This window comes from Typha latifolia, chromosome 12 (assembly GCF_019914945.1).
Source record: "Typha latifolia isolate L0001 chromosome 12, TyphaL0001v2, whole genome shotgun sequence".
In the NCBI taxonomy this organism is placed as follows: domain Eukaryota; kingdom Viridiplantae; phylum Streptophyta; class Magnoliopsida; order Poales; family Typhaceae; genus Typha; species Typha latifolia.
Genome location: NC_133097.1, coordinates 8,732,086 through 9,805,180, shown reverse-complemented (window position 1 = coordinate 9,805,180; position 1,073,095 = coordinate 8,732,086). Strand labels below are relative to the sequence as shown.

General features: G+C 38.2%; 198 protein-coding genes, 9 long non-coding RNA genes, 4 other non-coding genes and 3 pseudogenes across 343 annotated transcripts in view; 109 read left to right on the top strand and 105 right to left on the bottom strand.

Annotated features, from left to right (window-relative positions):
- The window catches only part of LOC140798531 (pentatricopeptide repeat-containing protein At4g20770), a 2,991-nt gene extending 1,916 nt beyond the window's left edge, over window positions 1-1,075 (bottom strand). The window contains exon 1 of the mRNA XM_073152387.1: window positions 1-1,075. This exon is cut by the window's left edge and continues 1,916 nt beyond it. Coding sequence (XP_073008488.1) covers window positions 1-1,075 — 1,075 coding nt within the window.
- A 336-nt stretch (window positions 1,076-1,411) lies between these two features.
- Window positions 1,412-10,918, top strand: LOC140799312 (twinkle homolog protein, chloroplastic/mitochondrial). Its single transcript, XM_073153587.1, has 21 exons — window positions 1,412-1,782; window positions 1,892-2,025; window positions 2,159-2,214; window positions 2,345-2,402; window positions 2,494-2,607; window positions 3,192-3,275; window positions 3,344-3,424; window positions 3,531-3,596; window positions 3,710-3,823; window positions 5,030-5,077; window positions 5,190-5,275; window positions 5,407-5,467; window positions 6,357-6,539; window positions 7,746-7,877; window positions 7,952-8,013; window positions 8,347-8,430; window positions 8,654-8,785; window positions 8,997-9,093; window positions 9,168-9,302; window positions 9,381-9,448; window positions 10,118-10,918. The coding sequence occupies exons 1-21, from the start codon at window positions 1,530-1,532 to the stop codon at window positions 10,173-10,175; spliced, it is 2,106 nt and encodes a 701-aa protein (XP_073009688.1). The 5' UTR covers window positions 1,412-1,529; the 3' UTR covers window positions 10,176-10,918.
- A 1,005-nt stretch (window positions 10,919-11,923) lies between these two features.
- LOC140799203 (patellin-4) lies at window positions 11,924-14,348 on the top strand. Its single transcript, XM_073153382.1, has 4 exons — window positions 11,924-13,214; window positions 13,381-13,505; window positions 13,600-13,744; window positions 13,863-14,348. The coding sequence occupies exons 1-4, from the start codon at window positions 12,036-12,038 to the stop codon at window positions 14,121-14,123; spliced, it is 1,710 nt and encodes a 569-aa protein (XP_073009483.1). The 5' UTR covers window positions 11,924-12,035; the 3' UTR covers window positions 14,124-14,348.
- A 1,034-nt stretch (window positions 14,349-15,382) lies between these two features.
- On the top strand, window positions 15,383-18,777 carry LOC140798530 (berberine bridge enzyme-like 23). The gene is given in 5 exon segments (XM_073152386.1): window positions 15,383-15,450; window positions 15,500-15,766; window positions 15,768-16,164; window positions 16,203-16,304; window positions 16,306-18,777. Coding segments are annotated over 5 exon segments (1,479 nt in total). The 3' UTR covers window positions 16,951-18,777.
- LOC140798529 (pentatricopeptide repeat-containing protein At2g22410, mitochondrial-like) lies at window positions 17,051-18,637 on the top strand. Its single transcript, XM_073152385.1, has one exon. The coding sequence runs from the start codon at window positions 17,051-17,053 to the stop codon at window positions 18,635-18,637; it is 1,587 nt and encodes a 528-aa protein (XP_073008486.1).
- On the bottom strand, window positions 18,741-20,550 carry LOC140798402 (tetrahydroberberine oxidase-like). Its single transcript, XM_073152212.1, has one exon. The coding sequence runs from the start codon at window positions 20,500-20,502 to the stop codon at window positions 18,904-18,906; it is 1,599 nt and encodes a 532-aa protein (XP_073008313.1). The 5' UTR covers window positions 20,503-20,550; the 3' UTR covers window positions 18,741-18,903.
- A 1,230-nt stretch (window positions 20,551-21,780) lies between these two features.
- TRNAD-GUC (transfer RNA aspartic acid (anticodon GUC)) lies at window positions 21,781-21,852 on the bottom strand. The gene has a single exon. It is a non-coding gene; the product is annotated as a tRNA-Asp (tRNA).
- A 723-nt stretch (window positions 21,853-22,575) lies between these two features.
- On the bottom strand, window positions 22,576-24,305 carry LOC140798472 (tetrahydroberberine oxidase-like). Its single transcript, XM_073152310.1, has one exon. The coding sequence runs from the start codon at window positions 24,267-24,269 to the stop codon at window positions 22,662-22,664; it is 1,608 nt and encodes a 535-aa protein (XP_073008411.1). The 5' UTR covers window positions 24,270-24,305; the 3' UTR covers window positions 22,576-22,661.
- Window positions 24,306-26,470: 2,165 nt separating this feature from the next.
- TRNAD-GUC (transfer RNA aspartic acid (anticodon GUC)) lies at window positions 26,471-26,542 on the bottom strand. The gene has a single exon. It is a non-coding gene; the product is annotated as a tRNA-Asp (tRNA).
- A 199-nt stretch (window positions 26,543-26,741) lies between these two features.
- Window positions 26,742-29,692, bottom strand: LOC140799242 (tubulin beta-3 chain). Its single transcript, XM_073153454.1, has 3 exons — window positions 29,129-29,692; window positions 28,350-28,619; window positions 26,742-27,645 (listed from the first exon to the last, which is right to left on the bottom strand). Exons 1-3 carry the CDS (start codon window positions 29,520-29,522, stop codon window positions 26,969-26,971), a joined length of 1,341 nt encoding a protein of 446 aa, XP_073009555.1. The 5' UTR covers window positions 29,523-29,692; the 3' UTR covers window positions 26,742-26,968.
- Window positions 29,693-32,545: 2,853 nt separating this feature from the next.
- Window positions 32,546-33,490, top strand: LOC140799243 (germin-like protein 8-2). Its single transcript, XM_073153455.1, has 2 exons — window positions 32,546-32,707; window positions 32,791-33,490. The coding sequence occupies exons 1-2, from the start codon at window positions 32,596-32,598 to the stop codon at window positions 33,318-33,320; spliced, it is 642 nt and encodes a 213-aa protein (XP_073009556.1). The 5' UTR covers window positions 32,546-32,595; the 3' UTR covers window positions 33,321-33,490.
- Window positions 33,491-35,245: 1,755 nt separating this feature from the next.
- LOC140799133 (germin-like protein 8-2) lies at window positions 35,246-36,353 on the top strand. The gene is made up of 2 exons (XM_073153286.1): window positions 35,246-35,441; window positions 35,595-36,353. The coding sequence occupies exons 1-2, from the start codon at window positions 35,330-35,332 to the stop codon at window positions 36,140-36,142; spliced, it is 660 nt and encodes a 219-aa protein (XP_073009387.1). The 5' UTR covers window positions 35,246-35,329; the 3' UTR covers window positions 36,143-36,353.
- A 365-nt stretch (window positions 36,354-36,718) lies between these two features.
- LOC140799132 (uncharacterized) lies at window positions 36,719-39,142 on the bottom strand. The gene is made up of 3 exons (XR_012110952.1): window positions 38,873-39,142; window positions 38,721-38,786; window positions 36,719-36,930 (listed from the first exon to the last, which is right to left on the bottom strand). It is a non-coding gene; the product is annotated as an uncharacterized lncRNA (long non-coding RNA).
- On the top strand, window positions 37,087-38,034 carry LOC140799131 (germin-like protein 8-2). The gene is made up of 2 exons (XM_073153284.1): window positions 37,087-37,254; window positions 37,338-38,034. The coding sequence occupies exons 1-2, from the start codon at window positions 37,143-37,145 to the stop codon at window positions 37,865-37,867; spliced, it is 642 nt and encodes a 213-aa protein (XP_073009385.1). The 5' UTR covers window positions 37,087-37,142; the 3' UTR covers window positions 37,868-38,034.
- A 959-nt stretch (window positions 39,143-40,101) lies between the features above and the next one.
- LOC140799070 (putative germin-like protein 2-1) lies at window positions 40,102-40,889 on the bottom strand. The gene is made up of 2 exons (XM_073153206.1): window positions 40,756-40,889; window positions 40,102-40,662 (listed from the first exon to the last, which is right to left on the bottom strand). Exons 1-2 carry the CDS (start codon window positions 40,868-40,870, stop codon window positions 40,133-40,135), a joined length of 645 nt encoding a protein of 214 aa, XP_073009307.1. The 5' UTR covers window positions 40,871-40,889; the 3' UTR covers window positions 40,102-40,132.
- A 1,229-nt stretch (window positions 40,890-42,118) lies between these two features.
- Window positions 42,119-43,929, bottom strand: LOC140799124 (probable indole-3-pyruvate monooxygenase YUCCA9). Its single transcript, XM_073153275.1, has 3 exons — window positions 43,183-43,929; window positions 42,702-43,073; window positions 42,119-42,606 (listed from the first exon to the last, which is right to left on the bottom strand). The coding sequence occupies exons 1-3, from the start codon at window positions 43,828-43,830 to the stop codon at window positions 42,382-42,384; spliced, it is 1,245 nt and encodes a 414-aa protein (XP_073009376.1). The 5' UTR covers window positions 43,831-43,929; the 3' UTR covers window positions 42,119-42,381.
- A 7,725-nt stretch (window positions 43,930-51,654) lies between these two features.
- Window positions 51,655-53,416, bottom strand: LOC140799073 (9-cis-epoxycarotenoid dioxygenase NCED3, chloroplastic-like). The gene has a single exon (XM_073153216.1). The coding sequence runs from the start codon at window positions 53,197-53,199 to the stop codon at window positions 51,874-51,876; it is 1,326 nt and encodes a 441-aa protein (XP_073009317.1). The 5' UTR covers window positions 53,200-53,416; the 3' UTR covers window positions 51,655-51,873.
- Window positions 53,417-56,204: 2,788 nt separating this feature from the next.
- On the bottom strand, window positions 56,205-62,250 carry LOC140798629 (3-ketoacyl-CoA thiolase 2, peroxisomal-like). Of its 2 annotated transcripts, XM_073152568.1 has the most exons (15): window positions 62,108-62,250; window positions 61,475-61,584; window positions 61,316-61,392; window positions 60,958-61,042; window positions 60,703-60,829; window positions 60,514-60,612; window positions 60,359-60,426; window positions 60,142-60,249; window positions 59,981-60,058; window positions 59,127-59,259; window positions 58,939-59,035; window positions 58,333-58,456; window positions 58,137-58,245; window positions 56,587-56,670; window positions 56,205-56,497 (listed from the first exon to the last, which is right to left on the bottom strand). In XM_073152568.1, exons 2-15 carry the CDS (start codon window positions 61,556-61,558, stop codon window positions 56,388-56,390), a joined length of 1,383 nt encoding a protein of 460 aa, XP_073008669.1. In that variant the 5' UTR covers window positions 61,559-61,584; window positions 62,108-62,250; the 3' UTR covers window positions 56,205-56,387. The 2 variants fall into 2 exon arrangements, with proteins under 2 accessions (XP_073008669.1, XP_073008668.1); XM_073152567.1 differs by lacking the exon at window positions 62,108-62,250 and having other exon boundaries at window positions 61,475-61,743.
- LOC140798627 (sterol 3-beta-glucosyltransferase UGT80A2-like) lies at window positions 61,930-69,342 on the bottom strand. Of its 13 annotated transcripts, none has more exons than XM_073152566.1 (15): window positions 69,181-69,342; window positions 68,227-68,420; window positions 67,689-67,928; window positions 67,116-67,227; window positions 66,845-67,015; window positions 66,005-66,068; window positions 65,817-65,874; window positions 64,787-64,964; window positions 64,338-64,468; window positions 64,077-64,179; window positions 63,872-63,948; window positions 63,294-63,341; window positions 63,042-63,209; window positions 62,394-62,594; window positions 61,930-62,178 (listed from the first exon to the last, which is right to left on the bottom strand). In XM_073152566.1, exons 2-14 carry the CDS (start codon window positions 68,383-68,385, stop codon window positions 62,415-62,417), a joined length of 1,689 nt encoding a protein of 562 aa, XP_073008667.1. In that variant the 5' UTR covers window positions 68,386-68,420; window positions 69,181-69,342; the 3' UTR covers window positions 61,930-62,178; window positions 62,394-62,414. The 13 variants fall into 13 exon arrangements, 9 of the variants coding, with proteins under 9 accessions (XP_073008667.1, XP_073008660.1, XP_073008659.1 ...); XM_073152559.1 differs by having other exon boundaries at window positions 62,442-62,594; window positions 69,120-69,254; XM_073152558.1 differs by having other exon boundaries at window positions 69,120-69,251.
- A 131-nt stretch (window positions 69,343-69,473) lies between these two features.
- Window positions 69,474-71,904, bottom strand: LOC140798435 (probable pectate lyase 8). Its single transcript, XM_073152260.1, has 7 exons — window positions 71,742-71,904; window positions 71,582-71,659; window positions 71,436-71,501; window positions 70,459-71,101; window positions 70,257-70,360; window positions 70,044-70,182; window positions 69,474-69,955 (listed from the first exon to the last, which is right to left on the bottom strand). Exons 1-7 carry the CDS (start codon window positions 71,840-71,842, stop codon window positions 69,734-69,736), a joined length of 1,353 nt encoding a protein of 450 aa, XP_073008361.1. The 5' UTR covers window positions 71,843-71,904; the 3' UTR covers window positions 69,474-69,733.
- Window positions 71,905-73,282: 1,378 nt separating this feature from the next.
- LOC140798438 (inosine triphosphate pyrophosphatase) lies at window positions 73,283-75,625 on the top strand. Its single transcript, XM_073152264.1, has 8 exons — window positions 73,283-73,474; window positions 73,851-73,915; window positions 74,010-74,073; window positions 74,166-74,175; window positions 74,370-74,401; window positions 74,511-74,623; window positions 75,059-75,135; window positions 75,220-75,625. Exons 1-8 carry the CDS (start codon window positions 73,336-73,338, stop codon window positions 75,338-75,340), a joined length of 621 nt encoding a protein of 206 aa, XP_073008365.1. The 5' UTR covers window positions 73,283-73,335; the 3' UTR covers window positions 75,341-75,625.
- Window positions 75,626-77,227: 1,602 nt separating this feature from the next.
- On the top strand, window positions 77,228-80,644 carry LOC140798882 (probable pectate lyase 5). The gene is made up of 5 exons (XM_073152966.1): window positions 77,228-77,376; window positions 77,458-77,603; window positions 78,114-78,859; window positions 78,936-79,141; window positions 80,298-80,644. The coding sequence occupies exons 1-5, from the start codon at window positions 77,246-77,248 to the stop codon at window positions 80,527-80,529; spliced, it is 1,461 nt and encodes a 486-aa protein (XP_073009067.1). The 5' UTR covers window positions 77,228-77,245; the 3' UTR covers window positions 80,530-80,644.
- A 747-nt stretch (window positions 80,645-81,391) lies between these two features.
- LOC140798571 (midasin) lies at window positions 81,392-126,449 on the top strand. 7 transcript variants are annotated; one of them, XM_073152448.1, is made up of 78 exons: window positions 81,392-81,567; window positions 81,642-81,949; window positions 83,179-83,263; window positions 84,926-85,203; window positions 85,326-85,535; window positions 85,644-85,789; window positions 86,443-86,552; window positions 86,629-86,748; window positions 86,986-87,064; window positions 89,049-89,171; window positions 89,245-89,344; window positions 89,424-89,520; window positions 89,634-89,765; window positions 89,838-89,894; window positions 89,976-90,152; window positions 90,245-90,370; window positions 90,448-92,190; window positions 93,278-93,345; window positions 93,421-93,616; window positions 93,724-93,828; window positions 93,928-94,233; window positions 95,272-95,465; window positions 95,549-95,603; window positions 97,586-97,736; window positions 100,358-100,431; window positions 101,193-101,340; window positions 103,164-103,268; window positions 103,364-103,464; window positions 103,550-103,639; window positions 103,740-103,805; window positions 103,906-104,070; window positions 104,156-104,363; window positions 104,510-105,402; window positions 105,540-107,030; window positions 107,104-107,290; window positions 107,368-107,433; window positions 108,739-108,821; window positions 108,901-109,155; window positions 110,171-110,306; window positions 110,404-110,489; window positions 110,568-110,644; window positions 110,868-111,009; window positions 111,121-111,210; window positions 111,287-111,410; window positions 111,552-111,706; window positions 112,843-112,956; window positions 113,689-113,847; window positions 114,001-114,180; window positions 115,173-115,343; window positions 115,481-115,582; window positions 115,667-115,891; window positions 115,984-116,106; window positions 116,361-116,442; window positions 116,528-116,658; window positions 116,736-116,900; window positions 117,011-117,086; window positions 117,467-117,579; window positions 117,675-117,754; window positions 117,832-117,945; window positions 118,569-118,637; window positions 118,723-118,882; window positions 119,028-119,185; window positions 119,311-119,408; window positions 119,505-119,734; window positions 119,983-120,240; window positions 120,328-120,454; window positions 120,530-120,597; window positions 120,686-120,844; window positions 120,920-121,141; window positions 122,425-122,718; window positions 122,817-122,963; window positions 123,055-123,258; window positions 123,344-125,005; window positions 125,089-125,370; window positions 125,451-125,630; window positions 125,732-125,830; window positions 125,921-126,046; window positions 126,143-126,449. In XM_073152448.1, exons 1-78 carry the CDS (start codon window positions 81,469-81,471, stop codon window positions 126,173-126,175), a joined length of 16,218 nt encoding a protein of 5,405 aa, XP_073008549.1. In that variant the 5' UTR covers window positions 81,392-81,468; the 3' UTR covers window positions 126,176-126,449. The 7 variants fall into 7 exon arrangements, with proteins under 7 accessions (XP_073008549.1, XP_073008544.1, XP_073008547.1 ...); XM_073152443.1 differs by having other exon boundaries at window positions 123,341-125,005; XM_073152446.1 differs by having other exon boundaries at window positions 118,566-118,637; window positions 119,311-119,402; window positions 123,341-125,005.
- Window positions 126,450-129,449: 3,000 nt separating this feature from the next.
- On the bottom strand, window positions 129,450-130,748 carry LOC140799011 (zinc finger protein ZAT5-like). Its single transcript, XM_073153107.1, has one exon. It carries the CDS (start codon window positions 130,375-130,377, stop codon window positions 129,625-129,627), a length of 753 nt encoding a protein of 250 aa, XP_073009208.1. The 5' UTR covers window positions 130,378-130,748; the 3' UTR covers window positions 129,450-129,624.
- A 2,132-nt stretch (window positions 130,749-132,880) lies between these two features.
- Window positions 132,881-135,200, bottom strand: LOC140799143 (uncharacterized). Its single transcript, XM_073153301.1, has 6 exons — window positions 134,908-135,200; window positions 133,938-134,029; window positions 133,771-133,849; window positions 133,553-133,647; window positions 133,364-133,459; window positions 132,881-133,266 (listed from the first exon to the last, which is right to left on the bottom strand). The coding sequence occupies exons 1-6, from the start codon at window positions 135,059-135,061 to the stop codon at window positions 133,177-133,179; spliced, it is 606 nt and encodes a 201-aa protein (XP_073009402.1). The 5' UTR covers window positions 135,062-135,200; the 3' UTR covers window positions 132,881-133,176.
- Window positions 135,201-136,193: 993 nt separating this feature from the next.
- LOC140799158 (E3 ubiquitin-protein ligase RZFP34) lies at window positions 136,194-139,145 on the top strand. 3 transcript variants are annotated; one of them, XM_073153322.1, is made up of 13 exons: window positions 136,194-136,349; window positions 136,613-136,731; window positions 136,832-136,919; window positions 137,049-137,108; window positions 137,367-137,399; window positions 137,499-137,576; window positions 137,707-137,750; window positions 137,835-137,875; window positions 137,984-138,066; window positions 138,161-138,252; window positions 138,363-138,432; window positions 138,524-138,565; window positions 138,660-139,145. In XM_073153322.1, exons 2-13 carry the CDS (start codon window positions 136,706-136,708, stop codon window positions 138,792-138,794), a joined length of 792 nt encoding a protein of 263 aa, XP_073009423.1. In that variant the 5' UTR covers window positions 136,194-136,349; window positions 136,613-136,705; the 3' UTR covers window positions 138,795-139,145. The 3 variants fall into 3 exon arrangements, with proteins under 3 accessions (XP_073009423.1, XP_073009422.1, XP_073009424.1); XM_073153321.1 differs by having other exon boundaries at window positions 136,336-136,511; XM_073153323.1 differs by lacking the exon at window positions 136,194-136,349 and having other exon boundaries at window positions 136,571-136,731.
- A 2,208-nt stretch (window positions 139,146-141,353) lies between these two features.
- On the top strand, window positions 141,354-142,624 carry LOC140799340 (probable aquaporin TIP1-1). The gene is made up of 2 exons (XM_073153642.1): window positions 141,354-141,615; window positions 141,714-142,624. Exons 1-2 carry the CDS (start codon window positions 141,483-141,485, stop codon window positions 142,331-142,333), a joined length of 753 nt encoding a protein of 250 aa, XP_073009743.1. The 5' UTR covers window positions 141,354-141,482; the 3' UTR covers window positions 142,334-142,624.
- Window positions 142,625-146,748: 4,124 nt separating this feature from the next.
- Window positions 146,749-150,726, bottom strand: LOC140798406 (ras-related protein RABC2a-like). Its single transcript, XM_073152218.1, has 6 exons — window positions 150,446-150,726; window positions 150,173-150,241; window positions 149,665-149,730; window positions 149,136-149,257; window positions 147,910-148,038; window positions 146,749-147,102 (listed from the first exon to the last, which is right to left on the bottom strand). Exons 1-6 carry the CDS (start codon window positions 150,582-150,584, stop codon window positions 146,998-147,000), a joined length of 630 nt encoding a protein of 209 aa, XP_073008319.1. The 5' UTR covers window positions 150,585-150,726; the 3' UTR covers window positions 146,749-146,997.
- A 1,318-nt stretch (window positions 150,727-152,044) lies between these two features.
- On the bottom strand, window positions 152,045-156,368 carry LOC140798417 (ras-related protein RABC2a-like). Its single transcript, XM_073152231.1, has 6 exons — window positions 155,783-156,368; window positions 155,499-155,567; window positions 154,614-154,679; window positions 153,962-154,083; window positions 152,717-152,845; window positions 152,045-152,532 (listed from the first exon to the last, which is right to left on the bottom strand). The coding sequence occupies exons 1-6, from the start codon at window positions 155,919-155,921 to the stop codon at window positions 152,422-152,424; spliced, it is 636 nt and encodes a 211-aa protein (XP_073008332.1). The 5' UTR covers window positions 155,922-156,368; the 3' UTR covers window positions 152,045-152,421.
- Window positions 156,369-156,867: 499 nt separating this feature from the next.
- LOC140798419 (protein fluG) lies at window positions 156,868-166,702 on the bottom strand. Of its 2 annotated transcripts, none has more exons than XM_073152234.1 (19): window positions 166,621-166,702; window positions 166,284-166,551; window positions 164,534-164,785; window positions 164,227-164,293; window positions 164,013-164,129; window positions 163,815-163,920; window positions 163,227-163,383; window positions 163,054-163,149; window positions 162,355-162,403; window positions 161,738-162,006; window positions 161,051-161,223; window positions 160,779-160,899; window positions 160,648-160,700; window positions 160,428-160,569; window positions 159,866-160,011; window positions 158,634-158,825; window positions 157,604-157,836; window positions 157,282-157,424; window positions 156,868-157,093 (listed from the first exon to the last, which is right to left on the bottom strand). In XM_073152234.1, the coding sequence occupies exons 2-19, from the start codon at window positions 166,449-166,451 to the stop codon at window positions 157,031-157,033; spliced, it is 2,547 nt and encodes an 848-aa protein (XP_073008335.1). In that variant the 5' UTR covers window positions 166,452-166,551; window positions 166,621-166,702; the 3' UTR covers window positions 156,868-157,030. The 2 variants fall into 2 exon arrangements, with proteins under 2 accessions (XP_073008335.1, XP_073008336.1); XM_073152235.1 differs by having other exon boundaries at window positions 160,428-160,557.
- Window positions 166,703-168,979: 2,277 nt separating this feature from the next.
- On the bottom strand, window positions 168,980-172,055 carry LOC140798824 (uncharacterized). The gene has a single exon (XM_073152898.1). It carries the CDS (start codon window positions 170,978-170,980, stop codon window positions 169,307-169,309), a length of 1,674 nt encoding a protein of 557 aa, XP_073008999.1. The 5' UTR covers window positions 170,981-172,055; the 3' UTR covers window positions 168,980-169,306.
- Window positions 171,185-172,005, bottom strand: LOC140798825 (NADPH-dependent aldehyde reductase-like protein, chloroplastic; annotated as a pseudogene).
- A 657-nt stretch (window positions 172,056-172,712) lies between the features above and the next one.
- Window positions 172,713-176,905, top strand: LOC140798528 (uncharacterized). Its single transcript, XM_073152383.1, has 2 exons — window positions 172,713-173,613; window positions 176,065-176,905. Exons 1-2 carry the CDS (start codon window positions 172,756-172,758, stop codon window positions 176,722-176,724), a joined length of 1,518 nt encoding a protein of 505 aa, XP_073008484.1. The 5' UTR covers window positions 172,713-172,755; the 3' UTR covers window positions 176,725-176,905.
- Window positions 176,906-180,492: 3,587 nt separating this feature from the next.
- Window positions 180,493-181,538, bottom strand: LOC140799173 (protein SENSITIVE TO PROTON RHIZOTOXICITY 2-like). The gene has a single exon (XM_073153342.1). It carries the CDS (start codon window positions 181,471-181,473, stop codon window positions 180,658-180,660), a length of 816 nt encoding a protein of 271 aa, XP_073009443.1. The 5' UTR covers window positions 181,474-181,538; the 3' UTR covers window positions 180,493-180,657.
- Window positions 181,539-182,548: 1,010 nt separating this feature from the next.
- On the top strand, window positions 182,549-183,664 carry LOC140798869 (cyclin-dependent kinases regulatory subunit 1). Its single transcript, XM_073152954.1, has 4 exons — window positions 182,549-182,746; window positions 182,883-183,017; window positions 183,104-183,164; window positions 183,262-183,664. The coding sequence occupies exons 2-4, from the start codon at window positions 182,965-182,967 to the stop codon at window positions 183,421-183,423; spliced, it is 276 nt and encodes a 91-aa protein (XP_073009055.1). The 5' UTR covers window positions 182,549-182,746; window positions 182,883-182,964; the 3' UTR covers window positions 183,424-183,664.
- Window positions 183,665-184,433: 769 nt separating this feature from the next.
- Window positions 184,434-191,995, bottom strand: LOC140798634 (putative disease resistance RPP13-like protein 1). The gene is given in 3 exon segments (XM_073152585.1): window positions 184,434-187,640; window positions 188,341-190,516; window positions 190,518-191,995. Coding segments are annotated over 2 exon segments (3,180 nt in total). The 5' UTR covers window positions 191,574-191,995; the 3' UTR covers window positions 184,434-187,640; window positions 188,341-188,392.
- Window positions 191,996-195,620: 3,625 nt separating this feature from the next.
- Window positions 195,621-199,260, bottom strand: LOC140798633 (putative disease resistance protein RGA3). Its single transcript, XM_073152584.1, has 2 exons — window positions 196,016-199,260; window positions 195,621-195,823 (listed from the first exon to the last, which is right to left on the bottom strand). The coding sequence occupies exons 1-2, from the start codon at window positions 199,151-199,153 to the stop codon at window positions 195,809-195,811; spliced, it is 3,153 nt and encodes a 1,050-aa protein (XP_073008685.1). The 5' UTR covers window positions 199,154-199,260; the 3' UTR covers window positions 195,621-195,808.
- A 2,208-nt stretch (window positions 199,261-201,468) lies between these two features.
- LOC140798631 (putative disease resistance protein RGA3) lies at window positions 201,469-219,612 on the bottom strand. Of its 13 annotated transcripts, none has more exons than XM_073152571.1 (11): window positions 216,322-219,612; window positions 216,033-216,119; window positions 214,753-214,863; window positions 211,072-211,176; window positions 210,829-210,988; window positions 210,631-210,713; window positions 210,006-210,101; window positions 202,948-203,058; window positions 201,999-202,219; window positions 201,881-201,935; window positions 201,474-201,764 (listed from the first exon to the last, which is right to left on the bottom strand). In XM_073152571.1, the coding sequence occupies exons 1-4, from the start codon at window positions 219,454-219,456 to the stop codon at window positions 211,129-211,131; spliced, it is 3,381 nt and encodes a 1,126-aa protein (XP_073008672.1). In that variant the 5' UTR covers window positions 219,457-219,612; the 3' UTR covers window positions 201,474-201,764; window positions 201,881-201,935; window positions 201,999-202,219; window positions 202,948-203,058; window positions 210,006-210,101; window positions 210,631-210,713; window positions 210,829-210,988; window positions 211,072-211,128. The 13 variants fall into 13 exon arrangements, with proteins under 13 accessions (XP_073008681.1, XP_073008682.1, XP_073008683.1 ...); XM_073152572.1 differs by having other exon boundaries at window positions 201,881-201,919; XM_073152580.1 differs by lacking the exons at window positions 211,072-211,176; window positions 214,753-214,863; window positions 216,033-216,119; window positions 216,322-219,612 and adding exons at window positions 203,779-203,991; window positions 204,184-207,372 and having other exon boundaries at window positions 201,469-201,764; window positions 210,829-210,984.
- A 1,609-nt stretch (window positions 219,613-221,221) lies between these two features.
- LOC140798801 (uncharacterized) lies at window positions 221,222-229,843 on the bottom strand. Of its 3 annotated transcripts, none has more exons than XM_073152854.1 (4): window positions 229,287-229,841; window positions 225,867-229,171; window positions 222,095-225,241; window positions 221,222-221,578 (listed from the first exon to the last, which is right to left on the bottom strand). In XM_073152854.1, the coding sequence occupies exons 2-4, from the start codon at window positions 228,984-228,986 to the stop codon at window positions 221,483-221,485; spliced, it is 6,363 nt and encodes a 2,120-aa protein (XP_073008955.1). In that variant the 5' UTR covers window positions 228,987-229,171; window positions 229,287-229,841; the 3' UTR covers window positions 221,222-221,482. The 3 variants fall into 3 exon arrangements, with proteins under 3 accessions (XP_073008955.1, XP_073008954.1, XP_073008956.1); XM_073152853.1 differs by having other exon boundaries at window positions 225,867-229,167; XM_073152855.1 differs by lacking the exon at window positions 221,222-221,578 and having other exon boundaries at window positions 222,222-222,409; window positions 222,493-225,241; window positions 225,867-229,843.
- A 1,955-nt stretch (window positions 229,844-231,798) lies between these two features.
- Window positions 231,799-237,628, bottom strand: LOC140798614 (uncharacterized). Of its 6 annotated transcripts, none has more exons than XM_073152535.1 (8): window positions 237,431-237,628; window positions 237,200-237,349; window positions 234,199-237,110; window positions 233,960-234,043; window positions 233,502-233,606; window positions 233,269-233,377; window positions 232,391-232,542; window positions 231,799-232,268 (listed from the first exon to the last, which is right to left on the bottom strand). In XM_073152535.1, the coding sequence occupies exons 3-8, from the start codon at window positions 236,992-236,994 to the stop codon at window positions 231,846-231,848; spliced, it is 3,669 nt and encodes a 1,222-aa protein (XP_073008636.1). In that variant the 5' UTR covers window positions 236,995-237,110; window positions 237,200-237,349; window positions 237,431-237,628; the 3' UTR covers window positions 231,799-231,845. The 6 variants fall into 6 exon arrangements, with proteins under 6 accessions (XP_073008636.1, XP_073008637.1, XP_073008639.1 ...); XM_073152536.1 differs by having other exon boundaries at window positions 237,200-237,333; XM_073152538.1 differs by having other exon boundaries at window positions 234,199-237,104; window positions 237,200-237,333.
- A 455-nt stretch (window positions 237,629-238,083) lies between these two features.
- LOC140798612 (UPF0496 protein 3-like) lies at window positions 238,084-239,664 on the bottom strand. 2 transcript variants are annotated; one of them, XM_073152533.1, is made up of 3 exons: window positions 239,599-239,664; window positions 239,335-239,401; window positions 238,084-239,245 (listed from the first exon to the last, which is right to left on the bottom strand). In XM_073152533.1, the coding sequence occupies exons 2-3, from the start codon at window positions 239,384-239,386 to the stop codon at window positions 238,161-238,163; spliced, it is 1,137 nt and encodes a 378-aa protein (XP_073008634.1). In that variant the 5' UTR covers window positions 239,387-239,401; window positions 239,599-239,664; the 3' UTR covers window positions 238,084-238,160. The 2 variants fall into 2 exon arrangements, with proteins under 2 accessions (XP_073008634.1, XP_073008635.1); XM_073152534.1 differs by lacking the exon at window positions 239,599-239,664 and having other exon boundaries at window positions 238,084-239,242; window positions 239,335-239,550.
- A 672-nt stretch (window positions 239,665-240,336) lies between these two features.
- On the bottom strand, window positions 240,337-242,647 carry LOC140798904 (uncharacterized). Its single transcript, XM_073152990.1, has 3 exons — window positions 242,295-242,647; window positions 241,373-241,501; window positions 240,337-240,856 (listed from the first exon to the last, which is right to left on the bottom strand). Exons 1-3 carry the CDS (start codon window positions 242,592-242,594, stop codon window positions 240,677-240,679), a joined length of 609 nt encoding a protein of 202 aa, XP_073009091.1. The 5' UTR covers window positions 242,595-242,647; the 3' UTR covers window positions 240,337-240,676.
- Window positions 242,648-243,418: 771 nt separating this feature from the next.
- On the bottom strand, window positions 243,419-246,931 carry LOC140798799 (bifunctional L-3-cyanoalanine synthase/cysteine synthase, mitochondrial). Of its 2 annotated transcripts, none has more exons than XM_073152849.1 (10): window positions 246,593-246,931; window positions 246,295-246,404; window positions 246,087-246,144; window positions 245,499-245,762; window positions 245,226-245,363; window positions 244,989-245,040; window positions 244,707-244,786; window positions 244,575-244,634; window positions 244,257-244,337; window positions 243,419-243,721 (listed from the first exon to the last, which is right to left on the bottom strand). In XM_073152849.1, the coding sequence occupies exons 1-10, from the start codon at window positions 246,749-246,751 to the stop codon at window positions 243,623-243,625; spliced, it is 1,101 nt and encodes a 366-aa protein (XP_073008950.1). In that variant the 5' UTR covers window positions 246,752-246,931; the 3' UTR covers window positions 243,419-243,622. The 2 variants fall into 2 exon arrangements, with proteins under 2 accessions (XP_073008950.1, XP_073008951.1); XM_073152850.1 differs by having other exon boundaries at window positions 246,087-246,184; window positions 246,593-246,854.
- An 872-nt stretch (window positions 246,932-247,803) lies between these two features.
- LOC140798800 (ubiquitin-conjugating enzyme E2-23 kDa-like) lies at window positions 247,804-252,747 on the bottom strand. Of its 2 annotated transcripts, XM_073152851.1 has the most exons (8): window positions 252,653-252,747; window positions 252,467-252,586; window positions 250,603-250,735; window positions 250,400-250,479; window positions 249,912-250,026; window positions 249,780-249,832; window positions 249,505-249,633; window positions 247,804-248,089 (listed from the first exon to the last, which is right to left on the bottom strand). In XM_073152851.1, exons 3-8 carry the CDS (start codon window positions 250,644-250,646, stop codon window positions 247,959-247,961), a joined length of 552 nt encoding a protein of 183 aa, XP_073008952.1. In that variant the 5' UTR covers window positions 250,647-250,735; window positions 252,467-252,586; window positions 252,653-252,747; the 3' UTR covers window positions 247,804-247,958. The 2 variants fall into 2 exon arrangements, with proteins under 2 accessions (XP_073008952.1, XP_073008953.1); XM_073152852.1 differs by lacking the exons at window positions 252,467-252,586; window positions 252,653-252,747 and adding an exon at window positions 250,852-251,064.
- On the bottom strand, window positions 252,702-256,787 carry LOC140798798 (AT-rich interactive domain-containing protein 2-like). The gene is made up of 2 exons (XM_073152848.1): window positions 255,716-256,787; window positions 252,702-253,981 (listed from the first exon to the last, which is right to left on the bottom strand). The coding sequence occupies exons 1-2, from the start codon at window positions 256,556-256,558 to the stop codon at window positions 253,103-253,105; spliced, it is 1,722 nt and encodes a 573-aa protein (XP_073008949.1). The 5' UTR covers window positions 256,559-256,787; the 3' UTR covers window positions 252,702-253,102.
- Window positions 256,788-258,733: 1,946 nt separating this feature from the next.
- LOC140798470 (uncharacterized) lies at window positions 258,734-260,831 on the bottom strand. Of its 3 annotated transcripts, none has more exons than XM_073152305.1 (2): window positions 260,625-260,831; window positions 258,734-260,424 (listed from the first exon to the last, which is right to left on the bottom strand). In XM_073152305.1, exon 2 carries the CDS (start codon window positions 260,264-260,266, stop codon window positions 258,938-258,940), a length of 1,329 nt encoding a protein of 442 aa, XP_073008406.1. In that variant the 5' UTR covers window positions 260,267-260,424; window positions 260,625-260,831; the 3' UTR covers window positions 258,734-258,937. The 3 variants fall into 3 exon arrangements, with proteins under 3 accessions (XP_073008406.1, XP_073008407.1, XP_073008409.1); XM_073152306.1 differs by having other exon boundaries at window positions 258,734-260,414; XM_073152308.1 differs by having other exon boundaries at window positions 258,734-260,138; window positions 260,224-260,828.
- Window positions 260,832-261,504: 673 nt separating this feature from the next.
- On the top strand, window positions 261,505-264,506 carry LOC140798643 (uncharacterized). Of its 10 annotated transcripts, none has more exons than XM_073152602.1 (8): window positions 261,505-261,932; window positions 262,641-262,687; window positions 262,819-263,024; window positions 263,440-263,590; window positions 263,690-263,817; window positions 263,934-263,996; window positions 264,088-264,156; window positions 264,232-264,506. In XM_073152602.1, the coding sequence occupies exons 3-8, from the start codon at window positions 262,836-262,838 to the stop codon at window positions 264,313-264,315; spliced, it is 684 nt and encodes a 227-aa protein (XP_073008703.1). In that variant the 5' UTR covers window positions 261,505-261,932; window positions 262,641-262,687; window positions 262,819-262,835; the 3' UTR covers window positions 264,316-264,506. The 10 variants fall into 10 exon arrangements, with proteins under 10 accessions (XP_073008703.1, XP_073008702.1, XP_073008704.1 ...); XM_073152601.1 differs by having other exon boundaries at window positions 261,553-261,844; XM_073152603.1 differs by having other exon boundaries at window positions 261,555-261,938.
- A 574-nt stretch (window positions 264,507-265,080) lies between these two features.
- Window positions 265,081-268,441, top strand: LOC140798642 (calmodulin-binding receptor-like cytoplasmic kinase 2). Its single transcript, XM_073152597.1, has 6 exons — window positions 265,081-265,568; window positions 265,989-266,248; window positions 266,355-266,523; window positions 266,683-266,772; window positions 267,108-267,406; window positions 267,909-268,441. Exons 1-6 carry the CDS (start codon window positions 265,334-265,336, stop codon window positions 268,167-268,169), a joined length of 1,314 nt encoding a protein of 437 aa, XP_073008698.1. The 5' UTR covers window positions 265,081-265,333; the 3' UTR covers window positions 268,170-268,441.
- A 717-nt stretch (window positions 268,442-269,158) lies between these two features.
- On the top strand, window positions 269,159-271,003 carry LOC140798925 (uncharacterized). Its single transcript, XM_073153019.1, has 3 exons — window positions 269,159-269,589; window positions 270,032-270,132; window positions 270,210-271,003. Exons 1-3 carry the CDS (start codon window positions 269,389-269,391, stop codon window positions 270,853-270,855), a joined length of 948 nt encoding a protein of 315 aa, XP_073009120.1. The 5' UTR covers window positions 269,159-269,388; the 3' UTR covers window positions 270,856-271,003.
- A 1,144-nt stretch (window positions 271,004-272,147) lies between these two features.
- On the bottom strand, window positions 272,148-273,413 carry LOC140798479 (uncharacterized). Its single transcript, XM_073152321.1, has 3 exons — window positions 273,211-273,413; window positions 272,917-272,990; window positions 272,148-272,841 (listed from the first exon to the last, which is right to left on the bottom strand). Exons 1-3 carry the CDS (start codon window positions 273,298-273,300, stop codon window positions 272,433-272,435), a joined length of 573 nt encoding a protein of 190 aa, XP_073008422.1. The 5' UTR covers window positions 273,301-273,413; the 3' UTR covers window positions 272,148-272,432.
- A 2,734-nt stretch (window positions 273,414-276,147) lies between these two features.
- LOC140798469 (probable protein phosphatase 2C 68) lies at window positions 276,148-280,077 on the bottom strand. The gene is made up of 4 exons (XM_073152304.1): window positions 279,284-280,077; window positions 278,641-278,967; window positions 278,072-278,177; window positions 276,148-276,641 (listed from the first exon to the last, which is right to left on the bottom strand). The coding sequence occupies exons 1-4, from the start codon at window positions 279,773-279,775 to the stop codon at window positions 276,286-276,288; spliced, it is 1,281 nt and encodes a 426-aa protein (XP_073008405.1). The 5' UTR covers window positions 279,776-280,077; the 3' UTR covers window positions 276,148-276,285.
- A 2,050-nt stretch (window positions 280,078-282,127) lies between these two features.
- LOC140798508 (uncharacterized) lies at window positions 282,128-285,561 on the top strand. Of its 2 annotated transcripts, XM_073152358.1 has the most exons (11): window positions 282,128-282,294; window positions 282,385-282,539; window positions 282,934-283,017; window positions 283,103-283,192; window positions 283,267-283,309; window positions 283,484-283,590; window positions 283,669-283,764; window positions 284,406-284,519; window positions 284,622-284,710; window positions 284,979-285,048; window positions 285,128-285,561. In XM_073152358.1, the coding sequence occupies exons 1-11, from the start codon at window positions 282,192-282,194 to the stop codon at window positions 285,350-285,352; spliced, it is 1,176 nt and encodes a 391-aa protein (XP_073008459.1). In that variant the 5' UTR covers window positions 282,128-282,191; the 3' UTR covers window positions 285,353-285,561. The 2 variants fall into 2 exon arrangements, 1 of the variants encoding a protein (XP_073008459.1); XR_012110844.1 differs by lacking the exon at window positions 284,622-284,710 and having other exon boundaries at window positions 285,128-285,207.
- Window positions 285,562-286,819: 1,258 nt separating this feature from the next.
- LOC140798527 (transcriptional regulator TAC1-like) lies at window positions 286,820-287,278 on the bottom strand. Its single transcript, XM_073152382.1, has one exon. The coding sequence runs from the start codon at window positions 287,276-287,278 to the stop codon at window positions 286,820-286,822; it is 459 nt and encodes a 152-aa protein (XP_073008483.1).
- A 1,563-nt stretch (window positions 287,279-288,841) lies between these two features.
- Window positions 288,842-293,032, top strand: LOC140799303 (ethylene receptor 2-like). 3 transcript variants are annotated; one of them, XM_073153571.1, is made up of 3 exons: window positions 288,842-289,032; window positions 289,809-291,669; window positions 292,318-293,032. In XM_073153571.1, exons 2-3 carry the CDS (start codon window positions 289,927-289,929, stop codon window positions 292,840-292,842), a joined length of 2,268 nt encoding a protein of 755 aa, XP_073009672.1. In that variant the 5' UTR covers window positions 288,842-289,032; window positions 289,809-289,926; the 3' UTR covers window positions 292,843-293,032. The 3 variants fall into 3 exon arrangements, with proteins under 3 accessions (XP_073009672.1, XP_073009674.1, XP_073009673.1); XM_073153573.1 differs by having other exon boundaries at window positions 288,846-289,003; XM_073153572.1 differs by having other exon boundaries at window positions 288,865-289,128.
- Window positions 293,033-296,959: 3,927 nt separating this feature from the next.
- Window positions 296,960-298,477, bottom strand: LOC140798460 (AT-hook motif nuclear-localized protein 20-like). Its single transcript, XM_073152294.1, has one exon. The coding sequence runs from the start codon at window positions 297,908-297,910 to the stop codon at window positions 297,185-297,187; it is 726 nt and encodes a 241-aa protein (XP_073008395.1). The 5' UTR covers window positions 297,911-298,477; the 3' UTR covers window positions 296,960-297,184.
- A 1,105-nt stretch (window positions 298,478-299,582) lies between these two features.
- LOC140799191 (LOB domain-containing protein 16-like) lies at window positions 299,583-300,851 on the top strand. The gene is made up of 2 exons (XM_073153371.1): window positions 299,583-300,020; window positions 300,431-300,851. Exons 1-2 carry the CDS (start codon window positions 299,697-299,699, stop codon window positions 300,737-300,739), a joined length of 633 nt encoding a protein of 210 aa, XP_073009472.1. The 5' UTR covers window positions 299,583-299,696; the 3' UTR covers window positions 300,740-300,851.
- A 2,533-nt stretch (window positions 300,852-303,384) lies between these two features.
- Window positions 303,385-304,071, bottom strand: LOC140798525 (LOB domain-containing protein CRL1-like). Its single transcript, XM_073152381.1, has 2 exons — window positions 303,793-304,071; window positions 303,385-303,705 (listed from the first exon to the last, which is right to left on the bottom strand). Exons 1-2 carry the CDS (start codon window positions 304,069-304,071, stop codon window positions 303,385-303,387), a joined length of 600 nt encoding a protein of 199 aa, XP_073008482.1.
- A 2,311-nt stretch (window positions 304,072-306,382) lies between these two features.
- LOC140798488 (actin-related protein 9) lies at window positions 306,383-315,439 on the bottom strand. 2 transcript variants are annotated; one of them, XM_073152335.1, is made up of 21 exons: window positions 315,293-315,439; window positions 315,070-315,142; window positions 314,731-314,849; window positions 314,548-314,607; window positions 314,391-314,456; window positions 314,133-314,235; window positions 313,706-313,896; window positions 313,048-313,168; window positions 311,899-311,963; window positions 311,211-311,300; window positions 311,023-311,073; window positions 310,715-310,846; window positions 310,265-310,354; window positions 309,798-309,868; window positions 309,515-309,714; window positions 309,381-309,424; window positions 309,263-309,312; window positions 308,384-308,429; window positions 307,953-308,003; window positions 307,417-307,563; window positions 306,383-306,849 (listed from the first exon to the last, which is right to left on the bottom strand). In XM_073152335.1, exons 1-20 carry the CDS (start codon window positions 315,293-315,295, stop codon window positions 307,420-307,422), a joined length of 1,770 nt encoding a protein of 589 aa, XP_073008436.1. In that variant the 5' UTR covers window positions 315,296-315,439; the 3' UTR covers window positions 306,383-306,849; window positions 307,417-307,419. The 2 variants fall into 2 exon arrangements, with proteins under 2 accessions (XP_073008436.1, XP_073008435.1); XM_073152334.1 differs by having other exon boundaries at window positions 309,381-309,427; window positions 315,293-315,429.
- A 135-nt stretch (window positions 315,440-315,574) lies between these two features.
- On the top strand, window positions 315,575-317,151 carry LOC140798489 (rubisco accumulation factor 1, chloroplastic-like). Its single transcript, XM_073152336.1, is given in 2 exon segments — window positions 315,575-316,061; window positions 316,064-317,151. Coding segments are annotated over 2 exon segments (1,326 nt in total). The 5' UTR covers window positions 315,575-315,650; the 3' UTR covers window positions 316,979-317,151.
- A 318-nt stretch (window positions 317,152-317,469) lies between these two features.
- Window positions 317,470-320,860, bottom strand: LOC140798491 (uncharacterized). Its single transcript, XM_073152337.1, has 5 exons — window positions 320,555-320,860; window positions 318,753-318,867; window positions 318,558-318,647; window positions 317,951-318,049; window positions 317,470-317,841 (listed from the first exon to the last, which is right to left on the bottom strand). The coding sequence occupies exons 1-5, from the start codon at window positions 320,620-320,622 to the stop codon at window positions 317,740-317,742; spliced, it is 474 nt and encodes a 157-aa protein (XP_073008438.1). The 5' UTR covers window positions 320,623-320,860; the 3' UTR covers window positions 317,470-317,739.
- Window positions 320,861-321,275: 415 nt separating this feature from the next.
- On the bottom strand, window positions 321,276-329,164 carry LOC140799267 (autophagy-related protein 9). Of its 2 annotated transcripts, none has more exons than XM_073153508.1 (10): window positions 328,780-329,164; window positions 327,009-327,640; window positions 326,594-326,914; window positions 325,417-325,639; window positions 324,063-324,242; window positions 323,764-323,970; window positions 322,835-322,912; window positions 322,689-322,759; window positions 322,470-322,595; window positions 321,276-322,348 (listed from the first exon to the last, which is right to left on the bottom strand). In XM_073153508.1, exons 2-10 carry the CDS (start codon window positions 327,584-327,586, stop codon window positions 321,427-321,429), a joined length of 2,706 nt encoding a protein of 901 aa, XP_073009609.1. In that variant the 5' UTR covers window positions 327,587-327,640; window positions 328,780-329,164; the 3' UTR covers window positions 321,276-321,426. The 2 variants fall into 2 exon arrangements, with proteins under 2 accessions (XP_073009609.1, XP_073009610.1); XM_073153509.1 differs by having other exon boundaries at window positions 322,470-322,580.
- A 600-nt stretch (window positions 329,165-329,764) lies between these two features.
- LOC140799065 (1-aminocyclopropane-1-carboxylate oxidase homolog 1-like) lies at window positions 329,765-331,641 on the bottom strand. The gene is made up of 3 exons (XM_073153202.1): window positions 331,080-331,641; window positions 330,280-330,601; window positions 329,765-330,157 (listed from the first exon to the last, which is right to left on the bottom strand). The coding sequence occupies exons 1-3, from the start codon at window positions 331,580-331,582 to the stop codon at window positions 329,912-329,914; spliced, it is 1,071 nt and encodes a 356-aa protein (XP_073009303.1). The 5' UTR covers window positions 331,583-331,641; the 3' UTR covers window positions 329,765-329,911.
- Window positions 331,642-333,539: 1,898 nt separating this feature from the next.
- LOC140798898 (1-aminocyclopropane-1-carboxylate oxidase homolog 1-like) lies at window positions 333,540-335,663 on the bottom strand. The gene is made up of 3 exons (XM_073152981.1): window positions 335,090-335,663; window positions 334,021-334,342; window positions 333,540-333,901 (listed from the first exon to the last, which is right to left on the bottom strand). The coding sequence occupies exons 1-3, from the start codon at window positions 335,584-335,586 to the stop codon at window positions 333,656-333,658; spliced, it is 1,065 nt and encodes a 354-aa protein (XP_073009082.1). The 5' UTR covers window positions 335,587-335,663; the 3' UTR covers window positions 333,540-333,655.
- A 568-nt stretch (window positions 335,664-336,231) lies between these two features.
- LOC140799276 (1-aminocyclopropane-1-carboxylate oxidase homolog 1-like) lies at window positions 336,232-337,807 on the bottom strand. The gene is made up of 3 exons (XM_073153529.1): window positions 337,249-337,807; window positions 336,755-337,076; window positions 336,232-336,677 (listed from the first exon to the last, which is right to left on the bottom strand). The coding sequence occupies exons 1-3, from the start codon at window positions 337,749-337,751 to the stop codon at window positions 336,426-336,428; spliced, it is 1,077 nt and encodes a 358-aa protein (XP_073009630.1). The 5' UTR covers window positions 337,752-337,807; the 3' UTR covers window positions 336,232-336,425.
- Window positions 337,808-340,119: 2,312 nt separating this feature from the next.
- LOC140799277 (uncharacterized) lies at window positions 340,120-344,765 on the top strand. 2 transcript variants are annotated; one of them, XR_012110969.1, is made up of 4 exons: window positions 340,120-340,304; window positions 340,878-340,993; window positions 343,419-343,760; window positions 344,129-344,765. It is a non-coding gene; the product is annotated as an uncharacterized lncRNA (long non-coding RNA). The 2 variants fall into 2 exon arrangements; XR_012110968.1 differs by lacking the exon at window positions 340,120-340,304 and adding an exon at window positions 340,478-340,605.
- LOC140799275 (WAT1-related protein At5g07050-like) lies at window positions 340,294-342,352 on the bottom strand. Its single transcript, XM_073153528.1, has 7 exons — window positions 342,078-342,352; window positions 341,822-341,884; window positions 341,623-341,739; window positions 341,214-341,442; window positions 340,876-341,034; window positions 340,639-340,790; window positions 340,294-340,563 (listed from the first exon to the last, which is right to left on the bottom strand). Exons 1-7 carry the CDS (start codon window positions 342,281-342,283, stop codon window positions 340,368-340,370), a joined length of 1,122 nt encoding a protein of 373 aa, XP_073009629.1. The 5' UTR covers window positions 342,284-342,352; the 3' UTR covers window positions 340,294-340,367.
- A 50-nt stretch (window positions 344,766-344,815) lies between the features above and the next one.
- Window positions 344,816-346,352, bottom strand: LOC140799274 (malonyl-coenzyme:anthocyanin 5-O-glucoside-6'''-O-malonyltransferase-like). Its single transcript, XM_073153527.1, has one exon. It carries the CDS (start codon window positions 346,218-346,220, stop codon window positions 344,907-344,909), a length of 1,314 nt encoding a protein of 437 aa, XP_073009628.1. The 5' UTR covers window positions 346,221-346,352; the 3' UTR covers window positions 344,816-344,906.
- Window positions 346,353-349,389: 3,037 nt separating this feature from the next.
- Window positions 349,390-350,187, bottom strand: LOC140798524 (RING-H2 finger protein ATL16-like). Its single transcript, XM_073152380.1, has one exon. The coding sequence runs from the start codon at window positions 350,185-350,187 to the stop codon at window positions 349,390-349,392; it is 798 nt and encodes a 265-aa protein (XP_073008481.1).
- Window positions 350,188-350,583: 396 nt separating this feature from the next.
- On the bottom strand, window positions 350,584-351,909 carry LOC140799075 (RING-H2 finger protein ATL1-like). Its single transcript, XM_073153217.1, has one exon. It carries the CDS (start codon window positions 351,673-351,675, stop codon window positions 350,809-350,811), a length of 867 nt encoding a protein of 288 aa, XP_073009318.1. The 5' UTR covers window positions 351,676-351,909; the 3' UTR covers window positions 350,584-350,808.
- Window positions 351,910-354,968: 3,059 nt separating this feature from the next.
- LOC140798523 (ethylene-response factor C3-like) lies at window positions 354,969-355,666 on the top strand. The gene has a single exon (XM_073152379.1). The coding sequence runs from the start codon at window positions 354,969-354,971 to the stop codon at window positions 355,572-355,574; it is 606 nt and encodes a 201-aa protein (XP_073008480.1). The 3' UTR covers window positions 355,575-355,666.
- A 4,376-nt stretch (window positions 355,667-360,042) lies between these two features.
- Window positions 360,043-362,913, top strand: LOC140798780 (probable inorganic phosphate transporter 1-4). Its single transcript, XM_073152820.1, has 3 exons — window positions 360,043-360,329; window positions 361,038-361,614; window positions 361,694-362,913. The coding sequence occupies exons 2-3, from the start codon at window positions 361,092-361,094 to the stop codon at window positions 362,770-362,772; spliced, it is 1,602 nt and encodes a 533-aa protein (XP_073008921.1). The 5' UTR covers window positions 360,043-360,329; window positions 361,038-361,091; the 3' UTR covers window positions 362,773-362,913.
- Window positions 362,914-364,244: 1,331 nt separating this feature from the next.
- On the bottom strand, window positions 364,245-366,374 carry LOC140798781 (probable inorganic phosphate transporter 1-3). The gene is made up of 2 exons (XM_073152821.1): window positions 366,335-366,374; window positions 364,245-366,128 (listed from the first exon to the last, which is right to left on the bottom strand). Exon 2 carries the CDS (start codon window positions 366,055-366,057, stop codon window positions 364,471-364,473), a length of 1,587 nt encoding a protein of 528 aa, XP_073008922.1. The 5' UTR covers window positions 366,058-366,128; window positions 366,335-366,374; the 3' UTR covers window positions 364,245-364,470.
- A 1,990-nt stretch (window positions 366,375-368,364) lies between these two features.
- On the bottom strand, window positions 368,365-370,074 carry LOC140799087 (probable inorganic phosphate transporter 1-3). The gene has a single exon (XM_073153231.1). It carries the CDS (start codon window positions 370,072-370,074, stop codon window positions 368,488-368,490), a length of 1,587 nt encoding a protein of 528 aa, XP_073009332.1. The 3' UTR covers window positions 368,365-368,487.
- Window positions 370,075-374,413: 4,339 nt separating this feature from the next.
- LOC140798930 (probable inorganic phosphate transporter 1-3) lies at window positions 374,414-376,413 on the top strand. The gene is made up of 2 exons (XM_073153022.1): window positions 374,414-374,508; window positions 374,635-376,413. The coding sequence occupies exon 2, from the start codon at window positions 374,674-374,676 to the stop codon at window positions 376,258-376,260; it is 1,587 nt and encodes a 528-aa protein (XP_073009123.1). The 5' UTR covers window positions 374,414-374,508; window positions 374,635-374,673; the 3' UTR covers window positions 376,261-376,413.
- Window positions 376,414-378,947: 2,534 nt separating this feature from the next.
- LOC140798450 (transketolase, chloroplastic-like) lies at window positions 378,948-382,401 on the bottom strand. Its single transcript, XM_073152283.1, has 7 exons — window positions 381,852-382,401; window positions 381,185-381,275; window positions 380,972-381,077; window positions 380,608-380,890; window positions 380,395-380,543; window positions 380,152-380,305; window positions 378,948-380,079 (listed from the first exon to the last, which is right to left on the bottom strand). Exons 1-7 carry the CDS (start codon window positions 382,314-382,316, stop codon window positions 379,108-379,110), a joined length of 2,220 nt encoding a protein of 739 aa, XP_073008384.1. The 5' UTR covers window positions 382,317-382,401; the 3' UTR covers window positions 378,948-379,107.
- A 742-nt stretch (window positions 382,402-383,143) lies between these two features.
- Window positions 383,144-383,765, bottom strand: LOC140798452 (uncharacterized). Its single transcript, XR_012110837.1, has 2 exons — window positions 383,694-383,765; window positions 383,144-383,612 (listed from the first exon to the last, which is right to left on the bottom strand). It is a non-coding gene; the product is annotated as an uncharacterized lncRNA (long non-coding RNA).
- Window positions 383,766-384,734: 969 nt separating this feature from the next.
- LOC140798451 (uncharacterized) lies at window positions 384,735-385,343 on the top strand. Its single transcript, XR_012110836.1, has 2 exons — window positions 384,735-384,795; window positions 384,919-385,343. It is a non-coding gene; the product is annotated as an uncharacterized lncRNA (long non-coding RNA).
- Window positions 385,344-386,563: 1,220 nt separating this feature from the next.
- LOC140799106 (uncharacterized) lies at window positions 386,564-396,731 on the top strand. Its single transcript, XR_012110950.1, has 3 exons — window positions 386,564-387,069; window positions 387,172-387,246; window positions 396,384-396,731. It is a non-coding gene; the product is annotated as an uncharacterized lncRNA (long non-coding RNA).
- A 2,593-nt stretch (window positions 396,732-399,324) lies between these two features.
- Window positions 399,325-411,739, top strand: LOC140798790 (probable lysine-specific demethylase SE14). The gene is made up of 7 exons (XM_073152837.1): window positions 399,325-400,407; window positions 400,514-400,592; window positions 400,724-400,791; window positions 402,075-402,225; window positions 406,023-406,714; window positions 407,475-407,993; window positions 409,337-411,739. The coding sequence occupies exons 1-7, from the start codon at window positions 399,462-399,464 to the stop codon at window positions 411,499-411,501; spliced, it is 4,620 nt and encodes a 1,539-aa protein (XP_073008938.1). The 5' UTR covers window positions 399,325-399,461; the 3' UTR covers window positions 411,502-411,739.
- A 325-nt stretch (window positions 411,740-412,064) lies between these two features.
- LOC140798791 (GCN5-related N-acetyltransferase 8-like) lies at window positions 412,065-413,030 on the top strand. The gene is given in 2 exon segments (XM_073152838.1): window positions 412,065-412,369; window positions 412,371-413,030. Coding segments are annotated over 2 exon segments (657 nt in total). The 5' UTR covers window positions 412,065-412,136; the 3' UTR covers window positions 412,795-413,030.
- Window positions 413,031-414,294: 1,264 nt separating this feature from the next.
- On the top strand, window positions 414,295-419,319 carry LOC140799169 (uncharacterized). Its single transcript, XM_073153337.1, has 12 exons — window positions 414,295-414,641; window positions 414,718-414,933; window positions 415,018-416,112; window positions 416,513-416,635; window positions 416,835-417,016; window positions 417,100-417,331; window positions 417,459-417,668; window positions 417,867-417,995; window positions 418,095-418,163; window positions 418,329-418,451; window positions 418,841-418,891; window positions 418,978-419,319. The coding sequence occupies exons 1-12, from the start codon at window positions 414,402-414,404 to the stop codon at window positions 419,134-419,136; spliced, it is 2,829 nt and encodes a 942-aa protein (XP_073009438.1). The 5' UTR covers window positions 414,295-414,401; the 3' UTR covers window positions 419,137-419,319.
- A 183-nt stretch (window positions 419,320-419,502) lies between these two features.
- LOC140798433 (uncharacterized) lies at window positions 419,503-423,381 on the bottom strand. Of its 2 annotated transcripts, none has more exons than XM_073152257.1 (10): window positions 423,033-423,381; window positions 422,791-422,841; window positions 422,239-422,358; window positions 421,461-421,907; window positions 420,794-421,209; window positions 420,565-420,664; window positions 420,403-420,462; window positions 420,235-420,318; window positions 420,022-420,156; window positions 419,503-419,881 (listed from the first exon to the last, which is right to left on the bottom strand). In XM_073152257.1, the coding sequence occupies exons 1-10, from the start codon at window positions 423,348-423,350 to the stop codon at window positions 419,573-419,575; spliced, it is 2,040 nt and encodes a 679-aa protein (XP_073008358.1). In that variant the 5' UTR covers window positions 423,351-423,381; the 3' UTR covers window positions 419,503-419,572. The 2 variants fall into 2 exon arrangements, with proteins under 2 accessions (XP_073008358.1, XP_073008359.1); XM_073152258.1 differs by having other exon boundaries at window positions 420,031-420,156.
- A 712-nt stretch (window positions 423,382-424,093) lies between these two features.
- LOC140799062 (uncharacterized) lies at window positions 424,094-427,364 on the bottom strand. The gene is made up of 7 exons (XM_073153196.1): window positions 426,821-427,364; window positions 426,630-426,726; window positions 426,447-426,562; window positions 425,879-425,923; window positions 425,713-425,738; window positions 424,603-424,738; window positions 424,094-424,496 (listed from the first exon to the last, which is right to left on the bottom strand). The coding sequence occupies exons 1-7, from the start codon at window positions 427,242-427,244 to the stop codon at window positions 424,393-424,395; spliced, it is 948 nt and encodes a 315-aa protein (XP_073009297.1). The 5' UTR covers window positions 427,245-427,364; the 3' UTR covers window positions 424,094-424,392.
- Window positions 427,365-427,574: 210 nt separating this feature from the next.
- Window positions 427,575-433,869, bottom strand: LOC140799061 (ABC transporter G family member 28-like). The gene is made up of 12 exons (XM_073153194.1): window positions 433,663-433,869; window positions 433,234-433,297; window positions 432,993-433,139; window positions 432,859-432,893; window positions 431,884-431,957; window positions 430,324-431,186; window positions 429,869-430,165; window positions 429,049-429,501; window positions 428,750-428,898; window positions 428,311-428,600; window positions 428,112-428,236; window positions 427,575-427,878 (listed from the first exon to the last, which is right to left on the bottom strand). Exons 1-12 carry the CDS (start codon window positions 433,736-433,738, stop codon window positions 427,722-427,724), a joined length of 2,730 nt encoding a protein of 909 aa, XP_073009295.1. The 5' UTR covers window positions 433,739-433,869; the 3' UTR covers window positions 427,575-427,721.
- Window positions 433,870-437,008: 3,139 nt separating this feature from the next.
- On the bottom strand, window positions 437,009-445,344 carry LOC140798483 (ABC transporter G family member 28-like). Its single transcript, XM_073152324.1, has 14 exons — window positions 445,042-445,344; window positions 444,853-444,926; window positions 444,259-444,537; window positions 443,741-443,804; window positions 443,503-443,649; window positions 443,312-443,346; window positions 442,202-442,275; window positions 440,589-441,448; window positions 440,114-440,410; window positions 439,287-439,757; window positions 438,991-439,139; window positions 438,123-438,412; window positions 437,904-438,028; window positions 437,009-437,371 (listed from the first exon to the last, which is right to left on the bottom strand). The coding sequence occupies exons 1-14, from the start codon at window positions 445,272-445,274 to the stop codon at window positions 437,215-437,217; spliced, it is 3,255 nt and encodes a 1,084-aa protein (XP_073008425.1). The 5' UTR covers window positions 445,275-445,344; the 3' UTR covers window positions 437,009-437,214.
- A 3,288-nt stretch (window positions 445,345-448,632) lies between these two features.
- On the top strand, window positions 448,633-452,418 carry LOC140799270 (serine/threonine-protein kinase PCRK1-like). Of its 3 annotated transcripts, none has more exons than XM_073153514.1 (5): window positions 448,633-448,881; window positions 449,590-449,994; window positions 450,204-450,464; window positions 450,676-450,798; window positions 451,389-452,418. In XM_073153514.1, the coding sequence occupies exons 2-5, from the start codon at window positions 449,635-449,637 to the stop codon at window positions 451,908-451,910; spliced, it is 1,266 nt and encodes a 421-aa protein (XP_073009615.1). In that variant the 5' UTR covers window positions 448,633-448,881; window positions 449,590-449,634; the 3' UTR covers window positions 451,911-452,418. The 3 variants fall into 3 exon arrangements, with proteins under 3 accessions (XP_073009615.1, XP_073009617.1, XP_073009616.1); XM_073153516.1 differs by having other exon boundaries at window positions 448,856-449,366; XM_073153515.1 differs by having other exon boundaries at window positions 448,859-449,509.
- Window positions 452,419-453,324: 906 nt separating this feature from the next.
- Window positions 453,325-457,011, top strand: LOC140798687 (ruBisCO large subunit-binding protein subunit alpha-like). The gene is made up of 8 exons (XM_073152686.1): window positions 453,325-453,486; window positions 453,607-453,775; window positions 453,961-454,082; window positions 454,231-454,438; window positions 454,632-454,777; window positions 454,888-455,194; window positions 455,882-456,333; window positions 456,500-457,011. The coding sequence occupies exons 1-8, from the start codon at window positions 453,430-453,432 to the stop codon at window positions 456,788-456,790; spliced, it is 1,752 nt and encodes a 583-aa protein (XP_073008787.1). The 5' UTR covers window positions 453,325-453,429; the 3' UTR covers window positions 456,791-457,011.
- Window positions 457,012-457,474: 463 nt separating this feature from the next.
- On the top strand, window positions 457,475-464,450 carry LOC140798688 (uncharacterized). Its single transcript, XM_073152688.1, has 14 exons — window positions 457,475-457,613; window positions 458,111-458,245; window positions 458,395-458,480; window positions 459,281-459,548; window positions 459,797-460,140; window positions 460,763-461,048; window positions 461,676-461,743; window positions 461,946-462,197; window positions 462,459-462,534; window positions 462,879-462,955; window positions 463,028-463,077; window positions 463,193-463,277; window positions 463,816-463,914; window positions 464,083-464,450. Exons 2-14 carry the CDS (start codon window positions 458,134-458,136, stop codon window positions 464,287-464,289), a joined length of 2,010 nt encoding a protein of 669 aa, XP_073008789.1. The 5' UTR covers window positions 457,475-457,613; window positions 458,111-458,133; the 3' UTR covers window positions 464,290-464,450.
- Window positions 464,451-464,569: 119 nt separating this feature from the next.
- On the bottom strand, window positions 464,570-469,643 carry LOC140798689 (ras-related protein RABF1). Its single transcript, XM_073152689.1, has 8 exons — window positions 469,553-469,643; window positions 467,507-467,583; window positions 466,741-466,824; window positions 466,475-466,569; window positions 466,179-466,284; window positions 465,986-466,075; window positions 465,763-465,849; window positions 464,570-464,815 (listed from the first exon to the last, which is right to left on the bottom strand). Exons 1-8 carry the CDS (start codon window positions 469,575-469,577, stop codon window positions 464,774-464,776), a joined length of 606 nt encoding a protein of 201 aa, XP_073008790.1. The 5' UTR covers window positions 469,578-469,643; the 3' UTR covers window positions 464,570-464,773.
- LOC140798880 (uncharacterized) lies at window positions 467,923-468,867 on the bottom strand (annotated as a pseudogene).
- A 3,561-nt stretch (window positions 469,644-473,204) lies between the features above and the next one.
- Window positions 473,205-475,137, bottom strand: LOC140798592 (heavy metal-associated isoprenylated plant protein 3-like). The gene is made up of 5 exons (XM_073152484.1): window positions 474,987-475,137; window positions 474,685-474,892; window positions 474,080-474,309; window positions 473,906-473,984; window positions 473,205-473,824 (listed from the first exon to the last, which is right to left on the bottom strand). The coding sequence occupies exons 1-5, from the start codon at window positions 474,993-474,995 to the stop codon at window positions 473,442-473,444; spliced, it is 909 nt and encodes a 302-aa protein (XP_073008585.1). The 5' UTR covers window positions 474,996-475,137; the 3' UTR covers window positions 473,205-473,441.
- Window positions 475,138-476,463: 1,326 nt separating this feature from the next.
- LOC140798771 (transcription factor-like protein DPB) lies at window positions 476,464-482,655 on the top strand. The gene is made up of 9 exons (XM_073152806.1): window positions 476,464-476,891; window positions 478,122-478,201; window positions 478,491-478,534; window positions 479,209-479,271; window positions 479,374-479,520; window positions 479,665-479,733; window positions 480,612-480,710; window positions 481,321-481,391; window positions 482,126-482,655. Exons 1-9 carry the CDS (start codon window positions 476,614-476,616, stop codon window positions 482,358-482,360), a joined length of 1,086 nt encoding a protein of 361 aa, XP_073008907.1. The 5' UTR covers window positions 476,464-476,613; the 3' UTR covers window positions 482,361-482,655.
- Window positions 482,656-483,239: 584 nt separating this feature from the next.
- On the bottom strand, window positions 483,240-487,235 carry LOC140798770 (4-coumarate--CoA ligase-like 1). 2 transcript variants are annotated; one of them, XR_012110906.1, is made up of 6 exons: window positions 486,173-487,235; window positions 485,122-485,314; window positions 484,793-484,935; window positions 484,558-484,625; window positions 484,131-484,380; window positions 483,240-483,506 (listed from the first exon to the last, which is right to left on the bottom strand). XR_012110906.1 is itself a non-coding variant. In XM_073152805.1 (6 exons), exons 1-6 carry the CDS (start codon window positions 487,133-487,135, stop codon window positions 483,393-483,395), a joined length of 1,584 nt encoding a protein of 527 aa, XP_073008906.1. In that variant the 5' UTR covers window positions 487,136-487,235; the 3' UTR covers window positions 483,240-483,392. The 2 variants fall into 2 exon arrangements, 1 of the variants encoding a protein (XP_073008906.1); XM_073152805.1 differs by having other exon boundaries at window positions 484,131-484,233.
- Window positions 487,236-488,502: 1,267 nt separating this feature from the next.
- On the top strand, window positions 488,503-489,248 carry LOC140799152 (dirigent protein 1-like). Its single transcript, XM_073153311.1, has one exon. The coding sequence runs from the start codon at window positions 488,526-488,528 to the stop codon at window positions 489,090-489,092; it is 567 nt and encodes a 188-aa protein (XP_073009412.1). The 5' UTR covers window positions 488,503-488,525; the 3' UTR covers window positions 489,093-489,248.
- A 595-nt stretch (window positions 489,249-489,843) lies between these two features.
- On the bottom strand, window positions 489,844-493,180 carry LOC140799151 (uncharacterized). Its single transcript, XM_073153310.1, has 5 exons — window positions 492,857-493,180; window positions 492,028-492,128; window positions 491,812-491,928; window positions 491,625-491,726; window positions 489,844-490,242 (listed from the first exon to the last, which is right to left on the bottom strand). Exons 1-5 carry the CDS (start codon window positions 493,107-493,109, stop codon window positions 490,072-490,074), a joined length of 744 nt encoding a protein of 247 aa, XP_073009411.1. The 5' UTR covers window positions 493,110-493,180; the 3' UTR covers window positions 489,844-490,071.
- Window positions 493,181-493,518: 338 nt separating this feature from the next.
- Window positions 493,519-497,268, top strand: LOC140799150 (putative ribosomal large subunit pseudouridine synthase SVR1, chloroplastic). Its single transcript, XM_073153308.1, has 10 exons — window positions 493,519-494,090; window positions 494,170-494,249; window positions 494,385-494,485; window positions 494,600-494,669; window positions 494,848-494,941; window positions 495,048-495,096; window positions 495,325-495,475; window positions 495,956-496,012; window positions 496,443-496,498; window positions 496,679-497,268. Exons 1-10 carry the CDS (start codon window positions 493,532-493,534, stop codon window positions 496,749-496,751), a joined length of 1,290 nt encoding a protein of 429 aa, XP_073009409.1. The 5' UTR covers window positions 493,519-493,531; the 3' UTR covers window positions 496,752-497,268.
- A 1,387-nt stretch (window positions 497,269-498,655) lies between these two features.
- LOC140798910 (kinesin-like protein KIN-UA) lies at window positions 498,656-511,991 on the top strand. Its single transcript, XM_073152997.1, has 20 exons — window positions 498,656-499,095; window positions 500,136-500,236; window positions 500,361-500,483; window positions 500,575-500,760; window positions 501,758-501,979; window positions 502,094-502,250; window positions 502,576-502,725; window positions 503,035-503,123; window positions 503,791-504,003; window positions 504,560-504,694; window positions 505,078-505,257; window positions 506,013-506,126; window positions 506,273-506,401; window positions 506,507-506,636; window positions 506,738-506,830; window positions 507,511-507,636; window positions 508,237-508,362; window positions 508,879-509,022; window positions 510,248-510,376; window positions 511,700-511,991. The coding sequence occupies exons 1-20, from the start codon at window positions 498,933-498,935 to the stop codon at window positions 511,840-511,842; spliced, it is 2,853 nt and encodes a 950-aa protein (XP_073009098.1). The 5' UTR covers window positions 498,656-498,932; the 3' UTR covers window positions 511,843-511,991.
- A 3,114-nt stretch (window positions 511,992-515,105) lies between these two features.
- Window positions 515,106-516,770, top strand: LOC140799012 (uncharacterized). The gene is made up of 3 exons (XM_073153108.1): window positions 515,106-515,404; window positions 515,481-515,610; window positions 515,882-516,770. Exons 1-3 carry the CDS (start codon window positions 515,269-515,271, stop codon window positions 516,462-516,464), a joined length of 849 nt encoding a protein of 282 aa, XP_073009209.1. The 5' UTR covers window positions 515,106-515,268; the 3' UTR covers window positions 516,465-516,770.
- Window positions 516,771-518,258: 1,488 nt separating this feature from the next.
- Window positions 518,259-522,981, top strand: LOC140799330 (protein PTST homolog 3, chloroplastic). Of its 12 annotated transcripts, XR_012110983.1 has the most exons (16): window positions 518,268-518,477; window positions 518,560-518,691; window positions 518,794-518,909; window positions 519,007-519,213; window positions 519,295-519,360; window positions 519,452-519,506; window positions 519,576-519,647; window positions 519,919-519,973; window positions 520,070-520,120; window positions 520,213-520,266; window positions 520,954-521,073; window positions 521,174-521,295; window positions 521,818-521,878; window positions 521,988-522,120; window positions 522,333-522,376; window positions 522,676-522,981. XR_012110983.1 is itself a non-coding variant. In XM_073153629.1 (15 exons), exons 1-14 carry the CDS (start codon window positions 518,329-518,331, stop codon window positions 522,084-522,086), a joined length of 1,347 nt encoding a protein of 448 aa, XP_073009730.1. In that variant the 5' UTR covers window positions 518,262-518,328; the 3' UTR covers window positions 522,087-522,120; window positions 522,333-522,608. The 12 variants fall into 12 exon arrangements, 10 of the variants coding, with proteins under 10 accessions (XP_073009733.1, XP_073009732.1, XP_073009730.1 ...); XR_012110984.1 differs by lacking the exon at window positions 519,576-519,647 and having other exon boundaries at window positions 518,259-518,477; window positions 521,827-521,878; XM_073153629.1 differs by lacking the exon at window positions 522,676-522,981 and having other exon boundaries at window positions 518,262-518,477; window positions 519,579-519,647; window positions 521,827-521,878; window positions 522,333-522,608.
- A 561-nt stretch (window positions 522,982-523,542) lies between these two features.
- On the top strand, window positions 523,543-524,841 carry LOC140799332 (uncharacterized). Its single transcript, XR_012110985.1, has 2 exons — window positions 523,543-523,838; window positions 523,944-524,841. It is a non-coding gene; the product is annotated as an uncharacterized lncRNA (long non-coding RNA).
- Window positions 524,842-525,745: 904 nt separating this feature from the next.
- LOC140799281 (uncharacterized) lies at window positions 525,746-530,190 on the top strand. The gene is made up of 8 exons (XM_073153538.1): window positions 525,746-526,101; window positions 526,190-526,286; window positions 526,470-526,537; window positions 526,818-526,916; window positions 527,031-527,087; window positions 527,721-527,789; window positions 528,308-528,376; window positions 528,555-530,190. Exons 1-8 carry the CDS (start codon window positions 525,877-525,879, stop codon window positions 529,791-529,793), a joined length of 1,923 nt encoding a protein of 640 aa, XP_073009639.1. The 5' UTR covers window positions 525,746-525,876; the 3' UTR covers window positions 529,794-530,190.
- A 232-nt stretch (window positions 530,191-530,422) lies between these two features.
- Window positions 530,423-533,330, bottom strand: LOC140798616 (uncharacterized). Its single transcript, XM_073152543.1, has 5 exons — window positions 533,031-533,330; window positions 532,528-532,865; window positions 532,308-532,403; window positions 531,737-531,796; window positions 530,423-530,917 (listed from the first exon to the last, which is right to left on the bottom strand). The coding sequence occupies exons 1-5, from the start codon at window positions 533,122-533,124 to the stop codon at window positions 530,720-530,722; spliced, it is 786 nt and encodes a 261-aa protein (XP_073008644.1). The 5' UTR covers window positions 533,125-533,330; the 3' UTR covers window positions 530,423-530,719.
- LOC140798615 (uncharacterized) lies at window positions 533,329-539,876 on the top strand. The gene is made up of 13 exons (XM_073152542.1): window positions 533,329-533,925; window positions 536,321-536,402; window positions 536,522-536,578; window positions 536,658-536,713; window positions 536,918-537,131; window positions 537,249-537,335; window positions 537,422-537,496; window positions 537,589-537,672; window positions 538,146-538,210; window positions 538,395-538,629; window positions 539,108-539,196; window positions 539,308-539,422; window positions 539,518-539,876. The coding sequence occupies exons 1-13, from the start codon at window positions 533,330-533,332 to the stop codon at window positions 539,557-539,559; spliced, it is 1,797 nt and encodes a 598-aa protein (XP_073008643.1). The 5' UTR covers window position 533,329; the 3' UTR covers window positions 539,560-539,876.
- Window positions 539,877-540,480: 604 nt separating this feature from the next.
- On the top strand, window positions 540,481-542,218 carry LOC140799040 (expansin-A1-like). Its single transcript, XM_073153151.1, has 3 exons — window positions 540,481-541,021; window positions 541,105-541,426; window positions 541,529-542,218. Exons 1-3 carry the CDS (start codon window positions 540,886-540,888, stop codon window positions 541,839-541,841), a joined length of 771 nt encoding a protein of 256 aa, XP_073009252.1. The 5' UTR covers window positions 540,481-540,885; the 3' UTR covers window positions 541,842-542,218.
- A 388-nt stretch (window positions 542,219-542,606) lies between these two features.
- LOC140798591 (la-related protein 1C) lies at window positions 542,607-555,040 on the top strand. 2 transcript variants are annotated; one of them, XM_073152482.1, is made up of 6 exons: window positions 542,607-543,343; window positions 543,531-544,005; window positions 544,083-544,236; window positions 544,324-544,414; window positions 553,761-553,832; window positions 554,154-555,040. In XM_073152482.1, the coding sequence occupies exons 1-6, from the start codon at window positions 543,062-543,064 to the stop codon at window positions 554,487-554,489; spliced, it is 1,410 nt and encodes a 469-aa protein (XP_073008583.1). In that variant the 5' UTR covers window positions 542,607-543,061; the 3' UTR covers window positions 554,490-555,040. The 2 variants fall into 2 exon arrangements, with proteins under 2 accessions (XP_073008583.1, XP_073008584.1); XM_073152483.1 differs by lacking the exon at window positions 553,761-553,832.
- Window positions 555,041-556,684: 1,644 nt separating this feature from the next.
- Window positions 556,685-558,236, bottom strand: LOC140798971 (uncharacterized). The gene is made up of 3 exons (XM_073153064.1): window positions 558,057-558,236; window positions 557,918-557,972; window positions 556,685-557,003 (listed from the first exon to the last, which is right to left on the bottom strand). Exons 1-3 carry the CDS (start codon window positions 558,152-558,154, stop codon window positions 556,890-556,892), a joined length of 267 nt encoding a protein of 88 aa, XP_073009165.1. The 5' UTR covers window positions 558,155-558,236; the 3' UTR covers window positions 556,685-556,889.
- A 117-nt stretch (window positions 558,237-558,353) lies between these two features.
- LOC140798398 (uncharacterized) lies at window positions 558,354-561,484 on the top strand. The gene is made up of 6 exons (XM_073152206.1): window positions 558,354-558,769; window positions 559,171-559,305; window positions 559,444-559,516; window positions 559,793-559,887; window positions 560,838-561,005; window positions 561,103-561,484. Exons 1-6 carry the CDS (start codon window positions 558,424-558,426, stop codon window positions 561,264-561,266), a joined length of 981 nt encoding a protein of 326 aa, XP_073008307.1. The 5' UTR covers window positions 558,354-558,423; the 3' UTR covers window positions 561,267-561,484.
- On the bottom strand, window positions 561,459-562,473 carry LOC140798399 (heavy metal-associated isoprenylated plant protein 27-like). The gene is made up of 4 exons (XM_073152207.1): window positions 562,377-562,473; window positions 562,184-562,294; window positions 562,017-562,092; window positions 561,459-561,928 (listed from the first exon to the last, which is right to left on the bottom strand). The coding sequence occupies exons 1-4, from the start codon at window positions 562,398-562,400 to the stop codon at window positions 561,618-561,620; spliced, it is 522 nt and encodes a 173-aa protein (XP_073008308.1). The 5' UTR covers window positions 562,401-562,473; the 3' UTR covers window positions 561,459-561,617.
- A 1,001-nt stretch (window positions 562,474-563,474) lies between these two features.
- Window positions 563,475-565,693, top strand: LOC140798769 (GDSL esterase/lipase EXL3-like). The gene is made up of 5 exons (XM_073152804.1): window positions 563,475-563,810; window positions 563,955-564,085; window positions 564,175-564,408; window positions 564,955-565,210; window positions 565,294-565,693. The coding sequence occupies exons 1-5, from the start codon at window positions 563,543-563,545 to the stop codon at window positions 565,485-565,487; spliced, it is 1,083 nt and encodes a 360-aa protein (XP_073008905.1). The 5' UTR covers window positions 563,475-563,542; the 3' UTR covers window positions 565,488-565,693.
- A 514-nt stretch (window positions 565,694-566,207) lies between these two features.
- On the bottom strand, window positions 566,208-568,182 carry LOC140798768 (chloroplast protein FOR GROWTH AND FERTILITY 2-like). The gene is made up of 2 exons (XM_073152803.1): window positions 567,804-568,182; window positions 566,208-567,200 (listed from the first exon to the last, which is right to left on the bottom strand). Exons 1-2 carry the CDS (start codon window positions 568,098-568,100, stop codon window positions 566,385-566,387), a joined length of 1,113 nt encoding a protein of 370 aa, XP_073008904.1. The 5' UTR covers window positions 568,101-568,182; the 3' UTR covers window positions 566,208-566,384.
- An 811-nt stretch (window positions 568,183-568,993) lies between these two features.
- On the bottom strand, window positions 568,994-571,835 carry LOC140798962 (F-box protein At4g35930). Of its 2 annotated transcripts, none has more exons than XM_073153053.1 (6): window positions 571,628-571,835; window positions 571,500-571,538; window positions 570,189-570,623; window positions 569,987-570,061; window positions 569,556-569,665; window positions 568,994-569,470 (listed from the first exon to the last, which is right to left on the bottom strand). In XM_073153053.1, the coding sequence occupies exons 3-6, from the start codon at window positions 570,543-570,545 to the stop codon at window positions 569,212-569,214; spliced, it is 801 nt and encodes a 266-aa protein (XP_073009154.1). In that variant the 5' UTR covers window positions 570,546-570,623; window positions 571,500-571,538; window positions 571,628-571,835; the 3' UTR covers window positions 568,994-569,211. The 2 variants fall into 2 exon arrangements, with proteins under 2 accessions (XP_073009154.1, XP_073009155.1); XM_073153054.1 differs by having other exon boundaries at window positions 571,615-571,637.
- A 957-nt stretch (window positions 571,836-572,792) lies between these two features.
- LOC140798587 (uncharacterized) lies at window positions 572,793-575,322 on the top strand. Its single transcript, XM_073152477.1, has 3 exons — window positions 572,793-573,093; window positions 573,716-574,177; window positions 574,285-575,322. The coding sequence occupies exons 1-3, from the start codon at window positions 572,980-572,982 to the stop codon at window positions 574,972-574,974; spliced, it is 1,266 nt and encodes a 421-aa protein (XP_073008578.1). The 5' UTR covers window positions 572,793-572,979; the 3' UTR covers window positions 574,975-575,322.
- Window positions 575,323-576,023: 701 nt separating this feature from the next.
- On the top strand, window positions 576,024-581,207 carry LOC140798588 (cell number regulator 13). The gene is made up of 7 exons (XM_073152479.1): window positions 576,024-577,173; window positions 578,005-578,423; window positions 579,214-579,323; window positions 579,852-579,923; window positions 580,416-580,522; window positions 580,728-580,821; window positions 580,956-581,207. Exons 1-7 carry the CDS (start codon window positions 576,766-576,768, stop codon window positions 581,006-581,008), a joined length of 1,263 nt encoding a protein of 420 aa, XP_073008580.1. The 5' UTR covers window positions 576,024-576,765; the 3' UTR covers window positions 581,009-581,207.
- A 432-nt stretch (window positions 581,208-581,639) lies between these two features.
- On the top strand, window positions 581,640-584,060 carry LOC140798590 (SKP1-like protein 1). The gene is made up of 2 exons (XM_073152481.1): window positions 581,640-582,070; window positions 583,554-584,060. The coding sequence occupies exons 1-2, from the start codon at window positions 581,765-581,767 to the stop codon at window positions 583,725-583,727; spliced, it is 480 nt and encodes a 159-aa protein (XP_073008582.1). The 5' UTR covers window positions 581,640-581,764; the 3' UTR covers window positions 583,728-584,060.
- Window positions 584,061-586,544: 2,484 nt separating this feature from the next.
- LOC140798589 (RNA-binding protein Y14A-like) lies at window positions 586,545-589,881 on the top strand. The gene is made up of 4 exons (XM_073152480.1): window positions 586,545-586,920; window positions 587,117-587,253; window positions 588,061-588,206; window positions 589,611-589,881. The coding sequence occupies exons 1-4, from the start codon at window positions 586,638-586,640 to the stop codon at window positions 589,657-589,659; spliced, it is 615 nt and encodes a 204-aa protein (XP_073008581.1). The 5' UTR covers window positions 586,545-586,637; the 3' UTR covers window positions 589,660-589,881.
- Window positions 589,882-591,802: 1,921 nt separating this feature from the next.
- Window positions 591,803-595,265, top strand: LOC140798418 (dual specificity protein phosphatase 1-like). 2 transcript variants are annotated; one of them, XM_073152232.1, is made up of 5 exons: window positions 591,803-591,996; window positions 592,063-592,213; window positions 593,297-593,417; window positions 594,324-594,469; window positions 594,962-595,265. In XM_073152232.1, exons 1-5 carry the CDS (start codon window positions 591,889-591,891, stop codon window positions 594,967-594,969), a joined length of 534 nt encoding a protein of 177 aa, XP_073008333.1. In that variant the 5' UTR covers window positions 591,803-591,888; the 3' UTR covers window positions 594,970-595,265. The 2 variants fall into 2 exon arrangements, with proteins under 2 accessions (XP_073008333.1, XP_073008334.1); XM_073152233.1 differs by having other exon boundaries at window positions 591,806-591,996; window positions 592,078-592,213.
- A 209-nt stretch (window positions 595,266-595,474) lies between these two features.
- LOC140799212 (transcription factor MUTE) lies at window positions 595,475-596,437 on the bottom strand. Its single transcript, XM_073153395.1, has 3 exons — window positions 596,291-596,437; window positions 595,744-596,148; window positions 595,475-595,638 (listed from the first exon to the last, which is right to left on the bottom strand). The coding sequence occupies exons 1-3, from the start codon at window positions 596,384-596,386 to the stop codon at window positions 595,558-595,560; spliced, it is 582 nt and encodes a 193-aa protein (XP_073009496.1). The 5' UTR covers window positions 596,387-596,437; the 3' UTR covers window positions 595,475-595,557.
- A 4,082-nt stretch (window positions 596,438-600,519) lies between these two features.
- Window positions 600,520-601,704, bottom strand: LOC140799138 (adenylate isopentenyltransferase 5, chloroplastic). The gene is given in 2 exon segments (XM_073153290.1): window positions 600,520-601,374; window positions 601,376-601,704. Coding segments are annotated over 2 exon segments (1,023 nt in total). The 5' UTR covers window positions 601,693-601,704; the 3' UTR covers window positions 600,520-600,668.
- A 1,549-nt stretch (window positions 601,705-603,253) lies between these two features.
- Window positions 603,254-610,652, bottom strand: LOC140799016 (UPF0613 protein PB24D3.06c). Its single transcript, XM_073153111.1, has 9 exons — window positions 610,345-610,652; window positions 609,682-609,758; window positions 609,121-609,226; window positions 608,478-608,570; window positions 608,325-608,390; window positions 607,976-608,121; window positions 604,473-604,581; window positions 603,770-603,834; window positions 603,254-603,686 (listed from the first exon to the last, which is right to left on the bottom strand). The coding sequence occupies exons 1-9, from the start codon at window positions 610,561-610,563 to the stop codon at window positions 603,539-603,541; spliced, it is 1,029 nt and encodes a 342-aa protein (XP_073009212.1). The 5' UTR covers window positions 610,564-610,652; the 3' UTR covers window positions 603,254-603,538.
- An 850-nt stretch (window positions 610,653-611,502) lies between these two features.
- LOC140798484 (uncharacterized) lies at window positions 611,503-615,434 on the top strand. 2 transcript variants are annotated; one of them, XM_073152326.1, is made up of 8 exons: window positions 611,503-611,727; window positions 612,429-612,591; window positions 612,724-613,703; window positions 613,900-614,073; window positions 614,151-614,267; window positions 614,545-614,724; window positions 614,843-614,889; window positions 614,979-615,434. In XM_073152326.1, exons 1-8 carry the CDS (start codon window positions 611,680-611,682, stop codon window positions 615,256-615,258), a joined length of 1,989 nt encoding a protein of 662 aa, XP_073008427.1. In that variant the 5' UTR covers window positions 611,503-611,679; the 3' UTR covers window positions 615,259-615,434. The 2 variants fall into 2 exon arrangements, with proteins under 2 accessions (XP_073008427.1, XP_073008426.1); XM_073152325.1 differs by having other exon boundaries at window positions 614,148-614,267.
- Window positions 615,435-615,799: 365 nt separating this feature from the next.
- On the bottom strand, window positions 615,800-620,624 carry LOC140799097 (protein ROLLING AND ERECT LEAF 2-like). Its single transcript, XM_073153242.1, has 4 exons — window positions 619,173-620,624; window positions 618,452-618,627; window positions 617,268-617,491; window positions 615,800-616,763 (listed from the first exon to the last, which is right to left on the bottom strand). Exons 1-4 carry the CDS (start codon window positions 620,194-620,196, stop codon window positions 615,965-615,967), a joined length of 2,223 nt encoding a protein of 740 aa, XP_073009343.1. The 5' UTR covers window positions 620,197-620,624; the 3' UTR covers window positions 615,800-615,964.
- An 825-nt stretch (window positions 620,625-621,449) lies between these two features.
- LOC140799278 (uncharacterized) lies at window positions 621,450-624,535 on the top strand. Of its 2 annotated transcripts, none has more exons than XM_073153532.1 (11): window positions 621,450-621,683; window positions 621,773-621,820; window positions 621,907-622,080; window positions 622,169-622,235; window positions 622,308-622,366; window positions 622,628-622,706; window positions 623,281-623,396; window positions 623,500-623,579; window positions 623,659-623,728; window positions 623,972-624,049; window positions 624,128-624,535. In XM_073153532.1, exons 1-11 carry the CDS (start codon window positions 621,501-621,503, stop codon window positions 624,200-624,202), a joined length of 1,029 nt encoding a protein of 342 aa, XP_073009633.1. In that variant the 5' UTR covers window positions 621,450-621,500; the 3' UTR covers window positions 624,203-624,535. The 2 variants fall into 2 exon arrangements, with proteins under 2 accessions (XP_073009633.1, XP_073009632.1); XM_073153531.1 differs by having other exon boundaries at window positions 621,452-621,683; window positions 623,281-623,420.
- Window positions 624,536-625,290: 755 nt separating this feature from the next.
- Window positions 625,291-629,228, top strand: LOC140798838 (cyclin-T1-3-like). The gene is made up of 7 exons (XM_073152918.1): window positions 625,291-625,663; window positions 625,763-625,844; window positions 625,957-626,082; window positions 626,726-626,901; window positions 628,306-628,451; window positions 628,538-628,595; window positions 629,111-629,228. The coding sequence occupies exons 1-6, from the start codon at window positions 625,353-625,355 to the stop codon at window positions 628,567-628,569; spliced, it is 873 nt and encodes a 290-aa protein (XP_073009019.1). The 5' UTR covers window positions 625,291-625,352; the 3' UTR covers window positions 628,570-628,595; window positions 629,111-629,228.
- Window positions 629,229-629,996: 768 nt separating this feature from the next.
- On the top strand, window positions 629,997-638,804 carry LOC140798836 (mitochondrial Rho GTPase 1-like). Its single transcript, XM_073152916.1, has 14 exons — window positions 629,997-630,340; window positions 630,414-630,546; window positions 630,652-630,798; window positions 631,262-631,438; window positions 631,680-631,931; window positions 632,632-632,700; window positions 633,332-633,387; window positions 634,243-634,327; window positions 635,240-635,451; window positions 635,527-635,593; window positions 636,320-636,432; window positions 636,915-637,065; window positions 637,478-637,664; window positions 638,286-638,804. Exons 1-14 carry the CDS (start codon window positions 630,120-630,122, stop codon window positions 638,357-638,359), a joined length of 1,944 nt encoding a protein of 647 aa, XP_073009017.1. The 5' UTR covers window positions 629,997-630,119; the 3' UTR covers window positions 638,360-638,804.
- A 440-nt stretch (window positions 638,805-639,244) lies between these two features.
- LOC140798835 (ABC transporter G family member 15-like) lies at window positions 639,245-643,353 on the bottom strand. Its single transcript, XM_073152915.1, has 8 exons — window positions 643,018-643,353; window positions 642,833-642,912; window positions 641,775-642,239; window positions 641,554-641,679; window positions 641,323-641,454; window positions 640,554-641,111; window positions 640,362-640,469; window positions 639,245-639,797 (listed from the first exon to the last, which is right to left on the bottom strand). Exons 1-8 carry the CDS (start codon window positions 643,241-643,243, stop codon window positions 639,447-639,449), a joined length of 2,046 nt encoding a protein of 681 aa, XP_073009016.1. The 5' UTR covers window positions 643,244-643,353; the 3' UTR covers window positions 639,245-639,446.
- A 1,812-nt stretch (window positions 643,354-645,165) lies between these two features.
- Window positions 645,166-647,805, bottom strand: LOC140798881 (uncharacterized). 4 transcript variants are annotated; one of them, XR_012110918.1, is made up of 5 exons: window positions 647,673-647,793; window positions 646,986-647,279; window positions 646,428-646,687; window positions 645,840-646,336; window positions 645,166-645,375 (listed from the first exon to the last, which is right to left on the bottom strand). It is a non-coding gene; the product is annotated as an uncharacterized lncRNA (long non-coding RNA). The 4 variants fall into 4 exon arrangements; XR_012110919.1 differs by lacking the exon at window positions 645,166-645,375 and having other exon boundaries at window positions 645,758-646,336; XR_012110917.1 differs by lacking the exon at window positions 645,166-645,375 and having other exon boundaries at window positions 645,758-646,336; window positions 646,986-647,224; window positions 647,673-647,757.
- A 616-nt stretch (window positions 647,806-648,421) lies between these two features.
- On the top strand, window positions 648,422-671,509 carry LOC140798832 (ABC transporter A family member 1). Of its 2 annotated transcripts, XM_073152910.1 has the most exons (40): window positions 648,422-648,711; window positions 648,796-648,875; window positions 648,966-649,137; window positions 649,410-649,492; window positions 649,959-650,175; window positions 650,614-650,837; window positions 651,470-651,530; window positions 651,627-651,713; window positions 653,388-653,620; window positions 653,712-653,826; window positions 653,901-653,990; window positions 654,526-654,746; window positions 654,833-654,945; window positions 655,165-655,271; window positions 656,118-656,180; window positions 657,944-658,030; window positions 659,506-659,604; window positions 659,680-659,864; window positions 661,091-661,145; window positions 661,237-661,308; window positions 662,499-663,206; window positions 663,333-663,511; window positions 663,808-664,018; window positions 664,885-664,968; window positions 665,175-665,216; window positions 665,306-665,402; window positions 665,723-665,850; window positions 665,935-666,039; window positions 666,270-666,416; window positions 667,145-667,408; window positions 667,563-667,698; window positions 668,478-668,557; window positions 668,652-668,759; window positions 668,876-669,026; window positions 669,112-669,248; window positions 669,334-669,408; window positions 669,475-669,772; window positions 670,450-670,583; window positions 670,803-670,861; window positions 670,953-671,509. In XM_073152910.1, exons 1-40 carry the CDS (start codon window positions 648,625-648,627, stop codon window positions 671,032-671,034), a joined length of 5,676 nt encoding a protein of 1,891 aa, XP_073009011.1. In that variant the 5' UTR covers window positions 648,422-648,624; the 3' UTR covers window positions 671,035-671,509. The 2 variants fall into 2 exon arrangements, with proteins under 2 accessions (XP_073009011.1, XP_073009012.1); XM_073152911.1 differs by lacking the exons at window positions 648,422-648,711; window positions 648,796-648,875; window positions 648,966-649,137; ... (2 more) ...; window positions 650,614-650,837; window positions 651,470-651,530 and having other exon boundaries at window positions 651,635-651,713; window positions 653,497-653,620.
- Window positions 671,510-671,688: 179 nt separating this feature from the next.
- Window positions 671,689-674,702, bottom strand: LOC140798837 (protein RETICULATA-RELATED 4, chloroplastic-like). The gene is made up of 8 exons (XM_073152917.1): window positions 674,056-674,702; window positions 673,823-673,891; window positions 673,188-673,319; window positions 673,003-673,056; window positions 672,851-672,895; window positions 672,407-672,546; window positions 672,034-672,159; window positions 671,689-671,923 (listed from the first exon to the last, which is right to left on the bottom strand). The coding sequence occupies exons 1-8, from the start codon at window positions 674,566-674,568 to the stop codon at window positions 671,875-671,877; spliced, it is 1,128 nt and encodes a 375-aa protein (XP_073009018.1). The 5' UTR covers window positions 674,569-674,702; the 3' UTR covers window positions 671,689-671,874.
- Window positions 674,703-675,025: 323 nt separating this feature from the next.
- Window positions 675,026-683,892, top strand: LOC140798834 (structural maintenance of chromosomes protein 5). 2 transcript variants are annotated; one of them, XM_073152912.1, is made up of 30 exons: window positions 675,026-675,301; window positions 675,392-675,569; window positions 675,660-675,813; window positions 675,957-676,030; window positions 676,709-676,858; window positions 677,085-677,189; window positions 677,276-677,421; window positions 677,611-677,722; window positions 677,802-677,957; window positions 678,094-678,215; window positions 678,302-678,446; window positions 678,527-678,592; window positions 679,040-679,168; window positions 679,257-679,355; window positions 679,497-679,662; window positions 679,757-679,902; window positions 679,970-680,033; window positions 680,123-680,247; window positions 680,406-680,483; window positions 680,594-680,666; window positions 681,043-681,146; window positions 681,572-681,688; window positions 681,757-681,834; window positions 681,951-682,050; window positions 682,142-682,196; window positions 682,761-682,809; window positions 682,890-682,977; window positions 683,053-683,125; window positions 683,228-683,331; window positions 683,415-683,892. In XM_073152912.1, exons 1-30 carry the CDS (start codon window positions 675,261-675,263, stop codon window positions 683,471-683,473), a joined length of 3,156 nt encoding a protein of 1,051 aa, XP_073009013.1. In that variant the 5' UTR covers window positions 675,026-675,260; the 3' UTR covers window positions 683,474-683,892. The 2 variants fall into 2 exon arrangements, with proteins under 2 accessions (XP_073009013.1, XP_073009014.1); XM_073152913.1 differs by lacking the exons at window positions 675,026-675,301; window positions 675,392-675,569 and having other exon boundaries at window positions 675,692-675,813; window positions 675,938-676,030.
- Window positions 683,893-684,809: 917 nt separating this feature from the next.
- On the top strand, window positions 684,810-686,896 carry LOC140799350 (xylan glycosyltransferase MUCI21-like). The gene is made up of 2 exons (XM_073153657.1): window positions 684,810-685,153; window positions 685,447-686,896. Exons 1-2 carry the CDS (start codon window positions 684,814-684,816, stop codon window positions 686,751-686,753), a joined length of 1,647 nt encoding a protein of 548 aa, XP_073009758.1. The 5' UTR covers window positions 684,810-684,813; the 3' UTR covers window positions 686,754-686,896.
- Window positions 686,897-687,240: 344 nt separating this feature from the next.
- LOC140798390 (two-component response regulator ORR9-like) lies at window positions 687,241-689,615 on the bottom strand. 2 transcript variants are annotated; one of them, XM_073152198.1, is made up of 7 exons: window positions 689,428-689,615; window positions 689,255-689,341; window positions 689,068-689,159; window positions 688,897-688,974; window positions 688,700-688,770; window positions 687,911-688,156; window positions 687,241-687,643 (listed from the first exon to the last, which is right to left on the bottom strand). In XM_073152198.1, the coding sequence occupies exons 1-7, from the start codon at window positions 689,486-689,488 to the stop codon at window positions 687,619-687,621; spliced, it is 660 nt and encodes a 219-aa protein (XP_073008299.1). In that variant the 5' UTR covers window positions 689,489-689,615; the 3' UTR covers window positions 687,241-687,618. The 2 variants fall into 2 exon arrangements, with proteins under 2 accessions (XP_073008299.1, XP_073008300.1); XM_073152199.1 differs by lacking the exon at window positions 689,428-689,615 and having other exon boundaries at window positions 689,255-689,419.
- Window positions 689,616-690,642: 1,027 nt separating this feature from the next.
- On the top strand, window positions 690,643-697,851 carry LOC140799349 (protein LNK2-like). Of its 3 annotated transcripts, none has more exons than XM_073153654.1 (11): window positions 690,643-691,052; window positions 693,579-693,978; window positions 694,069-694,189; window positions 694,328-694,430; window positions 694,557-694,652; window positions 694,732-694,827; window positions 695,056-695,802; window positions 695,968-696,125; window positions 697,084-697,226; window positions 697,376-697,472; window positions 697,588-697,851. In XM_073153654.1, exons 1-10 carry the CDS (start codon window positions 690,750-690,752, stop codon window positions 697,459-697,461), a joined length of 2,253 nt encoding a protein of 750 aa, XP_073009755.1. In that variant the 5' UTR covers window positions 690,643-690,749; the 3' UTR covers window positions 697,462-697,472; window positions 697,588-697,851. The 3 variants fall into 3 exon arrangements, with proteins under 3 accessions (XP_073009755.1, XP_073009756.1, XP_073009757.1); XM_073153655.1 differs by having other exon boundaries at window positions 697,376-697,494; XM_073153656.1 differs by having other exon boundaries at window positions 690,730-691,052; window positions 694,078-694,189.
- A 1,786-nt stretch (window positions 697,852-699,637) lies between these two features.
- LOC140798522 (probable calcium-binding protein CML35) lies at window positions 699,638-700,192 on the top strand. Its single transcript, XM_073152378.1, has one exon. It carries the CDS (start codon window positions 699,638-699,640, stop codon window positions 700,190-700,192), a length of 555 nt encoding a protein of 184 aa, XP_073008479.1.
- Window positions 700,193-700,874: 682 nt separating this feature from the next.
- On the bottom strand, window positions 700,875-704,823 carry LOC140798500 (triacylglycerol lipase SDP1-like). 2 transcript variants are annotated; one of them, XM_073152349.1, is made up of 5 exons: window positions 703,980-704,653; window positions 702,613-703,479; window positions 702,153-702,296; window positions 701,400-702,047; window positions 700,875-701,322 (listed from the first exon to the last, which is right to left on the bottom strand). In XM_073152349.1, exons 1-5 carry the CDS (start codon window positions 704,508-704,510, stop codon window positions 701,314-701,316), a joined length of 2,199 nt encoding a protein of 732 aa, XP_073008450.1. In that variant the 5' UTR covers window positions 704,511-704,653; the 3' UTR covers window positions 700,875-701,313. The 2 variants fall into 2 exon arrangements, with proteins under 2 accessions (XP_073008450.1, XP_073008449.1); XM_073152348.1 differs by having other exon boundaries at window positions 700,875-702,047; window positions 703,980-704,823.
- Window positions 704,824-706,029: 1,206 nt separating this feature from the next.
- Window positions 706,030-707,872, top strand: LOC140798521 (uncharacterized). Its single transcript, XM_073152377.1, has one exon. It carries the CDS (start codon window positions 706,061-706,063, stop codon window positions 707,870-707,872), a length of 1,812 nt encoding a protein of 603 aa, XP_073008478.1. The 5' UTR covers window positions 706,030-706,060.
- Window positions 707,873-710,121: 2,249 nt separating this feature from the next.
- LOC140798609 (DNA-(apurinic or apyrimidinic site) endonuclease, chloroplastic) lies at window positions 710,122-713,668 on the top strand. Of its 4 annotated transcripts, none has more exons than XM_073152528.1 (12): window positions 710,122-710,268; window positions 710,510-710,663; window positions 710,772-710,869; window positions 710,969-711,048; window positions 711,178-711,399; window positions 711,490-711,812; window positions 711,910-712,020; window positions 712,368-712,505; window positions 712,613-712,660; window positions 712,895-712,975; window positions 713,081-713,240; window positions 713,334-713,668. In XM_073152528.1, exons 1-12 carry the CDS (start codon window positions 710,144-710,146, stop codon window positions 713,453-713,455), a joined length of 1,662 nt encoding a protein of 553 aa, XP_073008629.1. In that variant the 5' UTR covers window positions 710,122-710,143; the 3' UTR covers window positions 713,456-713,668. The 4 variants fall into 4 exon arrangements, with proteins under 4 accessions (XP_073008629.1, XP_073008626.1, XP_073008628.1 ...); XM_073152525.1 differs by having other exon boundaries at window positions 711,142-711,399; XM_073152527.1 differs by having other exon boundaries at window positions 710,155-710,273; window positions 711,142-711,399.
- Window positions 713,669-714,359: 691 nt separating this feature from the next.
- LOC140798610 (uncharacterized) lies at window positions 714,360-717,584 on the top strand. Its single transcript, XM_073152530.1, has 7 exons — window positions 714,360-714,438; window positions 715,049-715,111; window positions 715,926-716,053; window positions 716,341-716,492; window positions 716,684-716,831; window positions 716,915-717,074; window positions 717,177-717,584. The coding sequence occupies exons 2-7, from the start codon at window positions 715,099-715,101 to the stop codon at window positions 717,266-717,268; spliced, it is 693 nt and encodes a 230-aa protein (XP_073008631.1). The 5' UTR covers window positions 714,360-714,438; window positions 715,049-715,098; the 3' UTR covers window positions 717,269-717,584.
- Window positions 717,585-718,458: 874 nt separating this feature from the next.
- On the top strand, window positions 718,459-720,707 carry LOC140798934 (putative glucan endo-1,3-beta-glucosidase GVI). Its single transcript, XM_073153026.1, has 2 exons — window positions 718,459-718,675; window positions 719,617-720,707. Exons 1-2 carry the CDS (start codon window positions 718,603-718,605, stop codon window positions 720,564-720,566), a joined length of 1,023 nt encoding a protein of 340 aa, XP_073009127.1. The 5' UTR covers window positions 718,459-718,602; the 3' UTR covers window positions 720,567-720,707.
- Window positions 720,708-722,310: 1,603 nt separating this feature from the next.
- LOC140799378 (probable glycerol-3-phosphate dehydrogenase [NAD(+)] 1, cytosolic) lies at window positions 722,311-725,552 on the bottom strand. 2 transcript variants are annotated; one of them, XM_073153693.1, is made up of 6 exons: window positions 725,414-725,552; window positions 724,359-725,076; window positions 723,705-723,926; window positions 722,972-723,219; window positions 722,714-722,853; window positions 722,311-722,598 (listed from the first exon to the last, which is right to left on the bottom strand). In XM_073153693.1, exons 2-6 carry the CDS (start codon window positions 725,014-725,016, stop codon window positions 722,460-722,462), a joined length of 1,407 nt encoding a protein of 468 aa, XP_073009794.1. In that variant the 5' UTR covers window positions 725,017-725,076; window positions 725,414-725,552; the 3' UTR covers window positions 722,311-722,459. The 2 variants fall into 2 exon arrangements, with proteins under 2 accessions (XP_073009794.1, XP_073009795.1); XM_073153694.1 differs by having other exon boundaries at window positions 725,328-725,418.
- Window positions 725,553-726,142: 590 nt separating this feature from the next.
- LOC140799179 (protein GAMETE CELL DEFECTIVE 1, mitochondrial) lies at window positions 726,143-729,467 on the bottom strand. Its single transcript, XM_073153357.1, has 3 exons — window positions 728,595-729,467; window positions 727,197-727,386; window positions 726,143-726,749 (listed from the first exon to the last, which is right to left on the bottom strand). The coding sequence occupies exons 1-3, from the start codon at window positions 729,338-729,340 to the stop codon at window positions 726,522-726,524; spliced, it is 1,164 nt and encodes a 387-aa protein (XP_073009458.1). The 5' UTR covers window positions 729,341-729,467; the 3' UTR covers window positions 726,143-726,521.
- Window positions 729,468-730,898: 1,431 nt separating this feature from the next.
- LOC140798901 (basic leucine zipper 23-like) lies at window positions 730,899-732,321 on the top strand. Its single transcript, XM_073152986.1, has 2 exons — window positions 730,899-731,124; window positions 731,341-732,321. The coding sequence occupies exon 2, from the start codon at window positions 731,391-731,393 to the stop codon at window positions 732,039-732,041; it is 651 nt and encodes a 216-aa protein (XP_073009087.1). The 5' UTR covers window positions 730,899-731,124; window positions 731,341-731,390; the 3' UTR covers window positions 732,042-732,321.
- A 3,414-nt stretch (window positions 732,322-735,735) lies between these two features.
- LOC140798520 (probable E3 ubiquitin-protein ligase RHC1A) lies at window positions 735,736-736,722 on the top strand. The gene is made up of 3 exons (XM_073152376.1): window positions 735,736-736,249; window positions 736,483-736,578; window positions 736,679-736,722. Exons 1-3 carry the CDS (start codon window positions 735,736-735,738, stop codon window positions 736,720-736,722), a joined length of 654 nt encoding a protein of 217 aa, XP_073008477.1.
- A 576-nt stretch (window positions 736,723-737,298) lies between these two features.
- Window positions 737,299-745,966, top strand: LOC140799394 (uncharacterized). Its single transcript, XR_012110991.1, has 2 exons — window positions 737,299-737,901; window positions 745,630-745,966. It is a non-coding gene; the product is annotated as an uncharacterized lncRNA (long non-coding RNA).
- Window positions 745,967-747,455: 1,489 nt separating this feature from the next.
- LOC140799393 (uncharacterized) lies at window positions 747,456-748,253 on the bottom strand. Its single transcript, XM_073153723.1, has one exon. The coding sequence runs from the start codon at window positions 748,225-748,227 to the stop codon at window positions 747,640-747,642; it is 588 nt and encodes a 195-aa protein (XP_073009824.1). The 5' UTR covers window positions 748,228-748,253; the 3' UTR covers window positions 747,456-747,639.
- Window positions 748,254-751,700: 3,447 nt separating this feature from the next.
- Window positions 751,701-753,456, bottom strand: LOC140798773 (probable sugar phosphate/phosphate translocator At5g25400). The gene is made up of 2 exons (XM_073152807.1): window positions 752,160-753,456; window positions 751,701-752,043 (listed from the first exon to the last, which is right to left on the bottom strand). Exon 1 carries the CDS (start codon window positions 753,235-753,237, stop codon window positions 752,188-752,190), a length of 1,050 nt encoding a protein of 349 aa, XP_073008908.1. The 5' UTR covers window positions 753,238-753,456; the 3' UTR covers window positions 751,701-752,043; window positions 752,160-752,187.
- A 2,694-nt stretch (window positions 753,457-756,150) lies between these two features.
- Window positions 756,151-758,477, top strand: LOC140799407 (cysteine proteinase inhibitor A-like). Its single transcript, XM_073153740.1, has 3 exons — window positions 756,151-756,503; window positions 757,101-757,299; window positions 758,215-758,477. The coding sequence occupies exons 1-3, from the start codon at window positions 756,294-756,296 to the stop codon at window positions 758,220-758,222; spliced, it is 417 nt and encodes a 138-aa protein (XP_073009841.1). The 5' UTR covers window positions 756,151-756,293; the 3' UTR covers window positions 758,223-758,477.
- Window positions 758,478-761,722: 3,245 nt separating this feature from the next.
- On the bottom strand, window positions 761,723-763,840 carry LOC140798737 (WAT1-related protein At5g07050-like). Its single transcript, XM_073152762.1, has 6 exons — window positions 763,529-763,840; window positions 763,346-763,408; window positions 763,120-763,236; window positions 762,613-763,027; window positions 762,380-762,531; window positions 761,723-762,290 (listed from the first exon to the last, which is right to left on the bottom strand). Exons 1-6 carry the CDS (start codon window positions 763,732-763,734, stop codon window positions 762,041-762,043), a joined length of 1,203 nt encoding a protein of 400 aa, XP_073008863.1. The 5' UTR covers window positions 763,735-763,840; the 3' UTR covers window positions 761,723-762,040.
- Window positions 763,841-765,595: 1,755 nt separating this feature from the next.
- On the bottom strand, window positions 765,596-767,262 carry LOC140799372 (cytochrome P450 CYP94D108). Its single transcript, XM_073153683.1, has one exon. The coding sequence runs from the start codon at window positions 767,205-767,207 to the stop codon at window positions 765,705-765,707; it is 1,503 nt and encodes a 500-aa protein (XP_073009784.1). The 5' UTR covers window positions 767,208-767,262; the 3' UTR covers window positions 765,596-765,704.
- Window positions 767,263-769,202: 1,940 nt separating this feature from the next.
- On the bottom strand, window positions 769,203-770,959 carry LOC140799373 (F-box/kelch-repeat protein At5g26960). The gene has a single exon (XM_073153684.1). The coding sequence runs from the start codon at window positions 770,718-770,720 to the stop codon at window positions 769,479-769,481; it is 1,242 nt and encodes a 413-aa protein (XP_073009785.1). The 5' UTR covers window positions 770,721-770,959; the 3' UTR covers window positions 769,203-769,478.
- Window positions 770,960-773,747: 2,788 nt separating this feature from the next.
- LOC140799060 (psbP domain-containing protein 6, chloroplastic) lies at window positions 773,748-776,759 on the top strand. The gene is made up of 3 exons (XM_073153193.1): window positions 773,748-774,131; window positions 775,385-775,701; window positions 776,276-776,759. The coding sequence occupies exons 1-3, from the start codon at window positions 773,786-773,788 to the stop codon at window positions 776,444-776,446; spliced, it is 834 nt and encodes a 277-aa protein (XP_073009294.1). The 5' UTR covers window positions 773,748-773,785; the 3' UTR covers window positions 776,447-776,759.
- Window positions 776,760-777,304: 545 nt separating this feature from the next.
- On the top strand, window positions 777,305-780,623 carry LOC140798564 (uncharacterized). Its single transcript, XM_073152432.1, has 4 exons — window positions 777,305-777,623; window positions 779,199-779,805; window positions 779,927-780,203; window positions 780,346-780,623. Exons 1-4 carry the CDS (start codon window positions 777,470-777,472, stop codon window positions 780,394-780,396), a joined length of 1,089 nt encoding a protein of 362 aa, XP_073008533.1. The 5' UTR covers window positions 777,305-777,469; the 3' UTR covers window positions 780,397-780,623.
- Window positions 780,624-781,021: 398 nt separating this feature from the next.
- On the top strand, window positions 781,022-782,344 carry LOC140798519 (tryptamine hydroxycinnamoyltransferase 1-like). Its single transcript, XM_073152375.1, has one exon. The coding sequence runs from the start codon at window positions 781,022-781,024 to the stop codon at window positions 782,342-782,344; it is 1,323 nt and encodes a 440-aa protein (XP_073008476.1).
- Window positions 782,345-783,178: 834 nt separating this feature from the next.
- On the top strand, window positions 783,179-784,420 carry LOC140798518 (tryptamine hydroxycinnamoyltransferase 1-like). The gene has a single exon (XM_073152373.1). The coding sequence runs from the start codon at window positions 783,179-783,181 to the stop codon at window positions 784,418-784,420; it is 1,242 nt and encodes a 413-aa protein (XP_073008474.1).
- Window positions 784,421-784,739: 319 nt separating this feature from the next.
- Window positions 784,740-786,756, top strand: LOC140798948 (UDP-glycosyltransferase 87A1-like). Its single transcript, XM_073153038.1, has 2 exons — window positions 784,740-785,331; window positions 785,738-786,756. Exons 1-2 carry the CDS (start codon window positions 784,833-784,835, stop codon window positions 786,628-786,630), a joined length of 1,392 nt encoding a protein of 463 aa, XP_073009139.1. The 5' UTR covers window positions 784,740-784,832; the 3' UTR covers window positions 786,631-786,756.
- A 622-nt stretch (window positions 786,757-787,378) lies between these two features.
- On the bottom strand, window positions 787,379-790,161 carry LOC140798466 (G2/mitotic-specific cyclin S13-7-like). Its single transcript, XM_073152300.1, has 10 exons — window positions 790,020-790,161; window positions 789,526-789,634; window positions 789,403-789,438; window positions 789,251-789,314; window positions 788,917-789,135; window positions 788,699-788,824; window positions 788,363-788,611; window positions 788,111-788,269; window positions 787,845-788,023; window positions 787,379-787,750 (listed from the first exon to the last, which is right to left on the bottom strand). The coding sequence occupies exons 1-10, from the start codon at window positions 790,060-790,062 to the stop codon at window positions 787,618-787,620; spliced, it is 1,317 nt and encodes a 438-aa protein (XP_073008401.1). The 5' UTR covers window positions 790,063-790,161; the 3' UTR covers window positions 787,379-787,617.
- Window positions 790,162-791,401: 1,240 nt separating this feature from the next.
- Window positions 791,402-798,074, bottom strand: LOC140799385 (stomatal closure-related actin-binding protein 1). Of its 5 annotated transcripts, none has more exons than XM_073153711.1 (14): window positions 797,732-798,074; window positions 797,411-797,585; window positions 796,911-797,212; window positions 796,490-796,618; window positions 796,200-796,292; window positions 795,654-795,794; window positions 795,002-795,070; window positions 794,654-794,737; window positions 793,953-794,133; window positions 793,505-793,621; window positions 793,251-793,309; window positions 792,337-792,471; window positions 792,005-792,154; window positions 791,402-791,755 (listed from the first exon to the last, which is right to left on the bottom strand). In XM_073153711.1, exons 3-14 carry the CDS (start codon window positions 797,190-797,192, stop codon window positions 791,717-791,719), a joined length of 1,479 nt encoding a protein of 492 aa, XP_073009812.1. In that variant the 5' UTR covers window positions 797,193-797,212; window positions 797,411-797,585; window positions 797,732-798,074; the 3' UTR covers window positions 791,402-791,716. The 5 variants fall into 5 exon arrangements, with proteins under 5 accessions (XP_073009812.1, XP_073009810.1, XP_073009811.1 ...); XM_073153709.1 differs by having other exon boundaries at window positions 796,911-797,216; window positions 797,732-798,022; XM_073153710.1 differs by lacking the exon at window positions 797,411-797,585 and having other exon boundaries at window positions 796,911-797,216; window positions 797,732-798,022.
- A 2,086-nt stretch (window positions 798,075-800,160) lies between these two features.
- Window positions 800,161-823,078, top strand: LOC140798700 (uncharacterized). 3 transcript variants are annotated; one of them, XM_073152702.1, is made up of 36 exons: window positions 800,161-800,414; window positions 801,632-801,799; window positions 801,888-801,977; window positions 802,071-802,207; window positions 802,290-802,380; window positions 802,542-802,624; window positions 802,720-802,826; window positions 803,013-803,165; window positions 803,845-803,909; window positions 804,247-804,334; window positions 804,469-804,547; window positions 804,630-804,738; window positions 805,648-805,707; window positions 806,872-806,990; window positions 807,978-808,368; window positions 808,458-808,642; window positions 808,741-808,813; window positions 809,588-809,738; window positions 809,835-810,010; window positions 810,098-810,442; window positions 812,565-812,732; window positions 812,819-813,112; window positions 813,482-813,658; window positions 814,180-814,443; window positions 815,218-815,316; window positions 815,490-815,674; window positions 817,015-817,350; window positions 817,620-817,773; window positions 817,939-818,049; window positions 818,666-818,833; window positions 819,873-819,999; window positions 820,336-820,494; window positions 820,628-820,734; window positions 820,834-820,893; window positions 822,055-822,238; window positions 822,667-823,078. In XM_073152702.1, the coding sequence occupies exons 1-36, from the start codon at window positions 800,223-800,225 to the stop codon at window positions 822,696-822,698; spliced, it is 5,487 nt and encodes a 1,828-aa protein (XP_073008803.1). In that variant the 5' UTR covers window positions 800,161-800,222; the 3' UTR covers window positions 822,699-823,078. The 3 variants fall into 3 exon arrangements, with proteins under 3 accessions (XP_073008803.1, XP_073008804.1, XP_073008805.1); XM_073152703.1 differs by having other exon boundaries at window positions 800,162-800,414; window positions 809,835-810,004; XM_073152704.1 differs by lacking the exons at window positions 800,161-800,414; window positions 801,632-801,799; window positions 801,888-801,977; ... (2 more) ...; window positions 802,542-802,624; window positions 802,720-802,826 and having other exon boundaries at window positions 803,014-803,077.
- Window positions 823,079-823,845: 767 nt separating this feature from the next.
- LOC140798621 (AP-1 complex subunit sigma-1) lies at window positions 823,846-827,620 on the top strand. The gene is made up of 7 exons (XM_073152551.1): window positions 823,846-824,040; window positions 824,648-824,734; window positions 826,610-826,701; window positions 826,800-826,908; window positions 826,989-827,024; window positions 827,092-827,178; window positions 827,319-827,620. The coding sequence occupies exons 1-7, from the start codon at window positions 824,038-824,040 to the stop codon at window positions 827,388-827,390; spliced, it is 486 nt and encodes a 161-aa protein (XP_073008652.1). The 5' UTR covers window positions 823,846-824,037; the 3' UTR covers window positions 827,391-827,620.
- A 990-nt stretch (window positions 827,621-828,610) lies between these two features.
- On the top strand, window positions 828,611-831,752 carry LOC140798620 (uncharacterized). The gene is made up of 6 exons (XM_073152550.1): window positions 828,611-829,424; window positions 830,100-830,152; window positions 830,306-830,370; window positions 830,458-830,536; window positions 830,841-831,140; window positions 831,273-831,752. Exons 1-6 carry the CDS (start codon window positions 828,835-828,837, stop codon window positions 831,425-831,427), a joined length of 1,242 nt encoding a protein of 413 aa, XP_073008651.1. The 5' UTR covers window positions 828,611-828,834; the 3' UTR covers window positions 831,428-831,752.
- Window positions 831,753-832,057: 305 nt separating this feature from the next.
- Window positions 832,058-834,932, bottom strand: LOC140798911 (rhomboid-like protein 20). Its single transcript, XM_073152998.1, is given in 9 exon segments — window positions 832,058-832,541; window positions 832,809-832,934; window positions 833,133-833,234; window positions 833,336-833,487; window positions 833,735-833,764; window positions 833,767-833,800; window positions 834,044-834,184; window positions 834,577-834,677; window positions 834,817-834,932. Coding segments are annotated over 9 exon segments (879 nt in total). The 5' UTR covers window positions 834,842-834,932; the 3' UTR covers window positions 832,058-832,373.
- A 353-nt stretch (window positions 834,933-835,285) lies between these two features.
- LOC140799066 (F-box protein At2g26850-like) lies at window positions 835,286-837,739 on the bottom strand. The gene is made up of 5 exons (XM_073153203.1): window positions 837,022-837,739; window positions 836,758-836,837; window positions 836,326-836,504; window positions 836,005-836,079; window positions 835,286-835,671 (listed from the first exon to the last, which is right to left on the bottom strand). The coding sequence occupies exons 1-5, from the start codon at window positions 837,538-837,540 to the stop codon at window positions 835,484-835,486; spliced, it is 1,041 nt and encodes a 346-aa protein (XP_073009304.1). The 5' UTR covers window positions 837,541-837,739; the 3' UTR covers window positions 835,286-835,483.
- Window positions 837,740-839,923: 2,184 nt separating this feature from the next.
- Window positions 839,924-840,673, top strand: LOC140798517 (protein MIZU-KUSSEI 1-like). The gene has a single exon (XM_073152372.1). It carries the CDS (start codon window positions 839,924-839,926, stop codon window positions 840,671-840,673), a length of 750 nt encoding a protein of 249 aa, XP_073008473.1.
- A 1,464-nt stretch (window positions 840,674-842,137) lies between these two features.
- LOC140798667 (putative disease resistance protein RGA3) lies at window positions 842,138-845,834 on the bottom strand. Its single transcript, XM_073152649.1, has one exon. It carries the CDS (start codon window positions 845,703-845,705, stop codon window positions 842,325-842,327), a length of 3,381 nt encoding a protein of 1,126 aa, XP_073008750.1. The 5' UTR covers window positions 845,706-845,834; the 3' UTR covers window positions 842,138-842,324.
- A 776-nt stretch (window positions 845,835-846,610) lies between these two features.
- Window positions 846,611-851,636, bottom strand: LOC140798668 (transcription factor TGA2.2-like). Of its 5 annotated transcripts, none has more exons than XM_073152655.1 (12): window positions 851,585-851,636; window positions 851,236-851,363; window positions 850,951-851,054; window positions 850,560-850,633; window positions 850,291-850,473; window positions 849,825-849,899; window positions 849,676-849,735; window positions 849,105-849,182; window positions 848,971-849,022; window positions 848,200-848,471; window positions 847,389-847,637; window positions 846,611-846,946 (listed from the first exon to the last, which is right to left on the bottom strand). In XM_073152655.1, the coding sequence occupies exons 2-12, from the start codon at window positions 851,331-851,333 to the stop codon at window positions 846,800-846,802; spliced, it is 1,392 nt and encodes a 463-aa protein (XP_073008756.1). In that variant the 5' UTR covers window positions 851,334-851,363; window positions 851,585-851,636; the 3' UTR covers window positions 846,611-846,799. The 5 variants fall into 5 exon arrangements, with proteins under 5 accessions (XP_073008756.1, XP_073008753.1, XP_073008752.1 ...); XM_073152652.1 differs by having other exon boundaries at window positions 850,291-850,476; window positions 851,585-851,635; XM_073152651.1 differs by having other exon boundaries at window positions 850,291-850,476; window positions 851,454-851,623.
- A 1,122-nt stretch (window positions 851,637-852,758) lies between these two features.
- LOC140798870 (calcium-dependent protein kinase 2) lies at window positions 852,759-855,040 on the bottom strand. The gene is made up of 8 exons (XM_073152956.1): window positions 854,495-855,040; window positions 854,278-854,421; window positions 854,021-854,173; window positions 853,808-853,923; window positions 853,550-853,717; window positions 853,342-853,469; window positions 853,168-853,267; window positions 852,759-853,084 (listed from the first exon to the last, which is right to left on the bottom strand). Exons 1-8 carry the CDS (start codon window positions 854,979-854,981, stop codon window positions 852,992-852,994), a joined length of 1,389 nt encoding a protein of 462 aa, XP_073009057.1. The 5' UTR covers window positions 854,982-855,040; the 3' UTR covers window positions 852,759-852,991.
- Window positions 855,041-857,011: 1,971 nt separating this feature from the next.
- LOC140799408 (protein PHOSPHATE STARVATION RESPONSE 3-like) lies at window positions 857,012-860,450 on the top strand. 6 transcript variants are annotated; one of them, XM_073153744.1, is made up of 8 exons: window positions 857,034-857,298; window positions 857,705-857,823; window positions 857,918-858,139; window positions 858,974-859,050; window positions 859,142-859,184; window positions 859,320-859,377; window positions 859,684-859,753; window positions 859,889-860,450. In XM_073153744.1, the coding sequence occupies exons 3-8, from the start codon at window positions 858,091-858,093 to the stop codon at window positions 860,294-860,296; spliced, it is 705 nt and encodes a 234-aa protein (XP_073009845.1). In that variant the 5' UTR covers window positions 857,034-857,298; window positions 857,705-857,823; window positions 857,918-858,090; the 3' UTR covers window positions 860,297-860,450. The 6 variants fall into 6 exon arrangements, with proteins under 6 accessions (XP_073009843.1, XP_073009845.1, XP_073009844.1 ...); XM_073153743.1 differs by having other exon boundaries at window positions 857,163-857,298; window positions 857,705-857,789; window positions 857,918-858,135; XM_073153741.1 differs by having other exon boundaries at window positions 857,163-857,298; window positions 857,918-858,135.
- Window positions 860,451-860,707: 257 nt separating this feature from the next.
- On the top strand, window positions 860,708-863,310 carry LOC140798846 (leucine-rich repeat protein 1-like). Of its 2 annotated transcripts, none has more exons than XM_073152929.1 (6): window positions 860,708-861,011; window positions 861,396-861,467; window positions 861,567-861,710; window positions 862,093-862,164; window positions 862,264-862,335; window positions 862,971-863,310. In XM_073152929.1, the coding sequence occupies exons 1-6, from the start codon at window positions 860,791-860,793 to the stop codon at window positions 863,038-863,040; spliced, it is 651 nt and encodes a 216-aa protein (XP_073009030.1). In that variant the 5' UTR covers window positions 860,708-860,790; the 3' UTR covers window positions 863,041-863,310. The 2 variants fall into 2 exon arrangements, with proteins under 2 accessions (XP_073009030.1, XP_073009029.1); XM_073152928.1 differs by having other exon boundaries at window positions 861,369-861,467.
- Window positions 863,311-863,472: 162 nt separating this feature from the next.
- On the top strand, window positions 863,473-863,544 carry TRNAW-CCA (transfer RNA tryptophan (anticodon CCA)). The gene has a single exon. It is a non-coding gene; the product is annotated as a tRNA-Trp (tRNA).
- A 384-nt stretch (window positions 863,545-863,928) lies between these two features.
- On the top strand, window positions 863,929-866,672 carry LOC140798493 (uncharacterized). The gene is made up of 3 exons (XM_073152339.1): window positions 863,929-864,450; window positions 865,903-866,027; window positions 866,138-866,672. Exons 1-3 carry the CDS (start codon window positions 864,051-864,053, stop codon window positions 866,342-866,344), a joined length of 732 nt encoding a protein of 243 aa, XP_073008440.1. The 5' UTR covers window positions 863,929-864,050; the 3' UTR covers window positions 866,345-866,672.
- A 472-nt stretch (window positions 866,673-867,144) lies between these two features.
- On the bottom strand, window positions 867,145-869,163 carry LOC140799430 (UDP-glycosyltransferase 87A2-like). Of its 2 annotated transcripts, XM_073153775.1 has the most exons (3): window positions 869,063-869,132; window positions 868,418-868,956; window positions 867,145-868,163 (listed from the first exon to the last, which is right to left on the bottom strand). In XM_073153775.1, exons 2-3 carry the CDS (start codon window positions 868,905-868,907, stop codon window positions 867,271-867,273), a joined length of 1,383 nt encoding a protein of 460 aa, XP_073009876.1. In that variant the 5' UTR covers window positions 868,908-868,956; window positions 869,063-869,132; the 3' UTR covers window positions 867,145-867,270. The 2 variants fall into 2 exon arrangements, with proteins under 2 accessions (XP_073009876.1, XP_073009875.1); XM_073153774.1 differs by having other exon boundaries at window positions 868,418-869,163.
- A 1,943-nt stretch (window positions 869,164-871,106) lies between these two features.
- LOC140799426 (calmodulin-3) lies at window positions 871,107-873,558 on the top strand. Its single transcript, XM_073153770.1, has 2 exons — window positions 871,107-871,312; window positions 872,846-873,558. Exons 1-2 carry the CDS (start codon window positions 871,237-871,239, stop codon window positions 873,217-873,219), a joined length of 450 nt encoding a protein of 149 aa, XP_073009871.1. The 5' UTR covers window positions 871,107-871,236; the 3' UTR covers window positions 873,220-873,558.
- Window positions 873,559-874,570: 1,012 nt separating this feature from the next.
- On the top strand, window positions 874,571-878,475 carry LOC140799425 (uncharacterized). Its single transcript, XM_073153769.1, has 2 exons — window positions 874,571-874,742; window positions 875,916-878,475. Exon 2 carries the CDS (start codon window positions 876,032-876,034, stop codon window positions 877,997-877,999), a length of 1,968 nt encoding a protein of 655 aa, XP_073009870.1. The 5' UTR covers window positions 874,571-874,742; window positions 875,916-876,031; the 3' UTR covers window positions 878,000-878,475.
- A 3,068-nt stretch (window positions 878,476-881,543) lies between these two features.
- Window positions 881,544-886,126, top strand: LOC140799424 (uncharacterized). Its single transcript, XM_073153768.1, has 2 exons — window positions 881,544-881,776; window positions 883,361-886,126. Exons 1-2 carry the CDS (start codon window positions 881,770-881,772, stop codon window positions 885,466-885,468), a joined length of 2,115 nt encoding a protein of 704 aa, XP_073009869.1. The 5' UTR covers window positions 881,544-881,769; the 3' UTR covers window positions 885,469-886,126.
- Window positions 886,127-889,264: 3,138 nt separating this feature from the next.
- LOC140799116 (probable protein S-acyltransferase 1) lies at window positions 889,265-891,691 on the bottom strand. Its single transcript, XM_073153267.1, has 5 exons — window positions 891,440-891,691; window positions 891,042-891,257; window positions 890,650-890,958; window positions 890,272-890,505; window positions 889,265-890,033 (listed from the first exon to the last, which is right to left on the bottom strand). Exons 1-5 carry the CDS (start codon window positions 891,500-891,502, stop codon window positions 889,554-889,556), a joined length of 1,302 nt encoding a protein of 433 aa, XP_073009368.1. The 5' UTR covers window positions 891,503-891,691; the 3' UTR covers window positions 889,265-889,553.
- Window positions 891,692-893,171: 1,480 nt separating this feature from the next.
- Window positions 893,172-893,847, top strand: LOC140798874 (uncharacterized). Its single transcript, XM_073152961.1, has one exon. It carries the CDS (start codon window positions 893,326-893,328, stop codon window positions 893,698-893,700), a length of 375 nt encoding a protein of 124 aa, XP_073009062.1. The 5' UTR covers window positions 893,172-893,325; the 3' UTR covers window positions 893,701-893,847.
- A 2,299-nt stretch (window positions 893,848-896,146) lies between these two features.
- On the top strand, window positions 896,147-901,278 carry LOC140799194 (glutamine--fructose-6-phosphate aminotransferase [isomerizing] 1-like). Its single transcript, XM_073153375.1, has 11 exons — window positions 896,147-896,754; window positions 897,183-897,355; window positions 897,723-897,834; window positions 898,081-898,220; window positions 898,474-898,635; window positions 899,146-899,467; window positions 899,566-899,816; window positions 899,898-900,012; window positions 900,108-900,363; window positions 900,450-900,618; window positions 901,010-901,278. The coding sequence occupies exons 1-11, from the start codon at window positions 896,508-896,510 to the stop codon at window positions 901,091-901,093; spliced, it is 2,031 nt and encodes a 676-aa protein (XP_073009476.1). The 5' UTR covers window positions 896,147-896,507; the 3' UTR covers window positions 901,094-901,278.
- Window positions 901,279-901,791: 513 nt separating this feature from the next.
- On the bottom strand, window positions 901,792-905,533 carry LOC140799458 (probable arabinosyltransferase ARAD1). Its single transcript, XM_073153807.1, has 9 exons — window positions 904,977-905,533; window positions 904,607-904,780; window positions 903,547-903,704; window positions 903,316-903,463; window positions 903,070-903,185; window positions 902,852-902,990; window positions 902,480-902,590; window positions 902,286-902,354; window positions 901,792-902,159 (listed from the first exon to the last, which is right to left on the bottom strand). Exons 1-9 carry the CDS (start codon window positions 905,460-905,462, stop codon window positions 902,040-902,042), a joined length of 1,521 nt encoding a protein of 506 aa, XP_073009908.1. The 5' UTR covers window positions 905,463-905,533; the 3' UTR covers window positions 901,792-902,039.
- Window positions 905,534-908,261: 2,728 nt separating this feature from the next.
- On the top strand, window positions 908,262-911,530 carry LOC140798496 (transcription factor GAMYB-like). Its single transcript, XM_073152343.1, has 4 exons — window positions 908,262-908,600; window positions 909,011-909,386; window positions 909,879-910,803; window positions 910,882-911,530. Exons 2-4 carry the CDS (start codon window positions 909,021-909,023, stop codon window positions 911,130-911,132), a joined length of 1,542 nt encoding a protein of 513 aa, XP_073008444.1. The 5' UTR covers window positions 908,262-908,600; window positions 909,011-909,020; the 3' UTR covers window positions 911,133-911,530.
- Window positions 911,531-912,173: 643 nt separating this feature from the next.
- LOC140799389 (vacuolar protein sorting 38) lies at window positions 912,174-916,339 on the top strand. The gene is made up of 6 exons (XM_073153718.1): window positions 912,174-912,670; window positions 913,382-913,588; window positions 914,194-914,374; window positions 914,981-915,144; window positions 915,295-915,525; window positions 915,953-916,339. The coding sequence occupies exons 1-6, from the start codon at window positions 912,422-912,424 to the stop codon at window positions 916,067-916,069; spliced, it is 1,149 nt and encodes a 382-aa protein (XP_073009819.1). The 5' UTR covers window positions 912,174-912,421; the 3' UTR covers window positions 916,070-916,339.
- A 638-nt stretch (window positions 916,340-916,977) lies between these two features.
- Window positions 916,978-923,500, top strand: LOC140798871 (uncharacterized). Of its 2 annotated transcripts, none has more exons than XM_073152958.1 (3): window positions 916,978-917,338; window positions 917,788-920,027; window positions 920,172-923,500. In XM_073152958.1, exons 2-3 carry the CDS (start codon window positions 917,822-917,824, stop codon window positions 923,165-923,167), a joined length of 5,202 nt encoding a protein of 1,733 aa, XP_073009059.1. In that variant the 5' UTR covers window positions 916,978-917,338; window positions 917,788-917,821; the 3' UTR covers window positions 923,168-923,500. The 2 variants fall into 2 exon arrangements, with proteins under 2 accessions (XP_073009059.1, XP_073009058.1); XM_073152957.1 differs by having other exon boundaries at window positions 920,112-923,500.
- A 1,882-nt stretch (window positions 923,501-925,382) lies between these two features.
- Window positions 925,383-926,642, top strand: LOC140799229 (NDR1/HIN1-like protein 13). Its single transcript, XM_073153430.1, has one exon. The coding sequence runs from the start codon at window positions 925,465-925,467 to the stop codon at window positions 926,305-926,307; it is 843 nt and encodes a 280-aa protein (XP_073009531.1). The 5' UTR covers window positions 925,383-925,464; the 3' UTR covers window positions 926,308-926,642.
- A 2,826-nt stretch (window positions 926,643-929,468) lies between these two features.
- Window positions 929,469-932,329, top strand: LOC140799228 (F-box protein At4g18380-like). The gene is made up of 2 exons (XM_073153429.1): window positions 929,469-931,104; window positions 931,923-932,329. The coding sequence occupies exon 1, from the start codon at window positions 930,014-930,016 to the stop codon at window positions 931,076-931,078; it is 1,065 nt and encodes a 354-aa protein (XP_073009530.1). The 5' UTR covers window positions 929,469-930,013; the 3' UTR covers window positions 931,079-931,104; window positions 931,923-932,329.
- Window positions 932,330-933,689: 1,360 nt separating this feature from the next.
- LOC140798716 (large ribosomal subunit protein eL30-like) lies at window positions 933,690-935,871 on the top strand. Its single transcript, XM_073152730.1, has 5 exons — window positions 933,690-933,835; window positions 933,940-934,045; window positions 934,915-935,016; window positions 935,444-935,512; window positions 935,593-935,871. The coding sequence occupies exons 1-5, from the start codon at window positions 933,815-933,817 to the stop codon at window positions 935,631-935,633; spliced, it is 339 nt and encodes a 112-aa protein (XP_073008831.1). The 5' UTR covers window positions 933,690-933,814; the 3' UTR covers window positions 935,634-935,871.
- Window positions 935,872-936,892: 1,021 nt separating this feature from the next.
- Window positions 936,893-940,240, top strand: LOC140798715 (calcium and calcium/calmodulin-dependent serine/threonine-protein kinase-like). 2 transcript variants are annotated; one of them, XM_073152729.1, is made up of 8 exons: window positions 936,893-937,139; window positions 937,271-938,033; window positions 938,127-938,181; window positions 938,283-938,393; window positions 938,487-938,719; window positions 938,784-938,991; window positions 939,725-939,784; window positions 939,877-940,240. In XM_073152729.1, exons 2-8 carry the CDS (start codon window positions 937,312-937,314, stop codon window positions 940,054-940,056), a joined length of 1,569 nt encoding a protein of 522 aa, XP_073008830.1. In that variant the 5' UTR covers window positions 936,893-937,139; window positions 937,271-937,311; the 3' UTR covers window positions 940,057-940,240. The 2 variants fall into 2 exon arrangements, with proteins under 2 accessions (XP_073008830.1, XP_073008829.1); XM_073152728.1 differs by having other exon boundaries at window positions 937,006-937,139; window positions 938,472-938,719.
- Window positions 940,241-941,264: 1,024 nt separating this feature from the next.
- On the top strand, window positions 941,265-944,762 carry LOC140798912 (histone H3-like centromeric protein CENH3). 2 transcript variants are annotated; one of them, XM_073152999.1, is made up of 8 exons: window positions 941,265-941,421; window positions 941,498-941,538; window positions 941,621-941,669; window positions 941,779-941,891; window positions 942,110-942,184; window positions 942,448-942,523; window positions 942,924-942,972; window positions 944,182-944,762. In XM_073152999.1, the coding sequence occupies exons 1-8, from the start codon at window positions 941,337-941,339 to the stop codon at window positions 944,204-944,206; spliced, it is 513 nt and encodes a 170-aa protein (XP_073009100.1). In that variant the 5' UTR covers window positions 941,265-941,336; the 3' UTR covers window positions 944,207-944,762. The 2 variants fall into 2 exon arrangements, with proteins under 2 accessions (XP_073009100.1, XP_073009101.1); XM_073153000.1 differs by having other exon boundaries at window positions 944,195-944,761.
- Window positions 944,763-946,343: 1,581 nt separating this feature from the next.
- Window positions 946,344-947,715, top strand: LOC140799359 (protein RETICULATA-RELATED 3, chloroplastic-like). The gene has a single exon (XM_073153667.1). It carries the CDS (start codon window positions 946,382-946,384, stop codon window positions 947,435-947,437), a length of 1,056 nt encoding a protein of 351 aa, XP_073009768.1. The 5' UTR covers window positions 946,344-946,381; the 3' UTR covers window positions 947,438-947,715.
- A 1,670-nt stretch (window positions 947,716-949,385) lies between these two features.
- On the bottom strand, window positions 949,386-952,236 carry LOC140798540 (14 kDa zinc-binding protein-like). Its single transcript, XM_073152396.1, has 5 exons — window positions 952,054-952,236; window positions 951,359-951,416; window positions 950,696-950,785; window positions 949,764-949,881; window positions 949,386-949,690 (listed from the first exon to the last, which is right to left on the bottom strand). The coding sequence occupies exons 1-5, from the start codon at window positions 952,227-952,229 to the stop codon at window positions 949,623-949,625; spliced, it is 510 nt and encodes a 169-aa protein (XP_073008497.1). The 5' UTR covers window positions 952,230-952,236; the 3' UTR covers window positions 949,386-949,622.
- Window positions 952,237-954,934: 2,698 nt separating this feature from the next.
- LOC140799069 (ABSCISIC ACID-INSENSITIVE 5-like protein 2) lies at window positions 954,935-958,800 on the bottom strand. Its single transcript, XM_073153205.1, has 4 exons — window positions 958,629-958,800; window positions 957,229-958,192; window positions 956,974-957,045; window positions 954,935-955,378 (listed from the first exon to the last, which is right to left on the bottom strand). Exons 2-4 carry the CDS (start codon window positions 958,057-958,059, stop codon window positions 955,298-955,300), a joined length of 984 nt encoding a protein of 327 aa, XP_073009306.1. The 5' UTR covers window positions 958,060-958,192; window positions 958,629-958,800; the 3' UTR covers window positions 954,935-955,297.
- Window positions 958,801-960,276: 1,476 nt separating this feature from the next.
- On the top strand, window positions 960,277-960,349 carry TRNAA-UGC (transfer RNA alanine (anticodon UGC)). Its single transcript has one exon. It is a non-coding gene; the product is annotated as a tRNA-Ala (tRNA).
- On the top strand, window positions 960,331-965,586 carry LOC140798938 (uncharacterized; annotated as a pseudogene).
- Window positions 965,587-965,800: 214 nt separating this feature from the next.
- LOC140798936 (vacuolar protein sorting-associated protein 36) lies at window positions 965,801-969,623 on the bottom strand. 2 transcript variants are annotated; one of them, XM_073153028.1, is made up of 8 exons: window positions 968,969-969,623; window positions 968,120-968,320; window positions 967,751-967,844; window positions 967,587-967,644; window positions 967,321-967,390; window positions 966,858-966,993; window positions 966,635-966,719; window positions 965,801-966,204 (listed from the first exon to the last, which is right to left on the bottom strand). In XM_073153028.1, the coding sequence occupies exons 1-8, from the start codon at window positions 969,554-969,556 to the stop codon at window positions 966,147-966,149; spliced, it is 1,290 nt and encodes a 429-aa protein (XP_073009129.1). In that variant the 5' UTR covers window positions 969,557-969,623; the 3' UTR covers window positions 965,801-966,146. The 2 variants fall into 2 exon arrangements, with proteins under 2 accessions (XP_073009129.1, XP_073009130.1); XM_073153029.1 differs by lacking the exons at window positions 967,321-967,390; window positions 967,587-967,644; window positions 967,751-967,844 and having other exon boundaries at window positions 968,969-969,617.
- Window positions 969,624-971,603: 1,980 nt separating this feature from the next.
- Window positions 971,604-976,413, top strand: LOC140798726 (probable ADP-ribosylation factor GTPase-activating protein AGD14). 3 transcript variants are annotated; one of them, XR_012110900.1, is made up of 13 exons: window positions 971,604-971,990; window positions 972,085-972,146; window positions 972,412-972,499; window positions 972,585-972,646; window positions 972,747-972,843; window positions 972,992-973,435; window positions 973,551-974,108; window positions 974,504-974,644; window positions 974,721-974,968; window positions 975,040-975,117; window positions 975,583-975,712; window positions 975,794-975,839; window positions 975,912-976,413. XR_012110900.1 is itself a non-coding variant. In XM_073152745.1 (13 exons), exons 1-13 carry the CDS (start codon window positions 971,895-971,897, stop codon window positions 975,964-975,966), a joined length of 1,878 nt encoding a protein of 625 aa, XP_073008846.1. In that variant the 5' UTR covers window positions 971,604-971,894; the 3' UTR covers window positions 975,967-976,413. The 3 variants fall into 3 exon arrangements, 2 of the variants coding, with proteins under 2 accessions (XP_073008846.1, XP_073008845.1); XM_073152745.1 differs by having other exon boundaries at window positions 972,992-973,339; window positions 974,721-974,837; XM_073152744.1 differs by having other exon boundaries at window positions 974,721-974,837.
- A 487-nt stretch (window positions 976,414-976,900) lies between these two features.
- Window positions 976,901-980,193, top strand: LOC140798727 (uncharacterized). Of its 4 annotated transcripts, none has more exons than XM_073152747.1 (8): window positions 976,901-977,248; window positions 977,359-978,033; window positions 978,162-978,280; window positions 978,361-978,473; window positions 978,687-978,759; window positions 978,981-979,071; window positions 979,141-979,203; window positions 979,347-980,193. In XM_073152747.1, exons 1-8 carry the CDS (start codon window positions 977,177-977,179, stop codon window positions 980,004-980,006), a joined length of 1,866 nt encoding a protein of 621 aa, XP_073008848.1. In that variant the 5' UTR covers window positions 976,901-977,176; the 3' UTR covers window positions 980,007-980,193. The 4 variants fall into 4 exon arrangements, with proteins under 4 accessions (XP_073008848.1, XP_073008850.1, XP_073008849.1 ...); XM_073152749.1 differs by having other exon boundaries at window positions 976,941-977,248; window positions 979,374-980,193; XM_073152748.1 differs by having other exon boundaries at window positions 976,941-977,248; window positions 978,162-978,290; window positions 978,368-978,473; window positions 979,374-980,193.
- A 565-nt stretch (window positions 980,194-980,758) lies between these two features.
- LOC140798404 (non-specific lipid transfer protein GPI-anchored 12-like) lies at window positions 980,759-981,904 on the top strand. The gene is made up of 3 exons (XM_073152215.1): window positions 980,759-981,263; window positions 981,411-981,473; window positions 981,557-981,904. The coding sequence occupies exons 1-3, from the start codon at window positions 980,909-980,911 to the stop codon at window positions 981,703-981,705; spliced, it is 567 nt and encodes a 188-aa protein (XP_073008316.1). The 5' UTR covers window positions 980,759-980,908; the 3' UTR covers window positions 981,706-981,904.
- A 6,087-nt stretch (window positions 981,905-987,991) lies between these two features.
- On the bottom strand, window positions 987,992-992,573 carry LOC140798403 (type I inositol polyphosphate 5-phosphatase 10-like). Of its 2 annotated transcripts, XM_073152213.1 has the most exons (12): window positions 992,551-992,573; window positions 992,238-992,311; window positions 992,022-992,091; window positions 991,527-991,592; window positions 991,316-991,388; window positions 991,115-991,219; window positions 990,306-990,915; window positions 990,023-990,216; window positions 989,836-989,944; window positions 989,284-989,432; window positions 988,762-988,973; window positions 988,000-988,138 (listed from the first exon to the last, which is right to left on the bottom strand). In XM_073152213.1, exons 2-12 carry the CDS (start codon window positions 992,265-992,267, stop codon window positions 988,113-988,115), a joined length of 1,644 nt encoding a protein of 547 aa, XP_073008314.1. In that variant the 5' UTR covers window positions 992,268-992,311; window positions 992,551-992,573; the 3' UTR covers window positions 988,000-988,112. The 2 variants fall into 2 exon arrangements, with proteins under 2 accessions (XP_073008315.1, XP_073008314.1); XM_073152214.1 differs by lacking the exon at window positions 992,551-992,573 and having other exon boundaries at window positions 987,992-988,124; window positions 992,238-992,360.
- Window positions 992,574-994,530: 1,957 nt separating this feature from the next.
- LOC140798914 (pentatricopeptide repeat-containing protein At2g02980, chloroplastic-like) lies at window positions 994,531-997,405 on the top strand. The gene is made up of 3 exons (XM_073153001.1): window positions 994,531-995,497; window positions 995,750-996,861; window positions 997,024-997,405. The coding sequence occupies exons 1-2, from the start codon at window positions 994,541-994,543 to the stop codon at window positions 996,575-996,577; spliced, it is 1,785 nt and encodes a 594-aa protein (XP_073009102.1). The 5' UTR covers window positions 994,531-994,540; the 3' UTR covers window positions 996,578-996,861; window positions 997,024-997,405.
- A 358-nt stretch (window positions 997,406-997,763) lies between these two features.
- On the bottom strand, window positions 997,764-1,001,173 carry LOC140799269 (uncharacterized). The gene is made up of 5 exons (XM_073153512.1): window positions 1,000,595-1,001,173; window positions 999,530-999,642; window positions 999,199-999,422; window positions 998,290-998,612; window positions 997,764-998,175 (listed from the first exon to the last, which is right to left on the bottom strand). Exons 2-5 carry the CDS (start codon window positions 999,618-999,620, stop codon window positions 998,016-998,018), a joined length of 798 nt encoding a protein of 265 aa, XP_073009613.1. The 5' UTR covers window positions 999,621-999,642; window positions 1,000,595-1,001,173; the 3' UTR covers window positions 997,764-998,015.
- A 1,148-nt stretch (window positions 1,001,174-1,002,321) lies between these two features.
- LOC140799435 (F-box protein SKIP24) lies at window positions 1,002,322-1,005,222 on the bottom strand. 2 transcript variants are annotated; one of them, XR_012110995.1, is made up of 6 exons: window positions 1,004,803-1,005,114; window positions 1,004,534-1,004,707; window positions 1,003,696-1,003,858; window positions 1,003,471-1,003,606; window positions 1,003,139-1,003,223; window positions 1,002,557-1,002,689 (listed from the first exon to the last, which is right to left on the bottom strand). XR_012110995.1 is itself a non-coding variant. In XM_073153781.1 (5 exons), the coding sequence occupies exons 1-5, from the start codon at window positions 1,005,015-1,005,017 to the stop codon at window positions 1,002,670-1,002,672; spliced, it is 708 nt and encodes a 235-aa protein (XP_073009882.1). In that variant the 5' UTR covers window positions 1,005,018-1,005,222; the 3' UTR covers window positions 1,002,322-1,002,669. The 2 variants fall into 2 exon arrangements, 1 of the variants encoding a protein (XP_073009882.1); XM_073153781.1 differs by lacking the exon at window positions 1,003,139-1,003,223 and having other exon boundaries at window positions 1,002,322-1,002,689; window positions 1,004,803-1,005,222.
- Window positions 1,005,223-1,005,606: 384 nt separating this feature from the next.
- LOC140799333 (phosphatidylinositol 3,4,5-trisphosphate 3-phosphatase and protein-tyrosine-phosphatase PTEN2A-like) lies at window positions 1,005,607-1,011,919 on the top strand. 2 transcript variants are annotated; one of them, XM_073153633.1, is made up of 13 exons: window positions 1,005,607-1,005,749; window positions 1,006,470-1,006,907; window positions 1,007,298-1,007,399; window positions 1,007,490-1,007,546; window positions 1,007,957-1,008,022; window positions 1,008,504-1,008,680; window positions 1,008,800-1,008,886; window positions 1,008,972-1,009,036; window positions 1,009,130-1,009,206; window positions 1,009,806-1,009,852; window positions 1,010,021-1,010,151; window positions 1,010,567-1,010,636; window positions 1,011,193-1,011,919. In XM_073153633.1, the coding sequence occupies exons 2-13, from the start codon at window positions 1,006,491-1,006,493 to the stop codon at window positions 1,011,709-1,011,711; spliced, it is 1,815 nt and encodes a 604-aa protein (XP_073009734.1). In that variant the 5' UTR covers window positions 1,005,607-1,005,749; window positions 1,006,470-1,006,490; the 3' UTR covers window positions 1,011,712-1,011,919. The 2 variants fall into 2 exon arrangements, with proteins under 2 accessions (XP_073009734.1, XP_073009735.1); XM_073153634.1 differs by lacking the exon at window positions 1,008,800-1,008,886 and having other exon boundaries at window positions 1,005,617-1,005,749.
- Window positions 1,011,920-1,013,817: 1,898 nt separating this feature from the next.
- LOC140799010 (transcription factor MYB60-like) lies at window positions 1,013,818-1,014,974 on the top strand. The gene is made up of 3 exons (XM_073153106.1): window positions 1,013,818-1,013,950; window positions 1,014,102-1,014,231; window positions 1,014,314-1,014,974. Exons 1-3 carry the CDS (start codon window positions 1,013,818-1,013,820, stop codon window positions 1,014,972-1,014,974), a joined length of 924 nt encoding a protein of 307 aa, XP_073009207.1.
- Window positions 1,014,975-1,018,138: 3,164 nt separating this feature from the next.
- On the bottom strand, window positions 1,018,139-1,025,163 carry LOC140798396 (cysteine synthase-like). 2 transcript variants are annotated; one of them, XR_012110832.1, is made up of 11 exons: window positions 1,024,884-1,025,136; window positions 1,024,439-1,024,548; window positions 1,024,298-1,024,355; window positions 1,023,951-1,024,214; window positions 1,023,687-1,023,824; window positions 1,022,948-1,022,999; window positions 1,022,801-1,022,850; window positions 1,021,849-1,021,908; window positions 1,021,614-1,021,694; window positions 1,020,775-1,021,072; window positions 1,018,139-1,018,441 (listed from the first exon to the last, which is right to left on the bottom strand). XR_012110832.1 is itself a non-coding variant. In XM_073152205.1 (10 exons), the coding sequence occupies exons 1-10, from the start codon at window positions 1,025,100-1,025,102 to the stop codon at window positions 1,020,983-1,020,985; spliced, it is 1,122 nt and encodes a 373-aa protein (XP_073008306.1). In that variant the 5' UTR covers window positions 1,025,103-1,025,163; the 3' UTR covers window positions 1,020,540-1,020,982. The 2 variants fall into 2 exon arrangements, 1 of the variants encoding a protein (XP_073008306.1); XM_073152205.1 differs by lacking the exon at window positions 1,018,139-1,018,441 and having other exon boundaries at window positions 1,020,540-1,021,072; window positions 1,024,884-1,025,163.
- A 517-nt stretch (window positions 1,025,164-1,025,680) lies between these two features.
- LOC140798765 (NADH--cytochrome b5 reductase 1) lies at window positions 1,025,681-1,029,495 on the bottom strand. 2 transcript variants are annotated; one of them, XM_073152798.1, is made up of 9 exons: window positions 1,029,215-1,029,495; window positions 1,028,506-1,028,647; window positions 1,028,329-1,028,419; window positions 1,027,960-1,028,037; window positions 1,027,254-1,027,334; window positions 1,027,081-1,027,170; window positions 1,026,424-1,026,489; window positions 1,026,165-1,026,251; window positions 1,025,681-1,026,023 (listed from the first exon to the last, which is right to left on the bottom strand). In XM_073152798.1, exons 1-9 carry the CDS (start codon window positions 1,029,318-1,029,320, stop codon window positions 1,025,931-1,025,933), a joined length of 834 nt encoding a protein of 277 aa, XP_073008899.1. In that variant the 5' UTR covers window positions 1,029,321-1,029,495; the 3' UTR covers window positions 1,025,681-1,025,930. The 2 variants fall into 2 exon arrangements, with proteins under 2 accessions (XP_073008899.1, XP_073008898.1); XM_073152797.1 differs by having other exon boundaries at window positions 1,028,506-1,028,662; window positions 1,029,215-1,029,474.
- Window positions 1,029,496-1,033,173: 3,678 nt separating this feature from the next.
- On the bottom strand, window positions 1,033,174-1,034,066 carry LOC140799298 (gibberellin-regulated protein 6-like). Its single transcript, XM_073153559.1, has 4 exons — window positions 1,033,913-1,034,066; window positions 1,033,776-1,033,826; window positions 1,033,666-1,033,699; window positions 1,033,174-1,033,572 (listed from the first exon to the last, which is right to left on the bottom strand). Exons 1-4 carry the CDS (start codon window positions 1,033,973-1,033,975, stop codon window positions 1,033,391-1,033,393), a joined length of 330 nt encoding a protein of 109 aa, XP_073009660.1. The 5' UTR covers window positions 1,033,976-1,034,066; the 3' UTR covers window positions 1,033,174-1,033,390.
- Window positions 1,034,067-1,035,982: 1,916 nt separating this feature from the next.
- Window positions 1,035,983-1,038,856, top strand: LOC140799297 (uncharacterized). 2 transcript variants are annotated; one of them, XM_073153557.1, is made up of 5 exons: window positions 1,035,983-1,036,251; window positions 1,036,383-1,036,576; window positions 1,037,232-1,037,550; window positions 1,038,080-1,038,178; window positions 1,038,288-1,038,856. In XM_073153557.1, the coding sequence occupies exons 1-5, from the start codon at window positions 1,036,153-1,036,155 to the stop codon at window positions 1,038,321-1,038,323; spliced, it is 747 nt and encodes a 248-aa protein (XP_073009658.1). In that variant the 5' UTR covers window positions 1,035,983-1,036,152; the 3' UTR covers window positions 1,038,324-1,038,856. The 2 variants fall into 2 exon arrangements, with proteins under 2 accessions (XP_073009658.1, XP_073009659.1); XM_073153558.1 differs by having other exon boundaries at window positions 1,035,992-1,036,251; window positions 1,038,080-1,038,199.
- Window positions 1,038,857-1,042,180: 3,324 nt separating this feature from the next.
- On the top strand, window positions 1,042,181-1,044,358 carry LOC140798683 (E3 ubiquitin-protein ligase SIRP1-like). Of its 3 annotated transcripts, XM_073152684.1 has the most exons (3): window positions 1,042,181-1,042,310; window positions 1,042,844-1,043,788; window positions 1,043,889-1,044,358. In XM_073152684.1, exons 2-3 carry the CDS (start codon window positions 1,042,985-1,042,987, stop codon window positions 1,044,051-1,044,053), a joined length of 969 nt encoding a protein of 322 aa, XP_073008785.1. In that variant the 5' UTR covers window positions 1,042,181-1,042,310; window positions 1,042,844-1,042,984; the 3' UTR covers window positions 1,044,054-1,044,358. The 3 variants fall into 3 exon arrangements, with proteins under 3 accessions (XP_073008785.1, XP_073008783.1, XP_073008784.1); XM_073152682.1 differs by having other exon boundaries at window positions 1,042,844-1,044,358; XM_073152683.1 differs by having other exon boundaries at window positions 1,042,298-1,042,365; window positions 1,042,844-1,044,358.
- Window positions 1,044,359-1,045,655: 1,297 nt separating this feature from the next.
- Window positions 1,045,656-1,049,615, bottom strand: LOC140798685 (uncharacterized). 2 transcript variants are annotated; one of them, XR_012110888.1, is made up of 6 exons: window positions 1,049,473-1,049,615; window positions 1,049,272-1,049,362; window positions 1,048,983-1,049,166; window positions 1,048,268-1,048,433; window positions 1,047,949-1,048,085; window positions 1,045,656-1,047,809 (listed from the first exon to the last, which is right to left on the bottom strand). It is a non-coding gene; the product is annotated as an uncharacterized lncRNA (long non-coding RNA). The 2 variants fall into 2 exon arrangements; XR_012110889.1 differs by lacking the exon at window positions 1,047,949-1,048,085 and having other exon boundaries at window positions 1,045,656-1,046,494; window positions 1,048,268-1,048,405.
- On the top strand, window positions 1,047,677-1,049,713 carry LOC140798682 (myb-related protein 2-like). Of its 2 annotated transcripts, none has more exons than XM_073152681.1 (6): window positions 1,047,677-1,047,881; window positions 1,047,986-1,048,062; window positions 1,048,143-1,048,200; window positions 1,048,285-1,048,366; window positions 1,048,445-1,048,514; window positions 1,048,967-1,049,713. In XM_073152681.1, the coding sequence occupies exons 1-6, from the start codon at window positions 1,047,677-1,047,679 to the stop codon at window positions 1,049,657-1,049,659; spliced, it is 1,185 nt and encodes a 394-aa protein (XP_073008782.1). In that variant the 3' UTR covers window positions 1,049,660-1,049,713. The 2 variants fall into 2 exon arrangements, with proteins under 2 accessions (XP_073008782.1, XP_073008781.1); XM_073152680.1 differs by having other exon boundaries at window positions 1,048,279-1,048,366.
- A 2,385-nt stretch (window positions 1,049,714-1,052,098) lies between these two features.
- Window positions 1,052,099-1,056,122, top strand: LOC140798903 (zinc finger protein VAR3, chloroplastic). The gene is made up of 5 exons (XM_073152989.1): window positions 1,052,099-1,052,679; window positions 1,052,773-1,052,890; window positions 1,053,457-1,053,743; window positions 1,053,986-1,054,084; window positions 1,054,164-1,056,122. The coding sequence occupies exons 1-5, from the start codon at window positions 1,052,249-1,052,251 to the stop codon at window positions 1,055,860-1,055,862; spliced, it is 2,634 nt and encodes an 877-aa protein (XP_073009090.1). The 5' UTR covers window positions 1,052,099-1,052,248; the 3' UTR covers window positions 1,055,863-1,056,122.
- A 424-nt stretch (window positions 1,056,123-1,056,546) lies between these two features.
- LOC140798696 (large ribosomal subunit protein eL24) lies at window positions 1,056,547-1,058,960 on the top strand. 3 transcript variants are annotated; one of them, XM_073152695.1, is made up of 6 exons: window positions 1,056,547-1,056,687; window positions 1,057,336-1,057,380; window positions 1,057,525-1,057,600; window positions 1,057,703-1,057,804; window positions 1,058,156-1,058,304; window positions 1,058,652-1,058,960. In XM_073152695.1, the coding sequence occupies exons 2-6, from the start codon at window positions 1,057,370-1,057,372 to the stop codon at window positions 1,058,800-1,058,802; spliced, it is 489 nt and encodes a 162-aa protein (XP_073008796.1). In that variant the 5' UTR covers window positions 1,056,547-1,056,687; window positions 1,057,336-1,057,369; the 3' UTR covers window positions 1,058,803-1,058,960. The 3 variants fall into 3 exon arrangements, with proteins under 3 accessions (XP_073008796.1, XP_073008797.1, XP_073008798.1); XM_073152696.1 differs by having other exon boundaries at window positions 1,056,591-1,056,683; XM_073152697.1 differs by having other exon boundaries at window positions 1,056,622-1,056,740.
- Window positions 1,058,961-1,059,233: 273 nt separating this feature from the next.
- On the bottom strand, window positions 1,059,234-1,061,491 carry LOC140798694 (pentatricopeptide repeat-containing protein At2g22410, mitochondrial-like). The gene has a single exon (XM_073152694.1). It carries the CDS (start codon window positions 1,061,462-1,061,464, stop codon window positions 1,059,737-1,059,739), a length of 1,728 nt encoding a protein of 575 aa, XP_073008795.1. The 5' UTR covers window positions 1,061,465-1,061,491; the 3' UTR covers window positions 1,059,234-1,059,736.
- Window positions 1,061,492-1,061,885: 394 nt separating this feature from the next.
- On the bottom strand, window positions 1,061,886-1,063,535 carry LOC140798652 (pentatricopeptide repeat-containing protein At1g09220, mitochondrial). Its single transcript, XM_073152629.1, has one exon. The coding sequence runs from the start codon at window positions 1,063,434-1,063,436 to the stop codon at window positions 1,061,970-1,061,972; it is 1,467 nt and encodes a 488-aa protein (XP_073008730.1). The 5' UTR covers window positions 1,063,437-1,063,535; the 3' UTR covers window positions 1,061,886-1,061,969.
- Window positions 1,063,536-1,065,416: 1,881 nt separating this feature from the next.
- Window positions 1,065,417-1,066,799, top strand: LOC140798654 (NAC domain-containing protein 68-like). Its single transcript, XM_073152632.1, has 3 exons — window positions 1,065,417-1,065,675; window positions 1,065,772-1,066,055; window positions 1,066,145-1,066,799. The coding sequence occupies exons 1-3, from the start codon at window positions 1,065,492-1,065,494 to the stop codon at window positions 1,066,601-1,066,603; spliced, it is 927 nt and encodes a 308-aa protein (XP_073008733.1). The 5' UTR covers window positions 1,065,417-1,065,491; the 3' UTR covers window positions 1,066,604-1,066,799.
- On the bottom strand, window positions 1,066,534-1,069,608 carry LOC140798651 (pentatricopeptide repeat-containing protein At5g15010, mitochondrial-like). Its single transcript, XM_073152628.1, has 3 exons — window positions 1,067,814-1,069,608; window positions 1,067,301-1,067,409; window positions 1,066,534-1,066,670 (listed from the first exon to the last, which is right to left on the bottom strand). The coding sequence occupies exons 1-2, from the start codon at window positions 1,069,547-1,069,549 to the stop codon at window positions 1,067,403-1,067,405; spliced, it is 1,743 nt and encodes a 580-aa protein (XP_073008729.1). The 5' UTR covers window positions 1,069,550-1,069,608; the 3' UTR covers window positions 1,066,534-1,066,670; window positions 1,067,301-1,067,402.
- Window positions 1,069,609-1,069,906: 298 nt separating this feature from the next.
- On the bottom strand, window positions 1,069,907-1,072,711 carry LOC140798653 (probable apyrase 2). The gene is made up of 9 exons (XM_073152630.1): window positions 1,072,458-1,072,711; window positions 1,071,701-1,071,829; window positions 1,071,545-1,071,601; window positions 1,071,364-1,071,456; window positions 1,071,070-1,071,272; window positions 1,070,897-1,070,988; window positions 1,070,566-1,070,780; window positions 1,070,284-1,070,473; window positions 1,069,907-1,070,163 (listed from the first exon to the last, which is right to left on the bottom strand). Exons 1-9 carry the CDS (start codon window positions 1,072,689-1,072,691, stop codon window positions 1,069,997-1,069,999), a joined length of 1,380 nt encoding a protein of 459 aa, XP_073008731.1. The 5' UTR covers window positions 1,072,692-1,072,711; the 3' UTR covers window positions 1,069,907-1,069,996.
- Between the last annotated feature and the right edge of the window lie 384 nt (window positions 1,072,712-1,073,095).

The following is a 1,073,095-nucleotide window of genomic DNA, read 5'->3' as shown; positions in this document are numbered from 1 at the left end:
TGTCCCCTGCCTTGGCATAAGCAGCAAGCATACTGATATAAGTGACTTCATCAGGTTCGGCACCTGATTGTTGCATCAGTTGAAACATCTCAGTAGCCTTCTTGCTATTGCCACTCTGACCATATCCAGCTATCATAATGTTCCAAGAGACGACGCTAACATCGGCCAATGTATTGAAAGAAACTACAGCCTCATCCATATCCCCACACTTCACATAAAGATCCATCAATGAATTACCCACATGGGTATCTGATCCAAAACCATTTTTAACGACAAAAGCCTGAATTGATTGGCCGAGTAGAATACCGTTGATATCCTCAGTTCTAGCACAAGCACCCAAGACACTCGAAACAGCAACTGGGTCAATGCAAATACTACTCTTATGCATCTTAGCAAACAATCTCAAAGCTTCCTCAACTGAGCCACTCTGCATCAAACCACCCATCATAGCAGTGAACGACACTTCGTTCGGGCTGTCCATCTCGTCAAATTTTATGATTGCATCTTTGATGCTCCCGCACTTGGTGTACATACCAAGCAGCGCATTCTCCACAAACAAATTCTTATCAAGTTCAATCTTTAAAGCAAGTCCATGACACTTCCTACCATCCCCTAAGCGCATCAAGCCGCCGCAAGCACTCAAGACGCTAGCAAACGTGAAGTGGGTCGGCAGGAATCCTTCCCGCCTCATCGCATAATACAAATCCAAAGCTTTCCTTTCCGCCCCACTTCTCGCCAAGGTGCTTATCATGGTGTTCCAAGAGACAACATTCTTGTCGGGCATTTCGTCGAACAGCTGGAAGGCCAACTCCAAGTTGCGAGACTTGCATGCTGCAGAGATGATGGCGTTCCAGGAATAGATATTAGGATGTGGTATGGAATGGAAGACGTTGATGGCGAGGTTGAGATGGTCGCATCGAGCGTAGAGCTCGACGAGGCGGTTCGAGAGGAAGGTGTCGGCGGAGAGGGCGAATTTGAGGATTTGGGCGTGGATGGATTTGGCGGGGAGAAGGGATCGCTTGGTGATGCATGCTTGAATGAGATTGGCGAGGTGGGTGACTCCAGGATGAGCCATGCCGGCTCTGCGCTACCGAGTCCGACATCTATATACTGCAACTCGGGGGGTAGTTCGGTAATTACGAAATGTTTTGTTTTTCCATTTCACACCCTAGTAGGAGTTTTTCCAGTTCCTGCATAATTAGTAAAATAACAAAAGACACCCTGAACAATCCATTGCCAGTGGATTTTCGAAAAACACTCCAACTAGGGCGTTTTGTATGATTTAATAAAAGCAAAGGTGGAATTAAAAATAGTGAAAGACACAGGGCTGCAAATTAAAATAATGCCAGGGTGTGAAATGGATAAAGCCCTTCAACAAAGTCCCGCCCCTGTGGAACCAGAACCACACCGCTAACAAAAACCCTCAAAGCCCAAAGCCCTCGGCTCCTTTCGAACGAAATCTTTTCGTTCCCCTCCTCTTCGTCTCCCTATCTCCTCCACCATGGAATCTTGAAGCCCACTTCCCCACGATGGCCCCAACTCCTATCCGCTCTCTTCAAACGCTTTTCCACTCGAATCCCCTCATGGGTGGCTCCAAGAACCTCCTGGTGAGATCATCGCTGGGCGCGAGGATTCCCATCTCCCCTTACCGCATTCTCCAGTTCTACACTCCCACGCGTATCCTTTCCCAGGGGCAGAGAACACCCAGCTCCAGATATGTTCGTGGTAATGTAAAACAATCTGGGTTTCGCTCGGTTGGGCCTATTGTGCCGTCAAGAACTGGTACTAAGTTAAAAGTTTCAATCTTTTTGTCTTTTGGTGCACGCTCATTTGGTAAAACGTCCTTTTTGATCGTTATGTGAGTAATATTGTTATTTTCTTGGTTTGTAAGTTTATACGGCAGGAGTGGAGGACTCGCAGGTTCATGCTGAGCGGCTCGCCCAATTGATGGCGAAGCTGGAGAAGGAGGGAATTCTGTGTCGCTCTTGCAAGCCCGGGCAGTATGACCATTTATTGTGTCCAAAGGTGAATCTTTTCATCACTACGAGCTTCGTTTTAGCCATTGGTTTAACACAATTAATAGATTCTAAGTGGTGCCAGTTCTGGTTAAGTCAATGAGCGAATAAGTTAATGGATGCATATTTGTGTCTTTGATTAGTGTGATGGAGGGAGTACGAAGGAGGCGACCTTATCAGTTTTCATCCGTGAAGATGCGTGAGTTTAATATTACTATCTATACATTTTGGCACTCTTTGTTTGTAAAATATTTATTCATGAAATTGACTTATCAATTCCCCTTTTGGCTTTTTAATTTTTACCTCCATTTTCCTTTTCCATTTTATAGCCAATTGGCCTTGTGGCAATGCTTTAGAGGTAAATGTGGTTGGAAAGGTCGTGCAGAGGTACTTTTGTACTATAACGTTTCTTGATTTTTAATATAAGAATTTATAGGAAATGAGGATTTCCAATAAACTGATAGTGAACATATTGCAGCCACACAAAGAGGTCAAGGCAAATTATGCCCAAGTAAATCAAGCTTTGAAAGCTAATAAGGAGTATAGAGTAATCAACGAAGAGGACCTGCAACTGGAGCCGCTCTGTGAAGAGGTAGATATTTGGGATTGGTTCTTTGTTCTGAGTATTTCCATTTGGATTTGGTCTCATCTTCACATTTTTTAGCAGTTCTGTTTGTACTGAATTTCACCATGTTCATTTTATTTGTCATGAGTTTATGGTGAATTGTTTCATTTATAATTGCTCAGAGAACTGCTTTTTGAATGCTTCTAGAGGTGCTTACATTTGGTAGTTTCACTGATGTCATTTTGAGGGTATAACTCTTAGTAATTGAAAGATTAATCGAATTAGATGAGCTGGCCTTCTTGTGAATTGTCCCAACTCCTTACATTATGTTGGTACATAATTCTATAATCAATTTATCTACTGATTCTAATTCAGTTAGGCTGTGCTCTTTCAAGATTTTTACAACAATAATGGTCTAGGAGTTTGCCTTTTTATTATAGATGTTCGACATTTGTTAGAACTATGCAATTTTTTATTGCAAGTATTATCTATTGATAATCTAATTACATTCAGGAAAATCTATATAAATCTTCTGTTCCATACTAATGGTACGAATATTTTTTTTCTCTATTCGTAATATTGTCATGTTAAACTATGATTGTTCATTTCAGCTTATAGGATACTTTGCTGCGAGAATGATTTCGTCAGAGACACTGAGAAGAAATTCTGTAATGCAGCGTAAATACAACAATCAGGTTTGCTATCTTACAATACTTGCATAGTGACAGAAGGAGGAAAGCTGACTTGCAACTGCTGTTTGCAGATTGTTATTGCCTTCACTTACAGAAGAAATGGTATTCTTGTTGGTTGCAAGTACCGTGAAGTTTCCAAGAAATTTTCACAGGTTTCTAATACTTATCATATAGGGGTTTCATCTCTTAGAAATCTTAAATTTTGTAGGGGATTAGAAACATCACATCTTGATACCATGTCTTGTTTTCCTTTGCCAGGAGAGGAATACTGAAAGAATATTTTATGGTCTTGATGATATTAGTCAAGCAAAAGATATTATCATTGTAAACTATCCATCCATGGCTTGTTGACAGACATGAATCTTTTTCTTTTTCCAAGTTTTAGTTTCCTCTTCACAATGTGACTTATTTTTTCTATTGATTATTGGGCAACTTAGGTTGAAGGTGAAATGGATAAGCTTTCTATGGAAGAAGCAGGCTTCCGGAATTGTGTTAGTGTACCAGACGGTGCGCCTGCAAAAGTTTCCAATCAGATTCCTGATGAGGAAGAGGTTTGAACAAAAATTTTACATTTCCAGTCTTTATTTATCTATTTTGTGTCCTAAAGATACTCCTTTTTCTAGGTTGCATGAGCTTTAATCAAGAGCTTCACTACCAATAGATCTTATAGATTCTACTGCTTGTCCTTCTATTTCTGATTTTGTTTTATCCAAGAACTTCCCACTGATTACTAGAGGGTTCATGTTAGGTTGATAGACAGTTTTACAAATCTGATCATTACATCTGGAGCCTTCACATCTTTATAGCCAACCTCATTATTATTCGGACAATGCTTGAATGATGATATGTCCTAAAATATTCATATCTGTTTTTGTATATTGATGTGGACCTTTTTCTGTTGGACATCATTCTTGTCAATTACCTATTCTTAAGACTCCTCAGTTGTCATTTCTAGATTTCATGGAAAGAGCATCAGAAACTAGGGTGAGAGTGGAGTTCTATGCAAAATGTAACGGCTAACGTTTGCATTTGGGAAACTGCTTGCATTGGAGAACAATCTTACAGCTATCTGCTGAGTGCTAAAGCTTACTAGGCTTAAAATGCAGTCTCAACTCTCAACTGAGACATAAGTAGGCTGTGTAGAAGTGCTAGAGTTTGATGCTGCAAAAAACAAAGAACCAGAATACATATTTATGCACACATATATGTAATATGTGGACATGAATGCAGTAAGTTGTTTGTGTATATGGGCATGTCTGCATTTTATGCTGATCGATTTCCAGGTTTATGCACCTCTACGTAGCTTTTAGGGCCTTTTGTAGGAAAGATGTTTTGCAATTGTATTTTCCAAGTAAAATGTCTGTATAGAATCACTGTTGGGAGCGTATTTCCCAATTGTATAACTCCAGGCAAAATGTCTGTATAGAATGTCACTCCAGTGTAAATTCAAGTGATTCCTTTACTGGTAGCAACTATATTCTACTACAAGAAGTTTGGACCCATATGTTATTTTCTCTTTTTTGTTCATCATGTTCACGGTGGACCATTGCTAGTGAACCTTGTTGCTTTGTTTTACTTATGGCATTAGCAGTATTATGGGACAATGTTAAAGCTTAGGAATTTTCTACGACTAAAATTTTACTGAATGCTGGAATTGCTTAAGAACCTTGCCCACTTGCAAGTATCTAAGATAAAATTTGACCTTTCAGATGTCTAACTTGGATTCTAACATTCACTTACGTTCTCTGTAAAGCTAGGACACAAAGTTTCAGTACTTGTGGAACTGCAAAGAGTACCTACAAAAGGTAGGGGCGTAAACATTGCAGTAAATTTTAGAGATTTTCCTTGCAGTTACTAATAGGATATTTACAGACTATTTAACTGCATTAACCAGTAAACCTTGCCACTGTTCACTAGGCATCTCGTATAATACTAGCTACAGACTCTGATCGCCCTGGTCAAGCTTTAGCTGAAGAACTGGCCCGCCGGCTTGGTAAAGAAAGGTTAGCCTCTGTTTTGTCATAAAATCATATATCATTATCGTCACCTAAGAATTTTGAATAAATGACTTTTCTTTACTTGATAAAAACATGCTTCCTATCCATCATAACACGTTCTTTTGGATAATAAATAGATGTTGGAGAGTCAAGTGGCCAAAGAAAAATGCTACTGATGATTGCAAGGATGCAAATGAGGTCTGATATGTACTTTAAAGGCCTTCTTTATGCTTATGTTAGCATCTCTTGTGTCCTAGTTCATGGTACCACGATTGCTCTTTTAGATAAATTAAAGGATAAGGCAATACATAATATTAGCTATTGCTCTTCTCCTCTGTGCATGGAAGTACAAATGTCAAAAGGAAGATTTTTATCTCTCCTATATTACATTTCCTTTTACTAACTATGGTAAATAGACATGGAAGTGGGGCAACCGGGCAATTTTGAATCAAACGATACTCATCATATGAAAATTGCCATATTTGGTTAGTGTCTACTTTCAGAATTCCAGTTTATGGAATTCATTTTTCTTTATTCATTTGCTAGTGATATACCATTTTCTTCCTTTCTGGTGCATTAAAGAATGTTTGATTTTGTAGCCGATCAAGAGACTGGCCTATTCAATTTTACAAACTTAAACTATATTCTGGACCATAACATTTAATGCTCTGGGAAGTGTTTATCTTAAAATCTAAATAGCTGCACAAATTGGTACGCCCAGTGTGGTTGGCCGACCGGTATTGGAATCCACTTATCTGTATGATCTTTTCCAATGACGGTTAAGCATACTTGTTTCATAACAGAACTGTGAGAGTCATGGTGCATTTGAGATACTGAACCATCTTGCATTAATTGCATTAAATGATCATTATTACAAAGAGTCAATCATCATGTCACAATGCATTTGTGACACTTTGTTCTCAAGTTTTACTGAGTAGTTATTCTTGTAGCTAAGTGTTAAATGTTGATTAAAAAAAGCACCTTCATTCCAAGGTGAGGACAGTGATGCTTGGTACAAGCAAGAAGCTTTTATGAAGTTTGTTGGTCATCTTTTTTTTTTTTTTTCCAAATATCTTGTTTTCTTCAGGTACTCATGTACTTGGGACCAGATGTACTGAAGGAAGTTATAGAAAACGCTGAGTTATATCCTATAAGGGGTCTTTTTAGCTTCAGTGATTTCTTCCACGAGATTGATGCTTACTATAATGGCAGTCATGGATATGAGCTTGGTGCTTCTACAGGTTGGACAGCTATAGATGAATTGTATAAGGTAATTTTGAAAACTGGATGATTTATTATTATCATCATCATCATTATCATTATCATTGGAATTGAAGATTAGAAGCTAAAAGTTATATATATTTTGGTATATATCCTCTTTAAAGGCTCACTAATGTTGCCTAACTATTGTTGCTTTCAAGTACTACTTTTGGAAGAATATTTTCAAAGATTTTTGTTGTCGTTCTTCAGTTACCCTCCCTTTGAAAGAATTGTTTTGGCTGCCATTACAAGCGATGCAGCCCTGCAATAAAATATTGGAGCCTGCATATAATTAAGTGGTTGAACAGTCCGGTTGTTTGTATGTATTGGATCAACCATGAGCAATCCAGTTGATGGCTCGGACTGGTGATAGTACAGGAGAACATGAAATGGAAGGACTTGAACTAGTGCTTGTGGGTTGCCAGGAGGAGCCTACGGATAAGCTTGATGAGTAAGTTTGAAAAGGAAAGGGTAGACAAGGCAAGAAAGAAAGAGTGCTTGATGGCCTGTGGCAATCTTGGGAAAAATAATAAGAGGGTTAGCATGGATTTGGATTAGAGAGAAAGGGAAAACATTTGACGAGAATGGGTTTCTTTATCTTTTAATGAGACTATATTTGATATGATAGACCTTCTCTTGCTAATGAACTCAACCAATAGAGTAACACCTCTTAAATTCTAGGGTAGTATTATCAAAAACTTACTGCCAACTCAACATTTGAAGTCCCCAGAGGTTTTTATTGAGTCTACTATCTAGCTAACGAGTTTTATTATATCCAGTACGTAATAGCCAAGTAGGCTTGAGACTAATGGCAAGTCAAGTTGACTCGACTGATCCGTTTCAGAAGCCTGAATTTGAGAATTTATTTCTAATTCATAATTAATCTTTTCAACTGTGAATTGTGATTAGAAACATCCCAGTCATTAGAAAGGCCAACATTTTAAATAAAGAACCCCATGGAATTTTGCATGATACAACAATGTATTGATTTCTCTTAGGATTTCTAAATCATTTCACTCCCACATTTATAATTGAATATCATAGCACCCACTTACCAAGTTTCTGAGAAGTATAATGAATGTACCTAGTCTTATCTTTGGACAAAGGGATATTAGAGTCCAGCTAACTGATATTGCTACGGTCGTTATCTTTTATATAAAAGAAGTATCTTTTATATCTAGCTCTTGATATTACCTCTCTTCCTCACCTTGAGCAGGTCCTGCCAGGAGAGTTGACTATAATAACAGGTGTACCGAATTCAGGTAAGAGCGAGTGGATTGATGCTTTGATGTGCAACATAAACAGAAATGAAGGATGGAAGTTTGTGCTTTGTTCTATGGAGAATAAGGCAAGTTTCTGCTGACTAATCACTTCCAATGTTGCTGTTCACTTTTATTGAAATTATTTTATGTGATGGATCAGGTTAGAGATCATGCAAGGAAGCTTTTGGAGAAGCGCCTCAAGAAACCATTTTTTAATGCCAGGTAAATGTTTTTTTTTTGTGTAACAAACCTTATTAATCTTTTGAAAGGTCCCCAGGGAACATTATTTTATGAGTCTGGATAGATATGCAGTGTAAATACACATTTTTGCCCTTTTAGAGCAGGCTTGATGTTATCCACATTCCCATTTGACAAGCAGGGAAAGGTGTTGTCACTTGCATGTACATGCTAGTTTTTCTCTGTTTAGATAACATTCTGCAACGATGGAATTTAGTATTCTCTGCAATCATTTTAGACTCTAAATTTGACAATTATCATATATTAGAAATGGTAAGAATGATAAGTAGCCTCTTTTTTACTTTTGGTTACTGATAGGTATGGAGGATCTATGGAACGTATGAGCTCTGAGGAGTTTGAACAAGGAAAAAAATGGCTGAATGATACCTTTCATCTTATCAGGCATGTCTATCATTTATTTGCATAAGTTGCCAAGGTTAATTTTTATTAATTGTGAATATATGATGACTACTGTTGCTATCTGGTATATTAATCTTCTTTTTATGTCTAGTTTCTGTATGTATGTCAATGTTTTTGGTAACTGGCACTGTCATCAATCAGTGGGAATAGTTTCTTTATCATGTTATAGGAGCATTTTGTCACAGTTTAGTGGTTTGATGAACAGATGTGAAAATGATTCACTTCCATCCGTTAACTGGGTTCTTGAGCTTGCCAAAGCAGCAGTCCTAAGATATGGAGTGCGTGGCCTTGTTATTGATCCATACAATGAGCTTGATCACCAACGTTCTTCAAATCAGTAAGCATTCTATGGCTTTATCATATCAAGCTGGCAGTTCACCTTGTAAATTGACATCTGCAGCGTCCATTGAATAGATTTATCTGTATTTATCTTGTTTAGGCCTTTATATGCCCAACTGTTCATAAATATGTGAAATACATTATGCTGTTAGAACAGTTCCTATCGTTGTCTATAAACCACTTAATTTATCTTTATCATGTGGTAACAGAACAGAAACAGAGTACGTAAGCCAGATTCTTACTAAGATCAAGCGCTTTGCTCAACATCATTCATGCCATGTCTGGTTTGTAGCACATCCAAAACAGGTATTTTCATAATTTATCTCATATATGTAAGCTGAGAATATATGAATCAACTCATGCAGTTTTTTTTATTTTAGCTACAAAATTGGGGAGGTGGTCCACCTAATATGTATGATATCAGTGGGAGTGCGCATTTTATAAATAAATGTGATAATGGCATTGTCATCCATCGTAACCGGGATGTGAATGCTGGGCCCCTTGATCTTGTACAGGTTGTTTCTATTTTAGATTCAAATTCAGCCTTTTGTTATATATTCACATACTAAATTTTGTATGCTTGTTTTGCATAGGTTTGTGTAAGGAAGGTACGAAACAAGGTCGTTGGATGTATTGGAGATGCTCACTTATCATATGATCGGTATGCAAATCATTTCATAGTCTGCTATTGTACTTTTTTGTTCTAAATAAGAACTAAGAAACATATCTACGGATATTTTGAAGTTTGAGCTTGCTTTAATTTAATTTCTTGCTATCCAATAGCTACCTAAAGGTGGTAGTGCTTTTATTTTCTTATTCAGTCCTTGTATTTCTAATCTCGCCTGATTTATTCCATGTGCCTTAAATCAAAACCAAGACATGCTAGAACTAGTAAAGGCCCCTTTCTGTCAAGTCAGAAGTGGAGTGTATATTATTATTATAATAGTCTTTGGGAGGTTTGGGAATCAAACTGTCATGCTCAATTTCAGACAATTCAAATTCACTCTTCTAGTATCCAGAGAGGCAAAGGAGTGTTTCTCTTGCCAATGTCTTGCCAATTTCAGACAATTCAAATACTCTTTGGCCACGTGTTCCAAAAGTATTGATGAGAAGCACCTCTGAAATTGCATTATATGCACAGCTTTGCATAAGCAATTTGCTCAAAGGTTCTTTTCTTTTGGTGGAGTTATATAATTTTTGTCCATTATTTGCAGACAAGCTTATCTAAAGTGTGAATCTGCTGTGTGCCAACCTTTTTCTGCACTGCACCATTTTAATTTCTTACGTGCATTAGGCAAGTAAACTGCTCACTGATCCTTCCTTTATGCAGGATTACTGGGGAATTCATGGATGTTGATATTGAGGTTAAAAAGAAGAAGGCAACCTGATCTAGTGATCTAATTAGAAGGTCCTATGAAGACATGCAAGTTGGACTTTCAAGTCGGCAACTGAACCCTACACTGAAACGCCCATGTGAATGTCAAAATCAATCAGCTGCCTTGAACTAATCATCTCAGTACACTTACAAGTAGTCTTTCCTCGATTAAGCCAGGATGAAATGTTCATCTCTTTGAGCCTCCAGTTCCCAGGTCAGAATTTTGATACTTGGTCTGCACCGAGCTTTCCAACTGTGTAAATTGACCCACCCGTATGTCGTATGAAACAGACTGTGGTCTTCTGGTGTATTGTTACTTCTAATAGTTTAGAACACAGGACTAGGTTTATTTGAATTGGTGCATCTTGATGAATATTTTTTGCCAAGAATCATTTGCAATTTTTCATACTTCATGCTGATGGTATGCCTATGGCTACCAAGATATATGTATTGGAGTTACATTGACATCTCTGTCGTCATTGTTGTCTTGATCCGTGATAGATCAAGAGGATACTAACAACCCACCATCCTCCAAAGATTGCACAGCCTTATGCCAGTACAAGAATGCAGCTTAAGACAGCCTTTTTTCCAGCTATCAGATGCAATAAATGACGCAATGTGGAAGGAATCAAGTATTGCTGCTGGAATAGTTGTCATCATCATTGTCGGAAGGAAAGAATTTGGGAATTTCTCTTATTTGGCACCCTGTAATCCTAGTAGTCGATTTGTATAAAAAAAAACCTCATAGTTATCGTATTTGTACTTTTAGACCTTAATTTTCAAATAGTAAATTGAGCTCTATTTACTTATTTAATTTTTTTTTATTGAAAACGTACTTTTAGATACGTATCTTGATAAAATAAAAGCACATATTTTATATATCCCGTATAATTTATAAAGATAATGCTTGCTATTATTTTTTTCTTTTGCTAGATTTGGATATATATATCTTAGAAAAATTAAAAATGTATTTTTTACATACTTTGCATATGGGTTTAGGATACAACTGTTTCTTTTTTAATTTTGTTAAGACTAAACGGGTAAAAGTGGTTTGGAAGGTGTAATTCAAAAATTGAGTCTAAAAATCATCAATACTATAACTAAAGGGTTTTTCATGCATATTACCCCCCCTATAATATGTGTTTATTCCAATTCACACCTTGTCTTTTTATTATTTTTAATTTGATCACATTTAAACATCGTACTTGGGGTGCTTTCTTAAAAGTCGATAAATGAAAAAGAGGTGATTTAGATTTTTTTTTTATTTACATTTATTGAAAAATACAGGGGTTTAAAATAGTGGAAAAGAAAACAGGTGTAAACTACATTAAATATATTATGCAGGGTGTTAAATGAAAAAGAAAAGTTTTGTTTTGTTGTTGTTGTTGTTGTTGTTTCATACTAACTGCAAAACTCCAGAAAGAAACAAATTGCACCCTGCATAATATATTAATTGTGGTTGGAGGTGGAAACGAAAAAAAGAAAAACGAAAAGAAACAAGTAGCCGTTGGAGGTGGCAAAGAGAAGAATAAAAGCAGGTGACAGGTGGAGCCCAGTGGATTCCCTCTTACAACGCCAAACACGCTCCTCATAATCTATTCCACCGTTCCACCCCACCCCACTCCAACGGCTCCTTCGCTGGCGCCATATCATTGGACTAGTAGATGGGTCCCGCCCTCGAACGTTTCCGAAGGAATATAGCCGTTACAACTTGCAACATCTCCCTCCTTTCTTATTCCTCTTTTTATGCACATCTCTTCTATATAGCAGAGCAAACAAGAAGAAGAGGAAGAAGTAGAAGAAGCCCACCCAACCCATTCCTTTTCATCGATAGCTTCTATATCTCCCAATTTCTCCAGCTTGATCTATCATCATGGCCGTCGAGCTGAAGGAAGAGGCGGTTGAGGCCCGAGAAGCGCCGGTGCCTGAGGAGAAAAAGTTGGAGGAACCTAAATTAGTAGCGGAGGAGAAGGATTCCGCCGTCCCTGCTGTTGAGAGGAGCTCTTCTTTTAAGGAGGAGAGCAACTTCCTCAACGATCTGAAGGAGAGCGAGAGGAAGGCGTTGATCGAGTTGCGAGCCAAGGTCGAGGAGGCCATTCTTGAGAACAAGCTCTTCAAGAAAGAAAAAGAACAAGAAGAGCAGAAGAAGCCCAAGGAGAAAGAGGAGGTGAAAGAAGTGGAGAAAGCTGATACCGAAGAAGCCCAAGAAGCCGAAGGAGGAAAGGCCGAGTCTTGTTTAGCCCAAGAAGGAGTTGAAGGAGAGGCGGAACCTGAGAAGCCAAAGGAGGAAGAGGAGAAACCCGAAACCCTAGAGGGCGAAGGAGGAAAGGTCGAATCCGATGTGGGTGAAGAGCAAAAGGGTGAAGAGGTCGCATCAAGTGAACCAAAGACGATTTCTTCCGCGCTGAAGGAGGAAGAGGAAGAGAAATCCGAAACTCAACAAGGCGAAGAAGAAAAAGTGGAAACTGACGTAGCTGCCGAGACCAAGGGTGAAGAGAAAGCTTCTGAACCCAAGGAGGTCGAAGTCGTCGACAAGGAGGTATGCCTTTGGGGAGTTCCTCTGTTACCGAGCAAAGGTTTCGAGAGCACCGATGTGGTCCTTCTCAAGTTCCTTCGTGCGCGCGATTTCAAGGTGAAGGAAGCGTTCGAGATGCTCCAAAATGCGCTCCAGTGGAGGAAGGAATGGAAGATTGACGCAATTCTTGATGAGGACACCTTGGAAGCCGATCTTGGAGCGGCGTGCTACATGGATGGCGTTGACCGTGAGGGGCATCCGGTGTGCTACAACGTGTCGGGGTTCTTCGAAGACAGCGAGCTCTATCACAAGACATTTGGTTCAGAAGAAGGGAGGAAGAAGTTTTTGAGGTGGAGAGTTCAGGTGATGGAGAAGGGTATCAAGAAGCTGGACTTCAAGCCCAGTGGAGTTGCTTCGCTTCTCCAGGTTACTGATTTGAAGAACTCCCCTGGTCTTTCAAAGAAGGAGCTGAGGACTGCCATGAAACAAGTTGTGGAGCTGCTTCAGGACAACTATCCAGAATTTGTTGCAAGGAATGTAAGTATCCTTCCATTCAATCTTACTGGGTTTCCCAAGTCAATTCTCATCAAGATCTGTTCGTTAATGATCAAGTTAAAAGGGATGGATAACAACAATGTTGATAAAATAATTCATGTCGCTTATCTGATATCTGATGGAGCTCATCCTTTTTGCTGCTATGCAGATTGTGATCAATGTTCCCTTCTGGTACTACGCGTTTAGTGCTATATTGTCTCCTTTCTTGACACAAAGAACCAAGAGCAAGTTCGTCATTGCTCGCCCAGCCAAAGTTACTGAAACCCTTCTCAAGTAAAAGCCTTTCTATAACTCCTCTTAATTTATTCTGTTAGTGCATATGACAACTTATCCACAGAACCTTAACAATTGTTTTGCTTTCCGATAGATACATCCCAGTGGAGGCTATTCCTATCAAATATGGTGGCTTGAAACGTGAGAATGATACCGAATTCTCTGCTGAAGATGGTGGAGTTTCTGAGCTCATAGTTAAAGCCGGTTCAACTGAAAGTGTTGAGATTCCTTGTCCAGAGGTACCAATCTCTCTTAAGCACAAGATGTTTTCAATGAATGAGTGGTACAATATATAGCAACTATTCACAACTTAGCATTTATTTGATTGATTCAATTAAGACGTTTACATTCCAACAGGCTGGTGCTACTCTTGTTTGGGATCTGACTGTGCTGGGTTGGGAGGTGAACTACAAGGAAGAGTTTGTTCCAACTGATGAGGGTTCATACACCATCATTGTGAAGAAAGGCAAGAAGATGGGTTCTCAAGAGGAGGCTGTGCGCAACTCGTTCCGGAACTACGAGCCCGGTAAGATTGTTCTGACTATTGAGAATGGTGCATTCAAGAAGAAGAAGGTCTTGTTCAGATACAAGGCAAAGAGTTGTTCAAAAGAGTGTTAGGCACTTAATAAGCTTGTTGTTGATGTGTGGGAGTGAGATAATATTTGGGAATTGTTGTTCTGAGGGAGTCTAGAATCATTCTTTTAGGTTGGGCAGTGAGATTCATTTCGTTTATTCATTCTTTCGAGAGTTTGCTGTCAAATATCCAACATGGTTATTTTGTATTCATTTCATATTGTTACAGTATAGAAGTGTTATTACAAAACTTGCTGATAGTTTGAGCAATCTACAATCCCAACACGGTCACTCTGTATGCATATTGTTACGGTATACAAGTCTTGCTAATATAGCTTTCTGATAGTTTGAGACTTCGAGTGTCCAACAATCTACTTTAAACTTTCATAAAAAAAACAATCTATTATAAATGCGTGTGTTTCACGACATTTCTCGGGAGGCCAAGAGTCTTATACTTCGTCAGTTTGGGGCTCCATGCTGTACAGGATAAATTTAGAAAATGAAAGAATATCTAAGCTTAATTTTGGTATTATTTGAATTCGAAAAGAACCTAGAATAGAATACAAGAGATATAGAATTAGCTAGGGAAGTTGCATCTTTTATTGAGAAAATGACATCAATGTGAAAAATGTCAAGGATTCTACAGAACTGTCCCAAGGTTCAAATGAGAATGGGCTCACTAGCTTCTTCCCAACCCCCCACACCCGCCCCCCCCCAAAAAAAAAAGAAGAGGTAGCCATTGTATTAATTTAGTGCCGCTGGTACAAAGGGACTGATATATATATATATATATATAAAGAGGAAATTTGATAAAACAAAATACTGAAAAATATGACTGGAGTTATTTCAAACCATATCTGGGCAAGATAGCATGACTTTGGAAACAAAAAATTAATGGAGTTTTTGTTGATTTTATATGGCTGTCAGTTGTATGGATCTTACTAAAGAAGCCATGCATTTCTATTTTCTATGCCCACCAGCCCCATTGACCAAAATGATATTTCTCCAATGGCTCAAAGAACACTATTACATAGTTGCAATTTTATCATGTGGTGTCCTGCATACATAGACCTTCACATTAATGATGTTCAAACCTACCAGCAACTCTCAAGAATCTTCATCCAAAAGTATGAATTAATGGTGTGCACTCATAGGATTGACATCTGTGGCTTCGTTTACAACTCAAAGCCCAGATCTTGAAAAACTATCAATTCATCAGCAAAACAGAGCTGAGAAACAGAGGAGATCTTCAATGGCACCAATACACTTAGCCTTGTTGTGTCTCTTGCCACTAACATCCGTATATGCTATTGCAGCTTCTACTAATAAATCTACTCCCCATCAAGCCTTCCTCCATTGCTTTCTCAGCAAGGTTCACCCATCAAACACATCATCTCCCCTAGTTTACACCCGGAATGCAGCCTCCTACGACGTCGTCCTGCAATCATCGGTCCAAAACATTCTATTTCTCCACTCTACAACAACGAAAAAGCCGGCAGTCATTGTAGCTCAGCGGCCTGCAGCAGAGAAAATGGACTTAGCATTCGAGTCAGAAGCGGCGGTCATGATTGCGAGGGCATGTCCTACACATCAGGCGGCGATGAATTCATCGCCGTCGATCTCTCTAACCTCCGGTCGATCACTGTTGATCCGGAGCACAGCGCTGCATGGGTCCAGGCTGGTGCAACTCTACTATGCAATTGCTTCAAAGAACAAGACTGCAGGGTTCACTGCAGGGACATGCTCAACTGTTGGAGTCGGAGGACATTTCAGCGGCGGCGGAATTGGAGCCATATCAAGAAAGTACGGTACCGCAGCGGATAACATCGTCGACGCTGAGCTAGTTGACGTCGAAGGCCGAATCATGACCCGAGAAGCCATCGGTGAAGACCTCTACTGGGCTATAAGAGGAGGGGGAGCAGCCAGCTTTGGCATTGTTCTCTCCTACAAGATCAATTTGGTTAATGTTCCACCTATAGTAACTGCATGCAATGTAAACAAGAACTTGAGACAGAATGCAACAGCGCTGGTGAGCAGATGGCAGCAGATTGCAGCCAACTTTGACGAGAACCTCTACATGAGAGTTGTAGCACAAGCTGTGAATGACGAAGAACCCAGAAGGAGAACTTCCAGGCCCTATTCAACTCTCTTTACCGTGGAAGGCTCAGAGAGCTGCTTATGGTGATCAAGAAGAGTTTTCCTGAACTTGGTCTAGAGGCCAAGGACCTGCACAGAGATGACTTGGCTGGAGTCTGTCCTCTTCTTCAATGGCTACTCAGGGAAAGGAATAGATGTCTTGCTTGATCGGAAACCACAATATAGCAGCTCTTTCAAAGTTAAATCAGACTTTGTGAAGCAACCAATCCCAGAGACTGGATTAGAGAATATATGGAGGTTGCTTCTTGATGCCAAAGATGAGCCGTTGGTCTTAATTATGGAGCCATTTGGAGGAAGGCTAAGCAAAATCTCAGAGTCTGCAATCCCTTTCCCTCATAGGACTGGGAATCTTTATATAATTCAGTACTTTATGAGATGGTTTGAGACAGAGTTTAATGTGACTGCAAAGCATCTGAAGTGGATGAGGAGTTTGTATGAGTTCATGACTCCTTATGTCTCTAGCCATCCAAGGGCTGCCTATGTCAACTACAAGGACATTGACTTGGGGAGAAACGAGGGGAAGTCAACCTACTTGAAAGCCAGAGTTTGGGGGTTAAAGTACTTTCAAAGTAACTTTAAGAGATTAGCATATGTCGAGGGTAAGGTTGATCCAGGTAATTTCTTTAGGAATGAACAGAGCATTTCACCCCTGCTGCAGTTTATGACATCTGGAGGGAAATCTGTGGACTCTAAGAATGTATCTTATCTATGCTGAGTTATGCTGTAAGTTCTATTCAATGGGTCATAGAATAATAACATTACTCAAAGGGTTCACCAGTAATACTAGATTACTCGGCCAAATCTTGGCCCAGGCCATGGGATCTGGGCTCCTCGAAGAATCTACACTCATTTGGAACTCATTCATAAGAGCCTATTCCAAGAGCCCAAATCCAAGACAAGCCATTGCTTTGTATAACTATCTGACTGTTTCCAGCTCACTAACCCCAGACCACCACACTTTCCCTGCCATCCTTAAGGCTTGCACCCACTATTCTTCTTTGCCAAAAGGAAAGGAAATCCATGGTCATGTCACGAAAGTAGGATTAACCCATGACATCTTTGTGCAGAATTCCTTGATCAACATGTACGGAACACTGCTGGAAATAAATGATGCACGTAGACTGTTTGACAAAATGACTCAGAGAGACTTAACTACTTGGAATTCCATCCTAAAGGCTTATATATGTACTCCTGGTTTCTGTAGAGAAGTATATGTATTGTTTAGGGAAATGAGGCATGATAATATTGCAGCAGATGAGATTACCCTCGTCACTCTGTTATCAGGATGCGAAAGAACTGAGTTTTACCATGGAAGAATACTTCATGCCTGTGTGTTGAAGCATGGGTTTTTGTTGGTTGGCAAGGTAGGAAATTTGATGATGGATATTTATGCTGGAAGAGGTGACATGGCTGCAGCATTTCGATTATTTTTGGAGATGAAAGTTAGAGATATCGCATCACACACCATTTTGATCAATGGGTATATGAAAATGGGATCATTGGATACTGCACGTGCCATCTTTGACGGTATGTGCTTCAAAGATCTTGTTGTATGGAATTCAATGGTCAATGGGTATGTCAAGGCTGAGCGTCTGAAGGAGGCTTTCGAAATCTTCAAGCAAATGGAGGCAGAGATGGTTACTCCTGATGAGATCACAATGATTAGCTTGCTCTCCGCTTGTGGTCGCTTGACAGATTTACAGCTTGGTCGGTCTGTCCATCAGTTCATCCGCCGACACTGTATTAAGGAAGATATGTTCTTGGGCACGGCTCTGGTTGATATGTATGCCAAGTGTGGAAGCTTGATGGATGCAACCCTCACATTCTACAAGATGGATGTCAAAGATGTATATACTTGGACTGCTCTAATTTCCGGGTTTGCAAAACATGGTGACGGGCAAGAGGCTCTGAGACTTTTTACTCAAATGCGAAAAGAAGGTGTGACGCCCACAGAGGCAACATTTGTTTCTGTTCTAGTGGCATGCAGCCATGCAGGCCTTGTTGACGAAGGTCGCCATTGGTTCGATGAAATGGTTGGAGTTTACAAAATTCAACCAAATATTGAGCACTTAGCTTGCTCGGTTGATCTTCTAAGCAGAGCTGGTTTGCTATGTGAGGCAAAGGAGCTAATAAGAAAAATACCAATTCAGGAAAGAGTTATACCTTGCAAGACCTTGCTTGGAGCTTGCGTGAGTTATGGCGACACCAAAATAGGGGAAAAGGTGGCTAACGAGTTGATCGAGATGGATACCAAGAGCCATGGAGTCTATGTTCTGCTATCAAACTTCTATGCCTTTGCTAACCGTTGGGATGATGTTGAAAAGATGAGAAAGATAATCCGGAGAATGGATATTAGGAAAGAAGCTGGTACAAGTAATGTTAAAGAAGAGGAATTATTCTAGGAATTTTATGTATTCCAGAAACTTAACCATTAGTATTAGGAGAGTAATATGATCTTTCTTTTGTTCCAGGAATACCATTTTCTATGATGAGGAAAACAAATAATAATGATGAAGGGGCACAATGATATAACTCCCACTAATTGTATTCTTACATCCTATTATCATTATTGAGATGCACATAGGATAACATATACGCAGATCGGAAGATACATAGCGACAATGAAAGGGAGAATATTACTAATATTTCTGCACTGGAACTTCTACCATTATTGGAAGAGGGGTGGGACGCTTTGCTCATTCCTGAAGAAATTTCCAGGATCAACTTCAGACTTCACAAGCGCCAGACTTTTGAAGTTTTTCTTATGGTACTTTATTCCCCACACCTTAGCCCTGGAATAACTTGTGTGCCCATTATAACTGCTACCCAAGTCAAGATCTCTGTAATTCAGGTAGGCAGCCCTTGGACTCTTTGAAACATAAGGAGTCATGAACTTATAGAACCTCCTCATCCAACTCAAATGCCTCTGCGACCCTTCAGCATCTTCCTTCATCCAACGCACCAGATATTGAATATTATATAAAGTCCCCTTCCTATGAGGGAAGGGAGTCTCGGACTCAGAAATCTCGTCCATCTTTCCACCAAATGGATCGACTATCATGACTGCATTCTCCTCGCCTTTCAGCAACTCATTCCAAATTCTTTCCCACCCCAACTCAGGGATGGGCTGTGTCAAGAAGTCTGACTTAGCCTTGCTGTAAGTGTCGGAATGATTCCTCGCAAGAAGTATACTCAGATCCACTCCATTGCCGTAGCCACCGAAGTATTTAGTAGATTCCACCCAGCTCATCTCTTGGCAGTCCTCTGGTTTCAAAACCAGTTCAGGGAGGTTCTCTCCAACAATGCTTAGAAGCTCTTCCTTCTCACCAAGGAACAAAGATTGCAGAGATACTTGGACTGTCCTGTTTCCCTTCTCATCAGTGCTAATTCGATTCACTGATCTGATGAAGAGCCTCTCATCCAACCTATAAGCTATGTCCTGCCACCTGATGATCAGCTTTGTTGGTGCAACATGGCTCAAGTATGTGGGCTTCTTGAACACTGTAACCTTAGGTGGGACATAAACCAACATGATCTTAAATGCAAGGATGACACCAAAACTAGCCCCTCCTCCACCCCTAATGGCCCAAAACAAGTTCTCACCCATGGACTCTCTGTCAAGGATTTCTCCATCTACGTTCACCAATCGAGCATCGACGATGTTATCGGCCGAGAGACCATACTTTCTCATCATGGTACCTATTCCACCACCGCTAAGAAGACCGCTGACTCCTACAGTTAAGCCTAGAGAAGCAGGAAAACCCGCCGTCATGCTCTTCTCACCAATTCTGTAGTACAATTGTCCAACTGTTGCACCTGCTTGGACCCATGCAGTCCAATGTTCGGTGTCAACATTGATACTACTAAGCTCTCGAAGGTCCAAGACGGCGAAAGGAACGCCGTAGGCTACGTAAGAGAGGCCCTCGTAGTCGTGGCCGCCGCTTCGCACTCTAATTTGAACGCCACTGGATTGCGAGCACTTGACAGCAGCTTGGACATGGCCTTCGACTGTAGGGGTGACGATGGCGAGAGGCTTCGGTGTGCTTGTCTCGTTGAACCTCAAGTTTTGGATGGTGGACATGAGGACGGTGAAGTAAGATGTGGTGTTTGGAGTATAGAGGAGGTTGTGGGGGATGGAATGGTGAAGTAGGCATTGTGTGAAGGACTCGTAGCTTGTGTTAGAGATCGGTGGGAAGGCATGAGAGGAGGTTGAGAGAAAGAGAACGGAGAGAAGAGCAATATGGTAGTATGACATAGTTCTACCCATATCTTCTTGTATTGAGTGAGTTCGATTGAGGAGTGTACTTTGGTTTAAATAGATGGAGTCGAAGTTAACTGTTGTGTACGTGATCATATCTTCTCCCCCAATGTTTTGATTTTAGTGCGCATGAGAATGAATTGGACATCGCATAAAAGTTTCCAAGAAGATTTTTAGCTTTTGTCCTTCGAAGTTGAACATCGGGCGTTTAATGCAAAGGTTTACATTTCAACCTGCTAGTAGTTGATGGTTCCATGAAGTCCCATCCATCTCCTCCTTAGGGTGCCTTGTCCTATATCCATATTCCCATTCATCCACCAAAAAGTTTTGAATTCATTAGTGGACAGTGGTGCATTCAGCTTCGAATTGGCAGTCAGATCTTGTGCGTTTTAAACTAGACTTACTAGTGACGACTACTAATTAATTGTTCTGCCTCGTCAGTTTCTAATCGCATCCAAGATATGGTCATCAATTCCGGTTCTCCCTGGTGCTCCTAAGGCTAGTTCATTCTGGCTTTATGCCCCTTCCATGCTAGAAGACTGGTCGTCTCAAGTCTAGAAGCTGCTTTAACTTGTCGGATGCTTTTGAGGAGACTCCTAGGATCACTCACTCTGACACCTCAGATACTTCCGATGTCACTACTCGTTCTCAGTAGTTTGCTCCATCCATCACTTTGAATCCCACTTGACTTAATCATCAATTTTGGTTCCCTTTGAGCTCTAACGAGTCACATTCAAGCCTCAAGTCCCTTCCATACTTCTCTGGGACGCCATGAATCTATGGACCTGACTTCTCGGATAATATGTTGATGAGATCCCTCGACTCGCTAACTCTGGCACCTCAAATACTCTCCATCTGACTACTCATTTTCTGATTATTCCACTTCGTTGTTTTGAATCCCCCTCAAGATACGATCATCAATTCTGGTTCCCCTTTGTGCTCCAACACCCATTAAGCCCCCCTCTCATAATTCTGAATGGTGTTCTTGACCCACTCTGCAAGCTTGAGCCCCTCCTTACTCCTTAGTTGTGTAGACTTTATATTCTATATGTCCATTTTCCTCTGTAATGTGAACTATCTACACTCTTACCTAATTTTTGGTGCATAATAGCATTGTAATAGCTCAAGAGATCGGGCATCCGAGGGTCGTTGAGAATTGTATTCTCATTAAGGATGACCTTGAGAGAGCCAACCGGTTGAACTGAGACTCTGTTTCTGAGATCATAACCAGCAAAATAAGGTAATCGTTATTTTAACTTCTAAGGAAATAGAAAAAAAAATTTTAATCGCCGTTGCCGGGGATCGAACCCGGGTCGTCCGCGTGACAGGCGGAAATACTTACCACTATACTACAACGACAAGATTAGACTATGACCATTAATGTAAATTTTTAAATGGTAATCACTAAGTCCTATCCATCCAAAGCTTTGAATGAATTAGTGCACTTTGCTCCTCAAAAAGATAGAAGAAGAGAGAATAGAAGATATCTTCCAATTGGCAATCGTATCACGGGTTAGGACTTTCCTTTTTATCTGTCCATTTTCAGCTTGACTCTCTAATGATATCTCTTAGCCACATATCTTTTAAGAGCTAATCTATCTTTTAATGTTGAATAGAAGCTTGTAGAATACTGCACCATTACGGAAGACATTTGCCAATCGACAAGAATTGTCAGTATCACAAGACTACTGAAATCTTCTATTTGACATTTTCTGTTCGACAATTGACTATAAAATAGAGGTCAAGACCTAGGAAAAATATTAATTGATGAACACCAACATGCTCTGGCACTATGAGACTTTTCAAGTATGAGTCCTGCAAAAGTAGCTAGTATATATTATTAGATTTTTCCACATGGTGGCCATCTTTTACAAGTCTGAAGGCAGAGGAGCTATTAAGAAAAATACCAATTCAGATGGAGTTCTACCTTGCTTGAGCTTGCACGAGTTATGATGATAGCAAAATAGGTCAAAAGGTGGCGGAGTTGATCAAGATGGACACATGCATCAAACTTCTATGCCTTTGCTAACCAATGGGGATGATGTTGTTGAATAGATGTGAAGGATTATGAGGAGATATGGGTACTAGAAAGGAAGCCGGAACAAGTAATTATCTTTCTTTGTTAAAGGAATTACATAGAAGGTTACAATTACTCTGCACTGCAACTTCTACCAATACTGGAAGAGGGGTGGGATGCTCTGCTCATTCCTAAAGAAATTTCCAGGATCAACTTCAGACTTCACTAGTGCCAACCTTTTAAAGTTGTTCTTGTAGTACCTTCTTCCCCACACCTTAGCCTTGGAGTAACTTGTGTGTCCATTGTAACTGCTACCCAGGTCAAGATCCCTATAATTCAGGTAGGCAGCCCTGGGATTCTTTGAAACATAAGGAGTCATGAACTTGTAGAACCTCCTCATCCAATTCAAATGCTTCTTAGACCCTTTAGCTTCTTCCTTCAACCAACCCACCAGATACTGGATATTATACAAACTCCCCTTCCTATGAGGGAATGGAGTCTCTGACTCAGAAATCTCATCCATCTTTCCACCAAAGGGATCAAGTATCATGATGGCAAAGGACTGCTCGCCTTTCAGTAACTCCTTCCAAATCCTTTGCCATCCTAACTCAGGGATGGGCTGTGTCAAGAAGTCTGACTTAGCCTTGAAGAAGATATTGGAATGATTCCTTGCAAGGAGGATACGTAGATCCACTCCATTAGAGTAGTCAGCAAAGTATTTAGCTGACTCCACCCAGCTCATTTCCTGGCAGTCCTCTGCCTTCAAAGCCAGTTCAGGGAAGCTCTCTCCTGTTATATTTAGAAGCTCTTCCTTCTCACCAAGGAACAGAGACTGCAGAGATACTTGGACTGTTCTGTTTCCTTTCTCATCATTGCTAATTTGATTTATTGATCTGATGAAGAGCCTCTCATCCATCCTATAAGCTATGTTCTGCCACTTCATGATAAGCTTTGTTGGTGCACCATGGCTCAAGTATGTGGACTTCTCGAAAACTGTAACCTTAGGAGGAACATGAACTAACTTGATCTTATATGCTAGGATGACCCCAAAACTAGCTGCTCCTCCTCCCCTGATGGCCCAAAACAAGTTCTCGCCCATGGACTCTCTATCAAGGATTTCTCCATTTACATTCACCAAATGAGCATCAATAATGTTATCGGCCGCGAGACCGTACTTTCTTATCATGGTGCCTATTCCGCCGCCACTAAAATGGCCGCCCACTCCGACAGTTGGGCAGAGACCAGCAGGAAAACCAGCAGTCATGTTCTTCTCAGCAATTCTGTAGTATAATTCTCCAAGTGTTGCACCTGCTTGGACCCATGCAGTGTTATGTCCGCTGTCGATATTGATACTGCTCATCTTTTGGAGGTCCAAGACGAAAAAAGGAACGCCATAGGCTACATAAGAGAGGCCCTCGTAGTCGTGGCCACCACTTCGTACTCTTAATTGAATTTCACTGGATCTCGAGCACTTGACAGTGGCTTGGACATGGCCTTCGACTGTAGGAGAGACGACGACGTGGGGCTTCGGTGTGCTTGTTTCGTTGAATCGTAAGTTTTGGATGGAGGACTGGAGGAGGGTGGAGTAGGATGTGGTGTTTGGAGTATAGAGGAGGTTGTGGGGGATAGAATGGTGAAGAAGGCATTGTAGGAAGGACTCGTAGCTTGTGTTGGAGATTAGTGGAGAGGCGTGAGAGAAGATTGAGAGAAAGAGAATTGAGATAAGAGTTATATGGTAGTATGACATTGTTCTACCCATGTCTTGTGTTGAATGAGTTAGAATGAGGATTACACTTTGGTTTAAATAGATGGAGTTGAAGGTAAGTGTTGTACTTTGGCCTTTAAAGTTTAAACCATGAGAATAATTTAGACATAGCATTGAAGTTTCCAAAGGTTTTATTGTCTTTCACAGTTATTACCATTGATTCTAATATCTCATAAGATTCGAGTACCATATCTCAAGATTATCATATGAGTAGGATTTACTTGAGATTACGATATGGTAAAGATTACGATTCACTTTGACATATCCAGTAATATTATAATTGAGATTACAGTCCACTTGACATTGACATGACTTGTTAGAGAGCACCGGTAACACTCTCTTATTTTTAGACTAAAATATTTTAATAGATTCAAAAAGTGAATTTACTTTAAATATATGGAATTTTATATTTTCACACAAAAATGAATATAATATAATTTGAACTCATGAATTCTAGGATACCATGTTAATTTACCATGTTAATTTACTACAAGAGAATGATTATTTTCATATTTTGTATTCTAACAACATATTTTATTTTATTTTTTAGTTTCCCGTATAGCTATATATATACTATAAGAATACATCAAAGTAGATTAATCTCTATCCGTCTCCTTCTCGTTTACGTGCCGTTGATTCTTGACATTGAGTAACTGGCTAAAGTGCTTGGTTTGACATTTCAATTTTGGTGTGCCTAGAAAGTTTTGAATCAATTAATGCATTTTATTCCAAAAAAGAAGAAGAAGAAGAAGAAGAAGATGAAAATAAAAGATATCTTACAATTGGCAGCAGTATCACGGCTGCGGAATTTCCTTTCATCTTTATCTATTTTCAGCTTGACTTTCTAATGATATTTATTTGTCCCATATAGGATTGTCTGGTAGCAATCTTAATTACTAACCTAGTTTTTAATGCTGAATAGAAGCTCTTGTAGAGTTCTGTCTTTCCTCCAACAACTTACTGTAACCTATGGCTAATGGAGATATTTGATAACGGACAAGAATTGTCAGTATCAGAAGTTGGAATTTTCTGTTCGAAAATTGACCATAGAAAAAAGGTCAAGACCAAGAAAACATATTAATTCAAGAAGACTAACATGCGGATAAAATTGTTCTCCAATGGGGACGGAAGAGTCTGATATGCTGCTGTTACGCCACTTAGTTGCTATAAGGACAGGAGAGACCTTTTCAAAGTATGGAGTCCTGGAGAAGTAAAATTGCTTGCTGATCATCCTGTTCTGGCAAAGAGATGATGACCTCATTGGTTACTTCACACAAGTTAGAGGTGATCATATTGCCCAACTCATCCATGCCCAACCATGCTCGAGCATAGATTACTAATAGGCGGCACATGCCAGCTTTTTGCTCGCCCGACTTGGCTCAGAAGCCCACTCATTTGCCCGACCTGAAAGCCTAAGACTTAATCAGCGGACTGACTGACTCATTAGAGAAATTCATGGAAGAAGATAGGGAATGAACTCTCACCTTTCTCTTAAGTGCTTGCTTCTTGTCTCTAACGACGAATCTGAGCCACCTCTAGAGTAATCTCTCCTCTTTCATCTCCTTCATCCTATTCTTTTTTATTCTGATTCCTCCTTAAAGTTTTCCTTGTTACTCCATTCTGCAACATCTCAAGAAGCGGAGACTGAGATATTCCAAGGGCAAAAAGGTGATGGATGATGGCAACAATGCCACCTTCGAGCGCCAAATCAATGTCCCCACGGCTGAAGTCCATTATGAGATCTTAGCTCTTCTTGTTATCTTTTTGTTCTCTTCTCTTGATTGTTTTTGTTGTTGGTGGGTTAGAGGGTGAATCAAATTTAAATTATATATTATTTTAGATAATAGTGGTAGAAGTTATACGACAAGATATAGAATGCCTGACCCAGCCATACCACCACCATTGCCATTAGCAATACCATGCCCGACCCGGCCTCCAACCCTAAACCCTGCTCTCTCATGACAGACATATTCTAGTCCTGCTTAAACCAGACCCACTTGCAAACAGGTTGATGAATCTGGCCCGGCCCATGTAATAATAACCTCTAGCCGCACTAGCAAAGCCCAACATTAATGAGAGATGCAATATAAACTCTTGTACCTAAATCGTATTTGTCACCTTCATCTGTTGCCCTAGTAACTATGTGCGGAAAGAAGATCTCTTAATATTGCAAAGCGTGTGGAAAAAATTTTGATCGCCGTTGCCGGGGATCGAACCCGGGTCGTCCGCGTGACAGGCGGAAATACTTACCACTATACTACAACGACTTGTTTAACGACAACTGCAATAGAACAGCACTAAACTATTATAACAACTTGTTTCCAATATAAAACAATGTTAACAAACAGAGATGATCGGCAATAAAAATGAAATCAAAGATCTGGTACACTTATCAGACACCCGAGCAAAATATTTTCTTTAAAAACCACTAAAAAAATAAACTTACCAAATAACACAAGAAGCCGCTTCCAAACTGATCACGAAACTTAAAGCAGGGAGTTACAACCAAACTGATTACACATAACAGATACCGTTACAAAGTCTAAGGACTAGAAGCATCACAAACAACATAATCATGCATTCATACAACCCATAAAGACATAGAAAGCATGTCTTCCTATTAGAAACATTGCAAAATCACCCTTCCACGTCCTCCAGAACTAAGAGAAAAGAAACGGTCAGAAATGCAAGGTTCAGGTGGCAACCTCCTCCTCCTCCTCCTCCTCTTCATACTCTTCCTCATCTGCGGTTGCATCCTGGTACTGCTGATACTCCGCCACCAAATCATTCATGTTACTCTCAGCCTCAGTGAACTCCATCTCATCCATACCCTCACCGGTGTACCAATGCAAGAAAGCCTTCCTCCTAAACATAGCCGTGAACTGCTCACTAACCCTTCGGAACATCTCCTGTATGGACGTCGAGTTTCCAATGAAGGTGGATGCCATCTTGAGGCCCTTAGGCGGGATGTCACACACACTAGACTTCACATTGTTTGGGATCCACTCCACAAAGTAGGATGAGTTCTTGTTCTGAACATTGATCATCTGCTCATCCACTTCTTTGGTGCTCATCTTTCCACGGAACATGGCTGAGGCTGTGAGGTAGCGACCATGACGGGGATCAGCAGCGCACATCATGTTCTTGGAATCCCACATCTGTTGAGTCAGTTCGGGTACTGTAAGTGCCCGGTACTGCTGGGAGCCCCTTGAGGTCAGAGGTGCGAAGCCCACCATAAAGAAGTGGAGACGTGGGAAGGGGATTAGGTTGACTGCAAGCTTGCGGAGATCAGAGTTAAGCTGGCCAGGGAACCGGAGGCAGCATGTGACACCACTCATGGTGGCAGAGATGAGGTGATTAAGATCGCCAACTGAAATATGAGATGAGCAGAAAAATCAGTTCAGAATACTGGAAAAACTTTAGTAAACATATGACAATCTTGTAAAAGTTATCCAACTTTTCGCAGAGCACAAATGCCAATTTAATAATTTATATTCAACCACCATTAGTCACGTTTCAATTTCTAAATTTATCAATTTAACTTGTTATATCATGGTATGTATTGCAAGCCAACCATATCCTATAGATGATAACATGTATTAGAGACCACATAATGATCGCAGTACTTCCATCATGTGGTTTTAAGATAACAACAATGATGCTACAAAATAAAAATAACCTCCAAATAACTAGGCTAAGTAAAAGGAAATAAAGCTGTAATCATACATGGGGTTTGAGAAGGCATGAGAAAGATACCTACCTCGCTGTAAGATGAGAAGTGGAAAACAGATACAATGTGTCAAATAATATAAACACTGTGAAAGAACACTTATAGACAGCTTCAGATAAAATTGCCCCCACATTACTGACGATGAGGGGCGACTAAGATATGATCTCAATGAAGGACAGTGTATAGATCAGGTAAAAGAATAACAGGAATGAAATGAACATGAATATGATAGTATCAGGATATCACAAGGACGAAATCCAAATGTAGCATACCATACTGAAACAGAGAATGACGATATCACTAGAATAAATATAAATCATGAATGAATATCTGAGTTCTCTTACATGTCGGTGTTGCAAGCTTCAAAGTACGGAAGCAGATGTCGTAAAGAGCCTCATTGTCAAGGACCATGCACTCATCGGCATTCTCAACGAGCTGATGGACAGACAGTGTAGCATTATATGGTTCCACGACAGTGTCTGACACCTTTGGGGATGGGAAAACAGAGAATGTCAGCATCATGCGATCAGGGTACTCCTCTCTGATCTTAGAAATGAGAAGGGTACCCATGCCAGAACCAGTCCCTCCTCCCAAAGAGTGGCAGACTTGAAAACCTGCACAAGAGAAAAATGGGAGAAAGAAATTACAAACAATTGTAGTAAACCATAAATATACAGGACAATGGCGTGATCGAAAATTCTAAATAAGTAAGAATGAAGAAAACCTTACGAGAGACATCAAAATTCAGATAATCCCGATGAAGAAGATAGAAGCATATAATTGGATTTGAGGAGCTAGCCTAAAGATATATTTTCTTACAAAATAGTGGAATACTTTGTTAAAAAGAATATAATCAGAAAAACCAAATAACAATACAAATATATATATATATATATATATATCCAATAAATTCTACTTCGGAAGATCAAAAATCCAAAGCCCAATTAAATTGGAAAACTGAAACCAAACAACATCAAGACAAGAAGAACAAAGTTCCCAACTAATTTTCGAAAGGGTACAATAATTAACCCCTAGTGCTAAAAAATTCCAAATAGTTCTAGATCTGAAAAATTGAGAAAGATTCAAAAAGAAAATCTAGATCTGCAGAGACGCGAACACGAACCTTGCAGGCAATCACAGTTCTCGGCCTCCTTCCGGACGACATCAAGGACCGCATCGATGAGTTCGGCGCCCTCGGTGTAATGCCCCTTAGCCCAGTTATTCCCGGCGCCGGACTGGCCAAATACGAAGTTATCGGGCCTAAAGATCTGGCCAAAGGGCCCGGATCTGACCGAGTCCATGGTCCCCGGTTCGAGATCCATGAGAACGGCCCTGGGTACGTAGCGTCCGCCACTTGCCTCGTTGTAGTAGACATTGATCCGCTCGAGCTGGAGGTCGGAATCGCCGGAGTACTTTCCGGTGTGGTCGATCCCGTGCTCATCGCAGATCACTTCCCAGAATTTGGCTCCGATCTGGTTCCCGCATTGCCCGCCTTGGATGTGGAGGATCTCTCTCATCTTCTCCGGCGAGGAAGCTAGGGTCAAGGTTAAGGTCTCGCGAAGGGAGAGGAGAGAGGAAAGGAGGAAACGGAGTCGGACGGAGAAGAAGTGAGATCTGAGAGGGTTTCTTTAATGGAGGGAATGGCGGGAATCTGGTCACCGCCTGTGTACTTACCAACGAATGCCATGAGCTGGACTAACTTTTTCTTTTTAACATCCTGGAGTACATTTTATTGGCTCTTTTACAGATAGAACCTTACACTTTCACTACATAGAATATCGTAAAAATGGATCCAATCTTTCTTCTTGGTACTATTTACAAATAATAAGAAAACAAGGTTTTTAATTAACAATAACTTAAATATAGGGTCTTTTATGTAAACTTTCCTCTTTAGTTTGGTGCAGTTACGGGAGGTGAGCGGATGTCGGGGATAGTTACACCTTGGACGATGCGCAATTCCAGTGGCCGCATAGTAGATTTTATGCGGAGCATTGTGACGGTTGGACGGTGGATAGGACGGTCGTATAGAAAATTCTATGCGGTGAAAATTGGCAGTTGGGATGTCCGGTTTCGGTGGGCTGTTACTACCGTAAGGCTGGAACGAAGGAGGAGCGACAGGTTGTTCCAATGTGCATGTTTAAACGAGAGAAGAAATTGGCGTGTCAACCACTCAAATGGGTCCCCCAATCCTAAGGATAAGGTTACGACAGTTGGAAATCTGATTTAATTTTCAAATAAGCCCCTTTGCTCTTTTTTTTCTTTTAAATAATTAATTTAAAGAAATTGCCCATGCTAAAATATACGCACGGCCGTTTAATTGAATAATACTTAATATCCCATCAAATATTAATCTTAATATATTCACTCATTATAAACCTCTTAGTCTTTTATCGCCAACTACGTGGAAAAAGACCGTCCGGCTCGGCTTCCGTTTAAAATTGTTAGTGACTGTTATTCAGTTATTTATTCTAACATATACCATTTAATATTCGTCAGGTGTTGTCATAAAAAGTACAACTAACCTAGGAAGATAAAAGTAGGTGATATTTTAATTACAAGCACAAGTAGGGCCAGAAGGTTGGGAGCCAATTAGGATTAGATCCATTCTTCAATCTTCACCTACTGGCTACTGCGTGTTGGAAAAAGGAACATAGTAAGTCCCTATGGTTCCAAAAAGGAATTCTCCCAGTTGGGAGGGGGCTAAGAGCCAAAAGGGCATCACATGCATGATGCTGCTTTATCCACATTATGTGCATAGATGTGGCACATAATAAAAGCTTATGATTGTAATGATGGTTGATAGGCTGTCTATTTTAACGATTTTGGAATGATATGATCAGTGTGTTAGGTACGTGCTTGGACTTTACTCTAAGCCAACTCTCCTCTCCTCTCCTCTCCTCTCCTCTTCTGTTTCATGATATTTTGGGTGTTAGAAGTCTAAATGGGCCGGCCCATCGGCTGACTCATGGTTGTGGGCCTAATTAAGACAAACACATATAAAATTGCAAATCTTGACCCACAGGCACACGATCGATTCTTGGATTCGAAAGCATAATCGGGGTGATAGGATTGATATTCTTTTTGTCCCAGTTGACTTAAAGAATTTTTATAAATCACACTCTATATTTTATCTATTTTATAATTTACACTTTATCTTTGAGGTTTTATAACCCAACATATTTTTTCTATTATAATTCTCATTTAACACTCTGATATTATTTTAATTAATTAATATCAATCAAATTACTAAAATATCTTCACTATTTTCTCTCATTTTCTATCCCTCAACTATTTTCCTCACCTACCTCCCCTATCGTCATCGTCATCATCATCGTCGTCGTGGTCGTCGTCGTCGTCGCTACCGCTATCACCTTTAAATTTATAACATAGTTCTCTTTTTTTTTTAAAAGAAAAAAATCTTACTTATGTCTAAGCTAAATGGAGCTTATTCAAAATATCTCACTTCTTTCTTCAATATATTAAGCCTATAAACATATATTGGGATGAATAAAATATCTAGCCTATTAGTAGGGTGACAAAATAGACAAGCAGATCTTTATTTGGGGCTTAATTTAAATTTCGAGCCAAGAATAAGCTAGAGATGGCTCACTTAGGCTCAATTTGATAGACTCAGCTCAAATATGATATTTATAAATATTATATATATTAAATAGTTGTTGGCTCAACTTGAATAGTTGTTGGATTAATTTAAGGCTAGGTAGCTTACGCTAAGTACTTGACTTAAATAATAAGCTCGGTTCGGTCTTAAGTTTGGTTATTGGTCTGACTCGGCTCAAGCTCGAGTTCAAGTTCAAGTTCAGCTTAGTTTGTATCGACAAGCGAGCGCGCTTAGTCTCGACTCATTTACACCCCTACCTTCAGGCTTTTCTTAATAGGAAAGCGAAAAACCTATACCAAGGCAAAAATATTAGCATTTACAGATTTGGGCCTAAAATAAAATTTGAGGCCCAAATTGGACCTGGCAAAACCCACATGAATCTCTAGTGACGTCACTAATATGAATCGGAATTGGTCTGGCCCAGCTATTTGCCAAGTCGCATTCAACGACTATTTGATAATTGTATGACATCACGTGTGACTTCTGTTTCCTAGTTGGTGTTTGGTAATTAAATCTTAGATGGATTTGCCCATAAAGATGGCTTCTTTTCCCTTGCGTTGGTATATAAATAATATAACGATGAAATATTCCTGCAAGACACATTATGAAAAGACGTCTCTAATCTATCTCTATATTCCACACTTTGTGCGTTCTAGTATTATTTCATTGCAGCACTTCAAGTCTTCAACTGCTCCCTTTGGAAAATTTCCAACTCGTTCTTTTACTTTGATCCTATCGTCAAATAAAATTACGTCATTTGGATCGCATTAGCAAGGATTAGGCTATGCATTCGTAGTTGTATCACAAATCACAGTACTTTTCAACTAGGACCATATCAAAATATTAGCACGTACGACTGTTTCAAAGCCTTGCCCTCTATAGCTTATATATATACCCATCTCCTCTTAAGCCATTACATCATAACGAATATCAATACTTCCACTAGATACTTAGAAGAGAGAATCAAAGATATGGCCGCCAAAATTCTCCTCCTTGCTCTTCTCGCCCTTGTTTCTTCTCAAGCCATTGCATCTGATCCTAGTCAGCTCCAAGACTTCTGTGTCGCGGATCAGAACTCTCAAGGTACGTACTAACTATACACTTATTCTCCTTCTAATTCTATCGATAGTTATGATATTAGTGTAATGGATTTCCTTTTGTTGCAGTGTTTGTAAATGGATTGGTTTGCATTAATCCAAACCTCGCCAAAGCCGAAGATTTCTACTTTCAAGGGCTCGACAAGCCTGGCAACACAATGAACAAGAATGGCTTTAACGCAACTCTCGTCACTGCCATGCAAATTCCAGGACTCAACACCCTTGGCATCTCCTTAGCTCGTTTAGACTTCGCACCTTATGGCCTCAACCCACCTCACACTCACCCCCGGGCCACCGAGCTTCTCACGGTGATCGAAGGCACCCTCTACGTCGGCTTCGTCGCCTCCGACAACAAGCTCTTCAGCAAGGTTCTCAACAAGGGTGATGTCTTCGTCTTCCCAGAAAATCTCATTCACTTCCAATTCAATCCTTCTAATGCCAATGCAGTGGCCATCTCTGGCCTAAGTAGCCAGAATCCTGGCTTGATCACCATAGCTAATGCCGTCTTTGGATCGAACCCGCCAATCTCGGATGTTATCCTTGCCAAGGCCTTTCAATTGGACAAAAAGACCGTCGACTGGCTCCAAACTCAGTTCTAGGTGGAGAACTAGCATCTAACCTATTATTGTTTGTTGTAATTCTTGGTCTAAATACGCAACAAAGTACTGTCCTTGTTGCAAATATTGTAGAAATAAAGTGTCATATGTATTGACTTGTGAGTGGACGGTTGTGATTCATTCAAGATAATATATGCATGAGTTCTGATAAAGATACACGCATTAACCCCTGTTTTCTGGATCTCTAATTTGGATAAGCTTTTGATGCCCTGTGTTTGGTTTTAGTCTTTTTTTAGAGAATGGGACTTGGTAGCCAAGTTGGGACCTGTTCTACGTTTGGGCTTTTATCTGGGTTCAATTCTATCCATCACACCCGGTTGTTTATGATTAGAAGTTTAGAATGATGGTGTTAGTTAAGTACACTTGTGATTTATTCTAAGCCCCTTCTCCTCCCTTGTTCATGGATATTTTGCCATGTTGGGTGTTAAAATCTAAATGTGCCGGTCAGTCATGCTAGATCTATCATGTTTCTGTTATATGTTTGTGTATATATTTTACCCTTTCATTTTGGACAGAGTATTAAGCACAAGACGTTTCTGTTATATGCTTGTGCATATGATTTTTCAGTACCACCGTAGCTTTGGTAATTGATTCTCAACCAATTTTCAAAACTGAAGAAAGACGTCACATAAATCACATTTATGTTTATGTTTCAGATAGGACTAGGTGAAACAAGAGTAGTCATCAATGAATATAACATAGTAGTGAAAGACCCCCACAAATCACAATATATAATATCTAAAAAATTTATACTTTGTCTATTGTTAGAAGAGAAAGGAATATGATAACTCTTTTTCATTCAACAGTTTCAACATAACTTAGGAGAAAGCAAAATAGAGATGACAAGTAAAAATCCATCTTAGTGACTTTATTCAATTGCTGCAGAACATTATCTGAGGCATAATCTAATCAAGCATACCATATATCAAAAGAAGCAAGGAAACTGATGTCTCAAAGAGTAGTAAGTAATATGGTATGACTTTTGTTTAACACATATAGCTCATTCACATATTTATCGGTACTCAGTTCCTCTCATGCGAGGCAGCCTTGAATAGAAAAATCAAAATCAATAAAAATTACAATGGTTCTTTATTGTAAACATACCGATAAAGATCAAAATTTAGATATTTAAAGAACAACTAAAATATCAGTTGAAGGATTAGGATAAAATAAACCAATGTAATGTAGGTAATAGTAAGAGATGCACTACACCAACGGTATCCTCTATTGCACGACCCACTGCAGCGAGTTAACCATATTAGGATTTGCTCCAATTCAATTCTTTTGTTGAACGCCAATGCAGTGGCTATCTCTGACCAGTCCAATCTTTGCAATTGACAGAAAGACCTTAGATTGGTTCTAAACTCAATTTTAGATGGAGAACTATCAGCTATAAGTTATTGTTTGTTGTAATTCTTGGTCTAATTAAACAAACAACAAAGGTACATCTAAGCCACCTCTCCTCTCCTGTTCATGATATTTTAGGCGTTAAAAGTCTAAATGGTCCGGCCCATGGGATGAATCATGGTTGTGTGCCCAATTAAGACAAACTCGCATAAAATTGCAAATCTCGACCCACATGCCATAAGCATATATATGTTCGATTCTTGGATTTCTAAAGCATATTCTGGTTGATATCAACAACTAGATTTATATTATTTTTTGGTGGTTAGCCAAAAACATTTATGACAATTACGATAGGTACTAGCTTTGAGAGCAAGGAAGATTATAGATCAAAAGAAGGCAAAAGAAATAAAAAGAGGAGGAAAAAAAGGACTGATTAAAAGAGAGAGTGGTTAGTTAGGTAAATGACACAGTTCAAATCGTACCAAGTTTTTAATAAACTATTCCAGTGTAATAGGAGAATAATGACACATTTAACTAACGCCATGTAACCTAATCCTTCTCTCCCTCACTATAAATCTGCATTGCTAGTAAGCACAAAAATCATCACCAACGCAATAAACCACTTGTTGTAGTTAATCCTAAGAATGGCATCTCGTGCTCTTCTGTTAGCCATTCTTGCTCTGGCTTTCTCTCAAGCTCTTGCTGCAGATCCTAATCCTTTGCAGGACTTCTGTGTCGCAGACGAGAACTCTAAACGTATGACTAAGTTCTATTTTTTTTTTTTTTTTATCTTAGCTTTGTGTAAGTTAAATGATGCAAATATATATATATATACATGTACCAAGAAGATAGGTAAATTATATATTCTCTCTCCATGCGTACGTATATAATATAGATATGTCCATGCAGTGTTCATCAATGGATTGGTTTGCAAAGACCCAAAGCTAGCCAAGGCCGAGGACTTCTTCTTCTCCGGCCTCGACAAACCCGGCAACACCGAGAACAAGGTCGGCTCCAACGTCACCCTCGTCAACGCCGCCGCCCTCCCGGGCCTCAACACCCTCGGCATCTCCATCGCGCGCATCGACTACGCCCCCTACGGCCTCAACCCCCTCCACACTCACCCTCGCGCCACCGAGATCCTCACCGTCATCGAAGGCACCCTCCTCGTCGGCTTCGTCACGTCCAACCCTAACAACAAGCTTTTCTTCAAGGCTCTCCACGTAGGAGACGTCTTCATCTTTCCCATGGGGCTTATACACTTCCAGTTCAACGTTGGCAAGACGCCGGCGGTTGCCATCGCTGCATTGAGTAGCCAGAATCCCGGGCTAATTGTGATCGCAGATGCGGTCTTCGGTTCGAATCCACCGATCTCCGACGATGTGTTGACCAAGTCCTTCCAAGTTGACAAGGAGATCATTGAGCAGCTCAAGGCTCAGTTTAAGAAGGCTTATTAGGTGTTAATCTGTTAGGTGTTTTAGTCGTGTGTTAATTATTGTACGTTTGTTTGAATAAGGTAGCAGCAGGTGGCGGAGTGTAAGTGCTACTACATGCAGGCATATAGGAGTTATCTTAATTATTATATTTTATAATGCTGAAGTGTCCTTTCTTGATTAATGTATAATAGGGAAATTTATTAAATGCACCGTACGTTGCGTTTTTTTTTAATTATTATCATTCACTGCTTACAATACCCTTATTCATTCTTACAATTTATTTTTAATGCCTCAAAAACATATTTTAGTTTATGAAAGAAAAAATATTTACTACTTTTTACTTTACTCAATGATGTTAAAATTATTTTATATTTTTGTATAATTTAAAACGTGCATATAATAATTATCTATTAAAAAATAAGCAAAGTATGAAGGTAAAGTGTTTTGAATAAATATTTCTCTAACAGCATCTATTAATTGGCGTTGGAATTGGCCTGGACCAGCTATTTGGATAGTCTCAGTACGACTATTTGGTAATTGTATGGCATCACCTGTGACCTCTGTTTCCAGGTGTTTGGTAATTAAACCTTAGAACAATTTTCCAATAAAGACTGCTTCTTTTCCTTGCGTTGGTATATAATATCATAAAGAATAATTGTTCCTCTTATATATTATGGAAAGAGGTCTCTTAATATATCTCCATATATTCCACACTTCATGCATTCTAATATTATTTCATTGCAGCACTTGGAAGTCTTCAACTGCTCCCTTTGAAAAATTTCAACTAGTCTTTTTACTCTGAACCTATCCTGGAAAAAAAAATTACGTCAAGGAATAGGCTATCAATTCGTAGTTCTATCAAAATACTTTTCAACTAGGACCATATCAAAATATTAGCACGTACGACTGTTTCAAAGCCTTGCCCTCTATAGCCTATATATATACCTATCTCCTCTTAAGCCATTACACCATAACGAGCATCAATACTTCCACTTGCTATTTAGAATAGAGAATCAAAGATATGGCCGCCAAAATTCTCCTCCTTGCTCTTCTTGCCCTTGTTTCTTCTCAAGCCATTGCCTCTGATCCTAGTCAGCTCCAAGACTTCTGTGTCGCAGATCAGAACTCACAAGGTACGTACTATATTTACACTTATTCTCCTTCTAATTCCATCGATAGTTAAGATATTAGTGTAATGGATTTCCTTTTGTTGCAGTGTTTGTAAATGGATTGGTTTGCATCAATCCAAACCTCGCCAAAGCCGAAGATTTCTACTTTCAAGGGCTCGACAAGCCTGGCAACACAATGAACAAGAATGGCTTTAACGCAACTCTCGTCACTGCCATGCAAATTCCAGGACTCAACACCCTTGGCATCTCCTTAGCTCGTTTAGACTTCGCACCTTATGGCCTCAACCCACCTCACACTCACCCCCGGGCCACCGAGCTTCTCACGGTGATCGAAGGCACCCTCTACGTCGGCTTCGTCGCCTCCGACAACAAGCTCTTCAGCAAGGTTCTCAACAAGGGTGATGTCTTTGTCTTCCCAGAAAATCTCATTCACTTCCAATTCAATCCTTCGAATGCCAATGCGGTGGCCATCTCTGGCCTAAGTAGCCAGAATCCTGGCTTGATCACCATAGCTAATGCCGTCTTTGGATCGAACCCGCCAATCTCGGATGATATCCTTGCCAAGGCCTTTCAATTGGACAAGAAGACCGTAGACTGGCTCCAAACTCAGTTCTAGGTGGAGAACTAGCATCTAACTTATTATTGTTTGTTGTAATTCTTGGTCTAAATACGCAACAAAGTACTGTCCTTGTTGCAAATATTGTAGAAATAAAGTGTCATATGTATTGACTTGTATGCGGTGATTCATACTAAATAATATATGCATGTGTTGTGATAATTAAAGATTGCTATCTTTCTTCGGCTCCAACCCCTGTTTTCTTGGCTTGTTGGTACTTCAAATTAGAAAGATTTTGGACCGAAACTCACTGTAGTAAGCCAAAACTAGTACGTTTACTGATGAGACTTGGCCGAAATCGATTCATTTTCAGCAGATTCTTTAAACCATGCCAGAGACCACCAATCTTCCTACGGGATGGAGAAGTAGAAAGGTAACCTAATCGAAGGGATCACGGCCAGTTGATTGCAGGTATAACTATCAGGGGAAAACAAGATGACATTGATAACATCGACCTGGGCAAGCTTACTAATCATCTTTGTTCTAAGATAAATTTTCTTCTCGAAGAATTTATCAAAATAGCTTAACATCGACATGTTTAAACAAAATTTCCCCTTACTACGAAAACAAGTCTTAACCAAGCCAGACTTTGTTGATGCCATTAAAGACTTAAAATAAGGTTTTGCGCATATTTTCCCTTTCAATATTAATGATGTCAGGAAAAAGATGACAGATTTCGCACATGTCTATGACTTTGGACTTCAGTTTGTCTTGAAGTCCATACTTCTATACTAGCTACGAAATATCTAACAATATATAACTAGCAAAATAATCTAAGCCAAAGAAAAAAGAAGTCACTGCAGCAATTACAATGAAATGAAGAATCCAACAACAAAAACTATCAAATTCTCACCGTTTTCTTGTGTGTCGCTACGACCAGAAGTGCTCATCCCTCGCACCCTCGTTCGCAAAATACCGACTGAAACAAACAGAACCCATCAAATCCACAACTTTTTCCATTGAATTAGATAATTGGGCAATGAAGAGTTTTCAACTTGAGCTTACTCGCAGTGAAGTCCTGCCAGTAGGACTTCCCCATCCCAGGAAGGTCCTCATCCGGCGCCAATGGCTTCGCCTCTTTCTTCTCCGCCAGCTTCAACAACTCTTCAATACACACCGTCCTATTCGGACACTTCCCACCCATCTCTCGATCGCTCTCCGATGTCGAACTCCGAGCGGTGCTGGCCAAGGGATTGGATTCTTCACTAGAAGGGTTAATCGCCACCGCCCGCTACAACGAATGGTCAATAGAGAACATCACGTCCGTTGGTGTTCAAGAGAGCTCGTTGAAGCTCAGCATCTTCCTTTTCCTTTCCAAAAGAAAGTCTACGCGGTTCATTAGTCAATAGTCAACACCCTTGCGGAGGCGAATTCAACGTGTAGGTGGGTCCCACATTATTTAATTTCAAAATTATCTCGCTCTAAACTGACTGGAGATAAATATACGTTATAATACGTATAAATATAACACCATTTAAGTAGCAAATAAAAATAAACAAGATAGAAATATAGATATAAAAATTAAATAAATTTCTTATATTACTAAATAACATATTTTTACATGTAATATTGAAAATGGCTACATATTATCATAAACAGTACTGTTACAAAATATTATAGAGTTTATAAATAGGCAACGCTCAATTCCCGAGCGATCGCACTAAAAACTATGTTCTTTCTCTAGACCCTTAAATGTAAGTATAAACATTATTAATACTTAATATTTAATAGGGTATAATAAAAGTGTATGAATATTTAAATTAATTTTTTGTCTTATACTTTGAAAATGTAGAATTAAATGGTGGAGATTACTGTAATCGCGGTGCTTGCTTGCATGGTACACTCTTTTTATCTTGAAAAAGAAATAATAATATAGAATTAAAAGTAGCTAAGGATAAATACAGTTGAGAATTCCGATGGTATATGGCTAAGTTGAACGACAATTAAGAGTATGTAGCTTGAACAAGGCAGTTGTCCCGAGGATTTTCTTTTCCAAGATTTGAAATAACAAAAATATAAAGTTCGAGATGGGAAATATGCCACAAATATCTTGGGTTTTACATTCATCTTATAATAAATAATACTCATATGCGATCACAGCTAGCAAGCAAGAGAGTCATTTTACAGAATATTATAAAACGTTTACTATTGAATCAATTGAGACATGAACATACTTGTGTTCTTATTCAAACCAGTACAATTGAATGAATGAAGTAAAGAATCTAAACACACAATTTAAATACTTTTACTGCAACAACATCCTGTCTAGAATTTAGTCTTGAGCCAGTCTATGATCTTTTTGTCCACCTGAAAAGCTTTTGCAAGAACTTCTTCAGAAATGCGCGGATTCGATCCAAAGAGCGCATCAGCAACTCTGATCAAGCCCGGATTCTGGCTGCTGAGACTAGCAATGCCGACGGCAGGCACAGTGCCATAGTTGAACTCAAAGTGTATCAATCCTTTAGGGAACACAAACACATCACCCTTGCTGATGACCTTCGCGAAAAGCTTGTTATCAGAAGTGATGAACCCGGCGTAGAAGGAGCCTTCCAATACCGTCAAGATCTCGGTCGCCCGCGGGTGAGTGTGCGGCGGGTTTATACCGAACGGTGCAACGTCGAGGCGTGCCACTGCGATGCCAAGCGTGTTCAGCCCCGGGAGCTTCTGTACGTCGACTAAAGTCACTTTAGATCCATACTTGTTGTTCGTGTCACCGGGCTTGTCAAGGCCAGAGTAGAAAAAATCTTCAGCTTTCGCTAACTTTGGATCTTTGCAGACAAATCCATTAACAAACACTACAAGAATATAGAAAGATTTTAGCATGTATGGCTTCAAAAAAAAAATGGCATTATGGGACCAAATATAAGGTGATCAGTTTAATCAATTACCTTGAGGCATCTCATCAGCGACGCAGAAGTCTTGGAGAGGACTAGGATCAGAAGCAAGTGCAAGGGGTGAAGTCAGTGCCAGAAGAGCAAGGATGCCGATGATGCTGGCTGCCATGGTTATCTTTAGCTTAAATATCGATGTATACTACTTGATGAAGAGAATAGTATTGGTGGACATGCATATATATAGAGGGAGAGGTGCAGATGTTTGACTTGGCTACGGCTTAGATTGAGTCTTCTTTTCCCCACAATTTGGAAGTCTTCAAACATCAAACATCAGAACCTACATCACGCTAGCTTAGTGAATGTCGAAATAGTCCCACATGCAGTATCCACAGGAAGTGGTCAATCACCCAATTCTTTCTTCTTTTGGGAAAGATAAAAATGAAACAATAGCTGCCTAAATGGAATAAGTCTAGCTATAATCTTAGCTTTATCCATTTAAATGTGACTATTAACTGGGGCTCGTGTTGATGAAGTTAAGAACATCAGCTTGTTTACACTGCTCTTTCAACTAGCTCTAGCCTAATTACATCGCATGAACCTTCTTCCAGAGTGTATAAATTGACTAAGCAGTATGTAATGTTTCAAGGCTTGGCTGAGTTCTGAGTTGCAGAAAAATAGAGCAATAAATTGTAGGCCAGACCATGTGTCAAAAAGGCCCTGAATGCATGTGATACTGCAGTTACGGCTCATGCGACTGATACTTCTCATAGGAATCTCGGGATTTGATGCAGTTTTAATGATCAGAGAAAGGAAAAGTTGGTGCATTCAAGTTGCATAGATGCCTTGAGGTGATCTTAAACTAAACACCCAGGAGACTTCTCATATACAAAGATTGTTGCAATAATAAGTGGTTGATGAAATACTAAGCTAATGGCTTTCTTAGGATCTAATCAATTGGTGGGTCTGGAGCATCTGTTGCAATAATAGCCTGAGCTTTATTTTTCCTTTGAGGAAATTAATCATAGAGATTGCAGTATCTTGTGCAATCGACTTCACATGAAATGGTTGGTGTTGCTCACCTGCAACATACTTCTATCTTCCTCCAGTCTTGCAAGAATGCCTTTGGAATCTAATCAGCCTTTCCAGCTAAACCAAAGGCAAAGGGAAAACTGTAGCAGATTCAGGCTTAAGACAAGCATGTACAGAGGAGGGGAACATAATCCACTTGTGCAATGTGTTGGTTAGGTCGAGGTTGAAAAGGACAGGTTATTAGAGAAGAGATCGATCAAGAAGAAAAGGAAGGTTTTTTTTTTGCAAAAAATCTCCTCCATTTTAGATATTTGCAAATTTGAGGAAAAAAGCGAGGTGGTTATTTGCACACACACACACACAAAAAAAAAAGAGCCAAAAAATATTATTGGAAAAGAGTACTGTTTCCATTGAAATAAAGCTTTGAAATGTTGTACAAACTACGAAGTTCCCAAAAGTGAAAAAGAGCCTCATCATCCTCAACTGTTCTCTATACAGAAGGCCCATAACTATTTCAAAATCTGGGCTCCAATTGAGAGAGGGCTCCATGCACTTCCTTTTTCCTCTGTTTTACACTACTTTACAGAAGCAGAACATAGCAGGAAATCAAGCAAGAAAACGAGCAAAGACATAAATGGGTAATTTATGCCATCAGAACTGCGAGATGCATCTCCTATGGCATGCAACAAGCCTCTTTGTTTGCCTGGTCTCCTCCTTCCAGACAACAGTAATGTCCTTTGCAATCCTCACAGCATCTGAGGAAGCCCCAGAAAGCCCTCTCCTTGTGAACCCAACTGCATAAAGCCCTGACTTCCCTTTCCACCCATTTGGGAATGGCATCCTTGGGAATCCGTCTTTGGAAAAGAACTCACTCTCCTGAAAGAATTAACCCAGTAACATATAAGACTTCCATCCGGCATCAGAAAACTTGCACAAACGGTAGCAAAAACATAGGTAGAAAGACTCAGTACCTGAAGCCACTGAGGAACGTTGCTGCGGTAGCCGGTGGCGAGGATGACGGAGTCGACGTCGACGAGGCGGCCGTCGATGAGCTCGACCTTCTTTTGCCAAAACCTTTTGATTCCAGGAACCACCTTGATATCGCCGGATCTCATCTTGCTCAGGGCACCAATATCCAAAACAGGGGTCTTCCCCTGTGTGTTCTTGAGTTCAAGTGGCCCAGTGCTAGGCCTCTTCAATCCAAACCTCTCTATGTTTCCGAGCACAAACCAAGCCAAAACAAGCAGGATCTTGTCAACCAACCATAAAGGCAACCACTTCATTAGGAAAACGGCCATCTCAAACGTAGACTTCCCAAGAACTTCTCTTGGCAGTACATGAACCTGTTTGATTAACCAAAAAAAGAAAAACGCACAAGAACTTTAGAACTAATTCCATCTTGGTTTCTTGGATTCATATCAAACTATGTTAAAAGAGTGAGCAACTACTCACCGAGTCACGAACGACCATGGATGGGAAGGCGTCGTGGTCACAGAGGTCAACACAGACCTCCATGCCGGAGTTGCCGCAGCCGACGACGAGCACGCGCTTCCCGCGGTAGGCCTCGCCGGACTTGTAGTCGCAAGCATGCATGACGTCGCCGGAGAACTCCCTCAGCCCATCCAACTCCGGCACCACCCTCTCCGCGTTCTCCCCGGTGGCGACGACGAGCCACCGGCCAATGTACTCCACCTCGGCATTGCCGCTCGTCCTCACCCTCCACAACCCACTCGTCTCATCGTACCTCGCGGATTGCACGGACTGGTTGAAGTAGGGATTGATGTCAAAATGCTTGGCGTAGGACTCCAAGTAGTCGATGAACTGCCTCCTCGTGGGGTACTCGGGGTAGTTTTCGGGGAAGGGGAGTTTGGGTAGTTGGCAGAATTGCTTGGGGAGGTGGAGTTTCAAACGGTCGTAGGTGCGTTTCTGCCATAACGAGGCAATGCAATCGGACCTCTCAAGGATCACAAATGGAACGCCATTCTCTTTTAGGCAAGCGCCTACGGCGAGGCCCGAGGGGCCGGCGCCGACGATGATCGGGCCGTTGACCCACACGCACCGCCGGGAGAAGAAGTCATCGAAATCAGGTATTCTAGCCATGGCTATAAGGTTGTTTCTCGGAGTAGGAGGAGGAGTAGTAGTAGGAGGAGGAGGAGGAGGAGAGTAGAAGAGCTTCTGAGTTTGAAGTGGAAGTGGAAGTGATGGAAGGGAGAGGGAGAGGCGTTGTGTTTAAATAGGAGGGGATGCATGTGATGGGGGAGTGGGAAGTAGTTCTTTTTATAATAATTCAAGATCTGAGATTTTTAATTCCTTTTTAAAAGTTTTGTGTGGCTCTTTTCTTTGTTAAGAATGATTGATTGGGATTTAATATCTCATGGACTCTTTGAATGCTTCTCTATCTTAATATCTATGCTTCAAGATAGACTCAATTTTCATTTTATTTCCCACCCAATTACTGCAATCATATTATGGCAACTAATTAAGCAGCGAACCCAGTCGTTCCACCGCGAAAGCAACCGAAATCCCACGTGGCCCGCAGGCTAGCGTTGGACACGTAATAGCTTAGTTGCCACGTGGACAGTTTGGTTGGGCCCCCATAGTATTAATTGGGCCCCGCGTGGGCTCCCCACCACAGGCCAGCCCAACCCAGCTCAAGCGGTCTTCATAAAACACCTTGATTTTTTGCTTTTATATTATTCAGACCCTACCATATTCGTATTTATCTTTTGGTGCCTAAATTTTACTTTCAATGTCTCCAAACTTTCTTACTTGATTTTCACTTAATTGTTGGCTAATAGAAAGAGAATATCTTAAAAATAAAAAATATTAATAATCTAATTCTAAAATTTGATTCCCCTCTCTCTCTCTCTCTCTCTCTCTCTCTCTCTCTCTCTCTCTCTCCCTAATATTTTAGAAAGAAAAAAAAAATAATCTTATTCAAAGTTATGATAATTGTCCGTTATTTTTTCAACTAATAGTAAGATGTTTTTAAAAATTTTAAAATAAAATACAGAAGTCGAATGATAAAATGTAGATGTTTTCGTTAAATTTGTGACCTTGAGTTTTCAAATTCAAAGATTAATTAATGGATTATATATATATATTCCACGATTAGAAACGTTGCCATGTGTTAGGTTCATGAACTTAGTATCACATTGATGCTTTAGTTCGTCCTCAAGATGAGTGTTTGATGGTATCTTGTAATTGAATAATCCCAAGAGCCATAACACCAAAGATGGTGCGAGCTTCAAGAAGTTTTGAGCTCCAAATGCAAGTAGTATGTTTAAAAGTTTGGGAGTTAGAATTTCAAGTAGGAAATCATGTGCATGGAACCTTGGTTTCCTAATATTCTCTCCTTTTCATATCAAACCAAAGTAGGCCATATGGTTTTCCTTAGTTATTTTAGGTCCTTGAGATGAGTAGAAGCATCCTCCTTTGCCTATAACTTTGGCCATTTTTATAACAAGGCAATCCAAATGCTACATACAAAGTTGATTTGGGGATATTGGTATTTGCCATTCATTTATATATTAATTAAATGGGGATGTGAGCCCAAAGCACTTTAGCCAAATGGGAGATGATCAAATAGGCCACGTCGCAGTCCGTAATTTTTTTATAATATTTAACTAAAACTAAAACGGGGGTATTCTCGAGGTAAAATCCCGTGGTCGGTGAGTCGCCTTTCTCGTACTTTCAAAGCAAACGCGGTGGCAAGACTTCTTATTAAAACTATATTTTTTATTTAAATTAAAGGAAAAGCGTTAGATTCCCTATTATTAGGGTTAGTATGAAAAGTTATTAGAAACTTTAAAAGAAAAAAAAATTATTTGTTAAAAAGTTGAATTAATCCTAAGGATGAGCTATGCGCCGAACCAATTAAGGGTAGCTTCTATGTGGATTCGTAAGGACCTTTTTTGTGACCTAACAAGCACCAATGAGATGATTTGAGAAAGGGTTAGTTCATAAGAACACCTAATTGCGGGTCCAAACACCAAAAGAAGGCTTTCTCAAATCCTAATTAGGTTTGCATATTCCTAAAGTAGGACTTATAATGTTGTTTAATCAAAGGCTAGCTAACTACTTCCACAAAAGAATGATGAAGCTTTTAACTAGTTCTAGAACCTAATTGATGATTAGAGAGGTCCCACTAGATCTTTTAAGAGAAGGTGGATTTGTGTTCCATTAGATTAGTTTGTACTTTTGGATACTAGTTTGGTTGCTTTCACATGAAGTTGACGGCGCCATGTGGGCATTAATAATTGAGTCAAAGATTAGGAAGATATTAATCATGGTTTAGGAGTTAGTATGAGCTTAATCACAACTAATCAACCAAGGTTTCATGGCTGTCATGCATCACAAAGAGGCTCAAGCTAGACTTGTGTCAAAAATTTCAGGAGATATATAGGTGGAAAATATTTGGAATCTTACTTGTAAAAGGAACGAGACAAGTTGAGCCTTTAACTTATACAAGTTGGATTATTGAATGATTAGACATTATGCAATGATGGGTGTGATCATTATATATTTCAAGTAGGTTTTTATTTTAATTTTTATTTTTCAGCCAATCTATACATGTACATGGTCTCAAACCTTGCTCTGCTTTTTAGACCTTTGTATTTCATATAGTTATCATCCTCATTTTTCTTGATGTTGAATTGAAGCAATACTTCTAATAATGTCCTTCTCAAACAAAGCCCACAATTATTCCTTGATAGTTTGATACTTTGACCATGAGAATCTATCCTAGCTCTATTATAATTTTAATTAATGGCACTCAGGAGAATCCATTTCCTTAATGCATTCATCAATAGTTAAAAATGCTGCCACTTTGAGTTTATAATTCAAGTAAGCATCATGCCCTAACTGCCAAATATTGTTTTATATATATATATATATATATAGCACCACAAGAAATAGCCACAATTCCATGAATTTGAAAATTTTGTGGTAGTTGATTATTTAATGAATTCATCTTCCACCTAAATTGTATTCAAATGTCATGTGAATTTTAGTTCACTGAAACTCGGTCAAATTAGTATAAAATGTTTGTCCACATGGCATCTTGGAGCTACAAAGAATCTTTTATTTTTATTTTTATTTTTCTATTTTTTAAGGGAAAAGCCCGTTGGAATAACATATTTATTAGTATATAAGTAATAATAATAAGAACATGGTACAAATGAGATAAGAGATATGTGTGACAACTCTCAAATTTTATACTCGACTATAATAAGTAGAATAACAAATAAAATCGATGCATCAAATTTTAAAGGCACTAAGAAAATATTAACAAAGAATGACCCTTGCAGAAACCTACAGATTCACAAGCAGATGGAGTAATGAGTCAGCCATTAATTTCGTCTCGTAATCAAAGACATGACCTTGTGTATATACAAGTCTAGATAAATAAGATCATCAGCCTACAATATAGAAAGAAAAAGGAACCGCTCATTTGAGGAGGAGAGAGGGAAAGAGAAAAGCCTTCTCCCTTCCTCTAGAAATAGATTTTAAGAGGCGAAGGCACAAAAAGTCCCTCTACTCAACGTCACACTACCAACGACCAATGTCGGACAAGGCTCTTTGGCCGAGCTAAGGATCACAGTGAGGAGGAGCATTGCCCCTTCCGGCTTCGGCCTTCCACAACTGTCTCCAACTAGAGACGAACAAAAGGAGAATAAGAAGAAACAAGAGCTCGAATCCCACACCCCATCGGTGATCAAAGGAGCTGCACTTCAAGATGCCATGAAGAAGAACAGAGAGGAGGGGCGCAGAGAAAGCTACGCTTTGGCAAGAAAAAGAAAAACCCTAGTGCTCTGATAGCAGTTATGAAAAGAAGCGTTCCAAAAGTATGAGTTACCGAGAATCAATTCATTTGATGTCACATTACCCAAAACAAATATAAAATCCTCATTTATAGATTTATATCCTTATTCAAGGACAAACCTCCCGTATGCCATCCCAAAAGTTTACATATATGTAACCTCCCCCAAATAGCTTAAAAGAATACATGTGTATCAATATGGGTGACCTCATCCCTGACAACTAGCTATATGATTTCATTAATTTCATGAACTTTGACCACCTCCCAACTGCCAGGTTCTTCCAAATTTGGCCGGTTTAACCGTTAACTACCATGTGGCATAACTAATATTAGTCATAGTATTTAAAATATTTAGGCATTTATTAATGGAATACACTCTGACACACCTTCCCTTCTTTATTATTCATGATTTAAGAGTAATTAAGCTTCTTAGATGAGGAAGAATATTATAGCAATTATTTCCTTGGTGCATCACATGGTCAACAAATTATAATCTGAGAAGAGATTGGAAGAAAGAAGAATTAAGAAAAAAAAAATATTTCTAGGAGGTCTTCTTTTATTTAGTTACCACCAGACCTATATTATTATTATTATTATTATTATTATTATTATTATTGTCACTTAGATTCCTGCCTGAATGCATGCATGCTACATGTGATGCAGCACAGTCACAGAGAGAGAGAGATGGTGATGATGAATATGGGTGGCATTGGGATATGTCATGTTACTATATTCACGTGGTGGAACATGCATGCAGTAATGGATTATATATAGTTATGGGTGTATGGATAATGAATTAATGATGCTATATATAAATATATCCAACTTTTTCATAGTTTTAGGTTGGATAATTATGGGCCTCTCCTTCCAACTTATAAAGCCCACGAGACTCATATACATGTAGAAAAGAAAAGAAAAGAAAATTGTAATTATGCAATTTTGTTTTAGTATATGGACTAAATGGGCTCTATAGACTAAACGGGCTGGTAACAATGGGCTTCTTACAAAGCCCATGAGCAATTAGGCTTTCCAACCAAAGTTTCCCATAGGATTGGTTCTTTTTCTTTAAACTTTTTTTCCTAAACTCTCTCTCTCTCTCTCTCTCTCTCGCTCTCTTCTTTCCCATCTCTCACTCTCCCTCTCCCTTCTCCCCTTCTCCTCCTCCTCCTACGTACACCACCATAACCAAAGTTTAAGCTTTAAACATCAGGAGAAAAAAGACATTTGTTAGTATGATAATATTGTAGAAAAAATAAATATATCTATGGCAGTTATCTAAAAATTCAGCTTCTTTATACGTGCAAACTGGAAAAAAAAATCGTTTTATTTAAGAAGCTGGTTCGCAACTTGCTGTATAATATTTATATAGGATAACAATAATGAGCAACTCGATCAATAATTTACCAACTACAACTACTACTAGTAGTCTATTTAGCTAACTCGATTGTGCGGAGGATCAAGTCCCAACGCTGCAACTTTCCTTCGACTCGTGAAGGGTAATTAACTCATGTTATCTACTTGGCAACTTGCATGGCTAATTAGTTCGTATAAGGCTATAACCTACTAATACCGAAGCTTCTATATGTTCTTAGGAGCCACAGTACGTACTGCATGTCTATGGTTTCTCTCATGCAGGACGACGTGACCAAGTTATTGCCTCACAGTTTTCCAATATCTATTTCATATTAGGATAAAGTTTTCTTTTCCAAGTATTACGTGCTTCTTTTTGGAACCATATGTGAACTTTATTGCATATATATAAATAACTAGCAGTGATCAACTGAAGGTAAGGAGTAGGACATCCAAATACATATGTATGAACCTATAAAGAACAGTCAAGCCAAGTTGTCCTCGTGCTTGTCTGGAGTATGAATACATTGACATTGTGATTAAGTATTCTTCTTCTTGTTTTCTTTCTTCTTCTTTTTTAACGAGGTGGGATTTAATGGTATTTTTATATATAAATCATTTGTATCTTATCGTGAAATACAAACATACGTCACCCGTTACGTTAACTAGATATCCACTTTTGCCAAATTGTGTATGCAAATTTAATAGTTCATTGCGAAATATATATTAATTTAGGTCCCACCAATCCACCATCCCAATACAACATATATCTTCTACTACTTATCCCTTGTCGTGTATCATTTGAGTCCCACATATATAATTGATGGTTGGGGGGTTGGACTGGTCTCTCCATTTCAAACTGGCTCACGATGGATTATAGTAATTTGAACCTCGGCAATTGGCAATATACGTTGTCGACTTGGACTGTGGATAAGGCAAAGGGTCGTTTTCAAAGACTCAGTTCCCCTGCTCCAACTTGCTATATATATTTTTGAATATCGGCAATTGCTGGCAATGTGCTTAATGCTTTGTGGGCTTCTACTGTGGATAAGGCAAAGGATCATTTTCTGAAGAAGGTCCGTAGAATAAGTAGAACGATCGTTTACAAAGAACTCCCAGTTTGACTGCTTCAAGTTGTTATATATAGTTGCACTAGTACTACTATTGCAAGATGAGTTGGATGCAAGATTTTAAATTCTAATTTATTTATTTATTTATTTATGATCATATCTATATTTTCTAATAGTTGGAACGAGTTGGATTAGATTTGAAAATATGGCCATCGGGTTAGCCGAATTGACCCGCTTATAACAAGAATTTATGATAGGAGTACAAATGTCACAATTGAAGTGTATTAGATGAACCTCGATTTGCTGTGAACTCTAAGTTGAATATTCTTGATTAATGGAACACAAATAAATTTGGATACCTAGAACTTTCTCTTGTGTTTGTCATATGTTAAGCATACTTATTTTTTATAATTTCCTTTGAATCTACTTTTACTGTTGGTGGTAGTATTTCTTGATTAGTTAGAAGTACCTTAAAGGTTGACAATATGGAGATTTTAATTTGTACTAGAGATCGATTATTTCAAAGCGAAGGTAATTTAGTTCTTTATAATATTGCTATTCTAATTATATTTTTATATTCAATATAGATATTTTAATATTTATATTGGATGACCTAACTAAATATGTAATTAATAAGGACATAGAAAAAGATGATGCTAAAATGCAGTAACTATTGATAATTTACATTATTGTGATGAAATGTGTTGGTATTGTTAACTTTTTTTAAAGTTCTCTAATTGAAAATTTACACAATAAGATGATTACTGTTGTAAAGTATTGGTTAATTTGGTTGTTAAATTCTGTGGTATAGTCATTCCTCCTCTCTTTTTAGCAGATTATAAATTTTATTTTTCATTAAATGCCTTATAAACTATAAACATGTAAGATATGTAAGAAATGAATTAACATGTTACCATGCTTATACGTAGCAAGTGGAGGATATGTAACTAATAAATTCATGCGGTCCCTTCTTGGCAACTCTAGTTATGGCATGGCGTAAGGAAACATTCCGTTTCGAACAACTAGAAATCAACTGAGCATTGAATCTAATAAGTATTCATATTTCTTTCCATTAGTCTCAAGTTGGGCCATTATTTAAACATTCCACCTTGTTCTGCATACCAATTTGCTGGTTGTTCATTTCCCATGCAGTCAGTAGGAGCTAGGTGAGATATTTATTCCCGTTATATAACTTCTTCTTTACCATACGCTAAGTTTTACTTGACCTATCGTGCAACAAACACTAGTATATAACCAATAATAATAATAATAATAATAATAATAGGATGGTTTTCATCACGTGTGTAAGAATAAGTTTTAATGGATGAGAGAAGGAGACGACGGTTAAATAGGATAAGATAGATGGTCCGTCGCGTAGCTCACGTGAGTACTTTAAATGAAGACAAGGAAACTGATAGCTATGGGTTTGACTCCATTCATATACATACATCCTCTTCATCATTAGTTAGGTCAAATGTCTAATGGAGGGATAACGCCACCGACTATTATCTTGCGACGGTACTAGAGTTTGATAAATACTTGTCCTTATTCTAAAGCTTTATTATTGGAGATGACCCCAAACCTAATTATTATTTGAAAGCAACGTGTACGTCTATATTAATCGATCAAATGAAGCCTTTGGGAATTATTAGAATAAAACAAAGTCGTACGTAGAAGAGAGTATAAAGAAACATAAAACATATACATAATTAATTAAGAATAACCAAGATATAATTAGCAACAGACAACAATGGACAAAAAGCTTCTGCCCCTACAAATATCTCCCTCCGGATCTCCTCCCTACTAATAAATATCTACAACAGCAAGACACTAAAATAACCAAGAGGAAAAAGCACAAATCAAACCTTCGAATTCCTAATTATTCCTTTTCCCATGAAAAGGTCAACTACTCCTTTGCTGACTAAGCTCGTCTTGACTAACGAACGTCCCGTGGAAACCGTACGGGACTTGGGACGGTAACTTCACTGCGGTGACCTGCTCCATCGTCGACCCATCCAAAATCAACAGCTCGGACCGGTCGGTTCGCTCGTCGTGGGCCAAGACGACCACGTACCCCTCATCCTCCTCCCGGCTCGACCGGGCCGGGACGAAGGTCGGCTCACCCCCGAACCGGCCTTCCCCGTACTCGAACCGGTTCACCTCCCCGGTCTCCAAGTTCACCTTAGCTATCCCCTTACACCTCGGCCACGGTTCGGCTATCGCCAAGTAAGCGAACCGGGTCTTCCTCCCAATCATGGTCCGGTTCACCTGACCCGCTTCGAGGTTCAACCCGGGCGCGATCACTCTCCGGCTCGACTCACCGGTTTCCAGATCGAGCCGGATCTCGGATAACTCGCTACCTGTCTGGTACCCCTCCTCCCTATCCACAAACATGATGTCCGGGTGGGTCATGCATGATCCGACGATCACGACCGTCCGTCCTCCGTCCTCCTCCCACGCGTTCCAGAGATGGAAGCAGAAGCAATCCGGCACGTCGATCCACTGCATTCTCGACTCATCCCGATCGTATCTCGGCATCACCCCGAATCTCGGCGTCTTATTGACGTCGCAGATCACCAGCGAGTCACCGTACAGCATTCTCGATAAGTCGAACACTACTTGCTGGTCTGGAATTATGACAAACTTTTCCGTGATGGCAAAGTCGTGGATCATGGTGGGTTGCTGCAATGTGATCGTGATGTCGGCGGATTTAACTCCGGTGGCGGCGTCGACGTAGAAGTATTTTAAGTAAGGTTTGCGGATAATGTCGTAGGTGAGGGAGAATAATTCTCCAGTTATCGGGTCGATCTTCGGGTGCGCGATCATGGCGGAGTCGAGCTGGCTAGAGAAGTCGTAGCGCGCCACGGTCTCGATATCGCCGTCGGGGGCGATGAAGATGTGGTAGGGTAGGTCGTCCTCCGACATGGCGAGGAGGCGGCCCGCGAAGTATATTAGACCGGCATTGGCGACGCCGATCCCTTTCGAGGGATCCACTATTCCGGCGATGCTGCGGAGGTAGAAGAGAGCGAGGCGGGCGAGGCCGGAGTGGCCGTGGAGTTCCCCGATCGCCTTTGGGAAGACTGTGCGGCCCAGGGCCCACTCCTGGGTCAGCCGGCTCGTGCGCGTGAACCGGCAGGTGTAGGTGGCGTCGGCTGGGCCCGTCAGCTTCACCGCGTGGATCATCCCGTCGCCGTCGAACAGGTGGTGCCCACCGGAGGGCGGGAGCATTGGGTTCGCACCGTTCCTCAAGTAGACCCCGCCGCACAGGTCATCCGGTATTGGTTTACCGGAAACGACGAGGCCCGACACGGGCTCTGCCTCACTAACCGGAGCAAAATTACCGGACAACTGTACGGAGGGGTCTAGCAGACGAGGTAGTTGGTGCTTTCTCTCCTGGACCGCGATAAATTTGTGTTCGAAAAAGTCTAACGTGGAGGCTATTAGTTTCTGCATGAGGTTAAGTGTGATCACCTCACTAGTAGTAGTTTTCACAGTGGTCAATAGTGGACGTGGAAGACTGGGATCAGGCCCTTGTTTCAACGTTGGAGGTAGTGCAGTTGTACCTGGCATGATGGCCTTCATAGGGATATTACAAGGTGATTTTATATAGCTAATGCTTCCGTGATTAAGAGGAGGAATAGCCACCATAGCTAACTAAGGTCAAGAAAGCAATGTCGCAGGTACACTATACTAGCATAGAGTTACATATATATATATATATATATATATATATATATATATATACTATATATATATATATAGATCAAGGGAGAGAGAGAGAGAGTTCCAGAGATGTGGGGTGGACACGTAGAGGGATTTAGAAGGCGATGAAAAGATTCGATTCACGTGGGGAACCATAGGGAGTTTGGTGAGCGAGTGTGTGTTGAGCCACGCCCCTCGGGGCCCGGTCACGTGACGCGGGCCCCAACGACGCGATCGTCTCAATAAACCGGACGGATGCATGCATCGCTACTTAACCACAGCGGTACATCGCATCAAAGAATAGCACCAGTTGGTTTTGACGGCCGATGAGGAGCTGCCAAGTACCCAAGGCTGTAGGAAGTTCGTGCGATCGGGTACCTGGAGTTGGCGGGGGTCAGCGGGGCCTCTCTTTTTTTTTTTTGTTTCTATAAGAGCAAAGTCGGCATAATATGACAATTAACGAATGGAGTACGATGGGGATTCATGTTAATAAAGACAGCGGAATGACTTTGGAAGAGTTTCGTCAAACCGTCTAAGAATAGTATGCGTGAAAGCGCGGGGCCCACCGGAACGAATGGCGCGCTGGCGGCCACGTACACACGGAGGAACCGAGGCGAATTGAGACCAAAAAAAAAAAACACACGAGGGAGAGGACGTAGAGTTGTAGACGTGGCCATTCAAATTAACCTCAAAACTGCTGATACGCCCACAGGAAGGAAATTAATCGGGATTAAGATCGTGCATGCGCATCTAACCAAGTGAGAGGTCCCTACGGATCTCCACCTAAGCAACCACTGCAGGATTGCATTGGGATCCTAAACCGCCAGGTTAACCTGCAACACAAGAAGAGAAGATAAAGAGGAGATGTACATATATATATATATATATATATATCTAGAAGATCTAGTGAGAGGTGACATGGTGGTGACTCCTGCATCCTCCTCACTAAGCCAACATGATAACGACTCATTGCACGCAATTCAGGTTACTAATTATTCCATCTCTTGCATATATGATTAATTGGAGTTTACTATTACGTCGGATCTAATAAGTTTTTTTTTCTTTTCTTGTAGGTGAGAAAGAATAAGAAAAAATAATGATTAATTTGAATCAGCGCCTTTTTATGGAGCGTGTGATTGAAAAGGAATAGTAAAATTTTTAATAACTGTGTTCGTGCTTATGAAGCATTTTCTCATAATATGACTATCTTGTTTTTTTGCTAGGCAAGGATACAAGGGGAGGGGACAGTGAAAAAGGTTTAGCAAATATTATTGGAGCTCTAAATCGTGGAATTGGATGAAGAATGAAGGTGGAGCTGTCAAGTTACTGTCGATCTACTCTTGATGAATAGCTAATTGTGACTACTTTTAGGTTTTGTGGTGTTTGTTAATTGTAATAATTGGCTAATGGCCTTGCTTTTTTTTTTTTTTGTAGTTAGTTTGGTTATGGTTATATTGCTTGGACATATATATTTACTTTTTCTGTCAGTTTTCTATGGTCTATAATCTGGGACAGACAATCTATTTTAGTTCTGTTGTAGTTAATTTTGAAAAAAATTAGTACTTATTTTTAAGTTTCAATAAAACAGAGGTTGCAGCCTGTTTATTAAAAGAAAAAAAAAAACCATTACTCCGAATCTATCCATGGAGCTTGCAGCATTCAAATGTTTTCGTCTTCTTCCCTTGTGCTTGTGTGTATATATTATATATATTATATATATATATATAAGTAGAGCATATACGGTGATACAGACGTAATAGAGCACATGGAATGGCCCAAAAAGGTGCTACTTGCACTCACGAATGCCACACAACACATGAAGCTTCTCGCCGCCACCTGAGATTTTTCGTTTTCGTCCCGATGGAGAATGACGAGCGATTGTGAGTGTGAACCCGACATGGACTCTAAACGTTTAAAATGATGACAGATAGCAAACATTATGAGAGTTTTTGCACATCGATCTCTACCTATACAGTGTCAAACAAATAATGGAGGGTTTTTTTTTTTTTTTTTTTTTTTTTTGCATCTATATCTCTCCAAAGTTTCTTATTTGCTTATCATCAACCCTTCTAATCTTAATTCGCATTGTATACCCGGATGACTTCAAGGTTACAGAATGAATTCTATTTGGGAGTTGCAGAGGGACATGTATGTATTTAGAAATTTAGACGTGTTTACAAGCATGTGTTATTACACTACTATGACCCAAACCTAACTAACTCACTCGAACCTCGCCACCCTTACTCTTAACCGAAATATAGAGCTACTCTTAACTGTAAGGATCATAAGTGAATAAGAATAATTGTACTTGTGTCTTTTGGAATTTTAATAATTTAGTTATTTTTTAGAGACATCCGCACAAAATATTAAATATTTTTATAAGTGTAAAAATATCAGCTTTAGAAGAGTATGAATACAAATGAGAGATTTTAGAAGGGCCTACATATGTATATACACATACAGATAAGGGAAGAAACAGGAAAAGAATACAATTATCTGATTGCAATAAGTGCCCCTTTTGCAACTTGTAATAAGCTTCGAAAGATCTAAGAAAAATATATATATTTATAGGAGATAGATGGTTCAAACAATGGCTGAGCCAATGGGAATACCTGGCCAACTTGCTATAGTAAGCAAATCTCTTATTCTCTTAAACAATATAACTTGTCTTAAGAGCAATAACTTAAATAATAGTATAAGCTTTCATGAGGTGTTTATAAAGCATCCTTTGATAGCAAGTTGTTGGACAGGATCCTTCTAGCATTGCTGAGCTGATCTACACCATCGCCTTGCTCGAGAACAGCTGCAGCACCCATACCAGAACCTGTCAATGTGCATCACAAAGTCAGTCTCTAATTTATGCACATAAAAGAGAACAGGACGTATGCTTGAAATGGAGGGTGGAGAGCTGACCTATGCACATGGAAATTATTCCGAACCTGCAGTCCTTGCCTCTGCGCTTCATTTCATTTAAGAGAGTGCTCACACAACGAGCACCTGTCAACAATAAAGAGGCAGCTCATTTTAAATTTGCTGTGAAATTAAAGTAATGGGCCTTCATTTAAAGTTACAAAACTCGAAGCAAGTAGAAATAACCTGATACAAGGCCAAATTGAACATCGGAAGTCAGAGTAGGATATAATTCCTTCTCAGTAATTTGGATTACATGATTTTCTTACATAAATGGACTTCATCTAATGTTGCAAAGTTAAGTATACATATATTGACTTCAATAGAAGCAGTATCAAACCAATATTTTCCCCATCATATCAGATCGAGGAATCAGGTTCAAATTTATATATGTAACCAAATATGTCAATATTTTTCTTTCCCTCATTATCAATCTGATTTGTCAAAACTAGTAACTAGCCAGGATATACTATCTGGATATTTTGTCAACCATTTCTAGTTTGGCCATGAATTCTGTTCCCAGCCTATCAATCATTCTAGCTCCTAACAAACCTAAAGGGGTTTAATCCAAGAGGCCAGACAATCCAATCTGATACAGCTTAATTTTGATGTCAACCATATCAAGTCCAGTTGACCAAATAACATGATGTTCATCTCACAACTTACGTCCTAATAAGCAATTTGTGGTGTACATTATGATACAACAAATCCCTAAATCACAAAATGCCACTCACTCAAGTCATCACTGAACGAGTTCTAGTACTTCAGAGACTGAAAAAGAGAGCGACTCTTGTTTTAAGTCAATTACTGAGTGTAAAGACTAATATTCATGATACTAACTCAATGTCACAAAGAAAAAGTAATAAGCCGAGAAACATATTATGAGCAAAACAATAAAAACTTCATGCGAGGTCAGGATTGCTATAATGTTATCTACTTGAGTTGATTCAATTCAAGTAGATAGCCTCTATATTATGGGTAAGGATGAGTAGATATTGCCTTTCCAGGCCCTGAAATAGTAGGAGTTTGTGGACCAGGATGCCCTTCTTTTCGGGTAGAATTTTATCTCACTCTCTTATTCATAGATAGCTCTTAGTTTGCTTATGGGTGGAGAGACATGAACTTGACAAAAACTTGAAATACAGAAGAAATAAGGATCTCTACTTTTCCTATCTTCATTGTGAACTGAACAACAGACAGATAGAGAGCAACTACAATGATTGTCCTTATTTCTTCTAGAATCTAACTGCAAAATGTTAAACAATGATCATAAGAACTTCTAGAATAGATTTATTTTTAATTACAGTTACAGTCATAAGATTTCGAAATTTCTGCTTTGTACTGTTGTAACATTAGACAAGTTCTTCAGGTAATAGTGCAGAGTTATAAAAAATTTCTCTATTCTTAAAATCATGCAGTATCCCAAGGTACATAAGGAAAAAAAAAGTGTGGATTATGGACGGGCATCACAGATTTACTTCATTGTACAATATTCCTGAAAGGTATAGTTTCGTAATTTCATACTGTCAGATAATAGCAAGAAAGAGAGGTACCAGTAGCACCCAATGGATGGCCAAGGGCAATTGCACCTCCATTAACATTGACTTTTTCTGGGTCCAGCTCCAGCTTTTTGCAGCAGTACACGAATTGGGAGGCAAAAGCCTTTTCAAAGGAAGAAAGTTTAAGACTTTGCAGATCATCCTCTCATACAGACTCTGAAGATTTTAGAAGCAGGCCCAGGAATTTTACCTCATTTATTTCGTAAAGGTCAATATCATCAATCTGAAGACCAGCAGCTTTCGCTGCAGCAGGTATTGCAACAGCAGGACCAACACCCATCACAGCAGGATCAACCCCAACTGCAGCGAAACTCCTAAAAGGGTGCAAATGTGGATTCTAATAAGAATAGGTGATTCCACAAAATACCGTGCACTTCCATAAAATTGAATCAGGAAATATTCAGCACTATGATCACATAAAGTCAGATGACAACTTTGATTGCGAAGAATGGGAATTTAAACATAAGTTACCAATTACAGGAACTTGATGAGTGTTAGAACATACATACTGCAATTTTGGAAATCGAGTTATTGATGATTTTAACAGATCTTCAGAGGAGAACTTATATAGTGCATAAAAATAAGTAGTCCCAAACACAAGATCAAGTGATTTTGATTAATTGTCTAAGCGACTAATTAGAAAGTAACTGGTGTCTAGATGGTTTGTTGATCCATCCCCTAGACAGCACATGACCTACTTGACTACCTTGCCTCATACACATCAAATTTCTTATTGAAACTGGTTGCGCCGAACTTCAGATCCATACAGAATAACTCGCATATATAAATATCTAACCTGAATACACCGAGTATGGGATACCCCTTCTGCATTGCTAAATCTCTCCTCATGAGAAGAACTGCTCCTGCCCCATCACTCACCTGGCTAGCATTGCCTGCAGATTTAGAACAGAGTATAAATAAAGAGAAGGAAGAACGAAAAAATATCTAATGACAATACAAGATCCAACAAGATGCCAGCAGTACCAGCAGTAGTGCTTCCATCCTTAGAAAATGCTGGTTTGAGTTTTGCAAGGACTGACATCGATGTATCAGGCCGAATTCCATCATCTGCAGAGACTGTGATTTGTTTTTTCTCTCCAGTTTTTGGATCTATTATCTTCATAAGGCAACATAAGTGTCAGTACTTAGTATATGGAACAGCAATAGAAATATCATAAAGAGCTTTTGAGATCTCATTTTTGGTTATTTTCAAATTTTCTCCCTGGGCTGCTGAAATATTCTTATCTTAAAGAGAGAAAACAGATAATGCTAATGACTAAAATTTTGAATCACTTTTTGTTTACTTCCACATCATTAGATGACTAGAATTATGCTGCTAAACCATCTAAGATCCTCATTTATTCTCAGACAAATGATTCAATAAGAACTATTAATTTTTCTCTCCTAATTCAATAGTTGAAATTAAAATAAAATTAATCGAAAGTACCGGTCACATGAACCAAAAGTACCGGTCACTTTTCTAAATTGTAACGATAAGTTAGTTATATTTTATTTCTCTCTCTTAGCTATTCATTTTTTAATTAAAGATAAAAAAAATAATAAATTGGTAGAAGTTGGCACTTCTATTATTAAGGAAATAGTTATAAGGATAAACAATTTGAAAATACTTAAATTCTAGTGTACTTATTTGTTAATCTAGTCACATATGCAAAATGTCTTATATACCCTTTAATTTATCAATAGATGAAAATTATTTATAATAACCAATTAGTTAGTATCGGATCATTTATCTTATTCTCAATGATTATGAACTTATTTTGAATTAGGGACATACAAAGAACATATCTGAATCTGCAATTCTGTAACAATAATTTTACCTTTGTAGTCACCGGAATAATTTCTTCTTTAAATTTGCCAGCAGCAGCTGCTGCAGCTGCTCGCCTATGAGATTCCACCTAAACAGCAAAAGAAAGGCATCAAAAGGCGATCCTACCAATAAGAGTACACTCATATAAAAGGAGGTATTTGTGAAACTCACAGCAGCTTGATCTTGCTCCTGGCGTGTTACACCAAAACGATGTGCAACATTCTCAGATGTCATACCCATAGGAAGGAGGCATTCTCGGGCTTGAGCAAAAATCTCAACCTACAGAATAATATTAATTGAAGATGCAGAAAAGATGTTAATCAGTTCACCAGAACAGACATATCAAAGCAAGCAAGAATTGCATTAAGAGTGGTTGTAATAAACTTACTTTAGGATTAACTGGCCCACTCCAACCAACTGAATTCACAGTCATGGATTCTACACCAGCAGCAATACCTGCAATAGCACGGGCCAACTAGAAAATTAGAAAGACCAGGAACAAGGATGAAGTTAAAAATGAGGCAGCCATAGTAAAAACCTCACCAATGTCATAGAACCCAGCCTTAATAGCTGCTGCAACGTCGGCAACTGCCTGAAGGCCAGATGAGCACTGCCGATTCACTGTTCTGAGAGGAACAGTATCTGATTTATACATAAAAGGATCACATTAGTCACAAGGTAGTGGATGCAATTAGATGATGTCTAAAATTAAGAGCACACAAACTCGGATACCAGGGAAACCAGCATAAAATGCCGCCATCCTGCATTCAATTGCTCTTTGGGATCCCGGAGCCAAGACAGTCCCAACAATAATATCACCAACTTCACTTGGGTTTAATTTAGTTCTATCTATTAAAGCCTGAAATAGGAAGTTATCTAATCAAAATAACATAGTTTTCTTAAAATAACCATCAAAAGATTGGACCTTAGTTAATAATCTGATTGTTTTAAAGCACTTTGTGGAAAAGAGGGGGAAAAAAATCAAACCTTTAAAACAGATGCCAAGAGGTCTTCAGGTGGTGTATCCTTAAAGCCTCCTCTTTTGGATTTGCAAATTGCAGTTCGATACGCACTACACGACACAAAAAGGAGCATAACAAAGAACTATTACAACTCCTACTTTCTAGACAAAACAACGAGTGAGGACAACTAAATAATTTTTCACCTCTTTCATTCGATAAGATAATAATTCGCTAGAACACAAATCGTAAAAGGTGAAAAGACCAAAGGCCACAAAAATGCGAAAAGAAGAAACCGCTTACGCGACAATAATTCGCTAGAACACAAATCGTAAAAGGTGAAAAGACCAAAGGCCACAAAAATGCGAAAAGAAGAAACCGCTTACGCGACAATGACGACATCGTCACCGAAGCAATTACTCCTCTGATACGCCGCGCTATCCCCGGAAGAACAGATGGAGGCCTGACCAATAACCATAAGCGACCTCGAAGACCAAAACGAAAAAGAACATGGAATAGATCTATAGATCGGAAGATCTCATTACCGAGAGACCGGAAGAAGGGTGGATCGAGGAAGTGGGCTGGAGATGTTGGAGGAGGATCCTTTGCCTGTTGATGGCCTTCTCCATTCTCTCGTTCTCTCTAAGCTCTGTCTCTGTGATTAGAATTTTTGTTTTTTCTCTTCGTCGGAGGAAAGCTTAGATGAGAAACGTTTTTATTGGAAAAAATGAGAGAGGTGGGCCATAAATCACGGCGGATACCAGGACTATAGTAACCCACCAATCCACCGTACGAGAAACAACTAATGTTGTCCATTAGTTACGGAAACAATATAATATATATATATATATAAAGAGAATATATCTAAAAGAGTATTTTACTTTTCAATACTAGAATATATATATTTGAAACAAAAAAGAGTATTTGGAAAGTTATAGAAACTAGATTCATAAAATTTAATTAATTAATGCCATTAAATCAAATATAAAGTTATGGAAACTATTGATCAGATGTAAAATTAATCAGCTTAAAGAATCTTAGTAAGAATATTTTTAATTCAATCAAGTGGATTTCTACTTAACAGAGAATATTCTTCGATCAACAACGTGGAAACTATGCCGGAGTCGGTGGGAGGGACTAGGTTGACCGAAAGTACGTGGAACTTGTGTTGCACTTACCTTGGAAAGTTGATGCGATTTAGCTTACTATTTTCAACGTATCGTCAGTCCAGTCATCAGTGGGAAAGCTTCTGAAACAGAAAGAAAGAAAGAAAGAAACTTCCTTAGAAGAACGATGAAGACCATCCAACGAGTCAAACAATATTCATACGTTGACTACTCCCATCACATTCAAAAGCAAGAGGACGGACAGTTTCACATGGAAATTTCATATTAGACGAGATATAATAAGACCAAAGATATATATTCCTTTAAGCCCATAAAAGTGATAGATATTGGATGATACGGTAAAAGGAACACGTGAGAATCAAGAACAGCCCAGCCATCTCTTTACAAATCCAAGTAGGGGTTTTCTGGAGTTTGGTTGTGCTGCAGTAGGTTGTGATGGCCACTGTAAAGGAAGATGTTTGAAAAATGCTTTCGCAGCTCCGGCTGCACCATCTTCTAATTCAATTGCCTTGGCCAACTCAACAGCTCTTTCTTTCACCTAAAATTTTTCGTAAATATGCATCAAATTCTTTGATGTGCTAAAGGCAAATCGACTAAAGCATATTTGGGAAATTCCTATACATAACGAAAGAAAGGATTTAGATGATCGAGTGATTAGTGTGTGTTCAGTTCGTATTGCGAACTTGTTATTATGCAGTTGACATCCCATAATTAAATGTTTCTTGCTCCACGAATAAAAAGTATCAGATGTCTAAGATTATTAATTACCATTTTCCATAAATTTGAGAACTTATGAGAAGCCATTATGCAAGCACCGAGGTATGAAAATAAAAGACTAATGACTATTAAAGTAGGAAGAAAGCAACAAAAAAAGAGAAATTTTATCTCTCTGTAATCTCTCTCTACTTTTCTAATTATTAATAGAATATAAATAGACCTGGCCAACTGATCTTTAATAAAAGAGAGAAATTTCAGCAACATTTACCTTCGGGTCCATCATAAACTGTATTGCATCAACCAACTTCTGCTGCGTGAATTGGTCAATGGGTATAGGTGGGGGCCCTAACCCTCTTGCATGAACCCGGTTTCCCCAAAATGGTTGATCACCAAAGAAAGGTACCACTGTAGTTGGACACTGCATCAAATTTAAGAACTATTTACGGTCCAATTAAGCATACAAGCATATAGGCATCCATAGGCATGTGAACATAAAAGTATACACACAGAGAGAGTTTACCGCTGCTTTGAGGCCAGCAGCTGTTGTTCCAGCACCACCGTGATGCAACTGAGGATAGAACAAGTATAATAAGACCTCCCCATTAGCAAAAATTGCATTGAAAGGTTCAGAACCATTCAGAAGTGAAGGCATGACTCAATATAGAACTTAACTTAACGTTACATATTTTGGTATTAACACCATTTTCAAGATGACAGGGCAACTAAGTGCTTACAGAGTTACACTGATAACTAAGGACAGGTCAAATTCAATTAATACAAGAATAGATTACCGCATGTATACTATTACATGAATTACACAATAATAAGTAACAGTTACACAGAATTCTTTGTGGGGTAGGGGTGAGTTGGCCCTTCTTGACTCCCCTCTCAGATCCACCCAATTACTGTTGTTATGACTTATGACTTATGAGCATCCTCGTATGTCTAGCACTACTTATTAAGTACTGCCAAAAGGATAGCCAGACCTAGTTTTGATTCTACCAGTAAATGTTTACCAATACTTTCCTTCATGACACAAGTACAAAAATTATATTTGTTCTTATATTAAAAAAAACATCTACTCAGACTGTTATTTACCACTGCCTTACACTGCAAGAAGAGCCAGTCGTGGGGAACATTGTCCAGGAGATATACAAATTCCATTGTTTCTGCCACTGCCATAATACTTTTGAGTTAGTAAAATCACAGGATGAAAAAGCTTGCATGTCAAGAAAAAGGGGAAAGAACAGATAGCATATTCATAGGACTGTATTTAGTCGGAGAAAAGGAGTCACAAACTCACAATTCCCAAGTCCACCCCATCCCTTATTAATGATGCCTCTCTGTCCAGTGATTTCAAGTGCCTCTACAATGATTCTAGTCATCTTTTCTGGTTCTTGGACCGGCTAAGATATGGAACAATAAAACTGAAATGGTTAATGATGAAAATTCTACAGATATAAAACTTAGAAGATTGGTCAAAAGAAGGACAAGCATAAAACCAGAATACTGGATTACTACTAAAAAGAATAACTTGAGAGGAACCACAGAAAAATAAACATACAAGGCTACCGAATCCAATATAAATAGGCTTGTCACCAGCATCAAGCCATTTCATAAGTGATTCCGGAGGTTCATAGTTTGATGCAAGATCAAGGAAACAAAACCCAACTACATCAATCTTGGGTCCCCAATCTGCAATTTAACAAAACAGTTCCCTAAGAACAGCAATAGACTTAAGGTCACACAATTAGTCAAACATTGAATAAAGAATTTGCCAGATCTTAACTTCAGCTTCAATTAATCTTTGTGAACATCAAAATACAAAACTTGACAAGCTTAAGTAACCAACTACAGGCAAAACAACAACTTAGTACAGTAGAAAATATCAAGTCAACAACAGGTTCTCAGTGTTAAATTGTTAACAATGGATGTTCTTCTTTAACTGGTAGTATGCAACATATGTTTCTGATATCCAACAGAAGCCATATTAAGTGAAGCACATAAACAGACCTTTAGGTTTGGGGACAATATGAGGACTCCAGATATATCCATGAGGTATGTCAGAATCAGAACCCTGTGCACCGCTTAGGTAGGTGACAGGTCGCAGCTTTAATTTCTTTTTCCTGAAATCATTAATAATGTCCCGAATTCCCAGCCAAATCATGGAGTCAACAATTTGGTAGGAAAGCTGCAAAATGATACGGGAGTCAACAAAAGTAAGTGTTTTTTCTAGAAGAATATGCATGAATCAGAGGATTAGGGAATTATAATTGGCAACCGTAAAGAAGAAAGAAATATCCAACTTCTGCAATCCTATACAAGTACACAGATAATGGAAGAATTCGCAAGATAGAACAAATTATGCATACCATGAAAATGTAACACATAAAACTGAGATAAACTTGAGATCAGAGTAGACAAAGTATAGCTGATTGTTATGTCTAAAACTTTTACTAATTCTCAAGTCAATTTATTTCAGAGAATGCGAAACAGGATGCTCAACATCTGGCTCAATGACCCCTTTTCATTAAAAGAACAAAGAAACTTCTACAGGCCAGGTTAATTCTAACAAAAGGTATTTCAGGGTGATAGAAATGCAAGTGCCAAAGAATTATCATTATGTTCTAACAGAGATCATCCTGGTCATACAGAATGTTAAAGTAAGGCAAAAGACTTGTTTAAAAATTGCAGACAGAAAGCTCATGGTGATAGCAATAGAAAGGGCATTCAATGTCAAAAAATTCTTTTAATGTTCAGACATGATTAATCTCAACTCCAATATATACGGCGACAAATTTGTGCAGTTGGTGCAAGGAAGATAAATGAGGAAGTACTTACCCTTCTAATGTTTACCATGCAATAGATTAATGCAAAACAAGAAAGTTATCTATAAGTAACATAACGCCCAAAACAAAAACTCGCAAAATCTTAATCCAGTTAATCACACACAAAAAAATTGATAAATCAGATAAAAGCAATTTTAGCATACTACCTAATAAACTGAAAGTATTTAGCATATAGCAGGACAAAATTTGCTCACTCTATATGCAGCTGGATGCCTGACACGTGAAAGAGGATGTGGAAACTCATTAGTGGGCCTGACAAGAATTAAACATGTTGATTATGCAGCACAACACCCTCATTTATAATATACATTGGATGATGATACACAAAATTGACCCAGAGAAAGAGAAGAAGACAAGCAAAGAGAGAAAGTGAGGGACTCACGTCCATGGCATTGTAAAAAATACATGAACTGGTACTTTTAGCGCCTCTGCCACATGTGTATGCCCTGAACAAGCATTCGTCCAGATCAGCAGTTGGAGTCAAAACTTCCAATTGTGCATAAAACAAGACTACTGTTAGTTCCCTGTATTAATAAAGTAGAAGTATCAAAACTAACTTGGATTTTCTAAATTTATCAAGAAAGAGTAGGGGAATGCACATGAATAAAACCAATCATACATCTGAAAAGAGTACGATCAGTGAGAGAAAACAGGAAGTTAACCAACCAAATCAAATCCTTAAATAAAGACCATCTATGGGATCAAATCATTCTTCCTGTAGTAACCCAAGGGAAGTGAAAGCACAGGAGGATAAAGATGACATATGACTTAAACACTCATTACAATTTCACATACATCTATATACAGAAAAGAGCAATAAATCTGAAAGGCAAAAGTCAGCTGGAACATGAAGAAGAACAGTTTCCTATACTGCAAAAGAATATTCATATTTACATCAGTCGAGAATTCAAAGTTGAGGTCATAAACCCACAAACGTATCTCGGATTTTATGTAACAGTTCATTTTCCCATTCAGCTTCAGAAATTTAGTCTTTAAAATCAACATACAGAAAGCTTGATGGGGATATATCAGGTATTAAAACCTAATGTGGATACAAGGCCAAGAGTAGAAAAGACAAAGATATATTGGAGCTCAATTACTCTCTGCAGATACCGTTATTGAAGATTCTAGGGAAATTTGAAATAAGTTGGCTAGCAACAGACTGCAAACAAACAAGTGAGAAAGAAATTTATACTATGTATATGGTAAGATAAACACTAACCATACGCTGGTGGATTGGCAATTATGGCACCTGCCTCGAAGGGAATACCCGTATCAACATCTGGGTCCGTGCAGGCAGGAAGCAAGGAGAAAATAATACCTTTGATCTGTTTTCGTTGAATATGAACCTCTGATGGAGCTGAAGGTAAGAAACCCTTGTTTTTTACCATGTCTGTTCTAAGTAACAAGATATATTGTCAATAGATTTTGCGTAATATGAATGGTTAGCACATGTCTTCTAATATGCAAAAGATCAACATCTTATGACATACATTCAGCAAGAATCTTTGGATCTCCACCAAGAGGGTAGAACTCCAAACCAGCAGTCAGAACAAACTCCCTGAAGTTGGCATGAGTAGCTAGTCTAACACGATGGCCATAGTCCTGCAAGGAAAATCTTAACTGCATTGAAGGAAAGCTTGCCCAATAGTTCTATTTTCAACAAACCCTAACATGAGCAGACATTGTGAGATCCGCAAGCAAACAAACATGTCAAGGAGTCAACTAAAAGAAGCATCTCAATTTTTTATTTTTTTATGACATAAGAATACATTCAGCAGCATAACAAGGTTGACAAATCCATGGTCTATTTCCCTTAGAGCAAGTTCTCTTCAAGCTCACTTAAATGGAATTTACACAGACAGAGAAATTAATGGACTAACAATGTGTTTCTATAATCTAACTTACAAAAATAGAAACAAATTGAAATGCCAGTTATTAGAAATTTAGGCTGAAGATAAAATAATGAAGTGAAAAGTGAAAACTCAAAAATATTTAATACCTAATAAAACAAAATCAATACATGTATAGATAGAGAAGAAATATATAAAGAAAAAAAAGATAACCTGTAAACGCTTCCCAATAGCGATAAATGGCTGCACGTCTCCTCTTGTACCAACAATAAGCATAGCTATTTGCATGGGAGGTCTATACTGGAGGTCTGCTGAGTCTAGTAGTTCTCCAACTGCTTCACCATATGCATCCACAGAACCAATATCAAGAGATACAGGTTCAAAATTGCTTGGGACATCAACAGCTACAGTTCCATCATCTTTCACTGTAGCTATGCGACCAAACATTTTTTTCTGCAGCATTTCCAATTTACTAGCCAACAAAAATAAGAACATATGGAAGATTGTAAATGTTATAAGCTGATACATGACAAGTGTAGGAGACAGGTATCAGAAACTAGATGCAAATCCAAACCAGCCAGCTTACAAATTTGATCATATAAGCATGATGGCATTTACATACGTGAAGAATATAGAAGCAAATTTTGGTTGCTACGTAAAACTTAATCCTCCTTGTCTGTATAATAAGTTAATCCACCTTTATAGTAATGCAGATCAATAACAATCTTGGGAGCACAAAATGGGTCCAAACCTTCTTTCTCATGGACATTTTATCATCAAATGACTGGAATGCAGGATCACCATGCAGAATACCCTGCCTATGTCTCTCTGTTTTCGACCTTTCCGATTTTGATGAACTTGTCAATATCTCAGATCTTCCAGTGATAACATCTTCCCCCCCTCCAGGCATAGTGTAATCCCTAGGTAGACTTCCGGCATTTATCACTGAAAAAAAAAAGAATTCAGATGTTGAATCAGAAAATTATAATTTTTCATTAACAAAACTTAGTGCCACAACTCCAGATTGCAGTCATCTTTGAGGTACAATTGCAAAAAAATCCTCTTATTTCGCCTCCAGAAAGAGTTATTCAAAAAAGCTGCAAATTGTCCTAACTCAATTGGCACCACAACATACCATAAGGGTTTTAACGATAAAATGACACCAGAGTGAATTATTTCGAGATTTACAAATAAAATTAATCACCGGGAATCCTAAGAAGTTGCACAGCAAAGGGAATGATTTAGATCTTCATTTTCCCATTTTATATGGAGGGAAAGTATATCTAACAAAGTAATTAGATAAACCTATAGAAAGTCAACAAAAAAAAAGTGAAGGTGAATCCAGTATTATTACTTTACGGCCACCACATTCCATCAAACGCTTCAATCAAGGAGTAAAATTCTTCAGATAGTTGTTAACAAGTCACCATACGATTCCTATCAATAATCCCCTTCACCACCATAGTCTCTCGTTCCAATCACCACAGAAGCCAAAAGGAGGCAGAAGCTACCAATCTGAAGAACTAACATAGATTCCAAATAAAATCCGTCGACAACCTCAAGATTTTCCGAGTGCCATGGAACGACGTATCAAAGAGTAACAGAATGAAAAAATTTAAAAGAAAAGTAACAGAAGGGTCGTACTGTTTCTAAATAAAACTCCAGAGAGATCCAGAGAGAGAGAGAGAGAGAGAGAGAGAGTAACCAGAAGGGGTAAAGGCGTCGCCCTTGCTTTCCTCCGTTGCATTACTTAAGAGAGAACCCGATACGAACAAAGGAGAGAGAGAGAGAGAGAGAGAGAGAGAGAGAGAGAGAGCTCTGTTTATTCGCCAAGGCGGCACTTTGACACGTCGCGATCTCCGGAGGCTACCGCTTTTTTCACAAGGGACTTTTGCATTCATATCCTTCTAATTTTTATCTCTATCCAGAAAAACCCTTAAAATACTTTATTGTATGCTGTGATCAAATTAGCTAGTTTTACGAACACAAATTACAATCTATAGTATAAGTATTCATATATTAACTGGGGCCCATGTAGCTGGACATAGAGTAACAGGGATACAAAGTAAAAAAGCAATACAGGACCCAGAACTAATAGCCAACACTTCACACCTGCTCCAAAGACGACAGTTACATTGGAAACAGGGGGAGGTTGAGAATTTTGACATGGACAATCTTTACTCTTTAAGTAAAAGAAGGAAAAATAAAAATAAAATCTATGGCACTGCCAAATATAGCCTCTTCTTGCAAGCAGATCACTAGCAAACAGAACCACTGCGGCAAGATAGTACTCCTGCTCCAGAAGTGATCGATCCAACCATGGAAGAAGACTTGGCCCCGAGGCTAGAAGCCCTGGAATAGCTTGCAGATGCACCGGCTCCAGATGGGGTGAAGAAGGCTCCGTTAAGCAGGAGGTCTCCTTCTGATCTCCAGTTCCAATTCTTCCACTTGCTCTCATCCGTGTCAACCCTCTTTGTCACCTACCCATTTGAGATAAAACTTATAGATGTTAAGAGATCAAAGGATGTAAGGATGTCTTATATATAGGGAGATTTTGAGGCCATTTACCTCCTTTGCAAAGGGGTTTGTAGGAGCCAGGTATCTATTGCCCTGGCTGTTAATGGTTGGTTCTGCGCTGCCACCAATGGCGTACATTTCCCACTGCGTGTAGTCATTGTTCACCACATGGAAGTAGCCATGCCTACATCTGCAGTCACATATAAGTTGAATGTTAAAGGAGTTGATACGAGTTTGGCTCATGCCGTTTTGGAGAGAGAGTACCTTGGCATTCTCTGCATGAGTCCTTCGCCGAAATGGTTAAATGCTATTGTCACTTGCATGGCCTTGTCTCGTACGTAGGAATCGCTATGGCCTAATAGCATCACCTGCATAAATAAAGGCCCAAAGCTTTCTAAGCTTATACCCATTGGGTTTAAAAGTTATAAAAAAAAAAGATTTGGAGGAATTAATGGGCTAGGCTAACCTCGTTGTGTTTGGTGAAATAGTTGTTAGAAATGGTTATGGCAGTGGAGCCCATGATGGCATCTATGAGCCCATCCGCGCAATTCGACAACGAGCAGTGATCCACCCAGATGTAGCTCGACCCAAATATGGAAACCCCGTCACCATCCGCCATGGTCCTCCACCCATAATGAGATGGCGAAGAACGCACCATGGCGTTCCCTGTGGGCTTGCAGTCGTGGATGTGGATTCCATGTATGATTATGTTGGTCACGAATTGGACGGTGATGCAGGCCCCATTAGCGATGTGGACGTTGGCCCCGCGGCCGTCGATGGTCTTGAAGCTGTTCATGATAAGCTCCTGCTTGAGCGTGATGACCATGTCGCGCTCGAATGTGATCCATAGGGGCTCCTCCTGGATGACGGCGTAGCGGAGGGTGCCGGGTTTCGGGTTGACGGGGTCGTCGTCGCCCGAATCTGAGACGACGTAGTAGCGGCCGTCCCGGCCCCCGATGGCGTTGCGCCCGAATCCGATAGCGCAGTCGGCGAGGCGCTTGCGGTTCACTTGCCAGTCCGGGTCGCAGCGCCAGCAGTCGTCGACGGGGTTGCCCGTGCCGCATGTCAAATAGCCTAGGTCCCGGCGTGCAGTGCTATTGTTAATCGAGCTGAAAAATAAATCATTAATTAATTAAATTCATTAGGGCGATAAATTAGTGAGACTATTGGTCGAAGGGGATATTTGACTACAGACAAGGTGGTTGCAGTATTGGAGTAAGCAACCAACTAACCGATCAAAAGAACGTGGAATGTTTAGACCAAAGTTCGCGGCAATACTTAATGACTATAGGATAACTAATACAACTGAAGGCTACTGCACATCCAGGTGAGAGTTGAAAATGGACGTCGCCTACTAAGTCCACGAAAGCCCCACATAATAACTTCTTGTGACAAAAAGACTACTTACTCCTGCTTAATAAGGGTAAAAAGTAAACGGCATACTTGTGGACTTCGGAGACGACGAATTCCGGATCGTCGACTGCTCCCATCACCGCTTCTCCCCCGGTTCTGTTAAAAAAGGAAGCGTAAATTAAAATAGTAGCGGCCCAGCCATTTAAGATAAAAACTACTTTGATCTCTTCACTGACCTCGCTGTTGTAGGCGACGACTTCTCGTTGCCCGCCGCATCTCTCAGCCTCCTCCTCGAATTCGCTCCTCTTCCAACCCTACGAATACACCCGAATCGATCTGTGAGAAAGAGCTTTCCAACTCCGAGTCTCTCTTTTATTAGCTTAAACTTAAACTTACCTCGTTAATGAGAGGTTGTCGCCACCAATCCATCCGAGGGTTCCTGCGAGAACGACCAAGAGACCAAGAACAAGCAATGGGAACCACCGCAGAGACGCCATTGCCGCAAATCCCTCTCTTAATCAAGTCGAAGCTGAGGAAGAAAGTCGTAAGAAAAAAGCTCCGAGTAAATCGCAATTTATAGAGCGCAGCCCACTCATGAATGCTCTAATTAGGCGCCATCTACAGTGACTTAAAGCCCGCGAAATCGACTGACACGTGGGACGGGGTCCACCGCCCCCCCGACGTTAAACCGACTCTTCAACTGTGAGGAATTGGCATAAGAGTGGGGCCCAGTGGAGATGAGGTGGTTTAGTTGGGTAACTGCGGCGTAATCATGGGGATTGTTTTGCCCCCTTTTTTTTGGCTTAATAAATAAGTTTTAACTGTGGTCTGGATGGACGATAGATTGGTAGATTCATGCATGCAGTTTTGCAACACCGCCTCCTTCGTCATGATGTATATCCGGTCACCTAACCCAAGTTCCATCTTCCCAGTAAGTAAAAGAGATTAGTTAGCTCCGACCAACTCTCCCCATCGTTGGCGGGACCACGGCTAGATTTCGGGTAGGATTAAGAATTTTGAGCCGGGTTTTTACATTAATGAGATAGATCGGTAGGAGTCTTGGCCCAGAAGGAAGACCTAACCACTAGCAACTAGCATGTCACATGGCATGTAGCGTTCCTTACGGCCGGATTGCGTAAACCGCACTCTCTCTTTTCTTTTCTTTTTCTTTTTTTTTTGTGCTAATGCGTAAGGCGTTTATTGCGGCTGGATTGATTGATCCACATGCACTTCTAGTTACCCTATCTGTCTATCTATCTATCTATCTATCTATCTAACTATCCATATTTGCGGCTTCTATCTTTGGCCTCCACTTCCCAAGCATTTTTCATATGTATCGTGGCTCTAGTGGCAGCACGTAACTAGGGATGTTATCAAGCCAAGATATGTTTAAACTTGGGTTGAAATTAATTTTGAATTTTAGCTAAAATAGTATCAAGCTTGGATTGAATCAAGTTTGCCAACTTGATAGTTTTGACAGTCCTACACGTTACACGTAACATGCGCACACATGGATACGCTGCTTTCATTGGTTTACTTACTATTTGATATTTTGATTGGATAAGAGAGGGAGAGATAGATAGATGGGTCATTAAGACACACCCACATGGGATTATTTATCTCTTCCATCTCTCTCCATCTCGCTCAAGGTGCATAGTCGGCAGAGAAGTCTCATGAAAGCCATGTTATGCCTAGAATTGGTTCACAATGAAGCGACATTTGTCGGGTGTTGGGATCTCTAGTATTAATATTGGAGGGACAGGAGGAGATCCTATTATAGTCGTTTTAGTTATATACTTTAAATAATCTCAACAATAAATGCCATTAGTGTAATGGGCCATAAGTGGGCTTTACTTCTTCGAGGCCCAATAAATTCCAGCCCGATTAGTCCCAATAGGCGACGCTACTCTCTCGTGCGTATCACGTGATCGAGAGTTCGAGTGGCGGAGTGAGTCAGAGTTTAGGGGTTTCCTTTCGTCTTCGTCGCCTCATGTCATCCGGGTCGAGCGAGACGACGATGCGGGTGCTGCCGCGGCCGGTGACGTTCGTGACCGGAAACGCCAAGAAGCTGGAGGAAGTGCGCGCCATCCTCGGGCAATCCATCCCCTTCCAATCCCTCAAACTCGATTGTACGATTTCCCCTCGCCACTCCTTCTTACTAGTGTAATCGAGACGTACACTCTTGGTTCTCATGAGACTGCTCCCGGATTGGTCATCAAGAAAGAAAATGGGAGTCTGTGCTTGTTGTGTTTTGTTTTGGGCACCTGTAGAGTATATATCATATGCGACGCAATCTGTGAAACTATTTAGATAAGATGATGTAGTACTCCTTACTTTTTGAAATTGATAGACTTTAGTTCTTCTGCACTGCAAGGAAGTAGACTGCGCGATAATAGGAATAGGAAAGAAGTGAGAGAACGCCATGTTTTCCTCATTCTTCATGGAACATTAGGTTGACTTATCCTTTTGTTGTTTCTAACCATTAAAATTGCAAAATTGGGCCAGTGCCGGAGCTGCAGGGGGAGCCAGAAGACATATCTAAAGAAAAAGCCCGCCTTGCTGCGTTCAAGGTTCTTTATTGCGAGAAATCACTTTTAACTTGAAAATTACGAAACAAAGTTTGAATTTTGCTATGATTGAAAGATTTGTTCCAATTTTTTGAAGGTAAATGGACCTGTACTTGTGGAGGACACTTGCCTTTGTTTTAATGCTCTTAATGGCCTCCCAGGTTCTTGCTCTAATTTTCTTTTTCTCAATTAATCTATTTCTACGTTTCTAACTATACTGGAATTTGACATGGGTTATCCTTTACTGCTGCAGGTCCTTACATGTAAGTTGTCTCTGTCCTCTTTTTTTTTTCTCTTACGACATGAATTATGCTCTTACGACTGTTGCCTCAGGAAGTATTCTTTTACAACTTCTGCCTTATTCTTGTAATGTTTCTTAAGTTCTATAGTATGAATCTCCTAATAATCCAGTTGTTGTGACCTATTTGCCTGATTGGGGACACGCGGACGGATTCAGAAAGTGGTTCCTTGAAAAGACTGGACATGAAGGTTTTGAGCGATATGTCATTTTCCTTTTGATTTCTTTATCCTCCTTAAATGAGGTTTAAATTGTACCCTGCATAGTTTCTCCTTCATCTTCTATCACTTGTCTCTGCAGGATTGAACAACATACTGAAGGCTTTTGAAGACAAATCAGCTTATGCTATGTGCATATTTTCTCTTGCTCTTGGACCAGCTGATGAACCAATGACATTTATTGGGAAAACAGTGGTATGATGCTGTATTCTTGTGATTTCTTTTGGCAAGTATGCTTGTGAATTGTGATGCATCTTTCTGCCTTTTCTAATCTTTGTTATATACATATATACTATTGATTCTTCACAAGTACATCTCATCAAAGAGTAGTAAGTAACTGGTAAGACACTAAAGATATAGCGATGTTAGTAAAATATGAATATCATGTCATTGATACTCTATCATTGGAGGGAAATGCACTGCTGCTACATTATATTCATTTCCCAATTCCAGCGAATTTTGTTTGCATCCCTGATAAAGCAACTTAAATATATCGCCAAACTTAAGATTTTGCAAGAAGTCTAACTTGCTGGATTGTTGGAATGTTGCCTCATCTACGTATCTTTTTGACTTTCAAATTTCCTCATTCCTTTTATTTTGGGCTATCAAACTGAGATGTTTGTATAATAGGGGAAAATAGTACCTCCAAGGGGCCCTGCTGATTTTGGATGGGATCCCATTTTCCAACCAGATGGATACGAACAAACGTGAGATTTCTGTTGTGCCTAATGTCAACTACGTTGTTATATTTCTGTTCTATTTATGCATATATCTGTTGCCACATGATGCAGCTATGCTGAGATGCCAAAGGAAGAGAAGAACAAGATATCCCATCGCTCAAAAGCTCTTGCTATGGTGAAATCCCACTTTGCTACTGCCGGCTACATCTTTCAGACAGATGCAACTGTTTAACTTTACACTGAACCTTTTATATTTTTATTTGAGGAACTCAATCCAACAGAATATGGATTTCTGGCCAAGCTCAGGCATTAGATTTGGCACTGCGGAACAGTTGCAATCATCAGTACAGTTTTCATTTCAAGTTAGGTTTTGTTATTGTCCTTTTGTAATACAAACAATGATGACTGCAGAATTAGTATTCTGGATTTCTGCTACTAAACTGTCTGCTCAGTGATGAACCATGATGGACTTGCTTAGTGGCAATGCTTTTTGGCAGATGTGTTATTGCTGACCAAACTATGTGTATATATATATATATATATATATATATATATATATATATATATATGTGCGTGTGTATAAGTAATGCTGATTGCTGAAAGTTTGCAAAAGGGTGTCTGGGCAAATGATCAATACAATACAAGCCGTGTCTTACCTCCGGAGGAATTTTGACTTCTGGAATTCCTGAGTGATCTTTTGAATCTTTTGACCAAATTGGATTTCCTTCTTTCCAAGCCTAACTGCTGCTCCCTTACAGAGACTGTCGGTCGGATGCGGAGTCACACCTCTCAGCTTCCACCCATTTCAACCCATAGATGACATGGCCTCCATTTCATGTGCATCACTCCTACTCACCCACATGGAAAAGATTTGGAAACCCATGATCCCAATAAAGATCTCCAACATGTAAAGAGATGCAAAAAGATTGGATGCAGTTAGCATTTTTGGACTCCAAGGAAAGCATAAGCCTATGGAAAGCCAGTCTACCGATGGAGAGGAAAAGGAGAAGTACTTAGAGTTGCGCCGCCGATTCATTACCGGCGGAGATAAGTTTCTTTAAATCAAAAGAAAAGAAGAAAAGTATACAAAAGAGAAATAGAAATGTAAACAATAAATGGTGTATCGTTACGTAGGTCTCTCGTTTTTGAGCTAGAGATGAGCTACCTTTAATTAAAAAGGGAAAAGTTGAGAAGAGAAAGAAAAACGATTGCAGCTATCTAGATCACTATTTAGTTGAAACAACTTGAGGGGAATTAACTTCACTTTCGTATACTTTATGTCGCATTTCTTATCCCATATCTTATCTAGATTAGAGAATTCTTAAAGCAACCCATAAGCTCCTACTTAGACATTCTTGTTTTGATCCGTTTAAAGTCCCAGGGCAATTAGTAAGAAGCTTATTTCAAATATTAAACGCTTAGTTTATGATGCAGGTGCTCTCGTGAGCTCTAGTGCATAATGAGTGCAAACAATGAGCACTAGTTCCACTCGACCTTGATGGCTAAATGAATTCATAAGTACAACAAAATCATTATCAAGGAGAGCCTCTGTGTCAACTTTAAATAAAAATATCATGGCAACTTCCCCAGAACTCCTTAAAGTATATATATCCTTTACTTCATACGACCAAATAGCGAGACATAAAACTATGAGATATCCTTCCAAAATAAACATCATACGAAGAAGTTGCTAAATGAAAAAGAATTTTTTCCAATCGGAGAGCGAGCAGGGGAGAAACAAAATGCCAAGCCGCCCATCAACTTGATGAACTACCTTTCCGCTTTCTTTCATTTTCGCCCCCTTCTTTTTTAATAATTTTTTTCCCTCCTAGCTCAAACAATCCCATTGGATCATTTAACAAGAAAGGAATTGTATCCTTCTCTTTCTCTCTCCTTTCTTCTCTCCTCCCTTCTCTCACCACACCAGTTCTTCCCTCCTCTCAATCCTTCCATATCTTTAGTCTTCTCCTCACTCCCCATAGTGTTCCATATCCCTATCCCAATCCCAATCCCAATCTCAAATTTTTAAGAATAAAAATAAAATCCTATTGTTAATCACCTATTATTACTCTGTTATTATAAATAAACCACCCTCCCCTGTTTCCCCAAATTCACGTCTCTCTACCATCTCACCGAGATGCCTTCCTTCCTCCATTCCATCTGCATTCTTATCCTCTTCTTCCTTCTCCCCTTCCTCGCCTCCTCTTCCCCACTTCCCAACTCCACCGACCTCCCGGACCCCGACGACGTCGTCCGCCACGTCCAAAGGTAAACCATAACGCAACTCTGTTCTTAAGCCTATTCGATATATAATTCATCCTCCTTTTTAAGTACTTCAATTTGTTTCAGGCGATTAGACTTGGCATTGCGCTCTAAGGACTCGCAACCTTCTTCCTCCTGCCTCACCGGTAACCCCATCGACGACTGCTGGATGTGCTCCGGCTCCGACTGGCGGTCCGACCGGCAACGCCTAGCTGACTGCGCCATCGGCTTTGGTAAATATCTTAATTTGTAGAATATTTTAGCATCAATTATGGTGATATTTAACCATATTCTGACATAATGATCACAATATATTGATAATATCATGATAACATTATAACATTAATTATGGTAATATTTAGATTATATATCGATGATAGGAATAATTATACTAAGCTAGCATGAACTTTTTTTTTTATAAAAATATATTTTTTAAACTATAAAAATTCTCTTACCATTCAGACTTTACTATTTTATCCTTTAGCTTTTTTTCTTAAAATAAAAACTAAAAAAAACTCATATGGATTATAAAATTGGTCGCATAACAATCATATATTATTCTTTTAAAAAATATCTAATTGATAACTAATGAAAGGGATATTTCAAATTTGTTTACATAATTAAATGGTTTATAAAATATAAAAATAAATGATGAATTTCTGTGAAAAAATAGTAATAATTTGGAATACAGATATAATTATCCGTCACAACTTTTTATTATTAATTATGGTGATATTTACCAGGGCGAAATGCCCTCGGTGGCAAAGGTGGGCCCATCTACGTCGTCACGGACTCCTCCGACCTTGACGCCGTCAACCCGAAGCCGGGGACCCTCCGCCACGCCGTCATCCAGGAGGGCCCGCTCTGGATCGTCTTCTCCGCTGACATGGCCATCCACCTGGCGGAGGAGCTCATCGTCAACAGCTACAAAACCCTCGATGGCCGCGGGGTCAACGTCCACGTGGCCGGCGGCGCCTGCATCACGTTGCAGTCCGTCTCCCACGTCATCATCCATAACATCCACGTGCACCACTGCGTCCCGGCCGGCAACGCCAACGTAGCGTCTTCCCCGACCCAATACGGCTGGCGGTCGAAGTCGGACGGCGACGGCATCTCCCTCTACGGCGCGCGCGACGTGTGGGTGGACCATTGCGCCCTCTCCTACTGCACGGACGGCCTCATCGACGCCATAATGGGGTCGACGGCGATCACCGTGTCCAACAGCTACTTCTCGCACCACAACGAGGTGATGCTGCTCGGCCACAACGACGACTACGTGGGCGACTCGGCGATGCAGGTCACGATCGCGTTCAATCGATTCGGAGAAGGGTTGGTGCAGAGGATGCCGAGGTGCCGCCATGGGTATTTCCACATAGTTAACAACGATTACAGGCAGTGGGAGATGTACGCCATTGGTGGGAGTGCTAATCCCACCATTAATAGCCAGGGGAATCGATACATTGCCCCATCCGACCCAAATGCCAGAGAAGTAAGTAGACTTACTTGCAAACTTTTAAAAAGGATTCTAGTAAATAAATAAGTTGGTTTAACTATACTAAATGTAGGTGACGAAGAGGGTGGATACGGATGAGAGCGTGTGGGCAGGATGGAATTGGAGAACAGAGGGAGATTTGATGGTAAACGGAGCCTTCTTCGTGCCTTCAGGAGAAGCGTTGGAGGTCAAGTACGAGAAGGCCTCGAGCTTGGAACCCAAATCCGCTTCATTCGTCGACCTGCTCACACAAAACGCCGGCGTCCTCGGCGGACCCAGGTACACAACTATCTATTTTCTAGTATACTCTGTTTCAAAACTAGATTTTTTTCCACCCCCCCACCTTTTAATCCACTCTAATGATCTACGTGACCTGTGGTGGGTCCCTTTGGGAAAGTAATAAATATGTATTCGTCCACTAAGGTTCGGTGATTTCGAAGGCCGCGTTGTAGGAGTAAAAGATGAAGGAATATGTAAATAAACATTTGAAGGTGGGAAGCTTAAGTTTGTCTCGTGCTACTCACTGTGTCAGCCATGGCAGCCTTCTTCTACACCTTTGGACCCCTGAGGAGTGTAATTAATTACAAGTCTCGAAATTTGGCCCATACTTTAGAGTTTAGAGCAGTCTACACTCCGTTTGTCTAGGCTTTTGTTGACCCTTCGGCAGGTTGTCGTATAGGTTGACAACAGTGTATCCAAATGTGATACCTAGTTCACCACTATGAGATCGAAATATTTATACCTTTTTTTTTTGTCCCACTCTGTTGCTATGATAATGATCTCATAGCACCGAATAACAGGGGAGATAACCAACGGCCTCCTGATATAACGTAACACCTACCAAATTGGAACACACTTGGAACCTTTCTCTAATTTGAACTACTTGAGTGTCGGTGCGGTGGCCGAGGTGGTGGACGGAAGCCCTTCTAGATTGAAATAATTCAATTCCTCAAAACGTCATTATTCTCCCTTTCCAAGTTTATACGGGGTCCAAGGCCCCCCCAATGGGGGGCCCATGGGCATCAGCGAATTGCACCTTTTGATAAACTCGCTCACTACTTCTCTTCGTTGCTATATTATCTCTATATTATTAGATCATTAGCAGTGCTTTCTTTGTGGGCCTGAGATGGGGACTGCACTCTTTCCATTCCATCACTATGCATCGAGTCCATGCATATCCCTTAAACGTCTCCTTCATTGCTGATTAGATATTATGGCAATATAGGTCATGCTTAGCATACTTATACTATATATATTCCATGATACTGTTTATTTTTGTCACGCGAACTTTGGTAAAATATCTATTTGGGGGGATACTGCACGTCGTATTCTTTCCCACTCCACTATTATCTACAAATTATTCCTTGGAATGAAATTCTCATCAAGTCTTATAAGGCTAATAATAATGCTTGATATGTATGTAATAATATTGCAGGGATAACGGCGATGGAACCGTCCCCGGGGTCACCTACGGCGGATCAGGTATGACCACTATCGGCGGCGGCGGCGATGGTAATAGCAATGGAGGAGGGTTGGGATTTGGAGGCCTTGGTATGGTGTTCGGAAGCCATGCAGATCTGCCGCCTTTGCAATGCTCCTCTGTTTTGATTTTGTCTACCACTTTAATTGTTACTCTCTTCTCACTACTATGCTTGCATCCCTTGTAGTACTCGGTTGATACGCTCAAATTATTATTGAAAGGGACAGGGAATTAGGAAATAGGGGAAAATTAGCGTGTGTAGCATAAGAAAATAGCAAGTGGAAATTAAGCTCCTGTTATTACATGTGACCCGATATTAATTGTCATTTCTCTTTTCAGCACCAGGCTCGGTGTGGGAGAAATCTATGCTCGTTTTCGTTTATTTTAAGTCAAATACAGTAAAGTTTGAGCTTTAGCCTCAATAAGTCTCAATTATTGAACAGTGAAAAATATAAGTCTTCTCAGCTATTAAACATCAAATCAACCTATGGGAGTCACTGTTTTAGATTGGAAAGATAATTAACGAATCTCGGAATAATTATTATTTTATTTTAATCCAATCAAACATGAGTAAGCTTCGTTTTTTCTTAATCTGGATTATGAAAAAATTAACATTTTGGGACCAAATTTGGAGCTAACACTTTTGTCCGGGCCAGACCATTGTTAAAATCGAGCTCAACTATGGCCCAAGACCAAGACCAAGCCCAAGCCCAAGACCAAGACCAAGCCTAAGCCCAAGACCAAGTCCAAGACCAAGCCCAAGACCAAGCCCAAGACCAAGCCCAAGACCAAGCCCAAGACCAAGCCCAAGACCAAGACCAAGCCCAAGCCCAAGCCCAAGATCAAGACCAAGCCCAAGACCGAGCCCAACTGTGAATAAATTTCAATTTAGGAAATATAGCATCACGGTGTGCACCGAATGCCATATTACTATAAAAGCTAAAAGAAACGTCGTCTTCTTCTCCATCGTTGCGACGTTTGCCGCCTAAAACCCTAAACCCCACCCTTCACTATATAAACCCCCCGACCAGGTGACCATCGCCTATCCCCTTTTGATACTATATATTATAACCGTCTTCCCACTTCGTCTTCGTAGGGTGTTTAGGGTTTCCTCGAACCGCCAAAGATGTCCCTCGACGGCAGCTTCTCTTGCGACGCGGCTCTTCGTCGTTTCCTCGCTCGCTGCCCAAGTCTCCGCCCCCAACTGCGCGCCCTTGAGCAAAAGGTGTCCCTATTCGATCGAACTCCTTCTCTCTCCTCTCTATTGATCACCTAACTCAGAATATTCGAATTGGCCAGGGCGGAGAATTGACGGCGGAGGAGCTAGTGGCGGCGATCGCGGAACCGTTCCTCCACCCGAGCTACACGATTCCGATCATGGGATGCTTCCGCCCGCTCTGTCAGAGGATCGTCGACAGCGCCGTGGCGAAGGTACGAGATGCCTCGAGTTTGGAATCGGAGTCGGATGAGGCCAGAGGGGAGGAGATCGGGGAAGACGATCTGCGCGTCGTGGATTTCTATGTTGGAAGAGAGAGAGGTTTGAGGCTTCACGAGCTCACCTCATTGGCTTTATGCCGGGCGCTAGACTTGGCTCCTTTCTTGTTGCGGTAATTTTCAATCGCCTGTGCTTCTCATGCTTATTTATTCGTTAAATTGTAGTTTAAATAATTACATTGGGGTTGAGTTCCCAGTTATGCAAGATAATCAAATGCGCTTCTTGAATATTGTAAATAAACTTGTTTGAGGTGATGTTACTTGCAAACTGTCATTAGCGGAAGCTTCTATTTAAGCGGACTGCTCAGGTTGTAAGTTTCTTTTTGTCCACTCACTAAGACCTTGCTTAAATCCTACCGTTATCTTTCTATCAAGCAGCCAAATCGTTTCCTACTTGCTAGGAGAAGAGTTTATTGGATGACGTATCAGCAGTGGTTTAATGTACTGAATGGCTCTTCATGGTTTTAATGGACTTAGCTATACGCAAACGTCGCAAAGTTGATTCCATTACTATTGGAATGGAGAGAGAGTTTTAAAAAGGTTATATGGCATCTGTTAAGGGTTTTGCAGGGTCTGAAGATTTAGTTTAAGGTGTTCCATGGCATCTGCAGGGTTGTTGTTTGTAACATGCATATCTTCGTATTTGAAAACTTCTTTGATATTATTCCTTACTTCCTACTTTTTTGCGTTGGTAGAACAGTTCAGTTCTTAAGGTTGACATCCTTTGTAGTCATAAATTACTAGGTAAGATCTACGACAAGCTTGCTCCATGGAATAAGATGTTGAATAGAACTATTTCTAAGGTAGTAGTGATATCTTTGTTGATGGTTTTGTTGGAAGAGCTATGGACTAGAGAAAACCTACAATATGAGGGAATGCCTTGGAATTAAAAGGTGGATTATTCTTCTCGTATAACCTTGTCTTTTAGTTTTTTGGTGTATACAAGAGGATGAAGATGCAAAATAAATGCTATAAGCATGTAAGGGGCCAAAATATCAGTGGTATAATTAGACAGAAAGACAGAAACTGCATAAGTTGTTGTAGAATGACAGCACCTTCAATGAACTGGTGTAGCGAAAAGGTTGAGATGGTGCTGTCCATTTCACATGTAATGGCAATATTGGCTAATTTTGGCACCGTCCAATTTACTTATATACATGTTGATCTGGTGTGTTCGAAACTGAATACTTCTGACTTCATCTCAGAGTGCCCTGATCTTTTTTCTTTTGTATGATTCATATATGATACCAAAAGCGAAGTAAATAGATCATGTAACATAGATATTAATAAATACTTATCTGATATCTCAAATTGCTAAATGCTAACATCTTATCTGCTGCAGATGTGTTTTGAATTACTTCAAATCCTCCGCGCCACCTTTTAAACGCCTTATATCATTGCAGTTAGCTTCACCAATCACAGCAAAGGTAATCTGGTTGACATATCTTAAACATGCAAACTCCTTTTGTGTTCATATCCAGGAAATATTTTTCTGTGATTTATTTTTAGCTATATTTCCTTGGCATTGGTTATTCTAGCATCTTCTGCATTGATCAAGCAGAAGGGTTTGTGGTGCGGAATTGTTGGTTTGAGTCCTTATTCATTATTGTGGTCATTAGGCCTCTAACATGGGCCCATTTATTAACCCCACATTACAAATTCATAATCCTTCTTGCCTAAAATGTTGTCTTTTTTTGCTTGATAGAGAACCAGTGGGCACCCATTAGTAAACTGTGACTCAATTAGATAGTATTGTCACTTCTCTTGATGTGTTTCCACTTAACAATGCCAACACTACTATAAATCTGATATGAATTTTCTTATGATTTTGTACAACTCTGTCATCAAATTATTGAGGAATTTATGTCATATTGAGATTCCTAAGGGTGTTACTGCAAGTCTTATTCACTTGGAGAGCATATGTTTATATAGCTATCTAAATGGCCATTTAGAACCACTTTTATGCAATTGCTGCATTGTGGTTCCGTTCATTTATTAATATGGGTTAAATACATTTTATCTCTCTATACTTATGCCAAAAATCACTTTATCCCTCTATATTTTAAAAAGTCTTAAATTAGTCCCTATACTTATGACTAAAGTGAGACTGTTAGTTTTTTTGTTAAATTTAACTGAGTACTATGACTATTTTGATAATTTGCTGCATTATATTAAAATATGCATGTCTTCTCTAACAAACATATTAGGGGTATTTTGTTTTTTTGACATCATTCAGTTAATTTTAAAGGAAAAACTAACGGTTTCACTTTAGTCATAAGTATATTGGCTGGTTTGAGATTTTTTAAAGTACAGAGGGGTAAAATAATTTTGGGCATAAGTATAGAAGGGTAAAATGTAATTAACCCTATTAATAATTTAACTTCAAAGATAAGCCACATAATATCGTTAATAGCTAGTGGCGTAAACAAGCATGGATGCCGTGCCGGTGGCGAACCGGCACGTTGCTGATCGCTGTTCGCCTTCATCATCACTATTGCCTGAGCTTCGTCGGGTGAGAGAGCTAGGGCAACCAACAAAGTTCAGGCGATAGCGAAGACGAGGGGCGATCGACGACGACAACGGCGATGACGACTGCGAAAGTGAAGGTGAGTATCCTCTACCTTTTTCTCTCATTCTCTTACGGCACGGCCGACAAGTGCCGTGGCACGGTCCGTGCCGGCCGGTGGTCGGTACGGTCCGTGCCTATGGCACGACCATCGTTGTAAACAAGTATAAGCTAAATCTAGCAGCATCATAACTTTTTGTTTATGCCTTGTTAATGCATTTTTGTGATTCACATAAGTTTTTCACTTGTAAATGGCAATAGTGGCAAGATAATCTTCTTTTAGTTATTTAAGAGCTTCTCAATATAACTCAATTTGTTGGAGGGATTTCCTGCTTTTTTTAATATTTTCTTAAAGCACTTGTTTGGTTTCCCATTCCTGACTTACATGAATAAATCGTTCCTATTAGTTTTTCAATTTAGTTGCATGCTCAATAGAAAATAGTTTACCAGTCCCATGTTTGGCATTTCTTGTTGTGTGATAACATAGGCTGCTGGTGCTTAATGATTCCACTTGCTTTTGTAGTCTCAGGATGCAAGTCTGCTACTTGATGCAACTCGTGTACCCTACCGTTTTCTGACCATGGAGCCGAAAGTGTTCTCTGAATTATGGGACTGGTCCTGTTTCATTGATCTGGTGCAGCACATTGGTGATCTTGGATTTGTTGATGCCACTTCAGTGAATGATGCATTGGATATAAGATGGTGCACAGTACAAATATTATCAGTTGTTTTAAGAATAAGTGATAGGGCTACTGAAAGTTTTGGTATTGGTGCAGAAGAAAGTTTTATGTGCTTAATAAGGTTACTTTATTATTTTTTTATTAATGTTTTTCCCCCATTTGGAATTCATTCTATGTATGGGAGAAACATCTTATTTAATGAAGTATCTTTTTTTTCTTTCTTTCTTTCCCTTATGCTTGTAGATGGGAGGAATTTTGCATGGATACTTCATTGGAAAAGGCTGGTTGGTATCTGCAAGCAAGTGAAGCAGAACATGATGGAAGCTCTCCTGCTGGATCTCCCACTGTTAGTCCTAGATTAGAATCTTTAGAAAGCATTTCCATAGTTGATTCTTCGTCTAATTTGCCTAGCATGGAGTTTGCTCGGAGGCGTTGCAGGAGTGATGTTAGGCAGTATGTATAATTTTTGTCACTTAAGATTGTAAATGTTGCTTCTTTTAATTAATACATATGGCTATGTTGCTTGTGGTATCTACTTACTAATGATATTTTATTATTTAGTTTCGTCCTCACCTCTACGCTAAGGAAGAGTTTTGAGGTGGCTCTAATGGCAGTGAGCCAGAAGTGGCCCGTACTTCTCCATGGTCCTGTAGGTGCTGGAAAGACTGCACTAATCAACAAGCTGGCAGAGTTCAGTGGAAGTCAAGGTATGCCTTGAGATTCTCATGAGGATCCATTTCAAATATGATGCTATTGGATGCTGTCTTGAGAATTGTATCAGATGACATTGGAGAGGATGTTATCTGACATTCTGAGTGGCCCTATTGGTTCTTATTTCATAAATTTTAAGCTATATATGGTTCTAAATTGCAATGTATTTCATCTACTGAATTACTAGCGTGTTGGACATTATTTGGTTGGTCTCATATGTGGAAAGAGGTCCATGATGGAAGCTGGACGAGCATTTATGTACATTTGTACATTTTCCTTCTCAAATGCTATCCATCTTGGTGATGATCTATCTCTTCCTTTACTAAATTATAAGTTCTTGGCTTGGATCTAAGTAACGGAACTATATCTTAGATTTGGTGTTCTTTTGCTTTTCTTTACCCTGTCATGTCCGTGCTGACACTCCAATAGAGTAATCATGGATATCATAAAAGCCACCTAATAATACTAGGCCACTAACTCACCTGGATATTTACATTCCACGGATCATATTAATAGATCAGACAAATATTCATGAATAATTGCAAACAATCTGTAGTTCCCTTTTCTTTTGTTAGAAAATTGCTAGGAATCATGTGCTTATAGTTGTGCATATATACGTTTGGTTCTTAGTCATTTTCCTTTCTTTTAGTGTTGTTCATTCATCTGGACGAACATATGGACAGCAGAACATTGTTAGGGAGTTATATCTGCACAGAGCAACCTGGTGAATTCAAGTGGCATCCAGGTTCACTTACACAGGTTTGTGTCCCTATCTTATCTAATGCATATGGAAACCAACATTGACTGTGCATTTTCTTGCAATCTGTTGTGGCAGGCTGTTATGAATGGATTTTGGATTGTTTTTGAAAACATCGACAAAGCACCTAGTGACATCCAATCAACCCTGCTACCACTGTTGGAAGGTTCAAACTTTTTTGTGACAGGTCATGGTGAGGTGAGCATATTTCTGGATTTCCCTTTATACTGTCCTAACGACATTACCTCATTCTATTGTTATCTTTAGAAATGATAGTCATTGCATACTGTTCTGTAGATAATTCTACTGATCATACTCTATTTATGCAACAATATAGACATGCCCATGTTTTTGAATAGTCTGTACATTGATATGATCCAGTACTGTCATATAAAACATGCCTGCTTTGTATTGATTTTTTTTTTCCAAATGCAGGCGGTAGAAGTGGCAGAAAGTTTCCGCTTGTTTGCTACAATTACAACACTAAAGCATGAAGTATCCCATACCTTGGAAGGTATGATACTTATGTCTTTTACTTGAGCTCTTTTTCCCTACCCTTCATATTTATCTATCTTTCTAGGATAAAGAGAGATCTAAAGGTTGATATACTTAGGGAACACTAAAAGTTTTTAAGGGTTATAACTAGTTTAACATGTGATCACTTATTTCTAACTTATAATTCAACTTAAAAAAATAGTAATTTGCATGTATATCCTTCTAAAAATATCTCATTTGCATGTCTACCCTTTTAAAGTTGTTATTTGCATATATACCTATCTGAAGTTGATATTTGTATGTATACCCTCCTAAAAATATCTTATTTACATACATTATATATATATATATTCACTCTTATAAGTTGGTGACTATTTAGTTTGTTCTTCCGCATATAGACCCTCAAAAATTCTTTATTTATGTATATATTCTTAATCCTCTTAAATTTCATATTTATATGTATACCCTTCACAAATTTCTTGAGAATTATATTATCATAGTAATTTATAAGATGAAAGGCATATATGCCCTTAAATAAGAGTAATTTTTATATTAGAATTAGGATATTTATGTCTTTTTATAGTTAATTTGATGAAAGTTTAATTAAAGTCTATCTTTCGGATTGTTTCTTGATTACATTCATATATATCTCATTAGTTTAAGATTGATTTAAATTAAAATTTGATAACAAATAGAGATAAGAGAATTGAATTTATAGAAACACTATCTCCTATAGAGATAAAGAATCAAATTTAATATAAACTCTATCTCCTAGTATTATATGATATTTCCTATAATTAAGGCCTAATCATATCTATCATTTTAAAGCCTAAGAGGGAAAAACCTAAAAGGAAGAACTTGGGAGTTAGGCGCATGTAATCTTCTTGATTGCTCTTTTTTTACATAATTTGATGTTGGAACTGATACCGGAAAACCAGTGTTGGGTATGGAAACAGGACATTATAGTTGTTAGATAATTAGATTAGGATTGTAAATTTTAAATGGGTATTGAAGTATTTGTCTTTCTATTTAGGAGTACACATTATCAAATAACATAATCACTTGTCTGATGGTACTCTGCTGTGTTTTATCAAAGAAGGCCTGTTATTTGATGAATTATAAATATTATGCCCATAGAAATTATCCTGATGATACAACTGGATGCTGTATTGCTTAACATCTCTTCTGCTTATGATGTAATACATGCATAGGTTTTTATTTTTATTAAATATTAACGACCTCTATTCTGAAGAGTGTATTATGATGATATATTTGCAGGGTAGAGAATGTTCTGTCTTTCTTGTGTTTTTTGGGTACCAAGTTTCTCATATGTATATTCTGTAGCTTTGATTTATTTGAAAGTCATCTTTTATATCCTAAGCTGTTAGTTGAAGTATTGTACACATAAGACTCCTGATCAGACCAATCATAAGTAGATTGGGTGAAATCAGATGTCCTATAGAATGTCTTTTGTATGATAGTGCTGGACTTAAGTAACTATGTCCTATCCAATCTGAAGCAACCTTGCTCTTTCATGCTTTATTTCATTTGCTTTCTTGATGTGCGTCAAGGAGTACAACTTCTAAGAGAACAGCTAGCTAGCTAGTAAGTACATGGTTTGCGTTGTATCACTTTTCGGCAATACGATAAGACTATATGAGTTAAGCTAATCAGTTGAAACTTAAAGAGTGCTTGACTCTTCTTTGCTGGATGTTGTTGCGAAATAATAGGGCTACAATAGTACATGAGCTGTTTCAAGAAGATAAGATATGATTGCTAATTTACTTTATTCTCAAAATGGCACCTTAATTTGGCTTATCTGTTTGGTAATATAATTATCACAATTTTCCTTATCTGGTAAACTAGCAGGTTCTTGAACTTCATGTGTAATGCTCGTTTCCGTTTTTGTTTGCTTTCTAGAAACCAGAGAGCAAAATATACCTAATCCTGATGTGCTGTCAATGAGAATGAGTTTTATACTACGACTTTCATATTTCGTACAGGAAGAATTTCTTTTAGTGTCCTATGGCGGAAGTTGATGGTTGGGAATCCAAGCATGGAAGACATGTTAGATATAGTTAATACACGGCATCCAAGATTACAATGTATATCCTCTAGGCTCATTGGTAAGTTCTCTTCGTATGTTACATCTACTCTCTCTGCATGTCACATTCAACATGGACACTGTTTGTGTTTCAGAAACATTTGAAAGAGTGAACTCTTTGGTTTCTCACCAATTAGGAGGAATGCCAATCGACAGGACTCTGTCTTCTGGCAGTAGCAGTAGATTCTCATTAAGGTATGTACTTTCTTGAGTCCTCCTGATAGCAGTGCCCATAGTATGATACATTCTTAAGTTCTTTCGATCCCTTTTGCAGGGACCTGCTAAAATGGTGCAAAAGAATAGCAGGTCTAGGTGTCAATTTTTCTAGTTCGCAACTTTCTGCTGAGGATTGCCACAATATTTATCAGGAGGTTTATTTATTATTTGTCATTTTCCTCTGATGAGTTTTTTTTAATCTATTTTTATTTTTTTATTTGTGTTCCTTGGCCTTTTAAAGCCTAAAAGTGAAAATTCTGTTCTTTAGGCTGTCGATATCTTTGCTGCCTCCTCCTCCTCGTTGGATAAACGATTAACACTAAAGGGAGAAATCGCGAGAGCCTTTGGTTATCATTCTGAAGCAGAAGCTATGCACTGTACTAGCAAGCCTATTATTCAGGTTCATATTTCTTTTTGTTGGTAATTTCTCTTATAATTGTTAGTTGATTTGTCCTTGGTTCTTGCTGTGCAGACTCGACCATCAGAATTACAAGTTGGAAGAGTCACTTTGCAACATATTCAAACAAAGGTTTTGAACATGAATTTTGTATGATTGTTATATCTGAGCTGTTGGCTCTTTGTATTTAATATGAACTTGCTTATGTTGCAGATCCTCAAACAAAAGAGACCTTTTGTTGGTACCCAGAATGCCTTGAATACTCTCGAGAGGGTTGCTTGTTCTGTAAAGTACAATGAACCTGTTCTTCTGGTTGGTGAAACTGGTACTGGGAAGACTACACTTATTCAGAATCTAGCCATGTGGCTTGGACAGCCACTGACTGTGATGGTATAGGAGAGAGTACTTAGTTTCTCTATGAATTCTTTCAGATAAACCTTTGTTGGAATTGCTTATGTCACATTGATTTTCTCATTCTGCAGAACTTGAGCCAACAGAGTGATGTTACTGATCTTTTGGGAGGATTCAAGCCTGTGGATGCACGTTCGATATGCGTTCCTCTATACCACGAGTTCAAGGAATTGTTTTGTAAAGATTTCTCTAGGAAGGTAATCATGAATCTCAGTGCTCTCTTTGTAGGATCATAAGGAACAATTCTGATATGATGTCTTTGCTTTGTAAATAGAAAAATGAACTTGCAATTCGTTACTGTGAAGAATGTATAATGAAGAAGGAATGGAAAAAGTTAATAGGTTCACTTGGGAAATATGTGGAGAAAGCTCAAGAAAAGTCTAGATGTGGATCAAAGAGAAAGAGACCTTATTCTGATTGGCAGTCTTTTTCTTTGAGGCTTGAAGCTGCTCGCAGCCAAATTGGTGCTGCATGTGGCATGCCATTTAGATTTGTCGAGGGAGCTTTTATAACTGCTCTAAGAACTGGCCAGTGGATTTTGCTTGATGAGGTGAACCTTGCTCCTCCAGAAACTCTACAGAGAATCAGTGCTGTTCTGGATGGAGAAGATGGTACGCTTTGTCTGGCTGAAAGGGGGGACGTAGATTACCTAGAGCGGCATCCAAGTTTTCGGATGTTTGCCTGTATGAATCCTGCAACAGATGCTGGAAAGCGGGAACTTCCATTTTCTTTTAGGAGCAGGTTTACTGAGTATTTCGTTGATGATGTTTTGGATGATAAAGATCTCCATCTTTTTGTTAACCAGTATATGGATGACTTCCACAGCACTAAAGAAACGACTGATAATATTGTTAGATTTTATAAAGCAGCCAAAAGAAAATCTGAGGAGAGTTTGCAGGATGGGGCTAACCAGAAGCCACAGTTTAGTTTAAGGTCTCTTGCTCGTGCGCTGGAATACACTAAGAAAGCTGAGAAGAAATTTGACTTTATAAAGGCCCTCTATGATGGCTTTTGCATGTTCTTTCTTACTTTATTAGATGGTCCCAGTGCAAATATTATGAACAACATTTTAAACTCATTGTTGTTGGGTGGGATTGTGCCTCCTGGTCTTCCTTTTGATGCTTACTTTCCTGAAAGGCCAGAAGGTCAAAATATTTCCGAATCAGTTGCTTCTTTGGAGAACTATATACTTACTAGAAGTGTTAAAGAACATCTCAACAACCTTGCACGTGCTGTTTATATTAAAAGATATCCGGTTCTCCTACAGGGTCCTACATCTAGTGGAAAAACTAGTCTTGTTCATTATTTAGCTTCAGTTACTGGTCATGAGTTTGTGCGCATCAACAACCATGAGCACACTGATCTCCAGGAATATTTTGGTTCTTACATTACTGATTCTCGTGGGAAGCTTAAGTTTCAAGAAGGTGTGCTAGTAAAGGCAGTTCGGGAAGGACATTGGATTGTTTTGGACGAGCTAAATCTAGCTCCATCAGATGTGTTGGAGGCTTTAAACCGACTCTTAGATGATAATAGAGAACTCTTTGTGCCTGAACTTCAGGAGAAATTACCTGCTCATCCTGATTTTATGCTTTTTGCTACTCAAAATCCACCGATGCTATATGGTGGCCGCAAGATGCTATCTAGAGCATTTCGCAATCGTTTTGTGGAGATACACTTTCATGAAATCCCAGAAGATGAACTCACCACAATCTTGCAGAAGAGATGTAAGATCCCTCTGAGCTATGCTGTGAAAATGGTTGAAGTTATGAAGGATTTGCAGTTACACAGGCAAAATAGTAGAGTATTTGCTGGGAAACATGGGTTCATCACCCCGAGAGATTTGTTCCGATGGGCTAATCGTTTCAAGATCTTTGGAAAGTCATATGAAGATCTGGCAAAAGATGGATATCTTCTTCTTGCTGAAAGGTTGAGAGACGAGGATGAGAAAAGTGTAGTTCAAGAAACATTGGAACGCCGCCTGCATGTCAAACTGAACTTAGACGACTTATACAAATGGGTATAACCTCTTTCTCCTTTTTGTCCTTTTTGTTAGCCATTTTAATGTGCTGCTCATCTCTTTTCTTTTTACTGATTGCTAAGGGTTAAACTTTGATGCTTCACATCACTTCTGTTAGAATATAATAATATAAAAACTATTATTTTTAAACAGCTTAGACTTTTAGAGTAGTTGGTAAGTTAGCATGATATCAATACAAAGATCCTAAAGTTCAAATCCTATCAGGCCTATCTATTTTTGAAAGATATAAAATCTTCATCCATTTAAGTCAAGTTTATTTTTGGGGCATATTAAAATATTTGAAGTCTAAAAATAAGTGGGAGTGTTAAAATATAAAACACAAAAAAATACTGTTCTCTAACAACTTAACCTTTTAAGGTAGCTGGTGAGTTAAAAACATCTATTTGTTCATTTTGTCCATAGTTTTGGTTCAGGCATTTTAGCTATTCTGCGTTTTCATATAGAGATGTATCACTAATTAAACCTGTCACAATTAGGATAGAGGAAGTGGATGGTGCCACTGGATGCTGCCTTTATATTGCAACATGAATTTCTTTTAGTGACATTCTTTATTCTTTTGAGTTGTGTTTGGTGGATGGGTGATGCGGGCTATCAGAGGAAGTGGGAAGTGGGAAGGGTTCTGGAGGGACGGAAGAGGCATCCATCTTTGTTGGAAATACTTATATTGGAGTCCGCTGTTAAGCCTTTCACCGTCCTCCAATTATCTGGGTCTATCTGGGTCTACCTGATGTGAGACAATAGTGTTACAACACTAGCATGTATAGTTGCTCTTGGGGAAAAACTAGGGTACCAAAACATATTATACATTTGGAGACATTGATATCCCTACTAAAGTCCACATTGTATAGCTGGTTTCCTTGTAGGTTGTCCTTACTAATTCAGATATTTTTACGTTAAGCCAATAAATATTTGTTTAATTTTTCTCTTAGAAACTATTGCTACTTCCTAGGGAATAGGTACTTTATGTGCATTGGGAATATGTTTAATATAATGCTGAATGTCTGATTTTATAAATTGTTTTTGCATTTCTTCTGTCACTAATTCATGCATGGAATCTTTGATGCAGCAAATAGATCAAAGTTACACATTCTTCAAGCTTACTGAGGATCCCAGAGTACGCGAATGTTTTGGAAAGTTAGTTAGTTTATTTTGCCCTTTTCAGTTTATTTCCTTGTCCAGAATTTGTCTTAATCTGGTTAATATTTGCAGTATTACTTGGACAAAAAGTATGTTGAAGCTGTTCTTACTTGTTGAACGTTGCTTCAAGTTGCGAGAACCTGTCCTCCTTGTTGGGGAAACTGGAGGCGGGAAAACCACAGTGTGCCAGGTCTTGAGTATTGTTCTAGGGGCGACATTACACACTTTGAATTGCCATCAGTACACTGAGACATCTGACTTTATAGGGGTTAGATCATTATACTTTTCTCACTTCCATGGTTCTTTTAGGTTTATCGATAATTTATTGATATATTCCAGGCTTCTTATATGCTGACCACAACAATTATCCTGCAGGGATTCTTTCCTGTACGAGATAGATCGAGATTAGCTATGGAGTTCAAAGACTATGTCACAAAGACAAAGGCCTCCAAAATTTTCCTTCGCATCGCAGGAGATGCTGTATGTTTTACTTTTACCTCCCCCCTTTGTTTTTACACATGATACAACTGATTTTTTTTTCTCACCAAGAATTTGTCCACCTGTTATTTGGCACTGCAGGCATTATCTTCCGACATTTCAAATGCTTCTTGTACTATAGATCAGATAGATGAAATTTTACATACATTCGAAAAGGGTATAACCTTCTATTCTGATATCACTCAACAAGATGTTGTTGAACTTAAGCAAGTGAAACTGGACCTGATGCAGCTGCAAGAGAAGTGGCAGACCATATTTACTTGGCAAGATGGACCCCTTGTGCATGCAATGAAGTATGGAGATCTGCTTCTTGTGGATGAAATTTCTTTGGCTGATGACAGCGTACTTGAACGGCTGAACAGCGTTTTGGAACCAGAAAGGAAATTGGTGGGTCCTGACTTTACTAGGCTCTTTTGTTATGTATAATTTCTTTTGGGCTGAAATATGAATAAAATTTTTGTTTCTGCACTTTCAGAAAACTAGCTTAGAACAACTTTTAGTTTGGTTCAGTACCAAATGCTTAAAAATATGTTTTTAAGCTATTGATATTGTTCCTAAGTTTTTTTGATTTTGATGATTACTTGTAACCCACTTACTTTGAACCATATCTGATCTCAGGCATTTTATCTGTTGTTGATAATATTAATTTCAACACCACATAGTTTCACTGTTCTTTATGGCTTCAATAAATTTTGTTGTATTACTTTCACTTTTTCCACATTGCAGATTTGCAATTGTATGAAGCTTTTCTCTACATGTTCCTCTCAAATATTGGTTTCTTCTTGATGCCCTTCTTTGGTGAATTTTCTTTTGGGCTGTGATATACTGATATGTACCTTTGACATCACATTGCAAAATCACCATTCTACTTCAGTAATGGGGTTGGGATCTGTTTTGTATAGTAGTCTACCCACACGAATTTCCCTTTTGATTTCACTTCTTTTGTTGGATATTACATAATGTCCGTTTGACCTAATCTTTTGATGGGAATTTCACAATGAAAATGGACTAAACTGATTTCTCTGCAAGGTTCTTTCTACTGGTGTTTATAATCAGCCTGGCGTACTATCTTCGATATTATGTTAAATGGTTTGTTGATGTTAGAAATGTAAATTTAGTATAATTATTAGCAATTCTATTGTACGAGCAAAACTAAGGCAACATGTTGAAAGAATCAGCCGGGATCTTTGAAAACTTCTGAGGACACTTTGTCCACAGTATGTATACTTTTATACAAGCTAATCATGAGGCTCACTGCAGTTGTACATGTGGACAACTGTTTGGTCTACAACTCTAGTTTTTATACTTCCATCAGCTCTATTTTGTCTAATTTTTCAATAAATTACTTCTGTTGTAATCATAATAAAAACACATTCATCAGAAATTTTAAATGCTAGATTCTCATGTTAAAATGTCTTTTTGTAGACATTGTCTGAGAAAGGTGGGGAAGTTCTTGAAAAGATAACAGCACATCCAAATTTTTTCATTCTTGCAACAATGAATCCAGGTGGGGATTATGGGAAGAAGGAACTGTCCCCTGCCCTACGAAATCGATTTACTGAGATATGGGTTCCAACTGTTGCTGATATTAATGAACTGAAGTCCATTGCTATTGAGAGGTATTTTCCTTTTTCTTTAAAGATAAATATGGGTTTCATTGTATACAATTCATTTTCAGTCTTCTAACTTGGCCTTTATGCAGATTTGCCAAACCAGAGTTTTCTTGCTATGCAGATTCCATTGTAAATTTTTGGCAGGCACGTATTAATTTTCTTCTTTGTACTCTTTGGATGTCTTGGAGAAGTTACTTTTTTTTTAATGTTATTTCCTGAATTTTTTTGACATCTTTCTTTCTCTGTATGCTAATTGGTTTTGGATGATGAACATACACATCTATAGAATCTGTAAGGAACTATTTGATTTTTGAATCTGTTACTGTTCAATTAGTTCTTACTGTAATTATTTTGTTCTTACTGACCAGGCAGTTAGTATTATGGGTGTGCATATTTTTTAGGAGTTTGGTTGTCATGTGTCATAACATTCTTGTGCTATGAGTTTGCTTATATACTGCTTTCTAAAAGGAATGTGATAGGAATTGAGGCTTAATAAAAACCAAGTTATTCAGATGGATGAAGCCTTTTACTTACTGTGGCCAGCATTCACGTTTAGAACTTACTGTAGTGTTCTGTGCTAATTCTCTTTTTTTTGTTTTGGGTTCAAAGTTCTCAACTGGTCATTTTACCTTCCTAATTTGGTTAATATAATATGTTGACATTGCCATGACTTTTGGTTTAGTTTCTGCGTGCGCTTTTTTTCCTGATGCCTGTTCAAGCAGATTATTATATGTGGAAAGATTGGATATTAAAAAATCATCATCTGTGATGCTTTTCTACTTGGAATACCTTGGAGGGTGTCGTTTGTCCAAGTAACAGACATCTTGCCACCCTTAGACACTAGATCCAAGCCTCATTCATTGGAGTTATCCCTTCTCAGTTCTCACTGTTAATTTAATCTTTTCTGTTATACAAAGGACCATAAGTTTCCTTCCCTCATTCTTTTTCTTTTGTTGCTTACGTAGAGATGAGTCAATAGACACCTAGCAAGATATTTATCATATCTGATGATTCTGATCCATAGACTTGATGCAAGCATCATAGCTCAAATGCTCCTTTTGGATTCAGCTGTATTTGATTGGAATGCGTATGGCCCAATTGGGATCTACTACATCCGTTTGTGATTTAATTGATATTTTTGGGCTTGATTGATTTGGTTTGGGTTTATTTCAGACTTTCTTTTTTCATATTGCCTTTATTTCTGTGTAGATGACGACTCGGTTATTAGTTTGGTTTTAGATGTGGACTGGGGATTGGCCGCATTGAGTTAATTTTGGAACAAATGACCAGTGGATTTGAATTTTTTAGGTTAAATTGTGTTCGGGTTTGTTTTCCCATGGGCTAAGCTTATCCAGCAACTTCTCTTTCCTTAAACTGAACAACAAAATTGCAATAAGCCAGTACCTGAGCACCAAATTGCTTATAGGAGAACATATAATTCTGATCCTATTTGCAAACCATTGATGTGTTTATATTAGGAAAACAATTCCTTGGAATCCAAAACATATATATGTGCATACATGCTTATTGCGTGTTCAAGTTTACTGCTTGAGCTCAAATCCTTCTAATTATGATTCTGCCCTTTTTCTTAGTTATAAATACAAAGTATCTCCGAGTCTGTATATAACAGAGGATTGACCTTTAGATAATCTACGTGGAACAAAAGAAGGTCCCTATTTGGTACCGTTAAATTTCTCTCTATGTGCTTCTTCCTTTTTGTGGTTTGGGTTGGCGAAGCCTCATCTTCCTCCATTTCACCCTATGCTCCAGTAGTTTCTCGCTTTCTTTTTCCTTTTCTCCACTCTGTGACCAGGTGGCTCTGATTTTTCTTGTCCTTAAATTTTAATCTTATTATTGTTTATGAATTCAATGGTGCATTTGTGTTTAGTTAGATCCCTGTGGTACTTTATTTTTTAAGCAAATTTCTTGAATGCACCAAGTCTTTTCGATCAATATATTATTAGCTGTAATTTCAATCAATATATTATTAGCTGTATGTCACCAATCTGAAGATCCCTCTGAATCAATAATTGTAATTGATTTTGGTTGGATAGCAGATGTAAGTAACAATTCTCAGGTACAACGTTGTATTTTTAAATTTTAATGAGTTTTTTTTTCTGTTACAGTGGTTCAAACAATTGCAGACCTGCAGAACACTAACAATACGGGATCTTCAATCCTGGATATCATTTGTAAATGTGACTGAGGGAAGTCTTGGAGTTCGTTATGCATTGATTCATGGGCTGTTCCTTGTTTTACTTGATGGCCTTAGTTTGGGTATGTTTTTTTTTACTGCCCTTACTGTCTTTTTGTTTGTGTCAGCATAAGACAAATGATCCGCTAGCGCAAGATCATAGAACATCTGATGTGTATCCATGTAGTTGGAGGGATGGAAATTTGAGATATTAACATAAAGTTCAATACATATGTCTACGTATTACTCACCAATTAGGTGTTTCCTTATGTTATATGTGGTGCTGTTTTCTTTTTTTATTTTGTCATAAATGTGAAATGTAATGTTTTTAATGTCTCTATTCTGATCTAGATTTACTAGTTTATACTTCTTCTGTGAGGACGAATGTAGATAATAGATGCTTTGCATCAAAAATATTAATTGATAATTTTAGATAGTCATTTATTTTATTTGGAAAACTGGATGTTTATCTCAGTTTGGATGGAGAGAATAGGAGAGAAGAGGATAAAATATGCGAGAGAGATTTTCTCTTGTTAGGATAAAAAAATTAGGTGATAATAGAAGAGAAAGGGGGAGAAAGGGAGAGAAAAAGGACCTTGGTTACTTTTTTATTTTCCCTCCAAAAATAGAGAGAAGGGAAGAGAACCAAAATTTCTCTCAGGCTGCAGAGCATTTTACAGATTATTTTAACTCTTATATCAGTGAATTTCCAAGGTCTCTTTTAATTTTTTTAGCAAGATCTCGACCAACAGCTGTTTGGAAGCTCCCTCCATTCTAATGGTCTAAAATAAAATTGTCAGATTTTCTCAATTATGAGGTTTTGTCTAGCTGATCTCTTCGGAGAAATTGATTTGAAAGGAGGAAGGTGTCTGCTAGGCCATATAAGCTACTATCTTGTTATAAATCACGATTCCATTGAGAATTTCTCGAATCTACCAATCTTGCGTCAGTCCATTACATTTATATCTTCCCTAATGCTAGGTCATATTAGCCAAGAGCCGCTATTTTGCTATAGATTGTTATTCCTTTATGTATTTCTCTGGTTGCAAGTCTTGCATCCTTCCAATAGGTCTTCACTACTGTTAGGTTCTTATTAGGTACTGTATTGTTATAAGTTGTGATTCCTTTGAGTGTTTCTTATTTCTGCCAATCTTGCATCCTTCCATAAGGTCCTCAATTGAGGGAGCTGCTCTTGAGCATTCCAATTTTCAAATGACATTCTGAATGGTTCTTGTTTATACCTGATAATGAAAATGTTGTCGATCAAGGATTTTCATGCATGCCATTTCTACTTGGATGGTCTGCATGTACTTAGCTTGTGATACCTATGTCGAGAGGAATAGCCCAATGCATCCCTGTATCAAGGGTCAAGAAAGTGTTGCACCAAGTAGTGTTGATTTTGTGGAGCTTGCATGGCATTGTTTTAACTGTTAAGCATAATTGTGTTGCATATGCTGTCCAAGTTTGTTTACTTGCTTGTTTAAATCTGGTTGGATGAAGTTAGGAACATGACATTCGTCCTCTCTTCAACAATATGTGGCTATGTATTGCTTATTCTGGACTTGAAAGAAGTTTTTAAGAAGAGAGATGATGTCGACCTACTATGGATGTTAGGTTGATCGGGAAGACTGTGTTCCTGTAACCATAGGGTTCTACCAAGATGAGTCATCAATTACTTGTTTGCATTAAGTTAGATTAAATAACTAAAGATATATATCCAAAATAATTCCATACTTGATACTATATGTTATTTCTGAGCATATGATGTTACTTGATGAATCTAAGATGGGACCAGATGCCAAGTTCGGAGTAAGGATAGAAACCAGAGAGTATAAACGTTCTCGAGTAGGATATCTAAGAGTATATGGACTGCAATTTTAGTAAACTAACACATCAAAATGGAGTGAACCATTCTCGATGCACAAGAAACACGTAGCATATTTCTTTTACTTTAGATTTATTGTTTAATGGGAAGTGAGGAAGGAGAGAAGTGCCTCTACTCTGTTGTATGATTGTATTTGGCCGCTTAATCTTAAAGAAATATTTTGCAGGAGAAGATCTGAATATGAACTAAAAAGCAACATACTTAAGGGTTAATCACCACCAAGATGAGGATGTTAATGTGGATATGTAGTTTGACTAGAAAATATAGAGCAAGAATCAATCTGTTATAAGTTAGGGTATCATCTGTGGATGATGTCTTACATGAGAATCCATTAAGATGGTTTGTATATATTGCACAGAAACCTATATTTGACATGTTCGAAGGAGCAATTTTATTAACCTTGAAGGTTATTTAAGAGGAAAGGGAAGACCAAACATGGAGGAACTAGCTAGTGAAGAAAACAATTTGAAACAATTCTTTGCTTTAAATAGAGAAAATGAAGGAAAAAGAGCCACATAGTCAACGAAGACAGTTGGACCAAAGGTTTGACTGTGGTTCTTGTCATTATGGTAGCTGCTGTTGTTAGGTACTGTACACTGCACAGGAAGCTCAAAACATGAAGGCAGAAGTAATGGAATTTATTGTCCATTATTTCTTTCTGTTTTATATGTTAGCCATAAAATATCATTTCTTGATGGTGATTCTTTGGAGATATTCTGCTGATATTTAGCTATTTGATATCTGATATGTTATTTCTGTTTTATATTTCTTTCTGTTTTATATGGAAGCTTCCTGATTTTCAGTCTAAATTATTTACAGGGACAGGTATTTCTAAAGGTGATGCTGATAAATTGAGAGAGTCTTGTTTGTCCTTTCTTCTGGAAGAAATGCAGGTGAATACTTTTTTTGTGTGTGTTTACTGGATGCTTTTCATAGAAGAATGGGGTGGTTTTGGTTTTCATTTGCTTTCTATACCGTAGTTAATTTTCTCTCTGAGTCTGGATGTATGTTTTTATGATTTTCTAAATATGTGGTCCTCACTCCTCAGTTCACTCCATGTTTTCTTCTATTCGGCTCAAGAGTCAATGCACTCTTCTTAACATCTTATTTTTCTCATATACTATGGTCGCATTTGTTATTTTCATTTAGTAACTTTTAGCATTTTTTTTTCTGGTGATAATTCCTATAAAATTTTACTGGCTTGGGTTGTTGGTGGCCTTGTCATTTGTTTCATCCTTAGTCCTTTGCTACAATTATGGGCAGCTAGCAGAAAACTTGCTGTTAACAATGGATACTTTTTAATTGGCTGGTGCAAAAACAGGTATTAAGGATTTGTAGTGATATCAGTTTATTTAGCAGGTATACAGGAACTTTCATGGTTTCTTTATGGGCAGGAGTCTCTTTATAATCTTTTAAACATTTTTTAGATTTGAAAAGAATCTGGGAAAGGGGAAGAGAGTATAGGAAATTGTCTTTATTACTCCTTTGGTAATCAGTCCTTTAGCGTATGTTCAGTCGGAGACAACTCTCGACTGTGTTTGATGTTTTATATGTAACCATAATGGCTGATTTGTCAAGTATTTTCATTTTTTAGTACCCAGTTCATCTTATACTATTGTTTTAGAAAATCAATATACTTTTCTTGATGTTGCAGAAAGTTGGAAGTGAGTTATTTGACTCAGGCTTGGCTGAAATGGAGAACTATGGATGGGGTGGCAAAGTAAAGCACACAGATATAATATTATGTAAAGATGCCCATCCGGCAGGTTACTTTGGCATTGGTCCATTCTATATTGGTAAAGGTGTGTTCATATGTCAAACTTTGCAACCATTTTAGTTGATAGCTTTGTTGATTGCTTGGTTATTGCCTAGTTTTTTTTTGATGTCAGCAAGACTGTCATTACTCATTAGGACTACAGTTTACTAGAAAAGTGCACCCTTCATATGATGTTAGGTCTGAAAAATGAATTTGAATTAAATGTGTGTAGGTCTTATATTTTTAAACAACAAAGCCTGAAAAAATTCGAACATATAGGAACTCCGCTCCGGTACCATGTTAACTCACCAACTACTCTAGAAGTTTAAGCTGTCAGAGGATAATAGTTTTTATATTTTATATTCTTATACTTCCCCTCACTTTCTAAATTGAGATAGTTTGATAGACCTAAAAAGTGGACTTGATTTAAATTGGTGAAGATTTTATATTTTAAAAGGTAGATGAGCCTGAGTGAATTCAAATTTAGGACCTCTGGTATGACTTAACTCACTAACTACTTCAAGAGTTTAAGCTATTAGGAAATAGTGATTTTATATTTTATATTTCAACACCTCTTCCTTACTTTTAGGCTTAAGATATTTTTGAGAGTCCTAAGAAGTGGACTTGAATTAAATGAGTGAAGGTTTTGTATTTTTACATAACAGAACCTGACAGGATTTGAACTTAGCATCTCTGCTGTGATACCATATTAACTCACGCACTCTAAAAATTTAAGCTGTTAGAGAACAACAATGATTTTTCTATTTGATATTCTAGCAATGATAAATTCTGAGCTACTTTTGTCAGTTACTCACTAATTTTCTAACCAAAAGTTGTTGTGGTTAACATGAATTACTTTCAAAGGAGACAATTGTTTAATTGCAGCTATTTTCTTTTTATACATTTTCTGATGGGGATATTAATGGATGTTGGCAGAAATTAGTTGGGAATCTTATATTTACTCAAAGCAATTTCACATTCGGTGTTTCAGAATGATTACTCAAGATGGCAATTATATGATGTGGTGTATTTTTTTTCCTAACGTACGTACATATTGCTTCTGAATACGCTGATTCTTTATTGGTAGACTATAAAACATTGACACTTCAAATAACATATTGTGTCTGTGTTCGACACCTATTGGACACCGACACTCTTTGAACACTTTTTGAATAGGTGTTAGATTTTTACAATGTATCCAATATTTAAGACATTATAGAATAAATTTGAACACTTTTTGGACACTTTTGAGACACTTTTAGGCATAAAATTTTTCATATACTATAAAAGTTTACAATTGAAATTATCTATAGTAATATAATGCAACAATCACATATTAGTGCATCCAAGAAAATTAATATTAATGTAACTTATTATAAAATCACAGATTCGCCTACGCCATCCATTGTAGTTAAGTAATGATAGCTAGTTATTTATTCTCATAATATTAAATTGAATTGTCACATATTATCATTATCATTTTTGACTTTGTGGTATGGTGTACATTTTGCTTTTCGCGCATAAATAATTTATGCATGCCCGTTTATTTATATTACATGTTTAGAAAAATATTTCTTTAAACGTGCCAATAATATATATAATCCTTTTATTTATTTATTTTGCTGTGTCCTGAATGTAACATGTTCTATTTTTTTCAATTGTCGTATCCCTGTGTTCGTATTTGTTGTATCTGTATCCATGCTTCTTAGTTAGTAGGCTTATGATGGTGACAAGCTTGTCTTTACATACATTGAATGTAGGAGAATGTGCTACTCTAGTTGGATATGCTAGCTAGAAGGTCATTTCTATGGGAAAAAATAAGAATTTCTTGTTCTGTTTTATTAACTTGCTCTAGCTTTTGCTTAATAGGTAATAGAGATTGTAAGCAAGAAGGCTATGATTTCTTTGCACCGACTACCGGAAGGAATCTTATGCGAGTTTTACGTGCAATGCAGGTTAAAGATAAAAAACCTGGTCTGTGAGAAAAATAAAAAACATGGTTAAGAATGTTCAGTAGTAAATAACATTTTAGCTGAGTAGTTATCTTCTTATTGTTTGTATTGTTTCAGTCTTATTGGAAGGTAGCCCTGGTGTTGGGAAAACGAGCTTGATTGTGGCATTGGCGGGATTTTCTGGACATAGTGTGGTCCGAATCAACCTCTCTGAGCAGGTTACAGATCTATAGAAGTATCTCCATCAAATATACGGTATCTTGAAAGTGATTGATTTCTCATTTGTCCATTGTCCTATGCCAGACAGATATGATGGATCTTTTGGGTTCAGACTTGCCTGTTCAAGGTGAAAATGGGATGGAATTCTCTTGGTCAGATGGTATTCTTCTCCAGGTATATTACATGATGTTCTGTGTTTATCTTCTTAACTGCCAAATAAGATAATTATCTGGTAGTACTTGCTAACTATTGTAGATAAACCTTGTTGGTGCAGGCTCTGAAAAGTGGGAGTTGGGTTTTGTTAGATGAACTTAATCTTGCTCCTCAATCTGTATTGGAAGTACTTTCTTAAACTTTTGTCACACTTTTCTAGTTTGCATTGTTTTCAAGTTTTAGTTCTTGTTGTATATCAATCTTCTATAAAGTGCTTTAAAATACAGGGTCTGAATGCCATTTTGGATCACCGTGCTGAGGTCTATATACCGGAACTCGGTGTAACATTTAAATGCCCAGATTCCTTCAGAGTTTTTGCATGTCAGAATCCTTCATCTCAAGGTGGTGGCAGAAAGGGTCTTCCTAAGTCATTTTTAAATCGTTTTACGAAGGTCAGTTTGCTAAAACGGTACATCAATTAAGCAGTAATTTTTCCAGTGACATTATCCTTAGCAAGTTCAGCGAATGAATTTCCAGGTTTATGTGGATGAGTTGTCACCAGATGATTTTCTCTTTATTTGCCAATCACGCTTTCAATCAGTCCCATTGGTGCTTCTCTCTAAGCTGATTTCCTTTAATAACCTGCTTTACGAGGACACCATGATCCATAGGAAATACGGTAAAGAAGGTTCCCCCTGGGAATTTAATCTGCGTGATGTCTTTCGGTCATGCCAGATTATTGAAGGTCTGAAAATGTTTTAATTATTTCCTACATGTTCTATTTTGAGAAATTCAGCTATTTGTGTATCAAATTTTAAAAAATTTAGTAGCCCTGTCTTCTTGTCGGTATAACGTATAATGTGCTAATTTTAACTGAATAATTCTTTGAAGGTTCACCCGAAAATTCAAAAGTTGACTGCTTCTTAAATACCGTGTATCTCCAGCGAATGCGCACTGTAGCTGACCGTCACGAAGTCATAAAGCTTTATGAAGCAGTTTTTGGGGTTAAACCTGTTCTAAATCAGTATCCAAAACTATATATTAACCCAGAATACTTGATTGTCGGGAGTGTATCTGTCAAAAGAAACTACTTTCAACCTGCAAAAGTATGGAATACCCAGCTCAATATACTCCCAGGTTTTTTTAATAGTTTGGAAGCTGTTCTGCATTGCCTACAACAGCAATGGTTATGTATTTTAGTTGGCCCATATTCATCGGGTAAAACTTCACTCATTCGTTTGCTTGCTCAGCTTACTGGCAATGCATTGAATGAGCTAAATCTATCTTCTGGAACTGATGTTTCGGAATTGCTTGGATGTTTTGAGCAGTATAATTTCATCCGCCATTATAAGGCTGTCGTATCCCAGGTTGAACGTTATGTTGATGAATATTTTGGCCTAAGACTTGAGGTGAATTGGAAGCGCTTGATTGCTGAAAGAAAAAGTTTATTTGCCAAGTGGTTTGAGTTTGTAGCAGCGAAAAATTACAATTATTCAGCATCCACTTTTGCAAACACCGAGTCATCGAAAAATGATACTTTCAGTTCACTGACTCTACTTATTGAAATTATTGAACAGTTGAAGCATGACCTGGAATTGCTTCAGTTGCCTGTGTCCTGGTCGCAAGATGACCTGATTAAATCTTTCAAAGCTGTTTTGGATTTACAACGTAACAAATCAATGCAGCAACCTGCTAATTTTGAATGGGTCGCCGGGGACTTGATCAGGGCTATTGAATGTGGTGAATGGGTTGTCCTTGACAATGCCAATCTCTGCAATCCAACGGTTTGTTGACTAGTTTGGAAGATTTTAGCTTTTTTCTTTTATTTTTTAAAATTTTTTTAGTCTTTCGTGTGCTGCATCCTGTTTATGACAATAATGCATGATGACTATTATTGATTTATTTCCATCTTCAATTGCAGATTCTTGATAGGATCAACTCTTTGGTTGAGCCAGATGGTTCTATCACAATCAATGAATGTGGACTTGTTGATGGGAATCCTATGGTACTTCATGCTCATCCGAACTTTCGGATGTTTCTTACAGTGGACCCAAAGCATGGTGAAGTTTCTAGAGCCATGAGAAATAGAGGAGTTGAGATATTTCTGATGGAACAAAGTTGGCTGGTTGATGGAGGCAGAGAAGTTTGCGTGGATAGTGAAATAAATGACATAAAAAGATTCTTAGCTTTATCTGGCATACCTGGTAACAAGTTGGTTTTATCAATGAGTGAAGCACACATGTATGCTAAAGCTGCGGGACTACGTCTTGGCATACGTATCACCCTTCTCGAAGTTGCACGTTGGGTTCAACTATTCCAGCAGCTTCTCATGAAAGGAAATCAGCCTAAATGGAGTCTCCAACTAAGTTGGGAACACACTTACCTGCCATCATTGGGTGAATCTGATGGAATGAGCACCATTATGGAGGGGAAACTCAGATTTTTGAATAACGAATGTTTTACATCAGATATGCTGTCAGGATGTTCACTGTCATTGCCTGGAGGATGGCCTGTGCCCCACAAATTGAGGAATTTTGTTCAGTATTCAAAAGAAGCATGTGTTAAAAGAAATTTTCTGTATCTGGAGTCTCTGGGTGCTAAGTTTTCTTCTTATGAACTAAGAAAAATCACCATTGGAACTTCCTTATGGAGCACGAGTAAGAAGATTCATCCTTTAATGATGCCCATACCTTTGATCCATCAACATTTATTTCCAGAACTTTCTGGTAAGCAGGCTGTTAAATCTGATGACAATCACGTCAAGTTTGATTTAGCACTAGCCAACAAGATGCTTTTCATAGCTGCAAACTGGGCTATTGAACAGGCTACTGAAAATGATATTGGATTATATATCATATGGTTTAAGTGGTATGGTTTGCTGCTGCAACCTTACTGTCAATTCTTTTGCTCCTTCAGCACAATACTTGTGGAAGAAAGGGGTCATCCAATTTGGAGATGTATCTTAGAATGTTGGAGGAAGGTGATCTCCCACTACAAGATTGATGTTAATCTGCACCCTCTTCCATTGCTTTCGCTGGAGTTAGTGGATTTTATTGGTTCAGACAACTCTTTGAAAGCTTGTCTAAAACAACTGAGAAATGCAATCCATTCGGTGGGCTTACTGCGGTCTAGTTATCAGCAGTGGAATGCTGAGAGGAATTACTCCTATCAGGAAAACTTGCAAAATATAGTACCAATGCTTGAATTGCTCAGGAATCTTGAGGGGAAGGTGCTTGAAGGAATTGTGGAGTCTCGTAAGCTGTTGCAGATATACTCAGAGCTACTTGAATATCATAAGATGTTTTGGAAGAATATAACCTCATTAGACTTTGAAGGTGCAGCTGTGTCATGGAATTTTATGAAAAAGGAGATAGTAAGGTTACAGCCTAGATTTAGAGAAGCTGGTTTGCTGGTACGTCTTTAATTTCTCTCTAGACAAATCTTCTATATCAAAGTTATAATTCTGAACCAAGTATTTTTCACAGCTGGAGAAGTTCACGCCTAATAATTTCCCAACTTTGAGTTTGCACTTTGGAAAACCGGCTTTATGGGTTTATGGGGGCCATCCACTTTTGCCATCTTCAGCTGATGCCTTCTATAAAGTCCAACAACTTTTGACCTTTATCAACGTAGTTTGGTCAAAGACGAAGTTCTTAAAGCAAAATCTTGGTGGTATATCTCTATTGTGTTTGTATTGCACAGTTTGGCAAATAACTGATTTGGTCACCATCTTTCTACTTTTTTGGCAGATGATCAATGTCTAGTAGAAGCTGCCCGATCAACAAACACTGATATTCGTCGGCTGGCAATGCAAGGTACTTGATTCCATCTTCCTTTTCCTTTATGTGCTGCTTCTCATATAGACTTCAGTAAGATAAATAGTCTATTTGTCATGTTTCAGGGAAGTAATAAAATTCCTCTTCATTTCCCTAGAATACTTTTCTGGACTTGCATGATTGCTCAGCTACTGGTCTGCTAAATTTCTAGATGATGAACTAACAATTTTGAGTTATCGTGAAACCTAGTTAATCTTCCTTTCCATTGCTTTTGATAGATACTGGCCTGTTGTTTCATCTGACTTGAACAGGTGGTTGGATGAAGAATGTTTTTTGTCCTAAAATGCAAGATTTACATAGTTGAAGCAGTATGTTTCATGCATTATATGGAAAATTTTGTCAAAAGACTTACTTTCTCCAATTTCTGACTTGGAGTAGTTCTAAGTTCTAACAAATCTAGGCATTTCTATAATTAAAAACATCCACTAATTAAAAAAAAATATTTTGGATTTGGTTTGCACTGACCAATTAACATTTTTCTGTCCATTTATACTCTGTACATAATTACTTTCTGTATGGTTCATCTGTGCAAGATTTTGAGGTAATCAAGCTCTTTGATTCCTTACTTTCAAGATTCAGTGATTCCGCAAACTAATCCTCCTTGATTAGTTATATTACATTGGTATGCATGAATTGCCCAACTTCCCATTACTAACTTTCGGTAATCCGAATCTAATTCCCACAAAAACATTAAACCTGCCGGCTGCTCTTTTCTTCTTCTCCGGCATCCAGTACTGGGCCAAGAATTTGAGCTATTCATTATGCTTATTGCCCTTTAGTTATCCCTTTTCTTTGTTCTTGTGTCAAAAGAGTGATATACATTCTTGGTCCATCACGTAACACCGTAAGCTTTGGGGCTGACTAGTTATCTAACATGGTATTAGGCTATTTTTTCTGGAAATCACAAGTATAAAACTGTAAACTTCATCAAGCCTCATTTAATTCCTAATTTCTATTATTTATTTTGGTGTGTTGTGGAGGGGCCACCCATCTTATTATTTATCATCTATCTATTTCTAATATATAAGAGTTACACGTGAGAGGGTCTACTAAAGGCATGATGTATATTATTGAATGTTATATAAAAATTTAAACTTTTGGGCCAATTGGTATCTAACATACTCTTTGTTCCTTAAATTTTATTTCACAATTCATGTCATCTATAGTGCAGATTTACACAATATGTTGCTTTTCGTTGGCTTAGTTATCTTTCTTTAATTAGTAAATTCATCCTGATGGTTCTGTTTATGTTTTAAGTTTGAAGTATATCTCTTTATTCCTTAGGTGTATGCATGTCGGCATTTATTGCAACTAAATCGGGACCAGATGATTCTGACGTTGTGGCTCATTTGGAACAATTGCATCAAGTGAGCTGTTATTCAATTAATTGTTACTTGGTTCTCGTAATTTTGTTTTTTTAATATCTTTGAATTTTTCTTCTGTCAGAGCCTTTTGAGAAAGGTTGAAGCTGAGGAGATGAATATAAAGTTGCTCTTCAGATCTGCAACAGAAAGAAATCCATTAATGTCAGAAATTACAACTTGCTGCACATTCTCTCCTGAGATATTATGTAGCAGATCCGGATTCCATAGTTGGCTAGCAAATCTTCCTTTGCTCGACTTGAAGAGCTTTAATTTGGATATCATGTTACTTAAAGAGTTCGCAAACTGTACCTTGGTAGATTCTTCTGATGTATATCAGGTAGTTACTTCTTTCTTTGCTGACTGATGTTTTTTACCTTTCCTCTTTCAAACTTGATTTAACTATATAGAGTTAAGCTTGATTGTATCGGTTATTTGAGCTATCCTTGCTCTCTCTTTCTCTCTTTTATGAATAATATATGGTAAATCTATGAAACATCGGTACGGCATTTACTCCCGTACGTGTATCTGATGTGTATCGGATACATCTACCAAATATTTGTATTTTTGTTCATTCAAGGAGTTGTAATGGGATGTAAATAAGGTGGTTTGCTCCTTAAAGGACTTTTTAGTTCAATAGAGAGATTGAATCCCCAAAAAGGAAGAAGGAAAGACCTTTTGATTTCAAAAATGCAAATGAAAATTAGAAACTTCTTCATAAATATGCAATGAAAGATGAGTATTAAAAAAATAATAATTTACTTTCTAGTTTCAATATGGGATATGGTTGTTGGCGGCTTTAGAATTGAGAAACTATTGTCGTTTACTACTATGCATGTTGGCTGTCCATAATTGTGAGTCTGCGTGTAGAATAAAACATTATGTCATTATCAATGTCTTTGTGTGTTGAATATGACTATGAACATGAAGGCAGTAGGCGTAGCATAGCTGTGGCACTTTACTCTGGTATACTGTAGTCATTGCCCATACTGTTAGGAACATAAATTCATCTAACTATTGCTGATTACATTTTGACCTGCTGTTTGTTCAGAGAAACCATGAGTCATTTCATTATGAAATAAAGTAACACGTCGGGTAGGTTATCAGATAATTTCTGACATCATGATCCAGATGCATATGGAGACATCTCTTTTTTGGTGCTTCATCTCAATGAAATTTCAGGGTGAAAGATTTAATTTTGTGAAATAACTTTTAGCTGTTTTGTGGTATTTTCTACTAAATACTGGGGGTGTTAATCCTCTTCTGTCAATTTATTTTCTTCTAATAGTTATACATAGAAACTGGCTTTCGGTTAATTTGTAACTTATTTTATCTTGTTCCTCCTATTAATATAGGTTGTGTCCAATAGATCAAATCTCCTCCAATATGCTCTAGATTTCTCGTTAAATTTTTCGTCAAGGTCGCCTGTTGAGTTCAAACCACATCAAATGATTTTGTGGATTCTTGATGCTTGGAGCTCGGTGAACACTGGTAAATGCATACCTGTAGATCTTGCTATTTCCTCTCCTCATGATTATATGACTATTGAGGTTGTCAGTGACTTATCTATGTCATTGACTCTTGGCAGTGAATACAAAAGTTGCTAATTGTGTTGTTGAAATGTGGTATAACTATCATTCGTCATTGTGGACTCATTGCTCTGGAGGACTCAAGGTGTTTTACTTGACTCTATTATATTGATTTAATGACATGATATTCTGCTGTATTGTCAAAGTTCTGTGTTTCATGCAGAGTTTCTTGAAGATTTCTTATGATGAATCCTGTCATCTGGTGTACCCAACGAAAACACCGGTTATTGCCAATATTCTGTAAGTTGACATATCAAACTTATAGTTTCCTTCCAATGAAACAATTTGGATATATATGTTATTCATCACTTTACAACAATTCACATTAATGACTTTAATTATATTTTGTAAAATCAAGAATGCTTGACTGATGGATGAGAATCTGATAGACATGTGGGTTCCCTAATGTTTAATGGTATGGTAGTTGAACTTAAAGCACCATTCTCTCTCTCTCTCTCTGCAGTCAGGATAGTTTCTGTATAAAGGATTTTGATGTGAACTGCTTGAAGCTTAGAGCTGCATCTAGAAACCTCTGGGAAGATGCTCCACTACAAGGAAACTTAATTCGTTGCCTTCATTCTGCTGCCAGTTCTCTCTTCAGACAGGTTTCCCCTATTCTTCTTTTAATCTTTTGGTGTTAAGCCCTTAAGTTGATGATTTCTGACTTCTGTACAAATGATTATATGTCTATGTCCTTTGCGGTTTACTGTTTGCAGATACTCTCTGTGCACAAGAAATATTTTCAGGGGGACTTGTTCATGGAAATGAAATCTGTCCTCTTCCGAATGTCGGAGAATGGCCTGAAGGTAGGTGCATTTATAGAAAAATTCTCTCTCAGTAATTCTAATTCACTAAAATCAACAATTTCATTTGTCTATGCAGAATGAGGATCTGCAGATTTTAAAGTCACTCATAAACTCAACAAGCCATGACATGCTGCGTTCTGTGTTGGATCCACTTGTAGAAACCCTTCTTAAGGAGTTGCATTTTAAGTTCCCATCTAATGGTATGTATTGTTACAGATCTATGGTAGATATGTACGACAAAGTAGTTTGTGACCAATTTACCCCTTGTTCTGTCATATATTATATATTTACTTCAGAAAGTGTAAGTACTTATAAGTTAATACTTTGTTCCCATTTTGCAGAATCTTTATATAATCTCGGTTGTGCATGGTTGCACATTGGAGTGTTGCGCTTCCTTCTGTTGTTTAATTCATATAGTCCTGACCCTACAGCAAAATATTCTTTGAAGCACTCACATATACTGGAGAAAATTTCTTTACTTCAGCTTGAAATCAAGGTACTCATCTTTCCTGAATCCTAATGTTCCATTCCTTCTGCAGAATGGAGAAATTCTATCTTTTAAAGTGGCTTATGTTATTATATACTTGACAACCATATCATGGTGTTTATGATTGAGCTTAATTATTCTATCCCAATGTAAAATGAATGCCCAATCACATCTTTTCTACCTCTAACTAATGTCAGCAATGTGGATTATACGGTAATGGTCTTAGGAATATCTTGATATCTGTGACTCACTTCCAAATTTTCTAGCAAGCTATGAATCCTGAAGTCATTGATAATCAGTACTCCATATGTTGTTTTTGTCAGATATCTATGCGTGTGATGCTTGTAGAATTCCTCGTAGATACATCTTTGTACTTGCTTTTGCTTCTAAGGTTGTGTTATTTAAATAACGACAATATTAACTGGTCAATGACTCCAAAAGCTTAAGCCATTAAAGAACAATGTTGTTTTTAGAATCTACTATATTCTAACAATTTATATCTGGGCTTGAGACATTTTTGTAAGCCTGAGAAGTGGACTTGTCCTAAATTGTTGTAAGTTTTTTTTTATTTAATTCACAAGGCAGGCCTAATAGGATTCGATCTTAAGACCTTCCGCTTTGATACCATATTAACTGACATACTATAAAATTTCAAGCTGATAGCTGATGGACCGAGAGTATATATCCAACCTTTAAGAGACAAAAACTGTTGATTTGTCTCAATTAAACCTAGGATACTTCTTTGATAGCGAGGGAAGTATAATGTTGATTGATGGTAGCACATATAATGAAGGTAAAGCAAATTTAGTAGGGATCATTCTTTAAAAATTTAGGGGTGAGCCAAGAAATTTCCTATATGATAATTTTGAACTTGAAATGATGCTACTGTTTACGGTATTAGAGGACAACATTTTGGAGCTCATGCCCTGTTTCATACATACATATTATATATATATATATATATCATATATATCCAGTAGCATTTTAAGAAGTATATGTTAGGAAATATAAAGTGTAGTCTCTAACATCATTGGTTTGTAGTGATCTACTTGACTAAAACTATGGTTGATCTCTTTTTCTTTCTCTGCAATTGTTATTCCCCTTTTCTCTTGGGATTGAATACTCATCTCTGTTCATGCCATTAGGTGCGCCGAGAGTGTGAGCAGTTAGCAGGAAGCAGCTCTGGAGCATACAATGAGAAAAAAATATTATCTTTGTTACTTAATCTGGAAGAAGAAGAGAGGCAGTTGCGGACCAAGGTTCTGCTGTTTCCCTTCATATCAAATATTTTCTATGTTCTCTTGATGTTATTCTTCTTTATTTAAAACTTTTCAAATTACATTGACTTTCAGCTATTTCATGTTCTCCCAGATCATAACTTTATATGTACTTATAGAGCACCTCTATTTATATTTTAAATGCATGCAACTTGAACTCGAATAAGGAAACTTTAACTCGTTTAAACTTGAAATGTTCTGTTAGGGCATTGTTCTTTCTTCTTCCATCAGACCTCATTGAAGTATAAATATACATGTTTTGAGAAACTATTCTTTCTCCACGTCATAGTAGATTCAATGGATCCAATTGTTGCCCCTTCAGTACTACTTTTCGGAAAGCATCCTTAGAGAATATCACATGACTAATATAACTGGAGGGAATGAAACCTTTAATAATAACTTTGCTGATCACCTCACTATAATTAGAGTTGGTCCAATTATTCACAGATCATAAAGGATAAGATTGTTTGCAAATTCTTCTCTGATAGAGGGCTTGTGAACCCTTCTCTGATAGGGGGCCTACTATTCCGGTGTTATTGGTTAGAATTTGGGAAAAAAACTTGGAAGTCATAAAAATGTCATCTAAGGTAGTTGAACATATAGGATCCATAATTGTGCATTATGTTATTCCTTTTTTTCTCCTTGCGAGAGGATATGTGAAGAGATTACTTTGCTAGCTTTTTTCTGTTTCTTGATATCCTCTCATACTTGCAGGTTGTTTTTCGTCCTCAACCTTCCAAGTGTAATAGATTAAGATCAGTCTGTGCTGACTTCAGATTCAGAGAGCTTGTATCAGTTCTTTTGATGTTGGATATGGACCTGAAGTGCAATGAAAATCTTCCATTATTTGTTGATAGGGCTTGCAGTTGGCAGGTAGAATATGTTCACAGGGAATTCTCTTACTCTCTCTTGCTCTCTTCATACACAAACACAGGACATGTGGACACAAATAATTGCTTTTTTCATTTCCCTGTCTGTGGATTCCCGACTTTTACTTAGTCATCTATACTTAATCATTAAATGCAGGTTTCATCGGCCAACTTTATTAAAAGACTGTCAGAAGAATATTCTGAGTATGCTGACTTGATTCAACCAATTCAAGTTGCTGTGTATGAAATGAAATTTGGCTTGTCAATTGCTGTTTCTAGTGCCATTGAGAGAGATTATTTGAATAAGGTCGAAGAAGAAAATATTGGAAGAATTTTGGTTAGTATAATCTACTCTCTTGGAGCTTTGTTCTCGGGATGGTGATTGTCATAAGCATGCATATCTAATTAAGATACAAGCCCGATTAGTTAGTCTTCATAACTAGGAATAATCTATGATAATGTTCTAGGGATGGTGATTGCCATAAGCATCATAAGCACAATTGCTGTTTGTGTTCAGAGCTATTTATTAGTGTTTTTTTTTTGTTGTTGTGCCTTGACGTCATATATTGACGAACTGCCTTACGGTGCTTACCTGCTTAGCTGTTACTCAGTACAACTTTGATTTGTTGTATTATACTATGATAATCTTACCTTGTTTGTAATTGTTCCCATGAATGTAAATGTTAAGCATTCACGCCTGGAGTAACAAATTTCTCCTTTAATTGCTATAGAAATTGTTGGAAATTTCTCCCTTAATTACTATAGATATTGTTGGTTATTATTGTTCACAAGTTTTCCTAAAACCTTTTTTGTTTTTTGAACTTCTACTAGAGTTTCTGTAAGTGAATATGGCCTTTTGCAGATTTATATTTTTTGTACATTTTTTCCATGGTTTATATACTAGAGACTCCAGTATGGATCTTTTAGATTTGCAATCCTGGAGTTCAAGTCATTTTCTATTATGTTTGTGCTTTGCTTATTACTTTTGTAGCCTCCTAGGTACCTTCTGTATTTATTTCTTCTGGGTAAAAGCATTATCAACTTTATGCTCAGTAATATCTTCCTACAATACTAATATATTCACCTGGCATTTATTTGTAAGCCAACTTGGAGATCTGCCTTATTGGCTCGTAATTGCCAACAATTCTTCTAGTGGCCTGTTAAGCTACCATTCATCTTTACCATATAATAAGACATGCCAGCTCTTGTTTATTGCGCGTCTGATACCTTGTAACGATGCTTGAAATTTCTGTTACTTTATTTTCACAGGTTTTCTTTCACTACTAGTCCATGACTGTCATAAAACTGACAATCACATTTATGCTGCAGGATGCAATTTATTCTCTCATGCAGTTTCCAGCTGTATCTATTGATTTACATGAGATAGACTCCACATTTTTAGTAAGTGATCAAAATGGATTTGAAAGCACACAGGTTGGTCAGATTAATCTGTTGAAGAAGCTCATTGCTATGTCGGATGAGACCAGATCTACTGATGCAGTTAGTGCTTCAAACTGTTGCTACCATATGAATAATTCTGCCTCCCTTTTGCTGCCCTTAGATTTGCAAATTCATGCATACGTTGCATACTTTTCTTTCGTGCTGTTTATGATTGGTTAAATTATATTTTTTTGCAGCACTTCCCTGCTCAGCTTATAACTTCAATTTATCACATTATGTTGATGCGTACGGCACATCGCGTTGGTTCTTCTCTACTGATGGACAAAGATTCTTTCTCGGTAGTGTTCTCATGCTTTAACTCAATCATTGTGAAATGTGCATCCCAATATAGAGAAGTATTTGACGTAATACTGTCTTACCAGTGCTTGCACAATATATTTGGCCATTTTACAAGCCTATGGGTTGATATGAAATCCCGAAGGAAAGTCAAGGAGTACGATGAGGGTCAGTATTACAAGTTTAGACCACGCTTGATCAGGATAGAAGACATCTTGGAAGGAGATATGTCAGCTCTTTTGGCGCTAGACACCGATGGAAATATGACTTCTGAGACCGAAGAAAGATTAGGACAAGAATTCATGAAAATGGTGATACATTTTATCTTCCTGCATTTGTTTTATTATTTATGAAACTTCTAGGTTTCTTTTACTGTACGTTTATAATAACTATTTGATTCCAGAATACAGCTACGAAAGAATATGAAAATGTGGAGGAAGACTGGGACCTCATTCCTGAGTCTATATTGAGCAGTGTTGTGCTCATCCACAACCAATTATTTGGGTCAAGTGACCTTGTTGAGAAGGTATGCTGTTCATTTATTTTGTTGATCCAATATTTCCTCCATAGCTGTTAAAAGCATCAGATACAAGTAATTTTCAGATTTGGATTGCTTCACAATTTGCAGTGACATATCTTTCCTTTTATTGTACCATTTAACAGTGGTCCTGAAAAATCCGCCATCTTTTCCGTTTGAGTTACATGACCAAAATTGTTCATTATTAGAATGTTGTACTCTATGGTGTATTTCTTGAATGATCTAATTGTGAATGTATATAGCCCGGTGTTTGCCACATAGCTGATGAGCACAGGCTGCAATCTTTCATGGAGTCCTATGGACTGGGGGCTACACTAATAAAAGGTAGTCTTTTGGAGTATTGTTCAATTCTTTCATGATCTAGTATTCTTCACAGGGATGAGCTTATTATGGACATTTTTCTTTCCAGACCTGCAGTCATATACATCCTCCATGTTAGATGACCACCTAATGCCGGAACACCTACTCCGATTATGTTTGGATTATGAACAGACTTCAGGCATTTCTTGCAAGCTGACTAATTCTTACAACATATACAAGGTGATCTAATAGGTCAGTTCTATTTTGTTTATGTAAAGATGTTTTATTTGATACTCGATTTTTTCATTTTTTTATAGGAACCAAATGCTTCAGTAATGTTTAAAATGGTGAAGCCGCTGACCGTGCTCAGAGATCGAGTTAAGAACTTTCTGGATGAATGGTCCGATCATCCAATTCTCCAGAATATATTGGAGATTACTGAGTCTCTTTTGGCATTTCCACTGAATAGTCCTCTCTCAAAGGTATGAAATTGGTTAGCACTTAGCAGTACAAGTTCTTATCCTGCCACTATCTGTAATTGTGGATTGTTAAATCGTTATTATGTTATCTGTTAATGTGACTTTTTCTGAAGGCCTTACTTGGATTGCAACTTCTTATTGGGAGAGCACAGTCATTGCAGGAAAATGATTCCAGATACTCCTTTGCTGGTAAATTGAAAACATTCTTTTGAGCTACAAGTCATTTGTAGTGCTCTTGTAAATGTTACTGAATAGGATGTCTTTCATGGCAATGGTAAAAATATTATACATGAAAAAATAAAGGTATTACTAGGGGGTAAAAGTGCAATATATGGGAAGGTGATGTTTATTATTTAAGCTATATAGTCAGATACAAACTTACAATGTAGGATGTCCTACTCATAGGATATAAAAACACTATAAAGGGCTCAAAGTATTTTCTTCTTTTTAGTTATTTTTTCTTATATCATTTTGCTTATGTGTTGAAACAGACTTAATATTCTTTGTCTAAAATACCATATCCTTATGGTAATGTTGGTTTATTAATTTAAGAACATTTTCTCCTACAGACCAGCTCCAACCAATTTATATGCTTGTATCTTCATGGCAAAAGCTCGAGTTAGATTGTTGGCCTTCACTTCTTGATTGTGTTCAAGAGAAATGTGATATAAATGCTGGAAAAGTAAGTTCAAGGTGTCTTTACTGTTAATTCAATTGCTATACATGGGATGGCAAATTGTCAACTATTCCTGTAATTATCTGCTTGGTTTCCTACAGTTATGGTTTCCATTGAGAGCGGTTCTTCATCGTATTTGTTCTGGTGATCCAAAGGAGGAAAGCCTGTTTACAATTAAGAGGCATGTAACTGTACTAGTTATTATTTGCACTCAGTAGTTTATGACATATGTTTCATTTAATTAATGTTCAAATGCAGTATCGAGGAATTTATTCAGACATCTAGTGTTGGCGAATTTAAGAGACGCCTTCATCTTGTCATAGCATTATATGGGGAGCTTTGTTCTGGAACTAACTTGTTAGCTTACTCGAGGTGAGATACTTATTATCATAATTATGATAAAAGAAAGCAGATTTTAGGTCTGAGTATGACAGTTTGTAATTCAAATATGTCGTGAATATTAGAAAAGCTCAATGTTTGTACTAAAATATTGTTGGTTACATTTAAGTAAGAAATTGGTGGAGGACCTTTCTTACTAAGAAATATGATGATCTGTAGTTCTGTACTTGTTGATTTACAGTTGTACTAAAATATCTGATGACTACGGCAAAATTTTCAGAGAGTCGTGGACCAGAATTAGCTTTTTAAAAATGTCTACTAATTAGTGATCTAAACTGTGCACAAACGACGTCATTTTTAGGTTAGTCTTGTAAGTTTAACAAAAATGTGGCAGCTCTTGCTTAGAAATTTCAGCAATTTAAGTTAATTGTGGTGTACTCTTATATTTCTGGTGGAAGTTATTTCAATTATTTTTGTGTGTGTGTGTGTTTTCAATCGTCACTTTTCAGTTGACTTGACTGCAGAAGACATACTCAAGTTTATCGATAGTTGGACATGACGATCCCACATTTATTTCTATATGGTGAACTTTCGTTACTTGGTGCAATCATGGAGTTATCTCCTCTAACTTTTTTTCTATTTGTAATTTTTAGCAGTTCCAGGATGAAAGAAACTCTTAACATTCTCTACAATGCATTTGGATACTACATACAATTCCTGCCCTTGTAAGTTATCAGCACGTTTTTAAATTTGTTAATTTTCTATTGTCACTCTTTTAGATCATGTTACAGACTTTCTTCTTTTCTTCAGCGTTTTGAAGCACATTATAGATGGTAGAAGTTTAATCGAGAAAGATTTGAGAGAGCATCTCAAACTTTTCAGCTGGGAGCAACTTCCACATCGTTCTACATCAATAGAGAAGTTCAGAAGGGCCCGGCAGAAGATGTTGAAACTTGTCCAAAAATTCAATGTATTAATTGCTTTTTCTTTATTCATGTTTTCTTTAGCAGAGAAACATGTTGATCTTTGTCCTTTTGAGTCTCACAATGATATTTTAGTTTTGAAAAGGAAAATCTATTTTATATGCAAAGTTTTATTTTTTTATTTTTTATTAGGACATTTTGCAACAACCTGTGATGGTTTTGGTCAGTCAAGAAGTAGCACTCACTGGGAGCAAAATTCTATCTTGGCTTGATCAGAAGATGTCTGATGAAATGAGAGCAGAAGAGACGCAGTTTTCTCTCGCTCTCGTGAACTTAAGATATGATGATAGGTTCTTTTCTAGCTTCTTTCTTTTATGGACATGATAAGGAATCCAACTGTTTTCTTTTTTCTCCTTTTTTTTTGGAGGCATTTATCATTTATCATTTTTATTGCTTGTGCAACTTGGATAACCAGGTTCTTATGGTATGAAGAGTGGAGAAGTAAGGCTGATTCAACATTAAGAAGTATATCCTATGGAGATATTTCTGGTGCTGGATTCTTCGAAGGTCAAGGTCTCTGATATTCTCTCACATGCTTTTAGAATAATTTGACAATTTTAATTTCTGGTTGTTCAATTACAATTTAGTCGGTATCTGTTGATCTTGCAGGATTTCTTGATGTCATCAGACAGAGCCTGTATCCTGAATCTGTACAAACTGACTTTCGCACTGAATGGGAGGACTATTGGACTTCACTTGAGAAAATTTGCCGAAATGCAGCTGAATTAGCTCATATCTGGAAGCATGGAACAAAGAACCCTAAAAGGAGAGCTCTAGCCAATTTGTTTAAGACTCTTGAAGGTTGTGGACTATCAAAGCATAGATCTGTAAACAATGAGGTAAACACTTTCCTTCTGCTGTGGTGCAGCCCTAAAAAGAAAATTCATCATTTAGATTTGAGGCTTCATAAGTTTTTTTTAAAATTTTAGCGATGCATTTAATTATGGGTTACCTACTTACCTCACTAAATTGTGAGGTTCTATCCTAAATTTACAGCAATATTATAAATTTTAACAATATGGAGAACTTCTATATTTGAAGTCTGTTTATTCTCAATGTTATTTTTTCCTTTGCATGGCATCTGCAGCTGGAATATTCAGACAAACCAAGCAGTTCGTTTTTGCGGCCATCATATAATGTGCTACATTTGCTCCTACAACAGTGCTGCGACAAATCCTCCCAAAATACCGAAATTATTCTTCCCACCCAGTCAAATGAGCCTGAAGATAGCAAATGTAGGGAGGAATGGCTGTCTGCAAACTGGTTTTACTTTAAAAGCTTGGCTACAATGCGGCAACTTCAGCAGCTCTCTTTGAATTTTAACAAAGATCTTGATCTGGAGCAGGTCAATCTTCAATTTTTATTTGAAGAGTTATCTTTCTGATTGGAGTTACATGCTTTAAACATGCAATGATGCTTGTACTATCTACAGGTCAACAGGGCTATTTCTTTTGTAGACCATCTAATTTCTATTCTTTGTGAACAAAGAGAGATTGCATATAGCTTATCAGCACATCTGAAGAACTTGCGGAAACAGTACCACTTGATATACTTCGCAGGTAGCCTTGCTTACGGATCTCTTAATTATTCTTGAGTTTTTGCTGAGTGAATTTCATTAAGAAATTCTTTTATAGGACGGGGTAACAATTCTTCTCTATCCCCAAACCAAGATGCACTTCTTAAATGCATGTGGCAACAGAAGGTAATGTCTCCCTGCAGATTTCTCGGCAAACTGAAATTACCTTACCCGTATTATGGATATATAATTACCTTATGTCCTTATTCTATAGCAACTGTTTGACGACCTGCTTGCTATGTTGAGAGACACAAGCTTGTTGCTTGGAAGTATAAAAAATACTCATCTGAGCACTTGCCAAGTAGTCAAGGCTGAAGCTGCTAAAATATCTGCTCTCATCGATAAGTTTGTCCCAAGATTTACTGAATCTAAGGTAGATAATTATCCACGCATAGATTTGTTTAGTTGTAGCATAAATGCAGTTACTGATTGTTACTCCTCTTTTCAGGACTCGTTAGATATGTATTTAATTGGCTGTGATAGATCTCTTGGTGCTTCTCTTGAGCACCTGCCACTTGTGGTAACCAAGGAGATGCAGCAACTTGTAGAGGTAAACTGGAAAACAATTAATTATTTTGGAGAGGATATCCAGAGGTTGGCCTTCCATGATGCTCCAATGAAGTCTATCACAGGAATACTTCTTACTCGTTTCGAGGTGCTAATTAACAAGGTTTGTGTTGTAGAATTTGGTTTACAGTGTTCCATATCTCTTAGGCTCTCTGAAATTGAATGTTGGAATGTATTAATTTAGTTTACTGAGTTAAAGCAACTTATGGAGTTTTTATCTAGTTTCTTTCGAGCAGGTTGTTTGGGCTAACATGTATGGTTGGGAAAGCTTTTCCTTGAAGTTGATTGTGTTATACCCATGTGCATTAAGCTAACACTTTAAAGACAACAATGGATTACCTTTGCCAGCTGACATGTATCTCGGATTTTCTCCATTTTGACTGAGACTGTTTCAGTTGAAACTTAAGTTTACAGCATTATGTTGTGAAAAGAAAAGGTTGGCCTGTGGATTACTGTGTCGGTTGGCATGTGTTGATGGTCACTAAGTGGCGTGCAATGTATCAATATCACCAACACCAACAAGGGTCTCACATGCAATTTGGCATGGGATCATGCCCCTCCATGCCAGTCGGCACGGTCTGCTCATGTCATGTTGATGGCTAACTAGCACTCATGCCATTGGCACAAGATTCTTGAGTATACCAGCTAATATGTACAATTTACAGCTAAACTGAGTTTTTCCTGCTGTGTTGGAGTTGGAAAGTTAATAAGAGATATACGAAGAAATTGGCTTTTATCGTTTTCTCCGTCGATTCCTAAATTACGTCCTTTAAGTGAAGTGCAACTCTCGACAAGTTGCTTAGCTTATAGTCTCATCTCACCCAACCTTAAGAAATAAAAAGAAATCCTAACATTTGTTTCTGCCTCGTTTAATTTATGACCGAAGGCTTTCAAAATGATGAAGTTTAACAGATTTTCCTGCATTTATTATTGTCTACAAGGTGATGTCTATAATATATGCTAAGAATTAGTACCTAACTTCCAAGAAGAGTATGAATTTTTTAGAATAAACAAGCTGAATGTATCTGTAACCTCACAATGTATAAAATTCCTATCACGCGCTTGTGGCATTTCATTCCTCCAATGTCTATTTGCCTTTTTCTTTAGATGCAATGATACAACCTAAATATTGGAAGTTACTACAGCCTAATTTCTGATGTTATTATACAATTATAGATTAGTCTGACTTCTTCCAATGTCTATTTGCTCTTTCTTTCCACTCCCCCTTTAAAAAAAGTATAGAAGGAAAAAGGAAAATAGAATTTGTTAAGTTCTTGGTTTTGCTTAACTGTAATTCTGGTACCTAAATTTGCAAAAAATTTGTCCATATCTATCTTTAGATGTTCTGTTCAGTGTAACTCTATGGATATGAACAACTTTTTGTAGGGACAAGTGATAATTGAGGATTTTCATACTGAAGTTAAGGAAAACAACCAACATCAACAGGATTCTCCACCTGCAGAAAAGCCTGAAACTCTATATGCTGAAACTTTTGAGAAAACGAAGAAAGTTATGGTGGATGTTTTCGGGAAGCTGGGTGTGCTCAGTAAAGGTGATGGTTGTGCTCAAGAATTAAGATCCAAGAATTTGCCTCTTTGGAATGATCTTTTGCAGTCATATATGGAGAACTTACAGATAGACAATATATGTACTAATATTCACACAACAGCTGTTATGGTGGTATATTCTTAATCCTTGAACCTTCAGGTTATTTATATTTACTTTCATTTACTGTTATTTCCAAATTGTTCTCTTATCTCATGGATTTGGTTTTACAGCGCCAACTGGTGGACAGTAGCGCAAATAAGAAACCAGAAGCATGCTCTCTTATAGAGACACAACTAGAGAATTTTCATGCATTGCTGAACCTTCTCTTGACCTATGCCGAGCATGTCCTATCCGAATTTTTGCTTGCACATAGAGCAGTACGAGTTTCTGAACTCGATTTATTTTTTATCTTTCCTGTTGGAAACTTTTGCAAACTTAGGCTGAACAGACTCTTCTTCATGATTGCAGACAGCTGAAATGACCCATGCTCTTGTGCAAGTTTTTGCTTTACTTCTTTCTGAAGGTTTTGGCTCTGTTGAGGAACCAATAGAAACTAATTCTTCTGGTGGAACACAAGATGCGACTGGAACTGGTATGGGTCAGGGTGAAGGCATAAATGATGTGAGCGATCTGATAGATGATGAATCACAGCTAATTGGATGTCCTGAAAAAGTAAAACTTTGATGCACCTATTTGCACTTCTGTTGCAAATTTGCTTCTAGCATGCTAATCTGTCTTGTATTTATGCTTTCAGCAGGATGGACTGGATAAATCAGATCAATTGCCTAATGGAAAAGATAGAGGAATAGAAATGGATGAAGATTTTTCTGGTGATATGTTTAGTGTCAGTGAGGATTCTGGAGATGATGTTTCTGGAGATGAAGATGATATCAAGTTGGAGTCTCAAATGGGAGAAGCTGGAGTTGACAATCAGGTAGTTGATGAGAAGGCTTGGGATAAGGATGAAGAAGGCGATACCCAAAACTCTGATGAGAAGTATGAATCAGGCCCATCGGTCAAAGAAACTGATCCAGGTAGTAGGGAGGTCAGAGCTAAGGATGATGATGCTCTTCTAGCCGAAGAAACAGCAGAGATGGACAATGATGAAAATGATGAGAGTACCAAAGTGGACAATGAAACAACTGCTGATGAAGACCAGAGCACTGATGATGTGGGGCTGGACAAGAGTACTGCATTTGAAGACCCAACAGGAGTCAAATTTTGTGAGGAGGAAAAGGATTTTGAAGATGTTAATATGGATGAAACTGAAGATTTTGATATGGTGGATGAAGCTGATCCAGATGCTACTGGGTCTGATGATGAAAAGATGGATGAAGAATCAATTCCGCCTAATCATACAGATGAAGAAAACGTAATGCAAATAGATGAGGACAATGACACGACGAACACAGGAGAAGGCATTGAGGACACAAACATGGACTCTAGTAAAGAGAAGCACGAGTCTGGGAATATTGGGTCATTCGAGCATCGAAGAAATAGTATGCCAACAACTGATCGTCATGGAGTGGATTCAAACATGGAACCAGAGGCGAACTGGGCCAATAGCAGCGATATAAGCAGTGCAGCTGCTCCTTCCATTAATTTCTCAAGTGAAGTACCTGAGTTGGAAATATCCTTGCCAGCAAGCAATGGTTCTAGATTATCTTCTAATCTATCAGAATCTCAAGCTTTACAAAGCGATACTTCATCTTTGCAAATAAAACAGACAAATCCATTAAGGAGCATTGGGGATGCAATGGAGGAGTGGAAAGAAAGAGCTAAAGTATCTCTTGATCCTGAAGACCTCCAAGCAGAGGCTCTTGATGGCATTGATGATAAGAATGTGGATGAGTTCAGGTATGTGTCTGAGGCAGAAAAGGGAACCTCACAAGCACTTGGAGCTGCAACATCTGACCAGATCAGAAACAATATTGATAGCAATAAACCTGATACAGATGATGGTCATATCAGCAGAAAAGAAGAGGTTGATAAAATAGATATGACAGAGAATACTGAAGGATCTCTTCTTAAGGCTATCCAACCTTTGAATCCTAGAGCTGAAGTTGATGAGGAATTTCTGGAAAGAACAGTAGACTCTGGCTCATCAATTGAAGAATTGCAGCAGAATGATTTCAACAACCGATCAGGAGATATTGTCTCATTTAAAAGATCATTCATGGATGACAAAATACTTCCTGATGACAACCTGATTAACAACAAAGAATTGTCTCGTTCCCTGGGTATTGAAATATCTGATGTAGAAAAGCAGCAAGCTACTTTAGACTGGAAAACCTATGAACTGGTGACAACACGATTGTCTCACGAATTAGCTGAGCAGTTGCGTCTTGTCATGGAACCGACACTGGCTAGCAAGCTTCAAGGAGATTATAGAACTGGAAAACGAATAAATATGAAGAAGGTAAGATTACTTTCATTTGCAAATAGTTTATTCTGCATCTTCATGACTAAATTTTATTTTCTTCTCCTAAAATCCATTATCAGGTTATTCCATACATTGCTAGCCATTTCCGTAAAGATAAGATATGGCTGAGGCGGACTAAACCTAACAAGAGGGATTACCAAGTTGTCGTAGCTGTGGATGATTCCCGCAGCATGTCTGAAAGCCATTGCGGGAAAATTGCTGTTGAAGCATTAGTAACAGTTTGCAGAGCAATGTCACAGCTTGAAGTTGGACAATTTGCGGTTGCAAGTTTTGGAGAGAAAGGGAAAATAAAATTACTTCATGATTTTGATGAACCTTTTACTGGAGAAGCTGGGGTGAAGGTAAATGCCATTTTTGAATGATTGGTTTGATGAAGCTGATTTTTGTTTCATTGACCCAATCTATCTTGTATTTGCAACAGATGATCTCTAGTTTGTCATTCAAGCAAGACAATACCATAGCGGATGAACCAGTGGTTGATCTGTTGAAATACCTGAACAACTTGCTTGACACTGCCGTGGCAAATTCTCGCATGCCGTCAGGGCAGAACCCGCTTCACCAGCTTATACTGATAATAGCTGATGGAAGGTTTCATGAGAAGGTATCTCCACTCTGTTTCCTGTAAATGGTCTGATTTCTGGAGTCTAGACTTAACACTTCTATGTTTTAGATTCTAACAAATAAAGCATTTCCAAAATCTAGGAAAATTTGAGGCGTTGTGTCAGGGATCTGCTGAATAGGAAGAGAATGATTGCATTTATACTTCTAGATAGTCCTCGGGAATCTATCATGGACCTAATGGTTTGTATTTTTCAGTTCTGTAGACGTTACTTGACTAGTTATCCGGTGTCATATTAGTAGATCCAACAATATGAATTTTGTTGTGTTCAGGAAGCATCATTTGAAGGGGACAAACTTTCTTTCACAAAGTATATGAATTCATTTCCGTTCCCATATTATATTGTATTGGAGAATATCGAAGCACTTCCCCGTACCCTAGCTGATCTACTGAGACAGGTAACAATCCAGTCCTTAATTTCCAAATTTTTTTCTCTATATTGATGCTCACCCATTTTGAGGGATGAATCTTGATTGTTTAATCCTTCCATGCAGTGGTTTGAGCTAATGCAGAACTTAAACGATTAAGACCCTAAGACTGATGAAATGCTAAAGAAGCACGGCACGATTGACATCTGTATTGTTTCTGTAGTTTCTTCTTACCCTCTTCTTGAAAGTGTACAGGGTTTCTTTCATCTTTACACTGTATAGTAGTTTATTTATTTTTTTCATTGAATTCTATTAGACGATGAAATTTGTATTTTGTAATCACCAAGGAGCCGTTTGGCTTCATGTATCTAGAAAAAAAACTGTATTTACACATATAAAATATAATATAAAAATCAGTTTTTAGTTTATAAAACTTATGAAATCGTTTTTCCTAGAGCTCATATGCACCATCATAACATCTATTTTAATTAACTGGATGTCAAAATATGGTGGCCTTTTGGGACAAGTTATGTTGTCTTCCTTGTAATGATGCTGCTATGGTGGCCTTTTGGGACAAGTTCTTACTTCTTACTATGTTGGATTTATTTGTTATAGGGTTGTACATAGTCGAGATATTTTATATGGTTGTATTGCAGTAATATTAAACAGATTTGTTACCGATGACTATATTTTAAGCATTCGAAGGTTCGATAACAAAAATTATATTTTCAGAAAACTAGGTAGCTAACCAACTTTGTTTTAAGAAAGAATGATGATATTCCGAACCCATTGCTAAATTATACCAACAATTGACAAAATAATAGAAGTGACAAGTACTTTTTCCCAAAACTCACAAATGCCCCAATAGAAATCACAGCCATAGCTATCTCCTACAAAAGCACACGTTGAAAAGGAAGCAATGGTGACCTTCTTAACAACAAAAATATTTGTGCATCAGAATAACTTTATTGTCAACATGATAAGAGATAAATATGTATCAACAAAAAATCATGGTACAAAATTTCGATTTCAATCTTCCATAGAAAAAATAACCTTTTGGCTTTTCGATCAGTTGCAACTGAGCCTACTATGATTCATTTTTTATCTTTTTTAATATATAAAAATTGCAAGAAAATTCTCTACAAATATTAAAATTAGTAGAAAATTATAAAAAAAAATATATCTAAACACTTAGAAAACTAGAAGAAAAAAATGTATCACCACATAATTAAACAAATTATAAGGTGATCATGCAAATACTTGCAATGATCTCATCATCACAACATGTGATCTATAATTGAGATGTAAATAATCTTAACTTTATCATTTATATTTCTAAGGTAAAATATAGAAAACAGTATATATGCTGGGATCCTACATAAATTGTTTCTTAACCTGAACTACTGTTAAAAGCATTTGCGAGTATTTTGAAGTGAGACTGGGACGAGCAGGTCCCCTGGAAGGTAGAGGGGCAATGCACGGAAAGGTGAGGACGTGTCTTGAGAAATATCATTTGAAGGGGAATAAACTTTCTTCCGCATAGTATATGCATTAACTTCCATTCCTATATTATATTGTATTCGAAAATAGAGAAGCACTAATAATCATCTAGTTCTTACCACTTTCCATTTGTTTCCCTATATTGATGCTATCTACCTTGAAGCAATGAATTTTGCCATGCAGTGGTTTGAGCTAATGAGAGCTTAAAATGTTGACCCTAAGAAATTTCTGTTGACATCTTGATTCAGCCAGAAATTTAGTTGGTATAAAGAATTCAAATATCAGATTGCAATGAGAAACGCTGGATGCCCAGATGGATTGTTTCTGATGGTAGTTGCTTCTCCTTATGATTATAGATATTCAGATATTTTTTTTAAAATTCTCCAATTCCGTAGTAAATTATTCTTGCAAAAATCTAAGGATTGTCCTTCCTTCGAAGTGAAATTAAACTTTTTGTTCATCTATGCAGAATACCAGATCATACACCACATGTTCCAACCTTGGCGAACACTTGCTGCAATATTAGTTCTTTCTCCAATATCATGGATACAGATAAAGATTAGAGAATAATTCTCCGACCCCCAACAATTAATATACAAATGATTAAACCGTGCAAATTGTAGTGATAGCAATGACTATTGTGAGGGGCCAGAAACTTTCGGTCTATTAGCTAATAATTTAAACAATTTAGTTAGTTGGTTAAACTTAACCCAGACGGTAGTTCTCAGTAAGGTCCAGTCCTATGCTAAAAGAAAATTAAAGTGGAGTGACATCATAAAGGAAAGTAAAGGGCAAAAAAAAAAAGGAGAACTCACCTCACTGTAGGCCTCCAAAAACTTTAGCACTCCACTTTAATGATAGTAGAAGTGAAGCTCGGAGGTCTGCTGAGAGTATGAAGCACTCTACAAGGTTATACCATCCACTAGTAGGTGACTGTTAGTAAGAGCCCACCACTCGAGAAAGACATATAGTGTAAACCAAAAGGAAGTACACACTACAATATTTCTCAATGATAGGAGTGGTAGGAGTGGATGGGATTAAGAAAGAAAGAAAGAAAGATAGGCATCCAGCCTCCATGTGGCACTGCCAAACACCCTCACTACTCCAAGACGTGCACTTTTAACTCTGAATATAAATAGGCCTTAAGTCATGAGTCCACCCTGATCACACTATTATATTTGAGCTTGTTGGTGATCCAATGACGAAATTGTCACGATGCTTGTGGGCCAACTGAACTGAAGGCACGTTGCTGATGTACATGTACGTTTCCATGGAAGTACACGAGATTGGGCACGATAGCTAGAAAGGGTCCCCCCCCCCAGCTACTAGTCTCTGTTTTAGGTGTTTGACAACTCATGAAATTAAGATGTATATCACTTATGTTTGTTTTTCCCTCATTTCTTATGTTTATCTGAAAGGTTGACATGGAAAGGAGGAAGTATTATATATCAAGAAAAGAAATGAATTAAAATAAGTGTTTATTTGGAGGATAAAGGACAAATTTAGAGGTAATAAATAGTGTGGTTAAATTCGAAGAAGAGTTCCTGTGCAGCCTACCCAACTGCGGTAGACCACGTGGCTGCAGTTAATCCAAATTGAGACTTGTCAAGCTATACAGGAGAGCAGTGAGGTGTGATGGTTTTAGTCTTTAATAAGACCCCCCTTGCCCCTTTGGGGCCTAAGGTTGTTAACTGACTTGCCTCGTTGTCTACTCCAACTTTTATTCCTTTTGGCACAACGCTCTAGAGTTGTCTTACAAACGAAACAATCTCAGGGCAGGGATGGCCCTTTTCTTGGTGCTGGAGAAACCAAACCAAGCTAACTCTTAAATACTCTTAAAGAGAGAGAGAGAGAGAGAGAGAGAGAGAGAGAGAGAGAGAGAGGGTTGGTATTGGTTAATGGTATCAGACCCTTTACGTGAACTCAGTGAGACTTAAAGAATCATCAACCAATAATAACTAGTAAAAGACACAGGCAATTCACAATATTCCACATTAATCCCAAATTTGTTTGAATAAGAATTAAAAAGAAGAAGAAAAAAAAACAGAAAAATATGAAGAGAAAAAGAGAATGGATCAATTAATGGATAGCTTAGCTTCCATTAGTCTTCAGTAATGGCAATCTACCAACGGCCGCTTATCGGAAAAGGCGAAGGCCGACGGCGGTGGTCTCTCCACGCGCTCGTCGTCAACGGGCGCCGGGAGGTTGAGATCCAACGACAGGAGGTTCCTTTCTTTATAAGCTTCTTGGGTCTCGGCGGTGGCGGTGACGACGAGCGGCCGGTGCCGCCTCATGTGGCCACCGAGCGCCTGTCCGGAACTGAACTCCGATCCGCATATCGAACATTCGTGGACTCTCGTCTTGGTATTGCTCTGAGTGTTACTTAGAGTCATTGGCTTCATGAAAGAATTCATACTTATAGGCAATATATCTCCATCTTCTATCGCTTTCTTCTCTTCGGTCGCCGGCGGCTTCGGCTTCCGGTGGCTGGCGCGGTGCCCGCCGAGCGCCTGGAAAGATGGGAAGCACTTGCTGCATGTCTTGCACTCGTAGACGTAGTCCGGCTTCCGAGAGCCAGCGTCTTCTGCCGCGGCCTCGGGCTTCGGCCCGGCGTCGCGGGCTCGGCCCTGGGCGAGTAGGATGAGGCAATTGGCCATGTCTTCCTCCTCTTCCGTGATGCACCCGGTGGCTTCCTCTGCGGAGGACGCCGACGAGGAGTCGGCGACGGCGGCTGACGGCGGAGAATGGACTCGCTGGCGCTTGGTGCGCTTCCCCTTGACGATCGCCACGGCGACGTTGGGCGAGTCGCTGTTGTTGCTGCTGTAATTGTTGGAGGTCATGGTTTCTTCTTGTATCTCCATCTCTTCTTTCCTTTTCCTTTTTTTCTTGTTTCCTAAGCTTCTTTCAATAGCACAGAGATTACGACAAGCAAGGCCACTCTGCCACTTCCAATACCCCTGCGAGAATTAAGAGTCCAAAAGGTTTTGCATATATAGGTATGAGGAGAAGAGGAGATAGAGGGGAGGTTGGACGGGCTTAAAATAATGAGGAATTAGGTGGGCATAGGAGAGGTGTGGAGTGAAGAGAGGGGGAGTGGAGGAAAGAACCAAAGGAAGGGACAGAGTGGAAGGACTAACGGAAATGCCAAAGGAGGGGAGTTGTTTCCACTTGTTACATAGCTAAGGTTTGTTGAAGGAGGAGTTGGCTTTTGCCCAACACCACCCATTCACAAGTAAAACAATAATACACTAATAACAGAGAGGAGAGGAAAAGAGAGAGAGAGAGATTTGATGATTGTTAATTTAGTTACTCTCTGGAAAGAGGTGGAGAAAAATTCGTAAAAATGCAACGGCACGTGTTTCATCTCCCATTAAGAGGTAAAAAGGGAGTAAGAAAGAGAGGTGGGGTGGCTCGGTAATAATGTGAGGGGAGAAAACGAGATGAGTAAGAGGGGGAGGAAAAGGAGAAGGGGCACGGATCCCCTCAACCTCAAATTTGTAGGAATTTACTACGTCTAGCTTACGTGACAAAATATGACTGGATATATTATAATAGAAGAAGGGATTCTTGGTGTGGTGGAGGGTGTTACCGGGAAGTACAAGCTTTGGACTCACGAAAAATGCGGTCCTCCTCACCACTGCTATATAAATTAAAAATCATCTTCCTCTTAGCATATAATAAGAAGTAGTAATGGAATCTAATAGCAGGAGAAATATACTTGTATTCACTCATTGACTTGGATAATTCGGTTACAGAAGAGTACTACCTAAAGTTGGTATTGATAGCTTAATGATTTTAGGTAATGTAGTGCACTACTGGGTTGGTCACTAAACGTGCCACCCAAAAGAAAGCAATCCAACCTCCATGTTGTGTGCTCTATGATTGGATTGAGTTGGATATGACAGCTACTAAATTAGTAATAGTAATGTACAATGAGTTTAGCTCTTTTGTTCATGTCTTCCCTCAATTGGGCTGTTCTTTTTACAACTCTTGGGCAAGTCAATGAATGGTAGATCGAAGAGAAGTGGAGTGAAGAGAGTAGATTCTTGGCTTAACTAATTGTTCTCTTTCTTCCCTTTTTTTTTTTTTTTAATTTAGTTGTGTGAGGCACGAAAGGTGAAACAGAGTGCTGCCACTATCAAGTGGTGTTAGAAAGGAAGGTATCAATTACTCTCCACACCCTTTCTGGCCTATTACTTGAATTATTTCTTTCGAATATGAGAGAATTTGAAGCATCTAAGCTTCTGTCACATAGTTGCTTGTTGAGAAGCATAAATCCAGAGAACTTTGCAGTAACAATTATTCACTATTTGGGCCATCCAAATCGTTTTCCAGCTTTGTTTTGTTTCTCCAAGTTGGCGTTAACTTTGCAGTGGTTTTGAATAGCGGGAGTTGGGGGGGGGCGTCAATGCCAACTCTTATCCCTGTTATTTAAACCTAATGGCTTTGTTAATGGACAACCACTCACTCCCTTGATCTAAGGGCAGCTCTACTCTATGGCATCCCATGTGTCAGCTCATGGTAATATAATAATAGGCATACATCTCATGATTCAGATATGTATGTATGTAGTTCAATTGTGTTTAGATATTTTTGTCAAGTCTTACTTCGTTTAAGAGTGAGATTCCCTTGTCTTAGTTTCTTGATTGGTATCTCGATGGTTGGGACACCGAAGGGGTTCGCCTACCTTTCGGTTTATAACTCGCTGTTCAATGTCAAATCCTACTTCCAATGGTGGCCCTATTCATGGTGAGCATAATCAATTGCTTGAATGGTGAGTAATTCTATTTGGTATTCCAACATTATCAGCTGACAGAGATGGGTAGAGTGGGATAGAATAGTGTGATAAGAAGAGAAACAAGTGAAGACCACAAAGAATGATACATGGAGATTTTAGAGTGTGGATTACCAGTGGGACTGGAAAGAGTGTGGAATGGCAGGTAGTGAGTGATGTGGTGGTTGTTGAAGCACCACTTGGAAGTTGGAACTAATACTAGTTGGAGTTGGTGACGTAACAAAAACAAAGACAATTGGTATCCAAACCCCTAGCTTCTTCTAAGGATGGTGACCTCAGAGCTACTCCAACCCCATAAATGCAGCTCTACTCTACTCTACACTCATTATCCATTTCCTTAGTCTAGATCAGTATGTGAAGAAGGCCGGATGTGGAACTTAGGATATCTATAAGATTGATTAGTCAAGCTATTGGAAATTTATTGTTTGCTCTCAGCTAGGATATCTTTTATGACAACAATAGCATCAATATACTGCCCTAAGAAAACGCAAGCCCGTAACTTCTGAGTTCTGATCCTCAGTTGTGCTTGGAATAGGCAACATATGACAAAAGTTTTGACATACAAGATAGAAAGGATGAAATTGCCTGTTTACTCCACTTCATAACCTTTGAAGAAACATAAGCAATAATGTGACTTACAAGCATCATATGGGTCATAATGATGTGCAAGCGTGTCTTAATCCAACTACTATATTGCTGTAAAGTGTAAGACAAGAATAAATAAAGGAAAATTTAGTCTCTGGACCATTATGCATCACCTCGTCAAACCATTTTCGGCAGTAAGTTCAATCTCATGGTAGAAGTGCTACTTCCTCGACAAAGGAGCTACTGTCCCCATCGGTTTTAACAAGGCTTTGCAGTAGAATTATCCAGTCACAACTGGGGCATCTGCCATAGCTGCTGCACTTAAAATGGTAAAAACTTCGGTATCTGGATCTGCAAGCTCAGCAGGAGTCTGTCAAGGTCGTAAGAGAAGAAGCTGTAAGCTTCGAATGGATATAAAAGTGAAAATTTGTCAATAGATTAAAACAGTAAGAATCTCTTGTATGAACCTTCCCATAAGCATTTGTCTTCTTAGGAGAAGCTCCAGCTGCGAGCAACAGCCTTGCAACACCCGCATGTTCTCCTCTGGCTGCATGATGAAGAGGCTGTATGCATGACAGCAAAAAGTATTATGACCATGCTTTCTCAATAACAAAATTGTGAATAAAAGGAAATATTTAGGTTTCAAGCAAATTTACAGTATCTCCTTCAATATCAATAGTATCGAGCATTCGCAGGAGACCATCAGGATTATTACCAAAATTGAGAATATATTGGACTATTTCAGAAAAACCTGCATAATTGCACAAATCATCAAATTTCAGAAATAAAAATTAAACCATATGCTACTACATTATTTCTCTTACTCTCCAGGAACAATATCTTTATTAGCTTACAATTTACTATTCATACCTACCTCCAGCACAAGCATCATGAAGAGGAATTGCACCTTCCTCATCTTTAGATTCTAAGCTAGCTCCACGTTCCAATAGTAGCTGACCAAATAAGGCACCATTAGTGTTGTAATTGTGATTAATCAATAACATATCAAAACTAACAAAGCAATCAGACTTGCACGCCAACCTGGACGCATGGAAGATGGCCATATAGACAAGACAAGTGAAGGACAGTATCACCGTCTTCAACTGGATCATCAATGCTTCCATTATAGTTATCTGCATTACACGTGCAAGAGAAAGATAATGATATTAAAAGAATGAAAATAAGGACTTAGAATTCCAGTTCAGAGACAAATTTCAGGGCATTAAAGAACTGCAAAAGAAGAAAATAATTTGAACCAATTTCACAAAGTTCATTCAGGGGAATGAAAGAGTTAGTAAACATGCATTTGGTACACCTGCTGAGACCTAGTAAAATTGCGGGTGCAGAATATAGTACATGACTCCGAAAAAAGAATTGCTAGGTCTTTCTACACCAGACAAGGACACTTTTCGTCATATAACAATGAGATGAAATGAATAATTCATCAATTTACCAAGAACTAGGCAACCCAATTACAATTGCAACTTGTAAACTAACTAGTACTACAGTTTCATGCAAGTCTTGATACTCTCACTTAAATACATTGAAAAGCAAATGCAACTTCAAGTCTAAATTTTTACATTATGCTGCTACTGTGCATTCAGTAAATCCAGACTCCACTTTCCAACTAGCCATTCAAGTCTAACTTTTCATCTCATAGTAAATCATAACACATTATAGAAAGAAACCACCAAGTTGATAGTAACTACGAAGTGGATGGTCTCTCAAGCAAGCAACAACAACCACCCTACACCCTATAGTGTATCCTACTATACAAATCACGATAAATTGCTTAGAGGAAGATTTACCACAGTGATCATTCCTGCCAATTCTATCTAATCTGAAGAAGTCATATCCAGCCTAAATCAAGGAAAGCGACCACCTTTATCTTGACATTTGATTCTGCCCCTACTCTATCATCCACTTTTTACCAGCAACAATTACTAGAGAACAAGTTCAATTGTTTTTCTTTTTTTACACCAACAGGGAGGAAAGCAACAAGATAGTGTACCGAGGGCGGCGCGAAGGGCGTCGACATCTCCGAGATGTGCGGCGTCGGCAAGGGGCCGGAGGTGGGGAGGCGCCTCTCCATCGTCATCGAATAGCTCCTCCTCCAACCCATCGTCTTCCTCCATCAACCCGTTGCGTCCTCCAGGAACGGCCATCTCGGGCTCTCACTCTCTCGCTATGCCTAGCGAGACGAGGAGTTGAGTCGTAGGAGAAAAGAGAGAGAGATCGAAGTCTCTTCCGCCGCCTTCGCAAGTGAATAATGCTATCTATGTATCGTTCAATCATCTACCGTCCGTCCACCTTTGGATGATGGTGATTAAACGGAGATAGGGCTACGTGCAATGATATCGGATCTAATTCGTAGAAAGACAAGGGCTGCTAACCGAACCCGGCCCATGTATGGCCCATTTTCCCAACTAGGGTTGGGCTTGGACAATAGAGTTAGGGTGACGTGGAAAGTATAAAAATATATAATAGGATATCTAAGAAAGTATTTACGTCCGCGATCACCAAGACCTCATTAGAAAATATCTTTACCGAATCCAACCGTCTGGACTATGTCCAGATGCAGCCGATAAAAGCCTAATTTATTCACCGATAGTGGGCTCTTCGTCTACATGTATCCGACGTGTCCTGGCCCACCATCCCGATCCTAATCCTATCCGCCATCCTCCGAATAATCCCACAGGATTTGGCATCCCGTTCCCAAAATCCGTGGGCTAGTTGCCTAGTTGCCGATAGTTTTGGGGTTTTTGACCAAACTAGCCCTCCTCTATAATTTATTTACCAAAATATGTTACACACAAACTTAATAAAAAAATTTATTTTAGAACACCTTAATTTTCCTATCTTTCCTCAACCATCTTCGCTCATCTTCTTACTCTTCCTCTCTTCGACTCCGATTTGGTAATTAAAATCTCCAACTTAAGTATAATGAGTTGGTAAGAATAATAAAATAAAAAATAAAAAAGAAAGAGATAACAAAAGACATGAGTAATTTATATTTTTTTTTGTTTATACCATTCAGGTTAGTGTTAAATAAAAATTATAAAAAAAAGAAGTTGGGTTACAAAATTTAAATCACAAATAGATAAAATGTAGGTTATGAGTTATAAAATTTTTTATTAAAAAAAACAATAAACTGTTTGGACTCTATTTAGTATTAAATTTAGAAGTTTAGTCTATTTCAATAAATAAAACTTAGGAGAGGGTTAGTTTCGTCACACAAAAAGTTCGATAGTTTTGGCGTCTATTTAAGAGGCTAGCCGACGTCTTAGGTATAATTTTAATGAATAACGTGGCGCCATCCGTCCCCTTTTCCGGATAACTCCCCTGATTATTCGATCAACCTCGTATAAGAGATCGGGCAGCCGCGCACTACGCTTCGCCATCCGATAAGCATCGAGCGCTCCCGTAACCTTTCTGCTCTGCCCGGCCCGAGAAGTAAGTGCGTCGAGATTCGTGCTTGTGCGCGTGCATTTGCCTCCTTCCTCTAATCGCCCCTTTCTTCCCTCTGCCTCTCTCGGTAGACGTATCCGAATTGTTCTCCCTCATCTTCTCGTCGTTCATTGGCGACGAGAGGCGAGGACGGATGTAGACCGAGAGGTGAAGGGCGAAAAGGAGGGATTTTTCAGCATTTCAAGAGTTGGGTTCTTGTTTTCTGTTGGCATTTATCTGAATTTCGTTGTCCCATTTGGGATTTTCAGGATACTTAGAGAATTTGATACATTTTGGGGGATAAAGGAGTGCGTTCTGTCCCAATTTGTAATCTGGGAAGCGGTTGGACAACACAGAATAAGATGGATTTAGGATCTGGAAAATCTGGGTATTTATCGATTTCTTCTCCCAAGCTTAGTTATTCTTCATGCGTTTGGGACATTGGGTTGGTCTTAAATTAGTGCAAATATTTCTATTGGATCGCGTAGGTGCTCGCATTATAGAAGAGGATGCAAGATAAGGGCACCTTGCTGTGGTGAGATTTTTTATTGCAGGCATTGCCACAATGAAGCTAAAGTAAGATTTCTCGTCTTTTCCCTTCTTCTTCACCCATTATTTATATAATCATTAGTTAAAATTTCGAGTCCTTTTAGCAAAATATGGGGACAAAATCTCTTCTTTTTTTAAATCGATGGGTTTCTACAGAATTCCCTGGAAATTCACCTTCGAGATCGGCACGAGATTCCTCGCCATGAAATTAAAAAGGTTAGTTCATGATTCCTTATTATTTGTTCTACAATCATTCCACGTCCTATCCTTCTCAGCTTTTCTTTTGCTATTCGTTCAGTTGGCATACGAATACCTTTTATTTCCGGCATCAGAATAATTTGTTATCATAAAATGGATTACTTGTTTCCGATAAGGTTATCCAATGACTTTTTTATGCAACTTGTATCTGACAATAAATTCAAGCTGTCTTTACCTAATTCTCCTCTCTCTTTTTCTTTTCCTTTCTTCTGACAGGTTATCTGCACCCTTTGCAGCACAGAGCAGGATGTAAGTACTGGCATAGAAGTCACAATGGTTAATGTTATTGAATATTCTTGCACCTGTCATATTGGTGCTCATCTGTCTTTTTTATCTTTTAATCATCAGGTGCAACAGTACTGCTCAAACTGTGGGGTGTGCATGGCGAAATACTTCTGCGCCAAATGCAATTTCTTTGACAACGATGTAAGGCTACATGCTCTCTATTCTCTTTAGACGATTGTTGATTGTAGTTTTATCTATGATGCATATGAATTTACGAACATCTTTTTCATTCTTTTTATGTGCTTGACAAGCTTTTTTTATCTCACCTCAGCTGACAAAGAATCAATACCATTGTGATGGATGTGGGATTTGCAGGCAAGGATTACGTTATTACTTTGAATGCTTTCTGATTTTGTGTATGGATTGATGGAGTAACATTTTACCTTTCTTCTTAAACAGAACTGGTGGCCAGGAGAATTTCTTTCACTGCTTTAAATGTGGTAACTACTTTGTTTCTTGAGTGAAATTTCTGAAACTTTTATAATTTACTTCGGAAAATTAGTTTTCTAGAATTTGCACTGAATGTATCTTTTTTGTATCAAATTCAGGATGTTGCTATAGCAATTCATTGAAGCAGTCACACCACTGTGTTGAAAGAGCGATGCACCACAACTGCCCAGTCTGCTTTGAGGTGAAACTAGTTGAATTGATTCTTTCTTTTCTCAATCATTTGTATATGTTCATCTTGCATACTAAAATCCACTTCCCCTGCTGTGTTCCGTCAGTATCTATTTGATTCTACAAAGGATGTCAGTGTGCTGCCATGTGGACACACAATACATTTGGAATGCCTGAAGGAAATGAGAGGGCATTGCCAGTAAGTGATCAGAAAAATTAATGAATTTTGTTTCCTATGGAAAATCTTTGATACACAGGATTATTAATGGTATCTTTGTTCATAGGATCTCAATGCTTGTTGCTTCTCAGGTTCTCATGCCCTGTATGCTCAAGATCAGTTTGCGACATGTCTGCTGTGTGGCAAAAACTTGATGAGGAGGTACTTTCTTAAATTGCCAATGTATAATCTGGTCACTGAATAGTAAATATTCATATAGAGAGATGATTAATTTTTCTCCAACTAAATCCAGGTCGCGGCAATACCCATGCCTGAAATATACCAGAACAAGATGGTAAGAAAATTCAAATTCATTGAGTATCTTCTATTGTTGTGAAACACTACACTGGTGAGAAGTGGCTTCTTAGATTTGCAATCTTGTTGTCCAGGTTTGGATTCTTTGCAATGATTGTGGAATGAGATCAAACATTCATTTCCATATACTGGCACATAAATGCCCTGGCTGCAGTTCTTACAATACTCGGCAGACGAGAAGTGGCCCTTCTGCATGCTCAAGGGTCTGAGAGAAGCAAATGGATCAGAAAGGTTTGCTTTATATGTGACTATTTCAAGAGTGAAACCATTGCTTCAGGAAAACCTTTTGCAGACCAGTTCATCAATTTGCGCCCGAGGGATTAGCTAATCTTAATCCATCGTGCCGAATTGCTGCACTTAACTTCGACTGGCGATGTCAGAGGTGTGGTTTTACATTTGCTTTTGTATTCACCACAAAAAATAATTCTCATCTCTCGATAGATTCAGTTCTTAAGTCATTATTGAGGTGTTTGTATCCATGCTCAATGAGCTTGTGCTTTGTAACTTAGTTGTCAAAAATAGGAAATGAACCACAGCCTTAGGGGCCTTTGGGTCTTGGATGCGTGGGCTTCTCATTTGAAGGTTTACAAGATTTGTAGCCCAACACTGTTAGAAAAAATCTTTGATGTCACTACTCACAAGGAGAAAAAGAGGAGAAAAATATCAACAAATTAATGGCGGTTGAGACAATAATAAGTGGCATGACCCCACCAGAAATATGACTCATGAATAGGACCACTGTTGCCAGCCGACCTTGGCGCCAGGCTGGAGATGTGCATCCGTGTCGGATGGGCCCCACGTTGCTGACACGTGAAACGTGTGGTCACATGGGCTCTTTTGCCCCTTTGCGGATAACGAATGATCATTGGCTTGCCGGTCACTTGGATTGAATTATGTAATAAACTACTATCCACCCCTTGTCTTGCCTGTGTTATTTTACTTATTAATATACGAGATATTATATTTTATTCTCTGTGGTTAGGTCTGAATTTATTTTAGTTCTCTATAATTATATATATATATATATTATTTTATTCCCTTATAGTTATATCTAAATCAAAATTTTATTTTTTAGTTAATAATACCAAAGGTCGAGTTTGTAGTTATATTCGTGTCATTTTACTCTTTTTTTTATATATAGTTACATTTAAATTTAAATAATTATTTTTATTATATTCCATAACACTAAACTTTAGATTCGAAAATATTTATTAGAGATAAAGTTATAGATGATTAGATAAATTTTTTAAGGCATTTAAAATGACAATTTTAGATGAAAAATATAAGAACTAATATCTTTTTCAGTCTATTTGGAATAAACTATTCATTCCCTTGTTTTGCATGTATTACTTTACTAATTAATATAATATCCATTGATGTGTAGTCATGTACATGTGACAAAAAAAATATAGGTCCTTTAAAACAAAACAAAAAAACCTACAAGAGATGGTGTGAAAATTAGAGCAAAATAACTCGAAGAGAATGGTATAATATATACACTGCATGCCCCAAAATTAAAGAAGGTACAATGTGGATAAGATCATATTCCTCAAATTGATCATGAGCAGCTTTAGCAAGATATATCAGATATAGATGGATAATGAGAGTCTGAAAGAGAGATAAAGACATATGATCTTGTCTATCCAGAGAGGACTACTTCTTAGTGACCCGGAGAGCTAGGGAGGTAATGGTACTTATGGAATTAGAATAATACATGAGGGGATGTAATTAAGCTTAATTTCTTTTTTTTTTTTCTCGTTACATGCTATGCTCATGTACGTTGAGTATGTTCATAGATCAAGATATTGAATAGGAAGTCAAACTACTGTTTGGTCTCGTTTTTATTTTCATAGGGCCCTCGTGACTCACAAGTACTCCATCGGATAAGATCACCAGTGTGTGTGCTTATCCCAAATACTGTAGACTTGATTTGCTAGATCTCTTGGATCGATACAGGAATTTGCATGCAGTTTAAATGAGATCGAATTTAGTATTATTTTTTTTATTCATCGATCATAAAATATATATAGGAATTAATTAACTCAAAGCTACGTACAACTACCATATAAATGAGTGGATTTAGTAGGCCCATGCATGCATGAGCGTTACTAAATAATCCATGTGCTATGGCACATGTCACAACCGTCTTCTATTATCATGGCGATTTCAAGGAATTTGTACATTAGATTACTCTTCTTAATTTTCTCTGCCAACTTTGTACATGTCCATGCTAATCTCCTGTGCATATATGTTGTTAACCCTTAACCTATGACAGTAACTACTAGCTTAATTTCTACAATTACGATTGATCGTTTCTTTATTAATTATTACGATACGAAGAATAATGAGGAAGCATATGCAGATGGGAATCATAAACTAACTAATGTGGTAGAATATTTTAGAAAAGTATAAAAGAACAAGGCATGGATATGGACAACGAGTTGTCACACATTATAATAGTAATTAGGGGCTAAGAAGACTTGAGAATTGATATAATCCATGCATCGAGGCTTCGAGAAAATAGGGAGGCAGAATATTAGATTCCATCTCAATAATCCAAAACAGCCAACACCTTTAGTATCATACGTGTCGGATTCTAGTGGACCCAAACGCTGAGAGTAACATACGTTGCAGCACCAATAGGCGGTCCTTCCTAATCCACAATTCCAGTCGGGACGGCCCACGTGGCGGGACGACAGCAATTTGGCGGAGGATGCTGAGCTGTCAATAGAACTTGCTACTGGCTACTCCCGGTCGCCCATTGCCTTCTCCCACCTCTGCGTTGGTATAAATACAAGTCCCTCTAACTCTCCAGTGATCAGAACTAGTTGCTCTTCTCCTCCTCCTCCTCATTTTTCCCTCTTCTTTGGAACCAAAGAGAGAAGAAAGAGATCAAAATGCCGATTGCTCGCATCGCCATCGGAACTCGGGAGGAGGCGACTCACCCGAGCGCCTTAAAGGCGGCTCTCGCCGAGTTCATCTCCACCCTCATCTTTGTCTTCGCGGGCCAAGGTTCCGGGATGGCCTTCAGTAAGTCCTCACTCTTTAGATACCAAAACTGGAGGTGTATAGCTTCAATATATGCGAAATTTCTCTTTGAGTACTTACACCGAACGCCTCGTGTGCAGGCAAGCTGACTAGCGGCGGCGCCACGACGCCTGCCGGGCTCATCGCGGCAGCTCTGGCTCACGCCTTCGGCCTATTCGTCGCCGTATCCGTCGGCGCCAACATCTCCGGTGGCCACGTCAACCCTGCCGTCACCTTCGGCGCCTTCGTGGGCGGCAACATCACCCTCCTCCGCGGCATCCTCTACTGGATCGCCCAGCTCCTCGGCTCAGTAGTCGCCTGCCTCCTCCTCCGCTTCTCCACCGGCGGGCTCGCCACCGGCACCTTCACCCTCTCCGGCGTCAGCGTCTGGGAAGCCCTCGTGCTCGAGATCGTGATGACCTTCGGGTTGGTGTACACCGTCTACGCCACCGCCGTCGACCCCAAGAAGGGTAGCCTGGGCACGATCGCCCCGATCGCGATCGGTTTCATCGTGGGAGCGAACATTCTGGTAGGTGGAGCATTCTCCGGAGCATCCATGAACCCGGCCGTGTCTTTCGGACCAGCGTTGGTGAGCTGGTCGTGGACCTACCAATGGGTGTACTGGGTTGGCCCACTCATCGGTGGGGCCCTCGCCGGTATCGTCTATGAGATCTTCTTCATCTCCCACTCCCATGAGCAGCTCCCTACCACCGACTACTAAAAGAGATCGATCTCTACTCTCTACTCTCTACTTAAGAGTAGTTGGTGTTAATTAATGGCGGCCTGCCTTCATGTGGATTTGGTTCTTTCTTGCAAATGCTTCTGCTTCTCATGTGTCTGTTAATTATTCCAGTCGACTCTGTTCTATCTTTTTGGGTGTCCATCTCCCATCATCGTCGTCGTCGTCGTCGTCGTCATCATCTTGTGGTGGGGTTGGTCGGGTCTCTTCTCATAAAAGTTGAGTTGTTTAATCTATTGCTTGGAAATTATTATCATCTTTCATCATTAATAATTCTCTCTCTCTCTCTCTCTCTCTCTCTCTCTCTCTCTCTAGATATCTACCTGCTAGTGGTGAAATCTCACCTTGAGCAGTTTGAATCCGAACAAAGTAGAAGATATTGAGATCTCTCTCAATTTTGGTCTCGTCTCCTTCTTGATAATATTTGATGAGTTGGTAAAAAAAAAAAAAATTGATGAACGGTTGTAGTTAATTGTTTGTGTCATATTAACTGTCACGTGTCATATCGATCAACGTTTCTCGGGACAACTTTTTGTCACGAAAAGAGTACTAGAGCAGAGAATCTTCTTTACCCTTGGTCAGGACAAGATAATAAGGATGTGATCGTAAGTTAAAGGAAAAAAAAAAGAGAGGAGGAACTAAATTATGAATGTGGTAACTTTCAATTCTCTTGAAAGCGTCATTTGAAAGCTCCCACAGGCTATATGTACTAAAATGTGATAGCAAGGAAAAATTAATCAATGCTAATCTCGCTTACACTACTTTTATTGGTGAATCCTGTAATGTTTTCTATGTGTGTGTATGTGTTTATATATTATGTATATATATTATATATACTTGTAATTTAGAGGATACCAGAGAAAGCTAGCACTAATTCACAAACTCATAAAAACAAGAGGATAACTTTAATTTAAGGCTATCCTACTAGGGTCCATCCATTCTCATTGAAAGAAGAAGTTGGAATAGACATGCCCCTTCTTTATGTACATATCTTTCATGTGCTATTTACCAATAACATTCGCAATGAAAAAGGAAGAAGTAAGCTTGTTGATATATATATATATATATGCAAACGAAACTCTTTTATCTTTTTCATCTCTTTTATAAAGCTTGCACTTATTAAGGAATAGATAAGAGTCATAGAGAGGTTAGAGGTAATAGATTAGGAGGGAGGTTGACAGAAGAGTAATAATATTATATAAATATTGCGACTAATTTACTCCACTTTAAATACGTACGACTGTATTAGTCTACTCACCTTCCTAAGCTAGTTTAGTCTTTGCTTAACACGAAAATTAGAAAACTAATGCGTTGGTTAGGAGAGGTTTATTTAGTAGCAAACCTATCCAATAGCCACGTCATATTGATCAAATAATTGACTTATATATTGCAGAACAGATTGGATAAACTAATCAATATATATATATATATATATATATATATATGATGAGCTCTATATAAGCAAAGGAGGTGGGACCACCGGGCGGTGAGGATATGTAGGTGTCCACCGTCCAAACAATGGCAACAGGATAAAAGGTCGGCTCTTTTATAATATATGTAAACGATATATGTCTACTGGTCTCTTGTCCTATTGGGATCATAGAAATTGGAAGTTTGAGTATTACTCTAGTAAAAATGATAAGTAAATAATTATTAAAAACTTCCTATATATATTTATGTTTTAATTCCTATTATCATTACCATTTTATCCTATAGATCAGATATTAGTTTTTTCTTTTTTTTAATAATTAAGACGAGCTGAAAACTCAACTAGAATCTGTCCCATTTATCTTGAGATTCATTGAATTGAACGGTGATCCGCTAGCTAGTAGCATTTTAAATTATTCTACAAAACTTTCAATATTTGTAAAAAGGGTGGGAAAATAAAAGAATTTTTTTTTCACAAATCACACCTTATATTTTATTTATTTTATGTGATTATAATTTTTATTTAATACTCTGAATTAATTTAGACGGTACTAAAAAATAAATATTTTATTATAATATACAAAATAATTTATAAATATCTAAATTAATTTAGTCTTCTTTATTTTTTTTCTCCCTTAAGAAGAAGAAGAAAATAAAAAAAATACGAAGATGGGAGAAAATATGAGAAAAGGTGACGGTAGTGACGATAGAGAAAATAATAGAGAAATATAAAAAAATAAAAGGGAATGGTGTAGATAGTTTAGTAATTTTATCGATATTAGTTAGTTAAAATAATATTAAAATATTAAATAAGAATTATAAAGGAAAAAATAAGTTTAATTATAAAATTTTAAAAAAAAAGTGTGAATTATAAAATAAGTAAAAAGGTAAGATGTAAAATATTAAAAAAAATAAAAAATAAACAGGATGAGAGAGAGAGAGAGAGAGAGAGAGAGAGAAGGGGGGTTGGGACCCGTGGTCGGTGACGAAATTGATTGGCATAAGTCCAAAACGAGGCTCATATAAATATAATAATATAATGCCACGAGTCCCTTTTCTTTTTGTAATTGCTAAGGGCCACGTGAATCCGTACACTATCTTATGCCAGCCTTTCTGTCGACTTTTTTGACTGCCCCTGCCCTATCTAATTAATTTTTAATTTTCTTTTACACTTTTTAAACACAAAATTGCTGAGCCAATTCTAATTATTTTTAATTTATAAATAGCTAACTGAATTATTAATTTATATAAAAATTCACAGTTCTGAATAAGAAATTTCGAAATTAGCTCATTGGATATATCAGGGCCTTAATAGTTCTCACGACACATCTATGAAATTGAGGAATAAACTCTTCTTAATTATCCTCCATGGTTAGTAATTATACTAGCTAATTTATCTCATTAAAACACGGATAACTTTAGGCCAATAGAAAATTCATACTTTTTTTTTTATTTTTTGGTGTGCTTCCAACTGAAATTATTTTCTTAAAAAATGAGAATTTAATGGTTCCACTAAGTAAACTCATACAATATTAACCCATTTAAATAATTTTATTAATAGAGATTATAAAGCAACTTAACGAAAAGTGCAGGGAGATGCAATGGGTACAAAATAAAATTTATATTATAAAGTGATTCTAGTCTAAAGTACACTTGAAATATATTTAACCCACCCCTTCTTATTCACTTGGGATTCCTTCGTCTCTTTGTAAGCATCTTTAACCGAAATTTATTGCTCACCATTTTGTTAGCTTTTCATGAACAAAAAGGAATTTGTTTAGAATAAGCCCCACTTTTGAACTATTCGGAGTAGGTTCATTTGAATACAAAAGTTAAAAAGTAATCTTTTTATTTTGCAAGAACGTCTAATAAAGAATCCACACGAATATAACATAATAAACTGGTTAGGTGCAATAGGATATAGTTATATCTTATCATTAAATAAAACTAGGATTTATATATATAAGAAATCGATTTGGCAGTGAGATTATATAAGTATGGGACAGGAAAATAAATGTGACAGGTGAATGATCCATCTGGGAATTATATAAGCATGCTTCGGTTGTTGGGGTCCAATGGGAAGTGGAATCTCGGGTGGCATCATTTGATTATGCCGGTGACCATAAAAATATATGCTGGCCTTTGGGTGAGCTGGAGTGGTCCAATTTGGGACCAAATCATGCATACAACTTGAATACAAGTTTCAATCAAGAAATGTGCATCATTAGTAGTCAAACAAACAATTGCCCTGAGCTGAGTTGGTAATTGTACTACTTGTTGAGATATTGGGGTCCAAATTATGGCAGACTAGTAAACTTTCTACTACTATCTGTGGATGTTTATAGTTAAGTCTTGTGCAACTCTGGAGATTCTTTTCTATGGGCTTTATCCATCTTTATTTTTTATGCAATTAACTTGGATGCAACGTATCATTAAGTGCTGTTTCTTTTAATGATAAGTATCCGGAGATCCCTTTATTAGTAAAGGCAAATGGTCGATTGCATACATAGAGGTGGAAATAGAAATACAATGGAAGGACAGACAGCAGGTTAGAATCCAAAGGTTTCACTCGGTTATGCCATCGTTGTCTCCAATAGACAGTTCCCAATTGGCTAGCTAGTCTAATCTCATGATTAGCTTCCCTTAATTTCCTACAGTATGGTTATCTGGCAATCCATGATGCTTCTTTGTGTATCAGCTAACAGAATCCAACAAGTTTCAGGATAATAATATGTGATTTGATTCTTTGTTATCGATATTATCGATAAGAGCTTGTACTGATGTTAGTGTTGCTAGAACAATTCGACATCAAGACAAAAGAAAACCGTCAGAATCTTTACTAGGGTGTGTGAACTGCCACCCTTCTGGAACTTTTCTTTTTCTCTAGAATGCACCATTCTGAATCACTTCTTACTTACGATTAGAAGAGAAGATGAGATATTTCCTTCAATGAGTGATACACAAACATGAAAAGGAAATCACAGCCGAGCAAATGTGATTATTGGTATAGAGTAGAGTTTTCTTCCTTCAGTCTTAAAAGCCATCACTAAAAGATTGATACAAACAGCAGGGACAGGAATGTGTAGACAAATACGGCTCACTTACATTTGAACGGCAGAGCGAGATACTAGTGATCTCATTGTATATCAGAATAAAATTCTTGCTCCAGGAGATTCTGAACTGGTCAAAATATTAGGTAATAACAATGAGTTGAAAACTCATGCGCAGCATGCTCCACTAGGGCTTGCATGATATTCCTGTTTCGGATTCAAATTGTCCTCCTTAACTGAAGCTTCCTTCGTGGAACTTTGAACCTCCTGAATCTGTACAGGAACATAGAAGAAAATTAATAGCTGTGACTGAGAATCACAATACTATGACGGAAGACTTTCACCATCATAAGGCAACATTATGAGTGTTATACATTTGAGAATTCAGAAGAATTTAAAATTAAATAAATAAATAAATTTTAAATCACATTCAATGCGAAAGTTTAATAGCTTAGTGGAACGTTCACATTACTGCCATATTTTAGATACCATAGGCTGAATTAACAGGGAAGCTACAAGAGTTTTAGAGGATTTTAAAGTCCTCTAAACATTATGAATAACCCTATTAACTTCTGGAATATACATAACAGTGTGAATCGAAACCACAAAGCATTTGTTATTTCTCTTTCTTCTGATTTTTTTCCTCTTTTTCTATATTCTATTTTGATCAAATCAGGGGAGTTTTATTTTTAAAGAGAAGTGTCATAGGACTATGTTAAATGACAATATAAGAATGATGTTATCTTAGAGAAAAGATAAGTAAATAAGCATATACAAAGGATGCCTATTTTTTTTTGAGGTAACTATGCTTTGGCGTGTCTCATAGGTCAAGCTTCCTCATCCCGTAGTTTATTTACTACTGTTATGCAATATCTATTCTTTGTTTTCCATAACACAAAAAGTAGATTTATTAAGTTACCTAAATATTATATGCTGAATTTCAGAAATAAAATCAACAGTGTGATTATCTAATTAAGAGATAAAACTTCAATTAGAACCGGACCTATTTACGACATTAAAAGCTCAACATGAATCTTGAGAAGCAACGATTTTCATCAAATATCACTCCTAATATGGTACCTTTAATGCAAGTTCTCCAAAACATCTCTCCACGTTAACTCCTGTTTTTGCACTACACTCAAGGAATAGGCATCCATACTTTTGTGCAAAGGCAGCTCCCTCTTCTATTGTCACTGCTCTTTCACTTTCCTGTCATCAGACAACAAAGGGTAAGACTTAGGTATTGTGCACGTTCTAAAGTCTCAAACTTATGAAAAGATATGCCCAGAAAGAAGACTTCTACTTGCTTTTACTACGTAATGACACCTCTGAAGTCCAATATGAAAACTTGTATATCTATCTATCTATCTATATATATGTATATATTCGGGACATTTAGATATGTGCTTTCCAAACTAGTTGTAAATTCCCAAATGGAATTCTCTGGGACTTCAAAAGTTCATAAAGAGATCTCAGGCCAGCAGTTAATTGAAGTTCATTGAATATGTCATTTACCCAGGGGACTTCTAAATGTATGACTACAAAATAATAATGAATATCTAATAAAGAATGCACTTGAAATCAGGTGTTCTAAAATGTCTGAGCAGGAATAACATGCAAAAGGGCATTCAGATTGGTATGATCAAAAGAACTCATCCAACCAATGCTTCTTTCACAGGATGAATTACCATTTAGCATCAATTTAGCATATTAGCACTGGTTAAGGATATGTCGAAGCTGGAGTATGAGGTACAGATCCAAATCCAAGAAGGCATAAGATAGGAATTGTTTCCCTTCAATGTTTTTCAGTAACAACATTAGCTTTTTTGAGAGGTCATTTCATATGAAAAAACCTTTAGCAACTTTCATAACGTGATTAATGTCAGGGCTAGTATTCAGTTAGTTCGTACTCGTAGATTCATATAAAGATAAAACAAATAAAAAAAGCAAACTGAAGGAACATCATAAAAGTTCATGTGATAGGATGACCCAAGGCTTGAAAACTCCAGCTTTTTCTCCCTTTTCACCAAATATGAGGCCAAAGCTAGAAAAACAGATTTTTGATAGATAAATAGAAAACGAAAGATTATTGTAAATAATTTCCTCTCCTTTACTACATCTAAAGTCTTCAATTTTGACCTTACTAATTCTGCATACGTTGGACATGAAACGTGCTAATAGGCTTATACCAAGGTAAGATAGCTCCTCTTAGTTGGATCTGAAAAGCTATGGAAAATTTGAACTTGAAGAGTAAAATGATAGTAGTAATGATGCAAAAATTTAAGATTAAACAAAGTAGAAGTAACCTTGTCAACTTTATTCCCGACAAGCATTTTGATGCACTCCCGATTTGTGGAGTGTAATTCTACTTCCTTGATCCATACATCAGCCAAATTGGTAAAAGTTTCTCTCCTTGTCACATCATAAACTGACAACAGAAAATAAAAGAATAATCTTTTTCCAGTTTCCGTTGTTCTAATGTATAGCTTATTGCATGGTTAGCATCAACCAATCAAAAAATGGGGAACGACAATCTTCCAAGCATGGCCTTAAAAGTAGCAAATTTCCATTTAATCCTCTCAACAAGTAATAATGCACTGTAAGTTATGGAAAACTTTTAAACCACCAAAAAGAGGTGCTGCAATGAAATTCATAAGGCTTGAATTTGCTATATTCATACTGTACACTGTCCGCACATAGATAGTTTCTTAAAACTAGAAAACTGTGATGGCCTTACAAATTATAGAAGTCCTCAAAAAATGACAAATTGAATAAGATATAACTTTGGTATTTGTGTGACCTTGTTTACCATCTACTTGTAATTAACTGCCTTACCTAGAATGATTCCTTGAGCACCTCTGTAGTGAGAAGCAGTTAGTGACCTAAATCTCTCCTGACCAGCTGCAAGAATTTATGAGTTCAGTTAGGAATAAAAATCAAAATCAACTTGGCGCATGCCTCTTGTAGAATATTACAAATGACATGCCAATTTTCCTCCAAGAATTGCTCGAAAGGAAACGTTGCTGATGTACAAATTGCTCTCTGGAAATTATAAGACACAACTTCGTTCACTCTTAAGCTGAGTCAATGACTTGGAATCATAAGTCAGGACTCAGAGGTGTGAGATAATATTGATTGCATCCTCACTTTTCCTAAAGATATGTCTCGCGTTGAGATTAACCATTTTCCACAGGGTTTTCAGAACGATATTTTAATACAAATAGTAGTCAATATTCGTGTAAATAAAAGTCAATGGAGCATGCCTGTAACAAATTGTCGCAAGGTAAATCGGGAATATAAATGCACGAAAGCCTACCTTCCATATATTAATTTCACAACTTACCAGTGTCCCAGATGGTTAGCTTAATTTTCATTCCACCAATTGTAAGATGCTTGATTTCAAAATCCGCTCCTAGCAACGAATTCAAGGAAAAAACGTATTATAAGTGAAATTTCGAGACAATGAAAGACCAGAAGTAGGTTTAAACTGATGTTGTAGAACATCTTCTACTCCTGATACTCCCCGTAACAAGAAATAAGAATTCCTAACCAAAAAACAAACGCATGAATCACAACCAAATCAGAGATCCAGCAATCAGAGGGAGATATTACAGACCAATAGTGGGAGAGCGATCTTCGACAAATTTGGAGATGAAACTAACGAGAAGGCTACTCTTCCCCACTCCGGAGTCCCCGATCAACATTATCTTGAACGCGTAGTCGTAATCACCCCCAGATCCCGAAGACGAACCCATCGATCCCTACTACGTACCACCAAACTCTCTCTTCCTAGCTACTTCCTCGTTCTGGATCTCGATCTCGATCTCTCCGCAGGGCAAAGCAATGGCAATGAGGAAGTGGAGCATCTGGCACTTCCATGATAAGGGATTTGAAGGTGGAGAGGGAATAAGGGATCCGCCGACAGTGAAAATGGAATGGAATGGATCGACGATGCGTTGCTTTTCCCGCCGCCCGCTTTATATCTCCAACGCCTTTTGTACCCTCCAAGCTTGAGCTATAACGGCAGCATGGGTTGTGGAAGTGGGACCCACGCTACATATAAGAAAAACAAAAGGCTAGAATTGAGATAAAATAAGTGGCCCTTTTGTAATTTAACTGTATGTATTAATTTTTATTAATCATTTCAAACTAAGTGAATATATTTTTTCTAAAACTAAATAAAATTAAAATATAAAAGACCCTAAAATTTCTAAATAAAGAAAAAATATTTTAATTTTTTGTTAGGTGATTAGTTGAGAAAAAAATGAATAAGTGCATGGATAAAAATGTGGGATGAGATATTATTTAGTCGTGATAGTTTGGATAATAGGTAAAATACAATTTATTGCCTTATTTCTAGTTTAATATAAATAGATTTTTAATTTTAGAGAAAGATATTCAACTATTATATTATCATATTATAATTATTTTAGAAGCATCAATATTCGTACACTATCGATGGAATTGAAATTTTGGAAGAGCATACCTCACGAATGGCTATAACAGCAGTCATTAACTTAATTTTTACCAATTAAATTCATTTAAAATCTTATCTTCAGCGAGTGCTTTCACAGATTCACGTAATTATTTTGGCAACCTTCTCAGTTTTGAACTGTGATCTGAAGGATTTGTTTCTGTTTGAAAAATTCAGCAAACTAATAAAGAAAACCCACATATAGGACTCCTCTAATTTGATCATTTCAATAGTAGTATGCATTGGAAAACGTCAGGGATCATCTTATATTATCATCTAAATGAATCTAAGGGATTTGTAGAGATATCAATATTGAATGGAAAAAGGTAGCTATACCAATAGGTTCAGGAAATTAAGGCCTCTCCTCTGGTCATCAATCCCAGCAGCAACTACTGAAGGGAATCCTATATGTGGATTTTCACAACCATCAATTACTTGCTTACAATCCAAAGGTTTGTCTTAATTATATACTATTGTTGTCTCCAATAGACAGTTCCCAATTGCTTAGCTAGTCTGATCTCATGATTAGCTTCTCTGAAAATATAAGATAATCCTACAAAAGGCTATACACACTTCTAGTATAGTGGGGGTGAGAAATCCATACAACATCCAGTAAAGGATTTCCTGCAGTAATAATATGTAAATTGCTTATTTGTTATTAATATGATCAATAAAAGCGTGTACTGATGTTACGGTTGCTATAACAATTCAGACATCAAGACAAAGAAAACTGTCAGAATCTTTACTAGGGTGTGAACTGCACCCTTCTGGAACTTTTCTTTTTCTCTAGAAAGCAACATTCTGAATCACTTCTTATTTACAACCAGAAATAAAGAGAGATATTCCCTTCAATGACACTGGTACAGAAACATGAAAATGAAACCACAACCGAGCAAATGTGATCATCGGTGTACAGTGTAGTTTTCTTCCTCCACACTAATAGCTTACACTAGAAGATTGATACAAGCAGCAGCGACAGGGATGTGTAGACAAATACAACTTACATTTTAACAGCAGAGCGAGATGGATGCCATGATCTCATTGTATACCACAATGAACTTCTTGCTCAGGAGATTCTGAACTGGTCAAATATTAGGTCAGAACCATTAGTTGAGAACTCACAAGCAACATCCTCCACCAGGGCTTGCATGACTTTCCTGTTTCTGCTTCAAACTGTTCCTCTTAACAACTGAAGAACCTTCCTCCATGAGACTTGGAACCTCAAGAATCTGTAATGAAACATGGAAGAAAAATAAATCGACTGAGAACCAAATGCCATGACAGAAGATTCCACATCATGATATAACTAAGAGAAAAAACTACCGGTTAGAACCAGATCTATATACAATATTAAAGCTTAACAAGAATCAGGAGAAGTGATGATTATCATCAAATATCATTCATAATATGTACCTTTAATGCAAGTTCCTCAAAACATTTCTCCACATTAGCTCGTGTTTTCGCACTACACTCAAGGAACAGACTTCCACATTTTTGTGCAAAGGCAATTCCCTCTTCTCTTGTCACTGCTCTTTCATTTTCCTGTCATCAGACAGAGAAAAGTACGACGTAAGTATTGTGCATAATCTAAAGTCTAAATTTATGACAGAATGAAACATTTTTACTTGCTTTTAGTGCATAATGACACATCTGAAATACAATATGAATATTGCCATATCTCCAGGGCACTTAGATATGTATTTTACAAATTAACTGCTTGCAAATGGAGTAATCTGGGACTTCATAAGTTCATTAATTCATTGGATATTTATCATTTATCCAGGAGACTTTTAAATGTAAAACTTCAAATAATAACAAATATCTAATAAATAATGCACTTAAAATCAGGTGTGCTAAAAAGCCTGAGCATGAATAACACGCAAAAGGATGTCCAGATTGGCATGATCAAAAGAACTCATTCAACCGATGGTTCTTTGTCCGGCTAAATTACCATTCATAGGGTTACAGAACAAAAGTGAGGAGATATTTTGCATCTATTAGCAGCTTAGCATTGAATAAGGATAGGTAGAAGCTTGAGTTTGAGGTTCAGATCCAAATCTGAGAAGGCATAAGATGTGGATTGTTCCCTTCAATGTTTTTGAGTAACAAGATTAGCTCCTTTGAGAGGTAACTTAATATAAAAAAAACTTTAGCAACTTCATAATGCGACTCCTGACAATAAAATGGCAATTCTAGTATTCAGTTAGTGGTACTTATGGGTTATGTAAAGATAGAGAACAACTAAAGAAACCAAACTGAGGGAACATCATAATTCACGGAACAGAACTATGGGATAAGCATTGAATCAAGCCATGGATTTGATAAACTCTTTACTGCATAGGCAATCTAATGAAGCTTCAGATGAACCAAGGCTTGAGAACTCCAGCTTTTTGTGCTTTCTAACCAAATATGTGGCCAAGAGGCCCAAGGCTAGAACATCAGAATTTTTATAGATAAATAGAAAACGATAAAATGTTGTACAATTTCCTCTCTCCTCAATTGTATCTAAAGTCTCCAATTTTGACCTCGCTAATTCTGCATATGTAAGGCATGACACATTTAATAGGTTTATACCATCATAAGACACCTCCGTTTTTTGGGATCTGAACGTCTATAGAAAACTTGTCAAAATTTAAGATTAAACAAAGTCGAAGTTACCTTGTCAACTTTATTCCCGACAAGCATTTTGATGCAGTCCTGATTTGTGGAGTATAATCCCACTTCCTTGGCCCATACATCAGCCAAATTGGTAAAAGTTTCTCGTCTTGTCACATCATAAACTGACAACAGAAAACAAAAGAATCAACTCTTTCCACTATTCTAGTTTATAGCTTATAGCATCAACCCATCAAAAAATGGGGAACAACATGTGGAGGTGTCCTTGGGAGCTCCTAATCTAAGCATTTGCATAGTATCACCACTATAGCAACTTGCTTCAATATTGGTTTTGAATATTTAGCCTTAATAGTAGCTGACTTCCATTTAATTCTCCGCCTAAGTCATGTAATAATGGATAAAAGTTTGCAAGTGGTAAAAGCTTAATTTCAACCACCAAAGGAAGTGCTATAATGAAATTCATAAGGGATGAATTTGTGTACTCATAAAAATCTGTTTAGGGGAATCATCATCATCATACTTTCGAATGTGATAGTTCTACAAAACATGTAAATATTCCTCAAGAGATTGAGGTGATCTACAAGACATATGGTACATGAAAATGGAATTGCAAGTAGCATAACATATTGATAGCAAATAAACTAGAAGTTACTTCTCTGCGCAACTGAAAGCAGCTTGCAGATAACTGTGTTACCTAGAATGATTCCTTGAGCACCTCTATAGTAAGAAGTAGTCAGTGTCCTAAATCTCTCCTGACCAGCTGCAAACATTTATGAGTTCAGTTAGGATTAGAGATCAAAATCAACTTAGTGCATGCCTTGTAGAAATATCAAAAGTGACATGTCAAACTTCACCAAAATATTGCTCGAAAGGAACCCTTTCTAATGTACAAATTGTTCTCTGGAAATAACAAGACATAACTTCATTCACTCTTAAGCTGACTGACTGACTTGGAACCAAAAGATACACATATTACATCAATATCTGATGACTCCAAAAGTTGATTCTACACCATCAAATCTTGTTAGGCTACTGCCAGCATTTTTCTTGCCCTGTTATTAGCCATAAGAATGCAAAGTTTTGCTGATTCTGCCTTTACAAAGAACTTGGCGTAAGTCAGGACTCAGAAGTTTGAAGCCATGCGGATAGGAATACACCTGTCAAACTGGAGATATTATAGAGAATGGACCTTGCCCTGATGATTTTAGGTTCTGAAAAAATTAGTAACTCGACGGAAAAATAAGGTTCGGGTTAATGGCTAGTGAACATGATAACTATATGAATTATGAAGTTAGGTTCGTGTATTTAGTAGTTAATACATCTAATGGTGGCATCTGACGTTGTGAAACTTGACAGGATAAATGCTACTAGAAATCAGCTGGAAGACATCCTTACTTTTTCTAAAGACATCTTTCACTGAGATCAATAATTTTCAGCATTATTTTTTATGCAAATAATAATCAATATTTGTGTAAATAAAAGTCAATGGTGCATGTCTCTAACAAATTGCCTAAGATAAGTTGAGAACATATATGCACGAAAACCTACATTCCAACTACATATATATTTCACAACTTACCCGTGTCCCAAATTGTCAGCTTAAGTTTCTTTCCACCAACTGTAAGATGCTTGATTTTAAAGTCCACTCCTGGAAACGATGTCAAGAAAAACGAGCAATAAGTAAAATTTTAAGCCTTTGAAAGACCAAAAGAACGACAGAAAGCAACAAACCATATAGCAACAAGATATCAAACATTTTCGTAAAAATAAACCTTTCACCTCCTTAAAAAAAACAAACACATGATCACAACCAAATAAGAGATCCAGCAAAGTAATCTAGCACATACGATACATATCGCATACCAATAGTGGGAGCGAGATCTTCGGTCTGATTCGATATGAAACTAACGAGAAGGCTACTCTTCCCCACTCCCGAGTCCCCGATCAACAGTATCTTGAACGAGTAACCGTACGCACTCCCAGATCCCGAAGACGAACCCATGGATCCCTACTTCGTACCACCAAACCCTATCTCTTCCTACTTCCTTGTTGTCGTCGATCTCTCCGTAAGAGAAAGCAATGGTAATGAGGAAGGGGAAGGGGAAAGTGGAGCATTTGCTGCTTCCTTTGTTGAGGTCGCACGAGGAAGCGTGAGTTGGATTGGGAAGTGGAAAGGGGTCAGCCGACAGCGAAAATGTAATGGATGATGCCTTGCTTTTCCTCCAGCGGACGCCTTTTAAAGTTTCTTGGCTTCGCTCACTTTATATCTCCAACGGCTTTTGTAGTCTCCCAGCTTAGGCTGTCACGGCGGTTTGGATTCTGGAAGCGGGACCCACGCTGCGGCGTGACGTCTGCGGCGTGCTACTACTGTAGACAAAGGCTAAAGCGACGGGATGAAGAAAATTATATTGGGGGTGTTGATTGAAAATCTAATGACAAAATATAAGCTAAGAGGTGGGCTATCTTGGTTGGTGTTGTTTTAGTATTTTGTTAAAATTGAAGGATAAAATTAAAAATAGTTAAAATAAAATAGGAACCTTACGTGGCGATCGCACGGGGGGTAACTCGAAACAATTGCTGTTTGGGCCTAAACACGGATGACCTTCGTAAGGACACGCGGTTGTTGGAGATTTGATTTGTTTTCTTGGCTGCTGCGGGTGGACCGCTGGATCTCGAGAAATCGACTCCTCTCACGTGCTTCCATGTTGCCATGTGGCTTATCGTACATCCCAGTGTTAAGCTGGCTTGAGATTTTCTTTTTCTTTTCTTTTTTCCTTTTGCATGCAAAGCATACGAATTATTAACTTATATACATATCCTATCACTAGGCAGGCTCGCTAAAGATGAAACTAAATTGTGATTAGTGTCAATGGGTTATGAGATTAGACCCAATAATCTCACTTTTGTTTCAGTCGTGCCAGTCAACAGTAGCAAGAAATAAAGCTGTATTTCAGAACAGAAAGGGATGGAAGATTTTATTCGATAATAATAACCTGATTTAATTTTGGCCAAACTGTTACAAATAGTGAAACTTGCATTAAATATGGGGCTGTCAATTTATTATTGTCGCCTAAAGAATACAAGAGCAGGAAAAAGGACCCCAATGGTAGTTTAGTAACGATGAATGAGGTCTTTAAATGCATTTGTATTCTTTGCATAATAGTCAACCTCTGCCTGCAAAATATACACAAAAAAAGAAGAAGCAAATAATCTCCTGTCAGTAAGAAAGATATCTGTGTGGCGTTGAGCATGTGAAAGGATTAAATAAATGCGCGCAGTGATTTAATTATTAACAAGCAGCACCAGTAGAAGCACTAATAGAAGTACACTAATGATGGAATTGGAGATTTGCAAGAACATACCTTACGAATGGCTATAACAGCAGTCACTAACTTTTCACCAATTAGCTCATTTAAAATCTTATCTTCAGCAAGTGCTTCCACAGATTCCCGTAATTCCTTTGGCAGCCTTCTCAGCTTTGAAATGTGATCTGAAGGGTTTGTTTCTGTTTGAAAATTTCAGCAAATCAATAAGAGAACCTCACCTAGACTCCTCTAATTTGAGTGTACAGTTCTATTTCAATAGTATGTATTGCAAAAACTTCAGGAATCATCTTAGTACCTGCTAGATGAATCTAAGGGATTTGTAGAGATATTAACATTGAATAGAAAAAGTATCTTATACCGATAGGTTCAGGCAAGCTAAGGCCTCTCCTCAGGCCATCGATCCCAGCAGCAACTACTGAAGCGAGTCCCATATGTGGATTTGCACATCCATCAAATGATTTAATTTCAAAGTTGCTGACAAGCCCAAGAGGTACACCAGGTGGGCATGCTGTCCTCAATGGAGCTTCCCTGTTCTCTTTTCCCCAACAATGGTAAGCTCCACTCCATGTATTTGGCTGAATTCGATCATAACTACATTCAAAAGTAATTATATTACACTACAATTGATAAGATTGCAATCAAAACATTCCATCAGAAACTAAGCTCTCGGAGTTGAAGAATAGAAACATAGAATACAATAGTAAGTAGTAACAAAATCCAACAGACCCCTCACTATGATAAACTCTTTCAAGATGCATATGATTTATGCGTGACAAACAAATGAAAAGCATTTGAAAGTAATGATGTAAAGAAAGACATACTATGTAGATGAAATTTTATATAGTATATGTGATATGCTCAACTAGAAGATAGACAAACCTTGAAAGAAGCAGGGCACAATAGACCTGAGCAAATATCAGACAACACGATACCTATAAATTCTTCCATGCAATTCCACATACAAAAACACCAACCAAACCTTTAGTCCCAATCTCTAGTGTCCATTATATGGATTCTTTTCATTCATTCAGCTCTACTTTGGTGCAAGGTACTCTATAAAGCAATTGTATCTAAGTCAATGCACATAGTAGTGAGAATTTCTCAATTGATCACCAGAGCCATGAAGAGTGCCTCACTTAGAGTGAGAGTTAAGGCTTATCTCACGTGCCATACTGGCACAAGTTTGACTCTAGGAGACAACCTCTTTGAAAACAAGGGGAAAGATAATTGTGTTTTGCCTCTCGAAGCCTACATTGTCAGGAGTCTAGTGTGCTGGAAGGCAGAGCCCTTTCTATCAGTCAGGTTCCACCTTTATGTAAGTATACATATCATTTGATATACTAAATAGAATCTGCTGGATTACAGCTGAGTTCAACATCAGAAGTTACCTGTTTGGAAGTGGAGCGGTGAATGCTAAGATTGCAGGAAGATGATGGTAAACTCCTGCCATGAATTGTTCTCCAACTTTTGACATTCCATACCGAGATTGAGATTCATTAGATCCCATAAAAACATTTTCTCCATTCTCCCACAAACTCAGATGCACATGAGATCCTGATCCAATATCATTTAAGTAATACCTACAACAGTAGCATGAAAGTAAAAAATAATGCATCACATATTTATATAAGAAAGCGACTATAAAAAAATTCCTCTTTTAGAAAAGAAGAAAATATGAACTTCCATTATATCACTCCCACCATGCCTACAAAATTAGAGCATTTATAGAAGGCTAGCAGACTAAAATCTCATTATCATTTGACAGAATCAAACTTGAGCATGTATTTTAGTACGCCATTCGAGATTCAACAAGGAGGTGAAAAATGGTAGAAAATTAAAGTCCAAAAGAAACAAGATAAAGTGGAAGCAGTATCATTTCTATTACCAGATAGTTAGCATTTCTGTTTCTAGAGAGGCAAGGCCCAGAAAACTTGCATCCTTGACCTCTTTGTAAGATTAAATTTTTGCAGAACATAAGAAACTTTTTACAGGATGTTATAAGGCCACTTGATAAGTAATGATTTACGCATCTAAATGTTGGGCAACTAATATGAGAACTTATGAAAATCTGAATATTACCAGTATGGTCGAATATTACCATTAAGGAGATGAATGAGGCTACTAGAAATGATAGAATGGGAAATGATTGTAGGACACAAGCTAAGGATTTTAGTCATGGAGGTTAGTCACATGACAATCAATTAAGATGGTTTAAATGTCTTCAACTTAGACCACATACAATAAAATATTGAGAAGTAAATACATTTGAGTAGGAGGCTTTGATTTTTGTAACTTAAGAAATATAATCATATTTTTCAGCATATCATTATTTTCTACTTTGCGCTCTTGTTGACTTATACATTCTGCATCCCACCAATGAGTAATATGATTTATTGAAATAAGTTTGTCATATTAAGGTCCACTGATAGTTCATTTATTTTAACTTAAAACCCTTTCATCCTTAAACTCATTCATCTAGGTTTTGAAATAAAATGAACAGAATTTTCCAAATATATAAGGTTATCTAGGATGAGGTAGAGATTCCTATATTATTCAGGATTTCTTCTGATAAATGGACCACAATAAAGAAACGATTATGCGCTTCAACCAAGTAGCTTACTTTGGAACAAAAGTTGCTAATAAACCATGCTTCCTTGCAACAGATTTAATAACCTCACGAGCATATATCAATTTATCAGCTGCAATATTGGATGGCATATACTTTAGTGCTATCTCAAATTGTCCTTTCCCAGATTCTGCATGTAGCTGTCAGATGATTGAGAAGGTTAAATGCAATATAGAATGAAAAACAGCCAACTTTCTGAGGCCACAGAGATTTACTATAGCTCATATTTTCTCTAAAATTGAGAACTATTTCAAACATATTCCAAAATGCTGTAGATATTTAATTATATCTCACTACTGACAGGAAACATAATACATGAAAATGATTGTTAATTATAAACATGCGCAGCTAAGCATATCATTAGACTAGCAATCTTAACTAGATATAAGAAGACCAGCTTTAGTTGGAGAAGCTAGGTTCTCTAGGATGGGCCTGCTCCGTAGGGACCTTCAACAAGATGTTAACACTAAGATATACTTGATAACTAAATGAATTAATTGTAAATACACGTTAATACCTTCCAATAAGTACGGAGTACATAATAACAATACGTTACCTGCTCAACCAAAATATCCATGGCTTGAAGAGAAATATTAACTTCTTGTAATATAAAAGATGCAGCATCAAACCCTGAAGTGGAACAGTAGGGGCCCAAATCAAATGGGACCCACTGTTCATTCTCTTCTCTGCAGGTAGTTCTTTGGACTAAGATCAAATATGAAAAGTAACATTTCCAAGCCAAGGAAACCTACCAAGATATTAAGACAGAAGAGTACCTTGTAACTTTCCTAAGGATATAAAATTCGTTCTCAAAGCCAGCATTCATTACCTACAAGTAAAAGATAAAATTAATAGGATGACAAACTGAAGATAGATAAACATGAAGTTTCTAAATTTTTTTCCATACCAAATTAAACTCATCATGCAGAATTTTTGTGACTCTGCTCAAGGCATTTCTAGGACAGTATTCCCAAGCTTCACCTGGCTTAATTTGCATGTCAACCAATACCATTTCCTCTTGCCTTGACCTAATAGAGAAAAATAAGTACAGCATACTTATCCATCAGTTACTACAAACTCATGCATGACAGCCACATAATATTATCAAATTGGGCCTTGGTAGGGTCAAATAATCAAGCAATGTTTGCATATTGTTGGGTATCAAGGAAGAAGTTATACCATGGGATCCTATAAATTGTCGATAAATCAGGTATAAGCCTTATCTCACCCACAGCAGTTAGGTTGGTCCCATCTGCCGGACCATCACAAAATGAAGTCATTCCCATCGATGCAAAAGCTAGACCAACACCTGTATTCTTCACAACCTCAGAAAATCTTTTCTTTGGTACAACCTGAACAAAAAGGTACCATGAGAGAATTAGTAAAAAGAAAAGAGTTTTTTGTTCTCCTTCTCAAGTTACAGATGCATCATTTTTATTAAGTAATGCCAAGTATACCCCACTCGACGATTTATCCAGCTTTATAAGAAGTCAGCAGTGTTTGCCATGTCTCATCTAGTCTTCTATCCATGTAGCTTCTCACAAACCCCTTTTCAAATTTCACTATTGTCGTCCAGCATGTAGAACTGGATTATCCTACAGATCACTAATTTGATGATCCCGTATAGTGTCATTGGCATTGAACACGAATGCTTCGTTCAAGTACTAAGCACTTACAAGTCTATAGAACATATTAGGATGTGTTGCCTATGATTTAATAATTTGTTTGAAGAGAAACATTCCTGCGCTGACTTATAGTTTCTTTCATTATTTTATCCAAAATGATAAAAGCTATAGGTAAATATAGTAGTGTTTCACATAATGCAAGTACAGCTTTGGCCTGTAAAAGAAAAAAAGATGTACTCACACGACATCGGTGTTGGCCTGAAGCATCAACCCAGATAAGTCGAACAAAAATGATATCTTCTTGTGAAATACAAGACTTTGATATGCTATTAGAAGCCACAAAGCTTTCTTCGGCAATAGATCCAACAACACCGTTCAGCTTGTATAGACGCAAAGCATTTTGTCTAAAGATATCCTTGACTGCTTCAACAGCTTCAGGAGTAGTAAGATCACCATCATCACATGCAGTTGACAGAACATTGAAAACAATATCACGTGCTTGTTTTGCACCTACAGGATAATAGATTGTGTAAGAGATATATTTATATTAAAGTCAACGATCAAAAGATGCATTACTATTATCTAGACTTAGCCAATGGTAGATGACAAACATCATAAATTTCAAGATATCATGCCTTCAAAATACAAACAAAGATTTCACTCTGTAAAACCAAATTAACGAGCAAGATACCAAGTTAGCCAAAAAGATATCAAAACAAGTCTGGAGTACTCGTAGAAAACAAAATTAGTTCTCTATTTGTAACTTCACATGTAAAGCCTTTAACATCTATGATAGAAAAATAAATGTAAATCTAATTGATTGTCCAAGCTGAAAAGGTTTAACATATCTCAACATACCGAGATAGAAAGTTTCAGGAAAGGCATATCCATCAGAGCTGAACATCACCTGTAAAAGAAAATGATAAATAGAAGACCTTAACAATAAAAGATTAGATAGATGAATAAGATAATTTCAGAGAAATTATGCTTGAGTTAACTTATGGTGAAATCAATTGTTCTGTACCATTTTCACACCTTTCTCAAAATTATGACATCCTCGGGTTTGGACCATTAAGCATCATTCTTCAGATTAATATGTTAACATCTATATCTGTGCAAAAGGTATGCTTTTCACAAGACTTGCCAGAGAGCATTTGCTAGATTTTTTACTGTCTGATGTGACGGATCTTTGAAAATAGGGAACACTAGAGTGAGAGACAGATTAAGTTAAGACAGATATTATAATGTCAGTAACAGACAGTGATGTCGACCTAATATTATCAAGAAATTTTCAATTATTTGCTCTGTGCAAAACAATATGATAGTAGGGAAATCATTCTACTGAGTTGTACAATTGTTTAATGTAGGTACTTAAAGTGGAAACTAGGTCATAGCAAGAGAGGTATAATGCAATAATAATAACAGATAATATACATGGCTCTGAAATTGAAAAGAGCAGCAATTATTTGGGTAGAGTATTTTTTTGGGAAAGCAACAATATTTTGTATGAAAGCAATACCCTGGTGAAGTGTTGTTATGAAAGAAAATATTTTTCACCTTCTTCAAAGGCGTTAGCTCTATAAGTTCTTTGAATGCAGATATCATTCCTTGGACACTAAGCTTTGGAACCATCAAACTAAAATCAAGATAGACCTACATGTCATTAGTTAAGAATAGTTAAAATAGGAAAATACCAACAATGCCTAGCAAGAAATGCTTGGAATACAAACCTGGGAGTAAACTGAAGCAAGATATGATGCTTCTTTTGAAAATGGATAAGAAGTATGTAAAAGAACAATCTTAGATTCACAAAATCTCTTGTCCTCAAGAAGAGTGCGCAGATGAAGGGGATTGCACTTCCTCAAATCAAGGTCCTTGTCTCCAAAACTGAAATGTCAAGCTCAGAGTAAGATCAGAATGCTTAACATATCAGAATGGAAGGATCAAGAGACAAGATTTTTATTGTATCTGCTAGGCAATAATGTGAGAAAAGGATAGATGGTGCTATTAAGAAAATATATAAATAATAACACATTACCATTTTACTAATCTGCATAATGCCACATGAATATATGCACATCATCAGGTTGTCTGTAACTTTGACAAAGAAATAGGGAGGGAGCAGATGTTCCAGATGAAATAGTAGAATGTCTTACGTAATAATACAAGCTTATCATTGAATTTATCTTTACACCTACAGTTTAAAAGTCTTTGATTATGAAATTCCATATATCTCGGTTATAGAAGATAATTTTACTACACGAAATCAACAAGACAAAGGTATTCACAAAATGAGAAATTTCAGATGTTTTTGTTACCCTGTATGAATTTGCATTGGCAAGTTGAAGGATACAGCGACTTTCATACTACATGTGAATAGATAATCAATTAAACTCTTATTTGTAATACGAACAGGCTTCCGGCCTGAAAAGAAAGTAGCAGAAGCATATATTCAGTCAGATATTTATGCTCCACATTTCAGATAGCGATCATTCAATGTTAGCCCCCTGACTTACCATTTAACTCCTGACGAAGACCTTCCTCAGCTTCACTCTTACTAACTGCAGTGTCGATCTCTAAGCCACTTCTATAAGCAGCAATGCTTTTCATTGCGACAATTTTGTCAGCAACTGTGGAAAGTAAGTTCAGGAAATGCAATGAAAGAAGAAACAACTGGTAATAGGTATACAGAATATGTATGCGATAAATGATAATACTGTAGAGGATATGAATTCATCTTAGCTATGAAAATTTCAGTGAAAGAATCCAAAGTCCACATTGATCCACTGAATGTCTCCTGAAAAATAGTAATATATCATAAAACTAGGAAAGGTTGTAAATTTGTACCCCAAAATAGTAATGTGTTATTCAAGTTTATAACTCATCAAGGAACATTAGAAACTTTCATATCAAATTGCACTAATACAAATTACTAATAAATGTATGTTATATCTGATTTATCAAGGAAAAAACACAAATGGAAGTAAATAGGCAACCCTCGACTGATATTAGCTTGAAGTTTTCAAAAAGTCCTCACATCATTAAGGATGGTTTCTGCCAAATGTTCGATTCTCAAAATTCTACCCACTGCAGGAGCAAAATTCTTGTGCCACTCCCAGTCATGCATTTTGTCAAATTGAATCCCATCATCAAAGAATACTGCAGATATATTTGCAGCTTTGAAGCACTTTGAGGTAATAGAATCCAATCCTGCAGATTTTCTGTAGTCTTCCAGTTTATCCAATGAAGCTTCACAATTGTACAGTACAGCAAGATCCTTCAAACTCCTCTGCATTTCTCAAAATTCAATAGTAGATCGAGTTTAGCATATGAAAATATGGCAACAACTTATGCTCAATGTACTTTGTAACTGAGTAATGAATCATTCATGTATGACATTAAATCAGTCAAATTAGTTTGCTCATCTACACCCAGAAGCTAGTAAGTAGGTAAATTCATTTTGCAAGAAATTTGACCAAAATTTACAGCAGTCACTATCAACTCCACTTGGATCCTGTTCTCATGTGGTGATTCCACAACCAGGAAACATTATTCTTGAATTAATGTAAGACATGTTGATGCAGGACAACGTCTTGATTTTAGAATTGATAAGAAAAAGTAGGGAGAAATAATCTAACCCGTGGAATCCATCAATCGGGGGGTGTCGGAATTCACCGACGTTGGAATTCACCGACAAACACTCAATAGGCAAAGGCTCTCAAAATATTTATTAATCCATAAAAGATGATTACAAGCATTTATATAGGCAAAATAAAGTAAAAGACAAAAGACGAAAATAGTCCTAGAAGGTGACTAGTCACAACCCTCGTTAAGCCAAAGGGCCACGGGTGCAGCTCTTTTGTGCTTAAAGTGATGTCCCCGCCACATGTAGGGCTGTCAAAATAATCGAGCCAACTCGGCTCGATAAAGCTTGATCAAACTCACATCGAAAGTGAGTTGATTCAAGCTTGATCTGCAAAACATGCTCAAAATTAATTTCAAGCCGAGCTTGATCATGAGCCGGCTCGATCAAGCTTAGCTCAATAAGGCACGAAATTAAATATTATATAATATATGATACATATAACTAATATGAACATCTAAAGTAAGATTTAAAAGCTCATAATATTATTATATTAGTTCTTATATATTTACCATTGAATCAGGCCTTATTTTAAGCATGATTCAATTCAAGCTTAATTAGGCTTGAATTAATTCAAGCTTGAAATTTCTTATTGATCAGCTTGACTAAAACACGAAATTGGTTCTTTATTTTAATTCAAGTGTGATTCTATAATTAGGCTAGAAATTATTTTCAATTGACCGAAGCTCGGCTCGAGTACACCCCGTTACACATGTACCCTGGTGGGATGTTGGCTACCGCTAATCCAAGATCCACAACTCCGCCAAGCCCATTAGGACATAAAACGCAATTTATTCAAGATCCAAGTTCTACCATTTTACTAAGCCCAAGGCCCACCAAGATCAACTCTTTAGATCACAGCTCACCACGAGGCCCACCACGAGTTCGTCCATGCCTTATGTCGGTAATATCAAAACTACGATTTCAGATCACAGCTCACCACGAGGCCCAGCACGAGTTCGCCCATGCCTTATGTTGGTAATATTAAAACTACGAAACCCCACCCGCAGCTGGAGATGGTAAAAAAAAAAGTACCAAAAATATCGTAGCCTAGAGCAGAGGAACAGAAACAAGGTCTACTTCCGGAAATCTCCCGTACTTTTTTCCTATTCTAGACATCAAAATGGAGGATTGGATCGAGTACCTTGAAGGAGAGGGAGTGAGGCGCGAAGGCGAGGGCATCTCCCTCGGCCTCGGAGAAGCATCGGAGAAAAGGGAAGGTGGAGTCGACGGCGGCCAAGTTGTGGGCGTGGGCGTCCACTAAAGAAACCCTCTCTACTGCCTCCCTCAGCTCTCTGTGCCTCTCTTCCATAGTCTCTCCCCTCTCTTCTCTCGTCTCTGGAGTTTTGGACCGCTGCCTCCCTCCGCCCTCGCGTTGATATTATCTAGTCCTCTTATTTTCCACGCAGCCCCTATTAAAATAAGAAATTCAGCACAAGGCCTTATAAATTCTTAAGATATCCATTTGTGATAATTCTAACCGTCTAACGGGGGAACTGGTCGGAATCGAACGAGGCAAATATCGCCCGCCTTTCCCACGAGGGTGGACGAATCGAGGCAAGCCCACGCGAGGATTTGGCTGCACGACGTATGTACGTGGTTAAATAAGCATTGGTGGGTTGACTGGTATCATCACCACTTGTATAGAATAGTATATCAATTAATAACAGAGTATGCTCATATATAGATAGGGCTTAGTTGATGTATTAATCAAATAGAATGGAGACAATTAAAACTTAGAAATGCATTGATATGATACAGCTTCGTCAAGAGATTGCACCTCTTGTGACTTACATTTTTAGGACTACCAGCCTCCTTTACTTTACTGCATCAACTACACCTTTTTTAATTTCATCGAAAACCAACATTTGATTTGGAAACAACATATCCAACAAGACCGATGTTTTTCCTTTATCTTACAGAAAAGAAGATCGACAATTTCCCCTTTAAACAGAAGAGAAGTATTATTCTCACGATTTCTACTGATAAGCTTGAAAATGAGAATACTATCATGGAAGTCAAAATAATTCAGCTCGGTTTATTGGGTTCAGATAGCAGCCATAACACTTGATTGAAGACAGATCTAACTCCTTGGTCCATGACGTTGGTGTGGAAGTAATATTTCTCCTCTGCTTTGCAAACAAAGTAACCATCTTCAACTTTCTCCATTATAAAATGTAAAGTCTCGTACCACATCACTACCAAGGCAACAATTTCAACATGCGGCCATGTTTTCAAAGACTTTCTCAATAGTTGAAAAAAAAACATAGGCACAAGGAATGCTGCATTCTCCTTTTAAATTTTAATTTTGCACCATTTCAAAAGGGCTTAATTTGACAGAGGTCTAGGAACAGATTAAAAAGCAGCGACTGGTAGTAAAAGAACAGCCTCTGATACCGTGAAAAAATCTCCAGTTCCCTATCCATATCTGCACTTCCATGGAAAGGATCTAACTGTAGCTAGCATCGTTAATAATAGAGCATTAGAAAGACGAATCATGCAGCGTAGAGACTGCATCCTTATCTATAGACAAGGATGCCTCCATTATATTCTTTGTAGATCAAACCATAGATTTTACCTTCGCCAGCCCACTTTCTCTCTCGAAAAGAAGATACTTTGGATCAATATAGCCTCCTCTGCCGATAAAGCTGAATGTAAACTAGAATGTAAGGTGATTTATGCAGTAAAAATCAGTCTGATGGAAAATTAGAGTAACTTTGGAATCAGAATGCATACTAGGAGTAGTATGAATAAGAAAATTAGATTAATTTTAGAATCAAGAGTCATAAGTGCAAGATTTGTGATAAACAGGAAATTGTTCAATTCATTGTGGACTGGTTGGAGAACAAAAGGAAATTGAGGGAAGAATTAGGAATGAGCTATTTCCCAAGCAAACTTAAGAGGCATCTTAAATGGTAATGATTTTAAGGATGGTCGTGCTGACCGACATGAGACGTGCTAATCATTACTTGCCATAATGGCGGCATACCAACACGTGGCACAAGAGGTGCCTCTAGCAGCGATTTGCTCGCTGTTATCATCGCCTTGAAGACTTTAAATTCACCGCCTTCTTTCGACTGGAGTCTCAATGGCCACTCCCCCTCGTGTGCCTTAGCCAAGGAAGAAGATAATGAAGCAGATTAAATTTTATTCGATTCGTCTTATTTCTTGCTCAGCTTCAGCATAGCATGTGAGGGCAAGGGTGAGTGGCAACGGCAAATGATCTCTATGGTCTCTCTCTCTCTTGCATCAGGCTAGCGGAGGGTGGAGCCATTACTCCTACGGCATGGCCAACAAGTGTCGTGACATGTACCATGCCATGGCAGTCGGTGGTTAGTACGGGCCATGCCACGATAAGACCATCCTTATTATGGTTTAAAGGAAGTGACAATGGAAAGGTGGGCCATGCCACGATAAGACCATCCTTATTATGGTTTAAAGGAAGTGACAATGGAAAGGTGGAATTCAACTTTCACATGATTTGCATGTAAAACTGATAGGAAACAGGTATACAGGAGCACTAAGAAGCTTAGAAGAACCAAATATTAGTGGAGAATAAAATAGCATGTTACTTGATAAGCAATCAAAAGATTTATGCTTCTTTCAGAACAGCAGAAGAAAAAAAATATGAAAATATTTTGGCAACTCTGCACATACTGCCCACCTGAATTCTGGAGAGCAATGAAGTGAAGAAATTGCTAAACACATGACCTAAGCGCAAGAACACTATTTTAGATTATCAACTTGCTCCACGTTCGGGTTAAAGATTCACAACATATCAGACCATGATTGCGCAACAATCAACAGATTTCAGCAAAATGACAGCAAATACAATCAATATAACAAAATGAGGAGGATGCTCAACCACCATTATTAGCAAATTAACAGCAATTCTGCGAATCTACACAATCTAGTAGAGCTCATAGACAGAATATATAGATAACAATCCTAACACCATTATTAGCAAATTAACAGCAATTCTGCTAATCTACACAATCTAGTAGAGCTCATAGACAGAAGATATAAATAACAATTCTAACGTAATTGCATCGTACATCCTATAACAACAAACATTCTTGAGATTGTTTAAGGGCTAGGCGGACTGCAGAATTCTAAAAGCTACCGGTTACAGTGAACTCTTCAAGCTTACCCAATTCCATCAGAAGATCAGAATGAAGAGGGACAGGTATTGACGCCATCCTTGCAATCCCTCGTCAGATCATTGAAGGTCTCAATCTGTTTCTTTCCTCTCAGGAACACCTCGGTGTCGACCTCCACCCTCATGTAACCATCAAACTCCACAGGAACTCCATTGTTAAGCTCCTTAGTCTCCGCATACCACTCGCTGTTCTCATCCCATAAATCCTTGAAATCTTCAAAGAAGTGAATTTGGTACTTATCCTTCAATGGGTCGAAGAAAGAAGTATCTGGCTCATTGGTAGCAATGTAAAGGTGTCGGCCTTCCTCAACCTTATCGCTGAGGGAGGTCAGTAATGCATCCGGCGAGGTGTCCCTGGCTAGATTGGGCCACAGCTCGGTATTCTTCGCCTTCTCCCCTCTTACTGCATGAACTGAGTCGAAGTCCCAGTTCATCCTCGAGGCAACAGCAGAGACAATCTCCATCAACCGCCGTGACTTCCATATGAGATTCCAGGGCCGCTGGATCACGGATTCCGTCTCGCCCTCGCACACTCTATACCAGTAATTATCCGGCTCGACGTCTCCAAACTTTCTCATGATCAATGCATCATTTACCTCTGCCAGCTTCATAGGAGTGACCCGGAAATCATCCACATAGTAGAGCTTTAGCCCATGCTTCTGATGCCATTTCCCCCAATCCGTCCAGAACTGGCTCTGGTCGATCACTGACGCCGAATCCCTCAAATGCTCGAAATCGAAGTAGAATCTGAAGTCCTTCCCCTCTGCATCCATCCCCGTACCAGTATACAATGAAGAAAGGCAAACCTTGAGGTCCATGACAAGTGTTCGATTCAAGTGCTTGGCTTCTCCAAGAGCACATAGGAAGCCCCAAATGTAATGGTTCATGCTCTTGCACCGCTCGCCGCCGCCCATGTAAATTAGATACTTCCCGTGGCTAAAATCCGACTCCGACGCGACTACTGGGAGTGTATCATTCACGGCCTCACCGACGACCGCCGGCGCTTCCGGCATATCCGAGCTCTCCTTCTTAGCTCGCCGCTTCTTGCGGACATTGACTCCGGAATGGAAATCTCCGATCTTGGAGACAGAAAGCGAGCAATTGGCGGCGCGGGAGAGCGTAAATCGCCGGTAATCTTTGTAGAATGTGTCGCGGGCGTCATCCTTTGGGCGGAAACGCCACGCCAAGTCGCAGGACACGCCATCGCCGGCCTCGGCCGGGCGGCCGAAGCGGTAGATGTGGATGTCAGGGAGGGCCTCGATCGCGGTGCGCATCAGGAGTTTGTAGAGCTCGCGGTCGTCGGCGGCGCAGGAGATCGGGGAGCCCGGGTCGCAGATCGCCTCCGAACTCGCGGAGACGGTGGGTTCGGCGACATCGGAGAGCTTGATGAACGGGGCGGAGTCGGAGCCAACGGGGGAGGAAGAGAGAGAGGAGGAGTTGAAGTCCTCGCCGGTGCGGAGGAGGGAATTGTCGGAGAGGAAAGTGGAGTTGGAAGTGGAGGTGAGGAAGGAGGTGAGGGAGGAGGAGGAGGGGTGGAGGAGGGGGTCGTCGGGGCGGTGGGTGGCGGCGAGGAGCGTGAAGGCGAGGACAGCGGCGACGAAGAGGGCGAAAAGGAGATTACCACCGGAGCGGAGGTGGTCACGGAGCATGTCGGGCCGGAAAATTATAGGCCGGCCCAGCATTGCAATATCAAAAAAATTGCACCGGATCTAGATCTGATCTGATGATGGAGAGGAGAGGAGAGGAGAGGAGAGAGTGAGCAGAGCTGTGGAGGAAAAGGGTAACAGTCAGAGAGTTGCTATTTATAAATTCCATGTTTCCTGTTTGCGTTGGGATACTGCTATGCATTTCATTATAATTGTGAATACATTTAAAAGTTAACAAAATAACGATGCCAACCACTAATTCTTTTTATTTCTTAAACAACTCATAGCAAGATTATACTAAGCCTCACATAAACCCACCATTAACTCTAATAACTTGGCCATTAACCCACTCAGCAGCATCACTAACTAAGAACCCCACCACCGGCGCCACATCCTTCGTCTCCCCAATCCTCCCTAATGAACTCCGCTCCTCCACCTTCCTTATAAACTCCTCATCCTTCCCAGCGAAGAACAAATCCGTCTTTGCCGGCCCCGGCGCCACGCAGTTCACCGTGATCCCTGTCCCCTTCAGCTCCTTTGCTAGTATCCTTGTCATCACCTCCACTGCCCCATTCGTCGCCGTGTACGCCGCATATCCCGGGAGGAGTGTCCCCATTAGCGAGGACGAGAACGTTATAATCCTCCCGCCGCCTCACGGAGGAGGAGGAAGGTTCCACGTGCGTTGACCGCGAACATCAGGTCAAGTCCTCGACGGCGGTTTTGGCAAGGGTGGGGTATTTGGAGTTTAAGATCCCGGCGCAGGCGACGAGTATGTGGGGAGGGGAACGGAAGGCCTCCTCGGCGCTGTAGAAGAGGGATCGGACTGCAGCGGGGTCGGACACGTCGCCGCGGCACGTGACGCCGCGAGGAGCGCCGCCGGGAGAGTTGAGCTCAGCGGCGAGGAGGTCGGCCTGGGCTGTGTTGGAGGCCTAGTTGAGGACGAGAGAGGCGCCGAGGGAGGCGAGGTGGATGGCGATCTCGCGGCCAATTCCGCGGGAAGCGCCGGTTACGATTGCGATGCGGCCAGCGAGGGGGGGGAGAGGCGGGTTTGGCTGCGCCATGATTTGGGAATTTGAGAGTTAATTGAGTTTATAAAAGAGATGCTTCGGAAATTATCAGTCAGGTTGTTTGAACGGCTCATTATATATATTTTTTTTAATCTCAAGAAAAATTTTAAGAAAAAAACTCCACGGGCCGAAACTAAATTGGGCCTTTGACTGGGCTTGGTCGAATTTTCTCACAGGAGGCCTACTCAGCACAGCCCAAGATCACCCTAATGCTATAAGAGGCGATACGTGGCTCGTGCCAAAGAAGCTATAGAGTAAAGCTAACTTAACCCCAGTCCACAGCCAAAGGATTTTAATTAATGCTTTTGTATCGATAAAGGTTGCTCGTGGTTACTTTCTGAAATTGACTGATTCCAACCCACTAATTCTTACGGTGGTTTAAATATACACAAGAATCTAACAAAAGTTAGTGACTTTAATCAAATTTAAGATTTTAGATATACGCGCGTAGTTAGCAGTGCAGACACATGGATCCAATAGAGATATCTGCCGACGAAGAAAAAGACGGCCAAATGGCTCCTTGGTTTGACATCACCGAATGAGTTCTTCCAACGTAACAGATAATGGCAATTCGATCACTTTAGTCAAGATAAGCCACTAACCTCCTTTCAAAGTCTCCCATTTCACACCATATATAGATATATTTACACCTAGGAATTAAACCATGCATGCATGTAGTACTATAAATACCCATACTATCTTCCTATCCCGACCATCGCATTTCTCACTGCTCTCTTTACAACTATGGCTAATACCAAGCTAGTGGCTATTTGCTTCGTAGTCTTGCTAAGCATTGGATACTCCAATGCAGTGAGAGTAGGGAAATATCATGGAGGAGGAGGAGGAGGTGGGAGTGGTGGCGGTGGCGGCGGCGGCGGCTCTGGAATGGGATCTGGTTCCGGTTATGGCTCCGGATCCGGATACGGTGAGGGAGGCGGAGCAGGGACAAGTGGAGGTGGTGGTGGTTACGGGAAAGGAGGCGGCGGCGGCGGTGGAGGGGGAGAAGGTGGTGGTAGTGGATCCGGGTACCGGTCCGGTAGCGGGTATGGTGAGGGTTCTGGGTACGGTGAGGGCGGCGCGAATGGTGGGGGATACGGAAGCGGCGGAGGTGGAGGAGGTGGTGGTGGCTCCGGTGGCGGGCACGGGAGTGGAACCGGATCGGGTTATGGCTCGGGTAGCGGGTACGGTGAGGGTTCTGGGTACGGTGAGGGCGGCGCGAATGGTGGGGGATACGGAAGCGGCGGAGGTGGAGGAGGTGGTGGTGGCTCCGGTGGCGGGCACGGGAGTGGAACCGGATCGGGTTATGGCTCGGGTAGCGGGTACGGTGAGGGTTCTGGGTACGGTGAGGGCGGCGAGCATGGTGGAGGATATGGAAGCGGCGGAGGTGGAGGAGGTGGTGGTGGCGGTGGCTCCGGTGGCGGGCACGGCAGTGGAAGCGGGTCGGGTTACGGCTCGGGTAGCGGGTACGGGTCCGGTGAGGGTGGCGCGCAAGGTGGAGGGTATGGAAGAGGTGGTGGCGGCGGCGGCGGCAGGGGTCAAGGATCTGGTTCGGGGTCTGGCTCAGGTTATGGATCTGGATATGGGAGCGGTGGTGGAGGACACCCTTAACTTATAAACCTTGTATTATAGCTGGTTGCATGAAGCCCTACATGCATGTATCACACTCTATAGAACCTTTGTCTTTCGTTTCGGACGTTATGTAGTTTGTAATAAATAATGGCGGGCTTCTATTTTGTACTAAGTGGGGATTTGATATAATTTGAGATAGTATTAATATATCTCTGTTACTACTATCTATTCAGCAACGTAGAACGTTGCTCTTTTTTTAGATCTAATTATCTGGATGAAAATACAATTTTGTACGTCAATCGCATCTCATTCATCTCTAGATACAAGAGAAGATAAATTACAACCGAATCACTACCTAAAAGGCCTGGGATAACTCTGAGCCGCTACTTAATAATAATGAGCTTAACACTTCACTGTTAATGATTCACAATTAAGTTTATGTTTAATAATTCTTCTACATACGTAACTAAAATAATGGAACTGCCAAGGTCATGCAAATGTAGTTATTGGATGTAGCAGATGATGAACACGATTTGAATGGGTTAACAGCTTTTAATGTAGAAGTGTTGAAACAATGTTTGGACGTTCTGAGAGTTTTGAAGGCATGGTATTTAAAAGATGTTCGAACGTATTAGCAGAAGTGCACAATCGTTGGAACATAGTATTTAAAAAAATTTATCTCTCTTTTTTTTTTCTCTGTGATTACTTGCATTTTGACTTACTTATATATTTCTGGAATTTCTCTACTCTTGACATTATATTTGTGATTTTTCCTATTTAGATTGCATCTGTTAATATTCTATTGAGATTGTTAGTATTTTATTAGAGATTAACTTCCGTGGTCCTATTCCGCACAACAAAGAAAGTAGTAGGTGAAATTTGGCATAAATAAAATTATTAATTAGGGGGATGTGGAAAATGTAAATTTTCTCTAAAAGAAGAGCAGATATTTGTCAAGGGCAGTCTCAAGACCGGAAGAAAAAGGAGTACTCAATCCTAATTGCATAGGGGTTAATTAATTGGATAACAACGAGGAGAGACAACGACGTCTTTGCTAGCTCGAAGTGCTTCAAACGCGGACGCGGCTGACGGTGATCGAGCTCGATCGACAACCACCACCCAGTGGCCAGTGGCCAGTGGCCAGTGGTAGTGCTACTTCGACGTCGCAGAAACTAAATTTTCTATCATATAATAGTTGATCCCAGCTGCCAAACTCCTCGTCGGTGCAATAGAATAATAGTTCACTACTAGCGCTTGCCACGCGAGGCTTATATCGATTTTTAAGTTAAATTGGCGACCTACAAATCGATTGAGATAACGCCAGTTCACTTATAAAATTATTTAAAATTTTAAAAAAAATCCTCTGTTTTCCTATTAATATTTTGAAAATATCGTGAATAGAATTATTTTTGTAACATTAAATATAAAAAGAAAAATAAATCTGATACTGTTAAGTGTAAATGATAATGAAGTCAAAAATATACGAGGTGCTCTCTCGCAATGGCATCACGTGTTAAAAATATAATACATACATATTATTAGTTTATTATCTAAAACTTAATTAGAGTTGAAATGATGGTGTAATTGGACCCATGCACGTATGGACGAGACCTAACCCACTTCTGCAAGTGTTGGGGATTACTAGATTACGGCTGGCCCAATGTAGAAGTACATTATTATAATGACAGGGACCGTATCTGAGATAAAAAAGCCACACGGCACCTGTACACTAACTGCTTCTGGGAACTTGGCAGCCAAACGTTAGCCGCCAGGTGTTCTTATAGTACGAAATGCCCACAGCCTCTGGTTGCAGACGATCCAAATTCAGGAACGAAGAAAAAAAAGAAGCGGAAGGGACACCAAAACTACAGAGTTGTTAATTCTAATTATAAATAATAAATTATTATGGTGAAAAATATTTGATGATTAGTATGAGTTTGGTTTAATAATTTAGTTCAGTTGATAATTCGACAATATAGTTAATTTAGAGGAGCAGCTTAACAGCCCTAATAATTTAGAGTAATATTTCAGTGTCATTTAATTCGAAGTAATAGTTTGACGAGATACACGATTTAAAATCTAAACTAAATAATTTAATATATTAAATAAAACGTGATGACATATTAGTATCTTCGTATTTAAAATGAGTTAGCTCTTTATTCGGCATATAGTGTTTAGGCTCTTACATGATAAAAAAAAAAAAAGGAAAAAGAAAAGAGGGGAATCAGAAGGGACGAGAAAAGTTGGATAAGTTTTGGTTGTTGTGCTGCAATATGGACAGAATCCCACTCACGAAGCGAATAATATTAGCCTTCGGAAAAGCTAAAGAAGGGGTAGTTACATCTATACACGCAAGTGTCAATAAAGCAAACGCCACTTTGATCACTCTTCGCAAGTCTTAGTTTCACACACGACCCCCTCCAAAAACTACGTGCATTCTGGCCTCGGATTTGGACTGTTAGCCATGCAGGACTACCCCTATAAATACCCACTCGTTCCCTCCTCTCATGGTCATCCCATACTGATCGTTCCACTTATAATTTAGCTACCATGGCTAGTAGTAGTAACACTAAAGCTTTAGCTCTTGTTTTCATTGTCCTCCTCAGCGTTGGCCTGGCCTCCGGGGCTAGATCCCTTAGTGGGGTTAGCGGCGGCGGTGGTGGCGGTGGTGGTGGAGGTGGAGGTGGTGGTGGCTCTGGCTCTGGCTCGGGCTCGGGCTCAGGCTATGGGTCTGGGTACGGCGAGGGTGCCGGAGGAGGGGTAGGTGGAGGGTACGGTAAGGGTGGCGGCGGTGGAGGAGGTGGCGGTGAGGGTGGCGGTGGTGGTGAAGGATCCGGCTATGGGGCTGGGCATGGCTATGGCTCAGGCTATGGATCCGGTGAGGGTGGCACACAGGGTGGCGGTTATGGAAGCGGCGGCGGCGGCGGCGGTGGGTCTGGTGGTGGTAATGGTGGGAGTGGCTCTGGCTATGGCTCAGGCTCTGGTTCTGGATATGGAGAAGGTGGCGGCGCTCATGGTGGAGGGTATGGAAGCGGCGGTGGCGGTGGAGGCGGTGGAGGAATGGGTGGTGGCTCTGGCTCTGGATATGGAGCTGGCCATGGTTCTGGCTATGGGAGTGGTGGTGGAGGAAATGGACACTACTAAGTTTCATCTATAATAATGCTGAAGAATGGATAGATTAAGAATAATAACTTTCTTAATTACATGTGCTATGAGCTTGTAAGGGTAGTTGAATCATCTATTAAGGAACTAATAAGTGGTTTGTGTCTGTAATCCTCAGAATAAGTGTCTTCGTGTTTGAATAAAGGAATGCTATTTATAATGACTCTTCAGTCTTTTTATATATAGTTCTGATTGCTCTTTCGAGGTCAAAGCTTTATTTGATAGTTATAACAATTTATATATAGTTCTCAATACTTTCTTTTAGTTTCTTTTCTTTTTCGTAGTAGTTACACTTGGATAGAGCCATTGGAGAAAAAAATCACCAAAGCAGGATGCCTTTAGTACCGAATACGATAATTTTAGTTCCAATTTCACCCCAAAAGCATGAAATGCAACCCAATTTAAATCGAAAATGAATCCTAGTTTTGCTTTTCCTCTGTTAAAGTAGCAAGTGTTCATCAAAACCACGCACTCTATGTCAAACATCCACTAAGCTAACATCTTTGCATTTGTCCAACTCTATTACCATATTGGAATAAGGAAATAACTATGTACACAGTGTGCTTCTGTGCAACTAACGAGCAGTAAAAGATAAAAACATGTAATCTTGGCTTCTAGGTTTCAAGTCCAAGAGTATACATGTATCAATCCATCTGGGAGAAATACAGATAGCCATTTTGAAGCCTGCTGTAAAAGGAACTCTGTTTCCTCCTTCGCCTTCTGAGAACAGTTCTTTGTACTGCTCTTCATTTTCAAACTACTTGCTTGAACCATTCCAGAATTTGCATGGATTTGGCTGCTCTGAGTTGCCTTTCGACTTCATTCCGGGGGTGCAAAGTAGGAGTTCAGCAACTTAACAAGATGTCTGGGAAAAGGGTTATACCCCTACAGGACTCCTCATATTACCTGCACCCCACAGAAGTTTTTTTGGGGAAAAATGCCTATAGATAATGAGGAAATGCATCGTCTGATAAATTTCATTTACAGTTTTTCAAATCACGAGGGGATGAAAAACAAATCCAGAATGTTTATGAGGATAGATATATGTTACCATAGTATGCAAGAAATTGCAATTGAAAAGCTTTACCTGGTTATATTTTTGACTCCTCCCTGTTGCCACTGGAACTATTTGCAGCTTGAGTCACGTCATGTGACACCGTACCATTTTGAACTGAAACTCCTGATTCCTTGTGGTTAGTCTTCCATGTCGACATGTTTCCATCATTCTTCTGGAGCACAAGTTACGCATTAGCTCCTTTCAGTTAATTTTTAACGAAAACAGAGCAAATCAAATAGACTAGTAATGCTTTTAACATGTATTTTACCTTTCAAGAGAAGTGGGATGGACCCAAGGTAGAATTGGCTATACTCCATTTTCTCCAAAGTATCTAAATCATTCTAATGGAATTTATCATCGGTAGTATCTCATAATATCATATAACACATCAAAGCCATCTGAATCGAGATTCCTTGCTCAAGGTTGCTACTTAGTTCTACATGATCTTCTTGTGGAGGAATAAAACCAGGAGCTTCAAAGAAGAAAGTACCATCCCCAAGCATCTGACAATTGAAACAATCACCAGGTCCAGGATTTGGATTTTGGAGAACATGGCTGATAGAGGTACATGCCATGCTCAGCGGCAGGGCATTAAAGAACAGCTCATTTTGTTGCATCTCAGGTAAATTGCTACCAAACGCTCTCTTGATTAGCAGATTCCCGGTAACAACTTGCATCACAACAAGAAAGGTCTTTGAGAAGTGGGGGTCACTTGCATCCATTGTGTTCACAACATCATTGATCACCTCAACAAATGCAATGCTTCCTTGTGGAGGTTGAGCTAAAGGTTGAGATTGCCCCCCATCACCGTAGCAATTTCTTCCATGCTGTCAAGGAGCTCTTGGACATCACACTGTTGAGCCACGCCAACATATCCATCCACACCATTCTGGCACTTCGCCATGTCCATGAGAACAAGAGGATTGTGTGAACACTTGTCACATTTCTGCCTGCCAGAGCCTTCGAAGGAAGGGGGAGCTTCCCCTTGATGACTCATTGTTGGAGTCTGAGAAAGATTTAAATGGTAAGCATTAGATATTTATGGAAAATTGAAAGACTCAAGAAGATAACCATTAAAATGCTCACAGGGAATCAGGGGGCTCTACGACAAACTTAATTTAAGTGGATCTACTCAAAGATCATAAAGAAACTTGCAGGACTTATATATTTTTCTCCATTATGCATGGCAAGGATGACAGTTGGCAAAACAACTGGGGCATATCGAGTTGACGTCTCAAAAGAAAATGTAAAATTGCAAAGGATGATGGGATTTTCCAGAGCCAATTCACAATGCCAAAGCTTAGTCATACTTTGGTTCTTGGTAGTTTGAGCAGAATAGCATTGCAGGAATATAGTCTACAAGTTTGATATGAGAGAGAAATTTCATACTATATGGTTTAAAACTTTAAATGACTATCAGAAAATGCATGTCAAACATTGAAGAAGTTGTCTTCTACATCTGCAAATTAGTTTTGGGGTCCACATGATTAGTCTTAAGCAATATTCTATTTCTTTGCTTTCAACCGTCCTCTGCCCTCACCACTTGCAATTTCTTTCTCAAATATATATAAGCCATTAGAGAACCACCAATCATGCAACATAAAAGGACAAACTTTTCTACTTCAGCATGGAAATAAAGAAATGATCAGTAAAGTAAAGAACAACAAAAGAAAAGGCAAACTAGGAAGACCTACGTCATCAAAATCAACAAAATTGCAAGTAATCTTGACCTTCTTCTCTACCCTCCTCAGTCTCTTCCTTCTGCGCCGGCTGCTCACCATCCTCACACTCTTCTTCTACAAACGCCGCTCCATAATGTGCCCCATTCTGCGGCTCAGCAGCTCGCTTCTCAGAGATCTTGCACACGACAAGAGAATCCTTCCCATTCCCATCACCAAACCCCCAACTTTATCAATTCCTACTCAATTAAATAAACACCTTATAAGAGAAACCCATTTCTCTAATCACCAGAGAAACACCAGCTCCGTTGAGCTCTTCACCCACGAGCCGGTACTCATGCATGACCCAATTAGTTCTCTGGCCACGGCGAGCTCGCCCAATGTGGAATACAAGGGTCTTCTTCATGCCGACAACCTTAGAGCTTATGTCACCGACACACCTCGCGACCCTTTCCAGCGGTCTTCCAATAAGCACTGGGGGTTACGCGATTAGTCCGGCTGCCTTCGGAGTGCTTGCGATAGAGGGAGCAGAAGAAAAGCCACTCCTGGTCTCGGTTCTGGATTAGAGCCAAGGCAGGGAGGTCCCGTGGCTCGAGCTTGTAGAGGTTTACATCGGCGATGGCATCGAAGCGGAAGGGTCGCTTGCAAAGCATGCGCCTCAGGTAGTAGCTCGTCAGTTCCTCGTCGGCGGGGTGGAAACGGAAGCCAGGGGCGAGGATGGCCGGAGAAGACGGCGGTGGTGGTGCGGCGGACGAGTTTGGAGAAACTAAGGCGGTTGGCATCGATTTTATTGGGGGAGAAGAGCTGAAAAGGCACTAGAAGAAGAACTCGACGGAGAGGAGAAAGACCCAGAAGTGTTTCTGGAGAAGGGGTTCTGGATTTATTACTCAAAACCTCCTCCTTCTCAGATATTTGCAAATTCGATTCATCATTTATGGTATATTTACAAAACCAACTCTACGTATTATATATTAGAAACAAAACCATTAGTCTTTTTTCCTCATCCCTATCACATGCAATAATCACATACCCCTTCGATTGCATAACCACAATGAAAACCAACACTATAAAGCAAACCAAACATTAATAATTTCGATCGAAGCACATTAATCATACCCTAAACACGACATCTGTCTTCATAGATAGCTCATGAAAGAAATCCAAGACATTCTAAGCAACTCATATAATTGGAGAATGGCCGACGAACAGCGTGATATGGCCCAAGAGCTTCTCCTTTCTCGAGAAGTTATTCCCGCACGAGCACCGCCACCGGCGATCGCCGCAGTGCTTCTCATGCGTGCGGAGATCGGAGAGCACCGAGAACTGCTTGTGGTTGCACCTCTTGCAAACGTACGTCTTAGGGCAGTGGCTTCTCTTGTAGTGGTTCTTGACACACACCATGGACTTCAAGGGCTGGAATCTAGGGTGCCTCTTGTTCCACCGGCAGCCTTCGTGGGGGCACGAGTACTTCCTCGCCGGCTTTGCGACGTCGACGTCGCCTAAGGAGCTAGATTTGCTCTTGTACTCCTCGCCGTGAGCTCTCATGTGCATCCGTCGGTTAGCATCACGCTTGAATCCTTTCCCACATACTTGGCAGTAATGCGTATACTTTGCCAATAGATCATACGCATCTAATTCAACGATATCGCATTCTATAACGTCTGTTTCCGTTCCTTCTTCTGTGGTAGGGTCACCGTTATCTTGGCCAATACGTTGGAGCGCGTACGCCGTCGAAGAGGCCGCGCCGATGATATCTTGAGCTAGAGACCCTGCAGTAGATATCGCCGTATCGGTGGACTCATCGTGTCGGATTTGATTCGTACAGAGGAAGATACTAACGATAGATTCAAGTTCTTGGATCTTGTCGCGGAGAACCGAGACGTAGTAGAGTAGAAGAGTGTGCGGCGGAGTCTCCGCCGGGCACGAGGCGGCTCCGGTGGGCAAAGAGAGCATGTCATCCATTAATTCCTTGATACTTTTGAAAGCTTGAAGCATTACTTGGACATATAAATGGAAGGCAGGACGAAGTCAACTTGGAACTTGGAACTTGGAAGCATATATTCATGCTGATCAGTTGCTAGTGCCTCCCTCAAATACTACCGAGTCGACATAGGACAAACCTTTTGTAGAAGACTGCAGTAGGATATTCTAAATGATAGAAATGTCCTTGCATTGAGGTAAAAGATAGCGTACTTATGGGTGACGGTGACGGAGGGATTAGGTATTATCTGGTGAGGGGTATAAATCTTATATATATATACACTTTTGTTTTCTATGTCAAGAAATTATTTTGATATTGATGACTTGTCAAGAGTTCATTTGCCCTTATGAGATTATATTACACTTTCCATCCATTTTGTCTTGTCACTTAAAATAATACGATGACTTGTCAAGTACTTATTGGTTAAACATCATGGAACGCTTGTGCCATGCACGCATGAGCCATTTCACTCGCACTATTCTCAACCGGACTCCTAACCCAAGTGGCAAAGTTGATACGTAGAGTTATCGATGAGATCATCTTTTCTATAAAATAGAGTTTTTTTTTTCTTTCAAGTATACCCCCTTCAAATTTCTTAATTGTGTGTATACTCCTCTAAATTTTATATTTGCTTGTAAAGCTCTCAAAACTCATAAATTTTGCCTAGACACCTTTCGGGTAACTTTTTGACATAACATATAAAAGATATAAATACTTTTAATTGAAAGAAATATATATAAATATTACTAAGGTATTTACCATTTTTTTTTTGTTTGACAAAAGGCTAGTTAGGAAGGTATTTAATTTTTGTGGGAGGAAATGGGAAATCTTAGTAGCTAGTTAGAATTGGAGTGGTTTCCACGTAAGAAATAGGAAGGCATCCACACTAAGAATGCATATAAAAAACCAATAAAATAAAAATAAAAATTAAAAAAGAAAAGAAAAGTCCTAAGAGTAAGATGACCCGAACCTATTAAAACTTATGGGCTAAGAGTTATGGGCCTCCGAGAAGCCCAATCGAAGACGTGCCGTAGGTGAGACGATACGAAACGGCCGAGAGTTCAAATTTCAAAATTCCCTCGAATTCTCGGAGTTCCTTATTATTTAATTCCAAATCAAGCTTAAAAGGCCCTCCTGCTCCACCGTCAAATCACAGCCCTTCGTTTGTCCATCAAGGGCCCATCCCCAATCCCAAATCCCTGTTAAAAGGATATTTCTCACTTCCTCCTCCCCCCCTCCCTTCTCTCTCCCGTTCCGATCCGCTGCCGATCTCGCGACTGTTCTAGGGTTTGTTATTATCCATATGCGGTTCTAATTTCTAATTTATATCTCGATTTAGTCCTCCTGTTCCGTTTCGTCTTTGATAACGATCATATTGTGTTTATTATTTTACTGTTTTGTTCTTTGATTTACTATTCTGCAGGGAAATCGAGCAAGAAGAAGAAGAAGAAGAAGAAGAAGAAGAAGAAGAAGAAGAAGAAGAATAGTAGAAGGAGAAGAGAGAGATGGGCCAGATCCAGTATTCGGAGAAGTACTTCGACGACACCTACGAGTACAGGTCCGTCAAAAACCGCAATCCCGTTTCTCCATTTGTTAGTTATCTCCTTCGAAACCCTAATTTCTCCCTTATCCGACCGATATCAGGCACGTGGTGCTCCCGCCCGAGGTCGCGAAGCTTCTCCCCAAGAACCGTCTACTCTCCGAGGTAATCGAGCAAAAAATTCCTAAATCCCACTAGGGTTTCTTCAAGATTGTACTCCAATTTCGTGAAAAATTACCTTAGTTTGGAACGAAACATGTAGAACGAGTGGAGGGCGATCGGTGTGCAGCAGAGCCGTGGTTGGGTTCATTACGCGATCCACCGCCCAGAGCCGCACATCATGCTCTTCCGGCGGCCGCTGAACTACCAGCAGCAGCAGGAGAACCAGGCGGCCGTCGCCGCAGCCCAGATGCTTCCGAAGTGAAGGGCGGACCTTTCCCCTTTTGATCTCTAAAAGGGTTAGCGTTCTGCCTCTCGTATCGAAGTCTATCCTATTTTCTTTTGTTCTCTTTAGAATGTCCTCGTTGTGTTCGTGGAAATGTTTGTTTGGTGTTTTGTGTATGTGACCGTGGACACACTCGACCGTGTGTGCTTGTGTCGGTTGACCAATGTATGGAAGTAAAAGGTGGAAATGAAGGATATTGGTAAATTGTGTTTCCTTATTATCTTCTGATTTTTATTAGCGTAGTGCTTGTGATTGCAATTTGAGATTGTTGCAGTTGTTTTGAGAGAGAAAAGTAAGCAATTGTAGGATCACAAACATTTTTACTCAAAAAAAGAATTACCTATTCTTTGAATAAACTTTACTCAGGATGTTACTGGAGAAATTTCAAAGGAAATGCATCTTGATTTAGAAATGGTGGAGAAGTAAAACTTTGAAAGTAGAATTAAGTAAAGAATGAAATAATAATTTCTCTGTACTTATTCTTCATGAAATGGTTAATGGAGTAAGAATATCATAATATAAGACTACCATAGTGATAGCATAAATTAGCGATGATCCACTGAAGACATGGTTATAGAAAATAAAAGAGTTAGATTATAAAATTCTGATAAAAAAATAAAATTATAGTGAAAATGAAAGGGACGGATAATCTTTTAATATAAAATATAAGATGTGATTTATAAATAAATTTTAAATTTTATCATTTTATAAATAAAGCTTTCTATTTGTTAAACAAATACAAAGCTACACGCTACCAGTATATCCAATATACGTATATATAATCCAACTCTGACCATTAAGTTAACTTAGTTATTGAACCAAATTAAACATCCAAAATAGCCTGAAAATAAAATAGAACATCGATTTCTAATAACATGCAACCAAATTAAGTCTTCAAAACACTAAAATCGAATCCAAACATTAAATCCCATGGGATTAACAAATCCAAAACTATACAGATAAGAGTAATTTAGAAATATAAAATATCATTTAAAATGAAACAATATTTTTTATTTTTTATTCTAATAAATAATAAAAAGAGAGTGCCTTATTATAAGTGCAATTTGTAAGTTTCTCGCAAAACTGTGCAAAGCATTCATCGTGACTCAAAATCAGCGCGATCTCCATTTGCCTGCATGCCAGAGGCATTGAATCCATAACCATCAGGCAATCTATCATGAAAACCGGCATGTCCTCCCCACAGGTGAGGAGTTCCGAGGAGCAGGATTTGAAGGCTCAGAGCTGATTGTGGCCAATGAGTTCTGTGGGGAGTTTCCAGAGTTACGTCTGCTGCTGGTCCTTCTGCGAAGGTGACTTAAGCCTGAGGCTTTCTACCTCAGGGGCCGCCGCCACCACCGGCCCAGAGCAAATATAAAATTGATAATTGGAAATCCCATGATGAATTGATAATTTGAAATAGATGTTAAATATTTTAATTTTGGCACACTTGGCTCTTATTCAGGCAATGAAAAGGAAAATGCAGGACGTAGCAGAGACAACCTCAGCTGGATGATTTATGAGTACTTGTAAAACTAAGGACTGGAATGGACGGTTGTTCCTTGAAGGATATTAAAATCAGTCACGAGCTTGCTTACCACTTCACTTCCCTCTTCAAGATTACAATTATCGAAATTAAACTGCAAAACTCAGTTAGAAGGTTAGTCAGAATGAACGAGCTTCTCTCATAATACAAATCATAACATTCGAAGATGCCTTTAATTGTCCATGCCTACAACTACATAGAAAATCCAGTACGATGGGCAATGGGCAATGGGCATGAATAAGCTTTTGATGCACTTGGTAGTCTGGTAGAACCAAATGGATTCTAAGCTGCAAACAAATATCCTTTTTCAGACAACATAACTATCATATTTAGTTTGGATTATGCATAAGATCTCTTGTCAGCTACATGATGCATTTATCTCTTTATACAGGATGTTGACTGCATTATGCTGCAGTAACCATTATGTTCCACTGAAGAATTAAATGTTAGATATGGAGCATATTATCGAACAAACAATGCCACAGGAATGAATAGTGGCAGCTTTGGAACTTATGAAGGAACTGATAGTGTACATCGTCCACTTAGTGAATATTGAACATTAATATACCAAAGAAAAGAAAAGTTACTGAACTTCTACTTGATATATACTTTCTAGCGTGAGTTCATCTTCCACACAATAGCAAAATGGAACATATAACAGCAGTTAAGGGTCAAAAACTTTCAGTTCAGATTAAACAGGGAAGTAAGCAAGAAAAAGATTATTCTGAGCATGGCAACGCTGAAGAACTAAAGCAAAGAAATTAGTCAGAATGAATGAGTTTTGGAACTTACCTCTTCATGTTGCTGCATTTCTATCTTCATCCTCATCTCTAAATAAATCAATTTAGTCAACTAGAGGTGAAAACCTAGCACAACCGGGATGGTGGTACTTGGCATGATGGTGATAGATGGCATGACTAAGGATTTCATAATTGACATTTTCTCTATGTGCTTCAATGTTGATGAACATGCCTATCATAATCAACATTTTATTTATGCACCTCAGTGCTATGTTGATGGCACCACTCTGTCATGCAAGGGTAATATGCTGTGCCATGAGATTGTCTGGCAGTGAGCTGTTTGGTCAGATATTGAGTTGAAAACAATATGATAAATCCAATCATTCCAAAGACAATATTTTGCAGGTCGTACAGAGATTTCAGCCTCGTACAGAAATTAATGCACAAATATTGAAGCCTGGATGGCAACGATCCCTCTGGCAAGTGCTGGAGTAGACTACAATTGCTTATAGTCAAACAATTGACGAAAGAGAGATTGCAGAAGTGAAGCGATCTAACTTGACCACAGCCTTCTATAAAGATTGATTTAAGCAATGCACAAGAAGAGGCATCAACCTTCCAACTTGGAAATGTTGTACTCAGATTGCCTTTTACAATGAGTTTCTTGAGGGTGGGGGAGATATAAGGAACTCTAGTATTTTACCATCTCTGAACCAGCCAACACGTGTGTATCTTTTTCCCAGCTGAACTGTTAGATCGTCTCCCATACCCGATCCATTCTTCCAATTTAGTGTCAACTCACTTGAGTTACAATTACTCTTAATCTTGGCATTTTTGTCTTCTTCTGCACTGACCATGTTTTCCGACCTCGAGATGCAATCTTCCTTTGAGATTCACCAAGTCCCTGAATAATCGTTGACGTGTCACTTGATCCAAACATGATATATCTGAAGGATTATGGACTACAAGTGTCCGAAGAGCTGTAAGATTTCTAGAAAACAATGGTCCCACATTACCTCTCACGTGTAAATGGCGAACACCATCTGGAAGATTAGGCAAGTAATCACCAGCTACCAGAAAATGTTCTTCACCTGATGTCTTTCTTGCTAAATCATGAATCACATCATCTGTCTTATAACTATTGACATCCTCACCGTAACTGGTGTAATGGCCAGAATGATGATGATCAAGAAAGACCTACCTATTAGCTCGTCAACATATTCCGAAGCAACCTCTTCCATTGGTTTTGTACCTTTAGACTGTATGTAACTTTGGGACATCCATAGTTTGAACAGTTCATCCTTTGCAAATTTATAATCCTTAGGGAACATCGAAAAAAAACCAGAAGCAGAGCTTCAAATGTGTGAGCTTCAATAGCTTCCAAAATCTCCTCTCGTGACCATTCATCAATTTCTGATATGTCTCTCCAACTATCTTCATTCAGCACAAAACTAAGAAGGCTTGCAAGGGACTTCACGGCATGGTAAACCACTGCACTTTCTTGTAATCTGGCTTCAAATTTCTACCAAGCTTGATTGTTCATTGTGAAAAACTCCACCAAATTCATAATGCTGAAACAAAGACCAGCATTGCTGTTCGCGTGATGTTAGCAACCGGAGTATTCAGGCAATGAAAAGAAAATTGCAGAAGAATCCACAGATTGTTCTGCAGTAGGGACAACCTCAGCTGGATGATTATGTAAACGAATGGAATGAACAGTTGTTCCTAGTATGATATTGATATAAGTCACCAGCTTTCTTAAGTGCTAAAATATGCAACAATCAGCTTGCTTACCTCCTTTTTTTAAAAAAAAAACTATTTCACTTGTTGCTTCATTTAAATTTCCATCATCTCTGCATTGCAATCAGATCTTCTTTACTTCCCTCTTCAGGATTAGAATTATCGAAAGTAAACTGCAGAAACAAGTTAGAAGATCAGTCAGAATGAATGAGCTTCTCTCGTAATACAAGTCAGAATATTCCAATATGCCTTTAATTGTCTATGCCTCAACTATATAGAAAACCCAGTTAGATGGGCAGTGGGCATGAATAAGCTTTTGATACTCTTCGGAGTCTGGCAGAACGAAATAGATTCTAAGCTGCAAACAAAAAATCTTTTTTCAGACAACATAACTATCATATTTAGTTTGGATTATGTGTAGGATCTCTTGTCAGCTACATGGTGCATTTGTATCTCTTTAAATACCATATGCAGGATGTTGACTGCATTTTGCTGAAGTACCCATTATGTTGCAATGAAGAATTAGATACTAGATATGGAGCATATTATCATAACCAGAACATATAATAAATTGGAAACAAACAAGGTCACAAGAATGAACAGTGGCAGCTTTGGAAACACAGTCAATATTGAACATTAATATACAAAAGAGAAGGAAAAGGAGTTATGGCACTTCTACTTGATATATAGTTTCTAGCATGAGTTCATCTTCCACACAATAGCAAAATGGAACATATAACAGGACTTAAGAGTCAAAAATTTTCAGTTCAGATTAAACAGGGAAGTAAGCAAGAAAAAGATTATTCTGAGCATGGCAACACTGAACCACTAAAGCAAAGAAATTAGTCAGAATGAATGAGCTTTGGAACTTACCTCTTCATGTTGCTGCATTTCTATCTTCATCCTCATCTCTAAATAAATCAATTTAGTCAACTAGAGGTGAAAACCTAGTATCACCGGGACGGTGATACTCGGCATGATGGTGATAGTTGGCATGACTAAGGATATCATAATCGATATTTTCTTTATGTGCTTCAATGTTAAGTTGATGAGCATGCCTTTCATAATCAACATTTTCTTTGCGCGCCTCAATGTTATGTTGATGGCACCACTCTGTCAGGCTGGGGCAACGAAAAATCATAATATGCTGTGTCATGAGTTTGGCTGGCAGTGAGCTGTTCGGTGAGATATTGAGTTGAAAACAATACGATAAATCCAATCGTTCCAAAGACATAAGATTCTGCAGGTCGTCCAGAGATTTCAGTTTTGTACAGAAATTAATGCATAAATCTTGAAGCCTGGATGGCAATGATCCCTCTGGTAAGTGCAAGAGTTGATTACAATTGCTTATAGTCAAGCTACTGATGGAGGAGAGATTGCAGAAGTGAAGGGATCTAACTTTACCACAGCCTTCTATACAAATAGATTTAAGCGATGCACAAGAAGAGGCATCAGCCATCCAACTCAGAAACGCTGTACCACAATAACCTTTTATAGTGAGTTTCTTGAGGGTGGGGTGAGATTGAAGGAACTCTAGTATTTGACCATCTATTTCTAAACCAGCCAGCACGTGTGTATCTTTCCCCAGCTGAACTGTTAGAGTGTCTCCCATACCCGATTCGTTCTTCCAACTTAGTGTCAACTCACTTAGATTACAATTACTCTTAAGGTTGGCATTTTTGGCATCTTCTGCGCTGACCATGTTTTCCAACCTTGAGATGCAGAGTCTTCCTTTGCGATTCACCAAGTCCCTGAATAATCCTGTCTCACTGCGGTTGTGGTTTATTCGCACTACAAGTTGCGCAGGTTTCAACCTCTGAAGGGCTGTGAGCTTGTGGATAACCAAAGGCATGTATTTGACTCCAGAATCTACAAGATTTAGGTACCGTAGATTCCGTAAGTCTCCAATAGCACTAGGCAAATCTCTGAGTCTTTTGCAGCCATATAGTATCAGCTTTTGCAAGCTGTTGAGTTGACAAATTGATTCAGGCAATACTTCAATTTGACAATTGCACACTGCAAGGTGTTGTAGGTTAACAAGGTTTCCAAGTCCTTCTGGCAATTCCTGTAACTCACAGTGGTTGAGAATCAGTATCTGTAAAGTGCTAAGCAGACAAAAGGATTCAGGTATCTTTTCAATGTTAGAGTAGGAGATTTTAAGGTATTGTAGGTTTTGAAGGTTTCCAATCTCTTGTGGTAATTCTGGAAGAGACATGAAAGTGAGAACCAGTATTTGAAGATTGTAAAGGACGCAGAGGTGTTTAGTTACCATTTCAGAAACAGAATGATGCAGCTGAAGATAACGTAGGTTCTTTAGATTTCTTATTGAATCAGGGAACTCCATCATGTAACGTCTTTTCAGCACCAATGCTGTTAAACATGGTGAGTTTGCAAGATCACCTAGACGTGTCACTTGATCCAAACATGATATATCTGAAGGATTATGGACTACAAGTGTCCGAAGAGCTGTAAGATTTCTAGAAAACAATGGTCCCACATTACCTCTCACGTGTAAATGGCGAACACCATCTGGAAGATTAGGTAAGTAATCACCAGCTACCAGAAAATGTTCTTCACCTGATGTCTTTCTTGCTAAATCATGAATCACATCATGCATCTTATAACTACTGACATCCTCACCATAACTGGTGTAATCGCCAGAATGATGATGATCAAGAAAAGACCTACTTATTAGCTCATCAACATATTCCGAAGCAACCTCTTCCATTGGTTTTGTACCTTGAGATTGTAAGTAACCTTGGGCCATCCATAGTTTGAACAGTTCGTCCTTTACAAATTTATAATCCTTAGGGAACATCGAAAAGAACCGGAAGCAGGGCTTAAGATGTGCAGGCATACGTTGATAGCTAATTTCAAGAGCTGCCAAAGTCTCCTCTTGTGACCATTCATCACTTTCTAAGATGTCTCTCCAACCATCTTCATTCACCACAAATCTAAGAAGGCTTGCAAGGGACTTCACGGCCAATGGCAAGCCACCACACTTTCTTGTAATCTGCATTCCGATTTCCACAGTTTGATTGTTCTTTGTGATAAACCCTGCCAAAAGCATAATGCTGAAATAAAGACCAGCATTGATCCTCAGGCAAGTAGCCAAGCAAATAAGGAGACACCGATCGCATGATGTTAGCAACTGGAACATTCCTTGTCGTCACGAGGATCATTGCGGTTTCTGCAAACACTAGAGGGGCCCGCAGCGATTCCCAGAGGCTCTGCTTCTCATTCCATACATCATCAAGAACGAGCAACACCTTTTTTCCCCTCAATTGGTTTATAAGATTCTCCTGCAATGCACTCAACTCTGTGAGATCATAGCTGTTCCCAGTAATAGATTCGATCATTGCCTTGGTAAGCCTTTTGACATCAAAATCCTCAGAGACACACATCCATCCCCTTTTATCGAACCTTTGGCGTATCCTCAGGTCGTTGAATACGAGTTTAGCAAGGGTGGTTTTTCCCAATCCCCCTTTTCCAATAATAGCAATGACTGGAACTTTCTTACCGTGTTGAGAGAGTAAAAGGTCAATTACCTCCTCCTTTTCCTTCGCTCTGCCAAAAATATTAGAATAATCAATCAAATGGCTGGTTGGGGGTGGAATTCTTGTGCTGTTAGGTCGCCTACTTCCATCTTCTGCTCGCAACTTGAGCTTCTTCCGGGCTTCGGCAATCTCGTCAAATCTGCTACGGATTGCTTTGATCCTCTCAGCAATGCCGTCTGGAATCTGAACTCTGATCGAAAAAGGAGAAGATGAAGATGATGATGACGGTTGCTTCCTCTTGCGAGAATCTGCCGTTGCTTCGCCTCTTGCCTCAACTTTGGCCCTCGTGACTTCATAGTTGTACTCCCCAAGAACATCCTCAGCATCGTAAGCGACTTCCTTGAGTTCCTTGAGCCACAGCTTGACGGCTTCTTCTCTTATCTCCATCTCCTCCGCGTCGCTAAGCGTCGCTTGGATTCTCTCCAGAGTCCTCATAATCCACCTCAGATCATTCTCCAAAGAAGAGGATGAATCTGACGGGGAGATTTGGATCGTGCCCACCAACTTCGCGCCCAAGGTGAGGATAGAGGAGATCAGTACACTGGCCATGCCAATACCCTCTCAGCTTCCTTCCCACCCTCCTCCTTTCCAACTCAGGAACAAAGACGAGTAACAGAAGAGGTAAACGAAAGAGACCGGGTCCTGACCAAGTCGATCTAGGCTGCTACATCTGGAATAACGGAAAATCAATAAAGTCTTCGATTTCTCATCCCTCCGATCACTCGCTGAGAATCTTTCCGCATACTTGGAGACGTCCGATGCTTATCCAACAACACGAGTACGGATAGTCGACTTAAAATTCCCTTGGGCCCGCACAATGAGACTACTTATGGGAGTAGTAGTTGGTAAGCTAAATAAAACGAAAAAAAAAGGAAGAGAAAAAAGAAGGCTAGGATTTTGCTTTTCGGATATAAATCTATCCTTTACTTTTGTTCTCTTTAGGGGTGTCCTCGTTGTGTTCGTGGAAATGTTTGTTTGGTGTTATCTTCCATGTAAAACACTTTTGTGAACTACTTTATCTTGGCACTAAGAGAAAGAAAGGAAAAAAAAAAAAAAAAAACTGAGAAGAATTCAGAGATTGTTCTATGACATGAACATCCTCTCAGCTGATGATAAGAATAATTGTTGAACTTTAAGAGGAAAACAGAAGAGAGGAATGAAAGAGCAGAATTGCAGCGACATATGATGCTACAGTGCAGTAATGGAAAATGAGAGAAAGTTGAGATGCCCCAGCATACCACTCCTGTTGTTTTAAAATCTCATTAATTAATTGCTATAAGGGTTTTTTTTTTCATACATACCTTACAAAAATCTCATATTATTTTATACCCCTCTAAATTTAATATTTGCATATATCTTTCAGGATACCCTTAGAGTTAATTAACAGTTAAAATTTAAATAATTTAGACATAAAACTATGAAACTATCCTTATCCTAAATTTTATAATTTTTTCTTAGTTAAGAGTATTTTGTCTTTTTTCTATTAAATTATTGAGACTTTGAAGAGTATACACGCAAAAGAAAAGAAAAGAAAAAAAGACTTACTGTAATTGGCATTAAAAATTTCAATATATCTTACTCTTTTCCATCCACTTGTGTTTCTTCAACTCGTAGACGAAGGAGATTTTTCTATTTTATTCTATAACAGTTGCAATGGAGGAAAGTTGCCAGAAGCTTCAACGAGTGGGAGATTAGAAAACTTGAAAGGTGAAGGAAGAAGGACAAGGGTAAGGATGTGTGAGAGGACTGTAACTCTGTAAGAGAAGTTTCGGAGGCATTGCCAAATCCATACAAACGTGAAAGCGGATCACAAAGTATCTTCCAACTTGCGATTAAGCTATCTTGTAAGTTGAACCTTCTTGGCATGCAGAGAAATGGTTTAGTGCTTAGAACACAAGTTAAAAAAAAAAATTCAAAACAGATGTCAGTGTAAGAAATCAAAATAAAGGTTAACTCTCCAAAACCAACATGCTCTTTTAGAGCTGTAACTAATGCATGGTATGAAATAATTGTGAATATGACTATCACAATTGCAGAGTTTCTAAAATGAAGACTCGGTTTTATGAAAGGTTTATATAATCAGTCAGAGATTACTTGAGATGAATCAGAGGAAATCGAGTATGATATACCAAGATTCTTAGCAGGGATCTCATGTAATGATATAAACAAACTCAGTGAATAAACAATCGCTAAGAATTAGATATTCTCAGAACTAACACTGCTTTATCGTCTTCTCTAACATTAACTTCTATGTAAAATACAAACCTAACTACCTTATTTTAGCATTAAAAGAAGAAAGAAAAAAAAAAAAACTAGGAAGAATTCACAGATTGTTCTATGGCATAAACATCCTCTCAGCTGACGATAAGAATAATTGTTGAACTTTATGAGGAAAGCTGTGGATGGTTGTCCCTTGTAGGGTATAAAAATCAGATATAGAGTTCTGAAGAAATAAGCACTACAGCAATCAGCATGGTTGCCTCTTTGTTCTCTTTTTCATTTGTTGCTTCATTTCAATGTTCATTACTATCTTTGAATTGCAATCAGATACTTCATCACTTCCATCTTCAGGATTACAGTTGTCAAAAGAATGTTAAAAAGTAACAGACAAATTAGTTAATAAATGAAATTATAAGAGACAAATTTAGTTAATGAATGATCTTATGTGTCAGGTAGCTGACCTTTAATATAATCTATTTGATTGAAGTGGAGCAAAGTGACTGCGCGTTAATTACCCTGGTGAGATAATCACCTGAGTACTTGAATAAACAACTAGCGATGTTTGTTTTAATGAACTTTACCTCAATATCAGTATAGTGTTTGCTGGCACTACTCTGTCAAGAGCGACTGAAAAGGAAGTTGATTTTCATGTAATTAAAATAAGCAGGGTGGATTGCTGCAAACTGATAGGCTATCTCTTAATAACCATGCTGCTGCTGCATTTCCATCTTCATCGCCTTCTGAACGCTAATCAGTCCCTTCTTCACTGTCCCCTCAAGACTAGAGTTGCAGAAGAATATATGACATAAGAAAGTCTCAAGTAGATGACCTTTAAAAAAGTCTATGGATTGAAGTGGAGCAAAGTGACTGAGTATACTGGATTGGCAGTTCAATAATTGAAGATAGTTCTCTAAAGTCTAAAGTCCCCGAAAAATCACTAAAAAATATGTATGTTAAGGTGAAGCATACTCGATCTTTTGTTGATAGAACCACTCTGTTTGCTTTGGTGCTAATCTGATCTCACAAGGAACTGAGACTTGGTTTTATACTTTTATGAATGCATGATATGGAGGTTGCTTGAAATGAACTGAATAGTTAGTTAGAATCTTGAAGATGCCCAAGAGCAAGGATCCTTTAGTCCCTTACAACCTAATTTTACCAGAAAATAATGGCACTGAATAAGTGGCACCTAATTTTAAGGAAGTTCCTTCACTCGAGATTATCTAAAATGAAGACTTCTATTTTCTGATAAACCCAGGGGAAAAAGCTAGGATCTCAATAAGAATCTGTTCAGGTTTCTCACATAAACTTAACTGATAAATTTCAATTAGATGTTTCCAGAATGAGCATTGTTTATGATCTTCTCATCTATTAGCTTCCTTCATAATGTTTCATCAGCTCACACCTTATTTTGGCACGATAAAGAGTAAGCATGCATGGATTGTTCTAATTTCTGAGCATGGCATAAACAAAAGTAGCTGGATGATATACTGTAGCAAGCAGATTGATTACCTCTTCACTTCCCATTTGATTTGCATCTGTATTTCCATCTTCATCGCCTTCCAAGCTGCACCCAGTCTCCTCTTCGCTGTCCCCTTCAGAGGAATAGTAGCCAAAGGAAAGCCGCACAAGAGAATAGACAAATTAGTCTCCCATATTAATCGTGCACGCAGAAACCTCAGGTAGATCATTACTCAATCTATCTGATTTAAGTGGAGCAAAGTGGCTGAACATTTTGGATGGGCAACTAGTCACTGAGAGATAATTCTCTGAAGTCCCTAAATATTCAGTAGGACACTAGGAGTCTTGTAAGTTAAGACGAGCATAGCTCTTTTTCTTTTTGTTGTTGGCACCACTTTGTCAACATTGGGAAACTATAGACTTGATTTCATGGATGAGTAATGTGATTAATTGGAAATTCATTGAGTTAAATTGAGTGCTTAAATAGGATCTTGACACAAAATGAATCCACCAGCAGTGCATGTTTTTCCCCATCCTATCAATAGTCTTAGAGATGTTATTTAGATGGCTGGTGTCCGGCATGGACAACAACAGTGATTCGCCACTGGAGTATCAACGATAAAGGCCATGTTATGAAAGTTTGCATGTTCAACCAGAGGTTACTCAGATGAATCACAGGAAACAGAGGAAGGTCCTAACAAGAATTGGACTGGTGATATCATATCATCTAACTCCGTGAAAAATGATAATGTGAATTAGATGATTTCATAATAGAGATTATTCATAACTTTGTCTTCCACTAGTACCTTGCTGATGCATTCTTTCGTAAACTTACACCTTTTGCATAGACAATGTAAACAGAGAAGTAAGCATGAATATATTGCATCGATTATGACATAGACAACCTCAGCTGGATGATATAAGTATAGTTTGTTGTATTTAGGAGGCACAAACTGATTGTTTTCCACAGGCAAATAATGTCAGATATTGTTTTCTGAAGCAAGAGCCACTCTGCCAAAGCAAATTTGTTACCACATTGCCATCAATTTCAGTTGCATCTGCACTCGCACAACATCACTTTCCAGGCCGTAACCAATCTCCTCTTAAGAACTAGAGTACTGCACAGAACAGACAAAGTATCTCATATTAGGTCATGCATGATATAAAAGTCTTAGGTAGATGACTTTAGTGCAACATTTTTGAGTGAAGAAAAATAGCTGAATATCTTGGATTGGCAATATAGTCAGAGAGAGATAGTTCTGTAAGTCCTCAATTAATCAATATGTCTTATATGTTAAGATGGAACATACCTTAATTTTCTGTTCCAGCCACCAATCTGTCAGCCTGATGCATTCAACAATCTTTACACATTCTATCTTGAGCTTGGGTGGTAACGTTTCGTTTGGTGAAATTTGGAGTTCAGGACACTTATATATGTTGAGACGATTGAGTGACATAAGATTCTGCAAACCACTCAGCAATTTCAGTTGCAGACAGTCCTGAATGCATAAAAGTTGAAGCTTGGATGGCAGACATTCCTGTGGTAAGAGATGGAGTTCGTGACACCCAACTATACTCAAGCTACTGATAGAATGAAGATTACAAAAGGGAAGAGACCTAAGATATTGACAGCTTTCTATAATGACTGATTCAAGTGATGTGCAGGAGGAAGGGTCACACATCCATCTCGGAAATAAGCTGCCACGATAACCGAGAATATTAAGTCTTTTGAGGCTGGGGTGAGGTTGAAGGCACTCTAACATTAGACCATCCATCTCCGTACCAACCAATCTGTCTGCACCACCATCCTTACTGACTTCTAGTGTAAATTGAAGATATCTATTTGTTTCTACGAAGTATCTAGTAAACGCTGTCGGCCAGCTTAGTGTCAACTCATTTATGCTCCATTTACTTTTGAGGTTGGCATTCTTAGCATCTTCTGAGTCTACCATGTTCTCCAAACCTGAGATGCATACAATTCCTTTTAGATTATCCAAGTCCCTTAGCAATCCTAGTGCACCATGACTACTATCTCTTCTCACTTCAAAAGAAGCCTCCAGAATCTGAAGAGCCAAAAGTTTGTGTATCCAAAGTGGCATGTCTCGGACTCCAGATCCTAAGATATTTAGATTTCGTAGATTCCCAAGTTTCCCTACACAACTGGGCAACTCTCTGAGCCTTTTGCAGCCAGTAAGTATCAGCGTATGCAAGCTGTTAAGCTGGCAAACTGACTCAGGCAATACTTCAATCTGACAGCGACACACTGCTAGGTACCGTAGATCAACAAGGTTTCCAAGTCCTTCTGGTAATTCATGTAAATTAGATTTTCTGATAATCAATTTCTGTAAGTTGCTAAGCAGACAAATAGATTCAGGTAACCTTCCAATTCTGCAGGAGGCGATTTTAAGGTATTGTAGGTTACTTAAGTTTCCTATTCTTTCTGGTAAATCTTCAAGTTGCCTCCAATATGCAAGAACCAATATCTGCAGATTGTAAAGGAGGCATATTGATTGAGGTAGACTTTTCATGTCAGAGCTATAAATGAAAAGACATCGCAAATGCTTCAAATTGTCTATTGAATCTGGTAACTTTATAAAATGTACACGCAAACCCAAAGCCCTTAAGCACTGAGCTTTTGCAAGGCCACCTAGATGCCAGATTTTGTCATCATCAGTTGTCAATATAAGTGTTCGAAGATCTGTAAGATTTCCTGATAACATTGTTTCCACATTATTTTTCACGAATAAATGATGAACTTCATCTGGAAGGTCAGACATCTCACCATCGACCATCGCAAAATGTTCTTTTCCAGACATCAATCGTCCTAACTCATGAATCAAATCGTGCATCTCATATGTGCTGTCCTCCTCCCCACATAAAGTAGATCGGTCAAAAAGATGGTCAATAAATGACCTCCTCATTAATTCATCAACATATTCAGTACCAATCTCTTCCATTGTTTTTCTACTGTTAGACTGTACGTAACCTTGGGCAATCCATAGTCGAGTCAGCTCTGTCTTTGACAGCATATAATTCTTAGGGAACATGGAGCAGAATCGGAAGCAGGGCTTCAGATACGACGGCATACGTTGATAGCTAATACGAAGGGCTACAAAAGTCTCATTGTCGACGTCTGATTGCCATTCTTCACTTTCTAAGATCTCACTCCAACAATCTTCATCCACCTCGAATCTCAAAAGGCTTGCAAGTGACTTCACAGCCAGCGGTAGGCCACCACACTTGCTCACAATTTCTTTTCCTATTTTCTCCAAGTTTGATCGCTCAACGCAATCCATGCCGCCAAATGCATAATGCTGAAACAAAGCCCAGCATTGACCCTCAGGTAAGTAGCCAAGTCGATAAGGGGACAATGTCTGCATGACAACGGCAACCCCATCGTTCCTCGTAGTCACAAGGATTTTTACCATTTTTGCGCACAACAGAGGAGCCTGCAGTAATTCCCAGTCGCTATGCTGCTCATTCCACACATCATCAAGAACAAGCAGTACCTTCTCCCCCCTAACTAGGTCCATAAGATTCCCCTGCAATGCGCTCAGTTCTGTGAGAGGACAACTCCCTCGGGAAATATACTCGATCATCGCCTTTGTGAGTCGCCTGACATCAAAATCCTCAGAGACGCTTACCCATCCGGTTTGATCAAAGCTTCGGCATACCCTCGGATCATTGTATACGAGTTTAGCGAGCGTGGTTTTTCCCAGTCCCCCTTTGCCAACAATAGCAATCACAGAAACACTACTTGCCTTATCATGATCGGAGAGTAATAATTCGATTACCTCCTCTTTTTCTTCCGTCCTACCGAAAACACTGGATTTATCGACAAAAAAGCCAGTTGGCGGAGGATACCTTGCAGCATGAGGGCGCCTCTTTCCATCTTCCTCTCGCAACCGGAGCTTTTCCCGATCTTTATTTATCTCATCGAATCTGCTTCTGATCGCTCTAACCTTTTCCGCCATGCCTTCCGGAACCAGAGCTCTGACCGGAAGAGAATGGCTTGGAGACGAGCAGCCTACTTGCACTATCTTCCTCTTGCGAAGAGAATCCTTTGTCACAACGTCTGTTACTTGCGCTTCTTCCTCTCGCAAATGGAGGGCCTCCAGATCTACACAGACCTCGCCAAATCTTCGCTTCCTCTTGCTTGGATAGGCCACAGCGGCGGTTCTTGCCTCCGCTTTGGCCCGCATTACTTCGTAGTGGTAGTCATCAAGAACGTCCTCAGCGGCGTAAGCAACTTCCCTGAGCTCCTTAAGCCACAGCTTGACGGATTCTTCCCTGATTTCCCTCTCCTCTGCGTCGAGAAGCGTCGCTTGGATTCCCTTCAGGGTGTTCATCGTCCAATTCAGGTCATCCTCCACGGATCCGGAGCTTTGGATCGCGGCCACCAACTTCGCGCCCAAAGTTACGATGGAGGAAAGCAGAGCTCTCGCCATAGAAGGGGAAGAAGGATGAGTGGGAGATTCGAACTTGGAAGGTGAAAACTTGAAAGAAGATAAGCTTTGAGAAGGGGACCAGGAAAGGGATGTCAATGAAGCGAATTGAATCCAATCTTGCGTGAAAGTAGTCTGCATTAATTATACGTTGTTTGGAAGTTTGCCTTGCTAAGTTGACTTTCAAGGAGAGGGAATTTGACTTTTTCGTTCTTTAGTATTGGTATATTCTATCATTTGCAGTGCATGTTGTTGTCGTTGAGAATTTTGCAGCCAGTTAGTTTTCATAGTGAGGAATAAGCAATTCTAGGATCTTAAACATTTACTTATTTTTCTTTAAAAACATTACGAGACTGCAACGCTAGATTTGACACATAAATGGGCATATTGAATTCAACGAAGGGACATTTTATCAAGGATTATAATTATAGACTAATATACAAATGAGTATAAAAAATGGTTCATTAACCCAAGCCTCAAACATAGTTTATATAATATAAGTAAAGTAAATATTAAGCCCAACAGCAGTAACGGATAATAAAAGAAATACAGCTAGCTACTAAGGATTCATAAGAGCAAAGGCCTCATAAGAAGGAAGATGAACAAGCTATATGACCCAGTAGCAAGGGGCTAGACAACAAAATAAAAATAAAAACTTTCACAAAATATCCGAGGGTGAGGGAGGGCATGGCATGGCATCCAACACCAGTAATACTACTACCTGCAACAATACACTTAAGAAACCAGCGAGAAGGAGTCGAGCTTAATGCAAACCAACAAAACCCAGTCCGAGCTAGGCCAAGCTGACATCGAAAGAGAGCAGGACCAAACCGGTCCACACCAAATACCGGCTGCTATTGTGATTACTTATTTATAAGTTTTTTTTTGTTGTTGTATATATATCCTTCTAAAAATATCTTATTTGAATATACATGAGTCGAGCATGAGCCAAATTTCAGGCTCAAAATTTAAACTTGAATTCATTAATTTTTACAATAATTTCACCCGTTGATTATTTTTTACAGTAATAAGCTGGCTGGACTGTGGCCATTAGTTGACTCCTGTACCTCCTGCATTAATTGTCTTAGTTTTAACATTTTACTATACAAATATTTATCATCCAACATCTCCATTTTATTTCAAATGCATCGAAAATACTATGTTGTTGATTTTTATAACGGTCAATGATATATATATGTAAAATAATGTTAATACCTTTGAATAAGTTTTTTCAAATAAAAGGTGTTTTAATTTTAAGAAAGAATCTCTATTCTGTCAGTTATTATTATGAGTAAAATTAACTTAAAATATTTTTGAGACATTAAAAGTAATATGGATAGAGTTAAATGATAAAAGTGTGAATGATCTCTAATATAAAATAAATAAATACCATTCCCTATATGAGATTAAGTGGAGGAGGACCACTAGAAAGGAATCCATGCAACATGCCTGTATTGAGACAGATTCATCCTCTCCAACATCCTCAATGGTCCAATCCAGTCTTTGTCGGACATTGACTTAACTATAAATAAAACATTATTTTACTATAAAAAAAAATATCATCTCACCTTATCTCTCATGTTCATGCTGATTGACTCTTAAATTTAGGAGTAAGTCTGAGATATGATTATATTTGGGATGATTGTTATCCTCCTATTTTACCCTAATTTTTAGCCGTCGATCAAAGCTTCTTATAACCGTGACAATTAGTTCAATGAAATGGTTTGTTTTATTTAAAAGAATAAAATCTTTTATTATACTTAATTAATGAGATTTTAACTTTTATACTTAAGATTAGTAATAACAGCAGAGGCGGGAACGACATTTCAGGGTTGTTGGAATAGTTTATCTCATTTTTCGATTATTATAGCATTTTTCAATGTTCATATTATACCCTTAAGTATATTAATAACTAGATCTCTCTTTTATCTTAGAAAAATAGACAGATATAAAGTGCACGGAGAAGAGCTCTTCTTAATATATGATAATTGGAGTAAGACTAGCTGCCATAGTATGATGATCCACCCAGGAAATAGGTTCCACCTGCAGGGCATGGTGTTTAATGGCTATGGAATAATTGTGAATAAGACTCACAATTGCAGAGTATCTAAAGTGAAGACTCGGTTTTAAGAAAGGTTTATATAATCAGTCAGAAACTTGAGATGAATCAGAGGAAGTCAAGTATGATCTGCAAAGATACTTAGCAGGGTTCTCATATAATGATATAAACTAAATCAATGAATAAATAATTGCTAAGATTTAGATATTCTCAGAACCATCACTGCTTTATCTTCTTCTAATAACATTATCTTCTACGTAAAACACAAACCTTTGTGAACAACCTTATTTTGGCATTAAAAGAAAAAAGAAATCACAGATTGTTCTATGACATAAACCATCCACTCAGCTGATGATAAGAATAATCGTTGAACTTTAGGAGGAAAACTGAGGATGGTTGTCCCTTGTGGCGGTATTAAATCATATACAGGGTTTTGAAGCAATAAGCACAGCAGCAATCAGCTTGGTTACCTCTTCGTTCTCCCTTTTGTTTGTTGCTTTATTTCAATGTTCATTACTATCTCTGAATTGCAATCAGGCACTTCATCACTTCCATCTTCAGGATTACAGTTGTCAAACGAATGTTTAAAGGTAACAGACAAATTAGTTAATGAATGAAATTATAAGAGACAAATTGAGTTAATGAATGGTATTAAGTGTCAGGTAGCTGACCTTTAATACAATCTATTTGATTGAAGCGGAGCAAAGTGACTGCGCGTTAATTACCCTGGTGAGATAATCACCTGAGTACTTGAATAAACAACTAGTGATGTTTGTTTTAAAACTTTACCTCAATATCAGTATAGTGTTTGCTGGCACTACTCTGTCAAGAGGGACTGAAAAGGAAGTTGATTTTCATGTACAATTAAAATAAGCAGGGTGGACTGTAGCAAATTGATAGGTTATCTCTTAATGGACTGTTTCATCTGCTGCTGCATTTCCATCTTCGTCGCCTTCTGAACACTAATCAGTCCCCTCTTCACTGTCCCCCTCAAGACTAGAGTTGTATAACTGCAGAAGAATATATGACATAAGAAAGTCTCAAGTAGATGACCTTTAAAAAAGTCCATGGATTGAAGTGGAACAAAGTGGCTGAGTATACTGGATTGGCAGTTCAATAATTGAAGATAGTTCTCTAAAGTTTAAAGTCCCCGAAAAATCACTAGAAAATCTGTATGTTAAGGTAAAGCATACTAGATCTTTTGTTGATAGAACCACTCTGTTTGCTTTGGTGCTAATCTGACCTCACAAGGAACTGAGACTTGGTTTTATACTTTTATGAATGCATGATATGGGGGTTGGTTGAGATGAACTTAATAGTTAGTTAGAATATTGACAAGATGCCCAAGAGCAAGGATCCCTTAGTCCCTTACAACCTAATTTTACCAGAAAATGATGGCTCGGAATAAGTGGCACCTGATTTTCAGGAAGTTCCTTCACTGGAGATTATCTAAAATGAAGACTTCTATTTTCTGATAAACCCACGGGAAAAGGCTAGTATCTTAATAAGAACCTGTTCAGGTTTCTCACATAAACTTAAATGATAAATGTCAACTAGATGTTTCCAGAATGAGCATCGTTTATGATCTTCTCATCTATTAGTTTCCGTCGTAATGTTTCATCAGCTCACACCTTATTTTGGCACGATAAATAGTAAGCATGCATGGATTGTTCTAATTTCTGAGCATGGCATAAACAAAAGTGGCTAGATAATATACTGCAGCAAGCAGATTAATTACCTCTTCACTTCCCATTTGATTTGCATCTGTATTTCCATCTTCATAACCTTCCAAGCTGCAACCAGTCTCCACTTCACTGTCCCCTTCAGAGGAACAGTTGGCAAAGGAAAGCTGCACAATAGAATAGACAAATTAGTCTCCCATATTTATCCTGCATGAAGAAGCCTCAGGTAGATCATTAATAAAATCTATCTGATTTAAGTGGAGCAAAGTGGCTGAACATTTTGGATGGGCCACTAGTCACTGAGAGATAATTCTCTGAAGTTCCTAAATATTCACTAGGACCCTAAGAGTCTTGTAATTTAAGATGGAGCATAGCTCAATTCTTTTTTTTGCTAGCACCGCTTTGTCAACATTGGGAAACTGGAGACTTGATTTCATGGATGAGTAATGTGATTAATTGGAAATTCATTGAGATAAATTGAGTGCTTAAATAGGATCTTGACACAAAATGAGTCCACCTGCAGTGCATGTATTTCCCTATCCTTAGATGGCTGGTGTCCTGCATGGGCAACAACAGTGATTCGCCACTGGAGTATCAACAATAAAGGCCATGTTATGAAAGTTTGCATGTTCAACCAGAGGTTACTCAGATGAATCACAGGAAACAGAGGAAGGTCCTAACAAGAATTGGACTGGTGATATCATATCATCTAACTCCGTGAAAAATGATAATGTGAATTAGATGATTTCATAATTGAGATTATTCATAACTTTGTCTTCCACTAGTACCTTGCTGATGCATTCTTTCGTAAACTTACACCTTTTGCATAGACAATGTAAACAGAGAAGTAAGCATGAATATATTGCATCGATTATGACATAGACAACCTCAGCTGGATGATATAAGTATAGTTTGTTGAATTTAGGAGGCACAAACTGATTGTTTTCCACAGGCAAATAATGTCAGATATTGTTTTCTGAAGCAAGAGCCACTCTGCCAAAGCAAATTTGTTACCACATTGCCATCAATTTCAGTTGCATCTGCACTCGCACAACATCACTTTCCAGGCCGTAACCAATCTCCTCTTAAGAACTAGAGTACTGCACAGAACAGACAAAGTATCTCATATTAGGTCATGCATGATATAAAAGTCTTAGGTAGATGACTTTAGTGCAACATTTTTGAGTGAAGAAAAATAGCTGAATATCTTGGATTGGCAATATAGTCAGAGAGAGATAGTTCTGTAAGTCCTCAATTAATCAATATGCCTTATATGTTAAGATGGAACATACCTTAATTTTCTGTTCCTGCCACCAATCTGTCAGCCTGACGCATTCAACAATCTTAACACATTCTATCTTGAGCTTGGGTGGTATCATTTCGTTTGGTGAAATTTGGAGTTCAGGACACTTATATATGTCAAGACGATTGAGTGCCATAAGATTCTGCAAACCACTCAGCAATTTCAGTTGCAGACAGTCCTGAATGCATAAAAGTCGAAGCTTGGATGGCAGACATTCCTGTGGTAAGAGCTGGAGTTCATGACACCCAACTATACTCAAGCTACTGATAGAATGGAGATTACAGAAGGGAAGAGACTTAAGATATTGACAGCTTTCTATAATGACGGATTCAAGTGATGTAAAGGAGGAAGGGTCACCCATCCATCTCGGAAATGAACTGCCACGAAAACCGAGAATATTGAGTTGTTTGAGGCTCGGGTGAGGTTGAAGGCACTGTAACATTGGACCATCCATCTCCTTACCAACCAATCTATCTGCATCACCATCCTTTCTGACTTCTAGTTTGAAATGGACTAGACATTCTCTGTTCTTTTTGAAGTATTTACTAAATGCGGTCGGCCAGCTTAGTGTCAACTCGCTTATACTACATTTACTTTTGAGGTTGGCATTCTTGGCATCTTCTGATTCTACCATGTTCTCCAAACCTGAGATGCATACACTTCCTTTTAGATTAACCAAATCCCTTAGCAATCCTACCGCGCCATGACTAATATCTCTTCTCACTTCAAGAGAAGCCTCCAGAATCTGAAGAGCCACAAGTTTGTGGATCCAAAGTGGTATGTATTGCACTCCAGATTCTAAGATATTTAGATTTCGTAGATTCCCAAGTTTCCCTATACAACTGGGCAACTCTCTGAGCCTTTTGCAGCCAGTAAGTATCAGTGTATGCAAGCTGTTAAGCTGGCAAACTGACTCAGGCAATACTTCAATCTGACAGCGACACACTGCTAGGTACCGTAGATCAACAAGGTTTCCAAGTCCTTCTGGTAATTCATGTAAATTAGATTTTCTGATAATCAATTTCTGTAAGTTGTTAAGCAGACAAATAGATTCAGGTAGACTTCCAATTCTACTGGTGGCGATTTTAAGGTATTGTAGGTTACTTAAGTTTCCTATTCTTTCTGGTAAATCTTCAAGTTGTCTCCAATGTGCAAGAGCCAATATCTGCAGATTGTAAAGGAGGCATATTGATTGAGGTAGACTTTTCATGTCAGAGTTAGCAAGGAGAACATGTCGCAGGTGCTTCAAATTGCCTATTGAATCTGGTAGGCTTTTAGAATGTAAATTCAACTCTAAAGCCCTTAAGCACTGAGCTTTTGCAAGATCACCTAGATGCCAGAGTTTTTTATAATCAGTTGCCAATATAAGTGTCCGAAGATCTGTAGATAATACTGTTTCCACATTACTTTTCATGAATAAATGACGAACTTCATTTGGAAGATCAGACATCCCACCATCGACCATCGCAAAATGTTCTTTGTCAGACATCAATCCTCCTAAATCATGAATCAAATCGTGCATCTCATATACGTTGTCGGCCTCTCCATATATAGTAGATTGGTCAAAAGGATGATCAATAAATGACCTCCTCATTAATTCATCAACATATTCAGTACCAATCTCTTCCGTTGTTTTTCTACTGTTAGACTGTATGTAACCTTGGGCAATCCATAGGTGAATCAACTGTATTTTTGACAGCTGATAGTTCTTAGGGAACATGGAGCAGAATCGGAAGCAGGGCTTCAGATACGACGGCATACGTTGATAGCTAATACGAAGGGCTACAAAAGTCTCATTGTCGACGTCTGATTGCCATTCTTCACTTTCTAAGATCTCACTCCAACAATCTTCATCCACCTCGAATCTCAAAAGGCTTGCAAGTGACTTCACAGCCAGCGGTAGGCCACCACACTTGCTCACAATTTCTTTTCCTATTTTCACCAAGTTTGATCGCTCAACGCAATCCATGCCGCCAAATGCATAATGCTGAAACAAAGCCCAGCATTGACCCTCAGGTAAGTAGCCAAGTCGATAAGGGGACAATGTCTGCATGACAACGGCAACCCCATCGTTCCTCGTAGTCACAAGGATTTTTACCATTTTTGCGCACAACAGAGGAGCCTGCAGTAATTCCCAGTCGCTATGCTGCTCATTCCACACATCATCAAGAACAAGCAGTACCTTCTCCCCCCTAACTAGGTCCATAAGATTCCCCTGCAATGCGCTCAGTTCTGTGAGAGGACAACTCCCTTGGGAAACAGACTCGATCGTCGCCTTTGTTAGCCGCCTAACATCAAAATCCTCGGAGACGCTTACCCATCCGGTCCGATCAAAACTTTGGCATACCCTCGGATCGTTGTATACGAGTTTAGCGAGCGTGGTTTTTCCCAATCCCCCTTTACCAACAATAGCAATCACAGAAACACTACTTGGCTCATCATGATCAGAGAGTAATAATTCGATTACCTCCTCCTTTTCTTCCGTCCTACCGAAAACACTGGATTTATCGACAAAATAGCCAGTTGGCGGAGGATTCCTTGCAGCATGAGGGCGCCTCTTTCCATCTTCCTCTCGCAACCGGAGCTTTTCCCGATCTTTGTTTACCTCATCGAATCTGCTTCTGATCGCTCTAACCTTTTCCGCCATGCCCTCCGGAACCAGAGCTCTGACCGGAAGAGAATGGCTTGGAGACGAGCAGCCTACTTGCACTATCTTCCTCTTGCGAAGAGAATCCTTTGCCACAACGTCTGTTACTTGCGCTTCTTCCTCTCGCAAATGGAGGGCCTCCAGATCTACACAGACCTCGCCAAATCTTCGCTTCCTCTTGCTTGGATAGGCCACAGCGGCGGTTCTTGCCTCCGCTTTGGCCCGCATTACTTCGTAGTGGTAGTCATCAAGAACGTCCTCAGCGGCGTAAGCAACTTCCCTGAGCTCCTTAAGCCACAGCTTGACGGATTCTTCCCTGATTTCCCTCTCCTCTGCGTCGAGAAGCGTCGCTTGGATTCCCTTCAGGGTGCTCATTGTCCAATTCAAGTCATCCTCCACGGATCCGGAGCTTTGGATCGCAGCCACCAACTTCGCCCCCAAGGTTACGATGGAGGAAAGCAGAGCTCTCGCCATGGAAGGGGAAGAAGGACGAGTGGGAGATTCGAACTTGTTAGGTGAAAGGAAGATTAGCTTTGGGAAGGGGAGAAAGAAAGAGATGTCAGTGAAGTGAATCGAATCCAATCTTACGTGAAAGTGGTCTGCAACTCTGCATTATATGTTGTGGACCACGATTTTTTGGAAGTTTGCCATTCTAAGTTGACTTTCAACTATAAACTGGTGGAAATGAGATACTTTGACCTTTTCCTTCTTTAGTATTTATTATATTTCCTCGGTATTCTATCATATGGAAAAACGACATAAACTATTTCAACAACCCTGAGATGTCGTTCCCGCCCCTGTTATTATTACTATTCTTAATTATAAAAGTTAAAATCTCATTAATTAAGTATAATGAAAGATTTTATTCTATTCTTCTAAATAAAACAAACAATTTCTAAAAATTAGGGTAAAATGGGAGGATAACAAATATCCCAAATACAATCATATTTCAGACTTACTCCTAAATTTAAGAATCAATCAGCACAAACATGAGAGATAAGGTCAGAGGAGTATTTTTTTTTTTAGTTAAAAAGAATTATCTATAGCTTAGTCGATGTCCGATAAAGACTGAATCGGACCATTGTGGATGGAGAGGATGATATGTCTCAGTCCAGAGATGTCCACGCACATTCGCACTGTCTACTGAACCATTCGTGTTGCTTTATTTATTCTTTTCTTTATTAAAGAGGAGTTGTCTACGAGAAGCGTTGCATTGATTCCTTTCTCTGTGGTCCTCCTCCACTTAGAAGCTCATATGGGGAATGCTATTTATTTATTTCATCTTAGATATCATTTATATTTTTACCATTTAACCCTGTGCATATTACTTTTAATGTCTCAAAGATATCGTAAACTAATTTTATCTTAATAATAACTGAAGGAATCTCTATTCTTTCTTTATTTTTGAAAAAAAAATTAAAATACTTTTTATTTGGCTTTAAAATCTACTTTTCCATTATTTTTACCTTAATCTTAAAAAACCTATTCAAATTTATTAACATTATTTTACATACATATATATATATATATATTATTGACTCTTATGAAAATCAACAATATAGTATTTTTGAGGAATTTTAAAACAAATTGTAGTTGCTGGATGATAAATATTTATATAGTATGATGTGAATAATAATAAAAATAGAAGAATTTATAAAGTAAATGTGGAAAATAGTAGTAATTTAGAGAATTATTCTAAAAATTAATGAATTCAAATTTAAACTTTGAGCCTCAAATTTAGCTCAGGCTCGACTCATGTATATTCGAGTCAAGCCCGAGTTGATCATTTATTTTGACAATTATATATATATATGAAAAAAGTGTGCGAGCTTAAATATTTTTTTTACAGAATCTACTAGTCCAAAAAAAATAGAATTTTAACTGTAAGTGAGACAACCAATATTTAAAAGAAGAGATAGAGGAGAGAGAAACATTAAATTATTGCTTAGATTATTGATATCTAAAAAAAGAGATAGTGGAGACAAAGAATCTCAACTGTAGTTCAGATGATATGTAATTAAATATTATCTAATATATGATAAAATAGTAATTATAGTTATTAAATTATTTTTTAAAAATTGTATAGAATAAGATGAGAGTGAATAATTTATTATTATACCTAATAAAGTAAGTTATTTTTTAGTTAATACACCAAAATAAAGAGGTTTATTCTAAAAATTCCATGAGTGAACCGGTACTAACCAAATTAGGCTCAGTGCAAGCATACAATTTTAATGAATAGTGATATTAAAAGAAGATTGTTCACATTTGAGAAATGCATCTGGTTACAAGGGAGAACAAAAATGAAGTTAAATATAAAATTTAAAAGGATATATGGGTAGATAATTTTTTTTTGAAGGTCTAAATGCAAAAGAAAACTCGTTAAATAATTACCGACTTAGAAGGATATATATAACATATAAATAAGAGATTTTTAGAAAGGTATGCAATCAATTATCAATTTTAGAATAATATATATGCAAATAAGATATTTTAGAAGGGTATACATGTAAATATAAACTTTACAAGAGTATATATACAAATAAGATATTTTTAGAAAGACATACATGCCAAAAATAACTATTTTTTAAAATTAAAAATTTATAATTTAGAAATAAATAATCATCTGTTCAACCGGTTATTATAATACTTAAGTTTTCAGTGTTCCTATCCTAAAAAAATTAATTAGACAGTATGGAAGATGAGCTCTTCTTAAGATATGATAATTGGAGTAACACCATCATAATATAAGACTAGCTACCATAGTATGATCCACCCAGGAAGTAGGTTCCACCTGCCAGGACATGGTGTTTAATGGCTACTGGAAGTATTTAGAATGGAAACATGGTAGTTTATTCTCTTCTTTTCTCCTCTTCTCTTTGGGGGTGTCCTCGTTGTGTTCGTCGAAATATTTGCCTGGTGTTTTGTCTATGTGACCACGGACACTGGACTCTGTGCTTGTGTCAGGTTGATTAATGTACGGAAGCAGAAGGTAGAAACGAAGGGATATAACGGATTTTTAGTAAATTACTTGTTCTTGTTATTGTTCTGATTGGTATGATTGTCATTGAGAATGTTGCAGTCGTTTCTAGAGAAAGAAATAAGCAATGTTACGATCACAAACATGTACATTTAAAAGGAATGGGCTAGTTTCTTTCTAATACCTTCTCTTTTAGGAGCTGTTAGGTCAAACTTCTCTCCGCAGGTTAGTGTGCCACTTGAGCATGTTTTAAGGAAATTCTGTGCTTGACTTAGAAATGCTGAAAAAAAGAAGGAATATTTGTAGTAGTGTAAGTAAATAATGCATGGTATGAAATAATTGTGAATTTTAAGACTTATCATAATTGCAGAGTATCTAAAGTGAAGACTTGGTTTTTTGAAAGGTTTACATAATCATCAGAGGTTACTTGAGATGAATCAGAGGAAATCAAATGTGATCTGCCAATATTCTTAGCAGGGATCTCATATAATGGTATAAACTAACTCCATGAATAAACAATCGCTAAGAATTAGATATTCTCAGAAATAACACTGCTTTATCGTCTTCTCTAACATTATCTTCCATGTAAAACACAAACCTTTGTGAACTACCTTATTTTGTCATTAAAAGAAAGAAAGAAACAAAGAAGAATTCACAGATTGTTCTATGATATAAACATCCTCCTAGCTGACGATAAGAATAATCGTTGGACTTTAGGAGGAAAACTGTGGATGGTTGTCCCTTGTGGGATATTAAAAAAAAAAAAAGGGTTTCGAAGCAATAAGCACTGCAGCAATCAGCTTGTTTACCTTTTTGTTCTCTTTTTCTTTTGTTGTTTCGTTTTCAATGTTCATCACTATCTCTGAATTGCAATCAGGCACTTCACTTCCATCTGTAGGATTAAGTTGTCAAAGAATGTTAAAAGGTAACAGACAAATTGGGTTAATGAATGATATTATAAGAGAAAAATTTAGTTAATGAATGGTATTAAGTATCAGGTAGCTGACCTTTAATATAATCTATTTGATTGAAGTGGAGCAAAGTGACTGCGTGTTAATTACAATGGTGAGATAGTCAGTCACCTGAGTACTTGAACAAACAACTACTGATGTTGTTTGTTTCAATGAAGTTCACCTTAATATTAGTATAGTGTTTGATAGCACCACTCTGTCAAGAGGGATCGAAAAGGTAGTTGATTTTCATATACAATTAAAATAAGCAGGGTGGATTGTAGCAAACTGATAGGTTACCTCTTAATTGACAGTTTCATCTCCTGCTGCATTTGTATCTTCGTTGCCTTCTGAACGCTAATCAGTCCCATCTTCACTGTCTCCCTCAAGACTAGAGTCGTATAACTGCAGAAGAATGCATGACATAACAAAGTCTCAAGTAGATGACCTTTAAAAAATATGGATTGAAGTGGAGCAAAGTGGCTGAGTATACTGGATTGGCAGTTCAATCATTGAAGATACTTCTCAAAAGTCCCCGAATAATCACTAGAAAATCTGTATGTTAAGTTGAAGTATACTCGATCTTTTGTTGATAGAACCACTCTGTTTGCGTTGGGTAATTGCTAATCTGATCTCTCACAAGGAACTGAGGCTTGGTTTTATGAATGCATGATATGGAGGTTGCTTGAGATGAACTGAATAGTTAGAATCTATTGGAGGTTTTAAATACTATGTTATATATGTCGATGATTTTTCTTGTTATTCATGGATTTTTCCTTTAAAACAAAAATCTGAGGTGTTCATCTGCTTTACTAAGTTTAAGACTTTAATTGAAAATATATTGGCTTGCAAAATTAAGACACTACAAACAGATGGTGGTGGTGAATATACATCAACTATATTTACAAAAAATTTATCTGACAATAGTATTTTTCATCGATTAACTTGTCCACATACCTCCGAACAAAATGGTATTGCTGAACAAAAACATCGTCACCTTGTCGAAACTAGTTTAACATTACTTGCACAATCAGGCTTGCCTTCTCAATATTGGGTCGATGCTTTTAACACAGCAACGTACCTAATAAATCATCTACCCATGAAAGTTCTGCAATTTTCTAATCCCTATACTAAATCTTTTCATGTTAAACCTGATTACTCCAAATTTCGTGTTTTTGGGTGTGCTTCTTTTCCACTTTTACGGCCTTATAACAAGCATAAGCTTGAATTTCACAGTAAACGATGTATTTTCTTAGGTTATGGTTCTAATCAAAAAGGTTATCATTGTCTTGATCTAACTTCCAATCGAGTATATGTCTCAAGGCATGTGGTGTTTGATGAGAATACTTTTCCTGCAATAGATACAACTAGCTCACAATCCTCCTTTGGTGATCGGACTCATGCATCAGGTATATTTTTGCCTTCACCACCTATTTCACCTATAATCAATTACCTAATCCTTTATTGCCTTCTTCTATCACAACATCCAGCACACATGATCTCTCACCATTATCCAGTACTGCCCCTACTCCTATGTCACCAACTCCACTGTCATCTCCTTCAAATATGGCCCATACTCCCAGTTCACCATCAACATCGTCAGCATCAATCAACCCAGAGCAAACTAATCTTTCCCAACTCACATCTCCATCTAGCACCGAAATGACCACCAATCCTTCTACACACCCAATGCAAACAAGGTCTAGAACTGGTTCTTCCAGACCAAAGTCTTTCTCTGATTTTAAAATGTTTGCTGCTACCAAACATCCACTTAAAGCCTTACATGTGAGTACATTACCATCAGAACCTACATGTTATTCTAAGACTGTTCAGGATCCTAATTGGCATGCTGCTATAGGGATAGAATTTGATGCTTTGCTTGCAAATGGTACTTGGTCTCTTTGCCCCAGGCCAGTTAATCGAAAAATTGTCCGCAACAAATGGGTATACAAGCTGAAACAGAAGGCCGATGGATCTATTGAGAGATATAAAGCTTGCCTAGTTGCCAAAGGCTTTGATCAAATTGATGGTGTAGACTACACGGAGACCTTCAGTCCTGTTATAAAACCTGCTACAGTATGCTTGCTTTTAGCTCTTGCAACTCAATTTAATTGGCATTTGAAGCAATTGGACATTTCTAATGCATTCTTGCATGGTTACCTTGACGAAGAAATTTACATGGAGCAACCACAGGGCTTTATAGATCAAGAACATCCAAACTATGTTTGCAAATTACAGAAGTCATTATATGGACTAAAGCAAGCACCACGTGCTTGGTTTAATCGTCTATCGCAAGCTTTATTGGACATGAACTTTACTGGCTCTTTACTTGAAAACTCTCTCTTTATGTTTCAAAGTTCACAGGTTCACATTTTTATCTTGATCTACGTGGACAATATCATTGTAATTGGGAATTCCTTGGGAGCTATAAATAACTTGATTGATAAATTAAAAGCGGAGTTTGCTATCAGAGACCTTGGAGTTTATCATATTTTCTTAGAATTTATGTTTATAGAGACTCTAATGGTCTTTATTTGAACCAATTGAAGTACATCGTCGATCTCGTACAGCGTGTTAGCATGGATAGTGCAAAACCATATGCTGCACCATGCACATCTGGAAAGAAATTCTCACAAACAGATGGCGATCCGCCTAAGGATCCTACATTATATCGTCATATTGTTGGGGCCCTTTAATATTGCACACTCACACGACCAGAAATATCTTTCTCTATTAAACAGTTGTGCCAGTTTTTCCACTCATCAACCACAGTTCGCTTTGTTGCCGCGAAGCGTGTTTTGCGTTACCTAAAAGGTACTATTGATTTTGGTTTACATTACACAAAAAGCAATCTTAGTCTTAATGCTTATTATGATTCTTATTGGGCGGGAGACCCTATTGATCGTCGGTCCACTAGTGGATATGGTGTATTTCTTGGCTCTTGTCTAATTTCTTGGCAAGCAAAGAAACAATCAGTTGTTTTTAGATCTAGCACAGAGACAGAGTATAGATCTATGGCTATTGCTACTGCTGAGCTTTATTGGCTGCGTATGTTGTTTAAAGAGCTACATGTACCTCTTCCTGCCATTCCCATTATCTGGTGTGACAATGTGAGTGCTCTTGCTCTAGCTTCAAATCTGGTATTTCATGCAAGAACAAAATGCATTGAAGTAGATTATCACTTTATTCGAGAGAAAGTTCTTACTAAGGTGATTCAAACTTATTACATCTCAACAAAAGATCAAATCGCTGATATCTTTACTAAAGGCTTGTCTTTGGTCAGATTTTTATTTTTGAGAAGCAAGCTCATGGTTGTTGAAACCCCCTTGAGCTTGAGGGGAGCTGTTAGCAACCATCGGACTGAGATATTATCTCTAACACCAGCTTATGGTTAATTTTGCTATAAAGAAGGAGGGGATAGTTGTAACTAATCCTATCTTTCTACGGTGCTATCCTGGTGGAGATTATCTGTAACTAATTTTTATCTTTCTAGACTTATGTACCAACACTATATATATTGGTTTGGCATAATAATTAATAAAAAGCCAAAACTATTCACTTCTCAAATTCTTTCTGACAAGATGCCCAAGAGCAAGGATCCCTTAGGCCCTTGCAACCTAATTTTACCAGAAAATAATGGCTCTGAATAAGTGGCACCTAATTTCAAGGAATTTCCTTCACTGGAGATTATCTAAAATGAAGACTTAATATTTTCAGATAAACACAGGGGGAAAAGCTAGGATCTTAATAAGAATCTGTTCAGGTTTCTCACATAAACTTAACTGATAAATGTCAATTAGATGTTTCCAGAATGAGCATTGTTCATGATCTTCTCATCTATTAGCTTCCTTCATAATGTTTCATCAGCTCACACCTTATTTTGGCACGACAAAAAGTAAGCATGCATGGATTGTTCTAATTTCTGAGCATGGCATAAACAAAAGTAGCTAGATGATATACTGTAGCAAGCAGATTGATTACCTCTTCACTTCCCATTTGATTTACATCTGTATTTCCATCTTCATCACCTTGCAAGCTGCAACCAATCTCCTCTTTGCTGTCCCCTTCAGAGGAATAGTTGCCAAAGGAAAGCTGCACAAGAGAAAAGGCAAATTAGTCTCCCATATTTATCCGGCATCAAGAAGCCTCAGGTAGACCATTAATACAATCTATCTGATTTAAGTGGAGCAAAGTGGCTGAACATTTTGGATGGGCAATTAGCCACTGAGAGATAATTCTCTAAGTTCTTAAATATTCACTAGGACCCTAGGAATCTTGTAAGTAAAGATTGGAGTTTCATGGATGAGTAACATGATTAATTGGAAATTCATTGAGATAAATTGAGTGCTTAATTAGGATCTTGACACAAGATGATGAGCCCACCTGCAGTGCATGTTTTTCCCTATCGTATCAATAGGCTAAAGATCTTAGGGTTAGATATCTCACCCTGTATTTGTACTCAAAATTATTTTACAGCTTCTGTACTTCAAAAAGTCTCAAATCTGAACCTGTAGTTATAATTAATGCAAGACCGTTAAATTTTCTGTCAAATTTAACTGAGCGCTATGGCTATATTGGTCATTTAACGATATTATCTTAAAAACTTAGGTGTTTTGTCTAACAAAGAAGACAAAGAAATTTTGATCATTTTGATAATGCTTAATTAAATTTGATAAAAAAAAACTAACGGTCTTATTTTAATCATAGGGACTAGTTTGCGACTTTTGAAATAGTAAAGTGATTTTAGACATAAGTACAAGATGGTAAAATATATTTAGCTTGTGATCTTATTTAGATGGCTGGTGTCCGGCATAGACCATAAAAGTGATACATCATTGGAGTATCAACAATAAAGACCACGTTACGAAAGGTTACATGATCAACCAGAGGTTACTCAAGATGAATTACAAGAAATAAAGAAAGGCCCTAACAAGAACCTGAGTTGGGATATTGTATTGCCTAATTTCATGAAAAATAATAATTGAATTAGATGATTTCAGAATCGCATTATTCATAACTTTCTCTTCCACTATTACCTTGCCAATGAGATTTTTTGTAAACTTTACACTTTTCAGACATGTAAACAGAGAAGTAAGCATGAATATAATGCACCGAGCATGATATAGACAATCTCAGCTGGATGATCTAGGTATAGTATGTTCAATTCAGGAGTAACAAACTGATTTTTTTTTTTGCAAGCAAATACTGTCAGATATTTTTTTTCTGAAGCAAGAACCACTCTGCCAAAGCAAACTTGTTACCTCATTGCTATCTGTTTCAGTTGCATCTGCACTCCCATCTTCATCACTTTCCAGGCTGTAACCAATCTCCTCTTCAGAACTATAGTACTGCACAGAAAAGACAAATTAGTCTCATATTAGATCATGCATGACATCGAAGTCCAAGGTAGATAACTTTAGTACAATATATTTGAGTGAAGAAAAATAGCTGAATATCTTGATACCGGCAACATAGTCAAAGAGAGAGAGAGAGAGAGTTCCGTAAGTCCTCAAATAATCAATAGGTTTTAACTTTTAACATGTAGCATACCTTAATACTCTGTAGTTGGCACCAATCTGTCAGCCTGGGGCATTCAATAATCTTAACATGTTTTATCTTGAGCTTGGGTGGCAATGTTTCATTTGGTGAGATTTGGAGTTCAGCACATTTATGTATGTTAAGACAATTGAGTGACATAAGATTCTGCAAACCAGTCAGCAATTTCAGCTGCAGACAATCCTGAATGTGTAAAATTTGAAGCTTGGATGGCAGACATTCCTGTGGTAAGAACTGGAGTTCGTGACACCCAACTATAGTCAAGCTACTGACAGAATGGAGATTACAAAAGGGAAGAGACCTAAGATGTTGACAGCTTTCTATAAGGACTGATTCAATTGATGTGCAGGAGGAAGGGTCCCCCATCCATCTGGGAAATAAGTTGCCACGATAACCGAGAATGTTAAGTCTTTTGAGGCTGGGGTGAGGTTGAAGGCACTCTAACATTAGACCATCCATCTCCGTACCAACCAATCTGTCTGCACCACCATCCTTGCTGACTTCTAGTTTAAATTGAAGATATCTACTTGTTTCTTCGAAGTATCTAGTAAATGCGGTCGGCCAGCTTAGTGTCAACTCATTTATGTTCCATTTACTTTTGAGGTTGGCATTCTTAGCATCTTCTGAGTCTACCATGTTCTCCAAACCTGAGATGCATACACTTCCTTTTAGATTATCCAAGTCCCTTAGCAATCCTAGTGCACCATGACTACTATCTCTTCTCACTTCAAAAGAAGCCTCCAGAATCTGAAGAGCCACAAGTTTGTGTATCCAAAGTGGCATGTCTCGGACTCCAGATCCTAAGATATTCAGATTTTGTAGATTCCCAAGTTCTCCTATACAACTGGGCAACTCTCTAAGCCTTTTGCAGCCAGTTAGTATTAGGGTGTGCAAGCTGTTAAGCTGACAAACTGACTCAGGCAATACTTCAATCTGACAGCAACACACTGCTAGGTACCGTAGGTCAACAAGGTTTCCAAGTCCTTCTGGTAATTCGTGTAAATCAGAGTATCTGATAATCAATTTCTGTAAGTTGCTAAGCAGACGAATAGATTCAGGTAGCCTTTCAATTTTGGAGAAGGCAATTATAAGGTGTTGTAGGTTATTTAGGTTTCCTATTCCTTCTGGTAGATCAACAAGACTGCAATATGCAAGAACCAATATCTGCAGATTGTAAAGAAGGCATATTGATGGAGGTAGCCTTTTCCACTCAGAGTGATAAAGGAAAAGATATCGTAGGTGCTTCAAATTGCCTATTGACTCTGGTAGCTTTATAAACTGTACAGTCAACTCCAAAGCCCTTAAACACTGAATTTTTGCGAGATCACCTAGATGCCAGATTTTGTCATCATCAGTCGTCAATATAAGTGTTCGAAGATCCATAAGATTTCCTGATAACACTGTTTCCACATTATTTTTCACGAATAAGTGATGAACTTCAGCTGGAGGATCAGACATCTTACCATCGATCATCGCAAAATGTTCTCTTTCAGACATCAATCGTCCTAACTCATGAATCAAATCATGCATTTCATATGTGCTGTCCTCCTCCCCATATAAAGTAGATCGGTCAAAAAGATGGTCAATAAATGACCTCCTCATTAGTTCATCAACATATTCAGTACCAATCTCTTCCATTGTTTTTCTACTGTTAGACTGTACGTAACCTTGGGCAATCCATAGTCGAGTCAGCTCTGTCTTTGACAGCTGATAATTCTTAGGGAACATGGAGCAGAATCGGAAGCAGGGCTTCAGATATGACGGCATACGTTGATAGCTAATACGAAGGGCTACAAAAGTCTCATTGTCGACGTCTGATTGCCATTCTTCACTTTCTAAGATCTCAATCCAACAATCTTCATCCACCTCGAATCTCAAAAGGCTTGCAAGTGACTTCACAGCCAGCGGTAGGCCACCACACTTGCTCACAATTTCTTTTCCTATTTTCACCAAGTTTGATCGCTCAACGCAATCCATGCCGCCAAATGCATAATGCTGAAACAAAGCCCAGCATTGACCCTCAGGTAAGTAGCCAAGTCGATAAGGGGACAATGTCTGCATGACAACGGCAACCCCATCGTTCCTCGTAGTCACAAGGATTTTTACCATTTTTGCGCACAACAGAGGAGCCTGCAGTAATTCCCAGTCGCTATGCTGCTCATTCCACACATCATCAAGAACAAGCAGTACCTTCTCCCCCCTAACTAGGTCCATAAGATTCCCCTGCAATGCGCTCAGTTCTGTGAGAGGACAACTCCCTTGGGAAACAGACTCGATCGTCGCCTTTGTTAGCCGCCTAACATCAAAATCCTCGGAGACGCTTACCCATCCGGTCCGATCAAAACTTTGGCATACCCTCGGATCGTTGTATACGAGTTTAGCGAGCGTGGTTTTTCCCAATCCCCCTTTACCAACAATAGCAATCACAGAAACACTACTTGGCTCATCATGATCAGAGAGTAATAATTCGATTACCTCCTCCTTTTCCTTCGTTCTACCGAAAACACTGGATTTATCAACAAAATGGCCAGTTGGCGGAGGATATCTTGCAGCATGAGGGCGCCTCTTTCCATCTTCCTCTCGCAACCGGAGCTTTTCCCGATCTTTATTTATCTCATCGAATCTGCTTCTGATCGCTCTAACCTTTTCCGCCATGCCTTCCGGAACCAGAGCTCTGACCGGAAGAGAATGGCTTGGAGATGAGCTGCCTACTTGCACTATCTTCCTCTTGCGAAGAGAATCCTTTGTCACAAAGTCTGTTACTTGCGCTTCTTCCTCTCGCAAATGGAGGGCCTCCAGATCTACACAGACCTCACCAAATCTTCGCTTCCTCTTGCTTGGATAGACTACAGCGGCTGTTCTTGCCTCCGCTTTGGTCCGCATTACTTCGTAGTGGTAGTCATCAAGAACGTCCTCGGCGGCGTAAGCGACTTCCCTGAGCTCCTTAAGCCACAGCTTGACGGATTCTTCCCTGATTTCCCTCTCCTCCGCGTCCAGAAGCGTCGCCTGGATTCCCTTCAGGGTGCTCACCGTCCAATTCAGGTCATCTTCCACGGATCCAGAGATTTGGATGGCGGCCACCAGCTTCGCGCCCAATGTTACGATGGAGGAAAGCAGAGCTCTCGCCATGGATGGGGAAGAAGGATGACCTGTAGATTCGATCTTGGAAGGTGAAAGGAAGATTAAGCTTTGGGAAGGGAGGGGAGAAGGAAAGCGATGTCAGTGGAGCGAATCGAAATAGAAAGTCGTCTGTATTAGTTTTTTGATAGTGAGTCGCGAGAATGCAGGAAGTTGGTTGCCTTTCTAAGTTGACTTCCAACCAACAATTAAACTATGATGAGCATACGTTAGATGCTTATCCGAAGGCATGATCGAATCAAACCCAGATTGACTGCCAGCAAGGAATTCTAGCCCTCACGATACCATTTAAAGAAATTAAGGCCGTTCACTTGCCCTGTTCACCGGTGGAATATTACTAATTCAAAAATAAAGTATTTTTAATTTTTAATACTAGAGGAAAAAAAGTTAATATCAGTATAAATTATTCTATTATTTAGTTGAATATTAATATAATGAGTAATAATTATATTTAATGTAATATTATATTAATAAAAAATAGTGAATTTGTATTAGAAATTAATGATATTTTTGAAATTAAATAATAAAAGTACTCTTGTTTAGATATAAAGCAATAGTAGTAATTAGGCATTGTATAATCTAAGAATAAAATAATAGTTTTAAAATATTATTAAATTAATTTTAAAAAAGTTGTATAGAATAAGAGTATAGAGAGCGATGAATTAATACACCAGAAGAAGCTAAATTATTATTATATTTTTAAAAGCTTATATTTTAACTTATTTGGTTTGAATTAAATGAGTGATGTATATAAGAGAGCTTGAGTGTACTTTGAGGGGATTTTTTTTTTTAATTCTCTCTTCTTAGTGTAGAGAACTTGACATATTCGAGGGTTTGCTCTCGAGGTCTTCTTGCTAATCTAAATACTCTAAACTTTGATAGAGATGATGATAAGGACTATTCGGAAGCGACTTTGCTTATAAGAAAATTGAGCAAAAAGGTTTATATTGTGGAGGTTTATGCTCAAATAATAGAGAGATAAGATTTCTTTATTTATATGTCATATTCTTGGTAATGAAATATTTTTCTTTGTACCCGTGGTGGTGTAAATAGTCCGACGTTGGGTGACTCTGTCGTAGTTACTACGGTAGTGCACTAATAATATTTCTTATTTTTCTACATATTTGTACATCTCATGGGTAAGTATTCCTGGAGATATAAGTATTTTACTTCTAATGGCAGGAGGTGGCCCTTCCCTTTTCTTTCCAACAAATGCCGGCTTTTGATCTTTCATCTCCCTTCGGCACTCTAAATTTCACCATATCCTTATCGGCAAAATTCCTGATGTAAGTCGGCAATGTAGGAATGTGATTTAAGCTATTCAGGCATTTCATAATCCAAAAGGGCTACGCATGTATGTGATCATCAAATAATACTTCGTATATGGGTGTTTAGTTACAGCTTCAGTACCTCTTTATTGAAACTTGACGAAGAATAATCCTTTCCCAGCAGTCAGCCAACCTGAATGGAAACCTCGGATCATTCTCAGAAGAAGAGGATGAAGTTGATGGAGAGCTTTGGATCGTGCCCACAAACTTCGAGCCCAAAGAGAGGATAGGAGAGATCACTACTCTGCCCATTTCAGGGCCCTCTCAGCTTCCTTCTCATCCTCCTTACTCACTCAGGCACAGAGACGAGTAACAAAAGAGAGAACTGAAGGAGAGGGATTGCACCGCAAGATTTGATACCTTTCTGGGCATGACGAAGTCAATGTAGGCTGCTATATTGCAATAATGGAAATTGAGATAAACTAATCGAAGTTAGAATTGATAATTCGAAATTTAAAATAGATGTTCTCAGAATTAACTCTAGTTTATTTTGACAATGAAAAGAAATTTGAAGAACAATTCATGGATTTTCTACGGCATGAGCAATCTCAGCTTGATGATTGATGAATGCTTGAACTTGAGGAGGTTGGAATGGATGGTTGTTCTCTGTCGGCAATTAAAATCAGTCGCGGTTTTCTGAAGTGCTATTATCTGCAGCAATCAGCTTGCTTACCTCTTCCTTTCAGATTTCAGTTGTTTATTTCCTCTGAATCCTCATCACCATCTGGATTACCATCAGACTTCTCCCCACGTCCCTCTTTAGAACTACGTTTGTCAAAATAAAACTGCAAAAACCAGTTAGAAGGTTAGTGAGCATGAATCAGCTTCTCTCATAAGACAATTCAAACCATTCCAATTGCTGCTATGACTGGAACTTCATAAAAAAAAAACCCCAGTTAGATGGGTAGTGAGAGCATGAATCAGCTTTTGATGCATTTTCGGCAGTCTGGCAGAACCAAATAGTTTCTAAGCTGCAAAACACACATACTGTTTCAGACAACATAACTTTCATATTTACTTTAGATAGCCTAAGCAGGGATTTTGAGTGCATTACACTGAACTGCTCATTATGTTCCAACGAAGAATTAGAAAGACGTGGAGCTTATTAGCAAAGTCACAACATCTAAGTAGGATACGAACAAGGTCACAGGAACTAATGGTGACAACTTTTAGAAATTATGGAAGGAACCGGTGGTGTACATGGTCAATTCAGTGAATATAGAATATTAATAAACCAAATGAAAGAGAAAACAGTTCATCACTTCAACTTTACATATAGTTTCTAACTATACATATACTACCTCATCATCATCATAGTCCTGAAATTCCAGAAGCCATTCCATATGAAATTGATCTCCTGTAGCAGAAGTATATTGCTTGATGTTATGTTGCTGGCACCAATCTGTTAGTCTGGGGCAGGACTTAATCATAATATGCTGTGCCATGAGTTTGGCCGGCAGTGAGTTGTTTGTTGAAATTTGGAGTAGACAACAATTTGATAAATCCAATCGTTCCAAGGACATAAGATCCTGCAACCCGTCCAGTGATTCCAGCTCCGGACAGTCAAAAATGCATAGATGTTGAATCCTGAATGGCAACGATCCCTCTGGTAATTGCTGGAGTTTATGACAACTGCTTATAGTCAAGCTATTGACAGAGGAGAAATTGCTGAAGTGAAGAGATCTAAGTTGAACACAACCTTTTATACTGATCGATTCAAGCGATGCACAGGAAGAGGGATCAAGCATCCAACTCGGAAATGTTGTAGCGTCATAACCAATTACTGTGAGTTTCTTGAGGTTGGGGTGAGGTTGAAGGAACTCTAGTATTTGACCATGCATCTCTGTACCAACCAATGTGTCTTTTTCTCTCTCCAAGAAAACATGAAAAGTGTCTGCAGTAACCCAATTGTTCTGCCAATCTACTGTCAACTCGCTTAACTTACACTTACTCTTGAGGTTGGCATTCTTGGCATCTTCTGCTCTGACCAAGTTGGCCAATCCTGAGATACAGAGTTTTCCTTTGAGATTTACTAAGTCCCTTAACAATCCTATCCCACCGTGGTTGTGTCCTATTCCCACTTTAAGACGTGTGGCTTTCAGACTCTCAAGGACTGTGAGTTTGTGAATCCCAAGTGGCATGTCTATGACCCCAGAATCTAAAAGATTTAGGTCCTGTAGATTCTGTAGGTTTCCTATATCACCAGGCAAATTTTTGAGCCTTCGACAGCCAGTTAGTTTCAACTTCTGCAATCTGTTAAGCTGACAAATTGATTCAGGCAATACTTTAATTTGGCAATGGCACACTGCAAGTTGTCGCAGATCAATAAGCTTTTCAAGTCCTCTGGGCAATTTATGTAACCCGTAACAGTGTTTGAGAATCAGTATCTGTAAGTTGCTAAGCAGACAAATAAATTCAGGTGTCTTTTCAATAGTAGAATATGAGATTTTAAGGTATCGAAGGTTTTCAAGATTTCCTATCTCTTTTGGTAATTCTGGAAGAGATATGAAACAGAGAACCAATATTTGAAGATTGTAAAGGACACAGAGGTCTTTAGTTACCATTTTGGGAACAGAATGTTGCAGCTGAAGATAGCGTAGGTTCTTTAGATTTCTTATTGAATTGGGATGCTCCATCATGAAATGTCTTTCCAGCACCAATGCCCTTACATGTGGTGATTTTGCAAGATCCAAACATGATATATTTGAAGAATTATCAACTACAAGTGTCCGAAGAGCTGTAAGATTTCTAGAGAATAGCGGTCCAACATTACCTCTTACGTGTAAATGGCGAACTCCATCTGGAAGATCAGACAACTCATCACCAGTTATCAGGAAGTGTTCATCGCCTGAAGTCTTTCTTGCTAAATCGTGAATTAAATCATGCATCTTATGACTACTGTCATCCTCATCGTAACTGGTATAATCGCCAGAATGAAGATGCTGATGATGATCAAGAAATGACCTCTCAATTAGTTCATCAACATATTCGAAAGCAATCTCCTTCGTTGATTTTGTACCTTTAGATTGTAGGTAACCATGGGCCATCCACAGTCCGAACAGTTCATCCTTTACAAAAGCGTGATCCTTAGGGAACATCGAGAAGAACCGGAAGCATGGCCTCAGATATGCGGGCATACGTTGATAGCTTATTTCAAGCGCTGTCAACGTCTCATTCTCCTCTTGTGACTGCCATTCATCACTTTCTAAGATGTCTCTCCAGCTGTCTTCATTCACACCAAATCTCAGAAGGCTTGCAAGTGACTTCACGGCCAACGGCAAGCCACCACACTTCCTCATAATCTGCCTTCCAATTTCTACCAGGTTTGGTTTTTCATTACGATCATCAACTCTGCCAAATGCATAATGCTGAAACAAGGACCAGCATTGATCCTCCGGCAAGTAGCCAAGCAAATAAGGAGGCACCGCTTTCATGATGTCAGCAACCGGAACATTCCTTGTGGTCACGAGAATCATTGCCTTTTTCGCAGCCACTAGAGGAACCCGCAGCATTTCCCAGAGGCTTGGCCGCTCATTCCGCACATCATCAAGAATGAATAATACCTCTCTCCCCATCACTTGGATCCTAAGATTCTTCTGTAATGTGCTCAGTTCTGTGAGATGGAAGCTATTTCCACCAACAGACTCGATCATTGCCTTGGTAAGCCTTTCGACATCAAAATCCTCGGAGACGCATATCCATCCTCTTTTATCAAACCTTTGGCATACCCTCGGGTCGTTGAAGACAAGTTGAGCAAGGGTGGTTTTCCCCAGTCCCCCTTTTCCAACAATAGCAATGACTGAAACTTTATTACCATGGTCAGTAAGTAAAAGGTCAATTACCTCCTCCTTTTCCTTCTCTCTGCCAAAAATGTTGGAATAATCAATCAAATGGCTGGTTGGGGCCGGATTTCTTGTGGTGTCAGGTCGCCTACTCCCATATTCTTCTCGCAACCTGAACTTCTCCCGTGCAACAGCAATGTCGGCAAATCTGCTGCGGATTGCTTTGATCCTTTCTGCGAAGCTGTCTAGGATCTGAGCTTTGATCGAAAGAGGAGGAGAAGAAGAAGAAGATGATGATGATGATTGCTTCCTCTTGTGAGAATCTGCTGTTGCTTCGCCTCTTGCGTCAACTTTGGCCCTCATGACTTCATAGTTGTACTCACCAATAACATCCTCAGCATCGTAGGCAACTTCCTTGAGCTCCTTCAGCCACAGCTTGACGGCTTCTTCTCTGATCTCCCTCTCCTCCATGTCGCTAAGCGTCGCTTGGGTTCTCTCCAGAGTCCTTATAATCCACCACAGATCATTTTCTGAAGTTCTATGCTCTGCAGCAATCAGCTTGCTTACATCTTCCTTGCCAATTTCATTTGAATCCTCATCACCATCTGGATTGCCATCAGACTTCTCTCCACGTCCCTCTTTAGAACTATGTTTGTCAAAGTAAAACTGCAAAAACCAGTTAGAAGGTTAGTGAGCATGAATAAGCTTCTCTCATAAGACAACTCAAACTATTCCAATTGCTGCTGTGACTGGAACTTCATAAAAAGCCCCAGTTAGATGGGTAGTGAGAGCATGAATCAGCTTTTGATGCATTTTGGCAGTCTGGCAGAACCAAATAGTTTCTAAGCTGCAAACCGCACATCCTTTTTCGGACGACCTAACTTTCCTATTTACTTTAGATATCCTAAGCAGGGATTTTGAGTGCATTACAAGGTCACAAGAACAAATGGTGACAAGTTTTAGAAATTAAGGAAGGAACCGGTGGTGTACATGGTAAACTCAGTGAATATAGAACATTAATAAACCAAAGGAAAGGGAAAACAGTTCAGCACTTCGACTTTACATATTCTTTGTAGCATGAGTTCATCTTCCACACAATAGCAAAATCAAACATATAACAGGATTTAGGTGTCAAAAAAGATGTTTGTTCAATCATGAGCAAAGTCTTCTGAGCATGGACCTAGATGAATGATGCAAGTATAGTTCAATTTAAAGGATGCTGTTTTCCATTGGCAAGTAAAACCGGTATAGTTTCTGAAGCAGGAACCACTAAAGCAAAGATGTTACTTACCTTCGCTGCATTTCCATCTTCATCCTCCTCTTCATCATCATTATATTCCTGAAGTGACAAGGATTGAAGTTCAAATCTTATAAACTGCTCCTTGATGTTATGTTGCTGGCACCAATCTGTTAGTCTGGGGCAGGACATGATCATAATATGCTGTGCCATGAGTTTGGCCGGCAGTGAGTTGTTTGGTGAGATTTGGAGTTGCCAACAATTTGATAAATCCAATCGTTCCAAGGACATAAGATCCTGCAACCCATCCAGTGATTCCAGCTCCGGACAGTCAAAAATGCATAGATGTTGAATCCTGAATGGCAAAGATCCCTCTGGTAATTGCTGGAGTTTATGACAACTGCTTATAGTCAAGCTATTGACGGAGGAGAAATTGCTGAAGTGAAGAGATCTAAGTTGAAGACAACATTTTATACTTATCGATTCAAGCGATGCACAGGAAGAGGGATCAAGCATCCAACTCGGAAATGTTGTAGCGTCATAACCAATTACTGTGAGTTTTTTGAGGTTGGGGTGAGGTTGAAGGAACTCTAGTATTTGATGATGCATCTCCGTACCAACCAAGGTGTCTGTACCTCTTGCCAAGCAAATGTGAAAAGTGTCTTCAGTAACCCAATTGTTCTGCCAATCTAGTGTCAACTCGCTTAACTTACACTTACTCTTGAGGTTGGCATTCTTGGCATCTTCTGCTCTGACCAAGTTGGTCAATCCTGAGATACAGAGTTTTCCTTTGAGATTTACCATGTCCCGTAACAATCCTATCCCACCGTGGTTGTGTCCTATTCTCACTTTAAGACGTGTGGCTTTCAGACTCTCAAGGGCTGTGAGTTTGTGAATCCCAAGTGGCATGTCTATGATCCTAGAATCTAAAAGATTTAGGTCCTGTAGATTCCGTAGGTTTCCTATATCACCAGGCAAATTTTTGAGCATTCGACAGCCGGTTAGTTTCAACTTTTGCAATCTATTAAGCTGACAAATTGATTCAGGCAATACTTTAATTTGGCAATAGCACACTGCAAGTTGTCGCAGATCAACAAGCTTTTCAAGTCCTTCTGGCAATTCATGTAACCCGGAACAGTGGTTGAGAATCAGTGTCTGTAAGGTGCTAAGCAGACAAATAGATTCAGGTATCTTTTCAATGGTAGAGTGGGAGATTTTAAGGTATCGAAGGTTTTCAAGATTTCCTATCTCTTTTGGTAATTCTGGAAGAGATATGAAACAGAGAACCAATATTTGAAGATTGTGAAGGACACCGAGGTCTTTAGTTACCGTTTTTGAGGCAGAATGCTGCAACCGAAGATAACGTAGGTTCTTTAGACTTTTTATTGAATCAGGGAGCTTCATCATGAAATGTCTTTCCAGCACCAATGCCCTTAACCGTGGCAATTTTGCAAGATCCAAACATGATATATCTGAAGAATTATCAAGTTCAAGTGTCCGAAGAGCTGTAAGATTTCTAGAGAACAGCGGTCCAGCATTACCTCTTACATGTAAATGGTGAACTCCATCTGGAAGATCAAGCAACTCATCAGCAGCTATCAAAAAATGTTCACCGCCTGAAGTCTTTCTTGCTAAATCATGAATTAGATCATGCATCTTATAACTACTGTCTTCCTTATCATAACTGGTGTAATCACCAGAATGATGACGATGATCAAGAAATGACCTCTCGATTAGTTCATCAACATATTCGGAAGCAATCTCTTCCATTGATTTTGTCCCTTTAGATTGTAGGTAACCATGGGCCATCCACAGTCTGAACAGTTCATCCTTTACAAAATCATGATCCTTAGGGAACATCGAGAAGAACCGGAAGCATGGCCTCAGATATGTGGGCATACGTTGATAGCTTATTTCAAGCGCTGCCAACGTCTCATTCTTCTCTTGTGACTTCCATTCATCACTTTCTAAGATGTCTCTCCAGCTATCTTCATTCACATCAAATCTCAGAAGGCTTGCAAGTGACTTCACAGCCAACGGTAAGCCACCACACTTCCTCATAATCTGCCGTCCAATTTCTACCAGGTTTGGTTGTTCATTGCGATCATCAACTCCGTCGAATGCATAATGCTGAAACAAAGACCAGCATTGATCCCCAGGCAAGTAGCCAAGCAAATAAGGAGGCACCGTTCGCATGATGTCGGCAACTGGAAGATTCCTTGTAGTCACGAGAATCATTGCCTTTTTCGCAGCCATTAGAGGAGTCCGCAGCACTTCCCAGAGGCTTGGCCTTTCATTCCACACATCATCAAGAATGAACAATACCTTTGTCCACATCAATTTGTCCATAAGATCCTTCTGTAATGTGCTCAGTTCTGTGAGATCACAGCTCTTTCCGGTTACAGACTCGATCATTGCCTTGGTAAGCCTTTCGACATCAAAATCCTCGGAGACACATATCCATCCCCTTTTATCAAACCTTTGGCATACCCTCGGGTCGTTGAAGACAAGTTGAGCAAGGGTGGTTTTCCCCAGTCCCCCTTTTCCAACAATAGCAATGACTGAAACTTTATTACCATGGTCAGTAAGTAAAAGGTCAATTACCTCCTCCTTTTCCTTCTCTCTGCCAAAAATGTTGGAATAATCAATCAAATGGCTGGTTGGGGCCGGATTTCTTGTGGTGTCAGGTCGCCTACTCCCATATTCTTCTCGCAACCTGAGCTTCTCCCGTGCATCAGCAATGTCGTCAAATCTGTTGCGGATTGCTTCGATCCTTTCCGCGAAGCTGTCCAGGATCTGAACTTTGATCGAAAGAGGAGAAGAAGATGATGATGATGATGATGATGATGATGAATACTTTCTCTTGCGGGAATCTGCTGTTGCTTCACTTCTTGCCTCAACTTTGGCCCTCATGACTTCATAGTCGTACTCACCAAGAACATCCTCAGCATCGTAAGCGACTTCCTTGAGCTCCTTCAGCCACAGCTTAACGGATTCTTCTCTGATCTCTCTGTGCTCCGCATCGCTAAGCGTCGCTTGAATTCTCTCCAGAGTCCTCATTATCCACCTCAGATCATTCTCAAAAGAAGAGGATGAAGTTGATGTAGAGCTTTGGATCATGCTCATCAACTTCGCGCCCAAAGCGAGGACAGAGGAGATCGCCACTCTGGCCATGTCACAACCCTCTCAGTTTCGCTCCCAGAGACGAGTAACAAAAGAGAGAAATGTCAAATGAAACCAAGCCAATCTAGGCTGCTATACTGCAAAGATTGGAAAATGAGGAAAAGTATTCGGTATCTCGTTGCTTCATCACTGGAGTCAGACAGCATGAGCACTTTCCATAGTGGAGAATAAACTTTCTTATGCAAAAAAATATTAGATTTATTATGTAATTATGTAAGAAACACTAATTAATAATCCCAAGATTGAAAAAAAAACATCATATCCACAGAAGTCGGTGGGCAGAATCTCTACCCAAGTCATCCATCCAATGTTAGGTCGATGCCAATATCGCATTATTATCGAGCATTGATTCCCTTCGCGGTGCGCTCATGGTCATCCTCCACTTCTGCTTGTAGAGGAAGCTGATCTTTATATTTTATTTTATAACAGTAACAATGGAGGAAAGTTGCCAGAAGCTTCAGCGAGTGGGAGATTAGAACTTAGAAGGTGAAGAAGGAAGAAGGACAAGGGGAAGGACGTGTGAGGAGAGGCATTATCAAATCCATACAACCTGAAAGCGAATTCAATCTAATCGAATCACAAAGTATCTTCCAACTTGCAATTAAATTATCACGATACACTTCTTCTAAGTTGAACCTTTTTGGCATGCAGAGAAATGGTTTAGTGCTTAAATCACAAGTTAAAAAAAAATACAAAAAAAAATGTCAATGTAAAAAATCGATGGGCAGAATCTCTACCAACTCATCCATCCATTGTTAGGTCATCCATCACATCCGCATTATTATCGAGCATTAATTCCCTTCGTGGTGCACTCATGGTCATCCTCCACTTCTGCTCATAGACGAAGGTGATCTTTATATTTTATTTTATAACAGTAACAATGGAGGAAAGTTGCCAGAAGCTTCAGCGAGTGGGAGGAGATTAGAACTTAGAAGGTCAAGAAGGAAGAAGGACAAGGGGAAGGACGTGTGAGGAGAGGCATTGTCAAATCCATACAACGTGAAAGCGAATTCAATCCAATCAAATCACAAAGTATCTTCCAACTTGCAATTAAATTATAATGATACACTTCTTCTAAGTTAAACCTTCTTGGCATGCAGAGAAATGGTTTAGTGCTTAAATTACAAGTTAAAAAAAATACAAAAAAATGTCAGCGTAAGAAATCAAAATAAAGTTTCTCCGAAAACAACAAGCCCTTTTACAAGCTGATAGGTTAAACTAGACTCAAGGATGTTATTGAAGCCGAGCACTTTTTGAAGGAAATGCAGGACTTGCTTTAGAAATGGTTAAAAGGTAAAATTAAAGTAAGAGAAGTAAAGCAACATGCCAACATGTGGAATAATACTATCTCTTTTGCCATTCTTTTAAGAATCAGTCACGGTTTTCTGATGGCCTGCCCTCTCCTTTTGATCAAATTGCTAGGGTTTTGCGTATCTATCTTTTCCTTTTCTCCTCTTTAGGAGTGTCCTCGCTGTGTTCGTCGAAATGTTTGCCTGGTGTTTTGTCTGTGACCACGGACACTAGAATCTATCCTTATGTCGGTGGATTAATATATAGAAGCATAAGGTAGAAATAGAGGTGGAATTGGGTTGTGTTAAAGTGGGTTTTGGATCATCTTCACTTTAACATGAATAAAATTTGATTATTAAACGGATAGTATTTAATAGACGCGACTATAAATTAATTATCAAATAAGTAATACATTCGTGTAACTTATTTAATAAATAAATCGTATTAACATAACATAATAATATATTTAATACAACACGAATAACATAATAATATTAACCTTATATAAAAGTTAATATTAATTAATTTATCCTATATAAATAGTGTATTATATGAAAACAAAATAATCTCTTTCTAATTCAAAACTCGTAGAACATAAAAATAATAATTCTAATAATTTATTATAACATTAATCTATACAACATAGTTTGAACTGTCCTAACAATTACAAATTTACAATGATTATTTAATGTGATATAAAGTGAATGAAAAAATAGAAAAAAATATTTTATTTTTTATAAAATTATTATGAATAATTTTTTATTTGATATAAAGTAGATTGACGGAATATATAATAAAGTTAAATTAATAATTGAGTTAATGTGTGGTATAAGATATAATTTTAATAAATAATATTTATATTTTAAAATTATATTATTATAATATTTAGCTGATATTCTGAAATAAAAAATTGTATTTAAAAATAAGAAAAAAAAATATTCCTAACACGAACGGGAGCAAAATGTTAGTAGCGGAGTCAATCCTGGCTGCCACATTATAATAATGGAAAATGAGTAGAAGTCGACGCACTCGCTTATAATCTTTCCGCATATTTTGGGAGACGTCCGACGCGAATCCAACAAGACGAGCATAGCGGATGGATGGTCGGCTTGAGATGCTGTCGGTCGCGGCGGATTTGCTATTCTTGGTTGGATGTCAGGATTGGGACAAAGAAGATGCCAAGCCAAGCCAGCTGATCATGTTCGACTCGGGCAGGAACGTATTGACCTGCGAGCATATCTGCTCTAATCCTGTGGGCTCGGACCGACCCAGATGAGATCGGCCTGCACCCAACTTAAACCGGGTCATAATAACCTCTTTTTAAGTGAACGTAAATCTCTAATATAGTCGTTACTAGTATCGTCGCAACTTTGACAACTAAATCTAATGCATAAGTTAACGTTTGTTTTTCCCCTCTCTACAATTGTCAAATGTGATCCCCAACCTACTCATCCAAAGAGAAAAACCCGGCAATATGTCAACAACCTGACTCTACAAATGAAAGAAATAGAGAGATCTAAAACGCGAATATTACTTAATATTATTCAGTTAAACAGGGGACTACAAAAATTTTGTCATTCTTTGTGAATCAAAATCAGCATGATCTCCATTTGCTTGCATGCCAGAGGCATTGAATCCATAACTATCAAGAAATCTTTCATCAAAACCGCCATGTCCGGCCTCCGGTACTCTGAATCCCATCATAGGTGATGAGTTCCAAGGAGCTGGAGTTGAAGGATCAGAGCTGATTGTAACCAATGAATTCTGTGGGGAGTTTCCAGAGTTCCGTCTGTTGCCGGAGTTACCTGGAGTCGACATGGGCAAAGATTGCTGCTGTTGGTTCTTCTGCGGAGGTGATTTAGGCCTGAGGCTTTCTATCTCAGGGGTTGTCATGACTAGATGTGGAGCATCAGGAGGTGGGTTGCGTCCACCACCTCCCTGCCAAACTTTCCCATCCTTATCGGCGAAATTCCTGATGTAAGCCTGCAATGTATTATGTAGGATGTGATTAAGCTTCTTATGTCTCTTAGTCCAAAAAAGGCTACACATGCATGTGACCATCAAAGAGTAGTTCTAATAAGGGCGTAATGTTGCAGCTTCAGTACCTCCTTATGGAAATTTGAGGAAGATAATCCTTTCCCAACAGTTAGCCAACCTGAACGGATATTATGGTCCTCACCAAAGAGCTCAAGTCGCCTCCTGCCCAGAGCAAAATGCTCAATGATCCTGTACATGTCCTCAGGCTTCTTAGTTGAACCTGCCCAGCATGTACCAAAAGAGTTAAGTGCAGCACAAAGAGAACCTCAAGGCATTCAGTTTAAGGTTAAATTGCTGGATAATTGGACAATCATAAGGTAAATTAAAAACAGATGTCAGTGTGAAAAATCAAAACAAACATTCTCAGAACAATATACCTTATGGAGCAAATATCAGTTCCCCCAGTAAAATAAGAAGGGAAGAGTTACATGTCATCTACTAAAACTTTGGATATAAACTTAAGTTCATCAAAGAAACAAAAACAATGGTTGAGCAGGGAAGGAATTTCCTATAAATACGTATACTTGCAATTAGAAACAATTTGGTACACAAAAGTTGCAGTTACCAAGCATATAATGTATATGAAGGGACATGAATTCACTTGTTCCAATGAATTTAAATGATCCACCTGTATAAGGATTCATACCACTAGACATTCATAGAGAGAGACGATAATATGATCCACTGACAACGTATTGTTTATGATCTACAATCAATATAGATATCCATGACTCCCAGGAAAAAAGGGAACAACTAAGCTTTCCTTTGTGAGATCATCATGGGAGCATGTGTAACTCAGTCCAAGAACATAGCAAACAATCAAATGGTGGAATCTTGCAGCATAGGATGACTACTACATAATACAAAACAAGTGATGCAAAAGCAGAAATGTGGAAAGACACTATCATACATAAAATGGTAAAATGAATAAAGAAAAACCACTAACCATCACTAGGTTCTTCTGCTATTACTATATCTGTGTCGATATTGGCATGGATAATATGCCCATCTGTGCTACGACGAACAGTTCCTTTTATGCCCATCAAGCAGTGTTCCTATTCAAGAAAAGCAGTGATGTTTCATGTAAAGAGCAAGTTGTACAATACCAGGAAAAAGAGAAGAAGAAGCACACTGAGGTAGTAAAGTATTAGTCAAATAAAAGGATTTCTCTTCACCAACCTTTGAATGTTGCAATAATGTATGAGAATCATGCCGCAGACCTGGAGTTGCATTTCTCTTGTTGGTTTTAACCCAACAAATATCTTCACACCTCCGAAATCCCCACTAAAAGAAAAGACAAAGAAAATCAACTTACACACAATTATTCTGGACAAAACTAACATTTTCAATATTAGGTAAGTGCCTATCTTCTTCATTTAGATTTATATCATAAGAATAGGATATATCACAGACTGCATTGTCAAACTTATACAGATAAAAAATGTGATCTTCCAAGCAAATAAAATTTATCACTATTTTTGATATGGCATGAAAAAGAACACTCGACTAGAGTTTAGGACATATATGGTGCACTTCATATTGCAGCCATGGGACAGTGAAAAGAACAGAAACTTCCAACTCTAAAGACCTGCAAAATGCATTAGTGCAAGCAAAGGCAACCAAAGTACCAAACCTACCTTCTTCAAGCATTGACGTCCCTGTTCAAGGCCCATTCCATCTCCAACCCAGAGGAAGATAAATGATGGAGTATCCGCTATTGCCTGTCAACATAGTTTAAGTGCAGTTACATTTTAAATCCAAAAATATATTAAGAGTAGATATACTTAACAAATCACTTAACAAATCGTACAAGCTGCAAACATAAAGAAATACGAAAGATAATAAAATACAAAAAGAAAAGGAGTGAGATAACAACCTCAATCTTCAGGTTCATGATCTCTTCAAAAGTCCAATACTCAATATGATCTGTAATACCAGGTGCACGGTGAACATACTCCTCCCAAGGAGGATCCACAAGGATTACATCAAACTTGGTACCAAAAGATTCCGGGGAAAGAACATGCTCACGCAGGTCGCAGTTATAATACATAGGTGGGGAAGCAGACTTAGCTACAATCTCATCTTTCCTTTGTATGAGTTCTCTTAATTTTGGATAGTCCTCTACAACACTTGTAAGCTCCAGCTCCCTAATGAAATTCTGGGGTCGCATACCAGTATCAACAAAGTTCTGGGAATAGTCATTCTGCTCTCCCCTTGAAGGAGCTTTACCAGAGGGTCCACTGTTTCTTGATGGTGCCCAACCTGTTGGACCTTTCTCATGTTGCATCTCACGACTAGGTGTTCCCATAGGATTGAAAACTGGACCTGATATGTTTGGTGGAGTTCCTCTTCCAGCACCTGGTTGATTCAAGTACATGGGATGATTCGGGCCAGCTCCCATATTAGGAGCAAACCTAGGTCCTGCAGGTCCAGGAGGAGGAATAGGAGGAAGATTGGGTGGAACAGCTAACATATTCATATCGATGCCTCGAGCTCCTGGCCAAACAAGGGGCCCAGGAAATGGAGGAATGAAAACACCAGGTCCAATTGGCGGACCTGGTGAATGGGACATATTTGGTCCAAGTGGCTGCATTGGTCCTGGTGGCAATCCAAGATGCCCAAATGGAGGACCCATCATAGGCATAGGAACTCCAATTCGTTGAGCATCCCTCGCATTTAACCTACCTCTTCCTCCTCTTGCAGGTCTCCCACCCTTGGATCCTTGTTGTTGAGACCTACTGAAAGAAGATGAACCTTGGCTGTTACCAAGTGGAGAAATCAAACTGCTGCTGCCACTTTGACCACCTCCAGTGCGGTTGGAGGTCATTGGACCTTTAGGCATTCTACCCCTTCCAGATTGATAATCAAGAGTATTTCTTGCAGAATTTTGATCCCTAGGTGAGTCATCATCATGAAACCTCTCCTGTGAATCGTCTCCATAAGCATAAGTGGCCTTACCCCTGTCCTCAGATGGATATGCCCATTCATCATCACTAGCTCCTGAAGCAAATTCCTGTTGCAGTCCCACTTCACCTCTCCTTCCAGCATATCCTGAAACAGAACCTTCCCTTCCAAAGTCAAGACTCTTGTTAGGCCTGATCTCTATTGAGTCAGAACTCTCATTTCTGTTCCCAAAGGCTGATGAACTTTTTGCACCTTCAGACCTAATTCTAGAGTCTTTCCTATATCCAGACCGGCTGTTAAAGTTTCCTATCTCTACCCTCTCTTGATCGTCTCTCTGTAAATCCCATTCCTTCACAGGATCAAATTCATCCCCATCTTTAGAATCCTGCCTAGTTTGGCTCCTCCTCCACTGGTCTTTAGATCCCTCTCGGTCCCTATTCTTATCGTTCCAGTTATTTCCCTTTCCCTTTGAAAACCTATCATCTCCATGGACCTCCTCCCGTTCTTTAACTTTAATACTTACATTTCTTTCATTGTCAGAATCTGAAAAACCTTGATCATGTTCATCAAATTCTTGACGATACTTTCCACTTCTCTCAGGTGATCGAGACCTTTTACTATGTCTTCCATCTCTGCTGCTTCTATCCTTCATCGATGATCGTCCATCTTCATCTAAGTTGGCAGACCTCTGCCTGTTTTCAATCTCGTCATGACTTGCAGATTCCCATTCTCGCATATGTTTCTCACCTTTTCCTTCAGACTGCTTTGTGTCATACCTCTTCTTACTTTGTTCCACATCATCTATGAAACTAGCTGATCTCTCCTGGAACCTCCTATGCTTATCATCTCGGGCGATATCAGATCTATCTTCATGACTTGTATTCACTACCCTGCTGTCTTCGTCATGATTCTCCATTCTGCCATGACTCTTGCTCCTGTCACCATCTTCATGTGCTCCCTCCTTATCACCAGAACAGCCACCCTTCTCGCCACCTGAATCATTAACCCTACTTAAATTGTCACTTGATTCATTTCCATAATCAAGGCCTCTGTCTCTCACACTCCCATCTTTACTATGATCAGAAGATCTCACAGTTCTTCGATCAGCTTTATCGAAAATGCTACTTTCCTCAGCTTTCTTGCCTACGTCTGCATCATCCCATCTCCTGCGTGGAGGATTCTTTTCCTGTTCACGATGCCCTTGGCTTTTTTCTCTGCTGCTGTCTTTCCTTTCTGAATACCTCGTGTCTTTTTCCTGCAACCTCTCACGCTCTCCATCATAGGGACTCTCTACCTTACTTCTGGTTCTACTCTGGGAGCTCTCATAACCTGATGCCTTCAAACTCATTCTTCTCGATGAGTCCCATTCATTCTCCTCATCTCTTCTTTTCCTGCCACTATCTCCGTCTCTATCCTTGTACCCATCCGTCGATCTCTTCTCACCTCTCTCTTCAGTATTTTTCCTTGGAACTTTGGATGATCTGGACTCCCTCCTTGTGCTGTAGTCATCCTCATCGTCGCTGCCAGCTTGGCTCGAGCTGCCCAGCTTCTTCCTAAAATCACTCCTGTCGGCTGAAACCTTCTTTCTTCCTTCATCCAGCTCCTCAACTTCATCAGAATTACTGTGCTTTCTTGACTTGCTTGACCGACTCTTCCTCTTGTCGGCATCATCCCAATCATCATCATCCTCCATTCTACTGCTTCTCAAGTCAACGCTGTCCTCAAAATCTCTCTTACTACGATTCCTACTAGAAGCAGATGCTTCCATATAGATACAACTAAATTACAGTTGTTTCAAACACAATCAGAAAAATCCACCGAGAAGCCACAGAGGACGACCCTCTCAATTAGCAAGATCGACGACACGAACACTCAATTCTGAAACTTCACCAGAGTGAGAAAAAAAAGTCATTTATCCTGGATAAGATGAATCTAGTGCTATGATAAGATTAAAAAAGAAAAAAAAACTCTACCCAATAATTCTCTTCCAGCAAACAATCCAACTCGATTCAACAACAGCCGCCACAAATGACAAATCGATTGAAAAAGATACAAGTCCCTCGAGCATTCAAATCCGCGAGATCAAGCAAAAAGTAGAAAGATTAACCTACCAAAGGCGAACCCTAGTCGATCAACTTTGGCCGTCAGGAACACACAAATCAGATCGAGATAAGGGAAGAGAGAGAGGAGAGATTTCTACTTACCCGGCCGGATATGGGATTAGGTTGGGATTAGGGCTTCGAAGAGCAGTAGGATTCGTCGCGGACGCACGCGGTCGGCTTCTCCAGCCCTAGAAGCCGCCACGGACGGGGAGGCGACGAGGGAAACCGCAGATAGCCGATCGCACCACGTGACCGGGGGCATGCCGTTAAGTTGCGATAAATTATAAAAATGCCAGCGTCAGAACTCAGAAACATTTAGATCTTTTCATACTCGGGGGTCGGATCTAGTTGCATCATCCTAGGATCCGAGTCCACCTAGTCCATTTTGGTGGTAACTTAGTTTTCCCTTTAAAGAAAAGGGAAAAGGATTATATTAACTAATCACTACCGTTACAAAATGCCAATCCTGGTTGTCGTGTGGGCACTTTAGATTGTAATTTATAGCATGTAGGCTTTATATTCTTAATCACTTTAATAGAGTACATAAATATGATATTAAGATTGAGAGGGGAAGATCGAGTGAGGATCGACAAATAAGGCCTATATCCTCTCTAGGAGGAGAGGTAGAAAATGTATATTACCATGTATTAAGGTAATCCGTTAAGGTAAATAATGTATATTACCATGTATATTATAAATATATAATAATATCTATAAAATAGATATTCCTAACATTTATAAAAGAAGAAAATAAAAAGGAGAAAATTCTAATTTATTTTGAAAATTAAGGAAATCATCTGTACAGTGTTTGAAGATATTTTTGCCAAGAACATTACAGCCTACTTGCCACCAAAACTTCTTTCATCACCAAGCTCCTTGCCTTGTTAATGGTCATGAAGCAGAGGTACAAGTGCTCCTCCAGCTCATCCAGCTGCTGGTTAAAGCTCGCGTCGTTCTTCCACACCTGCCGTATCACCTCCTCCACCAGCCGCCTCCGCCCGCCGTCCCGCCGCTCAAAGCACAGCCGTAGCAGCTCGCCCATGTGCTCCACCTCGTCGTGCAACCTCGCCACCAGCCGGCTTATCGTGTCCAGATCCCGGTTCAGTATGTACGTTCCCTTAGTCGCCGCGTCGAGCTGGGAGATCGCCTTCCTGAGCCAACCACTGGAAGCGAATCGGAACGACGCCGTAGACAATAACGTTGGAACGGCTAGTAGCGCCACTAACGCGTGCATCGCTACAAAAGCCCCGACCACCGACGTCGACGCCGTGAGGATGACGAAGGAAACCGCGAGGGCTCGTTTGATGTGGTTGATACGGTGTAGCTTCGCTTTCGCCTTCCTGCGGCCCGACTCGAGCTTTTTGAGTAGGCTGGCGGAGCCATCCTGCACCTGTTTGAAATATTGCCGCTTAGACGATGAGGCCAAGGATTCGAAAGGGTTGAGCGTCTTGGCAATGTCGGCGAGGTTGTGGTCGACGGCTTGTAGCTTTTGTCGCGACGGGGAGTCGGAGACGAGGGAGCGGAGGTTGGCTTTGAGCGGGCGGTAGCGGAGTCGGATTTGCTCGATGTCTTTCAAGAGGAGGCTGCAGAGGAGCGAAGCGTTTGCCGTCTCGGCGTAGTACTCTTGGAGGAGGATGTAAGCTTTAGGATGGCAGATTTTTTGGGCATTCGCTAGCATTTTGGCGACCGTTGCTTGGTCTGGCTCGAGGAGTTGCTCCGCAAAGAGGCGGTAGGAAGGGAGCCGGGCGGCGGCGCTGTTCTCCCTCGTCGTGAGAGCGGCACCATGCGCTAAGGTGAGGTCCAAGACGTGCGCCCAGAACTCGTTGTAGGACTCGGTGCGGAAGGCGTTGGTGTATTCTTCCCGGAGGTCGAAGCTCGTCGACGATATCGTAGAGACGACCACTTCTTTTATTGCTGCTGGAAAAAAAAAAAGAAAAGAATAAATTAAACGTCTTTGATGTGTTCTACTACACATATGATCAACAAACCATGCATCTTAGTCTTACCTTTTCGATCGTGGTAGCTGCAGTAACCAAAAATTCCGAATCTTACGTGCATCTCTTCTTCCTAACTCTGGATTACAACCAGGAGACTGTTATGGAGGGCAAAAAGAAGTAGGAAGAGATAGAGAGAGAGAGAGAGAGAGAGAGAGAGAGAGAGAGAGAGAGAGAGAGAGAGAGAGAGAGGTTTTTTAAAAATAATAAAGAGAGAAAGCTTGTTGCAATAAGCAAGTGCAAGTTTGCAAGCTTAAATCAGTTAGCTAGACTCACTTTGTTGAGGTATCTTTGAGTCCAAGGAGATTGTGGCCTTGGAGCAAAGATTAGGTTTCCTAGCCACGATGGCACTTAGAAGGTTTATAAATAAAGCCTGAAGACTTGGAGGAATGAATAAGGCTTGGTGGAAGCTTGGAAGGAAGGCCAAAGAGTGGCACGTACTCAAGGGAAACTCGTGGGTGATACTAAGAAGATCATTAACGTAGTTAGTTAGAGAAAAGATAGTGACTAGCTCGCTATAATTAGTCATCTCTAACATCCAATTAGCCGTGTGGTAATTATCGATGGTCTATTAACTGGGAGATATTGGGTGGACTCCGCGTGGGCCCGGGAGTATCAATATCCCGTTTCTTGTGGAGTAATTTGATTTAGTGCCACGTGGCAATTTGTCAGCTTTGAAATGTACATGTGGGGATCTATGACGAAGCAACGGGAGACATCAAGTGGGAGGTTGGATATCTTATGATCTATAGATCTTCTATACTTTTAGATTAATCTTTGTAGTGCATTGCATAAGTGAGCTATTGGCCCCAACATTGCCACGTCAGCCAACAATATTATTTTTTAGGGACGTCGACCACGTAGGTTTTTTTCTTGTCTGAATGACTTGATGACTTCATCATCAACAGGGTCAGCAGCCATAAGATTCGCAAAACTGATCGATTCAGATCTCACAACTAGGAACAAATTGCTATTTGAGAAGCTACTTGATCAACAAATTGCTTTGTGTGTACAAACAGAGAATTCCAGTGGATCAAATTGCACTATTAGTAAAGCAGTTTACATAGTTGAAGATCCTATATACTCTCAAACGTTATCAGTTCAGCTAAACAGGAGGAGAAAACAAATTAACATCTTACAGTAATTAAGAACTTCGCATAACACAACATTCTGTTCATGCATAGAGAAGAAGATTAATGAGCATAAATAAATAGTTCCAACTCTTTAATTCATTATCAGAACTATCTAGCTCTGCAGTGGGGCCTTGGCTGTCAGCAGTATCCTTATTTCACTGTAGCATCTGAAAAACTTGATCTTCCTCCAGGTCTTGATTATTAATTACGTAGTTGCAATTCTATAGCTCGTCATTAGAATTATCTCGGTCTGTGGTGGAACCTTGGCTGTCAGAAGTGATTTTATTTCCCTGTAGCGTCTCAATGACTTGATCAAGAGGAGGGTCTCCGGGCCTTCGATAAACTTGATCCCCGATCTTCATCTCATATGCCTCTGGCTGGCTGAGAATAAACTCTTTCAACTAGAGAAAAGAAGAATATTAGTGCTACATGTGAATCATAAAATACGAATACGTGTGGATCCTAAAGTAGATGTATGCCATAATCTGAGAAGATTAGACGCTATTTCTTAGCAAATAGAATGAAAATCTTATTGAAGTAAATAGAACTACAAGCAAATACAAAAAAGAATACATTGCTTCTTCTTAGATGCATGTTTTTTTTACTGATTTTCCAATAAGCTCCTATCCTTAGTGATTCAAGGTTTATGAGCTTCCAGTTCTACAGAAGGACTTAGTCCAGGTTAGGGTTTTTTTTCTTTTTCCCTTTTTTTTCAAATGGAATGTAAAGGAATAAATCCATTTGCTCTACACAGTTAAGAAGCATTAGCTCTGAATCACAAGAACACAGAATACATATTTGACTAATGTCAAAAAAAGGTATTCTGTACAAGTTGAAAAGGCAAGTCTATAATTCACATGGATGATTAAGGGAATGTTCTAGATGAATAGCTGGCCTGAAAAGAAACAAAAGCATACCTCTAGTATATCCTGGCCCCTCTCCATAGTGAACATGATTGTACTCTGATCAACGGCCATAAACTTTGCCTCAACAGATCCAGTTCGCAGTACCTTGCTCCATTTCATAGCAATAACAGGCACCTCCTCCTGAAAATTTCATATTTAGTTAAAACCATGAATGTATGACCTCCTGAGCGTGTCATTTAATGGAATAACATGTCTTTCATACCCTAGTAAGAAAATTCATCTTCACAATTTACGAGATTAGAACTGATGAATTCTTGATGTTTCGAGTAACTGCACTACTTAGATACACTTGCACAGTGAGTCGTGACAACCAACATATTATACTCGAGAAACTATAAATATACTGAAGAGAAATACTTCCATTTGTATGTACAGTAAATTCAAATATTAGAGACAAACAGATAGGTCTGGCAGTATCCAATTCAGACAGAGATTAATTGCTCAAGTCTCAATATCAACTTCAGACAACAATATAATGAGCATTCGAGGTATCTGGACAACATAACATTGTTAAGATGGTTTGATCATTTTATGATGGGCTTTCACTTGAGATTGATCATCTAGATCACAAATACTAGTCAAAGTAACTTTACGAGATTTTTTTTAGCTTTCCATGAAGCTTATGTATCCACGAAATGATATAAATATCTCTCCTAGAAGTATATTTGGTTAAGATGAAATGATGGATATTTTTGTCCATCCACTGGACCACCAACAATATCTTTCCCACATAATCTATATACAAAACCATTTAGGAACAAAGCATCAAAATCCAAACTTCTCATCTCAAGACAAGAACCTAACAGAAACAACATCAATCTAACACATAAAAGATAAAGTTTTACCACTCTTTACCAATAAAATACAGAAGAATCCAGAGTTCAATCAACTTGGACTTGCAAAGCAATCATACCCTGGATCGAGAAACGCCTAACCGAAGCTTGACGAATCCGTAGGAAGGCCCGGTGTGTCGCCTCATCAACTCGGCCTGGATCTCGTCTGGGTTCATCCGCGAGAAATCGGGCGGCTTCTCGTCTTGATCCAGCCCGGAGTTCCTCTTCTCCGTTCCCCATTGCTTCCACTCCTCATCCTCCTCGTCGTCCACCACGTCATCGAGCTCGTCCGGTATGCTTACCCTCTTCTTCCCCTCCGATTTCTCTATTGCCGCAAGGAGGAAGAAGAGAAGAAGAACTAGAAGAAATCTTCGAGACATCGCCAAGGGATTCGTCTCGGTCTCGACTCACGCCGCCGCTTCACCAGTCTCAGACTATAAGTCGCGGTGAATCCAATAACCCGTTAAAGCCGAGTAACAAATTAATTACCATAAACGTCGGGTTTAGATCCGAAACACGAATCCACCTAAAAAACCCAAACAGGATCCGAACCGTAGATAGAAGAATGGATAGTTTAGATTAAAATAAGGTCAGTAATATCTGGGCAAATGATTCAATAAAAAATATGAATTTTTCTCTCATAAAAAATATTAATTTTTCTTTCCTAATTGAATGATTGAGATTAAATAATATTAAATAAAATTAACCGAAAATACCGGTCCGATCAATTTTTTCTAAATTGTAAGTGTAAATTAGTTATATTTTATTTCTTTCCTAGCTATCTATTTTTTTTATATAAAAGATAAAAATAATAATAAATTGATAGCAGTTGGCACTCCTATTATCAAAAAAATCAGCAATAAAAAATAATTAAATTCTAATTTTTTTTATCAATTAATCTAGTCACATATGAAAAAATAACTTATATACCCTTTAATTTCTAAATAGATAAAAATTATTTTTATAACTAATTGGTTAGTATAGAGTCATTGCTCTATCCAGTAATGGGATTTGAAAATTGACTAAACTCTCTCCTATTTTTTTATTTAACAAAATCTCTCACCTTGTTTTAATCTAGATCGACCATTCAGATCCTAACTATGGACCCTTATAAAATCGGAAAGTGGAAAATTCATATGGCCACTCCACACAAGCAAAATGCTTCTTAAAAGAGAAAAAAAATTCACTTGAAGATAAACAGAGATGACCAAACAATTCTTCTTGTTTACTGTAACCCTGGTAATCTGTTCAACTATCCAAGTAAAAATCATAGAGATAATAGTTATAGCATACAGTGAAGCCTTAATCGAGGTATAATCCCCAATTATTTCTTGGAAACATAAAACATTAATAGCACAAGGAAGTTGACAGATGAAGGAGCATATTATGCAGTTCTTAAAGGTTTAACTTAGTCAACTGGCACTGGTTGCATCTTCTCGGCCTCCTGTCTTAACTCTTCAAACAGAGCAGATGACAGGTATCTCTCTCCCAAGCTTGGATGGACAGTCTGAAACAAAATAGATAAGCTCATGTTAGTATTCTAGAGTATATTTATGTAGTCAGGAGTGAGAATTTTAAGAAACAAAGATATCTTAATGGACAGGTTTAGTACTTTCACAACTGAATTATTTCGTTCTTCCATTATTCTTATATGAAAATCTCTCAACTATTTGTTATGTCAAATGAGGGAAGAAGAAGAGAGAGGAATGCGAGGAGGAGGAGGTTTCCAGGACGGTGAATGTAGTGGAGAAGATTAAGGTTCAACTCTTGATCAAGGGAAGACTGCAGAGTGCGTATACCAGGGTCAGGTTTAGGCCTAGCAGAAAGTTGCTTTCAAAGACCTTATATGGATTGTAGTTGTTTTTCTCCAAAGGCTCAAAGGTAGTAGTGAGTTTGGACTGAGGATATATATTTGAGTTAACCCCTATTATTCTATGAAGGTTCCAGGGGATTGACTTTGATTGTTTAGCAAGACAAGTGTCCACACATAGATAAGAAACATTTAGTTGTTAACACTGTCATTATGAAGTTGGAATACATACCACAATAAGCTTGCCTTTGTTTTCTGGTTTTCTTGCAAGGTTTAATGCTGCAACTGTATTGGCTCCAGAGGATATTCCTACCTGAAAGGTTTTAATCAAGTGTAACTATGAATAGAATCAATAGATGTTCTATATTACAGAATAAAACTTAATAAAAACATTGTTCCTTATCAGCATCTTTTCTGCATAATACCCCATAAAAGAGAACAGATACCATACACTTTATAAAATATTTCCTTTTTTCTACAAGTTGTGTTCCCAGAAATAGCTATATATAAATATAAAAATCGCCATTATTAAAAAGTATTAGCTAGTCACCAGAAGCCCCTCTTTCCATGCCAATTCCCTAGCCATCTTCACTGCATCATCACTTTTTACCTGGTACATGTTAGGTTTATCACAATGTGATTATTATTTTATCGATAAGAGTATAAAATAAAGCCAATTTACCTCAAGAACTTCTTCCATAACATCCATGTCCAGAATTTTTGGCTTAAAACCAACTCCATTACCAGTGATTAGGTGAGGGCCTTAAAGGAAATTAGTTGCTGGTGAAACTTCTATAATCTATTTGCAAGGTTTAACATGCCAAATTGCTGAACAGCCAAAGCTTACAAAGAGTAGTAGCAGGAAAAATACTATATAGAACTAAGGTAATGACAAGAAGTATATCAGCATTACATATAAATTTGATATAAAGTTAGACAAAATTTAACAATATCAAAAACATACCTGGTTGACCACCATTCAGTACATTGGATTCTGCAGGCTCAACTCCATATATCTGGAAAAATAATATAGCATTGATAATGATGTCCGTGATAATAAAATAAAATAAAATGAAATCTGTTTTCAAGAATTAGTTTCAATTGCTCTGTTTCATTTCTATCGAAGTAATAGTAGCTGACTGAACACAAAGAGTAACATTACTCAAATCATTTCCTTAGAAAAACAGATATTATCTAGTACCTTCACATTAGGGTTCATTGACTTAAGATATCTTCCAACACCAGTCACAGTGCCTCCACTTCCTATTCCCATAACAAAGATGTCGACCTGGCCTAGGGTATCCTCCCATATTTCAGGACCAGTGGTTTCAAAATGCACCTGGCATAATGGCATATCTTCTATCATTAGCAATTACAGCCACGAAGTATATACTCGAAACGGTACTTAAAAAAAAATGTAATTCTTTTTAATGAATTTGATCTTAATACTCCAAGGATAAGAAAGAGAAGCTACCTTATCATTAGCAGGATTCTCAAACTGTTGAAGCATGAAGGCATTGGGATAAGAATCCAAAAGATCATATGCCTTTTTAACCGTCCCTCCCATCCCTTTGGTAGGGTCTGTGAGCACTAAATCAGCACCATAGGCCCTCATAACAACCCTCCTTTCAAGGCTTGTGTACGACGGCATGGTGAGTACGATCTTGTAACCTTTTAGAGCTGCCATGAGAGACAAAGAAATCCCCATGTTCCCAGATGTGGGCTCAATCAATGTCGTCTGTTAAGTGTTAAATTTGATATGTTAATTGCATTAACAGCACCAACAATTTTGCACATGTTATCATCCTAAATTTATATATTTTCTCATTCCTTCATGACTTCTAATTATGGCGCGCAAGTATAATGAATACCAATCATATGATAAACTGGCCAACAGCAAACTCATTTGGCTCCCATATGTATATATATATATATATATATATAAACGATTGCTGCTATATTAGGAAATTGACCAACCATTTGATATGCAAGATTTCTTAGTATAAAAATCTACTGTATAAAACTAGTGGTTTTGGCTTAGAAAGAAAAAAAAACCACTGACCTTGCCTGGTGTTATCAATCCTTTTCTCTCGGCATCTTCTACCATGAAATAAGCCGGTCTAGTTGAATAGTAAAATAAGCCGGAAAAGTTAACATCAACTGAATCCAAAACGGACGGCCCTGATGTAATTATCTTGCATCGACAACGACGTCGTAACCTAATGATAGAAAATTATAAATGGCAAGAAGAAAAAAATAGCGGAAAGCACCTATCTTTGACGCTAAAAGACGGCTGCAGGAACTCCAGCTTAGCCGCTACGTTCGCCTCGCACCCTTCACACACTTTGTTCAGATAAACCAGCGGTGTCCTCCCAATTAACTGGAATTTTTTAATAAATTAGAGAAAAAAAATACATTTCCTTTTTTTTTCTTAACCAGTTCGAGGAGGATCGCCATGGATTAATCTACAAGACCCACTTGCTATTTACTGTAAAAGTTGCTCTTTGGAAGAGCAAATTGAAAACATATGGGCGGAGAAGAAGAAGAAGAAGAGTGAAGGGATTTTGCCTTTGCAGCTTCCTTCTTGATCTTGAGAGCAGAAAGATCCCTTAAGGTTGGCGAAGACACTTGAGGATCTACTGAGCGTTGGGTGGAGAAGAGAGATCCCCGTTGGAGGAGAGAGAGCTTGTTGTAACCTCTTCTCATCAGACCCATGAGCTTTTCCATCTCTCTCTCTCTCTCTCTCTCTCTCTCTCTCTCTCTCTCTCTCTCTCTCTCTCTCTCTCTCTCTCTCTCTCACTCGCTCGCTCGCTCGTGTGTGGTCGGTCTCATTGGACCCCAAACGTTATAATGTTATATAGGAGAGAAAGCCGCACCGAAGATAGAAATATTACAATATGGTAGTGCAAGTTTGACTGGGGTCAATGCTGACAGCACTTATTGTCAAAATTATCAAAAAAATTAGGATTAAATAAACTTTTATCTCCGGCCGGCACGTATGGTCAAAATTTATTTCTCTGAACATTTTTTTATATGGATAATTTTATTTAGACTCATTAAATTATCATTATTTTCGCATTATATTTTATTAAAAAAATTTACTTCATACACCTCATGAATTTTTTTTATTTATTTAGAGTTTCATATAGTTACTTTTTTAAAATTTAGAGAAAAGTATACGTGGATAATTAAAAAGTTGAGCAAGTATATCTAAAAAATTATGATAGTTTAAAGGATCTAAGTGAAATTAATTATTTTTATATTAAACCAAGTCAATATACTTATAATTAAATAAAACTGTTAAAATTTCTATCCAAATTAACAAAGAGGGATTTTAATTATCCTTCTCACCAATTATTTTATCTAACAAATATGACCAGGGTTTCTAGTTTATCAAAAACAAATATAACAAGGGTATTTCTGTAATTTATGAAGACTTCTGTTAAATATTGGGATGAAAACTTTAACAATTGCATATGGGAACAACATAATTTTTAACAGAGAAGATAAAATATTTTTAACTTTATTATGCCAAATTAGAGTATAATTGGTAAGCACTTAAGAATGCATATAAAACCGGACGCAGATATAGACTTTAATGATTCCATGCACCAAAATAAAAGAATTCAAACACGGCATCTTACATTTGGGACTCGTGGGAAAATGAATATTAACACATGTTGCGAGGAAACAATAATGTGAATTTATGGATGTCCTGAATGCGAGATGGATCAGAGAGCAATCTACTACTCTATTCTTGTTTTCATGCAGAGAGTAAGTTTGAATGGTCATAATAAGAATAGTATTAGCATGAAGCATACATATTTACAAGGGGACAATGAAAGCTGATTTGTGAGTTTTCGCTTGATTTGAGTAGTAGCTGGAATTAATATGTACATGGAGGAATTAGGGCACAAGGGAATCTTGTTTGCCATTAGGGATCGGGATCGCCCATCACTGCATCTTCGCACGAGTCATATTCGTCTTCACTGAGCTCTTCATCACTAGATTGGTCTTCTGGAGGAGCACCAACATCTTCAGCCTTCGCGTATCTTTCACAATACTCTGAATAAAGATGACCGAAGAATGTAAACATAAAAATATCAAAATGAAATTGTGGTCCAATTGAACAGTTAAATTTGAAATTAAAAGAGGAATGCTTAATAAATCTAGTTGCACGAAAATCTTTATGACTGGGCAGGCAGGGTAACACTAGCCCTATATGTGTTTTCTCCAAATTCCTAGACAAAGCAAAACTAGGGAAAGAGGGGCTTACCATGAAACAATGAAACTAGGTCAGAAAGGATCATATAATGAAAAATAGTTTGGACCCCAATGTGCTCATCTGAATTATGAAGCACTTTGAGATTTATCATAATAATCATACTTCTGGATCCATTAAGCAGCCAATTTTTGTATGCAGACTTCCTCTAAGCATCCTTTTTGGGAACGAAATTGCTCATTAAGGAGTCTTTGCATACGAAGTAAGACATAAACAGTCAATATTAGAAGTTCCTCAAAGTCAACGAACAATATTGGATAATGTTTAGCATCGCAAATATTTAAGAACTAGTTTTTGATCACTTCACAAATAGTTTTTCCTAGCATTTTATATACAAGAAAAGCCACGACATCAATATATTCATCTAACATAATTAGAACCAGATTCTATTTCGCACAACCAATATCCTGAACTCCAAGGAGGATCCTTTAGCTCTCTTCCTTTTTTTCTTCAATATATGGTATTACATCTTCATTTTCTGGTCCACAGGACCATCTATATAACATGACAGTGGATCATAAGGAAAAGAAAATGGAAAATTTTCAACAATTATTGTAGTATAGTACCGGGATGATTAATCATAAAGAGGCATTAGGTATGATACAGCATTTAGACTTTGGAGCAAGCATTTCTGTTATTGATAGCCTAAGAAGGTTATGAGATTTCAGGCTTAGATATACTACAAAAAAATTGCCACTAACACAATCAGCTGAAGATTCTCTGACTGAGTGCAAACTCTTTTTCAATTTCTTAAATGCTAATCAAATGCACCACTGCTGTACAAGTCATGCACTGTTTCTCACATATGCTTATCAACATGGTTGAAGATGGTCTTACGACAGTTCATGGTTTTTAGCTCTAGGAGTGTGATGACTATTCATAATAAAGGGATTCTATAGAAGTTCCCTTCCTTTCTTCCAAAATTTTGGCTGATGGACATTGAGTCACATAATTCAACACATTTTATTGTTACAATACCTTCCTACACCTTTATTAGATAAGCCTCACTAGCAAAGGAATGCATGGAACAATAATTAACTTTTGATAATTCGGTAGCATGGTATAAATGTCAGAACTGTATAAAAAGGTTTTTAAAGTATTTTGGTTAAGTAGGAGATAAGGTGAAGAGATAGGCAGATCCCTGTAGTAAGTAACACTGTTAATATTTTACATGTTGAAGAGCTCCAAATCAAGTTACCTTTCACTTTTTGTTCATACGAGGGACGGTCACGCATCATCAGCGCAGCAGCTTCACCATTTAATGGATCCGAAGGATTAGGATACAAAAGAAGTTGTGGAAGGAAAACTTCAAAAACATTGACAAGATCTGTTGACAATGACACAAAATTGTTATCATAAAAGTTATTAGTGATTACTGATCTGCTACCAGACTACCTACTATAAGACAAATTTTCTTGTTCATGCCAGAGAGTGGTTCGTTGACAATTATGAGATAGAGATAAGTTGTATTACCAAACATTGGGCTCCAGGTCTGGTTGATGACATCCAAACAGACTGAACCAGACCTAAATTCCAAAGGAGAAAATATTAAAAATCTTGGGCCTGTTAGATCATCTTAACAAACGAGAGGATTTAAAGACTCACACTTCATCAACATTTGGATGATAAATCTTGTTGGTGAAGCCAATTGATGGAGATTTGTAAGGATAAGCATCAGGCAGTTCTACTCTAATCCTCCACACACCACCTTGATAAAGGCCTGCATAACTCATAATAGGATTACTCAAAAGTTTATTGATCTTTTTGGCACAAGCCATTGAAAATTATCACAATTAAAATGCTCCAGGTATCGATTAGGAAGAAAAAAAAAAACTAAAAGATCAAAAGAGAAAAAAAAGGTTGAGTAGAAGTGAAATTTGGATAAAATTTTAAGCTATTATTAGCAAAGGGAAACAGGAGAGCTATGACTAACTGTAAATCACACAAAAGACCAACGAAATTTAAGATCTTTTCCAAAGTTAATAGAGATTAGAAGGAAAACGCAAGGAAAATACCCAAATTAACCAAAAAAGAAGCTAAGATAAGCAACACTAATCAACCCATTTCTCGAAAAATCCTCATGAAAACATTACTTCCATTGGGCCCGTGGAAATCCACATAAAACTCTTGCATCCCATCATTCACCATCTCCACCTTGTAGTCGCTCATCATCCTAAAAACTCCAACAACAGCAACAATAACAACAACAAAATAATAATAAATAAAACAGGGGGAAAAGTATAAAACATAAAACAAAAAGGACCCAGATGAAAGATTTGAGCTTTGAGAGATTCACAGTTTCATGAGGTCCATTTCACGGCGTTTGCTCGGAGAAGACATCTTCGATTTCCACTTCTTCGAATCCGAGATGGGTCTTTAGAGATAGGGAGAAAGAGATTGAGCTCTAAAGTTCCTTCCTTTCTTCCTCCCTGAGGCAGAGACAAGCAATGAGAAAAGGAAGGGGGAAAGGAAAAGATAATAGAAAAAGAAACGCTTAAAATCCTCTCTCTCTCTCTCTCTCTCTGTAAACAAATATGTCAATTACTCTCTCTTGCGGTACACTTTAACAAGATTCCACGCACTTTCTACGTCACCTTTTCCAGGTGCACACCCCTACCGATCACCTCAATTTATATGTCCCAATTCTGCCCCTATCCTTTCTCAATATCAACTCTTCCCAAATATTTTGCAGAAATATCCCTCAATTAAGCTAAAATATGGACAATAATAAGAATTCCCTTCTCCATAATGCCTCATCAAGTTGGTAATGTTCACATCACCTAACAATTAGTGCACTATCAAATGGGTCCCTGGAATGAGACGATCATCTAATAATTTCTCTAGTATACTATATAGTGGTCTTATCTCATCTCATGGCGGCCATAATGATTATTTTGATTGGAGGAGTTGATCGTATAAAAAGGAAAAATTATGTACTCTTGCTTAGGACGACTTGTAAATTGTTAATCCGCGTTTCCCTTTGCATGACCGCACTGAGGAGATTTGGCTTTTAGTCCAAAAGAATCTAATCTAATAATAATAGTAGTATTATGAATTAATTACACTTAGATCCTAAACTATAACTCATTTTTATATAGACTCATTTTTTTTTATTTTCTTTTAATATTTTGACCGTTAAGATGATCTTCTTACCTTAACTTTTTATCTAAAATAAAAGTTAAATAATAAATAATTTTACATGTTTAAGGAAGGGATAGATGAAATTATCTTGTTAATAATTCTTCATCAGATCTTCAAACTCTCCATGAGGAAAAAAAGGATGTCCTAGAAATGACCAAATAGAGAAGGCCCCACATCTCTGAACTGTGATAGCAAGTAAGTCCAGCAAATTATTGGCTCTCTAACAGGACACTACTATCCATTTAGCATAAGCCACCAACACACAGCAATAAGTTTCAGTCACAATTTACACAACAAGAATATCTAAACTCTGCCGCCATGAAAAATTTGTGGAGAATGTTATAACTTACAAGCAGGGTTCATGTTTCTTCTCGTTGCCCATAAGAATAACGTTCCTAGTAAGTAATTTAGGACAAGCTATATAGACTGGATGGCCATGGCTATGGCCATTTTTTGGTTTCCGATCTGGACATTGAGGTTGATAAGCCTCACCTTATAGATAAGTGACTTGCCTGACCAAATTAATACAAGAGTCATATTTAATATTCTAATAAAATAAAAATTGGTAAGTCTAGCTTAGTATTAATCTCCTAATAATAATATGGGTTACTTAGTTGACTCATCTAATCCCAGCTCGATTAACAAATAGATCATATTACTCAGATTTAAAAGGCTGAAAAAGGCAACCAAATCATCCTAACTTGGGGCCTACCAAGTCAACATTATCTTATGCATCGTGCATTGCATCTCCTGTAATTTTCTATATAATATACTGTCACAAATAGGAACCAAACCCCAGCTACCCTTTTCTTTACTTCTGAGGTACCGACACAACGGTACGATCAATGTCCAGTTTGAGGTTGAGGGTGCCGAAACCACCACGAACTCTTAATCACAGTCTAATCATAATAAAATCGAATCGAAATGACTCATGTTGTACGAGTGTGTCAGATTTAAAATTCAGCAGAACCGATTTAAATGTCCATTTCTCTTAATAAAAGAATATCGAATCACAATACCTGTTGCAGTAGGCACAATTTTTCTTTTTTTCTTTTTTGTATTGGAGGATAGCACATCCTCACACATATGTGGACATATCAAGTGTGTTGAGAGTCTGCCAGCCCGTGAGTTACTCCTATCTGAAAAATAAAAGATAAATATGAAATTGTTTAACATAAAATAATTGCCGTCGGTTTTATAGGTACCTCCATCTATATGTTTTCCATACCACTCTTTTCAATAGGATGTAAGATATGTCAAGGAAATTGAGAATCTTTGGCAGAATACCACTGTTAAAATGATGATGACAGTATGCTGGCAAAGCCAGTAAAGGTCTGTTTCATGGAAGCACAAGCTCTGTAACAGAGATATAGACTACATTGCTTCGCATCCAACTGTCAGCTAGTTCCTCCTTGGCTGTTCCACCCGAACAATTAGCAAGTTCTTGCTCTGTTCAGCAAAATGCCAACCAATACCTGCAAAACTGTTGGTGGCCTCAAATTCCTCATCGCCCCGTGCAAAGAGATCGAGTTTCTAAAGTTTTGATCATCATGGCCATACTTGGATATCGAGACCAATCATCTCAGGCTAAATTTGTCACTGTAAACCAAACAAAATTTCCAAGTTCAATCACCATCAGTGATTGCAATTCATTGCTAGTCATCTAAATCCACACACTGTGTATTATGAACACAAACAGTAGACTTGGAATCACAAAATCTAACTGCACCATGACCAAAAGGGTAGCATAAGAAGCCAAACTCTGTCTCCTCATCATCACTGTCAATGTTGCTCGGAGTCACCCGATTCTGGTAACTCCGTCTTCCAAGCAGAAACACATTGAAATAATAGCTAACTAGTTTCTTTCTGCTCTTAGAAGGAAAGCAACGATAGAGCTGATCCCAGTAATTCTTCTCTAAAGATGGTGGATTAAGGCGAACAATGGCCTTGAACTTCCGTTCCTCTTCTTCTGTCCATGAGAGTGCAACTTCCTCACCCATGCGATCAAATCCCCAAGCATAAAAAGCTGAACCCAGTTCACGTTTTAATCGAAACCTCTTCTCTGCCACATGAAATCTCACACAATCTACAGAACCTGGACGTGTACACATACACTCATCTTCCCTACCCTTTCCAATAGGGTCATAACTAACTGAAGCTCTATTTTCTTGATTTTCTGGAGGCCATATTCGTGTGCCTAACCATTTCGAAGAGTCAGGATCACTACAACTTACAGAAGATTTACCACTCCAATCTGGCACCTTTACTTGAAAAGAAGGTCCAATACGAACCTTCTGTTGCTGATCTACAGGTAACCAGCCAACCAAATCATCAATGTCAGTGCTTCCCTTTCTTGTAACAGTTGAAGTTTTGTCGCCCATTTCATCGTCAGCTGCTGATTTTTCTGAACAAAAACCGGAATTAGATTGCTTGGTCAAAGATTGCAGTCTCTGGCTGTATCTTGTTTTCCCCTTGGTCTGTTGACTTGCACTGCTAGGACCTACATTATTAAAATGATGTATATTCTGCCCATTCTGCAAGAACGACGGGAATAATTATATAACTTTGTAGCCTCAACCACTATGTTACAAGACTTATGGGGAAATGTTGGATATTATCGTGTAGAACTCCTAACCCAAAATGACAAAACATAGGTAGAAGATTGACAAATGTACAAAAATAAATCATACAGAGGATTTACAAAATAAAAAATGCATGTCACTGTTAAAAGCTGTTACAAGAGGCTGAAAGGCTTAGTAATCTCCACTCCAATCAGCGGCTCTTTGCCTTTATAAACTTTTGTCCCCTCCTGGGATTATAATTGCTGTTCTGGGGGATTTGGACAAACATCCGGAGGATTGGTCTATCTCTCTTTATCGACCCAGGTGGGTCTCACCTCTTAATAACAGATCAAGAAAGACTGAAAATGATTTTGATAGGAACAGTGAGGAAACCTATCACAACTATTTGTTGATGAAGGGGATAACCCAAGAAGAGCCAAATGGAAATAAATTGATTCATGTTAATTAACATGAAACAGAATGTAGGACTTGATGATCACAGGGGCACCATTTAAAAGAGGTATTAGTTCCTATAAATTTTTTTTTCAGAAGAAATCCAATAAGTAGAAGATCTAGATTTTTCACCAAATGAATGCTGGCAAAATGGAAGGAACCAAAGGGAAATAACTAAGAAAAAGATCCATCTAAAGCATGGCCTTAGGTACTGATGAAGGTGAAATCAAACTTTAAGAAAAGGCATCTGTTACAGCCTGTTGTATTTGTAGCAAGTACAAGGCTACAAGCACCTTGAATTGTTACCAACTACCCACTTTAAGCAGTGAAACATAATCTACTCAAAGGTGCAATAACACGGTAATACAATTCCATAGAGTTGATCAGGCATACAATCAGTCAAGAAGTATGATCACCCGCTGTCTCATGACATATAAACTTTACCCATATAACCAAAAAACAATAAATAATCCAATCTGATTAAGAAAAGAAAGGATAATTTGCAGCATTCAATTTGAGATTTGAGGCACAGAATAGAAGCCCCCGGAGTGAAAGAAAGACTATTGAAGGAAAAAAAAAATTTTGACCTTGAGATAACCAAGATACTTGCACAGTCTTCAAATGATACATTGACAATTACATTGGAAAAGAATACCAAAGCAAGAACTTCATAATGCTTCGAAAATATTTAGATCATCAAAAAGAATGAAAAGCTTTAGTTCTGCCAAAACAGTTAGGAAGCTACAGTCCAGTTTCAGCAGTTTCACTGTTGGCAATTTCAGTAGTTCTGGCACTTTAGCTAGTTTAAGTGGTTCAATCCAGCTTCAACTATTTTTGTCCTGTTTCAACTGATTTCCATCAAATCTATTAGTTTGCCCCAGCTTTATCTGAAACTCGATATCCAAAAGTCACCAGAAAAGCTAAAAGATATAATTCTAATTAGAATTAAATCCATCCTTATAATCAATTTCTACGAAAGATCCTAATCTAGTAGCAAATATAACATCTAGTTGGATTTCATGTGGACAACCCTTAAACCTAAAATAGTCAAACTAAATTTGGCTAACTCAATTACTAATCAAACTGAAAAGAAAAGATTGACATTCATACACAGATCAATTGCCTTGTAGTCAGAAAATCTCGATCCATTAGAGGTCACCTCCCTGTGGTACTAGTTCATGCAACGCAATGATGAAAATACAACAACTCATAAGGAAAGAACAATTGCAAGCAAAAGTTTTAGAAATCAACTACCTGCTCAAGAGAGCCAAGAGGGCTCGTGTTAGGAATTTGTTTGACAAACATTGCCTGCCTCGCCATAAGTGCCAGGGCAATGTTTTCAGCAACTACATGCGATTTACTCTTCGCTCCATCTGACAGAAAAAGCTTCCCGACAATAGAAGGATCGCCAACATTCTTCGCTAAATTCCTCACCCAATTAAGCATTCCTACCAGAGACTCTCTCTTCCTTTTGAGATGAGACCCTCCATTCGCAAAAGCCTTGTCCAAGGACGCGGCATGCCCATTACTAATGCTACCATTGTCAAGCTGCAACCTTCGCTTGTTTTCTCTAACCGGCGTCAAGAACTGATCCTTCTTCGAACTCGGAGATGTTACTTTACAATCCTTCTTCTTCTGACCACTATCATTCTTCCGACAAACCCGATCTCCGCCTGCCTTCTTGTCCAGAACTTGCTGAAACCATCGATCCAACGTGGCGAGGTACTTAGCGTAAACCAACTTTATCGAAGACCCGAGTTCCGAGCCGAACCCGATCGCCTCCGACACCGCCACCCACCGCCGGTTTTCAGAGACCGAATCGTACCCGCCCTTCTCGCGCACCACCCAATAGAGCTTGAACAAATCCACGGGTTGCCCGTCACCGAGCAAGGGTGGGAGCGGCCGGATCTCTCCCGTCTGATAGATCTCCTTCAAGAAGACGGACAAGACTTGATCAAAGAGCGGACCCAGCTTCTCCCCTGTGAGCTCAGCTGTGGGTATCTCGACATCGGAGCAGAAGCCGGCACTCTGGAGCTTGCTGAGGATGTCGACGACGTCGAGATTCGGGAAGCCCCTGGGAAGAGACCATCCGGCCATGGAGGAGAAGAGGTAGGGTTGCAGGAGGAGGATGAGGAGGAGTAGGAGGAAGAGGAGGTCAAGGCGGCGACGTAGCCCATCTGAAGCAGGCCATGGCTTTCCGATTTTTTGGAGTTTTAAGAAGAAAATAAAAGGGTTATTGAGGTGGGCATTTTTTCTTTCAGGCCCTTGGAAAGAGAGAGGGGTTTCTCTGAGGACTAAGCCTAGCTAGGGCAAAAATTTTGGTGATGAGGATTCAGGGAGTAGGGTTGTGTTTATATTTGATTGTGTTGAATTATTTTTTTTTTCTTTTCTTTTCTTTTCTTTTCTTCAAAACAAAAATTGTTTATGTTTTAGGGTTTGATGTTCAATAGACAAGCACGAAACCCTAGATTTTGGAAGGGATGGGGGACTAATGGGATCTAGTTGTACCAAGTGGCTACTAGTTAGGGAAATTTCTACATCTTCTTCCAATGGATTGGTTTAGAGCTCAATTAGTAGTGGAGAGAGGGTTTGGTGCAAGTCTATCTCGTTTGGGTTCGTTCGAATACTCGTTTAGCTTGTGTCGAGTTACTGGTATAATTGCTCGCTCTAAATTATTTTGGAGTCTCTAGTATTTGATTTCGAACGTGATTATACTCATTGGATGCATGTGATTGCTACATTATAACACATCTGATAATATGCTCCCACATATCCAAAGAAATTGATCTGGACTAAACCTTCGATAATTAATTAAAGAATTCATGCTACTACCAGAATTTCTCAATTTTAAATTTCTTATTCAAGGTGTTTGACTATTAAATTGACTTGGTTTAGTAGAATAAGTTCATCAATAAAGTTATTAAATGTTGTACAACATATGCAGTTGTTAGAGGGGAATTGGCCATAGGGCCTTAGCCCAGTCTTTTCTCCTTTCTTTCCCTTCTTTACCTCCTCTTCCCCCCTTTACTTTCCTTACTCACATTTCAAACCTCTTTTTTCTCTGCTTCCCCTCCTCCTTATGTTTCTTTCTTTCTTCTCTTCTTGTTCAGCCCAAACAAAATTAGGTCACCCCTAATCTAATCCTACAAACAAGTTTGACAAAGATGGAGCTTAAGCTTGCTATCTCAAGTTCAGCTAGAATAGAACCCTAGCCCGACTTTAGCGATGACCAAAGTTTAGCTCAATATCCATTAGATTTTAAGTCCAAATCAAGCTCAAGCCGACCCGATGAGCACTTGTGCCACTTGTGTCAGTAGTTGCAATTTGTATTAATAAAAAAAAGTGGTTGCAACTTGCAAACCTACAATATTTTTTAACACAAATAATTAATTTTCTTTGTCCATCTTCATTAAGCTATGCCCATTGGCACTCACAATATAATTACTAATTGGAAACAATGTGCTAATTTCGGTCTTTCTAAACATTCTATTTGTAAATGGGCCCATGAAAGACATCTCTCTTCAGACGACTTTATAAGCCCTCATGAATCATGATCATCATTAATTGAGCAATTTGCTAAAATATTCCGTGACAATACTTATGAAAAGATCTCGTTCTACTAAAATATATCCCCATTAATTACGTCAAAAAAATTAAAATATATTTAGAAAAAAAAAAGAAAAAAAAAGTAAAGAATGAGAAGAAGACAGGAGACAAAATTTGAGGATCCAAATTAAGGCCTATCCGAGCCCATGCTTTAACCGGGCTCGAACCCGACATAAGTTGTAACTAAACTGGTTCAGTCTTACAGACAGTCGAATTTAACTATTTTCTTTTTTTTTTAATTTTTTTATTATATGTCTCTCCTAAGTATTCTTAACTAAAAAATTGTTATTCCTCTTGCTAATTATCCTCAGGACGAGTTTGTATAATTATCAATAGAAAAGGGGCTTATTTGCAAATTACCCTTTTCTGTCCCGCGCTCCCAACCATCTTTCGATTTTAGTCCGCCGCGACAGCATACCGCCGCTGCCTCGCTGACGTGGGGAAAATTATGTACGCTGTTGCACCACACAGCTGATCTGCGTACGACCGCAACGGCTACTATCCCCGCCTACTCGGTGCTCAAAAGCTCGGTGAGTCGCGGGAATGGCAGGTATGAACTGTACAAGTTCATTTTTATGTCTTTTTTCTCTTTCTCTCTCTCTCTCTTTTAAAAATAATATAGAAAGGATATTAAAAATACAATTACTTTAATCTTTATAGAAGTCATTAGGAACGAAGTAAAGTAAATAACCAGTCTATATAAACTTGTACAAATCTGCAGATTTCAACTTAGATTCTGTGTGTTGGCTTAGCTGATATGTGAAAAGCTATGACAATCAGCATTTTATCATGGAAACTGCAAAGAAATTACAGCAGACTCATTTAGCACTTCCAACAACAAGCTATGAGAATAAGCACAATGCTTTATATTCAGTGAAGGCCAAAGAGACCTTTGGCAAATGAGTGTGAACCTTTCCTCCTCCCCTTGTTTGTACTTCTGCTGCTTCTCAAAGGAGTGAGATAGAAGCGCAGAAGTCCGTTATCCAAGTTTGCAGGCGAGGAGTAATGAACGGTCCGGCTTCTACCGAACATGCATTCTCTCTTCTTTGCCAAATCGGGCCTGAGATTAGCAGTATTAATTCTTCGGTGTGCACACGGGTTCTCTCTAGCAGGAGCGAGGCCATTTTTTTTAACCTGAATTTGCCCGTTGGATTTCATGGTCCCTATCTTTTTGCTCTTCCGAGTGCCCTTCCAAGATTCGGACAGAGACCTCTCCAAAACGTTCTCACCTTTCTTTATGAAATCACTGAGTGGACTAGTTATACTCCGGTCCCATACCTTGCTCCATCCGCGCGATTTTCTCCTACCAAAATCTGAAGCAGCCACTTCTGGGTGGGGTTCGTCATGAGTCCCGTCTCTGAAAAGACTCCCCAAACTACTGCCTTCTGATGATAAGGATCTCTCGTCGGCTGAAGTCCCACCGTTAGCATTGCCATTACAGACCTTTTCAAGGTTTCCACTCATGGGCTCCTCACGCATGCTTCCTCTTGTCCTTCTAAGGTCATCCTGCTGTGCTTCAAGACAGGCACAGGAGCACGATAGTGCCCTGCTCACCATTGAACCATCCCATGAATGCCTCGGAAGTTCCCATGAACTTCTGCTCGACTCACAGCACGCCATCCAGTCACAATAATACATCCTGAGACTAGGCTTTCTCTCCAACTGTTTATTTTCAACTTCATCATGCAAGACCTTATCCATCGATTGGTTCCTTTTATGATCATCTCCTGTCCTATATCTCAATCCTCTTCCTGATAGCACTGAACTCCACCGAAATGAAATGCCTCTTCCTTTCAGCTTCCTTTCGCCATGAGAATCAGATCCAACAATGCCAGCAGCATCATTATGACTCAGGGAATCTTTTGCCTTCCTATCAGAATTCACCTCGAGATGAAGAATTTTAGCACAATCAACACCGCCCGAAGACCAAACATTTGTAACATTTCTCTTACTATCATCCATCTGGAACAATGAAAGCAGAGTTTTCCTTGCACTAATCTGACAAGGCTTCTTTTCACCATCAGGAGTGGTCTCTACTATCTCACTCTGCGAGCTGCTTGCCGTGTTCGAGCTTGTATCAGAAGAACCAACACTTGATAACTTTTCAACCAAACAATAAGAACAGAAACCAGTAAAGAACTGAGATGGGTGCTTACTACACCTCGCAAAGCTGCCGTTCTTTGGGTCAACTGGGTCCATTTTTAACTTGAAAGTGAAAGAAAACAACAAGCTTTCTTTGACGAGATTCTAGCAGAAGGGGGCTTTTGAACCCAAAATACCCGAAAGCAACAAGCTTTCAGCATCTAATAACACTGAGATCAAGCTTTTCTCCTCCAAAAGGCATCAACTGCCACAAACTATGGGAAAAGTAAACCCTAGGATGATGTAATTGACGACATTACGAGAAATCTGAAACAGTGGAACTAAAGAAAAGCAAGAGGCCAAAAAATCATTAAAAAATCCAAGAAAAAGAGGCTAAATTTCCCAAATTTCCTGGGCGAATTCGAGAAAGAGAGAGGGATGCAAGGGATCCAGAAAGGAAGCAGAGCTCAAGTACCGATTTTGGCCAAGAATGACAGAGCAACAAGCGAACCCAAATCGCCGAATTCGATGGAATCTCTCACGAATTCGGTGCCGAGAAGCCCAAAATCGCAGCTTTACCTCGCCCCTCTTCGAAACCCTAGAACAAAGACCCGCATCGATGCAATGATCTCCTCTTAGGACGAAAACATAAAATCCCACAATAATATCGCAAACTGTTGATGTTTGATCACGAAAAATGGCACTACTAGCTTGTTGACCACGATACCCTCGTAACGGTTCAATTGAGAAGTAACTCCGACCGTCCGATCGATCAAGTCTTCTCAGTTTAGCCGAAGGGTAATCTTGGAAAAGGCAAGTGGCTATGGAGCCGAACTGTACCTTGGATACTGTCCGGAGGAGGAGGTAGATAATTAAATGACACGTGTCACGACGCACGGAATCTACTAGGGAGCCGTTATAAGCTGCCTCACTGTAGCAGTAAATTCTAGCCTGATTAAAATGACGAAAATAGCCTCGTAGTTAAAGCTAGTTGACGTATCGTGATTGAGGGACCGAATCGTAGTAAAATTTATCTTTCTAGGTGTAAACCCGACAAGAAAAAATATGGAAGCAAGTGACCAGAATGCCCTTCCTTTTCCTTTTCTTATATTATTATAAGTCCCAACCATGTGCTGATGCACGTGCAAGTCAGCCGTATTAATAGCCCGCAAGTCCACACTAAAGATTTTATTTTAAAAGTGATTAAAAAGAACTCTTAGTAGTCCTACACTATAATTACTAACAAACACGACGTAACTTGGAAACCCATGCCTTAAAATGCGTGCCATGGCATGTGTTAGTGCGAGTGTCTTGTGGGTGTCTTTTGATATGGGTGCAAATAAACTCCACAAAGTATAATCGCCTTAACTAATATTATAATATCTATGGTAGAGAGAGAAGGCGTACGTTAGAGCCAGTCCCCTGTGTGGTCTCTTCCTTTTTCTCCCTCTTTGTTCTCTTCTCTGCTCCACTCTCTGCCAAATCTAACTCTAATTCCAAAACCTCCATAGATTTCCGCAAATCCGATCTAAAATTCACGATTCGGCGCCGCCATTCCGTCAGATCCGTTGATCTCCGCCAACTGCGAGTCCCAGAATCCGATTGGTTATGGCGTAAGTCCCCCGGATTTGGCGTTCCCGTCGATTGAAACCGTCGCATTTAAGTAGCTCTCGTTGGTCGGATCGGAGGATCAAGGTAATGAGTAATATGGCGTTTAGTTCGATCTGTGCTAAAGGTTTGGTGAGATCTGTGGCTGTTTGCATTTGAGCTTTAGCTTTCTAAGGTAAAGGTGAGAGACTTCCTTGATTTGATTACGTACCAATTGATTAGAACTTTGTCAGCGTTCAAAGATTGCATCCTTTTTTGTTTCACTTAACTTTTTAGCATCAGATTTGAAACCTGAGATCTGAATTCTTGGTTGCATGAACTAAACCCTACTACCTTCACCAAATTAACTGCTCGTTCTTGTATCTCTATGATTCTTTAGAACCAAAATGCTAACGCAGCAAATTTGAGTCTCATGCATGCTCTTTGAGATTGAATTGGGAGTTGCCCTTAGTGTGTTGGATTTGGATCAGTCGCTATCATAGTGGTTGGCACAATTGCACTCATCGTAGATTTGGTCAATAATTTTATGGGTGGTGGGTCCTTCCTGTGCTGTGTCAACTGGTCCAGTACGATTCAGAGACTGGATCATGTTTAGGATTGAGTCCCCATCGCAAAGTCGATTTCGGCAAGTGCACCACCCTTTCTTAGCTGTCTGATCCTGACCAGGTTGCCACTATCATCTGTGAACTTCACTGATTTTTTGCAGTGTGGGGTCATTAAATTATGAAACTCTGCAGATAAGGTTTCCAGCTTTCCATAGAAATCGCATAGAAGATTGAAGATTTTGGACATTTCCTTCCATGCATGATCACTATAACCAGATTCCGCCAAACATATTTGGCAATTAGATATGACTAGTTTGTGAAATTTTATTAATTTGCAGCTTTCTGAAGTTTTGATGCTAGAATAAGCTAGAAGGCTAGAACTCAGGTATTCTCCATTCTGAGTGTGTGTCCAATTGGTAGCTGACTCATGAGACAAAGCATAGTTGCTTTACAAATGAGTCTTAATTGTGATTGCTTTACTGAAGTTTGCACATTATTCATGGATGGTGAATTCAGGTGGTAGACATGCAGTGATGGAAGCAGAACTATGTTCATCTCAAATTCTATCTCCTTCTCGAGAAGAAAGTGGAGATGAGGAGCTCACAGTGCTCCCAAGGCATACGAAGGTTATTGTCACTGGAAACAACAGAACAAAGTCTGTGTTGGTTGGCCTGCAAGGCGTCGTAAAGAAGGCTGTCGGTTTTGGTGGCTGGCACTGGCTGGTAAGTAGTAGCTATCTTATTGATGAAAGCTTATTGCACAGCATTGTTGTGACCATTGACTCAATTAACAGTAAGGTTCCTTGATCTGAACCATATTTGTGCATTCCATCCATTTGGCAATGAATCTGATGATGATCTTTAGTCTGAATAATGGCAAGGTGATTTCCAAATTAAATTTCCTTTGAAGAATTATGAGATCGTAGTTTCTATTATGAATCAGAAAATTTTGGTCTAGGGTAAACAAAATTGAATGTCCAGGAGAAACTTGGGAGCTCTTGCTGCTGCATTCCTATCTCATTGCATATCTATACACTTCATTCTAGTTATGACTTCTCTACTACTATTAATTGTCCTGGTCCTTATATTATTTTCTCATATATGTAGTAATACAAATGTCTTGAATGTGGGATTGCAGGTCCTTAAGAATGGAGTAGAGGTGAAGCTGCAGAGGAATGCATTGAGTGTCTTAGAACCTCCTACTGGTAATGAAGCTGAAGATAATGTTACTGACTGCGATAACTCTTTCTGCAGCAGCTCTGAAACAGGAGAAAAAGACATTGGCTACTGTAGGTTACTGTTCTTATACTTATGTGTTGACATTAAAATCTAAATGCAACAATTTGCAGATAAAACCACTTCTCACACATAAATATTCATCATGACAGCCAACGTAGAGTTTCACAAACCGACAAAATCAAGGTTCCGGCATACAAGGCCATGGACAACCTCTGCCAAGTCGATTAACCGAAGCCGACCCAGAGACATTCCCTCACATAGTTTCAAGCCTCAAATGGTGAATGATAAATCACGAACCTAAATTTTGTTCTTACTATAATTGACAATCCTCGTTTTTAACTCTAGCTGAAACTTAATCAGTAGCATGGCTTACACAGTGTCACTTACTGACAGGGAGTAAATTTATCGAAACTTGGGACTGCCACCCTATGGAGATATTGGAGGCATTTCAAGCTGGTAATGTATTCCTATAGTTACATAATCTCACGTAAATGTAAATTATATCTAAAAACTAAGGCGTCATAAAATATGGACGACGGCAATACAGGTGAGCATTAACCCTAATCCATCGAAGGCCCAGCTGGTCCATGGTGTGCAGCATCATTTCCTCTCTCAGGTACCCACCTTTCAAACGTGGATATTTTTTTAGTTCGATCTCGCATGTGATCAATCTCTATTTCCCCTCTCCAAGTTGCAGAAGCAATTGGATGAGATGCAGGTCATTGTGGGCTTCATCCACAGAGCCAAGCAGTTGAAGACTCTATACTGTCAGTAAGGGTTCAGACCTATGATATGAGAAGTAGAGAATATCTACTATGAACTCGAGATCTAATGTATGCTTATTACCGAGTATGAAACTTGAAAGAGTTGATCACATAGAGTTTTCATTCCTCAGCAATCCAATTGTAAAATAATGTATTGCTACTGATCAAGTGGAATGAGTAGAACAAGCCAAATGATCTAAAAGGCGTCTCTCATTTATTGAACCACTAGGTTGGTTTAGTTACCTAAAGGACACGGCTTGTGACGAGTTTGACAACTTTGCAAGGGAAAGTCTTTATCCACTGAAAACGATTTCTAACAATGCTTAGTTAACTACCTGAAATGTTATGTTCCAGATCGGATGGCATTGAAGTCTATATCTATTTTAATCATCCTATCACAATCTACTCTGAAGTGTTCATCGTCAACAAATTAATTATTACTACTAATAAAGTTGGAAATAGCTTGAAGTAACAATCTAGTATTATAAAATTAGTCTTCATACAAGGGGTGTGTTTGTGTGATCTCTCGTTCAGTCGTTTGTCACTTGTCGTCCCTTAGGTAGTTGGATTGAGTGCTATGCAAGCCTTCGCGTAGTATAAGAAGGATTTGATGGTAATAAACTTACAAAACTTCAAAGAAAGTTCTGCACATTGGTGATAGAAAAAAAAGTAGGGATCTTTTTGCAAATGTCCCCAACAGAACTGCTCATATTATAACAAGTCAAAGTCAACTCGAGAGAGGAGGTAATGACGAATGACCCTGTTCGGTTCCTCGCAGCGACCATTAGCTGTCTTAAAAGAAAAAGAGGAAAGATAAAAAGAAAGATTGATTACCTTTGACTTCACTCCGAGTCTTCCATTGGCGTACAGCAATTTCGTGCGCATCGTTGCGCGATTTCGCACGCACCGCCCTGAACAAGCCTCCAACCGGCGCGCGTTAAGAGACGCGGCTCTTAAGATTCTCTTTTTCTTCTTCTTCTTCCATCGGTCAATTTCGATTCTGGAGTTCGAGCTCCTTCGCCGGCGACGATGCGAAGCCATGGCTCGCCGTTCGGCGGCCGGAAGCATAGCTCTGGCAGCAGGATGAGCGATCCGAGCTCGGAGTTCTCCCGGAGCTCTGCTTGGTCCTCCACCTCGTCGTCGTCGTCGTCGAGCAGCCGGAATCCAGTGAGGATCGCCTCCGAGGCGTTTCGGTCGTGCTTCAGCTCCCCGTCGGTCAGATCGCCCGAAAATTCGTTCAAAGATTTCAACCGTCCTACACATCGTAAGTTAAACTTTGCTCGCGAGTTTTAAAGGGTATCTAATTATGAGATCGGATTGAAGTAGATGTTGGTGAATTAGGAAATGCAGATTCTTTATTTCCATTAAAGTTCAAATTTTGGGCATTATTGGATATTTATATTGCTTTAGATGGTTTGGAGTCGGGAAGTATTTAATATCTCTTTTAACAAATGCTATTTGTGCTTAAGCAATTTCTTTTTATAGCTTCTCTAGTGGTTTGGAGTCACAATTTAATAACTGAGTGGAGCTCGAATTGGTTCCAAGTTAATAACTGAGGAAATCTACTGATGCATTTTGCTGTAAATCTTATGGATTCTGTTAATGTTACTTGGTTTGCCAAATGGGGATATAATGACCATCTTATTGCAGTTTCGTTTCCTGTTTTGGTTGATTTTTTTGTTAGTGACACCTTCTATTAGCACGCATAGCAGCGGAAGCAATTACCGGAGCGAAATGAGGCAATCTGGTAAGGGATTATATGCCAGCAAACACAACAATTCTTCTCAAATGGAACCTGGAAGTATGACATTCACCATGGCGGATATCCAGAAGGCAACGAAAAACTTCTCCCCCAATCTGAAGATTGGTCAAGGTGGGTCAGGGACAGTCTACAAGGGGCAGCTTGGTGACGGCACTCTTGTTGCAATTAAGCGTGCTAAGAAGGTTCAATGACATTGTTTTGGCATATAATACCTTCTCTCTATGCTTGCTTGGAAAAATAGAATTTGCTGAGGCTAATTCTGACCTTGGTCTATGGTTTTCTGTCCAGAATATGTACGATAGCCGTATGAATCTTGAGTTCCAAAATGAGATTCAAACTTTGCAACGCATCGAACATTTGAATTTGGTCAGGTATTACGGATTCTTGGAACATGAGGGAGAGAAGATTATTGTTGTTGAGTATGTTCCTAATGGGAATCTCCGAGAACACCTCGATTGTAAGTAACCTATGAATCCTTTTCTTTTACTGCCTTGGCATATATACTTAAGAAGTTAGTCATGACCAAGAAAATTGAGATCAGCCTTAATCTGGAAAGAACTATATATCTGTCTCTTGCTACCATAAATATTTTATGTGATGAGCTCCTTATGTTCAGGTTTGAATGGAAAAATCCTCGACTTTGCGACACGGTTGGATATTGCAATAGATGTGGCTCATGCTATTACATATCTTCATATGTATTCAGGTAGGTCTAAAGTTCTTATAGTTTGTTCCTGATATGTGCTTCGTCGTAAATGAAAACGTGAGACCTGGATATGAAATGAATTATGTAATTAAATCTCGCTGTACTTCCAGTTGCATGATTTTACAACCGTTCCTATACTAATATGAGAAACCTGGATATTTTCTTTTGATGGTTTGGAAACTTAAAACTCCAAGGTCTAGAATTTCTTTACTGAAATAAAAAGAATGTAAAAGATTTCCTTGGTCTATGCATGTATTCTCCTGGTTCTTTAATATCCAGAATAATTTCTCACTCCAATTTCAGTATTCTTACTTATAAAGTTGCCTTTTATGCAGATCATCCTGTAATTCATAGGGACATCAAATCCTCCAACATACTCCTAGCAGAAAACTACCGTGCTAAGGTTGCTGATTTTGGGTTTGCTAAATTTGCTCCAACTGACGACGGAGCCACTCATGTTTCAACCCAGGTTAAAGGGACTGCAGGCTATCTTGATCCGCAATATTTGGTAACATATCAGCTCACAGAGAAGAGTGATGTCTACTCATTTGGTGTCCTGCTAGTGGAACTAGTATCTGGGAGGCGCGCTATAGAACCAAAAAAGGAGCTTAAGGAACGTGTAACAGCAAAATGGGTGAGTTAATTTCCACATTATTTCCTTCCTATTCAGTTGAATACCCTAGGAATTAGACAGGCTAAAACTTATGAGCATTATGTGGATTCGCAAACAGAATAACGTTTGGATATTACAGAAAGTCTCCTTCCCATGCAGAGATTAAACTACATGTGAAGTTAAAAAAAACTTCACCATACTATACTTCTGATGTAGTGTAATTATGCTTAATTGTGTGAAATAATGAAGGCTTCATGTTTATTATTTCTTATTGACTTTCCTCTAGCAAGAACTGTGGTAAGTGCACTACTGTATCTCTGAAACACATCAGGCACAACCACCAAATTGGCAGTTTGAGGATAGACCAAGTTATTCAACCTTATGTTTGTGATTATAGTCTTGGTGTTTTTGATAAGTTTGGTTGCATCTTGCTTTATCTTGTAATGTCTAGTTGATTTTATCTTCTCTGTGGTGTACCAATTGCCACAGTGCTGTACTTAATATGACTTGCCTAAATGTGCAGGCAATGAACAAGTTTGTAGAAGGGAATGCAATTCAAGCACTGGACCCAAACCTTCCACCAAGTCCGGCAACTAATTTGGTTGTGGAAAAGATTTTTGAGCTTGCCTGGAAGTGCTTAGCTCAAACAAGAAAGAATCGACCCAGTATGAGGAGATGTGCAGAAATGTTATGGAGCATAAGGAAAGACTACAAAGAGTTCATGCCTTCAAGTCCCCTCCTCCAGCCAAACCATCCGAGAAGCCCTTCGCCAAAATTGCATTGATAGAAAGATGACGCTGTCCTGACTGACATTGCAAGTTCTCGCGACGGATGACTTTGCCTTGAAAGAAGCTCAAAAACTCCAAAGACGTATAGTATACCTTATTTATGAAGTACCTGGGAAGTTTCAAGGAATCCCCGGTTTGGGCTTATGGTGCAAAGTTTGTTGTAGAAATTTGTACTGAGTTCTTTGAAATTTCTTTCCTTCCAGCATTATTTGACTTGGTTTGGCTTTCTCATATATCACAATGGAATAAGAATACGCTTTGTTATCAACTGAGACACTATTCTGCTTATTTCTTGCTAGAATTCTGTGTTCAATGCTCAAACTCTCTTCTGCAAAGCTGCTCCAAATATTCCAAATATTATAACAGATAAGATCTTGGAAAAGATAAAAGCAATGAGCAAATATATATAGACGTTATAAATCTCAGGCCCAATCCAAGCCCAAGGAGGCCTACAGGTAGGTCGATTATGTTTCAAGATCACGAGCTGATTCGATGATCAGAGAGCTCGAATCTTGACGGACATTTGGGTCCTTGTTTGACTGGGATCGGATGAATAACTCTAAATTATCGAGTTTGCCATCACCATCTATGACCCCACTTGGGAATAGTCCAGTGAACTAACTAACTAACGCGAACGTTAATTAACTCCCATCCCATTTGGATCTTAGATTTTTCTCGAATATTCTGTAGGGATATTATGGATATATCTTTGGTACTTATATGTAAATAAATCGCATTTTTTTTTTAATTTTTATTTCTCAAGTGAATCACTTTATAATGCTATAAGTTTTAATATATAGTATAAATACCGGAAAGAAATTGGCGCTGTTATGTAAGTACGTTGCCTCAAAATGCTGACAGGTCACAGTGCCACATCAGCCTACCTCGAGGCCGGAGCTCCGAAGGGTAAATATCGTAGTTTCATCAACCATCGTGCCTGTTCTCCTAAAATATAATAAAAGCGAAATAGAAAACAAAAAATCCCAAACCTAATAAAAGCCGTATATAGAGCGAGGAGAGGAGAGAGAAAGAGAGAGCTCTTTCCATTCCTCCTCTCCCCCAACCAAAGTATACGATCTCAAACCCCAACCAAACCCTAACCCACCCCAACCTCCTCCTTAGATCTCCTTCTCCTCTACTTCTCCTCCTCTCTCTATCACCATCTCCATCTCTTCTTCGTCTTCCTCTCCTCTTACTTCGACTTCCATTTCACCCATGCGGATCCGGAAGTGCGCCTCCAAGCTTCTCGGCTCCGCATCCGCTTACGCTTCCGGCCCCCAATCCCAGCTCTGGGCGTCGTCTTCCTCACCTGCAGCTCCGTGGGACGCAACCGTTTCCACTTCCGGGCTTATCTGCGAGCTCAACCGCTCGCCATGGGACCTCATGATGCCCGATCTCGAGCTCGCCAGTCTCCAGGTCAGGCTTCCATCCTATCTTCGCACCTCTCCTTTCTATTTCGCTCTCCCTACTACTTCGTAATACGATTAGTCCTCGGCGCTTCTAGTAGGGAAGTATTCGATCTACTGTTATAATTATTAGGGTTTGCTTTGGGAGCCTTAAAATGGAAGAAGTTGGTGATGATTTATTAGCATGGCGCGATCTGATCTGGGTTTCGGATGCTTTTTATTTGAATCTTCTTGTTTCCAATTAAGGCGTAGAGGGGCGGTTAGGATTGGCGGACGGGAAGAGTAGGAAAAATAAAAGAGAGCGAGATAGAAACCCTAGATCGGTCGGTCCCCGAATCGCGATCAATCGAGGGTTGTTACTGTTTCTATTTTTTTTTTACTGTTTTGCCCCTCTGCCCTTTTGGTGCTTTAGCTACCCTTGCGGGATTCCAAATCGCTTCTTCTATCGACAGGACGATGGAGATGGGGGCACTATGGGAAATGGCGTCAAGCTTGAACAAGACCAAGAAGACGACGAAGAAGGCGAAGTACCCATCCCTACTATCGCGAGAAGGTAAGCCTTAATTACTTTAGCTGTAATAATATGACTTCATTAGGGCAGTCTTCTTACTTTAGTACTGGGAAGGATAGAGAAGAGAAGAAGACGAAGAAGAAGATGGAGAAGAAGAAAAAAGTTGCGAAGAAGGAGGTAGAAGAGAGCAAGGTATCTGCGGTAGATACCGTCTCGATCTGCAAGAAGACGGACGGCAAGGGATGGCACTGCAAGCGGCCGGCGCACCACCCCCACTCTCTTTGCCAGTATCATCTCGCCCAGCTCCGCTCTTATAGCACCAACTACGGTGCTAGTAAGGCGAGTACGTCGCGAGCTGGAGCGGATGCTAAGAGTAGGAAGAAGAAGGTGGGTGATGACGACGCCAGCACTAACTTATACTACTATTACTATTCTGGCTTCGGCCCATGGCGGGGGAAGAGGAGGGGTGGAAGCCGTGGCGATAACGGTGGTGGTAAAAGCGTCGGTAACGAGCAAGAGGTGGAGGAGGAGGAGGAGGAGGAGGAGGAAGAGGAAGAAGAAGAAGTCGGCCGAAACAACTCAGGAGCTCGGGATATGTATGAAGATAGCGTTGCGGTCGCAGGTGGCGACGAGGAAAGCAACGGTGAGGATGACGGAATGGACTCCGATGGAAGCGATGACGATGACGATGATGATATGATGAGGAATCGTAGGAAGAGAGGAAGGAAGCCTGTGAAAGCTCGATCTCTCAAGTCTTTACTGTGATATTAACCTCTCTACCTCTTGTTGGTCGTCGCTGTTGTTGTTGTTGTTGTATTTTAGTTTTGCTGCGAGCTGCAGTTTGTAAACAGGAAGATTGCATGGATTAGATCTTCTACCGATGTCTTAAAATGGAAAATCTCCTGTTCGTTTAGATCGTTAGGTCTTATCATGAAGCCCCCGGTAAAAATAGCTACGTTGCAACTACTACTGCAAGCAAAGAATATATCGAACCCGGTTCATCCAGATAAGATGGTGAACCGGTTCTCAGAAATAATCCGTCTCCGGTTCAGCAATGGACCAGATCTATACTGACCTTTTAAGTTTTAACTCCTTGATAAAATTTTGTTAGCCAATCCTGAATAAGTTTAGTGCCTAAAATTAATGTCAGAGAAATTGTACGCAATGGAGCATTAATAGGGCACAGCCGTGAAACTGCAAGTTGCACCACTCTGTCGATCCCATCTCCCATGCAGTGAATAATTATTATTCGGAGAATAAATTATCTCATACGTGTCTTATCAGGTGCTATTTCTCAACTACAATTAGTGCGTAAAGTTAAGAAAAAGATTTCTTCATCTTCTTTTTTCATATAAGTGATATAGGAATTATGAATAAAGTCCAACGTCAGTGAGGACAAAAGAGATCATTAATGTGAATTGTAGATGGGTAAAAGAGTTAACGAGAGAATAAGCGTATCACTCTCAACTTTTATCTTTTTTATCCAATATGAGAAAAATAGAAGAGGAAGTAGTTGGCAGAGGGCCCACAGGTTGAGAGGGGTGTGTCCCACTTCGATACCTTGTGGCACCAAATAGTTCCAAATCATTTCCATATGGAGTGATTGGGAGCAAATGCGCTAAAAGTTATTGAATTGAAACGGAGCATAGTTGATCATGTCTGGAGACACTGGTCCATTGTCCAGTCCACTAGGTGGGCTCAGTCTGATAAAACAAAAGGAGGTTGTCACATATGCTTTCAATTGCTTTTCTTATGAAAACGTAACATTACCACCACCTTTATTCAGTTTTTTTTTTTCCTTCTTCTTTTCTTATCCTTTTTCCCCCAAAAACTGCACACGCAAAAATAAAATAGTAATAACATCAGAAAAGCTTTGGATGAGTATAGGTTCTTATAATAAAAAGTATAGCCTTTTACATGTCTTCCCACCTCATGGCTCATGTTCTTCATGCTCATCACAATTTTTACTCCAAGCTTCTTATTTATTATATATATAGTATATATAGTATATGTATATATTATATATATACGAGCATTGAAAGTAAAGGACAGAGAGATACTACTAATCCCCATACTAACATCTGTGTATTTACCTCAACATCCAAATGACATTGTCAAATTTACAGGTCAAAACCTTTCACGAGCAAAATTTCATGGCTATGATGAGAAAAAAGGGATCAAAAGTTACTCATTTCCTCCTTTTCTTCCCTTCCACTTTAACCTGTACAGCTATATCTATAGTTCTATAATACCTTTCATCTCTGTGTGTGTGTGTGTGTGTGTGTGTGTGTGAGAGAGAGAGAGAGAGAGAGAGAGAGACCTTGGAAAGAGAGCATTCACATTCATGCACATCCACCTCCATCACCACCATCACCATCAATGGGATCCTTGGAGGAGGAGTCTTCATGTCTCCCAGCTCTTCTTGTGCTCCGCGAGCGACTTGGCCCAAACCCATCGTAGTAGTAGAAGCCCTCCTCCCCGCAGTAACCGGCATTACCCTTGTCCTCCTCCTCCTCCTGGACTTCCTCCTTCCTCTTCTTCTTAGTCTTGCTCTCCCACTCCTCACCTTTACGAGCACCTGCTCTGGGAGAAGGAGACGGCCGCCTTCTATGCGCGAGGGACTGAGAGAGATGGTGCTCGCAGAGGCCGCTCCCTGAAGCCGCTGCTCTCTTGCATCTCCACCCCTTCCCATCGTTCCGCTTGCAAGAAATCATGGATTCCTCGGCCTCTGGCTTCGATCCCTCCACAGAGCTACAAAACAACGACAGATAGCTTCAAATCTGTAGAATAAGAGGAAGATATCGACTTCTTTGGCATCCACCCTACCTGTTCCGAGAACCCACAAAGCTCTCCTTTACCTTTAACCTCTCCTCGCCTTCTTCTGTCGGTTCTAATCTCTTCTGCAGCAAAACAACAAACGGCTCGTAAGCAGTTCAGAGTACCACCAAATAGGGTTCGATTCCCCTTCCCTTTTGACTCATAAGGATAGAATCAAGAAGACCCATGTCGCGAATATGCCACAAAATTCGAAAAATATTCAGAACCGGGGTACAAGAAGACGATCCAAAGAACCCGAGCCACAGGGTTGTGGTAGTGGATTTGGTGGGGGGTTTTTTTCACCTCGGAGCTCGCATTCCACACGTGCTGGAGAGAGGAGGAAGACGGCGACGGAGCAATCGGGATGGTGGTCGCGCGCTTTCGGATCCTCATGGCTCGACGCCTTACGAGATCGTTAGCTTTCTCCTCGTTGTCTCTCTAAATTTTCTCGCTGTTTCTTTGGTGTCTACTGCTCATCGATTGGTATTCTACTGAGAGTATTTGGGCCTTTTTCTTTCCATTGGAAAAGATCCCCAATTAGTTTGTTCGGGTTGGAGGAATTTGTTGCATTACAGGACTTGCCGGTCCCTAATTGGTTGTATTTTTTATTATATTTTACGGCAAATTAGAAGCTGCCAAGCATCCTGACTGCAGCGAATTCCTGCATCAGGGCTGAGCTCAATATTAGAACAAAATATTGAGCCAATTATCAGAATATAAAAATTTTATTAAAAACACTGGCTGTTTTGAATCAATTATTCATTCACCCGCTATCATATAAATATTTATTATTTGACTCCATATTTTATATTCAACATTATAAATAATTTTAATTTTAATTTCTTAAAACAGTATAACAACTCACTGAGTTATTTTTTCTATTATCAAAGGTAGAAATAGAAGGGATTATAAACTGTCATGAGTACCCTCCAACGTATGGGATTCCCACCTCGATGGTGCAACTGAATATGGGCATGCATTTCCCCCCAACGGTTTGCTGTCATCATCAATGGCGAACCCACGGAGTAAATCTACCCACAGCGGGGTCTTCGGCAGGGCGATCCCATATCACCTTACCTCTTCATTCTGGTGTCGCAAGCTCTTTTGAGCATCTTCAACGAGAGAACATTGAGAGGGGACCTGAAAGGATTTCAAGTGGGCGATACTAGGCTATCCCACTTATTGTACGCCGACGACTTACTACTAACAGTCCAGGCTACCACCTCCAACGTGGTAACCATTATGGAATGATTAGAGAGATATTCACTCCTATCTAGTCAAAGGGTGAATTTTCAAAAATCTGTTGTCTATCTTCTGAACTGGATATCCCCTACTCATGCAAATCAACTCCAAACAACACTTGGATTGCAGACTGCACACTTACCCTTCACTTACCTAGGCATCCTCATCTCGGGGCGCAGAATCAAGGTGAAGGATCACAAAGGGATAATGGATCGGGTAGAGAAGAAACTGGCTGGGTGGAAAAGAAGCACCCTCTCCACGGCTGGGCGTCGTACGTTGATCAACTCGACTCTGCTAGCCATTCCATCGTATTGGTTAGGCAGTACTTGGCTGCAGGATTCAATTCCTGAAGCGATCACTAGGAAGGCGAGAGAGTTCCTCTATGAAAATGGTCGAGGTCGCGGAATTCACTTGGTGAGCTGGGAAGTGGTAACACAGCCTAGGGAGGAAGGGGGTTTGGCAATTAGGAACCTCCATCAAGCTCGTACAACCCATCTTGGCAAGCTAGTGTTTAAGGTTCTCAACAAGGTCGACTCTCCATGGGTGAAAATTCTACTCAGCAAATATGGAGATTTGAACCTTTGGGATCTTAGCTCTACGACGAAGGGTTCATGGGTCTGGCGTGGCATCAAGAGGACTGCAAACCAACTTAAATTGGGTTGCAGGAAGCTGATAGAAAATGGATGTAGTACAAGGGCAGCTCTGGAACCATGGTTGTCGCCCATTCCATAGAACCGGCAAGCAACCACGATGCACTTGGACCTTCTTGACAGGAACCTTCTAGTTTCTGATCATATGGATAGTCGACAGTGGCCAACATAGCGTATCATAAATGCCGGGGGAGTGGATATAGCTTTCGAGATCTCCTCAAAGCTAGTGGGCAACTCCTCCTTAGAGGATTGCTGGATATGGGGACCAAGCCTGCATGGCATCCCTACAACAAAATCTATCTATGAATTCCTTCGGCAACAACAATTGGAGAAGTGGGCGGGCTGGAAGGCAATCTGGAAATTGTCAATCACTCCACGTGTCCAGGCTTTCTGCTGGAAAATGGCGTGGGGCCGGCTCCCAACTCGGCACTATATCCACTGCTTACGGATAGGCCAAGAGGAGAAATGTGCGCTCTGTGGTTTAGAGGATGAGACGATCACACACTTTTTCTTTGAGTACCGCTACAGTTTGGAATGTTATTCTCCCCACTGCTACCAGGCGGGGGTGGGTATCATACTGCGCAATGATCAAGGAACCCACATGAAGATAGCTTGGGAACCATGTCCCAGTGTCTCGGCATTATATGCGGAGGTATGGGCAATCCGTTTTGGGTTGCGACTTATATCCACCAATTGTAAGTTAGTGGTGGAGACCGACTCCTTGGAGATGGTTCGCTTGCTGTGCATGGAGGCTACCTGTCCGTGGGTGGTTAGGAATATGATTGCGAAATGTAAATCACTTTTAGGTAGATTTTAGGCATACAAAGTGGTTCATGTATTTAGAGATGCTAACCGAGCTGTTGACTGGGCAACAACTCGAGGTAAAGAATCGTCTACTTGTGTTGTATTGGGACCTTTGGACCCTCTTCCCCAGACCTCTGTAACCAAAATTTTAGCGACTCTGCGGGCTAATTACTTAGGCAGCAGACGCATAGCTAAATAGAGCTCTCCTCCTCAAAAAAAAATATATATTATAGACTCAAATGAGAAACATTTTTAAATATTTTAATTTTTAAGTAATAAATATTCTCGAAATCACTAGTAACTCGAAATATTTTTAAAGTAACAGAAGTAAAAATATCCATAGTATATTAATATCAATGTTAATAACTGTTTTTAATAATTTCTAAGTTTAAGTCCAGATCAAATCCTCATACAAAAATTACAACAGATAGCTGAAAGTAATCTCTTTTCCATCTTTCTGTCGTCTTCTAGTTTCTGTTTCTTCTCTTTTCTCCGGGAATAAGTTCTTCGAGCTGTCCCCGGAAAATATATATATAGAGAGAGAGAAAGAAATCTTCTTGCTTTGCATAAATTTACCTTATTATCTGTACATTTTCCCTTTGATCTCTTCCAAGATACATATAGACGACACTCCAAGTTAAATAAAAGAAAACAAACTTTTCAGATGCATCATCCTACCTTTCTATACCCTTCTTCTCAAATCAACCACTATAACACTAATATTGTCAGCACTCATCCTCCCAAGTGCAAGCCTAGCTAGCAATGTTGCTGCAAGAGAGCATCTTGGGTCAGATTCTTGCACCAGCTCCTCATCTTGAGCAGCTACTGCATTCTCAGCAACTCTATTGTACTGATCTCTAGAATCCCTTGCAGGATCTGATTCCTCCAAGCAGCGTCGAGCGACATTGCACGCCAGATCATTTGGTATGACATCCCATAAGCCGTCGCTTGCAATAATGAGACATTCGTCTTTATTGGTTCTCTCCACTATTTTTATATCGGGATCGGATATAACTTCAGGCTTCAAGTATTTGTCCCCTGTATAGGGATTGCAAATCAACATATAAACGGTCTTGGCTAATTTAAAGTTCAAGACGAAACAAAGATTACTAGAGAAGGTAAATACATATCATTTCACCAGTTTAAAATATTAGTAGCAGACAAATATGACTTTCCTCAGCATTTCGAATATATCGATTGAGGAGTTCATCAATTTTGTTGGATAGTTGGAAACTGAGTATCCTATAAATATGTATATTTCTTCGATTTACTTGACAAAAGAAAAATATTCACACTAAGATAGGTACTATCTACATTCATGTCTGTATTTCTTTATTCCTCAATATCATATGCAAATTAATTATATTAGATAACCAACCTGTAGGAATCAACAATTAGACAAGAATAATAAGAACTGTAGGATGTTACCATCAAGACACTGTAGGATATATTATCTACTGTTTGTAAAAAAAGTGAAGCATTTCGATCATAGTTTTGTTCATCACATTATTACAGCTAGTTCTGATGAAGGAATAATTCATACTCTCACAAATCAAGATCCAGGTAGAAATATTTATCATCCAGCTAACAACCTCTTGCTTAACGCAATCAGCCACGAAGAACAAAACAATTTGACTTCATCTCCTAACTGACTCCATTCTTTATACTGCTTATAGAAATGTCTACTTGTGTAATTGGGTGTGCTTCAGATGATAACTTGGTGCAGCTTGTGATATGTCTTCATATCATGCATGATGCATCAAAATTCCCCATCAGCGAGGACACCACCGAAATTGTTGTTCCACATTGATCACCAATTTATAGATGATTTTAGGCCCAACAAGGCAGACCAACCATATGGGATATCCCTTTTTTCGCTCGTAAAGCAATTCAACTATACTGGCCAGTTGAACTCAACATCATCACTCAAAGTAGTTAAAGATGTGACTTTTGTGGTTTATCATCTAAAATCTACAGTTTCGACAAGCTGGAAGCTCTATAAAGAAGAATGCATCTTGAGAAGGAAAAGAAGTGGTCAGGTGCTCCTTGCTTAGGATATTGAAGAAAGTGGGAAGAGGAGAAGAAGCAAGTTTAATCTTAATAATAGAGGATCTAATCTTTATATCTACTGTTAAATAAAGGTGCTAATGCCTGCAAGTCACCTCATTAATGAAGTCCTTAAATAGCCCAACATTGCAGAACAATCCTTCTTTCTCTTTTTCTACAATTAGGGATTAAAGTATAGACTTATCATGTGAACTACCAACCCAACGTTCGTTCCACATGCAAGGTAATCAATACAGTAGGCGAATCAATTATGTAGCACATTACCCAACAAAGGGCCAAAACGGAAACAACCAACCAGTTTTAGCAATACGGAAACCAAACCCATCGAAAACTTTACTAAGAAAATTGCAAGCATTCGGATTGGTTTAAGAGACGCACGCATGAGGTCGAGAGTAGCGTACCTAGCGCACGTGACATGGCGAGGATCCCATGGACGCGAGCTCCGTTCACAAATATCACGCGCCCCCCGGCCGCCTCAATCCTCGCCAGCTCATCCGGCCGATCCGGCTGTAAAAAAAAAAATACATACATCGTTGCATGTAACTCATCCATCCATCGTCTTTTGTTGCGGGTGGTCGCAGCATACAACAGTCAAAAGCTGGACACGAATTTGCCAAGCTCATTCTTATAGCCACAAAGGCAACATCTCTCTTTTGCCAACGAGAGAACGACGCGTGGCGATTTCTCATGTCGCCGTCGCCCTTCTTGGGACTCAATGGGGGAACCCCAAAGGGTGAAATCACGGAATTAAGATCCGTCCGATCTTGCCACGTGTTAGGTCAGCATTACACGTGTCCGGCTCGGACGGGGAGATCATTACGTAATCGAATCCCTCCGTTCAAATTTCTAGGCACACGCGACCACGTGTCCGAGGCAAAGATGGGTAGGAGAGCGGTCCCAGGGGGAGGAAAGGAAACAGGGATTGGTTTGGGGTTCAATTTACAGCTAGTGCCACTATGCGTTTGATTACCTTGTGGTCGTCGGAGAGGGGGATGGCTTCGCCATCGCGGCTGAGCACTGCTCGGGAGTCACCGCAGTTGGCGACGAGGATGCGGTCGCACGCGACCATTGCGACCACCGCGGTGGACCCCACGATGTCGGACTTGAACCCCGACCAATCGCAGGCGCACGGCGGAGGGCCCACGCATCCGCATGCGCAAGCCGCGAGAGCAAGCTCGTCCATGCGGGCGAAGCCACGCGCCACTGCCGCCCTCCACGTGTCCTCCGGCGAATCAGGCCGCCTAGCGAGCTCCTCCGAGAGCAGCACGTGCATCCGCTCCTTGCACAGAGCCGACACCTGCGATGATCATAACATCTGGTCAAAAATGGACGGCTAGTGTCTTCTGTGGCAGAGGTCAGAGAAACTCCACCGTTCGATCAATATCAAATGTACTAGGAGCAGCCTTTCAGTACCGCAAGTTCGCATAAAAAAAACTATTTCAAAATTAGATGAAAAGGAGCCGCGAGATTGAATTAGGATCTTTTGCTACGCGGCAAAACCGTTACATGCTTCAAATTTCTAATCATTTTCATCAAGAAATTAAGAAACTACGTAATAATGCTTTGTTACTAGCAAAAAGAAAGTCTAGATATGTTTAGACGATAAGATTTACGTGACAGCCGCCGTGGCCGTCGAAGACGGCGAAGAAGTCCAGCGGCGAGCCGTCTTGCCGGCAGAAGAAGCCCGGACGGACGGAGACGGCGTCTTCCATAACCCTAGACCGGCCGGGGAGCGACACCAAGCCGAACGCCACCGGCGGTCTACCCGACGACGAACCGGAGACCGAAGGAATCGCAGGATCCGGCGATTCCCCTTCTTCGCTGAAGGATAATACCGGCAAAGTAGTCGATCGCGTCCCCGCGTTAGTAGCCGGTGGCGGCACTTGCTCCGGTGGTGAAGGCGGAGAAGGAGGAGGCGGCGGATCGGATCCGGATTTGCGGCTCCTCTTCTCGCCGCACACCTCAGGATTCGCGACCTCCCGCTCCCGCCTCTTCTCCCACCGCCTAGGGTTATCGGCGGCGAGGCTCCGCATCTCGATCCTCTCGCGGCATTCCGCCGCGGATTTGCCCTGGCCCTCGATCATCGTTATTTTCACATCCGCCATCAAAGGGCCCGATTCGTCGGATGTCGAGATTCCGCTAGATCTCCTCCGTTCGTCATTACCGATGGGAGTGGTGTCGTGACGAGAGAACGCGCAAGGCCTTTCTATTCCACAGAGGCGTTTTCTTATATAATAAAGGAGGAGGTGAAGGAAGAGGTAAATATAATTAAACTGGGGATTTTAAAATTTGAATCGGAAAAATTGTTCCAAAATTTCGGCTATGTTGTTTTCCTCGTGGAAGGATCTCGGGCAAACAACTCTACGCCGGGCAGGTCCTATGCCTGCCCGACCTGTCCCCTGTCGACTACGACGTCTTGAGGTCATGACACGTGTATGTGGGTAATCGTCATTCTATCTGAGGGGGCTGCTCGCGCGTGGTAATCTTCACCTGAGGCGAGTTCTAGCGCTGCGGTGCTCCTAGCACTATGGTGCCATTTTGCAGGAAACACCTTGTCCTGGTGATATTATCGGAAAACCCCTTCGAAACTCGGTACTTTTCATTTCAAGTCAAGAGAGGAGGAGAGATTAGTATGTTACGTAACGAATATTATGAAAGAAAATTTTATATAGGAAGAGGCTAGTAACGTCCGTCTCTGATGTGTTTTACAACTAATCTCTTATTACCTCTCGTGATTAGCTCAAATTCTGAGAGGGCTATCAAAAGCGAGCGATGAGATGTATGCGACCGTACACTTTAGGCCCAGCCCAAACGTGACGGTGTGCGACACGCTTGCAATTGGAGCCAGCCACGGCTGCGGCAGGGGGACAAGAGCGTGGCCCCCCCACCACCGACTTCATCCTCCCCATATTTGCTCGTCCTGGGTGAAACGTGGCTGCCTACTGCTGCAGTAGCCTATCCAGTCAATGGAGCTGGTGCTTTATCTTCGACACGTGGAGATGAAGGGCCCGATCCGGACAACGCTAACAGCAGACAGCGACATTGAGGACGTGGCTCTTATATATATATATATTAAATGGATCCACGTCAGCTTTTACACTTACGAGGACAGGACGTCTACAAATTGACAAACCGTCGGGTGGGACACGTGTCGGACTATTGGAGGGCATTTGAGATCCAGTCAGATAATTTGGGATTGCGAGACAGATGATCTCCTGCAGATCCAACTGCAGGGACTTCCTACAGCTAGGACACGTGGTGGCCGAGGAAGCTTCGACAAACCGTATCAAGAATGAAACCCACATTTTATTCTAATTTTTTGAGAGTTTTTCGATAGTAACGTGCTTATCCGAATTCCAAATCTACCTTTGAAGTAATCCACAAGGAAAGGAGCAGGCTTTGATTTTCTAGCATAAAAAGTCACCAGATGGCCTCATTATATTGCCGCAGCCTATACAACAGTGGAAAACCTTTGATTAAAGCCACTAATTTAATGGTTTATTCAAAGTGTTTAGCCAAAAGCATGTCGATTAATCAATGCAGGATCTTTCCTTTATGAAGGACCCCTTTAGTTAAGCCAATAGCAGCACGACATTAGTACCGCATATTTCACCTTTTTTATTCATATCTTATTTAACTATGCATGTGATATATTGACTAATACAACTAGCTGGCAGCTGCCTTAATAAATTAACACCATCTATTAAGAATGATGCACTTTGATACGAGTCCTAGGATGCCATTATAATTATTAGTGTTAGGCTAAACGTTAGCTCATTCAAGTTAGGTATGTATGCCAACACAATAAATATTAAATCATAGTACTTAAAAAGAAAACAATCCTAGTACTTGAATCATGCATAGCTTATAGACAAAAGATAAATTATTATAGCAGTGAGGATGTCTGTTAGTGCCGAGTAATTAAGCATCATGGAACTCGTAAAAGGACAAAACGTGACAAGATATATTATCGGATCCGGATTCGGATCCGAACTGAGTCGGATCTATAAGTATTTGGAAGACAATCGGGTCCGATTTGTAAAAAATTAAAAAGTCTGATTTGGGCGAATCGGACCCGACAAAAATTGTCTTGCAAATGATCCAAAACAGACCTTATATTGTGACGAATTTAGGGTTTACGTTTTATCTTTTCAATTTTTATATCCTTAAATAATATACTATTAAGTGCATCAAGGACTAATAGAGAGGTAACAACATAAATTTTTTTTTTAATTTTTTGGTAAGGAGAGTATTTTTTTACGAATAAAGTTAAAATAGCGGGCTCAAAAGGTAAATATTGAAAAGGCCCGGTGTGAACCGTAAATTACCAAATTTGCAGGGAGTGCAATGTAAGTTTTCTATGGTAAGTAGATCCAAAACACTATTCTGACTAATTTGACAACGACTCTCTCTGTTTAAATCAAATCCTTCCATTGCCAAAGCGGCAAACGCGTCTCTCTCTCTCTCTCTCTCTCTCTCTCTCTCTCTCTCTCCCGTGAAGCCTAAGGGCAAGAACTCGAAATGGCAAAGATGGAAGAAGGCACCCGAGACCTAGACCAGCAAGACGAGGAGCCATTGGAGGAAAGAACCCTAAATCTCCTCAAAGACTCCAAGATCGACCAAGGTCCTCTCTTTTATACCTCTCCTCTCCTTCACCTCCTCTTTTCTTTGATGGGTCTTCTCCATTTCGGCATTTCCATCATCGGTTCCGCAGAGCTTTCCGCGTCGAAGGGAAAGAAGGGGGGCGGGAAGAAGCACAAGATGAAATGGATGAAGAAGCCGATGGCCATGTCGGAAACCATCCTCGAGTTCTTCCACGAGGACCTCAGGGAGGCCGCCATCAGATATCTCAGTAGCTACCTCGTCGAGGTCCGCCAAATCTTTCTTCTTTTAAGATTCTTCTTGCCATCAGATAAGTCTGTTTCTTGGCCTTTTTTTCGTCAGTTCGACTTATTTTGGAACTCGGTTTCCTTGCAATCGTTCTAAAGCGTAGTGCTTTCTAGTTTGATCTCTCATGTGGCTTAAAAAAGAGATTTTTTTTCCTAGCTCTTATCAGGAATCATGGCTGTTTGATTAAAACTTATACGGGTTAAGAATGTGGTTCTTGTCCATTTCCTTTTCTCTTGAGTAATTTTGGTTCTTGATGTATCTGCGAACTTTTCTTTTTTAATCTAATTGTGTCTGTTGAATTGCAGTTTTAGCAGCTGTTTAGTTGATCATTTGTTTAGCAGAAGATAATTAGATCACATTCTTTTTATCACAGAAAAGGGTGGAAGATCCAGATAATTACTACCGGGCTGGTTTTTTGGTGTTCAACTCCTGCGGTACAATGTGCATCTTATTGCAGGTTGTAACTTGTGTAGCTTTTAAGATTGCTTCTATCATCAAGGAGATAGGTGGTGTAATATATAGCTCTGGGATTCAACAAACAGGAGATTACGAGTTTTTACATGAAGATGGATGATGGAAATCTTGATGCGAGATGCATTAAACGTCTTGTAAATGTTTTGACACTCTTCCAGGTAAGCGTTATTCAAAGCTTCATGTTTGCTTTCTCTTTCATTATAATTGTACTTCTAAGTTTACTTTTCTGCAGAGTGTTGCGGCTAATGAAGAAACGAGGCAGAAATTTGTTGATTGTAAGAATTGAATTTCGGTATTTCATGATTATTGGGGAATGGTTTTGCCTAACTAGGAATCAGAGATGTGGGAAATGGAAAACCTGGCAATTTTGGATTTCTTTTCTTGTGACTAACTTCAAGATTCTCAATTTCCTGATGATTTTATGCATTTATCTTGTCCAAAATTTTCAGCCCGGGCTCCAAACTTCTTGATTCCCTTGATATTGTTTGATAGCAGAATAGAGGTGTTTGACATTATTCGTTCCGTTGCTCTTTCTGTTATTGGAATTTTATGCCAGGTAAAATCTCTTTCCATCTTTGTCCATTCATGCTATAAAAGATGGTAGTTTGGAGGTGACTTGTAATCTTGTTTAAAGGGTAGAGAACCACGAATTCTCCAGTGGGCTATTGAAAATGATATGGTGGAAGCCTGTCAAACCATTATAGAGATCGGAAGTGAGCTCAATAAAGTGGTAACTATTTAGAGGAAACCAAAATCTCTTTCCTTGTTGTTTTGTCCACCGTTTCATTGCATCTCTGCATCTTTGCTATCTAAAGTCATTTGCTTGTCTCTTGTATGTCTTGTTATTTCTATCCTATGCATATTTCTTCCCTAAGCAGCCACAATTGAATGACCATTAAAATAAGCTCAATCCTGGAAAGATACTAGTCAATTTTAAATTCTTTCACAAAGTAATCCACTTCTCTTTGTCTTCAGTAAGATCAATAAAATGCTTATAATATCTTGTTTGCTCAATCAGCTTTCCTACTTAATTGAGAAACTAACCGCATTTCTTGTTGAGCGCAATTTCTCTTGAAATTTGTATACTGAGATGAAATAACCAGCATGTCCCATGATGATGTTATCACATTGTTGATCTAGTCTATTATGGATGGTCTGGTCAGATTCTTTTGTTTATCTAGTATTTAGCTTTCTTGTAGTTGAAGGGTTCAGTACAGCTAGTAATCTGGGAAGCTATTAGTTCTTCCCCTTTTCTTTTGCTGCAATCTCTTAAAAATTTTGTAACTTGTATTTTACAAAATTTGCTGATACATAAAGAAAAAAAAATAGAACAATAAAGGCTGCTGAATATGAAAAGTTGGACTTTTGCAGATAGCATTGCATATTCTTGAAGCTATACTTCAGGATAGCATCGGAATATCCTACATCTGCAATCCCATCCGTGATATTCTGATCAAGACACTTATGGAAACATTGGACAAATTGGTGAGTCTATTGGGTTAACATTGTCTTTCTCTGGCACATATTCCTCTTTCTCCCCTAAAGTTTTGTTTTTTCTTTCTTTTGTGATGCATATAACTGAATAAGGTCAACATTCTGGCTGTTGAGCAAGTGGTTTCTCCTCGGCTTCTATTCCATGTTGTCAGATGCTACACTATTCTTTGCACCCATCACAGGTTATTAACACTAATGCTAAATTGAAGTTCAGATACTTTAACTTCAAGATTCTTCCTAAAAGTTTGTAGAGCTTCCTAAAAGTTACCCCTAGTACTATTATCTACAACTTTTTAGAGTGGACAGAAGATTTGTTTGCATGTCTGTTGAATGCGTTTGTATTTTGTTGGGAATTTCTGGGAATTCCATGTAGTTTTATGTGCATTGGGTTTCAGCTTCAGCATTTTTAATATCAGCTTTCCTCCAAAAATGTCATTGTGAATGTTTCAGGGGATATAATATCGTAAAGAACAGCCTCCCAGATGCTATCACAAGTGGTGACTTTAAGGAACTGATAGAGGTATACTGATCCAACCCTGCAACAAGATTGAGATATTATTTTATGATTCACCCATTACCTCCTTTTGCAACAACCATAGGAGTTCCCAGTGATTAGGGCTTTACTGCATCAACTTCTGCTCAGTGTTGGGAAAGTTGAAGAAGATCAGGTTTCATGCAACCAGGTTCATATCCACCCAGATGAAGGAAAGAAAAATAAACTTGCTCTTTGTGCAAAAAGTCCACCCTCGCATAATATGCTTGCACCAATATATACAGGACATAACCAAGTGATTTTATTACCATCTTCTTTTGAGTGTTACTGACCTAATCTTTCTGTGGAAAGATGTATCTTTATGTTGTTCAAGTTCTATTTCTTGTACCGTTGGAAGCTACAGGATAATCGTAGAGTTCATATGTCTGTATAGTTTCTCTCCTTCTCCTCCCTCCTGGTTGTATATAATTGTCTTGTAAATCCTCTTTTCTCATTGTGTCATTACAATTCTTTCATTTGTTGCAAGAATAATTTTTTTCATCCTGTTGACCATTTTTTTTTCTAGTTGTGCTTATCAAACATTCATTGCTATTATGAGCTCTGTTATGTATTATTGGATCCTCTCGTTTCAAGAAATGTTTGGTTTTCTTGGTCAGAATATCAGACAGTTTATGAAATATGCGAAACCCCCCCCACCCCCCCTAATGTTACATGTTATTAACTTATTATGCTGCAAAAGGTTGGTCAGGCCAATTTAGATGACCCTACAGGCTTACCTAAGGCCATGTCTTTTGACTCAGAATCTTCTCTGTGCTTGTAAGTTGACTGTCTTCCAGTCCAATAAAAATATATATAAAATGCTACTTTCTTTTAAAGAAGCAGCAAAACTTTTGTCCTCTCCTTTTGATTTGGCTACGAGGATGGATGTATCTGTGCGATGTCTACTCATGCAAATGTTATCAAAAGTGCAAGTGAGATTGCATTGAGATACTCTTTATAACTCCAGCTTTGTTCTCTTTCATCCGTGTATCACTACAAACCTATAATTTACTAGCTTTGGTGTGACAGAAGAAAGCAAGTCATATTGTCATGCATTTACTTGTGTCTTTCTTTGCAAACTTTTTTCCGAAGAAACATTTTGTCTTTGTTGTTAGTTCACATTGTTTGCCTACATACAGTTGTTAGTTCCACAATAATTAACCCTTGAAGTACCTTGAAGTGCTGTTGATGTCATCCTTGACTAAATAATTCTTACTTATGCTACCATGACCGATATGTTACTTGATGAAAGAACCACTTAGTTAATTTGAATCAGCTACAAGTATCATTTTTAAGAGATTAATTGTAGCCAATTATGTAAATCGTCAAATGCAAACAACTAAGAATGTACAAGTGCATGATCCAACCTTCCTTATTGGACATAGTAGTTGTGCTTCTTTTGCAGCTAGTGAAGTCATGAACATTTTATGAACTCATTTTAATTAGTTGTTAGTCATATACCATCAGTTCATAACATGAAACATAGTAGGTAGCACACTTCCTTCTGTTCTTCCAAGTCAAGTGAGAATATCAAGGAAATTAACATTTTAAACAGAAGTGATACACAAACAAGCACATAACCACTAAATATAACACTCCATTGTAGACCCCATACATATATAGTGAGAACTTTATATGAAAACCAAATGGAATAGCTAAGAGCAACTGTACAACAAAAGCATGCATGTTACTATGTTGCACTACGTATACTAGAAAGTTTATGTTGCAGTCCTCTATATATATTATATATGCATGCATGCTAAGGCCGATGGCCAAGCCTGAGCTCCAAATCCACCTCTCTCTCTTCACTCCCATCAACATGCCTGCTTAATCCCAAGCACAACTCCTCACCAAAAAGAGTCAACTTCTCATGACTACGGGAAACAACACCGTCATCCATGGCAACCCTAGCCTCGGATGTCGACGCCGCCGGGAAGTACATGTTATAGCTGCTTAACTCATGCGGGTGGCTATAATACCCATAACCATCCAAGTTGATCATCTCCTGATCAGGTACTGCTTTCAGCACCGAGGTCGATATGGTCGCCGCGCGCCGTGCCTCCTTACCTCGATCCTTGCGGTGGATGTTCATGTGCCCTCCTAACGCCTGCGCAGTCGTGAATCCGCGCTTGCAGAAGACGCACTCGTAGTAAGGGCGACCAAACTCTGCGCCATTGCTTATGGCTTTCGACTCCTTGTAGTTGTGATCACCTTCCATCTCTAATTAGCTAGCTGCCAAATGGGATGAGAAGAGGAAGGGGATATGAGGTGTTAGGGTTAATATATAGTAGTAGCAATGCTTGAGCTAGCTTTGTGTGTTATATTGAATTAGGACAGAGGGAGACACGGTTTTGGAGTCTAGTTTTGGGGGTCTATTCGGCCGGCCTTGGTGGATAGCTGCCTCACTCACTATTGGCTATCATCCTTGGTGGTTTATTACAGTAACACTTTGGCTGCAACTAATAGCTCTGGTTGCTTTCATCCAAGAATCCATCTCTATAAAGTAATCCATTCTTCTATGTTTAGAGAAGTCTTGGTATGTGGCTAGAATTTGCGTGAGCTCTTCACACTAGCATTGCTATCTTTAGCAGTAGTCATTTTGAAGAACGAATCATGCGGTCAAGAGTTCTATGTGGAAGGAATCTCCCAAGAATTCTAAGTTGATTTTTGTGTCATACGTACGATGTACTCTTCTTTTGCTAGTATTTTATTATGTTTTAAAGTATTAATTAAGGATAACATCGACGACAGTGATGCCAAAGGAGGGAAGGGGCTATTATTCCCGTAGGGAAGCATGGAATTAGCTTTTGGTGGAACGCGTGAACTCTTTTCACTGAGAAGTAGCCACATTTTTTTTTTTTTCATTCAAATAAAAAAATAACATCCCAAAAGCAAACACTCAATGTAGTTCTTCTTCATTACTCAGTTCAACCAAACTCAATCCACGACATCAATTAACTCTCATAATATCTAAGGCTTTCTTCGTACCCCTTCAATGAATGAATGACAAATAGAAAATAATCAATAAACGCACTGAGAAGAAATTAATACCCAAATGTAAAATTTAAAAAGGTCAATTGAAATCCAGTTGGCAAATTGGGCCCCATAGGATGCTGACATGTGGGAGGGATGCATTCGCCCAATATATGGAAAGTCCATCCCCGTCACTCCTACGTGGTAATGAATCTCCTTTATTTTGTGGTCCTACGTGGAAATGTCCAGGTTGTCTTCACCGATCCAAGGGTAAAACTGGAATATTACCAATAAAAATCTGAAACCACACATGGTTGTAGGCCCTGTAACGTACCCCCGCGCCCCAAGGTCCCCGAAGTTGGGATAACTTCACTCCTCCCCTAAGAAACTTGCATGCCTGTTATTATTTGGAGAAATTATCAAAAAAATCCCTCCCTTTTAGAACTTTTCTGATACAAATCCCCTGTATCTTATTATTTTTCCTAAGAAAATATTTATTCAACAACCCGAGTTAACTCTATCTTACCTCAACTCTACTCGTTTTGAAATTCTTATGATTATAATATGATATTGATTGAATAATTTCTTTTTTGAAAAAAAAAAATAAGGCAGGGTTTGAAACAGAAAAAGGTTATAATGTAGGGTTTTGTTTTGCAACTTTCCTGCTAACGGTGGAACTTTGCAAAAAGAAACCTCCTTATACATTCTCTAATAAGCAGACCGCAGAAGGCGTAGAGGAGTTAACGGAAGTGGGTGAAAATAGAGAACACTTTTTTTTTATTTCCTATAACACCCCCGCTTCGCTTTTGTCCATCTCCTCCTCTGGAGTCCAATCGCGAGCTCGTCCCCGAGACGAGTGGGGGGAACTCAGGGGATGATGGCGAAATCGAAAGGGAGGACTCAACGAGAGACTACAAAGCAGTCGTAGGATTTCGCCATCATCGGCAAGATAAAGACGAATCTGAGCTAGGTCTCATCTCGTCTTCCTTGTCTAATATGGTATGGTTCGTACTGGTTTTTGCGCTCTAATTGGGTTGAAGGAGCTCATGGGTATCCGCCCAGTCTTTCTTCAAATTGGTGATGGTGGTTTTGTAGGTATTGGTTTTGTAACAACCGTGCTGCTGTTTTTCTGTAGTTGGTACCGTTGTTCGTCCTTTTGCTCTTTCCTTTCCTTGAGATGGTGTGCTTTCGTGTTCTAGGGGGGTGGTGAAGACGCTGTAGGAAGAATATAGGAGGAAAAGTTGAGATTTTTATGGTGATTGGGTCTTTTTTTTTGTGCGTGTTTACTTTAGTGGGTTTGTTGTGTTTGAGGCTGTTATTAGTTTCTTTTATTGATCTAGTTTAGGCGATAGGGGATCTCGTTTACTTCCTCCTTGTGGCGGTTTGTTCTGGTTTTATGATTTCGTGGTAATGTTTATTGATAAAGTCCTTTCCAATTTACGACATAAGCTAAGTTCTCTTTATGTTCTGGAATTAGGGTTCAGGGTTTTTCCTTTTTTTTTATAGTTAATTTTCTTTTTCCTTTTTCACCAGAATTAGATTCATAGGGCTTTGCTCTTAGTGGTCATAATGTCTGATCCATGTATAATGAATGCGTTTGAAGTTGGGTTCTGAAGGTATTGGCAGAATTGTTTTGTTTTTCCCCCCTTTAAATGGGAATTCCCTAAAAAGATTATCTTTTTTGTTTTTTGTTTCCATTTTTGGACTGTTATTTGTCATTTTATACGTGAATAATATATATGAGGCTTTCTGTCTTATGACTGTCGTGATTTTAGGAACATGAAGCAGTTTTGGGAGTTGAAGAGGCGAAACTTCTTAAGCTCTGTGACCTTTTTATCCTTATGAAATCGCAGAATGATTGCATCAGTGGACTGACGAAGAGTTCTGGCTGAAATGTTAACAGCATTGTGCCGTGGGCTTGTGATTTTCTCGCTGATGTTTTCTTCATCTGCATTCGAGATTGGGTTCTCCCGGTGCAATTGCCATGGCGAAAGCCTCTGGAATATTGAGAGCATCATCCTGTGCCAGAGGGTGAGCGACTTCTTCATTGCGGGAGCTTACTTCTCAATTCCCCTTGAGCTATTATACTTTGCAACCTGCTCCAATCTCTTCCCCTTCAAATGGATTGTGTTCCAGTTTGGCGCATTCATAGTCCTCTGTGGGCTGACTCACCTGTTAACTGTGTTCACCTATGAACAACACTCGTTTCTCGTGATGCTGAGCCTTACCATTTCCAAGTTCTTCACTGCCCTTGTCTCCTTTGCAACAGCAATAACCCTCTTAACCTTGATTCCTCAGCTCCTGAGAGTGAAGGAAAGAGAGATTTTATTGATGTTAAAAGCTCAAGAATTGGATCATGAAGTTGGGCTGATGAAGAGGCAGGAGGAAGCAAGATGGCACGTCCGGATGCTAACGCAAGAAATACGCAAGTCGCTCAATAGGCATACCATCTTGTACACCACTTTGGTTGAACTTTCCAATACGTTGGGGCTTCAAAATTGTGCAGTATGGATGCCCGAGGATAGTAGAGATGAGATGATCTTGACTCATGAATTGAGGCAAAGGAGCTCATTGGATCTGTGCAGTCATTCAATTCCAATTAATGACCCAGATGTAAGAGAGATAAGAGAAATAAAAGGCGTGAAGATACTAAGCTCAGACTCTGTGCTAGGTTTTGCAAGTAGTGGAGGTACATCTGAGTCGGGAGCCGTGTCTGCAATACGGATGCCTATGCTAAATGTATCTGACTTCAGGGGTGGGACACTGGAAGTCGTTCAAGCAAGGTATGCTATTTTGGTTTTGGTCCTTCCTAGAGATGATTCCAGGGTTTGGAGCTACCAAGAATTAGAGATTGTTGAAGTAGTGGCTGATCAAGTTGCTGTTGCGCTCTCCCATGCTGCAGTCTTGGAGGAATCTCAGTTGATGAGAGACAAACTCATTGAACAAAACAGAGCTTTGCTGCTGGAGAAGCAGATTGCAATGATGGCAACCGAAGCAAGGAACTCATTTCAAAGAGCCATGACTCAAGGAATGAGAAAGCCCATGCACTCCATTATGGGTTTGTTGTCAATGATGCAACAACAAGAATTGAGTCCTGAAAAAAGGCTTGTAGTTAATGCGATTCTGAAAACTTGTAGTGTTGTATCAACTTTGATCAATGATGTGATGGATATATCTACTATCAACATTGACCGCTTATCTTTAGCAATTGAGCCCTTTGATCTACATTCTATGATCAAGGAAGCTGTTAGCGTTGCAAGATGCCTCTGTTGTTGCAAGAGTATTAGTTTTGGTTTTCAGGTCGAGAGCTCAATTCCTCAATGTGTTGTTGGCAATGAGAAGAGAGTTTTCCATGTCATTTTGCATATAGTTAGCACTCTAATAAAAGGATGTGATGAAGGTTCTCTCACTTTTCATGCCCTTAGTTGTGGCGAGGTGGATAAGAGACAAGATCTGGACTGGTCTCCGTGGAAAACGAAATCCTCTGATTGTTACACTATTGTGAAGTTTGAGTTTGGGATAAATAGATTGGGAAATAGTTTTTCAAGTTGTTCATCAGGTCAGGTTCCTCAGAGATTTGATTCTGAAGGGTTGGATACGGGACTTAGCTTCAGCATGTGTAAGAAGATTGTGCAGGTAAAAACCAACTACATTTCTTCTGAAGCCCAGATTCATTTAATTGTATGCAGCACATTAGTATGTTAGCTTAATGAGATTTTGTTCCATCTGTGCCTTGGAGCTAAAGAGACGTACGTACAAATAAAGCTATTGTATTCCTCCTCCATCTAGATCCTTATGTACATTGAGGAACTTTTGTAGGGTTGTTTAATTGTGTGAACCAAAAAAGTCCTCTTACCAAGGTGACATGTCTACCCGTTTACTGAATCTAATTTTTCTTTCAGGATTTTGTCACTATTTCTAGAGAGTCGACATCATGGTTTGTTCTAAATAGTTGTCAATTCTTTTGGATTCTTTTAATTGAGTTATCTTTTGGTCAAACTTGTGTTGTTGGAAAATTGCCGCATCTTGATTGATATAGAAGTAGCATTATATCAACAAATAGAATAAAATTAACAATTATCCATTATCCAGTTTCACTTCCATGAACTTTATTATATCTTTTCCTTCTAATGTTGTTGTAAAAACAGTAGCTGGGATGGTGTCTTAGGAAAGACAAGCAGCCAACATATCCTAGTGCTTCTGAAGTGTTTCTGTCTATAATATAATTAGTTGGTGTGGAGTACTCTCATTTTCGTTCTAATGTGGACTCTCTTTTTTTTGCAGATGATGCAAGGTAACATCTGGGCAATACGGAATTCCCAAGGCCTTGTGGAAATTGTGATGCTTGTTCTCCAATTCCAACTGCAACCGCCTACTCCAGTGTCTGGTGGATCCATGGAGCCATATCGAACATCATCAACACCCAAGTTTGAAGGTCTCAGAGTCCTACTAGCCGACAATGATGACAGCAATAGAACTGTCACCCGAAAGCTCCTTGGGAAGCTTGGCTGCCATGTCTCCTCTGTTTCCTCTGGCATCCAATGTCTGAGCTCCCTTGGCTCCTCGGAATTACCTTTCCAACTTGTGATTCTGGGCATAGATATGCACAACATGGATGGTTTTGAACTGGCTAGGAGAATTCGGAAGTTTAGAAGCCGGTGCTGGCCTTCTATTGTGGCTCTCACTGCAAGTGCAGAAAATGATGTGTGGGAGAGGTGTTTACAGTCAGGGATAAATGGTCTGATCCGGAAACCAGTAACTCTACAAGCAATGGGAGATGAACTGTACAGAGTTCTTCAAAACACTTAAATGAAAAAGCGATATTAATTCTTTCTATTGGGGATTGATTCTGCTGCCATAGGCTAGCAAAGTTGTAATGCTTTCCATTTGTCTTCGCTATCTTTTGGTCGAACCCCAACTATACTAGTTGTGCACAGGGAAATTGTATACAATAATCTGAATAGTAATATTTGATTCGGCAAATTTGAACATATTATAATCTTGAAAGAGACGTGATATCTGCCTCAATCTGTTGTACAGTTAGCTCCTTCGTTGATATTATCACAGTATATTGAGCAAAAATATCTTCAGCACGTCAGCCTAGCTGACATGAATTGAAAAGAATCATGTAAACCTTTGATAGGCAATTGCCTTGGAGTCAGCCAGGGAGTAGCTAGACGTTCTCAATCAGTAGCATCGCTCTTTCAGCATCTTTCCTATTGTGTATCAACGTTATGTGTTCAAAGATGTGACGTGCTCACCAACTCTTCTGCAAACTTTATGTGAATTCTGGTAGTTGTTATTCTCATCTTCAATTTGACTCCTCTCATCAGTGGCATATAATCTAATTCAGACAAGATTTGGGAAATTGTTTAAAGCTCCTGTTCAACCCGAGCTCGAGCTAATAAAATTTTGGAGAAAAAAGAAAGTCTATTATAAGAGAGAATTTTGAATGAGACCTTCTGTTCCCAGATCTTCTACAAAACAGATGGTAGACAGTGAAGACTTCTAGATGATCGATTAATAAATAGCTCGAAAGATTGTGATTTGTTGACCTATCTTATACCCTAAAGGTCTTTATCCTCTGCAAGAAGACAGCTTCTCCTTTCAGAAATTAGACCTTTCTTCTTTTCTCTTTTCTTTTCTTTTTAAGTCGTAGAGCAGAAGAGATGTTTGGCCATAAGAGAACAGACATGACAAGTAACAAACCCCCACCCACAACTTTATCAAAAGAAGTTGCTATGCATCATTGAGGTTGTTTATATCAAGTATATTACTACTACTCTGTTCCTTCTCATCATGGGGGTCTGCAGCTCTTTCTCTATCTTAAATACGCACAACTATACAGGGCGTTATGTGCAAAATATTTTATATATATATATATATATAATTTATACATTTAATTAGATGACGAGAGACTGAGAGAGCCTCTCTTTCTCTCTCCCCGCAAATCGCGGGAGACAAGGCGATGGCGACCCCGAGACGACTTTTCCCACGTGGACGAATACGAGCGGTTCCCCTCCCCTAGCTTCTCTCTCGTCCTTTCTAAGTCGCCCCCCCCCCCTTCAAAAATGAGGGGGGACCCACATCCCTCGTAAGAGACGGATGCCATTCTTTTCCCCATCTTGTCTTGTTCCACTCTTTTCCACCCACACCCCCATGAGACTATGAACACATTAACGATGGATTAGACTAGTTAATTCGTTAATCATCATGGACGAGATCCTTATGCATGCCACGAGATGTATATATGTTCTCATGTTTCACTTGGGACTTCATCCATCTTTCTCACCATTGTATCCCACTTTGTTAAGATCTCGAAAGCTCAGAGTTTTCTCTCTCTCTCTCTCTTTCTATTTTGTTGCAGGTTTAATGAACGACGTGGAAAAGAAAAAAGAGAACCTCCTCCTTTTTCCAAAGTTCATTTCCTAAATATAACACTCTTTGGGATAGAGTTGAGATAATGCATAGGGTTACATTATTCGGTAGCTATTAGTTTAATATGATAGGTGTACATCCACTTGTTGTTTGCTTCTCTGTAAGATTAGCTGGATTAGGATGGACCTGGCCCATTCTTTTGTCGTAGATCCAAGTACATATATTTTATTACTGCATTCTTAGAGAATACTTTTTCAAACCCTAGTTTGATTGGCTCGTTTATATGAAAGTAGCAATTGTTGATGAGGGTGAGCTTGGAAAAGGGTTTTAAGTGGCATCAAAAGGAGGGATCACTGGCCTCTGGTAGTGGATGCTATCATTTAGTGATAGAGATTATGCAAATTAATTGATGCTTAGACCCAAGTGTGTGTGTGTGTATCATAGTGAGGGGTGCAAGTACTTCATGTAATGTGCTTGTTGTTTAACTATTAAATAGTGGTAGATCTACAAATGCACATTAAATGAATGTATATGAATCATGCAGGGCTTGTGAAAAGATCCCAGCACATAAATGTTTGATGTCCTCTAAGTAGATGATTACGTTATGATACTCACTCAATTAATTAATTTCCAATATTTCATTTGTGTGCCTCTAGAAAAAGAAAAAAAAAAAAAGAGTTGCTGATTGAATTGCTCAACAGAAACTCTAACAATCACATTAACTAAAGCAACACATAATGAACTGATAAAGTTTATCGGATATGCAAAAGCTAGGCTTTCATTATCACCGTCTTCTCGAAGGAGATTTTAATTGGCTTAATGACTTTGTATGTAGAACATTTAGACGGCCAGTAAATTATGTGGGTAAATTCAAATAATTTAACTATTTACATGACTGCATAGCATTATTGCTTGTGTCACTGCTGGTTGATTAGTGAATATTCCACGCTAACATGCGTGGAAGACAAGCAATTGTCTTCTGACTTTATAGGGTGATTAATCTATAGATTAATAGGGCATCTAACCATCATCTGGTATCTAATCAAGCAAAGAATCATAGGGCATCTGTGCATTACTTGACATTCTCAAATGTACTACATATCATCCAACAAAAGAATCATCAAACCGGCCGCGATTAATTAGTTTAATTAACAGGCAACTCTTCGAAACTATCCTATTTTTAGATCAAAATAGGGTATGGGTAATTAATAAAAAGAACTATTGTTGCTTATAAAACCAAAGTATATAACAATGTAGAACACGAGAATTAAATTTAAAGATAAATTATAGTAGAGCGTCATGATATATTGATATAGCATTAACAGACAATTTTTGACGATCACATAAGCTTTCTACCGTTTTATATTCAGCACTCTCACTCCCAATGTGCTTGTTGTTTTTGATCATATTCAAATCAAATTTTATTCGCCAAAGATTATCTTGCTATATTACCAATGTTCAAAATGGATATTTACTGGAAATGCAAATGAATATGGCAATGTGCAGTCAAGATGCATGCATATAAGAAGAATGAACAGGCTAGAGGCCATGAAATATTTGGAGTAATTGGAGAAGTATATTCTGAATAAAATAAGGCTTGAAAAACTAATCAATATTTCACTCAATGCACATGAGCATAAGGATGAATTTAGAAAGATGAGCATGATTTCCAACACACTTAGAATAATACACAAACTTATAGAACTTAGCCTAAAAAAGTATAGGAGAAAGAGGAAGATAACTAACAAATATTTTGTATTACATGAGACATTAATAATTAGTGAACTTTAGGGTTCGAGACAAGTGTATTTAATTAGCTTCTTTCCCAACAAACTATAGTTTTAATATTAATCTTAGCCGGACTGTACTCCATGACAATAGAAATCACTACTAAAAGCGATAATATAATTACTATGAAGTCAGCACAAGCTCGTTTAAGTAAAATAATCAAAACGATGGATAGGTATATGTGGAACGAGTATTCTATCATATCCAAAGGTGGGATTCAATGACAGTGGAGCTATTTCTACTCATGTATATATATATATATATATATATATATATATATATATATATATATGTAGTTGGATGCTTTAACCTAATATTTTGGTCGCATTGCAGTGCGATGACATAATTAAATAAGAACGTATAATGATATTATATGTTAAGCATATTGTTCGTGTGGTAAATAGAAATATTAATGTATTAGTTTTGTCACTACTTAAATATATAACTATATATATAAATATTCTTTTGTACCTTATGTTATAATATATCAGAATAAACTTTTGTACCTCTATCAAAGTACTTCATCTAAATATTTCTCTACCGGCTCAATGCTAGCTTCTGCTTATTTTTACTCAAGCAAACTTATTCATTGTACATATAAACACAGAGTCGATGTGCAATATATAGAACATATAGAAAAGGGAACAAATTGGTTGCATGCAGTATTAGCATGGAGTAGAGGAGTTAAAGAGACGGCAATAAATCTCTAAATTAATTAGCAGTATATGGAGGGCAGAACAATAAGAAAAGAAGAAAGAAGTGATAAGAGTATGAGGCAGCCATGATTGCTGCTTCTCATTTTGATTAATTAATCCACACTAAAATCTTCAACAGTTATGAACAACTATAGCTTAATAAATTCTACATCATCATGCAAACCTAACAAAGGAAAACAGATCAATTAAGTTGGAAAGCTCACCATGAGAGTATCATATCATTACACTTTAATAGATCGATGATCACCTTAGCCTTTAAATTTCTTCTTCTAGTACGGCGGCCGCCAAGGGAAGGCGTCGTGCGACGTCGGCAAACTGAACAAAGGCAGCGACGACGGATCCGGCAATTGGCCGCCGCTGGGGAATTGTCTTCCATTGAGATCTACGTCTTCCTCGTTTTCCTCGAGGGGCAACCGCTCGTAGGTGGCAGTGGCGAACGTGGCGGCCACCACCATGACCGGCCCAGCGGCGACGAGGGGGCCGACGACGCTGCCCCCCACCACCTGCCCCTGCCCGCCGGCCAGGTAGACTGTCAGCCCGGTGGAACCCGTCGATGTCGGCCCGGGGAGAAACGTGCCGGTCAGGGATAAGATCTCGAACCGCCCGTGCAGCGGCACGACGGCACCGGGGGTAGCTGGCTGCCGTAAGGTCACGTTAGCGACCGCCCCGGCCGCGCTGAGGACGCAGACGCCGCGCTGGCGGCGGCGGGCGAACTGGGTGATGCTGTCAGCGATGTCGGCCCCGGTGGAGACCTCCATGACGTGGCTGCGGAGCGCGTTGGGGCTGTCGTGGGTGATGATTATCGGGGGCTTCGGCTTGTTTTTGGATCCGGGTGGGCGTCCGCGTGGTCGGCGGCTGCCTACGTCCACCGCCCCTTCTCTCGGCTCGTCTCCATCCCCGTTCTCTCTGTCGTCCTCTTCGTCATCCTGATTATGATGATGATGATGATGATGATGACGATGATGTCTCTCTTTGTTCTGCATCTCCTCCTTCATCTTGTCAGGACTGGAGAGGCCCAGAGACGACGAGTCGGCGCCGGCAAGGCCCAAGTGGCCGCTCCACCAACGATTCGCCAGCTTCTTGGATTAAAATTCCCAACTCCTTCTTTCCTTCTTTCTTTCTTTCTTTCTTTCTTTCTTTCTTTCTTTCTTTCTTTCTTTCTTTCTTTATGATGGGCTCTAGGATTGGTTAATTATATGCTAAGTCTACTCTAATTAAAGGAGAAAAGTAAGGTAACAACAACCAAGAAGACTATGAAGACCACTCTCTCTCTCTCTCTCTCTCTCTCTGTTTCATTGTTTATATCTAATACTCTTAGTTGTACCTGTAGACAGGCAGTGGAGCACTCTCTACCTCTACTTGGGTTCTACAGAGAAGAGGAGGCCAAGTGGGTGTAACAACTAACAAATAGAAGGGCTACTTCATTAGAGAGGAAAAAAAAGGAAAGGATTGGTTCGTGCAATTTTGGAATAAAAATTATATAATCGCTGCTGCTTTTAGATGCTGTGCTGGTGCTAAGCCACTTTGATTTTGGATTCATTGGTAATGCATTGGAACAGTCCTACTATGGAAGTAGAGGGAGTTGGAAGAGAAGAAAAGAAAAGACTAGGGCTTCGTGTAGGGCCGGATGCGCGTGGGCAGGTGGCAAGCACTTGGACACGTAAGAGAAGATGTGATGTGATTTTGAGGTGAAATCAGGGGAGGGCCACCTCTTTTGTTTTCTTTAATAAAACTTTTCCTTCTTAAAGTAAAACTCCAACGCTATCTCTATCTATTTTATTAGTCTCATCATTTCAACAACATAAAAAATATATATTAGTCTCACCATCTACCACTCGACCCCAAATTGTATTTGGGCCATACTTGGGCCGAGGCCACTAGCACCTTGTTTAGGAGGTTGGGCTTGGGCCGGATTAGCCCATTAGGCCTTTTTCTTTTCATTCTGGGCCAAAGGCTCAACCTCTCTAATATGCCCATGCTAATGAACCGGAATTTGAGCCCAAAATAATTTAAAATAGTTTGTCACACCAAGAGGCAAGAGCTTAATTGACACGAGAGTCTCGTGAGTCGGCCAAAATATGTTAATTATTTCATCTTAGACACAGTAAAAACATAACAGCTGGACTACATTAGCATCTGCTTAATTATTACATCCTAGACCCTAGAATAAAGCTAATTAAACTTTGTTCTTTCCGAAAAGCACCTCTTGTACATCAAATTCTCATGTACTGAAAAAAGAAGGGTCATACTCATACTCCAACCCTACCAGTGCCCAACTTACGACCATTTGTATTAAAAGTTTTAAGAGAGTGGCCTATCGCAAATTCGTACAAATGCAGGGTGTAAGGTGAAAAGTGTAAAGAGAGTGACCGGCAGCTGGCGGTGATGGCTTTGCGCGCACGAAAGCAACACCGGCACCGCACATCGATCGGCAGTCTCAAAGTGCGGCGTTCGGCGGACAAAAGGCGTTACAATTCCAATTTTTTTTTAATAAAATTTGAACGAAATCACTTTAAAATCATAGCATCTCACAAAACAACTCCCCCTCCCACTCATTTGTATAAAACCCTATCAAACCCCTTAACCATATCACAATCTAATTAATTAATTCTATAGAAACCCACCCCATCTCCTTCTCTACCTCTCATTAACTCCTTGTCCCCTTAGAACCCTACATCTCTCAACATCCCATGTCCCTCACCCTCCCCTCCCCTTCTTCTATAAAATCTCAATCCCAATCTCCACACGCTCATCACATATTTGCGTTAATGCTTGTGTTGCATGCTTTGTACTAGTACTAGTACTAGTAGCTTCCAGTGCAAAATTACTAGCAGCATGTCTTCTCCATGCGGCGCATGCAAGTTCCTCCGCCGCAAGTGCGTCGCCGACTGCATCTTTGCGCCGTATTTTTGCTCGGAGCAAGGGGCGGCACGCTTCGCGGCGATTCATAAGGTGTTCGGGGCGAGTAACGTGTCGAAGCTGCTCCTCCACCTGCCGGTCGCCGACCGGTGTGAGGCGATCGTCACCGTTGCCTACGAGGCGCAGGCCAGGCTCAGGGATCCTGTCTATGGTTGTGTGGCCCATATCTTTGCCTTACAGCAGCAGGTATATACTCTCTCTCTCTCTCTCTCTCTCTCTCTCTCTCTCTCTCTCTCTCTCTCTCTCTCTCTCTCTATATATATATATATATATATATATTCTTCGTTAATTACATGAGTGCGTACGTGCATGCATGCATGGATCCGCTTGCAGAGGATCTTATGTCCCCTCTTCAATTGCACTTCTGTGATTGACATTCACATGAAGCAAAATAAGGAATTTCTGATAGGTTTAGAGGGTTAAGAAGAAAACCTAATCTTATATTATATTATAGTAGTTAGTCCTATGGCTTTGAATATCAAATTTACACGACAATTTTATGCACTTAAAGATATGATTTAGTCCTTTGAAGATGAATTAATGCACTAGCTTATTGTGGTGTAGCTTATATATATTCTCATGTTGGTTTGTTGTAGGTGGCAAGCTTGCAGTTGCAGTTAATGCAAGCAAAGGCGCAGATAGCTCGTAAGGCGATGGATTCGCAAGCAATTGGGAATCAGATGCAAGGGAACATAGCAAACCCTCTTTTCCAGCCAAACTTGTTTGCCGAATCATTGTCTCCACAGAGCTCCCTGGATTGCATTGATCAAAGTTCAATTGTTGGAATTTTGCCAATGCGAGAGATGCTTTTTAAGGAGGACTACTTCTCAAACAGCAAGAGGAGAGGAACACAGGATGAACTTGGAGAGCTCCAAGCTTTGGCTCTAAGGATGATGGGGAGTTAGCTAACTAGCTAGTCTTTTTTTAACTTTTAATTACCATGCCGAAAAATTTCAACGAGCTAGCTAGTTGTATATACAAGGAGATGAGAGGAGGAATCTTGAGCTAATGGTGTTGGTAGAGTTGCATGGAATAACATTAACTTCTATGACAATCTTAACTTCTAAATGTTTATTGTTTTGAATGACTTCATGATAAATAGATGATCATCTACAAGGCTACAAGTTTCTATCAGCTGCTTAGTCCTTTGATCCTTATATTCTGGTGTTATTTGTCATCATTTGAATAATATATAACTGTTCAATTAATGCCTTTCCTTTTGGCTTACGGAATGAGTAAAGAATCTTGAAATTGTAGACTCTTAGACAAAGTCCAGAGTTAAGCTGTAGAAATTTAGAGAGCAAAGCAAGCACCTGATAGCTTTGTTGTTGTAGTAGTATTATTATATAATTAATACGCTTGATTTCTAGATAAGCTCTAACCTTTCTTTGAGTACTAATGATATGCATTAGAGCTAAATGGTGGGCCATTTGCTTTCTCTCAACTGCCTAATCAGCCACTGTATTCGTGGTTAAGCATAAAAATAGGAACTAATCCACCACCTACTCCATCCAATATAATGGCAAAAGGCTATGTAGTTTTACCTAACATCGATCTCATTAATATACAAATCGCATCAAATATAAATCTAGGCCTATATAATCCTTTTTAATCCATGATCAATATGACCATCATGTTATAGATAACTATTACAAAAAAGGCCACATATATGACCATTTATTAACATGTGGATTATAGTACTCTAGAAGTAATAAAATTCCGCAATTCGAGATTACGCGTAAAGCTAAATATTTCTTCCTAAATAGACGACTTTAAATGATCATTTTTATTGAATCAAGTCATGAGACTTTTGTATGCACAAACTTTAATTAGCGAGGTAATTAGAATATACGTTTGCCGTCTATCTTTGACCTCTAATATGATACCAAGCTTTGGAATGAGCAAGGCGTTGAGCTTGAGGAATTGGGTATTAATTTTAAAGCTAGATTTCACGAACATAGGGGTCCTATGGCTAGGGGTTTTACGTGCACTTGAAGAGACATATAAAAAGGCTAGTCAAAATTAAGTTCTCACTATGGAAGCAAAACTATTTCATTAGTTAAATGTCTGTCTTGGGATCTGATTAACCCAACCGTGACACAATCCAAATCCATTATTTTTAGATATCTTTACGTAATTGCCACTACATTCTTATTATTAATCTATTTTAAAAATATTGTTTTGTCGGGTTAAATCTAACTAAGCATAGTTAGTTCAAACTAAAAGTAGATTAAAGAAAAAGAAATATTTTGGCCTTGTATAAAAGTTAACCTTATGTTAAAAGCTAACTACAATTATGATATTGTTAAAAGTTTTGATGGGTGACCCCAAACTTTCTTATTGGGCCTTGTGTGATCCGTACGCGGCTTTAGATTATATGGGCCGTTATAATGGCCCATTATATAATGTAGGCTTTTACGATAGCTTATTTGTTGGACCTTATGCTAAGAGGCCTAATTCCTGATTATTATCGAGTAATATTATTCTGCTATAAAAGTAAATTGATTTAGAAAGTTAAAAGGGAACAACAATTCCTCGTAGAAAAACTAGTCGATTATATATTACTAGTGTATGCAATTGCGAAATGTTTCTGAAATGAAATCTTTGATGGTGGATAATATCTTCATCATAATATTTATTAAGCGACTTAACTCTGCTAGGGTTTTCCTAACATAGCCATAGCTCTTGGCTTCTCTTCTTCGTAGGTTTGGAGCAAGGGAAAGAGAGAGAGAGAGAGAGAGAGAGAGAGAGAGAGAGAGAGAGTCTCTCTCTCTCTCTCTCTTATGGGTTGTGAAGTAGATACATTCTCATTTCATTTTCTTCCTCTTGTGGTTGAAAAGGGGATAATGAGTTAGTGAGAGGTGTTTTTGCCCATCCAGGCTTGATGTGGATATTGGTCCTCAAGGGGTTATTTAGTCTCATCTTCTTCCTTTTGCTCTCTCAGTCTTCTATCTCTTAGAATTAAAAGTTCTAAGGAGTAGAGGTGATTATGTTAGCTGGCAACCGAGTTATTAGTTCGAGTTATATTTTTCTTCTCATCTTGGTAATCACCTCATGCATCTAGTGGTACTGTTGAGTCCCCTAACATACTTGTGCATCTATGTGTTCCCCAATCTTGTGAAATACTTGAAGTTTTAGGCTGCATTCTCGTGTATGTGTGTGTATGTGTTCATATTGATACACTGATGCTAGTGTTCTTGATTATGTCAAACCTAAGTGGCCAATTATGTGTGTAAGCCTCGTAATTGATCGATTTTGGAATGGAACTTAAATACTTACCCATGATTTTCTCTCAACATCAAAAAGTGTATATATATATATATATATAATCATCATCATAATATTTACAAATATATAGGAGCTTCAACTTTAATAGCTAGTTACAATATAATAGATGAAGAGAATGAACTAAATTTTATACCCACTCATATATAATCATCTACTAAATATGAGTACAAATGGCACACACCTTGTGAGGCTAGTTACTAACTAACATGAATGTGGTGTAACTGATATATAGAAGCTTCATGCATTCATCGCTCAACCTTTCTCATTGGTGAAAAAGGTAAGCATAGGCATCTGATTCAAACTCCTCCATGTCATGGTATTCTGACCTCCAAGTGCTTGCTTGCAGTTGCATCTCGAGAGATGCCATGGCATTAGAGGAGTTCTCTGCAACGTTCATCGACATCGGCTGGTTCTGAGGAGTCTGCATGCAATCGGAGTAAAAGACCCCATTGTTGTACAAGTTCAAATTCTCAGCGTTTGTCGAGGAATCCGGAATTAAAGGAGCGGCATTACCAAAGCCATCCTTAAGCCCACAGGCTGCTTGATCTTTGAAAGAGGCTAGTTGTGCTTGTAGATTCACAACCTATACAATGAAGATAAAATATCAGTACAATAGAAAGTTGCACAAAAGTGTTTGTTGAAATGACTGAATGGGGGGTAAGGCACTCACTTGTTGCTGTAAGGCGAAAATATGGGCGACGCAGCCGTAGATAGGATCCTGCAGCCTAGCTTGAGCCTCGTACGAGATGGTGACCGCCGCCTCGGAGCGGTCGGACTCCGGGAGGTGCATGAGAAGCTTCGAGACGTTGCTCGCCCCGAAGACTTTATGGATGGCGGTGAAGTGCGCGGCGCCTTGTTCATGGCTGAAGTAAGGGGCGAAGACACAACCCCGGACGCACTTCCTTCTGAGGAACTTGCAAGCTCCACAGGGAGAACCAAATCCTGCCATCTTTTGTTATTGTGATCAGGTTGATCCTTGACTTGATAGCTAGTATAATTTCTTAGTTTCCTTGTAGGGCTAGGAAGTGCACCGGCTGCTTGCTTATAAGAAGTAGAATAAGAGGACTGTGCATCACAGTTCGATGGATAATAAATTTGGCTCGGTCGCCCAGATGGGCTACAAGCTTCATTAGTTTGTTCTTAATTTCTAGTTTTGTTCTTTATTTATTAATGCTTATTAATTCATTTGTTTGTTGAACAATTAATAGCCATTTGATGGGCCAATTCAAGAAGTACTTTCTAATGATAATTAAGTCGATATAAATCTTGATCAGCTTAGCTAAGCCATTGGAGCTTGTCACATCTATCAATAGGATGTGTATCTTCTCCATGGGAGACAATAAGCGGAATTCGAGATGTTTATTATTTGATTAATTAACGACAGTTTTTATTATTATCATTATTTGTTCAATTGATTTCATTTTTTTTATAATCCTCTATCATAGTCAAGTACTGATCATTGGGTGGTTATCTCGAAAAATGAAACTTTAATACAGCATGAAATCAAAAAGATTAAATCTATACTAATTACAAGTTTGTTAAGAGTTGTTGCGACTATGCATGCCACGTAGTAGTGATAAGGTTGTTACTAATAACATACGCACTAATTAATCATTGCTTAAACAAACAAACAAAAATCTATGAAGACTTTACATATATATATGTGCCATATGTACTTATCGCATGCCTTCCCCGCAATTAATACACATAATTAACGCTGTAAGTGTAGTTAATAATGAACTAAATTTTGAAATTTAAAGGCATGCTATTTATTTGCGAACCTACGGATAGATTATCTCTGCTTAAAATTTACAGCCACCCGGAATTGCCCGCTAAAATTTGCCCATTTATTCCTGGAATAGCGGAAAGGCGGGGGAATAGTGAATAGTTTATTCTGGATAGTTATTCGGGTGCGAGATTGGAGGTTGGTCAAAGGAGGTGGTGCAAAGTAACCGAAACCGGTCTAAGTAGGCCGGTCAAGCCGACATTGAAGTCATAGGTGGGGGGGGGCCACCGCACGTGTTTAGATGATTGCCCAAATTCTAGGGTTTCTTTGTTTCCTTCTACCTTCCAAGAATTTTAAATTACTTAACAACTAATTAATCTAGTTGGCGTGGCGATCTTTCTCGTCTAGGTTGGAAATATAATTAAGGAGTTAGATGGCATGCATAGCTCACTATGGTTTATGGGATTAGTAATTATAGATCACTTAATCATCTTGCTTCCAAGTTCTTGATTTCGATGAGATCGTTGTGTCGGTGTGCGTGACACGTGGAAGCGGACACGTCTGACTCATCTAAAAGTGGAACCAGCCTGTATACACACGCGGCTAGCTTCGGTACACCTGTATCCAATTCATATTTAGCATATCTTTTCGTTTCACACCTTGCTCTATGTATATTTATCTTTTTAACTACTTTAAATTCCAAAAAGCACCTTGAACTATCCCCTATAGTTGTTACTGGACACTCCAGGTAGAACATTTTCTATGATATAATAAGAAAATACAGGGTGTAGGATGAAAAAATTCCACTACGAAGCGTACGATACATTTGGACTTATATACAGTACTGTATTGGATCCTGTCATCTTCCTTCGGCCACTTGGGTCATTGTCAAGCCTAATCAAAGACTATTAAGGTGCACATGTGTACATTTACCTATCCTCATAATTAATCCTTTTAATTAACTTCTTTTTTCTTTCCAAATAAAAATTGGGGACATAGAAGGCCACACGAGCGGTCCTGCCTACTGGTCGCATGACACAACGTAATCCCTTTGCTTTCAAACCCCATCTACGAACTATTATTTATTCTTTTTAGTGTAGTCTGCTATAGGGGCAATTTTTCTAAGTCCATGACGCCCTAAACCCTAAAATAATATGCATGTATGTATGTGTTAAATTATCCACTTAGGACAAACAATGGCATCATCACCTCTACTAGTCCCAACTCTCCTCGCCTCAAGGGCTAAAATAGTTGAACAAGTTAAGCCTTTTGACCGGAAGAAGACGTGGATCTGAACTGGCTTTGGTGAATAAAGGAAGAAACGCGTAAGGAAGCGGTGGGGAATTTGGAGGAGAGGATTTCTAAGTGTTGGGATTAGTACTTGTCGTGTAGGAAATTCCTGGATAGAGACCTGCAGAGCATCCGCTTTCAGTAGTAGAGGGGACTTAAAAATAAGAGTTTTTTCGTTTTCCCAGAGATGTAGTGATGCTATCAAGTATCAACAACATAACCACATAGTCATGCACAGATGAACTCAAGCAAACGGATGCGGTTGCACCTCAGAAATGGCAGTTTAATCATTTGAAAATAACAATTTAAGAGGAAAAATTTATGGGCAGGCAAGCATAAGAAATCATCTTTATTTACATAGATCATTACGTAATCAAGGGATAATAGTAAAGCCTGAGAAATACGAAAACAAAACTTTCTTAGCAAATGACTTCGGCAAATGTTTCATGTTGTTTCTGAAGCATCACTCATCCTCCCATTTCAAATGTCTTGCCGTTGTGACTCCCAGCCACCATTCGTGTGCACCATCGTGATAAACAACGAGTACGTAGATTATCATTCCATTGTGCATTACATCGAATACAATCAGTAGATCACCTTACAACTCCAGACAAGAGTAACCTTAATCATGTAGGTACGAGTCTGGCAATTCTCCAATCCAATAGTAACTCAACCGTGCATCTGTTTGTCATTAAATTGTGCCAGGCCAGGCTGAAAAGGGGGTAACCCATGCTTAGCGCTCAAAAACATGTATAAGATCAGAATAAAGAGACATACAGTAGGGATACGCGAGCGTTAAGTAATGTTGAAAACCCAACAATGAAATGAATCTACAAAAGGCTTATGCATATAAATCTCCTACTAAATTCTCTCTCAAAGAAGAAACTTTCGAGAACTTAAATGTGCAACTGATCAAGCAAAGTAGGGATACACGTGTTAAGTAATGTTGAAAACCCAACAATGAAATGAATCTACAAAAGGCTAATGCATATAAATCTCCTACTAAATTCTCTCTCTCTCAAATAAAAAATAAAAAAACTTTCGAGAACTTAAATGTGCAACTGATCAAGCACATCAATGAGTGTGAATTTTATTTCTTAAGTGTGGAAAAACTATCCAAGGATTCACCAGTTAAGGCATTACCTAAAATGAAGACATCAGAAAAAATTCTTTCTAGTCAAGCTAGCTATATATATATTCCTTGCCTAGAAACCACTTCTTGACACAGGCACAGAGAAGGATCAATTTGAGGTAAAAGCTAGACATGACATAAACTACCTGTCAGGAATTATAATAACACATCGCCTGTGCTTGAAGGAAGTATGAATCTTTGTACTTTCTGCCACTCCCAATGGGAATACCATTTCGAATCCAGTCCTCTCTATGAATCCAAGCCTCTCGCCCAAAATCAAGGATGCCAAGAATCTGATATCAGGAAAATTTTAATTTAGGATAAACATATAAGCTCTGCAAATTGATCACTTGCCAAACAAAGAAGTTTTGCAGAATATATATATAAATCTACAATGGATTCCTGATTTGCATTGCAATTGCAAAAAAAAGACGACATAAAAGATTCTTATATGTAAGTGCCATAAAAGTTTAAAAACTTCCCCATTTTAGTATAAAGAAAAAAAAAGAATCAACAGTAAGAACTACTATTCAGAATGACAGCAAGGATATTCAATCCACTATCCAGAATGGGGAAGAAGATCAACAATGAATATATCTTGAGAAGTACATGCATCCACTTACTGCATGGGCACAACATGGTACTAAAAAGTATATGGTCAATAAGGATAGACAAGACTTACTGCTCCTCCCTTCCATGATACAAATTGTGGATCACTTCTTGATTGCAGCACCTGCTCAAATTACAATAAAAAAAATCAATTGTCTTGCATAATAGAAGAAACAGAGATTAGCTTTAAAAAAACACCTTAACTATTGGAACTTGCATTTGAGAACAAAAGAATTAATAGATGTACTGATCAGAGCATAACTGAACAATTGTGTTTCTAGAAAGATTAGCAATTCAGCTATAGTAAATCTCTTCTTTTAGAAATATCTAAATTTGCAAACACTTAAATCTGAAGAAAAATAAAGGTGAAATTTTTTTGTGATGAATTAAAAATATGACAACTTAAGATTAAATATAGGTTGCAAAAGGTTGTCGAAACATTTGAACAGGCTTTCCACTAAAGAATTTTCTGTTTCAACTACACATCTATGGGCAGATGCTGACCTCAACTGTGTCAATTGCTTCATTTGATGGAATAGCATGCAGAACCCTGAAAGCAAAAAATGCCAAGATTACAGATATAAGCAAAGACAACAGTCTTTAATTCAAAATCAACTAACCACTGGTTAGATACTACTGCTCACTGCTCAGAAGGAAAAGAAAATTGAGGCATCCAATTCTGATTACATCAACTACATCTCTCATTTTAATGCAAGAACAAAGCTTAACTTCAAGAAGGATATAAGTAATGCAGAGAATGAAGACAATATACATTTACAGTTCACCTATAACAAAAACTTAAAAGATATGTCAGTTTCAGCATTTCAGGAAGTTCCAGTAGTTTTGGTTCCAACTAGTTCCTTTCAGCTTCTACCACTAGTTTCAGGCCAAACTTGTCCAAGTCCAAGGTCATATAGGAGCAAAATGTAATTGCTCAATTAAGTTTTAGCTAGCTCCTATTGTGAAAATAATTTGGGATTTTTTTTATATACACAAGAAAGTATAAAATCCACCTAGAGTGCATATTCGAGCTGTCGAGCATATTTTTAAAAACATAGACAAAGGCGGTTTCACTTTCTAAATGCGAAATTGCACATAAACAATTCACAACTGCAAGAATGTATGGTGATTTACCTTTTAAAATGTATTTATTACTCACCATAAACAAAAAATTTATGATGACTTAAGTACAAAGTATATAAGGTGAACAGAGAGAGAAATAAGAGGTCAGGAGAGCTACATGAACCAAGGATAAAATAGCAATGTGATTTTTAATCATAAGTATGGATTAACTTTAACATCATCTAATGCGATCAGTTAGTTACACTCCTCTACTGCTGACAGCTGCATATAATCAATTTTCATCAAAATAGAACTAAATACCTTTCTTCCACTGTTCCCACAAGACCAGCTGTCAGAGCTACTCCACCAATCTGAAACAGTAACTGTACTCTGTCAATCATGTAATCATTTTCATTTTCAAAAGCTTCATTCACCTTACCAGTTGAATGCTAGAGAACAGCTTCCTTTGAAGATCAATGCGCCCTGCTAGTTTAATATGAGAGAACACCAGTAAAATACAACAATTATTTCCTACTGTGTAAAAACTAAAAGCAGAAAAAGGCAAAATATCACCTGTTGAAAGTATACTACTAGAAATTGCCTCTGCAAGGCCAACATTTTCTTCCTTCTTTGACCTGGTCGGAAATACTGGGTAGTTCTCCCACATGCTAAATGCACCATTAGAAGTCATATAAAGGCCATCTGGCATGTCAGGCCTTCTAGAGAACTCCATATGCCAAGTATCTTCCAGCATATCTTCATAGTCATGAAACCTAATAACAGCGCAATGCAAGTGCACTAATAGATGACAGAAATAAATGCTTTCCATTAATAAGTGACAAAACTGATATCTTACCAAGAGCGTGGAGGTGGCGGGTACTCTTCTTTAACAAAGAGCGTTGGGTAGAAGAGACCCATAGGAGGAACCTGACATGAATAATCAGTTCATCACAACAAAGAGAGTCTAATTTATAAAATAGACCAAAATTAGGCAAAGAATTCAAACTGACAGCATACATGTCAAGGAAAATAACATAAAAATCATCTTGTTTTGTAAGACATAATTTAATTAACAAATGCTAGTATGATACAGGGATCTATGTTGGTATGCTTAAAAAAATGACATTTATGTAGAACACACAGTAATGAAAACAGGAAATGATGGTAAAGAATATTACAAGCAGCATAGCCCAGCAATATACAAAACTCACTTCAATAAAGGGGCATGAGTTCATCTTATAATCCGTGAGTTCACCAAAGAATGAATTTAAAGAAAAATTAGTAGTAGGACCAAGTGTGCAATTCATATTCAAGAAGAATTACATTTAGAGATGACAGTCTCGTCTTATGTGAACCAACAGGCCTGTCTTGCTCATACGAATGAACTACAGCAACAGCATCAAATTCCCCCTCCTGTAAGATACAAAAATTTGAGAAAGCATTCATACTTTGATACAAAAACAAAGAAAAAGGGTATAGATTTCTGGACAATTAACAACTAAATGATTTATAGTATTAATCAAATATTACCTTAAAGAGAATTCTCGAAACAAGTAAGAAACATTACCAAGAAGTACATTAACTAACAAAACCTCTCTTCTACGCTGAAAGGGCAGCAGGCATTCTCAGGACAAGAACATCAAGGAATGAACACAATAAAACATCATAAATGATGGTTTCGGAAAACAGAAATTAGAAGGCTTGACAGCAATTTAGTGACGATGGAGAAATAAATAGAATCATCTGCTGATTCACTAATAATATAGAACTCACCCTAATCTGACAATATGATTCTTTTATTTTGTTGAGCATTAACATATCAATAGGCTTGCCCATTGGATCGGTCTGGATGGATGGCCATGTCTGATGATGACGTTGAACCCATAAAAGACATCTTGAGATATCCTGCAAGAATGAAAGAATTTGGTTCAACTGATTGACGGATGAGATAGTGAAAGATAATGGCTCCAAGTAGCAGAACTATATCCAGAGTATATGGACTATTATTAATGCTACCATGCATGAAGAAAAAATAGAAGGAAGTTTGTCAGATCCAAAACAAAATTAGTATCTTGTTATACCTCTCCACCATATGGCAATGTCATGCTTGTAGAAGGCAAAGCTACTCCATCCTGGAGACAAAATAAAGTCAAGAGCCGACAAGTGTAGATTCTTTATAAACAAGACTAGATGCTCAAATTGTTACATACATGGAATAATGACGAGAAAGACTAGTAAACTTAAACAGAGATTACATCAGGATTCTTGCCTCTACACAAGTTATAGTTGTAATATGAGCACCAATGTTCACGACACATGCTGTTGATAATCCATTTCCAAAGGCTGCAGCTAGACCTTCCTATAAGAAGAAATTTGGTTATAAAATGATTAGATATTGGGAAAGGAGAACACCTAAAAGTAGAAAGAGAATAGTTTCTGGCCTTGGGGGCAGAGAAAGTTAGGAGTCCAAATATCTATTAAATTAGGCCCGTCAGTTGGCCAGGTCCATTTCAACAGACAAAGAATAGTAAACTATAACAGTAGAATAAGATAATTATTGTGTGGCTTGCCATAAACATATAATGTCCAAATATCTCATTCCCATGAAAACTTAAAATGTTCATTACTTCAATGCATTCATGTGAATCTACCTGTCTGGATGCATATATAGTAATAATAAACCAGCTAATAAAATTTCCAAGACCTTACAAGGAAAGAGCAGAAACAAAATGATTAGAATGCGATATCACTCTAATGGACCAATAAACCATATGGTGGACTGCAATCATACAACCTCCAAACTGTGAATGAAATGCTCTTGTTCCTTCATAGAATCTAAGTATGAAAAAGTTAGCTGATAAATAAGACATTAAACCTCAAAGGAAGCATAACGTGGTTCAGGGGAAAAAAATCATATATTCACACTTGACCACCAGGAAGTGCAATCCATCACAAACCTGGTGAACCACCGCTGTGCTGAACCTTAAATCACGCAATACGATAGAAAGCATTTCTTTAATTTCTGCAGAAGAATCATAAAAATATTTAAATTATACAAAAAAAGCATCACTTCACGAGCAGTTGCAGAAACGGAAAATGCAGTTATGTAATAAAGAATGTAATAATATTTATATGACATATGAATCCGTATTAGAGGTGCCTCAACTAGATAAACAGAAAAGATATTGAAAATAAAGCAATGTACAATTATAGCTGATCATGTGGTATCCTTGTCTTATGCAAAATGAACCAAAATATGAAAAATAATACCTTCCTTAGGAGATTTAGAAAAAAATACACTACCATGATACATCTTCGAAGTGAAACAACAAGATTGATGTGAAAAAGGTAATTCTTAATTGTTCTCATGCTAAATCTTTTATGTTGACATTGTTAGCTTTATAGTGGCTTCTGGAATAGGAATCTTGTGTAAGCCACCATTAAAAAGGATTGTATAACAGCACCACATAATTTGTTTAAAAATTATCAAAAAGCAATAGGTTTTTAATTTTCCAATCTAAGTTTATCAAGATATGGATCTAAATTTGTTCATATGGGTAAATATAGATAACTATCCATGTTTGGCCAGCTATAATTGCATAACTTTCAACTGTATCTCTAAATCCATATAAGCACTGTCTTATACATTTAAGATAACTTGTATATTATGAATTTAACCCTGCTTTTATAATGCTAGATACTTGCATCCAATTCCAATATTAAGTACAAAACACAAATTCTACCCACCTAAATTTACAAGCATTTGTGACTAATCAGAAAGGCATAATAAATAGACAAACTTTTAAACAGTATACCCTAGACATCCACAGATAAGTTAAAAGCAAAATTTATTTCTTTAGAAGGAACTAATGTCATATATAAGTCTACTTAAACTTTGTCTAACTAATACCCAAAAGGAAAACAACATACAGAAGATCAAGTTGTAACTCTTTTCCTAAAATTGAGTAGGCAAATGAAATCACAACACCTGAATTGACATTGACAAGAATCGCCAGCAGGAGATACAATGCAAAGTATATAACAGCAACAAAATGAAACTGCAGTTATCAAGGACAAATGCAGCAACAGTAAGCTAGAAAGAATACCACGGTTATCAAATGTTTCTGGCAATACAAGAATAGCAGAATACATATTTCTATCTGACGGTTGAATATGCAACTTCTCAATCAATATCCAGTCCCAGATAGTATATAAATCTTCACAAACCTGTAGCATACAATGACATTATGCATTCTGCAACATTACTTCATCACTTATTCATCCTAAAGTATCTATATGCAATATTGCAGTATAACAAAGGAAACTCACTATTATTGAAAAGTTCGCATCAGGTACGCGTAAGTAAATTCATACCAATCATTTGGTACAAGGCAAAACTTAAGCCCATGAAAACTAAGTGTAGAAAGACTGAAGACCTAGATGAAACTGCTTTTGTAATATACCAGCAAGACTGAGAAGGAACACATTATTTGAGCAAAGTGAAAGATAATACTTTGATACAATGCAACTCAGCTGCCCAAGAACTTGCATCTCTACAGACTCTAATACAGCCAGAAATAACTCATTTGTAATACCCTTATGAATAATGTGTCAATTTCAAACAAAAAATATCCTGATAAATTGGACTGACCAAATTGAAATGATTCTTGTTTTCTTTACTATCTAAGGCAGGTCAGAAATAGAAAACAGGAGTGCAATAGTGCATTATACATACAAGAATATTGTGATATAATGCAAGCATACCTGCTGGGAAGGATAGTGCTGAGAAACATTAAAATGCCCTCGCCTGATGGGACGACATAGACAATATGGCTCTACAGGAGAAATTCTCAACGCATCTTCTCCACATATGAACTCCTTGAACTTGTACTCTTCAGAACTAGGCTCTTTACCATGGCCACTTGTAGTTTCCAAGGAATCATTTTGAGCATCCTCTGATTTTTATAAATGATTCACAAACAAACAAAGACTTTTACAACCCACACTTAGAACTACTCCTAAGAAAATAAAAACATTGACAGTGCAACCACAACAATAAGATCATTAAATTACAATGGGTGCAATATGAGCAGCTCACCAAAAACGTGTATATTATTGACTCCAAAATTTCAGTTGCTTGAATAAAACGAGAAATAAAGTAGCTAAATTTGTTACTGGATAATTGGTTTACCTATCGCCGAGGATGATACGGGATTCCTTTCCATCACAGTCGTCCAAGTGAAAGTACTATCATTTCTGTTACTATGTGGCATATAGCCGTCAATGCGCCCTATCTAAGAAAAATATAAGCAACATCATCACTATACAAGATGATGGACAGATATAGATAACTTATAAAAGAAAAAATAGGGTTGAAAAGCCACTGATAATTAACTTATAGCACACTTTTAATGTAATCAATGGATGGCTACAGTTGAGTTGAGCATACCGTACGAGGAAAATTGTTGTTTGCTGCTTCTTCATCCAAAAATGGTATTTTCAGTAAAGAAGCAATCTGAAATCAAAAGGCAATCCTCCTAATTTTCAAAAAATATAATCTTCCTGAAAAGACAATACAAAAACCAAAACATGGAATCTTTCCATACAATATCATATGCCTTCTCACGCTCCAGTTGTTGAGCAGGAGTTGCTTGAGAATTGAGCATCTAACACACAAGCCACAAAGAGCTAAGTATCCGAGAAAAAAAAGAGGAAATGGCAAAGTCACTAGTTTAACACTGAATTTGACCGTCTACATTCACAATTAACAATATTCTAATCTTCATCACCTGATCCTTTACAGCTCTTTTCATTCCCTCGTCCAAGCCTTTTACATTCCGAGCAATACAATGAGGGATATTGAAGGGCACTTGTTGACTTGCAAGCCCTATCCTAACATTTGCGGATCCTTCAAGACAAAACAAATTAATAAATCAGATAATTGTAAAAATGACAAAAACGAGACTACACGAGAGGCAGAAAAAATTTCGCGAGTAATTCGCAGAAGTCATCATGCATTGTTCTTCCAGACAAATAAAAAGGCTAAAGAATCCTTGGATTGCAACACTATATCGGAACAGATATCCTAGAAGTTGAGAAAAAGAAAAGTAGGGTTCGGGTTTCTTTACCTGGATTGATGACGACGAGATTAGAGCCGCGTTCGCCTATGAGCTGCGAAGGGACGACGGTTTTGAGGTAATCCTGGAGGAAGGAAAGCAGATCAGGATTAGGGTTTAGACGCAAAAATTACAAGAAATAAAGAACAAGAATTGGACGCGCAGGACAGAGGGAGGAGGAGAATGAAGCTGAGAGAGAGAGAGAGAGAGAGAGAGAGAGAGAGAGAGAGTTCACCATGGCAGTGTGTTCGATGGCGCGAAGCGAAGGGGGTGCAGAGTGAGGGAGCGCGAGTTCTGAAGTTTATAGTTTCCTTCTTTTTGCCGGATAAAAATCAGGAATAGAACAACCAAAAGGCCCCAGTTTCAGAAATAAACGTGGAATAAATTTGGTTTATTCCCGTTATCCGACCAAAGAACGATTTACTAATGGGCCTACGAGGCTACGACATAGCCCTCGGACGAATTATCCGGCCCAGATTAACGATCTTTATTAATACCCACCCAATTCAACGGATAAACTCGGATAAGCCCCCCTATTCCACCACTCCCTCCTCTTCTTCCTCTTCCTCTTCCTCTTCCTCTTCTCCATAGCCATGCTCTCCCTATCCCATCCCAAACCAACCACCTCCTTCTTTCCCACCCACCACCACCACCATCCCCGTCCCTTCCTCGTCTCCAAGAAGGGGAGGAGCCACTACCGACCCCTCTCCGTCTCTGCTAGCGGGAGGCTCCCCTTCTCCCCTCCTCCGCCGTCCCCTCCCGGCGAGACCTACCAACCCTTCCGCCCTCCTCCCTCCTCCCCTCTCCCCCCACAGTACCGCTCCCTTCCGCCAACCGACCTCCTCGCCATACTCCGCGACCGCCTCGGGCTATGGCACGACTACGCCCCCCTCATCTCCTCCCTCTCCCGCCAGGGGTTCACCCCCTCCTCCATCGAGGAGTCCACCGGCCTCTCCGGCGTCGAACAGAACCGCCTCGTCGTCGCCGCCCAGGTCCGCGACTCCTCCTCAACTCCCCTTCCTTCCCGCCTGACCACGTCGCCTATTTCGACGCCGGCGGCGGTGCCGAGCTGCTGTACGAGCTCCGCCTCCTGTCCGCCGCGCAGCGCTCCGCAGCAGCAGCCCTCGTCATCGACCGCCACCTGGACCCCCGCGGCGCCCAGGAGCTGGCACGCGCCATGAAGAACTTTCCCCGTCGCCGCGGCGAGCACGGGTGGGACTCCTTCGACGCCGCCTCCCCCGGCGACTGCCTCGCCTACATCCACTTCCGCCTCTCCCGCGAGGTGATCGTTGATGCCGAACGGGACGCCGCCCTCGACCGCGCATTCGAGGCCGCCGAGACCGAATCCGCCAAGAACCGAATCCTTGCGGAGATCGAGAAGGCAAAGGGTAAAGGCAAGGAAGATGACGAAGAAGAGGAGATGGAAACTAAGGTAGCGGTGGAGGTGGTGAGGTTGAGGTACGGGGAGGTGGCGGAGGCGGCGTCGGTGGCGCTGGTGCCGGTGGTGAAGGCCGCGGAGGGAGCGACGGGGATGGTATCGGCGCCGTCGAGGTGTAGATCGGAGGGGGAGCTGGGAATTGTGGCGGCGGAGAAAGGGTGGATGAGGTGGGCGGTGCTGCCTGGGTGGGCGCCGGTGCTGGCGGCGGAGGAAGCGGTGGGGGTAGAGATGGAGGATGGAAGGGGGTTGCCATGGAGGATTCTGGCGGCGGCGGAGGAGGCGGTGATGGTAGTGGCGGATCGGAAAGAGAGGGAGGTGACAGAGGAGGGAGGAGCCTACGTGGTGGAGAGGGAAGGGAGGTTGGTGGTGGAGAGAGGGAGGAAGTTGATGGAGATGGAGGTGAAGGAGGCGTTGGGGAGGGTGGTGGTGGTGGTCAGGCCGCCCAAGGAGGAAGATGACCAGTTGACGGATGACTGGGAGTAACCGTAACCGGTTATGTTTTTTGAGGGGCTTTGGATTTCTTCTCATACTGGAAGGAAATTATGGGAATAAAATGTGTAACCTCTTTCTTTTTCTTTTTTTTTTCTTTTGGTAATAAATTGTAGCATTTTCTTGATTTATATCATACGATGATCAAGGAGATTTTGTTGCTGCCATTGTTTGTTTCTTTGCTTTCTTCTTGACGTGTTTGGAAGGCAGAGATTTGTTTTCACCTACATAATGCGCGCTATTTGCAATGCCAAGATGCAGTCTGGATGAAAATATTTAGAGGCCCAAAGGCAATCGAACGGGACAACTTATTCAATCCAATATATTTATTTGCTAGGTATCACATTCGACTATGCTGGAAGCCCATCCACAGAGATCTCAAGCACTCAGGCCTCTAATTGGAGTGTGCTTGCTAAACAATATAATTATATTTCCATACACATTATCACCACTAGAAACTCCACAAAATAAGAACCGGATGCAAGTTTCAAAATCCAAAAACAATTCAAGCTACCAATAAATGAAGTTGCAAGACATTTAAGCAGTGAGATTTTAACCTACAAAACCAATCTTTAGTTTATGAACCAAAGCACTAGTATATTATATAGTGATACAAAATGGTTATGTAATCAGCCATTCGCATCTCAGACATATAGAAAGAATCCAGCGCAGGGGCCAAGAAACGAGAATAACATGACCATTGTAGATTAATTCAGTACAGAACTCTTGCCAACCAAAATGGTGCCACCGCAAGCTCAATTTGTCTTTGATTTCGTCACCTTTTTCTTGGGCTGTCGTTTGGGGATAGAGTTCTTCATTCCTAAAAAGAAGAGCAGCGAACCAAAGAGAGCCAAATTCTGTAACAAAATTTGTTGTGGTCAATATTCATCTATTATAACAAAAAATTAGAGGCCAAAGGTTTGACATAGTTGCAGACGGCGAGAAGGGGCACGAAATGCTAGCTACCTGTGTGAACTTGACGAAGAGCTGCACAAATTCTGATTTCTCAATGTCATAGTTGTAGAAGTCGTATACAACAGGAGTAATAAATGCAAGGTAAAGCAGCTGCAAAAGCACACAAAAAGGAAATTAGCTCTCTTAATTAGAGATTACAGTACTTTTCTGCAGCATATACTGGTTTATGGAAACTCCAGACTTCATGTTGCAACAAGAGAACTAAAGATTTATTAGTAAACAATACTAGATAGATAAGAAATGAGCTACAATTGTTTAACTTCAAAAGCCATTTTGTTTTAATATGAAGATTAACTCCAGAAAAGACCTTCTAAGTTATAATTTTCTTAGATAACCTACTATAGCAATAGAACTATATTCTTCAGCAGGAAATGCATCCAAACACTAAGGATTGTATGCTCCACAGACTCACTTAGTAAACATGCATTGCCTTCACATTAGTCCCACTTTATCAGTTTGAGATTACAGTCATGAAACATTGACTATGATGTCATAATAAATATTACACTTCCAAAAACTTTTGATCCCTCAGAGCATGATGTTGTAGTAAATGCAATCTAGCTTACTAATGAAAATATGCCTAGTAAAATATGATTACCAGGAGATAAGCTCCAAAGGAGCTGCTGAATATAAACAGAAGACCTCCAAGGCCTTTCAGAGTAATGGTAGCAGCAATAACATGTTTCATCTGCAAAAGAAAGGAAAGAAGACCAACAGAAGTATTATTTGATTATCTGTGGTTAATCTTGGATAGCTATTTTTCAAATAAAAATACAAGAATGTTCATTCTCACTTCAATATTTGGCACCGCTACCCCAAGATGAGAGGTAACATGTTTCATGAAAATATTAAATTTTGGCCTGAGGGCCTTGGCTGCTGGCCCACCATCAACTCCAAATTCATTAAACCTGCACAGAACACAAAATATCAGCTAAAATGACACAATAAACATAACATAAGACATAACTGATAAATTTCCCGATGCCATATACTCGACAAACATATGTAATACCAATCATAAGATTTTCAGGAGCAGAATGCTTACTACTTAAATAATTTCAAGGAAATGAAAAGTCATAAACAACCCTAAAAGGTCTGAAATTAAGCACTTCAAATAAGATTATGCTTGACATAAACAAATTCACATCTAGCATTGAACAATACAAGAAACAAAAACCACCTTTCTGACTTTCTCGACAATTGCATTCTCATGAATATATGTGAATTCGCATGCTTTTGTAATGGTCATCTTGGCCAACCTTTGCTAGGGGAAAATCTACCAACTTAAAGATCATTATGTTCCATTATAAAATGTGCTAGCAGATAATGACAGCAACTGGCATGGTTATACTCAGTTTTCATATAAAAGGATTATAAGTAACTTCTCAGTTGAGATTGACTTAATTGCTTTAGGAAACACATAAAGGCTTCTAAACAAAATGAACTGAAAAATGCTAACTGGTAACTCTATTTTCTATTACTTTCTGGTCATTACACAAAGCTGGAATAACGGCTGTGCTATATCTGAGGTAACAGCATATCCTTTTATGGGAATACCCTAGAAATAGTAACAGTGATAACAGATACTACTTAAACGTGAAGAAATAATCACTGACATGTCTTGTACCCTGTCCTCCATCTTCACCTCTACAAAGATACAATTCACCTCTACAAAGATCCAGCTTGATTGCAGTTAGTGAATTGTTTGAAACAGGTCTTATGTTTTACGTGATTAAGATTGGCTTTCTGAAATTGATTTAACTCAAACAGAGTGTGAACACTTCGTTTTTCTTGTATTCTCTTCTATCCATCTTCTCATTTATATCTAGTTTCACTGTCCTACACCATGACGCCATCAGTTAGGGGATCTGGCTGTCTGGCACCAAATGATATAATTTCATTGCATCTATCAAATATCAAATCCTTTCAAGGCACTCAAGCTCTATACTGAGGTCACCTTGAGTAAACAAGGGATCCAAATAGATTGAAGTAATATGATTGATTTATTTTTCACTAATTTCCATAGACCGGTAGAACTTGCAGCAACAGAAAATAATAACCTTATTTGTTCCACAATTAATCCAGACTCTTAATATAAAAAAGAACTACTAGTTGAAAATGCATCAGTCATGAACGCTTAAAGATATAATTAGTATGACGGTCCAATAGATCAAACCTAAGAAAAGTCTTTCTATCAGCATTCCAATCCACCCTAACCGAGATTCGAAATTAGATGAGCGAGCGACTAATATCGCAGGGCTAAAACACATCCAGGGTAGTCAAGTGCAAACGGATCCCACGAAAGTCCCAACTAAACCCACTTCTCCGTCAGAACAGACCCACCAATACCCCGATCCGACAAAAAAAAATGCAAATTTTCGCATCCTACGCCTCTAAAATAGGTAACCAAACGCCGTCACGGATAAAGAAGTAGCGGTAAGACAAAATCCTACAACCCAAATCTAACTCCAAAACACAAGAAAACTCACGGATTTCACAACCAAAACACTCTCGAGAACATTTCCATCAAGTAATAACACCAGATCTAACAAGACACTCAACAAAAATATCAAAGAGACGCGGAGAAATGCTTACTCCTGGTACGCGGAGAGGAGAAAGACGGACGCGAAGAGAACTCTCCCAGCAAAAGACACGAACCCCATCTCCACGAGAAGAGAAGAGAAGAGAAGAGAAAGGGATCTCTCTCGCCTTCTCCGGAGACGGCTTCAAGTTTGGAATCTAGTATTAGAGGAACGAGGAGACTGCTCCGATCCTTTATTTAAAGCGCACGACGGGAAAAAGCCAAAGAAGCGTCAGAGCAGGCTAAAGTAAAATGCTCCTGGATCTCTACCACATTTACATCAATGCCATCGGTCTGCTACTTCCCACCTTCCACCTCCCATGCGAGTCGTGGACAGCACAACTTTCATATCTGAATATTTGATCGGCCGTTGGTTGTCGTCACACGCGCAAATCCGACCGTAGATTTAGTCACACATCTATAATGGAGGGCGGTTAATTGGCGGTGCCCAAAAGTTCGAAAACTTTTGAATTTGGAAATGCACGGATAAAAAAAATATTAATGGCCGAGTAATAATTGCTCGGAGTAATAATAATAATAATAATAATAATAATAATAATACTGGCTTTCATATGGGTCGGACATTAATGCATATTATAATTGCACTAGTTTGACTTTTATAATTAGTACTCTCAAGAGGTTAACTGCATCTCAGGATGATTAATCATAGCAAATTAAAGTAAGCTTGCAGATTAAGTTACCCTAAGAAAAGGACAAGCACACAGTAGAACAATCTTTCCAGCCAGCAAGCAGAAGAGACACAAATTAGAATAGAAGCTAATAGTAATGAATCTGTACAATTGAATAACAAATTCCTTCCAGAGAGCTGGCCTGGCATTGGCCACTGTTTATAGAGTGGCACCTTTGTGTGTGGATTATGTTGTACTTAAATTGGATCATTGCTTCTAGGAATTATTCTTACAGGAAGGCTGACCAATGGATCGCCGTAAATGTCAGATATTCGACGATCGCTTGGTTCTTCGTTCCTTCTAGGCTCGTCAGCAAAATGTAGACTGAGCCCTTCATCTTTGTCGGAGTCATCCATGTACATTGTCCTGGACATAGTCGACCGAGGGTTCCTCCGGTCGAAGTCCCCTACGCTGTCATTCCACTCGTGTTCCTCCATGCTTTCTGATACATCGTCGCTATGATGACTGAAGTTGTGGCGACCTAAGTTCTGATTGCCAAAGCGGGGTGGTTCGAGAAAGCTAGCATGGGGCTCGGATGGCTGCAGGGAGGGACGTGCCCACCACTTGTTTTCGACATGCTGCTGCCCCGAGTCATGCTGCTGAAGACCGTCATCTCTCAGCAGAGCATTGGATGTGGAAGCCTCTAAGTGGCTTTGATGTCGATCAGAAAAGCAAGGCTCCCAGATGTCATCCTCCTCTATTTCAGATAGTTGTTTGTTCAACGGCGGCCAGATATCGCGGGCTGGCCTGGAAGCTGCTCCTTCAGGTGACAGAGGGTAGCCATCTGTATTCTCGATTGGATGTAGTGGTGGAGATGTGTAATACCAGTCCAGCAGATACGGGTGAGTTCGTTCCTCGTTATTTATCAACCACAAGGAACCTGAGTTGTAACCCACTGGATAAATGCCATCGCTGCTGTAAGGGGCATCTCTTGAAACAAATCTGCGGATTATTTGATCACCTTGACCCCTCAAACCTGGTGTGCATTGCCATGCACGAACTGGCAAATATTCCTGGTGAGTTTCACCGCGCATCTTTTCCTCCTTGAATTTTCGAAGACTAGATAGGAATTGCCGACCAGGTGCATTTGGTTCCCAGGATGGATAGGTGCTCTGAAAGCTGTGTTGAGATTAAAAAAAAAAAATTTTATCAAATGCTTTAATAGATATCTCCTTATACCTGAGAGAGAAGTTATAAACAAGATCTGCAATTGTGCATAACTGAGTAGAATTACGAGTACCTTAGGAACGATTTCTCCATTTTCCCTTGAGAACTTCTTGTGCTTTTAGCTACATCAAACGGTGAAGCATATTTCTTGTTTCCATGTCTTTCAAAATCAAACAGACTTAAACTACAATGTAAGAAGCTACATCAAATTACACACGTAGATTACCTAATGTGAGAAATAAAGGCTTCTAGGAAAAAAGGAATCAAATAACTCAGAAAGTGAGTCACTGACCTGCATACATCACCTACTCCTTCAACATATACTGTGAAGTCCGAAATGAAATGCAAGATATCATCCACACGCTGAAAAGATGCACACAGTTACATGGAGGCCTAGAAACTTGAATAGGGTTTGTTCAACTAGCTCCAGAATTTTACCTTTGGCACAACAAATATAAGTAAGTAGGGTGTGACGAGAATTGAGATCATCTCCTCTAGTAGCATCATTCCAGTATACTGCATTGCCAAAATTATTGCATCATTACTGGCAAAATTTTCAAACCTTGAAAAAACAACTAGCAAAGAAAATCTATAATTAGAATACTCAACATAAAACATGTAAATCATCACAAAATCCTCTGGTTGACAATATGGTTCAACAAGCTTAAAAATCATGGCAAATCTAGGAGAAGGCCATGTCAAACAAGAGACGGACTAACCTCCATAAAGCATATTTCAGAACTACATTTTAGGCACATTTAAATCAGTAGCCCAAGCTTATACAGTGTATGAGAATATACCCTAGATCCGCTCTCGTTGATTTTTATCAGCTAGGAAGTCCAAATGATACTACTACTCCAGATTCCAACAATCCCATGCTTTAAGATAAGATTTGATTATTATTTTTATTCCAAGTTGTTTTTACCTATTTTAACATGTGATGATAAACATCCAATTGAAGGATCAAATCTGAGATCAAGAAGCTCCTTAAGCTGCACTACATCTAAGTCTTATTGAGGTCACATTTTGTGTCAATAATACCAGATGACCATTTTCAAGCTTGGGCATCCAATAACAAGATGAGGGCCACAAATGCCATTCTGAAGATTCTCCATTAACCAGTTCGCTTTAAGAACTAATGAACTAGGTTAGACAATCCGAGATTTTTCATCCTGGAGGCACACCTACAACATGTGATGTACTGATCTTTGCTACACCAGCATGTCGCGGCATCGCGGGCAGCTGCATCTCAGTGCATGAGAAGGACTCCTTACTAGGGATATGCTGACTACTAGGAAAAGAAAAAACATATTTACAGTATGTTTCTAGAAGAGCAACTAAAGAATGCAGCAGCCAAATAAGTTTACCTGAAAGAGGGTTTCAAATTCTCTTCGCACTATCTCACTATTTTCTTTCCCACGCCACCTTTTTGGAATATAATGTGTCTGCTGCACAACAAGGGACATTGCGCCTCCTGGGTCAAGGACCTGAAGCTCATCAGCAACAGCAGCTCGACTTATAGCAGTCACTGTTCCGAAAACAGCAGTATACCACAACAAATTTCGGCCTAAAATCTTCAGAAGTAATTTAATATAAGTTTTTTAAAAAAATAAAATGTATATATTAAGAAAATGAGAAGGCAGATAAACAGTACTGACAGACTTACGTGGCCCTCTAGCAGAGATTCATCCAAAAATGCAATTATTATCAATATAGCAACAAAGCCACCAGAAACAAAAGATATAAATTTGGCAATGATGGAGATTAGAGGAGATGGGAACTGCTTCAAGTAATTAGAAGCATGGACAACACTGTTGTTAATCCGATGTTTGAACAAATGGTCAACCTGCAGCGAAAAAGAAGAGGACAGAAAGATTTAGTTATGAAATGTATACTTATCCTCCAATGTGAAAGTTTAACACATAATGTAGGTATGTACTATAGAGATCTTGCCATCTTGGAACTCTTAAATCTGCTAAAAGGAACCTTCCCCATTCATTCCGATAGAAGATAGGTTTCCCAGTTTTCACAATCAAATTCAAAAGCATTTACTTCATAAAAAGATGTTTCTTAAGTTTAAACAAACTTAATTAGAAGGCTCATTCAAGGAATAGTATGTTCTTTGAAGTATGAATTCCTGCACAAACTATTGTACTTATTATGGTTGAACATTTTCTAAGAAGGTTCTGTGCATGATTTGCATACTTGCAATTACTCCAGCTTTCAACAGTCAGCTATATGGAACCTTCCCTCCATTAGTCTCTACTTAAATAGCAAAATCACCAATTAACGGTAAAATTATATTGTGCATGTAGAATTCTTAATAGTTCAAAGTACGTGTAACAACAAATCTAAAACCCCTTCTCAATACAATGTTGAAAATATAATAAACAGCTGATTACTCACGAAATTTAAACAGAATTTCGAAAGCCAACAAAACAATTACATGGCTAGTACAGAAAAAAAAGAGCCAAATATGTATAATGAACTACGTTCATTTACTTGTTAAATTTCAGTCTGTCCAGTATGATAAATGCGCATGATGTGACACATCTTAATCAAGTAAAACTAGCAAGGCCATGTAGAAACAAGTCGTAAAATATAAATTAAGTAAATCAACTGTCAAATCCAATGCTTAACTAAAATGGACATATTAAGCATTTGATTTCCTGATAATAGCGAAGAGTCAATATTTCTACAACGTATAAGGAAGCCTTTTGATCTCAAATATGAGGCCGGCTAAGTTGAAGTCTACACTGTTAACAACAACAAAAATAATCTACAACGCAAAATATTAAAAAAATCATCAATTTCTAAAGAATTATAAAGCACACAGAAGTTTTACAAATGCATAAAAAATGTAGATGGCACAGTGCACGCAGAAGTTTCATGAGTGCATAGCAAATGCATATAGCACAATTCAGCTCTGCAAACAAACAATCTTCATGCCAATATTGATCTAATATACAAAATAAACTGGTAAGTAAACGTATAAATTCAATCATCCACAAAATAAATACCTCGTTGAATTCCCTTAAAATCCACTTTGACAAGTTAGACCACCTTCGAGATGATGCAGTGCTGGGGTGATTGTAAAATTGTTCGGCATGTCTTAGGAATAGATATACCAACATAAAGATCACAAGACATGGTGATAGAAGAAGCATCACTATTCCAATGAACACAAGTCTCTTTTTCAGTAATAATGGGCTTGCTAAGAAATCCCTTCGGACACAAAATTTGCTGCAAAACACAAAGGAAAAAAATCAATATTATCAGAGCAAGAAGATTCATAAAATCGACTCCGAGATAAGTAAAATAGGACTTTCAGGACAAGATATCATCGAAAAGATTCTAACAGTTATTTCAGTACAAATTTTGTTGGGATAAAACAAGCTATATATATATATATCAATTTCCACGATAAAATTTGAACTTGAAGAGGCAATTGCAACTAACACAGAACAAAAGGAAACAAGCAGCTTTGCTTTAAAGTTTAAACATTGGTACCAAAGCAGGTAAGTAATGCATCTTCAATGATATGATAGTGTAGTATATTTTTTTATTTTGTATATTACGCTGTAAGAGATCAAAAAATTAACTTTGATATACGTATTATGCTTGACTCTGCCAGATATTTCTAATTATTACGACTTAACTGCACCATATCAGAACTGTATGACAAGGAGCTCCAATTGTAGAGAACTAGATACTATGATATTCTTTTAATTCATTCGTACAAAAAGTAAAACGTATAGTTTAACCAGTATAGATCAGTCTTTAGCAAAACAATTGTCTGCCCACCAATATCTAGTTAAATTTTCTCATATTTTGTCTAGCACATACACACTCCAATAAAATCACTCATCCTAACTTGTTCAGACAGGTTAGCCAAAACAATTTAATATGTTTTGCCATTAAGTTGTGCAAACAACAAAGATGTCCTATGTTATCCCATATTCCTATCATGTTGTCAAGATATCTTAACAGAAATTTGTCACAAATAGTTTAGTATTATCTTTTCTGGTAGAAACACTTAATTATTTTTCCACACGTCAAATTACAGTTCAGTAATGTCACAATGAAAAGTTCCCTCACATCAACAATTTCTTACATAATAAAAAAACTACATGCTATGCTAGATAATTCATCAACCTTCTCCAATGCATAACAAGGTAAGAAGATAAAAAGTGCTACCTGTCAAACATGCTCTGAAATATGCACCAGTCTAATGTCCATTCAAGAGTCTTAGGGAATATCAAATGATTTGTCCTTCCATTTATTCCAGTACTGACAGTTGGCCCAGCTCCAGGAACCCAAGAAGAAATTGGAAATGCAAATATACCTTTGTTAAGCATCCCAATCAAGTAGTTTTCCTTGCGCATTATTCTCATGACCACGTCATGCTCAGAAAGATCCTTGACAATACAAAGTTGTTGCGATTCTTGTAGCTGAACAACCTTTTCTAAAATTTTAGGCCATGGTGTTGTTTGAATCTCACGATCTGTAACCTTAAGACTAGGAAAAAAAACAGGCAGGTATAAGATGATTTGCAGCTGGCTGAGAGCTTAAGAAACAAATACTCATGAATACATGGAGATATGAAGACTACCTGTTATAATAGAAGCGACGAACTCCTAGTGTGTTTTTTAATTGTATAAAGAATTTGAGGAAGTTGAGAAGCCCATATAGAGTCAATATAAACATGGAGCCAACAATTATCATTTTGACAAATGTGAATGGAACTAAAGGATGACTTTTAATGACCTCCTTTGCCAGATCACAAGGCTTCTCTCCTGACTCAACAGCATCCATTCCACACTTTGCATTGCGTACGGCATTCCAATCGACAAATAACAAGAAAAATCCAATAAAGCATACCATGAAAATTACAGTGAGGATCTCAACTATCCATTTGGTGATGATGCACCATAGACCTTTCTCACAGTAATAGTCATAAAGTCTTTCAAAGAATATATCTAAATCAGCGATTGGTTCACCCTTTAAGCTTTCACAATTAAGAAGTCCTGATGGGCTCTCACTACCTGAACTTGGCAATCTTCGATAATCAGACAGTTCTATCTCAGGTGAAACATCTGTAAGCAACTTAGTATTTAGAGATGATTCATTTCTCCATTGCCATTTGAATATTTTGGGAGCAGAAGCACCCTTTTGAGCAGAGGTCATCATTCAACAGAACTTGGACCAACTAAAAGATCTTCATCCATCCCACAATCCAATCATCTGAATGACAAGGAAAGGATGAATAAACAAATATATAAGACAAGTTATAGATAAACATGACTGAAAATCATAAAGCACAGATTCAGAAAAACATGAAGAAAATAGACTATTAAGATGGGATTTTTGACAGAAGAACTTCAAAGATATGCAACTGCAATTTATTCTGGAAAAAGAATATTATGACTGCTATTTTTTACAGAAAACATATCCAGGCATATTTTTCAGCTTTATTTTCCCTAAAGGAGGAGTCACAGTGCACGTTGCTTCTGCTAGCAGAGGGTATGGGAAGGAAAAGATGTATGCAGCCTTATCCTTATTGCGGAATAGACCCTCTGTAATGCCAATTATTTCATACCATCATACTCAGTGGCACCATATTTCTCAGCTCTTTATTGGGGGAGTTAGATCAACCAAGCCACATCCCCCATCTATTTGGGATCAGCTATAAAACAATAAGTGCACACAGGTGGAGTTACCCTTACCACAAACAGATAGAAACTGTAAACTTAAATATGAACTTTTCCATGCTACAATATCAATCTAAAATTACAGGTAGAGCAGAAAATCATAGCTGACGACATGATTATATTTGGTGGCAATAAAAACAACTGTATAAGAATCTCCATTCCAACATATGGACAACGGAAAAGAAATCTCAGTCACCATAAAACATGCGCGCACCGTCTTCAATCCTGAGTGAGCATGCCTTTGAATTATGTTTAACATACTCAAAAATGACAAAGTAGAAACTCTCTAGAGTCCAGCAGGACAGGCTGTAGAGCTGATTGTTTTCATGCGGAACTCGTTTCTTCTATTCTATTCCACGGTGAGGTTCCAACTTCCAAGTTCCACGGCAGGATGCCCATTGATACAGTCCGATTACCCGAAAGAGTACAAACCACGAACGTTTCTTGAAATAGAGAGATCATAACATAACGGAATATCATAATAAACGCACCCAGTTACAACTCTAAACTAAACCAAACAACGCCACATTCAATTCACACGCCAAGAAGACAATCTAGAGGCACCAAGAAATACCCAACAACCCATGACCAGAAAAGGATCGCATATTCTTCCAGACCAACAAGAAAACTCCGCTAAAACATGAACCACGAATCGACCAAGCAGCTAATTACCTGCGGAACATGAGAAATAGGCGGTGCCCACCAATTAAAACATCTGAAATCTTCAAAAGATCGGATCTTTCTAGATTCCCAGAAGAGGATATCGTCTAAAGATCAAAGAAAACATGCGGGGGGGTCGAAAGTGGCAAGAACAAAGGAGGGCTTCGGAGGTCGGTGGGCAGGAAAGGGGAAGAGGAAGGGAAAGGGTTAGCTTTGGAAGGTAACCCAAAAGAGGAGAGCAATCGACGAGGAGAGAGGGATTGGATTGCGTGGAGACAAAAGAAGCTTTGGATTTCGCCCTTCCCTTAATATATTTGATCGATGCCGTTTAGGAGTCTTTTTACTTGTGACTATCTATTTCTCATCGGCTTCTGCCCCCCCTGCTCTTTGATCTCCCGACTACACGAAGGATTCGCCGTTGTTGTGTTTTTGGGGACTTACGGATTAGCTCCAAGGTTTGTCGGATCGTTCGATGGTACGACGCAATGTGGTTCACGAGAAGGCACCCCGTGTCCCTGTCCCTGTGACGTGTGTTGGGTTCGAAGTGCTTGCTGGATCAAGATGCCAAAACGAGTCGACCTCGGTCAAATGTGCTACATTTACTATGTACTAATTATGCCACATTAAAATTGAATATTAATAGTTATCATTCGATCCTTATATTTTTGTTTTTAATACCTCAAAATCATTAAATAAAGAGTGATCTAAAAAGTCATCTTCTATCTATAGTTAATTTAATTCATCTTTATAGTGATAATTCATTAGTAAAAGTAGTTTTAGAGTATGTTTAGGCAATAAAAGCAAAAAATGAAAGGTTGAATAATAAGTATTTAAATGGTAGATCTATTTATAATAAATAATAAAAATCATAGGGTGTTTTCAATAAGTTTCTCTGAAAATTTTTAGCCCAACAAATATGGAATTGGATATTTTTTAAAATTATTTATTGGAAGGTTGGCCTGGACCTCCGTGGAATAAGTCATCATGCAACGCAATAGAAAGATACAAACTTAATTCGATCACTAACACTAGCTTATTAAATCATTTGACAGTACATTATTGCAAAACTAACTCCTCCTTACACACGTGTAAAGTATAACAGTGGCACTTATTCGCAATATTAAGGAGCTAATCACACCAAACTTTACAACTTGAAGTAGTCTAATGCTGATTTCCCATCCTGCTCTCTTGAGATCATGAAGTGTGAAAAATAATCTCTAACAGTCACAGCATTGTATAATGGAGGACTTCCACTGGATATAAGCTCCTCTATGGGACCATATAGCTTTTCATCATACGTTCTAAAGAAGCATGGCACTGAGATCCTTGGGCCAATGCTCTTTGCAATCACCCTATGCTCAGCACTCTTGAATCTATCATTGGAGATCAACTGCACGTATTTTTAAAAGAAAGAAGGAGAATAATGATTAGCAAATACTTGGAAAAGGTACGTAATATAAAGGGAAAATTTTCTCATATCATCCAGAGAGTATATATTTTTTGAGATACTACCTGAAGAAGGTCGCCAATGTTAACTATCAGAGCTCCGCGTAGGGGTGGCACATCAATCCAATGGTGTTGATAGAGGACCTGCAAGCCACCAATGTGATCTTCCAGGAGAATGGTGAGGAAATCTGGGTCAGAATGTCTACTAGCACCAAGAGTGAGCTCAGGATCGGGGCAAGGAGGATAGTAGTGGCCAAGCAGCTCAAGTCCTTTGCTGCAATCCATTTTGTTTAAATGATCTCGGTTGAGACCAAGAGCTTCGGAAAGCAACTCAAATAGGACGATCCCTAGTTTCTTAATATAGTTTGCGTACTCGAACATTACTTCCCTGCATGCATGATCCATACGTAAATCCATTAAAATTAGATGATAGAGTATGTATACCAGAGAAAAAGGATTTAAGGCTCCACAAGGAAATATTACATTTAGAAGGGTACAAAATTCAATAGATGCTAAAAGCTTTGTTTTGACATGCAAGACAGAAGCCTGAAGGGCAGTTTAATCAAAGAAACTAAAGTATAAGATATTGTGATTAGATACCTTATGGAGATGATAATATCGACGATAATGGTCATGGATCAGGTGATGATAGATGGAGGAGGAGAAGAATTAAAAGAGAGTGGGCGATTGGGGCCGAGAGAAGAATAAAATCGTCTGAAACAATTATATATTTTTATTAAAGTTTAGAGTTGCGATTTATTATTATTATTATTATTATTATTACTATTATTATTATTATTATTATAGTGAGTTGATGTAAAATTTTCTTGATGCCAATAATTTTAGCTGTAGCTAATTAAAAATACCTGAAAGCAAGCGGTACCTCCTCCTGTTTAGGCTCCTCCGGCGCCATGATGCAGTGGAAGGTGTCTCTCCAATCCGCAGCTTTAGACCTATAGAAATCCAAATTAGTATTAAAACCCACCTTCTGGCTCAAATCTCTCGTGTAGTACTTCTTCTTCACGTCCAAGTCCTCTTCGTGGAATCTCCTCACCCCGGCAACCATCTCCTCCATCACCATTAATGGGATCCCATGGTTGGTTACTTGGAATAAACCAAACGTCTCGGCGGCGCCTCTTATCTCCTCGATCACATCGGCGTGTCTGCCTTCGAGATTGATGATGGGGATTTGGATGGACGTGTGCATGGGAGGTTTTGAAGTGGTGGTGGTGGTGGTTTCTGGTGCATGGACGAAGAGAGGAGGGATCTTGGTGATGCCGGCGTCGACGAGGCCCTTGACGCCGGCTTTGGTCTCGTCCAAGGCTTTGAGCTCGGTGGCGCGGTCGTAGGAGACGGCGGTCGACGTCATGGCTTAATTTGATGGACTTTTGGGCTTTGTGGTCGATAGTGTGTGTGTAGGTGTGTGTGTGTGTGTGTATTTATATATATATAGATGGATTTTCTAATAGCTTTAAATATTGTTGCAATGGAATTGTCTACTTGAAAGTCTTTTTAGATTTGTAAACGCCGTAGGTAAATCGCAAGCATCGAATCGTCTACTTGAAAGTCTTATCAGATTAGTAAACGCCGTGGATAGACCGCGATATTTAGACTATATGTTCACATAAGCGCACTTCTTATAATTCGGTTTAGTCACAATCATTCCAGCTTCATGTAAAACCAAATATATATATAACTTTCACTTACCAGCAGCCGACAAAATAAAAAATAATCTATTACTTTTAAAACTAATATCCCTCATTTGATCCTAAGATTTTGCTACCATTTTACTTTAATTTAATGTATCATTTTTGTATATATAATTAATTTAATTAACTTATTTATATAGTCATAATTAAAAATTAGTCCCTAAATTATGATTAAAAAATAGAGTCAATTAGCTTTATTAAGACTTAGACTCAGAACAAACTGATCCGTATTGCTGGAACATTTTCACATACTACCGACTGGTCAACCTGCTCCTCTTTAGGGCCTAGCCGGCCATATTGCCGTCTTTAAAGATCGGCTCAGATCAGCTTCAATGCAAACCTCTCGCAAACCTGCTCCGAGAGTGATCGAGATCGTTTCATCGACACTTGGAGGCTTGCCGAAGTAGGCAGCTACTTGGACGAGCACCTCCCGCTCTCAGTCAGTACATCTCCGGGAGCTTGTGACCAGGTGCCGTAGTGAAAGCCTCTGGCAAAGGCTGGAAGTTGTTTCTCCATGGGGATCGATGAGGTTCAGCACCTTCCCGAGGATTGTCCACGGTCCCTTAGTGAAGGCATACTCAATATCTTTTTGCTTCTCAGAGCGGAACACACAGAAACCCCTCCTCCGTGTTCGAAACGGAGAAGCGACCAAAAGGGGAAAGTTTTACAGGGTCTCTGGGTCTACTATTATCGAGTCTTCAAGCTGAGTCTTAACCTTGGCCAACACTTCAGCAGGTACTTGCCCCGCCTTGTTTCTACTGACGTCCAAGATCTTCGAGGGCCTTCCTTCTCCTTCGACGTTCTGGTTGATTTCGAAGAGGAGCTAGGCTCGTAGTAGAAGAACATCTTCTCCTTTATCTCGCACCGCCATCTTTTCCATCTTTTCCCTCCCTCTCTGCTGCCTTTGCTCTTTGATTTCGAAGAGGAGCCGCCCAATCCGCCTGGTTTCCCTACCAGAGCCAGAGGGTATGACAAACAGAGATATGACTTTGATCTCCCTGCACCCTTTACGAATTAGCTGCAGAGGTTTATCGGATCGTTGGATGGTACGACGCAATGTGGTTCACGAGAAGGCACTCCCTGTCCCTGTCCCTGTCCCTGTCCCTGTCCCTCTCCCTCTCCCTGTCTCTGTGTCCATCTCGGTCAACTGCGCTACATTTACTACCTACTCATTATGCCGCATTAAAATCTTGGGAAACTTTATGGAAAACACCCTATTTTTTACCTTTACTATTATTTAAACCCTAGATGAAATATGGATAGTTTATTATTCAATCCCTATAATTTATTTTCAATATCTTAAAAACACATTCATTTATTTTAAGATTTTGTTTCCCTTCTTTACTGTAGCCTAAAAAAATCATTTTCTGTCTACAATTAATTTAATTCATCTTTATAGTAATAATTTGTTAGTAAAATTGTCTTTAGAGTATTTTTAGGCATTAAAAGCAATATTTATATGGTAGATCTATTGATAATAAATAAAAATCATAGGGTTGTTTTCAATTGGAATTTTTTAATTATTTATTGGAGGTTGGTCCCAAACTATTGCAATACAATATGTTTTGCACTGAAAAAAAAATACTATTGCAATAGAAAGATACAAACTTCGATCGCTAGCTTAACCATTTGACAGCATATTAATATAGCAAAACGAACTCCTTCATACACACATGTTAAGTATAACAGTGGCATTTATTCGAAATTAAGGAGCTAATCACACCAAAATTAAGTTACAACTTGAAGAAGCCTAATGCTGATTTCTGATCCTGCTCTCTTAAGATCATGAACAGTGTGACATAATCTCTAACAGTCACAGCCTTGTATAATGGAGGACTTCCACAGGATATAAGCTCCTTTATAGGACCATACTCCTTTCCATCATACGCTCTAAAGAAGCATGCCACTGAAATCCTAGGGCCAATGCTCTTTGCAATCACCCTATGCTCGGCAGACTTGAATCTATCATTGGAGATCAACTGCATATATTTTAAAACAGAGAATAATAATTAGCAAAAATACTTGGAAAAAGTAATTTTTATATTTTGGCGGCTACTGTTAGGTTAAAGTTAACTCAATGTGTTTTTTGAGGCTTCACCTGAAGAAGGTCGCCGATATTGACTACCAGAGCGCCGGCAAGAGGGGGCACATCAATCCAGTGGTGTTGATGGAGGACTTGCAAGCCACCAATGTGATCTTCCAGGAGAATGGTGAGGAAATCTGGATCAGAATGTCTACTAGTACCAAGAGTGAGCTCAGGATCGGGGCAAGGAGGATAGTAGTGGCCAAGCAGCTCAAGTCCTTTGTTGAAATCCATCTTGTTTAAGTGATCTCTATTAAGACCGAGAGCTTCGGAAAGCAACTCAAGTAGGACGATCCCTAGTTTCTTAATATAGTTTGCGTATTCGAAGATTATTTCCCTGCATGCATGATGCATACGTAAATGATCTTTTAAAATTAGACGAGACTCATGAGAGTAAGTATACGAAAGAATTTAAAAAAAAAAAAAAGAACAAAAGAAAAAGGATTAATGTAAGGCTCCACATGGAAATATTACGCTTAGAGGGGTACAAATTTAAATACTACAAGCTTTGTTTTGACATACAAGATAGAAGCCTGAAGGGCATTTTTATTAAAGAAAGTATATAATATATTCTGCAGGTTAATTATATACCTTATGGAGGTGGTTATTTTTGTAAATTTATGCATAAAAGGAGTCACCTTGCTATACTCGTAGAGGAAGAGGAGGAGGGGGAGAAGGAGACAGTGACGTTGACGGTAGTGGCCGATCATGGAGGTGATGATAGATAGAGGAGGAAAACAATCGAAGAGAGTGATGATTGGAGCAATTACATATTTTATTAAAATTTAGAGGGCGATTATTATAATTATTTTTATCGTGTGTTGTTGATGTAAAATTAATTTGCTTGATGGTAATAATTTTAGAGAAATAATTCAATACAAACTAATTATTTATATAAAAAAGAAGTTAATTCATAAAATCAAGGTGCATAACTACAATTCGAGACTAGAGATAGAATGGTTAGGAGAACTCTTCGTACATCTTTAATAAAATTTTTAGAAAATAATAAATAACACCCTATAATTTGTCTAAAATATATAATTGGTTATTTGCAAAAGTAGCTGTAGCTAATTAAAATAATTACCTGAAAGCAAGCGGCATCTCCTCCGGCTTAGGCTCCTCCGGCGCCATGACGCAGCGTAAGGTGTCTCTCCAATCCGCAGCTTTAGACCTATAGAAATCCGAATTAGTATTAAAACCCACCTTCTGGCTTAAATCTCTCGTGTAGTACTTCTTCTTCACGTCCAAGTCCTCTTCGTGGAATCTCCTCACCCCGGCAACCATCTCCTCCATCACCATTAATGGGATCCCATGGTTGGTTACGTGGAACAAACCAAACGTCTCGGCGGCGCTTCTTATCTCCTCGATCACATCGGCGTGTCTGCCTTCGAGATCGATGATGGGGATTTGGATGGACGTGTGCATGAGAGGTTTCGAAGTGGTGGTGGTTTCTGGTGCACGGACGAAGAGAGGAGGGATCTTGGTGATGCCGGCGTCGACGAGGCCCTTGACGCCGGCTTTGGTCTCGTCGAACGCTTTGAGCTCGGTGGCGCGGTCGTAGGAGACGGCGGTCGACGTCATGGCTTAAATAGATGGAATTTTTAGCTTTGCAGTCGATAGTGTGTACGTGTGTGTGTGGATCTTCTAATAGCTTTAAATGTGATTGAAATCGAATCGTGTCTATTCGTCTACTTAAAAGTCTTATTAGTTTTGTAAAATACCGTGGGTAATCCGCAAGCACCGAATCGTCGATATCTACTTGACTTATTGTTAACGACGTGGGTGAACCGAGACCTTTAGACTGTCTGTTCACCTAAGACCACTTCTTCTAATTTGGCGTATTTACAAATATTCCAGCTTCATATTAAAAACAAATATATATAGATGTAACTTTCACCAATTAGCAGTCGATGAAAAAAAATATATATCTATTACTTTTAAAACTAAAATATCTTAAATATCCCTCATTTGATCTAAGATTTTGTTACCATTTTATTCTAATTTACATAATTTATATGTTCATAATTCGTTAGTAAAATTAATGATAAAGTACTTTTTAGATATTAAAATTCAAATTAAAAAAATATGTATGCACGCTTATCATCGAATTTATTTGTACATTTATTATGGTTAACTCTTTTGATAGCGTCATTTACTAGACTTGTCATGTATTTATTGGGCTCTCAGGATGTGCCAAATCTTTACGAATTAATTCAGACAATAGAATCACTAAATTTCTGGATTCTCCTTTATTGCATAATTAACCCCTCCAAACAAGGAGTCATGTCATATTGTACATGTCTGTATAAGATAACAGACTGTATTTATTCTCCCAAAAAAAAAATATTACGAAATAGAGTATATTATTTCTTCATGCTTAAATTTGTGGACAGAAAACTTCTTAATTTGCTCGTTCCAAATCATATCTTGAAATGATCCAATGCCGATTCCCCGTCCAATCCTTTGGAGTTGAAGTAAGTAACATAGTCCTTAACAGTGACTTCCTTGTACAATGGAGGCTTCTCGCTTGATATCAACTCCTTGATAGGTCCATAAAGCCTTGAAGACATATGAAGAAATGTCCTAAAGAAGCAAGCCACAGAGATTCTTGGACCGACACTCTTCGAAATCACCCTATGCTCCACACTCTTAAACTTGTCATTAGTAATCAACTGCACATATGTTAACACATACATAAAGATTAGTAATCTAGTAATGTTGATTAAACTTTAAACATATGTAGATGTACCTGAAGGATGTCACCGAGGTTGATCACTAGAGCTCCATGCGTAGGAGGGACGTCACACCATTGATCTTGGTGTAGGATTTGCAAGCCACCAATCTGGTCTTGGAGAAGGATGGTGAGGAAGTCTGGGTCAGAATGCCTACCGTTGCCAAAAGTGAGCTCTGGCTCAGGGCAAGGTGGGTAGTAATGGCTAACGACGTTAAGCCCCTTTGCACACTCTATGTCTTTTAAGTAATCACTGTTAAGACCAAGGGCCTCAGACAGAAGCTCGAATAGGAGGAGCCCTAATTTCTTAACGTAGTCTGCGTACTCGAATATTATCTCCCTGCACAAATACAAGTTAATTTGGCCATCAATTTTAAGAGCTATTTTAGTGAAAAATCCAAACGTACGTCACAGCTCTGATTGCACTCTTTACAATTTGCATGGCTACGTACGTGATCGATGCATTGGTTAGCACCAATCATTTGCTATAACTAACAAATAAACTAAATTACCTGCATGCAGAAGGCACCTCCTCAGGCAGAGGAGGCTCAGGAGCCATGAGGCAAAGGAAGGAGTCCCTCCAATTAGCGGCCGGTGCCCTAAAGAGATCGAAGTTGCAGTTATGGATCACCTTCTTGCTCGTGTCACGCGTGTAGTACTCCTTCTTCACCTCCACGTCCCCCTCGAAGAACCGCCTCACCCCTTCCACCATCTCGTCGAGCACCGACAACGGGATCCCGTGGTTCACCACCTGGAAGAACCCGAGCGTCTCCGACGCCCCCACCATCATCCTGATCGCCTCAGCGCGCTTGCCGGCGTCGGCTGCGACGCCGTCGAGGTCGATGATGGGGATGTGGAGGGTCGCGGGAGGTTTGGACGTGGGCTTCTCCGGCGGGTGGACGAAGAACGGAGGGATCTTGGTGATGCCGGCGTCGACTAAGCCCTTGACGCCGGTTTTGGTGTCATCGAAGGCTTTGAGGACGGTGACTCGGTCGTAAGTGGCGGTGGTTGCCATGGCAGTAGAGCTTAGTACGTAGTTTTAAGTATCGCTTAAGCTTAACTATTCCGAACGAGATGAGATATATATATATATATAGTGGAGTGAGATTGGCTGGCAGCAGCGGACTTCAGACTTTTCTACGTTAAAATATTAATTACTCACCGGTGGAAATTATCTGCTGAATGGCTCAACGAAGTTTTTTTTTTTTTTTTTTTAATCTGGTAGATGCCGTAGGTGACTAGGTAGATGCCGTAGGGCTTAATTATCAACGTAGTTCGAGTTTTCATATCTATAGAAACTTATAAGTAACACCCTAACTTTGATTATTTATAAATAAAGCTTCATATTTGACTTTATTAAGGAAATATATAATTTTATATCGAGTAAAGTCCGACGTTATGACTCATTGCTTTATTAGCTATAGCTGTTGTTTTGAACAGTTATGTATAAACAAGAGACCTGACAAATTAAGTCATAAGAAAATTTCCCACTTGGGGAGGGAAGATGATCAGAAGGAAATCTATAAGTTTTAAATCTTAAATAATGAGCATATATATATATATATATATATATATATATATATTTCTCCGACCTCGACCTATAGTTTTATAAACAAGTAGGGTGGTGGAGATAAATTACTCGTTTATAAGTTTCTTCTGAAAGGCGAGTTGTTTGACTTGAGATGTTGTTCAAAGTAGAAGCTGAAATCACGTTATCTTCTCACACTGGCTGTTGATATTTTATTTGAAATTACTTAATGCTTATCCATTTAAGAAGTTTATGATACCATTTTCTTTCGCATCTTCTATCAATCTGTTAAGTACGAAGTAAGTGAGATCTAAGCATGCCTTTCTCTCTTGCATACTCATACGAGTCCATCAAATTGGATCCACTTATAATATTAAGTTTATTAGGATGAGTTTATTTATCTAATTTAATTTTGCTTAAGAAAATAAGAATTTTGCCGAAGGGCACTAGGGACCCGCGTTTCAACGGGCCATGCAAACGCATTCACAAAAATAAAGAACGAGAATTGCACGTTCAAACGGTGAGGCCCATTTGAACGTCTACACGCGTTCGTAAATACATAGAATAGTATTTGCGCATTCAAACGCGATTGGACGTTCGAACGCACCGCGGCGATAACTATTGGTCTTTTTAGAATTTTAATTTGGTTGTTTGAGCCTCTATAAATATGTGGAGGAAATCGTAATTAGAGTTTATCTGATAATTGGATCAACATTGTTGATCTCATTTTTCTCTAGCCATTGGCGACCTCTCTTACTCTCTTTCTTTCACCGCTAAAGTCCTTGGTCGATCTCCTCTAACTCCTAATCCCCTTCTTCTGCAATAATTTCTTCCCCTTCACTCTAAAAGAATTTTCCTATAACCTATCTAGCCATTGAAGGGCTAATAAATTAAATTAGTTTTTATTATTTATAAAATGAGTCTAATATTTTATTTATTTATCAAATAAATATTTTTATTATTATTTAAAATTAATGTGTCCTAAAATATAATTACTCAAAATTATTTTTCAATGTAAATATTAAATATTAAAATACATCAGACATGAAATATATCAAATAAAAATTACATTAGAAATTATATTTCTTCATTTCCGTGCCTTTGCCATAATTATTCAATGAGTGCATTTCGAAGCTCAAAGTGAGTCTCTCTATCTTGGATCTTTCTATGTCGAGTAAGGGATCGTTCTTCAATCAGTACCATAAATGTTCAATTAGTGATATTTTTAGTTAATGACATTTAATACTTATTTCGTTGTGTTTAATTAAAAAATTAGTAATTTAAAATTACTTATTAAACTATCGAATATTAGTCTTATTTTAAATATCTCAATAAAAGTTTTCTAATAATATATTTTTTATTAAAAATAATAACACTAAGATGACATATTAAATAATTTAAAATAGATAATATATATATATATATATATATATAATTATTATTTTAATAATATATGGAGCCCGGTGAGTTAGAGTGCACCGAGCTCATGGCTCCATATTTGAAGTTTTTGATACGGAGAATCGATTGGAGATGCTCTAAGCGTTTTATGATCAAATAAAAATACTAAATTAATTATCATTTTTGCTTAGAGATAAGATACTGATTAATTCAATATTTTTAATAGGGCTACAGTAAATTAGACCCTATTTAGAAATAAGTTGTGAAGAATAGTCTATTTTGATTTAAATAAATTGGATGAGGACTAGTCCGGTCAAAAACTATTTTATTGAACACCAATATTATTTTTCTGTACTTTAATAAAAGAAGAGATGGAAAACGGTGTAAATCGCAATAAACATATAATAGAGGGTAGGGTACCAAAGGAAAAAGGGAAAAAAATCCTTTTTTTTTCCTTGCTTCCTCTCTCTTTCTCTGCCTTTCTCTCTTTCAAGTTTCATCCCCTTCTCTTTCTCTTGTCTCTTCTTGAAATTATTGCGATTTCGTGCTGTTCGCGTCGATAAATCTCTCCCATCCATCACATTTTTCTCTTTCGCGTAGAAAGAGTGATTTTTTTTTCAGAAGATAGGTATTAGAAAAGAGGTATATTTGAGCAATTATACCAGTAGAAATTTACACTTAATGCTTCCTTATTACAATATGCAATTATACACTGTTGACTCCTTTAGTGCCATCTCCATCTCCATCTGCACCATTATCTGTTGTTGGAACAGTGGTTGCTTCCTCGTGCTTTTCATGTGCCAAATCAGGATCCTCAGCTTTTTCTCGAAGTTCCTGATCTTTTTCTTTGCCCCATAACACCAAGTAGAGACCAACGATGACGATAACGCCTCCAATTATGCTGCAAAATTAGACAAGGAGATGTTTTAATTTGAAAGCACATGTAATGATCTTCCTTTATCTGTTTCATACTTACCTTCCAGTATATAATTTTTCTCCAAATATGAAGTAGGCCAGTAGTGCCACCATTATTGTTGAAAGGGGATTGAACATAGTCACAAAAACTGGTCCTTTCTCCTCTGTGCACCACAACTGAATGAAGATTATCAACCCAGAACACACTACTCCCTGCAATAGAATTAAAATAATTTTAGCGCATAATTATATGAAGGAAGAAGAACTTGAAATTAAAACATTTCATGGTTCAACTTACAGAGTATATGATGCTCCAGAATTTGACGTCGAATCCGATAGTCCATGCTTCGGGTTTGTGCTCCAGAAATACAGTGAAGACAGCTGATTGCGCTCCTCCGATGAAGCTCATCCATGTGGTAAGTGAAAGTTGTGCTGGATATCTTTTTAATGTGACTGCCTGCAGTTGAAATTAAGCACCAGGGATATTATTTTGTCCTATTTACATCTATGTTCAATTTTTCAGAATTACTGAAACTTCTTACGTTCTTCTCAGTGCACCAATATTAGTAATTCCATATCTATAGCTTCCCTAGTTCATAAAGATTGCTAGAGATGTGAATTCATAGCTATAAGTACCTGCATGATATACCATATGGACCATGTAATGCAGCTTGCAACTGTAAGAATAGATCCCTTCAACCAACTCTCATGTGTAGCATTTCCTTGTATATGAATTAGTGCTCCCCAAAGGTTTCTTAGTGCTGGCCCTTTATACAAAGTCATCGTTGTAACACCAGCCAGGGAGACTACGGTACCAAAGATCTTTGCTATCCCACGAGGATTCTTAGCATCAAGATGCTCCAATCTATAAGAAAAAGACAGTAATAAAGTATAAGCACTTAAAGTTGGAAGTAGGAACTAAAACCCCCAACTTGAACCAATAGCTGTCACAATACTGATCTGCAAGTTTATAGAAGAATTATTCAGTAAAACAAACAAACTCAGTATCTACTATCGACAGCGAGAAAATGGAAAGGTTGCAGACCTAAGCAGAACTGCAATGACAAACGTCATGGAAGCAATTGTGTTGACCATGGATGCAACAAATGTTGGAGAGGTGTATTTTAGACTTGCAAAGTACATATTCAGAGTGAGGCTGACCCTGTTGTAGAGAAGGCCATTATTGAACATTAGGCATCAGTAGACCTTTATTCTTCAATCAGATAAACTGTTATTATTCTCACCCTAGAAGTGAAAGGACTGATATCTCCAGAAAAAGTGCCCATGTGAGCTTTGGTCTCACCTTTCTGCAAAAGTAGAAAAAAGGAAAGATGAAAAATATATGGGCAGCAATCATGGTCAAATTGTGATAAAATGGTTACTTCTTTGTACAACATCATGAACATAGGCTAGATGGCATCATTAGCTGATTTATTGCTAATATCAAACACTTTGTACTGCTGCAAAAATATGTTGCCGCAAGTGATCAATCAAGCATACCTTTCAAGGAAAAAGGCAAAAGGCAACATGACCAAGCCGGCAAAAAGATGCCGGTAAGTAATGTATACATGCGGATTAAGTCCTCGGTTGAACGAAGCTTCGGTGATGAAATATAGAAATGTATAACCCATTTGGGCCAAAGTCATGAGGATGTGTGCCTTGTATCTCTTGCATGGTCTTCTAACTTGAGATGTTTCAAGCACCATTCTTCTTGAGCTGAAATCTTTTCTTCCCGAAAGTCAGATGTCGACCTTGCTAGCACTGCTGCTTAAATTAATTGACTTCATAGTGCTGTTCCTCTTTATAAAGAGATGGGCTTGATGCTGCTGACATCATGCATCCTACATCAATGACCACTTGAAGGTCCATGAATATGGAATACTGCAAGATATTCTCTAGCAGAATATTGAGACAAATTCTAACTCATACATGTCCAAGTATTGACATTTGGATTCTGAGAAAGTGGAATGAATTCCAGGAGTGATTAAGAAGATCAAGTGCTTAAGTAAAGCAATAGAAATGACGATATTTATTCCACGTGCTTTTTTCTTGATGTCTACCAATGACACTTCTAACCTGCTCTGCTCTTATTTGCTTTTAACTTTATCTTCCACAAGAACACTAATTGGCTACCAGGGATTTATACATCTGAATAAGTTAGGAATTATTCTCTTCGTAATTTATTTATTGCATTGAGAAGATGCATTTCAGGTCTATCAATGTGAAATACTGGGTGTGGATCAGTACTTATAAGTTTACATTCTTTAACTACTCATGATACTTTTAATGCTATTATGTAAAGGTTAATTATCAAGGCCTAGTATGCTACCAATTGTAGTTAGAAGGGAGCAATCTATCTGCTGTTATTCTGGCTTCCCCCACTCTGATTCTTATTTCCTCATTCCTATGTGCTGACACTTTTTAATGCTTATGCACCTAACAGAAGTGAACGAGATAGTTCTTTTCTAACATTTGTATATGTATGACAATCCGGATCATTGCAGATCATTGTAAGAGTCCACAAAGAATTTTTTTTTTCTCCACAAATGCAGTTAGATGCTTAGATGGGGACAAAAATAATCTGCTTAATCTTTGGTGCTGTGTCCACTATGGTTCTTTTTTCATTCCATATTCTGCTATAATTTTTTAACTCTAATACATCTGATAGAAATTGATAGAAGATCCATTTCAATATTTTTTTAATATTAGAAAGCCTATGGTGTGCATAACATTGTAAGACTCCATAGTGGTCACTTCTCTTTCATCATTATTTTACTTGTTCAACTGTTGTTATGTATATATGATGCAATAATCTTTGATCCCGGCTTTCTCTTTCTTCAGGTACTGAATCCATTCTTTGTGCCGGGGGGTAGTTTCTCTCACTTGTCCTTTGGTCCCAGTATCCAATAACTTCTTGTTAGGTGCTTGTTCTGGGAGGGAATCGAACTTGTTCATATTGGTCTATTTGTGTTGATCTGGCTGTAATCGAGATACTCTGTCATTACCAAGCCACACACTGTCCTCTTGTTGTCGTGGTCGATCCATTGATGGGGCATTGAGATCCTCTCTATTCCTGCTTGTGGCTGAGAAGATGTCGGAAAAGCTTAGGCTGAGGTGTCAACTGTAGTGGATTACAGCATCTTTAGTGGAGATGCTGTACTACTTAATAGAGAAGCTAACTGGGTATCTATCTTTTCCTGATGCACAAGAATTTTTTTAATTATCAAATGGTGCCACCATATGGTGCAGTTGGTAGCCTTCTTGGCCAGAAGCCCTGCACACAAAGAACTAGAATTTTGGGATTTACGATTTGAGTGTCGGTCTCTCTTTTGGGATATGTAAAGTATAAACAAATTATCTATTACCAACCTTAGTCGCCTATAGGAATAATCGCCCTTATAGCATCAAGGCTCCATTTTGTCTGAAACAAACTAGTGACAAAAACTTATTCATGGGTACAATTCGATGATAACAAAGCTTATCTTTGTTTAATATGATCGTTACTATACTTGTTTTTCTACAAATGTTGCTCCATTTTTGCGCCATGGCAGATATATATACCACAATGCAGAGGAGGAGAAGGGACACCACGCCGATATGGAGTTCAATTCAATTCAGCAGCTCCATAAGCTCTCCAATATCAAGAAGAGGAGGGAGAAGAAGCTATGCAGCAGAGTTCAGCACTCCACAGAGGCTGACCATCATGGGTAGAGAGCACGACTTCATCGATTTCCGGACGCCGCAGCACCCGGTCTCCGGCAGGAACAACTGGGGCGGCGACTCCCCGCTGCTCTCGAGGAACATCCCGGCGGAGTCATTGGAGATGAGCTACCTTAAGTTCAACTCCATGGGAGTTTTAAGAGATGATGGTGATCAAGAACGAGCTTGCGCAAACGGTGAGAGGAGGAAAGGTGGTGGGATCTTTAGGAGGTTGTGGTGGAAGAAGAGGGGTGGAGTGAGAGAGCTGGGCGTTGACAAGAAGAAATGGAGCAGTTGGTTGCCTACCGGAGATTACCGCACTAGATGGCCGCAAGGTTGGCGCTGATGATCGATTAATTAGCTTCTAAGTTGATCTTAAAATAGTTGAAAGTTTTGGGTTGCAGGGATATTGGTAATGTATATCCTTGAAATCTTTTCTTGTCCTTCTTACATGGATGGCATTTAAATTAAGCTAATAAACGGTCAAAATTCGATTCATCTTGGTAAAAAAAAAGAAACAACAATTAACGTGCGCAAAATTTAATAAAGTAACTTCTTTATTCAGATATGGGACAAGCTCTGCTCACAAGTAACAATTACTCCCAAGACTTCTTGCAGTACGTCTTCTTCCTACTTTCCGAAGATTACTCCATTGTTGTCATAGAAAGCGATAAAGGCTTCCATCTCGTGCCTGGGCAATGCCAGCCCCACCTCTATCCCCCCTTCCTCCTCTCTGCTCTCTGCTAGACCCAAAGCCCCCGTCCTCTCTATCGACACAATCTCCACCTTCCTCAGGCTCCCCCACCCGAAATCCACCTCGTAAATCGCGAGCTTCGGCGATCCGGCCACCGTCACCGCCCTCGCAGCCGCATATTTACGCACATTTTTAATCCAATCGCCGGCGTAACGGAATGCGCCGTCCTCCAAGCTCTTGATCACCCTCCATATCGCCTCTGCGGCGACCACAGCCCCGTCGACGCCGACGAGGTCGCTCCTCTTGGCCTCGACGCAGCAGATGCCGAGGCAATTGCCGAAGTAGTTCGACGGTATCGGTGGGTCCGACCGGGCGCGGCAGCCGGTGACGAAGCCGAAGTGCTCCACCTTGCTGGTGCTGCGACGTGCATGGACTAGACCTGCCCACGCAAACCCACAGGCCAATGCATACGGGGAGCATTGGACCTTAGTCTTGCTCTTCAGCTCGGCGAGCCTGCCATTGCTGAACACGAATGTGGCTCGAACCACATTGAGCTGGGTTGTTAAATCCCAGGCATCAAAACTCGTATCATCCTCGAACTCCTCCAAATCCTTCAGGAATCTGCCTTTCAGCCCCTTTGGATCCAAGACTACGCTGCGGTCTAAGAACGGACGAGTTGTTTCTTCATGTTTGTGAACTCTGGCCCATGTCTTCATGAAATGGGTGTAGCTCGAGCCATCGGCTACTGCATGGTGCAGCGTTGTGCCAATTGCAACTCCAACGTTGGGAAATATGGTCAGTTGGATTGCCAGCACGGCTTGGGCACGACCATTTCCATAGTATTGCAACGTTGGGACTAGAGGATGGAATCTCGAGACCTCGCGGGCGTGATAGCCCGCGAGGTCGTAAAAGTCGTCGCCGCTCACCGCCACGGTCAGCCAGACGAAGTCGTCGTCATCGGAGCAGAGAACCTGAGGCTGTTGGCCGTCTGATGTGCGCTTTAATTTTCCGGCTAGAGGGTAAAATAGGTTGAGAGTGAGGGCTAAGGATTTTTTCAACTTGGGTAGCTCAGCGAGCAGGAAAATTGACGTGGAGAGGGAGGTTTCATAGAAGAATACGCGTTGGACGGGGTGGAAATTGTGGAAAATTATGTCGAAGAAGGTGAGGGGGAGAGAAGGCCGGGAGTTGGCGGCAGAGCACGGCGGTGGAGAGATCTTGCATTGCTCTAACACTTTGAGCTTGTAAACCATGACTACCTACAACTCTTGACGACGACGACGACTGCTCCTACTCATGTTTCCTTGCATAGATATATAAATTAATTGGCCAACGATCCATTATTGAGGGAAGTGAATGGTCCAAATTGAATCTAATATTACTAACTGAGCACGTTTTTGGTTCGTATGTTATTATATTTAACTCTTTGCATTTAATCCCCTCAAAGAAAAACAAATATCTCTTTTTGTTCCTACTCGTACGCTTCTCATTACCAACAACTTACCAAGAAGTTGCCGAGTAAATTTCCTCCCCATCCGTCTGGATAATACTAAATGCCATTTGTTTTATACGATGGATCCACGTCTACGGCAGCAGGGTCTGGTCCCCTAGATAAAATTCCCAAATTACGATGGTATTATTAAAGTATAAAATTTTATATAATTTTGCAATCTTGATGCATGGTCTAAAATTTATGTAATTATAAAATAAAGAAAACCAGAGTTGGTTAAAACGTGATGAATCTTTTGTCCTGCTCGCTCTTGGTAGGACTCTTATTAATGTGCTGGCTCCTCGGAATCCGTCCTAATTGAATAATTAAGATTAAATTAAATTAATCGAAAATACTTAATTTTAATTATTTTAACATAGTCACATATGTAAAATGTCTTATATACCATTTAATTTATCAATAGATAAAAATTATTTTTAATAACCCTTTAAATTAATAGATTAACTTATTCTTAATTGGGCCTTGTGGTTAACATAATTGGGCTGGGATTTGGAATACGTTCAATAGCTGAGGCCCAAAATGGCCTAGGTCTGTCCTCGATCTTCTCTTTCTCTTCCTCTTTCAGAGTCCCGGAATTATACCAAACTAACTCTCTTGAATATCTTTTTACATGTCTAATATATTTCAAAAGAGACTATATTGTTTAGATATCGATGACATAATCAATGCCTAGGTCAATAAAATATATATAGAAATTTTGAAACATTTATATAAATCGTTAACCTAATATTTAAAACTCTACAATTCTTTTAGAAGATTTAAATTTTTTTATAGAAATCATTAATTTGGTCTGTAATTTTTAAACACACTCGATCTCGTATTTAAATTTTAATATAAATTAGACATATAAAAAAATTATGATCTGACTTAAACTAATAAAAAAACTCTTAGAATGCCTTTAATAAAGTACTTAAAAAATAAATAACTATTTAGCATGAACAGCTACCAGCTTGTATGATGCTCTGACACTTTTGAGTGTTAGTATCCATAATTTGATTCTCTTTTCCACAGTGCAGCTCTGATTAAGACCCTGCTGATGCAGACTTTGTCGTGGAATATAGGAATTAATTTTCCAAGTTTAGCTGTTTAAGTTTATACAATTTAAAGCATGACTGCCATTATGCGAAGACACGATTTATTAAGAAGGTGAATTAAACGAAGGTACGCAGGTCAATGTTATTAATTATCAATTAATGAGTTGTTGGACATGGCAGCAGGCAGCAAGGCATCGATGTTTCCAATGCTGATACACGCGCCATGAAGTGGACGAACTAAGCTTAGCTACAAATAAGATGGAAGACGATGGATTGCACTTCCTTGATGTGAACTTTCTTCGGATACGTGTCATATGCATGAACAGTCAACTTGCCTGCAGGCTGCAGCTAATAGCTGTAACTGGTGTTCCCAAGAGGGAGAGAGAGAGAGAGTGTGTGTGTGTGTGTGTGTAGTTCATTTATTCCATGTATCTCGTGAGATGACAGCAGATCTAAACATTTCTATAATGCTAATTAAAGCATCGATCTCTGTGTCGCTTGCGTTATAATACATGGTGAGATGTGATTAGGGTTGACTTAATCATGATTTATTATGGAAAGAAAAAAAAAAAAAAAAACTTGTCCTTTTGCCCCCAAGATGGTTGCTCCATTATTAGTGTTTGATTCACTCTGGGTAATCTTTTGGGGGTTTGAAAGGGATCTCTCAAGGAAGAACCAATTCAATGAATTGTTCTTCTCCATTTTAACTATATTACTAGAATCAAAAGGTACAATAGATGAAGTCCCTGGGTACTCCAAGGACATCAAAGCAAAGCAAAGCAACAACATTGACATCGCAACCTCCATTAGTATGTCTGCTGTCATGATAATTAAGTCCCGTCTGTCTTTTGCTTTTATTGGATCATCATGATATCTATTCGAGAAAAAGAATATATATATATATATATATAAGAAGAAGAAGAAACTTTTGATCAAAATGATTCATTTCTTTGTCTCAAAAGGGACCAGGGAGCATGGAGCACTAATCATTGGACCAAACTGTGCAAGTAGCTCAAGAAATCAAGCAAATCTTCTACTTGCGTTGGCTAATTGCTAGCTTGTCCTGAATGCATTGAAGGCATTTCTTAGTAAACCAACAAGTGCACATGCTGGTGTGCAGTGCAAGGCGTTGCAGTGTAGACAGCTTGGAATGGAAGAGCTGCTCATGGAGGAGATGGCACATGTGAAGGTGAACATGGGTGATGGCGAAGCACAAAAGAGTGCAAGTTTAGGTAAAAGGTGGGGGTGCTGCTTGTCTACCATTACTTGTACAAAAGCTAAGTGAAAGAGAGAAATATGTCAATCGTACATATAATTACTTTATTATGGGAATCTTATCTACATTATTGTAAAGCTTTCTTCTTCTTCTTCTTCTTCCTTCTTCTTCTTCTTCTTCTTCATATCAGGTGGTATCCTCAAGAATGTTAGAAGGATTTGCTGTGGATTCTAATTCATGTCTCAAATAAAGCACTTGTTTACATACCAGTTTGTCTTTATTGGGGCCTTTTTTTTATATATAATTTTTCTTGTCGGGAATTTTCCTTTGGATATATATATATATATATATATATATATATATATATATATATATATAGTTCATATCAACAGGAAATTTGAACAGAAAACAGAGCACAGAAAAGGAGAAACTCTTGCCGACCAATTATTATGTGATTCCAGTAATGATAATCTTAATCATCATCATCATCATCATCAAACCATATGATGTAATTAACCTAATCAAAATTCAAAAAGAAAAAGAAAAAAAGAAGCCCATATACACTCACTGGCCCTATAATTTACATCCAACTCAGACAACATCAAGAGCAACATGAACACCAAGAACCCATCATCAGCAGCTGAGACTATTACATCCCTTGATCACAAATTGATCGGAAGAATGGCGCTCCGCGAACTCCGTCCATGCCCGAAAGAGAAGAACGACCGCCGGACCTTACCACCACTACTACCTTCACCACCAACCTCAAGAACAAGATGTGGCTTGTGTCTTAGAATCTCCTGAACTGAGAGATATAGTTGTCTATCATTAGAAGAGCCCAAAGACAACGACCTCCTTATTGGCTGCACACAGAACTCCTCATCCTTGTGTCTCACATCAATGCACTCATCTCCCAAGCTGCCCAACTTTGGCACTTCTCTTCTTATAGTAGCTTGATTGCTACTTCCTTCTTCATTTCTCACCTCTATAACAGTGCAAGCACAATTGGTTGGAAATGCGATTGGGCTCGTTATGTCTTGCCTACAAATTGGGCAGTTGGTGTTGTTGCTGAGCCAGATATCTATGCAATCTGTATGGAATGAATGGGAGCAACTCGGCAGGATCCGTAGCCTCTCCTCCTCTTGGAACTCGTTCAAGCAAATTGCGCACTCGAACGACGAAAAATTCGCTTCTTTTGTGAACTTCTTGGTCGGAATCATGTATACGAGTGATGGGTCGAGGCCTTGGGACTTCGCGGCGAAGTGGTCGAAATGGCGGCGGTAGTTGGTCGAAGGGAGGTTGTTAAAGAGGTCGTTGCGCCGCCAGTTTTGGCAGCATTGTATTGCGAAGATGTAGTAGCTGACGAGAATTATGGCGGTGGTGAGTATGCCTAAGATGGTGATGGCTAAGATTGGGAAGCTGGTATTCGACGAGGAAGGAGAGGGTGGTGGATGATCCATTTGAGAGATGGAATATAGGGATTTAGTGATCATTGGTTGGGAGTAGAACCAATGAAGAACACAAAGAGGGGAGAGAGAGAGAGAGAGAGAGAGAGAGAGAGAGAGAGAGAGATCTTTATAGCAGAGTAGTTAAGAGTGGGAAACTTGGGTGAGAAGATGACCAATCTGGGTACTTGGCAGCCATTGATTGGCGGCAGGATAAATTGGGCCAAATTGGGAATCTGGGAGGAAGCCCAATAAGGATTTCCAATCGAGTCGAGTTGGGCGCATTAACTAAAAGTGGCCCAAAAACTACTACTAACTACCTGTAGTACAGAGAGAATCTTTTGGAAATATCTATCTCAGACTTGTCTAAAGGTCACTCTATACATAACTTGTAACATAAGAAGATTCCTATAACCAATAATAGAATTTAAGGTAGATGTGAACAACTTCTGTAAACTACTCTAATCAAGTCATGAACAGAACAGAACAGAACAGAACAGAACAGAACAAATGAAAGAAAGAATCAAAAAGAAAAAAAGGCATCCATTACGACACACCTAATCAATATTAAAACTAAAATCAATCCAATTATGTAACAGTATGCTGTTCATCGATCACAACCATGGAAATTTTGTATCATAATTGATCAATCTGAATCGGAAGCACAGCACTTCTCGAACTCCGGCCGAGCCCGAATGAGTGGATCAATCGCCGGAATCTACGGCTGCCGTCACCGCCGTGAACACTTAAACTAGATTCGCCATTAATCCTTGTCTCATTGAGTCCTTCAGTTGAAAGACTAGTAGTAGTCTTTAGATGATCCATGGAGAATGATCTCCTTACAGTCCCATGATGATCTTTATCTCTAACGTCAATGCTCACATCCCTCATGCTCTCCACCTTAGAAATCTTACGCCAATTTCTATCACCCGGTGATTGATTTGAAGCCTCAGCTGCTGCTCTGGCGATTTGTTCATTGCTCAGCTGTTGGCTAATAGAAGCTTGGACATGAAGTGGAATTGGCTTTGATACGTTTGCTCTGCATAAAGGGCAGTTGACATTGGTTCTAAGCCAAGTATCTATGCACTGGATGTGGAAGGCATGAGAGCAGCTAGGCAGGAGTTTGAGGCTGTCCTCCTCTTGGAACTCACTCAAACACACAGCACACTCATGGCAGGATGTCTTCGGATTGGGCTCAGGCACGCGGGACTTCCTGAACTTGACGATCGGGATCGAGTTCACGATCGACGGATCGACGCCTTGTTCTTCGTCTTCGTCGACGAAGAACACCGAAGGCATGTGGTCGTCGTCGCTCCGCCCTCTCCGCGAGGTCGGCGACAGTTGCCGCAGTCCGGGGTGGCGGCCATTGAGCCAAAACCTGAGCACGAACAAGTAGTATCCGATGAGCACCACCAGCGTCGCGACGAACCCTATGGCAATAGCCACCGGGATCGGGAAGCTGGTGCCAGAAGAAGAGGGAGGACTGCTAAGAGATGAATCCATAGATTGATCTCGGTCGGTCGGTCATCAAGAAGAAGATGATGTAGTACTGCAATAGTGTGGAAAAGTGAAAGTCGATATAGATTGGTAGAAGAAAACGATCTAGAGGAAAAGCACAAGGATGAGGATGAGATTGAGAAATTGGCAGGAAGAACCTAACCCATTCCAGATTGGAGTTGGACGACGTCAAGATAATGTGAGCATGAGCATAGTTTAACTTGGAAATGACGTGGCATTTTCCTTCCAAGGCAGGCAACTAAATGAGTAGCACGCCACAATCAAGTAGGCCAAGTGTTGTTGATATAAAGAACGAACGATGACGATAGAATAGCATCTATATGAATGGAACAGTTGGAAATTTGAATCAAGAGAAAATAGCGGAAATTTTGGTGTTAAATGATATATCATAAGAAGTCAACCAAGCCATTCAGATCGCTGCATTCGTCTTTTGGTTGTTTGACTTTTGGTATACACAGGGTATTGGTAATTATAGCCTAATCGTGCACCTAATCTGTACCAATAATACTGCACTTTAATAGCATTAGAAAAAGGGATTGTGGATCCATCATTAATTAGCCATAAAAAAAAATTGATTTTTATATATATGCTAGAATATTAAATTTAGAATAATACACCCGCAAATAATAACTTCGGATAGATACAACTATAAAAATAAAACCTAAATTAGTTATGGGACTAATAGGCAGGTAAACTATATAGAATAATACTATGCTTACAAATATTTTAAAATTATCTTGTCTATTAATAATATGAGAGAAACTATCCGTGGTTAGAAAGACGGCACATCTTAAATGTTTGTAAAATATTTGTAAAGTATTTATAAATATTGCATTACTCTTCTATATATTCATGATCAGACCCTAATTGAGTTTAGCCACTAAAAAATATAGCAGTTAGGTGATAATTATTCACGGAAAAATACAAATATAAGACTAAAGTCAGGAACGATTGGCTTATGACCAAGTCTAAGTTATATTATTATTTTTTAGCCTCCCACTTAAAAAAAGTTTATTATTTTTTTTCATTTCAGATCATACACTAGATTATTGGCAAGAGGAAATCAAGTTTGAGATCCATATTATTCACAATGAAGATTAATGCATGTTGCAATTGATGTACAAAAGTCAAACGATGAAGTGGCACACTGGCACGTTGATGCTAATCGATCAATAAACAATTGATGGATAAGGATTAAATTTGGAATTGGATCGCTATCTAGAACGAACCCTATCAATATAAAAATATCTTTGAAAATTGACCTATTCCTGTCCTTCGGACCGATCTATCTTTTTGATTTTTGAAAATTGAGAGAGATTCAACAATTGATGCATACGATAATGTTGCAAGAGGAACCTTATGAAATAAATAAAAGGTGAGATTTGGAAATATTAAAAACGAGGGTGTAAAGTGTAAACCACAACTATGCAAAAAAGATAAGGGTGTTAAATGTAAACGCAATTTTAACTTATTATTAGCACGTGCAGAAGGCTCGTCAACTAGCCCGATCCATCTGGATCGTCCGGCCCTGGCCCTGGCCCACCATGGGCATATGCTAAGCTGTAGAAAATTCACGCATACCGCATTGCAGGGAACCACTAGCTTCTATCCCATTGGGTTTACTCTTCCCACCAAGGCCCAGCCCAATAACTCCCAGCCCGACCCATTACCAATCTTAGAAGAGTGTTAGCATCGGCCCATAATTTTGTAAACATAGTTTAATTATATTTAACTAATTTATTAATTAAGCAAGTTAATCTCGAACAAAATTATTTTGAAACATTATGACGAGTATTGACGTCATAAAGACGGCAGACATAAGCTTGAGATAGATTTCTATCTCAGTCAAATTATTTGATCCTCCCATGATGAGAACTGAATAGATTATGCAGCTATCGTTGTCAATTTCTCTTTGGTAAAACCCATATTAATTTGATTTTTTCCTTTGCAACTTTGGATCATTTCAGCCTTCTTTGAAGCATAATTTCAAACCTTAGAATACTGTAGCATGATTGCCATTTGTCTAGGAAAGCAAGGAAGAGACCAAGCTCGCAATTAATTAATAAATATTTCCCCTGCCAAAAGAGTGGAGAAGATACATTTGGACACCTGCTTGGGTCCCTATGACCGACTGATAGCTAAGTCATTCAAAAGATGGCATTATATAGGTTAAAATAAATAAAGCTTGCTAGATATTGTGGGTCCTTACAATCTATGGTTTAAATTGCCTGCTTTGAGATTTTTCTTTATAGATTTTATATTATTATTCTATGATAATTACACTGAAGATCAACCCGGTGGGGTTAACAGAAGGCATTTGTGTCTAAGTGTAATTATTACTATTATTTTTTTTTAAATTTTTAAAAATTCAAAAGAAGTTTTAGCAGATATTACACAGGTATATAATCTTAGAATCTTATTATTGAGTGTTCAAATCCATTTACCATCTATTTGAATTCTTGATAGTGAGCCATATGACTTTTCTCATTCAAATAGCAGACAGTAAGTAAACATTGACCTTCCAATGGGCTGAAATCCTTAAATGCTTTCAGCTCCAAAAACAATCCAAAACTTTTTCCAATCTATTGAAGTCCAAATGTCTTTTAGCTGCAAGGAAGCTTCAGGTGCTCCTTCCTGGAAATATTTCTCACATAAATTACTACTTACTTACTTCCTTAGGTAGTCATAGTGGGGTTTTAGATGAGAATTTTGATAAGGAAATAAGCCCACGGGGATGCAGACAGTGTCTTTGTTCTCTGTATCTGGAGTTGTTTCTCTTATTACTGTATGCAGTTCAAATATCCAATGTAAAAAGTACTCAAATGGAAAGAGTTCAAATATATGGACTAATAAATTATAAGATGACCAAATTACTCATTCCATCTTTAAATCAGACTACATTTCATTAAAGTAATTAAGTTGGGATCAAATCCTAACCCTGCCAGCCATCATACCCATATCATTCGTGATGCCTGTCTGATCTGGCGGTGCGCACGTGCCCTTCTCGTGTGGGGCCCGCCCCAATGGACGAATCGTTTGTCTTTACTACCCGCCCTTTGCCTCCCTCCCTCCCTCCCTCCGTTCAATTACAAAAAAGTGGCGGGCTTCCGACGTCTCAACTGCCCGAGAGAGAGAGAGAGAGAGAGAGAGAGAGAGAGAGAGAGAGAGAGCTTATATATATATATATATATATATATATATATATATATATATATATAAGTAAAACAACCATCGGACCGCACGAACACGAAGAGTAGAAGAAGTCCTCTCTCAATTCCATGCATCCAGTGGATTCCCAAATCTACCACTTGTATCCCGAATCTAACGACTCGATCCTCCCTTTCGACGTTAACAACTCGGAGGAGATGCTCTTGCTCGACATGCTCGCGGCGTCCTCTGGATCGTCCAGCTCGAGAATGAGAAAGGAGGGCGAATTGGATTCCACGAGCGGAAAGGAGCACGATGGGTCCAAGGAGCAGTGCTACCGAGGAGTTCGCAGGCGGCCGTGGGGTAAATTCGCGGCGGAGATCAGGGACTCCACGCGGCGCGGGGTGCGGGTTTGGCTGGGGACGTTCGATAGCGCCGAGGCTGCGGCCTTGGCGTATGATCAGGCCGCGTTCGCGATGAGGGGGGCGATGGCGGTGCTCAATTTCCCGGTGGAGATGGTGCGGGAGTCGCTGCGGGAGATAAAGTGCGGCGAGGAGGTCAGCGGTTCCCCGGTGTTGGCCCTAAAAAGGAGGCATTTAATGAGGAGGAAGAGGATAAGCAGGAAGAGAAATAGAAGAGCAGAAATCGCGCAGAGTGTTTTAGAATTAGAAGATTTAGGAGCAGAGTACTTGGAGGAGCTTCTAAGGACATCGGAGTTATCTAATAATCCCCGGTGAAACAAATCAATTTAATTCTTTTGCAAACACAAATTATTATTATTATTATTTGTTCTTCTTTTTGAGAAGAATCTCTCTCAATAGTAAGGAGACTTGGAATATATATTCGACTGATGACTTTCATTGGTTGGAATGTTTTCGGACCAAAATTCATAGGTTCCTGCAGTTTGTTTCTAGTAATTTTTAATCTCTATCATTTGTACTGCATGACCGTTGTCCACATTTTAGTTGAGAGTTGACTCTTAATTGTCTATTTATACTCATTTATAGCGTTCCAAAGCACTGTTATATTCACAAGCTTTGAAATTTTATTCAGTCCGAGAACTAGGGCCACGCACAGTAATTTATTGGCTGATCGAGGGTGACATTATTGCATGAGATCTTACTATCACTCATCTTAATGCCGAAAATTATGCCTCAAAATGAACATGAGTAATCCGTTTGATGTTGAGCGATGACTTGCAGATGTCCTGATGAATTGTCTGACTGACTTTAAGTTTGACACCCAATGAGGTAGGTTAAATTTCATTATCTTTGGTCCTTGGTACTATTATTTACTTCAAGATTACATTCACGTGTCGAACTAAACTACGTCTACAATTTGGAACTTAAATGAGGATAGACTTCAGGCATGCTCCTCTAGGTGTAGACGCAAGACATGACAAAGATGTTTGTTTAGGGATTCAATGTGAAACTGAATTGGTTATAATGCCAATGTAGCATATTTTCTCTTACAGTTGTGAGTTTTGACCAACTATGTTACTTTTATTTCTCCGCATCCTCCTTTAGTCACCGTTCCTGGAAACTAGCGGGGCAAATCATATGCTTGCTCTTTCTATCATATAAAGATGTTACTTAGACGTGGTAAGAATTAAAAGCCACTCGTGAATATTAGACTTATAGCTTGAATCACTTATTTAGTTTGTTATTTAATTCAAGCCTCCTTGGCTGTCAGCTCCTACTCTCTCTTCCTCTATTGAACTTTTCATTTTCTTTGGGTTCTGACCACATTTTCCTCATCTTCCCTCTCTCTCTCCTTATCATGTTCAGCAACTACTCGGAGTTACCCACGTTTTGGCCAATTTTATCATCTTCCCGTCATTTTATCCATCATCTCTAACCCCTAATCTAACATTATATTTCAATCTAGTCAACCAAATCTCGAGATATTAGATTCATTCAAAAGATATATTCTAGAGCTACAACATATTCAAATTTTATGAGGTTTCAATTTGTAGATGATTTGTTTCTCCCTCTTCCACGGCCACTCACTCACTCTAGACCTTCATCCTTACCCTCCAAACCACCTACAATAATCCTCACCATGTCTTAGACTCTATTTAAGGCCAGCCTCCATCACCGAACGAGAAATCCTTCTAGCTACCGTTCTAATAGTGTTGTTGGAGTCTAAAACTCGTCGTTGATCTCTCCTCTGCCAATCTGTGCCACCACCACTTTCTTAGACCATCTTATTTCGTCCAAGATCTGCCCCAACTCTATTAACCACATCCAAGCTCTTGGGCTCCACTAAAACCTCAAGTTGATCCACCACACCGCACTCGATCGTCAGCCAGTTTCCAGTTTCCGAGAACAGTCCATCACTATGCCATAACTTAAGAGTAACAATTAGTAGATCTCCGTAGAAGAAAAAAGAGAAAGAAAAGCGTCTATATAGAGGACGTAGACGCAAAGGCTTTTATTTTAGGAGCTACTGCGAATGACATCATGGTAGACTGTGCAGTTTGGAAATGCACTAAAGCTAATGAAATAGTGAATGATTGTCCTTGCTGAAGCCTTATTCCTAAATCCTAACAACAGAAGTAGAAGAGTTGAATGCGGAGAGGAAGAGTATTCCAGATCAACTAATTCAGCTTCTTTTTCGCACTTGTGTTTTGATGCTTTTAGATCCTAAGGTAGATAAGAAGTATGAAAAATAATCTTGTTTGTTTTACAGTCTGTACCTCGTTTTGTGGTAAAGTGATGATCTTCTTAGTAGTTTGCACCCTTTCATTTCATTTTTTTCCTTTTCCTCCGGCATTGAGGTTATAATTGTCCCTAACAATTGGGCTGATTTAGACATTTTCGAGTACCTTCTCTTTTGTTTCTTACAAGATTGTGTTTATCGAGATAAGCAGAGCATTTGGAGACAATATGCAACCATTGTGCATCTGTAAATTGCATATATATATATATATATATATATATGTTCCATGATGAACTTAAATGCCTATCGAACAGCACTTTGTAGAATCTTCACAGCTTCTTAATTCCATGGAGTTTTACTCCAGACTTGCATAATGCTGTCCGGATAGGACATGTTGCCCTCTTTGCTGCTGTGCTGGATACTGGATTATCTTGTGATATTTTCTGGTGGGATCTTAGTAAGGATATAGAGGATGGAAGTGAATGAAAGAGGATCTTCATATATACTTTTGGGTCTGAGCATGATGTGAGTACTGGCCGCCTCCGCTTATATGTTTTGCTTTTATCAGACGAATAGTCTGGCTATGTTGACAACGGTGGAGGATGGAGTTGAATTTGTTATAGCAAGCAACTTATTCTGTGGGTGATCCTGATAATGCCATTCCAAATTTTAATCCTGCTGAAAAGAAGATGAAATTTGGCTTTGATGCTCAACAACTAAAGCTGGAATACCTCCCTCCACGAGGAGTCGAGTTTCATACAAGTATACAACTACTCAGAGATCATCGATTTATGATGCTTATATAGAGATCTTTTTCTTTCATCATTTGTATGTTAAGGAATACTGCATTAAGTATTTGTAATGATGCTTCTTTTGATGTCTGAAGCTTTTCTTAATGTACTTGTCATCAGATTATTTTATAGTTTGAAATTTCACTTTGAGACGGAATAGTAATGTCCAAAACGTAAGGAAAACTATAGCCAAAAGTACCAGGACTTTTAATTTTGACATTTATTTTGGATCTCAATAAGCTAAAACTATTCTATTTTAGCTTAAAATATTTATTTTTTCTAGGGTCCAACTGAAACCATAGGTTATATTAAAAAAAAATTTGTAGATTGACACCAAATTGGCATCATAATGGATAATTAATTTTTATCCATAAACTAAAAAGACGCGCTGTTGGACAATGCTTTCAAATCAAGTCTAGTACTCCAATTGGAAGAATCTTGGAAAATTGTGCATTCTCCTTGAAACTGAGTTCAAAAGATACTCTGGAAAATATTCTGATCATGCTTTACCTTGGTTTTCTTGTTTATGGCTGCTTAGCTCCTACCTCCTCTCCTTTTGCTGGAGATTTCAAATCAAGTCGAGAAAACTTCCATCTTGTTCTCTAACGCTTCAACCTTTTCCCCTCTTTCTGTACTTTACCGGACACTATGGTTTATGTTGAAAAATATTTACTCAATATTTCACAGAAGAAATTGCCTTGTTGATTCCATGGTGGTTTGCAAATCTTCAGATGGATACTGTCAGACTAGTGGACCCTAAGCTTGTAAGAAAATAGCCTGTGATTCTCTTGAGAGTATGGCTTGTAAGGAAATAAGTGTTGCCTATGAATCTGGAAGTAGGATCTAGTGGGGAAAGTTGAGAGTGATTGCGAGAAAACAAAAGGGAAGGCCATTACTTTCTTTGGTAGAAATTGTCCTGTTTTGCTCCAAAGTCTTGATTTTGAGGGTTGATGTTGCATAGATGATGACTTTTTTTTTTTCAGGAAAAGGATAAATAAAAAAAATACTTTTAAACACAACACCCATGCTTGGTCTATAATAGATAACATTACAGTTTCACATCCTAGGACACAAATAAGAAACAAAGTGATTAATGACCCTGGTCTACATAGATGGTAACCTTCAGTTCTAAGCTGCTACTTCAAATTTTGGGATGTCTTCAGGACATCTTATTGGCTAAAGAAAGGTAAATAGAAGTAAGAGGAACTCCAGGAGTTGTTCGGTGTCCACTATTGAATTTTTGTGAGTTTTCTGGTATTGAGTGCATCACTTGACATACGAACTTTGGAATCACAGTGTTTTCTATCTGCTATTTAACAGTTGAAGGAACGACGAATACTTTAAGATTAGAGGAAATATCTAAGATTATGCCTCAATTATAATAATAAAGAAAGATACACACACATACACACAGTGAGAAAGAAGACTCGGCACCGAAGACTTCTCCGGTCAACCTCGTCCCTTTCTTCGCCCTAAGGTCGACATAAGTTCCTCTATGTCATCGTGTCACCGGAAAGTGCTTAGTATTTGAACATGACAAGAAATTACATCTTACTTGCTTATAGCGTGGTTTAGAATTTCTTCAGTATATTATCTCCGAGTAGAATAGGTGCGTGCCAGCCCAAAGAGTTTAAGACGTATATGTCCTTTTAGATTGTCTTCACTCTGGAGACAAATCAACACATCCTTTTCAAATGTCAGATGATTACTTACTGCATATCATTCAACCAAGGAAGATGAGGTTGCTATTCGTTGTCCATTCTAACTACGATTACTCTCTCAAATATTTATTCGTGTTGGTTTAGAATGGATCGCCCCAAAGACTAAGCTAGTCTTGGAGAAACCAACACCAGGAGCTGCGCAAGTAAAGGGCAAAAGAGTTGACATGACTAACAAGAGAGATCAACATAATATTCCTTATGGGTCACTAAAAGATGCCGTTATCCTCTTCCATTAAATACCCAACGCTCTTTTCCTCTTACTTCATCTCTTCCTACTAAAACGTTGGAGTTATCCTTCCTTATCTTGGAGGAGAAATAGGTATGCGGTCTCTTCTACCATGTTTGATCTTTTTTTCTTATTTGTCAGATTATTTTAATAAATATCTATGTTAATCTTAAATATGATTATTGTCTTCTCTGTTGTATTCCAAATCCATTAAGTTCCTACTTCTTGGTAATAATGGCATAACTAAGATCATAGTTACCAAACTCTTATCCATATTTTTTTTTTAATTAGTAGGAAAATATGTTCACAATAGTATTATTTGGATAATTATTTTAGAAAATGAGGAACTTAATGATGTCCTAATTAAAATCAATCCTACTAGATTATAGAACATGAGCCTTGTAACTATTTGAGCACTATCTAGTTTAATTGACTTTAATTATATTAAATTTGGATGATATTTGACTACAAACTATGGAAAAAGAATCCTAGTTCATGGACATAAATCTTTGGTGATGATTTATTTTTCTTCTGATATTTAATGATGCGTTTTCCTCACCAAAGACTTTCCCCGGTCGTTGCTCACTAATTTGCATGCCCAACGGTCAATAGACAATAATAGGGCCTGGTCATCTAGAAAGGGTAGTTTCGTCATTTGGAGAGAGCAAAAGAAAACACTTAGTCATACCCGTAAAAGACTTTTTGATTCAGATTTGATTTTATGGTTTTATCTCCTAGTTTGTTGTTATCTGTTGTCTCTACTAAACAAAAACCTCCTATCTCATATACAATTGCAAACAGAGGAGGAGAGGAGAGGAGAGGAGAGGAGAGGAGAGGAGAGGAGGCCGTTGAACGATGGCAAGAGAACAGTTGAAAGTCCTAAGCGCTCTTGATCTCGCGAAGACGCAATGGTACCACTTCACGGCGATCGTGATCGCCGGCATGGGCTTCTTCACCGACGCCTACGACCTCTTCTCCATCTCTCTCGTCACCAAGCTCCTCGGACGCATCTACTACTTCGTGCCTGACTCGTCCATCCCCGGCTCTCTTCCCCCCAACGTTGCTGCGGCCGTCAACGGCGTGGCCTTCTGCGGTACGCTCGCCGGCCAACTCTTCTTCGGATGGCTCGGGGATAAGATGGGCCGGAAGCGCGTCTACGGTATGACCCTCATGCTCATGGTGATCTGCTCCCTCGCCTCCGGCCTCTCCTTCGGCCACACCGCCAAGGGGGTCATGACCACCCTCTGTTTCTTCCGCTTCTGGCTCGGTTTCGGCATCGGCGGCGATTATCCTCTCTCCGCCACCATCATGTCGGAGTACGCCAACAAGAAGACCCGCGGCGCCTTCATCGCCGCCGTCTTCGCCATGCAGGGCTTCGGTAAAGATACATCCATATTTTTATAATTTTTAATTTTTTTTAAATAGAACGGTAGTTTTTATAGTTTATATTGTATCAGGCAACCTCACCGGCGGTATCCTCGCCTTAATCATCTCCGCCTCATTTAAAAGCCGCTATGACGCGCCGGCCTACCAAGACAACCGCGCCGGCTCCACCGTGTCGCAGGCCGACTATGCATGGCGCATCCTCCTCATGCTCGGCGCCGCCCCCGCCGTCCTCACCTACTACTGGCGGTTGAAGATGCCCGAGACCGCTCGGTACACGGCCCTCGTCGCCAAGAACGCGAAGCAAGCTGCTTCCGACATGTCGAGGGTCCTCCAAGTCGACATCGTCGAGGAGCAAGAAAAGGCGGAGCAGTTGACCAGCAAGAAAAAGTTCGGTCTCTTCTCGTCTGAATTCCTCCGCCGCCACGGCCTCCACCTCCTCGGCACCTCCACAACTTGGTTCTTGCTCGACATCGCCTTCTACAGCCAGAACCTTTTCCAAAAGGACATCTTTAGCGCTATCGGATGGATCCCAAAGGCAAAAACCATGAGCGCGCTCGAAGAAATGTACAGAATCGCACGTGCTCAAACTCTAATAGCTCTCTGTGGCACAGTGCCGGGCTACTGGTTCACAGTCTTCCTCATCGATATAATCGGCAGGTTCACAATCCAACTAATGGGCTTCTTCATGATGACAGTCTTCATGCTCGCCCTCGCAATCCCATACCACCACTGGACTACGCCGGGACACCACATCGGCTTCGTCGTCATGTACGGGTTCACCTTCTTCTTCGCTAACTTTGGTCCGAACAGCACGACATTCATCGTGCCGGCGGAGATCTTCCCAGCGAGGCTCCGGTCGACGTGCCACGGGATCTCTGCGGCGGCGGGGAAGGCCGGAGCCATCGTGGGGGCGTTCGGGTTCTTGTACGCGGCCCAGAACCAGAACAAGGATCTCGCGGATCCGGGTTACCCGGCCGGGATTGGGGTCCGGAATTCGCTCTTCTTACTTGCTGGGTGTTGCTTCTTTGGGTTTCTTCTGACGTTCTTGGTGCCAGAATCAAAGGGGAAGTCATTGGAGGAGATGTCCAGGGAGAACGAGGAGGAGGTGACGGAAATTACTAGTATCAATAGCAGAACTGTCCCTGTTTAGATTGATTACAAGGTTTAATTTCTTCTTGGTTCTTATGGGTAAGATGCTAAGAGTGTGGTGAGCAAATAATAGTGGGAGTTTCGAAGGATTCATGTGAAACTATGACATGCTATATATTATCTAGTGCATTTGTATTTGCGAGCTCTAGACTGCCCATAAGTTAGCTTAACTTTTCGGGCTCGAATCAAGTTCGAGCTCAAGCCAAATTAGCCCCAACTGAGCCCAATTGATCTCGGCTTATTATACCCCCTACCCACGCCTCTTTGGAAAATCTAAGTAGACCTTTTTTAAGCTGTATCTCGCCCTGGTCCACCCCACCAAATAAAAAACATCTTCATATGTCTAATTATCATATTATACACTACTAAAACAAAAATTAAGTTAACTTATGGTGTCATATGGACATTAATATATGTATATATATATAAACAGGAAGTTATAAAATATTAGAAAACTGTGTTAATTAACATAATAAGAATGTAGAGTGTCAATCAAAATTTTACTAAGATAACCTCCCTTTATCTCAAGGAGCTAAGATGAAAAGAATTAGACTGCAATAAAAAGAAACATATATCCACTTTTTTTATTTATAGTAAAAGACTAAATTACTAATTTAACCTTCTTCGGAGCAACGGTATAAACTTATCCTTATTCTAGGATAATTAGTTTTTATTTTATCTCTATCCTAGCACGTTGACAAACGGCAGTAACTAAAAGTCTGACTCGCCGATCCATCGTCTCATCCGAAGACTTATTTTAGATGCTTTTGCTGTTTTTCTAATCAGATGCTCTGACTCATTCGAAAGTGCAATATCAACCTCAAACCTTGACTTTTATAGTTAATGTCATCGTCATAATCACCTCATATTTAGAATTGTTCCTGCTGAAATTAGAAGATCATAATGGATATCTCAAGTATTATAAAATTTGCTAATCAAGTTGGAATATATATATATATAGATAGATATCCAAACATGAGCATATTGGCAACCACGTACAGACATATGCACTACTTATCTAATATAATGTTAGGGGAGTTTTTGTTTGGAATTGACATTCTTGCTCAATTATTGATCGATTGTTTTGCATTTAAGACTATTGAATCAGGTAACAAAATTCCTAGTCATAGAACTAAACCATTTGCCATGTCAACTCTTTGTGCTGACATTTTTGTCACAAGGGAACTCTCTGATTGGAGCCAGATTAATTTCTTTTTATTACTGTCATTTTAGAGTACTACCAGTACGATTAATCAAGTTGGAGGACCTTTCCGGAAGATAAATTATTTTAATCAAGTTGACCTATTCGTTGGAGTAAACTTTGGCATATAGAAAAGTGTACCTTTTCTTGTAGGCCCAAACTAGCCACCAGCAATCTTCAATTCTTCTTTCACATTCAATAACAAAGATAAGTTCCATTGACAGAAATGCAATGTATAAGACAAAGAACAATCAAAAAGCTAAAGCCTAACGTTCCCAAATTACATCTTATTTTCCAAATCAAAATGAGAGAACGTTACATTTACACCAACAGTACTGAAGAATTTATTCATGGAAGAGACTTAAAATGAATGTCATGAGCTCCTAATACTAGCAAATAACAGCACAAAAAGATAGCAGGTATGAATATAATGTAAGCAAACACACGAAATTACGAAGCATATTATTGAAGCGGTTGTATTGAATTCCGGACTTGGTTTTAGACTCTGGTAGATACTTCTTCATCCTCGCCCACGTTCTCCTTGGACATCTCCTCGAGGGAGATCCCCTTCGATTCGGGCACGAAGAGGGTCATGACCATACCGAGGAAGTTGGCGACGGCGAGCACGAAGAGGGCGTTTCGGATTCCAATACCGGCGGGGTAGCCGCGGTCCCGGGAGGACATGTCCTTGGACTGTGAGGCGTAGAGGAAACCGAAGGCCCCGATCATGGCGCCGGCCTTACCTGCGGCCGCGGATATGCCGTGGCACGTTGAGCGGAGCCGCGAGGGGAAGATCTCGGCGGGCACGATGAAGGTGGTGCTGTTGGGCCCGAAGTTGGCGAAGAAGAAGGTGAGCCCGTACATGACGACGAAGCCGACGTGATTTCCGGGGGTGGTCCAGTGGTTGTAGGGGAAGGCGAGGCCCAGCATGAAGACGGTCATCATGAAGAATCCCATGAGCTGGATCCAGAAACGTCCGACGATGTCGATGAGGGCGACGGTGAACCAGTATCCGGGGACAGTACCGCAGAGGGCGATGAAGGTCTGGGCGCGGGCAATGCGGAAGACCTCCTCGATGGCGTTCATAGTGGAGGCTTTGGGGATCCACCCTACCTTGCTGAAGATGTCCTTCTGGAACAAATTCTGGCTGTAGAAGGCGATATCGAGGAAGAACCAAGTCGTCGTCGTGGCGAGGAGGTGGAGCCCATGACGGCGGGCGAACTGCTTCGAGAAGAGTCCCCAGTCGTCTCCGCCTACGACGTCACGATCGATCTTCTGGACGTCCTCGGTGATCTCCATCTGGAGGACCTTCGACATGTCGGCGGCCGCCTGCTTCGTGTTCCTGGCGACGAGGGCGGTGTACCGCGCCGTCTCGGGCATCTGCATCCGCCAGTAGTAGGTGAGCGCGGCCGGGAGGGCACCGAACATGACGACGATCCGCCAGACGTAGTCGGCTTGCGGGACGGTGGAGCCGGCTCGGTCGACGCTGTAGGGCGGTGCATCGAACTTGTTCTTGAACCCGGCGGACACAATAAGAGCTACGATACCGCCGAAGAGGATGCCGAAGCCTTGCATAGCAAAGACGGCGGCAATGAAGGCGCCACGAGTCTTCTTATTGGCGTACTCGGACATGATGGTGGCGGAGAGCGGGTAGTCTCCGCCGACGCCGAAGCCGAGCCAGAATCGGCAGAAGCAGAGGGTCGCCATCACTCCCTTCGCCGAGTGACCGAAGGATAGGCCGGACGCGATGGAGCAGATCACCATGAGGAGGAGGGTGAAGCCGTAGACGCTCTTCCGTCCGAGCTTGTCTCCCAGCCACCCGAAGAAGAGCTGGCCGGCGAGCGTGCCGACGAACGCAACGCCATTAACGGCTGATGCCACGTTAGGGGGAAGGCTTCCGGGGGAATCGAAGTTTGGATCGAAGTAGTAGATGCGGCCGAGGAGCTTGGTGACGAGGGAGATGCAGAACAAGTCATAAGCGTCAGTGAAGAAGCCCATCCCAGCGATCACGATGGCGGTGAAGTGGTACCACTGCGTCTTCGCCGCATCGAGGGTGCTCAACACCCGTAGCTGCTCCCTCACCATTGTTTCTTGTTACTTTTACTCGATCTCAATCTCGTGCAATGATCAAGCTCCTCGGTCGATCCCCCTGTAAGCTGTAGCAAGAAGAAAGTCACCCAGGTCAACCATTAAGTTCGCCACGATACATTAGTGAGACCACCTAGTGCGGACCTACAAGTATAACTTAGTAGATATGAACCACCACGAAATAAAGATGATAAAGGAGAAGAAACAAACTATTATTCACTAATCGATGCCATTAGAGCAGAGAGATAGAGGCGTACGTAGAGAGATTTATCACCTTAAGAGAGGAGATCAAAAATGCTACAGAGCTTGGATATAGGATTTCAATGGAGTCCATCATCATATATATAGAGAGAGGGAAGGGAATCACTCGTAAGAATATGCTCTTTCTGCTAAAAAGATAGTAATTAAGGGAATATTTATTTGCGGACAACCTTACCACCAAATTTTAAGCAAATGTTGCTTCCATCGCCCAACGTCTCAAACCATCGTATAATTTATTTAATTTTTAATGAAAAAGCCAGTGGGCGAAGATTTCTATTAATTTTAATAAAAATTGATACAAACTTGACACATAATATAAACAAACCTCCTAATATTGTAATTATCTACTGCTCAGCAAAGAAAAAATATATATATATATTATAACTAGCTCAAAGAGCATATAGGATATTTTCAAGATGCACAACCCAAATAGTGCTGTAGACATAGGGCCTAATATTCCAAGGCTTCATCGCAACAAGTTACTTGATTAGTGAGTTGCTAGAACATTTTTGTTTGCAATATCTGTCCTGTCTTAATTTCTTGCCTTTGAGTTTTGAGTATATAAATGAGTTGACAACCCCAATTTGGTTAATTTTAAGTGTATTTTATTTTCTTCAAAAGCTTGTTAGATTGTCTTAAGAGATCACAACATTAGTTTCGTTGCAATGCATGTTTTTGTTATAGTACGACTTTGGGACAGTGACATGCTCTGGTCACCATGTCCCAAGCTTATCAAGGGGGATTGTGTCGGAGCTTCCATGTCAGCCGGATAAATGTTTTAAGTGTTTTTTTTTTTCCTTTCTATTTTCTATAGAGAAGAAGAATTAAGGCCTGCATGTTGGTTAGCTTTACATGGACTCTTGCACTAATTTGAATTTAAATGTCTGCAATCCCCCCAGATTGCCAGCTTCTCCCAAGTTGAAGCATGTTAATTTAGTAAGTTAAGTACAGCAATAATTGCAAGCTCAATTTAGGAAATAATCAAAAGGAGTACATTATCAATTGGGATAGCTCAATAACGTAGGGCGAGAGAGGATAATTTTTTCTCCCCTTCTCCTGTTAACTGGTATTAGAAATGAAAGTAGAATCAAAACCAAGAGAAGTAGTTACAATAAAATTATGATAGGTCCGTATGATCGATACCAATTGTGCTTAGTTTTTTTTTTTTTAAATATAGATAATTTATTTTTCATCTCTTGAATTATTATTTTTTCTACCAATGACCTCTTGATTTTTTTTATACATAATATTTTTCATTTCAAACTTCGTCGATTTCTCACTCTAACTTCTTATCACCCCCTCTTCAATGGGATTTCGTTCCGTACTCCTCTTGTACCTATATATGTTCTAAGTTGTCACATTTTATATCCACCATGTTTTCACCCCTCTTTTTATTGATGATAAGTTTAAGAGGATAATCCTCTCTCTCAACATCTTGGCACCTCTAATATATTTAACCAATCAAAATGTAATGTAGTTCACTATAGAGTTGTTAGCAAGGTTGCTAGCAAGTTTAGATTATTTGTACAAACTTTTTTTAAATTTATAAGTAGTAGTACAATTTGGGTTCTAAAGCTAAATCAGTTTATTTTTTATAATAGATTCACATATTTTTTATAATAAAATATAGATAATTTATATTAAAAATGAGCTATTTAAAAATTAAGATTTTTTTTTTTTTTTTTGTGGAAATGATTCCGGCAAGTTTTCATATGGCAATGTGAGGTCGTGAGGCTAATAATTCGTTGTATAAATTATAATCCATTATCAATCAAACTTGTGTGTTTGATCTTTTTTAATTTTAAATTCAAAAGTTTGTGGGCTATATTTTTAGAGTTTTATATTCGTAGCATACACCATGCTTCAGCCCAACCAACCAGGTTCCGCCTAACGGGCTATAGTGAGACGCAATTATGGATTTTGAACAAGTCCATTGACAGAGAGAGGCCCATATGATAAAGTTGTGGAACAGAGTAGATTTAATAAGGTTAATCACCATTAAAGCCAAATGTGGACAATTATTATTGATACAAGCACCAATTACATCGCAAACATACGCAAAAACTTGCCAGAGGAAAATCACAAGGGCAATAAAAGCAAGAAGACATATGCAAGCACGAAGACAAGAAAAGAAACATGCACCAAATTAATTAGATATTAACAACCTTAGACTCTGGTAGATACTTCTTCATCCTCGCCCACGTTCTCCTTGGACATCTCCTCGAGGGAGATCCCCTTCGATTCGGGCACGAAGAGGGTCATGACCATACCGAGGAAGTTGGCGACGGCGAGCACGAAGAGGGCGTTTCGGATTCCAATGCCGGCGGGGTAGCCGCGGTCCCGGGAGGACATGTCCTTGGACTGTGAGGCGTAGAGGAAACCGAAGGCCCCGATCATGGCGCCGGCCTTACCTGCGGCGGCTGAGATACCGTGGCACGTTGAGCGGAGCCGCGAGGGGAAGATCTCGGCTGGCACGATGAAGGTGGTGCTGTTGGGCCCGAAGTTCGCGAAGAAGAAGGTGAGCCCGTACATGACGACGAAGCCGACGTGATTTCCGGGGGTGGTCCAGTGATGGTAGGGGAACGCGAGGCCCAGCATGAAGACGGTCATCATGAAGAATCCCATGAGCTGGATCCAGAAACGTCCGACGATGTCGATGAGGGCGACGGTGAACCAGTATCCGGGGACGGTGCCGCAGAGGGCGATGAAGGTCTGGGCTCGGGCAATGCGGAAGACCTCCTCAATGGCGTTCATGGTAGAGGCTTTGGGGATCCACCCTACCTTGCTGAAGATGTCCTTCTGGAACAAATTCTGGCTGTAGAAGGCGATATCGAGGAAGAACCAAGTGCTCGTCGTGGCGAGCAGGTGGACCCCGTGGCGGCGAGCGAACTGCTTCGAGAAGAGTCCCCAGTCGTCTCCGCCTACGACACCACGATCGATCTTCTCGACGTCCTCGGTGATCTCCATCTGGAGGACCTTCGACATGTCGGCGGCCGCCTGCTTCGTGTTCCTGGCGACGAGGGCGGTGTACCGCGCCGTCTCGGGCATCTGCATCCGCCAGTAGTAGGTGAGCGCGGCCGGGATTGCGCCAAACATGACGACGATCCGCCAGACATAGTCGGCTTCCGGGACGGTGGAGCCGGCTCGGTCGACGCTGTAGGGCGGTGCCTGGTACTTGTTCTTGAACCCGGCCGATACAATAAGAGCTACGATACCGCCGAAGAGGATGCCAAAGCCCTGCATGGCGAAGACGGCGGCAATGAAGGCGCCACGGGTCTTCTTGTTGGCATACTCGGACATGATGGTGGCGGAGAGCGGGTAGTCTCCACCGACGCCGAAGCCGAGCCAGAATCGGAAGAAGCAGAGGGTGGCCATTACCCCCTTAGCGCTTTTGCCGAAGGAGAGGCCGGACATGATGGAGCAGATCACCATGAGCAGGAGGGTGAAGCCGTAGACGCTCTTCCGTCCGAGCTTGTCTCCCAACCACCCGAAGAAGAGCTGGCCGGCGAGTGTGCCGACGAAGGCGACGCCATTAACTGCGGATGCCACGTTAGGTGGGAGGCTTCCGGGGGAATCGAAGTTTGGATCGAAGTAGTAGATGCGACCGAGGAGCTTGGTGACGAGGGATATGCAAAACAAGTCATAAGCATCGGTAAAGAACCCCATCCCTGCGATCACAATGGCGGTGAAGTGGTACCACTGTGTCTTCGCCGCATCGAGGGTGCTCAACACCCGGAGCTGCTCCCTCGCCATTGTTAGTTAATTTCTTATCGTGCAATGATCAAGCCCCTCGATCGCACGATCTCCCCGGCCCCTGCAAGCTATCGAAGAAAGAGTAGCCCAAATCAACCCTTAAGTTCGCCATCAATTCAAGATTTTTTACCAACATTCAAACGGATTAATTCTTGCATGCATATATATATATGATGACAAAATGAAGAAGAAAATAGGACTGCCCGTACATGCGTACGAAAAAGAAAATGATTGACAAAAAATTGTTTTAAAAGACCAACTCATTTAGCACTTAGCAGTAGATTAAACGTATCAATTAGTAGTCGGGCCACCAACTGTGGACTAAGTACCGTTGTGCATGCCATGCCCTCTTTAATCGGCGACCCAGAATTATAACTAATAGAGATGATCCTATTACTAGTAATAAAGATAAGAAGAAAGCCATTAAAGTGGAGAGAGCTTTGTTACCTTACGAGAGGAGATCAAAAAGGCTACAAAGCTTGTATATTGGATTCAATGGATTGCACCCTATATATAGTGAGAAAGGGAAGGGAATCACTCGTAAGAATATGCTCTCTCTCTCTCTCCCTCTGTGTCTCTCTCTGCTAATAAAAAAGATAGTAATTAGGGGAATATCTATTTTGTGGTCAACCATGCCACCAAAATAAATTATGGCAATGTTGCTTCCCTACCTGGATTACGGCGTAAAGTATATGTCAGCGATATAGAAATCCGTTGTACCTGATTAAGAGGATCGTGTCGGAGATTTAATCCACGTGAACCGGCTAAAGGTGAAATGTTTTTATTCCTTCAATTATTCTATAGAAGAAAGAACTAAAGTGCGTTAAGTTGAGCGATATAATAAGAGTGGATAAGCCAAAGACTTATGGATAACATATCTCTTAGTACTAGTCTCATGTTACGATTCTAATTTACTGTTTAATTTACAAGGCTATATATGCGATAACTAAATAAAGTTTATTATTATCCTCAATAATTTTTTTTAGTAAAATCAGTTACTATTTAAAATTATTATTGATTATCTCAAATTTAAATTATATTATATTATATATTAAAATTAAGCATATTTAATTCAAAATAATCAGAATTAAAACCAAAATAAATACAAATAATAGAATAAGTTATGTAAAAAAATTTAATACTGAAAAATAAAAATGGAAATTTTTTAATATAGACATATTTTAAAGAAATATAAAGTATAAAAATACTAATAATGAAAAAATAAAAATAAAAATAGAGTAATTAAGATTGTATATTTTGTCATTTTGTATGTCTGATTATTATTTTTTATATAAGAATAATATAGTAATAAGACCCGTAATCCTCTACTCTCTCTATTGAGGGATATATTATCATCTCACTCCCCGGGTGGGATGCTATATCTTTTTTTTTTTTTTTCGAGGATGTGATATTCGTGATTCAAACTCTTAGTCTCATCTATTAATTTTGTACTAAATATGAGATTATGCGGAGCTCACGAGATAACTAATCAAATCAAAATGTACAATTACCAAATGATATTATAAATAGAAGCAAAATTAATAGAGATTTAGGCACTAATCATCTTCTACTTCTAAGATGGAATTATAACTTATCATATTTGTTATAAAATCATCAACTACTTAATGACTATAGAAAAAAAGAGAATATTGTCATGACTTTCTCATATAATTAATGAATATTCCTCCGAATAATTTGGCACCTATTATATACTTAATGAACGTGTCAAGAAAATTAATTAATGAGCCAGTTGTGCCAATGAAGGATTAAGTCTCAGAATATATGTTAGTGAGCTCCACATAGCACGTAATAAGTATATGAACAGGATACCCACCTCCAAAAGCTTATAAAAATATGATTATTTTTTGCATGTATATCCTAATAATATTTTTATTTACTTGTATGCCCCTATGTATAGTTGTGTACCCCTCAAAATATATATTAGTTGTATATATATTCTTTTGATTACTTTTCAAATTAAGTCTCATTACTTTAGTAGAAAAAGACCCCTTAACTAAATTTTCTACATTTAAATTGTTATAATTTTGAGAATTAGTTAACTCCAGGGATATATCTACGAAAAACTTGAGGAATATATATATATATATATATATATTGATTTTAAAAGGATATATAAGCAAATATAATTATATATGTAAAAACCCCTAAATATATTGCCATGGCCTTTTCTCTCTCTTTTCTTTTCAAAGACTACTGCTGCTCTTTTTTGTATAAATAATTGGAGAACAAAATAAAAATAACTCACATACCAATTTATCATGTAATAAAATAAATAAAAGAGAATAGTAGAGATATAGACTACCAACCACAAGATGGACCAACATAGGAAGGGCCCATTTAGAATATGGGCTTTCCTATGGCCCACTTCAACCATCCTGTCCATCTCTTTCCGCATGATCCGAGTCTTTGGGCGAAGTAAGCTTAATCAATTGAAATTAGACCCGAAATTAATTTTAAGCCAAAGTTTGAGCACAGGTTGAATTTATCAGACTCGGCTCGATAAAGAATAATTCATATTTTTAATTAATTATATATATATATATTTATAAAAATAATAATTTGGTTATATATGTTTGATTTTGAGTTTCTAGAGCTAAAACCACCCAACATGCAAGTCAAAATTAGAAACAGTTTTGAATAGGCTCGAATTAGATATGCCTAATTCAAGTTTGATGTTTTAGATTAGAGTTGAAACTAATTTTAAGCTAAGCTTAAATAGAGTCCACCTCGATTAAGCTCTACTCAGTTCTATCTACCCCAACTACCTCAAGCCCCAAAATTTGAAGAATAATTTTGGTACGGGCCAATCTCTTTGGGTCAACCCGAGTCCCCTTTAGATTATCAATATTATGTTTGTGGACTGTGTTATCTCGTAATTAGATTTTGTCATAATTTCCTCCCTTGCAGATCATGACTCCAATATATTAATATCAATATTTATTCTCTGATAACTAGTTTACTCTTGAGCAAGAGAAATATAAATTAATGCGGGTGTGATATGCTATATCACTATACTATGTAAAGTGCACAAGGTCAACCCTATAGATTTATCTAAGAAAATGACATTTTTTAATCAATGCATATATATATTATATAAATAAATGAGAGAGTTGTCATTGACCTAATACTTTAATCCAACGCCAAATGTCAACTGCAAATATCAAAATCAAACGTCTTTGAATTATTAGCTTATCACTACATCTCTTTCTTTTTTTAATTAATATGGTTGACAAAATACCTATTAATTAAAGCTCAATGTTCATAATTAACCCCCAAATGAGTTAAGAGTAGTGTGGAATCTTGCTTATACGGGAAGTCGTATCACGATTCACTTTTATTAATATGAATCGTATCCACTGCATGTTGCTTTGATTGGCATATGGTATGATTCCTACGAATATTCGATTATTTGCTCTACTGGCGAAGCAGCTGGTGGTCAAATAATTAACTTCAAAGAATTCCTGAAATAATTAGTATACTGTTAGAGATTTAAAAGATCCAAGATGAGTTGTTATGTAGTCTTGCAGTATACGATATGGCGTTTCTATCGATAGTTGATACGATATGATTGATTTCTACGCGTGCATGGATATCCTTTGACAATGAGTAATGCATAAAAAAAATTTGAAGTATTTACCAATGCTCCTAACTAACAAGTAACTTTTGGTTGTTTCTTAAAAAATTAACTAGTAATTTTAAATACGCATTAATGGATGGGCCAATCTTGGGGTTAACTATATATTATATATTGTATGTTAATAATGAAAGACTGTAGACATAGTTTTATTGAGCAATGGCCAGATACTGGGGTTATAGGAAAGTATATTTGTGCACAGTTCCGTTAATCCACGGGCTGTGTTAGTTAGTTGTTCTGGAATTAAAGACAAATTAATCTGATGGTCTTAAGTTTTTTTTTTTTTTTTTTTTTTTTTTTTTTTGAAAAAAAAAATTTCTGGATGGAAGTAGGGATAATTTTTGAGGGATTTAAGTAGCGTTACGACATGGATCTTTAAGGTAAAGATATTGTCGCTATCCTGAAAGTCATAAACTGGGTTGTCTATGAGGCGACGATTAATTAATCGGAACCAATGAAATCGTCTCAAATGTTAGAAAGGTTGACATATTTTTATTGATTTTATGAAATAATATTAAATTTGGGTGATGTAATTTGATGGTGAAGGGATGTATGTAGAGTTAGTTGATCATCATATTTTAATACTCTTAGTCTATACGACCTCTTCCGTTCGAAAAGAGAGTATATTCCTGTGAGTTATTCCGTCTCGCGTGTGTATATATATGCTTCTCCGAACGGATATCTGAAACAACTACCACCCTTCTCGCCTCCACTACCAAGCTTTCTCTTGTGCTCCTCTCTCCCTCTCTCGATCTTTCTCCTTCTCTCTCTCTCTCAAGGTGAGCGGTCCTTGAGTCCATTCAATTCAAATATATATATATATATATATATATATCTTAGGTTTTAAGAAGTTTGGAAAGTTTTAATTGTCTCTAGCGACGTAATAACGACCCCTCTTCTTGCAGGGAATTACGAGGAAGATCGAGTAAAAGTAACAAGAAACAATGGTGAGGGAGCAGCTACGGGTGTTGAGCACCCTCGATGCGGCGAAGACGCAGTGGTACCACTTCACCGCCATCGTGATCGCTGGGATGGGCTTCTTCACTGACGCTTATGACTTGTTCTGCATCTCCCTCGTCACCAAGCTCCTCGGCCGCATCTACTACTTCGATCCAAACTTCGATTCCCCCGGAAGCCTTCCCCCTAACGTGGCATCAGCCGTTAATGGCGTTGCGTTCGTCGGCACGCTCGCCGGCCAGCTCTTCTTCGGGTGGCTGGGAGACAAGCTCGGACGGAAGAGCGTCTACGGCTTCACCCTCCTCCTCATGGTGATCTGCTCCATCGCGTCCGGCCTCTCCTTCGGTCACTCGGCGAAGGGAGTGATGGCGACCCTCTGCTTCTGCCGATTCTGGCTCGGCTTCGGCGTCGGCGGAGACTACCCGCTCTCCGCCACCATCATGTCCGAGTACGCCAATAAGAAGACTCGTGGCGCCTTCATTGCCGCCGTCTTTGCTATGCAAGGCTTCGGCATCCTCTTCGGCGGTATCGTAGCTCTTATTGTGTCCGCCGGGTTCAAGAACAAGTTCGATGCACCGCCCTACAGCGTCGACCGAGCCGGCTCCACCGTCCCGCAAGCCGATTACGTCTGGCGGATCGTCGTCATGTTCGGTGCCCTCCCGGCCGCGCTCACCTACTACTGGCGGATGCAGATGCCCGAGACGGCGCGGTACACCGCCCTCGTCGCCAGGAACACGAAGCAGGCGGCCGCCGACATGTCGAAGGTCCTCCAGATGGAGATCACCGAGGACGTCCAGAAGATCGATCGTGACGTCGTAGGCGGAGACGACTGGGGACTCTTCTCGAAGCAGTTCGCCCGCCGTCATGGGCTCCACCTCCTCGCCACGACGACGACTTGGTTCTTCCTCGATATCGCCTTCTACAGCCAGAATTTGTTCCAGAAGGACATCTTCAGCAAGGTAGGGTGGATCCCCAAAGCCTCCACTATGAACGCCATCGAGGAGGTCTTCCGCATTGCCCGCGCCCAGACCTTCATCGCCCTCTGCGGTACTGTCCCCGGATACTGGTTCACCGTCGCCCTCATCGACATCGTCGGACGTTTCTGGATCCAGCTCATGGGATTCTTCATGATGACCGTCTTCATGCTGGGCCTCGCCTTCCCCTACAACCACTGGACCACCCCCGGAAATCACGTCGGCTTCGTCGTCATGTACGGGCTCACCTTCTTCTTCGCCAACTTCGGGCCCAACAGCACCACCTTCATCGTGCCCGCCGAGATCTTCCCCTCGCGGCTCCGCTCCACGTGCCACGGCATATCCGCGGCCGCAGGTAAGGCCGGCGCCATGATCGGGGCCTTCGGTTTCCTCTACGCCTCACAGTCCAAGGACATGTCCTCCCGGGACCGCGGCTACCCTGCCGGCATTGGAATCCGCAACGCTCTCTTCGTGCTCGCCGTCGCCAACTTCCTCGGCATGGTCATGACCCTCTTCGTCCCCGAGTCGAAGGGGGTCTCCCTCGAGGAGATGTCCAAGGAGAACGTGGGCGAGGATGAAGAAGGATCTACCAGAGTCTAAGGTTGTTAATATCTAATTAATTGCCGTTTCTTGTTGCGTGCTTGCATATGTGTCCTTTTTATCGTCCTTGTAATCGTTTGGCAAGTTTTTGTGTATGTTTGCGATGTAATTGATGCTTGTATCAATAATAATTATCAACATTTTGTTTTGACAGTGATTAATCTTATTAAATCTACTGTCCCACAACTTTATGATATTTTTCCCATAAACTTATTAAATAATGATATTAAATGTCGGCCGAATTATGTTATTAAAAATTGATGAAAGGACCTGAAAATTGAATTATGAAAATATAAAAAGAAACAAATATCTCAGGCCGTGTTCACTTGAAATTAATAGGATTAAAATAGAAATATAAATTCCTATTTATTTTTACCAAAATAAAAAAAATTAATTTAAAAATAATTGTTTTGATGTTCATTTGTATTATAAAGGATTAAATATATTTTACCCCATATACTTATGCTAAAATTAATTTATCCACTTGCACATAAAAAAGTCTTAAATCAGGTTATGTAACTGTCACTAAAATAAGATTGTTAGTTTTTCTATTCAAATTAACAATGCATACTCAAAAAATTTTAAAAATTAAATGGAAGGCTGAATTCTCACAATTTTAATTTTTTATGAACAAAAATGCCCTTTTCCTCATATATAAGTATTTATTTTTATTTCAAAAAATATCCACATATTTTCTTCCTTTACTTTCTAGATTGTGTCAAATATTATAATAAATTTTATTAAACCTGAGTTTTTTTTATGGAATTTAGTAGTTATATTACATCTAAAAATAAGATAAATATGAATTAAAAAAGATTAAAAACTCATCTATTTTGCTTAGTTAATATAAATGGGCATTTTAGTCATTTGAGTATAGGGGTGTCAAAATAAACGAGCGGCTAGAGCCGTAGTCGGCTCGATAGGCTTATTGTGTCAAAGACAATTCAAAGAGGTGTTAGGTTTAGGAGTAGCAGGGGTAGATTCTATTATATCAATCCTCTCAATTGTTATATATATAAGTATTTTTACAAATCACACTATATATTTTGCCTATTTTGTGATTCACACCTTGTCTTTGGGGATTTTATAATGCGACCCCTCATTTTTTCTATAATGTTTATTTAACGCCATGAGTTAACTTAACTTAATCATAATCAAACTGAATGATACTAAAAATAGAATATTCTGTTATAATTTATTATGTAATTTATAACATTTCTAAATTACTTTTGTACTCATCTCTAGTTATATTCATAACTTGAACATCAATACTTATTACTTTTTCTCAAACCATGGAGAACATGGCCTAAATGCCAAGCCAATCTTAGAGCTTCCAAACTCCAAGTCATGGAGATCTTAGAGATCCCCAAATGCCAAGTCGACTTTATTGCTTGCGACCTCAAAGATGGGGAGGGAGATGAAGAAAATTTGGGGAAAGAAAGAGAAAAAATGGATTTGAGCCGGAGAGATGAAGAAAAATAGGTGAAGTTGGGGGAAGCTTCTAAGGCTTGTACGTGGTAGGAATTTTGGGGGATTTCTATAGGGTTGTGGGGCTTGATATTATAATTTTGTGAAGTAGGGTTTAGTTTTAGAAAAGAGGATTTAGATTTTGTGGGGTAGAGTTTAGTTTGGGGAATAAGGATTTTGGGGAATTTAGGTTAGGGCAGGACTTTTTAAGGGTATTTTTATAATATTTAAACTAGAGTCACATAAATTATATAACATGATTAATGTCAGTTGGCTAAAGTAACATTGGGGTGTTAAATAAATATTATAAGAAAAATGAGGGGTTGCGTTATAAAATCCCACATATATATATTGCTTGAGGATAGAAATAGAATGTATATTTAATGCTTGGATCCCTTTGGGTTATCCTTTTCAATTGCACACCTCACCAAAATGATTTTCCTCCTACTTCGACGTCATCATCATCCTTCTCCTTCGGCCACCTCATCTGACTTCCTCCTTTAACAAGTCGCTGTCGCCGCCTCCTTAGCAAGCTGTCGCAGCCACCGTTATAGCCATCGCCTCCATCGACCTCCTCCTCCATCAGCAAGCCGTCGCCGCTGCCACCGCTACCTCCTTTGGCAAGTTGCTGCAGCCGCCGCCTCCAATCAAGATCGGACTCGGGCTCGGGCTTGGGCTGGCTTGAACTCGGGCTCGGCTCGATTTGAGCTGAGCTGAGCCTAAATAACAAACTAGGCTTGAAATTAATTTCGAGTCGAGCCTCCAACTCGCTTAGGCTTGGCTAGTTTACATCTCTATTTGAGCGTGCTCCATTAAATCTGATAAAAAACTGATGGTTTCACTTTAGTCGTAAGTATAGAGACTAGTTTGAGATTTTTTAAAATACATGAGAATAAAATAGTTTTGAGTATAAGTATAGAGAACTAAAATATATTTAACCCTATTATAAAATAATAGTACAATAGTTATATTTGACACAATATTAACTAAAAGAAAAGATAGATTTTTTAAATAAAATTATAATAAATACTTTTTAATTTGATATAAATTAGATTGATGGAATAAATATTAATGATAAATTAGTAGTTTAGTTAGTTTGTAATATAAGATATATTTTTCATAGTATACGTGTTATAAAATAGGGCTATTAGCAACTTCGAGAGTAAGGTGCAACTTCTGCTAATATCTCCAAAGTTAGATACGGCAGGAGATACAGGCTATGGCGAAAAAGGTTCATAGTTTAAAGCCAGAACCAGAAGGAATAAGTATAAGATTCCCTCTCAAAGTATTATAAAATAAAACATAAAAAAACACCTAAAATAAAAGAGCGCAGAGAGAGAGAGAGAGAGAGAGAGAGAGATTAAAAAGAAGAAAAAAAACCTAACAATCTAGCAGAGACCTTGCTATCCTGGTGATTTTATCCTCAGTAAAACCGAACTTCTTAAATGTATCCAAGTAAGCCCCACTGGCACCAAAATCCTCCACACCATGCACCACGCCGCCTTGTCCGACGTACTCCCTCCACCCGACCGGCGATCCAGCCTCGACGCTTACCCGTTTGGTCACCGTTGGAGGTAGCACACTCTCCTTGTACTCCTCCGTCTGGCAATCAAACAGTCTCCAGCACACAAGTGATACCACCCTGACCCGTCGTCTCTCTCCCCTCAGTACCTTGGCACTTGCCTCACATAGACAGAGTTCTGAGCCTGTACCTATCAATATAATCTCCGGTAGATCATTGCCAGAATTGTCACTTATAATATATCCACCTTTCTCTACATCGGAAGCCGATGTGCCGTCCAAGTTAGCGGCGACCTTCTGTCTCGACAAGGCAATCACGCTCGGCACATCTCGTTTTGCAATTGCAATCTTATATGCACCCGAAGTCTCATTACCATCAGCAGGGCGGAAGACTAAGAGACGGGGGATAGCTCTGAGCCCCACGAGCTGCTCAATTGGCTGGTGGGTAGGTCCGTCCTCGCCGAGACCGATCGAGTCGTGAGTCAGGATGTAAACAACTCCGGCATGACTCAGAGCTGATAGTCTGATTGAATTCTTCATGTAGTCAGAAAATGTTAGAAATGTCGCGGCAAAGGGAATGAGTCCACTGCCATGCAACGCAATGCCGTTGGAGATCCCAGCCATCGCGTGCTCACGAACTCCGTATCGGACATTGCGGCCGGTTGCAGATACGGGCGGCCGGAAGTCACCATGTCCTTTTAGGTGGACTTTGTTTGAGTTTGCCAGATCGGCACTTCCGCCTATCAATCCAGGAAGCATCTTGGCAAGTTCATTCAAGCACTTTTCAGAGTATCCGCGAGTGGCATCAACTGGGTCAGCAGTAGACCATTTCTGTTTACACATTAAAGGTCATGAATCATCTGCCCTACATTCTTATATGAACTAATCACGAAGGATGATTACCGGCAATGCATTCTCCCATCCAGCGGGCAAGCCACCTCCAAGAAGGACCTTGAATTCCTTTGCCTCTTCAGGGTATTTAGCTTGGTAGTCTCTGAGTGTAGAGTTCCATCTCTTTTCCAAGATTTCTCCATGTTCCGCTTGCTTCTCCATTTCCCTGACATAGGTAGTCTATCTAGTTTAACATAAATCCTTGCTATGTTGACCTATCTAGTTCAACATGAATTCTTAATTTGCTTGGCTTACCTGTAAACCATGGGAATTATGTGAAATGCTTCGCGATCCTCCCATTTAACTTTTTCTCTCATTCTTTTCACATCATCACCTTCGAACGTACCATGATGTGCTCTTGAAGTGCCCTCCTTAGCAGACAACCTTCCTATCAATGATTTAACCTGCAAGTGCTTAAAATTAGAGTTCTACTTGAAACTAGAAATACTTCAGTGCAAGATCACTTGCTTTAATAAATGTTGGTCTGTTAGTCTCATTGTGGGCAGCTTGTATGGCTTCTCTAAATGATCTACTATCTTCATGTACATTCTCAACCGTTATAGTATTCCAACCAAGAGCTTCAAAGCGTGCCACTATATCTTCAGACAAGGAAAGCATTGTATCTCCATCAATTGTGTTATGGTTGTCATCATAGATAAGAGTGAGTTTATTTAGCTTCCAATGACCAGCAAGCGAAGCTGCTTCATTCGATATCCCTTCCATAGCACACCCATCACCCATGATGCAGTATCTGTGTTATCACAATTAAATGCTTCAAAGTTTACCAAACTGAAAATTGTTTAAATTGGATTGATAAAATTCGCTTTCTTACGTGCGGTGGTCAACTACCATGGCATCAGGTTTATTGAAACGTGCAGCCAGGTGAACCTCTGCAAGAGCAAGGCCAACAGCATTTGCAACACCTTGTCCAAGAGGTCCTATAAATAGAATAAGGGGTGCTTAATGAACAACTTGAACTAATTTATTAACAGACATCTAATAACACCTATACTAAAGTAAATGAATAAGATGTTAGAAGATTTACCTGTTGTGACTTCGACACCAGGAGTCAGGACATTCTCAGGATGACCAGGTGTCCTACTACCCAACTTACAAAGTCTTTTTAAATCTTCCAGCTGAAAGAGCCCAAGGAAATCCAAGCTTATCAGATTCTATTTGTGATTTATAATTATCCAGTGTCCAAATCCACACTGATGATCGCCTGGAAACCACAAATTAATGACACAACCATGCAGGTGATGCTTGAAGAATGGACAATCTTCTATTTTACGAAGGACAAGCTTCTAGGAAAGTTAAGGGTCATTGTTCTATAATTTAGTAGCAATGTCTTTGTCATATTAAGTAATCTTTAACGAATTCATACCTCATTTAGCATTGCATAACCGACCTGTGACCAAAATTTATTAAGAAGAATGACTACCGCTACAGCGCAATGAGAGCTCACTGTTACAAGTATGAACGTAAATTTATTCGTGAGGATTGACTCATATTTCCAACTATATCTAGCCTATGATTAACCTGCAACTCTCTAAAGGAAGACTTATTAAGAAAACATTCATCGCTAATTGGGGATTTCACTCTGCTACCGAAATGGACTTTCATACATACATTATAGAAACTGACCAAATTAAATACATTGACATAAACTCCATGCAATTCCAACTACCAGAGATAAAGAAGAAGTACATCACCTGGATCGACTCGAAGCCGGCGAGGTGCATGCAGACATACTGAAGCAGGCACCCATGGCCGGCACTGAGCACAAACCTATCTCTGTTGAACCACTTCGGGTTCTTGGGATTGTAGCGCATGACATGGCGGTAGAGATGATAGCCCACCTCGGCCATTCCGAGGGGCATGCCGGGGTGTCCAGCTTGCGCGCACTGGACCGCATCAACGATGAGCATTCTCATATTGTCGACGGCCCTGCGATCGATCAAACGTTGGAAGAAGACGTCGTCTTCTAGATAAGAATTCTCCTTGGCTAAGTGCCCGTTTAGTTTCTCAAGTTCTTCCACCCATGAGAGCCGGTAGTCCTTGGATCGGTGGAGGTGGGCTTTGATGCGGAGTTTGGGGAAGGTGGTTTTGGGTATGCGAGGGGAGTTGAGTGGAAGGAGGGGTTTGGGGTTGTAGAAGAGGAGGGAGGAGAGAGCCATGGCAAAAGATCGAGGTGGGAACAAGGGGAAGGAGACTGTGTTTGCTAAATGCTAAGCAAGCAACGGTTTTGGACGCGTGGAAGGAGATTGCATGCACACGACGCGAAAAGAACTACATTAAACATTACTTCTGGCCCGATTAGATAGGCCTAGCCCAGTCAAGCCAGTTAAAGACCGGGCTCCGTCTCCGGTGCGACCCGCCAATATGAGGCTTAGTTGTTCGACGAAATGACTGAGAGATCAATCAATACATTTTTGCTGAATGATTTTGTTATGAAAGGTATTCTTCGTATTCTTGCTTTAAGAAGTTTGGAAACTTAGATACAATTTGTTCTTTATTTTATACTTCTTATTCCCTTGTGTAAATGCTTTGGGTTCATTGTTCTCCTTAGTTCCATGGAAGATAATAAAATTATAAAAATACTGTAAACATCTCCATGTGAACGATTAGAGAGAGGAACATATCATGTTTTGATGTTATAAACTATAACTAATGGTCCAGACATATTTAATTGTGAGAAAGAAAAATGAGAAAGAGGTGTTCAGAGCAATTCTCAGGGATGATTTGAAGACATTTATACACATAAGTATTGAAAGATAAAGAGATCCATAAATTGACCATTAAGTAGTGATTCATTTGCTGATGGTTACCGTGATGTTTGATGATAAGCTTGATAAAGGGAACCTTTATTATCTTTGCAGTTGTTTCATGTGTGCATCAATATAACTCTTAAAAGTATGTTTCAAATTTTCTCAGATTGCAACATGCTTTGATATACTTTTCAATCTAATATCAAACTGCCAAATTGAAATCATACGACATACTCTAGCAAGCATGCATCACTTGTAGATATTTATGAACATCAGAAACTGGCCATACTGTTCAGGACAGTGGGGAGACAAGATTTGACTACATATTATTCAAGATAGCAGTAGCTATCGTCTGACAGAAGAATCCATAAATATATCAGTTGGCTGGCTTTGGTGGATGTAGCTTGTTCCAAGATTCCAGATCAATGGAATGGTGACCGTCTATTCCAGCTCCATGGTACTCGTTTCCATAACGATCGCTCCTGACACCAAAGGGCTCTCTTTGCTGATCAACATTGCTTTTGACTCCATCTCCAGTCATTGCCTCCTGGGAAGCCTCAGTGAGACTTGTGCTTATTTCACCCGTAGGATTTTCCAATAGCTGATGCCTGATTATAGCAGCCGTGTGCAAATAATGATGATGCAGGAGATCTTTACTCATAGAAAGCTTCATCTTGCAGTTGTAGCTATCTTCAGAAGATTCCGCTGCAGTAGATGCATATAAAGTTAGCACTAGAAGGAATTTTAAGCTGTGGAGTCTCATAGTTGCTGCCCTGTTGTTCCTACCATCAAACACCGCCAGAAGCAAATGAGGCATATCTTGGTAATACTACATAATGGGAAGTAGAATACATTAAATATGCTCCAGTAAAGGAGATTATGTGGATGGATAGTTTAATAATAGTGGAGGCTGGTAAAAAGTTATAGTGAGTGGTCATGAACAACCAATGAGAATAATTCTGAATCCTGAACAGTTTTTTGTTTAGACTATGAGAGAGCTTGATATGCAATGTTGCACTCATTATGAGTTGTATTTACAAAGTAAAGATGTTGTCGTGGAAAAACCTCACCTAGTGGTAATTAAAGAAGTCATCTTTCTTAAAGTGCAAGCCACTCACTTAGTGGCAAAACTATTTACTAGTATCAGGACTTTAACCTAATTATTTCAATTCCTTCAACGTCTTGCTTTATATTGCTTTTAGAACTGATCCAATGCATCTCTTTGATAGAAAATGAAATTAGTCAGTTTGCTTTGTTAATTGCATTACTACCTTAATACCAGCTAGCATTATTGTAGTAGCCTCAGTGTGGCTATTTATCTATCAAGATGTCAATTTAATTTGCCTTCTCTGCACTACAATCACCTCATTTACTTGTGTAGAATATCTGACATTGTTTCATGTAAAGATAGGGTATCTCAAATAAGGATTGCCTTATGTATGTTTACCAAGATGATTGACATTTGATTACTGTTCTCTCATGATTTAGAGCGCTGTTGGAAAAGCACAAGCTCAGTGAATGCTGATTGATTTATTTCTCCTTTTCTCATATTCTTTGTTGCACAACCAATTTTGTTTCTTGTGGCATTAGACTATAACATTGAAGATTGATGCATTTGCATTCTTTTTCCTTTTTACATCAGAAAGCATAGTGAAAAGTAGGATTTAATTTGGAGGTCATTTTACACTAGGAATTCTGGTGGACATAAAATAATATGATAAATTACCAATTTGAGGAAAAATGAGTCCATCCCACTAAACATGTCTGAATATGGTGGAGGCCACATAAAAGGACTTTATAGTTCATCTTTCACTATAAAAAGCTTATCTCTCCTTAATTTATTCCTAACAATACAGACTCACAATTTTCCAAGATTACTTCTCTGCAGGTTTACACATTGCCTTCGTTTCTCTTCCCCTTCAATTCTTTTAATATGCTGAAATTATGTAACGAACATCTGTGACTATATCTTCTTTATTGATATGTTTTATATCTCCTTGTTAAAGTGCAGGCAAGATCAAGTATGAAGTCATTAGTTCTTGTTCTCCTTGTAATTGCAACACTCGTTACCTATGGTTCCGCCATGCGTAGAATGGCTTTAATGGATCATTCAGGTATTGGTGGAGGGATTGCAAAAGCTAAAACCACACTGGGGTACTTTGGCGGAAGTACTGTTGACAACCACCATAGCATACCTAGAGATCAGTATAGCAGCCGTGCTGGTGGAAGCACCAGCCAGCAACCCTCAGGAGGAGAAGATGGAGGCAATCAAGGAAGCGGGGGTGGTGACATAAATAACTAGAATTCTGAGAATGTTTCTATTTTAAGTATCTGTCTGCAAGATTTGTATTATGTATAATTGGACAACTACCAGTGTACATGTTTGAACTTAGCGTCTCACTGAATAATATAGTGGCTTTTTCCGCTGTAAGAAAAGATTGTGATTAGTGAACATAGTAATATATACATGCGTATATACATGAGAGAGTGAATTTCACAAATCTGCTGAAGTCTGATACTTTGTAACAGCTAAAGAAAGAAAACAGAGAGATAGATGACTGAAAATTAAAAAGTAGATTGTCTTTCCTCCAGATTTGGATACAAAAGAGTTGTTATGGTCGACAAGTACGCCTCCAATAATTTTAATAAACCAAGTATGCTTGTATTGCCGAAGCTACTATACTTGTTTTGGTCTGCTGTATGCTTTGCTGATATACTCCACATGTTAGTCTCTTTCTAACAGCTGAAGGAGCACCTCCAATTACATAGGAAAGTACATGTAGCTACATGCAGCTGGTACTTTTTAATTACAACAGTCACTGTACCAGTAGTTTTTAGTTATATTTGTAAAGAAAACCCTGACAGTAGAGGCAAGAGTAGTTTATATCTACACGTAGCATCTTCAAATAGAATATTATCCACTGCTGTGGTTCTCTACTATACCATACAGACAAAGGCTTTAATACTTTAAAGGAACATCTTTCTTGTCCATCCCTTTGTAGAGTCCTGCTTCATGTCTGTCTCTCCTAATTCCCACACCACCTGCAGGAAAGCTAAACAACCACTGGACAACTTTTCTTTGCACTAATTACTATATAATATACAACTAACAATGACATATAACTTCCACCATCTGCTGATTTGACTTTGGTGGATTCCCCGCAACATCAACTTTCTAATCCATAAATCTCCCATTTGCTCTCCTACCCCTTTACAGAACAGTAATTATAATTAATATCCTTCTCAGGTTAACTTTTGGGAAAAAAAGGTCATTAGTCTACAACTAAGATTTGCTATATCAGCTAAGTTAATAATTAGCAAATAATTATGTGAACTGAGTTGTTAGATAATAATAATCTTGGGCTCTTTGTTTAGATTTATGGGCTATCTATCTAATGCCCATAAAGTAGAGTGACCCAAGTCCATACTCAAATAGTGGAAAGTATCCGTTGGAATAACTTCTGAGGTATTCATTTTCAAATCTTATTGTTGTTATAGTAGTGGAATTTAATATTTAGTATTCAAGAAATACAATGGCATATTTTAATCCCAACAGCTCAAAGCTGGAGACTCATTTCACTTCCCTCTCGGCGTAACGGTCGAATCCTCTCACAACCGTTTTCTATAAAGCACCCGCCTCTTCTCAAATCAACCTCATTCCCCAAAGTCTCTTCTCCCCTCAGGAACCCTCCCCATTCCTCCAAGAATGTCGGTCGAATACGGAGATTCCCCAATGGCGCAAATCCCTACCTCGCGCTCCGGTGTACCAGCCGACGGAGACGGCGTTCGCCGATCCCTTCGCTTTCATCTCCGGCATTGAGTGCGAAGCCGCCGCCTTTGCATCTGCGAGGTCATCTTTCCTCTCCCAAACCCTCCAAGAAACTTGGTTTTTCTGCAAATTTTAACCTCTCCTTCTCCAATTCCAAATACCTCGTCTCCGTTCCCAACCCTGGCGACTCCGATGCCGTGTTCGCGACGCGGAACCAGGAGCTCGGCACCGCCCGTGCGCCAATGTTGCACAAGCGCGTCTGGCAGAGCGACGAATTCTACAACCTCGGGCAATGCGAGGCCAACTCCAAGGCTTTCGCAAGAAACCAACTCGGTTGGTTCAAAGAAGTCACGTTTCTGGACGTCCTTGCACAGCGTTGATCCTCTTTGGCACGTATGATTATATATCTATTTGAATGTTCTATCTTTTCTTGACTTTCTTGATTTGAATTATGTGATTGTAGAAAGTCTTTCTGTTTTGATGTTTCTTGCCCAGAGTCTCTTCTATGCTAGGGGAAAAGACGACATTATCATCTCCTGAAATTTCTGGTTGCTTCAGGGGTACGCTGCTGTAAGTAAAAGAGTTTCTTAAGATCAATTCAACTATCTCATCCGTATCGGTCATTGGATGATTTCATTTGGGTCTATTTTTTAATGTTATTCTTATTTGTAGCAAGTGCTGATGTATGTTATCTCTCTCTCTCTCTCTCTCTCTCTCTCTCTCTCTCTCCCCCCGATTGGGGAAATCGTTGTGACATTTCCATGATGAGCTTACCATGTTGGATCCGTCCAAGGCAATTCTCTTCTACATACGTTATATATCCACGTAGTTGTCTGGTGTCTTTGAGGCACTGCCTTTGGGAAGTAAGTGTAGAACCTAGTTGGTAATGTTAGTTTTAGATATTTCTTTTTCCTCCTCCATTTTCTGCTAGCAATGCACATTTAATTTTGTCATGTTTTCTCTGCGATACTCTTAAAGCTGTAGCTTGGGCGTATTTATTCTTCGACCGATCTGGTCGAAATATTATCAGAGCCCTTGCTTGTATGATATTGTCTTGCATGATTATCTTTATCTTAATTTCATCAGGCACAATTTTTGTCCGTGGGCATACAGTTTTATGATGGAATCAGATATAACAACCCTTACTTAATGGATTCCACATGAAAGTGTTCTTTCTCTTTGAGGCCATATATAACTTGATTAAAATGGTTTTAGGTTATGGGAGTTGTTCATATTTTTATCAATGTTTAATTTTGTTCCACGAGTAGCTCTTCTCAGTAGAAGTTCACTAGCCTTAAGTCCAGGTATTTTGGTTTTGGTTTGTGTTTTCCCTTCATCAATCTGAGTGCTAAAATATCTTCAATACCTTATATTCTGCAATGTTGTGGTAAGAAAATTTTATGTTATGGTATGGGATTTGCAGATATTTTCCTTCTTTAATCTTGTATTTTTCATGAGTAGGTATTCTTCTCTGTAGAAGTTTATTAGTCAAAAGTTCCGGATACACTTTCTTTTGTTTGCTTGTTTGTTTGTTTGTTTTTTTTTTTCCTACTCACCTATGCCTCGGGAAGGTGCTGCTGCCTTCTATTCATCATATCATCAAAGTTATGTTTTTGATCTTCCTTTACTCTTTCTTGAGGTACGTCCACTTGGACTAAGTTTCTTGCTTATTGGTGTGCCATGTGTTTTCTATTGGATTTCAAATTTTATCTTGTAGCAGTTTATCTTTTATCAAAAATACTGACACATGCTTTGTAAGATGTTCATTCCATGCTGTTCATAAAACTCTCAGCAAGATCCATTCACTATTAGTGGAAGTGATATATGTACTATGTAGGCAGGGTCTCCTTCCTATTCCCATATGATAAAATACCTATCACAGTGCCTAAGTATATGTCAATGAAATGCAACATAAGAACATGCCATGGTATAATGTTCCAAGTATAGTAATGATACTCAGGCCTTGTGAAAATTGAAAAGGCTTGCTCTGGTAAGATGTTCAGTCTGTACTAGATTGAACTAGATTAAGTTGAGATGATATATATAGGCAGGGTCCCCTCTCTGTTACTATATAATAGAAAGCCTTTTGGCATGGGGACAGAGTATGTCAGTGAAAAGCAGCATGAGAAAATGCCTTTGTTGTATAATGTTCCGAGTATCTAGAGTAATAGTAACAATACTCAGGTCTTGTGAAAATTGAGTCGGTCCCATGTAGTGAGTCAAGAATCTAATTAGTAGTTTAGGCTAGCTATATTTGTGCTTATGGTTTATCACTTAATCTTTATGGTCTTTGAACTATCATGTTTTCACTGTACAATGTAATGTTTGTAGGATGCATATTACTAAGCTGAAATAAAAATAAAAGGCAGAACACCAATAGATATTATATGTTAGACATTGAGAATGGTGGTAGTGGATTTAGATATGACAATTATGAAGTTGACTTTATGTAATAAGATTAAGCAACTTTTATGTTCAAGACTTAACATTGTGCTAGGAGCCTTGGACATATTGTTTGCTGAATAATATAAAACGATGTGCTAAGGGCCTTTTATGTTCAAGACTTAACATTGTGCTAGGAGCTCTGGACATATTGTTTGCTGAATAATATAAAATGATGCACAAGGCTCCCTGCATATGCTGGGTCTTTGGAGGGATGTATACAACCTCATCATCATTTTTGAGAAGGTTATTTTTAATGCTTGAATACTAAGGGCAAGTCTTACTGTGACACCGAGAGACGCCCTTCCCACGCAAAATAACTTAGGAAGATAGTTAACTTTTAAGATATGGATGCAATTGTTTTGCATTCTAGATGTTCAGCCTTATTTCTTTTATCATCAACCACTAACATGTGGTTGCTGATTTCTTGAAATACATTGTCACATAGAAATTATTTAATTATTAAGAATAAGTAGTTCTGACTAAATAATATCAATTATATTGTCAAAAATTAGTGTCTTTTAATATGTTAGATAATAAATTAACAATATATATTATGTCTTTAACATGTCCTCTCGTGTGCAGCTTTCAGTACCGCACGAGAATAAATGGTAGATAATATGATTGCAACGCACTATATTACAATATTAAAATTTATAGAATAAAAGTAGGTCGTTGAGGTATGAACTCATGACTTATGAAAACATAACTTTGATACTATGTTAACTCACTAACTGTTTTAAAGTTTAAATTATTAGATAACAATAGTTATTATATTGTATATACTAAAACTATATAAAATAAGCTCAAACATGTAAGCATCGTCATAAACACTATTAGTCTTTTTGGCGGTAAACATTCCACCTTGTTAGTCATACTTTGGACTCATGTAAGCTCAATGAGACATGCGAATAGTCGGACAAAGATAAATTGTGATTAGATTTTCTTTTACGAAATTATCCTTGATTTATAAACAAAAATAGTTTAAACACTTAAGTGAAATACAAATTTATGATATAAGAGTCAGTTTTAATAACTCAAAACTCATAAAACTTTGCTAATAATAAATTATTCAATCTACGTAAGTCAAATAGTCAATATATTTCTTATTGTAGCGACATACTATTGTGAAAGCTTAACTTAATAAGTCATCAATATGATATAAGTAAAATAATAATGACGAGTTTATATTTAACTACAGATGGTTATCATATATTAGGTAGAGGGTTATAATTATACATTGTGCGAAACTAATGATCTAGCTTGGATATGCTCGTCTCTAAACCTAACATTCACTGTTAAAATCAATTAACTCTTTTGTCAAATTTAGCTTAATTCGTTACTAGCTTAGATATTTTTCACTTACGAATTATTTGGCAAATTAGTGTCACTCGTAATAGAACGATAATTAAGAATTAAACTAAATTATCATGTTTTACGTTGTAGGCTTGTGAAAAGTTGTTCAACTTACAATTTTACTCTTACATAATAATAATTTGATTTTAATCAATTTGATGAGGCTTATCTCATCCCAGAAAATATGAATTGAACTTAAATTAGCTACACCATATAATGTAAGTACAACAACTCATCCACTAGCAATTAAGAGAAATAAAAAATAAAAATATACGATGCACGTAAAAAAGAAAAAACAATGCAAAAGTAGTCCTACGTAAAAATGAGAGTTTTAAATTTTTAATATTTATGTATCTGTGTTAGTTTTAACTCTAAAACTAAGTGGTACAAATTATTTCGTATATTTAATAACTTGACTGGTTGATGCAAACAACGTTGCAATGCATAAATAAAAGACCAAGTCCTAAAAAAAGTCTACAAAGTAAATTAATAGAAAGATAAATGAAAGATTATTTAATCCCAACTAATCTACTAAAATATAAATATAAGTATATATAATTAAATCTTATTTAACTTGACACTTATTAAAATATTATGTTTGACAAATTAAATTATTATATTTGAAGAAGCTATTACGGAGTAACTTTTAGACTACCAAGAATTGAAATAAGAAGATAACTTATGTCTTATTAAATAATAAATTTGTTTTATTTGTAGAATAAAGTAGACAATAGTTAAGAAAATTTTATGGAGAAATAAAATATTTTGGTAAAGATTTTATTCTAAATAGTATGTTGAATATAAATATTAGACTTTATTTTTTTTTAATTTAGGCATTTATATGATTTGATATTTAAAGAAACTTTTGGATAAAATATATAAGGGCTTAATAACTACGGTGATGACAAATTTAATAACTAAAAAGTTTGACCACATTTTTTCTTGTTAATAGCAATAATATAAGTAAATTAATTTCACAAAAAACATCAAATTTAACTAGGAAATTAGAAGAATTTGAAATAACATAAGAGTAAAATATTCGAGAGTGAGAGAAGATAAAGAAATAAAAAAAGAGAAAATAAGAGGACCGAAAAAAATTAATACAAACAGATGGCGAAACTATAAATAAGGACAAAATTAGAATAGAAAAAGAATATGGTACTGTATGAATATAAGTATTGGAAGAAGAAAATTTCGAGGTGTAATCATGTATTCTTGCTTATTTAGGGTCGTCAATCTTTTTAATATGTATATATTTTGAATTCATGTGTTTGTATAGAAATAAGACTATTAATTTACATAACATAAAAAGTTTTCAAACCGTTTTAATTATTAGCATTCTAGTAGAATGAGCAACTGTGTGAATAATAGATTAAAAGTTTTTGGTATTTAAATTATTTTTTCTCATTTATGAAACTCAACTCTAACTTAGTGTTTAGCTTAAACTCTAGCATATAGTTGATTCGGAGACTCGGTGTGGACATCCTCTTAAGCTAATTTAACTTAAATGATTAACCCAATTAATTGAGCCATTTGCTACTATTAGTGGTCAGCTACATTGATCCTTCTTCTCTAAATGTGTTGCATAACATTATGTATTATCATGTCTTTTCTCATTTCATTCTCCCAAATCAGTTTGGGCCTTTCTTGTCCTTTCAAAATGCCTATTTCAATCAAATTACTAATCCCTACAGTTTAATAATGCATCATTCTTCCTGCATGTCAGAAGTCCAAATTCTATCTCAATCTATTCGCATATGTAACTTATCCTTATATTTCTTATCTATCCCTCCAAGTACTCCTTTTTATCTATTCAACATTCATATCTCAGCCACAATTAATCTTTTCATATGTTCTTTCTTGATTGCCCAATATGTTGACCCATAAAATATGGTGGATACAATAGCTGCCTTGTGATTTCTTTTTGCTTTCAAAGGTCTGTGCAACTAATTATATGACGCACTGGAGACCATTTTCCATTTTGACCATTCTTGTTTAACTGTATGTTCAATCCCCTCTTATCTCAATACCTTGATTTTCTATGTCTATGTTTCATATACTCAGTCTTGATCTATTTACTCTAAAACTTTTTGATTCATTATTCTTTCTTCATGCTTCCAACATAGTTGTCAATCCTATCCTCCATTTATTTTGAACAAAAAATAACATACACCACGGAATTTAATCCTAAATATCTTTGGTTATCTTATCTATAAAAAGTGGAAATAAGATTTAATATGGCAATCCTTGATGCAGTTAACATCAAAAAGCTACTCATCACTCCTTCAACTATCTTTATGTTATACTAGCTCTATCTCACTTCTTTGATAACATCACTATATACTGTTACTTGGGACTTCTTTCTTCTCTATGCTCACCGTAATAATTCCCTAAGCAGAATTTCTCTTAATCGATAATTTTCATATTCAATTGATTAATTCTCATTTCCTCTCTCTATACTTCTCCATCAATAATCTGATCAAGTAATAAAATATTAATGTACTTAATCTATTGGACGTAAAATTATTTCTTCTCTTCAACTTTTCTCAATTAAAGCAAAATGACACCATATTTTATTCCATAATTCTTCTCTCAACGTGTGCATAATGTAATGCGCACATTTAGCTGACCACTAATAGTAGCAAATGGCTCAATTAATTGGGTTAATCATTTAAGTTAAATTAGCTTAAGAGGATGTCCACACCGAGTCTCCGAATCAACCATATGCTAGAATTTGAGCTAAACACTAAGTTAGAGTTGAGTTTCATAAATGAGAAAAAATAATTTAAAATACCAAAAACTTTTAATCTATTATTCACACAGTTGCTCATTCTATTAGAATGTACAGTTTGAAAACTTTTTATATTATGTAAATTAATAGTCTTATTTCTATTCAAACACATGAATTCAAAATATATACATATTAAAAAGATTGACGACCCTAAATAAGCAAGAATACATGATTACACCTCGAAATTTTCTTTTTCCAATACTTATATTCATATAGTACCATATTCTTTTTCTATTCTAATTTTGTCCTTATTTATAGTTTCGTCATCTGTTTGTATTAATCTTTTTCGGTCCTCTTATTTTCTCTTTTTTTATTTCTCTATCTTCTCTCACTCTCGAATATTTTACTCTTATGTTACTTCAAATTCTTCTAATTTCCTAGTTAAATTTGTTGTTTTTTTGTGAAATTAATTTACTTATATTATTGCTATTAACAAGAAGAAATGTGATCAAACTTTTTGGTTATTAAATTTGTCATCACCGTAGTTATTAAGCCCTTATATATTTTATCCAAAAGTTTCTTTAAATATCAAATCATATAAATGCCTAAATTAAAAAAAATAAAGTCTAATATTTATATTCAACATACTATTTAGAATAAAATCTTTACCAAAATATTTTATTTCTCCATAAAATTTTCTTAACTTATTGTCTACTTTATTCTACAAATAAAACAAATTTATTATTTAATAAGACATAAGTTATCTTCTTATTTTAATTCTTGGTAGTCTAAAGGTTACTCCGTAATAGCTTCTTCAAATATAATAGTTTAATTTGTCAAACATAATATTTTACTAAGTGTCAAGTTAAATAAGATTTAATTATATATACTTATATTTATATTTTAGTAGATTAGTTGGGATTAAATAATCTTTCATTTATCTTTCTATTAATTTACTTTGTAGACTTTTTTTAGGACTTGGTCTTTTATTTATGCATTGCAACGTTGTTTGCATCAACCAGTCAAGTTATTAGATATACGAAATAATTTGCACTACTTAGTTTTAGAGTTAAAACTGACACAGATACATAAATATTAAAAATTTAAGACTCTCATTTTTACGTAGGACTACTTTTGTATTGTTTTTTCTTTTTTGTGTGCATCGTATGTTTTTATTTTTTATTTATCTTAATTGCTAGTGGATGAGTTGTTGTACTTACATTATATGGTGTAGCTAATTTAAGTTCAATTCATATTTTCTGGGATGAGATAAGCCTCATCAAATTGATTAAAATCAAGTTATTATTATGTAAGAGTAAAATTGTAAGTTGAACAACTTTTCACAAGCCTACAACGTAAAATATGATAATTTAGTTTTATTCTTACTTATCGTTCTATTACGAGTGACACTAATTTGCCAAATAATTCGTAAGTGAAAAATATCTAAGCTAGTAACGAATTAAGCTAAATTTGACAAAAGAGTTAATTGATTTTAACAGTGAAGGTTAGGTTTAGAGACGAGCATATCCAAGCTAGATCATTAGTTTCGCACAATGTATAATTATAACCCTCTACCTAATATATGATAGCCATCTTTAGTTAAATATAAACTCGCCATTATTATTTTGCTTATATCATATTGATGACTTATTAAGTTAAGCTTTCACAATAATATGTTGCCACAATGAGAAATATATTGACTATTTGAGTTGCGTAGATTGAATAATTTATTATTAGCAAAGTTTTATGAGTGTTAAGTTATTAAAACTGACTCTTATATATCATAAATTTGTATTTCACTTAAGTGTTTAAACTATTTTTGTTTATAAATCAAGGATAATTTCGTAAAAGAAAATCTAATCACAATTTATCTTTGTCGGACTATTCTCATGTCTCATTGAGCTTACATGAGCCCAAAGTATGACTAACAAGGTGGAATATTTACCGCCAAAAAGACTAATAGTGTTTATGACGATGCTTACATGTTTGAGCTTATTTTATATAGTGTTAGTATATACAATATAATAGCTAGTGTTATCTAATAATTTAAACTTTAAAACAGTTAGTGAGTTAACATAGTATCAAAGTTATGTTTTCATAAGTCATGAGTTCATACCTCAACGACCTACTTTTATTCTATAAATTTTAATATTGTAATATAGTGCGTTGCAATCATATTATCTACCATTTATTCTCGTGCGGTACTGAAAGCTGCACACGAGAGAACATGTTAAAGACATAATATATATTGTTAATTTATTATCTAACATATTAAAAGACACTAATTTTTGACAATATAATTGATATTATTAATAATTAAGTAATTTCTATGTGACAATGTATTTCAAGAGATCAGTAACCGCATATTAGTTGTTGATGATAAAAGAAATAAGGCTGAACATCTAGAATGCAAAACAATTGCATCCATATCTTAAAAGTTAACCATTTTCCTAAGTTATTCTGCATAGAAAGGACATCTCTCGGTGCCCTTAGTATTCAAGCATTTAAAACAACCTTCTTAAAAATAATGATGAGGTTGCATACATCCTTCCATGCCAGCTCCATGGTAGTCATTTATAACCATCGCCACTGACACCAAAGGGTTCTCTTTGCTGATCAACTTTGTTTTCTTCTCCATCTCGAGTCATTGCATCCTAAGAAGCCTCAGTAAGACAAATGCTTCTTCCACCTCTTAGGACTTTCCATTAGCTGATGCCTAATTATATCAGCAGTGCACAAAGATTGATGACACAGGCGATCTTTACTAATAGAAAACTTCATCTTTCAGTTGTAGTTTTCTTCAGATGACTTTGCTGCAGTAGTTGCATATAGAGTTGAGACTAGAAAAAAACTTCCTAGCATCAAATGCCTCTGAAAGCAAATAAGGTATCTTTCGTGGGAAGTAGTATATACAGTAGAAGTATGGTGGAGATCACATAAAAGAATTTTATAGTTCAAATCTCACTATAAAAAGCTTACCTCTCCTTAACTAATTCCTAACAATAGAACTTATAGAAGCCCATAATCTTCCAAGAGTATTACTACTTGTTTGTTTGTAGGTTCTCTTTCACATCGCTATCTTTTCTCTTCCTCTTTAATTCTTTTAATATGTTGAAATCATGTAAATGAACAATTCTAACTCTATGTTATTTATTGTATGTTTTGTTTCTACTTGTAGATCATTCAAGTACCGGCGAAGGGATCGAGTACGCTAAAAGCACACTGGGATACTTTGGTGGAAGCATCCACCACCATAACATACCTAGATGGAGGCTATTGAGGAATTGGTGGTGGTGACATAAATAACTAGAATTTGCAGAATGTTTCTAGTTTAAGTACCTATGCAAGATACATTGTATGTAACGTACGACTACTTATCCAGATGAATAATTTAGTGGTTGTTTCCTCTGTACGTACATATGTATATATATACATAGTTCTTTTGGATAAAAATATCATGGTTAAAGGTTACTGTTGGAATCAAATAGATCAAGTTTGCTTCTTTCGATGAAGCTACTTCTCTTATTTTCTCTGTGGGTATACTCTGCTGATATAGTGGACAGACTCTTTCTACAGATGAAGCAGCATCATCTCCAATTATATTGGAGAGTACATTCAGCTATATGCAGTGGATACTATTTAATAAAACTTGAAACCAAAAGAAAGAATGAACTGGGTCCACATCAGTTGTTAGTTGTATTTGTAAAGAAAACCATGACGGTAGTAGTATCTGAAATAGAATATAATCCACTGCTGGGGATCTACAACACCAATTAGGCAAAAGCATTAATACTTGGACTAATATTGTAATGGAATCATCTTTCTTGTCCATTCCCTTTGTTGAATCCTTCTTTATGTATGTCTCTCCTAAGCTAAACAAAGAATTTTTCTGCACTAATTACTATATAATATACAACTAATAGTGACATATATCTTCCACTATATGCTGATTATGTTGACTAAGTTGAAAAACAATCAAGATTTTGCTGAAGATCTTGCAGAGTAACATTGAAATTGGCGCGTAACTAGATTCCAAACCATGCACAGAAATGGTTTGGAATCTAGAAAGCTAAAAGACATCAACCCAAATACTCCCATTCTTGGGCTGGCCAAAACCCAGTAATATACTATAAACAATACTGTTGACCATTTGCATACTTGTGATTGATATGGTTACCTCTACATTATTCTTTGTCTAATTATGATGAAAGAGGCACCATTTTACTATGATGTAGAGAATTCGAACAAAAGATATTAATTCTCGAGATCATTACATTACATATATCTTGAGTTATTTGTTTCATTATATGAAAAGGACAATACTCACTAATGCTGAATTACTTTCATCCACTAATGAAGGAAACAAGTAAGATATCAAGAAGATAATTGGAAAGATAGAAAATAATAATCTGAATCCTGCACTTAGCCATGTATTAGAAGTCACTACAAATGACGATGACAGCAACAGCAATGCTGGCGATGCATCCTCTCATACTTATGGACCATCCATCAATTCACACCATCATATATCGATTGATGAGTACCGAAGGATGTCCCGTGATCTTCCAGGACATCCTTAGACTGTGATGGCCATAGTAACTCCTGCTATGTGATGCTCAGTCTAAAGAGCATCATCCTTCTGCATAACTCATTCCTATGTATGTCTTGGACTAAGTGGCCTCCTGTACCAAGTAATATGGAACAATAATAAAATAAATGTCCATGACTAGTTTGATCTATATGCTTCTCTCCCTAAATCAACATATAGGATTCTTATATAGCTATTTGAATTCATCTTAATACTCTACTCACAATTCACCGGTTTTTGGATATTATTAGCAGGCTTTGTTATGTGTTTTTGATGAAATAGCAGCTTCATGAATGTTTAGTAGACACCAATATGTTCATTTAAGTATACCTAACACAACATGGTATTGCTTGCAGCTAGGAAATAATAGAAGTTCAGCAACAGATTCAGTCTTTCTTCTGTTCTGAAATGCAGAGAAGTTGTCCAATAACTGAAGGCCCTATATTCCAAACATTTGGTTGCCGTTTTTTTAATTCTAGTTCTCATGGATACTCTGCAGAGAGACTTCTAATAAATGTGAAAGCCACGTATCCTCTAAAGATGCTCATTCCTATCCTTCATAAATTCTCACTAGGGAGGCACAAAGGTCTTAAATTTCTCTGCAGTCAAAGTGCAGATATATTTTAGCAGTATCCTGATCATAAATGCTCATTGGTAGATTATTCATAAGATTGATCAAGACTCACAATTCACCAAAATCGAAAGCTTTTTCTGGCATATAATACAAAAGTCTAGCTCTAGTTTTGAAGTGATATTCACATCTTCAGATCCCCTGGCAAGCATAGATGCCTTCATGCTCATCAGAGAGACACAGGAAAGCCACAAAATTCTGAATCTTTTCTGGCATATAGCTACAAAAGTGAAGCCCCATGTTAGCAGTGTCTTGGTTACATCTTAGTAATATCACCTGGGCCAAAGGATTAAAGAAGTAAGATCAGAGAACATCTTTGAACACACTCTAATCACAGCTAGGCTAAACTTATTGTGGATACTCAAATATGGTCGAAAAAAGTGACTATGAGATCATATCTCATACTACTCCAAAGATACTCCAGAATATCAAATAAAAAGACCCTCATGATAGACATGCAAATTCCAGAATGAAGTGGATTCAAGAAGATCAATTAAAACAAAAGATGGAAATGCTATTTGGTTGTCACAAAAGGCCATTGGAATGTGATTTTTCTTATGCAAGAGTTCAATGTCTTTAATTTTTTAAATCTTATAGCTACTTTGTATGTTATTATTATTTTTATTAGTCGAATTTAAAAATATGCTAACTACCCAAGCATTTATTTAAATTTGAAGACTTTTCTTGATGAGGCCGGTAGTTTTGGCCCTTTTGGGGGGTATATTCTTCCAAAACTAATTTGAAATTTGAATCAATATTTAGTATCAAACAATTCCAATGGGCATATTTATTAAGCCCAATAGGCCATTACTGCAGGCCCAATTAGTTTTCACCTTAAACGGTCCTCCAACCCTCTCACCCCTCTTTCCTCTCAAAGAACCCGCCTCTGTAAACTAATCCCTTCTTTCTTCTTCTCCTCCTCCTCCTCCTCCACCTTCTTCTCTCTCAAATCACCTCCATTCCCATCTCAAATCTAGGGTTTTTTTTGAAACCCTAGCCCTTCTCATGCCCGAAGGACCCTCCCAATTCCTCTGAGAATGTCGAATCCGGAGATCCCCCAATGGCTCAAAACCCTACCTCGCGCTCCGGTGTATCGCCCGACGGAGACGGAGTTCGCCGACCCCATCGCCTTCATCTCCCGCATCGAGCGCGAGGCCGCCGCATTCGGCATCTGCAAGGTCATCCCTCCCCTCCCAAAACCCTCCAAGAAATTTGTTCTTGCCAATCTTAACCGCTCCCTCTCCAATTCCCCCGACCTCGTCCCCATTCCCAACCCCGGTGAATCCGACGGGGTGTTCACGACGCGGCACCAGGAGCTCGGCACCGGCCGGGTGCGGACGCCGGTGCACAAGCGCGTCTGGCAGAGCGGCGAATTCTATACCCTCGAGCAATTCGAGGCTAAGTCCAAGGCTTTTGCAAAAAGCCAGCTCGGCGGGTTCAAAGAAGTCACGCCGATGCTTGTTGAGACCCTATTCTGGAAAGCTGCGGCCGAGAAGCCTATCTATATCGAATACGCCAATGATGTTCCTGGGTCAGGGTTCGGTGTCCCTGAGGAGCCTTTTCGGTGGTTCTACTCCCGGAGGAGGAAGCGGAAGAGGGCATTTGGTTGTCAAAGAATTCAAGAAACCAAATGCCCCCGGCGGGTGGACAGGAGTCTTGATTCAGAGAGCAGAAGAGAGAGCATGGGATCCGCAGGGTGGAAGCTTTCAAACAGCCCTTGGAATCTTCAGGTTATAGCCCGCTCGCCAGGGTCGATTACCCGGTTCATGCCCGACGAAGTGCCTGGGGTGACTTCACCAATGGTCTACATTGGAATGCTGTTTAGTTGGTTTGCTTGGCATGTCGAGGATCATGAGCTACACAGCTTGAATTTCCTCCACATGGGTGCACCTAAGACTTGGTATGCTGTTCCTGGGGATCATGCGGCAACTTTGGAAGAGATCATTCGTGTGCAAGGCTATGGAGGGAACGTTGATCCTCTAAGTATGTATAGTTATATCTTTTTGAATGTTTTCTGTGACTTACTTGATGTGAATTATGTGATTGTAGAATATCTTTCTGTTTTGAACTTTTGATGTTTCTTGCTCAGCATCACTTGCTATGTTGGGGGAGAAGACAACATTATTATCTCCTGAAGTTCTTGTGGCTTCAGGGCTACCCTGCTGTAGGTAAAAGAGTTTCTTGAGATAAATTTAAGTATCTGATCTATGTGAGGCATTGGCTGATTTCAGTTGGGAACTTTTCCATTTCTTATGTTATTCTTTGTAGCAAATAGTGATCTCTGCTATTTCTGTCTCAGGTTAGTGCAGAATCCTGGGGAATTCGTTGTGACGTTTCCAAGAGCTTACCATGTTGGATTCAGCCATGGTAATTCTCTTATACAGATATTTTATCTACATCGTTGACTGATATCTTTGAGACATTGTCTTTGAAATATAATTATAGCATCTAGTTGGTTGTGGTAGTTTCAGATAATTTTGTATCCTCCTCCATTTGATGCAAGCAATGCACATTTTAGATTTTTATGTTCTTTTTCTATTATTATATTCTTAAAGCTATCACGAATCTGGTTGAAATATTATTACAACCCTTTCTTGTATGAGACATCCTTATCTGCATTTTCATTGGACATTGTCACTTACATCGGGAACACAGTTTTATGACGGGATCAGATATCATTGCATCCTTGCACCGTTTGACTTTACTAGATGCTGCTTAATAGACTTAATACACATAATGAGGCCACAAACATTTTATCTTTAATTTTTTATATAAATGTATATCAGTTTGAAATTCTAGAAAGGAGAAATATGAGAAGAAGCATATCACTTTCTTATACATCAATTTATTGCATAGATATTTTTTCTTTTGTATTGTGCCTTGTCTTCATCTCATGGAGTCACCACTTATGAAATATTTTCTGAATAGGTATTGTTTTAGCCCGCCAATCAACTTAGTTGGATAGTAACCTATTTCCAATATTCGAAAAGTTGGGATTGAAATTGGGATCGGCCTTTCAAAAAAAATGATACGTATCGATCGTATCGTTTTTATCCTTATCACTAAAATTGGACGGCCTAATGAGAAACTTACGTCAGAGTAAAGGATTTTTTGTTTTTGTTGAAAGGAATGGAGTACAAGACTAACCAAATACTGTATGGGTTTCAAAGACTAGTTAATTTGATTTCCTTTTGGCCAACTAGAGTATCTATTGTTGAAGATTAGATATCTCGTGATGGCTATGTTAGCTTTGTACTCTTTTATCTCTAATCATGTTGCTATCATTTTGCTACTTCACATTAAAGGAATTTGACTAATGAAAGTTTTACTTGTGAATCATATCATAGAACTAGGCAGAAGTACTTGAACTTCAAATTTGTCAGTTCTGTTTTTGTAAACAAGAGAAGGTGAAGGAACTATTTACATATATACTTTTTGCAGCAATTTGGATTATGTGCTTAGTCTTCATGATTTTTTTTTCTTGCCATTATGTAGATACATTTTTTTGAATTATATGAAGTTATTATGGGCACCTAACTTTAAATGATAAAACTTGTTGGTCAAAGTGGAGGGCTTGCTTATTTCTACTGGAATAGCTATGATCTTCCTCCTGTATTTTCTTGATTTTCTGTTCATCTATTCAATGATAGGATTCAATTGTGGTGAAGCTGCAAATTTTGCAACTTCTCAATGGTTAAAGTTTGCCAAAGATGCTGCAGTTCGAAGAGCTGCCATGGATTATCTTCCCATGCTTTCTCATCAACAGCTGTTATACATGCTAGCAATTTCTTTTATCTCTAGGTAAGCTACTGGTTAGATTTTGCTGATAGCATCTGCTGATATGATCATGTTCCTTATTTGATTAAATCTGGTATAACAATAATTGATGTTGGAAACTAGCTGATTTTTGTGCCTTTGCATGAATCATCTTATGCCTGCTATATCTAGAGGCAGCAAGGCTTAATGTTTATTAATATTTGTAAATAATTAGTGATTTTGTCAAAAGAGAGAGAGAGTCAGCACTAGTCACTTTAACTAAGACACTGGTATAGAAGTAAGGTTCAGTAACTAGAGAATAATTCGTTGAAGTAAAGTTTGTGAACCATGATCAGATTGTTCGAGCTTCTAACTAATCTCATGATGAAGCCTATGATTAGGGCAAGATATGGGAGATGGGATGTTGCATCTTTTTATGGATAGTTCATAATGTTTGAGATGACGTAGAGAATGGACTTAATGGATTCCTCATTGAAGTATTCTTCTCTTTGGTATGGTAATTATACTTATTTCTTCCAATGGACTTAATGGAGCCACCAAATTATTGTTATGAGCATATACAATCCTGCTCTACAGTTCTTTGGATTTTATTTCTCCAACTTGACCAGCACTGTAAAAGTTTTGGAAATGAAATGTTTTTTAGTCTGCTTAGAAAATTTTCCAAAATCCTCTTGACTAGTTGCATGTTAGAAGAAGGTGATCAATAGTTTCATTCTCAGAGTCACAGAAAGACACATTTTTGAGGAACTATAATACCTTTCCTTTGGAGAACACATGTTTTGTGTGCAGTTTGCCTTACAAGGTCAAAGATATTTTTTTATAGCTTAGAAGATAGTTTAACGCTCCACATTTTCTTGCTGAAGAAACATAGATTCCCACCTTGAATCAAAAGATTGTAAAAGGATCTAGTGATGAAGGATTCAGAGGGTTTAAATGTCTAAATAACTGTGTCTAGAGAGAAGGACACAGAAAATGTGCTGATAGTATTGATGAATTCGTTGCATTGTTTTGATAGATCATCCGGCCTATTCCTGCATCTAGTACTTAGTAGCAGAAGAGAAACAATGAGAGATCATAACATCCTTTTGATGATGATGTTGGAGATAATGTTTGCACTTTGCAGGCTAACCGAATGACATCTTCTATCTTTCCAAAAAGAAATTCATCCCAGATTCCAGACAGTAAGTGGTTCCATATGAGAATGGAAGTTTAGTTTTGAGAATACCTTTCCAAAATAATGAGCAAAGGAAAAAGGATTAGATAGATCTGCACCGGTAGTATAGCTTAAGTAATAGATCCTTCCATGGAGAAGAACATTGATTTGGAAGCAAAGTATAAGCTCTCAAAATTTACCTTGCAACAGTGTATACTTTATGGAGAATCCAAGATTGATGTCTTTGGAAGTTTTGCAAGATATTCATTCTTTACTATCCAAAGTTCATCTCTAGATTGTTCTTGATTAATTAGAAGAGATATTTTATAGGCATGATCTTCCTCCGACTCACATAAAGATAAAAATTCTGTGATGTGTTAGGGAATGTACAACCTGAAAGTATTCTTACCTTTAATTTCTGTTTCAGGTCATATATGTAGATGTATATTGTAAGAAAATTTTAGGGTATCGGAATTGTGCGTCTTTTATACCATGGTCAACATTAATTTTCTTTCAGTAGATATTCTTCTCAGTAAAAGTTTATTAGCCTTAGTTCCATATATTTTGTTTGGTTGTTGGTTTCTTTCCTCCCACTGTTCTCTTCTTTCTTGAGGAAGTGCTCCATCAATTTGAGGGCTAAAATGCCTTCTATTCTCCAGCAAAGTTATGCTTGGTCTTCCTTTCCTACTAACGTATGTCAGCTTCAATTCAAGTACTCTTCCTTCTTGATGCACCATCTGGCATCTGTTGAACTTTCCATTTTTAAGTATATCCTTTGTCAAGATTACTATCAAAAGAAGGAAGCTTTGTGAGCATTCATCCTCTACTTTTTCACAACATTTGATGTTCATCTCCAAATAGTTCTAGATTAGGTAGAAGAGAAAGTTTGTAAGGCATGATCTACTATATCAATATAAGTATTCTTCTCTTTGAGGCCATATATAGATGTATTTGGTAAGAAAATTTTATGCCTGAGAGTTGCAGATATTTTCCATGTTCAATCTTTTTTTTTCATGAGTAGGTATTCTTCTCATTAGAATTTATTACCCTTAAAAGTCCAGATACTTCGTTTATTTCCTACTGGCAGCCTTTGTCTCGGGAAAGGTACTCCATCAATCTGAGGGTTAATATGCCTTCTATTTATTATATCCAGCAATGTTATGGTTGGTCTTCCTGTACTCCTGAAGTATGTCCCCTTGGATTAAGTTTCTTTCTTACTGGTTTATGATATGGTTTCTAACTTTCTATTGAGTTTCACATTTTGTCTTGTAACATTGTATCCTTCGCAGTCAAAGCAGGATGCTTTGTTAGATGCTCATTCTGTACTATTCATAATACCGAGCAAAGTTTATTCGCTGATTTGTCTAGAATAAGTAGAAGTGATAAATGTAGGAAGGCTCTCCTTCCTATTTGCAGATAATGGAAAAACCCTTGGCATGGTTTCGGAGTATGTCAGTGAAAAGCAACATGAGAGCATGCCTTGACATAATGTTCCAAGTATGTGGAGTGATAGTAATGATACTCATACCTTTTGAAAACTGGGAGGAAAGCTATGTAGTGAGTCAAATCTAATTGATGGCTTAGGCTAATTTTGTTTGAGTTTATGGTTAATCCTAATGACATTTGAACTGTCATGTTTTCACTCTAGGGTAATTCTTGTATTGTGCATCATTTGGACATGTGTGCTGATATTAATAAGTTGAAATAAAAGAAGGGAAGAATGCCACCAAATATTATAGGTATGTTGAACATAAAAACGTTGAGACTGGCAATTGGTGGTTTTAAGTATGTTAATTGCAAAGTCGACTTGAAATAACATGACAATGTGTACTAAGAATACACATTGTCATATTTATTCTTAAACTTTTAGAGCTCTAAAATATCTGCCAACCCTTGATGAGATTAAATGATAGCAATGTCAAGTGTGGTAGTTTAAAAGAAATTTTTTGTCCTTTTACTATGATGAGAAAGGAACTTATAACGGCCAACCACTATAGCCCATTGGTACGGTCCTGCCAGCCCATGGCAAAAGTCGTGGGTTTAGTTCCTCTCATGGATGTAGTTGACATTTGGTGAATTTTTTATTAAAATGCTATATTGCAGATGGTTTGATCTGGCCATGATTTGTTTGTTGAAAAGGTTGACTCAATTGTCCAACTAATATATCGAGGAGACCTAGTATCTTGTTTAGTATATGATTAACACCTACTTATTGTTCAACATTTATTGTCCCTAAAAATGGTCAGTCTGGGAGCAAATGATATTGTCAGTATTACTGTGTTGTACACTAAAGCAAAACCTTGCAGTTGGCCATTCTTCTGAGCCTTGCAGTTTATAATATATCCTTTCCATATCATAAAAACAGACCTTTAGCTTATAATGTGCTCAACATATATTTTTGTCCTAGTAAGTTTATAGAGAAATTCAGCACACCTCATCTTATTAGTATTTCAAAAAAATTTCTTATTTGGATACTAAAAAATTGTGGTCTGATCTTTCTCTATGTATCTAATAAAACTGATCATCCTATTCTACTATTTTGTTTGTGAATAAAATCTATTTTTAGGCTATTACTTTTTCCACTATTGGTGTCCATAAATTACAGGAGTGGGCACCTAATCCTTATCTTTTCTCCAGTTTGAATCTGGTGGAATTATTTTAATGCCAGAATACCAAGAGAACTATTATCAGGTGGCCGGACTTCACGCTCAAGGGATCGAAATAAAGAAGAAAGAGAGTTTCTGGTCAAGAAAGCATTTTTGCATGATATGATGAATGAGAATCAACTAGTGTGTTCTCTTCTTGATAAAAAATCAATTCCAAATGTAGTGCTATGGGAGCCTGATTTGCTGGCTATCCCCTGTACCGGTCCTCAACCATATTCTTTTCCTTTACCTCTTGAAGAAGCACATGAGAGAAATGATCATTGTGGAACTGAAATGATCCAATGTAAGCAAAAATTTAACAATTCTGCTGATTCCAAGATGGATCATTTCCGTATAGAGCATGCACTTGAAGGGACCAACCAGTTGACAGGCACAAAGTCTCAAAGTATCTCTGTTAGGACAGATATTGATGCTTGCAGTGCTGAATATGCTAGTTCCCAGGTGGAAAAGATCAATTGCTTAGATGCTGACGAGGGTGATTTACCTTTTGGTTTGAGCATTGATTCAGGGTCGCTAGCATGTGTTGCATGTGGAATCCTTGGCTACCCATTCATGGCCATCTTACAACCTTCTGAAAAAGCATTGAAAGAGCTTTCCCCTGTAAATTGGGAAGAAATTGATGAAAAAATAAAAAATTCACAGTGCTCAAGTCAACCACAATGCCTTCCAAGTAGCAAGAAGAAGTTTGACTCTGGTATGCACTTCTAATGAACCTTACTTGTATTTTGAGTTCCATATGAAGAAGGATTAACATAAGTACAAAATCCAGCAGTATGCAATATATTGAAGCGGTCCTTTTCTGTGTAGTATTGATTGTTGTGAAATGTTCCTTCTCTGCATAAATGACAAAATGGATCTTGATATGTTTGCTTCCAAGATAGGTTAAGAAGAATGTACATCAGATTGATAATCAGTAACTTGTCTTTCACATATTTTTCCTTCTTCATAAGTGCGTGCTCAAGAATATATTTCCTTGTATATTGTAGGTTGCTAGAACCTAAAACTTGTAAATACATTTTCCTGCTATTGGTGGAATTTTTTTCTGGCAAATGAACCTGAAAAACAAGATATTAAGCAGTCTTAAAGAAACATATTTTATACTTGGATATGTCATAGTAGTATATAAAATATACACATCAAGTCCTGAGTTTTAAGCTGATGTTTTTAATAGGTCTGTCAGTTAATAGACAAAGATGATGAAGGATATGGAAATATGATCTGGTTAAATTCTCAAATGTCAGTATGTACGGATGCCTCTGAACTTTTTGATTGTGTAGATTAATGACACTGGATTTGCTATATGCATCTAGCCATGATGGATATCTATTTTCTAATGTCGTAAATTGATGTTAGTCCGGAAGCTAATTCCTTTTGTACTTCATTAAGCCTTAGAAGCAGAAGAATGGGTAGCAATTTATCCTCTGATCATAATAGTGATATTTTTTTTATGGCAGATGGCCTAAATTTCATGAAGGAATCTTCATTGAGCACTGCAGAAGCACCAGATCTGGTCATTTGCCAGGCCAACAAAACTACAATAGATCAAACTGAAGCCCTAACCACTTCCTCAATCAATAGTTTGCCAATTGACTCTTGTGAGGGATATGGAGGTAACATCAGCCTAATGAAGGATCAAGTAGGTCAATTGCGCTACCAAAATGATAACAATGAAATTCTTTCTAGTAAAGCTACTGTACTTGACTATTCAAAGGGACAAAATACATGCAACAAAGGAGAGGAAGTAGGAGAAAAAAATGATGTTTCTAGCAGAGTCCTTTCTGCTATGGAAACATGCATGAAACCAGATAGCGTACTTTGTACAGAAGTGGAAATTTGTCATGAAGAAGTTACCAACTGGAGGACAAGCAAAGAATTTGTAAGGCCTCGAATCTTCTGCTTGCAACATGCTCTTGAGATTGAGAAATTGCTGCAGTGCAAAGGAGGCGCTGATGTTCTCATCATTTGCCATTCAGGTATAAAATAGTGTGCACTACATCATTCTTGTTCATTATTTTGCTTTGTCTCGTTTTCTAAACAAATGACCTTGTCATTTTCCTTCTTGCTCCATCTTTAGATGATGATCATTTTAGTTCACATGTAAGCAAAAATTATGTGGTCATGTTTAGCCTTATAACCAATCCTTTCTACTTTTATGCCACAAATTACATATCCTTGTGACATGTCTGTCAAGAATTCTAGTTCTTTTATTTGAGAAAGCTCTATCTTGTTGCTAGATAGATATTTTTCTAAAAGTTCTGCTTGTTGTCGAAACAGGTTTGTCAAGTAGGCCTTCCTGGTTCATTTACAAAATAATTAACAAGTTACAATGTCGCTCTATAGAAGAAATCAAATTCAGAAGATTCAGAACTAGTTCTTATGATCATCCTAAATGAACTAAACAATTGTGGCAAGACCGTAAGACTGCTTCAGTTCAAAAACATGGCCTGATTTTCATTTTGGATCATGCTAAAATCAAGTTTTTTCCTGATCCACTTGTGATAATCCTATAACTTGGAGCTTGACATGAGTAGGCATTTAATCTCATATAAACATAAAATGCAGGTCCTTTTGGATTACCCCTATATTTGGCAAATTTAACCACTTAAGTTAATTTTGACAAAGGTCTGAAATCGATTCTACTCTAGGATTTCTTTTATTACAAAATAATTTTTAGACTTGCCATTCCAGATAATATGTGAAAACATGTTCGCTCTTCATCATTACTAATCTCTGGTAAAGCATCTCTCTATGTGGCTTCAAATGAGATATTTCTTTTAGATGTTTCTCATGATTATGCCCCTAAGGAAATTAGTGGGTTGGAGGGAAAGAAACTTAAGTGATGAAATCCTCATATTCCTCAATAATTGAAATCCACATCCTTTACCCCATGAAACAATGCATTCTGGTAAGGAGTTTGTTCCCCAAGCCTCTTTTCTTCTAGATAGTTCTTGTCTGTAGATAAGAGTTTTAGCAGCTAGAGCACTTCTACTTGTGCCTCAGTTTACTGTTCCTATTACTATTTTATCTACCATATCTTGCGGACCCAAATAATTGGAATTAAAAATTGGTTGTCATACATTATCTACTTTATTTTATATTTGAACACTAAGTAATTTTTTCTTCATCTGTCTCCTGTTCTTTGGATGCTGTATACGATCTTCTGGTTGATCTGACTGTAGTTTTGAACAAATGATTCTGTTGACTAGATAAAACTCTAGTCTGCAAGTTATATGCATCATCATCAGTATCAACCATTTTGTCTTATATAGATTATTGGACAATCTATAACCAGTACTTTGTGATTTGGATGTTGTAGACTATCTCAGAATAAAAGCACTTGCTATATCTATTGCTGAGGAAATTGGTGTCCAGTTCGATTGCAAAGATATTGCAACGGAGAATGCATCCCCATCTGATTTGCATCTGATTAATATTTCAATTGACGATGAAGAACATGAGGAAGATGGAAAAGATTGGACATCTAGTCTGGGTTTAAATTTGAAATATTGTGTCAAGCTCAGAAAACAATCATCAGCAAATCAAGAACAGCTAGCATTGTCTCTGGGGGGAATATCCTTTGACCCTTCCCCTGTTTCAGTTGTTTCGAATCTCAAATGGCTTTGCAGAAAACCTCGCACGCCATATAAGGTGGTTGGTATAAGCCAGTCTAGATCTCACATGGAAACTAATAATACTAAGATGGTTGGGGCAGAAACAAGGAAGAGAAATACCAGTCATTTAAAAGTTTACCAGACCTGTAAAAGGGAACAAAATGCCCTGGCTACTAGTTTTTGTGGATCCGCAAGAGGTGATTTACCAATGCAGTTGGACTGTCAGAGCATAAATCAGTTTGATAGAGATGATCAAAGAGGCACCTCTGGTCTTGGATACTTTCATCATGAAAAATTTAATGATAGCAATGATAACAATTTGCTTACTGTTCCTATTTCAATTGTTGAAAGTTCTCAAATACACCAAGATAGCTGGTTAAGACGAGGTGTTAACACATCTCATGGCATCATCAATTCCTTAAAATTCCAGGATTCACCTCCACATGCTAGTAGGGGAAATGTGTCTGTTAAAGAGCATTTTGAAATCTGCTCAGGGACTGATAGATTGATTGTTCCTGTTCCTCTAAATTGTGAATCTCATCAGTCATATTACAATGTTCCAATTTTGTCATGCATGGATATTCATGAAAAGATAACTGATGGGTCTAGCTTGAACTGCAAGGGTGATGTTGCAGAGAGTACAGAATCTCAAGAAGACACTACGGAGCTAGAAAATGAATTATCACTAGTTCAGCAAAAGGTAGAAATTCTGGATGAACAGAATTTCGGGTCAGAGATCCCTGACTTGGATTCTGGCCAGGTTAATTCTTTGTTGATAGAAAATCAGTTAGTTGCCTCAACACCATCATCGAATGTGCTGCTTGAGGTTTTAGCTAATGAGGAGCCCATGACACATGAGATTGCTGGTGATTCTTCAACATCGCAAATACAATTTAGCCATGATGGTACCATGTTTAATGCTAGTACACCTTGTGAAGTTGCATTTGCAAAAGAATTTCATGTTGCTACTTTGGATGAAATCCAGCCTAGTATTGTATCAGGGATTGGCAATTCTATTTTGGTTAATAATTCTGCAATGGAGCAGGAACGGCACATTGGAAATACAATATGGGTGAATGCTGAGGCTAGTCATTCTTACAGTGCTGAGATGAGAGCTGTGGATAGTTCAGTTGAAACTACAGAAAGTGGTCGTCTGTCAGCCAGAACACTCGGTATTCAGGAACCTGTTGCTAGGGTTGGAAGTATTCGTAGAGATGATGACTCGTGCACATCAGATATAATAGGAAGGAGCATTGGTAACTCAGCCAGAATAGATATAATACACTATGTAAGACGCAAAAGCAAAGGAAAGCATGAAGCAGATGAAAAAACAGACAACTCTTTTAGCTTTAATGGCTTTATCCGTAGCCCCTGTGAAGGCTTGAGGCCCCGGACTGGGCGGACATCATCCTTAAAGAATGATATGCCTACAGTGGTGAAGCAAGTTACAGTGCAGGGAATAAAGAGGCCAGATACATCAGCAGTTCAGAGGGGCAAAAGCAACTTGAAAGAGTCTTTGAAGTGTGATCTTGAAGGGTGCAGCATGAGTTTCCGAAACAGGGGGGAACTCTCTATGCACAAACGCAACCGCTGCACCGTTGAAGGGTGTGGAAAGCGCTTCAGTTCACACAGATCCACTGTGCGCCATTACTGTATTCACAATGATGAGAGGCCTCTTAAGTGCCCTTGGAAGGGCTGTAATACGACCTTTAAATGGGCATGGGCTCGGACCGAGCATGTCAGAGTCCACACAGGGGAACGACCCTACAAGTGCAAGGTTGCTGGGTGTGGACAGACATTTCGTTATGTCTCGGATTTTAGCCGTCACAGAAGGAAAACTGGGCATTATGTAAACTCTTCTGCCTCGTAGTTGATTACAAAGGAACATCGTTTTGTTTTTTCTTTTGCTTGTTTAAGCATTCTCTTAGGCAGAAAATTAACATTTAACTTTGGGTAGTTTGCCAGTTTATTTCTTCGTTAAGTTGATTGTGTAAACAGTCCTTCAGAGTCAAAGCTAACCAGCTCGGATGTACATGTGTGTAAACTGTATCTTAATTGGCGCACATTATTCTTTTGCATGATCAAGTGTCAAATTTTAAAGTTCTCCATATCTGTGGAGTTCCTCGGTACTCTTAAGTTGACATTTAGTTACTTGGATGTACGAGTAAACTATATGCCATTTACTAGTTGTCACCTGGTGACCATGAGGTTTTGTTGCTTGCTGCAATTTGTTTTGATATGGATTTAGATTCTGATGAATTGTTTGTAAAACTGGACAATAGAGTTTCTACTCAGGAGAACAGGTTTGAATTTACTTGTATACAAATGCACATGATATCGCTGGATGCGTGCTTTACTTGTAGGTTGACATTATTGTCACCATTAGGTAATTGCCTCATTTTTCTAATCTTTGGTAATTTCTGAATCTTATATTTCAGTTATCATACTTTTAGGGTTTGTGAAAATTCTCACACACTCCTACCAAAACTCTCTATTTTCCAAACCATGTCGTCCTCCGCAGCCGCCGTCTACGCCGAGCTCCGCCTCGCCGACGAGCGCGACGTCCCCCACATCCGCCGCCTCATCCACCAAATGGCGGAGTTCGAACACCTTACTGAGCTCTTCTCCGCCACTGAATCCCTCCTCTCCTCCACCCTCTTCCCCACCCCTCCTCCTCCCCCCTTCCTATCCTTCACCGTCCTCATCCTCGAGCTCTCCCCTACCCCTCTCCCCCTCAGCCGATGCGGGCTTTCCCATCTCCCGCCGCATCGATCTGGCCGCGCCGTTGGACGACCCGGAGGCGGACGCTTTCGCGTCGCCGCGCGGCGGTGGCAAAGTGGTCGCCGGGTTCGTGCTCTGCTTCCCGAACTACTCGACGTTCCTGGCGAAGCCGGGGCTGTACGTGGAGGACATCTTCGTGCGTGCGGCGTGGCGGCGGAAGGGGTTGGGGAAGATGATGCTGTCGGCGGTCGCGGCGCAGGCGGCGAGGATGGGGATGGGGCGAGTGGAGTGGTGCGTGCTCGACTGGAACCAGAACGCCATCAACTTCTACGAGGGGATGGGCGCGGAGGTGATGCCGCAGTGGCGGATCTGTAGGCTGGCCGGGGCGGCGCTCGAGGCCTACAAGGGTGGGGATGAGAAAGATGGAGAAGAAAGCAAGTAAGCAAAAGGTGGGACTTTTAGGTAGGGTAATAAAATTGTTGGTAGCTTCTTCTCGTTTGTGATTCTCTTTCTACTCTTGTATGCAATTGTTGCTGCTCTGCGAGTTGTTCTTAGTTGAAGTTGTTCACCACTGTTTCAGTTTCTTGGCATCAATCATGCTCTCTGATTCGATTGTCTTTTGAAATTTTGTTTGAGTTGGAAGAGTTCTGGAATCTATTTGATACTGAGTTGCTGCAATCTTACTATCTTAGAAGATCGCTTAGTAGCTTACAGAGCTACTCTGTGTCAAGGTATTGGCTAATATAATTGGATTAAGAAGCTGAGATTTAGAAGATTGTTGTATAAAGAGTGTTCCCTGAGAATCTGAGATTTGATCAAGGCAATTGTAATTCATGCAGATTATAAGCTCAAATTTCAGTCTTATTATTATTATTTGTAATGTTGTTAAAAGGAAATTACACTAGAAATGCTTGGAAGGATGCCCATATACCGTAATTTTGGGAGCTCAACCTCGAATACGGGCCCATTTCTCTGAGTTCATGAATAGCCAATTGACACTATCTCGTATCTCACTGAGCTTTTAGTTGTCTAGTTTATGCTTCAAGTCATATGTGTCGTCGAACAATTATTTCGAATTAAATACCGTTGAAATCTGCCGAGTCATCAATTGAATCAAGCTAAGCTATTAAACTATCAACCATCAAATAATTTCTCTACAATATTGTTTAGGGTTGGAGTTGAATTCATAAACTCTTTGGTTATAAGCAAAATATTTACCGACTCTATTAGAGTTGGTTGGTCTCGGTCAAGAATAGGGAACTCGCTCTCCTAATATGATTTAGTAATCAAATATTTGCTTAATCTCTTTTGTATCTAATTAAATTCACTCTTATAAAAATTCGGAGCTTAGTCTCAAACCAAATAAATCTAATAGTCAAAATCCTAACAATCTTTCTTTTCATGAAAATATAAGATTATATGCAATTTTTTTAAAGAGGAAATTATACTCAAGTTTAACATAGTAGAATTATTTTTACTCAAGGGAAAAATGATAAATTTCCCCATAAATGTTCTTCAACAAATGTACTCTATTTGGCTGATCTAGTGTTAAATAGTTAAAATATAAAACTCTATTTTGGCCTTAGATAAATCTCCAAATCTAAGGGAGTTAATTTTTTATTCGACATGAATCCCGATAATTTAAATGGGATCGAGTGTAGTATAAATGAGTTCGGATTATATATAGGTTGATTCATTTAACCTGATCAATAAATAAATAATTTGTAATTTAAATAAATCTATTTATAATGGGAATAAATTATATAAACTCCAATAAAATGTAATCTAATCCATCTAATCTAATAAACGAATTGTGTTCATAATAATATTTTAAACAGGTTTTTTTTTTTTAAAAAAGGTGGTGTTCATGTCAGCTTAACCTTGATTGGTTGATACGACTCAGGACTAATTCGAACCCGGTACTACCGAACCCCCCATTAAGTCCCGCCTTAAACCCTAAACCCTTTTCCTCTCTTTTCCACTCGATTCTTATCCCTCTTCCGGTCTTCCTCCAGCTCACCTTGCGCCGCCGCTTCGCCGGCCGCCGCCATGGTGAAAGCGTACCTCCGGTACGAGCAGGCCCTCTCCTTCGGCGTCATCGCCTCCATCGATTCGAACATCTCTTATGACCCCTCCGGCAAACACCTCCTCACCCCTGCCCTCGACAAGCTTCTCCTTTGGGACCTCAAGAAGGGCGTCTCTTCCAAATCCTTCTCACCCTCCTCTTCTCGCTCTTCCCACACCCTCGCCGTCACCTCCATTGCCTCCTCTTCCTCTTCCTCCTCCTCGGTATTCCCCTCCTCTCAATTCCTCCAAAATCCATATCTTTTTTTTTTCTTTTAATTTTGTTTTTATTTGATTCTAGATAGCGAGTGGTCACGCCGATGGAAGTATTCGTCTCTGGGACTGCGAGAAGGGCACCTGCGAGGCCACGCTTAACGGCCACAAGTCCGCTGCTACCGCGCTCCGTTACAACCACACTGGATCCCTTCTTGCTTCCGGGAGCAAGGACTGCGACGTCATTCTCTGGGATGTCGTCGGCGAAGCTGGGATTTTTCGACTTCGTGGACACCGGGACCAGGTGATTTCTTGCGCTAGACGGCTCCTTTTGGTTGTTTGATGTGTTCTTCGTTGGTTTTGAGCAATACCTTTTTGTTGGTTTTAGGTGACTGATCTTGCTTTCCTCGATTCGGGAAAAAAGCTCGTGACTTGCTCCAAGGACAAGTTTATGAGGGTGTGGGATCTTGAAACGCAGCATTGCATGCAGATTATTGGGGGTCATCACAGTGAGATTTGGTCACTAGATGTCAATCCAAAGGAGACGTTTTTGGTCTCAGGGTCTGCAGACCTGGAGCTGCGGTTCTACCAGATTAAGCACGATGCGGAGGAAATTGAGAATTCAAGCAAGTGGGAGGTTTTAAAGCAATTTGGTGAAATTCAGCGGCAGAGCAAGGATAGGGTGGCGGCAGTGAGATTCAACAAGTCTGGTAACCTCTTGGCATGTCAGGTGGCAGGGAAAACAGTAGATATCTATCGAGTTCTGGATGATGCTGAAGCCATGCGCAAAGCCAAACGGAGGGTCCATCGGAAGAAAGAAAAAGTGTTAGCAAAGGCAATGGTTGAAGGGAATGAGAATGGAATTGTGATAGATCCTTTATCAGGTCAGGAATTGCAACATCCCACTGTTGTGGTCTCCGATGTCTTTAAACTACTTCAGGTCTTACGAGTGAGCAAGAAAATTTGTTCCATTGCATTTTGTCCTAGTGCTTCACCAAAAAGTGGTCTTGCCACCTTATCCTTGTCGTTAAATAATAACATGTTAGAGACTTATTTAGTTGATAGTAGTAAGGTCTCTAAATTGCACTCTATTGAACTTCAAGGACATCGGTCAGATATAAGAAGTGTTACACTAAACTCAGAAGGTAACCTCCTAATGTCAACCAGCCACAATGCTGCAAAAATTTGGAACCCAAGTACTGGAACCTGCCTTCGCACCATTGACTCTGGATATGGATTATGCAGTTCCTTTGTCCCTGGGAATCGATATGCTCTTGTTGGAACAAAGAGCGGAACTTTAGAAATTATTGATATTGGTAGCGGGAGTTCCACAGAAACAATAGAAGCTCATGCTGGTTCAATACGGTCAATTGTGCCCATCCCAGATGAAGATGGCTCTGTTGCTGGGCGTGGCTTTGTCACCGGGAGTGCCGACCATGATGTCAAGTTCTGGGAATATAAGCTATTGCAGAAATCTGATCATGTGAGTTTTCTGTCTCTTAACTGTTCAATTTTCTGGATTAACTGTTTAATAATTGCATACCCTGGTGCGGTCGTGCCTCAGGTTGAGCCTGAAATGATGTTCAGTATGTAGAATGGCCTTGCATTTTGAATTACTTGAGCGTAATATTTGTTGGGCTATCTTGACTCCTAAATGTCTGTTTGCGTGCCAAGTGCCAAGTCCCAACCTAGTGAGTAGGCACTAAACAGCCCCTAGCTGTTTATCCACTGCCTGTACATGGATCTCACTTACGGTAGTGGCATTCTTTTAAGCCAAACCATCCTTGTATTGTCATCTTTTTGCAGAAGGCTACTTTACTTATATTACTCCATCTGTCAGTGCAAATTTGTGGACTCTGAATTGTACTTTTTAATGCTTGCAGGACTCTAAACAACTGTGTGTGACAAATGTGAGGACTTTGAAAATGAATGATGATGTTCTTGCTGTCTCCATCAGTCCTAATGGAAAGTACATTGCTGTTGCTTTATTGGATTGCACAGTCAAGGTTATGTTCTTAGAATTTGAACCATCTTGCTGATGATGGATTCTTAGATCATTATGTGACATCTTACATTCATTTGTTTATTCTAGCTTAGTTTAAGCATGATTGTATGTTATATCAATAAGGATGGACTATAACGCAGTGCTTAGCAATTATAATTGATTTTTATGCTTGCCTCTGAGACACATCACTAATATTGCAGGTCTTCTTCGTGGATACCTTGAAATACTTTCTTTCCCTTTATGGCCACAAGCTTCCAGTTCTCTGTATGGATATTTCATCTGATGGAGATCTAATAGTTAGTGGTTCTGCAGACAAAAATTTGAAGATTTGGGGTCTGGATTTTGGTGACTGCCATAAATCTATTTTTGCTCATGCTGACAGGTCCACATCATTTACCCCGATGCCAATTAGTCTTGACTGTCAATGGAAATGTATAATTTACCATCTTTCTTTCTATATTGCAGTATTATGGATGTAAAATTTGTGAGGAACACTCACTATATGTTCAGTGTGGGGAAAGATCGCCTTATCAAATACTGGGATGCTGATAAATTTGAGTTGCTGTTAACTCTCGAGGGGCATCATGCTGAAGTTTGGTGCCTTGCTGTTAGTAATCGTGGTGATTTCATCGTAACAGGATCACATGATCGTTCAATTCGCCGTTGGGATCGTACCGAGGAACCATTTTTCATTGAGGTATTTCCCTAAATTTCTATTATTTATATTTGAATTTATTATCTAGTAAACAAAGGAAAAACCATTTACTGGTAACAAATATGATTTCTCTAATTAACAGTCTACTGGAAACCTTTCTGAACTGCAGGAAGAAAGGGAGAAAAGATTGGAGGAAATGCTCGAGTCTGACATAGATGACTCAACTGAAAATAGATATGCACCAAAAGAAGTTATTCCTGAGGAGGGAGCTGTTGGCATGCCAGGAAAAAAGTCTCAAGAAACTCTAACTGCAACTGATGTGGTCATTGATGCACTGGACACAGCTGAGGAAGAGATAAAACGAATTGATCAACACAAGGTGCCAATGATGTTTGATACCTTTAGGTTTCACTGTGCTTTTGTTATGCATTATCTAATCCAATGTAGAGCCTAGACTCTTGGCATGAAAAATACTGGAATATAGAAATTATTCGCTGATGTTAATGAAAATTCACTATATTTAGAAGTACCTGAATATTACAATGCCCTTGCCTGATTTTACTTTCTCAAATTTCAGGAGGAACAGAAAAATGGGAAAGAAAGTGAATTCCAACCAAACATTATGATGCGCGGGCTTTCACCATCTGATTATGTTCTGCATGCACTCTCGAATGTTCATGCGAACGATTTGGAGCAGACTCTTCTGGTCTGTATCATTTCTTCAGAAGAGTATTCCTATGATGTGTACCTTTTTTATTTTATTTTATGGAGCATATTCAAGTAAACATAATAATTTCATTTGCAGTCACTGCCATTCTCGGATGCTTTAAAAATTATGTCTTACATGAAGGAATGGGCTCTCATTCCTGACAAGGTAATTCAATTCCATTCTGTGTTCTTTCTAATTGCTGACAATCCAAAGAAATTGCATATGTATATCTCTGAGCTCCTATATTAACACTCTGTTCTGATAAGCTTCTTCTTTATTGTAATGCACATGATGATCTGCACTATAATTAATTTTAGTATCTGTATGCAGGTTGAGCTTGTTTGTAGGGTTTGTACAGTGCTGCTCCAAACACATCATAACCAGCTAACTACCACACCAGCTGCAAGACCAATGTTGACGGTACTCAAGGACATTTTACACGAAAGAGTTAAGGTAAATTTTTTTCTTGTGAATATCAACTTACAAGCAAATTGTTTGTATTATTATAAAGGCAAGCATCTTTAGTCCAATAGAAGAGCTATGGCATAACACAAAAAGGATACTTTGTTCTAGTGGATCAGGGAGAAGAGGAAGGTGGGATTTTTTGGAAAGAACTCATAGGGCATTTGTCTTTTTCATTTGTTCTCTCGATTTGTTTCCTTGATTTGTAGGTCGAATTGTAATTATAGACAGATGCACATGTGAAGGAATGAACTCAAAGAATTATTTTATCTATGATCATTATATCCGAAGTTTTGGTTAAACCAAAATTCACCGTACAGAAAATCAAGGAAAAGAAATGAAAGAAATATCCCATAATAATGTAAGTTTCATCTTTGCAGGAATGTAAAGACACAATCGGTTTCAATCTCGCTGCAATGGATCATCTCAAGGTGAAGATAGTGTCGGTTATCCTTTTAATACTGATATCATTCTGAGATAATGATTTATCTTATTATGTTTCTATATGATCTTGTAGGATCTGATGTCCATGAAATCTGATGCACCTTTCCGAGATGCAAAGGAAAAGCTTATGGAGATCCGTCTGAAACAATCAAAGCGTCTGGATAAGACACAAATTGTTCAAAAGAGGAAGAAGAAACAAAAAGTTCCAAACGAGGCACAAGCAGGGCCATGACTTGTGGAGATCCGTATCAAATTATATTTACCATGCATCATTTTGTACAATATGAGCGTCCTCAATTGCTTTTGACGAGCATAATTTTTTTGACAAATTAATGTAAGTTCTACTTTTGTGATATTGTATCATGATATTTTATTGAAACCCATTGCAATCCAAACCATGGAATTTTTATTGAAACCCATTGCAATCCAAACCATGGAATTCTTCGATGTTTTTCATTGTCTGACAATTCTCTCTACAATTGACAGAAGAACCACCAGATAAGGACACAACTTATTATTTGTATTATTTGTATGATTTTATTAACTAATAAATTTCATTGAATGCATGCACAACTAATCCTACAAGAACAAGCATCTATTTAGGGAATCAACCATTTTTTGCTTTGATCATTAAGCAATATTTTATACAACTTGTAAAATATGATCACTTACATAGGTAATAAATACTGGAGTTCTGAGTCATATGGTATAACGTGCACAATCTCGAATAATTCCCCATTGTTTTGTTCTTTCAAACACTCGACTATTGATTTCCTCAAGGACCAAGAAGTTGGAAGCTGGTTGCAAATCCAATCAAGTAATGAGCCCAAGTCTTTCGCAAAGTCGTTCATGTGTGAATGCACAAGACTCGGAATCATCAGCCTCTTTGAAGTTGTCACCACTAATGAAGCCTGTAGATAATCCAACTTCGATTTTTCTAGCTCTCCCATGACACCATCAGCTGTGTATATCTTTACCTACAAAAAGTTTCAGTTGGTTTGTTGAGATGCTTCACATTTGTACACTATCAAGTGCAGAGAAAGTCCAACAAGTATACAACATAATATGCAACTATTCATTTGAAGAGATCCAAATAACACTTTTGAAGAGTAAGAACATTGATTACAGCTGGAGAAGATCTACTCCCACAACATAATGCAAATGCAATGTTAGCCTCTGGCTGATCTAATCCATAAGTGTTTCGCATTCTTATAGTTTCCTCTTCGCCATTATTATCATAATTCCAAGATGCCTGTTGCACAATTCATGTCAAAATTATTAATGGATATTATCATGTAACTAGATATTGCAAATAAGTGAAGGTACTTACTTCTGTCATGTTTGATGGTTGTCTTAGAATGAAATGTTCGATTGCTGAAGCATTGAGTTTATTCCCTCCTATATTGAGCATTACCTAACGAGAGAAATTGTTGGAGATTATAATCACCTGAAAACAAGAAACAATTGCAACTATCTTTATGACAAGAATTGCATGTACCTCATTTTGTAGCGCAAGAACTTTTTCTTCACTTGAGGGCAAACCGTGCTGTAAAAGTCCCTAAAGAAGGCCATATAATATGTAACATTGTAAGTTAATGGGATTAAAAACTAAGTTCCACTCGGGGACCAGATTAAATGACTGTAAATGAAACAAACTTACATGCATCATGCAAATGTTATAAATGTTGATCCAAAAAGCTAACTTCTGTTGGTGAGTCAAAAATCTTAAGTCCACTTCAGATAGACTGTTCATCAGGTCCCTATTGTATATGAGAATTTATAAAAGGTTAATTAGGATAAAAATAAATATATACGAGATTCTACTAACATTCCTCTAAATTTATTGGATCACAAATCATTTTATAATATAGACAGAATATGTAAATTACCTTAGCTTATTCAATAGAGGAAGCGAATGAGAAAAACACCTAAAGTCAAGTGAACTCGAAGTAAACCTGACGAGATTTTTGTAAGGACCAAGATCTCTCAAGATAGAGCCTTCAATTTCAAAAATACCATAAGGATCTTGTTGTCCTACTTTTTGCAAGATATTTAAGTTCGCACAGCCGTCAGCTCTAAAGCTTCCTGTTCTTAAAAAGGAGTTGCTAGATCTTGCCAAATTGCCCGACTTTTCCAGCTCCACCACTCGCGATGTCCTTATTAATCTTAAGAAAATGCAAATCAAACACTTCATAATTCTCTCGGATAACTTGTTTGGTTGAACTCTCTGATGATTCTTATCCCATGAATTTGCAGTGGTAGAAGGTTCTTGAAAGAATTTCAATAGCATTTCTGCATCTGATTGCTGCACAGATGAATATGAATTAGTGAAGAAGATTGTAGGATATAACTAAAACTAATGCTTTATCTGAAGATAATGCATGAGTATGCATAAACACAACCTTCTCTTTAATCTCTCAAGGATGTTTGTAAGAAATTCTGTAACATTAGCTCTTTGTACTTTCTCTTAGATTTTTCCTATTTATAATCAATTATTCACCCTGTAAATTGTCCCTTGTAGCAGAGCATGTTAAACAGAAGTTACTTTGCACTTACCTTGTTTACTAGATGTCTTGCAGGCCTCTTAGGAGAAGATATCTTTGCAATTATTCCGCTTCGCCTCGAGATTATCTCTTCATTTTCTACTGCTCTCAGATTTTCCTTCTTATCAGGGCTCTTTACTGAGTTCCTTTTCTTCCTTTCATTGCTGAAATGATGAATCAAATAATCCCCTTTCATTGCTTGGTTTATAAAGAACATTTGTTTTGTATCAAGAGCTAATTTTCCTTGCATTGCTTTGGTATTACTATGTGGAACCATTGCTGGAGAGCCAAGATAATTAGGGACAGTTAAAGTCGCCTGCTCAAATTGCTCCAGCTTCATTGTCTCTTGCACTCTAGCCTTTCGCATGTCAGTTAAGCCTTGTTGAGTTCTACTTATTTCATCCTCTAATCGACATATCTCTTCTTCAACCATTACCACTTCTGCAAGTAGTTCCTTTGCCTGCACAAGTTGAATGCCAATAAGAGAGAGAGAGAGAGAGAGAGAGAATTTTCAAATCCATATATACATAAAGATTCCCTATAATTTACACATGATTAGAAGCAAAGCTTCAAAAGTTGATGTAGAAAATTGATGATTGAGGAAATTTCCTGCTCTTCATATAGCTAATATCACAAAATCTTTGATAAATAGAAGAGAACAGCAATGACAAATAACAAGTATTCTGAGTTAAACTGCAGATACTTATTTAGGTTAAACAAATAAATCTCAAATTTTCACGTAATTTTGAATAGAGAAACCAAAGTTTTCTTGAACAAAATAGAAAAGTCACCTTCTTAGGAAGGAAGCTTGGGATGTGAAGCTCAGATCGAGTAGAATGCGGCACCAAAGCCTGTTCAAGAACTTCATGCACTTTCTTCTCATCGGCCAGTATTCTCTCAAGCTCAGCCACCTGCAATGACATTAACTCTTCCTCAATTGCTCTAAACCTCTGAAAATTAAGAGGAAAAGAAAGACAGTCTAAATGCCAACTAAAAATAATAGCATTGCAATCCCTGTACTTTTAGCAATGTTCTCTCGGACCATACGGCAAACACTTCAAGTGCGCTCTTGTTCATCAAGGCCCATATCACAAAGCCTAGGATGGCCCACTATTGGCCCACAATGGGGCCCACTTATACCTAAAATATATCTTATCCTAAGTTAGGTAGGCTCGTGGCCATTCCACAGATATGTAGAGGGTGATAGCACAACTGCATAAACGTACTTGGAATAAGTTTAATTTTTTGAAATATAAACTAAAGTAAAGTTGTAAATATTTTTCTCTAAACCCGGAGAATTAAATGATAGAATGGTAATAAGGAGGTGTCTTCAATCTTCATACCTCCCGTTCAAGCTCCAGCCTTCTCTCTTGCATTCCTAAGTTCTTCTTTCTCTGAAAAAATAATATATCAAACGAGTATATATATAACGTAAATAATTGCAAAAAATGTTCTTGTCGTTAATTATTTATCTCAATCCTGTGCACCGGGACAAAAATCTAGAACACTAACCCGATGGTTAACTCTTAATCAAAACATTAACCAAGAAAAGCCATGCATATGCACGGCAATATATGAAGGTTACCTGGTGATCACCGCCGGAGGAGACTACCGGAACTACTCCATGCCTGCCGCGGCCGCCGCCGTACGCCGCCGCCATGAAGGAGAAACGAGACAGCCTTGGACTCAACCCAAAGCAGCAGATAGTTCTACTAAAAAAGCCAAGGGTAGTACTGGTGGTGTCATAACCAGAGGTGGACGCAGGATATCGGTGCGATGGCGACGGTGTCTTTGATCCCAAGAAAGGAGAAGAAGGGAGAGGGGAGGATGGAGTGGAGCTTTCAGAGACGTTGGCGTTTGGTGAGGTGTCGGGTAACCGCCGAAGTGGTGAGAGGAGAGGCATAGAGCGGGAGGACACCACCCCTTGCCTTCTTCTTTCTTAGCTTGCAATCTTTACAATTATTACTTTTTGGGTGGCTTAAAGGTTAATTTTAGTTGAACCACTATTAGTGTAATGGTAATAATTCCTTCTTGGTGGCTTTTGGAGATCTTAGGGTTATGTGATCCACCAATAAATGATATATTGCCTACTTTTGGATAGCAGTAGATACCTGGTAAGGCAGATTCAGAAATCAGAAGTTTCCCACCAACTAGTACTGGCATTTATTTGATAAACCATGTAAAAGGGGGTTTTACAAATCACAGTTAATCTTGCCGAGAATATTGATTCTAAGATAGTTGGTTTAGTTTTTTTTTTTATATTAAGATAAGAGAGTTTATATCGCTATAAGTTATTCTGATATTTAGTTGTATATTAGTATAGTATATAATAATCATACGTGTTGTGATATAAAATTAAAAAAAATGATTTGACAAATAATTAGATATTATTTATAAAGGATGGATGAGTGGAAGAAAAAAGAGATAGTTACTGAAATAATAGTTTAACAAAAGTGATACTTTTTTTTCAAGAATAAATAGTAATTGATAAGCAAAAAAATATTAGATGAAAGAAGAAAAGAGACAGGAGTAGGTAAAACTTGCTACCAGAATAAATAAATATTTTCCCCCAAAAAGTATTAGACTAAAGAATTAGTAGATCCATTTATCACATACCAGTCTTCATGGATTTATGTATAAAATAACTGTAAACAAATGACAACTTTTTTATTTGATGGTGACTAGTAATCTATATGACAAGATAAGAATTTGGTTGTCCATCATCTCTATTTAGGTCTCAAACATACCTTTTAGACAACTGGTCCACTTGAATACAATGATGACAAGCCAAAATGTGCAAAATTTTAGATGAGAACAACTTCTAAGCCAAAATTCTAGATTCTGGTATGACAAGAAACTCTGGCATACAAATAGAAGGGAGACAAAAGAAACGAAACAAAGCTTCCATCTTTCCTCAGCATCCTTGTGGAAAACCGACCACCCTTTTAAGCTTGGGTCGCTTCGTCTTTGGCAGAGTCTGCAGATGCTAGACCTCGGATCTTGACATCATAATATACCTCTTCCACTCTTCTCAAATCATACTTCATCCCTGACAAGTTAAATAAGGACAGGACGAATCAATAGAAGGCACCTGTGCAGGATAGATAGAATGAAGAAATGGATAGACCAACTATTTGGGAAAAATTAAAATATACCATCAAATTTCTTGCGCAAGAAGTCGTTTCGCAGGTTAAGCATCCTAAATGCAGCATGGAGATCAGTTAGAAACCTCAGCACCTTCCTTGGACAATCATAATTCCCAGCAGTGACTTGGTTTACTACATATCTTGGCTGAGAAGGCATCAATTGTGTCAAGAATTACCTTGGTTTATATATCAGATTGCTTAAAGAAGAAAAACATTAACACTTAATAGAGCCACGTGAAAAAAATGTGCCTGCACCTGTGTGGCACCCATTTAGCTGTATTGCGGGAAAAATAATGACAACTCACTAGCTGATTTAGAAATCCATTTCAAAATCCATCAGTGATTTCTAAGCCATCACCCTCTCTTCTCCAACCAGTAATTTGTTGCAAAGTAGCAATGTAACCAAGGTACAAGAATAAGAAAAACGATACTGTTTAGTGTATTATCTGTTACATATGATCTTTTGCTTCCACCTTCTGCTGGATATTTTTAAACCCAACTATCTAGCAAAAGGCACAATTAAGAAAGATTTGATAGCATTTAGGAGACAGCAGTTGGGCAAGACGCAAGGGTCATTAGATGTTGACGAAGGAGTTGGTGAAAGGTGCGAGGGTTTTATAGAAGTTGTAGGAGAGATATGAGCAGACTAAAATAGATGCCAAGAGTTGTATAAAAAATAAATAAAAAGCACACACACACAGAGTTCAATAATAAATAAGTTAAAAAATAATAAGGTTCGGTTATTTCTGAAATAATTTAACCAGTTTCCTATTTCCATAATTTTAAAGAGCTCAAATATTGTGAGAATTGAAAAATTATGTTCAAAAGGCTAGTGCCTAGCCCACCTGCACAGGTGTGGGTGCAGGCAGTATACCTCAATGCAAAAGGTTTCATGCTATTGCTTTTGGAAGGTTATTGCAGGAATTAATAATCTTAATGCCAATTGTTTGAATTCTAGACAAATCAGACCCCAGATCCTCTAGTTAGATCATTGAAACAGAATTGCATTTTATATATAGGCAAATTGATAAGATTTTGGGTTTTGATACAGAAATAAACACATAAAAGAAATAAAACCAAAAAAGAAGAAGCCTTCTTCCTGGGAACCAAAGGACTTACCAATTCATTGGACATGAAACACAATCCTGCAATAGAAACATGATTTGTCTGAGTAGTTTGCTAAATTATTAACAAAAACCTCTGCTAAATTGAGAGATCAGGATATTATTTACAAAAGATTCTGACTAAATTAGCATCACTTTCATAGTCTATGACATAAACTTACCTGTGAGGTAATCCTCAATGTCAAGACCAAAATATGAAGAATCCACTGCACAGACAGGACGAGATATGTGAATTTTACTAATTCCAAAGAATGCAACGGAAACTGAATGCTAGTCTAATGTATTAAGAAAGTTAAGGAACTTGAAATATAACGGAGTTTCTTTTTCTTTTCTTTTTAAATGTGAAAGTTGAAGAAAACTGAACTTTAAACAGTCAACACCATATATCATGCAACAAAAAATTGGAAGCAGTACTTCATGATGACTGAATAATATACCATGTAACTAAAATAATCACAAAGATAGTTCCAAGAATTAGGAGATCACTCAGTAGCAGCTCATACATTTTCAAGCATTAGGTTTTCTAGTGTAGAAAAACAAAATCTCTCAACTAGCAACAATCAATGCAAATAGCTGAAAAGCATCAACACATTGTTTCTATGCAAAACTTCTTTCGTGCAAAATTTCAATTCACAAAAAACACAATGACAAAAGATAAGCAAATAGAGAAATCATAAAAGATTACGAGATAATACGCTGAAAATTTCCTGCAAATGAACATATTCTTACATCCAAGTTTCATCTCAGCTTCAGCATGCATCAGAAGAACCCCCGTCTCTAACCAATGCATAAAAGCAAGGAGCGAAACCACCATCTGCGTTTCACTCCTCCAATCCCCGTGAAACCTAATCCACAAAGTTACGTCCATCAAAATTTTCCAGAAAATCAAACACAATCCTAATTCCTACTCACCTGTAATATTGCCCAGGGCATTCTTTCAGGATCTCGGCCAACCTTCCAAACAGGCCCTTGATCACCTCAATCTGAGCCTTGGCCTTCTCCAAAATCTCTGAAACCACAACTCGCCACTCTTAAAACAGCTGACATCAAATCAAAACCAAAAGAAGGGGAAAAAAGATACTCTTTTTTTCTCCTCCAAGTACCTGGGGACGGAACGGCCTGGTGGACGAGGAGGAGGCTCGCGTGCATGATCCGAGCAGCCTCCTCCATCTCCATCACCACAGACCGGATGCGCTCGCGGACGCTCCCCGACTCGGCAAGCTGGAGGCGGAAGTCCTCGAACTGCTTCTCCATGAAAGGAGAGGGAGAGGAGAAGAAGGAATCGGAGGTAGAAGAAGGAGCAGGAGGTGGAGGAGGAATAGAAGAGAAGCGGCGGAGAGAGGAAGAAGGGTTTCGAAGGAGGAGGAGGAGGAGAGGGGAGAAAGGAATAGGATTAGGGTTCGGGCACGGAAGAGGAGGATGAGGAGAGAAGCGAGAAGTGGAGGAAGAGACGAAGGCGGGAATGGAGGCGGTTCGGAATGCAGCTCTCATCTCCTCGGCTTGGTAATAGGTATGGAATTTATGCATACGTGTTGACTGTTGAGGAGGCTTAAGTAAGTTTGACCTAGCTGCCACTTTGCAATTTTTTTCTTTCTTTTTCTAATAATTCTATTTAAACACTATAATCACCATCAGTCAGGTCAATCCCCAACACTAAACCCCAAGAATCTCGTACAATATAAGCCTCTTTACCAAATAAAACACATACTATTTAATAATAAAATTTGCACGTAATATTAAGCTAGACTTCATTACTTACAATTCGATAACTTTAATAGTGTAATAATCTCAATTCAGAATCAACTTGGTAATCAGCAAGTTATTCCAGGACTTCTCAGTAAAAGAAAAGAGAGGAGATAGAAGAAACTGTTGTCGATTTTTTCACTATAAATCCTGTCTGAATTCTTTGGGAATTTTTACATCTCGTATAAATAACTCATGTACATGATTATAAGAAAAAGAAAAGAACAGGATCTAGAAATGAAGCTGTTCCATGACTACCAGTCACTTCCTTGTAAGTTTCAACAAACAAATGAAAGCAATGAACCTAAAAACTGCACCATAGAGGAAAAGCATTGCTATGGAAAGACCCCAGTCATTAATGTTGAATCGACTCTTCAGTAGAAAACCACACCTAGTTATCATCCATACACCAGAATATCTGCACGAAAAGAAAAGAAAAATATAAATCGCTTTATGCATAGTAAAAAAAATGAAAGACATATTTGTAAGTAGAGGGAAAAAATCTCAAAACTTGCGAATTACTCTAGTTTGCATAAGATAATGCATAACACCAGAAAATTTTGGTAAAATAATGCATAGTATTCGACGTGAAAAGCTTCGATGAATATAAAAGCATAATTTTTATGTCAGTAGAAAGACCGAGTATTTAACCTTTGGGCAGTACTAATAATGAATGCTTCAATTGCCCACTTTGGGTAGCATAAGTCAATTAGAATTTTTGGACTCCTCTGTTGAGTGGATACGAGGGTCAGAACAACAGGCAGTAAAGCAGACAACTGCAAGACAAAAAATGCCTTGGTATCAGAAAGAGAACCATTGAAAGAGGAATTAAGAAGCTTCTTATGCTTACCAATTGGGCTGAAGCTGGTTGGAAGCAGATGGCAAAAGTGTAACCAATACCAGTTACACAGTACACAAGTGCAATCAGAACTGTATAGTTGTCCGCAAGTGATGATCTAGGACTGTTGAAGAAATAGTACATTGAAAGATAAAATATGGGCTTGACGACTGTGTTGAAATGATCAATCGTATCTTTTGAGAGAAAATAAGCTAGCGAGCTCATGCCAGATTCTCTTTCTCTCTGATATTCCAACCTGTCTACTGAAAACAATCTCAAAGCTCCAATTTGGCATAGAAGAGCTGCAAATTTGAACTAATAAGACTCTGGACTGAAAATAAGTTGATTTTTAGACTACTTATCTTCCAGGCTAGATGAATTTGATCAAACCATGATGACAATTATCTAGTGCATGACGTATGAAGAATAAAAGGAAAGGGTGCCAACTTACAAACAGCAATGACAGTGTATACATAACCAGCTGCTCCAAATGATTCGTCACTCACTTTAGCAATTGTTCCTACGCAAATTCCAGCAAGACCTAGTATCAGAAAATCAATTGCTTGTAATCTAGCCTCACGTAGACGCTGCTTAGTTACCCTGTAAGAAAGAAAGCTATGTTATTAATACATGAAAATGGTCCAGTTAAACAACCTCAACATTCTTTATATGCAATGTGTGTCTGGTTGCTCTTCTAGATAGGGAACCAGATACATGGTAGCAACAAAAAAGACTCAAAAGAGAATTTACCTTCCCAAGTAATATTTATATTGTGTTAAAATACTTGGTGTTCTTCTGTTGACTAAATCATTAGATTTTGGCAAACTGGAGAGTAAATGATCTCGCTCTTGGCCCCCGGCAACAGGTTGCACATCAACTGTAGATCTGGCAGAATTTGGTTCATTATTCCACACTGATTCATCCATTTCCTTCTGATCATCTTGCATATCTGGAGGTACTTCAAATCCATTGTGCAGCATCCACTGCAATGGCAGCTGGTTATGAGTAACATATGTACTTGTGCTTGGCTTTACTATGCCTTCCAAAATGTCAATAAAATAGTCTGGAGGATTCACACGGTCAGGGACATTGATTCCTAGTCCTGCAAAGTACTCTTCAACTTTGTTCACTGAACCATGATATATAATTAGACCTCCTTTTGCCAGAAGGATCAAATCGTCAAACATCTTAAACAAAGAGTAGCTGAGCAACAAGAATGCTTACATCAGATTCACGAATAGTTATACATGGATATGCAGAAAGTTTAAAGAGAAGACCAAGAAAATTCATATCCGCTAGTTTTAACAATTAATGATAACCTTAGGATATATGATTATCAAAAAGTATGCTTAAATGTAATGGTTGCTATATTTCCAGATAGTTATTAGAAACATGAAAGGCTGCAAGATTCACAAGTAAACTGTTCATAAAATGTCATGCGCCCTAGTGATTTCATCATATCAGTATCAGACATAACTAACTCTTTGACCAAGAATATCAATACTAAAAGCGTCGAGATTAATAAAGGCTGCAAATTAGAGATCTCCATTACTATGGATCAGGGAACAACCTGGGTTGATGAACCACCATGCAAATATTTACACCTTCAAGTGCCTCACGACGAAGAGCTCTTACTAGAAGCTGCGAAGAAGCACTATCCAAGCCTGATGTCGGTTCATCCAGTATCAAAAGAGATGGTTCCATGACCATTTCTAATCCCACATTTACACGCTTCCTCTGTCCTCCAGAAATTCCACGCTTCTCCACTGTCCCAACCAAGGAATTCCTTACTGTTTCCAAGTCTAAGGACTCAAGAACTCTTTCCACAACAAGAATTTTGTCAGCTTTTGGCATGCCCGCAGAGAGTCTAAATTAACAAAGAAGGAAGGATTAGCAAGTCAAGTAGAGGAGAAAAGCTAAACACATAATAATGGGCAACAATGAATTATAACATAGAAAAGGAAGAAGAGATCCATTTGCCTTGGAAACTAAATAAATATATGGTACTTGACATAATGCCTTTACCTGCAGTTAGCACTGAACCAGAGATTCTCCTCCACTGTCAAGTTTCCGTGAACTATATCGTCTTGTGGCACAAAACCAATGATTTTCTTATATGAACGAATCGGTTCAACTTTTCCATTTACAAGAACCAGACCAGTCATTTTGCATCCGTTTGCCTTCCCGGATAGAGCATTAAGGAATGTAGTCTTCCCTGCTCCAGATGGGCCCATAACAGCAGCAATCCTACCAGGCATAAGTTTTCCTGTTATAGACCTTAGAAGCTTTTTTGTTCCCAAAGTTAGAGTTAGGTCCTTGAAAGCAACCTCAAGTATCGGTCTGATTCTGGCTTTATTTTCCGTAGCCGAGGAAATAACTCCGGAGAAAGTTAAGTTCTTTTCTTCCTGCTGCAGAGCCTTCTCCATTTCAATTTGACCATATGCATACATGAAGATTTGAGTACGAGTATGCCTGTGTTTACCTTTGACTACATCTTTTTTCAATCTTTTACCTCCAATATCCAAATTAAAATCTTCATCAGTTTGACCGCCCTCTTCAATTGAATGAGTCAACTCATCAGCGTAACTTGGTTCTTCATTGTTAGATGTCGATAATTCTGACAAATTCAAAGAATGACCAACATCCTTCAATGACTCTTGCTGCTTAATGAACTTCCTCTTAAAAAATGTCCAAGAAATTTGTGTTTGAACATCATTTACATGCTTCATTGTGATAGCTTTTGCTGTGTTCCATCTCTCACAGGCCACTACAGAATCTTTAGCCATCTTGGCAGCTGCTTCCCTGGACTTGGATTTCCTTTTCTCACGGTAAGTGAGCAATTGATCGGACAAATTATATATAACCAGCAGTAACAAGATGAATGCAACCTAAAGGAAAGAAGCAAATGTACGCTCTACAAGTCAAAGATCATTAAATAACTTGTTATATCTTTCTTTCATCTAGTCCTTTGTAAACTAAGAAAAATGAAGTTGCTAATTGGTTATAATCTAAAGAAAATGGACAATGGACTATCAAAAATGTAATGATGTTCTAATCTTGACAAATTCAAGTATGAGCATCTTCTACGAAACTTACTAGAGAGCCCATAAAGAATAAATTATAGTGCTTCATTGTTTTGTACTAAATTTATGTATCTCATACAGGGCTTCCCACTTCAAAAGAAAGAACATGCAGTCTAGGCCCCACTAATGTCATTTTAATGAATTGACATTATGAAATCAGAATGTTTGTTTGCCAACCTTACCATCATATTAAGTGATGTTCTCAACTCAACGTATCTTATAATTTTGAAAAGTAAAAATTATGTATTTTGCAATCGTAAAATCAAGATGTGTCCAATGATTTGACAAAGAATATTATTCTCAAGGATTTAGCAACACATTGACAGCCTCAAGTAATTTAGCACATTTTCCTCGGAGATGAGGAAAGCTAATAAAACTTCATTACTTTACTCCTTGCAGAACCTTGGGAACTTCCAGACGTTCCTCAACTAATAATACTATGTAGTGTGTAAATACAATCTCACTGAATGGGAGGAAAAAAAAAATCAGAGAGAATGCTTACCATCAGTAAAGCACCAAATAAAGTGATATTTTGTTTTGTGGAACAAGGTTTGCATGAGCCTTTCCAGAAGCATTCTGCAAGTTCAATAAGATCATTGGTAAAGAATTTTGGCTTCTGAAACAATATTAAAGCGATGCAACTAGTTATCCATTGCATAACATACTACCAAGAAAGTTGGATGTTCAATTATCTATGATCATTTGCACCAAAATACTTTGCATCACTTGGAGCATTATTGCGGTATGCCCCAACTCAATGTCTCAACGGTTATTGCTTATGCAAAGTGTTCTCCAGAAACCCAACATCACAATAAGATTTCTGAGAAAATCATGAACAAAGGCTTCCCTGTAGGCATGAAGCTATTTATAATATTTCTATTAGACCTTTGCAAAGAACAACCCCATGGCACAAAAAATGCTTCAAATCTTCTCCTAGATTTGAGAAGAGACAACCTAAGAAATAAATAGTAATAAACAAAATTACCATCAGGCCCCATATCCCTGCAGCAAAAACATGTTCTATTGGTGATTGGAGAATTAGTCTCTGCTCAAAGATAAAGAATTTATTGGGTTCTAAGATTAATATAGAGTTGACACAACCAATGAACAAGAACTGGCAAAAATCAGTACTCCCTAGTTCCCACCAATCAATCATCATGATACTTCTTTTAACGACAGCAGTATCAACTCTACAGATTTGCATGTAGCACAACAGTGACTTATCAACATTGATGCAAGGGAGAGTAATGAACACTTCCTTATATTGATGGTATACAATCATGTTAGTGCAGATGCAACTCAAACCAGTTCAGAGTCTTTAGAGTTTAGACACATTAATAGCGCAGCATGATGTGGTACTGGTGACTCATGCAAATGTTCACATAGCTTACTAGTAGTTGATTCAGAAAGTATGAAATAATCGTTAATTTGATGTACTATAAATGAAATTGGAGTTAAATTAGAGAAAGAAGCCTACTATTTTCGTGAGTGGTACCCATCCTGCAATAGTGTCTGCAAGATATAACAGAAGCCTGTTAGATGAAACAAAAAAAAAAAAAAACAGAACCTTAAAGGAAGCATCATATTATAAAGGTAAGATGAAAATAATACCCGTGACTACAAGGAATTTTCTGAACCGTGCTTGGACAGTAGGATCCTGCTGGACAGAATATTTCAGGAGTACTTCCGACATCAGCCCAATTATCTGCAGAGCCACAAGTATGGTTTGGATTTCCCGGAGGTAGCTGGTAATTGTATCTGCCCAAAAATTTCCAGTACTAATTCATGAAGCATGTCATATCTATCAAGATATCAGATGTAAGCGTGAAAAAAAAGAAAAAATTCATCTTACGGATCACAAACACCAGTAGTTTCATTTAGCATTGCAAGAGGGCAATAAGCACCCAGCGGACAAGCTTCATCAATGAGGGAAAAAGAAAAATCAACAAAGAGTAAGTCAATATTGTTTCAAGAGACGATGCCAGGCACTAAAACGAATCATCTGACAAATAGAAGAAAAGAATAACACTAGAATGATGAAGACAATGCTAGAATTCGCACAAATATCATACGTAAGTATCAGAAAAATTCGGATTTCTCTGCAGGCTAGTTTGTCAAATTACATCTCGATTCTAGTTTCTTTCCGAATGCAATCTCTCTTTTATACATAAATTCTTCAAGTAGCAACTTTTAGATGCTCCGACTCGATTTAGCCAATCCCTTCCAAATACAATACGCTTAACTGCAAAATGAGCTTAAAGATTGGATAGAGAACACTCACGAATCATGCACGTAATCCCACGAGGACAAAAGAATCCCTCGCAGCAAGGGCGGCAACTGAGAGTTCTCGGCGGCATATGGCCGGCAATGTCCTCGGGATCATCGATCTTTTGATCCTCCTGGCCAAGGCTACAAGCCCATCCTGGCTCGCACCCAGAAACCCAAGACGTCAAGTTACAATTCCTGTTCGGCTTCGAGCGCCTTCTCTCCTCCCCACCACCCCCACCCCCTCTGTCGTATAAGCTCTCGAGGTAGACCTTGATCTCTGGCACCGTGCATAAACGCGCGGTAAAATTCCCTGTCGATCCATTTCCCGACCAGAAAAGCCAAAAAAACAAAGAAGAAGAAGAAGAAGAAGAAGAAGAAGAAGATCAAAATTGTAGCATATCAGACGAACTAAAAACGGGCCGCCTCGCAAGCCCGGCCCAATTAGAGTTTCTATATATATTTTTTTCTCCTTAAAAGAATAATTATTTATCTCCAGTGTTAAAATGAAAAATTCCAACGATTTCCTGCAGTAGCTAGAACAACTCCTAAAAAGAATCAAAATTAACAAGAGATTTTTTGCAAGATTTATAGAGACAGCCCGTACCGTTTGTTTTTAACATGCAGTTGGCCACAAAGCTTGGATCGGACGTAAAATTAAAGGCATCGTTCCATTCCTTCACCCTGCAAACATCCATCCATCCCCCCATGCATGAATGCAAGATATCATCAGATTCAACAAGAATTCGAACGTAGATCCAGAGGTATAACGCCGTACAGGTCGTTGATGCAAAAGTCATAGTTCTTGGCGATATTAGTCGCGACGTCGTCGGTGAACTTCTTAAGCTTGTCTTGCAGGCTCTGCATGGCAGACTGGATCGGAGGCGAAGGACCGCCGGCTAGCTGGCCATGTCCGACCGGCAGGCGAGCCGAGAAGAAGAAGAAAAAAAAGAAGAAGAAGAAGAAGAAGGCCACAAAGGGAGCCGGTTGGGTCCACTTGTTACTCATTGAAAAAGAAAAAATGTTATCAAGGATGAGGAGATTACCAAGCTGTGTAAAAAGACTAGAGCTCTGAAAAAAAAAATTGATAGAGAATGGAAATAGAATAAGTACATAGAGAGATATATTTTTCAATGCTCATTCTTTTGTAAGGAAAAGAAGTATAAACAGAGAAACAAGGAGAAGGAATGAATTTAATATATAGGACACTCCGAAGGCAAAACAAGGAAAGGGAATTTAATAAAACGACACTCCTGAGGAAAAACAAGGAAAAGGAATTTAATAAAACAAGGAAGAAGAGAAGGAAAAAAAAAGAAAAAATTCGCTTGTCAATGTCAACGTCATTGTCATTGTCAACGGCTACGAATTCAGCCAATTGGCATATAGATTTGGAGTTTTTTTGACCAAGCTACTGCTACAGCCTGCATGATATAAATAATTATCAAAGCATTACACCTTTAAATTTTATTACAAAGATTAATAATTCGATAATATAAATTTATATGTCAATATACTGAAAATTTATTTTTTTCCTATAAATAAAATGCTTAACTCAGAAAGCGATAAAATAAAATTTAAAGCGCTAGCTTTGTGGGACAATAATTTACTTGAAGCACTGTCCAGGATGACGTTCATAAATCATCATCATGGAAAGCATTTTAACTTAGTAAAACTCTCTGTGAGAAGGCATTTAATTACTAACTTAAACCCTTAATTACTTCTTTCGCCTTTCTACACTTAAATATTTCTTCCTCTTCTCTCTCACACCCTCTTGCTATGAACGATATTCCATGCATGGCTTTCCGACGGTCAACTTAGACTCGGTTTCCATGGCTTCTCAATGATTTATGCAGCACTAGCTTCCCGACAACTGCCTTTCTCTCTCTCTCTCTCTCTCTCTCTCTCTCTCTCTCTCTCTCTCTCTCTCTCTCATAGTCCGTCTCCCCCTCTCTTTCACAATTTATGGAGTGGCATTGTTGATGGAATTATTGTGACGCATTGTTATAATTTTTCATTCACTGCAAAGAATTTGGTAATTTGATGAATCGTTCTTCTAGATGTGATCTGGGTAAGCATTATTGTATTTGTTGATTAAGTAAAACATTGTTCTACGCGTGATTTGGGTAAGCATTTGTTGCATTGTTTTAATTTGATTTGGATAATTTCTAGTTACATATCATATATTGTAGGTAGTTTGTAAGGTTTGGATGTTTTTGGACCATTTTCTAGCTTTTATTCATTGCCACAAAGGATGCATTAATACTTGATTGCTGCCTCTTCTCCAGTATTTGGTACTTTTTGTGCTGAAAATATTGATTACCAACTATAGGGAAGTAAGTGAGTAGCAGAAGGGAGACAAATAAATTTGGCTTCCTGAATGAGATTTAAAGATTGGGGTAGTTGTTGGGATGAATAGGTTGTGGGAAATTAAGATGAGAATAATTGGTAATTTGGTACATGAGTTTGATTAGGTATATAGTGATGATGGCTGGATAATTATAATGATTTATCTTAATCAAGGTGGAATTACAAGGGTATTGTCAAAGCCATCAATCTCTTTATTTATTTAGTTTTTTATTTGGTCTCGGTTTTGACTTTATTTTTGTACAACTAATGAGCTATGACTTGACAGTATGTTTGACCTATCATTAATCATATAGCCTTTTAATTTAACTTATCATTAACAAAATTTCACTCCAGGATTAAGTTTGACCCGAGAACTAATTTTTAGAATTTGAGATAATTGTTGTCTTGTCATGTTGCTCTATGATTTCATATTAATTGCATAATCCTGATAGCAACCATGTAAGACTTTAAACGGTTATCGATCACTTGAGGTTATCAGAATACTATTACTACCATTGATGAAATTTAAAAAAGAATAAGTTTATATGGAATGGTCTTCAGTAGTGAAAAAAGTGAAATTTCCTGTAAGATGCTTTCTGTATCAATTCTAACACATAAAAAGTGATAGATATAGTTCCAAGAATATTATAAACAGTAGTAAGAGGGACTTGTGGAGGATTGAATTCCCATTAGTCCCTCGTACATTCAAAATTTACAGAAACGAAAATAGAAGAAGGTAACCAATCCTCTAACACAACAAAGAAAAGGATACGAGCTTAGCGACAGATCATCTCGCGCTAGGAAGGAGGAGAAAATGAGAGAGAAAGAAGAAGAAAAGAAAACGAGGGAGATCTCTCGTGGCAGGGATAGGTTAATAAAATCATGTCAACGCAAATGGTCGGCACACTGAAAGAAATTGACATAGCCATGGAATTCGATAATTTTACTAGTGTAATAGTCGTAATTTAGAATCAATATGGAAATCAACAAGTTCTTCCATGATTTCTCAAAAAAAATAAGGAAAGAGAGAACTTTAAATTCCATATCATCACATACTGTTGTCAATTTTCACTATAAATCCCTGTCTGATTTCTGTGGGAATTTTTACATCTCGTATATATAAAAAAAATCATCCTATAATTAAATTATGTACATGATTATAAGAAAAAGAAAAAGAACGAAAAGAAAAGGATCTAGAAATGAAGCTCTTGGATATTCACACTCACTTCTTTGTAAGTTTCAACAAACAAATGAAAGCAATGAACCTAAAAACAGCACCATAGAGGAAAAGCACTGCTATGGAAAGACCCCAGTCATTAATGTTGAATCGACTTTTCAGTAGAACACCACACCTAGTTATCATCCATACACCAGAATACCTGCAGGAAAAAAAAACACAACGCAAAATATGAGCTTGTATTTATCTAAATCTGCATAGAACATCATGTGGTTTATGCATAATAAAGAAAATAAAAAGTCTCTCATTAAAACAACAAAATAAAGTATGTTATTCAGTATATGTGACCCTGAAATGGGGTTTACATGCACTTAATTAAAAAGTAAATGTGTTAATCTTGACTGTTGTGAACTGCTGCGAGTGAAGGCTTATTAATGACTAGAAGGCTAAATATGGATAAGGAAATTGTACAAGGTTGCTTCTTTTCCATTTGCCTGCTCAGTGATTTCACTATTTCTGCCGGATGTTTTTGCTTGAATCCAGAATATTTCAAATGATTGTCAATGGGTTAAGAGCAGAGAGCAAAAGAATCTCAAAACTTGCAGATTCATCTAGTTTGCATAAGTTAATACATAACATGTGAACATTTTGGTAAAATAAAGTATAGTATCCACATAAAAAGCTTTGTAGATATAAAAGCATAATTTTTCAAGTAGAAAGACCAAGTATTAAACCTTTTGGCAGTTATAATAATGAATGCTTCCACTGCCCATTTTGGGTAGCATAAGTTTGTTAGAAATTTGGGACTGCTCTGTTGAGTAGATAGGAGAGTCAGAACAACAGGTAGTAAAGCAGACCACTGCAAGACAACAAAATTGCCTCCATGTCAGAAAGAGAACCATTGCCTGCAAAAAGATGATAATAGGAAAAGGAATTAAGATTCTTATGCTTACCAATTGGGCTGAAGCTGGTTGGAAGCAAATAGCAAAAGTGTAACCGATACCAGTTACACAGTATACGAGTGCAATCAAAACTATATAGTTGTCTGCAAATGATGATCTTGGACTGTTGAAAAAATAGTACATCGAAAGATAAAATATGGGCTTGACGACTGTGTTGAAATGATCAATTGTATCTTTTGAGAGAAAATAAGCCAGTGTGCTCATGCCAGATTCTCTTTCTCTCTGATATTCCAACCTGTCAACTGAGAACGATCTCAAAGCTCCAATTTGGCACAGAAGAGCTGCAAATTTGAACTAGTAAGACTTTGGACTGAAATAAGTTGAATTTTGGACTCCTAATCTTTTCAGGCTAGAAGAGTCTGTTCAAACCAAAATGACAATTCAAAGGCTATAAACAGGAATGACACAAAGTACATAGAAGAGGCTGATGGAATAGTACAAGGAAATATATAAGTAATTACTTGTTTGTGAAGCAAATCTGAAAACATGCAAAATTCTCGAAGCTGAAAAGCATGTTTTACTTGCACAGCAGTCAGTACAGATAAAAGTTTGAGCTAATTATGCAGATCAATAAATAGCACAGATAGAAACTACTAGCAAAACTGTTTTAGTTTTACAAAAATACTGTATTTTGCAGAGGAAAAGATGATGACACTCTAAAATATAGCTAGCGGCAGAAACAAGCCAAAACGCAGTTCAACAATCCCATGCTCATATTGCTTGAAGTTGGACACTTGGATCTAGATCAGATTGGAAGTAGCCATGATGCTATAACAGACATATATAAATTTCTAACATTATTAATCTATTATCTAGTGCATGACAAATGAAGAATAAAAGGAAAGGGTTGCAAACTTACAAACAGCAATGACAGTGTATACATAACCAGCTGCTCCAAATGATTCATCACTCACTTTAGCAATTGTTCCTAAGCAAATTCCGGCAAGACCTAGTATCAGAAAATCAATTGCTTGTAATCTAGCTTCACGTAGACGCTGCTTAGTTACCCTGCAAGAAAGAAAGAGGTTATCAATACATAAACATGGTCCCAGTTAAACAACCTAAACATTTTTATATGCAACGTGTCTGGTTACTCTGATAGATAGAGAATCAGATAAATGGTAGCAACAAAAGAGACTCAAAAAAAGAATTTACCTTCCCAAGTAGTATCTATATTGCGTCAAAATACTTGGTGTTCTTCTGTTGGTTAAATCATTAGATTTTGACAAACTGGACTGCTCTTGACCCCCGGTGCAGCTGATATTTCCAAATAATTCACCAGCAACAGATTGCATATTAGATGTAGACCTGGCAGAATTTGGTTCACTATTCCTCACTGATTCATCCATTTCCTTCAAATCATCTTGCATATCAGGAGGTACTTCATATCCATTATGCAGTATCCATTGCAATGGCAGCTGTTTACGAGTAACAGATGTACTTGTGCTTGGCTTTACTATGCCTTCCAAAATGTCAATAAAATAGTCTGGAGGATTCACACGGTCAGGGACATTGATTCCCAGGCCTGCAAAGTATTCTTCGACTTTGTTCACTGAACCATGATATACAATTAGGCCTCCTTTGGCCAGAAGGATCAAATCATCAAATGTCTTGAACAAAGAGTAGCTGAGCAACAAGTATTTTCACGTCAGATTCACAAATAGTTATACATGGATATGCAGAAAGCTTAAAGAGAAGACCAAGAAAATTCTTATCCGCTAGTTTTAACAATTAAGGATAACCTTAGGATGTATGATTATCAAAAGATCTACTTAATGTAATGATTGCTATACTTCCAGATAGTTACTAGAAACATGGAAGGCATCAAGTAACTGTTCATAAATTTATTCAACCTAGTGATTCCATGATATCAGTATCAGACTTAACTAACTTTGTTAGTACAAGAATATCAATGTTAAGGAACATAGATATTTATAAAGGCTATAAATTAGAGATCTCATTACTATGGATCAGGGAACAACCTGGGTTGGTGAACCACCATGCAAATGTTTACACCTTCAAGTGCCTCACGACGAAGAGCTCTTAACAGAAGCTGCGAAGAAGCACTATCCAAACCCGATGTTGGTTCATCCAGTATCAAAAGAGATGGTTCCATAACCATTTCTAATCCCACATTTACACGCTTCCTCTGTCCTCCAGAAATTCCACGCTTCTCTACTGTCCCAACCAAGGAACTTCTTACTGGTTCCAGGCCTAAGGACTCGATAACTCTTTCCACAACAAGAACTTTGTCAGCTTTGGGCATGCCTGCAGACAGTCTAAATTCACAAGGCAGGAAGGATTAGTAGAAGAGAAGAGCTAAAAACATAATAATGGGCAAGAATGAATTATAACATAGAAAAGGAAGAAGAGATTCATAAATTTCATGGAATGAAATCAATAAATGATTGTCTTAAAAACTAAATGAATATTTGGTACTTGAAAATATGCTTATACCTGCACTTGGCACTGAACCAGAGATTCTCCTCCACCGTCAAGTTTCCATGAACTATATCATCTTGTGGCACAAAACCAATGATTTTTTTATATGAACGAATTGGTTCAACTTTCCCATTTACAAGAACCAGACCAGTCGTTTTGCATCCAGTTGCCTTCCCGGACAGAGCATTAAGAAATGTAGTCTTCCCTGCTCCAGATGGGCCCATAACAGCAGCAATCCTACCAGGCATAAGTTTTCCTGTTATAGACCTTAGAAGCTTTTTTGTTCCCAAAGTTAGAGTTAGGTCCTTGAAAGCAACCTCAAGCATAGGCCTTCTGGCTTTATTTTCTGTAGCCAAGGAAATAACTCCAGAGAAAGTAAAGTTTTTCTTTTCCTGCTGCAGAGCCTTCTCCATTTCAATTTGACCATATGCATACTTGAAGATTTGAGTACGAGTATGCTTGTGTTTACCTTTGGCTACATCTTTTTTCGACTTCTTACCTCCAATTTCCAGATTAAAATCTTCATCACTATGAGCATCCTCTTCAATTGAATGCATCACCTCATTAGTATAATTCGGTTCAATATTGTTAGAGGTGGATAATTCTGATAAATTCAAAGGATGACCAACATCCTTCAAGAAATCTTGCTGCTTAATGGGCTTCCTTTTAGAAAATGTCCGAGAAAGTTGTGTTTGAACATCATTTACATGCCTCATAGCGATATCCTTTGCTCCTTTCCATCTCTCACGGGCCACTACAGAATCTTTAGCCATCTTGGCACCTGCTTCCCTGGACTTGGATTTCCTTTTCTCACGGTAAGTGAGAAATTGATCGGAGAAATTATATATTACCAGCAGTAACAAGCTGAATGCAACCTAAAGGAAAGAAGCAAACGCACACTCTATAAGTCAAAGGTCATTAAATTACTTAATGACATCTTTATTTCATCTGGTTCCTTGTAAACTAAGAATAAGGAAGTTGCTAACTGGTTTAAATCTAAAGAATATGGAAAATGGACTATTGTATTGATGCTCTATTGTTGACAAATTCAAGTATGAGTATCTTCTATGATTAAGGAAACAGGAAACTTATTAGATAGACCATAAAGAATAAATTACAGGTCCTTCATTGTTTTGTACTAAATTTATGTGTCGCACATAGGGCTTCCTATTTCAAATGCAGGATCTTAGAGGGAAAAGGTCATGCCATCTTGGCCAGGCCATTGGAAGGTTTTAATGACTTGACAGCGCGTCATCAAAATTTGTGTTCCCCAGACTTACCATCATACTAAGTGATGTTCTCAACTTGATGTATCTTATAATTTTAAGAAGAAAAAATTATGTACTACGGAATAGTAAAAAAAATTATGTACTACGGAATAGTAAAATCAAGAACCATCCAATGATTTGATGTGGATTCATATGTTTCAAACATTTAACGACACATTGACAGCCTTAAGTAATTTGCCTCAGAGATGAGGAAAGCCAGGAAAACTCCATTACTTTCCACCTTGCAGAACAATATGTGGGAACTTCCAGAGGTTCCCCAATTAGGACTAGTATTTAATATCTAAAAAACAATTTCACTAAATGGGGAAAAAATATCAGAAAAAAATCAAGAATACTTACAATCAGTAAAGCACCAACTATGGTGAGATGTTGTTTTGTGGAGTTAGGTTTGCATGAGTCTTTCCTGAAGCATTCTGCAAGTTTGCAAGTTCAATAGGAGCATTATTAAGGCATTCTGGCTTCTGAAAAAATATTAAACCAAACGGAACCAATTATCAATTACATAACATTCTACCAAGAAAAATGGATGTTCAATTATCTATGATCATTTGCACCAACATACTTAACATCACTTGGAGCATTATTGAGGTATGCTCTAACTCATGAATGGCCATGCCAACCGGCACGGGGCATGCCGGCGGCGTACCAACATGTGGCACGAGGGATGCCACACAGCACCCCTCCTAGCAGCTTTGCGGCTCGCAACTCTCGGCGGCTCACTTGCCGTGCTCATCGCTCGCTTGCAGCACTCGTGGCCATCGTCTGCCCAACTTAATGCCTCAATGACTATTGCTTATGTGACCGGTTCCCCAAAAATTTAACATCACAAGAAAATCATGAACAAAGGCTTCCCTGTAGGCATGAAGCCATTTGTAATAGTTTTCCTAGACCTTCGTAAAGAACAACCCATGGCACAAAAAAATGTCCAAATCTTCTCCTAGATTTGAGAAGAGACTTCCTAATAAATCTCCTCCTGTAGCACAAACATGTTCTACTGGTGATTGGAGAATTAGTCTCTGCTTAAAAGATAAAGAATCTATAAGAACCCATTCTAAGATTTATATAGAGTTGGCAAAGACAATGAAAAAGAACTGACAAAGATCAGTATTTCCCAGTTCCCACAGATTCTGTATTAGGATCATCATGATACTTAGCATCAACCCTACAGATTTGCATGTAGCACAACAGTGACTTATCGACATCGATGTAAGGGAGCAGAACAATTAATAAATACTTCTTATATTGACGGTACAAGATCTTGCTAGTGCAGATGCAACTCAAGCCACTTTAGACACACTAATAAAGTAATAATGCAGCACGATGTGGTGAACTATGTCGGACATGCCACTGTGCACATAGCTTACTGGTAGCTGATCACAAAGTATGAAATGATCGTCAATTTGAGGTACTACAAATGAAATTGGATTTAAATTAGAGAAAGAAGCATACTATTTTCGTGAGTGGTACCCATCCTGCAATAGTGTCTGCAAGATATAATAGAAGCCTGTTAGAGAAAAAACAGAACAGAAGCATCAATAGATTACTAGATCAGATTCTAAGTCTAATGCATAATCATATATAGTGCAATTGACATAAATTACTAATTAAAGTATATTACACAGCTAGGATAGAAACTATACCCACTACTACAATTAATTTTCTGGATTGTGCTTGGGCAGTAGGATCCTGCTGGGCAGAATATTTCAGGAGCACTTCCGACATCAGCCCATTTATCTGCAGTGCCACAAGTATGGTTTGGTTTTCCTGCAGGTAGCTGGTAATTGTATCTGCCAAAAAATTACCAGAACTAATTCATGAAGCAATGTCATAATTACCAAGATATCAGATTGAAGCATGAAAAAGATATAGTCATCTTACGGGTCACAAACACCAGTTGTTTCATTTAGTGTTGCGAGAGGGCAATAAGCACCCAGCGGACAAGCTTCATCAATGAGGGAAAAGAAAAAAAAAAAAGAGTATGTCAATAAAGTTTCAAGAGAGAGTACGAGGCACTAAAACCAATAATCTGACAAATAGAAGAAAAGAAGATACTAGAATGATGAAGCCAGAAAAATATCTGTCCAAGACGATACTAGAATTGGGGAAGTCCTTAGGACTTAAGAACACAGGTATCATGCGCAAGTATCAGCAAAATTTGGATTACTCTACAGGCTAGTTTATCAAACTACATTCAGATTCTAGTATTCTTAACAAACATAATCTCTCTTTTGTACGTAAATTCTTCAAGTAGCATCTTCTACAAGCTCAAGATTCAGAAACTAAACTTCTAATTTCGAGTTGTCATCCCAATTACCAAGAAATTGAACCTTTCTTGCCTCTTGTCCAAAGTTATTATAAACTGCAATATGAGCTTAAATATTGGATAGAATACTCACGAATCATGCATGTAATGCCACTAGGACAAAAGAAACCCTCGCAGCAAGGGCGACAACTGAGAGTTCTCGGCGGCAAATGGTCTGAAATATCCTGGGGATCGACTTGATCTCCGTTAATGCTGCAAGCCCATCCTGGCTCACACCCAGGAACCCAAGACGTCAAGTTACAATTGTTATTAGGCTTCAAGTGGCTTGTCTTCTTCCCACCCTCACTTCCGTACAAGCTACTGAAGTAGAATTTGATCTCTGGCTGCGTGCACAAACGCGCCGTAAAATCCCCTGTCGATCCATTTGCCAACAAAAAAGAAAAAGATTAAAATTATACCATGTGACATTATCAAAGAGGCATTACAACAAACAATTCAAGGACGCAAATATTAATGAAAAATTAACCCCAATTCGAACAGAAACGGGCCGCCTCACGAGGCCGGCCCAATTTAGAGTCCCTATGTAACGATCCAATTTAAGGCATTGCATCCAGTGTTAAAAACGCAAAATTCCACGATCTATCAACAACAAAAAAAGTATAACAAATCCTAAAAAAGAATCAAAATTAACATAACATTTTGCAAGATTTACATATATAGCTCATACCATTTGTTTTCATGCAGTTAACCACAAAGCTTGGATCGGACGTAAAATTAAAGGCATCATTCAAGTCCTTCTCCCTGTACACATCCAGCACCATATATATATATAGATATAGTTTACGAATGATTAATAATCCAACAAGAATTAAAACATAAAGAGAGATAGAGAGAGAGAGAGAGCTAAAAGCCATACGGGTCATTGATGCAAAAGTCGTAGTTCTTCGCGAGATTATTCGCGATGTTGCTGGTGAACTTCGCAAGCTCGTCTTCTAGACCCTGCGTCGCAGACTCGACCGGAGGCGGTGGGCCGCCGATCCGCTGGCATTGTCCGACCTGCAGCCGGGCTGACAAGAAGAAGAAGAAGAAGAAGAAGAAGAAGAAGAAGGCAGCCGCGAGGGGAGGTGAATGGGCCCACTTTTCGCGCATTTGGAAAGAGATGATCAAGCAGCAGGTGATTACGAAGCTCGAAGAGATTGAAAAGCTCTGAAGAGATTCTTTTGAATAGGAATGGAGATTTAAGAAGATTATAGTCTCTCTCGAGAGTCTCGGTCTATGGCTTGTGAATTGCGATTTAAAATATAATTTTCGATAGAATAATTTAATGGTTTAATAATTTTAAATTAGAGCAACTCTCTTTGCGGAAATGTCATAGAATGTGCACCTAATCACAGTGACCTTTCCTCGATTTTGATAGCATCTGCAATGTGCATGCATCTGGTCAAAATTATTAGGTGCGAAAATTGCTCGAATAAATCAACCATATAATCCAAGGAATTGCCTCTTTGCCTTGTCCTTTTCTAATTATACTTTTTTCTTTCTTGGTTTTATTTTTCATTAAGCTCTTTAACAAGGATTGACTCGTATTTAGTTGACCAAAAAAAATTATGACATCTAATTAGATAAATAATACTCTGATGGTTTCTGGGTATATTGTTTTGTTTGAGAGTATTCCAGTCTGAATTCCAGCAGCTTAGTTTAATTAGAACACCATTAAATTTATAATTATCTACAAATATCATAATAGAGATTAAAACTAATTAGCTTGAATAACTAAAGACCTGCTCAAATAGATCACGCAATTAGGTGAAACCCTCAAGAAAAGCCAACTCTATGTCAAAGCAGTAATTAAGATTTAATTTCTCATGCAGTGGAATGTGATTACTTAAGAGAAATAGTCAAACGTAGATGAAGCAAAATGATAGAGTCTAAAATACGCATTTTTAATTGGTCATCGCTATTTTTTATATTATAACAAGTCAAAGGAAACGTTTTAGTTGAAGAGGTCCTCCAACTTGTGCTTATATATCTTTTATTTGTTATAATGCTAAAGTTTGGTTCATGTTGTCCAATTGCTTTCATAAGGTGCCATGTGGCACCCTATCCAATAAATACCTCTAGTTGTATTATAATCCAATAGTATATATATATATATATACACTTGCATCGTGTTGAAATATTTACCTATATGCCACTGCATATATGGTATTTGACTTTATATCTTGAAACCTCTTATATTTTGGCTAGATGTTCTTTTACTAGATTTTTTTTCTTAACCTAAGAAAAATTAAATGAACAACTAAATAAGTATTTAGGAGATTTTTTATAAATATAATGGGCCATGACAACCCAAGAAGCCCAAATTGAAAGGGCCTGAGTCGGTTCACAATATAGCCTCGGTTTGAGTTAGAATTGGGCCTGAAAAGTTCTTATTGGGCCTTAGGCCTTATATCTGTTAATAGACTGCTGGGCCTTACATTTCTTGATGGGCTGGGATCATCTCTAATGGATAGCTCAATATTTGAGCCCAGAAACTGACAATATGGAGGGCTATATTATTTATTACTTATTATTATAATATAATATTTTGTGATATTTATTATCTAGTTTAGAAAATAAAATTTTAAAACAATTTAATACTAGAATTCATTTTGAATGTCTAAACAAGACTTTTGTAACAGTAATATTTTATTTTAAAATTAATTAGCAAAACTAAACAGAAAAAAAAAAAAGAATACAGATGAAATTTAAAAGTTATTTACATAGTAATTTTGTAATTTAAAAGTATAACATTGATACTCCAAAAATTCCTCCCATACTCCGATTTGAAACTACGAGCTTCAAATTTAGAGATTTGAAGCTTACTTCGAGATACTCTAATGTGTTTGATGGGAAGTGAACTTTTCTAGAGTGTATATAGATATATGTGTGTATAAATATCGATGTTAAGAATATATAAAGAATAAAAAATATTAGAGGGGTATTCATATATAAAAAAAAAACCAAAATATAATATTATAGAGCATGCATGTCATCACCGACTTCTTACAACCTAACTGGCTAGATTACCAAATTATTTACTAAAGTTGCTTACCCACATATATCTACTGTGATTCCAAGTCTACGTATGGAATCATCAAAGCTATTTTATAATACTACTACTTGGACATCATTTTAGATATATTAATATCCAAATAGATTCATGAATCTAACATTTGCCTCATAGTTTCTACAAACGTGTAGCCAAGTTTAATCTATGGATATAACGAAAAATATACGTATAGCTTCTTGCGGATTGGATGTTTGCTTGGTCGTGAGAGGAAGTCATGCATTAGGAGTTAATATTTTTTTAGCATTTTCTCTTCTTTGACATAATGGAGAGAGGAGAAGTTAAAATAACACTCTAATCTTATTACTAAAATTTAGGGGATATAGAAAAGAAAGGAATGGAAGCATAAGTGTCATTCGATATACATTAATATATTGATCGTGCGTATTCCATGGTCTTAATAGTACCTTTCTTCTGTCGTTGATGTGCTTGTACTAGTTATGTTATTAGTTCAATGAACTAGCAATAGCATGCCATAGGATAAAGTCTCGTAATCGTAATGGGTGGTGCTGGTAGGAGAGAAGCGAATGGAACAGTATCAAACATCTATGCTTGTAACTATCGAAGTGAGAATTCTCCTAATAGCCTCAGTCTCATATGGAGGTGATGCCACTACCATTGGCGGGTCCAAACTTGTCGTTTCTTTGTAGTTCCAGGCAAATGTGTTCTGATTATATTTAACTCTTGCTATGTGCACTGTTTTCTCTCATTCTCTTTCCGTTGGTGTCGTGATCGATACGTCTGCGGACATCTAACTAAAGGATGCACTGACAAGTTGAAACCATAATTTCTACTTGCTTCTCTTGCTATTTCTCCTCATTTCTTTTATACATAAATATGATCGTTGAAAAGATTCTTTATGTTTTTTTTTTCTCTGCCTCTAAAATATAATCCAAATTGAAGAAAAATATTTTCTTCTTTACTTTCCCTTTTCTCTTAATAATTCCAAATTAAATAAGATATTAAAAAGTAGTGAGAGAAAGATTATTTCAAAAACTCAAAAAAAAAAAATGGTCATCTTATCTAACAAATACGTGGAGAGTATTTTAATCATTTTAAAATTATTATTTTATTTATTTAACAATCTTATTTTAAAATTACTTTTATATTGAACCTAAAAAGTAAGGAACTGTAAAACCTCAACGGTGCGTCCACATCTTATATAATAATATTAGATATTAGAGAGACCAAGAGGAGTTCGTGCATAATAAATAATCATATCAGTAGAATTGAAACTCGAAATTTACAAATAACACCTTTTACTTTACGTTTACTATCATTTTCACCCTTCGTTTTTTAACTTAAAAATTCAACTAACACTAACATACAATAGGGTGTAATTTATAAACTTCGTTAAATTTTCCTATTATTTTCTCCTTCAAGTCGCTCTCTCACCCTGCCCCATCTCTCGCATAAAAGATTTGCTCCGTGAAGCGAGAGAGAGAGAGAGAGAGAGAGAGAGAGAGAGAGAGAGAGAGAGAGAGAGAGAGAGAGAGGTGAGGGGTCTTATGGGTGGGTGAGCTGAAACCCAGATGTTGGTCTTGACTTACCACCAACCAAGTGGTGGAAGAACTGTGCGAGAATCCCGAGTGGAAGAAAGACCCGTGGGTTCTTTTTTCACAGTGGGAGAGAGAGAGAGAGAGAGAGGTAAGTTTGAATTCGAGAAAGATACTTTTGAGAGCACCGATGCAGTGTTTCATGGTTTTCCTTTAATGGGTTTGTTCAACTAGAGAAGAAACTTTGGATTTTGATGAGAAAAATAAAAAATGTTTCTCGGGTTGTTTTAGGCTCTAGTTCTTGGCAGTATTCGTCGGTTGAGGATTTGTGGATTTTAACGCGCTATATATTATTATGTTGCTTTCAAGATCGTGGTAATCCTGAAGAAATTCTTTTTTTTCTTCGCTAAACGTGGTTTCTTTTGTGGTTCAATATGGAAAGGATAAACAGTTATTCTGCTACGATTTGGTGAGCAAAGGATACATAGTTTGCACAAACTAGTGGAATAAAGAGTTTTCCGGCCCACTTGGTTTCTTTCTCGAGAAAGTGCCTTTTAGTTCTTTGTAATGATCGACAGAGGACAAAAGTTTCTGCTTTTTTGTTGGTATTCAAACTCTTTGATCTGAAACTTTCAGGTGGGTCGACGTTTGTACTGTAATAGTAAGTAAGATGTAGAGATGTTGTATGCAAAGTTGGTACCTTTTTGTTTCTGAAGAATCGCGTTGGAGTTATATTTCAGTATGTTGGATTTGAATTAGAGGGAAATTGGGTTTTAGAGGTCGGTTATTTCTAATCCTTATATGTGTATGTGATCATTTCTTACATATCTCGGAAATTTTGGTCTTCTACATCTTGCAGATACTCCTCGGCAGAATAGAAATTTGTGGGTTTGCAAGCAGGGCTATGCAGTGCTTCCGTTTCTCGGGTAGGGACAAGGAAGATCCTCGAGTCAGACACTCTCCATCTGCTAGGTCAAGCAGCACCACCTCAAGGAGATCAGGGTCAGAATGGTCAGTAAACATCTCGGACATGAGCACTGATTCTTTTGGGAGGCTCCCGTACAATAGTTTCTTGCACAGGGTGAACAATCTCAGGATATTCACCTTTCAAGAACTGAGGAATGCTACGCGAAATTTTAGCCGCGCACTGATGCTTGGAGAAGGTGGATTCGGTTGCGTCTATAGGGGATCAATCAAGTGCTTTGGGGAGCCAAAGAGAAGAATTGATGTTGCCGTAAAACAACTTGGACGTAAAGGGTTGCAGGTCAGTCATTTACATAATCACATCCTATAATCTTTTCATGTCCTTTGCAATTAGCAGTTTGCTATCTATAGAAAATTAGACGATTTGCTGTTGCAGAATTACTTGTATGATATTGTAGCATACTTATGCTTGATTGGCAATAGAGTAAAGCTTAACGTACTTTTGTAGTGTAATGTATGGGCTTTTTTATGCTCTTATTCGTTATTCAGGGACACAAAGAATGGTTGACTGAAGTAAATGTTCTTGGGGTGGTTGAGCATCCAAATCTTGTCAAACTAATTGGCTACTGTGCCGAGGATGATGAAAGAGGAACGCAGCTTCTGCTTGTATATGAATTTATGGCTAATGGAAGTGTGGATGACCATTTATCAGTTAGATCTACTACGCCACTTTCTTGGTTCATGAGATTAAGAATAGCACTTGATGCTGCTTGCGGTTTGAAATACCTACACGAAGAGTCAGACTGTCAGGTTATTCCCTTTCCTTTTCCTTTATAAATGTCTCAATCACTGCATGCAACCCTCTGCGGACTATATATAAATGCAAATACAATCGCCCGAAGTGAAATTTTTAAGTCCCATGGATATTGTGATCCATACAACTTTATAATTTAATTCTCTATCAAAATTTAATTACCTTTGTGAATGACTTTCTGTACTAAAATGGATAATGTAATTACAGATAATATTTCGTGATTTAAAGACTTCCAACATTCTTTTGGATGAGCACTGGAATGCAAAACTATCTGACTTTGGCTTGGCTAGGCAAGGACCGGCAGAAGGATCAAACCATGTTTCGACAGTGGTATGTACCATCCAACTAATCTAACAAGTTCTAAAAGGGTGCGGGTGTGAAGAGTGAATAGTCTTGCCCATGTCTTTTTACCTTAACTGTTCACAGTTTAACTGCAAAACGGAAGATAAATGACCTATTGGAGGGTAATTGTCTATTGCTCTTTTAGTTGGATACTGATAAAATTGCAACTTTTGTTGGTACAAATGCTATTAGATATACAAGGGAGTCTTTATGTCTATCCAATGCAGTTTTCTTTTAAATTGACATACTTAAAATCTTGCATTACATGATCAACGATACATATCGACCTTCAATTTGGATTGCATGATGATTTTATATCTGCAAAATTATGCTTCCATAAGGTTGTCTTGGAATAATAAGTATTATTGTGACATGTGGTGATTCTGAGTTTTACGCTTTGAAAAGGAAGAAGAATTTGTAGAAAGAGAGACAATTGTAAATCATCAGTATCAGATAAATGCACTTCCATTTAGATGATAGTTCTTGCTGCTTATGTACGATAAAGGGAAAATAGAACTTTAAAATATATCAATGGGTTTGTGTTCTTAAGGAATATTGACTAAGAATTGAACCTACAGATAGTTGGAACTGCTGGATATGCGGCTCCTGAGTACATCCAAACTGGACGACTCACTACCAAGAGTGACATATGGAGCTATGGTGTCGTACTCTATGAGCTCATCACCGGCCGTCGCCCAATGGATCGAAACCGACCTAAAGGCGAGCAGAACCTCTTGGAGTGGGCAAAGCCATATATGTCTGGCATCAGAAAAGTTCACCTGATTATTGATCCGAGGATTGAAGGCAACTGCTCCTTAAGATCAGTAGCCAAACTTGCTGCAGTGGCAAACAAGTGTTTGGTTCGCCATCCCAGATCTAGGCCCAAGATGAGTGAGGTTGTAGAGATGGTACAAAAGATCCTGGAGAACACAGAGACCGGAACGCCGGAGCACCCTCTGTTTAGGCCTTCGGAGGAGGTAGCTCCAGAAGAAAGGAAAAGCAATGGACTGGACTTAAAAGGAAGAATCACAGATATTAGGGGAGAAGGAAAGTGGCTTGTGTGGCCAGGATGGACGTCGAAGCTCGTCAGAACACACTGACAGGAACACCCAACCACATTAACAAGAACATCTTTAGCATTCTCATATTGTTGTAGCAATCAGCAATGAGGAGCATGATTTGTCTGGAAATCTTTGTTTTGATACCATTGGCCAATGCAATACAATTCTAAGAAGCAGTTGCATGCTGCTATAATCTGCTGTATATAAAACATGAGTAGATTCACATCTTGCTGGATGTGGACGACAGATTCTTATTGTGTAATTATCACATGTAGCCTCTATTGCAACAATAGAGTTTCTTTTCTTTCTTTTATAGGACAAAAGTTTAAGTGCAGCAAAGGCAGTAGGTGATGTGAGGGGGACTGAGGATGATGCTCCCAAAATTCTACCTCCTTGTGCTTCGCTTCTCTCTCTGAGTAGACAAGGCAAACAAAAAGCTTGCCTTCTTGTTGTTCATCATATAGTCCTAGTCCTGTGATATGTTGTAATATATATAGAATAAAATTTGGTCTTGTGACTGAATAGATGATCTTATAACTCTTTCATACGTTTATTGTAACTTTTCTCCCCAAATTCTTAAGATTGTGATTTGTTTTTTTTTTCTCTTTGCGTTATATTTTGCCCAGGAGGAAAATAACTCAGGAGCTTGTCAAACTCTACATGAAGAATTGGTTGGAAATATTATAGAAGAATCCCACTACCTGTGATGATTTTAAGCTTCATCTTTACAGTTCAATCACATATAATAAACGATTCATTCAAATCCGTAACGGGAAAACCTTTGACATGACACTAATTAGAGAATTACCAGAGTTATACAAATAAATAATTAATTTTACATGACACTAATTATAAATTACCCACTGCAGTTATGTCTAAAATTAAAATACAGCTACAACTTTTATTTGCATTACTTTAACTTTTGTAGTTTTAACTAATATAAAACTATTAATTTTTACATCCGAATTAACAGGAACCAAATTATTAATTACCCAGAATTTTAAGATTATTAATTATTTTTATTTACCACGATTATTAATTATGACAATTAGATACTAATTAAGATTTGATATCTGTAATCTTAGATTAAATAAGATAAAAGATGTTAAAAATCTAATTTATTTTAAATTTGGAGAATAAGATATGATGAGTAAATTTAATGGTCGGAGGCAGGTAATTTTGATATTTTAATATTTATTACAGTGGAAAATTTCTATGTAATAAATTTTTTATTTAATTCAAATAAATATTTGGAGCATTTAAACTTTAAATACGTATTCCTGAGATTCCATGGTGGTTGAAACTTGGATCAATCTCACTCCATTTGGGCTTAGATTTAACACATAGGATCCAAATTGGTGCATCCAACCTTGGATTGAATCCGCGGGAAAGAAAAACATGGAATCTTCTAGAACTCCTCTCCTCACACTCTTCTAACCTCCCCAAAGCCCCCCCGACCCTCTCTGTAGTCCCACTCGTCGGCTTCACCTTATCCTCAGCCATCTCTCTCTCTCTCTCTCTCTCTCTCTCTTGGGAAGCTGTCGATTTGCCCAGGTAAATGGCGGCAGCCAATGCGATCTCCACCGCCTCCATAATCCGTTCCTCTCCTCGCCAGGTCTCGTCTCTTCTTCTTGTCTCTCTTAATCTCCTGTTTTTGGATTTGAAAGTTGTTTGATTCGTTTCGTAGCTATTGAGGCTTGTGCTCTAAAGTTGTCATCTTTGGGCGGTGAAATAGGAAACTCTTGGGAGGAGGGCGGCGCCCAAGCAGGGAGGCAGCGGCCGACGGCAGCTAGTGGTGCGTGCCGCGGCCAAGGATATTGCTTTCGACCAGAGATCGAGGACTGCCTTGCAAACCGGCGTTGAGAAGCTCGCCAATGCCGTGGGAGTTACCCTAGGCCCAAGAGGTGATTTTGGGGTTCTTCTGTTTAGTATTGGATGTAATTCTCCTTTTAATATTGGACGGAGCAATAAAGTTCGAATCTTTCCAGTGTTATATTTTGTAGTCTTGTGTTTTTTATTACTTCGTGCCTCCAGTTTCTTTGCTGATTTCGTAAACTGTTCAACTTGTGTGATTGTTTATGAACCAAAGGGAGGAATGTTGTGTTGGATGAGTTTGGGAACCCCAAGGTGGTGAATGATGGTGTCACAATTGCTCGGGCCATCGAGCTTGCGGATCCAATGGAGAATGCTGGTGCCGCTTTGATTCGTGAGGTGGTTTCTCTGTTCTATTAGCATCTTGATGGCGTCCATGTGTTTTTTAAAATATTGACATAAATCTATGTTTTTTTTCCGTTCATTTTGGTCTTAAAGTTGTGAACAATGTGTTAAGAATGTCAAGGTTGCTGAATGTTTATTATAGGTTGCTAGTAAGACCAATGATACAGCTGGTGATGGGACCACAACTGCATCAGTTCTTGCTCGGGAAATCATCAAGTTGGGTCTCTTGAGTGTTACTTCTGGTGCAAACCCTGTTTCCATTAAGAAGGGAATTGATAAGACTGTACAGGGTCTCATTGAAGAGCTTGAGAAGAAGGCTCGTCCTGTCAAGGGGAGTGGCGATATCAAAGGTGTTTGTAACAAATGAAGTTATGCTTTGTTGTTTCTGATGCAAGGCCAATCAATTCCTTAGTTGAGTGTTTTTTTTTTTGAGAGCTGCTCTTAATAGCTGGATAGGGGATTAAAGCTGTGGTAGATGAAATAAGTCAATAGCTACACTTCACAAAATGTCTATGTTGTAATACTATCTATTTGCTGTTGCAGCTATTGCCTCTATCTCTGCTGGTAATGATGAATTTATTGGAACCATGATTGCTGATGCTATTGATAAAGTTGGTACTGATGGTGTTCTCTCGATTGAGTCTTCATCCTCATTTGAGACTACAGTTGATGTTGAAGAAGGAATGGAGGTCTGATGCACTTTCTGATTGTTGTCTTCATCTGGTTGAAGTTGGTTTGATTTGTTCTGTATCTTCTCGTCTTATCTTGATTGGTAAGTGTTCTTCACCTATGTGTGCAGATCGATCGAGGTTATATCTCACCACAGTTTGTGACAAACCCTGAGAAGCTACTTGTTGAGTTTGAGAATGTCAAAGTTCTTGTGACTGATCAGAAGATCTCAACCATAAAGGAAATAATTCCTTTATTGGAAAAGACCACACAGTTGAGAGCTCCGCTGCTCATTATTGCTGAGGATGTAACTGGTGAGGCTTTGGCAACTCTTGTTGTCAATAAGCTCCGGGGTATTCTTAATGTTGCTGCAATCAAAGCTCCTGGTTTTGGTGAAAGGCGGAAGGCCCTTCTTCAAGATATTGCCATTGTGACAGGTAATGTTGGTCAAGCTACTTCCATTGCTCCCAAATACCATGATATCTCTATTTCCTGAATATGCTTGGTTAATGTACTGGACAGGTAGACATATGCTCTTTTTGTACATTTATAGGTACTTTAGATGGTGTTCTTGTTGAGTCAATTTGTTAGTTGCATCTTTACATTGATCTCGATGACTTTGTACGGCGTGTACTCCTTACTAATATGACATCATCGGCATCGGCATATCTAATATGATTTCCTCTATGCAATGAATTATTCATCTGGGATTATTTAGTATGCTGTAGCAGTTTGTTTTGTTTTCATCCTTGTGATTATCTGTAGTAGGTTGCCCCCCCCCCGCCTAATAGCTCAGAATGCTTAATATGTCATGAATTTATGATGATTTGCATTATCTTTTTTGTTTCTTTGGTAATAGGTAGCACCATAGCAGGCTGTCCTCCCTTCTCTTATGATCTGTCCTCCCTTCTCTTGTGATCTGTCCTCCTGTACGTCTAGGCAAAGGTAGAACGGAAAGAGAAACTGAATTGTCTTGCATCTCCCTTTTTCTGAAATAGATCCAGTTCTGGCTTAAACTTGTTTGTGCTTGTGAACTTTCTGATAGTTATTTAGTTCTGCTTATCCGATGCTCATTTAACTTTTCAGAGTTCTGACGTACATATTATTTGTATTCCCATTTTCAGGAGCTGAATTCCAAGCTAAAGATCTTGGCTTGTTGATTGAGAATGCTTCAGTTGAGCAGCTTGGCACAGCACGGAAAATCACAATCTCACAGGGTTCCACGACGATCATTGCAGATGCGGCAACTAAAGATGAGATTCAGGCCCGGATTGCCCAGATAAAGAAGGAGCTAGCTGAGACAGACTCAGTCTATGATTCTGAGAAGTTAGCTGAGAGAGTTGCAAAACTTTCTGGTGGTGTGGCTGTGATAAAGGTTGGAGCTGCAACGGAAACGGAACTTGAAGACCGCAAGCTCCGGATTGAGGACGCTAAGAATGCCACCTTTGCTGCTATAGAAGAAGGAATTGTACCTGGAGGTGGCGCAGCCTATGTTCACCTCTCAACCTGTGTTCCTGCCATCAAGGACAAAATTGAAGATGCTGATGAGGGCCTAGGTGCTGATATTATACAGAAGGTAATTTCTAATGTATCATATGTCGATGTCAGCTTAAATCAATAGATTGCTCTTAAAGATGAAACTATAAAACTCGAAGAGAGTAAATTTAACTTTATCAAACAGACTTTAGTTGTTATCTATGTATAATTGATCTTTCCATGCTCACTACTATACAATTGTATAGGCACTGGTGGCGCCTGCGGCCTTGATAGCACACAATGCTGGAGTCGAGGGAGAAGTTGTGGTGGAGAAAATAAAGGACAGGGATTGGGAAATCGGTTATAATGCGATGACCGATAAGTATGAGAATTTGGTGGAATCTGGCGTTATTGACCCAGCTAAGGTCACCAGATGTGCACTCCAGAATGCTGCATCGGTGGCCGGTATGGTACTAACAACACAAGCAATTGTCGTAGAGAAGCCGAAGCCAAAGGCTCCTGTGGCTGCATCACCTGAGGGTTCGCTTGCCATTTGAGTACTCTGCACAATTTGACTTGCTGAGATAGGATAAGATGATTCAGAGCAGTAGACAGAGTATACCATTTTGCGCGGACGACATTTTAACATTTACTTAAGCATCACATTCATAATGATCACTGATGCTATTTCGTGAATGCCATATTGCAGTTTTATGAATTGTTGTTGCAATTCGTTGCAAATATATCCAAAGAAAGAGCAAGAAATTTGATTCGTAAATTTGAAAAAAGAAAAGAAAAGAAGAAAGGTGACTTTTTTGCAAAAAGATTAAAATGTTATGTAGGATTGTTATATTTGGAGCCTATTTAGGTTGCAAAAATCGACTCTTGGGATCAACCCCTTTAACGCCATAATTTGCAAAAACCACCGTGTTTTACTTTGTAATTATTTTCTTAGTATTTCTTTATATTTCATAAAATTATTTTCTCACTCCTATTATTCCCCCATTTTTGCAATGTCCCAATCTAAAATTCGTTAGTTCGACATATTCCTTCTTTTTGGCATAAAAGAAGGAGTTGGTCCGGAAATCAAAAAAAGGTTCTAAGTTTCTGGACAGCCTCCATAATTTCGTTCCCTAATGGGGTTTTAATGAATTTTTTTTTCCACCCAAAAAAGGAAGGGGCTGTTCGCAAAATGAGTAAAGTTCAGGTGGTTTTATGTTAAACCACCACTCCAGGACTAGGACTCTGGGAGGCACTTCTCCTCGCTATCGCTAATTCCTCGTCCCAAGGGTTCTTCCTCACCAAGGCCGCGAGAGACGGAAAGCAGAGAAAATTTGAACGTCGAAGCGTTCCTTAACGCCTCCACTGCTAGACACCAAGGTGCCATTTTTTTTCCCTCAAGAACCAGTCACTGCTAGTCTGTTCGATTACTTTCAAAGGGGGAAAAAAGTGAAATTTGGTGGAGACCTTTTCTTGTCAGTTGGAGCTTAATTTTAAAACGTGGTGTTTTCAATTTCTTGTCTTTATTTTCTGTTCAGAGACCTGAGCAGTTTCGCTTCTAAAATGGAAAAAATCCGGAAAAAACGAGCAAAGAAGCTTTTTTTTTTTCCTATAACTATAGACAAAGTAGATTTGCTGGAGGCCAAAAAAGCTTCTTTCTATAATTTTTTAAATGATTTCTCCATTCCCAGTTGTCATCACTAATTAATAGTTTAGGTATTCTGCATGATACTGACTATAAGCATTTGCTAATTTGTCATCATTTACATGTTTTATGGACCAGTAGAGAAATTATGCACTCACAAAGAACTTCTCCTTCTCTGCAATCCTCTTCCTATCTGATATTGCAAGCTTATTGTTGTGCTTATCTTAACCAGGTATTCTGAGCGAGCATCCAAATATGCTTCAAAACCCAAGTTTTCATCATAAATGTGATCATCAGTTTGTCTCACTAAGATTACTTCGACATCAATCTTGCTTACCTTTCAAAGCTACTGGACTTCTGGGATGTGGTAAGATTCTTCCTATATATGTCAATTTACAAAACTGACTTTTGGATGTAACATCCTTCTTTTAGGTTGATATTCAGGAAGGGACTATTCAGCGGCAGCAGCTCTATTCTGACAACCTTCTGTTTTGTTTTTCTGTCTGTTGCAATTAGGGAATTTGAGATCTTATCGGTCACCATGCAGAATGATATGCATGCAACTGCCACATTCTACAGATGCAAGCAATGTTAAGAAGGAGGTACTTTCGTTACAGTCGTGACTGTTTACTGAGTTTCCTTTCCTATCTTTTAATCTCTGTCGTCATCTCATAATTTTTTTTTGGACTTATTCATATATAATGTTGTTACAATTTTGGGCATTAAGTATAAGTTGCTAGTTTGTTTTTACATGTAATAATCTAACATGAAAGGAGAATACCATGTCTTCAAGAGACAGCAGCACATCATACAGTATGATTCTCAACCTTAACAGTGAAATCCAACATTTGGGCTACTGATGGCTTTGTTCTGGAGTTATAGGTCCTATATTGTATATTTTTATGTACTCTTGTGCCAATTTCTTTTGGAGCCTCAGACGATATGGAAGCAACCTCTGATGTTGTTTTGCAGTTGGATACATCTTCATCTTGTGCTATTAATTGTGTTGGACCGAAAATATTCAATCTTATGGTACTTTGAAATAAAAAAATCATAATCATTTGTAAGCAAATTCACTATTGGTCAACCTATACTTCCATGTGTCGACCAAACTTGTGATTGTACTGACTTGTATAGTTGTATGAGCGCTTAACCAAAATTCCATCAGCTTATTACTGAATGTCTCTCTGTATCATTGGACCCACCATTCTGTCTGGGTATGTGTAGTAATCCTGTATTCAAGCCCAGTTTGGTTTCTTATGCTAGGTATTTAAGAAAATATTCTTTTGGCTGCATGAGAAAACATATACACCTAATACTAGTCTCTTAGTCAATCATTTTTTCCCTTCATGTTACTAGTTTGCAATTAGCTTAAACCTGTATTTCCTGGTTTATGTCCCAGGACAAAGACTGTGGTAGTGGTCAATCAAATCTCTTTCTTTGCGTACAAACTGTTAGAAACTTTCCCGTTGAAAAGCTCTATGGACAAGTTGTTATGGTACGGTTTGATTCTAATATTCTGTTAGAATCATTGGATTCTGGAAGTCTATCATTGAGTAGAACACTTTCAACCATCAAACATTTGCATAACGCTGGAGCCAAGGTACTCTTGGTCAGCAGCTGGGGACAATCCAATGAGCATGTATTTCACTCCTCAGAGTCTCTTGCAGGTTAGTAGCATGATTACTATTATTCAGCTTTCTTGATGATTACTGAAACTTACAGCAATGTCAATATAATCTGATCATCTTCACCTTTAGTTCCTTTTGTGAATGCTAATTGCTTTCAAATTTTAGCTTATAATTAAGAATTCAGATTCTTCATTTGAACAACTTGGTCAAGTTGTGTTATTGATGTCAGAAGAATTTGGTGTTGGTTCTCGAGGGTTTTCTTGATGCTAGAATTTTATAATTAACAGATTATTTATCATCATTTCTTCATTCAAAAGTTGTTGCGGTGACCAAAGCTTCTGGTTTCAAGGAATTCAAGATGGAACAGTTAGAGTATGCAGACATTTTTCTCCTTGAGAACCTGGCTAAGTTTCGAGAAGAAGTTGCTAATTGTCTTGATTTTTCGGATAAATTAGCTTCAGGTGTCACTGTCTTTGTCAATGATGCATTCTCCTTGTCTCATAAGATTCTTGCTTCCACTGTTGGTGTTGCTCGCTTCTGCCATGCATCTCTTGCTGGTTTCCATTTTGAGGAGGAACTTGTCCGATTAAAGAGGATCACCGACACTACCAGGAACCCATATTTTGCAATTGTACATCCATAATCTTCATCTATTTTTTGCATCAAATTCATAATACACCATTCAAATGATTTACCTTTTCTTTAATGTTTCATTTTGGTTTATTAGCAATAAGGAAGAATATTTTCTTTTGTTCTTTTTACTTACAAGTTAGTTAGAAGATCGTTGATAGCTGAAGTACAAAGCTCAAGCCTCAAGGTTTAAATATGAAACATGATGATAGTGGCACTGTTTAACCCACTCATGTTAAGCTCTACTTTTCAAGAAAAGAACATTCAACATATAGTTGGAAAATATAACTTAGTAATGAAAAGGGAACTGGGTTCACTTAATGTCAATAATTTAGTATGTCACTGGTGGTACCAAAATGCAAATTGCAGCCTAGCATGGTGAAGGGCCAATTGCACTACATTCTGCTACATATTATTAGGATAAGTTTTGATTAGAAAGGTGTGTGTAAGTACAAAGAAAAATATCTTGACTTTGACTTTCCGTATCTATTTTAGCCTAGTCAAACTAGGAATCATATTCCTTCCAAAATTTCAATGTGTTCATCTTGTTCATCGTTTATGTGGAAAGACAAACTTTTTATCATTTCTATCTAAATTTTTCTCATGGCCACACTTTATTGCAGATTGGAGGGAGTAACTTTTTGAGAAAGACAGCTGCTCTGCAACTTCTAGCTTCCAAATGTGATGGGCTCTTTTTTGTTGGTAAAGCAGCATTTCAAGTGATGAATGGCTTGGGATTATCTGTACCTGCACATTTTGTGGAATCCGATGCTGTTGGAGAAGCATTAAAACTGATTCAGCTAGCCCATAGTAGGAAAATTCCAATTTATTATCCTACTGATCTTTGGTGTGTTAATGATGATAACTCTGAGCTGTTAGAGATATTCCAATCGGATGAAATATTGACTGGTGAGTAGTGAGTCATAAATATTAATTCAGGAAGTTTAACAAATTTTGCGTTCAAGCCCTTAATATCAGTTTAAATATATGTTAGATTTCATGCTGGTTATTTTTCAACTTTTAACTTGATTATCCAGACACGGTGAAAATTTCAACAGCTTTCTGTTCTCCTATTTAGCTTGTCACTGCACAACAATATTATAGATTTATAGCACTCTATGACAGTGGCATTAACTTATTGTCATTGCACTCAATCACTGTCGTAATTCTGTAAGGAATCTATGCAAAATTTTCTTGAAGAATGGCACTCATTTATGTGATCTTTAGACTTGCTATAACATCTAGGATACTGCTGGCTCTGCTCCCTGTTGGCTGAGTGTTACCCTTTCATTTAGTCTTTTAGTATTGTCTAGTTTGACAAAGTTGATCATTTTTCTTATGCTTCAAAATGCACTGGTTGTATCAAGGGTATGATAGATTTAAGTACCTATAAAAACAACTATCAGTTGTGGTAAATAAAATCATCTTCTGATATAATTTTGGTGATGTCATTGGAGTTTCATAAATATCATTATTGCACATTTCTTGAAGATATTGCCTTTTGTTTGTCTTACATCTGAACTTTGTTCCTATCAGGATGGACCCCTACTGATCTAGGGCCAATGTCGTTGAAGAAAATGTCTTCTTTATTTGCACCTTGCAAGGTATGAAATGGTCATTGCAGCAAGCCAGCAACAACTTATTTTGCATAAACAAAAAGATTCAAGAAGCAGTCTTACCATTCGGATTTATATTTTTGTTTTTCTGTTTCTATGTTTGAATTTGCTCTTCTAATACTATTGGACATATTGTCATTTCCACATATACTCAGTATCATGGGATCATGTGTACATTAATGTGTTGCAGAAGATTATATGGATTGGTCCTACAGACTTCGGTGTAGTAAAAAATCAGAATGTAGGAGCACAACAACTTGCTCTAGTGCTTGAGAGAATAAGCAAAAGTGGATGCGACGTGCTGGTTGTTGGTGGTGCAGCATGCAAGGCGGTGGCAGGAATTTCAAGTTCTTTATCTCAATATACAATATTCAATAGTGCTTCAGTTGTTTGGGAGTTTCTCAAAGGAAGAACATTGCCAGCTGTTGCCGCATTAGATAAAGTATATTCATGCTCTAAACATTTTCATTATTTCTGAAACTTGTAATAGTTTTTGATAAACCAAGCACGCAATCCATATGCAACATTTTAACAACATATTGTTCATATTCTCATGCTGTTTGTGTTTATCATTCAGAAGCTTTTTAATGAAGATTTATTCCCTGAATTCCCTTTCAAAACTGTTATCCTTACAATAGATTGTCTAGGTTAATTATTTGTAGCTAGTGCACTATCCCTTTGTACTTGGAATTTTCTCTTGCAGGCCTACCCGTACGACATCAGGTGGAATACAACTTTTTCTGATGCTACTCGACCTTTAGTTGTTGATGTTGGAAGTGGTATGATTCTCTTTTGTTTATATGCAGTGTATTACTTTCAGAATGTTGGCCAGCTAGAATTTTGTAACCATAGTTCTTATTCCTTCAGTCTATGCTGGAATTGTTGCCTTCTTGATTAGTTCATAGATCTCCTAGCTGATTTTGTGAGATTTCTTGATCTTTAACTTCCTTTATTTTCTCAAAATTGATTCCTACTTCCTAGTTGACTAGTTAAGGCCTAATTAAGACAATCTTCCAGAAATTCTGTCATTTGTAGTCCAAGGGCTTGTTGGCAATGGTGGTGATGAATGTAAGAGTCCTAAGAGTCCAATCTGGTTCTTTTACGATTTTACTTGTATCTATAGGAAATGGCTTATTTCTCTTGAGGATCGCGAGAAGATGGAAAGATTCAAATTTTCTTGGGCTTGAGATTAATGAAAAGGTATACCACCTCACCTGCACTTGATGTTCACAGAAGGTTGTCTGCTTGCCTTCATGTTCTCCTTTTCTGCAGCTTGTTAGGCGGTGCCTCAACAGTGTGGTTCACAATGAGATGAAGAACATGTAAGCATCTTTACTGAGTTGTGAGGCTGGAACATAAAGCACATTTGTATGTTCTCATTTCGTAAGTTTCTGTTTGTCATACTCGATACTTAATTGATTTCTGTCTTCTGTATAGACATTTTATATCTACAAATGCAACTTCCACATTTCGCTCTATAATATCAAGTTATCCTGGGAACCTAGTTCTTGTGACAATACAGGTAACAGTCTACCTGCCTTACAATCTTTTTAAGTTTGGTTGGTTACCTTTTTCCTTTCTCTCAGTTCTTCATACATGTTTTCCTAATGGTTCTTCATTTAGCATGTCTTATGTTTGCGCTAATTTTCCAATCTCAAGATCTTAGCACAGAACTTAAATTGGTAAGAATAGCGTGGTAGATACTCAGTCTTCTAGACATCTCCCATAACAAACTTCTCCTTTAGACAGATCAAGTGACTTATCTTGTTCTTTAAATAAGGTTCATAGATCTGGTCTTGATTCCGTGTAATCCATGGTTCTTGTAACACATATGCAACTTACATACTTAAAAGGGTGTCGATCTCTGTTTGATGTCAACTATAAGTAAGTATAGGTCACAAGACCTGCATCCTTTGCTACAGCTTAACTCAACCTGTTCGTGCACTTGAATATGCTTGCTGATGTACTGAGTTGATTGCTTTACAACGATGTGAGCTCAAATTGATACTTCATTAATTACAACAGTCCTTGTACTGATAAATTTATCGTATCTGTTGAAGTGCCCAAATCCTGATTTCAATAGAGAAGACCATCGATGGAGGATGGTGCAGAGGACACTCGTGGAAGCAATCATTGAGCTCCTTGAAACCAATGGGAAGGTACTCACTACTTAGTGTCTGTATTGGTTGCATTTGATACTTTACAGAGCATCTCTTTTCAAATGCTGATTTGTTTACCACTTCAGATTGCACTTCCATTGTGATAAATCTTAGCAGACTCTCGTTCTAAAACAAGCTCTAAGAAAGTTCCCATCTGTGAGATTGCAGATATTTCTACAGTCCGACATCAAGGCTGTTGTCCGCAGGATGAAGAGGCAGTTCATATCATATGGAAAGGGCAAAGTGGTGACGGATGGAGATGAGGAAATGGAGTGGCTTGAGGAAAACCCATTTGGTGTTCGATCAGATTGGGAGCAACATGTTTTGGCTCGTGGAGCTCCAATGTACAGAACGATGCTTAGGAAAGCTAGATGAATTTTTTTATATTTAATTTTTGGGTATTATGAGCTACATAGTGAAGTTTCTGTTTGTTCTTAGGTTGATGTTGTTGGAAGACAAACATGCAAGCTTTTTACTTCTTTATGTATTCATGTACCTTAAAATCCATCTATTAAATGTCAAAAAAATTTCAGAAATCTATTAAATGCCAATTTGCATATATACTACCTTTGATCTGCTTCCAGTTCAGGCCTGGAATTTCCTTTCCTTCTTTTTTCCAACTATTCTTAGCAAGTTTAACTTTTGCACCAATGAGTGAAAGAAATGCTCATTTGTTGATCTGCTTAAACAGGGTCTGATAAAAAATGATTCTAAAAGAAATGCTAACAGCAACATTGATTCACAAAAGCGAGTAATAGTATCTGAAATATCAATCAGCCATTTCGGTATACATAACATTACAAGGGTCATATCATTGTCGTTTGATCGTGGGAAACCATTACATACAGGAGGCCAAGAATCAGGAAGAGGATGATGTCCGAGGCAACCGCTTTGCAATCTCCTGGGATACAACACAAAATGAAAGGTTTACTGTCAGATAGCAATATTAGAAGAAATTTCGTATGGTCACAGCACAAGTTCTTTGTATATTTTGAACTATGAATGTTGAATATCCAAAGATAATGCATGGAAAAAGGAAAGGAATAATTGAACATTAAGATGGAAATGTGGATTATAAAAAGTTATAAAGCAAGATATGTGCAGACACAAAATTCCTTGTGCGATCTCATATGTCAAACTGGATATTGGTGATGGAGACAACGGCATAAAGAAACACAATTATGTACTTTTCTTGCTTATATTTAAGGCATTGATTTTTATTTAGTATGATAGAGGATCACCTACACTGATTTACTCATCAGAAACTAGCATTCCAAAACAACAATAAGTTAAAAGTGCATGAAGAAATAATAGAAAGGGCATCCACAAAGTTATCACAAGAAATCAACTCTGCAAAGCAAACAATCTCTTTCACACTTACACGGCAAAACTTACGAAGGGGAAGGAGAAACAAGAGAACTATATAGAATATCCGTGATTTCTCCAGTGCTATGTTGAAAACTCCATATTCAGGACACGCATCACTTTAAAGAAAGCACTTTCTAAATGAGGGAATAGTCAGACAAAAGAGAAAATGACAGCTTTTCATTTATAGGCTTGTCTTCATCTATAAGGTGCTGTCCAGCCAGAGAGAATGACGAACAAAAAAGACAGAAGATAGATATTGGAAGGTAGAAATTCATTCCACTAGCATCATCTTGGTATGTCATGACTTGCAGAAGTTTGACCGGAAAAAATAGATGGTTTCCTGGAAAAGTGGATGAGCTTTCCACATCCAAAGTACCACAAACAAACCTCTATCATACACACTTAATAACGCAATTGCAGATCTCATGCTTATATTAGAAAGTATTACAACAATAACATGATTTTTTCTTGAATATGTACCTCAAAGAGTTGGTTTATGTTATCCGCTGTCTTTGCAGATGTCTCAATGAAAAACATGCCATTCTTCTCCGCATACTCTTGTGCGTCCTTCAGATAGAAGATATATAACGTTAAATTTTCCTTATTGCAACTAATTACCAATGAATAATTTAGCATTTTGACTATTTTCAGATGCTATTTGAAAGAAAAGTTGGTAAAGCTAGCTTTGGAAACAATAACATACTTGAGCAGATACACTCCGATTTTCATGGAGATCAGCCTTGTTACCAACCAAAGCCATGATAATATCAGGACTACCATGTTTCTGAAGTTCCTGCAAGATGAAAAATAGACAGATTAGAATGTGCAAATATTAATCTTCAATGAAACAAGCATCAGCAACAGGTTTCTGATGTTTTTCCAAAGGTGCAATTTACCTTAACCCAATATTGTGCTTTGTTGAATGACTCTGGACTAGTTATGTCATATACGACAACTGCGACAGCTGCTCCTCGGTAGTAAAGAGGTGCTAATGCAGCATATCTAGAAAACATTATAAATATCATAAGCTTCTGAAGAAAAGAAGATGCCAAGATATCACTCAACAGGACACATTTATAGAAAAGAAAATGTGTAAAATAACAGAACAAGAATTGTCATGTTTGACACATGCTCATGATCCATCAACACCATGTACAATGAGAAATTTAGTTCCAATCATATGGTTAAATACCTCTCCTGGCCAGCAGTATCCCAAATTTCAAACTTTACGGTAGTAGAGTCTTGCAATGCTAACGTTTGTGATAAAAATGATGCACCTACCGTTACCTAAAGCCAAAAGGACCAACAAGTGTCAAAACTACCAGAATATGCAAATAGTCAAATATAACACACAACTGTAGTACAAAAATGGACCACAAAAGAAATAAACGGGAACAATGCTCTGACTGTGATTCATTATTGTAGTGAAATTAGTGCATAGAAGTACAAAAATTTCACCTTGGAAGTGGGATCGAATTGACCACGAACAAAGCGAAGAACAATGCAGCTTTTACCAACACCTGAATCTCCTAACAATACAAGCTGCAAACAAGCAATTTACAAGCAGATATGGAAGTCCATGAGATTGTTGTAAATGGTCAAATTGTAGACCAACTTTCAGAAATTGAGTAATAAATTGAATATCATCAGTCAGGTGACAAAGAAAAACAGTCTAGGATGAACTACATTACTTCCTGCACACAAGAAAATATCTTCAGAAGTCTGTAAACAACCTTCATTATGGAATATGAGCCTACAATGAAATATGCTGGATTATCTGTTTAACAAACGTACTAATAAAACAAAGTGCAAATACATGGACGAAGTGGATCTTTAAAACTCTAAAAATGTAAATTTGCATTCTATAATAGATAAATGAATGTGTAAGTAATCAGAAAAATGGTAAATTACAAGAGGATCGAGCTGCAAGTTTCCGCCTTATGCACGTCACAAGATTCCTATAAAGCAGTGAAGATATCCAATGGTAAAAAATTACTAACTAAACAAAAACGTCTGATAAGAGGTAATAATCAAAACAATAGCACTATAAATCCTGATTGCTTTAGTGTTTCCAGTGGTACAATTAACTGAAAAATCATGAACCAATAAAAAGGGAAATAGCAGATATTACAATAGTTATAGCAAGTGCAAAAAGAGAGTTCTGAATTACACTAAATCGTTAATGATGTAGAACAAAAAGTATACAATAGTTCAAATACTGCACCTTGACTCTCAAGTTCTTTGAGTCAGTAACAGCAGAGCTTTCACTGTTCAGATTGTTTAACGATCCAGCATTGCTAGCTGATTAATGCAAACATTTTAAATGTTAAAGAGTAATAAATAGAACTCAACATCCAAGTTTACTTGCATCTAAGTACATAAAATAAATTAAACATATAAAATAAAACATTTCATATAAAAACAACCACAAAACATAGAAAAAGAAGTGACATATAAACTTTAAAAGGCCCAAAACCCACCTCTTTCTTCACAAACAAAGGTTGAAAAAATAGATAACTATTCATCATGCAAGAATTCTTAATATCACTTAGAGCATCTCCAACCGAGCTCTAAAACTCTAAATTTTTGCTAATCGGTTTTAACAAAAATACTATTATTAGAGAAATCTCGTTGAGACTTTCAAACTAAGTCTAATGCAAAATTATTGTACAAAGGTGGACCATTTGGTGTATATGAGTATATCCCATCAGCCAAATACTAACCAATATTATAATATTTTTCTAAAATAGTGTAATAAGCTGGAGGAGCAATATTTTTATTAAATAAATCGGATGGCTGCAATACATCAACATCATTGTTGGAGCTCGGTAATCCAAAATACGCATGCTATATTCATAAGTCATACAATGCTACTGCCTTGAGAATAATCACCAGGCCTTCATGGCTCCTTAAGTATTGTCACACCCAACCACCGGTAACTATTCCATGTCTAGTGCATGCAATCTATTTATCCAATATTCTAGGAAACTCTTGCTCTTTGTCTTTCTGTAGCGACCATGTAATGCCATTTGTATTGGGGTACCCTAAGTATTCTTCTCTGACAATCTCTACAACTGCTTGACAAAATATCTTCAAATATTGGCTTGAAGTACACTGATCAATCCTAATGTAAACATCGATAATTTTTGTCAATATTTCATATGCCAACTTACGATGCGCAAATATTACTTTTTGCAAGTAGATAATCCTAGATTGCTGACACCATCTTTCTTGTACAAAGCATCTATCATGCTATGTTACTCCATTAAAAATGCAAAGGAATAGACTCCTTTAACATCAGAACCTTCTTCCGAAAAGTATTTTCCTCGTTGGGGTTTTCAAAAAAGTAATCATTCCAAAATCGAGGGTTACCTTCTTCTCTCCCCAATTGATCACCACATGGTCAGGAATTGAGGCTCCACGTTTTCCTCACTTGTTTTGGATAGAGGCAATCAATGGTTTTAATATTTACTCCTCCTCCTCCATCTCTTCTAGTTCATACTCCCAGTCTTGAATGTAGAGATCAAAGGTATCACCATTGGAAGAAGAAGAGGAGGACCAAGATGTATATGCTTCAAAGTCCATATTTGAATATAAAAGAGTTGTGAAATATAGGGGAAGAGTTTAAAGGAAATACTTATAAAGAAGGCAGTATTGGAATCCTATTTCATCCAGTATTCAAGAAAATTTGTCCCCCATGCAAGCATTGGATTCCTATCTTATCATGGCTACAAGAGTATGACTTGAATCTCAGTCCTAACCAACTCAGTGTGGAAGTGGAGGATTGTTCTATGTACTGTGATGTCACAATTAAATCATGCAAACACAATTATTCCAATAACAAGAGCAAAGAAACAAGAATTCTTTGATCCACCGGCTCCTCTACTTTCTAGCCGAAGCACATTAGACACTAAACACCATCCTAAACCCTATAAGTGCTGCTCCCATACAGAACAAGTTTGTCCCTAAACAGAGAAGACACATACTCACAAACCAAGAAGCGACAGATCAAAAGAATCTCGTTATAGGACTTTAGGGCCCTAAACAGGTAAAAGAGAATGCCAACAAAAAACAAAAAGGAAAATCTTAGGTTGTTGAGAAATTAAAGAACCCAAAATTCCGACCATTTCCTACGGATCCCACCAGCATCCAAACTCAAGCTTCTCTAATCGAGTAAATATTACCTAATTCTACGACTGATCAGCCAAATCAAGAAAGAAGCGATCGAAGCGAGAGGGTAAAAATTAAGAGAAATTCAAGGATTGGGAACCTGGGAGAGAGGACGAGCAACCCATCGGTGACGTGCGATCGACGGCGGGGAGAAGAAACCGCAGACGGGGGGAGAAAAGGAAAGTGGAATTTGTTTCGTTGCGATTTATTAAATTTCCCTGCGTCCGCACGTGTGCCACGTGATCTTACATGTATGGACTATGGACATCTTAAATGGGCCGCCCATTAAACCAATTTGAATCGGCCCAGCCCAATAACAACTCCCTCAAGGTAAATTTGGGCCTCCGTAATAACGAAAGTCGAAAGCTGCTTACCGGGTTATCGGATCTAATCCCACTAGAATCACGCGGGCCCCATTACTGAGGACTCCGGAGTCTGGACCTATTCCTACGACAGGACGATCGTCCCCTAGGCCCTAACGTTGACCAGCAGATGGGTATATTATGTCATGCGACATGATCGCACATCTTATGCCATGCTGCCAATTGCCATGCATCGGGACGCATGCTCCCCCACGGGTGATGAGGATCATTCGACATCATGCATATAATATGGGCAGCCATCAGCCGTCCGATGAGCTATCAGACGATCCCACCCGTCGCAATCTCACGTACGATGCCCTTCATATCATAGGCCAGGTTGGCGTGACGTGTCCAACCATCTCTGGGCAATGGGCCCCAATCATAAGGATTGAGGATTGGATGACATCTTTACATGCGCTAACCATTCTTCTTAATGGCCCACCCACTTCACTCAGTTTAAGCTAATCTAGGTTAATAAACGTGATTAGTCGCTAATAATTTTTGGGTGGGCATATATAGTATATTTGATAGAAGTTAGTTAGGAGAGCTGTTAGTAGCTCCTTCCATTGATAGAGATATTAAATTTTAGGAATATATTCGACCCATCTATTGACAATAATGCACAAATAAATGAATCAATAAACGACATATAAAACGATAGAGTTATATTTTAAAAATAATAATAATTTAAAATATTTAATAATTTATTAGGCAAATAAGAGGAAAATTTTAATGAGGAGACGATCGTCCTTAGAAATTGGCGACTATGACAACCAACTACGAATAAGTCGAGGGCCCACGGCCACGGGTCCTTATTCCTTCTAGTTTGTTCAGAGATACTTTTTCTTCCGATAATTTATTGGGATAGCTCTCTTTTTCTATCCTTATCCTTAGAAAGCATGCATTATTCTTGTTGACAATGTCAACTCAAGAATGTCGTCAGTAAAAGGGCTGCATGTTCGAATAAGATACCAATTAATATTGTTAGGTGTTAGGTCAAGATAAGGGGTTTATTTTGACGGCATATTGGTTAATATATTATTGGAGCAAACTTAGTAAATTATTATTATATTTGTCTCTGATAAACTTTAATAAATAGATTAAATAGTTTAGATTTACACAGATTGCGTGTATTATTCAGACTATAAACCAAGAAAAAGTATTTTTATATTACGAAGCTAAATAAATTATATTATTACTATATAAAATAGATAAGCTTGGAGGCCTGCTTGATTAGTGCTGCAGATGTAAGACAAAAAGATACAAACATATAAAACTAAAGACGTCAAACTGCATTAGTGCTTAATTAATCAATATGGTTCCAATTAAAGGGAAAGAGATGAGAGGAAAAAAAGGGATGAGAGCCATTGACACTCTTAACAGTAGCTTTTTTATATAAGATATTATTTGAAAAATATATAACAAAGTAAGCAATAAGCATTCATCCCATCAAACGGCATGATAAATATTCATACGGTGTGGTGTGGATAAAATTATAAGCTCTTAAAATTCTATAGTAAGTGACTGTACGACTATATTAATTTCATGATGAACATTACTAAACAAATTAAGGTACATTCTTCTTTTCATTCAAAAAACAGTTGATTACTCTATGATTCCGTAACTTGCTTTTCACTAGCTTTTCTTTCTACTACTCTGGCAAAGATCGCTTGCCTAGGACAACGGAAAGCTTTCAACCAAGAGGAAGAGAGGGAAAAATAAAAAGGAAAAAATAATACAATGGAAAGCAAACATTAGCTTTGCAGTGACCCCACGGAATAACAGTCTGGCAGTAGCCCAACCAATGCAAAAGAGATTATTCTCATCATCCTCCTCCTCCATGGAAGAGAGGAGGAGGTTTCCTAGAAATTAAGCAATCATGTGACTAAAGGCAGTGAGAGGAAAAGGTTGGTCTCCTTCCTCCCTCCCTCCCTCTCTCTCTCACTCTCTCTCTCTCTCTCTCTCTCTCTCTCTCTCTCTCTCTCTCCTGGAAAAGCCTGTCTCTTTGTGTTGTCTTCTCTCGCTTTAATTGTTTGGTTGGTTTCAGATCCTACTCCTCTTTGTTGGTGTTGGTGTTTATTAGCTCCTCCATGATAGATTCTCTCTATGCTTAGTTATGGCCTTTACAGAGGAAAGAGAGCTACAAAAGTGGCCTTGGTTGGTTTCATTTGTAACTTTGTATCATTGCATGTCCTATTGGATTCAGAACTTTTGAACATGATAGGCACTCAAAAGGAGTTAAAAGAAGTGCCACTGAGTGGTCACTGTGATCTTTTTGATTGTGGTACGTACTATCAGTAAGTCAAACCAAGTCTTGTTTGTTTTTTTTTTCTTCTTTTCTTTCTTTCAAGATTTTTGAAATAGTTTCTTATCATGTTCAGGATTTTGTTATGTTGGAAGATCCTAACATTCTTAAGACATATTATATTTTGACCAAAGACTTGAAAGTGAATCAACTTTACCAGTGTAATTTAAATAAGCCTAACTGTTTGTAAACTCCAGAGAGAATTAAGACAAAGAACATGAAAAAGATTTTATAGGTGTAAAAGTGTACATGAGAGGACAAGGGGAAAAGACAATATCTATGTTCCATCGTAGGATAATATCATGAACTTATGCTAGGAAGCATCAAAGTTTCATTATAATATAACAATATTATTATGACCCTTATGCAAATCAGCTCAGATCTGCAAACATCATTTGCAAATATTGACGTTGATGAGATATTTCAGTATTATCATGACCCTTTACTTTATGGGTGGAATGTAACTTTCACTAAGTTTGGTGGATTACTAAGTCATGAGATGAAAAGGCCAAGGTTGCAAATTAGGATTTGCAATGCCACATTATTTATATATCAAAACTACAAGATTAATTCTCCCATCTATACGTCCCAATATCAAAAGGGATTTCACTTCTTTCTTTCTTTTTTGGCTCGTTCTCATTAAAAGCTGAGACTTTTATACCTGGAAAGTTGAGACTTTTGCCATCGGAAGAGGAGAAAGAGGTAAAGAAAAAAAATAAATAAAAAGATCAAAAGAGGGTTGAGAAAAGTTGGAGAAAGAAGCATTGGTTTCTTTACATATCCTCTTTTTCTCTTTTCTTCAATTTGTCTGTGCTTTAGCCTCTTAATTTTCTAATAATTCTACATTTATTTTTCTAAATGTTATTCATTGCGAGCTCAAGAGAACCTAATCTCTTTCTTAAAAAAAAATTCTTATGAATACTTAATTAATCCTAATTTTTAATCCCACTATCCTCGAACTAATCCAACTTACCACATGCACTAACCGCGTCCCTACCATTTCCGTTTCTTTTTTTTAAGGATTTTTTGGCATTTTACATTTATGAGTATACCCTTAGAATTTTCCATCTAGAAACCTCCGGAAATTTCTAGAAAATACGAGAAACATAATATAAATTCGATAAAAATTACACCACTTTTTATCTCTACAAAAGAAAAATAAAAACAAGAGAACAAAATCGAATTAAACACCACTAGGATTAAAAAAAACAAACAAACTAAAGAAAAGTCTTAGCTTATAATTATCCCCTCATATATTTCTATATTTATTTACAAGTTAATCCTACAACCGCGAGAGGTAAGGACACCGCGAGAGGAAAACATCACATAATGGAGCAGGCGTTGGGGTTCTCGTCGCTAAAGATCTGCGGTGCGTGCACCATCTCGATCCGGTAACCGTAAGGCGCGTAGTAGTCGTACTTGTTCGCCTCCATGACCGGATTCGCCGCCGACTTCTCCCCGCCTTCCTCTTTCTTCTCCTTCTTCTCGCCTCCTCCCTCTTCCTTCTTCTCGCCTCCTCCCTTCTCCTTCTTCTCGCCGCCGTCTCCTCCCTTCTTCTCTCCCCCGCCGTCTTCCTTCTTCCCCGGTACGACCTCGACGTTTCGCTTAAGCTTCTCTTTGAGTACCTCCGGTAGGCTCTTCACGTCCATCGTGCCCTTGACGGTGACCAGTTCCTTCGCTGCGTCCACGGTTACCTGATCCACTCCTGTGGCACGGACGTAATATTAACCAAATGTCTGGGCAATCATTGGAGATTAATTAACTAATCAATCAATCAATTAATTACCTTTAATTTTTTGGATGCGTCTCTTGATTCTATCGATGCAGCCCTCGCAGTGGAGTCGGATCTTAAGCACCACCGTCGACTGTTTTTAAATTAATAAATTAATAAATAAACGCAGATGAGTAAAATATTAATTAAATGCTAATAGTTAATTAATTAGGTTAATTGGATGCGTACCTCTTTGGGTTTCTTGTCGTCGGGTTTCTTCTGGTCCTTGGCTTTGTCGGCGGCGGGCTTCTTGGCGTCGCCGTCTTTGGCGGCGTCCTTCTTTGGGGGATTTGTGGGGGAGATAAGGTCCACCTTCTTGTGGATCTTGGACTCGAGCCGCTCCTTGAGCTTCCAAGGATCCGCTTTGCCCGTTACCGTTATCTTGTTGCTCGATCGATCCACGGATACCCCATCCACACCTGCCACGAATAACGAAACTTATTCCTCGGATAACCAATCCGAACAGTGAGCGATTCTAACGTGCGACATGTAAGTGAAGTGGTTTGTTTCAGGGGAGAGGTGGAGGTTTGCTACCGTACGCCGGAGGTTGGATGGGAGAAAACAGAGATGCAAATATGCGAAAAGTTCCTCTCTCTCTCTTTTTTTTTCTCTTCCAAATAAGGAATCACAAGACAGACAAACAAAAAAAAAAAAAAAACGCTACTGATGCCAATATGCCAAAAGGTCCCTCCTTTTTACTTCGTTTTCAATTAAGGAATCACTGAAAGAATAATTTAAAAAAAAATAAAACTCAGAAGAAAAATCTATGGATTGTGAGAGAGAAATTAAGAGACCTTCCATCCCCTTGATGGCTCGCTTGATCTTCATGGCGCATCCTTCGCAATGCAAATCCATCTTCAACACAATGGGTGTCGGTCCACCCTTCGCTCCTCCATCTCCTCCTTCCTTCTTCTTCTCCCCTTCTCCTTTCTTCTCTCCATCTCCCTTCTTCTCCTTCTCCTTCTCCTTCTCCTTCTCCCCTCCTTTGCCTTTGCCTTCCTTCTAAACGCATCAAAACAACAAAACCCATTAATTACCATAATAAGAACAATAAACCAGCGAGATAACGTAAAATAGACGAGAGAACCCAACTCACCTCACCCATGACCTTAAGTCTCTCTTTCTCTCTCTCTTCTTGACTATTCTCTTTGTTCGGGAGAAGGGGAAATAGGAGGTGGGCGGGGTATAAATAGCAGCCCAATCGGTTTTTTTTTTTACTGGCTGGCTTTCTCTGACCATTGATGCCATCCTTATCATCATGTACGTAGGATGATGGAATATCATACGGGAAATTTACACACTACACCCTCTGCTTAAGAAAATAAACGATCGCCATACACTTTTACAAATCACACCCTGCATTTATGTAAATGCAACTTCTTGCCTAAACATGTAGATAGTAAAGACGCAGGTTTTATATGCAAATTTGGCTCCACATACGAGGAGCGCACGTGGGAGGTGGGGTTTGCGGGGGCGGAGATTGAATAATGATGATGGGCTACGAGGCGGTTTGTACGAGGCTGACGGAGCCGTCGGTTTCGGACCACGGGAAAGAAGCCACGTTGCGACACCGCTCGTGGCAGGTCACTAGTAACTAGTAAGTGGAGTCGGTCGTACGCCTGCGGACTCGGACCCAGCGACCGGAAAGATTCTCGAGGCGGATGTTTCGATCAAAATGACCTCGGTGGCCATCCCCTCTCTGTTCTTCTAGACGGTGGGGTGGGGTAGGATGGTCAATTGGGTTGGCGTCACCGGTGACGGTATGATGACTCACACTATCCTGGAAGCTTCCTTCGTAGAGACCTTGATGTAACATTTCTATTTCACGCCCTGCATTTTCGTTATTTAGCATTCCATCCTAACCTCTGAGTAATGATATTTTAAACCTCATATCTTGACCTTTATTGTTAAGAATATACATGACATAAGATAATGTAGCTAAATCAGTAGAAGACTTAGTTATGTGAAGGTATGGGAATAATATTTTGTTCAACTCTAAGAAATAAGAACGAGCAGGAGAGGGGGCTCATTTTTTATAGAGAAATATTCGTGAACTATGCTCAATCCAATCGGACTATGATACTACCACGATATCTTTCAAAATTATAAAACTACACATGCATAGATTAAATTTAATCGTGTTGTTGATTGACTAGTTAATTATTAGGTGAGAACTTTTAGATTTAGCTGTACTTGGGATGAATATTTTTTTCTGATCTTATACACTTTCTGTTCAGAGTTTAACAGAGCATTATGTAAGAAGTTAATATGTAAAACTTATATCCCTTTTTTTTTTTAATAAAAATTATGGCCAGTGTCTTCTTATGAAACCAATATTTATAACTCTACTTTTCAAGTTGGGCTTGGAGATGAGGTAGTACGGTATTTATATTGGGCTAGAAACTACAGTTTGCTTTAATAGTGGGCCAATCTAGGGCAAACGGGCCGTGTCACGTGTGATCTCTACTAATTGCCAAGTAGCCAAGCTGTAGGAAATTCCTACATTCGTGTAAGCATAGGATCCTCTCCCGCTTTAGACCTATAACTGAAACCACCAATACCATCCCAAACAAAGTTCCTCCCTCCCTCCATTTCCCTTTTTTGTCTTTAGGGTTTTGCCTCCCCCTCCCCCCCTCCAATTGACTTCCACTCCTCGATCTCCCTCTTGGCTCTTCCTCTCCTTCCTCACTCTCTCTCTCTCCCCTGGCTTCCGAACCCGAGCGATGGTTACCGGAGCCGGGCACCGCCGAGAGGATGAGGGGAGCAAGAGCACCGGGAGCTTCCCCAAGGCGGTGCCCACGGGAAGATCCTCGTGGGGAACGCCGCCGCTCTCTGGCGGCCAATCGGCATCGACCAGCGGAAGCGCCGGGTCCCCCTCGAGCCGCAGCGAGCCGGCGGGGGCGGCGGCGGCCACGACGCCTGCGAGCGAGAGCACCTTCGTGAGGCTCAACAATCTCGACATCCACGGCGACGATGCGCCGTCCTCGCAGGGAGCTGCAAGGTTCGTTCCCGAGTGCTTTCTAGGAATGTGGTTGAATTCATTTGAAAAGATGATGGTTTGGGGATCTGTTGGTTGGTAGTATGCTTATATGACTTGATTTCTGTGGCAACTTTTATAAATTTTAGGTGATCGTTCTCTTGTCATATTATATTTATAACGGAAGTGAAGAATCTGTGGACTTGATGTAATTAAAGTATTTCTTTTTGCATGGATTTGATACGATTGTGATGAATTCTATTATATTTTGTTTGGGGGCTAAATTCAGACTCTGTTCCTTGCTTCTAGGATGCATGGAGAAATCGGTAGGCAGTGGGAGCTATTGACTTTGATATTGTAGGTCTTTTAGATTGTTTAGTATCACATTGAGCTCCTTTACCCAGATTGACAGTGAAGAAGGACAATGCCTAGGGGTACCATCATATGGAAATTCATTAGAATTTTAATATAGAGGAAAGTTCTTCTAAATGTGGAAATAATTCGTGTACTTTTTTGGGGTATAGAGTTCTGACATTTCTCCTCACAAGTAGGCCTTTGTGAGACTTTGGGCATTCAAGAATTGATAGGACAGGAAAGGAAGATGTCAATTTTGATATCAGATCTTTTAGATTGTTTAGTAGTAAGTCAACCTTGATTATCCAAATTGGGTATATTTATTTGAATTCTAATTTGATTTTTGTGGATAAACTGATTAGGAAAGAACTTATATGTAGCTTGGCACCAAAAATAGAAGTGGTAAGTTGGAAAAATTGATTATATTTTGATGATAGGGATCTCCATTAATGATGAACTCATCTGTGCCTTGCAAAAGTGTGACACAGCATGCATACATTTTCTAGAAAATAGAAAGTCATCTGAAGTATGAAAACTATCCTGCAACTTTTTTCTATATCTGTTCATCTTGAGTGGGTTTGAGTATACTTAATAGCTGGACAATCCAGGCTTCTTTCAGTTTATTATTATGTCTTTCCTTTTTTAGATTTGGGAGAAGAACCTCCTGGTAAGTGGAACAACTTATATATAAGACAACCCTGTCTATTTTTGTTCCTTTTTTTGTAAGCAACAAGGTAACAAATTAATTCGTCTGAGAACTTCTATTATGTATAATAATGTTTTCTGAAAAATTCTGTTATAAGAAGAATCTCGTGCAGTTTTTTGACTGTCTCTAGTCCCTCTTGTTTGCTCTTTATTGGATCCTCCATAAAATTTGATAAGATTGATTTTCTTTACCAGTGGCAAGAAGAAAAAGAGGGGAACACGGGCTGTTGCAGGTGATAAAAGTGGAAGGGGACTTCGCCAATTCAGCATGAAAGGTGACTGGAAAATCCTTGTTTAATATGTCACTTTTATCTAGGATTCATATTCTTCTTTAGATATACTTGTCCTGGTAACTAGAGGTAGAAATTGTGAAGTACTTTGAGAGCTTTTCCTGTATGCTGGAGTTGCCTTACTGCTACTAGCATTTCTTATGCTATAAGTGGTAGGGAATCTAGTCATCTACCAACAATCTGCTTGTTCATATCGAAAACCTTCCCCTCAAGGAGTTAGTAACATTAACTTTTTCTTTCATTCCATGCTTTGACCATGCCTGACTGTGCTCAGTCTGTGAGAAAGTGGAAAGCAAGGGAAGAACTACTTACAATGAGGTCAGTGTCTCCAGTTATTTTTTAAGTTTCTTTGTTTCATTGCCATACATTCGCTAGCTAAGGTTTGACATCTACATTTTCTGCCATATGAGGAAAGTTGCAGTATGTTTTGTAAGTCACCATATTCATTTTTGAGACATGGAGAATAATCTTTTGCCAGTATCTTTATTTTTAGACTGTTAATGCTTTTCTTTTTTTACTGATAGGAGTTTCTTATGCCAAGATTATTGTGAAATATCAAAAATGGATGCTTTAGATATTAATCACGAATAAGCCTGTAGAAAAGCTTATCGACATATTAACACAGTCTCGTTTCTGGGTTAGGATCATGAAGTACAATGTTTCCAAGTAGTCTTGGGATGGATCTAAACTGAAAAATGTGTAAGTTATGGATCCATTATATTGTGATCGGCATTTGGGAGAGTGTTTGCTTTCTGATGTGACAGTTACAGGATTTGTTAAAATAACTAATAATGAGATATTACAAAAAAGATGCGTGAAGTGATATGAGGCCAAAGAAAGAATAAAGATCCTGCATTTGTTTCATTCAAGGATTTGTCTTGAATCTTGATTAATATGGCTACTGGTTCTTTATTAACGTCTTACCAGCTTTTCTGATATATGTAACAGTCTATTGCTTTTCATGTCTAAATATCTTTCCTTTTGTATGTCAGGTTGCAGATGAACTTGTAGCTGAGTTCGCTGATCCGAATAGTAATCTGGCATCGCCAGATCAGGTGCTCTAGATTTTTGCTGCGAGTGAATATTGTTATATATCTTCTTAATTTGTTTTTCATTTAGAGATCATGATATCATGGGTATATTGAAAAAAAATGCAGCAACAATATGATGAGAAGAACATAAGACGGAGGGTGTATGATGCATTAAATGTCCTGATGGCGATGGATATTATATCGAAAGATAAAAAGGAAATACAGTGGAAGGGCTTGCCTCGAACTAGTTTAAATGATATTGAAGAACTTAAGGTTCACCCATACTATGCTTATTATGCTTTGTAATATATTCATTTTGGCATTTAGCTAAATATATTTCTAATAGAATCCAAGCCTCATATCTAGGTGGTTTTCTCGGGTGAATTCTAATCTTGTTCGGTCATATGCTTAACACAGGCAGAAAGCATGGGGCTGAAAAATAGGATCGAAAAGAAAACCGCATATTTGCAAGAATTGCAAGATCAAGTAAGATAACTGAGTTTACCTGCTCATGCTCTCAGTTCTTGTTACAATAATTTGGAATGTGTTTACGTCTTGTAGTTTCACTAGGGGCATCTGATATCATAGCATGCTTGCCCTTTGAATATGTTTTGTAAACAGAGATGGCTAACATTCCAGATAAGCTTGGCATGCCTGACTGATAAATTATTCAATCTGATAAGATGACCTTGGAGTATTTAGAGAACATTCTCAGATACATTGGATGCACACATGGCATGTACTTTAATGGTATAGTCATGGAAAAATAACTATACTAGTTATCATTCCAAACAATAATTATGCAAAGATCAGAAATTTATCTGAAAAGGCTACATTTAAGTTTAACCTATAATTATTGTGCCATACAACAATGAATATGAGCTTGTCAAATTCACTGCGACATTTTGTCTTGTATGAGTTGTTATCATAAATCAAGTGTTCTTTGACAAATATCAGGAGGATTTGTGGAAACTCGAGATATATGATATGATTGTTTGACGATATAGTTGCAAGTGCATTAAGTATTCATCAGAGCAGAACTAGGGAACATAAATGCTGACAATCTACAAGGTAATTAGGAAGTAAATATCCTCCAAATTTTATTAGACAGAGAAGGAGTATAGACATTCGACACACGACCCTGTCTTTTTTTAAGAACAAAATAATCCATAACTTCTCTTTACCTCTATGTCCCAAATTTTTCAAAGACTCAAGTACTAGCACTCTCTGGTTGTGATGAACTCCATATCTAAGTTATGCTAATTGCCCAATCATGAAGCATTGCATCTTGTTGTTAGAGTAACTTAAATTGTGCTTAATTGGCCAGTGAAGGAACCTAACAAATTTTCTTTCCTACATTTAAGTTCATAGGCCTCCAAAACTTGGTTCAGCGTAATGAACAGTTGTATGGTTCAGGAAATGCTCCTTCGGGTGGAGTGGCTTTGCCTTTTATCTTGGTTCAGGTATGGTAATCTTATCCTATTGAGACAGTGTCACTTTACCTGTGGCTTTTAATCCTGTTAGTGTGCCTTAATGAGTTATCTTGGATTCTTGGTCAGCCTCATCATAGAGGCATTTGCTTTAAAATTGGTATTGAAGAAATGGATTTATGCTCCTGTTTAGTACCTTGTCTTTCTTACTTATTCATGCTGATATCTTCCTTGATTATATATTTACACAAGTGATAACTGGTTCTGACAAGCCTCGACAGCTTTCTGTGGGCTTCTAACATTCTACCTTTAAAGATCAGACATTGACTTCTTTTGAAATGATTTCTGAAAGGTTTGACATATTATTGGAATCTTTATGACAATCGTATGCTAGCGTAAATTTTATCATAGGTTTAGTCTTTCAGTAAAATTGTTATGATATAGTTTCTATCAGCACTGCTATAATCTTGATGGAGAAAAATGATATCTTTGGTAAAAGTTATTTTGATAAATTGCATTCATTTCTACCACAAAATGTCTTAATATTCAAAAGTGTTACCAATTAGCTTTATGCTATTATCTCCCATGTCCTTTGGTAAATGATTACCCTAATTACTTCTCTTGGTACATGAAAATATTCCAGACTCGTCCACATGCAACTGTAGAAGTTGAAATTTCAGAAGATATGCAGCTGGTGCATTTCGACTTCAACAGGTAATATGGAAGCTTTTACCGTTCAGTAGGCATCTGGTAATATATGTTTCCATTTTTGCGAAAATATGCTAGAAAATGTTGTTACTTGGTCCCTTGTGTCATCTTTCAAATCATTGGGTTCTGTTTGGTGGTTTTGTTGCAAATAGGAGCTTGTTTTCTTCTTTTGTTCCCCTTTCTAAGGGAAGTAAGTAACCATTAACCATGGTTCCCATGGATCTTCAAACATGAAAAAAGAACATTTGGTACAGAGAATGGATCTCTAGCTTTCAATTGTTGTTTAGCATCTCACAACAGTAAAAGAGACTTCGTGGAATTTCTTCTTTTGTAAAGGAAATTGAATTCTCTTATATGAAATGTGGTATGTAGAAAATCTGATCATCTTTCATGTTAGTGGATCATCTTGAACATTACCTAAAAATTGTACCCCCAGATAAAACATTTCATTAATAATGCAATGTTATTGTCACCTTCATGATATCCTGATGGTAAACTAGCTAAACCGGTTAAATTTATCCCAGCTATTTTGTTTTTCTTTTTACATTGCATATTGTCCCTTCTGTAAAAAAAATATTATCGGAGTGGATTAAGTTTGGTGCATAGGCTCTAATAATAGGAAAAAAAAGGTTGGTACTTAGCTATATTGTTAGTGCTTGCTAATCTAACATCCAATTTTAAACCATGAAATGAAGTCCTTGTACTATTCTTGTAACTTTTTGTAAATTCCAATGATGCAGCACACCGTTTGAATTGCATGATGACTCGTATGTTCTGAAAGCAATGAGATTCTGTGAAAGAGAAGAAAATGATGGTACACATGAGCCTAGTTCAAATGGAGGGGAATGCTCCAGCACAATGAATATGTATCAGCATCACATACCACAACCTACAAGGCCCAACACTACAGGCAAGCTGCCAACATCGCCACCTATTCCAGGAATACTAAAAGGACGCATAAAGCACGAACACTAGAAAGACTAGATGCTGACTCTCGGGCTGTTTGCCGCTCGAGCTGCTTGTGCTCTTGTTCCTATAATATTTTTTCTGTAAAGCGCATGTAATTAGTGGATAAATGGGAAAAGAAGCAGATATTGGCAGCGAGTTGGAAGAATCAAGGGCATGTTTAATCGATCAGCCCTGCAAATTATTTTCCCAGTGTGTTAACCCGGGTAATTGCTGGCTTAGGAAATCAATGCTATTGTAACGTAATTGTGTAATATTCTTTTCCTTTTGATATAATAGTTGTAGTAAGGATTTCAGTTGAAAATCCAGTTCATTGCATCTTAGATGCAACTCTCAAAATCTTATATTCCTCCTTTTCTTTTAACATGGCACATCATTGTATGGGCACTTGTAATTTCTAATCTTACTTCAGTTGGAATCAGTTTCCCTCCTTTTTTAACATTGCAAATCCCTTTTCCCAAATTATCAGGGAAGTGATTTCTGGATTATCTTTTTCCTCAACAATTTTCTAGTCTACTTGTGATCATGGATAATGAGGATTCTGGATAGGTTTCGCATATCTGCTATATACTTCGTCACAGGCTGGGGGAAACAATAGGGAGAACACAACACAATTGGGCGTATTGTCAGATGAGCAAAAATTGTGAAAATTACACTTTACACCCGATTTTCTATGAATTTGTTCATATTGTCTTTTAAGTATTTATTTATTTTGAGCTCTTAATTTTAGATTTTATTATATAAAACATTAATTTTAGATGTTATTATATAATTTCAAATGCTGTTCTTTCTCAAAAAGATTTTTTAAGAAAAAAGGGAGTACCAATTGAGAGCTCAGCATCTTTTGCAGTCGAAGGTGAGTGGGAGACGAGCAAGAAGGGCAACAGATGATAACATAATAATACTAATGATGTTATAAATAACGTCTCAATTGGAAAGAGATTACAATAAGGGTACACTTTCCGACAACTTGGATTTTGTTCGCCTTGCTTCGAATTCAAAAATATTTATTTAACCAGCTGAGCAATATCTTAGTGACTCCTATAACTTGGATCTTACTTTCTCGATAAGTTCTCTTCGTAAAATTTTACCTGAAGCAGATTTAGGCACACTGTTAACGAAGGTAACTCTTCTCAATCTCTTATAAGGCGCCACCTGTAAATTTAGGAAAGAGGAAAAAAAAAAACAAAAGAATCGTCTTTGATTAGGCATCATTAAAAGAGAACCTACTTAGATTCATGCACGTTTACATGAATGTGTACAAACCTTTGAACAAAATGCACATAAATTTGATCTAAGTCATGCTAAACGCCAGAAATGGAGGACTCAAGATTTTGATTCGCGTTAGTTCATGAACAGATCGTACTCTTAGAGGCCATTTGGTGCGATGTGTTTGAAAATACTGCATAATCTTAGAACAATCATTTGATCCATAGGCCCTATAAAATTATGTCTCAAAGAGTGATCAAGCTCTATTTGCTGTATTTTCATACCCGGTTGATCAAATATGATAAAAAAATACTTTCAGTTCGAATATACTAATGAAGGAGTAAAGGATCACAAATAAAATGATAGGAGGATTAAAAAAATTAGGCTTAACTATGTGGAAATAAAATATAATTTCTCCATATTAAAATCAAGCAATAATTAAATGGTGATATGGTTCAACTGTACAAGAAAGGAGACCAGTTCTGAGTTAGTACAGTGTGAACATTGTGAATGTCAGGTTTAGTTATTGAAATAAAGCAGTTCTGAATAATATTCCCTTATAAGCATTACCTGTTGCGCAATAAATTTCTGTACATCTTCTTCTGTCAGTGAGCTTTTGGGAGACCGAACTACATAAGCAATAGGAACCTCGCCGGCTTCGGCATCAGGAAACCTGATCATATTAACAGAATGTTCTGCATTAAATGTTGCACTGCACTGACAAAATTTAAAGCACTCGGTACAAGAAATGGGCCAAAATCTTCTGCAGTTGGGGGTATTCTGCCACTGAATGCTGCCAGGTCAAACCCTCTGCCCCATCCTGCAGGTAATTCCTGCAATCCGGTAAGCAGAGAATCCTCTCCCAACTGAAAATTGACTGTTAGAATCCTCAAGCTAATGCACACATATTTTTTTAATCAAAAAAAAAAATGCACCCATATATTTGTTTCAAAAAAAAAAATGCACACATATTTCTACATTAAGTAGTCCAACTTACGGGATGACAACAGCATCAAGTATCTCAGAATGGGAAAGAAGTAACCCCTCAAGCTCAGCAGGTGCAACCTATCAAAATGTCAGGGTTAAAACCAGAAGCTTCCATTTTCTAAACCAAGAACAGTAATATCTTAAAGCTTCCATGAAAACAAGTTGCATTGGTTACTGTCAGAATTTGATATTGGCCCTAAGTACGGCCAAGAGAATTCAATTCAAAATTGTATAGATGAATTTACCTGAAAACCTTTGTACTTAATGAGCTCTTTTAGTCTATCAACAACAAACAGCCGGCCCTCCTCATCGATATAGCCGAGATCACCAGTATGTAACCACCCCTGCTTCAACGTAAATGCGGTAGCTTGTGGGTTGTTGAAATAACCTAATTATTATAAGTTAGTCAAAACAACAGCTTAAGCAATAGAATACATTAGAAAGAAAATTGTGTGAGTAAATAGAAATGGATTAACAAAGATGTGTGTCCATGATGTTAATGAAGAAGAAGAAGAAAGATAAAATAAATTATTAATAGATGACTATAAGACAAATTATCCATCATGAAACCTACCTTCCATTATGTTTGGTCCCCGAACGCATATTTCTCCTAATTGATTGGATGGAAGAAGCTTCAGTGTCTCCACATCGATGACCTTAGCTTCAACTTCTGGGGCAAGTGTACCTGCTGAACCAAATTGACGAGGCTCTCCTTCTGAAGGATACTCTATTGATATGATCCCACAAGTCTCTGTCATACCATAACCCTGCTTGAAAGAAGAAGATAAATAATAAGATAGTTCCTTCTCTCTCTCTCTCTCTCTCTGCATTAATCGTTTCTAAAGAAAATATTCTTATAAAGACGAGATCAATCAGCATAAAGCAACTGCTATCTATGTACAGATTTTGTACATAAATGTTATCAGGAGAAAGATTTGTGAGTGCATCACTCTGACTCTATATTTACAATTGGCTAATTTTGCCTAGTTGTTTGATTATAGATATGCTCCTAAAGAATAAAGTTACTACATTTTGACTTTAAGATAGTACAATTATTGGTCTCGCTGATTCATTAGGCAATAATATAACAAAATCTAATTCCTCCATGGCAATTTTTCATCCATCTAACCTGATTAGACCTGTTCTCAATTAGCTAACTGGTCCACAATGATACTCTATTAATTAGGTGACGTGGGTCCCTTCCATCAACAAGATTTAAACCATGTATTACAGTAAGCATATATCGGTCTGAAGCTGCTAGTACATGATACAAACTCTGAATTAGGAATTGGAAGAGTCTTTGGGATCCAAGCACATCAAAATACCACACTATCATAACTACTTTTTGAATGATAAGTACCAAAATATCAATCCAGCCACGATTTCTTTACGCATACATTGACCTAGTCAGTTCCCACTACTTTAGTCTAATTAAATCAGATAAATTTGGCTTCTTCTTCGGTTTCATGGAAGTAATGAACACTGCAATCTTATCTACAAATTGATGCAATCTTTAACTCCACAAAACTGCATAAACAATTAAAGTTCATGCATACTACCAAAACCTACTCAAAAAGGCATCCAACTTGTGAGATTAAAGACACAAAAAGATCAACCGAGATTACCTGAACGACTTCGGTGTTGGGGAAATTCTTGGACACCTCCTCCATCACATCCTTCCCGAGAGGCGCCGCCCCAGACCCGAGAAACTTCAGCGATCTAAGATCATACTTCCTCACATTCCCCTGCTTCGCCAACGCAATCATCACCGGCGGAACACAAAATAAGTGAGTAATTTTATACCTTTCGATCGCTTTCATCATCGTCTCCATCTCAAACCTCCCCATTGAAACAACGGTATTCCCCCTACTCAGCTGCCCATAGGTAATCACCGCCAGCCCAAATATATGAAACATTGGAAGGAAGCACAAGAAGATGTTCGGCGGCTCGCGGTGAAATTCCTGATCCGCTGTCACCATGACGCCGGCGGAAATGAAGTTCTTGTGGGTCAATATCACACCTTTGCTCGCCCCGGTAGTTCCCGAGGAGTAAAGAAGCGCCGCGGTATCCGATTGCCGAATTACAGGTGGGGTGAAGTCGGATTCTTTGAATCCAGCGACTAAATCTGAAAAAAGGGCGCCGAGTGTTACGACAGGGATGCCGAGATGGGAAACTTTGGGGATGAGCTCAGGGACGGTGATGACGAGCTTCGGATTGGAATCCTCGGCCTGCTTGGAGAGCTCGGAGGTGGTGTAGAGAGGGTTGACGGTGGTGACGACGGCTCCGAGGGAGACGACGGCGAGGAAGCAGATGGGGAAGTGGATTGAGTTAGGGGCGAGAAGGAGGACGACGTCGCCCTTGGAGATGCAGAGGCGGGAGGAGATTGCGGCGGCGGCGGAGAAGACGGCAGAGCGGAGGGACACGAAGGAGAGGGACTCGCCGGTGTCGGCGTCGGCCAGGGCGACACGATCCGGGTAGGAGGAAACGCGGCGGAATAGGAAGGAGACCATGGAAAGGTTCGGATCGGCGGGGAAGCGGACCGGGGGACGAACGGAGCGATAGATGCCATCGAAGGAGGAAGACGACATTTTTCTTTCTTCTTTTTAGTTTGATCTTAGTTTGGGAATTGAGGGGAAAAAGACGAGAGAGGGGAAGGAGAGTTTTGAGGAGATGATATGATAATGATGTCTGCGCGCAATGCTAGAAAAAACTGTAGGCTTTTGAAACTTTTTAGATCGGATGCACCGCTGGTCGTAGGAATTTGCCGCGGTTGGGTTATCCTTTATCTTGGGAGTAGTTGTTATAATCAAATATTTTAATTTACTGAAAAGTCTAAGGGAAGAAGAGAACGTCTGAGATTTGGAGAAAGACTTCTCCTTACATCTTATCCTTTCATTCTGGGAGAAGAATGTCTTGATGGCATCCTTTTATTGACCATCTTTTTTTAATGAAATCAGTATGGAAGAAAATTATTTGATGATTTAATAAAATTATTGGGACCACCGATAAAGAGATTATTAATTCCATCAATCACCTATCTCTCTATTTACGGTTATGAATCATATCTGGAATCGATTTGTTCGTATCATGATCCTAAGATTTTGAAGGGTAGTAATCTCAAAAGTCTCGGATCTAATAATTTTAGAATAAAGTCAATCAAAGATTGGAATAAAAAATTATAGTTAAAATAGTGGAGCAAGTTCGAAGTAGGAAAGATCGGTAATCGTTAGGAGAGTGACAGAAGGCCAAGGATGGTAATGGACAATTATTAGGTGACCGCCGGTGAAGAAAGGTGGCTATGGTTTAGAAGATTGGGATATTTCTACGATTTACTCCTAAAAAGATAGGTAAAAGATAACGACGAAAATAATAACGTGTCAAATTAGTTTTGATGCCTTCTTATCAACACATGTCCACTCTTATTTATAGAAGTAAAAAATATTCGGTGGATCAAATTCACATGCTAATTATTTTATTTATTTAAAATCTAAAATAATAAAATTAAATTAAATAACTAATTTGACTCCGACTTGATTTAACTCAACTTAATCCAGCGGTCATAATGGTCATAATGTAACATTTGCAAAGCTAATAGAGCTCCACTAACCCTTTTGCTATTTGATTTATTATCACTATATATATATATTTATATTTGAAGGCTTTCTAGTACATTAACTTAATCAGTGATGATGATATCATTACACTAACAAATAAATTTGCAAAGTTACTTGATGATTTGACTTACAAATAAAAAGATGAGGATTTTCTTACTAAGCTTTCGATCTCCTGACTCTAACGCAGTAATCCTGATGGTTAATATATAAAATTTTATTTTAATTTTTTTTAAACATTGTCTTATATAATTCTTCCTCCTCATCTACATGTGTATGTATGATGAGCCACGTATTTGTCTTCCTCGCCACAGATTCTCTCTTCAATTATATATTCCCTTCTTCTACTAATCCCCATACCAACTCCATGGCTTCCATCTCTCCAATTGCCAACCTCTTCTTCTCCTTCTTCTTCTTCTTCTTCTTCTCCTCCTCCTCCTCCTTCTCATCCACCTATGCGTACTCTACAACCATTCGCGAACCCAATAACTTGCCCAAAGAGAAGATGACACACCTCCACTTCTTCTTCCACGAGATCATGGCCGGCCCCAACGCCACCGGAGCGGCGGTCGTCATGCCGCCCAATGAGGGCTCTCCATTCGGCGGCATTGGCATCGTCGACGACATGATCAGAGAAGGGCCGGAGACCGACTCGAAGCTCATCGGGAAGTGCCAAGGGATCACCTTCATCGCCAACATGGAGGAGCTGGAGTTTACGACGCTGCTGAACTTCGCGCTCATCGACGGGGAGTTTGCCGGCAGCTCGCTCCAGGTGTTCGGCAAGGCCCGGCTTGGGACCATCATCGAGCGGCCGGTCATCGGAGGGACCGGAGAGTTCCGGATGGCCCGGGGGTACACCATCAGCAAGATGGTGGCAACGACGGCGCCGGAGTTGCTCATCTTGGAGTACGACGTGTATGTATGGCACTACTGAGCAGCTACAGCGGCGGGGTGGTGTTTATGCCATTTCCCTATTTCCTTTAGGTATGGTTCATTGTGGGTAAGAACAGAGATAATGCCAGAATAAATTATTTTATCGTTTAGTAATATTAATATAATAAATAATTATTATATTTAATGTTCCACAAAATTGATATTAAAATAATAAAAATTAATAAACTAATTGACAAAAACTACTCTTAATTAAATTTAAAGTACTAATAATTAGATATAAATAATAATTTAAATTATTATTAAATTAATTTTTAAAAGCTGTATAAAAATAAGAAGAAAGAAAATAATAAATCAATATACCAAAATAAATTAAATTATTGTTTAATTTTTATATCCGAATGAGAAGGCTTATTACAACAACAACACAAATAAAAATATAAAAAAACTATTCACACTCCACAGTATAAAATCTTCTATTTGTGGGTATATTGTTGTTTTGTTTTTTGTTTTTGTGTGCGCATATGACGTAACGAATAAAAACAAGTTAAAAACTACTTTAATACGTAGTCAAGCTTGCAGTGCAGCCCCACATCTTTAAGCTACCACTCTTGAAATCTTTGCGTGTTATTTCGCACCTGGCATTTTCCTCTTGACTGGTGCACGAGAGCGATTAATATTGCATTTCGAGATAATAAACTGTGGACTTTGCAATATAACTCGATGAACACTTTTAATAAATACTGTATTATAAATTACTCAACTATTACTTAGAAACTGCATAAGAAAAGAAAGAAAAGAAAACGCATTAATATGATTTCAGAGTATGAAATAGATACAAGAAGATAGGGAGATTATTAGCTTTTTTGGTTGCTCAAGTTATATTGCATAGCTTGAGATGATGAATTTTGTACAGAGTGCAGATACATGTGTAAACATGATAGGATGATGAACAAATGCATCAGCAAATAAATTAGGACAACAATTATGCACAACATGAACAAGGCACGTATTAGTTTCTTCTACAAGAAATCCCACTGCCAATATACCTTCTCGACAATACCCCCACCACTGCGAACGGCAAATCGGAGAGTCTCTGATGCAGGAGGAACACCCCAAAGCAAAGGCACTGCAACAGTCATGGTCAGCTTCTCTTGGAACCCCTCATTGCTTGCCTTTTCTGCTGCAACAACCTAAAGGGGAAGACGATTAGTTCTTTGCGACAGATGCCTAGGGGAAAATTAAACAAGAAAGAGAATATGTACGACCAAATAAGGATGTCAATATGCTTTGGCCATTATTTGTTTCCTTAAAGCAGGGAAGAGAAATAATAGGCAGGGTCAGCTAAAGCGCTCTACGCGCATGAGATATAAGAGAGCCTCGAGAAGCTCATTCATCCTATTACAAAGAATTTCTTTACTTAACAAGCCCCAAATTCTTTCTCTCAAGTTTTTTATATTCACAGACTGCTACTAGGTTGCATGAGCCAGTAGTGCAACAAAGAAGGTAGCGCTGACTAGCCTTAGCATGCATAGCAAGTCCCTATAGTATCTTGTTATTTCTTGGCCATGAATCAGTGAGGATTTCAGAAAGCTTGCGTCAGATGGACAACCAGCCATAATAACTTGATAAATCTTCCAGAACCTTATCATCTGTATATTGTACTACACTTGGCATCTAATTGTTAGGTGAAGGCATTAGTGATGATAAATAATGCTCTTTTCACAAATTATCATCAGTTCCACCACAAAGCCAATCAACTATTTTGGTTCTACATGACCAAATTTGAAACAGAGCTACAAAAAGAAGAAAGAGAAATATCAGATTGTAGTTCCTGATATTATGACTTACAAGCAGACACTTTATTACAACTAGAGATAATTATCCTTCAAATTTTCAACCAAATGTTTCTCATAAGCCAGCACCAGATCAGTTTTTACCACAAAACACTTCACAACTGTAGCTAATGACCCTTTTTAGTGTCAACCGACATTTTTTCTATAAGCAAATGTTGATATCAGTTGGATATTAACACTTCACAGCTATAGCTAAACAGCAGGCAGCGTATGCAGCAAAACTATGAAGGCTTAATTTCTCAAGCCCTATTTTGCAAATCAAGGGAACGATTCTGCTAGTAGATTATCCTGAAGTGCTGATGAGGAAATCAAATCAACTAAGTCCACAAAATAACAACAAAATGCAACATGTCGAAAATTTCTGAGGCTGGCTCGTTGCAAGAAATGCTTCCATTCTTGAAATATACCAGCCGTTCCTCACTAGTCACTAGTTGAAAATAACACGTGGCAGTTAATTATAACTCCAGTGATTTACTAACCTGCTGAACATCATGATATTTCATTATAATCTCTTACTCCTGCCTCATTTCTCATTTTGTATTATGCTTCTACATCTATGCTAATTCCACTATTCAAATTTCATCCATTTTAAGTCAATTACCTCTAACTCTCTAAGAAATGGTAGAAAAAATGTGTATAGAATCTCAAGCACCAAAACACAACAGTAGACCATAATGACTTGATAACAAATGATTCATATCACTAGTTAAATGACATACCTCACCACTGTGCTCCAACACAGTATCTTCCACAACATCACTTAGCATTTCAATGGAACGGCAAAATCCAAAGATGCATAATCTTCTACCCATGTCTAGTCCCTGAAATAAGATTCTCACGTCACATACCACAACAAAAGAAGAAAACACAAAACCTATGAAAGAGTATTAAGAAGAACTAGCTCACATTTGTTGCTGCTATATCAAATAGTGCACCAAGACAAAGACCTTGATTTGGATCCATGTAATCCCTCTCCTGAAAGCGCTGATATCTCGGTGATGTGTTTGCCTTTGCTTGTCTCCTCTGATTTGGAAATGTATGTTGCACGAGAAACAGAGTTACCACTAATTCCACAGAAACAGATTTATCATCTAAATTTCTCAAAGATTAAAATGTAGTTACATTTGAAGCACGAAACCGGCGAGGAACCAGGGAACCTCCTATCTGAATGAGCCCTTCAGAAGTAAAAAGTGTGACTCTATCTTCAGGAACCCACTGAATGGCTGCAAAGAAAAATATAGAGGCAGAGATAAGTTAACATGACGAATGAATTATGTAGACCAGCTCATAAGCTTTCTGACTTATAAAAGCAAGGGATATCAAGATCATGTTGACCAGCAAACAGAACTGTATTATCCATTTAGTAGATAAAGGTAACGAAAGGAACAAAGAAAAAAGATTAAAAAGGACGATTGTCTCGTAATTTTCCTTCATTAACAGCTTTTAACTCTTCCTACTTATAACAACTTTCATACTTCCATGCTTTAACATATTCCTAAAGATTATGTATCAATCAGAGTGCAACACATTAAGATTCTATAACACTGAGTTTGCAATCTAATACCATCACCAAATTTGGAAAAATATACTACAAATAATCTAATCAGCTGCAATATGAGAGCGATGCTACAAAAGAATTGCGCGGGATTTGGTTCAAATCCCATAAACACTTATTCTTTTAGTTACAATACCGGCCTACAAACTCTACAAAATCATAAATTTTGATGCCCACAAACAAAACAAAGCATTATCCATTCTAATCAGCTGCAATACGAGTGCGATGCTACAAAAGAATTGCGCGGGATTTGGTTCAAATCCCATAAACACTTATTCTTTTAGTTACAAAAGCATAGATTTTGATGTCCACAAACAAAACAAAGCATTATCCATTCGTTGACCAACGAAACTCACAAGAAATCCTTAATTATATGGATCAAGGTAGAAATCGTACTCGATCCTTTGGACTGGGAGGAGGACTCCCAAGGGTAGGGGCCATAAGGATCGTCCCCGAAGATACCACCCTCATCGGAATCCTTGGCGCGAGCTCGGCAAACGCGAGCGGGCCATCGGCAGCGGAGGAGGAGGAACCTCGAGTTAGAAGGCGTCAAAGAGGAGGAAGAAGCGACGGAGAGCTTGGAGCGCGAGAAGGCATGGAAAGGGTGGAAGGAGGAGGAGAAGCAAAGCGTAGAGGAGGAATCCGCCATAGTCGAGATCGGAGGAAGAGGTGGAGAAAAAGTGAGGAATAAATGAGATTATTCAATCCGACATTTTAACGAAGGTTTCGTGTGGTTGCATAAAAAGAAAATTTTCTATTCTTTTTTTTTTTTTTGCTTTTTTGAGGCGAGAAAGGAGGAGCCCAAATTGTCACGTGTCCGGCGGTGGCGTCGGCCTGAAGAAAGGTTCAGAGTACAGCTGGGCTTGATAAATCACATCCGTACATTCCTAGAAGGATCCTGTAATCAACGGCCAGTAATGAGCAGGAATGCTGGAGCCGGCGGAAGTCAAAGGGATCATGGGCCACGACTTCTCCCTTCGGCCCGCAATGCCATTGAGCGGCCCAACTTATTAGCACGAATCTTAATGTCCTTCACACAATCGTCTACCGTCGAATTCGATGAATCTTTAAATGTCCTTCACACAATCGTCTATCCTCACTCTCACTTCCCCCCGCTCCTCCGCTATCATGGCGATGGCCGTGGCCTTCTCCTCCATCCAGACCTTCCCTTCTCTCTTCTCCAACCCAACTCTCCGCTTCCAACCCCTCCGCCGCCGACTTCCCTTATTCCTCGCCTCCTCCTCCTCTACCGAATTCAACATCTCCTTCGGCTCCGCCACCTCCCCTCGTCCGTCCAAAACCCTAGTTCCCGACGCTTCCCCTCCCGACCCCTCCTCTGCTTCTCTCCCGATCATTCCATGGATCGTCCGCGACGAGAACGGCAACCTCACCATCCAATCATCGCCTCCGGCCCGTTTCCTCCAATCCATGGCCGAAACAAAGACCTCCTCCTCCAACTCCAAGAATAAGAAGAAGATCGATAACAGCAAGAGTAAGGAAAAGAACACACCTCCCACGCCGGTTGCGTCCACTGCTCCAAAGTACTCGAAGGCTGCGAGAAGGTTTTACAACCAGAATATTAAGGAGTCGCAGGTGCAGAGGCTTAGTAAAGTTCTCGCGGCCGCGGGAGGTAATCCAAGTTGTTGCTTTTGGTTTCTGGAAAAAAGGATAAAGTTTTGATTTGATTTGATTTTTTTATTGTTTATTAGTGGCTTCGAGGAGGAGTAGCGAGGAGCTCATATTTGAAGGAAAAGTTACTGTCAATGGATCGGTTTGCACGTCCCCACAGGTATGTCTGCTTTCGGTTGCTATATCCAGCATTCTTAGAATAGCATTTGGATTACAATGTCTTTGCTAACCGTCTGTTTTCAAGATTGACCGTCCACAGATTTAATAAATGGCATTTATTTTTGGTTATTTGTAGACTCGAGTTGATATTTCCAAGGATTCAATCTATGTCAATGGGAGTCGCCTTTCTAAAAAGCTACCTCCAAAATTATATTTTGCTCTTAACAAGCCAAAAGGGTCAGTATTCATTCTCTACAGTTTATGGATGTTTCTTCATTGCAGATACTGTCTTTTCAATGACCAAGCAAGAATAATTGATGCTAATATAATTATGAATTAGATGCTTTACAGGTATATTTGCTCAAGTGGTGAAGAATCAAAATCAGTTATTTCCCTATTTGATGAGCTCTGGAAAGGTTGGGTATGTGTTCTATCACTAAACTTGCAATTAAATGAAATTTATTTATGTACAGTCGCATGTCCTCAATAACATTAATGTACTTCCTAGAGCAACTCTTTTGACTGTCCTCTTTCATATTTTTCTTGGGATAAATTTCTTTGATCTACTCATTATTAACATCTTACTATGCACTTCCCAGAATAAAATACATCCCAGAATACCAAAGCCACGATTATTTACTGTGGGTCGTCTTGATGTTGCCACAACCGGTTTAATAATTGTTACAAATGATGGTATGTGGTCTGATTTCATTCTCTATAGCACCTTCATTTGTTTTTGTTTGTTTTCTCATTCTTGGAGAGCATATTTGACTGCAATGCTGTGATGCCCCCTGTGCAGGTGAGTTTGCCCAAACACTTGCTCATCCATCATCTGAATTATCTAAGGAGTGAGTAATTATCTTTTTTTGGTATTTCCATGTCATGATAGCTTATGTACAAATAATTCTTCTATATTTTGATAATGTGTTCATTTTCATGTATGCTGTGCATGCTTTATGACAATTGCATCTCAACTAAAACCAAACAATCATATAACTGTTTGGCATGAATGTTAATTCCTCAATCTTTTTGTTTTATTGCTTTAGTCATCATCCACATCGTCATGTCTGCCGCAGGTATATAGCAACAGTAGATGGTACTGTACATAGACGACATCTTATAGCTATAAGTGAAGGTACAGAAATTGAAGGCATCAAATGTGTACCTGATTCTGTGGAGTTGTTGCCTGTACAGCCAGATGCATCAAGGCCTCGACTTAGAATAGTGGTACTTCCAATTTCTTGGCCATAATTTGGGTCATTCTTACACATTTATTTAACTGCATATAGATACTCCCTCTCTCCTTCTCTGGGTCTCTGCATTTATGGGATATATTTAGAGTGTATGTTGATATTTTTAAATGAGTATGTACATATATCCTCTGGTTATTAGGATATATGTTAAAGGGACATAGGTTGTAATCAAAATTCCTAACCTTAATGTTTATTCCTGAGTCCTGACTATAATTATATATCTATTTTTTCAATACAATTTCTATCATGCCATACTCCAGAAATATAGATTAACACAAGAACTTGGATGTCTTTCTTGTCCCATGCACAAAATGCATATAGAGATCTTCTTTAGATTTTTTTCATTAAATTCTTGTGACATCATAATTATTGTACATACGAGAATTTCTTTATCTTCTCTATGCTCAACATCAAGTTTCATTCTAGATTGAAATAATTATTTTCTTTTTGGCAGGTTCATGAAGGAAGAAATCATGAAGTACGCGAACTTGTGAAAAATGCAGGACTTCAGGTTGTTTATCATTTTATATCATGGCTAAGTTACGACACAGAATTCACTAATTTATCCATGTTTTGATGAACACTTTTCTTCTTCTCATCCTATTTTGAGGGTATTTCTGTTTATATTTCTAAATGATTTGTCTTGTTTCTAGTAGGTTTGTGGCGCTTTTTGCCTTGCTATTTAAGATTTTTGTCGGATGTTGGTCTTATTCCTAGAACATGTATGACACATTTACTCATCATCTGATCCACTCAGTGACTGTTATTTTATAACAGTTATCACTAGGACAATAATTTTTTCCTCTTAGTTTCATATGGACATGAAGGCTTAAGTCTGCTTTCTTTTAATTATACTTTGTTCAGCTTAGACAATTCTTATTAAATGGTGTTGTTTCTTTGGCTTATTTTTGGTGGCTGATCCTATTTCTGTTACCTGCTAGCTCTATTCTTTGAAGCGCGTACGCATAGGTGGATTCAGGCTCCCATCAGATCTTGGGTACTGCTATTATCATTTCATTTTATATGGATCCTTTCCAATTATGTGCTGTTTTAAACTTCTATAGTAACATTTTATTGGAAAACTGGATTATTTATGATCTTATTTAATTGACAAATTATAGTGAGCATACTTGTTGGCAACTGAAACCTTCATTCATTTTCTCATCTTATTGTTCAGGCTTGGGAAATATGTTGAGCTTAAACCAGCTGACATCAGGTTGTTGCAAGGGAATTCTCGGAAAAGTGCTTGAAAATTTTTCATGCACACTGATGGCAGATCAGGCATGATATTTGATATCTCATGCTTCATCTCCACCGACCATTGAGCATTCAAGTTCAGATGCCACAAGACAACAATCTAGCTGAACGAAGCTCCTGCAAAATGTTGCTTGCATTCCTAAATATTCCACTCTGCGAGTGTTTGTGAAGATGCATTACACTTATCAACTTGCTTGAACATGAAGTCTCCATTTAATTTGACGTCTATACTGGAATCTGACACAGAACTAGAGCTAGAGCTGTTTTACCTAATTGGCAGCGGGAAACATTTGACTTCAGTAAAGAAAGAAAGTTCCACCTTGTTTAGATTCTCACCGTTAACAATATTGTACTTTCAGTTGATCTATTTTTGTCATGCATTCTACAGTAAATTATTTGTGTATTTTTCAATGAAATATGTGGAGCTTTGTAACGGTGGGAAAAGTTATTGTAAACTCGAGTATTACACTGCCTGTATTCATTAATACAATTGACAGATAAATATTCTTACATGTGGTATAGAATAATAGCCCCTCTGGTAACTCTTATATTGAACGCAAGTAGGTGGAATACACAATTTTTAACAAGTTTGCTAATTTCATTCTTGTCTCGAGAAAGGATTAAAAATATTTACTTTTAGTGGAAAAGATGCAATGAGAGCGATATAATTTTTTTTTAAAAGCAACAAATGCTCGCTGAAGTTTTTAGAGTAATTAGTAAATTAATATAATAAAAAGTCTAAATTTCTGTGTGAAGGTCATCGCTCACCCGCTTGGATCTTAGTGCCTTCCGCTTAGTCACCTTCCTCGCTGTGGCTGCAGGGAACTTCTTCTTGGCATGCCCATCATAGTCCTTGGCCGCCATTGTCGGACTAGACGCACCGCAGTCCTTGGCCTCGTCGAAAACAACAACGATTATATGCTATCTTCATACATACCAAAGCTTAGCGCAACAGATCATCTGCAGTCTTTACTGTAGGATTTTCTTCACTTCTTTGTTGCAAGAACTTTGGCTGGCAAAAGGCCTTGCTAGCTGCCAAGAAACCGGTTGTAGAAAATCTCTGTGTCGTCGATGCAGACGATCTCCATCATTGAAGGCAAAAGTAGAGAGACCAAGTTAATCAGTTTGGGTTAGGTAGATTTTATCTTAATACAAACACAATTCGATTATTAAAAAAAATTAAATTTATTATATATAAGTATAATCTAATTATCAAATGATTAACACATTATCACCTATGCTAATTTAATAATTCGGTCGTGTACGCAACACGTTTACATAAACACAATAACATAACTAATACAATTAAATAATATATTCGACACAAAAATATACAATTTACTTCATGCATCATTTCAATTACATAGACAATAATTATCTTTTCAACCCATCAACTATCACTATTTTATATAATGACCCTACAATTTATTTTTATTACATAATGATCTCATATTTTTTTTTTTTGATGTGATTAAAGTAAAGTATTTATAATAGTTTAGAAGATCATTATGTATAAAAGAATAATTTAAAGAATCATTGTGCAAAATAATAATAATTCAAGGTAGAAAAAAGGGAACTATCCCTTAAAAAAGTATAGTGCCAAATTTAAAATCACTAGTTAATAAATCAAGTAGGCGGAGGTTAATATTAGTCTAATTAAAAAGGAGGGCTTTAATTGGTAACATAGTCAAAAAGAAGTAAGGTGTTGTTGATATTTTTAGGGGAAAATGGGGAGTAGTTGGTAAATAAAAATAGGAGAGGAGTTTATTAGTAATATAGTAAAATACAGGGTGTTATTTGTAATTTTCTCGAGACAAAAAAAAAATCTCTTTACTTACGGACGGCTGTGATGCAACTGCCGTTTTTAAAAGCACGCAGTCGGTGTTGCCGCCCTGATGCCTTGTCCATTCCTCCTCGAGAGTCAAGCCATAGCGAAGCGGGAAGAACGCGTCGAACTCTCTCTCAAAACTTCCCTTTTATTATTATTATTATTATTGTTTATTGTTTATTCTTTAATACCACCTCAAAGGAAATGGTAATGATCGTGCCGGCCTCAATCCCTCCGATGACGGTGGCATTTCAACTCCACTGCCATTATTGAAGCCAAAAGAAGAAGGAACGAAGAGAACTCTACTCTCTCTCTCTCTAGGGTTTCGATTCGCATTTTTTGGGCAATGGCATCTAATGCCAGCGGCCGAGCGTCGCTGCGATCGGAGCGGCAGATCCCCACGGGGAGGGTCGGGAATGGGAGCGCGAGTGTTCGGACGAAGTCGGTGCCTCCCAAGCGTTCCGCCACGGCTTCGAGCCTGCGGTCTCCTGTTGACCCCGACAATGCCGGTTCTCTCTCTCTTTCTCTCTTTCTCTCTTTCGCTCTCCATACTTCTTGATTACTGTCAGGGTTTATGCCGTTATATCCTCGAAGAAATTTCTGACCATGTTTGTCCTTTCATGGCGATGTGACTTGGTTGATTGGGTTATGCATGCGACGCAGGGTAGATATGAGGGAGGAAGGAGTCGAAGAGAAAGCTGGGTTGAGAAAGATTTCTGCTTTTAAGTTTTGGATTTAGGAATAAGGAAGGATGGGCAAGAAGGAGATAAGTCTTTGATTCAAGAACCAGAAGAACTTTTTCATTGTGTCTCTGGAGGGAAATGGGTCATAGAGATATATGTAAGGTTCAATTTGATTGAGGGATACGGATGGCGTAGGATATTTCATATGGCTTGTTCCAAGTTCAAACTGATCAGGAATTAATTATTGATGATAAAATAGAAATTGTTATTTTAGTCAAATATTTATTTTCTCTCCGCATAAGGATCTTACTTAGGGTCATGGATTAAGATTTATTACCACATTGATGAACAATGCTGAGTTGCTAGCTTAGAAAAGGTGAGCTCATCAAGTTTGAGTGTCTTCTGTTTAGTAAAGTGTTAAATAGTTTACTTAACGGATTGAATATAACTGCTTTATGAAGTGATCATATGATGAATGTTCTATGTTACAACATGTCAGGGTGTCAAAAACTCTTGGTGTTCCTGTCAGTAAAGAATCTAACAGAGAGGAAACATTATTTTATCGATTTGGCCATTTTGGGGGCATGTCACTCTTAAAGGGAACATTATTTGGTTAATGGTTAGCTGATAATGAAGGCTGTCATTATAATTCTTGAGGCCTAAGAATATAAGCACGCTCACATATATCTGTTATCTTGGTCCTTTTGATTTGTTTTTTTCCCAATAAAATGTCTCTAGAAAAGCTTCATTTTCTTTTTGATATTATGCACCGGAGTTTAATATTTATCCATACTTTTGTTTGCATGAGTGAACTTTTCTATTCCTTAATTCCCTAGAAACTGATAAAAATTGTACTCTTGCCACAGATCCTGGGAGAGTAAGAGTTGCTGTTAGACTTCGTCCCAGGAATGCTGACGATTTCCCGCATGATTCAGACTTCACTAGCTGTGTCGAATTGCAGCCTGAGGTTTTCCTTTATTTATCTAACTACCTTTTGAAATTTGCACTCTCTTTTTCTTTTTTTCTTTTTAAAATTAAACTTATAGTTAGATTATATCATGTAAACATCAATGTTTACTGGTGATCTGCAGTTTAAGAGGCTGAAGTTAAGAAAAAATAATTGGAGTTCTGAGTCCTACAGATTTGATGAAGTTTTCACTGAAAGGTCTTCTCAACTGCGTGTCTATGAGGCTGTTGCAAAACCTGTAGTGGAGGCAAGTTATTATGATGAAAATAAATTTTCATTCTAAATACTTTATTAGTAGGTTTTTTGAACATTTTATCTATTTTCATATACCTTTGCAGAGTGTGTTAGCTGGGTATAATGGGACAGTTATGGCTTACGGTCAAACAGGTACCGGAAAAACTTACACAGTTGGGCGACTTGGGAAAGATGACCCTTCAGAACGTGGTATAATGGTCAGAGCTTTGGAGGACATACTTGCTAGTACCTCCGCTGTATCGGATATTGTGGAAGTTTCATACTTGCAGGTTTGTGGATATAACACTTTTTTTTATTCTCCCACCTTTTCTACTTTTGAATTGCTTCAAGTTTTGCTCTATAAAAGGCATAACCATCTCAGTTGGATGTTATTTGTATTAGCTACATCAATTGTTCAGTGTTCAAGCTTACTATTCAGCAATAGCTTCTTCCCTGTTCAAACAATGGTTCCAATAGGAATATGGCAAATAAATTTAGAACATAGAGCTTTCATGGATGGATAGCACTATTATAAAGTATGCATGTACCCCCTAATTTAAGGGAAGCTTTATAAAACAGCTGTAGAACTTTCATGCCTTATAAATTGATATATTTGGAAATTTAGGATCAATATGATCAGAGTAAAGTTTGCTCAGATAGATGGGTCTAGAACAGAGAAAAGGTATGGGTGAACTTTTTACTGTGATTGGTATTGGAAGGAAAATTAGAATAAGTATTACTTTACACCTAGTTATGGTAGCACCAGTTGATAACAAGAAGGTAGAGCTGAGAAGTTCTTTTAAGGTGGTCAGTAGTCTGTACATGGTCAAAAGATAATCCTTAGTGGACAATGAAAATGGTTTAGTTTGTTCATGCTCAAAGATGTTTCCAGAGGAAGAGGAAGACAGTTCAGAATAGTGAGAAAGAACATGGTAACAATTAGATTGACAAACAAATTTGCTCGAGATATATTTGAACTGCCAAAAGCAATTGACAAAACCAGCACTAAAACACTGTGACTTAATGTGTTCTTTTTTGTTGTCACTGCTGCTGCTTATTTGTTTTCTTTGTGCCCTTGAAATAATCATTATTTTTCATTGAGATGAAGCAATGAAGTTTAAGGCTTTCAGTATCTATTAATTTGTAGAGGAAGCAACCTTTTTGTGCTTTGTACAAATATGCTGTTACCTCCTTTGAGTTGTGGCTTTCTATTAGGAAAAAAAAAGTTGTGGCTATTTCACAAACATTATTCATTTTGCAAATGTCTTATTTTTCTTCATCATTTAGTTGTATTTAGAATCAGTACAAGATCTATTGGCACCTGAAAAGAATAACATTCCTATTGCTGAGGATCCAAAGACTGGCGAAGTGTCCCTGCCTGGTGCTGCAGTAGTTGAGCTACGAGATCTTGATCATTTCCTAGAGCTTCTGCAAACTGGTGAGGCCAACCGTCATGCTTCAAATACCAAGCTTAACACTGAATCATCTCGTAGTCATGCTATTCTAGCGGTGTGTACTCCTGCTATTTTTGTCCTGCCGTAATCTATTTGCGCACTTCATCATGATATGCTCAGTGGAAATATTTTCATGAGTTAGCTTATTAGATTTTGTCACTGCATACAGGTTCACATTCAGAGATCCTTGAAAGGGAAGGAAGAAAAGGATAGTTCCTCCTTGGCTAATAGTTCAGACAATTTTTCTTCTCGTCGTGTACCTCTGCTACTGAAAAGCAAGTTACTGATTGTTGATCTTGCTGGATCAGAAAGGATAAACAAGTCAGGTATGGCTTTTCCGATAGTTTTGGACTTTTGGACTTTTGGAATTTGGTATGTTGCCAATGAATGAAATGGCAATATTTCCAAGCTATTACTGGATATTTATATCTGTGGCTGCTTCAGGATGTGAATAATAATGATCTCATCCTACTCATGCTACTGGTGGAATGACCAATATCAAGTCCTTCATTGATTAATACTTTCTTCTTAAATTATCTTTCCAATATCCAAGTATATGAAATTGATTATTTTAACATGGAAATTGATCTATGCTTTGCACTATACTCTTTATCATCGTTACCCTCTGAGAAAACTTGCATCAACTTGCAGGTAGTGAAGGCCACATGCTTGAAGAGGCTAAATTCATTAATCTTTCACTTACATCTCTGGGAAAATGTATTAATGCATTAGCTGAGAATAGTCCTCATATACCAACAAGAGATTCCAAGCTCACAAGGCTTCTTCGTGATTCATTTGGAGGTGCTACTATGACTATCTTGCTCTTCTTCTCTTTTCAAATTGTTAGAATGATTCCACTATCAATGACATATTGACATGATACATACTTTCAGAAACTCAAGATGCCTATTAGGTTAGAGGCAACACTATATGATTGGTTGTTGTGCTTGAACCTCATGAAGGTTCATATGCCACATTGTTAAGGATAGCATAATGAGTAGAACAAAACATTTTAACGTTAACTGGAAGCCATGATTTTGTGTTACTGTTATTATTTGTTGTCATACCATGGAATCATAACCATTTCCTTGTTCACCTTTCATTCTGCAGGTTCTGCAAGGACCTCTCTTATTATAACTATTGGTCCATCAGCAAAATACTATTCTGAAACTTCGAGCACAATTATGTTTGGGCAGAGGGTAAGGCAGTTGTTCTTTTGTTACACAACTTCTGAAGATCTCCTCAATAACTGGCTCTTAGCTCCTCTCTTTTTTTAATTTTATTTTTATAACTTTTTGTATAGAGTGTGTTTTCCCCATCATTTCTTGCATTGTTAATTGTATTTCTGCTCTATAGAATCTTCATTCTTGCACTTAAATTAATTAAAATAGAACTAGTTTAATTCCTCTAGGTATTGCGCCTCCACCACATGCTAATTTTAACTCTATCCAAGTTTTGACCGAATAAATGCATTCCAGTTCAACTTAATTGCTAGTATTGAGTTAACCTGTTTTCACAAAATTTTGAAATCAATTGCAGTCTTACTTTTTTTGGTCCAACCAGGAAGAGAATCTACTCTGGAATACATAAGCTTCTATCTAGTGAATGCATTTTAAGGCACTGACCAACATTCTATTGCTAGAGTTACCCCTTTGCATCCTTTACTTCTGCTTGTTCTAATCTTTTACCTCTGATTAGATTTGATTTTGCTTTCTTGGGATTATAGTGTCCATCGTTGTGATAAAAGAAACTACCACTTATACAATTTTTTGTTAATTTCTTTCTTATGTGAATTTCCAGAATAATTTGGTCCAAAAGTTGCAACTCCTGTTGGATTGCCTTAGTTATAGTTTCTGATCATTTCAGGCAATGAAAATAGTAAACACTGTTAAGTTGAAGGAGGAAGTTGATTATGAGAGTCTCTACAGGAAAGTTGAGAACCAGGTAGACTCTCTTACATCAGAGTTGGAGAGACAACAAAAACTTAGAGATGCTGAGAAAGTGCAGATGCAGAAAAAACTAAAAGAGTATGAAGCATCCTTTGCTGAATTTGAAGAAACTTTTTCTATGAAGTCCGAGGTACACTTCTCTTTTTGCAATGAGAGACAACCAGATTTTAATTGTATATTTCTGGTCACGTATTTATGAATATAACTGGTTCTTGCTTTTTGTAGCTTTTGGTCTTCCTCTTGATTCAGCTGACCTTTTTTTAATCATCATTTATACTTTGTAGTTGTCGAATCCATCTACTTTACAAAATTATCTTATTTTTGATGTAAAAGTTGATTGGCTATTGAAAACTCTCTTATTATTTGCTCATTCCTTTACTGGTGCCAAAAGTTTACCGTATTTATAACTTCTCGATGACTTCTCTTGCATAAACCCAAATGGGTGGTTGTACTGCAGAATTATAGTAATACTGGGACGAGTTAGTAGCCCAAGAAATCTTAGTTCCTGTAATGCCAATTACTGACAATTGGAACGATATTAACGGCTAATTACTTGTTATTTGCATTACATCCGATGCTCTAGTTGGGAATTTATAATTTTAACTATCTTAGGCAGCTTGACTTTTTTCACGCATGTTGGTATTTCCTTTTTTCTGACTCTTCTTACTGACAATCTCCTTATCCAGAATTTAGAGAAAGAAAACAATCGGCTGGAGTTGGAAATCCGACGATTGGTAGAAGATTTAAACAATGAGAAACATCAAAATGATTTGATGTCTAAAGAAATTGTTCACTTGAAGATGTCTTTGAATCAAAGCAAGGTAATTTTAGTTGCTTTCCAGTACTTATTTTTTTCCTTTATGACAATCTTTTTGTTCTGTCGGCATTTTGAAACTAGGTCTGGAAGTAAAATGACTACTGTGATGGAAAAGAGTGGAATGTCTGGATTTTCTTTTGACTCTTTCATGTAGTCCAAAGTATGTCATTTCTATGTATTTGATGTCCATAGAAAAGATTCACACTATTGGCTTCAAGTTTGTTTTTGGCCTTGAAAAAACATAACCTTGCAGACTTCCAGTTGTTTCAGCTTCCATTTATTTATTCAGAATAGATAGCTGAAATCAGGAGAAATTATTTTAAAATATGATATTTGTTCATCTTTTGAATCTCCTTGAATTTCTAATAATTAGTTTGTCATTAGTAGGAGCAACAACTTGAGAACTCCATGTCCCAGAACATTCTTGCGGATACTACTCAGATGTATGGGAAGAAAATTGAAGAGTTACTCAAGCAACTGGAAGATGAGCAATCTCATTCTGCAAGTTTAGAAGAGCAGTTGAATGAAATGTGCCAGCAACTAAGTGACACTCAAAATTCACTTCAGGTAAGCCTACAAATAGTGAGCCATGTCAAGTTAGTTAACTACTTAATCTCTTACCACTTTACACTGGTAGAAGAAATTAGACACAATTGCAAAACATGGCCCCTGGAGTTGGTCACTTGCAGGCAAATTTAGAACTAGTACTTGGAGTTGGTTCTTGGCGAAACCATGATGTTTATCCTTCTGACCTAATTTCATGTTTGATTGGCAGAAGCAGCTTTCATGATTTGGTTCCAAGACTTGGACCGAATATTTAACCAGGATGTTGAAGCATATAACTCATTAATGGTCTCTGATGCAGAAAAAATGAAGGTTCAAATGTTCAATAGGATTTTAAGTAATATGAATATCATGAGAACATATTCTTGGTATAATGGGATGCCAGGTTGTCAATCTTGATCTTAGCAATTTATAGTCTGACCAAGAAGGCGAAAACTAACATAAGAAAAGAACCTTCATTTGCGAAAAAGACAGCACCAATCTGTGCATTTTGTGATCTGGTTTGGTAATTGGTATTGCTAATGTTTAACATCTCTAGTAAATTAGATAACCCTTCAATATCATTAATAGCACTGTTTTTACTTCTGGATAATCTAGCTATCGGCAGTAACATCTTTCTAATCTGACAAAAGAAAAACTGGTACTTACACATTTTATGAATTTAGTGGATAACTGCATTTGTCCTATAATTGATTTACTTTTCTGAATGTTTTCTTTATGTTTCAAAAACTATATTTCTTAAATGCAAGATATTTCAGACGCAGGAAAATGTGGTTGATGAACTCAAAAAGGAGCTATCAGAGATACATGAAGAGTCTACAAGTCAAATCCAGTCCTTAAAGGCGAAATATAATGAGCTGTTCTCAGAAAAGGTACAAATTAAACATGTAATAAGAATATTCGTTAGATCTTTCCGGTGGAATCTTTCTGACATTTAGTGAAATGTACGCTGGAAAATTTGCTTGTGTATACCAAAAATTATGGTTTTACAATATTTCTTTCTTTGAGGTTATTGTAGGAATTGTTATATGAAGAGCTTAAATCTATGGAAGAAAAAGTTCTAAATGAAGCAAGGCAGAGAAAGAGTCTTGAAGAAGAAGTTCTCAAGTTAAATAAAGCTCTATGTGACAACAGTGTCGAACTAGAGGTATCTGTTCTTGTCAGAAAAAGCATTGCACTGTGATGTTATATGCACTCTATTTCTAGTTTTCTACACCATACTTCCACATTTAAACGTTTTCTATTTTGTCAGTCTAAAGGGCCATACAGTATGACAAGATCTGCATCAGGGCTCAGTGGTGCAGTATTTATGCCTAGGTCAGTCAAATCAAGGGAGACTATATCTGGTCAAAAGGATACTATTTCCAAGATTTTTGAAGAAGGTATGTTCTTCTGAACTAGTGCTTGACGTACTCCCTTTGGCATTCTTAAATACTGTCCTCTTCTCATAACATGCATCTTTGTTGGCCAAAAATGCAACCAGTTGGCCTTTCCAATATTTTATCTATGTTAAAATCTGAAGACCTGGACGTGCAAATCCATGCTGTCAAGGTGGTTGCCAATCTTGCTGCTGAAGGTATGAAATTGTACAACTTGTTCTATATTTAGGTCAAATCAAGGTTCTTTTTGTCTTTCTTCTGCACGATATTTTGTGATTGTGTTTTTATAAGATTTGGCAAACATTCCTTAATTTTCCATCAACTATTTTTTTTTTCTTTATCTTTTGTATTGACTACTTTGGAATTGACATGTACTCCACTATTATTCCCGAAATCTTAACCAGTGTTTTGTAATGTTTATTTATTTATTTTGTCTTGTCTTCTTATAAGTTCTAACCCCTGGTCTTACATGTTTATCCCAACACCTGATGTTCTATCTATTGTCTCTATGCATTATCTGTGACCCCTATGACATGCATGGAACCGTACAAATATGATATTTTTGTGCTTATTTAAGTCTCGTATCAACTAATCAAGTGCATCGATCATTTTAAGGACATGTTTCCTTTTTATGTACTCCAATCACTAAGATCTCATTTGCCTATATCACTTGTCTGTGCCCCAGAATATAGGAGATCTATATTAAGTACTCTTTTTCATCATGATATTCTATGTCTAGTTGATTATAAAAAATCTGATTCTTATATTACACTACCATAAACTGGTGCAACAGACTGCTGCTGCTTCTTGACGTCTCCGTTCCAGATATACTTTATTCTTCATCATTGTTTATTGTGGCATCCTTCTGTCTCTGCAGATATTAATCAAGAAAGGATTGTTGAGGAAGGAGGGTTGGATGCACTCCTTTTGCTTCTAGAAGCGTCAGAAAATACAACAATTCATCGAGTAACTGCTGGTGCTATAGCTAACTTGGCGATGAATGGTACTTAATCAGTTAATCTATACTTAAAGATTCAGTACATATCTTTTCAACATTCTTGTAGTCTTAAAGTCTCATATTGGTTCAGAATCCTTCATTTAGAAAGATTTTCATCTGGGGAATCGCAATGATCCAATCATTTAAACATCATGGTTGTTTTTAGTCATACTGTAACCATCATTGTCCTTGCTTATCCATATATTTTAATTCACGTCTGTCTGTCTGTCTGTCCAGTTCTATATGTTAAGAAGTTTTTGGAGAAATTCAGGAGCATTTTGATCTATAGCTCTATCATCTCCTGTAGTTATTCAGTTTCTATACAAGAAAGAAGCAAATGCTCAAACACTGAGCCACCTTAGAGCAGCTTCTCAGTTATGTTGGTCATTAAATAAAAAGCAGATTGCTGCATAAAATCGTGAGTCTGTTTTGTTCCATGTCATGCATAGTGAGCTTTATATTGCAATATTCATATCCCTTTTTATAAAAGCCTACATGGGTCTGTGAAATTTTTACAAGTATAAAACGGATCAGATGAGTTTTATCCAGTAGAAATCATATGCTTTTTATGTGTATCTAATACAAATACTTTTATCATTTGTCTAGGGTCAAATCAAGGACTAATAATGAACAAAGGAGGTGCTCGCCTATTAGCAAATATAGCATCTAAAACAAATGATCCTCAAACTCTTCGGATGGTTGCTGGAGCAATTGCTAATTTGTGCGGAAATGGTAAACTTAGCAACCTCTAGTTTTCTATTTCTATGATTTTTCTTCACTGTCTCTCATTTCATGTTTATTTGCTCTCGCATTTAATTGTTTTAGTTTGTTACTTTTGGCATCGAATCTAGGTGACCCTACTCTGGAATTTTGGTCAATCATTTACTTAATATTGAGAGTTTGTTAAATGATATAAACTTATTTATATTTCTTATTCTATTTTCAAACAGACTTCATAGTATCCAATGGCATAGTGCTGGTGATAACCACTATCACTATCTAAACTCTTATATGTCACTGCTAATTTCATTGCTAATTTGCTATCACCTATACTGTATGTCCATATTTTGCAGGAGATTCTATTAGTGAGAGTTGTTGGCATATCAGAATTTAATAGAAACCTAAACGCCCCCAGTTCTCTTTTCACGTTTTTGGTCTATTTTATGTTGTCTTTCCCCCCACAAGCAAATTATATGTGTCCCAAATGGATTTGCATTTTATTGAATGTCTAATTTCTTACTCTTGCAGAAAAGTTACATGTAACGTTGAAAAAGGATGGTGGCATTAAAGCACTTTTAGGAATGATTAGAGGTGGGCATAGTGATGTTATAGCTCAAATATCTAGAGGAGTAGCAAACTTCGCAAAATGTGAATCACGATCAATCAGCCAAGGTTTGTTAGATCTTTTTCTTGTATTTTCTTCCTCACAATGGTTCTGTTTCTTTCAAATTTTAGTGCCCACACTCTTATCTTGAAATATGAGTGCTCAAACTTGCTAATTTATAGCATTTTCTATGATTGAGTTTGATCAACATAATTTTGGAAGCATTAGTTGTGATTGAACTGCGATCATGAATTCACAATTTCGTATTATATGCTCTATGCAAGGGAAGTTTTGCTAATTACAGAAATTAAAGTTTTGTATGGTGATTTTAAATTTGAAAATTATTATTGTTTCTCCATTTGAATTTTCATGTTCAAACTGACTTTGCACTCCTTGTCTACACAAACCAAGTTTTACAACAATTAATATAGATATCTCTAATTCACTACTGGCCTAATAAATTTCATGTAATATTGCTACATTTACTTAAGTGTTGACACCTGGTTGTGAATTTTTAAGTACTTCTTAAAGGGCTTTTTTATATTCAACCTGTTTTCTAGCCAAATCCCGTACTGTGGGCAAGAATCTTAGATGTTAATGAGAGGCTCTGTGATTGACCATTTTTTCTCTGTCATGCTCGGTGAAGTATCCTTCTAGCAAATATATGGAGCTTTAAGTCTTTTAACTAATTATGCATCCTCTTTTTGATTAACATGCCTCCGGGTGCATAATTATGATAGAATAATAATTGGAGTTTATCACGGAGATCCCTGCCAGCTTGAAGATTTTGATAGATAATAGTAAATGTTAATAAGTAACAAAAAATTTGCCAACAATCTGTAGAGAAGCATCTAAAATTTCTTTCATTAACTTACTTTTATAAAAAAACCATTAAGCTTCATTGGAAACTGGAGAATTTATAACTGAGATGGCTAGAATTATCAAAGCTACTAAAATGGGACCTATTTGATGAACCCAGACCACAGTCTAAATGAGTTTCCAAACCATGAGTCTAGGCACTATAAATCTTGTAAGATTGAAAAAATAAAATTCTAAACTATAGATCTTATGTAGATATTTTAAAATTTAGACAAACTATAACTAAACTGGTTCTTGATGTTTCAAAGACAAATTGATCTTTTGTCTATCAGAATCCTTTTTATTGAGCAGGAAATTTCTACCATGTTGAAGAATTGTGTTTGTTGTATTGAGGAGTTCACTTGCTATTACATGTTTATAACAAAAACTTCTTCAAGTATGTTGAAGATGTTTTTTTTTTATTCTGAGCTGTAGGATTCAGAAAAGGAAGGTCTCTTCTTATTGAAGATGGTGCTCTTAACTGGATGGTTGCTAATTCCACTACGTTCTCTGCTTCAACTAGTCGGCACATTGAGCTTGCTTTTTGTCATTTAGCTCAAAATGGTTAGTACCTTTTAACATTCTTGATTTTTAACTACCTTTGTTTCCTTGCATTAGAAAATTATAATTTTTTTTGTCATGAATGTTATTTTATGGATCTAGTATGGGCTAAAGCAACGATGTAGTGCCAATGGTACGTGCCGTGCCACATCGGCATGCCTCTATGTGCTAGTGGCACATTTTTATAATATTTTATAATAAATTTTTTTAATCATATTTAGAGATGTCTATGTCTTTAGGTCTTTGGTATGCTAATATTTAATTTTTGGTTTAAATATATGTATTAAAGCCTACATTATTGTGTTTTATTTTTAGATTATTTTTATAAATAACCTATTTTATCAAAGATAAAGAAACTATTAAATATAAATATTATTTAACACATAATATGATTGAATACATAAATATATTCATTAAAACTAATATTAATGATTGAACACTTTATAATATAATTGAATATATAATAACATTTGACACATAATATTAATTAATAACAGTTTAATAACTAATTATTTCTTCCTCGGCGTTAGTAAAGTCCATATATAGTTGAATGTAGCATGATGAGGAAGATCAAAGACTTCATTTGTCAGCACAAGAATAACACGAGAATGTTATACTAAATATTGTCGATAATCTTCAAAACTTATTTGTTGATAATATTTGCTTGTTATAACATCTCACATAATCTTTATATAAATAGAAATATTACAATTCTCTTATTATATGGTATAAATATTAAACATGTATGAGAACTAAAATTGATTTGATGATGATTGATAAAAGTAGAATTTAAAACAAAGGCTCCACATGTCGTGCTGGACTAGCACATCCTGTGCCAAGTGCCATGTCACTACCAACACGGCAAGTTCGTGGCACACTTTGTGCCAAATGTTGTGTCACTACCGACACGGCAAGTGTCAGTCGGCACATGGCGTGCTGACCGGTATGGCTATCCCTGGGCTAAAGATTTTCATTTTATGTTGGATTTAAATTTTCTTACTTTCAAGGTAAACCATAATATATTGTTTTTAGTCGTCTATGTTGCAGCCTATACTTGTTTAACACTTCTTAACTTTCTATCTAATGTCCTATCAACATTTATAGATGGTTTTCATTTTGGGGGATTGTTATGTCAATTTGGAAATATCGCATGCTTAGAAGATGAGCTAGATTTCTACTTCTGCACAAATAATTTTGGCTAAAGAATTTGATGGAAAACTGATTATTGAATTGGTCGTATATCATAAACCTCACCTTGCACTCTACTTTTCTAAAAGAGGTGGGTATACAGTATACTAACATTGCATATCCATTCCTTCTCTGTAGAAGACAATGCCGGTGACATTATATCAAGCGGAGGGATCAAGGAACTTGTTCGAATATCACAGGAATCCTCACGAGAGGATATCCGCAACCTTGCAAAGAAGGCCTTAAATTCAAACCCGGTACTCCTGGCTGCAGCCCGATGAGCTTTTCGAGTTCTTTGTCCAGTGACGTTCATGTTGTAAAAGATATCGCATTCTGTATAATAACTGTAGAAACAAATGGTGTCCAATTTGTAACGTATGTTGGGCCACAACACATCATATATGTATTTGATGAAAGAATCGAGTTAATATATAACCAAAATGAATTTTTTTTCTCTTCTACTAAATATCCTATGCTTCATTAATTGGTGTTGATTATACACTGAGGCAGGCAAAACTTATCAAATTTTGTTATTTCATCACTAAGATTAAGAAGAACCAACATGATCTCTTATCCATTTATGAAATCTTTTCTTCTTTTTTTTAAATCTCAATTTGGTGTAACATGTGATCACTAATCTGCTCCTACTAATGATTTGCTATGCTCCATATGTAATAATCATGTACTCTGGAGTTGAGTAATAAATTCACAAATCCAACAAACCCCGTCCTTGTAACAGTACTAATCTTAGAGTAATGCATGATTGACGAAGATTCGTTTATGTTTTATGTCATTAACACAGTGACTAACTCGACACATGTCACCTTATTATACCAATCCTTTTCATTCTCAACAACTAATCTGCCAACCCTTTTGACAAAATAGGATCGATGCAATCACGGTCTTTAATCAACAGAAGCAATGCAACTTGGTACACATACTTTTTCTCATAAACAGAAAAGATAAATGACAAAGTTACTATCTTTAGGTGATAATAATTTTCCTAACTAGTTGATGGACTCATCCTTATCACACTTGGACATTATCTCTGTTAGTAATGAATGATTCGGAAACAAAAATTTAGAGGCTAATTTGTTTACTCTATTGAATGTGGTCAGAGACTTCTCTAGTAGATTTGTATTAATTTTACCAACAAATTGATGGTGGGTGGTGTCATGCATGACAAGATTTTTTTTTTTTTTAGAAAAAAAAAATCCAAACGTGCATGATTAAATTAATCTGCCTGTACGTAGATGCAATATGCCTAGAAATGATTAGTATTTTTTTTTTTCGTGGTTAAATGCCTATATACTTTGAAGCAGGCATCTAAATCCAAAGCCATACTAATGTGGATTCTTAGCTCTACCACTGTATATAGAAAGACAAATAATAATACTTCCATCTAAATATTCCCTCTTCAATGGTTGAAGTTGTAGAGATTGACTAAAAATATTGATCACTCCCTTCACTTTTTAGAAGTAAATTAGTCATTTTATTTTCTTCTCTCTAAATATGTTGTTCATAAATAATAGGGCAGTAACAAATATATTATGCGAGATACAACGTACATAAACTCTACAAAATTCAGATAAGATTAATATGAGAAAATACACCCACTTATACATAGTCGGCTAGCACAAAATTTATACACGGTGACAATCTATGACAAATTCTTTTTTGATCCATTTTGTTGTTCTCAATATACTAGCTTCCTACATGTTTCTTATAGGACAGTCTACAATGCTTTACACTCATTTTGTTCCACTCATGTGTCCTATGCACAGCACATCTCTATGCACCATTTCACATTCAACGCAGACTCTGGACGATCTCACCACAGGTCTTTGTTCACCAACTGAAAAGATTAGCTCTCTATGTCTTTATATTTATGTACCCAAAACTTATGCCATTCTCCTAATTAAATAAGTTCGTACTTGTAATATATTTTACTTGAAAGATGATTAGAATAATGTAAAATAAATTAAAAATTACAAAGAAAAAGATAAGGAATCAATGAGCACCAAACAACTTTTTGGGAGGATAAAAAAAGAGTTCCCACTATTCTCAATAACTACTAATTTGCTGCAACAGACCTATCTTGATGAGAGTAATTCCACACTCTTAATCTCTTATTTAAAATTTAGCCAAAAGAGATCTTACCATCTCCTACTCCAACAAAACAAAGACAAAAAAACAAAACAACATAGGCATAATTAAACTAGTATTTATTACGAGTCAGACTAAGGACTGCTTATGAGGAGGCCTAATCCGACAAAGAGTAACTGCATAATAATTATATTGTACTCCTAAATTAACTTCATCCATGTCTCAAATAGCAACAGTTTGTTGATAGTAGTAGCATCGGTAGTTAGAGTTTATAAGATATAGAAGGAAACTAGATTCGATAAACATTAATAGTATATGATTCCTGTGCCGTCTACGATCTAAATTTAGTCAGTCTACTTGATGAGACAAATAATGATAGAAAAGTTTAACGATTTTCTTATCAGAGATGCATGGTTTGAATATTTCAACATGCATGATCATAATGAATACAAACTACGCAGACAGCTGACAGCCAATTTGACTTGTAACGATTCGGTGGTTTAGCTTTCAGTTTCAATCCGAGGACGATTCCTTAATGAGAAACATTGACAACAGGCATGATTGGTGACCAGCAAATAGTCTGAATTTAATTCAATCCATATGCTTGTGTTATAGCTAGTCACTGATCAAGATCAAGAGCATCTGAAACTAATATTACTTCGCCTCGTAATTTGGTATTAGATTTAGTGTCCATTCTAAGTTCCAATTAATTATACCCCCAAGAAAGAAAAGTATGCAAGATATATAGCATGGATATATATATTTTTTTTTTCGCAAGGTTTGGTATGGTCACAAAAGAGCAGGAGTACTTGGGAAAGTAGATCAAAGAATCCAATGCCAAGCTTCAAATATACATAAAATTTCCTCCACTAACTTTGACTCATCACCATGTTAATTATTATTTTGGCTGTTTCTTTTAGATATTCAAGTTTTCGCCGAAACATATTTCTTGTAATAGTTGATGCTAAGAATAAAGAAGAAAAGTCCAAGTAGGGCTCTCTTAAGATTTAAAGAATAGCATTACCAAGTCAAAGTTCATAATATACTCAACTAAGCAACCAAATGTAATCACATGCAGACATGCAGCTAAGCAATGTTGCTAAGTATTTGCTTTCATGAGAAAGCCTTGATATATACGAACATGTATACGTACATGCATGCAACTATATACACCTTGGAATATGGATGATATCACCACCTAGCTTAACCAATGGTAACAAAGATCTATATATATATATATATATAGAGAGAGAGAGAGAGAGAGAGAGAGAGAGAGAGAGAGAGAGAGAGAGTCTTTCGAAGGTACAGGGATGGCATAGTTTATGAAAGATGAGAGGAAATATTACAGGGATTGAAATGATGGAAGCCAGACAGCTATACTTTGACTTCTCACAACTTTGGTAGATGTAATATAATACTGTCATCAAAGCTTTCCATTGGTCCACCAGTCTATGTCAATCTTTTCTATCTTCCTTAGAAGCCTGGGTCTTTTTCCAAGGTCAGGCATTTCCACCACCAAATAATTAGAGCTCACCCATAAGGACAAAAGAGAAGCGTAGCGAGGAAGAGAGGAGGAGGAGGAGAAGATTTTGTTGAGGAACATGGGAAGGGCTCCTTGTTGTGACAAAGCTAATGTGAAGAAGGGTCCCTGGTCTGCAGAGGAGGATGCCAAGCTGAAAGAGTTCATAGAGAAGTACGGAACTGGTGGCAATTGGATTGCTCTCCCTCACAAAGCTGGTAAGACATATTAGTATACTTCTCTTTTCTTTTGATATCAACTTATATAGATTTGTTGGCTGATTTCTTTTGGTAGGTTTGAAGAGATGTGGGAAGAGTTGCAGGCTGAGATGGCTAAACTACCTGAGGCCAAATATAAAGCATGGAGAGTTCTCAGATGATGAGGATAGGATCATCTGCACCCTCTTTGCCACTATTGGAAGCAGGTGAGAAAATAAACAAAACTCCTATGCACTACTTCTTTTTTGTTCTTTCTTCTTTTTTCTTAAGAAAAAGGTATGCTAAATTTGTTTTTGTTGGTCAGATCCTTCTCTCTCTCTCTCTCTCTGTGTGTGTGTATGTGTAGTCATCATTTAATAGATTTATGTGCAATTAAATTTGTGGATATGTATGTGTAGATGCTAATTTGTTCTCATGCATGAAACTTTTAAGATCTAAAGAGCCAATTTTTTCCCTCCATTCTTGCCATAATTGCAGGTGGTCCATCATAGCTTCCAAGCTCCCAGGTAGGACAGACAATGATATCAAGAATTATTGGAACACCAAGCTCAAGAAGAAGTTCTTAGGACTTGTTCCTTGCCAAAAGAAACCAAACCAACATCATCATCATCATCATTATCATCAACTGCAGCAGCAGCAGCAGCAGCAGCAACTCCTCTTGTCATCCTCCTCCTCCTCCTCCTCCTCATTACAAAACTACTACAGTGTAACAGGCTATGAACACTTGCCTACAATCCCCAGTACTTCTACTATATTTGAAGGTTTATGCCAATACCAGATGAAGGAGAACTCTCAAATGATCATGTTTGGTGGTGACCAGAGCTGCAGCAGCTATGGCAAGGAGATGGGTTTTGAGAGCTCGCTCTTTGGTGGGCCTCCGGAGAGCCAAAAGTTACTACTTGGGTCTCAGGTAGATAGATGTATTGATGAGCTCTTCAGCTGGGAAGCTCCATTAGAGTACAACTATGAGGAGGTCAAGCAACTGCTTAGTTCTACTTCTATTATGGATGACCAGAAAGGCAACATTAAAGGGCAGGAGAGGACCATGTACCAGTTCTGACTGCAAAAAGACACAAGATCTTGTTTAGACTTGACAGTACAAGGCTAGGAAGAGGAGTAGAAAGAATGGCATTGCATATCTTTTCCCCCTTTCTGATCCTGAGATTTGCTACTTTTGTTGGTGAGTGTGTATAGATTGTCTCATTGTGTGCACCAGTAGATCCACAAACGACATCATTGAGCTATCAAATCCATTCTTGAAATAAGTTTCTCATATAAACTTACTCTTGGGATGTAAGTTTCCATGAGAAACTCATTACAAGCATAAATAAATCAAAAAAAAAAAATCAAAAAAATGTTTGTATAATTTGTGATCAGTTATATATAAATGTCACATGGACAGGGAGGTTTGGGTGTACCGGAAGAAACGTGTCTTGTCTGGTAGTACTCATATTATATAACTCTTAAACAGTTTGCAAGTAGGATTAGATTCTTTTGTCTAAAAGAGAGGAGAGAAAACTAAGATTAGATTCGCATTGGTGTCAGTAATGTATGAATCTCAATAATAGCTAACAAAGAGGGATGTCAGTCTTCTTGTCCTTAAATTTTAAGAACAACACCACATCCCAATGCCTATAGAGAGATAGAGAGGAGAGTAGAGAAGGTTTGTCTCTTAGATTGTCTACACTAAGTTGTATAAATTTTCTATGAACTCAAGCCGCAAATATATACTTATAATTACGAGCGATATTGAATGTGCACTAACGTATCAATCGATTGCTCGCTATAATTATCCTCTCTGTATTTGATTTCAGCAACAATCACAGGACTGACATACATCTGATATCATGTTTTTTGAGTTTTAGTACTTGTTTAAGTCTCTTCAATTTCTTACACCACAAGTTGTGTGAAGAAAGACTAATTGGTTATAGACCAATTCAAGGACATGTGAATCCATTGACCCATCTATTTGTTTATCTTGCTATGCTTCTTTCTTTTAATCCTATTTGGGCTGCTGTGGGTCCATCTTCTAGATTTCTTCTTTGTAGGAAGGCACAAGTCCAAGATATGTATCTAATTAAATTGCATGGCACTGACAATGATACTAAAGATAAATTTTTTTAAAAAAAAAAAAATAAACATAGTTATTATTACCTGACTGAAATGGACCCCTTTTGGGAAATTTCCTCATCCTAATTATGTAATAATTAACAGCCCATGGGCCCAGATTTGGTCTAAATCCGGCCCAATAAATTGTGGCCCAGCCCGTAGTGATCGGTCACACTCGTAATAATATCGAAGCTCCAATGGGCCTCACACTTGGGCTAGACTCGTATAACTCTTTTAATAAATTTATTAGTAAATTTTAGGATTAGTTATATCTAGACTCTGAATTATAGCCTATTTTTATCTAGACATCTTATGTATATTTTTTTCCTCCCTTATCTAACTTTTCTCACTCTCTTAACGATGTTAATTAGAAAAAAATAAATAAATATTATGTCCTTAAATTTTTTTTCAATTTATTTATTCTAAAATAAGAGCAAAATAGATCATAAAGGACTTAAAGTTAATCACACGTGTTATTTCATACATGAGGAGGTCTATTCGGGAGCATAGGTGGAATTGGCATAATTATTATAATTATTATTATTATTATTATTGTTATTATTATTATGTTTAGCTAGTTTGAAGGGATACCGACGTAAATACGAGGACTCTAAGGGGTCTCGATGCAAAAATTAACTTTATGGGGGGGTTTATCCGCAAGTAAATAATAATAAGAGATTTGTGAAGCGTGTAAATGTAAAAGAAACTATATAGACAGGCAAAATAAAAATAAAAAAATACCAGAAACGTCGATCGAAGGCTGGAACAAAAGCCAAAACCTCTCTCTCTCTCGTTTCGATGCTTCAATCTTCTCCATGGCTCTCCGCCATTTCCCAAACCCTTTCCATAACCTCGTCCCCTTCCCTTCCTCCTCGAAATTAGAGAGATCGCCTCTCGGATGGAAAACCCATCAGAACCCGCTTCGCGGAAGCCTCACATTGTCGTGCTCCAAGGAGCAGCCCAGGTACTTGTTCCAATCCCACGATTGTTTGGTGTCTCTTGAAGTGGGTTTCGTTGATTTCCTTGGTGGTTTTGATTTGTTCCAGGAAAAAGGCGAAGCCATCTCGGCGCAGGATGAGCAGCGAGGAACTCGGCGACGAGCTCCGTGGGTTCATAGCAGCGATTGGGCTCCCTGAGAACCGGATGCCGTCGCTTAAGGAGCTTTCCGATCATGGAAGGTTTGTCGGGTCTTTCTTGATCACTAGGCTTCTAAAGATTTCTTGTTGTAGTTATGGTAAGAAATTGGAGAAATGAAGTGTTTCTTTCTGTGATATCTGTAGAAAGGACTTGGCAAATGTTGTTAGGCGGAGAGGATACAAAGCAATCTCAGAGCTTCTTACTAATAATTCTGATGAAAACCTAGAACGTAGCGATACTTGCGAGGAGGAAAGTTCAGGTCTAAAATTTTCTTGTTGCTATTGAATTGGGTTGGTTGCTCTGTAGTTGCAATGACACTGATTCTTTTCATGATAGCTTTGTAATTTTTCTAAAAGGTCAAGTAGAGAAATTGACTGTTTCTCCTGAATGCATCTCCTTAACGGACGAGCCCACTGTACTGGAGGAATGTAATGTTAATCCAAATGGTGCAATTTCAATAAGCACTGATGCCGAAGTTTATGGACCTTCAGATTCTTCTGTTGTTACCTTGCAATTTAAGGCAGCAAAATTTTTGCAGACCGGCGAATTGGATCCCATGGAAGGTACTTGGTAAAAGAGATTCTTTACTTGCAGATTTGCTTCTTATGAGCCAGTCTATTATTTAGATGATTGTGGAAATATAGATGTAGATATGAATAATGTCTTGGTGCTTGGTTCTACTACATTGGACTCCGGTAACATTGATACAGGTAAATTATGAACTTCAATGTGAAAAAGTGGCCTGGTTGATGTGTTTAAGAGCAGCTAAGTTTAATGTAATGTGGGCTGGGTTCCTTGCAGTTCCTATGATATCTCAGCAACTAACTCTTACCTCAAAGGAACAGCTTCCTAAAAGGTTAGTCTCTCAGAGAAATAGAACTGCTGTTTTGGATATATTATTTTGATGAGTAAAATATAATATTAGTAGGTATATGGAGCACTTGCTAGAACATCTCTTTCCAAGTGAAGGCTCATCTTCAGAAGAACTTTCTTGCAAGTAAACTATAAGACTCTGATTTAGTCTTTTCTCTCATTAAAGATTTGGTATAGTTAATTTCTGGAAGACCACTACATCTGTCAGAATTATTTTCCTTATTTTACCCCAACCTCCTCGTTTAGTAAAAGTCAATCGTATATACCTATTTATGTTGTATGCTGGAGTAGAACTTGTTACTGGAAATTATTACATTCCTGGAACTTATGTAATCTTGAGGCTGGAGGTACAAGTGTATAACATCATTCTCTATTTTTTTTTAATTTATATATAGGAATGGCGTTTCATCAGGTGAAGACACCAATTTTGATGAGGAACTGACATCCAAGGTTGGTGCATTATTATGATTATTTACCTCTTCTTCTCTAGACTGTTGTCTTCCTATTCCAACTTCTGATTTTTCTCCTTGCTATGTCATCCTAAAGGCTTCTGAAAAGGGCAATCAAAACGAAATCAATCGATTAAAGGCTTTACTGGTAAGCTTTCTCTTCCTGTATCTTCTTGTGGAGTTGTTGGATAATTGGAGCTTATAATGATAAATCAATCAACTGTCTGATAATCTTCGTAGCATCAAAAGGAGATCGAACTTTCCCAATTGGAGCAACGGATCAAAGAGGAGAAGGTAGTAATATTCGCATAATTTGCCTAAATCTCTTTCAATCTCTCCTTAGAAGATTGTTTATTAGTCACTTTATTAGAAAACATGCTAATGATAAACCTTATCCCGGCAAATAGTGTTAAGAGGATGATGGGAAATTTACATGTTCTAGAATAACCAGGTCCAAGTTTCAAATAAACCTAAATGACAAAACTTCATGAAGTTCAAATAGGCTTTCATGTTGGCTTGGCCTATTTATTGTTTTCTTGAAGCATCTAATCCATAGAGCATTGTGTATCATGTATGTAACATGGAACTGTTATCCCAGTGAGGTTCTCTCCTTTATTACTCTTATAATGGAGCAACAGTCGAAGTTATGAGATTTACCTATGTGCTTTGCTTGCTGTTATCTTTTCCTAATTATTCTCATAAGAGTTATATATAGTATTTTCTCATTGAAGTTTTAGCTTCTTATGACTAATTTTTCATGGACATAAAATTACTGTGTTGAACCTGTTTACATAAAGACATCCATCTTTCTGTATCATGCTTTTGGTAATGGTTAGGCCTAATCTGGTTAGGTGTCATCATAGTACGTTGTTATGATATTGATCCTATTAAACTATCATTCTGATATAAATGACTGAATTTCTGGTATATATTCCTGTTCCATCTTAAATGAGCAAAGAGAATTTCTGGTATATATTTCAGCTTGAGCTATTCAATTTGCAAGCTAAAGCCGAAGCTAAGATTGCCAATATACAGCGAAATGTTGCGCAGAAAGATGTGGCACTCCGAGCAGCTGAAGAGAACCTTAATGGATTAAAAGAAGTACCTTTGTTTCTTTTCATTTTTCTAGAAGTTGCATTTAGGAATTTGTGCCTGTTAGGCTGAATGCCCGTATTATTATAAAATGGTTTTCTTCATATAGGTTCACATAAAATACTTGGCGGATGGAGAAATTGTAGAGCTTGCTGGTAGCTTTAATGGTTGGCAGCATCGGATCAAAATGGATCTGGATCCATCATCAACCAGAAGTCCATCTACATCCAGGTCCTTAATTCCTATTTTGGTTAATAATTTTCATTTGTAGCATTCTAGGTAGTGTGCCCTCTTTTTTAAACTAAAGAAGCATTTCTTTCCTTAGATTTCAGCATTGAGTTCCACATCTATGTTGTCGATATAGGTGTATAGCCAGTCTTTCCTTCTCATAACAATTTCTTTGTTCTTTTCTTGTACATATTTCTGACCAGTTACTTTAGTTTTCCCCAATAATTATGTATACTTTTTCTTGATATCTGAATCTTTCTGTTAGAAGACTGCAAGAAGAAGATGCTTACATTTTGATTCTTGGACTTAGTGATTACAAAGTAAAGCTTTAAGTTGATACTCCATGTAATAGTTCATTTGCCATCTCCTTTTGATAATCAAGCAAATGAACGAAAATGGATTCATTTGTTATTCCTTCAAATCATGTTGAAAGAATTGTCCTTTAATCTGTAGCTTTATTTTGTTATTGAAATATAGACTGACAAACTTAGAACTTTTACTGATTGTTAATATGTCTCTTATAAGACCATGCAGGCAACCATTGCTCTGGTCAGCAGTATTATGGCTCTATCCTGGGGTTTATGAGGTATGATTAGCTACCATTAACTAAGCTTAGTTTAGTTTCTAAATCTACATGAAATTTAGATCCACTTCTTTCAAATTATGCTCACTCACGTACTTCTTCTTGCTATCAGATAAAGTTTATTGTGGATGGTAGTTGGAGAATTGATTCACGGCGAGAGATTGTCTCTAGTGGAAATATTACCAACAATGTTCTGAGGGTAGATAGATAAATTGGACGTCTCCTTTCCCATCTGTTATACCTACGTATGCTACTTTTCTTCCATGTCATCATGCATTACGTTTGGTTAAGGTGGCTGCTAGATTTAACTAGATATACTTCATGCATACCTGTCTCTCATCACGTGCAATTTAATTACCGATAACCATAGTATCTCCTAAATTACTCGCTCTTCAAATGCTATTCTTTTGCCACGCATTTTGCCCCTTGACTTTCATAATGTCTCTTGCTAGTGCAGTGTTCAGGATAAGGAAAATGCATTTCTCGAGCTTCGTAAGAGAGGTACAGCTTTCAAACTGCCTGTGGCCAATCTTTTGATCACTGATAGATGGTAGTCTTTTTCTGTATCGGATTGGATGTGCTAATCGAGCCAGAAGATCTTGTAGTCTCTCTTTTTATTCAAAGGCTGTGATGCAGATCTTTGCTGCCTTCTATTACGTTGTTAATTTCTGGAAATCCTGCTGTAGTTGATAGAGACTGTAGTCTACTTCTATATTTCTCTTTACATTTCTAACTGGCTCGTCTTTCGGAAACTTCTTTGTTATTTCTATAAGCTCTGTATCTTCTTGGGCTTGATGCAGTGTTTTCAACGTAACTCGTCATTCGCGAAGTTTGCTACAGTGAATGATTGCCAAATGTGCTTGCAGTCGAGTACCTGGCAGCCCATGAATGATTGCCAAATGTGCAGCAGAGAAGAAAAGAGCGTAATTCTCTTAAAATTCCAAGATATCCTCTCCATTATCTCCTTCCTAATTAATATTGGGCATCAATTATTTGATGCTACGATAGTGGGAAATGGAGAAATATTTAAACCTGAGCCCTTTCTTTCCTGCGATTATTCTTTAACAATCTTTTGCTTATTAATTCAAAATTAAGCTTAACTATAAGAATTAATTCACATTAGCAAGAAGAAGAGGATACGAGCTACGTAGTAGGTATAAGAGATTTAACTCTTTTTATGTATCCACACGGTCCGCCATGGAAATAAGATTATTGCGGTATACAAGGAAAAGAGAATACAGCTGAATATATCAATCTTGATCGTATTCGAATCATAACTAACCTCGTTGATATAGTCATCTAGAGATGTTATAATCACTTGTGATATGTTGATAATCTCGAGCAAATCATAATCTTCCTTATATGATATTATTATTTATCTATCCCTCTCTGTTTCACTATTTTTCTAAGACACAAACAACCCTACTATATTTATTATTATTATTATTATTATTATTATTATTATTATTAGCCGCCAAGAACCACGTACGTACGTACGTGGCTCCTCTCAACACATAGTATCGGTGATGTAAAGCCTCTGCATCACGGGGTCATACCCTACATTCTTATTCAGCTGAGCGAGAGTCCCGAGGATGGCGGTGTTTCTCGTCGACGGCATCATCGCTAAACAAATTAAGCCCGGAACTTTTATCGCAAAGGCATTGATCGTGTGCAAGACCACATCAAGGTTCTCAAAATGGAAGGTCAACTCAGGTAATTCCCCCAGCTGCTTGTCGCTCCCATAATAGCATAGAAGTGGCATGTCACTCCCCTCTTCCACCGGTTTCAACGTTATCACCTCCCTCAGCTTCTTCAAAAGCAGAGAGTAAGCCTCGTCGTAGAGCACCGTCAACGCCGTGCCGGAGTCGATGAAGAACCCGCCGGTGCCGTCCGGTTTACGCTTGAACGTCCCTGGCGGCACGTTCAGCCGCTCGCCGTCGACGCTGATGTCATTCAACGTGAGGTAATAAAAATTGAATCCTGTCTTACGAGCAAAGTCTTCCATCGGCGTGTAACCCCCTGAAAGCACCGCGCTCTTGCCAATTCTAAGCTGACTTCTACCTTCCAGTAAGCTCAAGCAGTGGGAGAACTGCCATCCTACGGTGCTGCCGATCTGTGAGGTCAGCGACAGCGACCCACCCGAGAGACCGAGGATGCCGGCATCCATGGCCTGGTAGCTGCCGGCATTGTCGTTGCTGCATCCGAGCACCATATCGGCGAACGTGACGTGGTCGCCCTCGTCGGCCTTAAAGATCAGCGTATCGGAGCTGAGGTAACCGCTGGCGTAAGATCCATCGCCGTAGTAGTGGGTATAGATGCACTTGTCGTCGTAGCAGTTAGACGTGGTCACCTCGTCGCATGGGTTCGACGGGCAATCCAAGGAGCCGAAGGTAAAGGACTTGCGTGGGTCGAAAATGGCGTAGCTCTGGTTGTAGCAACGCCTGCAAGGGAGGCATTGAGTCCAGATGAGGTCGCTGCCGCTGTCGATCAAGAGGTACACGGGTTACGGCGGAGTGCCGATCAAAACCTTCATGAGGTACTCGCCGGTTACGAGCTTCAACGGTGACCGGATCCCGGCCGCCGACAGGGCTACGTCATTCCCCATGCCCATGAGGCTCTGACGTGAGAGCGAGCGGCGGTAGGCGGAGTACCAACGGTCGGCGGCGGTGGCGTTGGGATCGTACAAGGGGGACAACGGCGAGTCATGGTGGATGATCGGCACGACGAATGAGAACGAAAGGCGGAAGAGAGCGGAGAGCGAGATGAGGAGTAGTTGGACTATAGTCCTCTCTCGCCATGGCTACGAGTATTGCTACGATGGATCTTATGAGCAGTCTTTGGGATTATTAATTGGATTAAAAAGAGGAACGCTGTATCTTAGTGATTGTTGAATTAAGTTTCCATTCTTGGATGAATTCGAGAGTTCTTCTACTGGATGAATTGGCTGCAGTTGGTAGCCTTGCCCATGAATGATTGCCAAATGAGCAGAGAATAGAAAGAATGTTAATCTCCACTCCTCCATCCATATATATCCTTCTATTATCTCCTTCCAAACTTATTAATATTAGCCACCAGTAATTAAAAATTAGAATTTTTTTTTAGGGAAAACTTCTTCTTTTTCTCTCCCTTCCATCCCTGCAATTAATTTAATTTTTAATTAAATTAGAGAAAGAAAAAAAAGAAAAAGGAAGAACAAAATTCATGCAGTTATTATACCATTGGCGAGGGAGATGCATGATCCCCTTCCTGCATGCCCAAATCATGCTTGCCTCTCATCTTCGATTCCCTCTTTGTATTTTAGATTTGGATGCCCATCCCTCTCAAAGATTGTTATCTTTGATCTACAACAAGTCTATTTATTCTAGACTAGTAGCATGTATTAGTGATTCTTTTTAGTGTTGTTGTTGTTGCTGATATGATACCAAGACAGGTTAGAATTTCTCAATCTTAATCAAATTATGTGTAAATAAAATTATTAATAACGAGGGATTCAAACTAAATTATAGGCTGATTGGACTAAACCACTGGACTACGGTGGGCTCCAATAATTAGAAACTTTTTTAAAGTTTTAAATTTTTTACCACAATTTAGAGATAAAAAATATAATTTTCATATATATATATAATATTTGTATATATATAGTCCTTAAAAAATATATGTTATTTGTATAGATATCTATTAAGCTACTTTTAAAGTTAAGTTTTAGTAATGTAATAGAAAAAAAAATAAAAAAAATATTCTCAACTAAAAAAAATTGTAAAATCTACAATAAGGATAGTTTCATCTTTTTTATATGTAAATTTTTCAAATTTTAACTGTAATTTAACTCCAAGGGACATCTATATAAAATATAATAATTTTAATTTATTTATCTTTTTTGGTAGTTGTCATCTAAATCTATATTTCAGCATAAAAATTATTTCCTTATAAGCTTCCGATACGAATTCAAGGCGGCTCTTTTCTCCAAACGAACCAAAACCCTAACTCCCCCCGTCCGAACTATGGCTCTGTGGCATCGGATTGGACCCACCAGGCTCCAATTCCTCTCCCACCACTGCCGGAGGTGGCACTCCCTCCTCGCTGCCGGCTCGCGATCGCCGGCGGAGGACCTCCGAGATGCGCGGCGGTGGTCGAGGATCGTACTTTCCCGTCTCTGTGCGTCGCCACCTCGTTCTGCCCGAAGTTTTGACTTTATCCCGTTTAGATCCTTTGCGGCTCCAGTTCAAGTGGGTTTCTCGTTGTTCAATTTCTTCCTTTTAGCTTGTTGATCTTTTTGAAAAGTCCTGATCTTTGTTGTTGTTGATCTGGATTTAGGCGAAAGCGAAGCCGAAACCGGATCCAGATGCCTCTGATGGCCCTCGGCTTAATGAGGCGATAACTGCACCCTTCGTCAGGCTAGTTACTGAAGAAGGTATTCAATGTTTCGTTAGTGTGTCAATTGTTTGATATTAATCGGTGTCTTCTTGCTTTATCTTTCCTTTCTTTTACAATTATGTCAGCAGTACCTACTCCTGTGTCCTCTTTAGATTCATCCCTGAGATGTTCATGGTGGTGTTAGTCCGAGAAATTCTTACTTATTTCATTCAGTTTACAGGGCATAATGTCATCTCCAGGAGGGAAGCACTTGATCGTGCAATGAAGCTCAATCTTGATCTAGTTGAGGTAGACTTTCTTGATTTTTATATCTAAGATGCCTACTTTCTTTTGTCTGAATGGAAACACCCAGTTATTTTGGAAATGTTCGTTTGTTTTATTCTAATAGTTTACGTGAAAACCTAATTAACATGTATTCCCATGAGATGTATTATTGCGTAAATATATATCTTTTTCATATAATAATATGGCTTGTGTAGTTTATACTGGAGAGATTGGTTATTTTTTTTTTTTTTAATCTTCTACAGCAATAGTTTTCATTCATTTATTCTCTGGTTACATATGATAGGTTCAAAGAACTGCAAATCCACCTGTTTGCAAGATCATGGACTTCCATAGGGAGAAGTATAAACAAGAAGTGAAGGAAAAGGAGCGTGCAAAAAGCAAGGTAAGCGGACTCTAATTCTTTTCGAGCAGTTACCTTATAAACAAGCCATGCATTCTTGTACACTTGTTTTTAAATTTAAGGAATTAATGCTTATACGTGATTTTGTTGATGCAGTCTGCACTCACTCTACGCAGTGGGGAGAACAAAGAGGTCCGCTTTAAAGCAAAAACTGTGAGTAATTCTTTCAGAACACTTGTTTTTGTTGATAAATCATGACCTTTTAGCCTCTTCAAATGTATTTAAAAATTGAGCAGGTAATCGTAAGATTTTTCTTCTCAATTAATATGCCTTGTGTACTCTTTAAGCTTGTTTGGGACTAGTAAATAATATGTGTACTTTCTGATTGACTAACTGAACATGGGAATTCCAAAAGAGATTTACTGTCACGTCTTTCCTGTTAATGATCTATTTAACCTGATCATGCAAATGTATAAGATTAATGCCTCAACATCTCCTAGGAACAGTGAAATAATAACAAATGATAACTGGCAGCACTTTTCCTAACCTACGATTTTGATTCTGAAATAGTTCATGTTTGATGTTGATTTTGTTCCATGTAAGTTTCAATGTCAGAATTGACTTCCTTCCCAAAGAAAAAAGTTAAGGAAGTCAAGCTCTTGACAATGGAAATCCCATGATGAAGGCCTTATTACATAATTTTGGTTGTGCATCTCTCTTCCATTATTTGTGAGACCTACTAGCCAATTGATTTGTTAAGGAAACAATAATCTAATGTGATAGATCAAACCTTCTCTATTTGGCTTCTCTGATAGTATCATTGAAGTCTGATTTTCTCTCTGGCAGGAACTGAAAGACCTAAAAGTCAAAGCAGATTCAATTACAAGGCTGATGGAGCGTGGATATAGAGTCAAGGTACTTGAAATTTTCATTTGTAATGTTTAAGCCAGTATTCGTCCTGTCCATCTTATAACATACAACTTGGCAAGAGATATTGAATTTCCCGTTCTTAACTGAATTTTGCATCATTACACAGAAAAGTTGGTTTTTTTGAAAATAATGTCAATCTGATTGTCATCTAGGGATCTAGGTGATCTAATGTCTTCCATATTGTAGCCTCCATCTTCACCTAGATCTTTGCCAGTGTCTCATGGGTTGTAAGTTCAGAGACTGATTTTTTGATGCAAGTTTTGATGTTTTGACATTAGAATAATATCTGTATTGGCATCTTTGGATTTTTTTTTTCGTTTTATTTATGATGTGTGGGAAAGTACGTCTATGGCAAGCCGTATCTCCAATCAGAGCTTCAGAAATTTATATTAGATAGCAAACTGTGATTTTCATCCATTTGTTCAAGCAAATTAAGAGGTCCGGAAGCTGAATTATCTGAGATTTATCTGATATTAACACGACCACAATCTTTTATGTAACAGTGTACAGCCGTGCCTGCAGGCAAAGAAGATGATGATTTAGGGGGGCTGCTGTCACGCCTGTTAACTCTGGTGACTTTCATTCCTATTTGACGCCTCCGTACTTATATTTATATTTGATCACCTAGAAGATATCAACCACTAGATGCTTCTCACATGTTATAACCATCCCGAAGTCATGGTATCACTTGTTAGTTAGTTCTTCCATATGTGTCACTAACATAGCCATGCATTTATTGCCATTAAACAGATTCAAGATGTTTCTGTTGTGGAAAGTGGTCCACATGTGGACTCAAAGCAAGCCTATGTGATAGTCAGGCATGTCAAGTTTGCAACCAAAAAAATAGGAAAAAAGGTAAGCGAGATTGTAGACAGCGTGAGTAAAGGGGTTTCCAAAGCACCTACAGCAATCAGAACTACCAGTGGAGATGAGAAGACAATCCAAGTTGAAGAAGAGTGGGAACCTGTTGAATACAATTCAGAAATTGATGGGGAAGCATTCTCTGAGAAATTTGATGAACCTTCTGCCCCAAACAAAGTCCTGGGCGGACATTTTAACAATAATTACGAGAAGCTACTCACTGTTGAGGATGGAGATACTGCTGATTCTGGCATTGGTCAAGTAAGGGATAATGTAGTCCAACACTCCCATCACAAAGATAGGTATATTAACAAGCCATTGCATACAAAACTTCCTGCCAATTCTGCTTTCTCCAAGTTGCCAGCTTCTGAAGCTGGACTGAGCTCAACAAAAACAAAACTAGAAATGGTAAAGGAACAGAAGGAAGAGCCTTCTATCATGGAAACTAATCGGTATAGCAGGACTGAGCTCAAGGGAAGATTACAGCCGACAAAGTTAACAGAGAGCAACAGAATACCTGACACCAGGGAACTCTTCAGTGAACGTAAGTTGCGGCCAGATTCTACAAGAAGTGAATATCAAGGGCGTGATCAGTTCAAACCAAACCAAAGACCGTTGTCCCCAAACCATCCTAGTTCGTCATCACCAAGCTATGGAAGTTTTGTTGTTAAAGAAACTCCTGGTTCTGGTGATCAGGTCAAATTGGAGCGTCCAGCTAGTGGCAACCATGGTAATCCAACTTCACCTTCAAAAAGCTTTGGAATCTTCAGTTCTCCAAAAGCCGGTGGTTCTACTGAGGAAAAGAACTTGAAAGATGTCACTGGTGATAAGCTTAATAAACTTGGTTCGTCAACACAAACATTTGGGATTTTCAGTGCTCCCACTCCCAAAACTGTTCCTCCTCGTGAAGGTGGAAACTTGGAAAACAATACAGTTGGCAAACCTGATAATAGTAAGTCTCCAACACCAAAATTTGGAACTTTTAGTGCTGGAAGGCCCACTGTATCCAGTGATGCCAGTGACTTTATAGATGCTGAAACTGGCAAGTCCAATACTACTAGCTCACCAACACCAAGATATGGAACTTTCAGTACCAGAAAAACTGCTGCCTCGAACAACCAGAGATAGAGAATACAATTGGAGATATATATACCATTTATCACCAAGATCTTCCTGGATACTGCTATTGACCAGAGGTAGAGATGACTGTCTCTTGACAGCCTCCAAACTAGGCCACCGCATTACTGTTCACATTACAGCAGAAGTGCGATGATACTATGGAATGCACCACTGAGCTAGATCCATTTATTTATTCTATTAGAAGAGAGTTTTCTTTTCTTGGTCTTTGGTCCAGAAGAATGTTCTTTCTCATTAGAAAAGAAAAGAAAAAAAAATCATAGAAAGTCTTTGTGTCCGCCAATTTTCAGATGGGCGATTATTGGTTCAAAAGTACTTGTTGGAAGTACTGCGGACAAAACTTCTTCCATTTATATGATCTTGGCAAATAAAATCCTTTTGATTCCTACTGTAGTTTTTATATTAAGGATAAGAACATATGTATATTCCTAGTGTATTGTTTATTCCGAGTCACGTACCAAATTTAAGCCGTCATGCTAATTTCTAGGCTACAAGCTTAAGCTTTTCAATATGATGATGTGAAATCCTTCTTCCACTAGATTCACCTGAAGAAATGGGGTCATCTGAGCGAACTGGTCGCCACCAGAAGAGTACGAGAATTATCTTAGACAAAACATAGATAAAAGGAAGAGATGCAACTCGGTCATGCTATTGAATAAATTCTTGTTCAAGGTTTGGCTGTCAAAATTATAGAACAGGTAACTTAAGGGATCATCCAAATACAAGGATTATGATAAATAAAGCACTCTGGCTTCTGTTAACTAGCCATATTTTAGCCATCTCACAACTTTAGTGCACTCTACACAATGCTCTAAATTTAATATTGCTGATGAAATCTCCAGAGTTCCAGAGATGGCCTCAATAGTGCAGTTTGATCTGGGTATAAAGCTATAGACTGCAGGTCTTAAGGTAGTCTATCAGATTTCTTCTAATGGCTCAGCAGTGGCTACATTTGCTTCATACGGCTCAAACTCATAATCATCATCTTCATCTTTCATATTTCTTCCAAAAACGAATGGCTTTGTACCCATGGTAGTGAAAGGCATTAGACCAAAAGCTCGTGCAGTTTTAATCTCCCTGGCAACCTTCCGCTGAGCCTTAGCACTTATACGGGTCTGCATAGAAGAATCAGAAATGAGTTCATCTTGGTTTCAAATACTTCAAATTTTAAGAAAATGCATAATTTCTGGTACTATATAATTGCAACTATCTACTTGATGCGAGTAAAAAATAAGATAGTACGGATTATGGACGTAGAGACCACCATATTTCTTTTATTTGGCAATTTTGAAGCCAAATATCATATTTTCTTTTCATCACGCCTACTCTTCAATTTCTACAATTAGACATCCTTGTATATCGAATCATTAAAAATGCTAACATTCAACATAGACAGCCCTCCTGCCCCATCCTAAACTGAAGTCAAGCCTAGAACTATCTTTAAAAAAGGTCATAAATTGTATCAACATCACCAGCGAACGTTATAGCTGACAACTCATGAGCACTACCCTACAATGTTCAAGGCAAACTGATACTTTATTTAATACAAACTATTAAATGGCATGAGTATATAACACAACTGTTCCATGTCTAATAATCAGTTCTGCCCAAACTGAACCTTCATCCAAATGTTGGCTATCACCACAAGCCAATCCCCATTGCACATCATCATTTGTGAGACATGGTGAGCCAATTGAACACGGATATACACTGTAAGTGTTTTTAGTAGGATTCTTCTTATGCGTTATCTGATAAATAACCATCCTATATGACCCAAATAGCTAGTATCATTAGTTATCTGTTTATTATTCGATATGCATTTGCCTCCTTACTCAAGAGCTGAGTCCTTTTAATACAGTTACAACAAGAATCATGTATTCTTTTCCTCCTTTTCTTTCTTGAAGAACAGTGAAGAGAACTTTTGCAGTATTTACCTGACTTCTTTTAATGATAATTCCTGCTTCTGTAAGAAATTTCGAGAGGAATCTCACATTCTGCATCATATGAGATCAAATGTTAGAATAGGAATTTCAAAACATGACATAAGGTTACAGAAGATACTATCTAAAGAAAGTAAGCAACACCCTTGAACAATTTTCTACCCAAATAGTTGCATATTGCATACATATATGCATGTGCATACATGTATGCTTGTGTGTGTAGTTTATATTCACTTTTCTATCCACAGAATTCAAAATATGGCCGAGTTAAACAAATAAATTTCCAACTATGCTTAAAATTCAAGGAAGTAGGTCAAAGAAAAAAAATCAAAGAATTAAAGTGCATGGCTGGCTATAATTTTTTTTATAAATTAAATTGCTTATGCTTCAAATTCTCCCAAATGATGGGGTAAGGCTACATCTCCCAAATTCTCCCAAATGTTTTAATTTAGTGACCTCAACTTGTGAAGTTCATGCAGAATTACAGATACACTATTCAAAGGAAACGCGACACCAACTAATTTCATATGGATACCATAAACTTCACACCATTTTTAAAACTCACCCTGAAATCGGCTTTCTTTAAAACCTCTGCTGTAGTCGTTTCAAACTCGTATCTTTTGAAACTTTTTGATACTGCAGGCTTTGTAAGATCAAGATCCTACAAGCAGTTGACCGCAAAGTAAGTAATGAACAAGCATTCATAAAAAATAACTGCCAAACAAAGTACATCAAATCCCTTGTAACATTCAGACAACTACATTGGATAATGCAACGCATCTTACCTTAGTAGTGTAAGTTGTTCCTGGTCTAAAGGTAACATCTGGCCTGAAGGCATAATCTTCATTATGGATCTCATCAGTACAAACGAACGTGCGAGCCGCATTCTCCAATTTCTCATCCATACCATCTGCCAGCGAATCAAAGCTTTCACCAAGACCATCCATAAATCGGGAATCACCACCTTCGCCCGATCTGGAACCCAGGTTGGATCTTCCATGAGCTCTTTCAAGCTTATCAAGTTTCCGGAAAAAGGAATCAGTATTTGAACTCTTGTCGATATCGCCAAATAAACGCCTTTCGAAGTCATCCGCACTCTCGAAAGAGTTATTGTTGCTATCACCTGCTTACGTTTGAAGATTATTACATTCAGAAAATTGCAAATATGCACAAAAAATCGATGCTTCTTATCATAAATGAAGAAGATAAACTCTAAATGGAACTACGTCAAGGAGAAAGCTCTATCAGCGAAGAGGTAGGATTCGGAGGAACCGAGGGAAAATTTTACCCGAGTGGAAACGATGCTTGAGGATTGAAATCGTCGCGGGGTTCGAGGAGAGGAAGAAACCTCGGCGATACAGCGTCGCTTTTTGCAGCGCCATTCTTTTGCCACCACTCTTCTTCTCCACGTCTCGATCCAAGTTGAGACCCGGGTGGAGTTCGAGTCTGGGAGAGTAGGGAAGAAAAATTCCTTCTTTTCCGATTAAGAACAGCGTTAGGGTTTTGGCAGCTCGAGTTGGGCTTAATGGGCCTACTGGGCTCGGCCTTAACCCAGAACGTTCTAGGCTTTAATTTTCTTTTAGAGAAATGGTTTTATCCAGCCAAACCCAGGGTTTTGCCGCGATCTCGCTTCCTTTCCTTTTTAGGGCTTCCGTAGCATCGCTACCACGAGCTCCGATCAAGATGGATTTCGACGAGTACGAGTACTTAGAGAAGGCGGTGGAGGATCCCAAGCCGCAGTCTAATGGGACCAAAGAGAAGGAACGGGGCAGTGACTCCAAGCGCCGGAGCGAGTCCGACCGCGACGGCGACCACCGCTCGAAGCGGTCGAGGTCGGAGGACGATGGCGACAGAAGACGAGAGCGCGGCTCTTCGCGGCACCGGTCGTCGTCGGAGCGAGGCGAGCGGGAGCGGCACAGGAGCGGGAGGGAGCCCAGGGAGTCCTCTCGGGACGACAGGGAGAGGGAGAAGAGTAGGGACAGGGAAAGGGAGAAGAGTAGGGAGCGGGAGCGGGAGAAAGAGCGCGATAGGGATAAGGAAAGGGATCGTGAGAGAGAGCGGTCCCGAAGGAGCAGGAGCCGGTCGGAGAGGCGTCGGGAGGAGGAGGAAGAGCGGTACAGGGAGAGGAGCAGGGAGAAGGAGTACAGATCAAGGGAGCATGGAGATAGAGACCGCGATCTCAGGTGCCAATTCTCTTATCGTTCTTATTCATTCAATCGAAAAGTTCGTTCTTTTAATCATGTGAAATATAATGATGCTGGGGAAACGAGCTTATTGTGTGTGATTTTGATGAATTAAAAGATTGGGAGAAAGAACTTTTACCACTCGATAATCATTTAAATCTTAAGGGACAAACACCTGAGATTCTCTAGTTTTGTACCAATAGGTTAAACAGCCAGCCTATATGAGCTACTTGATGAGTTTTGATATATATATTCCATCAATTCATATATTAATGTTACTTGCACTACTCACCTTTTGCTGATAATGGTATTTTCATTGGTTTCTTTCTGTCTAAGCTTGCAAAAATATCATAGGAGCATCTTGAAGAAATTGGTTTTAGTTTGAATTATTATGTGAGAACGATTGTATTGTGGCTCTGTCTTTATAGGGAATTAAGAATTTTAGTTGGCCATGCATGCGCATGTGGCTTTATTGGGTGTGTAGCCTCTCAGGTTGAGAGCTTTGTAACATCCTTGTAAATCGACATATGTACAAGTATTAAGTCCCCCTACCACCATCCTTTTCCTATTTCTCTCTTTCTTCCTTTTTTTCGATTTCAATAAGGCAAGCTGCTTCTTGTCATAGAGCTCTTATAATTTGCACAAATAAGTATTGGTGACATGGGAATTGAATTATTGGTAGCAGGGTATTTGTTCTATTAATTTTGACATTAAATCTGGTAGATGCTACTGTTCAGTTATGTAGCTTTCTACTAAATTATGATCGTTGAATATCTGAATATTGAACATTGGTATGGGAACTCGCAGATATGCTAGAGCAAACTTCAGGTGGCCCTGGCAACTGAGCCTGACTCAGGATTTCAGGTCGTGGGTCTTGAAAATTTACACTTATTAGATAAGTTGTCATATGAAGACTGGGCTGGCTAGATCCGGAGGTTTTGGAGATCATTGATGATGTCATCTTGTGATTATAGTTTTCCTGCACCTCAGAACAAGATAGCTGAACTGTATTTGCTCTGTTGCAGAAATGCTGGTGAGGGGAATTTTGGGCTTTTCACTGAAGCATTGCATCTTCTGATGCTTATGAGGAAATGGGTGTTCAGTCTGCTGCAAAGACAACCTCTTTTCTTTTTTTTTTCTTAATCCTCTTTTGCAGGAGATGTTGTTACAAGTTTCTCTTGTTGATGTTCTTCCATTGCATGAGAATATACCTATATGTCCCAAATTGGGTTGTTTAGAGGTCAATTCCATGGTCTGCTAGTTCTATTTTGTAAAAGTCCACTTTTCCGTAATTTGTAAGCTGATGTGATTCTTTTAGTGGTTATCACCTCTTGAATCTTACCTTCCAACAGCTTAGGTTCCAGCCTATTCTTTAGCCATTATCTCTTTGTTACATCCTAACATTTGTATACTTCTGATAGTTATAGAAAGCACTTCCTCAAATCAAATGACTTTTTCTCCTGTTCTTTGTCATCTTTTAAGTTTTTCCAGTTTCATTTTATGCATCACTATACTGTTCATCCCATGATTTAGAATTGATCAATATGCTGCTGTCCTTCGCCATTATATGCATTTATTGCATTTGTAATTTAGGCTGGATGTGCATATTTTATTCTAGAGTCGGACATTTGTGAAATGCTTCTCTTCTATCATCTTTCACTCTTTAGTTCCACAAGCTTGAGGTTCCCTATGCTAGTTGTCAATTACTAGTCATAAACAGGTCAAGAAACCAAATTTTGAGGACTTCAGATGCATTTCTTACTTGTTTAATATATAACTGCAGATGAATACGATCATATATTTCAATTATCAAATTTCAGCAATGCAGTTTTGAAAGGTACAACCCGATATAAATATTAGCATGCTCCATGTGGTTCTTAATAAATGTTTTTTAAGAGTGATAACAATTAATGATGATATAAACACCTTGGTTGTACTATTTCAGTGTCTTTTTCTGGTGTTCCGAGATACCTTTAGTCTTCAACTTAATGCTTAGTCGTTTGCAGTTCTATTAAATATTGCTTCTGAGACTTTGTTCCACTAATTTTATTTTTCTTCCTTCTCTGCTTACTGATGCTGGTGCTATAAGTTATTGCTGAGTGCTGATTATTAAATTTAGTTTTACAGCTGTCAGTGGGTTACGTAACATTCCTATGCATTACTATAGAGAAACTGTTAAATTTTCTTGAGAATTTTTCAATGTTCTCATTGAGGCATCCATATCATTTGAACAGGACATTTAAATACGAAGACAGCATATTTTTCTAAATCTGTTTTTTTTTTTCATTTTTTGTTCTTCTCTTTGCCCTTCATTATGTTGAAATAATTTTATGATAAACTTGATTCTTTTATTTTATTTTATTTCTTTGCTGAAATATCCTCATCTTTCATGCAGACGCTATAGAGAAAAGAAAGAAGAAGTTGCAGAACCAGAGGCTGATCCAGAAAGAGATCAGAGAACTGTATTTGCTTATCAGGTTTTCCTTTTAGAATGTTCTTATACATTTTTTCTTTGTCAATTCTATCTTAATAGGAGTACTTGATTATATTTCCTTATGTAACATCTCATTGAATGAAACATATTTTGTACTTATAGCTCTCTTTGAAGGCTGACGAAAGAGATGTTTACGAGTTCTTCTCAAGGGCTGGAAAGGTTAGATCTTAGAACTCAGATAAAATTTCACATTCAGGCATTTTAATATAATTAATTAATGATTGTCTTTACTATTTAGGTACGGGATGTCCGTCTTATCATGGATAGAAATTCAAGGCGGTCTAAAGGAGTTGGGTATGAATTATCTTATAATTTTTTTATCACTATTTTTCTCTTTTGTAATACATGAATTGAAGGGAAATGTTTGCTGAGTTTTTTTTGTTAATTTTTTTAATTTTATTAATATGTCAGAATCACTGTTCTCGTATGAAGCTTATATTATTAATTATTAATTTTGAGGAAAATATTTTATTATTTTTATCCAAACTGATATTTCAGGTACATTGAGTTTTATGATGTGATGTCAGTTCCTATGGCAATAGCTCTTTCTGGTCAGCCGCTTCTTGGTCAACCAGTAATGGTAAAGCCCTCAGAAGCAGAAAAGAATCTTGTGCAGTCAAATACTGCTACTGGGAGTGCTGCTTCAGGTGGAGCAAGAAAGTTGTATGTTGGCAATCTTCACTCCAACATCACTGAGGATCAACTTCGACAGGTTAGTTGCATAATATATTCCTTATTGTTGACCGCTTATGTGTAGTTCAAATCGATTCTTTATGTTTTGCATCATATTTCACTGCTTCCTCCTCTGACTTTGGATGGCTTTTTTTAGGTTTTTGAACCATTTGGCCAAGTGGAGCTCATCCAATTGCCTGTTGACCCATTGACTGGGCTTTGCAAAGGTTTTGGTTTTATTCAGGCAAGTACCTTTTTTATCAAAAGTATTGTTTTATTCTTCTCAAACAGCTGGCACATGGATCATGATGTATTGATGCTTAATTATAGTTTGCTCGCCTTGAAGATGCAAAAGCTGCGCAGAGTTTAAATGGGCAACTTGACATTGCTGGCAGGATTATCAAGGTAGTCTCTTTATCCTGAACTAATTTGTTCTTAGTGTTGGTATTTGGATGGCGGAGGACAGTTTGATGTTCCTCTGAATTTTTTTTTTTCAGGTATCAGCTGTAACAGAACAAGCTGGTGTTCAAGATGCTAACACAAATGCTGGAGATTTAGATGATGATGAGGGTGAAGGCTTGGTTTGCATCTTTTCTTTTCTCTTTTCTTTGTTTATATTTTGAATTATTTTTCTGGTAATTTTCTGATCTTTTGCCATCACATATTAAAAAGGCGGGGACCTTTAGTTGGATAGATACTTGATATATAGTAGGGAATATTTAAATAAATTTTAGAATAGGAAAAAAAAGGTTTAAACATACATGATCTTCTCTGACATCCTTATGCAGAGGATGTTATGCTTGTTATTCTAGCCTATGGTAATAAGACTATACTGAAGCAGCTTAATGTAGATTTTAATTGCAATATCATTTTACTTCCCTTCCACATGTTTGATCATTGATTTGTTTATTTTTAATCTTCTGTTCTATTAATTTATAGAAGCTACAATACCAGGAGATATCATTAGATAAAATGTGACTGCAATATATATACTTGTTATTGTATTTGCCTAATTCTTCCTTCTGATAGTATGATATGGGTGATTCATCTGCAGGCACTCAATGCTAGTTCTAGAGCTTTACTCATGCAGAAGTTGGATAGAAGTGGCATTACCACCAGGTACGGTGCAACAGGGATTTTAGATAATCTGGAAATGTATTTTCTGCTAAAAGTTATGTTTCCCACTTTCTTGGAGCTTATTAACTTTTGAATGAAAAAAGATTCCATTTAAGCTGCATTTCGTTCTATATGTTAATTCCAAAAATATTAAATCATTCTATTAAACATTTCCTTTGTTCTGCAGTATTGCTAGTGGAGTTGTTGCTCCTGTTGCCAATACTGCTCCTCTCTCCTTACCAACATCTGTTCTTGGTACTCCTCCGTTGGCTTCTCCTCTGCTGCAGCCTGTGTTGCCTACTGTTGGAGGCTTATCAACTCTAGGTCTTCTTCCAGTTCCTAACCCAAGCATGCAATCTTTTGAGGTTGCTACTCCCACGGATTGTTTGTTGCTGAAGAATATGTTTGATCCAAGTGTGGAGGTTAGTTAGGCTTCTCAGAGCTTGATGTGATTACTTTTCAATTAGATTATTTACTATATTTACTTTCTTTATTTGAACAATTATAATATTAGCCTAATGTGTGGGGGATGTCCACACACCATTTTGCTATTGGATCAGTTATTAGTTTAGGTAGTCAACTTGGGCTAGGTTAGATCAGGTTAGTGGGCTGTTCTCTTTGGCTTTATCTTTTAGTTATAAATTTCAGATCTGCTAGTTTGTTTAGTTTAAGTTGAATTGAATTTAATCTTGCTTATTTTTTAATATAAAACTTATCATTTACTGCTTTTATTTTTTGTATTGCTGAATTCATTTAATCTAAATTTGATCATATGTTCTAACATTTGTTTGCAATTTTGGGTTGCATTAGCGCTCCCCTCAGTCTCTATCCCCACTTTGTCTTTTAAATGCCTCCTTTGCTGTTTTACCTAACGGACAGCTGTAATGCTTACTTTTGCAGACCGAACCTGATTTTGATTTAGATATTAAAGATGATGTTGAAGCTGAATGTTCCAAATTTGGTACAGTGAAACACATTTTTGTGGACAAGTAAGTTATGATCTATTTTAATTCTTTTTTGTAAGTTATGCATCATGTGTATATACGTACTGCTCTCAGCTAGTATTTTTTTCCCGCTATGATAATCCTTGGTGGAGACAGGATGACTGCTGGCTTCGTTTATCTGCGGTTTGATAGTATCGCTTCAGCCATGGCTGCACAGCGGGCGCTCCATGGTAGATGGTTTGCAGGAAAGATGATTACAGCAAGCTATCTGGTAATCTGTTCTTGTCTCCTCTTTATCCACAATCTATGGCCATATTGTATCTCTTTTTACTGACCTCCTGATTCTTTTCTTTCTCCTCAATCCAGACTCCCCAATACTACGCCGCAAAATTTCCAAGCAAAAGTTGAAGTTGCTTTCGCTATTAGTCGATCAGAAGACAACAATGGCGGCAGAGATTTCTTGGATGCCTTTCCTGCAACACTGGGTGCTCCTTGAGAGACTGTTGGCAGTTAAATTAGCTCATCTGCCAACCTTTAGAACCGCTGTAAAGTGATCTTCACTATTCTTCCAGCAATGCTCACTGTAACACTTCAATTGTTGGAAGAATTTGATCCTTTTCATTTCTTTTCTTTCTTCCTTCCTTGTGTGCAAGTGTAACTAATGAATGACCTTTTTATTATGAACTCATTTGTAGTTAATTTCGCCGTTATGGCACTTGCTTCAAGATTATGCATTTGACTTTTGAGTTTGGAGAACTTGCATATTGATCATGTGATCATTAAATATATTGTCATGTGATCATTAAATACCAGAAACCTTTAACCAATAAATGCACGGTCAACGTCGCAAGTAATGCTCACTTTTGTTTCTCCGAAGAGATCTATTCGTGGTGTATAACAATTTATACTAGTCAACCTTTGGGTGGTATCAACTGTCATGGTCTTTCTTTTTCTCTTCTAGAAGTAACAATCGTGTCGTCTCCTCATTGGACCACGAAGACCCACGTGGATGGACCCTAAATCCATTAGTTTAAGCTTCACGGCAGATCGCCGCAAAAGATTCTTGGGTCTAATCCTTCACTAATTTAAGATGATAGTTGTTATAGCTTATAGATCATAATTATGAAAGCCCTTTGAGTCCTATAGATTATTAATTCCCCGTAAACATAGATGTTAGATACTTATTAGTAAATTTTTTTAAAAAAAAAAACTTTAGGCTAACAAGTCTTTACCTTAGTATGAACAGCAGTAGCATTTCCTCTCTCCTCTTCCAAATGACACCTTTAATCTCTATATTATCAGTTAACCATGTGCTTAAGGAGTCAGAGATCAACATGATCATGTGAAACATCTAGTTAACAAGTCCTTAATCTATACTAATTATTCTCCTCACATATGAGATGTAAAATATTCCAGACTACAGTCCAAATGAAGACACTGGGGAGCATGGATTGGATTAGCTAAGCTCCCAGAATTTGTAGAAAGGAGTATAGTCGGCAGCAGAGCATCTCAGAGAAAAAATTAGTAAAATACTTCTGTGAATCACAATGCCCGGAAATTATGGCCTATTTGATGCAGACATTGACATGTGCTAGAGCGTTTGGTTTGATGGAATTCAATTAGCCTTTCTTCTCTTTTTTTATTTATTTTTAATCTCCCTATTTAAGCACCGCTAAGATGTCACCTAGACTCCAATCTCTCTACTTGTTTTCTTGAAGAGAGCTGAGATTGGAGATGGTGAAGTCTTCTGGGTTGTTAGTGTTTCTCTCTGTGTGCTACTTGTGGGCAAGAGCTGAAGGTTTTACACCTTCAGGGTGGAGTATGGCAACTGCTACATTCTATGGTGGAAGTGATGCCTCTGGAACTATGGGTGAGTTTTAAACCATTTCTTTGATATCTTAACATCCATGGCTACCCTTTGTGCTCAGTGGATCGTTTTAATATATATTGCAGGCGGTGCTTGTGGTTATGGTAACCTCTACTCGACTGGGTACGGGACCGATACTGCAGCTCTCAGTACCGCTTTGTTTAACGACGGAGCTGCGTGCGGAGAATGTTATAAGATCATGTGCAACTCTCAGGCGGACTCGCGGTGGTGCTTGCCGGGGACTTCGGTGACGATAACGGCCACTAACTTTTGCCCGCCAAATTATGCCCTCCCTAACGACGACGGTGGGTGGTGCAACCCTCCTCGCCGGCACTTCGATATGGCTCAGCCGGCGTGGGAGAAGATCGGCATCTATCGTGCCGGCATTGTCCCAGTTATGTACCAAAGGTGATGTTTTTGTCCTCTTCCTCTTCCTCCTCCTCCTTTTGAGCTGCATATTTACAATATTTTTGCAGCATTCTGAGTCATGGATTTTGGGTCATCATGCAGGGTTCCGTGCGGCGGGAAACAAGGCGGAGTCAGGTTCACGGTGAACGGGCGAGACTACTTCGAGCTGGTGCTCGTCACGAACGTCGGCGGAAGCGGCTCGATCCAGTCGATTTCGATCAAAGGTTCGAACACCGGGTGGATGGCGATGTCAAGGAATTGGGGTGCAAATTGGCAGTCTAATGGCTACCTCAATGGCCAATCCCTCTCGTTCACTCTCACCACTACTGATGGGCAGACGCTAACATTCCCAGATGTAGCTCCAGCAAACTGGGCATTTGGCCAAACCTTCACCTCTTCTCTGCAATTCAACTAGACCGAGAACTAGAAAGGGGATGCAGTTAGTGAGTCGGCTGAGGTGTGCTTACTAGATCTTTTAGCTGTGAGTTGCCCGCCAACTGTTTGAGATTTGTATTCAGTTCATAGTACTCAAATTTCTCACAGTGCACTGCGTGATAAGGTTATCAAAAGGGTAGCAAACACAAGCATGAACCTTCTGGTTGAGAATGCCAATGAGAATATCTGCCTCTCTTTTGAGTTGCTTTCAAACTAATGTGAATGCCATTTTATAAAGATTGACGAGTTTGGAATCTAATGACAGCCGCATCATTTTACATCATTTATTTGTTGGAGAATCAAAACTATTTCATGAACTATCAATGAGACAATGCAATCAAAAAGATTCGAGAATAATCGAAACTTTTTTTTTTTTTTTAAAACCAACCTATTTCCAGCTGAGCTTAAGTTAATTTTTGAGAAATTTATTATTATAATGTATAATTACTGCATAGATAAGTTAAATTAAGTCATAGATACAAAATGAACTTTAAAATTTTGAGTACATTTTTTTAAAAATTAAATTAAAAATAAAAGGGAAAAAAATGTTAAGTTCAAATAAAAGGTATTTTAAGTATAACACAACTATTCTACCAATAACAATAAGGACACTTATCTATTTTTCTTTAAAAAGAGACAAGAAATTAGTTAGGCATTTACGATCCAGTACAAATAGAAGATTCGGGGGACAAAAGAAGAGAGAGGAAAGAAAAGAAAATGTTAATATTTAAAATCCCAAAAAATTAGGTAAAAAAGAAGTGATATTTGTCACATTCCCCAGCAAACCAAGGAAAGAAACTTCTCTCCTCTCCTCTCCTCTCCTCTCAACTAACCTCCGAGAAGGAAAATGGCAAAAGAAAGAAAAAAATAAAAATAAAAAAAAGGGGAAAAAGAAGAGAGAGCACACAACTACAAAAGCCATTCACAAGACGCATAAAGCCACTCTGGTCTGATAGAGAGCGAGAGCGAGAGAGAGGGAGAGAGGGAGCGAGGGAGAGACTCCTCTCGTGCTCCGATCCCATCCACGTCTTCTTGATCCCTCTCCTATATTTTTTTGGCAAAATCCAATGCATTCCTGATAATCCTTACCCTCCACCGCCGTCATCGCCGCCGCCGCCGCCGCAAGAGCCGCCGAACCCTAATCCTCTCTCATCTCCCATCTCCGCGGAAACCCTAGATCTTTTTGGTGTTTCCTTCGTTATGGCCTCGAACCCTGACCGCCACGGCCGTACCCCAGTGGAGATCGACGGATCGCCGATCGATGCCGGTCCCGGTCCAGGTCCCGCGTCCCCCGGGCCGGCCAATGTCGCGGAGGACGGAAGCGCTGCAGCTGTGGTCAAGAAGCCAGCCTGGAAGCGGCCGTCGAATGGCGCGATCGAGGTGGGCCCGGTCATGGGCGCCGAGTCCTGGCCCGCGCTGTCCGAGTCGGCGACGGGGAAAGTCACCTCGAAGGCCTCGGATGGATCGCTGGCTTCCTCTCCGGTTAGATCCCCTCATGGTTTTCTTGATGTGTGTCGATTGTTGATATTAGGGGATTATCGTTTCAAATGATTTGATTAGATTTATCGTCCAATTTTGATTCTTGTCGATTCTTGATGTTACAAGTCAAGGGGATTCTGGTCTATTGATCGTCTGTGAGCTTAATGCGTGTCTTTTCTCTTGATATTAGGGTCCTACAATTTCGACCTCTTCTTCCCCGAAGAGAAATACTAATAATCTAAACCCTAACACGATCCCAAATCAAACCACTCCGGTGCGCCAGAAATCTAATAAGAACATGGCTCCGGCACCAATGCTGGACAAGCAGGCGATCGTGGAAGACGGCCAACCCAACAGAAACATCAACAGTTGGGAGCACGGCAATAGGAGCGGTGGGGATCATCACCGGCGATATGGTGGCAATAATAGAAGGGGTAACAATGGCGGCAGCGGGGCTCATCATGGTGGCAGGCATGATCAGGAGCGTGGGGGCTTTGATGGGTACAATCGAAATCTTGTTGGTAGAGACATCCATTTGCAGCAGCAGCAGCGGGGCGTTCGACCACCTTACATCAGAGCACCTCTGCCTGTTGTTGCACCACCACCACCTTTTATTAGCCCTCCTCCACAGGCCCGACCTTTTGGGAACCCCATGGGCTTCCCTGGTATGTCACAGTTTCCTTAAATTGTCTGTCAGAATTCTCATTAGTTTGTTGTGACAATGTGCTCGATCTGCTTGCAGAGGTGACATCTCCTGTGTACTATGTACCACCACCTCCTGAGACTCTCAGGGGTGTACCTTTTGTTTCTCATCCAGTTGGTCCACCTGCTTTTATTATTCCAGCAATAGATCCTCAGCGAGCTCTGCTACTGAAGCAGATAGATTACTACTTCAGGTGTTTCTCCGGTTATTTGCAGACTTGATATCTTGGTTGATTATGGTTTTTTATGTTTCTCAAGATATATCATTCTCACGAATGCAGTTCCGAAAATTTGTGCAAGGACATATTCTTGCGGCAGAACATGGATGACCAAGGTTGGGTTCCAATATCATTGATAGCTGGCTTCAACAGAGTGAGTTGTAAAAGCTTCATATTATTTTCATTTCCTCCTTGGTAGTCAACATTTTGTTTTTAATTGATCTTTTGGTGATACCTCAAATTGACTTCTCTCTTTTGTGCTGAATTAAGGATGCAGATTTTTACTATAAATTGCTAACGATCTCCAACTAAATATAGATATTTTAGATTTTTTATCAATGGTCGGACATTAACCTGTATGGTGGAGGGTAGTTGTGTTACATCGTTAAACTTTACAGATAACTGGCTAGAAATTTAAAAGATATTTCAAGAAAGAAGGTTTGGAATGGGCAAGTTTCAGATTTGAGGGGTCAAGCATTTATTTCGTGAGTATTAGCTTATCAGGAGAGATGAGGACAATGTTTTACAATGAGTAACCTAATAATTCTTTCACGAGGATAGTACAAGATGCTATGAGGAAAAAAATGCAGGTTATACCAAGGGAGAACACTAGTGGTGTTTGGATATATCATGATCTCAGACATCCTTTATGGTTTGTGCACCTTGCCAGACTCAATAGTCGCTGTTAAATAGGTAATACTTGTACTGTTTCCAACTATATGCATTTTGAAAAAAAAAATTTGTCTTTCACTGAACATGACAAGTTGAGATTATGGCTTTTAATGAGGTTATGGTATGAGCGTATGCTATTTATCTAATGGCCTCCATTTTGAATGAAGAAACTCTCACACGAGTTTTGTCGCTATGGAAATGCTCAAACATTTTTAAATCTTACTATGACCAGAAACAGAGATTAGGTAGGCATGTGGTGTTATGCATGTCTAAAGATTTTTCTTTCAGGGTAAGGTTGTTGTTGATGTTTTCAGGGTAAGGTTATTCTCAAGGTGTTTGTATGATTTTCTTTTATGTTACAGGTCTTTGAATATATTGATTCTATTATTTATAGGAAGGAAGCCTGTGTCATCTGATGAGCATTGAATTAACCCATGTTGCAAAATCCTATTCTTTTCAACAGAAATTTTGAGGCACTGATTATATTGTCAGTTTCTGATGTCATGCCCTCTGTTTTAGATGAATGAGGGATCTGCTTTCAGCAGCTGTGTTTTGTCTGTAAGCTCATGTTTTATTGAATTTACACTAATACCTTCTTAATCTACGCCTCTGGAATTTCTCTGACTTTGAACTTTGGATGATGAAGAGAGTTATCTTAAGGAAGCTGCCATGTGGTAAGAATGAGGTTCGATATTGGTTTAGTCCCCTTGGGATCACTCCTTCACTGTCCTTCTATTTGTGAACTTCTCTAATCTCTACTCATCCTTACACACGTTCCCTTTTTATTCGCTGCGATCTCTCTTCCAAATAAGTGTGAGGCCTCTAAGCATATTGCTTTCCTCGTCGTTTGATTCTACATTGTTTTCCTTCTTTCACTCACAATATTTTATTATCCAAGGTTCCAAAAATCGGTATTGTGATCGGGATCGGCCGTCGAGAAAAACGATACGTATCGGTCGTATTGGCCGCCTGTATCGGATCGGGCTATTTTAATTAAATAAAATTCTAAATATTATTAAAAATGTTGAGAAATTTCTAAAAATTTAGAAAAAATTATAAGAAAATAAGAAATAATAAAAATCTCTTTTCCTCCCTCTCTTTTTTTCTATCCCTCTAACTGTTAGTTTGAAATATCCATTCTCTCCCATACTTTTTTTTCCTATCTTTCTCTCTCTCTTTCTCACCTTTTTTTTTTTAATCTTTCCCTCTCCCTCACTCTCTCTTCCTTTTTCTCCCTCTCTCTCTCACCCTCTTTTTTTTAATCTCTCTCTCTCTCTCTCCCTGACAGTTGCTGTCAGCAGCAGCTGTCTGTTGCAGCTGCAAGGTGTACATGCCGAAACCAGCCGATCCCAGCTGGTTTCGGTCGATCCCACTCGGGATCGGCCGAAACTGGAATCCTTGCTATTATCAACCAATTTTGATTCATCAACTTCACAAATGGGCTTAACTGGCTTCACTCTGTGCATACTGTGAGAAACTAATTATGTTCTTTATGTAGGTGATCAGACTCAAGATGTTGAAATTTTAGACAATCCTTATCTCTATTTGTTCTTTTTGAAGCCTTAAACATTTTCTATTGCTGACCTGCCTCTACAATTTGCACATGTACTATATACTATATCATTTATTTTATGAAATTGTTAGTTTGATACATCATAATTATTGTATGCTTGCAATACTAATGTAGACAATTATTTTGTTGAATTAGCTCAAGAATTATGCTCTAGATTTATTATCTCACTTAGTTCTTTTCTTCGATCTTTTGATAAGTTTACCAAATTTTATATGGTAGGTTCTCATTTCTACTATCAAATTTTATATGTTAGGTTTCCAGTTCTAGATATCGAATTTGCCAATTGGCATGGGTAGTGCCAGCTAACACGTACCGTGCCAACATTAGGTCAGCACATGACATAGAGAGTGCTGACGAGACCCCTTCGAAAGGCTTATACAACCTTCGAATGAGTAAGAAAGGGTTTTTAGCATTGTGTGGAGAAGCTAGAGAAGATGAAGCCTTATCAAAGGCCTTCTGTACTTGCTTGGAGTAGTCGGACAAAAGCAACGATCATCGCTAGGGTTTCAATCCCATGGATAAAACAAGCAAGTGAAGAGAAGGGTTTGAGATCGTAGAGCATCAAGATCCATTATGTAAGTCATGATCCATTATCAACTAAATAGGATCAACTTCAGAAGTGATAATCCACCATCACTTAAAATAGGAACCAATAGGCTATGATAGAAAACCATCATCTTCTCCACTTCTCATGGTATAAGCCCTCTTTCCTTAGCAATTGAAGGCAACAATTACAGATATGGGTGTAATTGAGTTGCGCTTGATTGAGCCAAGATCTAATCAAGCTTGAAATGAAATTAATTTTGAGCCTTATTATATAATCAAGTTCCAACCAATTTTGAGCTCAAACCCAAACGAGCTGATCAATGTGCAATTTCAAGCATGAAACAATTCAAGCTTAAAAATCAAGCCCGATCAAGTTTGACCCAACTTGAAATAAGGATTGATTCAATGGTGAAGGTATAAGAATTAATATAATAATATTGATGTTGATATAACTATATAACGTTCATAGTTCATATTAATCATATGTATTATATATTATATATAATATTAAATATTATATTGTTATTTTTGGGCCAAGCTTGATCGAATAAGACTCATCATCAAGCTCGACTCGAAATTAATTTTGAGGTTTTTTGCAAATCAAGCTTGAATCGACTCACTTTTGAGCGAAGCTTTATCGAGCCTTCATAAGCCGAACTTGAACCGAGCTCAAGCTAGCGTGATTATTTGAAGCCCCTTATTTCGACTGATTTGGAATAGATTGATGGTGTTGTGGCGGTGAAGACTTCTAGACCAGTTCCTCTCCTTTTGCTTTCTTCTCCTCTCTCATTCTTCTTTGCCATGCGGTGTCAACAACTAACTGTCACGCATCATGCCAAAGGAACAACAATCCTTGATTGAGTTTATAGTTCATTCTTATATTCCCTGTTGGTTGATGCTTCATGCCCGTCAGGTTTGGCAGCTTTGAGATATGAAGGCTTGGGCTCAGACTCAAACAATCCTCCATAAGCACAATCCAAGAATCCAACCTATTAATTTAAATACTCCCTTCTTGGATAAACCTAGAGACGGGTGCTCTAGCACAATTCTCTCCTCAAAGTTGTTCTCCCTCTCTTTTGCCTTTTTTTGCTGTCAACCATAAATGAGCAATGAGCATATTGTATCTAGTATCTCCTCTATAATCTATCCGTAAACCTACATTGTCCCTTAACTTCCTAAATTGGCAATCCAATGCTTAATGGAAAAAGTCAACTACTATGGTGAGACGCTGTCAACAGATATTCAAGAAAAAAATACCAATTACTTACGAGGTCAAGATGCATGTGACCACTATTTATACAGCAACCACAACGGTGAGGTCATGACATAACCAAATTTTCTTGCTTTATTTGTGAAAGTGTATTTAATGATTGGTTGAGTTAAAATGTCTAAGTCAAAATGATCATGATCGAAGCAATCTGACTTTAATAATTATAATACTGAGATGTTACTATGACCTATTAAGAATTTCTTGATTCTCTCCCTTTTATTGTGCAAATTATTAGCCTTGTCTTTGTGAGGAAAAAAAATCAATTGTTAATACTCAAGCAATTAAAGAACATAATCAACTTAAGTAAATAGACATAAAGAATTTAACTAACTAAGGAAAATGTAACAATAAAAGACACTTTCCCATAGCATAATAGACTTGTTAGCATATTAATCTTTGCTCTCTTCTCTTATTTTTAAGGTCAAGTATTTCTACCAAAGAGCAACTGACATTCATCAAAGCTAATCCTCTTTTGAATTTATTATATTTAGATATTAGCTTATTGGAATCATACACATTGAATGAGTCGGGGATCAAAATTCTGTCTTGGATTGCATCTGTTTTCCTTTATCTAAGCTCTAAAGAAACTTGCTTAGTTGCATTTCAGATGCAATAAAATCAATTTGCCATTTAGAAATGGGATATCTTGTTCAAATGTCATCCTTTCGACATCAGGTGTTTGAAGATTCTATCATACATATTTCTTTTAAACTATCTTCAATGCCTTTCTTCCAAAAATGTTTACTTCAATCCATCATTACGGGTACCCACACAGCCTTTTTGTTGGTTTTGTTCCTATAATTATTAGACAAGAGATAATTCGAATAGTTTTTGATGTGGGCATCATCTTCAATTTAACCAAAATAAAATTGCTTGAGTTCAATTTGGGTCTAATTGAGCTAATTAGGCTCAACTTATTTTCGCATTTAATTTGTTGAGTTGATCTTTAATTCAAATAATCAATTGAATTAGTCAATTAATAGGTATGGTAAACCTATATGTGGGGGATGTCCGCATTGAGTTATTATCTAAATTGGGTTAGTCAATTTAGGTAAGACTTAATCAATTAGAATCCTATTAGGAAATGAATTTCTATTAGAATCCTATTAGGAAATGAATTTCTATTAGAATCCTATTAGGAAATGAATTTCTATTAGAATCCTATTAGGAAATGAATTTCTATTAGAATCTTAATTGATAGTTATGGTAAGCTTATATGTGGGGATGTCCACATTAATTTATTACCTAAATTGGGTTGGTCAATTTAGGTAAGATGAATAATTAGAGTCCTATTAGAAAATAAGTTCCTATTAGAATCAGCTAGAATCAAAGTTGTTAACCTATTTAAGGGTTATTGCATGAGAAACAAGGCACGATTTGAAACAAGATTTATTTGAGATCTCTTACTTTCTCCCTTGTGGTTTTTTTTCTTCTCTCCTTTGCTCTCCCTTTCTCCTACTCTATCATAAGATTCTCTTCTAATCTCTTCTACTTCCTCTCTAAACTCTCTCCTTTTTCAATCTCTAGTTTTTTGGTTGGTTACTACTCTTATCCAAAAGATTCCAGTAGTGAAAGAGAATTTTTGGGTGCCCGGACGTGAAGAGGAGGACTTGGTTTCAAAGTAAAAGCACTACTATTCCATTTATTGGTTAACCTAAACTCTAAAGTCTTTCCTTACACCATATTTTAGGCCTTTCTATTATCAATATACCTATTTAAGAGTTGAGGAAGCTACTGTCTTATTTGAGAAGTTTTCTCTCCTTCCATCTAGTAGTGATCATTTTAATCAATTAACTTCTTATCAGTTATTGCTTACTATATTTTTCTTTAGTTACTTATTTGGGTCGATTGTTCTCCAAAACATTGCATTCATACTATATTTGCATCAGTTTTATAAGGATTTACAAACTTTAATTTCAATTATACCAAATCTTTTGCCTACGAACCCTAATCTTTAACATCTTCTTCCTCCTTGCAAGTAACTAAGATAGTTTTAAGAGATTATTTACACAAACCTTGCTAGTGCTAGAATCGTGGGACTAATTATATGACATGTTCATTCTTGCTTATGTCATTACCCTCAAAATCCTACATGGAAACGAGATAATAGTCTATATGTCGCTGTGGATGCAATGGTGGTGATCCTATCTTTAGGCATAAGATTGAAGATGATACTAATGATGAGCAAACAATAAGGGGGGAGAGAGTAAATGAGTTAGAGAGAAAAATGATACTCATATGACGAAGTGAAAGAATGGGATTAACAAAAGTTATTACTATATTAGGCATAGTATGTTGGTAAGGGAATTGATTTTCGTAAAAGAAATAGAAAAGAAGAAAACAATAAGAAGAATATGACAGCTGTGAGATAATTTTGAGGTCTTCTTCAAAAATAATGAACCATATCATTATTAGAAATTAAACCTAGGTCACTTCATAAGTTCTTTTGCCAATTTTCAGTAAAGTCACGATTGATCCAGATTTTTTTGGAAGATGCTCTCTATTATTTATGTTGTACATATGCAGTAAACTATAGAGTTTGTGTCATTACCATTTACCCCGTCTTTACGAAAATTTTGATCTTAAGATTTGTGCTGCTCCTGCTCCTTAAAGTAGAATTAACAATACTAAAAGAACTGTTTTCATTGGAAAGAAGAGAAAAGGTTAATGATATTTTTAGATGTGATTACTATCTAGAGAGCATATTTCTAAAATAAACACCAATCCTTTTTCAATAGTGACTTTTGCTTATAATATATTATTTTCGGTAAGAAAATAAGTTTAATAACATGTAATTAACAGAAGATATATAATATATACATGCAAATATATATATAATCAAATATTTAGTTTATATCAGCTGTCATATAATTTGTTTAACATATCTACTTTTCATAACACTAGAACTTGCCAAAGAAATATCCTCTATTGAGTTTATTTAACCCAGGATTGCCTAACTCAAATATGGAGCTACTCTCAGTTAATCAATAATTGTAATACATTAGGCAATCAGAAGTACTTTAAATTGTTCTACCGATAACTCAATATTTGGAACTATTACAAATTGTCCTACACTATAACTCAATATTTTACACTGTTCTCATAATTTTAATTGGCAATCTTAAGTGCCACAGAGAACTAATAACATAATAAAATTCAATTGTCATTGCACCACTTAATCCAAGAGCCTTCTTGAAAGTGCACTAATCTGTTCTATTTTTTTTTTTTTTTTTGCCATCAAGGATGAATAGTAGTTCTAAAAATTGCTTTTATGCATTGATACCAACCTAATGTAATGCCCTCAACTCTACATGCATCCCTAAACTATGATAACCGATAGTCGTGTATATATAAAGGGCATCTTTCCAAAAATTCCAGAACAAATTGGTAGTTTACTGAAAATTGGCAAAACACTTAAATAGTGATCTAGGTTTAGTTTCAAATACTATAGGCTTCATTGTTTTTTAAGACTCCAAATTATCTCACAGCCATTATGTTCCTGTCTTTGATTTCCATTTCCTTTACATGTATCAATTCTCTTACTGCCTTATTGCTTCTTATAGTACTAATTCTCTTAATCCCATTTTCTCTTTTTGTTGTATGATTTTCCTCTTTCTCTCTAACTTGTCTATTCTCTTACCCTTGTTGCTTGCTCGTCATCAGCGTCGTCCTCAACCCTACACCTAATGATATGATGATCATCATAGCATCCTCAGCGGTATGAGCACTATTATCTTGCGTCAATGTAGGATTTTAGGGGTAATGATTTATGGATCTTATCGTTGGCGAGGATGACCATGTCACATGATTAAACACAATTATAGCACTAACAAGCTCCTTATAGATGCTCGTCTAAAAATATTTTAGGTTACTTGCAGGAGGAAGAAAATGTCAAATAGAAGGGATCATAGGCAAGAGATTTGGTCCTAGTTAAAATTAAAGTCTGTAAATTCTTTTGAAACTATATAGACTTCTATTGTCTAATGTTTATAGGAAGAAAATTGACAAAGGGGCTCGATATGTGGGTGATAGGTTGAATCAAACATTTTTGGAAGAATGGCATTGAATTTAATTTAAGTTAATTATTTATGGTATAATCTTTACGACACATGATATTAAAAGGATGCTGTTTGAATGATCTATCCCAAAGGCAATGGAAGGAGAGAGAGAATATATGAGGAAAATGTAACTATCCGAACTTGATTTCACTATTGAGCACTCATTATCCTAGGTATGTCCGAGGAATATGTAACCTTATTTGACTTTTGATTTATAGAGATAAAATCCTTTTAATTTTTTTTATTGTTGTAATTTTCTTAAGCTATGAGGTAAATGCGGCGTTAATAAGCATAGAGATATCTTTTTGGTTTTCCCTAAGCATGTACACACTGTTGGGAAGGTTCTATGAAAAACTTAATTGCGACCGTTACGAGAAGATCATGAGTTTGGTATCGACTAGCATTTAGTCAACTAATTGCAATAGTGGAATAAAGTCATAAACATGAGGGATCTGTGTGAAACTAATGTTTTATATTTGATGTGTTGGAATTGTTATTCTTTGTCTATAAACATATAGAAGACGCAGTTTATTTTTAGTTTTATTTGTCATGACTCCCACTTCAAACATGGGATCAAGGCTCCCTCCATAGACCTCACATTTGTGGGAATCTAGTGTACTAGGATGCATTCTGAAATTCCCTGCTTTAACAGTATTTACATCCTAGGATATAAATTTGTGTCATGAAACAATCTGATTTATTTGTTCTGCTGCTATTGGTATGTCTCATTTACATCCTTGTCCCAACCTGTTTGGCTGTTCCTGATATTCAGCCACTGAAATATTTTTTTATGAGACTTCTCTTTCTATCTCTCACCTGTCGCCACCCAAGAACAACCAATGTCAAAAATTGCTGCAGGCTGTCACCTCCCAAACATAGGTACACTTCTTTATACTTGCATCAGTTTTTTGTCCTACTGTATGCCCAAGCTTTCAGTTGTTGGAGTCACTTCCTTGGATTGCTTCTTTTTTAAGAGAACCATTATTTCATGCTTGCAGGTATGGCATTATTTTTCTTTTTGACTAAATGAATATAGTAATCTTGCATCTTCTCATTTGATCTATCTATTCTTTTGATGAAACTTTTTTGTTCAAGTGTAAAGTAGTTAATTTACCTTATTTTGCTTCATCGATTTACATAATTTTAACTGAAGGATGTAAATGATGCTCAGTTCATTGGAGCAGTTGATATTGTGAAACCTGAACAGATACTAGCATAAGGGCTTGTATTGACTAAATTAGGCTTCTTAATTTTTCTAATCATTTGCTACATTCTCACTTCTTCAGTAGCCTCCTTTTATTTTTTATTGTGTCAAGTTATTCCATATCTTTTATGTTTATTTATAACAGCGTAGCAATGGCTTTATGGAAATGTTTTGCAGGTTAAACAATTAACAAATAACCTAGCATTTATAATGGAGACAATGCAGCTATCAACCATAGTGGAACTACAGGTATCCTTTTCTCAGAATAGATAGGTGTTAATATTTAGCTAGTCAACTGGAATGCCTATTATCAGTTGGTTTACTGTGGGCCATTCCGTAAGAACCTATGGCTTTACTTCCAACAAACCCCTGATAAGAGGCTTCTTGCTTTAAGAACATAACAGGTTTGGGCATGAGGGATCGCCCATAAACACTCTCTTGCTGCTGTCTTTTGTCTAATTGTGAATCTTACTTCCAAGATCGAATAAATTTCTTTTGCTGGATTGAATTTTTCCGGAGATATGATTTAACATTCCTTCTCCATTATCCCTTACACAAGCTGTTATGCAGGGTGACAAAATAAGGCGGCGGAACGATTGGATGATTTGGGTGCTTCCCCAACCTGAGAATTTTACTGCTGCTGGTCCTCTGTCCCCTGCAACACCTAATGTTGATATTGTGGCTGCTCGTTTTCGAACTGTCGGGCTGGAGAGTCAATCTGACCACTTTAGTATGAGGAGATCAACAAGTGGTGAGGTAGTTCTTGGGAGATCAGCATCTGGGCATCTCAATAATCAGGCACAGGTGGTAGAGGGCCTTCATGATGGGATTAGTCAAGCTAATGAACACAATGATTCAGATCAATCGGAGTCTGTTAAAAGTTTACCAAGGAGTGATAGCATATAACTATCATGTTCAAAAAATTTTGAAAGAAGGTTTATGTTGTGGAGGCAAGCAAACACTTTACTGGTTTAGATAAGATCTAGTCATCTGACTCTGGGTGGCAGAAAGCTCCTGATCTCTTGATTCATCAAAAAGAAGAAAAAAAAATGAAATCGGCAAATTAAAAGGAGCAAAAGAAAAGGAAAATGGGGAAGACAGAGTTACAATAATGTGGTTATGGTGATGCTTTTTTATGGTGATATCCCGTTACCAAACTTGGCTGGGTATTTCAGAACCTTCTGCGCAGTTCTTATATTTTTTTTTTTCATTTCTTTTTTCCCCTCCTTTTGGCTGCTAACCTCCAATTTTTCTGGGGAGGATTTGAAATTGGTTTCGTTTGAAGAGATGAGGGGATGGCTTTTGGCACCGTAGTGCTGCAGAACCTGGAAGCGACTTGTTTTGTTTTATTTTTTATTTTCTTCTTCATTTCCTTCTACTACAAACAAAGATATGTTATCTATGCACTTGATTAGCAATTGAATTATTCTAGTGGTCTGTGATTTATTGGAGGTTAAGTTATCTTGATCGTTATCAATTCTCTAAATTTAAAGCGATATGTATTCAGCAGGGTAAGCATGCTTGCTTCAAAGATTAGGTCTTAGATCATTTCTATTCTTCTGGAGGTGGTGCAGGGTCTCCTGGGTCAACACAATGTATGCCATATTGTTCCAATAATTCAAAATCCATCTTAAGGGGATATAATATTATATATACAGTGACTTCCACGATAGCAAGCAAAAAAAGGGAAAGGAAGTAAAATACATAACAAAAGGAATAGGGTCTTGTATCCATATAGAGACCCATCAAGTACTTACTCCTGCTCTTCTCAAGAAAAGAAAAAGAAAATGTACGTACTCGTGCGAAAATTGAGCCTTAGAAGCCTGGTACAAGGAAGGAGGAGAACCAGATGACAAGATCATCAGAGAGCTGCTCCTCGGGCCCACTCACCAGTTGCCCGTCGATATCCACGCGGCAAAGTGGGCAAGTTCGCCGGTGCAGAGCCAGCCACCGATCGACGCATTCCCGATGAAACAAATGGTGGCATGGGAGTTTACGTACAACTTCGCCTTCCTCGTACCTCGACAGGCAAACACAGCATTCAGCATGTTCTTCATCTGCTGCTGCCTTTTGCTTCAGTTGTGAGTCATTTGTGCTTCTCATCATGAAGACTTCCTCCAAGATCCAGCTCCTGATGCCAAGGACGTGGGAGACAAGGGCAACATAGTGGCTCATGATTGCTCTTAACCGAGATGAATGTTGAACTACCAGCAGAGAGAGCTATTTAAGGAGTGTTTCAGTGTGTTACATGATCTCTTTTTATATACTATATAGCGTTATTTACAAGGTTGGTTGGAGGGATAGAGGGAGTTGAGAGTTCCCTGTTGGAAGGTACACCTAAAACCAAGTCTTTTCTTTCTTTCTTTATGTTGGAATTTTGCTTGGAATGCCAAAAGCTGATCAAGTGCTGACATTACAAAACTACACTAAATAACAGATGGCTTTTTAGTAGGGTCTCTTTGCAAAATTACCACCGAAAACCACTTTTTTAAGTAACATGTTTGCATAAAAAAAATAAAAAGTAACATGTTTGCAAAAAAAAAAAAAAAGGGTAATGCTAACAGTATTAGGTAAGTGAACATTTGCTCAGAAATAAAAGCAAGCACAAGAGGACAGGAATCTTTTCTTATCTCTATCTGATAGAATAAATGGAAGTTGTTGTGCTAGCTACAGCAGTACGGTCAGATAGAGTAGTTCAGGTTATCAATTGCTTCAATAACAAATTATAGACTTTTGTTTTCCAATATTCCAGTTACTTTGAGTTTAAGGAATCAAATTAATCAGGAAAGGCCAAGTAGTAACATCAATCCAATGCAAGAATATTAGCAAAGATTGATATTAATCCAGTAGTCAGCAACGCGCGCGCACACACGCACACGCACACGTACACACGAAGAAAAGCTGTTTCCTAAAACAAATGTTCTGATTTTGAATTAAAAAATAGAGAGAAAGAGATTAAGAGAAAAAGATGATTTTTTAGATCATTATGAATGTATCTAAGGAGAAATGAAGCACAGTTTCCTGAATCCATCCAGTACAGAACCTTTGTTGCTAAAATTTTAAGGGGAATAATGTTCATACACCTGAATGATACTTACTCATTTTGTTCCATCGATTTATTCTTATTTCACCATATAAAAAATAACACACTACAATAAATCACAAGTTAAAAGTAGCTACATTGCAATCAAGTGACCAACAGAAGATACATAGGGTTTTAAGTGCTGAAAGAGTCCCTGTTGAATGTTGCACCTGATAGCAATTTCCAACACCACCAAGTAGGAGACCTTGAATGTCTATTAGGAATCACTTTTCACTGTCCACAACGGATTGATCAGCAACTTCTTCACTTTTTGCTTTGTCTTGGTCCTCAAGCAACTTGCCATCCTTTGGCACCAAACAAGGAATTCCGTCAACAATCTGAAGGGAGGATAATTTGCAAACAAATGGATCAATTAAATAACAGATCAGATAAATACCCGAAACAGGATTTATTTTAAGTGATGGACAACTGTAAAAATTTATTTACTGGTTATACAACATCTGGTGTTACTAACATCAGACCTGCATGTTAAGATGATATATACTACCAAGCCAAAAGCTCCCAGCTCCCTCAATGGCTCACACTCACAAGAATTATCACATCATAGATGGTAGAAGATAATAAAGCACGTGTGTTTTCAAATGACCAAGTGACTTGCAAAACTAGGATCAGTAATGGAAGAATGGGGATAATTGTATATCACAAACATGATCAGACACACATAGAAGTCGGCGTCAGTAGCTACAATGAGGTTAGCCTATGATCCAATTTTTGTGATTGAAGGAATTGCTTTGATATTCTTATCTGTCTTTCCAATTTTTGCTGTACTTTAGTTTTCAGAAACTGCATGAAGAATATCCTTGCCGCTAATCAGTTTTTACGCCATGTCTACTTCCACTCACCACATCATTTTCCTTCTATTTGGTATTCACCTAAGATACCTTTTCCCACTCAATGACGCAGGCGATCTGCATTATCAAATAAGGCCATGCTCAAATTTACCCTATCTAGAATGGATTTTAACTGGATTTACTTAACTGAGTACCAGATGCACAATAAAAGGAATAACTTCCCCAAATTGAAGCTAATTGAGTACCCGGTCACTTCAGGCATGCCAGATATTCAATCAAATGGGCGAGAAAGAATTACTCACAATGCCAAGAATACTAATCTACAGATCCAATTTGCTTATTCCAAAACCCAAGTTGAACATTTCGTCATACATCTAACATGCAAAGGAGAAGAACGCATATATCACAAGTAACCAACTACAGGAAGGGCATGAACTCACGGGGAAAGATACTCCAATGCTGTCGCTCACTAGGGCTTTCGATTCATGGCAATACCTGTAGAAAAAAAGAGAGAAGATGGACTCATTCTTCCCATAAATATTCTAAATGCCTGCTGATATGTAGAAGAGACGAGAAGACCTCAACGGTTGCTTAGACAGAGGGCAGACTAAGAAGTCGGAGATCGCTTTGCTGACGTCGCCGGCTTCTTTAAGGAGAAATCGGCTTCCTCTCACCATCTCTACTCTAGAATTGGCTTCTCCCAAGTACGGTTTTTTTCCTCCTACAGATAGATTGGTCTTATTTCGCTCGCGCAAAATAATTACTGAAATAGGTTGTCCATCAAAATATTTATCTGAATAAGTTTCCGAGAACACCCATTCCGATAAATATTAAATCCAGAATCAAGTGGGAACTCTAAAGGGGTTTAGCCAAATAAAAATATTAAAAAAAAATCCTCTCTTTTTCGAGACTTCGCGAGCGAGAGAGAGAGCGGAAGGAGGAGAGAATGAGAAGAGCTCAGAGTTTCATCTCCCGCTCCCTCCTCGACCGAGCTCTCCTTACTTCTTCTCCCGTGGCGGCGGTGGACCGGAGGATCCTGCGGCCTGTCGCTTTGAGCGGCAGCACCGCCGCCGCGACGTCCCCACGATGGAGTTGGTGGCTCCCAAACGCTCCGGCGGCGTCGGGAAGATCGGGCGTCGTCGAGATCGCAGGAGCTATCTCCTTGTCGTTGACCCTGGTGACGGCGGCTGCGGTGGCAGAGGCGAAGGAGCCGCCTGCTTCGCCGGATCTCCTCCCTAAGGACGTCGTACTCTACCAGTACGAAGCCTGTCCTTTCTGTAACAAGGTCAGAGGTAATCTTCGCTTCTTCGATCCTTGACCCGAGTGACGGGTGTGTTGACCAAGATTTGGAAGCTTCAGTTCTGATTCAACTTAGATGGATCACAACTAGATTCTTTTTCCCCAATATTTGGTGATTTCGAGACTCCTAGCTTTATTCTGGAATTGATTGTTTAGGCAATAATATGAAAAAAAGTCAATTGGGAGTGTTCCAGAGAGTTAGAGGAAACCACAGCATACAAGCTTACATTTTTGTCTCTGTGGTGCTTAATAAGTATGATTTGTATCATATAACTGGTTTGTTTGGTGAAAGTCTTGTGCACAAAACTTTGATACAACTTGTGGAGGTTGATAGTTGCGATCTTAATTTGTTTAATTATGTAAACTTATTTATTTCATATTTGTCTTGTTCCAGCATTTTTGGATTATCATGATATACCATACAAAGTTGTGGAGGTCAACCCCATAAGTAAAAAAGAGATCAAATGGTCTGATTACAAGAAGGTTCCTATATTGGTTGTGGATGGTGAACAGTTGGTCGATTCATCTGGTAATTGTTCATTGTTTTTACCATCGAGTTTAATTTTCACAAACTTTTTAGTAAGAAGTGTTATATTCTTGTTAGTTATTGGATATATTAGTTTAGGTTTCTTTGACTATCATCACAACTCATTGGTTTTCTTTGCAGAAATAATTAACAACTTAGAGCAAAGGATTAACCCTGATAATTCTGTTGATGAAGAAGAGGCAAAGTGGCGCAGGTACAATTATCATGTTAGACTTGTTTCGTAGTTATTTCTTTAGATAGATGAGGTAGCAATTGTCATGTTAATCTTTCATATTTTTGTCTTTTCAAATTTATCTATATGCCAATTGCGAGCAAGCCATATCTTTCCAGATTGGATACTAACTAATGTTCTATTTGAAGCTTCAACGCACTCAAAAGCTTGTAATTGGTAGTTCTAGGTTCATATTAATGGTCTCAGACCCTTCTGTACTCAAATGATTTGATAGGCAAAAGTTTTCTCTGTGTTCAGGTGGGTTGATGATCACCTTGTGCATATCTTATCACCGAACATATACCGAACAACTTCAGAGGCTCTGGAGTCTTTTGATTACATAGCTAAACATGGTAAGCTTCTTAACTATCAATGTTCTCATTTCCTATATGAATAATTCAGCTCCTATTTTCAAGTTGTTTACCTTTTTCTTCTTCATTTGTGAATGTACTCATTTTTATATGCTCACATACTATATAAATGTAGTGCTTGAAACTGATTAAGGCAAACACTAACACCATTTGAAATTGCAAGAATAACATCAACTATGATATTTGCAATGATCTAGCTTGCATCATGGAAGGAATGAGGAATCTATTTGTCATGTGCTAGTAATAGTTTTATATATGAAAAGCGATATCCTGCTATTCAGGTATAGGTTGGAGCTAGACAAATCTCACCAAGACTCGAGAATTCATTGAATTTTTGTGTTATTTGTTAGAGCTTCCAAAACAATTGCATACTGGATCTCTGACAATGGCTAATGATCTGACAGGGAGCATAAAAAAAGAAACCTATATACAAAATTTCACATTTTTCTAGTCCTGCTTCAATAACTCCTTCAAGTGGAAACCATTAGTTTAGTAATAAATTTTTCCTAGCAAACAAAAGTATAACTAGAACTTTTTATGTTATTTAAATAAACTTGCTACTCTTCGCTTAGCTTTTTTTATTTAAGTCCCCAGCAAGGCAAAATGCGTGCAAACTAAACTATGCTCAACATAGAAATACCCTTGAGATTATGAATAAGGAGAGAAGAATAGGTTGGCTAGAGGAAAAAGAAGCATTAAATCTGAACTTCTACGGGAGAGCTTGAAAAGTAATTTAAACTATAGTCGAAAGCTCCAAAAAGGTTGGATCTTTGCTAACAATCAGGCAACTGCATAGACACATGAAGATAGTTAATTATATGCATTTGACCTCATCTCTCCTATTTATCTAGTACGTCACTTAGTTGCAGATATAAGAATTAAGAAAGGCCTTGAAATGATTATCTCAATCAAGCTTATGTCTTCATCTGCAGGCAATTTTAGCACTACAGAGAGGTTTACAGTAAAATATGCTGGAGCAGCTGCAATGTACATGGTGTCCAAGAAGCTAAAGAAGAAATACAATATAACTGACGAACGTTCCGCCTTATATGAAGCTGCGGAAACATGGACGAAAGCTCTTGACGGCAAAGATTTTCTTGGTACTCTATATTGGATCTTGAGCTTAGTATGTGACTACTAATGCTACGTTACCTGTGAATTCTACGTACTAATTCTCATATTAATTCATTTACCCAGGTGGGTCTAAACCCAACTTGGCGGATCTCGCTGTCTTTGGAGTTCTAAGACCCATCCGTTACCTCAAATCTGGCAGAGATATGGTGGAGAATACTCAAATTGGTGAGTGGTATCAGAGAATGGAAACTGCTGTTGGAGACTCACCAAGAATAATGAAGATTTAGAACGCAGATTGTTGCAAGAAAGTTGTTATTTACTATTTACTTCTCTTCCTTCTCCTTTTTGATTGATTGTTTTGTTTTTTTTAGAGTAAGTGAGAATTTAACAGGTCTAGTGCCAGTTAAACTGATATTGTTACTCATCCAACACGAATCCCTTCTACCATTTGATGGCCATCCCATTGGCGATTGTTGTAATAAATTTCTTAACTCCATTTTCCTCATCTCATTGAGTAGAAACTTTTACACCATTCTTACACAGAGCAGAGCTCCACAAAATTCCCCATAAATACAAACAACAACAACAAAATTTACACACTATTATATATACACACATAGTTCTGGAGGGGAATAGTATCACATGATGACACAGGCGTTGGGGTTCTCATCACTGAAGGCAGAGGAGTACTTCTCCTCCAGCGAGCTCGCACGCGCGAGCGGCGCGGCGGAGGGGTCGACGATGACGTTCCGCACGTACCCCGGCGGCGCCTTCTTATCGTAGGCCCCGGGGGCGTACGGGTGCGCCACGACGTCGTACGCCACGTACGGCCACGGCTCCACCTTCTTCCCGGTCTTCCGCGCCAACCTCTTCATCACCCTCGACGCCTCCACGTATCCCGTCACCGCCACCTTGTGCTGCTTCGCCTCTATCTCCACTGTATTCACCCCTGTCGTCATCATCATCATTCTTGTTACAAACTCTTATTACCATTATCATTTACATAGATATATTAATCAATCAATGATTCATTAAACCTTTCATGCCTTGGAGTGCTTTCTTGATCTTACGCTCGCAACCTTCGCAGTCTATTCTAACCTTCATCTCCACCGTCTAAATTAATCCATGCAATATTAATACTCACACATTAAGATCTCGATCAAAAGATATATATATATATATATATATATATACTCGTACGTACCTGCAACTGCTTGCGTTTCTCGCGATTCTTGTGACGTCCCGGAAGTGAACACAGCTCGGAGAAGAAGCCCATCACACCCATCTCTACTGGCTTGAGATTAAAGCTCTTATTCTGTGAGTATATCTTTCTTGCTTTAATGGCGAGCTATTGAGCAAAAAGGTTTGAAATCTGGACGCTTCTATACGACGCTTACCAAGAAGACTTCCCTTGTCCACATCGTTATGGACACGCGGCGGATGGCCTGTGGTAGAGGATTCCACGTGTCTTCTCGTGCAACGTGGCGAGCAGTAGATGATTAAGGGCCACAAACATAATCTCCAAAAAGTTTGGGTGTGAAATGAATATTTGGGTGACTTTTTTTTTAAAATAAATAAATAGGAAATTTAATAATAGTTTTGAGAATCCCGATACATAGTAAAAAATAGTGAACAAATTGTAGATTTACCAACTAAAAATTGAGATCTTGGTCTAATAATAGTTGACGTGGTTATAATTAAGCAAACCTTTTATTAGATTAAGATCTCTTAGTACCATTATTTCATTTAAAAAAACTTCTGCCTTAACGCCTCTGTCTTAGATAGAATATATCTAGGCTTTGTTTAGGTTTTGCATATATATCCGTCTTAGCATCTCATATCATATATATATATATATATATATATATATATATATATTGATTATGAAATTTAAAATTATTGTACGTGTTGACCGATGAATTAGTAGATTCTAATAGGTGACTGTGATTCTTAATAAGAACACATTAGTATATTATTCAAATTATAGGTATTTATTTGAACTTCTTCGCTAACTATTATTTTTTTATATTATTTTTTAACTGTTCTGAATTCTAGGCACTACATGATTACTTGTCTGCCCGTCTACCTTTTAAAACTATAGTGGTTAGTACTAAACATTATAGGTATGTTTACCAATTCAGGGGATTATTCATGTTAATCTTCATAATTCAAAGCGTAGTCTTGTTAGGTGAAGACTTGAACACCTAATTAAGGTGGGTGTGGCGTATTTGTGTCTCTATGTTACAACCTTAGAAGCAAGACATTCAATTTCTCATTAACCAAACACCTAACATGTTTATACTTGGTTTAAACTATGTAACCATTTCTAGTCTATATTGCCCTACCAATGTTTACAATCAACAAACACTAGACATGCCTAGTCTTGCTTCTAGTACTCCAAGTTTATATGAGAATCCAATATCTATCTTTCAAGAAAAGTAAACAAAATCCACAAGTTTTTAAACATCCTTCAATCGTGATATAAAAAACACAGCAATTCATAGACAAGCAAGTAGCCAGTGCCCAAATTCCATTTCAAGGAGACAACACAGGAAGTGCCAACATGGGTAGCAAATGCTTGGTTAGAGCTGCATTCACTGCACTCTCTCTTATGATATTTCTCCTAGAAATTCATCAGGTTCTATCCAAGCCCTCGAATCGAACAGTTCCTCCGGCGATCATCGTCTTCGGAGACTCCATTGTGGATCCAGGAAACAATAATGCAATCGACACAATGATCAAATGCAACTTTCCTCCCTATGGAAAGGACTTTGCAGGTCATAAAGCGACTGGAAGGTTTAGCAATGGGAAAGTACCAGGCGACATGATAGGTTAAGTGTTTCAGGATTCAGAATAAGAGTTTAGTAAAAGACTGTAGATTCATAACATTATGCAGTAGTACCTTGCATATGAAAACAACAATGAATGTGATGCATGTTTTATTCTCCTTAACAAAGAAGAAAATTTTCTTCCAGCTTCTCAACTAGGAGTAAAGGAATATGTGCCGGCTTACCTCGGGACGCAACTGGATGATAAGGATCTCCTGACTGGTGTAAGTTTTGCCTCTGGTGCCTGTGGATATGATCCTCTGACAGCTCAACTAATGGTAACCTGTAACAACTTCAATTTTCCTCAAAAGTCCAAGTTCTTGTAAACTGGTGATTCTTACATGGAGTATTGTGATCTGTCTTCCAGTCAGTTCTTACTTTGGATGATCAACTAAATATGTTCGAAGAGTACAAGAAGAAGCTGAAGACAATTGCAGGAGAGAAGACAGCAGCTCATATCATCTCAAAAAGCATGTACATTGTAATGACAGGAACTGATGATTTAGCAAACACATACTTCACTACACCATTTCGAAGAGTAGAGTACGACCTCGCGTCGTACATCAAGTTTGTTGTGCAATCAGCTTCAAGTTTTTTCCAGGTAAAGTAAAAGGATAAAATCTCATGAACAGAACTTTAGACATCAACTTTTTACATTTGAATTGTTACTCTATCTGTTTTAAAGTCATAGGTTTATTTTTTAGCTATTCTTGCTCTGTGTTAAGTACATGGAGATATTTCCTTCAGCACTATCACTGCATATCAGTGAAATAAGATATATCTGGCATTCGATACACCTATATCACCTAATTTTGATAATTTATTGGACTATTTAACTGTAAACGAAAGTATATTTTATTGAGCTGTGCAAAGAACTAATGCTAATGAATCAAGGGACTGCACAGAATTATGCGCACTCTTATTTCAGTATCAAACAGACAATCACTAAATATTCGCCTCTTGTATGTAGTATGCTAGTGAAACATAATTATTATCTGGTCATCCAGATCAAATATCATACTGACTACTCTCTAAGTACAATCATAGCACAGAAACCTCTCACAAGTAGCAATAAGTATGCCTTTGTTATAATAAAATTTGTATCTTTACATTACTGGGCACTTGTTATTCTTGTCCAATTGCACAGAAACTGTACAGATCAGGTGCACGAAAAATTGGTGTTGTAGGAGTACCACCTATAGGGTGTTTACCATCACAAAGAACCAATGCAGGAGGGCTTGAGAGAGAATGTGTAACTTCTTACAACCAAGCTGCCATCGTATTGAATTCTGAACTATCAAAGGAAATAGAAAGGCTTAATCACACACTATCTGGATCAAAGATTGTCTACATTGATATGTATACACCTTTTCTTGATCTGATACAGCGCCCCTCTTCTTATGGTAATATGTTTGATTTGATCCCTGTCATCACATAGCCATGAATAAACTTCTAGCAAATTTTAACTTCCCAATTTCCCTTTCAGGATTTGAGGTAACCTCAAGAGGGTGTTGCGGCACAGGGATCTTTGAAGTCACACTAACTTGCAATAGCATCACTGCACCCCCATGCGAAGATGTTTCAAAGTATGTATTCTGGGACACATATCATCCTACAGAAAGAGCTTATGACATTTTGATAAGAAAACTTATGCAGCGATATGGGTCAGCACTCAACTAAGCAATAAACACTACCCACCAGTTTATTGGTGCTGCACAAGCTTCGTATGTTCTACTTAAATATGATACAAGTCCTCTCTGTCATCGTTTTTGGTACAGTCAATTTTAGCTTGTCTTAATATGTATCCAGTGAATGCATTGCAATTTTATCAGTTTGTCTTAATATGTATCCAGTGAATGCATTGCAATTTTATCAGCTTGTCTTAATATGTATCCAGTGAATGCAATGCAATTTTACCATCCTGTCATCCTCATATCAACCTAATTGGGAGAATGATTTGCAGATGTCAAAACACTCATCAAGGAAAAGAGAGCCCTTATATGGCTCTGTCAGATCAATTATCCAATTTTATTATAAGATAAGATGGTTTCATAGTAGTACATTACGGGAACAAAAGGCAGTAGTAGATTTGATAATTCTTATTAAGCATGATATTCTTATCTTACTACTATTTAGGGACTATATCCAGTAAATAAGTACCCTTCAATGACCATAACCCCAAGAATGCACTTCAATCCAACAATCTGCAGACCCCTGGTCAGCATATTAATTAATGCACCTTGTTTTAGCTGAGAAATAATCCATAGTAAAGATGTGCCAAAATGAGATTATATGCTGCAAAACACAGAATAAAAACTTGCACAGAATGCAAGCCTCTAGCCGACTATTGAAAAACTAAAAGCATAGCCAATAACATGCAGTCTCTACAGACAGCAGAACTTTCATCTAGTCGATATTTAGATTGCGAGGGCAAAACCCAATTAAAGAGCAAGCTGATACAATATGAAGAACCGATTTCTACCATAAATCTCTCTCAAACTTTTTATAAGAAAAACATTGGTTGAATATTCAAACTAATTTTTTTATAAAAAAAAGGAAAGAAAAGCACATCTTGTATCAGTACAGGCTAAACCCAAGGAACTGGCTAACCAGAATTGCTATCCCCATGAAGATAGCTACTAGTGAAGCAGCCCAAGTCAATTTCTCTGTTATTCTAGGAACCCTTTCTTTTAGTGCCTGACTACAAGAACCTAAGAAAACTGTGTAACTTCCCATTGCAAACACAGTTCCGACAAGAAACATACCTAGAAAAGCAGCACCAGCTAAACGTGACGGAAGAGCTAGAGCAGGCAAGACCATCACTAGTGCATCCGGCTGAAGCCCATGCACAATGCCTGTGGCAAATGTCGCAAATCCAATCTTTTTCTTTCCACTAGGTTCAGTCTGTAGAGATTCAACAATGCTCCTATCATACTCCCCATTCCCCATAGCTACACAAGGGGTGTGGACCTCAGAAGCTTCCTTGATGCCCATAGCACCAATGATAAGAAGAGTTAGACCAACAACTCTTGTACCCCATGTTCGGATGATCTCAATGTGTAAACGATCCTTGAGTAGCAAAAATAGTAATCCAAAAATAACTTGTCCTGCATCATGGCCACAGCCCCAGAGGGCCCCCACCAAAGCACTCTCTAATCTCGTCCTTCCAATTGATAAAGGAGCTAATGCAGCAAGATGGTCAGGGCCTGACAGTGTGTGTAAACAGCCAGCGAAGAAGCCAGCCCAAGCACTACTTATTAACTCTCCGCCGACGAGTCTTCCACCAGCCTTAGTTGCAGACTGCACTGCTGCATAAGCTGGTAGGGCAATGAGAGGCTGGACTGTGGTTGCAACAAGTATAATCATAAGGACAAAAAAAGCAGCTGAATTAACCTGAAACATGGATAGTGTAGCTTGTGTCAGAACTACCAAGAAAATGAGTGCCAAAACTTAAACTAACAATTGAAGAATAAGATGATCAATATGAGGCTACTTTTTAAATCCATGACTACGAAAAATTGCAATTAGCTCATGTACTAGATAATAGTGCAGGGTAAATAATTCAATTTTGGGGCAATTCTTTGGTTCAATATTTGTTATGCATCCCTAATGTCACTACATGCGCATAATTTAGAAATCATTCTTGTTGCTTTATAAAGAGACATTTTAATGAAAAGAAACAACAAAAGATCAAACACACGATTTACATGTGTCATTGTTTGCTACTACTGTTTTATTCATGAGAATGCATTTCATACTGACAAAAGGAACAGAAACTAATTGCTCACATAACAACATTTGGTCTTGTGACAGGGCAAGAACGCCATAGTGATGATTAAATAGGAAGTCAATTTCCTTAAAAACCTCAATTACTACAACTTTTCCAGAGAAAGTTGCAAGCCATCATTTAGATCAAGCCATAAGGACTCACCCATCTCATTATAAGAAATTAAAAGGAACCAAGAGAGAACACAAGAAAGAGAAAAAAAAAATCACCTTTCGGAGGACTAAGCAAGCCAAATCTCTCCCGGAACCCAATTGGGCACCTGGGACTCCCTCCCCTGCCTTCTTCACCGGCCATACGAGCGGTGAACCTTGGGTACGCGACGAAGAGGCCGCGATAAGAGGTGGCGGGCCTTCTTCTTTGGATAACTGAGCTCCCAATGGCCTAAGGCTGGATCTTTGGAGCCGCAAAAGACTAGATCTTTCAACTACGGCGAGACGAGGAGGAAGGATCACGGGCGATTTGGGAAGGTGGGTTTTAGAGGAGAAGGAAGAGATAAGTCTCTCCATTAGAGATCTTTCCAGGGATTTCAAGCTCAGAGAGAGAAGTCGATGCGTTAAACGAGTCAAAAAAGAGAATGGGAGGAAGAAGAAGAACGAAAGAGGGTAGTTGAGTGGGGGCTGCGTTGACACTTTCGGATTCGGATCCGGTCCATGACATTAGTAGCACTAGATCCGATAACTATTACATTATTTTTAAAGCCTTTTCAATTGACCCTTTTTTTGCACATCACTACCACCTAAATTTTAATATTATTTTGAGCTCTTTGAACTGATTCGTTCTTTCTTTCTTTTATAGGTATTTTAGTGAACTTAGTTTAAAGAAAAATTTCAAATAACAGCCTATATTTTTATTATTTTCTAATTAATATCTTTAAGGATATTGTAATTTAGATATTGTAGATATTACCTATTTAGTATTCTAACAGAATATTTCTTAATTGAAAAGAACTATATAGAATAAAACTGAAGGTTTGGTTACAAAATCCTCAAATATAGTGTTAATTAGAAAACAAAAAAATATAGGCAGTTATTTGAAAATTTCCCTAGTTTATATGACCAAAAAAATTCATTTGGACCACTAACGTGTAAGTTTAGGATCCATGAATGGTGGCATGAAGCAGATACCTCCACCTATTTGTCGTTATAACTTCACTAATTTTCAAAAGAAATCATGGGCCCGAAGTTGGTGGAACCCCACTTTGCCTACCCACGTTTCAGCATCAACTTGTTGGATTTTTATATAAGTCCACTACATAACAACAAGATGAAGAGATAGGAGAATTTAAAGAATTAATAGCTAACATACTATTCTTAATTATGTATGCAAACAAAGCTATATATCTATATATTACATATTGGAAGGACAAAATTTGATGAGAGTAAATATATAGAGAGTACTATACACACAACCAGCTGAGCAAAACTTTATACCTTTAACCAAACTTGTTATAAGCTGACAATTCCATGTCTAAATGCCATCTAGGATGGATCTTTTACTAACACCTAAAGTAGCAGTTGCAGGTTGCAAAACCTGCAATCCTATACTAGACACTGAGCAAGAGATAGAAGGCATATACATATAGGGGAGCATGAACAAAAGAGTCTGATGCTAAGATCTTCAGAGAAGCTTATTTTGTGCCACTGCTTGGCAAAGCTCATCTTCATAGAATAAAGCTCTAGTGGAAGCCAAAGCTTTAAAAACGGGTCTTGGCAATCCTGGCGGCTTCATACGCCTTGAAGGCAATGAGGATTCCTGGAAAAGAACAGCTGCAATTTGTTTCATATCCATCAAGTGAAGACGAGAAGGGCGAGGAGCGTGTCTTGGAGCTTTCGGGGTGTGAGGGCTTGATCCCCAGATACCTTTCCCTTCTCCCTTTCTGGGATTATTAAGAGTATTAAAAAAATTGAGAGAAGTAACTGCTGTACTAAAATTCTCATGAGCGAAATGTTCATTTGCCATACATTACAAAAGGCCAATGCTCTGTTGGAAGAGGTGTCTTTGTTCTAAGCATCTCCTGTCTGGATCGATCTGGAGTGGTGTAGTTGAAATGGAGTTGCCTGGCCAGAATGACCTGGTATGAATTTTATCAACTAAGTTTTATCCAAAAGGCACAGAAAACCAGTTATACTAGTTAACTAATAAGAAACTACTCAAATATTCACTTATGCTAGCCTTAGTTTGTACTAGTCTGCCACTAAAACCTGATAAACCAGAATCAAAACTGCACCTTAACTACTTCGAAGATTGCATAGTTGCAAACTAGAAAGAAGAATACAAGGTAGCAAATTCACGAGACAAAGGAAAAGCAGAAGTCAAATATGATGACCAGGCCAAGAGGTTTTCTATATAATCATATCAGAAATTTTATAGAACAAGAAAAGGTATTACTTACAGCAGTTCGGATACGTTGAGAAACATGAAAAACAGCCCTTAACTGGTCATGGTGCAAATGGCACAGGATTTTAACCTTGGAAAAGATATCATGGAACAGTCAGTATAACATTTATGCAATAGCACTAAACAGTCAAAAGTGAGAATTAGGAAGCTTCATCTATATATTCAGTTTAGTGCTTCTTAGGACTAATTATGCATACCAGAACATCCATAGGAAGAGATTCAAGCCTTGATTGACTATCAAATTCAAGCGCTTCAGGTGTTTTCGGTGTTTTGGGTAATTTCTGCTGCTTAATCTCATCAATCATTGGCTGGAAAGTGGTTCTGATGGGAGACACAACAGGTGTACTACTATGAACGACAGCCTCACCCTGAGGCTGGATATCTACTTTTGGCTCTTCTGAATCCAACAAAATCCTTTTCTTGCCTATATCAGTGCAAGCTCTGCTTGTGCTCCTGCTATACCGTAGCTGTGCAAGTTGACCAGGCTTCAGGTACTTGTTCTTTGTATTTTTCACTCGTTTCTTTTGTTTGAAAGCCATGGGTCTGGAAATCATAGAAATGTAATAGCCTTCCCAATAAAATCAGATGTTGTTGAAGTCGCTAAAATTCGACTCTTCCATATAACCTATGAGCTTTAAGTCAAGAAACACCGCAAACAAAAAGACTACATTAGTCCAGATCTGAGAACATATCATGAAGAATCAGATGATCTATACATTCTATACAGATAGTGCTGAAGATGCTAATGATATGCAATTAGGCTAATGGTAATCCATAAATATCTGTAAATTAAAGGCACGACCGCTTTAAAAATTAAAAACATAAGGGGACAAGATAATCGACTTTTTAATCAATTTTAATCAGAACATTCATTTGATGCTGCCATCTAGAGGTACATTAATATCTACCGAAGGAGTACATTCGGATAACAAAATGCTCTGATGATCAAATGAGGGACAATACATCAGCTATTACTGTGGATGACCAAACTAACCAATGAGCTTCCTCTTTGTTAAAGATCAGAGAATGATATTGGGTCATGAAAAAACGTTACGAGGGCAAAACAAGGAAGATTAGAATCACTTAAAGTTGTTCTAACTAACTACCAATTGAATCTACTTATTTCCACAAGATAGAATAATAGGTCATGAATCAAGACCCCATGATGCAAATGGAGCAATAGCAATGAATACATCCCTAATCAGAGAATAGAACATATCTGAATGAGAAATCTAGGGAAAAGAAAATAACAGAGCAAATATTTTTAGAAAAACTTACAAAAAGTATCTAACAAGTATCAGAACAAAGTTCAACTTAACCATTATGCCCAAATATTTCCTAATATTAGCATGAAATACCTGTACGCCATTGACAGTATTATCTCCTCTAAACAAAAATTGGAAAAGGGCAAAAAACAAATCCATTAAACCCCTACCAAATTTTCAAGGAAACCGACGAATTTGATAAATAAAACAAATATTCTGCTCCTAAACCTATTAAGCACTTACCAAAGATCTAGCTCCATCACCAGCTCCACTTCTTCCCCCCTGCAGACATGAACACAAATGAGTACCAAATCAGAAAAATTAAAACAGCGACAAAGCAAGTAACACAACCGCCGACCACAACTACCAACCTCATCGACCTTATTTCCAGCACAAATAAGAAAACAAACACAAATCTTTAAAACTCGAAAAACTAAAAACGAGAGAGAGAAGAGGAGGGGAAGAGAAAGAGAGAGGGCGGAAGCGAGAGAAGCGAGAGAAATGGGGAGAATGCGGCGGGTTTTCCTTTTGAATTTCTCACAACTGCGCGCCAAATTTTTCAGCCATAGCTTTTGCAATAAGAAAGTACCCCTCGAGGGGTACGACTCTTTATCTTTTCTTCGTATCGTTTACAGATGACAGTTGTAGAAAATTCCTGCATATCGGTATTTGGCGACCTTTATTGGCTTCAAAGCTAAGCTCCTGCATCGCATTCTGTAGCCAATCAGCTAGCTTAACCTCGGGTTCCTCCCAGCAAATATCAATTGCGGTTAATAGAACCCCAAGGGACGAGAAGCCCACGTGGCGATACCCCATTGGGTTCCCGCGACTAGATTTAGGTGCAGTCCCACAGGGCCTAATCGGACGGCGGAGAGAGCGGGGCCGAGCCCCGGGGATTGCGGGAATGGGTGTTTCGAATTATTTTAAGAGGGAAAAGGGCTTTAAAATTCGTGCTTATCGAGGGCGTCGTATTAACCGGATAATTCGAATTTTAAATTTACCGGATTGGCCTTCAGGCTTCCGTGGGGCACGTGGGCGTGGTGTGCTGTGATTGGGCGGCAGGGAGGGTGGGCACGTGCGGGCGGGGGTGGAGAGGAATCAGGAAGCCTTGGATACTCCTCCCGCGAGAACAGGGGCGACGAGTCCGGATAGTAGAGGATTTATTGGCTTTATCTGGGGATGTGGGATTTATTCGCGGGGGAATCCAAAGGGTACGGTTAGGAAATAGAATAGAGGGATGGTAGTATCTCGGATTAGATATCCGTCATCCGTGTCTGAGTTAAACTAGATTACTGACGCTAATACAATAGTAATTAATACCTTACAGTAAAATAGTACTAACTCGATATACTAAATCATGAATGGACCTTGTTTGCAAATAGTATGAATTATTATTTTTATTTTTTATTCCATTTGGTTGAATTATTGTCAAGTTAAACTTAACTCGAAAGGTTGTTTAGTATTTCTTTCTTTTTTAACAAAGTGGAGGTTTAATTTGCAAATAATAAAAGACAGGACAGTATTCTTAATGGCGTCAGGGTAAAGAAAAGAGAAAAAGAAAAGCAAAGCGAAGAATAAAGAGAAGGAATAAAAAGAAAAGAGCAAAAAGAGAAGAGGGGTAGGCAGGTAGCCCAGTGGTGGCAAAGCCATTTAGTCGGGGAAGCCGAGACTCTGGGAGTGGTAGGCCTACATCTCTCTCTGGAGCTTCTCGGGTGCGCCAAAGATGGAGGACAAACCCTCCGTTTTGGATAACATCAAGGGCTTCTTCAAATCGAGCGAGGGTTTCGCTTTCGCCGCCTTCCAAAGGAGCTCCGGCTCTTCCAACCAAAATAACCCAGTAATTATTTCAAGCAATGAGAAACTAATGGTTGTTTTTTATGTATTTGGTTTTTTTAACTGCTAACTTTGCAATAGGTCGTCTCCTTGCACTTTGAGATTTGCTTTCATGGCGTAATTGTTAGGTTTAACCACATTTATTTCGATTTGGGCGTTGCGTATGTGCTGTCTTTAAAATTATTTGTAGATAGTTGGGGGTAATTGGCATCGGTATAGAATTTTCTGTGTGGTAGAGTCCTGAGGATTACCAATACAAGTCAAATGGACAAGATATTTAGTGAGCTTGGTTACAAAAATCTTGGAAGATAGGTTTAGGGTATAATGGAATTCTGTCATTTTCTTTAAAAGGTTGGATTTTGTTCGGCAGCATGGTTAATTATTAGAAGATTCAACTCCGCAGTAATTGGTATTGTCACAAGGGATCATCTAATATGGATATGCACAACTGATCATTATGTTAGTAAATTTTTTTCGCAATTTAAACGTACATGTCTCATTATTTTAAAGAACATGATGTTATTTTACATATCATTCTACTTCATAAGCCTTCTCAATTTAGAGTCCTGTTTGATCTAACTATGAATTTCTCCTCTTATCAACTGTACTTTTCTGCTTAATTGTAGATTGAGATATTGAAGCGTTTGCAGCAAGAAATCTTTACTGATTTGATGAAGATTAGAGTCACGCAGGAAAAAATAGAGAGTATTCTTTCCTTCAAATTTGGCAAAGGATTTCCATTCCAGGAAACCACTGCCCAACTGAAAGTGGCAATCAATGTGGTCGGAGCATTGCTCTTTGTTGAGGATGATGTTGTGCAGGCTGTCGGTAGCCTAGATAGATCTGGGACTATAACGGGTGTAAATTCTAGGTTTATTTTTGAGACTGTGGTCAGAGATAAAGATACTCTAGTGGCAGAGTTCACTACTGGCCAGAAAAGTTCGACCCATCTCAGTGGGGTGTTTGGGAATTCTCTAGCATTGACTACATTGATGTACTCTGCAAATGTGAATGACTGGTTATCTGTGGTTTCAAGTCCTTTAGGTGCTCGTTGCACCGATTTCATAATCGCTTCAAACCTTTCGCAGGTAAAGGCTTTACATACGATCTTCTTTTTACTTGGTTTTGAGTAAAGCAATTGCTATCCCCATCAAAATGATATATCTTCTAATATCTCCATTATAGCTTTTGGCAGGGCCATAATTCTGATGGAATTTCTTTAAGTGGACCGCCTTTATTTAGACAGCATCACGATTGTGCTGCTGGTTTTGCTTTCAGAGGGTCTAATATAGCAGCTTGTCTAGCTGAGTTGATTTCTGGGCCTGGGATGCAACAAGCTGCTGCTGGTATTAACAGTTCCTTCACCACATTTGGCCAAGTTATATATCAGCCAGTTGAAGAAGTGAAATTCACTTTATCTGGCCTTTGGAAAGCCTCTCGATCATCATCCTGGCTGCTTAAACACGGAACACTTGCTATACCACTGGGAAGCCTTAGACAACTGATGAGCTCAGAGGTAAGGCAAGTTTCTCCTTCTGCCATTACAAGGAGGGCACCAGAAAGTAGTTCAGTGGGAACTATTGCTCTGATGTTGGGCTCTGAATTTGATCAAAGTACGAAACTTGAAGGTTGGCTCCAAGCAGACAGGTCTATTTTCGGTTCATGGCAGTGGGGCATTTCTTTATCTGATATTCCAGAAAATGAGCTTGGATGGGGTTTGAGAACTGGTGGAATAACAAACGGGAATTTAAATCAGTTTAACTTCGAAGGCTTTCTCGATGTTAATCTGGGAAATGGTGCTAAGTTGCAGCCAGCTTTTGTTTGTGTGATGGAGGGAAGTAGAAGGATTCCAGCACTAATTTTGAGATCTAGTTGGTTTATGTGATCTTGGAAGAACATACGGCTGTATAGCTTGATGTTTAGTTTGCTTATAATTGCATACTGACGAAATATTTCTCTATGGATTTTATACACAACAGGGGAACAGAAGGAAAAGGAAAGAGGAGAAAATGGTTTTAGTCTTGAAATGTTCATCATTCTTATGTGTTACATTCCTTTACAAATGTTATATGCCATCAAATAGCTTGAAGTGAAATTTTAAAAAGAAAATCATTATAACCATAGATGAATTCTTTTGACTGTAATGTTATGATGTTGCTGGTCCCATGCGCCAGTTGCCACATTTGGATGTATGCAATCTCTTACTTTCAGGAAGTACAGCAACTTTTTAACATATCTACTGTGATGCCATCCAATGTTAATAGGTGAGATTGTATCTAATGATTTCAATTACATTCATTTAAATCTTATCATCTCCGTATATATTTTAAATCTGATCGGTGGGATATTTCGGTTGAACAGAGTCTGGAAAGAACCGTATGTCTGAATGTCCTTATGGGTTTTTTTTCTCGGATCCTCGTATATCCGACCCGAACCATTGAAACCAAGTTGGGTTGAATTTTTTGTTTTGTAACATTTACGAGCCCGAAGATTAGATATGAGTTGAATAAAGAAATACTCAGGCTCTATTAAGTTTTTAGCTACATAATTTAGCTTTTAAGTTATATGCATCGTCGAATAATTACTTCGAACTAAACACCGTCGAAATCTACTTCAAGTTATTGTATTGTCGAACTGTTCTTCTAAGTTAATTATACTGTTGAGCCATCAATTAAATTGAGTTTAGTCACGTATACTGTTGAGCCATCAATTAAATTGACTTTAGTCACGAAACTATTAAATAATTTTTCTATAATATTATTTAGAATTAGAATTAAATCCGATGACCTAGTGGAGTTAGTTCGTAAGTTTGGGTTGAATGTTGATCGCATAAAACGCCACTGAGGTTACCATCGTAAATACTTAACCATATTAAGGTGTATTCATAAGACTCTCCCTCTTTAATTATTCCTTCGTCGTTACTCGTTACTCACTCACTCCAACTACCTGTTAACTCTGAAACGAGGAGAGAGAGAGAGAGAGAGAGAGAGAGAGAGAGAGAGAGAGAGATTGGGGGGTCCAAAATTGCCTCCCACGGGTGCTTCTTCTCTTCACGCAAAGCAATGATTGCGAAAACTCCAGTTTAAGAGGGAGATTAGAAATGCCGCGGGGAAATTAGCCATCAAAGTGAGATTTCTGAACGTTTTTCTTGGCTAAACGAGGGGAAAAGTCGAGCTCTTGGAGGTGGAAGAGGAGCGGAGGATGGCTGCGGATTCTCTCTTGCCGGTTTAATCTGGTCGCAGTAGCATTTCTCATTTCCAGAAGCGTTTCGATTTGTAGATCCGTTCTTTTCTTGAACCATTCCGCTGGAAATGCCGTAGAATTTCCATTATTTAGAAGTTTTCTTTGGGGGGCACTAGATTCTGAATAGGAGAAAGGACTTGATGGGTTTGACTCCTTTTTCTAAAGCTTGCTTTGAGGTACCCGAATTGGTGTAATACCATGAGGAGGAGCATAATTTGGAGACAAAGTTAGAGAGCATTCCTTTTCTTTTGTCCATTTCAGAGAAAAAGAGCGCAAATCCGACAACTTTCAGGTCGGAATCTGGTGGTTTTCGGAAAAGGACGGACAGGTGAATTTGAGAGCAAGCAAAATTTGTTGGGTTTCGTCAGAATTTCGCTTAGATACTGCATGAGATGGAGAATTAGGTGTTATTTGCTGAGACCAGTTCCCAAAAATGGCTTCTTGGGACCAACTGGGGGAGCTCTCAAATGTCGCCCAGCTCACGGGACTCGACGCCGTCCGCCTGATTGGGATGATCGTGAGGGCGGCGACGACGGCGCGGATGCACAAGAGGAACTGCCGGCAGTTTGCTCAGCACTTAAAGCTGATCGGGAACCTTCTCGAGCAGCTCAAGATCTCGGAGCTCAAGAAGTATCCCGAAACCCGCGAGCCACTGGAGCAGCTCGAGGACGCGCTCCGGCGGTCCTACATTCTAGTCAACAGTTGCCAGGACCGCAGCTACCTGTATCTCCTGGCCATGGGGTGGAACATTGTGTACCAATTCAGGAAAGCTCAGAATGAGATCGATCGATATCTAAGGATTGTTCCTCTCATCACCCTCGTGGATAATGCTCGAGTCCGGGTATGAATTTGCTTCCTTTCTTTATTGGCAGATAGTTTTGTCAGAATTGGTGCTCTTTGGAGTGAAATGTTGTTGGATAACTGTTTGTTATGATATATTCTTTCTGGTGAGATAAGTGAATGCTTCTGCTGATTGCATAGCCTGCAAATTGGCCTGGCTTATTAACTGCTGCTTTGATGATTTTAGAATATATGCCGTACATACCTAGCATAATCAGATGGCTATAGCTGTTCTGTTTGGTAATAGGCAGGTTGGTGTGATGTAGACACACAAACTTTCTGATTAGAGGTTATCTTAATGGGATACCTTTTGTGGACATCATAACCTAGAAAACACTAATTATACCCGCCTTTTCTTCATGTGCTGGTAGATCAGCTTGTCTAGTTCTGAATTAAGAACTATACTGATGTGAACTGAATTAGCTCGACCATTTTCTAGCAGTTTGTTCCTAGATTGTGATTCACATGAAAATATAATTCTGAGAAAGGAAATATTTTACAGGAGTAAATATATGTCAAGTAATAGTTAAATTAATAAAGAATCTACTGTTGATATTGGAAGGAAACAATTCATTCTGTAGCTTCAACTTTTTTTTGCGCATATACTCCAATATATTTATGGGTTAACATGACTACTTCTTCCAAGTATATTTGGCTCAATTTTAGCTTATATTTCATTTCTAATATTCTGCCACCTTTCTGGAAACCTTCTATTTTCTCTCTTGGTGGAGAGTTCCTCACTGACCAGCTGAGAGTCAGTTTGGCAGATTTACTTTTCTGTTGCTTCCTGTTACTTCCTTTTGTCTTATTTAGTTTCCTAACAATTTCTCAGGAACGACTGGAATACATCGAAAAGGATCAATGTGAATATACATTTGATGAGGAAGACAAAAACGTGCAAGATGCTTTATTAAATCCATATCCTTGTAAAAATCACACAACAGTGCTAAAAAAGACCCTTTCTTGTTCCTATCCAAATTTACCCTTTGATGAAGCCCTTCAGAAAGAAAATGAGAAGCTCCAGGTGGAGCTTCAGAGATCACAATCAAACATGGATCTTGGCCAGTGTGAAGTTATTGAACGCTTGCTCGGAGTAACTGAAACTGTTGCAAGTTCTCTGCCAGAGAAGGATACAGACATTAAGAAGTCCAAAAATGTGGAGGCAACTTACTCAGATACCAACACTGAGAAAGCATATGCTTTTGATGAAGACTACACTAGCAAACAGAACAATACTCATGTGGCGTCAAGGTTTGTTTGTTTGTTTTCTTGTTTGATCTATGCTCTCCCTTGGGTGTTTTTGTATTTTCCTTACTAACCATCTCTTCCCATCATTAAAGATGAGATATGACCAGTTATTAAGATAACTTTTGGTGCATGTCAATTTATTCGACCAACATTTGATTTAATTCTTTACTTAAAAAATACTTTGCAGCTTTTCGCTGAGCCTGAAATCTAGCCATTAGTGCTTGTAAACTTTCTTCTATGGTGCCTTTAAGTATTCCCTTTGGACTTAGGCCAAAAGTTACTGTTATGTAAGCTTCAGGATTCATATTGCATATAAGTATATAACTAAAGAATCTCAAAGGACTTGAATGTTTAGTATGTATAGAGAACTTGTACGCAAATCATCAAGCATTCAATTTCACTTCTTGTTCTGTATCATCCTTATAGAGAACTTGGATTACACAAACACTGTCCCCATTGTATTTTGTAATTTCTATATGAAGAGAAGATCCAAGAAAGTGAGTTTAATTGCCGATCGAGCAGAGTTAATATATATGTGAGATGTTATATTTATACTTGAATCCTAGGATACACCTGAAATTCTAAATGTTTTATGCATGGAGCATGCGTGCTGCTTTTCATATGCTGCTTCTAAACTGCCTTATGATTGACTTGTAAATTAATGAACCAATTCTTTCTGTGTTTTCTGCTCATACATTTTTGGCATCAGATAAGTAAGTCTTGATTTGTATAATAATTTGATCTAGGTTGAAAACCTTAAGGAGTTCTTATGTAATTTTGGATTTCCATGCAGAAGTGCTTCACCAGTTTCATCTGGTCATGATTTGATCTCCAGTAGAGGGTCACAACGACTTGAAGAATGGAATGCAGATTTACTTGGCTGCTGTTCAGAACCTTCTTTATGTATGTCATCTTTTGTTTTGTTACCTTTTGCTTTATACCTATCAAAGGCTCAAAGCTTGAACTTTAATACTGTGGACTTCTCCTAAATTCGGGTATATCACTAGTGTTGATTTTTTATTAAGCCACATTCTTCCTCGTGATCGAGTCTGGATGAGGAAATCTTGATTGTCTGTTACAGTTTGTATGTGCTTTATAGATCTCAATATTTCCCCATCAGTGATTCATTAATCTTGGATGTTATCTCTGTAAGATAATACCATGCAATAGTTGCTCGACGGTGCAATATCTGCAAAAGCTTAATCTGTCAATTATTCTCCAATAGTTGATGTTAAAAACCAATGAGAGGCACAAAGTTCACTTCCTCGTTATCTTGTTTGCTGATAATTTTTTCGACAGTTGGACGCTTTCTTCTGTGTTGCTAGGTATTTTAACATTGCGATGTATCTGCTAAAAACCCTATCATCGTTATAAACTTTATTTATGATGGACATTGTTTACTTATTTTCACTTTGCTTTTATATCTTGCAGGCTTGAAGACATTCTTTTTCCCTTGTGGAACGTTCTCGAGGATAGCTACAGTTGCCAGAAAAAGACATGTTTGTATGTTAATATTAGAAGAAAAAAAGAGGCACATCATCATTGTTATTTTGCTTTTAGAAGCATCATTTTGGTATCAATACTGACTTTTAGCTAGATAATTGGCGTTCAGAATTGACCAAACCATAGGAAGTTACACTTTGACTTTCTACTAGTGTCTTGATTAAAGAAATTGGTTTATTATTCAAAGGTTTGATGCAATGTATGTTAAGAACTTTTATAATCCAAGTGGAATCCATCTAGAAGTGCACAAACAATTGTACGATGCACTATTGCCCAAAAAATTCTTTTAAGTAATCAACTTGTGTTTTTGAAAGTAAACAAATCCTATGCACCTGAAATCCATTTGTATATCAGAATGTAGCCAATGGCAGGCAGTAGGCTATGTATTTACATTGAAATCAGGTTGATCCTGCAGCATTCGCTGTGTTTATTGTCCTTGTAAAGCTTAAGCAATGGCTTGTAGTAAAATACTAACAACTTGTTTCTCAACAGCTTCTGCAGAAGCCTGCAATGACCTAATGGCATACTCACTAATATTATCATGCTGTTGTTACACCTGCTGTGTAAGAAGAAAGCTCCGGAAGACGCTGAACATTACGGTAAATTAAAAAATTTCCTAATTTTGTGCAGACACTTATTAATTGCCTTATTTGGCTAAGAATTAAGTTTCTAGATCTTGAATTTACAGCTCTTAATATTTGCTCAATTTCTTCTTTTCCACATCACCAACTCATATTTAAAGCTCCTTACCAAAACAACCTTTGTTCTACCGAGGTTTCTCATGTATGTCTATGTTTCCACCAGGGAGGTTTATGTGACGATTTCCTCTCGCATCTGATGTGTTGCTGCTGTGCCCTTGTTCAAGAATGGCGTGAAGTGGAGATTCGTGGCGCCTATAGTACTTCACTCTTACCTATAACAACCCCTTAGTCATTCAAAATGCTAATTCTGTTAACCCTGTAGATGTTTTAGGGATTCAGTTTACAAACATCGAAGTTTAATATTTAATGTCCTATTGTGATATTTCTGCAGGCACGAACAAGACAAAAATAAGCCCCCCAACTTCTCAATACATGGAATCTTGAATGCCAAAGGGAGCTATTTAAATTAAATGAGATGCCAAAGTAACAGCAAGAGCTGAACCAGTTGTACAAAGTTCTATATAGTATTCTTCTACTTCCATTGTATAATAAATATGCTGCATCCATGCTTTGGATCGTAGAAATAGTGTTGTCTTTGTATTGAACTCTGTTGTGATGTTATAGAAGTGATTTCATTGCTCAATTTTACAGTGTTTGCTTTATTTTTATACTGGTTTCATTGGTTGCAAACTAGGAATAATAACATCAAATTTGTGAGGATATTTTTGTTTTCAGATTTCTTCCTTGGAGATCGCCAAGGTGGATAATAATGAATAAAATAGCATGAGGAAGATTACAGGTCTAATCTGAATAATTAGCAGCTAATTGAGGAATAGTAAGTTAACACAGACTCAACTTGAAGAATGTTGATGTTATCCACAAGGAATAGGATATGGAAGGAGAAAAGGATACATATATATCGCAAATTATGAGAAGAGGTGATAGAGAGTTGGAGGAAAGAAGATTCTTTGGTATATGTGTGGTCATAAAACCTGAAGACGTGGTTAGTTCCTTTGTATGACACGTACTCAGCTGTTTTCCATTCCTACGACCTGGAACGGAGTGAATCCCGCAGGTGAAATAACCTCTTATAAAATTCTCTCCCGTCCTTTCCTTTTTCTCTCTCTAGGGTTCGAGCATCAGAGGTGAAATTTTCTTTTTCCTAGGGTTAGTGCGATCGATCTGATCTCGATCTCGGCCATGGCGAAGATTATAACTCTCAAGAGCTCCGACGGCGAGGAGTTCGAGGTGGATGAGGCGGTGGCGATGGAGTCGCAGACGATTCGCCACATGATCGAGGACGAGTGCGCGGAGAGCAGCATCCCGCTCCCAAACGTCAACAGCAAGATCCTCTCCAAGGTCATCGAATACTGCAAGAAGCACGTCGATTCCTCGGCGGCGGCGTCCAAGCCCTCCGATGACGGCGCCAAGTCCGATGAGGACCTCAAGGCGTGGGACGCTGACTTCGTTAAGGTTGACCAGTCCACCCTCTTCGATCTCATCCTGGTGAGTATAAGGATCTATTAGGATTTGGCTGCTGGTTTGTTGATCTATTGGTTCTCTTGAATCATTTTGTTGATGCTGTAATTTTTTATTGAGATCTTTGCTTTTCGGTATTACGGGATTAAATTTAGTTGATGGAGTACTATAGCGCAGGGGTAGCAGATTTCGGATCTAACCAATACCCATGGTACAAGAATCCAAATTCCTCAGAATGTGCATATTAGAGAAACATTAGTACGATCTTGTCCTTTTGTCACAACCTTTGTGATTTTTCTAGTTATATTCCTGATTGCTAAGAGAACATCATTTTGTTCTACAAAACTAATAATTCGTTTAAACCATTCTTTTTGTATTTGGCCTTTTAAGGCTTTCCACATTTATGTCCTTTATGTAGGATAAGAATGAGTGAGTTTCTTGATACACACACACACACACACACAACCATCTGACTCAATTATCTGAAAGAATATAATTTGCAGAAAGATATCACGCTGTTATGGATAAATTCATCTTAGAGCTACATATTGCATGCTTCTTGTAGGATCTACTGTATATTATGTTTCATCAACTTTAGATCGGCCATCTATCCTGCATTTGTCATATCAGATATGCTGCATGTTATTCTGGAATGGTTGCCATGTAGTAGAAAAGGTGCATATCTCCTGCACTGAAGGATGGACGGATGGTACCCTTTTGACGAATATAAGATTACCTTCTGCTTCAATCTGTTGCTTTTGCTTGACATGCCTTGTCTTTTACTACTTACTATTTGAAATTTTCAAACGTGTTTAACATGTCTACTTACGGTTGATGCCCTTGATCTGGTATAAGTGATGAATCTTATCTGCAATCTATAATGTAATTTTCTCGCTAATCATTTTAATTCACAAGTTGGTATATAAAAGGTCCTGCGGAGTTGGTTGGTGTTCCCTGATTAACAAGTTTGCAATTGTGGGTAGTACTTTTCTGAGTTCCTTCTATGTTTTATTTTATACAGGTATTATGTGTTTAATGGCACTTTTCATCTAATGTTTGATAGGATTTATTTTGTAATAAATTCCAAGATTATGTTTCATAGTATTCACAAAGTATAGATAAACACTTCTGTGAGTTTATATTTCATCTTTTAAGCAGAAGCTAGAGTTTTTTTTTCCATGAGGCAGTCTCTCTAGCATTGGAGTAAGACTGATTTAATTTGTCCTTCCTAGACTTTGCATCGGTTGGAGCCTCATTCACTGATACACCCGTTTAACAAGAATATTTTTGTTGGCTTCAATTGATCAGCTATTTGTAAGTTGGATACTTGTTTTTACACATTTTGAAATAATTTCAAGGTAACTGTTGATCTTATGATCAATTGCTTTCATCTCAAACTCGCTTGATGCTCCCTTTCTATCTTGTGCTCAATGAGATTGGCCTCATGGTCAATAGCCATGTCATTTTACTTTCTTCCTCATTGCTGGATTCACTGTTGTTGTGTTTTCAGGCGGCTAACTATCTGAATATAAAAGGTTTGCTGGATTTGACCTGCCAGACAGTGGCAGACATGATCAAGGGGAAGACGCCAGAGGAGATCCGCAAGACCTTCAACATCAAGAACGATTTCAGTCCTGAGGAGGAGGAGGAGATCCGCCGTGAGAACCAGTGGGCCTTTGAATGAGATGAAGGCATTATGCTGTAGTGGTGGTGCTGGCATCTTGTTGATGTCTCTGTAAGTAGGTCCGGAGATGCCAGACTCGTGAAACTTTAAATAACTTTCGATTTAGCTTTCCTTATGTCAGTTGAACAAATGAAATGGCCAGGTTTCTGTGCCTGTACTGTTTGTCTCAAGTCTTTGGCTATCGTAAAAGTCTGTTCCGCTGTAAGGATTCCTGCCCCCACTTTTTTATTATTTGGAACGGTTGGAGGATTTTATTGTTTGGTCATGGCAAGTGGGTTGGAGCTTGGAAAGGAACTTTGTTTATTTCAAAGTATTATTAGTGTTACTACAAAATGGAGCTGGATGAAATGATTAGACTGAAAAGATAAATGCGTCTCTCTTTTAAGGAAGGAAGAAGGAAAATAAATAAATAAATGGTTAATTATATCTTGAGCCTCTCAATTATCATTCTGTATTATTTTCACATTCCTTTTCATGCAATTTTAGAATTATCTAATTATATTACTAAATTACTTCTGTTAGAAATTTTATTAGAAAATTATTGAAATATTAGCTAACTAATTAAGTAGACAAAAAAAATGTCTTCTTTTGTTATAAATAAATTTTAAAGTAATTAAAAAGGATTGGTTTAGAGTTTAATATTTAGAAATTTGCTCTGTAAAAAAATTTAAGAGTTTAATATTTAGAGAAGTTGCTCCATAAATGTTTAAGATTATTTCTTGAAATTTTAATAAGATATTGACGGGATGAGTTTAGTGAGATAGTTAGAAAATTGAAGGGATGCATGTATTCACTTTTTTTTTTTTTTTTTTTTTTTGAGAATGTGAGAGTGCAAATATAGCAATAGTCGAGAGGTCAAAGTATAATTAACTTTAAAAAAATCTACTTTTGTAAGGTAAAATAATTACTTCTTTCATTTATTTGTTGTAGTCAAACTTTAAAATTGAAGAAATTTTAAGGAGCGATTATTTTGTTGTCTCACTTCCTAGTATACCTTTTTAATTTTAATATTTATGTTTATCTTTTTTAAAGCCAACCTTCTCTTTGCGGATACGTTTTAAATCTTCTTTGAATAGCCTTAAAATTTAACTAAACATTAAGTTTCATTAATTCGATTGAAAAAAACAAAACAAATCTTAGTTTTTATTTTACATATTCCTTTTGATTAATAATATTTATATCTTTTATATTTTAAATACTAAAGATTTTTACTTGTATTTATAGAATTAATCGGAAGTGCATTTAAAACTATTTCTTTAAAAACCATACACGTAAATATAAAATTTAAAAGTAACGCATATAAATAAATAGCTTTAGACAGTATAGATATAAACAAATTCTTTTCTTTCTGGTTTGGACTTTTTTTTCCCAACTAAGCATTCAAAAGTAAAAAAAATTTATAATTCTCATCTCACGCTCTCTATGATATGATTGGGGTTTGATTTGATCACGTCGGGAAGACTATTGGATTTGTTGAGTTGACCCACTTATCTAGATTTAGTTATTGCTAGTTTTGAAGAACTTTTATATTAAGCTCAGGCAGCTAAATACTCAACCAACAATGTTTGAACAACCTTATTTCACGATATCATCTGGGCGTTTGAATACCCAAACTCTAGAGCAACCTTCATCTATGTGTTGGAACGCACGACCAATGATGTTTGAACGTTTGAACCAGGGAGCAACTTTTATCGAGATGTTTGAACAACCAAATCGGAGAGCAACCTTGAGGCATTTGAATGACTAAGCTTGAGAGCAGCCTTCGTCGAGGCATTTGGCTAGGCGTTCAAATGCCCAAACGTCGATTTCAGTTCAATTAAGGTTATTTTGATTGTTTGTTTAGAGTTAGGACTTAATTAATTTAAAGTTGTTAGGGTTAGCTTCCAAATATATATATATATATATATATGTAGAGAGCAGCCTAGTCTAGGGATAACTGATGAATATTATATTTTTTCCTCTTATTCTATCTCTTGTTTCTCTTTATTCCCTTCTCTCTCATTCTCTCATGCTAAAGTCGTCGTCCTCGGAGGGAAGAGGACGACCTTAGGTGATGATCTTAGCTTGTGAGAATGATAGAGAAGGAAATCGAGAGAGACAAAAGGTAGAAGAATAGGAAAAATATAATATTTATCAATCATATCTATACTAGGCTGCTCTCCACAGGGATTAATCCTAGTGATTCAAAATTAATTAAGTCATAATTATAAACAAATAATTAAAATAACTATAATTAGACTAAAATTAGCGTCGTTGATGCTTCAACAAAGATTGCTTTTGGATATGTAGTTCGAACGTCTCGATAAAAGTTGCTCTCACGTTTAGGCATTTAAATGCTGTTGATCAAACATTCGACTGCTCAAACCCAAAATGATTAAACCTAGATAAGCGGATTTGACCCAAAGAATTCAATGTCCTCCCATGAGGTGACCCGATCAAGCCCAAATCAAAATTACTTATTCTTTTCAATAATCAATGTTTATTACTTTAAATTTGGTGTTCATTTTAGTTGGATGTATGAACCTTTCCTCTTAATTTGGTGTTCTACACGTTTACTTCAATATATGTGTAGTATTATCTATGAACAAGAGATCCTTTATAGTGACAAGTTTAGAAATGGATGGTTAAAGCATCATCATTTAGTCCATAATTCAATAAGAAAAGGGTAAGAGACTAGATAATTCTTTAGAATTAATATTGTAGATCATAAATATTACACAGATGAAACGTCCAAGTTCCTTATCGGGCCAAAAGTAGATTCTGGATCGATCCGGGATTAGATGGATCTGATGAAAGATCCGACCCGGTTGCGAGCCGACATTTTTCTGGGTTTTAGACCAAAGAGAAAAATCCCAAGTCGCTTCTTTTCCTCGAGAGAAAGGAGTGCGGAGGAGGAAGAAGGGCAAGGCGATGGCGGCGAACGTGGATGTGGAGGTGGTGGACTTCGAGCCGGATGAGGACGATCTAATGGACGAGGACGCCGGCGCCGGAGATGCTGACCCTTCTCCGATGGCTCCGACGACCCTTCCCAAGCTCCGCTCCACCATCACCGGCGGCGACCCCTCCGCCCCGAAGAAGACCAAGGGGCGCGGCTTCCGTGACGAGGCATCCATCGCCGCCGACCGCAACTCCCGCTTCGGCTCTCGCGGCTTTGATTCGCTCGCATCCGAAGGCGGTCCCGGGGCGCAACGATGTCTGTTATCTCTTCCTCGCATCCTTTTCCTCTCTACGGTTTTACTTCCTTGCTGTGGTTAGGGTTTGGGGGGTTCTCTATGTTTTCGTAGATCTCTAGGGTTTCAAGCTGGACGATCATGTAGATTTGATGCCATAATCAACTGTTTCTTTAGTTCGTCGAGTGGTTTCCTTATACTTTGCATTAATTCCTACAGCAATTGAGGGATGGATAATACTGGTTACTGGAGTCCATGAAGAGGCACAAGAAGATGATCTTCACAATGCGTTCCGTGAATTTGGGCAAGTTAAGAACTTGCATTTGAATCTTGACCGCCGAACAGGATTTGTTAAGGTGGGTGATTTACTTCTTCTTTAGAAGCCCTCGCTACTACTTGTTACCAAATAAGTAATCTCAGATTCCTAAGTGTGTATCTAGGTGATTATTTATGCTAGACATGTGTTGTCATATCGATAGAATTTTACATTGAAATTTATTCTCTTGCAAATGAAACACATCACAGGTACTTATACAGTGACAGGATAGTAAATGCAAATGAGTTTCTTTTCTCTTTGAACCATTTCTTAGTGCTATCCTTAGTGGTCCTAAATAGAAGTTGCTACTGAAAAGAGAAGTGACGAGCTGCAATTGGTGGATAGGAGCACATGTAGATATTGAATTTAAACATGTTATTATATGCTGGAAACTACTAGCGTGAATGCTATTTGAGTTGAGTTGTACTTCTTACGAGTACCCTCAAAACATATTGTTGTATAGCTATTTTTCCTTGTGAACCAAGTGTGTAAGGTAAATAAGGAGAATGGAACTAGGTTTTTGTTTCATGAACAAATATTGGATGCAAACTAGTATGGTATTGCATCTGTACACTCTCATTGTTAAATGGGCCATGTGGACCTTCTCCAACCATTGTAAGGGTGTTTTTACAGAAGAAGAAACATTGTGACAAACTGACGACCATATTGGAAATTAAGATGAAAGATGGTGCAATGATGCATAATAATGTTTTGCTTATTGGTGTGGTTTTCTGATTAACTATTTCTAATTAGTTAGGAGTCCATGATGATATGCATGAAGAAACTTAAGTCTACTCAGTCATCGTTATAATTGTTATTAATAACTAGTGGCCCTTCTATGTGACAGGGGTATGCTCTCATCGAATATGAAAGCTTTGAGGAAGCACAGGCTGCAATCAAGACACTGGATGGAACTGAGCTTCTCACACAGACCATTTACGTTGACTGGGCATTTAGTAATGGCCCTTTCAAACGCAGAAATGCAAGGAGGAGGTAATTCATAATAATTTCTTTAGACATAATTATATTGTAATGCCTCTCAGCCTAAACTGAAGTGAAGATACCATAAGGTGTTTTTTTTTTGGTGGGGGATGCTAAAGTTTGAAACATGGGACTCTATTTGTAAATAGCTTAAACTTAAGGTAGGAACTCTAAAATTATTCAATTGTAGGGTGTTATGTATTTTCCCCGAAAAAACAATTTTTGTCTCTTCTCAGTGAAGTTGGACTCCTAATTGTGCGACGATAGTTGTGCTTCAAATTCCATTTTAGAGATTGTTCAGCACTTTTCTGTTCTGGGTGTGGCTGTAGTTGCAACTGCTGGCCTAACCTGCAGGGGCAATGATCACAAATTTGCTATGATTGTTGCTATTGGTGACAACATATCGTTTGCTAGGCTCACGGGTCTGTGTGGCGTTCTACCTTCTTCGCAAGGTAGAGTCAACCTTAAAACAATTAGAGTGTAGAGACTAGTGTTTACAATGCTCTCAAGCACAGAAATTGGGTATATTACAAGCAGAGAAGTTAGGTTTTTATATTGAGGCAAATAAAACACAAGTACAATAGGAGAATTAAGTGGTTTGGAAGCTAAAAATCAAGTTGTTTGTCATGGTGTTCTGCAACGCAGAAAATCTTGCCCACACAAAGAATCCACAATAGCTACTGCCACTTGCAGTCCTCGTCATTTCTGCACTAGCAGTCCAGCAGTAAAGATGTTTGTGTCTCTTGGTCCACAAAGACTGCAGGCCACTCCAGCTGCAAGCAAGAGTGCTCCATACAAGATGCAAATGGCGAGAAGTCAAAGAAAGCTGCTCTCCTTCCCTCAAATCCTATCTGCTTTCCTGTCGTGCTCTAGAGCACTGTAGCCATTGTAGAGCACCCTGGCCATGCTCTAGCACGCCTCGACCTCTATTTCTGTAATCTCCAACACAGAGATTGCAATGTCCCTCCAAATTATCTTGATATTCCTCAAGTCTACCTTAGTCAACCAAGTTTAGGTCCTTGGATATCCTAGATGCTTCGATTTTAGTCGAATTTTGAAAAGGATGTGACAAGTAGCAACTGCAAGTGCTCGTGTTCATTTGGCAAGCAGTGACCTGCCTTTAGATGTGATTTCCTCTGGTGATTGTTGGGGAGGTGAGTACAAAGGAAGAGTGGAAAATGAAAATAAAATTCTGGCCAAAAATTTAAACCGGCATACCATGGGTGATCATGTTTAACCTCTATGATTAGATAAGCATAGGCTCCAGTCAGCATGATGTTGTATTATGTTTATTTATTCTTGATCAGGATGTAGTTTGCATTGCGACTGGTTTATATTTCCTGTTGATGATGCTAATTAGGTTTCATTATTTAAGTAAACATTGCCTTGATGTGGTAATGCATTTCTCTTGGACAGGTCACCACGGGCTCATCGTTCAAGGAGCCCACCTAAGAGGAGATATTGAGATCCTTTAACCGCCATATCAGATGGTGTGAGTTGAGAGTTATGAGAATAGCAAGATTTGTGGATCTGCTTGTTTGTTTTACTTGACTAATATGAAGTGAACATGGTTCGTCGGATGTCACTTGAGTGCATTTTAATAGTTGTAAACTTGTAATCCTTTGCCAGAAACTCTTAAGATATGTTCCTCAAAAAACAAGTCCATTCATGCTGGTTTTGTATCAAATGAGCTCAGTGTGCAACTATCTTAATGAGCATCCTTATTAAGCATACAACTGTTGCTATGATGTTTATGCTAGTATGCAAGGACAAGAATTATTTATGTGATTGCTGACCAAGAAATTTCCAAACTTGTTCGTCACGAATGCAATATTGTTGTTGGGATTATTGCAGATTGAGAAACGCCTCAGAATCGTCCATTCACAATCTTTCTTTTTTATCTTGAGCTAGTAGCTTTATTTGTAGTTGTTGTTTGGTATGTTTACAGATATTACTATCATTATCTCCAGAAGTCTATCATCTTTCAGGTGGTTTGTACCCTGGATTTCTTGGTCCTTTGAAACAATACTTTTCCAAACTACTATCTGAAATGTTCATTTGCAAGGTTTCTGAAACTACACTATTTCTACACCAAATTCTTTATTTACAGACTCATAATCAAACTTGCATTTTTCCTATTTCTACACCAAATTCAGATATCAAAACTTCCTCTTGCTACCTTACACACACGTCCTACAACAAGAACTATTACTTGTTACAATTCTACAAGATGCCAGTGGGCGAATTGCCGTCGCTTGCCTGTCGGAGAACTTCCTTCTTTTAGCCTCAGGAATCTCAGCCTTTCTAAGGTCGTCAACACTCTTCGCATCCGCTAGGCAATCAAAAGATTGCGATTTTCCTGAGAAATACTTGGATAATCCTCTCTTCCTGAGATAAAATCAAACAAACAAACAAACTCATATGTGAGCTAAAATGCCAACTCAAATCAAAACTAGCAGCTAACAAAATCACTAGTTAGACATTATTAACCATTACACTAGAGAGATGACTGAGTTGCTAATTACTTGTGAGGGAGATGACTTCTGAGAGAAGCCATGTCAAATGTGTTGGTATAATCCAAATCCAATTCTTTGCTTGGGTTAGAGCTGGTGGTGGATGCCATAAAAGAAAAGAAGAATAGGTGTTGAATTGAGAAGAATGTGGTGAGGGCTGGATTTTATATAGGAAGAATAGAAGAAGAGCAATCGTCAGAATGTGATCCATTTATGGAGTATATATCTGTATATATCGATGGATAAGCTCTTGGGACGTGGATGGATATGAGTAAAACTCGCATATGGATTTCGTTTCAGCCTCTTATCTAAATTATCTTCTAGTTATTTATCCCACTAAAAGAACTTTGATAAGAGTGATTTATTCTGATTTCTATGGCTAATAAACTGTGATAGTTATATACATAGATTATTAAACTATTATTAATTTTCACGTAAAATATCTATCTCATTCTTAATTATAGAAAATATCTTTGATGTCTTATATAACTGTCACATGATCAATTTTAAATATTCTAAAGAAGAGAATATAAAAATAAAATATATAATTTTAGATTTTATATAGGGGAGAGGGATGAAGTCTCACAAAAAATAAATGAGGGAGAAAAAATAGTTGAAATAGTCTAAGTACTATTAATCTTAATAATTATTTTAAGTCCTTTATAATATACATTTCGGCCCTTATTTGCATAAATACCCATTTAAAGTTGATATTTCCATTCATGCCGTTTGAGATTCTTGAGGTATATTTTGGCAAACATTAAACAATAACTGAAGTCAAATCTTGAGTACTAATTGTATACGTAAATATAAAAAATTTAAAAAGGTGTACAAATTTTTTAAAGAATAGTTAAATATCCAGGGATAATTACACTAATGCCCTAAAGTTGGTTCATTTTACATGTTCACGTATTATTATGAGGAGCTCTTTGTCAAAATGTGCAAAGTTTCAGGGACCTAAATGTTAATTATTCTATAAATTTAATATATATGAGGCTATCTGAATTCTGAATCAATTTATTTTATCTTATTCCTACCGCCACCCAAAATAATAATAATAATAATAATAACAAAAAAAAAATTAAAAAAAAGAAGAAGAGAGAATTGGGTCTTCTTCTCCGTATTCTCAATTCGAGAACCCCTCATTCCATTTCTAATTCCTCTAAGTTGCGAGAGACGAGATGTCGGTGATGGACGACATCCACAGGGCGCGGATAGCTGCGTGCTTCCAGGCCCTCTGCGCCGCGAGATACGCCAAGGAGGATAACATCGCCTGCCAGATCGATGAGGTATCCTCGGATTAGTCTTCTCATTCCTGTTCTTATTCTAATTCATTGGGTGGATAAGTCTTATAGGTTGATCGGTCTCAGGGTCTCTACTTGGGTTCTGTTGGAGTTGCACTAAACAAGGAGGCTTTGAAGAATCTGAACATTACCCACATCTTAGTCGTGGCTAAATCGCTGGAACCCGCGTTCCCCGATGATTTCATCTATAAGAAGATCGATGGTATGTTTTTATGGGTGTAGTGTAATATGTGCAGTATAAAGGTGGTGACTTGGAATGATTTTAAGTACTGTAGTCTATCGATTTACTTTGTTACCTGGAGTAAATAGAATATGTTTTCATGACTATAAGAATGATTTCATTTATAAGGTTATTAGGGATAACTTGATATACTTGCTAGGATTTAGTCTTCCTTCATTGGCATTAATTTCATGTCTCTTAGTCGCTCTCTGTCTTAGTAGGGACAGAGTAGTATTACATGAGTTTACACCGAAGGACTTGTTGGCCATTTAGTTATAGTTGTGCATCTGCATTATTTTGAGAATGATGTATTTAGATAAGATTCTGGTCATCTGTATCATCTTAAGGAGGCCATGATATTGTTTTGAGTTGGTCAACTAGCTGACTGATGTATCCTCCTCAGCTAAATTTACATGCCCCACATGTGAAAATAAGTAGGACGATTTTGTCAGGCACTTGAATTGAGATAGATGACATCTTTGATTTGAAGATCTTCTCCTCAAAGTGAACTCTGAACTCTTTTGTTGCGGTGATGATGGTGCTGTGATTCTGCGGTAAAGCTTTTAGAATAAGTAAGACCAACTCAATTTCCCTGTCGGAGTTCTTCTCGTCTTTGTTGCTAGGGAGTAGGGACATTTAAGGTGCACTTCTTCACTTGTGTGCACCAAACTGTGTAATGATTTCTGATTGACAGCCAATAATTCTTCTTATGCAATTTAATAGCATAGAAAAGAAAGAAACCATTTTTCTCGAAGTTTCTGACTGCATTTTTGTTTCCCTAATTCTAATTCCACTATGTACTTTGAGTCTTGCTATATTTATAACAGACATTGCTATTACTCTTCTGATCTATATCGTAGTCCACATTAGGAATTTGATTTCCATTGAAATGGAAAAGGTTTATATCTCACCTATCTTAGAGAGAGGAAAAAAAAGAAGTCTTCTGAATCTTGTATTAACTGAGCTTTTATAATTTCTTTCTACTATATGGTTCTTATTTATCGCACATGTTAGAACTAAGAAAATATTCATGCTTCTGAAACTGTGTTTTGCGAATGGATCAAGTACTTGACAGCCCTGAGACCAATTTAATGCAATACTTTGACGAGTGTTTCAGCTTCATTGATGAAGCCAAAAGAGCAGGTGGCAATGTGCTGGTTCATTGCTTTGCAGGAAGATCAAGAAGGTAACCTTTTCCCCTTTGCATCATGTGTAGTTAATAACTATACTCATGATACCAATCATGCAAGATTTTATAGGTCTAAAGAAAAATACTAAAGTTTGAATGCCGAAGTAGGATGAACATGGTGGTATGAATATCTCTAAAGTCAAAGATTGCTTTCAAGCAATTAAGGATTACATCAGTTTAATGCTGATCTGTGTGACATAATATATATTTTTAAATACTGTAATAAGAGATGGGACAATATAAGTGGATCACATGAGAAACAGAGGAGAAAAATATCTGGGCATCCATACAGACTGTACAGCACTTGTGTACCTTAGATTGATAAGCCACACTTTCTCTCCTGTTGTAGGCTACATGCGGCCATGCAGATTATTCATTATGGGTTGTATAAATTTTACCCTATAAAAATGTACCAAGTAATTATGTCCATTTATTATTTGATTTTCTTTTCTTCTATTTTATATCCTCATTTTCTCTTTTCCTTCCTCGTTCTTTTTTACTTTACTTGAATTTCGTAGATCTAAATTTTTATCTGAGCAGAATGGCACTTAAAACATAGATTTCTGCCCTCCTAAAACTGAACCTTTGAGGCTTTGATTACATCATGTGGTAATAATGAAGATTCAAGAATATGCTGCAGCATGATTTTTGAGGCATAGCATTCATCTCCATAAACTAATCATTTGATTAGACACAAAAATGCATAACTAAACTGTTATTATACTGCGTAATTAGCCTAATAATATGTAGTTATTATAAGACTTGTAGAACAAGCTCTCTATCAAGTTCCAATAATTGAAACTTACACCTTTAAATAACAAAGAATGTGGCGACCTTACATATCTTGCATGATGTAAATCAGTTCCTTTTTCATTAATTAGCTTTTTTAAATTAATGTTTCAGTGTCACAGTTGTCGTTGCTTATCTTATGAAGACGCATCAAATGAGTCTAGCACGTGCTTTATCAGTGGTTAGAAGCAAGCGGCCACATATATCTCCGAATGTGGGCTTCCTGACCCAATTGGAGAACTTTGAGAAATCTCTGCGAGGTGAGCATTATGATGTAGCATTCAGATGTAATCTGTAAAGCTTGGCTCTAGGGAACATTGGATTTCTTTTGTTCACATATTATATAGAAAGATAGTGTAATACTTTGAGAATGTGGTTCTCATAAGCTCCGTCAAACTTAGTTTCTCTCTTGCATCATTGATAACTTGGTGATTTGAATATACTTGTGGTAGTCTTGAATAGTAGCTAAGGGAACCAGACATGTTTGAAATCATATTCACTGGAGAGTAACAAGAAACAGAAGATAAAAGTAAAATATCTTGCTATAATTGATGATTTCTATGAAAGTATACCATGGAAACCTTTTGACTTTTGACCTATTGAGGCTCTTCGAGTTTCTTTTTTTTGGGTGAACCAGTATAATTATATTGTGCATATCCGCTAGTCTTTTTAATTTTTTTGCATTCAATAGAACTCCGGGATTTTCTCTTACTATGTTTATCCCTTAAGTAGTTCTTTCCCTCTACTTGTAGGTACATAAGCTGAAAGGTAGCAGAAGCTCTTCAGTTGCCCAGCAGTGATACAAGTACCAACATCCATGGGATGGTACTGCAAATAATTCTAGATGTTTCATTCTACCGGGTTATTATTCTCTATGTTAAATAATATTGTTCCACTTTTGGGCTTTTTCCCTATTTGTTGTTGAGAAGCCAGTGATGTTATTAGACTAATATTTACCATTAATTGTGGCTGGTTAAGTCCGATTCGGTCTGTCCAGATAAGATCTAATGGAAACAAACATTTGCATGAAAGATCTTATGTTGTGGAGCAGTTAAACTTTTCTTTGCTACCTTTTTTGTTTGCTAACAAGATCCCCTCTTGTCATTCTCCTTTTGCTGTAAAGCATGTATATTCAATATAAAGTCAAAACAACTATAATTACTTCTTGAATATTCTTTTGTTGATCTATCACCCATAATCCACGGTGATACAACCAGTTTCATATCTATATCAAATGGTTGCAATTTAGAGCATATCTTCTCTTCTTGAACTTCTTAATCTCATTGTTGCCATACATACATCACACTGTATTAATAAGCCTTTCAGCTATATCCATACTACTCCTGTATCAGTATATCACTTCCTGACTGAAGCATTGCTGCACTTCAAAAGCTAATTCCTCCAAACTCAGTTGGCATTCAAGCCCAATCTGCAAAAGAAATGAACAGAAGATATATGAGATAATCTCTAACAAAGTATTTTGAATCATTTGATGATATATATATATATATATGTATATATAAGAATACTTTACCTTAATGACAAAGGAGTAAAGAACAGTGTCCTCTGTGCTACTGATATTAAGATGAAGGATTTCAAAATCCAATTTCTCCAGCACAGTGATGATCTTAACAACTTGGCCAGGGATACGCTTGGAGAGGGTTCTCAACAAGACATTGGGCCCAGAGATCTTAGCCTCCACATCTGCCACTGGTGAATTGCAGCATGCCCCCAGTTCTTTCACCATATCTGAATCATATGAGCTGCTGTTATTAGTCGTTGCCGTTGGCGAGGGAGTCAACTGCAAGAGTGACCTTGGGCTTGGAGTTGGACTTGGGCTAAATGTTCTTCTTTTCTTCTTTGCCTCCAATGACTCTAGAACTTGGTGCAGCTCCTTGATGAACTCTATGGCTCCTCCAATTATGGATGCTTGGTCCCCCTTACAAATTTCATTAACAAAGGCAAAAAAAAGAAAAACATCATTTTGGATGTAATTTTAAATACCATTTTTTTTATCTTTATCACGTCAGATGATGATAATAATAGTAATCGGTGATCAATAATAAACTTTAAAAACTGACCCTTTTTACGTAGAACGCCGGCGTAAGAGAGCGAAGAACCTTGAGATGCTCATTCATCTGCCTTCTCCTATTCCTCTCAACTGCAATGTGAGACATGGCTATCTTCTATCTATCTATCTGAATCTCTTTTCTAAAAGATCATAAAAAGAAGTCTCCCTCTCTCTCTCTCTCTCTCTTCGCCTCTTTCTCCTTTCCTCCTTTGCCACGCTCCAGTTTAAATATACATGCATTCATGCATGCATAGGGCAAGGCATGGTTGCTAAGATGGTACGTGTTAGATGTAGCTGCATGCATGGATGCATCGCATTGAAGTCATTGGCTGCGGCCTCGTGAGCTCATGCATGCACACGAGACGGCGTTGGGATACAATTTCTTGTCACATAGTTTGGCTCGGTGTATTAATTTGACGTCTAGTTTAATGGGCAGGCAACGGATCTACTCCTTCCCCGCTGTAGGAATTTGCCACAGTTTGGGTACTTGGCGACCCGTTATTGGCTGCCGGATGCTACAAGTATAAAATGAGAAAACTCTGTAGGGCTCTTTTTGCATATAAACCACCTACATGTCAACATATTTTTGCGAAGCACCTTCAGTTTCTTTTTCTTTTTTTTGGGGGGCCATTTTACTTAAAATATTGCAATAAAATTAAAATTAATTGAAAGGTAAGGTGTAAAGAAAGAACAGTAAATATATAATGCAAGGTATTAGGTACGAAACGGAGAAAAAAAAAATGAAATCTTATATTGAGAATATTCTTTTCAAAACCGAAAGGAATGGACCTATTTTTAAATATCTAAAATGGACGGGGTTTTATGCAAAGTAGCTCATTTCTTTTGTGTGCATGAAACTCCTGCGACTGGGGCTTGTAGAGAATCCTCTCTTCTACCATGAATAGGAGGAACATTCTTAGCACGTCTCTGCATTCACTCCTCGGCTTTAAATTCTTTAATCCTTCTCACGGGTGTTAAATGAACTTAAATCCATGTATTAAAGCTAACATAATATGTTTCAGGATGCATTAATCAACAACTCCCATGGTAGTATTTCAATATTAAAATTTTAAGAAAATTTATCCAAAAAAAAAAACATTAATTAATTTCACTCCTAACCATTCGGTCAATTGCCCATCAAATGAACTATAAATAAAAGTGTTCTCTAGAAGATGAGATATATGAATGGAATTTTTGATAACTAATTAATAAACGATTAAACTTTTGAGTCAGCTACTGTATCTTATTCTTCCAATCTGGGAGCTAAAATAAAACACATACCTAAACTTGTTATAATTAATATATATATATATATATATATATATATAGGCTCGAACTTCTTGCGGCTAAGATACCATGATTTGATGGTAAAGTTGAATTAGTGGGGGAGAGTAAGATTGATTTGACTCTATTAATTAAAAGTTTATTTATTAATTTTTTTCCACCCTACCCTTATTGTTCTTCCCAATCATATATAATTAAATTAAGAAGACAACTTTTGGTTGTTGAGCACTTCAACATTGAAAAAGAGAGCAATTGCTATGTTTGAGAAGCATGTCAAACAAAGACATTGCTATCAAAAATTCGATTCAGATGCTATCAAAACCTTTTAAATCAGGAGTCAAATTACTTAAAAAAACTGGTGGGCTCCACATCATGCAACCACTTGGATCCAAAAATCTCAAAGATGCAATATGCTTGCATCCAAAGTTTTGACTATTTTGAGAGGGAGAAAAAGAAAAAGAAAAAAATAAAATAAATACATATATTAATTGGAGAGGGAGAGGCATCTCTATCCAAAAGTAGGGTTGCATTTTTCATATGAGAAATTTAGCACACAGACAAGCAACTTTGCAAGGTTTACTGCTACATATGCATCTAGATATCATTTTAGTGGATGAATTGGTTTTCAAGAGTCCCTTCAAGAATAAACTTTTTATTTTTAATTTTATTTTTATTATCTTTATTTTTTTTATCTTTTTCTTTTTCGCGTTACGATAAAGAGAACTGGATTCGAGCAGACGTGCTATGCTATATAACCTATGGAATCATAGCTCACCTTGAGTGGAGACCATATTTGTAACTAAGATCTGCATGAGAATTGTTCTTGCTTCCCTAATTTTCTTTTGAACACCGATGATTATTTGTTAATATAACTAATAAATTAATAAGGAGTCGGATTCGTAAATTTGATATATATAGTTAGTTATATATATATAAGTGGTTGTTTGCAACAAAAATCCTTAGAAAATAGAAATGATATCTTGAAATTTATTATGGGGTAAAAATAAGATCACAATTAATAGACAAATTATATATATATATATATATATATAAATATTATGAATAGTTGCAAGAGATGAGTTGACAAGGAGAGTTGACCTCCCATTAACATTGAGAAGAAAAAAAAAAAGAGTACTTGAAGGTGGTTAGATTAATTCAGTCGTGCCCATGATTAATTTGCAAAAAAGAAATGATATTGATGGGTATGTTTGTGGCACCTTATAAGAAGACTAAGAAGGACTAAAACATCATTGCTGCAATTAATTTAATGGGATATATATATATATATATATATGTATAGGATAACTATTCTTGTTTGCATTCGATTGCAAACGTGAACAAACTCTCTCTCTCTCTCTCTCTCTCTCTCCCAATGGTACTTGAATAATATGCAGTCATGATTGCAAACTAGGGTCATTTTCTCCTCAAGATAGGTTTGCATTTTCCTGTCACTTTGATACTTGTCACTTTTAAGTGTTGTCAAATATGGGGGAAATAAGAATAGGAGTCAAAGCTGAGAAGCTTCTTAGAGAATTTGAAAATTTTTTTATATAAAAAAAGTAATTAAAAATACTATGCATTAAACATATTTAACAATATATTATTCGATTAAATTTAACTCGGCGTGTTTTTAAGCATTAAACCCACAATACAGGAGGAGTCGAATGATAAATACTGATAAGAAAAAGTATAAAATGTCAAAGTCTATCAATTTTCAAGAAGAATAGATTATGTGTTTATTTTAATTCACATCAACATTTACTTTTACCCTAATTGGACAATGCAAGTTGATCCCCCTTTCATTAGATGACACTAATTTGAGAAGATATAAAGTGAAAGAAACCCTAGCTTCTGTCTAAACTATTTGATTATGTTTCAATGTGGCCTGTGCTGATTAGGCTTAATACCCACATAATGATGTCTTTTATGTATAAGAAAATACCCCCACTAGGCTTATTATTATCATCTTTCCATTTGCATGCTTGTACTAACTGCCCAACTATCTTACAGGGATGACTGCCCAACTATGAATAAAACCATTAGTATAATTATAATTAGTGTTCTATTTGCATTAATTTAGTAAGGCATTGTGTAGTGCTAAAAGAAATTATTGGATGGCATCTCTTTGACTAATCCATTTCATTGTCTTTCTGAAAGCTTTAGTGAGCCAGACGTGAAGTTATAAATATATATTTTTAAATATTTTATGAATGGCCTGTTGGACTCACAGGAAGGTTGTGGTGTCCAATTAAGATAAGTAGTAGAATAATTGAGATAATGGAATGTAATCATTGGCATGCTCTTGCTCTTGGATTAACTAATTATTTACTTGTACCAAAAGCCTCTCTTGGCTTCAAGCTTTATGGTTATATAATCTTTTCTTTATATTATACGTGAATATTTGAAACAAATCTAACTTGGAAACAAAAGTCAAGCCATGCCTATTGAAGGAAGTTGTGATGATTAGAACACACAAAAGATGAATTAGTAGCATTAATATATTAGCAACACAATCAAGATCCGATCACATTATTCTTCTCAAAAAGACATTACATTAATTCTTCTTCACCTTCTTAAAAAGAAGTAGAAGATAATAAGAAAAAAAGAAAAAGAAAAGAAAAGGGCTTAGAATAAAACTGAAACATAAAAAAAAATATAGGAGTATAAAATATATTAAAAATATAATATAAGCGATGAAATTAATGTGGGTCCACCACACGCTCCCGTCCGTGCGCGACAAAAGCTAAATCCGCAGGTGCGAACTCGTCGCAATCCACTCACTTTTAAACCCACTCGCACACGTGCATGGGCCCATTGCACGTGTGGGAGTGCGATCAAGAGTGAGTGGAGAGAGATAAAGAGGGAGGGGGAGTGAGTCGCACGCGCCGATTCAACTTTTGCTCGCGCACATCTCTCTCTTTTTTTTCTTTTTTTTTTTTTTTTTTTTTTTTTTTTTTTTTTTGTTGTCAACCTCGTCGGTGATCCGGTTCGAGTTAATCGGTTCGCCGTTAAATTTGTAACAACGCATTAGTATTAGACGATTGGGCTGATCCGATCGAACTCGCAATCCGCTTACCACGCGTGCCGTGGGACCCTCTTTCCACTCACATTGCGGCCCCTACGACCGCAATGCCGGTAGCCGAAGCCGCGAGCAACCCGGCCTTCCCCATCACCACTCCAAAATTAGCGACTATTTCATTCCCTATCGCCGCCGTCGCCGTCGTCGTCGTTGTAGTGGTAGTGGCAGTGGTAGTGGAAGTACTAGTCGTCGTCGTCGTCTTCTCTTTCTTGGTCTCATCCAATTCCCCGTTCAGGAATTCTCTTACGATCTTAATCCCCGGGCACGAGACGGCCTCCTCCCAGGCCACGTCAGCCTCCGCTCCCCTCATCCTGAACACCTCTGTCGCGTCGATACGCCGGACGTCCCAACCCGCCATCCCGCTCAGCCTCCGTATCTTCTCCAGCTGACAGCACGTGAGCTTGCACGTGTTCGCCTTGATCTCGTCGATGGCCGCGTCGAGTAGCGCCGGGGCCGCCTCCTGGCCGGCAGCCTCCGCCCGCAGGTACCTGTCGAGCTCCGGCACGCCTATCGCCCGGCGTATACCCCTCGAGTAGTCGGCGTCGGCGGGGTCGAAGAAGCCCCGCACCTCCTCCACCATCCCCCTCTCCACCATGTCATCCACCCGCGCCGCCACGAACGCGTGGAGCACCGGCGCCGCCACGTCGACCCACAGGAAGCAGCAGTCGTACCGCTTCAGGAACTCCCTCCCTCCCCCCTCCACCAACTCCTCCACGTACGAGTTCGACCCCCGCCACGATCGCTAGCCGCCCCCTCCCCGTGATCGCCGCCACCTTCGCCGCCGCCTCCCGGCGGAAGTCCGAGGCCGTGAACTCGGCGTCGGGCGGGACGATCCCCAGCAGGTGGTGGGGGACGCCGGACCGCTCCTCGTCTGTGACCTTGTTGGTCACGATGTCTAACCCGGCGTACACCTGCATCTTATCGGAGTTGACCACCTCGCCGTCGAAACGGAGGGCGAGGTCGATCGCCAGCCGGGATTTTCCGGTGCCGGTGGCTCCCATCACCACCACCACCTTGCTCTTTTGGCTGCATGCGTGGAGAGAACCCATGCGAATAGTAGTTGGCCCACACATACTTCTTAATTAAGACTACCTGCTTCAAATTAATTTGAGAAGTTATCATAAGACTCGTCTCCAAAGAGAGCTTATTACCAAGTAATACAAAAGGATTTAAAAAAGAAGAAGAAGAGAATAGAATAAAGTTATCCATGCATATAATTTGATAACTAACATTACGCGGCGAATAGAGAAGGTTGGTTGGTCTTACTCGTTACAGTTGGAAGGTAGCTAGCGAAGAGAGGAGAAGTCTATGCAGAAGAAGGATATTGACTTAGGTTATGCATGAAACGAACTAGTGGCAGCCATCTTTATAGCCCTCTCAAAGGCAATGAGTCATGCGGACAAACTTAGCTTTTCTTTTTTAAATAGATTTCGGGCCTACAAACTTTTTTTTCTTCTTCTTTTTACGATCAGAAATCAAATACTTTGATATGGGTTAGACAAAGAGTCAATTCTCTTTAAATACATAAGTACTTAAACTTCACCGTACTTTCTAGCCTGTCACACTAAGCTGCTTAGTCTAGCGTAACTGAGCTGATGCTTATCAAGACATCACTTAAAGTTATCATAGTACTGAGCTGGCTCACCTAATCAAATCGAATCGTTGAGCTAGGATACCACAGTATTTTTTCCACAATAATTATTTAGAATTAGAGTCGACCATGCGACTTTGTTAGTCGTGAAAGAGAGGTACCTACCAACTTTATAAGAGTTGGTCGGTGGCCCACAAACTTATGATTGGCTAGATAAAAAAGCAGTCTTCTCTAATAAGTAGTAGGTTGGATAACTGACCCAACTTTTAAAAAATTAAAAAAAAAAATTAATGGGCCCAAATTATGCAGGAGATATCATTACCGACGGGGTTTTAAACCGATCATGGCCTCTGTTATTAGAGGGATAGGACTTGACGACTGGTCTAAAATAGTCGGGATGAGGACAAAACTTAGTTAAATGGGCGTAGGAGAATAAATAAAAAGGATCTAGAGAAGGAGTAGGATAGTTAGACTCCCTAGTTTATATTGATGGGAGCACCACTTGAATTGCTTTGAAGGGTTTTGAATAATTAATGATAAGATGGTGCTATCTCCGGAAAAGAGAGAGGCAATTTTCTTAAGAGCAATAAGGTGGGTAGCATGAGGTTTTCAGAGAAGCAGTGGGCAAACGAAAGGTTCTCTTCTAGCTTAGTGCTTGCCTCCTTTGCCTTTTTTATGATGAGAGGACTAGTAATTAATAATGCCACAAATCCATGATTAGAAAGAGGTATTCTATGCTCCCTCTCTCTCTCTCCTCTCTTCTATTGGACTGAAGTCGCATTGAGATGATTTTGATGAAACTGTGGTGATCACTGGATCACAATATGACCAAGAGAATAAAATACACGGTGTGTTACGTATACCATTTTAGTTCTCCTTCCCTATCAGATGCATGGTAAGAGCTGTCAAATCCAATGGCATGGGGAAAAAAGAAGATAAGTGGATGGTTATTCTAGAGTTATCCTATCCAAATAAGATGCATAAATGGACTGAAGCAATTAAAAGATGATTCGAAAAGAAAGGGATAAGGGGTCTTCTGGGAAGTGTTATTTATCAACCAATCCACATAGATACATCTGTACTCGTTTGAGAAGATACATTTGTATCTAAATTTCTTTCTGAAAGGACAGGGTTCAAGTACATTAAATGCTTGCAACTGACCAACTTATTCAGACTAAATATGTCATTTCATACACACATAGCTGAATGAGAAAACTGATTTAATCACAAAAATATTAGTTGGAAGAAATATGAAAGAATGGACAATTGGAAGTGCATACATGTTGATAGCGAAAAATGTGAATCTAATTCCATGGATCATCCCATCCTTTAGGTCCCTCCCTTTTAACAAACTCTAAGATGGCTTGGACTGCTTCTTGAACCCTATTGGAGAGAGCGTGATTTCCATATTCAATCTCCACCTTCTCTGCACCTCCCATTGCTCGACATAATCTGCAGGAAATGATTACAAAGGTAAGACAATTGCACACCTCAATCTATAGCTCATATGCATCTAATTTATGGGTTTGGCTTACCTTTCAACAAGTGCACTTTTATCAACATAATCCGGGACATACTCATCGGCCATGGAGAAAATAACCTGCAGATAGATGTTCTTACAGTGATGTACCTCAAACATATTTTGTACTACGACGAGGAATAGAAAGGCAATGGATACTAAAAATCCAATGGCTGTTTTCCAAAAAAGGAACACTGCCAGTTTATCACATTGATCATATCAATCATTGGACCATGCAGCATAACTCAAAGTTACGTCAGTTTTCATTCAGTATAGTCCCTTTTCCAACTTCTACAATTCATCCTAAGTGGCTCCTGAAACGATGAGGAACTGACAACATAAGGCATGTCGAGGAAGGATGAGGTGATGAGGCAAAAATAAAGCAAAATAACTTCCTACAAATATTTTCCCAGGAAAAGCTTTAACCAAGAAGTTTATGATGGAATCAAATAAGAATAAATCATGTCACTGCACCCACCAGATTTATCAAGTGATACTAAGACAGACTGAAATAGAAAAGACTGACTTGTAAATACTTGCATTGTTGGATCAGTCCTTTTCATTCTGAAGGTGATTGGCTAAAAAATAGAATGAGAATAGTCTGCCTAATTTGATAATATGCCTACATGAATCAATGCAGCAGTATATCGAACTTAACTGTCTAAAGTTAAAGGTTAGTTTTGCTAAAGAACATATTAGGAATATAAATTATTACCCACCTGGCAAGGTGTATTTGACATGTGACCAAGTAACTGTCTCAATTGGTCCTCACTAAGATCTGAACTGAACATGTCATCATCCCCCATGTAAGCAGAAAGTGAGTGGTACCTATGTTATCAACGGCAGAAAGGAGTTGGCATGTCATCTATGCTTGTAAAAAAAAGAAAAAGAGAAGGCAATATGCTTTAAAATAATAATGTGAGGACATATATAGTACTATAATTCAACTTGGTCAGGGATTCAAAGAAATCTCCCTAGCAGAAAGCCAACTTGATTGAAAACAATCATCTATTAGATGTTAATTTGCAATTACTGCTTAGATGATCCATTTTTTCTTTTCTTTTCTTTTTCTCAAGAAAAGCTCAAATAAGCTCAGTTTCATTACGAACCAGCATCTACCATATGGTAGATACACAAAACTGTACACAAAACATATTTTAAATGCCCCTGCGCACAGCTACAAAACAACCAACATTTACAAAAACAAAGTGACGAAAAGTATCATCTCACACTCTATATCAACACTACTAAAAAACTGAAATATAAAACCCTGTAAAGGACCAACCAAGTAATCACCAATAAAGAAAGTATGCAGCATCCAACCACCAAAAGAGTATAAAACCAGAATCAGATGAGTAACAAGAGAGTCAGTCAATCAGTATCAGTGAGTCAGTAGCCAAAGTAAATCATCCAGGGTAATAGGTGTTTTCCTTCTGCCATAAACCTGCACTGATGCTCCTTGTGGGGAGTTCTTTTCTACTTGACATCGAAGTTGCAAATTACAATTTCACAACAGTATCAGAATTATTCTGAGAAATTGATGTTCTTTCTAGGAAAACGGTACGATGCATGTACATCATTAAGAAAATAATTATTTTAACAACCTACAAAAAAAAAGTGACATCTTCAAAACTATAGCAGACCAATTCAAATTAGCCTACATTCTCAGAAATAGATGTTCTTTCAAGGGACCAGTACAATGCATATGCATCATTAAGAAAGGAATTCTTTTGAGGACAAAACATCATTTGAAGTGACATGTCTTCAAAGGTATTACAGACCAACTGAAATTAGCCTAAATTCTCAGAATATAGGTTGCTTGTCATGTAAAGAATCATAACAGTTAATAATAGTTTGCATTGATGAATTAGATGGAGATTGCTACAGTAAGATCAGCATAGGACCAGATACAGTGGAAGGAATTACCATGCCAAAGGCTGATAAATGCACATAACATATATGAAAAAAAAATCCTTCTAATACTAAAGGATGTCCATGTAATAATTAAAAAAGAAAAAGAGGCACACGTGCATCCCCCTTCCCTCTCCCTCATTGTTACACGATGAGAGGTGTAGCTGTGATTTTGTTGGTTAACTCGATTGGTTTCTGAATCGAAATCGGAACTTTCTCTATAAATCAAAACCCTAATCCTTTTTCTTTTTCCCTACGCCGTTACCTCTCTCTCTCTCCTTCCTTGCCCCCTCAGAGCTTATGTCGTGGGATCGGACCGTCGGAGCAATCTGAGACCATCAAGCGACTCACTGGTCAGTCCCCTCTCATTGCCACACATTTAATTAGATTTTAAGAAGGCAAATTGAAAATACCTAATTTTATTGTGCTCACGGCTTTTGTTGGCGAATTTGGCCGGTCGGTAACTTCGATCGCTATTGCTTGTGTACTGAAGCTTCACGCCGTTGGCCTCATGTAGTAGGTGCTTTTCTTTTGAGCTCTCATTGCTTAGATCGTTGTGGAAGCCAGCTCCATGGCCACCGGCCATGGAGTAGGGCCGTCTGTTGTCGTCAGCAACTTCTCCACCTTGTGTGGTCGGCGTAGTCGCGGGGGTGGCGGGGAGCTTGCGGTGCAGTTGGTGGACTGCTGACGGCGTTGATCGCCGGTAGCCCCCTCTTATTCCTTTCTCTGACTAGTTTTTTCCATTGAGGAAGGTGAGCTCGAGCACAACCACGCTCAACCCACTTTTTAATTTGGATTTGAGTTGGGTTTAGATTTCAGATCCAAAGAATCCGACCGGAATCAATAAATTTTGTGGGATTGGGCCTTAATCCAATCCATTTATTTTGGCTTTGATAGGCTGCGGGCTAGTTGCAGCCCAGCCCAAGTGTTAGTGGATTTTAGGCCATAAGTCCAACCCACTTTTTAATTTGAGTCGGTTGCAGACTAAATGCAGTCCAACCTAAGTTCTTGGCCTAAAGTTGGCCCATTTAATAATTAAATTATATTTTTATTTCAGAAATCTTAATTATTGGTTAAATTAAAATATGTCATTTATTTATTATTAAAGGTGGTGAATTTCCTTAACACAAGAACTAGAGATTTCAGTTGATTCATCTAAACTCGGGTGAATGTGTTCACTCACATCTTTATTCATCTTATATTTCGTGTTTTTTACTTGATCATGTTTTTTTTTTTTTGAGTAATAGTTAAATATCATATTTTTTGTGTGCAATTTAAATATATATTTCCATGTGCAAATTAAATTATTTTTGTGTGCAAAATATATGACTTATTGTATTGCTATACTTCATTCAAATAGCAATTTTATTGACCATGGATATTGGTTGAAAAATATAATTAATATTTGGTGTGATATAGAGAACAGTTCCAATATAGATCGCTTGTGATTTTTCGTGTTGACTTAAGTCTACCTGAAAGTCCAGAGGAAAGTCATACTTTATATTAGTATGACATCTTTTTTAGGTGACTCTGAGGTTAGATTAAAAGATTTTCTATGATGGTTCTAATTTGTCTCAACGGTTAGTAAAAGAGATATAGTGAGTTTATCATATAGTGACACCTCGCAGTGACCCTAACTGAATCAGCTATGAGAAAAATATCTAAGCATTATCTCGGGGTGACTTTCATAGGGCATTGACCCAATTGAGATATGTCATTATTAATAATGAGAAAATTTTAATATATTGATACTAAGCATATTATGAGATATGACTTACATTATTGTTACTTGCATTGTTATTATTACTATTGTTATAAGTATGTTTAGTTATATCGCTGGTCTTGGATTCATTTAAAGTTATATCAATGGATTTCAGATTTATTTGACTTTTGAGTGGATTTCATTCAATGAGCTATAGTTGTTAGCTCATGAGATTTCTTTTATAACATTTTAGATACTAGCCAACGTGACAACTGAGTAAAATGCACCAGGACCTTACCTCCACTTAGAATCCACTCATTTATTTTTGAGTTGTAGTAGTCATTATGCTCTAAATTATTTGTTATTTTAGTTTAGTTGGACATATGAATTATGACATTTAATTATTTTCATTATTGTTGGAGTATATTTATTGGAATTAGATGTTAATATTAAATTTCTTATCATTGTCAAATTAGAAAAAGTCTTGTTAAGGCTTTGTGTATCTCTAGCATATTGAGATATATGGCTGGTCATAATTTTAATTTCGAGATGTGACAATCTATGTAGCTATATGTTCTACATAATATAACTGCAGTGAAGTAATTTTACCTGAAGGCAGTAATTGGAGCATCCGGATTTGCCTCCCTTGGCATTAAATCCATTTCCCTACCTTCGCTGATCATTTTTGCTGACAAATCAATCATCGCTGCAGTTTCTGGCAGAGTTGCTCTATACTCTCGATCACTAACTGGGGCCTGACAACAAACAAGTAAAGATTAATCATATGAACATAAACAATTCTCAATTCCAAAACCTGCAGAAAACACCTGTAGGTAACATATACGATTCTATGCCTTCATAAATCCCTCAACAGAAGCAATTTATATAGTTTCCTACCTTGGCACTTCTTTGATGGTACGAGACAAATCACACGAGGCAGGGAAAATAAGATAATCACCTGCAAGATGACTCCACGAACTGCCCTGGAACATGGAAAGCTTGTCCGCATATAATTAACAATATCCTGCATATAGCTGGGGTAAGATTGCACATCTTTGTATTCACTTTCATAAGGAAGTGATAATAAGCCAAGTTACGAAGAATTATTTACCTGGCAACCAGTACTATGACCAAGTAGCACAACACCTTCAGAGTTTTCCTTATTTATCAAGTAACCAATAAGTTGATCTAGCTCTAATGCATCCTTTAACAAAACAGAAGTACAGCATAAGAGACAGAGTCAATTAATGGACACAAGTAGTAGAAATGGGGTAAGATGTCAAGGTTTACCTAAGGATGATATGTACTTAAAAGTTTCACTATAATATTTTGGTACTTAACTCATTGACCACAAATAAATTTTCAGAACATCCCTATAAATACAGGAATTGGGAAAAAAAAGATTTTAATTCTTGGAATATATACAAATCTGGACTACTAATGGCACTACTAATTGCTCATGCTATGCCCACTGATACCCTTGATGGAAATCCCCATAGATTAATAAGAAAAGAAAACTATCTCAAAGATTCATAAATTTCAGACAGACTCAAGGCAGACCTACATGAGATTACATACATATCAAAGCTTTTCTTAAATGGATGAACTACTTTAATGATTTCCTTCTCTTTCTGGAATTCAAAGTAAATGACTTTGCTTGTAAACTGAAGTCGCAATCTATCTGGTAATAGAAAATATCAAGAATAAAATAGAAAGACAATTAACAATTGGGTAATCAAATTAACGAGTTATACTTGCTCTAAGCTGGAAGTCCCATATCCAATATAAGATGAAGACAACAAGGGCTGCACCAGGGACCATTTTTCATTCTCCAAGGCAAATGATAAAGGTTCCAAGTACCTGAAAGAGATAAAATCCAAAAAGAAGTTGTTAGAAAGAAAGAACTAGCCATAAATATCCTCTTTATTATTTTTTAAGTTGAGCTCATCTGGTTCAGTAATTACTCCATCAGAAAATTATACTAGTCCTAGCATTTATAAAGCTAATATTAACTTGCATTCCAGTAATGGAATAACTTTTAGGGAAACCAACAAATCAACATGTCCTAGCTAACACAACAAACGAGACCATGATCCCACTAGAACCAAATCTGTTTCTGCGACATAGTCATACTCCAAACTATATAAAATGTGTTAAAGCAATTTATGTAAAAAAAGAAATTTAAGAACTGCAGTCTGCAGTAGAGAATGTAACTTGTAATGCATAAATCAGAACATTTTGCTAGATGTGCATATTTGTGTTTCCATTCTATGCTGAAGACATGAGAGTAACTTATACAAAGTATGTTGACGTACTCAGTCGCTAAAAGTCCATCCGTCAATCCACCAATAAAGATAACTTGTTGGCTGAATTCCCCAGTTCTAAATGCCACCTACAAGAGAGAAAGAGAATCAATTATCATGCAAGAAAATGCTAGAATTCACAAAGTAGTTCAGTGCCAAAGAGTATAGATTCCAAAAAGTACAGAGTTGTTGTTTTCTGTAGTAACAAATGATGGATCCACACTGTACTGGGACAAACCATATGAAGTCATGAACTTATTGCCATGCTATTCTTTGTTTATATGTTCTTATTCCATGACCAAGTACTCGTTGCAATAGCAAATTAGTAGAAACTAAAGGAAAGGTAGATCGATGATGTTTACCTCAAGGTCATACAAGTGTTATGCATTTATTTGGTCAAAGAACAATCGTATCTCTGTCCATAGTTCCATGTTTCTGATAACTTATACGGTTGCCAACGTTACTGTAAGTTTGATTCCTAGGACAGATTAGCGTAACTGGTTATATATTTAGTGATATTTTCAGTTCAATTTTACAACTACGTGTTACCTCTTCAGAATTCCACTCAGATAAAGTTTTGGATAATTCCATCAAGGAAACCCTTGCTAATCAATCAAATCCTCCTTTCTACACTAAGAGATCAAAATCTTGACACCTTAAAAAGGCAAATTTTACCTGAATAGGTTTCGATCCGTACTTGAAGAGCGTCCCCCGGAACTGGTTTTTGCGGCTCCCGGATCCGAGCACGTCAGCAAACGAAGCACAGGCGCCGCCGCTACCAGAGGCGGGGGACTTGATGGAGCGGCCGCGAACGATGCCGGAGAACCAAGAAGAAGAAGATGAGGAGGAGGAAGAGGAGGCAGCGGCAGCGGCGGCGGCGGCGGAGGGATTCATCACCTCGTCACCCTCGTCGTCGTCTTCTTGGCGATCCGGTCGCTCATGTGAGGAGGAGGGATCGGGAAATTTAATAGTGGAGCCCAACGGTGCCCTGTCAGATGATAAAATCATAAATTTAAGGGGCAATTTGCGTTTTACTCTCTATATTATGTGTTTATTGCATATTGCTTTCGGTCTTTTTTATTATTCTTAATTCAACCTCGCAACCACCCTTATGTAATCATATTTGTTAGCAAAGGTTGAATTAAAAATAGTGAAAACAGAAAAAAATTAAAATAAACATAAAATATAGGGTGTGAAATGAAAATATATCTATTTTTATTTTTTCCTGGTGAAAACTTGACTTTTTTAGGCCTTAAAAAAAAGATAAGATAGACATGGATTTAGTACGACTTTAGATTTGTTTCAAAGGTTTTGACTTTTTATCCATCTCCTTTGTTTAGAAGAATTATTATTATGTAAGAATAGAATAAAATAAAATTTATCGAAATATTTTTATTATTCCACCTCTGTATTTTATATTTAATACCTTAAAAATACTTTTAATAAATTTTACCCTAATAACAGCTAATAGAGTAAAGAATATTCCACTACTTGTTTAAATACCCCCTTATTTGACTTTCGATACTAATTCTCAATATATTTTTAACTTAAGCTAAAAAAACCTTATTTAAGAATATTATTTGCATCTATAATTATTTTAATTCATCTATACGGTCGTACGGTAGTATATGAACGATAATAAAGATAAAATATAGAGTGTTTTTTATAAATTTTTCTTAAATAAAATTTGGTTTCCTACTGCAATCCATATCTAAGGTCGTTAATCAAACAACTACCCCTACGCGTCCCCAAGCAATCCGAGGCCTTGGTCAAGCTTTGGGGTAACTGGGGTAGTACTTGGGCCATAAGCAAAACACGTGGAACAGTCAACGCACCCCCTCGCAGATTCGTTTAGCGTAAACTTCGACTCCAAGAGCCCTCTCCGCTCTCTCCACTCCATTGAGAGTTGAGACGCTTCTCCGAAGTCGTAATACTAATATTAACTCTCTTTTTGAGAGAGATTTAAAGCCTAATCTTTCTTACTCTCCATTCCCTTCTCTTTTCAAGAGCATGGATTTCTGGCCAGTGTTTTATGCTCTGCAAGATGTTTTCCCTCAGGTAAACTAATTGCTGGAAACGTTTTTTTTTTTTGTTGAAGTTGTAAAGTAATTGGATAGGTATATGCTTTTGAGAAAAATTGACTTTGATACATGAGAGTGGGAATCATATGATCCCTTATTTATCCATAATAAGAAGAATTCTAAAAGTTCTATTTGCATTCGGGTATGTGTTACGTGATGTTTCTCGATTCGTTATGATCGTTCATCAGTTGTTTCCCAATTCTTGTCATATTTGTGTGGACCTTGACAAGTAGAAAGGTAAATGAATAGAGCCAAATGACCTTGGTTAAATGTATTAGGGATTCGCCACAAAAAAGTTTAAACTTTGTCCACTTTTTTTTTAAGAATATAAATGATAATAAGAAAAGAAACACGAACTGAAGCTTTCCCTTCTATTCCGCAATAGGGCAGTGCTAATTGCTCTCCTCTGTCGCTACTCTAGATTGACAATTTTACATGGAGGTATCTGTGTGACTTGTTCCTTGTATTGATATTTGTATGGTTGTAGTTTACACTTCAATTGTATAATGAGAAGGTTTTATCTATGCTCACAGCCAGCATAACACAATTTCCTATTTTATCCAAATTTGTTGTTTGATAGATGCCATGATGATGCAGCAGTTCTTATATTTTTCTGTTTTTTAGGATTTGTTGGCTTTGTCATTCAGTACTGTCATTCTTCGCTTATTTTCCTTGCAGATTGATCTTCTCATACTAAAGAGCATCGCTATTGACTACTCTTCAGACGTTGACGCAGCTGTTGAATTTGTTCTTAATGAAGTCTTACAATCCATAAGTGAATCAACAGAAACAGATGTAGTTCCTCATAATATTCACCATGCAAAACATTCTCCTAGTGGTTGTAAGTATTCATTTCGGTTTTGTGCCATAAAAAATGGTGCATCTATTTCAAATGCACATAGACATAACTATGAGTGCATGTACGAAGTTGTTCTTTTCTTGTTCTTAATAGTTACAATTTTTGATCATGTAGCTGGCATGCACGAGCAGCAGAATATATTGGGGGATCAAAGATCTGAAGAGGATCCCAATCTTCTTCTGGAATTGTCAATTTCATGTCAAAATGGTATATGTAGTGATGATTCAACTGCAACTGATGTTGGGTCATTATGCATGCATAAAGCAGTAGGAAGAAGTGGATTAGTTGAAGATGCATCTGCACTAAATGAGCCAGAATTCTTTTACGGGCACTCAGACCTACTTTTTGAATCAAAAGATTTAGGGTGTGAGCCAGATCTTATTGCTGGTCATATGGCTAATGTTTTTCATTCAGAACCAATCTCCTTCAGTGAATTAAGCACCAGTTCTTCCTTTTCTGATCTCCCCAATCAGGATGGAGTTTCCAATGAGAAAGCTAAGAGTGTAGCGGAATTGGTGGATCATATAGTCCAACCACATCAGAAGCTAAGGGACTCTGCTGCTCCACATGTTGGTGATAACATTATTGAGGCTGAAATCAGACGAAATGTATCAGAATTTTGTTCCCATATTCAGGAATTTTCATCCTCAACTCCTGAAATTAACTTGTATGTGCAGTATGGAACTGGTGCTGGGAAACATATGAATGGTTGTTTAAGAGAAATTGAAGATCAGCTGTCAACAAATTTATTAAATGCAGAAAATGCCGGGCAACTATGCAATATAGAAGCTGATGAAAGCACATTAGATGCCTTTATCTCAGCTGAAAATATCTCATTGCCTATTGTAGAAAATCTTTCGCACTCAGGGAAGCATGAAGCCAGAGAAGAAAGAACGATTAGCGATTCCATAAGTACGACTGGCCAAGAGCAATCTGGATGTCTAACTGAGAGTGCTGCTGAACATGTTGCCTCTCAAATGAAGATGAGCTCAATCGGTGATGACCATCATACTTTAGGACTAGCTACTCAATCAAGCCAGGTTGTTCAGGTTGATTACATCGACGAATTTATTTATAATATGACAAAGAGAAAGGTACTAATTTGTACTTTGATTCACAATATGATGCTTTTGAACTGAATTGATCAACTCCTCTCAAATTTCTATAAAACCCCATTTTCTACTTATGCGTTATTTATATCATTCTGCAATCCTAGTGTACCCAAGTTTGGTAGCTTGACTAGTTGCTTTTCTGGAAAATTTCTGATCTTTTGATTGAAAACTGGTGCAGGAAACATTAACTTCTGCATTTCAATCAACAATTGCTAAAATGGAACAAGTTGAGCTTCATGAGGCAAATGTCAGAGAGATTAAACAAGAAGTTGCAAAGGCTGATCAAGATATTCTCTCCAAGGTAAAGGACCTTGGGAAGATGATAGAGAATGCAAAAGAATCCAATAATAAGGTCATCTTCTGTACATGCTTTTTTTTTGTTTGTGTACTCATCAACAGTAGAAACTAACATATTCATATTTTCAGCAGCATGCTGGAGAAGTTTACAAGGAAAGATCTTTACTAGAAATTGAAGCTCGTGAGCTTCAGTCTCAGCTTATCAATATTTCTTCTCAAAGAGACAATTCTCTTTCCATTATCAAGGAGGTGAGAAATAAATCTGTCTCATGTCCCTAAATGGATATATTTGCTGATATTTCAGTATAAAAGCATCAGCTAAACGGATGTTATTACTGGGTTACTATGATAAGTAGTCTTCTGTGGCCAAGAATTTCTTGTGATCTACCTGCCTTTTACAATTATAATCTGTATAATTGTTAAAAAAAAACATGAGTAGAAGATGCTATGAGTGCCCATAGCGATAGTCCATTAGAAGTTTGGTATGTTCAATTTTTTACCTTTCAACTTCGCCTTCCGCTCCCAGATTAACCACACTCTAGATGCACGACTATCTACTGCAAAGGAAGAAAAGGCAGCAGCAGAACAGGAAATAGTTGAAAAAAGGAAGCAGGCTTACAAGGTTCTTAAACAGAGGGAGGAGGAAGTGGAGCACTTAAAGCAAGTGTCAACAAGGCTCCAAATAGAAACAGAAGAGAACATCAAGGTAATCATACATTGTAAATTATGCAAACATCAAAATAGTTATCTGATAAGGTAAGTAATTCTCAGATATGAAATATTATTGCCTGCGCCATTTTGATATTCTGACTATTTTGTTGCAGTTGAGGAATTTGCTAATGGACCGTGGTCGAATTGTTGACATCTTGCAGTAAGTCTTGAAACCCCTTATGCTCTGATTTTGTTGCCTTGCAAGCTAGATGGAGATGTAGAAAACTCATCAGCTCTTTCTTTTTTCAGAGGAGAAATGTCCGTCATTTGTGAGAACATAATGTCACTCAAAGAAAGGTTCAGTGGTCATCTGCCTCTCAACAAATTGACGCTGCCAACAACTAGCTGGACCTCCTCAACTTGCTCCTTTTATACTAAAGACCTGTTATCTCATGGAGATCCTCATGTTTCAAGCGATGAGAACCCCATATTAATCAACAAAGAGCCATCTCAGGACCAGATGTTTGAAAGCAATGTTGACAATCACAAGGCGCTATCAGATGATGACTGGGACTATATTGATGCATAATGATAATGGTGAGCTGTATAGTTGACAATAAAAAGTTACAATGTGAGAAATGGAGTTGTCTCTTCATCCTTGGTGTAACTTGTGCTTTGAATTTTCTTGTAACTGTGTCTCACTTTTATACTATCTTTGTGGAATTGCTACTTCGGATTGTCATGTATCTATGTTTCTGATTCATATGTTGCTGGTTGTCACTTTCGTGAGTTGTAAATATTGATCTTTGTTTGAGAAAACCCAAAATGGAGTCATACTTATATTCCTCTTTATTGTCAAAGTGTGAAGGTTTTCTTTATTTGTCAGGGAAGTAGACTTGTGCAATCACTCAGTCATGAATGAAAATATAATATTGCTTAGTTGGCACTGCTGAGGCTGACCTGGATGCTCATAGTTGCCTACATGGCACATCCTGTATCCATCTCTAGATATCAATTAAATGTCAAGTAGCTACCATCAATCAGCTGATTCATAGTGCGGTATGTCACCCAATTTCGCATTCATGGAAGGACACATGAGAAAGATTTACCTACCCATTATCTCATATACATACAAGGAATACGGATCACTAACTGAATTATTATAGGAGTAATTGACCTTTACATTAAGAGTTCATCTAACCACTATTTCATACACTCAAGAAGCAAAAATGTGAAGAATATAAATAGAAGTTATTATATAACAGACATATTAGATCACAACCAATAACTGTAAGTCATCCATCAACTGGCTTCTCCGACTGGGTGATAGAAAACAGATTCTTATAAATCTCAGAGGAGCTATAAGCAAAATCCGACACGGCCCGGAAAAGCTCCGGCAGATGCGTTCTAAGGCTTCCAAGTGATTTCTCCCTCACCTGCTTGCATAGCTTCCTGTGGGTCTCCTCCTCTTCCTTCAATCTATTTTCTACGGCATCAACTGTAACTTTTCTTTCTGCCACAGGGTCTTCATTTGCAGTTTCAGTACCCTCAGGATTGGCATCCTCAGATAATGATGCCCTTTTCTCCATGTATTTGCGGTGCCAATCTTCAAATTGCCTTTTCTTTCGCTCGAGCTCCATGCGAGTGTCCTGAATTTTCCTTTTCAATTGCAGTTCATCTTGCTGAAGCACAATAATTGTGTGTATGACTTCAGAAAAGCTATATATGGCACCCCTCGCAAGCTCATCTGGAAGCTTCTCAAGCTGGTCATTCCAAGCATGCAGTAGGTCCTTGATCGGGGGATCAAGTAGTCGAGTTGGAGATGACACCTTCTCCTTCAAGCTGCTCTCAATTGGGATAAGGTTCAGTTTTAACCAACTATTGAGGGCTTTGATGTACTCTTTCTGATTACTCATTAGTTTCTGGAACTGTAAATGCCAATTTTTCAGCATATTCCATAACTGCTCAGTTATAAAATGATGTTGTTGGCTTGTCTCCCTGGGAATAAGTGAGATCTCAAAAGCTCTCAGATCCATCATAATCTTGAGCTGGCTGCGATGATGTTCAGACATTGCTTCCCACATCTTTGCCATCCTGAAAGGCAGAGATAGTTAAATATAGAAGTATACATGTTTCCCAATATCCCAATATGAGGAAAAAACTGATATACATATTATATTACATATAATATATACAGATACAAACATATACATATATAATTTTTCAATATGATAGGGCAATGCTCTGCATCATGCAACTTGGTATACTTTCAATTTAGATGAGCAGAAATAATATGGCATCAAAGCGGCCATAAACATCCCCAACATTTTCTGTCCCTCCTATCCTTTTTTTACCTCCTTGTCTTTTACCTCTACTTCGGACCCTTTTTACATGTCAGATGCCATTATTTTGGAAGTACTGTAATTTTATGGCCACAACACACTGCTGATCATGGTTGGGTTGTAGTCTCATATTATTAACAATGAAAGAAGTCACTGAACTAGCACAACCAAAGAAAAACCATTCAAAAAGGAGAAAATTTACTGTTTGAATAATCACAAGCAGCAGATATTCTTCCTGCAGAATTACAGGACTTACCCATAAACAAGGTCTACTAGTTTAGGGTAGAGCTGATGATCGCGCAGACGGTTGATTTCTGAAACTGTTGAATCCATGGATTGCATATCAACTATGTATCTCGTATGTAAGTGACTGACGGCAGCTTTTGTTTTCTCTAATACTTCAGACCTGGCATTGCGTTTTTTTTGCTTATTCAGTTTAGCTACCATCCCTTGATACTCAATTTTCATAAGCTCACCTGCCTAACTCAAAAATTCGAAGCCATCATTAGAATAAGTGGCTAGTTATAGCTAAGAAAGATGGAGAATAAGAAGCAAAACTGCAAGCAAGAATGGTAAGGAAGCAGCTAAACTTTACAAAAATGTCTGCTATTACACCTTGTTTCAACTTTTCCCTCCAACCAAGAACAAAAAGTCAAATGACTTTGAAGTCCATGTAAAAGTACTCTGACCACAAATGTGATCATGTTAAATCAACTCAGTAGACATGTAATTTACATACCAAAAATGGCTAGTGAAATAAGAGATTGACATCATTGGTTGTCATAGAATATCAAGAAAAGAGTGTAGAATGAAAGTGAACATTCTGCGTACTCAATGGTCATATGTGGGGTCAACTTATCTATCTTCTGTAAACATCCTTTGACCATCATATGCTGATAGACCTATGCTACCAAGAAGATATTTTAGAAGGCACCATTGGCCTGTATACGATATTTTATAGGAGGTTTCCTGGTGTACGGCATTTAAAAGATGACATAGCGGTTATCAAAGAGAACTGGAGTATGGAACTTTGAAAGTGATACAGTGAAATAGCGAAAGATAAAACATGCAAGTTTAATGTTACAAACGTCTGACAAAGCAATGCATGTACGCAAACTACATCAGCTCATCAAGGATAAGCTAATGAAGCAAAAGTTGATACACTATATCAAAAGAGATTGGTAAATCCATAAGCAACCAAAAATGTTGAAGGGTGACTAGTTCATCAACAAAGTAACATGTAAAATTAAAGTAATCATTCTGGACTTGAACAGCATTTCCCTTCATACCCTAAAGAATACAACTGTTCATTGAACTACCGAAAATATCTCAGATTTAGCATTTTGTATAAACATTAAGAGTAATGCCTTCATGCCTTCAAACAAAAGATACAAAGAAAAATTAAACTAGATTGCTGTTTAAATAAGAGATGCAATTTACCTTCACTTCATCATATAGTTTTTTCTCCCATGCTAGCATCTTATCCAGAATGGTGGCATGAGTTTCCGATTCATCATTATCAAAATTGTCATTTGCATCATCTTGTTTAGCTAAACCTTTAAATGACCGATTCCAAGTGATGACTCGCATAATTCTTTCAGAATGATTAATATGTCCTGAAATTGGTAGAGGAAATATTAATAAAGTAGCAGGAAAAATGAGCTAAGGATAAACAGACAAGCTTAAAGAACTTTAGATGTTAGGAAGTCAAACAAAGATGAGAAGCAAGGAAAATAACTAATAGTCTCAAATGTAACATTTAACCGGATATGCTTTGCAGGCCCCAGACTACATAACACTACATGGGGCCTAAGATAAATAAAATGCTCAGGGAAAAAGTTTAGATGTTGATACGTAGAACAAGGACAATAATTGTTTAAAATAACTGGTGTTCCAGAATGCTGTGTGTGTTTCCATGAATTCATTTCTTTATCACCAGGCTGCACAAAATAGAACCTAGGCATCTGATACTTTTGTGGTTAAAACAGAAAGAGATTTGTGCAGAGACCAAGTGCAGCTTATTAACAGAAGTTTTAAGATAAATAAAAAAAGCAAGCTGTTTTGCCTAATGATCTACATACTAACATGAGTTGTCACATTGATGAGGTCTGTGCCTAAATTTGCTCAAAAAGAATACAAAGAGCAGAAAAATCCCACTTGCCTCGACTATCGGCAAAATTCGAGTGGTAATGCATCCGGGTGGCCTCCAGCATCTTCGACACATCATGTGCACTCTGCGACGCCTTGAGGAAATGGTCATCAAGCTGTCTCATGATCTGCAGCAGATTCACACTAGCCGGGGGCATCGCCACAATCTTCCCCCTCTTGGAATCCGATGCCCCGACAGAATTAGCATACTGATGATGAGCCGGATTGCCCTGTTTCAACTTCTTCACTGGCTTCGACGCTTGCGGGGGCGGTGGTGGCGGCTCAACGACTTTCTTCTCTGGTGTAACAGGGGGTTGTTCCTCTTTAGGGGTATCATCGACAGTGGGCGGGACAGCCGGTGGTGTTCTGGCGATCTTCTCTTGTTGAAGATCGCGGCTTTCCGGCCAAGTCTCCTCAGGCTGGCTCAGGTTGGGTGGCGGTATGGTATCCTGCGAACCGAAGAAGAAATCCCAAGTTGCCATGTCCTTTGGGTCCGGCAATGGGGTCGGCGGTCGTAGAGGCGTCTGAGTCTTCTGCGGCGGAGGAGCCTGTGCCGAGCCCGATGCGGCCGTCTCAGGGACGTCATCATCGTCGCGGCGGGCGGCCTCCTCTTCATCGTCCTCCTCGCGTATGGCGGCATCAATCGGGGCCTTCTTCTTGGGCTTGGGGAGGGGGAGATCGGGCATGCTCGCGGAGCGCTGGAGAGGTGCGGGAGAGAAGTCTGGCAGGGGAGGGGGAGGAGGGGGGAGGGTATCAATGGGGGCTTGGATGGGGACGGTGGCGGCACCGGCCGAGGAGGAGGTGGAGGCGGCGACGGCGGATGAGACGGCCGCGGACGAGGCGCGGAGGTGCTCGGGGACTTCACCCTCGGCGTAGTCGGAGAAGGCAGCGCCTGTGTCCTTGAGGGCGACGGTGTAGGCGGAATGGGCTGCGGCGAAGGCGTTGCGAGAGTTCACTGCCTCGCGCATGAACTGCTTCCGCCCCTTGCATCGCATCACCCCCTCGTCTTGCTCGATCTTGGATTGCCCACAACCCATCTCTCTATCTCTTTGTGTCTATCTCTCTCGATCTCGATCTAGAATTACAGTCAGAAGAAACCAAAATTGGAGCAGAGAAGGAGAAAAGCAGGTACCTTTTTCTCCCTCTCCCTCTCCCTCTCCCTCTCTCTCTCTCTCTCTCTCTCTCTCGATCGACGAGATCAAGGTAAAAGAAGGCGCAATTGGAGTAGAAGAGGAGGTGAGAGAGGAAAAAGGTGACAACTTTAGAGAAGGTGAATAAAGAAATAAGTGGGTGGGCACTGGGCAGGCAGGAAAGAGGAAAGGCCGCCAGAGCCAGAGGTGGACGAAGAAGAAGTAGTAGTATGGGCAATAATGGAAGGAAATTTTAAGGAAAAAGTGAAAGATGAAGCTGGGAAAGGGAGTCTGGATTCATCGATTACGAAATCTTTTTGGGTTATTTTGCTCATCAAATCAATTACGGAAATAGATTTTAGAGGGGATTATCATGAACAAGTCAACCAACGGTAACAAATTCGGCGGCGCTTGGGGGGGTGAAAACTGAAAAGTAAAACTGAAGGGATAATTTGCAAATTTTTCCAAAATAAATTATGACACTGCCTACGTAAAATATATTGGGTGGATGTGCATCGGGATCATCTAGCTTTCTTCATGATGTAAGGTAACAAAAAGACAAATATACAAATAATATTTTACTAACTGCTACGAAATGCACTAATAAAAAAATATCTTTAATCTAGGTGGTAATATGCCAATAACTATAACTATATATAATTATATTTTACCCCACTCAACTATAGCTTTACATTACTTTTACTCCTTAAAAGAAATTAGACATACACCTCCTAATCTATTTAATTATATCACTAAGTTCTCTCTATTAATATTACTTCTGTCTGTTAATATTTAATTAAACTTAATAAAGAAATAAAAATTTCCTTCTCTTCTTCAATATCGTTTCATCTACTCTTTTAACGATCTTTACGACAAATTTTTACACAAATTAAACTTTAAATCGATCATCTCTAATTTCTTTAAAATAATCTAATTCAGGAGATGTAATTTATTTATTTATTTTCTTCCTGGAGTGAAAGAGTTAAATATGTAATTAACTCTAATTATTTTGTATGGCCGGGTGCCAATATATATCGGGCCGAAAGACTGCGGCCTGGCCCGAGAAAACTGCTAAGCGGGTCGGATCATATCGGAGCGGGTTTTCTTTTGCTTAGGGCAAATACCTTAATCCAAAACCCTAATCCGATAGGGCCACGATAGGCATAGGTAAGAGAGAACTCGAAGGCCTAAAGCTTGGAGCGAAACTGGCCATGGAAGACCACCACCACAACGGAGAGAGTAGCAAGAAGAAGAAGAAGAGCAAGAAGAGGAGAACTCTAGGGCAAGAAGATGAGGGTAAAGTAGAAGAGAAGAGTGCAGAGAGGCCGACTATCAGCATCGCTGTGGCTGGATCCGTCATCGACAACGCCCAATCCCTAGAACTCGCCACCCTCGTACGTTTATTCTGTCTAAAACCCTAATTTTGTCAAGGAATCACAGCACGCTAGATCTCGTAACCCGTTCTAGTATCTTTTGTTCTTAGTTGGCCGGTCAGATAGCTCGTGCCGTTGCCATCTTCCGGATCGATGAGGTCGGCGTTTCTTCTCTTCTTACTCCCTGATTCGGTGGAATGTTGTTAAATTTATGTTAAAAAAAGTTGTTCCTTTATATGAGCAGGTGGTGGTGTTTGATAATATAGCAGAAGCATCGAATGATTCGGAAGTAACGGTGGAGAACGGTGGGGAGAACGAGAGTGGTGCGCAGTTTCTTGTGAGGGTTTTGCGGTATCTGGAGACACCGCAGTATCTGAGACGCCGCCTTTTTCCGATGCATACTAGCTTGAAATTTGTGGTGGGTGAGCTCTTGGTGGATAAAAGGTTTATGCTTTATTTGGATTTCTTGATGGTTTTCTGATTAGTATGCTTGGTTTTCCTGTTAGGGTTTGCTTCCTCCTCTTGATGCTCCACACCATGTGCGCAAGCATGAATGGTCTCCGTTCCGTGAAGGTATTTCATTTCATCTCCGAAGTTAGAAGTTTCTAAAGCTTTGACTGTTTTCTTGCATGCCAAATCATGCAGGTGTGACATTGGATGGGGATCGTGCAAATGGAACACCTGTGGATGTTGGGTTAAGTAAGGTATGTTTCATTTTAGTTGCCTGCTGTGTTTCCTGTCTCATGCTTGAGCTTGGCTAATTTGTACTCTACTAGGTCTAGAATGGGGCTTGAACTTCACTTTTAGTTGCAAAATATTGACTTAAACCAACTGTTGTCAAGCTGCATGCAAGCTTAATGTCTACAAACAGCTTTGTTTATGGTCCTATTATATATGATAATTGTGAGAGGTATCATCTAGCAATATCTTTTAATTGCTAATTTCAATTCAGTAACATGTTGCAGAATGTTATGGTTGAGCAAATCCTTGAATCAGGAAAGCGGGTGACTGTAGCTATGGGGACCAACCGTGATATTAAGGCAGGTAAAATAAATTGTTGATGTTGTTTATCTCAGACTTCATATATTATTGACTGAAAAATGTTCAGAAACTTGGTAATAGACCATGATGATGAAATAGATAAAATATGGTTAAATTTGATAAGCAGGTTGTTCAGAACAAATAAAATTAGTTGCAAAATATGTCACATATGATTGTGCTTTGATGCAGTTCTCTCACTTATGAACTTGCTAGAAGCTGTCATTAAGAAAATATCTTGTTTATCAGTGTTTCATAGTGAACACCAACTTCTTGGTCTCTGGATTTTCTTATTCAAGATACTAGGAGACGAGTTTATGGTACTTTTCTTATCATAGACTTGTTCCAGTGAAGACATTGTATAGTCTGATGTGCCTTACCTTTTTTAATCATAGCAAACTTTATATCCAGTTTTCATTTTCAGGTAATTTACAAACTTTTCTCCAGTGTTGAAAGTCATTGTTCAACTAGATTTGCAATGACAAGATGTTGACTTTTTCAATTTATTTTGTCAAAATTAGTAGCATTTGACTAGTAAGAGTTAATGTCTTCTAATATGGTTTATTCTACATCTATCTAGAATGTTTAAGAAAAGTTGTTCTGCCCTCCAGTCCAAGAGAAATGGGATTATACTGGGGTTATAAAGTTCGGTATGCTTCAAATTTAAGTGGTGTTATCAATAGTTCTCCATACAAGGTACACGGAATTCGTCTTTCTATTGTGAGTTCCATTTGATGGTAATCTAGATATAAAGTTAAAGTTAGTATTACTAATTGACCCTGAACTTCTCTTTTTATAGGGTGGATATGATCATATTATTGGAACTTCAGAGCATGGTCAAGTGATTAATTCATCAGAGCTTATTATACCTAAGTTCATGTATGTACTTGTCCATATATTTCATGACAAACTCTTATATTTTGCTGGTATCCCCTTAATCAAGTGGTCAATTTTGCAGGCACCTTTTAATTGCCTTTGGTGGACTTGGTGGGCTGGAGGAGAGCATTGAGGAAGTTAATAATTTCAAGGTACAAATAGATTTAAAAAACATGAAATACTAGATTTAACATGCATGCATTGATAGTATAATCATCATTTTTATGTAAAAATGTATTCAGTATTTGTTTGTCAATTCCTTTAGGAAACTTTTACTCCACTCAGCAGACTGTGAATGCTAACAATTTATTGATATTACTATATTTGCATTTACATGAGTACATGAGTATGTCATCTTACATTGTTACGAAAATCTCAAATTACGTTTTTGACAGGGAAAAGGTGTTAATGATCTGTTCCATTCATACTTGAATACATGTCCTCATCAGGGAAGTAGAACAATTCGGACTGAGGTATATGCCATTTCCAAATGTTTTACAATTTTCTTCTGTTGGTTACTCAGGATTAATTTGTAAGATACACTTGTTCAGGAGGCCATTTTGATATCCCTCCAATACTTCCAAGACTCAATAAGACGAGCTGAACAGAAATTAGAATTGAAGTAGTTCCCTGCAGAATTAGAGTGCAACATCAATGGCTAGTGGAGAATTTTCTGGATCCAATCTAGAAATTTTTTTTCACAAGATTGATATCACCTCCTGAAAATTTTCAAGCGGAGTAAGGAGAATCCAAGGTGAAGGTGAAAGATGCATAGCTACTAGTTCCTGAATGCCACACTTGTTTAAATCTGAACGATGCCATGATTATGGGCGAAAAAAAGTTTATTTATGAGATTATCCATAGCAGGTGATGTGCTTATGGTTTCCACTGAACAAATATGTATTTGTGAACTAATGCCAAGAAAATTCTCTAATTAGGACATTAGTTCTTATGCTGAACCTCAGATTGTTCGACAGGTATATTGCTAATGGTACAATGTTACTAAACCAAAATAAACAACAAAAGTTGTGCATGGTCTTTAACTGCCGATTGTTGTCTCCTGGAAAGCTGACACCATTGTGAATTGAAACCCTAATACGTAGCAACTTCTGATGAATTATATATACATATATATATATATATATATATATATATATATATATATATATATATATATATATATATATATATATAACTGATTGAGCTTGTAAGTTAATCATAAATCTAGATAAAAGGCAAATGGATGAACCTTCATAAGAAACAGATTATAATGAGTTTAAATTATTTTTATATAATGTTTCAGTAAGAAATTCACTAAATATCTATCTCAATAAATAATTTATGACTATCTGATATCTGATGGTTGCCTATGATAGATTAAAATCTGTGTCCAATTTTGGCTGGATCCGATGGCCCTGACCCGGGCCTCTACTTTAAATGGGCCTGGCCTGACAATAATCTAACTTGGGCTTCCTTCGGGCCGAAGAGTATGTGGAAAAAGACAAACTCGGCGCGCCGTCCACTAAATTACGCGGCAACAAGATTGGCACGCATGCGCGCATCGTCCCCGAGATCCCGCGAAGCAATGCTATCTACCAGACGGATAAAGTGGAGTTATGCTTCTTAAACACCGCCAAACAGACGGATAAATAAGAACTTATCCACAATTATACGGCAGTTTTACTCCCAATTATAACTCCCCCCCCCCCCCACCGTCTCTTCTCCTTCTCCTTCTCCAATCTCTATTCTCCATCGAATTGCGCATCAAAAGCGCCCATGCCTTTTTCCCACCGCTGTCACCACCACCACCAAGGAGATGGCGGTCCGCCTCCTTCAAAGAGGAGAAAGGTCTCCGACGCCTCCGTCTCCGTCTCCATGTGGGAGAACACCGCGAGAGGCGAATGGCGTTGGAGTACAATTGGGTCTGACGGCAGCGGATCTTCCACTTTTGCCTCCGATTTCATGTCGAGGGACGAGATCGAGCGGTGCTCGCCGTCTCGGCGCGACGGGATCGATTCCTTCTCCGAGACGCGCCTGCGTTATTCCTACTGTTCGTATCTCCGGAATTTGGGCGTGAGGCTTGGGCTGTAAGGCCACTATCTTGTAGTTGTAGATAAGATACTTGATCTTTTGATCATTGTTTCTCTGAAAGGAAGGTTTTTGTCATTGATTTGTTGATATGGCAGGCCGCAGACGACAATTGCAACCGCGGTGGTTCTTTGCCACCGGTTCTTTCTTTGCAGATCGCACGCCTGCCATGATAGATTTGTGAGTTCGATCGAGATTCTTTTATTTGTGTGCTTAAATCCTACCGATGGGGTTAATTCTACTACCAGTTTATTAATACGTTATTAATTCGCTTACTAACTCTAATGCGCAGTTGGTTGCTACTGCGGTGCTGTTCTTGGCAGCAAAGTCCGAGGAAACACCGCGCCTTTTGGATACAGTTCTCAGGGCATCCTGTGAAATTTCTCAATTAGCCTTCTTACCGAATATGTTACATCGTGTAAGTAACAATTATATCATGATTAATTAAGTGCAGAGCTGACTTGGTTACCTTTCTGGAAAGGAAAAAACATAATTTTATTGTCGTAGCTTGACGGTGTTATGTATTTTCAGAATAGATTAATGTTCTTATTAGTTGTGTACTTGAAAACAATTAATGATAAAATCAGCAATACAATGAAATGATAAAAGAAGAAATAATAGTAAAAATATGCTTCTATGAGATGGTCAGTCATTTTAGAAGAGCATTGGAAAAGGTTATTGGAGAACGTAAAGGGAATTGATCATCTTCTAAAGCAGTTTGATAGTGGTTCAGTGTCTAGTAGTGATAACATGAACTTTGATGATTGGCAAAAGAATCTTAAGGCAGCAATTGGTGAGGCTACATATCACAAGGCAGATATGAAATGAAAAAAGAAGCATATAGTCTGACTATATTGCAGAATTTTAGGGAGAGTCAATTGTATATTTACTTACATAAAGCTAAATAGGCTTAACCATATCACTTCCATTTCATATGCGAAGACCCACTAATCTCAGTCTTTCAGAATTGCACAGTTTTGGTTATGTGATTATATGTGAAATGAAAAAAAATTCTCCAGTAGCATCCTGTAATAATCATGTACGGTTTTGCTGTTTAACAGGACTGGTTTCAACAATACAGAGAACGAGTCATTGAGGCAGAACAAATGATCCTGACAACTCTTGATTTTGAACTCGATGTGAAGCATCCATATGCTCCTCTTACATCTGTCCTTACCAAATTAGGACTTTCGGATACTATTCTTTTTATCATGGCTTGGAACTTGGTCACTGAAGGGTAAGCATCACTGCTACTTGAAGTTATTGTTCTGCACTAATGCCATTTTATTGATTGTTGTTGAGTAAGGGAGCTAAAGTTTCTGCAACTTAAACATAAGTAGATTTTGATTAATTGATAAGGTTTCAAAATACTGTTGGCTGTCGGCTGGCAAACAGGCGACCTCTGGCGATGTATATATACTGATTTAAGAGCATAGCGAGCCATTAGACTCAATATATTTGACATCATCCCTCACTACATACTGCATGCTGAAACATAATAAGAACATCATTCTGGTTTTACCATTTTAGTCTCATATAGTCCAAAAGTTCATATTTTGATAGATTTTGTAATTCTCTTTTCAAGTTTCAACAGTTCTCTGCAATAAACTATTAGAGGTATACTAGTAAAACAAGTTTGTCAAGAGAAAATTAATTTTAAAATGTCAAGAAAATAACTGGGCACATACTTTGCAATTTAATGTCTTTCTTTTTTGTGACAACTGGTGATATACTTCACATTTTTTTTCACACTCAACAATTGAAAATCTACTTGACACTAGAATGGACTTCTTACACCTACATTTTTATAAATTATTTTTTTCATAATGACTTTAATGTGTCTTAGAATGATATATTTCTTAGACTGTTAGACAGGACTGATCAGCATCTTTTATGTATATATCTGTAATTCAAAGGATTTTATCTATGTTCCTTTTACCTGTTGACGGCATAGCAACTTAGCAAGAAATTCTACTGTAATGTGAATGCAGAATTCTAGGTAGATCATACTTGCCTCCATTTTTTAGCAAACCACACTTTTGAAACACATAGGCCTCTATATTTAAACTTTCTCATCATTTTTCTGCATGCTTAGCAGTTCGAGGACAACATGTGCATCATCATGTCTTGGCATGATGCATGACATCTAACTATATCTTGAGGTGGGAAGAAACAGAAAAGTAGAGGAATCCAAGGGAGATGATCTCATTCTCTCTTCTATTTCGTAAACGTTTAATCTTGCTCCATTTGAACTTTTTTTGGGGTCTTTTGGAGTGCCAAATGCCTTGGAGCATTATTGGGTCAAGGAATTGTTTAGTATCTCTAGTTGCTATAGGGTAGCACTATGACAGGATCTCTGCAGCAAATTCATGGATAATTTGTCACCCAAGGCTGCTTTCTTTTGGTAAGGAGTCACTGTTATATAGCTTGTTTATGACTTTATGCTATTTTGACAATTAATCTTTATAACAATCATTAGGATATCGCTAATTTGATTTAGAGACAAACTTCATGTGATTTTAGGTTGTATCGATAGGATGCTGCAGAAAAGTGCTTCAATTATTATTTTACTTGTAACTTGAAGGATGCTTCTTTATTCTCATGACGGTTGTTATATTTATTTGTTCTCATCATACTACAGACTCCGGAGTTCACTTTGGCTTCAGTTCAAGCCACACCATATCGCTGCCGGAGCAGCACTTCTTGCTGCTAAGTTTATAAACTATGATCTTGCATGTTGTTCAAATTTTTGGCACGAGTTTCAGACAACACCCTCTGTTCTCCAAGGTAATGGAGTTATTTCTAGAAGAGTTGTTAGTCTGCGAATTCCCTTGTATAGTTATTACAGTTTTCCTACTTTTGATGCATTGCAGATGTTGTACAGCAGTTGATGGAGCTCTTTTAGGATGTATTCCATCAGTTTGTTTACAGGTTATATTAAAGGCTTTGCTCCATTAGCAAATCTTTGTACCATTATAATTATGTGAATACTACCATCGATTGCAAGCCATTACTACTAGAAGTACATTTATAATGACTTTCCAATGATGCCTCATCATTCGTGTTTTCATGGTTAAGCTGGACTGCGGAGAAAAGTTATAGGGTTTAGTGCATGTGATTGATGCTTCTATTGTGGCATGCTGCAGATGTTTTTGCCATGCCTTTGTAGCTGGGTGTGGACCGAATATGCAAAAAAGAGCAACACATTCTGTGGAAGTGTGCATGCTCTGTCGTCTTTGATATCCATGGCTGTGTATGGGATAGGTTATTGATGAAGAGAAAGAGTTGGATGGATTCTTTTTTCTTTTTCTTTTTCTTTTTTTTATCCTTTTTTCCTTTCTCTTTCAGGTGTATTCCGGTAAACTGAAGCAATATGGAAGAAGTTACAGACTATAGATTAAGTCAGAAAATCTGGTGATTTACCTTTCTTTTTCCTTTTTCTGCAGGAGGTGGACAGTATGTATTCTTCTTCCTTTCTCTTCTTTACCTTGTCATCTACCATGAAATCATGTCTAAATTGTATTAGGACAACAGCAGTGGACAAGGAAGTTTGATTCAAGATAACTCTATCGTTCAATATGCCTGTGGCTTAGTCATACATACCTATTTCAGGAAAATTGAAACAAGGGAACTAGGAAGTTGGGCTGTCAAAATAAACTCAAGGCTCCACTTAGCTCAAATTGAGCTGAGCCGAGAATGAATTGTTAATTTATATTTAAAATTAATTTTGAGTCGAGTCTTTACAGCTCACTCAGGCTCAGGTCGATATGTTTTACTACCTCCTTGGCTTTGCAGGTAATTTTTGGCCTCCAAAAGCTTCCCTAGATTGACTTTGACGACCGTTTCTTTCTCTACCGTCGTTGGCCATTGGTTCTTGGCCTCCGTAAGCTTGGTTCTTGGCCTCCATAAGCTCTTCGCCGTCCTCAAATACGATGACCCTTTAGATACTGTGCTGCACAAACGGAGGTTGCAGCTCATTTAAGACTTGGGCTGAGCTTGAGCTCGGTGTGACTATGTTCAATGAGCCGAGAGTCTGAATAAAAAACAGATCTAGAAATTAATTTCAAGCTGTGCCATGCCTAAATAAAGTCTTCAGCTCATTTACACCCCTAATTACGGAAGGGATTATAGCAAATAAAATTAAAATTAAAATTTTAGCACGAGTAATAGAATAAATAGCGCATTAAGTTTTGATTCGTATTTGCAATTGCAAGCAAAGTTTTCTGATCCGTATTTGCTAGTATAATTATGAAAGTGGAATTGTCCTGCAAATTGCGGGTTGTTATTGATAATTACAATTACAACAACTAATCGGACTCATCTCGCTGGACCATCCTTGTGAGTCCAAGTTGCCAATAATAGCAATTGTATCGCCCTTTCTTCTTCCTCTTCTTCGCTTCCTCTCCAAGCTAAAATCTCCACATACCTAGGGCACCTCACCAAGAACTCTCTCCCATGGCGTCGGCGTTGTCGGCGGCGGCGGCGAAGTACGGAGGCAGGACGACCGTCCGACTAGTCGTGATCGGAGATCAAGGCACCGGCAAGTCCAGCCTCATCGCCGCCGCCGCCACCGAATCCTTCCCCGATAGCGTCCCCAAGGTCATGCCACCCACCCGCCTCCCCGCTGATTACTTCCCCGAGCGCGTCCCCATCACCATCATCGACACCTCCTCCAGGTTCTCTCTCTCTCTTGGAAAAGAAATATATTTTCTTTGTCTCAAGAATCTTATGCATTTCCACTTTTGGTAGCCCCGAGAATAAGGCGAAGCTGGTCGCCGAATGCCAGGCGGCGGACGCCGTTGTGCTAACCTACGCTTGCGATCGACCCGCGACTCTCGATCGGCTGAGCACGTACTGGCTTCCGGAGATCCGCCGCCTCGAGGTTTTCTTTCTTTCTTTTTTTCTTCTTCATATTTATTCGTAAAGTTCTTGATCGTTTGTAAGTTCGGAATGTTTTTGAATAATTCTTGTTACTTGGGGGGATTAGGTGAAGTTGCCCGTGATCGTTGTCGGATGCAAGCTGGATTTGCGGGAGGAGCAGCACCTCAGTCTCGAGCAGGTCATGGCTCCGGTCATGCAGAGTTTTCGGGAGATTGAGACATGCATCGAGTGTTCTGCCCTCAGGCAGATTCAGGTAATTTGTTGTGCAGCTGCGGATGTTGGATTCTGCTAATAAGTTGGGCACCTGAGAAGCTGAGATGAGATGACACATGCACTTCAAATGTTCAAATTGGGTTTTTGCAATTAGCATTACATATATAATATATAATTGCATTTTTCCGCGGGTTCAGTTAATGTATAATGTTGAAAAGCTTCAAGGTTCAAGGAAATTTGTTTGGTCCAACCCAATCAGGATCAGATGTTGTGGTTCTGCAAACAAATTACATGAACATGTATAAGGAGAAATTTTTGAGGTTCTTAATAACCAGAAGTTCTAATCTTTTGAAAAGAATGTATTATAAATGTATTTAGAAAGCATGTGATGTGTGATTTTTTTGAGTTTTGCGTCCAATTAGTACTATCTGTGATGGACGTGGAGTGACACTAAGCCCATGACTGTGGCTAAAATAATACAAATATGGTTGACCTATTTGCAGGTTCCAGAGGTCTTCTACTATTCTCAGAAGGCAGTGCTTCATCCAACCGGCCCACTCTTTGATCAGGAGACCCAGTCTTTGAAGCCTCGATGTGTGAGGGCTTTGAAACGGATCTTTATTCTGTGTGACCATGATAAAGATGGTGCTCTCAGTGATGCAGAGTTGAATGACTTTCAGGTTTTCTTTTAAAAACTTACTCTTAAAAGTTTCCTGTTCTTTTCTTATTTCTTATTGGCCACTTATTGGGATATTTCTGTAGAGTTCATTGACTTTCAGGTCTATTTTTTTCAAGTTCGAAACTTTCCAATTCTCTTCTTATACCTTAAATAATTTTGTAGCGGCATTTTCCTGGGACATTTCTTTGTTCTTCTCTTTTTTGGGCGAAGTTCTGTGTAACACCTCTTTTTGTTGTTTTCAGGTCAGATGCTTTAATGCTCCTCTGCAGCCTACTGAAATAGTTGGTGTCAAGAGGGTTGTGCAAGAGAAGATACCCGAAGGAGTGAATGAGCATGGACTTACCTTGACAGGATTCCTTTTCCTGCATGCTCTTTTTATAGAGAAAGGCCGTGTAGAAACAACATGGACTGTATTAAGGAAATTTGGATATGATGATGAAATTAAACTTAGAGCTGATCTCCTTCCAACAGTATTAAAGAGAACTGCTGATCAAGTAATTCTCCATTGATGTTTATTTCACATGTTATTTTATGCTCCATTAATTAAAGGATTTAGTCATTTAGATCTGGTGTAGTTCAATTCAGGTTCTTATGTTTGATTTCACGTGATGATGTTGGATTACTAGGAAAGTGTTTAACATTTCGAGTTAACAAGAACTTATCATGGAGATATCTTTTTTTTCTGCTATTTAATGACATAGGTATCACTGTTCTGTACTATTCAAAATCTAGTTATTTCTAAAAGTTAACTTCCAATTGTTAGACATGCTCTACAACAAATTAAATTCATTCTTTGTTTCATTGTCAACCTGCTGAGCGTGGTTCTCCTTGACTATCCATAGTATAGTTGTTACAGCACTAAGCTAACAAGGTTTTGAATTACAGAAACAACTTCTCCGGCAACGGGGTTAAGATGTGCGAGTCTTTTCTTGCGGATACCGCATAACTGCAAGCCTTCTGCACTGAGATGCTTCTTTTTAGTTATTCAAAGTAGAAATTTTGAACACTGATTAATGAAGGCAATCTGGTTGCAGATGTATGTCCAAATTGATGAAATTTCAAGCTTGGCTTGTAAATTGATTAATTTCTGCTTATAAATCCACAATCTAGACTAGAGTTCTCAAATAATATGTTATTGTTATTGAAATTAATCAGTTTTGTTTTTATTTTTCTTCATAACTTCTATATTTGCAGTCTGTGGAGCTGACAAATGAAGCTGTGGAGTTCCTGAAAGGAACATTCTTCATATTTGACATGGACAATGTACGGATATAATTTTCTTTTTGATTAATGCTTAGGTCCTTCTTTTAGTAATATGTTCTTTAATTGTTGTAACTTTCAATTGTATTCTTCTTGTTCTGGTAGTCCTAGATATTAGCAATTTCCTGTTATGAGCATCCAGTGATTCTTAAGTGACCATGAAGGGGTGGTCTACAAATTCTTTTACATGTTAGCTTCCCGTACCATATTGTGCAATAGAGTTTTTAAATGCTCTCTTTATTTCTTTATCTTTTGGTATCCAAGCAAAAGGAGAGAAAATCATGTGAACAAATTTATTTATTGATCTCATAATCAAAATTTTCTATCCGTGAATTTTTGCTTGATTTTAGCTACCCAGACTCCAAATCTATCTAGTATAACTATCTGTGCACACATTGAGATGCACTTTTTTTTTTCATTTTATCTGATTGAAATGGTAAGCCACCAGAGTAATAAAATCCAAAAACATCTGCCTGATAAGTTCAGAAGCATTGAATGGTTCTTAACTATTTTTTACTTTGATCTATTATGCTTCTGGATATTGTAACCTGAGTTCATTTGTTCTGTTTTTTTTTTTTCTGTGGGTTGGTGCCACTGTGCTGTCTGAATTACCCTTTTTATGTACTGCTGGCAGGATGGGGCTCTGCGAACTGCTGAACTTGATGATCTTTTTTCAACGGCACCTGAAAGGTCCACTTGCATTCTCTTAGAGAGTAAAAGTATCTTAATGATTATTTTCTCTTTTAAATGATTAATTTATTTATATCACAAGCTGTTTGTTGATTAGTAGGTATTAATCATTTCTGACATGTAGTTTAATAGGTCTTTATCTCTTTTCTTACTAGAAGTAGTTTAAGTTCTATTATGATGTTCTGAAAACATTTCCTGTGAATTGGACACTATGTACTGTTTACACCAGGTATTAGATGATAACTTTAAGTCATAAGCAATTTAGTTTCTCAGCAGTCAATAGGATGTTACTTCTGAAATTAGATAACTGTACTCAGGTGCCTTACATTAGCATGCATTGCAATTTATTGTTCGGACAAGAAGCTAATTATCTGGTCACATAGGTTAACATGCCTTATTTAAGAATCATATAACTGAAATTATACTGTAATTTATTCTCTTTAAAAGTATCTCCTGTCTTCTGATTTCAATAATTCTATCTGTTCTATACTGTAAGTAATATTCTGTAATGGCTGCACTTATGTTGGTCTAATAACCCATGATATCTCTGGTTTATCGTTATTCTTACTGAGCACTAGAGTTGTGATAGGAGAGCTTTCAAATATATTTTATTATGATATATTGTCTTAAGATAGAGGAACAGATTAATTAAGTAGATAACTGGAGGATGCAACTTTCAATCGGACCAAATTTTTTGTGCTGAAAATTCAAATGAAGCGTGTTATCTTTATTATCAGTTATTATGTTTCAGTTAGACTCATGTCCTCGCTGAATTTTCTATTCAATTCTTTGCTCTCATGGTTGTCTATCTTGGAGTCTTAAAGTTATCTCTTAATCTATTCCTCTTTGTGACAGTCCTTGGTCTGCTGAAGGCCCTTACAAGGATGCTGCTGAAAGGAACGTCCTGGGAGGATTATCACTTGAAGGATTTCTCTCTCAGGTGCTTGTTGCAATCATTCTTTAATTCAAGCATTTAATTTTTATGTGATAATTGATAAGCTTTACATGTTCTTTGTGAAAACAGAAAGTATGAGAATCTCTCTCTCTCACACACACACACAGAGTTAGTCTTTCTGACTTTCTCTCAAGTCTCAACTCTATCTCAGTTGCAATACCATACCAAAATTTTCCTTTTACTCCCTTTAATCTATTGGTCTCTAATGGCAGCTTTCTGATAGATGAAATCATGAAAACTCTTCTTCTACCATGATATCTGATATCACTGGTCATCCCCCCCTCTTTCCTTATTATTCTATTCCTATCTTGCCTCACAGAGTCTCCTTCCTTTCCATTATATAAATGACCCTGCATCTCCCCTATGTTCCTCTCTGTTTTTTGTTTTTCTGCAACACTTAGCACAACTAAGCCGCCTTCCTATCCCTCTTATGAAGGATGTAGAAATGTAGGGTCAACTCAAGATAACCCAAGCACATGGTGGATTGTATAAGGTATGGATGATTATGCATGTATAACAAATTGTTAAGAGGATATGGCAGCTTGACAACATTTTGGGATTCTTTGAACTCTCATGTTTATGAGGGTCCCTGAATATTATGCCTGAGCATATGGAGCTTTAGTTTTTATCCAAGTGAGATGGAATATTCAGCTGTAATGTGATAGTTGCTCAATTCCACTGCTTTAGGTGGGAGCCCTAGACTGTTTTTGTGCTTTATCCCAAGGGAACTGATAGTTGGATAGGAGTATTCTGACTGCATGTGCAAATTTCACTTACATTCTGGTGCCATCAGTTTTCCATCTGATTATTTCCTATAAACAGTGGCAAAACTATATTCTCCTAAATTTAATTCTTTTTCAACTTTCCAGAGTATTGAGTGAATTCCTGTAATTGCAGTGGGCTCTCATGACACTTCTAGATCCTGCAAGTAGTCTAGCTAACCTAATTTATATTGGATACGCTGGTGATCCTGCTTCAGCATTTCATATCACCAGAAAAAGGCGGTTAGATCGCAAAAAGAAACAGTCCCAAAGAAATGTTTTCCAGTGTTATGTTTTCGGCCCTAAAAATGCTGGGAAGTCTGCATTACTAAATGCATTAATTGGAAGGTATGGCAAATGCTCATTTCTATTGAGTTTTTTTTTACATTTATTCCCTTCTACTTATTGCTGTTTTATGTTTAGGGCATTTCCTGAGAGATATATTCCAACAACCACAGAACAGTTTGCAGCAAATATTGTTGAGTTGGGCGTAAGTTTGAGTTCACAGGCTTCAACCTGCATCTTACGAAACTGAGATGCAATTTCATTTTCTTCTTCACTGTCTTTATCAAGTGTCTATGTTTAATATCTGTTAAAACAAAAAAAAATCTTTGAATCTTCAGTGAACCTCATGATGTAGCTTGTGTGTGTAACAAGATAATCATTACTTAAATTTGACCTTTTTCTTCATGATCTATCTTGTTAGATGCAAAATAGTTGTGATATGATCCAGACACCAGAGTATGCACAACAGCCACGACCTCAATAGTTATCAATTTGCCCAAATTACATAATCTATTTTAGCTTTTGCTCTGATGCCCATGTGTAACATTTTCTTCTCACCGAGGACAATAATAAATTCTTCTGTTACTATCCTGTCCATTTAACCAGGATCCTTACATCAACCAGGTACTTGCTTCGATATGATTCACATATGCATGTAATAACTGGTGGTGGTTTTAATTTTTTATGTTAGTAAGAGGATCCAAACACTGCAAATGCACACACGCTGTGTCTGTAAAAGTTTTTTTCTGAATGAGTTTTGTTTAAAGAATATATTACATTGGTATTACTGTCATATGGTTGCAGTAAAGTCTAAGTAGCAACTATGTTTCACTTTTGCACCTAAGAAGAGCTTTATTAATGACCTATAAACAAATTGCAAATATTTCTTCTTCCTTAATGGTGCGACATGATTTGGTATTTTCTTCTTTAGGGAGTTAAAAAGACACTTGTAATGCGAGAGGTACCTGAAGATCAAGTCAAGTCTGTGCTTTCTGACAAGGAATCATTAGCAGCTTGTGACATAGCAGTATTTGTCTATGATAGGTAATTACTTAGCCAAAGTTTTTGCTCCATTTTGTAACCTTGTGTATGGTTGGTTGATTAGATCTTCATGCTCAATTCTGCATGGGTTGAAATTATAGATTCTTGCTGTAAGAAGTCGCATATGAAATAAAATTATAAAATTGAGGAGTATTGAGAACAAGTTCACAACTTATAAGTATATTTTGTAGTGGAATGTAGTTCATTGTAAAGCTATGCCTTAATGTAATTATAAAATGGTAACCTCACACAAGTAATTTTACAACTATTATGCATGTTTGAAGTTTCATAGACGTGATTGGACAACTATCTGACTGCAAACATCGTTGCTTCTTAGATCACACGTAGGTGGAAGCCTCATGCATTTGGACGCTCTTTTATGTATTATGTATTTTTATGCACTGTTGATACAACAAGTAATTTTAAAGCTTTGCGTTCCTAGTGGAGATATCTGAAACGACATCTTTCTATCTTTATTTTTCTAGTTCTGATGAGAATTCATGGAGGAGTATTGAAGAGTTGCTCGTCCAAGTTGCCACTCATGGAGAAAATAGTGGATTTGAAGTTCCTTGTCTTATTATTTCTGCTAAGGATGATCTCGATCCATATCCCTCTGCCATACAAGATTCAACAAGAGTATGTTTCCTTCTTTTGATTTTAAATATGCAACTAAAGTTCGAAGTACATCTTTTGCTTTCTTTTGCATTTTCATTTTATTCATAATTATGATTGAAAGCTAAAGTACTTTTGCAGTGTACCTTAGTATGTGATCATGTTCATATTTTGATTTTCTAATATTTTTATGGTTGATGCTATTTTTTTCTTTAGTCAGTTTGACATTGATTGCCTAGGATGCTTTTGACTTGTCCATGTGTGATCTGGGCATATGGCCATGTTAATCATGATTTGGTTTCCAAATTCAATTATTGCATCTTAATTGCACTATATGTTGGATGTTCACTAGAAAGCTGTAAAAAAAATTTTACTTCCCATTATTTTTCCTGGCATGTGTTTGCACATGATTGAATTTCTGATTTGTCTGTTTCAGGTAAGTCAGGATATGGGAATAGAGACGCCTATACCTGTTAGCATGAGGTTAAGAGATTTTAATGATGTATTCCGTAGAATAGTTAGTGCTGCTCAACATCCTCATCTGAGCATTCCAGAAACTGAAGCTGGTAGATACCGCAAGCAATACCGCCGTCTTGTAAACCGTTCCCTCATGTTTGTTTCAGGTACTCTTTTTCACATACATGGTAGATTTCACATACATTGTAGAAATATCATTAAAATCTACCGCAAGCTGGTAGATTTTAATGATATTTCTTTCTTTTGGATACAGCCTGCCCGACTTGAGTTAAGGTGCTTGCATAACTATGAATGCATGCTAGACTACTCTCAACTGTTGCAGCTTTTAAATAATGGTTAAGTTCTCATACTTTAGAAAGTAAAATATGGAAAAAAAGAAAACTTTCATGTCTTGCTTGAACATCATTAATTGTAAGCGACTTGGTGAAATTCAGGGAATCCATGAGAGTTTATTAACGAACCTATAGATTCAAAAGCAAGACGACTTCGGTGGAGACCGAATAGAGCCCTTTAAGCTATAGGGCCAAGGTTGTTGGCGTCTTGCGTAACTCTAATGCTTTCCCTGATCAACCGCTTAATCTATTTGGTGCACACATACATGGGTTTGTGTCTTGAGGCAGTGCTGCCTCAAGCAATATTTTCCATTTAAAATAGTTGTATTGTCTGTTTTTGTTGCTTATCATTTGGACTCAGACCATATAAATTGTCTTTATCCACCTTATCTTGTTATGGTGCTTACTTCTTTTGTTGCTGCCTCTTTCGGACAGTCGGAGCTGCAGTTGCAGTCGTAGGAGTTGCTGCTTACCGTGTTTATGCTGCAAGGAGAAACACCTCTGCGTGATCTCTGGAACTACCCTGGACAGCTTTGCCTGAGTTTGCAGTTGCAGCTGTCGTTTTTATTGTTCTTCAGTACTACCTCTATCGTACAGATGTGCAACCTGCTTCCATCTTACGAAAATATGATGGTTTATAATGCATCCTGTAGGATCTCCAGCTTTTGCTTTTAATTTTTATTATTTTTAACCATCATTTGGAGGGCCTTGTATTGATGGAAAGCTGTAAGTTTTGATTGATCGATAGAGGAAAGGCAGCTCTTCCTCTTCCATTAATCATCATAATTTTGATTTTGTTGATATTTAGTTGCTAATCCTGTGTATGACTTGCAAGATAATTCCACTTTATAGTCGCATTAGCTAATATGGGCAAAAACATGTTACTTGCAACAAAGGGCTATTGACTTTGTAGTGCACACATTTGTGTATATCAATGTAAGTAGATCTTGTTTATTCCTGCGGTCTATTTTTACTAATGTGACTATGGAGTGGAATTAATTTGCAAATCAGGTTAAATCCTTCAGATATTGTTGGACTTGGCAGAGCTTATTAATTTTCTGGGTATTTCCTTTCTCTCGCTTGTTAGATGACAACTCTGGTCAATGCTGTCTTTCTTAGTGGTGTTTTTGTAATATGCGTAGCTGTGACACTATTTGGTCAGAATGGAGAACTATCATCCATGTTAGGTCTAAAATCACGCACGCAAATCCTTTTGAATAAATTTTGATACTCATTGGAGTTTAATATTGATAAAGTAATATATATTATGTTAAGTTGGAAAACCTTCTCAATCTTATATTTGATCCATACTAGATTGAGAATATAAGATTTGAGAGAGTCCATAAACAGCAGCTACTAGACTGAGAATCCAACATTTCTAACTTGCCATGGAGTAAAATCCAATCAGAGTCCTCATTTATGTTGTGTTGGAATAATACAAGATAAGATGAGTAGGACACACCTTGTACCAGTAATCAATCTTGCAGTTATTGATAGAATCACTACATAAATTCCTCTATTTGAGTCTTGGATATTTGAGTCTTGGAGAGGTTTCAAACAGTTCTGCAGTTGTTTCTGATTCAACTCTTGCTATCTTTATGGAATTGGAGAGCTGATGCCTTCTTGCAAAGCCATAGGGTGGGGAGGTTGGTGCCTCTTTGATGCAGATGACATCTTTCTCTTGATGGTGTTTGGCATGAGATCTTTCACAGTTGCCTTGGCATAGATCATCCTATATAGTGGGGAAGCTCTCTCTTTGAACTTCAGAACCAGAAAGAAAACAATCCTGTAGCAGATTAGTATGATGAACACAACTACTAAATCCAGCCACTTCGAGTGATCCAGACTGATCCCAAACATTGTCTGAATGACGTAACTGCCGCTGAGTTTTGGACCCGGCAATAGAGGATCGAATTCGAGACCAAGCAATTCATTCTTGTAACTACCCTGCAAAAGCAATGATCTTAAGGAAACATATAACAAAATAGAATCAACAGCATATAGAAACATGCTCATCATGTCTAGAATGAGATTCTTGTGACAGATTTATATGATTATCAGCTCTATGTTCACTCTGGATTTCGACGTGATTTTCCAATTCATGCTCCTCTTGAGGCATCTATGACGACTGTTTTACAAGTCTTTCTGCAACACCTTTGTCATCCTTGGATTCTGAAGTACTGGATTTCTTATGCTGAACTGAACAGATTCTCTTAATATCAGCTTTTGGTTCCCTATCTAAATTATAATCATCCATCTTAATCGTCGTCAGATTGATTATTTGCTGATTAAGGAAATCTTCTCTTTTTAAAGTTCTGCTTCAGTCATCTAGCTTGGGAAACACTCTGGTTCTGAATTTAGGTATATTGGTAAATATGTTAAAAAGAGAGGAAAAGAACAAGTAATTATCCACAGGTGAGATAATCAAGTATCAGTACCATGTTAAATTTTAGTTCGTTCTTCTATCTTAATGTCTTTTTCAAATTGTCTGTTATAAATTAGTGAAGTTACCTGCAAGCCCCAGGAGGAATAGGTGAGATACGAAATCGGATAGCGCCAAAATGGCTTAGGAAGATCTGGAAGCAATCTGAAGAACCCAGATGTCATCATCATTATTCCCTGCAAAACAATATAGTGAACCAGATTAAAAGCTGGAGGAATTTGATGCTCTGCTCAAAGATCTTTAACAGATTATCCCTTTACCATTACACCAGCTCCTGTTATAATGCCCATCAAGAAATTAGGAACAAGCGAGGCAATGATCATCATGAGACTCTCCACTACCGAAATGCCAGCATAGAGCATTAGTGTGAAGTATAAATAGTGATCGAATCCATGGCGAAACTTAACCATTGAATAGGTTATATTTCCAGCAATGATTGATACTATGAGCAGGAAAGGAAGAGATGACAGGAAGTTGGATAATATGTACACAGCTACACCGTAATGCCCGTTTTTCCGTTCTCTAGTGAACACCTTCATCTCTTCAACGAAGGATGGAAAACCTCCGATCGACATGAATGTCATGAATCCAGAGACAAAGCCTCCACATGATGCTCTTGCAAGTATGGCTGTGTAGCTCGTTCCGACGTCGAAATAGATGCTACCAACACACACTGCTACCACTATGTATATGACAATCCTTAGCCAGTAGTAGCCAATGTCTCTCGACATGTTAACAAATGAACGCCTTGTTAGAGTTTTTAGCTGTTTCCACCAACTTGCTTGGCTCCCTTTATCTGATTCTGCAGTAAGTCCGTCCTGCAAGAAAATAACTGTCAAGCTAATTTAATTGGGAGAACAAAGTAAAACAGCAAGGATCAAATCTACAAACATATTGAAATTTGTGGCGCTGTTCAATAATTGCCAGATAATTCCACTTACTGACTTGGAATTTGTGGCGCTGTTCGATCGTTATCCTTGAACAGTTACTAACAAATGCAAGTTAAATTCAGCTCGGCGAGATGCTTACTATGTTGGATATCTCTTGAATCCTGCTGTGAGCTATTGTCTCATATTCTGAGCTCTTATATTTCTCTACAAGTGTTGCTCTGATGTCGGAGGTCCTTAATTTCAACAGCGGATCGGAAGAAGACTCTGCCTCCTTAATAAATGCCAGGTCAAAAAAAAAAAAAAAAAACCAGCGTCAAGAAACGAAAAAAATGTATCATCATAGTAAAAGAAATGGTTCTGTAAGACATACTAAGCGCAGTTTCACAGATCCTTTCAGCGTTGCTGTCACTTGATCGAAATCAGAGTTGATGCAGCGAAGGAAGTGATCCGAAGGATTCCTTCTGCTAGGACAAGGGAATCCAGATTCTGCAAAGAACTGCACAAAGACCATACTACCGTATCACTCACAAAAATTTCATTCATAAAGCAATTACTGCTAGTCCTGCCTATCTATCTAAGTGATAAATTTACCTTGGTTGCTAACTTTGCCTCTCCAAAATAAACTGTTTCACCACTTGACAAGAGGTATAAATCATCAAAGAGTTCAAAGACTTCACTGCTGGGCTGGTGGATTGAGGAGATGATAGTCTTATTTCCATCAATTGCCATCTGCCTAAGTGCCTGTATGACGAAGAACGCCGACGCACTGTCAAGTCCACTCGTGGGCTCATCCAAGAACAATAGTCGCGGTCGTGTTAGAATTTCCAGTGCAATGCTTAACCTCTTCTTCTCTCCACCACTGATCCCTCTCAGATGCCAGTTTCCGATAGTGCGATCCGCGCAGTCTTGTAGGCCCATCTCCTCAATGGTCCCCTCGACGATGCGGGTCACTTCAGCCTTGCTCAAGGAGGTAGGAAGCCTCAGAAGAGCTGAGTAGGTGATGTTTTCTCTAACAGTGAGTGTTCCAAGCAAGACATTCTCTTGTGTCACATATGCCTACAATATGCATACCAAAGGATTTCAAACATGAAGCAAGAGCTGAAAGAAAAAAGTTGATATCAAAATTTAGTTTGCACTGGTTTGTCATTTCATCTTGTTTCTTGATTCAGAATTAGGATTAATGACAACTATATCAGTTACCTTATCCTTCACCAAATATGGAACCAGAACACCCCAAGACAAGAAAAGCGAATTACTGGTCCAGACATCATAAGATCAAAATGAACCAAATAAAGAATAGAAACCTGATTCTCCTGAAATTAGTTTTCCCAGGTCTAGTTTCTGTATCCATTTTCCAGGAGTTTCAGTTTTTTTTCTTCCTCTCAAATTAAGGGTCAGAATCATTGGTTTCTCTATCTATATCCATGTAGGCCTAAAATCAAATGTCTTTCTTCTTCTTCTTCCAAGTTTTGAATCTTTCAGACTGTACTGATAACTTCATTTATAGTATAATTAGACTAAATCAAAATATATTTGCAACTCATTAGAATCAAAATTACCTGGTCCTACTTTCTTTTTCCTTTGATTCATCAAATACATGGATACTTTTAACATGAAGAATACCAACTTCTTTATTAATTTAAGATTACCACAACTCCATAGTCCAGCCTCCTTTTCCTTCCATTGAGTAGTACTTTCCCTGTCAACACAACATTCCTTCCAAGCCTCCCTATAACATAACAAGCATAAAAGAAACATCATACTTAAGATTCCACAAGGCGTCCAAAACTAGTACACTTTCAGCAAAAACTGATCACTGAATAAATCCAAGAACCTGATAAAGAGTCAAGAAGCGTTGACTTGCCGGACCCCGAGGGGCCCATGATCGCCATTATCCGGCCCGGCGCGGCATATCCACTCAGCCCTTGTATCAGCTTCTTTGCCGGCCGCCGGCTGCCATAGTTCGGCAAAACTGCCGTAAGATCCTCCCAAACCAAGTAGGCGGCCGACGTGGGCCGCTTCGCCGACATGTAATCTTGGTATTCCATCTCTGTGCCCATCAAACACAATCTTGGTCCTTGGCATCAGCTAAAATCTTCTCAACTCCTACCAGTGGTATTAATAGCATGAGGTGAATATGAGAGGAGTACTCCTTACCAGAACTGATACTGATCTGCATTAAAGAGAATCGAAATTAGAAGAAGAGTGGGACCGAGTGATCCAATATAGAATTCAACTACTAGATTGTTCACAAACAAGTAGGTGACAAAGACGTGGTGAGATGAGAGGAAAACAAAATCTACTATGAGGACATCCAAATGATAAAGAGACAGTTAGATGTCGCATTTAAGAGTATTTATGAAGGTAGTTGAATTTGCCAGTACCTGTAACCTGTATATATATATAAATATGGTGTGGAAGAATTCTTAAGCTTAATTGCATGAATTTATGGGAGGTAAGTAGAAGTTGATTGCTCTAAGGACCATAAAAAAAATTATTAAGATGTACAGTTTAAGGAAGTCAAAATCTACCTCTGAGCTCCATACTGGCATTAAACATTGAGAGTAGCTGGCAAAGTAAAATGCTCTCCTAATCCTAGAATTTAATCCAAAAATGACAAGTAGCTAATTAGTACTTCACCATTGGCTTGAACAAGGAGAGTAAAGAATCAAAACAAGTACTCGTTTTTATTAATTAGTACTTCATACAAGGGAAGGTAAGTGTGGGTACTTGAAAGATCTTTACAACAAGGTGGCAGATTTGTCTGCGTTCTTCGTAGTTGTGTACTCCTATCAACCCAACAGTCATAGTACTTGTCCAAGATTGTATGGTTGCTGAGTGGTCCTCTGAACTCTGAAGCAAGAATCCATTCATTATATGGAGTTATGGACCACTATGAACATAACTTAGTTATCTTTCTTGGAGAAAATTTGAAAAGAAGCTAGTTACCCAGTGGGGCATTTTATGTGAAATTTTAGAAAATTTGGAGAAGAGAAATCAAGCATTCTTCAAGTAATGTATACATCGCATTAATTGAAAACAACAGGAGCGAATGCAATCGATAACAAACGAAGAAATTGCAAACAGATATGTGTCTTTTTCCTTTTAATAACATCAGCTAGAGTTTTGATTCCATTTACTGTGGGTTGCTTCGTGGAGACAATTTTACGGAAGAGGTTATGTAAAATATAGTTAAATATATTGGCGATAACAATCTGATTTAGATAATCATAAAATTCGATTGAATAACCATAATAAATTGAATTAAATAAATTTATAGATTAAAGAGTGTAAATATTTTTATAAGTCGAGACTAGTGTTTAACAATATATTGTTAAGACTAATTCGTCCTTTATCGGTTGCTTTTGAAACAATGGATATAAATTTTTTAGGATAAAATAGCTAGTTTATACATAAAATAAACTGTTATTCGAATCAACTTAGTGTAATACTCTATCTATTTCAAACATAGTAACGGAAGAGTCAACAAGATATGAATAGATTGAATTTTAAAAAATAAACAACCATAACAAAAAGGTACAAATCTTCTAGTGTTGTTGTTGAAAGGAAGCATCTATTCACTATTAGGTTCGAATCCTAATAGATGCATCTATCCACAGGAACAGAAGCATATGTTCGGATACAACTAAAATTCACATCCAAAATTGACCTACGAGCAGCCAAAGCACCAAACTAGGTAAAATTGAAGTTAACTAAACTGAAATCAAATCAAGTAAAAGATAGTTAAGATCTTGACCAATGAGCTAGTTGATTTACATAGATTCTTTCACCCATAAAAATGGGTACCCTTTGGGTCCAAATCCATGTGGAACTTAATACTTATATGCCTTATATTACACAAACAAACAATATAATACTAAACTCATTTTTTTTAATTTTTATTGTCATGATAGCCATTTTAAAACCAACTTTTATTTAAATATCTTTATAAATTTGAATAAATAAATATATGATATTAAAGTACTCTTTAAATTTTATTAATTTTATTATTAATTCATCATTAATAGTGTGTAGTCCCCATATAAATTTGGACTCGAAATTTGCATAAAATTCATATTGGAGTACAGGTTTGTCACAACATGTGCATTAATGAAATATGCCAACGTTTTATAGCATAGCAGATGCTTGTCAGCGAGGTTGGCAGATAGTCATGTGTATGGTTCTTGTTGGCCTGCAAATGTCCACAAGCAACAAGGTAAGATGAAAAAAAAAGAGAGAACAAATTCCTTCAATTCTGCAAGTTAAATAGTTACTGTCTAACAGAATGATGGTAGTAATGATCAGTAAATGCATAAGCTAAGTCGGTTTACCTGAAAAATATTACATCAGTGATGATGGATGGAATGATCTATCAGCAACTCAAGCAAGAGAAAAACTACAATTTTTTCGACTGAAAGGCCGCAGCCCAGTTTCATTGAAACTTAAACGATGAGTGCCAACCATAACACATTTTATGTATAGTTAAGAGACACATCTATACCCAGACAACATATCGACCCAACAAAACAAAAATATAAACAACTTCCTAACAACCAGAAAAGTAGGGGTCGAACTACAAAGCATCGCAAAAGTTCAAAACATAGCACCATATCAAGTTGACACATACACAGCACCAATAATTCAATTACATCAAACCTGATTCAATGTCTAAGTAGTTTAATAACCATAGTTTCTCAATCATCCAGTGTCAGTGGGTCTTTAGCACCAGCACCTTTGATCCATTTTTTTTGTTTCTTTGCTGCACTTTCACCCTGAGTTCCTGCCTGACAAGGAAAGAGAGAAGTAATTCGATGAGACTGCTCCCTCCAAGATTTATGCTTCCGCTGGAAAACTACAATTAGATGGCAATCATGCCAATCAACAGAACAAAAGAAGATTCTTCACATAAATGCAACATAATTTAGACTACTAGTGCAAGAGAAAAGTATAACGGTTAGCTGAAACTACCAAGTAAACGCATAAGGAGAGAATCTAAGATCTTAAGGTCTTTCATTAAGCTAACATGGACCGCATTCTCTATTCAGATGTTATATCCTACAGTTTCCCATGGTATCAAAAGACGAAAGGAGGTTTAGTATGTTGAAGATGAACAGATGAAGTGAGCTTGAGGCATTCGCTTTGGCACTGCTTCACTGCACAAGGATTGGCACAAGTATAAATGGCTGAAACACCACAGACAGTAACACATGTATCAGGAGTTGGATCCTTCGAGAATGCACAAACCTTGTTCAACATCCTCTTTGATGTACAGACCCTCTCACAGACAAAGATTTCATCTGAATTTGTCTCACGTTCTCAAGTGGTCTTAAGCCTCTGCTCCTCAGAATGTCTCCTTCTCACTCTAATGGTTTGGCTTGCGATGAAGGCTGGAACATCAGCATCCAGCGAAACCAAGTAGATGATGTTATGTCAACCATTGCATTCACAATTTCACAGTGCTTGAGCTGTCTGTCTGCTATCTTCCGACTAGGCCAAGATAAGAGCTGCAGGAGAGAATATTATCGATTTTCCTTCTCTTTGAACTATCAGAGCTAATCCAAGTGCAACAATAGTATATGGGGATTTTTACTATGAACTAATCATAATCATAACCACAGACACCCAGGAAAAACTGAAAAAGTCTCAGGTGGTCACCATAAACACAGAGCAAAAGAAGGAACTTAATTACAACCATAAGCATTTTTGTTCCCAAAACATACTTACATATAAATCCCAAAAACTCTGAAACTTTAGAAGAGAAAAAAAGATCACTACTTCCATAAGTACTTAAAATGATCTCACCAATCCATCTCATTCTCTTCCTTCATGATACAACGCCAGATGAGCCCTTACTCTTCGTGAGGCCCCATCTGGTTACATTATTCATATTCCAAGGATATGGATACAAATCCTGATAAGCAACACAGATCACCACCCATTTTTGAGGATAAGTAATCCCATCTTGGGGCCTAGGATTGAAATACCAGGGGACAGCTATTCTGGATGCACATTTGGCATCAATTCATTCCTTTTCTCCGAGTCTGAAACCAAGGATTTAAGCAAAAAAGTCTTGCATCAGATGTTCAAAGTTTGTTCCTGGAACATATAGAAATCCACTATTATTCCCAGTTTTAATATCACAAAGTGCAAATCCTCGACAGTACCCTATACTTAACACTCTCCCCACCAGCCACATCCAAATAAACCTTCCCATAATTAACACTCAAGAATGCTTTGGGTTATCAGTTCCGTAAAGTTGAAGACAAGATTAACAACACAAAGTATACTACTGCACTTCTATGTCGAACCGAATCCAAACTGAAACAAATCGCAACTTTTGGAATTAAAATGTCTCCAAGATCACTCCTTTTTGCGTCTTACCTTCTAAAATCAAGTTTGAAGGGAAGCTCAAGCTCTATGAATCAAACCCCAACGAAAAAAAAATTAAATTGACAAATTATTCAAATAATTTTCCCATAGAGGGAGCACCTGACCGTAGGAACCTTCCACCTCCCAGTTTCAGCTACAGAGATCGAGAGAGGAGCGGAGTCAACGTCTTGATCGAATACTTTTCTTTCTCTGAAAATAAAGCAAAAAAATATTGCGGGTCATCACCGAAAGCAAAACTATTTCATCATCAAATAATTTACATTTAACACCTCACTTTTTTTATAAATTCCCGACTCAGACCCTACTTTTTCAATACTTACATTTCAAGCCCCATCTTCTGAACTACCAAATTGATGGGATATATTAAAAGACAAATATTTAGGGTGTAAATCGTAAATCTATGAAACATAGTACGTGAAACGTGATTTTCTGTATTTCTTATATTATTATTTTTTAAAATATTTCAAAATCACGTAACTCAAGCAAGTTTTAACTAATATTCTAAACTATTTATTTAATTAGAATTAAAAATTGTGTGGTTAGTAAGCTGCACTTTCAAATCACCGCACTATTTTTATACTATCAACTGAATTGATTTAATAATTTAGTGATTGAGTTTAGAGTCGATCGTACAACCTCCACATTCCATTTTAGTCCAGAAACCCAGAATATTTGTTATATTATCTATTTTAGTCCAGAAACCCGCTGAGATCATCTACATCCCCAAGTTCAAGAACTTGTTACAATCTCGTTATCTAAGGCTTCAATGACCGCCAGGTGTTCAATGTATGTAGTTCCTACATTTCAGGCTTATAGATGACCAGAATCCCGGTAAATATCCCAGAGGCTCCTGGTTCTCCGTGGGTGGGTCCTCAGTCACCACCGACCGTGCGCTTTACGCAGGCGGCGCCGTCCCCATTTCTTTGCTTTAGTCTCTTCCCGTGGTGAGCTTCGTGAATTCCGATCTCGATCGCTACCTCTTCCCCAAAAGCCTAGGAGTAGGCGATTCCAGACTCAGAAGCCGAATCTTGAGAGGGAATCGGAGGAAGGGATGGGGGAGTCCCGGCGGCAGTTGCGAGCCATGCTGCGCAAGAACTGGCTCCTCAAGATTCGCCATCCTCTCGCCACTTGTACCGAGGTCAGTACTCGATTCTTGAAACCACATCCGATCAGCGTTCACCTGCGCGATTCTTAGGACTTTACACTGTACTTTGGTCTTTAGATTCTACTGCCGACGATCGTGATGCTGATGCTGATTGTGATCCGTACGAGAGTCGACACGCAAATCCACCCCGTGCAAGCGTACGGACGTTTAGATTTAAGTGCCGCCGTTTGGCCATAAATTCTTGGACTCTTGCCTGCTTTTGCTTATATCTTGCACTCGATTATCAGGTATATCAGGAAGGGAATGTTTGTCGAAGTGGGAAGGAGCGAAATTTCTCCCAGTTTTGATAGTATATTGAAGTTGATGTTTGCTAAAGGGGAAACTCTAGCTTTTGCACCCAATACTTATGAGACGAGATTGATGTTGGATGTATTGGCAATGAAGTATCCTCTTCTAAAGGTAGAGTTGCAGTTTTTCCTATATTGCAAAACCTTTTGCTTGAATCTTTCAAATTTTCTATGCTTTCGTAGATGTGATTATTTTAAAGAGTTCAGGTGGCAAATGGTAACTCTGCAAAGTATGGTTGGCATCTTGTCAAATAATGTGCTCCTGACCGTATTTAATCCTTTAGCTTTTGAAGAATAGATACAACATGTTAAATGTTACACTTATGCACTGGGGTTTTGCATTTGTGCTACAAATCTAATAAGTATTGTGCGTTCTGGCAATAGATGGTTGGAAGAATTTATGAAGACGAGCTAGACCTTGAAACTTACATACGATCAGACCTTTATGGGATTAATGATCACGCCAGGTAAATTGTCTTTTTCACCTGTTCCATTTCATTGAGCAATTGTATCTATCTGGATTTCCTGTATCTTTAAGATTCATTTCCCTGCTCCTACATCATTGGCCAAGCTCTTTTATTAATTACTTGTTAGAATGCTCTTTCAGTACAGCCATAGTCAACTTCTGTTATCCTGCATCCTTGAATTTACTTATCTAACCTCTATAATGAATAAATCTTGGGCCAAGATATTCATAGAAATATCTGTGTTAGTGCATGATCAGTGTACATGTTCTTTTAGAACCATTCATATTGTACCTTTGGAAATTATCTTTAGGACAACTGATGTTTGATCGTCTGAGCTCATATTTTTAACAATGGCTTGTTATTCAATTATTTGTTTTGTTGTTAACAAGTTTCATTTCCATAAAATACAATATTTTGTACTTATATTGTCAGAGGTTTACAAACTTACGATAACATTTCTCTTCAGGAACCTATCAAATCCGCAGATCAGAGGAGCAGTAATATTTCATGAGCAAGGTCCTCAAGTTTTTGACTACAGTATACGTCTCAATCACACCTGGGCTTTCTCAGGCTTTCCAGATGTTAAAACCATCATGGATGTAAATGGACCATATCTCAATGACTTGGAACTAGGCATGAACATCATACCAACTCTTCAGTATGGATTTAGTGGATTTCTAACTGTATGAATTCTTTTCCTTCTCTCTTGTGGTTGTATCATCATGTCAACTTAGTAGGAAACCAATAATTTGAAATTCTGATCTTGGGCCATATCTACAGCTTTTGTATTCTTGTCTTGTCTACTATTCATTTGACTTGGCATCTTTAGATTGATCGCCCTTCCACAAGTAGCATAAAGAATATTGTAAAATTGATTCTCTTTTCAACTTGATTTTGATTTATGAAACTACATTCCAACTCGTAAACAACTATATTCTCTACATTTCTGTTCTCATATTCACAAGTGCTAACACTTTTGAGCTTTCCATCTCAACTATTTGGGTAGGCAGTTTAAGTTTGTACTTATTGGTTATATTCTACTTTTTATTTTGAGTGTTTTCCTATTTCTAGTGTCATAATGCATTTCCTTCCTTTATTTTGATCTCTTCATGTTCATGCAGTTGCAACAGGTGGTGGATTCATTAGTAGTACTTTTTGCCCAACAAATTCAAGCTAATGTTACCTCAGGGAGTGTACCATTATCTATCCCATCAGCAATCCAGTCGGACGTCAATCTTTCTTGGATACAATCTATTCCCGCCAAAATTAGAATTGCTCCATTTCCCACTCGTGAATATACTGATGATGAGTTTCAATCCATTGTAAAGACGGTGATGGGAGTACTGTGAGTACAATTCCTGTCTTTCTTGAGTTTCTTGGAATTCATTTTCCTTAGAGTAAACTTTCAGTTACAGTCTGTTGCTTTTAAAGTATCAAAGGCAGAATATTGTTATTAGAACAGCAAAATTTCCCTTCCCATGGTCTATAAGTTTGCATAGATGACGAAGCCTTTTTCCTTAACATCACTCCATGTTGTCACACCTGCTCAGTCAAGCACATAAATGACATCTAGGCACCAAAGCCAGCGTAAAACTAGTCTGACCTCTCATATCAATTCTTTTTTCTTTTGGGACAAAAGTGCATTAGGTCTAGCTAATATCCATTGGTCTCAACTACTTAATGGTATCTAAGTTGTTGTCCTTTTGGTTTCTCAAGAGTGGTGTTGTACTGTTATGCTCTGTGATTGATTGAATATGGTTCTATTTGTGTTTTTATTACTGTTGTGGATTTCTACTTCCTAATTGTCCATTCTTCTTTTAATTTAGTTGGCTTCTAAGCTTTTGCCACATACTGGTTTGGATAAAATACATCGATAGACTGGATGTGGTCAAAAGGTTTCAATTTTTTATTAGGAAAGGTCTCATTTATTTTACTTACTTTTTCTGTTTTGCAATTGTGTTGCATTTTGGGAAGCAGATATCTCTTGGGATTTCTCTATCCTATTTCTCGCCTTATCAGCTATTCTGTCTCTGAGAAGGTATGCTGGTGACATGAGTTTTGGTGATCTAGGGACTTGTGCTCTCCTTTTTCCCTTATCTGGAAGAATAAGCACATTGTCTTTTTATTTGTGCAGGAGCAGAAGATTAAAGAAGGCTTGCACATGATGGGTCTTAAAGATGAAATATTTTACCTTTCCTGGTTCATTACATATTCACTACAGGTAATTACTATGCTTGTGAAGACCTCCTTCTTTACTTTTGATTGTCCATTGATATTGGAGTCTTGGTACTTTATGGACGAATTCTTTGATTGTACTTATTTCTGCCTTTTTGAGTCTATAATATTCTCTATGCTACAAAATGAAATATTTTATTTGTGAAATTTTACACACATGGTAAAAATCTTTTTGAACAGTTCATTTTGGTATTTATACTTATTGATGTTTGAGGTGGTTAACGTATGGTTGATCTCGATTCTAGGCCAAAACTAGTCTTGCCTGAAACAGGTACGAGTAAGAGAGAAAGAGAGGGGGAAGAGAGAGAGGGAAAGAGAGGGAAAAAGAGGTAAAGAGAGAGAGAGAGAGAGTTTGTGGGTTGCGATAATAAGAGGGAGAGGGAAGAAGAGAGAGGGGAAGAGAAGGGAAAGAGAGACGTGGAGAAAAAAATAAAAAATAAAAACTATGCTGGAGAGGAAGAGAGGTGGTAGTCGGTGAGAGTGAGGGTGAGGGTGAGGGAGAGGAAGTGGATGAGGGAGAGAGAATTAATAGGAGATAGAGATAGTGGGCGAGAGAGTTTGATTAGAGGGAGAGTTAGCATGAGAAAATTTGATAAGAAAAAGAGCTAGTGGTAAAAGAGAGTTTGATAAAAGAGAATTAGTGGGAGATAAGGTAATATTTTTTTATTTGTGTGAGGTGGGAGAGAGAGTGTGAGTGGTAGAAAGGAGGGTAGATAGAGATTGAGAAAATCGTATTTATTTTTTAGTTTTTAGACTTTATATATAATAACCTATATTTATATATTATTTTAAATTTTTTTAATTTTTTTTTAATATTTTAAAATACAGGTTGATACGGACGGCCGATATGCATCATTTTTTTAGACGATTGATCCTGATCCCAATTTCAATACTTGAAATTTTGGTTTACTTTGAAAACCTTAATGCTAGCTTATTTCATGTTTTTAGAATCTTAAGGATCAACAAGTACAAATGCCACACATTCACAAATGCACCCTGAGTTCTTTAAAAGATAGAACATCATAAAAAAAAAAAGCCCATGTGTAGGTGTGAACTAATGCCATAAGAAAGAACCTCATTAAAAGGATTGATCCAAGTTCCAACTGTGGTAAGTGATTGCTAGGAAATATCAATACATCTTGACATTGTGTAGGCGGTAGTAATCTCTTTTTTTTCTTTCCCTTTTCCTTTTGAACGCTAGTTATTAAACTTATTATACTCTTATAATTTATGCCTCATTTATGCATTAAGTAATTATAAATAAATTTAGATATATGTAATATGATTTACATGATGGTAATTGCTTTTGCTTGGTGGCACTACTACACAATATTCTTATTTTTCTGTTTTTGCCAATTCTTTTGATTATCTGTCACCTTACACTGATGTTTTGTTACCAAGTGCAGCTCCATCTATTGCTACCTTGGTAAATATGTCATATTTTGTAGTGTTTTCCTTTAATTGTGAGTCATTGGAGTTGTCTCATAAAAATGTCTTTCAACTTTTTTTCTTGTTGTTTCTGGCTTGCACATTTTGAATATTAGTGGAGTTTCAGTTGACAGAGTACTAGTAAGGAGAAATTAAAATGTATTGCATGTGTATGACAATCAACAGACCTATTCTTATGTCTTGCTCACTAAGTCTTTATGCACTTTTGCAGTTTGCAATATCCTCAGCAATCATTACAGCATGCACAATGAGCAGTCTTTTTCTATATAGTGATAAGTCACTGGTCTTTGTCTATTTCTTTTTATTTGGTGTAAGCGCAGTCATGCTTTCCTTCTTTATCTCCACATTCTTTTCTCGAGCAAAGACAGCTGCAGCAGTTGGCACCCTATCTTTTCTAGGAGCTTTCTTTCCTTATTACTCAGTCAATGATCCTGCTGTTCCAATGTAAGTCTTGATTCTACTGTTCTATATTTTGATGTGTCTGGATAAATGTCATGAGATGAGTCGAAATGCTTTCGCATCATTGTTCTTTCAGGATTTGGAAAATTTTGGCTTCATTGCTTTCCCCTACTGCCTTTGCTCTTGGGACAGTCAATTTTGCTGATTATGAGCGTGCTCATGTTGGAGTTAGGTGGACCAATATGTGGCAGGTAGGTGACTTTCAATATATTTAGTTTAGGCATCTATGCTTCCAAATACATATTCTGAGGGAAAATGAGTGCAGGAATCATCTGGAGTAAATTTTTTTGTCTGTCTTATGATGATGATGGTTGATAGTGCTCTGTATTGCTCCTTCGGTCTATACCTTGATAAGGTAAATATTGCTGCTTCTTTCGGATGTGCAATAATGCTAGTTTTGCATGATTGTGTTGTTTTGCGCTGCTATCCCATATTGTTGATTTGCAAATAGTATTCCATCTTATTGCGTTATGATCTACTGTTCTGTTATTGAAGAGATACTCCTATATCATTTTTATCGAAAAGAAAAATAATCATTGCAGCCGACGTGTGTTTGGAAGAACTTAAAGCATATTAAGGAGAAATAACTAGAGAGACATTGTATGGAGATTAGAAGCTAAATCAATCCACTATGATTTTTCTTGCCGATGACAAATCTGCTTTAGCTGTGGAATTCTTCTTAAAATAGTTGAGCTCTATGAGTTTTATTGCACTTTTGATTAAATGAAGAATATCAAGTTAAATTTCTCAAATATGTTTTATGCAAATAATTAGATTTCTCCCCCCTATACATTTTCATCAGCACTCTAATATAAAATTCGATCATCTATGATTATTTTTCTATTTTTTACGATCTCATACTTGCCATGTTGACAATTTTACTCAATCAGGTTCTTCCTAGAGAATATGGAGTTCGTTATCCTTGGAACTTTTTGTTTACTAGGCTATTCTGGCAAAGGAGAAAAACATTTCACTATTATGCTGATAACCAACAATATAAACTTAATGATGAACTATTGAATGGAGAGAAACAGCATACCTCTAAAGGTCTATCTGAGCCTGCAATAGAGGCAGTAAGTTTGGATATGAAACAACAAGAACTTGATGGCCGGTATATTTTTTGTTGCTTTTTTACATGTGTAAGTTTCTGGTTTGGGATATTAGTTGTAACATATATTAATTTTCTCCGTATTCCAGTTGTATCCACATCAGGAATTTGCGTAAAGTCTACACCACAAAGAAGGGGCAGTGTTGTGCTCTTAACTCACTTCAACTTACTCTCTATGAAAATCAGATACTTGCTCTTCTAGGTATGTCTCATTCATCTAATTTTGATGTATCATACTTGCACATAAGTACCCAGAAAGTAACTAGATTGGGCTCTGATTCTATCTCAAATGGACACAGGACAATTAGGTTCTCTATTAGAAAATTCATTCTCTAATAATGCAACTTATTTGCCACAAAAAGTTAAGCTGAAATATTGATCATACGTTTGTTAAGGTACTGAAGTTTTCTTTACTTTGAAGGACACAATGGTGCTGGTAAAAGCACAACTATTTCACTGCTTGTCGGTCTTCTTCCTCCAACATCTGGTGATGCTGTGATTTTTGGAAAGAGTATAAGGACCGACATGGTAAGTTTAATAATTCTGGCTTCATCTTCAATAATTTGTATGATGAATAACAATGATGGCTGATTGAGGTTCTGCAGTTTCATATTTTTTCAATATGGTATGGGAATTCTTGCACTGATGCTTATATAGAGACTGCATAAATGATGCTATAGATGAGAATACGAGGGAGCCTCACTTGCTTAGAAAGTATATTAGACATCAGTTATTTATACTATTGGAATTACTTTAACATGGTAAGATAAACTGAAGATGAAGAAACAAAATTAATAATGATTCACATGATTCAAGATTTCCATACATCCTTTTCTGTTTGATTAGCATGAGTACCTATGTCTCCAATGTTCTATAATTTTTTAGTGTATGTTTACAGATAGGTTAAATTCTCTTTGTCTGTCAAAAGATTCCTACAATAGTTCAATGCCCTAATTTTATCTTGAGAATGACTTTCAGAAATTGAGGAAATGAAGAATACCAAAATGTATGGGTTACATGACAAGTGTTTGTTTTTTCATGCCATAGCCATTTGATGTTCATGACTCTGATTATTCCTCTCTTTGGAAAGCTTACATAGCTGACCTTTGGGTTGTGATTTTCAGTTTTAAACATTTTGGTTATTGATGTCCACTTTTGTCCCTGTCAGAGTTCTTTGGATGTACCTTAGCTTGTACATGATTGATGATACAACTTGTTATTAGTTTCTAGGTACATGAGGATATCATGATTTGATGTTCAGTTGCAGTTTATGTCCTTTTTTCTCTCCATAGTGGTCATTTTCTCCTTTTAGTTAGTCATTTACTTCTTGATTTTCATCTTTTGCTTCTTGTAATCAGATAATTATTCTTGTAGGATGAAATACGGAAGACATTGGGTGTATGCCCTCAAAATGATATACTTTTTGCCGAATTGACAGTAAGTACAGTTGGTCTTTCTTTATTTTGTTTCTTCTTTTTTGTGCAACAAGTGACAACAGTTACCTTCATACTATTTTTCTCCTTAAAGCTTATGTACAGTAGATGTGTATGCTGTGATATTATGTTTGGAAATGGTTCTAAGCTTTTAGCTGACATTTCGTCTTATTTTCTTGGTATTTGTTATATAGTTATACTCTATTCTTATTTCAATACAATGAATAGAGGGCATTGTGTTATGCACTAATCTTTACCATGGATGGCCATGTCGACCGGCACGGGGCGTGCCGGCACATGGCACGAGGGATGCCGCACGGCACCCCTCCTAATAGTTCCGCCGCTCGCCGTCGACTTCGTTGTCGAGCTACTCGTTGCTGATCGCCGTCGCCGTCGGGTGCCTTAGCCCGAGGGAGGAGAGACCGAGAGAGAGTGAGAGAGAAATTGAGAGGATACCACAACTTAAGTTTTAACCGATCTCTCTCTCTCTCTCTCTCAATTTCTCTCTCACTCTCTCTCGGTCTCTCCTTCTCCCTCGGGCTAGGGCACCCGACGGTGACGGCGATTAGAGAGCGGCAAGCGGCAACGGCGATCAACGATCGACGACAGCGAAGGTGAGTATCTCTTTTTTTTCTCTCCTCTTATAGCACGGCCGGCAAGTGCCGCGGCACGTGTCGTGCCGGCCAGTGGTTAGCACGGTTCGTGCCTGTGGCACGGCTATCGTTGATCTTTACTATTCTTATCAACTTGCGTAAATCTGTCAACTTTCAGCTAACCAGAGTGATTTTTAATGGAAAGACCATGAAGGCAGAACTTATAGCTGGTTTGTAGTGGAAAAATTTGTCCATGAAAAGTTTAGTATATAATCAATGTCTTAACTCTTAAGTAATTGATGATTTGTGAAAAATTTCAGTCTTCTAGATAATTGTCTATCCACTTCAATGCTTGCTTCACTTGCATTGACGGTTGAACTTGGATTTATATTTCATTTATGAAGGTAATTTTTAATAGGTATATAAATCATGTGATTATTCACAATTTTCCAATTAACCATATTCTTCATGGACTCTTCCGTCATCATTGATTTGTGCATGTTATTTACTAGCAAGATTGTTGATACTTTCAATTTTCAAAAAAAATTCAAGGCTCGTCAATTGATGTGACCATGCAAGGTATCATTGGAAAAGCTGACATCTCTATTTTGGGTAGTGTGGATGTGGATATTTTAGTTATCAAATCAGTGGCTAACCATTGGATTTTTTTTTCAAAAAAAATGTCAAGAAATATTGGATACTTGGGATGTTGGAAAATGATGCAAATAATGTCAGTTGCTAGTAGGCATTATTAATCTAGGGAACTCAAAGGTGAACTGCTGGTTTGTACATTGGGAAGGCTTGTGCGTTAAAGAGAAAAATACAGCTTGATCATCCATTTCACCAACTATTTCCAGGGCATTTCTTATTATTTAGCTTTATGCACTTAATCACCGATTTCTATAGCTGGGACCAACAGTATATACTCCTTACCTACAAGATCTATTGTCATTTTTTCTATTGTTGGAAAGGTTCAAGCTTGACCTATAAGACTGGTACTGTTAGCATGTTACATTATATTTCTATTGATTCTTCACATCTCTTCAATAATCATACAACATGTCAAATAGATGCCATTTGTGTTTTTCATTTGGATCTCCTGATTCAGTGTCTTTAACTTTCAGGTTTGTTGATACATGTAGTTGTTCTTACCTTTCAATTGAACTTCTTCTAGGTGAAGGAACACATGGAAATATTTGCGATTCTAAAAGGTGTTGAGGAAGACTGTTTGGATCGAGAAGTGATTGAAATGATAGATGAGGTCACTTTCATAGAGATAATCATTTACAACTTTACATTTGCTTGATATTTTAAGCAGTATCATATATTGATGCATAATTGTGAACTAATTTCATACTGCAGTCAAATAGTCACTTCCATACGTAGTCCTTTTAGGTACTCAACATATTTTAATATGAGTTGGACTTCATACTTAATTTCATAGCAGAGAGAAATAGAAGTGCTCACTTCTCAAGGTGCATCCAATAGTTAGAAAAGTGTAAATAATCTCCATGGCACTTCTGTTTAGGGAAAAGTGCACATTACTATGCAGAAGCTTTTTACCCTTTAACACTCATTTATACATTGTTATTTGTCTACAATTGATCTTCATTCTTGACTACATATTCTATGTTAAGATTGTTGACACTAGACCAGCTCATTGGAACTTTGGAAGATCAACTCCACTGGATGTTGAATGTTCTTGGAAACCAAAAGGAGATCCTCTAGGTCCTTTAGTTTGCATCTCAGTAGCACAAGATAGATAGATCTATTATTAAGTGCTTTTATTACTCTTTTGGAGTGTGTTGTATTTTTATGCATGTAATTGTGGACAATATTTAAGCATATTTTCTACTTTGCAAAAATATACTAGCCTACCTATACTATAATAAGTAGGCTACAGCACGATGTAAAATTATAGGAGAATCTGTAAAGAAAGATATAAATGGATTTAGTTACTTGCTATGCATGTGATAAGTGGAAAAGCATCTGTCACCATGCAAGTCTTATTACATGTGTTGCTCTCCAACAAGTGCTGTCATGTACTGATTTTAAATGCATTCCATGAGTCTACATAGCAGCTCAATTAAATTATCATATTTACTACTACTTGCATATTCAATTGATAACCCTTTCCTATCCTTCCTTTAGAAATAGTAATTAGATGTGTTTTATTTGACTTGTCTTTAGTGACCTTATACAATTAAGAGCAACCATGCCTTTTCCCAGCTATCTTAGGTTGGAAATATGGATCCTTTTTTTTAAAACCGTTTAGTCCCAATTATCTTTATGGTGAGTCATCAATATAATTCCTGTTGCCAATGAACTCAAAAGTAATTTTGCGAGTATTGAGATGCATCTTAGCCATCTCATGAAATTTATCTCATTTGGCAGTTTAGGAAACTGGAAAAAATATTTGACTTTTTATTGTATCCATCAACTTTTGGCAGCTGGCAAGTTCTGGAAAGTAGATATAGAAAGCTAGAAACATTTAGCATATCCGGTTATTTGTTCATACTTGCCTTTTATTCTGTGTTATTGTGAGATCATTTAATGGTGGTCATCATTAAGTCATAATGTAAAAACTAAGAAGCATTGTTAACCACTCTAGGTGATTATGTGGGATAATGTCTTCAGCTGATTAATCTTGATAAAAATATCAGGTCCTTTTTGTAACTTTGTATTTAACCTAGGATTTTTTTCTCTTTCTCTTGGGTCCTACTTGGATGATATCAGGTTGGTTTGGCAGACAAAACTAACACACTTGTTGGTTCACTTTCTGGGGGAATGAAGAGAAAGTTGTCCCTCGGCATTGCACTTATAGGGAACAGCAAGGTATGAAAAAGGCTATATGCTTTTGAATTAATGATCTTCTCATTACATTGTTAAGGTACTTTTTTCAATATACAGGTTATCATCCTTGATGAACCAACCAGTGGTATGGATCCATACTCAATGCGTTCAACATGGCAGTTAATAAAGAAAATTAAGAAGGGAAGAATAATACTACTGACGACACATTCCATGGATGAAGCTGATGTTTTAGGTGATCGGATAGCTATCATGGCTAATGGTCACCTGAGGTGCTGTGGAAGGTCTTATCTTCTCTACTTAATGAATTTTGTACCCGACATGTGTGTGTGTATATATATGCCATCAAAACTCAAAAGTACAATAATGACCTCTCCATTTATGTGTTGCATCTCATTTTACTGCGTTTGATCTTATCTCTGAAAATACAAAGATTGGCTCAATACCATATACCTCAGATAGTTTGTATTTCATGATGTATGTCTTTTAGTTCTTTATCCTCTACAAGTGTATCATTTGCTAGTTACTCTGGCAAACTATCAAATGAAATTCCTTTTGGTGACTGGTCTGTCAGATCAGAACTTGACTAATGTGCAAAATGATGTCAAAACTGGAAATCACTGTCAAATAATGGTATGAATTGTACGCTACCATAGAAATTGCTGGTGGATGAAGTTTCTAAAGGAACAGTGATCTATGGGAACAGTTATCTAGAGAAAGAAGGACAGAACAAGCAGTAGGTTGTTATCATGGTGATGCAGAAGAGCCTATGAACATGTATTGTAATTGATGACTGTCAAGGAGATATGGTCAGAGAAATGTGGGACAATTTTACGGAAGAGAATTTATGTACTAATGAGAAAAAGTTAAAATGTGAAGAAAGTGGGATATTTTTTATGAAAATGTGATGTACAACAAAGAGAGAAACACTGGTATTTTCTATTTGTATCCTACATATTTGTGGTGTTGATCATGTTGACCGGTGCCTGTCCAGCATTTAATTTCTTTTGCCACATGGTTGGGCAAAACATATAGGTTCTTGTTGAAACTTCAAGACATGCACTTTGCTTTAGTGGTTAAGTACTATAACCATGGCTTCTTGATTTCATGTATTGTACTTTGTGCTAGTATTCTTTAGATATATGACATGACCATTTGAAGTTTTCTCTGTCAAATTCTTTTTGAAGATTTTCTTTAGTTCTTAGTTTTTTCAGGTTCATTTGGCTATAATCTCAAATAGTCTTGAAAATTGATCGATAGTTCTATTGGTTCTTTCCTCTGTAGTTAATCCTGTTTGTATTGTTTGAACTTATGCTGCATATAATGATATAAGTCATATCTCTGTTGATTTTGCTTTTGATATGTATCATTGCATTGACAACAATATATTCTGAATAACAAACAGTGACCTTAATGAAATCTTTGCTAGAGAATCTGAGAAAGTCTCAGTAAATTGTGTAACATATTCTGATTTTGTTATGTATTTATCTATATAATCGTTGTTGTGCAGCTCTCTTTTCTTAAAACATAAATATGGAGTCGGCTATACACTTACTATAGTAAAGGTTTGTGTTTCTAGCTTTTTCCCATATGTATGCTTTTTTTGGAATACCCTCCTTTATTATGTGATTAAGGATGCCATAAAATTTTAAACAGAGTGCTCCTTCTGCCTCCATGGCTACTCAGATTGTTCATCGTCATGTTCCAACTGCTACATGCTTGTCTGATGTACGTCTCTTTCCCCATTAAATATATTGCTATTCTATTTTTATGTCAGAATATTTCTCGTTGTCAGTGTTGTTCTCCATGATTTAGTGCTTAAACTCAAGTTAGGATGTAGCAGGCTTCTTCAGTGAAGATGTTCATTAATTCATGAAGCATCTAATTGCTCAAATCTGCTTAACCACTGGATTAATTTATTATATTTTGGTTCCATTTTTTGATTAAATACACCATTCATGCCTTTTTTAAGTCCACGTTACTTTTTCTTGAGGCACTTAACTTCCAAACATGAGCTTTGTTCTTCATTTCTTCCATCTATCTTTGCTCATTATGTAGTTAGGTTCACTTTCCTGCGACAATATGATTTGTGCAATGTGTATGAGGTATTAGATTTTGATACAAGTCCATTCCTTAAGCGATCATATTTCATTGACATTGAAATAAGTGAATAACTCAAATAACTCACTTCAGTATGACTAATGTCTTTCCATTTCTTGGCTCTCTCTCCATTTTTTAGTTCTCTCTTGTCCTATATTGTAAGATAGTAAAATCTGATGAAATAGATGGTCTATGTAAAAGAAATATCACAATGCTTTCACATGTATTGTGGAGATCACCATCAGTGAGACTGATATATTAAGATATGAACTGACCATATTGCAAATTTGTAGTGAAATTATTTTGCTTGTGTAATGTACAGGCGAAGCTTTACTCTTCTAAATGTAACATTCTTGATAGTGTAATTGTCACTGTAACATGTAGCACTACCTTGATGTTCTTAAAGGTAGTGAAGCTACAAACAATGCAAAGGTGTAGAACCACCCTGATGTTAAATTATTTTGATGTAGCTATTGTGTGGCTACCTCGGAGTATTTTCACGTTGTATGGCTTTGCCATGATTGTGGTCTTACACAGTTGCACCTGATCTGTTTGTTGAGGAAAAATATATTTCTATAGTCATGGGAAATTCTTCTGGACTCTTCTTGTAAATATGAATTACAGCATCATAGTGCATGCTCTTCAATTAATGGTAATTCCAAATTTGTTGTCTTGTGTAAAGATTTCTCATTATAGTAATGTAGTTAGATCCTCACTGCTGCCATCTGTTCTGATAATACTAAGAAAATGCTTGAATTTCTTTACTCTCACAAATGTGTTAGATATGTTGCTGAAAATTGTTTGTGTCCCACTTCTAGGTTGGCACGGAAATTTCCTTCAGACTTCCTCTTTCATCATCTTCTTCTTTTGAAAGTATGTTTCGGGAGATTGAAAGCTTTATCAAAAGGCCTGGCATGGAAATTGAGAATCAATCGTTGTATAGTGAGAGCTTTTTTGGCATTGAGAGCTATGGGATCTCTGTCACAACTTTGGAGGAAGTATTCTTAAGAGTTACTGCTCAAAACTTTGGTGAAAATGATAAAGGCGAATCTCTAGTATCTCATACTGGATCGGACTTTTTAGTTTCTGAAGCTTCCAATTGTTCATTGATAGAACCATCACATACAAAACCATGTGTGGGCATCCCTACAAAGCTTTTCAGATGGATTTGTTGTACTTTGGTAAGAGGTTGCAGCTTAGTATTTGAGGCTGTATGCAGTTTCATTGCTCTGGTTACTATTATGTTCTGTTGTTGTGACATGCTTACAAGTACTACCTTTTGGAAACATTCCAAAGCTCTATTCATCAAAAGAGCAATTTCTGCCCGAAGAGATCGAAGAACAATAATATTTCAGCTATTCATCCCAGCTGTATTTTTGCTCTTTGGCTTACTTTCTCTGAAACTTAAGCCACACCCTGATCAGTCCTCTGTAATGCTGACAACTTCATATTTCAATCCATTACTACGAGGTGGTGGTGGTGGGGGCCCTATTCCATTCAACCTGTCCCAATCTATTGCTGAACAGGTTTGTCTCTCTACTTTTTTGCAGCATAGCATGTTGCGTGGGCGTCATCTCAGCCTACTTATGTGGATATGCTTAAATTTCCTCAATGTGAACTTGTCATATGGCTAATTTATGGTCATGCTACAGGTTGCAACTAATGTGAGGGGTGGTTGGATTCAGAAACAAGAACCAAGGGCTTTTAAGTTTCCTGATCCGGAGAAGGCACTTGCTGATGCTATTGATGCAGCGGGACCAAACTTAGGTCCTGCTCTCCTTTCCATGAGTGAATTCCTGATAACTAGCTTGAATGAATCTTACCAGTCAAGGTAATGTAGTTTGGGACCTTGATTTCTCAAGATCACTCATGCACTATTTTGCTAATATATTTCTTTTTATTTATGCTGGTATGCTAACATATTTAAAATGTTTATTTTAAGATTAAATATTTAAGATTCTACTTCTTTTTCATTTTTGCGAGAATATGATTTATGTTTTAACTTTTAAAGATTAATTACCTCAGCACAGGTATGTTATGATTGCAACTTAATTCTCTTCTTATGTCTTTGCTAATCTACTTTATATTTGCATTATCGCTATATCATTTTTTTTTCTTATTCTGAAGGTATGGTGCTGTTGTAATGGACGATCAGGATGGTTATGGGAGTATTGGATACACAATACTTCACAACAGTTCTTGCCAACATGCAGCACCAACCTACATCAATTTGGTGAATGCTGCAATTTTGAGGATTGCAACAAATGATAAAAATATGACAATTCAGACTCGTAATCACCCATTGCCAATGACAATGTCACAAAGGTCACAACGACATGTATGGGTCTTTCTTTCATAGTGTTATGCTAACTTTGAAAGTTTGAATATTGCTCACTGTTATATAATGATGGTTATTCATCTGTTCAGAACTCCCTTTGGAAATGCCTGCCCTTCAACATTTTAGTTCCCACGAGTTTGAACTATAGCACATGTAACTACTACATTTGTGGAAGCCGTAGATGACACTTTGGAGCCATGTTCTTCTAGAATATCTGACTTGTATCATTTGGGCACTATGCAGGCCATTACAAGCCCTGACATAAAGAACATGCACATTTGTCAATTATTGTTGTTTATCCAACTATTGTATGAAACTAGGCCCTGGTAGCTGTTCCGTCAAGTAGGAGGCCTACCCTTGAAGGAATCTACCAAGGTTAAACACTGTTGAAGGAACCTCCTGATAGTGCTTCTCTTACCAAGTAATTTTAGGTCAAATTGGGCCCACTTAGCCATCTTTAAAGCAATGAACCGAGAAGTACTTGAGAAGTATCCGAGTTGCAATATTGGTTTTATTTTCAACTTAGATATTTAAAGGAATATCCAATTTGTATGCGAGTTTATTTCTACCCAACCCCCTGAAAAGATGCTATGAGCAATGCTAAAACTATAGTCAAATTAGTGGATTTGACGATTTGTTCATGTTATGGCCAGATTGAATGAATTTATGACATCTTATGTGGGATATGGCATTTAAGTGATGTTTATGTTCATCTAGTTTTACTTCCATTACTGCAGTATTTCAGTCTAGATGGTTTGCACATATGACCTCATCAGTATTCTTGTAATATTATATATATTTGATCGATTTGGTGTATATGTTAACTTTTATTATGCTAATCATTTTTGGACTATATATTTGTGTAGGATTTGGATGCATTCTCTGCTTCAATTATTGTTGCCATTGCGTTTTCTTTCATTCCAGCATCATTTGCTGTTGCTATTGTCAAGGTGATTCTCTTTAGCTTTTATTCCTGAAATTTGAACTGAAGTTTGTCACTTTGCCTTTTGTACTTTTTTAAGGCTCAGTTAATTTATCGCAAGATGTTCTTCGAGAGCATGAAAACTACATCAAGTCCTTCTGGTGTTCTACTTCTTTTCATGTTTTTTTAAATCAAGTAATTTATTTTATAAAGATGTATTCTAAATTTATGCAGGAACGTGAAGTCAAGGCAAAGCATCAGCAACTGATTAGTGGGGTATCATGATAATTTAAAGAGCTCGAGTAAATTGTATCCTGTTCTTTTTTCTTTTTTCTTCAATTTTACTCAACCTGACTGTTTCTTAGGTTTCCATATTTTCATACTGGATTTCAACTTACATATGGGACTTCATCAGCTTCTTGTTTCCCGCATCACTTGCCATGGCACTATTTTTCATCTTTGGTGGGTAATGACCTCTAGATAATTACAATAAAATGTTACTGGGATCCTTCAATTAATCTAAAGATAGATGTATCAATGCAACATGACATGTGTATTAGTATGGCATTTGCATATGCAGTTGTATAGAACACAAGCACATTTTAGGGAAGCATTCCAATGGTACAACTGTACAAGAACAATATCCCATCTAATAAGCCTACCTAGTATAAGTAGCTATAAGTCCTTCATAAGTTTAATACATCAATTATATCTTGTCCACCTGACCTTGGATTGTATCACAAAATATGATACAGAACTTATAAGATACTCTTCATTTGCAGGGTTGAATCAGTTTGTTGGAAATGGTTCTTTTTTGCCAACAATTGTGATCTTCTTGGAATATGGCATGGCAATTGCCTCATCAACCTATTGCCTCACTTTCTTTTTTTCTGACCATTCAGTTGCACAGGTTTATCTCTTTACAGACTCTCTTATTGGCTCAGAAGCACAAGGAAGATTATTACTTTTATTTCTGTTTAATTTTTTATTGCAGAATGTGGTTTTGCTGGTTCACTTTTTCAGTGGGCTCATTCTGATGGTTATTTCTTTTCTTATGGGACTCATTGAGGCAACAAAAAGTGTGAATTCATTACTAAAGGTTGTGTTCACTTCTACTAGATCATTGCTACAATATTGTGTGGCCCAAACATGTTGTTTTGTGGCTTTTGCCTTCATTTTTTGTTGAAGACTATCAGTTGGAGTTATTTGCATGCATTCCTTTTTACTTAATTAAGCAATTTTATCTAATCGTTACTAGGGATATCAATTTTTTCATATGAAGTGATATTCGTGTCTAATGCTGCTTTCCTGACAATGTTTCATTTTCAGATTTTCTTTAGGTTGTCCCCAGGATTTTGCTTTGCAGACGGGCTTGCGTCACTTGCTCTTAGGCATCAAGACATGAAACGGGGAATTGGGAGTGGTATTTTGGACTGGAATGTCACTGGTGCCTCTATCTGCTATTTAGCCGCTGAGGTTCTTTTTTCAATTTAACATGGATTCATCTTTTCTCCATAGTTACTCAGATTTCCTTAATTTAAAATTTATTAAGTCAATAGTGATGATATTAGAGGACCAGTACGTAATACACTAAGAAAGGAGAGTTGCTCGTTTGCTATCCTAAATTCCTAGTGGGTGCATCTCTCTGTTTTTTTTTTCTATGCACTAATGACATCTTTTTTTGGTTGAACCAGCAATTTAGCCAGTTTCATTGTACTAAAAAAATCTTCTATGGCAATGTTTAATGTGTATACAGAACCCCCCTTCTTATTCTTCTTTAATTCATTTGAGAGAATCTATAATGTACTTTGATAGATTGGATAACTAGCTAATAAATTGGATATTGTAATTGGAAATTTAAGGCCCATGCTCCTTTACTAGTATACTAAGTTTGTAGCATGATACACCTCAAAGTGTACAAAGAGAGAATACTTAGCTTGATACAATTAATGGGCCATTAGTTTTACATGATATAGGAGTTAGAGAAATCATAGAGCTCTACCAGTTGAGGACAAGAAGCTTGTTGAACATGATATCTTCTATGTATTATATGGAATCTGGATCTACATCAATCTGACAAGCAGGAACCCTTTAGAAATTTCTTCTTGAACTACTAGATATCTATTTGTATATCCTTCCTTGATTTTGCTTGGCATTGTAATTGTACAAACTTTGTGGTTTATTAATTTCTTCTGTTGCAACAGAGTGTGATTTACTTTCTTCTCACAATTGGGCTGGAATTATTTCCTTACGAAAAGCCAAATTTGACTTCAATTAGAGAGTGGTGGCAACATTTTATCTCTGTTAAGCATGGCAAGTCTGGTAGATATTTTGAGCCTCTTATTGCATCACCAGATGATACTTCTGTTTCATTATCTGATGAGGATGAAGATGTTAGATCTGAACGGCAGAGGATAGTTGGTGGCTTTGTTGACAATGCCATAATCTACTTGCGTAATCTGCAAAAGGTGCTCATGTCTTCTGCAGTTAATCTATTTGTAGGTTGTGCATTATCTAGCACTTGTTCCAGGCATTGCTCGTAGGTGTAGCATATATTCTTAACTTTTCCCCCTATTATGCACACTAATGGATGTTCCTTCTGCCTATCACTCTAAATGACAGGTGTATCCTGCTAGAAGAAATCATGCTGCAAAGATTGCAGTTCATTCCTTAACATTTTCTGTTCAGGAAGGAGAATGTTTTGGCTTTCTTGGAACAAATGGTGCAGGGAAGACTACAACCTTGTCGATGTTAACTGGTACATGCAGGAATTGTTTTGGCTTTCTTCATTGAAGTAACTTTTCTATAAGTATTATAATATTTATTTCTTCTGCTATCCGGCACACCTAGTTATTTTGACTGTATCAACAAAGTTGAACAACAAGCATTAGTAATTTTAAACTTACATTAATTGCTTCTATCTTTATCTCTACGATAATTGCAAAAATAATTATGTCTGCAGAAATCAAAATTGAACTTGGTTCATAAAATATATGATGTTAAACTTAAAAAAGAATTGGTGCTTAAATCCTGGTTAGTCCCAATGCATGAGGCTCCCTAATCTTAGGCAGGGTATTCAGAGAGGATGTATCAACCCAGTAATTTTTTTTTGAGAAAGTTGTTTACAGGACTTGAATCCATGGCTTCTTAAGAGAGCCTTGCTATCACACCATGTGATACCCTCTTGAATCTTTATTAGTGGCATTGTTTTTCATTGCAAGTTTCTCTTTCTACCAAATGCAGGCATATGTCCTCTTATAAACATATGAAACGCTTTGGAATTTTGGGCTATCCAATATTTTGTTTGTTAAATGGGTACATAGGAAATGGTTTTATTGAGTGTTGGCTTAACCATAAATGTGTGCCTTCCAATGCTTATGTAATTTGACATGCCTAAATTTCTGCATGTATTTTTGTTTTTAGAAACTCTAGTAGTTTAAACTGGACGAACTGCATCTCTTTTGATTCAAAAGGGTGTCACACCTTTATTATTTTGTTTTTGTGGTTTCTCAGTTACTCCAATCTGATGTTCTGCAGGGGAAGAGAGTCCATCAGATGGAACAGCATATATTTTTGGCTGTGATATAAGATTACAGCCCAAAGCTGTCCGCCAGCATGTATTACCATATCACTTTCTTGTATCTCTTTCCTAATTAATCATGATCAATTATTTTGCACTAAAAAGTTACTTGTTTGTTTTACTTTGTACAGATCGGTTATTGTCCACAATTTGATGCTCTTTTAGAATTTTTGACGGCTCGCGAGCATCTTGAGTTGTATGCGAGAATAAAGGGTGTTTCAGAAATCAGCATGAATGATGTATGAGCAGCATCTAGCTGTGTCTTGTGTTGACTAGATAGATCACAAATATTTACTTTGTTCAGTTTACTCGTTCTCTTCCATATAGCTGATGTAGGTACTGCCTCTCCTTGTAGGTCGTCAATCAGAAGTTGTTGGAGTTCGATTTGTGGAAGCATGCAGATAAACCATCATATTCTTTAAGTGGTGGTAATAAGCGCAAGCTCTCTGTTGCTATTGCAATGATTGGGAATCCCCCAATTGTGATCCTTGATGAGCCTTCGACAGGTACACTGACGTTTCTTTTAAAATCAAGTAGGACACCGATATCTAGATATGAAATTAATGGGGTGAAAACCACTCTAAATCGCAGGTATGGATCCTATTGCAAAGCGATTTATGTGGGATGTCATATCTCGTTTATCAACTAGGAGAGGAAAGACAGCTATTATCCTGACAACACATAGCATGAATGAAGCTCAAGCCCTCTGTACAAGGATTGGTATAATGGTACTCATGCAAAAAACGATCTACTCAATGATTCATGAATGCTCCCATTAAAAGATTTAAATAAATGATCCCTTTTGTTTTAAAGGTTGGTGGCCGACTAAGATGTATTGGGAGTCCACAACATCTGAAAACGCGATTTGGAAACTACCTTGAGCTCGAGGTACTTGTAGAGCTTATAAAAATGTTATTTGACCAGCACAATGTCATTGGCTTTTGTTGTTTTCAGGTAAAGCCTACTGAGGTTAGCTCAGTTGAACTAGATGCTCTTTGTAGAGAAATTCAAGAAACTCTCCTTTACTCCCATAGTAATTCAAGAAACCTATTAAGAGACCTTGAAGTTTGTATCGGTGGAAGTGGAAAACTATCGCTGGACGCTGTATCAGAAATCAGCTTGACAAGGGAAATGATAATTTTGGTTGCACGAACACTTGGCAACGAGGAATCAATCCAGACAATTACATGTTCCATACCGGGTGCTGATGGAGTGTTTGGTGAACAATTATCAGAGCAGCTTATTCGAGATGGTACCAAATGTGCTGAACACTGTCTTGCCTATCTTTTTTCCACTATTTCATGGGCTATTCTTTTCTTGCTCTTATCCGTGTTAATATCCATTTCAATTTCCATTATGATTTTTCAATCATTTCCAATCAACTTATTTCACTTGACCTAATGGGTGATTAATGCAGGTTAACTAAAATGAAAGCATGTGAAGTACATGGCCACCTTTATATAATTTTTGGAAAAAGTACTTAGGTTAGATTAGAGAGAACTAGGATTTGCAACTCTTTTTATCGAACAAAAGAAGTCTTCAACAGTGCATCCGACCTCTTGTTACTTCAGTTATGATTTGTCTAAAAGGAGCTCAACAGACTAAAAATCTATCTTTCTATTGTTCCTGAAGGGACAAAATTTCACTTCTATTGAATTTTGTAGACAAGAACTTGAATGCTCTGATCATTGTTGTTAGTTGGATTTTTTTTTTTTGGAACGCATAAATGAACAATATCCAAAGAATTGGAGTTCAATTCAAACATGAAAACCTTTGCAGGGTTTTCTATATATTGTTCTTATTGAACAGTTAAACATCTAGGTATTAGTGGACTGCTGCAAATTAGATGGCTGTGTGTCTTCAAATGTTGATTGTCTTGCCTTTCTTTCTCTATTTCCATTAAGATTTCCTATCTTGTTGTGGAAATAGGTGGTGTACCACTGAGAATATTTGCTGAATGGTGGTTGGCAAAACAGAAGTTCTTACTGATTGATTCTTTTGTCCTCACTTCATTTCCTGGAGCCACATTCCATGGTTGCAATGGATTGAGTGTAAAATACCAGGTAAAAAGTAGTCAGTAGAGTAGGCTTTGACTAACTACAATTCTGCAAATAATGCTTTCATTTCATTAGCTCTTAAGTTGTTAATTTTTCCTCAATAAAGATAATCGTCCTGGCATATTTTTTACCTTCTCTAAGTTCTGAAGACAGTAATGGTCAGAGATTCTTCTAGGTTCTCTTGTGTTTTATAGCTCTTTCAAAACATGTTATTTTGCATTTCAGTTGCCGTACAGAGATGACTCCTCTCTTGCTGACATATTTGGGCATCTGGAGCATAACAGGTACCACGCAGGATAAATTCTTATAAAGTTTAGCATGTCTTGTTTCATTTTTGTTCTCTTAACCTTTCAAATTTGTAACTCAACTCTTCAGGAAGAAACTTGGGATAGAAGATTATAGCATCAGTCAATCGACACTGGAGACTATATTTAATCATTTCGCTGCTACACACTAATTCAACAAGACGAGAGAAGAACAAATATCTAACAATTTTTGTCCATTTCTAGTGGTGCATTTTTTGCCCTGTCAATTTTATAAGATACAGAAGAATACTGCCTCTATAGGTTAACAGATCACAGATACAACATTTACAACATCAATCAGCAAACAGAGAGCTTGTCATAGATGCTGATGATTCGGTGTAACACCGGTGACTCGAGCTGGTACTGGACAAACCAGAATACCTATAATCCAAAAGCATACATTCCTTTTTTTTTTTGTGCTCTTTGTATTTCTCCTCCTGATGTTGGGAGTTTTCCTTACATCTTGTGATATTCAACCGTAAATTTCCATCTTTAAATGTAAAGCAGCAGCTGGGGTTGGGGGGAGGAGCTTGTATAGTGATAGCCTATTAATTCAATTTTTGTGTAACATTACGGTCATATCTAAGGCTGTATACTTTCCATTGTGAAATATGTTATTAAGATCAATCTCTGGATTTCTGTGGTACCTGACTTCTGTTCATATATATAATATAAAACCCATAGTCAATGAGTCTACTATGCATATAAAGAACTGTTCGTGATATTTGAATATTTCAAGTAGCAAGTTTCTTAAGGTGGATCTGTTCGCTATCAAAGGCCAGGAAATGTGCATGTGCATAACCTCGTAATAAATTGACAAATTAACTTCCATTGATTTCAACGATGAATACATGAAAGCATATTATACAAACTTTGTCCCCCATAAGTAATAGGCAATACTGAACAGGAAGAGTAACCACCAACTCTGTAATTGCCTGAATAGATGGACAACCCTTCTTGCAGCTAGGGGACCGTAATCAAGGGAGAGAACCCTAATCACGAATCTTCTGAATACCTATCCAACGGGCATAGTCAACCCACCTGATTAAGAGAATATAGTTCAAAGTTTAGACGCAGGTAGAATCAATTTGTTAAGCTAAAATTTTGTATTATAAGATTCTTAATTCTAAGTTAGAGGCAGGTGGACTCACATTAAGGATCCCAGGAATGTGTTCCCTGTACGAACTGCAAAACACAGTGCACTCAACGCGAGTTTTTGATTGTGTAGCAAAGGCTCCAAGATCCGCTGTTCGATTACACCGGCGAGTACTTGATACCTATTGCATCCGACAATCGATTCGTCAGTAAATTTTAGAATGTAAGGCATGAGAAAGCCTAAGAGAAGTACAAGGCAACAGATTGAATATTCATATTTGCTCCGATCATGGGGAGATGATGAGGAATGAGAAACTAGAGATTTGAAATATATATGGTAAACAAAAGCTTGAAGCAAAACTAGATTAATCGTGAATACTACACATCAAAGTAGAGAAGTTCAGTAAGGATTATTGAATGTATTCATACCTAAGGTTGCTCGAAACTGCCATATAGACACCGTAAGCAACGCTTGTCGATAATATCGGAACATCTTCTGCTTCACCAGCAAAGTCCTTGTCAAAGAACTTTCTTGTATTGATCAAGGCATTTGTTATACCAGTACCAATCTGCAAAATATGAAATCAATTAATATTATGACTGTCTGCTCACAGAAATGATCTCTGATAATCTACTGTGACTGATATATGGTAGAGCAATTTAGTGACGCATGATATACATGATGAAACTTCTTAATAGTAAACATTATGTTAGGCTAGAGCATCTCGTACACAAATTATTTGTGCAAACAATAGAACTTCTAAAAAGACCAAGACCAACTGATGAAGTAACTGATGTCAATTTATGAAAATCAGTTCAAGGAAAAGAAAATAATAAAGCAGTTCAAGAGTCCACAAGATAAAAGTAACCTACCAGGGAAGCACCAGTTCCTACAACGAAAAGCTTCGATCCATTTCTCTACACAGAATGCATAAAAGGGAAAGAAGATTAGAAGATGAAGATAGCTCTTCCATAGGGAAAAAATGTGAAGAGAAAACTAAAGAAGTAAATATTAAAACTTTTACCGCAATTGCACCAACTCTCTGCAAAAATGAGTATGATGTTCCAGCCAAGGCAACCTACAAGGAAAGTTAAGAACTTGGATTTTTAAGTACAGAGAAGAAAGAAAATTTCAGAGAAATGAAGAAAATGCAGTTTGAGAATTGACAAGAAAGTTTAGGATGCAATTGGTCCAGCATCTAAAAATCACCTGAAAAGCATTGTCAGGACAGCTGTAAAAGAACTTGGCAATTGCTCCAGCACTTAATGCAAGAGGTTTTTTAAGAGAAACAGTTGGAGCAGGAAGCCAGACCAGCATAAAATCAGCAATAATTGCCATCACCTGGAAGTGTTATTAGTTAGCAGTGAAAATAAAACCAACAAAGAAAAGATTCGTTAGGGTTAACATAGAATCTCGATTCGAATAGGGAATGATAAAGATCTAGATGATCTAAGAAGAACTAACATATAGTGGAATGGTCTTTCATGATAACAATGTAAATCAAAAGTTCTTCAGCATCTAAAACATCGATATGATAACAATCATTACAGAATAGACTTTTGTGAAAACCACTTTAGCGGAATTATCTAGCCAAATAGCCATTATAAAGATGGTAGGGTGATGAATTCAGTGTAACCACAGAATGACAGTTGTATTGTCAAGATGGCCACAAAGATAACAAATAATCTGAAAAATGTCACTAGATTAGATGTCACAAGCCACTAGGATAACTATCAAAGTTGCAGTACATAGATTAGAAGTTGCATTTTCTCTTTGTTCCAACAGTATGATCGAAAATAATAGATTGACATATATAATGAACAACAAGTCGAGCAGAATTATACCACATCTGCAAACACAAAATCTAGCTCCTTGAGAAAGTTCTCCCTTCGCCGTTCCAGCTCTGCGGCAGACTGCAAAAATTGCAAGCGATTTTTATTATTCTAACAGTTAATTGGAGTCAATTATACATCAACAATCCCCTGCCTAAATTATAACATCAAAAAAAAAAAAGAATCATCCAAAGCAGTAAATATAACAGAGCGATATAAACCTACCACATGAAAAAAGCAATCACCTTTGTGAAGATCCCAACCCCACACTCCATGGCGACCTTGGCCAGGAAGAGGTCATCGGCGAGGAGCCGCTCCTTGAACCCCCCGAACTGCATCAGCCACCGGAACACCGCCGACTTCTCCAGCTCCGCGAACCGCCGCACGATCGCCCCGGGGATCCTCCCAGCCTCGATCGCCGCCGCGAGATCGGCCGGCACGGACTCCAGAGTCCGTCCCAGCTCCGCCAGCGCAAGAAACGCCTCCGTCCGATTCCTCCCGCTCGAGTCATCCCCCTCGCCGCCCCCACCGCCACCGCCGCCGGAATTGCCGGGTCCGTCTCCGCCGCCGTCGCCGGCGGATCGGACGAGTGGGAGGCGACGGAGGTGGCGGGAATGGGGTACTTGGAGGTGGGGACAAGGGGAGCGGAGATGGAGGCGGAATCGGACGGTGGAGATGGGAGTGTGGGGATGCGATGAACGGTGGGAGATTGGCGGGAGAGGGAAGTTGGAGGCGGCGGCAATAGCGGCTATTGCCATATTATGTGGTTCGATGACTTTTAGTTCTTTGGGGGAGTTGACGGTTAACTTTTTATGGGAGATTCCAAATTGCAGTGGATCTTATTTGGCACCCGAAGGAAGGATATGGGCCTCAAATTTCTTTCTACTAATCCACTCCTCCTTGTGGACTGGGGACATAGTCATATAGAGCAGCACTTGATTTCAAGGTAATAATAACAAATTTATTGGATGTCTCTAATTTATTTTGAAATTTAAATACACATAATAGTAAATTGAATCGCTCATCGTGGACAGCGATTAATTTTTATATAAGTTATTTTTCGATTCCAATAATTTTTAAATATTAATTGCTGACTAAAAAGAAAAAAAATTTCTAAGATTAAGAATAAAGGGCTATTCAATGCTGCCAAGTATCGTGACCGTAGCAAATTCCTGCTCCTGGATGTATAGGCCATCTATTACCATGAATCACTTTGCCCAAATCTAAGAAAGAAAACACTGCTCTCCCTGGTACAATACCTCCATCATTAGCGCGTTCGCGCCTCTTTTCCCTCTCTCTCTCTCTCTCTCTCTCTCTCTCTCTCTCTCTCTCTCTCTCCCCGTCGTACCCGATCTTTCCCTTCTTCGCAAAACCCTAGACCCCAGGTTGCACATCGCCATTAGAGAAATCGAAAGCTTTACCTTCTCCAAAGAGGGGACTAGGTCGAGCGATGGAGCATCGCGCCGCCAAGCGCCTAAAGCTCCACCAAAGGTGCTATTTTTATTTTTATTTTAAATCCCGCATCTCTCTCTTCTTGCTCCCTTTTCGTCGATCGCTGACGATATATCGGATCGATTTTAGGGGAGAGGACGATTATGTTCCGGGGAACATAGTTGAGATTGAGATCCATAACTTTATGACCTATGACCATCTCACGTGCAAGCCTGGCCCCCGCCTTAATCTCGTTATTGGACCGAATGGATCCGGGAAGAGCTCTTTGGTTTGCGCCATTGCTCTCGGCCTTGCTGGAGAGCCGCAGGTTTGACCTTTCTGCCGTTTTGAGTTTTGGGTCAAACTTGTTTCTAGCTGCATTGTTTTGTTTTGGTGTGAAGTTTGGAAATTTGGGCAGCTTCTTGGACGGGCGTCGAGTATAGGGGCATTTGTGAAAAGGGGGGAGGAGTCTGGATATATAAAGATATCGTTGAGAGGCGATACTGCCAAGGAAATTATTACTATTACGAGGAAGATTGATACACGCAACAAGTCTGAGTGGGTTCTCAATGGTGTGTTTTAGAACAGATGCTTCATGTCTTTGGTTGATGTCTGCCTTTTTGTTAGGACAATTGTATAGTTTAAATTTATCTATCAATAATTGCTTGTTTTTCTGGTTTAATTGAATATAGGCAGAATCTTGTGCTTCTGTCAGGTGTAACAGTGCCAAAAAGAGATGTAATTGAGGTCATCCAGAAATTCAATATCCAAGTGAACAATCTAACTCAGGTTAGTGACTGAAGATGTGCTTTTAGAGTTTTATGTGACGTTGTACATTGGAAACCAAGCCTCTAGACCCAACAGTATGGAGTCAGTTAAAAGGGTTTCTTTGTTTCAGTCCTTCAGAATAGGTACTATGTCTAGTCAAGTCCTATCATTCCTTTTCTGAGCACTTCCTCCAAAATTATGACTTCTTCCCTGTCAAAGCATCTTTCTTTGAATGAAATTACTCCTCAGATACATATTTATCATCTTTGGTTCACATAAGGAGGAGGCCATGTCAGGATAAGTCTTTTCCTTTTTTTTTTCTTTTTCCAATGGTTTTAGTACTGGATTCTATTCATCTTGCTCACTGTTGTAGAGTTTTGGTTTTGATCTTGGTTCTATGTTGAGTGCAAAACTGCAGATTGTACCTACTCACTGAAAAGAATTCCACATTCTTGTTATTGTATTTCCCGTTCCTTCTCTGACTTCTCTTATTAACTAAAATCTTTCAATTAATTGAGCTCTTTATTTTTTAACCTTCATAGTGCATATTGCAATCGAAGGAAATGCTCTAGGAAATTCATCCTGCTGTATATCTTCTCCTCATGGTTTTGCATTTTAGCTTTCAATTTATCTGTTCTCTTGAATATTTGATGCATATATTAGCTGATTTTTTTTATTTTCTTAATTAATTCCTTTTAGTTCTTGCCTCAAGATCGGGTATGTGAGTTTGCTAAGCTTAGTCCAATTCAACTTCTAGAAGAGACTGAAAAAGCTGTCGGTAATCCTGAGTTGCCAGTTCAACATCATGCACTTGTTGAAAAAAGTCGTGAATTGAAGAAGCTTGAATTGGTATGTTTCCAACCTCTTATTGTTTCATGGTTATTATAATTAAGAGTTTCTTAGATGAACGTAGAGTTAACTTCCTTCTCTGGTCTTTTCTTTGCATAAATATAAGCCTTAAACTTATTTGTTCTTTCACCAACCATATTTGCTTCTTCTGCCTGTTGCAACTCTTACAATTATTTAAAGGTGTTCTTTTAACATGCTCATTGATAATCTTATGTTTACCTTTTAGGCTGTCAAGCAAAATGGAGATACACTAAATCAGCTTAAAGCCCTTAATGCTGAACAAGAAAGAGATGTTGAGCGTGTTCGCCAGAGAGAGAAACTGTTGGCAAAGGTCAGCATTTATTATTTACCTTTGGATCTCATCCATGATCTTTTGATCATACTGCAAGGTCTCTGATACAAATTGTCTCACCTTAGGTTGACTTGATGAGAAAGAAATTACCTTGGCTAAAGTATGATATGAAGAAAATGGAATATAAAGAAGCACAAAAACAGGAGGCTGTTGGCAAGAAGAAAATGGATGAAGCAGCTAAAGTTTTGAATGATCTTATAAGCCCCATTGAGTGAGTTCTTAAGAAATAAAAAAATATATTATGTGCACTTTAATGAAAATATTAATAATTTCAGATTGCTACTTAATTTTGTGGAAGTGGTAACAGACATGGAATTACTTCTGGATTCTAAATATCAATTGATTTTTTGTTACTACTTGAGATCTTATTGTTAGTTCTTTTGTGTGTCTATTTTCCTAGAAAGCAGAAGAAAATGAAAGCTACACAAGAATCAAGTTGCAAGAAACTAAGCAATCAGATGACCCAAAATGCAAATAATCGCAGGGATGCCATAGAGAAGGAATGCCAGATGGTATGATTAACTTTTACTTGAAACATATATGTGCAAGGTTCTAGCCACTATTTAATGCAATGATTCTATTTTCTACTAGGGGGTGCAAGTACGAGCAAAATACGATGAAATGGAAGATCTGAAAAGGCAGGAGGAATCCCGCCAACGAAGGATCGCGAAAGCTAAGGAAGATCTAGTTGCTGCTGAAAGTGAACTTGCAGGTCTTGCAACTTATGAACCTCCGAGAGAGGAAATGGTAAGTTCACTACCTTATATACACTATGCTGTAGTATCCATGTTTTTGCACTTATATTATACAATTTTTTTACAGCTTGGTTCTATAATGCTTCTTCTAGTTGTCTTTGTATTAGTTAACTTCCTCTTATGAGTAGGAGAGACTCGGTGCTCAAGTTATGGAGCTAAATTTTGAGGTAAATCAAATGAAAATGCGGAGGAAAGAGAAGGAATCACAGTTAGCTCACGAGAGAGGAATCTTGAGGAAGTGTTCAGAGAGGTGCTGGTTTCTTTACTGATAGTTTATTGCACAAATTATTGATGTTTCTCAACATGAGTTCCTGCTAGCTGCAATCTTTTTGGCAGGTTGAAGGAGATGGAGAGCAAGAATAATAAGTTACTTTTAGCATTACAAAATACTGGTGCAGATAAAATATTTGAAGCTTATAGCTGGTTGCAGGAACATCGTAGTGAGTTAAAGAAAGAAGTATATGGGCCTGTCCTTCTTGAGGTATGTGCTGTTGCAACTTCTTCTCTCTGCAGAGCTTGTAAAAGAATTTGATATATCTTTTCTTCCTTTATGTCTTGCAGGTAAATGTTCAAGACCAAGCACATGCTGCTTACTTGGAAAACCATGTGCCAAATTACATATGGAAGGTGTAGTAGTTTTTCCCTGTTACATACATTTGAGGAAAAGTTTGTTGCAATAGTTATTATATCATGTAATTCTACATTCTCTTTTGGGATATCTGAACCTCTCCTATAAAGGGGGTAAGATCTATGTCTGGTGCCCTTCAGTCCCTACATTCACGGAGGGCAAGATATATGCAGCTTTATCAATATCACAGGAAAAGCAATTTCCATTACTTGAGCCTGCAAAAGCTTACTACTGCATTGCAAAAGCATCCCTCACCCCCATGTGCACCTCCTTGTAGCTAATAACACCTTTATCGAAGAAATCCTTTGTGCATGCTATTTAGCTGGTAGTTCTAAATGAGGTCTTGTAGGGTAGCTTTCTATACCAAGCTGGCTGATATATGCTATATATGTATAAGGAACTTCTATGTCAATTGCTGTCTTACAAGTATTTCATTTATTTTTCAGTCCTTCATTACTCAGGATGCTTCTGATAGAGATTTCTTGGTTAGAAATCTAAAATCATATGATGTCCCCATTCTTAACTACGTAGCAGAAAGGAGCATTAGTAGAGTACCATTTAATATTACGCATGAGGTAATACTACTAGCTGCCTATTTATGCTTTCTGTGAACTTCTATAGATATTCTGGATTTATTGTGTGTAATTTTTATTTTTGTTTTAGATGCAAGAGATTGGGATTTATTCCCGGCTTGATCAAGTATTTGATGCTCCTGATGCTGTGAGAAATGTGTTGATAAGCCAAGCTGCTTTAGAATATTCGGTATGCTTAATAGGTTTTTTTTTGGGGGGTCATTGACTGCTTTTCTTGTGCCTCCGAGATGATTGAAAGAATAATAACTCAATAATTTTGATATCATGTAATGGAATCTTGAGCTCAGTAGCATTCTTATTCTGCATCTAGTACATTGGCTCCGATGTAACTCATCGGAAAGCAGATGAAGCATCACAATTAGGTATTCTGGATTTTTGGACTCCTGATAATCATTACCGGTGGTCCAAATCAAGATATGGTGATCACATGGCAGCAAGCGTTGAGCAAGTGAATCCTTCTCGCCTTTTTAAGTGCAGTATGTTTAGAATCCTGTCCTTCCTGATATCTGCTTTCTTGCAGAAATCATGTGCTTTCATTGGTCCTTTGGTTGATGATATTTGTTTCTACAGATTTGGATATTGGTGACATAGAGAGACTTAGGTCTAGAAAGGTGGAACTAGAGAGTGATATTGCTGAAATGGAAGAAAGCTTGAGATTGCTTCAGAAAGAACAGAGGCAATTGGAAGATGAAATGGCTAAGATACACAAACGGCGGGTGAGTCATTACTGTGAAGTCTTCTTAATGAGTTTCATGTTATATTATTTTTCTTTCCAATTTCCAGGAGGAAATTATTGAAAATGTTAAGTCTGATAAGAAGAAACACCAAGAAATGCAAAGGCGTGTTGGTATGTGCCGCCTTGATTACTCTCATAGCTTTGCTCTCTATATTGTTTTTAAGCTGTAGTTTGCAATGCCTTTTAATTTGTCTCTCCAGATATAAGGAGAAGAAAGTTGGAAGACATAAACAAAGAGGAAGACCTGAAGTCAAGTACAAAAAAGCTCATTGACCAAGCAGCACTATTGAATGAGCAGCGGTTTCAAATAGCGATGAAAATCAAGGTTAGATGCATCAAGATGCAGATTTGTGCTCCTTATAATTTCAATGCTTATTGCATTTGAATCTGTCTACAGTTTTAAAGGAATGATAGAAGCATCTCTTAATCAAGTGGATTCTTGTACAGATTTTGCATGCTGAGAATTTAATGTTTTTTTGTCAGAATTTACTAATTGAAGCTGTTGCTCTTAAATGGAGTTTCATGGAAAAGAACTTGATGTCCATTGAGATTGATACAAAGGTATACATTCTTCTGATTTTGCTAAAATTGCAAACTATGATTTCCTAGATACTTGTTCATCCCTTTGTGGTTATGTACTGTATGTTTGTCCTGACTTAATCATGCGTTAGATAAGGGAAATGGAGATGGATGTTAAGCAGCATCAGAAGTCTGCTATTCAAGCAGCCACCCACTATGAAAATTGTAAGATCCCCTTAAAAGCTCTTCTTTTCTGGTACTGTTGGATAATTATCTCATAAGGAAAAGCATTACTAGGCATTTAAATATCTTTCCTTCAAAGGCTAGTCCAACTATAAAGGGGACATGTGGCTGGATATTTTCCGTTCTAGCATTAACGATATGCACATTAACGATATAACTATATAGCAAGTTTTTAAGTAACCCTTAAATTTTGTAAGACAATTCTCCTTTCTAGCAAGATTGAATTAAATATTACCGATATATACATGTAGAAATACACTCCAAGAATGATATATGTGTAGAAAAGCACAAAAGGATGCTGTCTGCAGTGCTCCTAATTGTGATTTAACATTTCTGTCCTCTTTAACTTTTATGGCAGGTAAGAAGGAAACTGAGCATTGTAAAATCCAACTCTATGATGCAAAGCGTCAAGCTGAATCGGTAGCTGTTATAACTGATGATCTTGCACGAGAGTTTCTTCAGGTATAGAACCCATCATTTTGATTATCTTTACCAAAGCCGTCATTTGATCTTCCAATACTCATGAAAAGGGCCTTTGTTAGTTCTTTTCCTTGATCAATGATTTTTTGTTTATGAGATCACTTTAGATTATATATTTAGCTGCTTGATAATACTAGTCACTGTGATGGATATATATGCGAAGCTTTGTGGAGACAGTGAGTTGGGATATCTCCTTCCATTTGCTTTGTATAATATTTAACCTTGGAGAATTTATGTTTGTTGACAAGTTAGCAAGATATAGTATTACTATCATCTAAGTACTGATGTGGGCATCAAATCCTAAACATTAATCGGGTGGTTTATTTTATTTCTTTTTGCATTTTAGTTAATTGGAAATTCGGAATAGTCAAATTACTAAGTTGAGTTATAATTCTTTCTATTTGCAGATGCCTGGTACCATTGAGGAGCTAGAAGCTGCTATTCAAGACAATTTATCTGAAGCAAATTCAATTTTATTTCTTAATCAGAATATTCTTCAAGAATATGAAAGCAGGCAGCGACAGGTATATAAAATGAACACTTCCTTAGGTTACATGCATATTGTCTTACATTCTGGAGTCTTCTTGTGCAGATAGATGCCATAGCAACTAAACTTGAAGCAGATGAAAAAGAACTGAAGAGATGCTTGTGTGATATAAATACCTTAAAGGTTTTACTAGATTTTTTTTTATTCTCTTTTTCCTGTACATCTTTCTTTAACTGTTTTATAGAGTATCTATCTGTTGACTTCGTGTAGGAACTGGTTTTAATAAATGCACTTTGCAGGGTAAGTGGCTTCCGACATTGCGAAACCTTGTTACGAAAATAAATGAGACCTTCAGTCATAACTTCCAAGAGATGGCTGTTGCCGGAGAAGTTTCATTGGGTATCACTCTTTTCTTTTACTTTCTCTTTTCTTGTGAGTTACTAAAGATCATATTACTAGAATCAAATTAATGCATTTTATTATTTTCTAGATGAGCATGAAGTAGATTTTGACCAGTTCGGTATCCTCATAAAGGTGAAGTTCAGGTAAGCTATTTAGTAAACTATTTGCCTAATTAGTCTAATCTACATGTTGATATATCCTGATAACAATCTGCTAGAAAAACAATATGATGTTGTATTCTTATATTCTTACATGATTGCTTTTGAAGAAACATTTAGACACAGTGTGGTTTCACGTGTTTTAAGATGCAACATTTATAATGTTAAAAGATAAATCAATATAAATAAAGGCCTTAAATTTTCCATCTTTTCTTTCCATTAAAGGTTGAGATAATGTGTTTTGGTGTCCATTTAATTGAAGTAGATGTCAAGATGTTGGACACGAGTCCATTCCAGTCCTTGGAAAGGATATTTTATGGGATTCATAAACTACAAACTGATTTTTATATTATACTTTATATGTATAGATGCTGTTTATACATATATATGAAGCCAAATGACCCCTTATTATCCAAAGTTGTATCTATATTGAAGGATAAGTTTGTTTCCAAAGTTTAATTGTACTGCCTCGTGCTCCCCTTTTTGTGTCCTGGATATTTTCAACATCTCATTTACTGGCATTATCCTGTACGATGCTATTTATGACAGGCAAACAGGAGAGCTTCAGGTGCTAAGTGCTCATCACCAATCCGGAGGGGTATGATTGTAAGGTTCCAGTTTTTTCCTATATGGCCTGTGAAATTTTAAGCTTAATCAAGTTGGACCTCATCTTGCTAGGAACGCTCGGTCTCGACCATTCTTTATCTTGTTTCTCTTCAAGATCTCACAAATTGCCCATTTCGTGTGGTTGATGAGATAAATCAAGGTAAGTTACCACCATCATGCATATTTTGTCGTCTAATGGCAGTCCTTGATCTAATATTTAAGAGGAAAAACTTAGGGATGGATCCTATAAATGAAAGGAAAATGTTTCAACAACTTGTTCGAGCCGCCAGTCAGCTAAATACACCACAGTGAGTAACATATTATCTCTTAGTCTCAATTACTGTCCTCACTAAAGTATTAAACCACTTCGGATAACCTCTGCCATGTTCTTCCAATGCTCCTCCCCGCAGGTGTTTCTTGCTGACCCCAAAGTTGCTGCCTGATCTGGAGTACAGTGAAGCTTGTAGCATTTTGAATATCATGAATGGCCCATGGATAGAGAAACCCGCAAAAGGTATGGGAGAAGTCAGGTTCATATCTCTTCTTGTTGCACATCTGAATCTCTTAATCTTACCCTTCAACTACAATGACTTGTAGTATGGAGCAACGGCGAATGTTGGGGATCGGTGATGGGTCTTGAAGGGGAGAGAGTTTAACTTGTTTGCCTCGCCTTATGATCAACTGTGCAAAGTTTATCTTCCGGATTGAGCTTCTGCTTCTCCATTTCTGTATCATATGTGTCGTTTGATTCATCTCTAATAGTAATTTTTTTGCTGCAGAGCATGGCAGTGCTAATATTTTACAGGTGGGCAGAAGGATTCAAACCTTCCTAAGAATTCCGAGTCTCAAATGCCTACCTTGAACTATTATTAGCCTTCCATGCAACTGTATTGTAGTAGTAATGTAAAGCTAGAACTAGAAGTTACAAGAAAACAGATCAAACAAATCATGCTGGCAATTCTCTTGGTGTAGTTTTTGGGAATTTGATTTGTGAGGCAGAGTAGGCAGTAAAAACAGTTGTAAATTTGTTCTTTCTATTTTATGCAATACATATTTGAGGTAAATAGCAACAATATTATTTCTCATAGTCATTGCTAAATTCTTTCACAGAAGTTTCTACAGAGAGTCAACCAATCTAGAATATAGATTATTCTACAATATATTCTCATTTCTCACGTTTCTTATGCTGGTTGACCCAAGTTTAGTCAGCAAACATCATCAAAAAGTTACGCTGAATCTATAAAATTATGGTCTCCTCCTTGTAAGGCGTTTCAAAATTGCAACTTATAAATACTCTTTTTATTCGAATCCAAGACTTAAAATCCACAGCAGGAGTTCCAAATTTCCAAATAACCCCAAGAATAAAAATACTAAAAACTAAAATAAGTCCTAAAAAGAAATCAAATCGCGGCTTCCAACGGCTCTTTTCCTGTTTCGGGTATTCCACTGTCAGAGCGGCCAGCTATGGACGCGGCTTTCCTTGTCTCTTATTGTTTCGCTCCAAACTCTGGCTTCGGGCTTCCAACTATTTCATCCATAGAAATTAGAAACTTGCTCCCTTTATTAACTCTTTGGATTCCTTTGCAAATCGACACGCCTAATTGATTAATCCATATAATCTTAGGCTTTATATAATTTGTTTTCCTCCCAGTATCTTGAATTATGTTGCACGACTTCCAAGAAAAGGAAACCGAACTAATCTACTCAGCATTCCAGCTGTGCCCACAACAGCAACCACTGGCAAGGCATGCATAGCTTCTCGGATACCTCACTCGCTTTTACCCCTTTTGCAACAACAACCAAGCTTAAGCTGTCTACCGATCAAATCTACCTGTTATATTTTTTGAAGCCAACTCCATTGACGCCGACCCGACCAACCATAAATAATCTCTCCGCCGCCTTCCAGCCTTAGCTTGCAACCTCACGTCTCTGACGCAGTCCATTCCACCACGCAACTCCCCCCCAAACTATTACCATACATAATAATATTATAATAATGGTCAAAACTTTACTTCTTAGCACACGGTTTCCTGTCCAGCTCCATGTGTATATATATATATATGTAAGAATACTGCAAGCCATTGATGTAAGCCAAACTGTTAGAAGAAGAAGTAAAGAGTCAGGAATGGTGCATTACCACCGTAACTACGTGCAGCAGCAGAGGAAAGGAGATTTAGAGCAGCAGCAGAATAAGCAACCACTGCATGATTCTTCGGAGCTCCACCGTCTCTTAGACTTCGGCCATTGCCGGAAGTCCAACGCCGCTATCCTTCGTCTCCTCTTCCTCTTCTCTCTCATCTTCTTCACCCTCCTCTTCGCCCCAAGACTCTTCTTCTGTAAGCTCTCTCTCTCTCACTCTCTCTCTCTCTCTCATTATTTGAAGAAAAAGTTACATATAACACCTTATATTTAAGCAAAATATTGCAATAGTGCGATTTCACTTTTTGCACCCGACAAGAGAAGGGTCTGGTTTGGAAATAACTACGATACAGGGTTCAAAATGCAAATACTCTTCTCTAATTAAAAAATTGCATATAAGACCTTGCTATAAATTGAGAAGGACCAGGAGTTGATTTATAATTATCTAACTTTCAGGAGATTAACTGCAAATGTTCTTCTCTATGCGCAGACTCGTTTGGGGCAGAGGAAGGACGAGAACTCCAACGGAGAAGCCAAGACGAGAGCTGGGCATCTCCCTGCACGTCCATGGCGAACGACACCATCTGCTGCGATCGCACCGCCTTTCGAACCGACGTTTGTTACATGCGCGGCGACGTTCGGACGCACTCTGCCTCCAATTCCATCTTCCTCCTAACTCCAAACTCCTCCACCGCCACCGCCGACAACCTGTTCGACGAAATGATCAGGCCTTACACTCGCAAGTGGGAGACCAGCATCATGAGCACCATCGACGAGCTCCGGTTAAAATCACTCGTCGTCGACCCGACCAGCTCCTCCCACAGTTGCGACGTTCGTCACGACGCCCCCGCCGTCTTCTTCTCCACCGGAGGGTACACCGGCAACGTATACCACGAGTTCAACGACGGCCTGATCCCTCTCTACATCACCTCGCAGAAGTTTAACAAGAAGGTGATCTTCGTCATGCTCGAGTACCACGAATGGTGGATGACCAAACACGGGTACGTTATCTCCCAGCTCTCGGATTACCCCCCGATTGACTTCGCCAACGACCGGCGGACGCATTGCTTCCCCGAGGCTATCGTCGGGCTCAAAATCCACGACGAGCTCACGATTGATGCGAGCAAGATGGAGAGCAACAAGACCATCCGCGACTTCCGCCGCCTGCTCGACGAGGCCTACAAGCCCAGGGTCAAGCAAATCATCAAAGAAGAAAAGCAAGCGGCAGAGTACAAAGCCCCGCACAAGACCCACAAGCCGAAGCTAGTGATCATGTCACGAAACGGGTCGAGGGCGATCGAGAACGAGAGCGAGCTGGCGAAGACGGCGGAGGAGGTGGGCTTCGCCGTCGAGATCCTCCGACCAGAGCGGAGCACGGAGCTCGCCAAGATCTACCGCGCGCTCGATTCTTGCAACGTCATGGTCGGAGTCCACGGAGCAGCCATGACCCACTTCCTGTTCATGCGGCCCGGGTCGGTGTTCGTGCAAATCGTGCCCCTGGGAACCGACTGGGCGGCGGAGACTTACTACGGCGAGCCGGCGACCAAGCTGGGGTTGAGGTACACGGCGTACAAGATTCATCCGAGAGAGAGCTCGCTGTACGCGGAGTACGAGAAGAATGACCCGGTTCTACGAGACCCAGATAGCGTGAATGCTAAAGGATGGGAGGTGACCAAGAAGGTGTACTTGGATGGGCAGAAGGTGAGGTTGGATTTGGATCGGTTTCGGAAGCGCTTGGTGAAGGCTCATCAGTATTTGGCTTCGAGGAGGAGGATTTGGAAGAGGAAGGAGAGGTAATGGAGGAGGGAGAGTTTAATTACGAGTTTGAATTAATATTTGATTATTACGTAGGAGATTTTGTGGATACGATTAGAGGATGTAAATGGTGTGTGTTTTTTATTGATTAATTATACTATTCCATTTGTTCTTTGGGATTTTTACATAATTGGGAAAAAGAAATATTTAATATATCATAATTATCATTGTTTAAAATAGTTCAAAAATTATCTAGTATCTTACTCAATATTATAGTAAGAAATATCTATGCAAGATAAAAGTAATCGATAAAAAATCGCGTGTTCTTTTTGTAACTCATGAATTGAGTTAGATTAATTAATTCGAACAAAACTGAAGCCGGCGACGTCATATCCTAAGCTACCGAGTTTGCTTTTTAGCATTGAGCAGTAAAAGTCGGCAATGAGTAACTGATATCTGCAGTCAGATAATCTTTCATCAGAATACTTCTCAATATATACTCTTAATAAAAAAAAGGAGCTGAGTAATGTAATGCAATGCAAGCGAACTCTTATTCCAAGTAATCATCTTCTCATCGTTTAAACATTTTTTTTTAACATGAAAATTTTATTCTTTTTTAAAGGAGATACATAATAGACTAAATTAATTTCTCAAAATTAGAACATATCATTCTGAGTTCTAACTGTAAATAATCTGATGAACCAATCACTCTCCAAGCTAACTTAGATTGAAGGTCAACATACTGGAGTGCATGCATGCAGAGGAACTGGGCTTGCATTCCTTTTGTGTAGGCCAACACATATGATCCTTTCTGCTTCGGCAACAGTAGCAGGAACAGTCATCAGGGCAAGTCTCAGGAAGCAAGGCAAGAATTAGATTTTGCTTTCATTTCAAATCCTCGTCGAGCTCAAATTTGTCGCTCTTTTATCCGCCTACAAGTTATTGCACTGAGAGTATCATAAATCTATTGGAATCAGATAAGTATAAGTCAAATTAAGCTTCGAGAAGGTTCTCTTTTGTGACATAAAACTGGGCAATTCATTGGTTTTATTTCTTTCACACTCCGTTTGTGCTTTAAAATGCTGATAGAAACGATGCCTTTGAATTGAAATCACGGTGACAAACTGGCAGGAAAATTGAAAAGAGAAGATGGAAATAGGAGAAATGAAAAATAAAAGAAGATTTATTGCATGTCTTACAATGTTGTTAGGCATCTGTTGAGTCTTATTCTTGTCCTGTCAGGTAAAACTCCACAATCTGCGGCCCTTCTTTTGTTGCTACTGCTGTTATTGCTGCTACTAGTAATCAAACTGTTGCTCTGCAGCAGTTGTTTATGCTGGTAGTGTTTTTTTGATTTCCATTTCAGTATGTGGGGCTTGAGTTTATTCACATCTGAGAGTTGCACAGGTTTAAGAAAAAACTCCTCAGCTCCCTCTTCCAAGCATCTGATTCATGAAAAAAGAAGAAAGACTACTGTCATATATTCCTCCCTTGAATTAACACATTATAAGTTTATAACAAGCAACATTGAGTTCTTTTGTCAGATTGGTATCTGAAAACTATCACAAATAGATTACTTATTTACTGGAAAGTGTTTCACAAGTTGCGACAATGCCTTATCCTACACCCTTGAAAGCCAAAGCGCAAACACCCCCATTTCTTCAACTGTGTCGGGTTGGATAGTTAAATCTACTAATTTTATCATTTTCACAGATCAAAATGTCTCTGGTCTGATTTATGATGTGAAATGCATGAACATGTAGCATATAAGAATTAGTCTTATAAAAAGTAAGTTTGTTCAATGTGAAGCTGAGGATAAAGCTGCCATCTTGTGTAGTTATGAACTTATAATGCTGTCAACATTTTAATTATAATGCTGCCCAGTAACTAAATTCCCTCATTTAGTGGCCTCATGTGAAAAAATCATTCAAATTTCACTCTTTACTCTGCAAATCTATCAATAAATTAACAAATGTTGAAATTCTCACCTATTGATCCTGGAAGGTACATTCTCTGATGACATTATCACAACAGGAATGTCTTTCAGATATGATGACCCCTAATTCAGCAGTGAAGCAATTCCATTAGAATGATATAATAACTAATCGTAGCAATGTATTTTAAAAACTGAAACAAATGAATAAGCACCAAAGAAATCTAATTCAAGATGGCAACTGCGAGTTACCTTGATCTTCTTGAGCAAATCATACCCAGTCATTCCAGGCATGCAATAGTCAGTAATTATCAAATTCACCTCAATATCCTGAGAAGCAAAAAGAAACAAAACCAACCCAATTCACCAAAAAGCACCCCCAAAAAAAATGAAAAATATCCAAAGGTTCTCGACCATTTTTACCTGTTGATCAGGTGAAATGGGAAGTTTTTTGACTTTGTCAACCTGCAATCCCAGAAACTCCAGAGCCTTGCTCCCAGAGTCAACTGTAGTTACTGAACCAAACAAAGCAGAACCCAGAAAAGGAATCAAAACAAAAACCTTTGATGTTTGATTTCTTGATTCTTGTTCGTTTTCTATTTAAGAGTACCTTGGTATGATGAGGTCTTGAGGAGCCTCTCGATCAACTTCCTATCAGGGAGACTATCATCCACAGCCAGGACATGGAACTGGGTCTCTGTAGCAATCGCCATTGTAGCTATTCACAAGGCAAAGGAACAACAACAAAGGAGAAGAGAGGTTTGGTCGTATAAAGTTGCTTACTTTTAAAAGATTGGAAGAGAGGAAAGTGGGAGTACTGAAGCCCAACAAAATCTCGCAACATGGAAAGCAAGATCCGACCAGATCTCCTCCAAATCTTTCGATTCTCCACAACGACCACATTTGCTTTGAATTGGTGAGCAAGCAAGGGACCACGCCCACCCACTCTTCCTCTTGTTTTCTTCTTTGCTGTGTGTGCCTACCGCCCTTTGCCAGCTGACTCTTTGTATTGATTGGTCTCTTTGCTATCTCCTCATTGATAAAGGTTTATTAGGTGGTAGCCGATTGAGTCCAACCGCCATCGGTTCGATTTCCCCGCGTAAAATTGGGATTGATATTTAGTAAAATATTTATTATTATGTTTATATAATTTAGAGGCATCTCTATTTATGTAAATTATTTATATTTATTTATACAAAGATATTTATCTATTATTAAAAAAAAATGCATTTAGTTTCACATGCCCAATATTTCAAATATGCTCTATAATTAAGCTCGTTTGTAATTTGGTTGTTGAGACACTGGCCCAATTGTTTAAACTATATATTGAGAATGATTAGCCCTTTGTCTAAGTTTAGTGTTACCTTACGAGTTTATGATCTATCTAAGTTTAGTCTTACAAATCTAGAGGTCACAGCTATATTGGTCTAATTTATTTCGTAAATGTTAGGGTTGATATCTACTAAAGCGTTATATAGTTCAATTTTAGAAAAGTTAGTCCAGTTGTCTAGCTTATATATAAGATAGCCTATAATTAAGTTATAAGTTCATAATTTAACATAAAATATTACTTAATTATATAACAATTTCTACATAAAATGTAAAAGTGTTTGAAACAAAATAATGGGACCATAGGATTTATGAAGGGCTCTGGCTTGCTTGACCCAACCCACTAGAAAGAAAGAGGGCCGAGATAAGAATCTAAGGCCCAAATAAAGTTTAAACTACACTCCGGAATTAATCTTTTTCTCTATCCTAATTTAGATGCTAAATGTGAAAATATTATAAGATGGTTTGTGGCTCATATATGAGACGCGTGTCACGTAGAGAAACCAACAAATCGCATTAGTTTAAATAAATAATTAATGAAATCCAGCAGTCCACTAAGTAAGTAATTAATCCCGTATCAGCTGGCGTGGCGGGGGAGATAAGAATGCGCGACTTAGTTAACAGCGACAGCTAAACCCACCCACACCACCCACTAGAACCTTCGGGAAATTGGCGGCCCAAATGAAACCCAAATCAAATCCACCCCAAATGAGACCCCGCCAAAGAAACCAATCAGCGCGCAGCATTTGATCGACCCCTCTCCGCCACAAGCCGAGATGCTTAACCTACACGTGGCGGCCCCTGGCTCACCACTTCGACAGGAGGCTATCAATCACCGCCACGTGTCCGCTCGCTCTGGAGTCCTCTCGGAGGGGTGGGGGGTAGAGGAGCAGGTCGCGAGGAAAAGCAAAGGAGACGGCTGCGTCGATTTCGCAGGGGTCTTCGCGTGGCGATTCGGAGGTGGATCCGGCGAGCTTTGGAGATGTGCGGTTTGGACTTCGAGCGCGGTGAGATTTCGGGCCTCGGGTTGGAGATCTTTAGCTGCTTCGAAGATGTTTGATTGGAACGACCAAGATCAGGTTTCTTATTCTCGATTCCTCTATTTCAGTTGGTTTTCGTTTCTAATTCTTGGTGGGTCTCTTTATTGATGTGTTCTAGAGTTTAATTGGTTGGATTTTTTTGTTATCAAATTGGTAATTTTCATGGGTGTTGTTTTGTTTATTTAGTTGATGGTTTACTGGAATACGCGTAGATCTGTGTGCAGAAATGGTTGAGTAGTTTATTAGTAGGGGTACGAAGTCATCGATTTTAGATTTGTGTTGGTAGTTCATTTTTTTCTTTTAAGTTGGAGGAGTAGATGCTTGATATTAGAGTTCTAAATTTGTATGTAATGTAGAAAGAAACATAGGGGTTTCTGCTGGTCTAATAGTTTCTCCATTAAGGATGAGTAACTAGTTAGATTTGTCACTATAGAGTTATCATTGATTGAGGGTAGTTGAGGTGAGTATTCAATCCAGTTAAGTGTTCAATGTTAAGTTAAGCTCCTTGTTGATTTAAGGAAGGGCCACGGTGTATCCTTGGTATCTTCCCATGGTGTAGATCTTAGAAGCTGGGGCATATAATATGTATCAACTTTCACATAAACTTGGATACAATGAAACATCATAAAACTATAATAAAAATGTTTAAAGGAGCTTAAAACTTGGTCTGAGATTAGAGATGCAAAGCTATTTCAGGAAGAAGTTCTTATGAGGAAGAGAGGATGGTAGGAACATAATGGAATCAAAGGAGAAAAAACTTATCAGGAAGAAGTTCTTACTTTTAGTATGATGACAATTCGTCGATCATCATGGAATGCTCAATTTCATCCATAATGGGGATCCTTTACGAAGCTATATTAGTTCCCAAATAATAGTAGCTTCAGTCTCTTTTTTAGATCTATATCAATTCCCAAAAGTTAGTATGGGATTTAGCTATTTGAAATTTTTAATGTTTATAATTATGAAATTGTTTCCAAGTTCCAACACTTCTTTAAATGCTTTAAAGCAAGGATGGGATCCGCAACTTAAGTTTTAACCGATAAACCCTCTCTCTCTCTCTCTCTCTCTCTCTCTCTCTCTCTCTCTCTCTCTCTCTCTCTCTCTCCTCTCCCCGCTAGGGCACTTGACGCGAGCTCGGGCGAGCGGCGACAATGACGACCAAGGCGGTACATTTTTCTCTCCTCTTCTTACGGCACGGCCGGCACGTGCTGTGCTGAGCCGTGCCATAATTGCTTTAAAGTTTGGGAAAGATAAACTATCATAAAGTGGCAAATTGGAAATAACGTCTTTATTCAAATTATGCAATAAGTGAGAACACTTTTCAGATTTGAACCTCCACTTACCAACAGTTTTTTATGTCTCTAGTGCCTTTCTAGAGTTTGCTTAAAAGCAGAATCTGAGAGTTTCTGCAAGTTGCTTTGATAAATCATATAAGGTTCCACCTAAGCCCATGGAGTAAAGGAGGTCAAGTGAAAGATAATATCTTCTTGCATAATCATTCTAATAATGCAAGTATTCAAATCTAAATATATTCATGCTAGTCTTCCTTTCACCTTGGGCTGTATATTTATCCATGCAAACTGCAGTAGCTTAAAGTTCTTTCTATATCTACGAAGAAAATCTAAAACAAATGAAGTATCAAAAGTTGTTCTAATTGGTCTCTAATTTATGGAGACATGTTTGGACCACTTCTTGGGACTTTTGCAGCCATTGTGGTTTGGTCTGTAATTTGGACTATGTTATGTTCTTTCAAGGTTGATATAACCTTCTGTCAGATGTAATCCATAATCTTTGTTTTGTCCATGTGCAGAAACTGGACTAGATCTGTTTGATGAAACCAGATTGAGGTGGCCTAAATTATTGACATCATGAATATCTGCATGGATTTAAATAAAAACCATATCTAGCTGGCATAAAGAAGTATTGAACCATATAAGTTGCATCTTCCGTGTTTGTCAATGATGCAAAATCTATATGATATAGATAACTCCATCTGCTACTGCTTTTATAAGCTTCACCTGTGAGTGTCCCTTCTTCCCTTAGTTCTGCTCTAAAGCATGGCACCAATGGATGGGTTGGTGGTTCGTTAATTGGCCACAGAACCCTATCATTTTTTACTTTATTCTGTACAGACTTCGCAGGATGTAGTACATTATGGAATCATTACTTTGTTTTGGTCATTGCTTTTTTACATTTTCGATGAGTATCTTTTCTAAGTTTCTGTGTTATCCGTATTTGATTATAGTTCTTGTTTGAAGAGACTGCTGTGACTTGCACTTAGGGAACAGCTCCTTAGTCCTTACTAAAGAAGGTGCAACTACTCAAGTCACTTATTATTATTTATCCTTACTTGGGCTAGGAATGTATAGCTTGATTTTGTTTCTTAATTATTCTTTCCTATCGTTACTTTAGCTAGGAATATATAGCTCGATTCTGTCGTGATGGCAACAATATGTCATGGTGATCAGCTGGAAGAAAATAGTCAACCTATTTATTTTTGTCTCTTTTGCTTTCTAAACCTCAAGGTACATATCATGTTTTTCTTTCATGTTCTTAAAATTTCAGGTAGGTGAAACAATATGGGCTGAATTCACTGAAACCGAAGACCATATTGTGCCACCTTATCCCAAGGGCAATGAAGAGAATATATTCCTTAATTTTGGAGATTATGATAAAAAGCAGAAAAATGTTGAAGCGGGTAGTGATTTGGGATCCTCTGAGCACACTTCTAGAGAAAAAATTGATTTCAATGGGTATAATATGGAAAATCAATCTGCCTTTCAAGCAAATGAAGAATGTTCTGATCCGCAACTTGACATGGAACCGTGGCCTGATCTTCCTTCTTTAAATGCTGCACTTGATAGAAGTTACAACAACGAAAGTGATCAGGATTCGATGGCAGCAGCATATATGGACGACTTCAATGCTGCATCCAACTTAAACAAAGTTAGAAATGATATAAGAGGTAGAGGTTTGCGTCATTCTAGTGGAGTGTTCTGTTATAAAGATGTGTCGTCTTTAAACATATCATGTAGGTTTTTAACCCATCATACAGTGCAGCTAGATGGTGAGCCAGGCGTATTTTGTCATGACCATGAAGACAAGGAGAATGAAAGTTTTCTTGACTGCGATTGGGCTAATATTGGAGACTTTGATGATCTTGACCGCATATTTAGGTAAAACTTACCTACTGTTTGGGTTATATTTTTAATCTCCTGCTTGCTGTTTTGGTTTAGGCCATATTTTATTAGCGTCACCATTCGCAACTCAGTACTACTTATCTGACAAAGAATAACTACTTTCATGATTTGCAGCAACAACAACTCCATATTTTGTAATGAAATGGCTGGAAATAGCGAGTTCCTGTCTGCATCATCAGATGTAATCAGTGGCACTGCACAGTCAATCCCCTTACCTGTATGTGCACATCTAAGATTGTTACTAGTACTGTGCTATGTGAATATGATAGCCTCATACCTGATTAGTGGCATTACCTTTTGCTCACAATGAAGAAAACATTTTTGAATTGTTTCTGATCTGCAGGATTTGCAGTTAAACAGGGAACAATCTTCTGATCATGGTTCTTCCACCTTCCACTTTAATAAAATTTCTGGTGGAAGAAGTAAACAAGAGGAGGAGGTACATAGGCGATTACATAGATGTTTTTCATTTGTTATCATAGATTTTCTTTCACTACATTTCTTATTTACTTTGGCAGATAGCCGATGGTACTGTGAAAGGTGGAGAGCAAGCTGAACCCAAAAATCATGTTACTAGTGAATACTCTGGGAAACCTAGCCAGTCCTCAAAGAAGGTATTTAATTGTGCATCAGCACATTAACATGATCCAAAAGAGGAGCAATTTGCAATATCCCGTTAGAAGCAAGAATCTCTACATATAACATCCAATTGCCTTGAAGATTCTTACATCTGTACTAATTATTCTAAAGTGGCATATGAAAGATTCTGTTAACTCACATCTTAAGTGGCATTGCATGACCCAGTTTATATATGCACTTCATATTTGTAATCATCTATGTAGGGTGATATACAAAAGAAGCTACTAAAATCACGTAAAAAGGATGAAGAAAGATGGAAGAACAAAGTTTCCCAAAATGCAACTAGTTCATTGCTCCATAAAAATAACCAAGGCCAGCAGTTTGCAAGTCCAAGTATGCATACACTGGTTAAGACTCATTTGCAGCAGATCTTTCAACCCCCCCCTGTTGGTCGACATATGCAAGTTGCAGACGCTGAGAATATGATAGAACTAGGCCAGTCTAATCAGTTTTTATTGTCTGGCTGCGGATATTCGTATTCTTTTCCTGCCAGTGCAGTGTTGCCAAATGTTCATGTGGAAAGGAGCCAATCAAAACCTGCTTCTGTTGGCTATAGGACATTTACAGATTCATCAAAGAATTCAAATTCCTTAGAGAAGCTGTCTGACGTGCCTTCAAGGCCATCAATGATGACACCTCAAGAAAAGATTGAAAAGCTGAGGCGGCGACAACAGATGCAGGCAATGCTTGCAATTCAGCAGCAACAACAGCAATTTGGCCATCAAGGTTCTGGTAGCGACACTTTAGTCCCTCAGGAATGTTCACCAAGAAAACATAATATGGATTCTTTGACCAGTTCTCTTGCTCTTGAAGATGCTATAAATAACGTTTCATCATCAGAGCTGAGCAATCTAGCAGTTCAAGATGAGTCTCAGAAGATCTCTGTTATGGTTGATGATCCCTATTTAGAGGAAACAATATATTATCAGCTTCAAGATGCTCTGGGAAAGGTATAGTGTCGCTACTTACTAGAATGGGTTCTTTCCAAACATGCCGCCTTATGTATTTGTCATTGCATTTCTTTTGATGAAGGTCGTTCTTTTACTTTCTAAAGTGTAGTGTTTAGCTGACAGTCAATCTTTTGTAAGGCCCTAAAAATGGTTTCTGATCTACAGTTGGACAATAGAGTACGGCTCTGCATTCGTGATAGTTTGCTTCGTCTAGCTCAAAGTGCCATGGAAAGGCAAAATGCTAGTGACAGAAATAGTACTAACAAGAGTAACAAAGATGAAGATGACTCTTCAGAAATTGACGAAACAAATAGAAAAAAGAGGTAAGTGACGTATATACACTCAATCTTAAATGCTGGTAACAAGTAATTCTCACTCCTGCAACTTTTGAATTGTTGTGCCCAAGTGGGCATTAACTTTTACAGATTATGTTACTTATTGGGTAATACTGTCGTGCTATATATTGATACTTATTTGACAAATTTTCTATCTACTTTTGTTCTTCACATCCTCTTGTATCAAATTAGAAGAATTACCATTCAGTAGCAATTTTGTGTAAAACCATACTTATTCTGAAACGCTGTCAGAGTCTCCTTAGAAATTAACTTCTAAAATGTTGTTAAAGGGAGATGCAAGATCTAAATAGGATGTTGATTTGACTGTCCACTTCTTGAAATGACAAGAATTCACCAACTGGATTCTAACATTAAGAAATGGTCTCAGAAACTGTGATGATTTCAGAAAATTACTGCTTACTTTTCGTAAGGACACTGAAGTATTAATAAAATGGTAACTTTATATGGTGCTGCTTATTTGCTAGTTTGCATGCTGAGGATTCTCTATCTTTGCTATATGATGGCTTTTCATCGAGATGGCAATCCTTCAAACTCAGAGCAGAACCGGCTGCTAATATATCATTATAGTTCTTCAACCAATTGACATTGCGCAGTAAGTTTGGGAGAAACCATTAATAGAAGGGCATCTCTGACATTCTAGATCATCTAATATTTTCTTACTGTGTAACCATGGTCTACTTGGCCTTGTAGAGTTGTAGTTCTACGTCCTTTAATTAATGCAGGATTTCACTTGACTTCACTTTATTGATATTTTCTTTCCTTTTTTGCCCTTAAGTTCCATTGTGTTGTATCATATTCCATTTTCCCTATAGGTACTGGACGTTTCCTTAACTGTCTGCCAACTATGCTTGCAGTTTGAACCTATATTCTCGTGTTTGTATGCAAATGAAAAGTTCACCTTAATCTCCTTTGTTTTTGTTCCCAGATGCCCTAAAATGGGTGATGCAGAAACAGATACCAATCCCATAGACCGCACTGTTGCTCATTTGCTCTTTCACAGGCCTTCAGAAAAGCTTATGACACCTATAAAAGAGGAATTACCACCATCACCTGTTCCATCTCATCCTGGTAAGTTTCCCGACTTCAATTTCTCGTTAAGGGATGCTGCTGGCCACTACATGTATACTCTCAAACTGTAAAGTTTCCCCGAAAAGATATCCTTTTTTTCTTTTGCCCCCTGAGATGACTAAGTCCTTCATGCTGGATAATGGGCCCAGATCCAAAAGTGTCTACAAACAATCATGGAAGTACATCTGAGGAAAACTGCCAAGGCATCGAAGAGATGGAGGTGCAACCTCCATAATAAATAATGAAGTAAGATGTATTGAGAGAAGATGTACTGTTTCTTTTGCCCTTTAAAACACTATGAAAATGTCTTATGAACTCGACACGACTCGTTTTCTGCTAATGAGCTGTCTTTCCTCTGCAGACAGTAGCAGCCGAGATTAACAGAAATGGGCACATTGTAGAGAAGCAGCTCAACTGCAGAGATGAAGCTCATGGTCTTTCGCTTACTATTTATCTCAACTCGTATGTGATTATCCATCTAAGTGAACTCTTGTATTAATTCCAGCCAGACCATGAACTGGATTAGTGTTATCCACTTCAACATACTGTACACTAGTTGTAACTTAACCTAGTCCTTCTTAACAATAATGTTGTAAGCTCTTTAATTAGCTCCCGTTGTTATCAATCTGCATGTATGTATGCTTCAAGTTTTACTAGTGACACTGGTGGAATAGTATGACATGGATAATATGCACATCAACACCCTAATATCGTTTGTAAAATGAATGAAGAATACTCATAAGAAAGATATGCATTTTATGAATTAAATTTTATAAAAAAATCCGCTCAATTCCAAGTTGCATGAAAATTTATAATTTTATTGTTCTCCTTGTGGACTTACTAATTGCTTTTAGAAGGGTCAGAGATGAGAGTAACTTCCTGGATCCTTCCTCACTCCCACTTTGGTAACGCCATCGTCAAAACTGGAAGAAAATTTCTACCATACCACTTGCTTTCGTGCAAGGAAGAAGTAAACTAGATCCTATTAAAGAATATATGAGAATATCCACCGTGACCGAGTAAGTCCTTGGCGAGGAGAGGACACATTGGATGCCACTTACCAGTAAGTGGACAACCATGAAAGTCCTTAAGGGGACTGCACGACGCAACGTGAAACTCACCCAGGCTGGCATGGAAAGACAAAAAAAAAAAAGTGCAACTCACCGAGACTGGCAGAAGGGTAGTGTCCTATCAAAGCCCAGAGAAGGGAACAGTTTTGGTCGAGTATGCCTCCTGTTCACTGACCGGGTTTGGATTCTTTATGTTGTATTCTTGCGGATTATGTAGAGATTCCTATGAACTTCAGAGGCTATTACTATTAGACAAAAAAATTGATGAATATTTTTTGTGTCAGAGAAATTTATCAAATATATTCCACCTTTTATTTTTATTATTATTGAGTGTTACACTTTACCTATGTAAAATTACCTAAAAAACTACTTTGAATTAATTTTCACCTAACATTAGCTCATGCTTAAAATAAATAAAAATCTATATATTAAAACACTTAAAATAGTTCATAAAATGTATATGATGCCTTAGAAGTAAAGTAAAGTAAAGTAAAGTAAAGTATTGGGTTTAAGTGATAAAATTTCAATTATTATAAAGTGTGAATCATAATAAAAACAAAACGTACTTGAGGTCCCTACCACAGACCAAGGCCCTCTAAATCTCTAATAGATCCATGTACCTTCTCTATTTGGCAGGTAAAAGGTTTAATGTTCCAAATATATACTGTGTTTCCTCCTTCCAAGGACATTGGACAAGGACAGGAATTGGTGTGGCTGATGGGAGTGAGATTTCCTAGCTATTTCCCGGCCCCCTCTTTCTCAACGCATGCAATCACGGGAGATGATAAGACTGATATGATAGTAAGTCGAAAAGGAGACCAAAAAATTTAAAACCGAAGGATATTATTTTGTCTCAGCTGCGTACTTTGCAACCAACATTTAATAAGACATAACAACATAAAATAAAACCTTTTGCAATGTCCGTATGCTCTTGTCTTTCCTTGTACTGTACTCAACTTCAGTCTTCATACATATATATATATACACGTTATAAGAGATTTTGAAAGGTTATACGTGCAAAAAGTATGTGTAAAAGTTAAGGGTGTTAAATGCAAATTTCCTATATATATATATATATATATATATATATATACAAACAAATACTATATGTGCTCACCCATTTAGTCGCCGTACGTACGTATGCCCGCATTCCCACCCTCTCATCCTCGCTCGTTGAAACCTCTTATAGAAGAATATAGATTGAATTGCTCCTGGGGAAACTTCCCGGAACTTTCACTTCCTCCCATCTCTTTATATAATTAACGACTAACTCCTTCCCCTCTCACCACCCTCGAAGTGGAAACTCCCACTTTCTCCTCCTCTTCCTCCTCCTCCGCGACCATGAAGCTTATCCCCACCTTACGCCCTCCCTTCTTCGGATCCTCCTCCTCCTCGAAGAAGAAGAAGAAGCCCAAAAAAAACCGACCCGTTTCCCGTACGGATCCGTCCTCCTTCGCATCCGCTACCACCTCGCCTTCCTCCTCATCCGAATCCGTATCCACTGACCACCTTATCGGATCCACCCCCAGATCGGTCCTCCCGGCCACGCGGCGCGAGCTCGAGGCCGTCCTCCGGCGGCTGACGCCGGCGGAGGAGGAGGTCGCGGCGATGCTGGCGGAGGCGGAGGCGGAGAGCGTGAATCTCGAGGAGATCGCGGCGCTGGACGTGGGCGCCGCGGATCCCGAGGAGATGAGGGGGGCGTTCGAGGTGTTTGACGCGGACGGGGACGGGAAGATCTCGGCGGAGGAGCTGCATGCGATGTTGGTTAAACTCGGCGACGAGGGGTGCTCCATCGACGACTGCCGTAGCATTATCTCTGGCCTCGATAAAGACGGCAACGGGTTCGTGTGCTTCGACGCATTCGTTAGGATGATGGGAATGGACGGCTGCGATTGACTCTACCTTCCTTAAGTTCGTGTTTCCTGTTTGATGTTAAATACTCTTACTATTAAGTGGTCACGAAAGGGCGGGAGGGGTTGGGATCGTCGTTTTGTTTTGTAATCACCTCATCGCCCATTGTTCTTGAGGACCACCGTACCAGTCAATAGTTGGTTGTGTACTTCTTTTACTTATTTTAAGAGTTTGACAGTATGACCCGTTAATTTTAAGAATAATTCTTTTTTCCTTATTCTAAAAATAACAGTTAGATACTAAGATATAATTCTTTTATTATTTTATTAAAATCACATCTTATATCACACACGAAATTAATTAATGATTTATTTTTAATATCTAATCAATCTATTGTATATAAAAACAAAGAATATTTATAACGACTGTATAAAATATTATTTTATTTTTTTTGCATGTAAACCCTTCGAACATCTCTTATTTGTGCACAACGCTATTTAAAGGTGATATTTGCATATAAGCCTCCTTAAAGTTGATATCTACATTTGACCCCTCAGAAAATCTAGTTTTGCATGGACACCCATCAAAATCAAATCTAACTAACTATTAAAATTAATTAATTAATTAATTAAACTATAAAAAGACAAAAAGCATCCTTATCTTGTTTGCATATATGCCTATGACACACAAATATAAATTTAGAAGCTTATATAAGCATAGAAGAATATTTTGAGGGAAGAAAATTTGTATCTTTATCGTATATATATATCCTGATGAAGGAAGCCCTCATGATCATTCAATATACTGTACATGAAAAATTAGTTACAGTTGGCAACCAAAAATATACAGCAGAATACTTTCAGCTCGATAGTTCATCCCGTTCCCCCATGGATTCGGGTGAATGCACCGTAAGAGGACACATTGCCTTTCAACCATCAATTACCTGATCAACGATAGTTCAATCATTATAACAATGAGCTGATGTATCATCATCATCATCATCATCATCATCATCATCATCGCCAAAGGGTGAACTTGCATCAAAACATTCTGTTTGTATTGTTCCTAGATCTGATTCCACTGAATTAGAGCCTCGCTGCTGTTCATATTCACTGTTCCTTTGTACAATTAGAACATCCTTTTTCACAATATTTAACAGAACTCCATTATGGGTCCTTTCAGGTTGCAAGAAATCGCCGTCAGAAACCATAATGCTAGTAGAAGGACTAGGAGGAATTCTACTGATGCTAACCTCATGTGCTCCAGAGCCTGTATTTTCTGAGCTTTTGTCGGAAATTACAAATTCAACGCTTTCGTGGAGAGGATCTCTACCAACAAACTCCGCCACCATGGGATTGGAATCAGTTGCCGATGCATCGATCTCATCTTGCATTGATGAGGACATTTTAAATTCTGATTCAACCTCAAGATTCTGAACGAAATTGATGAACTTGTTAGCAGATGCTGTCCTCATGAGAGGCCCGCCATTTCTTGTCCAAGAATACAAGTCTTTACTCTCTGACTCGCTCTCGCTGCTGTCATATACAATTTGTTGGGCATGCTGACTTCTGTTCGATAGTCCGCCAACAAGACCACCATCTGCAAGGCTGTCTTCGTTGAGAGAGCCTGACGAATTCTCTCTTGCGATTGAATTCCATGACGGGATCCTCCTTGAAGGACGGAACCTAATAAAGTTGGTGTTTCCTTGTGAAGCAGCTGCTCTTTCAGCACTCCTTTTTAGCCTGTGCATGTGGTTAAGAAGCGCGACGCATTCGTCTAATGCAAGTTCAATTGCACAATTTGTCTTAATTGCAGAGAGCTTCTCCCAAGTACATCTCCTGCCTTGGTTGGCAGCCTTTTGGAGCTCCACATAGGAGGGGTTCTGTATGATCTTTGAATACTGAAAAATGAGAAGAAAAACAAAATCTCAAATTAGTTTATTCTGCCTGCAGTCATCAAAACTTTAAACTAGAAAGCAAAGAATAAAGATAAAAGTATCAAGAACCTGAGCAAGTGTGGCAGGCATAACTACTGTGACATCACCCTCCCAATCTTGAGCAAACAACTTTGCTATTCCTCCCAACGGAAAGCCAAGTTCCAGAATTTGGTTGCAACGATGCTTAACCTCCATCTCAGCAAGATCAGCGAGCTACATTTGATATAAACAAATGAAATCAGCTGTCGCACAAGTTAAAAAGGAGCATAAATTTGTTTTCATTGTCTATAAAAATGATGCAGACATGCAGGAACCACAGACATGTTTTAAAGAGGAAAAATTACTGTTGATCATTATTTCCTTGGTCACTGTGGGCCATACTCTCATTCTTCCAGACCGATCGGAAAAAAATTGCCATATTTTACCATAATCACAAGAATATGGTAGAAATTTCAGATCAAAGTCTAAGGATGATGTACAAAATAGAAGTAAAGATCATCAAATCAGAGAGCAAAGAATAAAATATTACCTTGGCAGCAAAGCGGCCACCATAAGATCTGATCAGTTCCTTGAGCCTCAATAATGGGACTATGTGAGGATTGGCCTGGCTAACAATGAAATGATTTACATTGAACAACTCCTTCAATTGCATCATTGGCAAATCACTCTCCAAACTTCCATCCCTCCAACGGCGTGCTGAAGTGCCTGAAGCTTGCTCAGGACCCGCTGAAAAGGGTGCAAGGAAAGGAACAATTTCACCAAATCTATCCTTTGCCATCAACTCTTGAGCCTCAAATAGACCTGGAAACGCACAAGAAGCAGTGACAGCACTCCATATAAGAACATGAGGTGAAGTCAAGTAATTAAGGCATCGCGGCGGCTCATGCTTTCTGGCAGAGCAAACAGTGACGCTGAGAATACGTCCAGTCATGTCGTAAGCCTCTTGAAATGTTAAATTACTTGTGAGATGTCTCAAAAGACTCTGCAATTGCCTGATCTCGTGAACTGCCCCACGAGTCATAACCCTCTTGATGACTGTGAAAATCCCACCCAGCTGATCAAAGAACTGTAAAGAATGCAAAGAATCCTCAAAAAAGCTCTGTAGCTCAGGCCATGATCGTGTTGCTACAATAGCACACATAATTGAACCTACACTGGAACCGGCAATTATCCGAGGCAAAATCTTATGCTGAACCAACGTTTTCACTACGCCCACATGGAAAGCTCCTAATGAAGCACCCCCACTCAAGAGCAGGGCTGTCCTACCAAACCCATGCCTTGTCTCGTGCATGAATGCAAGCTTCTCCTCCAAAGTCAGCTCATCTGAATCAGAGTTACATACCATTTTCAGCTGAGTTGAAACCTCATCAATGTACTCCTTTATGAGTTTTGGCACCTAAATTATAACAGCATGGATTATAGGATCACTTGAGTTTTGATATTTGTGAAAAAAAACTAGATAAATGCAAATGTTGCACCATAACAAATAGAAAATATAGATACTATAACAAAGTCAATTAAGAATAGTATATACTCAACCACACAGCAGATACAGTTAATTAATTAACTAATTGATCTCAGGTCATCAACATGCCAAGTCTTGCAGTTCTTAAATTTTAAACATTACGTTTTAAAAATGCATATACCTAAGCAAGAGCATTTCTTTTGGACTTCAGCATGCATTAATTCAAACAAAGTTACAAAGACAGCAAATCTAGCCAAGTCTTAATTTCGTTTTTCCTAGGTATACAACCTTCCAGCTTTGATCATCTGATACTATTAAAAGACAAATATAGTCTCAATGGATTTCCAACAATAATTAGAGCAGGGAAGCTGTATGCAGAAAATTTTACTTGCTAGATCAAAATTGGCCATGTAACTAACTACTTTTAATACCTGAAGCCTTCCTTTATGCAGCTCAGGGTTGCACATATTGCCCAAGTTCCTCATCAGATCGCCGCGCATACAGAAGACCACATCTCTCAATGATCCCTCTTCCCTCCTACTCCGAAGCTCTTGAAGCTTGTTCCGTACCAACTCCTCGTCGTAAAGATCCGACTCGTTCGCTTTCAGAGTCTCCTTGTCGAGCATCTTGGCTGCATGCGCCCACTCCTCATAGGTCAACGCACCCCTCATCATGTCACGCCAGAATTTGCGCCAGTGCGCCGACTCCGCCCTCGCTCTGACGTTGGTGAACCTCTTCAAGAGGAAAACCATGAGGGTGACCATCACAAGAATCCCCTGGGTGTTCTTGGGGTGGAACCAGGACAGCGCCGGGAGCAGAGCGTCGCGAAGGAAGCCTGCGAGCCGCCGCCGGAGCTCCGACATCGACCGGCATAGAAGGATCCGGAAGGCGATCGTGCGTCCGACGACCGTGGAAGGGCCGATCGAGAATGAATCAAGACTGGCGTCGTTGGTGATGTCCATTATTGGGGTTGCAAACGTTCGATCTTTCCCTTCTTTAGCTTCAATTCTGATATGGTCTCGATTCCACCAATAAATTGAATTCCCAGAGCGAGAAAATTGGATTTTAAATCACAACAAAAAAAATTAATAATAAAGAGGAGTTTCAGGATCCAAATCTTTCCCTTCTTTAGCTTCAATCTTACAGGACAAAAAAAAACTCTCAGACCATCCAAATCAATTTTTGATCAGAACCCAACTCATAAACTTGCTAGAAATCACTACCAAAGTGAGAAAAAAGAAAAGAAGGTTCTTTCTGTTCCAAAAATTCTGGGCCAGGGAAATGAACAAAAAGGACATAGGTGTACGCTGACGAGGATCCAGATCAGCAAGAGAGAAGGATAAGAACGTAACGCGACCGAGTCTGACTTCAAATCTAAACCATCTCTTCCCAGATCGGGACAAATGAGAAACAAACAAGAGCAAAAGAGATCGCAACCAAACGCGTGCTTTGGCCCTTCTCTTCTTTCCTTCTCCAAAAGCCAAGGTAAGGGAAGAGTGACCACAACGATAACTATAAAACTCCCGCGCTTCTCTCTCTCTCTCTCTATATATATATACAATATGTAGGTTGCGATGAGATAGCGAAGTTGGCCACTAATGGAGATTTCCACTTAGTGGATAGGTCAAATTATTGACCCACTTCATTGTCTTCTTTTTTTTTTTTCCAACTTTTTTGTTGGATTTAGATTTATTAACTCGATCTTGGTCTTCGATTTGAACTCGAGCTATAAGGTTCGTCCCGTATCATATACTCTTGGACTAGCTTATTTTGTACGTTAGCTTTGGTTGGTCATTAATTATACTTAATTCACACAGCAATAGATGTTGATGGCGTGATCGAAAAATAAGCAATAATACCTTTTGAAAATATTGGAGAGTTCGGTTTGGAGATTAAAAGATGGTTCCAATGATACCATTGGATTTTTGGAGAGAGGAGAGTTCGAGAGTTACTTCAAGAGTAACACTGGTTGGTTGGTTTGTTAGGGCTTATTTAGTTTGAGGCTAAGTTTAAAACTTAATTAATTAGTCTTATTTTTTTATTTTAATTTTTTGAAGAGAAAACTTAGTTAGATATTAAAAAAAAAGTGTTTAGCATTTTTCCGACCTTAAATCTATGACTTTCTAATATGATAGAAAAGAATAATAATAATAATAATAATAATAATTCAAGATTGCATAATTGTGACGAATAATATTCTTTTTGTACAACTGTTCATATTTATCCAACAAAGAAAACTAGGGGCATGCATTCCATAATGGATTTTTCTTTCTATTAAATAACATGAAAGCCAACTGGAACTTGGGGGGCAATTAATAAAAATGAAGTCAAGATCTGATTAGAGAAGCTAACAGCCTGCTAAAGAATTCGACATAGCTGACCTAATGAAGAGCTCAGCCAATGAAAACTACACATCTCGTGAGGAGTTCACCCAGTCCTAACAAAAGACGAAGACTTTATTGATCTGCATTCTTCAACTGCTGAATTCTGTCTAAGGCCTCAAACAGAACCAATGAAGGGTCATGATAGAGCAAGTGAGGGAGGAGATGATCTGAAGAAGAAGAAGAAGAAGAAGATGATGATGATGAAGGCTTTCAGACCCACAAAGGCCTCAAATTTGGATGTTTTAAGCAAGTCCTCCAATGGATGCCAAAGTATTCAGCTGAACGAGTCTCCAAATTGCTCCAAGATTTCTGCGGTCGGACAATCCGATTGCATGCCAAATTATATGAAGCCAACAAGAAGCTCCAATCCGACATTAACTTTTTTTGATTCCGAAGCCAAGAATGCAAGCACTTCAGCAATGCGATGTATCAAGAATCCGAAAAGGCCTACAATGGAGAAGACTCTGCGGATGCCACCGCTTCCTAAGAAGAACATAGACACAGCCACATTCTCATGGACTCTGAAGGATTCAAAGATCAACAAGACACTAGACCTCCATCCAGGAGGTTCTGAATCTGAAAAGACTTCAGTACTGAAGGTCTGTCGATCCCCCTACTGTTCTCTAAATGGTCATAAGCCTCCTCCACTGAAAGATTTACCTTTGCTCAGGCAAAGAAGCTTGAGGAATGGTCTCTCAGTTGAGACCAATACTTCAAAATTAGCAACTAGAAAGGAACAAAGCACTCAAGAAGCAATTAACGGAAAACTATCTAAATTTCTCAAGGCTGCTTCTTCTATGGATTACGATGAGGCACGCTGCGAAGAGGAGGCTTCAAATCTATTACCTGAAACCTATTCGGACATAAGCTATAGATTTGATCTTGACCAGGGTACTGACATTTCTGCTGAAGATATAGATGGTTTCATGAATTTTCTTAAATCCTCGGAGTATGATCTTCGACTACAAGCTGAGGAAGATTATGGAGAGTGGGCTTCTGATGGTGAGGATTTTGCCTACAGTAATGCGAACGTGTTAATATACGAAGCAACCGGAATGAATTGTGAAGAGGAAACCTGGTCATGTCCTAGCAATAAAAATGACCGCGATGTGAATCATGCATATGATGAGTTCTCGTTTTACTCAGAAATGATACCTGAAGATGAGATAGTTGAGAAAAATATTCTTGTGTCTTCCGAAGGAAATCAATTCGTATATAAAGGAAGTAACTTAGAATATGAAGAAGTCCATGAGCCATATCTGCTAGATAGTTGCACAAATGCAACTGTCAACTCGGAGAAGATAACAGATGCTGAGCCCTTGTATAATCCAGAGATCACATTTCAAGATAGTATCGATCAGGAATGCAATGGCTTATCTTCTGAAGGTATTAGATTGGGAGGTGGTGATTGCGAATTCGAAGCTGAAGAAACTGACTACTTAATAGAGAATGCTGAAGAGTCTTCATCTGATTGCGGTCTCGAAGATGAGATAGCTAAGAAGCGTAATATTGTTGCTCCGGAGAGTTGTAATTTGGAATGTCGTGGTTGTAACTTCAGGCATGAGGATGAAGCAGAAATACATGAATCTAATATGCATTCTGGTGCTAAAGATGAAGCCTATCTAACACCTGATGGATGCAATGTCAATAAAACAGTACAAAGCACCGCGATCGAAGAGGAGAATGGAAATAACAAAGTAGAAGATACCCAAACACCACAGTCTCTTCCAGTTTGCGAACCAAAATTAATCGATCTGCGGCAAACAGCAAAAAAAGAAAGAAAAAATGCAACAGAGTGGATGACAGATTATGCACTACAGAAGGTAGTCACAAAATTGGCCCCTGCGCCGAAGAGGAAGGTGGCATTGCTGGTTAAAGCTTTTGAGTCTGTAATTCCTCTAGTAGTCATGAGTGGCACACCAATTAAAACCAGACAATAATAATGAGAAAAGATCAAGATTTAATCTTTGTTTATGAAAGGTTGTAGCATAACTTTTGCATCAGATGAATGTTAACTCTTATTGGTGTTATCGGAACATTCGGAGGAGATTTTTCATGGATTGTGCTGAACTGGAATCAACAACTGTAGAGTTCTTTATAAATGCTGTCAAATTTGTTTCTCGAGCTCATCGGATGATAGTAAGCTAACGGAGTTAATATAGCCCCAATAATAATATAGCTGAAATGGAAGCAAGCGAAATAAATAACCCCAAGGAACAAAGAATTGAAGCACCAAATTTTTGCGTAGTTATGAAGCAATTATTTCATTCCATTGTTGACTCCTAACAGTAATCCATTAGAAAACATTTCAAGTATCGCAAGTGCAGAAGCATCGGTTTGCAATGCATTCAGCAAAAAGGCACTTTCCACAGTATGGACGACAATCCTCATCTCTCCTGCAAATCCTTCCGACTGCTTTAGTAGTTGCAGCCATGGAAGTTGCTAAACCTGCAAAAAGTAAGGTAACTATCATTAGTCTTGAGTCAATATATCAATCGCGCGCATCTAACAGTTCTGATTATGTCTGTTAAATCTAATAAACATTTAATACTTTCCTTTCAAATACTATCAAAACATTTTGGATGCGATTGAATTTTGTAACCCAATTCCTCCATTTTTCATATGATTTTTTTTTATAAGAACCGATTAATCCCTAGAGAGAGAGAGAGAGAGAGAGAGAGACTCACTTGATGTCATTACTAAGAAAACTAGCATGAACGAAACAAGGAGGGTGGCGGTGTTCTTGGCCATTTTCTCTCTTTCTCGAGGAGGAAGACGAAGGTGGTGAGCTTTATATAGAGAGGAAATGGTTGTTATAACTTGCAATATAAGACGGTTTAATGCAGCGTATCTTTCTGCATTTATCGTGATTTGCTATATTTTAGAGAACCAAATCGAAATCTTTAAATCGTGATCCCCTGACAAATAAATCCACTGCTAGATGATTAGTAGCGCCAAGAACATCTCCAATGCACTAAACTCTATATTTATTTATTTTTAATTATTAAAAACTGAATATTTATATATTATATTCAAATTAATTAATAAATCTTCTTAATATAATTAATAAATTAAAATTTTAGAATAATTTAATTTTAAACACATTTTAAAGGTGTCAATGATATTTTTCCAAGTATACTGTTTCTTATCGAATTAATTATATATATTAAGTTTAAATAATTAATTTATAAAATAAATAAATTATATATTAAGTTTAAATAATTATTTAAAGCTCATATGCTCTAATCAAGGCTTATTAGGTATAATTACATAATCCTCGTAGCAAGTTGCCAAAACGTTAAGATTTTATATCCACTTCTTTGTTTTAATCTTTAATTTGAAATCCACATTTGGTATTATCAAATTAGCAACTAATTTTTGGATTGGAATAATTAGCGGAATCATAGGCATTAATTTGTATACGGTTTTGCTCGTAATAATATGCATTAATTAGCGGAATCATCTGCAACGCAATCGCATCATGCAAGGGGCAATATTAAATAAAATATGAAAGGGTAGGGTGATAAATGCTAATAGTCATCTAATAAAATACTGATAGAGAATATTTCAAATAACACCTATGTTTTAAGAGATTTTTATGGTTAACATCTTTCTTTAGTTTATTTATAATTCAAACTCTCATTTTCTTTTTTTCTATAATTTTTATATAATATTTATTATTTTGACTAAGTACTCATGCTTTCTTTTAACTCTAGGAATAAAATTAGAAAGGTACCCTCTAGTGATCTAATTCCGAAATTTACTAAACTACTGTAAAAAATTGCTTCAAAAATGTTAGGATTTATATTAGTATTTTAAGGAATCAAAATTTAGGCAGTTACAAAGCGGAATGGAATCTGCGACGTAGTCTTACCACGTTTGACTGCACAGTCAGCCGCACGGTTGATTTTATATTGGTACTTTAGATAAGAATATTTTTACAAAGATATTTTTTCCAGTATTTTAAAAGGTAAATTCGGTGTTCTAAAGAAATAGTGGCACTTGTGTGCTATTTGTTTAGAGATTGATTAGGTTAATTTAATATATGGTGTGACAGAAAAAATTATAGAAAAAAGGGGATCAAATTACAAATAGAGAATTAATTACTAAATTATAGGGCGTTATGTGAAAAAGTTCCAATAAAAAAAGGGTACCAAAGGAAGCCCGATAAATTTCTGGGCCGGTCCAATCAGTATGTTTGGGGCCCAAAAATGGGGAGGAAAAAGTTGCGTCCTTTATGGGCCTCGCTCGCTCTATCTTCTTCACTTCTTGCTCTCCTCCGCTTTGTTCTTGGTTTGGAGATGCCATTGCTCCGGGCCTCTTCTATAATCCAAACGTAAGGTTCTCCTCTCTCTCTCTCATCTAGTTTCTTTACTTTCTTACGTACGCCGTCCACTCTGGCTAGAATTCGGTGCAAAAAAGCGTATATTTGGGTAACTGTTTGCTAGTTAGCGAATAGATCGTTCCTTTTTTTTTTTTTTTGATTGGTTTGCGCATGATTGTTTGTTTCCTGCGGAACTATTTGCTATATCTATATAATTTATTTGTCTCTTTACTATTCTGTTTCTTTGAACTAGTATTTTTTGGCTACAAAAGAGGAATTTGAGGGCAGGGGGTTTAGTGCTGATGAAATCGAAGGGGATAAGGTCAGAGATGCGCTATTCTAGCTCGTCCGGAGCAGTTTCCACGTCCATTGATAGCAAGAAAGATGCAAAGTTTTCTAAGGGATCAGTTGAGTCTTTGCACATTTCCTTTTAAGTTGCAAAGAAGTTGGTTTCTATCAATACAATTTGCTGGGTTTATTTTTTGTTTTTTTATTTCTTTTTTGTGTGGTTATAGGAGGATGTTATGGAAAACTATGCCGAAATTGAGGATATCAGGAGGGACCCTGATAGGCTTCACAAGATGACAGTAAAAGAACTTAGGACATTAACAAGGTAGTAGTTCTTTTTCCTATTGTTGAGGTAACTTGTATGAATTTGATGGGCAATTGTTTTATCTATTGTAATTGTTGTGTTTTGTCACTCAAATTCTAGGAAAGTAGGAGTATCTGCCAAAGGTAGTAAAAAGGACCTAGTTTCGGCCCTCATGCGTTCTTCAGTTAAAAGCGATGATGGTATGATGTTTTTTTTCTTTTAATTTCTTAAGAATCTTTGGAATATGTTTAGTATTTGCCTGAAATTTCTAAACATGGTTAATGCCTGGTTAGGTTTGCTTTCAATGGGTGAGACTATGCTTTCATCAGGTACTGAGAGAACAAACCCTCGGAATCCACCGTCAAAGAGGAAAGCTAAGGTTGCAACTGTTGATGATAATGCTCATAGTTCAACGACTGTTGCTGAAGTTACTAGCATGCAGAAGAGAAGCAGAAGAAAGAAGCAATCAGTTGAAAGTGTCAGTGTTGAAAGTGACTCTGGAACTCATGTGACACTTAATGATTCATCTACGAAGGAAGAAGAAATAATTGGTATGCTCATTTCCATAGTAAATGAGAGAAACATATACTATTTGTTTTGGTCTTAGAAAAATGATCTGGTTTTCATACTTTGGATTCTAGATGTGAGACGGGGCCGAAAATGGAAGGAAGACTCTGTAATAATTCAAAGAAATGAAGGAATCTTAGATCAAGTAGGTCTTCCCATGGACCATGTTGAACCATGGACTATATTTGCCCACAAGAAGCCGCAAGCTGGATGGATTCCCTATAATCCTAAGACAATGAGGCCTCCACCTCTTAGCAGAGACACAAAGTTCGTGAAGCTCGTATCTTGGAATGTTAATGGATTGAGAGCTTTACTCAGACTGAAGACTTTCTCAGCACTTCAACTGGCACAGAGGGAGGATTTTGATGTTTTATGTCTTCAAGAAACAAAAATACAGGCAAGAATCTTGTTTGAATTTTGAACACCCTATGTGGCTATCTCTTTCTCTCTTTCAAATATTTTGTTGACCTTTTTTTCTTTAAGATTGTGCACAGGAGAAGGATGTTGAGGAGATCAAGGAGACTTTGATCAAAGGTTATGACAGCAGCTTCTGGACATGCAGTGTTTCAAAGCTAGGCTATTCTGGGTGTGCCATTATTTCGCGAGTATGCTAGTTTTCTTTTTGTGTCTCCAAATGCTGATGCAACTGAATTGTTGGTTAAGTACATTCTCTGCCATCCACCATTGACTCTGGGTTGCACCTGGGGTCAGAAAAGATAGTTATTGTTAGCTAAGGAACCAAAGATGTGCTTCTTGTAAAGAAGAAATCCTGCTCTCAATTGAATTGATAATCTTACTCTTTCCCGTTCTATTATAATTAAGCGACCTTGTGTTTGGCATGAAATAGAGGCATTTAATATATTGCCTTTACCTAAGTTTGCTGTATGACCCATTATATTTGTCACCAAATAGCATTTCCCTTTGATCATTCCTTTTTCTACTATTTTGGCAGATAAAGCCAATCTCTGTCGTGTATGGACTTGGTATTCCAGATCATGATAGTGAGGGGCGGCTTGTGACCGTGGAGTTCGAGAAATTTTACTTGATAAGTGGATATGTGCCAAACTCTGGTGATGGTCTGAGAAGATTGGTAGTTGATCTCTTCCCTGTCATTTTCTGATTGGCCTCTCGTTATGTAGTTAATCGTACTAAAGCATCTCTAAAGATATGCTTTTCTTGACTACATCTTGCTTTCAGAGTTACAGGATTAAGGAATGGGATCCATCTCTTAGCAGTCACATGAAAGTAAGCTTACTAATTTCGACTTCTTCTTTAAGGCAGGGATTATTCCTTTATTGCTATTTTCTCATCTATCCCACTGCTTAGATCATGCTTAAAAGACCATTAGGTTTTCCTATTTGTTCACATTCATATGACAGTTGACAGATTGATACTATTCTTCTTTCAACAATTCTGCTGCGGCTGTTTTACTAGCTAGAGTGGCATACTGAATTGATGCAATTCTTTTGTTCTTTGTAGGAATTGGAGAAGTCTAAACCTGTAATTCTAACTGGTGACCTTAACTGCGCTCATCAAGAGATTGACATTTATAATCCTGCCGTAAGAGATACACTTTTTGAAAGCCTATTGTTGTTTACCACTTTCTGGTAGTCAAATAAGATTATGATATCCAGGAGAACCTTACAAGAAGTAACTTAATCACAGGGAAATCGCAGAAGTGCTGGCTTTACAAATGAAGAAAGGGAATCATTCGAGATGAACTTTTTGTCAAAGGGCTTTGTGGATACCTTTAGAAAGCAACATCCTGGTGTTGTGGGCTATACTTACTGGGGTTATAGGCATGGCGGGCGCAAAACCAATAAAGGTCTTTTTTTGTTTTTATGCTTTTTGAGTTACATACAAATTTAGCTATTATGGTTCCAAATACATATCTTAATTACATTGTTCGCGTGGGCAGGTTGGCGACTGGATTATTTTCTCGTCTCAGAGTCCCTAGCAGATCAAGTTTATGATTCTTACATTCTTCCAGATGTCACTGGCAGTGATCATAGTCCAATTGGCCTAATACTTAAGATCTAGATCATTTCCAGGTGTGTGTGCCTAATATTCTGCTACTCTTGAATGGTTGAGCATGCCGCCTTCTTTTTGAATGCAGATACAAGTCCAGGAGAAGCGTGTATCTATGCATTTCTTTGTTAAATGAGCTCTTTGTAGATCAAGTGGAATTACCTTGGTCATTTGTATGATGATATCTTGGGTTCATTTTTGTTATTGCTCTCTTTTTGTAAACAATATTGTTTCCTCTTCCTAGGATTAAACGCAGACATTTAATAGGAAACATTTCCTTCATGGTTGGATATGATTTATGTTTATGCTCATTATGGCAGAAAGATAAATTCCAATAGAACTGAAGGCTTGATACCTTGCTAAGTTACAAATCTATCATTAGTCTTGTTTAGAAGTTTGACTAATTTTTTTTCAAGAAATGGCAAAATCTATGAAGAAATCCATTTCTAACTCGGGAGTTCTTTTTACGTAATGAAACCTACAATTTTAGTATTAGAATATAAATGTGAGATATACAGATATGGTCATTTGCAAGAAAATCCCTATACTTTTACGTCAGTGCAATAGCGGGTCAAAATTACTCATGTAGCGTATTGTCCACCGTTAGATTTCAATCTAATGGTTCGTATCTTATCCAATAAGCCTCTTAGGGTTCCTTTCTCTCGATCTCTCTCGCCGTTTCCAAAATCCTATCTCTCTCGCCCTCTCTCTCTCTCTCGCCTCTTTAGATTTCTCTGGTCCTCTCTCTCGCCCCTCGCAATCTCTCCTCGCCGGCGCCGATACCGATCTCTCCTCGCTGACCCCGTTCTCGATCTCTCCTGGCTAGCCTTTCCTCTCGTCTCTTCTCGCCGGTTGCCGCTTCCGATCTCTCCTCGCTGAGAATTCCCATCTCAGCGACCGAGCCCTCATCTACTCCGGCGAACACTTGCCGGCGGCTAGTGGATTTAGAGGGCTAGGAACGGTGGTAATCTTGTGCGTGGCGGAGAGGGACAGCGGTAAAATATTTTCCCTTTTCTTTTGGTACCCTTGATGTAAGATCATGTAATTTGTTTGGTTTCTGCAGAATCTTGTAAAAATCAATATTTATTGGATTTTTTCAAGCTCTTATGTCATTTCTTGGAGGATGATTAGTGATGGCGGTGGATATGCAGAGACTGAATAGGGGTCGGTATGCCGAGATTGATTAGGAGTTGAGTGGTGGAATTCTACTTTGTATAGGAAAATTAAACTTTGATAAGTTTGGAATTGAAAGAATTCTACTTTGAATAGGAAAAGTACACTGTGCCGTCGTTTTCTTTTCTTTGTCAGATTAAGTCTTTGGTGTCTTTTGCTAGCCTTTATGTAGTCTTGTAGGCCTGTAGCCTGGAGGATGCAGTTGAGTTTATTTCCTGAGTGAAAATTTGAGATTTTTATCAATCTTTTCTCAAAAGTCGATGTATCTGATATTTGTAAGAATCAACAGATTAACGAAGAGCTTCCTTCTGGCTTGACCTATCTCCTTCCACGCTTCCCTGCATCAACTAGCTTGCTAAAGATAATTTGTTCTTGGCTTCTTTAGTTGATTATGTTCTCAGATGTCATGAATTTTTTTCCTTGTTTGTAAAGGTTTACTTGGATAGCATCAGCACTAGGAGTTCGATCGGAAGATTTCAGGGATGGAAGATTGGGGTGAGTGCTTGCAGTCAGTACTTTTTTATGAATGGTTCATTTCTTCTTACTCGTCTACTGCTTACTGGTCTACTGAATTGATGCAATTAGTTTTTTTTATTGTCTCTTCTGTTTCATTTTCCTTTTTATTTGGTACTAAAGTATGACAGGAAATTTGGTTGATAAGGCCATTTGAGAGAGCCTATAATATACTTGTATTGTTCTGCAAAACATCAGAATGTTGATGTTTTCCATGGTGGGGTGTCAGGTGTCATACAAGTATGTAATATTTTAAACTTTTTATAGACCCTATACATTTGGAGAGCTTTGTTTTGGGGTATTGGTATGCTTTATTTATGAAGCTCCTCCTAATGGAGGCTCTCCAAAGAGCTTTGGCAAGGAGTGGCAAAACAAATGTCCTTATATAGGATATGTAATTCCATCTCTATTCAATCCCAAGCAATGTGAGATCTAAACTGGAAACTCAAAATTTTCATCCATGAGAGCTTACCAAACTTTTGGAGGGTACTCGAAGTTTCACCTTAACTTTTTTTTAAACACTGTATTCTATTTTTTTTAAGCATATACTCTACACTTTGACTCTGGCATTTAATTTACCTACTACTGCACTACAGACATGTAAAAAAATTTAACATGATGCATGTGGACCATGTCCATGGTCATAACTCTTGTTATACAGTAGCTCATTTCTATGGTCTAGATATATGCTTATGAAGTATGAAGACACATGTTACTTTATGAGAAAAAGTTTCGATGTGCATTTGTGTCATCCTCTCAGTTGTATCTTGATCATGAATTTTCTCCTTCGTTCCAGAGGAGGAAGATTTTGTTCCAGCACCACTTGGTCTCGTAAAAGAGCAGCCAAAAAATAAGTGGGAAGATGAAGATGTAGAAGAGGAAGATGTAAAAGAGTCATGGGAAGACGAGGAGGAACCTGTGCAGGTGAAGTTTTCTCTTTCTTTGTAATGAAATCTTTTGCTCTCTTTTCCTTTGGTCTTGTAAGTTGTTCAAAGCAATAATGTTAGGATAGCATGAAATTAGTGCAATGCTGGTTTTCTTGTTGGCAGAACCTGGATGTAGATGGATGTAGGACTACTTGAAAGTCAAATTAGTAGTTTCGGAAAATGGCAAGGATTATATTTCAGGAAAACTAGCAAGAAGCATGAATGTTGTACTGCTGGTTTTAGTATCATGACATATAAACTGCAATGTGTACATTGTTGTTGCAGGCACCTAAGCCAGAGGTTGCAGTAGGAAAAACTGTAGAAAAGGCTGGTGCGAAAGCTGCTGCTAAGAAAGGAAAACAGCCTGAGATCAATAGAACTGAAGCAGTTGATGAAATACTTGTGGATCCTGTTGCCGAGAAACTTCGGCAGCAGAGGTATTGATACTCTGCTTTATTTTTCTTAATCAAGAAATGAGCTAGAAAGATGCCATTCTTAAGTAGGATAAAATTGATAAATCATATTAAATGGTGAATCTTACTAGAAGTCATGGAAGCGCCTTTTTTAATCTCCTTTTAAACATTTTTGCTGTTAACTTTGTCTGATATGTGACGTTCGCATCTTGCAGGCTTGTGGAAGAAGCTGACTACAAGTCAACTGCAGAATTGTTTGCAAAGAGAGGTGATGAGAAATCTCTAGATAATTTCATTCCCAAATCTGAGAGTGATTTTATGGAGTATGCGGAGCTTCTCTCACATAAGATACGCCCCTACGAGGTTTGGGAAATATTGGATCTAGGTTGCTACTTATGTGAGGCACTTCTGCATGCACAAACTGACCTTGTTTCTTTTGTCATTAGAAAAGCTTCCATTACATCGGCCTTCTGAAAGCCGTTATGAAGCTTTCCATGGCCTCCTTGAAAGCAGCTGATGCTAAAGACATTGCTTCCTCGTTAACAGCCATTGCAAATGAGAAACTTAAGGCCGAGAAGGAAGCCAACGCAGGCAAGAAGAAGCAAGGTAAGAGATTCTATGTCTTCCTTTTTTATTAAGGAGTATTAACATTTTGCCTCCTCGTCACCTTGGTGACTTATTTCACATTGTCTATGGTGAATTTTACAGGGGCAAAGAAGAAGCAGCTTCATGTTGACAAGGAAGATGATGACTTGGTTGCAGGTTCTTATGATAATATGGATGATTACGACTTCATGTGAGTGTCTTGTCTTTTGTTCTGTACCTTTGCTACCTGAGACTAGAGTGCTTGCGGCGTAATGATGATTGTTTGGGGAGTTCCGAGTTGCACTGATGCTGTTCATTAGATGTTTCCACCCTTTTGAGATTGATTCAACACTTTATAGAATAAGAAAGTGTGTTTGATTGGGCCATTTTTTTTCCGACTCCCTCCTGTACTCTTTCTTTCCTTCCTTTCTTCGGATCTTAAACTGAAGGATGTTGTAATTTTTGGCCTTGAAGTGTCAACTACCTCTGACCTGGCCTGAAATCTAAAAGAAGATCCGTCCATCATCAATACACAGGTGATGTTGTCGCTTTGTGGTTTCTTGTGGACTATTCAGTACCCATATCTGGCCAAGAATTATCCAAAAATAAAATCCATTATTTTTTTCGCTGTTGGTAGGATGCGTGTGGGAAAACTCTTTTCAGGTTCAGTAATTCTCTCATATTAGTGAGAATTGGCTAGAAGTTTGGTGGGCATGTCGAAAATTTAGGCAAAGAAAAAAAAAGGGCATCTCAAAGCAATGCTCTCTAACATTAGTTATTATCAACTCGACCTTTTGGGTCATGGAAAACTGCTGTCAACTGTAACAGATCAATTTATGTCTTCCATCGGTCAATTTGGTGAATTAATTGATGCAAGGTGTGATGGAAGCAATTCTCACTTAACCTTTTCGTTGGACCTAATCCTCCAAACTTTGTACCTAGCCAGGGTGCTTTGACGTAAACACGAGTAGGGTTCTTTTTGCCAACAACTATCTACTCTTTGAAATTTATTGCAAAAAACCTCCTCCCTTTTATATTTCCAAATTGACTATCTTTTTAAGATATGTACTAAAAAAACCATATTAGGTATATGGTAATATTTTTTTTCCCTTCTGACAAAAATGCCAAGGGAGAAAGAGAAAAGGAATTACCTTTCGTCAATAAGATAGAATATACTCTAAAATATTTGTTCTGATGGTTTTTTTGCAAAAAGTTCCAAAAAGGAGATAACTTGGCTCTTGATTTGTAATTCCTGGCCAACTAAATGCCCATATTTGAGTTCTAATTGTAACTGGCCAACTACGTACCATCTAACGTGTTGACATCGTCTCAATTCAGGTCCCCTTCGTCATGTATTTAGTCAAGTGTGGTTCACTTAATTAGCCCTCAATTAAAGTTGGACTTGATCTACTCCTCTGCATTCGAGGGATATAAATACCTAACAAAGTGAAAGAAGTTCTCAGCCTTTTGCTACTGAGATAGTTATTAGTTCTACGCCTTCTTGGTGAGCAGTTCTAGAGAGAGAGAGAGAGAGAGAGAGAGATCTACAATGGATCATGGCGTTTTTGTTCGCAGTATAGTTGCTGTGTGGCTTCTCACTTCTTGCTTTAGTATTGTTGCAGGTATCATCTCCTTGATCAAATATACTCTTCTATGTTCGCAAATATAATCGATCGCGTGAATGTGTTCATTTTTTTTTTTTTTTTAGTTCATCATCCTCCATTCATCAAGAACGTCACCTAGTATTATCTGGTCTCGTTTTCCTTTCTAATTATCTTCATCTTCAACTTTTGTAAATATCTTTCATTATCTCAACGAGTCTGAACTGAGTTATAATCCGTAATATTTTCTCAAAAAAACAGAGTTTTTTTTTTGTTTTTTTAAATCTTGGAATTCCTCATCTCATTGTAGAATGAAATCTGGTTAAATACCAGTAAAGAAGTAAATTATCATGATCCAGTTATAATTAGGATCTTATACAAGTAGGGAGGTACGTCGTAGCAATCCTTCCATTTGAGCATTAATGCTTACTACTACTGTCATTTTTTGAAAAGTGCTTCCTTATTTGCTTCCCCGTCTGTTGAAGCTTTATATAATTGATTTTAATCTAAAACTTAATTAACTTGTGAATGGATATAATTGATTTTAATTAGCACAAAGGTGGTTACGTTTGTGATAAAGAGTGGGACACGTGGCATATACTTATTGTTCTCCCCGTTACGTGTTCTTCGAAGCTCTTCTTCCACTATGTATGCAGTTACAACCACCTCAACCAACAGATTTCATTATTCGTGTGATCATGGCAAAGAGAGTGCAATCTCTCTCTCTCTCTCTCTCTCTCTCTCCTTTTTTTTTTTTCGTTTTTGCTAATTATTATCTATAATACATAGATACCCATATAATTACTTTTCAAATAAAGTCTGAAAAGAATTATCTGTAACTAAGAAAAATATCATATATCATAATAATATATATATATATATATATATATATATATTTATATTCACTGAAACAATTATAAAATAGAATCGATTTGTAATTTGTATCTTATTTGTTAACGCAGTTAGTGCACAAGGAATCGGTGTGAACTATGGAATGCTGGGTGACAACCTCCCAAACCCAGAGAAGGTTGTATCTCTCTACACCTCACGAAGCATCAAAAAGCTCAGGCTCTTCAACCCTAACACCCAAGTCCTCAAAGCTCTTGAGGGCAAAGGAATCCAAGTCATCCTTGGAACTCTCAACCAAGACCTCCAACTCCTGTCCACCAACTCATCCTACGCCGCCACTTGGGTCCAAACCAATGTCATCCCTTTTGCCAACTCGGTTAATTTCAGCTACATCAACGCAGGCAATGAGGTGATACCTGGCAACCTTGCAAGCTACGTGCTTCCTGCCATGCAAAACCTAGAGGCTGCCCTGCGAGAGTCCAACGTCCAGATTCCGGTCACGACCGCCGTGTCGACGGAGGTCTTGGGGTCGTCTTTCCCTCCCTCGCAAGGGACCTTCTCGGAGTCGGCGGCGTCAGTCATGACGCCGATCGTTAAATTTTTGGAGTCGAAGAACACGCCGCTGCTCCTCAACGTGTACCCGTACTTCGCGTACGCCGGCAGCCCTGAGGAGGTGCGGCTCGACTACGCCCTGTTCACGGCTACCGACGTGGTGGTGCGCGACGGCGGGTTAGGGTACAGAAACCTCTTCGACGCGATGGTAGACGCGATGTACGCGGCGGTGGAGAAGGTGGGGGCGACTAGTGTGGAGATGGTCGTGTCTGAGACGGGGTGGCCGTCGGGGGGCGGCGGCGTCGGGGCGACGGTGGAGAACGCGAGGATTTATAACAACAACGTGGTGACGCACGTAGGGTCAGGGACGCCGAGGAGGCCACTGAAAGGGATCGAGACCTACTTGTTTGCCATGTTTAATGAGGACCAGAAGCCGGCCGGAACCGAGCAGAACTTCGGCTTGTATACGCCGGACATGAGCGAGGTCTACCACGTCGATTTCTCTACTTAGATTTGGTGTTTGATTTATGTTTTACTTTATGTTTGATATGCTTGTGTTGCTTAATTATAGAGGTAGTTGTTGGAGTATATATCTACTTTGATTAATTTGTTCCTTGACAGATTTATTAATTAATCAGTACTTCTTTCTTTATCTCTTATTAGTTTGTGTGTATATATATATATATATATCTCTGAACACTATATATAACCTTTAAAACCATGGATATCTCATGATATTTGGTTGAAAAAAATTAATAAGGGTTCTTTATCCTATTATTGTATAATACTATCTCTTCAACTTTACGAGGCTTTAAATTTTCTGAAGTTAACTATAAGAAACACAGAAATACCAATTTATTATTCAATGGCTACATAAATATTCTTTTGAGAGAGAATTGAGGACAAGGTCTCAATTAGATTAATAGAATATGATATTAGTTGGCATTTCTAGCATCTTACTTTAAGGCACGTTAAGATATATATATATATTTAAGTTGGTATAACGTTTGAAAAGAGGAAAAAGAGTATAAAAGATGAGCTCGAATTCAAATTACAATTCTAACGTTGAAATCTTCCTACGTTGAGCCATAATCCATTGGCACATAACGTAATACCACAATAATACCTTAATTTTAAATAATAGAGAGAATTATAAATAACACCCTATATTTTGTCTATATCATAAAAAAAACCTCCTTTTTTCATTTATTTACAAATACAACTCTTTATTTACTAAAAAAATAACAAGTTACACCCTACTATTAATGTAATTGTAAAACTAAATTAACCATCCGGAACACAAAACACCGATTTCTAATAAAATAGGATTAAATCAAGATTCTAAAAATACTAAAATCGCATCTAAACACTAAATCTCACATTATCAATGAATCCAAAATTGGTGCTATTTAATCTCGAATATAGATTATGGTAATTTAGAAATTATAAAAACAAGATTTAAAATAAATAAAATGTGATTATTTTTTATTCTATTTCATTATGTGCTCGTTAATAAGTTAAGCTTAATTTACAGTGGTACTTGATAGTAAAAGGAAAGGCTTTATTTATAAATGTTAAAATGAGGGTTTTATTTATAATATAATAAAAAATGTACGGTGCTATTTGTAATTTTCTCTAAAGAATAATTAGTAGATACATAATCCATAGAAAACCTTTCAATCCAACTCTCTATATAATATATTAAGACATTCCACAAGAGATCTATAAAACTCCCAACTTATTCCTTCTTCCGTCTTCTATCGACTATTTATTCTCGATAATGGCAGGCTATCCACCGGGATCCGGCTACCCTCCACAGCAATTCCAACTACCGCCCACCTACCCAATATTAGGCGGTAACAATTACATGGGCTCACCGCCCCCAGGGAGCTTAGGGGATGCTGTGCTCGTTCGCGTCGTTGGTGCCATCGGTATTCGCACCGGGGACGGACCCGATCATTATATCGTGCTTCCAGGCGGCGGATAGGGATAGGAGTGGATTTATCGACGATAAGGAGCTGCAGCAGGCGTAATCCTCGTATAAACAGAGCTTTAGCATGACGACCGTGCACGTGTTCATGTATTTATTCACCGAATGATTGGTATGCGATTCGAACCTTATATATGCAATATTTACACTTCGCACCATGTATGTTATGCCCTTCTAAATCAAATCTATGGTTACCTTTGGATGATTACCATTTCATCTTGTTAGTGTAATTTAACTAGTTTTTCTTCTAATATAAGATGTGGGATTAGCAGAGAAGAAACATCAGTTGTATTCCTTTTATTGAATGATATGATCAACCAGTACAGTTCTAGTTTATAATGAATGTCTAATTCAATCAGTATGATCGCTTTACAAGAACGACGAACGACGAACGACGAACAACAAGGAATATCTCTAATTCTTGATGCCACAAGCTTGGCCCAGAAGTGATGGTTTATAAATGGCGTGACTCTTTGTCATCTCAATTCTTTCACGAGGATCGTACATGGATTCGTCTCTTAATGCCTGAAGAATCGACTCTGTTGAAAGTTCCCTGCAGATCCAAGTAAACACATTGAGTTCTTCACTAGAAAATTAATCGGTTAATACGACGAATGCCCGAGTGACCTGGAGAATGCATAAGAACAATATTTAGGATGATTTCTGACCTTTTGATCAAAATCTTGTAAAGTGTCTTCAAGATGGGGCACAACTCCACTGGAGCAACAGGCTTGTTTCCTTTTGGATGCAACACACTTAGGCATGTCTGACTCAGGAGCTCATAAAATGCATTGACAGCTGACACACCCTGAATGAGAACACAAAACCATTCAGGTGATCAAATCCATATCAGTTCTAGAATTAATTTGATAACCTATTGCCAGATGCTCAAGGAAAAGCGTGTAATACTAAGATCGAAGAGGTACCTGAATTGTCCCTTTCCCTTTGATACTGTCACCCATGTCGAGATTGAGTTCTCCCTTGGCTAGCATTTGCCCGTACCAGGCGTTTCGACCTTTCAACAGGGTTACATAAGTATCGGCTAGCAAGGGACCCGCGAGTTTCTCCGGTTCCTCCGACAATAGGTGAGTGATCAATATCATTTCAGATGTGCAGTGAGCAAAGTATACTGATTTGCTTGTTGCACTTTCCTTGGTTAAAGCAGCTACAAGACCTGATGAAATATGAGCTGATTAGCAGAGGAGTGATTTCAACAGTAAAGTAAAGAGGAAAAGATAATAAAAGTAGTTCACAAAAGGTCACCAAATTAGTCTAACGGGATACTGCATTAGCTACAAGCATTTGCTCCTAAGGTTGCATGAAAGCTAGATGAAGTCGTCCAAAGTTTGGTTTAGAATTTATTGTCATATTATGTGGATTAGGGTAGCTAAGATATACTTTTGCGCAAATATGTATGCAGTGCTATGAAAGAGCACATGAACTTACTTATGACTAATAAACAGCGAGTAACAATCATAGAAATATTTTATGACTTTGAAATATATAAAATGGTCTTTCTGAGTGATCCACACAACAACAAGTATGATCAAAGTTATGGGCCTAATTATTCCAGAGCAGTTATGCAGGAAAAGAGTATCAAGAAATCGTTAATAAGCCCTCCAGAGGAAATAAATTGTAAGTGGGTGTGAACATATTTACCGGCGCCAATAGCATATACATTCTTTAAGCCTCCCATAACTTCATGTGTGATAAGGTCACTATTGTCCCACACGATGAACTGCGGCTGCCTCAAAAATTTAGCAAGAGGTTTTCTCCACTTTTCGGCTCCACAAATTCGGGCATTTGCATACTCCTTGTTATAAATCTCTGAAGCAATGTTTGGACCTCCAAGATATAGAATGTTCTCTATTGGAATACCAGCTGCAATCAGACATCCACTTTTAGAGATTGGAAGAAAAAGAGAGAAGCTTCCCAGATACAAAGGAGTCCAACTAATCGACATCCAAAAGCACCAATTATGAACATGTTTCGATGAGAGACAAACGTCTCGATGACTGACTATATTCAATCATATAACTGATTACCCTTTCACTAATCGCTACCGCTAGTTTGAAATCCAAGGTTGCTGAATATCCTTCCAACCAACATCTTCAATTTAATCTGTACTCGTCTCATGGAAATTTAAAACTTTCTATTCTTCCTAGTAACAGATATATCCAGTGTATAATTTCATAAAGGATATCTAAATTTAACCATTTACTACTCACAAACCATTCATTTGACTGCATAGCAGGTAACTAAACCCATTCAGGGCCTACTGAAATGAAATAAATGTAGGGATAGAAATCTTACTTGCATAACTAATCATCTGCGTAGGAGTTATTATGCGCGGAACTGGATCGAGCGATGCCTCTATACCCTTTGCTAGTGATATTATTATCGGGACAGTAATCCTCTCCTTCCAGTATTTGCTTACCTCTTCAAACACCTCCCTTGTCTCTGTGGAAGGCAAGCCATTTATAACAATGTCAGCATCCCAGACAGCCTCCTGCAAATTTGTCACAACCTTCAGTGGGCAAAGTGGCGTATCGATCATATTGAGGCAGAAACCATCCTTTAATATTTCATCTGCTTGCAGTGTTCGATCCCCAAGCCTCGCCTCGACGTACTTTAGGTAGGCACACCGCCGAATTAAGCGCCTTAAGACATCCTCCCTGGAATTGATCACCTCGAATAGATGCTCTGCCGTGGACTTATCAACTGATCTCCCAGCTCGTCTCCAGATTCTTATCTGCACTTTCTCACGGAAATGGCCGTAGGCATCTTGCAAGAGGGCCGCGAAGACGCTGCCCCATGCACCAGCGCCGATACTGGCAATCTTTAACAGATCGCCTTCTGATTTGCCGAGGAGACGGCGGAGCTCATTGAGCTTCTCTTCTGCACCATTGGAGTGGGGAAGAGATCCATTATAGAATGGTGAATTATGGACCCTTTCAACGGTGCCAACCATCTTCTCTCAAGGAGAATACACCAGGAACTGCTAAATTCCTGTATATCTGACTTCCCAAAACTGTGGGTGTCCAAAACAATAAGAAATTTAGACAATTTGCGTCCGATTAAGCTATATGCTTATCACCCACACAACTAAAGAAACCAGAGAATTCGGGACCAATTTATAGAACAACCAAAAGATCGAATTTTGGTAACTGAGTCAATTACAAAATCATAAAATCCAATAAAAAACTATCGACTGATAAAAACCCAACTAGTCAAAAGTCCATTTTTTATACATAATTCATTCAAGAGAAAAGCATTTCTCACATGGGATTTAACTCGAACACCAATATCCAACCAAAACAAAATGCCAAGGTGACACCCAAAACAATCAAGGCTTCACAAACACTCACAAGTTAATGACGTCGGGGTTTGGCCACCAAACCCAACCGACTTAGAGTAGTCCCAGATCTTTTGTAGCGAAGACTAACCATTACCTTTCCCGGTTCCTTCTTCTCCCCTGTACGCCATACCAATAACATGAAAAAGAAATTTATAGTGGAAAAGAAAAGGAGGGTAGTTTTGGGTGGGGACAAGTGGGGTTGGTGGGAAGTGGACTACTTCAAGGCCGCAGCCCAGTGTTGGAAAGCGATTTCTTGGGCATGGGACTTGGTCAGAGGGAGAGGGAGAGGGAGAAAGACAAAGCCAAAAAGAGTAATGGCTCATGGGTCAGTGTGGGTGAAAGATTGGGGAGTTCCGGAGTTGGGTGATGAGCATTCATATCCACCTCAACTCCCCCAACTGTCCCAAATAAAAAGCGTAGCTTTTTGGTTATACACCTTGGAACATGATTGAATAATATTTTGCTAAGATTAGATTCTCAAATTATAGAGATTACAGTTTATGTGATATATAGTTTCATAGGATTCAACCGAATTAAGCAGCATATGCCTGTGAAGTGAAGTACATGAGTATACTAACTACTCAACACAGCATAACACGCTTGCCCCCATAAATACTCCTAAAACAAAGCAATGAGCAAGTCACTAAGTTGAAGAATTCATCTGAACAAAGACTAATTTATCAGCACGAACGGAAAGAGTCAGTCCCAAAATTGCTATTAAAACCTAAAGAATCACATATGAAAGCAAGTAGACCACAAACATGGTCATGTCATATAAATCCACAATAGATTTCATCAAGGATTTTCTTCTTTCTTGAGCTACAACTTATTCTGGTGCCTTTGAGTAGAAACTAGAATGGAGGACTTCGATAGTGCATCTTACATCAAGCTAGATTTAGCATTAACATTTTCACATACTTCACCCGTGCAAACTCAGAAAACACAATGTCTCCTGGAATAATTTCAAAATATGTCGCAAATAGCAAGTCAGCCTCAGCCTCCTTTATATGATGAAATAAAAACTATTCCACAATGTGTGCGATCTGGGAGATACATTCCATCTTGGTGCCAGGTAACTGAAGACATACTGGTATCCTGACCAACTAAGGCATTGCCAGTTATTTGAATGGGGCTATAATCCTTCTTCGTCGCTTGGGAGTCTCTCTCTTCACATACATCTTCTCCATCTCGTTCAATGCACGACTTGACCCATCAGGCAAGCTTACGAATTTCCAGCCACCACCACCTCCACGTTTTCCTTCAGGGCCCAACTTCTCAACAGTAAAGTTCCACCCTTCTGCTGGTCGTCTCCTGCTGTATTTGTGGCATTTCACCTCCCCAGCAACCTGGAAAAGGATGATATGTAGATGAAAAGATGAGAATTAAGAAAGACATCCTATAGAGGGAGAGGATGGGAAAAAAAAAATCATTCTCATCAACTATAAATCTGTACAAATACCATGATTGCAAGCAAACTCGTAACTAAATTAGTATAAGTGTATGAACATATCAAGCTATTCTTTTTACAACTAGACAGAGGGTAATTAATTCTCATAGTTATTAGCTACGTCAAGTTTTCCTACATGGGATAAGTTTCAGTATCGAGTGCATCTGCAAAAACTTAACTCCCCCATACTTCTCGTACACAAGCAATAACTTAAATAAACCCATGACAGTTAAGTACTATTTAAGATGCATGCTGCCAAAGTTCAAACGAACAGAACATTTTTATTACATGGAAATGCTCCAATCAATTTAAGTACTTCTGAAGAAAAGGGGGTAGTACTACTAACCTTTTTCTTGTTGAAATTCAACTTCTGAACAAATTCTTCATACAGCATCTGATCTTCCTTCATTGATATCTCATAAAGAACCTCATCAGGATCCCTAGTCGTTCCATCCCAACCCTCAGGCATAACCTTGAAGTCAGGTTTGTATGGAAGAGATGCCACATGAAATTCCCTATCATGTGAATTGAAAAACCTACAACCCAAAAACCATGTAAGCAGGAGCTTGATTAATATGCAAGCAAATATCCAAGATTCATCTTCTATGCAGAAATAGTTATCCCCCTCATGCTCACCAAATTTGTTTCCATATAAAGGTGACTTGCAAACTACAAAGTATCTTCTTAAGCACAAAAAGATAAATTTCTAATATTCATTACATCCCAGGAAAATTCCTATGTTTAAGCATGGGTTGAAAATTTTATTAGAGAGGAATCCTTCTTGTACGCTATTTTCATGGTAATACATTACTCCATATATGACTGCAACTTTTAGTAGTTCATCTTGAAGTTTAATCTGTATACTGCTCAAATATGTAATATGTGAGAAATACATCTTGATGCACCAAACTACCAATCTTGAATCAGATAGAAGGCTCACTGTCCTTACAACTATAAAAGTAGAACACGATCACAACTCCTAATTATCATGTAATATCATGTCAGAAATCCAAAAATAAAAAACAAAAAGGGATTGCTGTGACTGTAGATAGCTACATCATAGGGCCTTGTTCTTCTTCTTTTTATACAATAAATTGAGCAATTTCTACATGTTGCAAGCACCAAAAATGATTTTCTGCTTGAAGATACTGAAATATTACACTTCTCTGATATTGTTATGTTTGCGATAAAGCTTCTCACACATCGCCGTATCCTACACAATTCATGGATAGTAGAAAAATACAAACTTCACAAACCTTCTATCCATCCATTTATCGTGAAATGCAAAAGGATACATGCTTTTTACATGTTCCTCTCTTGGAACATGTATGAGTATTTATAGATCATAGAATGTTCTTGCTTCAGGTTTAGTGGGTTTTCAACATGGCGATCTAAGAGAACTAAATGAGGCTACAAATTTGATATCACTAGTAGGCCCTTTGAACCTCAATAAGAGAAAATATTGCAGAAACCCACAACTTGAAGTCTTTAACCAGAAAGTACCAATAGATCTTGCTGACCAATCTGATATCATTATATCAGACTTACCAGTATATCTTTCACCAACCATGACTCCAAATCAGATTTATTGCACTTACAATCTTGGGCGAATTTCCCAGCAAGTTCCAAACCATAATTCTATAATTTCCCATCAAGTAATCAACCCAAGGCATTAAAAACAGAAAATCTATCTTCACAAAATAACAGATACTACTAATTCAGGAAAACGAATCGAATTTCTTACTCGGGGAAGTTATCGAGTAAGATCTCGACGGAGTCATCCAAAGGCTTCCCGAGCTTCTTCTCCTCCTCTTCTTCCATCTCTTTGAGCCAAAGAATAGCATGCACCCTCTGCCGCATGACACGAAAGTCCTTTGCGAGCCGCTCCACCGTGTACACCTCCGGGTTCTCCTTATGCAACCTATACATCTCCGCCTTCTCCGAGTCCTTCAAGTACGACCCTCTCGCCCCGGGCTCCCTGACCTGCTTCAATAGCTGGTAGGTCTCCATCATCCGATCTCCCCACCCATCAACAAACGTCTTGCTCTCCTTGTTGTCCTTCTCCAGCATCCGCAAGATCTCGTCTTCCTCGTCCATCGCCCTAGCTTCTACGATCGCCGCCGACGGAGGTGCCTCGCTCCCCGGGGAGATCTGGCGACCGACGGCGGCGGTGCCATCGAAGTGTTCCTTTGTTAGGCCTGTCGACCAAGAGGAAACCTCGCCCCAATCGAAGCCGGTGAGGGGCTCACCTCCGGCTGCGCCGCCTCCGGAGGCGGAGGAGCTGGACCAGTCCTTGTCCCAGGTGTCGTCATTGGGGGGGCCGCCGCCGCCGCCGCCGGCGGAGGAGGAGAAGGGGGAGGAGTGGAGAATGGAGGAAACCCTAGGGATCAGGGAAGGATTTGGTGCTTCGACAGGGGTGAGATGGAGGAGGTAGGAGATGGATCGAGGAGGAGGTAGGCGGCCATGGAGGAGGGTTCGAATCGCCAACATTTCCCTCCTAATGGAAGTGTAAGAGCTGACTGAGCTCAGAGAGGAGAGGTTTCCTCTTTCTTGATCGTCTCGAGGTTTATGAGAGGTTCTTCTAGGTCTACATTTGCTGCATTATATTTGTGCTGATCTGCATAAAAAACTTTTCAGCAATCTAAATTGGATCGTTTTGCAAATATCCATTAAACCCCCTTCCGTATTTGCGAACTACCCCTCGTAAGTCGTAATATGCATTACTTTTGCGAGTAGCCGGGGCATTTGAAAATAAAACTTTTAATTTATGCATTACACCTGTGATTCTTTTTTATTACAATGTCCCCCTAATTTTAGAATTTACTTCAATCCCACTTTTAGAATTATTCCTTATTATCGAACTTAAAATACTTAGCATTTATGACAAATAGAAAATAATTAAAATATTCTCATTTGGTGGGAAAGATATTAATTTTATTTTGGTCTAATAGTAATGAACCAAAATACCTTCACTCTCCTCTTTTCCTCTATTTCATTCGGCCAAATTTCCCTCCTTCGCCTTGGTGGTCAATGTTGCCGATCCAATCACCTCCGCTCCCTCCTTCCCTATAGCACTCCTCAACCTTAAGAGCCTTAGGACTATGAGCCAAACTGCAATCCACCGTGACAACTCAAGTCCCTTAGAACAAAGACCCACGTGGTGGGCACCGTGTTGACCAGGTTGGGGTCAACTCCACAACCTCCTCGGTGCAATCCAATCCCAAAATAATCTCACACTCCTTGCCTTTAATTAACCTCTTTATATAAATTATGTGCATTTTATTATAAAATTTTATATATCTAATATATATATATTTATTTAAAGGCTCAATTTTACTATTACTTAATTAAATTTTTTTTACAAATAGGAATGATTTGTAAGATTATCCTATTTTATAATCATATTAGCAAATATGGAGCAAAACAAATGCTTTTTTTTTCAGGTTTTGCAATTTTCAAAGTTCTTGTTCACTGTAGAAATAACATTTTTTTATTATAAAATACATCTCGTATTCTAAATAACACATAAATATTATAATAACCATATTTTAAAATATAAATATTATTTATTAAATTTATATTATATATTAACGTAATTACTAATTTATCATTAATATCTATACCATCAATTTATTCTACATCAAATCAAAGAATATTATAGTAATTAAAAAAATATTTATTTTAATTTTTTTTTCATTTTATGTAACATCAAAAATAATTATTATTAAAGTACAAAAAAATAAAAAATAAAAATTATTTCTAAAATAAAAACATAAAAAATAACGTACTAGGCCGCATTCTAAAGAACAATATAGTTGACCTTTGGCGTTCCGTACAGTTCAGGAAATAGATAATTATGAGGAAATAGCAAAGCAAAGTTTCCAGATGTAGGGTACAGCCAAACAATGCTTGTTAATAATATCTCTTCGAAAAAATAACCCCCCCCCCCCCCCCCTCTTTTGTTTACTATAAATAGTTGACAGAATGGATTTGTCGAATCCTCCAAAATCCGAAGCCCCAAAATCCACCCTCTCCTCCCTTCTTTACCAGATTCTGTTCTCTTCCACGAGAAGTAAAAGGAGAGGCAGGGGAAAAGCCCCCTTTTTGCCTTGTCCTCAACTTGCAGTTCTCATTCCAGTCAATGCTTGCTGCGCCAAGTTCGCGTTTTGATGCTTGCTCTCGACTCTTGGCGGCGTTTCTCCATCTGGGTCTTTCTTCAAATCCCGCGGAGAAGCTTCGCCCTGCTTGAATTTTGCGAAATCGCCAATATTGTGGTGAGATTGCGATGCAGCTCTATTTGTTATTTGTTTCACTAAATTTGCATCTAGTTATGGATACATTAAGCACTCTCGCTTCTGATATGAGATTAGGCTATCTGGGTCTTTCTTGATATCTCTTAGTTTTGTGGAAATTGGCCATTTTGGGTTCTTTAATAGCTTAGATATCCTCAACCTATTCACCAATCGAAATCCCTGGCTTTTCAATTTTAGAAATTCCTGATAAGCTTTTGAAAGAGCGGTTGAGGATAAATTTCGATTGCATGCCAAGGATGGATGATGAAGAAGTAGATATTTCTAGCCAGCTTCTTTTGCCAAATTCTGAGACCACTAGCAGCTTCAACGAATTCTTGACGAACACTGGTACATGCACCCATACCCACACATGCAATCCCCCAGGTTCTACGGCATCCTCACACACCCATACATGTTGCCACACGCATACGCAAGTATATGCGACTGGAGAAGGAGATAAGGGTGAAGAAGAAGAGCCAAAGAAGTCTCGGAAACCAGTAGGTAATAGAGAGGCCGTCAGAAAGTATCGGGAAAAGAAGAAGGCACATACAGCTTATTTAGAAGAGGAAGTTAAGAAACTTCATTTTGTGAATGAACAACTCTTAAAAAGATTACAGGGGAAAGTAGCACTTGAGGCTGAGGTGATGAGATTAAGAAGCCTCTTGGCTGATATCAGAACAAAGGTTGATGCCGAACTTGGCGTGTTTCCGTCCCAGAAGCAATGTGATGGTGCTGGGTTAAGGTCTAATGCAGAGGCAAGTGGTTGGGAAGGGAACTGTGGACATGCAGTTGATGGCCCGATCAATCAAAATGGAGACATGGCACAGGAATTGGACATTGCTGAAGCAGTGAACTCTATGGCTGTCATCGGGAGCTTCACTCATCTGCATCCAAGCTGAGCGAATTAAGTATATGAGCTCTGAAGGTCCGAAGGGCCCTTCGAATACTTACTAGGTTCTTGATTTGTCTTTTGAAGCCTATACAATTGGCAGCTGCACATCTTGGAGCAAAAATATTCTGATACTAAAGAAGAATAGTAAACCTATGTAAGAATAATGTTCTGTGTGAGACATTCTTTCTACTGATCTCTTGCTGACTACAGCTCTGCGTGTATATGATATCTTTTCTCCTTTTTCGGTTTTGATGTACATAATAATCATATGGCTTGATGTTTCTGAATGCCTCCTGATGCACCTGAGTTGTACTTTATTTTGCAGTTTGCACATCATGATTTCAAGATTAAACCTTCTCTTCTTCTGAACCTTCTGTGGTGATAGTGGAGTATTCTGGCTTGCTACATTTTGTAGGTTTCTCATTAGATAAATTTTCTGTTAGCGGTTGTAATTCACAAACCACTTGAATATCATTGGAAGGAATTGCAATCGAACTGTCGATATTGGAAGTAACTTGTTATCCCTGATCTGTGCCAGGCCCATAGCATTTACTAGTAGATCAAATGCTTTTTAGACATGTTTCCAACTTTAGGGTGAAGGAATACCCTAGGTTGAGATCTTTTTTAAATGATTATTCTTAACTATCAAGAGAAGGGGCACATTTTTCTATTGGAATGCTCTATCAATTGTTAGACGAGATTATCGTCAAACTGTGATGTTATATTTCTTTGTAACTGAATGTGCCTCTATGGAGTAAATATTCAGACAAAATTTGGCAGCCAAGCAGGTATTCATGAGTTGTAAACTGCAACTAGCCAAGCTCTATATTATCATTGTAAATGTGAGTATGACTCATTTTTAGGGACTTAAAGCTGCAGACGGTACTAATTGTCGTCATAAGATCATGTAAAGTTCTATGGTGCTTGAGAGGATTTCAGAAGTCTTTGTTTAAGTGCAAAGATCATGAACACTACTAACATTTTGTTGATAAGTATCTTTATGACTACTTGACTTTTTAGATATCATATACAAAGCATTTTCTTATTCATATGCGCGTTAATTCCAACACGCTGCAAAATTGGGAAAATATATTCTATTATGTTCTTCAGCAAATAAACAGTCATGATAATTTAATAAAGTAATTGCATCTACATTAAAGATGTTCTGGTTGTAGCAAAAACTTTTGTACCTCCTACCTCCTAATTAAATAGAAAAATGGCTTGAAAAATGTTTTATTATTATTATGGCCAATCATCACCTACATTTTAATTTTTTGAGGAGAAAACACTTGTGGCTAGTTTAAAAGCAATACATATGTCTGTGTCCAGAATATTACAATATAACGAGCATATTCATCCGGAGGTGGTACAAAAGGAGAATCAATTTGCAAAACAGAAATAGCAAGAGGAGAAAGACTTGCAAAAAAGGTACAAAAAAAGCGAAAGAGTTGGACTTGACATTCTGGAACCTTGGACGGTCCGGATAATCCCTCGAACTGGGTCCCACACTGCTAATATCAGATCGGACGGCGTGCATTTCGCGCTTGTTAGATAACAAGAGTACGTAAGCTTTGGACTTAAAAGAGAGCGATGAATTTATCCGTTCTTTAATTAATCTCATCTCCTGGGCTCTAATAACGTCTCCCAAATCTTTCACAGCCCTAATCGTCCCAATTACTAACTCTCCAAATCTGCCGCCGCCGCCGCCGCCAACTGGTTGCAGTGCGATCGTGGTTCCTCTCTCAGTCCGCTTCTTTCCTCCTCTTCGTCCTATTCTACGGTATACGTGCTTCCAATTTTGTGCGAATTACGAGAATATTGATGCTTTTTGTGCCCTTCCAATGGGTTGGTATTGCGGGTTTGGTATACTTATCGGAGATTCTTTTGTTCTTTTCTCAACACAGTATATGAAAATTACGTGTCTATTTAGGACAAATGTTAATTTGCATGCTAGTCTACTTGTTTTACTTTTCTTACTATATAACTTCGAAAAATTATGCACTTGCGCGTCGAAAAAGTTTGATTTTGTCTGCCCATGTGTATATTTAATTTTGGATTCTCGATGATAGTGCAAGATGATCATAATAGTTTTAATACCAAAAGGAGCTTTTTGAGAGGTCAACTCAGATTGTTCTCTTGATATTGGGGTTAGAAAGATGTCGCTTTTTTTGTGCTTGCATCCGGGGCATTTGCGCAATAGAATCTTTTAATTTTTAAAATAATAAAAATAGACTTTTGTGTGCATCTTTTATATAAATTATATATTTTAATATAAAAAAGTGCGCATAATCTTACTATTATTAGATCTAATGTTTTTTTTTTCCCTACAAATAACCCTCTTGCATCCCAAAGTTGGAAATCTAAAAGCTAATGCAGTTATACCGAAGAATTAGTTATACCTAAAAAATATTTTAGGTCTGCTTGCGATATCAACTTATTTTGCATCGTACTGCACATATATATATACATATTGTCATCATATATCCTGTTTAGCGAAAGATTAAAAGTTAATGACAGATACAATTCGAGGAACATGTCTTTACACTAGGTGGTGGTTTGTAGGGAAAGAGTTGAGAGGCATCTCACAGTGAGATAAGCTATTGAGCTTACTTAAGGATTATTTGATTATTGGTAGGAAATTAATATTAGTTATCCTTGGATGGCAAATGCTAATTATGTGATTCTTTTTTCTGTTTGCACTGTGAATATTTGTTTCCATTACTTATTATTTTGGTTTTCTAGTGATATGTGTATTGCATATTTTCAAAAGATTACATTATGCCAATGATGGTTATAAATGCATTTGGGTTGGCAACTTTTCCTCAGATTTGCAAGGATAGTATGTCATTGGACATAGGTTTGAAACTAGAGCAGATATGGATTAGATAGTAGCAAACTCATATCATTATCTGCTTTTATTTTCTGAAAGATTCTGGATGCAGATCCTAAATGCACGGTGGACTTTTTAATCATATTAAATAAGGACTAAGGATATGGAGAGGATATCTGACACATTCACATATGCTTTGTACACCACTATCTAAAACTGATACTTCTCTGATATATAGCCATCAAGAAGATATGTTATGGAATAGAATTAAAGATTATAAAATTATGAAAAATTATATATTTGTATGCTATAACATTATCATTCACATGATTTCATGTATATAAATGTGTGGAGATAAGGATCTATATTCGAATGAAGTACTACAGCTAATATCTGTATCTAGATTAGACTATCGAGCATGGCGGCTGGAGTGGACGGGTATTATCCAAGGCATGCCTAATTGGGTGTCAGTTCTGTGGAACTTTTAATTCTAAATCACAAAGGGAACAAATATAAAGTCCTTCCTACTCAATGCTTTAAAGTGTATTTTTTGCAATTGTTTGTTCCTTTAATTTTCTTTATTCTGTATGTATGACTTTCCATTTTTGTTCCTTTCTAATCGATTTATGTGAGATATATCAATTTGGATGATGTTCCTTTTCCTTTTGATGTTTTATTCTTGAACCACATCTATTAATTTTGTCTGTGTACCATTTTAACATTAAGAATCAAGATGTCTTATTCATATTATCCAGATACAGTGATCAACTGGTTGTTGATTGGTTTAGAGTACATATACCTTCTAATTCTTTTGATGCTCATTATGCATTTATATCGCTGAATTCCAGGTTGGTCAAAGTAGTAAACAAGGATGTCAGGAAGCAGACATGAGTTTGATGTCCATGGTACACCTTATAGGGTCTCAGTTTCAGAGGAGGAAGTTAGAACTATTCCACCACTGATGCTTGGTGGTCCTTATTTTCATAGGAGTGACAGCGGAGGTCTTAATGGTCATTTTGTAAGTTCTGACATAGGAGCCGACTCTGCAAGTTCAGGACTGGATGATCTATTTGAACAGCTTAGACTGCGACCTGCTTCATGGTCAGCAATTGATGCTATGTCGACAGTGAAGATCGACCACATGCATCTTCATGGTGATTCCCATTGTCCAGTTTGTAAAGACAGGTTTGAGTTGGGATCTGAAGCATGGGAAACGCCATGCAAGCATTTATATCACGCTGCTTGCCTTGTTCCTTGGTTGATGCGGCACAATTCTTGCCCAGTTTGTCGCCATGAGTTGCCATCACAGAGATCTGGTAGTAATACCAGTAGGCGCTCAAATAGTCAACAACCAAGTGCAGGCCACCAGGACCAGGCAAGTGCAGGTACTGATCGTCTCATCGATGTGCTAAGTAGAGTAAGTCAAAGAATGCTAATCCAACCGTCTCCCCTGCTTTTATACATTTCAAACCCTAGATTCAATCCTCACAAGTATGAGGCAGCAGGAAGCCGTTCTGCTTCCTTTCATGAAGATCTCAACCAGATGCATTATTCTGGATGGCCATTCGATTATTAAGATCCAGTTTCTAGCTATCTGTTAAATATTTCCATTCTATAGGTGACAAAGAATTTGTCTTAGGCTTTGTCATTCGCAACTCATGTGGGACGATCAGCAACTTGTCTTCAGTGAAACGTAGTTTGTTCCTTTCAACTGGTATCTATTTGGTTAGAACCATTATTTTTCATGAAAGCTGACAAACGTTGTTCTAAGTAATGTTCTCCTATGAAATTAAATTTCTTTTTTGTTTCTGTAGTGGTATATGTAGTTGTTCTTGAGAGTTGGAGATTATTCTCGTAATTCCTTTTCTTTAGAAAATCTTTGAATTGGTTTTCAGTGCAGGTTGACTCTATATGGATCAGTCCATGTTTGAATACATCAATCGAGCTCTCTGTCTTTGGCAGTTAATGCTTGACTTAGTTTCCTTCCAGGTTGCAAGTCTACTGACAACTCTTTTAATATAAAAAAACATTTATGTTGGGTCATTCTATTTTCAAAAAGCACCCTGATTATGATGTTTTCTGTAATTTAATAAAGAAAGCGAGGATCTAATTAAAATTGTGACAAAAGACATGGGTTAAAGTGAAAGTAAATAAATAATGGAAGGTGGGAAATGAAAAATAGATTTTCTTTTATCCTTCAAGAACTTCTACAACGAAGGATCGTGGCTTCTAATTTCGATTTGATCCAGATTTATCGAGATTTTTCAACACAACCTTCTTTATTTATACCTATTTGGTCCCTATCAGAGCTCATGCACGTATTAAGCACACCACTTATCGGGAAACAAACGGTAACTTAGAGATCAATTTCTGCCCGTCTGATCCATGTGGGCCATACAAAACGTCAATAAAACCCGAGGCGGATGAGCGAAATGGGATTCAAACCTTCTTCTTCCATCGTGGCTTCCTCTCTCCGTGGTGGTCCGACGAGCCCGGGGCGATGAGGGTTTCATGGAAAGAATGGAATTCAGACCTTCTCCCTCTTCTTCCCCATCTCTCTCTCCCTCTCCCCGTGGTGGTCCGACGAGCCCGGGGCGATGAGGGTTTCTTGGAAAGAATGGAATTCAGACCTTCTCCCTCTTCTTTCCCATTTCTCTCTCTCTCTCTCTCTCTCTCTCTCTCTCTCTCTCTCCCCCCCGTGGTGGTCCGACGAGCCCGGGGCGATGAGGGTTTCTTGGAAAGGGCTCCTCAAGAAGGACTCGATCTTGAACCGCTTTGGGTTTGCGTCGCCCGGTCGACGATAAATCCAGAGGCGCGGTCGATCGGGAGTAAAGGAAGAGGGAAATCAAGAAAGATGGGGCAAGACAATACGGGTTTCTTGGAGTCCTAAGTACAGGGCTCTCAAGAAGAGCTTGAACTTGGACTTCTTTGGCTCGGGCCGCAAGATCGAGACCCGTGGGTGATGGGAAGGAGAAGAAGGGGGAGATCAAGAATGATGTCTTGAAGAGGAAATCCCAGCTCCAAGAGGGGTAATGAGGTAATGTTGGTTCTCTGATATCTCTTTAAGACTGCAAAGCGTGTGATGCATTCTTTCTTTATGGCTTTTCTACCGTTGGTTCTGCTGTTGTTCTTGTTTTCTTTGATTGCCATGTGATTGGGTATGATTTACGCTACGGATTGGCTGTTACCCTAGTAATATTTGCTGTTGTTGTTGGTGAGTGATTGGAACATCGTTTAGATGGGAGGAAGTTGACCTTCATTAGTTCATCCGTGTGGTATTCCTGAGCGAATTTTGATATCTTTTCTGGAATCTTCTTCCTTGTCCTCGAAATATTTATATTTCTACACTCCAAATCTTGAAGTTGGAATTCTGTATGCTAACTTTTTGCAATACCACAATATTCTGTCTTGTTGCATATCCTTCCTTAGGCACTTTGTCTTCCAAATAAGTAATCACAGATCATTGCTGTGCGTCATTCCCCTTCTAATGTTACATCCTTACATCATGTATACTAACTCCATTTCAAATCTCAACTAAGGTGGATTTTCTTAATAGTTTGTCTAGGAGTTGGGATAATAACTAGGATGATCAAGTGGAGAAATTTTCAGATTTATGGAATTACTTGATATGTGAGCTCCAAGTTAAAAGCATGGGGTTGAAAAGAAAAAAAAAGTCTTCCTCTACTAAGTTCTTTGTAGCCCATGACTTACAATTATTCTTATTTGATTTAGAGGTGATGATTGGTTGGGCTATGGCTTCTGATTCTATTAATAGAAAGGAAAATCAGACTGCAAAAACTACTGCTGAATTTTGAAATGAGAAAATTACTTGATAGTGATGAAATTTAGAGCCCTTCTGAAGTTCTCTTTCGATTTGTTTACAAGAATTGCCAAATATGTTGTGTATTAAGATGATAACCCTTACTTAGAATGCATTGCAAGGAGGACGATCAAGTGGAGCAATTTACGGACTTATGGATGTGGGTTCAAGTATGGGTGGAAATGAAATAAAATCTTCTCTACTAAGTCCTTCATAGCACATGACATATAATCATTGGATTTGATTCAGAGGAAATGGGATTGGTTGGAACTATTGACTTGTTACATATTGATGGGAGGGAAAATCAGACTGTAAAACCTATAGCTGAATTTTGGAAGTGAGAGAATTATTGGATGTGGTGAAATTTAGACTCCTTTTGAAGTTCTCGTTCAAGTTGTTTGATAAAAATTGTCAACTATGTTGTGTATAAGGATTATCACCCTTACACTAGATTGTAGCTGAATCTCCGAAGTAACAGGGGAGTATTAATTGAGTCTTCTTCTGCAGTAGGAGTTTCAAGTTTCCTAAAAGAGTAATATCAAGTACTATTTGAAATTTTGAATCCTACTTTTCCTAACAGGACTCCACATCAATTTCTTATTTGAATTCTTCAAAACCTGTAAAAGATATCAAGTGTAGCCTTGAAACCTTTCCTTCATCTTTTTCTTCTCAGCTGTATGACTCCCTCTCTTCCTCCTTTCTTTCAGCCAGGCATGTGCTCCTCTCTCATTCCTTCACTACCAATTCCTCTTCTCTCAACATCTATTCCTGTCCTGCTATTGATGATTGTCTATCTTATTCTACAATTATATCTCTGATCTCAAACTGCTGCCATAAGTTGCTGTTGCTATCTATGGCCACTGTGGCAGTTCACTGCTGCTGCTGTCCACCTTATTTTGTGCTCTGGATATTGCTACTTCTATTAGCCATATCACATACATCTGCTGTGCTAAGTTTAACAGTACTATTAACTATTGAGGAAGATTTGATCACTGGATAAAGGCTGCTTGATTTTGCTAAGTATAGATGAAGGGCGATATCCCCTTGTCCATGTATTAGGCCTCCCTTCATGATCTCTTAACTTATAAGAATTATTTGGATTTGATTTAGAGTTGATAATTTAATTAGGGGTATTGACTTCTGAATATACTGATGAAAGGAAAAACAGACTGACAAATTGTTTAATCTTCGAAGTGAGTGGATTACTGGATGATTGTGAAGAACCTGATATTTGTTGTAACAATGATGATTAAGGGGAGCAATTTCTAGATTTAGGGAAGAACCTGATATGTGAGTTCAAGTTTAAAATTATGGGTTGGAAAAGAAATAAAATCTTCTCTACTAAGTCTTTTGTAGCCTGTCAGCCTGTGACAGAATTATTGGGATTGATTTAGAATTTATGGACTGATTGGGGATATTGACTTCTGAGTAAGTTGATGGGAAGGAAAAGTCGATTGCAAAAACTACTGCTGAATAACAATTGCAGTTTATTTAGAGCCCTTTTGATTCTCTTTCAGTTTGTTGATAACAATTGCGAAATATATTGTGTATTAAGATGATAACCTTAGACTACATTGTAAGGATGATCAAGTGGAGCAATTTCTAGATTTACGGAAGAATCCAATATGTGAGTTCAAGTTTAAAAGTATGAATGAAATCTCTACAAGTCCTTCGTAGCCCATGACGTACAAGTATTAGGATTTGATTTAGAGGTGATGGTTCTACTGGGGCCATTGACGTCTTGTTATATGTTGATGGGAAGGAGAATCAGACTGCAAAAACTATACCTGAATATTGGAAGTGAGAGAATTATTGGATGTGGTGAAATATAGACCCTTTTGGAAGTTCTAAGAATTGCCAAATATGTTGTGTATTAAAATTATCACCCTAGCACTTGATTGCAGCTGAATCTCTGAAGTGACATGGGAGTACTAATTGAGTCTTCCTGTTAAGCTCGGTGTGAGTTTTGGCCCAAGGGAGGCAAGCTCGCTTGTTGCGATTGGAGCTGGGCTTGTGGCTGGATAGGTTAGCGCAGTGTAGATTGGCAGCGATCGGAAGTGATGGGGGTGTGCCTACCTCGGGTGAGCTGGGAGGAGTGGATCGAGCTGAGTTGGAGTGAAGAAGGATGAATGAGTTGGGAGTCAGGTAGAAAGGGATAAAAGTGAAAGAAGAGGGGGGTTTAGTCGATGGAGAGAGAAGGTGAGCTGCAGCTAGTGGTGGCCTCGTAAGGGGAGCCGCTAGCTGTGAGGTGAGATAGGGAAGGGAGAGAGAGGAGAGAGAGAGTGGGTAAATCTTCTTGGTTCAACCAAGGGGCTACCCTAGCATCATCCACTCTTTTCGAGTTCCAACCATGTTTGTATCCCATTCCCTCACCGTTCGGCCCATAGGCAAGGAGGGTTCCTCGAATCGGCTTGAGGAGGATGGCCTCACGACAGCCGTCCAAGGGAGAGTTGGCTGCAGTGGAAGGCTGTCGGCTGGTTCAGCTGCAGGTGCTCGAGGGAGGCCATGGGTAGGCCCTATGGCTTCCTTTGCCAACGATAACCCATGCAGATGCTGGCTTCGATGAGAACCCCTCTGGACTGAATGGAGTTGGCCGTAGGTCCGGAGGTCTTTCGGTTCCCCGACTTGACTCACCTTCCTCCAACTTGATGGGTGCTCAAGCGTGGTGTGCTCTCGTGCTAAGAGGCCAAGGAAGGAGGGGGTTGCAGATGTCCATGTTGCTGTTGCCGGAGGCAGCTGCTGTTCTTGCAGTCGGCATTGGTCATGAGGTTGGGTGCCGAGCACCAAGGCTCTTAAATCAGCCCTCTCTTGCAGGTCGAGCAATCTTTTAAGAAGCAGGGTTGCCAAAGATTCTGGTGGCAGAGCTCCTTCTGCCAGCGGTGTGCTCGGCACACTCGAGAAGGCCTCGGTCTCCAATAGCGCAACCGTGATGGTGGTGGTCGGGGGCTCCCCGTCCGCCAACGCCTCGGTAGTGGCCCGTTTGCTCGCCATCGCTCATGTGGTAGACATGACTGAGGAGGGAGTGCCTCTAATACCATTATTAAGCTCGGTGTGGGTTTTGGCTGAAGGGGGGCAATCTCGGTTGTTGCGATTGGAGCTCGGCTTGCGGCTAGATGGGTTAGCATGGTGAAGATTTGCAACGATCAAAAGCAATGGGGCTGCGCCTAGTTCAGGTGAGTTGGGAGGAGTGGATCGAGCTGAGATGGAGCAAAGAAGGGTGAGCTGGGGGTCAGGTAGAAGGGGATAGTGAGAGGAAGAGGGGGGGTTAGCCGATGGAGAGAGAGAGAGTGAGTTTCAGCTAGTGATGGCCTTGTAAGGGGCGCCGCTGGCTATGAGGTGAGATACGGAGAGATTGGGGAAATTAGGGTACTCTATTTTAGGGGTACTCTATTTCTTAGGGTGCTCACCACAACTCATTTATAGTGACTACTCTATTTTAGGTAACTTGCTCTTCAAGTGATCTTAGACTAGACTCAACTCAACTAGACCGACTTATTAAGTGAGTTTATGACCCGACTAGACTAACCATGACCCTGGGCTGGTTCATAACAATTTGGGACTGCATGTCAATTTCTTATTTGAAATCTTCAAAACCTATAAAAGATATCTAGCGGAAGCCTTGAAACCTTTTCTTCTCAGCTGTATGACTCACCCCTCTTACTCTTTTCTTTCAGCCCGGCATGTGCTACTCTCTCATTCATTCAACATCTATTCCTATCCTGCTTCTGATGCTTGTCCTTTTTTTCTACAATTATTTCTCTTATCTCAAACTGCTGCCATAAGTTGCTGTTGCTATCTTTGGCTGCTGTGGCAGTTCACTGTTGTTGTTGTCCACTTTATTTTGTGCTCTTACTGCTGCTGTTTCTATTAGTTATATCGCATACATCTCCTGCACTGATTTTTACAGTACTATTGAGGAACATTTGATCACCGGTGCAAGGCTACTTGATTTTACTAAGTATAGATGAAGGGTGAGGTCCCCTTGTCCATGTATTAGGCCTCCCTACATGATCTCTAAACTTACTAACCAATTTTTTACAGACTAAGTTGCTGTTTTTAAAGTTCATGCAGCTAAAAGTTGATTATTCGCCTCTTGTGATCAAGCCAATCTTTGTCTAGCATTTAGAGGTGATGAATTGATTGGGGCTATTGACTTTTGATTGAATTGATAGAAAGTAAACGTTAGACAGCAACCGAAGTAAAAAAGATGGGTGAACTTTAAAAGTGAGAGAATTACTTAGTAATGGTAAAATTTATACTCTTTTTGAAGTTCTTATTCAAGTTTGTCTAGGAGAATTGGGATAATTACTAGGATGATCAAGTGGAGTAATTTCGAGAGTTATGGAATTACTTGATATGTGAGTTCAAGTTTAATAATATGAGGGTTGAAAAGAAAGAAAGTCTTCTCCGCAAAGTACATTGTAGCCCATAACTTAGAATTATTTTGATTTGCTTAGAGGTGATGAATTGATTGGGGCTTTTGACTTTTGATTGAATTGATAGAAAAGAATAGCCAGACTACAATTGAAGTAAAAAAATATAGATTGAATTTTTAAAGTGAGAATTACTCAATGATGATAAAATTTAGACTCTTTTTGAAGTTCCATTTCAAGTTTATCTAGGTTCAAATGGAGCAATCTTCAAACTATTGAAATTACTTGATATGTGATTCCAATTTTAAGATTATGGGGTTGAAAAGAAATTAGAATTATTCAAATTTGATTTAAAGGTGATGGATTGTTTCAGGATATTGACTTTTATTTGTATTGATAGAAAGAAAAGTCAAGTAAACTGAAAAAAATATAGGTGAATCTTCAAAATGAGAGAAATACTTGATGGTGGTAAAGGTACGAATCTTTCAAGAATGTCTAGGAGAATTGGGATGGATAAAACTGAAAATAATATAGGTGAATCTTCAAAATGAGAGAAACACTTGATGGTGGTAAAGTTACGAATCTTTCAAGAATGTCTAGGAGAATTGGGATAATTGCTAGGATGATTAAGTGGAGCAATTTCCCATTTTATGAAATTACTTGATATATGAATTTGTCTAGGAGAATCGGGATAACTACTAGGATGATCAAATGGAATAATTTCCAGATTTATGGAATTACTTGATATGTGAGTTCAAGGTTAACAGTATGTAGTTGAAAAGAAATAAAGTTTTCTCCGGTAGCCCATGACATAGGATTATTCACATTGGATTTAGAGGTGATGAATTGATTGGGACTATTGACTTCTGATTGTATTGATAGAAAGGAAAAGTCAGACTGCAACTGAAAAGAAAAGTTATAGGTGAATTTTCAAATTGAGAAAATTACTTGATGGTGGTAAAATTTAGTCTCTTTTTGAAGTTCTCCTTCAAGTTGTTTGAATTCTCAAATATGCTGTTTATTAAGATGAGAATCTTTAGACTATGTTGTAACCAGGATGATCAGGCAGAGCAATTTCCATATTTATGGAGGAACTTGATATGGTAGTTCAAGTTTAAATGTTTGGGGTGGAAAAGAATTAAAATCCTCTTGCTAAACAATTTAAAGGAGCTTTCAGTGATCTAATTATACAGAATAATGGGGAATATAAGGATGCATTTGCAAAGCCTTTATCTGCACAAATATACAGAATCATTTATCTGAGAGGAAAGTTTAGCAGTGCACGGATGAGTTTCTGCTGCAATAAACTTGAGTCTTTCATTGCATACTCCTATGACCCTATGGCTAGTGAATCTCTTAATTTAATTTAGATATGCTTGATGAGATGCGATTGTTGAAGAATGAAGATATATGATATTGCTGAAATCTGTGGTGGTAGATACTATTTTGTCCCAAAACACTTTCCTGAGGCTTTTTAGAAGTAGATGGGAAATGATTTGGTGGGTAAGATGAGAAGATTATCTGGTACCGTTATCTTGTATAACTTTATTCTCTATTGAATTTAGACAGAGGCATAAAGCATTAAGGAATAATAGGGATTATCGGATTCACTATTTTGTAGCTCATTTTTTATCTGAATGGTTTATAAAGATTTTGGACTAGAAAAGTGTAGGTGCCTCTCGAATTGAATATTGGATGGAAAGAGCTGAGATTTATACCTCGACTAGAGACAAAACATTTGTAGAAGATGAAACAAGAGCCCTAATTGAATGCAAGGAGGATACTATTCTTTCTATGAGCTGATTCCAAGGATGGCTCTGTTGCTTATAAGGTACTCATTGGTGTTGGATGAAAATAATTTCTTATTTTGTAGGAAATATGTATCTAATGTTTTCTAAAGGAAGTCCAAGGCTATTGACAAAGCTTGGAAGAGATTTAGAGCTCTTATCTATCTAGACGAAAAAAGAACAAGAAAGTGGATTTTCAAAAAGAACAAGACCAGTCAACTGGTGTGAGCTCTTCCTCTGTACCCTTATTGTCTTGTCATATGCCTCTTCAAAATCTAATTAGGATAGCATCCTTGCTTTCTTCTTCTTTTTTCTTTTGGCAGTAAATATTAAATAATATGACTCATGCATCTCTTTTTTCTTCTGCTGATTTTATCATCTCCTGAATCTGATCATTATTGCCAATGTGTTCTGTATATTCCTTTCCTTTCATCACAATCCTCTCTTGTTAAATTTCCGCTCCACATGAGATATTCCTAAGCAATATTATTTTGGTTGTTCAGATCAACGAACTTCTGACTTCCACAGATTAATTCTAGCATTTTCTTTACCATCCTTTTAGAATTTTAGTCCAACTGTGATCAATATGAAGACTTCTTGTCTGTTCAAATTCCACTGTTTGGTAAACGGTTGTCCTACATGATCTGATCCTTACCATAAGTTGATTAGCCATTGAAAATGCATCTTATTACTGTAGCGATACAAAGTAGTATTTCTACTAGACAATTTTCAGGATGATTTACTTTTCTGACATTGCGTGAAAGAATTGAGATATATTTGAACAGAAAGTATGAGGTAGGAAATCATAGCGGGCTACAAGACAACTCGCAGAGAAAAGCTCCTAATGGAGCTCCACTAGTTACGGTGGAAGAGGTAATTGGGGTTGGTTCCATACTGCTAAGTAAGGTGGTGGTGATGATGATTTCTCCATGGGAAGAGAAAGGAAAATGTTGCTTTGCAAATGGTGATGAGTGGTTTTCTCCAGTGTTGGAATAGGCCAAAATTTAAAGAGGTGGTTGTATCATCTTTTTACAAAGTTCAAAAGATGAGATTGTTGAGAGAAAGAATTTCAATTGTAATCAGTTATTGTTAAAATTGGGATTCAATTCCTTCTGCTTTGAATGGTCGTACTGTGTCTTACAAAGTAGAAGGATAACAAGTTAATGATGAAGAAAATACTCAGAATATAAGGAGTTGGATTTAGTAGAGAATGAACCGAGGCAAAGTAGATAAAGTAGATGAAAAGAGGTGGGAGATGCATGGAAGAGGAGGAAACTAGCTGATAAAGAAAAAGGAGGTAATACTAACCAACTACTCTACTTAGTTACTTTTTTTCAACTCCAACTCTAAATAATTATTATAGATAAAATTATTTAGTAGCTTGGCAGTTTGGCTCAACAGCTTATTTGCTTGGAAGAGTAGCTCGGCAGTGTAACGGTTTAGAACAAGTCTTCGTGGTCTTTAATTCGGAGTAATTATACAGCGATGCATATCACTTAAAACTTAGACTAGACATCTTACTATATTGGCTAAAATTTTATGAAGCCTTAGTGCTTTTATATTATGGATGATTGCCTTTTGTTCTGTTCATTTTTACCTCATTGATTACATTCATATGATGCAAGAGGGAAAAGAGTATCAAATCAAAGCTCTGAAGAAGTTAATGGAATGATGAGAGAGATTAAGAAAGAAAATTTCTGAGAAGGCAAGGACAATGTGGTGAAGGATATTGAATAAGTCTAGCAATAAAGAAGGCAAGGACAATGTGGACGACGAATTCGACTTAACGAGAAATTGTCGTACTACAGAAAGATAAATCCACCAAAGAAACTCCAATTCTAAACTTGATTTTAATTTTCTATCCTGTTCGTGTTATGTAGAAGCTCTCAATTGTAGTGCAGATGCCACTTAAGTTTTTTTTAAGTAACCTTGTTTCCTGAGTTTGATCAGAGCAATAGTAACCAGATCCAAAACTCAGAAAGCTTTCTCACCAACATCATGATTAAGACGTCAGTCAAGATGCAAAGTAATAAGTATTTTACATGATCTGATAGAAGGCCACAGTCTGCCTTCTCAAAAGGCTTGGTGGGCCAGGCACCGAGAGAGCCGATTGTTGATGGAAGTTGCCTGGGCCCTGAGCCTTCAACCTCAACCTTATGGAGAAAAGTCACCTTACACATCTACTACTATTTGCGCCTTAAAAATGGTCATGTTCTGCCATGTGGAAGGGTAATCCCTCCATTCTTGGTATAGGGGGGATGGATTGGGAACAACTTTTTTGTGTGCCTTTCGAGCCTCCTCCTAGCGGAATGAATGCTCTTCTCTTAAGGTGGTCCTTTGTTTCCTCGCCATGGGCCTTCCTCCAATCCAGACAAGGTGTTCTGGAGGTATTCTTCCACCAACTCCTCTCTCCCTCCCATCCTCACAAGGCAGCAGCCACACTAAGAATTCCTCAGTGAGTTACGAGTTCATCTGATTTTGCTCCGACTCTTTTTCTTCTTCTCTCATTTGCTCTTTTTCCCAATAAACATAATTGGGCCTAAGTCGCTTTTCACGCTCAAAGAATTACACGTGCATTGGAGGAACAGACACACGTGGATAGAGATAGTAATTGACTTCAAAAACCAAGACGACCCTGATAATCTTTATTCCCTCGATTAATTATCACAACTAGGTTTACATTGAGAAGAGGGGGAAAGAGAGAGAGAGAGAGAGAGAATGGTGAGAATAAAAGGAAGACCTAATTTGAAATCTACTCGTCAGAGTAAGCGACCGAGAAATATCCCCTACTCTCTCTAATTTCCATCTTTGCCCTCGTCGTCGCTGCCTTCCCTTTTCTCGACCTCTTCCTCCGCTGCCGGTGATGGGGAGGTATCCCCGAGAATCGCCAAGGAATTGAAAGATCCAAACTTGGGAGTCATCTCGATCGGCGCGATGCTCCTCGCCTGGAACGAGAAGGATCTCGATCCCTCGTCGTCATCCGCCGCCGCCGCCGCCGCCGCCGCCGCTGCGGAGATTTTCTCCAGCGCCGCGGGGCACGTTCGCCTCCGCTTCGCCTCATGTGGTTCGTCGTCGTCCCCTCTCTTCTCCTCGGCATCCGCATACGGCGCCGTCCGTTTCTCGAGCGGAGAGGAAGAGATGTCCCCGGCACTTTGCGGCAGCGGGTCCCGGACGGGGTTGCCGGAAGCGACGTTCCCGGCGGCCGGTAGCGGCGACGGCGGGGGTTCCTCGGCCTTCGCCGCCATCTCGGGGATGGGATAGGAGAAGATTTGGGGGAAAGAGAGAATGGGAGGGAGGCAGTGATCGGACTCGAGTGGGAGTTTAATAATTATCGTCCTTTTTACAATTTTACTACCAACAGTGTTTGCGTTAAAACTCACCATATAAAAATATTTACTGATAGGTCCTTCGGTTCATCGGTAGCTTCACCTTGGTGAGTGATGGAGGGGTCTTTTGAAAAAGTTAAAGAATAACTAATAGCTGGCATGTGACCAAATTATTTAAAACTTTATTATTTGAAGGCAAAATAAACGGATTCGGGTATATAGCACAGCTATGTTTTTGATGCCCAAGATTTAAAATTAATAATAATAATAATAATAATAATAATAATAATAATAATTTAAGAGCCTTCATAGCAAATCCGACATAAATCACAGTTCCCATATATCGAAATGTTAATCTCCAAAGCTTTTGATTAGGAATGATCAAAGACAGAGGGGATCTCAACCTCTAGTGCTACTTTCGTTGGAAGACCAATAATCAATCGCATTAGTCTAAGGAAATAATAGCATTCTCTTTATATCTTGGTAAGGTAAGGGAAACTAAAATTCATTCACGTTCTTTAGTAGGATTTAACGGATAATTTGCAGATGACTAAATTTTATGCCACGCTATCAAGTCAAACGTAATTGAGCAATTCAATGGGAAAAAAAAAAGTGCATAGTTAGTTGAACAATTACTGAAATGATATAATGCAAGACTCAAAACTTCAGATCCGATCTTAAAAAAAGTAATATTTTTTCTCCAACTTGAGAGAAGAAGAAAAAATATATATATATATATATTCTATTAATCTTATAAATTAAGCTCAGATTGGTACTAACTCAGTTAATTAAAAACCGGCTTACTGCAATCAAATTTCATTGTCACATGTAAATACACTTGATGCTACGTCTTATCATCTCGCTAATACTAACCAATATGCCATCATTTCTCAGAAGATAGAAAAACTACAAATCAGTCAGTTGACAACTATTATTATAGATCCATTTAGATAAAAGGAAAATAGAAATTGACTAAAATGTAATTATTATTATTATTTTCAATATGTATAACTAAATTATAGATCAAATTTAAAAATCTTTATTAGAGACAATTATATCGATTAAATTTTAAATAACAAAAATAATATATATTTGTATTATACCTTTATTATCTAAAGTTTGAAAACCTTACCCTATACTTCACAGCGTTATTTCTAAATAAGTATCTTAAAATTTGATGGTATGGTCATATATAAGAATATAATTGAATAAGATGAGTTCGGACATAACTTAAGGGGTGAAATATAAAGTCCAAAAAAAAAAAAAAAACTATTCATTGCAGTTACTCCCAGCACATTGACGCAAAATAAAAAAAAAGTATCAAAAGTGAGTAAAATAATCTCTTCAATGATTTCACCAACATTATAGTATCTTTTGACGAGACACTGGAATATTTCATTCAACTCAGAATCTACCAACCACCGTGACGACTAAGATCTCTTGGCCTTCTAGAAATTTATTAGAATCTACATTCCCTTGTTCAATCAGTAGGCCATGCATGTCTGATCTTCCTATTTCCTAAACTAAACAAAGAATACAAATAGAGTCGTTTAAAGTGAAATAACCAATCCATCATTCCCCCCCTCTCAATAGTTTCTTCCACAAGAACCACATATGGCATTTCTCCCTCTTGCTTTCCACATCTAAATAGGAATACACTCCCTGAGAAGTTCTTTGAAGAATAAAATCCAGCCATACTAGAATTCCCTTAGCAGAATAGAATTGTATTATGATTACTATATATTCATTTATAATTGCTGCAGGGCATTAGGATAATCTATAATAATATCTTGCTTTTCAATAAAAAGAAAAGAAAGAAAAAAAAACCATTGTATGTGCAAATGATTAGAGCAACATAAAAGCAAGAGTAAATCAAATAGAGGGAACATAGATCGTCTGGGAGATTGGGACTGAATATGAAAGTTACCAAGGCTCGTATCAAGAGATCTTACGTGCATAATAGAAAGGTCTACTCTTCAATAAGATCTCGATTAAAAAATTCCTAGTTCCAGAAAGAATGACCTATTAAGTTGTGAATATCCAAGAACATCTCACATCATAGCAACTAACACGGATGGCGCATGCGGCGAATGACGAATTAGTCACCAACAGCTTCTTGAAAGAGTTTTTATCCAAGGTCAGGCTTGAATTGATCAAAAAGACAGGAAGAAGATTTTCCAGGAGGAGATCTTGGTGTAGTTCAAAGTCACGTAAAATCAAGAATCAGCAGTTAGCAGGATATTATTAAGCACGAGAATAAGATTTAGCGAATAAAAGGAGAAAACAATAGTATAAGAAAGAGGAGGTTGCCAGATCGATTGACAAAGGCAGGACATAAGAAGCTAACATTCATGACAAATAAGATTGCCGATACTTGGGACTGCAGGAAATTAATCCTCTCAAAAACGCAAAGCTAGCAACACCACACTGAAAAAAGTGATGAACTAGAAGGGTGTCTATACACTAAAGTTACTCAAAATAAGATGCCAAATCCACAACAAAAAACATTCAGTAGATCAAACAAAAGAAAAATTACAATGTGTCAATTTACTAAATTGGTACCTTGACGGAAACAAAGTTCGCAAGCTCCTGAGGCCTTCTAAATGCTTAAAAACAATCAATCACCAATCTGTGTGGCTGCAGCGTTCCATTTTCATCAGCTGCATTGCATATTTGCGCGTTGTCTTCCATAATATGATAAAGAAAATTTAAAATTGTAAGAATGATAATAATCATGACTGACGAAGGCATTGTAAGTAACTGACATATTCTCAAATTGGGTCTACCCTCTTTCATAACCATATTGCAACACACAATGCAAATCAAATAAGAAGTTAAGAATTTCAGCTGTTCTGCTGTCAATAAATCCCTGATTAGTCTTCATTAGATCTACCGGCAGTCAGCTTCGATTCAAATTACTCTCCATTCATGTGCCCTGTAATCTACAGCATGCATGCAACTCCTCTTTTTTCCTTATGAAAGATGTGAAACTAAAAGAGAAAGTTTCGCCTAGGTCATTGAATCTCACTTAAAAAATGTTCTGTCAATGGTGCAGTTTTACAACTATACAATTGGCATAATGGGTGCTGCACGATATGAAAATTAGCTGGGATTGATCACTAAAAGATTGTCGCAAGAAGGGTAAATTCTAATAATTAGAGGACCAAACAGTAACATCCAATAGGTCATCTGGAAAAGAGCAGAATGCAGTTGACTACCTAATATGTTTGAAACATACAACTTATTGTACAAAATCTGAAAGGTAGCACCTTTTGCAAAGAGAAATTATTTGGCACCAGTAATCACTGAAATGATCAGCATGCAAGCAGTATATGATTAATGCACAAACAGAAAAGGAAGAATTGTAGAAAGAATAGATCAGTGCTTGAGGTAATACAAGACAGACTAATCAGTAGCAATTTCTTCTATTAAATGAGGCTAATGCACACGCCTAACATCCATAAAAGTACAGTAAAATTGAGGATTTATCAGGTTTGCAGAACCACAGGGATGAATAGCAGAGAAGGCAATAACAAGTGAATATGATTATGATCTGAATATATATAAGAAACAGTAGTCAAAACAATATTTCTAATTCCCTCTCAAAGTTCCTACATTTAACCAACAAATAAATTAGACAAAAAAAGAAAAGAAAAGAGAGAGCAGTCAACACTGTTTCTCCCACATAAGGAAAATATAAATAATGCAACAATGATAATAGTCGTAGATATATCCAATCTGGTCCTCTCACTAGAGTAAGAGTAGCTCTTTTGCGTAGATCCAACCAATGTAAGAAAGCAGAGAAAGACCCAGATCAGCAATCACCTCCCAAGTACAACCAAAGATCAAATGATACCAAATCCATCTGATTCCCTGCCCAATATACATCTATAATTATTAACATAAAGGATCAAAAGTTTAAAATAAAAATTAATTCTAATCAGATCTCATTCCGATCTAATGTCACTAGAGCAAGATCAGAGACTAACCAACCAACCAATGTAGAACGAAAAGGTTTCAAGCCTGGGAATCATTCTTCCGATCGTTATCCCTCTCCTGTAGCAGCGCACCAGCCTCCTCATCGGCCTGCGCAGCCTTCTTCTGCGCTTCCTTGACCTTGAGAGCCTGCAACTTGACATGATTATAGTATGCGACGCCAAGGAACGCGATACCGTACCCAAAGAGGTTGATTGGGGTGACGGTGTCCCGGATCACCGACCATGAGAAGGCAATCAGAAGCCAATCCTTAACCACACCAGCGACATTCATCGTGAGTGCCGACGTCTTCCCAACGAGCAAGAAAACAGCCAAATTGAGCGCAAAGGCACAGAGCGAATTGGTCCCGAAAACAAGGAAATCGGGGTGGAAGGAAGAAGCAGCGCGGAGCTTGGGGAGCTCGACGAAGCACCAGGGTACGACGAGGAATGCGAAGCAGCAAGGAGCAACGTAGTAGAGGGAAGTGATTGGGTTCAAGGAGATGCCTTTCGATGTGAGCAAGATCTGGATGAGGACGAGACGCGTGGCCTCGAAGGCAACGGCCGCGAGCTGCAGTGAGACACCGAGGATATCGAATCGGGCTTCTCCATAAGCGGCGATGGCGACACCGAAGGAGATGGAGAGCATGTTGGCCATGGCGGACGACTTGAACGTCTCCTTTTTGAAGACGATGCCGATGGAGTAGACGGCGACGGGCATGAGGGCCTTAAGCATCTGGATGAACGACACGGAGAGGTAGATGTAGGCGGAGTTGGAGAACCAGAGGGAGAAAGAGTAGAGAGCTCCGATGGGGAGGACGGAGGAGGCATAGAGGGAAGACGACATGGGAGGAGAGGACGGTGGGTCAACGAAGCGTAGGACGCGGACGAGGAGGAAGGCGAGGGAGGAGCAGAACCCCATGTGGATCATGGTGAGCGAGATCGGGAATGGCCAGTCGTACATCTTGGGATCCAAGATGTACTTGTTGTAGACGATCACCGTGAAGCTGAGAAAGATCCAGATCGCCACATACGCATACGAGAGCAGCACCTTCCTCATCACTCCCTCGCTCATCCCGCCTTCTCGCCCCATTCTCGATCGACGCGAACCGCCCTAGATCGCCTAGATCTCGAGGTAGAAGAAGGCGCAGGAGGAGTAAACCCTAACCCTAGCCCTAATTGAGATCTAACAAAGGGGAGGTGGAGAATAATGGGGGAGGAGGAGGAGAAGAAGAAGAAGGCGAAGGCGAGAGAGGGGAAGTGGGCGAAGGGTGGGATTTGGTGTGGGGATTAGGGATTAGAATTTTCGTGCTCTTGGCATTAAAAACTGACACGTATAAGAACTGTATATGGCACGTGGGCATGGACAGTGTACATACATTGAAACTACTATTTTACCCTCGGATATTCTTCGGCACCAAAGAGAGACGACGCGTTTGACCGGACGGTGGTATACTCGATAAGTCTGAGGACAAATTTGGAATTTCCGGTTCGAGGTTTTGGAGCTAGTTGAATGGGACCAAGTCACGTTATTTCTTTAGCATCAATCAATGCAGCTCCACAATTTCATTCAAACTCCACGGTAGAATAAGCATGACGTCAATAATTCTTGATAATTAATAAGATAATTTCTTATTTCATGCCTACTAACATTGTTCGGTTTTGATCCAAATATAATCGATCTATATGTAATAATAATTATTATGTATATTAAATATTTATAAAGAATGGGAGAACATGAACATAAGCTTGTGAGTTTGCACCGACACCAAGAAAGCATGAGCTCGCTCTACTAGACGACTACTACTATAAACACAATCGTGTAGCTTTTTATTCACACCAAGAACCAACCAACGATACTAGGATTGCTCTCTCTCTCTCTCTCTCTCTCTCTCTCTCTCTCTCGGAAGATGGGAGATCTCTGTCGCTCTAAAGAAAAGGAAAAGGTGGACGTTCTACGTCGTCAACCCCTCTTCTTAATTTGTGTAGAGAAAAAACTACTAAGTATATTAGAGACCTCGAAAACTAAGGTAGATGTAGACTCTCCATTCCACTTCAATGGACTTAATTTGGTCAGCATATTTTATCGCTCAAAAACTCTCTCTCTCTTTATCCCCAGTTGCTTCTTACTGTCCATATTATGAACATTAATTGATATTCTTTAATACTGCATCAAGATGGAAATGGGAAGAAGGTGAGGTGAGGAGTAGTAGTTAGGTGAGGAGGGTCAGTCAATCCCTTCGCATCCAGCTTGCAACGAAGAAATTGACAAAGGATTAGCCGCCGAACGTGAGGACATGTGGAGCTTGGGGGAGAGAGGGGAAGGGATGGATAGTCAACTATATAGATGCGTATACTAAATATTTGCATGTGGAAAGCTTATACTAATCCCAACAACCATGCCCACTTGTATCTACTCAATTATTTTTGCATCTAATTGTATACACTTCATTTGACCAGGCACCAACCTTCGATCACTTACTTTCTCTATATTGACTGCTTCCTGTTTGCTTACTTAATATTTTTTTTCTAATTTTTGTTTGACACTCAAACATAACTGTACCATATGTTTACTCTTATATTTTTAGAGTAAATGAGAGATAGGTTTTAATTTATTAAAATACTTTTATGCGTATATTGAAAAATATAGTTGTGGGAGAGAGACATACTTAATAGTTTAGACTTTAGTAGAGGTACATGTAAAATTGTGATAATTCAGGAGGTCTAAACTTAAATATCTCTATAGTTTATAGGCATCGGAGACCAAATAATAAATTAGATTTAGCTCATTATGATATATTTTTATTTGTAATTAGATTTAACTAATATATTGAAGCAGAATTTGATACTGGTTAATCTTGTATAATTATTCTCAGCAAACATTATTAAATGCAGTAGTATATCATTATCATAGAAGGCTAAGAACTCAAAGAATTAGCTAAATAGTAATATAAAAAAATGATCTAATACTGTAAGTTTATATGTACAGAGAGTAATCTCAATGATCATTTCTATGGCTTAGCAACACAATAATCTATAGAGTATGAATGCACAAGTATTTATTTGATATTGTTGTTATATTGCACTTATATCTTATTCCTGACATAACAATGGCCAAGAAATGAAACTAATAACATCATTCTGAATAAAAAGATAGTAATTGATTGAGTCAGTCAAGCATCATGCCGTACAAGGATTAAGCCATAAAATGTTAATTAATATCTCACATAGTCTTCACCTTTACCAGGATTATTATTAGTAGTAGTATTAATTTCGGGCCAGACTATTCTTTTACTATTTAGAACCATCATTTACAATTCAATATATTTGTTGTAATTCACATTAAATTATCGGAGACATCCTATTTAACATTAAGCTCGGTATCCTTTATGTGTTTTTGGAATTATTTTATTTTTTATTTCACCAACGAAATATTATGAATTATATTTATTTTAATTTTTATCATCGGTAAATGATCTCTAATTTTTCTGCCTTTAAAAATTTATAGAGCGGTATTTTGGACCGTAGAATTGGCAAAATATATAGACGGACTTGAGACTCTTTGTTTCTTTGAATTTATCAGGATTATTTTATACTTATTTTCGTTGTATTTTTGGGCTTAATGCTTTATTTTATTTATAGGCAAAGTGTGAGACTTGTGTTAAAAAGTCGTCGCTCTAATCCTCTCCACTTTGTGTATTAGAATTTTCTAGCCTTATATAAACTATTCTAAGTATTCCTTTAAAAAAATTTAATATTTTGAAGAAAAAATTATTAAAAATGTAAGGGTGTAAGCCGTTAATATTCAAGAAAAATATTTGCTAATATTATGCGAGAAGATTTGGAGTTTATGTTGTGCAAGTAACCTCTTCCTCCTACATCATAGCCTTCAGCTTTAAGATTAGCAAAAGAAGTCCAGTGGTAAATCCAACGGAAGAGATCGCTAACGGACATTCAGTAATCACAGTATAGGATCCGAACCCGTTATTATGACTTTGCTTGTCAACCCCGTAATTCCCCAATCTGGGGGCGTTAGAGCCGTTAGATTTCAGAAATCCACACGAATTTTTCATGCCGATGCTAAATAAAAAGACGACCTTTTTTGCAATTGGGGGGAGAAGAACACCGAAGAATGCTTAGAACCCAACAATGGATTCCGTTCTAATGCGTCGATTATTCGTACTTTGCTCCATATCGGCGTTGGTCCTCTGCTGCTTGACGACTTCTGTTATGGGAGGAGGAGCAAAGGCGGCAAGGAATTTGATGGGTGGCGTCTGTGACTCGAAGCCGGGAATGGAGAATAGCCTCGAGATGGAAGACCTCGCTAGATTCGCTGTTGATGAACATAACAAGAAGGAGGTGAGAAAAAGATTTGATTTTTTTTTTTTCTTCTTACCTTTTGTGGTTTGATGTCTGTTTGATTTCTTTTTGCGTGTTATAAGCTTTGATAAAGAAGAGAATCATCTTTCTTGTTAGAATAGTTTGGAATTTATTGCTTCTTTGTTAGGAATATATTAGCATCAGGTAGGTTGCGTTTCCTTTTCCTTTTTAACATTTTACATATATTTATTTTCTTTTTATTCTCCAGAAACACCTTGAGGTAAATATCAAGTTAACTACTTAAGAATGAAAAGTAGAACAGAATGAAATAAAAAAAAGAAGAAGAAAGAATGTAAGGTAAGTATGATTAAAAGAAAAATATTAATGCCCCAAAAAAGTCCTCCTAATAAAATGGTGGTCTTTAATCAACTTGATATCTCAATATCTCTGTATCTCTAAGAAGAAACTTCGTCTGTGATATTTTCTTACCTAACAATTGCAAACTTAATTGATTTTCTTGATTCGAATTCTTTTGCTGTTATAGCTTTGGCTTTGTTTACCACACTTTACCATAATTGTTAAAATAGTACATTTCACATAAGTTATCTTTTGATTTGTTTGATACTGTCGATGCAGAATGCTCTACTTCAGTTCGTGCGTGTAGTGAAGGTGAGACAGCAAGTTGTTGCAGGAATGCTTTACTATCTTACAATTGAGGCCCTTGATGGTGGAAACAAGAAGCTGTATGAGGCTAAGGTCTGGGTTAAGCCTTGGATGAAGTTTAAAGAGCTTGAAGATTTTAAATTGGCAGCTGGTCTGAGTACAAGTGCAGAAGGTATTGCTTATTACCTTTCATTGACTTTGGATTCAGTATAGTTCATGAGCAAATTGATGACAGTTTTAAGGATGAATTTATCTATGTGATATGCCTTACATTAACTTTGTTAGTTGCGATTCTTGATGAGATTAAGCTAGAACAGTAACATGGGTATCTTCTGATGGCTGACGGCTCATCTTGCACATGTTCAAGTTTATGTCTTTCACAATACCTTTAAAGTAACTCCCATGTGTCTTTATCATATCGGTTTTATCAAGTTTCCTATGTGGATGTATCTCCTCTCCAACTCTGGGGATTTGTATTCTGAGCAAGTTATAGGTCCCATTATGAAGTTTATTGCCATGAACTCAAGTTGAATTTCAGCTATGGTTGCCTCTTGATCGTTGTTATTGTCTACCAATTTTCTGCTGAAAAACATGACATTTGCTATCATATTTTATAGGTATCTCTATTTGTTTTTGACTTACCAAATTCAGTATAAATCTTTCACATGTTTCCTTTCCATATCTGCCACACTTCTGCGAGCAATGTGCTTATGCAATTTCTGTGCTAGATGACACAGTGTAATTTTATGCCGTATGGTTTGTAAACATTTTGTTCTAGTTTCTGTCACAGTTTTATATCTGAACATTATCTTGTCCTTCTGTGGCATTACATATGTTTCTGTTCTCATATTTGAGTTATGTTGCACTGGTAAGGAATCGAGAAAGTAGTCGGTACATCTGTTTAAATTCATCTGGAGAGTTGTACTGTCAGAGCAAAATGCAGCTACTTATTATTTGATATCTTATATTACTGTCAGAAGATAGGAGATTTAGAATATCTCATTCTACATTTTGCATGGTAGTCGTTTTTATTGTAATTGGAGAAAATGATGCATGTATTTTTATTTTTATTTTTGTCCTCTTTTAGGTATATGAAAACTCCTCAGTGTTTGATCTGCTGCTCAAGTGAAGAGGGGAAGCAAGACAGATATCTAGCTAATAGTGAGTTGCTTGTTATGTGAATTGCTTGATAAAATGACATGGAGGTGTGAAGTATGAAAGTAATAAGTTGTCATGATGTGAACCAGCAGTTTGTATTGTGCAAGAGCAGTGGATCTTTCCCTGTTTGTTTACATTGGGTTTGGCTTGTAAATATTTCATAAGCACCTTATATATCATCTTATTTTATTACATTTCTTGTTTTACTACACTGCAAGTTGTCTCTGAAAGCAGAAGATCCTGCAAGCTTGACTTCTGAATTCTGACCTAGATTATAAATTTCTGAATGATTAATATGTTTGTAATATGCTCTGGTTGTATTGCACAGCTTCTAAGATAGTCTCATATATAACACTACTACAAAAATACGATGTTTTACCCTAACAAAATACAATATATTAATAGATACAATAGCTACTTAATACAACATGGTGCTCCATTTTTCAGATTCTTCACCGACGAATTCAGAAACTGTGCCAGTTGAGAAAATTCAGTGCTTCTTTTGTTAACAAATGTTTTCATGATGCGGGATTATGATTTCTGTAGTAGTATTAGAATCTCAAGAATGACGATGAACAACTCTCTAGAATATTAAATCCTTTCGTCTTCACACTTCCATTTCAAATGTAGGATTTCTTCAGTCTCATTGAGACTAGCAGAGTTACTAGGTTCATAGGCACATTCGAAATTTTGTACCATAGTGTTTGACTCATGCTATCTAGTCATTAAACAGCAAAAGAAGATCAAGTGATGGGTACTGGAAATATGCCAGAAGTGTAACCATCAACAATACCAACTCAACGCACTGCAGAACATGCAATAGAGACAGATCAAAACGCATGCATATTGGTGGGAGTTTATGTGCAATGAAATCAACACCACTAAGCACAGTGTTCCAACTTTCTTGATCTGGTGGCAATAATGCATCATATTACAATTCGCCTCATCCTGCACTTGAGTCTTTTCTGTCTTCATCTCTTAAATTTTATGTCGCTATGAGATAATTGCAGACCATAAAAAAACTTTGAAGTTCTACTAGATCATACCACTTTGAAATCTTCTCGCAATTTTATTTAAGAAAACTAATTATATTTCAGATCTCATTGCAGACATCATATGCTAGAAGAAAAAGATGTATGCATGAAGGGTCAACATCGTCGTCGGGAGCAGACAGTGGAACACAACCAACTGAAGGTGTTGCACTCCAAGTATCATAACAGAGACAGATGAGAGCAATGGTCCTATCTCATGAGCTAGTAAGTTTATAGTTGTGCATAGTGCACTAACACCACTGAGCACACTACCCCAACTTTCTTGTGTGAGAGGTTAAAAGTATATGGCCACTATTTTGAAGAGATTCTATGATACCAAAAGAAGATTCCAAAGGTGATTCCTTCGTGTCATTTATATAGTTACACAGAGCATTCCTATGTAATATTATGCAATAAATGCAGAACTAAGACTCTAATTAGAAACTTTTGGTTCACTATTGCCTTTTCCCATATGTTAAGCTCTTGTCATCAAAGATGAGCTCAGCTTTCATGTCTTTTAAGTGGTATTGTGCTCTTGGGTCTTACCCACGATCTCTTTTAAGTGGTTATTGCTAATCCTACACGCTTAGCAACTAAAGGAATCTCGTTTTGTTTAACCATCTCAAGAGGACAAAATAGAAAGGTTTAGGTGTGATGGTGTTGGGATCTCATTCCATTCTTCTTTTTTGCTTTCTTTTAGGTACAGAAAAGCTATCTTTGGTTCTCCAAGTGCTATCTGAGTAAGGGAGCCTTATGACCAACTTGTCATGGTGGATGTGAAAGATAGGCTAAGTCATCTTTTCCTGTTCTTGTGTATGGAGAGAGAGAAGCATCCATGTCTCTCTTCTAGAATCATGTAAATGGATTAATGATCTGCCTATGTCATTCTTATGCCTCTCATGAAAGTGGCATTCGCTTTCTCCTTTTGGAATCACTCCATTGATTGGTGAGTTTAATTCTCGCTACTGGAAGACGACTGCAGAGTTTGGTTCCATCAAAGTGGCAAATCCAAATTAGGACACTTCATGGAGAAGCTTAAAAAATGTTATGTTTGGTGAAAACTCTGACAAGTCTAGGATATATTCTTGTGAATCCTCCCTCAAAAAGGAATTGCTTGGCTATAAAACAATGCAACTATTGGTTGTTGGATAAACAAAGATTATGTTGAGAACCGTTGTTGCGTACATCACGCGAAGGTTCATCTTTTCTCTGCTTAGTGATCTCCATGCGAGCATGTAAATATATCAATGTTGTCAAGTGGCAGGCACTCTTAATAAACATTTATTATCTTAAGCCTCTGAAGTATAATAATTAATCAACATCTAATTATAGAGAGGGACATGCACCTTTGTGGATTTATTGAACAAATTACCGTCTTAGTGGGGCTATGTTGTGCAGGATTGGTTTGAACTAAAGTTACTGCAATACTTAGATATCTATGATGGCAATATCTTAGAAAACAAAGAATGAGAGATGCTCATAATAATATGTGACATTATCTTAAAACTAGTTTTGATCAACCTACTTATATCTTTTCTTCTTTATCTTATCCTCTTACATCCAATATTTCATACTTATCACCAAAATTCAATTACCATTTTACTTTTTATTTTAAAAAAATATTACTTTAATTAACTATTATGTTAATCATTATATCTCTCTTCTCTCTCTTTTTCTCTGTCTATCTACTATGAAGAATATTATAGTCATTCAATAAAATATCTCTTAAAACTTCTTTTTTTATCTTAGTCAAGTGCAATTATAGCATTACTAAATCCTTTTATAATTAAATATCATATTTTTCTAAAATAATTTAAGTTAATTTAGTTAAGTTCCAGAAATGAGCTTAGCTAACTCTATTTGGGAGGTATACCACTAGAAGGACTTGTCAAATAACACTAGAAGAATGTGGAGCATAAAATCTACAAGGTCATATAATTAGTGTTTCGCATGAATTAATGCTTAAGCTGATAGAGAACGACGGTTTTAATACTCTAACTATTACGGTTATTGTGTTTGGATGCCGTGCTCACCAATTTTTCTTCCTTTTTTTCAGAAAAAAAAAATCTTAAGTTGCTATATTATTGGAACTTCTTTATGTAGTTGATCTCTGTGTGATGGAATAACTTCTCTTGCACATCTAAGTAAATAATCAAATTTTAAGTAAAGTGTGAATAGGAGGCTGCATTAACTAGTCTCTGCTGTCACATACTTAAGTGCCATGTTTCACCTAGCAAAAGGTGACTGGAGTGATACACAATTATCCACAAAAAGATCCCTGAATCTTTCTTTAATTTGTATCTTGTTTTCATCTAATTCGGATGCTAAGAGTGCACTAATCCATTTAGTGGCATATGAATCCGAATCCATGGATCACAATCTGGATATAGTATTTGTAATTAAAGATAGTGCGAAGAAGATTTCCAATTTATATTCAAAAGATAAGAGACCACAAAACTCTTTTAATGACTTTATCTCAAGTTTCATTTGCTTACATGAAACACACCATCTCTTGAAAGCTCACTTCAAAGGAAGAAGGGAACATCATTCCCTCTTCTTCTTTTTCTTCCAAAAACAAAGCAAAACAAAACAAAAAAAAGGGTAAATTAGGATTGGTAATTAGATCAAGTACAAACAAAATGTCTGATCTTTTCGAGTCTTCTCTTCCTCTTAATTTCCTCTCTCTCTCTCTTTCTCTGTCTGTCTGTCTGTCTCTCTCTCTCCTCATGCAAGTCCTTCTGCCTTCATGTTAACTTCTGGGATTGAGATATGGGAAGTGGAATTGATGCCATTGGGTTTTTTGCCCTCCAGCTCAACCCCATTCATCTCTGTGACTGCTATGCCCTGTCCACTTCCTCCATTTGCCTTCAATGGCAGAGAGGTGGCCTCGGTGTCACTCTTCTCCTTGTACTCCTTGTACTTCCCCCAGAGAACTGAGTAAAGCCCCACTACAATCAACACAGCCCCAAGAACACTGCCAAGGCCACAAAAAGGAAAATTTGTTAACCAAATATGAAACACTTCTTCGTTATACATTAAAGGCTTAGGTGTAAACTTTTATACCCTCCAAGATATATCTTCTCTGCAAGGATGAAAGTGCCCATGACAGCAACTATGATCATCATCAGGGGGCTGAAGGCTGAGGCAAAGACAGGCCCTCTTTTTTGTATCACAAGCCCTTGTACATAGTATGCTACGCTAGAAGTCACAATGCCCTGCAACACATCCATCACAAGGTCATTAAAAACTCTTAAACTTATATATATACTGAGAGAGAGAGAGAGAGAGAGACTAACAGCATAGGCAGCAGCAAGGAGGTTCATGTCAAAGCCTATAACCCAAGCAGAAGGCTTGTGCTCCATTACAAGTGTGACAACAATGGCTTGGAGAGTGCCCACAAAGCAAATCAATGTTGTGAGAGAGAGCTGAGCAGAGTATTGCTTCAGTGTTACTGTTTGTAGAATGAACAGAGAAGCCCAGGCTAAGGTAGCTATGATGAGGAACATGGAGCCCAAGAACCAATCCTTGTCACCGGAGGCGGCGGCGGCGGCCGTCGGTACGTCCGAAGTCGGAGCATGACCATGCTGGGTTGATATCATCTTCATGATTGGTCCCTTGTACAGTGTCATCAGCATCGCGCCGGCCACCGTCACCAGAGTGCCGGCCACCTTCGCCTGGCATCTCACCTTCTTCATGTCTAACTTCTCCATCCTAGTTCAATTACTCAGTTATAGATCATAAACTAATAGTAATAAATTTTATATCATTAGAATCTATCCAAAGAGAGAGAAAAAAAAAGTTACCTGAATATAACAGCCATGACAAAAGTCATGGCTGGCAAGATGTTACTCATGGCACAAGAGAAGGTTGGGGATGTAAACTTCAATCCAACATAATAGAAGTTTTGGTCTATAACTGGCCTGTGAAAATGATAAGCAAATCAAATAATGTTACATATATAATTCTCATTTAAATAATCTTGCATGAGATGAATCATACGCATATATGTATGTATATATATATACTTACCCTAGCAGAGCTAGCACAAATATCTGCAGGAATACTGACCATGTCATCTTAGGCCTCACCTTCCTGTATACATTCATAACAAGTGACATCTAGTAAATTAATATATAGAACACTAAAACGTGAATAAGTTTAGCATGAAGTTGGATAAGTTTTGTTGTTGTTGTTGTTGTTGTTATCAAATACCTTTCGAGGATAAGAGCGAAAGGAGCAATGGATAGGGTGGCGAAGGCGTGGCGGTAGACGACGAGGACGTAATGGCTCATGCCACGGTTGAGGGAGACCTTGGTGATGATGTTCATCCCAGCATAGCCGAATTGGAGGGAGATCATGGCGATATAAGGCTTCATCCTCTGGAAGAAATCGCCGCAGAATTTCGGTTCGATCGCCATAATCGAATAAGATCAAGGGGAAGGAGGAGGAAGAAGGTGGAAGTATCTAAAGAGATAATAATGATAAGATACTAGCTAAGCTTGTGCAACTTCGCTTGTATGAGCTTTGGCTACTACAATGGCATGGCTTTTATAGGAGGGCAGTGAGGGGGTGGCAAAGCGGGGTTGCACATCAGTTGTGAGTAAGGTGGGGCCTCGGTTGGGGAGGTTAGTGGTGATGGGCTCCACGTGGCAGGTAGTGGGAGGGTGTGAGGATGGTGCGGGCTGATGCAGCTGAGTGGCGCAGGGGATCCGCACCAGGTGCGGGCTGGCATGCGGCGACCCGATTTTGGGATCCTACTCTGCTTAATTAGCAGCAGCAGCGAGTTAGAATTAGAATTAGAATAAGAATAAGAATAAGAATATATACACACACCTTTCAACTTTGGATAGGAGTAGACAAAGAGACTAATGATGCTTCCCCCTAACTAATACAAGATTAGTGCTATTGGAATTTTTATAACCGCATTGATATCCGACGTGGCCAATGGCCTTCGCCTACAGTGGTGGTTTACGTACAGGATTAATTATATACTTAGAACACTAAATAGGCAGACTCTAATAATTTTAGTGTAGGATTTTAGAGGATGCAGTCTAAACTATCACGTGTAGATTAGTGTGTCCTGCACCAAAGATTTTGTCTTATAACTACTTACTTTGATTTTTGAGTAAAATTATGCATTAGCTATATATATAGTAAATCATTAAGTTTAGAAGAAAAAGTTGCTTGATTTTAGGCAAAACTACAGTTACCCAATATATAAATCCTGATGTGGATGAGCTAATTGAGCTCTTTGAAAGAAAATACAAGAGGTTTTGATGCTGGTAATTAATTGGTGAGCTGCATGCGGGAAGCTTTGGACGGACATGCAAGGGGGGGAACAAGAAGTAAGATGTGTGGTCTCTCCCAAAAATGCCACAGGGATGGTAATCATGGGCGGCCCAAAAGCCATGGGAGTTGCGAAATAAGGAAGGAAGGCCAGTGTACGTGGTGAAGACTCTGGTGATTGTCATCCCAAGTGCCAACAAAGTGGAGGAAGAAGAAGGAGGAGGAGGAGGAGGAGGAGGCTGGGTGTCTTTTGGCCTGGGAGATCTGATAGTGGGGCTGGGCTGGTGGCAGTCACCACCATCACTTGTAATTTCTTGCTGCATAAATGTGGGCATTTGCCATTTCAATGTCCTCCACTATCAAATCTTTTTTATATTTCTCTATTTTATAAGAGTACTGACATCCATCTCATAAACTAAACTTTCCCCCTTAATACATTTTTACTTTTAATTTGAACTCTAATTTGTCACTTTTTTTCTAGAATACTGGTACATGTCTTTTATTAAAAAAAATTATTTATTTGACGAAGCAGTTCGAATGTATGGTTTCCTAATTTTTAAAGATGGCCGAGTCATCACAAAATTGCTTGGAATATATATAATAACGTAGACAAGAAAGATGACACATTATGCAACATAAAAACTTTGAGTTAAAAGTAAATAGCGATTTGCATGCTTCCCAGAAGCCTTTCTCTCTCTCTCTCTCTCTCTCTCTCTTCCCTGTCCGTAACTACTACCTCATTGAGATAGGCATTGCACTCCTTAGTGATGAATGACTAGCTCTATTACTCCTATTAACAAAGGAAGAATGACGAAAGTAAGTACTTGGCTTTTGGATTCGGTTAGGCACTAAAAAAGAATGTTAGCTACTTTTGTGTAAAGATAGTTAGGCGTTTGTGATGCGTCCATGTAACAAAATTCCAGCATGCTTTTTTTTTGTAAAGTTTTAGGCTACTAGTCCACCACCTGTTTGATAGTTTGCTTCTTCCAGAACTCCTCCTGACCATTTAAATACATTTCAATGCAAACTATCAAAAAATTCTCACCAACCAAAACAAATCATGGACAACATTGCTTGGGTTATAACATCTAAAACATATACGCTACTCCTCTGTCTTCATGACCTTAACTGGCAATCCTCCTTTCATCCTAAGAGTCAGTGATAGTATATGCTCTGGTGTGCCCTCCTTGCCCACAACACTAATCTTAAACCTCTCAAGCACACAAGCTACTATGGACTTCATCTGTATGTAAGCCATCTCTTTCCCCAAGCACATCCTCGGCCCGGCGTGGAACACCGGATACCGGAACGGGCTTACCGGCTTAAATACGCCGTCTTCCAACCACCTCTCTGGCTTATACTCATTGCAATCCTTCCCCCATATGGCCTCCACCCTTGCCATGGCATAAGCACTGTATGACACAAACCATCCTTTGCCAACGAACGTGCCGTCTGGCATGGTATCGTCGCCGCCGCACGACTGTGTGTCCATGGCCACAGGCGGGTATAGCCTCAGTGACTCCGATATCGCGGCGTGGAGGTAATGCATCTCGCCGAGATCTTCGTAGCTGAAAGTAGTAACACTTGAATCTTGATTCGAAGCTCGAATCGACTTGACTTCTTGAACTATCTTATCTGCAACGTCGGGTCTTGTTGATATGATCCAGAAGAACCATGTCAACGCCGACGACGTAGTCTCCCGACCGGCGAGGATGAAGTTCGTCACAACGTCACGAAGGCTCTCTTCATTGTGTTCTCCATTAAATGCGAAGCGCGAGAGGAGATCGTTTTTGTGCTTAATTGCTTTCTGCTCTCTTGCGCGAATGATCTTCGCGGAGTAGTTATGAATGACTGAGAACAATTCTCTCAGCCGCCTCTCGGAGCCGATGTTGAGTATCTTCTTGATCCTCCAGGCTACTTTGATTGGAGACATGAACCGATCCATTACAAGATTCTGCGCTTCTCCGAAGGCTTTCATAAACTTCATATCGGCGTCGCCACTGGTGAGGCACCCCGGGTCTTCGCCGAAGGCGACATTGCAGATGTTATCGAATCCGAAGCGTTCGAGAACACCTTGGAGGTCGACGATCTCATCTTTCTCTTGCGCACTCCTCAACAATGGCAGGAGACGTTCAACAATCTCGAACTGCACCGTTTCCACCACGAAGTTGCGAAGCGACCTCTTGTTGAATTCAAAGCTCGCGGCTTTGCGTTGCCGCCTCCACTGCTCGCCGTCGGAGTTGAAGATGCCATGGCCGAGGAAGTCTTCGAGCATGGAAATAGAGAGCTTCCCCTTCGGGTAGTTGCCAAAGTTGGTCTTGAGCATGTGTTCGACGTTGAGGGGATTCGCGGTGATCACACCGCCGACGAGTGCCGCAGTCTTGAATCCCATGGTGTGGGTTGGGCTGCAGATGAGGATCTCCGTCGACCATTCGAGGAATCGGTGCCGGTTTCTGATGTAGTGGGGAAGGTAGCCGAGTATAGGGTAGGATTTGAGTCCATGGGTGATGGGTGTTTTGGCCGCGTCTTGGTGGAAGAAGAGGTAGAGTAAGAGGGGAAGGAGGAGGAGGAGGAAGAAGAGCGACTGGAGAAGGAAAAGCTCCATGAGTTGAATTCTGAGTCTATCAAGATTGAGATTTGTTTTTATATAATTGGGATTGAGATTGAGAGAAATATAAAAATGGGGAGGGATAGCTTCAGAGACTGGGCATGTGACATTAGGATTCTTGATGAACAAGAAACTTCCTTGGTGCCCATGGATTTGAAGGATGGTATTGGAAGGATCAATTGTTAAATTGTAAGTTGACTAGCTTCAGGAACCATTACAAAGTGATGAACTTCTTATTTGAGATCTCACTTCAGATTGCTCAGATGGGGATCAGGGTATAGAGGAACTTTGATAGGACTAGTTCTCATCCTGCATCAAACAAACACTGCATTGAGACAGAGAAATGGAAATTAATCAAAAGAATAGACAAATTTTCATACTTGAAAGTGTTTCTCACTCTAGTGTAGCATGAACAGTGGCTTGAAAGTTGTTTGATTGAGCAGATACATTCTAAAAGAAAAAGGAAACACGATAGGCCTACATGCCACCAGTGTTTTTTACATGAAATAAGACTAACCCAGCTGAGGAATAGTTTGAATTGATTAAGATCAAGCTCATTTCCCTTAGCTCGGCTCCACTTTAGTGCAGATCTTCCACCAGGTCTTTGCATTCCGCAACCGAGCCATACTTGCGTGCTAAGTGATTTCCTAAACTCTAAACCTTAAACCCTAAATCCTATACCGCCCTCCTATCACTTTGTTAGAGCAAAAAGCAAATCCCCAGAGACAGCCTGAGATCCAAGAGCTACAAAAATTAGAATAGTGCTTAACTAACCATGTAAATTGCAGAAAACAATCCATTTGATATGAGTGGGAAAAAGGGATTCGAATATAAAGCAATTCGTGCTTGCAGAGAAGAAATTTGCTGAATATGTAACATATGATACGAAATCTAGGTTTAGATGCAGTTTAAACAAAAAATGCAAGGACAAAGAACAAAAACAATATAGAATGAACAATGAGATCAAAAAGCTAAAGAAATGGTTAAATTTTGAAGCAAAAGCAGTCTCAAATTTCCTGATCATTTATCCATTCCTACTCACCTGCTGTACTCCTTACTCTGCTATATATCTATTTTTTCAAATTCACTGATAACAACCATGCAGCATATTTTTAAAATAGAAACAATTCTTCTTGAAATTAAAAATAAACAAATTGACGTCAAGATATCACTTAACCGAGCCAGATATCTGAAGGAACACAGTCAATCCATGGTCCTTAATGGCCTTTTGTAAATCAAATGAAGAGCAATTTATTGGTACAGCTTTGATAAAATAAGGTTCTAACCTTCTCGACTTTGGAAATTGTAAAGATCAATAGAACCAAAGGTCCTCCTCTGGATACAAGCAATTTCATTTCATAATAGTCCCATTGCTCAACTTTCATCCCATCAATTTATTGAAGAACATGAAATGCCAACTGCTAAGATCACCTTCATGGTCAGCTTCAATTTCTCAATGTGGCTTTATTCAGAAATTTTAACTTCAGCAAATAAGAGATTGAAAACAATTAATATAGTCTTGTTATAGATCATAAATCAGAGTCCACATTAATCTCAAAGAAAAAAGGAGTTATTTTGCACCTCTTTCGTACAAACGAGGGTATAAAGTGCAAAAAATTTCGACCTGATTTTCCGTAATCTACCACGAGAACATCAAATCATCAAAACCCATCACGCGAATCAGGAAAGAAGAAAATAAGAGTGGTGAGTCCAGCTTACCAGAGAAGGAAGAAGGGGGAGAGAGAGAGAGAGAGAGAGCTCGAAGGGAAGGAAAGGAACAAGGAGTATTTCGACGAAGAGGAGAAACCTGACTTCCGAAATAAAGCACTTGGAGTCGATTGAAAAGTTGAGTGGTGGATTATGATTGAGAAACCGAAGTTGACTAGCTAATTATCCAAGGCAATCCATCTGGAACTATTATAAAGTAGCTTTATTATGAAATAATTTGTCGTTAAACTAATGATTTCGAAGAAACAAACTAAGAAGGACAAATAATAAATTGATCCAAATTAACATTCGAAAGCTGACCAACAATTGAATGTAACAAATTCCTCAATCTTGCAAGATTTATCCTTCCACTAATCTTGCATACAGAACAATTTTCTTTCCACTAATGACACCAAGCATCTTCGGAAATTTTAAAAAAAAAAAAAGCAGTACCCCAAAAGGAAATCCATATCATTTTGGATGGCGTACGGCTAAGATGAACTCCAAACAACGAAACCACCACCAGTAAACGTACGCGCGTATAGAGCTACGCGGCGCACGCTAGCACTCGACGCCGGCGCAGGCAGCGCGGCGAAACCCGGGCGGGAGATCCGGGCCCCGAGTCCACTCACCGCCCGGTATGTCGTACACCAGCACCGCCCCATCCGCCGACGCCGCTGCCTCGTCGACGGTGCCGCCCCTGACTGCCGACACGTGTACGACCGCCGCCATCCTGTCCGCTCCCACAGCGGCGCAGCTGAAGAGGACCGCGCCGCCGAGACCGACTCTGCTCGGCACCGGCGGCGGATCGAGCCGAGTCCAATCGCCTCCCCTTCTCCCCCTTCCTCCCACCTCCCACCTCCAAAACGAGATCTCCACCGCGTGGCTCGCCAGTATGTACACATGCTCCCCCACCCCGCACGCGCCGACCACGCACCCGCCCCCGGGCACCGCGCGCGGCCGCAGCCAACCCCTTCCCGCCACGTGGTACGCGTCTACCGAGCCAGCGCACACGTGCGCGTCGAGCGCCCGCCCCGACCCAACCCTAAGCCCTCCGGCGACGTAGAAGACACCCCCAGCGGCGGCGCCAACGCAGCCGTAGCGGCGGCGGGGGGCTTCGGCGATGACCTTCCATTCGTCGGCGGAGGGATCGTACTCCTCGACGGCGGAGGTGCGGGAGGAGCCGCCAGCGACGTAGATCTTGCCGGCGATCGCGGCGGCGGCGAACTTCTTACGGGGGAAGAGGGTAGGGGAGCGGGAGGCGATGTGACCGGTCCAGGTGTCGTAGAGGATGGTGGCGCCGCGGCCGATAAGGTAGACCGAGCGGCCGACGGGGACGGCGCGGGCGTGGGAGAAGGATCCGGATCCATCGGATATCTGAGGAGAGAAGGGAAGGGGGAAGGCGGTTACCTCCCATGAATCTGCAGCAGTGGAGGCCAGGGGGAGCGTAGCGGAGGTGAGGACGGCGAGATCGGAGACGGAGACGGCATGAATGGATCGGCGGAGGCGGCCATGGAGGCGACGGAGGTGGAAGAAGTCAGGGCTGTCAAGGAGGAGAGCGAAGCGGCGGCAGACAAGCGGGAGGGAAGGGAGCGAGCTCGACGATACCCTACCGAGGCACTCGAGGAGGAGGTCATCAGGGAGGGAGAAGATCGGGGCGGCAGCCGAGGAAGCTACGACGGCTACGGAGCTTCGATGTCCGCGGTGGCTCTCCGACGATGGGTTGGCAATTTCTCGTCGAGGATCGGGGATACAAGACTTCACGAGCCACGAGAAGCTCCGAGAATTGCAGCTCTCCGCCATGCGAGTGTTCGACGGAATCACCCGAATCGCCTCCCTTTTTCTTTTCCTCTCCTCTCTTTCTCTTTTCCCTTTTCTTTTTCCGATGCTCGCTTTTGATTCGTTGGCGAGATAGTGGAGTTTATGCTTTCCCCGAGGCGCCAAATCTTGCTTAATTATAATTTAGAATTTAGAATCGTTCCCCTTTTAAATTTCAAAATCCGGTGGAAATCGTTTCCATTTTGGGCTAATTGGCGACGTATCGAGCTAGTGAATAGTTTATTACTTGCAGTGGGATTGGATTGGGCATGTGATGTTAGAAGTAGAGTGTAGGTGTCGTTTGTGTAGATGCCAGCTAATAGGCTTTGGAACCATCGGTTAAATTAGTGTTCTTAGAGCGACAAAATTCGGCAGATAGAAGAAGACAAACATACTGTTCAATGTAACAGTGCGCATATGATTGTTGTTCTTGGTTGGTTACAGGTTACAGGTTACAGGTTACAGGTTACAGGTTACAGGTTACAGGTTACAGGTTACAGGTGAATTATTCACAAACAAAGGTTCCTACGGAGTGGCACTGATGTAATAGAAAACCAGTAATGTAGCCACCAACCACCAGTGCAACTGTGGAAGATGTATTTGGGCGGTTATGGTTCATTTGTATGTGAGAGTTAGCTCAATTGAATGAGGATTGGTCTCATTGTTTGGCTTAGGAAAAAGATAAAAAAAGACATTGATGTGATAATTGCTGGGGTGACTGATCACTGCCGTAAGGACCACAGTCCAGTCCAATCGCGGTTGGATAAGAGCGGGAAAGAGCATCATCTGAACGTAAATACTCTCGTCCCATGGCTGCGCTCCTATCTTCGCTTCCCCTCCTCCTTAATGCTCTTCTTTCACCTCTTCTTCTTCTCGCCATTAATTTACTTGATGGATAGATTAAAAAAATAAGGCAAATACTTCAATGCACCTTTAAAAATTATAATCTTAATTCAACGGCTATAATAGCCAGTTTAGAAAAAGAGTATATCAGTTAAGAAGATTAATTACGCGTGCCTAACTTTCCAATTTTCTTGTTATACCCTTGAAGATCTTAACTATTAGATCTTCATCAAAGTAATTGATAAGTACGGAAGAAGCGCTCTACATGTTTTTTCCATTAATATTTCTCTCTTAAATATAATTATGCCTTAATTATAGGAGATATCATTTAATATTAAATAATTTAAATTTGATTGTTTGGAGATAAACTTTAATTTAAATATAATTCTCTATCTCTATCTATTAAAATTTAATTTAAATCAATCTTAAACTAATGGGAGATATATGTAAATAATAAAAAATAATTAAAAAGATAAAATGTAATTAAAATTTCATCAAGTTAATTATAAAAGACATCAATACCCTTATTTTAATATATATACATTACTCTCAGTTAATGATATATATGTCTTTTACTTAATAAAATATTAAGATAATATAATTGTTAAAAAATAATGTGCAAGATTATATATTTACCTGCTAAACCGGTAATATCTTTCATTCCTATTATACCCTTAAAGATCTTAACCGTTAGATCTTCATCAAATTGATTGATAAAGAATTAATTTGATTGCATGGAAGAAACCCTCAAAAAATAAATAAAGATTAATTTCCCATAGCTATAGCTTTACAAAGGAAAGACAACTATGCAGCAAAAGTTTTTATTTTATTTTTAATTGAAGCTCAACTCAAATTTCACAATGAAAAAATTTACCGACCATAGACTGACGACAACTATGTATATATGTATATTCATAATCATTAGGTTAGACTCATTTTGAAAATGGGCTTTAATTAAGGTCGATCTCTCCTCAAGTTAAGCTAGATTTGAGATGATCTCAGTCTAAAAAAATAAACTATTCTCTCATTATTTTAGGAATAAGATTAAATTTAAAATATGTAATTATTTTTCTTATTCCTAAGAGCTTAAATGGGAAACTTCATCTCAAGCTCGACTCAAAATTAATTTTAATTTTATTTTTATTTTGAGAATCAACCTCAAGTTAGCTCAACTTGAGCCGCGCACTAACAAAGCTCGAGCTTGAATCAAAAGTTTATTTATCAAGCCATACACTAGCCTCATAGTTGGACCTAGCATGAGTTGAGACGGTAGTGACGGTGGTAGTGGCTTGAGGAGGAGAAGGCGGCAACTTGAGCATAAAGGTAGTGGAGGAGTCTTGTCGAAGGAGGAAGAAGAGGTGACAGCTTCAATAGGAGGTGGTGGAGTTGAAGGAGAAGAAGAAAGAGGAAGAGGCTTGTTTACGATGGTGGAGAAAGAGGAGAAGGCTGGCTGATGATGGAGGAGGAGGACCTGATAGGTTGACAGCTTGAAGAGGAGAAAATGATCAGTTTGGAGTCGAGGTTTGTGAATGATAAAGTTAGGGTTTGAATATTAGAAGATGAATTTATATCAAGCCTATCAAGTTGAACTAAAGCAAGCTAACTCCGCCTCACGCTTAGCTTGAAATTCAAATTCAGCCTTAAGCTAAAGCTCAAGCTCAGCTATTTTAACCAAGCTCGAGCTGCTCATATATTTTGACACTCATAATTCTTCCTAAAATAAAGTATTTATTTCTAAGAATAACTATTTTTATATTTACCTGTATTTTAGAATAATAGTATAATAATTACTTTTGATGCGATATAAAATAAATAAAAATTAGAAATTTGTTATTTTGTTTCTTATAAAATTTTCATAAACATTTTTTGATTTGATATAAAATAGGTTAATGAGATAGATATCAAATAAATTAGTAATTGAGTTAGTATAAGATATAATTTTAATAAATAATATTTATATTTTAGAATAAGATTAGTATAATATTTAATTATTATTTTAAAAATTTTAGAATAAAAAAAATATTCATAAAGTGAAAGAGGGCATATTAGATAAGCCGAACTCCGAGAGGACTTAGGAGGCTCGGCTCGGCTCGTTTAGGCGTCCAGCGCAACTCCAATATTGGATGGATAAGAGCGGGAGAGAGCGTGATCCAAACCCAAATATATCAAACACTCTTATCCCTCCTCTCCACTCCCTCTTCTCTCCAATGGCCGCTCCCATCTCCAAACTCTTCTCCTCCTCCTCTTCAATCCCAACGCCGACATCTCTTCGCTCCTCTTCCATCCCTTCTTCTCCTCCCATTGAATCCATCTCCGTCGTCTGCAATCCCAAGAAGCCATTGAAGGATTCCTCGAAATCGCTTCTTGCCTCAGTCGCCACTAGTCGGAGGGATTTGATCGGGGGAATCGCTTTGGCTTCCGTAATCCTGAAGCGTCCCTCAGTATCGGAGGCTAGGGAGGTCGAGGTCGGGTCGTATCTGCCGCCGTCGCCCTCCGATCCGTCCTTCGTCCTCTTCAAAGCCACTCCCAAGGATACTCCGGCTCTTCGTGCTGGTAATCGCTTTCATCTTAAATCCCAAATGCTTCGAACCATATAATGGGCATAATTGGTTATCGAATCATATTTGTGTGCAATTTTAATTTATTGACATTAACTTGGTGAATTGTTGTTTTCCGATCATCTGATAAGTAAATCTGGCATGAATATGGTCATCTTAATTCATCATATCCTGTATATGCAGATAAGAACAGTGTGATCAATGACTTAGGAGTCAAATAGTTTCCTAGTGGAAACAAATTAGATATTCTCTAGGAACTATTGATCCAGTTACATACACGTGTATATAATCACGCATATAGAAATTGAAAATTCCACCCTCTAAATACTTATATATCTATCTATTTTGTAGATTTCCTCTCCTCATGAACCTTTTTGAAAAAACTATTGATACGTGGATATATCTACCCAAAACCGGATAAAAAATTATGGATCCAAACTCGGATCAAACCAATCACTAAAAAATCGTACCAACTTACAAGACTCGACTTACAGACAGATCGTCGATTCACACGACTTTATCTTACGCAATTTTGATAGCTAAACCCCATAATTCATTGCTTTCTGTAATTGATTTCTAATTTTCAACCCTCGAGATTGATCTTCAACTATGGTAGCTCTTAAGATGAATCATTTCAATATAGAAGAAGAGTAAAATCTTCGTCGGTGAAAAATGTTGTTTCTTCTCAAAGTAATAGCCGATCTCTTCTAGAGTTAGGGCATCCTAACTCTTATATATCTTATAAAGATAAGGTCAAATCTAAGTTAAATTAGGTCTCACGAAATCTCATATTTTACAAAATTCTATGGCCCCATTCGAACTACCTCCAAGTATGTTCAAACGAGTAAAATAATTATGTGTACATTAGAACAACTTCGAATAGTATGCAGTATGCGTTCAAATGGCCCAGAGTGCATTCGCACTGATTTATATGCTTCAAATCTAAAAAATCTTCAAATCAAATTTTATCAAATTTGTAGATATACTCATATACATGTATAAAAGTACTTAGAATATTTTGTATATATTTATCAATACTAAAAATCTAATATTTTTAAATGAATTTTGGAACTTGATTGGTATTGTTTCCGGTTCACATTAACATTTGTAATGTCCAATAGCTAATTAAAGTATCACAAGATTCTAAATTTGCTTTCTTTTGTGGATTTCATCAATTACCTGCTTGCGGTTTATTTATTGTTTCTTATGTTATATATGAGAACTTACATAGCATTCTGCTTCTTCTAGGCAATGTGCAACCTTATGAATTTATTCTTCCTCCTACTTGGAAACAAATACGAATTGCCAACATACTATCTGGAAACTACTGCCAGCCAAAATGTGCTGAACCTTGGGTGGAGGTGAAATTTGAAGATGAAAAACAAGGAAAAGTTCAGGTGGTGGCTTCCCCCTTAATCCGTCTGACTAACAAACCAAATGCAACAATAGAAGACATTGGAAGCCCTGAGAAGTTGATCGCTTCTCTTGGTCCTTTTGTCACTGGAAATACATTTGATTCGGACGAGCTATTAGAGACTTCCATTGAAAAACATGGTGGTCAAACGGTATTTTTTCTTTCTCAAACTCCCTCTTTTAGTTTTTCTAATCCTTTTTCTTTATTGCAATTTTACCATCTTGCTGTTTAGAGAGATTGCTTGCAGAACATAAGATACCATCATCCCTATTATTATCCTGAACTCAGTTTGAATGATATCTTTTGAAAAGTTAACTGCATCTTAGAGGGATAAACTAAATTGGTTTATCATAGATTCTTAAACCGCGAAATTCTTGGGGGCTATTCAACAACAGCTCATCTGTTCTCGTCATTAGCTTTAGATGGTATTAGTAAGTATTTTTGGAGTAGTTCTGCAATAATGAGTTATGCAATCTTTTTTCCCCTAAATTAGCATGAGGTAACTTAACAAATTATTTGTTTGAAATTTCTTCCTCCGCTTAAATTTTCACAAATTGCTTTCAACACATGAAAGCTCTTATTCTTGCTAATTCTAATGTGGCACCAATCAAGATACATTGTTAAATGTCTGAAGTTTTATGACTTTATATCTCTGAACAAATAATCTCTTTCTTGTATCTCTCAAGTACATTCAGCTTCTGATATCTTTCTATTGGCAAGTGCAGTATTACACTTATACGCTCGAGACTCCATTTGCCCTGACGGGCTCGCACAATTTGGCAAAGGCGACTGCCAAGGGAAATACTGTTGTTCTATTTGTTGCCAGCGCCAACGACAAGCAGTGGTCCTCATCTAAGAAGACCCTTAAAGCGATGCTAGATTCATTTCAGATCTAGTAATTGTAAATGAAGTAATAAAACTGAGAGAGCAAATGCTCTTAGATGTAAACATTGTCACTTTTTGTATATGTGAATCGCAGACAGAACTGTGGAAGCACAATATGACCTAATGGATGTAAATCTCGTGTAAGAAAAGGGAACAAGTTTTGACATGTTGGTATCATTGTAATACTTCATGAAAGAACAATGATTTTTCTTCTGTTTGTGTAAAGATAAAATTGTTCTGCGATCAAATTTGTTTCGAATGATTGTGGTGAACTATATTTCGCAAATTGTGCTATTTATGCCGTGATGCTGTGTAAATTTTAAACTAGTTCACAACACCTGATCAGTGAGTAGGACTTGACAAAATTTTCAACTTAATTCTTGCTGATGCTGCTATTTTCGACTCAAGAGTAAGTGTCTTCAATTATTTTCATATGTAATAGCCATACAGAGAGACGTTTGCACTAAATTTTTCTTAAAGTTTTGAAATAGTAAGATTAAGTTTTTGAAAAATGAGTGCTTATATTTTCTAAGCACAATTTATATAGAAGGTCTATGCAGATCCATTAGAATAATGTTGGTCAAAGACTTGGAGTAATATAACTTGGGACAAAAGTTTTAAATAATTATTATCGAAAGGTTTCAAAATAATATAATTATGGCTACATTCCTTAAAATATCGTACTTAAGTCTTAAAATAATAGACCAGATCTGGACGGCCCAGATCTACCCATCTAGATCCAAAACCAAGTTCTAGAACCCACTGCTGTCACTCCCACTGATTTCCCATCCAACGGCCAGGACCTCTCCACTTGGCCGAAGCTATTGTATTGTGTAATAAGAAAAAAAGAAGGAAAACAAGACTAATTCGGATTTTGTCGTCTCTCGAGTCTTAAAGATAGGGCGTAGTCTTCGCCTTTAGCCTTTCGCCTCTTTCGCCACAAAACAAAAGAGAGAAGGGAAGAAATTTTTAGAGAGAAGAGAAGGAGAAGAATTCTATCTCCATCTCTCTCTCGTTCTCTCTCTCTCTCTATTATGCCAGAGGGAGGCATGGAGTCTCCGGAGAGCTGCTCGGCCGGCCCTCAGGCGACGGTTTTCGGCGCCGGTGAGAAGGAGAGGGAAGGACTCGTCTCGCTTGTGGATCCTTTCCTGGTCGAGGCTCTTGAGAATCCCCGGCATCGGCTCACCGGTTTGTGATTTGCTTGAAAGCTGCTTACTTTGATTGATTTTTTTAGGGCGGGGTTGGAGGGTTGGAATTCGCGTTAAGATTGGGTCCTTTTCTTTCGTTATGGGCCTTGGAGAGTTGATTTTTGCTTCGACTGAATCTGATTACTCGGTGGGATTTCTTCTTGAGTTATTGGTTTTAGGGTTTCTGTGCGTAGATCTTGGAGTAGCTGGTGGAATTACGAACTGAGACCAGAATTACCTTGCTTTGTTTACTGCGCGTGTGTGCGTGTTAATTTTGGTGGGTTATTTGATGTTTAGGGTTCTAGCTGTTGCATTTCTTGCGTGTTTGTTTCTTCCGTTGTTGCTACCTTAAGATCTGTTTCTCCAATTTGGTGTTGCCCTGATATGATTACATTAAGCAATTATTTGATATTTAAACAAGGGAAAGACACCATGAATGAATGCTTATTTCAGTAATTTGTGGGTTCCTACTGAAGTATCTAGTTGATGCGCATAGGCGTTGCACTTCATGTACTTTTCTTTGAAGTAATTGTTGTCTTTCCATCTTCTAGGTCCATACTCGGTCTTGCAAGTATGTCATCTAGGAATCTAATAGGTATCAATTATGTTCAAGCAAACCCCTTACTTATTTAGCACCAATTAGTCAGAGTTGGCTTTAGTATAGGGATCTTTTTCTGCAATCCAGATCCATTAAGTGTAAGATTCTTTGCTAAACTAAATGTTCTTATGTTTTTTGTCACTAGGACATCAGTTTTGGCCTGTCGACCAGAATAATATTATCATAATTATAGTCTCAATCCAGTAGTGCTTCATATGGTCTTAGTATATATGCCCAACACCACAATATATTGTCTATAGAAGCTGCACCAACTTCTGTTGGATATATTAATTTATTACCCTACCTTTCCTAGGGAAGTTCCTTTCTTGTCTATCTTAACTCATCACGTCTAAACTCAGCTTCTGCGTATGTTGTTTCCCAGTTGCTTAACATTCTGATCCATAGTTAGGTTGTAAATATCTTGCTAGATTTCCTTTTGATATCAGAGGTATATGACCTTCACACAACAACCTAGAGACTCTTCTTCTTTTCAACCGTCATTCCTTAATTCTATTTGCAATATCTTCGTAAATCCCCCTCTTCTTATTACTAATCCAATATAACGGAACTACTCCTTAGGTACTTCTATTCTGCGAGGATAATTCTTTCACCATCTTAATATATCAAATTTACGTACATTACTGGGACAGTGCACAATGTTATTGCAAATTGCTCGAAAAGATAAATTAGGTTTACTGTCTGTAGGTGCCAACAGCGTTCCTTTCTGGTACAAATAGGATTGCAATAAATTGTGGTCATTGCACTATGGAATAGGTGCATTTATTCGATCATTAGCAATACCTGAAATTCCCATATCTTGATTTAGTCTACCCACCTTGAGTTTTATTTGGAGTTTAAATTTCTTGGAATAATTACAAGAGTATGATTTAAGTATTTAACGTGATTGACATCTTAAATTCTTTTTAGCTCTTGTATCTCCATTCATTAATCTTAAACAATTATTTATTTCTACTGCAGTTCTACGGATGGAGTTGGACATTCAGAGATTTGTGCAAAACTCTGATGTACACCAATTTGAATTCCAGCATTATCCAACATCATATTTAAAACGTTGTGCACATCGTGTCGCTCAACACTATGGGTTGCAGACCATGGCCTTAGACAACAGCATAGATGGTCAGGGTAGTAGGGTAATTGCAAGGAAGACACCGAGTAGTAGATTTCCAGCTGTCTTCTTATCTGATATTCCTGCACAACAGACTGAAAAGGTCACTAGTGGACAAGTTAAGATTGCAATTCGTCAAAGGCCAAGAGGAGCTTCCTCCAGTGATGCCGCAGAACTAGTTAAGAATGGCGGTATGCGGAGTATGGAAGAGCGGAAGGAGGAATATGACAGGGCTCGTGCCCGGATCTTTAATGGTTCTAACAATTCAGTAGCAGAATGGTCACCATCATTTCCGTCATCTGAAAGCAAAAATGTCTATGCCATCAGGGAGGATCAGGAAAGTCAGAAGGCTACTGAACAAATTATCAGAACTTCTAAAGATGGTGGATATTCGATTGCAATTTTTAGAGACCGAGAGAAGGACCGAACAGATCCTGATTATGACCGGAGCTATGAAAGGTAGCAAAGTGCCTGCAAAGTACTAAGCATCGTAATATTTTCATATATTAAATCCAAGATAATAGGTCTTCTTGAAAATATGGGCTTTCTGTCGTGCTGAGTATATCATAAATCTTTGTAGGTATGTTAGAGGTCTCACACTCGGGCAGAATTTTGGTATGGGGTCCCACACTGTTCTTCATCCTCCTTTCCCACAGTATGAGGCAGGCATCTCTCAATTCGGTGGTCATTTGGCGAGAAACCAATCTCCAGGGAACTACATGTCTAAACCCGATGTGAACCCCTTTACTGCTACTGGAAGCAATCAAACTTTCAAGAATTCCGTCTACATGCAATGGCCTACCCCAGCTATGATGTACGCAAACTCGTATGAGCACATGAGACATGCCATTTTTCAGGTTGGTGTGAGATTCTTTTTCAATTTATCATGTTTCTGTTGCTAGAATGATTGAAGAATGTTTCTGTTTCTAGAATGATTGAAGATGATTGTTGCTTTTTTCGTTTTTCTTTTCCTAACGAAATAATGTTAAACTTGTGCAGGCTCCATTCTATCAGCAGCCACTGAGCTTTGAGCATACTCGGAAGTGCTAGTAGATTATATAGTATTCTAGCTACTTACCTTACTTTAGGTACAGTAGACTAGACTTTGAGACTGTCGGAAATTATGTCTTTTCACTCTTTCTTGACTTCAATATTTTGTGGCAAACAAACATTAGCACTTGTGGCCTTTTGCTGTTAATTCTGGTTAAGTTATTTCCTTGAGAGCTTGTATCCTTTGTCATCCCAATCTTATTCAATGGACCATCACCTTATTCGTATATTCCAAGCTTACTATTGTCTTGAAACGAGATCAAAGGATGAAGGATCACCAAGTCGAGTCGTACATGTATAAATCCGAATTAATGTCGTGGATCACTCTTGAAATGTATTATGTATATATATTATATAGAGGAAGGAAAAAAAGAAGTAAAAATGAAAGAAGATAGACTTGTTCTATTGCGGTAGGTATGGCAATAAATACGATGACATCAACTCCAAACCTACAAAGTCTCCGGATTACGATGTAAGAAGAGTAGATGATAAGGAAACAAAAATCGTAGATGATAAGTGTTTGACCAAACTCCAAACCTACAACAATCAAAACGAATACTCTACGTGTTAGCCTGTGGCTTATCCTCCTCTATCTTAGTACTATAAATTTATCCTCCTAAAGACCATGCTGCCCAAGATATTGCAAAACATGGAGGTCCAAGTGCAAAGATCCACCATCATATCCGACGGCGGTACGAACACCCCCGCCGTCCCGGTGACCGAAGTACCTCTCACTGTCTTTGACCGCTTTGCGTCCAACATCCACATAGCCGTCCTCTTTGCCTTTGCGTCTCCGACGCCGGCAAACGACGCTCTTGTCGACGGTCTACGTAATACATTCAAACATTTTCCGACGCTCACCGCTCGGCTCGGCTACAGCCTTACTCACCGCCGCCCATGCATCCTAATGGGCGGGGGCGGCGGTGGCGGCGCGCAGGTGGTGGAGGCGACCGTGTCGTCTGAGTTATGCGACCACCTGCCGCTAAAGCCTTCACCAGAGTTACAGCGGTTACACCCATCCCCGGGTGCCGGCGCCCAATTGTTCCAGGTGCAATTCAACCGCTTCAAGTGCGGGGGGCTCATAATCGGGTTCTCGGTGCACCATCGGGTGGCCGACGGCCATTCGATGGGCGCCTTCTTGACCGCATGGGCCAAGGCGGTCCGCGGCGCGCCCATCGACCGCCCGCCGGTCTACGATCTATCCTGGCTCAAACCTCGGCGGCCGCCGAGGTGCGAATTCCAGCACTGGGGTCAAGACTTTATACCCACCACGCCACATCACAATGTCCTAACCAAGAACGTCGACCCTAGCAAAATAACAAACATATTGCTAAAATACCCTTCAGATTACCTAAAGAAGTTAAAAGCTAAGGTAGATAACAAGTTCACCACCTTTGAAACTTTGTCTGCTGACCTATGGAGAAAAATAACAATAGCTCGAAGGCTACAAGATTACGAACACACCACGGTACGCGTCCCAGTGAATGGTAGAGCAAGGCTAAAACCTCTAGTTTCGGATGATTTCTTTGGCAACTTAGTCGTTAACGCGTACCCAAAAGGTAATGTGAAGGTGCTAATAGATGGAGGACTAGTGAAAGCTGCGAGTATTATTCACGAAGCTATCGCTGAGATCGACAAAGGATATTTCCAGTCATTCATAGACTTCGGAGAGTTGCACGGAGAAGAAGAGCTCGTGCCGGCTTACGACGTCGACGGGAACGTGCTCTCGCCGACGTTGGAGATGGATAGCTGGGTGAGGTTCCGATTCCAGGAAATGGATTTGGGAGGTGGAGGTGAGCTGAGAAGCTTCTTGCCGACTTGGGTGCCGTTTGAGGGGTTGATGATGTTTCTTCCTGGGTTGGGTGAGGAGGGAGGTGTAGATGTGTTTGTTACGTTGCTTCAAGACCATGCTGAGTTATTGAGACAGATCTCTCACTCCTTGGATTAGATTTAATTTTTGCTTGGTTTTGTTCATTAAATTACTGCTGGATTTTGCTTGATGTCATGCTTACTAGTTTGAGCGATTAAATATCTGCATCTTTGATTAGTTGTGAGATGGATGAGGGGAAAAGAATGTTTTAATGTTTATATGTGATGGAATGTTGCAAAACAATAAATATAATAAAATTTAATTCCATCAATTATCTAACTAATATCTTTCACCCTTGGGAGGATGTCGACAAAAAGCATTAAATTATCATCTTATCTTAAAATTTCTCTTTTTTATTCTTTAAAATTAAATTAAAATAATTTCTAAGAGGACCTCAAATTGGTGACATAATTTTTTTAACAAAGAAATATTTAACAGATACTTTGTCACTAAAAATAAATAAGAAGATCTATATAAAGATCTTATTGCAAATTACGAAATCCATATCCTTCTGCGGCTAATTTATTACCTCTACCAACAACTAGCCTTACATTTTGACCACAAAAAACAAATGATATTGTACGGATCTACACGTGGCAGTACAGGAAGCCATTTCTATGCAGTTCTATCCGCGTTGACTACCGTCATTTTTTTTTTCAAACACAAGAGTTAGCTTTGACTCCAAACCAAACAAAGTTTGGATGTTTCCTTCCATAAGCAATCAAAGCTAACGTAACGCTCTACGTGTTAGCTTTGTGGGGTTTATCCACTCCCTCATCTCTATCACAACACCACCTCTATCTCTATATAATACCATCCCTCTGTCCACTTTGAGTAGTCCATGCTCACTAGCTTACAATGGAAGTCCAAGTACAAAGCTCTACTATCTTAGCCCATGGCAATCCTAATGCCATGGAAACACAAGTACCTCTCACCATATTCGACCGCTTCGCCTCCAACCTCCACATCGCCGTCCTCTTCGCCTTCGCGGCGCCGACGCCGTCAAATGATGCTCTCCTTGATGGCCTTTCAAAGGTTATTACACACTTTCCGACGCTCATCGGTCGGCTCGGCTACAGCTCTAGCCATCGCCGGCCGTGCGTTATATTAGGCGGCGACGGCGGTGGCGCGCTCGTGGTGGAAGCAACCGTGTCGTCGGAACTATCCGACTACTTGCCGCTCGAGCCATCGCCGGAGTTGCAGCTCTTGCACCCCTCCCCGTTCGATGCCGTCCAATTGCTTCAAGTCCAGTTCAACCGGTTCAAGTGTGGCGGGCTAGTGATCGGCGCCACGGCGCATCACAGAGTAGCCGACGGCCAATCCATGAGCACCTTCTTCGTCTCATGGTCGCAAATCGTTCGCGGGACGACCGTCGACCGCCTCCCGGTCTACGACCGATCCTGGCTCAACCCGCGCCGCCCCCCGCGATGCGAGTTCGAGCACTGGGGTCTAGATTTCGTGTCAATACCAACACATCGACGAGGTTTCACTATAAACCCTGTCAATGTTGATCCTAGTGAAATCACCAACATGTTAGTAAGATACTCTACGGATTACATAAGAAAGATAAAGGCAGAGGTGAACAACAAGTACACCACCTTCGAGACTCTGTTAGGCCACTTATGGAGGAAGATAACAATAGCTCGAGGGTTACAAGATTGTGATCACACCATGGTGAGGGTCTCAGTGAACGGTAGAACAAGGCTAAAACCTCCGGTTCCTAACGAATTCTTCGGCAACTTAGTCCTCAACGCGTACCCAAAAGCCAACGTGAAGCTATTAATAACCGGAGGACTCGCCGCGGCGGCGAGCATCGTACACGAGGCGATACTTGAGATCGATCAACGATACTTCCAGTCGTTTATGGATTTCGGAGAGCTGTATGGAGAAGAAGAGCTCGTGCCGGCTTACGACGTCGACGGCATCGTGCTCTCGCCGATCTTGGAGGTGGATAGCTGGGTGAGGCTTCGATTCCAGGAGGTGGATTTTGGAGGAGGCGGCGGTTTAAGAGGTTTCTTGCCCACTTGGGTGCCTTTTGAGGGGTTGGTGATGCTTCTCCCTGGGTTGGGTGAGGAAGGAGGTATAGATGCGTTTGTTACGTTGATTGCAGAGCATGCTAAGTTACTGAGACAAATCTCTCACTCCTTGGATTAGATTTTATATGGCTTTTGCTTTGCTTTTGCTTCTTGTGATCTTGTTTGAGTAATAATATCTCTTGTCGTATGCTCTCAAACTACGTAACTTTAGGTCGTTTTCAATTCACACCCTATATTTGTGGTTACTACGGTTCATAACTCTATTATCTTTTTCGTTATTATAATTTGGCACCTATATTTTAGTAAAATAAGAAAAAGAAACGCCCTTAACTAACTAGCTTTTGTATTGGATTTCAGAAAAAAACCCGAGTTAAAGACAGGGTGTAACTGAAAATAAACATATAAGATAGCGTGTACGATGAAAACTCCCTAACATAATTAGTCCTGGTGACGGCTTGACGGGTTCCAGATCTCGCTGGACGGAAACCTCGCCACCTCCTCGGATCCACCAAGTACAAGCTGTCGGAACAATGGAAGCCGCCACGGGATCCTGCCACGTGGTCGCCATGCCCTACCCCGGCCGCGGCCACATCAACCCCATGCTAGTCCTCTCCCGTCTCCTCGCCTCCCGCGGCATACAGGTCACGTGCGTCGTCACTGAGGAGTGGCTCGACCTCCTCGGCTCGTCTTCGCCGCCGCCGCTGCCGCTTCCGAGCGAAGTCCGGCTTGTCACCATACCCAACATCATCCCCTCCGAGAACGGCCGGGCTGCTGACTTCCCCGGCTTCCTCGACGCCGTCTCCACCAAAATGGGGGCACCGTTCGAGCCGCTCCTCGATCGGCTCGAGCCGCCGGCGTCGGCAATTATAGCCGACTCGTACCTTCCGTGGGCGGTGGAGGTTGGGAGTCAGAGGGGTATCCCGGTCTTCTCGTTCTGCACCATGGCCGCCGGGTTCTTCTCAGTGTTGTACCATTTTCACCAGCTGCCCCTGCCAGTCGACCGCCGCGTCTCGATCGAAGCGACGATAGGTATGTCCGTAGACTTATCTATCTCCACCGATCAATAACTCTCGTGCTTATTCTTTTCTTGTCCGTATGCGGGTAGATTGAATGATTTTATCCCAGTTTTACCGGATAATATTTCTAATTGGTTAGAGATTACTTGAAACACTGATGAGTAAATGACATGAATTTAATTGATTCTTGCATGACTATCAGAAGATTTGTTTGCACAAGTTCATATTAGTTAAGCTCATCGTGCTGTAATCAATGTGGTAGTTTGACGAATAACTTTGCCCACAAGAATTTTATGCTCGATTACAAATGTTGTCATCTTAATCTTCTTATCCGCATTTTTCTGCTCTTTGTTAACTTTGTAAACCATTGCAGAATAGATGTAGAAGTAGGTGTTCATATGATTTTTGTTCTTCTACAGAAGAAGATGAGTACTTGGAACAATATATACCAGGAATCACGTCAATAAAGTTATCCGATATCCTGCCCGTCTTATCCGCTCCGACATTGCAAAGAGCTCTGGAAGCCTTCTCCTGGGTAAAGAAAGCCCAATGCATCCTCTTCACCTCCTTCTATGAGATTGAAGCAAGCGTAATAGATGCATTAAGAGCAGAGCTCCCATGTCCTGTGTACACTCTTGGTCCTTCAATTCCTTACGTGATGCTCAAAGAGGAGAATCCAGTGAGATCCATACCATCAAATGCTCATCACCTGGACTACTTCAGTTGGTTAGACTCCCAACCTAACAACTCAGTGTTGTACGTCTCTCTGGGTAGCTTCCTCTCAGTGTCGCCGTCTCAGCTCGATGAGATCGCGATGGGCTTGTGCGCAAGTGAGACTAAGTTCTTGTGGGTTGCTCGCGGGGAGTCTTCTCGGATGCGAGAAATGGTTGGTGATATGGGCTTGGTTGTGCCGTGGTGTGACCAGTTGAGAACCTTGTGCCATCCTTCAGTGGGAGGCTTCCTTACTCACTGTGGCTGGAACTCGACGCTCGAGGCTGTGTTCGCAGGTGTGCCGATGCTTACGTTTCCTATATTTTGGGATCAGCCGCCCGACAGCCGACTTATAGTCGATGAATGGAAGGTTGGAATCAGTTTGAAGGAGAAGACGGGGGAGGATAACATCGTCCGAAGAGAGGAGATTGCGGAGGTTGTGAAGAGGTTGATGGACTTGGACGGAACTGAAAGTAAGGAGTTGAGAAGAAGAGCTATGGAACTGCGAGAAGCTTCTCTTCGAACAATGGAAGAGGGTGGTGGATCTTCGTATGCTAACCTCACTTCTTTTGTTAAATGTCTTGTAAACAAACAGCCATGAATGGAAGAATGTAGTCTAAGTCTAAGAGACACCCCAGAAGTCCACTGTACTGAAATATCAATCAGTTAGATTGGTTGATGTTTCTTAATTTGCAATTCTTGGATTATATAGTATGGTTGCTAGTAATGTGTGTTCTTCTTCTTCATCTACGACTTGGTACTGGTTGGTATTTTAAGAACAAAAAAAAATGCTATATTTTGAAAATTTAATGGGTATTCATATAATAACCCAACATTTCAATTTGCAACAACATTTACTTGAATTACTTACCGCATACTATGGTATCTGACTGATTTCTTTTCGAACAGAAATCTGAAACAAAGATTTAGAAGTAGCTGTCTGAAAAATAGTCATCTGGGACAAAATCTCTCGATAACCTAAGATATAATGTTTTCCCTTGAAATTTTAGCTGATACACATTATGAAATCAATGAGATAAATAAAAATTCTGAATAATGAATGGAGGGGGATGGGGAACGAAAGGTTTTCCAGAAGGAAAAGAAAAAACTAAAAGTGAAATTAAAAAAAATGGTTTTGATATGAATATTCGTTCAAGAAAAGTCAGCCAACAGCCAAATTATATTATTCACATTCATAAATGTCAAGCAGAAGACATTTCTCTGAAACATCTCGGCTGTTTGATAATAGAGTATGAACCACAAAGATACAGAAAAAAGAAATTATCCTATCATCATCGAGATGATCTCCATTGCCTTCAATCCAACAAATGAATGACCCCCAAAAAACAGAAAAAAGAAGGCTCTTGCAAAATCACTTATCACAGAAAAAAAGATGACATTTCTCTGAAACCCCTCGACTGTTTGATAAACTGTACTCCTGAGAATAGAGTATGAAAACCACAAAGATACACACACACACAAATTATCCTATCATCATCGAAATGATCTCTCCGCTGCCTTCAATCCAACAAATGAATGACCCCAAAAAACAGAAAAAAAGAAGGCTCTATTTCAAAGACTTTGACTCCTATATCAGTTTTGTAGCCGCAGGATACAACGCGACAGCTCCAAACTTTGCATCTGAGTACTTCTTGTACACAACCTTCAGTTTACTCTCACCTGCTGCTGAATGAGAGTTCACCAGCATCTTAGTACAATCCCTGCAACATACAACAATTTGTCAACCATGAAAAGAAAAAAAAGAAAAAAATATCGAGAACCTTCACAATTAGCATAAAGGAAGAAGGCACATACAACAATTGCTGCTCGGAGAATCCGGTATGGCGCTTTAGTGTCTCGGTCCAAAGAGGGCTCTTCTTTAGCGTACAGCACGCTGCATAGACGGCAGAAGCGGCGATCATAGACGGGCAGAACATGATCATGGAGTACTGCATCAGAGCCAATTCAGCGAAGAAGAAAACCATGTGCTCCATCTGCATTTTAGCCAAAAGATCGCTGAGGCAAAGGCTGAGGGAATTTTATGATAGTTATAAACAGTCTATATAATCTATTGCTTTCACCTCTTTATCACTCGCTGCAGCCTTGATAAATCTTACAAGAAACACATACGACGTAGGAACAGTCAAGTTCCATTCCAGTTTGTTCAGAATTGCTTTTTCCATCACCAGTATCTGCTCTCTGGAGTATGCCCTGTCTGATATGCAGATGAAATCATTCACCTGGACCCAGATAATAATTAGTTGAGCGAGTTCAGATACAAATGGACTACTAGAATCAGAATGAAACTAGAAGATGATATACTATGCTTCTACCTCTGGAGCCCATATTTCCTCATACTTGCAGGCAATTAGCATGGAACAAACACCTACAAGCTGCAGCTCTCTCCTCGTTACAGTCTCCATTGAAAGGTACCGATCAATGATATAGAATGTGAGGTAGAGAGTTTCAGGCATCAGCTCAAATTTATGGTGCACTTCAATTATCCAATCAGCAAGAATGGCCCTCATCTTTGCGTTGATCTCAACCTGGGAATCCATGTAGTCATGTATCCGGCTGGAGTTCTGCATCAAAAAGTGAACGCCTTTCAGCACAAATGGAGCCGGAAAAATTGTATGTGATGGTCAACGAAGCAAAAGAGAAAAATGTACCTCTGCAAGTTTATAGAACTTATAAATGTCTTCGACATAATCCACCACAGCTAACTGATCTTCGGCATCCGATGCATCGATGTCTTGAACCAAATCTTTTGGTTTGTCAGTAATTCCACAAGCAGCCTAATGTTCATCGATGACAACAAAGATTTTAGAACAAGAATTCATAACTAGCTTGAAATCCTGAATAATATTGAAAGTTGTAACATACATACCTTGCTACGAGCTGTAAGTACTGAAGTGAGTGAGTTAACTTTCTTTCTTGCAGATTTGCTACTGCAACTGATGCTACTCGTCGACATCGGCTTCGTTCCATTATCTGAGTCAGAACTGATCTCGCAAACATTCTGAGGCTTGGGCTTAATGGCAACCTTCTTGGTTGCTTTTATGCCACCCTTTCTCGCTGCTCCATCAACAGGAACAGCTACAGGTTTCTGCACATATATGGGTGAATTGACATTTTACATCAAGTGAAAAACACTGCAGGATAACTACAACTGCTCTTAGACGAAAGCATTGCCGCCGAAGAAAATGGTGAAGGCTCAATACCTTACTGTCAACAGTGGCGGCGGCGGCAGCTTGTGAATTTGCTAGGAGTTTAGCACCAAAACTTCTGTGAGGAAGAAACATTATATCAGATAGTCTGAAATAAAAGAGACAAAAGGTAATATGTCATAGTTAGAAGGAAAATTAGCACCTACCTAGTAATGGGTCGATTGATCTGGACCTGCTGCTTTCTGGTTTAAGAACAAGAAAAAAGATTAGGAAAAAGAATGAAAGCAATTAGTCTTCTTGGGTCTAAAACAAGCCTAAGTTTGTGTTACCCTTCGACGGCTCGAACAGTAACCAGATTGCCGATGTCTTCCAGCGCTCGCCGGTTCTTCCCATCTGCTCCAGCGCCAGCCTTTGGCTTGTGGATGGGTACGACCCCACCTGATGATTGCAGAACAAGTTGCATAAGATTTAGCTTATGTGTCCTTGGACGAGAAGAAAGAAAGGAAACTAAACGAAATGAATCAACAAAAAAGGAATTAACCAAGTGTAGAAATTCTTCCCGAAAATCCACATATCTGAAAGTTCGAAAGAAATTAGGGATGGGGACTCGATAAACCCCAAACACAAAGGATTCAAAAATAAAGAAGGTCCAAAATTTATACCAACGAAGTAGATTAGAAATGTATCCAAAACAAACCCATCAAAGGAAGAGAATGAAACCAACAGAAGATATTGAAAGAAAGTAAAGAACCAAAAAAAATTAGGCAAGAAGAGCATCAAGGAATTGGGTCTTCATCAAAGAGCTATTTTTCCAAAGATTTACCTCTCTGCCGCTGGGAATCCATCACTTGATGCCTCGAAGCCATCTTTTCTCCTTTTCTCCCTTCTTCTTCCTTCACACTGTCTCTCTCTTCTTAGGTTTTTCCTGGAGGCTTTCTGGGTCTCACATAAAAAGGGAGAAGGGGGGCGTCGATGAGAGGGGTTTCCTTTTCTAGTACCAAGGGCGGCTCAAACGGTCGAATTCTTTTGAAAATCCAACGGTCCGTTCACGTGGGATCCAACGGCTCGGATTTGTGCAGTGCTATAGTGCTCCGAAACTAGCCGTTGGGGTTTAATTAAGGGAACGATTCCCTAGCACGCGTTGAAAGTGTTGAATAATTTGATGTCCCTAGTCTACCTGCACAATTATCCGGTAGATTTAGGGGATAGGATCGTCTGCAGTGCCGGTTGCAGGAGTTTCTGCTGCACTCGGACAGTTGGCAGCCAGCAATTGACTTCCGAAAGAATGCTAAGAGGCTTTTTTCGTATTGGTATGTTAACATTCAAGTTTGGAGTATAACGAATAAAATGATTGATGGGCTCAATAATATTTTTAGTTTGATATCTAGAAAGTTCTAAACAAAGGAGGCTGCGTGACGACTTAGATGGTCTAGCCTTGGTGCCAAGGGTGGAACGCAAATTAGAAATTTATTTGCAGTTAGTGGTCTTTTTTTTTTATCGATTGTAAATCGAAGACTAGATATGAGCTAGATAAAAGATCGATCATTTCTAGATACTGAGACATTGAAACCTCACAAAAGCTTTAGTTAATATAGTAAGTTGTTCAATTTAAACTTCAGACTATATACATTGTTACATTGCTAAGATATGCTCTAAATCGTCACGCTGTTCCTTCACAATAATTATTTAAGGGTTATAATTGATCATATGACAGCGAGTACATATATCAACTCTATTATTGGTTAATTTGCAAATAGTAGCTCTGCTCGGCTTTGGCTCAGATTCTGCTCGACAGTATAACGTGGTGTGGTATTGAAGTAGTAGTTTGATGTGGTAGTAGGCTTATATGTAGCTCAAAAGATTGGCCTAATGGCTCAGCCCAGCATCTTTATATGCTTCGAAGCCTAGGTGCTTTTGTATTAAGAGAAAATTGACTATTTGTCCAATTTAGATTTAATCGATTAGGCTCTTAGATAATAATAATAAAAAATCTAAAAAACTTAAACTGTCATTGCAAAATAAATAAACTTGTAAGTACCCACTGTTTAGTGCTTAGGCTGATAAATGAATCAGTGTCTGAAATCCTGTGTAATTCTCTCTGCTTGACATTCTTATGCGTCCAACCAAATCGGATATTTCGACAAAATCTTACTATATATATATATATGTGTGTGTGTGTGTGGCCAAGAACAACAGACACACTAGTTTGATGAATAATCCTTGTACTGAAACAGAAATATCATAACCCGTATGGATTTTGTCTATTACAAGAGTATGATCTTCAAACAAAGTGAGTATTACACTTAAAGCTAAAGAAAACTTACATATGATCGTTGTAAACAAGTGAGTTTACCACCAATGCGAAGGCAAATAAAAGGATGCCATGATAAAACACTATCAGAAGAAGAAAATCCTCAAGTGGAATATCTATTTTTCACCTTAAAAATCAATAAATACACAATCACAAAGCCTAGTTGTACAAACAGTAGTCCAGAAGCACGCAGTGTTAGTTTGTCAGGTTTACAATGAAGCCTGGTCATCTGGCCCGGCAAGCATGATCTGCCATTGATCAGATTAAAAAAAAATATAAGAAGAAGAAGAAGAAGAAGAAGAAGAAGAAGAAGAAGAAGCTGAAATGCTCCAAGAATCAAAAAGTAAATAAACCTATAACAGACTATCTTGTAAACAAAATGTACTACTTAAAAATAAATAGTAGGAGTCCTAGATGAATCTTCGTATAGCATCGAGTAGTAATTTAAAGAAATGCAAGAAAAAGAGGTGACTGGTATACATTGATGAATTACTTACATTACAGCTAAATGCAAATTTACGAGCAAGAAGAATTGCAGCATTCCTTTCCCTCTCGGTTTCAAAAGCTAGCGTAAAGGACAAGCCTTTCCTAGCTTGCCAGAATACTGCTTGAGCCGCAGCACTACCACCACCTCGGACTCCACAGAGCTGGAGTGTCCAGGAAAAAGAAAATCAGATGGAACCCATTATTATTCTAAAACTGAAACATCACTCAGAATTATCTCACTTTGAAATTGCAATTTATAGAGCATTTTTAAGAGTTCTGTTGACTAATTATTAAGTGTGTTAACCACATCTGATTCACGATTTATACTCTCAGATGTTATTACCTGCATAGATGAAGAATATGATTCTTTCGCCTTTGTGCTCCTGCCTTTACGAAGTTTGATACGGAGTGTCTCTACATGAAGTGCATGGACTGAACTTGATGGATAATCACGACCATTCATGTGGGTAACAACCACCTGACAAAAGCAACATGAAAGACATCCAGAAAGTAAGAAGATGCTGAATAAATAATGATGAGACAATTCAGTACTGTTTGCAGATTTGATTAAATTTGCATCTCAGTTCATAAAGAAAGCACTGTAAATTGCAGCCAAGATTCATAGTCAGAAAATGCAAATCAGAGTCATTACTGGTTGTAGATTTGATTAAATTTGCATTCCAGTCCATAAAGAAAGCAGTCTAAATTGCAGCCTAAAAATCAGAGTTAGAGAATGTGAATCACAGTCATTACTTTTCCGTCACAGTTAATCCGTTATCATCCACAATTAACTGTCATATATACACGACTGTCCATGGAACCTGCTGGCCAGTAGGTCACAATAAAAAGTAAGTCTTGGTGGCCTCACGGTTAGTCAGGTAAATTTTGGAAGTGAATCACAACTACAAAGTTAGGTTCCCTGATTTTCTCCATGGAATGAATTTGCATATGTATATGGATCGTCAAATGAGAACACAATCCAAATATAGTGGATCTTTACCATACCCATCAATAAAGCTCAGCCTAGAAACAAGACAGAGATATTCATGTAACTACTTGTAATTCATTTACGCATGATTATTATTGCAGCAGATTTTATCATGATAAAATCATTAAAAACCAAAACATCAAGAAAATATTGGATGAAATCACAACATCAAAGATTACTTCAGTAATAAAACTCAGAAAACCCCAAAATTGTATCATTTAATAATTAGAGAAGTCAAGATAGCTAAAAGAAGCAACATAAATTCATACGTTGAACTCATTATCAGACTTTTTAACAAGTGTCTCGATGTATGTTTCCAATCCTGCAGCTGTTCAAAATAAATAGTCAGATATTTCAATTGATAGAATAGTATGTTAAATAAAACAGAGTCATAATGTGATAGAGCTAGTATTGTGCAGTGATTTTAAAATAAATCATGTATAACTGATGAAACAGAATCACTTCCAAATTGGAGGAAATACAATTGACAAATAAAAAACTCTCAGAACGGAAAAGGCCCAACCAGGATCTATTGGACCAGCTGTCGACACTGTGACTCTTTCATCATCTAAAATAACCTCTGCTTGCAGCAATCTCCCAACATCAAGTGGCTCTGGAGCATAAGTACTTTTTGTTGCTCCTGCGAGTGATGGAGATTAAAACTTGAAGTCAAGATCAATAGAAACTAGAACAGATTAACAGAAATAGAATGTGCCATGTATTAATTCTAAAATAAGAAATCCATGACAGCTTTATCATACTAACCAAAAATTGTTTTGCTACTGTAATTTATTATTTTCCCCTTATTTTAATTGGTTTGGTTGATTTAAAAATGGAAAAGATCAATAATAAGATTCATACTCAAAATATCTAAAGAAATAATCAAACAACTGATTCACTTCCTACAATTGATGACATGGGACATAACACCACAGAATGATTAGGATGGGGAGTAATATTGAAGGCATTACCTGAAATTAATACTTTCTTGCTTCCCTCAGGTATTATGCGGTACCACTGAATTGAACAATTTGAGATATCCGGAGCAGTATCAACTCGAGGAACAATATGTAAGCATGATCCTAGACTTTCAGAACCTTCAAGCTCAAAAAGACAGGACTTGTCTTCCTCAAGCCTTTTGATCATTGCAAGCTGAAGAAAGAAAGAAATATGGATACAATTAAATGCACAGTCATAGCAAGTTAGCAACTTAAACTTCTTATTTCTTTTAATTAAGTACTCATCTGCTCCACAATGACCTCAGCTTCACATAGTCAACATGAGCTTGTAAATCATCATGATAGAAGAAGTCACGAAAATGAATATAGGAAAGCATAAACTTATCACAGGAAGGAGTACAAACATAATTAAAATCACAAATTGGATGATCTTGTCATGCATGAAAATGAATAAAGCAGGAAAATAACACACATAAATCAGAGGATAATCTCCAAAGCATGAAAAAGCAGTTACATGCCAAAATCAACACAAAGGTAAAAGGAAGATACATTTGGCTCGAAAATTAGGATAGAGAGAAAGAGTAGGCAGTCATAAATCTGATCATCTGACTATGATAGAGTAGATAGTCATGGCTGTGACTATGCTACAGTAGGTAATCATGCTGGAAGCAAAAAAAAAAAAAAAAAAAAAAAAAAAAAAAGCCATAACCAACCTCTTTCTTAAGATGAATGCATAGCTGAGACTTCTCTAAAAGAAGAACCCGGAGTGCTCGAAGTTCATGTTCCATGTCCATTACCTATTATAAAATTTGATTCATCATATTAGCAGCTACTTTAATAAGGGTCTAAACTGAACTTTTTCTGTAAGCATATCAGGGAAAACAGGAAATATGCTAAAATTTTGGAACTGGCACAAAAAGATATATTTCCAATTTTCCAATGAAGATATATGAAGGAAAACCAGATAAAGCAGAATGGAATTTCAATAAATATAATAAATAAGAGAATAAATCGAAACCAGTGTGGCAGTTAAAACTTCCAATGCTTACTAAGAAACCTACCCTGCTTGGCTGGTGAAGCATTTTGATTCTCCTAGCCTCTTGAATCTCTTTTCTTAGTTCTTCCATCTCCTTTCAGTTTAAATGATGAAGATACAAGTTAACATAAGATCAGAATAGAAAAGGTACAGAGTCCATATACATGCATATACATATCTATGATTTACAGCAATAGCATGCAAAATCAGATCAAGAACTAGAATGCTAACTAAAATGCAACAAATTAACTCCATGATTATCACAAACATATTCTCATCTTTGTTATTTGTTATCTTATAGACAACTGCAAACATGGTAATTATATTTTCTTAAAAATAACTGGTAAAATTTTTGTGTGCAACCATGTGGAAGAAAGCTTAAAATCAGCCAAAGCTTGAGCACAAGAATGTGTGCAACTACCTAGCTCTAGAACTAATTGAATAATCAAGAGAATCATGATATCGGAATACCGCCAAAAATTAAGTAGGAAAAAAACTGCAAGTATAGTATATATATCAACATCAACTTAACGAACCAATAAAAGTTAATTTCCTGATGATAATGACATATTTAAGTGATGACTTCTAGAAAGAAAATTGTATCATATCACGTAAGACTACTAAAAGAAATCTGGAATACAGGTGAAAATTTCTAATATTTAACTACTGCAAGCCACCTGTTCCTCCGTATTACTGGTGGACAGTTCATGTTCTCGCAGGGCTTGTTCGACTCTTTCTATTGCTGCTTTGGCTCTTTCAATTTCACCAAGAGCAAGGGTCTTTTCTTCTTCAACAACTTTTTTAGCATCTTCGGTAGCCTAGAAGCAGAAAAGGAAGAGAAACTCAGAAAGAATGGGAGATAGAAGAGATGCAATCATTTTTTATCAGTGTCTCTTCTGAAAACTGGCAGTATTGGTATCATATTCACACACCAAAACAATATTAAGTAAATTTATCTACTAGCTTGCTGATATCTAGCCAGACAGAAAGTTGGCAGTTCTAGTTCTTTATGCACTTACATAGCATGTCTTTATATTCAACTCTGCTAATAGAGTGAAGGAAAAGGAGAAAAGATTGAGTCCCCAAAGTATAAAAAGCAAGCTAATAAATTGCAAAGCAAACAAAAGATGAACCAAGAAACATTCAGCATTAAGCCATTAACTCAATAAAAGCAAGAACACATAGCACACCCACTCACATAATTATTAACTACTTCCACTAACCTGCTTAAGAAAGTTTGCTAGCTTTTCCACTTCTGCTTTTTCATGGAACAACTCTCCTTCTTTCTGAGTCAGCTGAAGTGCTAGAGCTTCCACCTACACATAGACAACTCTATAAAGCTTCCACCTACACATAGACATAGAAAAACTCTCCTTTTTCTATATCAGATGATCTTGTTGTCCCAAGTGATAAAAAACTTGGTGCCACAATGCACCACCTAATTCAAGAATATAGAATGTGTTTCTAAATAATTATATGCATGATGAGAAACGATAAAAAAGAGAAAACCAACCAATGAGATTGCTTCCTCAGCATCATCTCTGTTACGACCTGCCACCCGCCCTCTTAGAGAGTCCAGCACATCCCTTAGTTTCTTTAGAAGGACATGTCTATCCAATGAAGCCACTTCTCTCCATTTTGCCTGAAAAAGTCAAATAACGATTATGAGCAAAGCAGCTCCCATGAGTAACAGCAGACACATAGGTTAGTGTCTCATTATATCTAGAACCCACACGTTGGAGAGTAATACAGTAATAACCCCATGGCTTACGGGCCATCCGACTGTGATCCAGTCAACATCACGATAGTTCAAAACTAGAAGAGATGAAAAGAATAAATACTTCATAACACTAAAAACAATACAATTCCTTTGCCCTTGTTCTTTTGTCTCAAATATTCAAATCATGGAAACAAATAAAAGTTGGAAGCAAGACCTCAGCTGATAATTTTGCAGCACCAGACAGGCCCTTCTCAAATTTCTCCTTAAGGTCGCGAACAGAAAGCCGCTTCTGCTGCTCCAGCAGCTGGGCTGTCTCCTTTGCGACAACCTCCTTGAGAGGCATAACCTCAGGAGCATTCTCGGGTTCAATGATTGTATTGTTGGCTCCTATTTTGTAATCTGGAAATCGACCCTTGACGAAATTAGCATCAGATGAAACCATATGAAGTGCATCTTTCTGCATGCTGTCTCCAAAATCACCCGTCACCCTCGTCATCAGTCCTAATTGCGTGTACTCTTCCTTCCATAAAAAATAAACAAAATATGAAAACGATACTGTACAATGAAGTAAAGAAAAGTTTGTTCTTTTCAGAACTTAAGAAACCTAATTCAGTTTCCTTAGCAACAGACGTGAAGGCGCCAAACCCACAAAGTAAAATTTCCGAGTGAATCAGTCCAAATCAATTCATCGACATACAGCAGGAAAATACTTACTCTGACAACCGAAATAGATTAGGGACTCAACCCGTCTAGGTATAAAAGGAGGGGCGATCGATCTAAAGGCTCCTAGTCACAACTCCTAGTAAGCATTAGACATGAATCCAAACGCCCACTAATTCAAACGATTAAAAAAGAAAATCCCTTCATTGCGTTCCGCCATGCCAAGACTCTGAAACACCCAAATGAATCCAGTTCAAATCAACATCATTAGAACTAAGAAAATCTTATCTCTACAGACGATGAGAAGTGAAATAAAAGCTAAGAAACGGGAACAAATCCATTAACCACAATTTTCACTCGAAGGAGAAACCCAACCTCATAAATCTCTCCCAAAAGAGAAGAATTGGCTTGCGGCTCCCTTCCCCTGCTCGAAAGATTCGATTTTTCTCGGGTTTTTTCCGCTTTATTTCCGCACCTTTTCTCCTAATACTCTGCTCTTCTGATAAGGAATCCAACAATTCGCATGGATCGAATACGTCGGCGAAGATGGATTCTTTTTAAATTTATATTCGTACTTTCGGCACACTCGAAGAGGGGAGGAGGAGGAGGAGGAGGAGGAGGAGGAGGAACGAAGAGAGCGAGAGATGAAGCCTCGAGAGATGCGCCACTTTTTCGCGGGGCCCACCGTGTGTTTTGAAAGAAGTCGTTGTGAATCGTCAAAGCCCCCGATCGGAGATCAATTCTCATTTTTTATCCACGTGAATTTAGGAGCTGCCAGTACCTTATCCTTTTCTGGTCGAAATAACGAATAGCTATCGGCAGTGGATAGATAACAGAAAGGCTCTTTCACGAGTTTACCCTTCAACTGTTACCTTTTCACTTATATGCCCTCCATAATTTTATCTTTTTATATTTAAATTATTTAAATTTTAGTACTTCGTTAACTCCAAAGAATATCTACATAAAAAAATACACATACAAATTATAGATTTAGAGGGGTATATAAGTAAATATAAGATTTGGCATGCATGCACAAAAAAAAAAAACTTTAATCTATCTGTAAACTATATATATATATTCCTAACATCTGACATCTGACATATCTTTTGTTTCATGAGTTGGGTGGTATCCACAATAGTAATATCATATACTTAAGTATTAATATATAGGATAAGGCTGCAACAGTTAATTAGTTGTTAACAGTACAACTATATATATATAGCGAGATGGTGAGGGTTAGTTGAGCCAAAAATAACTGTCAATTTTTTTAATATAAAATCTAAGGAAAATAATTTAAAAAAAAGAAATAAATTCGGAAAATCTCACGTAAACGCTCGATAACAAATATGTATGTCATTTTGGATTTTATATATATGTCTGATGTGGGTCATGGCAACTACCTAACCTAAACTTTCGGCAAGCATTAGAACCCCGCCACTAGTTTACAAGCCAACAAATGGGGCCCACTGGGGTCCACCCTTTGTGGCCGCCCTAAGTTAAGTTTGGTCCCACTTATCTACCTTGTTCATTAGTCATGCAATTAATACTTCTTTCAATTGATTTGTCCACACTTTTGTTGAAGGTTATTTTTACATGTAATGGTAATTTCTAAGGACCTGTTTGTTTTAAGTTTAGGGTTTTCCGAAATCCTAAACTGATTTAGTAATTAAATAATTTTTTTTAAAAAAATTAAGATTAACTAATCGAGTTTGAAGCTTAATCTTAAACCGAACGAGAAGGTGAAATTGACTAAAAACGCAATATATTTTGTGTTTACTATCATTGGCACTCCTAGAGATGTATAGTTATCATTTGATCCCTATGCATTGATAAATGGTCAGACAATTATTATACAAAAGAGTTAAATAAACTATAGATACAAAATATCTTTAGGACTATTGAATAAGTTTTTTAACATTTAAAATTAAAAGGACACAATATTTTAAGGTCAAATTTGGAAAATCTATGTAAAGTTTTTGAGGTATTAAAAATAAAAGAGTTAAATGTATTTTATCCTTGTACTTACGATCCAAAATTAATTTATCTCTCTACATTTTAAAAGATTCCACTCTAGTCTCTATAGTTATGACTAAAGTGAAATCGTTTTTCTATTAAAATTAATAGAGTGCGTCTAAATAACTAAATTGCTCTCGTCGTATTTATTAAGTAAAATATATAAGTTTTTTATCTAAATTTTTTTAACCTATATTTGTCTTATTATTAGTTGTGATATAATTATTAAATTTTATAAAAACTCAAGTTTAATAAATTTTAGTATATAGTTAGTATAATTTAGAAAGTAAGAGAATAAAAATATTCTTTAAAGAAAAAATTGCTTATATAAAAAAAGCAATTTTGTCTATAAAAAATAAAATTAGAGATATATTATCTCGCCATTTAATTTTTTAAAAATTTTTAGGCCTACTCCGTTAATTTGGATAGAAAAATTAATAGACTCACTTTATCAATAAATATATAGGCTAGTTTGAGAATTTTTAAAGTATACAGGAGTAGAGTAATTTAGACTTCAGTTTGGGAGGTAAAAAAATATATTTAACTCAAAATAAAATATAGAGGTAAAATGATAAATGTGATAGGATCGGAATGATAATAAAGGAAAACTATAGAGGTGTTTGTGAAACATTTCCATGAGGGGGGTGGGGTATATTTATTATGGGCCTTCCACTGGGTCGAGCCTATAGTAATTGGGTCGCATAACTTTTGCATCGGACCCGTTTCACGCCTTGAACACTGCGGCGCTGTTGTTTGGGCAATCTATAAATATCTCCGCCAAATTAATTAGCTTCCAATTCCCCTCTTCCAAGTTTCGTGCACTGTTGCACCCCGAAGAAGCAACGAACCAGAAATGGCGGAGACATCCGGTTCCACGCCGGCGCCGGCGCCGCCTCCATCCGATGCGGAGAGGGAGGATACTCTCGATCGAATGCTCACTCGCCTCGCCCTAGCCGACGACGCTAAGCTCCAACCCTTGCTCGCCAGTATCCTCCCCTACTCCATCTCATCCCTCGCCTCCCCTTCTCCTTCTGTTCGAAAGATGGTAACTAGTTTCCCTTTTCCGATATTTTTCATTCAAATTGGTTGGTGCGGGATTTGCTGATGCTATGTTATGTCGTGGTGTCAAGATTGAGCGGTATTCACTTCCTCTCGGTGCGAGTGATTGAAATTTATCAATTAGGGTTAGCTGAGGTTGAAATATGTCTGGTGAATCTTAGTGCAGGAATTGGGTCCGTACTCTCTCGATATCATACATTCTAATCGGGTTATTACTGGATTTGCTGAGGCTATGTTCTGTTCTGGTGTCACGATTCAGCTGTGTTCTCTCTTTTTTTCATTTTTTTCCCTTGCGATTGTTGTTGGGATATTGTCTGTTACGGTTTGTATTGGGCAAATCTTGAAATTGATAGAGGTCAAAGAGTGATCTACGGTGGAGTTTAGTATAGTGATGCATCTCTACTTTTCTCAGTATTTTGCATGCTAATTGGTTCACTGGTACAATTTATGATTTCTTCATCTGCTTTGGTGTCGATATTGTACTGTATTCACTTATTTTCAGTACGATTGATTGGATATTATATCTTACGGTTTGTATTCGGCAAAGGTTGAAATAAGAGGAGCTTAAAATTAAGGATTTTTACATACTTGCCACTGAAAACATTGAAAGCATCATAATTGCCATTATATTCTTTAAAATATCACAATTGCCGCCCAATTATTGATCTCTTTCAAGAATGTCACTCTGTCATTTAAAACCAACTACTCGTGGTTAAAGACAAAATTAAATTTAAAAAGACCATTTTGCTCTTACAGAAATTGTTTAGCGTGATCCAAAAACTATCTAATGTTCTCTGATAGCATATTAATTACAAGAGAACACAATATTCTTTATACAAGAAAAAAATGTGTGGTAATTATTTTGCACCCTACTTCAAGAGAGGAGTATTTTGGTTATTTAAATGTATTAATTGACTTTAACAACCACATATTAAGAATATTCTATGGATATTCCTTTAAAAATGGATCGCAATTCTGATAGAGTAAAAAGATTTTGATGGCAATTCTGATAGAGTAAAAAGGTTTTGATGGGAATTATGATATTTTAGAATTTTTAGTGGCAATTATGTAAAAATCCTTAAATTGATTGGAATTTATGTAGGAATTAGGCTTTGTGGTACCTTTTATTTTGATGTGCATGTGTGGATTGTGAATGTTTGTGTTTTTAATGATAGAATTATAAATTTAGTTTTGCGTCATTAGGTTATGGAGATTCTAACTCATATTAACAAGCGGGTGAAGCACCGGCCCGAGATTGGGCTGCCACTATTGGAGTTATGGAATATTTATAATAAAGCTGATGCCTCATCGATGGTTAGAAACTTTTGTGTTGTTTATATTGAGATGTCATTTGAACGCTTGCCTAAAGAGGTTGGTTCTTTTCCCTTTTCTCTCTTTTTTTTGTGCATGCTTTTAAGGATATTCATGTTGACGAAATTAGCGTGCCAATCTTTTGTAGGATAAAGAGAATATGGCTCCTGAACTTCTAATTAATATAGCAAATATACCACTTCAACATCAAGGCATCATCTTGAGAATTGTTCTGAAGGTACGTTGTTAGTGTCAACGAATTTTAAAGTCGTTGTATGCATTTATATTCGGTAGTACTTAGTGGCAAACTTAGGTTATTTGCTGTTTTCAGGTTATAGGTGATTGCCATTCAAGTCAGGTTCATGAGAACATTGTTGCAAAGTACAGGGCTAATGGAGTTTCTAAGGATGGAGAAGTATTTTTGGAGTTTTGCCTTCATACTATTTTGTATCAAGCACCACCTTCTGGGTATGGTATTCACAAAAGAAACAGCAAGATGTCTGACTGATTTGCAATGTTCTTTGAGATTTTTAATTGCTGTATGTTTTAGTGTTGGATGCCCAGCAGGACTTTCCATTGCCCAAGCAGATCGTGTTACTGGGAAGCAACCTTTGAAAGGTGATATTCTTATGACGAGAAAGGTAAGTTTGTTATGTATTCTACAGTATTTTCCTTTTTACATTTTATTTTTTGTGGTATTGCACCTAGTTTCCTGATTCGGCTTTGATGTGCTCAGCGGAGCTATTTAATCTTTTCTTCTCCTACGACCCCGCAATATTCTAACCTTTTCTTTTCTATATAGCTTGGGATTTTGAATCTCATTGACACTATGCAACTGTCACCTGAGCTTGTCTATCCCCTTTTTCTAGTAGCTGCTTCAGACAGGTAGTTGTTGTCCACTTGAACACACTTTGAAAAAGTTCAATTTTTAGGCACTAATGATGAGAGTCATCTGTTGTCTTTCTGATAATTTGCTTAAGTCAAGAGCCTGTTGCTAAGAAAGGAGAGGAATTATTAAAGCGTAAGGCTGCTGGTGCCAATTTGGATGATTCTGTTCTGATCAAAAGACTATTTATGCTGTTCAATGGTATGCATTTTTTTCCTTTTTATTTTCTTGGCTTTTATAACTTTTAGATTTTGAGAAAAATAACAATAGTTGTCTCTTAAGAATACATAATTCTTTTTACAGTTGAACTTCTCAATTCTTGTCTGTTACGTGATTTAGCTTCTTGACTGCACTGACGCTAGATGCAATTTGATTTACTAACTGCAGGCAGTACTGGGGTAGAAAATATAGCTGTAGAATCGAGGATTGCTCCAGGGAGTACTACATTACGAGTACGGCTTATGTCTGTTTTCAGCAGATCGATCACTGCAGCTAATGCATTCCCTTCTACTCTGCAATGTATTTTTGGCTGCATCTATGGTAAAAAAATATATTTTCCTTGTATTTGGGAGTCGATCTTATTCCAAGACTTAACTTGTTTTACAAATTATCTTTGGGCATTATTGTTTATATCATAATTAGTAATTATAGGTTATGCTTCTTTTTTCCATCTTCTCTTTTGTCCTGCTGAAGATTACCATGAATGATGTTTATATACTATTCTTTCTTACATTTCTTCATTATCTATTCTACTATACTTTCTCTGATATTTTCACTTCAAGAATGGACAGATGGCTTTGCTGGTAGCTACATTATGTAACAATCCTATTAAGAGTAGTCCATTACTTGTTTCGCTATCGGTAGCACACATTTACTTCTTCTTTTTTTCTATATTTTTCCTCTTTGGTTAAGAAATCAATACTGGCAATGTGTAATTGCTTCCATGTAACCATCCCGCCTGGCTCATAGCTTAGAGCTTTTTACCAACATGGTGCTACAATGAAGACACAGGTTTGTGTGGCACAACAAACGGCAGGCTGTTTCTCGCGCCGTGAGCTGTACCGGGGGCATTTAGATACTCTAAATTTGCATCCATTATGATGACATCATGTGTGCTTGTTATTGTTGTTATTATTGTAGCTGTTTTTTGTTCCTTTTTTATTTTAGTTTTATTTATCTCTAAGTCCATTTATTTGACTTGAGCTCCTTAATATGATAGGAAGCGGGACTACTTCAAGGCTGAAGCAGCTTGGCATGGAGTTTACTGTCTGGGTTTTTAAACATGTACATATTTTGGTGCTCTATAGTTATAGTCTTGACTTGAACTTCTATGCTTTGCTTGTTGTTTTCATGTCATAATTGCCCTTATAGTAAATTATGTATTTTTTGTTCAATGAGTGGCATGTTATTGAGTCATTGACTATGATATTAACACTAATTCTCATATTTGCTTGTCCTGTTAAGATCGGAGAACAACAAGTTATAGCATTGTTCATGTGATTTCTTTCCAATTGACCTGTTCATAATCTTTACTCTTTGATAGAGCAGAAGGTTTCTTGTGAAAGGGAAGTGTTCACGAATTTGTGAAGCTTTCCTGACTTAGTGTTTTATCTTCATACAGGCAGTAATTGATCAATTGAAACTCATGGGTCCTGTTATTTTGAGTGGAATATTACGTTCTCTTGATGGTTCATCTGCAACAGAAGCAGGTTTCTGTAGTATATTTGATGATTCTTCATCTCTCTATCTCTCTCTCATAATGAAAAAAGGAGCCATTTTACTGCATCCAATGGTTATACAAATGATTTAGGTTGTAAATCTATTCTGTTTTTCCTTTTCTCAGGATCTGTTGGTAGAGATGTAAAAACATTTGCGTACCAAGCCATCGGTTTACTTGCTTCTCGCATGCCTAATTTGTTCAAGCAAGTTTTCTGATCACTTCTCTTCATTCTTGAGTTAACTATTGTTGCACTGATTGCTCACTAATACACATACAATTTGCAGAGACAAAGTTGACATGGCTGTTCGGCTTTTTACTGCCTTGAAATCAGAGGAGCAGCCTCTTCGTCTAACTATTCAAGAAACAGTTGCTTCCCTTGCAACAGCTTATAAGGTATTCGTTTAGTTGTATAGATCTTGCCAAAGTGCATGGCTCATTATAATGGTGTGGCTCATTGTCTGGAAACTTTTGACTTTTGTATTGTAAAGCTCTTAATACCATTGATATGTCCTGCAATATAATGTTCTTCAACTGCCTTTAGGAGTTGTTTTTCAAAGCATCATGTAGACTCTAGACTATAAATGCATATCCTCTAACTTTATCTGTGAAATTATGTCCACCAAATTGTCCGTCTATTGCAAAGCTAAGCAATTAAATATCACTGGGACCTTCTATCTTCATTCACTGTGTAAACTATGGAGTTACTGAACTTATTTTCTCACAGAGCTGAAAGAAATAATCTAGTTGACTGTTTAGTGGCCACCTTGCTTGTTTTTACTAGGGATCAGCCCTTGGTTCTTTTGTTTCATCTTTGAGCATTGAGGGTGGCATGGGACCTTTGAGTTAGATGTTGGTAAAAGTGATGGTTCCTTATGAGTATAAAAGTGATAAACAGTACTCTAGATGTTGCTTCTAAATTTTGAGTCAGAGCAACCTCACGTTGTTAACTTTTGAGTTTCTTTCCATGAGAGCATGAGCAAATATGTTGTACTGTTATCTACATTTTTTTGTAGTGAAAAATTAGTTGAACATATATAAAGAATGCCCTTCTGGTTATAGAGTTTGAGAACTCTTGAACTCTTTCAATTTCAGGAAAATTTCTATTCTAGTTCCTGACCAGTTGCAGATACATTAAGATTTTATTCTCAAAAGTTTGAATGCAGTTTGCGGGTTTTTGTAGTTTTCTGTTTTACCTGTGTATATGCAAATCTGTCTTCCTTTATTAATTTTGTTACACTGTCCATTTAGATACTTATTCTTTCTTCCCTGGAGCTTATAATAATTGTCTGATCTTGGCATTAGGGTGCTCCAGCAGTAGTATTGGATAATCTGGAAGGACTTCTGCTGGAAAACTCTTTAGCGGTATGACATCCATCACATATTTGTTTATGACTTTCTGTCTTTCAGCTTTGTTGTGAAAATGTTGTGAGGTCTTCTCATATAAACTTCTCATACTATCCAGAATGAAAGCAAGGTTCCAAAAATCGGTATCGGGATCGGGATCGGCCGTCCGAAAAAACGATACGTATCGGCCGTATCGGCCGTATCGGCCGCCTGTATCGGATCGGACTATTTTAATTAAATAAAATTCTAAATATTATTAAAAATATTAGAGAAATTTCTAAAAATTTAGAAAAAATTATAAAAAAATAAGAAATAATAATTACTCACATATAAAGCCTAAAAAGTAAAAATCTCTTTTTCTCCCTCTCTTCTTTTCTATCTCTCTAATTGTTAGTCTAAAGTATCTATTTTCTCCCACATTCTTTTTTTTTATCTTTTTCTCTCTCTCTTTCTCAACTTTTTTTTTAATCTTTCCTTCTCCCTCACTCTCTCTTGCTTTTTTCCTCTCTCTCATACCCTTTTTTTTAATCTTTCCTTCTCCCTCACTCTCTCTTCCATTTTCTCTCTCTCTCACTCTCTCTTGCTTTTTCCCTCTCTCTCATACCCTTTTTTTTAATCTTTCCTTCTCCCTCACTCTCTCTTTCATTTTCTCTCTCTCTCTCACTCTCTCTTGCTTTTTCCCTCTCTCTCTCTCCTTTTCTCTCCCTCACTCTCCCTTCCTCTCTCTCCCTCTCTCTCTCTAGCTGCTGCCGACAAGCGGCAGTAGTTGTCATTCTTCTGCCGACAGCTGACAGATGGCTGTCGTGACAGACACCTGTGGCCGCTGCCGCCGCAAAGAGGCCGAAACCGAGTGGTTTCGACCTGGATCGGGATCGGCTATAGCCGATCCCGATCCGTTTCGGCCGATCCCACTCGGGATCGGCCGAAACTCGAATCCTTGAATGAAAGTACTTTATTTCATTCTATGTCAATTTCTATTTGTTTATTCATTGATTTCCAATCATTCACTGTTATGGATATCTGCCTGAAATTCTTTCCTTGTGTCTAAAGGAAAGTATGGATGGAACTTGCTTTATATAAATGTAATTGTTTGTTCTTACACATAATATTTGTTAGCTTCTGATGCCTTCTACTGCATTTGTTGTATTATCTTACTTAGAGTTCACCTTGATTTTCTTTAAGGAACAAAGTGAGGTGCGTTTTTGTGCTGTGAGGTGGGCCACGACGTTGTTTGATTTACAACATTGCCCTAGCCGATACATTTGCATGCTTGGAGCTGCAGACACGAAAATGGATATAAGGTCAATCATCAAATTTTTAGTTTTTCTGTATTGAAGTGTTTTCCTTATCTTGCCTCTTATGCTGGATTCTATTGTCTTGTTCTTTTTTCAATATTTATTTAGTTACATTGTCTACGGAGGTTTTGGTAAAGAGGTTGTTTTTTAAATTATAGTTGGATAATTTATTAGCAACAACAATCATCTCATTGCTCTCTTGGGATTCTTTTCTTTCTTCCTTTGGCTGGAAGATTTTACATTGCTACCTCAGGTAGGTTTCTCATATTATTTGTAAGAAGAAGGAAGCTTTCCTGTGCTCTCATAGTTCTTTACATCTTCTTCCTTAAGAACTGCCATTTAGGTTCGAAAATTTTGCTCATCCATTTTCATCTTCTATATTAACCAGGTAATAGGTTTAGATTCTGTTAATCAAATGGCAGGGTGTGGCTCAGTAAATACTTTTAGCAACCATGGTGCTCAATTCTTAGGTAATGAAAAGGGATGCCCTTTTCAATCAAAAAGAAAAACGGGTTTTGGGGGTGGCTTTATTCGTAAAATATTTCATAATGTAGCATGTCGTTTGTAATATCTTTAGATATATTAAAACCCTCAGAAAGAAGTTGAAGATGCTAATATGAAAGTGCTGAAGTGATCACTTTTCTACGTATAGGATTCTTATGTTAGAATCTACCAGTACAACATTTTTTTTGGCTTGGTTTTTGAACTGATGGAATCCTTTAGACAACTTTTATTTGGATCACTAATTTCTGAAGCTACTTAGGAATTAGTGATTAAAAAAGTTAATATAATCTGTATTTGTTTCTTGTGTGGATAATTCAACTTACCCATAATCCATCTAATCTGTCATGGCTTTTCTTTCTATGATTTATTAATTATCTTGTTGAATATTATCCCCTTGCATTGACATACTTTTTCATGGAATGACATGTTAGTTGTGCCCTATTGCTTCATCCAAACCATTATTAACTTAATTTTCTCTTCTGTTACTAGGGAAATGGCTCTTGAAGGCCTTTATCTTACAAAAGATGAGGGACAGATATCTGGGCAAAAAATTGACCTCAGATATCCCGATTTAAGAGAGATGCTAAATTATATTTGTAGTCAGCAACCAAAACTCTTAGATTCTAGTGAGCATGTGGATGGGAAGCTGCTTTTTTCATCAAAGACATCTGTTGCCATGATCAGGTTTTTGATGAAGTGCTTTGAAGCAGATTGTAGAATGTGCAGTTCTGATATGGAAACAGAATCAACAGATATTTTTAATTCCCCAGCAGTAACAATGTGTGTGCTGCTAGAGAATGCTATGTCATTTGAAGGATCTACTGAGCTGCATGCCACTGCTTCTAAATCTTTAGTTGAAATTGGGTCTCATTTACCTAAGGTTTTGTGCTTATTCTTTTGCTTAAATGTTTCAGTAATCAAACTTATGATATTTAAGTCTTCAATTCTTTTTTTAAAATTTTCCTATAGTTGGTAGCATCACGGTATGCTGGGCGGGTAGATTGGCTAAAGAATTTACTTGGTCATATTGATTCTGATACTCGGGAAGCTGCATCCCGCTTGCTGGGGATTGCATGTTCTGCTCTTTCAAGTTCTGCTTCATCTACTATTTTATCTGAGCTTGTTGCATTACTCAGTGGGAGCAAAATATTAAGGTTATTCATGTCGCACTAAGCAACTAGTTTCATGATATTTATGACTTCTATGATTAAGTTAGGTTCACTGAGATGGATTTCATGTGCAATACTTCCAGATTTGAAAATCATCATGGTTTGTTATGTGCTATTGGATATATAACAGCAGAGTGCATGAAGAACCCACCTTCTGTAAGTTCTCGGAATCTCTTTATATATGATGTATGTATAATATTGTGTGTGCAAAACAGTTCTTTGGCTGCATTTTATATTATTCTTGCTATTCTGTTTCTGCCTTTCCTCTTTCTTCTTTGTTGGTAGCTAGATGTTATTTTATATGCTTTGGCACAAAGTTAATAATATGCTCCATACTGTTTCTTCTTATTTGATATTTCTCCTGTTAAAAGTGAAGGGCAGTGATTTGCAAATTTAATGGCTTAATGAAACTTTGCAGGATGAATAAGTTCTAAGATAATACCAGAAAAGTCACTTGTTAAATGGGAACCTATTGTATTTCTGTGTACCACAATGTTACTTTTCATCCTTATCTACTAACCTTGGAATATTGCTTGCTTATGCTTGAAGTGGATCCTGTCTTTCGTTTCAATGCTTGGTCATCTCAGTATATCCTTTTGACCAAGTAATCCTTTTAATATGAGGATCTTAGTTTTAGCTTTTTTTTGTAGTTTAGTTTGGTTCTATTAAATAATCCAGACAGTCTAGTTTTATTTTCTTGGGTTAAAGGGTGAAATTTCTTCTCTATGTACAAATTAAAAAAAAATATTTTCATATTTTGTTAAACAAGAAATACATCATCATTAGCTATTGCTTATTTTGAAGTCTCAAAGTCACATTAAGGTTTAATTTTGGAGGTTTGTGCCATTTTACGTTGGTTTTTTTGAGTCAAAATTTGTTATATTAGGAATAAGCAATGTTGATACTTGATAATGCTTCCTGTTCATGTAGATATCAGAGGAGCTGTTTCAGAGTACTGTTGGTGTTCTCGTAAATGTGGTCGAGTCAGAAAGTGCAATACTGGCTTCTGCTGGAATGGAAGCTTTAGGTCATATTGGTCTTCGTTGTTCACTGCCTATACTTTGTCGCAATTCCATTGCCGGTGGGTTTTGGTTGTTAGTTGTTATCATACTAATATTTTTAATGTAAAAAAGATCTTCCCAAATTAATATATGTTGTATGTTTTACTCAACTGCAGCTGGAGTTATAACAATTTTGCATGAAAGGCTGAGCAAACTGCTTTCTGGTACTGATATCAAAGCAATACAAAAAATAATTATTTCTTTGGGGCATATTTCTGTGAATGAAATTTCATTTCCACACCTGAAAAGTTCTCTGGACTTGATATTTAGTCTTTCCCGATCGAAGGTTGCAGTTATCTTTTGTTAAACTTTTCCCTACTGTGGTTTTTTTTACTTTTAATTGTTTATGGTATGGTAATTTAAAATTTTTACTTTTCAGGTCGAAGATGTACTTTTTGCTGCTGGGGAGGCTCTATCTTTTATATGGGGTGGAGTCCCTGTTACTGCAGATACAATACTCAGATCAAATTATAGTTCCCTTTCCGGAAGCACCAACTATCTCACCGCTGAAATGCCCTTACCCATTGTAACTGGCTCATGGAAGAGCAACTGTGATGAGGAGTCACATGTTATGAGTCAAGACATGATTATTAAAAAGCTCTTTGATGATCTCCTTTTCAGTAGCAGAAAAGATGATCGCTGTGCAGGTACTGTCTGGTTGGTGTCACTGATAATGTATTGTGGCCATCATCCAAAAATCCAGCAACTTCTTCCAGAAGTACAGGTCTGTCATTTGAATATTTGGCAAGTCGATATCTAGGAGCACGTTAGCCTGTGCTATCTTTCATTCTGTAACATGCAGTAATGTACTTAATAATTTTGTCAGACTTTGCATGCGAACTTATAGACTTAACCGGAGGTTTTGCCCTGTATGGAGTAACTGTTTAATAAATAAGCAAAGATATAGCAGGTGAAGAATTATCTGTATGTTTTCAAGGAAATCTTTGATTTTCAGAAATACATCTGAGTAATTTATGTAGAACAATAGTGCTCCCCTCCCTAGATTTAGGAAAATAATGATATTGTAACTTGGTTGAGTTACAAACAAATATGCAAATGAACCAGAAAGTTCTATGATAAGCTTATAGTTGATTAGAAGACTAGTAAGGCAGTAACGTCAAATGTTTTTCAATTGAGATCACGACAACAATTTTGAGAACTTGCAGGATGGATGAACTAAATAATGCTCTTAAATGTGAACTGCCCATAAGTTGAAGTCCAAAGCTATAGGAGGTTTTGTTATTAAATGGCTGCTGGTTTTGAAGAGTTCATGCATTGATTCAAGTGACACTGGTGTTTGTTTTCTCTTGGATTGCCATTTGTATGCTATTATTTTTGTCCTGGTGTTCTTTTTATAGCAGCTTAATGCACCATAATTATGTTAGTCTGTGCAGCATTTGCATTGGTTTTCTCATATCTGTGAGTTGGCACAACTTAACGATATGGTTTCACTGTCCTTGCCCTCCTTGGCGTACTCCTCATAAATATATATGAGTTGTTGCTAGTGATTTTTCACTATATGTTAACTCTCTTTTATTTCTATGCAACTTTCATAGACAGCTATACTTTCTGAATTTCTTCAGTGGTAAATATCATTTTGACAACAATGTAACACAATGAATAAATGAATAGAATTCTAGAACAGAACATTATGATCTAAAGTAAAAGTGAGCATATCATGCCATGAACTTCAATGCTTGATCCAAAAATTGGAACGAAAAATTAGACTTTGATAAATGAATGTTACTGCTCATCAGCAAAAGATGAAGAGATGGCTAGACCTTCAACTTCGGCTTTAGCCTAGAGCTTGTAGGAATAAACTTTGGGCTGCTCGATGGCGGAGCTGCAGAGGAAGCAAGAGATGGCAACAGAAAAACAGCATCAAAAGAGGGAAAAAGAGGGGTAATAACAATGGCTGTACCTGCGGGAGCATTAATAGCTACAACAGTAGAGAAAGAGAGAATAGCGGAGGGAACGAAGAGGAAAGGCAGCTGCAGCTGTGAAGGAGAAGAGGGAAGAAAGGAGCTTGACTGAGAGGAAGAGAGGCGGAATGGTGGTTCAGTAAAGAGAAGAGAAGAGAGCCTGGACTGCAGGAGGGGGAAGAGAAAAAAGGGGCTCTGAGGAATTCTCTTTTTGGTCTTTAATTAGGGAAATGGAATTTCAGTTGGAAAGTTTTGGGTCTCAAGTAGGAGTTCAGTAAGGGGCTCACTTAGCATACCACTTCAGATGATAAGGGTGTATTTGGTTGATAAAAAATGGAAAGAAGAAAGTGGCTTTTGAAGTAAAAGTTTACAGAGAAGTCACTTCTAAAATTTAGTCATGCCTCATATGCATTTATGTTTGGTAAGAAATTGAAAGTGTTTGGTGGAGTTGGGTAATTATAGCAATTAATGATAATATATGAAAACTTGGGAAGTGCTACTCTCGCCCTAGAGAAAAGGAAGGAGAATGAGCCAAAATCAGAGAAGTTAGGTTGTGTTGAGAAAATTAAGAAACTCCATCCAAATACCAAAAATGCCTCAATTCTAGTAAGTTGTCACTTTCTTTTCCTACTTCCCATCAACCAATCACATCCTAAGATGTCTTTCCTAATGTGGCAACCATATTTCTTTGAAAACAGAATTCCCGGCATTTTAGTAACAACTCTAGGAATCCTTCTAATCTAGAGGCTCAAATAAATCACTTTTAACAGCTGCCATATATAGGCAAAGTGGAAATAAAAATTGGCTGACCAACTAATGAAATCAAACCAATAGCAACATAAATCAAACTGAAACCATAAAGGATCACACCCACAGGGTGTCATGCTCACACCAAGAGATTTATTATTTTAATTGGTTTTGCAGGAAGCCTTTTCTCACCTTCTTGGTGATCAGAATGATCTTACACAAGATTTGGCTTCCCAAGGCATGAGTATTGTTTATGAACTTGGTGATCCGTCTATGAAGGAAGAATTAGTGCATGCACTTGTAAGCACATTGACTGGTTCAGGGAAGAGGAAAAGAGCTATCAAGGTGTCTATGTCATTTCACATTCTTTTCCTTAGTTTGTTAAATGTTTATTTACGTCTGTGCATTTTAACTTGTTTTGTGGCCTGTAGCTTATGGAAGATTCTGAAGTTTTCCAAGAAGGAGCTATTGGTGAAAGTCTTAATGGTGGAAAGCTTAGCACATATAAGGAGCTTTGCAGCATGGCAAATGAGATGGGGCAACCCGACTTGATATATAAGTTCATGGATCTTGCTAATTATCAGGCTTCTTTAAATTCAAAGCGAGGTGCTGCCTTTGGTTTTTCCAAGATAGCAAAACATGCTGGGGATGCTCTTCAGCCACATCTACGTTCTTTGATTCCTCGACTTGTTCGCTACCAGTATGACCCTGATAAAAATGTCCAGGTGTTGACACTGTACATTTTATTTACAATAGCTATGAGGTTGAAAGTAGTTGATTTGGCTCCAAATTTCATTTGCATGTTTTATTTTTGTTGTACGATAATATTTGATACCGTACTAGTGAACCTACATAACTCTCGCTTTCCTTTCCCTTTGGAGGATATTGGTCATATCTGAGACCTGTAGCACTGTCCAAGAGTTCTCTTAGAACGTATGAAATTTATTTATTATTTATTAATCTATAGTTTGAAGATTCTGATTCACACAATCACACATTACATTCATTAATTTGTGTATATTCCATATAATCTGGTGTTTCTTCTAAGTTGATTTATATTGCCCTCATGTATTAAATCCTAAGCCTGCTGTTAGGATGCTATGGGGCACATCTGGAAGTCAATTGTGGCTGATCCTAGAAGAACTATTGATGAATATTTTGATCTTATTATGGATGATTTGCTGGCACAATCTGGATCAAGACTCTGGCGCTCACGTGAAGCTTCATGTCTTGCTCTTGCAGACATTATCCAAGGCCGGAAATATAGTCAGGTATTATATAGTTTCTTAGGCTGACATGTTGTAATTCCTTCTCATTAACAAGATAATGCTCTTGAGTATACCTCTCAGGGATTATTTGAGCATGTTAGTCTCTATAAAATATTGAAGTTGCTGTCTACATTGATGGCCTTTTAGAAAACACTGGTCAGTGTTGATCAGCACATTTTATGCCAGTGACTTATTGAAACTTGAAACTAATGTTTGGAGTTTTTGGTACTCTCATTGTACTCCCTTTTGTTAAGCCGTGCCTAGTGCCAACCGTGATTGAGCCATTTGACCCTTGTGCCAATTTGTGCCAGTTTGGATTGTTTTTGACTTTTTTCAGCAAATACAGGCAGATTGTTACATGGGGTGTGGTCTCACATACCAGATGGAGCTTATCTGTCCTAATGGCTCACTGACATAGATAATTATGTTGAGTCAAATTTAACTTCTTAACATTTTTTTCCTTGGTTTGTTGGTGTGATATTCAATCATTTATCTTTTTATAGCGTCATTGTATTTTATTCCAGGTTTCTAAGCATTTGAGAAGTATATGGACAGCTGCATTTCGTGCCATGGATGACATTAAGGAAACTGTACGAAATTCTGGTGATAGTTTGTGCCGTGCTGTGAGCTCGTTAACAATCAGACTTTGTGATGTCTCACTTACTGCAGTTTCAGATGCTAGTGAGACAATGAACATTGTTCTGCCGTTCTTGCTTACAGAAGGAATAGTCAGTAAAGTTTCTAATGTTCAAAAAGCATCCATTGGCATAGTAATGAAGCTCGCAAAGGTCTGAAGCTCTTCTTTCTTATCCTTTTTTTTATATGATTCACAGAAGGGTTTTTTTATAGGGACACAGCTGTTCTGAATATATCATTTAAGTTGGCAAATATTTGTTGGTACTATTATGATGTCATACCTATAAATTTAGACTATTTGCAAGATGCCAGTTGACTCAAGTAGGTCCTTGCATAGGAATGGGTTGAGAACATGGAACTAATGCAAGTTTTGAGGTATCTATAGATCTCAGATTGGACCAGGTGGCGATTTGTATCCATATTATCTAGTGACATGTGAACAGAACTCCTTTGAATGTTGGAGCAAACTTGATGGTTTACGTCTTTTCTAGAATTAACATATTAAGTCCCAAAAGAAACTATAAATGTGGGCAAACGATGAATTTGAATAGGAGCTGGGAGCATATGATGTTTTGTTATTTATTGCAGCTGTAGCATCCATGAAACAAATATGCATTTAAAGATGTAAGAAGAAGAAAATCTGCATTTTTATGGTGGAATCTGCAAGGATGTTGAGAAAATACTGTTATAGAAAAAGAGTTGACATGTTGAAACAATTGGCAAATGAGTCTATTGCTCCCCAAGATAGTTTACATAAGGCCTGATGGTCATAGTTACCAAGATCCACACTATGATGTGTTTCTTTGTTTCCTAGTAAACTACAACATAGATCTATCATCATTTAGTTGAAGCATGTAATTTTTTGCTTAGTGCATGTTGGCTATAATCTTTGGCTAAGTTAGGTCATTTTATAAATTGATTTATAGGGTGCTGGGGCTGCACTTCGGCCGCACTTGCCTGATCTTGTCTGCTGCATGCTCGAATGTTTGTCAAGCCTAGAAGATCAGAGGCTGAACTATGTTGAGGTCTGACCACTTTAAACTTACTTATAACTAATTTCTGCACTTTTCTTTTTCACTTGAAGGGATGATGTAGGACAGTGGATACGGGGATGACTACTACACTATATCTAATATCTGATTATTACTTTTGTGGCATCTTTTATATTCTAAGTAACTTCTCTATTTTGGAAAATTAGCTGCACGCTGCAAATGTTGGGCTTCAAACTGAAAAACTTGAGAGCTTGCGAATTGCTGTTGCTAAAGACTCTCCAATGTGGGAAACCCTTGATATATGTCTAAAGGTTGTTGACACACATGCATTGGATCCTTTAGTTCCTCGTCTTGCCCAATTGGTCAGATCGGGAGTAGGGCTTAACACCAGGTACATTCTTATGTCAGTGGACCTAGTAACATTTTGGTAGGGCTTAACACCAGGTACATTCTTATGTCAGTGGATCTAGTAACATTTTGGATGCGAGTCCGATATGTAAAACATTATTATTATTTTTTTTCATTTCACTGTTCCATAATTTATTTTAAATTTCTCAATAGTCTATTGTAGTAAAACATTATATATTTACTATCTAACTTGTTCTTTTCTTGGGAAGATTGACTGTACCGCTTGGTTAGACACATGCCTTGGTGTGCAAAATATTTTAATAATCGATACAGATGGCACAAACAACACAAATATGCATGCAACAAAACATTGTGAGGAGGCTTTTGCAAGAATCATCCCTCAATTATAACTATTTTAATAACTTGCACAACCCCCAAAATCATAATTATACCTTACCCAGTTGTATCAATATGCAACTATATATAAGATGCCGATGCTAATAAGCATGTGGAGAATACTAGTCTAGATAGGGATTAATCAACATAACAACAAAGCAACTTATTATTGTAACTATTATTATCATGTAGGAGGTCAAACAACAATGTGAGATGGAATTATTGCAAAGGAGAAGGTAACTATAAGGTTGAGGTCTACTAACTGTGTGAGCAACTTTCAATACACTGCTAAATGATGAGGGTACTAGACATTGTCATGCACGGGGTCCTTAGTAGCCTTAAGATACTGATGTGGATGTATGAAGTTTCTTATCACCATTACAGTGAGGTGCTAATTAAATAAATTGTAAGTATCAAATTGGTGGTATATAGTGAACTGATGTGGAAGAAAACTGGAGGGCACATGGGGACAAGGAAAAGGCAAAAAACAATCTAAGTCTTTGTAACTATTTATGAGGGGGTTGGAGGGATGGGGGAATGCTGGCAAAATTTCATGTTATTACCTAGTCATTGATGCTAATTGCTTGTTTCCTTCAGACACTAGTTGATTTGCATGTGAAACTGACTCGACCTATTTATAGATTTTTAGCATTTTCAACTGCCACTTCTTACAAGCATTAATGACAGTAATGGCTACATAGTCTATTTGAGAGAAAAAATTACTCATGAATATGACTAGTTATCAGGAAAGTGTCAAATGTCATGAATTGCAGTAGCTAGTGTAAAGCGCTTTGATTTTCTCATTTCCCACTTTTAGTTTGCATACTTCCTACAGTATAACCTTGAACTGAAATGGAGTAGTCATGTATAAATATTCAGCTTTATGAATATAATTCCTTAATCATTCTTGTCATGAATCGCCTGTTAGCATGTGGCCTCCAAACTGTATTTTGCAAGCCATTGTTTTATTGGAACTTAAATTTTCAGGGTAGGTGTTGCCAGTTTCATCATGTTGTTGATACAAAAGGTAACTGCTGACATCAAGCCATTTACAAGCATGCTATCAAAGCTCCTATTTCATGCTGTTCGAGAGGAAAAGAGTGCTGCAGCAAAACGAACCTTTGCATCTGCATGTGCTGTCACATTGAAATTTGCAAGCCCATCTTTGTCTCAAAAGTTGATTGAAGACACTGCTGCTCTGCATTTAGGTGAAAGAAATGCGCAGATTTCTGGGGCAGTTCTTCTGAAAGCCTACATGAATCTTGCTGCAGATGTTCTCAGTGGATACCATGCAATAGTTATTCCTGTTATTTTTCTTTCAAGGTTTGTCTGGAATTTATCTTTTGATATATAACTGATATTAAGATTAGTTATTTTTTGTTATTTTGAAGCGGGAACTTTTCTTGCAACTCCTGGTATCTTGGTATTGTACTTCTTCAAATACTTATTGTGCATCAAATTGTCAAACTACTAGTCTACACTTGTGCCATATTTCAAAATGATCTTTTGCATGAGACATTTGGTTTCCGTAGTGCCTGTGGTGGAGTAAGTTTTAGAAAATATTGAGTTCCAGCTAATGAATTATACTGCAGATTTGAAGATGATAAGGATATAAATGCCCTATATGAAGAGCTATGGGAAGATAACTCAAGCAGTGAAAGAGTCACTCTTCAGTTATACTTGGCAGAAATTGTTTCTCTTATTTGTGATTGTATTTCATCATCATCATGGGCATGTAAAAGGAAGGTACTTAGCTATTCCTATTATTCATTTCTAAGTTACATTTTTTACGTACCACAAATTTTTTGTCAAGAATCACTCCCTCGCAGCAGGAGATGAGTTTAATCTGATAACCATTAATTTTTTTCATATGGTTTTTATTTGAGGTTTATGTCTTTCTTGTATCTGCAGTCAGCCAAGGCAATAAAAAAGTTGAGTGATATTCTGGGAGAGTCTCTTTCAGCATATTATCAGAATCTACTTGAATGCCTTCTAAAAGAACTACCTGGTCGTTTCTGGGAGGTATGTGGATTGTAAATGCTCTGACAATATCTGCTGTGATGTCAAAATTTATAGGGAGTAGAAATATCCACAACTCAGGTTCTTAATTCACCTCTATCACTAGTAAATTCTTAAACAGAACTGGATTCTTTCTAGGCAGAAAGATGAAAGAGATGTTTGCTATGATTCTTTCTATACAACTTGTAGCCCTGGCAATACCAGCATATCTGGTTACCTACCGTGCCAGTTCTTGTAGATTGTCACTTCATTCATTATCAAAGAAATTTTTAAACTTAGCCAGTTTATTGAGAGTATTCTTAATTTCTTTCACAATGAAGCTAAAAGGAAGAGAATATAGTATATCATTAATTGTATGCATGCAAGTTATGCTCTGCACAGATTCTAAAAGCTTATGCGTATAGAGTACTGTGGTTTTAGTCCTTTGTGACAGTAACTTATGCTCTTAACAGATTCTATTAAGTAGCAATTATCTTGTTTCCATCCATATTTAGAAAAGCTCAAATGAATGATTTGATTATTGTGGCTAGGTCCATATTTGTACTTCATCAATAGCAAATGTTGTGATTAATATTCGTTCTTCAGTCATTCTAATTCTTTGCGGTGCTTCTTCTTTCAGGGGAAGGATGTTATTCTATATGCAGTAGCTTCACTCTGTTCATCTTGTCATGATGCAATGTCTGCTAAAGACCCTGCTATTCCAAATATTGTTTTGGGTGCTATTTCAGCTGCTTGCACAAAAAAAATAAAATCCTACCGCGAGGCAGCATTTTCGTGTTTGCAGCAAGTAATATTTCCGGTCCTTGTATTTATGTGCTACTTGTAACTTCCATGTGTCATAACAGGGCCACCGGTATGAAAAGCATGGATACACTTTATCATTATAGCTGTTCTGTTTATTCCCGGAATTCTCCATCTGAAACTAATAAAGTGATGTGGAAAAAATATGCAATATTGATGCAAAATGCAAATATTTCAATCTTTATTATGATTGATACTTGATACGGTTGAGCATTGAAATACTTAAACAAGATAATTATCTATCTCTTAACAGTTTGGAAGATCTTTAAGAATAATGTCTTATATACAAATTTGATTAGGAATTATTAGGGCCTCAAAAATTTCATATGTATGTTAACTCAAATCGCTATTTGTATATCGATCCATGTAACTCAACCTTCTTATCACTTTCTTGATTCTTAAAAAAGATGACAAGATTGGCTAGCTACATGCTGAGAGCATGTCTTGCAGATAGATGGTTGTAGGATCCTTTGTTTTCCAAGATCCCTGCTTCCTCATAGTGGTTGTCCTTTATCATTTATATGATCATTCCTTCTCCTAATTTGTTTACTAATCTCATTTCTGGATAGTGTATAGGATCATTCTTCTGCATCTCTTTGCTCATAATTCCAGGAAGTCAGGAACAGGTCTTGTGTAAAATTAGTGGACGAGTTTACTTTTATCTCTGCAGTGGGGCTTGAACCAATTTTCTAGTCTTTTTGTGCGTTCATCCAGTATGGCACATAAGACAATTCTTTACTTAAATTTGTCATAAACTAATTTAGAAAGGAACAAGTATGTCCTTTCTTGGGCTTTTAGACTTATGGTCGCTTGATTGCTCTGAAGTCCGAACAGCTTGTCTTAATAATGTTCGTGCAATAGATTTACCATCTTTTATGATCATAAAGGTGTTTGATGACCTTTTTTTGTAATCTGTCATTCTATGTCTACACAAGCAACTTGTCCAATGAAGAAATAAAGTTGTTCCTTTTAAACATTTATATTACTTAACTGGTTGTCTAATTGCCTTTTCCATTAATTTTCAGGTAATAAGAGCATTCAGAAAAGCAGAATTTTTTAACAGCGCATTTCCCATGTTATTTGATGTTTGTCGTCAAGCTGGTGTCAGCAACAAGGTGAATGCATCTTTACTGAAATCTGCTGATGGGACAGGTGAGGCACAGTTCTTATCTTGCCTCTGAATTTGTTTTTGAGAGATAAAGCTAACATAGTTTTTCTGATAACAGCTTAAGCAATGTATTTCTTATGATAGTTCTGAATAATTATTGATGTTAAACATTTGAATTATCTTTTACATCAGGATATTGAAAAGCTTTGATGTACTCAATGCTTATATAGGAAAACTAGAATCAAAAGGAAAAGTATGGCTAGCATTGCAAATGTTTCTTAATATAAGCATATGCAACTATATATTTATATTTGGATACAATTGCTTTTCATGTGTGCATTAGTGCGAAGTTTGATTTTTTTTTTTTTTCGCCTTTGCAGGACAAGATGAAAGTGAAGCAGTTTCTGTTTCTCTTGACAAAGTTCTAGATTGTGTCACATCTTGCATTCACATTGCTCTTCTGCAAGATATTCTTAATCAGAGGGAAAGTATAATAGAGGTGTTCTCAAGTTCCCTCTCGCATGGTTATGGCTGGCCAGGTGCTTTTTATTAATGACATGTTCTTCTTTATTTAACTTTGATATCATTTTTAAAAATAAAAACTTCTGTATCATCCTTTTGCCTTATGCATCATTATGGCAATAACATACATTGATGGTTTTTTTTTAACAGTTAAAATGTCGGCTTTTTCATCAATCAAAGAGCTATGTTTGAAATTCTGCTCTGTTTCTGATGATGCTTCTGCTTGTTCTCATGATGCAACTTCCTTGATTCATGAGGTAAACACAGACAACTGCATTCTGATTAGTTCATAGGTGCTGACTTTCATTGTAGTTCCCTTATGCTTGTTCATTCTTTCTGGTGTTCAACTTTTTCAGTTGCTTCACTCTGTGGCACCAAAAATAGTTGAATGCATACAGACAATTAAAATTGCCCAGGTACTCAGATTGTCTTGTTTGTGTTTTCTATGTTTTTTCTATTTTATTATGGGCATTTCCACTTTCCCAATTTGAAAGATTGTGTTACTAATTTTGTATGAGTATTTACTATTTAGTTTTCATGTCTGGTCGTCTAATATTTACTCCATTATTTGATTAACTGTGTCACATGACAGTCAACAGCCAGATAGATATTAAGATCTTTTATTCCTCTATAAGTTGTCTGTAAGACTGATGCATATACATTAATATAGAATAAATTTAGGGGCGTAACTTGCAAGCCGTCTTCATTGAATCAAAATAGTAATGTTCTTCCTGCCACATCGGCTAAGAAGCAAATCTTAATGAGATTGTCTGTTTAAATTCTGTGTTGTTAAACTAATGCCCCTAAAGGCTGATGGCATGATCTGCCAATATGGGTTTCCTTCAAGTTCATAGATGATAGAAACATGCTTAATAGTATAATATTGAGGGTTGACTTTTATTACAAATGGAATCTTCCTGATCTAATAGGAAATTTTGAATCTGGCTTACTGAATGTTGAAAAGCATCCAAGCGTATCTGTTTTTATTTTTATTTAAAAAAACTGAACATGGAAATGAAGTATCTCATATGATATGGTATGATACAGCTGGAGCATAGAAGTATTCCTACAGTCCAACCCTAGGGCAGTTAGCATGCAGTATTAGGACTGCTTGACCTTGACCATACCATTTATTGGCTTAACAAGTTATGATTTGAATCCAAGTATCCAACACATTTACCCATAAGCAGTTTTATTTCCGTTGTATCTTCTTGGGCATGTATTTAGGTCAAATGTGCTTCCCTGGCCATAGTGATGATTTGGTCATTTCTCCACGGTTCTCTACCCCTCCAAGGATAGGCTCTTTTTTTTTTTTAATCTCATCTCCAAGGAGAGTAGATTAGGTCAATTTGTCTCGAATAATTTGTTAACTACATGAAAATGTGCTCCTCATTGAATTTTATGTTTCAGTTCATCGCTAGCAGTATGTAAGTTTGTGCTGTCTGCTATCTGACTTAAGCCATAATTATTCTATGGTTGGCCTCAAATTCTGACTAATTTTTCATTCCTGTCCATTCTCTATCCATCTACGTGATGTTTAATTTTCTTTTTCCTCCTGCTGCCTCCCTCTTTTCTAGGTTCACACTGCTGCTTCAGAGTGCCTTTTGGAGATGAGCAAGCTGTACAGAGATTTTCCTCTCACTCACAGGAAAGATATTAAGTTTAAGGATGAAATAACTCATCTCTGTCAAGTGGAAAAAAGCGAACAAGCAAAGTCATTACTCATGAAATCCATTGCTATTTTAGAAGATGTTGGGCGAGGTAATGCACCTGTTACCTAGATACTAAGTTACTAGCATGGATCTGAATTTAACCAGAAATAATAGTCTTGTTTCTTGTGTATACTGCACCTGGAATACTACCCCTGATTAATTTTACCTATCAAGTCACCAATTGAAGTTCTCTACTTTCCTGTATCCTGGCAAGTATCTAGCTCTGATGGAAGCTCAGTTTCTGTCTGAGATACAAGACTCAGAAGATATATAACTTGCTTCGTCTTTCAACTGTAGTTTCTTTCACTTTTAAGAAAAGAAGGTTCATAGATCATTCTGCTTGGGACGATAAATGCCCCAAAAATCTTGCAAAACAGTTTGTACTCTTCTATTTTGGAGGGTTCCCAATATCATATCCTATAAAAGTCACATGCTTTTGTGGCGAATTTATATACATAATACTGTATGCGCATGCAGATCCAGAAGAGCCAGACCGTAGCTGCCAATAACTAGCATACGTTGCCAACCACTGGATATCTACACTGGGCATGAGGCTGCTGCTGCTATGCAGACTGAGGTCGGGAACTGATGCCATCCATGTGACCATGAGCAAAATGAGATTTGGGTACCGAGGAGGAGGATAACCCAGCAAAAGTCCCGGCGGATAAGGGATAAACATGAATTAAGGACTGAGCTATGTTATCTTTGATGCGGCCATATGTTTTTAAATTTGGAGAGAGTGGCTCCGTTTATTATAATTTGCTTAATATATAAAAGATATTCACAGACTAGTCTCTTTTTGAGATTCTTTTTTTGTGGAGAATTCACATACTAGGCCCTTGATGCCATATGATTATTGTATGAGAAGAAAAGAAGAAAAAGTTAATTATCCTGTTGGTTCTTTGATTTGGTAGTAGGCTCTGCGGTTAGCAACACTCATCTGATGCACAAAGACCTTTAGATCGCATAGACCATATGCGGCCAAGCTTCTGTATCTCTGATGCGCATTAACTTTATGCTTGCTTTTTTTTCTCTTGATTTCTTTATTTTTCTTTCATATAACAAATAAATTCTATAATTATGAATTGGTAGCACTGGCTACTAATTTTAATTTTTTTATTTTTTTTATTTTGAGAGAAAGAATGTACAAGAGGAAGGAGATAAAAGGAGGTAGAGAGGACACAAGAGGGAGAGAGAGAGAGGATTACAAAAGGCAAATCAAGGTAAATATTTCCAAAGAAATGGAGCTTTTGAAAAGATTATTGGACATCATGTTTTTACTTTTAACCCCCTGTCCTTTTGAAAATGGCACATTTCTCTTTTGAAGACAAGATTGTTCATCCAGAATCCAGATGCTATTTACAATAGATTTTTTTTCTTGCGTTTCCGACCCTGCCTGCTGCTTTACCTTTCCAATATGACCCTTGTACTTTTAATAAATACTAAAAAAATGCCACAAACCCCCGGCTTACAGAACAACTATAAGATATTAAAACTTGATATGAAGTTTTACTATAATATGATTCTATATTGTAACTCATAATATTTTGGACGATAAATATGATCATTTAATAAAGTTTTCAATGCGAAACATTTACTATGGAAGTTCTAAAATAATTTTAATATAAAATTTACTAATGAATGGTCGAAGGACGAAGGTGCTCAAAAGTCAAACCCAGCTAAAACACTAACCTGGACAACTCTCGAAACTTCGCGGGTTCGAAACTTCAACAACTTAGCCGAACCGGTTATTCCGACGGACCGGCCGACGAGAATAAAGCCCGTAGCTTGCGCGAAAATTAGAAAGGCGTTGGAAGTTCGGGTCGTCCTCCAGCTTTAGCTGCAATCATGGTAATATCGTCGATTTCCCGTTGCTTCTTTTACTATAATTTGATCTGAATCAGAAAAAAGTTTAGAACACGATCTATCCTGCTTGCTTTGAAGAAGAAGAAGAACTGAATGTTGGAATTAGATGTCGTGTCCGTTTTTTTAGCATGATTCCAGTTTTGATAATTGATTATTAGGATCGTGAAGTCCTTATTTTTTTTGTGAAGATGGACGTCCCTTGGTTTCGGATTCATGGAGAGCGGTTAGTTTGTTTAGGTTTCTGGTTTTTTGCTTGTTTGCTAGGGATCAAATATTGAGCTGATGTTATGATCGGAATGATTGGCTTTGTTTGATTTTAAGCCAGTTCTTTGCTTTTCATGTTGTGTGTGTGTGTGTGTGTGTTTTAATTTGCGATGTTACCGTTGCTTCTTTTTATTGCAGTGTGATTAGTTTTATTTTTGTCTCCCAAAAGTTTCTCAAACTCTGGTATTCGCCATGAATTACTGTTTAGAGGAAAAATAGAACTAAGTGAAAATTTTCATTTTCTTAGGTTCATTGCCTACTTTAAGAGCTTCAAAGTCGTTTCTTGTTTGATATAACCATGAGTATGTCTTTTTTTCCCCTTTCCTAGATCCATTTCGTGCTTCTAATTAGCAGGCAGGGGAAGGTTAGATTGACAAAATGGTACTCTCCTTATACACAGAAGGAAAGATCAAAGGTAAACACTTCGTAACAGATCACTATTCTTTTGTTCTGTATTGAAACTTTATAATCTATGGTTTATCAAGTAGCCTCTCTTGGCAAGATTGAAATTGTTTACATGCTTGACAGTCTGAAAGAAAACACAGGAATCTCACACCGAGACAAACACATCAAAACAGTAAAGAGCAATAAAATTAGTTATCTAGCGCAATAATATCCTTCTTCCTTCTATCGATTTGAAGTCTGGCTTTCTTCTGTGAATCATCTCCTTATATTTCTTCCCAGAAAATAAACGGATTGTTAATTTGATACACCATCTCAGCAGGTTGCTTGGGGTTAGGATTTTTGTATGTTCTAATATTTCTTTCAAGCCAAAGAGACAGAATATGTTGCCGTCCACATTTTCCACTACTTTCTATTTGCCTTCCTCACACCTCTATATGTTCCAACAATCCAAACATCATTAAAAACATTAGGACTGAAATTGCCCTAGGTATTAGCATATCTATACTTCAGAAACAGATGTTTGACACTCTCCTCTTTAAAAAGTACAGCAGTTATTACTAGACCAATTCCTTATAATCAGGTTGTCTCAAGTTAAGAGACCCTGTTATTGCAAACAAGAAAAAGCTTTTTATGTTAAGAGGAATGCCCATCTTCCATAAATCAAGATAACTCTAGCCACTATTATTAAGGAATCTATACAGTGTTCTAAGAGTAAAGATATTCTTTGAATCAAACCTCCATTTAATTTTGTCTTTCACTGCTTCACACCATTAATAGGTGTATACCCATTACTCAGCATGCACAAGATTGTACTCCTCCTGTCACAATGAAACATCAAAGAATCTCCTATATAATATCCAAGCTTCTGCCATTTCATAACTCAGAAACATAAAAGTCTTTATCCCAAATAACAGCAAACAATTTAGGAAACTTAGTAGCTAGAGAACATTCACCAACGCATATATCTTTCCAAATTTTATGTCCACATCATCACTCATAGCTCTATATGTACCAATTTTGAAAGGAGCTCAGAGTATAACATCTCTCTAAAGATTACACCCTTTAGAAATCAACAATTTGAATTCATCCTTCTTCAACCGCCTGTAATATCTCTGATAAACTATATTAGCCCAAATCTGATTTTCATCAGCTAGCAACTTCCTCCACATCTTTGCAAATAGAGACCACATTCATCTCTTCCTAATCTACAACACTCCAAGCTCCTAAATTCCTTTCTTTTACCAACTCACTTCCTTTCTCTTTCTGTCTTGACATGAATATGTGTTTAAGATTGATATTATAATTTTTTTTATTAAAAGAGACCTGCATAACTACATTATCCTTCTCTTATGTTATAAAATGAACTCAAGTTGAATAAGGAATCCTAAGTACCTAGCAGAACATACATTAAGAATGGAAAAATAAAATGGTTGTTTAGATAGATTAAAGAGAACACAATCAACTGTTATGTACTTAATTTAACTTAATTACATGCTTGTGAGTTTTTCCCCCTCTGTTCTAGAACTAGTTCTAGAAAAGGACTTTCAGAATAGAAATCAAGAAAAGATAACATCATCAAGTTTGACCTTTTATTGGAGTGTACATGCCTGACAGGAATCTCCCCTGGAACCAGCCTCTCGTGTGAAACTTTGCCAATGCATATCTAGGTAGCAGCATCTCCACCTAGTTATATCATATGGCATGTGGGTAATAGAAAATATCTCATCTATAAGGAGTTAATATATTCTGCTGCTTTTTATAATATTTTTAGTTCCAATAAAAGATTAGAGGATAATAAGATATGTTAAGCTTAAATTTGATATTGCTGACTGTTTGTTATTTGGTAATATTCTAGTACTAAGATTTTGTTATTCATATGTAAAAGATAATTCGGGAACTTAGTGGAGTCATACTTTCAAGAGGTCCAAAGCTTTGCAATTTTATTGAGTGGAGAGGATACAAAGTTGTATATAGAAGGTAATAGGATCCGTGAAAATATGAGCAACTCCTGAAGGTGTTGGTTTATTTATTTAATTTTCTAAAAGTCAGGTTGATGTAAGAGCTATTGTCTACAGGTATGCCAGTCTTTATTTCTGTATGTGCATTGATGCTGATGACAATGAACTTGAAATCCTTGAAATCATACATCATTTTGTTGAGATATTGGACCGTTACTTTGGCAGTGTAAGTTCTCTAACTTCCGTCCTTGTGCTTTCCGAGTGTGATGTCAATAACATACCTCTGCGAATTATGTTCCTTCACAGGTCTGCGAGCTGGACTTGATCTTCAATTTCCACAAGGTATTTCTCTATCTATAAGTAAATCATGTTAGTTTGATACTCCCACTGCTGAAATAAATGTATTTAGGCATACTACATACTGGATGAGATTCTGATTGCCGGTGAACTTCAAGAGTCAAGCAAGAAAACAGTTGCACGACTGGTAGCTGCACAGGTACTGGTACTTAGAATAGGGTTGAAAACTTGAAATGAAGTCTCTTGTTCCAGTTTGGAATCGAACTACATTCCATGATCATCATCATGTAACTCTTCCAATAATTAGGTGTGTTTATGATGTCTATTTTTATCTTACAGGATTCATTGGTTGAAACCGCAAAAGAGCAGGCCAGCTCAATTAGCAATATAATTGCCCAGGCGACAAAGTAGAAGGTCCTCTAAAACGCTCTTTATGTTCCATATGGTACCTCTGTTGCAATTTGCCCTTCATGTTTCTAGAAAGATGATATACTACCTTGTTTTGTTGTTTTTTTTCACCTTCCTTTGTAAGAATTCTCATAGAAAGTGTTACTCAATGTATAGGTCAGTTTTGTTTGCCAACATGAACATTAGGCACTCTTCAATGCTAATTTATACAGCTAATCACTGTTTCTGATGCATTTTCTGCTTTGCATGGTAAAGTGAATAAAATGAATTGCTCCTTAGAGATTCATTAATATTAGACTTTCATACTGCATCTCAAAACTCATGCCATTGTAACTTTCATTGCTCGAAGGAAAATTATCGGCACCATTTCGCGAAGAATGATGATTGATGAACCAGCGTTATTACAATTTAATTGTATGTAATTTTTTGTTTTAGTATATAAAATTGAGTGTATATATATATTATAGTTGAAGCATATTTTGTTATAACGAAGTGCACACAATTTACTATAGTTAATTATTATAAATCAAAAAATTTAATGCCATTAAACTGCAAAAGTCTCCAAATTACTAAAACATAGGTATTTATACTTTATAGGCACAAATAATGCCAAGACAATTGATTGAGCCCTATTCAAGGATAGATTTCTTCTGTCTTTCCTAAACTCATTGGTTGCTACTTGTCTATTAGTATGCATATCCATCAAAATAAACAGAAAGAATTAAATGGATACTGAGCTATCTAATGTACCAATCAATCGCGACATGGCCCCCAATTTCCTTGTCAGGATTAAGCTCCACTAATTTAAGGATAGAAGGGGGAAAATAATTTACCTTATATTTTTTTTCAGCTCCATCTTAATTTTCATTCTTGTACTAAAAATTTAAACACTGAAATTTTATGCAGTTCAAATTATATTATAAATGTTAGATTTTTCATCTAAAAGGAGCTCTGGCCAAACTATCACTATCATATTCAAATCATACTATATTTCTATAAGAATATTAAATCTTTTTTACATTCCTGTTAATTTTTGACTAATAATTGTAATTTGATTTTGATAGTAGAGAATTAAGTACTTAAATTTAAAATTCACGAGGAAAGTCTAAATCGGACTAAATCATAAATAAGTAGCCCCAAAGAATTAAAAAATATATATATATTGCACAATCCAATCATGGAGTTTTCCAATTTCTTGAAGTATTTTGGAAGCTTTCTTAGGTGTATGATTGTATCGTCGTCAGCTTGGAATTATTGGTGGTGGTGGTCGAGTTGTGACTACAGTCACTACATCCATTATCGTGCCAATTTGCAGATTGATCCATGCACTTCTAGTCGAAAGGCTAATATAAAGTAAGAATGGGATTTTTTTGCAAATGTACGTAATAATGTAAGAGTGAATATATGAAAATATGAAATTAAGGAGGTTTTTCGTAAAAGGTAGTTGATGTGGGTGGTGATACCCAAACAGAATATTCCGACGTATCCATCTCTCGATGGAAGGAGGATAACGAGGACAACTCCTCCTTCGTCTTTAAATCTAGGGTTAGGATTTGGGGTACAGACCTCGAACGAAACCGCCAAGAAGAAGGCGATGCCGTACTTGGTCCGGGATCGTCTCTTCTTCGGCGACATCACCGACGCCGCCGAGGTCCTCCAAGGTGGCAACAGCTGCGGCGGCGGCGGCGGCGGAGGAGGAGGAGGAGGAGGGATCACCCACGTCCTTTCCATCCTCAGCTCGGCCTCGATCTCCTTCTTCTCGGAGTGGCGGCCGGGCCTCTCGATCCCAGCGGAGGAGATCCGCAAGGTCTTCGCCGGAGCCGGGGAGTCGCCTAAGAAGTCGCTGGCGCCGGAGAAGCTCCTCTACTCGCTCGAGCGCGTGGGGCGGGAGATGAAGCTGGTTAGGATGGCCGTGCCGCTCAGGGATACGGAGGACGAGAACCTCTTGGATTACTTGGACGTGTGCTTGGATTTCATCGACCAAGGGAGGAAGGAAGGGTCCGTGCTGGTGCATTGCTTCGCAGGAGTATCAAGAAGGTATATAATTCTTTTTCTGGATAAGGTTTTTGAGGGGTTTTTTCTTTTTCTTTTTTAATTTTGTATTCTTTTTTTATAAGCTTTGACCTTTTGCTAAAGGATGCAAGTAATTAAAAGGTTATTTTTCTAAATTTAAATCGTGTACTAATTGCTAGAGTTGATCTTTCTTCCCACTAGTCATGTTAGTTTTAGATCCCTAAATCCACTGATACAAGAAGTGAGTTGCTTCGTTAGCTCGCATTAACTATATATAGAAATTAATTCATGCCGGCTTGTGTGTGGCTGTGCATGATTCCGTGTGTACAAGTATTTTTACCTTCATGCTTATATGCTTGAATTTTTCTCCCTGCGAGGACTATCACCATCTTTGTCAGAAACCTTGAAGACTTACCAGACTTTTATGTTGATTTGAATAACCAATGATATGCTAGAATTTTTGGAATACCATATTAGTATACTACATAACAAGGGGATCGAAAAGTGGGTTGAATATTAATGTCCAATGAAATAGAGCTCGGGTGAGTTCAGACTTAGTGTTATCAAGTTATCAGTGGACTTATAATTTGCCTGCATGTGTTCCTGATTACTGTTGAATACCTTCATCTGTTCCCTGATTCTCTGCTTCCATCATTTGCTTTACATACACCTTTTGTATTTTCTGTCCTTTTATTGCAGCGCGTCGATCATAACTGCATATCTCATGAGAACAGAACAGAAATCTCTGGAAGGTTTGAACAAGCATATTCTGTTACTTTCTATTATAGTGAGGTGGTATCTTAATATTGTCTGCATGTCTGATTCACGTGCTTCACTTGGTGTTGAAGTTCAGATGTGATTTTCCAATAATCTTGAGTAACATGGTTCCATTCATGGTCTTCCAGATGCACTTGAATCCTTGAGGGAAATTTGCGAATTCGTTTGTCCTAATGATGGTTTTCTGGAACAGGTTAGATTAACTTTTTTCATAAGTTAGTAGCATGAAGAAGCTATGTTATATATAATTCTGAATTGGTCTGCCTTCCCCTTGATGCAGTTAAAAATGTTTGAAGAAATGGGGTTTAAAGTAGAAACTTCGAGCCCCATGTACAAGCGCTTCAGATTGAAAATTATAGGTGAGATTTTATAATTCAAGTGATTATGCCACCTTAATGCTCTTACAATATCGTTGCTTTGGCATCTGAAAATTCAGGCAAAATGGTCTTTTATTAATTTCGACCTGATCTGTCCGATCTTCTGCAATTATGATAATTCTAGATCAGAATAATCATTGGAGACTATTCTTGTTGTCATTGGATTTTCATGCTTTCCGATATACATCTTTTTGTTTTAATGTGACATAGCTTTCATCCTTCTTTCTGCAACTACAGAAACATATCACTGTCTTGTTGAAGGTCTCTTGTATGATGGTCCTTTCAGGTCAATCCTATAAACTTGGAGAGAAGATAGACAGATCAATATTTGAAGCTGATCCAGGTCTGTCTCCTGAATCGAAGTTCTTCGCTGATGTCTCCAAGGGAGATCAGAGAAGATCTGCTTACCGCTGCAAGAAATGCCGGAGAATTTTGGCTTTGCAAGAAAATGTTGTAAGCCATGTACCTGGTGAGGGTGAAACATCCTTCGAGTGGCAGAAAAGAAAAAGTGGCAACCCACTTAATAGGTTCCAAGAGCAAGATTGCTCTTCTTTATTTCTTGAGCCTCTCAAGTGGATGGCTTCAGGTAAGACCATCTTATCATTCTCCTAGTTTAAACTATAAAAACTTGTACTTGAGTTTTCCCTTATGCTCTGTACCTTTTATATTAATTCAAACTCATTGCACATGAAATTGACTGATCTTTCCATCTTTGCAGTGGAAGAAGGTGCCCTAGAAGGGAAACTATCATGCATCCATTGTGATGCACGATTAGGATATTTCAACTGGTCAGGTATTCAATGCAGCTGTGGCAGCTGGATTACCCCTGCCTTCCAAATTCACAAGAGTAAAGTTGATGTCAGCAACATTTGATCCACAGGAGGGCGGTATAAGGCATATATTTGTCTCATCGCAGTAAACCATGCTTAAAAATGCTGGATAAGTTGCATAGTTGATTCCTGCTGTACATTTCAGGCCCAGATCTTTCTATATGACCTGAGGGTTGTCTTTGAGGTTTAAAGTTTGTATTATAATGAAATAAAGGGAACTGTTCTGGCATTACAGGGACTGCATAAATTAACTCCGTTTGCAGTTGAAGTGTTTATAAGAGAGCCACCTTTCAAGTTGAATTTGTATTGGATTTTCAACAAACAATGTGATAAGAAGAATGATTAGAATACTATTGTTTTCTTTTTTCTTTTCCAGTGTTCCCATTCTATATTGGTGATTGTATCAAAACACGTCTTCTATTTTCCAGTGTTCTCATTCTTTTTTCTTTTCCAGTGTGCTTTCCTACTTCAAATTCCAAATTGTTTGCGCCTTGGGAGAGATCTGAGAAGAGGAAAGAGGATTTTTAAACTACGTACTCCATTTCCTTACTATTTCAGGTCCATATCATTTTGTTAATTACTGTCTTAAGAGAAACTCAAGTATTTCTGGAGAATAAATGGAAAAGGTTGGGATCATTGTTAACTCTACAGCTTGCGTAATACAAAATAAATAAACGAGAAAATGAAACTTAAATGTATTAAAAAAATAATAAGGACTCTAAAATTCACTTTCCCCTTTGACCAGTTCCGACAGACACAGCATTCAAGTCTTTGTATCAACATCAAAATACAAGAGCCTGCAGATAGTGGGTGACCAATTGATTACAGTATCAGAATTCCCACTGCCAGAGGAAGTCACCATACAACAAATATGGAACTGTGACAGTAAAATCTATTAAAAAAGGAAGCAAAGAGCAAAGAATGAGTTGGTTGTCATCTGCTGTTTTAACTCTGAAGTCTGCAATTGTGCTGGTATTATAGAGCACCAGTTACCGTGTCTGTGCTTCAAGAAGGATGTTTGTGGCGACATTGATGTCATTTCTCGCCTGCATAAGGGCCTCTCTGGCAGAATTGCTGTCAAATCCCATGGACACTAGTGTAGCAAGAGAAGTTTCCGATAGTTCTCGCACAGTCACAGGGTTCGGTAACGGATATCCCTGACACGGATAGACAAATGAGAAATCTGGATGCTAAAATCAGGTTCTGTAAACTAGGAAACAAGCGAAAAATGAAAGCATTAACAGCATTTCATTAACATGGATAGCAAGCTTATCCATGAGAGGCATTCTGTGTGGAACTTCCTAGAAAGCAAAAATTCGTTGAAGTTCCTAGGGCACCTCGCTGATGATGCTCTCAGGACCTCAATGTAGACTTCATCTACACCCCCAGGTCAAGAATTTAAGATTATTCGTACAAATACTTGCCTCCGCTTGACGAACTGGATAAGAAGGTATATTTCCAATAGGGCGTCCACCTGGCAATGCTTGAGAAGAATTACTTAAGAAGGGCCATCGTAATTGTGAGAAGAGTGATGTTGCACCATCTGGGAACTGTACATTGTTCAAACTTATTGTCATGATACAAATTGAAAATTCATGAGAAGTTATAGATGCACCAAACTGTGCAGAATATAGCATGTTAAAGCAACAAATTTGTTAACAAATAAATGCCAAAGTAAAAAAAAGAGTAAGTTTGCATAAAATATAATGCACAAAGAACTTTTCTAAAGAAAGTGAGTCGATGCTAACCTTTAATCTACGGATGCCAAAAGTGTTCAGATGGTACAAGAACCCAGCTAGTATGCCGCACATGCCAGGTATAAGAGATTGTTTCCAAGATGAAAAGAGGAGCTGGAGAACATATACAGAAATGGATAAGTCGCCACATTATTAAAGACCAAAACACTATATATACATGAAAGACCTAAACAAGCAAGTTATTATTAGGTAACCTGAAGGCCTGCCAAATATATAAACAACTTGTCACTGGAGCGTACTCCAAATATCTGAAACCGTGAGGAGACTGGAATATCAAAAAAGAAAGGTACAAAGGATGCAAATATAAGACCATACGATCCAGAAGCCAGTCTACCTAAAGAGGGATCTGCAGGGGCAAAAGCCAGTGATGTTAAATTCAAAAATGCAAGGAAAAATAGATTATGCAAGCAAAATATTATATGCAATGTCTGACATTGCAAGAAAAATTAAAACATGCATTACGCAAGCAAGTAGAATTATGGAGACAAGGTAGGTCACTTCTCTGGAATGAAGAGAAGTGAGTATTGATCCATTAGAAATAGTATGTCAAATTAAAGCAATCAGGAATAACGCAAAATTTTGGGGAAACATACCTTTGAGATAGCCCAGAGTTAGGATCTCAACAACAGAGAAACTATCACAGAAAAGACAATAAATACCTGCATGTTTAAACAACAGTATTTGAACATAAGGCTAGGATTTTGTCTCCTTGTACCAAAAATAAATAAATAGTCAGTGCATTTTCCATCCATTTCTAAGATAAGAAAGACAACAGGTGTAAAACAAAATGACAAGTGCAATGCTGAAATAAGCAGCTCAATATTCGATAGCAATCTCCTAGAATCTCATAAATTTCTAGCACCGAATATGAAATAGTGAGAGTAGAGTAGACAACCACTTACTAAGTATTTATTAGAACCAATTTGTCTTTCAAAGACCCTGAAGTAATAGAGAAGAGATAGCCCAAATATCAACTCCGGTGTCGATGAAAAAGCAAACACCGAAGAAACAAACCTCCAAATCCGTAACTTTTCATAAATATCCTGTCATAAGAGGAAATACATAACTTAACTTCTTTCTACCAACATTAACAGAATATGAACAACTATATTCACTGAGCACGGGGAGAAAAAATAACAAAATCCCAATAAATTTTATCCTGTGATGGAGCAAGTTGAACATCTATCAGCACCGTATTCCAGGAACCAAATTAAGTTATAACTCTAATATTATAAATTATGTTATCACTCTAATATATATTCCTTGAACCCTAGTTCAACCAATGCAAACTGGGAAGCAAACAAGCAATCAACAGACAAATAAATATAAAAGATCGAATCAAACATTGGTAGCAAAAGAAGTTGAAATTACCCTAATCCATTAACCATTACAAACCGAATCCATCACATGGATGTGTCAGAAGAAACTGGCTTACCTGATACGATAACCCTAGCATCAGAGAACGGCCATGGATCCCAAATGGGATAGTGAAGAGGGCGGTGGCGATCACGATCGCCTTCGTGATGGGAGCATTGTCTAAAGGAATCATCAGGAGGATAAAAAAATTTAAGATGGATAGGAATTTATCAAACTACTTATCCCAAGGAACGAGATAGAGGAATTTCTAAAAATTAAAAAAAAAAAATTTATCCAGATTTAAGGAGGAAATGCTTACGGAAACCAGATGGCCCGCCGTTCATCTCCGAAGGAGAATCAAATCGAGAAACCTTACGATTTAGCGACGACGATGAAGAGGTTTTACACTTTATTATTGGTTTTCTGTACTAATTCTTCTTCGTTTATAAAATTGTGAAAATGTAGGATGTGAAATGTAATTTTCTCTTGTTTTGGGGATTTTATTTCATATTACCACCTATACTCCACTTTATTGCGAGAAGCCCCTTTCTTTTTTACATATTTATTATAATAATCTACCCCTCTCCTGGTAAATTTGTAGAAACGACCATCATCATTATGCATATCTCAGAATTTTTTTTTTTTTTATAGTAGTTCCATTATTTATCCGAAATCTTGCAGATTTGATATGTGATCATATGAATTCAACTTAGGTGTTTGATTAAAAAAATAATAATAAGATGATTTAATGAATTCAGATTAGACGCAATCATCTAAATCCTGCAAAATAAACAAGCTTTGCCATCTGACTTGCAAAACTGAAAATTTGCACAATATTTGCAATGAATTAACTACAAGAATCCCAGCCATTAATCTTTTAATGGTTGATATACAAAGTACTTATAATGAACATAGATATTGATTACAGAACTACAAGGATTCGTATTATGAAGCAGAATAATTCTTACAAATGAGAATATATCTATCTATTCCAGGACTTCAGATGGCCAAAATTTTCTCCACATATTAATTTCATCTTTGCTTTGGAGTTTTCTGATTCCGCCGTAAAATCCATCTGTTTCATCCCCCTTTTCTCGATGACTGTTTCGACTTATAGCCGCCTTCCTCCATCTTGAGCCAGGAGCATGTTGCTTGAACTCTAATATTATGGTATCTGCCAGTAGAGAAGGCTCAAGAATAAGTCTGAAAGCTTATCAGTAATCTACATGAACTTGATCTAATCAGAAGAACAGCAGTAAATGCTCTGAATGAATAAATTCCTTATCCTTATATGGATGGATTAATTAGAACACATTATCATATGAATTCTCTTATATTGATCTACTGTAATTCACTGGACTATGATGCAAGAAGGCATGACAGTGGATTCATTCAGCCTATTTGTCTCTTGAGTAATAATAGACTTACAGTTGATCTATTTTTGCCTTGAAAAAGGAGTATGAGAAAAATACAAGCCTATGTGTGGTTTGGCCTTTAATGTTCCTACCATCTTGGTGGCAGCGACAACGACGTTCATTTTCTTCGCATGAATGCAAATGACCCACAACTCCATACCACCAGCCTGTCAGACATTGAAAAAGAAATAATTCAGGTGATAATTTACCCAGACTGCCAGGTTTTAGAATCTAACAGTGGAAAGCCATGCTTAATGGCAAATTATTGAGAAGCTACTCAAACAATTAGCACATCGTGCAATGACCGACATCGTAAGTTTGTAAGCATGGGGGAGTTTTCTGAATTGTACTTTGATTCAGAAAAGGATAAATCGAATCGAAGGATGCAGTTGTTGTTTTCTCGACCGACATACCATACGGGAATTCTTTGTTTTTCCTCCACTGGATTTCAAAATGATCTCCTGGGCACAAGTCATGTAAACAATTAGAGACATAAAGATCATGTGCAGGAGTATCGACAGGCGAAGCTCGCAGCCTGTCCCAGCGTATTCCTTCCTCCAACTTAACAATCTTTTGCCCATGTGGTGGATACCTATGAAAGGCAATCTGATCAACTTTTAACACTTTGTATCTATAAAAAGTTCGATTCAATCTGATCAACTAGAATTTTAGTACTATCCGCGGTTATAAGAAGTTTGACTCAATCTTCTGATCTAAGGCATGTATTCCAGTGAATTGCATCTACTTATAGGTAGGTCTGAAATCTGAATCAATTTCAGCAGAATATAGGACTGACTGTAAAACAAGAACATATTCGCATTAGCATAAACACACAATGCATTTACCTCGCAGTGAAGGTGTCTGTTTTCCTGTCGTATCTAAGCTGAGCATCATAACATGACAACGAAAAGCCGTAATGTCCATTCTGCAGGGGAAAAAAGGAGAAGGAAAAAAAAAAGAACACTGGTTATGGTGAAGAACAAAGTGCTAGAAACAATAACAATTAGTTGCAGAGACAAGCATATTGTTGCGCAAATAGCCAAAAACTATACATGTTGGTATGCAAAAAAAAGTTAATTAGATATAACCAAAAGCTATAGATTACATACCTCACGGTTGTAAACCTGAGCAGGCAACCAATATTCACCACATTCGAGTGCCAAATACCAAGACATGATTGAATCAATGCGCAATGGATTCACTGGTTTACTAGCAGCATCAAACTTAGAGTTGAGCAAAGAAAGAGGCCAGATAAAGAAGAGAGACTCCATCCAACTCTTGGGTTTTAATCTTTCCACAATGCCATGAGATGCCAAATGCAACTCCCACTCTTTCTTAGCTGCTGGGCCAATCACCCCACTCCACTTCTCCTTCATGTGCCTCTCCCACGGATGATCACCAGTGCACTTACCCTTCAGAGACCTACAAACACACGCCATGCTGCACAAACAAGCTGGAGAAAGCTTCTCAATAATGCACTCCAAAGCCAGCTCAGGCAAATCCAAGATTGGAGCCTCAGACATGGCTGATGAGAAGAACTCACCAAGCTCAAGTGGGTCGGAGAGGGAAGATATAAATGGAAGGGGTTTAAAATGGAATGATGATGCTTCTATCAAGGATGAGGACATGGTGTCTCCCACTAAAGCTTTGGATTAAGTTATACAAGAAGCTATAATGGACACAACTCTGAGGCTAAACATTGATTACTATAACCATAGTTCCCAATACTATGTTATGGGTTTATTCTGACAAAAGAATCTTTAGCTGAAGCAGCTCGAGTACATTGAACCATAGGCTTGGTTAAAATACGAAATGTTTCGATTCTAGTTTTATTATATTGATTTAGTCTTTATCTATATTTAATGTAACATAGAACTGGATACAAATCGGATTCAAATCAAATATAACTTTAAATTAGAAATATATATTAAATAAAACCATTATTTTATAGCTGGTTGGATGTTAACTTTGGAAAAGAGTTTCCAATCAAATAAAACCAAAACGACGAACATTTTGGCAAAACGTGTCTCTTTTTCCTACCAGACTTGGCAGAGAATCTAGGAAGAAGAAGTTGCATGAGATCTAGGGGAATTAAGGAGACTTTGGAGTTATGGAGTATAGAGAGAGAGGTTGTCGGTTCTTGGTTTATAGATTAATTTAATTGCAACCAACTTCGAGACTTAATAAATATAAGCAACCAACAAAGAAAAATTTAAGTAGCCAACAAAAGAGGTTGAGATCTGGAACACTGAAAGGAAGTCGGCAGTCTTTTTTTTATTTTTATTTTTATTTTTTATAATTATGAGAGTTTATCTGCTAATGAAATGGATAATATATTGGGTTTTTGTTTACATAATTGCCACTCTACACTTCAAGAGATCCTAATTGCCACTAAAATATCTTAACTCATTTAAAATTATCATTAAACGAAATAGGCCTAACAAATTATTGTTAAAGTTAACAAATATACCGAAATCTATTCTTTCTTAAAGCTTTGAGAAACATTTATCGACCATTTTTATCTCACATAAATAAAAATATATATGCTAGGAAGATAATTAGATATAGACACTAGAGAATTAATATTAATAGAAGTAATTATATATATGCCTTTGAACTATTGCCTGTTTTTATATAGATCCTCTCACTTATTTTTCATAGTATATTAACTATCTAACTATGTACAATCTCTAATCAGTTAAAAAGATATCACATGATTGCCACCTAATTAATTTTAGGGACGCTACAAACTATTTTTCATTAACACGTCCTACAAAATGAGAGATATCAGATGATTAAGAGAGTCAAAACTAACCCAAAGATCTAGCAGAAGTATATGACAAACTGAGAATTAAAAAGAAAATCTTAGTTTGAAATTCTTGGAGCAGATGAATTATTGGAGAAGGATAGGATGATGATAGGGACCAGAAAAATGTCTAGGGAGATGAGAACAAAAAATATGCTACAAGAGTCGTTGGTTTTCATTAATGTGATGGCAAAGAGTGACACTTGAAAGAAAGCATTTGCCTTCTTGATTCAATGCTATCCAAAGACTCGTGACTTCATTTGTCTTTGGGGAATATATAAATCTTTTCCTACGGCAAGTAGCAACCATGGGGAATATATAAGTTTGATTCAAGAATAAATTTCTTCTTTATTCTGAAATATAATTTATTTTACTCTCTAATGCAAATATTTTTTTTTTATCAAAATTATATCTTATATTATATTAACTCAATTTTACTCTTATTATTTATGATCAGTCAATCGACTTTATATCAAATCAAAACATAATTTCGTAGAAGACTGAAAGATTTCTTTTTTTTCTTTTTTCTTTCAATTTATATTAAACATAATTTTTATATTCTTATTTTAAGATATAAATAAACATAGAAATAGAAATAAAGCATTTAAAGGTCTCTTATGCAACTATTTTTTTTTTGTATCTCTTTATCTATATTGGTGAGTGGTGACTCATCCAAAGTGATTGCAAAAGTCTGTCACCTCAACAAGATAAATGAAAAAAAATATTAAACGATCATTTAAATAGATAAGGGAGTCAAAGTGTCACAAACTACTAATTAGGAGATCCAATTTTGCAAAGTAAATCTAAATATAATTATCTCGAATGTTTTTGTATAAAATTACACTAATATATTATATTTGAAGAATTCTTTGTTCCCAGGGAAGCACTCCCCTGAATCATTCAGGATAACTTTTCTATTATTAAAAGCTAGTAGACAATATTTCTTCACAAAAAAAAAACAATTATAATAACATCAATGGATTATTCAACCAATTATTCTAAATTAATCAATCAAGGATGATAACATTTCTAATAAAATAGCATCTGGTTGTGCCCTTCCACTAATATATATGACATCCTCTCATGTCTTATAACTATAAATTAAGAAAAGCTTTTTCATACGTGCAGTCCATAACGGTCTCCTTTTCAAATACCAACCACCACTCCCCTCCTCTTCCCTCGCAAACTCATCAACGTCCCTCTCCATGTCCTTCCCTCCCCCCTCGCCGCGCAATCCGAGCGCCGCCGCCGTCCCCGAGCTCCCTCCCGCATCGCCCCGCACCCCACGCACGCCCCGACCGCCGATAACATTAACGGAGCCGTCGAAGACGAAGAGGCCGGCGAAGTCGAGCAAGGCGCTCCGCGCGCTCCGTTCGCTCTTCCGGACCTTCCCGATCCTCACCCCGGCGTGCAGCTTCCACGCGGGGCTCCCCCGGGGCGGCCGGCCCCACGACGGGCACGTCCACGGAGCGTCGCGCACCACGGGGACCCTCTTCGGCCACCGGAAGGCGCGGATCACCCTGGCGATCCAGGAGAACCCCGGCAGCGTCCCGGTGCTCCTCCTGGAGCTGGCGATCCAGACGGGGAAGTTCATGCAGGAGATGGGGTCGGAGCATCTCCGGATAGCGCTGGAGTGCGAGAAGAAAGCGAACGACAAGGTGCGGCTGCTGGACGAGCCGCTGTGGACGGCGTACATGAACGGGAGGAAGATCGGGTACGCGGTGAAGCGGGAGGCGACGGAGGACGACTTGACGGTGATGCAGCTGCTGCACACCGTGTCGGTCGGCGCCGGGGTGCTGCCGAGCGACATCGTGGAGCCGGCGGAGGGGGATTTGGCGTACATGAGAGCGCACTTCGATAGGGTTGTCGGGAGCAAGGATTCGGAGTCGTTTTACATGTTGAACCCGGACGGGAATAATGGGCCGGAGCTTAGTATCTTCTTCATTAGGATTTGATTGTTTTTATATAAATATCTTCTTCTTCTTCTTGGTTTTTTTTTTTTCTTTTTAAGAAAGAGATGGAAGGAAGCATGGAGAGATTTTTGTATCTAGTTTTTGGTACCAGATTGACAAAATAACTTAATTAATTTTATTTCTATAAATAAATATGTATTTATTTAAATAGTTTTATTTAATAAATCTAAGAGGTATTTTCTGTACACATGTCATAAAACATTTTAAAACTTGATTTGTAAATATTAAAATAGGAGGGTGTAATTAAAACAGGGTGCTAAATACAAATTTACCTTAAAAATAGAGGGACTAAATGGTAAATACTCATATGGCAGGGAGGGTGTCTTTAAACAATATTTAAAAATTCAGGGTTGGATTTGTAAATGTTGGGCAGACGGTGTGAATCGGAATAAGCTGATAGTCAGGGTGTGAATTGAAAATAGCTGATAGTCAGGGAGTGAATTGAAAATTTCTCCGCGCAAGAGAAATTTTTATTGGAAATTTTCCTTACTCTCCACAACGATCGACGACGACACAAAGGCCTTGGCATTTCCAGACGCCAAGATCTTGTTGGGTTTCTGGACGGCGAGCAGATAGAGCATTTATAAGGAAGTACTAGGTTCTGTGGCCAGATGGAAATCTCCACTCAGGTAGTCAAGTTCATAAATTCAGCTAACCCAACAATTTACTTGCGTGAGGAGCAATCTATCTGTGTCTCTTAGTGTTTGTCTTCGTCAACTTAGATTGGTCATGGATTCGAGACTCTAGTTAGTCGTAGGCAACGTGTTCGATGTTTTGACTGTTTGAAGCTATGAAGCAATAATTTATACTTAGGCAATTATTGATTCATTTGTACAAAGATATTTTGTGTTTTGTGGACAAATAAGTAAGGGGGCTAATGCTATAAATATAAGGGAAACTGATTATTTATGTCTGTCAAATATAAGTCTACTATTGCAGATATTTGGCATTTATGACAGTAGATTAAATGCCATTTTGATTGTAGTTTAGAGAGTTATCGGAGCTCCTAATTTCTAACAAAGAACTCTCTTTGAGTGCCATTGTATCTACTCATAGGAAGAATTTTGCTTCACTATGCTTTGATTTGCTCTCGAGTGTAGTTTATCTTCACACTTCTTTCAGCAAGACTTTATTAATTGAATGATCAAAAGACGTCATAAAATCATTTTTCTCCGTTCTTCTTCACTTTTTTGTAGCTTAAACTCGCATTGCTTGCCTTCTGTCCATGTGGCTATTTAATCACATCTATCATCACCCTGTGAGTGTGCGTTGGATATTCCTTGAACTTTCTTCAGGCATACAAGCACTAAACCACACCTCTCCATATTTGAGTTTAACATGGTCATCTAGTCCTAGCTGGCTTCCATATTCTTAGTTCATTCAAAAGTTTTATCTTTGTTCACAAAATGAAGTGTTTGCAATTCCTTGGTGAGGTGAGTTGGGAGATTTTATGTCGGAATAGTAGCTTAGTTATTACTTATTACGAATTTTATGAAAATTACAGTATAAACAGATATTTGGCTACTGGATACAAGTAATTGGTATCATATATGTCATTCAGCAGAAAATAAAAGCCTTAAAGAACAGAAGCAGCAAGGAACTTGGTATCATACCATTCACAGTGGCAACTATATCAGGTGATGCTGTCACGTCTTCTCCTTACTCTCCTCTCTGACGTGATGCCCTCTTCGTCAATCTGAATGTTGGGGACATGAGCTATGTTGGGCCAGTCTTCTCCATTATTCTCTTGGCAGCTCTCTGTTAACAACGGGCAATCTTTGATATTCAACTCCTGCAACATTCTGGGGAGGCCCTTTTCTGGCAAGTGTGGTATCAGAGGGCAATTGGCAATGATTAAAGTCGTAAGAGAGGGAAGTTCCCTGAGACCAGCAGGCAAGTATCGAAGGTTCCTGCAACGGAAGATCTCAAGAAATCTAAGCGCAATTGACAGCTCCTCATCAGGGAAGCAGTAAAGATCATCGCAGTCGGTGATTCTTAGATGAGAGAGGGAAGGAAGGTCTTTAAGCTCTGACAGAAGGGGGTTGATTAATTTGGAGCACGAGCTGATGCAAAGGTCTTCAAGCAAGGGCGGCAGTAAGTTTCTGTCCTGTCCCGATGGTGCAAGCCTTGGGCAATTGTATATGTGTAGGCTCTTAAGTGAGACAAGGGCTTTGAAGCCTTGCACTGGCAGATAAAGAAGATCTTCACAGCTTGTGATTGTCAGTTCCTTGAGAGCCCCCAGTTGGTTCGTCAGTAGTCCTTGTTGTAAGGATATGAGGTTTGTGCACTCATGTATTTGCAAAGATGACAATGATGATGAGGGCACTGAGTTTGAAACCTGCACTTCTGGAAGAATGTTAATCCCTGTTTCAGCTATCCTGAGCCTCGAAAGGGTAGGAGGAAGAACTGGTAACACTCTTAGCTTCGTACAGTGAAGGACTTCAAGGTCAGTGAGGCGAGGAAACAATTCACCATCTTCCGCAGAGACCCATTCTTTGAGATCAGACATGTCATCAACTACTAATTCAATTAGTGATGGAAACCCCTTAACATGTCCATTTCCTGAAAACTCTTGGCCTATTCGAACTACTGCATGCATTCCTCCTACATCCAGATACTTGAGAAATGGTAGCTGTCCCAGAGATGGGAGAAGTTTGCATCTTCCACAATCAGATAGGTGAATGGTTTGAACAAAGGAGAGACTACTCAGCCAGTTTGGAAACATAGTACCTACAAAGCCCTTGATCGCCAGCTCCTTCAGTTGAGTGTTAGGTTGAAGGGCTTCAAGCACCTGCTCAGCTAGATGTTCTTCTTCCAAACTAACATGTTTTGCATCTGACCAGACAAGCTCAAGGACAGACAGGTGATGTTTTCCACTTAACAAAGCCTCGCTTGCCTCTTCCTTACTATTTACATCCTCAATCTTTCTAATGCTTAGACGTCCTCGAATCTCCATCATTTCCTTCAGCTCCGTTATCTTGTATCCCTTGTCCTTGCGAACAACGAATTCCTCCAAATTTTGGAGGCAGGTTAAGTTCCCTAATCTGTCTATGTCAGTGATCAATCTTGTACTTGCTTCAAGATGTCTTAGGTTTACAAGCTTGGTCACACCTCTTGGTATTTCATCTAGTAATACACAATTCCTCAATTTTAGTGTTTGCAAATTATATAAGCTACTGATAGGTGAGGGCAACTTTCTGACTCCGGTACCTGAAATATTTAGATAGCGAAGTTGTTTCAAGTTACCTATAGAATCTGGTAACTCAGTGATATCTCGGCGATTCAGCTCCAATACTCGTAGAAATCTTAGCTTAAAGAATAGATCATTGGTAAGAGGGCCAGTCTTACTTCTGTATCCGCGTAATAATAGAAGAGTTCTTGTTCTCTCAAAGTGATAGAATGCCTGAAATGAAGTGGACTTTGAATTGTCGCATGAGAATGATAGATGCTTAATCCTTTTAGGTGTGCTGCTTCTTGCATGATTCTCTAATCTAAGACACTCATCCTGAGAAACAGACACTGCTAGATCATGGATAGCATCATGCATCACATATTTGCCTCTATGAGATTGGAAGAATGACCTACTTAACATATCATCAAAATAGCTGCTCCCTACATCCTCTGCCCGTCTTCTTCCTTGGGGCTGAACAAAACCAAGTCCCATCCAGATCTGTACTAATTTATCTTTTTCAAAAACATAATCTTTGTGAAAGACAGAACAAAATGCAAAACACTGCTTCAGATGTGGGGGTAAGTGCTTATAGCTCAATCTTAGAGCTGGTAAGATATTGTTCTTATCTGAAGGTAACTCCCAGATTTCACTTTTCAAAATATTCATCCAGTCTTCTACATCCACTTTCGAGTATAGTAGGCTCCCAATTGCCTTGACTGCAAGCGGTAATCCTTTCAACTTCTTCACAATCTCCTTCCCTATCTCTTCCAAATGTGGATATACACTAGAGTCGCCATTTACAAATGCATAATTCCTGAATAAATTCCAGCAGTCTTTGTCTGATAATTGCTCCAGATGGTATGGAGACAGGCCACCCATGATCCTCCCAACATTTTCATTCTGAGTTGTTACTATAATTTTGCTTCCTCTTTCGCCAACAATCAGAGCTTTGTAATAGCTATACCATTTGGTAGGATCCTCATTCCAAACATCATCTAAGACTAGAAGAAATCTCTTCCCTTTTAGTTTCTTACAGAGATTTTCTTGAAGCAAGTTCATGTTTGTTGTAGCAGAAGTAAAGCCACTTTCAGAAGATTCAAGTGTCTCTTTGGTCAGCTTCGTCTCATCAAAATCCTCGGAAACACAGACCCACATTCTTAATGTGAAATGTTCTTTTATTCTATCATCATTGTAGACAAGCTGAGCTAGAGTTGTCTTCCCTAGCCCCCCCATGCCAACTATAGGGAGAATAGAAAAGCAGGCACGAAGAGAGTTATTAGGTGACAATAGCAAGTTTATAATCTTCTCTCTATCTTCTTCCCTTCCTATAATACTTGAGTCATCTACCACTGAACTAGTTTTTGGTCGCTCTGTGATTTCTAGTCGGTTCATCCCACCAAACATTTGTAAACCAAGATTATATCTGTCTTTGACAAGCTTATCTAACTTCTCATTGATTGCCTTTATTTCTTGTGCCAATCTGTAGTTAAATAAACCATTTTGAAAGCAAATACAGTGCAAATAGCTCTTTACCTTCTTCCAGCGACCTATAGATTGGCCTTCCAATTTTGATCGCAGTGCTTCAGCGGCATAGGAATCCAGTATCTCATCCATTTCATAGGCAACATCCTTAATGTTTGCCAGCCAAGTTCGCACCACTTTATCCTTCAATTGCTTCTCCTCTGCATCTTCAACCAAAGCTTGTATTGTAGATAGAGTGGTCGACATGTTCTGCAACTCCTTTTCAATGCCGCGAAGCAATCTGAACTCATCAGAAGCAGCAATGGACAATCTATCAAACAGAACTTGCATGAATGTAGATAGAACAGCTCCTTCTGCCATGATCTTGATCCTGTACCTTTGCTTGGCTAGAAGGAAAAGAAAGAGGATAACCAGAAGGGGATGAATGACTAGGAGCTCAGGCTGCTATTGTTGGAATTTCCATTGATCTACTATGGCATGCTATGAGGGCCTTCCATAATAGTCAACTAAGTTAGGTTTGCATTTACAGCACGGCACCTAATTATTCTGAAGGTCTGGATCCATCTTCTACTAGATTTCCATCTCAGTTGTTTTTTCAATGCTTTGTTGATTGAAATGGGGACTTAGATGGGTTGACTACAAGGGCAGGAAATTTTGGACTGACCTACCGATGAAGCTTTTTTTAAGAAGACTTAGCCAGTTGTTCTGCAATGATACTGGACCACAGAAGAATAGAGATTGCACAAGCTGCAGTAAAGTTAATTGAATATAACATTTGGCTTTTTGCCTTTTTACTTATTAATATCTTATAAATGTCTTTTTGCCATTAGTAAATGTATGATTTAATATACTGGTTATATTCGTCTCTCAATCCTTCTTCGCATTATTTGCTGATTTCTTATTGATGTTTTCTCCCTCTCTCTCTCTCTCTCCTTATCCAAAAAGCAAACAGATGTTTTTTTTTTGTCGGTATTTCGGATTAAATTCTTTTGTTTTTCAATGCTCAATCTAATCCTTGTTTTCTTTATGATAATCAACACAAAGTGCAGATGGGACAGCCCAACGAATTTTGAACAGGTCTATTGAAACTGTGCACCATTACCAGAGTGTTTGAGTTTGACGGTTTGACCTTAGTAAACGTGTAAAACACTTCCATGAGTTTTTGACCCAACTAACCTTGTTCAGATTTATTTTTACCGAAATAAAAGAGGAAGACGTTGTGCAAAATAGTTGCAGGTTTTAAACCACAAAAAGGCCAACAGGCATCTACGAATGAAGCGCATTGAATAGTGAATATGTCTTCCAACATCTCGATAGAAGGTACAGGGCCATACATTTAGATAATCCAGAGGCACCACAAGTATAATTCTTAACAGTAATAATAAGTTGATTACCTGCAAACATATTGACTGGAGATTATATCTAACATATGCTTCCTTGATGTTAAATTTGCTTCATTCCCGTGGACGGGCAAGCCAAAGAGAGCTTAAGGCACGTAAACGTGAGAAATAGTCATTTATGCCAAGTAGTGCTCGTGCAGATTGGCGGGTGGTTAATATGCGATGCAATTGTTGCAGGGTTTGCTGCCGCAGGTTGTCAGCCTGAATTAAAGAAATATAAAGAGGTAGGATAAGAAATATGTACTTTATCATAAAAGATAAGCATTCATGACTTAGTGATTTACACTCAAATCAGCATGAAGAACCACTTTAATTAATGCTTGATTCCAAGAGGCTCATCGAGGAGAAAGTCCAAATTTGGCCATCATTTTACAGTTCGTCTGAATAAACTTATCCATTCCAATCTCTATATCCTATCAAAGATTACATTTTACCCTATGAATACTGCAGCAAATCATATTGTTCCATTACTATAATGCTCAATAATGGACATTTTGCAAGTCATTCTATTTCTTAAAAGTAATAGGTCAAAGTTTGTCTGGGATTAATTACTACATTTGCTACGATGCATAATAAACAAGAGCTGATCTATCGAAATATTGCCACCAGAGCAAAATCAAGGTCTGTGGGGTCAGAGAATTACCTGACGGAGGAAGTTCTCAAGGGTGCCCAGCTTTCCCATAGCCATTGCCATCTGGCCCATGTAATTTGCAACGTTACCCGATGATCCTGCAGGACCAAGAGATCCAGATGCCAAAGTTTCTGACAGTGACTGCTGTAGTGCTTCCATCCCTTGTGAGAGAGCATCCTCTGCTTGTTGAGAGGACTGCTGTAAGTTGCATATCTTCACTAATTGCTCCTCAGTAAGAGGTTCCAGTTGACCTGCGAGCAACTAAAAGTTCGAGTGCAACATGGAAATATGTTAATTCATAACCAAGAATTGTGCCTTCTAAGTTTTATGAAGGCTGCATTAAGATCTTGTAAAAACGTGAATTCCCCAGGCACGTAGAGGTTGGACACTGCTTTCGTAAATTTAGTGAAAAATGTCTTTGATCTTGTTAGTGTGTGTTGGAAAAGTTCAGAGAAATTGGGGCCTCTCTAATGACTAATTATGTGAACTTAGAAAAAGGAAAGAGATTTTGTAAGGAACATACAAATTAGGACTTACATTTTCAGTTAACAGTGTGACATCATTTGAAACAGAAAAAGAGGAGCAGAAAACCTGAGCAAGCTGGCAATTCATGCAAGAATATCTTTTTTCCACAAGAACAGGTCACTGTGACCTGCTCCCATTGCTTGAACAAGCTTCTTGAATATTAACTATCTAAGTATTCTTCTGTAAGATTTATACACCAACCTCATTACCAATTTTCAAGTTCAATCAGACCAATAAACTTTTTAGTTCTGTTAGAAGGATACCAGGAGAAAACATGGAAAGAAGAGAAGAGATGCACCTTAAGAAGTTCAGAAGATCGGAAGCCTCCCAGCCACAAAAAGCATCTTTCAGCAGGAGTCTTCCACATTCCAGACAGTATGTGAAAAACATCTGCCTTAGCAGCTATACCCTTTAGCCTAAAAATTTCATCATAGTGGGACATAATGCCATCAACAATAGAACGGAGCTCGCTATCACTAGCATGTGAGTTCACTGCTGCTCTCAGCTCACTAATTTGCTGACTGTGCTCTTCTAGCCATCGCGTATATTCCATGTCAAACGCCAAAGCACCTAAAGATTGAAGACATAAAAGTTCTCCTTAAGATAAAGCATTAAGAAAAGTAATATCCTTCTACATAAATGCATACAGGTAATAGTGAGCCAAACAATTAGCCAAATTTTTAGCATTTTTCATGGTTTTTATCCTGAAGGAAGTAAGTTTATACACTTCATCTCGGCAATATCGAAACTAAGTCAATATTAAGCCCCTTCAGTTGAAAAGTAGAACAAGATATCAAAGTGATAGTAACCTAGGACAGGGGTTTGCAGTGGAATCCATAAGCCCATTTGCTAAATGCAATTACCCTGGGTATTGCAGGTTTCACATAAAATAAAAGAGCTCCAATAATTTCTCTAGATGTGAGAATAATATTAGTTTAAAAGTATACATCTTTGAGGCACAAACAAGCCAAAGAACCATGGAAGACAGCACAATTGGCAGATATTGTTTGGTGATAGAAACTTATAAACTCATGAAAAACTACAAAACAGGGAAGAGATATAAAAGTACCATTTCCGTTCATAGAATGGACCTGATCTCCTGAGTTTGAAATGAATATGCCCTGCAAACAGGACAGCACTTCTGCCTGAAACTCATTGTGAAACATCATGTGCAAGTTACAAAATGAATAACAAGAATAATACCTGCTGCCGAGCTCGCTGAAGCTCCTGCTCCAATTGATTAAGCTTCAATGTGCTACTTTCTAGTTGCTGGACATATGCCTAATAAAGGTGAAGATTACTTTTTCAGAACTATAACTTCTATAACAAACCTATATAATCATCAACACCAACATCAAATCCTTCCTTTTACCAACTTGTAGACAGAAAGTTTTCCGGCAAAGAATTTTAAAAAGAGTTTGAAAATGTAAGACTTACAGTCTAAAAATAGCAAAAAATCTATTGGCAAATCCAGCGCGATAAAGCATTTTAAGAACTTGTGGAAGTACCTCTCTACATTCTTATCATAAAACCCAATTGAAGACCTAAATTAGAAGAGAAAAAAAAAACCGTAATGTTAGAGGAAAGGATGGAAGTAGGATCACTTTATAAAGCCAGATATAGTCAAGGTTAGTGACTACTATAGCATAAGAAAACTAGCAGTAATTGGGATCAGCAGCACAAACTAAGATGCTTGCATAATATCTCAGAACCATTATTCTGATGCAAAGAACAAACAATTGAAGGAAGATGTTTGATAATTAGATTACAATACCTTCTTTCTTAACCTACTTTTTCTAGCAGCTTCGCGATTTTGGGCAAGCCGACGAAGTGTCTGTATACAAATGAAAGAAAGGTATGTTTTCTATTTAGTCCAGAATCTGGTACAAAGAGTTACTGTGGCTTAATTATACTTTAAAATACCTTCTGATCTAGCTTATCCTTTGATTTGTCATAGGAATCAGAAGCACCAACAGTAGCACCTTGTCCTTGTTCAAACTGAAAATTCAATAGACTCATAAGTAGTGGCACTAATAAGACGTGTGCAACATCGACATGTGTTGAGCATTAATTTTGAACAGAATGACCAGGAAGTTGATTGTAAGGCAAAAGAAAGGAAGCACATAAATTATACAGTGATACCTCGTCTTACTCCTGCAAAATCAATAATTCAACACTACTTTTACATTTAGAGTGACAACGTAAAACTACTGTCCAATATAATCTATATGAATACTAAACTGAGAACAGAAGATACTAAAAAAGTCACTAGGCTTCAGATACAGGCTAGATAGACAACTTAAGCCATACAAAGGGAAATAAAAATAAAAAAAAAAGAACAAAGTTTGTGTCCATAGAAGATCATGATTACATGGGAGATAGACAATACCCTTCGATTCTTGTCTTCAGTATCCATATCTGTTGATGTATCAGTCCTAGGACTGGCATCTGCCATTGTAGACTCTCCCCAGTTTTCAATGTTACCACTGGATATAGCTACTGGATTTGATTGTTGTGGAAATTTTTGCGACCCAAATCTAATTGCTGTAGTAATATCAGTTGAAGCAAGAGGCTGCTATAAGAGCAAGTTATCAGTTTATAATATATCCTTAACTTCGTTCATCACCGTAATATCAATGAAAGTATATCTAAACTTACCTTACTATACCCACCAAACTGAAGAGGATCAGAATTAATGGTCAGGGTCCTTAATTTTGGATCAAAAAGAGGATCTGAAAGAAAAAGAAAGAAAATAAAACAAAAGCATTAATACCACTAGCCTCCATATCATTTTCTTTTCATTGTCGTTATCACTTCTCAGTTCTTGCAGTAACTAACATGGGATTGCCTCAAATTAACACAAAGACAAACAAGATTAAATTTGCAATGCATAATAACCCTAGATATTAAGCTCAGGTCCACAAACCTGTATCTAAAAACGCTACATTAGCTCACAAATAGCAAGAAATGCACATCTTGACAGCATAAAATTACCAAGAAAAATAGAAAAATATATAACGCCATGATTACGACAGTTACAACCACATACTTGTGCTCAAATCAGCAACATCCCCTACACGAAATCCAACAGATTGCTCGAGCGCCGCAAAATCCGAAATCCGGGTATGGTGCATACTATTTCCTTCCCCGCTACTACAAAAAAGCGATCAAAAAGCATATGTCTTCACACTCTTAAAACCATAACACAATGTGAAAAAAGCTAATCTGAAAGCAAAATTAGATGAATAATGCACATATAAGCCAATCTTGCTCCCACTTCATGAGTTACAGAGCATAATTATAGCATAAAACGAAGCATAAGCAATTCACATACACAAGATTAGCTCCTGACAAAGAAGAACTAAAGCTCGGCATCTTCCCCTCGAGATTGCAAACATCTTCCACACCGATCCCCAGTCTCCTACTCCCCATCCACCACCATCATCTCCTCCTCCTCCTAAGCTATAAAATCAGCAAAAAAGAAGCTTCAAATTCTTAAACCAAGAACCCCAACACCCAGCAAGAAATCATCGGGAGCTAAAATAAATTAACCTAATCCGTCATCGTCTCTCTCTCTCTCTCTCTCTCTATAGGAAATTATTGTAGCTCGATTTCTCTCTCTATATATTTGAGAAAGAAAATAAAAGAGAGTGCGAGCGTTTCCACCAGCCTCGAATACCGACCAATTTTTTAAACTCCTCGGTAGAGTTGACGTTTGGACCGTTCCAATCCCTTGAACGACCTTTTCTTTTCTCCTTTTTATCCTCCTGCTAATTATTATTTTGGTCATTTTACCATAAACCACCACCTTTTTTACATTATTTTATTGATCAGCTCCTCCTCGTAAAGGGTAAATTTGTAAATTTCTCTCACTTATAATCCAATAACCTTTCCATCCGCAGTTCTGCTTTAAATTACTAATTTAACGACCAATTTGGTGATTTTTTTGTCATTTTAGTTTTTTTTTTTAATTTTAGTTGCCGCGGATTCAAATAGGAGTATAGGACTGTCAGAAATCAAATCAACTGTGTGAGCAGATTCTAGCACCTATCGCCTTCGCGCAAAAGGTGTCACTCAAAATCGACACTTCTTTCGCATGTTATTGCAACTATGCCACTCTATCTTCACCAAGGATTTGCACGATATCTGAGCCGTTAGTAACGCTACTTAGACGGTGGAGATTTTGGTGATCCTGTGGGACCGAGTTGGGTTGCGCTCTGTGTGGTCGAGATGATCGTGGTCAAGTCGTGTGGTCGTTTAAATGGGGCTCAGTAAGTTGATGCTTGGGCCACGTTGGAATGGGATTAATGTTTGTCCATTGCAAAAACGTCTTATTTCCACATCTTATATGCTTGGTTATTTGGCTGGATCTGGCTGTGATTTTTGACCAAATTCAACGTGAAGCCAAAACTAAAATTTGGTGGTGGATAAAAATTAATTAATTAATTATATATATACACTTATGAGTAAGACACTAGAAATAATTTGATTTTAACTTATCATTTTAATTACATATACACTTTCTAGCCATCTCAGGTGATAATCTTGTAATTAAGAGGAACTATGGCGTCAAAAGTTGTAGCCAAACTGAGCGTGCCACTGAGCACGTGCGCAGAATCTTTTAACTTTGTTTGGTGTTCACACCTGTAGGTTGCTTTAAAAATTGTAACCAAAAATAATATATATATATATATATATATATATTACTTTTAATAATGAAATGTTATTAAATTAATCCGGCCACCTTATACCTGTGCAGATTACGAGTGTTACGGTACGAGATGATTAATTAACCCATAATTCATGATTGATTAATTTAAAAGACTCTTATGCAGAGTGCAAAGCTAGGCTTGTGAACTAGACAATTATATATTAGACATCCTTCCCAAAAACTCAAAAAATTTCTAAGTTGATTACAAACTCCAACCAGTTCCATCCCACTGCCAATTTAGTATACATAGTGATAGTATGCATGAACAAGTCTCATCAAGAGTATTAAAGTTAATTCATTGTGTACAGGCTCATGAATCACTTTGCTTTCTCAGAATTTGATCTCTGTGATTCTCCATCATTTTTCCGATCCCTTATCACTATAGAACGACATCGCGTCGCTTCTTTGGATTCGGATCGGGGTTTCCTTTCCTCATCATTGCCGCAAACTCCGAGTAATTGATCCTTCCATCCTGCAATCATAGAAGAGTCAAGCAAACATGATCAAATCTTTTATCTAAGAATTTTGAGAGAAGATGTTTGTTTTTCTCCATACATTATCAGCATCAGCTTCTGATATGATGTCCTTGATTTCTCTTCCATCATACATGCCCTTCTCCTTAAGGGCTTGTTCGAGTTCTTCTTTTGTTATGTACCTGACAAAGTTAAACAAAAAGAGAAATAAGCTTCTCCAATTTCGTCTATCGAACGGAGATTTCTTCGTACGTACCCGCTGTTATCTTTGTCGAAGTACTGGAAGGCTGTGTAGAGATGCTCTTCTCTATCCATTCTGTTCATGTGCACTGTTGCTGTGATGAACTCATCATAGTCAATTGTTCCATTGCCATCTGCATCAGCCTGTATAAGAGCTGTTAGATAAAAGAGATCATAAGTTACCGCGAACTTTGTAATGATTTTTTCTTGTTTTTGAAACTTACAGCTTCCATTAATTGCTTGACTTCAGCCTCAGTGAGCTTAGTTCCTTGCTTGGATAATCCTTGTTTTAGCTCATCAAGTGTTATAGTCCCACTGTTATCTGTGTCCATGCTCTTGAACATCTCCTTTAGTCCTTTGATCTCTTCCTCCGACAAACATCCCGCGATCACCTGTAACTCGAAAACAAATAGTTAACATGTACATTGTTAAAAGATCTTTATGTTACAAAGAGACTAGTAGAAATTTTAACTACAAATTACCCTAAGTGCAGCTTTCTTGAACTGGTTCATAGCTCTGAACTGTTTCAGCCTATTGAGAACAGCATTGTCAAGGGGTGTATCAGGTGCTTCTCCATCTTCTTTGATCCATGGGTGATCTTTTTATAGCAAATAGATAACATTAACTGAATACTAAGTCACAAAATTAACAGATGGAATATAATTACAAATATTGCAAATAAAAAATATACTTACTTAGGACCTGGAATGCTGTGAGCCTCTGCTTAGGATCAGAATTTAACATCTTCCTGACGAGATCCTTTGCGCCGGTTGAAATATTCGGCCAAGGGTCAGTCGTGAAGTCGATGTGCCCTCGCAGGATTGCGTTGAAGATACCATGCTCGGATTCTGTAGACGGAAAAATTCGACTATTTCTCACTAACTTCCTCAATATAGATAACGCTAATAATAGAGTGGGAAATTAATATAAAGAAATCGAAGAGAAGAATTACCAGCCCAGAAGGGAGGAACTCCACAAAGAAGGATATAAAGCATCACCCCAATGCTCCATATATCCGCTTGTGGTCCATATTTTCGCTTTAAAACCTCGGGCGCAATGTAATATGCACTACCAACTATATCCTTGAACACTTCTCCTACATAGATTTGTGATTTTAAGAAAATTCGTATGAAAAGGGATACAGAGAAGTACAATTTCAACTAAGAAACCTTCTTTGAAGAAGACCGAGAGGCCGAAATCGGTGGCCTTGAGCGGCGCATCCTCCTCCTTGTTCAACAAAAGAAAATTCTCCGGCTTGAGGTCGCGGTGGATCACCCCCATGGAATGGCAAGTATGAACAATTTGCACAATGGTCCTCAACAGCGACGCAGCCGCCCGCTCGGTGTAATGCCCCTTAGCGATGATCCGATCGAAGAGTTCCCCTCCGGCGCACAGCTCCATGACCAGATGCACGGATTGCTTGTCCTCGTAGGCCCCCTTGAGCTCGACGATGTTGGGTTGGCCGGATAGGTGGTACATGATCTGGACCTCCCGGCGGACGTCCTCGATGTCCTCCTTGTTGATGAGCTTGCGCTTGGCGATGGTCTTGCAGGCGAGCTTCTCTCCGGTGGATTTATGGGTGCAGAGGTGGGTGACGCCGAACTGGCCGCGGCCGAGCTCTTTGCCAATGGAGTAGGTGGCGCGGACGTCGTCCATGGGCCGGCCGAGGACCGGGCCGATGGGGGCGGACTTAGGAGAGGATTTGTTGGGGAGGGAGGGAGCCGGAGGGGAGGCGGCGGTGGCGACGGCGGCCGCGGCCGGGGCTGGGGGATCATTGGATTTGAAAGAAGGGCAGCAATTGCCCATGGCGGTGGAGAGGAGAGAAAGAGAGAAAGAGAGAGAGAGAGAGAGGGAGGGGAGAAGTATTATTATTTTCTTTGGGTGGTTGGAGGAAATGGTATAAAGAGGGGGAGGAGAAGAGAGAGGGAGGAGGAGATGGAGAATACAGGTAGGATAGGGGAGGAGGGTGGTGGGATTTGGGTGGTGGGGGAGAGATTTGAAGAGAGAAGGGTGGGGAGAGATTGGCGGGAAGCAACGGTTTTTTCTTTTTATTCTTTAGTTTTATCTTTGTTAAACTCTAACAAGTATATCCTATTATAGTAATTGTAAATAAGCATATCCTCTCGAATAAGATTAGCACCCAAAACACATTATATATAAACATAGGTTGTTGACAATAAATCTCTAAGGTCTCATTCAGTTTAGAAATAGGCTAACTTAGTTGCATAATTAAGTTTGTGGCAGACTTCAAACTGTCCCATGCTTAAAATTAAATTATTCCACAAAACTTTTATTTATATAACTTTATCCCTTAGTGGTTTTAACTAATATAAATGATCATAATACCTATAGAATATTAATAATTTTGTTGCTATTGCTAAGATGACTTCAAAGAGAGGTACATTGTGAAAGTGATAGTGCATTTTCTTTTAATTTTAAAAATAGGATATGTGAGTAAATTTAATAGAAGCAGGAAGACAATTTTAACATTTTAATATCTCTTCGGGAGGAAAATTTTCCTCTAATAAATTATTTTTTTCTACTATCTCTAGTAAAGTTGTAGAAGAAAATTACAGTTTGTAATTTTATTATTGAACAAAATTGGCCCTAATGACCCCTGCACTATCTGTGGGTTTGTGGAGGAAAGCTATGAGCAGCTCTTCTTCCATTGGGCATATCCTTTGTGCTGGACTTCAATTGGCTCGCCTATGACTGGGGCCATCTAGGGAGTAGTACTAGTGGCAACGGGCTTGTGGATGATCTGGAAAGCTCGGAACCTTCTCATCTTAATGGCTCAGGAGTATTTTGATAGAAGAAGAGCGGAAGGAGGACTTGATGATGAAGCTGACTGACTGTGGTCAATTGGGAAAAGCCTCCTACGGGAGTCCTCGTTATAAAAGTGAACGTTGATAGAGCCCTTGATCCAAGCGATCAACAAGCTAGTGTTAGTTTGATTGCAAGGGACCATTATGGCACCGTTACCTTTGCCTGCGCCAAACCTGCGGCAATGGAAAAGCAAGTGAGGAATGCTATTTTTAAGACTGACTTGAAAACTATGGTCAAGGCCATCAGTTGTCCGGATGAAGGCTCTTGGGAGTGTAGGAATTTCTCACATTTTTTTATATTATTTCTATTATATATTAAACACACTTATAGAGAATGTAATTGGGCTGCTGGCTGACAGCCTATTAGGATAAGATGAGAATTCTCTTGTACCCTGAGGAAGGTGTCCTCCATTCCTCCTGACTTGACTTGATTTGACTTGGACTGACTGTATAACATTTTGGGAAACGGGCGAGTTGATATAATGGCTCCTCTTTAAATAAAAAAAATAATAATAATAATTTATCATTGAACGATTAGGATCACATCTACTCCAATTTTAGATAGATAGGATCAAATATTGACACTGCGTACCGAAAGCTTTATCAAGAACCCAGCGCCGATTTGTTAGCCGGTCAGCTTCTAAATATGGACTCCTCCATTTGTCCCTCCTGGTCCACAACCTTTCCATAACGGTACCTGTTTGTTACGTCATCACCCGACCAAGTACGTCCAAAAGAAACCGCGGCCTACCTGCCTCCGAATCCAATTTCTAGTATCCCTCGTCCACATTTTGTGTTATCCTACTCTCCAGTAATAAGACACCGGTATACTTACCGCTGTCCATGGACCATGCTGTGCTAGTGCTGCTCTCCGGGCAGATTCGAACGCGACCAAACCCTAGCCCTTTCCCTTTTCGAACCCCACCTGCTCCTCCCCTTTCCTGGCTTCCCCGTTGACTACCACCTCCGCAAGTGGAAGCCCTGGGCCCGCAGCATTGATTCCCCTACCGATGGGCAATTTAATGGTTTGTTTTGCCAAGAGGTGCCCCAAGTTGTGAGCTTGAAGCAAGTTTCGAGGTCGGTCTGAGAGACTGATGGGTTTGGCTAGTTCCGAGAGCTGCTGGGATTTGTGATTGCTGCGTTACGAGGTGGGTTGCGATCAAAATCTTATCTTTGCTTTTCTTCTTTTCTTTTTTGGAGGTTTGACGATTTAACTGCAATCGTTCTATGATGCAGTGGTTTGTGATTGCTGTCTCTATGTTTATATTGTTATTATAATGTAACTATGTGGATTCGGTTGTTTTGGATGGTTAATTTGGGGGCGATTCTAGGTTGATAGTATCGTTTCTGAATTGCCATGGCTTTGATTAGGTTTTAGTTTATTCCTTTGCTCTTAACTTCGTTTTGTATGGTTATCTCCACTCTGTGGCGTTTAAAGTCTCCGTCTGTAGTATTTTAATTTTGCTTCAGATACTTGAGTTAGTTGTAATTTAATGTTACTTCCTCTTCAGAAGAGATACATGATTTCCATTCTATGGCAACTTAATTGATCAGGAATCATTTGGAACTAGAGTGACTGGATAACTAGTTGGCCATGAATAATGTCATCAGAGATAAGGTTATACCAAATTTCTTGAGGGTACTATAACTTGATTCAGCTGGTTTCATTTATGGTAATTACTTCCAGTGCCGCTTTGATTTGTGCCCGTTGATGTTTTAGTTAACTTCTTGTGTCCAACAATTTCTCTGCGTATGATGTTGTTGCAGCACCGTCATCATGTACCATTCTAAGAAATTTTCAACTCTCCCATTGGTCCCCCACAAGGCTCAAGGCGGTGAGCAACATGGCAGTGTTGGAGCTTTGGGGACATCCCATGTAAGCACTTTACCTAATTCGGTAGGAAGCGGAAGACAACGACTTCGATGGACTTCAGATCTTCATGACCGCTTTGTTGATGCCATCACCCAACTTGGTGGACCAGATAGTGGGTATTTTCTTTTCAGTGATTGTTGTGGTGCTTGAACTTGATAAAACCATTTGGAAAATTGTTTATGCTTATCATTGTAGTGGTATTCAGATATTCTTTCTATTACAGTTCTCTTGAAAATGACAAATTTCTGATGTTTCTCACTTTAGCTGTTGCATAGCTATGTAACAAGTCCAAGTTAGCTTATTTTACCCTGTGAAGTGTCCTTTGATGAATGAGAAGAGGCACGACTACATTAGTTGGAGATAATTAATGTTCTTGGCAGTTAAAAGACATGTGGTTGGTCCTGTAGTGAATTGATGCAAAACTGCCATTGCAAGTAGTGTAGAACTGTTGTCCTAAATAACAAAGGGGCTGTTCTCAGCATATCATAATCATGTGTATATATATTTCCTTGTTTCAGAAAGCAAATTATGCTTGTGTTCCATCAGAATCTTGATGAGTTGCATCAGGAATACCTTATCTGTAGCTTAAAATAATTGTTCATTTTCTGAAAGTTATTACATATCTGTTTTAGGATAGGACTACCTGTTTGGACGGAAGCAGGAAATCTTGAATTTAAGTTTGAGTTTGATGTGAGCTCTTATTGTTTCTTTGATTAATAACAGATTGTGGTTATCCTCTTGAATAGTTGATGATTCAACAAAGTGCAGTAAGACAACTACAAGAGTATAATAGCCACGCTAAGAACAACAACAGAGCCTTTACTTACCTCCACGTATATGTCATGGTCATAAGGCTGAGGGTTGTTGGGTCTTCTGTATAGTTATTTTGGGATTCCAATAACTCAGAAAAATATTTCTTATATATATTTTTTCTCTGAATATGGTTTCAGGAGCAACACCTAAAGGAGTTCTCAGAGTAATGGGTGTACCAGGGATTACAATCTATCATGTCAAAAGCCATTTGCAGGTAAAGCCTATTGCTTTTGTTGTGGATAGACAATAGTTTCATAGTAGCTCTTTAATTGGTGCTTACCAGATCTGTTGTGATGGTTATGTAGAAATACCGCCTTGCTAAGTATCTACCCGAGTCTCCTGCGGATGGTAAAGGCCCAGTCTCTAGTATTTGATATATGCTTCCGGAAGTGCTTGCTTGTTACATTGTTCGCTCTCGATCCTTTAAACTGTTAAGAGTTCAATGAACATGCCAGTTTATACTGAAGGTAATACTCCTTGTAGGTCAAAAAGATGATAAGAGAGATTCTGGTGGTGTCCTCCCTAGCATGGAGTCTGCAGCGTAAGTAAAGGATTTGTTATTTTACTGCTTTATGGTTCAGAATTCATGCAAAATATGTGAATGGATAAATCTTTCCTTCTAACGTTTTTGGAGGAGCAATTTTGTGCAATCTCCAGTGTTCGAGATTGTTTCTTGGTGATATGGCTGTTCTTTGCAGCCATTGTGGCAAACGATTGCAGATGAGATTGCAGTTTTTATTCTACCTTTTGCTCCATGAGAGTCCATCCTGCCTTTAATATCTATATTGGATGCAGCATAGTGTAAACAATGAAATTTAACTTTGCAAAGATTCATGTCATTTTTCAGAGGAATACAAGTTGATGAAGCTCTGAAAATGCAAATGGAGGTTCAGAAGCGTCTTCAAGAACAGCTCGAGGTTTGCTTTCTCTTAACTAGCCATTTTTTTGTCACTCGTATAATTTCTAAGGTAAGATATAGCTTTTATAACGTCAGAATAACATAAGCTCATCAACTTGTGTGCAAATCCATGATCTCCATTCTTGGCTTTCAGGTGCAAAGACAGTTGCAATTAAGAATTGAAGCACAAGGGAGGTATCTACAGAAGATCATTGAGGAACAGCAGAAGCTTGATGGCACCACCCTCGATGTATCCGAGAAGCAGATTCCTTCTTATTCCACAATGAACTCACAAGACCGCCTCGATGGCGCTGCTTCTTCCCTCAAGAAACCAAGGACTGCTGATCAGTCACCGGAGACGGCCCATGAAGCATCTCAACTGGACCTCAAGCCTGACTCTATCGATCAGCCAGGTAGCAAACTGTATGAAAGGAATAGAGGTAGCAGTGGACTCGGCATCGGAGTAGAGTTTAAAGAAGATAGTGATGATAGAGAGGAGCAGTCTAAATTTTTGCTTGATGCTACCACTGCTAATTGTAATAGAAATGGCTTCCAAAATTAGAGTTTTAAGGGACTTCCCTGATGTAAATATGTTGGTAAGATCATAGTAGACTCTAGATTTGTTATCATAATTCGGAGCAGGTTGGATCACAGTAGACTCTATATGTGTAAATATATTGTTATGCTTATCATAATTCATATGATATTTGCAACTCTATAGTAATCCTTCCCACCTATACTCATTACAGGGGGAAACAAAGCAGAACAAAGTTAGGAACATGGAACAATTAACATTGAAAAGGAGGTCCTACTTGCAAATCGCCTCCTTTCATCAATGCGTGAATGTCTGAATGAGCATTTTTAGGGTGTGAAATGGAAAAGGCAAGGGTCAAACTAATAATAGTGAAAATATAGGGTGTAAACTGTAAACCAAAAGCAAATAATTTAATGTGAGAAATGAAAAAAAATTCCCAAAAGAAAAGATAGTTATAGGTGAGATAGTATACACCCAACTCAAGCCAACTTTTCTCTAATCGACCTCGCCGAGAAAAATCCATGGCTCTCGCCGGAGCGCTAACCCTAACCCTGGCACTTCTACTCCTCATCCTCGTCTCGACGGCGCCAGTGTCGGCCAACACTGAGGGTGACGCTCTCTCCGCACTCCGCCAGAGCCTCTCCGACCCCGGTGGCGTTCTCCAGAGCTGGGATCCAACCCTCGTCAACCCCTGCACCTGGTTCCACGTCACCTGCGATCAGGAAAACCGCGTCACCCGGCTGTAAGCCTTCTCCTCCTTGCTCACTCTTTATTCCCAGTTCGGCTTCTTTCGAGGGTTATGAGAGTTTTGATTTGAGGAAGCGGAAGCATCAAATTGAAGTAACAGACAAGGGGGAGAAAAGAAGAAGAGAAGAAGGAGAAAATAATGATTTAAACCTTAAATTGATCAATGTGGGATGTTGCAATAGTTTAGTTCTTGAGCTTGATTAAATTATCAAATGTTGAATGCTTTATGTTTAAATTACATTAGATGATCTACATATAGATTGGAATGAGTAATAAAAGTATAAATATACATTTTCTGAGATAATGTCATATGTTGTATAACTTTGCACAACTTCTCTGATACATACATTAGTGTGTGGTTACTCTTGTTCTTGTATAGGGACCTTGGCAATTTGAACTTATCTGGTCATTTGGTATCTGAGCTTGGAAAACTTGAACATTTGCAATATCTGTAAGCTCTCCTGAGTTGCTTTTTGGTTACTTTTTCGGTCTTACATTTTGTAGGATATCTTGACCATTTCACCTTCTGACTCTTTGGCTACTGGCACAGGGAACTTTACAAAAACAATATTCAAGGGACAATCCCAGCAGAGCTTGGTAATCTCAAGAATCTGATTAGCCTGGACTTGTATAAGAATAACATTTCGGGGATTATACCTCTAACACTAGGGAAACTGAAGTCACTCGTGTTCTTGTGAGTTCATGTTCTAGCCTTTTCTTTTCCGAATGATATATGATAATATTATGATTGCAGTGATTGGCAGCAGTCAGTTTTGAGGTTCCACTTTTGTCTGGAAATCTACCTCTTCTTTAGCTGCTTATGAAAATTCCACACTTTTCAGACAGTTTGCTGAATTGCAGCTAGTTTATCATCTTTGTGAAGTGCTAGTGTTTAGCCAGGCAGGAGAATATTAAACTGTATCCTAATCACCTCGATATCTCCAATTCTAGTCTTTAGTCCACCCATTGCACTACATTGTGGATTAGTATTATTTATAGTCTATGAGCTAGGGTAACATATTGCTTTGTTGTCGTGTACTTTATTACTTTACTAACATATTGTTATGCTTTACTAGGCGACTGAATAACAATCAGTTGACTGGACCAATCCCAAGGGAACTTGCTGGAATTTCAAGTCTCAAAGTTGTGTAAGTGTGCCTAAATTGTTCATGTTAAGTATTTCCTATTTGCTATATGTATTTCATGCTAAGAAAAATGATTACTTGTTTGTGGCTTTGTGCGTTCAGAGATGTCTCAGACAACAACCTTTGTGGAACAATTCCCACCTCTGGGCCTTTCGAAAACATCCCTTTGAACAAGTAATTTCTATCAACTGATTTTATGCAGTATTCTAAGTTAGTAGACGCCTTTCTCCAGTTTCATAGTCCACTGTATGTCATTGAACCAGTGAAATACTAGAGGTTGCCAACAATCTCAAAATCTGCTTGTCATCTATATAGTTTCTTTTTTGTTCTTTTCCTTAAGCTCAAGTTATTTTTATTAACTTTATTGGTAGAGGTTCTGTTAAAAGTTTTATTTGAGATGAAGATTTGCTAGAAAACTAGAGGTGTTTATATGTACCAATTGATGCCTCAATCTGGGTTTCTTTTTCCTTTCTTGATCATATAGAGATGATATTACAGAAAACAGTGTACATTCAATTATCTTCATCCTTGGTGCAGTTAATTTAACATCTTGTGTAGTTGCCTGCTGTATGCTTTACAAAGATTGTTCAATTTATCTTTTCATAAGGAATGCTTGCAAATCTATTTAATTTGTCATGCATGTAATAAAGATCAGAACACATTTTCAGATTTTTGAGTGCATCAACCTAGTATTTGTTCTTGCTTGTGGCATTCTCATCCTTGTTTGATAAATCCTTAAGTGGCAGTTACAAGCCTTTTCTCCCAGTTGCCCTGAACTAACAACCATCTCGTCTTTCTTCACCGTGCAGCTTTGAGAACAATCCCCGTCTGGAAGGTCCAGAATTACAAGGGCTTGCACTATATGATACGAACTGCTAGTTGCTGGTTAGTGATCAAATGGGCATATACCAGTAGTTAGTGAGATTAACAGAATAGGAAATTAGGACTATTGCATCTCGGTGTTCGACCCTATGCTATTAAGTAAATCTCCTGCGTAGCAATTTAAGCTACTTGTAATTGTGGGTGAATGATATCTTTATGATGCAAACAGTAAACCAATTTTATATTTGATACGAGTCAAAATTATGATGCTGTATGTTGCTCAGAGGTGCAAACTGGTTGTTGAAGTAATTTATTCTAAGCTTCTTAGATGCTGGTTTTTGCTATGGAATTTTTCAATGATCCATTGATGCAGATGGAGGAAATATCAAACAGCCGTAGGTTTTCAAAGCTTCTTCCATCTTTATGGAAATTATAAATCTTTAAAATTAATGATTAACTATTAGATAATAAATAATTCCTACCATCAAGGGATCCGTGGCGCAATGGTAGCGCGTCTGACTCCAGATCAGAAGGTTGCGTGTTCGATTCACGTCGGGTTCAAATCCCCTGTAATTCCCTTCTTTTTTTACCTGTAAATTCTTAATATAATTTAGTTTCAAATAATAATTATTTTCAAAATCACTTTAAAAAATTAAGGAAAAAAAAGGAGAGGAAATGTTGGATTTATGTGTACCATTCCATCGACTTTGGTTCGGATGGTTGTAGTTTGATAATAAAATTTAAACAGATGAAAACATATGGTGTAAACTGTAAATTGATCAAAAAAAATTGTGTGGACTAAATTGTAATTTATAAATCTCTCTGGTAAACTGGTGAAAATATCGGGTGTGAATTGTGGGGAGTAAATTGTAATTTTCTAAATTTCTCTGGTAAAACTGGTGAAAAATCCGAAACCCGAAAAGAACCCTCCTCCGCTCAACGCCATTGCCAACCTCCTTTTGCCTTCTTTCCCCAACCAAACCCACCTCATAACCCCACGCACTGCGGTAGAGTAAATCGCAGTGTTAAAAGATGCCATTCCCACTTTGATCTCCTCCGCGCACAAAATGGCGAACCCTAGAAGACTCTCCCTCCAAACCCAAAACTCTAACCCTTCCATCTCCTTACCCGACCCTTCAAATCCACATCAATCTCCTTCCTTCTCCTCCTTCTCCTCCCTCGCTATCTTCTTGAAGAAGCCCTCCGCTTTCCCCTTCCTCCTCTCTGTCTTCATCCTCCTCACCTGGCTGTCCCTTCGCTTCTCTCCCTCCTCCTCCTCCCGCCTCCGCTCTTCCCTCTCCGGCGGCGCCGCCGCGGTGACGGGTGGGTCTGAGGGGGGAGGGGATTTTGATGCCGACGCTAATTTGGTTAGGTTTAGCGCTGTGGAGTACCCATCTCAGATTGCTAGGGATCACAGGGGATGGCTGCTAGATCCCGTGGCCGCGGCCAGGAAGGCGGGGATTCGTGGTAAGTGATATTTTTTTGAATTTTGGTGCCTTTTTCTGCAATGCATTGATGGATTCTGATTTGGGTTGGTTTTCTTTTACGTCTTTGTGGTGTTTTGGATTTTGGTGACATGTTTATCTCGTCGGTTAAGGTTGCCGTGCTTTCTTATGGGTGGGTAAATTGATGCAGTTTGGTATTGAGGAGGGAAAGGATCCTTGTCCCTTTCCATCTTGCAGAACCTGTGGGCTGTGGCATTTAGTGGTGAGAAGTGAATATTTGATACCATGGAATTTCTTGATAGATGCAAGTGTAAGTTGAAGATACGTTGTTTGGTTTGTTTATTTTGTATACCTTGTTCGTTGCCTTAGGATTTGTTCAGAGTTCTTTAGGTTTGATAGAAAATTTGCAATCTTGGATGATGGTCTCTAGGCTTGAAAGCGACTGAGTAAAGGGAACTCAAAAAGAGAAGTATGTTTTAAGATAGGAGATAGTGATTACAACTATTCTAGGTGTATGTAAGAAGCACGCATTATAACAATCAGTAATTTGATTTCAAAACGTCAAGTTCCTTAGTCATATCAAATCCTCTGCAATGACTGTGAGGTTGAGTATAAAGCATCAGATAGCTTGGAAGGCTTCATAAAAGGATCAAGGAGATTGTATCTTTTTTGTCAGATTTTGTTAAATTAGGGCTGGGTTGAGTTAGCCATTTGATAGATTATGAGATGTGCTTTCCTTCTGCAGTTCTGAGGCTGAACAATGATTGGGAGAGGTTGCCTGTCATCATTATGTCTAGCTGACTCACATTTTCTGTGCATGGTAGTAATTGCTTGGTCTTGATTTTTAATCTAGATTTAATAGTGGGGCTTTGTTGATGATCACCAACTACTCAGGATACCTAGCTTGTATTCATTGTAGTTTCTTGACACATTGACAAGATCACTCCATAATTATATCCAGAAAAACATCTATTATTATGTGGAGTTCCCAATATAAATCAACCTGAAGTTTTTGGGCTAGTTTCTTTCCTTCCGTTTGGATATTCACTTGTCAATTGTCATACATCTTCATATGTGACAGGAAATAACTGATCTCTGTAAGCCCCTTTTCAGTTTTCTTCTTTTTGGATCAGTTTGTTGTTGAATCAGTCATCTGCCTTTTTAGCACCTGTTTAGGACTTGCCATTAGTATGCCAGGTGTGTCAAACAACTCCAGTATCTCATAGTTTTCTGATTGGTTCAAGCATCAGCATTTTTCTACTGGATGGTTTTGGGATTAGCTAATGTCACATATGTTGCCTGACTAGCTTTAAGATTCAATATGTTTATTCCTTTGCTATATATTTATTTCCTTGTCTCTCCCCCTTTGTGACCTTCTCGCACCCTTATGCAGAATTACAAAAATATGCAGCAATGACATTTGTGGAGGCTTTATATGCATCGATGCCCTATTAATATTGATCTTAATTTGCAGGTGGAGCACTTGATTGTTCGTTGGCGCATTTGGGTCAGATCCGTCCTGGTGGCATGAGAGGAAACCACCGACATCACAGCTGTAATGAAACTTTCATCATCTGGGGTGCAGAGACAAAATTTAGAGTAAGCTGCATTTACATCAGAGTGTTTTCTTTGCTGGATGTGAATCTTTTATGTTAGAAGGATTGGAACTTATTCTCTTATGACAAACTTCTCTATCTTATAATGTGCAGTTAGAGAATGATCACGTAAAGGATAAGGGCTTTGCAGAAGTTACCATTGCTGTTGATGAGGTTGCCATTGCTGCAAGCCCAAGTGGAACTGCTCATGCATTAATTAACGTAGATCGGGTGCGGTCTACCTTTTTCTTGGGTTGTCAAGATACTCAGATGAACCCCAACAGCTCAAACACTGATTATAAAGTTTGGAAAGATCTCTGACGTAATCATCCCATTAAAATCACCAATCACGAGGTTGCCTACAGTAGAGAAGTGGAGTTGAGCAAAGGATCTGAGGCATTTGTTCTTAAGTGCTTCATTTAGATGCTACTGCTAGGGTTTGAGATGCCAATGCTCATGCATTCTATTGAATGATCATCTGGAATTAACCGGAGTGTAATTTTTCCTTTTAAGAAGAACCGTATATTTTATTCTTTCCATTATTTTGTTCTTCTTAAAACTTACTGAAGCACTTCTTGTTACTAAATAGATCAGTTTTTTCCTTTGCTATCACAAATTTTGAGATAAAATAAAGTCTCTTTCTGTTAAACTAAGTTCCAGAGATGATCGTAGTTCTTTTCTCACAAATTTTGATTATTTTTTTTTCCCCTGGGAAACCCATCCCTTCCATTTGTTGTTCGGAATTTTAATTTTATCTCATTGATATCATAGCGTGTATCAGCTAAATTTTCAAACGAAAACATCACATGTTAAGGTAATAGAGTTGTATATAGAGATTTGTCCCTAACATTATCTCATGACTTTTGGCTTGCAGATGCATAATCTGTTTTGACGACTTTTTTTCAGGACAGCTACTTCTAAATTTTTGTTTCAGATTTCTGTTCGAAAAGAAATCAGTCAGATACCATAGTATGCGGTAAGTAATTCAAGTAAATGTTGTTGCAAATTGAAATGTTGGGTTATTATATGAATACCCATTAAATTTTCAAAATATAGCATTTTTTTTTTGTTCTTAAAATACCAACCAGTACCAAGTCGTAGATGAAGAAGAAGAACACACATTACTAGCAACCATACTATATAATCCAAGAATTGCAAATTAAGAAACATCAACCAATCTAACTGATTGATATTTCAGTACAGTGGACTTCTGGGGTGTCTCTTAGACTTAGACTACATTCTTCCATTCATGGCTGTTTGTTTACAAGACATTTAACAAAAGAAGTGAGGTTAGCATACGAAGATCCACCCTCTTCCATTGTTCGAAGAGAAGCTTCTCGCAGTTCCATAGCTCTTCTTCTCAACTCCTTACTTTCAGTTCCGTCCAAGTCCATCAACCTCTTCACAACCTCCGCAATCTCCTCTCTTCGGACGATGTTATCCTCCCCCGTCTTCTCCTTCAAACTGATTCCAACCTTCCATTCATCGACTATAAGTCGGCTGTCGGGCGGCTGATCCCAAAATATAGGAAACGTAAGCATCGGCACACCTGCGAACACAGCCTCGAGCGTCGAGTTCCAGCCACAGTGAGTAAGGAAGCCTCCCACTGAAGGATGGCACAAGGTTCTCAACTGGTCACACCACGGCACAACCAAGCCCATATCACCAACCATTTCTCGCATCCGAGAAGACTCCCCGCGAGCAACCCACAAGAACTTAGTCTCACTTGCGCACAAGCCCATCGCGATCTCATCGAGCTGAGACGGCGACACTGAGAGGAAGCTACCCAGAGAGACGTACAACACTGAGTTGTTAGGTTGGGAGTCTAACCAACTGAAGTAGTCCAGGTGATGAGCATTTGATGGTATGGATCTCACTGGATTCTCCTCTTTGAGCATCACGTAAGGAATTGAAGGACCAAGAGTGTACACAGGACATGGGAGCTCTGCTCTTAATGCATCTATTACGCTTGCTTCAATCTCATAGAAGGAGGTGAAGAGGATGCATTGGGCTTTCTTTACCCAGGAGAAGGCTTCCAGAGCTCTTTGCAACAGCCTCGGCGCGGATAAGATGGACAGGATGTCGGATAACTTTATTGACGTGATTCCTGGTATATATTGCTCCAAGTACTCATCTTCTTCTGCAGAAGAACAAAATCATATGAACACCTACTTCTGCAAACAAATCTTCTTATACTCATGCAAGAATCGATTAAATTCATGCCATTTATTCAGAGTTTCTAGTAATCTCTAACCAATTAGAAATATTATCCGGTAAAACTGGGATAAAATTATTCAATCTACCCACATACGGACAACAAAAGAATAAGCGCGAGAGTTATCGACCGGTGCTGGTATCAAATCAGATGGAAGATAGATAAGACAACGGGCATACCTATTGTCGCTTCGATCGACACGCGGCGGACGACTGGCAAGGGCAGCCGGTGAAAATGGTACAACGCCGAGAAGAACCCGGCGGCCATGGTAAAGAGAGAGAAGACCGGAATGCCCCTCTCACTCCCAACCTCCACCGCCCACGGAAGGTACGAGTCGGCTACAATAGCCGACGCCGGCGGCTCGAGCCGGTCGAGGAACTGCTCGAACGGTGCCCTCATTTTGGTGAAGACGGCATCGAGGAAGCCGGGGAAGTCGGCGGCCCGGCCGTTCTCGGAGGGGATGACGTTGGGTATGGTCAGAAGCCGGACTTCGCTCGGAAGCGGCCGCGAAGACGAGCCGAGGAGGTCGAGCCACTCCTCGGTGACGACGCACGTGACGCGGACGCCGCGTGCGGCGAGGAGGCGGGAGAGGACTAGCATGGGGTTGATGTGGCCGCGGCCGGGGTAGGGCATGGCGACCACGTGGCAGGTTCTCGCGGCGGCTTCCATTGATCTGAAGGCTTGGATTTTGTGGTTCCGAGGAGGGGGAGAGGAGAGTCTACAATGGATATATATTGGTGCGAATAAAAAAACAAAAAGAACACATATCTATCTGATTATCTAGATATATTATCCTGCCGTGAATCTCGAGAGCTGGCACGCACCACTGCAACTCTGCAAGCTTTCGGGGAGCATCTTGTCTCCACTCTGCAGCCTCGGTTTCCTGCAGTCCTACTCTACTTAATTTCACCTCAGCTTTACCTTCAAGAGTATCGTACTAATATGTTGATAGGATTTAAAGTGAAGCCACGTCGATGAGTTAATATCAGCCGGAGCCGCCTCGCTCACGCTCCACTCAACTCATAAGGTTGGTATAAAATGGGTAAAAAAAAATACTAATTCTCAAATTCCATTTTCACATCCCGTCTCATCCTCGACGACTGCGATACCGCCTCGTCAAGCTACCGTAGTGTCGACAAATCTCTAGCGAATAGAGGTGGATTAGCATCTTCGCCATGCAACTCTCCAATAAATCTTCGGCACTGTCCCACAGGGTCAATCTTCTTCTTCTTATTGTGACTCGGCTTGGGCTCAATTTAGCTCAGTTTAGCCTGACCTAAGTTGAGTTGAGCCAAGTTTGAGCCTAATTCTAAGACTCAAAATTAATTTCAAGTCAAGCTTGAGCTGAAGCTGGCTCGCTCAAGCTCGGCTCATTTACACCTCTACGGTCATCCACGAATAATTTGCAACCGAAGAAGAAGATGATCATTAGAGCTAATAGGAATGAAAGTTTACTTCTTTCCTTCTTCTTCTTTTTCTTATGATCTATAGATTCTATGGTTGATAATGGGTTTACATATAATATTTGATGGACAGAGATGAAAGAAACTAGGGCTAAAAAAGAAGATACAAGGGCCATATTCTCAAACCATATCGGCCATTAGCAGGCTCTTAAGGGCTTTATTCTCAAGCTCAAATAAAAAGAGGAAGAATGCGTAAAGTAGCGTGACAACGAGTTTGCAGCCTCTTTTTAATTTGTAGAATTTCGAAATGCTACTTTTATTAGTTATCATTTTCTTTTTTGTTAAAAAAATATCTCATATGATTAATTTTGGGCACACTATAAATTATTTTAAATTTCTATATTCTTATTTTATAAATTTTAAATTTGTTTTATATACTAATTACTACGTAATTGAGAGTGTTAAATTATTATAAAAACTTATATAAAGAGGTGCACGAATTTTAAAGTAAATGTGGTGGTGGCCGACTGATTCCCTGTGTTCGAATCAGCCAGGTCGGTATCCGACGTGGCGTTTACCCCTTTGTCACGTCAGCTTTCGGTGATGGGCACAGCTCAGCGTAGGGACCGCGTCGAATCCCACCCCCGGCATCCTGTAAAATTACGAAACTACCACCAGATGACGAGACGGAATCCCGACCACCAAAACTCACCGCGAATGACGAGCAAACTGGCCAAGTCGTTTATTCTCCTCATCCTCATCTCACTTTAAGGCCAAATTACAATACTACCCCCGAGTGGGTTTTATATGGCGGAGACGTGCTTGCCACCTTCCCCCCCCCACCAAAAAAAAAAGGAAAAAGAAAAGAAAAACCATGCATCCCTTGAATGACAGAAAGCCCTAAATTAAAAAAAAAAAAATCTTATAATACTTTGATCTAATATCAATCCTTACCAAGAATTTTGAACGCCCACAGCTGACCTCATAATAGGTTGCAGGAGCATTAGTTGATTTTTTTAAAAAAAAATTAAATAGTTAGCGTATATATATATATATATATGTATTTGAGTCCATATAGTATGGTCCACAATTGTTTAAATATTTAGATACAGAAGGGATAAAAGTATCATTCCCTAGTTGACTTTGAGTTGCTAATTTATAAATTAAAAGGAGAAGAAAAATTATATTTAATACCTTATTTTTTGAGTATTTTCTTTTCAAGCTCAGTTTTTTTAGAAATATTCTTTTGTATCTTTCTAAATGGGGGTTTCTGTTAAAAAATACAGGAAAGAGTTTTTTTTAATAAAAATATATCAATGTAAGTTAATATTCTTCTGTTACTATCTTGACATGAATACGTGATTCATAGTTAAATAACTTAAATTAAATCCGAGGGAAAAGGTTAACTAGGTAATTTGGATAGTATTCCAGTTACACCCGGTGAGAGAAGCATCAGAAAGTCCGCGTTCCACTTCCGATACGAAGCCACCGAAGAGGAAGGAAGCAAACTATAAAACGAAACGCTTCTCCTCTTTCTCTATCTATTCCATCTATCTCTGCGATCAGATCTCTCTCTCTCTCTCTCTCTAGCTTCGATGGCGGATCAACTCACTGGCGAGCAGATCGCGGAGTTCAAGGAGGCCTTCAGCTTGTTCGACAAGGATGGAGATGGTCAGATCCCCTTCCCATCTCTTTAGATCGTCGCCTTGTTCTTCTTCTTCTCGCTTTCCCCTCGAGATCGAGCTCCGGTTTGCCCGATAGGGTGCTTGACCTGGATAATTCGATCGAATCGTTCTTCTAGGATTTCGTTTGTTTCTTTTGATTGATCATGATAGGTTCCGTGGTGATTTGTGGTGCCGATCCGTTTCTTTATCGTCCTTTTTTTTCTGTTTGTTTGATCTAGATCAATGTCTGGTGGGGTTAATCGATCTATAGATTCGAAATGTTGACTTTAGGTATTCTGACATAATGCAATTTGGTAGATCTTGGGACGTGATTTATTCTCTTCAATGGTAATCAGCTTTGGACCTCTAATAGTATAATATGGGCAGCAGTATAGGTACAAAATATATGTTAGTTCGTTGCAAGATGAGCTTTTGACTTCTGATTTGGTTCATCTGATGTAGCTCCCTGCTTTCACTTTCATATCATCTATAGATTATTATGCCAAATCGTTCTAATAATGTCTTTCACAAAGAATGAACTTTCTCCAATATGGCCTTTCTTGTGATACGCATTTCCTCCTAATTTATATGTCTATCAGTGCACGAACATGTTTATCAAGCAACTATAATTAAAAAACATGGGTCCACTTATGTAGTGTATGATGGGAAATTAGTATGTTTGAATTATTTTAACTGATTAAGAGGAAATAGATATCATTCCACCTCTATCATACTAAATATAAACAAATTTTACACAATGTTACATAGGATGCTTTTGACAATAACTGCTTGATGGTGACAAGGCAAATTCATGACATCATTGATATCCATGCTAAATAGCATTTATATATTAATGATCATTGGATTCTTGTCGTTATATTGCATCCAATACTTCCTTATTCTAGTCCCTGTACAATTATCCTCTACTCCTTGTCAGTAATTGATTGGGGCGACCTGATGTTGATCAGAAATCATCAGATTTTTATAGTAGGAAGGCACTATGTCTGTTCACTTTGAATTATCTTGGTCAATTAGGGCTTGTTGTTTCTTTAATTCAAAGCTTATAGTATATGATCAATGTCACGGTGGTAGACCGTCAGATATGTCTCTATAAAGTATGAGCTTTCCAGTTATCCTGATATGTGCATCTCCTTTGAAAATAATCAAGTACTTATATTGTGATTATTTGTCTAAATTATCCTTACATGGTAACTGCAAACTGTCTGCCCTCAGTCTCGGATTTTTTATATTGAAGGTGCCGATTTATTCGCCCATGAGGAACATGCTTATCAAGTTTGTGAATAGGTTGGACAGGAAAACTCCTTAACCTGAACTGTAGATAATTATTTTATATACCCAAATCCAGCATACCAACCCATCTGATTAAAATCTAACCCTCTGAAAGGGAGAGGTGTGAAGAGAGGCCTTCTTTGATGTATTATTGATCTTCTAAGGCAGAACCTCTTCTGAACATTATGCTATTAAAATGCTTTCTGCGATATGAAATCATTCTTTCTGTATTTTGACAAATTTCCTGCAGGCTGCATCACTACCAAGGAACTTGGAACTGTGATGAGGTCACTGGGGCAGAATCCTACTGAGGCAGAACTACAGGACATGATCAATGAGGTAGATGCAGACGGCAATGGAACCATTGACTTCCCTGAGTTCCTTAATCTTATGGCCCGCAAGATGAAGGATACCGATTCCGAGGAAGAGCTCAAGGAGGCCTTCCGCGTCTTTGACAAGGACCAGAATGGGTTCATCTCTGCTGCTGAGCTCCGCCATGTCATGACCAACCTCGGTGAGAAGCTAACTGATGAGGAGGTTGATGAGATGATCCGTGAGGCCGATGTTGATGGCGATGGCCAGATTAACTACGATGAGTTTGTCAAAGTCATGATGGCCAAGTGAGCAAATCCCCAAGAATTTCTCACTCAGTAGTACAACTTGATTATCCCTCTTGTCCCTATCTTGTAGGTAGTAATTTGGTTAGTTTTAGTATGAACTTATGAGAGGGGAAAAAAAGAAACAAGATCTTGTTGGTTGGTTGGTTGGTTGTGAATTGTCCCTGCATTATTTGGGTTCCTGTAATTTCTCTTTCTTGTTCTTCCATTTCCTTCAGAATTTGGGCTTGGGTTTTCATGCAGGCTCTCTTTTTTCTCTCTTCAAGTCTACTCCAGATTGAAACATTGAGCTGCCCTTTTGGATGATTCAAATTTGTTAAAATATATTTCCTTTCTCCTTGTGTTACCTATTACTACATTCACTGGATGTCTGCGTTTTCCTTTTTCTCTCTTCATTATAAATGCGATAAATACCTCTATTTGTTGAGAAATTAATCCCTCACCTCACTTGAGAAATTATGGCCCAAAAATCTATAGACGACATTATCTTTGTGTCACTCTACTATCTTGATATAAATGAAGTTGTCCTGTGAATTTTTCTTTGGTTATCCCGAATATGTACTACAAGCTCTATAACTCCACCTTAGATTTTCTACAAACCTACTCGAACCAAGTAGAACTGCAAGAGTTATATTAGACGTAACACTGGATTGAGAAAGATGTCAAGCTGGGTAATTATGAAGGAAATGAAACAGTGAATTCGAATTTGATAGAAATTGCATAGGACTTTATTCTTTGTCGGTAAGAACTAGCAAATCGCTACATAAGCTTGAAGTAATCAATTAAAATAAAAATCACGCCACGCCCCATTTATTCCGCGGGAGCAGCAGATCTTTTGCAGGGTATCACGGTACTTGGCCATTTCTTATTGGCCAGTGATACTTTCAGCAGTTATACAAAATATCAAGAGAGTTTTATAATTTACACCCTATTGTTTGTTTTTATTATCAGAATATTCAATCAGAAATAGAAAAGAACAAAGGTTTATATACAATTTATTCCATGTAAAACTTTGTTTTGTATGGTTTCGCACTTTTGACTAAATTATGATTATTAAAATTTTCAACCAAAATTAATAATATTCATGTCTTTTTAATTTAAATATTATGATCAGTTTGAACACAAATGCAATTATATAAAATAAATTTAGAGAGGTAAAGTGATTTTAGATAAAACGTATTCAACCAAAAATAAAATATATAAATTTATGAAGGATATTTCTGAGATAAATAAAATTAAAATATGAACAGGGTATTCATGAAGATAAGGGCAACAAATAAGGTGTAAATTATAAAATTCTTTCCATATTGTAGGGTGTTAAATGATAACAAACTCATATTCGGATCTGCGAATTCCCCAATCCGACCCGGTCATAGCCCTAAACACATCCGACGATAGATAGCCGCCTTCCATTACTCCTTTTTAGGTTTTAGGTCGCCCCTCCTCCTTTGCTTCTCACACATCCACACGCGCACGTCCTCCTCTTCACGCCTCCTTCCTCCTATTCGATCACCCGATCCTCCCATCCAGGTATCCGCTTTCTTGCGCACGAATTTTGGCTCTAATTTCGTAATTTATGGTGATTATTTCGTCGCAAGAACGTTTTTTTCTTTCTTTCTTGGGTTTCTTCTATAGTCTTTCTATATTAGCTGTGGAGATTTTAGTTATATCCTTTTGGTTTCGGATTCAATAGTTCTATAGGTTGTTAATTTTGACTTCTTTATGGTGTTTCTCCTGGTTGTCTTTTCCCAACTTACTGGATCATCTTAGAACTAGTGAGGTTTAGGACGCGTTGGTTAGGGTTTTGGTTATGATCATGGATGGATAAGTTTGTTACGCGACCCATTCAACTTGAGAATCCATAATGGCATGTTCTTCGCTTGGGTTTTAGTTTCAAGAATCTGGCATCCGATTTAGTATGCTGCACCTATTGTAGTTTGTTTCTGCTACTTGATGGCCTTTTGCCCTTTTGATTTACAGAGTTGGAATCTTTTGGATGTGAAATAAGAGTTATAATTAAATAGGTTAGGATTTTTCTCTCTCGTATATAGAGCTTGATTGTGGACCTACAAGTTTTGATACGGGCTCAACAGCTTATGAAGTTATGATGTAATATTGGGGACTATGCTGATTTCTCAAAGTAATTGCAAATATCTTTTACCCAAAAAATTTACTTTGTGCGGGATTGATATGAAGATATACTCTTACAATATGAATTCGGGCCATTTGATGTGTGGGTCTGGGTCTGTGCAGTTTTAGCTAGGTGGATGATATAAAGCTAGGGGCAGGTGAGTTGGGAGTGGGAGAGCAAGTGGCTCAAGCTCAAATTGGTTTTGCCTGAAGCCCTGAACCTTCGCTCTCTCCCTTTAGCAGCGCTCAGAGTATGTGGTGTTCGGTGTACCTGACATTGAGCAATTATAGGTGATAATAGTATGTAGCAATGGTTGAGAACCGTCTCTAATATGGGGGTGGTAGAGCCACTGTACTGCGCATATGCAGTTGTAGACACATATACAGGTGGCCATGTGGTCTAACAATAAAGTTTCTAAGATCGTATATATAATTTGCCCATAAATATTTTTTTTACTATTGATGAAATTTAAATCACTTATGTTTCTTTGTATCTCTCTCTGTTGCATGCCTATTTCATTCAGATATGATTTATGTATAATTTCTAATTAGCTAATTATCAATAATGTGCAGTTTGGGTATCAGAGGATCATCAGGTGTGAAGTCTAAGGGCTGTTGAATATCCTAGGGTGTTTTCTGTTCACATTGTGATATATCTTGAAGTTCTAGTCAACTTTCCTTTTAGTGTGATGGATACCCATCAGAGCTGTTTATTGATCACATATTCTCCTGAGATCCTAAATGGAGAGCCTGTGTACGTGTCATCAAATTGTCTCCCTGTTAAGGCAATCAATTTTGAACCTGCTGGTCATGCATTTCATTTCGCTGCACTTAAGCTTCTTGGCTTTGGGGAGGAAGAAGATGCTGAAGCAGATGATCAGAGTGTTTCATCGGATGACAGAGGTCAAGCTTATAACCAACCTTCAGATTCCTACAGCAGTAGAGGCAAGAAGAAGTCTGCTGGAAGTAAACAACAGGACCATTATGCACTTTTGGGCTTGGAGAATTTGCGGTTCTTAGCTACTGAGGAACAAATAAGAAAGAGTTACCGGGAAATGGCCTTGAAGCATCATCCAGATAAGCAAGCTGCTCTTCTTCTGGCTGAAGAAACAGAAGAGGCAAAAGAAGCAAAGAAGGATGAGATAGAAAGCCATTTCAAAGCTATTCAGCAAGCTTATGAGGTTCTAATAGATCCTGTCAAGAGAAGGATTTATGACTCGACAGATGAGTTTGACGATGATATCCCAACTGATTGTGCTCCACAAGAGTTCTTTAAAGTTTTTGGTCCAGCTTTTATGAGAAATGGTCGTTGGTCTGTTAGTCAGCCTATTCCTTCTTTGGGAGATGAGGCTACTCCTCTAGAAGAAGTGGATAGGTTCTATAATTTTTGGTATTACTTCAAAAGTTGGAGGGAGTTCCCGCATGCTGATGAGTATGATTTAGAACAAGCGGAGTCACGGGACCACAAGAGATGGATGGAGAGGCAGAATGCAAAGCTACAGGAGAAGGCAAGAAAGAGTGAATATGCACGGGTCCGAACTCTTGTCGACAATGCTTACAAGAAAGATCCGAGAATCCTTAGGCGGAAGGAACAGGAAAAGGCTGAAAAGCAGCGGAGAAAGGAGGCCAAATATTTGGCAAAAAAATTGCAAGAGGAGGAAGCTTCAAGAGCTGCAGAAGAAGAAAAAAAGAGGAAGGAGGAAGAGGAGAAAAGAGCTGCAGAAGCTGCTCTTAATCAGAAGAAGTTAAAAGAAAAGGAGAAGAAGCTTCTACGCAAAGAAAGAACCCGTTTGCGTACGCTTGCATCATCTATTTCAAAGAACCAGTTTGATCTGTCAGCAGAGGACGTAGAAACAGTGTGCATGTCGTTTGAGATTGAACAACTCAAGCAACTTTGTGATAAAATGGAGAGTGTCGATGGAGGTGAACGAGCTGGATTGCTGAAGAAGGCCTTAAATAAAGACAGCTTGATCGGTACAAAACAAGGAAAGGACATGCAAGTAAATGGTTCTGAAAATGCACCATTAAAACCCAATGGCACAGTAGGACAAGGCATGCAGGGCAGCTCATTAAGCAGCTACGAGAAAAAAGAAAAACCCTGGGGAAAGGAAGAGATTGAGATGCTAAGGAAAGGTATGCAGAAGTATCCAAAGGGAACAGCAAGGAGATGGGAGGTTATCTCAGAATATATTGGTACTGCAAGATCAGTTGAAGAGATTCTCAAGGCCACGAAGACTGTGCTGCTCCAGAAGCCCGATTCCACAAAAGCTTTTGATTCTTTTCTTGAGAAAAGGAAACCAGCACCGTCCATTTCTTCACCTCTTTCGACCAGACTAGAAACAGGTCTGCCTGCTAAGGGAACTGAGAATGCGTCTCCTGGGGCTCCTGTGCAGTCTGTAACCACTGATATGACCAACCAAAAATCAGAAGATAGAGTTGTCTCAGCTCCCAATGGAGCATCTTCTAGCACCGAGCAAGACAGCTGGTCTGAAACTCAAGAAAGAGCCCTTATTCAGGCCCTTAAAGCTTTTCCAAAGGAAGTAACCCAACGTTGGGAGCGTGTTGCTGCTGCTGTTCCTGGTAAAACTGTAATACAGTGCAAGAAGAAGTTTGCCTCAATGAAGGAGAGCTTCAGAAGCAAGAAAAATGCTGAATAGCGCGATGGTAGGTACTATTCAATGATGCAAAGGCATCTATTGAAGGTTATCCAGACCTGACAGTCCAGTTCATTTTACTGGTCACAAGTTGCTGACATCATATTGAAGAGAACTATTTTTTGTGCTGTACCCGTGAATCCACAACTCCCCTAATGAGCTGATGCAAAGACCTTGTTAAAACCTGCAGAACTATACTTTTGTTTTGCAGTATCAATTTATTGTCCCAAGGAACAGAGAGACTAGGATTACTGTAGTAGATGCACTGGATATTTATTTCTAGTGACATCTTACACTCGGATCTCTGTATTCAACATATATTCTGATTTTAGACTATCAGATAAAAGATTTCTCATTATTTTGTTTGTATTAGTGATACGGCTAGACACCGTCTTAGACCTTGTGTAATGTGAAGAATGGTGCATAAGCATGTCAGTAAGCTAAGAAATAAGTTTTTTGCGGCGTATCGCTTTTGTTGACGTCTATTGTTATAAAATGTCTCTATTTGAGAGTGCTTATGCTAACTCCACGAATTACTTGTAGTTTGGTGTGTAAATTATCATTAGTTGGGACTCAGAATTATTAATTTTGGTTGGCTGCTTCGTCTATAAATATCCATTCAAGCTTTGAAGCATACTTTCTTGTTCTGGGTTTGTATTTTATGTTTCAACTCTTATGATTGTGTTAGTATGAATAGTCTTGGTTCTTAAGTTTTGCCAAAGAAAAGTCTCAGAAATTTAAACATGGAGATATACATATGTTCTAGTTGTTCTGATTCATTTTTTGTGATGCCTTGTACTAATTTTCACGTACTTTGTTTATTAAGTTGATATATATTGAGTATGTATAGCAAATAAGATAGTACATTTTATGTATGTGTTGAAGGGCCTACCAAAACAAGTGATAAAACATATACAGATTTCATCTTAACAACATCGAAAACTAGGATTGGCAAAGAAAATGATCGCAGCCCAAGTAAAGAGATTTTATAGAATTAACATTATAACTCCATTTTTAATAGCTTACCGATATTATCCTAATGAAAAATCCATATCTCACAGCAATTCAGCTATCATGTCTTGTCCTTAAATCAAAGCAATGCCACAAGAAAGTAGATCATACTTTCTTCTCGTCAATAAACTAATTACCCGCATTTAGATCAACAACTAGATCCATAAACTAAAGTTAAAAAGAGTAATCTTGCTTTGAATGATAAAGAAAAATCTGGGCATGTGCTTCATAACCAAAGTTGTTGGATGGATAGGGTGGGTAATTGAGAACACATAGAGACACTATCTGGACTAATAAGCATTTGCCTATGGGTGGCAAAAGAGACCTCTCTGATCTCATAATGGTCCCAGCAACATGCCATGAATTGTTATTCATGGATGTCACTTAGCATTATGATGAATCCCTCACATTACCTGCTCACAAGCATGGGGGGCAGAGGAGGCACTTTTGGATACTTTAATGGCAGTATGCAACAAAGAGTGTCTGTGTGTAGTTCTACTCATCTGGAAGAATGGTCTGGTGACGAAGCTACTAGGTATTGAAGCATTAGAGCTTCTATAATCTTTAATCTTTAATCTTTAGATAGAACATGGCAATTGTGGTGGTTTAACATCACACAAACTTGATTAGTTTTAGGGGCAGTATGATGGCAAGTAGCTTAAGCTATTAGATTTATCATTAACTTGGATGGATCACATTACTACCTAGGACTGCAGAAGATTGGGGTTACTGTTCATCATCTTCCTAGAATCAACCAACAACCATTGGTGCAAGACAGCTGAAATCCACCCAAGATAATGGCAAACAAGTATGGCAAGCATTCCTATGCCTCAACTCACTCAAAAGTTGAGGCCAACTATCCCACCTGTAGATACAATGCATGTATAAATTTATTCATCTTATGTGCTTAATTGAATTCAATCTTATAACTTCATGGTCTCACTATTATACATTCATTCTATAACCAAAATTGCTATGCTTACATACACTCTACAAATATTTTTTTTATAGAAAAAGAATGATGATGTGGCATCTTATTCTATAACCTTTATTTTTTTAAGAATGTTTATAAAATGTTGGTAAGCATAGCATGCATGGCTTTTAATTAAGATGCCATAAACTTGCATTATATTAAAAAAAAAGGCAAGAGTACATTTATAATTTATTCTAGAAATTAATTGGTACTCTGTCATCATTTATAATTCTGCAAGCTTTAAAACCTCAAACTGAGACTTATTCAACCAATTCTCAACTCCCAAGTGGATTGATGTAGGAGTGCCTGCAGAGGATGTTGGTGTTTACTAACATTTAATTCCAAGAGTTTTTCTTCATTGAATTCTATGGCTCATTAAAAGAATTAATAATAATAATAATAATAATAATAATAAAGGAACCAATCGAGATAATCTCACCCACTATATTCCAGCATTTGTATCAATCATGCGATCTAATTAATTCAGAATATTACGTGATTACCCTTTGTGAGTAAACTAGCAATAGTCGTGGGTGTAGTTATAACTACTCCGTAGTATTTTAGAGGAAAAAAAAAGGGGGAAAAAAAGAAGGTCGTAATGCTAAACAGAGCACGAGAAGACTCGGATCGGTTTCTCTTCTATTTCTCGCGATTGGTGCGGCTGAGAAATTCTCTCCTTATTTATCGCGAGATAGTAGGAGACGGCAGGTGGGCCATTATCCCACGCTAATTTGGGTAAATGCGCCGGAAAATATTATTCTATTTTACTAACTTTATTTACCTAATTTGGGTAATTATGTACTAAATGGACCGGAAAAATATATTTAATTCGGTAGAAACAAATACAAACGACAGGATTTATCTTTATTCTACCACATAAATCGAAGTACCTTAGTAATAACATATTATTTTCTTGGGCATTATGAATTCGATCTTATTCCAACTCTATTTTTTTTTTAACAATAATGCTCAATTATATTCGTTTCATATTTTAGGAGAAAAGAAATTTTTAAAAAAATATATAAAATATTATGAGAGATATTATGAGTTTAAATTTTTTTTTTATGAACATTTGGGTCAGTATTTAGTGAAAAGAAAATATTATAAAGTAGAACAAGGTATCCTATATTTAAGTAGGATGTTTATTTAATAAAAAAATTGAGATATTTTTCTTTGGTATAATTTTATGGCGTTAATAAATATATAGACCTCTTGTCTAACCTGTATGAATAATCTACATAATTGACAAAATAATAAAAATAAATTATTTTGAAACTTAAGTAGGTAAAATATTTATAGAAGAAAGCTAAGTAAATCTGAGCCACACACCGTGATTAGCACTAATGACACATTAGAATATATGGGTTATAATAACATGAGTAACAAAATACGAGTATAACTATCTATCTATCTATCTATCTATCTATCTATCCGAATGTTCCAACTATCGCGATAAGATACAAAAAGGAGAAAATGGCCAATTGATTAACTCGTGTTATCTCATCTTATCTCACCGCTTTATCACCAAATAAGCCGTCACGAGCAAGCGTACAGAGAGGGAAAAGGAGGAGAGGAGACGAAGAGGAGAGAATAAAAAGTCCACGGCGTGAAGGCGGAGAGCTAGAGAGAGAGAGGAAAGAGGAGCAGCAGTTTACTCTTTTAGAGAGAGAGGAAGAGAAGAATAATCTTTGCGGCCGACGACGACGAATGTTCTTTCTCGAAGAAAGGAGAGGGAGGAGAAGAAGAGGAAGAAGAAGAAGGAGATCTCTAAGCTAAATCGTAGGCGTAAATGGAAGGTAAAACCAATCCAAGCCTCATTTCTTGCTTTTCTTGGAGGAAAAATAGAGTTTACTGTGGAAAAGATTGGAACTTTTTTCCATCCCAGTCTTTGTTCTTTGAGAAATGATCTTCTGGGTCTGTCTCGTTTTGGGTTGGAATTGAGTTCTTCGTTGGATCTGTTGTTCTCCTTGATGGGTCCGTGATTTTTTTCGGTGTTTGTAGTTAAAAAGGAGTTTTCTTTTTGTTATTTTATGGTTCCGGCGCGTTCTGGGTCGGGGAAAGTTGTGCTTTTGGAGTTGAATTGGGTTGTGAATTCTGGGGTTTGGTGGGATTGAGAGCTAGGGTTTGCTTTTCCTTTTCTTTGTTTTGTCTAAATGGAAAGCTTGGAGTGCGAAGAGTTTGGTGGGGTTTAGATTTTGATCGTAGTTGTCTTTATGATTGCGTACTATCTTGATCTGCTGGTTAAGTTCTACCCTGACAATCGTATCTGTTATTGATTAGAGAGCTTCTAATCAAACTTGAATTAGAACGGCAAAGAAATTTTTGTTTATCGAATCACAATTCATGTCTGGTTAAATAATAGTTTACTTTAGCTTCTTGACTTTTCTGGTGCCACCATGAATCTCTTAATTGTTATGAACTAAGCGAATTGCAAAGGGAGGAAGGGACATTTAAAGCTCGCCAATCTTCTAATATATTTGAATTTTTGGCTTCAGCCGTCTCTAAAATTAGGCAAGTTTCTAGCTGGATGTAGCTAGGGTTTTTTTTTTTTTTGTTGACAAAAGTGGATGTGGCTGGGTTAATTGACTAGAACCTAAAGTGAACCATATTTAAATTTTTGGCTTCAGTCGTTTCTAAAATTGGGCAAGTTTCTAGATGGATGTGGCTAGGTTAATTGGTTATTGTAACTGTTGTGCTGAGATTATATTAACACAACGCACTTGGTTTCCTTTATGATATGATCGAAAGAGTTGGTTTTGTTGATTGGTGAATATTTCATCGTCGATGTTTCCACCTGGATATCCAATGCCGTATATGATGGATAATAATCAGGGAGAAAGGAGTTAATTTATATTTAGTGAGAATTCTATAGTGGCAACTGAGCCCTGATTTATATTCCCCATCTTCTACCCAAGTTTCTCCAAGTCGTCATTGCATACGACTGGAGGCCAGTGAGCCATGCAAATTATATCTGTTTACTGTTGCCTTCTTCTCTTCGTACTGTCACATGGGTATGCTGCTGTCCTTTTTTTTCATATCTTCCGTTGTTAGAGAACATAATTGCAGATAGAAGATAAAAAATGTTGTGCAGGTTGATGTCATATTAATTTCTAAAGGCTATGATGAAAAGAGGGGTTCTCTTTCTGAAACTATTGTGGTCCTCTTTGACAGATTTAACACATAAACAATAAGGGTAAACTCATAGCTTCGTCATGTTAATTTGAAAAATATTATAGCTACCAGTTTAGGAGGGAAACATGTTCTTCTCTGTAATTCCATTGTATTCCATCTTTATGGCTTGTCTGTCATCTTCATTTCATTAGTGCATTTCTGGTGCTTTTACAATTTAAGCCTTAAAGTTCATTTTCGTGACCTAGCAGGTGGTTCCCCTGATCGTACATCAATCGGGTCTGGGACAAAAAGGTCTAGCATATCCTTGCGAAGTCGGCAGCGTGGTTCATTGTCTTCAAATTGCAAGGACTTTCTTCGCAAATTTGTGGATAGTGAAATTCTGAATGAGAATCTTCAAGATTGGTTCTCAGGAACATCTGAAGAATCGGGATTCAGGAAACCTGCATTTGATGTTCCTTTTGAGCTCACTGAACTGCAGAATTTTGATTATGCTCTAGAAGGTGTTTCTTTTCAACAGTTAGTGCGGATGCCAACTGCTCTTTATGCATCAACATCTGATGCTGTCGAAGCTACTGCACTCCTTGCAATTGAAGATTTTTTACATGCAGGTATTAAGGGCTTGTGGGAGACCTTTTGGGGTCCTGATGCGCCTATGCCCTTTTCAGTTGCATGTATACATAGCACAAGCTCTAAATTTTATCCTGCTGAGAAGGCTATATCCAGTAGGAAAGTTGAAGGGATATGTGCAACAGCTATACTGCTAAAAAGTGGTAGTCGGCATGCACATGGAAAATGGGATCAGATTCTGGAACTAGCTTTGTTGAGGCCTGACATTGGCAGTCTCCAAGTGCAGCATGATCAGCAGCCTTCTCACTCTGCTTTGGGGGAAGCTCTTTTCTTTGCTCTTCGTGTTCTGCTCTCACGAAGCCTTAGCAGATCATCGACTTCTCTTTGCAATTCAAATTGTGTTTATGTGCTTCTTGTTGATTCACAATATGGAGGGGTGGTAAAAGTTGTAGGGGATGTGAACAAGTTGGATTTTGACGTTAATAATGTCTATGAGTGTGCCGCTGAATGGATCAAAATGCATGCCAGAATTTTTGTTTCTCCGGTTGATAGAATCTGGAACAAGCTTGGAAATGCTAATTGGGGAGATATTGGTACTCTCCAAGTTCTCCTAGCAACTTTCCACTCTATGGTTCAGTTTTGTGGAACACCTAAGTACTCGGTGAAGGATCTATCTACTGAACATAGTTCACGCCTACAGAGTCGTAGAACAGAAAGGCAATTGGTAGATCCGCGTGTTAATGGAAATGGCCTGTTCCGCTTCCAGCAACGCAGTCATTCCCCTGAAATTGTGGAAGTGCATGAAGAATCTGCAAAAGTTGAACCTGAGGAAACTTTGAAGCTTGAAATAGGGTCGGTCTTATGGGTGGAAGATTCAAGTTGGCAGAAGGGTTTCCAAATCAATGAAATTTTAATTGATAGTGGATTTCCTATTTACAGTGTCACTCCTGTAGAAGAACCAGGAAGGACGCATTTGTTGTATGTTGGGTCCAATCCTTCCCATTTGGAACCTGCATGGGAGGATATGAATTCATGGTACCAAGTTCAAAGACAGACTAAGATATTAATCCAGATGAAACAAAGAGGTTTATCCAGCAAATATTTACCTCAAGTTGTTGCATCAGGGCGCATGATTCACCCTGACCAATGTGAAAAGGCTAACACTGGTGGAAGATGTGATCATCCATGGTGTGGTACCCCAATTCTAGTTACTTCTCCTGTTGGTCAGACTGTTTCTAATCTTATAAGAAACGGCTTGTTTGGCCCTGAAGAAGCTCTGAGATGCTGCTATGACTGCTTGTCTGCTCTTGCCGCTGCTTCCTCAGCTGGAATCAGGCACGGCGACATTCGCCCTGAAAATGTGATCTGTGTAAGCAATGGTGCGAAGCATCCTTTTTTTGTACTTATTGGGTGGGGTCATGCTGTTCTGGAAGAAAAGGATCGCCCGTCCATGAATCTACTCTTCTCCTCTACATATGCTCTTCAGGAAGGGAAACTATGCGCAGCATCTGATGCAGAGAGTTTAATATATCTACTTTATTTTTCATGTGGTGGGGTCCCCCCAGAGTTGAACTCAGTTGAAGGGGCACTAGAATGGAGGGAGTTGTCATGGTCCAGAAGAGTCATACAACAGAAGCTGGGAGACATCTCAGCTGTGCTTAAAGCCTTTGCTGATTATGTTGATAGCCTCTGTGGGACTCCTTACCAATTGGACTATGAGATATGGTTGAGAAGGCTGAAGAGAACAATTAATGAAGACCATGGGAAGGAGATTGATACGTCAAATTAAAATTTCAATAATCAGATTGAGTTGGAGAACCTGCTCTTATTTGGAACAGTCGTCACTCTTTGGGTCATCATTTGCAGATGTTTTAACTGTTTATTTTGGATGCATACTTGGTGTTTCAAACAACTGAGAACATTCCAGAATAATCGTCAAGTAGATATTGAGCCCTGAGATTCCTTCAGTCCGATATCCGATGAGAACAACTGTGGAATATCATTCAAGGAGGAAGTTAAAGTGAATACTTTGAATGAGGATTCGATGAGCTACTTGATGGAGCTTAATGTCAATGCATTTTGAGATATTTGGTCCTCATTTCTTTACCACGGTCTCACAGTGGACTCCAAAAAGTCCAAATTTGCTCCAGTGATGAAGCTCAACTTCCATCTGTAACCAATCAGTTCCATTAGTTTTGTGGGTCTCCAGTTAGATTCTTAAACGACCTGATAGGTTATCTGCATTAGATATTGAGATCTGTTTTTGTTGATTAATTTTCTTTTTAACTATTTATTTGTATTGGGAAAAGGAGTGGTTGTAGTTATTTGTTGGTGGTGCTGTGGTGGAACCGTTTTGTGCACAAAAAGAGTGAATCATTCAGTGGACATAAGATCCATCTGTGTACATTGGTGCCTGGTTCTTTATTTCTGAATTTGCAATTGCTTTAGACCTCTTTCTCTGATGTGTGTGTATATATATATATATATATATATATATATATATAATTTTTGTTGATTTTCCTCTTGCCCCTGAGATGATTAGAAAGAACTCATATCTTAGGGACATGTTTGTCTTCTCTTCACCTCTGCATTCTTGCTTCATATATTGTTTGAAGATCGATGTTAATATGACGAAGACTGTACTTTCTTGCTGCTGCTCACTTTAAGACCACAATATCTGACAAAAGAAAAAAGTAAAAGAAAGGGAAAAGAAATCCAAGACAATGAGTCAAGCGTGAGGGAAATACTTCTTAACATTGATTGAATACCATCACCATTGCCTTGTAGCGTAGAAACTTCTCACAGGTAGCAATATATATGAGAAACGATTCCATATATATCAATTATTTATGTGAGTTTGATTAACAGGCTTACAGTGGCTAACTTCGATCATTTTACATCAAATTTCTAAATAACACCTACACCTAACAACAAAGTGATGCTATAAATAAATATTTAGTAAAATATAGGGTTTAAATAGTAAATATTAAAATACGGATAAAAATGCAAAGTTTCAAATAATCATTTTCTTTAATTTTAAGGCGTGTAAATAAGTGGAGGCGGAGCAATCCGACTCCAGCTTAAGCTCAGTTTGAAATTAATTTCATGCTTAGATTGAGATTCTTAACTCATGTCAATCCAGACTAAGCCCAAGCCTAAATTGAGCTGAACTTAAGCTATGTTGAATCGAGCTTAAGCTAATCCAAATAAAACTAGGCTAAACAAAATCTATTATTCAAGTCAAGCCAGACCAATCCCAAACTGCCAATACTTCTTCAAGCTAAGCCTATATATATATATATATATATATTCATATGGCCAAATCTAATAAGATCATTGTTAACAATGCGGTCGTGTGTACCGGCGGCGGTTATGGGAGGTTGTCGCGATTGGAGAGACCTGCCTTGCGATGTCCTCGGCCTGGTGTCGACGAAACTGACGGTGATCGAGTACGTGAAGTTTCGCCAGGTGTGCCGGTCGTGGGCGACCTCCGTCCGAGACGTGGCAACTGCATCCCGTCACCTACACCCTCCCCGTCCCCAATCTCCGCGGCAAGTACTGTGTCAGCTCCCAGTTCGGTTGGCTGGCGGTCCTCGACCCCTTGTGCGAGCTCTCCCTCCTCAACCCCATCACCGGCCATGAGATTCCCCTCCCCTCCATCACCACCCTCCCCAACGTCAGCGCCAACTACGCCCCGGACGGCTCGGTCTCCTCCTACTCCTACTTCGGCTGGCACGGCAACTCCCCCCGCAACTTGACCCCCGCCGAATTTCGGGGCAACTCCATTCATCAGGGCCGTGCTCTCCTCCACCCCCTCCGCCGGCCGCCCAGATTTCACCGTCATCTGGTTCCTCACCTTGGTTTCGAGGATCATATTCACCCGACCGTGGTCGGGGGAGGACAAGTGGAACTACTACGACGAGGTGAGCTTCCAAGACGTCGTCTTTCACCGCGGCAGCCTCTTCGGCATCACCTGGCACGGCGACCTGCACGAAATTGAACTCAACGGAGACTCTGCCAAGAGCAATGAGATCCTCAACCAGTTCGGAGCTGAGGTCTCGCATATGAGACTATACCTGGTGAGCGATTCGTCGTCAGGTGATCTCCTGCTAGTTTTTAAGGGAAGTCGACTTTGATGAGGACATGAATATCAAGACCAAGAGTATCGAGGTCATGAAGATGGATTTCCAAGGGTGTAGATGGATCCCCATGAAAAGCTTGGGTGGCAAAGCCCTGTTCATCGGCACCAGTTCTTCCAGCTTGCTCACCGCCAAAGAGGTCCGTGGCCTGAAGCACAACCATGTCTACTTCACCGATAACTGGTGGGACTTATTCTACAATGCTGATATAAAAGCACTGCCACGCGATGTTGGAATATATAACTTAGAAGATGCAAGCGTCCAGCCTTGTTATGCTCCCGATCATCGGTTTGATTGGCCTCCACCAATTTGGATTCAACTTTCTATGCCGAAGGTATTAGATTTCTAAAGGGATGATAAGAGTTCTTGCTTCTTCTTCTTTTTTCGGTTATCACTTTGGTGATCCTCAAATTTAATTGTGAGATATTGAATGGCATAGTTTAGTCTTGTGTGACATTTTACTTTTCAAACTATTTGATCAAATTTACTTTCCTTCTGTTTAATCTAATATACATATACATATACATATAGTATAATTATGCTATATGTTTACTATTTGCTCCATACTCAAATTGTCAGAATTATTTCTTGATCATAAGAAAGTAATCAGAAAATCTCTTTCAGAAAAGATCAGCAAAGAAGAGTCTTTTTACTGGCTAACTTACTAATCCAGTACACTGGCCAACCCAGGGGCAATGGTGATTGAACTTGATTTATAGAGGAAAAATAATAAGAAAAGCCTGATCCTACGGTTCTATGATCCTAATTCACAATCGAAATGGACATGATAATTATGAAAAGTGCTCAATAGAAATTACTCAAACTAAATGATAGAAAAGCTTAACCAACCCTTGCATTGTTTCCCTTCAAAACTTGATAAAGTCCAAGACTCGATTCAAATTAAGGTTAGGCATGTGAATGGAAGAAGTGAGAAGAAAGGTTTCTCCAATTTCTTCTCACCTCTCTTTCCTTTTACTTTGTGATTCGAATTAAATTCAGCTGCTCTTCACTTCACTATTTTCACTTGCTCTCCCTTGGATCAAAAGAAGAATGCCATGCTTTCTCCAAAGAAAAGGAATTTAGAAAAGCTGGAAAAAGGAACAAAATAAATGTAAGATTTTGTTCTTTGGAAGAATATGACACGCTATGAACGGCAACCTAAGTATGGATCTATCTAATGAACATAGCTCGTGACTGAAGAAGGATCTACTTAAGCATTGTTCACGCCTACAGAGTCGTAGATAGTTCGTGACTGCGATTGCCGATGAGTCCTCGATATCTTCCCTAGCCAGCTCCAGCTTTGCTCGGACTCCGATAGTGTCATCTCCTCCAATCCACCATCACTCCCCCCTTGATTGTCCGGCAGCTCAATATTAGACCTCTTCCTCTCCTAGTCCAACCTCTCACTTTTGAACACCTAAGTACTTACTAAGTGAATGAGCCATATATAATGAACATAGTTTGTGATTGTTTGCTCCTGCAGAGTCCTCCTAGAACAGGCAATTGATCATAAACTCTTTACTGAAACATGTTATCATTAAACAATGCATTATAAACTGCTATATAAATCTGCATCTTGCCTTCCTACCATTATGAGTCATCAATCGTACATCATTTCATTTGATACTCCTAATTCTGATTTCCTGAATAAGTAGGAAAAAGGTGAACAGAGACAGAATATTGAAGAACATGACCTCATGTCCTTGTGGAAAATGAACCATGACCCAATTTGAATTTAGCCGTCAGTCAAGCAAATCTCCTCACTAGATCTTTCATTTGAAACCATCTTGTCTCCATCTTCGGCCTTTCCATCAAAAGCTGCTACCTTTGCCCTTCTGCTGCTCTCATTTGATTCTTGATCAAAAGGAAGAGCAAAAGAATTTACCACATTTTCTTCGTGCCTAGACGCGTCGATAGAATCGCCATCAACGGAGCTATAGTCAAGGTTTTGCAGTTTACTTATGATTTCCACATAGCCAGGTAATGCTTCAGTATGTCCCAATTCTGTATCAAACTTCTCCTTTATGGAAATGTTAACATCTCCAATATTTGGAGGATAATATCCAAATGCTGTGTCATCAGGAACCCATGAACGGAAATCGTTCAATGAAGGAGGGATCTTTGAAAAGAACAAGTCTGCAAAGTTTCTAAGAATTCCCTTTCTGTATGGATTCTCCCTCTTATCATAGCGATAACGGAAATGCTCATAGGTTGTCTGCAAAGAGGATAGCAATTAAGAGAAAAGCTATCAAAGGTTTACATAATTATCTTAATCTTCCAATGGATTTAAAATTAATCTATCTTATTAGAAGTTTGCATGTCTTCTTTGCTGTACTAATGGAGAAAATAAATTAGTTCCAGCTTCACTAGAGCTCTTCGAAATGACCACAGGTTAGTATGTTGTACATAATATATGAATCAAATAGAAAACAATGAATAAGAACAAAAGTTACCTGACTTTTGCTGACCAGATACAAGTGAAATACAGTGATTCCACCAACAAACCAGACTGCTATGGAAGTGTAAACAATGAGCACAAGCGACACAACCTCGCCCGTCATGGATTTCCAAATAGAACCACCATAATTCTTCTTTTCTCTTAGAATGTTCAGCCATGAAACGGTGAAGACGTATATGCAAAGAAAGGTTGTTGTTGATACGAACAAGAAGAAAAACTTGTAGTTTCTCTGCAGCCAAGATAGTAAAGCAATTATGCTATATGTTCACTATTTTCTTCTTGGAATTACTTCTTGATCAGAAGAAGGTAATCAGAAATCTCTTTCAGAAAAGATCAGAGAAGAAGTCTATGACTCTATTTATCGGCAACTTACTAATCCAATGCACTGGCCAACCCAGGGGCAATGGTGATCAAATTTCTGAACACAGTTGTTGCAGATGGAACAATGTGAAGTACGGGGCGGGCGGTAAAGAAGACATGTTTCGCAGTATTTTACTCTTATAGAGTGACCATTTACGATAACTTCCTTCGTTCTTGGTAATCTCAAATGAGGGGTTCTCCCATGGATCCACTCCATAGATGGAGTAGTGACATCAAAAACCTCATCTGCTTCCGGTGCTCGTGTGTTTCTCGGTACTATACCTGGGTCTCTAGCAGATGTCATGAAGAGGAAAACCAAATCCTGCATTATGCATCAAAAAATTTCATCTCAAACATACATAACACAATCTTGATCAGTAAATTATGCTTTCAATTGTTACCAACCAATATTAGAACAACGACGGCTACAAGTAGGAAAGGATAGCCAAGAACCGACGGTTGGTAATTACTGTCCTCCTTGTGCGGCATCCTATTATTCATCAAAATTTGAGCTATTACTTGGTAACAAAAGACGATTGTTGGACTGGCTATTAGTAGTGTGGATAGAATCAACGAGGCTGCATCTGGACCAAATATTAATCGCCCGCCACACAAGAACCTCTATAGGGGAAAATAAAAAAGGTAAGAAGAAAAGCTTGATATCAGCATCATAAATTTGGAAATTCCATTCATCTTATGTTTCTATGATCCTAATTCACATCGAAATGGATAATAGGATAAATATGAAAACTTTTCTCAATAGAAACAACTCAAAGTAAATGATAGAAAAGCTTAACCCTTACATTGTTTCCCTTCCAAACTTGATAGAGTCGTTTGACCCTCGTCTCCGCAGGCATTCCTTCCATGTAGGAACGAATCAAAACTTATTTCTAACGAAGACCCAATTCAAATTAAGGTGGAGGGGAGAAGATAAAACAGCATCTGAAATGAAGAAGTGAGAAGAAATGAGAAGAAGGTTTCTCCTATTTCTTCTCACCTCTCTCTCGCTCTCTCTTTCCTTTTTTTTTTTTTTTACTTTGTGATTCGAACTATTATTCTCTTGCTTTCTCTTGGATCAAACGAAGAATATTAATCTTATTTCCTCTGTCTCCATGGAAAAGGAAATTAAAAAAAAAAAGGGGGGAGGGGGAGATGAATAAAATAAAATTAAGATTTTTGTCTTCGGTTGGAAGAAGGACAGGTAATGGGCGGCTATCTCAATTGCTGCAGCTGTTTTTGCGGGAGAGAGACAAATTAGACAACGGCTTTAACGGTGCTTTTTATAGTTTAAAATTATTACAATGTTTGTTCGGATTCTTGGGTTCAATTTTAGAAAGACATTTTTTTTTGACAAATACTTAAATGCACCTTTAAAAATTATAATCTTAATCTAACGACTATAATAGCCAGTTTTTATACCCGGTACCGGTTTCCGTACCGGGTTCCAAAACTACATTACGTAAGAAAAAGAGTATATCAGTTAAGAAGATTAATTACGTGTGCCTAACTTTTTAATTTTCTTGTTATACCATTGAAGATCTTAACCATTAGATCTTCATCAAAGTGATTGATAAGTACGGAAGAAGTACTCTACACGTTTTTCGTTAAGATTTCTCTCTTAAATATAATTATGCCTTAATTATAGGAGATATCATTTAATATTAAATAATTTAAATTTGATTGTTTGGAGATAAACTTTAATTTAAATATAATTCTCTATCTCTATCTATTAAAATTTAATTTAAATCAATCTTAAACTCATGGGAGATATATGTAAATAATAAAAAATAATTAAAAAGATAAAATGTAATTAAAATTTTATCAAGTTAATTATAAAAGACATCAATACCCTTATTTTAATATATATACATTACTCTCAGTTAATGATATATATGTCTTTTATTTAATAAAATATTAAGATAATATAATTGTTAAAAAATAATGTGCAAGATTATATATCTAAAAAAAATTACCTGCTAAACCGGTAATATCTTTCATTCCTATTATACCCTTAAAGATCTTAACCGTTAGATCTTTATCAAATTGATTGATAAAAAATTAATTCGATTGCACCGAAGAAACTCTCTTTTTTTTTTACCTCCCTCCGTTGCTGGTTTAGAGGAGGGGAATAATTCTTAAGTATATGTAACTTTTGCGAAAGAACAGGGGTTAAATCGTAAAACCAGAAAGTTTAGGATGTTATAAGCAAGTTTACTCCTTTCTTTTAACTATTTTCATTTAGACCCATCAATTTTAGAAAATATCAAAATACCACGATTTTCAGAAAAACAATCTAAGTGGTGAGAAATTAAAAATAAAGAAAAGATCTAAGATTCTTTATAAATATGATAGGGTGTGAAATGAAAAAAAAAATGCATGTTAGAAGAATTCAAAATAAAGAATGAGTTGGCCACCAAACTCCACGCCAATCAATCGACCGCATGCGAGCGGACCCCACATACGACCCGATCCAACCCGACCCGAACCGATCCGAGACAGCCAAGTGCCAACCCAAACGCAACGAATCCGATTACTACTTTCTGGAAAGCAAACCACTCCACCTACATCCATCTTCCCTTCCCTTCCCTTCCCTTCCCTTCCCTTCGAGAAAATTTCCAATTTGGGGTTAGGGTTAGGGTTTGGTTTACCTCCACCAATCTCCGGCGACCTCTCTTTCCCCTTGCCCTCCATGGCCGTATCCCGGTCTCTCCTACTCCTCTCCCTCCTCGTCCTTTTCCCCGTGGCCTTCTCCCAAAGCCTAGCCTCGGTCGTCGGCGGCGTCGGAGAGGAAGACGACGACCCCTGCCCCGCCCAATCTGACGGCGGCTATCCCATCTCCTGTCCGATTAACTGCTTCCGGCCGGATCCGGTCTGCGGTGCGAACGGCGTCACGTACTGGTGCGGGTGCCCCGACGCAGCCTGCGCCGGCGTTCGCGTGGCCAAGAAAGGGTTCTGCCAGGTCGGGAATGGCGGCACCGGCGTCGTCTCCGGCCAGGCGTTTCTTCTCGTTCACATCGTGTGGCTCATCGTCCTCGGATTCGCCGTCCTCTTCGGCTTCCTTTGAAGCGCCGGTACTTGATGTTTGCTTTCCTGATCTCTCGGTGCTTGTTGTATGAAGGGTTGCAGAGAGCTCCATTGTATTACTCTTGATTCTTTTATGTGTAATTTTCTTGACACATCGGCAGTAAATTTGTTCTGATTCTTTTCTTCATATGAATTTCTTTCTTGGAATTATGCAATGTTCGTAGATTTGGGTCAGATTGCGTTTGTAGTTGGGTCGCCTGCAGAAAAAAGTTGTCCGGTGTGTTAAATCAGTAATATTTCATCGGATAACAAACCTTGAAGTTGGCTTACGTGGATTTGTAGTCATTTTAGCATATTATGGCGCAGTAATTTTGTGAATTTGTAGTGATACAAATAGGTAAGTTGTTCTTGGAACGATATGATATAATGAAGCAAGGTCAGTCTGCTAAACCTTAAGTAATTCTCTGTATGGTTTCTGTGATATCTTTTTATTTGGATTAATGATCTTCTTTGAAGCAACTGGAAATTAGATCGTAACTTTGTTTATACTGTTATTTCCTTATTCCTACTTGTTGATATGTTAACCGTGGCAGAGAGGGTTAAGATGATTTGCCAGGTTTGGAGCAATTGTTTTGTGGTGCTATTACATTGGTCTTTCTACATCATATTTTGAAATGTTTTATATGGTCGAATATTTACATAAAACAGAAGCTAAATAGCATTGCACAAGCTGCACATATGCTTCTTAGTCATAATGGTTCTTTAGTTGCAAAATGTAGTCTAAACATTTTAAGAACTATGTAATGAGCTTGCCCTGATGTATTTCTAGTTCTACATTCTTACTGATTACAGTAAAAGCTGTAAGTTATCCAGGGAAATTACAGTTACCCCACCATTTGGTATTCTTCTATGTTGCAGTTTTGATTGATCCAATTTGTATAATCTATGTTATTGTAATTAAGATCTCTAATTGTGTTTTGATTTTTCTATTTTGTTGATTTCATAGCAGTAACCTTATACTACGAAAGTTTAGCGGAATGTTTCTCTACTTATGTGCATCTGTATATCTTAGTTTCAAATCTTTTTTATTGGAAATATATAAATTTTTTTGTTCATCAAAGACAGATCCTACAAAATTTCCTTTAGTCGCTTTAAGAATAGTTAAGGAAGAGCGGGCTGCTTTAGCGATTATATTGCTGAAGTTTTTTCAGTTAATTACTTTCAGACTGATACAGACAAGTTTTCCTGGATCTGGTGCATGTGAGTGCAGTGGTTATTTGTGGTGAAAACTGACCATAAGTTATTTTAGAATATTAACTGGCATGGTAGTACATGGTTGTCAACACATTTTTATTATGTTGCTACTGTTTAGATTGTTACCTCCCAGATGGATTTGTTTTCATTTGCTTATTGTTTCTCCTGCTTTTCCTGATGTCAGGTCTATCCATCTAAACTGATGAACAGGCTTTAAAGTTTAAAGTGCAAATTATTTTGCTTCCACTTGTGAAAGTTGTAGTTGGTTGCTCACTTTAAGTGAGGCTCTTTTTGGAATTCATATTGCTAAAAAATGGTTATTTTCGATCTTAATCAGTTTCCTTAATATATGTATGTGATCCGTATTGGCTGTTATATCTGTTGTCCTACCTGGCGCCTGCGCCGGCGCCCTTCTGAAACGGATATGCTTAGCCGTTGAATGTTAATGTTTATGAATAGCTTTCTTTCTATTCTATTGAATAGGAATTGTAAGACCTGAATATTCGCATTCCTGTGAATTCAGAGTGTCTCCTCTTCTGGTGCTAGTAATCTTTTGTAGGAAAAATTATACATCAGTATAGTACCAAGAAAGGGATAGAACATGAAGTGCACCAGCCTGCCTGTATTCTTTGATTCTAGTAGCTCTGCTTTTATGCACATTCAATATTAATGCATCTTGTTTGTGTTAATTATTCTTATGACATGTTAATTTTGATAACTTTTTTTTCATTCCTAGTATTATTATATGAATTTGGAGAGCTAAATTGTGATGAAGGATGTGCTTTCGTAATTTTACTTGTCGAGATTAATTTTGATTTTCAACCGTCACCATTTTATGTAAAGTCTTATTTGTTTTGAGTTTAAGAGCTGGTTCAGGAACTCCTAAACTGAACATATTTTTATATCTAATTAAATTTATTCTTAAAAAAGTTGAGAATAAAAAATACAACTAATTAAATGTTTGGAATTTTTATTTCATTGTTATCCATACAGCACGGAAGAATTCAAACACTGTGGACTCCCGAGATACAGTAGCTGTCAGAACGCATACGTGGCTCAACCAATCACTTAATGCCAACTAATCTCTCTTTCCACACCGTGTGGCGCACGTGGCGGGGCCCAGTTAATAACTCGGGGTGTCAACTGTCAGTGGTAATCCAGGTGACACCGCTGTATCTATCTATGCGGGACCCAACGGGCTGTCATTGTTCTCAAGGGCGGTTTTCAGACGCATACGTGGGAAGTATGAGGACGCCCGGACGATATCATCGTCTCCCTTTGGGTGGGACTCGGAGGCTTAAAGAGGAGAGGGACCGAGGGAGGAAAGGCAGTGGAAGCCGCTTTCCGACTCGTTCGTTCCACGCCGGCGGCTCGCTCGGTCTACGCGCCTTGAAGATTCGTGCTCCCTCGGATCATCGATCGCAGCGCGACACGAATCTCGCCGTGCATTGGACGGTTATTTCGTTATCGGGGGTCCTCCCAAACGCTTCAAAATAAATCCCTCCTCCAACTCCTCCCTCTCTCAATTCTATTATAAAGGGTCGGGATAAGAGAGGGTGAAGAGAAGAGAGACAGACATTGAGGGAGAGAGAAATGTGTGGGATCTTTGCGTACTTGAACTATAATGTGACAAGAGAGAGGCGGTACATCCTCGAGGTCCTCTTCAATGGCCTCCGCCGCCTCGAGTACAGGGGATACGACTCCTCCGGGATCGCGATCGACTCCGATCTCACGACGGTGGAAGGAAATCGGATGGGATCCCCGCCGTACGACGCGCCGCCACCGCTTGTGTTCCGGCAGGAGGGCAAGATCGAATCACTCGTCGGATCCGTCTACTCCGGTGAGTGGGATCTGAGTTGGGGTTTGTTTTAGACTTCTGGTCCGTGTTTGCTTCATTTCTGTTTGGATTTTGGATTTCTGAAAGGAGGGATTGTATTTGTGATCTTGGGCTTTAGATATTTGTTTCGTGATGAGATTCGCGAGGAAGTTATGTCCTTCGTGTTTCGCATTTTATCCTCCAATTGGAGAGGAAAATTTCGGTGCTATTCCGACTAGATCTTGGCTTTAATGGTGCAATTGGATTATTAGATTGAAAAAGGGAATTTGGTGGAGTGAATCGTTGTTCTTATCCAGAGTTGGTCGATTAGTAGAATTAGGGGGAGTGATGGATGCGATAGGTGATATCGAAGGTTATTCATTTTTGTTTTATGTATTAAGTAGTTTTTCTGGAACTTTTTCATGTTTGTGATGTTATTTTGGTATTTATAGAGGTTGACGCGATGGATATAAACCTTGAAGAACCATTTTTTATTCATGCTGGGATTGCACACACGCGATGGGCTACTCATGGTGTGCCTTCTCCCAGAAATAGTCACCCACAATCTTCTGGAGCATGGAACGAGTTCTTGGTTGTTCATAATGGCATCATTACTAACTATGAGGTTTGTTCGTTCTCTTGAATTCCCTCTTCTAAGGATCACAAGTAAACTTCTATTTCCATTGTCATCAAGTGATGCATTAAGTAGATTCTTTTAATAAATTAGAGTATGCTCATAGTGGGCATGAGATTACATTTGCAGTTTGACATGCATGCTTGTTACAATCATTTGAAGTTTCGGATGAATGACTTGCCATGCTGACTTGTTTAGATATCAGGAAGAGCCTAACCTTCACAATCATAAGTTTCGGATGCATGCTTGTTTTACAGTCATTTGAAGTTCCAGATGAAATACTCGCCATACTGACTCGTTTAGATATCAGCAAGAGCCTAATCTTCACAAGTATAAGTTTCTCTCTTTTCCTCTTCAGGTTTTAAAGGAGACATTAGTTCGGCATGGTTTTACTTTTGATTCAGAAACTGACACAGAAGTCATTCCTAAGCTTGCAAAGTTTGTGTTTGATAAGGCTCGTGATGGAGAAGGTACTTACGACTCTGTGTTTGTTTATATTCTGATGGTTAGTTGTTTGCCAACCTCATTGAACCTAGGCAACTATTTATTATGGTTGTTTTACTTCCGTTTTCTTATGGCTTTGGCTTCACTCACCTGCATATATTGCTGGTTGCATGTCCAGGGTTAATCTATTTTTGTAACTTTGGTTGACATGATCAAATTTATTTCATAACAAACTCGCAAGTAGTCCATCTTTTACATTTTTCTCTTTGCAGGAATGGTCACTTTTAGTCAAGTTGTTAAAGAAGTCATGAGGCAGCTGGAAGGAGCATATGCGCTTATCTTTAAAAGCTCACATTATCCAAATGAGTTGATTGCCTGCAAGCGAGGCAGCACACTGCTCCTGGGTGTCAAAGTAAGTACATATAGTATATGTTGAGATGGCTAAACGGAAATCTCGAGAATCAGTTTGTAGCTCTATATTCCATTTGAGCCCGAAGAAGTTGCTTGCATGCTTCCAACTTTGCATTTTTTAAGAACATTTTAGTACAATTGAATGCCTTAAATAATTAAATTCTGGACGATCGAATTGATATCAAATTCCTTCCAATTTTCTGTCATTTGGTTGGTATAATCTTCCTTAGATCATATTACTTTTTTTCTTTCAGGAACTAAGTGGTGAAACTAGTGGAACATTATTTCATGATGTAAAAGCCCTTACGACAAATGGAAAGCCAAAGGAGCTCTTCTTTTCAAGTGATTTATGTGCTATTGTGGAGCATACAAAAAATTATTTAGCGGTTGAAGATAATGAAGTGGTGCACATTAAGGTACTAAATTCTTTTGAATGTTCATGTGGTTTAACAAATAATGCTTATCGGCTTGTTACTTTCTTCCCATCCTAGTCTTCTTACAGAATATCAAGTTTCTTTTTTCTGAAGGATAACACTTTAATATCTTCTTGTCTTCTACATGCAGTAGTTGTCATTTTTTATGGATGAATATTTGTAGTTGTGAGATAAACCGTGGTAGTCTCTTTAGATTGGTTTCAGTATCACTCTTTCAGATCTTGTCTTGTTTGCATAAACACTTTAATCGCTCAGCAAGAAGAGATTGACATGTATATGTCCAGATTTTCTTATGTGTACCATCATCAATCTACAAAATATTCTCATACAACCTTCACCACAATTTTTGCCATCACTTCTTCATTTGTTGGTCTGCTGTTATGTCATTTAGAATGAGGGTAAAAGGATTCATACGAATTTCACTTATCATCCTTTAATCGTTTTCCTTATCTTAAATACTTGATCGCTAGTCCTTGTTTCTGATCTTACCAGGACGGTAGTGTATCAATTCTCAAGTTTGACTCTGGTAAGGAGAAGCCAGCATCAGTGCAGCGAGCATTGTCTTTTCTCGAGATGGAGGTTGAGCAAATAAAGAAAGGAAAATATGACCATTTCATGCAAAAGGAGATTCATGAACAACCACATTCTTTGACTACATCAATGAGGGGAAGGCTCAAAGAAAATGGTGTTATTTTGGGTGGGCTCAAGGATCACTTGAAATCAATCCGGCACAGCAGAAGGATCATTTTCATTGGTTGTGGTACAAGTTATAATGCAGCATTAGCTGCAAGACCATTTGTGGAAGAGTTATGTGGTAAGTTTGATTTTATAAACATTTTTTGTATCTGATCAGTTAAAATTATTAGGCTATAGATTCATTCTGATTATTTTCACCTTATTCTGGTAAACAAGGTATACCTGTTACGATGGAACTTGCAAGTGACTTGCTTGATAGACAAGGTCCTGTATACAGAGAAGATACTGCGGTATTTGTTAGTCAGTCTGGGGAGACTGCAGATACTTTACTTGCACTGGAATATGCTCTAGAAAATGGGGCACTGTGTGTTGGCATAACAAATACCGTAGGTAGTACCTTAGCCAGGAAAACACACTGTGGAGTTCATATAAATGCTGGTTGTGAGATAGGTGTCGCTAGTACCAAGGTAATTATCTTTTATCTTACATTTTATGCTTGATACATTTACTGCTCACAATTTATGACAGTATTCCCTCATGTTTATCAGGCATATACAAGTCAGATAGTAGTAATGGCTATGATGGCATTAGCTATTGGATCTGACAGAATATCCAGTCAAGCTAGAAGAGAAGCTATTATTGCTTGTCTTTCAGATCTGCCAAGTATGTACTTGTGGATGTTTATCTCATAGGATAGGTTTTGAGAAATTCTCAATACAATGGTTCAGACATGATTGATCTCTTTGTATTCTTTGCAGGCAAAGTTACTGATGTCCTCAAACTTGACGGCGAAATGAAGGATCTTGCTGAATCGTTGATAGGTGCAGAATCGCTCCTAGTATTTGGCAGAGGTTACAACTATGCCACTGCTTTGGAGGGTGCTTTAAAAGTGAAAGAAGTTGCACTCATGCACAGTGAAGGTATGCTTGCTGGGGAAATGAAACATGGACCATTGGCACTAGTGGATGAGACTCTTCCAATTATTGTCATTGCCACACGTGATGCTTGTTTCAGGTGAATTACTTTTCAAGTAATCGGGGCTGACTTCTTTATGTGGCGAGCGGCTTTTCCTGAATTAGTTTGTATTTTCCTTTGACCAGTAAACAGCAATCAGTTATTCAGCAACTTCATGCTCGTAAAGGACGTTTAATAGTGATGTGCTCAAAGGGAGATGCATCCGCCGTTTGCCCTAGTGAAACTTGTCGAGCTATTGAAGTTCCTCAAGTTGCAGATTGTCTGCAACCAGTAATTAACATCGTACCGCTGCAGGTATTTTAATCTTTTTCTCTTGCCCATTATCAAAGAAAATGATAATTTTTCTTCTAATTTATCATTTGACAGACATCCCCAGATTTTTCTTTCTAAGCACAGTACATCTTTTTAAAGTTTTAATCAACATACCTGGCAGAAAAATGAAACCCACTGTATAGCTTCGTTTAGATAAAATTCTTTTGTCTTTAATTTATGATCAGCAGTTATCAAGCGAAGAGTTTCTGCATTCTTCTCTCTCTCTCTCTCTCTCTCTCTCTCTCTCTCTCTCTCTCTCTGATTAGAAAAGATAGCTAGTAAGCCATCACAAAACTCTCTACAAAGGATCCCAATCTATATAGTTTCATCATTTTAAGGTTATGAAATAATATGTGACCTTCATCTTCTGCAGTTACTAGCATATCATCTCACAGTTCTTCGAGGTTATGATGTGGACCAGCCAAGGAATCTTGCAAAGAGTGTGACTACACAATGAAATAACTTGGTGAAATTCTTTTACTAACCTTTCGGCGCGAGCTACTCTCAGTTAGCCATTTGTTAGTTGCAATGGTCTCTTCTGAGGCAGTGTAAACATATATTGATTATTGCTTAACTATTCTTGTATAGATGATACAAATGGTTGTTGTTTCGTTTGTGAAATTTTCTGATTCCTGCATTGAATCTTAGCATTTGTTGGACGTTTTCAAGTAATGCTATATTTAGAGAGGCCAACAATTGTTTATGCATGATCGAAGCTTTTGATAAAAGAAAATATCTCAGTAACACCTTAGATTTTGATTATATTATAAATTAAAAACCTCTTTTTTATTATTTATAAAATAAAGCATCCTATTTACTCAAATATATCGAGGTAAAATATTTTTATATCTTAAAAGTTATTCTTGTCTCATTTCTATCACGAGATTAACTTGATTGATTAGGTTAATTTGATAGTTAAATTAGGTTGACCTGGTGGTTGAATTAAATTATATCCCTAGGCTTAAAAAAAGACTATTAAATAACAAATAAAAGATTCTTTTTGTATTGTCAAAATATAAGATGTTATTTATAATCTTCTCTTAGAATTTAAATTTTTAAAATTTCCTTGGAAAATTGAAAGAGGGATACATTCTTCCACAAACATTGATTATTAGTGCCAAGAAAATACCCAACAAACCCAACAAGAGAAAAAAATAAGTCGAAATCTGAAAGAGATTGTAGCTGCGATCAGAAGTTGCCAACAATTTTAGCACTCGGAAAATTTTCTATTTTAAGAGCAAAAGGAATGAAAAGACGGGAAAATAAAAGTATTTCTACAAGAAACTTACAGAAATGCAATTTTTAACTACCAAGCCTTGGAAATACAAGCTAGAAAAGACCACTGACGAGTGACCGCCTTTAAAGAAATGCGAATATGAGAACTTGAGATCCAGAAAGTATGATCAAAGTAATCTGGTGTTGTTACCAACTCTGCATTCGCATGTACATAAGCTCCTTGATTCTTTCACCACACGCTGTGACCGCCGTGTGTGCAACTTGATGTTCACCAATTTACCAGAAATCTGATACAAGGTTCAAAATTAGAATGGAATCGCTTATCGCCCACACACTGATGATGCAAGTCAGAAACCAATGTCGATAAACTGTTGACAGACAAAGTCAGAAAATTAGGACGGGAAAAGTAGTACCATTCTCCATGTTAAATCCTCGGGTCCAAGAGGCTGAGCAGGACTTGAATATAAGAAGTGTCTGGAGTACTGGTAAAATGAATTACAAGAGATAATTTAGCACATTAGATAGATGAATGATTCCATTTCCTTTAGGTTCGCTTCTGTCAAGATCAAAGGCAACATGAGCAAAAAAGATTAACTGGTTCACAAACCTTGACAAGGTTAGCTTGCATATCTCTGATTCTTTTGGAATCGATGCCCCGGAGGTAGTTCACAAGCCACCCAGGTTGTACAGCATCGCTTGATGAAACGAATAATGCTATCTGCACATAACGTCGGGAACATCAGCATCATATGCCAAGGGATTAGTCTCTCCTCATGTGTCGATGATATATATTTTGAGTTTCGCTTTATTTGTGCTCATTGTAAATCAAGAGTTCTCAACATGACAATTTATGGGTTGAAATAATATATTGAAAATTTGGATTGGTTGCTTGTCAGAGATGACTTACTAACTACTGCAGGTCAATCTTCACTGGTCTAACAAACAACCTGACAAGGAAAGGCTACTAAGACACACTTACCTTTCGGTAATCAAGTATTCCTTCAAAAGGAAGCTCCAATTCATCACTGACTATGACAGGAATACACCCACTGACAACTGCATCAAATAGTCGAGCAGAAGATGGTGTATCTCCAGCTGGGCTCAAGCAGAAGAGAGATCTGCCAATCATTCAACAAGTTAGTAGAAAAGCCTCCATCACTACTAGCTTAGAAGTTCCGAAGTTATAAAAATGTTTACTTGCGCATTCCATTCTGAGCTGCTGCTTTCCCTGCTTCTCCAGAAGTTCCCTCTTCTATGACAACACCTTCAGCATCATGTAGCTCCATCACAAGTTTACTACGAATCTTTCCTCCCTAAACAGAAAGATGCAAGAAAACTCAAAACTCCAGAATTTGGAAATTGCAAGCTCTTATACAAACAAATTTAGCAACTAAGTCGAACATGTTCTGTAAGGGACAAAAATGATACAAAAGACAAACTTACAGCATTTCTTTTAAGTCTTCCACGAAAGAAGAGCAATGTGCTTCTTTTGGATTGGGTTTCTAATAAGCAACGGTCATCACAGAAGTCAACATTTGGCACATATGGAAGGATAAGATCTTTTTCCAACCATACTTCCCCTGGCTTGTACCTGTAATTTCCAAGATTAATTTTTTTTCAATTGTGATTTGATTCACTTAATAGGTTGTTGAGCCAAAATGCAAAAATCAGAACCAGTTTCCAGTGGAATCCATATCAGGTAGAAGCCATATTGATTTCTTCATGAATCTGCGAACAGACTTGAAAGACCAAGGGTGATGAACAGGAAGAACATGATCCCTTCCACCAGAACGTTGCCAGGCAGGCTGGTCCGTCACCCATTTCAAGGCTTCCTAAATTATCAAAATAATCCAAATAAGATATTTCTCCAATATAAAAAAAATCCAGATTTCTAATACACTGGTGTGAGACATTTTCCCTGTCTGTTAAAAACCCCCAACAAAGAATATTATAGTAGTTGAATTTACGAATATTATGAAAAGTAGGCAGTACCGATCTTTTTTCCATATTTTCTTGGTTGACTTATCATGTCTCTCAAATAAGAAATTCCAATTTGTATCATGTTCAACTTTTTCTAATAACGATGGTTAAAGTTCTTATTACTTCAAAAAAAGATGAACTATAGAGAAATCCAAAATTACGCACATGAAAACCTGATATCTCAATAAACAACATAGCAAGTTGAAAGTATGACAAGTACTCAATGAAGAACAAATGACTTCTATAACATTTAGACGCTTTAGGTTAAACTTACCAAAGTTAATCAAAGAATAACTAAAGCAAGTAGTCAAGGAAAGGACATTGGAGATGCCAAGTATTACATCAAGTAGTTATAAAACTTGTCAAAACTTAAAGATTTGCAACTCTTATTTATTTTACTAAAGACTAGAAGCACGTAGGAGGAAATGTCTATGTTCCATTTGTTTCTATATCATTAATTGTTATCCTTTACTAACTTTTAAATGTTCAGAAAGAATGCCATATAATTTCCCGTGTGACTTGATTCCCAGGAAATATTATGTAAGAATGATTAGAGCCTAGTTAATTTTGTATGAAAGAAATTTCCTAATAAGGATCACAAAGATAGTGGAAGTGTGGAGCCATGATAAATTGCCTAATCTTAATAAGAGAGACAAAACTATTCTTTCTATGCTTCAACAAAGCTTCAATTAATTTGCCATCTTAACATTTCTAATATGATAACTCAAATAAACCTTGGGAGATGCTCCCACACCCTGTAAAGCGCCTTGCATTGCTGCCTCTCAAGTAAAAAGTAGCTGATCGTCGTGAAAAATGGTATATAGAAAATGTCTGCCTCCTCTTGTCGATTGACCCTGATAACATTCTTCAGAAACCTCTCTGATTCAGGAGCAATCAAGTCTGCCCACAGCCAGTAATCAATAGAATGCTGCACATACATAAAAAAAAGGAAAATTTTTATGCTCTGAATACCCACGAACACCAAGTAACTTTGTTTTAGACTTTGAAGGTCACTAAATTCCTATAAAGAACTTATCTTCTACTGCAGCAAAACTCAAAATTTGCTCTTTTTTTTAATACCTCCGAAATTAGATCTCAATTCTGATTGAGGACTAGGAAGTTACCTGTTCTATCAGTCGATGCACGGGGCTCCCATTTGACGTCAAATTGGTGGTCTCCCTATACGTATCCCTAAAAAGCCGCAGCAGATCGTAGGTGAACTTGGCCGGCATCTCGTACACGTAAACCCTAACCACCGACGACGACGCCCACGGATCCGCCGGATTCCCGTACAACCTCTCCGTCTCCTTCTCCCAGATCGCATCGTCGAGCGCCCCGGCGGCGGCCGAGTCCACCAACCCCTGTGGGGCCCTGGAGGACAGGAACTTGTCGAGGGAGGCGAGGAAGGAGTAGTCGGGGTTAAGAGGGTTTCGTCGGGGCTGGGAGAGAGGGGTTTGGTTCGGGGCGCGGGCACAGCGAGAGGAAGAGAAGGAGGAGAGGAAGAAGAGGGAAGCGAGGGCGAGGAGGGAGAGGGAAGCGATGAGGAATGGGGACGAGAAGGGGAAGGAATTGAGCCTAGGGTTTCCGAAAGGGAAGTGCTTCCCCGCCATGGCTGTCGAGGTTTCTCGAGAGAGAAGCGTCGTCGCCGTTTACCAAGTGATGTTTATATTTAATCTCTTGTAAGGATTAAAACTTTCTCATCCAAATTTAACGCAGAGACTCCAAAAAACAATATAAAAATTATCATAATCTTCAATTTTAATTTAATTTTTTTAATTATATTATAAATAAGAGTAAAAATTTTATATTTACTCTTGATATAGCAAAATAATATAAATAAATTTAGGCATAACAACATAGGATAATTTAAAATTTTACCCTTAAAGCTATTATTTATTTGAATAAAACTTATATTTAACATAATTAAGTAGCGTAACAAGGATAAAAATACTTCGTTCTCCCAAACACCATAAGATAATATATATTATAACCTATTTGTAAATATGGCAACAAATTTAAAAGAAAATTAAACTAAACATATAAAATGTGAAACAGCACTTAATATAAACTCATTACACCACTGCAAGATTTTGATTGCCATCTGTGTTTGAAATTAATTGGGTTCTCTTCTTTGTGTTATTCTTGCCATCGTTTTTAGAATCGTCATCAGGATCTCGAATTCGCTTGGACTTGAAGTATATCCTACACAACACATGACTGTCCAACTGCACAAAATAAGAACAAAAAAAAAATAAAAAGTAGTCTAAATTTTAAAAACAAAATTTAAAAAGTATTTGAATTTTTTTTGAATTATCTAATAATTTTTGCTCACCAACATGTCCCCAGAGTTAGGATTTGTGGGAATATGGGATGCCTCAACCCTGAACTCCTGCATCTTCCAGTTAGTTTTTTTATTTATTTTCTTCTTTACTTCACCCTCCGTAAGAGTAATGTGTTCGTGGTACTCCAAAGTCTTCTTAAATCCAATTGTGGCACCATTATCATCTAAGATGGTAGTATCGGCGATCATCGCCTTCCAGTGGCCAGCCCCCGCATCTCGTCTCGGTCTCTGCCCTTTTCCATACCTCCTTTCTCTCGACGTAAAAATATACCAGTAGCCCTCAACACTAGGCTTAGATTTAACTGCAAAAAGAATCAATATATATATATATATATATATATATATATATATATATACCACACCACGAGACTATAGATCGTATTTTACAAACATATAATAAAAAAAATATATAAGAAAATTATATGAATTCAGGAAGAGAATAGAATATAGGGTAACATAGTGCATGCGATTAAACTTTTGTCTCCTTACCCAATTCGGATGGATGAACGCTGTACAATTCGGCATCAGTGATCACATTGCAAGGGAGTGGTTGTGTATCAAGAACCTTGACGGTGAGATAATGCTCGATAAGCTCCTGGTCGGTGGGCGAGAACCTTACACCTGCGGGATATGGAGGAGATACGTAAAAGCCGACGTACTTATCATCCACTTTGACGTGCGCGTATGGATCCGGATGTGCGATATTTGGTGCGGCCACAGGAGGAGGAGCATCCGATCCTGAAGTCGAGGGGATCTCGGACGACATGGGGAAATCTGCGCCGACTATTGGGATTAATCACGGGCAAAGTTGCCGTCGTGAGTATGTCGAAGAGGACTGGGAGCTTTAATATATATATATAGAGAGAGAGTTTTGGGTTTATCTCTTATTAGAGAATAAGAGTTTGAGATGGAGTCAAACTTCTTCTACTATATCTGTTATTACCGGTGGGTGTAAGTTTATCGATAGACTTTGTCTGAGTTATCAAAGTAATAAAATTTATCTAAGATCCCTTTTCATAGGTGTAGACTCTAAAGGATCAAGCTTATCCTCTCTCAGAGATGATCATCCGGTAAGTAACAGAGAAGAGCCAAATATAATGGATCTCCTTCAAAAATATTTTATTTAAATTTTATAGGAACATAGTTATACAGTGATATCTAATAAATTAAAATTTAGCGAGTTTGGGTTGGAATTGGGTGAGTCAAGCAAATGATAAGATATATATATTTTTGATTTAATTTGTCCTTTTCAACCTGAGACACAATCTATTTAAACAAATAAAACTCTAATAATCTCATGTCTTCTTAATTTCCTCGCCATTATCCATCTCCATCTTTCTCCTTTGTGTCTCCTCTATCTTTATTATACTTCTTACTTCGTCGTTCGTTTGCCTCAACCACTATTCCTCCTCTTCTCCTCGCCAAAGAATCGACTATAAATTTTGAGTCATCCATGCTCAAGATACGGACAAAAAGGGGAAGCCTCTTTCCCATTTATTAAGTCCATCTCCATGCCTCTTTCTCATTTATTAAGCCCATCTCCATTGGATATATATGAAAGAAGTTATTATTCCCTTAATGCTTGCATCATGCCTTTGCAGGTTGGGGGGCAATGGAGAGGAATAGCTCATTCTATTTAATAGATAAAAAATATATGACTGCCTTCTTAACAATAGCAAACAAAACTTGATGATAAATAAAAGGACATAACTTATTGTGCATGAAAGTTGCTAACATAAATTTAGATTTACTTTATTTTTTTTTGTTTCAAGAATTTTTCAAAATTCTCGGAGCAGAATTATGAAGCCTTTACAATTTAATTATATTTAGTTTTTTTAAAATTAAGTACATATATTTTCTATAAATAATGCATATTTTTATTATAATAGAGTGCAGATAATTTATATATATGGCTTATTATTATATATCAAAATATTAAAATATAAATTAAATTATAAAAGCCCCTAAATTCTCTTTACCTTTGTAAAAGATTTATTGTAAACAATCACGTAATAAAAATCCGAATTTATATGGTATAATAGGAAATATAGGCAAAGGATTTGAGCCCAGGGGCAAAGTCGGTAATAAGTGAGGGGAGAGAAAGAAGAGAGAGAAAGTGAGGAGAGAGAGACCAATGGCTTAACCCCTCTCTCTCTCTCTCTCTCTCTCTCTCTCTCTCTCTCTATAACTCATTAAGGCTCGCCTCGGTAATCTCCAATCTCTCTTACTCACCGCGCGCCGCGCGCATTCGTTTGCGTCGTCGGCGAATTGCCATTCGCCAAGATTCGAATTTGATCCTCTCTTCCCCCTCTCCTCCCAATTCCAGCTGATCTGGAGGTGATCACTTTTGAGGAAGGGTTTGGGTTTGCGTGTGGAATTCCTTGTTCTCGACGCTCAATTCGATCAGGTAATTCTTGTTGTTTTCTGCTGCCGCCTCTGTTTGCACCCAGATTAGAGAATTTTCGGGTTCTTGATTGGCTTTTCTGGTTGGATCATTGGGGGGAGTTGATCTTTATCTGGAAAGCAGTGGAATTTTGAGTTCTTTTAGCTGTATTTATGTGTTGGTGCTTGGATGCTATTTCTCTTCTTGAAGGTGAAGTTCGATCGTTCTTTTTAGTAGATTGATCTGTTTTATCTTGTCTAAGGTTCTGCGTTGAACTCAGACTCTGTTTCTCTTTATTTTTAAATTACTTTATCCCCTTAAGATGTTTGTATCTAATTGAGACTTGTGCCACATTAATCTTTGGCTTACACCTTCAATTTATGGAGTCTACTTATATGATTTTTGAGGAATTATAAGCTATATTATGTGACCAGGTTCTGAGAGATGAATCGCGTGAAAGAAGAGAGCGGCACCGGAATGGTACCAAAGAACCAGATTGACTCAGAATCAGATGATGAAGTTAATAGTGGCGGATCGTTGGCAGGAGGCACCTCTGTGTTGAAGAAGGGGCCTTGGACATCAGCAGAAGATGCCGTTTTGGTGGATTATGTTAAGAATCATGGTGAAGGGAACTGGAATGCTGTCAGGAAGAACTCGGGGCTGCATCGGTGTGGCAAAAGTTGCCGTCTTAGATGGGCGAACCATCTGAGGCCAAACTTGAAGAAAGGCCCTTTCACACCTGAAGAGGAGAAGCTGATTGTTCAACTTCACTCTAGGATGGGGAACAAATGGGCTCAAATGGCTACATATGTAAGTCTTTTTTTCCGATTCATTATATAAGTTCATCTCTTATGTTATTATCTTTCCCCCAATGAAATATAGAAAGGGACGTAGTTTTATTATCTAGGATTTGTGGTTTAACAAGAAAGGAATTATGAGAATTTTGCAAGGAGAATTATAGTAGAATGGTTAGAATGAAGAGGTGCCTCTTGTTTGTCTGTGATTTCGTATACCCCTTCAACTAAAAGGGAAGCAGTTGATATGATGAACAATTCTTTATGACTTAGGATATTATGAAGTTAAGAAACAATAAACACACAAGTTTTGTGTCACAAACTGAAAGGTTGAGGTAGATAAATGAGTTCAGTAGAAAATATTGATTAAATTTCACTGATCAGTTTTTGTCTTTCTTGAGCGTCTGTACTTTTCTATTATTTTGGGTTGCTGATTTGGGACTTTATTTATGATTTCTTCCTTTTGTGTTTATGTTTGAAATTTGACATTCAAATGGCATTTCCACAGCTGCCAGGGCGCACTGACAATGAAATAAAAAACTACTGGAATACTCGAATAAAAAGACATCGACGTGCTGGTTTGCCACTTTACCCGTTTAGTATGTGCTCTGAAGCTTCAAACAATAACCAGCACACGGGCAATAATGCAACTGAAGTTATTTGTGGTGATGAACATCCATATGTGCTCCTTCAGGGAAATGACTTTAATCAAGGGTCTTCATATTATGCACCTCCATTTCTGGACATATCTCTTAGTGACTTGCCTGTTCAGGCCTTTGGATCCCAGAGTTATTTCATGAATCAAATTGATCATGTGAAGAAACTTGGAGAATCTGATAGCTTAGTTCCTGGATTTAGTTGTCCTATGGTTAGGGCAATCCCCTCGGTCGAGCAATTATTAGGCGAGCCTAATAGGATTCAGCAGGCCTTAGGTTTTGCTTATCCCTATGGTGATGCTATCATGGGCAGCCATGCCCTTTCAAATGGCAATTACTCTGCTTCTGGGCCCGTCACTGGACCTCTGAAGTTGGAGCTCCCTTCACTCCAAGATACCGAAACTGATACTACTAGCTGGTTGGAATATCCTGCTTCTCCGATCACACCTCCTGAGCTAGTTGATTCTTATAGCCCATCCCCTGCAGCAACTTCATTAGTGAAATCTGAATGCGTCTCATCTGGACACAATGGGTTGTTGCAAGCACTGTTTCATGAGGCACAGAAACTAAGCAGTCCAAAGAATCAACTATTTGAGAAGAGTTCGAGTTCTTCAGTTGATGTAGCTGCAAGTTTAGGGTTCAATCTTTCTCAGGAACCCTGTGAAAAGTGCTATGACCCAGTCTCCCCCTTGGGCTATTCTGTTACTTCTGTTTTCACCGAGTCCACCCCTCTCATTAGTAGCCTGGATGAGCTTTCACCTTCCAAGGTGCCTCCTGGTAAGCATCACAATTCTTCAAATCTTGCTGCTGTCTATCTTGTTGAGGCATTACAGAACAGTTGCATTATTTTTGCAGGTCTAAGTGCTGTGTTGGCTGATCGTCAACATCCTTCAAACCCAAAATTGGGCGAGAAAGATATTTTACCTTGTCCAGACTTTTTTAGGCCAGATGCACTACTAAGATCAAATTGGTTAAAGGAAGGCTCGTATTTTACAGAAGATCAGTCAATTTTCTATGAAGATATAATAGCACTGCTGAACGAAGATTTGTGCAATGAGTGCAAAACCGAGCCTTTAGGAACATCATCTATGGATAACAAAAAATAAGAAATAGGGGCTCGATCTCTTGGCTGTCATTCCATCAAATTTGAAACCCTTGAGATCATCTACATCACTTTGCAATTTATTCTAGTCCTGGTAATGAAGAGGACTTGATTTCTCTCCCTGGCCAGTTGTTACTGAGGAAGGTTGGTTTGTGTGCCCGAAGCTGTTTATAATGATGCATGGGTAAAGATCCTTTGGGCATGAATGAACTTGCGGTGCAAGCAGTTAATTGTTCTCTAATAATATGCAGGAAAACTCTGGTACCTGTGATATTAATTCACATCTTAAGCTAGAAACTCTATTTTTGTTATTCTCATGGACTTGTACTTCACTTCTCATTTGTCAATTGTTCTTGATACTTTGAAATGGAATGATGTCATATAGTATGGATTTTACTTTAAGCTTTCTATGTATGGCCATTTTGTTTTACTGTTGGAAGGACTTCTTTCATAAGTTTTAGCATGCAAAAATAATTTTGGAACATCACTATGCTGTTGTGGCACAACAGGAAGCGAAGGTGATGAGAATTATCTCTGTATGATTGCTTTGGATAGAAATCAACTTCTCCATAAGTTTAAATTGCATGGAGATTATCTTGGTGCAGGAAACATTTACTGTAGAAATGCCAGGTTGGTATCATTCAGAGAAAGTTTCATTTGCCCTAATGTTATTAAGAAAATCTTTTGTGTGTGTGTGTGTGTGTATTGACTTTAGGACTTGAATATAATATCCAGGAAAATCTGTTCAATTCAAGGCAATTTAGAGTAACTATAATATCCAGGAAGTTGATTGCTATCAAATTAAGGGGATTGTTTTTCATGTCACGCCCTACATTAAAGTTATTTTGGTTTACATCCTACCATTTTACTCTTTTAATTTAACCCATACTCTTTTTGCTAAACCATGGAAGTCATCGTAAGGGTGTTTTTCTTTTTCAAAAAATATTTAAAAAAAAAATACAGAGGTCAGAGTTAAATAGTGAAAAGACAGGGTGTCTTTCGTAATAAATATATATTTAGAGGTAAAATGAAAATAACCAGTTATGTGAGCGTTTGAGGGGTCTATTTGCAAAACTCCATTCCTCTTTGGCTCTTTCCAAGAAGAGAACGACTTCTTCCGGTCGTAGCAAAAAATATACCCCGCAAAATTGTAACTACTTCCACGGCCTCGACGCACGATAGCCGGCGACGCACTTGCTACGACGCAGTCTTTTACCTCGGCGTTGTTATGATCCAGCGATGAGTTCGAGTAATCTCACCCCGTTAGTCGAGCGGCCATGATGAGCTCCGGTGATGGACACCAATCGATCGGACGGCCCAGATCTCCCATCGCCCGGATCAACGGAGACGGCGGCGGAGGGATCGGATTGGGAGTGGGTGATCAAGAACGTGGAGGAGGTCGAAGGAGTCGAGAAGCCCAAGGTGGTCGAGTGGGAGGATCTGCAGCAGGAGCTCGCGCGGCTCTGGAGCCTCTCTTCTGCCCTAAGGAAGGCGAAGGAGAGGAAGGAGTCACTGGCGAAGCGGCTGGAATCGTTCATTGAGGTGGGTTAGTTCGGGTTCTTTTGGGTGGGGTTCTCGTGTTCGATCTTTGGTCTGGAGGTTGTGTTTGCTGAGTTTGTGGTTGATAGATTGGATCTTGGAGGTGAAGCAGGGGATTAGATACGAGGGATGCGAAGTTTGTTTGTTTTAATTGGCGAAAGATTGCATCTTATTGTGTTCTGCGGTTGCGACGAAGATGATTGATTGGAATCGTAGATTAGATGGTCAGCTGCACGCTTATGTGGTGAGAGAGAATTTCCTGAAGGGTGGATAATTGGAGTCCTTAAGAGTTCTGGGTTTCCGTTATTTTTAGTCAGGAGTTTGTATTAGCTGTGTTTGTGGTAAGAATAAGTCTTGGAAGGTGGAGGAGATTATAGCCTCAGCTGGTTCGAAATTTGGTTCTTTTAATTGGTGAAGAATTGATTCTTCTTTCTCTCGTCCATTACGAGAGAGGTGGTTAGTTAGAATTGCAGATTCTTTGATTAGATTCAAAGGTTTCACTAATGAATAATTCTTCGGTCCTAAATTTTCGTGAAAGGCTCCATTCCTGTTTCTTCTGTGTATATATTGTACATTACTTCCCTTTTTTTTTGTTATCTATTTGAATTGTGAAAGAAGTATGGGATGGTATAGTTGAGTTTTTCTGCCTCATGTCGTTATTTGGGTCTTCAATCAATTTGTTGACAAACAGCATTTGTCCAATGTGGTAAACAGTTAAGGACGGAATCACTGCATCAAACTAATGAATTGGAAGAGATGAGGAAAAATCTTGACGTTCGGAAGATCACTATGGGCGATTTGCTAATGCGTGTGAAGAGATCATCAGAGGATATTGAGGGCCAGAGGGAGCAACTTTCTCTAGCGATCAGAATGTTGCTGGTAGCAGGCAAGACCCTCTCTGCAGCTCACCAAAAATTGCAGGTATATCTGACTTAAATATGTTAATTAAAAATTTATATGCTCTATTACTACTGAAAATCTGTTCAATTCTTGTTTCTAATTGTAGGTTAGGTTTCTGGTTTGACATACTTTTCATTATGACCCTTCAATTTTGGTTTTTTAAGGTGCCGCATAGTTCTTTTCCTTCTGTATTTTCATTATTAATATTCTAGATTGTGAGATAGGAGATAACTGGAAACTCTAGAACATGAAGTGATAGTACATGACCCGACAAATAGAATAAATTACCTGCTCAAGAAATTTGTGTGTCTTTTAACTGCATCGGTCACAGCTGGATATGCAATGTCCTGCTAGATATGCAACTTGAAAGCATAGCTTACCTAGCCGTGATTGTAATGTCATGTGGTTAACTTTTCACCTTATCGGTTACATTCTCTTCAACAAGATGCTAGTTAGCATCAGATATCACCTGCATTTTTTGGCTTCCGTTATATCACTCATGAGTTATTGATAGTACATCGTATCTGCATTATGCCAAGCATTTTATTCACTAAGTTGACAATAGTTATTGAATTAAAGTGTTTGTTTATGTAAATTTCAATTTGCGGTTTTTTTTTTTCTTTCAGGAAGCTAATAAACTGTTATCTGGAGAAAGAGGTTATGGCCATAGCAAGAATCTACAAAAGATGCAACGGACGAGAGAACAATATATGATATCTCAAATTGCTGCCTTGTATCCTGTAAAGGCCATCAACGAGCAATCATCTGCAGAGAATCTTGATTCACATCTTGTTGCTAGCAAATCTAGTATGATCCCTCTCTTACTTTCCAATAGCATACTAGCTAAGGAAGTACTGTGTTGTTAGATTAATGACTCTTCATCAAACTGGCATCTATAGTAGGGATTATTGTGATAGATACTATAATAATTTAAAGATGTGAAGGCAAGACGTGACAACTTTGTGATGAAAAAGACAATCTACTTCTTTCTTGCTCGTGGACAACATGCTGTGGTTGTCTTCTCTCCAAAAGTTAGACGCTATGGAAACTAACAATCTCTGGTCCTGTAGTTTCGCATTTAGGTTCTATTTTGTGATGTTTTGATACTGTTTTTATTGTGCACATACATCTCAGTCATAAAAAATTTAGGTGGTTTATGACTATTGGTGATGAGGATTAATTCCATTTCCTTCCCATGGCATGTGACTAGGACCTTTCAATTTTCACTAGCTCCTTCTGATGTGATATTAGTCTGTTTGGTAAGATGGCCAACATTTTACACCCAGACAGTTTGGCTGCAAGTATTTCTTTTAATCTGTATCATGGTATACATTCTTCTTAATATTCTAACTGTCACCTGCTTCTTCTCATCATACAGATAGTCAAATACTGATATGATAGAATATTTTTCAGGAGGCACTGTATCACCTTCATCAAATGTATCTAAATCTCCACAGTTGTCATCTTTGACAATGTCAGGGTTGCAACTAACCACGATCCCTGTAAAAAAGATGAGTTTTTTCAGTGACAAGAAGGAGGTTCAGAGGTCTGCAACTGTTCTAGGCTATGTTGCACATGTAAGTTTTCCTACATCCCAAAAGGATTTAATTTTAACCTTTTTAAAATTTACGTAATCTTATTTATATGCAATCCTTGAAATAAGCAATAACATCAATTTATTCAGATAGTTGTTGATTCATCGTTTGCTTGCTTCCTTGCCTTTGTAGGCAGTCTCACTTGTTGCCTCATACCTTGATGTACCTCTTCGGTATCCTTTGCGATTAGGAGGTTCACGCTCGTATGTTCTTGATTACGCACCTGCAGTAGAATCTGCAGCAGCTGACTTTGCAATAAGTCCAACAGTTACGAGCACAAATCCAAAACCAACAGAATTTCCCCTTTTTATGGAAGGCCAAGACACTACAAGAGCAGCCTATGCAATATTTCTATTGAACAAGGTCTCTTTTACACTTTTTATTTGTTTCTGTTATGCAATGCCCTAATTAATTTTTTCATCTAGGCATGATATCTTAAATTTTCATGTTTATTTTTGGGATTTTACGATATATCACTTACTTAGGAATGAGGGGCTAGGCTATTTTCAATATAAAAAAAAATAAAGAGGGCAGATAAGCCATTTTTAATACTTAAAAAGAAGGTGAAATCTTTAGAAGAATAGTTAAAACCTTTTGAAGGAAATAGTTTATTCAAAGAAAATAACAAAAAGAAAATAGTTTCCAAGTGAATTCTGTCTCCTGCTTGATGCTTTTCAAAAGGCTGAGGGTGTTGTTATTAGTTTTGGTGCTTTGCGATCAGCATGTGAGGCATGAAACTATCTTTGCATTTCTAACCATTTGCCTTTTCCTCATTCTATTAAATATCTAGGATCTCGAGCAGCTGTTGAACTACATCGATGCGGAAAGTCTGGGACCGAGACATGTATTGGCTAATCTAAAGGAGCTTATGGAGATCATCCAGTCAAAGGGATACATCGACAAATGATTAACTCCACTTAACAAAGTTTTGAAATAGCTCATTTTTGCAAATAACTTTAAATGTAACTATGGCCTGTAATAGTGGATTGGTGCAATTTTTTTAGCACCTTTGTCATGACCCTGAGGGACTAATATGTTCAGGTTCATGGTTCATCACTGCATAAAAACACATTCTTCCTCTGTATCATATTCTTCTGTCATGCAAAAAGATTGAAAGGCACATCAAATGCTAAACGCTTACAAAATCTTATTGTTATGTTAAAGATATTCTATTCAAGTCTTGCCTTTGGATGCAGCTCTGGAAGGACTAATAATATATTATATGCTGTAGGGCCATTTCAAATAATGAATGAATTATTCTGGGACTCACATATCATATAGGAAGGGATCTATCCATTCATGCATGAATAAAAAAAAATTGCGGTGAATTCTTCTCTTGATATTAGAGAGATATAAATCAGAAGAACAACAGGGGCTGCCCAATAGTGGGAGTGCATTAATTAGAAAGTTGCCATCCAATTTGCTTCTAGATTTCTTTTACAGATCACCACCTGATTTATAGCCTTTTTGCACAAAAAAAAACCACCTCGTTTTTCAAATTTACATAATGACCCCTTATCTTTAGATATATTTGCAAATAGTCACCTCGGGTTAGCTTATAACTTATACCGTTATACGAGAGATCCCTTTCACGTCTTGCACATCTTTTGCTCAAAAGATAGGTAGAATATTCTATTGACATCCCTGGGAAGATGATTTTTTGCAAATATACTCATAAAAGCAGGGTTGGTTTTGCAATTTTTCAGAAGGAAGGGGTTTTTGACAATAAATCCCAAATACAGGTTGTTATTTGGAAGAAAACCACTTCTTTTTTTTTTCTACAGCCGAGTCGTTGAATCGCTGCTCTTTGTTTGTACCAAACCCAGCGAAACAAGGAAAGAATAAAGCGGAAAGGTTTTAGAAACAGGGTGGATCCCGTCACCTCCCCCCTACAATAAAAATGACCAAATTCCACTTTTTTAGCCCTTTAGATTTTGTTCTCTTTCCCTTTGCTTCGCCGTCCAAAGCACCGTAGCCACATCCAAGTCACCGACCGCCGCGCAGCAAATTCCAAAAGCAAAGCTTCGATTTTGACACTTCTCTGTGATGATTTGATCCATCTGAGCTACCACCGATCTTTGTTAGCTAGAATCTAAAACCCATTTCTCGCCGGGGTTTTGAGGGCGAGATCTTCCAATCTGTTGGTCAAAGGATCGGACTTTGATCGCTATCCGAGGTCGGTATTGCTGTCCTCTGCGCAATTTTAAGCGTTAGGAAGTGATCTAGTTTTATTTTGGTGTTGTGGATGTGTTTTTCTATCGAAATATTGGAATTTGATTGGTTATTCGAAGTGGGCGCTATGGATTTAAGCTTGGATCATCTTCTTCTTTAGTTTGACTTTGGAATTCTTCTCTCCACTAATCTGGTATATGAATTCTAGGAAAGACCAAGATTTTAGTTCTGTTGATTGTGAAAGCTAAGAAGAAATCTAATGATTGGTGAAGTGATATTACCTGCATTCTTCTCTTTCTTACAAGTTTTCCTGATATCTAATTCTGCTTGATACCATGTTGCATTTCCACATATCTGTTTGATGATTGTTCAACTGATATGGTTGAATTTTTGTACTTTATATTTTCCTTTGTCTTAGTGTCTTAATACTCTGTTGATGTTTACTTTTACCAGATCTCTTGTTGGAGAATTAACATACAGATCAAATATGGCTATTGAGGCAAGAGAAGTTACGTTATATATCAGAAAGGTTCTGATACGTTCCATCAGATTAAGTTACAGATCTGTTCGTAATCATCCCGTTGTTTTCAGTGTGGGGTTTTTGCTTCTTGGATTGTACATATCTTTTCCTTCTTTATTCGCTTTTCTTGTTTCTTCCTCGCCTGTTCTTGTTTGTACTACTCTTCTTCTTGGAGCCCTTCTGAGTTACGGCGAACCAAATATTCCTGAAGTGGAAGAAGAGGACAATAATGCTCGGGAAATTTCATCTCTGAAGGTTCGGGGTTCTATTGATGATCTTTGTATGAAAAAAGATGAGAGCTTCACAGGGCATAGCACAGAGATTGATGAAGCAGCAATCAAAGAGCCATTACTTGGTGAAGAGAGGATTAGTGCTCATATCAAGGGGGAGGAGTATGTCCCTTTAATGAGAAGACTTGAGAAGGTTGATACTCCTTCGACTTCAATCTCTTCTGTTAAGGATGACAGTGAAGAGGTTGATGTTAATGACAAAGTTAACAGAGAAAGAGAACTTCATCTTGAAGAAATAGGTGAGCTGGGAGAACTTTCTAAAGAAAAAGCAGCTGATGGATTACTAGCAGTAGATGAAGAATTTGGTGGTTTTACTGCTGCAGATGAAAAGTCAGCTGATGGGCTTAAGATGGATATTAATAATTCAGCAGCAAACATTCAGTTTGATTCTTCTCTTGGTGAAGCACTGCAGCAGATTGATACTCATGCTAGTTCCTCAGATTCTGAGTCTGATCTGGCAGAAAGTTCCTCTCCAGATGCTTCCATGGCTGACATTATTCCGATGCTTGATGAGCTTCACCCACTTTTAGATTTTGAATCTGCTCATCCTTCTATGATTTCCAAAGACAACTTAGATGCGACTTCCCAAGTTTCCTCTGAGGACCATGAAGTAGATGATGACAGTGCTGAAGAAGAAGTTGAAAACCATGAAGCTGGTGAAGAAAAAGAAGCAGAGGGGAAGAAAGATGATGGAAGTGAAGCTGCAGTCACATGGACAGAAGATGATCAGAAGAATCTGATGGATCTTGGAACTTCTGAACTGGAAAGGAATCGTAGATTGGAGAGCTTAATTGCTAAGAGAAGAGCAAGGATGAGGTTTCAACTTGAGAATAACTTAATAGACTTAGATGGCAACAATTCTGCTCTAACTATGGAGGAGTTATCACGCTTCAGAGTTCAAATTCCACCCATTTCAGCACCAAGAAAGAATCCTTTTGATTTTCCTTATGACTCAGAGGAAATATCAGTTCCTGGTTCAGCTCCTTCTGTTCTGCTTCCAAGGAGGAATCCATTTGATATTCCTTATGATCAACTTAATGAAACCAACCACCTCTCACGAGAGACCTGGAGCCCTCGGGAGTATACACCAGTTCCACAACAGGATATGTTCTTCAGAAAGCATGAGAGTTTCAACTTAGGCGGTGGGGAACTTAAACAAGAGAAGCGTTTTTCAAGGCTGAGGCCCTATTTTGTTCCAGATACAATGAATTCTGATGAAGGTAGTTCTGCTGTTTACCAGAGACAATTCAGCGACAGGAGTGAGTCTAAATTGAGTTCTGTTCTTGAATCAGAGACTGTTTCTTCAGTTACTGATCAGGATTATCATAATGACCCTGTAGAAGAGGAATTCCATCAAGAGCATGACTCTCCATCTCCTTCAAAATATGACGCTGAATATGCTGAACATCAAAGTCAATCCTCAGATGATGCTGGTTCGATGGTTGTAGAACTAGGGATGAGTGAGATCAGTGCAACTGATGCTAATGCAATTCATTTACATAACATGGTTATGGAGGAAACTTCGGAAGCTTTTGAATTTTCTGGATCATTGGATGGAAAACTTGGAGAAGAAATGCATTCAAGTCCAACCAATTCATATGCTGGAAACTCCGAAATCCTTGAACAGAAGCATGGAGATTCAATATACCCCACTTTGTTGGAAGACTTCAAGGAACCTTCTGTTGTGTTTGATGGGCAGGCACATAATTTGGAGCTAGCACAGAAAGCCGTGCCACCTCTTATTGCAGATCTCAATCTTCTTAGCTGGGAGGAAAGTGCTGGTGACAGTCAAGTTGCAGATGTCATTCTTGATTCTAGTAGAGAAGTGACTGACAAATCTATCTTCAATATATCGGCTCAAAATCAAGTTTTCCATACTACAGGTATATCATTGTAGTTTCAACCCGTTAGAAGACTTGTATAATTCCTTTATTATATTTTCCAGTAATTATGATTCTCCTATGCAGCTAAAGCCAGTCAAAGTGCCAAATCCTTGTTGGAATCTAACATAAACATGGATTTTGCAGTAGCCCGTTCATCTTCAATGCTAGTTGACAAGAACAGATACTCAGAAATTGCAGATCAAGTAGGAGAAATGGCTTCTCGTGATGAAACAATCTGGGTAGCTTTGTCTAGTCCAACTTCTATAAAGGAACATGAACCAAAATCAAGGGAGATTGGAGAAAAGGATGCTACTGAAGTTGGGTTACCCATAATTTATCAACAGTTTGACGATCCAGTAGTATCTGCAATCTCAGAGGAAGAAAATATGGGTCTTTCACAAAGGTCCAGTTCATTCCCACTGGAGTCCCAGTCAAGCTCGCTTACACTTGACGTTAGTGCAAGTCATCAGGCTGAAGGACATGATTTGGTTGATCTTTCTCATTCAGATAATTCCACTTTATATGCATCAAGAAACTGCACTTCCCCTGGTCTGGGGGATTCCCTGATCAGTATGATGGACTTGCATCCAATTCCTGAGGAGAACTCAGAAGATTTTAAGCCTGAAGAAGAACATGAAATCGTCACACATCCTGATGCAGCTTTTTGTTTGGCTGGACTGCAGATAAATGAAGAGCACCATACCATCGGGTCTGTTATTGAACAAGAGCTATCTACTGTCCAGGGAAAGTCTGTGGTGGAAAATTGTGGTAACCATGATACTAGCAGGTTAAACTGTAAGTCAGAGGAAGGAAATTCTTCAGTTGCTGCTCCTGTACTTCCTACTCATGATGGTGATATCATTCAATTTGAGTTGCTTGAGCCAACAGAAACCTTGAATTTGTCCAGTTCAACAGTCATGAAGTCTGTTGTGATCAGAAGAGATTTGACTGAATCCAGAGAAGATATCAACAATGTATTCCAAAGCAAGGAGGAACGCAATCCTCCTAACTACTTAAATAACTCTGATGAAGAATCTCACAAGGTCTACCCTGAGCATGTAGAAATCAAAGAGAGTGATGAAAATTTGCTATCAGAGCTGGATGCGGTAGGAGATTTCCATGTACAAGAATTAAGATCAGACCAACAAATACCTGATCTTAAGTTACAAGGTGATGGCCAGTATGATGCTATTGCATCAAATCTTTTGAGTGTTTCGGCAATTCATGGTATGGCCACTGACCTGCAACATTCTGAGATTTCTTTTGATACCTCTGTAAACTTTTCCTCTGAAGCCAATTTAGAGCAGTCAGATGCTGGAACTTCCTTTGGGCCATCAGCTGGAGACCCTGAGCAGACAGTATATAATCCTAGGAGACATATTCTTCAAGCAAGCTCTGTTGAAGAAATTAATGCACTAATTAAGCAACTCGATGATGAAGAAGAGCAGGTGTCTTCTGTTTCAGTGTCCACGGTTGACAAGTTATTGGCGGCAAAGCCAGAACTTCAATCAAGTGAGTTGGAATTCTCTGAAAGTGAAGTGGAGCAAACAGTGAATGATTCAAGGATGCTAGTTCTTGAAGCGAAGTCAATTGAAGATATAGATTCAGCCTTCAAACATTTTGGTGAAAGTCTTGATAAATCCTCCTCTGCAGATATCGGACCTTCCTACGTTACACCAGGTGACATGGACTTGGACACAACAGATTCAGATCTGCATGTTGTTGAAGCGAAATCTCTGGATGACATACATGCAGCTTTCGAGCAGCTTTCTGGTGGCATCATTGACTATCCTTCTATGGTAAAAGAAGCTAATGATACTGAAAGAAACCTGGAGCCTGATGATCTTGAAGTACAATCAGCTAAAGAGATTGACCTGGCTTCTGCACATGTGATTACTGGGGAATCTGGCTCAAGTTCGGAGATGCTATTTCTTGAAGCAAAGTCAATTGAAGATATAGACTCGGCCTTTAAACAAGTTGGTGAAAGTCTTGATAAATCTTCCAGTCTTGATATTGGATTTTCCCATGTTATACCAGATGAAATGGACTTGAACTGGACAGGGATTAATTCAAACCTAGTTGTTGTTGAAGCAAAATCACTAGATGACATAGATGCAGCTCTCGAGCAGATCTCTGGTGGCATTATTGACTATTCTTCTAAAGTAACAGAATCTAAAGATGGATCTGGAGGAGCTGATGAGACTGAAAGACACCCGGAGCTTGATGATCTTGAAATTCAATCAGATAAAAAGATTGAGCGAGCTTCTTCACAAGTGATCACTGGGGAATCTGGCTCATCAGAGATGCTAGTTGTTGAAGCAAAGTCTGTTGAAGATATAGAATCAGCCTTTAAACACTTTGGTGAAAGTCCTGATGAATCTTTTATTCCAGATGTTGGACCTTCCCACATTGTACCAGGTGAAATGTACTTGAACTCGACAGAGATTAATTCAAGCCTAGTGATCGTTGAAGCAAAATCACTGGACGACATAGATGCAGCTTTCGAGCAAATCTCTGGTGGTTCTAAAGTAATGGAATCCGAAGATGAGTCTGGAAGAGCTAGTGATACTGAAAGGTGCCTGAAGCCAGATGATCTTGAAATGCAAGCTCCTAAGGATATGCAAGTTGTTGAAGCTAAGTCAGTTGAGGACATAGATTTAGCCTTTAAACAGTTCGGTGAAATTATTGATAAATCTTCCCTTTTGGATATTGGATCTTCCCATGCTATACCAGGTGAAATGAACTTTGACGTAGAGTCGAACCTACAAGTTGTTGAAGCAAGATCTCTGGATGACATAGATGCAGCTTTCAAGCATATCTCTGGTGGCATTGTTGACTACACTTCCCAAGTGACAGAACCGAAAGACATGTCTGGAAGCTCTGATGAGACTGAAAGCCACCTGAAGGCTGATGTTGGTGAAGTGCAATCAGCTAAAGTGATTAATGTAGCTTCCACGGAAGTGGTCACTCGGGAATCTACCGCTACTTTGGAACAGATGGATCAAAGAACTGATGGAGATGCAACCATGGCAGCTTTTTCTAGCTCTATTGCTCCAACCTTACAGAAGACACAAAAAAAGAAGTCCCATAAATCCAGCTCAAGCTCAAGCTCAAGTTCTAGCTCAAGTGATTCTGACTGATGCAAGGATGACAAAATTTTCTTTTCCCGAGTTCTTTTCTCAGTTTTTTTTTTATTACAAAATTAAGGGGCTTGTTGTGGCTTTTTTTTCTTATTACCACAAGTTTGAAGCTTTTAGGTAGTCTATGGTTACTTTGCATTCAGTAACCACTTTCACTATGGTTTTTTCAGGGTGAGATTTAAATTGATTGGTTTTTGTTTATATTATGTTGTTTGGTATTCATATCCAATTGTGTTTCTCTGCAACTGTTTGCCATTGGGACAGGAGTTTGTGTCTTGTAATTTATATATGTTGTAAAGTTATGAGGAAGGCAATTTTCTGAATGATTCACAAGTTATTAGCATTGAAACATTAACTTGGATTTCTTTCTTCTTGCTTTCTTCTTACCCATTCATTGTATATCCTACATATCTATCTCAAAATTAAACTAATGATGAATTTATACCAGAAGAATGGACAGCTAGATATAAAGAATGATAGTAGTTTGAGCTAGTGTTGAAAGAAAAATTAAAGAATATAACTTTATCTGAATAGTGGTAGTTATTCTCAGTAGGTATCCTCAGATATAAGTGTGCATCATTATGGTATTAATAATTTCATATACGTGCCTTGCATGTTATATAATTAAAAACTTTTATCTCCTCCCCTATCAACGCCATTTCTCACGGAATCCTTTCACCTACCCGGAGAGAATACTCTATTCGACCTCTGCATTAAATTACATAAAACACCCTCGACTCCCCTATACTTGTTAGCATATTTTCAAAAATCACCCTCAAGAGGGGGGTTTCTTGAGTTAAACCGTAAGAAACATAAAATATAGGGTGCAAAATGAAAAAGGTCAGAAGTTCATGCATGCCACTCTCCATGCCTACCTAATGGCTTTATTCAAACGTTGGGTTAGACCAAGAATAGTTTATGCCATCTATATCCAAGTTCTTTAAGGAAACAGACATTAGACAGAGCTATTTTAATCATAACAATGCATTAAGAACTTGGATAATTATACTGTTTTTTTTTTCATGTATTCCCTCCAAAGTTTCTTATTTACATATGTACCCTTCTAAATTTTTTTATGTACCTCTTCATAAATTCTTTTCTTTTTGTATGCAACTTCCTGTTTAACACTATAAACTAAACTAAAATACTTTTGGCATCCACTGTATAATTTTAAAAAACTATTTATCCATTTAAATAATTAAAACAAACTAATTAGACTACATGAAATCTTTTGTATATAGTTATCCCAACCTAACCCATCTTCTCCTATCATCTCAGTCATAACTCATCACTCTCCTCTCCTCTCGTTTCCATCCTCCACTCCTAACTTATTTTTCTTCTCCACTCTTTTATTCTGTCTCTAGTTAAATATTTATTTACTCAATACATCATTATAAAATATAACTAATTAAACATATGTCTAATAAATACAGTGTTATAAAATATAATCAATCAAGCAAGTTATTTATTACTTTAGATATAACATCTAGAGAATATATACATCTTCCAGTGCACATAATATTTCTAAATATAAGAAACTAAATAAACTCTTAATTATTTAACTAGCAAAGAGAACGATATTCTTAGTAGAGAGGAATGTATATAAATAAGAATAAAATATTACTATCTTTTTATATTTAGTATGATTAAATTTTACCACTTAGTTACGTAGGGGTATACATGTAAAAAACAAATGTATTAATATATATATATATTCAATTTTGCAGGGGTATATACGCAAATAAGAGATTAGAAGGGTATTATGTGCAAAATACCTATAATTTCATTCCAATGTCTAGTGACACGTCATTTATCTATCATCTAATTACGCGGAGACAGTTGTTTCCAGAGCGGGACAACTGGATAACCCACCACCAGAATAGGAACTTTATCCAATCCATCGCTCCTTATTACAGGATTAAGTAAAACTTATCCGCACTTTGGTCCTCACTTGTCAACCGCGTTACAGCTATCAACCATTCACGCAAGCATTTAAGCGCATTTGCAGTTCCAACCTTACCTTTTTCACTATTTTCAAACCATCCCTGAGTTGAGAGGGTTACATCGAAAAGACGTGAGTGAGGATATGTTGATATGCGAAGAGTGAAATAAAATATTCATAAATATAGGGTGTTGTTTGCAATTGTCCGTCATACAAACCACGGACCTTCTCTTCGGATATAAATTTGAACCCCACGCCCAAAATTTTCCTCTCCGCTCCCACTCCAACATCCTCTCACGTCGTCTTCTTCTTCTTCTTCTCCTCCTCCTCTCCTTCCCATCTCCAGATCTCTACAATGATGGCGGATCGCGTCCACCCCACCTCCGACTACTCCGGCGAGATTCCACCGGGGAACCACTCCTCCTCCTCCTCCGACCCCTCCTCCAGCCCCTTATACCACCCCTCCGACTTCCACGGCAAGTCCGATCTCTCCTCTTCTCCTTCCCCCGACTACGTGATCCAGGTACCCAAGGACCAGATCTACCGCGTCCCACCGCCGGAGAACGCCCACCTCATCAAGACCTACACCCGCCGCGCCGCCGGCCGCCGCCGCAGCCGCGGATGCTGCCGCTTCCTCGCCTGCTTCGCCCTCGTCCTCCTCTCCCTCGCCGTCGCTATCGCCGCCACCGCCGCCGTCCTCTACCTCGTCTATCGCCCGAAGCTCCCTTCTTACTCCTTTGACTCCCTCACCGTCAAGAACCTCAACCTCTCCCTCCCCGCTGGGGCCGCCTTCTCCCCGGAGATCGATGCTGCCGTCCGCGCCGTCAATCCTAATAGCAAGATCTCGATCTTCTACCGCGAGGGGAGTTCGATCAGCGTCTTCTACGACGGCGTCAACCTCGCAAACGGCGTCTGGCCGGCGTTCGACCAGAAGCCAAAGAACGTGACGGCGTTTGTGACGGCATTGACGGGGAAGGGGATCCGTTTGTCATCCGCGATGCACACCAAGATGCTGACGGCGGAGAAGAGACGCGAAGTGCCGTTGACGGTGGATGCGAGGGTTCCCGTCAGGGTTAAGTTTGGCGCCGTTACGACGTGGACGATTACCGTTAAGGTGAAGTGCGACGTGACGGTGGATAAATTGACGCCGGCTGCTAAGATCGTCTCCAAGACGTGCCACGTAAAGGTGAACCTTTGAGTAATTAAGGGGTTAAATAAAAAGATAACAACGTGGTTTAAGTTTTGAGAGTGTGGTTAATTTCTCCGGGAGAGTCATAGTTAAAGTGTACAAAAAAAAATATTACGATTAGAGATGTAATCGCTATTTATTCGTTGTTTGTTCGGAGTGGATTTGCAACCTGTCTCTCTACGGAGCTCGAACTCCTGACCTCCTGGAGACGTACGAGTTTCTCAATTCATGTCGTCGTAATCGTGATTGCTTTGTTGATTACATTCCCATCCTTTATTTTTATTTTTCTTCAAAGATTTGAGTATTAATATATTTGAGTAGCCACCACGTCTTGGATCCAGAAATCATTAATCAAATGTTTATATGACGTGCAGCAACTTATATTATATTTCTGTCTACATGCGTACGTGCGTTCATATGTAACAACTTATTGGTAGGGGTTTAGAGATATTATTCGACTATAAATTTCTTTAATAGGTTTCTCATTGATCTTATTATATAGTTTGGCTAATAGATGCATAATGCTAATTAAAAGGTATCAAAGTTTCATATGAGTTATTATAAAATTTAGCCGCATGCAATTGAAAAATGTCATAAATGTTACTATAGGGCCTTGACAACCTCTTCATACTGGGCCGGGCTGGAAGCCTTAGGCTTAGGCCCAATATGATTAACTTGAGGCACCTAATTGGGCCAGGTGGAAACTATACAAAATAGAACCTTACCTTTTAATATGAGATTTTGGAATATCGTTATGTATATATATTTTCTATCATCATCGATACATATTTTATTATAATAGAGTACATATAAATTTAGGTAGATGATACACACAAGAATCAATTATTATAAATTTAAAAAATTAGATATAATTAAATTGTATAAAACCCCTGGATTTTGATACATTAATTCCATATATTTTGGTAGATGTAGTAAAAAAAAAAATACTAGCTTGGATCTCCACACCAAGTCAACCATTTGAAGTCAGACTATATAGATTCTTTTCCTCCATTAAAAAGTTTCCTGAGAAATGAACCAGTAGTGCAAGTAGAATTGCAATAAAGTGGTTTGCTTTTGGGAATCTCTACTAGCCGCCCACATGCTTGGCATTCCTCTCTGCAAAGCAAAGGAAAGCAAAGCAAAAGAGGGTTCCAAATTCTTTGATATAAGACTCCTCTTTTCTCTTTCTTTGATTCTAAGAGAAGAAAGCTGTGGCAGTGAGAATTGTGGACTGTCACTCCCACTGTTTCTATAGTTTTTATCACTTTGGATTACTTTTTTTTTTCCTGAAGAAAAAATTTAGCATAGATGTTGTTACACCTATTCATATAATTTACCATTGTCAAAATAAAAGAAGATGTCCATGTATTACATTCCAAGACAATAGGAAGGATAGTTTATCTTATCATCCAAAGCATTGAGAGTCTCTATCATCGTTTGATTATCACTTGGATGAATTTGGTCACCACTTTATATGATAGAAATATCACAGTGAGATGTAACTTCTCTCAGAATAGCAATATCTATAATATATAAGATATGCATATATTTATATTATATGATTAAGAAAAAGTATACCTTATTTGTAATTACAATCTATATCTGCTAATGAGCTTTTGTGCACACAATACAAATATTATATGCTGATTATAGTAAATATATACACTAAAATTTAAAAATAAATTATAAAAATCCCTTACAAACATCTTAATACACACAAATCCAAATGATAAACTATTGCAAAAAAAGATTCCCCCATGTTATAAAGTCCAAGGTGTCCCTTTAGTGATGCTGACTAGGTTGGTGGCTCTCACCTAACATAGTGATCAGAAGGATGGATGAGACAACTAACCCTAGTGGTCCTAAGTGCCAAGTGTGCTGATGTGGCAAGGTGGTTGGATCCATGTAGGCATAGTGTAGCTTTCTGAGAGCTGGAACAAAGCATTGAAGCTTTATCTACTTTTTGTAGCCGAGTGTTTGCTAACTACTATGTGATAGGAGAAGAGAAGGAATCATCTTGTTTCATACACCAATAAAGTTAGTTAGTGCTTTGAAAGCTATGGCCTGCCAATTGAGCATTATTAGTGTTTTCTTCTTATCACCTTATGGAATGGATAATATGATAAGGGGAGTGTCTGTGTGGTGGATAAAAGAAAGATTACTGAATGGAAGTAGTGGGCTTTGGATATTTAGTGTCATGTAATCCTTTAGAAACTTGCAAGTAAAGTTTGACAGATGCTTGCCACCAGACTGTTAGATGCAACAGGATTTATTTTTACTTTTTTTCTTTTCTTTTCTTCTTCTTCTTCTTCTTCTTCTTCTTCTTCTTCTTCTTCTTCTTCTTCTTCTTTCATTTATGTTTATGATAGATGCTTGTCTACTGATAATTAAAACTTAAAACTCCATATCACAGAAAGACTAATGTGAAACTATTAACTTTTTTTTTATTATCTAAACTTCACTGTAAAAAGAGAAATTAAGTAACATGAATATTTTAAAATTTGAGGCTTGTAATATTAAACAGAAGATTAAAGAAGAGGTTTATAAATGTATTTTATTTTGGATTGGAAGAATAGGACGCGGTGAGTAAATTTAATAGAAGGTGAAAATATTAACAGTTTTATACAATATACCTTTAAAACTTAGTTATAAATATAAGTTTTAGAACCGGACTATTTTGAAGCGAGAGTAAAAATGTCTATATTCACATTCAGAAAAAAAGAAGAAGAGAATTCACTGTAAACGTTCTCTATATTTTGGTGTGCGAAAAATATATTTACAAGTAGAATATTTTAATTTATATAAATTATGGGCACTTATTTATAGAAAAGTATACATTTAGTGTAAAAAATAAATACCCTTCTTCGAGCTCAATCTTATTATTACTAAAATTTAAAAATTATTATCTTTTTATGTATTATATTTTTACACCTGCAAATTCTCATCACTTTCATGTATCATTTGCAAAAAAAGGGCGATTTGTTTGGTTTAGAAGTGCAAAATAAGCCTCATTTTGTTCGTTGACGGTGTCAAATGCCATCACTCCGCTTCCCGCTAAAACAAATATCAACTGTATTGGAATAACGGCGCCGCTAACTTCGCCGTTTCCCATTCGGGTACGAAGGCATAAATAGCCTCAAGGAAAGAGCTCCATCTCACACCATTCACATAGATAGATAAGAGAGCGAGAGAGAGAGAGAGAGAGAGAGAGAGAGAGAGAGAGAGGTTCTAGTTCCTAATTCCCCAGTCTTCTTTCTAAACCCTATGAGAAACTGTTTCTTTCTCGCTGAGGAGGCCCAATTTCTTCAAATTTAGCGCGTGAATTCGGGATTCTCTTGTTAATCGAGCTGGAAATTGGCCGACCTGGTGGGAATCCGTAAAAGAAAAAGAGAGAGAGATAGAGGGATTTTGGCGCATTTCGTTGGATTTCAAGTGGTAATTGGTTAACCGATGTGTTGGTAGATGTTGTTCTCTAGGTTCGTATGCCTTTTTCATCGATTATTGCTCATTAATATTATATGTCCTTCTTGGCTCTGTTAATAATTTACGTCGCTTGGGTAATTGGCTTCTCTATGACATAGTAGTGGATTGCTTCGCAATTGAGGCTCAAATCCATCTTGTGTATGCGTTTATAGTGCTGTAGGATTCTGTTCTTTTCCAAGCTAAAGTGTCTTAAGCTTGTGTGAGAAGAAAAAACCTTCATTTTCCGGAAAATATGCAGCCTAAGGGTCGAATCCATGCATGCCCATCTCTAGAAATGGACCAATTTGACCGTCTTCCCGATTCTTTGGTTCTTTTCATCCTTGACAAGCTCGCAGATGTCCGGTCTCTTGGCCGGTGCTCTGCCGTGTCAAAGCGGTTCAAGGCCCTTGTTCCTCTTGTCCACAACGTCTACGTTAAGATCGACCGTGTCGTGACGGTTGATGGTGATGCCGAGGATGCACTGAACCTGGCCTCGTCAAAGCCTAGGAACCCTTTCTCCCACTTGCTAAAGCTGATGGCTTTCACCCTCCTAAAGCCATTCCACCACATTCGCAACACCAGTGGGGGGAATAGGCCTCTTTTCCCACAGCTCGCCCACCATTCCCCTGCGCAAGTGCTGAAGAACTTCACCCATGTTCGCAACCTCCGGATCGAGCTTCCTGCTGGAGATGTCAGAACGGAGGAGGGGGTTATATTGAAATGGAGGGCAGAATTTGGAAGCACCCTTCAGAGTTGTGTAATATTAGGAGGGACATCGGTAGACCGGATGTCCGTAAGCAAAGAGCAGGAACCTCCAGTTGAAGACAGTGGCAGCATACCGGAATCGTTCTACACAAACGGTGGGCTGAAACTTCGTGTGGTCTGGACAATCAGTTCCTTGATCGCTGCTTCCACAAGGCATTATCTTCTTCAACCAATTATAAAGGACCACCCGACCCTTACGAGCTTAGTACTGACGGATGCTGATGGGCAGGGGACATTGTTTATGGGGGTAGAACAGCTGAAGGAGTTCAGGGAAAATCAATTGTCAATCTCAGCATCGTCCAATAGGACGCAGATTCCGGCGTCTAACATGAAGCTGAGGTATGCTTCCAATCTGGAGCTTCCTGGGGGTATGGGATTGCAAGGAGCCACATTGGTGGCAATCAAGCCATCTGGTGAGGGAAGCATTGGTGTTCATAGCTGTAGGAAGGATACTGAAGCTTTTGTTGCTAGAGCTTTTGATGATCAATGTAAGGTTGCAGTGAAGACGCTGATGAAGAGGCGCACTTACCTTTTGGAAATGAATGGTTTCTAGATCTCTTCTTTTCAGTTCTTACCAAGGTTCGCTCTTTTACTGCAACCGTTGCAAGCTTTCTATTGTAAGGTGCCATCTCTACTTAAGTGAGGTGTGTGCTTGTCATCCGTTGTTTGTGCTCTCTTCTTGTATCTGTAAAGCTAATAGCATTTGGTTATATGAATATATATTATATAAGTCTATCAAATTCAATTCTCCTTGCCATCATTTGTTTTCTACTGACCTTGATGTTGGTTTTATTCTATAACCTTGGGCTACTTATGGGTGTTTTAGTTTGGTTTCCCAGAGTTGAGTCTTGCAAATCAACCCCCCGGATTATTTTCTTATGGATTCCATTGCAAACAGATGATGCCATTTATTTTCCCTACGGACTCTATTGTGATTCTGCCTTCCATTTTTCGTCGGCTTGGTATTTAGGTTAGCATGTGGATTACAATCATGTTTCATGGTTGATATTGGAGAGCCAAGCTGAAAGACAGAGTCAAAAGCAGTAGTTTGTTGTCGTTCTTTTATCATGCCTACTTGAGAAGGTTAAATCCATTTTGTTTCGTGTAACACGATGACTTAGGAAGTTTTGATTGATAAAGTGAACTGTTTCTTGGAATATGGAGGAAAGAAAGGAAACACAGGCTGACAAGAGCAATGACAAGGACATATATATTGGTCCATTTCTTGCCTGATAGCAGGAAGGCTATAGTGACACCATGAAGAACTACTTGAGCACATAATCACTGGAAGTGACATAATTTGATTCGGTGGAGACTCAAATTGCGTTTTATCCTGTCTGAATTGACGTTAGGATACCTCTCTTCATTATTAAAGTTAAACCTTTCTTTTCTTGCAGGAATGGGTTAAGTGTTCCTTAAAGTAGCTGAAGATTTATAGGGTGAAGAAATGTAAATGACTCTTATTCATGCTATGATGAGAGCTCTCATTGCTGCAAATCAGTGACCTCTCGGAAATGCACTGCACCAAGAAAGATGGGATTTGGTAGGAAAGACAACAATTTGAAGGCTCTATTCTCTATTGTTTTTGCTAAGAATCAACATCTTGTGAGAAATTATGTTTGTCCACTGAAAACCTATTGGAAAGCCCAATAGTGGTGGAGCTTGTTGCTGAAAGAACTAAGAATTCTTGGTTGGTGAGAAGAGCCTACTGAAACAGAGAAGCTTTGATGGATGACATAAGTTATTCCTGATGTGTAAAAATTCAGTTAGATATTGGGCATTATTGAGTGTTAACTGTTAAGAGCTTGACATATCCTTTGGAGAAAACTTGTCCAAGACTATGAGCCTAGGAATTGGAATGGAGAAAACTCCACGTCCTGTGGAGAGCAACATGGTGAAGGAATTGAATAGCTCTTTAGCTGACACTGTGGCTCCACAACCAAAATCATCCTTAAGTTCAACATTTGAGAGCTTAGCTGATGCATTATTATCGTACGAAATGCTCAACCGACAAATTCTAAGCATACCATCGTTTATATTACTTAAGCTTGCAATAATAGTGAGCATCTCAACCTTACGAAATCGTTTCAGTAAGAACCTTCTTATCTCAATGTTCAGATAATGTTGAAGTTAATATGGTACTATTTTGAGCTAATAGCCCTCAGAATAGTCTTCGGTAGGTCAACAATGCATATAATTCTACAGTTTTCTTCTAAGATTAGCTTCGTAGTTTTAAAAGAAGATCATGTTACCTATGCTGATTGCACTTTAAGTTTCTACTTCTGGTTTAACTCACATATGAATCAGTGGTTGGAGTGTCAATATCATAATTTAGTGTAATCTTTCTACTTGTTTTGTGAATATGTACAGCATCAATCTCCATCAGGGACCAATTGCTGCCCAAATGTTGGCATTGATAATATAAATATAATGAGCATAATCCATCCTCTTTCTTTATCAAAAGGAAGCACATCATGGAATTCAGTTAACTTGTCTTTATCATGAGACTCTGATAGAAGAGCTCTGCTGTCCTAAAGATAGATCTGGAAGATTCACAATTTAACTGTTTGCTTAGGTCTTGGTTTTGTAATTTGGTAAGCAAATAAAACTTGGTCAGCTTCAGAAGCTTAATTAAACTTGTGAAGTGAGAAGATTTGAGCATGAACACTCATGAATTCATTTTAGCTACACAGAATGTTTAATCTTCTGTAAGACAAACCTGTGGAAGTTGTTATTTGCACTTCAAACTGCAAGTTTAATACAAGGCCAAGTTAAATCTCTCCTATTCCAGCAATAAATGAATTAAAAAAGAATATGACAGAGAAGAAGAAAAAATAATCAAGCTTCTAATTCGGCTAACTTCTAAAGAGCAATCCTTGAAGAATTAGGTATAATTGGGTTCGGCACACTTTGCTCAAAAAACAAGGATCAAATAGCAAATACCATTGTGATAGGGATGTTGATGCTAATAAGAACAAAGTACAGGGGGTAAATTGTAATGTTTCTATTTTATTTTTTTTAATCAACGGGAAAAGACAAATTTACACGGTCGAACCCTAGCTCACGTATCACCGTTTGTTCGATCAAATATCTGATCATGGTCCGGACGGTCAGGATTAAGCGATTTAACCCTTATTTGGGGGGGCAATTGGGTAATTGTAGTCACCGCTGCTTTCTTCTATATACACCTCCTTTGGAACCCTAGCATGTCGTTCGCAGCCACCAGCGCGAGATTTCTAGGGTTTCCGCCACCTCGCTGACCTCCTCCCGCTTCCTTGGATCTGTTCCAATGGCCCCCGCGAAGAAGACGGTATCCTTCTAATCCATCGATTAGAGATTCTTGTCGATTTTTCGTTGATTTTTTTTATTGGGTGCTTGTGTTTCTGATTGCTGCTTCTTTTGATCGAAACGCAGAAGAAGAGCAATGAGAGCATCAACAACAGGCTGGCCCTGGTGATGAAGAGCGGGAAGTACACGCTCGGCTACAAGACCGTGCTCAGAACTCTTCGCAACTCAAAAGGTTTCTAAGTCTGACTTCTTTTTTATTACTTCTCGTAGATGCTTGAGAACTAACATAGGTAGAGTTTATTGATACCTAGATAGATAAGTTTGCATCTTGGATTGGCTTACTCTATTATTTTATTGTTGTTCATGTCGCACTTGAATGCACATATATTAAAGCCGGTGACTTTTTCCTAATTTATGTGCGAGTTAGTGTGTCCTTAATCTTGGATAGTGCGAGAAGATAATGTAGATTGGGACTGGAGTTTGGCTCTTTGGCTGTATGTTTCGTGCCTTTGAGATGAATGCAGAGCCCTAGATTGATCTCGACTTCCTTCCCTATATATATTCGTCTAGATTTATTCTCTTAATCTAGGGGAATGGCTGGAGGGCGAGACATGATGTTCTTTTTATGGGATATAATCTAATGATTATTACCTAATAAGTAATGCCACATAATTGTGTTTGAAACCTTGTTTCTTTGCAGATCTTAACATTTAACAGTAGTATCCCTTATTTCCATTTGATCATTGAAGTTTCCTTGCAACTCTACATATTATAGTTTAAGAACCAGTATCAATGGGAGAAGGTGATTCTTCATGCTTCTTTTAAACGCCTAAACTCTGCTTAAATTATGTTGCTATCAGCTTTCTTAGCTTTGGATGTTGTATCATTGTCTGTAGTATTCTTTCTTTTTAATGTTTATAAGTGCTATTGGGTTTTTTTTTTCTTTTGTTTGTCTTTAGCATCCTCATATGTATTGTGGTGGATTTGCATCGGGACTTTTTTTTCCAATTGATTGTTTACATTGTCTTGGTCTTCAGTTCTAGGGTGTTTTTCTCGTTTTCAAGCTTTGAGTTCACTGACATCTCATTCTTCTGTGTAAAGGTAAATTGGTCATTATTGCGAACAACTGCCCTCCGCTCCGGAAATCTGAAATAGAATATTATGCAATGTTGGCAAAAGTTGGTGTACACCACTTTAATGGAAGTAAGTATCTTTTCAGAAATTCAGAGTAATAGCTTATCAATTTTAGCACTATAAGTATGCCTTATAAAGCATTGTATTTTAATTTAGAACTACTACATACTTTCACTGAATAAAGTTCCTTCTATTTTTCAAGAAGGTAAAAATAAATGATAAGACTTACAATGTCAAGACTCAAAGCATTCAGTGTCTACAATGAAAACTTGAAAAAACTCTCTGTAATGCTCTCTATTTATTGCAGAGGAAAACTTTGAATTGTTGATCATTTTACAGGATCTTGTCACAAGATTTTGTTTTCTTTCAAGCTCATTTTGTTCCAGCTATAATCCTTTGATTCTCTCATTTTAGATTTTGGGGCATTTTTTTTTTTGTTCTCTTCAATACATACCAATTAATTTGTTCCACTGTTGCCCTGGTGTTTGTTTTCCAGACAATGTTGATCTCGGAACTGCATGCGGCAAATACTTCCGTGTGTGTTGCCTCAGTATAATTGACCCTGGTTGGTGTACTTGTACATCATTTTTTATCTGCCTTGTTTCCTGAGTGTTAAGGCTTAATGCTATTTCATCTGTGCTTCAGGTGACTCGGACATAATCAAGAGCATCCCTGGTGATCAGTGAAAGAACATGAGATTAATTTGTGCTGTAGGGGTTTACATGTGCTTTCTTAAACTGCCTGTTTCCTTGTTAATTTGTAGCTATGGAATTTTGGGGTAGAAATTTTCAAGACGACAGTTTCAGTTGAAGATTTTCCTCTCTTTGTTTCACCAGTCTTAATTGTTATGCTATCTAAGACATTTGGTCAGGAGGGTACTTTCAATTGCTAGATAAATTAAAGATTCGTCACTTATTTTATCCATTGAATTGATACACCAGTTACTACTACCATGATAGCCTTTCTATGCTTTATATATATATATATATACTGTCATATTTATCCTTCTATTGGAGAAATGAATTTATAAGTATTGCCTTCAATATGAATTTTGATCTGGTCTCAAACATCATAGGCTATGTGATGCATACGATCCATTGTTCCTCGCCTTCTGTCTTTAATGGTGGAAAGATGCAAAAAAAAAAATTGTAATGTATTTTAATTTGACATTTTGATATGTGAAGATTGCCTTTCATTCAATAATATACTGTTGCATCGAACTGGTTCAATAATTTTCCAATATTCAATTGGTGTGTACCATTCCAACATCCCCCTGTTGTCAAAGAATAAATTTGGACAATAAATTAAGGTCCGATTTTGCAAATACGGCTAGGTATTGAGTATCGACTACGAGTTCTTTCGTCTTTGCAACATCGACGGACTTTGATAAGAATTCAGGAATAGGTAGGGGGTTATTGAAAAAAAAAAATTAGTTCGTTCAAGTAATGCTAATCACCGTAGTTCACTACACTGCAAATTTGGCTGAGATGGTAAATGTTACAGTTTTCATCATTCTAATTTGAACTGTTGTCCATTCTCATATTTTAAAATGCCAGTGTTATGCTATCAATTTTAGAAATTATTTAATATATTTTAACAGAAAAAAGAGAAAAGTTGAGAATAAATATTTTCTAACTGTTACGAGAAGTTTTCAATAGTTAAATGCGTATAAAACACAAAAGAAAATAAAAATAAAATGAATGTATGCATGTGGAAATAATCAATTGTTCAAGGGTCTTAATGTAATTATCCATTCCATGAAGCAGCAAAAATGGCAGTTCTTGATCCACCGAGATGCTTGGTTGACTCCTCCCCCTCTCTCCTTCACCTGCACGTCTCCAATTCCATTCTACACTCTTGTCCTCACTCGGACATCACCAATCCTTCCTGGTTTATTCCATATCTCATGGCATTTTTAATCTCCCACCTGCTCCTTATACTATACGTTCTCTCATCTATTATTAATAACAAAGAGGGACTGGCCGTAGCTCTATTTTCTACTCATTAGTCCCTTTCTACTTGTAACTACTTCCACCTCGAACTCTGCTGGCTGGTTTCCATCTTCCTCTTCCAACTCAATCCCACACGCAGCTGATTTGCCTTGTACTTTGCCATTTGTCTCTTCAGATTGAGATAAGAGTTGGGTGTTCCTTGGATTTTCCTTTGGTGTAGAGGTTGTTGGTTAATTGTGGGTGAGTTTGCTTCTTAATACTCTTCTCTTTGTTGTACTCTTTTGAGAAATTCTTATTATGTTCTCCATCTCTTCAATTACTGCTTAATTCTGTGTTCTTATTTATCTCCTTTCATATGAATCTGAAATTAGACTTTGTATATCGAGTCTGGTGTTCTGTAAGCCTTTGCCCAATGTCTAAGAATGAGCGCAGAAACCTATCTGATGATTACGAAGTTGAGGACGTTCTCGGCAGAGGTGGCTTCTCCATTGTAAGGAGGGGAGTAAGCAAATTAAACGGGGAGAAGGACCATGTTGCTATTAAAACTCTCAGGAGATTTGGATTTGTACCTCCAGGAATGCAAGGAAAGCAGGCCGGACCGAAGGGCCATGTTGCTTCTTCAGGATTGCCGATGTGGAAGCAAGTCTCGATATCAGATGCACTGCTTACGAATGAGATCCTGGTCATGAGGAGGATAGTGGAGAATGTTTCTCCTCATCCTAATGTCATCAACCTCTATGATGTCTATGAAGACATGAATGGAATTCACCTTGTCCTCGAGCTTTGCTCAGGCGGAGAGCTTTTCGATAGGATAATTGCGCACGAGCGTTATTCAGAATATGAAGCAGCTGTGGTTGTTCATCAGATAGCAAGTGGGCTGGCAGCACTTCATAAAGCCGGTATAGTTCATCGCGACTTAAAACCAGAGAATTGCCTGTTTTTAGACAGAAGTGAACATTCTACATTGAAAATTATGGACTTTGGATTGAGCTCCGTTGAGGACTTCACTGATCCAATTGTAGCACTATTTGGATCAATTGATTATGTCTCACCTGAAGCCTTATCCAGGCAGCGAGTTTCATCTGCTAGTGATATGTGGTCTCTTGGTGTCATTCTGTATATCCTTCTCTCCGGGTATGCTGCTGAATCTTTTGTTAGTTGCAGTTCAATTTTGGATGTTTTAGTTTGGAATGTTAAAATTGTCCCTACTTTGTTCTTCTGTTTCAGGTGCCCTCCATTTCATGCACCAACGAATCAAGATAAACAGCAAAGAATACTAGCTGTAAGTCTATCAATGAGAAAAGAACCTTGTATCTTCTTGTCCAATCCATTATTGTTATGTTCCGGTAATATGCGATTTCTTACTTGGTGGATCTCTTCTAGGGTGAATTCAGCTTTGAGGATCAAACATGGAAAACCATATCTTTGTCAGCTAAGGATTTGATCTCGAGTCTTCTGTCCGTTGAACCTTACAAAAGACCTACAGCTAGTGATGTATGGCTACTGCTCCATTTACCGTTTGACTCTTGTTTAATTCGATGTTCTGTAAGCTCTTGTTTAATTTGTCTATAGTCTTTATGGAAACAGCTCCTGAGACACCCATGGGTGATAGGAGACTCTGCAAAACAGGACCTGATGGATGCAGAGGTTGTTTCCAAGCTGCAAAGTTTCAATGCTCGACAAAAACTACGTGCAGCTGCAATAGCCAGTGTTTTGAGTAGCAAAGTGATGTTGAGAACAAAGAAGCTGAAGAGTCTGCTAGGACCCCATGACCTCACCTCAGAGGAACTTGAGAATCTACGTCAGCATTTTAGAAGGATGTGAGTACTACATTCATAGGAAATCAGCTTTCCACATTTTTAAAGCAAATGTTTCCTAATGCAGATGTGCAAATGGAGAGAACGCCACATTGTCCGAGTTTGAGCAAGTGCTGAAATCAATGAAAATGGATTCACTTATTCCTCTAGCTCCTCGTGTATTTGATCTATTCGACAACAACCGTGATGGAACTGTGGACATGAGAGAGATCCTATGTGGACTATCCAGTCTTAGGAATTCGCAAGGAGATGATGCACTCCAGCTCTGCTTTCAGGTAAATTTGCATCTTTATATACCCTCAATTTTGTTTTGATAATGTTCAGACCACAAAAATTAGAAATTGCTAGGTAGATATGTATTGTTGGATTGAAATATAGGATGTTAGATTTTCACAGGAGGAATGCAATTCTTACAGAAACCAAAATATCATACTTTATAATACATCGGGTTGTTAGAATTTTCAGTCTGATCCAACTTCCATCTAAGCAGATGAATTTTGTTTCTTAGCTTCATGACTATGGCCATCCATGGCCGTATCTGCATGCACTGGAATTGCTTCAAAATTACATAGATATTCATACATGAGAAAAGTATCCCTCTTCGAACATACCCGTGCAAAATTTTCTCCGTGTATCTGAATCTGATACAAATTTTCGTACAATATATGATATATTGTATGTTGTATATTGTACCCCTTCAAAAGTAGCTCGTGTGATCTTTCATACAATACATGATATATATTTGCCTATTGGCTTGATGTGATCTTATCTCATATGACTGCGAAATCTAAGACCTTAATACATTTAACTCCCTTAGAAGCTGCGTAATTGTTTTCTAGACTTTGATCAGCTATGACCATATCTGCATGCACTGAAATTGCTTTAGAATTACATAGGTTTTCATACATGAGAAAAGTATCCTTCTTCGAACATTCCCCTCCAACATTTCGTCGCTTGATCTTTTCATTCTCAGTCTATCTGAATCTGCATGTCACATCATGTTATCAGATGTATGACGCCGATAGGTCGGGCTGCATCAGTAAGGAAGAGTTGGCGTCAATGATTCGGGTAAATACTTTGCAATACCTTCAATTTCTCCAAAATAAACATCCATATCTTCTCTTAAACCTGCAAGAATGATGACATGCTTTTACTTTCAGGCCTTGCCTGAGGATTGTCTTCCTGCTGATATAGCAGAACCAGGGAAGCTAGATGAGATATTTGATCAAATGGATGCCAACAACGACGGAGTTGTCACATTTGATGAGTTCAAAGCTGCCATGCAAAGAGATAGCTCCCTTCAAGATGTAGTCCTGTCTTCTTTGCGGCCGCCACTCTAGCATTCTTCTTCCTCATGATCTTTTCCTTTCAGTCTTAGATCAGCAAAAGGATGTTTCAAAATTTTTGTATGTTAGAAATATAGTATATTTCAAATAGAAATTAAAGATATATGACAATATTGATTGCTAAACTTTATGTTTTTAACTCATGATATATGGGAATTTTCGTACTATTATTATTTTATTAACATCTCAGGCGACTATTTTATTCTTAACCAAATTCAACCTTTTTTTCAGTAGAATAATATCAGTTAAGGAATATTATGTTAGAATGATATAGATAATTTCTAAAATATCTAACATACCCATTTGGTAGGATAAGATAAGAGTGATTAGATCTAAGAAGATATCGATATTAGATCTTTTTCAGTGGTATTTTAATAATTTAATTTGTAGAATTATATGACAACATATAGGGAAAAAAGAGTGATCAGATTTTATACGAGGTGTTCCTCGAAAATAAGAAAATGTAAATTGTTGTTTGACAATATCCTGAGTTACTTTATTAGCAAATACTTCAATACCTTCCTAAAATTTATAATGTTAATCTAACGACTATAATAATCAATTTTCACACTTGGTATCGGTTCCAAAATCACATTACGTTAAAAAAATAACATATTAATCAAAAATATTTAATTAAGTGTGCCTAACTTTAGGATTGGACGTTATTTTCTTTTATAAGATTTCTCTCTTTTACATATAATTGTGATAAATATAATTATACGTTAATTATAAAATATATTATTTAATATTAAACTATTTAAATTTGATTTTTTAGAGATAGACTTTAATTTAAATATGATCGTCTATCTCTACTTGTTATTAAATTTAATTTAAATTAATCTTAAACTAAGAAGAGATATATATAAATAGTAAAAAAATTAAATAGATAAATTTAATTAAACTTTCATCAAGATAATTATAAAAGACATCAATACCCTTATTATGATATATATATATATATATATGATATATATATCTTTTACTCAATAAATTATTAAGATAATATAATTATCAAAAAATAATATGCAAGGTAATATATTTAAAAAATAATAATATATTTTAAATTTGTTGCATTTTATATTATACTATTAAGGATCTTAACAGTTAAATTTTCGTTAAACCGATTGATAATTAATTAATTTTAAAAGTGTTATACATTATTTAGCATATATTCCCGCCAAATCTACTGCTTGAGAGTACAATATTCTGCCGGTGAGATTACCACATTCTCTCATCCTCGTAGAGCGAAAAAAGAACTCATCTCTCGCTCTCTCATGGCGCGGGGGAAGCATTTCGCGAGCAAGTCCCCGTCGCGCACCAAGAAGAGGCTCCAATCGAACCGAAACTCTCCTTCCCAAGGTCTCTCTCCGCAAACCCCTTTCTTTCTCTACTCCTTCAGTCGATTAAACCCTAAACCCTAAAACTTTCTCCGCAGAGGAAGCGAGCACCTCGTCGACACCAGCTCGTTCAGCCCAAGTGAGCCTCTTTTTCTTGACCTCTTGTTTTGCAATTTGTTGTTTCCTTTTTCCACATTTGAGATCTTTGGGAGGTGATGCAGAGGAGGGAGCAGACTGCGAAGGGTAGCTCCACTCCTGCTTCAGCTAAAGGTCTGATCTTTTTTGGTTCTTGATTGATTTTTTTCATCTTTTCTGTTTCTTCTTCTATTTGTCCCCTTCTTTATTTTGATTAGTTTGATGTGTAATTTTGGAGAGGTAGGGAAGAAGCGAAAGCCCTACCGGTTCAGGCCGGGCACCGGGGCGCTGCGGGAGATCCGCAAGCTGCAGAAGTCGTGCAAGCTGCTGATCCCCTTCGCACCGTTCGTGAGGCTCGTTAGTATCCCTCTCTCGCCCCTGCTCCGCTCCCTTTTGTTACTCAGATCTTTTTGCGTTCCTTGATAAAATTAGATTCACATTTCTGGTATTGAGAATGTATGCGATCCTTTTGGCATTCGTCGTAGCAGCAATCTTTAAAGATGCGGGATTCCTTTTCAAAAGTTTCTCGATCTCTTTCTTTCCCACCTAAAGGACTCTGTTTTATGTAATCTCAGGTGAAGGAGATTTCAAACTTCTATTCGAGGGATGTCTCGCGCTGGGCCGGTGAAGCTCTAGTCGCCCTGCAAGAGGTTCTCTCTCTTTTTCACTGTTGTAGTTGCTCCGTGCAGCAAGTATCTGCTTATGTTTTATAGCCCAGTAAAGATTTGCACTCATCATGGACTGTATTATTTTTCCTATAACAAATCATATCCCTCAGGATACTCCTAATGCAAGTTCATATAGCATGACTATAGACTTGTGGAAATGCATGTATATTACTTAATACAAGTCAAATTAAATTTGCTATGATACTCAATTTTAGTGCGCCTTAGTCTCATTGCATCTCTTGCAGGCAGCGGAGTCTTATGTACAACAGTTGTTTGAAGATGCTTATCTTTGCACAATTCACGCTAAACGTGTTACACTTAGTAAGTGGGCATTCATTCGAGATTTCTTTCTGTTTTCATTTCCTTTCTACAAGTAATTGTTAGACATTGCATGAACCAGTCAAAAAGTGTTTAAGTTCAAATAAGTTGATAGACTATCTTCATGCCAACTATAGATCTTGTATTTACTTTGGCTCCGAATTCAATTTCAAAGATTGAAGACAATCAATCACGTTTAAATGGTTCAATTAAAGCAGCATGCTTGAGTTAGAGTAAAATTTACAAAAGAATAAAATGTCAATGAACTATCCATCATAGTTGTACTATTATCATGTGGAAAGGAGGGTAATCTAATTTTGTTTGACGTCTCCCTAAATCAGTAAACCTCTGTTTCTTTGGCTTTCTGAATGTTATTAAATGATAATATCTAATTTTGTTGCAGTGCAAAAGGATGTACAACTCGCGAGGCGGATTGGTGGCCAAAGGATGTGGTAAGACAAGGAGAAGCTAATCGTCTCAGGATTCATGTTCTTAGTAAATGCTCATAATGTAAGCATTTCTAGTTATTGTAAGACGAGGCCTGCCGTTAGTTTTTACCATTTGAAATGGTTTGGATCTGTAAACCTCATACATGATGTATTTATCATGCACTCTACTATCCCTAGCATTTTTCAGTGATGTACTCCATTTGTTGAGGGAATCTTTCTCTTGATCCAACCATACTTGTAGACTATATACTTTTTTTCCTAACAATAATCTTTTTCGACATAAACTCCAAATATCAATCATTTCTTGATGTAAATCTGGTAATCCATCTCTCTTTAGCATTCCAGCACTATTAATTTTTTACAAGATATCAAAATCCCAGTTGGTGTCATCCAGTCCTGAGATTTTCTGTCATTTAGAAAGATGACATTTTCTGTAGTTTTAGAACAGATGCAGAGATTTAACTACAGAATGTCTGTCTGCCCTCTTACCTTCCAGTTTGGTGTTTCTAACATACTTTTCCAGCATGTACACTTGGCTTTTCTCCCTGCGATTTAGAAGTTGGTAATGAGGTTTGAGGATTTTGGACAAAAGCATTATCTCTTATACACTTGTCTTCAAATTTCATCTTGTCTGCATATCTGACATGATTATAGGAAAAAAAAAAGAAATTTAAAAGACCTGGTTCATGCTTTATTCTGAGTTTCAAATTTAGAGTGCCCTAGTTTCAAAGTCCAAATACTTAAGTGAGATTATGTGCATCCATTAAATTGTGTCAAACAGTAGTAATGCCTGCCATTCTTAGGGATAAATTGTACAAGAAATGATCCTAGCTAGTCTCCAATCAAAGTAGTATCTTAGATATAATCTCGCAATGAAAGATAATTTTATATACATATGATTCAACCTATCAGATCTTCAACTGAAAAGTGAACTACAGCTCTTCCCTACCCAAGTCTCCAACCAACTACAAACAAGAACCGAGATGAGAAAGAACTCACTACAAAAATACAAGAGGAGAATGTTTCTTCTCTTCTCTTCTCTTGCTCTTGACACCTCACTAGATTAATGCTGTGTCGGATTTCTACTCTTGAAAAAATTCTGCGTTGGGTTTGACCTGCTTGGTGGCAGCCTCTTCAGGCTTTCATTGACCTCTGTCTCAGCCTTCTTGTTTCTTACTGCATCGAAGCCTTTTGCATTGATGGAGTTTGTAGCCATTGTTTGCAGAAGCCTTCGTGATTGGATCCCTTTTGTTAGAATCTCGCCATCGGACCGAGAAGGAGACGGAAATCCAAGAAAGAAATGCAGCAACATCAAAGCAGAGAGGATGGAGAGAGTGCTGCAAATGGCTTTCATGTCTGCTTTGGTGAAGAAAGGAAAGAAATGAAGATGGTTAGAAGAGGGTGGTGGAATCCATTATATGTAAGTTCTCTATGGGTCAATCTTCTACACTTTCTCATGTGGCCTGAGAATTGCATCCATCCAAATGCACAACCAACTTGTATTAATATTTCTCTTGTAGCCATCTTTGAATGCTAGACACCACATGGGTCAAGATTGAAAGAAGAAGAATTATACAGAGGAAAACAAAACAAAAAAAAACCTCCCACAAGTTGATGCACATGATTAGAAGGCTGTCAGTGCTATGTAAGCTATTTGTCATGTACCTAGGCAGAGACAAAAGAACTGCCATAACTAATCACATCATAATCATTAAGAAAAGGAGCTTAAACATATAATCAGCAATGCAGAGCTCTATTCTATTGAATCAAGGAATTAAGGACCCATAAATATTCAGATGTTAATGCTGTTTCTTTATTTTCATAGAAGAACTTTTAGGAAGCTTCAATTAGCAGTAAGCATCACAGCATTTGTTATTTTGATTTTGACTATTATGCTTCTCTGAAGCACCTTATATTCTTATGATCTAATTTCTCACCAGCTTAATTGGGTGAGTCAGGATTCAGAGTACATATATATATATATCAAAGCAGGACAGTAGAGTACCATGTCCTGGATTCCTTTAGCCTAAAAGATGCCAAAAGAAAATGCCATGATGCGGTGAGGAAAGACCAATGCACCAGCTTTCACATGTGAGGAAATTTATGCCTTTAAGACTCTAAAATAGATCATCTTGCATCACTAATTTGACTGGCTAAGCAATTACTCTCAGTTTCTTCTCACTGATTGATCTGAATCTTGTCATGTTCTTCAAGATTTCTTCAAGAGGTGGGTGGCATATGGAACATGGATCTCAGCAACTTGAAGGATCTTTAGTAGTAGAGCTCACATGCCTCAAAACCTACATCCAATTAAGTATTTCCCTCAACAATGCTTCACTCATGATGATATTATTTTGTTTCATTGGATCTATTTGTTGTTTCTTCATTCCTTCCTTCCTTTCCCTTTCTGCTTTTGAGATCACTTTTTCTCATCTTGTTTAAATATAGTCGAGAGAAGAGTAAATTTTCTCCATTTTGGTTTAAAAAGAGAAAATAACATTTATTATTATTGTAATAATCCAATATTGAGCTATTAAAATAAACTAGCACAATCTATAATATCCATAATATTACTCTTTAGAATAAATAAAAGTAATATAAACAAGCTATAATATCCTGCACAAGTTATAATATCCAATATTTAAGCATTTTTCTTTAAATTTGTTAAATAGAATCTCAAAAAAAAATCAAGTATAATAGAATAAGGATATATTTAGAATGTTAAAATCTAAATATTTTCTTTTCTCTTTCTTTGTCTCTTTATCTTTACTTTTGGAGAGACAAAATGTGACTGTTTAGAGACTATTTTTTTTCTCTCCCTTTCTCTCTACAAAATCTAATTCAAATAAGAGAAAATTATTTTTTCTCTCTCTAATTTCTCTTTATCTTCCTTTCAGTTATATCGATCCAAGTATTGGGCCAACATCGTAAGCACATAAAGGACTGTAGGAATCTTACTTAAATGGGCCGTTATTGGGCCTCACAGTTGGGCCCGTAAATATCACATTGCACTTTTATTCCTTCCGACAGGCGAATATTTTTGAGGGGTGGGATATGATATTGTCGTATACTAGGGGCGTAAATGTAATTCGGTATTTGTTCTGCAAATTTGCAGTTTAGTCCCTATAACTTTGTAGATTTTCTTTTTTTTTTTGTATGATATCAAAAACTTCACCTCCTTCCAAAATCCAAATTCTATAAGAACCAATAGTATCATTCCATCAATCTAGATAGTATCTTAGACTCTTAGTACAGGTGTCTAAGACTTCCATTCGAATGAATCACCCATTGTTCTTCTAAAAAGCACCTCCACTTCTTGCAATTTTCATTTCACCCCCAACATAAAACCCCACTATTCCACTAATATGTATAATAAGCATCTCCCCTCTCCTCTCTCCTCTAAGCACTCGCCATGGCCGCCATGCTCCGCTATTCCCCTCTCCAAAACCCCTCTTCTCACATCGCCGATTACCACCGGTTCTCCCATAGGAACCCTAATCTCCTCCAACCCATCCCTCGGTCCTCCCATCTCCGCCTGCGATCCACTAATCCCATTCCCTCCCTCTCCTCCTCCAGCGACGATATCATCCCTCCCGGAGGCGGCGGTGGCAACTACTCCGGAGGAGGCGGAGGCGGAGGCGGCCGATGGGATTCCTCCGGCGGCGTCCCGGGGAAGGGCCCTTCCGATTCCTCCGGTCCACTCGCCCTCTTCCTCGAGGGATGGCGATCTAGGGTTTTGGCCGACCCCCAGTTCCCCTTCAAGGTCCTCATGGAGGAGCTTGTCGGCGTCACCGCCTGCGTCCTCGGCGACATGGCCTCCCGCCCTAACTTTGGACTCAATGAGCTCGACTTCGTCTTCTCCACCCTCGTCGTCGGATCCATCCTCAACTTTACCCTCATGTATCTCCTTGCCCCTACCTCCGCCGCCTCCTCCTCCTGCCTACCCGGACTCTTCGCTTCTTGCCCCACCAGCCACATGTTCGAACCTGGCTCCTACTCCTTCTTGTCAAGATTCGGTACTTTTGTCTACAAAGGCGCCACATTTGCCGCCGTCGGATTCGCAGCTGGCCTCGCGGGCACTGCGATCTCCAATGGCCTCATCTCGCTCCGCAAGAAGATGGATCCGGCGTTCGAGACGCCGAATAAGCCACCGCCTACACTGCTCAATGCCGTTACCTGGGCGTTGCACATGGGCTTGAGTAGTAATTTTAGGTATCAGACGCTGAATGGAGTGGAATTCTTGATGGCAAGGGCGGTGCCGCCGGCTGCGTTTAAGGCCTCGGTAGTGGTGCTCAGGTGTTTGAATAATGTCCTTGGTGGGATGTCATTTGTGATGCTCGCGAGGCTAACAGGGTCGCAGAAGGTGGCGGCGGAGGGGGAGATGAAGGATAGGTTGATAGGAAATGGGTCGGTCGTAGTGGCTGAGGATGAAGATGAGGAGTTTCGGAGAGGAGACTCAAGTAAGTGATTTCCTGCTACTGTTGCTAAATATGTTTTCTTTTATGAAAAGGAAAACTTTGGAGTTGATAAAGAAGAGACAGGAAGTAGGGATCCTGTCTTCTAGACTAAAGTGGTTTGTTTTGAAGGTCTAGTCCAAGTTAGATTGAAGCTATTTCCTCGTCTTTATTAATAATGTGGAGCTTGAGGGCTTGGTCTCTCGTTTCTTATCTTTATATATGTTCTGATATGACAACCTGATACAATATTTTCGAGCAAATAAGTACATAATGTTCAATTTTGCTAAAATTTTAATATTTTTTGTTCTTTTGGGAGGCATTGGGTGTCCGAGAGATGGGAATTCATTGGTTCGATGTTAAAAGTTGTTGATGAGATGTTTTGCTAATCGGTATGGTCCTAACAGGTCCCTATTATTTTGTGGCTGTGATAGAGATAAGTTTCTGTGGAGATACAGGAGCAAAACAACATTGGTCCATGAGGATTGGTAGATAGTCAATATTTTTGTATGCTTTACTTGATATACCATATAGTTTTCTTTATGAGTGTGGCGGTCTATACTAATTTGACTCATTGAGACAACAATAGATAGTTTTAGATATCTACAAGTAGATAGATTCTTATAGTGTTTCTCACTTAGGTATTATGACCTTTTATAGTATAATCATTTCATGACATCTATGTTTTGATTCTCATTCTAGATTCTTGTGGTATATGAAAATTGCAAATATCGTAAGCAATAGAGGAAACTACTTGGTGCGACGGTTTAGGCCTTGTGCCATATGCCCTGGTGGTGTGGGTTCAGGTCGTAGACACTAGTAAATGGAACTCTAGTACCTCTAAACACCTATCTGTTCTTTTACTAAACTGAGCTCTTAGATACTCTTAGGCATTTATTTACTTGAGGTTAATCTATCAAACTACAAACATGAGAGCTTCTATCTGTCTCAAGACCAGCCATGCACCATATTTTTCATTCAGGACATTTCATCTTGAAATCTAGCAAAACCGAACAAGTAGCCCTGAATCAGATAGGTAGATCAGGCAACTGCAGAGATGATGAAAGTTCAACTTGAGCCAGGTTCCATATCAAATAGTGGTTTGATATGGAAAACATTACAGAGACCATCGTTTGTAGTTGATTTACATTTTCTAGCACTGGGAAACAGATTACTCAAGCAGGATGAAGTATTCTGGGTAGTTTAGTGGTTGAATAATTTGTTAAGACGCATAAGATTAAGCTTAATAAAGGATTATCACATTACATGTTTGACCTAACCACTAATAAAACAGTAATTGGTAAGTGGCTTTCAGATTTTCAGGTTGGTATTTGAACATGATGTTCAATGCTTCATCATGAAATTTCTTGAAGATATATTTTATGCCTCACCCAGTAGGAATGACTAGTTTCTAGGGCTGCAAATGGTGTTGGGACATACAATGTCTCTTGTGTCTTTTGTTCTTACATTGCACATTGCCTACAATGTTGATAGATCCTCTTTACTGATGGATGGCATATCCTTTTTTACCTATCACATTTTCTCAGCTGCCCAACTCTAAAGTATGTTTCAGAGTTATGGGGTAATTTTTTTTGTATATATTTTGGATAGAGGTTTCTTTTTACCAGGGATTGATTGCCCTCAGAGATTAACTTGAGATGTTCATTTACAAATAGCTCCTATGATAAAAGAATTAAGTAGATACTATGCTCAGTGATCAATGATCATGCAATGGATTTGCAAGCTTCAAATATATAGGAAATTGCTATATTAAAAGTTAAGCACTGTTTAAAAATGTTTTTAATCACATTCCTCAAGGCAGCAAGCAGATGCTTGTTATGTGATGGTGTTAAACTGGTTAATCTGACTGTATGACATCGATTGTTCCTATTTTTTCCTCTTCTTTTCTTGTTGCCTTGCCTACTTCATTTTAACCATAAAACATCACCATAAAGACAAGCATTTATATCTCAAAGGAAATCCAGATTTAATGGAAAAGGAAGTACACGATACTAACTACTATGGTAACGATAAAAAACATTTCTAGATTCAAGCACAACAAAGTGACATTATAGCAAATTATAGTTCCATCTGAGCACGCAAAAAATTAACAAACACCACCCTTTTCTTGTTGAGTTGGTTGAGATGAATGACATGACCTCATCATCTCAATGCCCAGTTCTGTATTTGATCAATCACTTAGCCAGGAGGCCAGTCCATCTTTCTCCCCCCAAGAACATGAAGATGAATATGATTTACTGATTGATCTGCGAAGAAGATCAAAGTTCAAAAAATGGTAGGAATGTATGAATCATGAAAGGAGATGTTTCTGTTACTTACTTCCATTGATTCCGTCATTTAAAACGATACGAAAGCCATCATCAAGCCCGTCCTGCTTTGCAACCAGCTTTGCAACGTAAAGAAGATGGCCGAGTATTTCCACATGCCTCTCCTCTGCCTATGAACAAGAAATGGTGAAAGACATCGCCTGCTACTATAAAAATGAAAAGAATGGAACTACATAAAGATTGACAGAGTAGAGCAATGGAGATTCTAAGACCTGAAGCAGAAAGAAGTTACAGAACAATACTAGAATTTCCTGATTAAAGACCATGAATGTATAATTAGCACGGTTCTTCATTGATCGATGTTAAATTCGGGAACTGTAATGTGGATGACAGATGCAGGCTTTGGAGGACATAACACATTTATCTTGCCGACCATCACTGAACAAGATATTCCACATAAAATCAGTTTACTTGCTGATAATGTATAATATAGTTTTACTGACCTACTGCAAATAATGTTTAGGGAAATTTATCCCTTTACCTGTTAAATTTCAATAAGTTCAACTAAACAGCTGGCCTTTTGTTGAATCAATCCCTGCCTAATGTCTTTTTCTAGTAGAAAAGATGATAAGTGCCACTATGAATGCATGAACTTAAGTAAGTGGAAAAGATCAGGTCAAGTAAGACTTGGTCAAGTTTGTTTTTAGTCTGTTAGTTGAATAAGCTCAAAATGTGCTTGGTAGTGGTAGTTGTTTTTCCTATTCTTCAGCTTTATCGTCATATCTTCTTAGTGTTGTAAGGCTATATATGTAGTCCGAATGACAAATAAAATTCATCCAATTATTAACCCAAATAAATGATCCTACTCTCTCCTTATCCCAATTCTGCTTCTTCTTCTTTATCCAAATTCATTCTTATCAAATGATATATAAGTGTAGACGATGAACTTAAGGAATAAAACATTATAAAGAAGAGAAGATGTACCTTTGAAAGCCCAGTTAATCCATCTCTAACTTTGGGGATGATTACAGTATGTATCGGGGCTTCGGGAGATATATCTCTAAATGCAAGAACCTGACGAAATGGACAGCCAGAAAAGGTAGGAGACAGACACACTGGTCAAATGCCATGCTATGCTAGTAATAAGAATACAACTAAACTTTTAACAAAAATCCAGATAACGCAATTAGAAACTTGTGAAATACTTTTGGAAGAGATCATTTGAGCCCTACAAAAATACATAAAATCTAAGTTGTTGACAGTGAATGTGCTCGGAAAAAATAATGGAGTTCCAGTTATAAGTTGCAAGATCAAAGTCTGGGAAGTGGAGAGATGTTCATAGCCGTTTCGAATTGTAAAAAAACTCTTCAAATGCTTCTAGACAGATGAGTAAACATTTCAGTGAGTACCTTTTGGACAGTTCTGTAAAACAATGAACATATCATATTTAGAGTTTCTTAAACCAAGGTCAATAATCAATATCATCATCTTTTCTGTTTAAGTTTCAATTCATATCCAAAAAGTTTGCTTGTAAACATATAAATTAACAAGAACCAAAGCACCAAATGTAGAACTTTCCTAAGTTAACAAAAACATAACAACATTCACAAACACCAACTTATGTTTTTCGCAATAACAATAAGGTACCTTTTCATCCTCATAAACCACTTTGGAAGGAATCTCCTTATTTATGATTTTGTCAAAACTGCAGTAAAGATCAAAGTCTCATCCAAAATATTCTTAAACCAAATAATAATAATAATAAGAAGAAGAAGAAGAATTTTTTATGCAGAGCTGAAGATAAAAGGGTACACATGCACATAACCAAAAAAAAAAGTAGAATAAAATAGATCTAAACAGTAGAAGCTAACAGTAATATAAACAGAACAGATAATATCATCAGTCATCAATGGGGTTGGACCACATCCGTCCACTTAATCTTTAATCCAAACAACTAATACATTTTTATTTTTCATTTATTATAATTCATATTATACCATCTGGATAATCGTTCCGTAACTTTAAAAATAAAAATATGATAAAAATCTAAAATACCCTTCATTTGACCTTAGAATTTGCTTATTAATGTCACTTTGCATCAATAATTAATTTTACTATCAATAAAGGAAAGACGGACGGTAGGGTGGGAATGATAATAAAGGCAAATGGGAGGGTGTTTTTGATACATTTCACTAATTTTTCCATCAAAATCCCTTCCTTTTAATTTAGACTGCAGCAAAGAATTTGGAAAGCCCCAATTGGCTCCTTCCGATTCCAAAACATCATCTTTCACATCTAATCGAGAGAGAGAGAGAGAGAGAGAGAGAGAGAGAGCGGCTCACATGGTGGGCGGGTCGGAAGAGACGGCGGCGAGATCGGGTTCCCTGTCCGAGGAGGCGGCCATGGAGAGAAGAAGAGGAGAAGAAGACGAAGACGAGGGTTTGTGGAATTGGAAATGAGAGCTTAAGACTGCGACTCGACTGCTGGTTTTATTAATTCCTTCCCTTCTCGCGCTCATTCTCTCTCCTCCTCTCCGTTTTACATTTCAGACCCCCTTCGAACCTCTTTTATTTATCCTAGAAAAATTAAAAAGACAGAAACACCCCTGAACTACTTAATTGTAACTAAATCTGGAATTATATAGAATATTAATTTAGAGTTTGATATCGTGATCGAAAAATCTGAAGAAAAAATGAGGACATTTTATTTATCTATCTAAATTATTATATGGAAATAGAGCTTAGTAGTGTTGTACTTAAATAATATTTTTTTTAATCATTTATGATCCCAAAGGCTAGATATAAGTTGAAATAATTCTTTTTAGATACAAATCAACCGCCATCTAGTCAAGCTAAGCCAAACTAATATTGTGGTTGGAGTTGATCTTATGACCTCCTTGATCATAGAAAAGGTAATTAGTTACTTGCTGTACTTAAATAGTTAAGAGTAAAAATAATATTAAATAATAATTGGTAGGTTAAGATATAATTAACTCTATTATTGTATAATTACAAAATGAGTCAAAGGACATTTTAGTCATTTGATATTAAAAATGAACCAAAAACATTAACCTAAAACAAAATAATATTTGCCGTTACTGAAATAACGGCAATGCACTTTCTTCTCAACAGTAAAAACGGCAAGTCGGCAATGCACTTTTTAACCTAGCTTTGACTTTTGAGGATAAAACCGCTACCAGTTTTATTGTACAGCATTTAATGCTGGAATTAAGCTTCTTGGTTTCTTTTGTATTCTTTTAACGATTTTTTATTAAAAAATTCTTTCAATGAGGAAAAAAATTATTTAGTTACGATATTAACAGTATTAAACTCGCCAGTTTTTATATTATATTTTCAAACTTTTTTATTTTACCTACTTAATCCTAATAAAATAAAAATACACTACCATATCCTAGAAAGCAAAGAAAATATGTAACATTTTTAATTTTGTTAAGGTACGTATTCAAATTTAATAAAAAATAATATATAAATTATACGCAAAATATACTTGGTTAAAATATATATACTTTTAATAAGGACTAAATGATCTAAAGAACCTAAGTTTACTATTCAAAAAATTAAAAAGTCTAAAATTATCTATATAAATTAGGTTCTTTTTACAAATCGACCAATTTCAATCTATGAAATTTTATTAGAATCATCTATATTGTATTTTACCATATGGATATGGATGTTGATCATTTGACCTGCAGTATTTTGGTTTTAATGAGTTGCAATTATTTTGAGTTAAATATTTAGTCACTTTTTTTATTTTAACTTAGCTTGAGGATAAAAATCAGTCTTATGGTGCGGCATTTAATATTAGGTTTTCTTTGTATTTTTTTTCAATCTGTCGGTAAAAAGATCTATTTTTTTTTTCTTCACATCTATTTCTATCCGAGCTCTCTTTTTCTCTTTACTTATTTCTAATACTCCATTTTTTTTTTCCTAGGAGGAAAAGAAATATAATCTATAAACGACAAGAAATTGTTAGATATGCACCAACATCATCGATAAGAGATACATACATAACAAACTTAATTCTCATCGTTGGATGCCCACGATCGATGCATTAAAAGGCTTTTCTAATTTTGCATTGGGCCACACTAGTGTTGGCCCAGCCTATGCAAAGTAAGGTGAGCACCTCTAGACAAACAATAGAATCTACAATCTCCAGCTTTCAATCCAAGTGGGTATCCTTGTCACATAGAAACTGGATAACTTCCTGGAAACCTCCTATCTCTAACTTCTTCCCCAGTACATACATTAGGATGTTGATGTCTGAAGAGCCCTAGCTCAAGTTCAAGCTCATTCATCCAAAACAGCCACCATCCTTTCTGCGCTGATGTGTCGCTACTCTAACCGCCAAACAATCGGAGCCCGTTCGGTCCTCCAATGAGATCAAAACATGTCATCCTGTCAGGTTACCTTGCACTAAATTTTTGACTAGTCTTAAAGGAAGCATCAGGGTGCTCTCAGTAGGGGTGGCATGGAACTCATGAGTCTTTAAATTGTAAATTCCTACTAGTAACCCTTTGCTCTTCACTTCCTCAAACATTATCCTCTCCCATGAATCATCATCTTCTCAACTCCATTACTCTCATGCTCATCCCTATCAAGTCCATGTCTCAAAGGCTCATGCATGGCTTTCTTGCTTCATCTTTCAGTAGAGCCCTTGCCAACTGCTTTGAGCTAGGTGAGGAGGTGGAGTGTGCCATTTGTCTAGGTATGATTCGCCGTCGGGACAAGGCTCGAGATCTCAAATGCCAGCATATCTTTCACAAGTTTTGTTTAGCTAGATGGTTGATGCATCAGGGAAGAACTTGTCCACTATGCCGCGAGTATCTATACATAGATGAGGAAGAGGAAGAGGATGAATTCGAAGCTGCAGTTCGCATCATCCATGGCGCAGGAGATTGCATTGTCTTCTCTCCTTTCATTGACGTTGATCTTGAGTTTAATCTTCGCAATGCATGGTGGATTAGGTGAGGCTAGAGAGTTTCAGTGATGAATGAAGCTTAGAACTGCTTGCCTTTTTTTTTTTTTTTCCTTTTTCATTCACTGAGATGTAAGAAGATCTTTGCAGTAGCTTACCCTGCTCATGTCAAATGATGTTGCAACACTCTTTGTGCTTATGTCTAACAGACCTAATATTGCTGCCTGTAATGTATCAGAGTGAATATTTAAAACTTAACACTGGTCTGTAAGAAATGGCACACAAAAATTGGATATGAATGTGGAAGAAAATAATTTCAGCTCTCGGACAAGAATTTATACATCTGCTACAGCATGTCAGTTGACCTAATATGGAGTCTCCACTTAGCCTTGGGAAGTATTAATACAAAGAAGCTTAGCAACCAGGAGATAACACCACAATGGAGAACTTCAAATTTGTGCCAGTAGATTTACAATGGAGCAAAGACTCGGTATAAAGCAAGCAACAGCACTGGCAGAGCATCGGCCCCTTGCAATCTCAGAATAGCAAGAGTAGGACACCGACAACACCCCAGAGCTCCTGAAACATTCTAATGCAAGAAGCAAAAGCTACATCAACCCACGGATTCTACAAAATTTAATATGAACATTGTCAGAAGGGGGCGGAACTTGTTCTTCGAAGTTGATACTTTGGTTCCTGAGGAGGTGCGGAGCATAGTAGCTTGTCCAACTCCTGCAACCAGCACTTATCTCTTTAATTGCAGGACACAAGTAGTAGGAAAACTATCAGGATTGTAGCAGCATGTAACAAGCTTTAGGGTATTAAAAACTAAAATTGATCTTCATGGACAGTGATTGGATGCGTCTTAATAACTGAGAAAGAAATAATTTGAAGACCAATTGAAAAATAATAATCTACTGAATAGAAGTGCTATGAATCACAAATCAGGTGGCTAGATGGATTGAAGCATTTACTAAGCGATGCATGTCATATAGTGAATTAATAACTTAACAGTCAGAATTTAGATTATCTATGAACTGGAAATTTGTGGACTGCCATGGGTACCAGAGTCAAGTTTCACAATTGTATACTCCAGATTTCTACTTGATCTTTTATTGTCAATTACTATCGTGGCCTTCTGTGCCGTCATGTTTACAAGATCTGATATTGTCAATTCTCAGTTGTAAAACAAGCAGTACATTAAAATAAAATAAAAAACAAAATTACTATTTCTGGTATATATATCTGCTCTTTACTAATCTATAATATGCTTTCAACAGAAACACACTACTGTCAGAACTACTGAAATTCCAAATTTACCAAAATTAGAGAGCTCTAGCTAACTATTAGAGAGTACTTTGTACATTTACGCATACAATGGTACAAGAATATATACATGCCAACAAATACATATATATGAGTGTCCATGCACAAAGATACATATCATCTTCCTACCTAGACATGCATAATGTAAATGAAATTGAGATAAATGAAAGATATCTAAAATTAATCAAATAGGTTTGTGTATAGAACATTACACACTTCTGCAACAGAAAATTAGGCATCTAAAACTCCTTGTATCATAGAAATTGAGAAATCAATGGTAAAATTTAGTGGACTCAATTACATAGAGTATAACCTGACTTACATTTGCTCCCACTATAATAAAGTGGAAATGTTAAGTGATTGCAAATGAGATTGCTCACCGATGTTAAATATAGCAACATGTGAGTTACATTTGTTCCCACTAGAATAAGAAGCAAATTGAGTGAGATGAGATTGCTCATTGGTGTTAAACTGGGAAGAGTCCTAAACAATGATGTCAAATCATTAGGATAATGAGAGAGAGGCATTAGAATATGAGATATCGAGACCTAAGCTTTTATCTCCTAGTGGCTAACAGAAACACCATGTGTTGGTGGAGACTAAATGTTTGATAAAGTATCTGAATGCAATAAGGTTGACTCATGGCTGCACAAGGCAATAAGGTTAAGGATTACACTTCTGGAGGCAATTTACTAATAGGCTGCTTCTGACTTGTCAAACAGTAGCTGAGACATTCCAGTTGACTCGTATGAAAATGATTCAGAAAGCATGAGCACAAGCTGCTGAATCTAACTGCCAAAGAGAAAGAAAATGGAAGTTGTTTATCCAATTATTAAGTTCATATATTACTTTTGTCCATTTTGAAAAGAGAACCAACAGGGCACCATAAGGCCAAACTATCTGTTAATAATCAATATCAGGCGGTGAGAAAAAGGGGCATTTCCACCAACATCAAACTAGACAGATAAAAATAAAATTTAAAAAAAAAACTGAAAGCTTACCTTCTGTTTCTTCAGCTTCTCATTCTCTTCTTCCAAACGAGAGACCTTGTTTTCAAGCTCATTGGTGTAGGCCTGTCATGATTATGTACACCTTGATAAATAATGACATCTCAACGAAGTTTGATATAATGAGGACTATGTGCTCATTTCTGTAAGTCTAATATAACAATGCATGTCTCCATTATATCAAAGAAGAACAATTAGGCTAACGGTAAATTTGACAAGCTCTAAGAAGTAGACAAAAGGGATCTCCACCTGCTTCCTTGCTCTTGAACGGGCAGCAGACTCCCTATTCTTGATCATCCTCTTCTGCCTCCTCTCAACCATGTCCCCTGAGGCCGCTCGTTTACGACCAGGTGTTTGAGGATCAGAAAGTGCTCCCAGTGTTGGGGATGACATGCTCATCTGAGCCTCAGGGTAAACAGCATCCATGATAGAACCGCCTACACATAACTGGTGAGGGACTGATCTGCTGGGTATATAAGCACCCATCATGCTCTGCTGCCCTTGCTGCTGTGGATCCATAGGTGCCATCTGCTGATACTGCTGGAACCAATTTGTCCCTTGTGCAAAATCCTGTGCTGCCACCACTGGGTCACTGCTTCCAACCAGACCGATGTTGCCAATTAGGCCATCGTCCTTAATACAGCCCTCGACAACCACTCCAGCTTTCACTAAGAAATCCTCGAGTGTCATCTCCCCAAGAGTTGCCTGCCTCTCCCGGCCCAAACTTCGCTCATCTTCGCCCTTCGGATGCCCCTGCTGGATGTCTCTCCAAACCTCATCGACCGTCTTCTTGCTCAATGCTCGTGGCATCGTTATACTCCCCTGGCGCTGGAGGCCTGAGCCAGATGCATATTGACCAGAGGCAGTATCCACGTCCACTGCAATTGGTTGGTTTACTTCTGCTGGTAATACACTCTTTAGGAGTTCATCTAAATTCATGCTGTGCAAAGGTTCGCCCAAGTGATTCTCAACCTCATTGAGAGTAAGACTGTAGACAGATCCTTGCCTGGCCAAGTTCCCAACCTGTGGTTGCTCCCCGCCGCCACCGCCACTTCCCGGTGCCGTTGTATGAATCCCCATTAAACAATTTCACCCAATTAAAGCAATCAGGACCCCCCAATCCCACATGCAAAAGTTTAAGAACCCTAGATTTCAATCTTCCTCTTTCTAACTAGCTACCTGATCAAATCAAGCACATACTGCATTTTCAACCCTGCAAAATAAAAGGTCACAATTTATACCATCTCTTTTTGCATCAAAAGGACTTAACCTATTCCATGAAAGATTCCCACAAACAAAAAAGTTAGAAAATGATTTGGAAAAACAAAAACTCACCTAAAAAGCTAATTCAGACAAAACCCCATCTACAACTAAGTCTTAAACGATCTAAAATCGGCCAAACCGACCCATTTCCTGTTAAGGAAAGCCCGAACCTAAAAACTCCAAACACATGAAACGATCGACGCACATCCTACAAAAAGGAATACAAAAGCCTCAATCCAACAAAACCCATTGATCAACTCGTGAGCATTCCACCCCCTACGATGATCCCCATGGAAAAAGAACCTTATTTGTACCATCCTCAGATCTTCTCCAATCACCCAACAAACAAACAAGCAAAACACGCCAAATTGCCAAATTCACTTTACCATCATCTCGAACGGGGCCGCGAAGCCCACCACGCATCTCGCTCCACTGCTTCGATCGGTTGAGGAATCCCGAGACTTAGGCAGTTAGGAGAGCAACGCCGCGAGAGAGAGAGAACCCAATAGCTTGGCGGCCGAGAAAGGAAAAATATTTGATCTCGGCGATGGTTGTGATGTCGGCAATAGTTACTTAGGAAAGGATACGACCTCCTCGAGTGATGGGCCCACTGAGATGGACATTTCTTTTTGTCTTGCATAAAAAGAAATTAAAAGAAAAAGAAAAAGAAAAGTTAGTGATAGGTATTTATTTCATATGACAAGGGCAAATTTGTAATATCAAGAAATATAATATGTATTTTAATTGGAGAGAATATAATATAATTCATTTCCTATATTATCCTTATATATATATATATATATATATATATATATATATATACTAAAAATTACATCGGCTCATAAGAAAACTTCCCATCTCATTTACATCGATAAATTTTAAAAATCATAAGTTAATGTAGTAATGTTGCTAGTGATATTGTCTATGCTTCATTAGTTCCTTTGACAATGTTGACCAGTAGAATATTATTGGATTCAATCCGGATTTTACAAATTTATTTATTTTAAAATAAAATTCTACAATATTGTCGTAAGTAGTTTTAGCGACGAAAGATGAGCGTCATTAGCCTATCGTACTATAAAGCTCGCTTCTCTTATCTCACTCCAACTAATAAATAAGTTGTATGTGTTTACTTTAAATCACCCAGGAGGTAATGCTACGTTATCTATTATCTGAAATGCAACACTCGCATCTTTCTATACATTATTAAAGCTATGATGACAATTTTAAACTTGTTATATAGGCATCCTAGTCACCAACAAATAAAAATATGCCAATGAACTCCATTTGATGAGCTGCTTAGATTTAGCCTAATTAGGTTTAGTTTGATTTTGGTTAATAATCATGTTTTGCTTAAATTAAATATCAGCTTAATTATGAGTTATTTATGCATAATTTTCTATTTCAGCTCAAAATTTTAGATATAAGTAAATTATGGTCCATGTATATATATGCATCTAAATACATTTTTAAATGCATGTAATATTAGCTTCTTAATTACACCTTCTACTCCAACACTTCTGGCACATTTGTTATCTTAGAAAAGTCCTTTTTTTACTACCTTTAGATTAAGGTACTGTTTATGATAATTAACAACATAATAAAGCTGGCTGAGATCATGATTGTGACCACTTAATTTGCATTAAGGACAAATGCTTTACTCTATTGGCCAATAGATGCCTCTCAACTTACCACTTCCATGACTAACTTTATTAATTAACATTATCCCATCCCACATATAATAATTCCACTTTACTTCATTGTCATCTCATAAAACAAACTTCCTCAAAACTTCTTGTTAAAGAAAGGCCAAGAGATGATTGCAGTGATTGTTGCTTAGTTGCTAAGGACCACTAACAACACTCCATCTTAATTAATCTCTAATTAATGGAGGGACCAATATGGGGTCCTTATAAAAGCTATTTTCCTGGTTGCTGGTTACCCAGTAGTTGAGTTCTACTAGCCCATAAGATTATAGCAGAGCGAGAGTTAATCTATATTTAATTTTTATAGTCTATGATTCTAACTGCAACTGGGGATGTAGCTCAAATGGTAGAGCGCTCGCTTTGCATGCGAGAGGTACAGGGTTCGATCCCCTGCATCTCCAATTTTTTTTAAATATATATTTATTTCTGAGGTTGCATTTGGTTTGCATCCTTCCCAACTTCTCCCTCTTATTGCTCGATTTCGTTAGAGAAATGGCTACATTCGGCATAGGAATCGGGATTCAAGAGAGAGAGCAAAGAAGGCGGCTTTCTTCGTTTTCTAGAACTTATCCCTACTGGTAAGGTTTCTAGTCATTTTCGGCATTGTGGTTTAGTGATATTGATCTGTTTGGTCCGTCCTACACATGTTTGATTAAATGGCTAGCTCAACATCGTACCGTATGTCTTGGCTCAATATTATTGGAGATAATTATGCATTCATTCTGGAAGTCTGTTCTTCCAGTTATTCTATCTTTTAGAATCATACACTGCATGGAATGGCAGAATTCTTTCAGTTTTCTAGTTTTTGCCTTATAAATGACATATTAGGAGAGCAAGCCATAATAAACACTTCTCACCTCCCATTAGTGAAGCTTATCTATTAATAGCCGGATAGAATTACACGTCTTGTCAATTCAAACTTCAGATGAAATAATCTCTGTGATAAGAGTAATGTTTCAAAAGTACCGAGTGCTATTCTGTCTCTAGTTATGCATATGAAGACATAACAGTTATATGTACTTCAATGTTATATATTACACTGTTGCATTTTCTATGGCTTAGTTCCTATCAAATGTGTACCATATCTTATCCATATATATATATATATATATACTATGTAGTGAATGCAGTATTGTACCACAAACAAGTCAATAACATAATATTGCTCTATGCAATCATCTTTGTAAAATTTGGACTAGCCCACCGTTGGAAGCTATATGTAATCCTGATCTTTAAATGAATTTGACCTATGGACTTTCTTTAAGAAAAAAAATTCGTAATATTCATTCTGCAAATTCGAATAAGATTTCAATCATTATGGATTAGCTATTCAGATTGATGCATGTTGTTGGTGCAGTGTAAACTTTCTTAGATTTTGTCTGGGGTTAACTGAAACTGTTTATTCAACATACATGACATGGTCAGAATTTTCCTGTTCCTGTTATCCTTGGGGGGAGGAGGGGGGCTTCTCTCATTTCACATCATAATACAGTTGAAACTGAGAATTTTACTACCTTAATAATTGTTCTTGTCTCCTTTCTTCTTTCTAAATTTATAACTAAGTATCTGTAAGCATATCTTCCTTCTTCTAATTTTCTTTTTCCCCTAATGCAATGTTGTTGTGTTTCAGGAAACTTAAAACAAACCTCTTTTGATCATGAATGTAGTTGGATAGAAGAGTTGTTATCATTCAAGTTATTTACAAGAAGATAAAGGCATAGTAGATAGGAAGCAGGCTACCTACCAGCCCACATACTCTTCCGAAACTCATGCTAACTTGTGGCCTTGGAATTTGAATGGGTAAAGGAAGCAGCTATATCCAATAAACAAGGTAACTTCTCTTAAATTCTGAGTTGTTTCTTTCTTTTATTTGTTTAGCATTGAATCAGTCATCCTACATAGTGAAGCCATTGGAGTTACTAAAATTCAACATGCATGGGTCTTTGAACATAGCTTCAATTGGCGTATTGCTTGTTCTTGGAAGGGGGAGACTGAGACAACTAGAACTTCCCAGCTAAAAGTTCAAAGCCTCCTATCCAGCTTTGTCTGCCGCCCTACTTTTGTTACAAATATTCACAAAATATTTCATTAAACTTGACTTCTCCTGTCCTATTTATTGCTCACCTTCCTAGTTATGCATGACTTGGTCTACATTTTGTTTCACTACTTTGTCTTTATTGAATTTTTTCAAATCAACCAATAGTTTATGGAGAAGGATATTTACATCGCAAAATTTTTTTTTGTTCAAATGATAAATCATTGGAAAGATGAACAGATCATTGGGAATTGGTTGTCCTTAGATCTAACATAAGAGATTCTTCAGATCAAATAAGAGTTCATTTGGCTCCTGTATCATTGATACTTAGGCGTTAACCTTGAGGCCATCTTGGGAATATGTTTCCTACTGCTCTGCAGTGGTTTTAGCCTTTAGGAGTTCAAACCAAGGATTGAATCAGTTAAAGAGAAACGCATACTTTATTTAAACCTCTCTGAGAGAGAGAGAGAGAGAGAGAGAGAGAGAGAGAGAGAGAGAGAGAGAGAGAGAGAGAGAGCTCAAAGCAGAGGAGAGTGCAATAGTGTGCTGAGGAGACCTGGGGGGCAGTTAGGTGTCATTGGTAGCATGGCAAAGCAAAGCCAAGTGTTGAGAGGCCTCACACTTGCATCCAAGGGTAACTCCCTTAGCCACTTGGCCAAAACTGACCACCCTACTAACCCTGGTTTAAACCCCCATCCTACCAAACTAAAGCACTGCCCACTGACTTGTAACTTGTAACCTGTAACCATTAAATCACCCTAACCGTGGTTAATTCTATAATAACTCCCCCCACAAAAGGCTGTGAATCTTAACAAACCCCCATTGTTCTATCTCCTATTCTCTCTCTCTCTCTTTCTTGGGGTCTCATGGGTCTTCCTCTATAAAGCTTCCTCCTTTGGTAAACCAGCATTAGTACTACCCAACACCATTAGTGGCAGACACATAGGAAATCCCCTTCATTTCTTGAAACACTGACCCAGATGAAGAAATCTCCCCCAACTCCTCAGTCCCCTTGCTCTCCCTCTACCTCCTCCTCCTCCTCCTCCACCTCTTCCACACAGTCCTCCAAGAAAGCTCCTAAAACACTCAAATCCCTCAACCCTGGCAATGCCAATGGCAATGGGAAGAGGAGCTCCATCTACAGAGGAGTAACCAGGTGAGTCTAGCTCCAAATCCTGGAAGAAAGCATGGATCTTCTCTTAATTCCAGATGGGTCCTTGTTCAATTTGGTGTTTGAGTTGCTAACTCTGGATGCATGTCACCAGGCATAGATGCACAGGGAGGTATGAGGCTCACCTGTGGGACAAACATTGCTGGAATCCCATCCAGAAAAAGAAAGGCAGGCAAGGTAAGCAAGCTAGTCTGGGAGACCCAACTCCAATCCAATCTCAAACTAATAAAATAGTCTAGTTGTGTTTTGTTTATTTGTGGGCTTGATTCAATTCTTTAGAGCTGACATTCTGTTTTTTATTTGTTTCTTTCATCCTTTTCTTTTCCTCTTGGGATTTGTCTGGTGATCTGCATGTGTGTGACTGGTGATCTCCATATAGTTTATCTGGGTAAGTCACAAGCCCTCATCTGGAAAAAGAAAAAAAGGCTATCACTTTTGGGTGCTCCTATGATTTTCTCCCCCACTCCATTTCCATTATGTTTATATCCTTATTAGCAAGAACAGAAAAGGAAACCAAATTTATTTTGTTAGTATTTGATTGATATTTAGGGGCTTATGACAGTGAGGAGGCTGCAGCTCACACCTATGATCTTGCAGCTCTCAAGTATTGGGGTAAAGAAACCATTCTTAATTTCCCTGTAAGTTTGATACTTACTAACTTATTATTCTTTATTTCATGTCATCTATATTATTGGATCAAGAAAGTAAATTTATTAGTATTCTTTATTTTAAAAAAAAGTTGGAGAAATATGCAAAGGAGTATGAGGAGATGCAGAGCATGTCAAAGGAGGAGTATTTGGCTTCACTCAGGCGCAGGAGCAGTGGCTTCTCAAGAGGAGTCTCGAAGTACAGAGGAGTTGCCAGGTCATCATCCATATCTATCTTTTACTACCAGCACCTCCAAAATAACATTTAATTCCTTTATGGGTGGCATCTTTGTGACATTTTTATTTTTTTGGCAGCTTAGCTTGACCCACATTGTTGGAAATTTAATTTTAATTTTTAATTTTTAATTTTTTAATTTTTGCAGGCATCACCATAATGGGAGGTGGGAGGCAAGGATTGGAAGAGTATTTGGCAACAAATACCTCTACTTAGGAACCTTCAGTATAAACCTCACCCTTAAATCTCATATTAATACCTTTATAGATTAATTATGCATTTTATTTTTTATTTTTCTGGTAAATAATAAGTGCATGGTTGGCGTCCATGTACTGCACGTGACGTGCACGTGCATTCCGTTCTCCTTAAATGAGCACCACGTGGACGCGGGTCCACCCACCTTTTGCTCCGGTTTCCGTGCACCTCATTCTCACGTGCACGACCACATCCCTCTTTTTTTTTAAAAAAAATATTAAATTAAAACAATATTAAATCGTCCCGTCTGGCTCGGGGCGTGAGATCTCGTCTCCTTTGACCATTACCCAGGTGGACCAGATCTTCTGTCACCGCGGATGCAGGGAATCCGCTACATCCATGACAATTGCCATCCATTCACGGCTCATGCCAAGTGTCCCTTAATCGTGTATCTTGATCTCTCTTTATAGGTACACAGGAGGAGGCCGCCCAAGCCTATGACTTGGCTGCCATAGAATACAGAGGAGCCAGCGCAGTGACAAACTTTGACATCAGCTGCTACTTGAAGTGCCCACAGCCACTCTCCCAGGCCCAGTTACAGCCACCATCGGAGCTACAACAATGCCCGTTGGACGAGCCCAAGTGCGACTCGATGGAGATCGGGGACCGGGTTACTGTCGACGATGACGAAGCCGGTATCGGGGAGATTCCGTGGAATCTTTGCATGGATCATGGCTTTGACGAGTACCATGTCGGCGATGTCGGTGTCGGTCGGTCGGACGATCTGCGCGGTTTGTTCGACAGTGTTAGCTTTGAGGATGACATTGAGTGTCTGTTTGAAGGGTCTGAGATAGTTGAAGGTAATGAAGGTGGTAATGGTGGTGGAAGTAGCAGCAGGGTTAAGGAATGTTCTTTGGTAGGGCAGGTGGGCATTGCAGCAGAGGAGGGAGTTATGAAGGGGGAGGCAGTATCCTACCCTCCTCCAGTTATTAGTATCTGCTCATAAGTTTTTCTGACTAGCTTTTAGTTGGGCAGCTTCAGCGTTTGTGGTGTTTTGAGGAAATTATGTCAATTACCATAGTGAGAGAAGGACTAGGTTCTTGAGTGAAGATAGTTGGTAGCTTATTAGTAATCTGGTCATGGGTTTTACTTTTACGACTTCCTCCATTCCTGGGTTTTGTTGTCCGAGAGGAAAAGGGTGCTAACTTGACAATTGAGCTTGTTCTTCTATCTTATCTTTGAGTTTAAGGTTAGTGTTTGAGATAGACATTGATATTTTGCTAATGTTCAGCTTTTAACTCTGTAGATTTCCAAAGCTACTTTCTGCTAATCTTAAGTTAAATCTCTTTTTTTTTTCCTGACGGGAGCTTTTCGTTGTTCTTTTTCACTCTCTTTTATACTACTTTTTCTCGCAATAAAACTTTTGCAAAGCTGCTTACTATTTTGTTTTAACTTGAAAAAAGATAATTGGAGTATAACCCTACCAATAAATAACCCCTTTAAGAAAGAAGGTAACAGATCCTTTATAGCCTCTGCCTGCGGGAATTTATTGTAGTTGGGCATTTAACATAAGGTAAATCATCTGAGAGACCATTAACATTATTAATTAACCCTTTTGAAATAGACATCACCATTAAATTACAATGATTGAATCACAACCCAAGGAGGAGTGAAGCAGACACTTTTTAACACCAAACTACGGATACAACAATGAAGATCTTATGATAAATAGTGTCCTTATGCTATCCACCAAGCAAAATCATGCCAGCGCACCTACCCCTCGCTTTAGTGTGGAATCATTTATGCAGCCAAAAAGTTACTCCAGAACAGCTCTTTGAAGTTTTGAGTTACCGCATTCACTTGGTAATTCTGATAATCTCTTCAACTGGGAGAACCAAAATGGATCCTACCCGCTTTACCCAGATACAGTTGTAGCAGAGATCCAGGCATGAAAGAGTCCAGGAGTTTTACACCTGAAAATTAGCTGTCAATCATGATAGGCACTATATAGTACATATTAGCGGTAAATATAGACCCATAGATTAAAGAACATAGATAGCCAACAGATACAAGGGATCCATGACAGGTAGGAAATCACAATAATTAACTGAAGTTTGCGACTTCTCAAAATACTGAGGTAAACAAGATCAAAAAAAGTTAAAGATCTCTAATGATGCCATTGCAACAGTAAGAGTTGCTCTGTTTTCTCATGAATTGTTTCTAGGAATTAGATATAACGTAATGGATCTTTAGAAAACAAAAGACATTGATTCATGGGACTGAAAGATAACAAGTGACCTACAGAATAATAAACACTAGAACATTAAAAGGTAGATTACATCTCACACAGGAACACCCATATGCCAAAATAAGATTGTACAAATTCAATGTGGATATACTTACGAGTAAATATTATCCGGATCAATTTCTTTGAACAAGTTAATGTAAAACCGAAAGCCGTCGGCACTAACATCTCTGCAAAGAAGGCCTGTGAAAATACTAATGTTAGTCATAACCTTAGTACAATTTAAGGTCAACTGAATGCAGCATAGTCAGAATCATTCGAGCAATTCGCGTTGCTAAGTTTTCACAATTTTAAATCTTGAGTAGGGCATTTTAATTTTACCTTTGCTTTCGGCAGTTAGAAGGTGCTCCTTCGCTAAAGCTGGTGCAATTCCTAATGTAAATGCAGCATCACTGGGGCTAACTCCTTTTCGAAGGGCATCAGGCTTTTGAGCAAGGGATGTAATTCTCGAGAAGACCTATGTAAGATGGAACTTTTCAATCTAAAACAGGTGATCCAAGAAAGCAACAAAAAATAGATACATGTCAAATGGATAAAGTAATTTCTCCGGTTGCAGGGTCTTTTTTGTTTTTTTTCTTTTTCCATATTATCATAGTAGCACAAATAAGAAACAACTAAAAGAGAGCTTTTCGGCCAGAAGCAGTATTTCAATATCGGCAGAAAAGAGCGGTAAGAAGAAATATAGCAAATTATATCTGTAACCCAAGGATAGTTAAATCAGTGTAAGCTCTGCTATCAGAATTATTGGATATGAAGGAAGGATCATATCCATAACCCAAAGTACCTCATCATCACTGTGTGCCTTGTTCTGAATCACCTTGACTCCACTGTCAAACTCTCTGAGCATAACTTGTCTGTTTATGATAAATTAATACCTATAAGTAGAACTCGAAGATGATTGCAAGAAAAAGGACACTCTCATAAAACAAGCATAATGAGCAGCAACTTAGACATGACGCCGTAAAAGGTCCACATCTTTCTTAATTTGAAGCCATTTATACAAAATAAATATTAGAACCTGGAAGGGATTGAAAGTTCTGTGGTGCATACACATCAAATTTCTCCCAAAGGGCACAGGCTTGCAAAAGATCCTCTGGTGAGATCAACTCTAAAATGGACATCCAGAGGGAAATAAATTATTAAGAAGCTGAAACTGAAAGAAGAGGAAAAGATCATATATTCATATGCACACAAACACATATGAATATATATACCTGTCCCTCTTGCACGGTTGAAGAGACAGTACACCTCTACTAGTGACATCATTCCGCCTGCTTTCTCAAGAGGTGGTTTGACAAAATCTGCCAGCTAGAAGTAGTAGAATATAAATTGAATTTAATAACCATGTGTACATAATCATCTGGCTTCTCTTTTCATGTTATAGTAGGAAATGTGACAGGTGATAAAACTGAAAGCCAGCAGAAAGGAAAAATAACCAATGCTTTCCAAAACTTCCATTTGTCTGAAGTTTCTCAAAACTGGCGTAAATGAAGTACGCACAAAAGAAGGGAAAAGACTCATAAATGAATGGAACAATCTATGCAAAAAGAAGGGACAAAACATCCTCATCTGCTTGCTGATACCTGGCGGGATAATTGTTGATGATATAGAGCGCCAGCGGACTCTTTTGTAACTGGTGATGCAATACCAACGCTCAATAGCCAATCCTGCATGTCCTGCTTAGAACCCATCTCTTCATCATTAGAATTTGTCTGAGCAGTCAAACTTGATAACAGCTTCAGCCTCATTTTCTCAGCCAGCTGCACCATCTCCTTAGCTTTACCCTTCACAAGATCGATACCTTAGTGCTTTTAGAACATGGAGGAATTTATAATTCACTCAAGTTTGTGAAATCTTTTTCAGCTCATCATGGATGAAGCTTTAAGTGCACGGAGAGTAAATAACATATATAAGAGTCCAAGGCTAATCATTATGCATTATGTTGCCTGCAGGAACTATTTCATGAAACCAAAAGGATTAACCAATGCTACGAGACTTGCAGTTGGTGAGTTAACCATAAAAGAAATCTCATCTGCTTTCTGTAATCAGTTAGGATAGGTAGAAAATTTTGGCACAACTAAAACAAAATATGCATAATCTCAAGGACCCATTAAAACGAAAGCCCACAAAGATTTCTTCGTATCACATGGTACCCGAATGAGCAGTAACAGCTTAATGATATTGATCGAAACTTTCTCCTCAGAATGCTATTGATCGAATCCTATCATAAGAAAATTGAAAACGAAGAGAGCAGAAAGATTTGAAGCAGCTTAAAATCAATGTTTTGAGACGCAAAATGTCATCTTCTACATACGAAGACAGTAACAAATAGCTACAAAATCCATAATTTCAAAGAGAAAAGACTAATTTCCCCTGAAAAAACAAATTAAATCAAGAACAATAAAGAAAGAAAAGGAATTCGAGTAACAAACCATTAGGGCATTTAAATCCTGGAACGCGTCCTGCAAGCTCTTATCGGTGTTCTCCCACATCTCCTGCTCCTTCCTCAAAATCCCGGACACCCCGACCACCGGCATTCTCACCCTCACCTCTGCCTCCCTCCTCGCGTCACTCCTGTCTTCCTTCTCCTCCTCCCTCTCCCACGCCCTCTCCCTCATCACCTCCACCAACTTCCCATGAAAGACATCCGGATCCGTCTTCCCCCGCAGCACGAAGGTCACTAGCTCCGATCTTCCACCAAGGGAAATCTGGAGGCGAACGCGAGGCGTGGCGAAGAGGTGTCTGATCGATTTCTTCGGGGGGTAGGCGTGGACGACGGCGGCTAGGGGGATTGCGTGTGCGGACGAGGAGGTATTGTAGATCCAGACGAGGCGGTGCGAGGTGAGGACGAGGAGGCCGGAGAGGAGGGATGGGAGGCTAGAATTTTCTTCCGTGTCGAGGTCGACGGATGGGAGGAGATATCGCTCGACCTCGCCAGGGAGGAAGATCGGGCGGCCGGAGGCGGTGAGGGGGACAGTGGGAAGCCAGTGTGCGACGGCGGAGGAGGAGGCGGCGGCCATGGAGAAGGGGGGAAGAGAAGATGGAGGTGGGGGTTCGTTCGGGGGGGAAGACGAAGTGTTGAGCGAATTGCCCGACTGGAAGAAGACTTCCGGAAGCGAATTGCGGGTTCGCAGGGGTGAAGCATCCGTACCCGCATCCGTTATCTGATATCCAAATATTTTAAAAGAATAATTTCACGCAGAACCCTGAACTATTGTTCATTTCTACCTACACCCTTTCTTTTCAAATACTGCGGGTATACAAGTGGATTGAGAAGTTGTCTTAAAATAGATTTATCTACAATTTAAAATCACAATGGTAATTTTGCGAGATTTTCTTTTCTTTTTTCTTTTTTTCATTTTTGGGTCATTCATCTGTTTGATTTAGGAGGTTGGTCAGAGAGGGAGAGATACGAGGGATGAGATCATCTCAATGATGAATGGATATTTTTTATTATTATTTTAACTTATCGAACAGTTGAAATATGTGGTTGATATTTATTAATGTATATAATAATTTGGATGTTGGTGCACATAAATCTGTTATGAATCGGTTTGTTCCAATTCGTAGCGGTTCTACACAGAATTTGAGATTCGTGAAAGGCACGAATTCTTAGGTATATGATGGAGGTGATGATAAAGTGAATGTTGAGTAGTTAATTGAGGTGGCTCAACAATAGATGATGGTGGTGATAGTTTGCGGATATAATAGATGGTTGAAAGCTATAATTGGCTTATAACTGTGGTAAAAATTATACGGGAGGTAAAGATGGTTAAGATAAAGAGACAAAGGGGGAGAAGTAAGCCTACCTTACGGGACTAGGGGATTGGCGGTAGGGAGAGATAAAAAGCTAGATGAGATTGTACCAATGGAAGACGTTGGTTGTTGGTTGGTGAAGAGCGAAGAGTGAGATGTAGAGGCTAACGGCCTAGTTGAGAGGGATGTTAGAGCAAAAGCCAATTAATTTTTCATTCCAAGCTGCTTAAATTACAAACTATAATGCCCTATTTATAAAGATTAAATTAAAAAGTCTAAAACAAATTTAATTAAACTATTCTTCTTTATCTTCTCGAATTAACCCTTAATTTTACCGAAGATAGATTCTAAATCTAAATAAATCAATAAAAAAGTTGTAGATATGGAGGTTGGCCATCTTATCCAATTAGTTTGATATTATTTTGATATTTGTAGAATATTATGTCAACATTTTCTTGAAAATGCGTAGAACTAGATTTAACTAATTAAATAAAATCTTAATATAATAAAACTTTGACTAAATCACATAAGAATAATAAATAAGATAACTATACTTTATCTATGAAGCCCAATGTCTTTTGAGGTGATCCGATCTAGTCTGAATCGCATCAAAATCATAGAAATCTTTCAACCCCTGCTTAATGGAAAACTTAAAATGAATATTTTAAAATTTTAACTCGTTTTCTTCTAAACTAAAAGTAAAAAAGTTCATAAAAACCTAAAATTTATTGTGTGACCCAATTGTTTTTTTTTTTTAACTCTCTCTCTCTATATATAATAGATAACTAACATAAAAACCTAAAAATTAGTAACAAAATAATAATTCTCACATTATAAATAACAAACCGTCCCCTCACCTCTCATTTCTACTTTTTCTTGCCCAATCTCCTCTCCTTCTTGCTGAGCCCATGCAAACTGGGCCGACCCTATTTAATAAAGTCCCTGCAATGCAATCATACATGTTATTCTTCAAGCTGCCATCTTTACGGTTATGTTTACTGTTATAGCTAAGTATAAAATTTATGCTAAAAGACCCTCAGTATTATGCCTACCAAAACACAACAAAAAAGTCCTTTCATTAACTGTTTTCATGTCTCGCTCCTCTTCCTTTCTCTCTTTTCCGAAATAACCGATAACGTAGGGGGTGATTTGCAAAGAAGCTCGCTCTTAAGAAAATAAAGAAGGCTTTGTTGTCAACTAACCATAACATTTCCCTCCTGAAACCGGTAGCGTGTACCACCTTCCGACAAATTGACGTAATTACCCCTCGCATAACAGCAATGGTAGGACTTAGGAATTTATCGAATCCTTCTCTTTTATTGGCGAAGCGTCACATCGCGCACGTATTGGAACAGAGGGATTTTTTATTCTGTCGTTCGTAATAACAAACCATCAGTTTCGCTCGCGATTGCTCCGCCTCGGCGTCGAAATATATTTCCACGCTTGCTTCCATTTCCTTTTTCCGCTTCCCCGAAACCCTAATCCTCGATCGACAAGTTTTCGTGAACTGGATCGAGACCCGGAGCGAGCAGGGATCGATCTCGGTGGAGTGGTTAGGGTTTCGCAGCTGGGGATTGCTGGCTTGTCGGCGTTTTTGACAAGATGAGCAGTAAGAAGGAGGAGGAGAGGAATGAGAAGATCATCAGAGGCCTCATGAAGCTTCCACCCAATAGAAGATGCTTCAATTGCAATAGCCTGGTAATTTTTGCCACTTGTTATTTGATTCTTCTCTTCATTTTGGTTTATGGTGGTTAGTTTTGATTTAATCATCTATTATGGAATTCTGCAACAGGGTCCGCAGTATGTGTGCACGAATTTCTGGACCTTCGTGTGTATGACATGCGGTGGGATACAGTGAGTAATCGCCATTGCTTGTTTCTGGAAGTAAAGCTTAGAATTACATATAGATGTCAATTGCAGTATAGATATTGGGCTTTGTGGCATCTTGGCTCGCTGCTTTCCTTTCACATTTTGTATTTTGAGATTATGAAGCGCTTCAAATTAAAGAAACCTTTATATATATGTCTCGACATCCTTACGAATGATCAGAAGGTGTTTTTGCATGCTTCTTACGACTTCATGGCTATAATTTGATATAAGGTGTTTCTATGCCATGCAGCCGTGAGTTTACGCACCGGGTTAAGTCAGTGTCTATGGCAAAATTTACCAAGCAGGAAGTTGAGGCCCTTCAGAATGGCGGTAATCAGGTGAAAATAACTGACAACTTGCTCTCCTTCAGCTGATCACTGGGAGTGGTCTATCGTAGTCTCATGTGATAATTACTTGTTGCAGCGTGCAAGAGAGATCTTTTTAAAAGGCTGGGACATACAGCGAATGAGATTGCCCAACAGCAGGTGCAAATTAAAATAAGTTCATTACTTGCACCAGTTAATTCTTAAATTATGTGTTTCAATGCACTGGGATTATTACTTGGTTTCTGTTTTCTGGTTACAGCAATGCTGACAAGATAAGAGAGTTCATCAGAAATGTTTATGTGAATAAGAAGTATGCTGAGGGGGGATCCTTTGAAAAGCCACCCAGAGATATGGAGGTGATCTCTTATTCAGTGTATAATAAATACTATTGTTCATATATATTAGTTTGGATCATAAGAAACATAACTCTTTCTAATTGTATTAATAGAAAGTACTCTCTGTTGGTTGATCTATCCTAACCTAAGGTATTCATATTCTGGTCAGGGCCTAAAGAACAACGATGAAGATGAGCGGAGGGCCAGCTCCTACCATTCTTATTCACAGAGCCCACCATATGATTTTCAATATGAGGACAGGCGCTATGGAAAACAAGCTGGTATGCTTACGCGAAGGACTGGCTCAGAGAGGGTGCTGTATCAGAGCAAGATCTCTAGCTTCCTACATAGTCCAGGTCATCCACGTGAGCAGATACATGAAGATAGATTTGCTAATGAGAGTCCTGGTTCAAGGTTTTCAGATTCCTCAGTTTCTAGCTCAGTTGATCAGTCCAAATATGATGGCCAATCACCAAATTCTCAGGATACAGGATATTACAGTCCTCCTGTACGTCAGGCAAGGGATATATTAGTTGATGATCTTCAGAATAAGACGTTAAAATATTCTGATGCAGCTGTTCGTAGGGATTCAGATGAAATCCAACGGCCGCCGGTTCTGGATCCTCATCTTTTTATACATTTTTCTTGCTAACGCATCTAACTCTTAGGGGAATGAAGCTGTTAAAATTCAACTAGTTAAGCATAACATCCCTTCTTTTTATTTGCAGAGAACTGCATCTTCAGGCAGCCTTGGATCATTTGACAGCAACTCAGTTTCTCGTAAATCAGCTGATTCAGGCAGCCTAGCTGATGTTACCCTGGAGCCTGTACATTATACTGGAATGCAACAGGCAGTGGTAGCTCCATTGCCTCCTTCAGAACAATCGTTTTCTTCATTGCATGAGACAAACCAACCTTTCTTCAATCAAACAGTTGTGCAACAACCAACGAATTCTTATTCATCATTAGATTTGTTTGCTGGCTTCAGCCATCAGCCTTCATCTATGATTCCTCTTGAGCAAAAACCATCAACAACTCCACTTCCAGAAAATAATGGATGGGCTACATTTGACTTACCTGAACATACAGGAGCTGCTTCTGGTGCAAATAAACAATTCCTTGTTGGAAGTACTCCTGCTGACACAGTACCTAGAGGAACTGATGGACTGACATTGCAGATTTCAGTTCAAAATTCTTGGGCCTCAGGACCCATTCCACTAACTGCTAATCAACGGAACTTAGTTGCACATGAAGCTAAGGGATCTATGGATCAAGAGAGCGTGCAGGTAAAGAATCTTATGATGTGGTTGCTTATACTAGTTGGAATAAATTTTTGCAGAGGGCTTCTATTTGTGTTGTTACTAAGGGTTAATTTCTTGTGATTATAGCTGTTGTCATTGCATATTTCTTGTTACAATTAGTCTGGTCTGTAATTATTGTGTGGAAGAAAGTCTACCAACTCTTTAGTTGTCGATTCTGATGGCCAGTCAAGACTTTAAAGCATTAGAGTAGTAGCTGATTTTGGTTTAGTTTGTCGCCCTAGATGAGCTGCATATTATTTACATAGCATGGTGGTGTGAAGGTCCAAAATTACCATGTTGTGAAGCTGCCATAATCTTTTTGAGACTACCAGTGTTACTATTCTAGCACTTCCAGTATCATCGAGGTTATCCTTTTGCAGCACTGGAATGCTTTTGATGACTCTACTGGGAAAGTACATCATGGTTTGCTTGGGAACCTTCCACATAATGACAAACCAGAGATTTCAGTGTGCGAGTTTTCTAGCTATGTCAATCCATATCCTGGACATGAATCTTCAAAGGTGCTGCATTTTTTTTGCGGGTATTTTGTTCATTATATAAAGGAAAATTTGTATTAAATTTTTTATCCTTTCACAGGACCTGGTTAAGGAACGGTTTGAATGGTCCAATCTAGATGATCTAGGTCCTGGACTCAATCTTACATCTGGTCGTATGGCAGGATCAGCATACCCTTCATTTCTTCAACCTATGCCAGTATGTAATATTTATCAGTTTCTTGTGCGTTCATCTTTCCCAGTGCATATTCTAGAAGTGCATAAGTTGTATTGATGAATAGGGGCTGATTAAATTTGGATTGATGTCAGTAGTGGAGGGTGGCTGAATTGGTAAAAGTTTTTGTTGTGGAAATTAGCACATATGTATATGCCTTATTTGCTAATTTATTTATATTTCACAGGGAGTGAGCTCTCAAGTAAGAAAATCAACCAATCCATTTGACATCCCATATGAATCAGATTTGGAAGCCAACACAGTGGTAAGTTTCTATTTAACAAATCTTTTCTAAGACAGTGACAAAAGAATTGATTATGATTCCCATTTGTTTCTCGATATATAGGATATTTTCATGAAACAGATTACCACATGAATCACAAAAGTTGAGTCTGATCACATATGAGTATCAGTCAACATAAAGCAATTCATGAAAGCACTTAATTTATCAATCAGTATAAATGTTGTTGTCCATGTGTGTAACATAGAACAAATAGTTAGTATAGAGCTTCTGCAACTGGATCTTAAGTGGTGGACAAACCCCTTAAACAGTATCTTGAAGAGATTTGACTAGATTAGTTTAATTCTGTTTGAACCGGAAAGTATCTACTTTATACTTCTAGTACGTTGTGCTAATTGATAATTTTTTATATGAGATTATTTAGAATTATCTTTATTGAATTTAATCTTTCGATGTCTTCTTTTGGTTTAATCGATCTTTCTTCTGCAGATCTTGAACATGAGCTCTTTGCAAGCAGCATTGCCAGATCTACAGGTTCCAGCCGCCAACACCAGTAACTTAGCTGAACCATGGTTTCCTCAGAATTCTACCACGACATATATTCCTTCGTTGCATCAGGGTAAATCCACAATTACTATTCCTTGGTGTTTTTTGAGTTCGTCATCTTTCTATCATCAGCTGATCTTTCTTTGCTGTTTAGGAGGGTTGGCTTACATGACAGAACAGGCGTCAGATTCTCAGATGCCGTAAGTTGCTTTAATCTTATCTATCATATGTATGACATTCGTAATTGTGATCTGAAAAAGGTCATTTAACAGGAACTTATCCCATCAAGGTCCTGTTGCATCCTTTGGAGGGAATCCATTTGCATGATTAAGTGTTGATGAAGAGAAAATCTTTGTGTGATTTCATGGTCTCAGGCAGAAAGGAATCATTTGGATAACCCCATCCCCAGTGCCCTGCATTCACTAAGGTCTTCAGGCCCTTTTGTTTGGATGGTATCTCATTCAATCCTTTATCTTCTCGAATGATTTGACTCTACAGAATTTAAAAGATAGGGCGTCAATTTGTTGGAGACAAAACTTCCATGAAACTACAATGGCTTCATATACCAGGCTGTGGTATTATCTGTGCTTCACTGGCTCCATCTCGAGCCATAGACAAGTGAATAGTGTATTTTCTTTCGCCCACCTTTTAGTACCCTCAACTTTCTAGCTAGATTCAAGTGTATCATTGAGAAGTCAAGCTCTTTCTGAAACTAACTCTCAGTGTTGCACAATTCTTTCGTCATAAATGCTGGCCTTTGTAGTGCCTTCATGATGTTTATTGATTTCAAGCTGGTTGGTATTTCTTAGTAGTTTGTTAATATAAAACAATTTCTCCAGTACCCACTTATTAGAACAACTCTGAATTGAATGTCTCTTCTACTGTGATTAGAAGCTATCAAATCAACAAGTAGAAATTCCAGTTAGACATCAAATTTAAGACTTCAGAAAATTTCATGAAGTGTTTTTAGGTCAACAAATTCTTCAGGTGTAGAAAGGGTTGCAAGGATTGGATAGTCCAATTTTCAAGCCTAGAATTTTTACTGATTAACTTGATGCAAGATATTTTCACAATCAGATAGGTATCAATTTTCTTTTTGGAGCTCGTCACTTCCACGAAGAGTCGAATTGATATAGTGGTAAAATTAGAGAAGTTGATTTTAAGAAAATTCTTTTCGCATATTTGCAATTTACCCCTGTCTTTTTAATATTTATAAATCACACCTTATATTTTATAAAATAATTAGGCCCCATAAGTCGGTATCGTATTTGTCGGAATAGCGTATGCGGTCATACAGGGCTGCAGACTTTGCTGCGAAAAGCGAAGAAGAGATCAAGATATTGTTCTTAATATCTAAAACCCTACTCCTTATACCCCCTCTTCTTCGAGCAGAGCTCTCCTCCTCCCCACCCACCTCTGATGCCCGAAACCTTTGCCCAACTCCTTCCTCTTTCCCCTTCCTTGTACTGGAGCTAAGTTTCTCTCTCTCCTCCTTTCTTCTGAGTAGCCGCGATTAGGGAGATATAGAGGGAGAGAGATGCGTCCCTTCTTCCCTTCTGTTCCCAACCAAATCCAGCCCCAAGGAGGCAACGACCCGAATCTCCAACAGGTAAACTTTTCCTGGCCTTGCTCGCCTTCTGGTTATCCTAGTCCAATCAAGTTGACATCTTGGGCTTTCCTCTCTCTTGATATAACGTAACGTTCTTGTGATCGGAGTAGGGAAGGATGATTCCACCACCGCCCGTTGGCCTAAACCCTCAATATCCGGCTCTGCCGATGGGTAATTTCAGTAATCCAAATGCCCATTTGAGCAATTTGGGCGGAACCAACATTGGTATGCTCAATCACCAGCAGTCAATGCCGCCAGTCTTCCCGAACAATGCTAATTACCCATCAATGGCGCAGAGTAATCAATTAGCTGCTCAGAATTTGAATCTAGCCATGGCACTGCAGCTACTCGGGCAGATTCCTAATTTGCAGCAGAGTTTACCTTTATTCCCTGGGCAGTTGCAAAATCTGAACTTGCTTGCTTCTCTGCAAGCGGGTGGACAATTTTTAGGTAATAATCTGGCACAGAACATGAATCAGTACCCAGTTATGCCAAATGGGCAGATGGGCATGAATAACTCGATGATCTCGCATGGCATGCATCACCCTGCAAGTGTTCCAAATATTCGCCCATCTAATCATTGTGCTTCTAACTCGGGCTACGGCGGCAAACCACATATGGCGGTGAGTAATCCAGGAGTAAATTTTAGTGGTAAGACAACTGGTGATGTCAACAACCACGCAATGGGTCAGAGTGCGAATAATGAAGGGCATATTGGTGCCAAGAAATTGCAATCACCTTTTCCTGGGAGCCTGTCACGAAATCAACAGAATGGGGGTAATATGGTAAGGGCATTGTATTTAGTTTTTTAATCATCTATGATCAGCTTGTACTTGTGTTGTTTATGTGGTTCTGACATAATGTTGTCTGTATTATCTCGTAGCATCATTATAGTCTCCTAACTCTGTTACAGGCAAATCATGTTGAGGGCCATGCCGGTGGTATCTCAAATGTTGTCTCTGAAAATTCTTTTAGCAAAAATTTCAGGAGGAACCAAAATGTAGATGGGAAAAGAGGAAACTCACATATGAGGCATATTTCGGTCATATACCTCTTTCGCTTTTTAAGTCTTTTCCTATGTGGTTGCGGGCTTTCTAACTAAATATTTGCAGGTTTCAGAGAAATCAATTTCATCATGAGAAAAGTATGAAGCAGAATTTCAGGCCTTTTACTAAAATGGGCGGAAGAGGTCAAGTAATGCCATTTGCTAAAACTCATGGAAGAGGTTAAGTCCTTTCCGATATAGAGTTAACCATTTAGGATATACTTGTTCCATAATTCCATGAAACAAAACTATGTTTGAAATAGTTTCACCCATAATCATTTCCTGAATTAGCATGTTATTTTTGTTGTCTATGACAGGATGAATTCCATTTTATTGCTCACTTGGATGACATCAGTTTTTATCTTTGTTGTTGCATTTCATGGATTTAATCAGAATGTGATAACTGGAGAGAAGGAAAATCTAACTCATCAAACTCAGCAAGTCCAGCTTCTAGAGAGTGTGTAAGGTATCACTTTCTTTAACGATAATATGTAACAGTGGAAAAAGATCCTGGTTGGCATGTCAGTAAAAAAAAAGGTTTTTGCCATTGCATCTAGATACAGTAAACTCTTTATTTAAAAATCTGTCCCACCTTAACTACACAGTTAACCTTCAATCTTTAATGTCAGCATTCAATTGCATGTTGCTGTAACTTTCAAAATGCTTAATACTTGTATCTTCTTGCAGGCGTGCTCCTATACTCTATGATGAAAATGAAATCAAGAAGTGGCGTGAAGCACGTAGAAAGAACTTCCCAACCAGTGCCAACGTAGAAAAGGTCAAGATCCATCTTATGCATAAAGTTGTTGTGAAACATTCGTGAATGACTGAATAACTTATTTTGCAGAAGTTGACTCGTAACGGGACAAATGGTGAAAATGCTGATGAGGATACTAAATTACGTCGCCAGGTAGGACAATCAATTTTCCCATTCACTTATTTTCTCTTTTATCTTTTATTTCCTTGCTCTGAAAGCATGCAGCTTAGACAGGATAGAGTATTATCACTAGCAGAATTACTTGTTCTTCTGATGGATCAATTAATGTTGTGCAGCAACTGAAAGAAGTTCTATCCAAGCAGGCAGAATTGGGTGTTGAAGTTGCTGAAATACCACCTGATTATCTTTCTGAACCTGAGAACCAACTCCATGGAAAGGGAAATGAAGGAAAAACATTGTTTAGAACTGATCGACCTCCAAACAGGTACAACAATAAGAGGGGTAGGCGTGGGAAAGGCGACTTCCGAGATAAAAGACCAAGGTTAAGAGATGATGCATCCACTGCTCCTGCTGCTCCTAAAATCAAGGAACCTACCCTTCTGGAGAAGCTTCTGAGTGCTGATATTAGGAGAGACAGATTTCGACTTCTGCAAGTTTTCAGGTTCATGCATTTGAATTCTTTCTTCGATCACCAGACAGAGAAGCCTTTGGAGTACCCATCCATCTTAATGAAACAGACAGGACTTGAGGCTACGAATCCCATAGAAAGTGCGAAAGGGGTACATATTGCTGATATCAAGGCCAGTAAGAATGACTTGGCTGATGAAATTGATGAACCAAAAGGTTCAAGCATAATTGATGAAGCAGAAAATAGATCAAGCAAAGATGATTGCGATAGTGCTAGTGAAGCCGAGGTTGATTTCCAGATTATGGGAAAGGAGGAAAATGTCGGAGAGCAATTTGAGAAACCAGAGGAAGGTGAAGTCACTGAATAGAAGGATGATCCAAATCTCTTCCCCTCTGTATAGATTTGCTAATGGACTTATATGTTGCAACCTATAACTCTGATTTAGGTGTTATTTTGAAGTGGAAAAAAATGTTTCTCATGAAAAAGCAAAAGTTACATTGATGGTTATGTGATACCTTGACGCAATCAAATATGAAAGTTTCGCTTTCCTTTTCCTTCTCCTTTTGCTCTCGGATATGTCCACAGTTAAACTACAAATTTTCCGTTCATCAGATTTCTAACTCCCCCCCTCCCCCTTTTTTTTTTCTTTTCTTTTATATCCTTCATTCATTCAAGATCCTTTACGGTCCCACCAGCGAGGATTATTTGATTGGTTGAACATCACAACAACCAAAGCATGGTTGAATTCAATGCCCAACCAAAAATTCTCAAACATCTTCTTAACTCCACCTTCCAAACTTGAAATGTAATAAATGTTGACAGAGTGTTAAATGCCTGCAATTTTAAAAGAAGAACATTATAAATAATTAAATATATTCAATCACTTTTTTTTTCGACACATAGAAAATCTTAATCAGCACTATTATTTTCAAATATTTACTAAAAAATCTAGTAGAAACTAGATATGTTTCCTCTTTTGCTGGTTACAAATCCAATCAATAGATCTTGTTCTACTTCTCTTAATAATAGTAATAAAATTTTCGACAGCAAACAACTACATGGCATGGTAGGTATGCAGACATGAATAAAACCTCATCAGCCCGATTCCTTTGGCCTTTCGTGCATGCACAGACACTTCTGGCATAATCCAAATTAAGCCATTAATTTGGACCATCTCATTACTATAAATAGTACAAGTAGCTGCAACTATAAACTGGAAGGAAGCCTCTTAAACTCTCTCAGAGATCCGGCTATAGACACTCTTGAGCTATGTCTGTCCGCCGACCGCCGCCGTCGATCGCGATCATCGCCATCTTATGCTTCGCGATAATGTACGCCGCGAACGCGCAGGCGCCGGTGCCGACGCCGTCGGGCCCCGACTGCATGACGGCGCTGTTTAACTTGTCGGATTGTTTGACGTACGTCGAGGCCGGAAGCAAGCTGAAGAAGCCCGACAAGGCGTGCTGCCCGGAGCTCGCCGGACTCATCGACTCGAACCCCATCTGCCTCTGCGAGCTCCTCGGCGGCGCCGCGGCGTCGTTCGGCATCAGCATCGACAACGCCCGGGCGCTCGGCCTCCCCAAGGTCTGCCACGTAGAGACGCCGCCCGTGAGCTTGTGCTCAGGTAGTTTCTCGACTGTAACCGCTGCCGTGCACGACGGCGCTCTTTCTATTATACGCCTGTAAATTTAAATTAATATTTATTCGCTTTAGAAGTTAAATTACCCCCATAAACATACAATACTATGACATAAATTTGGACATTTCACAGTGGTAGGAATTCCGATCTCAGCTCCAATGAGTGGAACTCCAACTTCATCCCCTCCATTACACGGTAATTATTACTAATCTCAAAAAAAAAAAAAAACTCATTTTGTTAGATTTTTGTCTCAAACCGAAGCTTCAATATCTCTACAGGATCAAAGCCGACAATCACAACATCACCGGCGACGACATCACCGGCGCCATCATCACCGTCGAGCGGCAGCCAAAGCTTCAACCCCGTCGACCTCATGTTCGTTGCAGCTATCTCGTACATCATCGCCTTCATCGGAATTTTCTTCTAATTTAATCAATAATTAGCCCATTTTCTTCGTTGTTACCAATGTACGTGTCCTTTATTTCTATGATGATTCTATCGCTATACGCTACTTGAGGAACACTTTTATTAAGTTGTAATAATCTCATTATCTATGATTGTATTGTATTGTATTGCATTGTATTCGTTACATCTCATTTAATTTTAATTATCTTCTTTTCAATAAATTGGTTGGCTTTCAAGTGAGATTGAGAGTGTAGGTGGAATAGAGAGATGGCGTGAATTAAATTCGGCGGTGGTTTTAACTGCTTGTGGTCTCATCTCCGACGGTATTAATTGTAGTCGGCGACGTAAATGCTTTCACATGTGGCATTCGACAAGCCATTAAATTTCTCAGCTGCCATTCCATGTGATTTGGGGTTACTTTATTTAATGGTGGATTAGATATGCTAATTAAACCTTATAATAGCCTTGCTAATCCAAATTATTCTTATCCACATTTGAAGTTAAGAACCTTCTTGCAACTAATTCATGAGACTGTAGAACAGTTAAAACTATTAGATGTATTCATTTGTATCTAATAGCCTATCCATATCGACCTATATATAGTCGGTCTATATTAAATCCAAACACTATATCTAACAAATTTGTTGCTCATTAACTAAATCAAGTAGCTTGAAATCTAGCCAAATTTAGCTTAAATTCAACTCTATGGAGTAGAAACTCTAACAAATATTAATTAGAGAGATTAATATGAGTAAATCTAAATGTTTTATTTTCATCAATATGTTTCTTTAGAATAAATTTAGCCCAATTGATGGGCCCATGGGCTGAAATAAGATTCTTATAGTTTATATTAAGCTCCTAAAAAGGAACAAAATTATCATTAGACATGATTATTGGACTCGACCCACCAACCACGATATATGATTATTTGTATAACTCGGCCCGTTATGCTCGAGCTCAATATTTCACAAGCTAGTAGGTGCTATATAATTGGTGGGCCAAAAAGCTGGATGAGTCCACTTAGCAACAAATATAGAAGAAGAGATCATAATAAATATGATATGAAATCTAAAAGAATAGAAGGCAACAGTAATAAACACATAATATGGGGGCAGGAAATGTAAATATTCCAAAGTAATAATTTGAAGAGGAAAACCAGAACGTGAATAGTAATAAACGTATTCTATGGGGTAAAAAATGTAAAATACACGCGAGCATTCAAAACTTCTGCCTTTCGTCACTATAAACCCTAAATTTTGACAGATTTATGATTAATAATTGTCTCCTTTTTATTGAGAAAAAAAAAAACATGTAGACAATATGTCATTCATTTACTCAGAAATTTACAAGCATAATATATGTAGAGAAAAATAAGAGATAATTTGAACAAGCCTCGCAAAACAAGAAGAAACACAATGCATCAAAAAATTATGCCTAAGCCGTTGCACCGGCGCAAAAGATTCACTCAGCTTCAAGTGATTCCATCTGTGATCACTATGGATCCGAGCTAACCAAGAAATATATGCTTTGAACTCTGTAATCTGATCTTTTTGTTTATAATTTTTATATTACACTCTAACCAATCATAAATTCATAGTCAAAGATTAAGTATAGTGTTTTTATTATATTTTAACTATATGAAAATATATAATTAAAAAGAAAAAAAAAACTATGAGGGATCAGAATACAAGTAGCTCAAACTCAGTGATAATCCAAGAATTTAGTATCCTGTTTGACAATTCCCCAATGATAATTCTTAGCTTCTTACCTCATCATTAATTTCCTCAAATTTTCCAGTGACAACTCAGGAACTTGAAGCTTGCCATTTACCGCAAACTCCACAGTTGGATATCATCTAATATTCGCTGAGTAATTTCTTTCTAGGAAATCATTTATTGAGTAAGACTAGGAATATCTCAGTTTCCAATATTAGATTAGGTCAATGACATGGTATTCTTGTCGGACTAGAACTTGCTAAATTTGAAGTGTTCCAATCTTTCCTCTTTTTTTTCTTTCCTAAACCAAAGAAAGTTTGTGAGGGCCCAATTGATAGCCGTTAAAGAACTCTACTATTGGGCAAAGAGTTGTATAACTATGTGAAAAGACTATTGTACCCTTTTCATCTAGTAAATTTTTTTTTTTCAAATTCAAAATGAAATAATAAAAATTCTGGTATTGATTTTCAGAAAGAATTAGGGATGCCTATAATATCATCTGTATGTTTAAAATTTGATGAAAAGAAAAAGGATTGCGAGAGAAAATATTGTCGTATGTGTGTATATGTTAGACTCCCTAATGCAAAGTCACCTGACAATAATATAAAACTCTACTAAAAGCTTATGTGACATGGTAGTTACTAAATGCGCCGATACCTCAATTCACGGTAATAAATAATGCATATTTTTATAGAAGGACATGCATCGAAGGTCGTGTTAACGAAGCTTGATCATGTTTTGTTCATAAAGATGAACCCTTCCCATAAATTCCACAAATCCATTCTTGTGATGTTTACCTATATGCAATATATAGTCTATGAAAAGATAACAAGAATGATGAAGTTATCATTTAACACACAAAGGAGAAAATAAGATAAAAAGAGAGAAAAATCTATAATCAAGGGTAATATGGTAATTTCACTATTATACAATGATTTCACCACCCTTTTTACCAGTGTTAAGGATGTACACTATTTAACCTCAAGAGTCAAAGCAACCTTCTTTCCATTCTTATATCTTATAGAGTAGGAAGGAGCAAGAGTCAAAAGAGCCATTAGTGGTTCAAGGATCCATTGCAAAGGTTTATGTCATCTCCTTTTTTTTATTAATCTCTTGTTTTCTTCACTATCGTCAAGTTCATATGGTGTGTTTTATTTTTGTTTCTTTTCCATTGTTATTTTACATTGACAAGAAGTAATGTTATAGAGATGATGTATATGATGATTAATATTACATGAATTCAGTTATTCTATAAGGTTTTAGTACCTTTTTTTCCCATTTGTTATTTGTTTTTTTTCTTAATTTTTTGTAAGTTTCAGTAGTATGCACCATATGAAGCTTTGGATATTTTAAGAATAATCATATTGATCATATTTGGTTTGTTTCTGTTCCATTGTTATTTTACATTGACAAGAAGTAAAGTTATAGAGATGATGTTTATGATGATTAATATTACAAGACTTTAAGTTCTACTATAAGCTTTCAGTACCTATTAAGAGAGTAGTATGCACCATACGAAGGTTTGGATCTTTTAAGAACAATCATATTGTTCTTGTTAGGTTTGTTTCTCTTCCATTGTTAACTTACATTGATAATAAGTAATACTATAAAGATGATGTAAATGATGAGTAGTACCACAGGACTTTCAGTTATTCTATAAGCTTCCAGTGCGTATTAATTAAGATAGTAGTATGTACCATATGAAGGTTTTTGATTCTTTTAAGAACAAGATCATATTGTTCTTGTTTGGCTTCTTTTCATCTGTTTATCTTATATTGTGAAGAAGGTATTTTGCAAGACATAGCGTTCTTCAAATAGTTCTAATGGATTGATTACTCATCTTAATTTCTCTTCTATTACTATGATAATTTCAGGATCGCGTAAGATTAAAATCTTGCAGTATGACATAATTCTACTAACAGCTTCTCTTATTTATGCAGGAAGGACTGAAACTAGTAGTTTCTTTGCTTTAGAGAGACAATGGACAAAATGGAGAATTCGAGCAAAGCTATAGAAATTACAAGGAAGGAACATACCGAAGCTGATGACATTGCTCAGGTTGCTGGCCCAAGTGAAGCTGAGGCTGGTCCATCCACCGCAGTGAAAATCGAGAGCAGTGAAGACTTGGATGATCTTAATAAGCAAATCAAGAAGTACAAGGCAAAGATATGGCGATTGGAAGAGAAGCTCAAGAAGGCTGGCAAACGGCGAAAGACAGACAGCTCGTGCATGGGAAGCAAGATTGGACATCTGGAGGAGAAGGTCATCCAGAACATGCATAAGATGATGGAGCTCAGCAATGGCGTTGGCGGCTTTGTGTACGGTATCATAACCGGCGACGGTGAACAGTTAACTGGCTCTTCTGATAGCCTGAACAGATGGTGGAAGGAGACGATTCAGTTTGACAAGGACGGACTGAAAGCCGTCGAGAAATTCTACCATGAACATGCACTGACACTGTCTATGTCCAAGGATGACACTTCTGAATCAACCTATGAAGTACTGCTGAGGTTCTCGGATACAACTCTTGGGTCACTCCTCTCATCTCTAATGCAACACTGTGATCCTCCACAGAGGAAGTTCCCACTAGACCAGGGTGTTCCACCACCTTGGTGGCCCACAACAGAGGAGCATCATGGCCCGTCGCCGTACAAGAAGCCGCATGATCTCCGCAAGTCATGCAAGGTGAGTGTCCTGCTAGCAATAATCAACCACATGGCACCGGAATTCGCAAAGATTACGGCGCTTGTCAGGCATTCCAAGTGTCTCCAGGATAGAATGAATGGGAGAGAGGCTTCTCTGTGGAACTCTGTTATTGATCAGGAAAGTAAATTGTACTGTGAGCTCCATCCTGATGCTCCCGGCCCTTCGGCGCAAAGAAGGAATGAGTTAATCCCTACGAAGCAGCCAGAAGTGCAGCATCCATTTAATCTGATTTCAAGAAATGATCGTCAATCCATTTTCAATTTTGGCAATGGAGTTATAGGAAGTACTCGGTTCACTGGCCTTCAGCTAGACCAGAACAATAAACTGGTGATATCCTCATCAATTGATGCTTCAAATAATTATGCATCAAGCTCTATATTCTCTCCAGCTGCAGCACAAAATTTGATGGGAATCTTACCAAATTGTTATGGAAACTATGGTAATATGGGCAACTTAACATACAATAGTGGTCCTGTCCATGGGAGCAATTCAAACCATCTTCAGAATGCAGTTCAGATGTATGGATCTTCTTTTCAGACAGCAATAACTATGGTTCCAAATAATATTCAGCAGACACCCAGTCCAGAATTCAATAGCATTCAATCAGCAACCAATCCAGATCAAGTTATGATATCAAATCAAGATCCTCTTCAACACACAATTCAAACTGATCCAGATAATTATAATGACGGTGGCAACTTTTCTCAAGATATCAGCAATATCATGCAGCAGCCCATGGCCATGCCTATGCCCATGCCAAGTGAAACTGGTCCATTTGAGCCAGTAGCATCTGATCACAACACTGCTATTGATGACGAATTCAGCAATAACGGTTCGCCGCTACTCTATCTCACAGATGCACTGCCCAACAGGGAGACGCTGCTGACCGATATTGCTTGGTTCATCTGACAATGAACATTAGTGAGAACATCTTGATTCTGAGTAGCGGATCACAGTTCCAATTGAAGTCATGGAACAACAAATAGCTATTGTTCATTTACATAACTAAATACTATCAACCTAGATTGGAGAGGTTCTTATCAGATATTTGAAACATTCAGAGTTCTGTTGCTATTTATTTGTAACATTTAAGGCCAAGAGCTTTTGTCAGGCTTTGATATGGCATGAAGAATGTGGTTTCTGCTTCAATGAATAGGATGGCCACCACCAAGTTATTTCTTAGTGCCAGTCCTGCTTAACTTTGAATAGTATCTACTCTTGAGTTAATTTGGACAAAGAGCTAAATGATTCAGTTAGATGGGGTTGATAATGGAATTGGATAGGGAAACAAATCCAAAAAGATGTCTTTTTTTTAGTTCTTTTTTTCCTGTTTCAGATAGTCAAATGAGGGCTAAATAAGTTTTCTTCAATTAAGCATTGACTGCTTCACCAAATTCTTCATCTTATTACACACTACAAAATTGACAAGCTTCAATTCATCTCATTTGCCAAATGCAGTGTGATGAAGAACATAAAACAAGAGTGCTGTCGTACTATGCAACATCCAACCTACCTTATTCTTCTGATGCAAAGAACATGGAGACTGATCAATAATACTATTGCTTTTATCTTGATTAGATTGATTTGGGTATGTTCTTTTGTGAACCTGTTACAATTTCAAGGTTTTAAAAGATTGTAGGCAGTAGACAGTCACACAGTGGACCAACAGAGGAAGGATTACATTTTCTTTTCCAGCCAGATATAATCAAACACAGAACTGGAACAGATTGAAAAATTAGTGAACATCATTACACCAGTATTCTTGGAGTACCTTCTCCTTGCAAAGCCAAGACAAGCAAAAAGAGATCTTGAAGAAAGAATAATACAGAGTTGTAATCAAACATTGTCAAAAAGAATATCAATGAATAATAGTATAAAAAAACATACTAACCAATAATGTTTTGCCCTCAAAAGTACTTTGCTGATAAGCCTGTACAAATCTCTCGAAGTGTTTCTTAATGTGTTGCACATACTCTTTTTCTTCTGGTCTTAGTCGGTTATTCATCTTTCATGTGCGTGCCTGCATAATAGTAACTAAAGCCTTATCAGTGCCTTATGTGAAAAAACAAGAGGAATAATTTAAAAGCAATAATTTAGGAAAGTAATTGGGAATGTAATAACTATCTTCTTAGATTTGTCAAAGTTCATCAATTATAGGAATCCGTGTTAACAGAAATTAGTTAATTTATCAGTAACTGGAAGTTCATACTAGCACAAAAGAAGAAATGCCTGAATAAAGGGACAAAAGTTGAAACCATCAGCCATCCCCCATCCATCTTGTTTTATGTTTGTAGATAACTAGATACTATACTTTTTAACTGTTAAATCTTATGTTAATAGGATACCCAATTTCACTAACACACTAGAAGTACCAATGCACATGACAGAAATATCAGATAACAAAAGAAAAGCATAGTTTGAGAAAAGCGTTTTGGACTGCTGCTAGACCTAATAACATTGATGCAAGTGCAAGGTGAAATATTTAGACAATAGTAGGATATCTAGATGATAAGAGCCCATTTAGATTATTATTTTCATGCTTAAGTTGTACCGACAAGACACTGAGCATGTTCTGTTTGGTGAGTGCAATATATGTGTCTCCCAGATATTTATTAATGCGGACAAGTAGTCATCTGTTACTTGCATGTTGTGTGTACCTTCATTAGGGATGTCACTAGTTTGAGATAGGAGCTCTTCGGCACCAATTTTCATGTTTGGAGCTGATAAACCCTTCTTCAATCTGCCATCATGTACCCCAACCTCAACAATAAAAACTGCACAGACTGGACGATGATCAGAAAATTTGGACTCTCCTCGGATGTAAGACAACTGCACAATCCCATCACCACGCCATAATATTCGATCACACCTAAAAAATGATAGTTAAAGGGCTTGTAAGTCCATAGGGAGGACGGAAGACAGAGAAAATTATTTGAACTATACAAGTAATTTGAACTGCAATGATTTACTAGTGTTTATACAATGTCAATGTAATATGCAAATAGACCTTAGCAGAAAAATGCATTTAGCCGACGATTTTACAGGACTTAATGCATGCAATATTTTGGCGACGGGAAAAATAGTCATCTATGAGATTCACATTGAACATTATATGAGATAGCTATCTCATTTAATGGGAACTTTGTAAAGGTGAAACTAAGACGACAAATCTGACATACCATGCGGGGGTTCTTCTCTTCTTCTTTGATGTCACAGTTTCTCCAGCATAAGCATCTGAATTAGAGGAGTACTTGTAAGTGGGAGCAAAATAGATCTTCCCCTCTCTCCACCCCTTAAACACTCGCCCAGCTTCTCTTTCAATTTTAAGCTAGCAAAGAAGTAACAAAGTCAAGAAAAATATATATATAGAATCCAGATTGAGTACATAGTATTGAAAGATTGAGCACCAAGGGGTTCATCCAAGACATAAATTATTTGCTTCTAAGTCAACTAATAATAAGGAGGAAAAAGGTGGCCAATCAATCATAAACAATATCTACTTCTAAGTCTAGAAGCGCCATTAAATTCAAGTTATTCCTTTGAGCCCTTCTCTTTGGGGTGACAACTTGAGTTTTACTTTTCTGATCCTCATTTCATGAGTTTTCTTCTCTATAGGTATTAAATAGATATTACTCAAGCTCTTCTCTTGCTGCTGCTTTCCTCTCCTTGTTATTTGTCACTTTGATAAAGAAATCAGTTTAAGAAGACAGTAGGTAATATAATGCAGTTACCTGATCTTTCTCAAAAAGAGCATCCCAGTTATTTTCTCCCAGAAGCTTCTTGGTCTCTGAGTAGCTCAAGGAAATCCGATAATTCAAGTCCCCTAACCATATGATCCGACTGACATGCAAAATAGAATTAAAATTAATTGGCAGAACAATAAGATACTTAAAGCAATTTGTGTCAGAAAATACTAACTCATGTTCAAGAATTCTCTCAGGGATTCTCCGTCCAGCCCTTCTGCATATCCTTCGAAACTGTGTATGCTTCAGGATCTCTGTAACATCTGAATTTCTCCTAAGCTCATCACCTTCTTTTTCGCCAGAAGCTAAGTGTGTACAAATGAAACAAAAGCTCGTCTGATGTAACGACATGCTCACTGATATACACCCCTGCAAACAGGAAGATGAATAGTTCATTCAAAGGGACAAACTTGAAGAAAGGGGGGATGATCATGAAACATAATTGAGTCAGCTCTCACCTTGTTGCCAAGATAGCCCATAATACCACGCCCAACAGAAGAGAGTCTAAGATGACCTATGTTCTGGAGTAGCTCTCTCCTCACCCACACACTGAGAAAAATCCCCACCATCTTTTTGCAAGCTATGAGGTTGTACCTTAGCTTGTCACCTGTGGTAGAAACAGCAGAAACTTCATCGGCCACTGTAAAACTGCTTGATGATTCCTCATCCTCTTCCTCTGAGGAGTCACTTTCACTAGGATATGGTTGCGGGCACCTGAAACATGAATCTCTATAAGATTTCTTCGTCACTTCTGCCGGGCAATTGCAGGTTTTGAGACGTCTTCCCTGGGATGTCCTAAATGTTTTGCTTATTACTTTCAGCGAAGATTTCTGGAAGATTATTGAACCACTGGCTGTCTTTGAGTGATTTAAAGTTGAACTATTGAAGCTAAAATCTTGCGAAGAATCTGAATTAGCACAGGGACATGAACTATAGGAGAAAGTATCAGCATCAGCCTCTGTAGGTCCATTTAATGCTCGGCTTATCAGAGTAAGCCATCTTGCTGCTGGCTCGTTGTCTTCTATAACAAGCACATTTCCAGCATTCAGAGGGACAATTTCCTGAAATCTGTTTGAAAAGAGAGCAAAAAAGCAAGAGGTGTTCATCTTATGCATGACATGTACAAAAAAAGTGACAAACATGACAACGGCGACCAAGCATTTCTTTCCAATAATTTGAACAGCTAGTTTACAGGTAAGAATCTATGAGGTAGAGAGGATATCAATAGTTCATTGATTAGATTTAAATGTATGAAGAATGATCTTACCCTAATACATAAATATCTGAATGATCAGCAGCAGGAAGAAATTCATTGAGGTCCAGCCCAAGATGGGGAGCTTTTCCTCCAACATTCCATGTTGCAACAAATATCCTAGGAGTAGAAAAAGTACAGAAATGTGAGAAATAATAAAAGAATAGATACTAGAGGTAATTCTTTACCAAAGAAAAGTAAACTATAACAATGTACCTGAAGGCCTCGGTATTTATAGTATTCGGCACTGGAGATGATAAACTTCTGAAGCTTAGGTTCTTACTCTCAGCTTCATTTGATTACAGAAGAAGAGAAGAAGAAGAAAAGTTAAAGAAATGAAGGATAAACTTAAAGATGCATATAAAAGAGAGAATGAAAGGAAAAAAAAAAAAGAAGAATAGAGAAACTAATTGACTGAAGCAAGTACCAGAAAAGCTTTTGAAGAAGGATGGAGATGTTGATGCTGAGTATGTTGGACTCCCTCCAAAATCAACTGTCATTTATAAAGCACAGTCAACTATAAGCGTGATTTTCGAGAAGAAAAGGTAATAAATTGCACAAGCTAGGATACTATATTCCAGTCTTTCTGCACATTTCCAGTTAGAGAACTTTCTATTTCTAAATTTTTACTTGTTAGCTTTATTTTATTAACTGGGAATAATTTTAATTAAATTTCTACTTTCACCACAGAAATTGCAGATTCTTGGAAGGTTCAAAAATTTTATCTTTACAATACTTTCTTCCAATAAACACTTCAGCTAAATAGGATAGATAAATGTCAACAGCCAGAAAGAACTATTGCTTAGCGAAAGCAACCTTAAATTGTTATAAAAAAAAGATCTTTTCAAACATCTTGATCTAAAACTGGCAGAAATTTATAATACAAAAGGCATCAAACATAAATATGAAAGAGCCAACCAACCAGAGGAAATTGAGCTCTCAGATCCCTTTGATGCTTTCTTCTCTTTCATCCCAAAGACTTTCGGAAGGAACTGGCAAGCACAAAGAAGAAAAGCCAAGTAATATAAATATTATGTTGGAAAAGAGAGAAATTTGATCGCCTCATACATCCACACCAAAATTGCAAATTTGAAACTAAAAATACTAAATAAAAATAGGATAAAAGTAAGAGATAGACCTTCTTTCTTCCATCATTGGTAAAGGTCATTTCTGCGAAACTACTCCTGCAGGATCAGCCTCTCACAGCAGTAACTGCAAACCAAAGATAATTACATCACAAACAAAGAATCCAAGCGTTACATTCAGCCCAAAAAAATAAACTACTACAAACAATAATATTGCAATTAGAATTGTGCAAGCATGCAACATTCCTAGCGAATAATATTGCAAAAAATTTACAAATAAGGCGAATCAATGCTGCATCCAAAAGCACAAAATCTGCCGAAGAACCAATGGTGCTTCTTCCATGGAAGCGAAGCGAGCTACTTGACCTGAACCTGAATCTTCTCCTCTCGAAGGTATAGAGAGAGAGCGAGAGAGAGAGAGAGAGAGAGAGAGCTACGACGCATCGGCCATGAGAGCAACGCCGTCTTCTCCTTTGGGATTGACGCGGGGAGGGGGAAGGAAGTGCGCTTCACGTGGAGGAAGTTTTTTTGTTCGACGAAATGACGCAGCCAAACCCGGCCAGTCTTGGAGAAGGGAAAGCATACATAAACAAGTAGCGTGGGATCACCGTACCAACCGTCTTCCTGCGGAACGCCAGATGTCCTTCGGTTTATGTATTAATTTATTTTATAGCATGATGTGATCACCACTTTCTTTATATGTGATATATTTTTCTCTTTAAAGTCGTCAAACTCTCAGTTTAGCAATCTAAGGACTTCTATTTTGCAAGAATTAATATTATCTATTTATATAAATTAAATAATTAGACTAACCCTTCTGAGCCCTACTTATTTCTCGAGTTAAATTCATTTTATTATCTCCATGTATCTTGACATAAAATTAGTTTACTCTCTTTTTTATTACACCTTGTCTCATTTAACTACTCTCTCTGTTAATAATCGGATTTTTTATTTTAAAATTGTTAAACTTTTATATAAATAATAAGTGATATTGTCTTATTAAATTTCCATAAAATTATATTAATAAGACAATATGGGGCGGTCATTATAATGTATGGAAACAAATAAGTAAGAGGAGTTATGTCTCAAGGAGTTGGAGGTGAGGTACGGTGCTCCTGCGGAACAGTAAGTAGATACCAGCACACGAGGCGTCTCGGTAAAGGGATATCAAGCAGAAGATATCGTACGGCAGAGCTTCCGTTGACGAGGAGGTTATGGGGGCTTTTTATGAGTGTTTGCACCCGAGGCAATTAATTTCCGGATTTACCCTTTTACCCTTTACTAAATTTTTTTGTTTCTTATAAATTAGGTGTAATTTTTTCATTTCTTTTATAAGATTAAAAAGAAAAGAGATTTTTATAGATTAGCCGCCTCAATTACCAAATCCAAAAGTCTTTTCATCTGTTAGCTTCTCTAGATGATTTTTATATTTTTGATAAGTATTAAAAGGAAAAAGTATTCGACACTATGGATTCCAACGCTCATGATGGCTGGTGTATTTCACACAGTATACTTTGAGGATCATGAAGTCAGTGTCAACCCAAATATTCGTAAGTTGATAGTTCTTTATCGCCTTAAACTTTTCTAAATAACTGTGGCTACTGTAGAGTTGAATGTAATATTATATTTCTGATACTTTTAAAGACTGTTAATATTAGTACCCACCTATAGGAAATTTATTCATGGAAGAGTGAACTACAATTATAGAGACCGCTAATATCTCTACTATAGTGAATTACTTCATATTTTCTTAGAGATTTGAAAATATTGAATTATCTTCTTCAAAGCCACTCTAAGACAAGCATCAATGAGTTCTCTACCCTAACCGACTCTTAAAAATCTTAATGGCTTACCCATCATCTTTCTACGTTTTGTCCATTTATTCAAAGACTTTTCTCAAAAAATAATTTATTAATATTGATGATAAAATAACTTAAATAATTTTTATTTTTGTTACATAGATATATCAAAAAGTTCAGAATAATTTTTAGTGATATAAAAAATAGTAGAGAAGTGAAGTAATTTTTATTCATTAAGTTTGAAAATTACACTTATATATATTTAAAAATCCTTTAGTGAACAGGAAAATAAATGGAGAATTATTATCAGCTTTGTTCAGATAAAAAAATAATAATACAAAAAACCTTCCTCTCCGCTCTTAATCACATCAGCCGATCTCAGCCGTCGAATGCGGTATACAATCAATTTACCGTGATGCCCCCATGGAATGGAGGCTCTCTTCGTTACAGGAAAAGGGTAACTTGGTAACTTGACTGACGCCGTGCAGTCGATGCGTCAAATATCTCTTGGATCCAATAACCCGAAGCAAATTTAAGGCTCCTTATACGCCATTGCTATGCCATCCCCTGAAACCTATATAAACCTTTCCATCTCTTCCCCTCGCCATCTCTTGGAAGAACGCATAGCCTCTGTAATCCAAAGATGCCCAGATATGAGAACTCTCCGCCAGATCCATGCCCATTTCCTCAAATACCCACTTCCCACTTCCTTCTTCGCTCTCTCCAAGGTCCTGGCTTTCTCTGCCCTCGCGCCCTCGGGCGACATCGACTACGCCCGCCGCATATTCGCTGAAATGCCCCACCCAAATGTCTTCTCTTGGAATTCCATGATTAGGGGCTGTTCCCAAGTCCAGAACCCGTGCAGAGAGCCCATATTTCTGTACAAGCAAATGGTCCGGGGGGGCTTCGCGGACCCGAATAGTTACACCATTGCTTTCGTCCTAAAAGCCTGCTCAGTGGTTTCTGCCTTCTTTGAAGGCTGCCAGATTCATTGCCATGCATTGAGATACGGGCTTGATGCGAGCCCGTTTGTGCAGACTGGTTTGTTGCATTTTTATGCCAAGTGCGAGAAGATTGCACCTGCAAGATTAGTTTTTGATGAGATTTCTGACAAGAATTTGATTGCGTGGAGTGCAATGATTAGTGGATACGCGAGGATTGGGTTGGTTAATGAGGGGTTGGATTTGTTTCGGGCGATGCAGGAAGCTGGGGTAATGCCAGATGAGGTCACGATGGTTAGCGTCATTTCGGCTTGTGCGAAAGCAGGAGCTTTGGACTTGGGAAGGTGGGTTCATGCATTTATAGATCGGAAGAGGATTACAGTTGATCTCGAGCTCAGTACTGCTTTGATCGATATGTATGCCAAGTGCGGGTCTGTAGAGAGGGCAATGAAGGTGTTTGATGAGATGAAAACACGAGATACAAAAGCTTGGAGCTCCATGATTGTTGGTATGGCAATACACGGTCTTGTGAAGGAGGCATTGCAGCTTTTCTCAAGAATGTTGGAGTTGAAGGTTTGCCCCTATATACATAAAATATTATGCAGTACAACATTCTCCAAATAACTGTTATGCAAAATAAAGTATTAGCAGAGGAAATATTGATACAAGCTGCACTTTCAACTAGACATATTTCTATGGCAAAAATATGCATGCATATGTGTTGCATATTAATCTTGTTTGATTAATAAAATAATTCTTTGGTTTTATGAATCTGAGTTTTGTCAATTCTTATTTGATTCTATTATGATTGTTGGTTGCTTTTAGGTGAAGCCTAATCATGTGACCTTCATTGGCGTTTTATCTGCCTGTGCTCATGGTGGACTAGTAGATGATGGACGACAATTTTGGTCCACTATGCAGGAGTTAGGGCTTGAACCATTGATGGAGCACTATGGTTGCATGGTTGACCTACTTTGTCGATCGGGTCTTCTGGATGAAGCTTACTCATTTGTAGCTTCCATGCCCATCTTGCCAAATTCTATAATTTGGAGGACACTTCTGGTGGCATGCAAAAACAGTCGGCATCTTGATAAAGTGGAAGCAGTAGCTGAGAGGCTTCTTGAGTTAGAGCCACTCAATGCAGAGAATTATGTTCTTCTCTCCAATCTGTATGCATCAAGCTCTCAGTGGGATAAAGTGAGCTATATGAGGAAAAAGATGAAGGATCATGGTTGTAAGGTGGTTCCTGGGTGCAGCTCTATAGAGATAGATGGTTTCCTGCACAAATTTGTGGTGAGTGATGACTTACATCCTGAAATCAAGAATATAAGGGAGGTACTAAGGGATGTAGCTGAGCGTGTCCGACTTGCCGGCCACAAGCCAAGGACTTCAGCCGTTCTGCATGATGTAGGTGAAGAGGAAAAAGAAGGTGCTCTGTGTGAGCACAGTGAGAGGTTAGCCATTGCTTATGGGTTGTTAAAAACCAAGGCACCTCATGTGATTCGGGTTGTGAAGAACTTGAGATTTTGTGGGGATTGCCATGAGGTGATGAAGATAATAAGTGAAGCATACGATAGAGAAATCATTGTGAGGGACCGCATTCGCTTCCATCGATTTGCCAAGGGAACTTGTTCTTGCAAGGATTTCTGGTGATTGGTTTCCCTATGATAATTTTTCCATGACTGGATTTATGAAGCATGCCTCGTCAGACACAATGTCTGTAGGACCAACCACACATAGAGAGCTAACTCCTCTTTCATATGAGAGAGCTATGGCTTAACCTGCTTATAATGCAAGATGGACAAGTTGAGACAAGGGCACTTCTTTAATTCTAGACCAATGCTAAAGGAGGCAGGAATTATAATTTAAGCTTTGATTTTGAATCGGATGCAAGTCCTGAATATTTGCAGAGCAGTAGTTTGATGGATCATTTGAAGGTAAGAACACTAACACTGCATTGGTAGCATCTATCTTTAAAAGCCCTATTCAATTTGTGCTGCTACTAAAATGTGACCATTATTATGTTACATAACTTGCAATGGGAATAAAATTCTTTGTGGAGTGTGAAGATTGATATGAGCTGCTTCTCTTTGTATCAGATGGCTCAGGCTGACAGGATGCTCGTCATAGCTCTTCGTTGCATTGTATAAAGCTGAAGATACAGCAGGAAAGTGATACTCCGTCGAACACTAGCCTAATATAGAAAAGAAAGTTATGTTTTGCCATTTTGTCAATCAAGTCCAAGAAACCTGCAGAGATTCTGCCCTAAGCTGGAGAAAATAGAAGGCATCAACCACTGATTAATTCATGCCCCTGTTGGCATTTTGGTTTAATGATGTATTTTAGTCTTTAAGGTTGATAATGATAACTATCAATTTTGGTGCCAAGTGCGCAGTGCTCACCATGTTTAACATGTAAGATGCTTCTCCTATTTTGTTGCCTTTATGGCTCTCTTTGGAAGCTGTCCCTGCATTACTAAAATGAGGGTTTCTTATGCTTTGGAAAATAATAAAAATATAGGGTGTAAACTGAATAATACCCAGGTGTGCAACGAAAATAGAGTAAGAGACCCAATAAATTAACATCTTAGATTTGTCCACGTCTGATATTTTTGTCACACTGGCAAATCTTACCAGATCATCCCATTAATGCAAAATCGAGGATAGATCTCGACACCAAAGGTGAGAGCACCGCTCATATAATAGGATTCAAATTTCAAATTTATATTCCAAGGAGAACCCATTCAGATTGACAAACATCCTGTGACCAATCCAAAGCCTGCAGATCACCAAACCCTCAACAGTGTCCTAACTTCAATCGAAAATACAACAGACGGCACTGTATATGAATAGATTTTCATCTTTATTTTCTTATTAGATCAAACCAAGAGCTTAAAATTCAGGTTTAAAACGATTACAAGTAGGAAGATTTAACAAATAAAGAAGCAAAACAAGTATTCAGGCACCAGATAATGTTCTGAAGAGGAAGAGATTTAACAAATAAAGAAGCAAAACAAGTGTCCAGGCACTAGGTAAGTTCTGAAGCTATTCGCTGTACGAGAAAAGGCGTCGCTCAATTCTACAGTTTTCACTCAGGAAGCCTCTCCAAGCGGAAGAGGCACTGGAGCAAGTGATGACTCTACACAGAAGCTACCTCGACACTTAAACTCCTGAACTCCAACTGGACGGTCCAGGACATCCTCCACTTTCGACAAAAAAAAATTACTCACCAGCGATCTTTCATCTTGCAACCTGAAAAGAGAAGGGGACCAAAAGCAGTTTAGGTACGAGAATAATACAAAAGGTAGAATAATCATATCAGCAATAAAGAAGATGTAACAAGTAGGGTTCTACAAGAAAGAGAACCTCAGCATTTGTTGATCAATTGCACTGCTGCTGCTGCTGTGGCTGCTGCTTCGGTGAACATGCTTTCTATCATTGCTGTTGCTCCGGTGAATATGCTTCCTGTCACTGCTGTTGCGAGAGTTCTTAGACTTGGTGTGTTTGTGCTTGTAGTAATCCTTCTTAATAGACTTATGACGTTGACGGTGACCCTTCACAGTGTGCGATTCAGAGGTAACAGGTGGATCATAGACATCTCGTGCCCATTTCACACTCAACTTTGAGTTTAATAGTATTCCTTGCTGTGCACGGCTTCCTTTTATTGCAGAGATAATCTTTTGACCAACCTGCAAAAAAAAACATTTGGAAATAAATCAGAGTGAAGTTTAACAGAAAAAACTTTCTAATTTTGGTGTTTTCCCCTGAGTGAGGTAGAATCTACTCATGATTCAAGTAATCCAAATACCCGACACCCTTTCCAAAGCTAGGTTAGCAACAGCAGATATCATATTCTGCAATCACTTCCCTTATCCACTAACAAGTGATTCACAAATTTTCCCATTAACTATATTTTTATAGAAAGATAAGCAGGATTCCAAATCTGAACTACAATCACTTTCCCTATGAAGCTAGGTTAACAACAGCAGATATCATATTCTGCAATCACTTCCCTTATCCACTAACAAGTGATTCACAAATTTTCCCATTAACTATATTTTTATAGAAAGATAAGCAGGATTCCAAATCTGAACTACAATCACTTTCCCTATGAAGCATGGAATTTTTGATATAACCATATAAACTGAGAGAAAAGAAAATGCTAAATATCTCCACAATAATAGATAGCTCGCAGATGGAGAACAAAAACCAGGACTTAAATAATTAGGACTTCTGCTGCCCATAGTTACACTTGGCGAATAAACTCTCACTTACATTCAGGTTTTGCGGATGCGATTCTCCCACTTCATGATATGCCACTGCTTCGGAATTATTCAAGCCTTCAGACAAGTTTGAATTAAGAGGAAGAGACGGCATTTCCATTTCATCACAGGTATCATCTGAACTTGAAGCAAGGTCATCGTGAACGAGCTCATTCTCATCATGAACATGCAGCACTTGGCTAAGAGTTACTCCAATTTCTTGGACAGAAAAATCATCTGTCTCAAAAAAGAAAAAAAAAAGGTAATGTCAAGTTCCTTCAAAGGTAATTTCTATGACGATCATTTTAAACTAATGCAAGAAGTAAATTGGCCATGTTCTGCACCTGATTCCCCACAGATGTTACTGTGAAAACACAAGTTACGGCCAACATCTTCAGAAATTGCACTAGCAAAAGGTTCAGACGAGCTGCCCATCCAAATTCTATTGTGAGGAATTCTGCAGAGCAATTTCAATGAGAAGAAAATTTTGATCAAAAATATTCTTAGTGATTGTAGAATGAAAATGAGACAGCTACCCATAGATATCTTTATTACCAAATAGTAATATGACAAGCAGACAGTCACCACCATATTTAGGGGAGGAAACAACTCAGTTATTGGAGGCAAAAGAAGTGCAATAAGAACACACAAGTGTTCTCCATAATATTCAATTTGCTACTGATTTCCCCACTGAGTCACTAACTAAATTGAACAGAACTATGGCAGAGGAAACAGCATAAAACTGGAACTGGAAATGAGGTCACTTCAAAAGAACAGGAAAGAATTTATCTTTGAGTATCAAAGAAGCACTGCCCCATTGGTAGGTAGGTGCATCCCGAATACGGCAAGGAATATTCCTCTTTCCAGCACTCAGACCAATCAAACAAAATCAGGGTATTCCCATTCTCCAGTTGATTAAGACCAACCCCAACTGAGTCAGCTTCAGTGACCAATTGGAAAGTAAAGGGAATGAGTCTTTTATTGTCAGAAATCCTAATTGCAACTTACTTTTGCAACCATGGAGAGCATTCATGTCAACACAAATTTGGCCCTAACACCTACAACATCAAACTATAGGCGCAGAACTATCACCACATCTAACAGAAGACATGAAAGTCACCATATCTAACTATCAATCAGAGTAAGGTACAACACAAAGGTCTAAATAAAACATCTAGAAGAACGTTGTTTGCATAATAAATGTTTATCTTTACAATGTTCTTTTACTTCTATCAGGTTACTGCTGACATAAAATGAACCGTATAACGCTTAAAATTGCTTGCAAATAACAATATTTTCTAAAACAGCCGAGACCTTTACCAGTACATGCAGTACTATCACTCTATATAAGACGTTACAAAAAAGAATTAAGAAAAAAGAAGGCAGTTACCAAGTGATGATTCTTTTACCTCTGACAATACCACCAAAGCTCCCGAGAATTCTAATCCCTGAGATCCAAGAACGAGAAGAGATCCAACGGTGCTGCGAATGGTTCTAAATCCAGAGAAATGACGACGCAGAAGAAAAGGAACAAGAAGGAGAGAAAGAGATTAAAAAGAAAGAGGGATCCTGACGAGGACTAGGGTACCGCCAACCCCGAGGAGCCAAATGTTAGCTAAGATTACAATGGGGATTCCAATGTTTCAGACGATGAGAACAAGAACCGCCTTGGAATGAGAAGACGATCGCGGCAACGTCGGTGGCTGCGGCCACGCGGCGGCGGAGGAATTCGACGAGCACCGAAGGCATGGTCGATGCTCTTCGAATCGGGAGAACAAAACCCTAATCCAACTCAAGCTGCGACGAATCCGAGCACGACGAGAACGAAGACGAAGACGAAACCGATGGAGGAAAACAGTAAACAAGTCTTGGATTCAGATCGAAATCGCTCCGTAGAACGCGTGCGAAGGATTAGCCCATCAAAGGATTTGGGAAACGGGGGCGGAGAGAAGGGGATAAAATTCGGATCAGAGAAGTAGATGGAGGGTAGAGTCGTCACGGGATAGCATATCGTATTTATAGCCTTAAAATTGGCGCATTTTAGCGACACGGTGTCGTCGATATCCAAATTGCCAGTTGTACCAAACTACGTTTACCCAGAAGTCTCAGATCTTCTTTTCCTATTTAAGCTTATTTTAAAAATCTGCTGCTAATATCTTTTCACGACACCGAATTCAATTCGAAATTTATCTACGAATCTAGGTGAAATTTACTACGTTAGGTATAAACTCAATAAAATAGTTGAATCATATTAACGTAAAAACTTTAATGTTGCTAAGTAAATTACTAAGTTTTAAACTCTTTTTATAATAATTTACTTTTCAATTTATCGACTTATGTTTGAAAGTCTATTTCTAGTTCAGCAACTACATGGTACATAAGTCAATGCTGGGAAAAGTCCTAGTTTTACTAAACTAAATCCATCGTGATAAATTTTATTACGATTCATATAAGATTTTGAAGTGCACTAAACACGTAAAAAAAAATAAAAATTGGGCGGTGGTAAAAAAACTCCAAAAAAGTGTAACAAAGATAATGAATTAATTAGTGGAGTAGTAATATTTTAAGGGTATAATGTAGTTTGGTAGCTTTTATAATCTTTATTCCATCCAAGAATATAAAAATAATAAGTAAAAGAATTAGGTGATCGGAATCAAAGTCGCCCATGGATTAGTAATCCGAATAGAACTTGCCCATAGATTGGAAGTTGAGTTGGACCCGTTTCTTAAAAAAGATTTAACTTAACACGAGGGGGCAGGAATTGGATCTGATCACACCTGAATTCATAATATACAATTATGATTAACATGATCACATCTGATGACATTCATCAATTCGATTTTTGACTACCCACAATTTATCCGAGACAAAATAGAATGTTAAACAAAACTTGCGTTAACTCGATTTTGACTTTCATGAAATGTAGAGGTTACATAGAACTTCATACAAAGAATGACCTGATCCTTTCAAACAAAATGTTCACAATATGTTTACTTCCAAGTTAATGTTTTCCTGACCGACTCGATTACCCTAGTATTCACAAGGCTAGCAAGATCGTATGATGTCAGGATTCTTGTAACTAGAATAAGCAAAGGACTGCATAGATGAATACTGTCACTGTGTACATGTACAACACTTGAGAATTATCATTTGCTTACATTCAGATTGTAGACATCACTAGACATATATGCCAAGATACTCATCTGTACACTAAAAGTGAAACCAGAACTCTGATAGCTCAACATGGAAATGTAAACTTTCTGTGAGTTCTGAGCCTTTACATTCAATAAGACAATGCGTATATGAATAGAAGAGAGATGCCGGGACAGTTTAAGCATTGTTCAAGTAGAAATATGGTAGCTCAAGCATTTCCATGATTCCATCAATGGCAAGGCATAAGCGAACAACGCAAGCAACAAGATGCACCATAACCCATGGGGTTCCCTTCCAAAGCATCAACCACAATGTGAATCCCTGTAGGAAGTTATCTGGAACTTTCAGCACCTGCAAGAAATGGAGCCAAATAACTCGTTTTAGATGATTTGCAACAAACATGATACTAAGTCGTTTGGGACAGGTGTTACCTTGGAATTTTTGCAAGTTTATTACAGGTTTCTACATATATTGGCATATTGTTTCCTAACTTGTACATAGTTATTTCTAATTTATATTAAGGGAAAAAAAATTGCTTCGCTGCTTTGTGCAAGTCTGCAACATGATCTATAGTGGCAAAAACTGCATATAACAAATCTCAAGGTATATGGAACGAACGCAATCGTCATTCGTCATTTAGGATGTTCACTGAAGGTATCTTGAGGTTTGCATGAACAGAAAGCAGGTTAAAGATGAAATGCATAGGGTGCAAGTCGTATGCACTAATCAGGTGCTGACCGTGAAAGGGATACAATCCCTGGGTAACATGGGCTGCCAAAAATGTGGAAGTGCTCACTCACCGGAGAGCCCTCCAAACTCTCTGTACAAGTACAGTCATTCTGCTTCCTTTTATCTGCTCATGCATGACAGTCAGTGCTAATTAACCTGTATGGAAGGAAGGTTGTGCAAGACAATCAAGGAAATTTACTACATGTACATATGTAAAAGGCTATGGGCATGAGTTTTCATGGTAATTCTTATGATTTTGAGAAAGCTTCCTATTTTCTTTAATATCAAAAATACGGAAAGGTTTATACCCAAGGAAACATGCATAGAAGAACACATATGACTTTATATAAAGACCAAATTTTGCTACCAAAAATTAAATATTTAAGATTGAACAAACACTTACTCTCACAAAGCTTCAACTTCTTTCCTTTCACTTTCGGCTCTTTTAAGGTCAAACCTAATTGACTGATCTGGAGTGGATGATACTTCAATGATGTCACAGCTTCCTTGTACTTGCTCAACTTCTGCTTCTCATTGTTCTGTAAATGTCAATAAAAGCATGAAGATAGTAAGTCTATCCCTGACCAATCCTTTTGAATAGACAGCAATATGTGAGCCAGACTCATACGTAGGTCTTGACAAATCCCACAATTTGTTGCTTACAAACTCTAATCTCCATTAATAAAGAACTAAGACGAGAGTCAACAGGCACAGTGCATTGCTCAACTATCTGCTTTTGACGGCCACGGACAACTTCTGGTTGCCATACCTTTAATGCCACAGATGCCCTCCTGGAGACATCAGAACTAAATATTGTCAACGCAGTTCTGAGCATTCATTTTTTTTTCTTAAGATTAGCAGAATCAATGAGTGACAGCTTAAACTCATGTAACCAACAGTTATATAGGTATGACAGTCAAGAAAGAAAATTGAAAAACTGTTCAGCAAATTAATCTCTGTGCCTTTCAAGAACCGCATTACAGATCTTCAAAACGGTTCCGCTTCCATAAAAAGTTTCTGAAATCTAGTACCTTAAAATAAATTCTACTTCATTTATACATTTTATAGATTGCAGAGGAAATTAGTATAACCAAATTATCTTACTTACAATGCCACACTATATCCGAAGAGGTATTTGGTTATATTTCTAATTCCAAGTACGGAATCTCATATTCCAAACTTCTATAGATTACTACAAGTAAGCCACTCCCCTCAAGTAAAATCTATGAGCATTCCTGTTGAGCTGCAAGAGAAACATAGAGATAATCTATTTACAAGGATCATATAATTTTTTTTTCTCCCAGCTGTCATAGATTTCACTAACCTACAAAACAACAACGCACACAGCTAGAACACCTAAAATTACTACTTAACTAGATCAAATTGTGCAAACGAATGCATGAAATGATTCAACTACCAATAACAAGAAAGAAGCTGGAACAATAAGAATTAGAGCAGAACCCCACTTAACCCTTTCCAGATTTGTCATCTCCTCCACTGCCGCCTTCAACCTCGCATTCTCCCTCACCATCTTATCCTCCAAATCCGCCAACCTCTTCCGAGACAAATCCACCCGGCTCTCCGCGCTGAGCACCAGCCGCCTCATAGCCGCAACTCGCCTCGCCTTATCCCTCTCAAACCTAACTCCACCATCGAAACCCGCATCACAACAAATCCAAAATAAAACTTAATAAAGATTAAAAAAAAAATGATACCCATATGCTTCGATTCGTACTTGGTTTTGTAGAGCGATTTGGAAGGGGATTGAGGAGGGTCGGAGGAGGGGAAATCGAGGGCGAGCAGGGTGGCCCACAAGGAGGAGTCTTCGGATAGGCGATTGAGGCGGCGGGAGACGATGGCAAGGCAGCAGAGGTCGCGGTAACCTAACCGAGAGGTGGAGATAACGATCTCGAGTATCCGATTCCAGAGCTCGTCCGGAAGAACCGACATGGATGTCGATAATTTTGGCCTATATTTAATCGATTTTAGGGCTTAATTTGAGGAAGAGAGAAACGTGAAGGATGGGATCGAGAAGAGAGGATTTGGGCGAAGAATATATATACACGCTTTAAACTTCTTTTTTCCATAGATACCCTTTCAAACCTATCTACTTTAAAATTTAGGATAATTATACACACATGAACTAATCTCATTTATTTTTGGTACACATCGAACTTCTTAAAGTATAGAAAATCTGCATGGTGTCAACAAAAAATTTAAATAATTATTTTATCCTTTAATTTTGTTCACTTTTTTTTGTCTAAGGATTAAAATAATTCTTAGTGAGCCTAAAATTGATTATATGATACTTATATATATAATTTTTTTTCTAATGAATTACTAATAGATATTTCAAAAAATATTTATAATTAAGGGTATTAATATATCACGAAAAATAAATAGGATTTAGCATAATTATAACTTAAATTTCATCAGAATAACTGATTCATCCCAAAGATATAAATTTTGATATGTGAGACGAAGGGAAGTGGAAGAGAGACACTGGTCCTTTTAGCCAGGTGTCCTCGTCAAAATGACCATTCGTATCTCGAGATCAACGCTCTCTGTTCGAACCCGCGATTTCCATCCGACTATCTCCTATAAATACCTACCTTTTCCGATCGTATATCCCGAATTCGCTCTTCCCTGTTTTCCAGATCTGCTCCCAAAATCGAACTCAAGGTCAGCTATCTCTCTTCGATCTCATCTTTCTTAAGGGTTTTGACCTTTTCGCTTCTCGATTACCAATGCGTGGATTGCCTATACCATGAATACCGTCATTTCGTTATGCAGAGGTAGGTTAGGTTAGTTTACTTTTGAATCAGAAGGTAGAAAGTCTCAATGTTTGGCAGATTGGAGCACATTGATAGTAGAAAGATGGCACATTTGATCCAAAGAGAAGGAAAAGTGATGCGAGAAGAATGTTCCATTAGAAGGATCTATAAGTCGTCGAGTTGGAACTCGATCATATCTGAGTAGTGAAGCTCACTACGATTACTTCGAATAACCGATAATTTTCGGACTTCTAAGGGTCTCTAAGTCGTTGCATTGGAATTTGATCATGTTTGGTTGGGAAGGACACTAGGATTAATGAATTAGTGCCACATATTGTTTACCTGTCCGTGAAATAATAGATGGTGGTCTAGGTCTTCTTGCGATGTTCTTCATATATTTATTTTTTCTCTTTTATCATGAATTGATGGCCTTGGAACATGGATATTAACTGCAGCTGTTATTGTAGGTTGTTTTTTTTTTCTTTTGCTACAGACAAAAATTGATATTGTTAAATTCCATCAGCGCTTTAACTTATGATATGGTGGAATCCTCATTTGAGTTCTTATGCCTGTTAAATTCGACATTGTTAAATCTCTGACGATAGAAAGAAATTTCTTGCTGATCCAGTGGAATTTTTCGTCCATTGTGATGGAAACACAACAGCTTGAATCATCAGCTTCACCACCAACTACAGATCCTGGCAATCACAATTCTCATCCTACTGCACAACATACATCCACGAGGGCCACACCATCAATATTTTCTGCATCTGGTTTATCTTCATGGGCAAAGGGTCTCAAAATCCCACAACTATTGAGCCAAGAAGATCAACAGTCCGAAAATGCAGGGAAGTCAACTATTGCACGTTTCGGTAGTGGTCTTGGATTGCGTTTATCTCCACAATCTCCACAAAAGGATGAGAATACTGAGGGCACTACTTCAACTATACAGCCTGGTGTTCTGAGTTCTCTGACAAAAGGTATAATGGATTCATCTATAAGTGCAGTGAAGGCTGTGCAAGTCAAGGCTCGCCACATAGTCTCTCAGAATAAAAGAAGATACCAGGTAATTCTACTAGAAAATAAAGTATATTAATGCCTTGTGACACCCAGAATTGTCACTGACAAATAATATTTTTCATCAAATTTCTCTCTCCCGCTCTCTCCCCTTCCCTCCCTCTCTCTCTCTCTAATTTTCTTGTTTTAGATCCCCATTTAATTATCATTTCTTGTTGCTTAATATGGTGGGTGGCAATGCTATTGCTTTTGTCTTTTTAATTTTTTCTGGAAAAGCTGCATCACTACATGAGCATATTTGAAAAAAATTGCTTGAAAGCTCTAGTATTAACTATTGATTTTTTTATTAGTCAATCTTTTGATTGAAGCATAACTAGTAGAGCCTCTAATGTTTGCATCTTCTTATGTTTTCAATTACTGTTTCTTCTATTTATGCCAGGAAGATGGTTTTGACTTAGATATGACATATATAACAGAGAATATTATTGCAATGGGTTTCCCTGCTGGCAATTTGAGTTCAGGATTTTTTGGTTATGTTGAGGTAATTTTAAATAATTTTGTTTCGTAGTAGTGATGCTAGGATTTTATTCATACTGTTATCCGCTGTTGTAATATTATGCGACTTATGTAGGGTTTCTATAGGAATCATATGGAAGAAGTGATCAAGTTCTTTGAGACGCACCATAAGGTGATGCTATAGCTCTTATTTGCTATTACTTTGAGTAGTTTTCAGCTACTGAACTATAGATGCTATTCTCACATATTCCTTGTTATTCTGTAAAAAACATATCTTTGAGCTAGAACCATTTGATGCATGGAAAGTGCGAAAATCACATCTAGAGAATTAATGAAAAAAAGAACGAAAAGATCTTTATGCTTGTTCTCATCGTCTTCCAAGAGGATAGTAGGGTAATGTTTATGATATTGTCATGTTGTTTAGTATATTTTGCATTTACTGGTAAAGATTGTCTTGTACTTATTCTAGTGGTGTGAAAAGTTTGGTATTCAGTACTCGTTCAACTTAGCCTTACATAGTGTCCTGCTAACTAGGTTATTTTTTGGGCATAGGATTCTAAACTGGACATCTCTTTTCTATAGGGAAAGTACAAGGTATACAATCTTTGTTCAGAAAGGCTCTATGATGCATCACTCTTTGAGGGAAAGGTGTGTATTCAGTACTTTGTGTTCCGACATTGTATTGTCATACTCTTGATTTGAACTCAAGTTGTTGAATCTTTGTTAACCTTTCTTAATTTTGATAATCCTAAATAAATGATCCCAAACGATCACCTTTGCTTAATAACTGTAACCCCCAGCTAGTCATATTAACTACAAAGATTTGAAGAGAAGCTCTTTATCGAAATGAATTTATCTAGCTTGTATCCCACATGTGCAAGCACTTGAAATATGCCGTTTCTAGTTTCCTACACTATAGACCTTTAGCTGCAGCTTCATTTCATTGTGACCTGATTTATCTATTCTTTCATAACTCCAGCTTACATAGCTCTTGTGTATGAACCCTTTGTATTCCTTGAGAAGCTTCGCTATATGCTGATTATATTGAGAATGATATTGCTAGAGTAATTTTCTTAGTCAATTCTATCTAGTTTGTTCTCAAGTGCTTTAATTGTATTGAAAATTTCAGGTGGCGTGTTTCCCATTTGATGACCATAATTGCCCTCCAGTCCAACTAATAAAATTATTTTGTCAAAGTGCATACTCTTGGTTGAAGGAGGATATTGAAAATGTTGTCGTTGTTCATTGCAAAGCTGGTATTGCAAGGACCGGGTTGATGATCTCTAGTCTCCTATTATATCTGAAGGTAATTTGCTTGTCATTTGAAGTACCAAAGGAGATAGTATGCGGTATGCTTTGCTTTAAGTGTTATTTATTCTGTCATTTGATATTTCTTGAAACCTGATCTTCTCTTACTATATGTAGTTTTTGCCGACTGCTGAGGAGTCTATTGAATACTATAATCAGAAAAGATGTGTAGATGGAAAAGGACTTGTTCTCCCAAGTCAGATTGTCAGTCTATTCCTTGTTAGCATGTCTTTTTATTCACAGTGTTCTGCCTATAGCTTTTCTTAGTGTTAATTTCTTAACTTTTCAGAGATATGTGAAATATTTTGAGCGCATCTTGACAAACTTCAATGGTGAAAATCAACCAGCACGCAGGTATTGTGCTGTTTCGGATCTTTGTCAAGTGCATCATAGTTTTGCTAAATTCTGTCATCTCAAGGCCTAATAAATGTTTTCCTCTTCTTTCAGGTGCATGCTTAGGGGATTACGCCTTCATAAATGTCCTTATTGGATCAGACCATCAATTACTGTCTCCAATCATAATGGTCTAGCAACTCACTTAAAGCACTCGATATGTATAAAGATTTCTATCATATAGGTTTCAGAAAAGGCAATATATGAACTTTATTTTTCTGTTGATCCTTTTTCTCATAGCAATCTTTTATGGAGGCAAAGTTATAGCTTTTTCACATGATTTATCTCTATTCTTCGATAATGTTTCACATTATCTTTGTAGCTGATTTAGTTTTGGTGCAAAATTATCAAAAGTAATTCTAAAGAGAATATTTGACCTAGCTCTTATGATTTAACATCAACTTGACATTTACGCAATGAATCATGACTTCCCCTTGTTTAGTCTTATCTTGTGTGTCCTTTTATATCCTTTAATCACCTTGCTGTCATTTGATTTATGGTAAATCAAGTCCCATACTTTCTTACCATCTTCCACTGATGAGGCTTATTCATTTGCTTGACCCATGCTTATTGTAATTGTTTGAGTAATGATAGGCTCTTCCACACTCCACTTGCACGTATCTCTATGTTATCGAAAAGGCATCAGACCATTGAGTATAATCTAACTATTCTCATTTTCTGCACTTTTTTGTTTAACTTATTATGAAATGGATTCTTTTTTATGGAACAGGAGTTCTCTTTTCGACAAAGAAGCATCCAAAGACGAAAGACCTGATGGTATGACCTTCTCTATTGATTCCTTTACTTTTGTTAGTTTGACACCTTGTATTTATTCAGTTTCTTGTATATTGGCCAATCAGCAGTAGTTTGTCAATTTGTGTTTATATTTCTGTTCTTTTCATTGTAATGAGTTGGTGGTTTGAAATTGACTGTTATTTTCTGTAGCCTGAAGATTTCTGGTTCAGTACTCCAAAAAAAGGGATCATCGTCTTTGCATTACCAGGCGAGCCTGGGCTATCTGAAGTGGCTGGTGATTTTAAAATTCACTTTCATGATCGGCAAGGAGATTTTTACTGGTAAATTTTTCAGTTTCTGAGTTCTGCATCTTACTTGACAAAAAGCAGAAGCATGATCTGTTCAAGTTTCCATAATTGCATACTTGAGACTGCTTAGCACAAAAATCTCTCTCTGTACCAACGACGGCCCGTGTATTTGTTCATCTTAATAGCTATTTTTTAGGAATATTCTGTCAAATGAAAGAGTTAAAAGATTTCATTGGTAATTATTATATCTTAAAAAATGTAGTGGTAATTATGATATCTTAAAAAATGTAGTGGCAATTATTATGTTTTAAAAGATTTCAGTGGCAATTATTTAAAAAAAAAACAATAAGATATATATTGCCATGTTTAACATTTTCAACTTACCCTAAATCTTCCTTTTTATCACTATGTTGCTGAGGATTGTTTCCCGTTTCCTTCTGGTCTTCAGTTGGTTAAATACAACGATGATGGAGAACAGGATGATCTTGAACATGGCTGACCTCGATGATTTTGACAAGGTAAGACAACACTTTCAAGGGAGATTGGTATATTGGATCTTTTCTTAGGTAGCTATGCTAGATTGTTCTTGCATGTCTATTTGCAGATCATAATACGAAATGTACTATTGTTAGAGTAAAGTGGAGTTGAATCAGGTGTTGCGTAGATATAAGTAGATCATGAACTTATGTCCCCAAGAAGTCCCCTGAGCATCTGATTTTGGCAAAGCACATCTGTGTTGTAACTAACCTCAGTAATTTCTTATAATTCTAATATATAACTCAGGAACTTTTTGATAGCACTCTTCTGATTGGCTTTTAGATGCAAGCCCAATAGAGGAAAACGGTTATCTTTGTCAGTTCAAATTTTAAACTTTGATATGTGAGACTGTTAGAATAGATGGCATCTAACCAGTTTACCCCTAATTTTCAGTCACTCTTGGTGTCAAACTTGTAGCTGAACTATCAAGTTCAATTACTATTTTTCAGCCTTTTCCTATGTGATTGTTGTTTCTGATGGTAATTTTACTGTTTACTTGTGTCTTAACATTCTTGTGGTGTCAACTTTATCTTGCAGAGAAAATTACCCTCTCCAGGTCTCCAGGTTGAGGTTGTTGTAGCAGATTATGATGGTTCTCAACCTCTAAAACCAACACTCGCTAATCTCAACAAGAAAACTGATGTGGTTTCCGCCACTAGTGCTGCCACAAAAGAAAATAACAAAGCACCTCCAAGCCCTAATCCAGTCTCAGAAAGCCAAGATAAGGATGATGTCTTCTCAGATAGCGAAGCAGAAGATGATGGGTCTCCTAAGATCAGGCACAACAAGGTGGCTAGTAATGCCAGAGGATCTGCTAATACTTCTAAAAGATCCGAGACCGATAGTCCACAACCGGAAGTAGTTTCTCTGAAAAGCCAACAAGGTCTTCTAGTGGACATTGATGCTTCCAAAATGAGAAGCGAGGGGAACAGCAAAAATACCTCAGTGTCGGTGCCTCCTGAGGTTGAATCTTCCAGCATGAGTGAATTCAAGGCAATTGCTGCAGATGCTTCGGTCTTCTCATTCGGGGATGAAGAAGACTATGAAAGTGAGTAACCTATCAGGGTATAAGATTCACCAGTTGGGGAGATGGATGTATGAATTTGGTTTGAAAAAGCCATATAGAAGAATTATGTGAAATACTTCCTCAAAGCATGTAAAATTTCTTCATTTATTCCATTCCATTTGTATGGTGTCTCTGTAAATTTCTTACTGATGTTACTATGGTTTTACTTGTTATAAAATTTCAGTCTTGGGCTTTTAATTCGTTCCTTGAATTAAGTTTGCTCTACTTGTATCTGAGGACTGTGCTGCTCTAGTTACCTTCTTTCCCTTTCTGGTAATCTGACAGCAAAATCTCACTGATCTCAACTTGTCCCAACTCCCGATCCTGTTGATGACTCGAATTTATTAATCAATGTTAACATCTTAGAACTGTCCAAATTTTAAATTTCATCTATCTTTATGAGGTACGGCAGGTTACCTGGAAAATTACCAGGAAATAGCTATATCTTGACAGTTCACCTATAATTCATGCACATACCAACCACTGTACTTAAATTTCACAACTTCCAGATAGCAAGCACTACTGGGCAAGAGAATGCCGCATCGGTTTCTCACTGGAGTACTCTGCACTTTGCTAAATTTACAACAGCAGTCTTAAGTTCACGCACTACTACTACTACTACTACTACTACTACTACTACTACTACTACTACTACTACTACTACTAGAAGGTAAGTAATTAAAAGCTTCCCATATGCAATAATAACTATGCTACCTTGAGCTTTCTTCTCATGGTCCTGCCCTTCATGTTGACATGTGCTTGTGGCCAGGCCTAATTGATGGCAATGCCATGACCACATTCAACCCTAGCTGCGCCGCCACGGTTACGCCGTTAGATGGGCATCACCGTGGACTACTGTTCATGCACAAAAAGAGAAAGAAAGAAAAATTCGTGGACACCAAAAGAGATCTCAGGCAAGGCGGCAAACAGATCGTCGAAATGAAGAATTATGAGATGGTCCCAAAATCACATTCATGCTTCCAAAGTTAGCTGGCTGGGAAAAGCCTTATATTCATTGAATAGTAGATGTTTAGGAGGTTTAAATCGTTCTATCTTGAGGATAAGGCGAGACTAAGTGCAGAATTGTCGACGCTTATTAAACGCATAATCCCTGTCCATTTACATCTTTATTGCCCCTCATGCAACTTGGATAGAAGACAGGTAAGGTTCAGAACCACCAACTGGGTAAAATGATAGTAACAGCAATTGTATCTATGTGAAATACTTTCATACCAGTAATCCATATTACAACTGCATTAATTCTCTCTTTTTTTATAACACACACACCAAATATTTGATAGGTACTGTAGTTATCAAAATTAATTCGAACAATTCAAGCAAACTTTTATTATAAAGAAGCTAATCTTCTTCTTTTTTTAAAAGATATTTTGTCTCATCAGAGATATGACCATTGATGCTTATATTATATGAACAAAAAAGTTGCTACCTCATCATGTTTTAGTTATGATTAGATGGAAGAACATTAAGTAATAGTTGTGCACTTCTATTTGGTGAGCAAGGAAATTATAGAAGTATTCATATCAGAGGTTTATATTCCTTTCTTAAGGGATATATATTTATACCTTACCGACAAGCTCAATGCCCATGAGCAGAAGATCAGGTAATTAAGTACGCATTAGCGAAATCACACGCGCACACAAGAACTCGCGAGAGATAAGATTATTATCTACTTCTTCTTCTTTTTACATTGAATTCAATTTTCCTTAAAAGAGGAAGGATACCCAGGTAGATGAACAGTATGATTTCAAAGTGAACCTCATGGATTTATGCCATTAGCTGACAATTTATGACACAGAATAGCGACCCAAACTCAACTGGTCAAATGGTTCCTAGCTCCTTTAAGTGTAGATTTCTACTCATGTGATCCTTAAGAGCTGAAAGAGATTGGAGTGAATGGACCAGCTTGACTTTGTAAGAGCTAAAAGATGAGAGCCAGAGAGGTAGATGACAGGTGAAAATTTTGCTCAAAGATCTCATTCAAGTCTTCCTAGACTATACTATATATACACCCTCACATGCTCAGGAATTAATCACTTGTAAAGCTCATGCTTCTTGTGATCAGATAGCAAAAAGAAATGGGAAGGCCCCCTTGCTGTGATAAGGTTGGCATCAAGAAGGGACCCTGGACTCCAGAAGAAGACACCATCTTGCTCTCCTACATCCAAGATCATGGTCCTGGGAATTGGCGATCCGTGCCTACTAACACTGGTGAGATCTTCTTCTTCTTCTTCTTCTTCTTCTTCTTCTTCTTCTTCTTCTTCTTCTTCTTCTTCGTCTTCTTTATTAAATTCCTATGCAAATCTATATATATATACATGTCTGAAATTATTAATCAGCCTGAGTCATTTGATTTAAATAGGGCTCATGAGATGTAGTAAGAGCTGCAGACTGAGATGGACTAATTACCTCAGGCCAGGAATTAAGCGAGGAAACTTTACGCCGCACGAAGAAGGGATCATCATCCATCTCCAAGCAGTTCTTGGTAACAGGTAAAGATTAATCTCAATCCATGGCATGCATCTACTAACTACTACAACTACTACAACCTCTTGTGTTGTAAATATTGCACAGATGGGCAGCTATTGCATCTTACCTTCCTCAGCGAACAGACAACGATATCAAGAACTACTGGAACACCCACCTGAAGAAAAAAATCCACAAGTACGCGACTCCATCATCGAATTCGACCACGAATTTGCATCATCTCCTATCCAAAAGCTACAAGTACTCTGGGATCATCTCCAGTAGTATCCCTCCTCACTCGGTTGTGCAGAGGTACAGCACTAACAGCTCAAGCTCCTCCTCCTACGCCTCCAGCACCGAGAACATCTCCAAGCTCCTGCAAGGCTGGATGCGGCCTTCCCCGAAGACAGACATCAAGAACAACAACAACAACAACAATAACAACAAACACATGCAGCACGGCAGCTTCATCAATGTCTTCACCTCCTCGTCACCCTACATCAACAACCACGACAACTCGGCCATCAAGAGCGAGCACCACGGCCTCGAGCCGCTGCTTTCCTTGGACAACTTGGCCGGCTGCCGCTCTTCGTACTACGGATCTCACCGGCCTGCCGTAGCCGATCACCACAGTGACTCAAACAAGAGCTTGGACAGCAACCAGCCGCCATTCTCTTTCCTGGAGAAGTGGCTCCTTGATGATGCCACTGGACATGGAGATCTAGTCATGGAGCTACCTTCTGATTGCTGTTCAGAAGCAATGTTCTAGAAATTTCCTTGAAAAAAGAGAAAAGAAATTGTATGTACTATTGTTTATGCTTCGATCTCTTTAAGTGCATGCCTCTCTTTCTCTCTCTCTCTCTCTCCTTCTCTCTCTATATATAAAATATACATTTTATGATCTTTCCTTTTCTTTGTCAAGACTCGAAAAGTTCAAACAGTACTGCTACAGTGTATTTCGAAGTGCATTAAAAGATTTGTGGAGAGTAAAATAGAAAAGAAAAGAGAAGAAAGAGTAATGATGCCGCTGTACGAGCGCTTTTATGAACTATAGATGAGGATATATTTATGGAGAGAAATGGCGTGGCGACTTATCAACCCTTGCGAGTTCTCTGCAAGTTGATGCCACTTTTAGAGTATTAATTTGAGGGGAGTTTAATCGTTTGTGGGGGCGCAAAGTAATAAATAGCCAACGAGAGGCTGCCGCGTGTCCGGTTGCAGTAAAATCCCTGCGGTCAGGGCTGCACACGATCTTGCACGTAGTTATGTTTACAGAATAGCACGTGGAATTTATTATCATTATTATAATAATAATAAAATTATTATTATTATACCATCCATCTTTAAAAAGTAGGAAGAACACCTACTTGTGGCCTGAACTCTAAGTAAATTTATTATAAGCAAATTATTTAATTATTTGATGGGCTTAGCTAAGCTTAGCAATTCGACTAAATTCAACGGCTAAAGAGTGTGTTTGCTTAGAGAATTTGGAGCTTAGAGTAAATGATTTTGTATGTTAGTTTAAAACTTAGTAAAATATTAATGTTTTTGTATTAAAAAAGGTTAGTCAAGTTCATATCTAATCTTAGGCTTAAACTCTTAAATAATCCAATATATATATATAAACCCTTTCTTAGTTAGATGAGCTAAAATGTGCAAGTCTATGCACCATGGTCCATATATGCTTCTAAAAGTGGCATGACCATTGACCTCCGGAAAATACAACTAAGACTAAATATAAGACTATTAGTAGTCATATTATATAAAAACTAAATATGAATGTATGCATGCATGCATGCATGCACATGCTAACATATTAAAAAGAAGTCCACGTAACTTTATGAATACGTGCATGCATCTATGCATTCTATAATTCTTTTGTTCACAAAACTTTTCAATTATGAGTTTAGTGATTAGAACTAATTAATACATCGTCATGTATAGATAATAAGAAAATATATACATGTCACCATTATAACCATCATGCTAAACCTTGACTTAATTATTATCCTAAACAATTAAATACCATAACCAAATTTTGTATAAATTCCGACAAATTAAAGCACCAAAGAAAGTCAAACAGATCCATCTGTATCTAAGTCTATTATCCAACCTCATTAGAGCTTGCACGGAATAATTTTTATAAGTCTATAGACTCGTGTTCATTAGCTGGTAGTGTCGGTTACGAGAGTAGTACGTGATAGCTCTGTGTTTGTTAATGGAAAAGCTTGCCCTTATTGTGAGTCTTTGAGGGGATATTTCTCCATGAAGGGAACCTTATGATCCCATTTGCATGGTTTGTGATTCACCAGCAATGAACAAATTGCATCCTATCATTAATAAACGCATCCCTCAGAATGATCACCAACAGGTGTTCTTAGAACAACTCTTGCTCACCAAAAGATAAAAGAAAAGAGAGAGAGAGAGAGAGAGAGAGCGAGAAGAAAAAATAATTTAAAATAATCACTATCGCGTAATCATATGTCGGTTGGATAATTCGAAAGAAATATCTCGATACTTTATCATGCCAACATCGTGCTTACAAACTTATCCAGAGATAGTTGATATGTATCCAGATTTACCGGATTAGGGTTAAGCCACGTTTATGCAAATCCTCGACGATTATGGTTGATATAAAGTTATGAAGAGGTAACTAAATGCATTCATATTTAGCTTGGACCATATGTCATGCTCACAATTAATGGTTCTATCTCAAAACTAGGATGGGAAGTTGCATCAGCCAACTAGAAGAAACTCAAAGGAGTAAAGGATAACTCCAAATGGCATACCTTGTTGGTACTTGTACTTTATTAATGAGAAAGAGCTCATATTTCTTAAATACATAGTAGCTTGGAGTTGCTCTTCTGCTTGACTTAATTTGTAAACGTTTAATATATTAGAATCGATAGACCTTACCTAGTAATAATTTCAGAGGAAGATAATAATTTATATCCCTGTGAGTGGCCAAAATTCAGAGTTTTTTTTTTGGCAACTAGTTAAAATTTTAATTTTTATTGTATCTCAATCTTATTCACTTTTACATTTTGAATATTATAAGTATTTCAAAAAGATATAGGGCTCATTTGGACAGTTGGGATAAGGGGTTCTATCCGAGGTATAACTCATTTTATCTCAGAAAATATTGCCAATATGTGGGACAGAGAGCTGGGACCAAAACAAAAGGATAAAAATAAGTTTATCCGGATATTTTTATCCTACTTTTTGGCATAGAAAAAAATTTGGATATCCCACCCAAAAGGCCATTTTACTACTTCAAATGATCCCTATCCCTATCCCAAAATATTGATAGTTTTTATAAAAATATTAACTTCACTATTAAAAACTAATGGTTGCACATAGATAAGATTTACTGGCAAATAAAATTTGGAGAGGAACTTTGAAATTTGGCCCAACTACAAGAGGTAAAATATTCCCCTTTGACATAACATCTAATAACCAATGGAATAATAAAAGAAATATTCTCCCTCGTAGTTATATAACTACCCCTAGCCATTGCATTTAGTGCATTTTCTTGGCTCTCAACTTAGGATTAAAAAGCAAGGGGACCAAAGATACCACTCAAATAGGTCATCTTATTGCAAATTAATGATAAATAGACTTGTCCAAGAATAGCAATCACATGTGTTCCTGTTCATGAATTTGGACAATTAACAGGAGTCATTTATAGTCCATAAATGGAAAAGGACTCCTTCCATAATCTATAAACATAGGGTAAGGAGGGCACTGATTAGATGAAAGGTTTCCTTTTTTGTTCTTGTTTAGTTATATTCTTGCAAGAACAAGGACATGACATTGTATTCACTCTTCAGAATACTTTTCTAGAATGATACATAGTTCTTGAAGTTACTAAATGATAGTGATAATGAAAGAGAGAAGAAATCTTAAATCCGCATTCTATCAAAGTCGAAATCAAAGGAAAAAAACAAGGAGAATTAATGATAACATCCAATTCAAGAATGGAGCATAAAGTATATCAATAATTTCCATTCCTTAACTAAGTAGAAAACAAAAATAAACTGCAATCACTGTCATCAAACTAAGAGCAAGTACAGTAATTAGATGAAAGCTAGTACCAGCTCACAAGTTATGGATTACTTGACAATAATTCGTCGATGATCACCAATCACCGGTCATATTAAGCAAAGGAAACCTCCACCTTTTGCTTTCAGGCCAAATAATTGACCCTGGTTCTCCTCCCTATCATACCATTTGCTCCTGATTGATACAAAAAGAAGAGAGAAAAGATTTGCTTTACATCATCAGATTTGAATCCTACAACTCCTACTACTGCATCCATGGCTATTGTACTTCAATCAAGAGAAATGAAAAGGACTTGTAGCATTATCATCCCCTAATATTAAATTGGTTCTTAAATAATAAATTATGATGACAGTTAAACCATAGCCACACAATCACTACAAGAATCAATCCTAGAAAACCAAGCATTTCTAGTATGTCTTAACCAGCTGATATCAGTAATTATATATCAAATATAGGATGCAAAAGATTCTTTTATACGTCTAATTCCTATGAAATGCAAAACCAAAACAACTGATGCAAGCACAATTGCTAGGAAATTTATTGAGCATTTGAGAAACCAAATCAAATAACAGAAGTATAAACTGGATCTGTGTGGATCTGTAAATCGATCAAATTATGCATTATTGTTCTCCAACCAACTGCATGGGCTAACTACTATTGTTGTCATCAGACTAAAGTAAATGCAGCCCATACTGTATAATAGGAAATCAGGTTACCTGATAAGTTTTGGTGATCAATGAATTGATAACAAGTTACAAGCCATATCTTAGTTAATGCAAACAGAATTTCCTTCTTTCTTTATGGCAAAGGATATAGTACTAGTTGACTTCAGTTCTCCTTATGATGACAAATATAGTAATTAAATGCAGCCCATACTGTATTACAAGAAATCAGATTATCTGACAAGTTTTGGTGATCAATGAATTGGTCACAAGTTACAAGCCATATCTTAGTTAATGCAAACAAAATTTCCTTATTTCTTTCTGGCAAAGGATATAGTACTAGTTGACTTCAGTTCTCCTTATGATGATAATTAATCCTGATTAATAAAAAGAAGAGACATTAGATTCACTTCACATCATCAGATTGCAGTTGACTCTTGTTCTCTCTACCATACCACAAACTTATGGATCCAGATTACTACGAGAAGAGATAAAAGATCTGCTTCACATCATCAGATTCAAGTCCTAATAGTAGTGCCACATTTCATGGACATCTGTAGCTTTATCAAATGATATGAAAATGACTTGTAGCATTACAATGCATTTATATTAACTGCTCTATTTGTTCTTACACTTATGACATAGTTGAGAGAAAGCCATGCAGTCATCGCAAGAGCCACTAGGAATCAAACATTTCTTTAAGTCTTAATTGACTAGAATTTTAATCAAGGACGCAGACAATCTGTATATACATCTATAATGCAAATGTGAAACCAAAATAAAGATATAAATACAATTAGATTTCAGTTTACCAAGTATCTAGGAATTTAGTTGATTATTCCAGATAAGCATTGATAAATGACGCAGAGCCTTATCAAGGCTCGCTCCTCTTCAGTGAGCCACATAGGGCGGTGTTATTACAGTACTTCATGTCTTGATGAGACAAAGAACATGTTCCAGGACGCCTAATTTGCAAATGGACATTTTGTCCCCCTAAGAGAAGAATACTAATGCTTGAAGATAAAGCTCAATTTGACTATATAATGAAATGGAACCCCAGCATGTCATGTGCCATCATTCATCTTCTAGTTAAGGATACATGAGATAAAAATAAACAAATCTGTATAAGAACTATAAAAATATTCTGCATGTAGGGATGTTATATGTTGATATTCTGATTGGGTACAAAGAACGGAAATCATTATCACTATTCCAAACACAGATGCTACATGATCAAGCCAGCCTTGTTCCTTCTGACTAATTTCACACTTCTAACTATAGAATCTTAAACAAATCCCAACTTTGCTCATTTATTTTCATGCACTGATCTACCCAGCTTCAAATTAAAGCAATTGGGGCATATCATACAGCATTTTCAACATTTAATGCTTCGAACTTGCTCAAATTCCAAGGCTTCTTAAGTGCAAAAAAAGTATATAAAAAAATTTCCTTTGAGAAGATGACAGCAGGTTCAGAAAGATGTTATGAGAAAAGCTTAATTTATAGGACTAGACCATGACACAAGTAATCAAATAGGGTTATAATAGTTGTTCACCATAAATGTGCTTCCCTTCACATAAGTAATTTATAGGACTAGACCATGACACAAGTAATCAAATAGGGTTATAAGAGTTGTTCACCATAAACGTGCTTTCCTTCACATACGTGCCACCATCAAGTTCAAATACAGAGCATATGATGCTCAAGTTTCTGTAGCATTTCTATGATTTCCTTCACAAATGAAGGGACAATTATACCACACATTCCCAAAGTAAGAATAAATAATTAAGGGGAAAACCCCCAATTCAAAGAATCACGTATTTCAGATCTTATACTCAAGACTACCTCGTTTGGCAGTAGTCCCAGCAGAACCAAGGGACCCAAGATGTGAAGATGAGTGAAGTTGGCGATAGCTGCTGGAATATATCTAATGACTTGGGCTCCTGCTGGAACTTATAAGAAAACTTGGCCTCTGAACTGACCTCTGAAATTCTAAAGTGCTCGTGATGCTGTCATGATTAAGAGTGTCCCACTCATTCCTGGAAGAAAAACACTACCTCTTCCTCATTTTCTGAACTTCCTCATGTATGGAATGGAAAAGAACAGTGGATATGTATCTCTCTCCAAAGCTTGGGAAAACAACCTGCATAGACACATAACATTGCATCAAAATGACATCAAGATCAATATCATTTGTAAGCTCAATTGTCATTTACAAGATCAGTTATCATCTCAAGTTCTCAACTCTATCTAGTATCTACTAAAAGCTAAACATGATAATTGTAAGGCCTAACAGTATCCAAGTTCCAACTGAAAGTACATTTCGAAAACTAAGGATATCCCTGTGGCATCATTCTGTGCCGACCAGCATGTAATATGGTATCTGTGATCCTTGCATAGAACCCTCAAGTAATTAAGAAACTTACTTACATATATCTTCTAAGTCTATACCACACAAAAAAAAAAATGTTTTTCCACCTCAAACTTCACTATCACTTACTCCTAAGCATAAGAAACTATTTAGTGTATTGCTACTTGATTTGAATATATGTTAATATTGGGTTAAGGTGTAACTATTCACAAATCGGTAAGTTGTCATAGTACCAATGGTTTGCGACTTTGCATTATCATTTTGTTAAGCTCATTAGGATTATGCAAAATATGAAAGAAGATATGTTCCTCACCGCAATCAGTTTTCCAGCATTTTCAGGCCTTTTAGCCACATGGATAGCAGCAGCTGCTGCAGCACCTGAAGATATACCTACCTGGAAAAGGAATTGGATGGTATTGTGATATATAAATTACAACTGAGGCATAGCAATCGATTATGCGAAATGGTTGCTGCAAGCATACATAATTAGAGAAATATTTTAAAGAGAAATTATGAAGCCATCCATTGCACAGAGCAGCCATATTTACCAGCAAGCCCTCCTTTAGTGCCAAGGTCCTTGCAACTTCAACTGCTTCAGCAGTGCTGATCTAAGAGTTGAAAAGGCAAAACCAAATCAGAACTTAATGTTCAGATAATTAATAGATTATTTTTCATTTTAAATTACATAGTAAAAGATATATCTAAATTTAAGAAAGTGGAAGCAGGCATGAACATGGCCTTTTATTGCTGCAGTTAGCATAGCAACCTATCTGCTGTTTAGTAGAAAATAAAAATTCTATTGCAAATCTACCTGCTGCTTTGTATCACACCTTCCTTTTTCTTTACTAGCTTCAACCCTTTAAAGTTTAAACAGTTCACATATTAAATAAGATATGGAATGGGACGAGCTGACAATAGTTATCACAGTTGGAGCCAGATACGGACAAATTTAAAGTTATAAAGTTCGTTCTTCATAATTGGGTTCCAACAACTATTTTCAATCCGGAGTGAACTTAAACTTTTCTGAGTTCCATGCGTCCTCCTAGAGAGACCTACATATTTTGCCTTGTCCAGTAACAGCAGTGCATTTTTATGCCTTAAATGCTAGGTTCGTTTACAACAATCAGAACTCATAGGCTAGTCATCTCAGCATGATTTACTAGACAGTAGCACAATCCCAAAATAGATTATATGGTTCCCCAATTTGCTATCTAACTAGACAAATATCTAATTGATGTCCATATAGACAATATCATCTCATGTGGACCCTCGATAACTTGATCTGATGGGCAACACAATGAAGCATAATCTTGATATTACCTTTAAGTTTTCAAACTATGAAAAGAAAAAACAATGCATATTCATCATCAGGGATCAGAAAGTTTAAGAAGTTCAAATGACATGCATAAGTGCAGTAATGAGTATGAAAGGAAATTTTCATCAAAATATGTCAAGATTCAAGATAAAAGAGTAAGATATATTTTAAGTTCAGCATCTAACCTTGACGACTTCATCAAGCAACTTAACATCCAAGATGCTTGGCACATAACCTGGTCACATAACACAACATACTAAAAGTTTTTAATATGAAAATTCAAGAAGATAAAAAGTCTTACTAGTTAAAATGTGATGACATATGCCAAGTACCTGGGTTATCTCCAGAGATTACACTAGTTTCGGCAGGTTCTACTCCAATTACCTATAAAAGAGCAAATAAGAACAGAAAAGACATCAGGATATCGACCATTATAGCAGGGAGAAAATATAAGATATCTATCAACATAGTAAAAATATTGACTTCATGGCCCTCACATTATGAAAAAGGTCAAATAATATGACAATAAACTAGCATATGTTAAGTTCCACCACATGTTCCTTATAGCAACTTTCACTTGAAATTAGAGATTGTACTTGTACAGTGCAAATATTTGTATCATAACATTTTGTATGATTCTTAAGAGTTATTTTTGTTTAAAAGCATTAAAAGATCTCCAGAGATTATCTTCTCTTTATGGACTATAAGGAGCTTATATTAGTATCATAGATCTAGAGTAGCCCCTAAAAGGTCCTCCATTGCATGATTAAACCAGATCAAAAGGTCCAATTCCCCAAGTGCATCCAGACCAACAACTATAAGAATGAGAAACAGATCAAACCACAATAAACAAAATATGTAACATTAAAACACAAATCATCTTAGTTCTAGAATTCATTTATGCCATTTCTCAGTGTCTAAAGTCCCATCCAGAACAAAATTGTGGAACTAGAGAAAAATTTTATTAGGATTTACTCAGTTCTGATACTAGTTTAGTCGAGAAATATGTAAAAGATAAATCTTCCCGTGACCCGAGTGTCCTGCTAATTTAACTAACTGAAAGCTACAGACCTTGATATCTCTGTTCATTTTTCTCAAATAACGCCCAGCACCTGTGATAGTTCCACCTGTCCCAATGCTTGCAATAAATATGTCAACAACACCCATTGTGTCCTCCCATATTTCTGGGCCTGTGGTTTCAAAGTGTATCTGTATATTATCCAAATGATATCTTAATAAAATCTGCAGAATAAAATACATAAAAGCATTGCAGATTTATATTTACAGTATGTCATTAACTAGGGATGCAAAGACTACTGATCTAGAATCAATAACCTGAGTGTTAGCTGCATTGTCAAATTGCTGAAACATATATGCATTTGGTGTCCTGCAAACAATTTCTTCAGCTTTAGTAAGTGCTCCTTTTAATCCTTTGGCAGGATCTGTTAATACAATTTCTGCTCCGAATGCGCGAAGAAGAATACGCCTCTCTATGTCGATCGATGCAGGCATGGTTACTATTAGCTCGTATCCTCTAGCTGCAGCTACAAAAGCGATACCAACCCCTGTATTTCCACTAGTTGGTTCTACTAAAATGCTCTGCATGAAATATAGAATCTTGCATCATATAGGATGCTCAAAAACACATAATAACTTCTGCCTGCACAAGTATACAATCACACCTTCTTTGGAGAAATCAAACCCCTTTCTTCAGCATCATTTATCATGCTATATCCAATCCTGAGTTTAAAAAAAATAAAGAATTATAGGTGAAATCACAAAATATATCAAGCTATAATCAATGTGACAGACAGAAATTTCACCTATCTTTGACACTTCGGCAGGGTTCCAGAGACTCAAGCTTTGCAGCAATATTAGCTACGCATCCTTCAACAACTTTGTTAAGATATATCATTGGTGTTCTACCAATTAACTAATTCAGAAAAGAAAAAAAGCGTTTGTCAGAGAATAAGAATATTCATTTTCCCAACTGATGAGTGCATTAATCTGCTACATCGGGATCCATTGTTTTCAAGTCCATATACTATCTGAAGCAAAATATAAAGAGTTGACACGAGGAAGCATAAATTTTGCCTCCTCGAGATCCAATCTTGAGACTATTATCCACTCCGTCCAACCCAAATTGAGAATCTTTAAGCAAAGACCCAAGACCCAAATTTTATCGAACAAACACAAGGATAATATAAAAAATAATCAACAACTCAAACCCAAACCGAGCAAACATAAAAACGAAAGACGAAGCCGGACCTGGGTGACGTCCTCCGCAATATTGACGGCCTCGATCTCTTCCTCGATACGGAGAGAGGCGGATTTGGCGCAAACGGAGATTGGCCTTCGCACAGAGACGGCATTGGTAGGCAACCGGAGGGAGGCAGCGGTCGCAAAGGGAGAGAAGCTCGCGGATGGGGAAGGGGAAGCGACGGGGAAGGCGGTCGGTAGAAGAAGCGAGGAGGAGAGGAGCACCATCGTTGAGGTTTTAGAGGGGCTTTAAAAAGAGAGTTTCGGGAGATGAGATACGGATAGCGTTATAGAGCACCACGGTCGACTCTTGCATTTAACACCCCCGCCTTGCACGTATTAAAAATCCAGCGTAAACCACAAATACGTGGAACTGTAGGGTGTTAAATGAAAATTACTTTTCAGTACTTTTTCATTCTATTCCCTGTCTTTTCATCATTTTCAATTCGACCCTTGCTTTCGCAGCTTAGGGTGCTTCTGAAAATCTGTGTGCGTTACAAGGGGTAAACCGCAATAAAACATATAATTAGGGTGTTACATATAAGTTTGTGCGAGAAGTTCATCCACATAACGAAAATTTTAAAACGTAGGTTGTGATTGTTTGAATAAGAGGCAATAATAATGAAAATAGAAGCATGTTAAACCTCACTTTTGTATATATAAGAAGAACTTAAGATCACACTGGCATAGCAAGTATACTTAGTCCCATTTCTTAAAAGAGCTTTTCATATTTCTTTCATATGAATCAAAATAAACCTGAAGCAATGGGACCTGTTTGAAGCTCATTTCTCCAAATTGGTCCTCTATTTGGAACAAAGAAAAAAGTTCTTTCCATATGAGAAAATTGTTATTGAAGGATTTATGATCCCTGTCCATTCCATTTCCATATGGGAATAAGTATGAACAAGGATCAGATTGGTTTTTCTCCCACAAATATTTGCTGATGAATAATAAGCCGCTAGGAGGGACCAAATAAGTTTTACAAGACCATCAGCAAAATAGCAATTGAAATTATTGTTCTTGCGCTCTTCTGCAGTTTAGAGACACAAGGTAAATTTAGAACTGGAACTGCATCTCTTTTGTGTATCCGAGATCATCTAGGTGTGCAGCCATGGCCTTATTCATGGGAGGTGGTCCACATCTCAAGATCTGTCATTGTCAAATTAAATCTCGGTTTTAGTCTTCGCAAATTCCCGGTGGTTACTTAACTGACAAAACCAAAAATATAACTGCACAATGATCAAAGCATCTGATCCCATGAAGATTCAAGTTGATGACTTTTAGATTTACCTGGATGTCAGATGCAGGTGGTGGGCATTGAGCTTTAATCATTTCCTTGGACACAAAACCAACTCCGCCGTTCCAAACATCAGGAGGCTGAGATGAGAAGAGGATAATAAGAGAAGATCGATGCTGATCAGAACTATGATATGGAATTAAGTATTTATGATCTAAAGCTTATATTAGTTGGTTAATGCAAGAGGTAATATGGTAAATTGGTAATGTCACTCATGAATTTCTAAGAGATCAGGCTAGAGAGAGACCAAACCTGATTCAAGACATAATATACTTTGAAACGGTTGGGATAGTCTTGAGCCATACTATCCAACTCTTCCTGCATAAATTGATGATAAAATTGAGAAATCAATAAAGAAAAGAATTAAGTTATGTAGTGTTTCGATATAAAGGATACACGGCTCAGAACAAGGAATAAGGTTATGTGAAGATTAACGCAGCTCTAAGTTCTAACTGCTCTTGATTAACTAGTCAGTAACTTGGTAGATGAAAGCACTCATTTACTTAGCAAACAAAAGGAATAAGTATTCTCTGAAGCATACTGAAGGTGAAAGAAGAAAGAACATAGAAATCAAAGAGTTTCTGACGCATACAGAAAGCAGAAGACATCTGATACCGTGTCTGACAGACAAACCAAAAATCCCCCAACCCCAAAGCTGAGTGTAGGCCCACCCCACTCATCGACATAGTTGAAATCCATCACATATATATATAGGATTACTGGTCATATTACTGGATTGCTGTTGTCATCCCAAAAAAATGCAAATTTGTGCATTTGTTCTTATTGTAAGAGGGGGCTCTACAAGTCTAGTTCTTCAATGATCAATCAGTATTGAATCAATATATTGCACCAATTGTATTATTAGCTAAAGATAAAGAGAAAGAAGAGTTGAGTTCTAGGTGATGTTACCTTCAGAAGGATGTCTTCATATGTAACATTTGCATAAATTAGGTAAACCTTAGTGTTGTCTGTTGGGTTTTCAATAATTGCCCTTGTAACCTAGCAGATGAGAAAAGGGATATGAGCAATACAATCAGGGCAATTCTGATAACAACCTGCATATGGATATGGCTTGTAATTACCTGAAACATTGGAGTGATGCCCGATCCTCCAGCTAACATTCCAAATGCTCTGACTTGTCCAGGTTGATACTTGAAACGCCCCTAGAAGCATAAAATACTTTTTAAGTCAACTAATCCTCGTAAACAGAATTAAAGAGAACTTAAAGAGACTGCTCCATGCAAGATAAAGGTGAGGTAAGCTCTCCAGACCGGTTGATGACCATCAAGATTTTTCTGTACAATTTTATATGGTATTTGGTATCTGATGATGTCAGTATAATAGTCAGCTTAACATCTGATTCTTATTTAATCATCAGCCTGTTCAGTGCATGTTTCTCTATAGAAAAATCTTAGATCTCCAGTCCCTGTTAGGAAAAATACGAGCATACCATCTCACCTCGCAAATTCAGGTAGACACAAGTTTTAAAAAGCAAATTCAGGTATATAGTTGCTGTGTCTCTTTATTCTTGCACATCCTATCTGTAAATTCATAATACAAGCCTAAGAAGAACATCCGTTCACTAGCTACAAAGTCCATGAAAGAAAGTAGGAGAATCCACTCAATTTGATAAAGTTCTTCATTTATTAATTACTAGCTCTTTTTTTTTTGACATGCAAGTTGTGTTATCCAAATAAAAATAATTTAACCATGCCATAAAATGTGTTCATAACATAGGATCTCCACTATAAAAGAAAAAAGCTACTCAGGGAAGGAAGACATGCACACCTTAGGGCCCTTCACAGATAAGTAGTCACCAACTTTCATCTCGCGGAAATGATGTGACATTCTTCCTTGAGGATACATCTACACAATGAAGCAAATAAATAATTGAAAAAGAATGTACTTCCACTAGTTAGAAATGAAGACAGTCTAAGAATCAAAATACTCATAAACATCAAAGTGACATTTTGATGCAATATACATATTATTATAATTGCATTATTACAACTATTTTTGTTGAAACTTTAGATGATTAGACTGAAAAGTCACCATCACGATGCATCAGAAGAGAAGTACTGTGCACCATTCTTAGATGAAAGGTTAATGTCATCAGATAAAATGTGATTAAGACGTATGCTCCACCAAATATATTACCTTTATCACAAGTTCAAAATGTCCAACATCCGAGTCCAATGTGGTCGGTGTATAAGGTTTGATTACTTCTTCGCCAACACTATCCGTTCCTCTGTAATATAAACAGGTAAACTTCATCATCCTTTAGAATGATAGAGAAAAAAAAGAAGGGAGCACATGGAGTAAAGAAAATCCAACCTGCAACTAATATGTTGCCCAATCGGAAGACCCAACACAGAAGTAGGTGTTGGAAGAGTAAACCGAAACTTAGCCACATTATGACTTATTTGTTTCTTCTCAACAAGTTTGAACTCCCTGAAGTTCTCAGGATCCAAGCAACCTGAGGGAATGGATTCTATAACAAATATAATGATGTTTTTGAGGACAATCACACGCTACAGATAACTAATTCGCACATAAAAAATCCTGAAAGCCAAGATCATGCCCACATACAGCATAAAGAGCTTATATGATTCCTCAAGGAAGACAATCAGCAAGAAATATACATGCATGTACACACTTCTGCACTGTCAATAATTGTACATGCATCCAATAAGACGCATCATTTAGCTTTGCAGTTATTGAATCAGGTAAACGATTGTTCACAAGTGCTTCATGAAACTTCAATTTGTAAAAATAGATTAAAAAAATCTGCCTTTAACAAAATCCTTAGCTCTAGGAAATTCTAATATCTTCTTGGCAGCTCTGACCAACCACTATATTATTACCCCACCCTTCTCGTAATTTATAGCAAACAAATAATCACACCAAATCAGAGCAAATCGCAGTGACCCAGGAAAATAAAAACAATCAAAAGATTAAATATAAGAAAAGGTCCCCACTTTTTCACCCATGAAAAAAGACATGAAGCAAAACCGATCACCCGATTAAGCTCGCGCAGGCCTACCCTTCGGTTTCTTGCTGAGGTAGAAGTAGGCGGCGCCGGCGCCGATGGCCGCCACGGCGACTGCTACCCCAAAGATCTCGACACTATGGGATTGCAGGAACTCCATGGATCTCTCCCAAGCTCCTCTCTCTCTCTCTCTCTCTCTCTCTCTCTCTCTCTCAATTTGGTTCGGCGATTTAATAGTTAGGTGGAGGGAGATGGAGAAGGGAAGCTGAGGACTTATTGGAAGAAAAATGCTTCCTTTATCGGTTCACCAACAATGCTGAGGGGCTAAGCCGTCCGCTTCAAGATCCGAGCCCAAAGTACAAAAAAAAGAAAAGAATCTATTGGCAGAAGATCGTTTGCATTTAGGATTGTAGGAGTTTGATACAGTCAAAGACACGTGGTAAAATCTACTTACCACACAGGGAGAAGTATTTCAGAAATAATTAGGTAACGTACGTATTTCAGCATTATTTTTAAAAAGTTATTAAAAAACACCCTATATTTTCTCTTATTGTAGTTTGGCACTGCATTTTTCTTTTAATATTTCATAAACACTTGAACGGTATAAATAAGTGAAATTAATTACAAATGTTTAATAACCTTAGGGTATTTTTTAAAGGTATTTTAACTATTTTTTTAATGTCAAATTGAAAGACATTTTAGGTTTTTTTTTTTTTTTAGTTTTTCTAACCACGACATCGCATGGCAGAAGGAAGGTATAAGAAGAAAATTATTTATCTGAAAAAATAATCCATCAAGCATCACGAATCCCGATGCACGGGGAATTTGTTTAGATGGCCTTGATCAAATTAAGAATTACAAGCCCAATTAACTTTCTGGGCTCAAGTTAATATCCAACAAGATTTGGGCCTAGAAGTAGCCTGCCTGACCCATCTAATCGACGCCCATTTGAGTAAATATTTTTCCTCTTGATTCCAAAAACTATCCTGACAACTTTTTCCGTTTTAGGTTTACGAGTATGAGTGAAGTAGGTCACAGTAATTAATTATTAACCAAGTGGCATGTTCATGGCCATGGGCACAGCATGGCATGACAACATAAGCTTCTCGTGCGTATCATTATACCATTAAATGCCATAGCCCATGGTTCCTAAACCATTAAAGTCCGACCCCAATTACTCATTCATGTGTTAATTGAGAATAAATTGAAAAATAAGCAAGTATTAATATGTTATTTATTGAGCCTAATATTTATTTCGTTTGCCATAGTCTAAAAATTCCTAACCTTCATTAATGCCAAAAGTTTTCTAGAATAGATTTGAAAATTTGAGAAAAAAAAAATTGGGAGTCTTTTTTTTTTAATAAGTTTTTTGTATCTAAGACCGTAAAAGGATGTCTCAATGCATGAGGCAAATGTATATATATATATATATATATATATATATATATATTATTAATTTGAATGATGGTATAGATTGTGGATCTAAATTTATGACCTAATTGGAGTCGTTTGTATCCAAATACATCTTCTACTCTTCGGCACCGGGAGATATCGTTTTATTAACAAGACAGATACCAAATGGATTGAAGTGTCGATCGGCCCTCCCTCGATTGGGGACCAGTAGACATGAGGGCCTATTTCCAATTCAAAAGCCACCATAGTAGCTCAACTGTTTTGTAGCTAACTCGTCTGTTTCAAGTCCCTTTCTTGCACCTACTTCTCTTAGCTTTTGCTCACTAAAGTGTGGGATTTTATTTCTTTTTCTCCTCTTTTCTTTGCCTCCTTTGAAATTTCCATTAACTTTGGCTTTTATTTTAGCTCAAACTTTTTTCTCATGTAGCTCTGTATATATCTTGCATGATGGGGATAACTTCTCGTGCATTTGATGATGTATTTCATGGCAAGTGAGCCAGATTCAACTACCTCTCCACTTGGACACTTATGATCAAATGTTTATAAGATGAACCTAGTAACATTGACTTGCAAACTTTATCCAAGAATATAAAGGAATAATTAAGTATATCTAGATCCTTATTTTAGAGAAAAGAAAGATATTAATTAAGGAAAAATAATTATTTGATGCTTATCATTAACATCACTAAAAGGGGTGAGAGATATTACATGTTTACTTGAGAATTAGAATCATATACATCACATTTCTTTCATTATATGGTAAATCCAACAAATATATTGTCTTTTAGTCCACTTCACCCATATCCAAGAGAGAGAAGTATAAAAAAAAGAATAAATAGTGTCCTTGTCATATAGTTGAAGCCCATTAATTGCAGTACTATGATCAGTAAATATTAATCCATCATCAGGAGTTCCACACCTTAGTAGAATAATTAATTACAAGACTGTGCTAGTTATAATTAACCATCTATCTTTCTTTTCTCCATATCTCAACTTAATACTCAGTAACATTTTTATCCAAAGATAAAGGGTATAAATGATCAAATTGAGCTAAATCACAGGAAGTTAAAATGTAATTTACTTGGCAAATTATCCAATGCGAATAATTCAATGAAAGATACAATTTTTTTTTCCTAAACACGAAGCACATGAAATGACGATCATCAGTGAGTAGTCTAAGAACAACACAGGCAACTGGAACTACAACCACATCTACCACTAACCCAAAGAAGCAAAGCCATGAACAAAGAGCTAGCGAGACGAACGGATTGCTTTACAAACAATCCATTCATCCCCAAGACGTCGAATTCGAGGAGCAGTCGCACGTCGGGTCGCCCTCGCCCTCGGCCTCGGCCTCGGCCACGGCCACCCTCTTGTGGAAGCTCCGGTGGCAGCTGCAGGCGGCGCAGTGGAGGGCGGCGCTGGTCCCCTCCTCCCCCGACGCCATGAACTCCCGGCAGCCGTCGAGGGCGTACCCGCCGATGCTCGCCGCGTGGTTCTTCCGGCACTCTCTGTACCTCGTCGCCTTCTCCTTGCTCCTCCTCGAGCCATTGGAAGAAGCCTTGCTCGGTTCTTTTGGACCCATGATGTACAGATCTTCTACCCCTACTAGTTTTTGATGCTCTATATATGTCGATCAAGATTGGAATGAGATGGAGGTGAAGTAGAGAGAGGGTGAGAAAACAAATAAGAAGAAGAAGAGATGCAAGGAGTATGGATTAGATTTATATGGAATTGGAGAGAGAGAGAGAGAGAGATAGAGTGGGTTTGGCTTAGTGGGTCAACCTTTGTGTGTTAAATTATGTGCACGTTTAGGTTGTCCTACTTTTGCTTTCCAGGGTTTCATCAATCTCCCCCGTTATTTTTGGGTGGTGCAAAGGGCACTTTAAATTTAAACCAATATCTGTGTGATTATAGATGTGACAGGGGTTAATATGTAAAAAGCTTTAATTACAGTTTAAACCAATTTACATTTTTTTAATTATTTATTTTAATCTTAAACAATACCTGTACCTCTTACATAGGGCTATCTATAGGTGCCCTTAGAATGATTAATAAAAAAATAAGTTTGGTTTATATCTCATTAAATTTTATGGAGGATGCTTCTGGACATATAATTAATACCACGAACAAAGGAAGACAGACAACGCGACGTAGACTGTTCTCAAACGTAACGTGCCAAGCCCGTCACTTAATTGCTATTTGCTTTTTTTACCACTCGACCACCAACAATTATTTGACCGTTATATGTCGGCTTGTCTGTCCATCAAAAGTTTATAAATTTTCCCCTTTAAATTCTCTTAATAGTTAATATATGCGTGAACTTATGCATTTAACACCACGCTTTTACCTGGAATGTGTGGAGCCGATTTAATCGGGGGTCCCTTTCCGCAATAATAATAATAATAATATTCAATAATAATGCGAGTCAAATATGGGCCACCTGAGTGATAGTGCCATGTCACCAGCTGAAAGAAACATGCCATTGGGAAATGGGAGGGGGTCACAATCTAATCAATGGATTTCCATACGGTTAAGTGGAACTGAGTGAGACATAATGTTGTTACTCTTTTCAGTCCGCAAATATATAATATAGGAGATTTATGTAAATTAAATTGTAAAAATCCGTAGATATAGTAACCTGGATAACAAGGCATTAGAGAGCTCTTTCATGGTCCAGCCCAATGCAGTAGATACAAAAGCATAGGAAAGCCCAAGATGGCTATTGGATCTAAGATCTCCAGGGCCAAACAAACTCTAAACCTATAGCATTTAGTGTGTATTAATTAATTAGCCGAGAAAGGGTTGAAAAACTTTTTAAGGGCACTTAGGCCCACCTCTCTTGGTCTTCCAGTTGTTGTAGCAGGAGCAAACTTGCTTGTTGCCATAGTATCCAGGAGGCACACACAAGCACTTCCTGCAGCACTTCTGGCAGAAGAACATGCATGGCTTATGGTATTGCGTCTCTGCGCATCTCCTTGTGCACTCACCAGGGCACTCTACAAAAGGACACCACAACCACAACCAATGATGTTAGAAGAGTAAAGCTTTTAGAAGAAGAAGAGGAGGAGGAACAACTAGTAGTAACTCACGAGAGCTTCTTAGGCTGCCTGGACCATAACGAGACTACAAACACAAAGATAATAATTTAGTTAGATTGATGTTTAAAAGAGCAAATAGATAGAGGCCGGGATAAGTAAACCTTTTGGATCTTTTTTATTAACTTCTCCTGCAGTACTCCCTCGTGTGTAACCTATGCAAGTTGGGAATAAACAAGTTGTTAATAGTAAAGCGTTGGTAGTTGGTAGAACTTTTTGTGCATGGATGTAGGAAACTTACCTCAGATGAGACCATGGAGGCCAAGGTGAGGAGCAAAAGGAACAATGCAAGTAACTTGGCCATTGAGGATGGAGTAGAGAAAGCAGAGGAAGGAGTTAAATGGAGGAGGAAGAATGTGAGAATATATATAGTAGAGGGAGTAAAGTGAGAATAAGGACAGGGCGTCAGGGATGGCATGTGGGTTCTGAGCGGCCGCACACTGCACGAGAGAGGATGCGTCTGTTTTGGCGCGCTTTGAAGGGGATTCAGTTTTTGGGTACGTGGCGGATTTCGGATGGACAGGATGGATGGTAGGAGAAAGAATTAATGTGTCCTGCTTTGACGGGAACGGGTCAAAGGAGAGGACAAAACGGTAATTAAATGAAGCTAAGATAAACCCAGGCGGATATGGCCAGATCTTTGAACGTTTGTCCTCGTGATTCGTGTGGTGGCCATTGTACGTGCGGTTAGATGTGAGTCGGCCCCTTAGGCCAGTAGGCACCTTTTTCGAATGGGCCCTCGACTTATTTTATAATTGTCTTGAAGTCCTTCTCGATCTGAGTAGCTATAGCCTACAGTCTGTACTTCTAGCTTATTTCGTGATTCGAAAAAATGTTTTCTCTTGACTTGGGAAGAACAGGCCTGATTAAGCTACAATTTAGATTTTAGAGTGTCTCTCTCGATTATATGACGGATTATTAATTTATTATAATATCCAATCTATCTTATTTATTTTCCATCAAAAAATTAAAAAATAAATCGTTCTCCTTCTTTTATGTCAATATTTTCACTTTAAAATTCTCCGTATTATAAAACATTCAAAAAAAGTTAACATAAAAAGTTATATAAATCAACCACTTATCAAGTTTTTAAAGGATGATTTCATACACACCAAAATTAGTTAGATCTATACTTATAATTTATTATCTAATTATAAAATATAGTTAATTACTTGAGTAAATTTATATAAAATATATTTGATGCCTAATATAAAAATATATATTAATAGTACTGTAAATCTTATTTATCACACGATTCTAACTGTGATAAAATTTATCAGTAACTTATCTTATATAAAATATGTAGTTATAAAATATATCTACGAGAGTTGCCTTATGCTCAAAGGCCACCGAAAACTAAAACTGGAGAAAAGTATTGTCGCTGGATTTTATTAGACAAAGGAAAAGGATTACGTATGATACTGCAACATTCTTGATTCAGATCAATACATCACTCCGAAACTGAAACCTTTTCTATCCGCAAATAATCAAACAAATCCAGCGAATTTTTGCTCTGATACTCCAAGATGGAATGATAGCTTTCGGTGGATTTCTTCGCCTGCTGCTCCTCCCATCGATCGTCCTCACCTGCACTTCTAATTCACGAGAATTTCGTCACAATAATACTATCCCTACCAAAATGAAACAAACTAGAAAAGAAATCCGAGAAAATTCGAGATAAACAGTTAGTAAAGTAACGCCCAGATCAAAAAAAAAAGAAAGGAGAAGGAAAAGGAACGAAAGTCGAATAAGTTGGGTAGTTTTGGGGGGTAGCCCGCGCGGGCGTCATCGCACGCATTTCTTTGGGTGCTCCGACCGCGGGCAGTCGTCATCGCGGGCAGCGAGCCACCAGAAGCCGCCGTCTCTTCTCCCGCCGCGGCGAGACGCCACCGAGATCCCGCGGCGAAGCGTCGCCGAGAGGGCAACTGTCTCGGGAGCGGCGGGGAGGAGAGGAGCGGCAGCGGCGGCCGCCTTCCGCTCGGATAAGATCAAGTAGTTCGTAGAGAGAAACCCTAGGGCGACGGGCTATATAGGAGTTTAGGAAAACGCCATATGCCATTGGGCTTCTGATTGGTAGACCAATGTACAGCCCATCAACATATATGGGCCTATAGAAAAACCCAAGTCGACCCACGTATCGTCCCCATTCCATTCATTATGCTTACGTGGCTTTCTTCGATTGGCTCGCGAATTGTATCCAGTAGTTCAATGGCTGGCGAGAATATTATAGTTTTCATTTCACGCCCTAAATATTTAATATTTCCATTTCCGGGCCTCAGTTTATAGATAAGGTATAAATTGTTAAAGCAGCGTAAAAAGTGGAGGACGTCAAATGTAAATTTCCCAAGAGAAACGCCTCTGACATAGCTCACGCGAGAAGAACGCCATGAATGCCGAAAAGCTTTCACATGTGCAAAGCTTTGGTTGGATTCTTTTCTTGGGAATTCGAAGCCTGTGTTAGATTAGATTCCTTTTAAGATAATGCCCTGGTGCTCTTGGTCGCTCGGATCGCGGATTCGATCTTTTCTTCTTAATTACGATCGTCTCCAGGCGTTTGCGATCGTCCTCATCTACATCCAAGTGAGTACGAGCGAGATTTTTTTTTTTTTAAATTACTTTCTTTCGATTCGTTTTCTTGTGCAGAATTAGGGCTTAGTTGCAGATAGATTTCAACTAGGGTTCGAATTGTGTGTAAACTGGTTTGTGATTAGATCGGTTGCGCATTGGTCGGATCAATTGGGGCATTGTACAATGGCGTTTTGCTGATCAATCTCGTGGTGGCGCTCTTCGCGCTCGTCGCGATCGAGAGCAGCAGCCAAAGCCTTGGGCGGACTTACGCGGTGCTTCTCTTCTTCGCCATTCTTCTCGATGTTGCTTGGTTCATACTTTTCTCGCACACGATATGGTATGCTTATGTAATTACAGTTTGAAGGTTGTAAATTTGTTGTTTTTCAGAAGCCTGCTATAAATCATTAATTTCTATTTAATTATTTCTATGAGGAAAAGAAAGTTGCATGAAAAAGTAAACGGAAGAAAAGTTTAGGGCATCTTGAAATGAGAGATCTGGATTTGAATCTGCTAAGAAAGTACATGATTTATCGTCTGGAAAGCTATTTTTGAAGAAATAGAGAGCAAGTTTTTAGTAAAAATGAGCCATAAGTAAATGATTGCCACCAAAGAAACTAAGAGACTCATCATTAGTTCATTTAGATCAATTTGCACCATCATAGGCTTAGTTCCTCCATACTTCAAACTAAGAAAGTATAAAAAGAGAGAATGGCTTGCCTTTTCAATTCTCTCCATATGCTCCCCTCTTGTTAACTGCCCATATACACTGTGATTCCCTTATAAATAAGAAGGCCCGTATGAGATTTTGAATCCTTTTCCCATATCAGTGAAACATGGTGATAAACTTTTTAGCTAGAGAATTTGTTACATACCTCAAAGGCTGCCATTTTCTGGCAATCACCAGTGTAGATGATTGGGCTTCAATTTATACATCTCTCAGTTTAAAAGCAACAACCAACAAATGATTAGCTTCTGCAATGCTGCTTATGCAGGAACATTACCGCTGATGAGAAGTATGGCCTGTTCTTTGTATTCTCAGTCAGAGTTGCTTTGTGGATGCAGATTATTGGGTTTTCAGTGAGGTTTTTGTCCTCATTCTTATGGATTCAGATTTACAGATTGGGGCCTTCATCTGACAGTATGCCCTATCAGGAAGCAGATTATTATGCAAGAAATAGTTTCTTGAGTCCCTCAGCTCATGGAATTGTTAGCCAGAACTCCAATATTGATGTTGTTTTGGGAGATTCCACTTACGATTCTACTTATTACTCCTCTCTCTTCAAAGATTCTGATAATGGAAGCATCCTTGAGGTATTCCTTACTCTTCATGGTTTTATTTTGATAGGTATATGAATACATTGGATCTAAATCTTGTCCTAATGTGCTGCATTTTATTGCTACAGAAAGTTGGCAGAAAAATTACTATAAAAATGGCAAGCTACCCTTTTTGCTTTGCCTTTTTTATCTGAAGAATGATAGAAAATGTAACTGATTAATTGTTTGTTATAGAGGTTTAGTAACCAAAACTTATAGCACTTCATGTATTTGTTACAGTAGGCTTTATCTAATATATCTTTTGTGCATTAAAAAATCAACGGTGTCTAGACTAAAGAGACGCTAAAGTGTGGTACGAGTTGTCTTTTGTAATTAATGTCCAAATTCCTGTTCAAAATTTGTTTTTCTGAGATGAAATATCATATATCAGTAAATTTGATCTTGGGAAAAAGAAAATAGCTCTCTTCTTCCACTGAATTTGAAGATACATGCATTATGTGCAAATTGTACCTTTATATCTATCTTAATTTGTGAACTAAAGCTATGACTTTATATCTATATGCAGGGAGACAAGCAAATTATTGTTCATGATGGTGGTTCTATATCCGCAATTGAGACTCCACAACTTAAATCATGCTTTAGTAAATCTTTTCAAGCCAGTGATGTAAAGTGATATGCTAATCACGTAGCAATATTTCCATCTTTAATGACTACTCAGTTAATAAGATTAGTTGCCTTCTATTTTCAAATTAATTAATGATATGCTATTTCAGGTCAACACTGCACTCAGGACGCCCCTGATCTGTTAATCCAGCATGGTGGATCTGTCATCTATGCTTCCCATTTGTTCATGTCTGCCCATCTTATATCTTTGAGCTCGTCTTGGACTGTTTTTCTTTTCAAGGGAACATAAGCTGTGTATAGTTAACCTTCCATTGTGGGATCATAATGATTTCTAAATATCAACAGAAGAAAGCAGCACTACTGCTTGGTTGCTGAAAAGCACAAACAGAAGAAAGCAGCATTACTGTCCAGTACAGTGGTTGATCTTTAATCTTGAGGTCCATGAAGCCGTCAGAGTCTTCGTTGTGCAGACATTCAACCAATACATGTGAGGTTGTTGGTTATGATCCATAAAAACCTCTGACCAGCATATTTTACACGTTTGTTTCCACGGTAGACCTAAGTTCTCTCTTCAGGGTCATTCAAGTTATTTAATTGGTGCTGAAAAGTTATTCTTTTGTACATGATTGAAATTCCAAATCAGATTGAGCTTGTATATTGATCAGTATGGATTTTGTATTGGTACTGTTTAAATATTAGTATCATGCTTCAAGAAAAAGGAATCTACAAATTGCTCTGTGCAACTACATGGGGAGGGATATTATTATGCCTGATCATATGTCATTTATCTAGAGGAGAAACACCACACATCACATGAGTGCTCAGCTCAGCTGTGAGAATTCGAGTGCTTCAAGCTTTACTTGTTAGAATTGCTGATGTAACATATTCACTTTAAAGTAGATGAACTCTTTAAGTGCATGATATCTGACCACTGGTGATCTTGTTACTTTTCCAAATGTACAATCTTAGTGGTATGAATCGGTTTTCACGTGTATGTTTTCTTCTTCCTTTTTCTTATTTTTCTTTAATAAAAGCTCATAATATAATAGAAAAAAATAGAGTGATGGCTCTTTAACACGAGCTGCATATTTAATATAAATTTGGACAGTACTACAAATAGAGTATAGCATTAAGCTCAAATTTAAATGAAGAGTGCTGCTGACAAATTTATAGGAGCAGAAACCCTCGAGTTAGCTTGTGGTTTTATTATATGCCGACCTTTTTAATAGAAAGAATAATCCCCAAATACTGTAACTTTTTAGCCCAACATCAATCGCTATTATTGACCATGATACCATAGATTTCATTCTTTTACTTATTCCAACTGATAAACTAATAAAGTTGCATTCTTTCACTTATTCCAACTGATAAACTAATAAAGTTGCACTTGGCAAAGTGAATTACATGATCCACTTCCACACCTCCTATGCTCATACTGTGCTTAAAGAGAGGACCTACTGATGAGATGCTTTCCACTATTCAATTCAATCACAACTGGCCTTAAAAATTTAACAGCTCCCACCACTGAGGTAGGACCTCATATTTGTTGTTAGTACACCACTTGTCTTTAGGAAATTTTTTTTAAAATTTTAATGGAAACTTAGATGAGAATCTTTATTTATTTATATCATCATCAAATCTCAAATGAATTCGGGATTCATCAACAATTAGTAATTCTTTGTTGTTTGGTAGATAAGATAGATTGTACTATAAGACATATATATATAAAAAAAAAAAACCTTATTCCATCGTCACAAAATGTTTATTTTATTCTATTTTATTTGTCTTTTCATGTGCCGTGATTCTTCTATTTGGTATACTATCATCGTCGTTATTGTTATCACGACTAATTAAATTATTTTTTAAGGTACAAGACGAAGTGTAATTTTTTAATTAGCGAGTATCATAGATCACGATGAATAAAACAAAGCCCATCTTCTTGATATTTTATTCTTGTTGTCGGTAACAATCTGATTCCAAAGAGTCACAATAAATTCGATCAAAATAATATAAATAACTTACAGATTACAGAATATAAAATTCTGAATAGTCGAGTCTAGTGTTGGACACTATCTCCTTAAAACCAATTCGCCCTCCACCGATTGCTTCTGGAACAGTGGACGTCGGTCTCCCAGGATACAACGACTGACTTGCACTGGAAAGGAAGCAGCAAAGATGCAAAATCACCGATTGTTGGTTGTGATACATTGTGAAGGGATGCACCATTTGGGTCGAGTTCAACCAACTAACTGGACACACCACTTCGACCCCGAACCAAACCAGATTTGAACCCGTATCAGGCAAAAAATTAAAATTGGACTTGACCCGTGCGTGCGAATCGAGCCGGGCGGCGCGCGTGTGTGTGAGTTAAGTTGCATAGTAACCTTTACCCACAAAATAGGTACCCCTTTTGGGGCCCAAAGCTCATAAGAAGTTTGTTACTTATATACCATACTAACATTTCTCAAATATCCAATATGGTACTAAACTTCATTTTTCTTTATTTTTCATTGCCATGATACCTACTTTAGAGCCAATTTTCATTCACTTCTCTTCATGGATTTGACTAAGTGAATATTTGACAATAAAGTACACTTTGAGCTAAATTAATTCCACCATTAAACCATCATTAATAATGTGTGGGCCCCACTTAAAACTTAGCTCAAAGTTAATAAAAATTCATGTCAAAAACATGAAATTACTAACAATTCTTAGCTTCTCAAGGTCATTGCAGGTAATTTTCTACTCTTATTTTCCTTGATAGTATCCCTTTAATTACTTGCTTTTGTTGACACATTAAATTAAGTTGAAGTTAAGAGATAAATAAAGTCATTAACTACTGAGATTATATAAAAATAATATTTAATTAATATGGTAGCTTCCTTTGTCAATTTTAATGTCAGCATAGAAGTCTTAGCAACCAGATTAGATTCATCAACTATAATAAATTTTTTTTTTACATTTTATTATATAATTGTAAACAGGTATTTATTATTTTAAAAATCATCCTAAGAGAGATAGAGAGAGGAGGGTTTGGTGAGTTCCTAGTTTAACAACTGATAGGGATATCCCACCACTAAAATGATAATGACAAGCAAAATAAAATAAAAAAATATATTATAACAAGAAAGAAAGGACATTGGAAATTTGGCAATGTTTTGAGAAATTAATCAATATATATATATACCTTATGGTTTGTCTTTATTATTATTAACATAATGAATATTTATTATTTAACTCTATTTTAAAAATACTTTGACATTAGTTTTCTTATCAAGCAATTACTATATAGATATAAAATAACCTTACTACCCTTTTGTAATACATAAGGTGTTCAAAATTAAGATAGTAATTAAAGAGATCGGATTTTTGAAGTAAAATAAAGGATATTTTAATTTTAATTTTTCAAAAATGGTTAGGTTAAAATGATGGAGTGGAGTTTTTATGGTATTAAAAGAAAAATATTGATATGATAGTATATGAATAAGGAATAATTACACCTAGATATTATTTGTGATACAATGATTCTATTAACTATAAAAAGTCTTCAAAATATTATTTTGTTTGTTATTTGTTAAATTTTTTTCTTTAAAATATAAAATGTAAGTGTTCTAGGATTAATTAGGGTATTTAGAAATCAATTTACCCATATATGCCTTGGAAATGAATAATAGTTCAAAGTCTTAGAGTAATTATCTCTATAAATAATAAATAAAACAAAATATATAATGTTATTAAATTAATTAATTTCCTAATATTTTTAATAAAAAAATGGATTAAATACATCTTGACACCTCAATCATGTCCTTAAGAAAAATATAATATATAAATACTATTTAAATATATCACTAAGCCTTCTCCATTAATGTTTCCCCAAAAATTCTGATAGATAGACAAAATTCTCTTTTAGGAGTCATGAAAAGTAAAGAAAAAGTGAGGACATATTTATCTATCTAATTATTTAGTTAAGTGAGGGGAGCTTAGTGATACAGTTAAATAATGGGGACAAAAATATAATTATCTCTAATAAAATTTAGTAAACAAAGAAAAGTAATAATAGAGGAAGAGAGGAAGGCAGGTAGTGGCCTATCCAGCTGCACCTTCTCTGCAACGTCTTATTCCTTTCTCTCTTTCCTCACCAGCCTAAAACTTATCAAGAGTCATAGCAAAAGGTAATGAATGCCTTCTTTCTTCCACCTCCTTGGGGAATTTTGGGGAGCTCTGATGGTTTTCTTCTGCTCCTTTATTTATTTTATATTGTTTTCCATTAATTTTGGTCTACTTTCCCAACTATATCATGGAAAAGATGGGCTTTTTATTTTAGACATGTCCAATTTTGAACTCATCTGCCTTGTGCTTTTTCTTTGGTTCTTCATGAGATCTATGCCTTGTGGTATTTATTGAGGAATTGTATGCGGATGAACTTGTTCTTGGCTTGATGCCCAATTTCCAGTTGTTTACTGGTAGATTTTTTTCTTATTATCTTGGTGCCTCTTGAGATCTCAGTTGGTAAAGAAAATAACTTTTTTTTCTAAATTTTTTCATTTGGGGGTTTTCATTTCCTTTGAACATTTTCTTTTTCAATGAAAGAAAAGAATTTCGTTCGTATTATTTATGTGTGGATGAGATAAAAATTAGAGCTTTTCTATGTTTATTGACTGCAAATTTTAGATCTTGTAATTGTTTTTAAAAAAATTCTTTGTAGATTATCAAGTATGACTGGAGGATAAAGTATGATGGCTTCCCTGCTTCAAAGATTCTTGCTTGAGGGGTTGAGATTTGCTTAGATCTGCTAAAGATTTCGTGTACAACAAGTTGGGTGCTTCTTTATTTGTAGGTCAGTAAGATGGGTGAAGCTTTTGCCACTAGATATTGGTGCCATGTTTGTGCACAAATTGTCAATCCAGTCATGGAGCCGGAGATCAAGTGCCCCTTTTGCGACAATGGATTTGTGGAAGAAACAGATGGTGGAGAATTTGAAACTGATGCCGATCTAAGATCTGGACAAGGTCTCTCTGCCTTGTTTGGAATGATGGGTGGTTCTTCGAGGCGTTCAAGATTTCAAAGGGAAGATGAAGATGATGATTCAGATGATGAGCTCGAGGAATTTATTAGGAGGAGGAGGTGGAGGAGGAGGTCTTCGATACTTCAATTGATGCAAAGAATCCGTGACGATGTCAGACTAGACCCGGATAACCTTGAGAGTGAGAGAAGGGAGAGAGACAGGGAAAGAGAAAGAGAAAGAGAAAGAGAACGACAAAGACAAAGGCATAGGCAAAGACAAAGTGCTATCCTGATCAATTCTTCCAATCAAGCCATAATTATCCAAGGATTGTTCGACTCTGACGAGAACCAAAGCGACTCAAACAATTCAAGTATCGGTGCTTCACTAGGAGATTACTTTCTTGGTTCTGGTTTGGATCAACTTTTGCAACATTTGTCTGAGAATGATCCTAGTCGATATGGTACGCCACCAGCTAAGAAAGAGGCAGTGGATGCACTGCTGACTGTGAAAGTTGAGAAGGTTGTGAGTTGTCCAGTCTGTCTCGATGATTTTGAAGTGGGGTCGGAGGTGAAAGAGATGCCATGCAAACACAAGTTCCATACTCCTTGTATCTTGCCCTGGCTGGAGCTCCATAGTTCTTGTCCGGTATGTCGATTTCAGCTGCCTGCTGATGAGTCAAAGGATTCAAATGTGTCTAGTAATGGTAGTAGGGTGGAGATTAGTAATGAAGATGGTGGTGATGCAGGTGCTGGCAGAGGAAACAGTAGATCTTGGGTCCTTGTACCATGGCCATTCAATGGGCTGTTCTCAGCATCGGGGACTCAGAATGGTGAAAATTCTTCCTCTAATCCATCATCATCTTCCACTTCTGGGAGCAATCCAAATAATGACCACTGAGGGTGTTCTTTAAATGGTTATCTCCTCCTGAGACTAGTAAAGAAATGCAAGTAAATTCTCTTATCCAATCTCCAGATCTCCTGATTTGGTGCGCTTGTTGATGTCAAGTATACGCATCATTTCTGGAAGCAGATCTTTGCAGATGAGACTTGAAGCATCTTAGATTATGGCCGTCTTCTTTATGTTTTATGCTATGCTTCTGTATATATACTTTCATTACCTCAAGTGCGTTTTTCAGTACTTTGTAGAACCTCCTGGCTTCTTGCCATGCTTGTTTCTATGTAAATAATGATAAGTTGGTGGTGCTTTGCCCTAAAAGTCCATTCTAGAAAACTAAAAGGAATGGCAGAATCAGCAACTTGATCAACAGGAAATTGAGAGTTACTTTCTCTGAAGCATGGTGGTCGAGGGCTGCAACACCTTTGGAACTGAAAATTCTTCTTCAGAGATGGTCAGCAACTTCCTGGTCTCCTGGAGGAGTCATGCCTAAAGAACTCTTGTGAAACTGAGAAGATGGTTTCGTGTTGTTCTTTTGCGCAACTTCATCACTAGAAGGTAGCATTGATGAGTGAATTCTACATTCTAGTTTAGCAAAATGTTCTAATTCATGACCATTTTTAGTATCATACAGTGAGGGAGTTAGTTTTCTGTTGCAAGATATATATCTGGAAGTAACTTCTTTGCAGATGGAAATTGGAGATGTTTCTAAGTGATTGCCTTCCTCTATGGCTCAGGGTATTACTCTGTGCATGTTCTTTTCATTTACTGCCATCAATTGGATGCTGACCAGTTTTTCTCATTGCTTTCTCTTCACCCTTTTGTCATACATTATGCTAATGAGGTAGAATGTGGTGCCATTAACAATTGTTTAAATGAGTGAATTTTTTTTGAGTTTTAATTAGTAGCATCTTTTTTCTTTTTTTTGTATACCAATTATGATAACCAAGTGTTGATTTTGGTCTGTCATTCTTTTGTGCAAACTTTCAAGAACTAGTCTTGAATAATGTTGCAGCTTGGATTGTCAGGAAATAGGGAAAGAACTAGTCTGGCAATTTCTCAAAGAGGATTCTGATGGAAGACAGCAAGGAGTGAAAGGTATGATTAATCAACTTTTATTCTTCAATTATGGAAGGAAGATTAAAAAAAAATCGACAATTTTGTGGGTGCTAGAAGATTTGTTTGTGCTAAATTGTCAGCTCATATAAATCAAATTAGATTTATTTTATTATTATTATTATTTTTTTTTTTTCATTTGAAATATTCTGTTGCAAAGAAGCTCACCTTCTCTTCCTAATTTCATACATGAGCAATATTCCATATTCTCAGTTTTTTGGGACAAAAAAAATGCCCTTTTGGTGGCTTTTTCAGAAAAAGATAAGAGATGGAGGACATTTTAGACAGAAATAAAATAAAGACAATAAAGTGAAAGTATTTTCTTATTTGCAAGAGGCAAAATAAATTTCAAAAACATATCTAGAAGAAATGGAATGCCAGAGTCACCAAAATGTCTCTCTTTGAGGGATGCCAGAGTTTACTCAAGGATGAAGTATAATTGTGATTTAACTTAATATTGACTAATTTTCTGCACAAAAAAAAGAAGTAAAGAAGATTAAAATGAAGGGAAGAAAAAAAGAATACCCATTTAATATTACTGAAGTTGGATCCAAGATTACAGAAATCATGAATTAATAAAAGAAGTTACATGGCTGGCAAGACAAACCAAAGTGCAGTAACAATCAACTTGGCAGTAGAAACTTGAACAAAGAAGTCAACGTCAACAGAATGTGATGCCAAATGAGCCCTAAGCATGGAAACAACTTCTGTAATCAATCCTGCAGGAAGATATCCTAAGCAGGGAAACAAACATGCATTTCAGTGCAAGCTTGGCATTGGATGCACATTTCGAAGTGCAAAGTACCATTGTACTACCAATTCTGAGCATCTCTGAACAAGGGTCATTATTTAATCTAGATTGCTGCCACAAATAGTTAATAGTGCTTGAGCATATATTGAGAGGAAGACAAGGAAAGATAGTGGTATCTTTCTGCTGACAATTTTGAGCAAGGAATAATTTGAACTGGATGCAGAAGGCTCAGGGCAAAGAAATGAAGAAAAAGGAGGAATCCAAGAGGTATGAAAACAAACAGAAAAACTTTTTCTCAACTTGTGACACTGAGGGAGGAATATATGCTCCAGAGATGGCTTGAGTTTGAAGAATATATGCTCATCAGTTGATAGTTGTGGTCAAAGGAGCTCAAATGATCTCATAGTGTACTCAATTGAGCCTATATTACTCCTTGTATGAAATAAGGCACTTGACAGAAATTATAAGTTCTTTCTTAATCAAAGATGCTTCTTTGATAAGGTTAGGTCCCACCTTGATGCTGTGGATTCCAAATTCGGCATGTAAAAGATCTCAGTGATGAATACTTCAATACCAACCAGAAGAACTGCCTGTCCATTTCAGACCAAAGAAACCAATGCTTAACTTTAGTTGCACAACTCAGGCTAGATAGCAGAACAAAATGAACAGTTCAATTAGAAAAAAAGAAAGAAAAAGCAGCAGAGATATTAAAGATAAGAGCACATCAATCAGTACATGCACATATATATATATAGAAGACATCAAATGGAATTAGGATTTCAGATACTTTTTTCCCCTAATAAGTCACTGATGGAATAAAAGAACACATCAAGTTCATCATTGCCCGTTTAATCTTTTAAACTTCAAAAGAACTAGCTACAACTATTTCTCAAGATCAGCAGATGGAACAAAGAAAGAGAAGAGAAACATATTCCTACTTGTTATTTTCGTAAAAGGAAGGAATTCCATCAAGTTGTGACAGTTTATTCTTTTTAAGTGCATCCAGGTGGTGACATATCCCTTAGTGGGAACTTTCCAAAGATTTAATGGAAAATTTTAAACTGGATGTGACCTATAGTTAGAGATATCTCTAGCCATAACTATCTGATACTACTGTGTTTTGCATAGAATCCAGATGCACCAAGTCCAATTGCAGCCTCAGTATCAATTCATTAATGAAGCCCTGGGTATCCATTGTTTCTCATAAGATATGAATTTCAGTCAGAAATGTCATGCTTGTTCTACATGCCATACATTGCATCAAGACAGAAAGACCCTCAGAGGAAGTGAGTTCCTCTCTTCCTGCAGAAGTAGATGTATAGGCATGCATCATGATGGATATATTCCTTACCTATTTTACAACTCACAAGTGAGAGCTAGTATGTGAAAAAGTTGCTATTGCGGAATTTATAAAAGTGCTGGTCAGAAATCTGAACACAATGTGCAGGTCCATGCATAACAAAAGGGTAAGATCCCACATCAGAATGCGATAAAGATGGAATTGCTTGGAAGTTTTGTTTTACAGATTCCATATTCCGTTTTTCTCCTTATAAGAATAGCCTCAACAGCTTTCATTACCATCGTAAGAAGGGTCCAAGAAGCTCCAGCTTATTCAAGAAAGCAAGGACGCTTTGAGAACCTCCATTTGATAACTAGATAATAGCAAACAGCAAGAGTAACAAAAAGAGGTAAGATATGAGAGATTTTTATCAATGTTGGTATCTGATACTTTCGCTGTTTCCTTCAACCAGATGTCTATTCCTTAGCAGGAAATGTATCATCAACGTCAAAGCCAGAATGACCTCTTTGCTTCTAGGATGGCCTTTCCACAAGAGAGACATCTGTTTCTCCAGGGAGGAAATGCTTCGGAGGACTCAGGATTGGTTCTCTCAACTGATGCAAAGCCTAGATTGAAATGGACAACTGAGCTTCATCAACGTTTCGTAGAAGCAGTCAATCAACTAGGTGGAGCAGAACGTGAGTACAACATTTTTTTTTTTAAAGATAAGAATTGAATCTAAAACTGTGTTTTTAAGTAGATTACCTGCCAACTTAGCTGAATTAAAATGTCTATCTCTCAGAAGCTACTCCCAAGACAGTCATGAGGCTCATGGGAATTCCAGGACTCACCTTGTATCATCTAAAGAGTCATCTTCAGGTAATTATAATTTTCTAAATCCTCTGTAAGAACATTTGATGGCTAGATTTTAAAATTAAGTTGCTGGTTTGAACTTTCAGAAGTACAGGCTTAGTAAGAACCTCCAGGTTCAAGCAAATATTGGGGCTTCAAAGAATGGTAAAAATGCAGCCATAATATTCATTTTCATCTATGTGGACATGCATAGTGTATAAGCATAACTTACCTGTATTACAGTTATAGGATGTAAGGCAGCAGATGATAGGACTCCAGAAAAGAGTGGATCAGTAATTAGCACCCAAAATGTCATGCCTCAGTCAGACAAGTAAGAACTCGCCCAAGCAGCTTGAAAATTGTTGATCTCCTAAAATAGATGGCGCTAATTATTTTTCCTGATTCTCAGAACAATACAGATAAGCGAAGCCCTTCAGATTCAAATTGAAGTGCAAAGAAAACTCAACGAGCAACTTGAGGTATGATGCTGATACCATTTCACTAACATAAGCTGAAGAGAAAATTGCCATAAGTTCTTTCTTTCTTTTTTTCAGATCATAAACCGTGCAATAATTTTAAACAAACCTGAATAGTATTTAAGCGGTAGTTATTGTGAGCAGCACATCAGAATGAAATCTATGTCATAGTGCAGTAATTCTGATTGCACAAGCATGCATGCATGTGTGCAGACATGCAAGTGAAGTGAGAAAGTGAAAAAAAAAAACAAGACAAAATCCAAGTTCATTAGATGGTGGTTATCTAATTATCAAGAAACAGAAAGATTAAGAAATTTTGGAGCCTACTCAAACCAATCTGAACTAAAGCATACTGAAAAATATCAATCCTAGTTACCCCATCATTTAATTACTGTTCGAAGAAAGCTAAGATTTATTTATTTATTTTTAGCTGAAATTTGATTGTCATGAAATAGATACAGCGACACTTACAACTCCGAATAGAAGCCCAAGGAAGGTATCTGCATGCAGTTCTGGACAAGGCACAAGAGACTCTTGGGAAGCAGAGCTTAGGTTCTGCAGGTCTGGAGGCTGCCAAAATGGAACTCTCTGAGCTGGTCTCTGAAGTATCGAAAGATTGCTCAAGCAATCAATTTCCAGGTTTACAAGAAAATTCCTTCACACACACCATAGAAGCACAAAAGACTCAACTCGCTGACTGTTCTCTAGATAGCTGCTTAACTTCATGCGAAGAATTCATAAAGGACCAGGAGATACATACCACTGAAGGATTGAAACATAATTATGGGCTTTCACAATTTTGCAAACATCACCGGGGCGAGGAGACAATTCAACTCTCATGGTGTGGAGATCTGAATAACCTCAAGACAATCAATTCAACAAAGGGAATGGCATATCAAAGAACAAATCTCACATATGAGAAGGATAACAACATTCTAACGGAACATGAGAAAGCTCCAACCTTGGAATCAGGAGAAGAAGAAGCTATGGAGAAGGTTTATCTTGAGCAACCTAGCTGCAGGGGAAAGCAAACAAACGATTTTGGACTTCGATGTCTAGGCGAAGAACTGGACCTAAACACCCATGAGAAAGATGATTCTGGTACAAGTTGTGAACAATTCGACTTGAATGGTTTCAGCTGGAACTGAGAATTTTGTGAAGCAAGCATCAGAATGATTTTAACGGATTAATCTTTCTTTCAAGCATTATATCAAGTAGCTGTTGTTAGTGTAGTAAGTGCAACAACAACAACCACCACCACCACCTTATTGGCGTACAAAGCTCTCCCAATTGCAAACAGCATTGCTAAATGTGTAGAAATTTACAACAGATCATAACATATTAACCAAAGAATTCAGTAACTTTGAGCAGCTGTTGGTTATTTAAACAAATTTCTCGTACATCAATCAAAACGCGAATCCGATATCAAATCCAGAGGAGAAACGATTCCGATGCAATTCCAACACCCTGTCACAATCTCTCGTGAAATATCTTTTCAGGTACTGATATGTAAATATTGTAAAACTAAAGGTCGTCTACGGAAAAAAAGAAACACAGAAGTCGGCAATGAAATGGCTTGTCTAGTTGTCGTCCTTCAAAGTCTGTGCTGGCATTGGACGTTGCCTTTGGACGGCGGCAAATAACGACCTGTGGCCTGTGGGCCAATTCATAATACCACGGGCATATATATATATATATATATATATATATTTTATAATTTATTACTTTCACTATATCAGTGTTTTTTGTTTATATATTTGTTATATATGATTTCATCTTTGGGTTTTGGGTGTACCTTATTTGGATAGTCTTGTATAATTTTATATTTATTAAAATAAAATTGTAAAAATTTAGATAAAATTTTCAACGTATCTATAATAAAATTAATTTGAATTTCAGATAATAATATAAGAAGTAAACGATACAAATAAAACTATAATAGGTGCTGTAAATTTTGAAGTATTCATATTAGGGATAAAATATAACTTTTTCTAAAACATAGGATAGAATATGATGTGATGTGATATTGGATAATTAGTTGACTTACAAGCTTTTTTAAGTTAGATAGGTATTACATCAACAATATACATCATAACATTTAAGACGGTATAAAGTCTTCTATGCTAGTAATTATATTCCATCCTACCAACAAAGACATGAAGAAAAAAAAATATATACACATCATGGCACAACCCTCCAAAATAAAATGGAGGAACCTGTTGACTTTTTGGATATGGGTAGGCCTCATTCATTCTTTGGACTTATTAAATCTCATCATACACCAAGCCAGTAGATTGGCATCACCGCTAAGTTTAGCCACTTGGTATTCTCTCTGGATAAGGAGAAGAGAGGAGTTCTTTCTTAAACCAAAACCAAGAAAAAAGATAATGGTGGAGAAGAAGAAGGAGAAGAAGCCTTCTTCACTTATTCATTTCTTGGCACTGCTGATCCTCTTCTTGGCATGCCTTCTTCTTTCTCTGGCAGCTGCACCTCTCTCCAGTAATGCCTCATTCTATCTTCTTCATGGATTCCCAGAGAGATCTATATATATATATATATATAATATTCTTTGAGAAGAAGGAAAAGTTATTGATCTTCTTGTATGGGTGTGTCATTTTGCAGGAGATCTTGCTTTAAGGAGCCAAAGCTCGCCAGTTCCAGAGGTGTCTGACCAGGTTCTCTCTTCCTTTTTCTTCTCACTTTCTTCTCAGTGTTATCCAATGAATTCTTCAAATACTCTAAGGTTATGATCTCCACTCTCTGGAACAAATTCATTTCTCTATCCTGCTGCCATTTCCAAGAGAGGACAGGAGTCGGCATCCCAGGTCACGGGCTTCTGTCTTCATATGCCAAATAACTAACAACAGTCTTTTTCTTAATATTTTTCCAATCCAGATACATTACACTTAACCCCATTTGCAGACTAGATTATCACTATTAGTCAACCTTTCTTTAATGGAGATTACAAAAGTAAATTAATTTATTCCATAGCTTCAGGTAAATTAACATCAAACTTACGGTTGGTGTTTGTGTAGGTGATGAAAGGAGGAGCAGGAGAATTGATAGCAAGGATGGAGTTGGAGAGTGATGACTACCCTGGCTCTGGTGCTAATAACCGCCATGATCCAAAGAGTCCTCCTGGGAGAGCTTAGGACTTTAGTATATGTTACAATTAGTGCACATAGATTTTATTTTGATCTCTTTGTTAGGATTAATGTTCCTTAATGCATTAAATTTTATTAAGAGGAATGTACTGGATGTTCTTGTGAAAAAGTTTCTGATGTGAAAGAGATAATATATAAATTAGATTATGTTCTCTATGTTAATACTTTTATCTTTCTGTGTGATTAAATATATTTAACATAATAATTTAATAACAATGTGAAAAAGGAAAGGGACTTGTTAGAAATAGTTAAGATGCAAGTACTCCACCGCAAATTTACTTAATGTAAGGTGTTTGATGCAAATTGTTCTGCAAGGAGAAGAAGGGCATTTTAGGGAAAATGAACAGAATGTATCGAGAACCATCTAAAAACTGAGGAGTTTATCTAACCGTTCAAATATCTCTTGATATTTTTCCCTAATTCGGATGGCATCATCTCCATACCTTAACCCCTTCCTCTCTCTCTCCTAAAACCTCAATCTCTCTTCAATCCCCTTCTCCATCATCCCCCTTCTCTAGTCTCCCATTAGGGTTCCGGCGCCGCCCCACCTCTTCCTCTGTTCCTCTCCGCGCCATGGGCGGCGCCTCCAAGCTCCTCATGCTCCTCGCCACCCCCTTCCCCCTCCTCTACCGCCGCTCCTCCGCCCTCCGCCTCGCCTCCCTCTCCCCCGCGGCCGCTGCCGTCGCACGCCGCCGACGTATGCTCTCCACCGCATCCCGCCCCTTGCCGGATCTCTCCGCCCATGTCCACACCCACGCCGCCGCCAAGGAGGCCTTCGTCGACCAGTCCCCTTCCCCGCCCATCCCGAGTCCTTCCGCCGCTCTCCCCTGGCCAGAGTGGTCGAGGCTTCTCGATCATATCGCCGCCGGAAGGTACGTGGATCGGCCGGGCACGGTGGGTCTCCTGCGAGATGAGTTCTTGGATAGGAAGGGTCTGCAAGATGAGTTCTTCAAGGCCGCGGAGGCCTGCCTTTCTTTCTCCAGGGCTCGGCCGGAGTTGCTGAGGTGATGCGGTGTCCCCCCCCCCCCCCACCCCCCCACCTCCTTTTTTTGGGTGCAATTTCTTGTTCTGAAATAATTGTTGGATTCCAATTCTAGGTTGCTGCCGAAAAAGGATCTTGAGGTTATCGTGGAGAATGGGTCGCCATTCTTGTTTACGAATGGAGATGATTCAACAAGGCGGATGAGGTCGTTCTTGAGTGGTGGTGATAACAATGTAAGCTATTAAGCTTTTAATAAATTTGTTAACTATCTGCTGAGCTCCAAAGTTATGATCCTTTTTGCTTTTTGTCCGCCTGTTAATTATCATTTAACTCCCACACAAGTATATGCCAGTAAGGCCTAACGTAGCTTAGTTTCTACCTAATCTACAGAATTATCATTTTAGTTATATCAACTTGGCTATACAGTGAACTTCGCAAATGCACCATTTTGATTACCTTCTTAAGTTGCTGAAAGGCTGTATGTATACGTTATTAGGAGCTCTTTTTCTAGTTAAGTTTCTTGCATGGGGATGGGACGTCTTACTAGTGTGGAAATATCTGATTTACTGGGGCTGTTCTAATTGTGTACTTAAATCTTCTTTGTAGGCTAGCAGGTTTAATAATTATCTTTGCTGGATTTTTTTACTTAATATGGAACCTGCCACAACCTCATAGTGAAATGATGTTAGATTTGGTTCCTACTTTATCTATTGTCTATTTTTTTCTTATATTCAATGTTATTCTGAGTAGAAATATGCTTGCCAACTCAGTCAATAAGTTTTGTTTTTTTAATTGCCAGGTAATGGGATCAGAGAGGGCAGAAACTGTTGATGTCATACGATACTTGTTAAGTTACTTGTGCAGTCATCGTGATACTCTAGATCCTAACTATTCTAAAGCTAAGGAACTTACTGATGCATCTGTCCGAAACCTTTTGGCTGAGTTGGTAAATGCGAGTGCGACTGTTCGAGCATCAAGTTTTACTGAGTCAACTCCAAGAGATTTGCCTTTACAACAACGTGAGCAGATTTTTAGGCCTCCTGGAAAAAATATTGAAATGAAAAGAGGCGACTGGATTTGCCCAAAGTAAGTTTTGGCTTCTCTTTTTTTTTTTTTCTTTGTTCCAAATATTGTGCTATCATGTTTCACATAGTATCTATTTCTTGACTGCCAAGGGAACTATAGCTATATACAAATGACTGGTGCACTTACAAATTACTTACAGTTTGCTCATGCTGGTTTCTTGAACAGTGGCTTTATTTGCACAACTGTTATTGTATTAATCTGTATTAGAAAATTGAACTGTTTAATCATTATTTCACATGCAGATGTAGTTTCATGAACTTTGCAAGGAACATGAAATGCCTTGAATGCAGCGAGGTGCGGCCAAAGAGGATGTTGACTGGTGGAGAGTGGGAATGCCCTCAGTAAGCCTGTCATGCTATAATCTGGAATATTGAAATCTCTTTAGATTATCCTTGACCTAACTTTGATTTTCCTGTTCAGATGTGATTTCTTTAACTATGGGAGGAACATGTCATGTTTAAGGTGTGATTGTAAGCGTCCAGGAGAAATCCCAATGAGCTCTGCTCCTGCAGCTGCTGGTTTAGATTTCAACACAAGTTCTAATTTTGATCAAATCCTTCATGGAAGCAACACTGATAAATCTGAAATTGAGAGAAAGCTAGCTGCAAGTGATGAGAAGGCAGAGAGATGGTTTAACAAGGTATCCCAGCTAAATGATTCTGCAGATTTGAGCAGTCTGGCAGCTGATGAAGATTTTCCAGAGATAATGCCCATGAGGAAAGGGGTGAACAGATTTGTTGTCAGTACAAGAAAAACACCCTTGGAGAGGAGGCTGGCCAATGCTCATAATAGTAAGGCAGGAACTGTTGGACCTCCTGAAGGGAGTGGATCTCAGCCTGGAGGTTTGAGTGGCATGGGATCTGATAGATCTTCTGCATCATCAATCAGTCAGACTTTAGACAGGATACTTGGTCGTTCAACTACTACATCAGAAACAAATAATCAACCTTCTAATGGAGAAACAGATGCTGGGGCAGGGAACAAATTTTATTCTTCAGAATATAGGCAGAACTTAGCAAACCAAAGGAGAGATTCAGGTTATGTTCCATTTGTACCATTACCTGCGGATATGTTTGCTAAATCCGCGAATACAAATGCTGACGTGCAAACTCCAGATAAGGATGATCCAACATTCATGAAAGCTGACCTTTCTATAACACAAAGCTCAGGAAGCCCAACCGAGAGCAGGAACATTCAGGAGTCCCCAGATGCTGCTGAGAGATGGTCTAAGAAAGTTGCAGAGCTTGACAATGTCACAGATCTTTCAAGTAAAATATCCGGTGAAGATTTCCCAGAGATCATGCCCATAAGGAAAGGGGAAAATCGGTTTGTTATTAGCAAAAAGAAGGACCGTTCTCTAACATCACCTCAGTACAAAAGGCGAATTGCTCTGGAGCAAGCAAACAATTCCAATTTTGTCCCCTTTGTCCCCTTTCCCCCAGATTACTTTGCTAAAAAGGACAAACAAGCAGAAGGTTCCCCTACTATGGAATGCACACCAGGAGGTTCTCAACCATCTGAAAAGGTACTGAACCCAGAATCTAATGTTAATACCTCACAGGAGTCTGAAAGGCAGTCTAGCAGTCAGTCTAATAATGAGAGTTGGGGAACAAGCCTACCTCTGAAAACCCTGAATGAGAACAAGTTGGGTTCTGCAGACAGTGGAATGACTGATAATTTAGCTCACAACCACAATATATCTGGGTATAGTTATAACAAAGATAGTTGGAACAGTGGGTATTCTCACAAAAGCACGCACAGTAGCAGCAATGTGTCTGTCAACCCTCAACAAAGTTCGTCAAATTCTGGGGAGAGCTGGAACAAAGGCTTTTCTGGGAAGAGCTTGGAAGGATCTGCTGTAAAGGAACCTGATCCTTTGGATATGTCTGAGGAAGCGAAGGCAGAAAGGTGGTTCCGCAGAGCTGCTCAGATAAAGGACATCTCTGAACTGGCCAACATCCCCGACGAGGACTTCCCAGAGATCATGCCAATGAGGAAGGGAGTAAACAGATTTGTGGTGAGCAAGAGGAAGACGCCACTTGAGCGGAGGTTGACATCGCCTCAGTACAGAAGGAATCTGCCGATTGTGAGTTCTGAGCCGGAGAAAGACGCCAGCTGAAAGAGTGAATAAGTTGATGTAACAAGAACGCAAGAGAGGGCCAGCTGAAAAAAATAGCGATAATTTGATATCAAGTCCAGCTTGTCAATGCCGGTTGGGATTAAATCAGTCAATTCTGTTCCCAAGAATCATGTAATAAGTCGAGTTATCTTATTGTTGTATCATCGAGTGGAAGATCCTTGGACTAGTGTGGCTTTGATGTAGTTTTTAACCTTGGGGATCATTATATCATGCGAAACATACAATATCCATTTTTATCAGATGTATTTCACAAAATTTGATGGTACGAATATAACTTGTATGTGTGATAATATGTTCAGGTTGTGGTAAAACTATCTATCTTCTTTAGCACTTCCCGGCACATGCATATATAATTCATAGGACGTTGTCACGATTTTCTTAAACTTGATATTTTTTTGGGGGGGTTGAAAATTTAGATATAAAAAGATATCGATAGCCTTTCTAATTATCATATATTTTTCTTAGTAAGGGATAAATAATAACATATATTATCTTTAGAAGGCTATATTCGTAATAAGAGATTTTTTTAGCCTATATCTTCTTTTAAATACGGTACTCGCGGATATTCTTTTATGGCCTCAGTACCAGCCCAAACCCGACCCACCAGATGATCGGGTCTTGACTCTTGAGATGAGTAAACCCGATCCGATATCTACCGAGGTCGGGTCTTGGTCAAATCTTAGACCCGGATCCGAGCTGACCCACTTGTAGCTCTATCAAAAACCCTAGAAAGTGCGAGAAACCTTTGCGCCATTCTTCGCAGTCCTCTCCGCCGTTTCGTTTTGACGGCTAGGGTTCGTGTAGGTAACCTCTTTTTTGCCTTCTCGAGTCGTTTTTGCTCGATTACATCTCAAATCGTGAGTTCCCGATGCTAATCTCTTTCGTTTCCCTAGAGAATAGCGCTTAGATTTTCTCTTTATTCGGATAATTTTTCATGTTGACATCCTTCCTTCGCTACTTTGAGGCCAAGTGTAATCTTCTGAACAAGATGAACTAGATGAATTTTGTTCTCATACATCTTCTCAATATATTAAATCCTAGTTTTCCTGCTTGGATATCGGATCGATCTCCGATTGGAGTTGTTGATTTGCCTACTTCGGTTTCTATTGCTTGTTGTTTACAGTATCCTTATAACTTTTGCTGATAAAGATAGGATTTTTGGGGTGAGAGTATCTTGCACAAGTACTGAGGCTCCTTATCAGTTATGATTGATGGGTAGCCATATCTTAATTGTGCGATAGCCATATGGGGACCCGCTTTGCAGCTTTGATTTATCACGTTGATGCTGCCTGTAATGACCCAACAATTTGTGCAAACCTTTTTTTTTTTTAAACTTTGTAATGACCGATAGAGCGTGCTAATTCTTGCTAGTTCGAATACTATTTATATTTGTTATCTGTGAGGTCTCTAATGTTTGGTTCTTTTACTCTGATTTCCTGTTAATGTTTCTAGGAGGACATTGTGAAGACTTCTGAAGGCGAAGAAGATGGTTTTGAAGTACGTCTCATCATTTTGTTCCATTCTGAGTGCTTTTACATACTTATTCATCTTATTTACATTATTCAGAAAGATGTTTGATTTTTGTAAATAATTTTGCTCTGGTCTCTTTGATGTTACTAAGTGAATATTTTGGGACTGCAGAACAGAGCTTTGCCGATTTAGTGGTGCCAAGATATACCCAGGGAAGGGTATTAGATTTGTTCGAGCTGATTCCCAGGTAAACTTATTCAGATAACAAAGGAGAAAGTATTTGGCTTAGTGAAGTTAGAATGGAAGCCCCTTTGCTTTACTTTGACTTACATGCATGTGCTTGCACTAGGTCTTCCTTTTTGCAAACTCGAAATGCAAGCGCTATTTCCACAACCGTCTGAAGCCTGCAAAGCTTACTTGGACAGCAATGTACAGGAAGCAACACAAGAAGGTAAATGTTGATGTATTATTTATATTTGCAATATTATTGCTGAAGGTGTGATGAAGCCATTATGTTGAGTCCATTTCATGTCATAGAACATTGTTTTGTGTACAGAATTGTGCCAGTCCACGTGATAGTGTATTCAGTTTTAGTGTAATGAGCCTCTCCGAAGTAGCTTATCTATACTTCATCTGAAGTATAAAACAAAGAAATGAAAGCTTCAAAATTTTGATCATATTTTTAGTGAAATGCTAATAATATCGACATTTGACCTGCCGGTTCATGAGATAAAATTTCTGACTAATGTCATGTTTTAGTTGTCTTAGTAATATTCACATTGTTTTGTATACGTAACCTCAGGACATTCATGCTGAAACTGTGAGAAAGAGGCGCCGCACCACTAAGAAGCCATACTCAAGGTCCATTGTTGGTGCTACTTTGGAAGTTATCCAGAAGAAGAGAACTGAGAAGGCTGAAGTTCGGGATGCTGCTCGAGAAGCTGCTCTTCGGTACGGTTCTCACCTGAATTTTTCCTTTTGATTACATCTTTCATTCAATTTTCCATTGGTTATACATAAAAACATTTACTTCTGCAGTAATCTTAACTCAGCCACTCTTGGTCAGATTGTTTCCTGTTATTCTGTCTGAAATTTTATTGGAGTTGATTGGGTACTAAGTTAGAAATGTTGTATGATATCTCTACTAGGGCTATTTATCTATTAGCATTAAGATAGTAATGCAGTATCTCTACCAGGGTTATTTATCTTTTAAGTGCTAAAAGGCCTAGAATGTTTTCTCCATGATTTATGGAAATCATTCTTGTTTTCTTGAAGTAACCTGTGTTTACCCTCTGCAGTGAGATTAAGGAGCGCATAAAGAAGACGAAGGATGAGAAGAAGGCCAAGAAAGCTGAGATAATGGCAAAAACCCAGAAGACACAGACTAAGGGTAGCATGCAGAAAGCTGCCAAAGGCCCAAAGCTTGGTGGTGGTGGCGGGAAGCGTTAGGCTCCCTTCCCTTGCCAATGAACTTTAGTCACATTGCTTCTTGAGTAAATGGTCTTATTGTTAATTGTTTTTCCAACCGGAGATTGAATCACTATGCACTCTTTGAAGGATTTGCCTGTCTTTTTATGTTCTACTAATAGCATATTTGGTTCGTACCAGTTGCTTTCTTCAGCTCCATTTATAAGTTTTTGGTTGCTATTCTGTGAACATCTGCTCGGATACATTAGCACAAATGCTTATAGTTTAGAATCATTTCTTACAACATACAGCCTCAAGGATGAGATCTGTGCAATTATTGAACACAAATGGTTCAAAAGTTGGTTTTTAGGATAGCTTTGAAGTTTCTCCTCACCATCCACATTCCATAACACATTCATACTTAAATTTGGCTCATTCCCTAATGCCCAATAAAAAAAATGTAAAGAAAAATATCAAATTAAGAGTAGACTAAAATTGTATTACCTGCAATACACAGGTTTCAGTGTTCGATAATTAGAGTTCAAAATACAAAAAGAAAATTCTGGACGAATCCAAGAGCATAAACTTTCTACAGGATTCAGAGCTGCTTCTCCAAAGAGCACTCAGTTCAAGAAAAAGGAGCAATCAAGCCGAAGTTGTAGATTATTTGATCTGCGCCATTGATATAAACTGTTATTACCTCAAATTCAGATCATTCCATCCTAGTTCTTCTCTGTGTACTCTGTGCCAGTCATCCAAAGGGCCAGTAAGTTCAGTTGGCAACCTTTGCTATTTCTTCTATAAATCTCTGAACCAGCAGCAACTCTAGATATATTTGTTTCTTGTCCTTGGATAGCACAATTCACATGCTTCAATTGCATCTTATGAGGCATATCTGGACCTCTCGGAGATATCAAGATGTCAGTATTCCGGATTCATCACACAAATGCAGCTTGATTTGTTATCTGTGGCAATTTTAGTTAGCCATGGATTCGTCGACGAAGTTACTAACCTCGATCAAGCTACAACCAGGTGACTTCCTCACATCGTTTTCTCCCATCGACACTCTGACTTTTATCGCATCACTCCATCTATCAGCACCTGCATATGTATTGAATAGCAGTACATAATTCCCGCTGTTACTCGGATCCAATTCATTGAGCTTTTTGTTGGCTATCTCTGAAAGTCCTACATTGCCATGGACCTTGCAAGCTCCTAGAACTGTTCTCCAAATAATAGGATCAGGAGTTATGGGCATCTCTGTAATGAATTTGTAAGCCTTATCCAGTTCACCAGAACGGCATAAGAGATCGACCACACATCCGTAATGCTTCATCTTCGGTTCCACGTTATATACTTCTCTCATGCTGTTGAAATAATTAAGGCCTTCATCAAGTAACCCTCTGTGAGCACAAGCAATTAGAACACCAAGGAATGTAACATCACTGGGCCGAAAATTTCCCCTCAACATATCAGAGAATACTTCTAGTGCTTTTTCGACGAATCCATTATTTGCTAGACCTAAAATGATCGAATTCCACGACAATATATCCCTCTCCTTCATCTCTCCAAAAACTCTGAATGCCTCCGTGATGCATCCACATTTTGCATACATATCAATCAGAGAATTTCCCACATAGACATCTGCTTTGATATTGTTCCTCCTGATGTAGTTATGAATCCACTTACCCAGATCAAGTGCGCCTAAATGGGCACAAGCAGAGAGCACACTGACTACCACAATCTCATCTGGTTTTACCTTTGCCTTCTGCATCTGCCGGAAGAGCGTCAATGCTTCAGAAAAACAATTCCCTTGAGAATACCCCGATATTATAGAACTCCATGAGATCAAATCCCTCTCAGGCATTTCATCAAAAATCCTCCTCGCTGAAACCAAATTCCCTGCTTTAGCATATGTAGTGATCATAGCATTCAGTGTCACAATGTTCCTTCCCATCATCTGATTAAATACCATTTCAGCTGATTTCACGAAGCCGCGTCTACCATAGTAATCTATCAGAGTGTTGCCCAAGTAAATATCCACTTCCACACCATTCTCTTCTATATACCTCACCATGGCATCTGCTAAGTCCCACTCTCTCAAATGAGTGCAAGCTGAAACGATCTTCACCATGGTGACCTTATCAGCCTTAATTCCTTCTTCCTGCATCGCTTCAAAAAGACTCAATGCCTCCCTTAAAAGACTACACTGGCTGTACCCACAGATCAGTGAGTTCCAGGACACTACATCCCTAAGAGGCATTTCGTCAAACAGAAGCCTAGCACAACCTAAATCGCCACATACAGCATAAAGATGAATCAATGCATTAGAAACAAAGACATCCGAGAGGAACCCAAGTTTCAGAATGTCAGAATGTATCCTTTTTCCATCTCCGATGGCACTAATTCTCGCACATGCCTTTAGTACGAAAGGGAAGGTCATGTTGTCTTGCTTACTACCATGTTCTCGCATTGCGTAGTGAAAAGCGACGGCTTCCATGGGGGAGTCACTCTGGGCGAGACCTCTTATCATTGCGTTCCAAAGAAAAGTAGTTGGCCCTGGTATTTGACCGAACACCAAACGGGCATCGATCAAATTTGGCGGGGAGAGCGCGTAAAAGCTGAGAACTTTGGACATCAGATATGGGTTCCGATGCAAGCCCATTACGGTGAGACGAGCGTGGAACTTTCTGATTCCTTCCATGAGAGAAGCAAGCACCAGTGTTCATGTATGCCATTTTCTTTTTATAGACAACCAAAGTTATTATAGAAGAAATATTATATATATAAGTAAAAATTTGAAACTTTCCAAGGATTTATATGTAAATTTCATTAGATTCCACAACCTACAATTATAGTTTCATGAATATGTTTTCCACTTTAACTTTGAAAAAAATGGGCTAATCTTTTTCTAGAGTTTAACGCAACTTCTCTCTTCCTTTTCTCTCGGGACTTTTCTTGTATGGATATCCATCTTTGGAATTGGAGATCATAGTGCAGTTATCTCTATCTGTCGTATTATGAGCACTCGCGTCAAAAGAGCTGTCGCTTTATTCCACTTCTTTTGTTTGAGTTTAAATAAAATTTATATGTCTATGTGCTTTTACTAAGGGAAAAAGAAAACATCCGGTTACAAAAATAGATATCAAAAGTAAAATGGCCACAATCAAGCTTAATTTTCCAAAAAATACTCTCATATATTCTTTCACCTATTGTTTCCCATTAATCAAAGTAATTCCAGGCACCTTAACAACATCCATCTCATCAATCTTTCTCCTCACTTTCTCAGCATCATTGAACCTTTTAACATCACTGAGCATATTGGACATGACCACGTAATCCCCTCCATATCCTCTTTCCAATTCCATTATCTTCTTCATCACCCTCTCTCCCATCTCCACTTCACCATGCTTGTTGCAACAACCTAAGAGTGTCCTCCATACAATGGCGTTAACCTTCATGGGCATTTCTTCAGTCATCTCCTCTGCCTCCCTTAGCCTTCCTGCCCTCCCTAACATGTCAATGATGCAACCGTAGTGCTTCATCTCCGGCTCCACGCCATACTCGTACACCATGCTCATGAAGAATCTCAACCCTTCGTCGACCAGACCTCCATGGCTGCAAGCATTCAAGACACTCAAGAAGGTGACCCTGTTGGGCCTTATATTTGCTCTCGTCATTTCGTCGAACAGTTCAACCGCCTCTTTCGCCATCCCGTGCATCGCAAATGCAGAAGTTATTGAAGTCCATGACACTAAATTTCTTCTACTTGACATCCCCTCGAAGAGCTTGGAAGAGTTTGCAATAGAGCCACACTTCGCATACATGTCGATGAGCGAGTTCTCAACGCGGACGTCCAACAAGCAGAGGCCCTTCTTCGCACAGTAAGCATGTAATGACTCCCCGATGAGAAGCTTCCCTAGATTCGAGATGGCAGGAACAATTGCTAACACTGTGATCTCAGTCGGGTCGACGCCGTCCGCCATCATCCGGCGGAAAAGAGCCATCGCTTCGTCCGGTCTACGCGCACGCGTATAACCATCGATCAACCCCGTCCAAGAGATCACATTGCGACGGGGCATTTCTTCGAACAACAATCTCGCAAAACCAATCTCACCCCAACTCGCGAAGCCAGTGATCATCGCGTTCCAACTAACCGAATTCCTCTCAGGCATTTCCTCGAACGCCTTCTTTGCTTCCAATAACGCCCCACAAACTACATACATGCTAACAACAGCAGTATGTACATAGACGCCAAACTCAAAGCCCTTCTTGATCACAACGCCATGGAACTGGATACCAGCCTTGGGTTGCATCAAGTTGGCACAAGCCTTGAGGAGAAAGGACAACGCAAAGGTGTCACAAAATTCTCGCACTTGGCAATAGAGATGGATGGCTTCTTTGGGGAAGGGACCAAGGGAGTAGCATCTAATGAGGGTGTTCCATAGCCTAATGCTAGTTTCATCGATGCGGCAGTGGTGGAGAGAAGAGATAATGAGCTTGGAGTGGATTTGGAGCAATGCGTCTCTCTTGGACTGGTGTTCGAGAGCAAGAGGGAGAAGGTGGTGACTGGAGAGATGGATGTGGAAAGAATTCTGGAGAAGCGAAGGGGTTGTAATGGAAAAATGGAGGGGTTTTTTAGATAATAAACAGAAAGGTTTTGTGAACCATGGCATTTTGCCTGACTAGGACCCAAATCCAACATCAAATCTTTCAATTTAGACCAAAACCCCTTTACATGCACAAATCCATTGCATTGCACGAGAAAAATACCAAGCACCACCTAACGAGTTAGTGGCACGACAGGACGACTTGGAGTTGGGTGACGCGTCACCATGTCGGACCACGTGGCACCACCAAGTCAATTGTGCAAGCTAGTAGATTGAGACGGACGGCATTGTCCCAAGATTTAGATCGAAGTGCACGTGATGGAAAGGAGGAAAAGGACAAAAAAGAATGTGCGAGAATTACCCGCACCGGCCGCCATAGATTAGAGCAATGATTCGATACTAACAAATTAGTTTATAAAATTAATTTACATCTGTTGATAAATTAAAAGATATATAAAATATTTTAAATATGTGATTAAATTAACTGATATAAAAATTAAAATTTAAGTATTTTATTATTGCTTATCCTTTCCTAATGATAGGAGTGCTGACTTCTATCAATTTATTATTATTACAGTACTTTCAGTTTTTATTAAATCATTTGCCCATAGATCAACCCCCTTCTCAAGTTGCCGTCTCTCGAATTTATGTGACACCAAGACTAGTAAATTAAGCTCAAAACTCAAATCACCTGTAGGACTATTTATAGTCTTTTATACCTTACCATAATGAACACGACCAACCGGACTAAGCCACTTGGTCGCCGGACGGTCGGCCCGTGAGTGGGTTCATGGACCCAAGAACAGTGCATGCACGCAAGTACTGTACATCACCGGGCGGGAAATTCCAAATCTACCCCCATCCTTCTGTTGCTGACGTCATCCCTTGCATCGATCAAATCCAGGTTCAATGGATCATATGTTCCTAGTACCACGATTAGAACGCTCGATAATTCTCTAGTAGTGACTCATCCCCTCTATTTAATCGCTACCTAACCTCACCATCTACTGAGCGTCCGCAGAGAAGTACCTGTGCGAGCCACGAATCCACCGCATATATAAAAAAAAGAGATTTTTACAAATTACACCCTATATTTTGCCTATTTTGTGATTCGCACCCGTCTTTAGAAATTTTATAACGTGACTCGTCATTTTTTCTATAATGTTCATTTAACACCCCAACGTTACTTTAGCTAACTGACATTAACCATGTTATATAATTTATGTGACTCTAGTTTAAAGATTACTAAAATACCCTTAAAAAGTTCTGACCTAACCTAAATTCCTACAAAATCCTTCTTCCTCAAACTAAACTCTAATTCCACAAAATCTAAATCCTCTTATCTATAACTAAACCCTACCTCACAAAATTATAATATCAAAATCCACAACCCATAAGAACTCCCCCAAATCCCTACCACGTACAAGCCTTAGAAGCTTCTCCTAACTTTACCTATTTTTTTCATCTCTCTAGCTCAAACATTTTTTTTCCATCTTTCCCCAAATTTTCTTCATCTCCCATCCCATCTTTGAGGTCGCAAGCAACAAAATCGGTTTGGCGTTTGGGGAGCTCTAAGATCTCCATAGTTTGGAGTTTGGAAGCTTTAAGATTAGCTTAGCATTTAGGTGATGTTCTCCATGGTTTAAAAAAAAGCAATAAATATGGATCTTCATATTATGAATAAAATTAGAGGTAAGTACAAGGGTAATTTAGAAATTTTATAAATTACACAGTGAATTATAACAGAATATTCTCTTTCTAGTATCATTCAGTTTGATTATGGTTAGGTTAAGTTAACTCAGGGTGTCAAAATATAGAGTGTGATTTATAAAAATCCAAAAAAAAAAAAAAAAAAAAAAAAAAAGTTAAAAAGCCGGATAGAAGCAGTGCACGCATAGAACGATGCTCAGCGGGCGTCCGGATGCTAAAAGTCCAAGTCGGCCGACTCCATATTTGACTCATTTCCCACGAGGAAACTACGCGGCGCGGCACATTGGGGCCCACGACGGCCTAAAGGACGAACCTTTGAAATATTTATAGTAGGAAATTAAGACAAGAGACAAGGATAGAGAAAGGAGAAGGTCTGAGTTCTACAGCTACTTACTACCCAAAGAAGTTGGAATGGGAAGCATGGCGAGAAGAGACGCCGAGGCCGAGCTCAACCTGCCGCCCGGGTTCCGGTTCCACCCCACCGACGAGGAACTCGTCGTCCATTACCTTTGCCGAAAGGCGGCATTCCAGTGCCTCCCGGTGCCGATCATTGCGGAGATTGATCTCTACAAGTACGACCCCTGGGAGCTTCCAGGTACTTAACATGTCACCGCTAGCACACGATCTAATACTTGTGTATTGTTGTATGTTTCTGAATATTGATTGATTTGTCTTTTGTTTCCATAAACAGAGAAGGCATTGTTCGGGCAGAGAGAGTGGTACTTCTTTACGCCCCGCGACCGGAAGTACCCCAACGGCTCGAGGCCTAACAGGGCCGCCGGGAAGGGATACTGGAAGGCGACCGGTGCCGACAAACCTGTGTCGCCCAAGGGGAGCGCCAAACCGGTCGGGATAAAGAAGGCATTGGTGTTTTACTCCGGCAAGTCGCCGAGAGGTGTCAAGACTGACTGGATCATGCATGAGTACAGGCTTGCTGGTACCAATCGTTCTGCAAACAAGAAAGGAACACTAAGAGTACGTTAGATTCATCATAATTCTCTCTATCTCTATCTTTCTCACTATCTGTCTCCGGAGCTAATGAATATAATGTATCTTCACTGCAGTTAGATGACTGGGTCCTCTGCCGGCTATACAACAAGAAGAATGCCTGGGAGAAGAAGATGCACCAGAAAGAAGAGGAAGCATCATTTGGAGAAACTATGGATTTATTCGAAGACACAGGCTGCGACAGCTTCAGAACGTCGCCGGAGTCCGACATAGACGATCCGCTCCCCAACTCCAATGACGTTGGTTGCTTTGGAGATTACCCATCTCAACAAGCACCTGAAGGAATGCAAGTACTCAGAGCCAACCGAACAACTAGATATGAAATGGTAGAGCAGACGAAGAAGGACGACGCTGAGTGGTTCTGCGATCTGAATTTGGACGACTTGCAAGCCTCCGATGTGAGCTTCGGATCAGCGCCGTCAATCAACGTGCCGAACCAGGACTACTACTTCTCAGACCTTGATTCTCTGGAGCTGAAGCTGAACCAGACCAACATGCCACCCTACTGTATGTAGAGTAGGGAAGAAACAAGGCACCCAGGCACCAGAGTAAATCCTCAGCTGGAGAAGGTCCAGTTGAAGCCTGTAGAATTCTTTAGTTTGATTAGAATACTTCAGGTAAAATAGGAGAAAGACTGGTGTACATATCATATGATGTTATGATTTAGATGGTAGTTAGTAATGGAAACTTCAGGCATCATTCAGTAGTGAACTTCTTTGATTCAGTTAAAGAGAACAGATACCGAAGAATATCATTGAACAAGGAGATATCCGTGTATAACTTTTAAGTCCTAAGAAAAGCAGTACTAAAGATCCAAATTAGAAACAAGGGGTCTCTCCAAGATATACTGTGTTAAAACTTGGTATAATAATCTTAATCCTGGAACCATCCAAAGCAGGGAGTATAATAATCTTAACAATGTTTATTAATGCAAGTGTGCAGCAAATATAATGAGTAGCCTTTACATATTATGAAATGCTAGAAAGTAATGTGTCGAATTAAAGACAGACAGAGACAGATAAGTATGCACATGTGCAAACAAAAATAAACTGCTTGTAGCCTTGTCCTTGTTGAATCATAATTAGATATTACCAACTTTAATGAAAGATGAGAGCACTTCTTTTAAATGTGAGGAAATTCTACCACTACATTTTGACTTTTGGGCTTAATAAGACCATAATCTTTTTTGCAATGAGAAACTAATGCTAACACCTGATTTCCATGAGAGAATCTTCATATACTTCAAGAACTGATGGATGAAGCAAGTCTCCTGACCTTCACAGTATAGTTGGTCTTGGACCTGCCACTTCATTCTCAACATCTGAAACAGTTCATGAAATGAGTAAAGCATCACACTGTACTAACAGAAATATCTCTTTTAGTATCCGTATATATTTGCACAAGCTAAGGCTGCAGAAAAGCAAAGTATTTTCAACTAGGATAAAGATACGACCTTCTATTTGTAGTTCCATCAAAATGCCATTACTTAAACAAAGAACTCTGGCTAAGCTATAAACTGACAGTGTTGATGACTTGTAAGGACCAAGCATAGGAATTTCAATGATATTTAACAGTAAGGATCCCAAGTTAACAGATTCTTTTTGAAGAAGTAGAGAAGTGCTTCTTTCTTGGTACCGAGCAAAAAGTATACACTCATAAGGAAAGCTGTAGAACCCAACAAGAACAGATAACTTTCAGCTAGCAAGACTACAGAACCCGCTCTACCTTGCTATTCTCCTTATATCAAGGTGCTTTCGGAAATCACTACTAGAGGCAACCTTGAGTTTATTGCCTGACGAGTCTGGAGCAACTTGGCTACCTTTCAACTTCACCACCCGAGCAGCTTCTTTACCAGAAAGCCATGCTTGGATCATCTCCTCAGTCTTAGGCTCAGGCAAAAAACCTTTTGCCTTCATCTCTTCATAGTATTTGTGAGCCTCTTCCAGCTTCCCATTTAAAAACAGACCATGTATCAAGACAATATATGCACTTCGATCAGGACTCAATCCACTCTCAGGCATCTTGTTCCACAACCTGCAGACACTTTCATCCTGCCTCCAGCGACAAAATTTCTTAATTAGCATAATGTATGTTTCTATCTCTGGGACACATCCTGTTGCTTTCATTCGATCCAACAGCTCAAACGCCTCTTCTGCACTCCTCGAAGCATTGAGGAATGCATGGTAAGTCCTTATAGAAGGGGAGAGACTCCTCTGTAACATTTCTTCAAACATTCCCCTTGCATCATCAATTCGGCGTGCCTTACAGAGTGGCCTAATCAAGGAATTGAATGTAACTGCATCCGGATCAATGCCATTCTCCTCCATCGTCTTGACAAGAGCTTTAGCTTCATCTACACACTTACCCTTCGCAAGAGCATACACCACCGCATTATAAACCTTCCTATCAGGTGCAATGCCAACTTCCTTCATCTGATTGAAGATCTTAAGAACATCATTGAGATTGCCAGCTTTAGAGTAGCAAGAGATCATACTCCCATAAGACATAACATCTTTTATTATACCTCTATTCCCCATACTCCTCCAAAACCTCTTGGCCTCGCGAAGATTAACTACTACATTGCTCCACCCATTAAGCACAATATTGAAGCTCTTCGTCCCAAAAGGGAAAGTAGTCTCATTACACATTAGCAAATGCTCAGCATCCTCGACATTCTTATACCGACAAAGAGCGCTCAAAAGGCCATGGAATTCCTCGATCCCTGGGTTGAATCCAAACCTTTTGTGAGTATAGAAGGCATTAATTGCCCTTGCAACATCATGAACAGCACAATACCTCCTAATAAGGATCAAGATAGTATGGGGTGTGACGAGGGATGGACCAGGTCTAGTAGGAGTTCTGCCACGCATTTCCTCAATCAGGTTCCAGGCGGTATCAAACCGCCTCATCTTTCCAAGGATTGCAATCATGGAATGATACTCCCTAACCGAGTGCGCGTATCCTGGCTGCTTACCTGCCCAGAGGAAGAAGGTAAAGGCAGCTCCCCAATCGTTCCGGAACCGAGATAAGACCTCGGCCACCAATTCCGGCGACGCCGGCACATCACATTGTTCAAGTCGGCGCTTCGCCTCGGCGGCATCAACTGAGAAATCCCGGAGGCAGGACGCAACAATCTCAACCTCTTGGAGCAATTTCTGACCCAATTCCTTCGTGGGCCCAGGGTAATCCTCATCACTGTCATCGTTGCAAAGATTGGAGTCTTGGGTCTTCGTTTGCGCCACAGGGGCACTTGCAGAAGTAGAAAAGGAAGGTCTTCTGGGGAAGTAAGAGGAGAAAAGACTGGTGGAATCGGACTTGGAGATACCCAAAAAGCGAGGGTTTTCGAGAATGGCGATCGATTCGGCGAATTGGGTAGCGCAGGATAGAGAAGAAGGATTGGATTGGGGATAGAGAGAGGAGATCGGAGAACGAGAGATATATCTAAAGCTTCTACGCCACATTGGTGTAGAACTCGTAGGTAGTAATTGGCACTGGTAGTACGTGAGCGTTATAAGAACTAAGAAGTGAAGTGAATTGAAGGGGAAAGCATGCGACCTAAAATTATTTATTGATATAGGTGTAGTCGAGACTATCTTGCACAATACTTAGTTTGGTGAACCCGACTTAATCAAAGAAAGAATAAACTCTTTCCACGTAGCCCGACCCGACTTGAGCTTAATTACAACTCTAATAATTTAACCTCACTTGACCCGATATATTAATATAACATATATTAAACTATATGTTCTAATTATAATTATAATGTTATATGCCCGACCACCGAACCAGACCCAAACTATGAGACCTGAAGGCATTAATGAATCAACTCACGAGGCTTTATTATCGATCACCAAATACATAAGAAGTCGATAAGATTTTTAATAGCCTTGATGCAAGAAATTATTTGATCAAAACTTGTGAGACCAAATCCGATAAAGTTCTCTAACAGCAGGAGTAATAGTAGGTTGAGACGACACTGCTTCGATTGCACTGCCCAGTGGCCATGCAGCTCCAACGTAGGCTTCGCCGTACTTCACTCTGGTCACCAGAGTTATCTTCTTATATGGCTTCAAACCTATTAATTTAAGAGGTTATCATTAAAGGCTAATTAATAGTTAATAAGACGTTAGGAGATATATATATATATATATATATATATATATATATAGCATCAGAAATGAGTAGTTTGGCTTACCAAACCCATCTACGAGTAATGTGTACTCATAAACTAAGTCCATGCAGAGGTATGGCAAGTCCACGTTGCCGACTTTAGGGTAGGCGGCGCCGGCTTCCTCCAGGCTCATTTTGCAAACAGTCCGGGCTGCTTTTGCAAAGTCCGACGGAGTGACGTTCCCGCTCGGCTCTTCTCGGTTGATAATGCCAACCTGCCTCGTGGAAGGAGAAAATTGTTAAAAGTAATAGGAATTTACTTTTTATATAACACCTTGTGAGTTAGATGAGGAGAAGTTTAATTTACCTCAGAGGCCTTGTCATAGAAGAAAGAAGCCACATAGAGTTTCTTCTGCCCAGCTCCACCTCCACCACTCCAAACGCCATTAAAACTGCAGTCCTTGCTTTCACAATCTGCATCGATCTTGAGGGCTTTGACTACATTCTTCCTGCACTTGAGGTAGCTAGATCCAGAAGGTGCAGCTGAGGAGTGGTACACATTCCCATTGTACTTGTATTCCCCTTCCATTGAGAGAAGAATTTTTTTTAAAAAAAAACACCAATTAAGTTCCAAACCATTAGCATTAGCATAAGAGAACATCTCATTAATTCTCAGTACTTCGCAAAACCATATATACCATTGTAGCCAGCCAAGGTGCAGTAGCTAAAAGAGGGATTCCCTGACTTTAAAACTTCAGCTCGGCCAGCCAATAGACCATAGTTCAGGTAACTGCAAGAGGATGAACAAGATAAGAATCTATAGGTGCATGTAGTTTATGGAATATATAGTTCATGTCAAGAAGAATCAAACCTATAAGCATAAAGGTTATAATTGTTTCCCATAAGATGCTGTTTGGTGAGATAAGAACCTCCATTGGAGGTATTGGGAGCATTTGCTGCAGCCACTTCAGAGATAGCATAAGCCATTTGAACAGACCCACCTCCTAAATCAATCGTTCCTACGGTTTCTGGGTATTCTTTTCCCAGATATCCTAACAAGTAGTTCATAGCAATCTGCAAACATGAAAAGGTTACTCAAGAAATTAACGAGTACCATCTTATTACTAGTTACAAAATAGAGCAATCTGTTAGAATTAATTCATACCCATAAGTAAGAGCCTTCTTGAGATCCCTCAAGAACTGTGACCCACTTTGCATTCGACTGCAGTGAGCTCTTGGTGTGAAAGAGATCCCTTACCTATAGATTACAATGGCCAAAAAAAAAAAATAGACTACTTGTAAATTATTATATTTTGGTGACAATAGTCTAATTACTTCAAAATTACCGCTTGTAGGATTTGCTCAGATTTCTCCAGTCCTAGGAGTCTAAGCCCAGCAGTTGCCTGCATGTTATCCCCATCTTAATTATTAATTATAAAACATTGGAGATGTATATACTTGCAAGATTTGCAAGAGATATACAATAGTATTATTATTCTTACCCCAAGTTTAACAGGAGTTCTTGGTTGCAAATTCTCAGGAACTACGCTTTCAGCTCTCGTGAGGAGAGGAATCAGCGAGTTTGCAGCTTCCTGGGGGTTATCAGCATATGCACTCAAACCGGGCTTTGTCTGCAAATGTTTATGAAATATTTATACATATAAAACAAAAGAAGGAAAAGAATCTTGCAAGTCCATACTTTATTTAACTTTATCCAAGTTTGGCGGAGTCTTTTGTGCACATTTAACCACTTAATATAATTTTTTTTTTAAAAATGTTAGATAGAGAGAGTCGAAGGGAAAAAAAGAAGAAGAAACAACTTTATTTTATTTTATTTTATTTTGATATAACCGAGAGAAAGAAAGAGAAAAATAAGTGTCTGTTATTTTCTCTTAATTTTTTTTTACTTTTTAAATTAGGGTGTTTAATGTTAAAATGCATTTTACATAAAAGGATGAGAAGTTGTGGGGTTAGAAGCTTTATTTTGCATTTATTATCATTTACAACCTATATATATATATATATATATATATATTCTCAATGTTAAAAATGCCCTCCTCTTTTATTTTATTTTTTAAACACCACGCCATTATTTCTAGAGAAGCAAAAATAAAAAATAAAAATAAAAATTCAGAAGTCAGGTAGTATACGATAATAAAGACAAAATTGGAGGGTGTGATTTATAAAATTTTCCTCAAATTTTATACTTCCGTAGCCAATCACAAGCTGATGATTAATGATAAGCTAAGTTGCAAGTACCTGAACGAAGAGCTCAACGTCGTCGCCGATATTGGCAAGGGCGAGGTTCTCGTCGAACCGGTAGACATGAACTCGGCTCCCCGTGCTCCCGGCGTCGAAGATAACGACGTAACTCTCCGTCGTCTCGCCTCGGACTCCCGGCTCGCCCTTCCTGCCGAGGGCGGCTTCACCGGTGGAAGAGCAAGAGAAGAGAAGAAGGAGAACCATGCAACTTAGGAAGAATGGCTTCTCCATTTGGGCAAGGAGGGATGTTAGAGTAGGGAAAGGAGCACTTCACATGCTCTTCTTAAATATAATATTATTTGCCAAATTTATTGTTTAAAATATAAAAATATATATATTTGATTTTAAGTTAAATTCTTTTTTTTTTTTAGGTCTGCAAAATAATTGAGCCAGCTAGAGTTCAGCTCAATAAATTTAATTAAGCTTGGATATAAAATAAGCCGATTTAATATTAATCTACAGAATAAGTTTGAAACTAATATCAAGTTGACTTTGATCATGAGCACGCTCGATTAAGCTCGATAAAGCTAAAAAATAATAGGGCATTCAAAAATATTTCTTATTTACTTGTATACCTCTCTAAATTATATTTATATATATATATATAATTACTCATTTGGTTACTTTTTAAGTTA

Coding starts and splice junctions, on each gene's coding strand:
- LOC140799312 (XM_073153587.1), top strand. CDS start 1,530: ATGGCCCCAACTCCTATCCGCTCTCTTCAAACGCTTTTCCACTCGAAT. Junction 2,608..3,191: donor TGGAGCCGCTCTGTGAAGAG/GTAGATATTTGG, acceptor TGTTCATTTCAG/CTTATAGGATACTTTGCTGC. Junction 9,449..10,117: donor GCTCACTTATCATATGATCG/GTATGCAAATCA, acceptor TCCTTTATGCAG/GATTACTGGGGAATTCATGG.
- LOC140799203 (XM_073153382.1), top strand. CDS start 12,036: ATGGCCGTCGAGCTGAAGGAAGAGGCGGTTGAGGCCCGAGAAGCGCCG. Junction 13,506..13,599: donor GTTACTGAAACCCTTCTCAA/GTAAAAGCCTTT, acceptor GCTTTCCGATAG/ATACATCCCAGTGGAGGCTA. Junction 13,745..13,862: donor TTGAGATTCCTTGTCCAGAG/GTACCAATCTCT, acceptor ACATTCCAACAG/GCTGGTGCTACTCTTGTTTG.
- LOC140798529 (XM_073152385.1), top strand. CDS start 17,051: ATGGGATCTGGGCTCCTCGAAGAATCTACACTCATTTGGAACTCATTC.
- LOC140798402 (XM_073152212.1), bottom strand. CDS start 20,502: ATGGGTAGAACTATGTCATACTACCATATTGCTCTTCTCTCCGTTCTC.
- LOC140798472 (XM_073152310.1), bottom strand. CDS start 24,269: ATGGGTAGAACAATGTCATACTACCATATAACTCTTATCTCAATTCTC.
- LOC140799242 (XM_073153454.1), bottom strand. CDS start 29,522: ATGAGAGAGATCCTCCACATCCAAGGCGGGCAATGCGGGAACCAGATC. Junction 28,620..29,128: donor GAACTGTGATTGCCTGCAAG/GTTCGTGTTCGC, acceptor TCTCTTGTGCAG/GTTTTCAAGTCTGCCACTCT. Junction 27,646..28,349: donor GAAGCTTGCAACACCGACAT/GTAAGAGAACTC, acceptor CTCATATTTCAG/TTGGCGATCTTAATCACCTC.
- LOC140799243 (XM_073153455.1), top strand. CDS start 32,596: ATGGCCGCCAAAATTCTCCTCCTTGCTCTTCTCGCCCTTGTTTCTTCT. Junction 32,708..32,790: donor CGCGGATCAGAACTCTCAAG/GTACGTACTAAC, acceptor CTTTTGTTGCAG/TGTTTGTAAATGGATTGGTT.
- LOC140799133 (XM_073153286.1), top strand. CDS start 35,330: ATGGCATCTCGTGCTCTTCTGTTAGCCATTCTTGCTCTGGCTTTCTCT. Junction 35,442..35,594: donor CGCAGACGAGAACTCTAAAC/GTATGACTAAGT, acceptor ATGTCCATGCAG/TGTTCATCAATGGATTGGTT.
- LOC140799131 (XM_073153284.1), top strand. CDS start 37,143: ATGGCCGCCAAAATTCTCCTCCTTGCTCTTCTTGCCCTTGTTTCTTCT. Junction 37,255..37,337: donor CGCAGATCAGAACTCACAAG/GTACGTACTATA, acceptor CTTTTGTTGCAG/TGTTTGTAAATGGATTGGTT.
- LOC140799070 (XM_073153206.1), bottom strand. CDS start 40,870: ATGGCAGCCAGCATCATCGGCATCCTTGCTCTTCTGGCACTGACTTCA. Junction 40,663..40,755: donor CGCTGATGAGATGCCTCAAG/GTAATTGATTAA, acceptor ATATTCTTGTAG/TGTTTGTTAATGGATTTGTC.
- LOC140799124 (XM_073153275.1), bottom strand. CDS start 43,830: ATGGCTAGAATACCTGATTTCGATGACTTCTTCTCCCGGCGGTGCGTG. Junction 43,074..43,182: donor CCATGGTCGTTCGTGACTCG/GTGAGTAGTTGC, acceptor TTAATCAAACAG/GTTCATGTACTGCCAAGAGA. Junction 42,607..42,701: donor ACGTTCCTCAGTGGCTTCAG/GTACTGAGTCTT, acceptor TAATTCTTTCAG/GAGAGTGAGTTCTTTTCCAA.
- LOC140799073 (XM_073153216.1), bottom strand. CDS start 53,199: ATGCTCCCGCCCTCCGGTGGGCACCACCTGTTCGACGGCGACGGGATG.
- LOC140798629 (XM_073152568.1), bottom strand. CDS start 61,558: ATGGAGAAGGCCATCAACAGGCAAAGGATCCTCCTCCAACATCTCCAG. Junction 59,036..59,126: donor GGATGGAAGCACTACTGCTG/GTACTGCTGGCA, acceptor CTAAATCTGCAG/GCAATGCTAGCCAGGTGAGT. Junction 56,671..58,136: donor CCATCCATTGGGTGCTACTG/GTACCTCTCTTT, acceptor TATTGTTGACAG/GTGCTCGTTGTGTGAGCACT.
- LOC140798627 (XM_073152558.1), bottom strand. CDS start 69,222: ATGCAACGGAGGAAAGCAAGGGCGACGCCTTTACCCCTTCTGGTTACT. Junction 65,875..66,004: donor TTTTTTACAATGCCATGGAC/GTGAGTCCCTCA, acceptor AATTCTTGTCAG/GCCCACTAATGAGTTTCCAC. Junction 64,180..64,337: donor ATATTGGATTCGGTAGCCTT/GTATGTTTATTT, acceptor TCCATATCTTAG/CCGGTCCAAGAACCAGAAAA.
- LOC140798435 (XM_073152260.1), bottom strand. CDS start 71,842: ATGGCGTCTCTGCGGTGGTTCCCATTGCTTGTTCTTGGTCTCTTGGTC. Junction 70,361..70,458: donor ATTTCACCAAACACAACGAG/GTTAGCCTAGCC, acceptor TTATTTATGCAG/GTGATGCTATTAGGCCATAG. Junction 70,183..70,256: donor CTCATGCAGAGAATGCCAAG/GTACTCTCTCTC, acceptor ATGTGACTGCAG/ATGTAGGCATGGCTACTTCC.
- LOC140798438 (XM_073152264.1), top strand. CDS start 73,336: ATGTCATCCGGGTCGAGCGAGACGACGATGCGGGTGCTGCCGCGGCCG. Junction 73,916..74,009: donor CCCGCCTTGCTGCGTTCAAG/GTTCTTTATTGC, acceptor AATTTTTTGAAG/GTAAATGGACCTGTACTTGT. Junction 74,402..74,510: donor TGAAAAGACTGGACATGAAG/GTTTTGAGCGAT, acceptor TTGTCTCTGCAG/GATTGAACAACATACTGAAG.
- LOC140798882 (XM_073152966.1), top strand. CDS start 77,246: ATGCCTTCCTTCCTCCATTCCATCTGCATTCTTATCCTCTTCTTCCTT. Junction 77,377..77,457: donor GTCGTCCGCCACGTCCAAAG/GTAAACCATAAC, acceptor AATTTGTTTCAG/GCGATTAGACTTGGCATTGC. Junction 79,142..80,297: donor GGCGTCCTCGGCGGACCCAG/GTACACAACTAT, acceptor ATAATATTGCAG/GGATAACGGCGATGGAACCG.
- LOC140798571 (XM_073152442.1), top strand. CDS start 81,469: ATGTCCCTCGACGGCAGCTTCTCTTGCGACGCGGCTCTTCGTCGTTTC. Junction 108,822..108,900: donor ATTTGGAACAATTGCATCAA/GTGAGCTGTTAT, acceptor TTCTTCTGTCAG/AGCCTTTTGAGAAAGGTTGA. Junction 118,883..119,027: donor AACTTGTCCAAAAATTCAAT/GTATTAATTGCT, acceptor ATTTTTTATTAG/GACATTTTGCAACAACCTGT.
- LOC140799011 (XM_073153107.1), bottom strand. CDS start 130,377: ATGGAGATACAAGAAGAAACCATGACCTCCAACAATTACAGCAGCAAC.
- LOC140799143 (XM_073153301.1), bottom strand. CDS start 135,061: ATGGCCGTTCCTGGAGGACGCAACGGGTTGATGGAGGAAGACGATGGG. Junction 134,030..134,907: donor CGCCCTTCGCGCCGCCCTCG/GTACACTATCTT, acceptor CGTGTAATGCAG/ATAACTATAATGGAAGCATT. Junction 133,850..133,937: donor GCCATCTTCCATGCGTCCAG/GTTGGCGTGCAA, acceptor TTATTTGGTCAG/CTACTATTGGAACGTGGAGC.
- LOC140799158 (XM_073153322.1), top strand. CDS start 136,706: ATGGATTTAGGATCTGGAAAATCTGG. Junction 137,751..137,834: donor GATGGATGTGGGATTTGCAG/GCAAGGATTACG, acceptor CTTCTTAAACAG/AACTGGTGGCCAGGAGAATT. Junction 138,566..138,659: donor AAATATACCAGAACAAGATG/GTAAGAAAATTC, acceptor CTTGTTGTCCAG/GTTTGGATTCTTTGCAATGA.
- LOC140799340 (XM_073153642.1), top strand. CDS start 141,483: ATGCCGATTGCTCGCATCGCCATCGGAACTCGGGAGGAGGCGACTCAC. Junction 141,616..141,713: donor AGGTTCCGGGATGGCCTTCA/GTAAGTCCTCAC, acceptor CCTCGTGTGCAG/GCAAGCTGACTAGCGGCGGC.
- LOC140798406 (XM_073152218.1), bottom strand. CDS start 150,584: ATGGGTTCGTCTTCGGGATCTGGGGGTGATTACGACTACGCGTTCAAG. Junction 149,258..149,664: donor TGCTCAAGGAATCATTCTAG/GTAAGGCAGTTA, acceptor TTCTGTTGTCAG/TTTATGATGTGACAAGGAGA. Junction 147,103..147,909: donor TTGGAGAACTTGCATTAAAG/GTACCATATTAG, acceptor GTTCCTGTACAG/ATTCAGGAGGTTCAAAGTTC.
- LOC140798417 (XM_073152231.1), bottom strand. CDS start 155,921: ATGGGTTCGTCTTCGGGATCTGGGAGTGCGTACGGTTACTCGTTCAAG. Junction 154,680..155,498: donor GCTGACAATTTGGGACACGG/GTAAGTTGTGAA, acceptor AAATGTTTGCAG/CTGGTCAGGAGAGATTTAGG. Junction 154,084..154,613: donor TGCTCAAGGAATCATTCTAG/GTAACACAGTTA, acceptor TTCTGTTGTCAG/TTTATGATGTGACAAGACGA.
- LOC140798419 (XM_073152234.1), bottom strand. CDS start 166,451: ATGGAAGAGAGGCACAGAGAGCTGAGGGAGGCAGTAGAGAGGGTTTCT. Junction 163,921..164,012: donor TCTTCGTCAGGAGTTAAATG/GTAAGTCAGGGG, acceptor CTTTCTTTTCAG/GCCGGAAGCCTGTTCGTATT. Junction 160,701..160,778: donor TGCATGATGAGTTTAATTTG/GTATGGAAAAAA, acceptor TTTTACTTGTAG/GTAATGAATGCTGGCTTTGA.
- LOC140798824 (XM_073152898.1), bottom strand. CDS start 170,980: ATGCTGGGCCGGCCTATAATTTTCCGGCCCGACATGCTCCGTGACCAC.
- LOC140798528 (XM_073152383.1), top strand. CDS start 172,756: ATGGCTAATACCAAGCTAGTGGCTATTTGCTTCGTAGTCTTGCTAAGC. Junction 173,614..176,064: donor GGAGCGGTGGTGGAGGACAC/CCTTAACTTATA, acceptor CTACCCCTATAA/ATACCCACTCGTTCCCTCCT.
- LOC140799173 (XM_073153342.1), bottom strand. CDS start 181,473: ATGCTTCAAGCTTTCAAAAGTATCAAGGAATTAATGGATGACATGCTC.
- LOC140798869 (XM_073152954.1), top strand. CDS start 182,965: ATGGGCCAGATCCAGTATTCGGAGAAGTACTTCGACGACACCTACGAG. Junction 183,018..183,103: donor GACGACACCTACGAGTACAG/GTCCGTCAAAAA, acceptor GACCGATATCAG/GCACGTGGTGCTCCCGCCCG. Junction 183,165..183,261: donor AGAACCGTCTACTCTCCGAG/GTAATCGAGCAA, acceptor CGAAACATGTAG/AACGAGTGGAGGGCGATCGG.
- LOC140798633 (XM_073152584.1), bottom strand. CDS start 199,153: ATGGCGAGAGCTCTGCTTTCCTCCATCGTAACTTTGGGCGCGAAGTTG.
- LOC140798631 (XM_073152571.1), bottom strand. CDS start 219,456: ATGGCGAGAGCTCTGCTTTCCTCCATCGTAACATTGGGCGCGAAGCTG. Junction 214,864..216,032: donor CTGAAACAGATAGCAATGAG/GTAACAAGTTTG, acceptor TCTCTTGTGCAG/CTTTCCTTTGGCAACTATTC. Junction 211,177..214,752: donor ATCAAATGGGAAGTGAAGAG/GTAATCAATCTG, acceptor ATTCTTCTGCAG/TTATACGACTCTAGTCTTGA.
- LOC140798801 (XM_073152854.1), bottom strand. CDS start 228,986: ATGGCCAGAGTGGCGATCTCCTCTGTCCTCGCTTTGGGCGCGAAGTTG. Junction 225,242..225,866: donor AAGATGGAAATGCAGCGAAG/GTAAGTAACATC, acceptor TGGTTTTTGCAG/TTTTACTTTGACAAACATAG. Junction 221,579..222,094: donor AGGACTATGATGATGATGAG/GTAGTATATGTA, acceptor TGGTTTTTGCAG/TTTTATTTTGACAAACGTAG.
- LOC140798614 (XM_073152535.1), bottom strand. CDS start 236,994: ATGGAAGCATCTGCTTCTAGTAGGAATCGTAGTAAGAGAGATTTTGAG. Junction 234,044..234,198: donor TCATGAACCTGAAGATTGAG/GTTGTTATCTCA, acceptor CTATGTTGACAG/GCAATAGCGGATACTCCATC. Junction 233,607..233,959: donor GACGTCAATGCTTGAAGAAG/GTAGGTTTGGTA, acceptor CTTTTCTTTTAG/TGGGGATTTCGGAGGTGTGA.
- LOC140798612 (XM_073152533.1), bottom strand. CDS start 239,386: ATGCACGTAAGATTCGGAATTTTTGGTTACTGCAGCTACCACGATCGA. Junction 239,246..239,334: donor CAGCTACCACGATCGAAAAG/GTAAGACTAAGA, acceptor TTTTTTTTCCAG/CAGCAATAAAAGAAGTGGTC.
- LOC140798904 (XM_073152990.1), bottom strand. CDS start 242,594: ATGTCTCGAAGATTTCTTCTAGTTCTTCTTCTCTTCTTCCTCCTTGCG. Junction 241,502..242,294: donor TAGGCGTTTCTCGATCCAGG/GTATGATTGCTT, acceptor TGAAATTTTCAG/GAGGAGGTGCCTGTTATTGC. Junction 240,857..241,372: donor GGGGCCAGGATATACTAGAG/GTATGCTTTTGT, acceptor TCTTTTCTCTAG/TTGAAAGAGTTTATTCTCAG.
- LOC140798799 (XM_073152849.1), bottom strand. CDS start 246,751: ATGGAAAAGCTCATGGGTCTGATGAGAAGAGGTTACAACAAGCTCTCT. Junction 244,338..244,574: donor CATGGAAAGAGGGGCTTCTG/GTGACTAGCTAA, acceptor AAAACCTTTCAG/GTAGGAATATCCTCTGGAGC. Junction 243,722..244,256: donor ACAAAGGCAAGCTTATTGTG/GTATGTATTCCA, acceptor ATTTTGTTTCAG/ACTGTCCATCCAAGCTTGGG.
- LOC140798800 (XM_073152851.1), bottom strand. CDS start 250,646: ATGTCTTCTCCGAGCAAACGCCGTGAAATGGACCTCATGAAACT. Junction 250,480..250,602: donor GAAATGGACCTCATGAAACT/GTGAATCTCTCA, acceptor TGGAGTTTTTAG/GATGATGAGCGACTACAAGG. Junction 249,833..249,911: donor CATCCAAATGTTGATGAAGT/GTGAGTCTTTAA, acceptor TTTGGAATTTAG/GTCTGGTTCAGTCTGTTTGG.
- LOC140798798 (XM_073152848.1), bottom strand. CDS start 256,558: ATGGCCGGATGGTCTCTTCCCAGGGGCTTCCCGAATCTCGACGTCGTC. Junction 253,982..255,715: donor CTCTTGGCTCTCTTGAGCAG/GTAGTTGATTTC, acceptor TCGTTCTTGCAG/AATGGGCAGAATATACATCA.
- LOC140798470 (XM_073152305.1), bottom strand. CDS start 260,266: ATGGACCCAGTTGACCCAAAGAACGGCAGCTTTGCGAGGTGTAGTAAG.
- LOC140798643 (XM_073152599.1), top strand. CDS start 262,806: ATGGTGAATTCAGGTGGTAGACATGCAGTGATGGAAGCAGAACTATGT. Junction 263,591..263,689: donor AGAAAAAGACATTGGCTACT/GTAGGTTACTGT, acceptor TCATCATGACAG/CCAACGTAGAGTTTCACAAA. Junction 264,157..264,231: donor AGCATCATTTCCTCTCTCAG/GTACCCACCTTT, acceptor CCCCTCTCCAAG/TTGCAGAAGCAATTGGATGA.
- LOC140798642 (XM_073152597.1), top strand. CDS start 265,334: ATGCGAAGCCATGGCTCGCCGTTCGGCGGCCGGAAGCATAGCTCTGGC. Junction 265,569..265,988: donor TTTCAACCGTCCTACACATC/GTAAGTTAAACT, acceptor TTTTTTTGTTAG/TGACACCTTCTATTAGCACG. Junction 266,524..266,682: donor TCTCCGAGAACACCTCGATT/GTAAGTAACCTA, acceptor CCTTATGTTCAG/GTTTGAATGGAAAAATCCTC.
- LOC140798925 (XM_073153019.1), top strand. CDS start 269,389: ATGCGGATCCGGAAGTGCGCCTCCAAGCTTCTCGGCTCCGCATCCGCT. Junction 269,590..270,031: donor TCGAGCTCGCCAGTCTCCAG/GTCAGGCTTCCA, acceptor TTCTATCGACAG/GACGATGGAGATGGGGGCAC. Junction 270,133..270,209: donor ATCCCTACTATCGCGAGAAG/GTAAGCCTTAAT, acceptor TGGGAAGGATAG/AGAAGAGAAGAAGACGAAGA.
- LOC140798479 (XM_073152321.1), bottom strand. CDS start 273,300: ATGAGGATCCGAAAGCGCGCGACCACCATCCCGATTGCTCCGTCGCCG. Junction 272,991..273,210: donor TGTGGAATGCGAGCTCCGAG/GTGAAAAAAACC, acceptor GTTTTGCTGCAG/AAGAGATTAGAACCGACAGA. Junction 272,842..272,916: donor TTTGTGGGTTCTCGGAACAG/GTAGGGTGGATG, acceptor GTTGTTTTGTAG/CTCTGTGGAGGGATCGAAGC.
- LOC140798469 (XM_073152304.1), bottom strand. CDS start 279,775: ATGGCGGATGTGAAAATAACGATGATCGAGGGCCAGGGCAAATCCGCG. Junction 278,968..279,283: donor ACGGCCACGGCGGCTGTCAC/GTAAATCTTATC, acceptor TGATCATCGCAG/GTGTCGGCTCTGTGCAAGGA. Junction 278,178..278,640: donor CCCTCTCCGACGACCACAAG/GTAATCAAACGC, acceptor TTTTTTTTACAG/CCGGATCGGCCGGATGAGCT.
- LOC140798508 (XM_073152358.1), top strand. CDS start 282,192: ATGGCAAAGATGGAAGAAGGCACCCGAGACCTAGACCAGCAAGACGAG. Junction 283,765..284,405: donor GAAGTGAGCTCAATAAAGTG/GTAACTATTTAG, acceptor GGACTTTTGCAG/ATAGCATTGCATATTCTTGA. Junction 285,049..285,127: donor ACTTTAAGGAACTGATAGAG/GTATACTGATCC, acceptor CAACAACCATAG/GAGTTCCCAGTGATTAGGGC.
- LOC140798527 (XM_073152382.1), bottom strand. CDS start 287,278: ATGGAAGGTGATCACAACTACAAGGAGTCGAAAGCCATAAGCAATGGC.
- LOC140799303 (XM_073153571.1), top strand. CDS start 289,927: ATGTTAACAGCATTGTGCCGTGGGCTTGTGATTTTCTCGCTGATGTTT. Junction 291,670..292,317: donor TGTGTAAGAAGATTGTGCAG/GTAAAAACCAAC, acceptor TTTTTTTTGCAG/ATGATGCAAGGTAACATCTG.
- LOC140798460 (XM_073152294.1), bottom strand. CDS start 297,910: ATGAAGGAGGAGATGCAGAACAAAGAGAGACATCATCGTCATCATCAT.
- LOC140799191 (XM_073153371.1), top strand. CDS start 299,697: ATGCTTTGTACTAGTACTAGTACTAGTAGCTTCCAGTGCAAAATTACT. Junction 300,021..300,430: donor TCTTTGCCTTACAGCAGCAG/GTATATACTCTC, acceptor GGTTTGTTGTAG/GTGGCAAGCTTGCAGTTGCA.
- LOC140798525 (XM_073152381.1), bottom strand. CDS start 304,071: ATGGCAGGATTTGGTTCTCCCTGTGGAGCTTGCAAGTTCCTCAGAAGG. Junction 303,706..303,792: donor TTTTCGCCTTACAGCAACAA/GTGAGTGCCTTA, acceptor TTCATTGTATAG/GTTGTGAATCTACAAGCACA.
- LOC140798488 (XM_073152334.1), bottom strand. Junction 314,236..314,390: donor ACAACAATTTTCCTCGTACG/GTATGCTCAACT, acceptor TATTTTTCTTAG/ATAGGGCGCATTGACGGCTA. Junction 310,847..311,022: donor CATTGCCATATGGTGGAGAG/GTATAACAAGAT, acceptor TCATTCTTGCAG/GATATCTCAAGATGTCTTTT.
- LOC140798491 (XM_073152337.1), bottom strand. CDS start 320,622: ATGGGGTTCGTGTCTTTTGCTGGGAGAGTTCTCTTCGCGTCCGTCTTT. Junction 318,648..318,752: donor TAGCGGTGCCAAATATTGAA/GTGAGAATGAAC, acceptor TTTCTTTTGCAG/ATGAAACATGTTATTGCTGC. Junction 317,842..317,950: donor TCTTCGTCAAGTTCACACAG/GTAGCTAGCATT, acceptor ATTTTGTTACAG/AATTTGGCTCTCTTTGGTTC.
- LOC140799267 (XM_073153508.1), bottom strand. CDS start 327,586: ATGATGACCTCTGCTCAAAAGGGTGCTTCTGCTCCCAAAATATTCAAA. Junction 322,760..322,834: donor TTATATTTGTTGTGCCAAAG/GTAAAATTCTGG, acceptor GCATCTTTTCAG/CGTGTGGATGATATCTTGCA. Junction 322,349..322,469: donor ATGGAGAAATCGTTCCTAAG/GTACTCGTAATT, acceptor ATCTCAACACAG/CTTTCAGAGCACCTATCCAT.
- LOC140799065 (XM_073153202.1), bottom strand. CDS start 331,582: ATGACGTCGACCGCCGTCTCCTACGACCGCGCCACCGAGCTCAAAGCC. Junction 330,602..331,079: donor GAGGTACCGCTTGCTTTCAG/GTATTTTTAATT, acceptor TCATGCATGCAG/GGAAGTAATGTTCGAGTACG. Junction 330,158..330,279: donor ACATTGGCGACCTTCTTCAG/GTAGTATCTCAA, acceptor AAATACGTGCAG/TTGATCTCCAATGATAGATT.
- LOC140798898 (XM_073152981.1), bottom strand. CDS start 335,586: ATGACGTCGACCGCCGTCTCCTACGACCGCGCCACCGAGCTCAAAGCG. Junction 334,343..335,089: donor GAGATGCCGCTTGCTTTCAG/GTAATTATTTTA, acceptor TCATGCATGCAG/GGAAATAATCTTCGAATACG. Junction 333,902..334,020: donor ATATCGGCGACCTTCTTCAG/GTGAAGCCTCAA, acceptor AAATATATGCAG/TTGATCTCCAATGATAGATT.
- LOC140799276 (XM_073153529.1), bottom strand. CDS start 337,751: ATGGCAACCACCGCCACTTACGACCGAGTCACCGTCCTCAAAGCCTTC. Junction 337,077..337,248: donor GAGGTGCCTTCTGCATGCAG/GTAATTTAGTTT, acceptor GTATTTGTGCAG/GGAGATAATATTCGAGTACG. Junction 336,678..336,754: donor ACCTCGGTGACATCCTTCAG/GTACATCTACAT, acceptor ACATATGTGCAG/TTGATTACTAATGACAAGTT.
- LOC140799275 (XM_073153528.1), bottom strand. CDS start 342,283: ATGGTGCTTGAAACATCTCAAGTTAGAAGACCATGCAAGAGATACAAG. Junction 341,443..341,622: donor GTCATTGCAGTTCTGCTTAG/GTCTGCAACCTT, acceptor TTTTTCTTATAG/ATTGGAGCATCTTGATGCTA. Junction 340,791..340,875: donor TCTGGAGCATCATATACTCT/GTAAGTTGAACC, acceptor ATTCTATTGCAG/GGAGTAGTGTGTTCTGGGTT.
- LOC140799274 (XM_073153527.1), bottom strand. CDS start 346,220: ATGGTTTACAAGCTCAAAGTGTTAGAGCAATGCAAGATCTCTCCACCG.
- LOC140798524 (XM_073152380.1), bottom strand. CDS start 350,187: ATGGATCATCCACCACCCTCTCCTTCCTCGTCGAATACCAGCTTCCCA.
- LOC140799075 (XM_073153217.1), bottom strand. CDS start 351,675: ATGGATTCATCTCTTAGCAGTCCTCCCTCTTCTTCTGGCACCAGCTTC.
- LOC140798523 (XM_073152379.1), top strand. CDS start 354,969: ATGCATCCAGTGGATTCCCAAATCTACCACTTGTATCCCGAATCTAAC.
- LOC140798780 (XM_073152820.1), top strand. CDS start 361,092: ATGGCAAGAGAACAGTTGAAAGTCCTAAGCGCTCTTGATCTCGCGAAG. Junction 361,615..361,693: donor CTTCGCCATGCAGGGCTTCG/GTAAAGATACAT, acceptor ATATTGTATCAG/GCAACCTCACCGGCGGTATC.
- LOC140798781 (XM_073152821.1), bottom strand. CDS start 366,057: ATGGTGAGGGAGCAGCTACGGGTGTTGAGCACCCTCGATGCGGCGAAG.
- LOC140799087 (XM_073153231.1), bottom strand. CDS start 370,074: ATGGCGAGGGAGCAGCTCCGGGTGTTGAGCACCCTCGATGCGGCGAAG.
- LOC140798930 (XM_073153022.1), top strand. CDS start 374,674: ATGGTGAGGGAGCAGCTACGGGTGTTGAGCACCCTCGATGCGGCGAAG.
- LOC140798450 (XM_073152283.1), bottom strand. CDS start 382,316: ATGGCTCTCTCCTCCCTCCTCTTCTACAACCCCAAACCCCTCCTTCCA. Junction 381,276..381,851: donor CCGGCTTCGAGTCGATCCAG/GTGATGTACTTC, acceptor GGGCTCTTTCAG/CTGGAAGATTTAAAAAGACT. Junction 380,544..380,607: donor ACAGACCAACATTTATTAAA/GCAAGTGATCTT, acceptor AAGCACTTGCAG/GTTAAATCATTGATAGGAAG.
- LOC140798790 (XM_073152837.1), top strand. CDS start 399,462: ATGTCGAATCCGGAGATCCCCCAATGGCTCAAAACCCTACCTCGCGCT. Junction 400,408..400,513: donor AGGGAACGTTGATCCTCTAA/GTATGTATAGTT, acceptor TTTCTTGCTCAG/CATCACTTGCTATGTTGGGG. Junction 402,226..406,022: donor GCAATTTCTTTTATCTCTAG/GTAAGCTACTGG, acceptor TTTTAATGCCAG/AATACCAAGAGAACTATTAT.
- LOC140799169 (XM_073153337.1), top strand. CDS start 414,402: ATGGTGAAAGCGTACCTCCGGTACGAGCAGGCCCTCTCCTTCGGCGTC. Junction 416,113..416,512: donor TATTGCAGAAATCTGATCAT/GTGAGTTTTCTG, acceptor TAATGCTTGCAG/GACTCTAAACAACTGTGTGT. Junction 416,636..416,834: donor TATTGGATTGCACAGTCAAG/GTTATGTTCTTA, acceptor CTAATATTGCAG/GTCTTCTTCGTGGATACCTT.
- LOC140798433 (XM_073152257.1), bottom strand. CDS start 423,350: ATGCCTCTCCTCTCACCACTTCGGCGGTTACCCGACACCTCACCAAAC. Junction 422,359..422,790: donor GGCTGGAGCTTGAACGGGAG/GTATGAAGATTG, acceptor ATGTCATTGCAG/GTGGCTGAGCTTGAGAGAAT. Junction 420,157..420,234: donor AACCATCAAACATGACAGAA/GTAAGTACCTTC, acceptor ATTGTGCAACAG/GCATCTTGGAATTATGATAA.
- LOC140799062 (XM_073153196.1), bottom strand. CDS start 427,244: ATGCATAAATTCCATACCTATTACCAAGCCGAGGAGATGAGAGCTGCA. Junction 425,924..426,446: donor AGCTGAGATGAAACTTGGAT/GTAAGAATATGT, acceptor CTGTCTGTGCAG/TGGATTCTTCATATTTTGGT. Junction 425,739..425,878: donor CATTGAGGATTACCTCACAG/GTAAGTTTATGT, acceptor TTTCTATTGCAG/GATTGTGTTTCATGTCCAAT.
- LOC140799061 (XM_073153194.1), bottom strand. CDS start 433,738: ATGCCGCCGAGAACTCTCAGTTGCCGCCCTTGCTGCGAGGGATTCTTT. Junction 432,894..432,992: donor AAAATTCCTTGTAGTCACGG/GTATTATTTTCA, acceptor TATATCTTGCAG/ACACTATTGCAGGATGGGTA. Junction 428,899..429,048: donor TATAAATATTACTTGGGAAG/GTAAATTCTCTT, acceptor TCTTTCTTACAG/GGTAACTAAGCAGCGTCTAC.
- LOC140798483 (XM_073152324.1), bottom strand. CDS start 445,274: ATGCGCGAAAAGTGGGCCCATTCACCTCCCCTCGCGGCTGCCTTCTTC. Junction 442,276..443,311: donor GGGTACCACTCACGAAAATA/GTATGCTTCTTT, acceptor GCAAACTTGCAG/AATGCTTCAGGAAAGACTCA. Junction 441,449..442,201: donor TAGTTGGTGCTTTACTGATT/GTAAGTATTCTT, acceptor TCTTTCCTTTAG/GTTGCATTCAGCTTGTTACT.
- LOC140799270 (XM_073153514.1), top strand. CDS start 449,635: ATGCAGTGCTTCCGTTTCTCGGGTAGGGACAAGGAAGATCCTCGAGTC. Junction 449,995..450,203: donor TTGGACGTAAAGGGTTGCAG/GTCAGTCATTTA, acceptor TTCGTTATTCAG/GGACACAAAGAATGGTTGAC. Junction 450,799..451,388: donor CAAACCATGTTTCGACAGTG/GTATGTACCATC, acceptor TTGAACCTACAG/ATAGTTGGAACTGCTGGATA.
- LOC140798687 (XM_073152686.1), top strand. CDS start 453,430: ATGGCGGCAGCCAATGCGATCTCCACCGCCTCCATAATCCGTTCCTCT. Junction 454,083..454,230: donor GTGCCGCTTTGATTCGTGAG/GTGGTTTCTCTG, acceptor TGTTTATTATAG/GTTGCTAGTAAGACCAATGA. Junction 454,778..454,887: donor ATGTTGAAGAAGGAATGGAG/GTCTGATGCACT, acceptor CTATGTGTGCAG/ATCGATCGAGGTTATATCTC.
- LOC140798688 (XM_073152688.1), top strand. CDS start 458,134: ATGCTTCAAAACCCAAGTTTTCATCATAAATGTGATCATCAGTTTGTC. Junction 462,535..462,878: donor AGTTGTTGATGTTGGAAGTG/GTATGATTCTCT, acceptor TTGTATCTATAG/GAAATGGCTTATTTCTCTTG. Junction 463,078..463,192: donor CACAATGAGATGAAGAACAT/GTAAGCATCTTT, acceptor TCTTCTGTATAG/ACATTTTATATCTACAAATG.
- LOC140798689 (XM_073152689.1), bottom strand. CDS start 469,577: ATGGGTTGCTCGTCCTCTCTCCCAG. Junction 466,285..466,474: donor GATACTGCTGGCCAGGAGAG/GTATTTAACCAT, acceptor AATGTTTTCTAG/ATATGCTGCATTAGCACCTC. Junction 464,816..465,762: donor ACATAAACCAACTCTTTGAG/GTACATATTCAA, acceptor GTTGTATCCCAG/GAGATTGCAAAGCGGTTGCC.
- LOC140798592 (XM_073152484.1), bottom strand. Junction 474,310..474,684: donor AGCCATCAAGGGGATGGAAG/GTCTCTTAATTT, acceptor TATTCGTGGCAG/GTGTGGATGGGGTATCCGTG. Junction 473,825..473,905: donor ACGCATCCAAAAAATTAAAG/GTAATTAATTGA, acceptor TCCGTGCCACAG/GAGTGGATCAGGTAACCGTG.
- LOC140798771 (XM_073152806.1), top strand. CDS start 476,614: ATGGTTACCGGAGCCGGGCACCGCCGAGAGGATGAGGGGAGCAAGAGC. Junction 476,892..478,121: donor TCCTCGCAGGGAGCTGCAAG/GTTCGTTCCCGA, acceptor TTTCTTTACCAG/TGGCAAGAAGAAAAAGAGGG. Junction 479,272..479,373: donor ATCTGGCATCGCCAGATCAG/GTGCTCTAGATT, acceptor AAAAAAATGCAG/CAACAATATGATGAGAAGAA.
- LOC140798770 (XM_073152805.1), bottom strand. CDS start 487,135: ATGTCGTCTTCCTCCTTCGATGGCATCTATCGCTCCGTTCGTCCCCCG. Junction 485,315..486,172: donor CCAACACCGAAGTCGTTCAG/GTAATCTCGGTT, acceptor TCTTTCAAGCAG/GGTTATGGTATGACAGAGAC. Junction 483,507..484,130: donor AGAAATTTATTGCGCAACAG/GTAATGCTTATA, acceptor CTAAATTTACAG/GTGGCGCCTTATAAGAGATT.
- LOC140799152 (XM_073153311.1), top strand. CDS start 488,526: ATGGCTTCCATCTCTCCAATTGCCAACCTCTTCTTCTCCTTCTTCTTC.
- LOC140799151 (XM_073153310.1), bottom strand. CDS start 493,109: ATGGCGGATTCCTCCTCTACGCTTTGCTTCTCCTCCTCCTTCCACCCT. Junction 491,929..492,027: donor GCCGGTTTCGTGCTTCAAAT/GTAACTACATTT, acceptor TTTCCAAATCAG/AGGAGACAAGCAAAGGCAAA. Junction 490,243..491,624: donor TGTTGGAGCACAGTGGTGAG/GTATGTCATTTA, acceptor CTTCCCCTTTAG/GTTGTTGCAGCAGAAAAGGC.
- LOC140799150 (XM_073153308.1), top strand. CDS start 493,532: ATGTCCTTCACACAATCGTCTATCCTCACTCTCACTTCCCCCCGCTCC. Junction 494,670..494,847: donor ATGAGCTCTGGAAAGGTTGG/GTATGTGTTCTA, acceptor TGCACTTCCCAG/AATAAAATACATCCCAGAAT. Junction 495,097..495,324: donor TCATCTGAATTATCTAAGGA/GTGAGTAATTAT, acceptor TGTCTGCCGCAG/GTATATAGCAACAGTAGATG.
- LOC140798910 (XM_073152997.1), top strand. CDS start 498,933: ATGGCATCTAATGCCAGCGGCCGAGCGTCGCTGCGATCGGAGCGGCAG. Junction 502,251..502,575: donor AGAAAGGATAAACAAGTCAG/GTATGGCTTTTC, acceptor ATCAACTTGCAG/GTAGTGAAGGCCACATGCTT. Junction 508,363..508,878: donor TGCTAATTTGTGCGGAAATG/GTAAACTTAGCA, acceptor TTACTCTTGCAG/AAAAGTTACATGTAACGTTG.
- LOC140799012 (XM_073153108.1), top strand. CDS start 515,269: ATGGGAAGGGCTCCTTGTTGTGACAAAGCTAATGTGAAGAAGGGTCCC. Junction 515,405..515,480: donor TGCTCTCCCTCACAAAGCTG/GTAAGACATATT, acceptor TTCTTTTGGTAG/GTTTGAAGAGATGTGGGAAG. Junction 515,611..515,881: donor TTTGCCACTATTGGAAGCAG/GTGAGAAAATAA, acceptor CCATAATTGCAG/GTGGTCCATCATAGCTTCCA.
- LOC140799330 (XM_073153623.1), top strand. CDS start 518,329: ATGGCTCTCCGCCATTTCCCAAACCCTTTCCATAACCTCGTCCCCTTC. Junction 519,507..519,575: donor AAGGAACAGCTTCCTAAAAG/GTTAGTCTCTCA, acceptor ATATAATATTAG/TAGGTATATGGAGCACTTGC. Junction 521,074..521,173: donor ACCTTAATGGATTAAAAGAA/GTACCTTTGTTT, acceptor TTCTTCATATAG/GTTCACATAAAATACTTGGC.
- LOC140799281 (XM_073153538.1), top strand. CDS start 525,877: ATGGCTCTGTGGCATCGGATTGGACCCACCAGGCTCCAATTCCTCTCC. Junction 526,538..526,817: donor TCAATCTTGATCTAGTTGAG/GTAGACTTTCTT, acceptor TACATATGATAG/GTTCAAAGAACTGCAAATCC. Junction 528,377..528,554: donor TGTCACGCCTGTTAACTCTG/GTGACTTTCATT, acceptor GCCATTAAACAG/ATTCAAGATGTTTCTGTTGT.
- LOC140798616 (XM_073152543.1), bottom strand. CDS start 533,124: ATGGCGCTGCAAAAAGCGACGCTGTATCGCCGAGGTTTCTTCCTCTCC. Junction 531,797..532,307: donor TAAAGAAAGCCGATTTCAGG/GTGAGTTTTAAA, acceptor CATATGATGCAG/AATGTGAGATTCCTCTCGAA. Junction 530,918..531,736: donor TTATCATTAAAAGAAGTCAG/GTAAATACTGCA, acceptor TCTTCTATGCAG/ACCCGTATAAGTGCTAAGGC.
- LOC140798615 (XM_073152542.1), top strand. CDS start 533,330: ATGGTTTTATCCAGCCAAACCCAGGGTTTTGCCGCGATCTCGCTTCCT. Junction 533,926..536,320: donor GATAGAGACCGCGATCTCAG/GTGCCAATTCTC, acceptor TCTTTCATGCAG/ACGCTATAGAGAAAAGAAAG. Junction 536,403..536,521: donor GAACTGTATTTGCTTATCAG/GTTTTCCTTTTA, acceptor TTGTACTTATAG/CTCTCTTTGAAGGCTGACGA.
- LOC140799040 (XM_073153151.1), top strand. CDS start 540,886: ATGGTGAAGTCTTCTGGGTTGTTAGTGTTTCTCTCTGTGTGCTACTTG. Junction 541,022..541,104: donor TGATGCCTCTGGAACTATGG/GTGAGTTTTAAA, acceptor TATATATTGCAG/GCGGTGCTTGTGGTTATGGT. Junction 541,427..541,528: donor GTCCCAGTTATGTACCAAAG/GTGATGTTTTTG, acceptor GTCATCATGCAG/GGTTCCGTGCGGCGGGAAAC.
- LOC140798591 (XM_073152482.1), top strand. CDS start 543,062: ATGGCCTCGAACCCTGACCGCCACGGCCGTACCCCAGTGGAGATCGAC. Junction 543,344..543,530: donor GATCGCTGGCTTCCTCTCCG/GTTAGATCCCCT, acceptor TCTTGATATTAG/GGTCCTACAATTTCGACCTC. Junction 553,833..554,153: donor CAACCATAGTGGAACTACAG/GTATCCTTTTCT, acceptor GCTGTTATGCAG/GGTGACAAAATAAGGCGGCG.
- LOC140798971 (XM_073153064.1), bottom strand. CDS start 558,154: ATGGTGAGAGGAAGCCGATTTCTCCTTAAAGAAGCCGGCGACGTCAGC. Junction 557,973..558,056: donor CTGTCTAAGCAACCGTTGAG/GTCTTCTCGTCT, acceptor TTTTTTCTACAG/GTATTGCCATGAATCGAAAG. Junction 557,004..557,917: donor GCATTGGAGTATCTTTCCCC/GTGAGTTCATGC, acceptor TCCTCCCTTCAG/ATTGTTGACGGAATTCCTTG.
- LOC140798398 (XM_073152206.1), top strand. CDS start 558,424: ATGAGAAGAGCTCAGAGTTTCATCTCCCGCTCCCTCCTCGACCGAGCT. Junction 558,770..559,170: donor TTTCTGTAACAAGGTCAGAG/GTAATCTTCGCT, acceptor GTCTTGTTCCAG/CATTTTTGGATTATCATGAT. Junction 559,306..559,443: donor ACAGTTGGTCGATTCATCTG/GTAATTGTTCAT, acceptor TTTTCTTTGCAG/AAATAATTAACAACTTAGAG.
- LOC140798399 (XM_073152207.1), bottom strand. CDS start 562,400: ATGTGGACAAGGGAAGTCTTCTTG. Junction 562,295..562,376: donor GGACAAGGGAAGTCTTCTTG/GTAAGCGTCGTA, acceptor ATATACTCACAG/AATAAGAGCTTTAATCTCAA. Junction 562,093..562,183: donor AGAAACGCAAGCAGTTGCAG/GTACGTACGAGT, acceptor GGATTAATTTAG/ACGGTGGAGATGAAGGTTAG.
- LOC140798769 (XM_073152804.1), top strand. CDS start 563,543: ATGGGTAGCAAATGCTTGGTTAGAGCTGCATTCACTGCACTCTCTCTT. Junction 564,086..564,174: donor CTCTGACAGCTCAACTAATG/GTAACCTGTAAC, acceptor TCTGTCTTCCAG/TCAGTTCTTACTTTGGATGA. Junction 565,211..565,293: donor ACAGCGCCCCTCTTCTTATG/GTAATATGTTTG, acceptor TTTCCCTTTCAG/GATTTGAGGTAACCTCAAGA.
- LOC140798768 (XM_073152803.1), bottom strand. CDS start 568,100: ATGGAGAGACTTATCTCTTCCTTCTCCTCTAAAACCCACCTTCCCAAA. Junction 567,201..567,803: donor CTTGCTTAGTCCTCCGAAAG/GTGATTTTTTTT, acceptor TCCATGTTTCAG/GTTAATTCAGCTGCTTTTTT.
- LOC140798962 (XM_073153053.1), bottom strand. CDS start 570,545: ATGATTTCCAGACCCATGGCTTTCAAACAAAAGAAACGAGTGAAAAAT. Junction 570,062..570,188: donor CTCTTCCTATGGATGTTCTG/GTATGCATAATT, acceptor ATCTTTTCCAAG/GTTAAAATCCTGTGCCATTT. Junction 569,666..569,986: donor CTCAACGTATCCGAACTGCT/GTAAGTAATACC, acceptor AATTCATACCAG/GTCATTCTGGCCAGGCAACT.
- LOC140798587 (XM_073152477.1), top strand. CDS start 572,980: ATGGAGGACAAACCCTCCGTTTTGGATAACATCAAGGGCTTCTTCAAA. Junction 573,094..573,715: donor CTTCCAACCAAAATAACCCA/GTAATTATTTCA, acceptor GCTTAATTGTAG/ATTGAGATATTGAAGCGTTT. Junction 574,178..574,284: donor TCGCTTCAAACCTTTCGCAG/GTAAAGGCTTTA, acceptor AGCTTTTGGCAG/GGCCATAATTCTGATGGAAT.
- LOC140798588 (XM_073152479.1), top strand. CDS start 576,766: ATGGCTTCTTGGGACCAACTGGGGGAGCTCTCAAATGTCGCCCAGCTC. Junction 577,174..578,004: donor TGGATAATGCTCGAGTCCGG/GTATGAATTTGC, acceptor ACAATTTCTCAG/GAACGACTGGAATACATCGA. Junction 579,924..580,415: donor TGCCAGAAAAAGACATGTTT/GTATGTTAATAT, acceptor GTTTCTCAACAG/CTTCTGCAGAAGCCTGCAAT.
- LOC140798590 (XM_073152481.1), top strand. CDS start 581,765: ATGGCGAAGATTATAACTCTCAAGAGCTCCGACGGCGAGGAGTTCGAG. Junction 582,071..583,553: donor CCCTCTTCGATCTCATCCTG/GTGAGTATAAGG, acceptor TTGTGTTTTCAG/GCGGCTAACTATCTGAATAT.
- LOC140798589 (XM_073152480.1), top strand. CDS start 586,638: ATGGCGGCGAACGTGGATGTGGAGGTGGTGGACTTCGAGCCGGATGAG. Junction 587,254..588,060: donor GCCGAACAGGATTTGTTAAG/GTGGGTGATTTA, acceptor TCTATGTGACAG/GGGTATGCTCTCATCGAATA. Junction 588,207..589,610: donor CGCAGAAATGCAAGGAGGAG/GTAATTCATAAT, acceptor TCTCTTGGACAG/GTCACCACGGGCTCATCGTT.
- LOC140798418 (XM_073152232.1), top strand. CDS start 591,889: ATGTCGGTGATGGACGACATCCACAGGGCGCGGATAGCTGCGTGCTTC. Junction 592,214..593,296: donor CATCTATAAGAAGATCGATG/GTATGTTTTTAT, acceptor GAATGGATCAAG/TACTTGACAGCCCTGAGACC. Junction 593,418..594,323: donor TTTGCAGGAAGATCAAGAAG/GTAACCTTTTCC, acceptor TTAATGTTTCAG/TGTCACAGTTGTCGTTGCTT.
- LOC140799212 (XM_073153395.1), bottom strand. CDS start 596,386: ATGTCTCACATTGCAGTTGAGAGGAATAGGAGAAGGCAGATGAATGAG. Junction 596,149..596,290: donor CGGCGTTCTACGTAAAAAGG/GTCAGTTTTTAA, acceptor GAAATTTGTAAG/GGGGACCAAGCATCCATAAT. Junction 595,639..595,743: donor TTTACTCCTTTGTCATTAAG/GTAAAGTATTCT, acceptor TTTCTTTTGCAG/ATTGGGCTTGAATGCCAACT.
- LOC140799016 (XM_073153111.1), bottom strand. CDS start 610,563: ATGAATCCCTCCGCCGCCGCCGCCGCTGCCGCTGCCTCCTCTTCCTCC. Junction 608,122..608,324: donor TTCGTGGAGTCATCTTGCAG/GTGATTATCTTA, acceptor GTTTGTTGTCAG/GCCCCAGTTAGTGATCGAGA. Junction 604,582..607,975: donor GCTCCAATTACTGCCTTCAG/GTAAAATTACTT, acceptor TTGATAACATAG/GTACCACTCACTTTCTGCTT.
- LOC140798484 (XM_073152325.1), top strand. CDS start 611,680: ATGGATTTCTGGCCAGTGTTTTATGCTCTGCAAGATGTTTTCCCTCAG. Junction 614,074..614,147: donor CAAAAGAATCCAATAATAAG/GTCATCTTCTGT, acceptor TCATATTTTCAG/CAGCATGCTGGAGAAGTTTA. Junction 614,890..614,978: donor CGAATTGTTGACATCTTGCA/GTAAGTCTTGAA, acceptor TTCTTTTTTCAG/AGGAGAAATGTCCGTCATTT.
- LOC140799097 (XM_073153242.1), bottom strand. CDS start 620,196: ATGGGTTGTGGGCAATCCAAGATCGAGCAAGACGAGGGGGTGATGCGA. Junction 617,492..618,451: donor AACTATATGATGAAGTGAAG/GTAAATTGCATC, acceptor TTTTTGAGTTAG/GCAGGTGAGCTTATGAAAAT. Junction 616,764..617,267: donor CTAGTAGACCTTGTTTATGG/GTAAGTCCTGTA, acceptor TCTGCCTTTCAG/GATGGCAAAGATGTGGGAAG.
- LOC140799278 (XM_073153531.1), top strand. CDS start 621,501: ATGGAAGACCACCACCACAACGGAGAGAGTAGCAAGAAGAAGAAGAAG. Junction 622,081..622,168: donor ATACTAGCTTGAAATTTGTG/GTGGGTGAGCTC, acceptor TTTTCCTGTTAG/GGTTTGCTTCCTCCTCTTGA. Junction 623,580..623,658: donor CTTATTATACCTAAGTTCAT/GTATGTACTTGT, acceptor TCAATTTTGCAG/GCACCTTTTAATTGCCTTTG.
- LOC140798838 (XM_073152918.1), top strand. CDS start 625,353: ATGCCTTTTTCCCACCGCTGTCACCACCACCACCAAGGAGATGGCGGT. Junction 626,083..626,725: donor TACCGAATATGTTACATCGT/GTAAGTAACAAT, acceptor GCTGTTTAACAG/GACTGGTTTCAACAATACAG. Junction 626,902..628,305: donor TGGAACTTGGTCACTGAAGG/GTAAGCATCACT, acceptor ATCATACTACAG/ACTCCGGAGTTCACTTTGGC.
- LOC140798836 (XM_073152916.1), top strand. CDS start 630,120: ATGGCGTCGGCGTTGTCGGCGGCGGCGGCGAAGTACGGAGGCAGGACG. Junction 631,439..631,679: donor CAGAGTTGAATGACTTTCAG/GTTTTCTTTTAA, acceptor TGTTGTTTTCAG/GTCAGATGCTTTAATGCTCC. Junction 632,701..633,331: donor TCATATTTGACATGGACAAT/GTACGGATATAA, acceptor TACTGCTGGCAG/GATGGGGCTCTGCGAACTGC.
- LOC140798835 (XM_073152915.1), bottom strand. CDS start 643,243: ATGGGCACAGAGATGGAATACCAAGATTACATGTCGGCGAAGCGGCCC. Junction 642,913..643,017: donor GCTTCTTGACTCTTTATCAG/GTTCTTGGATTT, acceptor GTTATGTTATAG/GGAGGCTTGGAAGGAATGTT. Junction 642,240..642,832: donor GGCTGGACTATGGAGTTGTG/GTAATCTTAAAT, acceptor TGCATATTGTAG/GCATATGTGACACAAGAGAA.
- LOC140798832 (XM_073152910.1), top strand. CDS start 648,625: ATGGGGGAGTCCCGGCGGCAGTTGCGAGCCATGCTGCGCAAGAACTGG. Junction 663,207..663,332: donor CCCAATCTATTGCTGAACAG/GTTTGTCTCTCT, acceptor GTCATGCTACAG/GTTGCAACTAATGTGAGGGG. Junction 666,417..667,144: donor TCTGCTATTTAGCCGCTGAG/GTTCTTTTTTCA, acceptor CTGTTGCAACAG/AGTGTGATTTACTTTCTTCT.
- LOC140798837 (XM_073152917.1), bottom strand. CDS start 674,568: ATGGCAATAGCCGCTATTGCCGCCGCCTCCAACTTCCCTCTCCCGCCA. Junction 672,896..673,002: donor AGAGAGTTGGTGCAATTGCG/GTAAAAGTTTTA, acceptor CATTCTGTGTAG/AGAAATGGATCGAAGCTTTT. Junction 672,160..672,406: donor GCAGTTTCGAGCAACCTTAG/GTATGAATACAT, acceptor CGGATGCAATAG/GTATCAAGTACTCGCCGGTG.
- LOC140798834 (XM_073152912.1), top strand. CDS start 675,261: ATGGAGCATCGCGCCGCCAAGCGCCTAAAGCTCCACCAAAG. Junction 676,031..676,708: donor AAGTGAACAATCTAACTCAG/GTTAGTGACTGA, acceptor AATTCCTTTTAG/TTCTTGCCTCAAGATCGGGT. Junction 676,859..677,084: donor AATTGAAGAAGCTTGAATTG/GTATGTTTCCAA, acceptor TTTACCTTTTAG/GCTGTCAAGCAAAATGGAGA.
- LOC140799350 (XM_073153657.1), top strand. CDS start 684,814: ATGGTCAAAACTTTACTTCTTAGCACACGGTTTCCTGTCCAGCTCCAT. Junction 685,154..685,446: donor CGCCCCAAGACTCTTCTTCT/GTAAGCTCTCTC, acceptor CTCTATGCGCAG/ACTCGTTTGGGGCAGAGGAA.
- LOC140798390 (XM_073152198.1), bottom strand. CDS start 689,488: ATGTTGCGAGATTTTGTTGGGCTTCAGTACTCCCACTTTCCTCTCTTC. Junction 689,342..689,427: donor TCTCTTCCAATCTTTTAAAA/GTAAGCAACTTT, acceptor CGATTGCTACAG/AGACCCAGTTCCATGTCCTG. Junction 689,160..689,254: donor CAAGACCTCATCATACCAAG/GTACTCTTAAAT, acceptor TGTTTGGTTCAG/TAACTACAGTTGACTCTGGG.
- LOC140799349 (XM_073153654.1), top strand. CDS start 690,750: ATGCTTAACCTACACGTGGCGGCCCCTGGCTCACCACTTCGACAGGAG. Junction 693,979..694,068: donor AGTTAGAAATGATATAAGAG/GTAGAGGTTTGC, acceptor CCCATCATACAG/TGCAGCTAGATGGTGAGCCA. Junction 695,803..695,967: donor TTCAAGATGCTCTGGGAAAG/GTATAGTGTCGC, acceptor TCTGATCTACAG/TTGGACAATAGAGTACGGCT.
- LOC140798522 (XM_073152378.1), top strand. CDS start 699,638: ATGAAGCTTATCCCCACCTTACGCCCTCCCTTCTTCGGATCCTCCTCC.
- LOC140798500 (XM_073152348.1), bottom strand. CDS start 704,510: ATGGACATCACCAACGACGCCAGTCTTGATTCATTCTCGATCGGCCCT. Junction 702,297..702,612: donor GTGGCCGCTTTGCTGCCAAG/GTAATATTTTAT, acceptor TATCAAATGTAG/CTCGCTGATCTTGCTGAGAT. Junction 702,048..702,152: donor TGCCTGCCACACTTGCTCAG/GTTCTTGATACT, acceptor CTCATTTTTCAG/TATTCAAAGATCATACAGAA.
- LOC140798521 (XM_073152377.1), top strand. CDS start 706,061: ATGAAGGGTCATGATAGAGCAAGTGAGGGAGGAGATGATCTGAAGAAG.
- LOC140798609 (XM_073152525.1), top strand. CDS start 710,144: ATGGGGAGGAAAAAGTTGCGTCCTTTATGGGCCTCGCTCGCTCTATCT. Junction 711,049..711,141: donor TTCAGTTAAAAGCGATGATG/GTATGATGTTTT, acceptor ATGCCTGGTTAG/GTTTGCTTTCAATGGGTGAG. Junction 712,976..713,080: donor TTGACATTTATAATCCTGCC/GTAAGAGATACA, acceptor ACTTAATCACAG/GGAAATCGCAGAAGTGCTGG.
- LOC140798610 (XM_073152530.1), top strand. Junction 716,493..716,683: donor GAGAAACTTCGGCAGCAGAG/GTATTGATACTC, acceptor CGCATCTTGCAG/GCTTGTGGAAGAAGCTGACT. Junction 717,075..717,176: donor CGCAGGCAAGAAGAAGCAAG/GTAAGAGATTCT, acceptor TGAATTTTACAG/GGGCAAAGAAGAAGCAGCTT.
- LOC140798934 (XM_073153026.1), top strand. CDS start 718,603: ATGGATCATGGCGTTTTTGTTCGCAGTATAGTTGCTGTGTGGCTTCTC. Junction 718,676..719,616: donor TTGCTTTAGTATTGTTGCAG/GTATCATCTCCT, acceptor TTGTTAACGCAG/TTAGTGCACAAGGAATCGGT.
- LOC140799378 (XM_073153693.1), bottom strand. CDS start 725,016: ATGGTTGGCACCGTTGAAAGGGTCCATAATTCACCATTCTATAATGGA. Junction 723,220..723,704: donor TGTATATGCTATTGGCGCCG/GTAAATATGTTC, acceptor ATATTTCATCAG/GTCTTGTAGCTGCTTTAACC. Junction 722,854..722,971: donor AAGGGAAAGGGACAATTCAG/GTACCTCTTCGA, acceptor GTTCTCATTCAG/GGTGTGTCAGCTGTCAATGC.
- LOC140799179 (XM_073153357.1), bottom strand. CDS start 729,340: ATGTTGGCGATTCGAACCCTCCTCCATGGCCGCCTACCTCCTCCTCGA. Junction 727,387..728,594: donor TTACTCGATAACTTCCCCGA/GTAAGAAATTCG, acceptor TTTGGGTTGTAG/GTTTTTCAATTCACATGATA. Junction 726,750..727,196: donor TGAATTTCAACAAGAAAAAG/GTTAGTAGTACT, acceptor ATCCTTTTCCAG/GTTGCTGGGGAGGTGAAATG.
- LOC140798901 (XM_073152986.1), top strand. CDS start 731,391: ATGCCAAGGATGGATGATGAAGAAGTAGATATTTCTAGCCAGCTTCTT.
- LOC140798520 (XM_073152376.1), top strand. CDS start 735,736: ATGTCAGGAAGCAGACATGAGTTTGATGTCCATGGTACACCTTATAGG. Junction 736,250..736,482: donor CCAGGACCAGGCAAGTGCAG/GTACTGATCGTC, acceptor TCCATTCTATAG/GTGACAAAGAATTTGTCTTA. Junction 736,579..736,678: donor TAGTTTGTTCCTTTCAACTG/GTATCTATTTGG, acceptor TTGTTTCTGTAG/TGGTATATGTAGTTGTTCTT.
- LOC140799393 (XM_073153723.1), bottom strand. CDS start 748,227: ATGGTGAGTTTTAACGCAAACACTGTTGGTAGTAAAATTGTAAAAAGG.
- LOC140798773 (XM_073152807.1), bottom strand. CDS start 753,237: ATGGGGCGAGAAGGCGGGATGAGCGAGGGAGTGATGAGGAAGGTGCTG.
- LOC140799407 (XM_073153740.1), top strand. CDS start 756,294: ATGGATTCCGTTCTAATGCGTCGATTATTCGTACTTTGCTCCATATCG. Junction 756,504..757,100: donor ATGAACATAACAAGAAGGAG/GTGAGAAAAAGA, acceptor CTGTCGATGCAG/AATGCTCTACTTCAGTTCGT.
- LOC140798737 (XM_073152762.1), bottom strand. CDS start 763,734: ATGGCGATCGAACCGAAATTCTGCGGCGATTTCTTCCAGAGGATGAAG. Junction 763,028..763,119: donor GTCATGGCTGTTATATTCAG/GTAACTTTTTTT, acceptor TAATTGAACTAG/GATGGAGAAGTTAGACATGA. Junction 762,291..762,379: donor GAGAAGATATATCTTGGAGG/GTATAAAAGTTT, acceptor TGGCCTTGGCAG/TGTTCTTGGGGCTGTGTTGA.
- LOC140799372 (XM_073153683.1), bottom strand. CDS start 767,207: ATGGAGCTTTTCCTTCTCCAGTCGCTCTTCTTCCTCCTCCTCCTCCTT.
- LOC140799373 (XM_073153684.1), bottom strand. CDS start 770,720: ATGGCGGAGAGCTGCAATTCTCGGAGCTTCTCGTGGCTCGTGAAGTCT.
- LOC140799060 (XM_073153193.1), top strand. CDS start 773,786: ATGGCCGCTCCCATCTCCAAACTCTTCTCCTCCTCCTCTTCAATCCCA. Junction 774,132..775,384: donor TACTCCGGCTCTTCGTGCTG/GTAATCGCTTTC, acceptor TGCTTCTTCTAG/GCAATGTGCAACCTTATGAA. Junction 775,702..776,275: donor AAAAACATGGTGGTCAAACG/GTATTTTTTCTT, acceptor TGGCAAGTGCAG/TATTACACTTATACGCTCGA.
- LOC140798564 (XM_073152432.1), top strand. CDS start 777,470: ATGCCAGAGGGAGGCATGGAGTCTCCGGAGAGCTGCTCGGCCGGCCCT. Junction 777,624..779,198: donor TCCCCGGCATCGGCTCACCG/GTTTGTGATTTG, acceptor TTTCTACTGCAG/TTCTACGGATGGAGTTGGAC. Junction 780,204..780,345: donor TGAGACATGCCATTTTTCAG/GTTGGTGTGAGA, acceptor AAACTTGTGCAG/GCTCCATTCTATCAGCAGCC.
- LOC140798519 (XM_073152375.1), top strand. CDS start 781,022: ATGCTGCCCAAGATATTGCAAAACATGGAGGTCCAAGTGCAAAGATCC.
- LOC140798518 (XM_073152373.1), top strand. CDS start 783,179: ATGGAAACACAAGTACCTCTCACCATATTCGACCGCTTCGCCTCCAAC.
- LOC140798948 (XM_073153038.1), top strand. CDS start 784,833: ATGGAAGCCGCCACGGGATCCTGCCACGTGGTCGCCATGCCCTACCCC. Junction 785,332..785,737: donor CTCGATCGAAGCGACGATAG/GTATGTCCGTAG, acceptor GTTCTTCTACAG/AAGAAGATGAGTACTTGGAA.
- LOC140798466 (XM_073152300.1), bottom strand. CDS start 790,062: ATGGCTTCGAGGCATCAAGTGATGGATTCCCAGCGGCAGAGAG. Junction 789,439..789,525: donor ACTGTTCGAGCCGTCGAAGG/GTAACACAAACT, acceptor TTCTTAAACCAG/AAAGCAGCAGGTCCAGATCA. Junction 788,024..788,110: donor CTGCAGCGAGTGATAAAGAG/GTGAAAGCAATA, acceptor GCTAAAATGCAG/ATGGAGCACATGGTTTTCTT.
- LOC140799385 (XM_073153711.1), bottom strand. CDS start 797,192: ATGACGAGGGTGACGGGTGATTTTGGAGACAGCATGCAGAAAGATGCA. Junction 795,071..795,653: donor CCAGTAATACGGAGGAACAG/GTGGCTTGCAGT, acceptor TTAAACTGAAAG/GAGATGGAAGAACTAAGAAA. Junction 791,756..792,004: donor AATTTGCATTTAGCTGTAAT/GTAAGTAATTCA, acceptor GATCAATGGCAG/ATCATGCTTGCCGGGCCAGA.
- LOC140798700 (XM_073152702.1), top strand. CDS start 800,223: ATGGCGGAGACATCCGGTTCCACGCCGGCGCCGGCGCCGCCTCCATCC. Junction 808,369..808,457: donor TTGGGTCTCATTTACCTAAG/GTTTTGTGCTTA, acceptor ATTTTCCTATAG/TTGGTAGCATCACGGTATGC. Junction 812,733..812,818: donor AGAGGAAAAGAGCTATCAAG/GTGTCTATGTCA, acceptor TGTGGCCTGTAG/CTTATGGAAGATTCTGAAGT.
- LOC140798621 (XM_073152551.1), top strand. Junction 824,735..826,609: donor CACAGAAGGAAAGATCAAAG/GTAAACACTTCG, acceptor CATATGTAAAAG/ATAATTCGGGAACTTAGTGG. Junction 826,909..826,988: donor TGGACCGTTACTTTGGCAGT/GTAAGTTCTCTA, acceptor GTTCCTTCACAG/GTCTGCGAGCTGGACTTGAT.
- LOC140798620 (XM_073152550.1), top strand. CDS start 828,835: ATGTGGGTGGTGATACCCAAACAGAATATTCCGACGTATCCATCTCTC. Junction 830,153..830,305: donor AGAACAGAAATCTCTGGAAG/GTTTGAACAAGC, acceptor ATGGTCTTCCAG/ATGCACTTGAATCCTTGAGG. Junction 830,537..830,840: donor CTTCAGATTGAAAATTATAG/GTGAGATTTTAT, acceptor TGGTCCTTTCAG/GTCAATCCTATAAACTTGGA.
- LOC140799066 (XM_073153203.1), bottom strand. CDS start 837,540: ATGTCCTCATCCTTGATAGAAGCATCATCATTCCATTTTAAACCCCTT. Junction 836,838..837,021: donor CTCAGGTTTACAACCGTGAG/GTATGTAATCTA, acceptor TTTCCCCTGCAG/AATGGACATTACGGCTTTTC. Junction 836,505..836,757: donor ACAGACACCTTCACTGCGAG/GTAAATGCATTG, acceptor TGCCTTTCATAG/GTATCCACCACATGGGCAAA.
- LOC140798517 (XM_073152372.1), top strand. CDS start 839,924: ATGTCCTTCCCTCCCCCCTCGCCGCGCAATCCGAGCGCCGCCGCCGTC.
- LOC140798667 (XM_073152649.1), bottom strand. CDS start 845,705: ATGGCAGAAGGAGCTGTTCTATCTACATTCATGCAAGTTCTGTTTGAT.
- LOC140798668 (XM_073152652.1), bottom strand. CDS start 851,333: ATGGGGAGTAGGAGACTGGGGATCGGTGTGGAAGATGTTTGCAATCTC. Junction 850,634..850,950: donor TGTTGCTGATTTGAGCACAA/GTATGTGGTTGT, acceptor TTTTTCTTTCAG/ATCCTCTTTTTGATCCAAAA. Junction 849,900..850,290: donor CTGAAGACAAGAATCGAAGG/GTATTGTCTATC, acceptor TTGAATTTTCAG/TTTGAACAAGGACAAGGTGC.
- LOC140798870 (XM_073152956.1), bottom strand. CDS start 854,981: ATGGACGACGTCCGCGCCACCTACTCCATTGGCAAAGAGCTCGGCCGC. Junction 854,422..854,494: donor CTCGGTCTTCTTCAAAGAAG/GTTTCTTAGTTG, acceptor AAATCTATGTAG/GAGAAGTGTTCAAGGATATA. Junction 853,470..853,549: donor TCAAGCAATTAATGGAAGCT/GTAAGTTTCAAA, acceptor GCTCTTATACAG/GCTGATGCAGATGGCAATGG.
- LOC140799408 (XM_073153742.1), top strand. CDS start 857,928: ATGTACCATTCTAAGAAATTTTCAACTCTCCCATTGGTCCCCCACAAG. Junction 859,378..859,683: donor CCTAGCATGGAGTCTGCAGC/GTAAGTAAAGGA, acceptor GTCATTTTTCAG/AGGAATACAAGTTGATGAAG. Junction 859,754..859,888: donor GTCTTCAAGAACAGCTCGAG/GTTTGCTTTCTC, acceptor CTTGGCTTTCAG/GTGCAAAGACAGTTGCAATT.
- LOC140798846 (XM_073152928.1), top strand. CDS start 860,791: ATGGCTCTCGCCGGAGCGCTAACCCTAACCCTGGCACTTCTACTCCTC. Junction 861,468..861,566: donor CTTGAACATTTGCAATATCT/GTAAGCTCTCCT, acceptor CTACTGGCACAG/GGAACTTTACAAAAACAATA. Junction 862,165..862,263: donor ATTTCAAGTCTCAAAGTTGT/GTAAGTGTGCCT, acceptor TTGTGCGTTCAG/AGATGTCTCAGACAACAACC.
- LOC140798493 (XM_073152339.1), top strand. CDS start 864,051: ATGGCGAACCCTAGAAGACTCTCCCTCCAAACCCAAAACTCTAACCCT. Junction 864,451..865,902: donor CAGGAAGGCGGGGATTCGTG/GTAAGTGATATT, acceptor CTTAATTTGCAG/GTGGAGCACTTGATTGTTCG. Junction 866,028..866,137: donor GTGCAGAGACAAAATTTAGA/GTAAGCTGCATT, acceptor TATAATGTGCAG/TTAGAGAATGATCACGTAAA.
- LOC140799430 (XM_073153774.1), bottom strand. CDS start 868,907: ATGGAAGCCGCCGCGAGAACCTGCCACGTGGTCGCCATGCCCTACCCC. Junction 868,164..868,417: donor GTCGATCGAAGCGACAATAG/GTATGCCCGTTG, acceptor GTTCTTCTGCAG/AAGAAGATGAGTACTTGGAG.
- LOC140799426 (XM_073153770.1), top strand. CDS start 871,237: ATGGCGGATCAACTCACTGGCGAGCAGATCGCGGAGTTCAAGGAGGCC. Junction 871,313..872,845: donor GTTCGACAAGGATGGAGATG/GTCAGATCCCCT, acceptor AATTTCCTGCAG/GCTGCATCACTACCAAGGAA.
- LOC140799425 (XM_073153769.1), top strand. CDS start 876,032: ATGGATACCCATCAGAGCTGTTTATTGATCACATATTCTCCTGAGATC.
- LOC140799116 (XM_073153267.1), bottom strand. CDS start 891,502: ATGGAAGGAATGCCTGCGGAGACGAGGGTCAAACGACTCTATCAAGTT. Junction 890,506..890,649: donor TTGGCCAGTGCATTGGATTA/GTAAGTTGCCGA, acceptor TCTTGGCTGCAG/AGAAACTACAAGTTTTTCTT. Junction 890,034..890,271: donor ATCTGGTCAGCAAAAGTCAG/GTAACTTTTGTT, acceptor TCCTCTTTGCAG/ACAACCTATGAGCATTTCCG.
- LOC140798874 (XM_073152961.1), top strand. CDS start 893,326: ATGGCCGTATCCCGGTCTCTCCTACTCCTCTCCCTCCTCGTCCTTTTC.
- LOC140799194 (XM_073153375.1), top strand. CDS start 896,508: ATGTGTGGGATCTTTGCGTACTTGAACTATAATGTGACAAGAGAGAGG. Junction 896,755..897,182: donor CGTCGGATCCGTCTACTCCG/GTGAGTGGGATC, acceptor TGGTATTTATAG/AGGTTGACGCGATGGATATA. Junction 897,356..897,722: donor GCATCATTACTAACTATGAG/GTTTGTTCGTTC, acceptor TTTCCTCTTCAG/GTTTTAAAGGAGACATTAGT.
- LOC140799458 (XM_073153807.1), bottom strand. CDS start 905,462: ATGGCGGGGAAGCACTTCCCTTTCGGAAACCCTAGGCTCAATTCCTTC. Junction 904,781..904,976: donor TGCATCGACTGATAGAACAG/GTAACTTCCTAG, acceptor ATGTATGTGCAG/CATTCTATTGATTACTGGCT. Junction 903,186..903,315: donor GAAGACTTAAAAGAAATGCT/GTAAGTTTGTCT, acceptor CTTTCTGTTTAG/GGAGGAAAGATTCGTAGTAA.
- LOC140798496 (XM_073152343.1), top strand. CDS start 909,021: ATGAATCGCGTGAAAGAAGAGAGCGGCACCGGAATGGTACCAAAGAAC. Junction 909,387..909,878: donor GGGCTCAAATGGCTACATAT/GTAAGTCTTTTT, acceptor GCATTTCCACAG/CTGCCAGGGCGCACTGACAA. Junction 910,804..910,881: donor ACCTTCCAAGGTGCCTCCTG/GTAAGCATCACA, acceptor TTATTTTTGCAG/GTCTAAGTGCTGTGTTGGCT.
- LOC140799389 (XM_073153718.1), top strand. CDS start 912,422: ATGGACACCAATCGATCGGACGGCCCAGATCTCCCATCGCCCGGATCA. Junction 912,671..913,381: donor GGCTGGAATCGTTCATTGAG/GTGGGTTAGTTC, acceptor TGTGGTAAACAG/TTAAGGACGGAATCACTGCA. Junction 913,589..914,193: donor CAGCTCACCAAAAATTGCAG/GTATATCTGACT, acceptor TTTTTCTTTCAG/GAAGCTAATAAACTGTTATC.
- LOC140798871 (XM_073152957.1), top strand. CDS start 917,822: ATGGCTATTGAGGCAAGAGAAGTTACGTTATATATCAGAAAGGTTCTG. Junction 920,028..920,111: donor TCAAGTTTTCCATACTACAG/GTATATCATTGT, acceptor TCTCCTATGCAG/CTAAAGCCAGTCAAAGTGCC.
- LOC140799229 (XM_073153430.1), top strand. CDS start 925,465: ATGATGGCGGATCGCGTCCACCCCACCTCCGACTACTCCGGCGAGATT.
- LOC140799228 (XM_073153429.1), top strand. CDS start 930,014: ATGCAGCCTAAGGGTCGAATCCATGCATGCCCATCTCTAGAAATGGAC.
- LOC140798716 (XM_073152730.1), top strand. CDS start 933,815: ATGGCCCCCGCGAAGAAGACG. Junction 935,017..935,443: donor TGTACACCACTTTAATGGAA/GTAAGTATCTTT, acceptor TTTGTTTTCCAG/ACAATGTTGATCTCGGAACT. Junction 935,513..935,592: donor CCTCAGTATAATTGACCCTG/GTTGGTGTACTT, acceptor TCTGTGCTTCAG/GTGACTCGGACATAATCAAG.
- LOC140798715 (XM_073152728.1), top strand. CDS start 937,312: ATGTCTAAGAATGAGCGCAGAAACCTATCTGATGATTACGAAGTTGAG. Junction 938,034..938,126: donor CTGTATATCCTTCTCTCCGG/GTATGCTGCTGA, acceptor CTTCTGTTTCAG/GTGCCCTCCATTTCATGCAC. Junction 938,992..939,724: donor CACTCCAGCTCTGCTTTCAG/GTAAATTTGCAT, acceptor TCATGTTATCAG/ATGTATGACGCCGATAGGTC.
- LOC140798912 (XM_073152999.1), top strand. CDS start 941,337: ATGGCGCGGGGGAAGCATTTCGCGAGCAAGTCCCCGTCGCGCACCAAG. Junction 941,670..941,778: donor CACTCCTGCTTCAGCTAAAG/GTCTGATCTTTT, acceptor TTGGAGAGGTAG/GGAAGAAGCGAAAGCCCTAC. Junction 942,185..942,447: donor CTCTAGTCGCCCTGCAAGAG/GTTCTCTCTCTT, acceptor CATCTCTTGCAG/GCAGCGGAGTCTTATGTACA.
- LOC140799359 (XM_073153667.1), top strand. CDS start 946,382: ATGGCCGCCATGCTCCGCTATTCCCCTCTCCAAAACCCCTCTTCTCAC.
- LOC140798540 (XM_073152396.1), bottom strand. CDS start 952,229: ATGAGCGCGAGAAGGGAAGGAATTAATAAAACCAGCAGTCGAGTCGCA. Junction 951,417..952,053: donor TCTTCCGACCCGCCCACCAT/GTGAGCCGCTCT, acceptor TCTTTACTGCAG/TTTTGACAAAATCATAAATA. Junction 949,691..949,763: donor AAATGACGGAATCAATGGAA/GTAAGTAACAGA, acceptor TCTTCTTCGCAG/ATCAATCAGTAAATCATATT.
- LOC140799069 (XM_073153205.1), bottom strand. CDS start 958,059: ATGGGGATTCATACAACGGCACCGGGAAGTGGCGGTGGCGGCGGGGAG. Junction 957,046..957,228: donor GTTCAAGAGCAAGGAAGCAG/GTGGAGATCCCT, acceptor TAATCATGACAG/GCCTACACCAATGAGCTTGA. Junction 955,379..956,973: donor AGAAGCTGAAGAAACAGAAG/GTAAGCTTTCAG, acceptor TGCTGGTTGCAG/GAGTTGGACAAGCTACTATG.
- LOC140798936 (XM_073153028.1), bottom strand. CDS start 969,556: ATGGCCGCCGCCTCCTCCTCCGCCGTCGCACACTGGCTTCCCACTGTC. Junction 967,645..967,750: donor CAACCGTGCAAGAGGGACAG/GTATATATATTC, acceptor TGTCCATTTTAG/AGTTGATCTCACCAGAGGAT. Junction 966,994..967,320: donor AGGCACACAGTGATGATGAG/GTACTTTGGGTT, acceptor CATCTTACATAG/GTCTTCTCGAGAATTACATC.
- LOC140798726 (XM_073152744.1), top strand. CDS start 971,895: ATGAGCAGTAAGAAGGAGGAGGAGAGGAATGAGAAGATCATCAGAGGC. Junction 972,647..972,746: donor ATGAGATTGCCCAACAGCAG/GTGCAAATTAAA, acceptor TTCTGGTTACAG/CAATGCTGACAAGATAAGAG. Junction 974,109..974,503: donor TGGATCAAGAGAGCGTGCAG/GTAAAGAATCTT, acceptor ATCCTTTTGCAG/CACTGGAATGCTTTTGATGA.
- LOC140798727 (XM_073152746.1), top strand. CDS start 977,177: ATGCGTCCCTTCTTCCCTTCTGTTCCCAACCAAATCCAGCCCCAAGGA. Junction 978,034..978,161: donor AACAGAATGGGGGTAATATG/GTAAGGGCATTG, acceptor ACTCTGTTACAG/GCAAATCATGTTGAGGGCCA. Junction 978,291..978,367: donor CACATATGAGGCATATTTCG/GTCATATACCTC, acceptor TGCAGGTTTCAG/AGAAATCAATTTCATCATGA.
- LOC140798404 (XM_073152215.1), top strand. CDS start 980,909: ATGTCTGTCCGCCGACCGCCGCCGTCGATCGCGATCATCGCCATCTTA. Junction 981,264..981,410: donor GCCCGTGAGCTTGTGCTCAG/GTAGTTTCTCGA, acceptor GACATTTCACAG/TGGTAGGAATTCCGATCTCA. Junction 981,474..981,556: donor TTCATCCCCTCCATTACACG/GTAATTATTACT, acceptor ATATCTCTACAG/GATCAAAGCCGACAATCACA.
- LOC140798403 (XM_073152213.1), bottom strand. CDS start 992,267: ATGACCTTTACCAATGATGGAAGAAAGAAG. Junction 990,916..991,114: donor TCAGATATTTATGTATTAGG/GTAAGATCATTC, acceptor CTTTTCAAACAG/ATTTCAGGAAATTGTCCCTC. Junction 988,974..989,283: donor AAGAGAAGAACCCCCGCATG/GTATGTCAGATT, acceptor ATCATTTTTTAG/GTGTGATCGAATATTATGGC.
- LOC140798914 (XM_073153001.1), top strand. CDS start 994,541: ATGCCATCCCCTGAAACCTATATAAACCTTTCCATCTCTTCCCCTCGC. Junction 995,498..995,749: donor CAAGAATGTTGGAGTTGAAG/GTTTGCCCCTAT, acceptor GGTTGCTTTTAG/GTGAAGCCTAATCATGTGAC.
- LOC140799269 (XM_073153512.1), bottom strand. CDS start 999,620: ATGGGCAGCTCGTCTGAACCTTTTGCTAGTGCAATTTCTGAAGATGTT. Junction 999,423..999,529: donor TAACATCTGTGGGGAATCAG/GTGCAGAACATG, acceptor TTTTTGAGACAG/ATGATTTTTCTGTCCAAGAA. Junction 998,176..998,289: donor ATTGATCAACAAATGCTGAG/GTTCTCTTTCTT, acceptor TTCTCTTTTCAG/GTTGCAAGATGAAAGATCGC.
- LOC140799435 (XM_073153781.1), bottom strand. CDS start 1,005,017: ATGTCGGTTCTTCCGGACGAGCTCTGGAATCGGATACTCGAGATCGTT. Junction 1,003,859..1,004,533: donor ACAAATCTGGAAAGGGTTAA/GTGGGGTTCTGC, acceptor TGATGTCTCCAG/GAGGGCATCTGTGGCATTAA. Junction 1,002,690..1,003,470: donor GAAGTTGAAGCTTTGTGAGA/GTAAGTGTTTGT, acceptor CATTTCTTGCAG/GTGCTGAAAGTTCCAGATAA.
- LOC140799333 (XM_073153633.1), top strand. CDS start 1,006,491: ATGGAAACACAACAGCTTGAATCATCAGCTTCACCACCAACTACAGAT. Junction 1,008,681..1,008,799: donor GTCTCCTATTATATCTGAAG/GTAATTTGCTTG, acceptor TACTATATGTAG/TTTTTGCCGACTGCTGAGGA. Junction 1,009,853..1,010,020: donor CAAAGACGAAAGACCTGATG/GTATGACCTTCT, acceptor TATTTTCTGTAG/CCTGAAGATTTCTGGTTCAG.
- LOC140799010 (XM_073153106.1), top strand. CDS start 1,013,818: ATGGGAAGGCCCCCTTGCTGTGATAAGGTTGGCATCAAGAAGGGACCC. Junction 1,013,951..1,014,101: donor ATCCGTGCCTACTAACACTG/GTGAGATCTTCT, acceptor TGATTTAAATAG/GGCTCATGAGATGTAGTAAG. Junction 1,014,232..1,014,313: donor CAAGCAGTTCTTGGTAACAG/GTAAAGATTAAT, acceptor AATATTGCACAG/ATGGGCAGCTATTGCATCTT.
- LOC140798396 (XM_073152205.1), bottom strand. CDS start 1,025,102: ATGGTGCTCCTCTCCTCCTCGCTTCTTCTACCGACCGCCTTCCCCGTC. Junction 1,024,356..1,024,438: donor TGCCGAAGTGTCAAAGATAG/GTGAAATTTCTG, acceptor TTTTAAACTCAG/GATTGGATATAGCATGATAA. Junction 1,022,851..1,022,947: donor AATCTCTGGAGATAACCCAG/GTACTTGGCATA, acceptor TTATGTGACCAG/GTTATGTGCCAAGCATCTTG.
- LOC140798765 (XM_073152797.1), bottom strand. CDS start 1,029,320: ATGGAGTTCCTGCAATCCCATAGTGTCGAGATCTTTGGGGTAGCAGTC. Junction 1,028,420..1,028,505: donor GGGCAACATATTAGTTGCAG/GTTGGATTTTCT, acceptor TTTATATTACAG/AGGAACGGATAGTGTTGGCG. Junction 1,026,252..1,026,423: donor TATATTATGTCTTGAATCAG/GTTTGGTCTCTC, acceptor TTCTCATCTCAG/CCTCCTGATGTTTGGAACGG.
- LOC140799298 (XM_073153559.1), bottom strand. CDS start 1,033,975: ATGGCCAAGTTACTTGCATTGTTCCTTTTGCTCCTCACCTTGGCCTCC. Junction 1,033,827..1,033,912: donor CCTCCATGGTCTCATCTGAG/GTAAGTTTCCTA, acceptor CAACTTGCATAG/GTTACACACGAGGGAGTACT. Junction 1,033,700..1,033,775: donor TAATAAAAAAGATCCAAAAG/GTTTACTTATCC, acceptor TTGTGTTTGTAG/TCTCGTTATGGTCCAGGCAG.
- LOC140799297 (XM_073153557.1), top strand. CDS start 1,036,153: ATGCCCTGGTGCTCTTGGTCGCTCGGATCGCGGATTCGATCTTTTCTT. Junction 1,036,252..1,036,382: donor TCGTCCTCATCTACATCCAA/GTGAGTACGAGC, acceptor GTTTGTGATTAG/ATCGGTTGCGCATTGGTCGG. Junction 1,037,551..1,038,079: donor ATAATGGAAGCATCCTTGAG/GTATTCCTTACT, acceptor ATCTATATGCAG/GGAGACAAGCAAATTATTGT.
- LOC140798683 (XM_073152682.1), top strand. CDS start 1,042,985: ATGGGTGAAGCTTTTGCCACTAGATATTGGTGCCATGTTTGTGCACAA.
- LOC140798682 (XM_073152680.1), top strand. CDS start 1,047,677: ATGTATCATCAACGTCAAAGCCAGAATGACCTCTTTGCTTCTAGGATG. Junction 1,047,882..1,047,985: donor TCAACTAGGTGGAGCAGAAC/GTGAGTACAACA, acceptor TCTATCTCTCAG/AAGCTACTCCCAAGACAGTC. Junction 1,048,515..1,048,966: donor AACTCAACGAGCAACTTGAG/GTATGATGCTGA, acceptor GTCATGAAATAG/ATACAGCGACACTTACAACT.
- LOC140798903 (XM_073152989.1), top strand. CDS start 1,052,249: ATGGGCGGCGCCTCCAAGCTCCTCATGCTCCTCGCCACCCCCTTCCCC. Junction 1,052,891..1,053,456: donor TGAGTGGTGGTGATAACAAT/GTAAGCTATTAA, acceptor TTTAATTGCCAG/GTAATGGGATCAGAGAGGGC. Junction 1,054,085..1,054,163: donor GGAGAGTGGGAATGCCCTCA/GTAAGCCTGTCA, acceptor TTTCCTGTTCAG/ATGTGATTTCTTTAACTATG.
- LOC140798696 (XM_073152695.1), top strand. Junction 1,057,601..1,057,702: donor TTGTTCGAGCTGATTCCCAG/GTAAACTTATTC, acceptor TGCTTGCACTAG/GTCTTCCTTTTTGCAAACTC. Junction 1,057,805..1,058,155: donor ACAGGAAGCAACACAAGAAG/GTAAATGTTGAT, acceptor ACGTAACCTCAG/GACATTCATGCTGAAACTGT.
- LOC140798694 (XM_073152694.1), bottom strand. CDS start 1,061,464: ATGGAAGGAATCAGAAAGTTCCACGCTCGTCTCACCGTAATGGGCTTG.
- LOC140798652 (XM_073152629.1), bottom strand. CDS start 1,063,436: ATGCCATGGTTCACAAAACCTTTCTGTTTATTATCTAAAAAACCCCTC.
- LOC140798654 (XM_073152632.1), top strand. CDS start 1,065,492: ATGGGAAGCATGGCGAGAAGAGACGCCGAGGCCGAGCTCAACCTGCCG. Junction 1,065,676..1,065,771: donor CGACCCCTGGGAGCTTCCAG/GTACTTAACATG, acceptor TTCCATAAACAG/AGAAGGCATTGTTCGGGCAG. Junction 1,066,056..1,066,144: donor ACAAGAAAGGAACACTAAGA/GTACGTTAGATT, acceptor TCTTCACTGCAG/TTAGATGACTGGGTCCTCTG.
- LOC140798651 (XM_073152628.1), bottom strand. CDS start 1,069,549: ATGTGGCGTAGAAGCTTTAGATATATCTCTCGTTCTCCGATCTCCTCT.
- LOC140798653 (XM_073152630.1), bottom strand. CDS start 1,072,691: ATGGAGAAGCCATTCTTCCTAAGTTGCATGGTTCTCCTTCTTCTCTTC. Junction 1,071,830..1,072,457: donor ACGTTGAGCTCTTCGTTCAG/GTACTTGCAACT, acceptor AAACATTTGCAG/ACAAAGCCCGGTTTGAGTGC. Junction 1,070,989..1,071,069: donor TATAACCTTTATGCTTATAG/GTTTGATTCTTC, acceptor ATCCTCTTGCAG/TTACCTGAACTATGGTCTAT.